This window comes from Spermophilus citellus, assembly GCF_964194105.1.
Source record: "Spermophilus citellus genome assembly, chromosome: 4".
NCBI classification, from domain to species: domain Eukaryota; kingdom Metazoa; phylum Chordata; class Mammalia; order Rodentia; family Sciuridae; genus Spermophilus; species Spermophilus citellus.
Genome location: NC_138185.1, coordinates 179,057,285 through 180,210,717, shown reverse-complemented (window position 1 = coordinate 180,210,717; position 1,153,433 = coordinate 179,057,285). Strand labels below are relative to the sequence as shown.

Here is a 1,153,433-nt window from a genome sequence, read left to right as displayed (position 1 = left end):
TCTTTGGGGAATAATTTTACAGTAACTGTAAAAAGTAGAAAAACAGGGCTTGCTGCCCACACACAAGGCCTGGATTTGATTCCCCAGTTGGGGGGGGAGGGGTAGTCAAAAAGTACATTCCTTTTAACTCATTAATTCTACTTCTAGGAATTAATCTTCACATATACACACAAACACACATGTGAGTCATAAGTAAAACAGATAAGGATACTTAATATAGTTGATTGTAATAGCAAAAGATTCTTAGGAAGGAGCTGGTTAAATAGATTATTGCATATCCATATGATGGAACACTAAGAAGCAGTTAAAATATACCAATATGAACTAATTTCTAATATACTGATATTAGATATTCAGCCAATTGTGTCAAAAATATATTCACACATGCTGGCATAGGTACAGAATATGTTTCTCTAGAAGGATATACAGCTGTGGTTGCCCCAGGAAGACCAAAACAAAATGGGAGGGAATCTTATTTTTTACTGTAAATGCTTCTGTTCTTTTAATTGTTTTTACCATGAGCATGTATTAGCCATTTATAAATGTATTTTTACATTTAAGTGTTTAGAATATTGTTGGCATGTATTAAATGCTCAATAAATGTTATCTACTCTTATTGTTAGATCACTATGGAACCTCTATTTCAGGCTTTATCTTCCACTTCACCATTATACACACCTTTTTACAATCACTAGAGTGAACCAATAACCAGTTCCCAAATATGCTGTAAGCTTTGCTAGTCCCAAGCTTGTATTCATGGGCTTGCTTCCACTTGGAAGTTCTCCTTGATGTCTTTACCTTTTAACATTGTACTTATCCTTCAAGGCTCAATTCAAATACCACTTCCTCTTTAATTATATACTAGTTCTGTAACCTTTGAAAAGCCTAAATAATTGCATAAGTTTCAGTTGTTCTCATCTGTTAAATAGGAGGTAACAAAAAAAATTGAAGGGTTAAATGTGATAAGGCAAGTAAATCTATTCACACATTAATCCAATATATTTTTGATCACTTATTTTATATAGGCATTACAATAGGGCTAGAGCCAAGGAAAAGTTAATTATATATCTGCCTTCATGGAGCTCATAATCTAGAATAAAGAAATTTCAATACTGTTGATAAATGCTACAGCAGGTATGAGCACAGGGTATAAGTATAGGTAGGTTAGGCACCTAACCCAAACAAGGCAAACCTGCAGGGGAAAAATAGTTGCATTTGTAGGAAAGTCAGAAACAAAATCAGACTTTTATTTTTTCCTTCAGAAAGCTGAGTTACCCCAAAGAAATTGCAAACAAGGAGCAACAGAGAATATCACAAGATTTGTCTTGACATTTTTCCTGCCTATGACCACTTTGGGTCACTGGTTTTAGTGTTTCTGGTAATCTAAGGAAATCCACAGGAAAAAAGAAAGCCGATTTCTGTCTGCCCTTTGCTTCAAAAATTCTTAAGGAAGTAGTGCTCCTGGGCTTCAAGCCCATCAGCCTCCCTGAAACAAAGCCCTTCAGACTATATGACAGGAAAATAAAGTTCTTTACTGAAGACAGATCTCAGTGGTGTGTCACGGAGAAATAAAATTTGAAATTGTACCAAGAGACAGGGCCTTCCAGAATTAGGAGTCTAAGCATAAACCTCTAGCTTGACCAGTTCTGCCAGAAGGTGCTTCCTTATTTGAGTTCTGTCTCTCTGTTCTGGCTTTCCTATCCTAAGGCCCCATCTCAGATCCTCCTCCCAGCCTCCTTATTGTTCTTTTTTGGACCAACCCTACCTCACTCCTCAGGAGGAAGATACTTCTCTGGCTCATTTCTGCCCTTGCAAACAAGCAATGTTTCAGATGTGACCCAGATATGAGTTGATGTTCTCCACTCATTCTGCAGCATTCAGAGGACTATTTCATTTCCTGAATAAATATTTAATGACAGTATAGTCTTCCCACAGGTGATAGGTGTGTCACCAGAAAAAAAAAATGAGTTCAGCTTGTATTAACCATCATTCAACCTTTTAGACAAATCTTCATAAAGGAAAGAACATGTCTAGTAGCCTGGTTTGGGCCTTGACCTTTAGGGACCAAACTAACAATCAAACACTGCCATCATTATGCTAAGGAATGTTTTCTTCTTATAACCAAGGACTGAGATCTTTACAAAAGCAACCACTGGAGCCAAGGACTGAGAGCTTTACAAAAGCAACCACTGGAGCCATTTGAAGAAGGGTGCTAGTTCACCTAGGGTGGCTCCAATAAGATCCTTTTGACTCTAAATCTTTTTTTGGGAGGAGATACTGGGAATTGAACCCAAAGGTGCTTTATCAATGAGCCATATCCCCAACCCTTTTTATTTTTTATTTTAAAACAGGGTCTCACTAAGTTACTTATTTAGAGCCTTGCCAAGTTGCTGAGGCTGGCTTTGCCCTTGGATCCTCCTGCCTCAGCCTCCCAAGCTGCTGGTATTTGCTGCATGTGCCACCGAACCCAGCAGATTGTAGATATCTTTCTAATGGAAGTGAAGAGAAAGGTTTGCCAGTTCATGCAACCACAAATTTAATAATTTCAAGTATTTAGGTTTGTTTTTCCCTTTGCGGGGAGTGGGATTGGGCAGAAAATACAAAAACAAAACAAAACAAAGCAAAATATAAATACTTCCCCCCCAAACAAAACAAGGCCCAAACCCCTCTGAGCTAAAATTGAACCTCTGTGTGTTTTCCTATGGTGACTGCAACATGCCTAGCTGAAATAACAAACAAGAGAAGCTTTCATCAGTTTTGTACAAGTAGCCACGAGCTCGAAATATGATCTGGTTTAACCCCAAGCACAATCCCATGGCTTCTGGGTGCCAGATAGGCAACTACTTTTCAGTGGGCCCCCAAAGAAGCCTAAAGCCTCTCTGAGCATGTGCAAGGCAACAGATTTATGCTGCCCTCTGCTGGTAAGAAGCTGTATTGCAAATTTTTCACAAAGGGATTGGGCCTAGGTAGGTGGACTACTCCCATTTCTACTCTTACTTCCTAGCAGCCTCAAAGAGAAATAATCCAGATAGACTTAGAAGTTGAGTTTTAGATGGGGCTTAAGTGAAAGTGAAATTGGGGAGAATGCAGGCCAGAAGAAGCAGGAAGACCATAAACCAGGGATATATCACTATTAGAATCACAATGTAGCTCACAGCATTCATCAGTGTATTTGCTTTGTGGGGGTGAGGGAGGAATTTTCATTTGAACTCTTGTGACATTTGAGTTACTTAGTAGTGAATGCATTCTGTGATATTTCAGAAAATGCATTTCACTAATGTTTCCCTAATTCATGGGGGCTGCTGTTTTACCAGTCACCATGATCCTTAATCAGTGGAGTTGTATAGCATGTAGATAGTCTATAAAAGTGCTTAATAAAAATCATTTAATTCTAAATTACATGAGTGCACTTAACCCTAAAGATATTAAAACTGATTGTTTGATGTATTGCCATGAGTAGGTAGAAATTCAAAAATAAAAGCTTCCTGCACTTAAATCAAAGAGCACCAAGCTCATAGCCACTCGGTACAAGCACATGCATCAGTGTCATGAAGCTGGGCTATGATAAACTAACCCATTTTGGGCTTTTAAACTGTAAATATGAAGTACTTGAATTTGATCAGTGATGAGATACGTAAGTGAGTTTTTCTGAGCAAAGTACTGTGTGTGACCTGATAGCCTGTTAAAAGCCTGTGGAGATCACCTGTCACTTATTTGTAGACTTGGTGAGGGTGGCAGTGAGGCCAGCTGCTGATGTTTGACAGGGGGCTAATATGTGATGCTAGTCTAGACATGAGCCTGGAGGCAGGTCTAGTGTGAGCAAATAGGAAAGAGAAGATTATTTTTATTGAGTGCACTGTTACCCTTGAGTTCTCATTGTAACTACATTCACACTTGCTTAACTTGTTCACTAAAACCCTCAGCACAATTCCAGCCCATGAGGAAACTAATCAGTCTTCATTATGATTCAAAATAAATTTTGGAGGGAGGTATCTGTTAAATTTGAGGGAATCTCAATAAGTCCCATGGTTTATTGAGTGTAGCAAGAAAGATTATAAAAGGCATACAATGTCTCTGTCTTTCTGTCCCTCTTTCTTTTCCAAATAACAGATATGCTTACTCTTCCATTCCAGAGTGTCTTCTCAGTTATGAGACTCACTTCCTGTTTCAAGCCTTCTTCTAAGTGATTAACCTGGTAGAGGAGAAGAAAAAAATATCCTCGATGTTTAACTTTCAAATCTTCTATAAGCCGACAATTGTAGAGTTATTTGAGGAAAATAGAGATTTCAAGAAATTTAAGAGATTTTAAACATCCCACTGAGAACTAAGTACAGAGTTGGCTAGTTCAATAATGAATTATCTACGTAGTGCCTATTAAATGCAATATAATAAGGTAGGTGAGATAAGGCATAAATAAATAGAAAATTAGTGCCTTCTTGGAGCATGCAGTTTACCAGTTCTAATTTTATTAGAAAGCACATCCTTTTATTTTACATATAAGTGAATTGCATACTGTCTAAAGTCAGTTTCTCTGAAGCAAACGGATTGGAGTTTGCCTGCAGGAGGCATATTATATTGGAGAGTGTACCTTGGGAAGTATAAAGAAGTGAGAAACAAGACTCAGCAGAGAAAGTTGAGCTGTAATGCAGTTGCAGTGGAGGTCTCAGCTGATCTACTGGGGAGCTCTGGAGCTAAGAGGGCTTTTCAGAGCTTTTTCATATTGAGACTGTGGGCCTGGCTGTTGTATCCCTTTCTTGAGTGGTCGCTTCAATGCAGGCTACCTCATGGAGGTGGCATAATATTGTATGAGAGTTCCCTTTGACCCTTGGAAATTTCTAGAGAGGGAGTCTGTCTTGAGGTATCAGTAAGTATCACTCCCAGGAGCTGGCAGAATTGAGTGCTTTGGGCCTTGGGGCAGAAGGTCTGGGTGGTACACTACAGCAAGACCATAGCTCAACCTGTGAACTTCTTAGATATATTTGCTTCTTACAGTAAATTCATTCCATGTGAAAACATGTTCTCCAGGATTCTGGTTGGTATTGCTTTTGTGTTACACTTACTAGAGGAAGTTGAGTCAGGGGGAAAAAAAAAAGACAATCTTGCTGTTACAGCTGGTCTAAAGAGCTATATTTGGTATTCATTGTCTTCCTCCTCTATAATCTAGTTCGTTTCACCCTTGCCTAGCACCTCTGCTGGTCTAGGTAGCTTAGCTGCTTGGTAATCTAGACTCTCAATCCTTAGGGGTATTAGCCCCTGGTCTCCAGGCTTTTCTCCCACCATCGCAGCTGTACGTGTCCTATTGCTGTCAAAATTGGGCAGGGGATAACAAAATACACCATTGCCTCTATATCCTTCATGTTTTTAAGGGCAACACTACCCTCTGTCATTGTCCTTAAGACAAGACAATACAATCAATTAATAACCTGGCAGTTGGTGAAACAGCTTCAGAGGCTTCCATTTGGCCTCCTCAACTATGATAGCTTTTACTTCATAGAAGAAAGCACCAAAGTGAGGTTTACAACCAAATATGTTTACTACAAATGAACATTCAAAGACTTGCAAAATGACCATTTGTTGGGTCTCAGTCTCAGAGTAAACTCCTTTTTCTTTTTCTTGTTTTGCAGTCTGGGGATTGAACTAAGGGGTGCTTTGTCACTGAACTACATCCCCGGCTCTATTTATTTATTCATTTTTAATTTTGAGACGTGGTCTCACTTAGGTGACTGGGCTGGCCTGGAATTTACAATCCTTCAACCTCTGGAGTCACTGGGATTACAGGTTTGCATCACCACACTCAGCTCAGGACTCAACACATCCCTGATACATTTCCTATTAATAAGAAGGTTATCCAAACACAGCAGGTTTCCAGGTAACTTAAACTCTGTGTCTAACTCCCATCAAAATCTTTTAGTGATCTACATTTTCTATCTCAATTACTTTAATACATGGTCAGAGGGCCCTTTGAGGAAGGACTAGAGAAATCAATACATTCCAGCTATGTTGTTACTGGGTCAAAGCCTCTAATTTAACAAATGGATTCAGAGATAGAGAACTGGCTCAGGTCCAGAAATTAGGCATGGGGTCATTTTTTTTTTTTTTTAATTGGGATGCCTGCCCTCAGCTTCTTGTTCATTCCTTTATTTCTTCTGAGTGTATAAATTAAGCAATAATTTTGTCAGCTGTTCATATCTTGTACCCAAGAATACTGTGCTCTCTTAACTGTCTCAATAGCTCTCTGAGTGTCAGTCCATCCTGGCTCCTACTCAAACACAATTATTCATTACAAGAACTGGATTCACCTTGCTTTTGACAATTAGATGTTACAACCTAGCTTCCATATTTTCAGCTATTATCAGCCTCATTCTGTGATTAGCAGTTTTGTAATAAATTTCCTACCTGAGCCATGGCCTACAGAAGACAGCCACTGCTGAGCTTCTCAGCAATGGTGGTAGCCCCCTTACCAGCATATTCCTTATCGCTTGGTAAGCAGCATGCCCTGTAGGTTCTCCTGTAACAGATTGGCTATTGGTACATATTTCAGTCTTAGTAGCGCATCTTTGATGACATGCTTATTTCCGTGTGCTTGTTAAATCTGTCCTCCACCATCTGTCATGGACTTCTTATTTAAGATAGGCTATTGTTTTTTCCAAGCTTCTTACAGCACATTAGCACTCTCTGCTCAGTTCTTGCCAGGAATTGGATCTTGTGACCCAGGCAAGTATGGGTCCCATACTGATAAACTCTCCTTTGCCCAGCTTTACATTCTACCCCGCTTTATCCACTTTTCAAGATCCATTCTCATAAAACCTTCCTGGCTTTGGTCAATACACGTTGGCTATTTTCCAAAGATTCTTAGCATTTACTCTCTTTACTCTCTTACAGGAGGCCTAGCACTTCTTGGTTTGGTTATATTGTAACTTGATCCCAGTTATTATTCTGGTGGCCTGGAGGGAAGTTGGAAACAAATCCTTGTCAAGGCTTATGTGATCTAGCTAGCAGAGGCTTCTCTGCATCATTTCTGATGAGGGGTAAGAAGTCTTAGCTGTCTGCAGAGAGGGGAGTGGGTCACTTCCATAATGCAATAACTCAGGTATCTCTATCTCATGTTCCAGGATCCCACTCCTTCTTAATCAAGGCCTGATCTTAATATAGGAGACTTGTTGAGGTTGAGAAGTTAGCCTTCTCTGGGTCTCTTTCATCCTTAGAACTGAATCTTGGTCCTGATCTTCAGCATTTTCTGCCCTCTAGTTATAGGAAATGAGAAAATTTATTTGGCCAAGGAGACCCTCTGACATTCTACTTTGCCTTAGGTTGGTGACTTATAATCCCTCTGCCTTTCATTGTCTTTCTCAAGTATATTGATAATACCAAGCAACAGTCAAACAATTCCATAGTTGGCACAGGTAGTACTTTTACTGCACCTCTCAACATCTGAGATTTCACACCACTCAATAAGTACACTCCCTTTCACTGGCATTTTATCCAGTTCTCTACCTGTAAAAGTTCTAACAATTGCACTGATAACAAGGGTCTATCAGTATCTTAATTTGCATCATTTATGGGGTCCTGATTGACAGTTGAACAGTAAATAAGCCAACCTTTAAATCTTAAGCAGCCTCCTAGGTCCATTGGTGGAGATGACTATCTTAGGTCAGATTCCCATGAAATAAATGTTTGCTTACAGGATGTTTATTCAATAATTTATTGAAACAACACATGTGAGAAAGTGAAGGCAGCAGAATTGTGCAGGAGAAGTTGAACTGCAAAGTAGTTGCAAGAGAACTCAGCAAATCCCTTAAGAAGTGCTTGTGGGGATGGCCCTTCTGAATTGAGACAAGGGGACCAGGTTTTTGTATCGCTGTACTAGATGTGGACTAGACTGGGGAGAGGGTATAATATTGGGCAAGACAGCTTCCTTTGATAAGTCCAGGTTTCTCCATAACAGTACTGTTGACATTTCAGACTTTATATTACCTCCATAGGAGAGGGGAGCTACCACGTGTATTCTATGATATTTAACCTATTCTAGGATATTTAACCTATACCTGTGAAATTTGAGTAATATTCCCCTCCCTATGACAATCAAAATGTCTCTAGATATTGCCAAATGTCTCCTGGGGGCATAATTGTCCCCAGCTGAGAGCCATCAGAGATGAGGGCATGTCACAAAAAAGAATGCAGCTGTTAGTCATTAGCAGTTAACACCTCAGGAAGCTGGGGGAAGGCGCCTAGGTCCCAAAGGAGGAATCTGGGCAGGATACAACAGCATCCACTCCCTGTTTTGAGAGGGAGAAGGAGAGAGAAGGAAAATATATAGTTCAAATATGTGCAGCTTTGTACTTTAATACTTAAACGTTTAAGCCATTTGGAATTCAGGTTGGGTGTGATGAGGATTAAGGTAATACTCTTAATTTCATTTTTAAAAAACACTGACAATTGTCTAATATGTTTAATTATTAAACGGGCCATCATTTCCCTGATAATTTGAAATGTCTTTTTTTAATATTTATTTTTTAGTTGTAGTTGGACACAATACCTTTATTTGTTTTTATGTGATGCTGAGGATCGAACCCACGGCCTCATACTTGCTAGGCGAGCGCGCTACCACTGAGCCACAAGGCCAGCCCTGAAATTCCTTTCTTAACAGACTGTAATTTCTAGTATACGTGTACCTAGGGCAATAAGTCTATTTTTAAATCATTTTAAACAATCAAAGTTCCTCCATTCTTCCCACATCCGCCCCTGCCACACACACACACACCCCAATTAAGGGTCAGCATCCACTTATCAGAGAGAACATTCAGCCTTTGGTTTTGGGGAATTGGCTTACTTCACTTAACATGATATTCTCCAACTCTACCCATTTACTTGCAAATGCCATTTTGAACTGTAATTTCTAATTATACATGTATCTAGGGTAATAAGTTTATTTTTGAACTTCTCATTCAGCTCTGAGGTCCATGTATATGTTTTGGTATTAATACCTGCTATTTTAAAGCTATGAAGTTATTTTTTTTTTCAATGTAACTATTGTTGTTCCTCAGAATTTCTCTACTATTATCATCCATTTGTTTTCTAGACAAAATTTGAATCAGGCTGGACATGGCAGTCCCCTCAAAGGATCCCTTGAACCGAGGAGTTCAAGGTCAAGTTGGTTAATATAGCAAAACCCCATATGTTATGGTTTTGATATTAGGTATCCCCAAAACTCATGTGTGAGACAATATAAGAAGATTTAGAGGTGAAATGATTGAGTTATGAGAGTCTTAACCTAATCAGTGATTAATCTCCTGATAGAGATGGTAACTGAAGGCAGGTAGAATGTGGCTGGAGGAGGTAGGTCATTGGGGATGTGACTTTGGGGTGTATATTTTGTATCTGGTGAGTGGAGTCTCTCTCTCTACTTTGTGGTGGCCATGTCTGAAGCTACTTTTCTCTGTCAGATTCTTCTGCCATGATGTTCTGCCTACCCTCAGGCCCTAAGTAATGGAGTCAGCAGGCTAGGACTAAGACCTCTGAAACCAAGACTCTAGAATAAACTTTTCCTCTTCTAATTGTTCTTTACAGGTCTTTTTGTTCACAGCAACAAAAAAGCTGACTAAAACACCATCTCAAGAAAACAAAAACAACTGCAAAAACTTAAAATCAATTTATAAATACATTCTAATCTTCAAAAACTATGGTTTGGATTAGCGTTGCCTTAAACTTACAGGCTGGTTCAGATATTGTTGATTTCTTTACAAAATAGAGTTTTTCCATGTTGGAATTTGTTTTTTATTCGATTTTTCTTTTGTGTAACTCAGTAAAGTTTTATAGTATTCTTCAACATAGATTATGATGGACATTTTTGTGGCTATTATGCTCGAGTTTTTCTCTATTCTTAACTAACATTTTACCAGAAAATAACTACTTTTTTTTGGGGGGGGGCTTCTTTTTTAATTTTTTATTTGTTCTAACTAGTTATACATGATAGCAGAATGCATTTTGATTCATTGTATACAAATGGAGTGCAACTTTTCATTTCTTTGGTTATACACACTGTAGAGTCATACCACATGTGCAGTCATACATGTACCTGGGGTAATGATGTTCATCTCATTTCACCATCTTTGCTACCCCCATGCTCCCTCCCCTTTGCTCCCTCCCCTTTACCCAATCAAGGTTCCTCCATTTTTCCCATGCCCTTCCCCAATATGGATCAGCATCCACTTGTCAGAGAGAACATTTGGCCTTTGGTTTGGGGAGATTGTCTTACTTCAATTAGCATGATATCCTCCAACTCCATCCATTTACCTGCAAATCTGATAATTTTATTCTTTTTTGATGCTGAGTAATATTCCATTTTGTATATACACCATAGTTTCTTTATCCATTCATCTATTGAAAGGCATCTATTGTGAATTGTGCTGCTATAAACATTGATGTGGCTGTGTCCCTTTAGTATGCTGTTTTTAAGTCCTTTGGGTATAAACTGAGAAGTGGGATAGTTGTGTCAAATGGTGTTTCCATCCCAAGTTTTCCAAGGAATCTCCATACTGCTTTCCAGATTGGTTGTGCCAATTTGCAGTCCAACCAGCAATGTATGAGTGTGCCTTTCCCCCCACATCTTCACCAACACTTATTATTGCTTGTATTCTTGATAAACTGCCATTCTGCCTGGATGAGTAGATTTGATTTGCATTTCTCTAATTACTAAAGATGTTGAACATTTTTTTAAATAGTTGTTGATCGGTTGTATTTCTTCTCCTGAGAAGTGTCTGTTCAGCTCCTTAGCCCATTTATTGTTTTGTTGTTGTTGTTGTTTGTTTGTTTGTTTGTTTTGGTGTTAAGTTTTTTGAGTTATTTATATTTCCTGGAGATTAGTGCTTATCTTATGTGCGTGTGGCAAAAATTTGCTCCCAAAATGTAGGTTCTCTCTTTGCATCATTGATTATTTCTTTTGCCAAGAAGAAGCTTTTTAGTTTGAATCTATCCTGTTTATTGATTCTTGATTTTATTTCTTATGCTTTAGGAATCTTGTTAAGGAAGTCGGGGGCCTAATTCAATGTGATGAAGATTTTGGCCTACTGTTTCTTCTATTAAGTGTAGGATCTCTGGTTTAATTCCTAGGTCCTTGATCCACTTTGAGTTGAGTTTTATGCATGGTGATAGATAGGGGTTTAATTTGATTTCCTACATACGGATTTCCAGTTTTCCTGGCACCATTTGTTGACGAGGCTATCCTTTCTCCAATGTATGTTTTTGGCACCTTTGTCTAGTATGAGATACCTCTATTTATGTGGGTTTGTCTCTGTATCTTCTATTCTGTACCATTGGTCTACAAGTCTATTTTGGTGCCAATACCAAGTCATTTTTGTTACTATAGCTTGTGGTATAGTTTGAGGTCTGGTATTGTGATACCTCCTGCTTCACTCTTCTTGCTAAGGATTGCTTTGGATATTCTGGGCCTCTTTTTTTCCCAAATGAATTTCAAGATTGCTTTATCTATTTCTATAAGGAAAGATGCTGGGATTTGAATTGGAATTGCATTGAATCTATATAGAACTTTGGGTAGTATGGCCATTTTGACGATATTAATTCTGCTTATCCAAGAGCATGGGAGATCTTTCTTTTTTTTAAATTTTTTTTATTGATTATTTAAAGCATTACATAGCTCATGATATATCATCTTTCATACATTTGACTCAAATTGTGTTTTGAACTCCCATTTTCACCCCAAATACAGATTGCAGAATCACATCTGTTACATATTCACATTTTTACATAATGTCATATTAGTGACTGTTGTATTCTGCTACCTTTCCTATCCCCTACTATCCCCCCTCCCCTCCCCTCCCATCTTCCCTCTCTACCTCCCCTGCTGTTGTTCAATTCTCTCCCCCTTTTTTTCCCTCCCCCTTGCCCCTCATGACCTCTTATAATTTTATGTATCATTGAAGGTCTCCTACCATTTCTGTATGCTTTCCCTTCTCTCTCCGTTTCTCTCTCCCCCATTCGTCTTTGTTTACTGTAGTCTTTTCCTCATGCTCTTCCTTCCTGTTCTGTTCTTAGTTGCTCTCTTTATATCAAAGCAGACATTTGGCATTTGTTTTTTAGGGCTTGGCTAGCTTCGCTTAGCATAATCTGCTCTAATGCCATCCATTTCCCTGCAAATTCTATGATTTTGTCATTTCTTAGTGCTGCATAATACTCCATTGTGTATAGATGCCACATTTTTTTTATCCATTCATCCATTGAGGGGCATCTAGGTTGGTTCCACAGTCTAGCTGTTGTGAATTGTGCCGCTATAATCATTGATGCAGCCGTATCCCTATAGAGCGCTCTTTTAAGGTCCTCAGGGAATAGTCAGAGAAGTGCGATAGCTGGGTCAAATGGTGGATCCATTCCCAGCTTTCCCAGGAATCTCCATACTGCTTTCCAAATTGGCCTCACCATTTTGCAGCCCCACCAGCAGTGTACAAGTGTACCCTTTTCCCCACATCCCCGCCAACACTTATTGTTGTTTGACTTCATAATGGCTGCCAATCTTACTGGAGTGAGATGGTATCTTAGGGTGGTTTTGATTTGCATTTCTCTGATTGCTAGAGATGGTGAGCATTTTTTCATGTACTTGTTGATTGATTGTATGTCCTCCTCTGAGAAGTGTCTGTTCAGGTCCTTGGCCCATTTGTTGATTGGGTTATTTGTTATCTTATTGTTTAATTTTTTGAGTTCTTTGTACATTCTGGATATTAGGGCTCTATCGGAGGTGTGGGGGGTAAAAATTTGTTCCCAGGATGTAGGCTCTCTATTTACCTCTTTTATTGTTTCTCTTGCTGAGAAAAAACTTTTTAGTTTAAGTAAGTCCCATTTGTTTATTCTTGTTATTAACTCTTGGGCTATGGGTGTCCTATTAAGGAATTTGGAGCCCGACCCCACAATATGTAGATCGTAGTCAACTTTTTCTTCTATCAGACGCTGTGTCTCTGATTTGATATCTAGCTCCCTGATCCATTTTGAGTTAATTTTTGTGGATGGCGAGAGAAAGGGATTCAATTTCATTTTGTTGCATATGGATTTCCAGTTTTCCCAGAACCATTTGTTGAAGATGCTATCCTTCCTCCATTGCATGCTTTTAGCCCCTTTATCAAATATAAGATAGTTGTAACTTTGTGGATTAGTCTCTGTGTCCTCTATTCTGTACCATTGGTCCACCTGCCTGTTTTGGTACCAGTACCATGCTGTTTTTGTTACTATTGCTTTGTAGTACAGTTTGAACTCTGGTATCGCTATACCTCCAGATTCACACTTCCTGCTTAGAATTGCTTTTGCTATTCTGCGTCTTTTGTTTTTCCATATGAATTTCATGATTGCTTTGTCTATTTCTACAAGAAATGCCGTTGGGATTTTGAATGGCATCGCATTAAACCTGTAGAGAACTTTGGGTAATATCGCCATTTTGATGATGTTAGTTCTGCCTATCCATGAACAGGGTACATTTTTCCATCTTCTGAGATCTTCTTCTATCTCTCTCTTTAGGGTTCTGTAGTTTTCATTGTATAAATCTTTCACCTCTTTTGTTAGGTTGATTCCCAAGTATCTTATTTTTTTTGAGGATATTGTGAATGGAGTGGTTTTCCTTATTTCCATTTCAGAGGTTTTGTTGCTGACATACAGGAATGCCTTTGATTTATGCGTGTTGATTTTATAACCTGCCACTTTGCTGAATTCATTTATTAACTCTAGCAGCTTCTTTGTAGACTCTTTTGGGTCTGTTAAGTACATTATCATGTCATCCGCAAATAGCGATAATTTAATTTCTTCTTTTCCTATTTTTATGCCTTTAATTTCTTTTGTCTGTCTAATTGCTCTGGCTAGTACTTCGAGAACTAAATTGAATAGAAGTGGTGATAGAGGGCATCCCTGTCTTGTTCCAGATTTTAGAGGGAATGCCTTCAGTTTTTCTCCATTTAGGATGATGCTAGCCTGAGGTTTAGCATATATAGCTTTTACAATGTTGAGGTAAGTTCCTGTTATCCCTAGTTTTTCTAGTGTTTTGAACATAAAGGGATGCTGTACTTTGTCAAATGCTTTTTCTGCATCCATCGAGATGATCATATGGTTCTTGTCTTTAAGTCTATTGATGTGGTGAATAGCATTTATTGATTTCCGTATATTGAACCAGCCTTGCATCCCAGGAATGAATCCTACTTGATCATGGTGCACAAGTTTTCTGATATGTTTTTGTATTCGATTCGCCAGAATTTTATTGAGAATCTTTGCATCCAAGTTCATTAGAGATATTGGTCTGTAGTTTTCTTTCTTTGAAGTATCTTTGTCTGGTTTTGGGATCAAAGTGATGTTGGCCTCATAGAATGAATTTGGAAGAGCTCCTTCTTTTTCTATTTCTTGAAATAGCTTGAAAAGTATTGGTATTAATTCTTCTTTGAAGGTTTTGTAGAACTCCGCTGTATACCCATCCGGTCTAGGGCTTTTCTTGGTTGGTAGTCTTTTGATGGCTTCTTCTATTTCTTCCTTTGTTATTGGTCTGTTTAAATTGTGTGTGTCTTCCTGTCTCAATCTGGGCAAATCATATGCTTTAAGAAATTTATCGATATCTTCACTATCTTCTATTTTATTGGAATATAGGGTTTCAAAATACTTTCTAATTATCTTCTGTATTTCTGTAGTGTCTGTTGTGATATTGCTTTTTTCATCCCGTATGTTAGTAATTTGAGTTCTCTCTCTTCTTCTTTTCGTTAGCATGGCTAAGGGCTTGTCTATCTTATTTATTTTTTCAAAGAACCAACTTTTAGTTTTATCAATTTTTTCAATGGTTTCTTTTGTTTCAATTTCGTTGATTTCTGCTCTAATTTTAATTATTTCTTGTCTTCTACTACATTTGCTGTTGTTTTGCTCTTCCTTTTCTAGGTTTTTGAGGTGTTATGTGAGTTCATTTATTTGTTGATTTTTTCTTTATTTGAGGTAAGAACTCCAAGAAATGAATTTCCCTCTTAAAACTGCTTTCATTGTGTCCCATAGATTCCAGTATGTTGTGTCTGTATTATCATTTGACTCTAAGAATTTTTTCATCTCCTCCTTTATGTCTTCTATAATCCATTGATCGTTCAATAACATATTGTTCATTTTCCATGTGATATAGGATTTTTCCTTCCTTCTTTTATGATTGATTTCCAATTTCATTCCATTATGATCAGATATGGTGCATGGTATTATCTCCTCGCCTTTATATTTACTAAGAGTTGCCTTATGGCATAATATATGGTCTATCTTTGAGTAGGATCCATGTGCTGCTGAGAAGAACGTGTATCCACTTGATGATGGTTGATATATTCTATATATATATGTCGGTTAAGTCTAGGTTATTGATTGTGCTGTTGAGTTCTATAGTTTCTTTATTCAGTTTTTGTCTAGAGGATCTGTCTAATGGCGAGAGCGGTGTGTTGAAGTCACCCATAATTATTGTGTTGTGGTCTATTTGACTCTTGAACTTGAGGAGAGTTTGTTTTATGAACGTTGCAGCTCCATTGTTTGGTGCATACAAATTGATGATTGTTATGTCTTGTTGGTGGATGGTTCCTTTTAACAATATATAGTATCCTTCTTTATCCTTCTTGATTAACTTAGATTTGAAGTTGATTTTATTCGATATGAGTATGGCTACTCCTGCTTGCTTCCGAGGGCCATGTGAGTGGTATGATTTTTCCCAACCTTTTACCTTCAGCCTGTGTATGTCTTTTCCTATCATATGAGTCTCCTGAAGGCAGCATATTGTTGGATTTGTTTTTTTGATCCAGGTTACTAGCCTATGTCTCTTGATTGGTGAGTTTAGGCCATTAACATTTAAGGTTACAATTGAGATATGATTTGTACTTCCAGTCATGCTTCTTTATTTATTTATTTTAGTTTGGCTAGTTTTACTTTTTGGTTACTTTCCTCCCCCTTTACTGAGATACCTCCTGCTGTTAGTTTTGGGCACTATTTTTCAATTCCTCTTCTTGTAGTGTTTTGCTCAAAATGCTTTGCAGAGCTGGTTTTCTTGCTGCGAATTCTTTTAGCTTTTGTTTATCGTGAAAATTTTTAATTTCATTGTCAAATTTGAAGCTCAATTTTGCTGGATACAGTATTCTTGTTTGGAATCCATTATTTTTCAGTGTTTGAAATACATTGTTCCAGGATCTTCTCGCTTTCAAAGTCTGTGATGAGAAATCGGTCATTAACCTAATTGGTTTACCCCTGAATGTAATCTGCCTCCTTTCTCTCGTAGCTTTTAATATTCTCTCCTTGTTCTGTATGTTGGCTATCTTCATAATTATATGTCTTGGAGTTGGTCTATTATGGTTTTGAATGTTTGGGGTCCTGTAGGCTTCCAGGATTTGGCAATCCATTCCATCTTTCATCTCTGGGAAGTTTTCTAGAATTATTTCATTTAATATGCTGTCCATTCCTTTGGTTTGAATCTCTGTGCCTTCTTCTATCCCTATGACTCTCAAATTTGGTTTTTTTATGACATCCCATGTCTCTTGAATAGATTGCTCGTGGGATTTAAGCATCTTTTCTGTGTTGACTATATTCTTTTCAAGTTGATAAACCTTGTCTTCATTATCTGATGTTCTGACTTCTACTTGATCAAGTCTATTTGTAATATTCTCGTTTGAGTTTTTAATTTGGTTTATAGTTTCCTGCAATTCTAGGATTATTGTTTGATTTTTTTAAGATCTCTATCTCCTGGTAGAGCTCGTTCTTTGCCATTTGAATTTGTTTAATTCATTTTCAAAATATACTTTTATTTCTTGGACTTGCTGTCTCATGTCTTCTCTAATATTCCTTTCCATTCGAGTTAGGTATGCCTTGAGTTCTTTCCCTATCCCTGTTTCTGATGTTTCTATGTCCTCCTGTAGAATTGAGTTGTCTTGCATTGTTTGTAATCCTTTTTTCCCTTGTTTTCTCATGTTCTGGTGTGTCCACGTTACTTTCCAGCTCTATTTGATTGTCGTGTTTCTGCTCTCTTCTATAGATTTGTTTTGTTTCTGTATTACTCTGATGTCTCTCCTTTGTGTTGTTAAACTATGCCTGCTAACGTGGATTCGGCTGGGAAGGAATTCCGACGTCCGAGCTCCAGTGACGACACTACTCTGCTATGACGGGCCTCCGTCTCCTTGCTGGGGTGTCCTAATGGGGGGGTGTGACTGGACTGTCTCTGTTTGGTTTCAGCTCCCGGTCGCGGCAGGCGGGCGGTCTCCAGCCGCCCAGTATCACAGGCCGCGGGCAGGTGATCAGTCACCAACAGGCGGGCGTTCTCCTACCGCCCAGTTACGCGGGCAGTGGGTGAACTGTCGCCGGTGGGCCTGCAGTTTACAGCCGCCCAGTTGCGAGGGCCTTGCCTCTAGTCCCCTGGTTTCTCCTGCTAGTCTTGCTTTCTCCTGCTAGACCAGATTTCCCCTGAGTGATGGTTCTCGGCAGTTCAAACTGTACTCTGGGCCTGCCGTTTGTTGGGTGTGGAGGGTGGCTATTGGGAACCCTGGCACTCTATTGTTTTGTTTCCCTTGTGGGGGATAGAACTGTACCGCTTCCTTCCCCGTCTGAAATCCCGTACTCAGCCCGGGGGTCAGTGCGGGCTTGGCTGGCGGGATTCCACTGTGTCATAGCCACTTATCTCCCTGCTTGCTAGTTAATCCCTTCTCTGCGGCGCCACGCCTTCTGTAGCCGCGGGGCAGGCCGCGCGAATCAGACAGCCTGGATCTCCTGGGTCACACCGTTGGCTTTTGGGATCCCCGGCACTCTATGGTTTTGATTTTTTCTGCTTGCCCCTCCCCCAGCGCTGGCTAGGCAGGTTTTGTTTTGGCTGCTGATGGGGGGGGGGTTGAAGGTCAGGTGCCTCTAGTTTCCCCTTAGTCTTTATGCAGGCTCACTCTGAAACTCCCTCCCCAGGAAAGTCTAGGAGAGATTTTATGCGAAATCCCCCTATGTGTGGGGGCTGAGCTGTGTGACACACACCTGTTTTGTTGTTGCAATCTGTCGGAGAGTGGCGGTGGATACTTCAGCTCTCCAAGATGGTGGCCGCTGATTGCCTTAGTGGAGTGTTCCTTGTGGGGGATGGGACTGTACCGCTTCCTTCCCCGTCTGAAATCCCGAACTCAGCCCGGGGGTCAGTGCGGGCTTGGCTGGCGGGATTCCACCGTGTTGTCGCAGCCACTTATCTCCCTGCTTACTAGTTAATCCCTTCTCTGAGGCGCCACGCCTACTGTCCATAGGAGATCTTTCTATCTTGTAAGATCTTCTTCAATTTCTTTAGTATTCTGTAGTTTTCATTATAGAGATCTTTCACCTCTCTTGTTAGATTGATTCCAAGTATTTTATGTTTTTAAGGCTATTGTGAATGGGGTAGTTTTCCTAATTTCTCTTTCAGAGGATTCACCACTGATGTAAAGAAATTCATTTGATTTATGGGTATTGATTTTATATCCTGCTATTTTGTTGAATTCATTTATTAATTCTAAAGGTTTTCTGGTGGAATTTTTTGGATCCTCAAAGTATGAAATCATGTCATCAGCAAATAATGATAGTTTGAGTTCTTCTCTTCCTATTTGTATCCCTTTACTTTTTTTCATCTGTCTAATTGCTCTGGCTAGAGTTTCAAGGACTATGTTGAATAGAAATGGTGAAAGAGGGCATCCCCTGTCTTGTTCTGGTTTTTAGAAGAAATTCTTCCAATTTTTCTCCATTTGGATGATGTTGGCCTTGGGTTTAGCATAGATTGCTTTTACAATGTTGAGCTATGTTCCTATTATCCCTAGTTTTCCTAGTGTTTTGAACATGAAAGGGTGCTGTATTTTGTCAAATGCTTTCTCTGCATCAAGTGATATTATCATATGATTCTTTAAGTCTGTTATTATGATGAGAAAATAATTACTTTTTGTGTTTATCTTTCATTTGTTGTTCTTACTGAATTTTATTGGAGAGAAAAGAGATTTATCTGAAAGAAGTTGTGTCAAATTAAACAGGAAGTCACAGTTTCAAATGGTTTTAGCTTGACCTTGAGACCTAAAGTGTGTAATCTCACATTTGTTCATATACAATGCCTTGTCGTCATCTGTGAACTGCCACAAAATAGTGTCTTCATGGTGAGTTGTCAAGTCAGACAGTAAGTTCCAGGAAGGTGAGGACACCTTCAATTTGTTTCTTTCTGGTTATTTGCAGCTGTGATAATAAATACAAGAGGGAATTTAGAGAAGGTGCCATGCCAGGTTTTTCTTTAGACCCTTTAAAATGCCTTTGTAGGGCTGGGGTTGTGACTTAGAGGTAGAGCTCTTGCCTAGCATGTGTAAGGCACTGGGTTCAATTCTCAGCACCACATATAAATAAATGAATAAAATAAAGGTCCATCAACATCTAAAAAATATATTTTAAAAAAGTTCCTTTGCAATAGGAAGGATTCTCTATGGAGCTGAACCCTCTGTTAACTTTGCTTTGGAAATTCTAAGACTTTTGCATTCTAAAGTGTTTTGGGGAAAGATAAATATCAAAACCATTACCTAGATGTGATACTGGGGCAAGAAACAAGGGCTTGGAAGCAAGGATCAAGTTAGTCAACAAGGCCAGTTTTGCCTAAGTATGTTTGGCAGTCATCTGTTCTTTCCAATTAAAATTCCATTATCTTACTTCAAACTTTGCTTTTGACTGAATGTTGTGTCCTTCTCCCTTCCTTAAATTTATATGTTGAAGCTATAACCCCCAAAATCATGGTATTTGGTGCTGGGACCTTTGGGGGAGCTATTTAGGTCATGGAGGTAAAGCCAGTCTTGAGTGTCTGGCATTTTAAAAATTCCTCAGCAGATTTGTCTGAACGTTGCACTTAGATAACTTCTGATACACAGTGTAAGAGCAAACTTTTTCTTGTAGCATGAGAGTCCCTTCAGATCCTGCAGCCTGGGCTTATCTTCTCAGCTTCACTCTTCCATTTGTACTAAGAGTGCACCCAGCTGAACTCCTTGTGTTCTGTTGAAACATGCCAGGCTTGTCCCCACATCTGTGCCCTGCTAAAACCTAAAACTCACCTCCTCCTTGAAGACTCTGTTGTTCACACTCTTTACTGGTGTCTTTCTTTCCCTAGGACTCCCAAAACACTCACCCTGTTATTCCCTGTGTTATTCTCTGCCAGCACTCACCTTAGGCTATTGCTCTGGAAATGTCTACTTCTACCCTAGACTCTGAGAACACAGCCTGGGTGGGACTTTTCCCATCTCATTAGGCACTCAATAAACAGTGGCTGAGGGAATGAATGTGTATTATGATACTTATTGTAAGCTATGTAATCTAAATATACTGTGAGCCATTTTACATATTTTTTATTTTCTGTAGCCACATTAAAAAGAGAAAAAAGATCAAATAAAATTAATTTCAGTTATATGTCTTTAATCCAATCTAGCCAGAAATACTATTGTTTCCACATGTAACACATACAAGTATTGATATACTTCACATTATTTTTTCATATAAAGTCTTCAGACTCCCACTGTGTATTTTTTGCTAAGAAGCACATCTCAAACCAGACTAGCCAAGTTTCAAGTGCACCATAGTACCATATTGGGCACTGTGTTCTAGACTAGAGAAAGGGCTATTAAGGTTTATAACAACCTTTGCCTATAAAGAAAGCAGTAGAGTAATCCAGGGCTCATACTTGGTGGTTATATGGCATTGTCAAAGGTTTTTTACCAAGACTGTGTAAATCTTGGTCTCCCTTGTGTACTGCTTAGAGATGTGAGGGCAGGTCTGGCTATGACAGTCAAAAAGCAGGTATAAGCTGTGAACAGCCAATATAGAGCAGCAGGACTTACAGCAGCAAAGAAACCAGCTTCTCAGCTGGGCCTTTGGAGCCAAAATGCCCAAATAAGCTAAATCTCTAGAGAACATTGAAGGCATTAAGTAAGAAGGCTGCATTCTTTGGCATGCAAAGCCATACCTTCCAATGCCGTCATCACTGCGGTTCTACTCACCAAAAGAAAAAGCCACAGAAATGTAAATACACTTCACTTGTAGATACCTTGGTAGAGGTGAGTTCCAGGTGTCCACACCCTCTAGGGACATCATTCCATCTGAGGGAGGAGATAAAAAGAAATTTCTTAAGCAGGAAACTTAGAACCATTCCAAGACTTGAGCTGTTTGTTTTGCTCAGACCTGTCTGCCGGCTCCATCTAACTTAGACTACAGTGAGTGTTTGCTGGGCCCAACCTCTCCTCTTGTTGGGCTCAGACTGAAAAAGGAAAATGATTCTCCATCTCCCAGCCCTATACTGTGGTGCCCTCAACTGAGAAGCCTGGTGCCAACTGGCACCGAGCATAGGGTGGAACCAAGAGTCAACTTGGCACTCCCAGCCTGGCACCCTGCTGGTGGGCAGTGGCCCAAAGCAGTCTGTCCTGCTTTCCTTTCCCTAGAACAACAGACCCATTTTCAATGAAAACAAGTCAGGTACACAAATTAACATCAGAACCAAGTTGGTTTCCTGGGAAACTAATGACAAAAATTCCAGTTTTAAAACATTTTTTTTTGCAACCTAAAGAGTAAAGCCCTGCCTTTCATGAGGACAAAAGCCCTGTGCCAAAGAACTCCGTCATGTATAAAGAAGTGTTAGTGACCAAAGACCCTGGAACAGATGAAAAGTAATTGAGGCTTTCAGGACATGCTTTATGTATTTTCCTATACCTTGCTCCAATAAAATCCTTGCCCATTCACTCCTGCTTCATTTTTTCAAAAGTGAAACATTTCCTCAATTTTGTTTCATAGCAGAAGTTGATGTCTTTAGAATGAAGGCAGCTAGTGGAATGGTGAGAAGCTGTTTTTTTTTTTTTTTTTTTTTTTTTGCTGTTATCAGAGAGAGAATATTCAGGGTAGCACATATTCACCCATCAAAACCTACCCTTTGGAAATCATCTGAGTAAATAATTTGCATTTCAATGATGATAACATGCATTTGTACAGTGGTTTATGGTTTATAGAATGCCTTCACAATATACTTCCTTGATTAAACTTCTCAGTAGTTGGAGTAGAAACAATAGGAGAAGTCTTCTTGTGATTTTGGTTCCCTAGAAGTGTTCATTCAATTGACACACTTTTACTTAGAGCCTTGTATGTGCCTAGCCTTGACGAATGTACTGGGAACAGAGCCATCAAGATATGGTCCTTCTGGAAGGAGCTGAGTTCTATGGGGAAAATGGAGAACAATGAAAATTCATATGAACACTGTGATAGAGAAATCTAGCACATAGCAGGATCACATAAAAGGGGCCTTTGATACAACATTTAAATATTGAATAATCCCTTAATCTGAAGAAGTTAAACTTCTTACTGACAGAATTTCTGATATCTTAATAAGCCAGTAAGAGAACTGTAGTCAGGGAGGTCTACCTGAGGAGTTCTAAGTCATACAACATTCACAGGGTCTTATCAAGAAGGTGTAAATATGGTATGTGTACAAGATGTATGAACTTCTTATAGAGCTGTATAATATGAGATAAGAGTATGCATGGTTTTCATAATTTTAGGTATCAATCTGAGAAGCCTGGTGCCAACTGATTTTTTTGATCATATACTAGGACCCATATGTTCTCCAATAAGTGTTAGACTCCAATATAGAACAACTACCTCTGAATGTAGCCATTACTTAAAAAGCTTTTAATTCCCTTTTATTGGAGTTTTCTAAAAGCCTGAAGGTGGTCTTTCCTTTCCTTTTGATGTTTGTTTTCTAATTATAAAAATAGTATATGTACAGATTGTAAACAGTTCATATTATATAAATACACAATTCAAAAATTTTACAGTCATCCCTCCCACCTCTAAAACATTGTTAGCAGTTTGAGATATATCCTTACAAGTTTTTAAAAATGTATGTATTTACACTTTTCTTTTATAGACAGGAGTAAGATCGTATTGTACCTTCAAATTTCTTGAAGAATAGCTCCTTCATATATCTTTCCATATTGGTAAGTATATAGCATCCTTTTAAATGACAGAATGGTTATTCAATACATACATGCCATGATTAATACCTTTATACATATTCATTTGTACATTGGTCTGAGATTTCTAGAAAATAAGTTTCTAGAAGTTGAATTGCTAACAGATTCAATGACTCAAAGCTTTAACACAAAAATAACAAGTTGATTGAAAGTATTTTTATGAAAATAAAATGATAAGTGGAGAGGGAAGAGTTATTGAGCAGCTACTATATGCCTATCTTAGTGCTGAAATATTGCATTCTCTCATTCCTTTTAGAAGTTCTGAAATTTTTGACATTATTTCAATTTTAGAGATGAATAAATTGAAACACAAAGAGACTAAGCTTGAAATGTTTTGATGAATTTCAAAAATACTGACATAAATATGTGTCTTCTTAAACATATATCAAAAACAATTTTTTGAAATATATAAATTTTGTCATGTTAATTATAAAATGTCTCATTAATTTAGTCACCTCATCCCCTTTTTATACTTAGTAACAGTGCTATGTAAAAAAATCGTGCACCCAAATACTTTTATTTCTTTATTCTGAAATTTTTCTTCTCTGGGTTTATATAAATTCTATTAAAATGCATAGTTTTAAAGAAGCAAGCTTATTATAGTATAAATTTGTCTACCTGCTTCATTATACCTGGATAGAACTAAATCATCATCTATTAATTAATTACCTCTCTCCTTCCAATTCTCTTTTGAAAATTCACTGCTTCTATAGTATCTTTTGTGATTCTCTGAAGGCAGGCTCCTTTGGAAACAAAATACCTATACAGATACCATGAGATGAGATGGTTTTTAAATGTTTGTGGGAAGAGGGGGGACTAGGAGGCCAAAGAATGATGTTCAAATACTTCTATAGTTGTTTCATCTTAGATTGTCAACCCACAAAGTAGCACTATTATTTTCCAGTGAAATGTTTTACTAATATATAATATGTTTATCATAGTGCTAGCAACTTTCATTCTCTCATTACTCCTAGAAATTCAGAAAATGTTGACATTATTATTCCTATTTTATAAGGTTTTCCTTTGTTTTAGAGTCTTTCCTGACACTTTCTTATGTGCTCCCATAACACCCTATGCATATTTTTTATCATATCCCTTACCACCCTGTGTATCATCCTTCTTCCTCATTAGACTGAGAGTTTCTGGATAGTACAGACCACGTCTCTGTTATTATTGTGTTCTTAAGTCATGGCACAGCATCCAGCACGTGGTAGGGACTCATTTCATTTCTTGCTTGAACAGATAGCCTCCGAGCTCTACTTCCTCTTAACTTCCTACCCAACACACATTTACTTACAAAAGCAAGCTCGCCTGATTTAACATATGAAAATGACATAACATGAAAAATATCAGGAAATTTGTTGGCGGCAGTCCCCTGAGTTGGTCTCATTTTTCATGAACATTAACATAGACTTCAACGTTCTTTACGTTCCCCCAGAAAGGATTCATTCACACCACAGGCATTTGTAAGCAACTTTGATTTCACTGAAGATTTTGTAGGGATATTAGAAAAAGGTGAAGTACTTAAAAATCTGTTCAGACATTTGTTCTCTAAGGTCTCTTCCCCCATTTGTGCTTCAAACTCACATGCTTCCTGAAGGAAGTGGAAATTTTAAAAACACTCTGGGTAAAAAGGAGCTCAGGAATCTGACCTGTCGCAATCTCCCTTATCTGCCCAAATCCGCCTGCACCTTGAAAGTAAGCATGCCAAAAGTAACTGACCAACTCCTCCCATGACTTGGCGCCCTGCTAAACCCCTAAGACTCAGACCCTTGTTGTAGCCAGTCTCCATTTTCCCTTTTGAAAATGTGCCCCTCAGCTGCTTAATAAAGCATTGCTGATTCATTGAGGTTTGTCTCTTACTTTGTCCTTTTGTATTCTCTTTCATTTGCTTTCATGTCCTGCCTCTATTAGACATAACAATTTAGCCCTTTCCCAGCCTCTTTCTCCAAATGTGCATGCCCACGTATATCAGAACCCTTACTATACACATGCCTTTAGAAGCAGCAGGTGGGTGTATTAAAATGCTATTAAAATAGCATTTTTCTTGTTACATCATGATCTGCAGTTATTAGTATTTATATTTTCCAAAACTCTAAACAATCTAATGTAGGAAAAGCAGTGCCTCTTCCAGGCATGATATTTTCAAAGCCACTTTCTACTTCTTCAGTCCAAGAAATAACCAGTCATTCTTTGCCAGTGACTTCCATCTCATGGATGATCAAGTAAGGTCTTTCCTGCTGGCCCTCAGACTGTACTTACCACCTTCATTCTCTCTTGGTGCCTCATGGTTCCTATCCCCAGGGAAGATAGCTTCTTCACCCAAGGACTTAAGTTCGCTACTCCAGCTATGTTAGAAACTTTTCTCACCTTATAGCTGGCTTCTCCCTCTCTTCAGCTTTGAGGAAATCTTTTTTTGTTAACTAATAATTATAATGCAACTACAAAATTATTGATCTGCTACTATGTGCCAGGCACTGTGATGAGCACTTTTTACATGTTATCTCATTTAAATTCCAGGACTGTCTTGTTGGTGGCTTAGTAAGGATTTCACAAACTTAAAAAAAATTAGATTAAAGCAAATTAAATAATTTACCTAAAGGTTCTTAATACACATGGAGTTTTAACATAGCTCTGGCTCCTAAGTGTGTGTTTTGATCTCTGTCTCCCTGAATATAGACCCAGCATTACATCCTTTCTACTGATACAATCCAAACATTCCCTTCCACCTTTCTATCTCTTACTGATCTAAGGCTACTCAGAGGTCATAATCTTGTCCTTGTCCAAGAGGGCACCTAGGCCCTGGCCAACTACTATCTTGCTTTTAACTCAGGCTGTTGTCTCAACTACAGGATATGGATTCCATCTTAGCAACTGCCAGCTATGAATTTTCTTTTCCTTTTTTTTTTAATACTATGCCTTGGTTGATTTGTTGTCATCATCTCTTCTTCCTTCTCCTCAATATTTCTACCAGTTACTGAATCCCCACAGGGAAAGGTTTCTAGTTCCATCCAATCCAGTTTTGCTGCAAGCAACTTCCCAAATTTCTCTCATTGCACCAGCTTTGGAAATTCTTAGCAGTTCTTAAAACTCTCCCAGCACTAATTGTTATGATTCTTAAAGAAGAATGCTTTTTATGGAAACTTAAGCAACTAAGGAAAGATCTCTAACTCATTAAGTAAAAGAGGCAAAATTCAAAGAAATATATGTGATATGCCATCAACTATATGAAAAGGGTAGAAAAGTTCCCTGACCTGTTTTTGGTAATTTGGGGATGAGATGGTGATTTTTTTTTAGGAGAGAGAGAGAATTTTTAATATTTATTTATTTATTTATTTATTTATTTATTTATTTATTTTTTAGTTTTTGGCAGACACAACATCTTTGTTTGTATGTGGTGCTGAGGATCGAACCCAGGCCGCACGCATGCCAGGCGAGCACGCTACTGCTTGAGCCACATCCCCAGCCCGAGATGGTGATTTTTTTACTAGACAGAGGCACATAGGATTTCACTATAATTTTTGATGTTTAAACTTTATGAATATATTATTAATTTTAAAAACAGATGAGGAGGGCTGGTGCTATAGCTCAGTTAGTAGAGTGCTTGCCTTGCATGCACAAGGCCCTGGGTTCAATCCCCAGCACCAAAATAAATAAATAAATAGATAAATTTTTTTCTCCCCTTAAAGAAACACATGTAACTTTCCTAATGGGAAGGAGGGGGCATTTTGCTACAAATAGTATATAAACAATAATAAAAATAATAAATAGCTTTGAGAAGGAACACAAAGATAAGGAACTTGTTCCAGAATGTTCAGAACAGTGTACATTTCACATAAATCTGGTAATCTAAAATACTCAGCATTATAGGCATTGGTCTAAATGCAAACAGAAAGTATCAGAAAGTACTGATACAGCTGTAAGTGTCCTATTTTTTGCACTTAACATGCCTAGGAGTCAGGGGCTTTCTCTCTCATACAGTTGGGACTCAATAAATGTTAAGTAGTAATAAGAAAAGATTGCCACACAAAATCTCTTCAACACTAAGAGGAGCAAGAAGCCATTTCACTTTGATTTTTTGAGTCCTATAAAAAACACAACAGAACATTTTGGGGCACAACTGAGTTGACACAGACTCCCTCTCTACTTAATAGCACAAAATAGAGGACAGTCAAGTAAGTATCTGTGACCTCATTCATTCCTAACCCTAGTTGTGGAGAGAAGGGATAACCTTACTATGGCTCAACCTCATATAGTTGTCAATACAAGTGACCTGAAGAAGCTTGAATCAGTTCTCAGGAAACCTAAGAAAACTATGCTAGCTTTTTTTTTTAATGGAAAATTCTAAAGGATTTTATTTTATTAGTCTACTTTATGAAGTTTTAAAAAATTTATTTATTTATTCTAAATTGTTATACATGACAACAGAATGCATTTCAATACATAGTACACATATAGAGCACAATTTTTCATGTGTGTGGTTGTACACAAAGTAGAGTCACAGCATTTGTGTCTTCATACATGTACCAGGGTAATGATGTCCATCTCATTTCACCATCTTTCCTACTCCCATGCCTGCTCTAATTGCTAGAGATGTTGAACATTTTTAATGTATTTATTGATTTATTGTATATCATTTTCTGAGAAGTGTCTAAGAACTATGCTAGCTTTGATTTATTATGTCCAAATAGAATAAATCCCCAAAATCCACCCCCAAAAGTGACTGGCCTTCTCAGTCTTCTATGGCTTGGAGATAACCAAGGGTTGACCTCCACCCTGAGTTTGGAATGGATTGGACATGACTCCAACTTCTCTACATTTAGATCCATCTCCCTGACATCCTGAAAGTGGGAGATGGCAGCCTGCTTTTGAACTCTTATAGCAGATGGGATTTCATCAAGATTGTATTTTTTTTTCTAAGTCTAGGACAAAGGGAAAAATCCCTACTTCTCTTGTTTATACATCATAAGTATGATTTACTTAAAACTGGAAAAACAGGGAAACCTCAACTTTTTCTCTTTAAATTTTTAATTGACAGATAAAAGTCATATAAGTTATCATGTACAACATGTCTTTTGAAATATATATGTATTGTGAAATGACAAAATTCACAAATTCATGTATGCATTGCCTCACCATCATCTTTTTTTTGGTTGTTGTTTGGTTTGGTTTTGTGATGAGAACACTTAAAATCTACTCTCTTAACAATTTTCAAGAATATAACACTTTGTTATTGGCCACTCGCAGTGGTGCATGCCTATAATCCCAGCAGCTTGGGAGGCTGAGGCAGGAGGATCATGAGTTCAAAGCCAGCCTCAGCAAAAAGCAAGGTGCTAAGCAACTCAGTAAGACCATGTCTCTAAACAAAATACAAAAAGGGGGTGGGGATGTGGCTCAGTAGTCAAGTGCCCCTGAATTTAATCCCTGATACCAAATATATATAATACATTTGTTATTAACTATAGTCACTATATTATATACCATATCTCTTAAACTTACACTTTTAATCTAACTGAAATTTTATATTTTTTGACCAAGATCAAAGGGAAATGTTGGTCAGAGAGTATTTTTTTAAATATATATATTTTTAGTTGTAGGTGGACACAATACCTTTATTTTATTTTCATGTAGTGCTGAGGATCGAACCCAGTGCCTCACACGTGCCTGGCAAGTGCTCTATCACTGAGATAGCCACAGCCCGAACAGAGAGTATTTTAAGCCTTATTTTAGAAATATGGAAGTGACTAAGAATAATGAGAGCAATGTGAGTAGAAGCTTCAACTCGCCACAATCCAAAAAGTTGTGGACAAAGTCTAATGGATTCAGCAAGTCTCACATTATTCTAGACTAGATCACATGGGAAGCTGGCAAGGATAGCTGGGTTCTTTCATTCTAGGAGCATAGAGACTGTTTCATATTTATGCTCCTAGAATGGAAGAACCCAGCTATCCTTGCCAGCTTCCCATGTGATCTAGTCTAGGAAGAGCATGAGGAAAAGACTACAGTAAACAAGGACGAATGGGGGGAGAGAAAGGGAGAGAGAAGGGAAAGCACTTGGAAATAGTAGGAGACCTTCAATGATACATAAAATTATAAGAGGTTATGAGGGGCAAGGGGGAGGGAAAAAAAGGGAGAGAATTGAACAACAGCAGGGGAGGTAGAGAGGGAAGATGGGAGGGGAGGGGAGGGGAGGGGGGATAGTAGGGGATAGGAAAGGTAGCAGAATACAACAGTCACTAATATGGCATTATGTAAAAATGTGAATATGTAACAGATGTGATTCTGCAATCTGTATTTGGGGTGAAAATGGGAGTTCAAAACACAATTTGAGTCAAATGTATGAAAGATGATATATCATGAGCTATGTAATGCTTTAAATAATCAATAAAAAAAGAAAAAAAATATCTGATCATCAGTTTGGATTTTAATTTTTTTAAATAAGACTTTAAAAATTAATTCTTCTAAATGTATATTAGTTGCATGCAGATGGCTTATTTGGTGAATGCTGTCAGTGACAATAGAGAGTGAAAGAGGCAAAAGGAAAAAAAAACTGAATTCTAATTCAATCTCAGCAGAGACTTTGATTCCCTGGGGAGCTCCAAACCTGGAAAGACTCTTCAGAGCTTTCAATAATTAAGATAAGGAGGTGAGCCTTGTATCCCTGCATAGACTAATCACTGAATATGGGCTACCATAGGAAGGGGATATAAGCTTGTGTAAAGCAGCTTCTTCAGGATAAAGAAAATTCTGGGAAAGGAGCTCAGTTACAAATCTTCAGCTGGCAGCACTCCTGGTAGCAGAGAGTGCCTTAGTTCTCAGAGGAGCTCTGGGCAGTACACAATGGCATCTACTTCATAATTACCAAAATGAATACCAAACAAATGAATCCCCATTCTGAAAGCAGTATGCAGTTAACCCAGAAAATGTGGTAGTATGAAATTTGGTGGAGCCATGCCCTGGAAAAATGTTTGGAAAGTTCTTGAAGCCATAATTGTCTGTGTGTGATTACCTTCTGACTCTGAAATTGCTAGTTCAGTAAGCAAAAGGAAGCTGATTAAAAGTCCTATCTATTCTAAAACCCTCAGAGGCAGGGTCTCGGGGCCAATTCAAAAGGAGCACTCTTGCTACAGATTTTTCTCCATTTTTTTCCCATTTCTGTGTATTCCATGAGCAGGTGGCCACTACCTGTGGCTGATAATTACAGGCTTTATGTATGCTGCACTATGAAAGAGCTTGTCTGTGGTCAGGGCTGACGGGGAAGTATGCAGCATATGTTTGACCCTGTAAAAGTGGGAAATTCTCCTTTTGTTATGGGCCATAGGGTTTTCAAGGCTGCTATCCATGGCAAATGTTTGCCATGTTCAAGGGCTAAGGGCCAAGCATACAACCTTTTAAGAGCTCATCAGCACAAAATCCATTCACTGAAAGCCTTGACTGTCCCACGTAATTGGAAGATAATCAGAGCCATATTATGTGCTCCTTTTGTAAAAATGCAAAGGTTCTACAGCTTCCACCGCTGAAAATATTTAATATTGCACCTATGATTCCCAAGAAAAATAATAACAATAAGGAAGATGATGCCATAGACTTTGTAGATTACACATACCTGTAATCCCAATTTATGTAATTATTGATATTTGTGAAATTAATCAATAGTATTGAACAATCAACATTGTATTACTATTGGTAGAATATTTATTAAATATTTGTAATAAAATAATTCATAATAAGATGTTAAATTTGGCCATAATGTGATAACAGGGAAAAAAGTGAATTTCTACTATGATAGCAATAACAGTGTTCTTTCTGATTTCTAAAATGATTCCTTGATAACATGATGAAAAATCACTTATTATTTATACAATCATATAAATATTTTGGAATTAAAGACAATATTGTGAAATTTTAGAGTCAGATGTTAGTTTTGAGGTTCTTTTTTTTTTAACAAGTGAGGAAAGAGAGGTCAAATTGACCAAGTTCCTGCATTCAGGGCAATGATCTAGGCTTTGTGGTTGCTTGCTTCCTTTCTACTAGAAAAACCTGTGCTCTGGTCACTAATATTGTATGTACATTACTGGAAGTTTTTGTTGGATAAAAGAAAGGAAGACTTACATGTCTTTTGACTAGACCAGGTTTGGAATTGTTTCTTATGTTCCAGAGAAAACTAGATTTGAGACAATGGGAACCCTAACTTGATTTGAGCCTCAGACATGGTTAATGGCTTAACCTTAGCTTTAAGGAAGTTTTGTCCACATGTGATCACACAGGCTAAGAGTTTTAATGTCTTCAGCTTTCATAATTCTGTGCTCAGAATTACTAATATTTTATTTATTTTATTTATTTATTTATTTATTTATTTATTTATTTATTTATTTATTTATGACTGACATCAGGGATCAAACTCAGGGGTGCTTAACCACTGAGCCACATCCACAGCCCTTTTATTTATTTATTTTATTTTTTTTGAGACAGAGTCTCACTAAGTTGCTTAAGGCCTCAATAAATTGCTGAGGCTTTGAACTTGCAATCCTCCTGCCTCAGCCTCCCGCCTCAGCCTCCCAAGCCACTGGGATTACAGATGTGTGCCACCTTACATTACAGATGTGTGCAGACCTTAGAGGGTGGTTACAACAATAGCACTTAATGAGACTTCTAAAACTCCAAATAGATACCAGTGTATTTGTAGATTCTAGTGATGCATTTTGTCCAGATTCCCAAATAATGGCAAGTATTCACAGGTTGATACATTCTTCTACCAATAAACTATCATGCCTCTATCATTATAGTCTGCTAAACCTAATCTAACTCCATACTCCTTTGTCTGAAAATAGTGTAAAAGAAAACTAGAAAGGTTAGAATGCAGATCCCTTATATGAAAAAGCTCTCATCTTTTAAAATTTTATTTACTTGTTTATTTTCTTTTGGAAGATGAGGTTTTGCTATGTTTCCCAGGCTGATTTTAAACTCCTGGGCTCAGGTGATCCTTCTACTCAGCCTCCTGATGAGAGGGAGCCAGCTCCCATCTTTCAAATGTGGCATTGCACGTGCTATAGAGATCTTCAGAACAAAGTACCAACCTTAAAAGCACATTTCTCACTTTTATTTCACAGGATTTTAACACAACTGCCGTGTTTCCAGTTCTTCACTCGTCTTGAAAAATCCCAGTTTGGAGGGTGGAAATGGGCATGAGGAGCAGTTATCTGCTCTAGAATGACATGCAGCCCATCCCAACTAGTCCATCTGCTCTGCAATGCGGAATTCTGATATGTGCTGATTTGTAAGTAATGTGTTTGTGTCTTTAAATGAAAGTGTTGTGGATTTGTGTTGCTATTAGTAGATTTTATTTGATGGCTGGAGCAATACCAGAATACCAGTGTAATTCATGTTAAATCCACCAATATTGGCTTAACTATCATCTATCTTCTGACAGCCTGTTTATTCCTGGGTTCTACTTGTCCTAGGGTTTCCATCATAGGCAAGAGGGGTCCCTGAGAGACCCTTATTACTTGTGAATATGAACTATAGTCAGGAACCTTTCAGTTTGACTTGTCGTAGAGTTAGAATCTTTGTATTAGGTTTGTAATAGTTTTCTAGGCTCTCTGTAACATAGGACCATTAATGAAGTGGCTTAAAAAACAGAAATGTTTTGAGCTGGGGTTGTAGAGTGCTCACCTAGCATGTGCAATGCACTGGGTTCAATCCTCAGCACCACATAAAAATAAATAAATAAAATAAAAGTATTGTGTCCAACTGCAACTAATATATATATATATATATATATATATATATATATATATATATATATATATATATACACACACACACACACATATACATATAAAAGAAAACAGAAATGTTTTACTTCACAGCTCTGAGGGCTAGAAATTCAAAATCTTCAAAATCAAAGTGTAAGCAGGGTTAGCTCATTCTGAAAATTGTGAGGGAGAAACTGTTGTTTGCATCTCTCCTAACTTCTGGTAGTTTACTGTCAATCTTTGTCCTTGATCTGTAGATGCATCATCCCAGTCTCTGCCTTCATCTTTACATGATGTTATCCACATGCGTGTTTGTGTGTGTGTGTGTGTGTACATGTGTGTGTCCAAATTCCCCTTTCCCCCTTCATAACAACATAATCATAATCATATTGTGTAGGCCCATTTAAATTACTTCATTTGAACTTGTTCAAAGACCCTTTTTTCAGATAAGGTCACATTACAGGTATTGGGGGCTAGCACTAACATCTTTTTTGGAAGGATATAATTCAATCCATAATAAAGCTTCCAAAGTAGGTCCAAGGAAAATACTAAGAGCCATTAAACTGCACAGGCATAGCGATAATCTCCCCACTTTCACACCTTGCTGGATGTTTCCTCATTCTCTAGCCCTGTCCAGCCATCCCATGGATGAGATTGTCCAAAGGAAACCCCCTGTTGTCTTAGGATGGAGGGGAGCTTCCCTGTATCTACTGAAGCCTTGGGTTTGTTGCCCAGATTCTAAAAACTGGGTTCTGACTTATAGTGATATGAATGGATTATCTGTGCTCCTAGTCTTTTTCATCTGAATTTATACATGAGGCAGCATAATAAAGGACTGAGAACGTGGGTTCTGTAGCCAGACTCTCAGCTCTGAAACTTCTACATATGTGACCTTAGACAAATTACTTTAGCTGTTTTTTCTATTTCTTACTCTATAAACTCATTACCTCATGAGTTAAAAGAATAAAATGAAATCATTCAAGTAAAACAGAATAGTGCCTGGCACATATTAAGTACTCACTAGGGTTAGATGATAGTACTAGCTTTACCCTGACCCAATGAGTTAGCACTGGTCGGTGGGAAGACAGGCAGGGTAAAGGTGACAAGGGAGGTAGTAGAGTGGAACAAGAGCCACAAGGATCAACAATGAAAGAAACAAGCCCCTGTAGAGCATCTATAGTGGGGAAAAGAGGAGGCCAGGACTCAACAATAAAGAAGTAGTAGATAAGAGGACAGCAGGAATCAGAAAACATGTAGGCAGCAGATTCCCAGAAATAGACAAACAAAGAATCTGTGGAAACCACCCAAGACTTCTTATCTGCTTCCTCACTAGAAACAGAACAACTTCAGTGTGTGGTCAAGCTTGAGTCTTAGCAGGTACACATGAGTAGACCAGTAGTGTGTGTGTGTTCAGAAGTCACCAGGAAGTTCTTTGTCTTATTTCCCTATTACCCAAAGTACTGTCCTATATTTTCTACTGACAGTAAGGGACTGTCCTTACCCTTTGAAGTTCCTCTCCACTTTTTCAAAGTCAAGCCCATGACTTTCATCCAGGGCTGCTGCTGCCAGCAGAGGTACTCTGCTTGCAAAATCCTCTGTTTGGTTGTCACTGTTTGGTTATTACTCCACTGCAAAGGAACAACTCAACAAATGAGTTTAAACTATTCACTTTTCAAATATTAGGTTAGGGATATCTGAAGTTTGATCAAGATATGGTGGATAAGAAATCACTGCCCCTCCTAAAAATTTAGGTTATGATTCAAGTGCTCTTTTAAGAAGCATTTCATAATGTTGACTGTATACATTATCCCAGTGCCCAGCAACCATGGCATAGCTACATTTAATCAGTCTTTTGTGAGGAGAGATGCATGTGGGTAAAGACATTTTGTCATTCAGAAAAGCACAAACCTTATCCTGACCCTGCCATTCCCTTAACTTGTGCTTTCCTTTTACTCCCCAAATTATCAAGAAGCTAGTCCTGACTTGCTGTTTCCACTGCCTCATACCCACAATCACTTTAGATTTTATAACCCTTAGCACTTTGCATCTTCATCACCCAGCTAAAATTTCTCTTTGAAAGTTGTCATTACTGCTGCATCATAAAATCCAATGGCTATATAGCAATCTACAATCTTCCTGTCTTCTCTGTAGAACTGAATACCTATACAAATCCCCTCCTCCCAAGGTTTCAATAATGCTGAGCCTCTAAGGTCTTTCTATGTGTCTGACAGTTTCTTCTCTGGATCTTCTTTGGCTATTTGGTCTTTTTCCCCCTAGAGGTAGGTTTAAATATGCCCTGTGCTCTTCTTTTTCCTCCTTGTCCCCTCTCCCTTGCTATACCTTGTCTAATGAATATAGAAGGGTCTCCAGTCAGAATACTAGAGGAGTATCCAAGGTCAGATATATTCAGGCATGCAACTTTTCAGATCTCCTGTCAGAAATGAAAGCAGGCATTGGCCCAACCTCCAAAGCAGGAGAAACTAACATAGCAATGCAGCACTGGTACTCTGTGCTGGATGGAACTTAGCATAGGAGATTGGCACCAAGGTATATGACCATAGGATAGAGGAGGAGTCCAAAACAATCATTAGATTAGTGTTCTTTAACAGACTTATTTCTGATAGTCATGCCTAGTCACTGTAATGGTGTTCCCCAATTTCTGCACAAGGATTAGATATATTTCTTGTACGTCTCCACTGAGTTCTTTGTCATGCTGGATTCAGTGTATTATATATTTATTATTATATATTTATTAGTCTGTCTACCTCTAGACTATAAGATCTGGAGAGAAAAGACCATGTATATTTTTTTCTCCATTATATTTTCAACACCTAAACCATTGGCTTCTTCCATAGAAGGCATTAAATAAATATTTATTGAAAGGTTGAATGAGCAGGATTTTAAAATTTGGAAATCAAATAAATGGAAATTATGGGAAAGAAATCACATGTAAACCAAAATAAAAATTATGCTAAGTACTTAGCACACCATCATGCAGCATTATTACAGTTGGACTACAAATTTCACTCTGAACTTTCTGTCAGTCAAAGCAAATGAAAAAAAAATCAGTGATAAAATTGATTGATAGTATCTTTAGGCTGTAAAAAGAAAAGTTCCTTAGATGAAGCACAACTATCACTGTATATTGACCTAATAGAAATGTTTACATGGATCCTCACAAAGAGTTATTTGCTCCCACAGATAATGTCCACCAGGGCATCTCTATAACTAGGTATAATAGTAAATGTTATGGGGCTATTTTTGACAATGTCCTTTAATATAGGCCAGTCACACACTATATATATATAAAGTAATTATATGACAAGGAGATCAAAATAATATAACCAAGTCCCTAAAATTCTGAAATCCTGTCTTGTTCCAAGGATAAAATTTAGAGTATCTAGAACAAGGTGTGTCTGAGGCACATGAGTATCCCTTGTAATATGATCTAAAACAAAGAGTTCTGTGGTCAAGTGTATTCAAGAGCTCTTGCATACTCAGAACCTTCTGCTCAGCTATTTACATGTACATTAACACACACTAAAAGCTCTAAGTCCTTCAGTACAGAAATTCTGTCCAATCTAGAGTTTTACAAAACAATTTGATCCATTTATCACATAACACCTTTTTATATTTCAGGGAATTTCATGAATGTTGTTTGTCCCCAAAGTTTTCCTGTGCTGGAAGCTTGGTCCCCATGTAGTGGTGTTGAGTTGGTGGATTCTCTAAGAGATGGGGTCTGGAAGAAGGTAATTAGGTCATGGGGGCTCCATCCTCATGAATGGATTAATGCTGTCTTTCAGGAGTGGGTCAAGTCTCATGGAACTGAATTACTTCCCATAAAAGTGGTTGTTATAAAAGAGTGCATCTGGCCCCAAACCCCAGTATCTTGCTTCCTACCTTGATGCTCATGCACTCATTTCTTTTACACATACTCCTGCTATGTGGTGCTATCTACCAGCAGGCCCTTACCAGATACTGGCACTGTGCCCTTGGACCTCCAGGATGGTGAGCTGAATAAACCTCTTTTCTTTATTACCCAGAATGTCATGCATTCTCTTATAGCAATCCAAAATGGGCTAAAACGATGCATACTGGCCCCTCTAGAAGTGGTCAGAAGCAACTGTTATTATTATTAAAAGTAACATCTCTTGATTATCTTAACTAATGACTACTCTCAGTAGGTTAATATGTCATTGGTTTTGGCTGCTAAGACTTAAGATATATATCACTAGATAGTAAAAAATTGTGTCATGCATTGCCCTTTCTATCTGGGTGGGCATACCTCAGATTAACAATAGTAGGAAAATATAATTCCCATGACAGAGGGAAGGAGAAATGAAGTTTGTGTCCTGGTGTATTCCTTATTTCTAACCAGTCAAAGACTTCCTCTGTAGTATGCCATAGTCCTCAGCTAAATGAGGAACCAGGCATTCAAGCAGCTGAGATCATCTTGGGGGGATAATGGGAGAGATCCCTTTATAAAGAGGAAGAAGGCCTAACTTTTATTTCTTTTTGTTACTAATCTTCTTGAAGCTTCTAAAATATTTTATGCTCTAACTTGCTAGACCTTGTAAAATCAACAAAGATAAAACATCATAAAAATATCAGATAAGTGATCTAAAAACATTTTACATCTCATTCTGGAGTTCATTATATTTTTGGCAGCAAATTTATCTTGCTAATTATGTTTTACTTATGTTGAAATTAATTTTAATTGGTATTTCCTGTGAACACACTGAGTAGGAAACAGGAAAACCTGCCTGAGATTAAAAATTGACCTTGGATAATCCAAATTTCACACTCACTCTGGGTGGTCTCATGAATAGCCATGATTTCACCTGTCCCTGATACTCTGATGTCCAAATAACAACTCTTCTCCAGGTCCTCTTCAAAGCTATAAGTGCTCTAATACCTTCACCTGTATATTGACATGTATAGTGCAAATTTATTATTTTTCCTGCCATTTTGCACCTCTGTTCCCCAAGATCTCAACCTCAATAACTGGATCTACTTCCCAACTAACTGCCCAAGCTGAAATCCAGAAGCCACTCTAGACTCTTCATTCTTGGGACTAAAATCCAAATTCTTTGGGACAACATTGAAGGACCTTCACAGTCTATCACAGAGTTTCCCATGAATGCCTTACGGGCAATTGAGGCATAATTCTTTTCTGCACAGGATTGTCTTTCTTATTTTTAGTCCTACCCACTAAAATGCCAGTAATAATTTCCATTCGACAACTACAAAACTAAAAGGATACTTAAAGATCCTGAGATCACTGCATAACTGACCAAGAGTGGCACCTAAACTAAGGATGGCCCAACCATAGGTCAGTGATTATGTCCAATCTTAAAAAGAGGAATCAGGCCCAACAGATTCAGATTCATTCTCATTCATTCTTTCTCTCTCTTTATCTCTCATAATAAGGAACACAAACAGAATGAGCTATTTGTTAGGAGTTGCTATTGTTGAAAGGTATAAAGGGTGATTTAGAGTCTGTGTAGGCCATAAAAGCAGCAAAATGATCAGCAGAGTCACACAGGTAGCACATGGTCTGAACTCCTCTCTACCATTGCCCCACTAAGATTATGACAACAGCTTTTTGCACTATATCAGTTCTTTAGAACAACTGGTAGTGGTGCTAGAGGGACACAGGGGAAGCACAGAGAGAAAGCAGGGCACCAGAAGAATTAAGCAGCAGACACTCCTCTATGGGCAAAGGTAATGCTTGTTTCTGATCTGCCTCCAAAGAGCCTCCCAATCCAAAATATATAGATCTTCCTTTATTAAACTATACTGACCCACAGAGGGGAACAAACAGCCTGAATAGAAAGCTGTTTCTTAGTTTTACCTCCACAAATGACAGTCCTTATAGGCTCAAGCAAGTGTTTTTTTTTTCCTCATTTTTTTTTCTCATCTGTGAAATTAAGGTGTGTATTAGTTAGCTTTCTGTTACTATAACAAATACATGAGATAATCAACTTATAAGGAGAAAAGGTTTATTTTGGCTCATAGTTTTGTTGATTCCAGTTCATAATTGACTGCCCTGTTATCTTTGTGCCTAGGATGAGGTAGCATATTACAATAGGGGGCACATGGCAGAGCAAAACCATTCACCTTGTGGCCAGAATGTGAAAGAGAGGGAAAGGAAGGGGACTGGGTCCTACTCTCTTCTTCAAGGGAACAACCCTGATGACCTAATGACCCCACCTCTTAAAGATTCCACTACTTCCCAGTTACAGCAAATGGAGAACCAAGCCTTTGACACATGTGCCTTTGAGAGAGATTCCCAGTCCAAACTATAGTATCTTACCTGCTTGAGGTGCTGCTCAATTAGTTTTATGGCATTAGGTAAGTCCCTTGGCCTTTCTGAGACCAGTTTTCACAATTTTAAAATTAAATCAATAAAATCCATTTTACAAAGAATACATAATAATTAAAATAATGTATATAGAAAATGCTATATATATCTAAGAAGCTATTATTGTTAATTTCTTGTAAAGATGATAGAGGATATTTTTATTGGTATCTACAAATATACAGATATATTCATTTTAACATTATTCTAAAATCTTACTGATTTGGTATTATATCTTAAACCTTCTTATACGTTATTCTGAAACTGAAGAATTATCATTTAAGTTGAGCAATTCAGTCAGATAAGGAATTGCTATATTTCTAAAAACCATTTATCACATGTCTTATTGCAACATTTTTAAATCCTTCTGTGTTCTTTTTCTGCTTATACCCACTGTTTCAGTTTAACTATTAGTAATAGATTTAAAACCCTTATATAGCTATAGAACAATTTTTTTGAGATTTGTTTATTATGTGATTTCCATTAGTAATTATTAATAATTGTTTAAAATCCTTTTGGAATCTAGAACTATATTGTCTTGAGAACTATATTGTCTATCTTATAAATGTCTCTAGAATAGCCCACTGCTGTTACCCTAGCCCCAGCCACAGTATCTCTCATGCAAATGCTTTCAGTGTCCCTGACATCTACCTATACTCAGTCTTTCATGCAAGTGTTATGTACACATCAATGAGTAACACAAGCACTGCATGGATTTCCACTGCCACAGGGCTTTTTTTTTTTTTATCAAAAGGGGAAAGGTTTTTAAAAGGTCCTTAGGAAAACCCAAGTTTGCAAATAGGATGAGTGCTATACAGGAAATAAACAAAGATCTGGAATAGAGAATATGGAGAAGGATGTTTTAATTATGAAGTGGTCAGGGAGGACCTCTATAAAGATGTGATTTTCAAACTGAGACTGCAAGGATAGGAATGTGCCAGCCATGGAAGGAGAAAGAGCACTCCAGGCGGATACAAAGGGCCCAAGGAGAGAAAGTCATCTTTGCAAATCTAAGAGAAGATCACTGTAGCCAGGTCATTCTGCATGTCTGTGGACAGGGTCAGTGCTCCCCAACCCCTTACTTTTTACATTAATATTAGTCAGCCTATACATTTATAAAGGGATTAGAAGGGGAAATTAGTGGAAAATTAGTGGAGGAAGAATACCAGATTAGATGTTCAGATCAAAGATTTTTCCAACCTGTTGATACTGTTGATGCTTTCCTTAAAAATCCACAGCCTCCCAATTTATCTGATTAATTTGAGCCAAATGGCAGAGGATTAAAAATTGACTGATATAAAAAAAAATGATAAAAACATTGACTGATGTGAACAAGGTATCCAAGCCAACTCAGAAAGGTTTTATTGTAGTGCAAAAAGCTGTTGTCATACCCTTAGTGAATTAGAAAAATTTGAATCATTTAACTTCAAGTTCAGGAGTGAGGCAAGTCAAATGAGTCTGGACACAGGTCTGAGATCCACTCTACTGTATGCTCCTATGGCTTAAAAAAAAATCCCCTTTTCTTTATTCCTCCAAGTGCAGGAAGCAAATTTGGCTAAGTAACAGGAGGAGGCTACAAGGGAGAAGGGGAGAAGTATGAGTGGATAGAGATCTCCAAAGTGAGGCCAATGAAGTCATACGCTAGAGCTGCACTCCTGGAGGCTTTCCAGTTTCCACCTCTGCCTGATTAGTGTGCCCTGATTCTCTGCTTTACCTCAGAGTGGGATACGATGTGTCTACATTCTGACAGTTCCCATGTGCACCCAAAAGTTGACTGGGCCTCATCCCAGCCAGGGTTGTGGGCTACTTTCCTCACAAGAGCATCAGCTGTTTTGGTTTATTTTTCCAAAATTTAGAAGTAACGTACACAACCTTCTACATGCCTGTGGAAGTTATGATCCAGCTAGAGATGTGGAATCTGGCACAGATAACAATTGAGGGCCATGTCGTTAATGAAACAGTGCAGGTTGGCTAGTCCAAAAAGTCAATGTGCAATGAAGTTAGTCACAGAAGTGTTCCTCAGAGGAAGGAATTTTGATCATGCTTTGGAGAAGGTCAGTAGTAAGGGATTGGTTTCTTGGAACCAAAATGTACATTAATAAACAAAAGGAAGGCTAGGATGGAGGTTCATTTTGCTGGCACAGAGCAACTGATTCTAGAATGGGCTCTGGAAACACAGCTCCATCTGTGCTGGCCACAGTCACCCAAATTTAAGGCAGAAGTGGGACAGATATGGTACAGTATTCGCCGTAAATGTTACTGGTCTGGTTGGGTGAGGGAGAGGTCTACACTGTGAAGCAATAAAAATAGCCATTACTTGGGGTTAGAAGGCTGGCCTGGCTAGATTATATTTGAAATGATTGACACTAGGAAGTTCTTAGAAGTTCTTGAAGAAGTAACATTACTCAAAGAAGTTGAAAGTTATTCTAATAATCACGCCTCATGGGCCAAAGAGGAGAGGAACTGTGTACATAGTGGGTAGGGAGGGTGCCAGATCAGTAAGTATCTCTTTAGCCCAGAAGCACTGTTAACCTGTCTTCCTGACCTTAAAGCAAGACTTTGGTGATTTAGGGACAAACCTATAGGATTAAGCTTCCTAGTCTATTATAGTAGGCATCAACTTTTCAAGTTAAAAAAAATATTGCTACAGTCTATTGATCTCTTGACTCAAGAAGTTGTTCACAGTAAAAAAAAAAAAAAAATGACACTGAAATTGTGGATGTTCAGTGTTATCTATTATATCAAATAAAATGTTTTTATAGGGCCTGAGGTTTGCTAAAAGTGACAAATAGTACTCTCTAACTCTGCTAAAGCAGGACATTTATCTAGAGGAGATAAAATGACTTCATATAAAGGTCAATTGTATTAAGTCAGATTTCTACTTTTTCTGGAGTTAGTCTTAATTTAGAAATAGTCCCAAGCAGTAAATTTACAGATCCAAAAAAGTGAAGACTATATTCTATAAGTGCAATCAACTTCTCTGTCATCTTGTCACTATGCTGTGTGTGGCATGCAGCTGATTAACACTCAGCAGGCCACAAAAACCACAAGTTGAGCCAGTGATGTCACTTCAGTACCTGTACTTAATTACACAAGTGATTCACAGCCTTAGTTGGGTATCCTAATCTCCTGGGGACCTTTTCAAAGATAGGTAATACAATTTAATACCAAAATCTGAATCTCCAAATTTGGAGCCTGCATTTGTCTACATTTATGTTATCCTTTTTGGATCCTAGATTACTCTTGAGTTGTGAGCCATTGGCTATAAAATAGTGAAGCTAAGATAGTCTCTTACAAAAATAAAATTGTTTACCCACAAATTTCTGGGATAGGAAGTCAAGCTTATTCATTTTTCCCTACAAATATAAATGTTCACAAATATTCTGGGAACATCATACCCTCAGAATCTCTAAAATTTTTAACCCATAATAAGATTAGTCTCCAGAATTTTCTTAAATCTGAGTACTGTTGCAATACAGTACCTGTCCCAAATACCATGACATTCTTAAAAAGAAGTTTTTTTTAAAAAAAAAAACATAAATGAGTCCTCATTCCTAGCCCCATGAAATAACTGAAAACATTTTTGTTATTGTTGTTGTTGTTCTCCTCAAGTTAAAGACAATCCTTCATTTGCATTCCATCCCTTACCCAGTGGTATTTTTTTTTAAAGAGAGAGAGAGGAGAGAGAGAGAGAATTTTAATATTTATTTTTTAGTTATCGGGGGACACAACATCTTTGTTTGTATGTGGTGTTGAGGATCGAACCTGGGCCGCACGTATGCCAGGCCAGCGCACTACCACTTGAGCCACATCCCCAGCCCACCCAGTGGTATTTTTGCTTAAATTTTTTTAGTTGTAGATGGACACAATATCTTTATTTATTTTTATGTGGTGCTGAGGATCAAACCCAATGCCTCACATGTGCTAGGCACATGCTCTACCACTGAGCCACAACCCAGCCCTTAACAAATAGTATTCTCTGGAATCCACATTCCTTGTTGATCCCTCTTCCAAGAAATGAAAATTGGGGAGGGCAATAGTTTCTAGTGCTAGAAGTAACAAAGTCACAAAGTAATCTCCATTGAATCAAAACACAATGAGGAAGGCTAATTAGCAAATGATGCCTTCTCCTAGAATAAACTTATTGGAATAAGTGTGGGGTAAGCAGAAGTCCCACCCAAAGACTGGAGTCCACAATGCAAACAGAAAATATTGGAAATGCTTGGAGTCTATCTACTAAGGGGACTTTGGTATTATGTATTGAAAATTTTCCAATGCATTAGGCTCTCTAAGACACAGAGTTGTGTTCACAAGATAAAGTACACAGATAAGACATGAAGATAGGGTGGGGATAAAATTATTTTTTCAGGGAGATGGGGATCTGCAGTACAAAGGTTAAGAGCTTTGGGGGAACATTTTTGCATTCTGGCTTTTAAGCAAATTGAAAAACAAAAACACCACAATTCCTGAAAGAAATGCATCTGGAGAGTGCGCTCAAAGAGCACGGAGTTCTTGTAAGACAGTGAGGGGAAGGTGAGGTAGTTTATTCATCATTCAGTGTCTTGCATGTAATAGAACTCCAAGAATATTTGTTGAATTGGAAAATTATTTTAGTAACAACAGTCGGGTTGGAAGCCTCCAGTCCAGTATCTATTTTTATAGGTAAAGCAACGAAAATAAAAAGTGTGGGAGTTGAGCCAAGTTCTCTTTTCACTATATGAAGGTGAGGTCCTACTAGAGGGACTTCAGTTCCTTCCTCCCCATGCTTGTGAAAGTTTTGTCCTGACGTGTAAGGCAGCATGTGCAGTGGGTTTAGTGATCAGATAAACCTGGGTCTGAATACTGTTTCTGCACTTATTTGCCCAGTATTCTTGTACAAGTTACTGATATATTCATTCTTATTTTATAATACTTTTTTATTTTTTAAAGTTTTATTGAGGTGTAATTGATACACAAAATGCTGTACACATTGAATATGTATCTTTTTGATGAGTTTTGCATACACCCAAGATCCTGTCACCATAACCAAGATACGAACATATCCATCATATCCAAAACTTTGTGTGTGTGTGTGGGGGGGGGGTTGTTAAGAATACTTAACACAAGATCTATCCTCTGATCATATTTAAAGTGCACAAAACCATATTGTTAAGTAGGTATTATGTTGTACAGCAGATCTCTAGAATTTATTCATCTTGCATAAACCGACTATCATATACTGAGCATTTATTGTGTGTCAGTACATTTATGCATCGCTTTTTTAATCTTCACAGGACAATCCTATGAGATAGGACTATTCTCTAGAACCTTAAGACTTCAACTTGTCCACAGCCCCACACTTAGTAAATAGTGGTAGTATTTAAAACAGCTGGTGAACCTTTGCTACCACATAGATTCCCAAGTATTTTTTCCTATTCTAGTTATAAAACTTTTTCATAACATTTCTTTACCTCCAAATTATCTTTAACTACTAGCATTAAAATCATCAAGAGATGTCAATTTTTTGTGTGTGTGTGTGTGTGATTTTTCACTTGTGGTCTCTCAGGCCCTTTCTGTAATTTCACAAATGCCATCTTAGTATTTTCTTTTGCCAGGGAAATCCTCTTCAACAAAACTACAGTTAAAGTCTCTAAACATTTGACTTTTGCCCTATCTCATATAGCAACACAGTGGGTCAAATCATCTCCCCTGTCCATAAACAACTGCACTTGTGAAGTAGAAATGACTATTAAAAAGAGTGGTCAAGACCCCCTGCAGGGAGCTCTAATAGGCTCTGTCTGGGACTAGGGCACATTACTATCACATCCATATGTGTCCTCTTACTGGGGTCAGCCTCATGGAAACAGGCCCAATAATAGCTTCAGACAAAAGCCGGGGATGATATTGAACTGACTCTCCCAGGAGAAACCTTTCTCAGAAGGCCACCACATTCTTGATTAGCGACAGTGAGCCCAAGGAGAGAATGGATTTGAAATTTTCAAAGTTGATGAAATTAATTCGTATATGCTCCCTATGGGTTCTTTTTTTTTTTTTTTTTAACTGAGCCTTTCGTTTGGACATTTAAAATAAGTTCATAGCACAAATCCTGTTCCTTTCACAACCTAGAACAGGACGTTTGTTATTGACATCTATTGTCTAAGCAAGGCAGGCACACTCAAAACTCTGCAACATTAAGGCATATCACACACCCCCACCTTTGTTCTCATAATACAGTTACAACTGAATAATTTTTACTTGATTTGTGAGAGGCAGGTTTACAAAAAGTTTTTAAACATAAAACAACTTGTTTGTACCTGGGTTAAAAAGACCATTTGCTTTGAGCTTAAAATATTAATTAACAAAAAATAGAAACCCCAGTGATGTTTCCATTTTTCATGGAACACACAAAGCAGTTCTTCAAGGGCAGTTCCTATGAGATACAGTTTTCTATTGCAATGTGTGTCATTTTAGTTGTGGTGTGTCCAAGTTTATACTCCGGCTTTAAAGCATCTCTTCAACTTTAACAGCATCAGTGAAATTACCCAAGTTATGGCCTCACTGGTAATATGGTTTTTAAAATATTTAAGCCCTTCTTCTTTATACCCCTTGTCATTAACTGGTAAATTACTAATTTATTTCCTATTAGAATTTATATAGTTTGCAGCAATTAAGAAGAAAGGCATAATTGCTGACAAACCCAGGGCACTATTTAAATCACTTCCTTGTTGACAACATATTTCTCTTTCCTCAAACTGAATGTCACTGAAATCTGATTTGTGCAGAACCCTTGTGGACGAGCGCACTGCACCTGTCACCTGGGCGATAGCATTCTGCTAAGGATCAATTTACATAACCTCATTTAATGGTTCATAAATCATACCCATTAAGCCCAGCTAACAGGAACCAAGGGTTCTAATTTATGCTGCCTTTCATAGCAGAAAATTGGGAGGCTGGAGCCTGTGGATAAAGAACCCAGGTCTTGCCTTTGATTGTTGATTGTGATGGTAAATGTATGGATGATGAGAACAGATTTTCACTTTATTGATTTCCTGCCAAAGCACAGCATGCTTTATTGTGAAAGGGCGCCTTTTGGCAGCAATGCTAAAAGTGGCAGTTGTTTAGGAGCCCTTTGCCAAGATGAGGTCTAAGACAATACAGAGTGGTAAATACTAAAATAATATCAAGCTGAAATGTTATTCTTTAAAGGAAATAAAAGAACCTCTAACCTTTCGGAAATCAGTAACCTTTTCTCCTCAGAACCCTCTCCCTCTCCAAAGCATGTGAAGCCAAGAATCAGAACAAGATGGCTTTAAGAAATGCAAAAATCAATGTTTCCATACCCTGCCCTAAGTCACTTGCTGATGGTGGCTCATGCAAAATAATGCAGATGTCTAGAATCCTTCAGATAATGACATTTCAGGCAGCATGCTCCATTTGGCCAAGTTTGCAGCCTCCACTCTCTCTCTTCTGCCATGTACTGCTTTTGGGTTGACAACTGGGAAACCCATTTTTCTTTCTATTTCATTTTTCCCCTTTAGGTCAAAATATTGTATCCAACTATATATAGTTCTCTGCAAAATGCAATATATAAAAGGTCATCCTCTCACAAGTGCTTGGGCCGGATTTCAAAATAACAAAAGTGGTCCTAAGATCATTTTCCAGATGAAAAACATCGCTTAAGTGTTGCCGAGGCATATTGATTCCCTTCTCTCATCTCAGTGCAGCCCTATAATGGACAATGTAGATTCTCATTTTAGCTTGTTCTCAAAATCTTTGTTAAACATGGTGATTTTTTTCCAGTAAAATATAGTGTCTTCCTCTCCACACGACCCCCATCTGTCTCCCCAAGACAAGCTTTTCTGAAACACTTCAAATTTTATTCCAGGTATGGATGTTACTGTGGATACTTATTTGACATGGATCCCAACACCGTGAACTCCTTCCTCCCCACCCTGTCTTTAAATTTCAGATCTGCCACATATAATGCTGGTAGGAGCCTGGCAAGTGACCCCAAGCAGGCTTGGCAACAATTTCTGCCTCATTTTCCATCCAATGTGAAATGTCTCCTGCTTTGTTCCTGGTTCTTCTTCATAAGGGAAAATCAATAATATCTATGTCTTTTCCGGCATTAGAGAGGGATTATCTAGAGCACAGTACTACTAACTATGTAGTTTTAGTGTATCTGGAACATCTTATCTCTACCTCCTTGCAACAGAACCCTCCTTTCCCAAGGAAACACATTCTCTATTAAGAATATAAGGTTGACCCTGCTCCTCAAATCCATCCAAAGGATTAGGCCAATAACCCAAGCCTTGTCAGTAAGAGGACAGCCATGTCCCTGGCCATAGTGATGAGTTCGGGAATGGGCTCTAGGAAGGATCCTGGCTATTATCTGGAATCGTTATCAGGAAAGACCAGCTCTATTCTCTTAAGTTATTAATTTGATAATGAATGGGTCTGCCAAGAAGAGTGATAGAGCTTCAACTATGTCATTTGAGCTTCTGGATCCTGCCATATCTGAAGTTAGGTACACCTCTGGATTTGCCAGCTTTGTGAATCCACAGATTCCATCTCCCTCACTCTCTCTTTTTTTTATTTGAGCTGATTTTCTGTCACTTGAAATATTAAAAGCTTGACTTCATGTACAAAGGACATCAATACACAAAAGTTGTATAAATGTGGAAATCTGAACTTTTTTGTACTAGGAATAAGAAGATCTATTTTCCAGTTCAGACATTGTTACTCAATTTCACTAGGAATACGTTATTTCATCTCAAAAGAATAAAGAGCTGTCCGGGCAACTGTGTAAGGCCTTTTCCAAATCTACACTTAGTCATTATATACATGTTTAACGTCTTTGGGGGATTTTTTTCTTTTAAAATTCTTCTTTTCCATCTATTTTAGACCTATCCTTATTTGAGAAAGGAAAAAAAAGTAAGGAATTGTATTACAGAAGACAAACACTGCAGTAGGAATTTGGTGATGTGGGTTATAATTTTTGAGTGCTTATTCTGTGCCAGAATCTCAATGAGCACTGGGGAGGGGAAAGAATAAAACAGTGCCTCATGTAGAGAGTTCATATTTTAGTGAGAAGGACAGAGGATTATAAATGATTGTGCCACTAGAGCAGATTATGCTTAGTGAAGCTAGCCAATCCCTAAAAAACAAATACCAAATGTCTTCTTTGATATAATGAGAGCAACTATGAACAGAGTAGGGAGGGAGAGCAGGAAGAAAAGATTAACTTTAAACAGAGACATGAGATGGGAGGGATAGGGAGAGAAAAGGGAAATTGCATGGAAATGGAGGGAGACCCTCATTGCTATACAAAATTACATATAAGAAGTTGTGAGGGGAATGGGAAAATAAACAAGGAGAGAAATTAACTACAGTAGATGGGGTAGAGAGAGAAGTTGGGAGGGGAGGGGAGGGGGGATAGTAGGGGATAGGAAAGGTAGCAGAATACAACAATTAATAATAGGGCATTATGTAAAATTGTGGATGTGTAACCGATGTGATTCTGCAATCTGCATTTGGGGTAAAATTGGGGGTTCATAACCCACTTCAATCTAATGTATGAAATATGATATGTCAAGAGCTTTGTAATGTTGTGAACAACCAATAAAAAATTAAAAAAAAAAAAAAAAAAATAAATGATTGTGCCATGTGAAATTATTACAGCAGTGATAGAAACATGTATAGGGAGCACAGGAATGGGACAGCTTGTCAAGCCTGTGGAGGCGCCTAGTCCAGGAAAATACAATGTCTGAACTGAGAAAGAATTAATGGAAATTGATCAAGGAAAGGGGGCATCCCAGGCAGCAAGAACAGCTCAAAGACTCAATGGCAAGAAACAACCTCATGTATTTGATGTGGCTGAATCTTAAGGTTTGATATAGTATCAAGATGAATAAATCGGGCAGTAGGCAAAAAGCTCACCATAGAATACCCTCTGTTCCTCAGGAAGAACTTGGCTTTCATCTAGATGTTATGAAGAGATTCAGAAGGTTGAAAACAAAGCAATTAAATAGCAATATTTGTCTTTGAGAAAGATCATTGTGGTAGTTAGATTAGGGAGGGGGCATGGGTGTGACCCTGATGAGAGAGACTGGGGGTGTTGATAGAGGGAGTGGAAAAGAGGGGAAAGATCCAATAAATATTTATGTTGCAAAATCAATAGGACAAAATGACCAATTGAGTAGGGAGAAGCTGAAGGAGAGAGTTTTAAAGGATATTGGTACCACTGACACAGAGAAATCAAAGGAAGGGGAAATTCATTCAAAGAAAGGGTAATAATCTCAGGTAGAGACAGGTATGCTGGGACAACCATGTATTATCTTCATTTAATCTGTACGACAACCCTCTTTTTAAGGCCTATAATGGTGAATAGATTTGCCCATGGTTTCCCACTCGTGCCTTCTTGACTCAACTCATTGCTACCCCATTACCTAAGTACATGTGGAACCTTGAAAGTTTTGCAGAGCTAAGGCAGAATAACTAATAATGTGATGATTCATCAAATACTATTCAGCCTCTAAAAACATGAAGTTTCTCTGATGATCCAAAGATGAACTGGAGACAGTTCCTACTCACCAGAGTTCACAATATATTAGGGAAGATAAGAAATTCAGATAAATTATTATGACACATCACATGTAGAGGAAAGATAAATTATTTTTGTCCAGAAATACTTACTAAGTGCCTAATGCCAGGAATTAGCACCTAATACTAATTATTTTATGCAAAAACCCCTGTGAAACACATAATGCTAGGTCCTAAGTGCTAATATTTGTATATTCAAGTATACACCTCTTATAATATTTACCTGCAATGATTATTTACCTCAAACTTATGGGAACTTGTGAAGTGGATTTTTAAAAACTGGTGGATTTAGGATACAGATGCAGGATGCCCATGAGAGTGGAAAAGGCATTTTTGGATAAATGGGGCCCACAAGTAGAAGCATGAAGATAGAAATACTTACCATTGGGCAAGTGTGTATGCAAGAACTTCTGAGCAGTCTGATTTAGCTGGCACAGGGAGTGAGATGAAGGGAAAGTGATAAACAAGCTCAAACAGTGGTTTGGAGCCCATTTGAGGAAGATCTAAGATGCCAAGAAGTTGTTTGGCATACTCAATAGGTTTCTGGGACCCAGTATTTCTTGTCATCCACAAAGAAGTAAAGAAAGACAGGATGTGGGTATTAGTTTCAGCTGTGGGCCACATTCACTATTTCAGAAAGTTTGAAATATGATGGATTTTTGCTTTGGGTTAAAATGAAGTTTCAACTTTTTATTAGGGAAACTTGAAATCATGTTGATAAGAAGCATGGCTTGACCATTGTTGGCATCATAAGCATTTCTAGGATGGGATTGGGATACCTGACTGTTATCAGCTCTGCAGGGCCATCTCTGCAGAGCATTTCACAAGTGTTAACTTCATGGCTTTTTCACAATATATATTAATAATTTATGATATCATTGTGCAACCTTGATAACCATTAGTTATTGATGAAAACTGGACTCAATATTGAATAAATTTGTGTCAACATTTACTAAATGCTGTTTGTTTGGTCAAAAGGCTTTCAAAACATCATATCCATAGGCAGCATGTGTGTTGTTGGGAGGAGTGGGTGAAAGAGATCCTTAGTGGAAAAAAGATTAGGTGGGCTGAGGATGTGGCTCAAGCTGTAGTGTGCTCGCCTGGCATGCGTGCGGCCCGGGTTCGATCCCCAGCACCACATACAAACAAAGATGTGTCTGCTGATAACTAAAAAGTAAATATTAAAATTCTCTCTCTCTCTTTAAAAAAATAATAATTTTTATCTCTTAAAAAAAAGATTAGGTAACACTAGTACATACCCCCATGGAGAAACCATTAAACTTAAATTGTTTTCTTTTAACTTAAAAGTAACAATTGTAGATATAAATGTTTCACTGTAATTCTTTCTGGTTCTAAATGGGGAATAAGTTATAAATAACAATCTTTAATATATCTGATTTTCTTTGTGATATTGTTTTGGTATTTTAGAGGAGAAAATGCGTTTGATTTTGAACTTTTCTATGGACTATCTTAGAGTCATTTACTTGATGGAATTACTTTTCAAGCAACTAAAACTTTCAAAGGTCATAAATATAAAAACATTAAGTAATTGTTACTTTATAAAACATGTAATTAGAATATTATATAGCCTTAAAGATAAGTGTAAAAATGTTTATTAAGTGAACAATTTAGAATTGCAAAACCACAGACAGAATATTTCTATTACTTTTTTTGGGGGGGGGGAGTTACCAGGGATTGAACCCAGGGGCATTTAACCACTGAGTCACATCCCCAGCTCTTTTTCTTTCTTATTTTAAGACAGGGTCTCGTTAAGTTGTTTAGGGCCTCAATAAGTTGCTGAGGCTCACCTTGAACTTCCTCTTTTAAAAAATTTTTTTAGTTGTAGATGGACACAATACTTTTATTTTGTTTATTTGTTTTTATGTGGTGCTGAGGATCAAACCCAGTGCCTCACACATGCTAAGCAAGTGCTCTACCACTGAGCCACAAACACAGCCCTGGCCTTGATTCTCCTGCCACAGCCTTGGGAGCCACTGGGATTACAGGCATGTGCCACCATACCTGTCTATGATTACCTTTTTTAAAATGTATGGAATATGCACATATGTGCTCAGGAAAAACTAGAAGAATATAGAGAAAAAAATTAGCAGTAGTTATTTCTAGGTGATGAAATATAAGGATTTTATTTTATATATATGTATAACAAGAATTTGTTGTTTAACGTTTACTGCATGGCATAAATTGAAGAAAACCTAATAAAGTACTTTTTACACTGTTCATCCTAACTTTGATTCATCAGGCAATAGGAATTTTAGCAAAAGACAGCCTTCGACCCTCCCAGGTGGTTTCTTCAATTACTGTGTCTCACAAGACTCTTTTGGTTATATTGGGTCTCACAGTAAATCCTTTTTTTAGGGAACATGTATTAACATTGTTAAGGTTTAGATATGAGGTGTCTCCCAAAAGCTCTTGTGCAGGAATGTTTAGAGGTAAAATGTTTAGATTATGAGAGCTGTATTTTATTAGTCCGTCCTATTTTGAAAGGACTGATTGGTTGGCAACTGTAGGCAGGTGAGGCATGGCTGGAGATTGTAGGTCATTGGGGTTGGCACTGAAGGGTGTATCTTCTCCAAGGCCCAAGTCCCTTCCCCTCTCTATTTCTCTCTCTTTCTCTGCTTCCTGATCCTGACATGAGCTAAGCAACTTTCCTCCACTGGACTCTTCTCCCATGACTCTTCTCACCTTGGGCCCAGAGCAATGGAGTTTACCACCTATGGATGAGACCTTTAAAACCCAGAGCCCTAGATAAACTTTTCCCCCCTCTAAGTTGTTTTTGTTGAGTATTTTGGGCATAGCAACACAAAAACTGACTAAAACAAACATCATCAAGGAGTCCAATTTTTAAACCTGATATACACGTTTTTCAAAATTACATATAACAGCCACCAAGAGTCTTCCAGAAAGTGCCTTTTTACAAGACTGATTAAATACATTGTAGTGGGAAGGCAAGAAGGACTAACAGAGGTGAAGGAAGCAAAGAAATGTTAATGGAAATTATAACTGAACAACCTGGGAAATAGAATACCTTTTCTTTTTTATTCATACATCGTTTAAACCAGTACAACAGTGTGTCAATAAAACAGATTTCATTGCTTCTGCTAGATCAAACTATTAAAAATTTTTATCTGAGGGGTTAACTTAAGAATTAACTTCCCTCTCCTTTTGCAATAGAAACACATTTTCAGATTTATAGTTAAAGATAGTTCTCTTTATTCATGACCTTATTCTCTTGCTCTCTGCCAAATCTAGAGAATGTAGTGGTTTCCTCTGAGCCAAGAGGTGAGAAGCCCCTGTAGTTCTCAGGAGTTGAGTGGCATTTCAGGAACAACTCAGAAATGGGTTTCATATGCTTCATCCTTTCTCCCATGGCTTTTACTTAGGGAATTAGAATGATGTTTGATATCATCAAGTAAATAGCATTCTATGTCGATACAGATATTATTTTATTAATGTTGATTTTCCTTGATCACGGAAAATGCATTCTTTTTCTTTAGGGAAAGAGTTTTGATCAGCTGATATAGTGAGAATGGAGAGGTTTGAGAACAATGATGTCTGGGTTTCTTCTTTTAAATCAAAGTAGCCCTGGTATAATTTAGCAACTGGATTATGTGAAAAATCCCAACACAGCATAGCTCTTCTATTGAAATTGGATTGATTTCTTTAGAGACCATCTGATCTCAACTGCAGTCTAAAAAAATCCTCTGGACCTTGAAAGAAACTCAAATTAATGGATTTTTTAAAAAATCTAAGCTTTCAGTTTTTCAAGCATGGAGAGATCCCTCCTTCTATAATTTGCATCTAAAAACAAAAGCAAAAATGTGTGTGTCTGTATATATATAAACCCTAATACTTCATCCCTGTCTTGTGCTAAACTTTTTGATTATTCTATTTATAAAAAGAATTACCATATTTTCAAATATACTAAAGTTATCTTTGAAGTAATTCACCAGCCCATAAACTAGAAGTTCTCAGAACTGCATGCATTTTTTTTTATTTTTAAGAAAAGAAGTACAAACTTGAAAGAATTATAATGTGACTTCCATGCTTATAATGTGCAGAAACTCTTTAGGAACCCCTCCAACTCTACACTAGGGTTAGAAACTGGATTGCATATGTCCTTCCCTTAAAGCAACTTGAAGCCAAAACACAAAATTTTGAGATATTTACTATAAAGAGTGATTATATCCTGATGACTCAAGTTATAAAAAAGTTTAAATATTAATTTACTGATTTGAAAATGTCTCTAGTGTACCTTTTTAAGGAACAAAAACAAGGTTCAGAACAAGCAGTATGCTAATTTTGATTAAGAAAGGGAAGAAAACAAGAAATATGTATATGGGGTATGTGTTTGTGTGTGTTGTTAAAATTAGTTACCTTCTCTAAATTTTTGAAGCAATTTAACTTGAATATCTTTTGTACTTTTTAGAAATATATATATATGTAGAGCAACATTTCCTAAGCCTATCTTTTGCATACCTCATTTTTTGCCATATCTGCACATCGTATTGTACAGTTGCATGACATGTATTCAAATCTATAAAATATGCCCATGTCTTTTAACCTAACAATTTCACTTCTAATACTCTATTCTAGAAAATCATCAAAGTCCTGGGAAAATATTAATTTACAAGGATGTTGATTGCAGTATTGTTTATAATAATGAACATAAGAAATGTGAACATAATCAACCTGAACCATAGGAGATTGTTTAAAGGATTGTACTTACATGGGATAGAATATTATAACTATTTTAAAAATCAAGTTGCAGGACTTGCAAAAATATTCATGACATGGTTAGTAAAAAATAAAGGCTACAGAAGAAGTGGGAACTCTCTGTACTTATATTTCAGTAAACCTAACGCTGCTCTAAATAATAGTTTCTTATTTTTAAAAAAAACTATGTAAACTAAAATAATGTTTTAAGACAGTATGCTTTGTACAATTTCTATTTATAAAACCAAAAGACTATGCACCAAAGTATTAATAGTAGTTTTTCTTCTAGTATTGTGAGTGTATTGTCCTTAAAGAAAAAGGGAACAGTGAAACACCATATCCCTGCATTTCCCTTTTCTGTTCCCTAAAAGCCAAGTTAAGGGAATAATGAGAGCAAGCCTGGGCCAGAAAGTCCAGATACATAATATTTTGAAGAACACTGACTTTCTCTTATGTAGACAGGAAATTGGGACAGGTTCGTGTTATATGTAAAAAGTACTTTCTTGCATGTACATCAGCTGGTCATACAAGCTAACTAAGCAGCTAATACTGATGGTGTCACTGCTTCTGTAGCTTCACATATAAAACTCTGCCCCCAGGCTGGGGTCATCCCTCAGTGGTAGACCACTTGCCTAGCATGTATGAGGCATGAGTTCAATTCTTAGCACCACATTTAAAAAAGAATAAAGATCTTAAAAATTTAAAAATAAAATAAAACCCCTCCCTCAGTGGCAGTTGGTGAGGGCACTGTGGAAAAGATACATGTCACTCATTCAGCCAGTTGCCACTAAACAAAATGCCATGAGGGAGAGGAAGTGCTATTTGGCAAAGCATAGTGAAAATTGGGTTGCTATCTGTTCAGCTCATCACTACTGAACCCTTCTTAGAGCAGTTGCTGATCTCTTGTAAGTTTTCTCCAATGAATCATGCCTTGCACACCATCTCTGGGCACTTTCTTTGACCTCTATGCAACCTACCCCACCACCCTGGCATGACTAAGCTGTGGATGTGACAGATGCCATTCTTTATATATATCTGTGTTCCTCAAACTTCCAAAAGACCAACAGTGATTTTAAAACCAGCAGAATAAAACTAAACAAGCAGTAAGTAGTGTGTATATATATATATATATATATATATATATATATATATATATATATAAACTGGGGTAGCTGTGGAGAGATGAAAGCCTAGTGTGGCTCAAAATTAGTTCAGATTGCAGGAACCAGGAGAAAACTAGAACTTAGAAGAATTTACCAAGGGAAAAAAAGGACTTTGGAAGGACAGGTCAAATTCCTAGAGGAATTCTTCAGAATGTCAGACAACTTTAAAGACCTGGACTCCATTTCAGCTCACTATATACCCTCAGCAGCACCTTCACTAAACCATCTCTTCAATGCTTTCTTCAGGGACTGTTTCTCCTAAAGAAAGTCCTCTTGTGCAGTAAGGAGGGTCTGGAGAGTCAGAAGTCCAGAAGCAGTAGATGACTTCTAAAGGGCTTGCTTTGCCATTGAGGGAGTAACTCTAGTTTCCCTTGAAGAGGTTGCAATAAGTTCCCCTTAACTGAGAAAGAAAGAGCCCAGGGTTCCTGAAAGAAGCCCTGTTCAGAAACAAAATTTTTATCTTAGATGCAAATTTTTCTGCACTGATTTGAAAATGTCTCTAGTGTACCTTTTTAAGGAACAAAAACAAGGTTCAGAACAACATACAGTATGCTAATTTTGATTAAGGGAAGAAAAAACAAGAATTATGTATGTGGTGTGTGTGTGTGTGTGTGTGTGTGTGTGTGTGTGTGTACACATGCTTACATTTCCCTAAAGAAACTTGGACAAGTATACAAGCAAGTCATAAAAAAAATTATCAGGGGCTGGGGTGATAGCTCAGTAGTAGAGTGCTTGCCTAGCACATGTGAGGCCCTGGGTTCTATCCTCACACCACATTCAAATGAATAAATAGAATAAAGGTATTAAAAAATTCCTTCCTTTAAAAAAATTATCAAAGGGGGAGATAGAAAATGGAGAGGGCAGAGATGAAGGTATGAGCTATAAGTAAGTCTTCTCAAGACATTTTATACATTTTGATTTTTAAACTATAGACTATATTGTCTACTCAAGATAAATAAAATTCTGCCAAAGATCAGTGAGAAAAACAAGAAAATCATCTCTTTGAGGAAGATGGTCATGTGTACATCTCTCAGAAATCAAGGCTGTGGGAAGGGGGAAGAGAACTTGCAGGTGGCACAGAGTTCAACATATTCATCACATGGTAGAGAATCTATCAGAGAGTCTTTTGATGGGCAGGATGTGGCCCCTTGGGGTCTGTGGGTTGACATCATGATTTGCTAAAAACCTATTTAGTATCTCTCCAGGTCTGACCCTTGTCCCAGCCAAGTATTTGGGCCCATAGCTACTCCTTCACTAATGGGGTACAGAAAGTATTTGGCCTCTAGGATATAAAATACTGGCTTGTGGATCTGAGATACACGGACCTGGGAATATAGATTCAGAGCTTCTACATTTGGACCCAGAGCACAGGCTAGTTCCAAATTAAATTACCCAAACCTGTAACTTCCCTTTCTAACTCAACAGTCCCTAAGGAATCTACAACTGCTAATGTGCCTTACTTGTTGTTAGGTATGAAGGAATGGGAAAACATGACTCACATAGCATAACCACTGGTCATCTACACATAAGATTGTCCATCTGGCAAGGATAAGTCAGTCAGAGAGGGTAGGCTGGATACAAAAACTTTGAATATGTGCATATAGAAGATAAAAAAGTTAGCAGAGGAAGTAGAGTCAACTGCACACCAAAAAACAATAGAGTCTTTCCCTTAACCTAGATATGGACAGGTCAGATCAGAGACCATCAAAGTTTGAGTATTAAAACCTTGTCAGAAATAAACTAATGGAGCTTCTTCTTTTTATAAACAAGGAAACTGAGTATAAAGCATCCATGTGGTCTGTGGGAGAAGGTACCTACATACACATGGACATGACATGTATGTGTCATCCACTCACCCAAAGATGCACCTCAGAATGATTTCCCTCTTAATCACGCAACTTAATTTACACTCAGTTCCCTTTAAAACATTATTAACTTATTCTCATTTCTAAAATGAGTCATGAACACTAGGCAAATGTGTCTGTTTATTATTTTGAAACAACTGCCAAAAAGTGTGTAAATTATTTCATTTACCCTCAGAATTTGCTGCAAAGAAAAGGAAAATAGAAAAAAGAAAGAAAAAAAATCCAATGATGACTGAAACCAGTAATGACTATTTTCTATTTTCTTTTCCCTAAGTAATTGACCATTAATTATAATATCAATAGGCAGTGGGTAAGGAAAGCAGACCCATGTAAGGGCTACATTTCATTTGTAACTGTTTTGTATATATCATAAATCTCTAATATTGAGCTATTGTCACCCATGATGAATTATTGTAAGCATGTCAGCACATGGTGGAAGTCAAGTACATTCAAATACTACTCAGTCAGAATTGAATTTGGCATGATAGTCTCATAAAAGGGGGCTCAATTGAGAGTTTCCACTTGCCTGCTCTAAACTTGTCACTTGTAGGTGCTAAAGAGCTTGTTGTGTTGGTTTAATTAGTCAACAAATCGGTCCTTACTTGATTGCGTGGTCGTATCACATATGTTAACACTTCAGTGTTTGATGGAGATATTAACAAGTGACAAGAGTCTCTTGGTCTGTGGACTTTAAAGAAGAGAAGCTCTTCTATATTATTTCATTTGGCCCTGCCAATATTTATTAGATCATGCAGCCCACAGGCTGCCAGTTAAAGAAAGACAACACAAACATTTTTCAGGGTTATGCTCATCTGTATCCCAAAGAAGGGTCACGGAACAATCGATGGGAGAAGAGCATAAGTAAGATAAGTGTTTTCTTCCACTGCTTACAAATTCATTATTTGATACAGTTTGCAGCAGACCTCCTTTGAGCTTTTTTCACTTAAAGATAATTTATGACAAGAACAGAGAGGTTCTTGAAAATGCTATAGCAACTGAAGCTGAATGATACCACTCTGGTACAAGACTCGGAGTCACCAGAGGCTGGTAAATAGGAAGTTTGCATTTGTATGAAGAAGTGTATTAGTTAAGCATTCATCCATGGTAGATAAAATGCTCATATTAATAGTAAATAAGAGATGAACAGGAGGAAAAACAATCCAACAATCAAAATGATTATTCCCAGGAGTGGGGGTAGGGGATAAAAAGTTGGTACCCTGAAAGTTTGCAAAAGACCCGTCTATTCACTTTTTCTATAGTAGAACAAACAAAAGGGCAGTGCTTACTTTGAAGAACAGGCTTCATTTGTTCTGTCACCATTCTGTTATGGCTTTTATCTGTGCATTAGCAAGAATCAGATCCCCAAACCATGTGCAGTTATGCTGTGAAGTTTATGAACCAGAGCCATCAGATAGTTAATTTAGTAGGACATGGCTTTGCAAAAAGCATTTAAATGATGGCTTACAATTCAAAATTTGCCAGCAGTGACTTAATGAGTGAATAGAGCAGGTTATATAATTATGATTTTTCTGTCAAGACTCTCCAGGAAGAACTTTTAAAACCCAATTTATTTTTCCCTGAAAACTGAAAAATTCTTGTCTCCTTGCCTCACAAAGTGCAGCATTTGCCATTCATCTCCCTAGAAGAACTCACATTGACTTATTGAGTATTTAATCATGTGGTGGTCACCATGTTGTTGTCAGTGGGAGACCAACCCTTGTTTCTTCTTAACTATCATGTGGCAAATTTTTCCAGCCTGGCCCAAGTATTCACCTACCAGTTAAGTAGCAAAGAACTGGAAGGAGGAGTGGGTGAACAGTTGAGATATCACAGTGCCTTTACACAAACATTCTCTATACACAGGAAAAAGTGTACACATACAATAGGCTGAAGGTTTTTAATCTTAAAAACAAAACAATACAATTCTTTGGATAGTAAAAGAACTCCCAAGGTCTCTCCATTTTTTGGCCACGTCCTGGGTTTGGAGCAACTGCAACCTCTGTGACAAAGCTGTTTTTCACTCTCTCAGCATAGAGAGTGGAGAGGAATGTACTTGCTCCTTACCTTTTTCTTTTTTTTTTTTTTTAATAATTTTTATTGGTTGTTCACAACATTACAAAGCTCTTGACATATCATACTTCATACATTAGATTGAAGTGGGTTATGAACCCCCAATTTTACCCCAAATGCAGATTGCAGAATCACGTCAGTTACACATCCACAATTTTACATAATGCCCTATTAGTACCTTTTCCTTTTAAGCTTTCGCTTAACCTAAGCTGCAAAATAAATCACCTTTCAAAATGATTAAACTTCCTAACTTCTTCTTCCCACTCCCTCCCATCATCACAAATGCTTTTCATTAGAGTTACAAATCAACTCCCTAATCCAGCCAATCAGGGGGAAGCAGGCCTTCAATGAATTGATTAATTGATTGACTAGGGTAAATCATGAGTGTTAGCTGAACCAAAATAGAAACAAAAAATAATTTGACTGAGTGACAGTGTTAATGGTGAAAGGTTAAAGAGGGCAGGAGGGGATGTGGTTTGGGGTAGCACAAATGTACCTGAAGAATATGAGCGCTTTGGGAAAATATTTTCTTTTGACCAGTAGGATATGGGAAATGGGTTGATTGGCCAGCAAAGGATATGGGTACCCTCAGTGCAAGAATTTTTCTTCACTGAGCTCTAAAGAAAAAAAGAAGAAAGGCAAAGGATACAGAGAATAAAAAGCCATTTGATGTGAGGTGAAGAGGGAGGATTAGGGGGAGGGGAGGGAGAGAAAAAGCTTTTAGGAGGGAAGTGAAGGAGGAAGAAGGGAATCAGGACCATGTGTGACTTAATTTAAGACTTAAACTCCTAGTGATTACAATTTTTTTTGCCACTACCACAATTCTATAAAGATTATCCTTGACATATAACTTTGAGTACTTCTGAAAATTATTGGGGCAAATAGAAATATAAGCAACTTTTTAATAATTATATTGGCATTTATTATTATCAAAATGTAATGCTTTTACAGTCAGAAAAAAAATTAAATTTAAAGAAATTCTGGATTTATGATGATTCTCAAAGTATCAAGCTGAAATTTAGTGATACAAATCAAGTTGTGGCTATTAATTGTTTTTTTTTCCAGTTCATTTAGGAATATTTACTTCAGCTCTCAGAAATGGTTTGATCTCTGGAAGCACATCTACTTTCAAAAAAGTTGTTAATCTTCCCCTTCAGGTTTTTATTTGCTTCCTGAAACAAACTCAAAGTCATTTTTTTTCCAGTCTGGTAGAAAAATCTTATTTCAATTATTTTACTAGACCCATACCTTCACAGGGTGGGAAAGTGTTCTCAAAAGTAAAATGGACAGACAGAAAGCAAATCCCTGGTTTCCTGAGCCAGAGACAGGAAGGGGACTAACTGGGATGATAGGACTATTCTGTACTGTTACATGACCCCTCAGTTGCCAAAATTCACCAAATGTATGCTTAAAATGGGTGCATTTCATACCTTAATAAAACAAATTTTAAGTTGCTTTAATAATAAGTGAGCTGTTTTTTTGTATAATCATTTGTAAGAATATTCTAAATTCTATAAAAACCAGGAAGATTCTCTTTTCAAAAGTCCTAAAATTAATACTAAGTGGTTTGTTAGATTTGAAGAGTCAAAAGAACTTTTAATACTTAAATACCATTTTTATCTATTTGAAGCATTAAAAGAACAAGTACATTTTTGATGACTAAGTTTTATTCAATAATTCTTCAGGTTTTTTTTTTTTAATTTCCTGGGGAGGAAGCAAGGAACTCTTATTCTGGTATCCATATTTTGATTAAAACAAATATCCACCCATTCATTAAAAGTTTCTCTTATATAAAGGAATTCTTTTTTTTTTTTTTTTTTTTTTTTTGGATTGGTGGTAGACTCACAGACAGACAGAAATAAGCTGCCATTCTTCCATTTGATAGCCAGACGCTGCCAGTTGTAGCCAGGGCAGTCATGCTGTTAAATTAGGTCTAATGAAGGAGTAATTGCTTTAGATATAGTGAACCATTTCAAAGAAAACAAGGATTCTAATTGATTTGCAATTTGTTTGGCACATTGCATTGTCTGCGGCTATTGATTAGTCTTCTGGATTTCACACTGCATGTGTTTCCCTTTATTAAGGGAATAACAGGTTACTGATTACTTTCTTTCTGGGTTTAATGTAGCGGTTAATGTCTACTTTGTTCTTGTGTCATGTCACAGGCGAAGAAGGAATAATAGGCAAGTGGGTGGCCCTTTGCTAAGCAACTTCCCTGCTGCTCTGAGCTGTGTGCTTCGAGATAGGCTGAAAAGCAGATCAAGAGAAAGGGTTAGAATAGCAGGACTCGCAAGTTAAGGCCTGAGTCAGGCTAGACCCAGCTCGAAACTTGGCTTTCCCCTCCCAGTCAAAGCAGAGCCTGGGACGAAGCAGCTGGTGGTAGATTTGTTCTTGTATCATTCGATTATTTGTAGACAGGATATGAATCTATGCCCATTGTTTTGTTTAATGGGTATGCATACTAAATGTGTGCAGAAAAAGAATATTTGAGGTGGAGGTCTTTTGGTTCATTTAACCCTTTGCAAAAAGTGACATTTTGTTGGCACCTGGGAAGCACTTGTTGCTGAGGTGTCGATATGATCATCAAAATGGCTCTTATGTTTATACCAACTGCAGGGGAGGGAGAAAAAGTTCTCAGGGCTGCAGTCATTTCATTGCCCTCAAAGCACAGCAGGAATTATTAGCTTACCCTGGCGTGCCCCTTTGTTTTCCTAGGGCTTTGCTCCTCCAGCAGATACTCATTTAAGGCGAATCCACTGCTTTCTGAAATGTGTTTTGCAATGGTGTGCAGAACAGGCACTCACTTAGCGGATCTAATCCTTTCACGGCTCAGCTTGTTAATGTAGCAAACTGCTGAAAATGGGAAATGGATTCTTTAATGAGACCAGTCCTTCGTGGCTTTATTCTCTTGGTCCAACCCCCAGGCATTCATTCAAGTCCCCCCTCCCAGCAACCTTTCCAAGCCAGGATCAGGCACCCCCACTTCCCACCCAGCAAGCCACCCATTTTCCAGCATGCAATTCCCCATCTCTAGGCCCCTTGCCTCCCCACGACCTTCCCAGAGACCTTGGAAGCTCACAAATAACAAAGAGATGTGGGCAGTAAAAGGATTCCCTTTCTGAGCATCAGTCACCTTGTTCCTGAGCTGAGCCATCCTTTCCTGAGCTTCCAACCTCACTGACAAGGTTGCGAAGAGGTACCTCTCCAGCCAAATTGCATATGCTCTGGGATTGGATCAAATAAACACAATTTTGCTATATTATGCAACATAATTGTTTATTTACTCTTTTTAAAATATAACTTTTGTGCTGTTGGATTTTATAGTGATGCTGTTTGCCAAAGGTTTGAAATTAGAGCCAAGCAGTGAAGGTAAACTTGGGATCTGGTCTTAATTATTTTTCTTTTGTCACTTTTATTCCCATGGGTCTTCCCAAAGCCAAAGCTTTTGTTCTTCTCTAGAAATTCACTCCGCCTCATAAAAAAAAAAAAAAATCTAAGCAAGTGAATAATATTAAGGACAACTTAGAAGCCATAACAGGGCAAACTGCAATTGTAAGTATGCATTTAGAAGAGAAATGAAAGTAGTTTATACCCATTTTTTAAAATAGTTGGTTTGGGAAAGGAAATTATATGTAGATGAACTCAGGTGTTCTTTAGTCCACGTTCTTTGGTTTGTGTGTGTGTGCAATCAAATCCTTCAACAATTTGGTGATGCCTGTGGACCTCTTCTCAGAATGAAAAAATTTTTTTCCAGTGCTAGGGATTGATCCCAGGGGCCTTGTGCATGCTAAACATACATTCACTACCACTGATCTGCACTCCCAGCCCTCAGATTAATATTATTAATTGTATAAAATAAAATATCCAGGATTTTAGAGAAAACCAATAATGCTGAAATAAAATCAAAATATTAAAAATCAAATTTATTTAGCATTTTTAAATTTATTAATGGATTTATTGATTTAAATAACAAGATCTATGGATGGATATGGCAACTTCTGTAATTTCAAAATAGTAATGAATGACTAATTAAATTTTGGATATCTATAATAACCTTAATGTGTTCTTTTTAAAAATCTGTGCTTTCTTTGGGTGACACAGTCACAAGTACTGATAGAGGTTGTTTTTGTTGCCTGTGTCCATAATTTAAAATGTTTATGAAAATAAAGATATGATTTTGTTTCCCATCCAACTTCATGAGATCCCTAAATTCTATCCACAAACCCAGAGATTCCTGTCTTCTGCAGCAATAGCTCTTCAGCTCTTCCAGTGCTGTCAGTTGACCAACAGCCTGTCATAGCACAAGGAAAGGAAAAAAGAGGAGAGATAAGCATTAGTGGATCCCTAGACCTGACCTCGTCACACAGCATAGGTGTCGTGGATTTCATGGAGCATATATGTCTCCAAACCGTCTCAAGATTTTGTTCCTCTCTGTGGCCCCCATCTCCCATGACACATAGGGGAGCCTGGCAAAAGCAAAATAGAACAATTAATTGTGCTTCTTTTCATTGTAAGAGTCTGATTATAATACTCTCACAAGATTGCAAGAAGTCATACAATTAAATAAATAAAATCTTCCTGGAGACTGGTAAAATGTGAAAATGACCAAGATGTTGTCAAGGAGAATTTAGTTAACATTTAGTTAACCATAGAATTATAGACCTAAGGAGCAGGAACTATATCTCTACTATTTGTATATTCCACAGCACCTGGTTCTCAGCAAGATTCAATGTTTATTGAATGGTACTGAGCATGTTAATGTTAATGAAATTATTATGACTTGGATTTCTTACCATCATCACTGTTTAAATATTATTAAAAATCACAGGATTTGATTGGAAAAAAACATTTAGTTAACCAGAACTGCCAGATTTAGCAAATAAAAATACAGATATTGCACGGGACATTCTTATGCTAGAAGTTATATTTTGTTTATCTGAAATCCAGATTTCTGTATTTTATCTGGAAAGCTAAATTAACATATAAAGTAAATACAAGCATAGGTTATCATTTAGTAACATGAAAGAAGTTTTGTTTTACTAGTAAAATAATTTGAAGTAACCTCAAAGGTAGTGAGTAAAATAAAAAGTTGGGTGTTTTTTTTCCAAAGTAAAGATGATTTTGAGAATTGGAAGGGACTAAAGAGATGAAAAGGGGTTAAGAGATGAGGAGAGAAATGAGGGAGGAAAGAAGCTTAGGAAGGTCCTGACTGAACACAGGGCAAGTCAGCCTCAGGCAGGACCTTACCAACTCTCTACCACCACTCTGTCCTCTTTGGGGATGGATGAAGTCAATGTTGCTTGGGCTTCTGCTTAATCCTCACAAGAGTTAAAGGAACTGAGTCTCAGTGAGATTAAGCAATTTGCCTGAAGTTGCCCAGCCTGGAAGTTGCAGAGCTGGGATTCCAATCCAGAGCTGACACACTTGCCATCATACCTCACTGCCTCTGTAGCAATTAATGTTGCAGAATTGATAATCCCTCATCCTTCAATTGCTGCCTCTCCTATATACTATAGAGGATTGAAGCTGTTAAGGCTGGTAGGTCTGCACTGTGTGTCAAAAACCATGAATGTCTCACTCTCAGGGACCTTTCCATTGTCCAAAATAGAGCAATTAAATTGATCACCTAGAAAACTCACTTCCTAGGAAGGAAAAGACAAGGTCAGTCTAGCTCCTTATTAACAATGACAACAAAGCAATGACAAGAAAGCAAGACCACATCATGCCAGCATATCTCAGCCTTTTATTTACCCCTAGATCATGTGAATTTAGACTTGAAATTCACATCCCAGTAGTGGTTTGTAGACCTATGTGCTCTGAAACAGCTCACTTCCTTCATGCTAGTGCCACCTCCCAGGGATATTAGATCATGCATGGATCACCATACTCTAGAGGGCCCAAGATGAAGATGGTTTAGAGCAACATACAGTGTGATGTTATTGCCCCCATCACAGAGGCAAAGGCAACCACAAGCAAACTTCAGATACTCCCTTAGAAAGTCTAGGCTGCCTGTGAAACACCTGAGATGGAGAGGCCATCTCCTCCCACCCAGAGCCCTGTGGTCCTCCTTGAGGAAGCACACCTGTGTTTTGAAAGCTGCTCCAAGCCTCAAGTGTCAGACTCCATCTAAACCTTGGGTCCCATCATCCCGTGTTGATATGCAGATATTTCCCCTCTTTGTAGAGGCATTTTCTCTTGCTTTATCACAAGTGGTATCAATAGGTTATTTATATTTTGAACTCTACAGAAAAGAGGATTATACCAGGGCATTTAATTTTAGTTAAGAAAATATAGAAATTACTCCCATGTATGAAAAGCAGTGCTTTAAAATGAAAGAAAATAGTTCACTTCTCACTGTCACAGCAGTAGCACTGGTAAGTACTTTTAAATTGCTCCACTTTGCTATTGTCTGAGGTCCTTGATAAGCATTCTGCATTTTAAAGCTTTATCTATTTCTCATCATTAAAAAGCTCATTAGTTAGTCAGCATACTGGTACTTTCTTTATAGTTCATAAATTCAGAGTATAACCTCATGTCCTATAAATAGTACCACTCATTAAATCATCCAAAACACTAGTATGGAGACATTTAATGGTAAGAGATAAAATTAGATTTCTACATTTAAAAGGCTCAATAAAATACCCTGACTGCCTAAAGTTTTAAAAGGGAGATGTAAAATCAGTAGGATTTTGTTGTTTGATAGGGCTCTGCGCTATGACAAAAATCAAACTAAATAACGCATGACAGGTGGGACATACATAGTACCTGAAGGAGAAGGTACGGAGGTAATACATCCAAGATTAAATTTTTAATGCCAAGATCTTCTTTTCCTGAGCTAATGTGATAGTTTTCTGTTTCCACAGTGGCCAAATTTTGCAATATTGTCCCTTCAAACATGGCCTTATTGTGAAGTGAATGTGTCCTCATTGGAACCCATTACCTGGGAGTCTCTGTACTAGAAGAAGCCCATTAATCATAGACTGAAAAATGTTGGGTCAGGAAGGAACCAACAACCTCATTGACCTTGATTCTCCCCCAGGTCACCTCACAATGCAGTCAATAGAGCAATCATCATTAGAATAGAAATACTCTGGATTTAAACTGCAGGTGGTTTTTATGTACTCTTTCTTAGAGAAATGATATTCTGATACACTCAAATATTTAAAAATTAGATATTAATTTAATTATTGCCCTTTCTTTCTAACAAACGTTTTTTTAATTTATGAACTGTCCAAAAGTGCTGAAGGTGAAGAGGGAAGTTAACTTCTTGGGTTGGCCATGCAGTGGCTGCTCAGGATCCAGCATTGGTATCTGTGCCTTTACACAGCCCTTCTCTCTTTTTCAAACACACAATTATCCTGTGATTACCTGCTTCCATTTATTGGAAGTAAATGTTTGTCTAAGAAGAACATTAAAAATATTTGTTACTGGGAAAAAATATGAAAAAGACCTTTCTAAGGATATGGCATAGTGCTGCATATCGTGCTCTGACAGTAGGAATTGAGAGTAAAAAGAGAAAGTGATAATGTACCTTGGAAAGTGGAACACATAGAAAAATAGAAAAAAACTTTTATCTGGTATTTGGTTTTGAACCAAGGAACAAATCAATCTTATCAATCTATGTTCTAACTGGAAGTAGGAAAAGATAAGCTCCCATAAAACTGAGATTTATATATCAAATGAACAAGAATCAAGCATTTTTGAGGGACACACACATATACCTCCTCCATATTCTTTCAGTTTAATTTTTATACTGATATAATTACCTTAAACTGAATACTATTGATCTGAAAGGGATCCATGATGTATTTACTTTCCCTCAAGTGACCTACCTAATACCGTTCTCTGTGTTCTAATAGTGAACTATCTCCTGGCATGCTATAGGGGATAATGAGGTAAAGGATACTGGCAGAGCAACTTGAAGGCAGGGGCAAATGTGGCAGTGGGCACATACCTGTGAGGAATGGTACTCCCCAGCAAATTATGCTTGGCCAGGTACAAAGTTTCTTGTGCTGGAGAACTTTAGGAATTATACCTCCATTTTGTGCTGCCCTTGAAAGGCAGACAAGTTAAATAATTTTATCATGAATAAACTTGATTCTTTTTACAAAAAGAAAAGAAAATTATCTACAATAAAGAGAGTGTTCTCTTCCCTTGCTTCTTATCTCCTTGTCCTTCCATTTCCTTCATAGTGATTTTTCCCCTTCTGAATGTATCTTTGTTATATTTATATACTGATAAATTTAAAAATCATTTATATTTATAGTATACAACTTTATAGTGGCTTTTGACAATTTGTTTCTCCTCAGCCAACCCTGACCACAAGGTGGCATTTAATGGATGATTAAAAAGGGCTTAACCATGGACATCTTTGAAAATATTCTATTATTATGCCTAAGACCTGGGTTGTGTGGCCCCTTGCCTCATAAAATATAACTCATATGGTTACTGTTTTCTAAAAATGTCAGGCTCTCTCTTCCTTGCCTTCCATCCTCTGCCAACTTCCTTACTTCCTGTACCCCCATATTATGATTATAGCCCAAAGAGATCAATTGCAGAGTACAACTTAGAAATTCTAGGTTCTATTCCCAACTCAGACTGCTTCTGGGAACCTAATTTCTCTTTTTTTGGGTAGTATTTATTTTTTAGTTTTAAGTCGACACAATATCTTTATTTTACATTTATGTAGTGCTGAGGATCGAACCTAGTGCCTAACATAGGCTAGGCGAGCACTCTACCACTGAGCCACAACCCCAGCCCTGGGAACCTAATTTCTAACACACTGTGTCTTGGTATCTCCATCTGTAAATCAAAATGAATAAATAATTAACAACCTGGAATTCTGGTAAGATTTCACCAGTGAAGAAATACTGCTGGGTCTTAGAGAATAACAAAAGCTGCACACATGTTCTAAGCCAACATAGTTTGTCTTTGTGCATGACAGTTGTTCTTATGTGAGATAATCAGAATCCTCTGGCAAGATATTTTCATATCAGAATGCACTCTTTCTTTGTCATGTTGCTCAGCTTATAGTTCCCACATCTTAGCCAGCCTGTTGAATTGAAGCATACACCTGGCGATTTTAGCAAAGTATTTTAAAGCTTTTGTACCTTCCTTTCCAAAAGTTTTCTTGGACCACCATTTTTTCAAGAACCTCTGCTTATATGGATGGCTCACTTTACAGAGCAGATGTGTTATTGAGGGTGGACAATACATTTTTGGTGGACAGAATTTTATTTAAAATACATCAGAGGAGCTCGTTATATCAACAAATTTTTTTATAGCTGTGTGTGTGTGTGTGTGTGTGTGTGTGTGTGTGTGTGTTATCAGGGATTGAATCCAGTATTTCACACAAGCTAGACAAGTGCTCTATCACTTAACCTTCATCCCCATACTTTTTTAAAATTCAATTTTGAGACAACATCTCATTAAATTGCCCAGGCTGGACTGGAACTTACAATCCTCCTGCCAAAGCCTCCCAAGGAGCTAGGACTACCAGCATGCATCACCAAACCTGGTTTTGATTGTTTAATTTATAAAGCAGGAATCTAACACATTTCTATTTCAAAGAGTAAATTTTATTAATATCTGGCACACCTCAACACCCCCTCCTTTCTTGCCATTTGGCAAGACCATGTGGTCTCATCTCAGGATGTTTGAGTCCTGCTGGCTTGAATCTTCTGAGAAGCCCCTGCTCATTCCAGTTTCCTCCCACATGAGCAAACAGAACCTATTACTATGTTTTACCTCTACAAGCCCAGTCTGACCTCTATCATAGCTCACTTTAATGACATTTTCTGCTAAGCCAGGCCCTCCTTAACCTCAGCAGCCAACAACAGATCCCAAGGCTCAGGTTCCCCAGGCTCAGCTTAAAACCTTCCTCTACCTTGCTGGTAGTCAGCTCACACTGATACATAGGCAAGGTGGCAGCACTTCTCAGGAGTCCAGCACTTCACCTGTCACTGCATTTTAGGAGGCAGGACTGCAATGGGCTATGTTTTCCATGTCATTCAGAGTTTCTGTGGACTGTAGTTCATGTCATTCATATGCAAGATAGGCAGGTGTGCTGCAGCTCACATCCAGTTCACACACTGGGGAATGAAGTTGACCCAATATGCTGTGTACATGTATGACTTTATCATGATGCATTCCAATTTTATATGTAACTATAATGCAGTATATAGATAGATAAATAAATACAAGGAATGCCAAGACAATAAATGAAGGGGAATCATTTGGAAGGGATGAGGGATGGGAAAGAGGAAGTACTGGGGATTAAAATGGAGCAAGCTGTTCTATGAATTTATGAATATGTCAAAAGGAACTCCACTGTTAGGTATAAATATAATGCACTAATTTAAAATTTTAGGCAACTAGCTGCAGATTTTTTTTTAAAGTATAGTTCCCATGATGCTAGCTCTTAGCTGGGCCAAGCTGTCAAGAATCTGGGAGCCATATGACAAAGCATGGCTTGCACTAGCTCCAAGCATCAGTGAAGGAACCTAGCCCAGGAAGGCCATAGAGTTATTTTCTATAGAAACATGGAAATCCACTGCCCCACCACTCCTAAATAATCCAATTCTCTGACATGCAATGATTCACAACTGTAGAGAAGCACATACTTACCATTTGTATATTTTTCTTTGGTTTGCTCCCAGACACTCCCCTCCCCAACAATGAAAAGTTCAGAAAACAACCAAATGTGTGCCTCAGAAAAATGTCTGCCAAGCAGTTTTTTCACTTCTGCCTATTGAACATTTGGGTCACCTGATGCAAATGTTAAAACTAACAGGTAGGATAACAGCCCTCTAAAAATGTCCACATCCTAATCCCTGGAACCTGTGAATATGTTATCTCACAAGGCCAAATAGACATTGTAGATATGATTCAGTTAAAGACTTGGGATGGGTAGATGAGCCTGGATCATGTAGGTGGGCCCAGTGTAATCACATAGGTCCTTAAAATTGAAGAATCTTTCCCAACTGTGGCCAGAGAGAAACATGATTATGGAAGAGCTAAGAGAGGTACAATGTTGCTGGCTTTGAAGGGGCTATGAGCCAATGAGTGTGGACAGCCTCCAGAGGCTGGAAGAGACAAAATACCAGGTTCTTCCTACAGTCTCCTAAAAGGAATGTAGCCCTGGCAACACTTATTTTTAGCCTAGAGAGACCCATTTTGAATTTCTGACCTCCAGAACTGTAAAATAATAAATTTTTATTGTTTACTAAATCCATAGTCATTGGTTGACCACCATGGAAAACTAATATAGTTTGGAGAAGCAGTTGACTAAATTTGTTGCCATGATTTATCTCCCTTGATTGCATTGAGAGCTTTCATTACATTTCTTTCTCCTGTGGGTTTTCTGGAAACATATCACTGCCTTGCCTTTTAATTATTTCTCCTCCTCCTCCTCCTCCTCTTCCTTCTTCTTTTTATTTTTCTACATGTAGGATGAGGCCTTACTCTATTCACTAAAAAGCTCTAACAATATTATCTCAACATATAGCCCCTAACAAGAACAATCTACACAGGATGCTACATTTTCTCCCTCAGTAAGTGGGGCAGAGGGGTCTTGTGCTGGGGCAGTGAATGCATTAACCAAAGACACACTCCAGGGAAAATGAATGAAAAGAAGATGTTTTGACCAGATTGACTGCAGCACTTCATCCCTGGAGTTGTTCCCTACAGTCTAAATTACCACTGACTGGGCAGTTTTCCTTCAAAAAGCCTCAGGATGCATGAGTGTGCTGCCCTGGGAGGAAGGCTCTAGAGGCAAAGACAATAGCTATAAAAGAATCATAGATCTCCTCTGACCACTTCCCTCCCCAACAATGAAAAGTTCAGAAAACAACCAAATGTGTGCCTCAGAAAAATGCCTAGTCAAGCAGTTGTTTCAGTTCTGCCTGTTGAACATTTGGGTCGCCCGATGCAAATGTTAAAGCTGTGTTCAAACCAGAAAAAATAAAAATAATAAGCTGTCAGAGTAATTACTAAGAACATGCAAGGATTATACAAAGTAAACTGCAGCCTGCAAAAAAGAGAATTGCATGTTAGCTAATTGTTAATTTTAGCAATCGCAGCAGCTAATTACCACGGCACACATTGACTATTAGCTTGATGCCCCAGCACCTGCTTTCTCCAATGAACAGATTTCTTCATCGCTAGCACAGGAGCAAAATGTGTAATTATTGGCCATCATTGGGGCGATTTTTCAGTGATTCTTTTGTGCGATGTGAATAAAGCATAATGACATATTTTATTAGAGGGCAAATAGCTGTTTGTTAATGGAAATGATTTGAAATCCAAAAAACTAGAAGCTAGGAGCATGTTTTCGGTATCAGCATGAATTCAAATGTATTTTCTTTTAACTCTTTATAAAAGGAGCATAGAAATCAAATCTAAACTGAGTATAATATATTTAATGATATGTACAAACACAGCATTGATTAATTACCTCAAATGCTTTCAATGGTACACCATTTATTTTGTTTCAGTCATGTGTTAAATTTTAGTATTTCATATTTAAATTCTTATTTCTTGGTCCAAGAGTCTTGGTGAAGTTGGCCTTCCTCACATCTCATTTCCTGAAGAACTCTCTTTTTATTGGTATACATGGCACTTTCAGAGAATGCTCCAAAAATCCAGCTTTGGTGGCTTCCAGAGCTGGGCACACCAGTGTCTCTCTGAAGAGAAAAAGCACAAATTAGGTTATCAACACCCAACTGTCAGCCACTGGGTGTGCATTGTACATTGTAAATAAGGTGCCCCGAGGACAAGACCGGAACTCTTGCAGGCTTGAAAATAATATTCTTTTCCCTTTCATGATGAAATTAACAGATCGCTGCTACAGGAACCCATCAAAGAATAAAAGCAATGTCTATCTTCATCTCAAGCATAAAATGATCATGTGTGTGTATGTGTGTGTGTGTGTGTGTGTGTGTGAGAGAGAGAGAGAGAGAGAGAAAGAGAGAAAGAGAGACAGAGACAGAGAAAGAAAGAGAGAGAAAATTTATGTAACCAGAAAACATTAGTTTCATTGGCAATGGTGCAACATAAGAAATAAGGTCTTTTTTTTTTTTTTGCAATTCTGTCCGTGACCAAGTTCTCACACCTCCCTCTGCTTTCATTTTCTCTCCCCTCACCATTTGTATTTTCATAATAGAATAATATTCTAAAAATGGCTATGGAGCTTAAGTCTAAAGTCTGTGGAGTTCACAAATGAAAAAAAGTTGAGAATGGATTAATAAGGAAATAATATTAACATGAGCTATAGATTCCCCATTGTTTTGATCAAGTTCAGGGAAAAAACTGGTTTGAAGAGTGTATAATTCCACCCATATTTATACCTTGTTTGTATTTCTAACTGAACACTCTGTCCTGAATTCCTCCTAAACCATGACACAAGAAAACTGGCCTCTTGTTCTTGAGGGGAGAGATGAAAGGCTGCGCTTGAGACATATTTGCTGAGTCTTGGTCACTCCCTTCCACTCTTGGGTTCAGTTATGAAAGTTGTGTATTTTCAAAGGTCATTGAATGGCAACCACCTCTGTTTTCTGAGCATAGAGAACTTGCTCCTAATTGCGAGGCTTATTGTTTTATTGCCACTGTTTACAAACAGTGAGAAACTCCCTTGAAATGGCATTTCCCCTTCTTACCACGGGCTTCCCCACTATTTTAAGATGTGGATAAGTTCAGTATTCAGGTTCACTGTTTGACCCATTAAACTGGTATTGAGGTATAATTTGTGTGTTTTCCCAGTACCATTGCACATAGAATGGGGTTCATTTCCACACGTTTGAATAAATTTATCCAGTTCAGTGAACCTGTTGTGAAGCTCAGCAAAACTCAGTAGGTGGCTTTAAAGTCCTGTAATTAGCCCATTACAGAAAATCTGTACTTTAGATTTTTGCACATTGGTTAATAAGCATAACATGCTTCATATATAAATAACATTACATTAAACGATGCAATATAAAGGAATTAAGGGCCAATGGAGTTAAACAAAATACTTGAAAGAGACCTCAAATTAGCATGTTTAATTCCAACTCACTGCACAGGAAAAGCCTCTTGCTCTGACTGTACCGGTCCACACCAGCTCACGACAACATGGGTCGTGCCCCAGGTGCCCGCCAGTCTTCTGTCCACTCCGGTGTGGAATGGACTTAACCTTCATCTCACTTCCTTTCATTTCTGATCATGAACAAGGAGGTGAACTGAAGGGGTAGAAGGAAAATAAAAATTTTTTTAAAAAGGCTTCAGCCTGCTGTGACTTCCTGGGATGATATTTATTTGAGCACTTCGTGATTCACCAGGTGGAGTGGGCCGCACGGCTCTTCCTTCCTCTCTGCTTGCTACTCTCACTCGAGTCTATTTGACAATCACTTCAGAATGGAGTGTGATGGGAATGTCACATATGTGAGAACTTACCTTTAGCGTTTTAAATGTTTCATTAGAAATTTGACTGTCAAACAACCCTGGGTAAGATTGCCTGACTCTGTACTCTTTGAAAAAGTGTTTTTTATCTCTCTATGGCATAAAGTTACATTTCCATTTACATGGTCACTGGATATGGTATAATAATTAAGTTAACCTGTTACCATGAGCCTAAGAATAAGTACAACACATAGAATGAGCATTGTAGTTATACAACTAGTAACATAAAATAGTTGGACTATAACTATATCACCCTACACTAGAATGTAAATTCCATTAAGCTAGGGCTTTGGTGGTTTTGTTTCCTTTTGTAATTCCCTCATCCAAAACAATTCATTCAGTCATTCATCAACTATTTTCTGATTACCTACTACACCAGGCACTAATAGCAGACTTTGGATATATAATAGTCAATTTAACCATCTTCCTAAAGAAATTACCCAGTTGGCCAAATATCAACCCACAAAATCAATTCATCAAGTGATAAACTTACTGAATCACTAATTTGTCAAATTTGTCAAATGTAATTACTTATAAAAATTGGTTTCTTTTAACTATAAAACTTGTAAAAATTTCTGTTTTTTTTTTTGTAGTTGACCCGTTTTCACTTTTTTTTTTTTGTGGTGCAGGACCTCATGTATGCATGTCAAGAGCTCTACCACTGAACCATACTCCCAGCCCCTCATTTGTTCTTTATAGCAATATTTTGAGGAAAAGTTAATTACTGAAGGCTAAAAGTAGTTTACTCTTCATATAAATATTTTTTTTAATTTTAATTGACAATAGTTGCATATATGATATACATTCTGGAGTGAGTCATATTTCCATCATCTCATATGATTATCATTTTTGTGGTAGGAATATTTAAAATCTAATCTTTAAGTAATTTTGAAGTATACAATGCATTAATATTGTAGTTGCTACACTGTGCAATGCATCATTTCTAATTACTCCTGTCTATATGAAACTTTGTACCCCTTATCAACACCAACTCTTTTCCCATTTATCCCACTGCCTCTGATAACCACCATTCTATTCTCTGCTTCTATGATTTGCATAAATTTTCCATTCATAAGATATTTTGTATTTTTACAAAATTTTAAGTTATTTTTCTTAAAAATATTCAGCCTTGTCTATATTTCTTTTTTCCAGTCATTTACAGTTTTGTCAACTACTTAGCACTTATAGGATTGTTTTTTCCAATTTTACTTAAATTTTTAAATTTTTAATTTTATTTCTATGATGACTATTGGCCTCCACTATTTCCTAGTTAAATTCTTATTCTAACTGATTTTAAGGATTTTTAATCAATAGTTTACATCCTTTTTCAAATTTAGATTTATGGTAATATATAAATCACATTTGAAGTTTTATTATTCTTTTCATTATGCCAATCCCTCTAAGCCTCCTCACTTCTTTTATGCATCTTTAAACAGGTTTGCCCTTTGATGTCAAATATTTTGGTTCACTACATCCAGGGAAAACCGCTCAGTTTCTCCTTGTTGGAAAATAAAAATGAGCATTTTATCTTTGGTTACTTCTAATTTTTGTCATTTTCTATTTTTTTCAAATTATGACCCATGATTAATATGCTTTATATAATTGCTTGGAGTCATGGAGGACTTTTTTTGTCTCTAGTTGTTAAACTTTTAAATTTCAGCATTATACATGAGAGGAGATTGTTCCAATTGACTTGGATTTTTTCCTCATCTTTTAAAATGTCATTTAGAATTTCTCTCATCTTTAAGCATTTTTATGTTCTTTCACCAATAACTCAAATGGCATATCAGCTTTCATTTTATATGACTGGTAATTAGTATCCAAAATCTCTGCATCTCATGTTGATTTAGTTGCTCTGAATCCTTCTTTAGCAATTTCATCCTTAAGGAAATGAATGTCAGAATAGAGGTTCTGACATAGTAAGACTTTAGTGATTTTAAAATACCCTTTCCTGAATACTAAATATATACTGTAAAAGGCTCACAATCCTATGATCCTTAGCTGTTAAAAATTGACCATCCTTAAAATGACATTATGAAGATAAAATTATAAACCAACCAACTAAACTTTCTGAAAATCACCAAAAGCTGTTAAAACATTTTATCCAATAATATTTGTTGTATAATTATAAACAGAAAAATAAGCCACTCTGATAAATTGGTAGCTTTCTAAATATGGCATAGTGCCTTTTAGAAAACTGGATTTCAGTAAATTATTTTTAAGGAAAACTTAGAGCTAAACAAAACAAAACAAAAAACCACCAAAACCACATAATCTCTAAGACAGACATTAACCCAGGAACCACATTTGACAGGTCCATGGTTCTGGGAGCACATAGCCTGAGAGAACTGGCCTCATCAGTGAGGCTAGGTCTGGGAGAGTAAAGTAGGCAAGGCTGAAGAATAGAAGTCTTCTTAAGAAGAGAGGAAAGTATGAACAAAGCCCAGGCCTAAAATATAGTGCATATATAAGACATCCTCTACAATTGTAGAAAAAATTAATGATCCGTTGATAAAGACTGGAGATCCTCTGTGCATTCCTTTACAAGGCAGCCCCTCTTTGAAGCTAAGGGGTTGGTACCTTCCACCTGTCCAGGAAGGTCTACCCAAATAAGACGAGCAGGAGCCACAATTGAGTGCCACCTCACCTCACCAAGTTTTCCTGGAAGTAGTTGTGATGGAGTATAGGAAGTTTCCTGGCAGTAACCAGATATTGTCAACCATTACCAGCTTTCCAAAAATGAGCAGTCTTGAACAATATTATTAATAGACTTCACCCTATTTAAGCCCATAATGTCAGTTTTCCAGGATTTATATTTTCTTAGAAATTTACTTCTCTTGGGTGGGGGGAATGATCTAATGAAAATCAAAGGGAGATCTGTAGAGAAAAGGTAACAAAGAATAGGAGGCAGAGAGGAAGGGGGTAAGTGTTAGGGAGTGATATTGACCAAATTATATTGTCATAGTGTGTGCATGTACAAATATGTAACAACAAATCTCATCATTATGTGCAACTATAATGCATCAATTTAAAAAGTGTGAAAATTTTTTTAAAAAGAATTTATTTCTCTGATGAGGAATATGGGAATCTTTTGGGGTACCATCTAAAATACTGCTTCCAGGAATACACCCCAAACCCACAAATTATAATTGTAGGGGATAGGATCTAGGTGCATATGTTTTAGTAATCTCCCCTGATTATTTTGCACCCCAAAATTTGAGAATTGTCAGCATAAATGCTAAATAAATAGAATTTGAAGGGAAGACTGTTGAAGGATTTACCATCTGGAATTTGACCTGTTTCTTTGAGCAAATTGTTTTTTCTTTTACTCTCTCTCTCATATTGGCAATTTTATGTCAAGATAATATTAGAAAAGTTCAACAATGTGTTACAGAGAATAGATAAAGTCATTCCTGGATTCACTTTGCATGTGCCAGGGCTTTGGGTATTGTGGGAGTCAGGTCCAAAGTCATAGCTCCCAGGTGGGTTAAGGGGTGCCCTCTTTCATACCTGAGCCCACCTCTCATATGTAAGTCCATTTCTTGCTAAATGTGTGAGTATGCCTTCCCTTAGGCCAGAAGAGAGTTTCATGACTTCATTCTTTGTGGGCTGTTGAAGCATACCATTCCCTCCCGCAGCTTCCTTTTCTTCCTCCTGTACAGCCCACACTAGATAGAAATAAGATTTTTCTGATGATTCATTTTGATTGAAAACGATGGGATATTCTCCTATAGCCCCTGGAGTTTGGTTTCTCTCCATAAGCACTTCCCCATAGAGGTACACAAACACCACCTCAGTTGAAGAATTCTATGGAAAATTCACTGTGAAAACAGAGGAAACTTCAGAGGAAAACTGTAGTGCTAGAGAAAAGAAAGTGTAGGGATTTAGAACTCTGGATTTAACGAGGTCCTGGTTCTGCTCCCTTCCAGAATCATAATGAAACTTGGGGAAGCCATCCAACATTGAGCTCAGTCCCCACATACAGTCATGTGCAGCAATAAATAATTCTCTCTCCTTTTGTGGGATTGTTGTGAGGGTCAAAGGAGACATTTTCTATAAAGTCCACAGGGCAGCAGCTCCTGACACAAAACTCTCAAAAAATGTTAGTTAACTTTTACTACCTTTTTTTTTAATAAACTGACTTTTTCTGCTAAATGACTTGAATGGCAAATAAACTTCCATAAAAGAAAATAGGTAGGGTTTTTTAGGGTTTATGTACTTCCAACAAGACATGAGGACCAATGTCACTTAAATTGGACACCAACTTTTTTGCCATAGGAGGAAGGGCACTATTAGAACCTGGTGATTCTTCAAGGAAAAAGAGAGCATAAGCATCAGGAATGAATTCACCAAATTTCTCTTATGGTCATTTTATATAAGGATTTTTTTAATGTTTAAAATCCTGAGGGAATGAAAAATTAAGTATAGAAAACTTTTTCAGAAGCAAGTACAAAGCAAGTCCAAATTGAGAGACCATTTAATGAGCCTTCTCTACACACATCCACAGTCTTCATTCTTAAATATGAACCAAAGACCTGTTCTGATATCTTACTAGGAATCCCACCCCAGGGAAGTAGCCAGAAAGCCAAAAGTAAGAAAATTATCATTGTCCTCTTAGGATAAGGAGGTAACAAGCCCCAATCATTCACGATACTATGCAGAATTTCTTTTTTTATCTGAGATTCACAGCCCTTAGCAGTAACCTTTGGTTGCTTAATAAATATTTTTTAAATGTTTTAATAACACTAATGCCAACCTCATATAAGAGAATATTGAGTTCTGTCTCTCAATAATTCAAAAGTAAGTCAGTAAGTTCTAATTCCTGATTAAATGTAAATGAGCTTTCACTTTGGTACACTCATGTATACCATATTTTTTTCTGATACTTTTTCTCAACTTGTCACCTAATAGGTATGTTGAGAAGAAATAAGTTGCTGAAGTACGTGGAGACACATACTCAATTCTTCATTTACTTAGACAGACTCTACTGAGCACTTACTACAGGCACTAGGGATACTGAAAAATACAATTTTGGCCCCTGCCCTCATGTTATACAAAGACTAGTCAGTCATGGAGACAGAAGTATTTTCAGATTATTAGAATCCAATGAGATATGTGTTAACAAAAGTAGGCTGATTCCTCAGAACTTAGGTTACAAGAATAGTGCTAGAATGTTCTCAGACAGCTAAAGATAAAGATCCTGCACCATCATTGTAATTATTATCATCAAGATGCTGGACCATCATGCACAGTTGTGGAGAGCAAAATGGTACCACATTCTAAGGGGGCACCTTTCTCTTTCCTCACAGATGCAAATGGATTCCTTTTCTAATAAACATAAGAGCACCATTGGCCCTTGACAGCCCTACCACAATGGTACCATTTTTCTATCCATTTAGGAATTTTACCTCATTTAATCCTTAAAATAGCATTTGAGACTGGCATTGTTGTCCCCAACTTATGGATGGGGAAAGCAAGGCTTAGCAAGTTTACACAGCTGTCCAAGGTCACAAAAGTCCATCCATATCATGTGTATGATTGAAGGATGGTTGAAAAGTTACTAATTTACATTTTGAATTGCTTTTCACAGTTGCTCTGGTTGTAACAAAAGATCCCAGCTGAGTTTTCAACTGGTTTGTTTTTGATCCAGATAAAAAAGCATCAGAAACTGCCTGCTATGGGGAAATGTAGAAGAAGATTAAGAAGGTTCAACAATATGTTATAGAGAGTAGATAATGTCATTCCTGGATTGCTTATGTTTCCTTGGTTGTTCGAAATGCTTTTAACAGATTATTGACCAGCAATAAATTGTGTATGAAATTTTATGGGAAAAAAGGTTTTGGGTAAATTAACGTAACTTGTTTATTGAGTAAATAAATTAATAAGATACATTCATTCAAGAAATACTTATTGTATGATTACAATGTGCAAAGCACTGGAATTTTTTCAGACTAAATCCTACTCCCAGGAAGCCCACAGTCAACCAGGGGTATTAAAATATGCATAAATGCAAGAGGTAAGAAGGTAAAATGTACCTCTGGTTCAGAAGAGGGAAGGATTCCTTCCAATGAGGATAGAGGGAAAGCTCAATGAAAAAGAGGGCATTTGACTTAAGTATTTAAAAAAGGAGAAGGAATTGAATTGAGTGAGAAGACTCCCAGAGAGGAGATCCATCCCATGTGCAGGCAGGGTGAAAGAGAGGAGGATAAAGAGGGAAAATGGGAAGTCATCCATTTAGAGTGAAGTGCAATAAAGCCCTCACCTAGAGTTTCTTTGAGACAGTAAAGGAAATATATACAAAAAACCAGGAAGTATCCCTCACATGGATTTTCTACCCATTTTTTTTTTTAGAGAGAGAGAGAGAGAGAGAGAGAGAGAGAGAATTTTTAGTATTTATTTTTTAGTTTTCGGCGGACATAACATCTTTGTTTGTATGTGGTGCTGAGGATCAAACCCGGGCCACAAGCATGCCAGGCGAGCGCGCTACCGCTTGAGCCACATCCCCAGCCCTCTACCCATTTTTTTGAAAGAGAAAGTTTATACCCTGTTAAAAATTTCAGGTGAGAATATTGTCATCAGATTTTATGGCAATGATATAAAACTTCCAATGCTGTTAAGAATGATAGCTCTACACCTATTAGAACTAAAAAATTAAAATTAAAATTAAAAAATTAAAAAACATAATATCTCTACATACAACATATTTTTTTTACTATTTGTCATCTTCTTTATAGATTAACTATCCTTAAAGTCACCTACTTACCTTTCTATGATGTAGTGAAAAATTGTTAAATGGTCACAATGACCTGAAATACCTTATAGAAAGAACTATCCAAGAGATACCATGACCAGGGTATTAGTAACATCAATCTGAAAGCACAGTGGACATTTCTCTCTGTTTTTAACATACCAGTATCTTTGATCATGCAGTTATTTTTATGATATATACATGTGCCCTAGAAAAATATAGATGAAACTACCCTTATTTCACCACATTCTTCTCCTTTGCAAATTTTCAGGAGGAACATTTCAGAAACAAGTAATTAGAAAATATGTTATAACTAGCATTCTTTCAATTCATACATAATTTTTAAAAGAGTTTAACCTTTATTTTATTTGGTTTAATGTGCTACTGAGGATCGAACCCAGTGCCTCACATGTGCTAGACAAGTGCTCTACCACTGAGCTACAACCCAAAGCCCACATACATAATTTTTAACTTTAAATTTATTCTTACAGCCAGCTACCTGAATCAACCCTAAACCATTTCAAATGTTAAAACTACAGTTATGTCTTATTATTTGCCCTATTTCGGAAAAAAATCATGAGGAATTAAAGTGGATCAGAAATCATGTACAGTTCTTTTTGGCGAGTGGTTATACAATTTGCTAAAGATCTTGAACAGGACCATCAAGCAAAAACAGTAATGTAGTTGCCCAGCACCCACCCTACAGCTTGTTATGAAGGGCTATAGCTAACAAGCCTCAGTTGTGGAGCCACGAAGGACTGGCATTTGCTTGCTGAGTGAGAACATCACTTTACTCAGATTAGATTAACAATAACTAATTGGGGATATTTCCAATTTTATACTAACCCAGGTTAGATTAACAGATGAACCACATCATTTGATAATGGGTGCCTTCATTATAGCATTTGGCAAAGGAAATTTTGGCATTGCTCAATGGAAAAATGAAAATTAGTTTGAGTAAAAAGTATGTGCTTAGGTCTTAGGTAAAATAAAAATTAAGTGGGACTGCTCATTTGTTGTGTAAAAAAAGAATCCAAGAAACACAGGTTTAAAGACCAAAAAAAAAAATTCTTGGTTAGAAAATTTGCAAGGGAAATTCTTTTTGAACTCTTGAAACAAGATATTACATAAAATATGAGAGTAATTAGAATATGCAAGTAAAATTGTGAAGAACAAGAATAATAAGAAAACACTAAAAACACTAAACATGAAAATAGAACACACAAGAAGCTGGCTAAAATGGTTACGTCTGGTAGAACAACTTGTACTATTGGTCAGTCGGTGAAAGAAACTTTCTTTTTTAGCTGTTTGAATAGTTAACTTTTAAATGACCATATATTATCTTGAAATTTTTTTAAATCGAAAAATAACATTTTAAAGCACTAGTCAAATGCTTTTAGTATTTCTAGTGTCTGCTTTTTAGATTATTAAGCTTGCCTCAAATCAAGTTTTGGAAGTTATCCGATTATAAAAGTGAATGAATAAATACATAAAACCCTATGAGAAAGAAGTTGGGATGAAGTGGGCTGAGGGAGTTTAAAACAAATTATTTCTTTGCCTGACTTTTTATTCATCTTTCTTTCTCTTTTATATTTCACAGTTTAAACTTCATAGAATCTCTCTGCAGATTTCATAATTTCAGATTTACCCGACTCATCCACCTTATAATTATGAATATATGGCCATAATTAACTGAATCACTTTGAGAGAGAGAAAAAATACCCTACTTAAGGCTAATTAGATGAATCATGGACGCCTGGAAGAATGCATTTCAATAAGGTGAAAAACTTTGGATAAAAATTTAATGAAGTTTCCAGTTGCATTTGACCATAGAGAATATTGATAAGCATTCACTCCACGCAGATTATTAAATTGTATTGATTTAGGATCCCAAACTTGAAACACTGCCGTTGCCTCCAAGGAAACCTGATTGCACTTACATGTCACATTCATGAAAAACATGGTGCACTAATTGGGAGTCTCCCGCCATCTGTACACTTGCTTCCAGGCGCACATAAAATGATCAATGGGAAAGCAGGGTCAATCCAGGCAGACTGTGAGTGAAATTAAAATAATAAAATGTCTAAACATTTAACTGCAAATAGGAAATCTTTATACCCACCCACACCCTATTCTGTAGCATAAAGCTAAGGCACAATTATTCATATACCTCAAGTAATTTGCAGGCTCCATACAAAATCTCATTTAAAATAAGAAATTGCTATTTCTGCACATTTATTCTACCAAATGCCAGCTAATTGCTGCAATGGCCATTATAAAGAATAATTTTCGCTTAGTGAAAAAAAAAAGGAATGAAGAGAACATTTTCTGGTTTTGTTCCACTGCGAAGGCTCTATTCAGTGAATACTGAATGCACAGCGTTTCACTGCTACATTTATTATGCTGAGAGGTCAAGTATTACACAGCATCTTGTATTACGCTTTGCATGCTAAGTATTTCACTTCACAAATTGACCCTCCGGTGTACTTACTACATAATGCTTTAAAAACCCAGCTAAAACGCAGGACAATTAGCAATACTTTCACTCCCAGTTAACAATGGGAACACCAATGTAGGTGATTGCATTTACAGTGTAGCTTTCTTCACAAAACATTTTTGACACATTAAGGTACTTCGGAATTGTGCAGTACCAGTCCTCTCTTGTGAATGGCTTTCCAGCATTTGCAGAGAGAAACAGTTACTGTATGTTAGAGCTTAATTGAAAAGAATTCAGCCACGGCCTATGAAGCACCAATTAGGGTGATATTATATCATAAAAAGCTGTAATATCCATTTTCAGACTTGTGCATCAGCCAATACAAAGTAGGACACAATTAAAAAGGTATACAGTTTAAACTCTTGAAACTGTTAAATTTAATTAGGAGTTCAGTATGAGAAAAAAAAAAGTGGGTGAGTGGGGGGTGGTGACAGAAAAAAAGGAAGTTCTCTGTAGTGCTGTAAGGCGGCAAGCACTAGCAGCACAGGGGGGCCACATAAGTTGGTCCTTGCTTAGGCTACCTTTAGGTTGTTGTTTGCTTTGCCCAGCGACTTGTTTCTGAGGTCAGCTGAATATTCATGCTAGTCAGGGAGTGTTTCTTTCCAGTAATGCTGGTGTCTGGGAGAGAGAGGGCAGAACCTGCTCCAGACCAGGGAAGAGGGAGCATGGTATTGCTGTTCTCTTGCCCACACAGTTCAAACACAATTAAAAGGGAGTTAACTGCGTTGCTTCTCAGGAAGAAAGACACAGATAATTTGAAATAAAACGGACATGACCAGATTGGTATAAGTGTCTGCAGGCTTGGCTCTGAACATAATATTTAAATACTGGAACCTGCATGAAATCCTACTTTGAAGTGACAGCAGGCAGGTAATTATCAGTAAAACAACATTATCAAAGTTCTCGTGCATAGCATGTTTGACTGACTGGAGTGCTTCTCCTTACAAATCCCGCTAATATCCATTTCAATCTGCTTTAATATGTTCACAAGTTGGGGCTTATTTTGAATTCCACTGGGTAAATGAGGACAGCACACTTTGAATTTGCATACTATACACATTCCTTTCATTTATAGAGGGTTTCCAGTGTACTTTTAAAAAGGAAATGAACCCAGAATAAAAACAAAATCATGCCTTCACTATAACAAGGATAAAAATAGAAAGAAGCTCTTTTCTCTTGTGTGTATATTCCACTTGATGTTATACAACAGACCTATGAAAAATGCTTTTTATTATATTTGGAGAAAAAGTTATTTTAATAACTTATCAGTGATAATGCAGTTTTCCAAGGGAATTTTTTAAGAAGTCTGTGTTTGAAAACTACAGGTGGAAAAATTCTCTTTTTGACTTCTTCATGATCTTTAAAACTTCAGCAAATAGAAAGAGGTATCTTACTAGACATCCTAGTATGTCCTAGTCTCAAACCCATCACCAGTTCCAGGTAATTCTGAAGACACCATTTTTACTGTGGAGCAGTATGCATTACTCTCCCTTGGTTCCCAAGGCTTGATTTAAATTAGAACTTTAGTAAAATTGTGATAAAGTATCCTGGTAATCTGTGATAAGGTTACAAAATATTGTACAGGCATTTTTTGTTTGTTTCTTTCTTTCATTGGTTGGATATATAACAAGAGCCATATTTGTGTTGAGGGATTTTGCCTTTGAAAACTGGGTCAGCTAGCAGACCCTAAGGTGGTAGTAGCATGAAGATGTTTTCTCTTTTAATGAAAATGGAGCCAAAATGATGAATATGATTAACATAAGAGGGATTTCAAGGGATATGAATGTGAAGGGTTTTAGATAATGCTCAAGCAATTGCATAGGAATTATACACTGAACAATCTAGATTCTAGACCTTTTGATTCACTCCCCTTTCTATTAGGATCCCCCTTCCTAAATGAATGAGATGGGGAGGTTCCACTTGCAAGTTTGAATGACAATTCATTAGTTTATTTTTTAAGGATTTTTCCTAGGTGACCAGAGATTTTGTAAATGTTAGTTCATTTTCTGACTAATAGTACTTCTAGAATTCTCACCCTATGAGGGGCCTGAGAGAATTAATTAGCCTGTGTGGTTTAGAACTGATTTGATGAAGAAAATTATTTCTGAGATATCAAAGATCTGTTAATTCTTTTAGGCAGGAATAAAACTTGTCTCTTCCTCCACTAATTGATTTTATCAGAAAGATAACACGTGATTTAGGTATCAGTACCCCACTCTTCTTTCTATTCATGTTTCATCTTTTGTATATCTAGAGCTCAGTACACCCTACTGCTGAAGAAATAGTTAAATTTTCATTCACTACAAATGCCCAGGAGTCATAAATTCCTATGCATACTTGGACAAGTAGGAAATGCAAATAGGTGAGGAGACTGGGTGTAAACAAGAGATAGAGGGGTCTGGTGAACTCGTCCATACAGTTACTCAGCTCCAGAGATTTTGATGATGCAGAAATGTGATTTTAGAGTTGTAAGATATTCTAGGGTTTTCAAGAGAAGTCAGAAGTGTGTTGGGGTGGGGAGTGGGGGTAATAAAGCTGGGCAGGTGTCGGGGGATAGGGAGAAGAGGGGAGAGGAAGTTTCCTTGATTTTTAAAACACTGTGATGGAAACACATCTATGGCCCAGGTTTGGCCCATGGGCTACCAATTTATAATCCCTGATAAAAATCATCATCTTCAGATGTGTTGTAAGTTTTTTTCCTTGTATTAATGCACTATCATCAAGGTAAAATGATTTGCATTTTTACAGGCATTAGCACTAACTTTTAACTGCAGTATGGGCAATGGTGATCAAGCAGGGCACACGTTTCTTCTACATATGTATCTTAACAATAGAAATGAAACCATACAACCAGAAGGTACTGCTGTCTCAAGACATGAGAGTAGCTTCACTAGTGTTGTGATTTGAAATAATTGTATTCTAATAATCTCTGTGACTTACACAACACAAGTTTATTTCTCACTCATTCTGTGTCCAACATGGTCACCAGGATAGCTGTATTTATTATTGTCACTCAAAAGTTTAAGCCAAAAGAAGTTTCATTTCACCAAGAACTTCTGCCATCACTAAAGTAGGAAAAGAAGACATAGCAAATCCCATACGGTTCCTAAAGCTTCTATCCAGGAGGAATATGTACAACTTCTGTTTTTGCTTATTTACCTTAAAGTTTACCTAAAGAAATTCCTGAAAATATAAATTTTAGGTAGAACTTAAAAAAGAAGAGTTGGGAGGGAAAAGCTTTATGATTTGGCATAATATTTATTGATCTATATTTGGTTCCTGACTTTGGATACATGTTTTTATGTGCATTTTCTGACTTAAACCTCACAACAGTCTTATGTGTGGGTATGAGCTAGGTGATACTCCCATAACAAATATCCCCACAATCTCTGTGACTTAACACAACCCAAATTTATTTCTTACTTATTCTATATGTCCATCAGAAGATATAGTAAAGACTCTAAAAAAATCATGTGTTTGCAGAGGAATAGACAAACAAATCAGTGGAACTGGATGTAGAACCCAGAAATAAATTCCAAAAATAAAGATAATAATCCAAATCAGTGGGGAAAGGTAAAATGTTTTTAAATGGTATAAAAGGATCAAGTTGAATTCATATATAAAAATAATTTCAAGAGGATTAAAAACTTATATAGATAAAAAATTGAACTGAGAGTAGCTTAGTAGTAGAGCACATACTTAGCACATGCAAGGCCCTGAGTTCACTCCCTAGCACCAAAAAAGAAAAAAGAATAGACATTCTTCAAAAATGTACATGTATGGGAGAATCTCCAATAATTAAGACAGTAAACCTAGAAGCTAAAAAAGAAAATATGTGTATATTTAGCTATCTTAAGATGCATACAAGAAAATACAATTCATAGAGGAGCATAACCAGATGGTCTACAAATTTACAAAAAGACATTTAAATTCACTAGTATTTAGGGAAATGGGTAATACAGTAACAATAAGGTTTATGATCCTCAGTTTGGCAAAAATAAAAGAGTGATAACATCCATTTTGGTATGACTGCAGGGGGGAAATGGTGCTCTTGTTGAGAATGAGAATTGTTATAATCACTTTTGGAAAACAATCTGGCAACATTTATTGAAATTAAGTGTTCATATAACTTTGACTTAGAATTCATACCTTTGGAAAACTACTTATAAAAATAAAAACCCTAGAACACAGGGACGCATAGCCAAGGTTAATCCCAACATATCAGAAAACTGAAAACAAAGTAGATCTCAGTACATGCACAGCATATAAATAGGTAGAAAATGAAGTAGAACTATACTGTTAACTGGGGGGGATTCTTCTGAGATATTTTCTATTGAAAATTAAAAATGTAGAAAAGGGTATATAATATGATCTTGTTTTCCTAAAACCCTATGCATAGCAATGTATATACATATAGAGGTATACAAATCCATACTATATCCATGGACATATAGTCATAGATAAGGATATATAAGTACATGGATAAAATATGCAAAAATAGATGCTAGTTTGATAGCATGGGTTATGATGGGGGTGGAAGGAACAGGAAAAGAGATGGGAAAGGAGGAGTTTTACCAAAAGGTGAGAAGAAAAAATAGTCTATACAAAGAAAAAACCCAACATGTATGCTATAATCCCATTCATTTGTTAATGCAAAGATTTATATATAGTGTATATACATAATTTCTGAATATGATAAAAATGCAAACCTGTGTGTATAAGAACAAAGGAAACATTACAAACTAATGTTACTTGACTATAATTTAGGCAAGATTGAGAGAGGTCTATCACTTATACTGTCACACACTAGGGAGGACTTAAACTTTACCACCTGATGGCGGGTGCTTCCCAGATGATGGCATCCATATAGGCAAAGCTTCCCTTTTGTGAAAGGATACGAATGTGGCTGTGTATTGTTGAATCTTTAAAGAATATGGCTCTGTGTCAGTCAGATCCACTTATCCCTACTCTTCAGTTTTGTCAGAGAAAATAACCTCAAATTCAGATTTCAGATTCCCATCACTTTGTCTTTACTAATGATCTAAACCTCTAAGGCCTCACTGTTGATACAGCAAGAACATTTGACTCCGTCTAGTGCCAGTCCAGCAGTACACACTCAATGACTTGGGGCAAGTCATTTTGTTTTCTACAGCCCATCTTCTCATAATCTCTAACATATGATCTCAGAAAGCCCTATTCTTTTGCTTAATAGCACTTAAAAATCTGTAATTGTATGTGTATGATTATTTGTCTGATGGCTTGTCTCTCCCACTAAAGCGTAATCTCTATATGGATAGGAACAATACACTGCAGACCTAAGACCTAGCATGGCAACTGGTGCAAACTCGCATTCAGTACACGTTTATTGATTTAATGAACGAGTAAATATATAAAATGAAAGAAACAAAACTCAAGTATTCCACCAGCTCTAACCATATATGATTTTATAAATATGAGGAAGCTTTGATTTTTGAAATCAGGCTGTAGTTCTGTCCATTTGCCCAGACATCATTTAATAGATTAAATGTTTAAGTGAGGGTGATTGTTCTATACAGTTACTCTGAAAAAAAATTGAGCTACTAATCATCATCTCATATATTTTAAAGGGAATGCAAGATACCATTTAACTCATAGCTTTGCCCCTTAGCAGAACTACAGTTCAACAAGATAAATATTTGCTGTATATTTCAAAAAGATTTCAATCTCCCTTTCTATGTTTACCTGGATCTTGACAAACAAAACATGGAAGGAAGAGGATTTAGAACTATCTAGTCCAGTGATTTTCAAACCATATTTTAGCAGTAGAATCCTGTTTTTTCAAAAAGAAATCTTACATAGAATATGAATAGGTCAATATTTATATCTATCTAAATAGATAACAGGGAGGAAAGGAAGGAAGGAGGGAGGGAGGCGGGAGGAGAAGGAGAAAATATATTCCTCAGTGGAAATGAGAAAAGGAACTACAGAAACCTCCCTCTCAGGCTTTGGTTCTAATATTCATATTGGGCTCCTGATTCACTACCCTTGCTGCCCCCACTTCCCCCTCCACCTGTTCAGCCTGACCATGGTACCCCCTAATGCATCATTAAGACCAGCAGTCTGTAAATAGGTTGAAGGACTATCTTCTGAAAAATAAGGAAACTAAGACTTGCATCATATTCTCCTTTAGGTTTCCAGATTCTTCTTGCCAAAAGTAAACCCTTTACTCTTTGTTTCCTGATAGTAGATTATTCTGCACAGTCTTCCTCAAAAGACTCTTATACAGATTATTATCATTGTTATTATGATCATTGTTTCTTATTATAGTGAAACAGCATAATTTAATTTTTTCATATAGTTTTATTTCAACAATTCTTTTAAAATATAAAATGTTTATAAGTACTGCTTTCCACTCACAAGAAGCAGAAAATTTAAAGAATGAAAAATAATATTGACCTTTATAATTACATGCTTAAATTTTGATCATGTTTATTGTGAAGCCACAGAGGTGAATTAAAAGAGGATATCATTACACATTATAAAATGAAACAAAGATCTCATTATCCAAATGGAGAGGATGTAGACGTGGTTACTTAATATAAAGCAAAAGCTATGTCTATCAAAGAACAGACTTGCAGGTATTGATCTGGAATTGGCACGATGACAAACTGCTCTGCAATTCTTCCTCTTCCCAATTAAGGTGTCTCTCTTGAACTGATTGAAAGCTGTTTGATAAGTATACTTTTTTCAAGATGGTGTGCTCAGTTGGGGGTCTTTTTATTAAACTGAAATTCCATCATTAACTTTGACTAGCACCAGCTGCTGTATAAATTCTGTGTTGATGTAGACCTCCACTGGTATTCCAAATATTGCAGGTGAATCTCTGACTCCAAAATCTTCAATCATGCAGTATGAATAATTAACATCTGATAAATGCAGAATAGAAAGGACTCTCATTAGAAGACATGATACTGGGGTCACAATCCCACCTTCATTCCTCAGAACACTAAACCAAAGAGGATTTTAGTTGTAAAAAAAAAAAATAGTGTTTAAATCTTTCCACTTCCTAATCTTTCCCTATTCTTACTTAGAAATGAAAAGTTAAAACATAGATGAAATGTTTATACCTAATCAGAAACAAAAAGGTTGAACATAGATGAAATGTTTTAGTTTTATAGAAAAGTTAAAGACAGAATCCAAGCTCCTGCACGTTCTGGTGTTTACCTGAAGGCCCTTATTCCAGATAAATTCCCATGCATATGAGGCCCATGATCCTTCTCATGTCTATCACTTTTTGGGGGGAGGTGGGGGTGGAGAGGATTGAATCAGGGTCTTGTGCATGCGAGGCAAGCACTCTATTAACTCATCTATATCCCCAGCCCCCGTGTCTGTCACTTTTAATATAAAAGAGAAACTCTATTCATATATCTAATACTTCTAGGAGGTATATAGTAAAAAGATATAGTAAAAAACAGGACAGTTCCTTACAATATTGAATTTATAAAAGCATTTACCTTGTGTGCAAGGTGTGCCAAGTAAGATTTTTCCTAAATGTATTAGTTGTGTTACAGAAGATATATTTTAAACCAGTTGTAAATTTGAAACCATGAAATAAGAAAAAACATTAAAATAAAACATGTCATGATCCGTGGTAAAGAACAGAATGTTCAAGAGTTCAATTCCTGAGCCTTAGTTTCTTCATATGTACAATGGGGATATTAGTAAGTATCAGATTTGGGAGATTATTTTTAAGCACTGAGACTATGCACATATAGTATTTAGTGTAGCACAGTGTATTTGTTTTCTATTTCTTCATAAAAAAAATTACCACACCCTTACTGGCTTAAAACAACAATCATTTTTTATTTCATAGCTTTTGTAGGTCAGGGAATGAATTAGACAGGTCCTCCACTCAGGGAATCACAAGGTTGCAATCAAGTGTCTCCTGGTTTGTATTCTCATTCAGTCTTGACTGAGGAAGGTACCCCTTCCAAGTCCACTTATGTTCTTGACAGAATCATTTCTTTATGGCTCTAAGACTAAGAATCCAAGCTTCTGCCCCAGTTTCTTCATCATGTGGGCTTTCCCAACATGGCTGCTTACTTCATCGAGCCAGCAAGGAATATATAATAAGTCTTCTAGCAAGAAAGAGCCTTACATTATGTAACACAATTACAGGAAAGACACCCCATCATTTCTACCATAATGTTGGTTAGAAGCAGGTCATTAGACTTGTCCACACTCAAAGTGTGAACATCAGGAAGCAGGGATCATTGAGGGTCATCATTGAGTCTGTGGCCACCTATAGTAGATGAAAACATGTGAATTTGTGAGTGAATGAATAAAAGAGTGAGTGAAACTAGGTGTGAATGATGTTAAGTCATATGCCTCTTGAACAACAGAAAACAGAAAATTGTTCTGAATATAGGATAAACAGGTGAACAATAAACTGCACAACTTTAGTCATAACAAGTATTCAACCTTCTGTTAAGGAAGAATGATAGGGAAGAAGTACCGGGGGACTGGAGCTGGGGCTCAGTGGGAGAGTGCTTGCCTAGCACATGTGAGGTGCTGGGTTTGATCCTCAGCACCACATAAAAATAAATAAATAAAGATATTGTGTTCAACTACAACTAAAAAAAGAATTACCAGGCATGAGCTTTGGAGTCCAGAGAATGTCAGAGTGGTGGGAAATGGAACCCTAAAGGAAGAATACAGCTTTTAGTCCCACTTTAAAGTGATAATTTCTACAATTAGAGCAAAAGGAGAAATAAGAAATAAAACTAAATAATAAAATATAGATATATAACATTTAAAGTCTAAGCAATAAAAAATTAACAATTAAAACAAAAAAAGTTCACCATAAACAGAAAATAGTTATCATCTCCAAACATATAGATAAACACTACCAATATCCCCAGTGGATAAATGGGTAGAGAATATGATTATATGATTCTATCAGAGGAAATATGAAAGGTAAAATAAATTTAAAAAGCAGTTTAAATCTAATATAGATGGGACAGGGACAGTACAAACAAACAACAACAACAAAAATTTAAGTACCAAACCATAATTTTTACTTCTCTAGCTGATTACCTCAAGATGAGAGATCAAACAAGGAAATAAACTGCATTTGTATCATTCACCAAACACCTAGCAAAACTTGTAACTCGACCTGGGCAGATGAATATTTGATGATAATTAATTCACAGGTAGTCAGTGGTAAGAGAGTATGGATGACTGCTGTCCTCAGATAATCAAAAACAAACTTCTTTTCAACATCATAGGTTCATATTAACATGAAGCTAACGTCGGGGTGGAGGGAAATTATTTAGAATTCTTCCAAATTTACTTTAATCCTCTGGTGGCTGGAAAACATAAAACAGATACAGATCAGACTCAGGAAGAACAAGAACACTATGCAAATGGGCCAGATTCTCCACAGGAAGAGATTCTGCCAAAGGATAAAGTTAAGGTCTCTACTTAAACATTCTTATGACAATGTCTTGGTTTCTGCCAACCTCCTTCCTTGTGGCTTTAGCACTGTTCCTGGACCTGGAACAGGAGTGGTAACAAAGGAAGGTGTTCTGCTTTTCCCTCTCCCCTAAGCTTGTACTGGGTAGACTGGATATTAGTTTTTATGCCAATGATAGTATGCCCAATATATTTGTTTACAGTTATCATCAGATCTTTTTAAGGAATAAGCTATAGTGTGCCTTGTGTCATGTCCAGGAATGGAAAGTCCAATGGTTAAATGAATAATAGTAAATTAAATATTTTTTTGTTGTTAATGTTATTTTATCTTCAGAATATAGATGGAATATAGATGGTCTCTTTAGTGATGTCAGGGAGGGCAGGCCCTTATGAGACAGCTGCAACACAGAGTGAGTGGAGGAGACAGCCACAGAAGCACAGTACCTGGCAGTGCTAAGTGACAAATGGGCAGCACCTGGTGTCTGAAGTCTGACAGCTATGGTTAGGGCCTGTGGTTTCCAAACAGAACTCCAAGCTGACTAGCCACAAGAGATTTCTGTAAGCTCTTCAAACCAGTGCCAGCCACCTTCACTGATTTGGGGCAAGATTAGTCTGGGGCCTGAAGCAGGGCTGGGGGGGACAAAAAAGAGATATGGCAAATGTGAGTGAAGAGGAAAATGAGGAAGGAAGTTAGAGAGCCCAGCATGTGGTAGTTACAGTACCTTTCTGAGAATTGCCACTTGTTATGCTCTGGAAAAGAGGAGGGAATAGATTACAAAAGAGACCTTCAGAGGGAATGGGCACACCACACATTCATTCTTTACATTTGGCCCAGGTGAAGGTTGGATGTCCCAGCTGGTCCCCTCTGATCTCTTCCCCTCCCTCAGGCTGATCCTCTAAATTATCTTGACTCTTTACCTCGATTCTTCAGAGGTCCATCCCTGGGGTAATAACCCGTATTTGCACTCAGTGAATCTTCAACATGCATGCCGCATCATCAGCACATCTTCCTTGGACTGTGAACTTCTATGCAGTGACCAGATCTATGTAGTTCTCTTAAAAGAGTATATAACACTATAAACAATTGCAGGGTTAATATTTTTAAGATGAAGAAGCTAATACTACTTATAAAAATGTAAAAAGAGAGATTCATAAAGCCATTCTTTTTTTTTCTTTCTTTTTTTTTTTTATACAGTACTGGGAATTGAACTTGAGGACTCATCCATGCTAGGCAAAGGCTGTACCACTGAACTACATCCTCAGCACTAGCCATTCTTTGTGTGTGTGTGTGTGTGTGTGTGAAAGCTCAATTGAACCTGAAAAATTAGTACTCTGTTGGTGAGAAAACAACATCATCTCCAGTTCTTAAATTGAAACTAGCTTTCTTATGCTTTTTAAAATATTTGCCATCACAGTCCCACTTCCAGAAGCCTAGTGCAAGGGAATAATCAGCAAAGCAAAGAAAAATGTATGTGTAAACACATGCAAACCTATGTGTCTAAGTATGGGAAGATGGCCAAGTGAAACTTGGAACACCTGTAGGAAAAAGGAATATCTGGCAGTTATCAAAAATCACAGTTAATAACTTTAACAGGAAAATGCTTACATTAAAATAGCAAGTGAAAAAAGTACAGTATGTTTTCAACTATGTTTTTCTAAAGCACTGGAAAGAAATATACCAAAATACTAAAAAACAACCACTACTGCCTCCCAATAATGGTGAGGAGGGGTTCTAAATGATGACAGAAATGGCTTATGTGTGAGCAATGAGGAAACAGGATGTGTCAAATGGAGCTAAATAAAGGGAAACTTAATTGTTTTTTGAATGCTGTGTGAAAGTCCTGAACAGAGTATCTAATGCCATTAATAATTGTTTTTAATAATTGAAGATGTTTATTGGAACAAGTCTCTGGGTAGAAGAGAACTTTTTTCTACAATGAACAAGAATATGCCATATTGGCTTAGTGAAGGAAACTGAGAGCTAAGAAAGTCTGAGTGAGCACATGAGACAACTCAGATATAACAAGGAGCCTATTGCCTCTGCTGAGCAGCTGAATAAGAATCAGGATGCAAGTAAGAAGTTGTGAAATGAAACTCACTGTTGGCATTGTGGACATATGTGGGAAGAAGGTATAGGTAAGACATTAGGCCAGTCTTGGTTTCTAAACTTAAATGTCCATCTGGAATTACATGGGTGACTTCTAAAACTACAGGTATGCAGTCAGGAAGGCCCGGGCCAATGTACTCATAGCAGATTGTAGATAAGAACAAAATGAGACATAATAGGGGAAAGGATGGCTCTCAGCAAGGCAGTAGATAGATAAGGGAAGGAACTAACAAGGCACATGCATGCCATGTGGTCTCACTCATTTATCCCTCACAACAGTGGTCCCTAACAAGTATGGGTTTCTCTATCTAATCCCCATTTATTCCTTCTCCTGCTTGCATTTGCAACCTCTGCCTTCGTACTGATGCATCTCTGAAACATTTACATGTTCTTACTCATCCCTTACTCCCCTTCCAACTGCTGCACCCCGACTCTATCTAATGCTCTGATTACCCACAAATGGTTATTTCATGCCCGTATACCCCTCCACTCCTACCATCTGTCTCCTGTGTCACCTTCTTTCTAAAATTGCTTTCACCAATGTCAGCAGAGACCTCCTCTGGGTAAAATTGATTGCATATTTTCCATTTTTTTTTTTTACCTTACATGAATTTTTGGCCACTTTAACCTCTGAAATTCAATTTTAGATTTATTTGTCTAGCTACTTAATGAATATTCCCAGCCCTTCTATTTTATTTTATTTTATTTTTTGTGGTACTGGGGTTCGAACCCAGGGCCTTGCACATACTAGACAAATATTCTACCTTTGAGCTGAATCCCTAGTTCTTTTTATTTTATTTTGAGACAAGGTCTCATTAAGTTGCACAGACTGACTTTGAACTTGCAATTCTTGCGCCCTAACCTCCTAAGTAGCTGGGATTATAGACCTGTGTCACCATGCCCAGCCAACCCACAGTTGCTTTAAAACTCAAATTCAATGTATTCCAAGCTGAATTCATTCCCACCCCCACCAGATCTGCTCCATGTTCTCTATTTAAGTTATGTCCAAAGATATAAATGTGAAGTGCTAAAAAAATTGTCATGTTATATATAAAGAAGTAAAGCTATGGACTGGGGATGTAGCTCAGTTGGTAAAGTGCTTGCCTTGTATGTACAAGGCCCTGAGTTCAATCCCCAGCACCACACAAAAGAAAAAAAAAAGAAATAAGAGAAGTAAAGCCATAAATGGAAAAAATTATTATAAAAATCTAAGCAGATTCTATCTATCTTGAAATAGATTTGTAGGCAATACATTTCTCCTCCAATTTAAGGAAGTCAAAACAATCAAAAGACTATATTATGGGAGCTGAGGTTGTGGCTCATTAGTAGAGCACATGCCTAGCACATGCGAGGCCCTGGGTTTGATTCCCAGCAACACATAAAAATAAATAAAATGAAGGTATTGGCTCCAACTACAAGTACAAAATAAATATTTTTTAAAAACCTATAAATTATGGATATGATTTATACTGGAAAGATAACTTAAATTAACTAAACAAAAACCTAAAGTTCTTAGTCCTAATCAAAAGACTGGCAAAATAATGCACATTTATATTTTCTTATTGAGATAAAATTCATATAATATACAATTAGACATTTACTAAACTCCACAATTATATAAAAGTGTAATATACTTGTAAAATCATAAATTTTTTAAAAAGTATAAAATTCAGTGGTATTTAATGATTGATGATATTGTGCAACCACCACTCTCTAGTTGCAAGTTTTTTCATAACCCCAGAAGAACACCTTGTACTCTCCCTTCCTCTGTCTCCTGGCAACCCCTAATCTGCTTAAATTGAAATAGAATATTTAAGACAAATAGATAATATTTGTATGACTCTCCACTGACTCTTTTGATTAATCTACTAACTATTGGTCCATCTCAAGTCAGATAAGTGAGCATTTTGTGTCCATACAGTTCTGAACTGTAGTCACTTATTTAGCTGTCTGTCCCCCACATTCCAGATTTGGGGTGCTTTGTAGGCAGGGGCCATGCTTAAGATGTTCCTCTGAATTTTCAACACCTGGCATAATGCCTGGTATATAGTGCCATATTTGCAGGATTAATTCAAAATACCCAAGAAGTTAAGTAATTTATCCAGGCACATATAGTTGATATATGATGAATCACAATTTAAGCCTAAATCTCTCTCATAGCACATGAGGCGGTAAGTGAGGCCTGTCTGGAAGGTGAATTTAGGCAGCCATCAAATTAGAGTTAATACTGAAATGGGCTTACTGTGTGCTTGGACACATATTATGTGGACACATATTAAGTTCTAAACACATGTTATTTAATCTTCCTACTAACCCTACAAGATAAGTATTATTATTAGTTGAAAACTTTGGAGTGAGAGGCAGAGCTGCCTAAATCAAATTAAAGCTTCAAAGGAAACCAGAGGAAGGTTTTGAGTCCATGAGTCATTTATTCAAATGATGGAAAGAATCATCATTTTCTCACTAGAACTGGTTTTAGGAAGTGAAGCAAGATGTCTGAAATGGAGCTCTCTTTGACATTTGCCCTCCAAAAAGGTGTATGTGCGTGCGCGCGCGCACACACACACACACACACACACACACACACTTCTTGGGATGGATCTCAAAATTCTTGGTTATGATTGTAAAAGATTTGATTTCTATGTTTGCTCTGTTGAATGCCATTGTGTGTCCTGCAGGTACAAACGTATCTACTGTAAACCGGAATACTTCAAGGTCCCACCACACTTTGAATACCCCCAGATTTATGCCTCTCTGAGAGCTGCTGCCTCCTGCACAAGCACCAGGACATCTGCCCTTCTGTTGGACACTGCCACCAAAATTCTGGAACACACACAGGCCAACATTTCTCAGTGGTTTGTGAAACAGTGGAGAAGAATGCCTTTGCATTTACACTTTGCATTAGATGTTAGCAAATCAATAATGGCTAGCTCTTCAAAGAGGCTTGGGTTCATATATGAATACACAACTAGTGTAACTTCACAACATGTACAACCATAAGAATGGGAAGTTATAATCCAAGTATATGTCAAAATACATTCTACTGTCATGTATAGCTAAAAGAACAAATAAAAAAATTATTTTGAAGAAAAGATGGATCTTCTGGGTTTTATGCACCATCCATTCTCACCCAGGATTCAGAACTGAGCTCACAGAAATCTGGGGCAAATGCAACCAAACCCGAGGTAATTGGAATAACTCTTCTGCTGCAACAACTGGGCCGGGCTTATCCTACTCAATTCCCCTCCCCTAACTCCTTCCCAGGACAGATGATACCAAGTTTTAAAGGTGGACACTTTTAGCTTAGAGCTGGAACCCCATCTCACTTACATGCAAGCCCATTATGTGAAGTAGAGGTCAAAGAAAAGCAATTTGAATCCCTATAAAGGATGGAGCTCAGAGTTTGGTGACAAAGACTAAGATATATTCTGAGTTTTTCTGGAAAAGTTTTGTGTTTTATTCAGAATGTGGGGGAGGAATTGAGTGAATGGAAATAAAGAAGGTATAAGAAGTATAATCCTAAAATGTAGAGGTTTAATTTCCATGTTTGCCTTGTCATTGCAAGAACAATTTTAGTGGAATTTTATTAACCATACCACTTCAGGGCCTTGGTTAAGATGCACTTTTTGTGCAATGCCTCTGTATAGACCACTGCATCCCCTTGGGAGAGTCTGACAGAGTGAGGTGAACACTGCACCTTCATCGAGCTCAAAGCACACATGAAGACACAAACCGACATCTCTCCAGCATTCCAAATCTCTGGAGGTGGAGTCGGGGATCTTGATTAAGCTCTGTTTCAATTTTACCACCTCTTCTAGTTTTCTATGACCCATACACATTGGTTGTGTAGTAAAAAATGAAGTAAAATTTAAAAAGAATACCCTTCAATCAGAGTTGGCACCCAGTGCCATATGTCTCAGCTCTCCCACAGCCTTCACAAGAGCTGGTCTGAGTTCCTTTAGCATAAGACACAAGTGCTAAAAGGAACCAGGGGACATCTGGCCCAAATTCTTCTTCTCTCTCTCTCTCTCTCTCTCTCTCTCTCTCTCTCTCTCTCTCTCTCTGTTTTATTATTGAGCAAATTATACACTAAGGATTTTTTGGAGGGTAGGAGAACCCAGCCCTTCTATTTTTTATTTTGAGACAGGGTCTTTCTAAGTTGCTTAAGGCCTCATTAAGTTTCTGAGGCTAGCTTTGAACTTGCCATCCTCCTGCCTCACCCTCTGGAGCCTCTGGGATTACAGGCATCCACCACCACACCCAGCTACTCTTAAGATCTTACCAAAGATTTTACCATGCATTAAAAATCCCAAGCTGCCACCATTTGACCCAGCTATCCCACTCCATGGTTTTTACCCAAAGGACTTAATATCAGCATACCACAGTGATGCAGCCACATCAATGTTTTTAGCAGCTCAATTTGCAATAGCCAAATTATGGAACCAACCTAGCTGCCCTTCAACAGATGAAAAGATAAAGAAAATATTGTATATACACACAATGGAATATTATTCCACCTTAAAGAAGAATGAAATTATGGCATTTGAAGGTAAATGGATGGAGCTGGAGAGTATCATACTGTATGAAATAAACCAATCCCCAAAAACCAAGGGCTGAATGTTTTCTCTGGTAAGTGGATGCTAATTCACAATAAGGGGATGAGGGCTAGGGAAAAATAGAGGTACTTTGCATTGGGCAGAGGGGAGTGAAAGGAGGAGAAAAGGTACGGAGGTAGGAAGGATAGTAGAATGAATTGAACATTATTACCCTATATACATATATGATTATACAACCAGTGTGATTCTACATGCTATACAACCAGAAGAAAAAGAAGTTATATTCTATTTATGTATGATGTGTTAAAATGCATTCTACTGTCATGTATAACTAATTAGAACAAAATTTTTTTAAAACTCCAAGCTGTTATGTTCATAAAAATAATAATAAGTGGGTTAAGAAGACTTTACCAATGTTTTTACAAAATAAACAGGTTGGATGTTGAATAATTATTTGCCCAAAAATAAAAGTAAAAGGCTGTATTTATTAATTTTGGGGAGGTATGAGGAATTGAACTCAGGCACTTACTTGAACACTGAGCCACATCCCCAGCTCTATTTTATATGTTAGAGACAGATTCTCACTGAGTGGCTTGGCACCTTGCCATTGCTGAAACTGGCTTTGAGCTTGCAATCCTCCCGTTTCAGCCTCCCGAACCTCTGGGATTACAGGCGTGTGCCACCATGCCCGGCTATAAAAGGCTTTAAATGAAATGTTTTTCAAAAGTGTTCCTTTCTGTTATTCATTTCTTAATGTCAACCTAAATAAATAAAATATTCTACTTCAAACATTCCATTTTTAGATAAAATCTTTTAGTAAGCTGTTTTCTAAAATATATGGAATTAGGTTTGTTTTTATTGTGTTTTGCTTCTTTTCTCAACCAAAATAATTATGATCATTATATATATATAATGATCATATATATATATAAAATAAAATGATCATATATATATATATAAAATAAAACTTAACTACATTTACCAAAGCTCCAAAAGACTAATCCAGGGGTACAAACTTAGCCCAAAAGGAACCCTCCTATTTCACTTCACATCTATATGCCCTTTAAAACCTAGGCATTTTCGAGGTATATGGCATACACCTGTAATCCATGACTCAGAAGGATGAGGCAGGGAGATCAAAAGTTTGAGGCAACTTTAGCAAAACATTATCTCAAAAATAAAAATTAAAAAGGACTTGGGGATATGGCTTAATGGTAGAGTGTCCTGGGTTCAATCCCAAGCAAGAAAGAAAAGAAAAGAAGATATCAAATCTTAAGGACATGTGTATGAGACCAACCTTGCACTTGACTGAGTCACACTCCCCGGCTGGGTGCTGAGGCGCTCAGTCACAGAAATGTGGCAGAGCTTTCCCCACCCTTCTTAGGGTCTATGTCTCGTGCATGGGTGTGTCTTGCTACAGCCCCATGGGTGAAGCTATGCTCACCTGTTCCTTTGTAATACAACCCCTTGCCCTATTTAGGATACAATCTTCCATAGTGTATTGTGTGTGTCCCCTTCTCTTACTGTGCCCTTGGGTGTGGCCTACTCAGGTGTCAGTCAACCTGCTGACAGTGGACATCATGAGATAGACTCAGCCCCCTGAAACCTGACCCTATTTGAGAAGCTATTTGAATAGCTTCTCCTCATAAAAGGGATCAGTGCGTGCTCTCGCTCTCACTCTCTCTCTTTCTGCGGACCCTTAAGGTCAGAGGAGCCGTCACAGTGACCCCAAAGAAAAAGGTATTTGTGTCTCTTGTGTGGTTATTTGGTGCAGCCCAGTCAGCCCAGTTTAACTGGAGTGACCACTGAGCCTTTTAGTCGCGAGAACAGAAACCCGGCAGACATGCATTTGAAAAATAAATACTGGCTCCAAGTTCAAGGAGAGGAGCAAAGAGAAGAAGTTGGACCTTAGAATTTTCTTTGCATTACATTGATTGCCAATGTCCCTCTTCAATCACTATGTTTAAAAAAATATTTGAAAGTATTAACAAAATGTTCCATTAGAAGGAACAAGCCTAAATAATTAGAAATAAGGCAATGTAATAGTCCTTTTTTGTTATTATAATAAAATACCCAAGGCTGGGTCAATTTATTAAGAGGTTTATTTAGCTCACTGTCGTGGAGATGTTTTAGTCAGCTTTGCATCACTGTGACCAAAAGACCTAACAAAAACAACCTAGAGGATGAAAAGTGTATTTTGGTTCAGTTTCAGAGGTTCAGTCCATGGTTGGCAACTCCATACCTTTAGGCCTGAGGTAAGACAGAATATCATGGCACAAGGGCATGGCAAAGAGAAGCAGCTCAGAACATGGCAACCAGGAAGCAGAGAGAGAGCTCCACTCACCAAGGATAAAATATAAACCCCAAAGGCACACACCCCAAGTGACCTACTTTCTCTAGCTACACTCTACCTGCCTATAGTTATCACCTACTTAATCCATATCAGTGGATTAATCCTGCTCTCATAATCTAATCATCTTACTTCTGAACATTTTTGCATTGTCTCACACATAAACTTCTGGGGACACCTCATGTCTCAATCATAGTAGCATGGTACAGGCATCAGCTCCTAGTGGTGGGGAGGGCCCCATGGTAAATGGTGCTATAATGCTGGGAGCACTTTTTAGAAGAAGACATCATATCCTGAGACAGAAGGCTGGAGAGTGATTTAGGGGCTTAGGGATTGGGCTTGCTTTTAAACAACTTGATCTACCTAGGACTAACTCAGGGTTCATGAGAACTACCTTGATCCCATTTAGAGCAGTGCCTTCAGTGACCTGCCAGTAGGCCCCAGCACCCCTATACCACCACACTAAGGGGCAGGGAAAGCACAACACATGAACTCTCCCGGGAACATACCACATCCAAACCGTAGCAGACAGTATCCAAGAAGAGATTTAGACATAGAGCTAGATTAAAATTCTGGTTCTGGAAATTTAAAATCTGTCAGACATCTTGTTTCAGACAGTAAGCACATACATACTAAGGCAAATGTCTGCATACTCCAATTCAGTCACAGAGGACAAGGGGAGGTGGTACTTAGGTGTTCTTTAGAACCTCTTGGGTAGGTTTGTCAGATTTAGAAAAAATAAAAATAGAAGATATCCAATGATATTTTAATTTATAATAAGCAATTAATTTTTAGTACAGTACATAACATACAACATTTGGGACCTATTTGTACTAAAAAATTTTCATTACTTATCTGAAATTAAATTTAACTTAATCTTCTGTATTTTACATGGCCACCCTCCCCTAGGGGTTAATCCATAGGGTAGCCTTGAGCCAGTCTCAGGGGATACTTGTTTGAGTACATGCCTGATAGGCCAAGAACTAGAACTGAGCTAATATGAGCAAGTCTGAATTAAGTCCTTGGCTATATACATACATCTTTTTCATGTGTTTCATCATCTGCTTGGGCCTTTTGTCTTTGATTGAAAATCTCTATAAACTATGCCTGAATACCACAGCGTTAATCACAAGCCTCCTGAAGTATTTTCATATTGTGTGTAATAAATGCCCATATACTTAGGATTTAATGTAAGAACTACTCACCACAATATTTAGTTAAAATTACAAAAGGAGTACAAATTAAGCCATCATTTTGTTAAGGTGTATATTATAAGTCTTATTTAATTTCCCATGTTGTTACATGTATGTTTGTATAACTGTTGTGTCAAGACTTTTAAAGTATTTCAATTAGCTGCTAAAAGAAATACATTTAAGGAGTTAAAACTGATGTACATTTGGACTAAATACCTATAATCAGAGTTGTTTCTCACCTGAGTCCCTCTTGCTGATGTTATGTAACAAGTGACCTTGATTGCTGGCAATAATTCACTTAATAGGTTCACATTTGGGTGGTAATCTCATAAAATAAAATAGCGACTCGCTAGTACTTTTAAAAATAAACTGACACTAGAAGTAGGCTAGATGAGTTATAAGGTCACTGTATCACATGTGAATGTTTCATTCCTAAGTCAGGATTTTCAGATCCTTTCCTCAGGACTGATTTGAGACCAGCTGAGAGACTAAATGGCACTTCTGGGAAGCAGTGGTAAGGGAAGGAGGGAGCAATGAAAGAAACTGGGGTGTCACCTACCTTGTGCTTACCTACCTCCATACCTCCAGCCAATTGTCCCCAGCTTCCTAGGTAGGGCTTATCCCCTGGGTACAGTTTCATGGACAAAATGAGTAAAACAAGCTGAAGAGGCAGGGCAGTATCAGTAGCAGTGAGGAGATTCCATGCAGAGTTGTACAGGGAAGTAAAGTACCCCTCATTGACCAGAGGCCTTTCATGTCCTTGTGTGACTTGTGTGACTATCACTTTTCAACAATCTTCTGTTGTTTATAATCATACTGTCATTTATAATCATAAATCATCAACATTTTTTTTCTCATATGTTATTTTATGCTCTATTATCTTCTTGCAAAATGTCCAAATTTCAGTTCATGGAAGTCCCCAGAGAATTCTCAAGATCTAATTCTATCTTGATATCTTTCCCCAAATCATTTTAATTCAATGTTCTGGGAAATTTATGAAGCACATTCTCATTAAAGAAAAGCAATTTTGTTACAAGACAGATAAATTCTCTTATTTGTAACTCAGCATAGGATCTTTACCTATAACTTAAAGAAGAAAAATTTCATATTGCTCACCTTCATGATGTAAGCAGGCAAACTGAAGATGTGAACAAATCATGTCTTTACTACCAAGACGTCATGGGAACCCTAAGAAGGTCACTCTTGAACAGCCTTGCCAATAGGAAGTTTGAAGGCTATAATCTACTCCTAAAATTGCTCCCATGTCTTATGGGTGTCCTATTTATATGAAATTTCATCTCGTTTCCATGACAGTGGATCTACCATGTGGCAACAAAAATCAAGTGGTCAAGAGACTGGGCTTGTGGCTCAGTGGTAGAGCACTTTCCTAGCATATGTGAGGCACTGGATTCAATGCTCAGCACTGTATATAAATAAGTAAAAATAAAGGTCCTCAACAACTAAAAAAATATATTTAAAAAAATCAAGTGATTCCTAAGAAGGCTTCTTTCTCCAGTTCAGAGAAATATTCTTTTTATTATATTTTTTTAGTTGTAGTTGGACACAATATTGTCATTTATTTATATGTGGTGCTGAGGATTGAACCCAGGGCCTCACACTTACTAGGCAAGTGCTCTACCACTAAGCCACAACCCCAACCCCAGAGAAATATTCTTTATCTCCAGTAAATGTATCTAAGTACTCCCAAACACCTAGGAAAATGCAAAGTTTGGAAAAAAGGAATTTTATTTTGAAATTTAAAATTATTTAATATGATTTTTAAAATAGATGATATATTAACATGGTTCAAAAATTTAAATGACCTAAAAGTGAATATATTGAAAAGTCGTATTTCATTCCCTTTTTCCATCCATCCCCCAATCCCTGATGTCCCCTATAGACTAGCACTTGCTAATCTTTCCTTTGGGGACTTCCAATGTATGTACAGTCATACACTACTTAATGATGGGGTAAACTCTGAGAAATGCATCACTAGATGATTTCATCAGTGTGTGAGCAATTTACGAAGTATACTATGTGGTACAGGCCAATGACTTCAGGTGGCCCCTTTATGCAATCAAGATGATATGGCATACTTTAATAATAAAGGTTTTTTTTAAGTATGTAGGAGTACACTTTAATGGTAAAAAGCTTGATATAGTAAATACACTAGTAACAGTCATTTGTTGGGGCCTGGGGTTGTGGCTTAGCAGTGGAGTGCTCACCTAGCAGCACATAAAAATAAATACATAAAATAAAGGTATTGTGTCCAATTACAAATAAAAAATAAATATTAAAAAAGTCATTTGTCATCATTATCTAGTATTACATACTATACATAGTTGCACTTGCTATACTTTTATACTACTGGCAGCGCAGTAGGTTTGTTTACACCAACATCACCATAAACATATGAGTAATACCTGGTGCTACAACATCACAGCTACAGTGTCTCTAGGTGACAGAAAATTTTCAGCTCCATTGTAATCTATGAAACCACCATGGTATTTGTGGTCTGTCATTGACCAAACTGCTATTAGACACATGACTGCATATACAAATAAGCATTAATACATATTTTTATTTCCTAGATTTTTTATGCACATAGCTTGCAATTTCATATAAAACATATCCTGGAGATCACCCCATGTTAGTTCAGGAAGACATTTCTTAAATGATACAGAGTGTCATTGTCAACAATCAGGTTTGTTAAACCTTACCATTACATACAACTTTGCAGAGAACAAATTGCTTATAAATCTTTTTGCACATGTACATGTATATATGTAAGGCATAGTTCCAGAACTGGAACTTCACAAATTAAATATCTGTTACAACATTTCTCAAAAGTGTGACCTCTACTTGGTTAATGCTATCTAACTCCTCACTATTTTATGAGCTTCTGGAAGACATCAACTGTGTTTCATTTATCTTTACTTCTACAGCCTTTACCACAGTACAGTTAAATACCAACTAAACTTCCTAGTGTAACTATAACCTTGAGAACATTAAAGTAACCCCTCTATTTAAAGGCTGAGATCAAGGTGTTTCTATTTCAAGATGAAAATGGGACTCATAAAAATAAAAGTATTGAATACGGAGTAGAAGTTTTCCAGGATGAGACTATCTCTTCAAATTCAGGGACTGGGTCAAAATCAGGTAAATTTCTGGGTTAATCACACACAGAGAGGCTGAAGGGCAAAGCAGAGAGGAAGCCTAGAGAATTCCTGCCTGATGAAGATCAGCCACAGGTGACTGAGAATAGCACTTCCTCAGAAGCCAGGCCCAGGTAAGGAAGAAAGGTAAATGGATGTTCAGAGTATAGTCTGTACAGAGATGGAAGGGTGTGTGTGTGTGTGTGTGTGTGTATGTGTGTGTGTGTGTGTGTGTGTGTGTGTGTGTGTGAGAGAGAGAGAGAGAGAGAGAGAGGTGTGTGTGTGTGAGAGAGAGTGAGAGAGAAAGAGAGAGGTATGTGTGTGTGTGTGTGTGTGTGAGAGAGAGAGAGAGAGAGAGGTGTGTGTGTGTGAGATAGAGAGAGAGAGAAAGAGAGAGGTATGTGTGTGTGTGTGTGTGAGAGAGAGAGAGAGAGAGAGAGAGGTGTGTGTGTGTGAGAGAGAGAGAGAGAGAAAGAGAGAGGTATGTGTGTGTGTGTGTGAGAGAGAGAGAGAGAGAGAGGTGTGTGTGTGTGTGTGTGTGTGTGTGTGTGTGAGAGAGAGAGAGAGAGAGAGAGAGAGAGCCGCACTGCAGCCCCCATAATTATCAGGAAAACTGTTGCACAGGACCCAGGTGAAAACTCAGACCTGTTCCTAGGCTGATGGCAGTCTTTTCCCCCGGGCATGCCCCTCTCTAGCACTGCTCTACCCTAGCAGGTATGCTAGAGGTGCTGTCTCCACCTGGTCATCACTAACCATCAGAGCTGCCACTGGACTGTGTTAGCCACCTTTGAAGAGATAAAAGAGACACTTCACACACATGACCCATCATAGCCCTTGTCAAAATCACTGCCTCTCAAAATCTGTCAGGAAAAGGTGAATTGGTACAACTTTTTTTATTGTATCAGTAATGTGGCAATATAATTTCAACACCGAAAATGTGTTTTTACCTAGAAATTCCATTTCAAGGAGTTAATTTTGAAAGTACATTTACAAAGTACATAAAAATATGTATATGTTTGCTGAAGCGCTATTATGTAAAGCAAAGATTAAATAAAAGTAAGCTAAATATTCATCAATGTGGTAATGATTTTATCCATAATAACATTATGTAATATCCCTGCAGCTATAGGGAATGAGGTAAACCCATGTATAGTGCTGGTGCAGTAGCCAACATATATTGCCATGGAAAATCAAAGCAAGCTCAAAATAGTAAATATATTGTATGATTTTTTGTGATTTAAAAGAAGAAATATTTGCATATGAATAAAAATGTCTGTTAGACAAAAAAGAAGAAAAGTATCACATATTTTCTCTCCTTTGTGAAATCTAGAATTGAAAAAAAATGACCTGAAAGTCATAGAGGAACAATTAGAGTAGGTGAAAGGAGACTGGGAGGAGGGGGAAAGAGGGGAGGGTGAGAGAAGGTAGTAGGGAAGGAGGATATGATCAAAGCTCAATATATTCATGTATGCAAATGCTACAGTGAAACCCACTAGTTTGTACAACTAATACGCATTAGTAAAAGTATCTATTAATATTTGAGGCTCTTACTAATATTCATCATTGGGGAATGGGTTTGGAGAACAAAAGGAACTTTTTTTAATTTATATGTTTCTGTATTGCTTTTATAATTACAAAGTACACTTGCAATCAAGCTATTGTTTCTAAGGTTTCTGCAGTATATAGATTATATAGTTTGATGATCACTCTTGACTCAGAAGAATCATCACTTTAAAAACTCTTAGGCTGGGGGTGTAGCTCAGGGATAGAGCACTTGCTTCATATGCATGATCCCCAGTACCACAGAAACAAGAAAAAACTTAAAAGGGGGGCTTTATGACTGAGTAAACAGCTATGGTTGGCCTTAATTGATGTTCACAGAATGGACCTCAGCTTTGTATATACTCAAAACCCAACTCATGCAGAAAACTTGGTAAAATTTCCTGTGTTCAGCCTTCAGACTATTTACTAGATGGTTAGTAATTTGAGTATCATCCTTGAGTGCCCACAAACTTCCACTTTTCACTTACCTGGACACATATTTTAAGGAATTCTTTTTAGTTTTTATGTGTGTTTCCTGCAAGATTCCCCATGCAATTGACTTTAAAATCATGAAAAGAATTTTTTTATCATATTTTACAAGGTCGGGGAGAAGTGAAGAAGATGAGCCCATATTATGCAAGTGTTCTGTTGCTAAAGAAGAGACTGCTCAGGGCAGACTTACACAAAGTGGTAGATTCTGATTTAGATTTTCACATCCTGATAATTGGAGCCATTCAGTCAGTCTCTGTGCCTGATCTTGAAGAAAGAGAACCTGAGACAAGAAGCAAGAAGATGAGAAAATGTCAAGGTGGGAAAAAACATTTGGCAAGTACAATTGGCACTAGTCTCAATGTACATTCTCTTGGGGCAAGGCTTTGAAACTTAAATGTAACAAAATATTATTTGGAACATCAATTTTCAGGTTACCTACCTTTTCCAAGACTTTCTGTTGCAAAGATGATGATGTCTGGCTACTAATTTAACCAAAATTTCCAGTGTCAAAATATTTTAGCAATTTGTCTTTCTGCAATGCAGGGGGAGTGAAAGTTGTAGAGTATACAATGTATATTTAATTATTTTGTATATTATTGCTCTTTCCTCTGGAATAGTTATTTTGTGTTTGCAAACATGGAAAACCTACATTTTTGGACAGTAAAATGACAGGTCTATATTATAAGCTAATTGATATATCAAGCAAGTAGATAACTCATCTTGCTATAATTATAAACAAGTTCTAGTTTATGGACGTGAAACAAGCCTGCAATTCATGAATAACCTTAAGAAAATTTCAGAACCAAGGCGTACTTTTGAGGTTAGCCTTCCATCCTTTGAGAGCTTCCAATTTACAGCTAAATGCTAATGCACAATTATCGCTGAAATAAAGGAAAGGAGAATTAAAAGATCAGCAAATAAAGAAAAAAACAACAGAAATTAAGAGAAAAATAAAGAAAGCTGTGATGTAGCAATAAAGAGCCTTGTTTGCCCAGTTCACTTATTACCCAAAAAAAATCATCTTCTCCAATTATAAAAATGAATATAACTTTCCAAGAAAATTTGCTTTTCCAAAATGAATAGGTTCTAAGCACATTTGGCAATTTAACTTTAAATACATGTGTAGGTGTCCTTTTGGGTTTAAAACACTCCCCTCCCCCATATTTAAGTTTTGATTACTAGAAATAAATTTATCTTGACAACTAGCATGAGACCCAAAGGCCCAGTGGCCCCAATTATCAGAGTGGTAATAGGTGAAACTACATTTTTATATTCAATTTCCCAGATAAATATAACAAACTAAAGTCCACAGGTTTGAGATACTTCTTCAAATTCATTTTAGTGTGGACTGTTTTCTCCTTTGAACCACTAATGAACTTTATTATGTGCAGTTTCTACAATACAAGTCTTATTTGTGCCAATGTCTTAACATCATAGTATCCTCTCATCAGAATATTGGTTAGGTTCCCTAGTGTGAATCACTTATCCAGTTGCTCGCTTGATTATTCACATGTTTTTGAGATTTGTGAAATGTGGCAGATAAACAGGTTTATGCTGTGTGCAACTTGGAGGGCAGCCAATGTCTGTCTGCCTATACAGTATATTTACTCTCCTTCCTCAAATCTCTCTCCCATACAGAGAAGCTGTATTTTAAGACTAAAATCAGTGTAGCATGCAATCCAGTAATGTCACTGCAGAAAACAGCAGGTGCTCATCCACTCATTTGCAGTGATTCTTGCAGTGAGGAAAGTGAATCAATGATTCTCCCAATGGACAAAGAAACGTCAGAGAAAACATTTGGAAAAATCAAATGCTGGAAAGGAACATTCTTCTCTAAAGGTGTGCTCTGATTTTAGAAAGCAAAACCTCCCACAAGAAACTTAGGAATTTTGTTGAAGTGTTCTGGCTTTACCTGCAGTAAGCAATGGCATGTTCCCTCTCCCTGCTTCCACTGTTTTATTGCTTTTGTGTTGTACTTCTAAAATAAATATCAATAAATCATTGCAGTTAGATACTCTAATATAGACAGAAATGTACTTGACTCCCTACAGTCATTACAATTGGAGGGGACTCTGATTAGGATGCTTTACTTAATTAAGTGATATCGTCTAAAGAGAGTTCTTCCCTCCATTTTCTGTTTAACAGTCTTATAAAACACCAACAGAGGAAATTCATTCTGTTGTTTGCTTTCCTTATTGTAAATGGTTTCTTCTCATTCATATTTTACAGAAGGCGTCGAGTTAATGAAATGGCTAATAAGCCAAAGACTGGTTCAGCCACACAGCCTTGTTCAAATCAGCACAAGCTATGTAGACTGAAAACATTTTCTCCCTCAGTCTCAGAAATGCATTTTTAAGTTTATTTTTAAAGCATGTGTAACATAATATTAAGATGATTTAAAAGAAACATTTTTTTCCTGAAAAAAAAAATCACACTTCACCTACTTTATGTATGACTCAGCAGAGACCTTTAAAATCTGTCTGTTTGAGAAAATAGAAAAAATGGGCAAAGAATAAGCAATCCTTATGCATTAGATGTTATTTGTAAGGCACTTTGATTTTACTGAAAGAAGTCATTAAATTTGGATTGCCAATACAAATATGATTATATATGTTTTCTAAATAAAATGTTATTATGTTGCAACTGAACTCATCCATTTATTGTTTGTTTACCTAATGCTCAAACGCATGTTTTATTCATAGATGTCTGGGAGAAAAAAATTTTGCTTGATAATCACACCAAGCATATTTAACAAAAGCGATTCTCCTTTTATTAGTGAACAAGTTTAAGCAGAATGATTTCATTTTTTTTTCCATTTAGTTAATTCAGACTTGCAGGATCCTTAGCTTAGAGCTTTTGTTTCTCCCCCTGCTGCCTTTTATGCCTTTAATGTATGCATGCCTATCCACTGATGGGAAAATATCATTTCCTGAAAGTCTTCCTTTTTCCTTCTTGGCTATTCTCTCTGTTGATTCCTAGTTTTGGTTAGTTTTCACTAGTTAGTTCTGTCAAATCACTTTATGTACAAGACAGATAAACTGAAGCCAAGTAGTTCATTATCCTGTTGAAAATTTTAAACTCTCTTTCATTACAGAGAGCTTGAATTCTAAGTATATTCACTAACTCCTTGAAAAATAAATCATATGGTTGTATTTTTAAAGAAATTAAAAATTGTATAAGATAGAAAGTAGTTAAGATTTATTATTATCCATGAAATTATTTTTTAATTACCAAATAACCTTAACAGATTAACAATAGCCTTGTATTAAATTTAGAAACTTTATTTGTACTACAAAGTGCAATAATGCAAAAGCTCTCTTAAATGAACCCAACCAGCTTAGACTAGATTTTTTTTTACCTTAACACAATTTGCAGTTAAAAGCATTCACAGATCTGTAAAATATAAGTGAATAAAGGTCTCAACATACAAAATCGAATATTAATGAATCAGGTACAAGGAGCTTTTAATTAACTGCTAAATTATTAAAGGAACATTTTTCTGACATAGATAAGAATCTGAATTGTTTTAATAACCCAGCTGTATAGTTTGGTCATTTACCAAACCAAATAATAATAGCAATAACAATAATAATATATAATGGTTAAATGACTTAATATTGTTAGACTACAAGCTTTTGTTTTAACTATATGCCATCCTGCAAAAGACTATTGCTTGAAAACATTTTATAATTATGTATTTTTCTTAACTCACAAGTTAAAACACACACACACACACACACAGTAAAACAACATGCTCCCAAATATGTTACTCAAAGCGAATCTGAGAAGTTGCTTTTATTATTTTTAAAGGTGCTGTTTATAAAGACAAGTCTTACATTAATTGTAAAGTTCACAAAATTTTAGTTTTTATCCTAATATTGTGATCTAGATAATTTTTACAACCAAGAGCTTAGTTAGCCTACCTTCTGTTAAGCAAACTTCATTACAGATTTTCCTTAAGCTTTTCATTTTAAAAGCTGCCTTTGTCCTGAAACTGAACATATGACATTCCTGTCCCCTAAGAAAATTTTTGAGGAATTGAATAACAGCAAGTAGACATGATAGAGATTTTATTCCATTCCTCCCCATATTTGTTTACTTCTTTAAAAATAATTTTTAAAAAATAACAAACGTGGATTTTCTTAAAACTTTAATGTGAATGAGAATTGTGTCTAATGAAGTACTACTGAAGTTAGAGTAGCCATTGAATCATTATCTGGCAAAAGAATGTGTGTTCTATCTTGCCTGAACCAATTATTTTTATCAAATGACTTTTCTACTTAAACTGTTTGCTTTAAGAAATACTGATTTTAGAGATAAGCAGAGTTATTGTAACATGCATTTTAGGCTATTATATTCCAGTTCCTATAAATCAAACTGTATGCAGCAGAGCTAATTTCAGGCTGCTATTTATTGAAACTGCTTTTCATGGGACTAGTTAGCATTTATAGTGAATGTTTCAGTCCTAACAGGTAAATATATCAAATTTATAATTCAAAAACAAATACTACTATGTCTTTAGTAGGATCCTTAGTAAGAAAAAAAATCTATATGTAAATGTGGTCATTTTGTGTTTGTAAAATGAGTTTTCAACATAAAATATTAGTCATCAAAGCTGTTTGTCTCTGTAAAGCAGTAGAAAGAGTAAATTTTCTAAAGAGAACCTAACTAAAAGATACCCTCTCTACAATGAATTAGATTAAATCGCTGCAAAGAAGACAAAAAAGTTTAATGCTAAAGAGAAGATAATTTCTTAACACTAATTTTTTTTTCTTCAGAAACATGAGTGTTCAAGAAAGAAAATGTTTAGCAGTAAGTTTTGTTTTTTTTTTTTTTGGAGGGGGGGCGGGATGGAGAAAAACATCTTGTATGATGTGACAGGAGAAAAAAATACAAATCAAAACAAAATAAACAAAAAACAAAACAGTCAAAACTAGACTGTATTTATTTTGTTTTGTTTTGTTTCTAAAGCATATTTCTTTTCACCAAAAGATGACTGCAGAGTCTGAAGAGCAAATTACTCCTGTTAGGGAGTTGTACTTTATAAATTCTAGAGACTGGGATCATCAACTTGTTTCGAAGGCAATTCTCCTTAATAGCAGCAGTTTCACAGCTAGTTTTGCCTGCAAAAAGGGTACTTTCTAGCCATTTATTCACAAGTTAGCTTTTGTGAAGGAGCAAAACTTGACAATAAACTATTGTGAAGATGTATATATTTCTGATTCAAGTTAAACATATTTTTTAACAAACAGTGTTAAAAATGGTTTGAAGCACCTCAGTGGCTCTGAGGGAGCCCTACCTTTATTGTGAGAGGAAAGGTAACAAAAAAAAAAAAAGTCTGATGCAGAGAAAGAGAAAGAAAGAAGACAAATGTTATTTACAATGAACAGACTATGAACTTCATGAATATTATAAATGAAACTAAGCTAAACTTAAGTGAAAATTAAGCTAAACTTCTCTGGGCAGAATCAAGTATTTGAAAGAATTATAGAAAAAGCATAGTGTTAAATATTGCATATTGTTTTAAGACATGTATGATGTAAATGTTAATGCCATTAACTTAGTATTCTCTTAAGATGAGAGTGACTATAATGTAGTATTTCATCATTTGTAATGTATTAATTAGTCATTCATAATATTCCTGGGTTCAATAGCCAAGGAAAAGTCCCATATTGTTCGAAAGTACAATAGTCATACATAAAGTATATAATAAACCAAATCCATGCTCTAAATTTTATTCTTAAAAAATATTTTTCTTAAGTTCACATATATTTAAAATTAAAACAAAAATGTAATTCAGATTGTCCTAAAACAAAAATAGAACAATATTTGGAGATTTTCAAGATCTTATTTTCTTAACAGTGACTAAAAAATAATTAGAAGAAAGAGCAGTTAAAATACACCATATTTTTTAACTGAGTCAAATATTTATTTCCAATCTTTTTTTTGCATCAAGACTGTGGGAAATTTGTATTATGAAGATCAGATGTTGTACTAATGTGAGAAATGTTGTAAAGCATCCTGTTGATTGGTTCTAATTAACTGCAATGCTCTTGTGTTCTCAGTTTTAGCCAGCATACACTACACAATGCCTTTTATTTTGCTTTGAATGGAATTTTACTTAAAAACAGCTGATCTCAATATCCTCAGCATTTTGGCTTTAAAAAATTTTCCTAAAATATTCCTGCAATATTTTCATTTCGATTTTAAAAGATAAATTTGGATATATTCCTAAACCATAAAGTATAATCAGTTAAATTAACATCATTCATGTAATCTTTCATGTGTATTTTACATGTTCTATGGTATGTTACTACATTATCAAACCGCATTTCAGTTCTTCTTTACAAGTTATACATCTGCACAATGGTTTAAGTAGAAAATTCCAAAAAGCAATTTAGAGAACACTGCTAATTTTTATTTATTTTTATTTTTGCAATCAGACTGCTAAGTAGAAGAGAGCTAAAATATGGACCATGAGGAAGAAATGGGAAGGATTCCAGAATTAAAAGTATTTTTAAAAAATTCTTCACACTCACCTTTCTCTGATGATTTAAGCTCAAGCAGCACTGACAGAGAGAAGTCATGAATTTTCATCAACCTCACACATGTCATACATGTAAAAACATTTTGATTTGCCCTGGGACCCCTGCATGTCTCTGAAGCACAGTAACAGTGCTGTGATGTTTTGTAGGTACAAACCCTGTGAATTCCCAGAACTCTAGAAGCTATATTACTAATGTAAACAGGGCTTTGAGGTAGGAATGGGGGTAGGAGGCTTTAAAAACAAAGTTTCCAAAGAAATACACAATTTGAAATTAGGAGGCTATTATTAGAAGCAGTACACTTTCTATATTTTAAGGGCCACAGTTTTATCTGAGAACATGCAATTGTTTAACCTGAGAAATAGAACCATTTTGGACAGAGAAATCCATAACCTAAAAAAAATTAGAGCTTAATCATTTATTTACCTTGAAAGTGATTAAATAGTCCTTTTTTTGTACATATGAGGATAAAATTTGATTCATGTGATTAGAAAGTCCCCTGTTTCAAAATGACTGTCAACATCCTTACCCTTTCCAGGAGAAAAGCTAAGTGTATTAAGTATGGAGCAACCAAACCAGAATTTTACCCCAAATAACACATGAAAGGGTTTTCTTCCACATATTTCTGTCCCTCTTAAGACTGTGAAAAAGCATTAAGATGAAGTAAGAAATAAACATTAGGATAAAAAAATAAGTGCAAACAAAATTGTAAATCAAAAATGATATAAATAAAATGGCATTACAGATACTGTAATTCACATTATGCCCCCATTTACAACAGAGAAACTAAGGTCCAAAGAAATAAGTTGACTTTCCCAATATGTGTTTCAAATACTTAGATGTAAAACTAAACTGCAGGCAAGTCACTGGCTCCTGGTAGTACACTTTCTACATCTCTGCAATCTTTCAATATAGTAGCAGAAAGGTCCACTCAGGCGCATGTCAATCATACAATTAAGTAAAGTGAGTATATAAAAGCTATTTGCAGATCATACCAAATTAATCAGCCATCTTTACACAGTATGAACATTTACTTCTCTGGAAAATACTTTTATGCCTTTATTCTTGCCAGGTTTTGAGGATTTTATCTATATATAATAAAAGGTATTTATCTTTAGTATTCCTATACCAAGCAGGCAGGTGAAAACAACCATTATGTAGTCTCACTGTCACTAGATTGTCCCGACTCCAATTCATTCTCCCCTCTGCTGACAGCATGGTCTTTATAAAATTTTGATGACTTTCCAACTATTATATAAGATAAAATCTGTGCTTTTTAGTCTGACACTCAAGGGTCTTCAAAATGTTTAACTTGTCCCATCCCTTCGGTTTTACTTCCAACACACTCATCGTACTTTATGCTCTGGTGATGCAAACTATGATTCTTCGAACGTGATAAACATTCCTGATGCCTCTGGGCCTTTGTGCATGCTGTTTCCTCTGCCTGGAATGCCTGATAAAACTTTCCTCCTTCTAAAGTGAGCTTGAGCATCACCTTTTCTGCTCCTGACAAACAGATACTCCTTCTTGGGGATTCCCAGTGCACCTTGCACAGACTTCACATTAGTTCACTCACTACCTTGATGATAATTATCTATCTACATGCCTATCTTCCCACATACATTGTCTTTAAGGTAAGAGTCCTATTTTTCTCTCCATTCTTAGTACTTTACCTGGGGTAAATATTCAGTGAATGTTTTCCAATTGAATAAATGAATAAACAAATAGGTCACCATATTTTCTCTTACCTTTAAGTCTTGGAACGATATCCCCTCATTCTTCTGTATAATGTCTAAACAGGATGCACACTAACAACAGAATATTTGAACCAACCTGTTTTGGGTTTCTACCAATCATTTTCTCTAAGTACAAATTTTAAATTACCCTCTCATGATAGTGTTTTGACACTGATATCAGGTTGGCGATAAAATACCCACTTCTATCTCAGGTGAATAAAGAGAAGAAATGTCAGGTAAACAATGAGCCACTGTTGATTCCAGACATTGACAAAGAGCAATGCCTTTTATATCTTGATCTTTTTTTAATTATAAATACAAGTTAATACTGGGCATGGTGGCACACGCCTGTAATCCTAGTGACTCGGGAGGCTGAGGCAGGAGGATCAAGGCCAGCCTCAGCAAAAGCAAAGTGCTAAGCAACTCAATGAGACTCTGTTTTTAAGTAAAATATAAAATAGGGCTGGGGTGCCTCTGAGTTCAATCTCCAGTACAGAATGAGAATAAGAATAAGAATAAGAATAAGAATAAGGAGAAGGAGAAGGAGAAGGAGGAGAGAAAGAAAGAAAGAGAGAGAGAGAGAGAGAGAGAGAGAGAGAGAGAGAGAGAGAGAGAGAGAGAGAGAAGTAAGTCTGTAAATGTTTATTTGAATATATTGGAGTTGGTATCAGTACTTTCATGCCAAGTGAGTGCTTTAAAGGAGAATTTTTCAGTCTTAAACAAATGGAATTTAGATTCATGATTTAGCTTGTTTGGGTGTCTGTTGTCATTTGACTATTTCCAGTCTTCACCATCTTGCTGAGCAAACACTGCCCAGATGCAAATGTCTTCTAAAGGAGGCTGTTCAGCTGAAGCCAGGAATGACTTTGGTACCTAAGAGCACCCAGTATTCCCTTGAAATGATACCTTCAAAATGATAAACCAATTTGCTTTCAAAAGAATTTGCTAGTATTTTCTTGCCTTAACATGTAAACAGTCTTGGGCCAGGCCCAAAATTGATGAAGAGATGTTCCAGTAGTTGTTTGGACTTATAGAAGCAAAGGGTATCCAAGCCTGAGGCCACTTTTAATCTCACAATCCCCCCCCCCCACTCCACTTCATTAGATTATTGTTCCCTAGGTTACAACTTCTACTGAGATTGTTCCCTAGGTTGTTACAACTTCTACTGAAATGTGAGGTGTGCTCACTGAAGGGTAGAAGTTAGGGAAAGAGTAATACTTAGCATTTCTCCAGTGTAATAAATTTACTGTGGTCCTAAGACCACTTTCCATGGAGCAGGCCTACATGAAATTTTCATTAACAATTAACATTAGTTTTAAAATTCTTTACTGTTTGATGAGATCACACTGGTCAGTTCCCATTTCTACCCCTAAGGAATGATAAGATTTGTGATCTTAGAGTCCCTCATTCCCATTTAGGACGGTAAAGGTCTTGAACAATGTGAACAATGGGTACACTTACAGCATAAATTTCAACTTTATAACTTAATAAGCAAGAAAAAATGTATCAATGTCTTTAATTGGGGTGAAACCATTTAAAAGCTTTTCACAAACTTATAAAAGGACATGAACTTTGGTTTTCTTAAGAGTCTGAAATGAATAAATTACATTAAAATGACTCCTAAGAGCAAGAACAAGTAATGATTTGCATTATAAGCTAATAAAATGGGGGAGTTAGGCATATTTGTAAGATAAAGTCTTTTTTATTCTCTCTTAGAGATATTCGCTCTCATTTTTACTGAAATGAACTTGGAAGATTATTCATCATTCACTATTGTTTAAATTATAAGGCACAAACCTGTCATTTGGTTTTAAAATATTTTTCCCCTTTGGTAATGCAGATGACTAACATCTCTCTCCATTTCTTTAAAAATATGTTGATGTGATGATTTGGGGGAAATTAAATTAAGTTCTTTTATATCTCACATCTAGAGACCCATTAGAATATTAGAAAATATTATATTCTTTGAAAAATACATTTTGCTAGCCTTCCTGAAAACTCATACTCCTCTCCATGTGAATTGTACCTTTCTTTTCTGTTCAAAAAAAAAAAAAATGCTACCAGCTTCTAACATAAGTGAACCTTCTGGAGAAAACTTCACCGAAGTCCATGTACTTTTCATGATATCTACTAGTAAAAGTTATGGCCTTGCTTTGAGTGATGATGGCTTATTGCAAATCCCAAAACCACTTCCAACATAAGAGTATGAGAAGAGAGCCTGTACTGACAAAAAAAGGTGGGGGGGTGGGGCGGGGAAGACCCAGAAAGTCTTGTTTCTCCCTTAGAATTCTAGGTTTTGCAGCCTAAAAAACAGAACAATAATATTTAAGAAAAATGTATTTTGGTTTTCTAATGTCCCTGTATTGCATATATCAGCTTGTTTCAATTTGAGGTAGAAAAAAATTATTTTAATATAACCTCAATTTCACATTTATGTGAAAATTGAGTATCTAAGTCTTATGGATTTGGCAATAATTTCTCTATTAAAGCAAATACTAAATACCAGAAGTTCACTCTACTAATAAGAAATGATACTCCTTCAGATTCTTTTTCCCTAGCACTATTTGATAAGAGATACTTCCTGATTTTTATCCCTATTAGTAATAAGAATCCTATTTTCAAAACTGGTACTATCAAGTAATGTACTTATAAACCACTTTCCAAGGAAACTTCTGGAGATCTCCTGTACCTAAGTCACATCTGATCATTCCCCTTTCTCCCTTCTCAGAAGTGAATTCCCCCAGTGATTTATTCCATATATGAAGTGAAAAATGTATAAATGGAGATGTCTGGTGGACCAGCTCTCTGCCACTAAAGTTTTCCTGGTACCTTCTAGATGCTACCACAGGATTGCATGAGTGATTCACTCCTCTCCATGTCTCCTGGCAGCTAAATGGGAATATTGGAGAGCTGCCAGAAGGGTAGGTAGCCAACCTGCTTGCCCTTGATTGTGCCTGCCAGCTTTTTAATAACAGAAGTAGGGTCAAGTAAGTGAAATCACGAACTGTGGAGAGTATTCTGAGAATGCAAAGGCAGTTAATGTCCTTCCAAGCCTCAGATGGCTGGCAACCCTTGGCAGAGTAATCTATGATTTGTGGCACCTGACCCTTCCAGTGACTGTTATTTGTGTATTCACTAGAAACATATTTACAGAATCTTTCCATTAGCAAAGATGCCTTGTTTGTGATTACTTAATTGCCGTGGTCACACTAGGGTTTTGATACAGTTCCTATTCACAAATGAAAAACTGCACTAAACTGCACACAGAATTGGGTTAAAGCAGAAATCCTCAAATCAGTTGATCAAGACTCTGGTGGATCTCAAAGAAATTATTACCACAGCTTTGCTCCCCTCTTTATCTTCCCCCCAAACCATGTTCCACATTCCCCAAATCAAGTTCAAAACAAAGCTCTCATTTATTCCTTTGAATTCTTAAAATATTTTACTAAGGTTAATAACAGCTAGTAATGAGAATTATCCAAAGAGGCAGGCCTGTTTTAAATAGACTCCATCTCAGAAAATATTGGAGGAGAGTATGACTTGCTTAAACTAGCTAGTACCGTGCTACTTTCATGTAGTACTTAGTACCAGCAAAGTACTTTCTCCCGTCTTAAAAAATTTTAGTTACAACACAGAACTAGGTTGCAGGCTGGCTTTCTGTCTTCATTTTGATTGAATCAAATACAAGGACATTTTAAAGAAAATATCCTCTCTGAGACAAGTGACCATGAGAACACGTACTGTTTTAAAGTTTATAGAGTGAGTGGTATAAAAAATGATGTCTCCCTTTCCCCCTCAAAAAAATAAATGAAACCCTCCATGTCACAACCCGCCCCCCCCCCTTACTTTCTGTATTGGCTGGCCCTTTAGTATTAATTGAGAACCGTAAAGCAGCAATCCAGGAAACCGAATCGAATTCACTGGGAGCAAATAAACATGGAAGAAATGGAAGAAACAATAACTCAAAGTCATTGTCATGTCTTCCAAATAAAGAGATGCTTTGAGTAAACAAAAGTGACAAAGTCACACCAGATAAGCAAATGAAGGCGATAAACTCGCCACAGATCAAGAAATACCCCTAAGGCGACCTGGCTTGACAGTAACTGCAAGCAACCCTTAAGAACTGCGTAGGGGTTAAACGGCCGAGATCCTGAAGACTTGGGCGACTGGTCCTCCTCAGCGTGACAAGAGGCCACTCTGCGAGGCCTGAGCTTTGGGCTTTGGGCTTCTGGAGCAGGCCCCGGGTCTGGAGGATCACCGGCGCCCCGAAGCCTGGGGCTGGGTATCCTCCAGTGCCAGCCCAGAGGAAGAGACCACTCTCCGTCCACCTCTAGGTGTGGACTCTGCAGAGCAGAGCTGCGGGACGGAAACGAATTCCAAGTTGAGACCACAGTGGATCCCTGAGGGCAGCTCCGCTAGCTCGGCGGCGGGAGCCTCCCAGGACGCATGCGGAGGTCAGGCTGACCACACCGACTCTGCAATCTCAGTGCCTCCGGGCTGATGCCAGGAGCCTTAGAAGCACCTACTCCGCCGCGGGAAGGCAAACTCCGGACCAGCGCCCACAGCCTGGAGCCGGCGGGTGCAACGGGTGGGAAAACCCTGCGCGGGAGCGGGCGTCTGCCCTGCGCGAGAACTTGGAGGGGTGCTCCCAGAGCGTGGGCGACCCTCGCAGCTGGGAGTCATCTCCATGCGGCTAGTCCCTGGCGACCCGAATTCAACCTTTGCGAAGATGCTTGGGGCATTAGCGAGCAACCGGGGAAGAAAGAAGAGTTATTTAAATGGGGGAGGGGACAGGCTTGAGGACTAGGAGGAAACGACACAAGAAAAGAAATCCTCATCACTACCAAAAAACGTTTCTAAGAAGTCCTGAGGTTTTATGCCTGGAGATTTCATTTTAAAAGCTGAGAAAAATTATTCCACTGCTTTTAATTGAAGTAAACAAAGTGCAACAAATCCTAACTCAAATATGATTGCAGTGAGATTAGGGTCTAATTGCTTAGGGTTCAGGTGGAATCTGCGGGCTAAATCCTACAGGGCCAATCTGAATTTCACAATCATTCTGTCAAAAGGAGAGCGATGAGAGCCCACACGCTTCCTAACAAGTCATTTTTAACAGTTACAAGCTTCGCACAAAGACCACACAGGGCGTCTAAGAGATGCAAATCTAATCCCTGGTCATTCTACAGGCCTTCAACAAAGATGTGCTAAACCCTAATAGAAAAGAAATCAGTTCTCTGTCACCAGCCCCTGGTAAAATCTATTAGAGAATGGACAGAGCCGTATCTACAGCAGTTGCTGCAAAGGTTAAGGACAAGTACAAATAAGAGGGACCCAGTTTTGTTTTCCGTGTGAAATATCGGGAGAAGCTAACCCCAAATGAGTGACGGGATTCGATCCGTGGCTTCGCATTCATTTGAATGCTAGGAAAAAATAAACACACACATTAAGACTTTTGAAGGCTCCGTTTCTGAATTTAGGAGAGATGAAACAAATTCGCCCAAAAGATGTAAATCTTTTCCTCCGAAATTATCGGAGAATATGAATGGGGGAGGGAAGGCGAGCGCGCGGGTCGCGGAGGAAGGAGGCTGGTGCGGCCTGGGGCTACCGGCGGTGGACCCGGGCTCCTGGAGCGGTCCCAGCTGACTTGGCGCTTCGCACCGCGTTCTTCCTGAGAAAAGCCCCGACGGCGGAGCCAGGAACGGGCGGGGACTCGACTCGGGATGCGAGAGGCCTTTCACAGATGGGGTTGAGCAAAGGACACTGACCGAAGGGCTGCCACCCCCTCCTGCCCAGACTAACCCGCGCTGGGCGGCGGTGGCTCTCCACCGCCGCTTCTGCCCTCTCCCGGGCCAGAGCAGAAGCAGCCTGTGCCTCAGAGCCCTGGAAGCGTCTCAAATGTGCGCTTGGCGGTCACCAACCAAATGAGGTCCTTACTAACGCAGTCAATGTCATGCTGGGGTATTAAAAGGGTTGTGATGCAGCTAAAATATATCACAGCGTGTGCGACCCTGTAAAAAGAAAGGGCCCGGTGGCCCCAGGCTCCTCAGAGAATCCCCCGAACGGGCTGGGAGTGGGGGCTCCCTTCCTGTAGTGCGAGCCTCCCGCGGCCTGGCGAGTCCAGGCTTCCTTCCGCGCCACAATCCCGGGTTTCTAAGTTGCGGGCGCCCCGCCGAGCCAGGCAGCTCCCGAGGGTTTTTATTTTATTTTTATTTTTTTAATTTTTTTTTAAGTGAGGAGATGGGAGTGGGGGTGTCGTGTCGCCTGCCAAAACAAGCAGCCCGACCCTGTCGCGGGTAAGGAAGATCACCTTTTCAGGACGTCTTCCATCCTGGCAAGCCACCTAGGTGAGGGCCCCGGGCTGGGATCCGCTCCTAATTACAGCGGAATCTCCCCTCCATACTCTGAGGCTGCTGGGTCGCCCTCCACTTGACGCCTTCTTAGAGGCTGCATTCGCAGGGACTAACAAGGCCGCTGTCCCACGGCCAGGGTAGGGGAAACTAATTTTTCCCCCTTTCCAAAGCCCCTTCTCCCAACTACAGGGAGGAGAGTGGGGCACGTGTTCCGAGAAAGGGGGCGGGGGGGGGGGCAGTTTTAGCTACTTCTATAGAAGTTTCCAGAGGCGACTGAGTCCCCACCCCCAGGATTCCCTGAATTTGCACCTTCCCAGGGTGCAGAGCCCAGAGTTGTTCAGAGTAACTGCATAGCTGTTTGCTCTGGCAAGACAGCCCCCATTCTTAAAAGCCTGGCCAGAGGAAAGGCAGAGTTTTCTAGATTTGCCTCTGGGCTCAGAGACACTACTACATACACATTTGCTTCTTCTTCATTCTATTCTATGCCTGCCCAACCTAGGCATGTGCCTTAGGTCTTGTCTGTACTCCTTCCTGCCTATCTACTGATATTAATTGAATTTCTCCAGAGTGAGGTTTCTTTTTGCTTCTATCATTTTTTTCTTGCTAGTCCCCTGAGAGGCTGACCTTGGCCATTCTCTGGTTTTCTTACTCCCCAACTGGCCTCCCATATGGACGTTACTGGCTTTCTTTACAGTTTAGCCCATCCATTTTATCTGCTTTTCCTTTTAGTACTAGCATTAGGAAAATGATACTGAGAAAAAAAAAAAGAAAATGATACTGAATTGCTTACAAAGTAAGACTTGCAAGACTGCAGCTATGAGGTTGGAATTGGTCAAGAAACCAAGCAAATGTAGACATTGAAATGAAAAAAAAAGGAAAACAAGGAAACAAAAAAGTAGATTAAATTACATCAGGCTACAAAAAACAAGAATTAAGAGGTTTCTGCCTGCAAACTTCAGATCCAGATGGGGAGACATGTCTGCACTGGGAGGCAAGGGAAGGAGGCTCCCTGATGAAGGTTTCTTATCTCTGGCTGGAATCTCACTGGAAGACTTAGGCTGGCAATTGTGAGCCTGAGTGTATCTTTGGTCCAAGAGCATCTGGAGGGATAAGCAAATCAACTGCTAAGTCTAGAATTAGTCCTGTGGTTACCATATATCACTATGGAGCTGTTCAGTGATTGAAACTTCTTACCCTGGAAGCCTTCTGTAGCTCTCTACTGTTCTGGGTACCACTTTACTGTGCATCACCCTCTGTCTACCAAGCCAAGCCCAGTAGGGCCCTGTCTTGTGCCTGAGCACATTGTGTCCTGCTGGTCCTAGAGTCACCCTCACTTCCTGCCAGTTACAGGAGCTCTATTCTCCCAGTGTGCTGAAATAGAGAGCCTGGAGTCTTCCTGCCATGGAAGGCTTACCACCACCACCATCCCTCTTCTCGAAGTGAAGAGTGCCTCTGGACAACTGTTGCTTTTCTACAGAATAGGTTCTAGGAAGAAAAGACAATCCTTAGACGGTTTGATGGGGGTAGAGGAGGGAGGGAGGATGTCTTTGGATTTCTGTGGCGCCTATCATTCGGTGCCTGTTAAAGAGGACGCTGGGGGTTTTTTAGGATAGTTTTGCAGAAAATTGAACAAGCAAGGTTGGGAATTGTTCAGAATCCCACCCACTCTCCCCATACATACACACACTCCATCTATTGGTTCTCCGAAGATGTTCCCGGAGGCAAAATGCTTTGCAAGAACGTCTAGAAACAATCCTTGCCTAAATGGAACCAACTTAAGGTTAACGAATTATCCTCATTTGAAATCAAAATGGAATCCTCATTAAGTACACACTATTGTTATTGTTAGATCGAGTTTCAGCCTACTAGAAAGTTCGTTTAACATTGGTATCTGGGCAGAGACGAGCCTCTTTTCCTTGGGAAAACGCAAAAGGAAAGTAGCAGTTAGCTTGTTGACTTTGGTTTAATTTTTTTTTCAATTCAAAGATGTGCTTTAAGATCTTTTTTAAAAAAAAATCTCATCACGTTAGAGTTCGCATCATTGTAACCCAGTGAACTCATATCTGTGTATTCTGGGGGTAAATTCAGCGGAAGCATCTATTCTACCGCACTCCAGACGTGCTGGTGTGGTTTCCAGGAGGGGTTGGTGGTCCTGTCGGCAGGCGGCGCGCCACCGAGGTTGTTCCTGGCTCCGGGAACAGGATAGAGTCACTGGCTGGGATGGGACAGGGTGGGGGCTTCTTGAGACAGAGTGGAGGGAGTGAGGCTGTGGGCTGGGCGTCAGAGAAGAGGCGACGGATAGGCGGGGTGAGCCCTTGGGCAGGGGTTGCGCGGAGGCCGGGGGTTGGCTGTGGAGGCAGCAGGGAAGGTGAGGCCATGGTAAGCAGCTTCTCTGGGTCCTGGAAACCAAAAGTTTCCTTGATAAGAGACCAAGAAACAGCTTGAGATTTCAAGTGCCCACATTTCTTGTTGAGACCCCTGACAACCAATTGGGAACCGCTAGGCCGCGAAGCCCCCCCCCCCTCTTTAGCTGAATAGCTGAAAGGCCACAGAGTTGTCCCCCTGGCTTACTTCTAGGTTCTGCACCTTTGCTGCGCAGCCTCCCTGCTGGTCTCCCACACCAGGTAAGGGGTGGGTGGCTCCAGCCCGCAAGCTTTAGCTTTGGGCAACACTTTCTTGTGGCCGTGCCTTTAAAAAACAAATTTGAGTTTTTCATCAAATTTTTTACCCAGTGTATTCTTCACTGCATGACCATTAAGCAGCGCCAAGCAGAAGCACAATCAACATGGTTTCTCGGTGACCTCTTTGCCGCTGCCCCCCCACCACCACCATGGAGTCTCGATTTTCTAAGCAATTAAGTTATATATTCAACAGGAATATTCCATTTAAAATACATTGGGACTAAAGACACACAAGGTCTGAGGCTAGAAGAAAATATTTAGTGCTTGCCTACAGATTCTGTCACCCATCATCTGCTCGGAATGCGCTCTGTATCTTTCAGCGTGTCCGGCTCTTATGATTGCAAATGGCCCTGTTTTCAAATGGAAATAAGACTTGCAAACTGATTATGTGTATTGAATCAGAATCACTCGCTAGATCCTCTTGTTTAAAATGTATTGAAAAAAGGATGATGGCTGCAGACCTCTGTAACTAGCTCCCTCTCTTCTCAGGGAGGTCGATCTATTTTGCAACTTTTTGCCATTTGAGCATGTTTCAGCCAGATAATTACGTTGCCATTGTGTTACCGGTCCAAAGCTCACACATGGTACACACACCACCTCCCGGCCATCTCCCAGGCCCTTTCCACTGGCATCACCCCTTCAATACAATGTATACACACCACACACTCATCCACCCCACCCCAACACTTTGACTCAGCTACAACCAGCACCTCTCAGCTATCACAACCACCTACAGAATCCTACACACTGTCACCAGGTACAGTTTCTGTCCTCTCCCATTCCCTCCTTTTCAGTCCCCTGTCCTCTCTTCTGTCTTTCCAACATGCAGACCCATGTACGTGAAAATCCCCAGCTTTCAGAACACAACTAACAAAATCTAAGTATTTAGCCATGTCAAGATTTTTCAATAGCTAATTTTCTGTTTATGTGGCATTGTAATCATTAGAAAGTGATTCGTTCAGTAAGGTTAATGACCAGGTACTTTATGCTACCATGGATCCGAAAGGTTTTCTCTTTACCCCCATCCAGTACTCGATTATAGACTATAAGTAGGTTGACTTTTCTGTTGATGTTGTTGTTGTTGTTAAATATTTCCAAAAGGTTCTCCTTTTTGATGTCAGTATGAAGCCAATGAACCATGTGGATGTGTGCAGAGATATCTGAGCTTTACTGTTGTATTGGATGTAAGTATGATACAATGCACACTTCCAGGGTTTACTGCACTCAGCCCTTTGCTTCAGCATTCTTGACAGGGAGCAGTGATACCAAAGAGCAGAAATCAACATTCCAGTTAATACTGAAGGGTGGTGAATAGTAATGAACTAGCTACAACTTCTGACTGCCCTGGCTAGAGGTGGGCACTTGCTTTGTGCACACCTGTAAAGGTAGAGGTTATAATTCTTTCTGAAGCCAAGTCAGAAGGGAAAAAAGAAGCCCTCACTGCCCAGCTCCTGGTCCCCTTGGTCCCCACACAGGCCAGCAGACCTCCAGACACTTTGAAGTGGCCAAGAGAAAGGTTTAATCTTGTGTGGCTTCAGTATCTTTTCTGAAAAAGCCTGTCTCTGAACCTGGTTCTCAGTATCTCAGGAAGCATCTTCCAAGACCCTAAAGAGTTTTCATTCTATACATAGGTATACTTGGTAGTTAAATATTACCCAGGTCTCCTGGGTTAGGGCAGAGCAAACAGCCAGCTCAGAGGAACCAGCTTTCAGTCCTCTTCGCGTCATTACGGTAATTCCAGGTTTACATCTACACATGCACATTCAACCTTGTGTGTGCTGGGGAGATCAGGTAAACCAGCAGCATGAAAGCCAAATGAACCCTTGTTTTCCTAGAACTTTGGACACCTTTGAGCACCATCATTGGGAGGGAATTAGAGGCAAGGTGGAGGCCGTCCAGTTCTGGGCAATTGTCCACAGAACTCCTCTAGAGCACAGCTGTAGGAGAAAGGTACCCAAGGACACTTTTCATGTTTTGACATTTCTGGTTTTGTAGAAATGAAATTATAAGCAATCACCAAAACCCTAGAAATGCAATGTTTAACTCTCCATCAACAATCTACAGTTACTGACAACCACGATCTAGCAATCAAAGACAGGGTTTCCAAAAATGTGCAAAATGGGGGTTGAGTGAGTTTGTCTTTTTTTCTTGTGGGACACATTCAGACCTGCCCTTGTGTTTCCACTATAATATGAAAGCAGAAAGAGAGAGAACATTGGCTATAAACAAGGAGCAGAATAATTTCTCTTGTTTTTGTTTTTTGTTAGTTTGGTTTGTTTCATTAGCCGGGCAGTAGCATTCATACTAATGATGTCTTTTAGTGGATGTTGAAAGTTCATCGAAAGACAACAATTTGTGATATAGGTTGCAAAAAAAAAAAAAAAAAAACTCACCCACAGCTGGTCTCAGGCACCAAGTTCCATTTCTTTAAGCACAAATTTAACAATTTCCCAAACATAATTAGCTCTCTAGAGTTCCACATGACAATGAATAAATATTCCAGTTAAAATGGACAAATTAAAGAATTTTTTTTAATTTTTAAAGGAAAACTAAGTTTCAATTGAGGTAATGAATATACTCAACTTTATTACATCTAACAGAATCAGTAAAATCCAATTCTATATTTAAAATTTTGTTTTGGAACATCTTAAAAATAGATATGTGTATATATACTTCTACATATACATACTTTGACAGACATCTATTGTAAGCAACCACTTATCCCTATATACAGAGTGAGCAGAATCAGATGTGAATATTATGTTGGAAGAAGGAATTTTCTACTGCCTGAAATGTTTACATATATGTTTTATCATTCAGGCAAAGTACTACATTGGGCAATTTATATTGCAGTGTCCTGCAAATTGCAAAAATAAATAAAACAGGAAATGTATTCAAATCTCACCTTTTTCCAAAACTTTGCTACCACTCATAATTACAAAGGCCATAAATGTTTAGGAAGCAGAGATGAAATGGGAAACACTGTCAAATGTGGGGAGGAACAGAAGCCCTGGACTATACATAGATACCCTCCAAATTGGGTATTAGGTCAGTATCAGAGAGAAAAGTAGCCGGCCACTTCAGCTATGGCTTCAGATGAGGCAAAAGCTATGTGCCAAGTTACAGAGGCTGCTCTTCCTCCATTTCTTTAAGACTCATCAAAGAAAGCTCAGAAACCACTATTTGGGTTTCACAAGGTCCTTGGGCCACCCCTTCCATAAACACATACTTTATTCCCATCCATGGCAATTCCTCCAGTCACTTGGGTGGACAGTTTGCCTAGAGCCAGGTCACTCCTTCCAGAAACCACTCACTGAAGAGGCAGAAAACTTTCTGTGCTCCAAGTTAAGGCAGGCTTCCAAACTGGACCCCCCAGAGGGTGGCCTGAAGCCTCAGGAACACTGCACGAGGAAGCACCCACCAGCCAGGAAGACAGGGAGAGCCAAAAGAAGCATCTCCTAATGGGGATCTGGCCAAGCAAGGAAAACATTCAGCTTCACTCCGACCAATATCCATGTCACTACCTTCCATTTTAAAAGAAAGACATCTTTGAAGAAAACAGCCAGCAAACAACCTAAGAATCATATCATCTCAGATTCACATTTCCCAATGGACTTCCTAGTTCTCTACAAATAAATCTCCCGCTCACTCAGGTTCCTCACTCTAATGATTGGGAGGTGGAAGCGTTGGAGGGGGGAGCTGTGTCTAGAGAGACTGGAGACATCCGATCAGAATTCAAGGCAGCTTCTCTCAACTCTCTTGTTTATAGAAAATGAATGTCTGCCTGGCTTGCTTTAGTTCAGGAAAGGGGTCAGTCTTTATCAGCACGGTTCACACAGATTCTAGATTTTTTTTCCCTTATCTTAAATTGACCCGCTTTTAAGATAAAGACATAATAGAGAAAGTATTGACCTTACCTGGTCCCTAATGAGTTGGAAGTCAGAAAACCTCGCTCTCATTTCCTCTTATCTCGATCGCCTGGGAAGAGATTCGCGCTACCTTTTGTGCACTTTCGCCTTGAGATAGCCCCTCACCGACGCCCAGACGCCGCGGAGCGCGCGCGCTCTGCGGGTGTGCGGCCTCAAAAGTCTGAGGATTCGTCCTGGGGTCTCAAAATCGAAGACTACTACGATGACAGATCCAAGCCTTGTCGCTGGAGCTCCCTAGCACAACCTCGGAGGATATAAAATCCTTTGGAAAGCAAGCCGCTCCCCATGAAAGGCCAAGCCCTAAGCAGTGGGAAGTAGAGCTGCCTCCGGCTATGCCCTCCGACTGGAGCGCTGGGGGCCTCCCCGCCCCCAGGATTAGGTACCCAGAGCGAGTCTCGCCGAGGGGGTCCCCCGATGTGGCTTGCGGACTCCAAGCTACTTCCCATCCCGCCAGCTCCTATCCCGAGCCACTGCCGGCTCTCCTAGGCACCCGATGCCTTCACCCGCCTCCCATCCTTGAGGTGCCCCAGTTGTGGAAGCAGCAACACAGGATCCCTTCCTCCCCGCCTCTGGGCATCTCTGTTTGGTTCTTCACGCCTCCCAGAGCCCAGTCCAGTCCACGGACCGCCAGCTGAGAAGGCTGCTTTCCTTCCTCTCCTGCCCGCAGGCCCACAGCTCGGGGTTCCCAGACTGGGGCGGGGGTGGGTAGCCGCTTCGGGATGCTAAACATCAAACAAACCAAGCCTGGGGTTTCAGGCCCTGAAGCCACTAGAGCGGCTCTCCAGGGCTCTCGAGATAGTCCTCCTGTTTACATGGCCGAGTGGGGGTGGGGTGGGGGATAGTAGGAAAGGGGGAGATGCTATCTGCAAAATCTCCCCCATTCCCGGAGCCTTTGGGGCCTAGGGTTGGGTGGGGTACTTTGGAAGGGGCAAAGTTTCTCGGATATATCTGAACAAACTGATCTGCCCCCTCACGTGAGGGAAGTTTTCAACTTTTCCAGCACCTCAACGCCAGATGCATTCCCAGAATACTGATTTCTCTTTCAGGGAGGCCAGAAACTACCAGGACCCGAGTTAGTTACTGGAAACCTAAAATAGGAGACTCCACGAGAGGAAGGAAGGAACCTTCCTTCCCGAACCCAGCACACTAGTAAAGAGACGTTTAAGACTGCTTTCCAGGGCTACTTCCTGCAGCTGCAACAAATCCCTCAGCTAGGACCGGGAGCCAGTGGACCCGGGCTGATTGATGGCGAGAGGCGGTGGAGGCCCTGTTTGTATAGGTCCCATCCGCAGACCCGGCTGAATTCACCTTTTCCCGGGACAAGTAAACAGACTTCAAACTAAGCCGGCGGGGAGAAGAATGTGTTTGATAGAAACTCCATCCTGTGATAAGGCCAAGAATATCACAGCACACTAAACCGGTGACTCCCAGGAACCGGCCCCCGGGTAGAAAACAGGCAGGGGGCAGCACAGTGGCTCGCGCCATGTCTCTGTCCAGGTTAGTCCCTTGCCCAGCCACCCTAAGCTGGGTGCCTTGTCACAGAAGGAAAGCTGTCCCTTACACAGCAAATGTTCAAACTTTTTGATTGTTTTCCCAAATGCAATGCCTCCTGAAATTTCCCCAAACCGGCTCACTCTTTAGACCCAACCAACCATCCTTTCAGAATCTTCATGTCCCACCTGGATATTGAAAACTTATCTCAGTAGCCAGGCCTGGTTTCTGAGGGAGAAAGCCCACACTAACCCCTAGATAAAGGCACACAGAGAGGCCTCCTCTGGAAAACAGTGAAAAGGACTGCAAGATGCCAGGCAGGCACTTCTGGCTTTCTGCTTCATTTACAAAGTCTTGGGGATAAAGCTGGGGATGTGGTGTGGGTATTGGAAGGGAAACTTGGAGACTGAATGAAATGGAAAGAAGAGGAAGAAAAGAGGGAGGGAAAAAAGCATGAAGGGGAAAAGAAAGTTGAAAATCTAGGCAAGGCGTGAATGCATGCCAAATATGAATCAATCTTCAACAAGAAGTACTTCCAGACCTAGAGGAAAAGTGCTAGGAGGGGCATCTTCCTGCAGTCTTTTAGACTGCCTTTTCTCTGTAGTTTCATCAGGGGTGACAGGAAAGGAATAAAAGCCCATCCAAGGGACTATAATGTTTCTCTCTGATCACAAACATTTCTTCCACCACCAACACCCCTGGCTCACCACAGAAACCTCAATATTTCCCCCAACACATATAACTGAAAGCTGGGATCAGGAAATTAGAGATTGAAAAAAGGAGCAAAAATTATTTTGTTGGGGGGGGGTAGGAGAAAGAGGCATCACTGCAAAGATTTAGAAAACAGAGATGGAAATCTCAGGAACAAAGAATGAAACTCCAGCTTTCAAAGTCCTGCCAGAGGGCTCCTCATTCCAGCCATCTAGTTAAAGACACTGACCAAGGAGCAGCCAGGAGGGGAGGAAGTGGAGAGGTGGAATGGGGGCTGTTGCTGATTCCTGAGCAGGGATCACTGCTTCAAAGCCAAAATAAAACCCTGAATGGCTTCACTTTCGAAAACAGCCACCCACCAAATTCTAACTGTAAAGGAGCTTGGTTGAGGATTATAAACACTATGTTTGATGTTCACATCTACAGAAATAATTCCTTCACCAGAAATGATAGCTCATTCAGGATTATTTCAAACGGGTATCCTGGACCACTGTTTTAAAACATTGGCTCAACTGTATAAGACCACAGTACATAGTTTGGAAGTTTCTAAAACCAAAAGCCTTGCTTTGAAAACAAGTCCTATGATTTCTTTTTCTTCTTCTCTTCTTCTCCCTCTAGGGTAGAAGTAGTGTAGTTTTCTGTCCTCTATTACTGAGTAGCAGGGCTGCTCAAGATTTGATTCCACTCAATTGCAAGGTAGAACACAATTCCCTCTTCCTGCGGGACAGGAACTCTGGGCCTGGCCTCATTATCTAGTTCAGAATCCTTAGAGCTCAAATCCAAACAATTCAGATCCCATCAGGCCAAAGATGAGCCCCCACTGCCACCAACACTAAAAAAAGCTATTTAAAGTCAAATCAAAACCAAACAAGAAGAAAGTTTTTTAATCAGAAAAAGAAACTTTTTAATTTGTATAATTTATTAGAAGCTTCTTAGGAACTATATTTAAGCCAAATATCTACATAAGTTACAACAGAAAAAGACTGACGCTGCAAATACCAAACTGCCAAATAATATACACAGATTTGTCAATGCCCTTAAAAAAAATGAGGGACTGGGGATGAGGAGTGGGTTTCTTTTTACAACAAAATGTACAGATTACTAAAAACTATGAATTTGTCCAACTTTTGACAGCATTTTACAGCTACAAGTTCACATCAAACATAAAACAATTTTCCAGAGGGACGGTCTGGGGCTGAACCTATAGGGCCAGAGGGCGTCTGGGAGGAGGCACTCCCTTTGTGTCAGTGACAAGTGGGTTATGTCCAAGAATCTTTCCTCTCCCCAGCACCCGTCCTCCCTTCTTAAAAAAAAAAAAAAAAGAAAAAAAAAGAAAAAGAAAAAGAAAAAGAAAAGAAAAAGAAAAAAATCTGGTATTTACAAGAGAGCCCACTTTGCTGTCAGAGTGTACCCACAGTGAAGTTTGAGTCCAGAGCCGTACCAGTGTACAGCCCTCTCCAAACTGTGCCCCTCCCCAGCGTGGGAAATCAATTTGAATCACGGAAAAGACACCCCAGAGCTGTTCTTTCTATGTCCTTCTATGTTTAAAGACTTCGTAAAGAATTGAATTTGCTTGGTTGATTTTTATTTTCTTTTTCTTTTTTAAAAAAATCCACAAATTTAGAAAGAAAGGAAGAGGGGGGAAAAGACGTCCAGCAGTTTGGCCTTTGTGTATTTTTCCTCGGTCTAAACGCGGACAGGTTCTTAAGAAAAGTAGAAGCGCGTGGAGCAGCGGGTGTATGGTGGTCTGTGTGGCGGGCAGAGGGGAAGCGGTGAGGCAGCGCGCCGGGCTAAGGCGGGCGGAGCGTCCTCTCACCAGGTCCGACCGTATAGCAAGGTGGAGCAGGACATGGTGCCATAGTCCGAGCCTGAGGAGTTCAGGTGGGACAGGCTGGAGACCTGGCCCTGCAGCGCTGCGGGACTGGCTGCGTGGTGCGCCAGGTCCGGAGACTGGCCTGCGCTGCCAGGCTGGTGGCCCGGGTGTGCCCCCAGGCCCGCGCCACCGCTGCCGACCGAGATAGCCGCTGCTGCCGCCTGGGCGGCCTGAGCCTGCTGCTGCGCCTGCTGTTGTGCGTGGCCTTGTAGACTGGCGGCGCCCGGCGCCTGGGCGCCAGCCTGGCAGGGTTTGCCGTCTTTCACCAGGACCGGCACTGCCACACGGCGCGGCGACTGCTGCTGAGCCTGCTGCTGTTGTGGGCAACCGGCGCCCCCGCCGCCGCCCCCGCCGCCGCCGCCGCCGCTGTCCTGCTGCAATTGCTGTTGTGCTGCTTTGTCCTTGGCTTGGCGCTTCATTTTGTAGCGGTGATTCTGGAACCAGATCTTGACCTGCGTGGGTGTCAGGTGGATCATGCTGGCCAGGTGCTCGCGCTCCGGCGCCGACAGGTATTTCTGTTGTTTGAAGCGTCGCTCCAGCTCGTACACCTGAGCCTGGGAGAAGAGCACCCGGCGCTTCCGCCGCGGTGCGCTGGGCAGCGGGGCCATATTCTTGCTCACGTCCCCCAGCGAGCCCAGGCCGCCCATGCCGCTCATGTTCATGCCGCTCGCCGGGCCCATGAAGCGAGAGACTGTAAGCGACAAACGCACAGCGTCGGCTGGGACCGGGCGGGTTCAGGCCAACCCTACCTTCAGCGCCCTTGGCCCACCCGGTCCAACCCCGACGGCGCCCTCCTCACCCAGGCCTACTGCTCGGCTCCAGAGGTCTAACCGCGCCGTCGAAGGAGCTCGCGGCTTCAACCCTGGCTACTTCCCTCAGAACTCTTTTTTGACTCAAAAAGCGTAGTGGGGGAAAGGCCGCTACTGCTCCTTTTGTGCCCAAGCCCGATGTGAAGCACAGTGTTAGCCCGCCACAGGCAGAGGACAGAGCTCAGAGCCGGAGTTGGGGTCCAACAGTAGACCCCAACTTTGGGAAGTAACAAGAGCAGAGTGTTCACTTCAGAAACTCAAGCCCCCAGACGTTTTGCCTCTGCTGTCGGTCCCAGTGAAGGCACCAGCTCAGCCCATTTAGAGCCCCCTGCGGAACCGCGCGCCAGCCTCCCTGCCCAGACTCTGCTAGAAAGCCGGCCAGGCCGGGCGCCTAAATGCGTCCCGGCAGGGCGGCCTAGCTCCTGGCCAGGCCTTGCCTCTCCATGCTCTGCTCGCCCTTGCTCCCTCAACTCGGGGGTGGCTTTGATCGGCTCTCAGAGGTCTTAGGCGCGCAGCAGAGCTGCCAGTTAGCCGCGCCTGGAGATGCTTAGTAGAAGCACCTGTTCACAGGACCAGCGCTACCAAGTGTCTCTTCTTGGATCCCCAGCCCAGCAGAAGGAAGAATCCCCAACTCCTGCACCCATCTCCCTGGCGCCGCTGCCAGGCTGCCCACCCTGATGCCTAGCTCTCAGCCGGACCCCTCCACGCCTCCTGTGCTCAGCCCGCGGCCCCGCAGTGGGGCGGCCTCACTTACTGGCGGGGAAGCGCGGGTCTGGGTTGGCGCCGTACCATCCGGGGCCGGAAGCGCTGTTTCGCATGGTGTCCTGGTAGGGCGGCAGCTCGCTCATGTTGCCCAGGTTGCCGTTGCAGTAGCCCCCCACAGCGGAGTGCGAGAGCTGGGGCACCCCCGCCGCCGTCATGTGGTAGGCGGCGGTGACGGCGCCGTGGTGCCCCACGGCGTGCTGCTGCATAGCCGCGGCCGGCGGTGCAGCCTGGCCCTGCCTGTACGCCGCTAGCGGAGCCCCGAGGCCGCCGCCCTCCATGCCCACTTTCTTGTAGCTTTCCTCCAGGGGACTCAAGATGTCAGACACTGAGAACGGAGTCGTGTGCTTTGGACTCATCGACATGATTCGGCGGCGGCTGGAGGAGGAAGGAAGAGGAGGAAAAAAAAGGGAGAGGGGGAAGGCGAAGCTTCGCTACTTTTTTTTTTCTCCCTTTGCCAAATATTCTGGTGTTACCTTAACGCCGATCTTGTTGGATGTACACGTAACGGAGTGGACCGAGTCCGCCTTAATTGGCTTGAGTGGAGGCTCGGGGGCTGCCTCGCGTTTGTTTTAGCCCGGCGCCAGGTTTTAGGCAGCCACCAGAGGCGGGGCATAAGCGCTAAAGCAACAAGACAATAGAAGCCTACATCTTGCCCGAGATAATTAGCTTACATGCTGATGACAAGGTAAACACCTTTAAGTTTCACTTGTCAGGATTTTTAGGTCTCAAAGAGGGAGGGAGGGTCAGAGAGAGAGAGAGAGAGAGAGAGAGAGAGAGAGAGAGAGAGAGAGAGACCCAAAGCATTTCTTTCCCTCTCCCCTAGACACCCCCATCCCCATTTTTTGTGGGGTGCCGGCAGAGCACGGGGAGGAGGCGGGGGAGGGGAAGGAGGAGGGGACCGAGAGCTGGGAAGGCAGGAGGTGGGGTGGAGAGTAGCCCAGGAGGAGGGATGGGGAGGAAGGAAGGTGAATACTGCTTTGCAACCAACTTGAGGAGTTACAAAGTGGAACCACTTTCCAATTCGGTCGGGATTCCCCAGGAAGGGACAGGTCTTTAGGAGGAGGGGGCCGAGGGACGGGGTGGGGGTTTCACCTGAGCCTGCTGGGGCTGCTCCTCCCTCCCGCCGAGGCCTCCCAGCCCCGCGCCTTCCCACTGCCTCCGGACCACATCGGGCTTCGCTGCGCAGAGCCCCAGTCGCCACCAAATGAGCGAGCGAGTCTGGGGACGAACCCTGGGGCCGCACTGTTGGTCTACGTGTCTGTCAGTCTGTCTGCCTCTTCTGCCGCCGTCAGAGGGACACCTCTGCTCCCCGCCCCCTTTCCCCTTACCGGAGAGAATCCTAGCGGGCGGAGGGGGAGCTGAGTAAGGGAACGACTGCCGCCGGGAGGCTGTCGCGGATCCCCGCGCCTTCCCCCACCCCCAGCTCAGGGCTTCTTAGCGGGCCACCCCCCATCACACCCCCACACCCGCACGCTGTCTCCCCACCTCCACCCGCGGTTGAGGCAAGCACACCAGTAGCCTCCTGAACTAGGAAGATGGGGAACGACTAACATGAGAGTCCGTCACTGAAGTTGTCCCTGGTTGACAAACCTGGTGTCCCTGACCCTGGCCCATTGTCTGGACACTCAGGATTCTGGGGCTGGAACTGACTTTCAGGGGACATCATAGCCTTAGAACCAGAAAGGAGAGCCTCTCTGTTTTCCCCTTGGGGGGCTTCGAGAGGACACCGGCAACCAGCGGCGAGAGAGCCCTCTCGTCTGTTCTCGGGTGGAACTAAACCTGAACCCTGGCGGGACCCGCTGACCGGGAGGGGGCGAATACCCTGGCGCTGGTAGCCTAACGGGCGGGAGGCTGGGCTGAAGCTCTCCTCCGCCCCGGAGCTCAGCCATGCAAAAGTGCACTTGCTTCCCCGGGAATAACCAAATATCTTTGTTTAAAGTGGCTGCGTAAATGGCCAGTCGCTTTGTGGCCACGCTGGATATTAGTAGATGAGGATCATTCTACTTCAATTGGGCACCTCTCATCCTGCGAGCAAGAAACTGCTTAGGAGGAAGTGGGTTTCCTGTCTGAGCGTTCCCAGGCTTCAAGTGTGAGCCCCGCGCCTTGAGGGTCCTTGGGCGCCTGGCGAGGGGGAGCTGTGGGCTGCGCTCCCCAGCGGGGCCGGGGGCGTCAGATGCGCGGCTCTGGCGGTCCGGGATCTGCAGCCGTGTTGACTACCCGCGGCATGGCACAGATTTTGAGACCAAATTAGACTTTCCCTCTTGGATTTTAAACACTTTCGTTGTTTGTTTTTGTTTTGCTTTTGCTTTGGTGGTTTTAGCTTTCTCACTGTGCCGGGGACTGAGAGGGCGGAGCGCTTTCCGGACCGACTGATGCCTCCAAGATACTAAGGAGGCCAGTCAATGAAGCTCCTCGAATTTGGTTTTTGATTCCTTCTTTTATTTTTCCTTCCTTGTAGTGAGGGAACTCCCAATAATGAACAAGCAGGTTTTATCTACTTAATTCAGCAGGTTAAACTCCTTTTTCATTAATAGCAATTATAGTAGTGAAAGTTATTCTGTTTGCTTTTTAAGATCTCTATCCTCTCCTTGAAGAGTGTTCTGTACTCCTTCAATACAAAGCCAACTTCTATACTAACATTCGCTTTCCTCACCACCTACCTCATCCCCCACCTCACCCCAGACCTCCCACCTGGACCCTCGTTTTCACAGGACCCCCACAGTGGCTTTGGGGCAGGCAACCCTGCGTTTCGTGCAGAGATGCGCTTGCAACACGTGTGGCTAAAGACAGGTGCAAAGCTGGGCCCTGCACCGGTCTTTCCCAGGGGCTTCTCTGGGGGGCGCTCTCAGGAAGAACTCAGACCGCATCAATTGTGCTTTGGTCAATGTAATGTCTAAGGTGTAGGTGTAGGAAGGGAGGCGTCGTGGGGTTCAAGTGCAAAAGTTCCGGTAAAGCGGAAAGCGGATTTTGACTGTAGGCGCAAGACAGATGGGCCCAAATCCAGAATGGGGTCTTGTCTGGAAGGTGGAGTGGGTTTCCCAGTTACTCACCTTCTATCTTTTTCTCTCTCTCTCCATTATTTCATACGTGGTAAATGTAGGAAACACCAAGCGTCCAATGTCGTGCACCTCTCCCTCAATGCCATTTAGAAATGGTGATAATTCTTCGACATTTTTTTAAATGAGATTCAAATAAGATCCAACATATCAAAGTGCTTTCAAAGCCTTGACATTTTTAAAGCTCATTGCCAGAACCCCAGATTTCTGTAGTTATTAATATACCCTCGTTAGGATGCCGGACCTGAGTGAAGAGTTTGATGACTCTTCCACAGCCCCTGGGTTGTGCCTCCTCAACTTTCCTCCCTGGGCAGCTTAGCTCCAGCCCCGCAGCAGGCCCTGGACGCATGTGGCTGGCAGCTTCTCGGGCTAAGCCTCCAGTAGAATCAGGGTCTCAGATCTTGAAGATACCCTACTCCTGAGCCACCTGGACTAAGCAGGCGGTGGGTGGGATTGGGGCGCAAAGCAAGAATTAGAGCTCAAGGGGTGGAGCGGACAAAGGCTTCACTCTCTCGCTGAAATTAGGACTACTGACTGGCAACAGCCAGCTCCAGCCGAGTCTAGACCTCACCTGAGACTTTCCTGCTAGCGCCCCGGCATCCCGGGCCCCAGGCTTCTTTCCCACGTGTGCAGGTTCATACACACCCACCGCATTCCCCTCCCCCCCCCCCATGCTGCACTGCTAAGGATAAGCCCAAAGACCCCGGGGCCTTGTGGGGAAAGGCAAATATGTGTATCTCTGGGCTTGTCCAAGCAAAGACCTGTGAGTCCTTTCTCTGGCCCCAACACCTTTTTCTGACCAAAGAGCATCCTTTCTTCCCATCTCCTCCCTGACTCATCCTGAATAGGGCAGATTCGAGTTAAATCGGTGTTTTCTCCACGGGGGCCGGTTATAGCCGAGAATCCAGTCTACTTCTTCTGCCCCGGCCCTCGCTTCTTCCTTGGCCCCGCAACTAACTTGCTCCCGAGTGGAGTAGATGCGGTGGGGAGCCGGCAGAGCAGAGCCCAACGCTCCAGTTTCCCAGACGCTTTCTCCAACGACAGTTGGGCTGCACCGCCCTATCCTGCACTGCAATCCTCTGGGGGTGGAAATGGGAGGATAGGGCGCTGCCTATGAAGATCAGACTCCCTCAGAAGAAAAGAGTAATGCCCTCAGGCCTTATGGGTGGGGTGCGAGAGCTCGCTATTCTCTAGGGTCAAGCCTTACAGTTTTGGTCTTGGGCACACTGACTCCCTGGCAGCAGGTAGGCCAGGAATCGAGGAGCTGCGGAGGCACAGGTCCAGGCCCAGACCTAGACCTAGAGGCGCCGAATGGCCATCAGCCTTTACACACACAGTGAGGCCAAAGGGAAATTCCTTCTTTCCCTCCAGTGTCACTTTGAGAGACAAGATCAGAGAGATCTTATAGAAGGCTAGTTCTGTAACTCCAATGGGTGGGATGTTGAGGAGGAAACACCAGTCTTACCTCTCTGCTACCCTTCCCTGACTTGCTTTTTCCAACTCTTTTATAATCCTTCATATCTCCCTAGGGCAATAAGTGTGTTTCCTGTTGGTATTGTTTTGCTCAAGTTTTATCAAAATTCATGATTCATTCAACAAATATTTATCAGGCACTGTACTGGGTTAGAAAATTCAGCCTTCAACAATCTTGATGAAATTACTCCCCATATAGAATTTACATGTTAACAATAAATCTTCCCAGTAATATGTAGTTTGTGACAAATGTTACTGAATATCCAATCCAGATAGGGTTGTAATGAAGTTTTGTGTGTGTGTGTGGGGGGTGCACTATTTCCCAATTTTCTAGTGCTCTCTCCAAGGTTGTGGGATGAACCCATGAGTAAAAGTTGGAAATCTTGGAGTTTGAGCCTTTGCTTTACTATTTTTCAATTGTGCAGTATAACTCTTGTAGGTTCCCATCATATCATAAAGCAACCTCCATCACAAGCAGATTAAACTATTGTGTTCTCTGACTCCCGTCGTTCAGGACAGACCCTTGTCTCAAGAAATGCTAAAGCCCCCAGTGCCTCAAGAAATATTATGGAAACAAAGCTGTTTCCTCACCTGCAAAAATGGTCGTAACCTGCCCTGTGTATCTTATTGGATTGTTGTGCTAGGGCCTCAGATAATTCAGGAAGAAATCCTGTGCCTGAGTTTGTCCAACAGAAGTTCTTCCTTCTGATTCTATATTTTGGATTTAAAGAAACAGTAAATCTCTGACCCTCTATTAGAGGGAAGCACTTGCAACCCTCTTTTGCTCCAGCAGGTCTCCTTTGGCTGTAGGCTCCACTCTGGGCTGAGGTGGGCTCAGGAATTCTGTCGAGGTAATGGCTCCCAGTCCAAGTCAGGCATGAAACCGGGAGCTGGGGTTGATACTTCCCATTCCGGAGATCCAAGGAGCGCCTTTAAAAGATATCTTCCTGACTTCTGCTTCCTGAAAGATCTCACAGGGTGCTTCCATCTGCCTACCTAGGCTCCAGAACTGAGAGCATCCGGAGCGTCTGCGGAGGCACGGCCCCCAGCAAGACAGCTTTCGCAGAGGTGCATAAAAGAGATTCCTATATTTCTTTCTCTCTCTCTCTCTCTCTCTCTCTCTCTCTCTCTCTCTCTCTCTCTCTCTCTCTCTCTCTCTCTCTCCTTGTCCTAACCATCTAGGACCTTTGAGAGACTTTCCTTTTAGGAACACTTATCTTAAGTCATGATCTCTAGGAAGACCGGGAATGGAATGGGGTGCTGCGGGCGGGGGGCGGGGCAGGGATACTTGAGGGCTGCACTGAAATTCTCTGCGATGGAAATGAGGGTGCTAGGGTGCTGCCTATGAAGATCACACTCCCTCAGAGGAAGAAAGTAACGCCCTCAGGCCTTTGCGATGCAAGAACCCGCTATTCTGTAGGGCCACGCCCACCTAAAGGTTAATATTCTTTAAAAAGGTCTGTTTCCATTCCAGAAGGTTCAAACCTAGTTCCAACTTCTCTCAAGTTCTATTCAGTCTTTACTCTCTTCACCAACTCTAGGACGCCCCCTGGTGGGAAGGGGCTGAGGGCAGAAGCGAATTTGGAGAATGGTCTGGGAAGGGAGAGAGAAAGGGGAACGCACACTCAGCCCTCCCTTGGAAATGCGGAGAAACCCAGACCTGTAGCGTCGGGGGACGCCGATCTGAAGATGCTTGTGGATTCAGCGCGACTCTGCAGCAAAGCAGACAGACATACAGAGAAATGGCTTCTTCCTAGCAATTCTTCTTCTTCTTTCAATGTGGTGCTGGGGATTGAACCCAGGGCTTTGTGCATGCGAGGCAAGCACTCTTCCAACTGAGCTGTATCCCCACCCAACCCACCTCGCAGCTCTTCTTTACTGTTTAAATCACGACTCTCTAAGCCGGCCAACGAGTGGACGGTGACGACTCCGTGATCCTCTGGGCAGCCCCCATCCTAAGGGGCAGAGACATCCATAGAGGCTCTTTCAGATGTGTACAGCTCCAAGGAAAGTTTTTCAAGTGCTTCTGAGATCTAAATGACAGATTCTAGAAGAATCCTCGTGAGGGCTTGGCTCTTTCCCTCCAGGGCCTGTGCATCCTCATCCGAAATATGCAGAATTTTTTTTTTTTTTCCCCTGCCCTCCCTCCACCACAGACCGCAGTGCCAACTGTGAGCCCTCAGTGTCTGCATGTCCCGCGGAGTCGCAGCCGCCCTGGGGTTCCTTTCTCCGCTCCTTGCCTCCTTTCTGACCTCCCACCTTTGCCCTTTCTGCTTCTGCTCAACACTTTGGCCAGGAAAAGGTTCTGGTGGCCGCAATATACGCTTTCTGGGCCGGCTCCGGGACTCCTCGAGGTCTGGGGTTTTCTGTGGCTAGACTTAGGCGACATTTCCTCGCGGCGGCGGACTTGAGGTTTGACAGTTTGCGGACCGAGGCAATCCACAGCGCCCTCTACCGGCTACATGGGATCTGCGACGTTAGAGTCCTAACGGAGAATCTTTCTTACTAGGTCCAGGACAAAAAAATACTGATAAGTTGTCAAAGACTAGTAGTGGTTAACCTACCACTCATTTATTCACCCTAACTATTCACCATATTATCCACCCAACTGCATGTCAAGCTCTCCATAGGGCCATCCAAAGTCACTGCGATATAGATTATGATTGACTTCAGATCACCCAGCCTCCTGCACCTACTGTTGGAAAGATCCCCTGTGTATATCAGGGCCATAGGAGATCCCGTGATACCTAAAGTCCTCATCTAATTATGCTTTGCCTTGGAATTTTGTTATGCCCCATTTCCTCTCTGAGGATAATAGGACATATGGACAGTAGCTTGCACTTTCTGCATTTCCAAAGCCTGGAGAAAGCTGTAGATTTTCTTGCTTGGCAGCCTGACATAAGGAAACTTTGCCTTGTACTGAAGCAGGAGGACCAAAGCCCCTAGAAAATATATTGGAGCAAGAAAATCTCTGGGACTAGCTACAGTTAGGTGGACGTATTCCAGTCTCCAATCTCTAGCACCCATTTATCCACATAGGCTCTCCTCCAAATTCTTCCCCCACTCTTTGAACTCCTGTCAAAAAAGAATCCTCTTCATCTTCCCCATCCCATCCCACCCAATATGCCTAAATCACACCATAGCTCAATATATGTCTGCAGAGTAAATGCAAGAATGTCTGGTCACATTAATAATACAAAATCATTCCAATAAGATGATTTTCTATGATTTGTGTCATACGTATTTATGTTCTTTTTGGGTAGACTGTAAGCTTCTTGATTTTAAGGGCTATATCAAAACACTTAGACAATGTTCCCAGAAATGTACCCAGTGGTCTGAAGCATTTGGTGCTATTAATCACTCCATGCTCAAAATTCTCCCATTGACTTCAGAGTTACCACTCTTTCATGGTTCTCCTCTGTCTCTTGATATTTTATTCTCAGAATCCATTGCAGACTCCAGTTCTGCTTTATATACCCATCCCCATGGATCTTCAACTGCCACCTATTGCTGATGATTCCCAAATAATTCCCAGCCAACCTTTATCTAGAGCTTCTGACTAATACTTCCACTAACATATCCCCATCTGAACTTATGAACACTGCCTTGTGCTTGCTTCTTATTTTGTGTTCTTGATGTAGATGATTAGCATGAGCCATTCCCACCACCCCACTACCCCATAAGCTCCTGTTTTAGTCAGCTCAGACTCCATTAAAAAAAATAGCACAGGCAGTTTCCACAGTTGACATTTATTTTTTTTTTTCATAGTTCCAGAGGCTGGTAAGTTTGCAGGTTCAGCAAGATTCATTTTCTCGTGAAAATTCTTCCTAGTGTGTAGATGGCTGCTTTCTCCATGTGTCTTCACATAGTAGGGGGGAGGTTGAGAAAAAGGCAGAGAGGCTTTTTTTTTTTTTAATAAGGCCAGAGGTTGTTGAATTACGTAGAATATGTGCCTTCCAAAATTCAGATATTGCCAATGTGATAGGATTAAGAATGGAAACTTTAAGAGCTTATAAACCATGGGAGCTTCTTTTTGGTTAATGGGATTAAGATCTTATAAAAGATACTCCTTGTAGCATTCAGCTAGCTTTCCCTTGTACTCTTCTGCCATGTCAGGACACAGCATTTCTTCCCTCTGGAAGATACAACAAAGGGCCTCACAAAATGCTGGCAATTTTATCTTGAATTTCATAACCCCTAGAACTATGAGAAAAAAATTCTATTTTTTTAAACTACCCAGTCTCAGGCTTTCTGTTATAGTAACACAAATGGATTAAGACACCTCCCAAAGATTCTATCTTCAGGTACAGTCATGTTGAGGGTTAAGAATTCAATATTAGAATTTGAGGAGGACACCATTCAGTCCATGGAAATTCCCAAGGCTTTCTTCTTCATTACTTAATGATTATAAAATTATTTCAATTCAGATGTCTCCTAAGTTCAGCCCCACCGCCTCATAACCACTCTTCTTTCTCTGTCTTAACTACAGCCCTCCATCATCCACTGTCTCATCATATATCTTCTGCTTCTACTGTCAGGCTTTCTCTGTTCTAATCCACAACCCTGTCTGTAAGACAGAGTTCAAGCTTTCTTTCCTCTTGGCTCCCTATCTACCCTTTAAAATCTACTCTCCACCTGCTACAAATTTTTCATGTTTTCCCCCATTCATACAGCTTTACTGGAGTATAACTGATATGCCTTAAACTACATATATTCATAGCATAAAACATGTAAGTTTTGAATGTTTTATATCTTATTATAAAAGATCATGTATATGTGAAATACATGATATATATATAAGCTTTGACAATAATATATATTATATATTGAGGTTTTCTATTTCTTTCTGGGTGAATTTTGGTAGTTTGTGTCCTTCAAGGAATTTGTCTAAGGTGTTGAAATTATTAGCATAAAATTATTCATATGAACTAATTCCTTATTATCCTTTTAGTATGTGCAGGGTCTTTAGTTATGTCATCGTAACTTTATTGCTGCTATTGGTAACTCATGTCTCCTTTGTCTGTTTCTCCCTTTCTCTTGAAAAATCTAGCTAGAACCTCTAGTTTCTCAATTTGCTCTGTGTTTCACTGCTTTTTGCATTGTTCTTCTGTTTTTCTTTTTTTAAATGTTCTTAACAGCATTTAAAAAAAATTTTTTAATATTTATTTTTTAGTTTTTGGTGGACACAACATCTTTGTTGGTATGTGGTACTGAGGATCCAACCTGGGCCGCATGCATGCCAGGCGAGCGCCCTACCGCTTGAGCCACATCCCCAGCCCCTGTTCTTCTGTTTTTCATTTCAATGATTTCTACTCCATCTTTACTATTTCTTTTTATTCTGCTAACACTGTGTTTAATTTGTTCTTTTCCTATTTTGTGGAGACATGGAAGTAGAGGTTATTGAGTGAAGACTATGGTAGTTTCCTGTGGCTGCTGTAAAAAAAATTACCACAAACTCAAAGTCTTAAAAGAATAGAAATTTATTTTCTCATAGTTCTGGGGGCTAGAAGTCTGAAATAAAGGTTATTCTGTTTTCCACCTCTTCCAGATTTGGATGACTTTTGACATTCCTTGAGTGTGACTACATCACTTCAATCTCTAGCTCCATTTTCATGTGGCCTCTCCTCTTTTTGCCTCTGTCTTATAAAGATGCATAGGATAGTATTTAAGGTCCACCTGGATAATTCAGGGTGATCTTCTCATCTCAAGATCTGTGAAGATTTTTTCCCCCAAATATCGTAAGGCAACATTCACAGGTTCTGATGATTGTTTGGAGGTCAAAATTCTCTGGAGGCCACAAGTTGGCCCACTACAGAGACCTTTGTTTTTTCCTAAAGAGGTGCTTAGTACTATAGATTTCCCTCTAAACACTGCTTTAACTGCATCATCCCATACAATTTTTATTGGTTATATTTTCATTTTTATATCAGTCAAAATATTTTTGTGTTTTCCTTTGGATGTTTTATTTGACTTGGGTTATATAATTTAATGTTAATTTCCAAATGTTCATGTATTTTCTGGAGATCATGCTGTCATTGATTAGTAATTTGATTCTGCAGAGTCTTACTTATCACTAGAATCGTTTTAAACTTATTGAAACTTTTTTAATGATCCAGAATATGTTGCTTCATAATATTATCATTATATTATCAAGTCTTCTATGCACTTAGTAAAATTATTTCTACTTGTAAAATTATTTCTGCTTGTTCTATCAATTATGAAAAGAGAGGTGTTAAGGTTTAGATGTGGTATCCCCCAAACGCTCATGTGTGAGACAATGCAAGAAAGTTTGGAGGAGAAATGATTGGGCTATAGATTTAACCTAACCAGTTAATTGATCCCTGATTGGATTAACTAGTGACTGAAGGCACGTGAGTGTACTGGAAGAAGTGGTTCATTGGGGGCATTTATACTTTTTGTATCTGGAGAGTGGAATTTTTCTCTCTCTGCTTCCTGGTGGTGTGAGCTGGTTCCCTCTGCTACACTGCTATCTATGGATTGAGACCTTTGAAACCGTGAGCCCTTAAATAAACCTTTCCTCCTCTATAATTGTTCTGGTTGGGTCTATAAGTCACAGCAGTGGAAACGCCGACTAAAACAAGAAGTGTTAAAGTTCAACTATAATTGTGGGTTTCTCTGTTCTCTATATAATTCTATCAAGTTTTGCTTTATCAGTTTCAAAGACTTATTATTAGGTTTGTGAACATTTAGTATTGTTATGTTCTCTTGAATCCAACACTTTGTTATTATGGAATGATCCTGTTTTATCCCCGCTAATATTCCATGTTCAGAAGTCTTCTTTTTATGAGAATATAACTTCCCTCTTACTAGTATTAGTATGGTGTATCTGTTTCCTTCTTTTAGGCTTTTTGTGTCTGTATAGTTAATTTAGTTTCTTCAAAGCAGCATACAGTGGGGTCCTGCTTTTACTTTTTTATTTGACAATCTTTGCCTGTAACTGGGACATTTAAACAATGTCAGTTAATTATGATCATGATGATTCATATTGTTGGATTTAGGTCTATCATCTTGTTGTTTGTATTATATTTGAGACTTCTCTTGTATTCTTTTTGCCTTCCTTCGAACTGAATTTTTTTATAATTCCATTTTAACTCCTTAAACAAACATTCACTATGATTTTTCTTGCTTTACTTTAGTCATCACTCTGAGATTCTACTTACAGTGTACTTTCAAATGGTGCCATGCCTTTCATGGGGTATAAGAACCGCCAACTGCACATTTCTCTCTCTTCTCTTTCTGTTTTTTGTGTTTGTTGTCATACATAATAGTTCTAAATATACTATAAATTCCACAATAAATGCTTACCACCTTTATTTTACACTGTCTGTTATCCTTTAAAGAGATTTGAATACTGAGGAAAAAGCCTTTTATATTTCACACATAGTTACTATTTATGATGGTTTCCATTTTTTTGTGTAGATCTATATTTCTATCTGGTATTATTTTCTTTCTGCCCAAATAATTTTTTTCAGCATTATTTTGTTATACAGGTTGGGTGATGATGGAGTCTCTTAGCCTTTGCATAAATGAAAATGTCTTTATTTTAACTTCATTTTCCAAAGACACTTTCACTTGCTATAGCTTTATAGATTGACTAATATATATATATATATATATATGTGAATATATATATTGACTATATATATATGAATGTGAATATATATATATTGACTATATATATATTTATGACTATATATATGACTAATATTATATATATATATATATATATATATATATATATATATATATATATATATATATTTTACAGCACTTTAAAAATGTTCCAGTGAGTTTTGGTCTATACTGTTTCCAGGAACAGCACAAAAGTGAGGAGCACTGGAAGGACTTCACATCTACCCCAACAGTCTGCACAAACTTGCTCCAGTCTCTGATATGGAAAGTTTACTTTTATTAGCTTGTGTAAGTATGGTTTCATAGCCCTGCTTCCCACATGCCCAAAAGGCATGTAAGATTGCTTTTCATCATCTTATCCTCACTATATAAGGAAATTATAGAACTTAGGAGCTACTGCCTTTGATAAACTTCTTGCAATCTAAATAACTATAAAATTCTAAATTACAAAATGGTGAATTGTTTACAGAATTGTTTCTGATTGTTTCCAGAACAGCAACCAGTGTATTTCTGTTGGGAATTCCAGAAGTAGACATTCTACATAATCCCTACTTTAAGCCCTTCTTGGGATATAATTACCATTATCATGGTTATTCTTCGCTTACCTAACATTCTTATAAACTGTCCATCAAGATGCACTCTTGGGAAAGTGAGGGGGGAATTACAGTGTAAGTTTTCAAAAGATTACTTTGTTTTAAAGTTGAAGTTGTTCGCTGAAGTCTTGCTCTCTTTACTAACAAAGTATTAAAAGAACATAGAGTGAATTTCAAACTAATCATAATAAATGCATTTGCCTGGGTCTTTTGAGAACAAAGTTTGAGTAATACTCTTAGATAAAAGGAACATCCTGGACCCTTCCTTCTTACCTGTTCAAGAAAATTCTCCAGGCATTTTGGCATTCATATTACAAGAGATAGATAATATTGTCCCAAATTTTATAGATGGAAAAACTGAGGCTTAGAGAGTATAAGCAAATTGCTAGATATTATATAACTAGTAAGTAGTTATATAAGTACTAACTTATATAACTAAGTAAGTACTTATATAAATATTAACTAGTAAGTATTATAAAATTCAAGATGAATCAAAGCCTGAATAAGAGGAACTTTAAAGAATTTTCTACCTATTCACCATTTTGTAATTTAGAATTTTATAGTTATTTAGATAGCAATATAATTTTAGTATCTACATGTAGTACACAATTTATATACACAAATTTTGTCACCATATTATGGGTTCTCTGGAGTAGTTTTGATGTAATTAAATTTTTACCTTAGGCATTATCACATTTAAAACTTGAGTACTATGGGACCACCTGTATGTTTCCACTCTATTAAAATGTTTCTCTGATTTTCAACAAATTGTTTCTAGTCACTTTGGGAAAGCATAGTATAAGGAACACTCTGTGGGAAAGAGTATGATAACAGTGTTTTTAGGAGTTTACTTTTGGCTTTGAAGGAGTATAACTAATGTATCTGAAGAGTTTAAGTTCTTCTCCACAGTAAGGAAGATGACTTCTCAAAACACAAAGTTAAACTCAGAAGTTTATCGAAGGCAGTAGCTCTCAAACTTTAGAGTACATAAGACCTATAAAGCTTGTTTTAAGTGTATATTCTTGAATGGAAGTTCTTATTACAGTTATAGAAGCTACATCATATCAGACTATGCCTTTCCTGATAAAAATGATAAACCCTAGACACACATACACACAAACACATCTGGAGGCATCAGAAAGTGGTCAAAAGCAGGCAGAAACTGAAGGGAGTTCTAGTCTTTAATGGAACCATTCACTGGGTAAAAATTAAGTCTATGACTATTCCACTGAGGGCTCTCACACCACATAGCACAACAAAAAAACAAGTAAAAAGTACAGTGTTTTTGACTTGGTATCAGAGAGCATGGAGTTAGGGGCAGAAAGAAAATCTGAAAGATTAAGGTAGGAAAATCCCAGAAGAGAGGCATTCTAACTCCCTAAAATGTATTCATCATAATGAACAGATCATAATGACTTGAAAAAAATTACTAGGCATTTAAAGACATATGAGATAACACCCAAAATCAAAAGAGAATGCTGTCAACAGAAACAGAGCTCTAGGTAACTAACCACAGTTTGGAATTAGCGGAAAAGTATACTACAGAGCTGTAAATACTCAAAGGCAAATTAAAATATTTTAAGAATAACTGAACAATTGTGGTAACATTATCAGGGAAATGGAAGCTATTTTAAAAATTAAATGGAAAAATTCTAGAACTAAAGAGCTGTACCATCCGAAATGAAAAAGAAATCATAATATGGGCTGAAGATAAGAGACAGCAAAAGAAAAGGGGACTCGAGAAGAGATCAATAGAAATTATCCAATCAGATAAAGAAAATACACAATGGAATATTATTTGGCCATAAAGAAGAATTAAATTATGGCATTTACCAGTAAATGGATGGAACTGGAGACTACCATGCTAAGTGAAACAAGCCAATGGCGGGGGGAGGCTGAATGTTCTCAGATATGTGGATGCTAACACAACATAAGGGTGGGGGAGAATAGAAGTTCATTGGATTAGACAAGGGGGAATGAAGAGAGCGAGGGAAGATAGGAATAGGAAAGATAGTAGAATAAATCAACGTCACTTTCCTATGTTTATATATGAATACACGACTAGTGTAATGCCATATTATGTACAGTCACAAGAATGGGAAGTTATACTCTATGTATGTATAATATGTCCAAATACATTCTACTGTCATGTATAACTAAAAAGAACAAATAAAAATAAAAATAAAAATTATCCAATCCAAGCAGAGTGAAAAAAAAAACAACCTCAGTGACTGGTAGAATAATTACCAAATGAACAAAAACATAAAGCAAAAATTAATTTTTATGCTTTATTAGATTGGACAGGTAGAGGTGAATTTTCCATTTGTAAGTTATTTTACCTAGCAAAAAATATTGTTGGCATGACCATCATATTTTTTGCCCATGAATAAAGATGCTTCATACCATTAGTTGGTTATAGCATGCAAGAGGTCCAGCCACTATACCAATGGTGTGGCAAACACTTCATCAGCATGATCAGGGCATTCACTTATTGGCTGTCCTGATTAAGCTTTCGGAACAAAACTTAACATCCTTCTAGACAATATATTTCAACAGAAGTTCTCCTACCTACTTATTAGCTAACCAAATGTTTAGTGCTTGGTTTGACTTTGCTTTCAACCAAAAGTTCATCAAAACCTCTCTTAAATAAGTTGTAAGTTCCTTTTTTTCCCCTCAGAGGGATTGGGGAGAGTGTTATTGAAGGAAGTCATATCACCTTGTGCTCTCAACTTCCCTTAGCCAAATCTCCTATTTTTGGAAATTGTAACATGCTCTTTTCACCAGTTTATCTAGATCTACTCTGACTTGAAAGTTCAACTAAGGATTTTTTTTTTTCAGTACAATGGATACAGCCACGAGTAATTTCACAAGATCTGTCTGTATTCTGGCTAGTTGATATTCCAACAGGACTTTGATAAGAAAAAAGAAATTGATTCCATACATAATCATATCTGACAGGCTAGCTACTATGGTATTTGATTCTGAGGTATGAAGAAACCATTTGGTTTCTGCTGAAGGGTCTGCAATGTTTGGTCATAGAACTCATTAGAAGATCTATGAGAAGACCCCATTGATCTGATGTCTTTTCAGTCAACACTTTTCATTCTGTGAAGCTGGAGATTGTCCAACAGGAGTTAAACTAGGCATTAGGCTGGGTTCTGTACCTTACTAACTGGATGCATGCAAAGTAGAGATGATTCATGATTTCTTTCTTTTTTTTTTTTTTTGGTGCTGGGGATTGAACTCAGGGCCTTGTGCATGCGAGGCAAGCACTCTACCAACTGAACTATATCCCCAGCCCATACTCATACACTGTTGAGGGCCACAGCCCAGTAGGGATGACGCATGGCATTCTGCCAGAAGGGAGTGGTTGAGAGGTGACACCAGCAAGCCATTGAGATGATGTTGGTTATGTTAAGCTGTGTATTCAGTTGTATATGGACCCCTGCTGTCCAGCAATAGGGTGGCTCGGGAATAGGGTGGTTCCTGCTGCCTTGGGTGCCCGCTACTTTGGAGTTCCCAGGCACCTAGGTTGGTTCCATAGTTTAGGCATTGTGAATTGAGCTGCTATAAACATTGACATGGCCCTCATTGTAGTATTCTGATTTTAAGTCCTTTGGGTATAAACCAAGGACTGAGAGAGCTGGGTCAAATGGTGGTTCTATTCCAAGTTTTCTGAGGAATCTCTACACCACTTTCCATAATGGTTGCACCAATTTGCAGTCCTACCAGCAATGTATGAGTGTACATTTTTCCCCACATCCTCACCAACATTTATTGTTGCCATTCTGACTGGGGTGAGATAAAATCTTAGAGTAGTTTGAATTTGTATTTCTCTAATTGCTAGACAAGATGAACATTTTTTTTTCATATATATGTTGATTGATTATATATCATCTTCTGATAAGTGTCTGTTCAGGTCCTTGCCCCATTTATTGATTGGGCTATTTGTTTTTTTGGTGCTTAGCTTTTTGAGTTCTTTATATACCCTAGAGATAATGCTGTATTTGAGGTACAGGTGGTAAAGATTTTCTCCCAATTTGTAGGCTCTCTTTTCACATTATTGATTGTTTCTTTTGCTGAGAAGCTTTTTAGTTTAAACCCATCCCATTTATTGATTCTTCATTTTACTTCTTGCACTCTAGGGAACTCATTAAGGAAGTCAGATCATAGGCCGACATGGTGAAGATTTGGGCCTACTTTTTCTTCTCTGAGGTCTCTGTTCTAGTGCCTAAGTCGTTGATCCACTTTGAGTTTTGTGTAGGGTGAGAGCTAGAGGTTTATTGAGTTGAGTTTCATGGAGGGTGAGAGATGGAGATTTAATTTCATTTTGTTACATGTAGCTTTCCATTTTCCCAGTACCATTTGTTGAAGAGGCTATCTTTTCTCCAGTGAATGTCTTTGGTGCCTTTGTCTAGTATGAGATAACTGTATTTATATGGGTTTATCTCTGTGTCTTCTATTCTGTGCCTTTGGTCTATGGGTCTATTTTGGTGCCAATACCATGCCCTTTTGTTTGTTTGTTTTTTTGCTACTGCTCTGTAGTACAGTTTGAGGTCTGGTAAGTGATGCCTCCTGCTTCACTGTTCTTGCCAAATATTGCTTTGGCTATTCTGGGTCTCTTATTTTTCCAAATGAATTTTATGATTGCCTTTTCTATTTCTATGAGAAATGTCATTGGGGTTTTCATAGGAACTGCATTAAATATGTATAACACTTTTGATGGTAGGCCATTTTGACAATATTAATTCTGCTTTTCCAGGAGCATGGGAGGGCTCTCCATTTTCTAAGGTATTCTTCAGTTTCTTCAGGGTTCTGTAGTTTTCAGTGCAGAGCTCTTTCACCTCTATTGTTTGATTGATTCCCAAATATATATTTTTTGAGGCTTCTGTGAATGGGATAGTTTTCTTAATTTCTCTTTCAGTGTATTCATCACTGATGTATGGGAACACATTTGATTTATGGGTGTTGCTTTTATATCCTGCTACTTTGCTAAATTCATTTATTAGTTCTAGAAGTTTTCTGGTGGAATTTTTGGATCTTCTAAATATAGAATCATGCCATTGGCAAATAGTGATAGTTTGAGTTCTTCTTTTCCTATTTGTATCCCTTTAGTTTTTTTCTTCTAATTGCTCTGGTTAGAGTTTCAAGGATGATGTTGAATAAAAGTGGTAAAAGAAGGCATCCTTGTCTTGTTCCAGTTTTTAGAGGGAATGATTTCAATTTTTCTCATTTAGAATTATGCTGGTCTTGGATTTAGCATATATAGCCTTTACAATGTTGAGATATGTTCCTACTATCCCTAGTTTTTTTTTTTTTTTTTAGTGTTTTAAACATGAAGGGTGCTGTATTTTGTCAAATGCTTCTTCTGCATCTATTGAGAAGATCAAATGATATTTGTTTTTAAGATTTTTGATATGATGAATTACATTTTTTTTAGAGAGAGAGAGAGAGAGAGAGGAGAGAGAATTTTATTTATTTTTTAGTTTTTTCGGTGGACACAACATCTTTGTGGTTTTTTTTGTATGTGGTGCTGAGGATCGAACCCGGGCCGCACGCATGCCAGGCAAGCGCGCTACCACTTGAGCCACATCTCCAGCCCCGATGAATTACATTTATTAATTTACATATGTTGAACCAACACTGCATCTCTGGGATGAACCCCACTTGATCGTGGTGTATTATCTTTTTAATATGTTTTTGTATGTGATTTTCCAGAATTTTTTTTTGAGAAATTTTGCATGTATGTTCATCAGGGGTATTGGTTTGAAATTTCCTTTCCTTGGTGTGTCTTTGTCTGATTTTTGTATCAGAGTAATATTAGCCTCATGGAATGAGTTGGGAGGGGTTTCCTTCTTTTCTCTCATGGAATATTTGAGGAGTATTGGTGTTAATTCTTCTCTGAAGGTCTTGTAGAACTTGGCTGAAATCCGTCTGGTCCTGGGCTTTTCTTCAGCCCAGGCTTACTAAGTACTTTCCTCTTTGAACTGCCTTCACAGTGTCCCAGAGATTTTGATATAGTGTATTGGTGTTCATTTACCTCTAGGTATTTTTTTTTTATTTCAACCTTGATTTCTTCTGCTATCCATTCATCATTCAATAGTATATTATTTAGTCTCAATGTGTTAGAGTAGCTTCTATTTTGTATTTTTATCATTGATTTTATCATTGATTCCTAATTTCAATCCATTATGATCTGATAGAATGCAGGGTATTATCTCCATTTTTTTGGTATTTACTAAGAGTTGCTTTGTGCCATAAGATATGGTCTATTTTATAATGATCTAACTTAAAGGACTTTTTAAACAATTTTTGTTGCTCAAGTATGCTGGCGATGAAGACTATCAATTTTTATTAGTATGGAAATGTTTTAGTTTCCTCCCGTTTAAAAAAATATACATTTTCATTGGAGATGGAATTCTAGGTTGAAACATTCTTTTCTTTTGGAACTTTAAATATGTTATTCCATTGCTTCTTTTTAATAACTCCCCTATCATTCCTATCTCTTAAACTGTTTCTAATATTTTTTCTTTGTTACTGCTTTTACCATGTTTACCATGTACCTTGGTGTTATTTTCTTTATGATTATCATGCTCGAAGTCTGTTGAATTTATTGGATACGTGGGCTTATAGCTTTCAGAAAAGAAAGTTCTGGGGCTGGGGATGTGGCTCAAGCGGTAGCGCGCTCGCCTGGCATGTGTGCAGCCCAGGTTCGATTCTCAGCACCACATACAAACAAAGATGTTGCGTCCGCTGAAAACTAAAAATAAATATTAAAAATTCTATCTCTCTCTTCTTCTCTCTCTCTCACGCTCTCCTTAAAAAAAGAAAAGAAAAGAAAGTTCTGGGCCATTGTTTATTCAAGTAATTTTTTCTGTCCCCTTTTGGGGGGCTCTAACTATAAACTAAACTGCTTTAAACACTTCTATATATCATTTAGTATTTGTACAGTTTTCTTCTCTGTGCTCTAGTTTGAATACATTCTAATGTCATGTATTTAATGATATTTTCTCCTATACTCTCTAGTCTTTTGTAAAGCTCATCCATGAATTTATAATTTCAGGTATTATATTTTTGTGTCTAGAAGTTCCATTTGTTGGTGGTTTTCATGTCCTCCATTTCTCTAATTATTATATTTATGTTTTCCTGTAAGTCCTTGAAGATATTTAAAATCTACTAATCCCACCGCCTCCATCAGTTCTGGATTTCTTTCTCTCGTCTTATTTTCTTCTGTTTCAGGATTACGTTTTCCTGCTCCTCTACATGACTATTCATTTGTGTGTGAGTGTGCATGCTGAATCCAGGGCCTTATGCATGCTGTGCATACACTCTACTACTGAACTAAATCCCTAGCCGCCTAGTCATTTTTAAATTAGGTTACCATGTTGAGTGTCTACATTTTATTACTTTTACAATGAGTGTCGATTTTATTTTGTCAGACAAGTTTTTTTTTGCTGAAAGTTTGATGATTTCAAGAGCTTACATTTAAGCTCTCAGAATAAAGCTATAGTAGCCTTTGTGATTAACTTAGTTCTACTACTTAGATATAACATTTTGGGGATCCCTACTGAATATAAACAGGACTCTTTACTTCATCTTATTAGAACCCAAACACTCCCCAGTCCAGTTCAGTGTAAGTTCTCAATTTATAGCTATGTTTGTTGCCTGGCCTTCTGGAATCTCCTCCTAATTATGTGAAGCTTATATTCAGTCAAAGACTCAGGAGGACATTATGCATATTTCTGGAGCTCTTTTTTGGCATAACCCCCTCCTTCATGGCATAGTACTCTCACACATTCAAGCCATCTCATTCTCCTTTGATGTCTGTTTTCTTATCTTGGCAAGACTTTCACAGGCTCCCTGGGATATCTCCCCTATGTCACTGTCCAAATTGTCCTGGTAGGCAGAAAGCTTGGGTGGGTCATAGAGCTCTTATTATTGTTTTGCTTTTTTCAGGGAATCATAGTTCTGAACTGTTTGTGATCCAATGTCTAAAATGTTGTTTTGTCTAGTTGTCTACTTGCATACAATAGAAGGGGATGTTTGACACTACTTGGTCATGGCTAAAAATGGTACCCTTAGGCATGGAGTGAAATACATATCTGGGCTAGGAGTTGGAGAAGCCAAAGGAGGATCCTGGGGAAGATGGGAGCTGCTGCAAACCAACCTACAGGTGAGCCAGAAGGTCACTGGCAATGTATGTACACCATCTTAAATAATGCCTTCTGCTTCCTGTTTGCCTTTCAGTCTGATACAACTATGTCTCTTGTCACCCACTCTAACTGGAAACATAAGGGAAGAGAATTCTGGGAATTGAGTTCAGCCTCGCCAGTTGACATAGTACAAAGTCACCACAGAAACACTTGTTTCCATGGAACTTGCTTGGGTTCCATTTTGCCACTGCAATTATTAAAAAGAGTGGCCATGAGAAACCTCTGAGAATAGAGCTAGTCAAGTGGCAGGGCCCTGAGACCCATGAAGCTGGCAGCAGCATAAAAGAGATTCGCAAAATACTTGCATTCAACATGAATGACTAGCTAAATAGAAACAGAGTATTCGTTTTCTGGTGCAGAAATTTAGTTTCCAACATAGCAGCTTCATTAGTCACAGTGGAGAGAGGGATCGATAGAGATGGAATTCCTCTGCTTGGATTTATCATGTTTCTATACCCCTCTACATGCCTGAGGATTCTAGCTTACTGAAGTTTATATGAACTAGACTTCTGACTGAAAGGAAAGTATAACAGCACTGTGAGGGATCATGAGGGGACAAAGTAGAATATAGCTACCTTGTTTATGGGGGGGGGGGGGAAACAGGCCAGCTCTTTCAAGAATAATACATAGAAAGAAAGGGAACTAACATGGGGAGAATGAAAAAATATTGTAAAACTGCAAAATGGAGAAGATAGCTTCAGGATGGGCAAGAATAAGCTTTTGAAAAAGATTTTCTGAAAGAATAGGGTATCTGTTTAATGTTACAAAAAAAACTTCCAACTTATTTTCTGAAATAAGACATTAAAGATGAGATAAAACAGCAGACTGAGCTAAAAAGAGATTATTTTGAGGCAGGCAGAAATATAAAAGAAGTGGGATGGCATAAGGAAAGAAACGATTAATGAAATAGCATATATTAAATTTGTATTAAAAGAAGCACAATTTAGACTTTTTTTAAAGTTACATGAATTTAAAATTTTTATTTTAGTTGTTGATAGACCCTTTTTTTAAAAAAAAAAATATTTATATGTGGAGCTGAGAATTGAACCCAGGGCCTCACACATGCCAGACAAGTGTGCTACCACTGAGCCCCAGCCCCAGCCCCATGATTTAGACTTTTAAAAATAATTTTAATATTTCATATTGTGAGATGTTTAAAAGACAAAAGTAGAGAGATTAACTAGTCATGTGGTGCACATTTATAATCTCAGCTACTTGAGAGGATGAGACAGAAGGATCAAAAGTTCAAGGCCAGCCTAGGCAATTTAGTGAGACCCTGTCTCAAAATAAAAAACAAAAAGGGCCGGGGATGTAGCTTGGTTGTAGAGCAGCCTCAGGTTTAATACCCAGTTCCAGAGAAACAAAGTAAAGAGGTTAATATAATAATTGCCACTTGCTCACTGTCCAATTTATATAATTACAAATATTTTGTGAATAATTTTTTAAAAATCTATCTTTCTTAGCTCTTTTTGATTAGAATATTTTAAAGCAAATCCCAAACATAATTTTACCTGAAAATACCTCAGTATCGCTGACACATACATAAAGCCTTTTTTTCCTCTTCTTCATTTAAAAAAATGTGACCATGATTCCATTACACATTTAGCAAGATTAATAATACTTCTTTAGTATCATCTAATACCCAGACTGTGTTCAAATTTCCTCAGTTGTCTCAACAATTGTTTTAGAAAGTTGGCTTGTGTAATCAGAATCCAAACCAGGTCCACACATTGTGTTCAAATGATATGTCTATAAAGAGTTTCAACTTGATACCCAAGGACACCAAATTAATAATATGGAGAAAATACTTGAAAGATCTACTGTAGTTATGAAGGAAAAGGATGTAGACATGAAAACAAGGAGCCAGAAGCTAGTGGTAGTGGGAAATAGAGTGTTGAGGTTCTACATATGGATGGTTGAATCTTACAATCATGAGCAGTGGAGACAGAATAAATAATCAAATATATAATAATAAAATAACTTTAATATAATAAATAAAGAATTGTGTATACAGAAGTAAAGGGATAACTAAAAATTAATGAAAATATACCAACACTTGGACCAGGGATTCTACCCCCCACCCTTTTTATTCTTAACTATACATGACAGTAGAATGTATTTTGGTAGAATATACATACATAAAGTATAACTTATTCTATTAGGGCTACCACTCTTGCAGTCATACATGATGTGGAGTTATCCTGGTTGTGTACACAAATACAAGGCTAGGAAAGTTATGACTAAGTAATGTCTTTCCTATTCCCCTCGCCCCTCGCTTCTCTTCATGTCCCTTTGCCTAGTCCATTTTATTTCTGTTATTCCCCTCCCCAACCTCCCTTGTTTGGGGTTAGCATCCACAAGTCAAAGAGGACATTTGGCCTTTGATTTTGGGGGATTGGCTTATTTTGCTTAGCATGATATTCTCCTATTCCGGCCATTTACTGGCCTAGGCCACAATTTCATTCTTCTTTCTGACGGAGTAATATCCATTGTGTATATATACTACATTGTCTTTATCTATTCCTCTGCTGAAGGGCACCTCGGTGGTTTCCATAGCTTGGCTATTGTGAGTTGAGCTGCATTTTCCATGTATGTGGCTGTGTCACTGTAGTATTCTGTTTTTAATGAACCAGGGATTCTTCACTTGAGGTTTTCTGTAGATGCATTTCAGGGTACTAATGCAAATTTAGAGAGAGAGAGAGAGAGAGAGAGAGAGAGAAAACAAACTCAGATGTGTGACCATATTGAACCTACCACTCCCTGACATTCAATTTCTTAATTGAGATGTATGAAAATTAGAGGGTCTTAATCTTTTTGTTGGTCTTAGATCCTTGTAAGGATTTAATTCAAGTTATGGATCTCCCTAGGAAAATGCACAAAATGCACAGATATTTACTATTTATCAAATATCACCATAGTATCCCACTTCCATGTACTGATTTCTCTTTCAATTAGATAATTAAGACAATTACAAGCATTTTGCAACAGTTAGAGAAATTGTGTAATGAAATATCCAAAGCATAGTAGCATTAAAACAGCAATTAGGAGGGCTGGGTTGTGGCTCGGGGTAGAACAGGTGCCTAGCATGTGTGAGGCCCTGGGTTCAATCCTTAGCACTGCATATAAATAAATAAATAAATAGCCCATTGACATCTAAAAAACTATATTTAAAAAAAACAGCAATTAGTTGTTTCTCATGATTTTGTGAGTTGGCTGGAAGGTATAGGGATAATGTAGTGATTAATATGAAAAATTAGCAAAGCTTAAAATTTGTTTCCGTGATGTAAAGAGTTTGTCAACTCACTACATTTTTCTTAAAGAAACATGGTAATAGAGACACAAAAAAGTTTAATCAGCTTAATGGTTTTGAAATAAACAATGAACTCAATCATCTTCCTAATTTAACAGAATCTTATTAAGGTAATTCTGGACAGTTTCAGTCCATTTTAAACACAATTGTATATTTTTTGTTTTGAGAAATTTTATATCACATTGCCGTATAGCTCAATGAGATTTTTTTTTTGGGGGGGGGGATGGTACCGGAGATTGAACTCAAGGACACTGGACCACTGAGCCACATCCTCAGCTCTATTTTGTATTTATTTAGAGACAAAGTCTCACTGAGTTGCTTAGTGCTTGGTTTTTGTTGAGTCTGGCTTTGAACTTGCAATCCTCCAGCCTCAGCAGCCTGAGCCACTGGGATTACAGGCCTTTGCCACCGCACCCAGCTGAGAACCTTCCTTCTTTATCCTGAAATACAGACCATGGATTGCTATGCTTAACTGAGGAAGCATCAAGACCAGCAAATATTATACCAAATCAAAAACAAATTATATCAGTCAGAATAGGTCATACACTAATCATAAACAATCCCCAAATTTCAGTAGCTTGAAACAATATGTCAACAGGTTATTTAATTATAATTCCTCAGTTTTTACTTACGTATAAAGTGGAAATAATAATACCTTTGTGTGAAAGCTGTTATGAGGATATAATAAAAAATATGTGTAAAACTTCTTATTCTCAGTTACTTCCAGCACTATAGTGGAAATTCAATAAAAAGGTTTTTTTGCTTTTCTTTTCCCAGATGAACAACCCAAAGCTGCAGTAACTGGGGATCACTATCTCCAAGAACACAAGGGATCCTTAAAAGGAAAGAGTCACCTCTGAAATGACTTCCAGTTCAATACTCCAGGCACTGTCAACCTTCTGAAATGGTTATTTTTCAGGGTCATCAGTTTAGGAATCATGACTCACCAAAACTACCTCAACCTATTTTTCTGATGCCTGAAATATCTTTTAACAAGAGACATTTCTGTTTTATGAATAGCAGTAGTGAAGACAGAAGATATGGAGTCAGAAATACTCTATATTGAAACAGTGCCAGACTAACTTAACGACCCTAGGCAATTCACTTAATCTTTTTACAGATGGTGAAGCACAGTCTCTGTGGTGCACAGTTTTGTTCTCACAAAGCATAACTGTGTAACCACCACTGGAATCAAGACAGTACAGGTTTATTATCCCCCAATTCCCTCATGCTTAGTTAACCCTTCTTTTCCCTGCTTTCTAGTAACTACAGATCTGTTTTCTGTCACTATTGCTTGGCCTTTCCCAGAATGTCATATAAACAAAAATCATATAATGTATTCATCAGATTTTCATAGCTGTGGCCCAAATACCTGACAAGAACAATTTAGGATAACTTAGAAGAGGAAAAGTTTGAGCTCATGGTGTCAGAAGTTTCATTCTAAGACTGTCTGGTTCCAACACTGTAGATCTAAGGTGATGAGGGACATCATGGTGTAAAGGCATAGCAGAGAGAAGCTGCTCTGCTCTTGGCAAAGTGGAAGTAGAGAGGAAAGGAGGAGCCAGTGGACAAGACATAATTTCCAAGAGTCGGATGCTCCATTGACCTAACTTCCTTCAGTCATGGTCCACCTGCTTACAGTTATCACTCAGTTCATTCAGTCTAGAATGGACTGATTAGCTTTCATCTCATGATCTAATCATTTAATCTCTGAATATTTTTGTACTAACACAGGAGCTTTGGGGGGACACCTCATATCCATATAGTGTATAGCCTTTTGAGTGTGCCTATTTACTTAACATAATGTATTTGAGATTTATCAGTGTTGTTGTGTGTATTCACAGTTCATTCCTTTTATTTCTGATGACTGTTCTACTTTATGGAGATACCATAGTACATTCTCTAGCTGAAGAACAATTTGTATTGTTTCAAGATGTATTTGTGAGTGTGCGTGCTTAGGAAGAAAGCTACTAGAAACACACACATGCATTTTGTGTGTGTGTGTGTGTGTGTGAAAACATTGTATTCATCTCTCTGAGGTAAATCTCTAGGCATATCTGATTTCTGTCCCCTATTTTTCCACTCACAATCATATACTTAGGTACCTTTTGACGTTATTGGGGGGGAAAATCTAATGTTCAGAACTACCAATAACAGGAAGAAGAAAAAAAACATTTTTTTTTTGAGAATGAAATCATAGATAGTAAATTCTTAAGCACGTTCTCCACATATGCCGTGTGCTAGTTGGGTATCTTTTGGAATTATTGTTACACGTTTGGCATGGGTAGCACAAAGGTTGGTGTCTTCAAAAAAGCCAACAAGATAGGCCTCGCTTGTCTCCTGCAAAGCACCAATAGTTTTGCTCTGGAAGCGCAGATCTGTTTTGAAGTCTTGTGCAATTTCTCGCACTAGACGCTGGAAGCGGAGTTTGCCAACCAGCAGTTCAGTGGACTTCTGATAGAGTGTAATTTCACGGAGTGCGGAACGATGCGGTTTCTTCACCCTTCCAGTAGAGGGTGCCTGCTTGTGAGTTGGCTTTTGTGGCCAGTTGTTACCTGGGTGTTTTACCACCAGTGGATCTGTGGGGCAGTCTGCTTCCTATGAGCCACAATAGAAAGACCTTCTTACTTGCCCACCATCGCCATCGGCTGGAGCTCCTGGAGCTAGAGGCAGCGCTGGCGTTAGAGAGTGACAACGCCCGGTGGCCACTGCGAACACAATTCCATTTGCTTGTTTTCTAAATACAAATACATAACGGACTGAAACCCCCATAACTTGCTGCAGTCTGGCTGGGCACAAATCACCCAGCCGCCACAAAGCACTTGTATGTTCAAACAGGAAACTTTATTGCCTGAACTCCAACAGCACTCCACGCACACTCCCTGGGAACTCTCTCAAACACCACCCACGGGGCCTCTCTCCGGCACACTACACCAACCCGAACTCCCTCCACCTGGAACTTCACCAACCAAAAGGAACTCCCCAGGAAATCCCTGTGAGAAGACGGAGGTGGACAGCAGGGGTCTATATACAATTGAATCAATCCAGCATCATCTTAATGGCTAGCCTCTCAACCATTACTTCTGGCAAAATGCCAGGGGCCATTCCGACTGGGCTCTCAACAATAATTCATATTTTGGGGAATCATGGGAGCCTGCCTACCCTGTATTCAGCAGACCACAAAGTTTGGTTCAGGTTCAAAGATGAGCAAGAACAGTAACTTAGACTTCGGTTCAATGTTGGTTATTTTTATTCACTCCTAAAGCAGCCAACAAAAAGGGAAAAGTTTAGACACATAAGGAAGATGTAGGTAGGGAAGTGTGGCTTCCCACTGCATCTCTCACATCCCAAGGAGGAATGCTAGATGTCTAGTTCCTCTTGTTAGCCTTCCCAGAGAGAAATGCTTCACCTGCCTGGAAAAGTGAAGACCTTTACACCTCCATTCAAACCAGCTCACACTGTGCTCCTCCACATTTAGCAATAATTCTGCACATCATTCATGTGTAATAGTTCTGGGCCTTGAAGTTCTTTCAGTGACAACACTGGGGAAAATCCTTTATCAACTCCCACTGTCCAGCAAGTCTGTTGGGGAAGTCCAGCCCTGGTTACCCCATTTCCTTGTCCCACCTGGTCAGTTGTCCCAAAAGACTGTGAGTATTTAAAGTGATCCCAAATCAGAAATTCTTTTATGGATCCTCTAGAAATACTCTTAACTATTTAATATATATGAGAATACTTTTAACCAAAAAATATTTAGTAGCCTGAAATACCCTTGTTGTTATACATAGTTATTTTGATTTATCCTAGTTCAGACACTAATTTGAATAAGTCTCTTCTTTGTTGTTTAGTTACTTCTGAAGGACTGAAATTAATTGTACTAGTTTTTAATAAATATTATGTCTAATTCTTAAGGAAAATTAAATAATTTGAAAAGTATACCGAAGACAATCTATGAACATGAGTTATTTTAAACTTAAAGTTCTGAGTTTCCTGTACATGAGGGTTTACTGCAGTTATTTCCTGCAAAATCCAGTTCTGTGGCAGATTCTAATGGCCTCATCACATTTGAGATTCAGTGGAGTTAAGTGTTACTAGGTTTTCTTTTGGTAGTCGGAGTGAATGGCAATCTTTTCTTCAAATCATATACTTAAGTTCAAAAGCTCATTTCATTCACTGATCTTTTAAATTTTTTTTTGTAACAGTATTTAAATTTAACAAATTGCTGCATGTGATTTATTTTCAATTTAATTACAGAGCCAAAATGCTACATATAATTATGGATGTAAGTACCAGTCAATTCTTTACCCTGATGGCTTGAGAAAGGATGTAAAGTGTACCATAGTCTTTCTACATAATCTCCTATGAGCTGTCTTTCCCTGCCATTGAATCAGTGCTGACAAATAAAGTATCAGAATAGTAACTAATAAGAGGTCATGCTTTTGTGCCAAGCCCACCCCTTGCTTCTCTTTCATATTGATGCTAATGTGATGCCATTTAACACAGTTCAAGAAAATTCATAAAATCAGTCTGCTTAGGAAGAACCTTTGATCAAAGATGGATAAATCACAGTGCCCCAGGAATTAGTTTAAAATAAGTAGCAGTGTGATATATTTCTTTTTGTTATGAGTTAAAGCTCTAAAATGTATTTTTATATTCTAGGGGGGAAAAACTCAGTTCTCTGAAACAAAATGACAAGTAAAAAAGAAAACAAAACAAAAACCCTGCCCCACCCATCAGAAACATCAATCTTAATTCTATATTATGCAACTTGTGGGTTCCAAAATAAAGTTTCAGTTCATACCTATTTTCTGAGAGTTAGTCCACACAAGTTCTTCCTTGAGTTAGAAGTCTTATATCTTTTTAAAATTTTTTAATTAATTGTTAATTAATTTTTATTATTGCATAATAATTATCATAATAGTAGGACTAGTTGTTACATATGCCTACATGCACACAACATAATCTCATTAATTTTATTACTGAGTACCTCTCCTTTCTCTCTCCTCTTCCCTTCTCCTACTTTCCTTCCTTTATTCTACCGGTCTCCCTTCTATTTTATTAGGTCCCATGCCTTTTTCCCTTTTTTTTGCTCTCTAGCTTCCACATTAGAGGCCTTATGTATTCTTAATATTATATATTTGTATATACATACAATCATGCAATATTACATAATGTTAAATAAATATATACCTTACTACAGCACATATGCAGGGGTCATTTTTACTAGCTGTGCGGTCTTAGGCAGGTTAATCATCTATTCTGAGTCTCAGTTTCTTCATCTATAATTTACTTACTTGTTTATTTATTTGTTTATACTACTGGGGATGGAATCCAGTGACTTGTCTATGCTAGGCAAGTGCTCTACACTGAGCTACATCCTTAGCCCTTTAAAAAAAATTTATTTTGACACAGGGTCTCAATAAGTTGCTGAGGACAGCTTCCAACTTGTGATCCTTCTACATCAGCCTCCCAAGTAGTTGGGATCACAGGCCTGCACCAGCATACCTGCTCTTCATCTGTAATTCTGAGATAACAGTCTTGGGATTGTTGTGTGGGTTAACCAGATATGTGTAATAGCACTCAGTGGAGTGCCTGGTGTGTAGTAATGACCAATAGTGGCAGTTGATACTGTTAATTTATATTGAACTTTCCTTTACTGCTTTTTTCCCACTTCAGTCCCTGCAGCCAGACAAATATTATATATTTATGGATTGCTTATGTATCAAAAGTTTTGGTGTTGGCAGTACCTTGTTTCTGTGGCTGTGAACCCTGGGGAATTCTGGCTTTGCTGACCCTAGCAGCCCTGTTTGGGTCAGCTCCTTTCTCTGTCCCTGTGATATGATTAAACATATCTCCCAAAGTTCATGTGCAATGGTGTTGAGAGGTGGGACCTTTAGGAGGTGACTAGGTCAAGAGGGCCCTCCCCTCATAAATGGATTAATGCCATTATCACCGTGGTCAGTAGGTTATCACTGGTTAGTGAGTCCCTGAGAAAAGGACGATTCCATCCAATTCCCTTCTCTCTCACTCTCAAATGTGCTCTCTTGCCCTCCTGCCTTCCACTGTGGGAGAATGAGGCACAAAGGGCCTGGCCAGATGTGGGTTCCCTGACCTTAGACTTCCCAAAACTAAAAAGTTAATCTCTGTTCTTAGAAACCATGCAGTCTAAGGGTAGTTCTTTTATAATAGCACAAAATGGACAAAGACAACCTGACTGAATGTTTTTTATACAAGTATACTTTCATAAGAGCTTAAATCAATTTTTAGTATGAATAGGTATACTTGAAGCTTATTATAACTACCAATTTAAAGAAACTACGGAAGACTTCATAAAATAAATCATAAATCATACTTCAGTGTCTCCTACTTTCTTAGCTTTATATTTTTTCCTATGCTAATGCATTTCTAAAAGAAAATTTGGGATTCTCTTGGTTCTAAAGTGACAAAATGAGCTCTAAAAGGCTACTCTCTTCTATTTCAGTCTGGAAGGAATTTAAACAATGAGAAAAAGGAAAAGGAAGGAAGAAGAAAGGAAGCTGGAATTGGATGGAGAGGTCCACCAAAGACTAGTGCCTGCTGATTTTTCTGTTGTTGTTGTTGTTATTATTGTTTTTTGTGGTGCTGGGAATTAAACCCAAGGCCTCAAGCATGGTAGGCAAATGTCTGCGACTGAGCTATATCCTCAGTTCTGACTTTGTTTTTTAAACCACTTTGTTGACTACAGTTTATACACCATAAATTTTTTTCCATCGTAAATACATAATTCAGTAGCTTTCTTCCTTTATTGGTGCCAGTAATTGAACCCAGGGGTGCTTAACTATTGAGCCACATCCCTACCCCTTTTTATTTTTTATTTTGAGACATGTTCTTCCAAAGTTGCTTAGGGTATCACTAAGTTGCTGAATCTAGTTTTGAACTTGCAATCCTCCTGCTTTCCAAGTCACTGGGATTACAAGTATGTGCTACAGCACCCTGCTCAGTAGCTTTAGTATATTTTCAGAGTTGTACAGGTATCATAACAGTCAAGTTTTTAGAACATTTCCATCAGCTCAAAAAGAAACCTCACATCTATTAGTAGTCATTCCCACCCCACCCTCAGCCCTAATCAATCATTAATCCGCTTTCCCTCTATATAGATTTACCTGTTCTAGGCATTTTATTTAAATGGAATAATGCAACAAGTAGTTTTTTGTAATCTGGCTTCTTTCATTTATCATAACATTTTTCATTCTTTCTATTTATTGATTGATTTTGATGCTGGGGATCCAACCCAGAACCTTGCACATGCTAAACACACACTCTACCACTGAGATACATCCCCAGCACCCATTTTTTTAAGGAAAATTTTATAATTTTATTTTCATTTTCAGTGAAAATGTCTGATTTTAAGTACCTGTTGAGAAACCTGAGATCCAGTACTGAGATGTGAAATATAGTACTTTATAACAAAATCTGCACGTATCAGTGCATTTCAATCAATCCTGAGTGATTGAATAAAAGGAGGAAATAATGTGATGCATACGGTAAAACTGACCTTCAAAGGGCTAGCAGAGTTTCTTGGTACTAATATTAGTTGAGAAAAATACCTTGGATAAAGGAATTAGAAATAGTAGAGAAGAGAGGATCTTTCCTTGGACAATTATAATACAGCTTAGGGTCCTAGAATGTGAGATCTAGTTCTGAAAGTTTCCACAGATAAATTGATAACTCATATAAGATATCATCACAAAGTGCCAAAAGAAGGATGTATGAAAACTATTAGGGGGATGTTGAGAGCCACAGCCGAAGGGGCCCCAACAAACTTCCAGCTGCCAGCAAACTTCCAGCTGCCGGCTGATGATTGGCTCACAGGGGCCCCAGCAACATCTAGCTGATTGGCTCCTCTGCGGTGATGCTCATTGGGCTGTTTCCCTGCCCTTTCAGACCACGGCTCATTGGGGGACTTTTTTTGGCTCCGCCCACACAACCTAGCCAATCGGCCTCAAGAGCAGGAGGATTGTGGGAGAGGCTTGTGGGAAGCCGGTGGTGGCAGTTGGGCTCTGAGGGTTTTTCCTGAGGAGCTGTTTTGTTTGGCCTGTGTGGTTCTAAAAATAAAGTTCGTTTCTTTTGACAAGTGGCTCCTGAATTGTGCCCAGCCAGACTGCGGCAGGGGGACAACCCCATCTCCCATTTTTCCTTTCCACACTCAAGGGCTGTGCCCTTCTTTAGTATGTCCTTTTGATATCCTTTCCTATGGGAAATAGATCTGATTAGCCAACCTTCACTGAGCTGTTAACTGAATGACTATTGTTTTCACTCTACCTATTGATATTTTTATTTTTTAATACTTGCAAAGACAATATTTAATTCTAGGAAATTATTGTAAATCGGAGGGGTTTTAGCCATCATAAAATATAGTTAAGGGAAATATTTGCTACAGAGGAATATTTCTTTTTGTATCCATTTTATTTGCATATAGAATTTTTTTTCAGTGTTAGGGATTGAACCCAGGGCCTCCCACATGCTAAGAAAGTGCTCTATCACTGAGCTATATACCCAGCCCTTTTTATTTTATTTTGAGACAGGGTCTCACTGTTGCCCAGGTTGGCCTCAAACTTGTGATCCTTCTGCTTCAGTGTCCTAAGTAGCTACAAGTGCAGGCAGGTACCACTGCTCCTGGCACAATTGGTTGTTTGTTTTTTTTTTTTAAATACAAATTCAAAATATTTGTTCTAAAACATGAGCAGACAACATTTTCTAACTTAATTAGCTCCCAAAGCAACTTACTTATTTCTGGGGCAAACTGTGACTTAATCAAAGATTTATAATTATAACATATTTAGACAATTATATGACATCACTGTTTAACAGCTGTGTAAACTACATGGAGTAAGAGTTAGACCTGGTCACATCAGTGGGAGCTGGGGATGGAGGGCAACATTCTGTCATTGTCCTCTAAAGGAAAGGTCAGGATCAGGCACTTGCCTCTTTGTGTCTTGGGTGAGGAATGAGTGCAACTGTCAGCTGCCTCCAGGCAGGAACTGGCACAGCTGGCAAAAGGAGGAACTGACAGCTAATGGATAACAAACCAACGGGGAGTCATGAGGTATCCCTCACTCTGGACTCTGGACCTGTGAGCCTCTGTTCTTGTCCAGTGAGTCCCCCAAGGTCTAGGAGAGGGTGTTAAATTTCTAATATTAATATAGAAGTGGATGCACTGGATTAAATCTAATGATATCTGATACTAATATCTAATAAAAACCTGATAGATGAGAGACTGAAGAAAAAACGTGTACAATCTAGTACCACAGTGTTCCTGATTTTTTAACGAAGTATCTGGCATTTTCATTTTGTGTCATTTTGGAAGGCTCTGTCACACAAGAGTATAGAACTAGTGGCTAGAAGCCATAACTGGGTTGGGAGGGAACAACACCACCAGATAAAGGGCAAGCTTGTAGGAAGGTCTTTCCTTTACTTTGAGGGTACATTTTATTTTGTTTACTTTTTGCTATTAAAAGATATGAATAAAATTAACCAAGCCCATTTGGAATGTTGTAGGAGAGATCCAGAAATGGGCACATGTTCTCCCAACCCCACCCAGATCTTCCCTACTCTTGTCAGCAAGCATCATGGAATAAACAGCACAGAAGGGAACTCAGTATTATTTGGTGATGAGAACAACTTACTTGTTTGTGGTTTGACTAACAGAATCAAATTATAAGTGCAAGTCTGAAAGATCCTTAATTGAATACATAAAAAAACTACAAAAGTGAGAAGTCCTCATATAATATATGTCTATTAATAGCATTTACTTTATTATTTAAGTAATATTGAACATACTTATTTTCAAATATATTAATTCAGAATAAAGTCTTAAAAATCCATCTAAAGTCCAACATTCCAATATTAATATTTAGTATTTTGGGTGCCAGCAAATCATTCTGCTTCCCTCCAAGGTAGCTAGCTGATAAAACTCCAATTCATCTTAGCAAGTTAAGAATGGAATTATTGGGCTGGGGATGTGGCTCAAGCGGTAGCGCGCTCATCTGGCATGCGTGTGGCCCGGGGTTCGATCCTCAGCACCACATACAAACAACGATGTTGTGTCCGCCGAGAACTGAAAAATAAATATTAAAATTCTCTCTCTCTCTCTCTTTAAAAAAAAAGAATGGAATTATTCACTTGGAAATCTACATTTTTTTTAACTGTTCAAGATACTTCTTCAAGCATTCTTCTCCTAATACAGAAGAATTTATAGTTAGGACATCATGGTGAAGATACTATCCCTGATTTTCCTGGTCACAAAGAGATCATCCTTCACTCTATGTTGAACATTTTAGTTCTGAATCTTTGTTTGGTACTAGTATTAAACCGAGGGGTGCTCTACCACTGAACTACATCCCCAGTCCTTTTTATGTTTTTATTTCAGGATAGAGTTTCACTAAGTTGCTGAGGCTGGCCTTGAACTTGCAATCCTCCTGCCTCAACTCCTGAGTTCCTGGAATTGCAGACATGCACTGTGCCCAGCTTTAGTTCTACTCTACCATGGCATAAATAACATGGAAAAAGCTATGTTGGAAATTGCATTTTTCTTCTTTCTGCTATCTTTACTTGTCATCTAGAAGTTGATGAATATATTATGTTAACTTATTAGGAGAATTGAGGAATGTACTGATATCTTGCTACATGTTGGTATTTATAAATATTTAAGACTGTATTTGATCCAAAAGGGAAATGTCACTGTGATTTTCAACCCCTCCCAGGCATTTCTTAATCAACAACCTTGGTTAGTGACTTTCACTCTCTTTGAGGTCTAAATGGGTAATGGAGGGGGTTAAGCTATGCGCCACAGGCCACGCTTCACTGTCCGTTTTATTAGAAGAACTTCTGTTGGAATACAGTTACACCCATTCATTTATTTGTTGTCCAGGTTTGCTTTTACATTACAACAGCAGAGTTGAGTAGTAGAGATAAAGACCGTATGTCTTGCAAAGTAAAAAAAAAAAAAAATTGCAAGCAATGGAGCTCAGTGGTAAAGCACTTGCCTATCATGTGCAAGGTGCTGGGTTTGAACCCCAGCACCACAAAACAAAACAACCAAAAGGAAAGAAAAAGCTAACCCTTGCTTTGTTCATAATTTACTCCATGCTGTCTTACTCTCTCTGTTTAAAAAGAGAAGCAAAATATGTCCAGTTTCAGAAGAAAGATAATGTGAAATAAGCCACATACAGCGGTTTTGTCCATTTACTGTTGTCATTCATCTATTGAAATAAGTATACTCATCTCATCCTTCTATTCCCAGACAAGTGGAAAGAGTAAAACATTGCACAAGATGATTCAATTTAATATCACTTTTTAAACTGAAGAGTCTTCTCACGGTATAAGTCATTTTCAACCTTAAACTGTTGAGGCAAATTAGAAATAAAACTCCTTGTTGTCAATCAGTGTTTTCTTTATATTTCTTTTAAAAGTATAAAGCAAGGGTTTGGGACTTCAAACTTTAGTGTACTCTGGTATAGATTGATTTGTCACTCATCTAGCTAGCTAGCTAGCTTCTAGCAATTTGGCAGTGAATGTGCACAGAGGCAGGAAAAATACCAAACAAATTCATTAAGTTCAGTTATTTATAAATAATTAGCATTTATTTGTTTTATATTTCTACTTATTATACAAATCCCTGTCAGTTAAGATAGTAATTTTACATATACGTTTTACTAGATTTTTCTTTAAAAAAAATTTAGTCAGGGACTCAGACTCAATATTTTCACTAGTGTTACCTATAATTAAAACTACTAGAAAACCTCACGTTGGGGCTGGGGATGTGGCTCAAGCGGTAACGTGCTCGCCTGGCATGCGTGCGGCCCGGGTTTGATCCTCAACACCACATACAAAAACAAAAGATGTTGTGTCCACCGAAAACTAAAAAATAAATATTAAAAAAATTTCTCTCTCTTTCTCTCCTCTCTCTCTCTTAAAAAAAAAAAAAAGAAAACCTCACGTTGCTAATGGTTTTTCACATCAGAAACATCACAAGAAATTGTGGCTTAATGACTTCACACACACCCCTTTTCCCCTACTACTGTTACAGTTCATCTTAGGTTATAAAAGAATAGACTCACCCTCCAGGACAAAACTTTTCTGAGGCATGTAGGACTTTCAGTGCAAACAAACAAACAAAAACAGAAGGAAAATGTAAAATTATAAGGTATTGCATAAGTGATATTGCATTTTGATTTTTCAGAATCTAAGTGTCTAATCTCATTTTTGTCTTGAATTATCTATGTTATTTAGAATAAGATGTTTGATATTTTCATATCAAAATGAGAATATCAGTATCTATCTTACATCTGTATTTTGGGGGAGAGAAGGAGTTTCAACTAATAATCTTATATACAGAGGATTTCCTTAGCGCTAGCCTCTCTTAATTAATACAATGGCACATTTAAAAAGTGAAACATTGGGCTTCGGGTATAGCTTAGAGGTAGAGTATGTGTGGAGCATACATAAGGGCCTTGGTTCAATCCTCTCTGGTCTGGGGGTGCGGTGGCTGAAGGTGGAAGCAAAAAATTGAAATTGGGGGTATCTAACTTTATTGTCTTCTAAATCATTTTTTTTGCCAAGACTATTAAACTACTCTTCTCACTGAACTGAAATGGCATATTTATCATATGAACTTGGATCTATTGTTGAACTTGCTAAAGAGTTCTTTGTTTATTCTAGCTATGAACCATTATCATATTTGTGATCACAGTAACTTTATAGTAGGTTTTATATTTGGGATATATTTTGCCCTTTTCAAAAACATTTTCTGGCAATTCTAATATATCTCTATGTATCCGTCTCTCTCTATATTTATATATTTCAGTTCCAGGAAAATCTTGTTGAATATTTTAGTGGAATTGATTAGATATGTATTTTTATTTTTAAGAAAGTGACATTTTTAATCATGTCATCTTGCCATCCAAGCCACATTATGCCTTCACATTTATCCATGTCTTATGTCCTATAGAAAATGTTATGATTTTATCTGTAGGGTTTTTAATTTTTTATTTGTGTGTGTGGGGGGGGTGAGAGAGAGAGTGTGTAGTTGAGGTTCCGGGTATCAAACCCTGGACCCCAAGAATGCCAGACAAGTGCATAGCTTCTTTTTGTTCAACTTATATGTGGGTTTATTTTATTTCATTGTCTTGTGTATTAACATTATCTGAATCTAACTCTTATATGGGGTGCACTAAATCTGTATTGTCCAATAGCCACATGCCACATGTGGTTATCTAAATTTAAATTAATTAAAATTAAATAAATGAATTCAGTTCCATTTTAACTAGTTAATACTATTTTCTATAAAAATTTATATTTAGCTACTTTCTCAATTTAACTTATTAATTGTAATCATTTTTAAATAGAGTTTCTCTGATTTTCTAGGTATCTAATTAAATCATCCACAGATATGTAGGAAGATATTTGGATAGCTTTAAGGTAGGGGAGAACTTCTTACATAAATTAGAAACTCAGAAACCATAAAGGATGGGTTTGGTGACATAAGATTTTTAAATTCCCACATAATGACAGCTAGCACACACTGAGCATTATTTTAAGAAATTTACATTTAGAAAAAGCTCAGGATATGGTTTTAATACTTTTGACAACTGTCTGTTGACAGTCTCATCAGTTCTTTGGGAGTTTCCAGCCATGCAAGCAGAGTATTAGGATTGAAGCCAAGCAAACGTGGGATTCAAGAAGAGGTAAGAATGGCCAGAGAAGAGAAGAGGAGCCCTCACATTGCCTGGAGAGTGGCTGTATCAGACTGTGGTTTGAGTAATTAGGCTTTTGATGGCTAAAGAGGGCAATAAACAATATAGAAGGTAGTAGAGTCAGAAAGGAAACAAATATATTGGCGAACTTCATTTTAGGGAGCACAAATTAGGAAGTAAAAGGCCCACATCTCTCCTTTTAAGCCTAATATAAGAAGAAAAGTTTACCTTAACCTTATGGAGGTGACTACGTGTGGTTGTAAGTCAGTGCAGGAGGTGGCAATAGTGTCTGCATTTCTTTTCTAGACAGGTGATCAAACAGCTGTTTGGAATTTAGTGCAGTCTTCAGCCAATCTACATCATCTCTGAATTGACAGAATACAATCTGAGACATCTCTCATCCTGAAAAATGCTTCTTGGTCTGCCTGGGGTCCTAGGATATTCCATTATTCAACTCAGATAACCAAAATGTACAACGTTTCTAACCAGTTTTAATTGTCCTTCTATGTCCTGTTAACAAGCCCAACAATAGAAACTTATTACCACAGGGAATTTAAAACAGCATAATTAGTCCCTACATTCTTCATTATTCCATACCTTACTAGCTATGGAATTTACAAATCACATTCAGCAGCAGTTTTAGTATTAAAATGTGTGCCCAATTCTGAAATATGAGCATCTTAAAAAATCAAATCAAATCAAATCAACCATCTTAAAGTTGTGCTCTGTATCTTGCAGATAACATTCCCCTCCACCAGAGGTCTCTAGCTCACTGACATTATTTGACTCTAACTCTTCAAGGAATATGCTAACTCTGTGCTGTCCCATATAGTAACCACTAGCTACATGTGGCTATCCAAATTTGTTCATTAAGATTAAATTTTTAAAAATTAAATAAAATTAAAAATCCAATTACTCAATTGCCCTAATCACATTTTAAGTGAAACAGATGCATATGGCTGGTGGCTCCCACATTGGGTAATACTCCATCACTGCAGAAAGTTCTAGTGGGCATGCTGCACTAAGTCTTGTAAATTTAATTCATAAATGTAGAAACAGTAGTTCATAATTACACTATTAGAAGGATAAAGAAGCAGCATCTCTCCAGTATCATATTTAATCCTCCCTTTATTCAGGTGGTATCTCAGATGGACAACGAAAATGTTCTTTATGGTCATATTCAACTTAGTCTCTCCTCAATCAACCTGATATATCACTTTGTTCTAGTAACTCATAGATATGTTATTTTTGTCTTTTATTGAGAAAATCAGAAGTGGCAAATTATAAGAAAGGAATGGTTAAGAAAGAAAGAAAAAAAGAAAGAAATCAGGTCTTAATTTTTCTCCTCAGCCCCTGACAAGCTGAGATAGTTGCTAAATTTCTCTGGGCCTACTTTTGATCCAGGATAAAATGAGTTGAGGGGGCACACATATTCTCTAAGACCTAAAACATTATAACACAAATCCAAAGTGTGGGAAAATAGTGGGTACTCCTAATAACTAAGACTAAGTTCTGACCCATAGAAGAGGTTGCAATATGACAATCACACAATAGTGTGATTTTGCCAATATACTGGTAGCTTCTGCTTCATGTCAAGATGAACTCTAAAGTCACAGAATAGTGAGGCTTCGGAATGTGGTAAAGAATTGGGAATTGTTTAGACCATATTGAAGACAATTGCTATTTTTAATTTAAACATCATTTCCCATTTTATTTTGATTATTGCCTTAAGGGATAATGCAAATGCTATTCTTTATTGCTAACATGTCACAACTAATCCATTGCCTCAGTGAGAATATTTCAAAATAACACTGTGGCTTTATCCCAAGGACCTCAATTATAGACCTACTCCAAATTTTGTGGTAATTGAAAAATAAAAAAGAACAACCATCACTTCTCTGTATGATTCCTCTCTATAAGACAGCATTCCTTAACATGGATATCATTATTTTATAGAAACATAGACATGGACTATATGGTCTATTCTTTATACTCACATTTTGAACAACTGTTTTTGCCTATTAAAAATTTATTCTTTTTAGATACATATTACACTTTGACATATTATACAAACATGGATATAACTTAGCCTAATTAGGACCTCATTGTGGTTGTACGTGGTATGGAGTTTCACAGTACTGGTGGTTGAACCCAGGGTGCTTTATCATTGAGCTACAATCCTAGCCCTTTTTATTTTTTTATTTTGAGACATGGTCTCAGAAAGTTGCTCAGGTTGGCCTTGAATTTGTAATCCTCCTGCCTTAGCCTCCAGAATAACTGGAATTACGATTTTGCACAAGAGAGGGTTTAAAATTATTTTAAAGACAGATGAGCTTATTTTCATTCTCATATTCCAGCTTTTCTCAAACTCTAAATGAGAATGTTTTTGTACCTGACATTTTTCTTGCAGGTAGCATTCATCCTTCAATCTCGTCCAATCCGAATTCTCATCCATTTGTAGGTAGTTCATTGCTTGTCTGTAATTCACGGTGGGCTGATGTGGGGAAAATAAATCATAGAGTGAAGTTTAAGGAGAAAAAAATGTGGGAGGAGGAAGCAGATGGTTAAAATGGAAACGGTGGTCAGGAGCTTCATTGTTCTCCCAGGTGCTTTGTTGGCAGAAATTAAAAAAAAAAAAAAAAAAACTTTTCTATCAAACCCCACCTGAATTCTTTCAACTACAATGATGCAAAGAAAATACACGCTAATTATGAGCAGGAACATTATCTATTAATATGTTAATGAAGCAGGTTTGCTAATGGTGAAAGACCTGAATTTTAATAAAATTTTAAGAGCTTCTTGATTACGTGTTTGTTAGTCGATATGATCATTTAAAATTATCTCTAGGTGGCTTTACATGGAATAAAACCTACATTAGAACTGTATTCTAAACAGGCCTTAATGAAGCAGGTGAGGATACCATCTGTGACATAAACACTGTCAGCCAGAAATTCACTTCAAAAGAAATGTAAACTAGTTAACAGGAAACATGTCATCATATCTGCCAGTAACAGCTTTCAATGTAGGTAATTTATTTATGCATTTACTTGCTAATTTTTCAAACATATTTGCTTATGAAAATAATGTTCGATTGAATTAATGGATACTGCCTTTCAATATTGGAAGGGTTATTTTTCATTTTAAAAAATCCTCTAGTGTCCTGTTTTGACAACATCCCATACATTGATGAAAACTGTTTTATCCCTCTGAAGCCAGACATTTTTGAAGAAAAAAAGGAGTCGCCAAAAATCCAAAAATCAACAGGAATTAGTATAGAATCCTCAATGATATGTGTCTATGAATAGGAGAAATTGTGTTACTTTTTCCTCCATGATTTTGGCATCAAAGAGCCTGTAACCCCCATCTGCCTCTCTAGAACGGGGATGAAGGCACTTGGCATCCTTCTTCATTTTGCATATTAGAACCATGAGGCTTCGATTAGCGGTGGAACCCAGAATGCATCTAAGGCTCCTGGAGAAAGAAACAGAATGCATTCAGGCGTTAAGGCACCAGCACTAAGATCCCAAGGAGCCTGCGGGAGGAGCTGTGATGGAAAGTCTCAGAAGCCTGTGTGCGATGGGCTTTATTTTATCATTGGAAGATTTGTGATCTGGCTGTGGGTTAAGCCTGTGTCTTCTCCTTTATATATTTGCACTGACGACGGTATTAGCGGGCAAAGCAAAAGTGAACTCTAGAAACAAAGTATCAGTGTCCAAGAACCTAGGCTCTGGAGCCTCCCTCCACCTGACCCATACAGAAGGTGAAACCCAGGGCCTCAGACATCCAAGCAAGGCAAGTGCCCTACCTCTAAGCTACATCCCCAGCCCGGAGCGCCTCTATTCTTAGTCGGCCAAGAATGAAGGGCAAGTGGAGGAGGCAAGTGGGTGAGAGGAAATAGAGCAGAAAGACCTCTAGCCATGGCTCTGTCACTCTGAGGTTTGAAGAGAGCCTGCCCAGGGCAGATAGGCCAGGAAATCACTTCCACTGGAGAAATCCCATTTGAGAAAGCACATGCTTCTTCCTGGGCAAATCCCAGATACTTAATATTATTCATTTGATGATCTTAATAAAGCAGAACTGTGGTAGCCATTAATTACAGCTAATACTTTTTAAAACTCTTGATAGTGTGTCTAATGAGATTTCTCCAAGGTCTTTTTTAAGGGCGATGAGAAACAATTGGATCTAAGGTAAGTGGCCATTTAAATGGATTCTAATTGGGCTTTGGGTGAGTTTCTTTTAGTGCATGCTGCCCTCTAGGGGCTGAAGAGAAGGGCATAGCCAGGATTTCAGAGGTGTGTGGGCCTTGTGGGAAAAGACCTGCTTTCCTAGACCTGTTTGATTTTTCATAAAAATGGTTCAATCTTTCCATACAATTGAATTTCAAGAAAAGTGTATTTCATAGAAAGTATCAACTATTCTGAAGGCCTTAGATAAAGTAATATCAGATCAATAGATTCTTTTCCCTCTCTATTTTCTTTTTTCTCTTTTTAAGAACTGCCACGAGGTGGGGTGGGAATGGGGAGAAAATGTGTGCTCTGCGTAGGCTACTCCACACTCATGGTATGTTTGATTCTTGCCTCACTTTTACTGAGATGATAAAGATCACAAAGCCAGGAAACTACAGAAGTAGAACCTAAGTCTCCTTATTCCATGGAGAAACCATGCACTTTTCATTTTGCCACCAAAAAGACACTACTGGCTATCACTTCACTATTTTAATGACTGGTTCTTTGACTCTTTTCTGTGTTTCTAATTTTCTACAGTAACCAGGTCTTTTAATTTCTTCTTCTTAATAAATTGAAGGATTTATAGATGTGTAAAAATATAACAACCAGGGCTGGGGATGTGGCTCAAGAGGTAGCGTGCTCACCTGGCATGCGTGCGGCCCGGGTTCGATCCTCAGCACCACATACAAACAAAGATGTTGTATCCCCCGAGAACTAAAAAATAAATATTAAAATTCTCTCTCTTTTTAAAAATAAAATAAAAAATATATATAACAACCATATATTTTTTATAATTTGGCAGCACATAACCTAAAATCTCAATTTTGCTAAGAGAGAAAAGCAAATATGAAAATTGTAGTATTGGTCAAGGGCTAAAGAGAAATCCAAGTCCCAAAGACCCTGGGAATGAAACAGAACAACAGCCATATAATTTATACTAATAGATAATAAATCTGGAGACAAGATAGACTAAGGAAAATGGAATAGGTATACAGTGAAATGAAAACCTCCTGCAGTTGGGTGCTTCATACACCACATGAAGACAGCAGAGAGTCAGGGATCATTCTAGGTAGGACATATACTCCCTGGAGATTGCTTCCAGCTGGGACACTCCTTTCCCCTGCATCCCCACCCCCATGTAACACCAAACAACATTGGAAACAAAAAGGACAGAATGGGCTATAAAACCTTCTTGCTGCTACAGATGCTATGTTTGTGAAGTGGAAAGCCACAGTCCAGAGAAAAGAAATCATTCTCAGAGTAATAAACAGTTGCAGCTGGCACTTTTACACAACTGTGCCTAACACACTTACCTACATGAGTAAATAATAGACACAGAATCTTACATTTGAAAAGCACTCTACCAACTGGCTTTCTAATCCAACTACCTACAATGCACAAATCCTTGTCTGAGATTCCTAGCAATCTTCTAATGTTCAACAAGTTCTTGCTTAAATGACATGCACTTAAATCTGCCCTTATTTTCAAATCCATTAGTCCTAACTCTGGCTGATGCTGGTGGATTTGAGAGGAGCAAATATTTAGTTAGATATATGTTTCTTAAATTCTGTTTCATTATACATAATAAGGAAAAACCTTACCCCCACCCTACTCTTAGTGACCCCTCCTTATATTTCTAATGCATTGTCCTCAGTACGTTCAATACCCAGCATGATTGCTTTTCTGATGATAGAACTGTTACCAGCAATTTTCACAATTTCTGACAACATCTCCTTGACATGGAAGAAAGAGTGCTGAGAAAGCCATAAACAAGAGGAGAACTGCTAGAGGAATAAAAGTTCTGCCACTTTGCTTAAAGTTGCCTTGGAAGTTGTCTGGTATACCCTTGTATCTTTTAAATCAGAATTGCTTTTAAAACAAACTTGGTATTAATTGATCTGCTAGACAGGGAGTAGGGGGGAGGGAGGGAGGGAGGGAGGGGCAGAAAGTATGTGTGTGTTTGTGTGGGTGTATGTGGGTGGGTGGGTGCTGGGTCTCTCAAATTGCCATGATCATTTCCCTGTTGTCTAACCTAATACCTCCTGCTATAGTTTCAGGCTCATTTCTCTAGTCTGGCCCTCAATCAAAATTCAGGGGGGATATTTAGCACCTCTACATCCTCCTCCATGTTTCTCATTCCTTTTAGATATTTAAGAACTTATTTTCCTATAGAAATATTACTTTAGTCTTTGGGGGTTTCCAATCTTCTATAAATTTTGTTCTCTTTATCTGAAAAATATTGCTTAAGTTAAAGGTTCAGAAAAATGGAGGTATAGCACCTGTCACCTTTAATGCTGAACATAGAGAAATACCACAAAGGTTATAAAGTGTTCTTTGTAATGCACATTGGAATTTTTGTTGTCTTTCAGAAACACTGAATTTCTTATGACGTCTTCTGTCCAATGTCGTCGTCAACTGAAGGTCAGAGCACTCACTGATACTGAGGGGTATATTAACCTTTTGGCACATAAAGAACTACATGACCCAAAGTGAATATAGAAGAAATTTACCAAGAAAATGCTACTTTTTCTTTTTTCTCTTCTCCTGGAGATCAGTTTGGTTCTAATTCAAGGTCTACTACTCATCCCAACAAAGTGTTAAAAGTCTGAAGCACTTCTGAAAGCAACCTCTCCGTTCAGTCCCTTTCTGAGAAGGCCTGGTCCTAGAGATCACTACTTTACTCACCTTCATGCATTTTAGATTTATTTCCTGAAAGACTGCTATTCCCAAAACCCCATACAAGTTGCTGGTAATACAGACACGGACACATTTATATGATCCCTGTCTTCATGGTAAGTGAAAGAAATAAATAGAATCATAGAAGTCCAATTAGAGCTGTGATGAGGAAGGGGAGTGGGCTGTGTGGTGACCAAGCAGGACTCTGTGGGTCCCTGAAGCTGGCCTGTATTGGGGGCAGTTGGGAAAAAACTCTGTGAGGAGGATATGTTTGAGTCAAGGACTGAAGGATTCTTTAAAGTTAGAACAAGAGAGAACAAGCATGAATAATCAGAAGGCTGGAGTGTAGCTCAGTGTTAGAGCACTCACCTCGAATGTGAGAGGCCTTGTGTTTCCCCAGTACTGGGGAAAAAATAAGTATAAAGACGAGCTTGAGGGCTGGGGATGTGGCTCAAGTGGTAGCTCGCTCGCCTGGCATGCGCAGGGCACTGGGTTCGATTCTCAGCACCATATAAAAATAAAATAAAGATGTTGTGTCCACCAAAAACTAGAAAATAAATATTAAAAAAATTCTCTCTCTCTCTCTCTCTCTCTCTCTCTCTCTCTCTCTCTCTCTAAAAAACAAAAAAAAGATGAGCTTGATGTTTTAAAAGAACTGATGGGGATGGGGAGTTGTCAGTATAGCTGATTAGACTGTGTATTTTGTGGTGAGTATAGGTCTTTGAAGACAAGGAATGGGACTAACCAATAGCTGTATCCCATTTTTACAAGTTTGGACTTGATTCTATAAGTAGGGGGTTGGCACTGTAGGGTGTTAAGCAGATGAGTAACATGATTAGACATGCAACATATAAACATCACCATGACTACAGTGTGAAGGTAGTAAAACTAGAAGCAAGGAGAAAACTGTAGCAGCCTAGCTGAGAGAAGACAGTGGCCCATTCATAGTAGTGTCCCTGGTCACCAGACTCATGACTAGATCAAACTCTCCAGGAATCATCACATCTCTCTCATACCTGATGAAGATAAATCTCTTTGAGGTGGGTCAATTTGTTGTAGCTGTGTATTAATCATGTTTTTTATATTCTGTATTTTATGATACTTTGAGGCTTGCCCCTCTTAGGGTTAGCTAATTCCTAAAAGTAGCAAACAACCTGTTAGCAAGTATGCCTCTTAAATGCAAACTAACCAGTATAGCGTCCCACTCCAAAACATCTCCTCTTACAATTTCTAATCTCCTGGAAGAAATGTTCCTCTGCCCAAATCATCCTATAGCCCACTGAAGAAATTCAAATATCTAATCCTCAATCTTCACAGCATTTCACCTATGTAAGCCCCACATTAAGAAAGTGTGAGAATTCATGACAAATGCTAAACAAATTTACTTAGTGCTTCTGTATGTTATCTTATTTATGTCCTCAATAGTAGCTTTTGAGTTCTGAAGAAGAGTTAACCATTTTCTGTGAATCTGAAATACAGGCAAGGGTTATACTGACAATTTGGAGATCATGGATGACCTTGATGCAAAGAGTTTCAGCAGAATGATGAGGTGAATGCTGGTCAGATTAAGTTTACAGAAGACCGGGGGACTTCTTTGAAGATTCTGAAGAGGTCTTCTCCTCTTTGGCTAAGTACTGATATGAACTTTCTTCACAGAAATTTTCTTAAGGTTAGGGAAAAGGTTGCCAGAATAATTTCTGGAGGTCACACAGTGCTCAAAGGAATTCATCATCAAACTAGGGAGACTCTAATGATATATGCTAGATACAATCCTCAGAAGCTGCATACCTTAGTGATGAAACTAAATTAGTCCCCAAAGAAAGCTGTGTGGTCCCAGCCTGGTAGAGCTTAAAAATCAAGTCTCAGTAGGGTCGGAATGAACCTCAAGCACCATAACTGGATCTCAGGAAAAGAACCTTAATAATCTTTAAGTGAATACAATAAAAACCCATAGCAAATAAAGAAAGATTCACAATTCTATATTCAATAAAAGCCACCAAGCCTTTAAAGAAGCAGAGAACTATTACTTATGAACAGAATAAAAGTCAATCAATAGAAATAGACCCAGAATAGACAGAGAATGTGGAATTCATAGACAAGGACCTTTAAAAAAGTGCTATGCATCTTACAAGTATGTGTGAGGTTGCTAAGAGAAACAAACTTGACAAGAAGAGAAATTGAAGCTATAACAAAGAGTCACAAAAGGTAACTGAACTTGAAGATAATTCAATAGAAACTGTAGACATGAAGCACACACACACACACAAAAATGAGCGTGCACACATACACACAATTAGTGACTTGTGTGACAGATCGAAAAGTGGCTAGAGTTCATTTAACTGGAGTTCCAGAGGGAGAGAAGGTGATATAAAATATAGAAAGAGAAAGGTGATATAAAATATAGTTGAAAAAAGAATGATAAAAAATCTAAATTTGTTGAAAATAAAAACTCTAAAATTCAAAAATCCCAAATATAATAAACATCATCTACTTTAGGCACATCATAATCAAACTGTTGAAATCCTTTGGTAATGAAAAAAATATGAAGAGGTAGCTGGATACTACTGATGAAGTAGCTGGATACTACTGATGAGATAGCTGGATATATACATGGAAAAAATGTTATATATATATATATATATATATATATATATATATATATACTGCATAAAGAGAAATAATGACAACAGACTATCAGAAACCACACAGATCAGAAGACAACTGAACATCTTTAAAGTTCTGAAAGGAAAAACAAAATCTGTCAATCCAGAATCCTACACACATGAAAATATAGGTGAAATAAAAACACTTTAAGACCAAAAAAGAGGGATGTATTCAACAAGTATACAATTTTTCAGTTATGCAACATGACTAGATTCTGGAGCTCTGTTGTACAGCCTTGTGCCAGAAATTAATAAAACTATATTGTAGACTTAAACATTTATAAGAGTAGATGTTAAGTGTCCTTACCACAAATTAAAACACAACAACAAAAGCTGACAAAGGTTATTACCAGTAGCCCTATACAACAAATGAAGGATTCCTCAGATCTACACAAAGAAATGAATAGTGCCAGAAATAGTAAGTATATAGATAGATGTGAAACTTTTTCTTATTTAGATATTTAAAAGGATAATCCACTATTTAAAACACAACTAACATCATTGAATTAGATGGTTTATAGCATGCAAAGAGGCAAAGTGTCTGAGAACCATAGCACACAGGAAGGAAAGGGATTGAGAGATACCGTTGTAAGGTCTGAAACTTCTGCATGAATAAGTATAATATTTTTTGAAAGTAGGATGAAACAAGATGCATAACTGTGAACCCTAGAATGACTATCACTTTTGAAAAACAAAACAGGTGTAGCTAATAAATCAATGGTGGAGATAAAATCATCAGTGAAATGCAAATTAAAATTACAAGGGAGCATCACTTCGTACCTGATAGGATGGCTATTACCAAACAAGATAAGAGATAACAAGTGTAGTGAAGATGTGGAGAGAAGGGAACCCTTGTGCACTGTTGGTGGGAATATAAATGAGTACAACCATTATGGAAAACTTAAAAATATAACTACTTATGTGATCCATCAATTTCACTTTGGGATATATATCTGAAGAAAGTAAAACAGTATCTTGAAGAAATACCTGTATCTTCATGCAGCATTATTCAAAACAGCCAAGATATGGAAATATTTCCAACCATATTGGAAAACTCAATATTATTAAGATACTGATTTTTCCAACATGGGTTTATAAGTTCAAAGTAATCTCCATCAAAATCCTAACAGGCTTTAACAAAATACAAATTGACAAGCTTATTCTAAAATGTATTTGATAATGCAAAACACCTAGAATAGCCAAAATAATTTTGAGGAAATAAAAGAAAGTGTTAGTGTTTACATTGCCTGATTTCACAACTTACTATTGAGCTATAGTAATCAAAAAAGTGTAGTATTCATTTAAGTATAAACATATAGGTCACCAGAACAGAGAATCCAACAATAAACCTACATATATAATAAATTCATATTTAACAAAAATACTGGTATAATTCAAAAGGAAAAGACAGAGTGTAATAATATGTATTCATCTATTTTAACAGGTGGGAATGTAAAGTACAAGAAAACATACTGATGAGGTAGCTGGATATATATATGGAAAAAACGAACTTCAACTCTTATTTCCCAACAAAGATTAACTTTAAATGAATCATAAACTTAAACCTATGAAATAAAAGTATAAAACTTCCAGAAAAAAAAATCTTCCTGACCTTGGTGTCATGAAAGATTCTTAGAGCATAAGCTTAAATTAGAAGAAATCTCAATAAGTTGGGCTTCATCAAAATTCAAAATTTATGTTCTTTGAAAGACATCACTAAGAAAATAAAAATGTAAGTCACTGAGAGAAAATATTGGCAAAACTCACATCTGAAAGAAGAGAGGATTTCTTCCCAGAATACATAAAGTACGAATCACCCAATAACAGAAATACAAACAACCTGGTTTTGTTTTGTGAATTTTTTTCCCCAGTGATGGGAATCAAAACCACTTTGCACATGCTAGCAACTGCTCTACCCACTGAGATACACTACCAGACCTGTTTGTTTTTAAATGGGCAGACAATTGAAGCTATATGATGCTAAATAAATACATGAAAAGAGGTCAAGGTCATTAATCATTGGATGAATGCAAGTTAAAGACATTATGAGATACCTCTACAACTCACTAGAATGACTGAAATTTTAAAAGCCTGAAATCCCTGTGTTGTTGAGGATGTAGAACAACTAGACCTATCATTCTAGTTTTCATTTGTATGGAAAATACACAATAGTACAGCTAACTTGTAAAACAGTTGGAAGTTTCTTTTACAATGAAATGTATGCTTCTTATGTGACTCAGCAATTGCATTTGTAAGTATTTACCCAAGAGAAATGGAGGCATATGTACACACAGAGACTTGTTTATACATGTTTGTAGCAGCTTTATTCATAATAGCTAAAAGTTGATAATGACTCAAATACCCACCAGTGGGTGAACTGATAAACAAATTGTGGTATATTGATATCGTGACACGAAGCTTATTAAAAAAGCAAACAACTATAAATAAAAAACAAAGTATTATACTGACTGAAATAAGTCTTACAAAAAGGCTATATACCTTGTAATTCCATTTATATAAAACTAGGGAAGGGCTGGGGATATAGCTCAGTTGGTAGAGTGCTTGTCTTGCGTGCACAAGGCCCTGGGTTCAATCCCCAGCACCAAAAAAAAAAAAAAAAAAAAAAAAAAAAAAAACCCTAGGGAAAAGACGTCTACCATAGTTTGGGTACTTTGGAATGGGCAATGAAAAGGTCCTATCTTAATTATCATTGCTCTATGACTGTCTATATTTGCAAAACTCATCAAATTGGTAAATCCTATTATATGCAAACCTTCCATTGATGATGGTTATAACAAGAGAATGGAAGAAGAGAAATACAAGATTGAATATAAACAAGTATTTATAGCTTTACTAGAAGGGGACAATAGTTGGCAAGAGATAAAGGCTCAAAAGAAAATATTTATTTTAAGATGGGGAAAAAAAGCAACAGTTTATACGTGGCTGGGAATGATGCACTGCCTCAAATCATAACATAGAAGCAAAAGAACAAAATCGCTGGAGTGATAACGTTGAAGGAAACAGGAGCAGTGACTACTCATCTGTGCTAACAGTTGGGGAGATGCTATCACAGAATACTCATTGTTAAGACAATAATGTGGTGGCGCAATCTATGGATTCTCTGCCTTCTGGATGTTTCAGTTTGCACAGTGGGCTAGAAACCTGAGAATCAGAGTGGAAAAGGAGGCAGTTGAGAAGAAGTAAAATGGTGTGGAAAAATTGAGGAAGATACTGAGAGAATGAATGTTCTAGAGACATCTAGCACAGTGTCCTGGCACACTTTAAGGACTGATTTGAAGTTGGTGGTCACAAATTTAAAATGAGACCAGCCAATGTGGTTGGGCATTTTTCTCCAGCCTCACGCTGCCTGGGTGCTGGTATAGAGTAGCTAGAAGGGTTGAACTTAACAAGAATCATAATTTTGCTACCAGTACAATGAAGTAAGGGTGATAAGGGAGCCGAAGGTACATACAAGGGAGTTACTACATGATTTTTTGTGGAATGTAAGTCTGGTGAGGAAGGAAGTGAGTGTGTTAAAAGATTGGGGGATTCTGAAAAGTAGGACCAAGGAATTTGAATCAAAAGCCTTAAAGATGTACATAGCACTTCAGTCAAAAATCCATATTTTGAATATTTTTTCCTGAAGAAATATTGATGCAGATATGGAATACCTATAAGAATATTAGTTCAATATTTTATATAAAATATTACAAATATAATACAGTTATATAAATATTCACTAGTTGAGACTTGGTTAAATTATGGTCCTAAATTAAAAACAGACTGGTATCTGTGTTTTATCTGTTGGGTAACATATGAGGCTATGCTGTGAATTTAAATGGGAGCTGGACTGACAAACTTACTTGCTGGTATTTCTGTTGTCTGTCCTTGCATTATTCTGATGCCCATATTATAAGAAGACTCACTAGAATAAGTAATAAAACAAATAAGAATATAGTTGGTTCCCTGCTATGCTTTTTATCATCCTGCAGATAAGTCATGGCAGAATACACTCCACAGGAACAGCCCTCAAATTAAGCCAGTAAACACAGTGCCCTGTCTCATTTCTGATGATCACTGCTCATGGTATGCTCTGGTGCCATCCTGCTTACCTGTAAAATTGGCCATTCTCCCAAATGTCATCAAGAGCCTGTTGCTGTGTACAATGATGAAAAAAAAAGATAACTCCTGATTCTTCTGGAGTCTATAATACAAAATCTATTGCATATGTATGTAGCATATGTTTTTTTTTTTAAAAAAATGTGTAGTTACAGATGGACAGAATGCCTTTATTTTATTTGTTTATTTTTATGTGGTGCTGAGGATTGAACCCAGTGCCTCATGCATGCTAGGCAAGTGCTCTACCACTGAGTCACAGCCCCCAGCCCTGTAGCATATGTTTAAGGTAGTATATGTAGTATATACTTCACAGTATAAAATATCACATTGTGGTATTTTTTTCTTCTAGAAGTTAAAGGGAATAATTAGAGATGGAAAGCTCTCTCATGCTCTTGGATAGGCAAAATTAATATTGTCAAATGGCCATACTAGCCCATGTGATTCCAATTGAAATACTAACATCATTTCTTATAGAAATAGAAAAAGCAATCGTGAAATTCATTTGGAAAAATAAGAGGCCCAGAATAGCCAAAGCAGTTCTTAGCAAGAAGATAAAGCAGAAAGGCATCACAATATGAGACCTTAAACTATACTACAAAGCTATAGTAACAAAAATGGCATGATATTGGCACCAAAATAGACATGTTGACCAATGGTACAGAATCGAAGACACAGAGACAAACCCACATAAATACAGTTATCTCATACTAGACAAAGGCGCCAAAAACATACATTGAAGAAAAGATATCCTCTCAACAAATGGTGCTGGGAGAACTGGAAATCCATATGCAGGAAAAATAAAACTAAATTCCTATCTCTCACCATGCACAAAACTCAACTCAAAGTGGATCAAGGACCTAGGAATTAGACTTTTTCCTAATAGAGGAAAAAGTAGGCCCAAATCTTCATCATGTTGAATTAGGTCCCAACTTCTTTAACAAGACTTCTAAAGCACAAGAAATAAAATCAACAATCAATAAATGGAATGGATTCAAACTAAAAGCTTCTTCTCAGCAAAAGAAAAAAATCAATAAGGTGAAAAGAGAGCATACATTTTGGGAGATTTTTGCCACACACGTCAGATAGAGCACTAATCTCCAGGATATATAAAGAACTCAAAAAACTTAACACCAAAAAAAAAAAAATCAATAAATGGGCTAAGGAGCTGAACAGACACTTCTCAGAAGAAGATATACAATTCATCAACAAATACATGAAAAAATGTTCAACATCTCTAGTGATTAGAGAAATGCAAACCAAAAGTCCTCTAAGATTTCATATCACGCCAGTCAGAAAGGAAGTTATCAAGAATACAAACAACAATAAGTGTTGTCAAGGATATGCCGGAAAAGGCACACTCATACATTGATTATGGGACTACAAATTGGTGCAACCAATCTGGAAAGCAGTAAATGGCTCCTTAGAAAACTTGAAATGGAACCATTTAACTTAGCTATGTTACTCCTTGGTCTATACCCAAAGGACTTAAAATCAACATATTATAGTAACACAGCCACATCAATGTCTATAGCAGCTCAATTCACAATAGCTAAACTGTGAACCCAATCTAGATGCCCTTCAATAGACAAATGGATAAAGAAATCATGGTATATATACACAATGGAATATTACTCAGCATTAAAAGAGAATAAAATTATGGCATTTGCAGGTAAATGAATGGAGTTGGAGAATATCATGCTAAGCAAAGTAAGCCAAATCCCACAAACCAAAGATTGGATGTTCTCTCTGATAAGTGGATTGTTGATCCGATCCGTAATGATCCATGGGGGTATGGGAAAAATGGAGGAACTTCGATTGGGCAAAGGGGAGGAAGGGAAGGAGAGGCGGTATGGGGACAGGAAAGATGGTGGAATGTGATGGACATTATTACTCTAGGTACATGTATGGCAGCATATATTGTGCGATGCTACATCATGTACAACCAGAGAAATGAAAATTTGTGCTGCAATTGTGCACAATGAATCAAAATGCATTCTTCTTTCATATATGCCTAATTAAAATAAATAAATAAATTATTAAAAAGTGAATAATTGGTATTGTAAACATGCATAATATTTGGCTATGAATCAAATGTTTAAGACCAGAAATGTCATATTGTATTATTATTGAATATCTTCACTGCCTCTTCCTGCAGGTTAACATCAAGCTTATCATGTGGCCATACTTTAGTTAATTTAATGTGAGAAGTGACGCATGCCCTTTTGAGTCAGAAGTGTAACAGCTACCTTACAGCTCTGCTATATTCCCTCTCCCCTCTGCCTTTTCATTGTCCTATCTAGCAGATGGATCATTCTGCCTGAGTCTCAGAATGAAAATAAATGAAGCAGAGCTTCAGGGGTATACACTATAAATAAGAAACAAACTTTGTAGTTAAGTCACTGATGTGTTGGAGTTGTGTGCTTCTGCAAAACAGTCCCAACTGACTGCTCTGATCAAGTAAACCAATTGACCCTTATACTGGACATATGTAAGAGATTTAAATACATTCTGTAGAAATGGGAGAGACCAGCTATCAGACACTATTCATGCTCTTAATACTCACATGAACCATATTTAGTAGATGACATTATTTATGGATTAAGGTTGAAGAGTCTGAGGCTATCAGTATGACAGCCAATATTCAATTCAAAATTAAGGCTGACTGATTCCCCAAGTCCACGCTTTCTTCATTTTGTTACCGGCCTTATGAATGAAAGAGTTCTAAGTTTAGTTGCAGCTTGACAGCATGCACCTATGGGAATTCTTTACTTCTCTTCCAGTTAGTTACAGAGCACCATGTAGGCAAATGAAGTCACATGAAGAGAGTTAAAAGAGTTGGGTGACTTGGAGAGGAAGGCATTTCCTAGCAAAACAGACAATCTAGAGAAGTTCCAAGGCAGGAATGTGCTGGTTGGATGATGACAGCAGGGCAGACTTCCTTGAGATGATCTCAGGGTTTCAAGCTTCAGCGGGTAAAAAATGTGGGAAGCAAGGAAGTCTTGATGAAGACCTCCCCATAACAGACAGTGAAGGAATATTTGGGGTTTCTGTGCTAGTATTGAACCCAGGGCCTCATGCATGCTCTACTACTGAGCTACTTCCCAGTCCTGAAGGAAAGTTTTGAACAAGAGCCACAAGACTATAGGAAAGCGTGGCCTAGTCAGAGTAACCATAGACAGGATTCACAGGGTTGAAAAAATTAAGATTGTAAATTCGGATATTTTGATGAATGTTTTGGCCTTTGTCATTCTTATACACAATGATAAGCTATTTTAAAAACCATATGTTTAATTGACAAATAGATTATATATATATCAAGACGTACAACATGATGGTTAAATAAGTGCATCGTGTAATGATTACCAAAATCAAATAAGCACACACATCACTACCTGTGCAGTACCTTAGACACTCAGAAATTATTTATCTCATACCCCAAACTTTATACTCTTTGAACAACATTTCACTATTTCTCCTACCTTCCAGTTTCTGGTAACCCCAATTCTGCTTTGTTTCTATGAATTCAACTCTTATATTCCATAGTCATATAGTATTTTCCTTTCTCCATAAAGCATCCCTTAGATCCATCCATATTGTTTCACATGGTAAGATTTCTTTCTTTTTTTATGGCTGAATAATATCCCTCTGTGTTATGTGTATGTGCACAGGTATGAGGGCATGGGTGCACACATGCATGCACATGCCTGCATGCACACATCACATTTTCTTTATGCCTTCATCCATGGATGGTTATTTCTACCCCATTAGCTATTGCTAATAATACTGCAATGAACAATGCAGGTACAGATATCTCTTCAAGATACTGATTTTGTTTCCTTTGGAGGGGAAATACACACACACAGAAAAAGGATTGCTAGATAACACGCTAGTTCTATTTTTGAGAAATTTCCAAACCCTTAATGGGTATACTAATTTACATTTCCACAAATGGTGTACGAGAGTTCCCTTTTTTCCACACCCTGTCCAACACTTATTGCTTGTCTTTTTTAAAAAAAAATAATTGCTACCCTAATAGGCATGAGGTGGTATCTCATTTTAGTTTTGATTTGCATTTCTCAGATGACCATAATGTTGAGCATGTTTTCACACACTCGTTGGCCATCTTTCTTTCTTTCTTTCTTTTTTTTTTTTTGAGGAATGTCAATTTGTTTTTTAATCAAGTTATTTGTTTTTATTTATTTGTTTTGGGTATTGAATAGATGAGTTCCTTATATATTTAAGATATTTATCTAAGGTACTGCACAGGTAGTGATGTGTGTGCATTATTTGATTATGGTAATCATTACACAATGCACATATTTAACCATGTTGTACGTCTTGATATATATACAATCTATTTGTCAATATTTGGGTATTGAAATAGATGAGTTCCTTATATATTTAAGATATTAAGATATCATTTATATAGGTGCATACACACACACATGTGTATGTGTGTGTGTGTGTGTGTGTGTGTGTGTGCGTGCGTGTAGTTTGGGAACAGAATGAATTTCTCTCATTCTGTGGGATCAGAGAAGTTGTTTGTCTCTCAGTGGCCCCACACAGCATCAGTAGTTGCTAAGAGGTAGGGTTCTTACCTCCCTTGGAGCCCAGATGCTTTCCCTGCTCTAACCTAGGTTCTTATGCCAAAGTTCCTCAGCCTCCTTTGGTAGTCTGCAAAGCTGTCTGGCTGTGACATCATATGATGATAAAGAAGGGGGAAAGTTAATGCTACATAGTCTACAATGGTGTGTGTGTGTGTGTGTGTGTGTGTGTGTGTTTAAGAGGGATTGAAGGCAATAGAAAACATCTAGAAAAAGTTGTGGATTAATCATTTGCCTATGTTCTAAGCCTTTACAGACATGGGCTTTGGGTAGTGGAGCTTTCAAAAGTCCATGATTTACCAACAGCTGGTAAGGTAGAGCTTCCCTGGAAACACTATAGTCCTGTTCAAACTCATGTCCTGCCAAATAAGGAATAAACAGCCAGCTGCTTCTGTCTATTTCCTTTTGTCCTTCTTCTTAGTTTGGTTTTTACCTTTTAATAGCAGAACCCATCGTTGTAGTTCCCAGTGCATGATTCTTGATAGACAGGAAATGTCCCAGGCTATAGAGAACAGGGAAACTAAAGAATAAAGGGGAAATGTTCTTTCCAAGCCAATATGATTTTAGACATTTCTCTTTGTGGTTTTAGTTTACAATGATACAGATGAAATTTCCTCCTGGCACTTTAATAGCTTACCCGAGTCTCCTATTTATTATACCAGTATTTTATTAATAGGAAACCAAATGTCATCATGGAAATGACTAGATTGGGGATGTGGCTCAGTGAGGACAGAACACTTGACTAGCATACATAAGACCCTGGGTTCAATGCCCAGCACCACAAAAACAGACAAACAAAAAAACAGCTAGACTCAGGAACATAGCTTATTAACACATCGTGGTACATGTCCTTTGAGAATGAGAAAAACAAAATATCCATTCTATATGGGTATGACAAATGGGATTATGAACCACAGTTTTTCTTTCTTTAAGAAAAAGAACATGGCATTTAAAAATCTCCTTCACATTCACTTACAAGTGTATTACAAGCAATTTCCTATTGTTTACATAATTGAATGTGTTATGGACATAAGTTGTCCCATTGTTAGGCACACCTGAGGAATTTAGGAATATGATCTCTTTCCACTTAATCACTGACAAGTTCAGTTAAGAGAGAGAGGATCATTGTAGTTTTTCCTGGACAACAATATTCTGGGAGCTCTATTTTGTATTGTTAGTGCTCCTCCTGCTCTCACATGGTCCCACATTGATAAAATCATTGGCCTTATTTAAGATAATGTTTAATCCACATACATGAGCAATAAGAAAATCTGCCCTGCCTCTGTGCTTTAACTGAGTTAAATATGAAATGTTCCCATCAGGGAAACAGAGCATGTTGAATACTTGGTCAAAGAGATAAATGAATCCATTAGTGTGATTAGGCAATAAAAACAGTTTCACAGAACAGGATTTGGTTCTTTACTCCATATGAGGTTTCTTTGGTCTTTTCCTGGTGTTTTGTGCATTTTCCTCTGCATTTCAGTTTGCCATAAAAATCGTTTTTTGTCCTTACACTGATGCTTATGTGACTGTATCAGATCTGAGAAGTTATGATTCAGGGTTATCTCTAGTTGAGAATTTAAACCTAAGCTGTTAACATCTTTAGGATTGGAGGAATTGTTGCTTAATACACTGTCCTTAAGAAAAGCTGGAGGAGAAAGATATAATAGGAAGAAGACAGCCTCAGGTGAGAGATTCAAGGGCCCTTTGAATGGATTTTCTTGATACCTTTGTCTCCAGTTTGATTTGCAAACAGCCTCTATTCCCATTCCTAGTAAATTCTGCAAAATACCCAATCCAGTCTCAAGGAAGGGGGGTCAGGGGGAGAGCAATTGGTGTATTAGGAAGAGAGAAAAGAGTCCAAGAGCTCTTGGGAAAGCATTTGAAAACCTGTTGACTCATAAAGGACCACCCAGTCAGAAGGCCGGAGGAAGTTAAGCATGACCAAAGTCCCTTCTGATGTTCCTTCTATCACATCCTACTCCTCGGAGCTATGTGAAACTGTAGCAGCTTTTGAAACTGCATGGCCTCAGTGAAGAACTTGAGATTTTTCTTTGTCTGTAGGGCAGTTTATTGAAGAGAAAATCATTTTCTACCTCTAATTTGTGATGATGTTACTTTCCTAAATAAACATTAAAATTTCTCTACTGGACATGGTTGGAAAAAATAAGAATTCCTGTACTAGAAACTTTGGGGTAGATGAGGGAAGGAGTTGGAATAGAAGGAGAACTTACTCATTGAATAGCCTAAACAATTTTTCATCTTCCTCTAAATTTATATCATCGCTCTGGCTCAGCATTGAAGAGAATGTTGTTCAATTCTTTAGTGAACTTACAGACAGTAATATAAGCACTGAGCTCAAAATAAAGAGGAAGATGCTAGACACCTTTAGTTATTAGTATATATGTGGAGTGGGGGGCGGTCAGAGAGGAGTGAAAAGGTATAGAATTAGAATTCTGAAAATAATTAAGGAACCATTTATTAAAGCCCCACCAATAGCATGACTTAGAAAAATGGTAAGTGACCTGGAGGGATACAATCATATCCATAGCAATTGTCATGCTCTGGGATAAGGAAGCATTCTAAAAACTCCTTTGACTATCTGTTGTTCTCATGTTTACAGATAACCTGTGCAGGCTGGTTAACTGAACGACTCAGAACAAATAAACACAATTAACAAAATATTCAACCATACCAAGCCTATAACTATCCTACCTGAACATCTTATTCACAAGTCAAAAGTATTTCAAGAGTAGTGAAGTGAGGGGTGGGGTAGGGAGAGGAGAAGAAAAGTTAACTGTGTCAACAAGGCAAGAGAATAATAAACATTTAAACTCCATTGTTAGAAAGGAAGATATAGGTTAACCTGGGCTCAAATAACTTCCTTCTAACCCATCAGTATCACATTATCTAAGATTCTAAAGTGCTAAATTGGTCAGATAAGAGATGTGCTAAGATGTAAGATCCTCTGAACAATGAGGAAAGAAAATTGAAGTGAAAATTGTGATCTCCACCTGCAAGAGACTTAAGTGACTTAATGTTTACAAGGGAAGAAGAGAGAGAAAATGTGAAGCGGATCATATTTACTAATAAAGATAAAATTGGAGACCCAGGAAGGAAAAAGATGACTGGGGAAAGGACTAGGAAAGCCAAAGTCATAAAGCTCCACAGGGAACTGAGCCTGGGGGTTGGGAAAAGCTTAGAGGAGCTTATCAGAGCCAGCAGGGACTCTACTGAATGCTGAGTGGACAATCTGTGTCAAGACATCAACAGCAGATGTTTTTCTGGAAGAAGAATGGTAAAATGATAGTCACAGGAGAATATTGTGACCTGCAGACAAGAGCTGTGTTTCATTGACAGCTGGACAATAACACACACAAACAAATCTAGGGGAAACACAGAGGTTATGTCCCAAAGTTAGAGATTTGGTAAATGGAGGTGGGGGGGCTGGCAGGCACTACAGAACATTTCTAAAGAAGCAGGGAGGTAACTAGGACTGTCCACTGAGAGCAACAGAATATAAAGAATGAGAAATCATTCCCACCATGTGGTTAAAAGTGTGCATCTGGAGCTAGACTTCTTGGGTTCAGAAACTCTCTGACACTAACACTATGACCCTGGGAACTTATAACTTCTTTGACCTTCAATTTCCTCATCTGGAAAGTGGGGGTAGTAGTACTATCTCATGATGTTTTTTTTTTTTTTTTTTTTTTTTTTTTAGGATTGAATGAGATAGTATTTGGGGAAAAAACTCAGAATATTGTCTGGCATGCAGGAATCAATAGGTGTTAGTAACTACTCTACTATGTGATCAGCCTCTGGGAGTGGCTCTGAACTACATAGAGTGCTTTTGGCATACTCCCACATACTCCCAGGCTATTCATAAGATAATTTTTGATGGTTTCATAGAATTTCTATTGTCACATCAAAATGACAATTGTCTTCCTTGAGGGCAGTTTTTAAGGAAGGTCTCCATATGTGAGTTAAGCCGAGGACAAAGGTAACTTTCTTTGAGGTTTATAACTACTTTGGGCAAGTCACCTGCCCCATCCACTGAGTCTCAGTTTCTTACCTATAAAACAGGACACACACACACAGAGTATAAAATTTCTGTGATATCAACTGTGAAAGTGTCTAGAAAAATGCCTGGAACCCAGTAAGTTTCAATCAAAGTTTTCTGAGTGTGAACCTGCCTTGTGATGTTGATGATGGGTGACAAAAGTCTGAGACACTTTCATCTGGGGAGGGTGCACTTAACTATTTTCACAGCTGTTTGTGGAGAGGCCTTGGGGTCAGAACCTAGAAGAACTGACCTCTTAGGTCACAAATGAACCTGACATTTATATCTATTCCAGCGTATCACAGGTGTGAACAGGAAAAAAACAAATATGACATCCTGGGGCCTCTAAAATTCATGATGGGAATGCATTTTACACTTTCCCCTTTGGATTTTCCTTCCAAGCCTAAAGGAAAAAGAGTGAAAAGAAGTGAGTAATTGCTCATACATTATGTTTCCTGGTTCTACTTTCATTAGAAATTGCTGTTCTCCTCCTGTCCAGGACACAGTTGGCTGCCTGGCTGGACATCTTGCTGTGATTCTAACCATCTTCCTTGGAAACAACTGATTGTGTCTTCTGTCCCACTATTTGGAACCATGATGGATTTGATTGAGGATACCCTCTCTTACAAAACCTCTTGGTTTAGATAGTCTCTCCATGAGACTATATTTAATAGGCCCTGTCCACTTTGCAGATTCCAAAATCTACTTTCTCTGGAGCTCTAGGAAAAGAATGGAACAGGTAGTGCTTTCTTTCTTTCTTTCTTTTAATTTTTTTTTTTTAGTTGTACATGGACACAATGACTTTATTTGTTTATTTTTATGTGGTGCTGAGGATTGAACACAGTACCTCATACATGTGAGGCAAGTGCTGTACCACTGAGCCACAACCCCAGCCCTGTAGTGCTTTCTTTTTATTTTCTCCTCAAGGATATTTAGGAGATCTTTGTCACAACCAATGGCATTCAATAAGCAATGACTCTTTCCCTTCATTCTTGAAGGAAGAGCATGGAAGAGCCAAGCACCCAGCCAGCTGACCATAGCTGCAAGTCTTCAGAAATCCTTTCCTGCTTTTCTTTCCCCATCTGCTCTGCCAGGGTTAACTGGGAAGCCTCTGGCAGGTCCCAATATATGTCTTACAATGTTCAGGCTCCCTCCCCAACAATCATTTAATAGAAAGGGGTTTTATGATACAAATTTGATAATCTCCCATGCACACTGGCACTGTTCTAATTGAAGTTGTAAGCCCATAAAATTCAAGCCCTTTGTCTTCCTGAAGGCCACAAGGTTTAAAAAGATACTATTGTCCTGCCTAACACCCACTACATTGTCACCAGGGACTGATTAAACAGAGTCCTGAATCCAAACAGTGCGGATTTTGTCTAGGTCCTTTTCAGGCCCGACAATGCCCTTTTCAGTTCCCAAGACAAAAGGAGGTTTAAGGAACGAGATTCTTCTAAGATAACCACATCCATATGGAAGGCAAGGTGGCCGGCAGCTGAGACCCAAACTCCCCACTCCCATCCCCCTCTGTCCTTCTCCACCCCCATCCTCAAATCCCAGGTGATAACACTGCCTCCCAGTCTCCTCCTTGAACAGGAAATCTAGGGCCTCTAACAGGCTGGATACCTACCACTCACAGACCTATTAGGGGCTCCTATTCCCTTCCCCTGGACCCGATTCCCTAAACTGCTCTTCTCAGGTGCATCTTCCTGCAAGTGGATGCGGGGGAAATGAGATCACCACTTCTCCAGAGGGACTTGCCTGCAGGGAGTTCCAAATAATGAGGAGCAGTTGCAAACCCAAGGGGTGGAACACTAAGACCCTGGAGCCTAATGTGCAATGGGAGCGCATATAAAACGAGGGGAAGCGCACTAGCGGACTGTGTTTTAACGTAGGGCCACCAAAGTTCCCGCAGTACAAAGCCGCTCTGAGGCAGTGTCCAGGGCCTTCTACTGTTGATTTCTTCACGCTGCTGCCCGACCCAATCTCACCATGGATAGGCGCTGCGTCAAGAGGAGGTGGAAAATCACAGCATAGTGAGACACTTGGGAATTAACTGAGAATTTCCTGGTGGTTTATGGGTCTTTGAGCTTTCGGTACCCAGCTTCGGAGACCCTCATTGCCCCTCATGGACCACATGGTAGAGTTTTGCAGTTTCAAAACTCCAGGAGCCCAGAGGAGCTTCAGCGACACTCTGGGACCAAGGCTACCACACAAGTTAACAGAATCCCCAGGATTCCTGCAAGTGGATTGGGGGGGGGGGAATGAGATCACCACTGCTAGCTTCCTCCCCTCCACTCCCCCATCTTCCTAAAGCCGAGTTGGCACTGCGACCTGCCCTTCAGTCAAGGAGCTGACCGGCGCTATAAGCTCCAATGCGGTGAGCACGCTCCAACCTATACGTCCCCATCAGAAACGCTGGGGGACCCAACCCTACACATTTTATTCTTGATTCACAGAAAGAAAAATATTCTATTTCTTTTAAAATAAGTCGCTTCCCATACAAATGGCTATTTAAAATATACAAATAAGACTCAGTAAAATCTAGGTCTGGGGCTGGAGGTCCAGGGAAAGGGAGATCTTAGCAAAAGGGACGAACTTAGCGAAAGTTCACTGCGTGTGCATCCGCGACGGCTGGAGAGGGCGTGACAGGGTTCCCCGAAGTGGGACCTGCAGGGAAGGGGCCTGCAAAGACCGGTTCCGGACAGCTATAGGTCTTTGGCTGTAGCCTTACAGCGGTTACACAGCGCGCTCCAAAGTCTGGGATAGCCCCTAAATACCCCGTGTGGCCTCACCAATTCCAGGAGACCAAGGCGGGGGGCGCTAAGTGCTGGTAGGCGGGGATGAGGCCGAGCGCCGAGCCGGGCCCGAAGGCCGTGTAGCCCGGCAAAGGGCAGGCTGCGGACGCGGGATAGCTGTACTTGTCCTGGGCCGACGCGGTGCGGGCCTCACTGTTGCTGTTGCATGACTGCCCATCGTGCACCAGCACGGGCACCACCACGCGGCGCAGCAGGCCGGGCGCAGGGTGCAGCTCAGCAGAGGTTGCCAGGTCTGGCGACTCCGCGGCTCCTGGTGCGCGTGCCCGTTTCAACTTGTAGCGATGGTTCTGGAACCAGATCTTGACCTGAGTGGGCGTGAGGCGGAGCAGGCGCGCTAGCTGTTCACGCTCCGGAGCAGATAGGTAGCGCTGCTGCCGGAAGCGTCGCTCCAACTCCAGTGTCTGCGCTTTAGAGAACAGCACCCTCCGTTTCTTCCTCTTCTCGGCGTCCGAGCCCGGAGACGTAAGCTGAGAGGACACCCGCCGCGAGTCTGGCGGGCTGGTCTCCAGGCTGCTCTCGTCCGAGGCTAGGAACGGCAAAGGACACACGGTCTGGTGAGATGCCGGTCCCTCCGAGCGTCTGGAGCCCTTTCAGGCATCAAGCCGCCAGCCGGAGGGTGTACCCACTCGCGCGCGACTTGCAGAGCGAGGCCGTTTCCTTCACTGGGTTCGCATCTTGGTACCCACCTCTTGGAATTTACTGACCCATTCATACCATAACAGCTCACCAGGCATGAGATACTTCTTCAAAGAAACCCACCTCAGGGCCCTCTCAAAGTAAGTTCAATGGTAGCTGCGCTGGGAGACAAGCCGCTTCACCAAAAATGGGCCACCTCCAGATCAATTGCACTACAGTCTGCCTGAGATTTGCAAAGCTTTGATAAGAGACATATAAGGGAGGTGTTTTAAATATTTCAATATTCCGACCCGTAGGAATCCCCGGACACAGAAATACAAATGTCCAGCACTAGTGCCAAGTGCAGGAATCTACTCTCTGTGCGGACCCGGACGCAAGGCAGAGATCTGAGAAACGGGCCTCTCGGACTTCAACACTGAGGAAATCCAGACTCTGGGGTGGGATTTCGGTGTCCTAGTCTTTTGCTCCCCCTTGATTTTGTTCCCCCTTCCCTCTCCCACCTCACCTCCACCCCCCCCACCGCAGCAATCCTCCGCTCACTCACAGGGATAGTGGCTGCGCTCAGACTCCAGCCAGTGGTCCGCACCAGGGGTGCGTGGCTCTGGCTCCCGCCTGGGCCGGTGCTGCGCGTCCGGCTCGGGTAAATTCAGGAGGCTGCGTACGGTGAAGCTGAGACGTCCAGAGGTGGCCATGGTCGAAGAGGGGAAGGAGGCGGGGGCAGGGCAGGCTGAGACTGAGGGGCAGCCGGGCACGCCGCTCCTAGGAGTGGACATGGGAAGCGCTCGCCATGAGCTGGCGGCGGGGATATTAGCGCATTTACAGCGGAATCCGTGTTTATATAAACAGCTCTTCCCACCCGGTCCGCTTTGAAAGCCGAGGTCTGGGTCTCCAGGGTGTTAAGTACCTGAATGAGTGCTGGACCAAAGCCCGACCGAGCCCGGAAGGTGCCACCTCCGCCTCCCACCCGCGCCCCGCCCCGCCCCGTCCCGTCCCCCGCCCCTTGGCGCCCCGTTACCTCCCAGAGGCGGCAGGAAGCAGCCTTGGGCATTAGCGATTGTCTGATTAGCCCAAAGTGGGGACAGATAATGGGGATTGTTACTAGTGAATAACATCTTGGGTGGCGAGCAATGGCCACCACCCTCCCGACCGAGCCCCAGCTTTCTAGTCCTCCTGGGCTGACATGGGGCCTGGCCCTGCAGAAGCACCGGGAAAGGTGGGGTCAGCATGGGTGGGTTTATGAGCGCCAAGGAATTTATTCTGTTTGCTTTATTCCTCCAGCTAGTTTGCTTAAGTGTTAGTTTGCAGTAATTATCTGCAACATGATTTACAAAGCTGCGTTAAACTCTGAAGCACTCCCTTTTCTCTTTTTTAGTAGGGCTCCTCTGAGAATGCTGGGCGAGAAGTTTTAGGAGGGCACAGAGAGTGGCCTGGCCTTGCCAGAATCTGGGCAGAGAGTTTTGAAGGCCACTGGGAACTTCCCTCACGTCCCCCCCTCCACCCACGCATACAACATACGGCGTGCTTACACGATCTCGGGGGTGCTCTGGGGAGCATACAGAGGACCCCAGATCAGCGCGAGCTACTTAGCTCTTAAGTGCCCACCTGACCGCTGCCGGTCAAGGGGCCTGAATTCAGTGGCCGAACTCCTCAAAGCTGGACCTAGACCTATTCTAGGACCCACCCGTAGTACCCTACGGGGCGGCCTACGAGGGCTCTGAGGCTTCTTTGGCATAGCCAGACGTCCTGGCGTCCCCAGTGCGCCTCAGCCCTATAACTTCTGCTGCCACCACCATAGGAGGATGCCAGCGGTCTGCGCTCCCTGCTCCCAGCAGCATAGCCGCTTACACAATTGCGGGGTCTGGTACAGGAATGTATAGATCGGTAGAAAGAGCACAGGGTCCGTCCAGCAAAACATCCTGCCGATCCAGGGTTTCTCCAGGATCTTCTAGCCTCCACCGAGAAAATGATCAATACAAAGAGCATAAGAAACCGAGGAACCAGCAGGCGTGGGCACATTTAGTTGGCACGTGACCTAGCTCTGGCCAAACCTCAGTCTAGGGCTCAGAGAAGACCATCTCAGAGGCTTCAACTGCAGCTAGTGGTTTGTGCATTTGGTTGTAAATTTTAGGGATGGCCTCTGTGCTTGGGTGACCGCACCCGAAATCCTGAGTCTGCTGGGGCTGAATTCGAACCTGACTCGGATGTGGTCGCAGCCCCGCCCAGCCCCGCACACACTCCTCAGCAGCCTAGCTACCAAGCGTGCCCTAGGTACCCGGGCCGTGCTGCGCTCTGGGTGGTCGGGCGGAGGCAACTCCAATACAGGCCAACTGCTAGGCCGTGGACAAAAGGGAAATGGAGCTCGACGCCCTGGACCTGTTGGAAGCATTTGTTCCAGTCAAGATTTTGCATTTGTTCAGTCCGGAATAATGCTTGATTGACGCCTACTCACAATGCGCTTTAGCTTGCCGGAATAAATCGGAGCTTGTCGGGTGTTGTCATGGTTTTCAATGGGGTTCAATGGGATTGGGAGCACGATCAACTCTGCTGGCCGTCTTTCCGAGGCCCCAGCAATAGATTTATTAGTTATGTCTTTTTAAATAAGATTAAATTGAAACGACTGGGCTGTCCTCTCTGCAGACAAGGCCAGGGCGACAGCCAGAAGTGGACAGTGGGGTTCTATGGAAGTCTTAGGATTCTCAAAATCGGACCTGAACTCCTAAGGCTGAGTCAGGTAGATGGCCTGGAAATCGGTTTGCATTCTAGTTCTGCCCTTAGCCAGCGCTAATCACTTCATTTCTGTAAACCCGCCCCCACCCCCCCAACTGATTTGGTAATTTCTAAGGATCTTATTGGATTTAAGATCCCATTCCTCTGTAAACTTTCTAAACCCATCTTCATCGTGTCATTTATGAGTGGACTTTTGGACTCCCTCCTCCTGGCATTTCTTCATTTCTGGTTCCCAAACTCAGACTCCACCTTCTCCTGGATGTTCTAGGAAAGGATGTGTCATCTTATGAGTTTGCCAAGGACTCTCCACAGGAGTGGGTTGTGGTGAATAACGATTTTGGAAAGAGAACCAAGTTAGGGGAAGTAAAAGAAGAATCTTCCCTGGAGTGACTGACCTCTCTTAGCCTTTTAATCTATTTAACATCCTAAGACCACACTGACGTGTAGAAATAAGTAAATGGCACTCTTCAGTTCTTAAGAGCTCTTCAGCATCAAATATTTGCTTTTACTCTTAGCGTTTGGCTCCCAAAGCACAGATACATCCCCCATTTAGCAGTTGTGCTCTAGGGAGGATTTAGATCTAGGATAAGCTCCAAATATAATTTCTAACTTCACATCCCTGGGCCTGGGAACAGTGTTCCTGGGTCCCAATGTGCACTTTGGATATCCCACAGTACCTCTTGGTCAAAGAAAGCACTGCACTTTCCCTGCTTCATCTTGGATTCCTCCTCCTCCTTAAGCACTTTTGACATACTCCACATTTCCTTTCAATTCTGTTCTGGGGCTTTATCTAAATTACCTCAAAGAGCTAGAGTCTGGGGACTCCAGGAGGTTTTTCCATATACAACATACCTTCTGAAGAATCACAGGAAGGTAGATGGAGAGCCAGAATTATTCAAGAAAGATGATCTCTTTATAGCTAATAAACTCAAAACTTGGGAGCAGAAATTTATTTTGATATTTCATTATTATAAAAAGTGGAGATATTCATATAGGGTTTTTTTTTTGCATATTGGAACTATATATATGAATTGTCTCCCATTCACGAGAGATCCTTAGAATCACAAGTAAACATCTAACTGGACATTCTTTCCAAATTTTCAAATGTCGTTTGGTGTCCCAGACACTTTAACTTATTTTGCAGCTCAATATAGCTTATGAATATTATTAGACAAGTATTTGTTTTCCTATGATTTGGTGTAGTACATCTTAATTCTAGTAAGAGCTTTTAATCTTTAGAAATCTGTGATATGATGAATATGTCTAAATTGTCCACACTAATCATTCTTTCTTTTTTTAAATTTTTTTTTATTGGTTGTTCACAACATTACAAAGCTCTTGACATATCATATTTCATACATTAGATTGAAGTGGGTTATGAACCCCCAATTTTACCCCAAATGCAGATTGCAGAATCACGTCGGTTACACATCCACAATTTTACATAATGCCCTATTAGTAATTGTTGTATTCTGCTACCTTTCCTATCCCCTACTATCCCCCCTCCCCTCCCCTCCCATCTTCTCTCTCTACCCCATCTACTGTAATTCATTTCTCTCCTTGTTTATTTTCCCATTCCCCTCACAACCTCTTATATGTAATTTTGTATAGTAATGAGGGTCTCCCTTCATTTCCATGCAATTTCCCTTTTCTCTCCCTTTCCCTCCCATCTCATGTCTCTGTTTAATGTTAATCTTTTCTTCCTGCTCTTCCTTCCTGCTCTGTTCATACTAATCATTCTTTCAAAAGTCTTATCCAGAGATGATCATCACTGCTGGATGCTTAAGAATTCAAGATTAGAAAATTCTGAAATGAAACTAAAGTATCTTGATTTTCAAAAAAAATGATTGTGTCTATATCTTGCATTCTGTTTTTAAATCCTCCCATTTTGGTTAAGTGTTTCACAAAATCCTGCAAATCTATACAGTATTGAAGAGAGGCAACATTGCAAATTCCCCTTGATAGATGGAGGGCCCTCAACTGACAGGACATTTTTCTTTGCCTCATAGCAACTGCTCTTCCCTCTTTATCAGTATTCTGGTTAAAAGAGCTAACGGAAAATAAAAATGGGCTTTTGACACTTCCAAGAAGAAGTGGATGATCTTTATTGGGCATAGGATGGGAAGAAAAGACAGCATTTAAAATCAAACCTCTTTCCTTTTTCTTCTGAAAACTAGTTGCCATGAATAAGTAAACATTTCCCTCTTAATGGGGACTCATCAATTGCTTGGTGGTGGTCTGGGCCTGGCTACAATTCTTTCTTAGTCATATTGATGTTATATACACAAAGGACAGGAACAGCAATTATTTTCTGGCTGGAAATTTAGTCCATCTTTGAAATGGGCTTTAGATTTTATTAATGCCAAATGACAAGATTTGAACCATCCCATCTGATGATTCCTAAAATATGGACTTTTCATTGACTCTGCTGTTGTTTCCCATCTCTTGGGGATAGTTTTTCTTTCCTCATATGCTTATCAAGTTTATACATTGCACATGAAAAGGTTTTGAGGGCAAATGGCTCCATGGATTAAAAAATAAATGTACTTAATTAACTATCCATTGTCTCCATCTCCTAAAGAGCCAGCCAATAACTTTTTAAAAATTAGCTAGTTTATTACTTCTGATCTTCCCCATACCTTACAGTGGTATAATAATGGTGGATGTGTTGGCATGGCATGTAAATTATCAAGAGAAATACAAATTTAGTCAAATATCATTTGCCTAGAACTGAAATTCTTATTTTTGTTCAATTTCTTAAGGTACCAATTTATACTGCTGATATAGTTTCTTAAACAGAATCCTAATTGATGTTTATGTAATAAAGGTCCAGATCCTAAGTCACAGGTAATGTTACATACAGACGCTGGCAAGGCAGACTGACCCTAGGAACACATTTTATGTTATTGCCCCAGTACCTCCCACAGGCCTGCTTATAACCAACCACCAATACTTCTGTTCAAACCAATTACTATTTTTTTCAAATTATGTATGAATTATAATGGGGCTTTTAAAAATACATTTACTTTTTTAAGACCAATTTCAGAAACTGATTACTCATAAATGAGGTGAGTCATTATTTCTTATTTGACAACACTTTAATACTAAAACAATAATTCTGGAGAAGTATTTGCTAATATTTGGTGAAGACAGTCTCTCAAGGGCTAAAAAAATCAAATATTCAGTTTTCTTATCAATGATTGTCGAAGGAGGGGTCTTTGAGATGGTGATAATAGCACTAATTTAAAAATCACTTTATATTTTGTGCATTTGAGAATGTTTTCAACTTACATTTGCACTCCTTATCCCATCCTGAGTCAGGATAGATTATCTAGAAGAAGTAAAGCTTAAGGGGAGCCTTGAAGACAAATAGACTGTGATATCCCTAGAATTGAAGAAATTAGTGTGGAGGATAAAGAGGACCTAAAGGAGAGACAAGAGTGTCTACTTAATAGAAGATACTAGAAAAGAATGATAAAGAGTGAGAAAGAGAGTTGGACCAGTTTAGAACTTAAATACTAAACTTAAATAATATACCGATCAAGTTCAGTGATCTTATCAATTCAGAGGAGAAAGGCAAAAAAGGAACATTCCAACTGATAGTGGGTTTTATATTTTTTTCTAATGTCTTTATATTTCTAAAAAAAAAAAAAGAATCCGTGTCAGTAAATAAACTGTAGCTTTGAAGTACTACAAATTTAACTCTTCGATTTTCCTCTAGAAAAAAAAAAAAAATCTTTCATCTCTACCAAGAGGAGGCAAAAGTGCACAACAGGAGCATGAAATAACAACCTGCAGGAATTTCCTACAACAAAAGTGAAAGAGCTGTATCTGTTTACTGCAGCCTCGGGGAAACCCCTTACCCAGCAAAGGTGGCTGTCTTTGTATTCTTGATTAAATGGGTATTTGCACTGAAGTCGCATACCACACAAAGGAAACAAAACAAAATAAAAATGTCCTTCGTGTTCTGTTTTTCAATCGTTTGTGAGAAGGAGGTTCTTGGCCTTTATCACTGTCAGTGAAAAGTTCCTCGTTGGAAGGAGACATTCCACTCACCCTGCTTCTTGTGCACAGGGAGCTTACCATGGAAACTACCTCTGGAGCCATCAGGCAAATATATAAATGACAAAGCTCAGCTCTGGGTGTTTTAGGTTTAGCAGTATCTCAATGACAGGGTATGAAGAAGGGTGTTCAGAACTTCTTGAGAAATTTATTGTTTTATTTGTCTTGCCTTGAATCTAAAAACCCATAAATTGGTCTTATTCAATTTAGGAAACAATTGAGAGATGACTTGATGTAAGAGTATTCTCTCTAATGATATGTGCTATGTATTTAACACGATTTATGTATGTTAAAGCTTTATTTTTTAGGGTGATCTTTTAAAATTGTATCTTCCTTATCCCCCAAATAAGAAACTTATCTTTAATATCTTTGTATCATTTTCTTTGGGTATGTCCTTTAATCAAGTTGGTAAAAAAGAAAACCCTTACAATTTCTTCCATTGAACATGTTTCTTATATTAACAAGCTATTTCATAACTGTCCCTGGCTTAGCCTTAAAATATAGCATTTTGTTTTATCACATGAACCTAAGGAAACAAGAGGGAACGTTAGCAAACTTCACTGGATTTTTAAATTTCACCTGCTTGTCACACTCATTTGATTTATAATCAACCCCAGGTTGTTCCTAAGTGCTTCCAGCAAGTCTGTTTGCAGCTTTCGTCTGTCCATGGTCCACACAGAATAACCCTACTGACCATCTGCCCAGGAACAGTGTGTCACCATTGCTCATTCTCCTTACCAGCTCCTCACATCCAGTCAGTTTACTCAAACTGGACCGATGTATTCCTGGATGTCTGAGACATCAGGATACATACATTTTGAATACATAGCCAAGACCAAGTTATTTTCTTAGTCACTGGAACTATGTGTATGTTTGGGTGGTTGAAGTTTGAAAATAAATAGATGGCCACACATCAGATTATAGTTGCTTCTTTGAATTTAGCTATACTAAAAAACAAAATCAAAACTTTCTCTTTTTAAAACTTAAAACACATAGCCAGGCACAGTGACACATGCTTGCAATCCCAGCAGCTTGGGAGATTGAGGCAGGAGGATTACGCGTTCAAAGCCAGCCTTAGCAAAAGTGAGGCACTAAGTAACTCTGAGACCCTGTCTCTAAATAAAATACAAAATAAGGCAGGGGATGCAGCTCAGTGGTTGAATGTCCATGAGTTCAATCTCCAGTACAAAAAAAAAAAAAAAAAAAAGAGTAAATATCATAAAACATCAACAATGTGATTATATATAGAAGAGAAATGAAATATACTTGTTGATCCTCTTGAAAGACATGTTCAGCTATGCAATATTATCAGAAAGTACAGATGCAATGTCTTTGTAGGATCATTCCATTATATTTTGTTTAAGCCAGAATAGCTTTTTTCCTGCTGAAGAAGAGTCATTTCCCATCTTAGTCATTTCCAATTTCCAGGACTGGTGATCCACGAGAGCTCATATGACTTGTAGAGAGTTAAAACAACAACAAAAGGTCAAGATTAGAGGATATTTTTGCTTTAGTATTATCCGGCAGTTTACTTGGTAATTAATATTTTCTATAAATACCCATGCTTCAAAAACCATTCCCTTTCAATTCTAACTTTATCTGGGATATTTTTAGCTGGGATATTTTTGAGCTACATAAGAGTATGGCAAATGTGTCTATATGTTAGGAATTCTGTTTTGTGTTGCTGTTGTGGTTGCCTTAACCATTAGAACATAGTAGGATAGAGGATGACTGTTTGGGTTCAGATGTTTCTTTCTTTTAATAAATTCGCCTTATACCCTTGGGGAGGGGCTTTTACCCATTCCGTAAGCTAAACAGTTGAGCTGTAAAACAAATGTAGTGGGAGAATATCAGAGATCTGTATTCAATTTCTTTTGTATTATTAAGATGATTTTAGATTGATGAACTTTGTGGAACCTCAGAAGCCAGAATGCAAGGAGTTATACAATATCATTAGCAGGTCTTCCCTGGTGAATTGTCTTCTGGCTTCTATATGAATAAAATGAAAACCACTCTGGTTCCATGAATTATCATTTTGATCATTTATTAAGAAGGGGCTGGGGATGTGGCTTAGAGCACTTGCCCAGCATATGTGAGGCTCTGGGTTTGATCCCTAGTACTGGGGAAGAAAAAAAAAACAACTAATAAAATACATGACCATTTCTTTTCATGAATCATACTCTGTTTTTGTTTTATTGAGCTTTTCTATTATCCAGAGCCTGGATCCTGATTTGCCCATCAGCTGACTGATCACAAAAACATCCCTAAGGGGCAGCATGGTGTGGGAGTAGAAGGACCTGCAGGATCTGCAGTGTCTCTAACCCAATCTGAGGTAGTTGGCAGTGGAGGTGGAAGTGACTGAGTGAAGGCAGGGAGGGAGGGAGGAGAAAGTGAGTGAGTGCCTGTCTCAATTTGTCCTCACCCATAGGGTGGTCAGGGGAAGGCCAGCTGCAGGGAATCCGTTTTATCACATCTAGAGTAGCACATCCACTGGAAAAGAGTAAAGAGGAAACAGGGTTTGGTGGGTTTGTTCAGATGCCAATTAAGAGACCCCAAGGAGGTCTGCACATTTGAAATGTCCACCTAAAGAACAGAGGCTGATATCTAGAAATTCTGTTGTTATTTATTTATTTATTTAGCATTTTAGTAACCAGTGGAGTGTGATTTCATGTGGTTTAAGTTGTATTTGTTTCCAAACAGCTTAGCCTCTTACAATGCTAATTGGGCAGTCCAGAAACTCCTTAGATGTCGCAGTTTTTTTTTTTTTTAAAGTTAAATCTCTCTAGCAATGAACATAGATTAAAAATCAGTTAAAAGCCAGTGAGAACAAATGTGTCTTAAAAAAACGGAGGATGAAACAAAGGGAAGGTGGGGGCACATCCCCTAATGTCAATAGGCAGAAAGTCACACGTGCACAATGGGCTTGGGAGGGACCACCCAAGGTGATTCGAAATCAATTCTGGAGAGGACAGAGACCTGGAGCCTGGGACCAGGCCAGCCACCCAGAGTCCTCATCAGGAAGGAGCCAAGAATTGTCTTATTCCTGATCCATGCTATGTTATATGCACAACCAGTTTTCTTCCGAGTACCACCAAAATATCAATAGGTATGTACTCTGGCTGCTGTGACCAGCTGTCACATTCCTGGTGGACCCTGAAGGCTGTTAATGAGAATGACTGAGCACTAACTAGGCTGGAGTCAATTGAATTACACAAACATACAACCCCACTCCACCACCCACCAGGCTGCCCACCCACATAGCTTTATTATTAGTCGTATGCAGATTCCGCATGAGGCAAAATTTTGAGAGAATTGTAATTCCAAAATATATGGTAAGTAATTTATGGGCATCAGGTACTGTGCTCATCTGTTCAAGTGTGGGGAGTACTTTAGAAAAAGCAACTTGATTTAGCTTTCCAATATACAGCACACTTGGGGATCACACAGATGATCCCCAGATCTGGGTTTAAAGCTTGTCTCTCTCAGTAACACCTGAATGACCTGCCTCAAGTTTCACAATTTCTTTCAGCCACAGTCCCCTCATGTATAAAATAGAAATAATAATTCATACAGGTGTTGTGAGGGTTTGTGAGATATTTTGTGTAAAGTTCCAGACATAGTATTTGCCCACAGTTAGCAGGTGCTCAATTAATTGTGGCAATTGTTACTATTATAGGAATGGATCTTGGGGAGGTGGGAAATGTAGGCAGAAGTTGATATTGGGAGCTGTCCTATGATAAGTGTAGTGTCATTAGTCACAGAGCTAAAGAGAAGATGATGCAACACGTCCTTTCCATATGCTGGGTGACTTGCTTAGCATTTCACAGATCTCAACTTGGATCCCCAATCTATCATTCTTTCTACTTCAGCAGTCCCAGTGTTACTAGTCTTGAAGTCACTTTTCTTCTCCTACCAGAGTAGGGGGAAGTGGCCTTCAGAAGAGAGTTCCTTAAACTCAGCAGCATTACCCAGATTCTCCAGGTTCAGATTTTTTTACCTCAGGCCTACTTGCTCCTGTGGTTCTCAAATCTATTGGCAATACACAAGCTCTCCTTGTGCTTAATGGAGGGGAGTGACCCTGAACCCTAATGTTTTTATTTCTGGGTGCCTCCGTAGCCACTTCAGGCACCCCCCTCCCCACCATCTCTATGCTTCAGTGTTCATTCTTTCTATTGTGTTAAGCTGTGAAGTAGCATTTGAATCACCAGAACATGTGGTAGAAAAAGTCCTATCTCTTTAGCACTTACAAAACACCACATAAGAACAGAATTAAATGAATTAGAAACAAATACAGAAGCAGAAAGAGAAAAGCAAAGAGAAAGGCATTAAGATTTTAAAAAGAGTGGTGGTGGTACAATTCTTTCCCAATGCAAAGAACTGAGAAGAGAAAATGGCACTTCACAGGAAGACTTTGTCATTCATACCAGACACTTATTTCCCTGGAAGACTTTGTGTGGATGTAATGGGGAAGAAGTTCTTATATTCTTCATCTGTGTCTGCCCTCCAGGGGCAGGAGAGTTCACAGTCTGCAGGGAAAAGTGAGCCAGCTCCTAGAGTCTGTCTTCAAACTGAGGACACACAACCTGCACTCTTATTTTCCAAGCTCCTTTAGCTCTTATAGTCAAAACCATTTTTCTCTTAATTGCTCCAAGCACATTTCTAAGGTGTGAATTCCATTTTCCTCATTAGAATGTAAGCCTCTACAGGACAGGCATCCGGCTCTGTATTTCTTCTGTAGCCTATAAATACTTGTTGATTTTTTAATTGACACAAGAATAAATTTCTAAATGAAAGGTTTTAGTTGGGTACAGCCACACAGACCTGTGATCCTGGAGATTCAGGAAACTGAAGCACGAGAACCACAAGTTCAAGACCAGTCTCAGCAACTTAGGGAGACCCTATCTCAAAATGAAAATAAATAAACAAAAATATAAAAGGGCTGGGGATATAGCTCAGTTGGTAAAGTGCCCTGGATTTAACCCCCAGCACAACAAACAAACAAACAAATAAATGGTTTCTTGATTAATTTCCCACTCAACTAAATTGGTATAAAAGCATTTCCTGCTTGAGGTATTGTGGAATACTACAGGCAAGGGTACATTGAGAGAGAGCCCCCTTTGAAAGAAATGGTAATCCTTTTGATCTCAGAGGAAGTTCAATGGGATTTTGCTGTTTGTACTCAGAAGTTCTCTCCCCTTGGTCTGAATAAGACACAATAGATGATAACAGCTGATTTAGAATAGTTACAGTCTAGTGTATAAATATGTAAACATGGGTAAGTATGTATTTAGACAATTTAAAAGTGTGTCTCATTTACCCAATTATAAACAGCTGTCTGAGAGCAATTACGATTTATCATGTAAATGCTTATTTGCATAATTCAAAATATGAATATTATTTGCTTGATAAAGACTGTAAATAAATGACAACCCGAACTTTCCTATGCTTAGAGTTTTATCCTAAGTTTCTGCTGTATGGAAAAAAGAGCACTTTGTTCAAAATAATAATTAAATTTGGTAATTCTAGCAGGTCCAAATAATCACTAGCTTAAAAAAAAGAGCAAAAGTTTTAAAGTAAATGTGACTGGCTGTGAAGTAAGGAAAAAGGTCATATTATTCTGCTACGTTTATTCCTGGAACATTCTACACAATGATGATAAATTGCCTTACAATTGTTTTCACGGAATATAAATGTTTGATGGTGGATTATTTCAGGGTATTTAGCATATTATTTTGTTTTCTACAATTTGATATACATGTAATTTTTCAGTTATATATGATTACTTTTAAAAAATTTATTTATTTGTTCTAATTTGTTATACATGTCAGCTGAACGCATTTCAGTTCATAGTACACAAACGGAGCACAATTTTTCATTTCTCTGGTTGTACATATATGATTACTTTTTAAAGTGTAGGATTACTGAGTATATCAGGTGTACTCAGGAACATTTTTCCCTTTAAAATATAACTATTCTACCTTTATGAAAACAAGTAATAAATTGTGCACATCAAAACTTCCATTCAGGTATTACCTGATATATTAGTTTCCTCGGGCTGCTGTGACTGATTATCACATATTTAGTGTCCTAAAACAATAGAGATTGATTCTTCTACAGTTCTGGAGGTTGGAAATCTGAAATCAACATGCATCCTCCAGAGGTTCTGGAGCAGAATCTTCCCTTGCTTTTCCTAGTTCCAGTGGCTGGGGCAGTCCTTGGTGTTCCTTATCACGCAGCTTCATGATTCCAATCTCTGTCTTCATTGTCACAGGGCCTCCTCCTGTCTGTCTGTGGCTGTGTCTTCTATTCTTAGAATAACACTAATCATTGGATTTAGGGCCTACCCTAATCTTGCATTGCTTCATCTTAATGAATTACACCTGCAAAGACCCTAAATTAGTTTTCTACAACAAGATCCCCTAGAGGCTCAACTTATAAAGAGAAAGGGTTTATTTTTGGCTCACTGTTTTCAAAGTCACCACCCACAGTCAGTTGGCTTCATCGCTTTTGGACCTGTGGCGAGGCAGCACATCATGGCAGAAGCTTGTGTTAGAGCAAAACTGCTTACCTCTGGCTGGGAAGCAAAGGGGGAGGGAAGAAGGAGAAGGAGAAGAAGAAGAAGAAGAGACTTCTCCTTTTTCATTCAAGAACTTGCCTCCAATGACCTAAAGATCCCTCCTAAGACTAAAATTTCCACCACTTTCTAATAGCACCTCCGAGGGACACTCCGGATGAAATTATAGCAAACTCTATTTCCAAATGGGGTCACATGGATAAGTAGTAAGGTTTAGAGTATTTTGAGAGGACACAATTCAACCCACACCCAGTGAGAACTAATATGCAAAGTAATGCCCCTGAGTAAAGTATCCTGAAATATTATTCGAGTTACCCTTCTCCCAAGGGTAACTTGCACATTGCAGTGTTTTAATGTTATAGACAGAATATTATTATTTGAAAAACTGAGTTCATATGTGATACACATTATGTTATTGTAACATATGCTTGAGAAATATTTACTCTACTTACATTATGAGAAAATGATGTGACAAGAATTTTCTGTTGACTTAGTTGACTAACCATTTAACCAGAACAACCCAAACACCTCAATCCTTTTTTCTTTTTCCTGTACTGGGAATGGAACCCAGGGGTGCTCTGCCATAGAACTATATCCCCAGCTCTTTATTATTATTTTTTATTTTAAGATAGGATCTTGCTAAATTGAGGAGGTTGGTCTTGAACTTGTGATCCTCTTGCTTCAGCCTCCCAAATTGCTGGGATTGCAGTTGTGCACCATTGCACCAGGCAGAATGCACCATTTTAAAGAAATCCTTATGGATGGGGTAAAGCAAAGCAGAAGAAATCAGGGCACCATCGTGGCTCAGAAAAGAGAAAACAAGCCCTAGAGTCTGAGTACAGGCACATGAGTTCTTATAGACTTATGTAAGTATGATGAGGAATTTGAATGAAGTAATTAGACTACGATGAAGTGGTAGATTAAGGGCCTGTCCTGCACCAGGAGATATCTGATGATATTGATCAAGTAGGAAAGAAGTACTGATAATTCCATGTCTAAATGTACAGTCATTGTGGCCCAAAAGCATTTCATTCACTTTCAGCTTGTTTTGGGAATATTTTACTTCTCTACCTTTTAACATGTCACTTCTCTGCTTTTTTTGAGAGCAGTTGAGTGGTTGTCATTTCTACCACATGACACTACCCATCTAAGGCTCTCCCTCTCCTACTAGCATTTATATCACCAACAGAACCCATAGAGATCTAAGAAGTCATCCAATCCCAGTCCTTGGCACTAGGAGAGCCATGTCTGATTAACACAAATCAGTGGGAAATTCAAAAAACACTGACAATCTGAGTTTTAATTTTTCCTAGATAATAATTTTGTTCCTGAAACAAATCATCACTCAGTGAAGGATCCTGTAGCCTTTATAATTTCTGGGAGACATGAATGCCACAAAACACCAACATGACTTTTTCAGTGCCAACTCCAATATTAGGAGAAATGTGCAGAACTGGTATTTAGTTTTAATGAGATTCCTGCCTCTTGGTCTGAAGAGCACTCCCCCTCCCTCCCCCGCTTCTGGTTCTAGTTATTTAATCAAATATGATGAGGAAGCCAGACTTCTGAGATACCAAAATCATATATCCTAAAATCAAACTTACTTCAAGGCTTTGTTTTCTGATTGCATTTTCCCCTTTCAAACAGAAAAAAAGATAAATTAGCATTTTATGGCACCTATTAGTGCAGGACCAGTTAGGTCATAAAAGTGCACCAGGCAGAGGAATTTCCACACTGGCATAACAATGAACTTCCCTGGGTCTTAAACTGTCTCAAGTAAAACAAGAAACAAGAAATCCAACTTGAATGATCATCCTGGCTCAGCACTTCCTAAAGGTTATGACCTTTCCAGAACACCAGGTAAAGCAGATCCTGCTTCTCTCCTGTCACCTGTCAGTCCTGGGATAACAGAAAGCGCTGGTTTAGGGGGACCTGCTTCCTGAGTCACTTTTAGCTGTGCTTTAGGTGTATTTAATGCCTGCCCAGACAGTTTTCAATTATTTGTTTCCTTTTTAGTCCTCATAATAAGTCTAAGGGATAGTTTTATTTTGTTAATTATTTATTATCATCCATAGATAATTCAAATTTTGGGTTGCTAAGTATAGCATTCTAATTTTAGAGAATTAATTATTATAAATTTATTATAAAAGTTTATTCATCTATTCATTTAATCAACAAGCATTTTGCGATTCTTACAATGTGACAATTGCTATGCTAAGTTCTAGAAAATGACATTTTCTTAATGTTTTCAGATCCCCAAAATCTTTATGAGGGTAGGTAGGTATCACTTGTTGTTAAACTGTGATGACTGCAGAGATTATCAGGTGTCTTTTGGTAGCACTGTGTAGAGACTCAAAAATAAAAAATGACCCAGTTCCCAGTCTTGGAGGGCTAAATGTTTAATATGCATGCAGCCCATAAGGATTGCATATAATTTGTTATCCAAACAGGACACCTCTGAGTGGGAAAGAAAGTGCTATAATAATTATGTCAGAACAACTGGTAGTAACTGAGATAGATGGCTATTCCACTGAATGCCACTTTCTCTTATCTCTCAGCCTGTCTGTTCAAGGAGAGAACAAATATGTCTCTGGAGACATATTTGCCTTCACAGGAGGGGCATAGCAGAGGAGTATAGAGCAGGGACGACAGACGGATGGAGGCAGAGACACTGGAAAAGGGTACAGGGAACAGTATTTAGGATGATGGGCCAATCAGTTACAAAGATGAATCCAAATGGGGATGTTGGGGCTGCTCATGGATGCCAGCAGCTGATCCATGGCTTCTCTCTCCTGCTTTATCAGAAGCTTCAAGAGAAAGAGAGAAAATCAACAGAGTTTCTATTCTTTGGACAAATCAGTCCATCTTATTCCACATTCCCTTATGGTAAAACGAAGCTCCCCAGTGGGTAAAAATTTACAAGATATTTTTCAGATTTGTTTTTATTTTAATTAATTTTTTGGCTGAGGCTTTCTTTTATATCCTTTCCCAACCAGGAATTTATTTCTTAACTAAACAGTTTAACATTATCAAAATAATTAATTCCACTGGGTAGGAAATATATCTCTCTTTGGCAATTACCATGAAGCTAAATGAAAGAAGTTGTATTACTGAAGACTATGTGCCCAAGAGTGAGACTGAGTTTGTTTGTTCCCAAGTGGGACTCATGTCTCAGAGCTGGAAGGAATTTGAGGAAAGAAGATGATCATTTTGGCCTCCTGCCTCTAGGCAGTTAACTCTAAAACCCTAAATATACTTCTAAGGAATTTAAGGATGTCCAGGTAAAGAATATTATAGAGGGTCTTCATGAATTGACTGGCTCCTACCAATCACATATCTCCTACCACTTCCGTGTTTGAACTCAGCGCTTTAGCTTAATGATGATGATGATGATATCTAATATCTTTGGAGTCTTAGGAAGTGCCTGGAAGTTTTCTAAGCATTTCTTTTAACAACTTCTAATTATTCAATTATTCTTCACAGCCCTATAAAGTAGGTTATATCAATAGTATTTTATAGGAATTATTTTATAGGTAACAGGTTAAGTGGCTTTTACAAGGCCCATGTGTTTTCTCATTTACCCAGTAGAGGGTGCAGTTGGTTCCAGCACATTCTGTGTAGACCACTGTTGCCTTAGGTCTTCTATCTAGCATATTCTTCCCCTCTGAGGACACAGCTTAAATTTCTGTGTATCCTTAAAAGCTGCCCCTGCCTTCAGAGAGCAAGCTCAGTGTGCAGGTTTGGGCACTGTCACTATTGACTCTCTTGGCTCTCTACTTCTGTGCTAAGAACAATTTGAGGCCAGACACTCTTTATTCTCTGGTGTTCTAGCACATGGCTCACTTAATAGGTTTTCAAATACATTCAACACAGTAAAATGCATATATTGTCAGAAGTCAAATCAAAAAAAGCTGTCACCTTGCCTTTGTGTTGCTATGGTAAGGATATGTCTAACCCATATGGAGCACCAGGGATCTAAAGAAACACAGGTACGGGGGCTGTCAGGCAGGGTTGTGATTTTAATTTAGAATTGGTGTTTGGTAGCAAACTATTTATATCATAGGCTACTCAAGACTGGATCGACAAATATGGGGTGCTGGTGTTGAGAAAATAAGAAATACCTTGAAGCCTCTTGGTAGGTGTCAGTTGGCAACATCTTCTTGGGAAGCAATGGGGCAGCGACATGTACCAAGGGCCTTTAAAATGTGAACAGCTTTTGACCAGTTTGCTTTTAGGATTTTTCTCAAGGAAAAATCAAAACTTTGTGTATGTGTGTTTGTGTGTGTGTGTATGTGTGTGTACGAATAAATATCATTGCAATGTTGTTTAAAAGAAAAACCAGCCAGGCATAGTGGCACACACCTGTAATCCCAGTGACTCAGGAGACCAGACAGGAGGATTGCAAGTCCAAAGCCACCCTCAGCCACTTAGCAAAGCCCTGTCTCTAAATAAAATATTTTTAAAAGGCCTGATGATGTGGCTCATTGGTTAAATGCTCCTGGGTTCAATCCTAGGTACCAAAATTTAAAAATGAAAGCAACCTAAATGATGAACTATATGTAGATATTTATGCCACATGTACAAAGACACATAAAAGGCTTAAAGTATGGTCAACAAATAAAACTCGAGAACATAAAATTCTATAAAAATATCATTTCAATGATATAAAAAGAATATGAAAATAAACTAAAATGTTAGCAGTGATTATCTTTGGTGAAATTGGTTAATTATTATTTTTTCCTTTATAGTTTGCTTCATTTCCCAAATTTTATATATTGAGGACATATAACAATACTTAGGAAAAAAATAAAGACCTAAAAGTACTGTATGTGATATAACATTATACATGAATAAAACTAAAAATAATATATAATTTATTAATTAACAAAAAATGTACATTATCTGATTTAAAAATAAATGGAATTAGACAAATATCATTTAAAAAAACTTATATCAAGTTGAAGCTGGGTAGCTTCAGGGTGGGGGTATAAAAAAATGCATATTAGATGTTAGAAAATCTGGCTAACTCTAGGTTGGTTAATTTTACAACCCATGAGAGTCATTTAACCTCTTTTTGTCTATTTTTTTTTTTTTGGTTTCTTTTTATATGAAAAACATTAATTTGTTGAATTAGAAGATCTCCAAGTTTCCTCCTGGCTTTTAATCCATGCATTCACCCACTGTTTGTCTCATATGCATAAAAATCCACATTTACGGATAATTATGCTGCATGAGGTGCTGAGTGTGAAATTCATGGAAACTTCCACATCAGCAAAAGTTAGTGACTAATTCCTGAGGTTGGATTAATGCAAGTATGAGGATGGGGGAACAGAAAGGAAACAAATATGACAGAGAAAGAATGATGGGAAAGACATGAGGTGCTGGGAGAGGGCAGATGGGCTGGGGAGGAAGATTCCTGTTTTGACAGAATTAGCTAGGCACATGGTAGGCAGTCGGTGGTCAGGGGCTGATTGATCAATGGTTGAGAGGCTGCCTGACAACTCACCAAAGGAAGAACAGGGGCTGGAGAGGGGGGGTGACCTTTCACCTTCAGGCTCCCAGCACAAACTCCCTGGAGACCCAGTGTCTTATCATCCTATGGAGTCAGAAGCGAATGACTGAAAACAAAGTTCCACTCAGGACATGGCCAAAGGGTAAGTTAAAAAACAAGTGAAAGAAATGTTTTTAGCGCGGGGGGGGGGGGGGGGGCAAGCTTTTGGCCCAAAACGAAGGGTAAAGAGAAAAGAAGAGTAGGGTGGAATTCAAAAGGCCCTGTGTCCTAATCCTGGCTTTGCTGTGGTCTTGCTGGGTGGCCAGTAAGCCATTCACCCTTTTGAGCCTCACTTTCCTCTCAGTAAAATGGAGATAGCAATTCCTATTCCCCACATCATGCAGGGCCTTAGGAAAATCAGATTCCATGAGTGATGGTGCTGTATATATGTAAATTTAGAGGGTCCCAAGTCCTCTATTTTTTCTGCCTCCTTTGTCCAGGTAAATCTGGCAGGAGTGATGGGGGTGGTAAGGAGGTAGTGAGAAGACAGACAGAGATAAAGAAACAGAGAGATGGGTTTCTTGTTAACTAAGGTAACAGTCCCTCTAACCACACTCCCCCAAATGGCAGATGTTAAACAGTGGAAATAATATAACCTCAATTGAACTCCAAACTCCCTCAGTGCTTTTGAGTCAAAGAACATTGAATTTCTAGGAGAAATACTGAATACTTAGAATAGCCACATTACTTTTTCCTGTGGTAAATCTGAATGCTATTCATTTCCTTCTCAATCTTATTTTGATCTGCAGCTATTATTAGTCACTGTTGCACTTTAGTTTAGTGTTTTAAATGTCCAGTGATATTTGATTAATGTCAAGGACAGAGGCTATATCTTCTTGTATTTTGAGAAGGACAAAACCAAGACTCAAGTTCATGTTCCATTCAAAATCCTGTGCATCATTCCCAATGACTCATACTCTCAACATTTGCATCTAGCTGTGTCCCTTCACCTGCAGCAGACCTGTTTGTAAACTCCTGCATGACACAAGAGCCAGAAGGTGTTAGGGTATCATTTTAGGGAGAGTAATGGCAGCTCATTTCTATTTATAGGTTTAATTGATTCTGATCCAGAAGGCTCTGAAATTGCAAGGATTCTGTGCCAAGTACCTCCTATGAAGGATGACAGTTTGAAGACCTCTGTCAATCACCCATCAGAGGGATGAGTGCCCAAGTATTTCTGATTTTAAGGAGCCCATTTAATCCAATCAGTTGCAGCTAGTCTCACTTCCCCTGAACCATGCATGGATTAGTTCTATGAGAGCACCTTTTTTTCATTAAAAAAAAAAAAAAACTGATTGCAAACTTCCTTTTTAATTGTGAAATGCTCACCTGCTCACTGTGAACCTGGGAAAATACCTTCGTTTTGCTTCAGTTATTCAGCTAAGGAGAATAGACTTTCTGCAGAAGTTTAAGAAGTTAAAACTCCACATTCGGGGCTGGGGATGTGGCTCAAGCGGTAGCGCGCTCGCCTGGCATGCATGCGGCCCGGGTTCGATCCTCAGCACCACATACAGACAAAGATGTTGTGTCCGCCAAATACTAAAAGAAATAAACATTAAAATTCTCTCTCTCTCTCCCTCTCTCTCCCTCTTTCTTTAAAAAAAAAAAACTCCACATTCATCTACACTAATAGTACAACTTGTGTCTGAGGTGAGTGTGAAAACTACAAAATGACCTTGACTCCATCAGCCATTTTGCAGGATCCTCAAGGTTTTTCTTTTTTTTTTTTTTTCCTCCAAGTAAGGGGATAGTGGAAATGGTTAAGTGTAAGGAGACATTGGGTTGATTAATAATTATTTTGTTTAAAAGGAATAATTATCGCTAGGGATAACAGGAACATATCTCATCATCATAAAGGCCTGCTAAGCCCCAGGCCAACAACATTCTAAATGGAGAAAAATTGAAGGCATTCCCTCTAAAAACTGGAACAAGACAGGGATACCCTCTTTCATCACTTCTGTTTAACATAGTTCTTGAAACACTGTCCAGAGCAATTAGACAGATGAAAGAAATTAAAGGGATATGTATAGGAAAAGAAAAACTAAAATTGGTACTATTTGCTGATGATATGATTTTATACCTAGAAGATCGTAAAAGTTCCATCAGAAAACTTCTAGAACTAGTAAATGAATTCAGCAAAGTAGCAGGATATGAAATCAACACCCATAAATCAAAGGCATTTCTGTATATCAGTGACAAATCCTCAGAAAGGGAAATGAGGAAAACTACCACATTTTCAATAGCCTCAAAAAAAAAAAAAATACTTGGGAATCAATGAAAGAGGTGAAAGATCTATATAATGAAAATTACCCTAAAGAAAGAACTCAAAGAAGATCTTAGCCGATGGAAACATCTACCTTGCTCTTGGATAGGCAAAACTAATATTATCAAAATGACCATACTTTCAAAAGCACTATACAGATTTAATGCAATTCTGATCAAAATTCCAATGATATTCCTCATAGAAATAGAAAAAGCAATTATGAAATTCATCTGGAAAAACAAGAGACCCAGAATAGCTAAAACAATCCTTAGCAGGAAGAGTGAAGCAGGTGGCATCATTATACCAGACCTTAAACTATATTACGGAGTAATAGTAACAAAAACAGCATGGTATTGGCACCAAAACAGACTGGTAGACCAATGGTACAGAATAGAGGACACAGAGACTAAACCACAAAACTACAATTATCTCATATTAGAAAAGGTGCCAAGAACATGCATTGGAGAAAAAAGTAGCCTCTTCAACAAATGGTGCTGGGAAATCTAGAAATCCATATGCAACAAAATTAAATTAAACCCTTATCTCACATCATGCACAAAACTCAACTCAAAATGGATCAAGGACTTAGGAATACAACCAGAGACCCTGCGTCTAATAGAAGAAAAAGTAGGCCCTAATCTCCATCATGTGGGATTAGGCCCCAACTTCCTTAATAAGACTCCTGTGGCACAAGAATTAAAATCAAGAATCAATAAATGGGATGGACTCAAACTAAAGTTTTTTTCTCAGCAAAGGAACAATAGAGAGCCTACATCTTGGGAGCAAATCTTTACCCCTCACACATCAAATAGAGCACTAATTTCTAGGATATATAAAGAACTCAAAAAGCTAAGCATCAAAAAAACAAATAACCCAATCAATAAATGGGCCAAGGACGTGAACAGACACCTCTCAGAAGCTGATATTCAATCAATCAACAAATGTATGAAAAAATGTTCATCATCATTAGCAATTAGAGAAATGCAAATCAAAACCACTCTAAGATTTCATTTCACTCCAGTCAGAATGGCAACTATTATGAAGAAAAACAACAAATGGTTTTGGCGAGGATGTGGGGGAAAAGGTACATTCATACACTGCTGGTGGGACTGCAAACTGGTACAGCTGATATGGAAAATAGTATGGAGATTTCTTGGAAAATTGGGAATGGAACCACTATTTGACTCAGCTATCCCTCTCCTTGGTCTATATCCAAAGGACTTAAAAACAGAATACTACAGGGACACAGTCACATCAATGTTTATAGCAACACAATTCACAATAGCTAAACTGTGGCAACCTAGATGCCCTTCAATAGATGAAGGATAAAAAAAAAATGTGGCATGTATACACAATGGAATATTACTCAGCAATAAAAAAGAATAAAATCATGGCATTTGAAGGTAAATGGATAGAGTTAGAGAAGATAATGCTAAGTGGAGTTAGCCAATCCCAAAAAACCAAGTGCTGATGTTTTCTTTGATATAAGGAAGCTGATTGATAGTGGGGTAGGGAGAGGGAGCATGAGAGGAATAGATGAGCTCTAGATAGTGCAGAGGGGTGGAGGGGGAGGGAAGAAGCAGGGGGTTAGCAATGGTGCTTGAATGTGATAGACATCATTATCCAAAGTACATGTATGAAGACATGAATTGGTGTGAACATACTTTTATATACAGAGATATGAAAAATTGTGTTCTATATGTGTAATAAGAATTGTGATGCATTCCACTGTCATGTATTTAAAAAATAAAAGCAATTAAAAGAAAGAATTGTAATACATTCTGCTGTCATATATAAGTAAAAAAATTTCAAAAACAAAAAAAGGAATGATTATCAAAAAATTGGCAACAATATAAACATCCAAGAATTGAATTATTAAATCAATTATTAAATTGAATTTAGTATAATTATATGCTGGAATGCTATACAATCATTAAAAATCATTTTTCTGATGAATTAAATGAGATGGAAAGATATCTGCACCATACTATGAAATAAAAAAAGTAGTGTCCAAATTGTATATTAATTTTTTGAGAATCTGTAGTCCTAAAGAAAAAAATCTGCTTTATAGCAGTTTAAAAGAAAAACATAGATCTAGAGCTGGATGTGGTGACACACATCTGTAATCCCAGCAACTCTGGAGACTGAGGCAGGAGGATCCCAAGTTCAAGGCCAGCCTCAGCAATTTTTGAGACTGTCTCAAAATAAATAAAAAGAACAACAACAACAACAACAACAACAAAATACTGGGGATATAATTCAGTGGTAAAATACTCCTGGGTTCAATTCCTAGTACCAAACAAACAAAAACCAAAACAATGAACCAAATCTAAATGTACTCAAATGAGAAAATTCCGAAAACCTGATGTTGTATCATGAAAGCATGTTTCAAATCAATGTTCAGGACAGCACAATCCTATTTGGGAGGAGTGTTGGATGGAGAGAGTTAAGAAGTCCTTCATCTTCTCCATATAATTTGAGTTTCTGTTATTAGAGTATATTTGTATGTTATAACATTTAAAATCATTTTAAAAATTTAGAACGGGAAGGAAGAAAACTACAACATATGATCTCAAAGTTCATATTCTTTGCATTCCATGTCACTTTTCCAGTCACATGTCTTTGGTACTGTAGGGTCAGGTTATAGTGAAGGGAAGAAGAGGAAAAGCAAGGGTGTGGGAGATGGGGTTGTTGACTATTCATAAGCAAGAGGGTCCAAGTTCGGCAATGAAAACCATGCACCAGTAAAATTAGAGTCAGGGAGAAAGATGGCGCCATCAGCTGATCTTAAAAGATCTGAAACTCCTTTGCAGCTGTAGTTCACAGTGCAGCATGTTTAGGAGCTGAAAGGTGGATTCTGGGACTACCCCCCCCCCTCAAGCCCCAGAGATGTGATCCAGGAGGTCTGGAGTATGCCCATGAATTCTGAACTCTGCATTTTTACAAGCATTCCATGTCATTCTTAAATCATCTCTGGAGAAGCCATGCTGTGTGAAGTGCCACACTCTTGCTTTCAACTTATCAGACCACCCTCTGAATTCTTTTTATCTTTCAGGGTGTCCTTCATACCAATTTGAAGCCAGTTCCCCTGGATCAATACACTGGCTAAGGACCTGGGGGAGGTAGAGTCACACAATGTGACTAGGCTAGGGAGAATGGAAAAGAGGCAGATATGGCCTAAGGAAGAGGAGGAAGCAGCCACATGAATGCTGTGAAGTTTTAAAACAATCAATGAAAATGCTCTTCTCTGTAGACATGACCCTGCCAAACGTATGACATGACAGAGAATAAGACCAGTTAAATAACAGTCATTGTCAGAGGATTATAGTGAAAATAATTATAGCATCTGAGCAGTGAGCACACAGGCCCTGATCATTAGCTTAGCTAAAAGAAAATGCTATTAGTCTACCTAAGGTCAAGAAGAAAAGGCAATAATCAGGTTTCCTCCTGAATGGTTTGTCAGACTGCCCACAGACCTAGAAAGTAAAACAAGTCCTATGTCGCCACCTAGAGTCCAAATTCTGGAAGTATTGGCTGAGGAAATTCCAATTGATCTGGCTCTGGAGAAATCTCTGTCCAAGTGCAATTATACCACATAAAACCCACCAGCATTAGGCTTACCAGGGCCAATCAGTCGTTTTTCATGGGATAGGAGCTCAAGTCTCCATAATGACTGAATGATTCCAGAGTGGAAAAAAAAAAAAACATTGGCTGCTTCTAAAACCTTCACTAAACGTGTGAGAGATCACGTCCAACTGTGTGCGTGGGGCAGGTGAAGGTGGTCTCACTGAGGCTAACTGGATGACTGTAGGAAAATCACTTAACCCTTTGGGGCTCTTCCTCTTATATAAAACCAGAGGAGTGAATTAAATTGACATCACCACAAGCCTTCTAAGCCTTAAAATTTTGTTTCTATAATAATTCTGACTCTATTTTAACCCAGACATCAGTTTAAAAAAATTTGGCAGAGCATGCAAAAAATATTGGTACCCTGCGTTTGTGAATGTGAATTTCATTAAAGAAGGTACGTCTTTGCTGCCCTCTAGAGCTCTACCTGAAATCTGCAAGGATTTAATGTAAAAATCTTCCAAATAAGAGGCTTCCTTGTTTGAGACTGGAGTCTGGCAACTCTTAAAGTCCTACGGGATTTTTTTCTGCAACATATAATTTATTCTTTCCATCCTTTTTCCACACACATCTTCGGATACAATTCATTTCAGTTCAACCAACTCTTCCAGAACCCCCACCCAACTCTTCCTGTTTATGGCTTTTGGCTGTTGGAAGTTAAACCCACACCATGTATTTGGAAGAAGGGGCCAATTTTTCTAAGGATTCTCTGCTTTATAAATGTGTTTCCTCTAAGTGAGTTGCTCAGTGGCACCAGGGAGGATTATCTGTTCTAATTTCTGGAGCCAGCACTTATAAAAAATAATCCCAGCCTCTTTTCTTATGTCACTTCCAAGAAATGTGTGCACAAAAACACTACACTGACAGAAAGAGAGTTCTGCTACAAGACTACAAAAAAAAAAAAAATCACAGTACTGCTGATTAGAAGCTTAGCAACTGAGTCTGCAGCAGATCCACATCCTCTATCTCTTTTGGTATTTTATTTCAGGCCTAAACTATCTCAGAACTATCATCAATCTTTTTTTTTCTCTTAAAAAAGTTTGAATTATCCAGGCACAGTGATGTAAGTCTGTAATCCCAGCTACTTGAGGGAGTGAGGCAGGAGAATCCTAAATTCAAGGTCAGCCTTAGTAACTTAACCAGACCCTGTCTCAAAATAAATTTTAAAAAGGGCTAAGATGTAGCTAAGTGACAGAGCACACCAGATTCAATGGCCAGTACTGCAAAAAGTTTTAATTGACAAATGACAATTACACATATTTATGGGGTGCAGTATATACAATGTGTGATAGTTAAATCAAGGTAATTATCCTTTATGCCTGTCAGGAAGCTTTGAGCTCCTCTCCTCTAAAAAATTTGAAATATTTAATACATTGTTGTCATATATAGTCATAGTGCTGTATGATCAAACACTAAAACTAACTTTTCTTACCTAATTGTATTTTGGTACCCAATTTCAACCTTTCTATTCTCCCTATCCTTTACTATTTCTGGCTTCTAGTAACCACTATTCTACTCTCTACTTTTATGTCTAATTCAATGAACTTCTATTCTTCCCCCCCCCACACATATAAATGAGAACATGTGGTATTTGCCTTTCTGTGCCTGGCTTGTTTCACTTAACGTAATGTCCTCCAGTCCCGTCTGCATTGACACAAATGATAGGGTTTCATTCTTTTTTGATTGACCAGTTTGCCCATTGGTGGGCTATACATAATGGACAGTTTAGAGAAAAGTGGAAACAATTCCTTTTGCCAGTTATTTTGTTAGCATTGGCAAAATCTCCACATAATGAATGAGGATTGAAGTTCTGTTGGGGTTTTTATCCTGATGTTGATAAAACAACAGTGACAAAATTCAAAATTTATGCCAGAAATTAAAGTGTTGATAATAACCTATTATGAACTCAAATATTGCACAAAACCCATTCAAGAATCCTTAGAGGTTATGCAGTGGTCCTTTCAGGGTCACTGATGAAGAGGAGACCCAAGACCCTTCCTCACCTGATCTACAGCTACATCAAAGTCTGGTCCACTTTAGGCTTTAGACCCCTGCAGAGTGTGAAGTCAGGCACAGTGGGGATTGCAGAAAGCTCTTTAGGCAACCGTGCATCAGGAAATGACAGAGCATCAGAAAGAGATTTGCGGAGTTGTAAATGTTCTTCACTGTTTTTGGTCATAAAAAGAACTTCCAGTGGTTAATCTTAGGGATTATTTGTGTTTGTTATGACTTTGACCATAAATTTGGCTTTTCTACTTACCTGTAGAGCAGCTACTGGGCAACCTAGCAACAGTTTCCTTTTTTTTTTTTTTTTTTTAGCCAAAGCACAGCACCATTAATCCCTAGCAAAATAACCTAATCTGTTCTGAGGTCATGCTCTCTGCTGCTGGTCATGTATTCTGCTGTTAAGGCTCAAACCACCCCCACCTCCAGGAGTCCTGCCCTCTTCTCTCTGGCATGGTGCAGGGAAAATTCTTCATTCTACCCACTCTGACCTCACTGACTTCAGAAGGGCAGACTGGAGGAGTCGTCAAGGTACAGATGTTCTAGAGTAGTTTCTGTCTACTCAGAATAAAGAGTGGGATTAGAACCCTCTGTTTATTATTTTTCTTCCTGAAAATTTCTTCCAAGTGTCAGGAAATGTAGGTTTATAGTAGAATTGAGGGAAGCGATAGAAGTAGACATAGCTTTTGGTGGACATTATCAAAGCTTGCTGAAGTTTCCAGGTCTTGTCTCTCTTTTAAAAAAATTGTTATTTTTAGACACATGTGACAGCAGAGTGCATTTTTTTGACAAATTATACATACCTGGAGTATAACTTATTCTGATTAGGATCCCATTCTTGAGGTTGAACATGATTGAGGAGTTACATGGGTTGTGTATTCATATATGAACATAGGAAAGTATGTCTGATTCATTCTACTGTCTTTACTATTCCCATTCCCCCTCCCTTCCCTTCATTCCCCTTTGCCTAATCCAATGAACTTCTATTCTTCCCTCCCCCCACACTTATTATGTGTTAGCATCATATCAGAGATCTAGGTCTTCTCTTTTTCCAAATGCTCAGGAGGATTGCCTCTTCCCACTCCCTCAAAGTCAAGTGACCCTGCGACTTGTTTTGATCAATGAAAGGAATTGAAGAATATCACTTCTTCATGGGGACCTTTTAGAGTTGTGTGACATTCTACATACCACTCTTCCCCTGTAAGTATATGGTAATGTGGCAAGGCCACAAGATTAAAGAAACCTGTACTGTCAAGCCACTACAGGAAGGACAGTTGATTCAAGAATTGATGGGACCTGTCAAAGGACTTTACAGAAGTAAGAATTAAACCTTTGCTTTTTCAGCCACTGACATTTTACGAAAAGGAGGTGTTTGTTCCTGAAGCATACCCACGCTGCCTGACTGGCACATGCCTTCATGCTCCTGTAAATTGAATCTTTTCAGTCTGAAATTGTTTTTCTTGACAAAGGAGACAGAAATAATCAGAAGTTCTTATTTCAGTGGTTGCCGTATAAAAACCAAGTAACAATGGAAAGCAGGAAATGAGGATGACAGTGTCCTATTGAATCTAGAGTTTAAGAAGTTGTGCAGTACCCACAGTTATGATATTTGTTAATTACTTAAGAATGAAATGGAGATATTATTTTTCTTTAAATTAATGTATAATATTTTTTCAATAACTACTAAGTTGTTAGAGTATAAATACTTCTTTTTTTTTCAAAGAGAGAGTGAGAGATGAGAGAGAGAGAGAGAGAGAGAGAGAGAGAGAGAGAGAGAGAGAGAGAATTTTCAATATTTATTTTTTAGTTCTTGGCGGACACAACATCTTTGTTGGTATGTGGTGCTGAGGATCGAACCCGGGCCGCACGCATGCCAGGCGAGCACGCTACCACTTGAGCCACATCCCCAGCCCTAAATACTTCTTAAGTTGTATGATCCAAACTACTTATAACATATGAACGTTTTGATCTTTGAAAAGAGCCCTTTATGTGCTCTGAGGTACCATTACACAAGGAGGAGAAAAGTGCTTGCTTCTTCATTTCAAGTCAGGAGAAAGGGACTCCTTAAGGGACCACTGAGAGAGCTCATTGCCCTAGTCAAACATCTATAAGTAAGATCTAAGGGTTAGAGATGGTTTGGATATTCACTTGGACAAGAGGGAAAGAGAGAGGGCTGGGTTGGATACAAACTTGTGTGATTTTCCCATGGGCCAGTTCGGGGCCACAAGCAGGAGAGACAACTGGGGATTATCCTAGAGAACTGCCAGGAGAGTTCTCCAAACCCCATAAGGAGAGGCTCCTGGCATCCTGGGGACACAGGGCTGATGAAGGAGTCAGTTACCAGTCAGCCAAGCATCTGTCCTCACAGAGGGAATTAAAGGGGTGAGATCCACAATAATTGGGAGGGACTCCAAAATGGTACGCAAGCACCCACACAAGGGAGCCAGGCTTCTTCTTGTTAGAGTAGGAGGTTACAGAGGAGCAAGACAGGAATCTAGATTGATTTCTGTAGTAATGGACTGGAGTTGAAACCATCAATATAAATGTATGTTTAATGAAATACAAAAAAAAAATCACATACAGAAATATTTATAGATATGTGTTTAAATATGGGTTAGTTTATTTATATAAGATGTTAATAAGGGAAACGTAGTTATTTGAACTCTTTGTACTACCTTTAGAATTTTTCTGTATATATAAAAGTATTCTGTTCTTCTTTTTTTTTTTTTTTTTTTGTACAAGGGATTGAACGCAGAGTCACTGCTTAACTGCTGAGCCACATCCCCCAACCCTGTTTTTATTTTTTATCTTGAGACAGGTTCTCAGTAAGTTGCTTAGGGCCTTACTAAGTTGCTGAAGCTGGCTTTGAAATTGCAATTCTCCTGACTCAGCCTCCCAAGCTGCTGGGATTACTAGCATGTGCTACTGTTCCCAGCTATAAAAGTATTTGAAATAAACATGTATTAAAAATCAGTTCTGGGCTGGAGACATAGCTCAGTTAGTAGAGTGTTTGCCTTGCATGAACAAGGCCCTGAGTTCAATCCCCAGCACCACACACACACAAAAAAAATCAGTTCTGCTAGGCACTGTGGGCATGCCTGTGATCTCAGTTACTCAGGAGACTGAGGCAGGAAGATCACAGATTTGAGGCTAGCCTGGATAATTTAGTGAGACCTTGTCTCAAAATAAAAATAAAAGGGCTGAGGGTGTAGCTTGATGGTAAAGCACCCTGGTTCCATCACCAATACCATACACACACACATACACACACACACACACACACACACACACACACACACACACCAGTTGCATAAGTTAATATCCAAATATTTAAGGAACTCCTACAACTTAATATCCTCCCCCCGCAATAAGCCAACTGAAAAATGAACAAAGAACTTGAGTGGAAAATTCTAAAAAAGAAACATTTTCAATAGGTATAACTTCATTAATTAACCATTAGGGAAATGCACATCAAAACCAGAATGATATATCAGCTCACACCTGTTAGGGTGGCTATGATACAAAAAAAGAAAACTTTTGGCAAGGATGTAGAGAAATTGGAACTGTTGTACACTGTTTGTGGAAACATAAGATGGTGCAGCTTTAATGGGAAACAGTATAAAGGTTCTTCAAAATATTGAAAATAAAACGACCATATGATCAAGCAATCCTATTTTGGATTAGTTACCTCAAATAATTGAAATCAAGACCTCCAAGAGATATTTGTATTCCCATGTTCATTGCAGTACTATTCACAATAGTCAAGAAGTGGAAACAGCCAGGTGAGGTGGTGCATCCAACGCCAGCAGCTCAGGAGGCTGAGGCAGGAGGATTGAGAGTTCAAAGCCAGCCTCAGCAAAAGTGAGGCACTAAGCAACTCGGTGAGTCCTTGTCTCTAAATAAAATGCAAAATAGGGCTGCGAATGTGGCTCAGTAGTTGAGTGCCCCTGAGTTCAATCTTCTGTACCCTGCCCCCCCCCCAAAAAAAAAGTAGAAGCAACCTAAAATGCCCATGGGTGAAGGAATGAATTTTTTTTTTAAAAAAAGTGGTATATACATACATTGGGATATTATTCAACTATGAAAAGAAGGAACTCCTGTCACATGCTACCACACAGATAGAACTTGAAGACGTTATGCTAAGTAAAATAAGCCAGTTACAAGAGAAATAATTTCCAGGCATCCAAAGTAAGAGAAACTCATGGAAGCAGAGATGAATGATACTGGTGGTTGCCAAGAGTTAGGGAGAGAGAAAAATGGGAAGTTTCAGTCATGCACAATGAAAAAGTTCTAGAGATCTGCTGTACACCATTGTGTTCATAATACTGTACTGTAGACTTAGAAATTTGTTAAGAAAGTAAAATTTATGGTGTGGTTTTTTACTAAAGTAATAAAAAAGCCAATATCATGAAAAATAAAGAAAAGCTGAGGGTTGAGGGTATAGCTCAGTGAAAAAATCCTTGCCTACGTGCACAAGGCCCTGGGTTCCATCTCCATCACTAAAAAAGGAAAAAGGAAAAAAAGTAAAGTTGAGAAATAGTTCCAAATTAAAGAAGGCAAAAGAGACTTGATCTAAGTTTAAAAAAAAAATAGTGTAAAGAGCTGGCTTAGAACATGTGAGACCTTGCCTAGGTTTGATCCCCGGCACTAAAGAAAAGAAATATTGAAAAATCAACTGAAGGAAAGACAAAAGTACTTTGCAGGTAAAGAGGTGAGGTGAACAGAAGCACTGGGTGAGAAAAAAGGGGAGAAGCCACTGCACCTCACTTCTCTAGCTGCATGTTTTTCTCAGGCCTGAGGTGGGAAAAGTGGGAAATTCCAACTACAAATCAAGAGAGAAACATTTGAATTATTGTTTTAAATATATGTGAATCAATAAATGTAATTCACCCCATTAACAAAATCAAGAATAAAAATCACACGATCATCTCAAAAGGGGCAGAAAAAGTCTTTGATAAAATTTGACATCCCTTAATATTTAAAAACCCTGAATAACTAAGTATAGAAGGCTCTTTTTTGTCATTCTTTTTAGTTATACATGACAGTAGAATGCATTTTGACATATCATACATAAAAGGAGTATAACTTCTCATTCTTCTGGACAGATATGATGTAGAATTACACCAGTCAGGTAATGCACATAGGATAATAATGTCCAATTCATTCCACTGTCCTTCCCACCCCCAAGCACCCTCCCCTCCCTTCATTCCCCTCTGTCTAATCCAAAGTACCTCTATTTTTCCCTAGCAACACCCCACTTAAGTGAATTAGCATCCTCATATCAGAGAAAATATTTGTCCTTTGGTTCTTTAGGATTGGCTTATTTCACTTAGCATGATATTCTCCAACTCCATCCATTTACCAGCAAATGCTATAATTTCATTCTTCTTTAAGGCTGAGTAATATTCTAGTGTGTGTGTGTGTGTGTGTGTGTGTGTGTGTGTGTGTGTGATATTTTCTTTATCCATTCATCTGGTGAAGAGCACTTAGGTTGGTTCCATAGTTTAGCTATTGTGAATTGAGCTGCTGTAAACATTGATGGCTGCATCTATGTAGTATGCTGATTTTAAGTCCTTTGGGTATAAACCCAGTATTGGGATAGCTGGGTCAAATGGTGGTTCCATTCCAAGTTTTCTAAGGAATCTCCACACTGCTCTCCAGAGTAGTTGTACCAATTTTCAGCCCCACCAGCAATGTAGGAGCATACTTTTCCCCCACATCCTTGCCAACAAAACATTTTAATTATTAAATTGAGATCATGTTCTGTGGCTTAAAGTGACTGCATGATCAAAAAAAAAAAAAAAAACATGTGATCTGCTTCACCTAAGGACCATGGATAAAGTAGCTCACAGAATTAAAGGAAAAAAGGGGGTAAAAATAAAATTATTCCATGATTACCTCCCATCAAACTCAATGCTACATTTGCTTTCTTTCAATTCTCAAGGTAACCATTACCAAACAATGTTGACAAAAACAACAACAAAACCCAAAACAAAACAGATGGGGGAGGCTTATGCTGCTGTTCTAAGAAAGGAAATGGTCAGAAGGTAAATAAAAAAGATTTCAGGCCCAAAAAGCAATTGTAGAAAATGTCTGCAGAACAAAAAAAAAACACCCGCCCGTCTGCACACCCATGCATGCCTTCTCTATGCCTTGTCTCATTTCCAGATCTGTGTCAGGAATGTTTCCTGCCTGTCTTCCCTGGTTTCAAGGACCTGCCGAATTTGCACAATGCCACAGCTGTTCATCACCCTCACCCAGAGGCCTATGGTGTCTTACTAGTTCACTGAATGACTTGGGCCAGGTAGGGCAGGTAATTTGAAAGCAACTCTTCTCTTTGTCATCCTTGCTTCCTGTGTTTAGATTTCCTTATGTAGGACGAGTTCTCCCTTCTTCTGGTTGAAATCTGGGGCACTTCAATAGTTTTATGTTTTTGTTTTTGGTATTAGGGATTGAACTCTGGGGCGCTCAACCACTGAAGCACATCCCCAGCCCTATTTTGTATTTTACTTAGAGACAGGGTCTCACTGAGTTGCTTAGTGCCTTGCTTTTGGTGAGGCTGGCTTTGAACTCTTGATCTTACTGTATTGGCCTCCTGAGCTGCTGGGATTACAGGCCTGCACCACCACACCTGGCCCTTCAATAGTTTTTGCAGTCACTGTTTTTAAAATTATTATCGATTTTTAAAATTTATACATGACAGTGGAATGCATTATAATTCTTATTATACATACAGAGCACAATTTTTCATATCTCTGGTTGTATACCAAGTATATTTACACCAATTCGTGTCTTTATACATAAACTTTGAATAATAATGTCCATCACATTCCACCATCATTTCTAACCCCATACTCCCTCCCTTTTAACAATTAAAAAGTTTGACACAGTGATCACATAACAACAAAATTCATCTAATTAAAGTATCTCCCTTCATTCTTCTCAAACCTACCTCAACTTTCAAATACTGCAGTGAGGAAGAGAATTATGGCTCCTTCTTAACTTCTTCTCATTCTACCTCCTCTGCTCCTCAATAGCCAAGGCTCATGGCGCCTCCCATGTTGATGGAGAGGGAAGGGAAGAGAAGCAGGGGTCAGGAGAAGTCTTACTTGACTGGAGTTTAGGTCTGGGGGAAATAGACTGCAATCTAGATTTGTTGGAAAAGTTCTTGGGAATACTCTGTAAGCGGGTAAGAGATGCAGCGCTGGGCAATGGGAGATGGTGAACTTGGAGTTGCCAGCGAGGTCACAGTCATTTTATGGGCAGCTCTGAACTGGGATGACTGTTCAGGTATATCACAGGGATATGCTTCTAAAGCAGGCTGGGTTCAGGATGCCCCCACACAGAGGACATAACCTTCTACCCAGAGCAATTGCTAAGGAAGGACTCAGCTATTAGCTGAGGGGTAAGTGCCTTGGTCCTGAAAGAAGTGTCTGAGCAGCACAACAGCATTCACTACAACTGGTATAGCTGTAATATGACATTGGTACCTGCTAGTGGGTGGATTCCAAATGCTGTGTCCTTTTTTTGTTTTGGGTTTTTTGGGTTTTTTGTAAGAAGTTTATGGATTCTCTGAAAAACAACCATCAGTGAAGATCCTGATGTGTGATAGCTTCTCCAGCTAAATGTTCCTACCAGTTTTCCTTTCAGCTCCAAATTTCCAAAGTCTGTTTCTCTTTGGGGTCCTCTTACCACGAGGCAGCCCCTTTGGACTCAGCCCCTCTCAAGATGACCCAGTCCAGCTCTTTCCATGGATTTTGATGGTGTATACTAGAATTGGCCTTAAAAACTGACCCTGCTATCTAAATGTTGTCAGAAGAAAAGATCCACTACTCTAAACCAAATTCATCATCCTTGGCAGATGTGCTGTTTCCTGTGGCTTATATCCAACAATTCCCTACCACTGGTCAAATCATTTCCCTCTCTGAGGATATGATTTGCAACTAATTCATCTTGAAGTGTTTGAGAAAATCTATAGTGGTTAAAATTAGAAATGCTATGTGTATTTTATTGAGATTTTTTTTTTCAGTGCCTAGGGTGGGTGATTGCTAACATATGCTCCCAAGACTTTCCAGGCTAAAATCATTATAGCCTGATGCGATAGCTAAGAAATGTGGGTCCCAAAGTCCTGTTCCTCAGTGTATCAGAGGCCCCTGGATCTGTTTCCTGGGAATTTCTCTGATGATGCCCATAGTTTTTTCCTCATCCTGCCACCAAACAGAGCAGGTTTGGGCTTGACTTCTTATCCTACACTTAGCCTGATGATTGTCTTCTCCCTAAATTAACAATTAAAAATGTTCACTGCTCAGATTCTCTTCAGAAATTAGAAGTTTGAGCTCACACTGTTCTCCAAGATTTATTAAAAGCCAGTTTCAAAAAATTATTTGTAGAACCTGGATTAAAAGGACAGATAGACACTCTTCTCAGATACGTTTATATTTTACCTTAGGATTACACCAGACCCTGTGAGTCTCCTGCCTTTCTAGAGGTTTGGGTCTGTGCTTTGGCCTACTCTAAGGGATTTTATGAGGAACTCACTGGTGGATTTATGGGGGCTTTGGTTGAGAAACCACCCACCTCATGGCTGTGCATCCTCTTTGTCAGGTCTCTTGGGTACAAGGGAAATGTGGGCTTCTTCTCCTGACTCAGCTTGTTTGTAGCCTGTGGAGAGTGTGAATCTTGAAGCTCGAGTGTAACTTCTTTACGTGGAATCATCAAAACACTTCAAAGCTGAATTTTTAACCACCACCCCCCAGCAAATATCAAGACCTCAGAATGTACATTTCTTGGTATTAATGCTACCATTTTCTACCCATTTTCTTTTTATGAGTTTCCTCTGTTTATTTTTAGCCTTTCATTTGTACGTATTTTTATAAATTGACTTGAATCCTTCAGAGAATAAGGCTTGGTTTTAAACAAAATGAAATGGCCATCTGAACTCCAGTCACTCCTTCCTTGCCTAACCACAAATTTTATTTAACTTCCTGGACCACTTTTTCTCCAGCCTAATTAAATAATTAATAATGAGGATGATGATAACAATTATTGGTTGAGAGGTCCTATTGCTAGATTATTGACACATATTATCTCCTTTAATCTTTACAGCCATCCCTCAAGGCAGATATTATTTCCATATGTTACAGAAAAGGAAAGCAGGACTTAAGAATTTTAACATGTTTTCTCAAAGTTAACATTAGTAAATGACTGAATTAGAATAGGAACACACCAAAGCCCCTTACTCTTCTTCCTTTGGTGCCAGGCTGCCAACTCTGAGCAAAGGTCCTGTTTTACCCTTTATAAGGCACCTTTCTGTGAGTTTCAGATGATCTAAGGACATGTACTCATCAAAACCTAATGGTTCTTTCTCTAATTGGGTTGAGGGTGTGGGGGTGGGTGGATTTCAGCCATTATTGCCCTGCCTTACCCAATGAGCAGAGTTCTACCATAGAGCATTCCCTCCCCCTTGAAGGAGGTGAGAACCAGAGCTTAGATTGGAGGTAGAAATGAAAAAGGAGGTAAGGCAAGACCTGTAAAGAAATATTTTACTGGAATTCTGAAAGATAAATTGGCGGGGTTGTATTTTTATTAGCCTGCACTAGCCAGTCTAGGTAGATTTTAGTTGAGTAACAGGTGGAAATGGCTTCATTATTTTTTTAAAGTTAAGTTTATAGAGAAATTATGTAAATGCAACAAAATTTACTATTTTGGGTGTATACTTGGAAAAGTTTTGGTAAGTGTGTATACTCACATAACCACCATGATAATCAAGATGCAGAATATTTTCATCACCTCCAAAAGTTTTCCTTCTGGCATTATGTTAAGTGAAATAAGTCAGGAACAGAAAGGTGAATATTGCATATTCTTGCTCATATTGAAGTTTGAGAAATTGATTTCATACAAGAAAAGGGCAAAACAATGATCACTAGAGTCTAGAAGGGTAGGAAGTAGGAAGGGTAGAAGGATGTTGAATAGTAGGTGTCAAAATACAGTGAAGCATGGGAAATAACTTCTAAAGTCTTACAGCTCAGTGGGGTGATTACAGTTCACAAAAATTTGTTATGTATTTTAAAAAGAGCCAGAAGAGAAGGATTTAGAAGTTCCCAACACAATGAAATGATAGATGTGTAAGGAGGTGGAAACACTAATTGCCCTGAATAGAACATTAAATATTATATGTATTATCAAATTGCAACACTAAATATGTACAATTGAGATATATATATGAGTTTTTAATAGGCTTTATTTCTGCCCCTTTGTGGCCAATGCCCTCCTCCTGATTTCCCAGTCCCTGGAAAGTATGTATTATTGTCTTGTTAAGAAAGTCATAGAAATGGAATCAGATGTATATAGTCTTTTGTGTTCTTTTACTTAGAGCAATGCTTTTGAAATTCATCTATCATACATATCAATAGTCATTCATTTTTACTGATGAGTACATATATGAATCTACCACAGTTCCTTTACTTACTCACCAGTTGATGATATGGTTTTGTGATTTTTATGAATAAAGTTTCTATGCATATTTACTTGTAGGATTTTATGGGTAAGTATCCAGGAACATGATTTGGGGGCTACATAGTAATCGGAAGTTTGATGTTATAAGGAACTACTAACCTGTTTTCCAAAGTGGTTATGCCATTTTTTTTTATTGTCACCAGAAATGGATGAAATTTCTAGTTACACCACATTCCTGTTTGCACTTGCTATTGTCAATCTTTTAAATTTTAGCCATTCTGTAGGGAGTGTTGTGGTATCTTATTGGGATTTTAATTTAAATTCTCCAGGACTGATGATTGTTAGGTGCAGGACAGGCTGAATAAATTGTCTGCAGGGCATGCCAAACAAAGTTAACTGCAGGATGACCTGGCTTCTCAAACCCTCTGTCTGGTTCTTTATCACCTGTTTGCTTCAAGCCCAAACGCCCAAGCCCCTGCTCAAGGCTGAACACTCAACCCGCCACTCAAGGCCAAGCACTTAACCCCCTTGTGTGCCAACAAAGCAGCTTGCAAACCCAGAGACCCTGTTAGATTTAGGAAGCACAGCAGAAGGGCTATAAAAGCCTTCCCCAGCCAGACCCCCCCCCCACACACACACACTTCTCTTTCTCTCTTTCTCCTTTGTTGCACTGTTGCAATAAAGATCTCTTGGTTGCTCCGAGTGTTGTGGTCCCTTTCCTTTCTATGATGGTGTGCAATTTTTCATATACTTATTTGCCATTCATTTCTGTTGTTTGGTTAAGTATCTGTTACAATCTTTTGCATTTTTAAATTAACACTTTGTCCTTTTTATTATTTACTTGAGTTTCTGTATATTTGGAATATAAGTCCTGTATCAAATATGTATTTTGCAAATATTTCCTTCTATTCTTTGACTTTCTTTTTCTTTTCCTAAAAAGTTTGTATTTTAAGGAAATTTTTTAGTTTTTGTTCTTAAATTTAGACCTATGATCCATTTCAAGTTAATTTTTATATAGGTAAATGTTGAGGTTCTCTGCCCACCCTGCTTTTGCATGTAGATATCTAAGTGTTCCATTTGTCCTGGTACCATTTGTCAAAATATCTATCCTTTCTTTTTTTCAGTTGCCACACCTCTGTGAAAAATCAATTGACCACATGTTTTTGGATCTATTCCTGAACTCTCCATTGATCCATGACTATTCTTACAACAATAGTATACTGTTCTTATAACTTCTTAATTTTATGTTGTATTGAAATAAGGTAATATGAATCCTTTGTTTATTCATCTTTTTAAAATTTGCTTTGTATATTCTGCAATTTTTATTTCCATACTCATTTTGAAATAAGCTTGTAAATTTATAAAAGAGAATGGTCTTCTAGGAGTGTTATTGGGATTTTTGAAGCTATAGAGCAATTTAGAGGAAAATTTGCATTATTTATCTCTTTATGAATTTGGTGGGATTCTTTTTTAAATTGCTTTTATTTTTTAAATACACAACAGCAGAATGCATCACAATTCTTATTACACATATAGAACAGAATTTTTCATATCTCTGTTTGTATATAAAGTATGTTCACACCAATTCATGTCTTCATACATAGGTCACATTTACTAAGGAAAAAATCTGTATACTATAAATACACAATCCTTAGACATACTTGTCTATGTGCACCCACAGGAAAAAAAAACAAACATACTCATTGATTTCATGATATAGTTGGCTTGTGAATTCTGTCTTCTCTAAGTTTTTCTGTTCAAGATTTTCATTGCTATAAACATGTGTAACACATATCATCAGAAGATGGTACCAAATAAATATTGACTTTTATTCCACCAGTAAATAAATAAATAAATTTGGTGGGATTCATTTGAGCAAAAGAATGCGAAACAAAAGAAAAGCAAAATAAGACAAAAATAATTCATTTCAATCAGCTCTGAGAATCATATCAGGTCCTGAGAATGCCCAAGAATTGATATCTTAACAATATTGTGATTTCTGATTCATAAACCTAGTATACAACTCTATTTATTTATACATTTCTGATTTTTCTCAGACATATTCAGTATACAGGTTTCAGACATATTTTATTAAATTTATCTCAGTATTTCATTTTAATGCTATCATAAGTGATATTTTTACTCAATTTCCAATTGTTCATTGATAGTACATAAACATAATTCATTTTTAGTACTGACTTTATATTCTATGACCTTGCTAAATTCACATAGTAATTCAGTAATTGTTACTTCTTGGAATTTTCTACATATATAATCCTGCCATCTGCCAATAAATATAGTTTTATTTCTTTCTTTCCAAACTGTGACTCTTATTTGCTTTTCTTGCCTTATTGCATGGGCTAAGGTTACCAGTAAAATCTTGACTAGGTGAAATGGCACATTTTTCACTCTTAAGGATAAAGTATTCAATCTGACATCACAGAGAATGATGATTATGCATTTTGTTATGTCCTGAACTCCAGGCTTTTGTAAATACTCCTTTTTTGGTTTGGAAGTTTCTTGAAAGTTTCCATTATAAAACATTTCTATTTTATTGAAAATTTCGTTTTAAATTTTTTTATTGATTTCTTTAAATAAATGACAGCAGAAAGCATTACATTTCTTATTACACATATAGAGCACAATTTTTCATATTTCTGGTTGTATATAAAGTATGTTCACACCAATTTGTGTCATAATGCATGTACTTTGGGTAATGATGTCCATCACATTCCTCCATCCTTGCTTGAAAATTTATTTTATAAGTGGATCTTGACCTCGTCAAATGCTTTTCTCCCTACATCTTTTCAGATGACAATATTTTTTTTCTTTTTGAACTTGATGATAGTGATGAATTGCATTGATTGATTTCCAAATACTGAACCATTTTTGTAATTCTGTGATTAAACCCCCCTTTACCAATATGCTTATGATTATAATTTTATGCATTACTGTATTTAATGTGCAAATTTTTTTGAGGATTTTACCTGTGTGTTTATGAGGATTATTGTTTTGTAATTTTCTTGTAATATCCTTATCTGTTTAGGTAACAGGGTAATACTGTTCTCATTAAATGAAATGGAAATTATTCTTTCTTATTCTGTTTTTGGAAGGGTTTATTTAGAAACTTCATTTAAAGTTAATTTATTTCTATTCATTTTGCCCCCTCATCCACCATCTTTACCTCAGTTACTTTGTATATGATTCTTATATTCTCATAGGGTTATCTCATGAAATTAGAAGGGAGATCTAGTAGAGTAGAGGAAAGGGAACATGTAAAGGGAGACTGGGAGAGGAGGTACTGGGAATGAAATTGACAAAATTATATTATGTGCATGTATATATGTTACAATGAATCCCACTATTATGTATGATCATAATGTACCAATTAAAATTTTTTTTTTTAAAAAAGAATGTTTTAGTCATATTTTCCTCACTGTGACCAAAACATCTGACAAGAACAACTTAGAATAGGAAAGGTTTATTTTGGGTCATAGTTTCAGAGATTCTGCCCATGGTCAGCTAGTTGCATCTCTCTGGCCCTGAGAGGCTGAGTATGATGGCTGAAGTGCACAAAGGTGGAGGAAAGCTACATCTCATGGTGGCCCAGAATCAGAGAAAGAGAGTAACTAGAGGACAAGACATAATCCCCAAAGGTATGATCCCCAGGTGACCTAACTTCTCTGGACATGCCCCACATACTTATAGTTACTACCCAACTAGTTTATTCAAATCAGGATGGACTGATTAGGTTGCAGCTCTCCTAATCTAATCATTTCATTTCCTGCATCAACACAGGAGCTTTTGGGGGACACTTCATATCGAAACCACACTAAAAAATTAAAGGATTTTCTACACACAGTTCAAAGGCCCTGAAAAGACTGTGTATATATCTGTATGTATATGTGAAAGGTGGGAAGGAACTACTTAGATACTCATGGAACAGATGAGATGTCAGAGTCTGTCTTGGGAGAAAACCCCAGGGACTGAGTGCTTGAAGACAATTTACCTCTTACTCTGGGAAAGACATAAGTCACTCAACGGCAGGACTAACATCCAGGAAACCAGTGCTCTAGAGGCCTTGTGCTTCTTTCCAGGAATGATTATATGACATAAAAGAAAAATAGGGAAGAGTGTTTTGAACCTTGGAGGAAACCAACATAAGGCACTACGTGTCCCAGCCTCACAATGACAAAGGCTGTTTATTATTGTCTTAAAGACAAGGGCTTGTGTTGTAAAACAATGCTTTCTCTCTGCTCTTTAAGTGTGGTTCCACCAACTCATGTTACCTTCAAGAGCCTTCTCCCTTGAAATAAATACTTTCTAACGTTTCAGTCCTGGAACAAACCTGCATTCAAACTACACAGGGCAGTTCTTAGAGAGTCCATTTGTGTTTGCTGTTGTCTCAAAACATGCCAGAGGCTAGGCTAGTGACAGAAAAGGATGGAAGAGGAAACCGCAGTGTACAAGCCTGTGGCTTCACCATCTTTCACCCTTCAGCTTTTCCTTGCTTGGGGGAGGAGGAACCCTTAGAGGAAGGTCACATGCATATGACTTTATCTTTGGAGATTTACTAGGAAGCAGATTGGAGCCCCACTGAGATTCCCCATAGTAGGAAAATGTATTACAAAAGGCTATTTCACCTTTGCTTGATAAAGACAGAAGAGCAGGTATGAAAGCTAATAAGTTCATATGCTTTCAAGGCTCTTTACTAAATTATCTAGATCATCCACATGGACCAGCCTAGTCCTTAGGAGTCAGGTCACAGAAAGAGAATTTACATGCAAATCAAAACATTTGGTATCCAGTCCTAGAGTGGCTCTCATTTAGTCCAGGGAAGGTGAATCCTGCCAGAAGAAGGTAGCATGGACCCACTTCACATTGGGCTATCTCTTCCCTCTGTCAGAGGGGAGCATGACTCATCTCTGCACACAGCAGTCCAGGTCCCCATCCTGGCTGATTCCTGCCCTGCTCCTAAAGAAAGTCAGCCTTGATCTTGAAGATTTAGCTGTGTCCATTGTGTTTCTTGCAGGAAAGAGATGATACATTCAAATTAGGATAATCTGAGGAATGTTTAATAGTTAGTTATTTATAAAGGTGTAGGTAAAATGTATGGATACCACTGTGGGGCTGGTAATAGTGAACTCCATTACTGCCCCCAAACCAAAATGAAGAGGAGAGGACATGGTTTCTAGAACCTGTATGGAGCAAGTTATGTGAAGAGGGTCTCTTGAGAGGAGTTGCAACCTCATGGTGTGGGAGCCAGGGAATGCACACCAACCCCCTCAGTATCCTACTGATGTACCACATTGACTTAACCCAAAGGGAAACCACAGAACCATGGAGCAGTTTGATGCGTTCCACATAGGTGAATGCCTTGGAGTCCAGAGCATGGTAATTGAAGATGGGGAATAGATCCAATAGGGACAAGGGGAATACATCTAGTGAGTAGAGGTGTAGATTAAGGTCCTACACCTCTGTCCCTTCTTCATAAGGGCAAACCTCTCCATCCCCATGTTGGCATCTATTCCCTAGAAGGAAAAGCTTGGAGGTTTACCATCTCTGGAGTAGAAACAAGGGGCCCATCATCATTGGAATCTGACTTTAGTTATAGCAGTGGGACCACCAGGTGGGGACAGATTAAAAAAAAAAAAAAAACAGGTCCCCAGCAAAGGCTAACTGTCAATGAGCAAAGTTCAACCCTGATCATTCTTGTTAACATCTTCTGGTAGCCAAGAACACTGAAAGTAGGCAGAAGTCAGGAAAATTCAAAGATGCTTTTACTAAAAATAAAACAAATAGCCATTTCTTACAAAACGCCCAGCCACTAATTAGCTGCAGTGCCTTTGTATAAAGAGAGGCCCTTTGGCTACAGGATCTGAGTTTAAAAGCTGAGCTCCATCCAAAGTGGCAATTATAGCTTCACCCAATCATAATAAACCTTGATCTTCCTTTCCTAAGTCAGCACTGCATCTCGTTGCCAGAGCAAACCCATCGGCTCATTGCTGGTTTCCTTCTGAAAATAGCAGAGCCATGCTGCTCTGCAGAGAAAATACTCCTGGTCTGTTCTCTCCAGGCTCCCCGTTAGCCATGAAGCACTCAGGGCCCTTCAACAGTGTTGACTTGGGCGCAGCATTCTCCCAATGTCCAGCCTCTAGCCTCAGCCCAGGCTGCCGTAATCCAAGCTTTGCAATCACAGTTTTTGCAGGAACAGAGTGAGAATCTTTATTTTCCCTTCATGACATTTATCAAAATGGAAATTTTACGTTTAACAGCAACCACTGCTTTTATTCTGTGTGTATTCTCCACCTCTTTCCCTCCCTTCACTCTTCCCACTAATAAAAAATTCTGGCATTATCCCCTTGGCCCACTCTTCTGCTTCATCTTGGGCTCAGCATGGGGAACAAGATGTGAAGCTAGAAAGTTGTTAGGAAGTGAAATGCGGGGGGGGGGGCAGGGATGTAATGGGTGAAAGGAACAGTACAGAAGCAGAAGAGGGTGGGTTCCCGTGAAGTAAAAGGAGGGCAAAACGCCAGACTGTGCTCAACGTAGCCCGCTGTTGCCCAGCAAGAAAGTCGGGTTAGTGGGGGATGATCTAACCATTTTTCAAGTCAAGCTCCAAATTTGGATTTATTTACAAAATTTCCTTTTCTTTTTTCTTTTCAGTACTAGGAAAAGAACCCAGGACATCGTACATACTGTGCAAGCACTGTACCACTAAGCCACACCCCTGTACAAAACTTTCTTGGTTATTGTGCAAGCCAAACAGAACAACCTATAGGCAAGTTGTGGCCCTAGGCAGCCTGATGGTATGTGACACTGGATGACATGGTATACATTGGAAAGACGGGGAGGGGTGGCAGGGTAAAAAGCTATGCTTAAAAAAATCTGAAATTGGGGGCTGAGAGGGACTTATGAACTGCCCAAAGTGAAGAGGATTCTGAGAACTTTGAAGAGGATTCTGAGAGTGGCTGAAATTGGGAGAGGAGATTTTAAAGGTGTCTGGTTATACATTAAGAATGGATTCTTGGGGCTGGGGTTGTGACTCAGCGGTAGAGCGCTCACCTCAAATGTGTGAGGGCCTGGGTTCGATCTTCAGCACCACATAAAAATAAATAAATAAAGGCATTGTGTCCAACTATAACTAAAAAATATTTTTTTTAAAAAGAATGGATTCTTCATTTGGATGTTACCTTGAGAGACTGAATAAAGATTTTAATTCTTCCAGTGATTCTTTGCTTGGAAGATTGTGTTGCTTTGAGTTGACCTTACATCATGCAAAGCCATGTGGCTGCCCAACTTCTCTAGGGATGGCTCACATTTGATTACGGGCTGTGCGAGCCCATCACACCTAAGGGCAGTATGAGGGTATGTTTTGCTTTCCACTATTTGTTGAGTTAATGACTTTGCCTTATCTTGGTTCTTTTTTTCAAGCTCATTTAGTTTAGTTTACTTTCACTTTCCCCTGGGCCAACTGAAATAATCACAATATAATAAGAGGAGTAGGAGAAAGCTAAGAAATCCATCAGTTATCAAAGGTGGAGTGAACTGCTCCCCAGGCTGCCACCTGGCTCCAGCAAGACTGGGATCAGGGGACTGGAAGGAGACTATTTTGCCCAACTCCTTGAGCCGGAGTCACTATCCCTGAGGTTACTCATGGAGGACAGGCTTTAATAGCCTCCTTTCACCCTAACAAAGTTGTCTATGCTATGTAAGAACCTATGCTGAACCTTGGGTATGTAAAAACTAGAACAGTTATTGTCTTTGTTTCTGAGTGTCAGAAACCCTGGTGCAGCTTAGCTGGGGGCCTCCAACTTCAGCTTTTTCACAAGGTGCCAGCCAGGGCTATAGTCATCTCAGTGTTTGACTACATGAGGGTTCACTTCCAAACTGCTTCTCCCGACTGTTGCTAGGCCTCCAGTTCTCACTAGCTATTGAGGGCAGACATTATTCCTTACCAGATGAGTCTCTCCTTATGGTTGTTCACAATATGGCAGCTAGATTTTTCTAGAGCAAACCAGTCTTTTTGTATCCTAATATTAGCAGTGACATCCCATTGATTTTACCCTCATCTGTTAATCAGAATTGAGTCACTAGGTCTATCCCACACTCAATGGGAAGGGATTCTGCAGGGCTTGAATGCCAGAATCAATGGGGATCATTGAAAGCTTTAATCCAGTCTCGTTATTTGGTGCCCACAGGGAGCACAAACAGTGATGTGGTAGTCATGTCACCCTGATGCATCTCTGTGAATAATCTCTGACTCCCATAACTGTCTGATAACAATCATCATCCTACAAAAGTTAAACATAGATATAGTTACATGTAGCACGGTCATATATCTTATATACAAATCCTAAGGAAAACTGAGTCATATTGTAGTTAATTGAAAAGAGAGAGAGATTGCTTAGATCATAAATTCAGCCTATTTTCTCCTCATCCTCTTGTGTCCACTGGGTTTGAGCTCTGATTCTGCCCTTTACCAGCCTTGTGAGGCTGAGGCAGGAGAATCACAAGTTCAAAGCCAGACTCAGTAATCTAGCAAGGTGCTAAGCAACTCAGTGAGACCCTGTCTCTAACTAAAATATAAAAATGGGCTGGGGATGTGGCTCAGTGGGTAAGTGCTCCTAAATTCAATCCTTGGAACAAAAAAGAAGAAGGAGGAGGATGAGGAGGAGAAGTTGTTGTCTCCCTAAAGCTCCTTTCCTCACCTATAACTGGATGGAGGTGACAATAGAATTCATATCAGTAGGTTTGGAGTAGGATTGAATAGAAGTGATTAAATATTTGAAGACCTAGCATACCACCTGACCCATTATATGTGCTAAGAAATCTTGGTGCCTATCATTATCATTATTATCCCATTATCATTTTTAATTGACTGTATTTCCCTTTAAACATTCTGCCCTCACAGCCTAGATTGCCTCCCTATAGGATTCTTAAAAACTCACGGACATTTTTTTATGATGATGGCATGCACATTATAGACACAGGTTTTAGAGAGCTGTTTGTTGCTAGTATTTGGTCTACACTAAGATAAACCTTTGCAAAATTAGTACAGGTTATCAAGGAAGTTTGCAGGCAACAACACATTATAGAAGAAAGAAAAAAATTTACTTTTCACATTTCATCTGTTTAATCCTTGGCCACATTTTGAATGTGTGATTCGTGAATACAGATAAGCAAGGTTACCTGGGCATTTTGGGCACTTCTAAAGGAATCCACATAGAGGAGGGGAATATAGCTTCAGATCCCACTGAGATCTAGAAGCCCCAAGTATTTTAGAGAGAAAATATCTCATAGGCAGTGTGTTCACTTATGTTATATTTTAGAGTTGAACAGAGTGAGTGTCTCTTATTACTTACCTGAGGCAATATTAGCTGCATACCAGAAGTTTAGAAATACATGGGTGGACATACTATGTATGAAATAATTTTTGCCATTGCATGTGCTTTGAAAAGGGAACTGGGGAGACAAAGCCACAGTTTTTTTTTTCTCTCTCCTAACTTCTCTCCTTCTGAGAAACTGCAGAATTTTGATCCACTCCACATCCGCCTCCTGCCTCTGGTTTTGAAATCTGCAGACCGATGGCTTGTTTGCTTGTTAGCATGAAAGGCTTGATCTGGGTCTGTGCTTGCTTGTTAGTAAAGAACCAACAAGCATTGCAGTCCAAAGGTAATCATGGAATGAAATCACTTCCAGATGCCAAACCCCACTCCTGATGGTGAAAGCAGACTTTACAATTGCAGTGGACCAGGTATTCAATGGCTCTCACCCAATCCTATTAGGATTTTGAACATTCACATGTGTTCTTGTCCTCTTTTCCTCTCTTTCTCCTCTCTCTCTCTCTCTCTCTTTTTTCCTTCTCTCTATCACTCCTCGCTTTCCTCAGCTTGGCTCAATTTCAATCAAAAGAGTAAAATTGAAGCTGGCTATAACCCAGTCTCAATTCTCCCATAAGTATCTGACCTTCTGTTATCGTGGGATCTATTATTTGATGATAGCCCCCTGTTAGAGTAGCAGCCACTAAAGATAGGAGTAGCTCTTTCTACCAGCTTCATCCTCATGGGCTCTCCAGAAGCCTGTCCCAGGCAAGGCACAAATATGAAGAACACTATTTCTTGGACAGCTGGTGAAGTTGTGGTCAGAAGGCTGATTCTGCCTGGAGAACTGACAAAGGATCACTATCCATACTGAAATCAGAATGGGTACAGAAATGAGACTCGCTGAACAAAACAGGACCCCACACTGGTGGAATATTTGTCATTGTTCAGCAATGACATAGGAGATGGTGTTTTCCGTCCCCACAGGCTGAGATGTGTCAGTGTTTCCCACAGGGAGTGTGAGAAAAAGAGAAAGGAAAGAAGAGAAAGGGGGGAAAATAAGGCTAAAAGAAAGGACTCAGAACTAAAAGAACATTTTTAGAGTTATTTAATTATAGTAGTAAGGTCTGAGGAAGAATAGAATCAAGAAGACTTTGGAAACAGGAATTCATCTTAGACACACTGTTTTTCTCCCTCCCAAAGGTGTGTGCCACGGAATCTAATTTCATTTCCCCTCTCAGCTTAACCCTAGACAGTACTTAAATGATAGAATCTTTTTCTTCATTTGCTAATAAGTCTCTTTCATCAAAGCTCAAGTGATAGACATGGACATTTGTGAAGACAAGACTCTGTGATCTGATCAGATGCAAGTGAAAAAACACAAATGGAACATTTGTATTGAGTCAATAGAAGGGCTTTTTAAGACTCTTTTATTTGAACTTTTGTTGTTAGTATACTTCATAAATTATTACTTCCCTTGTGGATAATTTATTATATTTTCAATGCAAGAAAAATGTATTTTTTTTCTCAGGCAAAATAGTATGTAGCTTTGCTCACATTCAGCCTTTTATTCCCAGATGTTTATATCCACAAGGTCCAAGAACTCCATAAAACCCAGGATAATAGCACATTGAAAATATCTGGCCACAACCCATAAAAGAACGTGCATAATAAAAATGCTCCCACCCTTCAATCCTTCCTCCAATGCAAACCTTCCAATGTTTCAAAGTGATTTTCCAAAGGTGCAGAGGGGGTGGATATCTTAAACCCTATATCCTCCCATCACTGAGAATTCAAGATCAAATTGAACTAGTTTATGCATTAAGCGCCTTTATAAAGAATCTCTTTAAAAATTAATCCAGACAAAAATGAATTTTAAATAGTTTATTTTACTGTAAGAAAAAAATAGAAAGGGTTAGTATATGTATATATGTGAGTATAGCCCAGAGCGATGAATGTCTTCTCCAAATGGTCAGATTTTCATCATCCCATTAACATTTAAGCAATGGCTACTTCCCCAAGTCATTTATTTTTTACTTGTTTTAGAAGTCTAAATTATTTTATATCAGCCTCTCAAACAGCTACTTATCTTAGATGCATAATAATGTATGCCAAACAAATAGCAAAATCCCATAGTTAATTTGTGGCTTGATTCCTGTTAGAAACAAGGGGCATCCAAAGTACTGACCAGTTAAATGCTCAACCAATCAACAACATCTGTTGGACTTCATCTACCTAAGAGGATGAATCAGAAATATGAAAGGTAAAAACTATTTCTGCATCAAGAGAGGTGGTAAGATAATGCTAGGAAACTGGTTGGGGTGATACGAATGAAGGAAGGTATAATATATGAACATGTACACAACATGCTATGGCTACCCAGATGGACATGGATATGCTCAAGGAGGTGGGAAAGGTGAAGGTCTTGTGAAATAAGACAGAAGACAGACCAGTTGTGTGGCAGAAACCAAAGTATATTTCAAATCAGCCAATGTAGGGTTCAGTTGGTCCTTTCAACTTAGTATTCACGTGGCTTGGGCCTACTTTCTTCATCTATAAAGCTGAGGCAATCACTCTTACTTTGAATGGTTACTGCAGAGACCAAATGATCTAAGAGGCTTTGCAAGTTGTAAAGTACCATGCATGTCTGCCCTAACAGAGTGGGTGAAGTTGTGTAAAGAATTAGACAGCCGATGAAATGAAAACACCCTGGGACCTAGTCTCACTGTTATTTATGCTTAACACATGCTGGGGTAATGCTTTCCATCTTGTTTCCTTGTCTGTTAAATGGGGATTAAGTATTTGTCTTATGTGGTTGTTGCATGATCAAATGAGAGGCTACACACAGGAGATTTGTAAAAGGTGAGATGCTATTCAAACTCAACACTTTGCCACACTTTGGTGAAATACAATACATATTCATTTATTTTCTCATTCATTCAACAAACATTCTTTGAACATTAAATTATGCCAGTTTTGTCAGGCATTAGAAATATTATGGTGAATAAAACAGACCTTATCTTATCCTCATGGACAACATAATAAAATGTATTAACAAGTCATTTGCAAAGTGAAATGGGCAAACCCACTTTTTGAAACTATACTTTCAGTATTCTACCATACTTACCATTTTGCGTGCACGCGCGCACGCACACACACACACACACACACACACACACACAAAGAGTTAAGAAAGTTTAGTATAGGGGCTGGGGATGTGGCTCAAGCGGTAGAGCGCTCGCCTTGCATGCGTGCGGCCCGGGTTCGATCCTCAGCACCACATACAAACAAAGATGTTGTGTCCACCGAAAACTAAAAAATAAATATTAAAATTCTCTCTAAAAAAAAAAAAGAAAGTTTAGTATAAAGATAATTAAATAGCAAATTAGAGATGAGGATTCAGTTCCAGATCTTCTTAGACATATTACTCAAAGTCTTTGTGCCCATATTTGGGTTCCACCTGCTTCAAAGGATTTATCTGAAAATTTGTGGACAGGTGTCTTTATGTTAAATCTGGTAGGTTAAAGAACTACTGCAAGACAGACTAATGGAAAAGAAGAAGAGAGAGAAAGGATTTTAAAATAGTTAAGAGATATAAAAACCAAATGGTTTTGTACTTTGGATAAAGCAATAACTTGTGACACATTTTTTTAGATAATAATGCAAATTCAAACATTGCCCAAATTAGAGAAGCTACCAAGGAAATATCAATATTTTTATTAGGTATGTTAATGGGAATATGATTTTATAACAAATGTCCCATATTTTTTAGTATGTGCAAGAATTAAACTACCTAATGTCTAGGACTGATATACAATGTAATACTAAATAAAGGGAATGATAAATTATATAATAAAAGAAAAATCTGAAAGTATGCATATAAAAGTATGCATAGATAAATATAACTTATAGCCATATTTTAATTATTTTTTTCTTTCTTTCTTTCTTTTTTTTTTTTTTTTTTACTTTTGATACAGGATCTTGCTAAGTTGCCCTAGATGGCCTTGCACTTGCCATCCTCTTGTCTCAGCTCCCAGGTACCTGAGATTACAATTGAGCACCAGCATGCCTGACTTCTCACAGCTGTATCTTAAAGAAAGCATTATTGCTGGGTGTGGTGACACACGCCTGTAATCCAAGAGGCTGGGAGGCTGAGACAGGAGGATCGTGAATTCAAAGACAGCATCAGCAAAAAATGAGGCACTAAGTAACTCAGTGAGACCTTGTCTCTCAATTAAATAAAAAATAGAGGTGGGGATGTGGCTCAGCGGTGAGTGCCCCTGAGTTCAATCTCTGGTACCTCACCCACAAAAAGAAAGCATTATTAATTTATTTTTTTCCTCTAGTACACAAAGTAGGCTACAAAACTCTTTGAAGTGAAATTCTTTAATTTGTAAAAAGAACATAGGGTATACAGAACATAGGAAAGGAAGTTTTCACTTGCAAAAAATTTCTTGCAAAAAATTTTTACTAAATTCATGGATGCCATGCTCAAACTGGGCAATTGAGAAGACTTGAGTACTTCTGGATTGCATCTGGCTTTTGTATGGTTGCAAGGTGGCACCCAGGGAGGATAAGAGAGCAGGGAGGATAGGAGATCAGAGAGTGATAAAGAGAGTCAAACCCTTCCACAAATGAATGATTTGATGTCTTCAGGTTTTAATCAGTATGGAAGGGATAACCCTCTCTTCTACAGCAGATTTCACAGATTCTGCTAAACTCTATTGTGTAAATCTCACATGGTGACATTTATTAAATTAGCCACATGGCTACCAGCTCTATACTCCATCTATGGCTGCTTGGAGGATTTTTCCAGTTCTGTCTATGGGCAAAGCATATTATAAGTAGAATTAATGACAAGCGTTCAAAAATCAATGCCAACAATGTGAACCTGATCATTTGTGTTACAGGAAAAAGCAAACCCCCTTTTAAAATGCCTCAAGTCTTCTGTTTTCTATGTTCCTGGAAATCTGGAGATTCAATGGTGAGTATAATAGGAACATCCTAGGCGCCATAACAGCCCCATAAATATCTCCTCAGCAGAGCTGTGCGTCTCCTCCTGGACTTGAGGAGCTTTCTTTGAAGTCACAAGGCAGAAGTTGTGCACGTGGAAGAGGTATGCAACTTATTATTATCATTATTTGCCATTGCTTTAGAAGCTTTTAAGTAATACTAGATTTATCACATTTTTCTTACAGCAAATTTTAGTTTCATCTAGTGTTTCTTCTGAAGCCTGAACCAATAAAGTGGTTTGTCTTTGTAGTTGATCTGCCACAGTAGTTCCCATATTTTTCTGCCAAGAAGCCCTTTTAGATTCTGATTAAATGGGTGACATGACATTTATAGATTCAGAGATTACAACACCTGGAAGAAGGCCCAGAACTTACCCAGTCTCTTGGGGACCCTCTAGTACAAAGCAGACTGGTCCTTGTTGGATGGATCCAACTCGGAGCTAGCCTTTTGCCACGGTCCCCTCTTGATTTCTATCCTCAGCTAGGCAGCTCCCTTAGGTTCATTGCCTAGCCCTGCACATAGTAAGTGTCCAGTAAATATTTTGTATTCTTCATTCTATCAGGTAAAACTAGTTTCCATATGAATGGTTTGTATTATATGGCATGGATAGGGGCTTTCTCTCCAGTTACAAATAGAATAAGTAGTGAAGCAGCTTTTGACTTCTAAAGGACAAAGGAAAGATGTCCAGGAGGGCCACTGGTGAGGGAGTTGGGAGCCAAGAAAATCAATTCCAAGTGTGAGATAAACCTGGGTCCCCTCAATGACTCAGGGGAGCTGCTCAGCAGTGGATAACCCTGAAGACTTTCACCCCAGAGAAATGTTCTCCCAACTTTGGCAATTATTGAGGGACAGCAGACTTGCATCAGCATCATGGAGCAATGAAGCAATGATGCCAAAGTTGTGAAGGGAAACTGTTTTGAGCCTAGTTTTCTATATTAAGCCAATTTCAATTAAGTAAGAAGACACTTGAAGACATATAAGAATTCAGTAAGTTTGGTAACCATACATGCAATAAGAAAGTATTACTTGTGTACTAACCTAGCAAAATAAAAAAAATAGTCCAAGAAATTATAAAATGTGAGCTACAAGAAACTTCAACTTCCTGGTTTGACCAAGAGAGATTTATAGAAGTGAAAAAAAAAATTGAAGGCAATCCTTTAGACAGGGATGCTTAGACCATTCTTGTTTGAGTGATAAAATGTTTCAGACTGAGGATTATGCTTTCTTCAAATGCAGGTTCAATCATACCTCTTATTTCTAGAGAGATTTATATTTATATAATGATTTTATAAATTTTTCACATATATTTAAATTATTATCATTGAACTTTATACAGGGGACATAAAACTAAATTATGGTTTAAGAGGCTTATGATTACTTTAAGTATTAATGTAATGAGAATGGAAATTGAACAGAAAGAGAGATGAGAAATCATTTAAACCCTAAATTCCTCACATTTTGTACCTAAAAGCCAATGAATAATGATTGAATTTGACAACAAAAAGAAATAGGTGCATAATTGTATTTTTCAAAATTACAATGATAGCTGTTATAAAAGAATTAGAAGCAGAAACTACTAGCAGCCTACGGAGGGGACATGAGGTTAGAGAAAGGATGATTTCCTTTTTATTTTACATATTTCTAAACGGTGTGATTTTTAAAACCATGTGCATGTATTACCTTTAGAGTTATATGTCTCGAACATCTTTCCAGGTGTATTCCAAATGTTTCCAGTCTGTGGATATAATTGAGATCACATTTATATTTATGCTCAAATTCTAATGGTTCTTAGTTTTCATTTGTTTGTGCAAGAAGTTAGTTCTCATCCTGGGAACTCCCAAAAGGATTCTTCTCACATAACCATACCAATGTCTTTCATTTCCAACAGCCACGGTCCCTTTAGTGTATTCTTTTCTCCCCTATTTTGGCATTTGATGTACTCTTGCATGTAATTTTTAACAGCAGTCGTAATTTCCTGATCTTCCAAAAAATCTTCAGATACTTCTTGTCTCCTACTTCAAACCTTCAAATCAAAAGTCATACTTCAATTTAGAAAAAAACGCGAGTTAGAATAACAGGCTGAATAACACCCAAAGAAGATAGTCAAGTACCCCCAGAAGGCGTGATGGTCTGCAGGTTGAAAGCTTAGTCTTTTCCATTGGTTTCTTGTGGTATGTGCTAGATTTAGATGAAGACATAAGAGACACAACCAGATGCCAGAGGGGTCCTGGGTTAGATCCTGTACTGAACATTTTGGTGTCATTGGGAAGTTTGAAATTGATCTAATTGTTTCAACAGATGAAAACTGTTTACACCCCAACATGGAAAAGTAGGAATTATTGATTGAAAAAGCAAGTAGTAGAATCTCATTTAGCAAACACAGGCCCACATGAAGGATCTGGAAGAACATTCAATACACATTTTCAGTGTTTATCTTGTTGATAGGAATAGGATGTTTTAATTTTCTAAATATGTTTGACTTTATCTTCTAATTTGCTATAATATGGGCTACTTTTATAGCAATAAAAGATTATAAAATTCCCCCTGAGAATTTACTTTGTGAACTCTAGTCTCTATTTCCTTTGCCTTGATCCTGGTATTCCTTCCTCCTCTATCAACATCTAACCCAAGAACAACTCAATGAATCCTCCCAAGAGGTTTTCCTCCTCTCCATCAGTATTTTACTCTCAGAAATATTGAGATTATTCAGCTGAGTAATCTGATTAATTAAGGCTGGTGAATCACACAACTGGGAGTCTTCCTAAATTCATCCCACTTTAAGTAAACTTAGACATCATGTGCACACCTTGTGTTTTTAATTTCTCAGCCTCACCACGGGAGATGCATGAATATCTGAGGTCAAGACATAGCATACTTACTTCTTGGATCATAACAATGCACCCAAATTAAGATAGATTTTCACATCTTGTGTGCTGTTGCTGACAAATAGCTGATTGAAACCTTAAGGCTTCCTCTGTCACAGAGGAAACACTAGTTCTGAAAGGTGTGTGAGACTGAGGAAGAGGCCCCTCTCGCCTCACAATGTGAGCCACACATGTGCGGCCACACTTGACTCTGACCCCTAAGCATTTCCAACAGCAGAGATGTTGAAGGTATGCTTTATTGAAACAGCACTTTCTCAGGTATTTAAAGAAGACACAAAGAAAAGGGTATATTTATAACTCTTTGAAACCAATGAAAGTTCAACATGAGAAGGAATGCCACAAAAATAATGGGTAACCTTTTATGTTATCCATACAAATGTTTACTCCTTTGGGAATTTGTGTAAGCAAAATCATGCACCTGGAAGCAGCAACACATAGTCCTAGGAGGTGTGTACTAGGTGGTTGGGAGACAGAAAAGGATAGAGAGGTTGAGAGTGAAAATTTATATCTTCTACATGAGAAAGTGATAGAGAAAAGACAGGTCTTCCAAATCTTCACATCTAGAAAAACTCTCCCACACCACTGTCCTCTGTCACAGAGGAAACACTAGTTCTGAAAGGTGTCCTCCTCTGTAATTGCAATATACTTTTCCAAAGAATTACGACCTAGGCCAAGTAAACTCTGGGATTCTCTTATAGCATCACTTGCGATATTCCAGTGCATTTTTAGCCAGTCTATTTCAAGAAAAGATTTGCAAGAATACTTCTTCAACAGTATGGACAGTAATCCAATCTGCAACATCTCCATCTTTACCTCCATTCTCAACTTGAGTATTCTCAACCTAACAAGATAAAAATGTCTCTTGATGCAAATCTTCTGCTTTCCCCATTTTTCTCCCCAAAAAATCTTGGAACATGAGAGTTCCAAGGGTTCTTGTGGATCATTTATTATAAAAACCAAATCTTATAGATGATCTAGAAAGAGAAAACAGTTTCCTAAAGTAATAAAATTCAGATCTGAATCCAGCTCTTCTAAATAACAAGTCCAGAGCATTTAAAAGGAACCACACACACTTAATAATCTCTTAAAGACAAGACTTGTTGTATTGTACTTAGTTTAGTTCTTTTTCTCAGTAAAACATAACAAAACTAAACCAAAAACTCCTAAGAACAGCAGAGTATAGTGGCATATGCTTATAATTCCAACTACTCTGGAGAATGAGGCAGGAGGATCATAAATCCAAGGCCTGTCTGAGCAACTTAGCAAGACTGTGTCAAAACAAAAATTGAAAAGTGCTGGGGATATAGTCAGCACTTTTAAGAGAAGAGAGTAGAGAGTAGAGATCTTGCCTAGCATTCACAAGGCCCTGGGACTGATAACAAAAGCAACGATAAAAACCTACAGTATACACACACATACTCACAAACTGAACATTCCTTTAGGAACAGCCATTAGACTGCCACAATAATGTTGCCATCAAATGATCAAACATGCAAGCATCCTTAGAATCAAAGCACAGAGATCTTTGATTTTTATCCCCTAAGAATTAATTATCTCTTCCTATATCCTTTCACATAAACACTTAGCATATTGCTTGTCTCCTCAAGATCATACTTTCATTTGTATAATCCTAAAGGTTTGCATTTCTCATTGCACTATGTGTAATTAGTTGCTTGTGTGGCTGTTTCTTCCCATGTGCTGTAAGCTCTTGGATTTCAAATTTGACTCTTTGCCTTCTTAATACCCTGCACAGAAGATAAAAATTGTTTGAATTTGGGCTGGGGATGTGGCTCAAGCAGTAGCGCACTCGCCTGGCATGCGTGCGGGCTGGGTTCGATCCTCAGCACCACATACCAACAAAGATGTTGTGTTTGCCGAAAACTAAAAAATAAATATTAAAAATTCTCTCTCTCTTTCTCTCTCTCTCTCTCTTTAAAAAAAATTGTTTGAATTAAACAATGAGTTAATTTACACAGTCACATCTTCTGGATGGTTCTTTCTTCCCTTTCAAAAAGACAATCAGTTGTACTCACCAAGGAATTATGTTTCTCAGAACTCCAGATTAGAACCTTAAGGGGTTTTTATCATATTTTTTTTATTTGTCCTTTTTGTTTTTTATTTTTTTTAATATTTATTTTTTAGTTGTAGTTGGACACAATATCTTTAATTTATCTATTTTTATGTGGTGCTAAGGATTGAACCTAGGGCCTTGCACATGCTAGGCGAGTGCTCTACCACTGAGCCACAACCCCAGCCCTATTTGTTCTTTTTACGTATACATGACATTAGAGTGTATTTTGGCATATGATACGTACATGGAGTATAATTTCCCATTTTTGTGCTTGCACATGATATGAAGTTACACTGGTCATGTATTCATATATGAGCATAGGAAAGTTATGTCCATTCATTCTACTGTCTTCCTATTCCCACCCTATCTCCCTTCCCTTCATTCCACTTTTTCTAATCCAATGAATTTCTATTCCCCCATCCCACCCTTAATTGTGTTAACATCTGCATATTAAAGCAGACATTCAGCCTTTGGTTTTGGGGGATTGGCTTATTTCACTTAGCATGATGGTCTCCAGTTTCATTCTTTTACCAGAAAATTCCATAATTTCTTTCTTCTTTAAGGCTGAGTCACAGTCCATTGTGTATATATACTGCATTTTCTTTATCCATTCATCTGTTAAAGGGTACCTAGGTTGGTTCCATAGTGTAACTGTTGTGAATTGAGTTGTTATAAACATTGATGTGATCACATCACTATAGCATACTGATTTTAAATACTTTGTGTGTATGCTGAGGAGTGGGATAACTGGGTCAAATGGTGGTTCCATTCCAAGTTCTCTGAGGAAACTCCATACTGTTTTCAAGAATGGTTGCACCAACTTGCAGTCCCACCAGCAATGTATGAGTGTACCTTTCCCCTCACACTCTCACCAACATTTATTATTGCTTGTATTCTTTTTTATTAATTTATTTATTTTAATTAGGTATATATGACAGCAGAATGTATTTTGATTCATTGTACACAATTGCATCACAATTTAGAATTTCTCTGGTTGCACAAGGTGTAGCGTCACACCATATTTGCAGTCATACATGTACTTAGGGTAATAATGTCCATCTCATTCCACCATCTTTTCTGCCCTCATGCATCCTCCCTTCCCTCCCTCCCCTTTGCTCAAATCAAAACTACTCTAAGATTTCATCTCACGCCAGTTAGAATGACAGTAATCAAGAATACAGACAAAATAAATGTCAGCAGGGATGTGTGGAAAAAGGCACACTCATACATTTCTGGTGGGACTGCAAATTTGTGCAACCAATCTGGAAAGCAGTATGGAGATTCCTTAGAAAACTGGGAATGGAACCACCATTTGACCCAGCTATCCCATTCCTCGGTTTATACCCAAAGGACTTAAAAACAGCATACTATAGTAATGCAGCCACATCAATGTTGCTTGTATTCTTGATAATTGCTATTCTGACTGGAGTGAGATGGGATCTCAGTATAGTTTCAATTTACATTTCTCTAATTGGTAGAGCTGTTGAACAGCTGTATATTTGTTGATCTATTATATTTCTTCTTCTGTGAAATGTTTGATCAGTTCCTTAGCCCATTTATTGATTGGATTATTTGTTTTTCTGGTGTTAAGTTTTTTGAGTTCTTTATATACCCTCGAGATTAATGCTCTATCTGAGGTGGATGTGATAAAGATTTTCTCCCATTCTCTAGGCTCTCTCTTCAGGTTATTGATTTTTTTTTCTGTGAAGAAGCTTTTTAGTTTGATTCATTCCATTTATTGATTCTTTTTTTTTTTTTTAAAGAGAGAGTGAAAGGAGAGAGAGAGAGAGAGAGAGAGAGAGAGAGAGAGAGAGAGAGAGAATTTTTAATATTTATTTTTTAGTTCTCGGTGGACACAACATCTTTGTTGGTATGTGGTGCTGAGGATCGAACCCGGGCCGCACACATGCCAGGCGAGCGCGCTACCGCTTGAGCCACATCCCCAGCCCCATTTATTGATTCTTGATTTTACTTCTTGCACTTTAGGAGTCTTGTTAAGGAAGTCAATTTCTATGCCAACATGGTAGAGATTTGAACCTACTTTTTCTTCTATTAGGTGCATGGTTTCTGTTATACTGCCTAAGTCTTTGATCCACTTTGAGTTGACTTTTGTGCAGGATGAGAGATAGGGGTTTAATTTCATTTTGCTACATATGGATTTCCAGTTTTCCCCGCACAATTTGTTGAAGAGACTATCTCTTTCTCCAATGTATGTTTTTGGCACTTTTGTCTAGCCTAAGATAATTGTATGTATGTGGATTTGTCTTTGGGTCTTCTTCTCTGTATGATTAGTCTATGTATCTGTTTTGGTACCAACACCATGCCATTTTTGTTAATGGCTCTGTAGTATGGTTTAAGTTCTGATATTGTGAGGCCTCCTGCTTCACTCTTCTTGTTAAAAATTGCTTTGACTATTCTGGGTCTCTTATTTTTCCAAGTGAATTTCATGATTGCCTTTTCTATTTATATGAAGAATGTCATTGGGATTGTAATATGAATTGCATTAAATTTGTACAGTGCTTTTGGTAGTATGGCCATTGACATCATTCTTTTTAAAAAAATTTTTTATTTTTTAGTTGTAGTTGAACACAATACCTTTATTTTATTTATTTATTTTTATGTGGTGCTGAGGATCGAACCCAGGGCCTTGCACATGCTAGGCGATTGCTCTACTACTGAGCCACAATCCCAGCCCCAACATCATTCTTAATGGAGAAAAATTGAAAGCATTCCCTCCAAGAACTGGAACAAGACAAGGATGGCTTCTTCTGCCACTTTTATTCAACATCATCCTTGAAGCTCTAGCCAGAGCGTTTATACAGAAGAAATTAAAGGACACAAATAGGTAAAGAACTCAAACTATCACTATCTGCCAATGACATTATTCTATATTTAGAAGATCCAAAAAATTCCACCAGAAACATTCTAGAACTAATAAATAAACTCAGCAAAGTAGCAAGATATAAAATTAACACCCATAAATCAAATGCATTCCTACACATCAGTGATGAATCCACCGAAAGAGAAATTAGGAAAACTACCTCATTCACAATAGCCTCAAAAAAATAAGATATTTGAAATCAATCTAACAAAAGCGGTGAAAGACTTCTACAATGAAAACTACAGAACACTAAAAAAAAAAAAAGAAAAGAAAAGAAAGAAATTAAAGAAGACAAGATGTTGTGATCCAAACCATGACTAGCACTACTTTCTCTTTACAAGATGAAAAGATCTCCTGTGCTCTTGGATAGGCAGAATTAACATTGTCAAAATGGCCATACTACTATCTTTTTAATACAACATGCAAGGGGTCCATTTAAAAAATCTTAAAACCAACTGAAATAGAAAAACACAAGGTAAAACTTGGACAACTTTGTTAGTAAGCTTTTCATTGCTGTGACCAAAATACCTGACAATAAACAGTTTAGAGCACGAGGGATTTATTTGTCTCATGATTTCAGACAATGATCGTCTGGCTTCATTGTTCTGAGCCTCAGGTGAGGCGGAACGTCATGACTGAAGGGCTTAGTAGAGGAAAGCTCTCAGTTGACAGCCACTGGAAAACAGAGGGAGAAAGTGAGGGCAAGGGAAAGAGAGGAAGGGGCCAGGAAAGACATAAAACCTTCCAAGGCAAGCCCCCAGTGGCTTATTTCCTCCAACAAGCTCCCACTTTCAAGTAGTTCAATCACCCGTCACCTTTGATTGTGAAATCAAAGCCCTCTGATCTAATCATTGCTTTAAAAGCCCACCTCTGAACCTTGCTGCAGGCTTTCAACTTGAGACTTTGAGGAATAGTCCCCATCCAAACCATGACTACCACTTTTTCCTTAAATGACCTAGATCCTCCTGTTACCACCACTTATTGGGTCTAAATTTCAGCTAAGATAAAATAAGAACTAATGGGTCCCTTTCTTTGTCTCTCCCATTCTCAAGCAGAACTTCCATATGTCTTCTGTTTCTCATGGAACTGGAATGCTACCTAAGGCCATTGAGGCCCACTTAATTCCTTAGTTAGGAACCTTTCTGGAAAAAGAAGTTCAAGGATATTAAATTTTCCTTGTCAAATAGGTCAAGTGATGGTTGATATTAAAAATCTGAATAATATGTTTTTATTTACATCTGTGATCCTGATTAACAGTCAAATTAATTGGCTTCATTTGTCACCCAACACTACTATATTTGTCTTTTGGAACCATGTGGAATAATTCACTGACTGATTTCTAAGTCAAAAGCTCATTGACTGCCTTCTACAAGCAAGGCATTGGCCCTTGCATTCACAAGTGAGACATGTTCCCACCTCAGTGGAGACTTCTATTAACACAAAGTAAGATCATTAATATTCTAAGCTTATGTTGAGCTTGTAATCAACTGTAGGCCTTTAATTTACCAATGTAACCATCCCTGGCAGTCTCTCCATTCATTGATGCAATTATTTTATATAGGTGTATGGAATTTCTATCTTTACCTATGTATTGATTAGTGGTCTTTACTGTCAATTATTACTGCCTAATAAGGTATTTTCTGTACTAATTGTGTCCTTTTAAAATTTCTTATCTTTTCTCCTGTGTTGTTTTCCACAAATATGCCAAAAGGCTCTCATCAATGTGAAGCCTACTCTTCAGTGCTGTCTTGACAACCTCAATAGCAATTTTGTGTCTAACCCCACTACAGAATTACATCATTGCCTCACTGCTGTTATACATTTATATGTCTCTTCCCTTACTCAACTGTGAGTTCTCTCAGGACAATGGCTTATCTATCTTTGTATTTCCAGTACTAAGCCCAGTCCTTAACACATGAACTGTGCTTAAAAGAAAAACTTGGTTTCACAGGTTGAAAGAATGAGTCATTGAATCCATTATATCACCCAGACCACATTAGCCCCAAGGTTACCATAAAAGATTTTGTCCAATGCTGTACTTAAATATAAATCTTCAGCTATACCAACTCTGCTACTTCCCATTTTAGGTAAAAGCCACTCTATTTCTCTGTGCCTCAGAATACCCTATGCAGATTATTGAAGCTTACCAAGAATAATAAAAAATTATATATGTAGATACGCTTTACAAAACTGCAGAATGTGCAAATGTAAGAGGTAAGCATTCCCTTGTTCTAGCAGTCTTATCAAAAAAAAGGAAATAAAATTTATTGACCTTGCAGGAGCATGTGACTTGTGGTTTCCATTCAGGGGCAGAAAGAAAGGCCTCCAAAAAGTGGTAAGGAAATGTTAAAGGGGTGAAGTCTGGAGCCAAATGTACCACAACTTTCAGCAACCTGGGTGGGAAGCTCTAGGGAAAGCTGTGGTCTGTTATCTAGGACCTTTTCTCTTGGCTAGCCCTTGAAGGTTTTCCAAATTCTAGGGACCAGACAGGATCTCCTATAGATTCTTAAGACTGGATTGGTGGACCGGGCCCCAGCATTTGCCGGGTTGCTCAATTACCACTTGTGAGGAACCAGCGCCTGCCACTGTTTATGGGCATCACTTCTGTGGCTGTTGGACATTTTACTACCTTCTGATATTATTTTCTTACTTAAATCATAAGGAAAGACCAACTCACATAAGGTAAATCATCCAAATCAATGGTAGGTCCTCAGCCACCGGGGTTCAGGAATTTGAGAGCTGTTTCAGTCTGGCTGGAGAGCCCACTTCTCTTGTTACCCCCATCTCCTTTACTTCCCAGGAGGATAAATTCATTGAGGACATTGAGGATGGAAAAGAAAACCTGCCTTTGCCTGATAGAAACAGCTAGCCCTACAGAGAACCTCAAGCTAAGGGCAGTATCTATCAGCCAAATGGTCCAGCTTGTCTATGAGACCATATCTTTCTTCTCTGTCACTGCATCATAGCACTCAGTACAGTGCTACACATAGTAGGGTCTCGGTAAATGTGTGTAGAATATGTATATGCTGCTCTGGATTAAAATAGTTTATTTATGGCCTCTTGGCCAGAGTTTTAAAGCAGTGTTGTTAGTCAGCTTTCAGTTTACTTTAACATACCTGAGATAATCAATTTAAAAAGAGAAAAGTGTTTATTTTGGCTTAGTTTTGGAACTTCATGTCCATGGTTGATTGGCCTTGCTAATTTGGGGTCTGCAACATATCATGGTGGGGAGTGTGTGGGGAAGCAAAGCTGTTCACCTCAAAAGAAAAAAAAGGAAGAGACCAGGGTTTCACAATCGCCTTCAAAGGCATGCCTCTACTGACCTAAACCTGCCAGGAAGCCCCACCTCTTAAAAGTTGTGCTATCTTCCAACAGCTCCAAGCTGGGGATCAAGCCTCCAGCACATGGGCCTTTGGAAGACATTTAAAATCCAAACTATAGGAGACAGTGATGTCTCCCCAGTTCAGTGTTAAGATGCAGGATGAATATACCAAGAACACAATTTAGAGTGGTTTGTCAGAGGTAACTAGGAAGGAGGATCATGCTTCTGCATTCCACCTTGAAATTCTACCTTTACAGCCACCTTTAGCTACTTTTAATAAGGTGGGCTTAGTAGTTATTGCTCTGAATAGCATTCAGTTATAGACAAGGTCAAGTTCTCAAAATGAGGCAAAAACGAAGCCAGAGAAAGGAACTCGTGAATGGGGTGCCCTGAATTGGTGCTGGACTGTAATTAGCCCCAGGAATCTAATTCCGAAAACTGACCTTTCTATGTTTTTGTTTTTGTTTTTTAACCAGAGGTTGAACTCAGGGCACTCGACCACTGAGCCACATCCCCAGCCCCTGCATTTTATTTAGAGACGGGGTCTCACTGAGTTGCTCAGTGCCTCACCATTGTTGAGGCTGGCTTTGAACACGAGATCCTCCTGCCTCAGTCTCCCAAGCTGCTAGAATTACAGGTGTGTACCACTGAGGAGGCTGGAGTTTTGTTCCTACTCTCTGACTTCTAACCTTGTTGGCATAAACTAAGAAAAGCTTTCTTGTTTCCTATGGTGATACAGAGGGCCTCTGGGTGCATCTCTGAAGTATGAGTAGAAGTGACCAAAGACAGGCTGGCTTTGATCAAGTTGGGTGAGTAGATCAGGGCCTTTTCCAGAAGGCTTGTCCCTACTCTTGAATGGGGAACCGGAGAGAACACACATCCCATTCCCTGATTCTTGCTGAAGCCTCTGGGACCTGAAGAGGGTCGGAGATCCCTAGAAAGAACAACTTCCCTTGGTAGGTGACTCCAGATGATCGTGCCCCAGGGAGGCTGCGCCCTTTTACTCCTTGCTCATGCCGGAGCGCTAGGGCCGGGGAGTGCGTCTATGCGTGGGCACAACTCGTCCCAGGGAGTCGGAAAGGACACTGACCATTGGCTTAGTAATTGTACCACGGGTAATTTGGGAAGGTGCTATTATGAGAAGTCGCGCTACCCTGAGAGAGTCCTGGTGGTGGTCATCTAGGGAGTCTCGCTTCATTCGAGGTTTCCTCAGGAGGTGGCGCCACAGGCCGAAGCTACGCTGCGCCGCGGCAGCTGCCTTCCTCAGCCAAATTCCCGCAGCTCCAATCCCAGGTGGAGAAAGCGGCGCGGCGCTCAGGTGCGTGAAGGTTGGCTCTTCGGATGTCCGGAGCCGGCCTCGCTCTCGGGCCTCCCTCCAATCCAACACTTGCCCACTCTCGATCTAGGCCAGCTTGCACAAAGGTGACCCAGACGCCATCTCTTGGGCCGTGACAGATCCTGGTGCCTCAGTGAGAACGCCCAGGGTAAGGTCTCGGTTGGTGACCTATGGGAGATGAGGGGTGAGCTAGGAGCCAGAATCCCAAGGGCAGCCCATTCATCTTGGGGACTCTCAGTTTTCGGTGGCCACCAAACTAGGAAAAAAAAAAGACTGTCAGGTCCGAATTCTTTAGAGATTTCGGAGCAGGCAGTTCGTAAGCGCTGTCAGGTCTGCGGGGTTGCTCGCCGGCGGCGGGGCTGGCTGAATTTTGGCGCAGAGAGGAACGTTGCGCGTGGCCGCGCGCCTGCAGCAAGCTGATGGGTCTCATCAAGGACTCCCCTTTTGGTTCTGCAGATCCATCTCAGGGTCCGGATCCTGGGTTCGGGGGTCTGAAGGTTTGCGACCGAACGAAGAGGACGTGCGGTGGGCCTCACCTCAGAGCGCAGGACGTCTAGCCTTGGAAGGAGCGGATTCCGTGCGCTGGAGAGAGTTGCCGAAGATCCGGGAGAGGGCGATGTTCGCCAGTTCTTTCCGCGAGAGCAACCCCTCGAATTGGCGGTGGTTCGGGCTGGTGGATCTGCACGATTCCGAAAGAAAAAATCAGAAGCCAAGAGGGCCTATCCACCCAGGGGCGCGATGGCGGGGGCGGGGGGCTCGGCGGGCTGGCTGACTCCGGGCAAGACTCTCACACTCAGGTCCCGAGAGGGGACAAGTGCACTCAGCCAATTTTCCAGTTTTCGTCCTCCCTCCCGCCACTCTAAGGGCACCCTGCACTTGCTCTTCCCAATTGCAACCTGCCTGAAGGAGAGTAGCGGTCTGACCGACGTATAAAGTAAAAGCTTTGTTTCGTGGCTTGTCTTTACCTTTCTCTTCATTCAAATGACAGGACACTGTTCCCAGCTTCATTTCCATAGAGCCGACAAGGAAGCGCGGACTCGACCCGAACCTGAGAACTGGCTCGAAAAATGCACATTTTGAGTCATTGGTTGGGCCCTGGGGAGTGTTTCTGGGAATTCCTTAAGAGGAAAGCAACAAAGAAAAGCCCCAATTGAACACACGTTCCTCCTTTAGAAAAATTAAGGTTAGGATGCGTGCAGTGCGAGGTCTTCGAAGTCGTTAAGATTCTCTGATCAGTTCCGAGCATCTTAAGTACTGTAGTTTTTGTTTGTCTGTGGAACCATTATCCGTCCCTAAGTGCTTAATTATTTAATGGCAGCCCTCTGGAGTAAACCGATACAGGTTGTCTAGTATTCAAGCACGTGTTCTTACAGTAAACCATAGTCAAACACCCCCCCCCAAGACTGTCATTTTTCTAATTAAAAGAACCCATTTAAAAATCTATGTTTAGAAATCTCATTACACATTCTTGAAAATTTAGTTGTACACGATTAATCATGAATAACCAGTTTCCGTGTAGTACATATATTGCCAACTTGATTGAGGAGAACAGACCTGAAGAGTTTTCAACCCTCAATAAAAAAGAAGAGGACTTTATGGCTGAGGTGAAAAGAGGTTGGCAAGCTAAGCCAATGGGGCAGCATGCCTTTACTATGTGCAAAAGCATTCAGACACATGGCGACCCTTTTGCAATAAAACTTTATTGATGATCGTTTGAAAGTTATGGCAACTCCAAGGTTATAAAACTTGTCATAAAATATCAAGCAGTCATTAGTTTACCTGACCTCATTTCAATATAAACTTCCACAAAATATTTTATTTTGTTCCTTCCTATAAGTGGAGAAAAGAAGTTGAGGAGGTTAAACACAGCGGCCCTTTATTGAGGACTGCAATTTAACATTCTGACCTTTATGTTTGCAAACAGTGAAATTTACATTCTATTATTTTCTGTAGATATGATTGTAGAAAAGATAATGATAATTCCTATGTTTTAAGTCCAACTGTCCATTTCTAGCACATAATCTTGGATCAAATTTGGATGCAGAATTGTTCCTCTTTGGAAAATCTGTGAATTACCTTTTAAGAGTTTTTGCTCCCTGAGCTATGCATTAGAAGTCTAACATGCAACCATTATTTTTCATGTGACTTAAGGAGAGAAGTGTTAAATATATTTAATTGGTATTTAGAAGTATCACCTCTAAATTGATAGAAGTATACTTCTAAATTACTATTTAGAGGTCAGATGAATAATTAACAACCTCCCCACACCCAATCATGAGTTTAAAGAAGGCACTCAGAGCTACACTGCAGAAAAGAACCCAAACTGATGTTCTCAGAAACCTGCAGAAGACAAATAATAGTACACTCTGTTGAAATCATTGTTTATGGTACAGCTAACTATACATGTGGACTTAAGCCATGGATCAGTGAATCAGCCATACAATACTGATAACTTTGAATAGCTTCTCACCTACACAAGCTCTACTTTGAACTGGTGGAAGCCCATGTTCTTTTAATGCTACATAATTAGGGTCAGTCTACCTGCTTTTAGGGCAAAGGGATTTGTGTTCAAGTACAGATGGCAAGGCTGGCCTTGTGTTAGCTGCATGCTAATTTCTCCTAAACATGTAAAAGTCTGGATACACTTTTCACGGATTGTTTAAAATATAAGCTCTGAGATAGATTCAGGCATATAGGCATTTATGGTGGTTTAGGAATCTAAATGAAGAAAGTTAACTGCTTTATGACCTCACTGGAACTCATCTTGGTAATGTTATGCTTAGTTTCCTGGTGTGCCTTAAACTATTTTCAGGATTTCATGGAATTTTAACTAGAAAAGTACATTTATAAAAATAAAAAATCTTATGTAAAGTGCTGCCTTTTCTATGAAATGTATAGATGTGTGTGTGTGTGTGTGTGTGTGTGTGTGTGTGTGTGTGTACACTCACAGACAGAGCTTAAGGGAAGACAGACTAGAGACTAGAAAGTGCGAACTCCGCCTGTCTTCATTTCGGTGAGTTGAGTTACCATCTGATTCTCCCAAGTTCTTCAGCACAAGTGATACCATGCATTTCCCCAAGTTAGTACTGACTTTCAGGAAAGACAGGGAGGAACCCTGTGAATCTACAAAATAATTCATAGGCTGAATAGAGTATCAGACCTAAGAAGCAAATAAGCAGTCCAAATTCAGTCCTTTGAGCCTGGCACATTTCTGAAGACTTATATAGTGAGATAACTTGAGATAAGTTGGTAAATTGTCCTTATAACTGAATAGATCAAACTTATTGAGATTTACATATGTATATAAACTTATTGGCATGTTGTAGCAATACAATTAATGTATACTGTTTATATCCCTCTGCTATTAATCCCAGCATTCATGTTTCTATTTTTCTCCTTCATCACTCTTCTTAGAAAGCTGTTCAGAATCTTGATACTGATTTTCACTATTGTAACATTAATGGATCATGAATGATCTCCATTCAGCTCTACCTTTGTATTATATTTACAGGAAGGCTTGGTTACCAAAGAGACATCCATTTAGATTAATTTTTCAGAACTATCCCTTTACCACACTCTGGGTAAGGTGTGTATAATACTTAAGAGGATTTCTAAAATGTTTTTCACATCAAAAGGAATCATAAAGAACAGCACATCATATACATACTTTGTTTTTCTCATAACGTGTTCTGTCCAGAGACTTTAGAAAATGTTCCTGAGATACTATGTGCTCCTTCAAGTTCCATCCACTTGCTTTCCTGGGTGATCTGGTTAATTAAGGCTTAACTATATGATGAGAAGTATGTCTTCAGAAGGCTTTATAAATACATTTGTTTGAAGATTTTTGGACAGCTGGGTGATAGAGTTATGAAATCCCATGCTATGCCTTGAGTTCTGGTGACATGTACAGACTACATAACTTTGCCCTCATCATTTTTATTGACACAAGAAACTTTCCCATAAGGGGAAAAAACATGCAGCTTTTATGCAGTGTCATCCAAGTGTATGTTATTCATTTCTTCTACAGAATTCAATGTATATTTTACCCCAAGGGTATATTTTCCTCAATGAGACTGATTTGCTCTAATAGGAATAATGATGCCTCCTATGCACATAATACCTTTATCCCCCCAAAACCCTCATGGGCCTTAGTAGTTCCATGATGAAACATACAGATCATGTGCATGATGTGGCCAGAAGCCATGGCTTGTCTTCCACACTACTCTACAATGTTAACCCTCTGTTTTCTGTTTCTTTCTCTCTCTTTTTTTTTTGTCCCCTTTGTTGTAAGAGAAGCACAAAGTCTTAAGATAATTTTGTTTCACAGCTAAAGACTACAGACATGTCCAATTTCAAAGAAAAATTCATGTATACTTTTTGCCACCTTTGAATTAAAAGATTGATGAAGACTTTTATGGAAGTCATAAGCCATAAATAATTTAGCCATGTTTGAATTTTCAGCACAGAATTTTCTACTCTACGTTCTCCTCATGGGAAAACTATGGGGAACCCACATGTTTAATTCTGAAACAAAGAGAAAAAAATGATGAGGAAAATATATCTACTCACATCAATTACCATTTGAGGACTTCATTTTGTTTCAGAGTTGAAGAAATGTATAGAATTTTTGAATAGTAAACCTTTTTGGATTTAGTATCTGGGAGATCTGGGCATTGTGTAGCATGTCTCCATCTTGTTTTGAGTTGGCTTTTGTTACCTATGAGTTAATTTACTTTCTTTAAACTTTAATCTATTTGCCATTACATGCAGTTCAGTATATTCATCCAGCAAGTAACAACTGAAATCTATCATCATGAAACATTCAGATTGCAAAAGAAAAATTTGTCCAGTCAAGTGGTGCTAGAACATTTTCCCTTTAAACCCAGCAGTGGCGGCAGCAGTGCCTGGTTGCTGGAATGGCCTTGCTAGGAGGCTCGTAAATGTACCATGCGTTATATAGCCTGAGAGGCAGGAGGGTGATATAACCGGACTAAAAGAATTTTGACTTTTCTATTTCCTGACTTTCAGGGGGTTTACATTTTTAGCCTTAAAGTGGCATTATGAAGGTTTTTTTTTTTTTCATTGAGTAATGGGATCATTATTTTTTCCCCTAGTGAAAGGGGTGTCTCCAAGAACAGAATCATGTGTTGGGGCAGAAGGCAGTCTCAAAGGAATTGGATAGGAATCGCTCTGGCAGTAAAAACTGCTAAGGGAATTTGTGTTGTCAGCTTGCCAGAGCATCAGATTCACACCTCTGGTCCTGCAAGAAGGTGCTAGGGGGCTTTTTAAAGGTCCCCCATGGCCATGACCTTGGCTTTCTATGCTTCTAAGTAGTGGTTCACTAGTCAGCCACTGTCTTGGGCTGGCGTCTTAATCCTACAGGAAATGGAGCCAGCCTTCTTCCTCCAATCTCCTCTCTACCATGGGAGTCTGTCAAGTCCAGCAGCAGCACTGATATAGCTCCATTGTACAGAGGACACTGGCCCAGCATTTCTGGTGCTAATCTCCAGTTGTTGCAATCCCCCTTCTCCCTCTGCAGCCATTAAATTTACAGGCTGGATATGGCAGAAGAACAGAACCCAAACTGTAACACTTTAATATGTAAAAACTCTTCTAACTGTAAGAATTGGAATGGAACATAAAAGTTATTAGTATTGTCTAAAAACCCTTCTACATTTTTCTAAATTCTCCTTTAAAGAAATTTCATTTTCATTTTTGTCTTCTATGCCTATTCTTCCAAGTTAGGCTGGTTTTTATCAAATGTCCTGCAAAAAATACTGTGACTAAGCTATGCATTTTAACTTCTCTGTACACATTTAAAACTGTGTGAGTAGTTTTCAGATGTGCAAATTCCTTCTCTGTATAAACAACCTTTTGAAATTAATTTTTGTGTCTGTTCAAAGGACACGTAAGTAGTGAACAAAACCAGCACCCTTTGCTTGATTTTTCCACAAAAATATTGAGTTAATTCCTGTTACTTTAAAAACATTTTACTGAAAAGTGGATCACAGAAAGGTGGCTCTTTCTTGCTTGCTCTTGCTCTCCCTTCCCTCTCTCAGAAACAATTTTTTTTTTTTTTAAAAACCTGGCCATACCATTCGTTTACTCTGAAAGTACATTCTGTATTTGATCCCTCTTGATGTGTAAGAACGATGTTTGAGAGCTTCTATTTATTACATTGTTACATCTTTTCTTTAAGTTTCTGTGTACCCATTGAAAATTACACTGTTGGGGTCCCTCAGTGATTTCCCCAAACTACTCAGATGGAGAGGAGTTTGTACTTTGTCTCCTAAGGGCTCCGACGCACAGTTTGTGGACAGACAGCTGCTGCAGAGGAGAGGGAAAGCCAGTTCTTTCTCTTGTCGCAGTTTGGGTAGTTTGTTGTTGTTGTTATTTTGTTTGTTTACACAGACGGGATGTTGTGCTGGCAGAGGGAAGGAGGGGGTACTACTTGGGCCTCTTGGGACAGAGAATCTGCGGCCAGAGGGGCACACTCTGTCAAGCCTCTTATGGGGCAAGCCCAGGGAAGAAGAAGACCTGCAGTTAGTACCTGGAGTGGAAGGTTGCAGGAATATTCCAATCCAGCCCAATCCTCCCAACCTGCAGAGATCCTGGCAAGAAGCGATCAGTAAGATCCTAGTCTTGATGGAAGTTTCTGTCTGAAACCTGAAAACACCAGCTTGGATTTCACAGTCCAGATCCTCTGGCCTATTGGGAACTGCTCCCATCAATCCGGTATTCAAGGGACAACGACAGAACGAATTCCACTTGGACCACAGCTAAAGCAAGTTTCCCAAGCCAGTAAAGGTGACCTTGCTACCCAGCTTCTGGATTGTATCTTTGAGCTATCTTTAGGGAGCGCTAAAATATTTTATCATTTGGGTTTTTTAAAATAAAATAACTTATTTCTCCGTTTCATCCAGGAAAACAAAAGCAGCAAGAAGTTGAAATAGACTCCATGACGCACCTCAAAGGAAGGAAAATGCAACCGTAGCCCAGATTCTGCCGCCAGAGCGCAGCTAACTCCACCGCGTGCGCTTCCTAGCCACTAGGGCCCAGCTAGCTGTGTTAATTACGGGTTCTAATTTTATTGCATCTCGGCACCTCCTGGTTTTGTTCACACTATAATGGTCTTAAAAAGAAACACACACAGGCATACACCAGAATGAATCCCCAGAAAGGCAAAGGTGGATTTTTTTTTTCTTTTCCGCCCTTGAGTTGAGTGTACTCCGCGCCATAAGGGCTTGTGGGGAAACAAACCGCTTGCAGCCAAGAGTAGAATTCTTTCCGGTCCTGTTTTGTCCCTTTTCTAGCTGCTAGGCAGGGCGTTCCTGGGGATGCTGCGCACCGCCACAGTCGCTGAGTACTGCCCTTTCATGCCCTGGCGTAGTCCGGGCTGGTAGGGGACAGTGCAAGCTTATGGAGCCTGATCCCAGTTCCCCGCCCTCCTCGGGTCATCTGTGACCTTCGCAGAGAGGAATCTGTAGCCAAGGTGAGGAGGTCCCCGGTGCAGTCCTCTTTGCACAGGCTCTGGGTGAGGCCTTAGGCGGGTGTCTCTTTTCTAAGATGTGAAGAGGGGCAGGAGAATGTCCACTTTCCGTGCAGACACCTGTAATACGGGGGCTTCTCTTGGGGCTTCCTCGCAAACTGGTCCTGCAGAGTAACAAAGTGGAGAAAGCAACGTCTGGAGGGGCATAGTAAAGTTCAGACACACATTTTGCTTAACTAATAGTGTGATCTCCATGTATCACGTGTGCTCCTTTTTAATCTGCTTTATCTGTGGTAGAATGGGAACGGTAATAATACCTCTTTTGTGAGATTATTGTGAGTGTTTGATGTTGTGTGCTTTCAGCAGAGGGGGGATGAGCGGGAGAAGAATGGGTCCATCACTCGCTTTCCCATTGCGGAGCCTTTTTGTAGTGTCCGGCTTTCCCGCCTTAGTGCAGGGACAGCTTACAATTAGTGACCCGGAGTAGTCTCTGGAGACGGGGGGAGATCCAGTTTGTCCTGGAGTGGAAGACAGGTTTTTTTCGGTGAATCAAGTAAATATTGAGTAAACACGGGTTTACTTTGGAGAATGATGAAGAATGGTATGGAGATTTGGAATCCAATGTAGAACGGGGAGTTTCAGTTTCAGGGGGAACTGAAAGGAGGAGCTAAAAAATTCGGGCTATCAAAGGTCTGCAGATTCTCAAACATCCCTTCAATCTTGTGGAGCGTGATCTGACCGACGCCTGTAGGTGGCGCTGTAACTAATTGCCTCCGCCAGAAAAGAGCAGGCTGGGGGCTGAAAGCTTGCAGGAAAGTTTCCTTGACTCCTATTCTGACCTTCTGCTCCCAGACCATGTTTCCTTTTTTCGGGGAATAGCAGGAACCGAGCAGCATTAGTCTCCACTGTTGTGGTCAGAGCAGAGCTCGTGGCTGTTAGGGTGATCTAGAAGAAGGAATAAGCTGGATATATTGCTCTCCACCTTGCCGCGTTTGGTGGCTGTGCAACAGCAGAGTCCACTCTCTGGAGGGGAGGGCTGATGGGCAGCACAGGACCCGGGGTGACTTGGGAGAGGGTATCATGTCACCTGCACTAGAGGGAGGGGACGCGCAGTGAGAAAGTTCCAGGTGGCTGCGTTACTGAAAACGGGAAGAACTTTAGCACCTATTATGATGACTTGGGCCCGTGTGTTGATTCAGGCCTTTTGGATGTCACAAATCAGGTCTAGTACGGGTTGTCCCTCCTATCAGCAGTTCAGGCCCAGAGCTTCATCCTAGAAGGCAACGACCAGGTCCTGACCAGAGGACAGCTGGCCTGCAGGGAGCCTAGACTTCGCAATAAATCTGCATTCAACACAACCTGGACCACAGTGTCCTCCCACAACCCGCCCAAGGCTTCACACGTACTTGAGTCCCGAGACCAGGGCTTAGAGGCGCGGCCTGGTTCGCGTTTATCTTTTTTCCAGACAGCCTTTAGGCCAATCGGGTCTTTGCAAGGAGGCAGCCCCAATGCCCTTACACAAACGCTTGAGGGCAGGGTCTCAAACTGCTGTGATTTAAGAATAGGCAATCCTGCTTTTCCCACTCGCAGCTGCAACTGTCCGGAGCGCAGCAGCTCTAGGCTGTGGAGTGACCGAGCCTGCAACCTTTACTGAAACTGCAAGGCGAAGTCTTCGTTCACTAGCTAAAGGCTCAGCCAGGCTTCCCCTCAGAACCCCTTACTGTCTCTTTTCCCCAGTCGGGATGTGATCCTTGCTCTCACATGCCATCTTGCATGCACGAGTTTTGCCCCTTGCACAAAAATATGTTCTCTTTCATTTGCGGGTTTAATTAAAAAAAAAAGTAACAATATCGCACGGGTTTCTGAGTCGTCCTGAAATCCATCCCGCTGTTGGAAACTGAAAAATGGGTGTAATTTGCGCTCGGAAAGTGATGTTAGGGTCACGGCAATTTCCCGGGCCGTTATTTATTTTTACTTTAAAGTCTTTAGGGAAGATTTGCTTATGTACTCGGAAACCTTCCAATGCGAAAATACCAGCAATCCCGCTCGCCTTCAACGCGGGAGGGGGGAAGGAGGTGGAGAACAATTACTGAGTGACGCTAATATGGGGAAACTGAAAAGAAATGTCGATTGTTTTTATTGTAATAGAAGGAGTGAGCAAACAGAAAAACCAACCCTGGGTGATCGGAAACAGGCAGACCGAGAATTAAAAGCGGGTTTCAGGCCGCAACAGGCCCCTCCCCTGCCCTCGGAAGAAGAAAGCGGACGGTGAGCGCTAGCAGTCCGCGGCGCAGATCCCGCAGCCTTTAGCCGGCGGAGCTGGCCGCTGTCGAACCCGCAGCACTATGAAGAATTTCAGAGCTCGGGTCCACCCTCGGGCTGCAGCTTGAGCTGCCTCGAGGAGCCAGGCAAAGGGTTCTGAACAGGGAGGCTTATCCGTGAAAAAGGCTGAGCAGTCGCCGGGCGACTCTCCAGCGTTTTCGCGCGGCGATCGGCATCTCTGCGGGGTTCCTGAAACTTCTCCTTGGGATGGTGCAGAACCGCAGGTCAGTGTGTGGGCGCCTCCAGCATCCCTCCCCTTAACTCGGGCATGGTTAATACCCTGCGGGCTGACTCCCTTCTTAGCACCTAATGTTTGTTCCTTTTAGTGGTCCCGGCTTTGGACCCGAAGCTCCAAGCACGGATCTGCCTGGACTAGGGAGGACCCCTTCTAGGCCTTGGGCACGGGGCGCGCTTCTGGCTGCCCTGTTGCAGCAGTTGCTACGAGGTGCAGTGGGCAGAGGAACCGATGCTGACCGTGTGAAGCTGGGCCTTCGCTGTGGGCCCAGGTCTAGAAAAACCGGATCCCCCCCCCACCCCCCACCCCACCCCCCCGCGCCTCACCGCAATCCCGGGTTCACCCTAGCAATGGCTTTCCTCTGAGGGAACCAGAGTCCCTCAGAATGGTTGGAAGAAATCACTGTACTCTGAAAACCACTCACTGCCTCGGCCTCCAGCTGTCTCTGGTGCCTGGAAACTCCCACAATGTGCGAGAGGCGGCGCCGTCCTCTGGCTTTGCTGGGGATCCAGTCTCTTCCCAGCAGGAGGGCAATCTTCTATACCAGCTCTGCTCATCCTAACTGCCACTGAGAACAGGAGGACTCTTCTCCCGCCACATGCATACACTTTACTCTTCCACTCTCAGTAATCACTGACCTGCGTCCTCAAGCTGACATCCGGGCAGGTTGGGGATCCGGACAGGTCTCCCCGAGTCCCGCACAATCTACAGCACCCCTTCATGATCTCAGTAGCTCTTGGGTGCTGTCTGCCAGTCTCTTGAGGGCGACCTTGGAAGGAGCTAGATTCCCCGTCTCGGTATCTCTCCTCAGATCCCGCTAGAGCCAGGAGGGGCGCGCCACAGGTGATGGCCCGTGACACTGGGACCGCTGACTGATTTATGGAGACTTTACAACATCTGGCCTGGGTCCGCGAGGGCAGGGCTGAGTCCAGCCGAGAAAAAGCACTGAGGGCTAAAGCTTCCCCACCTGTAAGCCCAGGCCCAGCCGTCCTGGGCCCGGCTTTCCGCCAGCGGGTGTACCCCAGGGTAAGATCAGTGCCAAGTGTGTGGATTCCCCCCACCCAGTTAGCCTCCTCCTTCACACTTTCTGGCCCGGCCAGCTTCCATCTCCCATTGAATAAATATTTACCCAGAGAAGGGGTTACTCCTCGGAGAAGGCCTAGACAGCGCCTAGGGAAAAGCTTTTGGCTTCTCCCTGGCTAGAACCAGCTGCAGGCCTTACTGGTTGTGTTTTGGTTTTGGTCTTAAATTTCCTTTTAATCGAAATTCTTCCGATCCCTGTGTGATCTCCTGCGTCCAGAACGGGCAGTAACCAGGGGGCGCTGACACCAGGTGACCCTTGCTATTTCTCCAAGTCCCGTATCCCTATTCTCTCTCTTCTCTCTCCCTTCTTCCTAATTCCTCTCCTCCAGGTCAGTTGCTCTGGCTCAGCTATTTCGCCCCTACACTCAGTGTGCGACCCCTGACCCCCGTTCGGAGGATTCAGCACCAGCCCTTCCAGCTAAGATCCAGCTGCCAGTGTTTGCTTCTGTGTTTCTGCTCCTCAGTATGTAGGCTTCCGCTTCCCTGGGATGCTTAGTGGCCCACAGCGTCAAAGAATGACTCTTTGCGCGATTTGAGCTGATAGAGCTTAGCACCCTGCACCGCCCGCAAGAGGTAGGCCTGCTGAGCTCCGCACTGCGGGAACCTATGTGCTCCGTGAGAAGCAGTCTAAGCGTGCCTAAGGGTGTTCGCGGTAACTGAGGCTACATGTGCTCAGCTACAGCCAACTCCAGCAGGTGGATGGCAGCGGACCTGCACGTGAGCCAGTGAGATGCGTGGGTGCTGAAGGAGATGACCCAGAGAAAGAGGATGTTGTATGTTAAGTCCACCTAGCCCAAGCGCTGAACCATATGGATCTCTGGATCACTCCCGGCTGGTGGTGTTAGACCCTCAGCGGGGCATCGGGTCTTGCCAACCGGTAGGCTGAAGAACCCTGTAACCGTATAGCGGCCCCAAAGAGTGAGAAAACGCTCACTGGGTGCGCTGAAGTGGGGCAATGAATCAGTTTAGAGGTCGCCACTCACTGCCAGTGTCTGGGGGGGGGGGCGTTCCTGATCAAGTTGTAGAGCCCTTCATTCCTTAGCGCAAGCCTAAGGCAAAATCATAAACTCAGCTCTGAAATCGAAAAGTCTCAATTAATTTACACGTTATCCCTAAGAAGGAGCTACTTTTAAAATCTTGGATTCCCGAGAGCTCTCCTTGTTGTAAAGCGCCAGGAGGTGCCACATAACAGGTATTGGGTATCAGACCAGGGTAAAATCTCTCAAGTCAAACTTGGAGAAGACTTTAAACATTTGAAACCAACAAACAAAAAGGGAATAAATTCAAGTATTTCTAGATTTAAGACGTTTCACAAGATCCCGATTGTGAAAAATCAAACGTGTTTAAATTCGTCTTTATCTTTCAAATCCTTCAGACACTAAGTAAATTCGGATTTAGAATGTGTCCCCATCCTAGAAGTTCGAGGAACTGGAGATCAATGTTCATTCTGAGAAGCACAGCTGATCATTACTTTTTTCCTGGGTTCTTGTCATTTGTTGGCTAGCCATCTGGGCCCAGTCAGCTTCCCTCTGTGTAGCCACACACATACCTCGGGACTGTGGGAGGATCAGCTTAAATACTGTGTACACAAGCAGGAGCGTCGTGACCATCAAGTAGCACTATCATTGTTCTCTATCCGAAGTAGTGGGAACTCACAGATTCATTTAAAATGTTCACCTTGTTTATTATTTTGTTCACATTCTTCACAGACTTTACTTCAAATGTTAATAAGCTTGGCCTCCAAAAAGCATAGTGTACACTTTAGACAGAGTGAAGGAAAGTGAAAATTCAAATATAGGCAGAATCCCAGGGCCCCTGATAGCTAAATAGAAGTCACCAGAATTACATACATATGTAGTCTCCGTTGTCTACCTTCTTGGGACTAAGACTGACACATTTAAGTAAGTAAGACCCTTTTGCTATGGCTCACTGGTTTGGAGGGCCCTGGCAAATTCTTACACCAGGAACTCACTGCCCTGCACCACAGCTGAATACCGCGGAGGGGTGGCCTCTACCCCGACCGCTGGCCTTTATCGGGAGCTCCTTATGCACTGGCGGTCGGTCGACGTGGGAGTGTGAGCCAGCTTTAGCTACGTGTAGTTAAGTTCTCCGCACACAGCAAGGTTGTGTGCGTGTGATTGTTTTACGCACAGGCAAGACCTCTGCTTGGAGCCCAAGTTGACACTGCGTTCCTGGATGAGTTCAGTGTGCTAGGTCAGCCGGCAAGAGGGGCCTCCTTGGCCTTAACACCTCTAGCTCGGCCTCACAGCTACCCACTGGTCTCTCTGACCCACCTACCTTCTCACACCTTCGTTCTTGCCACCTGGAGTAGTCTGGAATGAGGTGGAATCGGTGGGTAACAGAACTTCCCTCCTGACAGCCCCCAAAGTCCTGCATGGTCGGTTATTCTAAGACTCCCCCATCCTTGTAAACAGTGCCGCGCGCTTCCCACCTAGAGTCTTAACTTCCATTCTGAGGTGTTCAACGTTCCCACCTAGGGGTCTCTATCCCCTCCTAGTCATTCATATTCAGACCAAACGCTTTCATTTGCTTATTCAGCATTTTTAGCAGCCTGATTTGCTGTCTGCTTGTGCCGCCCCCCGGAAGATGTCAAATACCCATTTTCATTCTATTTAGTCACCCAGGTGCTGAGCCAGCCTGAAAAAGACAGCGGAAGGAGTTTCCCGGACCGCGCTGTCACTCACCGAACGACACCAATCATCACGCAGCTTGCCCTCGGACCCTCCTCTTTGGGGGTGTACCCTTAGTGAGTGATAGACGGAGCCGCCCGGCCCTACTCAGCCCAGCCCACGTTACTGCTTAGATTGAAATGCAGAACTCAAGCCTCTTTCATCAGGGCACAGACTTCCTTTTACTCCTTCCTTTTGCACTCTTGCCTCCTCCTCCCGGGGAGAAGCTGAGGTACCAGCAACCCGGAGCAGCGACAGGCCAGGCCACTGAGGCCGTGAGAAAAGTTTTTTTCTGGGAGTGTGGAACTGGGGCCCGGTTGGTGTACTGTTCGGAGCAATGGGTGAGTGGCGGCGGGGGACGCTGTCAGAACCGAGAAGGGAGGGAGGGAGGGAGCGAGCGGGCGAGGGAGGGAGGGAGGGAGGGAGTGCGAGGGCGCGCGCCACTGAGCGCTCACACTCTCCTTATTGACTTTGCTCGTGTTCCTACAAGTTGTAGGAACACGCTAAGGGTCAGCGACGCACAGCAGTTCAATCCGAACGCTGGCTACTGGGTTTCTGTTGGTGCCATTTTCTGATTTTAAGAGAAAGGAGCTGTGGCATTGGCGAGCTCTACAGCTCCAGTGGACACCCAAGTTTTGTTTTACACACGCACACACACGCAAACAAAAACTTTCCAGCTTCCCCTAGACTTTGCGCGGGTCTCCGGGAGCGGCGCTGGTGACGAGTTGGTGGTGGGGAGGAGCGGCCCATGGACTTTTGGCTAGGAGGGGCGCGTTCGGGCGTCAAGACGGATTTCCCCGCCTGCTTCGGAGACTTCAGCACTCCAGCGGCCCTGAGTCTCGCCACATTACTTGCCTGTAGCAGCCGCCCTCACGCAGGGATGAGAAAGGGATTCCAACCGACCCGAGATTGTTTTGGGCCTTTCGGCAGTGTTCGGGGACCTATGGTTTGGGGACAGTACAAGTGGTTAGTCAGGGGTGGGTGCGTTAGTTCTGTTCCCGGACACTCACAGTCCAAGTGGCAGGCGGCTGTCCCAAGCGGCGGGTGCGCGTCCCCGCGCGCTGTGTGTTCCTTTTGCAGAGCCAGCTTTCGGGGAGGTGAACCAGCTGGGAGGAGTGTTCGTGAACGGAAGGCCGCTGCCCAACGCCATCAGGCTTCGTATTGTGGAACTGGCCCAACTGGGCATCCGACCGTGTGACATCAGCCGCCAGCTACGGGTCTCTCACGGCTGCGTCAGCAAGATCCTGGCGCGCTACAACGAAACAGGCTCGATCTTGCCAGGAGCCATCGGGGGCAGCAAGCCCCGAGTCACCACTCCCACCGTAGTGAAACACATCCGGACCTACAAGCAGAGGGACCCCGGCATCTTCGCCTGGGAGATCCGGGACCGCCTGCTGGCGGACGGCGTGTGCGACAAGTACAACGTGCCCTCGGTGAGTTCCATCAGTCGCATTCTGCGCAACAAGATCGGCAACTTGGCCCAACAGGGTCATTACGACTCATACAAGCAGCACCAGCCCGCGCCGCAGCCTGCGCTTCCCTACAACCACATCTACTCATACCCCAGTCCCATCACAGCGGCTGCCGCCAAGGTGCCCACGCCACCCGGGGTGCCCGCCATCCCCGGCTCGGTGGCCATGCCGCGCACCTGGCCCTCTTCGCACTCTGTCACCGACATCCTGGGCATCCGCTCCATCACCGACCAAGGTAAGGGCTCAGAGACCTAGCGTGAGGACGTGCAGAGCCTGTCTTCGCACCCCCGCGGGGATCCCAGTGTCTGCGTCCTCGGGCTTGGTGTCCATCCCACCACCTGAGGCTTTTTTTTCTTTGGAAACGTAAGGAGACTTCCCAGGGGTGTCCTGATCTCATTAACTTGAAACTCACGCCCCTTGTTTCCTTGCCACACACAGTCTCCAGCCTCATCTCAAACTACCAGACCCATAACATCCCCCCGTCCCCAACACATGGTTCGCATTTTCCACCCTCCCCCGCCCCTCGCGCTGCAGCAGCCTCAGCGGGCTGCCTGGCTTGGTGAGCGCTGCCCGGGCCCACTTGGGGCGCAGCCCTGGAGGCCCGAGCCGACTTAAGGTTGCCGGCGGCAGATGCCGCTACAGGCAACTTGTTTGGGGGATTAGATGTGACTGCTAGCAGTCTCATACGTTGTGGAAATTGTAATATTCTTCTCGGATTCAGGCAATCAGGCCAAATTCGCTCAGGCAGGAAGTTCAAATGTCACCTAATTGGTTTCATTCTTATGCTTCACTTCATTTTCCTCGGAAACGGAGGTCCCGGTTACTACTAGTGACTTTGTAAGTTGCATTTAGCTGATTCCGGGTTCCCCTTTCTCCTCCCCCCACCTCACTTTTACCTTAACAGAGACATCAATACCACTGCATATGACACAGACAAAATTATATGAGGTCCTTTCTACTGTTGTCCCCGGAGCCTGTCCCTTTCTTTTAGGGTCCCCTAGTCCCCGGAAACAAGTGGACGTGTATCTAGTTCTTGCACGGGTTCAGCGATGCCACCCCACTGTTCCTTTCCTTTCTCACCCCTGACCTTGCCGAGTCCTGAGGTCTTTCTGCGTGGTCAGAACGATTCCGGAGCCCTCCTGCTCAGTCTGGCTTCCGCAGGAGACCTGTGTTTGTTTTCTTTTACTGCGCTGTTAAAAAATAAATAAAAAGGCGTTAACTTCTTTCTTGGTAGGGAGAAAAGAAAGTAAAAATGCGGTAGACATAGAATTTAAATAATGCAGAGATAGCCTACCTTCTTAATTTCTCAGCATAAAGTTTAAAAAGTGCAGAGGGGGAAAAAAACTAAATAGGAAAGGGGGAAATAGTTCCTTTAATTATTTCCTGCCTTTTGCTGTTGCCACCACATTGGCACAATTACCTTTTTAAGCAATTAAAGCAGGGCCCTGATTTCTTATCTTCTTGTTTTTTGACCATGAATTTACAGAAATCCAGTTTTGTCTTATTTGGAGCTAGTTGGGGCTTTAGTTGGAGAGACTTTGCCCTTGATTTATAGGATAAACTGACCTCACTGACATTTAAAGGAAGCCCCTGTTCATGGGAAAGTGTGAGATCAGCAGAAATGGAAGCTCACAGGGGGATCTCAATTTCTTAAGATAACTTCAGGCTTGTGCCCACCGAGTGCCTTTTGTCTGGAAAGGCAAAGAACTCAGGCAGTTCTGGACCCAAACAGTCTCTTGGTGCAAAAAATAGGAGCACAATCTATTTCTTTGGAAGGGGGAGACATAGTGAAAAAAGGCTGATAGAGTTGAAAAGAAAACTTTTCTTCTCTAGGGATCCTACAATCAGACCAAATGTCAATTAGGAAAGTATAGGATCATGGAGAGGCACAACTTTTCATTGTTGTTGATTGTGGATGTCAGCTTTGAACAACATGGTTTCAGACAAATCTGTAAACACAGAATGATAATTTCTTTAAAATGATCACCCCTTTAAAACACTGTTTTGGATGGAAGTGTTTAAAATTAAGCTATGGTGGCTTTGTCAAACCTCACTCTTTAATCCCTAGCTCCAAAATAGGAAACAAAAAGACATCACTTGTGGTCTAAGTATCTCCTTTAAAATTTTATTTGGTCACTTAAAGATGCCACTAATTCAATATGCACAACAATCGATATTGTGGTAATCACCTTACACTATATAATTTTCTTTGCATCTCCGTCAAGAAATAAAAGGGTAACTGGGCTTCCCCCCTTTTCTTAATACTTGATTCTACTTTCATTTTTATTTCATTTTCTCTTATACTTAAAAAAAAAACTCTCTGTCTATATTTCTGCCACTGGCACTAATGCTATTTACAGTGTCAGCGACAGAATTTATTTTTGAGTCATACACATATAACCTCATATATTTAATGTGTACAGAGAGCACAGAATAGTCCCTTGCTCAAACAAGTTGGAAATCTTGCATTTTGCATGTGTATTGTGTGCATCATTTATGTATTTGTTTGCAAAGGACTTTGCAGGTCTTTCGCCCTATTTGTTGACATAAGTACCAGATCCCCACAATGCAGTGAGCACTTTTCTAGATGTCTCTGAACACCAAGCCAGGTACCTCAGGTCAGGGCACTCCTCTCTCCATTTTCAAACTGCCACAATCTCAGATCTTTGCCACCTCCCTCCAGTTCGCCCCAGGTTAAAGAAAAAGGTATTCAACCTCACAGGTTCTTTCTATGAGGTTCATTCGGGAAAATTCTCAATTTCTTCCATGGAAAGGAGGAGGGAAATCCAGGGCTGCTTGAAAACAAAAGGCAAAACCAACCAAAATCCCAAACTATCTTCTTGCAGGCAGGGGTGGAACGACTCAGAGAGGCCTACTCTTAGGCGAGTACAACTTTACTAGGTCTTGGGCTGTGAGTGGTGGAGGCCGCAGATGACCACAGGGACCCTCTGGGCCACCCTCTTCCCGCCCCCGCCCCGAGACTGTAGTCCGGGAGCACTCTGGTTGCTCGGCTAGGTTCCGGCCGCGTCTCCGGAGGGGGGCAAGCGGGCAAGCCATCAGCTTGACATCTTCTCCTCCTTCCCAGGAGTGAGCGACAGCTCCCCCTACCACAGCCCCAAGGTGGAGGAGTGGAGCAGCCTGGGCCGCAACAACTTCCCTGCTGCCGCTCCGCACGCGGTGAACGGGCTGGAGAAGGGAGCCTTGGAGCAGGAAGTCAAGTATGGTCAGGTGAGGAGGCGAGGGCCTGGCCAGGTGGGCCGCGCGCCGGAGGGGTTTGGGAGGTGGAGGACTCAGGTCCCTTTCTGAGCCCTAACCGAGAGAAACCCAGGCTGAGGACCTGCTGCTGCCACGAGCCGGAATCCCAGTTGATGGAGGCAGGACAGAGGCTCGAGCCTCCGAGGGCAGAGTTGAGGCCACGACCCCCTCACCCCCGCCGCCAGAGGCCAGGAGCGCTCGCCAGGGCGTGTGCCTCCCTCAGGCGCGGCCCTGGGAAGCGCTTTCAGGCCTGTTTGGACCGGGGAGCGCCGGCAGGCCGCGCCTGAAGCCCTTCCGTTATTCGCAAAGGGGCTAGAATTAACCAAAAAAGGAATTTCCTAAAGGCCGGGGCCTCGCAGCCTGGGGTTCTCAGAACAGCGCCCGAGATGGATCGCGGCCTCCGAGCCAGGGACGCAGGAGGATGGTCGCTCGGCCCTGCGGGACCCCGCCTGTGGCGGGACCTCGAGCTCCGACCGCTCCCCTAAGGTGGTTCCGAGAGAGACCGAGGGGCGACCAGAGAAACCTAACAAAGTTACCATTTCCCGATTAAAGGTCGCATCGTCCTCTCCCAAGGGAGGTTAGTGAGAAAACCTCAAATTATACGGACTGGCTTTGGACCATTTAATTTTTCTTTCCCTCCGTCCCACCCCCAACTCTCCAAAATAAAATTTAAAACACTTGTGTCCCCCTCCCCCTGGGGGAGGCTAAGGAATCACCACAACGAAAACCCAAGAGACTGAGTCTAAATTCATCACTAAGATAGTCAAGAGTTGGAAACTCTCAAAAACCGGACTTGAAGGCAGACAGATTTCCTTGAGCAGACCTCTGTAGGTTTGCAAATTTCTTAATCCCCAACTCCAATTTCAAAGCCTCAAAATACTTAGTTTTTGTTTGATTATTTTGAAGGCTTACAAAGTTTAATGCTTTCTTACAGGTTAAAATCAGCTTTTAAACTTAAGTGGAGTTTATTAATAATAATTTACTATTCTTATTCATGGGGGACAGCCCGGTGTGTGTGTGATCCTAGTCACTATTTTCTCTAACAACGCCCATTTCCACTTCCTCTTCCCTCCCTGATTTCGTTCAATCAGAGTCAGAATGCATATCAGCTATCCCATGATAAACACCACACAGAAAATAGCAAGAGGAGAATCCTCTTCCTTAGTCTCTTTCTGTTGCAAAGAATGCCAATGGGATATTATAAGGAAGTTTATCGTTTTCTTTTACAAAAGGGCCCCATTTATTTCACCATTCATCAAATATGTGCAATGGGTAGAAGCTCTGATCTAGCACCACCACTTCTTAAGCAAGTTATTTAATTTTTTTAGAGCCCTCATTTCTTTATCTTTAAAAGGAAGAAATAATAGTCCCAACCTCAAAAGATATTATGAGACTTCAATGAGATGATGCAACCATATGGCACATAGTAAGCACTCAGTAAATATTACCTATGTTCTAAATGGTACAGATTGACTTTTAAAAATCAGCCATATTTAAAATGATACACGTTGTTTAGAGAGCCCATAGCCCCAAAAAAAAAAAAAAAAGTCAAAGCATTTTGTTACAAACACTAAAAAGAGTGTATACAAAACACTGAACATAGTAGCAAGCATTTAAATAGGTATTTAGTGCTTTTTATTAGCTTACCATTTCTTGGAATAACATTGTGAAGTATAGTTTTAAAAGTTTCTAATTCTTCTGTGTAGTTGATGAACCCAGCTTATGTATAAACCAGCCTTATAATCCAAAACATTTATAGTTATTTTCATTTTTACTCTTTTGACTTACATATGTTGTAAATCATTTTATTCTTTTGACTTACATTGAAGAAATGGTTAATTTATGATACATTTCAAAACCAAACTGTCAATTAATTTAAAATGAGAAAATTAAATATGATTTCAAATAATCCACTCTTATGTATTCTGAACACTAAAATAGATTACCTTTTATACACTGAATTTGAAATCATATTTATTATTGATTAGTTAGTTTTACAAAAGCAAGTGATTTAAATCAGTGGCCACATATTGCTCTAAATATTTAAGAGAACACATTTTATTTTTTTTACAGAATAAAAATGATTTTAATCAAACTAATATTTGAAAAGTTATGAATTGTAACATGCTTGTCTTCTGCTTTGTCATGTAGGTAGGTAATTAAAATGATGCAGAATTTCAGAATATAAAAAGTAAATCAGTTGCTAGTCTATTATGATTATTAAAATAGTGCTTAATACTGACAATAGGCTACATAGGCATATAAGCTTAGGTTGTATCAGTTTTTGATCCGTTTTGGACTTTACCTTCATTGAGGGTAAAGTGATATATTAACATTCACTTATAAAAATGCAAAGGTGAAGTGTATAGCGTATGTGTGTGTGTGCATTTCTCTTACTTGTTATCTTTCAAAATGTTATTATATTCCAACCAAAATGTGAACTCAGGTAACATTTCCCCCTCTGTATGAATAACTATCAAAACTTGAAAGTTTTTGACAAAAGCTGGAAATTTTTGCCCAAAATAATTTAGGGCATTTATGGTTGTTATTAAATAATGCAAAATGATATTATACCAGTTTCATTTTAGTGTATAAAGGAGGAAATTGAGAATTCAGAATCAGGACTTAGAGCACATTTTCTCAGAAGTCCCCTATAAAATTACCAAATGGCTGAACTGGCAACTAATTATGGATCCTATTGATTACTGTAATCTACAGTTTTTAAGTTACATGGAAAGATAGAAAGAGGACTGTGCAACTATATACATATCTTTTGTTTTAAAAAATTAGTTTAGAATATTAAAATTTTCTCTTACACATTAACACTACACCCTAATTGACATATTACTATTCAGAAGACTTTATTGGGTATCTCTGAAGATAGAATATTTACTTCTTTTAGCTTTTCCACCTACATTTAATATTGAGCTGGACATTTTAATCTCAGCTAATTCTGAATGGCAACAATGTTCCCTGGTCCTAATGACTGATTCTGTTCTGTTAAAAGCATAAAACTGCTATTGAATATAATCAAATGGCAAAAGAACATTAAAGAGACAAACAAGAGGTTGGACTATATCTGCCCTTTTACATGGAACTTGGCGAATTAATGCCTTGTTTTATTCAAACAGTTTATATGTAACTATATTGTTCTTTTCTACAAATGAATATACTTTCTCAGAAAAAATTATTGCTTATCTGGTCCTTTAAAGTAATCTGAATGGTAGATTTACAAGTTTTCAGTTTCTTCATTTTGGGGTTGCATATGTTAACTCAGTAGCTTTAATATAATACCAATTACAAATTGAGATATCAGAAATAGAGAATAGTCTATAAATGCTTGAATTTCTAAAAGTTCAGAATTAAATATGTTGTGAAGACAGTTAAATTTAAAGACGTGATCTGAAATTTTCGAAAAGCATTCACTTTGCGAAAATTGTCTTTGAATTGTTTTTGAATTGAAGATAGTACTCAGAATCCTGAATGTAATTTTCTAGTGCATTATTTTAAAAACTAGCTGTCCTTGGGAACATATAGTTCTCATGAAGGTAGAAGTGAAGTTATACTGAATTTTCTTCATTTCAAATAAAGTTAACTTTTGTTAAATAATTTATAATTTTATACAGAATGAAATCTTAGACAAATACCAATAAAGAGTGTTTGAAATTGATAATATTATCTATTATGAAAAATATTATTTGACCTGGCTAACTTTTAACTAGTATTAGTTTTAATCAAGGTTAATTTTATACTAGTAAAATGTGTCATATAAAATATCAGGAAAGGATAATTAAGAAATTTTAAGCTTATTCAAAATAACTCAAAGAAAAGGTTCTTAATGTTTTTACCCAGGAAATGATAATAAATGCTTGAGGCAGTGGATGTTCTAAAAACCATGATTTGATTATTACACGATGTATGCATGTATCCAAATACCACACTGCACCCCATCAATTGTACAATTATTATGTGTCAACAAAACACAAAATGAAACTTTTTAAAAAAGCTGTTGAAGGCTATATCAATTTTAATAACATTTTAGAAAAATTAGAATTAAAATTTGGAAACTTTTTGAGTACTGTGAAGCAGCTTCCCACTACCTGGAGACATTTAGCTCTGCAGTGTGCTAACTAAACATAATTAAGATCCTTGTGGGTGAATGTTAAAACCATATTTGTAACCATCATTTCATTTTATCAGGTTTGTTTTAGTAGGTCATTACATAATGAATTAACAAGGGAAGAACAATAGTCAGGAAAATGATTTCACCAAAGAAGCATCTTGCTTATTTGCAGATATGAAACTTTTTCTTGATTATTATATCAATATTGAAATTCTAGGTGAAGTACAACTTCATTGTGGCTAAATATACTTTAACATAAAGCCAAGGTAAATATATTTTATGAGAAGGAGACGACCAGTGCTGATAAGTGGATGATAGATTGGGGTAGAGATTCTGGCACTGTAATTTGTGTTTTCTTCAAGAGAGAATATGTTGAGCGGACAATTCCCCAAATTTGAAAAATAAACTATAAGCTCTAATTGCCAGTTATCATAACAGTCCCCTCTCCCTATGGTCACAAGTATTTGGATACTACTGCAATTCCATTTTCTTGGAAGGAAAAGAGGAAAAAATGGAATAATCATAAATCCAATAATGAAATGTGTAGTTTAGAAATTTTGTTTACTTTTTTAAACAACTGTATTCATTTTGTTTAAAGTGTAATGTTAGCTCTGTGATAAAGGGTACCTAGCTTTTTGTTTTGTCCTTAAACTACCACATCTTTTGCTTTCACAAACCTATAGTAACTTGAGTTTAGAAAATGTCTAAGATGTGTTCTATTTTATGGGGATACAAGGTAATTAAGGCAAGTCCCCGTCTTTGAACAGGTTCTAATCTATCCCTCTGCTGACATAGCTTTTCAACATGTTCATTAAAACTACTTTTTAAAAACTGAAAAATCTACTTCTCTCATATTTTAGAACAGTGAAATGAAAGTTCATGCTTTCATTCTTCTCTGATAACCATAACCAGAACTACATTTCATTTTAAATATTGTTTTAGTCTGTTTCCCGTAATGTCCGTGTGATGAAAGTTGTCTTTTCCTAAAAATACTCCACAAAGAAAATAACTTATTTTTTCCAGGGTATGCATTTTGGTCTGTTTTTCTTTGTATTAGTAAATCTTATTTTCAAAATTAGGCAGAAGATAATATGCTATAGGGAAGGCCCTTGCATAGTCCTTCAGAGTAAGGAATTCTCAAGGTTCCCATAGAAGATCTACACAAAAAATAAATTGATGGATTGAAGTCTTATTTATTAAATATTTAGGCAAAGTCATTTTAAAAAATGAGATTTCCATTACATGCCCATTGCTGAAGTTTCATTTGGAAAATTTGTTTACTCTTCCCTGGGGATTCCATATGTTGGTTGATTTATAAATCATATTTACAATCCAATTAAATAGAGTAATTTAGCATGTTTGCTCCCACTATATTTATGGTGTACATTTGGTAGTGTACTCAGCTAGCTAGCTTTTCAGATTAATTACATGCCCTTCAATGAAAACATTAAACAGATTTGGGGAGTTTAAGTCGTGTACTCTTTTACTCAAAAGAATAAACAAACATCAATGCTACCTGTAGTTGTTTCCTTTGCAGTGGAAAATTTTACTCTTTCAGTGATTGCTTCATAAATAACAATTACTTTACCCAGTAGAGATTTATATCTTTTACTAATGTCATGTTTCAAAATTAATAGTGAGAAAATTGATGTGTTTATTGAGTCATTAGAATGAATGAATAGTGTAGGTGGCAGGAGGCAGGTACATTTTGAAGCCAGTTGTTCTCTCTTGCTTACTTATTTTTTTCTAAATTTCTAAATCTGAACTTCAAAAGTAAAATGAAAAGTTAAGACCTCCCCTAATCTAGGTCATTATTTAACCCAAGGAAAAGCTATGGTTATTATTTTTATACTGCTGCTTTTATACTAAGGTTGATTTTTTTAAAGCAAACACTAAGCAAGAAGAAATCACCCCTTTTTGAGCTTTTCTTTCTACCCTTTCTGTAATACAGAGGGGATTCTATCAATAAAGTGACACTAAATAAAGATTGAAGATTTTAGAGAACTTTGAAGTGTTTAATACTAGTAGAATAATAACATAAAGGAAGTTTGGTATGCTAAGAATGAGAAATTGGACATAAAGGTATAAAATGGTAGTATTTTTTTATGCTTGATAAATGAATATAGTCATGGAATAAGTAAGGTACCTGAAGGTAAGGCCTAAGTCTGATATTTTGCTTTCCCTAAGTTCCAGGAGCATTATCTAAGATGAAAGTCATATTCAGCATGGTTTATATTCCAGGGTCAGTGTCTTGGGATGGAATGCAGGGTCTTTACAAGCCAAGCATGCTTTCTACCACTGAGCTGTATTCCCAGGCCTTAATATTCTTATTTTACTTTTCTAGGTGCACACTGATCAATAGTATTAAATACTAATTATCCCTAGGAGAAGGCCAAGTACTGATGTGAACATCTTTCCGTAATTCTATTGGAATGATCCCATTCTAAACGTAAATTTCTTTCAGATTATTGGGGAAACTCTGAAGAAAAGTGATTAAAACTATAATCTCTATGAAATGCTGAATTGATAACTATCTTGATGTTCATTTTCTGAGAACCTTAATGTGAGATAAAATTAGCCATTTGAGATATAATTAGTCATTCTCAAAATGGAGAAAAAAGGATTTTTTTTAAAAAAGCAAAAAAAAAAAAAAGAATCTAACAATGAGAATTGAGTTCTAGAAGAGGAAAGAATCTTTTACTAAATGTTATCTCAAAAGACAGTCTAGTTTGATATTAATTGGATCTGTCTTCTAATTTTCCAGAAAAAAACCAGCATGATGCACTACAGAAGACCCTGCATCAGACAGGGGTGATAAATTCTTTTAATTCATGGCCATGGACTGGCCACTTGGCTTGGCGTAAATGGATAAATCCTTCCATCTACATCCGTTTTTTTTTTTTTTTCCCAATGGTGATACGCAATGGTTTCTTTGTTAATGATGCTGTGTTTTGTTTAAAAAAATGCAGCATCTTTCTTGGGATCCCTTGAAATATATTTTAATTTCAATTGAACATTATATCATATTCATAATATATTATCTTGTAATTATGATAAACCCAACAGTTTACAATTCATTAATCCTCATAATTCTGTAATATATGTTGAATATTTCTTGGTGCCTAAGACACAGTAGACACTCAAGAAACTTTAATTTCCTTTCTTTTCCCCCATTTTTCAAAGAGTAAACATTGACAAGTAGAAGAACACCAAGGTGTATGTTCTTCCAAACCCAAGATACAAAGTTAATATATATTTTTTTCTTATTTTGTCAGAAATTCATGAGAAATGCTCAACTACACCCACGTATATATTCTTCTTCTACTACTACTACTACTACTACTACTACTACACACACGCACATACACACACACACACTTTCATTGCAAACATACTTTTTGAGACCCTACCATTGCATTCTCACAGGTGTAAAAATGAAAATAAGAGCCAAGTAAATTAAATATAAAACAATTTCCAGGGCGAGTGATGAAGCTGAATGGTAGAGCTCATGCTTAGCAGTGCAAGGCCCTAGGTTCAATCCCAGTGCTGAAAAAAAGGAAAATATAAAAAAACAACAATTTCTGTTTTATAATTGAATTGGATAAAATAACTAAGACATGTCTGATTTATTTAAGAATTAAATTGAGTTTTCTAATTGAATTCTCATATTTACTTATATTTTCACTAGGAAATATGTTAATGTGTTAGCCCATTCATGTCATGACCAGGAAATAGGCTTCATTATTTATCTCTAAATAGTGTAGAAATAGAGGAGAAAAAAAAATAAGCTACTTGAAGAAGAGTGCCGAGTGTTCATGCCAGAAGCAGGATTAGAAATCAGGGTGTTTTTGGTGTTGTTAATAGTAACGATACCAACAATAATTTATTGGGTGCCAGAAGAGCACTGGTTTCTAGGCAGGCTTGCCTGCCAGGGTTGTTGCGTTTTGTTTGCAAACAAAGATTTTTTTTTTCAAACAAAGATCTAAGTTAATGTTAAGAGATTTGTTCATATGGGTTTTAAAAACTCATACTATTGAGCACAAAACATTTTCAAGCAAAATTTCCAATTTTAAAGCCATGCATATGCAATTAATTTGCATTTGGCTAGACAATTTCCTTTCTGATAAAATTTTGGAAAAAAAATCCCAGTGTTCATTAAACAAACAAACAAACAAAACACTTGCAAGACAAAACATGTGATTTTACGTGTCTTTTGTCCAACCAGCATTTTCAACTTGATGTCTTAAAATATGGCCCATGATTTTATTTATTTTCTTCCAAAATTTTATCAGAAAGGAAATAAAGTCTTGCTAATTTTGTATTTCTAATGTGACAGCCCATACTCTGTGCCCCCCCCCCCTTTTTTTTTTACTGGAAATGAAAGCTATACCAACCAGGCCAGTCACAAATGCCTCAACAAAAGAGCCAAACAAAACGAAGGCATTGGGATAGTTGACAAAGGCAGTGTGGACAGCTGAACAGATTTCTGAGAGTATTTAATCAACATTAATTCTTTCTTTGCCCTGCTTCTCCTTCCTACATTTCCAAGTTGCAAAAGCAAATAGTGTGAACTTTCTGATTGTAGCTTCCTTAACACTTTTGTGGAAAGAATAATATCTTGCTTTTCAGCCTCATTTGTTTAAGTAGCATTTGTTTGAGTGCCTTTAGAATGTAATTCAGATCAGATCTAAAAAAAAAAAATGCTTCAAAAAGTATAGTAATAATATTGTTAGCTTGCTCAGAATTTATATTTTGCTTCTTTCTAAGAACCTGTGGATTACAAAAAATGTGACTATGTTTCATCTCTTTTTCTCTTAGGCACCAAACGGTCTCCCAGCTGTGAGCAGTTTTGTGTCAGCATCCAGCATGGCTCCTTACCCCACCCCAGCCCAAGTGTCACCTTACATGACCTACAGCGCTGCTCCTTCTGGTTACGTTGCTGGACATGGGTGGCAACATGCGGGTGGCACCCCACTGTCCCCCCACAACTGTGACATTCCGGCATCGCTGGCCTTCAAGGGAATGCAGGCAGCCAGAGAAGGTAGTCATTCTGTCACCGCTTCTGCACTCTGATGAGAAATTCCGTCTCCAGCAGCTGCTCTCGGGTCTCCCCTTCTCAGCACATCCTCCCCACTTTCCCAGGTTTCACATCCCACCCCTCCTGCCTTTCACCCTTCTTGCCTGGAGAGCTGGCTTTACAGACTCAAATCCTTTGTGCTGATGACACTTAAATATTTCTTGCCATAACCTCTTTCTTGCAGAAAACCTGACACGACTTAGGATTTAAAAACAAAAGCAACGTTAAGGATTGAATGAGACTTTTGTGTTGCCCACACACTGTTTTAACGTAGTGAAGAAATCTACACCCCTCAAAGGGCTTAAGGAACTTTTAAACTAGTCTTTGGTAAAACCACACATGTATATTTATTCTAAATCAACCTGAACTTTTGAAATGTGCAATTGTTGAGATTTTGCAAAATCAATAAAGAAAAACACATGTAGAAAAAAAAGTTATGCTATCACCCTCTAATCAAATAAGGTGACCAAGTAAGCCTTAATTTACCATTAGGAAACCAATCAATAATTGACTTGTTTGAGTGATCCTTTGTTTATTTTTAAGAGATAACCTATTTTGTTGATAAATATGTAGAACACAAGCAATTTCTGAATTTAGCTCCTGGTTCCAAATACAGTAATGTTTATATTTTCTATTAGTTTGTAAATATGGACTCTGGGTGGTGCATTTGTGTCTTCATTCCATGGGATATCCCCCTCTCCCCAACCCTATCTCCTCTCTATTTTGTTTTTCTTTCTTTTTTGCAAAGGTGACTTTCTGGCAACGTCTCTGTCTTTGTTTGGTGGTGGGCTTCTTGGGCTCCTGGACCTCAACTTGCCCCCAAATTTTGTGTGGGCAGTGAAGGCTTCAGCATCATGAAGGACACTTTCTTTCTACAGCAGAGGACTCAAAAAACAGATAAAACAAGCTAGTCTCCCATTTTGTATTCTAGTCAAACAACACACATGCCAAGCATATAAAGATAAGGGGGTGGAAAATATCTGAATGAGAAAGGCTCTAAAGGAAGTCACTTAGAAACAAGTTTAATGTGAAATGTTTTACAAAGACACTTAAAATGAACTTTATGTTAAGAAAACCACTGTGAAACTAAATTGTACTGTTATTGTTGGCTTACCTGTGTGTTCAGCAATCACAGCCCAAAATTATGTTGTAACTTAAAGAAAATGGAAAATTCTGCTCTAATGAATGTAACAATGGCTTGCTGTGAAGTTTACATTGTTGTACAGAACATGTTTCACATGTACGTAAATTGGTGGTGGTATTAGAAATACAAATGCTATTTAATTTTAATGAATTCCCTTTATTCATTTCTGGAATTATAGGATGAAGATTAACTGATAAATCTTACTAGACCAATTTCTTTTTCACTTTAATGTTAATAATAGAGCTGTGGGATATATGTGTGTGTGAGCATGTGATTATGTGTTGTATTTTGAAACAATTGATTTTTCTTTGGTAAAATTCTACAGTTCTTATACCTTCTGTTTAGGAAATTATTCCTGCTTGGCAATATAGGCTTTAAAATACATTTTTAGAACATTGGTACAATTCATCTATTGGAAAATTAATATATTGTGGGCTTTTTTGGTATTAATTCTGTGCAATAACTAAAAGGGCACCTCATTAGATATGGATGTTAAAGATGCATTCATTGAGTGATTTCAACTTCTTCATATCTGTGCTGTGCACAGTGACATGGCAATCCAGTTCTGCCTCATAGGTTTCATGGCTTCCTTTAATACTTAGATGGCTAGATCAGTTAGTTTTTCAAATCACTAGGTTGTAAACACTAAGCATATTTCTGACATACAAGTAATGTTCTAGGAACTGCTTTTTTGCAAGCAGCAGATAACTTATAGAGAGCTTTGAACTGCATTTATTTCTAAAGCAACTGAAGTCTAGTGCTACAAACAGAGGATTACAACTTCTGAGAAGAATAAGCAGAAAGAGCAGATGAACTCTCAGGGCCATAGTCTTCCTTTGATCTTGTAAAACTCCAATTGACATCTGGAGTTCCTAGTCTGGTGAGAAAATAGACTATAAACCAAATGGAACAATGATCCTATCCAATATTTTGGTGGGGACTTTAAAACCATACCATACAAGGACTCACCTGATGTCCAGCAAAACTGACAAAAAAAGTACAGAATTATTTTCTATCCAATGTTTTTAGGTGGCTACTAAGCATCTTTAAAAAAATATCAAATGTTGTATGGAAACAAAACTAAATGTTATTTTCTTTATCTAAATTAATCTCTTGTTATTGTTATTTATGATTTTCTGGATCCTTTATTTTAAAAAATCTAATATTAGTGATATCAAAGTTTTCATTTCTCTTCCTTCATCTTTTTTTGTTTTTAGCAACCATAAATTCCAATGGAATAATTTTAAAAAGACAACAGAAAGTCCAAATACAATTTGCTATTCAAAGTAAATTATTATTTGAAGCCACTTTAAAAACTCTTGAGAAGGAAAATGGAATGGGATATGGGATTAGGACTATTTAATCTTTAAACACAATTCTTATTATTTAATGTTAACATTTCCTCTGTTTCTTAGAGGGTGAAGGGTTGATATTAAATTGGCAAATGCACTCTTTGGAAATCCTTTTCCATTTTGTCCCCAAGGCAGGGTTAAACATTTAATTTCATGGCCTCTGTGCATATAGTGCTCTCTCACAGTATGTAAGAGTATTACCTGCAAGGATAGAATGCAGTTGTGCAACATAGACACATTCTTGTTTCTCTTGGTTTTCTGTTTTTAATGACCCACTTATTGAATATTGGGCTGAAATATAAATTTAAAAAATCACCTTGGAAAGGATGTACAACAGAAGGCTGTGTGTGTATATACAGTATGTTAAAAAGCCTTTTATTTTTATACTTCAAATGCTCTAAATTAATAAAAACTAATAATTACTATGCTATCTTTACTTTTTATTTTCAGAATGCTTTGGTAGAAGAGTTACTTAGTAGAAATATCCCATAGTAGTAGTTCATAACAGGTTTCATCTAGAACATGCAGATATTTTTGTTGACTCATTACTGAAGTAGCATCATTTCAGGATGAAGATATAAAATCAACTTTGGTTATTTCAAGACCAAAGAGCTATTTTTTAGAGTGCATGTTAGTACAAGAATGCTTGGAAATGCTAAGAATGTACTTCTATTTTGAAATATTTTTTCTTTCATACATATTTTAGTATTATAGACAATAAACTTTACACCTGAAGCTGTCACTTAAAACTAACTACCTGGAAATGTAGTTTTACTCTACACTTTTTTTTCCTGTGCTAGGGATAGAACCCAGGATCTGGTATATGGGTACATGCTAGGCAAGTGCTTTATCACTGAGCCACACACTCGACCTCTACATTCTTTTTTCCCCTCCACCCAGTACTTCAGATTGAAGCCAGGGTTACTCTACCACTGAGTTACACCCCCAGTTCTTTTTGCTTTTTATCTTGAGACAAGGTTACTGAGGCAGGCCTCAAAGTTGGGATCCTCCTGCTCAACTTCCCAAGTCACTGGGATTACAGGTGTATGCCCCTACATCCTGCTTTACATTCTTCTTAAGAATGACATAGGTAGGAGTTCTGTACGAGGATATTTGGATGCAATTACAGACAGCACAAATTGGCCCAAGGAGTGCTTCCAATTTGTGATTAACATTAATATTTCAGCGACAAAACTTGTCTTCAAAGTAGTTTAATTTCATGTATTCCATTAGTAGTAAAATACATCAGATAGCATGACTTAAAATATATCTACTTTATCAACCATGTAAAATATAAAGTAGATTTAGGAAACTAGAACTAGATAACAGATTTACATTTTAATAACGTTCATGAAATTAAATATTCTTAAAAAGCCATTTTAATGCACTTTGAAAATATTCTCCTTCTGTTCTTTAAATATTACTAGTGGAAAAAGTTAACTCCTTATAAAAACTTTAACTATTTTTTTTCACCCAGTTTTTCTCAAAATAGCCACAGAAGAATTTACTTTTAAGAACTTAAACATTTCTAGGCCTCTTAGTTAAAACAATTATCATTATAATGAATTTTCATTATGAAGTAGTATAAGAGGAACATAAGTGAAGAAACTCATTTTGCTTTTATAAAACTTAACTGATTCCTATGCAATTTTAATAGTCAACTTATATATCTCATTGTTTCATACTATTTTTTCCACAGCTTTATGTATATGACCCAAACTATCATTTCAAGTTGCCTAAAGATAATTCCTAATGTCTCAAAATAGGCTTTGTTCTTGAACAAGCTGTTTTCCCCTTCATAATCGTATGCCTAGTTTAGCTGATCCGTAGTCTTTCCTCTTCTTGGGGTTGCAGAGCAAATACCCATTATCTCAAGGGGAAAATGCTTGGGAGGCAGTCACCAGTTCTCTTGCAGCCATGAATAGGTGTATTCATAAACCAGCAGCATCACTGCACCACCTAGAAAAGAAAAGAACTGTGTTTGTTTGTCACAAATTCTGTGAAACAGCACTGTTCCCCTGGGGTTTCTGAATCCATGAAGTCCCAGGCAGCCCATCAGGCAGGGGCTGTTTGGAACTACCAGTTCTGGAGCTCCAATACATACATACAAAACTATTGTGGAAAATTCTCAGGGTAAAATCAAGACCATCTTGAGTATCCAAATACATTTTTTCCTCATGAGTTTCTGCAACTTTCATCATTTCTCATCAGATTCTTTTTTCAGGCACTTTTAATTTTTAAAAGTAAATAAATATAGATATATTTAGTCATGTAAGGGCATGCGGCTTTCCTGTGAACAGAAACCTTTAGCTTCTTCATACGTAGGCACAGGAATTTATCTTTTTCAGTCCATAATCGGCATTGTCTTAGGAAATCTCTAAGATGGTGTTTGACAGATGAGTCTATTTATTTCGGATGGCTTTCAAAGTGGATTGCAATGTGAAAAAATATCTTCTGAATGCTTTTTAAAATCTGTACTTGTAAAAGTTGTGAAAAAAAGGAGGTTGGAAGCTAACCATCATTTCATTTATCTACCTAAGATGTATATAGATTTGAACTTGAAAATTTGGTAGGTGAGTTGAGTGGCATGAGACCACGATTTGTCTTGGAAGAAAAGAGTTGTATGAAAAGAGGTTTTCTGTGTAACAAAGCAACAGGAATATGATTCAGGAAAGCAAGTTCAATACTGGGAGAAGCAATTGCATGTGAATCATTTTGTGTTCTATCTGATGCAGAAATAGTATGTATCCTCTACTTTAGGACAATCCTTTCATGTCTAATGGTAGGAAAAATATTACAAGATCAAAATGTGGACAAGTATCCTGAGAACAACTTAGAGAAGACTCAGCTGTCTCAAGAGAAGATTGACTCCTGACAGAAAGAAATGAAACTCGATTTTGATCTTATTTGTGTACACTTCCATATGCTTCTTTTTTTTAATCTACATGCTGCACATGTTTGTGAAACCATATACCAAAGATGACTATCTGTCTGTAATTTTCATTTTTTTTTTTTTAAAGAGTTGGAATTTTTTTTTTTAAAGAGAGAGTGAGAGAGGAGAGAGAGAGAGAGAGAGAGAATTTTCTTTTTAATATTTATTTATTTATTTTAGTTCTTGGCGGACACAACATCTTTGTCGGTATGTGGTGCTGAGGATCGAACCTGGGCCGCACGCATGCCAGGCGAGCGCGCTACCGCTTGAGCCACATCCCCAGCCCCATGTAATTTTCATTTTTAACCCATGAAGATACTCTATTAGGCCCCTTACAGCTGCTGTCACCCTCTGGGAACTCAGCAAACAAAAGAAAATGAACCACAAATGCATATGTGATTACTGTGTTTACTCTTATCAACTGTTCACAGTGTAAGGTAGGAACATACAGAATTGGGTTAGTTTTCAGCTTCATGAGAAGATTTGGAATTTAAACCACAAACTTCAAGATTCTTTTCTGGGAAATACCTGATTATTAGGCACATAGAGCTGTTAAGGCTATTAGAAACAAGATGCGATGCTTCTGCTGACTGAAGGCTGAAAATTTCAGGTTCATCATTCTTTTCTGCTGTCTCCTTTTTTTTTTTTTTTTTTTTTAAATCTTGGTTGGCCTTAACTTGAAAGTCTTACCTTACTTCTCTTTGAAGAAGGAATTTGCATGTTTGAAATGAAGTAGAGGCTAGGTCCCTGAAGTTATTTACAATTTTGTTTAAACTGGACAGTAAATTCATGACAACCCTTTTCATGGGGTTTAACACCACAGCAACTCAGAACCCCTCATGCAAAGCATTTAAAGCCCAATCAAACATTTGCAAGCCTCTAACAAAACTTGGGGGCAGATTATTTAGCAGTTTGGGATTAAGGTTCTAGTCAATTACCATTTTAGCTAAACTCTCCCTGGTTTACCACCCTTTTTAGGTCCATCCTTTTCTGAGAAAGCTGATTTAGGGCTACTCCTGCAATTTTTCTCTAATATTAGATCTACCAGCAGGTTTTTATTATGTGGTAAAGGAAAAACATTACCTATACTACTTGAAAATATTCACAAAATTCCCAACATTTTTCATTAGTGAGTTTCTTTTAACACATGATTAACAGAAGGCAGGTCCCAATCTCAAATGCAAAACAGAATTGGTGCTTAATATCTACAAAAGTTGGGATAAATAGAATACATGAAAGTGTGTACTGCTTTCTTAACTTCAATTTACAGATGGATGTTCTTTATCTTAGGATGGAAGAATTGCTAGTTTATTGGGTTAAGATCGAAAGGTAAATGTGCATGTGTTTGAGTGCAGCATGGGAGGAAGATGGTAGTATTAAAATGAGGAATGGTAAAAAGAGAGAGGAGAGATTACCAGGAAGTCTAAGTAGGGGCACATGCCTGGTTAGAATTAAAAAAAAAAAAAAAGAAAGAAAGAAAGAACATACTTTTGGTCTAGAGCATACTTCTGTACTTATTCACAAGATTGCTTATAATCCAAGACCATTTGTTCAGGCGGTTGAGTCTGCCACAGTGATTTTCTTATCTATTTACATAGAGACAGCTGACTTTCCCTGTGGGGATAGCAGTCAGCTTTTTGTGGGCTGGCATACTCAGGTAAGGCTTGAGCCAGCAGTTGTCACTGTCAAGCTGACAGAGGCCAGGAAAGGTGAGTGCCCAGCCAGGGGTGTCACCACACCCCAGAGGCGACCCTGAATATGTGACTTTTGCTGTTCATGGAGGTGATTCCTCCTCCTTTTCTCCTTTTGAAATAAAGTTGAGGCAGGAGCAAGACTGAGCTGGGAGCACAGGAAGAGTTTTATCTGACTGGTCACTCACCCAGTGACCACTTTAGCCAGAAGCCAAGATGCATGTTAGCGCTCACTTGAACTCAACAGACTGTGGATCCTTTCCCATTGACTTAAGTTGGGCTTTGTCTCCCATTAGCTTCCAACAGGCCCATAAATAGTACTTTCTAAACAAAGGTAGAACATTTCTGATAGATGCCTTTAGTCTCTTGACTACTCATAGACAACTTTATATCCTCACAGTTTCCCCTCTCACAGTGTGATAAATTTTTACTATATTGCTGATAGACACAAATGACAAAAGAAGAAACACTAGAACAATAAGGAAGGGAGAATATAAATAATAAAAGCATCATTACCTGGTCCAAGTCTCATAATTTTGGGAAGCAGTCCTTTGTACAAGGCTAAAATCCTAAAACCAGAGAGGAAAAAGCAAAATTCTCATTCCAAAAATAAATTGAGTTAGACCTCAGCTTTATTGAGATGCTGGCCCAGCATTTAAAAAGAAACTATTTGAAATTGAACCACCCCAAACCTGACAGTATCTGGCTTAGCATTCCCTACTGCAATTTGGATGAGGGGAAAGAGTTAATCAATTCTTTATTACCCAGGCTATGCTGGTCTTGTCCAATCAGAAACATGACTTTCATCAGCAAAATGGTTTTTGCTTTCAAGACAGGTCTTGCTTTCAAGGCAGCTGTGTATATGGCCAAGATGACTTTTGTAATCGAATTTAAAAGACCACAAACTCAGTCTTCACATTAGGAAATATGATGCAGTTTAGAGCAAAATAATAAAGTATCACTTGTTTACTTGAGAATCAGTAATTGGTGAGGAGGGGTGAAGAGATAGTAAAATTTTTTAAGAATCAGAAAAGGCACATTTTAAATACAAAAAAATCTAATTTTACAGAATTCTCCTATTTAATTCTCCCAGGAGAATATAATTAGGTGACATTTTTATTAGATTTAGTCAGAAGACAATAATTCTACCCATATACTAATAAGACATGTAACATGCAATATCATATTATGCCAACTGACAAGAAGTTCATCTCACGGCACAAACTGGATGGTATAAGAACATTTTGCCAGCATCTTGTTATTGTGTAGCTTTGTGAAGTTTGTCATATAGTCCACAGAGCTCCTTCAATACACACCCAATCTAGGAGTCTTACTGACTCCCACCAAAATAGAAGTACAATATGGTTTTAACAATACTTGGACCTTGCACACTTATTAAAGTAAGAATGTGTTACCCTTCTTCCTGATAGACTGTTGCCATTGTTTTAAAACAGGTTCTGTACTTGATCTCTCCAGGAACTGGCTGAGGTCCTTGAATCCTACTTTTGGCAACATCAAAAGGGATGTTAATGACTGAGGCTATTGTCCCCGAGAGAAGACCAATCCCAAATTTTCTCAAAAATTCCAAGGTTGGATCCTAAAAGAGAAAAAGAAAAAAAAATAACAGAAAGGGAAGTGGAAGCCCCTACATCAGTTAAACACTATAATGCAATATGTATTTAAGCAGAGCACTGCACTCCCTGGCACCCTCCTGTTACTCCAGCGGAACGCATTAGGATTTCCTAGGCTGGAACTTGTTTTCTTGACAATCCCATTGGCTATGTTTTTACACATGGTCTAAATTGCTGAAGTACACATTTCCTCACACAGGATTTATAAACACAGTTCATAAAGAAAGACTGGTATGGCATATGGGGATGATTTGTATAATTGGGCTTCACAATGTACTTAGTATTACTGTATCAAAACAGGAGAAATCCAAGCACACTATTAGCTAATTGGCCAGAATATTTTACAAATGACAGCAACTTCCACCATGAAGCCTACTAAAATGCTCATTTGTGTGTGGACCCCCAAATGTTAAATTAAATCAAGGCTACTCTCAGTCTGCTGCTATTCCCCTCCAGGTTTTTTGCATTTATTTTCACGTGTAGCTGATCCACTGTACTGAGAAGTGCTAGCTTCCTGTTATTAACAAACCAACTTGGGGCGGCTGCAAAACAGCCTGTGACATTCTGTGCATTATAAACAGTAGTAAGGCACTGGACTAATTGGCTGAAGAATTTATAACCCATTGTTCCTGAACTTATTCTTCTTCATGGCAAAAGAAGAAAAGGAGAGCTGTGTGTGTGTGTGGGGGGGTGCAGGGAGGGAGAGAGAGAAATATTTCCTTTTTCCATTTGAATTTAGGCTCTTCACGTTGGTCTGATTTTATTTTCCACCCCTCCCTGCTCTGCTCTCTGACATCAAAGTATTTAATTAGGTCTTATGTGGGAGTCACTTTCCTTCAGCCTATTTTTGTGCCCAGTGAGCTCACATTGTGCTTTGTTATAATGAATTTGTTGGGAAGTTCTCATTATGTTTGCAGCCTCAGTTCTTGCCATGAAGAGAAGTCATGGCACATATCATCAGCTGCTGACTCTGACTCCCATCTTATCCTTCTCCCCCTCTCTCTTTTGGTGAATATTTCAGAAGCATCATCACAGAGGAACAATACAGGTTGTGCCATGACATTATTTTATATGGCAGAACTAAGCAAGAGAAGCATACCCTGAGAAAGAAAGAAAGAAACAGAAAGAGAGGGAGGAAGGAAATAAATTCAGGTCTGAGCACTGAAGGTTTCTAGCTTCTATGGAAGAAGAAAACTCCTGGAGGCTCTGAAATTCTCAACTGAACCAGGAGCTAGTTACCATCACAAAAACTCCTATGAGGCTGAATATAAAAAGCAAGGGATTCAGTAATAATTCTTGGATCTAGGCCATACAGGTGCCGGGGAGGTTTAAAGGGATTTAAAAACCAACAGGGTGTTTCTACAGGAAAAACAATGCAGTGATTGCAGTAAGAGTGAGGTGTGTTTAAATAATTCCCCCTCCCCCATTTTTTCTCTTTTACAAGGAGAGAAAAATGCCTTTATGTTGCCCTTCTCTATTATGGCATAGAAGCAGAACTGGAGCTCTGGAGGACGGCAAATTCAGCACCAGCTCAAGTTGTCTCAATTTGGATGAGTCACTGAATCCCGCAGAGCCTATGTATAGAGGGAAGTTTTTAACACCTACCTCACCTGGGTAGTGTCATTTTCTGAGAAATAAGAGTGATAAGAGGGGAAATGTGCTATGAATGTTGTACAAGCCTAGCAGAAAATGGATAGTATTGTGACATAGCCTGTTTTCTAGGTGCAAAGCATCCTGTAAAAATATGCCCTCATGATGTCCCTGTGACACAACCAAGTTCTCTTTCTTTTTCTATTGAGCAAAAGATTGAAAATGATGACCATATGCACGATATTCTTCTGAGAAGTTTAGCTGACATCATCAAGCACTCAACCTCTCCCACCTCCTGATGTGTTTGCTGAGGACCAGGGATAGGAATGGAAGGTAAGCTAAGACATCACTGCTTTAGGCACTATTAGAGACCAAAACCTAAGGTTTCCAAGCCAGCAGTGTTCACTGGCCAAAGTGAGTGTCAACCCTGCATTTTCTGTACATTCCTCACCATAATGGTAATGTCCCACAGTAGATTCCAAATCCAGCTATGCATCAGAATCACCTGGTAGCTTTACAAATACAGATGCCGGGCCCCTATCTTGACCCAGCGTAGCTTCTCAGATCAGAATCTCTTGGAAAAGCACCTGAAAGTGGTTTTAAAAGCTGTCAGACTTCAGTTCTGGGAGCCAGTGATTTTGGTGTTCTATGCAAAGTAGATGGCTGCTTGCTGCCTTGTGGGCATTCCAGGGTGAAAAAGTTCTTTTGGAATGGCTGAGAGTATTCCTCACCACCTGGCTTCTGAACTCTGGTCAACTTCTTCCCCTGACCCCACAGTTTGCTTTATGACGTCATCCCAGCTGGGACTAGGTGAGCCAAAGAGGGCCCTCTCTACTCGCCTCTGCTATCTTCACTACATGGGGTCATGAACCATCCTCGAGGAAATTTAGTCTCTCAAATGCCTCCTTCTCTGTTCCCTCCCAGCCACCTCACCTCTCTGGCTTCAACAGGTCTTGCTTCCTTCCTGACCTCTATGGTCTAGTTTTCACAAAGACATTGGGGCTTTTTTTTTCGTTAAGAGATTTGCTTTTGTTTTCTTCTTACTCAAAGATCTTCAATACTTCCCTGATGCATCGAAACTAATGACAAAACACTCTTTCAGTTTCCTTCACATGATACTCTTTCAACTTGTCTCACTAGCTTCAAGTGCTACATTCCTACACCCAATCCATATTATAGTCACACTGGTTAACTCATACTGACCCAAATATACCAAGCACATTCCCACATTCCCAATTTTTGGCCTTTCTTCAAATTACTCCACAGCTGAGAATGTCTTTCTTTATCGTATTCAGCTAGGGCAATCTCATTTCTCCTTTAAGATCAAGTTTAAATCTCCCTTGCCCAAGAAACTTATGGATACCTATATCAGAGTTAATTTTTTCCTTTCCTCTGGCCTGAGACACTGTCTTAACTCCATCACCCTTGGTATGGTTCATTTTGTGTTTTGTTTATTTTGCATGTATCTGTCTCCCTTGCTGGATTATGAGCCCATACAAAACAAGAGCTCATGTTATATTTCTTTGCATTTTCTATTTTGTGGTGTACATAGTAGGTGCTAAATAAATAACGGCCAAATGACTATCAATGCACCTACTTATTTTACTGTCATACAAACATTAATCATTGATGATTCTTTCTCAAGATTCTGCATCTACTTGCTAGGAAATGGACCTATTAGCACTCTTCATTTCCATCTTTCCATCAGGAAGCATCAACATGAGAGCAGGACAAGGCATTGGCATTTGGAAAGTGTAATAGTTCAGAGTGGATAAATTGTGACTCTCAGGCCACAGAGCCACGCTCCATTGCCCACTGACTCTCAGAGAACAGCATGGCATGTCAGGCTCAGACCAGATTTTAGCAAAAATATACAACTGGAAATAGAGTGAGACTCAGAAATGTTACTCTTTGCTTCATAGCCAGAGGAATCCACTTCTTCTTTTTTTTTTTTTTTAAAGAGAGAGTGAGAGACAGAGAGAGAGAGAGAGAGAGAGAGAGAGAGAGAATTTTTTAATCTTTATTTTTTAGTTTTCGGCGGGCACAACATCTTTGTTTGTATGTGGTGCTGAGGATCGAACCCGGGCCGCACGCATGCCAGGCGAGCGCGCTACCACTTGAGCCACATCCCCAGCCCAGGAATCCACTTCTAAAAGAATGAGCACTGTTGTAGCTGGATTACAGAGAGAAAAAGGTAGCATTTAATATTTGGGTTTCAAAATAAGATCTTGATCATGAAGAGGGAAGTTCTGGAGGAGAAGCATCATCTTGGAGAAGATTGGGGGCAGGGAGCAAAATTTGAGGAGTCCACATGGAAAGAAAGAGGCTCCACCAGTGGCTTGGCCAGAAAGTCACCACAGGGAGGACCTCCTGCATACTGTACCATTCTTTACCATCCTGGGAAGGACCCTGTGGCTAGGGAGGAGCACCTCCTTTGACAGCAGCTATCCTGGCTGTCCTTGATAACTGCTGCCTAATCAGGCAGATATGTAGATCTGCATCATTCACAGGCCTGTGACAGACCTTCTAGTGATGACACTGCTGAGCCTAGGACACTATGTTCCCAGCCTTCCTACTTGACCTTTTCCTTCCTACCATCCTCTCACTTCAGGTTAGCTACATCCTTTATTCTGCCATAGAAAAGGTAACAATTTTAATAACATTAAATGTTTAAGTATGTTTTCTGTGACAGACCTGCTAAGGACAATTATGTATGCCTTAGGCCAGTACATTTTTACAACCTTTGAGCTAATAACTATTATCATTATTCTTATTTTACAAACAAATTTGTAAAAGTTAAATATAGGAAGAGAATGTTCGTCACATTCAAGCGAACCCAAGACTTTGCCTCAAGGCATTTGTTGCCTGGTATGAGTCCATGGGTGGGCTGGTGGGGAGATGTCCAAGAACTTCTCAAAATTATAAGCAGTGCTTCTGTGTATGTGCATATGCTTTTCTGGGAATAGTGTCTATAGATTTTATCAGGCTTGTAAAAGCTTAAAAAAAAAACTTCATCAGAGCATTTTCTCTACCAATAAAGTAAGTAAAGTTTATAAAGTAAGAAAAGGACAGTGCAGGGTTAAAAACAGTCTGATAACAGGAAGCCCAATTTTCACATACAGTTATCAAGCAATTCACCTTAGTGAACAGATTTCCACTCACGTTCCTGCTATGGAGTCCCATTACACATTACCTCAACCATATCCACCCACTCAGTGGCTCTCAATCCTGGGCCCAGGCCACCATCATTACCACCATGTGGGTCCTTATTAGAAATAAAAAGTGGTGTTTCACCCCAAACCTACTGAATCTGGAGATGGAGACCAAGAATTGGTTTAAACAAATTCTTCAAGTTATTTGGATAGTTGCCAAAGTATGAGAACCGCTGTTTAACTGAAGTTTAAAATTCATCCTCTTTGGATCCTTGTGATGATAATCAATGCTCTAAGATTCATCTTCACCATTGGCTATAAGAGGCTGTGTATATGCTGGGAAACATTTTAAAACTTTCATTAGTGGAGGCAGGGCTTTTAGGAAAGAGAACTGAAAGTCTCTCCTATTTCCAGGTCAGCCCAAATAAAAATGCATTCATGTGGGGTTGTCTGGTCTGGGCAGTATCTATCACAGAGTTTTAACTAATCATTCTGTATTGGCTATCAGTGAGTCATCCCAGCATATCTGCTAATAATGGTAACAATAAATAACAAATTAATAGTAAAATAAGCAGCAACAATAAAATAAACATATATGCTAAGATAGTTGTATTATTTTTCATAACTCATCATGAGAAATATGATTATTAATGTTCCTTATTACCAAGAAAAATGCTATATGCAAAATGTATACAAAGCAGAGATATTATATAACAAATCCTAAGAGTTAGGTACCTAAACTATTTTACAGATAAGGACATGCCAGCTGTATAAGATTACACTGCTGGTAAGAGGTGAAGCCTAGATTTGAGCCCAGGATCTTCTGACTTCCAAGTCTATATGTCATAGTACTTCTTACTCATCATTCATTTGTTGTTTACCCAACCAACAAACTATTATTGGGGCCTGGCCCTACACCTTATGAAGGGGTATAAAGGTAAATGATCCAGAGAAGGAGTTTGGGGCAAGTACACAATTAACCATCTCTCTACAACATGATCAGTACAAAGTGGGTTTTGAACAAACTGCATGGACAAACACACAGTAGGGAGAGAGAAGTTACTTATGGGATCTCACTATCAGAGTCCTGTGAGACAGCGTCTCTCTTATGCCTCTTAAAACCTTAGTCATTCATTGGTAATTCAGGAAGTGAACAGAGGTCATCATGTTATTCCAAGTCACCAAGTTGATTCATGAAGCTGAATGGTTAGCTACCTGGCTTGAGAATTTCACAGTCATTTTGCTTTTATTCCCTTAGTTTTTTTTTTAACTGCAGTAAGAAGATGATGATAAGATAGGCCCTGAGTTAAGTATTTTCTACATATTTAAGTTTCATAAAATTTCTGAGCAAATGAGGTACTTGAGTCTATGGAAATTTCCTAATTTACAAAAAGGATATAATTTTAAATGAGTCAAAAGACAACCAAGGATATTGGAGAGGGAATGGCTGTGATCAAAGCATGTTATTTGCATGTGTGAATATACCACAATATATAATTAAAATGCACACAGAGAGATAAGAGACTCAAATTTCTATTATTTAGAAGTGAAAAAAGCCAAGGTACTGAGGTTCCCTGAGGCTGACCCATCAGTGCAATTAGAGGCCCATACACTTGCATCTCAGGACTGTATTCTAATTCAACATCCCAGGAGACCACTACTCAGACCAAAAGAAGACTTAAATGGTAGAAAATAAGATTCTAGTATCAAAAGCCTAGGAATGAACTCAGAATGTCACCTAGTCTAAGCCAAATATTCAGGATATACAACATTTAAATTATATAGCAGGATATTCATGTTGATGAAAAATCTATTGTTATTAAAAATATCCAACTTACTTCCATAATTGTTTCCAACTCTCAACAATCAGGAAATTTTCCCAACTGACATAAATCATTTTACTCCAATTCTTTGCTTAAATGCCAGGGCAAGCAACCATCACCATTTTCAGTATAATTCATCAGGATTTAAAAACCATTATTGCAATAATCTTTTCCCCATATGTAAAAACATAGTTCCTTTAGAATATTTATTTATAATGAGTATGTATTATTTTTCCTTCTACACATCTTTTCTCTAAATATTTTCAGATTTTTTTCTCATAAAATATTTGTTTTGTAACTAACCTGGAGCTGAGTATACTGAAATATTAATGAATATTACACATATTTATCTTATTCTGTGATACAATATGAAATGCAATATTCATTGGGTACTTTTTGATTAATTCCTTGCAGACCCTTTAAGGCTAAAGTTAACATTCTATTTCACAAATGAGAATCTGAGAGAGAGAAGGTATAACTTGTCAAAGCCAAATGACTAAATAGTAAGTATGAGAATTGGGAATTAACACCAAATTCTCTTACTAGAATTCTCTGGCTATTTCTATTATTCTTCTGAAATCTTTGTGAGAGAGCAGAGCTGAAGATGTGTTTACCAGCTTCTCTTCAGGGAGATTAATAATCCCAAAAGGGTTTATTTATGAACTCTCTAGTATTTAACAAAAGTGCAAATGAGTGATCCCAAAACATCGGAAGTTGTAACATTCTACAACCTCTAAAAATTCAACAAAAGTCACCCAGTCTCCTTCGCTGTGAAGAAGAAGCTTTATAGTTTGATGTTACCCCATTTATTGATTATTGATTTTACTTCTTGTGCTTTAAGAGTCTTGTTAAGAAAGTCAGTTCCTAAGCCAATATGTTGGAGGGTTTGGCCTATATTTTCTTATAGTAGGTGCAGGGTTTCTGGTCTAGTACCTAGTTCCTAGATCCATTTGAGTTGAATTCTATGCAGGATGAGAGATAGGGGTTAAATTTCATTCTACTACATATATAAGGATTTCAAGTTTTCCAAAAGCACCATTTGTTGAAAAGTCTATCTTTAGAGAATGGGAGAAAGTCTTTGCCACCTGCACTGAGGTGAACTCTCCAGTACTTAACAAAAGTGCTAATGAGTGATCCCAAAATATTGGAGGTTGTAACGTTCTACCACCTCTAAAAATTCAACAAAAGTCACCCAGTCTCCTTCGCTGTGAAGAAGCTTTATAGTGCTTTTGGAAAACTGATAGAACATTAATTTTTAGGATATATAAAGAACTCAAAAAACTTAACTCCCAAAACCAAATAGCCCAATCAATAAATGGGCAAAAGAACTGAAGAGACACTTTACAGAAGAACAAATATGAATGGTCAACAAATATACAAAAAAATGTTCAAAGTCTGTAGCAATTAGAGAAATGTAAATTAAAACTACACTGAGGTTCCATCTTACTCCAGTCAGAATGGCAGTCATCAAGAAATCAAGTAACAACAAATGTTGGTGACAATGTGGGGGAAAAGATATACTCATACATTCCTGGTGGAACTGCAAATTGGTGCAACCACACTGAAAAGCAGTATGGAGATTTCTCAAAACACTAGGAATGGAGCCACCATTTGACCCAGTTATCTCACTCCTCAGTATATATCCAAAGGATTTAAAATCAGTATACTATAGTGACACAGCCACATCAATGTTTACAGTAGCACAATTTACAACAGCTAAGTTATGAAACAAACCTAGGTGTCCAGATGAATGGGAAAATAAAATGTGGCATATATACACAATAGAATATTACTCAGTCACTAAGAAGAATGATTTTATGACATTTGCCAGTATATGAATGGATCTGGAGACTATCATGATAAGTGAAATAAGCCAGTCCCCCAAAAGCCAAAGTTTAAATGTTTTCTCTGATATGTGGAAGTTAGCCCTCAACAAAGGGTAGGGAGGGGAAAAATAGAAGTTCAATAGATTAGACAATAGGGAAAGGAAGAAAGGGAGGGGGAATAGGAAAAGGAAAGTCAGTGGAATGAATCTGACATAATTTTCCTATGCACATATATGAACACATCACAATGAATCCCATCATCACGTTTATCCACAAGAATGGGATCCTAACTAGAATAAGATATATTCCATGCTTGTATAATTATATCAAAATGGATTCTACTGTCATGTATAACTAAAAAGAACCATAAAGTTGAAAAAAGGCACCAAGTCATCAGAAGTGTGATGTATGGCTCAAAATGGTTAACGACACATTTAATATTTGTAAATAATTTAACTATTGAATCCAAACTATATAGCCAACAGGTAAAGACAGCATCAGAAACTTAAGGCAATGGCAGCTGAGGAGTTAACATGCATAAGCACAGATGCAAACTAAATTGATCAAAAAAGGCATATGCCTCCCCTTTTACCTTACCTGGCATGTGCTCTGATGCCCTGCTTAGTGACTGGCCAGCTGGCTGCTAGCTTGATAAACAGAGTACAATTGCTCATCTCACAGGCCTTTGTGATTAGGGCCTGGCATCTTTAAGAAGACATTCCACACAGAGACAGGCCTGGAGAAGGGGGTCAAAAATGATGGGGGAGCAGGATATGTTAGTTAGTGAGGAATGGGGGTAGTGAAGGAGACTGGGCAGGAGGACTGCTGCTCTGCAGAAGGCAAAGTAGTACAGCAATGAGGCCCCTCATTTAAAAAAATATATATATATAGTGTTTTTTTTTGGGGGTACTGGGGATTGAACCCAGGGGCACTTAAAATGGATCCACATGCCCAGCCTTTTTTTTTTTTTTTGTATTTAATTAGAGACAGGTTTTCATTGAGGTGCTTAGGGCCTTGCTAAGTTCCTGAGGCTGGCTTTGAACTTTCGATCCTCCTGCCTCAGCCTCCTGAGCCGCTGGAATTACAGGCATGTGCCACCATGCCCCCCCCCCCTTTTAATTAATTTATTTTTAAGAATATTCCCATCTTATGTCAGCCCAAATCACATTTGTGTGTGTGCGTGTGCGTGTGTGTGTGTGTGTGTGTACTTGGGATTGACTCCAGGGTATTTTTACCGCTAAGCTACATCTTGAACCTTTTTTTATTTTGGGACAGGGTCATAATCTGAGTCAGGGTCTTGCTAAGTTGCTGATGTTGTCCTCGAACTTGCGATTCTCCTGCTTCAGTCTCTGGAGTTGCAGGGATTATAGGCATGCACTACTGCACCTAGTTCCAAATCACATTTTCTTTGTTCTTTGCAATTATCTTCTTTTTTTTAATTAGTTCATTTGTTTATATATATTAGGGTTTATTTTGACATAATCATAGAAGCATGAAATATAGTTTGTATAGTACTTTTGAATATAGTACTTTCCTTTCCCCTCCCCTCCTGCTTCCCCTGTTCCCTTTTCTCTAATCTAGTAATACTTTTTTATTTATATATCTTTTTAAATTAGAGAATTATACATATATATTTTTATATATGAAATTCACTGTGGTGTATTCATATATGTACATAGAAAAGTTTGGTCAGATTCATTCTATTAATCCTCCCTTTTCCTGTCCCTCCTCCATTCCCCTCAATTTCCTTCCTGTCCTCCATTGATCTCTTTTCTATATTCTTGAAGTTTCCCCCACACTTTTTCATTTCCTCCCCCTCCCTCGTTCTTTCTTTCTTATCCCTTATTTTGGATTAGCTTCTAACATTCAACCTTAGCCTTTCTGCATCTGGCTTACCTAGCATTATGTTTTTTTCAGTGCCATCCCTTTACCAGTAAATGCCATAATTTCATTCTTTATAGCTAAGCAATACTCCATTGTATATATATAGGCCACATTTTTAATCCATTCATCTGTTGCCAGGCTTCTGTGCTGGTTCCATAGCTTGACTACTGCGAATTGTGCTACTATAAACATTGATTTGGCTGCATTCCTATAACATGCTAATTTTAGATCTTTTGGATATATACAGAGGAGGGGTATAACTGGGTCACATGTATTTCCATTCCTACTTTTTTTTGAGGAGTCTTCATACTGCTTGAGAGTGGTTGGATTTGTGATTATCATCCTTTAATTCCTGTTGGTAGCACATAAAATTGGACAGTCCTACGAGAAGTCACATGATTTATGGGGTATATAAAAGTATTTCTTTGCAGAATTCAATTTTAAACTACCTCATTCCATACCCTTTGCAGCATATAACTATCACTAGCTGAAGAGGTGTTTGCAATGTAGTCCTTCATTTCCCCAAGACTGAAAGCAAAAGGCAGTGCAAACACAAACTCTGGAATGTATCCCTGTGTGAAAAAACAGCAGAAAATACAGTCTAGTAATAAATTTTTGAAATTTTCATTTTCTTTTGAATCATCCTGTATACCTTAATTTCAGAGAACCACTTGAAAAAATATCTCCCATATAATTTTGAGTAGTAAGATATTCAGTTTAACATACTGAATGGAGGATGGGTGAGAGTATAGCTGGAGGGATTCACATCTAGCTTAGCAAAGTGGTTCTGTGAAAGAAGTGTCTATATAGCAGATAGGCTGAAGATGGGCTGTATGCACCTGGGTAAAGATGGGAAAGGCCTGCTCATTGGATCTGATGACCCAGGTTGGGAGGGGAAGTGGAAGTGGGATGACAGAGTAAGGACTTGACATTAAATTTGTTGTCACAAGCTTTAGTACTGGACTGAACCCACAAAGATTAAATTTAAGAATAGTGAATGCAAAATTCTTTTTTTAAAAAAAATTTTAGTCATAGATGGACAATATCTTAGGTTTATCTATTTATTTTTTTATGTGGTGCTAAGGATTGAACCTGGTGCCTCAGGCATGGAAGGAAAGCACCATACCACTGAGCCACAACCCCAGCCTCGACAAAATTCTTAGTTTAGGCGATTGTACATGTTTAAGATGAGGGCAACTAGCCTGCAGTTCACATAATCTGAGGTTTTTAATTGACCATAAAGATTTATACATACCAACATCTTTGCATAAAACAACATACATTCTCCCTCCCTTCTCTCCATCCTTTTCCCCCAAAAGTCTTCAACAGTCCATCTTTGCAGTCTTTGGCTGCATTAAGAAAGATGTATGTTCAGATCACAGGAAGGTTGACCCTAGTGTACCCTGAGTTGGTCAACTCAAAACTGTAACACTCTGTTCAGCTCTGACAATAACCTTGACAAATCTGATGCCTATATTAGTGGGAAGAGAGAACCACCTAGAGGACATGTCACTTAAAGAATGGATGAGGAACTGTGCATACATTCTGAAGAAGGGAACACTCAAAGCTTCATGTATCCACATATTTGAAGAGTCATAATATGATTAACAACACAGACTCTGGTATCAGATTGCCTGGGTTCAAATCTGACTGAAATTAGTGGAGATGGGCACCATAGTATTTGTGAAGACTCTTTTTTTTTTTTTTTTTTTGTGGTGCTGGGGATTGAACCTAGGGCCTGTGCATGCGAGGTAAGCACTCTATCAACTGAGCTATATCTCCAGCCCCTGTGAAGACTCTTAAAGGAATGTGCCATGTCACATTCATCCTTGTGTATATACCGGGCCTGACACAACATAGGTGTTTAATAGTTTCTTTAGTTTCCCTCTATAGAGACGTAATAAGCAAAGAATGAAGATTTCAGAGGCAAATTACAAAGGAGGTACATACACACACTGGCTAAGCACCTGGAAGCAACCACAAGGCAAATAAAAGCAGCTTATCATTGCTTTCCCCACAGCTGGCCATGGTGGTCATGAAAATGATGTGGTGTATTGAAATCATAGTTGTCTCCTGGTAACTGAGTGAGGAAGCAGCTTGAGTGAGAGAGAACTGCTGTTGCTTCTTCTTTTTTCCTTTTTAGAGAGGGAATTTGCATTTTAAATATTGTTAGTTTTAATGGGCCCAGGTCAGCTAGGAGTCGAGTCAGCTCTCAGCATCCACTTTTCATTCTCTAATCTTGGTTCTTTTTTGTTGTTTTGTTCATAAAATTTGACAGAAGCATGTTTTCCCCTGATGTCATGGTGCCATGCTGTTTTGTCCTTGGCGAAAATATCTGCTATTGAAGCTTAATTAAAAATACAGTTGTTTCCACTTTGTAGCTATCAGAAGAATCTATTATAGTGTTTATTTTCTCTTCATGTGAGATAATTTGGGGAAATGCTAGCTCCTCACTCCACAAAAGGTCACTAAACTAAAATGAGATGGTTTAATTGATAAGCATTCTTTAAGGAATGTGCAGTATTCCCAAGATCCTATCCTTGCAGGGCTCTGGGCTTTGGAATGAAATCAAAGTCTTTTTAAAAGCTCCACATCTAAATGTAGCCATTCAGAAAATAGCCATGAAAATTCCTTTCTTCCCCCTAAGCTATCCGTTTCTTAAAGTGTTGTGAAATGTACAATAATTTTCAAGGTCTTAGCCACTTAACTCAAATTATAAAGCATATAAAATGTCAAAATGGTTTATGATTTAAACCATTTTCACTTGTTTCATATATATTTCATGTATAATATATTCTATATAATTACACGTGCCTATATATTCACATGGTTAGATAATGCCTTCTAAGAGCTAATTAAATCTTCAAGTGTTATCATACTAAATGAAGGAAAGTATTTCTACATTTCCTTGGGAACCTAGTAGAATTTTTCCTTTTTGGCATGCTTCATCTGTTCCTTACCTCAATAAAAACACTGACCTCAAAGAAAACTAACAAACCAGGTTCCCCAAACAGAACTCTAAAGGTTGAGAATCAAGGCAAGGCATACTGAGACACTTTGATATGTAAGTAGGGAGATGATCATGGAGAAGTCTTCAAACCAAATATATTTCATGAGAGTCTACCTCTCTACTTCTATACATGATGCTTTCCCATGCCCGTTTAGTTCCACTTATGTAATATATTTGTTCAACATACCCCCTCAGATAAATCATTTAAGGGAAGTAAACCTTAAAATTGTATGTCTAAAATATTCTGACCCCCCACCCCCACCCCCGCACCTCTGAGGCTCTACTTCCTCCTTCCCTGCTGGTTCTTCATACACCAGCTAACCTTATTATCTTTTCCAAAGGTTGCTTAGTATCTTTCTGCTTCAGGGCAGAACATGACCTGTTCTTTCTGTCTAGTATACTCATCCTCTTCCCCTTGGCCTGGCTGACCCTCTCTTTCTTCAGCCCCAGCCTACACATTATTTCTGAAAGAAAGCCTTTCCTACATCCTCTTCCTGCTCCACCATGGGACTAGATCAGGATCCTTGGTTATCAATTTTCACAGCTTGATAGTTGTCTTTATGGCATTTAACACAATCATGATGCTTCATCTCCCTGTTTAATGATTGGTTTATTGTCTATTTCCTCTACTAGACTATAAACCCCATTAAGGCAAGAGCAGTGCTCATGGTTGGTAAGATGGTGCCATGCATAAATAGACTGGACCCACTGAGCATCTCAAGCTATTCGTACTTCATTTCCATCCACTTGGGTGGTGCCTGACTGGAAAATTCTGACTGAAGTTTATTTAAGAAAGTGTCTGAACACCTTCCCCCACCTCTACCTCCCCTTCCCCCAGCACATATGCCCCAGGGAGTCTGTGCAAACTGCCAATGAAAGATAGTCTTTTTACTACAGAATCTTGTCACATATCCTGGAATTTTATAGAAAATATATACTTGTAGTTTTCTCCCCACTGGTTACTCGAAAGGAGAATTGTTCTTAATGAAACTTTAATACTTCTGCCCTTCCCATTAACGGATGATTGGTAAGATTAATGATTAAGAGAGAATCAGAAAAATAAATGATCATAAATTAAATCCTACTATGATCTAATTCTATTGAGATTCTTCTTTTCAAAATACAAATGGCTTTGTTTAAGTTTTCCACTTGAACCCAAAGGTGCATTTTTCACTCAGTTCAGTACACACCTTAGGGAAGGATATAGCTCTCGATCATGAAACTAACACATTTCCATGTTTTTTTCTGATAAACTAAAATATGTCTGGCATCACCCTCAGACTTTCTACAGAATGTACAAAACAAAGAAAATCTTAAAAACCAAAAGAAAAAACATTTGCATTTCTGAGAGGCAATCTTCTATGACTATTACCTTGGAAGAAAATAAAATTTGTTTGACTTAATGCTGTCTGTAGTAAAAAGACCACAGGGACAGCCCTAAATGGTTTATTAAGTAAGAAAGATTGAACACATGAAAAATTGTTCTCTCTTAAAACATTTCTAACCCACACATGTAATTTATATCATGGCAAAATTCAACACAAAAACTGTATTGTTTTTGGCACAATAACCTGCAAACATCCCTGGTTAGGATGCAAACTAAAAACACAGCTTAATACTGTTGACAACCACTAGCTTTAGATAGTGATTTCTACCATTATTTTATTTATGGAAACATATGAAAAGAGGTAACTATGGAAATAGAAGATCAAGTTATTAAAGGCATGTAATATTCTAATCTTTTGATTCTTATTTGCATGTCAGCATCATAAATAATATGCTCTGAATATCCCCAACATAGAATAGGAATGAAAGAAAATGCTTTTGCAATGAAAGCTTACTCCCAAGGATATTTGAAAAAGATGTCAGTATTTAAGTTAATCAATATCTGTTTCTAGCGGGCTTTATTATAAGAAGTGACAGTCTCTTTCTGGGGAGAGAGGGTAATTCTTTATACTGACATTCTATTCCATTTTCTGTAAAATGTAAATGGATGCCTCCATTAAATGAATTCCATGGTCAGTTAATATCCAAAAGCAGTTTTTTTCTCTATTACATCTTCATGTTCACTATACAATAGGAATAGTTAATTCCTAAAATAAATGTAAAAGAATATAACACAGAGCATCATTTTCAAATTGGTAATGACCAGTTCTTCCAGGACCATACAATTCTGTGTTTCTATGGATTATAGAGTAAGGTTGTGAAAAGAAAGGACCAGGGTGCAGGTCTGAATGAAATAGAAGAAGAATGTGATTACATTATCTGGACATTCCAGCTACTTCACGTTCTTAGATTTTAGAAACCATTTTTAAAGAGATAATTCATGTGCAACAAAATACAAGGTAAAATGCAGTTAGAGCACTCCATGCTACAGTACAAAGAATTCTGGCCTCTGGTTCTTTCCCTCCTCCTGCTATGCCTCTGTGCCCCATTTGGTTTCTAACAATTTGTTTTCCTTGTCTGAAAACAACAGATATTGTGATGAGGATCAGGCAAAATTATGGAGTCTATGAAAATGTTTTGAATAGTGAAATGGCATAAAGGGTTAGGAAAATGATGCTTGAAAAATGTTTCTATCACAGATGACCAACCTAAAGAGTTTGTCAGAAATTTAAGGGGTGGATATCTGAACCACGTGGTCTGGGTTTACTGTTTCAAGTTCCTACTTACCTCTGTAGATATAGATTTAGAATTGAGTAAAATGTGCAGAAGTAACCTAGGTAATCTATTTTAGGAGGTTCTATTAAACTTATTGTTTATTTATTTCCTATTGTAAAATTAAAAAAAATAAACATAAAAGCTTGCAACAGTTCAGAATGGTCTATAAAAAAGTACCACTACTTGCTTCATCATTCTTGACCTTTCTCTCTCTATCTCCCTCCCTCCCTCTCTCTCTCATAAGCACACATGCTCACACAAGATTCTCAATTTTCACTTCCCAGAGATAATCATTATGACCAGCTTCTTGTAAAATCAAATACTTTGAAGTTGAAAAACATTGCATGACATTTATGGATTTCAAAAAATTAAAGAGAAATCTAGAATTATCTTATGCCAGTTAGAGTTGGTGAAATCTCAAATTCCCTTGGAACAACAGAGTGGCAGACTGCTGGGTGAGGGAATTGAAACAATAACCCTGTAAACAAACTGCCCAAAGTGAATGACCAGAGACAGCCTACAGCAAAGATGGAATAATGCCTTCAAGGAACACCACCTCCTCCTCACGGTTTATAACCACTTGATGACGTTCTTCAACAGGTTTTAATGATTATCATACCTTCCCCTTTACAAAGGATTGATTTATTATGGTTTAAATTTAAAGAATACTAGTTTCCCAGTTTTGAATCGGGCTTAGATTACAGAACACATAAAATCAATGACTTTGTTCCAGGCAAGAAAAACAGAGTATTCATTTAAGTGCAAAAAGAATAGTCCTGGGGAAAAATTCCTCATGCAATTCTTCATACTAACCATTTCCATCACTGGCCTCTCCAACCTCTCCTCTTCCCCCAGCACTGTCATCAGCATCATAACACTTTCATGGTACCTTAACATTCACAAACTACTTTGAATATTATTTATTTTAATTCCTGAATTTTTTGTCAAATACTTTTAATTTACAGATAAAATTTTCTGCAGCTCAGAGCAGTGAAGTGCTTGGTTCAAAGTCATGGAATTAAGGACAGGTCTTTTCCTTTCACCAACATTAACTGATAAACTTCTAAGTGTCTATCTCCACTCACGTATCTCCTCTCAAGCTCCAGAACCCACATCTAACCAATGGAATTAGTGTCTGCACTTTGCAGACCAAATGTAGTTAAACTCACAGTTTCCAAGCTGAGCCTATAATATTCTCCCATATGCCTGATTTTCTCTTTGTGTCTCCCTGCGGCCCCCCCACCCTTGCAGTGAATGGTATCAGTATCATTATCCTTTCAGTTGTTTAAGCCAAAAATCTAGACATCATTAATCCCCTCAATATGTTTTCTCAACATGCATGTGTATACTCCATTGTCACATCCTGTGGAGTCTGCCCTCTGAATATTTTTCAAATTGTCTCCACTTCTTGTCTCCACCATGAACACTATAGTCCAAGACCCCATCATCTCATATTGAAATCCTTCCTACCTGTACATTCTGCCTTTTCCTCACCACTCCTACTCTATCTATTCTCTGTTCTATAGTCAGAGAAATCAGCTAATTGCTTTGCTTGAAATCTTTTGTTGGCTTCCCAGTTGCTATGTTTTGGATGCGGTTTGTCCCTACCAAAACTTGTAGGTATTGAGAGACGGTGGGACCCTGAGAAAGGGATTAATGTAGTTATTGAAGAATTGGGTTAGTTATTGTGAGAATAGGTTGTTATAAAGTATCTGGTTCCCTTTGTCCCCTTTTCTTTTCTGCAAATGTCTATTTGCTCTTCTGCCTTTTCCCATCATGTTATAATGCAGCATCATGTCCTTACCCATATGGCTATCTGCTCTTGAACTTTCCAGTCTCCATAACTGTAAGCTAAATAAACATCTTTTACTTATAAATTACTCAGTCTCAGGTATTCTGTTATAGCAACAGAAAATTTACTAAGACACTAGTGCTCTTTAGAAAAAGATAGAGTCTTTAGCATGGTCTATAATGGTTAATACAATCTGTCCCCTGTCTCTCTAGCCAGATTCCTGCCTTCACACTTTTGCTTTTGTCACCTAGGCTGTCTTTCATCTTGTCCCAGGCATCTAGCACCCTCCCTTCTTAGATGTTCCATATGTCTGGAATGCTTGTGCCCATCTGCTGTCACCAGCTAAATCTTAATTCATTCTTCGGCTCCAATGTCACTCTCTCAGGAAAGCCTTTCCTGACCTCTAGGTTTAATATTGGGTGCATTTCTCCATCATTATAAGTGTGTGTTTGTTTACTTGTTCTGTCTGTTACTTTCCATGGCCTTGTAAGATCTGATAGCTTCGCACTATTGCATCCTCTGGTGTCCAACACAGGGCCTGGCACCTGTATAACACTCGGTAAATATATGTTGGAGTCATGCTCAGACTTGTCGATCCCCAATTTTTGCATAATGTTTCTACTACTGCCCTATTCTAGGGGGCCCAAGTGCTCAGATAATTAAATGAAAAGGAATCAGTTCTTCTATCTTGGAAACTAAAATTTGGAGATGAAATTCTGAGCCAACATAGCACATTTCAGCACTGTCAAGGTTTATGACTTAATATTGCTAATAGTCAAATATGTAGGAAGCGGTGCTTTGTCTTTCTCCACTAGGGAAAATCTAATGTACAGAAAGGATTACAGTAGAATTTATAAAACTTCATTTTTAACATAATGACAAACCATATATCATTAACCTCCCTGTTATAATGGTGCTTTGGATAGGGGTGTGGGACAGGGAGATGTTAAAGTCTTGAGTTCTCAGCTTGTTAAGAATTATAATGCAAATTTAAAAATTGGTTTTAAAACCATAGAGAACAAAATGCAAAATCTTTTACTTAAAGATTTGGAAGACTTTTTTTTAAGGGTCATAACTAATGAATGAAGTACTTCTTTACTGGTATAATCTAGCGAATAGAAAATTCATTTGGCAAAATGCTGGTTGACATTTCACTGAATATAATTAGAAAAAACTGGACAGATAGTGAATATAATGAGACATGGGAAGAAGAGGTCATTCCCATACTTTTTGTGCTCTATTCTCTAAAGGTTTTTCTGGGCAGTGGGATCCTGTCTACACTGTGGAAGTTATCAGGATTTTTGGTTGCTGCCAATAAACATGTCTGCTCTGGAAGTCTACTGTGGCAACTTGGAGAAATATATTTTGTCAATGGAAACCTCCATTTTTAGAATTATTTTTCCAAATCAATATCTTACTTCTTAAAATAAAGAACTTATGTTATATATGACCTTAAGTGACTATTTTTTCCTTCTGGAATTCTGTTTGACTATGGGATCAAATTCAATTCTAGCTCTAAGCCCTTTAGCCATAAAATTTCTGCCTGCTTCCTAGATAAAGTAGTATCACCTAATACAGTGACTCCCTCAAATGCCAACACTTCCTTTTAATATCCATAAAAGTGGAAGAGACCCTAACCCTCCCCAAACTTTTCCTTTCCTTCTTTTTTCTCTTCTTTCCTTCGTCCCTTTATTTCATTTGATTTACATTTACTGAGGAGTCTGCTCTGTGCCAAGCACTATTTTTGTTTTGTTTTGTTTTGGTACTGCTGGGGATTGAACCCAGGGCCTTGTGCATGCAAGGCAAGCACTCTACCAACTGAGCCATATTTCCAGCCCCCAAGCACTGTTTTAATCTCTGAGAATCAGCAGTAGAAAACCAAAAACGAACAGACAAAGTCCCTGTTCTTATAAAATTTACATTCTTGTATATCCTTTATAAATGGAAAGGAAGAATGGCTGAGAGTAGGGCAAGTTTTGATATTACAAAAAGGAGATAAATATTCGTGAATTTTAAAATCTTCCTTCCTGGTTTGAAGGTTAGAGAAACAATTGTTTTTAAATATGATGATTTATTCAATATAAAAAAATATTTTTAAAATACTGATACAAATTAAGAAAAGCCAAATCTGAGGATTTGCACATTTTTAAAAACATGATCTAGAATAAAATATCACATTATTACTAACTAGTGACTTCCAAAATGATGTTTATCTAAACATGATGTTCCATTTTCACTGTGTCTGTCAGAGAGTTTCTCTAAGTCTCCTGGAGAAGCCCCTTAAAAATAGGGCAATGTTTTAGTCATCATAGGATATCTTGGACTTTACCAGAGTGTCTGGTACATAGAGCACATATATACAGGCGTGTACCACCACACCTGGTTCATTGTCTTAATAAAACTATTCAGTAAAATACAGCATTATGTTCAGATTATTAACAAGGTTGGTTTGCAAAAGATAAACAAATTCCTCATAGTTTTAGAATATTCCAATGTTTTAAAAAATGACTGGCTTCTGGTTCTTTACTAATAATACAGAACTTTAATACCTTGAGTTTGGATTTGGGGACATGTGATCATATGTACATCTTATCCATATTTCTGAATTTCTTTCTGAGCAGTGGGAATAAATTCATTTTATTGTAATATCAAATACACTAAAATACATTCACAAATATATATATATATATATATATATATATATATATGTAAGGTATATGAATATTTATCTAATTTATGTAAACAATTTATATAATTCATTTCATTGTATGTAATTTCTTTTTTGGGGGGGATTGAACCCAGGGGCATTTAATCACTGAGCCACATCCCCAGCTCTTTTTTGTATTTTTATTTAGAGACAGGGTCTCACTGAGTTGCTTAGGCTCTCCCTAAATTGCTGAGGCTGGCTTTGAATTTGGGATCCTCCTGCCTCAGCCTCTGTCTCTGGAGCTGCTGGGATTACAGAGGTGTGCCATCACATCTGGCTCATTGTCTCAAGACTTCAGAGAGTTGGAGAATCAGAGGAATAGACACTTCTTCTCTCATGCTATACAAATTACTTGTCTCAGAGTCTAAAAAGGAGGTTAGCTCCATGGATGTGCGACTTCATGGGAGGGGGGATTCTGTAACTCTAGATTGAAACACATTCTTTGCTAACTTTATATGGTAGAAATCAGGCAGTTGGCATGTCAGTTACCCTTAAAAGTAATGAAAATAATAATAATAATTATTATTATATTGCACCAGAAGCAAATGATTCTAGAAGAGTTTATTTATTGCTTAACCTTAATTAACCTATGTAAATTAAAAATATCTAGGCAAAAATTAAAATTTAGACTGACATTTTTTTCTCTATGAGCTCAAAATTTCTTTAGAATATGAAAACTTCTACTTCTTAATAAAGTGATGTGACTGAGAAAGGAATAACACAGTGTGTAGAAATTCCTATTACTGATAAATGGAAAATATTCAGATATGGTACCTTCTTCAAGAAGATAAATTTTTACATCAGACTTGGGTTCAAGTCTTTGCTTCACTATTTACTCTGAGATCCTGGGAAATATACTTCATCTTTCTAAACCTTATTTCCTGGATTTGAATGGAATAGCAACACTCAGTACATAAGACTGATGTGGGGGTCAAATTAGATAATGGATATAAATGTTCTGCACAATGACTGGGGTATGATAAAGAACCGACAAATGAAGCTGTTATTAGAGATAGCATCCCTCACTCAGATTTTAATCCATTAAATAGTTACCTTATTGACAGGAATAATGTTTTTGACATTGTAGTAGAAGCCAAAATAAACCATGTTGAAAACTCCATGACGTCCCAAAGTTGCTGTAAATCCTTTGTTGAGGCCCTGGAGTCCCAAGCCTTCCTTCTTAATGATTTGTCTTGCATAACTTAAGGTGGATGGTTGCTACAGGAGAGAAAAGCAAAGCCAGAAAGATCATCTTTGGGACTGTGGAACAGAGTAAATTACTGTATTAGCTTCTCTCTAAGCCAGAATTATAAGGATTTTTTTTATCCCAAACATGAATAATCATGCCTAGATCTGTGCTTTTCAAAATTAGAAAACCCCCAAAGCAAACAAAATTGCATGCATAACAACAGGATTTATAGAGAAGATTGTTGGCAAAGAAAAACTATCTTTGGTGGAATTAGTGAAACTAATGTCATGTAATAACTATCACCACTTTCAACATGTAAATAATTGTATCCAATTCTGAAATATGCACTCTAATGAAGGGGATTAGCCATATAGATAAATTAGTAATCCTCTACACATCATCCAAATGGAATTTATACTTGGCTCCTGAATCCAGCATATTTACCTTTTTAATTATGTTTTTCTAAACTAATGTTAAAATTAGTCTCAATCCTATTGCCCCAATAGTTTTAAACTGGTGGTAGGTTAGAAATCGACCATGGATAAATGGCTGTTGATTGGTATATATCCTAAAGAAAATAGGCAATCAGTGCATGTATCACTTGCTGTGATAAATTATAAATCAATGGTGATAGAAGAACTAGGTTACCTTTAATTTATTCTTTTTTTTTCTTTTTTTATTGGTTGTTCACAACATTACAAAGCTCTTGACATATCATATTTCATACATTAGAATCAAGTGGGTTATGAACTCCCATTTTTACCCCAAATACAGATTGCAGAATCACATCGGTTACACATCACATTTTTACATACTGCCATATTAGTAATTTATTCTTTTTCAGCTCTCTGATTGATTACCCAAGGCTGAAATAACTACTGGGATCCAATCTGCTACTTTGGGAACTTGCTAAGGAACTTACTGCAATTTGCTCTGAGGTTTATAATTCATGACAATACAATTACAATGACTCATGGGTTTTTTTTTTAAACTATGAGTGATTGTTTCCTTTTTTGGAGTTTATACACAAAGGATATCTCGCTCACATTTTGACTAAATATTAAATGGGGGGACATATTCAGTGTTTAATCCCGCCCCCCATGAGGCAAGCAGTGACATGACATTTGTTTGATATTTTACTAGAGCAGGTCACACAGTCTGATGTGATTTCAGTATGTTTTCTTATCATGGCAATTAAGGCTACATCAGTAGAATAGACAAATACAATCAAGGCTTTTCATGTAACTTGTATTTATAGTTATATAATTAACATAATACATTTAAATGAGCTTTTTTATATAGTAAATCCTATAGTTTTTACTGATAATTACACGGCTATACTCAACTTCACCTTTTCTTTTAAGAGTATTAATTACAATAAATTACATTAAACTTAAGAAAACTTATCTTTGTAACATGAAAATACCATGTGAGGATATATCTTGAAATAATAAAAGACATCTCATGTAGGAAAACAAATTCCCAGAAGGTTAAAGTTCACTATTCTATAACATGGGACATTTTCATTTTGGTTCACTATCAATCAAAATGATTTATTTTGGTCTTCATCAGAGAAGAGGACAAATTGAGCAGAAGATCATTTCTCCTGGGAAGGCATTGGCAGTACTGAGCAAACTGCCTAGGAGTGTCTTTCTCTGAAGGCTGTCTGAAGACAGAGAAAGGACAAGAGGTGGCTTTTCTGGGAATAAGAAGAGCAGGGCAGAGGTGAAGTTGCACAGCCAAACTGGACCAGGGTAGTGCCTTCTTCACCAATCTAAGTTTTCCATTCTCACACAGCTGAGAACCAGAGGGCAGGAAGGATGGTAAGCTCAGAGGCTATCAAGGTTCTAGAGCAATGGAGGAATCAATGACTTTAATGCATTTGCAGATAATAAGACTTTCCTAAAACAAAAAACAAAACAAAACAAAAAAACTAGAAAGAAAATATCTATTGCAAGAACCCTAGTTTGCTAAGTCATCAGAATTGGGATGACTAAACTAAGTATTAATTTGTGCAGCATCTTTCTTACAATCTTCAGAAAAGAAAACTCCTACAAAATCTTGGTGTCAACAAATATTCAAATGGCATTTATTGATGTCTGTGTCCTAATTTTCACTTGTGTAAGTTCTGGGTGGGTACAAGAAAGTGTAACACATGGATTTTAAACTCATGCTCTGTTGAATTTGAGCCCTAGTTGTCAATAAGTAGATCAGAGAGTAACATAGTAATTGGAAATAGGAGCTTAGAGGAGATAGCTCCAGCTTTGAGTCTCAGCCATAACACTTGCTAGCTTTGGCAAGTATTTTATCCTCTCTGACAAAATCCTTATTTCACTAGTTTGTATATAAGGGTAATAAAAAATTCTTCTCAAAATATCACTACATATGTCACTGTATATTTAGCTATTAATAATAGTGGCAATTATGCTGACAATAATAAATCAGTAATAACAAAATCACAGAAAATTTTACTTTTAGTTGAGGCAGTGGCAGTCAAAAGGTGGTGGCTGAGTTGAGGGAGAAGAAGGATATGCTTAATGTTTCTTCCTTCTGTATATGTTTTCCTTTTCCCAGTATCCTAGACCTTTGTGATGAAGTCCATCAGAAATGCATGAGGAATGCAAAATAACACATCTGCTTCCTCTGAGACCCAACCAAATCCAACCTCCAGGTTAGAGATAACCTTTCGTGCATAGAGCCTATGGGCTCTAGAAGCAAGGCCACAAGGGAGCAAAGGTTGGAAATAGAAAAGCACATAAGCTAGGCCTCCACTGCATGGCTTTGGAGCCTAGAGTGCACTTTTACATATGTTCTCAGGTACCTGAAACATGGGAAACGTTCATCAGTGTCACTGTTATCACAGATGCTCCACCCCTGTTTATTGTGTAACTTAATCCTCTCAACAAGTGTGTGAGATAGGTATTATCATCCTCATTTGACACATGAAGAAACTAAGGCTTAAAAGTCAAGTTATTTGCCCAATGACACAGAGTACATGAGTAGAGCCAGAGCTCAAACTGGGCTCTTGAACTACAAGTCTATGCTTTTATACTCTGCTTGGTTCTGTCATTCTGACATATGTGATTGCTTCTTTCAACAACCCTGTAAGGTGGGCAGTAGGTACTGTATATTCTAATTGTTTGTGTTAGGAAACAAAGGATAGTTAAGCAATGTTCCCAGGTAAAATGCTGCTGATAAATGGCAGGTTCTGCATCTAATCAAGTGTTCTTTTCACACTCATTTTTGTTATATACAGGTGACAAGATTTTCAGAGTTTGATAATCAATCGAAAGAGCTAACAGATACACTATAGTACAAATGTATTTTTTTGGCAAGTTGGGGCCTTGGGATAAAGAAAAACTTCAAAAATTAGAAGTAAAAGTATCATGTATGTTTTTTGCTTCATTCAGGGACATTGTATCACACACATGTAAGCAAATATTCAATTAGAAAGGCAAAACATGACTTCCACTAGGATGCTTAAACAGGAAAATATAGAATCATTTTGACTAGTTCTCTGTAAACACAAGAAATTTTACTAAACTTATTTGATTACTGGGCTTCCATTTCAAAATAAAATGGTGGCTGATTACCATCATCAGCCAAATGATTCCAATACTATCCAACCCAGCAGGTCGTCCATCGGTTCAATTTCCCTGTGTTAGTTAGATTCACTCTGATTTTCATATTTAGTTACCAGTTGTGGGCCAAATTGCATTATAACTTTCCTAGCTCTACCTTTCATTGACTTCATCAGAGCTGCAAGCATGGAAGAGTAAAAGGATTGGGATGTAGCTAATGTTGTGATAGCACACTGATTTTGACATTGGTTTTTAGGAATCTTCAGTTCACTGGTAATTTTTAAAAGCATTTTCATTGGAAGTAACTAAAAATCTTATTTAACTCTGATTTCAGCTATTGCCAACTGGTAATGCTGGACACTCTGTGTTCTTTCCTGCGTTATTAAGTGCCTCTAGATGCCATGGACTGTGCTAAACATCTAGCACAGTGCTTTGCTTATATTCTATAGATTTGAACATTTTTTGCTTTAGTTTTTATTTGGAGATGTATGCTGATAATTTTTTATGTACCTGTGACAGTATTCCACAATGGTTATGGAATATGTAATCAAATTTCTGTTTAAAAAGTCCTTAAGAGGTTTAATTTTAAAAGACTATCTTACACGAATTAGACCAAACACAGAAAGGAAAATATCATGTGATCTAACTTATATGAAATCTTTTTTTAAAAGGTCATATAAAATATACAGAGATAGAGAATAAAATAGTGTTTACAAGGGCAGTGTTGGAGGTAGAGAGGGAGGAGAAAATGGAGAGATATAGGTCAAAGAATATAAAGTATCCAAGGATTCAAAGTACCAGATATGTAGGATGAGTAAGTCCATCATGAGAATCATAGTTAGTAAAATCAGATTGTGTTAGAATTTTGGTTAAATAAGTATATTTTAGCTGTTTTCACACAAAAAAGTAACCGAGATGATAGATGTTGATCTGTTTCAGTATAGTAACCATTTTACTATCTATATGTATCCTATAGCATCATTTGTAAATCCCAAATAAACACAATAAAATTTATTTTAAAAATTAATTTTAAAAGATACAAACACACAAGAACACACACACAAAGAAAGAAAGGAAAAGGAAGAAAAGATTCTTTGTAAACAATGCTCCTAGGCACCACTCTGGGGCACTGACTCCTCACTCTCCAAGATCCTAGTATTACTTACAAATCACTGAGATGACTTATGGCAGCCTGAGTTATTTTTTCTGGCATTCTTCCATCCCACTACTGACCATTGCTGGCTCTGATTAGCTTGTGTGATCATGGACAGAGGTTTTAGGCAGTGGGCATTGTTCCCTGGGTAAATAGCTATCAGAATATGGTCAATAGGTACAGGCGTGGGGTGTGTCAGTGGATTTCCTCCCTCTCTAAGGCCAGGGAAGAGTTCTAGGCACACCATGTCAAGAGACAGCACGCTCCACATGTGTTCCTTTACTTACTTTCTAAAGCAGGGCTAATTCTGTTGCATTTTATTGCCAAGGGAATGAGGGTGTTGCACTGGATTTCATCACGTGGCTGGAAATCAAACCGGATGAGACCTTTACACAATGGATTGTGTCCACATTTGCACCTTCAGAAAAACACTGCTTTGTTCAAAAAGAGAAGACCTGTTGCTACATTTATGTAAGAGAATATGATGGCTCTTCAGGAGATAGATGGTCACCTATATTTTTGATTACTCAAAAGAGGTCTTGATGCATTTTCATAAATTTGAAAAAAGAAAAAAGAAAAAGCTTCCTTTTATTTGAGAACAAAATGTAAGTGAAAGAAGAGGAGAGGAATCAGGCTTACAAGTCTACATTTATACATTTGTTTTAGCTTTAGTTCATTAATTCAACATTATAGTTTATTTTAGTAGAACATGAGTGTGAACAAAGAAGATACCCCAAATATAATTATGTTCTATCTACTTTTGATGAACAGATATATTTTAAAACAATCTGAACCCTCCCAGATGCTGAGCCATGGAGCTATCTGGACACCCAGTTGCTGCACAGTAGTCAGCATGGCACAGGCCCTAGAAGTGAGGAAATGGTGACACTACTTTGCCCTGCACTGTTGGCAGAGCAGGAAGGATGATGACGATGTCATGGCCACAGGAGCTACTGCTGAGAGGAGACTGGCAATAAAGATGTCTTTATGGTTTCAGAAAGACTTTTGATTTTTCTTAGAGCTTTTTAATTATTCAGGTTTCTCTATACAAATGAAAGCATTGTGGTTGAGTAGAAATAGGCTTCTATGTTAATACTCAGTTCTTTACAACTACTAATAACCATTGGACTTCATATTTACTACTTATAAGATGGGAATAAAGCCACCAACATTATAAAGAGAGAATGTGAAATATCAAATGGGCATTGAGAAAAGTGGAAGAGTTCACAATGGTGATGAGAGGGATGAGATAAGGGAGAAGTGTTGGCACAAATCATCAATTATCTTCTCTTTAGTTCTATATTCATTTGAGGAATCAAACACATTGTATGAGTAACTTACAAAATTACAAAAAAGTTTTTAAAGAATCAAATAAAGGGAAAAACATCTGACATATAATGGATGTTCTGTAAATGGTAGCCATTATCATTAAAGTCTTGATTCTGAAAACAGAAATGTAGGGTTCCTGGCACAGCTGAATGGAAGGCTGAAGTCTATTTTCTGTAAATGATAATAGAGAAGTAACTTGGCTGCTCCCTTAGGTATTGTTGAAAGATAACTATAGGAATAGATTCATATGCATAATTTTCTTTTCTGCTCACAAACATCACAGAGTGGAAAGAAATACTTTAGGTACTGAACAGTTGCCAAGCAGTGTTTCACACAGTAATGCAGGAAAAATTTGAACTTAATACAACATCGTGAATGCTGACATGCCCTTGAAGCTGGCTTCTCACACTATCTGTGAACACAATCACACACTTTCTCTAAATAACTCAACTCCTCTCTCCTTTCCTTGAAAGAGATGACAGCCCTTCTATTTACTTTATGTTGACTCCACATGACATTATGAAGTTTAGTTAAGCATTTGTTCATTGTCTACAGTAAAAGTTAATCACCAAGTTTTGTGATATCCTATCTGATCTAATTGGTCTCTATTAGTTGCTAAGTTCCCAGCAGAGTGTGCAGAGCCAAATTTAATGGTGTTATCCACAAACCAGAAATAAACTCTGAACTAATTTCTTTTCAAAAAAAGTTCTTATCTCTAAAAATTTTACCATTAATCACACATTTACTATCTGTTCACTGACTCTTAAAATTATAATTATAGAGCAAGTAAACAGAAGACTAATTATTTCTTTCTTGGGTTGAAGAAAAGAAAAATGTACAGGTAAAATAGGCTTTTGCAGTTTCCTAAAGGTTTATTTAGGGAAATTACATCTCCTTTAATATTTGGGGGTGAGAATGATTATGTTCCCATGTAATGTAGTCAAAATGAGAGAGTAGAAGGAAAACCTGTGCCCCAGTCACACATCAGAGGCAAATCCTATAGACCTCAAGGGAAGGAAAACATAACCCTTTAGCCAAATAATAACTTTGAAGTAGATTTCAAAGTGGAGAGAAAAACTGGGAAACAATTCATACAAGATTTTGCTCCTGGGGAGAAATTCACATTTTCCAATCTAGCAGAGAGCATGTCAGCCAACCACCACTTGGCTTAGTACAACTGATAGGGGACTTCTAGTTCTTGTAAATATACAGATTTTAAAAAATGTATTCAGTTAGAGGGGAGAAAGTTCCTATAAGGACAATAAGCTACAAAGTCACACTTTTGGCAAGATTGGACTTGCAAACCATCTCCTCCAATAGGAAAAATCCCATGGCAAGCTTAGTCTTAAGCCAAGGAGATTACAAACCAGAACAACTTTTTGCTGGGTTTAGTTTGAAGAATGGTGGGAAATTTGCATCTATCCTGATTTTATCAGAACATGTTTTTATACCCACTGAACCAAACCAGAGCATGACAAAGCTGTGATTACTCTGCTCCCCACAGAAGGTCAAGCATATTTAAATTAGAGACCGGTTTTCTTTATTCACTGTGAATTTCAAGATGTTGGCCAAGGCTCTGGTGCTGGAATTGGAGGAAGTGTGGCTGGGATTATAGTCTTTGACTGATACAACAGTAATTTAAAAAGTGAAGGCAAGACAAGTACCCTTATTGAAATATTTTATATGCAAGTTGGAAGGATATGAAGGCAGTATCAGAAACCAAAGTGACTACAATTTCCTTTAAATTTTTGAAATAGTTTATGGTTAAATTGGGTGGGAAGGAAGACTTCATGGGTAACATACCTCTAACTGGCTAGAGAATTAGCCTAGACCACAGAGAAGATAACCAGGGGGTCTGGAGCTGCACAGTACCTGCCTTGCCTGAGAAGGCGTGCTGGAATTGCACTTGGACTCCAGGACTGCAGTTCCCATCAGGCAGCTGCCAAGACCATAACAGAAGGAGTCTCTACTCTCAGTACTGCATTTGGACCTCTGTTAGAGGATCCTTGTCCTGGACCCCATGCTGCAGAGGGCCCCATTCTAGTCTTCTTCCAGCAATGCCTTCTCCATATAGCAAGGGAACATTCACCTACATCTCACCTCTCTCTCTCTCTCTCTCTCTCTCTCTCTCTCTCTCTCTCTCTCTCTCTATCCCCCTTCCTCCTTCCCTCCCTCCCTCTCTTTTCCAGTTGGGACCATTGTAGTCCTTTGGTTTCATCTTTATCACTCTGCTTTTGCCTAGAAGCTGTTACGGGTAATATCAGCCTGTTTTTCAGGCTGTCTTCCACTGCAGAGTCCTTCTCAGCTGTGGCAACTTCTTGGGAACTTTCATGTTTAAAAGACCATGCTGACTCACCACTTCAGGTTAAAGAAATAGGAAAACTCAAAATAACATGTTGGATTACATGGTGGTTCATATCCAGGATGTGAAGGTAAAGAGACTGAACTCAGACATTCTGTCAGAGAAACTCACAATTGGCAGGATTAAAGTTATCTACCTACAAAATGAGCCTCTATGGGGAGTCCATTCTGCTTTATTTACAGGTGCTATCAAGTAAGCTGGCCATTCTGTATGCAGCCTATGCATTTAGTGTCCCACAAGAACTCTTAGCCATAATTGACTGAAAGACTGAAGATGAGCTCAGTTCATGAAGTAACTAAGGAGGCTTGAACAAGAGTCCATGTTAACGTTATACACTATTCCAGAGAAAGAAAATCTTGACTGTGGAAGAATTTTTCCTACAGTGGCTTCAAATGTTCTTAATTACATCTCTAACATCTGTTGCCATCCATCAGTTATTTACAGCCAACAGATAGCCAGCTACTCCTGTTTATTATAGCAGGACTGCCTCTGCTCAAGATAGTGGACCTGCCTTCTCAAAGGTCTGCAAGCTGACCACCTGTCCTTAATCTTTGATAAAGAATTCAGGCTGACCAATCTCTCTTTGCTTCTCTTTCACTTTCCTCCCCAGCCTCCGATAATTACTCTTCTATTCTCTACTTCTATGAGATCAGTTTTTGGATTCCATATATGAGTGAGGTCAAGAAGCGTATTCCACTTAATATAATGTCCTTCAGGTTTATCTATGTTGCCACAAATGACAGTATTTCTTCTTTTATTATGGTGGAATAATATTCCATTGTGTATATATTCCACATTTTCTTTATCCATTTATCATTTGATGGATACTTAGGTTGATTCAATATCTTGACTATTGTGAATAATGCATCATGAACATGGGAATGCAGATGTCTCTTTGATATAATGATTTCATTTCCTTTGAGTATATTTCCAGTATTGGGATTACTGGATCAAATGGTAGTTCTACTTTTAATTTTTTGAGGACCCTCCGTACTACAGCTAGATAGGAGGAAAAGGGAATAAGTGTTCTCTGGTAGAGTAATCATGATTAAACATGTATTGAGTATTTCAAAGTGGAAGGGAGGATTTTGAATGTTCTTACCACAAATAAATAATAACTGAATGAAATCATGATATGCCAAATACCCTGATCTGATTATTATACAATGCATACATGTACTGAAACACTACATTGTATCCCATAAATCTGTACCATTATGTGTCAGCTGAAAACAAAAGAAGAATAAACAAGAATTCAGGCTGAATGTATGGTACTGACATCTGAGAACGCCCTAGTGAACTGAGGGAGAGAACTGGCCACCACTCTGTAATCTATATCTGTTCCCACCACTGAAGTCAGATGTGACTGCTCAATATTAACTGGAGCAATATCTCAAGATAAACATGCCTCTACTTAAGCATAAGAATTTAATTTTTGTTTTTTAGTTGTCAATGATCCTTTTTAAAAAAAATCTTTATTTTTTTACTTGTGGATATCCAATTTGGAACTTGGATTTTTTTTGGGGGGGGGGTACTGGGGATCGAACTCAGGGGCACTCAACCACTGAACCACATTCCCTGCCCTATTTTGTATTTTGTATTTTTTTTAGAGACAGGATCTCATTGAGTTGCTAAATGCTTGCCATTGCTGATGCTGGCTTTGAACTTGCGATCCTCCTGTCTCAGCCTCCTGAGCAGCTGGGATGACAGGTGTGTGCCACCGCTCTCAACTGTCAATGGCCCTTTATTTATATGGGGTGCTGAGAATCAAACCCAGTGCCTCACACAGGCTACGCAAGTACTAACTACTATCCCAGTTCCAAACTTAAGGATTTAAAAAATCAACTTGCATTTAGAAATAGTTCTTACTGGTTGAATACCTACTATTCTGTGTTAAGACATTTACATACAAGAAAGGATGGTGGAATGTGATGGACATCATTATCCAAAGTATATGTATAGAGACACGAATTGGGTGTCAACATATTTTATATACAAACAGAGATATGAAAAATTGTGGTATATATGTGTAATAAGAATTGTAATGCATTCTGCTGTCGTGTATTAAAAAATAAAATAAATAAAAAAGACATTTACATACATTATCACATTTGAATTCTTGTAAATAGCATGCTGGAATAATAACTAGTAACATTTTTAAAACCATCACTGTACATCAAACTGTATTGACATCTTTACATATATGTCTCATTTAATCTCCACTATACTATTATTCTTCTTTAACAAATGAGGAAACCGGATTACAGTCAAGGCAGGAAATATGAAGCCATCACATAATTAATTGCAATATCCCTTCAGAGTTTGTTCTAAACAGTACACATAAATGTCTTGCTATAGGGAAGATGGACTGATCACCGCTAGTTTACCAATGAGGGAACTGCAAGTATTTCAAGACCATACTGTGGCGGAGGATAGTGGTGCATATCTGTTATCCCAGAGGATGAATTCAAAACCAACCTTAGCACCCTATGCAATTTAGTGAGACCCTGTCTCTAAACAAAATATTTTAAAAAGGGCTGGGGATATGGTTCAGTGGTTAAGTGCCCCTGGGTTCAATGCCCAGTAAAAACAAACAAACAAATCAAAACAAAACAAAAAACAGGCTATGAGGAAATGGTGAAAAGCATTATGGGAACTTGGGCCTACTTTACCCATCCTCCAATTGCCTTCTTGTTCTTGACAGCTCTGATTATATATGTCCTTCAATAATTTTCTCACAAGGTTTGAACTTTGTTAGAAATTACCAAAAGTGGTATTACTATTATTGTAAATAAAGTCATGGAATTACGGAACCTGAATGATGCAAGGTTGAGACCCAAGATGAGCCAACTAGTCATTCCCACCTAATCAGCTGAGAAGGTTTCCCAAAAGTTGGGGTTTGACTCTAGCAGAGTCATTAGAAGCATTTCTTCTGGATTATACACTTTTTACTGTTCTGTGTTTTCTACTTTTTCTACAATGAGCAGGTCTTACATTTTAAAGCAAGTGTTCCCAGACAATACATCTCATGGTAAAACATTCAAACATACAAAACCCTTTCTTTAAACTCTTACCTTCCCTCACCCATTCCAATCTCCTCCTTAGAGGTGACTACAGTTAGAAGTTTAGTTTGAATTCCTTACACTGTCATATATGGCTATTGAGCACTTGACATACCCTAGTTGAGATGTTCTATAAGCATAAAGTACACACTAAATTCAAAATTTAAGCATAGAAAAAATTTATATAGTTTCTGTATTAATTACATGTTGGAATGTAAATTAAGGAGACTATAAAAATATCAGTGGTTGCCAGGGATTAAGGGGTTGGGAGAAGGGATGAATATGTACACCATAGAGAATTTTAGGAGTGAAACCATTCTGCATGATACTTTAATGGTGGATACATATCATAAATTTGTCCAAACCTATAAAATGTACAATGCCAAGAGTGGACCTTAATGTAAACTATGGGTTTTGGGTGATAATGGTCTTAATGTATGTTTATCAATTGTACCAAATATACTAAGGTTGGATAATGACACTGGGGAAAGCTATACATATGCAGGGGAAACAAGTTTGTGAGAAATTTCTGTATCTTTTTTCAATTTTGCCACAAATCTAAACTTGTTATAAATAATTAAGTCTTAAAGAAAAAAATATTTTGGATATATTTGGTGAAGTAAAATACATTATCAAATTAATTTCACCTGTTTCTTTTCATCTTTTTCACCTAGCTAACAGAAAAGGTGGTGCACATTTAATTTTATTGAACCATCACTGCTCTAGAGTCTAGATAACTTTGGGTTTTTACATATTCACATGTATATAGAGAACATATAGATTTTTGGTGTTTTCTAACTTAAATATGCATTACCTTTATCATTGGACTTTTTTTTTTTAAATTAGAGTCTTTAAATGCAGGGGGCATTAAATTAATGCTTTCTTCCTGTCTTTATCTTCTTTATGATTCTTACACTTATTTTATATTTCACAACCTACAAAGCCTTAGAATGAAGGAAAAATAGTTATTCTTGGCTATAAAAATGCTGAAGTAAGTACATTTAATATGTGAATTAAATCAACATTGGTACAGGTTCATAAAGGGTACCCCTTGTTGGATAAAGAAAGTGCTAGTCAATGAAGGAAGGCTTTGGGCATTAACGGGTCATGGACAAAAGATCTATGAAACAGTGCCAAAATGACCTGAAAAATTTTTTGTAAACAACTATATTCAAAGTTTCTGTTCTCATCATGTTACCTCTTTTTCTCAAACATTTTTTTTTGCAGTAGGTATAGTTCCATTATTTATGTTGGGTGACCACTCTCTGCTAACTATTTTTTTTTTAGTTTGATCTCTACTGCCTGTGAAGGATCATATCGAAACAAAAACCTCAGTTCAGCCACTGAATTTTGATAGTTGCTGTAAATAAACACTGACATGTATGATCAATGTGATTACTATTTTGCTAAGTTATCATTAGTTGAAGTAATATTAAAATATTTTATAATGTATCTAATAGATTTTATTCTGAGAAAATACCTAACAGTTAAGTGGATTCTACAAAAGAAATTACCCAAAGCAAGCTCCCTGTATCCCCTGCTTATTAATAAACTGAAATACATAAATAATTTATATAGATTGCACTGTGTAAATAGACTGGGAACACATATGCATGCAGCAATTTCTTGTGTCAGGCTGGCACAGTGTTTATCATGTTCTAGCAAGGTGTTAGCACATGCAACATGAGCAGCTCTTACTTGGGCTCAGTGTAGAACCTCCTTGGGAGCAGAAGAGAGAAAAAGAACATTAGGCATGAGCACAGGTGCTGTGAAACTTATTATTTTAATAGCTGTGAGTGTTCCTTGGTTCTCTCTCCCATTTGCATCCCTGTAGTTACATGTTATCTAGATGGAAAAAAGAAAAACCTGCTACTGAAAGCCTGTTTATACCTTTTCTCACTTGTTATTACTCTAAGACAATGGGTAAAATGAGGCACTGAATGGGGATCTCGAAATTTTTCTTCTTTCTGGTAATTCTCTCAATCTAATAAACCAAGTTTTTGTCCCCCAGATTCCATGGGAACTCTATTAAATGCTCCATATTGATGGGATATCTGAAAAACATTTCTTTCTTTCTTTTCTTCCTATATCTCACCATATTTTCTCCTAATTCAAGAAAGAATATAGAGATAGTAGAACATAAACAAAAGCTAGGGGTATACAAAGATTTTCAACTTTTCTGAGGTTTGGTAAACCTTTTGAAACTTAAAAAATTCTCCTTGAATTAGGATTGACTTCCTCTGAGTAGATACCATCTGCTGTAGCAGCCCAACCCTGTCCGGTCCTCCCTTGCCTAGGCCTTGGCAGCTACAGGTGAGTAGGGCCCCTTTCTTTCCCACACCCCTCCCCAAGAAGCTGTCAGGAGCCTCTGAGGCAGTATCCAGCAGGCAGGAAATGGGTTGGGGTTGAGGGGGTCTCCACCCATTAGCAGCTGTTTAAGCAGTAGGCAGGAAAACTTTTCCACAGAAAAATCCAGGTTAGCAAATACTCCAAACCAATTTATACCACATGCTACCCAGTTGTGGAATTAAATTAAAATGCTAAGAAAGGACCTGGAATACCAATTCCCTTGTTTTCCCTCACTTAGTGCCTGGGACCAAAAGAACAAAACAAGAACAGTTGGACTTGGTGTTTTAAAGGGAATTATTAGGCAACTAGAAGAAAGTAAGGGCAGCACACACCAAAGAAAGCTGTTTATTTGGAACATCATGTACCAATGATTGCATGTTAAGACCCATCATTGTTCAGGTGGTGACATCTGCACAGGCTTAGTAGGTTGCTCACTTAGATTTAACCCAAAGACAACTTTGACGGATTATCAGAATCTTTTGGTGAGGGTGGTAGGTGGAGTGGGGAAAGGAGTGAGGTAATTCTGAAGAATGACTTTCATTTTTAAAAGCACAATAGTATTATCATCTCAATGGTTCTTCTTTAGTCTATTCTAGTGCAATATGAAAAGAAGTTTTGCCAAATGTCAGAAAAAAATTTCTAAATAAGTCATTTTAGATTACATTCGAACTCTAAAATAAAAACATATAAGTATGTGTTTGTCTATCAGATCTTAGTGCATTTTGTTAACACTTTCCTTGTGGAAGATATTTGAATTTTTCATATACTACTTTCTTAACAATGATTAACTATAGCTTTAATAAGTGGATAAGAGGTGGACCCATAATTTATTATGTATACTTAAAAATAAGACTTTACATTTCTTAACAGTAGGAAAACATTAAAATGGTTACCTCTGTGAATGTGTTCCGATTAGCTTGCAAGCCAACTTTTACTACCTCAAAAGGGTTAACCACGATGGCTTCTGTTAGTCCAGATCCCAATCCAGCAATGGCAAATGTCTAGAAAAATTAAATCCATCAATTCTTTAAAACAAGTGATCATGTGTACTAGGTTAGGTATCCTATTCATTATACTATGCAGCTATGTTATGATGAGAATGGAGAAGCCTATGTAAGTGCACCATATACCATTACTAAACAGCTTTAGTTCTTGATTAGATGCTGACAATTCATGAAGAAGAAATTACAGAAGCCACAAACCACATCCTAACAATTTCAAAATAAAATGTCAAAGCCCCATCAACAATGACTTTTTCCTTTAACAAAAGGCAAGATTATTTTACTGATTTGAGGTGGATACTAAAAACATCTGCACTTATAACAGTTAAAGAGAGTTTAAATTGTAAAAGGAGAGCTTCATTTTTTAAACATCTATTTAAATACTTTTATTGAGCATATGAAGAAATCTAAGGAGCAGAACCACAAATAAAATGTTTATAAAAAGCTAAATTCCAGGTAGCTGGAAACATTCAAATATATAGTCATGTTCCTAGAGTCACTATTTTAGACTGTTAATAAACAAAAATTAATTTTTATTCACTTTCTCTATTTAAAACAAAATAAAACTGATGATTGCCCTATTTCTCTGGACTTAAAGCTGAGAATAAAAGCTAAGATAAAAAATATAGCTAAGTTGTTCTGAAGGGCCCAACTAAAATCTAGAACATTTATCAAAAAAATTATCATTGGACTTTTTTTTTTTTTAAAAAAATAGCATCTTCAAATGCAGTGGGCATTAGATTAATGCTTTCTTCCTGTCTTTATCTTCTTCATGATCCTTATACTTCTTTTATATTTCAGGTTCCTAATTGTTGTGTATTAAAATAGAGGTACTTTGTATTAGGCAGAGGGGAGTGAGGGAAGGGGAGGTGTACAGGGTAGGAAGATAGGGGAATGAATTAGACATTATTACCCAGTGTACATATGTGATTACACAATTGGTATGATTCTTCATTATGTATAACCAGAAGAATGAGAATACTATATTTACATATGATGTGTCAAAATTCATTCTACTGTCATGTATAACTAATTAGAACAAATAAAAAAAGAATTCCAGAAATAATAATAATAATAATAATAATATTTTTATGGATTTTTCTTCCAAGTATAATGTTAAGAGTTTTCCAGAAAAAAAATATATCAAAAATGACCATGACAATTAAAACTCACAGAAAACAAAAACACAAATACAGAAACAAAATCAATCAAATCCTCTACGTCTCCAAAATAGATGCCAGACAAAAAGTAATTATTTGCTGTAGAACCTCTACTTCCAGGAGAAGAGTGGCACGTATACAACAGAAGAATAAAACCAGTGAAGAGTAAAGAACATATACTCTTATTAAGGGTCTCTAATATCTTCAAAGAGAAGGGAAAAAGGAATATTCTCTAATGTTAGAGGGGCAGATAAGGTAGAACAAGGGCTGGATCCAGACCTGTGAAAGTGGGTTAAGGATTTGGTTCTGCCACACATTGGCTCTGTGACTACAGCTTCCATGGATTGTAGTTTGTACACAGATAAAAGTGCTCAGCCATGGGGTGCATGGAGGCTGAAACACAGCCTGTACCCTACTTTCCAAGCCAGACCCTGGACAGACATTAGTCAGGAGGTAGGGCCACCTTTTCATGATTCACACAAAGGCACCATGTGTGCTAGCTGGGGCTTCCTATGAATCTTATCTTTGATAAGACAGCTATCTCATCTGTAAGATGAAGATAATAATATCATACCTCAGAAAGTTATTATGAGGGTCAAAACAATGTGCAAAAGCTCCTTGAAAGTGCTTTCCAAACACCATTGTTCTTGTTGCATATAAAAAGGGATGAAGAATGGTATTGCATATAGATTCTAGGAGACAAGGCATAACTAATGATGTTTTCCTTTTATCCCACTTCATTACAATTTTAAGCATAATTTGTATAGGGTAACTGACCAAATACTTTATTCATTTATCTCAAACTTCTATCATGGAAGCCAAAAGCAGGGGGAAAATACCAGTCTCAAACTCTTCTGACTGGGAAAGCTAAAATCCAGATGTTCAGGGTTTTTATTACTTACTATATGCAATCTTCCAAGTAATTCACTTTTTGGTTCTTATATAATGCTCGGCTACATTTGCTGTCAGAACTAGTGTTCAACAGTCCCTTGTCAAAAGAATTGATCAGATACCAGCAGATTATATTACTTAGGTTGCTGCAGAGACTTGAGTTTACTGATGGGTTCCCAGTCTCCTAGGTTTTTCATGGGAGCACCAGGGAATATTTAATACCTAAGTGCCTAGCTGTATCAAAAAAGAAACTAGAATAAATGAGTTCAAGAAAAGAGGAGAACTGTATACAGTTTGCTTTTCATGCATTCTGTTATAGTAGCTGGAGTAGCCAACTGCTTTACTGTTTCAATTCTTAAGTCAAAGATCTGCAGTCTCTCACATGGAACCAATGCTCAACACAAAAATGCCAGCTGGCCCTCTGGAGGCCATATTTTATTGTCTTTTGCTAGGAAGTCTTTAATCCTCTTTTGGCTAACATGTTTACAAAGCCAAAAAATGACATTAAGGGAAGACACTGAGGGATTAAAAAAAACAAAATCTTGATGTAATTTTGAGATTCATGGCATGACCCCTCCTTTCCAAGAGGGTGTGCTTCACAGCCACTTTGTTCAGGCAGAAGGTTGGAGAGGAGATTTCTTGGTGATAACAAAAAGCAATAGCTTTACATTTTTTAATGAGATCCCTTCAAGAAAGGGAGCAGGTATCATTTTTAAAGTAACAGAAATTTCTTCTTGGATCGTCTGTTTGGTAGAGTAAATATTCTGAAATGAAACTTTACAAGTAAAGTATAGATGATCTTTGATATACAATGGTTCAACCTACGAATTTTTACTTTTGTGCAAAAATGATTCATATTCCATATTTTGAATTTTGATCTTTTCTTAGACTAGCAACATGAAGTATTATAGTCTCTCATTTTGCTGGGTGGTGATCATGTGCTGTGGCTCCCCATCAGCTATATCATCAAGAAGGTATAAACAGCCAATGTTCTATGGTGTACTTTGTTTATAAGCTATGATGATTGGTAGGCTAGTTGTATTAAATGCATTTTTTACTTATTATATTTTCAACTTATGGTGGGCTTATCTGATGTAACTCCATCACAAGTGAAGCAGCATCTATAATTGAAGAGTTGAACCTCAGAACATTGTCTCTTCTATTGAGTTTTGAGGCACATTTCACCGGGCAAGTGAGGATTTTCCTAAAGAATAGACTGTACATTGCTAATTGTAGCAACAATGCACTTTATTTTGCAGATTTTGAGGGAAAGATTAGTGCATTTGCTCTCTCTGGGGCTCTTGGTGCTCACACATTTGGCTAATATAATTTAACTTGCGTAGGAAAAGCAGCAAAATCACCAAGATAGAGAGGAGTGGCATAGGGAAATGTTCAAAACAAGTGAATTTCATGTAATATTTAAGGTGTGTTGTTATAAAATGACTAGTCACCATGGCTAAGTTGTTTACAGCCATTTATATAAAAGGCCCTTCAATCTGTGCCTGACCACAGAGTGATTTTGTCCTGAGTGACTTGAAGTCCCATATTGGCTACAGCTTGAGCAATAGCTAGAATAGTGACCTGTTAGGCAAATTTCAGGCATACTGACTTTTACATAAATAGATATGTGTCATATGTATGTAAACATATGCATGTTTTGGTTTTAAAAGAGTCTTTGATAAATGTACTCTTTATTTTATATTTTTGACCATATCTCATATAGGTCCTTCCAGGCATATCATTATTATTATCATAAATTCATCACTGGGAGCTATAAAATAGTCAAATTGTGAGTTATTAGGAAGATGGCTTTCAACAAGTAGCTGAACATTGAATAACTTGAATTCATATTTTAGTAGCTGGGCTTGGGGAAATCAAAAGGGTTTTTGTTTCTAGATTTTTGCTTTATGAAATAACACACACACTTAAGTATAATAAATACTCTCACTTACCAATGCTGGTGACAGTGACACATATCCTAGCAATTTCTTGTACTGCTCAAAGGTGAAAAACTGTGAAACAAAACCAAGCCCAGAGATTTATGACAATTTCCTGTAACAAACTCTTTAATTGACTAAAATTTCTTTGCTAAATCATTATATTAACCAGCATTTTAGAAAATGATAAGCCATATAACAGTTTTTAATCCTGTTTCGGGCAGTTGCTATTGAATCTTATTTTAACATTCACATTTTTCAAATGTAGTTATAATAACCTACAGAAGAGCTGATGGAATCCTTTATAGCAGTAAATGAACCATACAACTTCCATTTACCATGACCATTTTCAGTTTCCCCAGACATCAATAGACTTCTTTTTTATGGCAGTGATTCAAAATTATAGGCACAGAGACCTGGAGTCTTGGTCTCCTATGTTTTCTCTATGAACTGCTTTCCCAGCAAATGTCCAATTTTCTATAACACACTTGTAAAAGACATTCACTTCTCAGACTTTATATTATATTGCTGTGTTTCTCTACTGTTTCATGATATTATTAAACATTAAATAATTACGAAGATGCCATGCTACACTAGGGAAGGGCCCAATGAAGTTATATAGTCCATTCCCTGCCTTAAAGCCAAACTGTCCCCAACCTGAATGAAGACAGCTACTTATTCTTTTCTTTAAAATCTGATGAAGAAGATGATGATGATGATGGAGATGATTATCCTGATGATGAGGATGATCAAGATACTATTAATTCCTTCAGAAGATGATGTTTAATATAATTTTATCTTCAAAGAAGAATGTTTGAAGAGAGAAATTCTTTTCTTAATTAGAATAAGTTATACTCCATATATGTATAATATGTCAAAATACTGTCATGTATATCTAAAAAGAACAAAATTTAAAAAAGAAAAAATTCTATAAAGGCAAATCTAATCCATCCCCTTTCTACATCCTAGTTAAAAAAACTATGATTAAATATTATTATTATTATTATTATTATTATTTGTGTGTGTGTGTGTGTGTGTGTATTTGGTGCTGGGGATTGAACCAAGGACTTTGCACATGCTAGGCAAAACGCACCTACTGAATTACATCCCCAGCTCCTGAACATGTTTTGCTCTTGGGTACTTAGTCAAGTAGTTCCAACATCACTGATAATGTATGCTCTTAGGTCCTGCTAGGTTGGATTCTTAAGACCTAAGAAATGGCAAGGGAAATCAAATGTTTTCTACTCTATTACTTTATAGCCTAGTAAAATGGGGCAAGAAAGAAAATGAGATTTTGGGGGCCAAATAATACTTGTTATTAGAAGGAGCTGGTGCCTTATAGACAAGATTCTTACTGTGTCTTTGGACAGCCCAAATGTCATTATACCACAAGATGAATTTTAATTTCTTTTAAAGACTCAGGAACTATGTTTGGGCCATGATCGGTTAGATTAACTATAGATTTGGACTTTCTCGGAACAGGTTTCCATTTATTCACTCATCTAATGAATATTTACTAGATTCCTTCCATTTTAGGCACTGGGAATGCACCAGTGAACAAAGAGACCCCCTGTCTTCTTGATATCATACTCTAGGAGATGGTGATAACCCTGAAACTATACTGGTGTTAGATAGCATTAATGGAGACCACTGTTGGATGAGATTCACACTAGAAATCAATCATAAACTATGGGAGGAAAAGGGTTATCACCTTAGGTTTTAAATATAATTTATTTTTCCTCCATTTTGTGATCACCTCATCGCTATGCTTTGACAATCACTTTGCTGGAAGGTAGGCAATGCTGGGTCTGCATTCCAGCTGTGCCACTTAGCTTGAAAGCATGGGCAAGTTGTTTAACCTTTCTAACCCTCAAGAACACAAAGCATGCCTGTTAAGTGTTTCTACTGGGGATTGAACCCAGGGCCTTACACATACTAGGCAAATGCTTAACCACTTAGCTACATCTCTAGCCCTAATAAGAGAATTTAAGTAAGATTCCCTAACATGTCTGGCACATAGGAGACTTTTGGAAAGGATTAGTTTCCATTCTCTGTATTCACTTAGGTTACTAAAGGAACCATAGATGCATTAATTATGTGTACTTCTCATGAGAGCCTACTGTGGTTCAGGAAACATGTTAACACCTACCTTTTGCATGTGAAACTATATAACCCATATAGCAATACCATCAGATTAAGAGGCTAGAATACAATCATGAGTCCCATTGCATATGGAAGCAAAGGACTGAGCTTATCCTTGAGTTAAGTCTAACTCCAAAGCTTCTGAGTACTCTTACCCCTATATTATATTTATTCCCTGCCACCATGATTGTTAGTGGTTTGGAAAAATTTTGCCCTTGGGTTTTCTTGCTGCTGAGGATGGAGTCTTCTTGCCTTCCATTACACCTGAGGTGGTCACACAGAACCTGGAAGCCCCAAAGTCCCATAGGGCAGAAGATTTTGAATTTTTGTTACCAAAAATCTGCATAAAAATATTTATCCAACACACACACACACTCAAACAAATGCACACATGCACAAGGGAGAGCATATGGTCTTAGATTTAAAACTGAAATGAAACATTACTATAAAACAATATTTACTTCTTATGGTAATACATTATTTTCTGTTCTATTTCTTTAAAATTTTTCTGGTTATGACCCACTGCATCTAATGATTTACTAAAATGAATCCATGTCCCCTGGGTCAGGACCTACAGTTTAGAAACACTGGACTAGGGACCTACATTAGGATAGGGTTACAGGAAGTTCTGATGACCTCACAGAAATCTCCTCTATCTTATTAGCTTCCAGTGTGAAGATGTATTTGTTTGTTGGTTGGTTTGTATTTTTTCTGGCTTTCCATCATTATAAGGATGAAGGGCCCAAGGGATGTCAAGGGAGAAGTCCTTGTGAGGATTTCCAAGTCTACACCCTGGGAGCAATTCTAGGCATTTATTTCCCTATCTCTAAGGTTATTAAAAACCAAGCTAGACTAGTTGATTGGCACCCATTAGCAGTCATGATGGAACTTTTGGTGAATGACTAGGATGAAATGATTCAGGTTCCTGGGAATAAAGAAGCCTTACAGGTCACAGTGATAAATTGTTAAGGTACTAAATTCAAAAGTAATGAACACCTCATATATTCTAATAAGCAAATAGTACTTAAAGCTAAAAAATGCATTTTAATTTTTACTTTTGCAACCAAAATATAGTTGTCTGGATACAAAATAAAACAATATATATTTGTGTATGATGTCATACATAACTAATTAGAACAAATACAAATAAATAAATAAATAAAAACAATATCTCCAGAAAGGAAAAACTAAATCTTTTAAAAATAGATTTCTAACAACAGTAAAATAATATAAATATATTCATTGTAATTTGAAGTCAATGTTCATTAAAAACATCCAATTATTCAACCATCTATCTGTTCAAGAAATATTTTACAGGATGTGTCTCATGTTTAAAGCTTAGGAGACTTTGTACTAGATTTATATCCTTAGGAACTAATAGATTAGCTGTTATTTTAATTCCTGTTAATATAATACTACTCCTTTATGGCTTTCATGATACTTATTTTTTTTAATTTTGATGATATAGTTACACAGAATAGTGGGATTCATTATAATATATTTGTACATGCACATCACATAATCTGGTTGATTTCATTTCCCAACACCTCCCTTTTCCTCTCCTGCTCCTTCTCCCTAGTCCCATTTCTTTACTCCATCGGACTCCTTTCTATTTTTGTGAGATACCTTTTTTATTCCTTTTGTCTCTATGGCTTGCACATATGAGAGAAAACATGCTCTTTAACATTTTGAGTCTGGGTCATTTCACTGAGCATGATGTTTTCTGGTTCTATCCATTTTCCTGCCCATGTCATGATTTAATTCCTCCTTACGACTCAGTAAAACTCCATTGTGAATAGATACATCACATTTCCATCCGTCTGTTAGTGGACACCTAGGATGGTCCCATGACTTGGTTATAGCAAACTGCATTGTTGTCCACACAGGTATGTATGTATCACTGCAGTGTGCTGACTTAAATTAATTTGAATAAATACTGAGGAGTGTATTGCTGGGTCATGTGGTGGTTCCATGCCTAGTCTTTTGAGGAACCATCATACTAATTTCTATAGTGGTCGGAGTAATTTACAATCCCACCAACAGTGTGTAAGGTTTCCTTTCTCTCTGCATCCTTGCCAGCATTTATTATTTGCACTCTTAATGATTGCCATTCCACCTGTTGTGAGGTGAAGTCCCAGTGAGGTTTGATTTACATTTCCCTGATTGCTAAGGATGTTGAACATTTTTTTCACATATATGTTGGCCATTTGTATTTCTTTTTTGAGGCACATTTCTTTAGTTCATTTTCCCATTTATTGATTGTTGGACATGATATTTCTTAATAATTTCTCAGCCAAAACATTAGCTAAAGCATAGACTGATAAAAGTACACAGTCATATAAAATATGAGGTTGCACTCTAGGTATGAAATCCAAAAGGTCAACATAAAGTTCTTACCAAAGTCAAGCAAATGTATGGCTAAAGAGCTTTGAAACCATTCATATCCACTCACATCAAATACAAAATTAATTTTGCTCTATATAACCTATAATAATACACAGAAATTGGTGATCTGGCTGGACTTATTGACCATGTCCTTCCTGGAGAAGTGTCACACTGTGGTAGGACAGAGGACATGGGTACATTGGTACATTCTACCTGGCTAAACCAGTTCTCCATCTTCCCCTTTGTTTTCATTTTGTGCAGTTTGAACCATTTGAGTGTTACTTTTAACAACTGGGATCTGAGTAGTGCTCAATTTAGGGCTAATTCTGAGGCACAATGCTTCTAAATATCCTTTCAATGCCTTTTGAATTTTGATGCTTTCTAGTTTAGCTGGCAGGTACAAGCACTACTCCCAGACCTGTGTGTCTGCTAAGCAGTGTCCCTCTAAAACTCTTGTGCAGTTCCTTCCCAAGTCTTGGCGGTGTCCTTACAGGTGTGCACTGGTCATATTCAGCTGAATACTTGAGGGGGGACCTTCTGCAATCTCAGGAGTTGTCTTCCTGCACAGCTTGCTCTTGGCTGGTACTCTGTTCTGTGAGCTCTAGCTCCTTTGTTCTTCCCACTCTCTCAGCTCTTTTACAACCCAGGGAGTCCAGTGGGCTCTACTTTTATTTCCCCTCCCATCTTTAAGCCTGTAAACACTCTCAAGGCTTAAGCTGTGGTCATCACAGGGCTCATCTCATTTGTTTTAGTTATTACTACAATTCCTTGTCTGATTCCAGTGTCTTGAAAGTTGTTGTTTCATATATATATATATATATATATATATATATATATATATATATATATATATATATTATTTTTTTTTTTTCATTTCTGTCTTGTTGTTTCAGGTGGTAGAGTAAATCTGGTCTCTGTAACTCCAGCTTGACTAGAAATAGAAGTCTTGGCCCTCCAGATACTCAGAAGAGTTGATATGGAGATTTGGGTAAACAAATTCTCTCTCTCTCTCTCTCTCTAGACTTCTTTCTATAAATTTTCTTTGTTTCTTTCTCTGTTTAATTCATTCAATTGAATATTTACTATGTGTAGACATCATAAGTGTGGGTATATCATAGAGAGCAAATATCCTTCACAATTCATAATATCTCATAATATGAGTTTGGTTAATATAAAGTAGTCTTTGAAAATATGAACATGGAAAAATGGTATTTATGGACCTGTGAAGTTAAAGACTAAACCCAGGAACCTGGAACATACTTCTCCTATCTCTGAGATCAGTTGTTTTCTTCTGAGATTTTCATTTCCCTTTTCTAATTGCAATACTAATTACATATTAATTTGAGAATGGGAAAGTTTCATTTATTTAGCATCAGTGAGTCTTATTATTTTAATGATAAATATAATTTCAAAGAATAAATTACAAACTTAAAATAGTCTGTTTTTGATTATGGTACCAACTGCAACTGAAGTGTCCACACTGAAGAATGAATACACAGTGCATGCATGTATGGACACATACACACACAGAGTACCAGAATATTTTTTTTTCTGAAGTAAACTTTGATGACATACAATGAAGCAGTTTATGATGTATGAAATTACTACAATCAGGTGATTGCTTTCCTCACAAATCCTAAGATAAATATCTATAAAATGAATGCTTTTATAAATTGTGTTGAAAAAACTAGTGCTATCCATCTGGCAAAGATACACTTAACTCCAAGTTATACTTAAAAAGCCAACGGACTTACCATATGTCTCAATAATTTTAAGGTAAAATCTACTTGAAACAAGATGTCTGGGACACATACACTATATCCAGTTGCCCAAAAGTTCATCTGTTAACCATTGTTCTGGCATGAAACACTGCTTCTTTTTTATTTTTATTTTTTTTAAAGTACAGACTAACTCAGTTTTGTAAAGCTTAACTTTTCGTTTTTCCTTGTGAAAGATTGCTCAGTGTTGATAAACTTTAATCTTCTTAAAGTTTAAATTTTCTTTAATATATGGTATTAAAAATATTCCAGGAAAATCTCTAATTTTAATGTACTTTATTTATACATGCAAAATACTGAACACATGAATATATTATTCCATGGAGACAAAGTGACTTTCTTTTTGAACAGGAACTCTACTCTGTTTGTTTACTTGGGCAATCTTTTATCAAGTGAAGCCATTTCATAATTCAATTCAGCCCTTTTGTGTACTTTGGTGAACTTTTTCCAGATTCTGTATTGCAATTCAGATCCTTATAATGAAATTTGTACTGAAGTAATAATATAAAATCACAAAACTATAGCAACAAAGAGGAAAAATTTATAGAGAAAGTATGTTTTAAAGGTTTGTTTTCTGAATTCTCTACTCAAATTAAATTCTGCCAAATTACTATTTTAACATAATGTAAAAGTTTGATGTTTGTGTATATATGTTTAGTTATTTCATAATAATTTTTAACACAGTAATTCCCTTCTCTTATTTAGTAAAAGTTTTTAAGGTGTTCCTTCTTGCCTTTCAGGAATATTGGGAATATAAATTGGGAATGTGAAAAATCTTTATGTCATTAAGATAAATGACACAAAGTTGGAAATATGTCTGTATATGTTATTTTTGTTGAAAGACAAAGCCCTATTTGGTTATGTCAGTGCTGGGGGTAAGGGAGCAATGCCAGTCAGTCATTGTAATCAGAATTTTTGTCTGAGAGAACATATGAAAAATACAGCTATAGTTTTTTAATCCTAGGAGGCTCTGGAACATCTCTCTGCTACTAATCAGATATTCAACTGGAAATAGTACATAAACCTCCACAGTTAAGTGATTAAAGAAATGGAAGTCTGGGCAGTGGAAATAATAATTTTTAAATACCAGAATGGAGAACTTTAAGAGGAGACTAAAGGTAAAAATAAAGCTGACATGACAAATAAATATGCTATAGAAGAATCATATACAAAGAAATATAGTCTATTTTATAAGATGGGAATGATTTGGGGAAGAAGGTTTTTCTACTTCTCTTTCTTTAATAATTACTGCTCCAAAGGAAAATGTCTGAATCGCTTTGAGAAAAGGCCCAAGCTATTTTGTGGTTTCTGTGGTTTGATTACATGAATTTCATTCACCACTGTGTCCTTTGCATAATTTCTTCATTAGAAGGGAGTACATTTACCTGAAAAAAAATCTACAAACTGATACATATATTTGAGAGATTGATCAAATCTAATTATAATAAACATTGTGCTATAATTTCTGCATTAAAGATTTTAGTGTTTTATGTTTAAGTCTTATTACTTTCCCCTTGTTTATTGTGGGATATTTTAATGCTGAGGCTGTTACTACACCTTGTTTTCACTTGGTGGGAAGGCATACCATGCTTACCTTCACTGCTCTTTTTGGTGTTTCAGCTAAGATGGGTGGCAGAATTCCCTTGTAAAAACCAAACAACCTGTTAGAGAAAAAAAATTAATATAAATAAGGGAATTGGAAAATAGGTAATTCCACCATTAAATCATAAAGTCTTCCTAATTATTTACCAATCATGAAAATTTCCTTTGTTTTAATTCTAAAGATATGAATTCTGTGTTTCCTAGGATTACAATATTGAGAGAATGAATAAATGACACTGAGACTGGAATCCCTTAAGTAAATTGCTAAATATGACCATGAGTTATACCTTCAAGGTGAAATTGACCCTTCTCACTTTAAAGAATCTTGAATTAATTTATCTTCTCAGTTGTATGGTGGGTAGCTTCAAGCTGTCAACAGTCTTGCATTTCTTCCCTTCTGATAATTCAGTGAGGTTAGGGCTACTCCTAAATTCACTAGACTGAACTTTTTTGAGGCTAACAAGGTAATGAAATCTTCAATTTTAGTTTTAATAACAAGCTCTGTGTTTATGAGTCTATGGTCCTGTTCTGAATTAGTCATAATTTTTCTACTTCCATAATGGAAGTAGAAGAGTTTCAGGAAGGGCAGTTAGAATTTTCAAACTCCCTTGCCGTTATGCAGTCTAGTAGGACGCAGGCCAGCTATCATTAAGAATGTTGAGGGGTCCAAGGACATAGATTCAGACCTTTATAAAAGAGAGAAAGGGAAAAACTACAATGAGTGGTATATGCTTATGATTGGATTTTTAAAAAGTCACAACTTGTTTCTTATTAGATTTTAGGATTCAAAATTTTAAATTTCTCTGCCCAGGAATCTTCATACACATGCCATATCTTAATTTTAAACCTGAAAATATTTAAATAGAATATTCTGCATTGTTTTCTGAGGTAATCAGTTATCCCGACAAGTCCATAAGTGATGACAGATAGGGCCACTTTTGTTTTTTAATTGGTCCTGGGGATTAAACTAAGGGGCACTTAAATACTGAGCCACATCTCCAGCCATTTTTATTATTTATTTATTTATTTTAATTAAAAAAATTTAGTTGTTAATAGGTCTTTTATTTAATTTATTTATATGCATGCTGAGGATTGAACCCAAGGCCTCACACTTGCCAGGCAAGCACACTCTACCACTGAGCCATAACTCCAGCTCCCCCTTTTTTATTGATTTTTTTAAAACAAATAAATGACAGCGGAATACATCACAATTCTTATGACACATATACAGCACAATTTTTCATATCTCTAGTTGTATATAAAGTATGTTGATACCAATCCATGTCTACATACATGTACTTTGGATAATGATGTCTCTCACATTCCACCATCCTTGCTAACCCCTGGCCCCTCCATTTCCCTCCCAGCCCTCTGCCCTATCTAGAGTTCGTCTATTCCTCCAATGCTCCCCCTCCCTACTCCACTGTGAATCAGCTTCCTCATATCAGAGAAAACATTTGGCATTTTTTTGGGGGGGGATTGGCTAACTTCATTTAGCATTATCTTCTCCAAAGCCATCCATTTACCTGCAAATGCCATGATTTTATTCTCTTTTATTGCTGAGTAAAATTCCATTGTGTATATATGCCACATTTTTTGTCCATTCATCTACTGAAGGGCATCTAGGTTGGCCAGCCCCCTTTTTATTTTTTACTTTGAGACAGGGTCTTGCTAAGTTGCTTAGGGCCTTGTTAAGTTAATGAGGCTGGTTTAGAACTCATGATATTCATGCCTCAGCCTCCTGAGCTGACATCTGCCCATTACTTTGATTTAAAGGATCATGTTAGTATTATGATAGTAAGCAACAGAGACATATGATTTGAAGGGGTTTGGGAGTTCATGAATTGCCCCACCCCCATCCACTCCAATTTTAACTACCAATGCCTGAAATTCTCACATCTACACTTATTTACTCAAGACACTTGTCAAATTTAAATCCTCTTTATCATCTAAATTTCATTATAAATTATTTTTAAATTTTCAGTATGAGAGTGACTAAGTATAGGTTTGATCTTCCCAAAAGATTAATGTGATTTTCTGGTAGACAGTCTATATCTATAATGGAAGAAGTTATTAGTTTGGTTCTTTTTGTGCTGATTTTTCCACATCTGAAAAATTATGCCTGGTTATGTGGGAAAAATGAAGAGGAACATAAAAGTAAGTAAAGCTTTTAAAATAGTGTTCAGGTTAATAGAGGGACTTGAAATTCTATATGATAGATAACAGTTATAGGTAGAAAAGTTGGTTAGCCTGGAGAAGAACAGCTTTATGGGGTAATGTGATGAACATGATGGATCTCTTGAAAGGCAAGCATGTAGGAAATATATTAGACCTTTCTGTTTGTTTCCAGGTGGTAGGTCTGGGACCAACAGGTGGAAGCAACAAGAAAAGACAGATTTTTGGCCAGTTGGAGCTTAAAGAAGTAGTATCTCTAATAGTTAGAATTATCTAAAAATAGAATGGGCTTTCCTGAAAAGTGCAGTTACAATTTGGCATGTGCAAGCATCCCTGGATGACCACTTGCAATGGGATGCTGTAGATGGGATGTACACAACAGTGGAAGGATTCAATGGTCCCCATGATTGGTCTATTCTTTTATTCTAAGAAAAAGAAGAAGAAGATACAGGCAAGTACTTTTCTAAAGGGACAAACTCTGCCTTACTTCAGATTTCTGCCTCAAGTACAGCACTGCTTCTCTGGAAGACGACTGAAGTCTTGTAAGTAACACAGAAGGACTTCATTTTAAAAGTGATGGGAGAAAATATTAAAAAGAGGTGTAAGGCAGGAGGGAAGAGAGAGGCAGCTGGAAGAAGCATAAGGATTTAATCTGAAAAGAGCTGGGAGGTCCAGAGCCCTCTGCTTCATGTTGGCGATGCTTCCTTGACGTGCCCTCCTTCCCTTCTCTCTGCTTGGCTCCTTTCATGTGCAATCACCACCACCCCCTGTTCCACTACCCTGAGCTTTCCAACAGCAAATGAACAGTTTTAACTGGAAAATCTCAGGGACTGCAGGCAGCCTTTGCTATCAAATGGGAAGTGAGAACCATCTTTTCTTTGCATTGTTTTCAAAGTATATCCATGTGACAGCAGTCATCTATGGAATAGTTAGTTGGTGGGGCCAGTACCAAGTCTGTGGAGAACTGCCATGCCCAGTTTTTTTTTTTTTAAAAACTACTGGAGGGGGAGGGTGTGGGGGACACTGGGACCTGGATTTGTTTTTCTAAATAAAGTTGGAAAAGCAAAAAAAAAGAAAAATTAAAAAACTACTGGAACCAACATATTATTACAATATGACACAGCTTATAGGTACAGGTTGACTGGACACCTTACTCAAATGGATCCAAATGGTACTCTATTTCTTTATTTCATTTAATTTAATTGAAGCTAGACCTATTAGAGTTTTTCTCCAGGATTTTGGGACTTGAACTAAAAAGGTCAGTCTTGCTCTGAGTAGTTAAAGCCTTAAGATATAAGACTATGATATTAAGGGCAGTCATATTTTTGGTCATTTGGAAAAAGGCAATCTGCAGTGATAATAAAGAAGGAAGTCACTATTTAGGGAGACACTATTTAGGGAGAAGTTAAGAAAGAGAGTTTTTGTATTGTGAATGTGACTCTGCTGCCAAGATTTCTGTATGCTTAGTTACATCTGGATCCTTTTTGAATATCTGTTTTTTACCTCTGTCTCTAATCTAAGAGATACCAAGTAATGTCTTCAATAAGTTATCTTTTTTACTTAAATGAGTTTGAGTTGGGTTGGTAACTTATGGCCCAGAGTCCTGGATCCAGAAAGTAAAACTCATGGTCCCTACAATAAAAATGGCTGTTCCTTGCCATGTCCTCTCATAAGAAGAGATTTGTTTGTCTGTTAGGATTGACCCTTGAGCCAATCAGAGGAGTTACATATAAAATGTGGGCAAGAGAATGTGAGCAAGAGCTCAAGCTGATAAACTATTTGCCTGATTTGATTAAATACTTATTGAGAGTTTTCCTTTTGCAAAATGTGATGCACATATTTTTTTAAAAAGAAATTGTAATGTTTTATGAAGGAGATATTTTTATTTTTTTTCCTGCCAAAGGACTGCAGTATATACCCACATGCACTGTTCATTATCCTTCTGTGTAGCTTTGGCTTGCTATTCAGAATGTTGCTTTTCAGGACAATAATCAGAGGAATTAAGAAATTGGTGGCACCCATATTAACATGATCCATCCCATTTATTTCTACAGAAGCAAATTTCTACCTTCAGTCTACTTGCTGGATGGGTGGATAGTGGTGTTCTGAAGGTTTATGTGGCATTGACAGCAGCTCTTTTCCCTGATAAGTCAGAAAAGGCACCACCCGGCTTTTAAATTTTGACCTGTACCAAATCAATAGGAGAAACCTTTGGAAGAGACACAAGAGTCACTGTAAGACTTCTTAGTAAATTTTAGTATGAACTCCATGGTAGCCCTCATAATTTTGTTCCTCAAAGTTGTTACTTCTAAAAGGTATAAGTTTGATTTTAACTCTCCTGTGTAAGAAAATATTAACCTGAATTCTTATGGACTTCTATTACTATTATTTTAAGTAAAAATAGTCAAAATTAGTTGATTGCTTCTTATATACTAGTTGCTATGTTAATAATAAGTATATATAGATGTATGTATATATAATAGTCTCAACTTTTTCAGGAAGCCTACTGTCACATCATTGCCAAATGGTGTACAGTGACTTAATTTCCTTTGTCTTCTCACAGTCCATGTCTTTGACCATAAGGTTATACTATATACAGAAGTTTTTCTTTATATGCAACTATGTTTTTGCAGTGCTGGGTATTGAACCCAGGACCCAGGGCTTCATATATCCTGGACAAATGCTCTACCACTGAGCTGTATGCCCAGCTTGAAATAAAATTATTTTAATAAAAAAACCTAAGTTATATATGTTGCAACAGTGCCTTATCATTTTTTTATTTCTGGAAGAAATTTTAGAAAAGGCAAATTAAGATCAGGTCTTTATTCTGAATTTTATTCAATTCTGCTGGAAAGTAAAGTGAAACACTGACTGCATAACTAATAGCAATGGTCTAAGATGAACAAGATCATTCTGGTGAAAACTTCTGAATCGTTGATTAAATATATTCTGCTTGTATAAGAATTAGAAAAAATCGGGCCACAGATTAAAATTTTTTTCCTAAAGATAAATTTTGCCCTTAAGAATCATGTCAAGAGTGGGGCGCAGTGGTGCACACCTGTAATCCCAGAAACTCAGGAGGCTGAGAAAGGAGTATTGTGAGTTCAAAGCCAGCCTCAGCAACAGTGAGGTGTTAAGCAACTCAGTGAGACCTTGTCTCTAAATAAAATACAAAATAGTGCTGGGGATGTGGCTCAGTGACTGAGTGCCCCTGAGTTCAATTCCCGGTACCCCCTAAAAAAACAAAGAAGAAGAAGAAGAAGCATGTCAAGATAATTTTGTCAATGAGGAAGAAATAAAATTATGTAATATGATAAAGCACTGAAACATAATGTTAAATATTAAAATTAAATTTTTATTATCCAAAAGATCAACCTTTCTATAGCCCATGGGGTGAAGCAGGATTGTTCAAGTCAGTTACAGTAATCCCATTCCTTGCTATTGAGGGGTTTAGGCATGGATATATGACCCAAACCTAGCTCACGGGACCATCAAAGATATGTACTGGAAATCTTGGATTTTCAGCCTCCATAAAAAAAGACACCATGGGAATCAAAGTGGTTCCTCCTCTTTGCAGGATGTTGTCCTGGCTCCATGAGATGCCTGTGCACTGTATGTGTGAGGTAAGGGCAGTAGAACAGAAAGGCATAAAGGACTGGAGTCTAAATGACATTTCTGGGCTGCTGAATTAACCAAGCCTGGCATCTTACATCCAGATTTCTGGTTATGTGAAATTAAAAGTAAATTTTTACTATTTTACCTGCTTTTAATTTGTCTTCTGTGAACCTAAAACTAAACACATTCTGATATGTATAGCCATTAGTACCTCATTTCTGAAAAAAATTTAAATTATAATTCATAAACCATAATCATACAGAAGATAATTGTTAAATGTTCAGCAAAACACTTAGAAGGAGAATGGGAAAATTGTTTAAAAATGGTTTTAGCAACAAATGATGTTGGGAAAACTGGAAATCCATATGTAGCAAAATGAAATTAACCCTCTATCTCTCACCATGCATGAAACTCAACTCAAAGTGGATCAAGGACCTTGGAATTAGACCAGAGACCTTATGCCTAGTAGGAGAAAAAGCAGGCCCAAATCTTCATGTCAGATTAGGCCCCAACTTCCTTAATAAGACTCCTAAAGTGCAAGAAACAAAATTAAGAATCAATAAATGGGATAGATTTAAACTAAAAAGCTTTTTATCAGCAAAAGAAACAGTCAACGAGGTGAGGAGAGAGCCTACATTTTGGAAGCAAATTTTTACCACACACACATCAGATAGAACACTAATCTCCAGGATATATAAAGAACTCAAAAAACCTTAATACCAAAAAAAAAAAAAACTCTCAAAATAAAAACCCAAACAACCCAACCAATAAATGGCTAAGGAACTGAACAGACACTTCTCAGAAGAAGATATACAATCATCCAAAAAATATATGAAAACATGTTCAACCATCTCTAGTAATTAGAGAAATGCAAATCAATACTACAATTTAATTTAATTTCACTGTCAGAATGGAAGTTATCAAGAATATAAGAAACAATAAGTGTTGGCGGGGATATAGGAGAAAAGGCACACTCATACATTGTTGGTGGAACTGCAATATGGTGCAACCAACCTGGAAAGTAGTATGGAGTTCCTTAAAAAATTTGGAATGGAACCACCTTTTGACCCAGCTATCCCACTCCTCAGTGGGACATAAAAACAGGACATAAAAAGGACATAAAAACAGCATACTATAATGATGCAGCCACATCAATGTTTATAGCAGCACAATTCACAACAGCCATACTGTGGAAGCAACCTAGATGCCCTTCAATAGATGAATGGATAAAGAAACTGTGGTATATATACACAATGGAATATTACTCAGCAATAAAAGAGAATAAAATGATGGTATTTGCAGGTAAGTGGATGAAGTTGGAGAATATCATGCTAAGTGAAGTAAGCAAATTCCCCCCCCCCAAAAAAAAGGCCAAATGTTTTCTCTGATAAGTGGATGCTAATCTATAATGAGGGGTGCATGGGATGAATGTTAGAACTTTGGATTGGGCAAAGGGGAGGGAGGGGAAGGGAAGGGACATGGGGATAGGAAAGATGATGGAATGAGATGAACATCATTACCCTTGGTACATGTATGATTGTACAAATGGTATGACTCTACTTCATGTGCAACCAGAGAAGTGAAAAATTGTGCTTCACTTGTGTACTATGAATCAAAGAGCATTCTGATGGCATGTATAACTTATTAGAACAAATAAATTTAAAATTTTTTTAATTGTCAAAAAATGTTTTTAGACTTTTTTTTTAATCAGGAAGTCCATAGCACATTAGTATGATTATCTGTAAGAGACCTCAAACCATAGATGGAACATGGAGATGCTAGCAGACCAAAGTTATATAGCAAACATGAGGACCAAATCTTCAGAGCCATAAGCTCATGATGGCAAATATACTAATGAGAGTTTTCATTCACAAACCTGGTAGACACAGAGTATGTAATATTGGATAACATTTGTTTTTAATTGAATAATCAAACAGGCCTTGTAGTACTTATGTGCATCTATAAAATGAAGATCAAAAAGTACATTGCACATGTTTTTCTCAAAGACACAGCTCACACATAGCTTATATGAAATACAGATTTGTGCCAAACCCCACAAAATGATTTTACCCATTCTCCCCACCTTCATTTTTAAAGTGTGAAACTCTTGAACATATAGGTGGCTACAAGATCATAGAACAACCAATGAAATGATGCTGATTGTATGGAAGCAAGGATATGCAGAATTTCCTGTTGTTTCCAGCTTGTGTCCAGGGTCACTGGTTTGTGTGCTGAAAGTCAAAGAGACAGCAGAGACACCTTTCTGCCATCTTTCATTATTAGGGCCCAGTTTTAGGTTACCCCATTTTTTTTAAAGACAGAGAGAGAGAGAGAGAGAGAGAGAGAGAGAGAGAGAGAGAGAATTTTTTAATATTTATTTTTTAATTTTCAGCGGACACAACATCTTTGTATGTGGTGCTGAGGATCGAACCTGGGCCACACACATGCCAGGCGAGCGCGCTACCGCTTGAGCCACATCTCCACCCCCAAGGTTACCCCATTTTAAAGTCTGCATTTTAGACACCAAGAGACCAGATAGCTAGGCAGATCCTTAATTAAACTTTGAGTACCTGACAACACCTTTAGTCCATGTGGATGACATGGGGGAGAAAAGCTACTTGCTTTCATTTAGCTCCTGAAATCTGAAGACTTTGTGGTAAACACTGGGTAGACGGGGGGAGGGTTTAACATTCTCAAAATCTGACTCAGGTAAAGAAACTAAAAAAAAGTGGAAAAATTACATGTTTGTCTGCCTCTCCTTTTTTCTCTCTGAGTCACCTCTTTGTTGGTTTTGCTGTTATTTTTCTAATTTAGTATGTAGGAATTGTTTGTTTGGAAATCATTTGTATAGTTGGACTACTTCTACAAGCAAGCTGGGAAATTTCCTGAGTTGCTAGGCTAAACCTTCTAGAAGCAACAATGTGGAATATTTTCTTCTTTGTAGATCCCACAGAGAAAGAAAGAAGAGTGGCCATTTTATGACTGACCTTTAGAGAAAGTCAAACCCTGTTGTCTATCAGAAAGATTATTATAAACTTCAACAGAGAAATTCATGAGAAATTGAGTACCGTGCAAAGAAATAGTGAACAAAACATATTTCCTCCTAAGAGAGAAAAAGGTCAAAGTATAAATCTACTGCCCATGGAAACTGAGGACTTCTCTGGTGGCCAAAGGTAAAGTGTTTGACACTCAAACTGCTGAGATTCATAAGCTGAGTCCAGTAACAGGGAAATGGGTATCTTTCATAGGAGAGGAAAAATAGCTTGAAAAGAGTTTGTTGACACAAATTTTATTTTAAAGGCAGCAAATTAACTTCAAGTTAGTATAACATAACAAACATTTTAGCTAACATTCTGACATAAAACTGACAAAAATTTTCCTTACTCAACTCATATCAGGTCTTCAGGCACAAACAATATAGTTTTTATTATTCATTACTGAGAATTAATTGAATTAAGTTTCTGCATACAGTACTTGGATATATTTGTTACTCTAAACTGAGAAAGCCAGGATAGAGATGCACATTATATGAGCCTGAAACTGTCAATTACAGAAATGATTTCAAGTTGAAAAGCCATTTTCCAAGCCACCTGCAGTACACACACAGCATGAGAAGGATGTTTTCACCTGGATCCTACTTCTCTGCCAAAAACCTGGCATTCAGTAAATGTCCAGAGCAGCAATAATACTCATCGGTGAAGCATGAAATAGGAGCGACAGGGAAAGTGACACCAGATCCCCAGTTGGGGAAATTGGAAAGCATTAACACGTCTGTATACCTAACAGAGCACAATTACTACATTTTATTTTGTTTCAACAGTCAGAACCTAAATGAACATCACCATTCAGTTCTGTTCTGGGCAATGATCCAAGCTCATCTCTGTATGGTTGATTTTGAAGCCTTACAGTCAATCATATCTTCACAATTTGTTCTCATTTCAGGCTTCAGGCATCCTCCTGATTTCTATTTCTCGTGTGGAAGCCTTGAGTCATCTCTTCTGGCAACATGACCAATCCAAATCAGTAATTTTCTCCAAATTATATTGAAATAGGGATCTTGCTAGTTTGTTGTTTTCTTCCTCCTTCTTTCTTTAACATCATTTTCCCTTTAAGGGTCTCCTAATACAAAGCTGATTGAAAGCATACAATATCCTCTTTCTTCTCCTGCTATCAAATCAAAGTTTCTTACCCATATGGTATGGACTCTGTAATTAAAACAACAAGGGCCCCTGGGTTACAAGTGCACCACCATTGCTGGATGGATGGCATATCCCAGGGCAGAATTCTAGCTTGCCATTACACCTTTAGGGCATTATTCTGGCATCACTTACTCTTCACAAGTCTAGCAGTTCACAGAATCCAAGTGAAAGAGTGGGGTCTCATGGCTCTGTTATTTGAGTTATGTAAAATCTGCAATTCCAAATTCACAAAATTGCAGGCATCTTTGGGCCATTTTAATTTAGTCACTAGACAAGGGGCGGGGAAATGGGTATCTTTCATAGGAGAGGAAAAATAGCTTGAAAAGAGTTTGTTGACACAAATTTTATTTTAAAGGCAGCAAATTAACTTCAAGTTAGTGTAACATAATAAAGCTTTTAGTTAACATTCTGACATAAAACCGACAAAAGTTTTCCTTACTCAACTCGTATCAGGTCTTCAGGCACAAACAATATAGTTTTTATTATACATTACTGAGAATTAATTGAATTACGTTTCTGCATATGGTACTTGGATATATTTGTTACTCTAAAACATACCACTTTCAATATATGTTGTATAGAGAAATTCTTTAAAGTTTTCCCCAACACATATTTTAATTGAATCTTTAGTATGATTTTACCACAACAATTAAATTTTGTTGATGTGTCTAAAATAAACTACAACTTTGAGTTTCTAAGATACAAAAAGATTAGTTTAGCTGTCAGCATCATTTAGGAGGTAGTTCTATGGCTCCATTCCCTGGAAAGTTGGCAGGGTGCTTGACTCACTAAACATGTTGCTCAGTTCAGCCCAAGGAAAGCATTAGCATGATATAAGAACCAGAACATTGATGGAAAATGCTAAGAGAAGAAAAAGTGAAAAGATATTTGAGAAACAAGCAAAGTGGTGAATAACATTGGTAAAATGCTTGTGTTAATGGCCTCACTGATCAGTAAGTGACTTATCACTTTTCATGGCAAATGTTCATTTTCAATGACATACTTCTCTTTTCATAAACATGAAACACATTTCCATTAGGAAATAAGAATCACTGAAGGACCATCTGTGGATGACACCTTTGAGGAAAAGGAGTAAACAAACAAACTCCACCCCAACCCCTACCCCTGTTTTTTGGGACTAGGACTTGGGAAAGCCAGAACAGGTAAACAGACAGATCAAGGAGTTGAAAAATCCTTCATCAGCCATCTCCTAGCTAACTTTTTGCTAAATCAGTCCCACAGAAAAAATTCCTTGCTCCATTCTGATAAATCCCATCTACTCATCAGTCCTGTTTTTCTTACATCTTCTATGTCTAATTTCTGTCCTTCCCATTCATCAGATGACTCTCATTCATTTATTTACTTATTCATTTAATATACTTTGGGCCAAATACTTGGCTAGACACCTTTTTCTAGGGCCACATATTGATACAGTAGTTCCGCTGTCCCAAAATTTAATTTTATCCAAGAGGCTATCTCTGACATGGCAGAACAAACCTTAATATTGCCCCTGCCTACATTATTTGATCAAGATGTTGCCTTTCATATTATATTATGGGCCTAGTAATGCTCAGAAGATATGATATTAAATGCACATATATATTGTACACAACAAACTTGTACATCTATATGTACATATACACACATATATGTAGATCCATATACACAGACATGACTCAATGTCTATATAAATAGTCTGAAAATTGGTATATTTAAACTGAATAGAGTATTTTTATTTACACAATTACTATATTTAATACACATTATAAACTGCTTGAGGAACAATGGTCATTCCTCTTCTTTATCACCATTCTCTGGAATTCAGCATTAATTCAGGATTACTTGTCAATAAAAGCAATGAGTGTGGGCTCTGGAGCCACACTCTTTGGCCTTGAACCATATGTTAGCTCTTTACTCAGCATAGACAATTCTTGGTACAAAAGGTGAACAAATTAATTTCAAAGCATTGCCACTGTAGTAGAATGTCTCTGTGTCTATGCCAATTCTCTATTACAAGTGATTATGGAAATGAGTTAGTTGAAAGTTGCTTAATTTAATACCTTGACCTAACTATAGGCTGTACTTGACTGCGGCTGGGACAGAAAGTTTCAGAATTCAGGAGATATTCTTCATAAATGGAATCTTAGAACATGTGACCCAATACTTAAAAAGTTCACACCTGTTATGGAATTCTGCTACAACCTATTAATATATGTTTGTGGTATAGTGTGCCAAAGATGTTGCACACTAAGAGCACTGAGTTGTCTACTTCCAAACTATAGTTGGAAGAGCATTTCATTCTTTGTGGTCACCAATTATTATAGTCCATTCGAAAATCAATTTCTTGAAGTGCCCCCTAGTGGTATCAGAGTTAAATGCTCTAAATTAACAATTGCCCTAAGGCTGCCAAATAACCAAATGTTGGATCAGGTCATTTTGTAGGTTACAAATTAGTCTGATTTAGTAGACTTTCAATTCACCAATAGCATTCAAAAGAAGAGTATTATAATATCTTGGAATTCCACTGAAATTGAAACTATTGAGGGAAATGTTAGAAAAATACCGATGTGATTCTGCAATCTGTATTTGGGGTAAAATGGGAGTTCATAACGCACTTGAATCTAATGTATGAAATATGATATGTCAAGAGCTTTGTAATGTTTTGAACAACCAATAAAAAAGAAAAATAGCCAAGTATGTGAAATTCTTTACAATCATTATCCCATTTAATTTTTGTATGAAATAGATAATATTACCTGCATTTAACAGAAAAGGACAAGAAAACTTAAAAAAATAAGAAGCCTTCCTTCTAGCCAAACAGCTAGTAAATGGTAGTGTTGGAATGTGAAGATAAATTTACTGGGCTCTAGAATTTCAGCTCTTGAACCCTGTGCTTTGATTTCTCTGGGAAACTTCATTCTGCTCCCAGCTCTAGTGCCCTTTTCCTGTGTCTCTAGTGTTGACTGAAGGCTGCTTCCCAGGCCCTGGTATGTTTTTGGAAGGGTCTAAAATGCTGGTTTTTGAATAGAGGAATAGCTGAACCGAGGTCTATATCCCTTTTTGTTGTAGACCCCTGTATCATTTTTTAAAGTGCTAAGTGCTAACTGTTTAAAACACAGAATCAATGGATAGTCACTAAACTTTCTGGTTTTAATGAATTAAAGCCTATATATACTTTGTGGACTTCCAGAAATATGTAGTTTTCCAGATCACTTTGACAAAGTGTTTACTTCCTACTACATTATTATCAATGAATAATTAAGAGTTAACTATTTCATTCAGTGTCCTAGAAAAACATTAGTTGGATAAATTAAGAAGAATTCAAAACACTTGAAAAACAATACCAGAGATTTAATTTCTGAACTTTTCCATCTCTCCATGGTAATTTCATCTACTTTTGACCTTAATTGTCACTCAATTGCTGATAACTGTCATACCTCTCCAGTTCATCCAGTCATTAAATCTCCACCTGGATCTTTAATAGATACCCACAACAAGTGTATTCAAAATAACAACAGATTCTCTGTCCATAAACTTGTTCCACACACAATGTTTTCCAGGTCAGTTAATGGTAATTCCATCTTTCCAATCACTCAGGCCAGAAACTTTGAACTCATACTTGAGTCCTTTCTTTTGTTCACCTCTATTCTGTTACCCTGGCTCAAGCCCTGATCATACTTCACCTGAATCAGTATAATAGTCTTTTCATTGGTTTCCCTATATCTATTCTCAAAATAGTTCCAAATGGTCCTATTAAATTAAAGAGTGGATCATGTCACTCCTCTGTTCTCAATCTCCCAAAGTCTTCCAATCTCCTTAGGGTACAGCAAAGGTCCCTGTAAAAGGCACAGGTACTCTGTCCCCCACCGTACTATGTTATACCTTTCTCCTAGGCCTCTACTCCTCCTGTTTCATTCCCCTTCAGCCCATGGGTCTTCTTTCTATTCCTTGGATCAGGCATACCCTATCTAGTGCCCTTACACTAGCTGCATCATACTTGGATCTTCCCCTTGCAGATTCCCATAGCCCACTGTTCACTTTCTTCTTATTTTTGCACAAATAGTCCCTTTTTAGAGGTGCTGATAGCACCTTTCTTATATTGAAAATTGTAATATGCCCACTTGAGTATTAACTCTTTTTTCAGCTTGTTTTATTTCTCTTTATAGAACTTATTCCTTCAAATATGCTTTCTACTATACCTGCTTAATCTACTCTGTTTCTCCTTCCAGGATGGCAACTCCATGAGGACAGGAAAGAGATTTTTATCTGTATTATTTACTGATGTCTCCCCAGTGCCAAATATAATACTTGACATATAATAGATGCTCAGTAAATATTTGTTGCATAAAAGAAAAATTCAGGGCTAGAGATGTAATTCAGTGGTAAAGCACTTGCTTAGCATGTGTGAAGTCCTAGGTTTGATCCCCAATTCCACAACCCCACAAGACACACACACACACACACACACACACACACACACACATATATATATATATATATATATATATAGAGAGAGAGAGAGAGAGAGAGAGAGAGAGAGAGATGTATTATATTCCCATAGACTAATATTGACCAAGGCTGATGGCATTGTGAGAAGAAAATTGTAAATAGCATTTTAAACTATTCTAAGAGCCATTTCTTTTATTTTCCTACCAAATGCCATTTTTTTCTGCTTTAGTTGGTTTCTTCTAAACTTCACAAAAATGACTATTGATGAATAAAGAAAGTAGACTTAAATAAGTGGCAAGCAAGGAAGGGAATACTTTATGTGTTATTATTCCCCATTGGCAACCAGGCTGTGATGTCAAAGGCCATTTTTACCCCTAATCCCCAACCAGCCCCATCTCTTCTCCATTCTGACAGAACCTGTGAGGTCATGTGCTCAGAAAAGAGGAACTCTCTCTGTCACTGGTATGAAGATTTGTTACCTGCTCTTATTCTCCTGGCTGTCAATCATATGGGACATAAGCAGTGACTTACTCCTAGCCAATAAAAGCTTGAGGGTGTCTTTGAGATATGTTTTATAACCTTCTTAAAAAATAGGATTCTTGGGATTAGAGATTGTCTTCAGAAATTCTTATGTGGTAGGTCTGAGTGGAGATTTGGGAATTTCTAATGCCACCCATTCTGATGCAGAAGGTCCAGGAACTACACATTGAAAATCAGAAACAGGGCTGGGGATGTGGCTCAAGTGGTAGCGCGCTCGCCTGGCATGCGTGCAACCCGGGTTCGATCCTCAGCACCACATACAAACAAAGATGTTGTGTCCGCCAAGAACTAAAAAATAAATATTAAAAAAAAATTCTCTCTCTCTCTCTCTCTCTCTCTCTCTCTCTCTCTCTCTCTCTCTCTCTTTAAAACTGTCTCTCTCTCTCTCTTTAAAAAAAAAAGAAAATCAGAAACAAATACTCCCCCATCAAGTGAATGACAAGGGCTGCTTTTATCCAAATGTCCATTCTATAAAGGAAGAAAACTAAAGGACTCAGAAGCCCCACCTGGTCATTTTCCTGGGAACTTCATGAGATCACCCTCACTTTTCTCCATTTTCTGTATTAGAATATCTTCACTTTTCGGGGAAACAAAGACTGCTGATTGCAGATATGATCTGTGCTTCTGCTATGGCCATCTCTGGTCTCTGAGACTAGAGAGCTACAGATATTCTTACCAATCACTGTCATTGAATAGTAGCATGTCACATTTCCTTAAGACTGAGTGGCTGGAGGGCTTTTTGCACTGAGGGCCACTTTTTGGTTTCCTCTTTTGTTTATTTAGGAATAACACTGAGACATAACAAGATCAGATTATTATCTTGCCTACATTTTCTCAAAAGAGATTAATATTTCATTCCACCTCTATTAAGCCTAGCAGAAATGCTTTCTCTGTTTAAACATTAGAACAATTTTTTTTAAAGAGAGAGTGAGAGAGAGAGAGGGGGACAGAGAGAGAGAGAATTTTTAAATATTTATTTATTTTTTCTTAGTTCTCAGCGGACACAACATCTTTGTTTGTATGTGGTGCTGAGGATCGAACCCGGCTGCATGCATGCCAGACGAGCGCGCTACCGCTTGAGCCACATCCCCAGCCCAAGAACAAAATTTTAACGAGAGCACGTTCCTCTCATTCTGCTAACAGTCTTGCACTTTGCAGAACAGGTACAACAGGAAGTAGCCCCCTCTGTAAAGCAAGCAGGACTACACCTACAGTTGTATGAGCTGAAGAATGTAGGAAAATTCTTTCCTTATGCTTTATGGAATGAATCTACAAAAAGGCCAGGCCTCTCTGGTGTTCTGCAGGTCACTGAAAAGCAACACTCCACAGAGAATCTGGCAATAGGTTTAGCTTCTAAATTAATTAGTTAGTTGAAGAAAAGAAAATGTGAGTTACCCACTAATCTTGATGTTTACATTTTCCACCAAAGTCACTGTTGGGGCTGGAGGGAATCTTTTGTTTCATTGACTTCCATATCTCTCGCATACAATCTATAGTTTCATTATTGTTTTCAGAACCATTAACTTATTTACCAACAGGTATTTACTGAGCACCTGCTATATGTGTGGTATGAGTTGTTAACAGTATATCTAGTTTGGTCATTGAAATATCAAATCTGCTTCCATCTGATCAATGATTAAGTTCTGAACTTGAAGAACCATCCACAATATTTTATTAATCTAGTTATTTTTGAGACAGGAAAGGTATATTTTTCTTCCATTTTCCAAGGAACACTAAATAAAGGAAAGGAAACTTTAATTATTTTCTCAAGAAAAAAAAAACTGAGTGCTTGAGAAATTTGTAGTCCATATTTGGAGCTTGAATTTTTCTCTCCAGTGAATTCATTCATTCATTCATCAAATAGTTGAATATCTGCTCTGTGTCAGGCAGGTCTTCCTGGGTTAGGTCTAGGATGTGAACAAGTCAGACACACTTCTTTTCCTCACAGAGCCTATGTCCTACTGGGGAACCAGATAATGAACAGGCAACAAAAATAATAACAACCACTACTTAATAAATTGATGCCAGATCAACATCAACTAATCATTAGAGAAAATGCAAACTAAAACCACAGTGAGATACTACTTCATGTCCATTAGGATGATTATTATTAAAAAAAAAACAGAAATAAGAAGTGTTGAAAATAGTGCTACTACTATGGCAAATAGTAACAAGTTCCTCAAAACATTAAACAGATTGGCCCATGTACCCAGAAATTCCAATTCTGGGTATATACCCCCCAAAATTCAAAGTAAGAGCTTGAAGATACAGTCAGTCATATGTCACTTAACAATGAGGATATGTTCTGAGCAATGTGTTGTTAAGCCTTTTTGTTGTGTAAATATCATAGAGTGCACTTACACAAACCTAGATGATATAGGTCAATCCCTTGATGTGGTCCTTGATGCAATCAAGATACGCATGAAATAAATATGAGGCTGTTGCCAGTATAATATGGCATACTATAGTAAACTATTTTTTTAAGTAGAAGGAGTACACTCCTTTAATAATGACAAAAATATAATATAGTGAAGGCATTATCTAGTAACAGTCATTTATTTTTATTATCAAGTATTACATATTATACATAATTTTATGCACTCTAACTTTATACAATAGGCATTTCAGGTTTGTTTACACCAGCATCACCACAGACACATGAGTAATGAATTGCTCTATGTCCTTACAATGTCTATGTTGTCACTGGGTAATAGGAATGTTTCAGCTCTATTGTCATCTTACAAGACTACTGTCATGTATGTGGTCTGTTCATCATTGATCAATAATTTTATATACTGAATGACTGTTTTTGTATATCCATGTTCACAACAGTTTTATTGATAATAATCAAAAGGTGTGAAAACAAGCAAATAACAAAATATGGGACAAAATACAATAAGATATTATACTCAGCTTTAAAATGAAAGGCAATTCTAATACACGCTACAACATGGGACTTTGAAGACATTACACCAAGTGAAGTAAGTCAGGCACAAAAGTACAAATTGTGTAATTCTACTTATATTAAGTACCTGGAGTAGTCAAACTTACAGAGACAGAAAGGAGAATAGTGGTTACCAGGGTAGAAAGAGAGATGAATGGGGTGCAGAATTTCAGAAGATGAAAATGTTCTAGAGGTAGATGGTGTGATGGCTGCATAATGATGTGCATATAGTTAATGACACTGAAGTGTATACTTAAGAATGGGTAAAACGGTACATTTTATGTTATATATATTTTAATTCAATTAAAAAAATGACATCAGAAACTAAAAAGTTATAAGTTGCATGCCTATAATCCCAGTGGCTTGGAAGGCTGAGGCAGGAGGACCGCAAGTTCAGTCAGTCTCAGCAACTTAGTGAGACCCTGTCTCAAAATGAAAAACAAAGAAATGGTTGTGATGTGGCTCCGTAATTAAGCACTCCTGGATACTTAATTAAAAAGTGGTATTAAAAAAAAGGTAATCGAGATGAATTTGAATTACAGGCCTCTCTGATCCTAAAGCCTATGGTTTTTCCTTTGGGCTACAGCACACAGTGGGCATTTAAAAGAATTTCCAGAATAATTTTCAGAATAATACAAGGTGATGGCATGAAAATATAAAAGGAAAGAAATGCCCAAAAGAGGGAGAAAAGAAAGAAAAAGTATAGCACAAGGAAGTTTAATAGCAACACTATTAATTCATATACTTGTTCTTTGTATTCCTGTCATCAGTAATTTTCATAGAAATGTATTTTTATCACCAATAGTAGAATGTATGGTAAAAGAAGAATAATTTTTTTTTTCAGGAGAAGTAAGGGGTGAGGAAATGTAATATTTTTAAGAACCTAATAAATACTCAATAATCATGACAGTTAACTTTTAAATTGGTATTTATGTTGAAGACTGTAAGATGCTTCAGACATAGGAGTATAAAAATTTTAAATTAAAATAATATAAACTCTATAATTTTAAGATAAAGAGAAAAAGGAAATAAAAAATAATTCCATTAAGTCTGGATCCTTGAAAAACTGTAGTCTAAATCACCTCCTCATCAATATTAAATACTCATGAATCCGGATAAATCTGCTACCTAACGACACTTTAGAAAAATCTGACACTAAACATCATACACATAGGTTTCTCCATTCCTTAAAGAAAGCAATAGCATGACATCCAAGAGCTCGTGATTACCATCTATCACAAAAAAACCAACACTATTCAGAAAGTGAGCATTTTGCACATAAAACACTTCCACCAACCACAGATGTACGTACACAAGCACTTGTTTGTGCACACAATGCACATACTTGTTATTTGGTAGCTTATTCCCCTCTATTTCTGTCAGTGGCCTGTGGTGGTGATCCCTGATTCCTATTAGAAGCCAACTCCTATGGAGCTTGGTATCACATCCATGCTATGGAGCCACCAGCTGATGTTCCCAGTGAAAGCTTCAGAGCTCTCCTTCTCCCCCTGGAGGCTGATGGACTAAGTAGCAAGGCTGGCATCTACCAGAACAGCAAATGAAAGCCTGGGACACAGGGCTGAAAGTGGATTTCCTGTAGGGCCAGGCCAATCACTTCCAACTGTCCAGCCAGATGTTTTTCTATATGGTCCTGGCAGCCATGGCTTGAAAAAGAGCCAGAATTTGGCCTGATTTTTACACTGAAAAGCTTGATGGAATGCTGGGGTAGTGCCATCCCATAATAGAAGAGGTGGTCCCTTCGATCGGCAAACCGTTCCCATTTGCCTTGGGAGTCTTCCAAAGGGAAGGGGGGCTTTTGTACAAGTGGGTGTGTCCATCCAGTCCACGCCAGGGCCTGGTGGAGGAGAGAAGGGGGGCTGAGGGAAAGTGGATGGAGAAGAAAGGTTCTGAGTGATTGGAAGCTGGTGCCAGATGGAGCTGGAAGACAGTGCTCTCCAGCCTCCCTCCGCACATGTGTGGTCACCAGGGGATTGCCTGGCTATGCGCACTGCTTCACATCTGTCAGCTAAATCAAAGATGCATAATTGAAGATGCAAAGCGAGAAACATTACGTGATTCCCAAGGCTCCCTAGAGGATTTGGGGTCTGTAATCCAGTGAGGAGAGTTTAATGAGACTTGAGTCTAGCATTTTTGTCTGTGAGAGAGCCTCTCACTCCAGCTGTGCTCAAGGATGCGGAAAACTTTTTTTTGCAAAACTTGGGCAGTCTTTCTTGATTGGTCACTGCCTGCCCATTTCTCTTGTCTTGCTTTGGTTTTCTCACAGAAATGCTTCTTTTTGAAGCTTGGCAATTTCTAAGCATGAGGAAGGCTCCAAAGATGCTGAGATTGAGGGCTTAGGATAAACAAATCAAGGAAGGATGTCTAGATAAAATAATTAAACTGGTACATTTTCTTAAAACCAAGATTAAATACCATATGTCTTATCATAAAAGTAATACATATTGAAGATAAAAACTCAAACAATACATAAGAATGAAAATTGTAAAGTGATAGTATAAATAGGATTCTTTGCTTGTATTCCTAGTACAGTGCATCTCAAACAGTCTGTGGTAGAAATAATTAAAATAAAGAAATAATTTTTTTTTGTTTCCAATCATCATGGACCAATAATTTTGTAAAATACAATAAAAATGAATTGTTAGAATAATTATCAAAAAGCACACAAAGACCTAAAAGCACAAACTCATTTAAAAAAATTCCAATTTAAACAGATAGCACAAGTGGATATTGTAACAATGTTAAATTGCTATAACATTTCTAAATATTTTCAATTTCTGTAATTACTCTGGATGACACTTGAACCATGCATTTTCCCCTGGAGATTTAAAACTTTTCTATCATATCAAACATGAATACATAGATAATTTTAGAACAGCTTCTGGTACTTAATATGTTAGCTCTTCAAGATTTACCCCACTTTTTTTCTCATTCTTTTTTGTGAGTTTCCTGGTGTGAGTTTTCATGGTGTGAATAGTCTCAATATTTATAAATATGCAGGTGGTTTCTATATTTTGCTTATAGTCAAAATAATTTGATTGCATGACCTCCAGAAACAGACTACTGTTCATTCTCTCTCTCCATGTATGTATGTAGATTTACATATATCTATATAAATTAAAAAATACACACACACACACACACACACACACACACACACACATAAAATTTCTTTTTCAGTGCTGGGGATTGAACCCAGGCTTCATTGATGCTATGCAAGCACTCCACCACTGAGCTATCCTTAGCCTCTATGTACTTTTTGAAGTTGAAGCTACTGCTAGCACTTGCTAGACTTTATGCTTTGTGAGTCAAAGCAAAATGTCTTGCAGCCCAAAGGTTCTTGGTGTTTTCAGAGTCACACCAGTGGTAAAATGACTGAACATCTGTCAACAAATGGCAGCATACCCTCCAGAGAAGAGGGCTGGGTGCCACTACAAGAGGGCTGGGACCCACACCTCAATGGACAGGCTTTGCCTTTTACATTAAGTAGCAGAAAAGTGAATACACAGCCATGAATGCAGGTGCCTCAGGGCCTCAGAGAGCTGAAAGCATATCAAGGCCACTCAGCTAGCCACTCAGCTCTTATCTTGGTGGCTCAGACCTCACCCAGAAAACCTGAATGAAGGAGAGTTCAGCCTGGTAATAAGCCTTGGCTTAATGCTCAATCCCTCTCTCTGTGGATTTTTTTTCCCTCTGAAGAAGTAAATTTGGGACTATCCATTATTTACTTGCATGTGTTTTCATTGTGGCCAGGGCTTCAGGTGGACCATTGTGGGAGCAGTTAGTTTTGTGTTGTTAAGTCACACTCCAATGTAGGCAAGTCTAGTCAAGATGAATTGAGCATTTGTCCCTAGCTATCTTGCTTTGGGCACAGGACACGAACCAGAGGTAGCATTTCTCATGTTTATAATTCAGATGTCTCCAACACAGCCAATTATGTCAGATCTGTGGGCATGTATGGAGATCCTGGGAAGGATTTTGTGTTAAAAGTAAAACTGCTCAAGCAGAAAGACAAGTTTTCCTTTTTACAAGTTAGCCAAGTCAAAAGGAAAAGGAGGTTCTAGGCTCATACCATGAAATTTATTAACTTGGGTTTGGTTAGTGCACATAGAAGAAAAACAGCACTAATTTTCTACATTTTCAACTGAGAAGGGAAATAACATTTAGATATCCCAAAATCTAATAAGGATCTGAAAACTTCTCATGTGAGAGCTAGAAGCACATTGAAAGCGAGTGAAGAAACCTAATTTTTTCATTTTGCTAAAATTACAAGTGGTCCTGATGAGAGAAATGCTGAGTGGAAGTGTCCAGGTCAACAATCAAGTTCAAGCTACTTCAAGAAAGAATGAATTCCATCAAAAGATGCTTGGGCTTTGCTTCTATGAGTGTGCATTATGCTTGTAAACAGAGACACACAAGGCATGTGGGCAAGCAATCCAGAGACATGAGAGTGTTTTTATTATTCATCTAGTGCTCAGTCTGGGTTCTTAGTGCTATCCTGTGTCTCAGGCATTGCCTACCCAGGGAGAAGACTCGGACTTGGCATTTCCTCAGTGATCTGCCCATCCCTGGTGCACAGCTTCTGCAGGATTTTTCTTTCATTCTTTTTTTTTTTTAACCTGCAAAGAGCCTTTTGAGTGCAAACCTGTCCCAGCAGGCCTGCCTTACACAGCCCTTCAGAAATGTTTTCTTTTTATTCAGAATATGCTCTTTTGAGTGGGCACCTTTCCTACTCTCAGACTCTTTTGTATTAAAGCAAAATTACCATTTGGACCTCGGGAAAGCAACCTTAAGGTGAACCTGGGAAATCTTTCCCTTATAACTGTATCTTTATGAGGAACCTTTTGTTGTATTGACATAGAATTGCTTATTTTTGTCTTTAAATTCCCAATTTTAACAAACTATCCAGCAGACAGATTCCAAATGTTTGTGTTGCTGAGACAACCCTTGGTAAAAGGAAACTCTAGGCCTCATGTCCTCTCAAAGCTGTTTGGCCCAAGATGACACTATTTATGTTTTATAGAAGAGAAAACCAAGTCTCCAAAGGGGAAAGGTCAGGATCACAGAATAATTCAGTTAGTACAGGTAGAAAATTCACTTTCACAGCATATAGCTCTCATCTCCAGATAATGACTGAACATAAAAGTAAATTGCTTAGTCCCTGGGCAATTTTAACTTATTTAAAAATAAGTTTTCTCAAGAAATAAATCAGCATATATCTCTCCATGCATGTTTTCTCTCTGGGTAAGAGAGAGAAAAAAATCTTGACTATTCACTATCATCTCGCTGAGGGTTTGTTCCTGGGATGTTCCTGGAAGATGTATGTAGGTACTACAATTCCAGGGGCAGCCAGGGCTGCTTCCCCTTGTGGCTTTGAGCTGAGCTTTGAACTGCTGCTTTTTTTCTGCATTATCACAGACCATGACAAAGCAAACCCAAATCAAACTTTTTAAAAAAAATCTGGAGTGATTAAATATTACTACCATGTTAATTTATGCAGCTAGGTGAAAAAAATAGAGAAAGAAAAGTAAAATATCTCAAAGATGAAAATGTTGGAGAAGATAATGATGATGATGATAAGTGTGTGTGTGTGTGTGTGTGTGTAAAATGTATATGTTTTTGTATTGTTTTACATATGCAAGGAGAAGTTTGGTCTCTAAAATTTAGTGGGAGTGAAAAACACCAGCACTATTACCTGCTTTCACAGAGAAGGTTCTGCCAGCTCCTGAACCTCAGCTTTCCCGAGATTGTCTAAATACCCAAGATTTTCTGTTTTGAAGTGAATGGCTTAGAGATGTCAGAGCAAAAATCTACCTTATGCATAGTTTTTGAAAAGTGTTTTCACTTTCTTTCTGACTCTCTCAGTCACTTCTGTATCTATTGATAACATGGAATGCAGCACGTGTGTTTAGGAGAACCCCCTCACACACACACACACACACACACACACACACACACACACACAGGAAAGGGCATTGACTTCTTACCAAATGCCCTATCAAGGGTGTTAGGGAAGAGAGAAGAAAAGAGGAAGGGAGAAAAGCTGATTCCAAGGAAGGAGAAGGTAAGGAAGAAAGCAAAGAAAGAAACAGAAAAGGAAAAAAGTGTTTCCTGCCTCTTTTTATTATTATTCTTCATTCTTGCCAAAGTTGCTTGGCAGAGTCTTAGAGACTGCGGGGCCTGTTCCTTGAAAACCAACTGGATGTCTAGACCAAGTTTAAAAGCATCTCTTTAATTACAGCCACAGAGATGTTCCTCTTCCCTTTCATGTTGGGCATTTGAGGAGCTCAGTTCCTGCCCTGGCCATTATCTCCTGAAATGTTATACATGCCACATTGCCATTCAGTTTGTGCATCCAAACAGAAGCCTTAAGCATTTTTCCCTTGCTTAGGTTGGCAGGGCCAGCCAGGGGGTGTGACTTTGCTACTCTCATTCTTTTTTTGTTCCCTCAAGCACCTATCACATTAGTGTCCTGTTCTATGCCAGATATGTCTTTTAGGAGAGCATTCACTTCAGGAAACTTCCTTGAAGGGGCTGTAACCCTGCTCCTCACTCAAAAGATGCAAATCAGGAAAACTGTTGCTACTCTCTCTATGAAGTTGGCTTATTTTAAAGCTGACTTGATCAAGTTGCACAGACTGCTAAAGAGTATTTCTAAATGATTTGCAACATTTACTGAAAGTTGGTTAATCTCCACAAATTTTCATGGGGAATCATAAAGTGCATTGTGTAGTAACAAACCGATAATCTTCACTGACTTCTCAGAGGCCACACAGCAAGTTGGGTAAGAGCCAGTTTATGAATCATTATTCTGGTCTCCTGATATTAGGATACACTTGCATAGAAGCAACTAAGATTTAACATGGACTAGGCCTGAAATAATAAGAAAAAGATATATAAAAACCTAGACTGTTATAGGATTTAGAAAAGTTAGATCCAATTATTAAATCAGGTACACATATATATAAATTGATTGATGACTTGAGAACATAGCTAACTCTGGTTATTAGGTGATAATTATTCATCTTGTCCAAAATATATCTGCTTTAGTTTTTTTTCTTTTTTTCTTCTGGCTGCCAAATTTCTTTCTTTCTTTCTTTTTCTAAACTTTTTTTTAGTTGTAGAGGGTCACACAATATCTTTTTTTATTAATTTATTTTTTATGTAGTGCTGAGGGTCAAACCAGTGCCTCACACATGCTAGGTAAATGCTCTGCCATTGAGCTACAGCCCCAGCCCCATGGCTGCCAGATTTTGTTTACATTATTGCTGAAAGTAGGGTATGGACAAGAGAGGAAAAATACATAGCCCAAATCTGTTAACTTTTATTCTGTTGTAATTTTTCAAAATAAAGGTATCATGGGGATTTCAATTATATGAGTTATATTTGCATATGTAAGCAAGGACCATGCCATGATAAACATAGTGAAGAAAACCCTCCCAATCCAGGTAGATCTGTTACAGAAATGAGGTGTTCTCTCTTCTGTTAATAATACAGAATGTATGTCATGTATTCCAAAAACCTTTATATCAACAAAAATAATGGTAATATCAATAACAATTCATATTGAGGGTTTTATTATCTATCAGGCACTGAATTAGTTGTTTTATACATATTATTCATCTGATTCTCAGGATAATCCTTAGATTTTCCTAATTGCATTTTTCATATGAGCATCTGGGTTCAGTCATGTGCCAGCAGAGGGGAGAGGCAGCTCCGGTCTTTATTCTGCCTTATACTGAGATTCTTCTCCTAAGCCAGCTATGAGTGGAAACTGTCTGAGTCTGGGAAAGGCAGCTGCTGTGAGGCTCACCCCAAATCACATAGATAGCAAGAATTTCCAACTAAACATGTAACAACGGTTTAGAAGATTCCTGCTTCCTTGAATGGTGCAAATTAGTCTGAGTTTGGAAAATATAAGCTATCATCAATTCTAATATAATGTGGTTATTATTTTGGATCTTGAAAGGAAATTCTCCAAAGGCTCATGTATTGAACACTTGCCTCCCAGTTTCCCAGCTGTGGCTATTGGGAAGTGGTGACACTTTAAAGAGGCAGGCCTTCGAGGAAGTTAGGTTTCTGGAGGTGTGCCTTGGTAGGGGATATTGGAACCCTTGCCCTTTCCCTTCTCTCTCTCTCTCTCTCTCTCTCTCTCTCTCTCTCTCTCTCTCTCTCTCTCTTTCTCTATCTCTCTCATTTCCCAGCAGCTATGAGGCTGAACAGGACTCCTCTGTCACTTAAACTTTTTTTTTTTTTTTTTTTTTTGGTATTGAGGATTGAACCCAGGGGTGCTTTACCACTGAGTTATACCCATAGCCTTGTTGTTGCTGCTGCTGTTGTTGTTGTTGTTTTATTTTGAGACAGAATCTCACTCAGTTGCTGAGACTGGCCAGGAACTTGTGATCCTACTGCTTCAGACCCTCCAGTTGCTGAGATTACAGGTGTGCCCAACCATACCTGGCTTGCCACACGCTCTTGCTGTGATGTACTATTCTGCCAAAAGGCCCAAAGTAACATGGACCAAGCGCCAAGTGATTATGGACCTCTGAAGCCATGAACCAAAATAACCATGAACCCAACCATGCCTGGCTTGCCACATGCTCTTGCTGTGATATACTATTCTGCCAAAAGGACCAAAGCAACATGGACCAAGTGCCAAGTGATTATGGACCTCTGAAGCCATGAACCAAAATAAATCTTTGCTCTTTTTAAGCTGATTATCTCAGGTATTTTGTCATAGTGATAGAAAGTTGACTAATACAGTGGTTATCAAGCATTTAATTTTTGAATTGGATCCTAGTTCAAATACTAGTTCTGCCACTATATAGCCTCAGACCATGGGTCTCTCTAAGCTTTCATTTCTTCATTTGTCAAATGGGATAGTATGTTATAGCCAGCCCTTCGAGTTGTTATGGGAATTAATTGAGTTAATGGTAAAGAACTTATATCTATGCCTGGTGCTACTAAGCCCTCAGTAAGTATTAGCATTATTATATCTTTGTAGCACAAAGTTGACTTTAAGAATATGTCATTATCTTGAATTAATCCAACCTACTTATTCAGACAATTTAGTAAAGATAAACCCATTACCTAAATTATATAGACCTTGGTATTCATGTGATGCACAAGTTTGCAACTGAGTTTGTAAGCAGGTGAACATCATGTCATAATTATATTTCTGTAGCTTAAACTGCTTGCCTTAAAAACATACAAAAGTAAAGGGATTAAGTCTAGGAACTTCAACAAGTAACACTGTATTTTTATAAAACAACTAGAACGTGCTAATTGAATTATATTCAATGTAGACTCTCAAACAAAAAATGAAAAGTGAATGCACTGATTCTGCAGTGAAATTTAATTAGTACCAAAGAGGCCCAGACCTGGGCTTTTCTCCAAAATAATTTAGGAGAGAAAACGTTCATTTGCTCATTCATTTAATCATTTTCTCTTTTTCTCATGTGACAAATATTTACTAAGTACTGCGAAGCTATTTGTGGATGGTGCTGGAGATATTGGGGTCCACTCTATCATTGTAAGTAAGAAGAACAGGAAGAAACTTGAGTTGCTTGTGTTGAAAGAAAAGTGCTTGCACCACCTCAGGTATTTGAGGTGAGGCTTGAAAGAGGTTTTCAATATTGTAGCAGAATCCCTCATTAATTAAAATTCTTGCTCACATAGGAATCAGACACATTGGAGTACACTGAGAAGACTAGAGAAAGCAGCCATCAAGTTCTTTACCATAGTCACTGTGTAGCTTCCCAAGATAAAACGTGTCTTAACAGAGGATCCAGCTAGGATCCAGGTAGGATCATTGTTATTTGGTCCAATAACAAGACAACAACTCTGGGTCACAGTGCTGCCTTTCATTAAGATTTCTCCTCTGGTCCAGGCCCTAGTAGAAACTCTGTCTGCCTCCTGGGGAAGTCAGACATGAGTTAAAAACAGAAACAATGGATTAAAAAGCCAGTCCAAGAAGAATGGTTTTCATATGCAATCTCCATGAGTTACTGATGCTGAAGTGTAAGCGGCACTGCAGGGAGATCAAGGTAGTATTAATAAAAAGCATTCCATACTCATGGCCCAATACCCTTTCCATATGATGTCTCACCCTCCCAAACCCCCTCATGTGTCCTGGGCTTCTTAGAGCATGGCAGCCTCTGTGTAGTCAGACTTTTTTACATAGCATCTCAGGACACTGAAAGCAAGCATTTCAAAATACATAAATTGCTTCTAGTTGCATAAGGATTAAGTCCAGAAACTCCCAGCCTCACTTCTACCATATTCTATTTGTCTATTCAGTGAAGAGAATGAAATATCAAAGAACACTGAGATGCCAGACATGTGAGGGAAGTGATCATCTAGCTCCAGTTGCCCCAACGGACCATGTGAAGCACATAGGAAGCACCAACCAAACCATTCCAGAATTCCCAACCCACAAAGTGACATGGTAAACAAAGTAACATGGTTGAAGCCCCATGGGGGCGTATTTTGTTAGACAGCATAAAATGACTGGAACAAGACGTCTGAAGGAAAAGTACAAGTACCAATAATTTAGCAAATAGGTGTTAGAGAATAGAATAAGTTAATGTTGCTTATCAGTGCTTACTGTTGCTTCCAGTCTGTTGTGGCCTGGGAAAATTTAAAGTATACTAGAAAAAGAAAAAAATTTAAAACCAGGAAGAAGAAGCTTATATACTATATTTTCCTGGTTTTCTTCCTCTTTTTGCTTCTTTGGCTCCTCCTGTGGGTCCTCTGCTGCCCCTATATATGTGTTCAAATGGATCTGTCCCAGGATTTTACCTTCTTCTTATGTGGACATTATTGACTCTCTTCAGCTTCATATGTCCCTCCATGCAGATGGAAATGCACACAGACTTAGGCCTCCAGTATAAAAGTCTATCCTGGGCTGCAGGCTTCTTCTCATGAGTGCCCTTGCAGATACATTTTGGAACCTGAAACTTCCATCTTGCAATCTAAAACCCAGAATGCCCCAAACCAAACTCTTTTCCCATGCAGAGACAGTTTCTCCATTCATCTTTCCAACTTCTATTAGTGGTTGTCAGCCCTGGAGCTTCTTGAATTGCCAAGTCATTCTTTTCTGAAATATCTTTTTTAATACACCCTTCTCATTTCTCTGGTTCTTGAATAGACTTCTGCAATAGCCTATAACTGGTTGCCCTGTCTTGTTTCATCTCTCCCAACTATGATCTAAATCAGTGTTTTCCTTGCTGTGTTTGCAACCAATCAGGGGGTTATGAAAATCAATTAAAATAAAATTATATAATAAAATAGAATGGAAACTACCAGTATTTTTTGCATGTTTTGCATCAAGGAAAGGTATTATCTGGCATTATTTTTATTTCAGTTAAAAAATGTTTTAAATATGCTTGAACCAGATTTCAATGGAAAAATGCATTTCTTACTATGGGTTGTGATCAAAGACAGGTGGAAAAACACTGGTCTAAACTACATTCTTGTCAGTCTCGATGCTCCTACAGTTCAGATCTGGTCATATTACTCTCATACTTAGATGACTTTGATGTTTAACCACTGCCACAAAGAAAGTGCCCACTTTAAACCTGGGTTCCACAACTTTCCTGACTTAGTACAAACTTCCTTTTCAGCTTATTTCCTGCCACTTTACTGTACAATATCCCACTAATGTTATCTAATATTTGAACATATCCCATGCTTTCTGGCCTCTGGGATTTTATTTCAGTTGCTTCCATTGATAGCTCTGGTTTTTCCATATACCAACTCTCATGTTAGTTCTACAGTAGCATTGTGGGATAGGTCAAGCCTTGGAGTCATACCAACCAGAAACTGACTCCAGACCCTGCCAATTACTTTATAAGTTATATGATATAGACATGGAATTTTCTTATCTCTAAAAAGGAGACGTTCTAGGACTGGCATTAAGATTACATGTGATAATGCACATACTGCATTCAACACAATATGTTGCACCCAGGCATATCTTATTCAGGCTTTCTTGTTTCCAGTGTCTTTGAAATAATACTGTGTGATAATATTTATGTTCATACTCATATAGCTAACATTTGTATTGTTCTAAGTATAAACAATTTATGATATAATATTAAGCATGTTGAAGACACTCAAATGTTCTTTTGTTTTACTTCAAGCTTTCTTTCTAATTTTATTCTATTTTAAATTTGATGAATTTTGTGTTTGTTAATCTTTTGGTAGATTTAATGTTCTTAGATCAGGGAAATTTTTTAAAAAGTAATCTGGTGTTTCTAACATTGCTTAGCAAATGAATTTCATATAGGAAGTGCTCAAATAATTAAATGGAATTGAAAGTAGAAATGCTATCATACTATATTCCAACCAGAGAAAATTTCCACTCTGGTCCCTGCATAAATCCATGAGAGTGAGCTTTCCTGTCTCTTTATTCTGACTTTGTTCTCACCTCACAGGATGGGTGCATATATATCAGTAAAAGTCTGTATCCATAAGAATATCCAGATAGAGTGGAAATGGACTCTGGCTTTTCTATTTTCCTGAGAGAGATGCTAGGAAGATCAAGCCTATAAATTCTGTGTGGTACTTTAAGAAAGTCAGCACAAAAGTAGAAAGAAGAATCTGAAACTAGTTATTTTAGGGAGAAAGGAGGCTTCAAATCTTGAAAAGTTGGAGTGAGTCAAATACACTAAAGATCAAATGTGCAAATCCCAGGACTGCACTTATTCACTCCTTATAGTGAATGCTCTTTTCCTCCTAATCCATTATGCTAATACATATGCCACATTTTATGAGGCCAAGGTGAAAACTAATCAGGCTCTATTGTAACTAAGCCTGTTTAGCTGACACATGACACCCAAATGGATTTCTAGCCCAGCAAATCAAGCCTGATGGTATCTGCTGGGAGGTGATGAATAATGAGGTAATCACAGAGGATTGTCTCACTAGCACATTCTGCGAGGGGTGGCAAAGCAGGCTTTGGATCTGAAGTTTTAACCCCTTTTTACTGGACATCTGGCACTGCAAGCACTGCTATGACTGGGCTGTTGTAATCCTGATTCACATCTGGGCTGACTGTCCTAATACTCTTTCATTGAATTTTGCAGTGTGGAAAAACATGTAGCTGCCTGCAGCTCTCTATTCTAAGAATCTGCAGCATTCCAGTTGGCTCTTCATATTTCTGTGGCCCTGGAATCACCTACTGGCAATAGTCTTTGCCTAGTGGCTTTGGTATAGTTGGGCTTTATATTTTAAGTAGCAGAGAAGGAGGGGCACAGGCCAAGGCATAATTGTTGACCAGGAGAGGGTGGTGGAAGGGAGCCAGCTGCAGTTTGAGGATGGGTAAGAAAGAGACAGGCTCCTAATACCAGTGTCAGCATCAAAACGAACAAGGTGAGAAGCAATTGTGGTGCTTTCTATTAATGCTGACATCCTAAAAACAACAAAGAAAAAAACCCAATCAGTAAGCTGACAGTGACCTGGGTTTGGCTACCAATTATTTTATTTTTAATTATGAAATTTTAATTAACATTTTTATTAAAATAATTTTAATGATACAGTTTTCATACTAGAACCACGTCTCTTATTCTGACTCCACTGTCAGTTATGACTTATCCGGGGTTCCTCATTGTAGCTACAGCACCCCTATTACATCCATAATTCCTCAGGCTGGGCCAGTTTGCCGTGATTGCTTTCAGTTGACTAAAAGTTGCTTTTGGATAGGCCTGGGTTCAAACATTTCTAGGTTTTGTGACAATAGGGAAATAACTCCTTTAAATCTTAGCTTCTGTGTCTATAAAGTGAGATAGTAACAGAACTTATGTTATAGGGTTCTTTAGAAGATAAAATAAGGAAGTACATAGACCAAGTTAGCATAATGCCTGGCTAAGTACCTACAAAAGGACAACTACTAAAATAATTACTCCAGGCTGATAAAAATCTGTGTGCTAGATTGTCTTTATTCTACAGTTTCTTTATAAAGCAATATGATGTGACTTGATGCCATGCCACCTTGATATTGTTGCATCTGAAAAGGAGAATAGATGACAGCATTGCTGAAGTGTCTAGGGATAACACAGACTGTTTGCAGGTGTAACTGTAGGACTCTTGTCCAGGTAATGCAATTCCAAGCTGCTTTATCTTCAGTTTCTACTTTGGTTCTTTTAAACATCTCTATCCCATTTCCAACAATGATGATTTTTCCTCTCTCCAGGAATTGTCAGGACAAGCAACTTTTACCTTCAATATTCTCATGAATCGAAAGTCTTTTTTTGAAAGAATTTTCAATAGCCCATCCAGTATCACTGTTCTAATAAGTACATTCATTTTGAAGAAATTTTACATTTATCACCCTTGAAATAAGATTTTAAAATAAAATTCTAGTGATAACAAAAAAAGTTAAATTCCTAAAATTCCCAAGAAGAAAGCACTCTTTGTATTATTTGTCTCCCTATTTTCCAAATGCTTAACAAGAATGGCAATTTTGTTTGCAAGGCCCAATGTTTATGTTTTTCTTCTCCCAGGGGTATGTTAGAATTTTAAACTTTCCTTAGTTGCTTAAAATTCTTTTAAAAATATGTAGATTTACAGTTTCCCTACAAAAATAGAATTCATGACAAGAAAACTGAAGATATCTCTTAGAACATGAAAAAACTTCATGTGTCACTGAAATATTTATAGTGTCATTTCTATCTTTACATCTCTTTTATTAAGACTTCTTACTGTTATACCTCTTTGGGCTGATCATTATCTTCTCCACAGAGCCTAGCATGGATCTGTGTGCAAATATCTACATTTCCCACACTTCTTTAGAGAGCCATTTCAAATTCACTCCCATACAAGTCAGTGGTATCTGGTCTAGATAGAGGTGATTTCTAAGACTTGGACCTGATAGATTTCCCTGTTTGGTTTATATCTATTTCAGAAAGCGTTACATAATATACACATGGCATTTGTTGTTGATTATTTATGATTTCTGGTGATTTCTAAAAAACGTTAGACATCAGGCTCTTGGTGAGGCATATAATCCCCTATTATAACTGTTTCTAGGAGGAAATCAGATTTGACTAATGTCTTTCTTACTTAGATTACCCTTACTTGGAACACAGGTAGCTTTGGAGGCTGCCTGTATTTCATTTTGCCATATGTAATTATGTTATGTGCATATCAGTTTATTTTACTACTCTTGCAGCTTTCTTGACTTTCTGCATATCTGTTTTATTTAGATGTTTACCTTTTACTCTGATGTCCACTTCTTTTCCTTATCAAGGAAATCTAACTTTAAAGACCCTTCTGGGGATCACATCTAAGATGCTGCGTTCTGACTCCACAGTGCAGTAACTGATATGTCAACATTCCATTGTGATAAACAACAGGTGAAGATGTACTTTCCAGAATAATCTTTTGTTAGCTCAAGTTTTGTTATCTTACAGCACATATGGTCTTTGACCTATCTGCTATATATAAATCTTTAATATGCTTTTAAAAAATTATTGATTAATATTTGCCTTAATTTTTAAACCTCAGTATCCCTTAAGTACTGCATGAATCTTACAAAACCATAAATACTGCAACTGAAAAAGGAAAGGATACAAAATAAATCACTGACTCAGTCTTATTTTTGCAATTGTCATTTTGGACCAGAGCCAAGAATGGATTTTTTTTGATGGTACTAATGAATACAAAGTACACCTCTCTTCATTGTTATCAGAACAAAGATCACTTACTTTGAATGGCTCAAGATATGTAAACACAGCTGGCCCAATGGCTTGAGTGGCAATGAAACACAGTGCCACAGAAGAGATGGGTTGAGGGGTGACCTGGGGACTCAGATGCTTTTGTGTAAAAAGCCCAGAGGCTATTCTGTATCTATTTCTGATTGTGTGGAAAAACTTGAGCTTCCAAAGAGGTTTCTCCCTTGCTAAAATAGTCTCTCTATATAGTTTTAGAACTATGTATAATCTACTAAATTTCTCATTGTAAGCAAAATTTCAAAAAATTGGGGCCTAATATAAAGTTGCCAACTTGTAATCTCGCCAAATAAGAAACATAAAAACCAAAACTAACGTTTACTATCTACATCACTTTTATTTGAAAGATATTTAAGCTTAAAATGTTAACACAGATCAGTCCTTTAAATTGAATACATTTAAGCTTTATAAAAAAAGAAGAAAAAAAAGAAAAAGGAAAACAAAAACCCTGTCTTCTTGTTTTCCCACAGACCAGAGAACACATTGCTATACAGTGTGGTGTTTGGGTCATTGGCTGTTCCCTTATCTGATAAGTGCTCAAGAATGGTGAGCAGAGAGGTCTGAGCTCACAAGCAGGATTGAGGTACAGGAGTGCCATTTTTCTGAGGGCCAAGCAATGAGAAAAGCCTGCCAAACCTTAAGATTTCAGATTCCTAGAATGTGCCACTTTATGGCTATAACTTGGCCATAACACACTGCTTATAGGCCATATGGCCTTCTTCAGGGACAAGTCATGCCACTGAAAGCCTTCATGAGAAGTAGAAAACAGAACTCTTGTAGTCTGGTGCTCATCAGTATATATTTTAACTGTATCAGAAGCAAAGCCAGGGAAATATTTTAGTGTTTTAAAATCTCATCCAGACACTCCAGAGTACATATTTTGAAAGCTTTGGTAATTTTCAAGGGATAAATCTTGAGACATGAAAAAAAAAATCTCCAAATCCATGAATATGGACATATTTGCATAGACTTCTGGCTTCTTCAAAAATTATATGTATTTTCACAGGATATAATCTCAAACCAAGCAAATGTTTTTTAAAGACTGACTCGTGTTTTATATTTCATACTATGTCCATTTTTCTTTTCACAGAAACCAAGTTTTTAATTATCTTAAGTGTTATTGCCTATGTCAGGAGAAGAGAATAACAACAAAAAAGTCTGACTATGTGGCTGACTAGGATAACCCACAGCTCCTCTAGCTCTCTGACACTAGCTTCAAAGTACATACGATTCAAATTTGAACCTCAGCAAAACTGCCAATTAACACATCACAAACCTTCATGGTTGATTGCAAGTATTCAAAACCTAGAGTGTTAAATCTATGAATACCAAGAGTCTCCTGCATAGTTCTCTGGCTGTTCAGTGTTACATAATTTGGGGTGAGAAACCCCGGTTGTTTTTGGAAATGGTAACAATTGCTAACTACATCTTCCTTTGTTGCAATTCAAAGCACAGTAAAATAAAAGCAAAATATATTTAAAACTAGCACACCAATTGCCTACATGAAGTTCTGTTTCCACTCTGCATTGGCATGGTGATAAATGAATATTATGGATTAAGAAATTAGGGGATTGCTGAACATTCAGGAGGAAAAATGGCAAAAAGTTTCTTTATTTCTGAGGTACTATCCTAAAGAAAAAATAGCTGACATTTATCAGCATTCTTGAGGGATTTCATGTTCTTTCAAAATAAACTTAAAGTACTTTGCCTGGTTGCATGCATGATGACAGATTTTGGAAGGAAAAAAAAAAACAGCTACCAGTCACTGGATGGCTAAATAACAAGCAGAATGTTTATGTCTTCTCAGCTATGAGTGATGAGTTAGTCTGCTAATGACACTGCTGTGATATCAGGCTAACAATATTAGGCACCATTATGGTTTATACACTAAATGCTCCCCCAAACCTCATGTTTGAGACAATGCAAGAACGTTCAGATGTAAGACGATTAGATTATACAAGCTTTAACCTAATCAATGAATTAACCCACTGGTATGAGTTAACTGGATGGTAATTGTAGATGGCTAGAGTGTGGCTTTGGGACATGGAGACATGCCTTTGGGATTTATATTTTGTCCCTTGTGAGAGGAGCTTGCTCCCTCTGTTTCCTGGTTGCCACATTCTGAGATCCCTTCTTCCACCATTCCCTTCTGTCATGATGTTCAATGTATCAACTGGCACAGATACCAGTTCCAGGCCAAGGCCACATTCCTTCCTTCCTCTGTAGAAGAAACTTCCAGGAGTACTTTGTTTGTACTTCTCTAGCAGCATATTGCCTTTTGCCATTTATTGTGTTGTTATATGTGATGATCATAATGCTCTACATTAGACTCTAAACTCTTGGAAAAAAAGGATTTGGTTGCTTAATATTTGGCAAGTGCTTTATATATATAACAGGAACTCAATATTTATAAATTCTAACTATAATTAATTACTCAGTAGGTAGAGGAAGTCATCATTATATGCTCTCAATTTCTTTAAATATATCATATTGCTTCAGCTTATATGTTAGCAGATATTCCCTGTGACACTTAAGATACCATTTTAAAAGCAAATAAAAGTACAATGCATTTTTCAGTACTTTTTGTCTGAGATTACTTCAGGTAAAGCCATAAGAGGAAAAGAACTAATAGTTTGGAAGATAAGTTTTAATAACAATATACTCTGAATTCCAAATTCTAAGATGAGTAGAAGGTTCTATATCCATCTTACTAACACAGGTTGAGTTTATTTTAGAGACTAGTTTTTAAAAAAAACAAAAGGATATAATAAGAAATCAGATTATCTATTGGCCTTTGAGTATACCAACCAATTTGAAAAAATCTACTTTCCTTAGTAACACATGTTGTGTTGTATCAATTATTCTATCATTTTATTTACAAAAACTGTTACAAATGAGAGTGAAAAGGTGATATTTCTATTTGTAACAAAAACTGTTACAAATGAGAGTAGAAAGCTGATATTTCTATTTTAGAAATAATCACCATTTAAGAATATTTTAATGAAAATGTGTAACAATTTTGAATCAATTCTAATGATACTGATGTGCAATATTATTTTAAATACTGCTATAGCATAGTATTAATAAATAAAACAACAGTAAATCACATACTTCATTTTTATCATTCATGAAACTATATTTCCTTCACTCAAGTGTTGTATATGGAGCATTCTACAATCATTTATTTCCGAAGAACTGTTTGAGTAAATTAATTCTCATAGGATTTATAAAAAGAAGTATGTTCATTTTGGTGAAAGGGTGACTGCCATTCATGAAATCAACAGTGGAGGGGGAGGAGCACAAATTGGGTCTATGTTTAAGTCTGGTTTCTAGGATACTTAATATATTTACTCCTAGAAGCTACACATTAATTAATTTGATTCTGTCTCCTGCCCTTATTATGACACAAAGTCATTGTATTTCAGCTGCTACATCTAATGGGAACTCATTCCTGACATCACTGAGTTCTCTGCTGCATTTCACACTGCTGATCCCTTCCTCCTTCTTTACTCCTCCTTTTCCTTTGTTTTTTTTATTGGTTGTTCAAAACATTACATAGTTCTTGATATATCATATTTCACACTTTGATTCAAGTGGGTTATGAACTCCCATTTTTACCCCGTATACAGATTGCAGAGTCACATCAGTTACACTTCCACTGATTTACATATTGACATACTCATGTCTGTTGTATTCTGCTGCCTTTTCCTCCTTTTCCTTTGGAATCCAGGATATCCTCCACTCTGCTTTACATCTTACCTCTTTGATTATTCCTTCAAGGTTCCTTCAGTGTACTCTCTTCCCTCCTTCTTGTTTTAAATTTCATATACTCAGGCTTTTTCCTTGGCCCCTGTTCTTGTTTTCTAAGGCAGTTTGACTCCATATCCTACACATATCTCACATCTAATTTTTCCTCCCCACCCCTTCATCACTGCAGTTGTAGGAGATGGTGTGTAGAAAAACCAACACTTAGGAATATCTTTGAGCTTCAGTTTCCTCCTTTACACTGTTATAAGAGCATCAAAAAAAAAAAAAAAAAAAGAGCTATCGCCTAGAAAGTATCGCATGTAGTACAGAAACTACCCAGTGGGTACTCAACATATCTAAGTTCTTTCTCTTTTCTACCTTAGTTCAGGTGTTCATTTATTCATTTTCTCCAGAAATATTTATTGGTACCATGAACAGGTCTGTTCTAGATATGCTAGACACAAAGGTAGTTTATATTCTAGTAAAGAAAAATACAGTGAACTCATCAATTCAAAAGAACATTTCAGACAGTGATAACTTCTATAAAGGAAGCAAAATAGACAGACTGGCTCATTTGGGAATAACCTGGAAGGGAGGAATACACTAGCTTTATCAGTAAAATCTCTCCAACAGGTGACGGTTGAACTGAAAACTGAGAAACCAATCCTTCAAAGAGTTTAAAGAAAGAACAATATGGGCAAGAGGGAATTGCAAGTGCAAAAAAATGACGCAGAATGGGGCTGGGGTTGTGGCTCAGTGGTAGAGCACTTGCCTAGCACGTGTGAGGCACTGGGTTCGATCCTTAGCACCACATAAAAATAAATCAATAAATAAAATAGATGTATTATGTCCATCTATCACTAAAAGAAAAAAAGAAGAAAAGAAAAAAAGAAGTGGAAGTCAACTTGCAGGCTGAGCACAGAAAGGAGTCCACTGTGCCTGGGCATAATCAGTAGGGAAAGAAGGCACTCTTGTGTCATCTCCTTAACACTCCACCCACTTTTCCACTTTGTGGATACATCTATTATGGCACCCATCATCAATCAATTATTTGACACTTGATTAGATTGCAACTGGCTTAAAGGTGAATATTGTCAGATTTACATTTTTATCTGCAACAACCACTTGTATCCCCTGAAATTCATGTTTTGAAATCCTAATCCCCAACAGGATGGTATTAGGAAGTAGGGTTGCTGGGCGATAATTACTTCATGAAAATGAAGCCCATGAATGAAGTTAGTGCCCTTTTGAAAGGGCTTACAGAGAGCTCCCTTGCCTCTTCTACCATGTGATAACATAGTGAGAAGTCAGCAGTCTGAAACACAGAAGAGTTGTCTTGCCAGAATTCAAACATGGTGACACCCTGATCTCTCAATTTTAGCCTTCAGAACTGTGAGAAATAAATTTGTGTTGTTTATGAGCTATCCAGACTCTGATACTTGGTGATAGCAACCCAAATTAAGACACATATCCTAACATTTATTATGATACCAGACACAATAGACTCTCATTAAAACGTTGCTGAATGAATGAATGGGAGGCAGTGAGGAACTTGCTTTTTTGAACACTTACTTTGTACCAGGAATTATCTAAAATTTTTAATGGAATGAATGTTTGTGTCCTCTAGGCTTCCCACCAGTTAGTTCCCAGTGTGATGATACTTGAAGATAGGGCCTTTGTAAAGGTTATTGAAGTTAAATGAGTAAATGAGGGTGGGGCCATAATCCAATGTGATTGGTATCCATATAAGAAGAGAAGGAGACACACAAAAAAAATGCACATAGAGGAAAGGCCTTCGTGGAAAACATCAAGAAAGCAAATGTCTACAAACCATTAAAAGAGGCCTCAACAGAAACTGACCATATTGACATTTTAATCTTGGATCTCAAACACCCAGAACAGTTAAAAAATAGATTTTTGCTGTTTAAGCCACCATGTCTGTGGTATTCTGTTTTGTTATCCTATGCAGACACTACTCTACTAAACTATGCAATTTGATATTCACAGTGACCTGATAAGACAGATACCCTCATTTGGCAGACATAGAAGCTTAGAGAAAAATAAAGACTTAGAGAGAAAAACATTTATTTGGTCATACAAAATGGTAGAGCTAGGATTTAAACCTGTATTACCTGAACCCAACCCTGGGAACAAGAAAAAGAGAAATAAATGTCTGTCTTATAAAACCTTAAAAATTAGTTTTAGAATCATAGCTGAAATAACCTCCAAAACAAGATTATGTGAGCAATGCCCAGATCCTTCTCTTAATATTCAGTTCTGTTTTTGATGACCCAGGGGATATGTCCACTCTGATGTCTCCTCTCCCACTCTAACTCAATCCCTGTTCTCTCCCAGAAGTTTTCTTTGCTGTCAGATAGTACCACTTTTCTCTCCATCACCCTAGTAGAACTCCTTGAGATACACAGTTGTTTCTTCTTATTTTTATCATTCCATCCTGTATCCCTATTCACCTCCCCATCCAGGTCCCATAATTCCTTCATTCCTGATGTTCCTTCTTCAGGTCCCTCATCTCCATCCTTCAGCACCTACACCCACTGCAGTCTACCCTGGACTACTACAAAAGCCTCCATCCTGTAATTCTATCTTTAGTTCTATCCAAGCAAGCACTTAATCAAAGCTCTATTCAGTTGTTTTATGTGGGGTTAAGTTTACTTCTCATTAAGGTTTAAATAGTACTGAGGGCAGGGACTGCACTCCAATCTTTCTTCATATCTTCTCGTATTGAGACTCTAGTGATTGTTTTTTCTTTCCTGTCAAGGACTCTTTTGAGACTCTAATAAGACTATGGACTCTCCCAGAAGTGTGCATGTATGTGTGCATGTACACACACACACACACACACACACACACACACACACACACACACACACACAAAGTTTGCTGGTAGCTTTATACCTCTACAGGGGTCTATCAACCCTAAGTTGAGATCTCTGTCCTCTAAACATTGATCATGAGTCTGGACCATCAGTATAATATTATCCATCCCTGATAATTGAAGCTGAAAAGCTATTCTGTGTTAAAGTTGGTAAGGACAGAAGTCATTTGGCAAGAAAAAGTTCAGGTAGGGCTTGATCTAGAATTTCAGGTAGAGTGAGGTGTTATTTGTAGAGGAGAAGAAAGGATATTTAAGGGAAGAGTAAAGCATGAATAAAGGCCTAGTGGCAGAGATGCAGAAGGTATCAAGTGGACCCACTTGAAGAGATGTAAGGGAACACCTGAAAGGAGCAAAAGGGATGTAAAAATGTAAGATAGTATAAAATCTTACTTGGCACAGAAACAAGAAGAATCTTGCACAAGTTTCCGAGCAAAGGAAAGGACGGTAAAAGTGTTATAAAAGAAAAGGATGGAAAGGAAAGGAGAGTAAAAAGGAATAATAGTGATGTTCAGCCAAGTTGATAGAGAAAGAAGGGAAGGGATTCAGGGAGGAAAAGAGAAAGAGAAGGAAGAACAGGAGGAGGAAAAGTAGGAGTAAGAAAAGAGCTGGTCAAAGATCTGTGAGGCAATAGTGGGAATGGAGAGGCAGAGAACTGGAGAAATGCTCCAAAAGAAGAACCAGATTAGATGAGGATTAGATTAAGGGTTTAAGACTGAAAAGAGCCTGGGAAGGGAGAATCAATGGAGTAGAGGCAAAATCATTGATCATACCCCCTCACCAGATATTGTCCTTTGCCCAAGAACAGTTGATGCCTTTATCAACTTATAGACTAAACCAGACACCACTGGATATATCCCCCATGCTTCAGTTCTACCAGATTACCTGTAGACAATTCTGCCAAATTTTATTAAGTGAAATAAATACATGAGTTATGTCTTTAGGGTACATATCAAAAAAATGCCCATATTAGAAACATCGATTTTAGCACATGGTACTCTGCATAGAACCTGCTTCTCATGCAATTGCATGTAATCTTTAGTGATGTTATCATTCAGCTGCCTAAAGAATTTTCAACAATAGTAGCATTAATAACACCCACTAACATTTCTATTGGCTTCACATGGTTCTTCATTTTCTAATGAAGGTGTTTCCAGGATTTCTGATCTTGGCACCATATAAAGGTACAACTGAGGGTGCTCTTACAGAAAAAGGGTAAGTTGTCAAAAGCCTTTGCATAGGCACAAAAGAGAGTTTTGGCAGAGCAGGAGCCCTGCCCACTCATCTTCCCCACACATTCCAAAATCGCATTCCAGGGCCATGCTGAGTGTATGTGTGCCTCATAACAGTAATAGGAGAAACTAAGTGATTAGGTACTTTCTTAATTCTGGGATGTCACATCTGAAACATACATACTTCATTGTGTTCAATCATTTTAAGTTAATTGGGCATGGACTTAAATTTGAGGTGGTGGGTGGTGGGGAGATCAATTAATCATTACCTTGTTACTTAAAATAACGAGTTCTAATTGTTCAGAGGGAGACCAAAATTTTAAAACACTCCTTCAAACCATGGAGTTGGGGATTTCTTATTATCACTCCCATTTTATGGAGTCCCAGGCAAGAACATAATTAGCCCTGGACTGGAGAAGGAGTCAGGGTAAATTCCCTCTACCAGTTTTATTGAGATATGAAGGACAAACAAGATTTTTTTATAATTAAGGTACACAAGGTGATTATTTGATACAGGTATACATGTATATACTTCGATTACCACAATCAAATTAATTAACATATTTACCAACTCACATAGGTGCTTATTTTTTTTGTGTTAAGAACACTTAAGATCTACTAGCTTAGCAAATTTTAAGAATTCAATACATCACTGCTAACTAGAGTACCACACTGTACATTAGCTTTCCAGAACTTATTCATCTTATAACTGAAAGCTTGTATCATTTGATTGAACATTTCCCATCTTCCCCACACTTAAGCCCCTGATAACTATTATTCTATCCTTTGTTTTTCGTGAGCTTGACATTTTTATATACCACATGTAAGTAAGATCCCACAGTATCTTTCTGAGTCTGGTTTATTTCACTTAGTATAATGTCCTCTAAGGTCATTCATATTGTTAATGTGACAGAATTTCCTTCTTCTCTAAAGCCTGAAAAATATTCATATTCTCTCTCTCTCTCTCTAAACAGATAAATAAATCATATATATATATAACTTTGGCTATTGTGAATAAGATTGCAATGAACATGGGAGTGTAGATATCTCTTCAAGTTGCTGATTTCCTTTTCTTTAGATATACAGAAGGGGAATTCATAATAACTCTATTTTTCATTTTTTTGAAGAACCTTCAAATTATTTTCCAAAATGATATGTCAACTTATTTTCCTATCAACAGATTACCTTTTCTCCATGTTCTCATCAATATTTGTTATGTTTTGGCTTTTGGTAATAGTTATCCAAACAGCTATGAGGTAAAATATCATTGTGGCCCTGATTTTCATTTCTCTGATTAGTGACGTTGAACACCTTTATGTAGATCTGTGGCCTCTTATCTATTTTCTTTGGAAAAATAGCTATTGAGATTCTCTGCCTTTTTTATATTTAATTGCCCGAGTTCCTTATATATTTTGAATATCAGTCCCTTGTTTGATATATAATTTCTGAAGTCTTTCTCCTATTGCTTTTTTTTATTATATCCTTCATTGTGCAGAAACTTTTTTATTTTGATGCAGTTCTACTGTTTATTTTTGGTTTGTTGCCAATGCTTTGAAATCATATCAAAAAATATCACTACAAAGACCAAAGTCAAGGACTTTCCCCATTTTTTTCTAGGATTCTTACACTTTCAGTCTTAAGTTTAACCTTAATTCATTTTGAGTTAATTTTTAAGTATATGCCAAGATAAGAATACAGTTTCATTCTTTTATATGTAAATATCTAACTTTTCCAGCACCATTTGTTAGAGACTATCTTTTCCCCATTGTATATTAGTATTAGAGTATTCTGAATTTGACTAATACTTATGTTTCACTAGTGAGTTTTAAACTTTCCTAATTAGTGTCCTTTTGTTACTAATCAGTGTCCTTTTGTTTCCACTTGAAGAACTCCCTTTAGCACTTCATGGAAGAAAGGTCTATGGTGGTGGTGATGAACTCCTCAACTTTTGTTTATTGGGGGAAGTCTTTATTTCTCCTTCATTTCTGAAGAACAGCTTTTCTGGGTAAAATGTTTTTGGCTGGCAGGATTTTTCTTCTTTCTCTCTCTCACTACTTTGAATATATCATTCCACTCTCTCCTTGTCTAAAAGGTGTTTGCTGAGAAACTGTTGATAGCCCTAGTGGAGTTTCCCTTGTATGTGACGAATCTCTTTACTACTGCTGCTTTCAAAATTTTGTTTATGATATTTGACAATTTGATAATAATGTGTCTTGGTAAAGTCTCCTTTGGGGTCAAACTTTCTAGAGGTCTCTAAACCTCATACACCTGGGTTTCCAAATCTCTCCAAAGATTTGGGGGAGTTTTCAGCTCTTTCTTTTGTAGTGTTGTGGCTTGAACCCAGGGTCTCATGCATGCTAAACAAATGCTCTATTACTAAGCTACATATCCATCCCCTATTATTTCTTTAAATAAGATTTACTCCCTTTTCTTTTCTCTATTTGTGATTCCCATAATCTGTACATTCTCTAGCTGGTGTCCCATAAATCCCATAAACTTGCTTTCATTCTTCTTCCATATTTTTTTTTTTATTCTTTTCTGTCTGGATAAATTCAAATGAGTTATCTTTGAGTTCACAGATTTTTTTTGTGTTGTATAAACTCTGCTATTGAAGGCCTCTATTGCATTTTCATTGCGTATACTCTTCAACACCAGAATTTTTGTTTTTAAAAATGATTTCCAAGTTAATTCCCAAGTATTTAATTCATTTATTTTTTTGAGGCTATTGTGAATGAGGTAGTTTTCCTAATTTATCTTTCAGAGGATTCATCACTGCTGTAAAGAAATGCATTGATTTATGAGTATTGATTTTATATCCTGCTACTTTGCTGAATTAATTTATTAATTCTAGAAGTTTTTTGAAGGAATTTTTTTGGATCCTCTAAGTATAGAATCATGTAATCAGAAAATAATGATAGTTTAAGTTCTTCTTTTCCTACTTGTATCTCTTTAATTTCTTTCATCTAATTGCTATGGCTAGAGGTTCAAGGACTATGTTGAATAGAATTGGTGAAACAGGACATCCCCATCTTATTCCAGTTTTTTGAGGGAATGCTTCCAATTTGGCCTGGAGTTTAGCATAGATAGGTTTTACAATATTGAGGTATTTTTTTTACTATTCCCAGTTTTTCTAGTGTTTTGAATATGAAAGTGTGCTGCATTTTGTCAAATGCTCTCTCTGCATCAATTGATATAATCATATGATTCTTATCTTTAAATCTATTGATATGATAAATTATATTTGTTGATTTCCTTGTTGAACCAACCTTGCAACACTGGAATAAACCTAACAAAAGAGGTGAAAAAAAAATCTCTACAATGAAAACTTCAGAACACTAAAGAAAGAAATTGAAGAAGACCTTAGAAGATAAAAAGACCTTCCATGTTCTTGGATAGGCAAAATTAATATTGTCAAAATGGCCATACTACCCAAAGTGCTATACAGATTCAATGTGATTCCAATTAAAATTGCAATGTTATTCCTCATAGAAATAGAAAAAGCAATCATGAAATTTATCTAGAAAAATAAGAGACCCAGAATAGCCAAAGTAATCCATAGCAAGAAAAGTGAAGCAGGAGGCATCACAATACCAGACATTAAACTATACTACAAAGCTATAGTAACAAAAATGGCATGGTATTGGCACTAAAATAGGCATGTTGGCCAATGGTACAGAATAGAAGACACAGAGACAAACTCACATAAATACAGTTATCTCATACTAGATGAAGGCACCAAAAGCATACATTGGAGAAAATATATCCTTTTCAACAAATGGTGCTGGGAGAACTGGAAATCCATATGCCGCAAAATGAAAATAAACTATTTCTCACTATGCACAAAACTCAACTCAAAGTGGATCAAGTACTAGGAATTAGACCAGAGACTTGAACCTAATAGAAGAAAAAGTAGGCCCAAATCTTCATCATGTTGAATTAGGCCCAGACTTCCTTAACAAGACTCCTAAAGTGCAAGAAATAAAATCAAGAGTCAATAAAATGGGATGGATCAAATTAAAAAGCTTCTTCTCAGCAAAAGAAACAATCAACGAGGTGAAGAGAAAGCCTACATTTCAGGAGCAAATTTTTGCCACATGCACATCAGCTAAAGCACTAATCTTCAGGACATATAAAGAACTCAAAAAAAACTTAGCACTCAAAAAACAAACAACCCAACCAATAAATGGGCTAAGGAGCTGACCAGAAACTTCTCAGAAAAAGATATACAATCAATCAACAAATATATGAAAAAAATGTTCAACATCTCTAGCAATTAGAGAAATGCAAATTAAAACTACTCTAAGATTTCATATCATGCCAGTCAGAATACAAGAAACAATAAGTGTTGGTGAAGATGTGGGGGAAAAGGCACACTCATACATTGCTGGTGGGACTGCAAACTGGTGCAACCACTCTGGAAAGCAGTATGGAGATTCCTTAGAAAACTTGGAATAGAACCACCATTTAACCCACCTATCCCACTCCATGGTCTAAACCCAAAGGACTTAAAATCAGCATACTATAGTAACACAGCCACATCAATGTTTATAGTAGTTCAATTCGCAATAGCTAAACTGTGGAAGCAACCTAGATGCCCTTTAAGGATGGATGGATAAAGAAACTGTGGTATACATACACAATGGAATACTACTCAGCATTAAAATAGAATAAAATTATGGCATTTGTAGGTAAATGGATGGAGTTGGAGAATACTATGCCAACTGAAGTAAGTCAATCCCAAAAAACCCAAAGGCTGAAAGTTCTCTCTGATAAGTGGATGCTGATCTATAATGGGGGGGCATGGGAAAAATGGAGAAACTTTGATTGGGCAAAGGGGAAAGGTGGGCAGGGGCAGGAAAGATGGTGAAATGAAATGCACACGATTACTCTAGGTACATGTATGCTTGCACATACGGTTTGACGCAACATTGTGTTCAACCAGAAAATGAAAAGTTGGGCTGCCATTATGTACAATGAATCAAAATGCATTCTGCTGTCATTTATACCTAATTAAAATAAATAAATAAATTTAAAAATGATTTCTATTTCTTTGTTTGTTCTCAATTTTTAAAGGTATAATTTTGTTGATTTCATTGGGTTGCTGATCTGTATTCTTTTGTAGTTTGTTGAACTTCCTTAAAAAACTATTTTGTTTTTGTTTTTAAATTTTTTGTTTTAATTAGTTATACATGACAGTAGAAAGCACTTATATACTTTGATATACATAGATGGGATATAATTTCTCATTTTTCTGATTATACATATTGTAGAATCATATTGGTCATACAGTCATATAAAAATTATTTTGAATTCTTCACTAGGCAATTCATGTATCTCCATCTCTTTGGCATCGGCTACTAGAAAATTATCGTATTCCTTTTGGTGGTACCATGTTTCCTTGGTTTTAATGTTGTTTTTTTTTTTTTTTTGAAGACTTATGTTGTTTTCTTTGAAAAAAGAAGTATTCATCTTCTTCAGTGTTTAATGACTGACTTTGGAGGAGAAATATCTTCACCAGACAGCCTACTTAGAGATTCTGAGGCTCTCAGACTTTCTCTGTAGGTGCACCCATATGGCCTGTTCCCACTTGGGGGGATTATTAGGATTGTGTGCTTTGTCTGAATTTTGCAAAACCATGCAGGTGCTGAAAATCCTCTTTTGGTTTCCCCTAAGGTGGTACCTTGAAATGCCTAAGTTTGTGTGCCCTCATCTGATCTGATAGAGTTCATCGAGCTGACAGCATATGCTTGGAACCATTTGAAAAGACTCATACTTATCACCTGAGAAAAAATCTTGTATGCGGAATTGGTCATAGAGTTTGGGAAACAGGGGATATGGAATGTTAGGAACACCAATGGGCCAGTCGTGTGTGTGTGTGTGTGGGGGGGGGGGGATTGTCGACAGGTAAGACAGATCAAGCAGTTCATGGGCAGGCCTCCTGATGGAGTTCATGAAATAGTAGAAGGAGTTTAATTTTTAAACTCTTATGACTGCGAGACTACAGTCTCTTTCCTGTTTCCAGTCTCTCATAGCCACTCAGCTATGTTGATAATTTCAAATTTCTCAGTGGGGAAAGAAAGAATAGGTCCCATGGTCATCATCCTACTTAGGCTGGGGGTTAAGAGTTCACTCACTGTACTCACTTTCCTCTGTGGGTGGAACTGTGAGCTGACAGGACTCTCTTTTTGCACTGAGCTGGGCCATCTTGAAGGAAGGATGATGTAGGTTAAAAAGTCTATTCTTCTGATTCTCTTTAGTGTTTCTATTCTTGGAGTTTTTGTTCTGACAGTGTGCTGAGATTTCTCCAGGGGACTCCTGGACTCCCAACTGTGTGTTAGTAGTTGTTAAAATTGGTGCACTGAGGGGGAGATTAAGGTAGAAAATTTCTATTCTGCTTTGTTGCTGATACTCCTTTTCCAGGAAATTAATGCAAACTAGAACTACACTTCCCATGTCCAGAACCTTTAGTCAGTGAGGGTTATTACCCAAACTTGTGTTTATGGGATGGATACATTTTTTAAATCAAATATGGAAGCAAACATAAGGGCTTAGAAATTATTTCCACATTTTTTTTGTTGTCATTGTTGTTGAAAATTTCCCTAAACCACCAAAATGATGATCCAGATTGTTAGACATTTTGGTGATGAAAGTCATCATTTTAAGTACAGAGACCAGGCACCATCAGTGAGTTCTTATTTGCAGGCTTTGAGAAATATTTATATTAAACTGGTTTGGGGAATTTTCTAGTACATAATTCAATAGACACATTTGATCTCCATTGACTATTAGCACAATAAATACTTATCACCTGAGAAAAAAATCTTATTTGGGGAATTGGTCATAGAGTTGGGGAAATAGGGGATATGGAATGTTAGGAACACCAGTGGGCTAGTCATGTGTGTGTGTGTGTGTGTGTGTGTGTGTGTATGTGTGTGTGAGAGAGAGAGAGTGTGTGTGTGTGTGTGCGTGTATGTGTGTGTGTGTGTGGCTGTCAACAAGTAAGATAGATCAAGCGGTTCATGGGCAGGTTTGTTAAGAAAGAAGTTTAAAATCCTGATAGAAACTTATACATTTATGTAGTCTGGATGATTTGTATGTTACCAGAATGTTGGCACTGGTTATTTGTATCTTCTAGACTAGGAAGTATTTAAGAATTAGTTCTGCCATAGCAATGGTTCTGTGCAAGATTGGTCTGACATCTCCCCTAAGCAGCACACTATCTTTTCTACAGCTAACCTCACCCTCCCCTGTCATCCATAAAGTCAAGAATAATCTCTTCCAGTGTTTGAGAGAGCTGAAGTGCAAATAACCTCAGGTAGAGGCAGTCACCTCAAATGCTCCCAGATTGGAACACAGACATCTAAATCAGATCAAATAACTACAAGGAGACAAGAGCAAGAGCAGCAAAAATAAGGAATCAAACTAGGCTGGTTTGACTTTGTGTCTCTCTTCCCTCTACCAGAGTGGAGGAGATGAAGAAATAGATACATCGATTAAGCTGTCACCACATTCCAAGCACTTGCCATCTTACTCCATGACTCTACTACCAAGATTCCCATTTTATAGATAAGGAAAACAGGAACTCCTGGGTTCCATATTTACTGTACTATATATATTTGACACTTTGCTTTTTAAAAATGGTATATATAGGGAGCAGAGAGGCGCAAGATTGCAACTGAAAACTAAAAAGGAATTTTTGAATACTCTGTGAATATCATCTATCCTTACTATTCCCAATCCCCCCACATGAAATAGTATTCTTCGGCCTAAGGGGCTCTTAGAAAGGATGGTAGCCAGGGGGAAATAGTCCAATTTGGAGTTTCAGTATATTTTTGTGCTTTTGAAGAAAAAAATGGCTCAAGAATAGGTATCTTATAGGAACTGATCAGGGAAATTCATTTGAGATCTGACTATTCCTCTCTGGCATAAGAGTAAATGTTCATGAATTAAGCAGAGTGAGCCATATGCTCTTGGGTTGCTTCTTTCTCTGCTATACTATTCTGATTCTGTTTGGGTCTTGGACAACAAAACTAAACTAAACCAGACTAACTGGCAAACAAACAAGATCTATGTTTGTTGGATTCATCAACACACTCCCCTTCCAGTTACCCTGAAAATTCTCCTGACTTTCTGCATGTGAAAGGTGAAAATGTATTATTTTCTCTCACCTATCCCAGAGGGATGGTGAGAGGATTATTCAGACAATAGCCATAAAGCTATTTGAGCTTCTTACCAAAAGGTGCTACTGGAATACAAATTATTATCAGCATTACCATTGTTATGTGGTTTAAAATTACAATATGAAGAACAGGTTATATAGATCAGTGTGTCAGCATCCTGAATAATTTAAGTTCAATTTGAAGTTGGTTGTCTTTGCATGCTCAGGTCATATATTAAAGCATTCTTTTGATGAAAGCATTTTCAGGGGGCCAGATGGAGTCACCCTGCACGAAGAATAATGAGGGTACAAGAACAGACATGCACAAAGTAACACCTGTGGAAAATGGATGTTTGAGCTCTCATTTCGGTAATGCATGTTTATATTACAACTGCGGTGCAGTTGGGAGACTTTTACACATCTTTATTAAGTGCTTAATGTACAGATTATGTGATCAGGGATCAGCTGGAAAGGGATACTGAAAGTTTGCTTTAATAAGTGAAGCATTTTGATAGAAACAAAAAAATGTGGCATCAATGAACATTATTTCTCAGTGACAAATGTGATAGTTCTAGTCTTTTAGGATCCTGAAAGTGGGTTTGATTCTTGGGAGGCACCCTGGTATATGTATATAATAGGTAAGAGCATGAACTCTGGAATCATACATTCCTGGATTTATTTATTAGCTGTGGGAACTTGGGCACCTCAGTTTCCACCTATAAAATGGGGACAATAAAACCTACCTCAAAGGTTGTTGTGAAGATCACATAAGGTAATGTGTATAAAGGACTCAGCACCAGAGTGGTCACTCATTAAGGTTATTCCTGTTCCCTGCTGTTCGGCACGTTTCAAGCCCCTATATTGTTCTTCAAATACAACTGATATACTGACATTAAACAACAAAAATAAACAAACAACAACAACAAAAAAAACCAGTCCACATTTGAATACTTGAATTTAAATGCTGAGAAGCCTGGAGGTGATTTTCTGTTTTATGGACAATTTACTAAAAAGATATTCTGTAAAGGACAAGTACATTCAGAACAGCCTAATTAAAACAGCTCCATGTGAAAATTAATCCAGAGGTTCACCACTAAATGAATTTTAGCTTATTCCTAATTTGTATCTAAATCCCCAGGGAGTGCTCACTTTGGCAGCACATATACTAAAAAATTGGAACGATACAGAGAAGATTAGCATGGCCCCTGCGCAAGGATGACATGCAAATTCGTGAAGCATTCCATATTTTTTTCTGCAATCTGTATATGGGGTAAAAATGGGAGTTCATAACCCACTTGAATCAAATGTGTGAAATATGATATGTCAAGAACTATGTAATGTTTTGAACAACCAATAATAAAAATAAAAAAAAATTATATTTTTTAGTTGTAAAAATAAATAAATAAATAAATAAATAAATAAATAAATCCCCAGGGATATCATTTTGCTGATAGAGTTTAAATTTGTAGATTGTTTAATCCTTGCTCAAGGATCTCTTTGTTAAAACTCCTTTGAGTCCTGAGATGACTGATATTTCTTTTCCCCTCTTGGAGTGCAGAAGACCTATGCAATTAATTGCTCCCTTCATCTGATTAGATGCTCCCGAAAGTATAAAATGCCTTTTAAGGGGCATATGACAAAGAAGGAGAAAAGTGGTATAAAAATGGGGGTAGGGAAGCATTGAAAGAGTTTGGCATATCGCCCTGCACCCCAGGACCCAGCCTCAGTACAGGAAATGTTCCCAGCCATGCTGTGGCCTCAGTGGAAGCTCATAGGCCTTCACAGCAATTAGAGCTGATAGAGGTGAGACCCCTCATCTCTCTGGCAATTATGAGCCCGTGGTAATAAAATAAACACACACAGACACTGTCCTCCATGAGATTTTCCTTGCTTGATGGTCTCAGAGGCCATATTAAGAGCCTAAAGAATGACAGTTCCAGTCTTAGGGCAGGGACTGGATGGTGTTCTTTCACACTTTCTCAGTGTCCCTGGGTGAGCTGGATTCACAAATATCACCTGCTCTCACATACTTGAATGAGTTTTGTATTAGTTGATAAGAGCAGTGGGTAGGAGAAAAGGAATAGAAAGCACACTGAAATGAAGTCAGTGAAATGGGACTTGAAATATATTCTATGCAGAATATCCTAAGAGGCCATGAAAACCATGGTGGGGTGAGGTGTTTATTTATTGTATCACCTCAGGACTGTCACCATTAATTTTCTTTTTCTTTAAAAATGGGACCAGTGGTATTTAAAAAAAAGAATAACAAAAACAATAGATGAAAATTCAAAAAGGTTTAAAACATGCTTTGCATGTCAGTCCCAGGATTTAATTTCTGGGTGCTTTCAAAAGGACAAACTCTTGAAGATCTTAAAAAATTAATGTAGAAACTGACATTAACTTAGAAAAGGTGGAAAGAGTGACTAGACAGTCCATTTTATTATAAACAGAATTAGTATTAGTCCCAATAATTGTATAAATAGGTTAATAATACATAAATGTGTACAAAACAATGCTAAGTTCAATACTAAGCATTTTTAAATAATACTAAGTATCAAAAATACTGAGTATATTTTCTAGAAACTTTCTTACTGAAGTACAAGTCTTTAAAAATTATTACTTCTTCCTGTGATGCAGAAACATACCTAGTCAATAGGAATAACCAAGGTGGAGAATTGCTTTGGTGTCATGCTGTAGTTAACACCTAAATTCCCTGTTTGGTTTTTCTTTTTTCCACGGAAGTGCAAATGGTTTCTGGGAATAGTTCTTTGCAAGCATGCCTGTTTTCATCAGAATGCTTGTGCAAAGCATAAACTTAGCTGTATCAAACCACGGTGAAAACATGTTATAGACGCTTAGAGTAATTTGTTTGATGTGGACTCTAAGCAACTACAAACACTAACGTAAAGCACATTTCTCTTTGTATTTTTAAAGGAAAAGTCTAGTATTTCAGAAATACTCTGCATTTACTTCTCAAAAAATGGGAGAAATAAAAGTGGCCACTTTTATAAATCTGGACATATTTACAGCATTGGTTTATTTTCTTAAAGCATAACAGCATCCATTCATCACTTGAGAATAACAAAGCAGTAACCTGAGAGATGACAAATACTATGAGCTTAATGGCTGATGTCCATTACCGATGGGTCCTGCGCACTCTTTGGAGATTGGCACTGAAGGATTACTGAGCAAACAGAGCACCTGAAAAAACTTGCACTCCCCAGTCTGTCATCAGGGCTCTGATCGAGGGCATTACCTGAGAAAACGGCGGCTCTTATCTGAAGCTGCAAACTGCTGCCACTGCCAACAATTCTCAACAAAGAGTGGCGGTCATGGAAGGCCGAGCCACTGGGGCGGACAGCTGGGGATGCTGTCTCTCAGCCCACCTTCTTTATGGATCAGCTAAGCCCAAGCACTAGGCTGCCTTTTAGTTGTGGATGGCCACAGCAACTGAGGACAGGCATCCTAGATCTGTATGTGCTGACAAACAAAAAGGCTCTGAATATTCTTTTAAATACTCTGAAATATTTAATATTTGAACTGCATTTTTGCTTTCACAACTGACTAAGGAATGTATCTATGTATATGTTTAAAGTTTTGATGAAAATCTTTGGATTCTATACAGAAAATATGTGTTTTGCTGTCATCTATCTATCTTCTTCTTTCCTAAGAGGACCTCATAGTCCAGAGAACTAAACTTGTCTTACTGGTTTGGCCCTGAGGAAAAAAGTAAGTCACTGCTTTCTCTCTAGTTATTTTACTTACCTAGAAAAGATCACTTTTCTAACTATAGGGGTTTATGGATTAATGAACTTGTTGAATTTATAAATTACAGGTGAAAACAGGGTTTTTGTAGATTGGCTTTGCTCATTTTGGCTGTCTGAAACCAAATAAAATATTAAACCAAATAAAAAATTTTAACCTAGTATTTCTTTGTTGATTTTATACATGTATTTTATTCCAATGATGCATTAACATTTGACTATTTATTAACATTTTCCACTTAATGTCATTTATGCACTGATAAATAAAACAATATAAATATTTAACTTTTTGACAAATAAAAATCTTTACAGGTAGCATAATTATTTGGAGTTAATATTATTAACTGACATTGCTATGATAATTTCTCATAAATAAATAAGGTAAGATGAATAGTAGAAGTCATTTGATGTTTGAAGTTCTGCTATAGAGAATCTGATTTTTCTTAAAGTATTCCATAGATTGTTTTGGAGAAAACATAAACAAGGAAAAGGACTGGAGTAAAGGATGGATGGAAGAATATGCCATTCCTTTAAAAGAAAATCCTTGGTAGGTTTGATGTAAAGTGGTTATTTATTATGGTTTCATTTTGCTACACCTTTCTCTCCTGAAAGTTCAGTTCTATCAAACCCCTTGAAGAAAACAGGGAGCATTTACTTTATCCTATGCCTGTCATTCAACACAAATACATTTGTAGGCAGGAGAGAATAAAAAGAAAATGTGTAAGAAAAATACAGAGAACAAGATAAGCAGGAAAAAGTTTAATCTTGCTTATATAAAAATTCATATTTTTCCTGTAGTTAAGAGTATGTAAGAGTGTGTGTATGTTTGTGTGTAAAGAACAGTACTCCAGCTAAATTGATGCTGCATAAAAAGAGAAGAAGGTATGTGCAAAGTACTTGTCAGGAGCTTTGAACATAAGATGTAATTTAACTAACTTTAATTTAATTTAGTCATAAATATCCATTGGTTCCAGCATCCCGAAGTGTTTTTGTTAAGTTTCTCTTCTGAAGTGTGTTGACATCTTAGGTTGTAAGTGCATTTACAGTGATCATTCAAAGGTAATAAGTAGAATAATACTGACTAGCTAGCTCAAAGGAAATGTCCAAACCAAAATAAATCATCACCATCAAAACTCTAGATTTGTGCAAATTTCAATTACTTTCAGTCCTAATTTGGGGGGTTTGGTACTTTATACTGTTTAAAACTATAAAGAATCTGTATTTCTCCTTCGGCCTTCAAAATTCTGCCATACTAGGTAAACTCTGCTCTTGCCAGGTAAAATGCTGAATGATGAGTTCACTCTGTTTTAGCTCATAGAAATAATCATGAATTCAGCATTGAATCCACAAAATTATTTTACACCTCATCACATGCTGGACAAAAACTCAAAAAGGTGGGTTCTGCTCATATTTAAATAGTTTTCACTATTCACTCTATTATAAGTCATGGAGAATTTTAGTTCTCCAAAAAGGGCTGCAACACTTTTGAGCCTAAATAAATCCTCTGTTGAAAAAGCCACAAAATAATGGGATTTTAGAAATCTGGGTTTAAGATGAAAGGTCAGTTAGCATACACAATTGTTTGGTGATGACTGCCCTATGTTTTGAAAAATAAACTTTACAAAGCAGGAATTTGGGAATGTTGGATGATTCTAAAACTATATCTATCATGGAATTATTGTGCTGGAAACAAGGGTGTACGTTACAGTCAAAATCTCTATTATACCATCCAGAGTATTTCAGTAATAAAAAGAACATGGTATATATAAAATTTTATTTAATAATAGAGTTCAAAATTAAATGCAGCAGGAAATACCATCAAAAGACCTATACTTCCTTTTAAAAATTATTTCAAAATAAATAGCAAGAAATTAATGAACATAAGCAAAATTTTGTAGGCTTTCAAGCTCAGTATACCTATAATAGAATGGCTAATCTAATTGAACTGTGGCATATTTCTAAAAGAATCTTCTCAGATTTATTTAAATCTAAAATAAATATTTTAGAGAGAAATTTATGATATAAGTTGCAAATTAGCTAGGTAAACATCCTTTTCCAACTAAAATATTCCTATTAGGCGACACTTTATAAATGTATATATTACTTTAAATTTAACTTGAAACTACACCAATAAATTACCTTTCACAGTGAAGCATTCTATCTTTTAAAAAATATTTTTGTTCACTAATCATTTACTTCTATTATTTTGCTTACTAACTAAACAACAACAACAACAACAACAAAAACCTTTTACCTGCTTTTTAAAGTAAAAAAAAATTATTTTGCAAATTTCAGCAAAAACGTCCAGGTTTTAGTAACTAGTGTCTATGAAGAAAAATCTGGCTTAATTATAGTTCTTAGCTCCACTGGCAGCCATTTTAAACAGAAAACTGGTTTTTTGTGTTGACAATCACATTTTAAACTGATTCTTTCCAGATGAAAAGATACTTTTTCAAACAATGTAATAAAAATGTAAACTCAGCTGTTTCACAGACATAAAAGTGATTTATATCACATGTACTGTGCTCATGGAGTTTTTCTCCTTGAACAATGGAAGTTTTATTTTAAGGAAAAGTTAATAATTAACAGCTAGGAAAATCCCACAATGCAAAGAAGTCAGCTATAGGGGATTAACCACCCCCCTTTGCTCTCCCACAAAAATCAGCCAATAAACCTGGTGAGAAAATGATGGAATATTTGAAAATTAAAGAGTCAACATAAGGATGGCCCTTACCTTTGGTGGGGGTGGTGCATAACAGTAATTGGAAAGAGGCACCAGGAGGCTTCTGGGAGCTGCAAATATCTGGTTTGGTCTGAGTGGTGCATATATGGGTGTCTAGCCTGTGAAAATTTACTGAATTGTACACTCATGTGTACTTGTCTTTGTTATACTATGCTTCAATAAAAAGTTCTAAAAAGCAATTACATTTTGTCTTTTTAAAATGATACTAAAAAAAAAAATTAGTGTAACTAGGTAAGTACTCTCTTTTTAAATAAATACCCTGAGGTATACTTGGGCCATCAACCAAACCATATGACTAGAGAATCTAAAATTATGCCATGGCTCATGTGATGTGTCCCATGCTAATCCTAAAGAGAGAGAAAATAGGGTAATATTTTACACTGAGCAGAGACAGATCCGAGAAAGGGAGGGAGAGAGGAAGATGGAGAAGACAGCGGGAGAGTGGGAGAGAGAAGAGTGGGTATCCAAGATCTCATATTTGAAATCTCCACAAAAACATGATCCTTTTGAAGAGTTTTTAACAGAGGACTGTAAAATTCATGTTCCTAACGGCATTTTCAATGGTTGTGAATCTGTATTCTACACATCCAGTTCCCAATTATTCTTGCTAATGGGAGGCAGACCACATGGATAACTGAAAACCCACAGTAAAGAGTTATAATATACCCTTCCCCCATCAAAATGTTGACCTGAGTATTAAATAAATAGAAAAATTGGTTTGCAATCACATTGCTAATAAACTGTGAAATGTCCAAAGTGTAGGCAACTACAGAGCACAAAGGACAACATCCAACTAATGATCTTCTGAAAAATCTAGGACTGGACACATGAAGTAGATACCTTTATGTAGTAAGAGCTTGATTTATACATTTACTCTGTAAATTTTGTTTTTTAAAAACTCTATAGTTTAATTCATCCACACAAAGATGTGCACTCTTTTCATTGTCTCAATACAATATTTACTCTCTCATTAAAAGAATTAAAAACCATTTATAGGATTATTTTTTTTGCATTCTGGAAGATTACTCAGGTGCCCAATACCATATGGAGTTCCATCAAGGAAAAACATCTTTATGGTCAGTACATATCCTATCACGTCTTACACCCTGCATCTTAAAAACAGTCCTCTCTGGTTCTCTCTTCCTAAAACTCCTCTCTCTAGTTCTTGTTTGCTAATGCTTGCCTTCCTTTAGTGCTCTTAGCCTTCTGAAATAGGGTTACATTTTTCTCCTAATCTGAGTAAACTAAAAGTATCACAAGCATACACATGCATACTTTTATACATGTTTAGCTACAAAAAAAGCAAAATACAGGCAAAGGTATTGTGATCTGATCACTTATCCATACTGTATGGGGAATGCAAAAGAATTTTCAGATTATTTGAGATATCCCAAATCATGTATTTGTTAAGAAAAAAAATAGAGGTAGGTTGTAGGGGGCATAAGGATAGAAGAGATAGATAAACAAGTTGCTTGTGTTCCTGACAGTCATTAATGGGAAAATCTGAACAGAATACATGGAAGAGTCTGGGGTTCACACTTTAAAGCACTGAGGAACTGTGAACGAGAAAGCCAACACGCTATTCTGAACCTCATAATTAACGGTAAAGAGAAGCAGCCTCTCATAACACTTCACTCACTCACTCCTGCCCTTCCTAAAGACACAAAAAATTTTCAGCACAAATGTCATGATGGTCTCACACATGTCATGGTATTTGCAGTTAGTAGTTAAAGAGAAGGATAAGCTTAAGTATATGATGAACCCAAAGTTAATGGACCAAATGTTTTCAAAGTTACTTGGGTACATCCCCAGGGTCAAATTCAATCCTCAGAAATCCACGTGCAGTTTCCATAGAAATAATTATAAACACCAAGGAGGGGAAAAAAAAGAGCTGATGTCAGTCGTTTTCTCTGTATTGACATATGGCCTTTATTCTGGCTTTATCTTGCAAATGGCAAGTTTTGGCTCGGTTCTGTGTATACAGTGAAACTTCAACAACTCACACACACCTTTAAGAGACCTGGAGTAAAGCACTCATTGTGGAGATCAGTTAAAAAAAAGTAGGAAAAAACTTGGCAAGAAGAAGCAAATCAAAGATGTTCATGAAACACATTTATTTTATTAGACTTTGAAAAGAATACAGGGTTGGAAAGTGCATATAAGGTAACCTCAAAGGAAAATAAATAGTTAATAGAGATGAAGTTGTCAATCAGTAAGCATTAGGCAAATATTTTTAAAATGGTCTTTGGCCAAGGTTAAAGTAGGTAAAACATCATGCAGGCAATAAACACGTGCAATCAGGGGCAGGTGCTCAGAGCATTAACAAGGGAGTAAAAAGGAGTAAGAAGGTATTTCCTAGTTAGTGATGTTCACTTGTTCATTTCTCTCAAAGAGAGTTTTATTTTTGTTTCAAAAGAAAAAAGGGGAAAAACCAATTCTCACTCTTAATGCATTTCAACGTGTCTTTTAATAGACGAGTAATACCAATATGTAATATGCTTGTTTCAGACTGAAACAGGATTGGAAAATTAATAATACATAATGAATCAAAAATTTAATTGTGGAGCAGCTTATTGATGATATAGATAAACATCCTAGAAAAATTAGACTCTTGTCTAAGGAATAAAATATTTACAACCCAAAGAATGAGAAATTATACTCCATTTATGTATGATGTATCAAAATGCATTCTACTGTCATGTAAAACTACTTAGAACAAATTAAAAAAAGAAAAAAACAACAAAAGTTAGTTCATGCTACTGTTTTAGTTCATATATAAAATAGACTAAAAAAGCAACAGAATAAAAAAATCTCATGAATCTCAAATAGTTCAAGTTTTACTTATAGCATGAATTTATGGATTTATTCCATTTGTTTTATTGTTGGGGGCCAATAGACCATTCTAGTGAAAACTATTTATTATGACTTTGTGATTCAAGGGGAAATGAGGGAATTTCTGGGAGCCCCATAATATGACAATATTATTATAATAATCTTAGTAATCTATTTGTCATGGGGGTTTGGAGAAAACCACTTTTTAAGTAAGAAAATTAGAAAATGACTTTTGAATCCTGCTGAGTGGTTCATAGCTAAAACATTATTTTAACTTTGTTATGGAGATCTTAAGGATCATAAATAAAGTAGTCCATTTGGCCAAATTTAAGTTACAAGTAAACCAATCCATCCTGAGGAAAATACTGCTAAAGGCAGAGTTTTGTTGTGCTACCTGACTGTTGGACCAACTTCAAAAACCCAGTTTCTTTTTTTTTATCTTATTTTATATATTTAAAAAGTTTTTTAAGTTTTTGATGGACCTTATTTTGTTTATTTTTATGTGGTGCTGAGGATCAAACCCAGTGTCTCACACATGCCAGGCAAGCGCTCTACCACTGAGCTACAGCCCGAGCCCGAAACTTCTTGAATTGGGAGTGTCACATACATGCATGACAACTCTGCTCACCTAACAGATTCTATTCTAAAAAAAAGTCTTTAAGAAGCATAAAATAAAATGTCAATAACTTAGAGATTTTTGTGTTTGATTTTATAGGAAGGACAGATTTACAAGAGGTTCCTTGTAACTTCTAGATTTCTTACCATAGGAGCTCTAAGCTGAGGAAAAGTTTATTTCTAAAGGTGGGGTCAGTGTGGTGCTGTGAAATGTCAGCACAGTGTGGCTCATGTGCTCTGCTGAAGCTCATTAGTACTTCTTGAGATGATGGGCAGGAACTGAAAATTTGCGAGCCTGAGATTCCTGTCACCAACCCAGAGGAATCAGGGACAAAATCCACAAAATGAGACCAAGAATCGTGTTAGTACCATGAGCTGTGTCTGGGAAGTAACAAGGTGTTTATGTAGAGTAGCTTCAGGTAGGGGGAGGTGCTGAAGTAACACAGGGAAAAAAAAAAGTGTGTGTGTGTGTGTGTGTGTGTGTGTGTGTGTGTGTGTAATAGGTGTAATAGTCCCCTTAGAACAAGTATAACCTAAATATAATCTAAATGTCAAGGAGTTGTGCCAGAGTGTACAAGTCAAGGAAAGCGTATGGTAAAGGACAACTATGGCATGTGACTGAAGGATAAGACGCCCTCCCTCATTTATTAAGAAAGAGAAGTACTGCACAATGGAAACCACGAGGGCCCATAAATCTCTAAGTTAGTTAGCTTTCAGGAAGAATCAACAAGTTGTTGCTGCAGGAACAGAATGTATATTCCACTGATGGCCTAATTGCCAACTGAGTCGCAATCTCTATGTGTCAAGGCATTTTAGTGCTCTGAAATGCAGGCAATCATCACTACTATGGACATGATGCAGAAAGGATTTAAGTATAGATTTACTCTATTTAGGAATAAATCACGTGTTCTACTTGGTAAATAAAAAGTATGTAATGTTCTTTTTAAGTTTTTTTAAAGGACCAACTCCATCTTCATAGAGTTAACATTTTAATATAGGCTAGTTCAACAAACATTTATAGAATTCCATCTGTGATTCAAGTATTCCCACAGGTGGACCCAGGGACACTCACATGGGTATGATAGAATCCTGACCCTTGAGTAGATCACTAACTTCATTTGCTTTAGGTGCACACCTGGTGTAAAATGCCTTAAAAAACTTATTGCTCAGCTGCTACAGGATTCTGATATTTCCAGAGTCTCCTTGTACATTTTCACAAAAACCTACCCATAGATAGCTCCAATAAAGAAATTGAAAACTGAGCTATCCAAATGCATACATTCCAGCTTTGGCAGGATATAGACAGTCTTTTTAAGAAGAAAGAGCCAATGTACTTTTCTTAACTGCCTCAGGGCCTGGACTCATCCAGGAAACCTCGGTTCCATTTCTAGCTTCACAGATGCTCCTCTGCGACATTTAAGTTGCCTATTTTTTTTCTCCCATATATTTTATTCAGTGAAAAATAAGGTCAGGAGAGGGGCTGGGGTGGGAGAGTGTGGTAAAAAGAGAAGTGCTAATAGCTGACCTTGGATGAGTATAAAATTCTTCCTCACTTTTTGGTGGAAGAATGTTGGGAAAAGAGATAGTTGTGGTAATTACAATTGACACCAATATAAAAAAATTAAAGTCAAACATTGCTTAGCTAACAATGTTTAATGAACTGTTTTTTTCTCTAAAGGATTAACTATTTTCAAATGAGTAATATTTTTTACCTAATGGAAGCGTAGGTGTGTTTTTTTAAAGACACTTCAAACGTCTCATTAAAAATAAGGACAATAATGTAATGCTGTTATTATCTGGATAAAGGCAAAACAGAAAATTTTTTAAAAATCTCAATAGTTTAAGACCAGTTTTAGAACAGTTTAAAACAAGCTCTGCTTCCTACCCCCAACAATGACGAAAACAACAAAACAAAAAGACAATGGCCACAAGGTACTTTTATTATGTGCAAGCTATATAAATCAGTAGAAAAGCCTATGTGATAAGCTGGGTGGTTTAGACTTTGCTTTACTGTTATCTAGAAAGTTTGCATGGCCCATGAAATCTGCAATGAGACTCTGAACAGTAGCATCTCCGTCCTCAAGATTTTAGTTACTTCAAAACCCCAGTTGTAAAACATAATTTGAAGTAAAGTAGAAGAGAGAGAGCAGTGGGACAAATTAAGGGAAGAACATTAAGGAAATCAACACAAAAAGTTTTTATGTCACAGATTTCAAACCCTATTTGAAAAGTCTGAATAGGATGAAAAGGGTTTCTCTATTCAGTAGTTTCAGTTAATCCTCAGTCCAAACATTTGCCCCAATAAACATTAGATTATTTTTATGTTAGCTATAAAGCTGTCAGTCCTCAATAAACAGATACACTCCTGGTGGTTTTTCCTTTGCTGTCAAAGAATTGTCAATATGTATACTGGCTCTTAAAATAAACATACAGAAAAGAAATGTAAAATAGAAGCACACAGCAGAGTTTAATGAGAGACTGTTGAAATCCTAAATAAATGATGGTTCAAATAGTCAATGGTGATTAGAAGTTCAATGTTATACAATATAAGGTAGTCAATGTGTTGTTAGTGCCTTGGTGTCTCCTTAATGGAATGCTGTAACCTCTCCTATTCAGGTAAGCCAGACCCTTACTTTAGTGTGTCTCAATTAAATTTTATGTCTGATGTGTCCATTTGTTGTAGGAAGAGAAACAAGTTCAATGAAAGGGACACTTTGAAGATTTTTATTTCCTATGGAGACAGTTTACTTCTGTCTGGAAAGTCCCTTCATAGTTTTGGTGGGTTTTTTTCCTGTAATTGAGAATGGTTATATAAGAGGTGTGAAGAGACACAAAGGTATTCAAAATGTTAATGTTTTCCAACTGGTGACTCTCTATTATTTATAGTTTCTTTAAGAAGAAATATTTGAAGAGGCTGATAGAATCCTCTAACCAAAATAATTATTTTTGCTTCTATACCCATTTTACTGCAGAATTAAGTGTTTATAAGGCCAGAACCATGTCTTTCTCTATGTACAAGGTATGCTGCCTAATTGAGGGCTGTGAATACATGGGCAGCTGCTAAATACTATTTGCTTACTGGGTTTTAAGTATTTTTGAGGCTAGTAAAAAAATGACATAAATTCAGAAAATATGTAGTTATCTGTTTTTAGCTACAATAGTGCTTACCCTTCATCTTCTGTATCAGAAAGCTTTATAGAGTGGAGGAAATAGGTCCTCACATTAAAAACATTAAGGACTATTTAATAATAAAATTGAGCAATGTCACAAAAAGAGTTGTTCATTTTAATTCTCTAAATGAAAAACATAGCTCCTTTTCAGAGAGAGAGGGATAGAGGAAAGAAGGAGAGAAGGAAGGAAGGAAGGAGAAAAAAGAAAGGAGAAAAGAGAGAGAGAGGGAGATATCAAGATCTTTCATATTAGAGGTTCCAAAATATGAGATCAAAATAAGATGTGGAACACTTAGAAGTGTAACCTGGGTGAACAAAGAGTTTGAGGAAAAGAGAGCTGAAGGCAAATATATTGGGAACCTGATGAATACTACCTTTGTTTTATATAATAAATGGCTGATCTTCCCTGCCAAGACTGAAAGAAAATGGATTTCCCCAAGGAATGCCCCATCACTGGAGACATGTGCCATCAAAAGCCATCATGTTCTGAAGAGGTGTAGCAAAGAGATTAAAGATTTAAGACAGATGATGGGATAGAGGAAGGAGTAAAGACAGGGATGTAGAAAAGGTAAAATGTCAGCATCCTGAGAATGAGATCCACAAATATGAAAGGAGGAAATTGGGAGTGTCAAATTTAAACCCATGGGTTGTATCTTATGGCCCTGAGCAATTTGGAGTTTAAGGAGAAAGACGGGACAATTTGTTCACCATGATGGTGTTTCTTGTGTGTCAAACATGCATAACCTTGCCCAAGCCAAAATATATTAAGAAATATCCCACTGTCTTGAAGGAGCGTGTGAAAAAAATACAAAGGTCACATTACAATAAGTATTTTGTGCCCTAGCAGAAGTCACCAAGTAATCTGGATTTTCAATTTTCCATCAATTTTCTAAAATGGCAAATAGACATTCAGTCAAAGAAGAGCAATTTATATATTTCTTTTAAAAAGTGTATCTTTTAAAATGTTGTACAGGAAAGGATCTGGACCCAGATCACCTGGATTCAAATTTGTACCAACTTATGATAAATTAGAAAGTTTCATAAAAATTTTGGCCGTGATTGACTTATCAGTGAAATGGGAAGAATTATGGTTTTTCCCCAACAGGATTGTTGTGGGGACTATAAGCTTTATTATGCAGCATTAACCTAGTAAAGTGCCTGGCACCTGGTAAGTTGTTGTTGTTGTTGTTATTATTATTATTTTAAATTAGTTTTCTAAAAAATATGACCTGAAATTAGAAGAGGGATTGTTAGGAAAGGAAAAGCAAACTGGGGAAGTGGGGAGAGAGAGGAGGACAAGAGAGAGTAGAAGGCAGACATGATCAAAACATGATATATACATGCATGGAAATATCACAGTGAAACCATTAATCTGTACAATTAACATGTGTTAATAATTATACTAAAAGTAAAAATATGTGCAAATTTTAAAATAAGCTTTTTAAAGTTTGTAATTCTTTCCACCAAAATATATGTATTATTATTATTATTTTTTGGTACCAGGGATTGAACTCAGGGGTACTCAACCACTGAGCCACATCCCCAGACCTATTTTGTATTTTATTTAGAGACAGGGTCTCACTGAGTTGCTTAGCACCTTGCCATTGCTGAGGCTGACTCTGAACTTGTGATCCTCCTGTCTCAGCCTCCTGAGCCGCTGAGATTATAGGAGTGTGCCACTGTGTATTATTATTATTATTATTACTATTATCCCTCTATTCATTTGACCAACTAATTATAATACTAAGTAGCTGCTACTGCATACTAGAAGGATAAAACATCCTCCCTGATATTCAAGATGCTTAAAATTATTAACAAGTTGAATATTACCCATGCAGGAGCACAGGCCTAGGACCACCCCCGCCGACAGGTAGACACACTCTGGAGAGACCCAGGCCAGAGCCCAGACCCTGACTATCCATTAGCCCTCCCCATGCAGTAGCCCCATCTTGCAACGACAGGGCCTAGAAGCAGCTGCATCTTGGAACAGGCATCCTAAAACTGGTGTAAGGCCCACCCTTCCAGCCCCATCTCTAAAAGAGATTGCATCTATCTTGGGACACCCCCACTGCTATCTGGAGTTAACTCCGCTATTGCTGCCACCACCTTTAGTTGCAGTAGCATGAATTACGGGACATCTGCAGGGTCTGGAAGCCCAACACCAAAGTGAGGTACAGATAATCTGAACGGATACTACAAGATTATAGTGTAGAAACTGTAATACCTCAGATCCACACTGCGAGAAAGGAAGACACATAGATAACATTAAAAAAACAAGGGAAGAAAGTGCCCCAAACAAACCAGAATACTACAATAACAGAATCCATGGACAGCGCAGTTGATGAAATGTCAAGAGAAGGAGTTCAGAATATACATAATTAAATTGATCTGTGAATTAAAGAATGACCTAAATGAGCAAATACAGGCAATCATTGATCACACCAACAAGGAAATAAGGGAGCAAGTACAGGTAGCAAATGATTTTACTTCAAGAAAGAGATATTCTGGAAAAAAAACAACAACAACAGAAATACTTGAAATAAAGGAAACAATAAACCAAATAAAAAATTCAATAAAAAGCATCACCAACAGACTAGATCACTTGGAAGACAGAAAGCAAGTCTTACGAATAGAAAAAAATAGAGATACTACCCTGCATACCATAATGGAATGAAATTAGAAATCCATGATAAAATTAAAAACAGAAGCTACTCCAATACCTGGAGACTAAATAATATGCTATTGAATGATTATTCATGGATAATAGAAGACATTAAGGAGGAGATAAAAAAATTCTTAGATGTAAATTAAATGAGAACTCCAATACAACTTATCAAAATCTCTGGGAAACTATGAAGGAAGTGCTAAGAGGAAAGTTCATTGCATGGAGTTCACTCATTATAAGAAGAAAAAGTCAACAAATAAACAACCTGACATTACTGCTCAAAGCCCTAAAAAAAAAAGAAGAACAAACAAACATCAAAATAGCAGAAGAGAGGAAATAATTAAAATCAGGGCAAAAATCAATGAAGTTGAAACTAAAGAAACAATTCAAAAATTGACAAAACAAAAAGCTGGTTCTTTAAACAAATAAATAAAATTAAAAAACCCTTAGCCACTCTAACGAAAAGGAGAGAGAAAATTCAAATTACTAAAATTTGTAATGAAAAAGGAAATATCACTACAGACACTATTGAAATACAAAATACAATTAGAAACTATTTTGAAAATTTATGCTCCAATAAAATAAAAAACCTTGAAGACACCGACAAATTTCTAGAGGCATATGATCAACCCAAACTGAGTCAAGAGGACATACACAACTTAAACAGATCAATTTCAAGTACGGAATTAGAAGATGCTATCAAAACCTAGCAACCAAGAAAAGCCTGGAAACAGACAGATTCACATCTGAGTTCTACAAGACCTACAAGGAGGATTAATACCAATACTCCTCAAATTATTCCATGAAATAGAAAATGAAGGAACCCTTCCAAACTCATTCTATGAAGCTGGTATCATCCTGATACCAAAACCAGGCAGAGTCACATCAAGGAAAGAAAATTTCAGATCAATATCCCTGATAAACATGGATGTAAAAATTCTCAATAAAATTCTGGCGAATCACAATCAAAAACATATTAAAAATAATGCACCATCATCAAGTGGGGTTCATTCCAGGGATGCAAGTTTGGTTCAACATACAGAAATCAATAAATATAATTCATTGCATCAATAGACTTAAAGATAAGAATCATCCCTAACAGGGAGAGGGGAGGCATGGGGAAAATGGAGGAACTTTGATTGGGCAAAGAGGAGGGAGAGGTGGAGGGGGTAAGGAGGCAGGAGTGACGGTGGAATAAGATGGACATCATTACCTTAGGTACATATGTGACTGCACATATGGTGCGACGCTACATCGTTAATCGTGTACAACCAGAGAAATTAAAAGTTGTGTTGCAATTGTGTACAATGAATCAAAATGCCATGCTGGGGTCATGGCTCAGTGGTAGAGCACTTGCCTAGCATTTGTGAGGCACTGGGTTTGATTCCCAACACCAGATTAAAAAAAAATAAATAAATAAACAAAATAAAGGTATTGTGTCCATATACAACTGAAAATATTTTTTAAAAGTGCCTTCTTCTGTCATATATACCTAATTAAAATGAACTCATTAATAAAAAAGATAAGAATCATATGAGTAAATTAATGCAGAGAAAGCATTTCACAAAATATAGCACCCTTTCATGATCAAAACACTAAAAAACTAGGTATAGTAGGAACATACCTAAACATTGTAAAAGCTACCTATGCCAAACCCAAGGCCAATATCATTCTAAATGCAGAAAAATTGGAAGCATACCCTATAACACTAGAACAATACAGAGATTCCCTCTTTTACATTTTCTATTCAACATAGTCCTTGAAACTCTAGCCAGAGGAATTAGACAGATGAAAGAAATTAAAGGGATACAAATAGGAAAAAAAGAACTCAAACTATCATTATTTGCTGATGACATGATTTCATACTTAGAAGATCCAAAAAACTCCACTAGAAAACTTCTAGAATTAATTAATAAATTCAGAAAAGTAGCAGGATATAAAACCAATACCCATAAATCAAATGCATTTCTATACATCAGAGATGAATCCTCTGAAAGAGAAAATAGAAAAACTACCCATTCGCAAACCTAAGAAAAAACAAAATACTTGGGAATCAACAAAAGATGTGAAAGATCTTTATAATGAAAACTACAGAACACTAAAGAAGGAAATTGAAGAAGACCTTAGAAGATGGAAAGATCTCCCATGCTCTTGGATAGGCAAAATTAATATTGCCAAAATGGCCATACTACCAAAAGCGCTATGCAGATTCAATGCGATTCCAATTAAAATCCCAAAGTCATTCCTTAGAAATAGAAAAAGTAATCATGAAATTCATCTAGAAAAATAAGAGACCCAGAATAGCCAAAGTAATCCTTAGTAAGAAGAGTGAAGCTGAAGGCATCACAATACCAGAACTTAAACTACACTACAAAGGTATAGTAACAAAAATGGCATGGTATTGGCACCAAAATAGACAAATTGACCAATGGTACAAAATAGAAGACACAGAGACAAACCCATATAAATACAGTTATGTCATACTAGACAAAGATGCCAAAAACATACATTGGAGAAAATATCCTCTTCAACAAATGATGCTGGGAGAACTGGAAACACATATGTAGCAAAATGAAAATAAACCCCTGTCTCTCATCATGCACAAAACTCACTCAAAGGGGATCAAGGACCTAGGAATTAACCAGAGACCTTGAGCCAAATAGAGCAAAAGTAGACCCAAATCCTGATCACGTTGGATTAGGCCCCAACTTCTTTAACAAGACTCCTAAAGTGCAAGCAATAAAATCAAGAATCAATAAATGGAATGGACTCAAACTAAAAGTGTCTTCTCAGCAAAAGAAACAATGAGGTGAAGAGAGAGCCTACATTTCTGAGCAAATTTTTCTACAGGCACATCAGATAGAGCACTAACAGGATATATAAAGGACTCAAAAAACTTAACACCCCCCAAACAAACAATCCAATCAATAAATGGGCTACGGAGCTGAACAGACACTTCTCAGAAGATATACAATCGATCAAAAAATATATGGAAAAAATATTCAACATCTCTAGTAATTAGAGAAATGCAAATTAAAACTACTCTAAGATTTCATGTCATGCCAGCCAGGATGGCAGTTATCAAGAATATAAGAAACGATAAGTGTTGGCGAGGATGTGGGGGAAAAGGTGAACTTATACATTGCTGGTGGGACTGCAAACTGGTGCAACCACTCTGGAAAGCAGTATGGAGATTCCTTAGAAAACTTGGAATAGAACCACCATTTGACTCATCTCTCCCACACCTTGGTCTATACCCAAAGGACTTAAAATCAGCATACTATAGTAACACAGCCACATCAATGTTTATAGTAGTTTAATTCACAATAGCTAAACTGTAGAAGCAACCTACATGCCCTTTAAGGATAGGTGGATAAAGAAACTGTGGTATATATATACACAATGGAATATTACTCAACATTAAAATAGAATAAAACTATGGCATTTGTAGGTAAATGGATGGAGTTGGAGAATAATATGCTAAGTGAAGTAAGCCAATCCCAAAAAACCAAAGGCTGTAAGTTCTCTGTGATAAGTGGATGCTGATCCATAATGGGGTGGGGGCATGGAAAAAAATGGAGGAACTTTGATTGGGCAAAGGAGAGGGAGAGGTGAAGAGTGGGTACAAAGGCAGGAAAGACAGTGGAATGAGATGGATATCATTACCCTAGGTACTTGTATGACTGCACATATGATGCAATGCTACATGGTGTACAACCAGAGAAATGAAAAGTTGTGCTACAATTGTGTACAATGAATCAAAATGCATTCTTCTTTCATATATACCTAATTAAAATAAATTAATTAATAAAAAAGACAAGTTGAATACTGATACTAAGCCAGGTAGGATGAAAATCCACCTATTAAATACATGTTATAGTTTTTTCAGGATTTTCATTTCAGATTCCTTTGTATTTGTTTTTTAATTTTTTTTTTCAGTACTGGGGATTGAATCCTGTGGTAGTCTACCACCAAGTTATATCCCAAGCCTTTTTTTTTTTTTTTGATGCAGGATCTCACTAATTTGCTGAGGCTGGCCTTAGTCTTGAAATCCTCCTGCCTTAGCATGAGTTGGTGGGATCATAGATGTGTACCATTGTACCCAACTTGTTTTTTATTTAATTTTTATAGATTTCAAGTCTCTGCTGAAACTCTCCATTTTTTCTACATTCTTTATTTATTGATTTTTTAAAAGCTCCTGTCAAACAGAGAATTATCCTATGATCTGGCATATGTATATGCCCCCCAAAAGTGAAAGTAAGGACTTGAATAGATATTTGCATACCCATGTTCTTAGAAACGTTATTCACAATAGCCAAAAGGTAGAAGCAACACAAATAAATGACCATTGTCATTTGCATGTGAATAGATTAAAAAATGTGGTATATAAATGTACAATGGGATATCTTAATTCTTAGAAAAATAAAATCCTCACATATGCTACATCATGGATAAAGCTGGAACACATTAAATTAAGTGAAATAAGCCAACCAGTCATGCAAGGATAAATATTGTATGACTTCACTTATAGAAGGTACAAACAGTAATCAAACTCATAGAGCAAGTGGAATGGAGGTTGGCAGGGGTGTGGAAAGGAGAGAATGGGAAATTATGTTTAATGAGTATGTAGTTTCAACTTGAGAAGATGAAAAAGTTCTGGAGATGGTTGGTAATGATGGTTATACAACATTGTGAGTGTTCTTAGTGTAAACTATATGCTTTAAAAATGGCTAAAATAATAAATTTTTTATTATATATAGTTTCTCACAGTAAAAAATAATTTTTAAAATCCCTTTCTGATAATTCTAAAATTTGAATAACTAATTGTCCACTCCTTTTGACATTTGGCTGCTTTTATATCCTAAGATCCTGCATTTTTAAATTGAATGTAGCATGTTGTACATAAACAAATGGAAGAGCCTCTGAACAATGACATCTTCCTCCAAAGAATAATGCATTTTCTCCTACAAAGCAAATGGATTACAGAAGATTACCTTGTCTTCTGATTTGCTAAGGATTGGTTTCAGGCTTTGTTTGGGACAATGTGTTTGTTTTCCCCTATCCCTAGAGAGCAGAGATTCTGGGTCTCAACTGAAGACCTGAGTGCCGATCAACACTCTTCCACTTGGCAGGGTTTTAACTCTAATCCTGTGTCCTAAGCATCATGGGGCTGCTGAAATCTCTGCTCACCTCTATAGCTTTTTATTTTGGTGGTGGTGGTGGGGTTTACGGGGGATTGAACTCAGGGGCACTGGACAACTGAATCACATCCCCAGCTCTATTTTTTAAGTTTAATTTAATTTATTTTAAAAAATAAATGACAGTGGAATGCATCACAATTCTTATTACACATATACAGCACAATTTTTCATATCTCTAGTTGTATATAAAGTATGTTGGCACCAATTCGTGTCTTCATATATGTACTTTGGATAATGATGTCCATCATATTCCACCATCCTTGCTAACCCCCTTCCCCTTCCCCTCCCCTCCCACCTCTACCCTATCTAGAGTTCATCTATTCCTCCCATGCTCCCCCTTCCTACCTGACTATGAATAAGCCTCCTTATATCAGAGAAAACATTTGGTATTTGTTTTGGGGGGATTGTCTAACTTCACTTAGCATTATTTTCTCCAATGCCATCCATTTACCTGCAAATGCCACGATTTTATTCTCTTTTATTGCCGGTTAAAATTCCATTGTATATAATGCCACATTTTTTTAATCCATTCATCTACTGAAGGGCATCTAGGTTGGTTCCACAGTTTAGCAATTGTGAATTGTGTTGTTATAAACATTGATGTGGCTGTGTCCCTGTAATATGCTGTTTTTCAGTCCTTTGAGTTTAGACCGAGGAGAGGGATAGCTGGGTCAAATGGAGGTTCCATTCCCCGTTTTTCAAGGAACCTCCATACTGCTTTCCATATTGGCTGCACCAATTTGCAGTCCCACCATCTATGTATGAATGTACCTTTTTCCCCACATCCTCTCCAACACTTATTGTTATTTGTCTTCATAATAGTTGCCATTCTGACTGGAGTGAGATGATATCTTAGAGTAGTTTTGATTTGCATTTCTCTAATTGCTAGACATGATGAACATTTTTTCATATATTTGTTGATTGATTGTATATCCTCTTCTGAGAATTGTCTGTTCAGGTCCTTGCCCCATTTTTATTGATTGGGTTATTTGTTTTTTTTTTTTTTTTTTTTTTTGGTGCTTAGCTTTTTGAGTATTTTATATACCCTAGAGATCAAAATCCCAATGGCATTCATCATAGAAATAGAAAAAGCAATCATGAAATTCATCCAGAAAAATAAAGAGACCCAGAATAGCTAAAGCAATCCTTAGCAAGAAGAATGAAGCAGGTGGCATCACTATATCATAACTTAAACTATACTACAGAGCAATAGTAACAAAAACAGCATGGTATTGCCACCAAAACAGACTGGTAGACCAATGGTACAGAATAGAGGACACAGAGACTAACCCACATAACTACAGTTATCTTATATTAGACAAAGGAGCCAAAAACATGCATTGGAGCAAAGATAGCCTCTTCAACAAACGGTGCTGGGAAAACTGGAAATCCATATGCAACAAAATTAAATTAAACTTCTATCTCTCACCATACACAAAACTCAACTCAAATATTGCTGATTAAAATTCCATTGTGTATATATGCCAGTAGATAAAGGACCTAGGAATTAAATCAGAGACTCTCATCTATTAGAAGAAAAAGTAGGCCCTAATCTTCATAATGTGGGATTAGACCCCATCTTCCTTAATAAGACTCCTATAGTACAAGAATTAAAACCAAGAATCAGTAAATGGGATGGATTTAAACTAAAAAGTTTCTTCTCAGCAAAAGAAACAATCTGCAAGGTGAATAGAGTCTACATTTTGGGAGCAAATTTTTACCCCTCACACATCAGACAGACCACTAATCCCAGCTCTATTTTTGTATTTTATTTAGAGACAGGGTCTCACTGAGTTGCTTAGTGCCTGGCTTTTGCTGAGGCTGGCTTTGAACACATGATCCTTATACCTCAGCAGCTGGAATTACAGGCATGCACCACCACACCTAGCTTCTATAGCTTCTTAATTTTTCCTCCCTATTCTTCTCCTTCTTATGTTATTTTAATTTTTCAAGGTTTATTGTATTTTCTTCCAGCTCATTTTTATAGATTTCAAGTCTCTGCTGAAACACTCCATTTTTCTACATTCTTTATTTATTACTTTTTTAAAAAGCCCCTGTCTGTCAAACAGAGAATTATCATATAATCTGGTGATTCCAATTCTAGGTATACTCCCAAAAGAAGTGAAAGTAAGGACTTGAACAGACATTCACAGCATATGAGTGGGCAAATACCTTGAGAAAAAATTGCATAAAGATTTTTGGGTTTACCATTTGACCCAGTTATATACTCAGGTATATACCAAAAGTACTTAAAATCAGCATACTATAGTGATGTGGCAACATCAATGTTTATAGAATCTCAATTCACAATAGCAAAGTGATGAAACCAACATAAGTACCCTTCAACAGATGAATGGATAAAGAATGTGGTAAATATGCACAATGGAATATTACTCAGCCATAAAGAAGAAGAATGAAATTATGGCATTAGTAAATGGATGGAACTGGAGACTATCATGGTAAGTGAAATAAGTCAATCCCCACAAAATCAAAAGTCAAGTGTTCTCTGATATGTGGATGGAAACACAATAAGGGTGAGTAGGGAATAAAAGTTCATTGGATTAGATAAAGGGGGATGAAGGGAAAGGAGGGGGAATGGGAATACAAAAGACAGTAGAATGAATCTGACACAACTTTCCTATGTTCATATATAGGAATGTTCATCAGTATAACTCCATATTATGTTGAACCACAAGAATGGGAAGTTATACTCCATGTATGTATAATATGTCAAAATACTCTCCACTGTCATGTATATCTACAAAGAACAAAATTTTAAAAAGAATGATACAAAAATACTAAAAAAGAACATAAAGTAGTGTGAAGCATCATTAATTATCATCAAAATGAAAAAAAACAATGAAACATTTTGTCAGAAACAGAATGTCAGAGTCACATATTGATATTGTGAAAAGCTTTTGAATCTGCAGAAAGGTGATGTTTAATATTTTGTGTGTACTAAAGAATTGATTATTAGATGAATATGTTGGCTATTAGGAAACAATGTTTTAAATAATTTACAGCCCAACATGATATTTTGTTACTAAAAAATAAAAAGTTTAGGGTTCTCTATCTCTCAAGGGACTCTCTTTCTTGGGTTTGGCTGGGCACTTCAGGGCCTGGATTCCCCTCCTCACCAGGCCGCTATATAATCTGCCCAAGGAAGGAGTCCCTGAGGGCCACTGTAGCCTTAAAGGCTGTGGTGGGGTGCTTTCCTTGCAGGTGGGCAAAGAGATTTGCTGGACGATAATCAACATATTGCAAGAGGGTGGATTCGGGGCACTGGGGGTTAAAAGATCAGAGGTTTGTCTAAAGAGGTGTGGACTATCTTGAAATCCCTGCGGAAGGACAGTCCAGGTTAGTTGTTGAGAAGTCTGGTGGTGGGATCTGTCCAGGTAAAGGCAAAAAGATCTTGTGATTCGGGTCAAGGGGAATGGAGAAGAAAGCATTAAATCTATGACCAAGAAGAGGGTGGCAGTGTGGGGGATCTGCGATAGCAGGGTGTATGGGTTGGAAACCAAAGGATGTATGGCCCTAATGGAGGTGTTTATGAGTTGTAGGCCCAGAAGAGCTTTTGTGGACAGGGGGTATTGAGCCTGACTGAGGAAGGTGTTGGGATCTTTCAGATGAATGTTAGCTGGTGGGCAGAAAACAGTGGAAAGTGTGTGGGTATCCCATACAATCGGGTCAACCAGGTTCATAGGTAGGGGGTCCTTTTTAGTTTGGTGTTTCATGTCAGCCTCACAAGTGGAGCAGAATGGCCAGTCTTCTGCCAAAAGGGCCAGAAAAGATGAACAGGCCTGACTGATGACAGGAGTCCAGATGTTGATTGTTGTATTGAATTTAGAGAGAATATCTCAGTCGAGCAAAGGAACTGGACATTGGGGCATAACTAGGAACATATGAGAGAATGCAAAGTTGTCTATGGAACAGAGTAACAGGGGAGTCTTTTTTTGATTGATGGTCTTTCCTCCTACCCCGACAATAGGAGAGGTGGACGGCACTGTTTGCCCCCAGAATTCTGTCAGGACTGAGAAGGTAGCCCCGGTGTCAAGGAGAAAGTCAACCTTGTGTCCATCCATCTGAATCCATACCCTGGGTTCCTGTCTATTGATTGTTACGGCCGGGGACAAGGACCCAAGGCTCTGTCAATTGATTGCCATTTTCAGAAGGTCGGAGGGTTCCCTGGCCATAGGCCTCCTATAGGATCTAGGACAGTCAGAGCCCCAAAGACCTTGTTATTGGATATTTAGGGCATGGGGTACGTGGAGTGCGTAGTATGGGGCATGCCCTGGCCCAATGTCCCTCCTTGCCACACTTGAAGCAGGCGCCCAGGGGGGTTTTCGGTGATGGGCGGCCACCCAAGGAAGCACCCTGCAGGGCCTGGGCGAGCATCTGAAATTTCTCAGTCTGGGAGGTGGCAGGGCCTTGTTCGAGCTTTTTTAGTTTGCCCAGATGTTGGGGTAGCTCTGTGAGAGGAAATATGATGGCTATCTGGGTTTTCGGGATCTAGGTTACTGCTGTGTAAACCAATCCAGAAATTCCAATGGGGTCTCTTGTAATTTTTGGAAATTGAAAGCCTTACGTGCTGCTTTTTTGAGCCCAGCAATAATACATGTGGAGAATCGGTCTCTACTCTGTATGACAGCTTGTGTATTATAATCCCAGTCTGGAGTTTCTGGGGCAGCAAGTGACCCCAGAGAGTGATTGGGATTAACTTGGTGAGTTTCATCCGCATGGGCTCTGGCAAGTTCCCAGACTCTGGTACGTTCCTCAAGAAGGAGAGTGTTAGCCAATAACATATAAGTGAGGCTATAAGCCTGGAGGACCCATTGCAACTGTCTTCTGTGGTGAATGAGCCCAACCTTCCCTCAAATTGCGTGAAGTCATTCATAGAGAACAGGATATGTACCTGGATAATGCCCTCAGGTCCAGCAACCTCTCTTAAGGGGGCCATGGTTTGTGGGACTAGGGAGTGGGACCTAGTTTGGGGGACTAAAGGTGTCAGCCGAGTCAGGGGAACACCTGAGGGGCTGGATGGAGCCGACGGGGAGGTCGGTAGGGATGGGGTTCATCTGCTGGATAGGTCAGGGTGAGAATGAAGAAGAAAAAAAGCCTCAACATAGGGGATCTCCTTCCACTTTTTCGAGCGCTCGCAGAAGTTAAACAGATCTCTGAGAATTGCAGGATCTAGCAATCTTCCTGGGGGCCATTGACTTTGATTGTCCAATTGATAGTAAGGCCAATCTGCGTTCTCACCTATACTGTTTTTGGTTCCTCTGTTTATTAAAACCCCAGGCAGAAAGTTTTGCAAGGAGAACAGTAGTGAAGACAGGATACATTCAAAGCTAGGGAAGAACCTGGTTTGCACTTCACTTGGGTCTTAGCCCCTCCAGTTTTCCTAATTAGATCCCCCAATACCACCCCACATCACCTGCCAATGGCAGATTCCAGGAGTTTAAAAACTATATGCTGAAATTCAACCCGTCACCTTCAGGCACCTACATGTTATTAAGATAATTCTACCTTCCTGAGATTGTTTCAAAGATGTTGCTTTTCTGTAAACAAATTATCATGTTTAGTAACTTGGTCAATGTATGGGAAAGTTGTTTGTTCTGATTTGACTCTATTTTCTAAATGAATGTGGAGAGAATAGCTAAGTATTGAAACCAGTAATTACTCAATTAATTTCAGTAAAAAAATGTTGGATGATGATTACATACAAAGAACTGTGTTATATGCTATTAAAGCCCCAAATATAACTTCATCAGAGTTCTACATATTTAAATTGTGAGATTATAAATAATTAGCTTCACATGAAATACTAAAACTATTTAACAATTGTTGTGTACATATTTATATGCCATGAATTAATACTGAATGCTAGCAGCACAGTAAAGTAGGCACTATTATTATCTCCTTATTACAAATAGGGAACTGAGATATAATGAAGGTAAGTCATTTGCTAAAGGTCCCAAAACATATAAGTGAATTCTACTCTGACTCAAAAGATAAGCATTGTCATAGAGGAACACAAAATGCTATAAAAGAATGGATGAACAAAATTATTTCTACTTTAAATGGTGAAAGAAGATATCAAAGAGCTGGTAGCATATGAGTTGGACATTTCCGTAAATTGGATCGGGTATTCTTGGTTAATGAACATGTATTAGAAAATTAACTTCTAATATTACAATTAAATTAAATCAAATGTATTATTTTATTCTTAAATGCTGTCTCTTATATTGCACGAGATTTTCCTGGTAATTCCTTTTGAAATGCTGTCTGTCATCTCATGGTATGATGATGCCATACTGCAGAATACATTTGTAGTCCAATTTCATTTGTTCAAGAGATTTGTTTCTTTTTTTTTTTTGAAAAATTAAATTTTGTTTTTCTTGAATGTTAATCTTAGGACCCAATCTATTTCTGGGACACTGACAAAATTCCTTTCTGCTGAAGTTTTCTTGTGTGTAGACCAAAAACCTTCTTGTAACCAACTATACCCTTTCTTCTCTATCTTCTCTAGATGTTATACAGTTACATGAGATAAGGGACGACACTTTGAACCAACAAAGAAAATGGCATAAATCTGAGGTATTGCTTCTGTTATGATTAATACCACTCCATGGTTTTAAAAGTAATCACTATTATAACAATAGCATCTGAATTTTCTCTCTTCCTCCAGTTTCAAATCATCTACAAGATCTGAATGAAAAGTACAGCTGAAGTCATAGACTAGCCCCCAAAGCATGAAATCAATGATGAAGATAAAATGTTAACTGTGTCTATGTCAAATCATGTCTCTTATTTTCTACAATATAATAGTCAGGCTCAGGTAGAAGAGTGCTTTTAGGAGGTTTTCTTTCTCGTTCTCATTTTAAAATGTTCATTTTAACAATGACTAGAAAAAGGATTTTGGTTTTGGTAAAGAACCCCCCCCACACACACACACACTTCTAGTCCATTAGAAACCCAAAATAAGTTAAAATAAAGGCATGAAAATATTTCCAATGGGATAAGCTCTGCTCAGGCTCTCAATTGAGATACCAACCTTCCAGGAAGACTACTACTTCCCCCACCCAGCAACAACTGGTCCTCCTTTCCTTCTTATTCCCATTGAGTGGACAGACACTGTGTTTGGTCCTTTAATCAGAACTTGCTGACAGGCTGACATGGCTGTGAAGGTTTTCACTCACTTTTTGTCAACAGTTAAATCCTTACTGAAGACCAGTTGGTAAGTCAGAAAGTGCTGTTAGTATTAGGCTGTGGTTCAAGGAAGTGTGATTGTCACTTGCATTCTATGGTGATGATAGGGAGATCTAGGAGCTGACCCAATTTTAAAGGTCACCTTGTGGACAGAAAAAAAAAAGACTTCTGATTTAGAAAAAGAAATAGAACTCTGGGACATGGGAATATTGGGTGCCCCCTATTTGAGTACTCTGAAAATTTTATCACCTTCTCCCTGATTGTGAAATTGTTTAGAGCCTGCTTTACTTTACCACCCAATGCAGCCTTAGTTGACGACTATGTGTTTTGGCAGTGGTGTCCAATATTCTGGTAATATATAAACGCCAAATAATGCATCAATGGTTCAATGGCCTGGATATTTAAAAATACTGAGATAAGCTACTGCCTATTCTTCTTTGGTATTCTGCCTTCAAACCCTTTGTCCTTTCATTCTCAATCTTGAATTGCTAAGCAATCTAGGTTTAAAATTATCTTTAACGTTAACTTTCTCTAAAAAGAAATATCAGTTGGTATTCTATATTCACAGGTTCTGCATCCAGGGATTCAGACAACCATGGGAAAAATATATGGCATAAATCTGAGGTATTGCTTCTGTTATGAATCAATACCCTGGCTGGTTGATTTTGGTCCTGGAGATTGAACTCAGAGGCACTTAACCACTGAGCCAGATCCCCAGCCTTTTTTAAAAATATTTTTTATTTTGAGATAGGGTCTTGCTAACTTGCTTAGAGCCTTGCTAAGTTGCTGAGGTTGCCTTTGAATTTGGGAACTTCCTGCCTCAGCCTCCAGAGCCACTGGGATTACAGGAATGATCCACCACTCCTGGCCAAACACATTTTTAAAAATTGCATTACTGAACATGTCCAGATTTTCTTCTTCTTAACATTTTCCCCTAAACAGTATGGTATAATAACTATTTACATAGCAGTTATATTATATTAGCTATTATAATTATTTTTGGGTTATTTCAAGCATTTGAAAGCATGTAAATAGGTCATTTGAAAATACTTGAGGGACTTGAGCATCCATGAACTCTGATGTCCTCTAATGGTCCTGGGAGCGATCTTGAGGATACCAAGGGATGCCTATACACATATTTTACGACTAAAATTTTCTAAAACATAGATAAACCATTTGTAAAAGGAACACCCTTTTTATTTTATTTATTTTAAGAACAATAATAGTATAGCCATGTTTGAAGTGAGCATCTCTTGTATTCCTTTCTAAAACAAGAAACTTGGAAGAAGAAAACAGCTTTAGACTGCCAGAGTCACATTCTGGACCTAGGCCCATCACTCAAAAGACCTGTCAGATAAAGTTGCTATAGTTTATTCTCCATATTAAAATCTGCTTTGTTCTTTTTTTTCTTAGGTAAAGAGGAAACTTGCCATAACATCATTAAGAATTCTAGGCAGGCCAGGGTTAAACTATTTTGTTAGTACTAGGCTGGGGGCATGGGAGAGTGCAACTGTCAGCTTGCAATCTGTGGTGATGAAAGCAAGAAGATCTAGGAGGTAGCGTAGCTAAGCCTTTCTACTTTGCTCATGGCCACTACATAAAAGCAAGAATGTGCTTGACAGAGCTCCAGTGGGTGCCAAGGAGGGTCTCTCTGGTAATATATAAAGGAGAAGAGAGAAGGCAGTCAGGTACCAGGAAATTCATCATTGGAAGTCACAGTGTACCTCTGGCACCCACCAAAAAAAAAAAAAAAGACTTCACCGGGGTAAACCAGGCTTGCAAGTCCATCAGTATACTCAATATACATACAACTGATTGCTGCCAATTATTTGTGGACTGGACTGTAGACCCCATCTGAGAGATGACTCAGATGTTTGTAAACTTTAATGGATCAAGAGTCAGATAAGAGGGACTAGCTCTAGGATCAAAAACTGTTGATGCCAAGAACAGTGCACCTTGCTCTAGCTTTGTAATGCTGGGTAGATTGGTAGGTTTCTGTTAGTCAAACATCCAGCCACAACAACTACTGGACCTTGTGAAGTTGGAACTTGGTTTAGGTATGAGGATGCTGACTATATAATACCTATAATTCCTGGCTGTGGGAAGAATTAGTTCTTTTCTTGCCTCTTTGACCATGATACTTTCTTGACCATGATACCTTACTTTTCTGAGACCACCTTACATAGGATAGGGGCAGGTCTTTCTACTGTCTGAGGATGCTTTAAAATCAGTCAGCCATCTTAGATTAGGTAAAACATTTTTAAAAAAAATGTTGACCTACTAAGATACCAAATTAAGCCAAAGGTCTTGGAGTAAGTACACTGATAAAAAAAAAATATATGTTCAAATCTTACCAAGTTGTTGACTTAGAGTTGTAGACATCCTACTTCCTTTGTCTGTGTCACAAGCCACTCATTCCTCCTTCTTAATGAAAACAAGAGGGAGTGATTATACCTCCTGGGGCTGTGCCATTTATGCCGTCTGAAAGGCACTTAAATGAGTGGCACATTATCTCACACATCTGGAGTTTACCAAATTAGCCAATTATGCTGGAGCTCATAAAATGAGGCCTTAAATGTCATTTAACTAGAAAATATTATAATCACCAAGTGGTCTGATTGTAAGATGATACTTGGGGCAGCATCAGTGGTTACAGAAAACAAATCGTGAAACAAAACACAGTTCAACTGCCCCCCCCCCATGCAACCACATATTTTCTACAGTAATACTTTCTGAAGAGTACCATATTTCTGAAGGCACCAGCAATCAACATGTTTCTCATTTGAAACTAAGTTTAATCTGACCTAGCTGTTTCCTAGTTATTTGCCTCAAGCAAACCAATGCCCAAGAGTTGTTCTCATAAGAGAGCTAAGAAACATACAGGATGAGAGTAGACTGACTAAAAACCATGAACTTGTGGATTAAGTCTTGAGTTGCCAGAAGATTGTGGTGCTGCCTCAAAATCGCCAAGATTTGGTTGACTGAACATATGTACCGGTTTCCCAGAGTTTTCATACTTTAGTTAAGGAATAGATAAAAGCTGCTTTAAATTGCTGTGTGATTTGAAAGTAGAAATACCAAAGATTATAGAATATCAATTTAAAAATTAGGAGTTGATAGCACTATTTCCATATTGTCTTCCTGTCAGTTCTAAATCATTTTTTTCCTCTCCTTATTTCAGAAAGAATGGCCACTTAGAGTACTTGCAGTGGAGGAGAGTAAGGTTTGGGTGAGAAGATTGTCCTGGTTTTACATTAACATAATTTATAATCTCCTCATCCCTCTATGAACACCTCAGTGACTCTTAATTAAAGGACTGACAAGTACCAAAGCCTTCCTGAGATACTCGAGGCAAAGGGAAATGAGGCTGATGTGTGGGCACATGTTTAACAGGGACACTAGCCATTGTTCAACAGTTTACAGAAAGGAACTTAGTGGCTTTAGAGGCTCCTAATAAACTAGACTGCATCTTTATAGCTTTGGGGCTCACTTTATTATACAATAGATGAAACTATTAGTTAATTCTGTCAAACCAGAGAAAAATAAAGAATCATGGTGATAACAGAGATATCATTAACAATGACAATAACACATTCCTTTCCTGCCTTCATTCCCTTTGAAGTTCTCCCTTCTTTCTGAAAACAACCTTCTTGGTAAAAGTCAATTAATTATGAAAATTCCATATGATAGAAACCTCTACCCAGAATTTAGAAGTCTTAAAAAACTTAAATTAATCTAATCTCTGAAAAACTATATTGAAAACCCATGATGTTAATAAAAGTACAATCTTTCTGTGTTTTTGGAATCTTAGAAGCAATAAAGGGGTTTAGACTCATGTGGTTGAGCAATTGTCTTTTGGAAGCATATGAATTCTAGGCAGAGAGGTGGGAAATGGGTGGGTCTCTAAGAATGGTGGTGAGTATCACTTCACTTTCTTACAGTGGGGAAATGGGGGTATTTGTACAGATTCTAAATGTACATATTCTTAGTGTTTTTCAAAGGGAAAGGACTAATTTTCAAAACTTACAACATGGAGGAGAGATCCTAATAGTCAAACTAACTAGTATTAATCTCCTCATAGGCCAAAGAGAAAACCAACCTTTATGCATCTGGGAAAGAAGAACATCTTTAAAAACACAGTATACTCCAAATAACAAAATTAAAAAGATATGCTTTTGCTAGAGGAAAAAAAATCTAACACAGCATGTATTAAAATGTTTTCTTTTCTTTTTCTTTCTTTTTTGTTTGCTTGACTTTCTTTAACCTAAGGCTATGAAATGCTTTTGCTCCATATCAAAATTAACAAGCAAATTTTTCTTTTGTATTTTGACAAATATTTTCATTTCTAATATGAGAACCTTTTGGCCTTTGGTTAACAAATAGATGACCAGATCTACAGGCAGTGCAGAAAAATATCAGTTTGTTCTAGAAGCAATTATACATACAGTATAGGAAAAGCCCAATTTTTCTATGCAAGGACCACACATACTGTGTGTTTGTTATATTTTTGGTATCAAAGCAGAAACATCAATTTTTTTTTTCTTAAAACACACATGAAATGAAGACCTTGGCTAAGAAACGCCCACATCCAATTCAGATATCTGTTACAGCTTACAGAACTTGGCAATGCTGAAGTGACTGTTTCACCAGAAAGGGAAATTCAGTTACTAGGTAACACACTATGATTTCTTTAACTTTTATACATTGAGTGAAATACACATGATTTTTTTTATCCCACTTATTGTTAATAGAAGTGTATTGTCAGTGTATGGCACTTAGATATCACATCTTCAAAGTCATAGCAAGAAGGATTTGCTGATCCTTTGTCACTAGATGACTAGAAAATATTTAATCAGGTCTCAAGATCATTATTATAACTTCAGAGAGGGTGGTCTACTGCATAAACTGTTGTCTCTGTTTCACTTTGCAGCATTATGATGTTGCTGTGATGACTTTCATTTCTGTTTAGTATTCACATACTGTCTCCACTCAGTACAAACACAGCATCAGGAATATAGAGCTAAATGGGGTTTGGCCCTTAGAGAAATATAATCTTGGGTTGGAAAGGGAGAAAGGGTAGTGTGTACTATATTTTATATACCATACTTACATAAGGAAAGAAGGAAGGAAGGAAGGAAGGGAGGGAGGGAGGGAGGGAGGGAGGGAGGGAGGGAGGAAAGAAGAGAGGAGAGAAAGAAAGAGGGAAAATAATTTGGCATGTGGTAGACAAGAGATGGCCAGGTGGGGAAATTTGCAATCACCTTTGAATGAAGAGGGGTAGTTCCTTGGGTGGATTAGGAGTTTGGGTTCTCCAGGAATAGAGAACATGAAAAAGCCATGACAGTGTGCGAGATCAGAGGACTGCAAACCATTTGCTTTTCCTAGAACCTATCTGTGTATGCAGAATGAGCCGGGAGAAGAAGGGAGGGCCATACAAGGAAGGGCTCTGCACACTAAGGAAGGAATTTAAACTTTATACTGCAGGGCATGTTTTTACATAGTCCCCAAATACTCTAAAGATAAAATAATTAAAACAGTATGATACTGACATAGAGATAATTAATGAAACAGAACAGGAAATGGAGAAACAATAGAAACTCTAGATGATGCTATATGAAGAAGTGTAATATGTGAAAAGTAGCATTTTCAATTCATGAGTAAAGGATGGATTTTTTCAACAAGTGGTGTTTGGATAATTGACTAATCATTTCAAAATGAAATTTAATTCCTGTATATCAAACTGTACATTTCTTAAAAATTCTGGAATAAATTAAAGATTTAAATGTAAAAAACAAAAACAAAAAAAATAAGAAAATATTTGTAACCTTGGGGTTAGAGACTGTTTCGTTTTTATTTTAGTGTGACATCAGACCGTTCAAAGGACTGATAGGATCACATGTAAGTTTTCAAAAGTCAAACTTCTGAAAGGATAAGTAAGATACTACAGCTGTAAGCAACTGACAAGTTAGGAAAATGTTTGCAATCTATGTAACAGTCAAAGAATTTATTTCTGTAATATATATTAAGTTCCTACATATCAATTTAAAAACTAATCTGAGAGAAATAGGTGAAGAACACAAATTGGCAAGAATTGAGAGAAATGATACCTCATGATAAAAAAGTATGCTCAATGCCAGTAACAATAAGAGGAACACAATTAAGACAGTTTCATTTTTAGTTTGTCAGATGGTCAGCAGGAGACACATGTCAGGGAAAGATATCACACATAATGATTAATAATGTCCCATGTTTGAGAGAGCATGGAGCAATATGAACTCTCAAGAACTGAGTATGAAATCAGTACATACTTTTTGGAAGGTGATTTGTCAGCATCTATAATACAATGTGTTCATATAATTTGATCCTAGAAATCCATAGCTAGCAACTTATTTTATATAAATGTGTAAATATAAAATATACTTAAAATATAAATACCATATTAAAAAAATAAATATATTTCTAAAATTCAAGTATATGTATGTGAGTGTGTGTGTGTGGGTGTGTGTGTGTGTGTGTGCGCGCGCGCATTCTACTGATGTTTATAATAGCAAAAATCTGAAAACAACATAAAAATCCACCAAAGGGATTACTTTAATAAATTATAGCTCGCAGATAAATAATTATGTTGTTGTTAAAAAGAATATACTGACATGGAAAGATATCCATGAGATAGCATTACTTGAAATAAATGATTATCAGAATAGCACTTATAGTATAATTTGGCAAGAGAGGTAGTGACTACAGTGATTAAAAGCAAGGATTTTGGGTCAACTGACTTAAATTTGGTTTAAAAGTGCTTTCCACCACTTATCAGATAAGTAAAAATGACTAGCTTCTCTAAATCTTGGTTTCTTTATCTGTCCAACTGGAAAGGTACATAGCTCAACATTGTAGGGAGAATTCCTAGCACATAAGGAGGCTAAATATATGCTAGTTATTATTATTGCTAATAAAATTTTGAATAATTATCATTTTAAAGATCTTTAAATAAAAAACAACTTTCAAAAGCAAATGTAATATGTTTAGTATTATAAAGTATAATTTAAAAATGATACAGTACAATCTTTAACTGTGTTATATAAGAAATTTTAGCTTATGTGAGCAATATATTTCTATTTATCTGATCATTTACCAGATATGATAATGACTTTGATGCATCAATTTTTGACAAATCTTTTTAAATTTTTATTATGAATTTACTATGAAATTCCACTGACTATAGAATCTGTAGATATTAAAGAGAACAGAAGATATACATATATGTATATATTTACTTTTTTCTAGAGTATTTATTTATCATTTATTTTATTTAAGTAAAATAATAAATCAAAAGTTTATGATCTGTTAAAACATTCATTATTCCATTAGACCTTAAGGTCTTTTATATATGTTTAATTTTATTGGTACATTATAGTTGTACATAATAGTTGGGTTCATTTTGACATAATTATACATGCATGAAATTTTATTTACTCCATTTTAGTCTCTAGTGCTTCCCTCCTCCCTACCTCTATCCTCCTCCTTCTATTCTACTGGTCTACCTTGCACTCATTTATGTATTTTTAATTGGTTCTTTGTAGGTATAAAAGAAGGTGGAATTCACTGCAGTATGTTTATACAGGCATACAGAATAATTTGTGAAATCCATTCTGCATTTCTTCCCCTTTCCCTTCCCTCCTCTCTCCCTCTCACTGTCCTTCTACACAGCTGGTCTTCCCTCTGTCTTTATGATATCCTGCCCCACCTTTTTCCCCCTTACTGTGCTCTAGCTTCCACATGAGAATATTTGACCCTTGATTTTGAGTCGACACAGATCTGTTTTGATTGCATATTTATAAACCTTGTGCAAACAAGGAATGCATTTGTATATTATATCTAAGTACCAATATAAATAACTGTTAATTTTAGATGGTCTCCATTATGAGAAGTTTTAAAAGCCTTAATGAAATAAATTAGAAATTGTCCTCTAGTCATTAAATTGGTTATTAATACTCTTTTGGTAGTAATTATTATTAATTATTAATATTTTTGGTAGTAATTATATTATATACACATATATTATATTACATACATATAATCATATTATATACATGTTCAGTTTTTAATCATCTCAGGAAAAACATAATGAAATAGAAAGGCACACTTTTAAGTATGTTTTCCCTAATAAACTATGAAAATAAACCATTGAAAATGAGGAAACATGTTAAATAGAAATACATTAAAAAGTCTATGTCAACATAGTCTGTACAAGAAAAATAATACATACCCTTCTGTTCGGAAGATCATACGAAAGCTGTCCCCTAAGCTTTTATAACTGTTTGGATCAGTTGCATATCTCTGAATCTGGAACCTAGTAACAAAATCAATCAACAACAAGAAAAAAGAATCCAAGTTAAGGATTTTGCCAAATGACTTTTCTCATTTTTCAAAGTCTTAGAAACTCAGCTTTTTCAGATTAATTTAACATATTCTGGTCTTTGCTATAGATTTTATTGATTTATTTGCCTTATATAAGTTTGACCTTATTTTTGTAGCCTTTAATATTATATTTCTTTGTACTTTAATAGGAACTATAGAAAAAGACTTTTTTCATCTGTTTCTTAGCTAGGCAGATGCACCCTGAGGCATTTATACTTTTTTCTTTTGTGTAAAGCATATGCAGATGTCATGTATTGCTTTAATGTATAATTCAGAAATCTGAAGATGTGAATGAAACAAATAACTCTAATTCTTATTTAAATTAGTGTTCTTTGATGATGATTTAATGTAAGGTTTGAAAATTCAGACTAACTAATATGTCCTAATTTGGCTCCTTTTTGTAAACTTAGAATTAATTCTGGGAAAAGAAGCCTATGACTGGAGTGAGAGCTGGGATTGTATGTTGGTCTTATATTTCTTTTCTTTACCTTTTAAATTTTGTTCTAATTAGTTATATGTAACAGCAGAATGCATTTTGATACATCATATATAAATGAAGTATAATTTCTCATTTTTCTGGTTGTATATGATGTAGAATACCACCAGTCATAAGTTACATACATACATAGGATAATAATGTCTGATTCATTCTATTAACCTTCCTAGCCTCATAGCCCCTCCCCTCCCTTCACTGTATCTAATCTAAAGTAACTCTAGTCCTCCCTAACCCCTCCCTTATTGTGAATTAGCATCTACATATCAGAGAAAACATTCCACCTTTGGTTTTTTGGGATTGGCTTATTTCACTTAGCATGATATTCTACAGCTTCACTCATTTACTCGCATATGCCATTATTTCATTCTTTAAGGCTAAGCAATACTCCATTGTGTGTGTGTGTGTGTGTGTGTGTGTGTGTGTGGGTGGGTGTATGTATCACATTTTCTTTATCCACTCATCTGTAGAAGAGCACATAGGTTGGTTCCATAGTTTAGTTATTGTGAATTGAACTGCTTTAAACATCAATATGGTTCTGTCACTGTAGTATGCTGATTTTTAAGTCCTTTGGGCATAAACCAAGGAGTGGGATAGCTGGGTCAAATGGTGGTTCCATTTCAAATTTTCTGAGGAATCTCCATACCGCTTTCCATAATGATTGCACAAATTTAAATTTCCACTAGCAATGTATGAGTGAACATTTTCCTCACATCCTCACCATCTTTCTTGTTGTTTGTATTCTTTTTTTGTCATGACTTTGATTTGCATATTATTCTGTATCAATCCCCTACATAGTTTTGTTGTTGTTTATATACTTGATAATTGCCATTCCGACTGGGGTGAAATGAAATCTTAGAGTGATTTTGATTTGCATTTTTCTAATTGCTAAATATATTGAACATTTTTCCATATATTTGTTGATCAATTGTATTACTTCTTCTGTGAAGTGCCTTGCCCACCATACTTTTGGTGTTAAAGTCCTTTGAGTTCTTTATATATCCTGGAGACTAATGCTCTATCTAAGGTGCATGTGGTAAATATTTTCTCCCAATCTTTAGGCTCTCTTTATGTTATTGATTGCTTCCTTTGCTGAGAAGAAGCTTTTTAGTTTGAATCCAACCCATGTATTGATTCTTGGTTTTACTTCTGTGCTTTCGGAGTGTTTTAAGAAAGTCAGATCATAGGCTGATATGGTGAACATTTGAGCCTGTATTTTCTTCTATTAGGCACAGGATCTCTGTTCTAGTGCTTAAGTCTTTAATCCACTTTGAGTTGAGTTTTGTGCAGGGTGAGAGATAGAGGTTTAATTTCATTCTTCTACATACAGATTTCCAGTTTTCCCAGCACGATTTGTTGAAGAAACTTTCTTTTCTCCAATTAATTTTTTTGTACCTTTGTCTAGTAGGACTGTATGTATGTAGATTTGTCTCTGGGTCTTCTTTTTCTGTACAATTGGTCTATGTATCTGTTTTGGTGCCAATACCATGCCATTTTTGTTACCATAGCTCTGTAGTATAGTTTAAGGTCTGGTATTGTCAAGTCTCCTACTTCACTTTTCTTGCTAAGGATTGCTTTGGCTATTCTGGGCCTCTTATTTTTCCAAATAAATTTTATGACTGCTTTTTCTACTTATATGAAGAACATCATTGGAATTTCAATAGGAATTGTGTTAAATATGTGCAGCGCTTTTGGTAGTATGGCCATTTTGACAATATTAATTCTGCCTATCCAAGATCATAGGAGAGCTTTCCATCTTCTAAGGTCTTCTTAAATTTCTTTCTTTAGTCTTCTGTAGTTTTAATTGTAGAGGTCTTTCACATCTTTTGTTAGATTGATTTACAAGTATTTTTTTAAGCTACTGTGAATGGGATAGTTTTCCGAATTTTTCTTTCAGTTGACTCATCATTGGTATAAATCCATGAATAGCAGAATGAATTTTAACACCTATATCTCACCATGCACAAAACTCGACATGAAGTGTATCAAGGACTTAGGGATTTGACCAGAAGTGTATCAAGGACTTAGGGATTTACCTACTAGAAGAAAATATAGGCCCAACTCTCCATAATGCCAGCTTAGGAACTGACTTCTTCAACAAGACTCCTAAAGTGCAAGAAGTAAAATCAAGAATCAATAAATGGGATGGATTCATACCAAAAAGCTTCTTCACAGCAAAGGAAACAATCGAGAACTCGAAGAGAGAGCTTACATGATAGGAGAAAATCTTTGCCACCTGCACATCATATAGAACATTAATCTTCAAGATATATAAAGAACTCAGAAAACGCCACAAACAAATAACCCAATCAATAAATGGGAAAAGGAACTGAACAGGCACTTCAGAGAAGAAATACAAACAGTCAACAAATATACAAAAAATGTTCAACATCTCTACCAATTAGAGAAATGCAAATTAAAACTACACTGATATTACATCTCACTCCAGTCAGAATGACAATTATCAAGAATACAAGTAACAATAAAAGTTGATGAGAACGTGAGGGGAAAGTTCACTCATATATTGCTAGTGGGACTGCAAACTGGTACAACCACTCTGGAAAGCAGTATGGAAATTCCTCAGAAAAGTTGGAATAAAACCACCATTGGATCCAACTATCCCATTTCTTAATTTATACCCAAAGGACTTAAAATCAGCATACTACAGTGACACAGCCACATCAATGTTTATAGCAGCTCAATTCAAAATAGTTAAACTATGGAACCGATCTAGGTGCCCTTCAACAGATGAATGGATAAAGAAAATGTGGTATATATATATACAATGTACTATGACTCAGCCATAAAGAAGAATGAAATTATAGCATTCTCTAGTAAATGGATGGAACTGGAGACTATCATGCTAAGCGAAATAAGCCAGTCCCAAAAACCAAAGGCCAAATGTTCTCTCTAATATGCAGATGCTAACACACAATAAGATGGGGGGAGGAGGGAAGAACAGAAATTCATTGGATTAAACAAAGGGGAACAAAAGGAAGAGAGGGGGAAGGGAATGGGAAAGACAATAGAATGAATCAGAAGTAACTTTCCTATGTTCATATATAAATATGTGACTAGTAAAACTCTAAATCATGTACAACCACAAGAATGGGATCCTAATTAGAATAAGGTATACTCCACTCCACGTATATATAATGTGTCAAAATACACTATACTGTCATGTATATCTAAAAAGAATAAATAAAAAAAAATTTAAGTTGTACATAGCTTATCAGAAGACCATGGGCCATTACAACTAGCTCATTTTAACTGTTTTGGATCCAGAGATGCAGTTTGTGTATATCTCACTGACCTGACTCAGAAGGAGGTTTCGTCTAGAATAAAACCAAAATTTGATGGTCAGGTAGATGTACTATGTTTGGTATTTCTGAATTATAACATATAAATGAGATGACTTGGTACTTTGGATACAAATGAATTAAGACTAATCAGAAATTAACACAATAGGAGAATCACATATAGGGTTATATAACAAATAACTGTGGAATATATAGAGCAATTTCCAAAATATGACTTTGTTTCAGCTCAAATAAGCATCTCCATCTCTGCCTTTGTGTATTTGTAACCTTACTCATTGCTAACTATGAAACACTTTCTCATGTCTACTCGGGAAATCCAAGACTCTTTTGTAATTGTTCTCGTAAGGAAATTATTTAACATACTTTCATAAATTATAAAAGTATTATAGGCACATAGATGTTTCTCATAATATCTCCAATAATCTTTCATTAAGTACATTTACCTCAGTCAAATTCCTTTCTAGATGCTTTTCTTCCAAATTACCAAGTATTTTCTTAATGTGTGCCATATGATATAAGATGCTATAGGTTTTACAAAAATCCAGGCCATTATGTCCCTTTTAAGTAGTATAGGAAAAAATATGAGAAAAAAATAATTGACAATATAAGAGAAAACACCAGAAATGTTAAGTAGCATGGGCACTGGGTTTTCCAGGTGTTCATGGGGTGGAGGGATAATTACTGTTTACTGCGGAGGGTCAGGAAGGGTTTCAGGAAAGGGAAGGGATTTGAGCTGGTCCTTGTGGGATTAGAGAGGCAAAAAGAGCAGACCAGGAGGAAGCATTCCAGGTGCTGAAAGGAACAAAGGCCAGTGAAGGAAAGCTGCCCCTTCTCATGGGGAGTGAAGAAAAAGACTTTTCCTCATAGCAGCCCCATCTGGATTTCCTTCAGGAAGATGTTCCATTTCTCTGCTTGCTGCACATGCTTGGTTGCTCATGGTGGTGGAGACCTGAGCTGTTTAGAAGAGGGTGCTTAGGTGATAAAGTCAAAGGCCAGTATTGAACATTTGACCTTTTTCTGTCCTAAGCTGAATGCTTCAGCTACCTCTCGGTGGCCATCTCAGAGTCATGTGACTCTGTTCCTAAAAGGGACTGTGAAAGAGACAGCAGATGGACATGTCAGCTTTGTCTATACTGGCAAGTTCAGGAAACACCAAGGCTTGTACAGATACGAATGACAAATATAGTTACTTCATAAGTGTCTAGTTACCTAACCTGGCTATTGGAATTCCAGGCACTTCATTCACTCATGTATGTAATTTCTTTCATTTCTTAGAAGCCAATAAATAATATTTCCAACCCATTATTCATTCAGCTAACATGAGTTTTTAAGCATTGCTGTATATTAGGTACTACTATATTGGGGGGTTACATAGAAATAAGACATAACCCTGCCTTTCAGAAATTTATAGTTAGGTAAAGGAGGCGTGCAGAGACATGATACCATATACAAGGGAAAATGTTTAGGAATAGTGTTTCAGAGTATCAGATGCTGGCCAATGAGTTCTATTGATACTAGTACCCTTTGTTTGGGGGATAATCTCCAATCTAGGGGTAGACTGTGACAGACACAAAGTAGTACTTTTCAAGGACACTGGAGTGAAGAGGAAAGCAAAGGAAGGATATTTTGAGTTAAAAAATGTGTGATAAACTTTACCCATCTATTTCAGAATAGGCAACAAGAATAGTTAGCAGAATCCTTGGGGAGTACTTATATAGAAGCTAAGAGTCTCCTGAGTAATGCTGTATTCATTACAAACAGGGGAGGTGACATAAAAATAACTACATGAGGGGAGCCTACAAGCTGTGTTGGATGAGCAATGGGAAAGGATGGACAGGCATGGTAAATTCTGCTGCCTCAGTACAACCTCCCATAGGACTCACTATGCCTAAAGCAGCTAGAGGTCCCATTAAAAGGGTTAGGGCAAGTACAGTTGTCTCTTCTACTGTGCATCTCACATATGGCATGCCCACACTGCAGAGAAAGTACATGCAGTATTTAGTTCCACTACACATGACTTATTCTGATCACAGACTTATCAGGTCTTCTAAGGAATCTGTTTCAAGTTGATATAATTATAGTGTATTTTGGTCAATCATGTAAAACAGCAATTTCCTTCTTCCTCTCCACTATATTTCAGCAACTTAAAAGGTCTCTATCCTGGATTGAAGCTTTATATCAGCATTTTTCAAGCTCAATTCTATGCTAACAAATTCTCGCTATGCTTAGGGAGACAATTTTCCAGTTACGTAATACAACTCTTTGTAAAATTGCAAAGGCAAAGCCACACTACTCTTGATTGTATTTAGAAGAAAAGGTTGGACCTCTCCATTGTCCTAATAAAAGCAGCTTCTACACATCTGGAATCTCCATCCAAGTAACTTCTTTTATTAAAATAAAAATTTGCTACCAAGCCAACAAACTGGACAAAGGAATAACTCTCAAGAAATATTTGGTGCCTAACATTCAGTCAGAATCAAACACAAAGGAAAGGAATGTAGATTAAACCCTGGGCTACAATGCAAAGGAATCAGTTATGCAGCCAGCCTCAATGCCTGTCTGCACAGGACTGCATGCACTTAACAAGGAGGGAGTAGGCTGCCACACTGTAAATGTTAAGTGACATATTGTGGTAACCTTCAGGGCCGGTGGGCGCTTCTCAGCGTTCACAAACAAATGCACAAATATTTTTTCAAAAAATTTTAAAATTTGTTCTAATTAGTTATACATGACAATAGAGTATTTTGACAAACTCTATAGAAACAGAGCACAACTTTTCATTTTTTCTGGGCACAAATGTATTTTTTAAAGTTAAAAAAATGTTTTCCCTCACTAAATAATTTTTCAGTAGATTTTGTCAAGAATCATGACTACAATATTTCCAACTAATTTATCTGTGTGCTCAATGAGACATTTTAAATTTCTCTGCTGTTGATTATCAGCATAGTTAGATATGCCACTTCAGCTTGTCTGAGGACTTCTGAAGACATGGCCATAAAAAAGATGTTTGAAAAAAATAAAGTGGCTTTTCTGTCTTAAACATCTTAAGACAAGGCTATTTGAAAATTCAAAAAAATATCATTTTATTCAGTGCCTTTATATCCAAAGGATTGTAGGTTTTGGGATATACATGTATATTTAATATATGTATAATATATTATATATGTTTATATATAATTTATGATTTATGTATTCATGTCTTTATTCATATGCAACAATTAGTTACAAAGGGTTGGACTGGATACTTAATAGGATTCACCTTGAGCTATATTTGTATAGCATAAATACTTTTTAATCAGATCATATGATAATTTGATGTGTGCTTGGGGAGAGAACCAATGGAAATTTGGGGGGGGGGCAAAAGCTATTGTGAGCTGCCTCTTTGACGCTCCACCAATCCTAAGCAAATTACTGCAGTAGGTGCAGTTTATCTCTTCTGTGTCTAGATCATTTTCTAGATTTGCAATTTTTGTGCTCTTCCTAGCTTTCCCTACTTACCCCACTTTCAGAAAGTGTTCATATCAATCATTTATCCTTATTGCCACTTTTAGTTTGATGTGCTATCTGTCAAAGCTTGTCCTCTGTTAAGGGGATTTAAGCTATCAAAGAGGAGGTGCCAAGGTTTGGTTTTTCTAGGGTGGGGATGAAGAGGCTCCTTACTACCAAAGACAACTGTAAGTGGTACTTATTTTCCCCCTCAGTGACATTCTATATAGCATTAGGCTACATAATAATTCCGCCTTTGTGTCAAAGGAGGTGAGGCACTTTAGTGACTAGACCAGCAGCTACCAGTTACAATTTGTGTTGCCACTGATTCACAGGACACACTAGTGAAAGGTGTAATTTAATCCTCTTTCTCCTCAGAGATAAAATGGAACAGCAGATAGCAGAGGACAGTTGTGCTGTTGTTGTTGTTATTATTATTTTGAGGAAGAGCAATACAGAGTTAATACATGAGTTTCTTAGCTATAAGAGAGAAAAGACCTTTCATTTTATTTTATAAATCTCCCAAGTTCCATATTTTATATGGGTGGGAGACTTCTAGTAAAACTTGTACACTGATAATAAGTGGTGATGAGCCTAATGGAACTCCCTGCAGAGATCTTTGTAAATGTGCTATGAACAAAGATTATTAGTAATTATCAGAATATTACACATGCTCCTTAATAAACACTTAAGAAGCCCACTAATGAATCAGAGATTAACAGACCAAAGGTTTGCAATTATAGAACACATTAAAAGGATAACTGTAGGAAGATTAAATAAAGATTTTAATTCACCCTAATTAGTCTATCTTACCAAAATAAGAGTAAGTTTTCTTTCTCACTCATTAGATGAGCATGGCTAAACTCAGACCAACACGCAAAGACATGTCTAAGGTTTTGAAACTTAGGCATACACATAAACCTCACCAACTTTGGGGAAAAGCCCAGAAATCACAGTGTTAGAAAAATTCCTGCCATGGATGTTTTTTCCTGTGCTCTGAAAAATCACCTTGGAGCAGAACAAACATCATTTTCCTACAGAAAGCATAAACCCCAGGGCCTCTACATTTTCTATCCTGCAGAAAGACAGATCAGATGGTAGGTGAGTGAGGCTGCTGATTTTGAAGAGATTATTCTTTCAGTTTTCTTTCATGAGTTTTGGGAGGAAAGATTTCCTTCTAACATTTCTCTGTGTTCATAACTTTAGTGTTCTAATTTTAAGTACCTAGTGAGTATGATAATAATTTGTTTTAAAAAGTTAGCTATAAATATTTTGTTTACCTTCAGATAAAATATAATAATCATCCACATAACTTCACCTTGGCTTCAATAAAGGCCTTTAATCATGTTGAAAGGGCATGATTTCCAGTTCTAGACTTGTATTTCTATCTCAATGTTTACAGAGAGGTTCCCATATGTAAAAGGGAAGGGTAAGAGTTTGGGGGATCCAAAGAAAATAATACACAGGACCTGCCCTCTGGAAGTAAACAATTGGAGGGTAGGGAGATATTAATAATTAACTCTAAACAAAGTGAAATACTTGTGCTAAGTAGAGATTCTAAGAGCTTGGTTTATCTGTGATTTAAGCATTGCCTCTGCTTGCTATGTTCCTAGTCTGGGCCTGCCATCAATTAACACTCTAAAATAATGCTAACAAGTCCACTGGGGTTGTAGAGTTTGGGTCTGCACAGTGATCACCTACTGAAGTTCAAAATCTAAGCCCATTCATATTTGGCTACCTATCAAATTATTCTAAAATTTTAAAGAAAGAAAGTTATTTTTCTTGATTGTTCCTTAGTCATTTCCTTGTTTATAAAAGAAATAGAAACCTATACCTGACAAAAATGAATATGTCTTTTGCTTGTTTAAATTCTGTATGTCTTCATTATATGTAGGTGAGCTGGGCTATGCTTTGGCTTAGTATTTATGATATTGTAAAGGAGACCAATAAATTTCTCGATGTTATTATAAAACAGTTTATAATTTGAAGAAATGTGTAACCTGGAGTGCTCCATCAGCCTAGATAATTACTACAGATAAGGTGACAACATTTTGGCAAGGCCACAAAAGCAAGGAAAATTTTCTGTGCCATGTAATTTTGAACATGTTTTTAAACAGAGCTTCAAAAATACTATCTCCCTGAAATATCAGATCAACCCAGATAGCCTGATTGTATTTTAAGTAATTTTCTGTGATCCTTGACACATCTAATTGCTGTTCCTTTCACAAGCCAAGATTTAAAAGCTAATGTTCTGTGACTATGCATTTCATAATTTACAGTTAAACATTACAATTAAATATCATATAAATGGTTCATCATTTGCCAACCACATATTTTCTTACAATAAACATTTGCTTATTTGTCTTTGATTGGTGTGGTGTAATACATCTACTTTTTTACATTTTACACCATTGCAAGATACACAGTGTTTCTAGTACATAGAATCATTATAAAATTTGACATTACAAAATAAATTGTGATAAGAGAGTTTATTCTACCCTCTGGCACAAGTTCTTCTAGTTGTTATACTTATCAGTTAAAACCTGAGTATACTGACAATGTAATTCTAAAATTTATTTTAAGGATAATATGTTAGTTAACAAGTCAGAGACAAATGATCATTAGAGATTACAACCTAAATCTAATAATGTTAAATCACAAGTAATGAAATAGACTAATTAACATAGCTGTATAATTAAAATATTTCGAGCATAAACTGGTCTCAAACAAAAACTTGACTAGCATGACTTTCAATTATTTTGTTTTGTAAGAGATGTCACATCATAAAACTATGCTAACATCAAGTTTCGTGCTGCCACCTCCTTCAATACATATATGTATATGTATACATATATTTAGTCAAACTTCATATGTAATGCCAACAAATGCCTCAGATCCATAGGCACCTACCTACATTCTTCCAAGTGCACTGCCTAAGCTGGCCATTACAGTGGTTAATTAGCATGAGACCAATTTGTACTTGGGAAATGAAGAATGAATCAAAGATTGGAAATAAAACATACTAATCAAGGCAATGAGAATGGAGAAAGGTACATTAACTTCAGCAATGAAATATTAAAATTATCATAGAAATGACATAAATCATAGTTTCATCTATTCTCCAAATAATTAGTTCTTAAAAAGCAGACCCTCTCCTCCCAAAAGTTAGCTAGGATCTTTCTCTCTTTGATTCTCTCCACCTACCTCCTTAGATCCACATGCTTTTCTAGCACTCATGGATAACATCTACTGCCTGGTATCAGAGAACCACCATTCTTACTGTTGAATCTCAGCTTGTTGTTCAGGATAAATCTTAAGTTCTTGGTTTCTAACCTCCATAAAATATTTCCAGAACAGGGGATTCAAATGCGGCCAAATCTGCCAGAACCCACTCAATGGCTCTGGGAACTGAGCCACTTCACAGAAACTATACACCAGAGACTATGAACCAGGGTCCTGGCCAGGGAGAATGTTAGAGAATATGGATGTAGTGGCTGGAAACCTGGCAGACTACTCCATTTTATTTTAATGGTTCAAATTAGCCCATTGTATGGTTTATTTAGCACTGATAAGGATACTTATCAGTAATATCAAAGAAAGAAAGATTAAAAGAGTGAGTGTTTTCTTTGCATTCATAAGCATAAGTGCTTATGTTAGAAAGAAATTTAGGGAATGGAGATCATAAGCGTGGCTAATATTGAGGAAGAAAATATGCTTATGCTTTTTTTATATCAAGATGGACCTTACAGGTCACCAAGATTTATATTAATTGTTATCAGTTCCAAACAAGGACACAGTTTTCAAAAGCATATCATAGGTAGATAGGGCACAAAAGTGATGATTAAATGGTAATTATACTGCTTAATTATATAATTTTTAACTTTGAGAGCATTATTACATATATATTCTCATCTCAGGGTATCCTTTAATTTCAGTTTACTTATATTTGTAACTGTAAACTCGGTAAATAAAAAAATAAAAAGTACCACTTTAGAACCAGGAAGCATCAGGCTACAAGAAGTAGATTTCCCTGGAGTATCTCAGTTGTACTATAAATTCATTTCTAATTCAGTAAAATTGCCTCTCTGAACCAAACTTGTTCATTAGTAAAGAGAGGTTAATGTTACTTGTGTAGCACTCAACTGACATTGAGGTTTATTTTTGGATACTTCCCCCCGCCCAGCTTTCAATTAATTGTGCTGGGGAGAACCAGCTTTCCAAGACACTGTTCAATTGATTCAAGCGATCCCTCACTTGTCAAAGTGTAGACAGAGAAGGGACTCTTCATGTTGAAGTCTGTATGGACATCTTCATAGGAAAATTTAGATCATTTTTATTTGAAGAACAAATGACACATGTGATCCCTTTCAGTCCTCACTTTTTTTTTTCTTTTTTTAATATTTATTTTTTAGTTCTCGGCGGACACAACATCTTTGTTGGTATGTGGTGCTGAGGATCGAACCCGGGCCGCACGTATGCCAGGCGAGCGCGCTACCGCTTGAGCCACATCCCCAGCCCTCAGTCCTCACTTTATAGCCAACTGGATCAATATATCTTGGACATCAACAAAAGATCTTTCTATATTTATCTATGTTTTATTTCATGGGGTTTACATATATTCAAGTGTTTAAGTGACTTCTGTGTGCCTGGGGAACACTGTCAAAGCTATATCAACCAATGAGCTAATAAGTGCTCTCTCTCTCTCTCTCTCTATCTCTCTCTGTCTCTCTCTCTCTGTCTCTCTCTCTCTCTCTCTCTCTCTCTCTCTCACACACACACACACACACACATTCTCTCTCCTATCCTCCTTCTCTCAACTAAAAAATTCATTTAATAATTAATATTCCATTATGTTCATGGACCCACTCTCAAAAGAGCCCCTGTGTAAGCATGTAGTTTCATTATTATCATTATAATTAAAAACAATTTTAAAATTACTTAGAACACTAGCTACAGAAGAGATACATGAATTATTCCCACCCAGGAGCAGGCCTAACCTGTCTATAGAACTTGTATACAAAATTGTGCTTCACTAATTAATGAAATGTTTAATAAAAGACAACTAATAATTTTGGCAGTACTGCAAGCATGTAGTTTGGCAGGTCATAAAATACAACAAGACAATTCAAGAAAATTAATTTTATAAAAGGCTGACCTTACTGCAACAAGCAACTTTTACATTGTGTAACTTTGCATTTTAAATCATGATTACCTTTAGAAAATAATTCTCTGTTTACAAATTAAGATCTAGATAATTGAGGAGCTTAGGTAACCTAGGGTTCCTAAAATACTAAATACTAAACATAAGACATTCATTTGAAGTGAGACCTAAGTGAGAAACCTATAGTAAATAAATACATAAAGTTTGCACCCTCTCCTTCAAACTTTTGCTGGGATGAGTTCTGGTTGTGTCCAAGGAAACTCCACTTGCTATCATTCAATTAATCATATAAAAGGTAGGTGGGAGATTAGACTTACAGTGGAGTTTCAGTCTTTCTTCACAAGTAATACCTTATTATCAAATATGAAAGACCAAAAAGTGTTCCTAAATAGTAAATTTACAGATAATAAAAACTGACTAAAATTTATTGAATGCCCAGGCTGTACTGGACTTTCAGGTACTAAACTTTTCTTAACTAAGACATTGATGTTCTCACAGAAGTTTGCATTCCAATAGGGGACAAAAATGTAGCATTAAAACGTTAATGATAGGAATTTTCTCAGATTTTTAAAAAATTTATTTTAATTAGTTATACATGAGAGTAGAATGCATTTTGACACATTGTACACAAATGGAGCACCACTTCTCCTTCCTCTGGCTGAACATGGTATAGAGTCACACTGAGAGTATTATCATACATATATATAGGATAATAATGTCCATCGAATTCCATCATCCTTCCCATCCTCACATCCCCTTCTCTCTACACAATCCAAAGTTCCTTTATTCCCCCCTTCAAGTTTTTTCAGAGTTGTGGTATACTTGCTAGCCTCCTTGAATAGTATAGGGAACCCATTCCAGAATTTTCAGGGTCTATGGGGGCCTTTTGAACGGGTATTACTCCTTTGTGCTGTTGTTACACGTGATCTCTGGCTTGGCCAGGCTTAACTAGTCCAGTCCCTTCACTAGAGGCCTCACAGTTTTTCTGGTTCTTTGTTTACTGTGGATGGTTTGTTCTATCTTCTCCCTTATTGCTAGGTAATCAGTTATTTCTCACACATCAGGGTTTCTGCCTATAAACCACTCTCTGCTCCTTTCCCCTCCTAATCCTTCTCTCCTGCATTCCTCCTATGTGCTTTAGTTTATCACTTAAAATCAGCAGTACACTAAAGACCAGAGAACTGAGCTTGGTCATGGCTCTTAGTGAGGGCCTGAGGGGCCATACTGTGAGTTAAGTCCATGAACATTAATGCCTGGCCCTTGCAACATCGACTTTGGCTATTCAGAGACGATTTCTGCATGTGTTTTGTTTCTCAGTTCTGTGCCAGAGAATTGAGTTTCTGAGATAAGTGGTCTCTGGCTGAGTTTGAACTTTCCCTGGAAAATGGGCCATCTTGAGAGAAGGGAAGAACCAGCCAGCCTCCATTTTTCTCTAGACTTCTCTGCCCAGAGACTCTGGTGGGCATACTCAGGCAGAGCACCTCTGGATGGTATAGTATCTCCTTGTGGGAGGAAGGCCCTGCTGCTGTATGTGCCTATTCCTTCTGGATTCTTCCCCTCCAAGGATCTAATAAAGTGTCCTGTGACTCTTGGATGCCAAGCAGGAACTAATTTATAACTTATGATGAGGATTCGAATGATGACCCAAAGCAGAGCTGATGGCAGCCTTAGTGATTCCTTCTTCATTATATTCCCTTATTTGTCTTGTGGATTCTGTTTCTGTTTGTTTCTTCAAATAAAATGCCTTTCTGTATTGTTTGTGTTTGTTTTTCATTTCTGCATTATGGACTGTGTGGTGAGTGTCTGTTATTTAGAGTCTCATAGATGTATGTTTAGTTTGACAATTTGAGAAAAAAAGAAAATGTCTGTTGAAAAACCTGTAGTTTCAGAATTCAGACCAAAATCACTGTGGTTTTCTGTTGGCTATGGTAGTACTGTGCTATCCTTTTTGGTAAGAGGAAAGAAGGAAAAAAAAAAAAACGAAAAAGAAAAAGAAAAAAAAACACACCACAAAGAATTCTGCTTCCCAGTACGAATGCTTTTGGAACTGCTAAGCCCCCTCTTACTCAAGAGTGTTAGGTCAAATTCTGGCAGAAGTCATGGGACAGCTGCAGTTCCTTCCGTACTTTGAATTTTTTTTTAAATCTTGATATAATTTATAGAAGAATTGGCAGGTTCTCTCTCTCTCTCTCTCTCTCTCTCTCTCTCTCTCTCTCTCTCTCTCTCTCTTTCTCTCCCCCCTCTCTCTTTCTTGTTCTCTTGAATATAGACAACTTTTGAAATAAAAAAGGAAGTTAGTATTTTCAACAGTAATGTCAATATATTCACAACTATAAATATGCCAAGAGAACTTTCTGCAATAAAGATTGGTTTGATTAATTTTTTTAGTAGTAGTACTTGTGTCAGGTTGAGTTCAGCTATCAAGAGAATTATAAAGTTATGAAGAACACATATTTTACATAAATATATGTATCTATACACACATATATGTATATACATACAATTTTAGCCAATTAAAAGATATAAAAATGTGAAAAAATGTTATGAAGCTCTGAAAGTGTTTTTAAGAAAAATTTTACCACAGGTCAATAAGTATACAATTGACAATATCATGCTTTTAGATTCAAATAAGACACTGAAAAAAAGATTCTGAACCCCCAATTTAAACCTTCCAGAAATATGAAGGCATAAAGCTGATGACTTTTTCCTTACATTTAACTCCTTATCCAAAGTGAATGTGGCTTTGTCAAGGACTTTGGTTGCCAAGACTGACCTGTCTCAAGGTTACTCACATAAGGGAACAGGTGGTTGTTAAAAGAGATGGTATGTGATAAGAAGGTGTAGTGAGGTCTCCTCTGGAAACTGGGATTAATTGTAATATGGAACTCCATCAGAGACTGTACAAAGTGATCACCTGTACACTAACATCTCCTTCTCCCTTTTCAGTTGTGTGAAGTTCATGCTGGAAGACATCTACCCAGCCAGAGAGCACATCTCCAGTTCCCTATATAACCAGGTATAGGTAATGTGATAGCTTTTCCAATAGAATGTAAGTGGAAGTGATGTGTGCCACTTTCAGAGTGAGGCTTTTAATAATGGAGTGACAAGTTTTTATTCTCTCCCTTGTTTCACCTGCAAGATATACCTTGCAAGATACATCTTACATTAAGACTATGCTACCCACAAGTTGGAAGCAGAGGAATCCAAAGCTCTAGTGGGTAAACAGCCATAAGATGGAAGGAGTCTAGATTTCTAAGTTAAACACCAAGGAAAGCCTCCTACAATCCAGGCACAATTTCATTGGCCTACCATGTGAGTGAATACGCTTATATTGTTAGAGGTTTATCTGTTACTGCAGGGGGTTTGCTTTAATTGATACAAGAATCAACATACATCCTCTTTATAGACTGGTTCCTTCTGGCTACTCACGCTTCCTACTTCCTCTTGATGCTGAATTTGGTATAATATGATACAAACCTATGCCTATCAATTTTTTTTTTGCCATGACATGTGTCAAATATTTTTCTTCTGCCCATCCAGAGCCATTCTCTGCCTTCTTCTACCTAGTTCCTTGTCTCAAGAGGTTCTTTGAATTCATGTCTTCAAAAGACTCCTTTGTTTTCTGCCTTCCAGTTGGACTCGGTCAATAAGAAACCATGGCAGGTGACAGGAGGGAGGGAGGAGAATAAGGTTGGGATCTTTATTGGACTGGTTCCTACCTGTGAGACTTCCTTAGACCTGCTGTCTCTATCAGCTGAAGTTCACTGACCCTATCAAGGAGCCCTCTCTTCATGACTTTCATCTTTGAAGTCTTAGTCACCTTTCCCTCCACACATGCCTTTGGGCTTAGAGGTAGTGACAGATTTACTTCCTGCTGCTGGTAGCCCCATGATTCTGAGTTAGTCCTTGTGGTTTCCAACCATCCTGCTCTAATTTTACTAATTAATCCATATATAAACCCTCTTCAAATTATTCTAATTTGAGAGTGCTATCTATTTCCTGTTGGTTCTCTCACTGCAAAAACCACATTATAGTTAATATTGACAAGAGGGTGGTCCTTGGGTCGTCTCTCTAATACTAGTTTACTTAGTGATGTCCAGGGAATGGAGTTATAGTACAAATATGGCTGTCAAGCCCATCCCTTCAACAGAGGCCAACAAGAGGCTGCCCAGGAAGAGGGTTTATAGGTACCTTAAAACAGGTTCTCAAAAAGCACACCTTCCTGTTTTCAGAGAAATTTCCCTTCTTCTTTTTACTCCTTTTGCAGCTATGTGTCTGCTGTTGCATCTTTTTTCCTTGTGAATTGTTTTATGACTGCCTTTTGAAAACCAGATTGTGCCTTGTGATTAGTGAAAATTCTTAGTGCAACATTGTTTAGAATGCTAGTCTTTATATTTAAAAATGGAAATGACTGTAAATATAAAAAGGGAGAAAAGTAGAAATAACTACAGAATAACATTTTTGCCACATTATTTCTTAGGAAGAAAATATCTTTATACCAACTTAATTCATTGGAAATGCTAGGTAGTATTTGTATCCAAAGAAATAATCACAACTCTCTCTTTCAATTTTTATGAGATCATTCATATATTTTTATTGCCATTAGTTCCCAGCCAAAGATGTTACAAAAGGAGTGGGGTAACTGAGTCAAATGGTGGTTCCATTCAGAGTGGTTGCACCAATTTGCAGACTCACCAGAATGAATGCTGCTTTACATATTTTAAAGTTCATGCTTTAGATAAGCTGCCATAAGATTAAAATTGCAAGACATCTTTCCAAATTGGTATATTCTTTTTGTTTGTTTATTTATTTATTTATTTTTTTGGTACCAGGGATTGAACCCAGGGGCACTTAAGCACAATCATACCCCAGCTCTTTTTTATTTTTTATTTTTTGAGAAAAGGTCTCACAAAATTTCTCAGGGCCTTGTTAAATTCCTGAGGCTGGCTTTGAACTTGCAATCCTTCTGCCTCAGCCTCCCAAGCCACTGGGATTACAGGTGTGTGCCACCACATCCAGCTTCCAAATTAATAAATTTAAAGAGTACTGCTATCATCCTTCCCCAAACACAGGAAGCCCACATTATCATCTCCTCCTCAATATCCCACATCATCCATTTTATGACTTGGGATATATGCAGAAGCTTAGAGTTACTAGAACTTCATGGTGGGATTCAAAGTAGGAGATAGCTATTCATTTCTAAAAGTCATAGGTTGATCAAATAATCTTAGTTTTCCTGTCTCTCCCACCCTGCTGCCAAACCTCTTAACACATAAGACCAGAAAAATCTGACTAGACATCAATCCAGCAGAAAGCCATTTTATTTACACAAGTTTCTAGTAGCTCTATAGAAAACAATTTATTTTTGTTTTATCATGTTTTTCCTAAACCACTACTACATTAAAAAGGCCATTGAAATAACACTAGAGATTTAAGTAAAACCCACAAAGACTTAAAACTCTGCTGTCCAGTGGGTAGCCACAAGCCACATGTGACTACTGAACAGTTCAAATGTGGATAGTGAATTAGATTAGACAAAGGAGAATGAAGGGAAGTGAGGGGGATGGGAATAGGAAAGACAGTAGAATGGGATTGAGTATAACTTTCCTGTGCTCATATATGAATACACAATCAGTGTAACTTTACATCATGTTCAACCACAAGAGTGAGAAGTTATACTCCATGTATGTATAGTATGTCAAAATACATTCTACTCTCATGTATAACTAAAAAGAAAAAATAATTTTAAAAAATGTGGCTAGTGCAACTGAGAAAATAAATTGGCTTCATTTTATTCTAATTAATTTAGATTTAAATTTAAAAAAACGAAAGAATGAAATATTTTCCATTAAACATAACTTTGTTGTTTTGCTAGGACAGTATTTGACTTCAACTGTTAGATGTTGTATTGTAGTGAGCAATATTTTTTTTTAAATGTAGGTAGTAGCATATTTAAAATTATAAGTCTGGCTTACATTATATTTCTTGAAAAGTACTAGCTTAAAAACAAATATTTAAGTCTAAAATACTAGTTTTTGTGCATAGAGCTGTACCCAAATATGTGGGCCATTATCTGAGTGTGTGGGAAGACATCTCTAGCACATAAAGTAGATACAGAGTTAAGATAATATCAAAATTTAATTTTGTATTTCAAAATTCAATTCTCCTCACATAAACTTGGTGTTACTAATTGTACAGTGCCTCATTACTTCAGTTATTTATGTAAGTTTGAAATAAAATAAGGTTCCACAACAAGTTAATTTTATTATGCCAGTTTTGAACTGAAAAGATCAAAATGCCTCCTTTGGTCTTCCTCAAACAATCTTTTGTACAAGAGATGCAACAACCCCTAGAATGAAAGTACAGAGCCTATAAGACCAGCACAAATGTTTCCTGAGAAATGCAAAATGTAATCTACTGAATTAAATTCCAAATCAAATTAGGAACATTGAAATGACTCTTAAATATACAACGTTCTTTTCCTTCCAGCTATGTGAGTCACAGCTGAAGATAGCAGTGTAGTCTGTTCCAAGAATAAAATTTGAGAAAGATCAATACATAGATATGCTCAAGTCATTTCCATGCCTATGTTGTTGTTAGTTTGATAAAAATGAAATACAGTCTTCCAAACATAAGGAATGTCTACATGGTCTAAAAGAAAACCAAATCCCTCACTGGAAAACAGAAATAGCCAGTTTTTCAGGACACTGCTGGAGGGAAGCTGGAGCTGTTTATGGAGAGATAGTGACTGAAAATCACTAGAGTGCAGGGAGGAATAAAAAGTGCTTTTTCCTTCCAGATCAACCTAATCACTCCATGAAATAATACACATATCTTCATTATAATGAATCATAACAATGATTTGAGATCTCTCAATACAAATTTCATGCTTCTTTGTTTCTCCTTAGACAGGACAAGAGACAAAAACTGGAAAGTTTGGGTCATATGGATCATGGCAGCACTGCTATGTCTGGAATTTTCTTATAAATATCCTATTGCTTTGAGGCGCACAGGCCTAGCTAAAACAGCAGGGACAATCTCATTTGCACTTTTATAGTTGTAGAGGGATTTTCAAGAGTTAAAACAATTTTCCATAATATTCTGTATTAATGGATCTGAAGTGTGATTATTACACCTTTTCTGAAGACTGACAATTTGGAAGTAATTTTGGAAAAACAAACAAAATTATAAACAAATGCCAACAGTAGGACATTCTTGGGTACTAAAAAGAATCTACTTTGCAACAAATTTTTACTGCCTGTTTGCAGCTTTATGCCTTTTTAAGATTATTTTTTTAAACACTATAAATGACTGTTTCTACCCTTGTGAAAATCATCACTTCAAAGGAACGTCTTGTGGCACTCTTTACAATGACTAAACAAATCTAAGAAGACAAAGTGGATTCCACCTTTTTTTGTGTGTATGACTAAATAATCAAGAACATTTCATTAGTCCTATTTTATTTTACTAAAATAAGTGCTCATTTATCAGCATTTGAGTAATTTCATTTTATTTAAAATTAGAAATGATATTCTTTTCATTAAAAGTTAAAGCTTCCACGTATTAAGTTCATTAAAGTTACAGTTTCATTTCATCTATAAAGTGCATAGCAAACTACACAAGTCATTAAGGATAATAAAAAAAGAGGATACCTAAGGAAGTTTAAAAACCAGAGTCAATGAGAAGAGAATTCAAACTAAATACACAATACTATTAAAATAAATTTTATATACATACAAAGAGAAAATAAATAAACACTTAGAGGAGTTAGTATATATATACTGAGTTGATGGATTGGAAAATATATGGGGTTAAATGGAAGAAACCTACTTAAAGCAGTTAACTTGTGATTCCAGGAAGGATGGCTGCTGGGACAGTGAGCAAGGTATCTCATAGGTAGATGGGAAGTTAAACCAGCACAGGACAGGACTAAAGAGAGAGGTTTATGCATCAGAGCTGATAATCTTCTTCTAAGAACAAAATTTATAATTTTTAAAGCTTAGTAGAAATTTTCTGTATGTTTAGAAAAAAAGATGCATATAAGATAAAAAAGAAGTACCTAAATAATTGGCAGAAATGAGAGTAAATTATCAAATAGTTTTTGTATTTACTTAGGAAAGGGCATTGGCTTCCATTAAAGCTGGCTTTGTAAAAGGAATATTGTGCCAAACCAATTTAATTTCCACTCACCATGGAGTGACAGACTATGTCAACCAACAGAAAACAATAGTTTTTCTTTTTTTAAAAAATGTTAAAATAGGTCAGGCATGAAAGAATCAAATTCTGAAGTGCAAATTTGATAAGGGCTTAGGCAAGGTAAGGACACATGCAGGTACAGCTGTACTTCTTTTGAAAGACCAACTTTTCCTATTGAAAAAGAATTTAAAATTGTATGAAGTCAGTAACAAAGGAGTAAGAAACTTCTAAAAAATGTGCATTTGCTGGATTAAATTAGAAAATTAGATATATTTCCTGTATTCAAGAGATCCTAATTTCTTTTCTTTTAATTTTTTTTTTCAGAGAGAGAGAAAGAGAGAGAGAGAGAGAGAGAGAGAGAGAGAGAATTTTTTAATATTTATTTTTTAGTTTTCGGCGGACACAACATCTTTGTTGGTATGTGGTGCTGAGTATTGAACCCAGGCCGCCCGCATGCCAGGCGAGCGCGCTACCGCTTGAGCCACATCCCCAGCCCGAGATCCTAATTTCTTTGAAATGTCTAGAAATAAAAAAATTAAGGGCTAAAAATGTAGCCGAGTAGATATTATTACTTTATGTATATATATGACTACAAGACTAATAAGATTCTGCAACATGTACACTCAGAAAAATGAGAAATTATATCTCATCTATGTATGATATATCAAAGTGCATAAGTGAACTCTACTGTCATGTATAACTAATTAAAACAAATTAAAAAAATTAATAAAATAAAAAAATGTAGCTGAGTCGTATAGCACTTACCTAGAAATAAAGAATTCTATAAATTCTAGTGCACACAGATCCCACAGGAACCTTCTGCTCATTTATCTCACAATTATCTTTTAAAGTGCTAGGCTTGTTTCTAACAACGGAATATAGGAATATTCAATCTAGGAATATAGTAAAAACATGTCTTAATGATATGTTAAAAAACAATTAGCACAGAGAAACATTAATATTCTAAAGTCCAATTAAATGCATTGCATCAATTTCTTGTCTTTCAGGGGGAAAAGACTGAATGTCAATCAAGCAAAGTTTCATTGATTTTTCCAAGTATTTTCTCTTATCTCTGGATTAGGTTCTAAAATACATTGAAAATAAAAAGGGCTTTGGAGCCAGACAGATCTGGGTTCCAATCCTTATTCTGCCATGTAACCATGCATGAACTTGGACAGGGAATTTAAACCTTTCTTTTTCTTTATCTGGAAAAGTGATACTTGGTTTGCTCTTTGTAGTGGCAATTAAATTAGACAATGCCTGTAAAATGCTTCATACCTTTATTTCTCAATATTTCTAAATATTGGTTTCCCACTCCCACTTCTCAATCTTAAGGTCTCTTCCTTTCTCCTTCCCTAATTGCCTGTATACCTTGGAAGGGGAGATTCGAGTAAAGGCTAAGAAGAAAGACCTGTCTTATGAAATAGGAAAAGGAACACAGCCTAATTTCCTTTTATTTTTCAACACTTGCGTAAAGGTTCCCTGATTCTAAGGAACCATTCACACACATTTGGCTTACTTATGGTGTTCCCCAGTTTTTCTTATGTCAAATGTCAATAAGCTGAACAGAATAGACTCCTTGGTAAATGGCATTAAAAATATCTTTTCCTATGTATATTAGGTAAAGCACAGCACCAACAAAGAGTAGGATCAATCTACTAATGCTTAAAAAGTAGTCATGCCACCAGGTCAGGTTACAACTGCAAACTTGAAATGGGAAATCAGACCTTTTGTTCTTATAGATTTGTCCAGTTTTCTTAAGTAAACAAAGATCAGTTTCCTAGCATGCTCTATAATATCTTGATAACAATTTAGCACCTTAGTATAAAGAAAGAGCCAGGAATTATAAAATCACTTAGAATGTATTATTTCTAGAGCAAGCAGACATAAGTCTTTGAGGATTAATTTCACGCTGAGGGTTAAATTTCACTTTCATGATAGGCTAACTATTGCCTGGGGCTACACAGATAATGAACCTGCCAAGGGATTAGCAAGGAAACACTTGTGTTATTATAAAGCGGGTACACTTCCCTTTCTAACCAAGTTCATCCTACATGACATTAACAAATTACTCCCTCTCTCTGCCCACATTTCAATATAATGTGAGCCAGCAAGTGACCCCAAACCAATAGGACACAAGATAAGATCTTCTCAGAGCATGAATGGCTATTAAATGTGTCTGAGACAGCTAGACCTCCTGCAGGGAAACACAAGGCATTTTATCTCCACAGGACCTCTGCCCCCCTGCAGAAACTTTTCTTTGGTCATAAAGTCTCTAAATGGAGAGAATACCAAGAGGTAGGAAAGTCTTAACACAAATATTTAAAATGGGGGGAGGGCATGCAGAGAAAACACAAATAAAATATTCACAAGCACCTATCTTCTAGGTAACGACTTATAACTTGTTAAAATATTAAACGTTTAGAGAGATTTCTGATATTTAAAATGGAAATATTTTTCCTCAATAGAAAATTCCTTAAATAATAGGCATGTCCATAGATGTCAACTCTGCTGACATTTTCTCAGTTTTAATTCTCAAGAGGATTCATTTGTGCTTGAGTTTAAAGTGGAGCTGCCTCCTGTGGGTTAGGTCCTACTTCCTGAGAGTCCCACTCATCACTGCCAGCCTCAATTAACCTTTCCAGATATTTCTCTTAGTTCTACTACTTGACTGTAAGTTTCCTAAGGGTGCAGAGAGTTCATCTTTACGTATCTTTGGATCCTCTCAGAGAGTGATCAAATGTCTTCATTGTGGACAGTCAGCAACTATTCTCCAAATGGAATCTAACTGGTTTTTACATTTGACTGTATCTTGATTCCACTGTACAATGGATGGAGCAAAGACAATCTAACAGATATGCAGAATCAATGGCTCCTGTTACCTAAGAAGTTGTAATATAGGAATGTTTAGTCTATTGAATGGACCAACTGCTGCCAAAGTGAGAGTTGCTATTTCTATAACTTGCTAATAAGCATCAGTGGGGAAAATGTGGAATATTTAAGACATCACTGGCATTTGCTACAACCCAATTTTGTTCAAACTATGAATTTTACTGGAAAGCACAATATAGTTTTCTTATTTTGTGCCATTTCTGTTCAAAATACTGTTTTGTGAAGAGTAGATAATATATAATGCTTTTTATAAGTTCACTTTCTTATTTTTCAACTTGAATATTATAGAATTTGGCTCTATAATAATGTTGTTGCATTTCATGTATGTTCTGTTGCTCTTAGGGACATACGTGTTGAGAGCTAGCATGAAAGACTATGTGGTTGTGTAGTGAAGACAAAACAATCTAAGCTTTGACTCTTTGGCTCTGTAACACTGAAGTCAACCTATGTTGGCACATGAAGTTTTGGTAGAATGTTGGAGGTAGGCAACAGGGTACTTGGGTAAAGGATCTAGCAGGTGGCAGATAAAATGAGTATAGTCAGTAAATATATTTTTCTTTAAAATATGGTACTTAAAGTCCTTTTGTTTAATTAAAAATAGTTCTTTTGATTAATAAGAAAAAGTATAGTATTTAAAGAGAGAAATCTGGAAAGCAGCATGGGGATTCCTTAAAAAACTTGGAATGGAACCATAATTTGACTCAGAGGAATTAAATTTAATTCCCAAAGGAATTAAAAACAGCATACAACAATGATGCAGCCACTTCAACGTTCATAGCAGCACAATTCACAATAGTCAAACTGTGGAACCAACCTTCAACAGATGAATGGATAAAGAAACTGTGGGATATATACACAATGGACTATTACTCAGCAAAGAGAATAAGATTATGGCATTTGCAGGTAAATGTATGGAGTTAGAGAATATCATGCTAAACAAAGTAAGCCAATCCCCCACAAACCAAAAGCCAAATATTTTCTCTGATAAGTGGATGCTAATCCATAATTATCATAGGGTGAGTGGAGGAACTTTGGATGGGGCAAAGGGGATGGGGGAGGAGATATGGGGGTAACAAAGATGGTGGAATGAGATGGACATCATTACCCTTGGTACATATATGATTGCACAAATGGTGTGACTCTACTTTGGGTATAACCAGAGAACTCAAAAATTGTGCTTCATTTGTGTACAATGAATAGAAGAGCATTCTGCTGTCATGTATAACTGATTAGAAGAAAAAAATAAGTTAAAAAATAAAAAAGAAAGAAAGAAAGAAAGAAAAGGATAGAGAGGACAATAAGAGCAATTAATAAAAAAAATAGTTTGGGAGGGCTGGGGTTGTGGCTCAGTGGTAGAGAGCATGCCTAGCATGTGTGACACACTGGGTTTGATTCTCAGCACCACATATAAACAAATAAATAAATAAAGGTCCATAAATATCTAATAAAAATTTTTAAAAATAGTTTTTGTTTTAAAGGATATGAAAAACAAGCATATTTAAAGTTAGAGGGCAAAACCAGGTAGGGAGGGTGATAAAGAAGTAAAAAAAAGAGATAAAGTAATACCTAGAGGAGTAAGTTTAGGAGGAATACTCCTAGAAATAAGCTGCTGTGGGAAGTGAAGCACAACCTCAAAAAGAAACTAATTAGAGGTTTTGCCAAGATTCAGTGGGACCAGAAGACATGGAACTAGGGTTATCTGAAATGTCTGGCTATGGTTGTCCAAATTAAGAGATACATGAAGTCAGAGGGAGTTTAGGACTCTAGTAAGGTACAGGGTGACAGTCCTGAAGGGATGAAGTACAGGATAGAGGATGAGTGAAAGACCAAGAAGAGGGGCAATTTCACATTTGACTTTAGGGGTAAATTTCTGGTTACCACTCTGCCAATGGATAGCATGGAGAGAAGGCCAGGGTTGGTCCAGGCATGGTATGGACATGACGCATGGTCATTGGTATCACTGAAGTTGAAAGCCTGATGATGTCATTGGGGATCATGCTCTGGAGTTCTTGCAGGTTGTGGGGCCATGTTCAGTGAGTGGTGTGAGGTAAGAGAGCAGTGGTGAGAGCCAGAGTAAGAAAGGCTGACCTAGCCTGAGATCAGAAAACATGATGCAGTGTGGATATCCTGGCTTTGAAACTCCTTTCTTCTTTCAGCTACAGTGACTTCTGTCTCCACACTACTCTCACATAGCTAAAACTTGATCTTGTCACACTGCAAGACTTTCTACTATCATGATCTCAAACTTTGGCTTGTTGCTGGGTTGTCCATCCAATTTTTTTGGCAAATGAACTCTTCAGTCTTGTGATCAAGTGTTCACTACTATGTCTACCACCCTGTCTCAGGGCAGCAGGGTCTGCAGATGGGCTCCAAGTCTACACTAGCAATGAACACTGGGAATCAAGTCATCCCCCAGAGTCAATGGAAGAGATTATAAATAGAGGTTTTCTATAGCTTTTCCTGTGTAAGGTTGATGTTAGCAACTGGTTTTGTGATCACAGTCCTTGAATGTGGTACAAGGAACATCCAGATCTGTCATGAAGGGAGTTAAATCAGAGTCAGAAGGAATACAAATAGGTAATGGTGGGCAAAGTGTTGACAGGTACAAGGGCTTTTGCTCAGCTTTCTCCTTTGAGTGAGGCTATGTGCTTGCTAATGTGAAATTCAATTGAAGAATAGAGGAGTCAGAAGTCTATAAAGATTTTCTAGTTTCTTGTGGAACAGTGAAACAAGTATAAATTATTAAAGTGCTATAGTGTACTACAGCACAACAGCACCTTCTCTAACACAAGTATTAGTAGCTGCACAGCCCTGTTGGGATCTTTGGGAAGCCAAATGGGGACATACTGCACCTACTTCTTCTTTGATGTCTACCTTGATTCTGCTAAGATTGTGTATCTTTTGCTAAATAAATCTGAACTATGTGAGGTAATATGGCTAGGGTGTTTAGAACAGAATGTGATAAAAATATCACCCCAGAAAGATGGTCTGGTCTACAGAAAATCAATCTTATGAAATAGGAGAAAGTAAATTCCAGGGAGGATGGAAGATGAGAAAATATCATTGTTAAACGCAATTTATACTTATTTTTTTGAAAGTCTAGGTTACATTATCAGGAAGATATTATTTGGCACACTGGCCTACATTCCTGTTAATGGTAATGTGAAATAATGAGGGTTATCTTTAGAATTACTGAGTGACAAGTCTTATTCATTTCTTAGTAGTTGCCAGAAGAAACACACCTTTCCATTTTAATAAGATTTTAATTGGTGAAGTACACTAACCAGTACATCTACTAGCCTCTTAATGGAAATTTCAAGTTGTTACATGGTTAGTATCATTACCATGTTCAACACTCCACTTGATGTGGAGTGTGTATTCTACAATTTGCCAAAAAGCATTCAGCTGAGTGAAGTTCTTTAATCTACATAATTGCTATAAATACTCTACTTACTATATTTTTATTTGATGTTTCTTTTAAAGGAGTCACTGGAAGTTTACCCAAGATCACTTACTTATAATTATTTACCATTTTCCATATGAAGGTTATTAAACCTTAATTAAAATGCATTTACAGTCAATTATGAGAGGTTCTCATTCAAATTATATTGACAAATTGTATTACAAATCCTCATAGTATTAACACAATTAACTCATCTCTCAAAGCAAATTTCAGAAACAACATTTGCATTTGTATATACTAGGGAGAATTTAATAAACATTCATTTAGGATCTACTAAGAAGCAGATAATGATCATAGGGAACACAGAACTGGGAACATGAAAAACATTTATGTGGATTTTATTTTGGCCAGAAAATCATCTCCAAAACTTAAATATTGGCCAAAGTGAACTAAGTTAACTTTCCTATAGTTTAATTTAGTAAAAGCCATATTATAACACTGATGACAACCTTTTTCTCTGAAAAGTTACTCTGATCTATATGAAACTAATATCTGCCATTAAATCCAGGCCAATGGTGACAAAGCTGGGGAAAAGCTCCAACAATAGGAGACATGCATTTTGCAGATTCAGAAGGACTGAGTCACTTCTGGGAGATGGTTAAAAGTAAGTGCAAAATGAACTGTGACAAACTTTCCCACAGCAGCAGCAAAATGGAGTAGCCTTCCAGAGCAAGCCCAAAGCTCACAGAACTAACTCCATAAGAACATTCTTTTAATAGGCTCCATTGTCACATTAGATCTGAACTAATAGTCAAGAATAAAAGCAAGACTTTTTAAGAAAGAGCATATTGTTGTTGTTATTATTATTATTATTAAATTATCATCAAAGATGTCATTGGGGGAAGACCCATGAGAGTCAAGCCCTCAGTGTGATTAGAAAGAAGATAATTTTCTAATGAATAAAAAAATACTTTGTTTCAACCACAAACATATTTGCCTTTATCCTTTGGAATGAGACTGTTTCTGAAGCAAAACAACGGCTGCGTTCCCTACTTGGAATTATCTTTTATCTACCAAAAGTCTCATTGTTTTCAACATCAAATTTTTTTAAAAAATGAGTTATTCAAATGGGTAACTTGATCAAATTCCTTACTAGCTTCATTAATAACAGCAAAATAAAAAGTTTGTTTTGAAAGATTTTACTCACATAAATTTTCTTTAAAATGTATCATTCTTCAAATGGCTTTATAACATCAGTTTTGTTAGGTTAGGCTTCGACAACCCAGTGTTGCTATCTGAAAGTTTTGCCATTTAATATTATAAAATAGAATTATGTAACACACAAGTTTCTCAGTCTTTGGAAGCTGTGACATCAAAATATTGTAAGTCATACTTTTTAAATAGACCTGATAGCTGATGAGCCAGAAAGAAATAAGAAAACTAGGGGGATATCATGGAAAAAAGCAGTAGCTTTGACACTAATAACTTTGGGTTTGTATGTGAATTCCACAATTTCACTGTGTAACCGATGACAGCACATACCCACTTGAAGTCTAAAAATAAGAATAATGGAGAATGAAATCAAAGTATGTATGGCAATTTGTTTGACATAAAGCAGGCACTAAATAAATGTTAATTATTTTCCCTTTAGGAACTTCAAGGAAATGAAATTTCCTTTTCTTCTTTTATAAAGAGTCAACACAATTAGTTTTGAATTTCTTGAAGTATAATCAAAGTATCAAAATGCCTTTAATTTGTCTATTATATGCAGTACATAGGATTTAAAAAAACAGTGTCTCTCTCATGAAGACATTACCCTTTTTTAAAAAATATACTAAATAGATTCTGACTAGAAAATACCAATAGCTAAATACAAAAGCATGATTCAGGTCTCAATTAACTTAACAGAAATAAATAACTTTGGGGTTTTTTAATTCTGTAAGAATTATTTATAACTTTTGTAATGTCTCTCCTATATACTCTTATTAGTATTTTCTCAAACATACAAAGTCCTTCAGAATTCACCACTACTCAACCCCAGGTTGAAAACTTCAGAATCATATATTTTTTTCTTTCCTTCCATTCCCTCATCATCATTCCCCACATATTTTTTCTCAAATATCTTTCAGATTTGCCATTTCCTCCCATTTCCACTAATTTCCTAACACAAATACATATTAATTAACAACTATAGTCATTGTTAACTCCAGCTTTACTCCTATTTATTACCAACAATTTTTCTAAAATATTAAAATCTTTCCCCAGAATCTACAGTGATTCCATAACTGCCGAGTCCATTGGCCAAACACTTGTCTTGAGTTCAGTATCCACTATAATCCATCCATCCCCTCCTCCCCCCTCCCCCCCCCCCCCCCCCCGTCACTTTAGTTGCTGCTCTTCTATACCAGACTCTCTGTCTAGCTAAGTGGATCAAGGCAGACACCACAGAGTAGCCTGCTCATTTCTTCCTTTATTCTTTACTTTTACTGTTTCTTCTTGTTGGAAAATTATCTTAACCAAAACTTTTAGCAAAATCTGCAAAGTCATAAAACTTGTCTGAGAATTTTGGTTCTCCCTTTTCTCTGAGTTCCTTTTAGCTTAGCACCAAATTTTCTTTTACTTTCCCCATATGTTTGTCTTCCTCAAATAAATTGTAACCTCCTAGAGAATGAGATAGTATGGAAGACATGACATATTTTTATGCCATTTTCCCTCAGCCCAGAGTTTATGCTCAGGAAACATCTGACTCAATGATATATCAAAAGATCCTGGCACAGAGATATAGTTGCCTTTCCAATATTCTTCTCTTCTTAATCAATTCTCTGATTCTATTTGCAGCAACAACATGGTCAGGGGAAAGACTACTACATTTTCAATTTTCTTTACAAACCCAGTCAGGTCCTGGCAGAAATTATTAGGTGAGATTCCCAAGAGATTATTTCAACTGAACTGGGAGACATGTTCTTTCTGTACTTTCTGTCTGGAAGCTAGATGTATAGGCGAAATTCTGGCAGGCATTTTGCATCGTGAAGTGATACTAAAAGGACAGGCACCAAAAAGGACAGAAAACCCATAAAAATGAAGGAACTTAGGTCTCAAATGATATTGCAGAACTACTGGTTTATTTTTGGAAGGTAGTGGGGAAAGGGGAGTTCTAACACATGCAGCTAAACACAATTCCTAATTTATACTGGTGCCAATAAAGAAGGAGGCTTGAATAGAAGGTAACTTAAAGAGGAGAAAATCATAACTTTTAGTAAAAGCAGGAAAAAGGTTAAAATAAGAAGGTTTATAAAATGGGCTGAAAGACATAGCAAATCAAGAGGAACACTTACGCAGTACATCCACTCTCCTGCCTCAGAAGTAGAAGCCTGGGGGGAAAGGCAGGAAGACACAGGACCAGGAACAGATGCACCAAGATTTTTTATTCTCTGAATTGCCAGAGATAGCTGATCTCTGGATGTTAAGCAGAAAGAAATTGCCAGGGGACATCTTCAGCACTATGTGGGCTAGAGCTTGGCTAAAACTTTACAGAAATTAGTAGTTAAAAATACTCATGGTCAAAGAGGATAGTAAATGATCAAAACTCCACAGCCAGCCTAAGGAAGATGAGGCTTATCAGAAATTCACTGTTAGTACCACCAGCAGTGGAAGCAGCTAACTGCTCTTTGAGTTACTCAGGGTACTATTCACCTCACTGACATGATTTTTGTTCAGTTATTAAAACAACCTTACAAGGTGAATAAATCTCATTTAAAACTAATCTACTCACCAATTTTTAACGTTTTGCCACACATTGTTTTTATTCCTTCTCACTTTGTGTGTGTGTATCAAGAGATATAAGAATATTTTATGGAATCGTGTGATATTAAATTAAAGACATAATAACACTTTGTCCCCACATACTTTAGAATATATCTTCAAAATAAAAACATCCTCCGACATTGCCAAATGCCATCATTTCATTCATGAAATTTAGCATTGGTACAATAATATGAGCTCATATTCAATCTACATTCGTATTTCCTCAATTGTCCCAATGACATCCTTTATAGTTTTTTTTTCACATCCAATGCCACATCTTGCATTCAGTTGTTATGTCTCTTTAGTACTTCTTAATCTAAAAGACACTTGATCTCTTTTTGTCTTTTAAGACATTGATCTTTTTGAAGAATACAAATGGGTTGTTTATGGAATATCCCATGATCTAAATTTTACTGGTTGGTTCCTTACTATTCTTCAGGTTCAAGATAAATATTTTTGATAAAAATATTTATATGTGTCCTTTTTAGTGTGTCACATTAGGAGATATCTGGTGTTAACCTGTTCTATTTTAGGTGGACAAATACAGTTTTGAATGCTCTTTAGTACTAAAGAAGTCACTAATTCAATATTGGTCAGGTTAACAACTTAGTATTCATTTTCTTGTTGTACCTTAAGAACACATTCTACTTAATTTACAGCTCTCCTGGAATTAGAGAAATAAGAGTGAAATTGTCTGACAATTTGCTCATGCTCTTGGTCAGATGCTGGCTCAGACTCACTTGCTGTTCCCTTCCATTGCCCTGGTTAGAAGCTAGGTTTACATGGGAACCAGCAATGTCAACAGCATGCAAGCAGAGAACCCAGAAAACCAGACCACAAAAAGCTGTGTAATCCAGAAAAGGTATGAAGAAAAGACAAAGATGCATCTGACACAGAATCCCTGGGAGCTCAATCATTTATTTTACCTAATAAGGCAGGAGTTAAAATGTTGACCTGATCAGTCAGATGGAAGTCTTAGAGGAGTGGGACCCCCACTTCCCTCCTACCCGACACCCTTTGTTGCCTCCAAGTGAGCTGAGACCAGGCTGTGAACCATGTAAATAGAAGGCTTCCAGGTTAATGAAAAGCTTCAGCACCATTTGAAAATCTGGACAGAGGGTCATGCCGTCTCCTAGTCCAAAGAAACTTCATGCAGCTCAGTAATAAAGTTTAATGAATGCTGGTCATTTTGAATCATGAGCCTAAGAGACTGGCCCAGGGCTAATAGTTTCCTTACAGAATCTCTCCTTTAGCTGGATACAGCAAGAACTCAAGCTGCCTGGGAAACCAGAGTCATACATGAAATGTAATATTCTATATGCCCAAATCCAAGGGAAGTTTTTGAAAAGAGCAGTAAACATTTCCCACAAGCTGATGTTTTTATTAGGTGATGGCATACTTTGTGGTACATTTCATTAATTATATGCAAAAGCACTTTTCTTTCAACACCATGTCAGTGTTGACCTATTGCAATCATGTAACATAGTAGAAAAGCCAGGCTGTAAAGTAGCTTCTCTATCTTTCTAGGTCCATACACATGCAAAAAAGGCTGACAATTTAACTAAAACCTATCCTGAAAAAATTTACATCACCCAGAGAATCAAGCATGATCATGTTTTATATTAATTTTAAAATAACAGTTCCAATTGCTTAGAATACCTCTTTGAGAGTAGACAAATTTCTGAAAAAAAGTATGTACTATTTTCAGAGTATATTTAAAAATAGAAAAAAGTAAATACCATGTATTTCCATGCAAATAGATGCCAACCTTACATCCTCAACATTCTTTTAAAAATAGTAGAAATTAAATTCTTGTAACTGTTACATGGATTTATGCCATGAGTCAAACTATATTCTTAAAAAAAGTTCTTGCTTACTCATAGCAGAAGTCTAAAATGTGCCAAACCATGCATGAGGCAATGGGATTTTCAGGAATGCAGAGAACTTTTCCACTCCTCAAATTAAACTATTTCAAATAAAATTTCTGTAGAAAAGTATGATCCAATTGATGGCTAAAAGATCACATTTGCCTCAGACTCCTCTTTCGATGAATAGAACCTGACTACTGGCTTCACCTATTCTTGTAAAACAATTAGCTGAGATTTTCTTGACAGGCAAGTCTGGAAATTCAATGTAAATATGAAGTTGGAGATTTATGGGGCGGGATATTGTGATCGCACACCAGCGCTTCTCCAGTTTTCCAGAGATCATAATTTCTGTCTCTGTTTATTATTCAGTTTATGGTTGGAGTATAACAGATGATTCATTTTTAATGTGATAAATGTTTGGGGGTTTGTTTGAGGGAAATAAAAGTTTATAGTTCAGTCCTGGACATGGATAGTAAACTGGAGGGCAAGGCAATATATTTCTAAAACATGGTGATTAGGATATTTATTTGCTCCTTTGCACCCAGGACTCCAGTGAAGAGTGACTGATAATGTTTACATTTAAATCCCCAAACCACATTAGTCTGCCTTGCAACTTAGTAAACTTACTAGAAGAAATTTAAGTTTTCTCAAGTTACTCAAACTAGTTATGAAAGAAATTTATAATTCCTGATAATGTAGACAACACATACTAACTCTGTACTATACACCAGAAAGCAAGATATGACAAAATAAAGTATTCCTGATTCATAAGAAATTATAGTCTGAAAAAGTAATGCTTTGAAACATATAATAGTCCCCATTATTCAGATTTTGTCCATAGTAAACCAGTCTTCAGTTTAATTCATGTACCCATCCATTCATTCTTCCAACAAAAATGTATTGAGCACAACATCAGACACAGGTTTACTACTTGTGATGGATAAAGTGTGGCCCCACTGAGTTCACATCACAGGGAGGGAGACTAATAATAAACAAATGGACAAATAGTCCCAATCCCTTTTCGAAATTTCTAAATCCTGATGCTTAAAAAATTCCCCAAACGTGATTTTCCCTTAATTTTGTGGTAAATTCACTTTGTAGCAAAATCTTACCTGAAAAGAGATGAGGTTATTTTTAGTCTTTACTCCATTTGGTGTGAATGTTTATGTGTCTAGCAGTAGAATTTTGATTATGTGTATGATTATGGAATTCTGCCCTAGACCATTGGGGTATTTTTTAATATAAATGATAAGTAATTGTATCATACTACTTTTGTAAAATACAAAAATTTCTGAATTCTGGAACATTTCTGTTCCCAAGAGTTCTGATTAAGGAATTCAGAGGTTTAGTTAAGGAAGTCACTGCCTGTGTGTAGCATAGCAGTGGGCTGTAATTGAAAAGATACCTAGATGAAGGAAAAGATGTCTAGAATTATGTTTTTCAGACGAATCTGATAATTCTATTAAACTACTCAGTCATAAGTAGACTTATACTTTTTTTTTGATGTCTGCCACCTAAAACCAGGTTCATTGACAGTTATTAGACCTGACAGTCAGTCATACATTCATTTACAAGTACTGGCTTTGTCTACTGAGGAAACTAAACTGAGTAAGGCATAGTCCCTACCCTTAAAATCTGCAGCCTAATAGAGGAAATAGATATGAAAATAGAAGAATGCAGCACACTGTGATAAATTCCACAGTCACCTTATTTTGTCTGGGAGAACTGGGCAGAAAAAGGTGAAATTGAAGAGCATTGAAAGATAAGGAGGTGTTTTCTAGGCAGAGAAGTTGAGAGAGAACCTTACAGAAGGTGGATTTCCATGTTCAAAGGCTCCTAGAATTTGGGAAGGGAATGGCATGTTTGGGGAAAAGGAGAGAAAGTCGCTGTGGCAGTAGCAGAGAGAACATAGGGAGACACAGCTATGAGACAGAAAAGACTAGAAACCTAAGAAAAACTGCCTGCAGCCTTGCAAAGGAAATGAATGTTTTATAGGACACTTTCAGGCACGAGAGTAGATGAATCACTATGCTTTTTGCTTTATTTCATTTATTGTTTCAAGAAAATAACACTGGACACAATATGAAGCTCGGTTTGAATACGGATGAACAGTGGAAGGCAGGCCCTAGAGAAGTGGGGGTGAAGTCCGAACTGAGACAAGCACAGCAGGGTCAAAAGACATTTGGGAGACCCTAAATAGTGTGGCAACCAATGATGTGTGTCGTAAGAAAGAGAAGAGTCAGAGTGTCCAACCTAGAAGACCAGGTGCAAAAAACCACCATAACTTGAGATAATTATAAGACTGCTAAATGCTAAATAGTATACATCAGTCTCCAGATGTTCTCTTTTAAGTTATCAACCTAACTAAAAAAGTCAATGATATTCTGTTTTCTACACTGTGGACCCTACTTATAAGGCACAGTAAGATCATTTTTTTTTTCTCTTATACATAGGGGCTCTCCAATGGGACAAGCAAAAGAATTATACTTTAAGTATATACTCCATACTGTCAAGGCCCAGATTTGTTTCCAGTGTCATAAATCATCATAATTAACAACCTTTCAACTGAATGGATCCCAAAGCACTTTCCAAATTATGCAACTTTGGAGGTGAATTGCCTCAGCTGTCCAACAGCTGTCAGCAGCACTCTGCAGCAGGGACAGAACAAGAGGGAGGATGCAGGATCTCCATGGAACTCCTAGCAGCATTTAGGTTTGTGGAATGCAATTCCCCAAAACGGAACTTGGCCCAGAACAAGGACTCATCTCATGTCAGAAGAAATGCAGGAAAAGTCATTCTTATTTCTAAATGGTCAACAGATTTCTCTTTCTTACAAAAAGTATTGTGAATGGAATCAATATCAATCCTGTGCCTAGGAAAATCTTTGTATATTTGAAATAGCATTTCTTATTTTGGTAATGGCTTCCTTAATAATTGATCAAGGGATGGTGATTTCAAACAGAACATCATTTCTTTTTTTACTTATTAAGAGATTAATAAACTGTAAAACTTAATTGAATCATTAGGTGTGGAAATTCATGAATCTTGTGTGCTAATATCCCTCTCTTTTTGGTTTGGGTTCAGGTTTTTTGAAGGATCATTTTTGTAATCAAAATTCTGACTTTTCATCTCTCTCTCTCTGTTAGTGTGGGTCTGCATGCTTTGTAGTAAACTCTCTGAAATATTCTTTTAATTCTGCATTTTCCAACTAATATGTACAGGGGATTTGCAAAGTCATCAAATCAACATGGTGACTATTCTTGGAGCTCCCAATGTATTCTAAGTTTTGGAATAAATATGAAAAGCAATATCTTATAAAGTATAATGCAATATTAAAATAAGTTTTAAAAATAAAATATGGAGATTTGACTTTGCTATAAACTACTTGGGGGAACATCTCTAGATAGCTCCTCTATAATTTCTCCATCTGCCCATCTGTATTTGTCTGTATTTGTTCCCCTTTCATTTCATATGAAGAGGACTTTGGGGAATAATTTTATGAAATACTACCACATTTCTAAAGCATGGCTCTTTTGGACAACAGGGGAATGCATTACACATTTGTGAAGTGACACAGATTCAACAAATGCAATATTAAGGAACTGATAGTGATGAAAAGGGCTTATATATTTATGTTTTAGAATAAGCAAAACTATCACCACCAGCCTGAGAAAAAATTCAAAACACTCTAACACCAGTTGTCATAAATTATTTTACCAATACCATTCTAAAGTGAGAAGTAACTTACTTCCTTTTATATCAATTCAATGAAACAAATATTTCTGGATTTCCCACCATGTACAAGACATTCAGGCAATAACTTTAAGTGATACAAAGCAAAATAAGGTAGAAATGGCATTTCTAAAGCATTGGCCTATGCTGATATCTGGGACAGACTGCCTAGATCTCTGATGGACCTTGAAAATCAGTTATCCAGAGCTTATTTACTGCTAAAACTAAATAAGAACTGAAATAAACTCAATAGGATCCGTTATCTTGCTAAGTTTTCAGAATCAAGAACTTAGATTTTTATAAAAACATATAATTTTGATTCGTTACTCATTAATTTTCTGATTAATTAATTAATTCACTCATTAGTGCAAATCTTTATTTTTATGAAGCTGTGTGACAATCTCTGGGGATCGAGTCAAGGAATACAGCACCAACAGTCACAGAGATTTCAGTCTTAAGAGTACAGGTAAGTGAACAGGTAATTGGCGATATTTGTGTGTGAAGTGCTGTGATAAGAGCAAGTAGCTGGGGGAGAGGAGCCTTCTAGAGGTGGGAGGAGGAGAAGGTAGCCAGAGAAAGGGAAAGAGTGAGGTGGAGAGAGAAGAGTGTTTTAGATAGAGAAACTAGTGTGAACAAAGGCAGAGTGAAAATAGGAGAGCCATGTTTTGGGCATGGAGTTTACAAAGAGTGAGTGGTGGAAGAGAAGTAGCAAAAAGCACACAGGGGCCAGATCATGACAGCTCTATAATGAGGGCTGAGGACACTGAACTTTATCCCAACTAAGAAAGAAAATTGAATATTTGTGTTTCCAATCACACCAAATTTATATTTGCAGAGAATTAATGATTGCTACCTATGACAGACTCTTTGACAAACTACATAGTATATGATACAAGGATGCCATGAGGTAGATATCATGACCTCCATTTTACAGATTAGAAAACTTTAGATCAGGTAAGTAATTGATCAAAATCACACTGTTAATAAGCAGTAAAGTCAGAATTCAAACCTAGGCTTGTCTTCTCTAAAACTAAAATTCTTTCTCTATACCTTAGCTTGCCAGCTTCAGAAAGCAGAGCATGAAAGTGAAAGGAAGGTCCTGCCTAGAGTGTCTATTAGGGGAAAGCTGTATGATTCCAGAAAGTTACTTAATCAGATCTCAGATTTTACTGCCTTTTATTTCAATCCTTCCAAAATGATGTTCACCAGGGTACTTTGTAACATTCTGGAAAACTGACTGATAGTCCATTGCAGCATATTACTTACTCCATATTCCCTGTACTCTCCAGGCATCTAACAGAGCTGTAATGCAGGGCACAGAAGTCCAACTAAAGTCTCTGACAGGATTTTAGCACCATTCAGCCAAAAAAGGAGAGCAGGGAGTCGGCATCTATGTAGGAAGCAATATTTTGGTCTTGATTATGCTCCATGGGACTCCTTCACTCACTACTAGAAATTCAGACTTAATGTATAATACAGAAAGTGTGCACAGGGGCCACAGCAGGTGACAGAGCCCTGTTTTCTACCTATTCTTCTCTAATACAAATGTTAGTAGTGGAAATGGTGAAAATATTATGACATTCTATAGTCCTCTTTAAATAAGAAATATAGTCAAGACTTTAAGGTACAGAATATGTTCTTTGCAGGGAATTGCTTGATATCTCTATTTAAAGTAAAATATTCTTATTCTAAACAAGCTTTAGATGCTGGGGTCATTAATAGTTTATTAAATGTGGTCTTTACTATGCACAAAATAAAGGAGGTAAGATAGCCTGAGAGCCATAGGCATCACATGATTTGTTAGGGCCCAATCACACCTAATTTCAGTGGCTGAAGAAAAAGAGGCAAGCAATTAAGGGAGAGTTTGGTTAGCTTCTGTTCAACCAAGGACGGAAACCTGCACAGCTGGAGACAATTCTGAGCAAATTGATCAGAATTCCTTTACCTTAACTAAAGCCTGGCTAACAAGTTGATACCCAAGAGTTTCTATAATCAAGCAGCAAGAATTTAAGAACCCAGAAAGGCAAATACCTTGGACTATTCAATAGTTCTAATCCATGTTATTTTAAGGACCAGAGACACCTGTTAGCTTGGGATAAGTTGGACTTTTTTTTTATGAATAATATATTCTGCTAGGAAACAAAATGCTATATCCCAGTATCAGGAGAATTAAATAGCTGAATGTTGTTGTTTATAAAATACATTTGATAAACTGTATCAACAATGGGGACTAGAAAAATGTTGGGAATTATTCTCAAAGGTATATCTGGGTATCTAAAATGTTGTGTCTCCAATTTTAAAAAAAGACATTTTAATGTATATTCTTCAAATGAATATTAACAGTCTTCTTTGGATTGTCAACCCTTAGAACCTGCTAAAGGGTTCTTTTCTATATGCTGATATTTGCTTGTTCACTTGTCATCATGAAGACCACATCCCAAAAAGTCTTTTCCTGAGACAGACTGGCTACTTCAAGGATGTCTCTCCAATTCCTAAATAATGAGCATGGTACTCTGGAAGAATACCAAGCATATTAAACATTTGAAAGAGCTAATGAAAACACCGTTACATATTTTTAAAATAAGAAAGCAGATCTATCTCCATCCCCACCAAACTTAATGATTATTTTTGCAGTTGTAGACTTTAACTCAAAGCCAAATGTGCTGGAAAAACACACATTGCTGATCCAAATGAGTGTGCTATGTGTCCTTTCCTCTATTGTATGGTGCAGTAAAGACCTAACAAGAAAAAAGCATAACCCAAAAGCAAAACCATCTACATACACAGAAAGCAACAAAGTCCAATTTGTCTTCACCAGTCAGCAAAAGTGAACCTGGTTCATTTGCTTTAGCTTCTAAACACTTTTCCTGCTTTCTACATCTTTTCTTAAATAGCTATACCATTTCTATTCAGAAAAAAAAATCAACAACAATTAGACACACCTGCATAAAATGTCCTGCGCTCTGTTCACACTTTGTGTTATATCTTAAGGTGACAGCATATTAAAATGTCAGCGTAATTCCTGTGCATTATATGGCTAGAACAGCTGAAAGCATAAATGTAGTTCCTAGCATTATTTCACTGAACTTACACTCATTTAGGGGACCAAAAATTCACATATTATAATGAAATGCATGACTTTCACAAATTATAATGTTAGAAAAATTAAAGTATCACTTCACATAAAAGTATAAATTTCTATTGTTTTATTTTATGTGTGATTAGAGTATGGTTATGTATCCTCTAATATCTATCATTATGTGTTAGGAAAATACATGAAATTTGGGAAAAGAAAATTATTTCTCTAATATGTCCAAGAAAAACACATAGTTAACCATATTCAGGCTTAAATACATATATATTTAAAAACCATACAGGAAACACTGTTAAAATTTTACATGGAAACCAAATATACTAAATTTGAATATAATGAATATCATAAACATGAAATGGGATCAAATTGCTTCCATGAACTGAAACAGGAAAATTGTAAATCTGCTAGAACATATACATCCCTGATAATAAATTATGACATTCTTATTGTGAAAACCAGGAGTGTTTGTAAAGTTCTTGGACTATAAGATTGTCTCAGTAACCAAAATAAAATAGAATATTGCTAAGGAATTTGGCACTAAAACCAAAACAATTGTTTATTGGGAAGTAGGATTATTAAATTGTTCATGTGAAGACTGTAATGATACAGTATAAATTACATGTTCTAGATAAATGTTTTGGCAGGACCATACTTCCATTAATGTCTCCCAAGGACAATCCAAAGTTGCAAAATCTGAGAAGCTGCCTTAGTGAATGTTGTATGCAAACAAAGCACTTTACAGTGGATTGTCTGAACACCATTCAGCAGAACATTACACTACTTCAGTTTGTTAACTTCTTAAAAAAAAATTTATATAGCCCTCTCTCATGTATGGTGTTTCTAAGACATCTTCTGTTTTTTATATTTGAGTATTTAATTTTAATTCCTAGAAATAATTTCTGAAGATGCTCAACAGCCTCAGGACTAGCTTGATACCTCACCACACAGGTTCTTCTCCCAGCCCAGGTAATTGGTACCCAGTTCCTGTGTGTGGCTGCTCTCTCAGGCCTGAGAAACACATTCCTCTGCTCATTTGGACATACAAACATGCACTCCCTCTACTAAATAGTTGGTTATACAGAAACACATGCTTCAATGGCTATAGTTGCTTCAACTCACTATTCTTGGTTCTGTTGGACCAGCGACAAATGCCACAGCTTTTTAATGGTTTGACCCCTGGGACTTTCATCAGCCAACACCCTATTTATTCAGAGGTCTTAGGTGTCCTCTGAGACCCTCCAACCAACACTGCTCCATTATACATCTAGTGCTTTTGTTCCACTTGGATTAGAAAGCACAGTTCATATAGTCTGTTATTTTTTCCCCCTTTAAGACAAAAGTAGGTAGGGTGAAAATCTTTTAAATTATAGGAACCAGAAGTATATGTTTAAGTGTTAATTTCAATTCAGGTTTGACAACAAGTAGATTGATGTAAAGCAATAAAGTTGGAACATCATTCTTTCACTCACTCACTCATTCATTCAGCTAGCATTTCTGTAATACCTATTGGATTCCAAGCACAGTACTAGATACTTGAAGTACAAATAAAAATGTGACACAATCTCAAATTTTAATAGAGGAAACCATAAAAATCTAATATGATAAGGTGAAACTCTCAAATAATATATATAACTTACATTACAGACACATACCTGAAGAGTTCTATCCAGTGTCAGAGAAAGAAGTGGCTAACTCCCCCTGAAGAGCAGGGATCTCAGTAGTTACAATTGATTTGGGTTTCCCCCAAGGAAAAGCTAGCTGTGTGAGAGTAGTCATAGCAAACACAAATAGTAATAGTGGTTACTGTCTGAGTTTTTCATTTCTTAAACTCTTAAGTTTCGGTTTCCAAATCTGTAAAATGGAGATTATAATCAAGCCCTCCATAGGCTTGTTGGAAAGATTAAAGTAGACAACACAGCAAAGAACAGTGCATAGCACACAGTAAATGCCTGATAAGATAGTGGCTAATGTTTTTATTATCATTATCACTATTGTTCACATTTACAGGTTGCATTTGAGAAAGAATAAATGTCTGGTATGAATAAAATGAAAATGCATCAGAGCTAATGGATATGGTGGGTTCTGGAAAAAGCACCTAGAGACCCTGCATTTAGGCTTGATATGCCATTCTAAAGAGTCTGAAATTGATTCCATCAACAAAGGAAACCATGGATGGGCATATGGTCCAGATGAGTACCTGTTAGGAGACCTACAATGAATATAAACCTGCAGTGCAAGAGAGTAGTTGGTGTTTGTTATTGTTATTGTTGTTGTTGTTATTCTTTTCTGCAGACATGAGGCATGGGAGGCATTTTGCTGTCCTTGGAAGTACCAAGGGGTAGTGGTGGTAGCAGCTTGCCTGAGATAAAAGCCATAAGGGGATACGTATAGAATTTTTAAAATAAACATTAGTTTGCTTTTTAGTATTATCATGCCTTGATAATTCTGGACAATGTCAGTGATACAACGTACTTTTCCCTGCAGGGCAAGTCACCCCTTTGGTATACCATGGTTTGGTAATTTGTTTTGTTAAGTCAGAGGAGGATTAACAAACACCCAGAAGCTGGGTGCCCTAAAACTCCCTGATTCTTAGGTGTGAGTCAATTTGGAAGCAGAATAGACCTGACGAACAAATAGTCAAATGTAAAGTTTAAATGAGACCAAAGAATGGGAAAAGTTGGGGGCACCTCCCAAGGAGAACAGGTCAAAGGGAAGATACCATCAGGATATCTTGAAAAAAAGAGGCCAAGAGACACTGGATGGTGGGCAATGAATAGAAAAATGCAGACACAGAAAATTCAAGACGGGAGAGAGAAGGCTTAAAATAATACACCTGCCTAATCTGTAGCTCTAACCACTGGTGGATCAAGTACCAATCCAGAAATGTCCAGTCCAGTGGTTTTCATGGCCACCAATATCAGTACTATATTTTTCATTGTCATAATGGGAACAAATGTTACTGGTTTCTAGTAAGTAGAAGCCATGGATGCTAGCAAAACAATCTCTAATGCCCAAGATAAATTCCCCCAAAGAATTATCCAGACAAAATGTCAATAGAGCTGAGGTTGAGAAATCCTGGCTAACCTTACAAAGAAGGAGGTTTCTTTAGGATCCCCCATTAAGTTAGGGGGAGGGAAAAGCTGAATGGACAAGTCGGCATCCAATCTGGTGTCTTTGAACACAAATCCCACTCGTGTGGTAAGGAATATTTACTGATTGGTGACTGACTCTGTTTATTGTTGGTCCGTAGAGGAAGTAAGATCTTTATGACCCTAACCAGGAACTGCCAGCTTTGTTTGCTCTCCTTCTCTTGAGCTTGTCTTTCTGTATATTGTTTCTACCCTGACTTAATTCTTTGATTCCTAAGCAGTCAGGTCAGTCCTTATCTGGATCTCCGTTTTAAACCCTAGCTGCTCAGACCTAGCCTACAAGGGGTGTGGGGGTGGGTGGAGACTCCTAGTTTTGGGGGCCAACCTTGCTGAAATGCTAAAGTCAAGAAACCAAGGAATGCTTGATCTATCTCCCTCCCTAAACTGAGAGGCTAGGAAAAAGAGAGTCACTGGCATCACCCTGGAGAAGAGCTGGTCTAGGCCCGTTTGTGGGTGAGGGATGGCTGGAAGACCCTAGAGCCCCACACCCTGGTACAGTGCTGCTCTAGTAGCGGTGGGGATAACAAGGCTATTCATTAAATGCATTCTGCTAGGATCCTAATGAGGCAGGAATAGGGCTTACTTGTGGGATAGAGGGGCATGAATGAGATAGAACTATGGAAAATGGAAATACATCCCATGCAGAAAATGTGAAGTCAGATGGAAATACCAGGGTAATGATTGCCACGGATATTTGACTTGCTTTCTTTTCATGTAATTTGGGGAAGTTTGTTGCTGTGCTGTCCAAGGAGGCTTGCTTCTGGTGCAAAAGGACATTTAAATCTTGTGAACAACTCTTGGCATTTCTTTATACAATGATTTTTACAGCCTTCACATTTCCACAGTTACCACTTAGATGACTCTATAACACATTCCAGTAGCCCCATGGAATACAATTCTGCTTCAATTTTAAAGGAAATTCTTTATAAAGTCTTAAACATGCTCTAGCTTAGGCTGGCTTCTGGGTCTGCCTGGTTTGGGTCTCAGCACTTCTCATCATCAACTGCAAGGAAGCTCTGCCCTGGGAAGCCTTGCTGGAGGACAGGAGCAACTGGAAGCTCACTTCTTAAAAGACTAAGAGGGAGGGAGCAAGTGTACAGCTCTGGGATGGAAACACCTTTCAGGCATCACTGCAGGGAGTCTCTATTTAAACAGGTGACCTTGTGGAGAGAGGCTCCAGGTCCCATTACTGACTGCCCGGCTGAGAGGCAGATTTGTTTTTATGAGCTCTCAAGGCACACATTGGGGGCAGGCGTAAATACAGAGGAAACTTGCTGAGACCTTGCTCCTTTTCCACAAAATGAAAAGAAAAGAAAAGAATGCAGAGCTTTTTCAGAATTACCACCTGTCAGTAAATGACCAGTGAACAAAATGGTTCTCATTCAATTAAAGTTTTCAGTTTACTTTTTATTTAGGGGGATGCAAAGGAGTATCAGAGATTTTAACCCTCCTGATTCCTTCAGGGAATGGTGGAGAGAGGAAAACAGCTGATTGTATATAAAGCAGTTTAAGGGTCAAATATTGCTCTGCCCAGTGGAGCTGACATCACTTAACTCTCCCCAGGAGAGGGGCACTGGTGTCATTTGCTGGGCTGGCCAGCCACAGGCCTGAGGATGGGTCTGCTGCAGCCCCGTTTTGTTTCTCCTCAAGCATCTACAGGGTCAGCAACTGCAAGTGAACATTACAATTAAGACTCTAAAACTTTGTTTTTATTGGCTTTGCGGGGGAGGAGGTTATATTTTTTTCTCACAATTTATGAAAACACAATGTAGCCAGAAAGTTAAAATGTGAATGTGAGTTTCAAACTTTGCATAGTCATTAGGCTAATCATTAGTCATTTGTGGTTGACAAGGAGAGTTATAATTTGACACCTGGCAGAAATCAAGCAGATTTCAGAGAACTTAGAGCTGGAAATGAGATGGAAAAAAAACTCTTCACTTCCCTAGGAGGTCTGATGAAGTAACTTTTGCAAATCCTCTATTTTCTTCCTAGAAGTGCATCTCTTGTGATCAGGGCTGTGGTGTCCCCTCATCTCTAATTGCTGGCCCACCCTGTCCCCACACTCCAGTGCCTTGTCACTACTGGCCAGAGAATCTGGCTCAGAAGGTTTCCATAGCAAACTTCTGGGAATTAGGAGAAGGAGATAACCCCTCAATCTGATGCTTAAGCAATGGAGACCACCAGCAAACTTTCAATGTCAATTCTGAAAATTATTTTTGAAACATCATGAGTCATGAGAGAAAGGAGTTTGAGAATGATCAAGTCTTTAATTCCTAACTACTCTGCAAGATTCCAGATTTTCTTCTTCTCCCGATCTTTGACCATTTTCTTTTGTGTGATGAGATAAAAATATTGAACCCTGAGTTTGCATTTTCTGACCCCTGGCCTCTCACAGGTGTTCTGGCTCATTTCCTGAGAGTTATGTTTGATTTGGGAACGCTTCTCTCTCTTCTCCCATTCCCCTGCTGCAGTTTGAAACCTGGAACACCCGCATACAAAACTCTATCTCCCTGTGCTACCCAAAAAACAATCTTAAATGTTCTCTCAGAATTTGGCAAGTATCTGGACAAGGACAGTTTCCTCACACTCTGGGAAATCAAAATATAAAACAACAGCTCTTTTCCAATTCTTCAACCTGAGAATAAATTTGAGCTTGCTTTCTCTCCCTCCCTCCTTTTTCTTTTTTTCTTCCCCTCATTCTTTCTTTCCCCCTTTTCTCCCTCTTTCTTTCTTCCTTTTGTTCCCTCTTTCTTTTCTTTTTCTATTTAATCTCAGTTTCCCTGTTTCTGTACTAAAGGGAAATAAAATAATCTACTTAAGCTTTCTTATGTATTAAGAAAATAGAAAAGCTAATTTCAGATTCTTTAGGATCAAACATCAGAAAACATCCCAAAATTATTCTCTGTGGAGATAGTGTTAACATTCTCTTAATACATCTCTCCTTCTTTCTCTCTTTCTCAGATTCCCAAAGAGACAAGAAAGTGTAACTTTTGGAAGTCCTCCATTATCTTTGTTTCAAAACGAGTCCTGCTTGACACACCTACTCTACTAATCCACTTTTTTTTAAGAACAAACTTTAGATATCCAACACATTCTGATATAAAGAGATTCTCCATATTTTAACTCAGCAAGAGGCCACACTGAACTAAGCCCATCAGTATGGAAAGTAACAGAGGGCCTACTCTACCTGGCATTATTTATTAAAAAATTAACAAATAACTAACCTCATGAATTGTACAAGTAAAAAATAACACATCATGCACTCTAAAAACACTTCCTTCAGTAGCATCCAGGCTGGCTTTATGACACCCACTATCACAGTATCATACCCACTAAGCCAAGTATCTCCCGGGAGAGTGGGTGGTCTCTTCCTAGTCTAAGGATGGGAAGTCATTCATACACTGGACTAGAGGAAACAGGATTGACCCTCAGCAGAGGAGAATGGACAGGACTGAGAGAAGCTCAACTATCATAGGTCCAAGGGTGTCTAAATCTGAAGAAAACACAACTTAAATTATATAAAATACCTAGATTACATATCCAAAGAAATATCTAAAAACTATAATTTGGCCAGGTATGAAGCCTGGCTCATGGTTAGAGCAAAAATATGCTTTTTTTGTGTTTTATTTTTCCAAATATATAATTTTAAAATATATATTATGTGTATATTACTATAGTTATTAATTGTTCATTCACCAATACATTTTTTTGCATTGATCCTTTTAAAAATTTATTTATTTATTTATTTATTTATTTAATTGGTTGTTCACAACATTACAAAGCTCTTGACATATCATATTTCATACATTAGATTGAAGTGGGTTATGAACCCCCAATTTTACCCCAAATGCAGATTGCAGAATCACGTCGGTTACACATCCACAATTTTACATAATGCCCTATTAGTAATTGTTGTATTCTGCTACATTTCCTATCCCCTACTATCCCCCCTCCCCTCCCCTCCCATCTTCTCTCTCTACCCCATCTACTGTAATTCATTTCTCTCCTTGTTTATTTTCCCATTCCCCTCACAACCTCTTATATGTAATTTTGTATAGCAATGAGGGTCTCCCTTCATTTCCATGCAATTTCCCTTTTCTCTCCCTTTCCCTCCCATCTCATGTCTCTGTTTAATGTTAATCTTTTCTTCCTGCTCTTCCTCCCTGCTCTGTTCATAGTTGCTCTCATTATATATCAAAGAAGACATTTGGTATTTGTTTTTTAGGGATTGGCTAGCTTCACTAAGCATAATCTGCTCTAGTGCCATCCATTTCCCTGCAAATTCTATGATTTTGTCATTTTTTATTGCTGCATAGTACTCCATTGTGTATAGATGCCACATTTTTTTTTATCCATTCATCTATTGAAGGGCATCTGGGTTGGTTCCACAGTCTAGCTATTGTGAATTGTGCTGCTATGAACATCAATGTGGCAGTATCCCTGTAGCATGTTCTTTTAAGGTCTTCAGGGAATAGTCCAAGAAGGGCAATAGCAGGGTCAAATGGTGGTTCCATTCCCAGCTTTCCCAGGAATCTCCAAACTGCTTTCCAAATTGGCCGCACCAATTTGCAGTCCCACCAGCAATGTACAAGTGTACCCTTTTCTCCACAACCTCTCCAGCACTTGTTGTTGTTTGACTTCATAGTGGCTGCCAATCTTACTGGAGTGAGATGGTATCTTAGGGTGGTTTTGATTTGCATTTCTCTGACTGCTAGAGATGGTGAGCATTTTTTCATGTACTTGTTGATTGATTGTATATCCTCCTCTGAGAAGTGTCTGTTCAGGTCCTTGGCCCATTTGTTGATTGGGTTATTTGTTATCTTATTGTCTAATTTTTTGAGTTCTTTGTATACTCTGGATATTAGGGCTCTATCTGAAGTGTGAGGAGTAAAAATTTGTTCCCAGGATGTAGGCTCCCTATTTACCTCTCTTATTGTTTCTCTTGCTGAGAAAAAACTTTTTAGTTTAAGTAAGTCCCATTTGTTGATTCTTGTTATTAACTCTTGTGTTATGGGTGTCCTATTAAGGAATTTGGAGCCCGACCCCACAATATGTACATTGGAGCCAACTTTTTCTTCTATCAGACACAGAGTCTCTGATTTGATATCAAGCTCCTTGATCCATTTTGAGTTAACTTTTGTGCATGGCGAGAGAAAGGGATTCAGTTTCATTTTGTTGCATATGGATTTCCAGTTTTCCCAACACCATTTGTTGAAGATGCTACCTTCCTCCATTGCATGCTTTTACCCCCTTTATCAAATATAAGATAGTTGTAACTTTGTGGATTAGTCTCTGTGTCCTCTATTCTGTACCATTGGTCCACCCGCCTGTTTTGGTACCAGTACCATGCTGTTTTTGTCACTATTGCTCTGTAATATAGTTTGAAATCTGGTATCGCTATACTGCCTGATTCACACTTCCTGCTTAGAATTGCTTTTGCTATTCTGGGTCTTTTATTTTTCCATATGAATTTCATGATTGCTTTATCTATTTCTACAAGAAATGCTGTTGGGATTTTGATTGGCATTGCATTAAACCTATGGAGAACTTTTGGTAATATCGCCATTCTGATGATGTTAGTTCTGCCTATCCATGAACAGGGTATATTTTTCCATCTTCTAAGATCTTCTTCTACTTCTCTCTTTAGGGTTCTGTAGTTTTCATTGTATAAATCTTTCACCTCTTTTGTTAGGTTGATTCCCAAGTATTTTATTTTTTTTGAGGATATTGTGAATGGAGTGTTTTTCCTCATTTCCGTTTCAGAAGTTTTGTGTTGATTTTATATCCTGCCACTTTGCTGAATTCATTTATTAGTTCTAGTAGTTTCTTTGTAGACCCTTTTGGGTCTTCTAGGTATAGAATCATGTCATCTGCAAATAGTGATAATTTAAGTTCTTCTTTTCCAATTTTTATGCCTTTAATTTCTTTCGTCTGTCTAATTGCTCTGGCCAGTGTTTCGAGAACTATATTGAATAGAAGTGGTGATAGAGGGCATCCCTGTCTTGTTCCGGATTTTAGAGGGAATGCCTTTAACTTTTGTCCATTCAGAATGATGCTAGCCTGAGGCTTAGCATAGATAGCCTTTACAATGTCAAGGTAAGTTCCTGTTATCCCTAGTTTTTCTAATGTTTTGAACATAAAGGGATGCTGTACTTTGTCGAATGCTTTCTCTGCGTCTATCGAGATGATCATACGGTTCTTATCTTTAAGTCTATTGATGTGGTGAATAACATTTATTGATTTCCGTATATTGAACCATCCTTGCATCCCAGGGATGAATCCTACTTGATCATGGTGCACAATTTTTTTGATGTGTTTTTGTATTCAATTCGCCAGAATTTTATTGAGGATTTTTGCATCTAGGTTCATTAGAGATATTAGTCGGTAGTTTTCTTTCTTTGAGGTGTCTTTGTCTGGTTTCGGAATCAGGGTGATGTTGGCCTCATAGAATGAATTTGGAAGACCTCCCTCTTTTTCTATTTTCTGAAATAACTTGAAAAGTATTGGTATTAATTCTTCTTTAAAGGTTTTGTAAAACTCCGTTGTATACCCATCTGGTCCTGGGCTTTTCTTGGTTGATAGTCTTTTGATGGCTTCTTCAATTTCATCCATTGATATTGGTCTGTTCAAATTGTGTGCATCCTCCTGACTCAGTCTGGGCAAATCATATGACTTAAGAAATTTATCGATGTCTTCACTATCTTCTATTTTATTGGAATATAGGTTTTCAAAATAATTTCTAATTGTCTTCTGTATTTCTGTAGCATCTGTTGTGATATTGCCTTTTTCATCCCGTATGTTAGTAATTTGAGTTCTCTCTCTTCTTCTCTTCGTTAGCATGGCTAAAGGTCTGTCGATCTTATTTATTTTTTCGAAGAACCAACTTTTAGTTTTGTTAATTTTTTCAATAGTTTCTTTTTATTCAATTTCATTGATTTCCGCTCTGATTTTAATTATTTCTTGCCTTCTGCTACATTTGCTGTTGTTTTGCTCTTCCTTTTCTAGGGCTTTGAGATGAAGTGTGAGCTCATTTATTTGTTGGTGTTTTCTTTTTTTGAGGAATGACCACCAGGTGATGAATTTTCCTCTTAAAACTGCTTTCATTCTGTCCCATAGATTCCGATATGTTGTGTCTGTATTTTCATTTATTTCTAAGAATTTTTTGATTTCCTCCTTTATGTCTTCTGTAACCCATTGATCATTCAGTAACATATTGTTCATTTTCCATGTGATGTAGGATTTTTCCTTCCTTCTTTTATCATTGATTTCCAGTTTCATTCCATTATGATCAGATAAAATGCATGGTATTATCTCCATCCTTTATATTTACTGAGGGTTGCCCTATGGCATAATATATGGTCTATTTTTGAGAAGGATCCATGTGCTGCTGAGAAAAAAGTATATCCATTTGATGATGGTTGATATATTCTATATATGTCAGTTAAGTCTAGGTTATTGATTGTGATATTGAGTTCTATAGTTTCTTTATTCAACTTTTGTTTGGAGGATCTGTCCAATGGTGAGAGAGGTGTGTTGAAGTCACCCATAATTATTGTGTTGTGGTCTATTTGATTCTTGAATTTGAGGAGAATTTGTTTTATGAATGTCGCAGCACCATTATTTGGTGCGTAAATATTGATAATTGTTATGTCTTGTTGGTGAATGGTTCCTTTTAACAGTATATAATGTCCTTCTTTATCCCTTTTGATTAACTTAGTCTTGAAGTCGATTTTATTCGATATGAGGATGGCCACCCCTGCTTGCTTACGAGGACTGTGTGCGTGGTATATTTCTTCCCATCCTTTCACCTTCAGCCTGTGTATGTCTTTTCCAATCAGATGTGTCTCCTGGAGGCAGCATATTGTTGGATTTGTTTTTTTAATCCATGATACCAGCCTATGTCGCTTTATTGGAGAGTTTAAGCCATTAACATTCAGAGTTACTATTGATATATGGTTTGTACTTCCATCCATGTTTGATTATTTATCCTTTTTTTAAAAAAAATTAGTTTGTTTCTCCATGATTATCTTTCCCCTTGCCCTCTGTCTTTACTGAGGCACTTCCCACTGATGGTTTTGGTTATTGTTTTTCATTTCTTCCTCGTGTAGTGTTTTGCTCAAAATGCTTTGCAATGCTGGTTTTCTGGCTGCAAATTCTTTTAACTTTTGTTTATCATGAAAGATCTTTATTTCATTGTCATACCTGAAGCTTAATTTTGCTGGATACAGAATTCTTGGTTGGCATCCATTGTCTTTCAGTGTTTGAAATACATTGTTCCATGACCTTCTTGCTTTCAGTGTCTCTGATAAAAAATCCATTGTTAACCTTATTGGTTTACCTCTGAATGTAATCTGTCTCCTTTCTCTTGTAGCTTTTAATATTTTCTCTTTGTTCTGTATATTGGATATCTTCATAACAATGTGTCTTGGCGTTGGTCTACTGTGATTTTGTGTGCTCGGTGTCCTGTATGCATCTTCAATTTGTATATCTGTTTCCTTTTTTATTTCTGGAATGTTTTCTGTAATTATTTCATTCAGCAGGTTACTCATTCCCTTGGTTTGAATCTCTGTACCTTCTTCTATCCCGATGACTCGTAAGTTTGTTTTTTTTTTTATGTTATCCCATAACTCTTGGATGTTTTTCTCGTGATTTTTTACCAGCCTTTCTGAGTTGGCTAGACTCTTTTCAAGATGATATATTTTGTCTTCATTATCTGGCGTTCTGGCTTCTACTTGCTCCACTCTGTTAGTGATACTCTCAATTGAGTTTTTAATTTGGTTTATCATTTCCTTCATTTCTAGAATTATTGTTTGATTATTTTTTATAATCTCTATCTCCTGATAAAGATGCTTAACTTCTTCTTTTATCTGTTTATGTAATTCATTCTCAATGTGTTCTTTCGCTGCTTGAATTTGCTGTCTTGTATCCTCTTTAAGGTTCCATTCCATCTGTCTAAGGTGTTCCTTGAGTTCTTTATATGACCATTTTTCTGATGACTCTAGGTCCTCCTGAATATTTAGGCTGTCCTGCATTGTTTGTACTCCTTTTCTTCCTTGCTTTTTGAAGCTGCTCATGTTACTTCTTGTTCTGTTTGACGGATGAGTTACTGTTTACTCCTATAGATTTATTTGATGCTTGGGAGGAAAGGTATTAGAAGGGAAGGGAAGAAGTCACTAAAGAGAATGAGAGTAAGCAGGTAGAATTCAAGGAAGGAGGGATAAGATAATTGTAAAGAAATGAAAAGACAAAAGAAGAAAAAAAATAGGAAATAAAAAAAGAAAAAAAAATTTTTTAAAAAATAATAAAAAAATTTAAATTAAAATTAGAAGAAAAAAAATTAAAAAAAATTGTAAAACAAATTTAAAAAAACAACAAGAAAGAAAAATGAAAATGAAAGAAAAACCCAAATCAAAAAAAAAAGAGAAAAGAAAAAAAGAAAAAGAAAAAGAAAAAAAAACTAATAAATGCAGTCTTAGAGTTTGATTAACTTCTCTTCCAGTAGGTAGCACTGTGCCCACCAGGCCAAGTTTCTCCTGTCAATACGCGGGAACCAATCACTGTGCAGCAGCTCCTCCCAGACTGGGCGAGTCTCCAATCCTGAGTGCCTAGGGCCTCCTCTTGTGTCCAGTCACTTCCCACTTTTCCTCTAGCCAGGCCCCTCTCACGGGTGCTGCTCACCACAATACTGGCTACACGCCAGGTCTGCTGCTCCCGGGAGCCCTGTTTTCATGAACGACTGGGCACACTCTTCCAGTTTGCCATTCCCTCAGACCCTAAGTTTGTAGAACTCGGGGCTGAGAATCCTCAGCGAATTTTACTTGCCCTCCGGTAGTCATGCTCCCGGTAGCTGGTGCAAGAGACCTCAGCTGTCAGCACTGGTGGGAGCGGTAGTTCTGCGCCGCTGGTCCCGCGCCACCTCTGATTCCCTCGTGCTGGCTATCGTGCTCACGGGAGAGCTGGGAGGGGCCCTTACGGGAGAGCTGGGAGGGGCCCTTAAGGTTTCCCCGATGTGTGGAGAGGGAAGGCTAGGGAATTACACACCTGTAGCCGCAGGTTTCAATGAAGTTATCTCCTCCGCCGCAGTCTGATGATGTCATTTGTCTGCCATGGTGGTGTCTCTTACAAATGGCGACAGTTCGTTTCCCTTTGCTGGGCAACCAATGCAACGGGTGGGTCCTTACTGTCTCTCCCAAGCCCCGTTTCAAACCTGTGGCCACTACCTATGAAGGCTCGGTAGGCATTTACCTCCGTAGGAACAGAAGGGCTGACCAGTTGTTTCAGCCGGATGGATTAGTGCTGAGTCACAGTTGTTTGTCTGCGGGAAGCAGGTGAATGGGAGCTTGAATTCAGCCGATCCAGGCTCAGTGTGTGTTCTGAGAGGCCCAGACTGTTCACCCCAGATCCACGTCAGCTCAGCATTGCCTAGTGATCCTGAGCAAACAGATTTAGGTTGTTTACGACTCCCTATGCCTGCACAGCTGAAGAGGTCAGGGACTTGATCTCTCTGCGCCCGCCGCCATGTTGGAATCCCACCAATACATTTTTTAATATTTATTTTTTTTGTTTTATGTGGACACAATATCTTTATTTTATTTTTATGTGGTGCTGAGGATCAAACCCAGTGCCTCACACATGCTGGGCAAGTTCTCCTACCTCTGAGCCACAACCCCAGCCCACCAAATACATATTTGAGCACCTATTTTGTGCCCAACACTTACATTACTAAGAAAGAAGGAAGCCCCCTTGCTTTTAGAAAGCCTGCATCCCCTCAGAGGTGGATCAGTAGTTAACATATACCCAAATATATAAACCTGATGAGATTGGAAGACTAGAACAAAGACAAATTAAGGAAACTAGAAAGAGAGGCAGACAGGAGACCACTGGAGAAGAGGTCGCCAGAGAAGGCTGTCTGAGGAGATGACAGTGAAGCTGGGGTATGAAAGTTGAGAAGGAGCCAGTCATTCCAGGAAGAGAAAGGGTGCTAAAGTGTACTTCCCCAAACAGGAGAGGATCAGTGTATGGAGTGAAGAAATCCCACTCTGAATATCTTCTAAAGTTACTTTAAACAATGAAAACAGGTTTGGAAACAGCACATCCAATTGGAAGAAACCCCCATGTTAATTTTGGGGAATACCCTCAATTTCCAGGTGGTGTCAAGACCCAGAGAAGTTCCCTTGACTCACAGAGCTGAAGGCCACAGCATTGACCTAGAATGTTGATCTCCTGTGTTCATTATATACCTTCCCAGGTGACCTGTGGCCTCTCCTGAGTTGATGCAAATTAATCACACTCTTCCCTGAACACTGACTGACAGCCTATCCACAAAGGGTTTGTTTACTAACTTGTCCTTCTTGAGTAAAAATGGGCTAAAACAACTTTAGGATATTATCTAAAAGAAAGAAAATTCTATGAATTGTTTTTTTACTTTCCATAATATAATAGGACACAAATACAGAAATCACGTAAATTCTAAGGCTGTTTTTTTGAGTATTTAGCAGTAATAAGTCAGATCTGGTAATGAGAAGTTGACTATAGTAGGCTATATTTTTCATAAAAAAGTGAAATGCATATCCCAGATAGATTTTGATTACCAAAAATTAATGACATTCAGTTTTGTTCACATGGTTTTTGCTCTAATCAGGAAGCATGCAACCTATTCGGTACTCACAAATTTGCACCGGAGAAAATATTCAGTAACCCCCAAATGGGAAAATTTTATCCTGTACAAACTTGGCCCAGAATATATAAACTGCATTTAGTTCGATTTATCATCTTGCAAACTTCTTCATTATTTCAAAATGAAATCTCAGCTGTGCCCTGATAGCAAAGCAGAAGCAATATAGGCTATTTTAGCCATCTCAACAAGAATATTCTGAGGATTAATCCATTTTCCAGGAATGCCAAACATTATTATGAATTTTGGGTGAAGGTACACAGTTATATTATCAGCCTTAAATTTGTTTGTTGAAAGAAATTTATGATTTTCATTCTGGCTTCACAAAAGGGGGTAAACTCTAGACTATCCACGATAACCATAGTTTTCAGCTGTTCTATAATCCCAACAATTTTAGACTTTATTAGTCTTAATTTCCACTATATGTTCAGAAACAGATTTCCAATGGGTGTGGCCTGAGGTTTAGCAGACAGGTTTAGCAGACAGCTAGAGTTTTCTCATCTACAGCAGCTTCTTTTCTCAACACTGCCAGCTTCTCTCATGCCACAGGAAAATCCAGATAAGTAACTGAGTGTTCTTTCCATGGCACATGAAAATATTTTCATGGAAATATTTCAGGTCTTTTGGGATAGGAACCTGCTCTTTATGGAGGCTACTGAGGCATAAGCACTCCTGGTAATTTTGTTTTACTGGTGGGAGATTGTTTAGAGTTTAACTAGAAGTCATTTAAAATAAAATAACAATAACAGAAAACAGAAAAGTAAGCAATCTTTGTGATCATTTGTTTTACTTTTTTGAGCGGCTGATTGAACCAAAGGTCTTGTACATGCTAAGCATACACTCTACCACTGAGCTACATCCCCTAATCTTTGTTTTCCTTCTTAAATTTAGAGCTAGAACTTATCTCAGCTAGCCCTTGAAATGACAATGAATTAGACATGGCACTAGTTCCAAATTCTCCTTCCAAACACCTGCCCTTAAAATAGACTACCTAAAGGGCTGAGGGGTGTAGCCTAGAGGTAGAGTGCCTGCCTGTTATGTACAAGTCCCTGGGTTTGATCCCCAGCATGGGGGGAAAGAAAAATTATCTGAGAAAAGTTTGTGATTGCATAACAAACACTGAGAAACACAGATCAATTGTTTTTAATTCAAAATAATACCAAAACAGTTTGTTCATTTATATTAAATTATAATAACCCCAAATTAGAATTGAAACTATGACTTAAAAATATCAAAATATCTCACATATGGAAACCTGTGATGTACATTGGCTAAATAAGTAAATGTTATGATTTGGAGGTTATGTTTCCCCCAAAAGCTCATGTGTAAGACAATGCAAGAAGGTTTACAGGAGGGGCTGAGGATGTGGCTCAAGTGGTAGTGCGCTCGCCTGGCATGCGTGCGGCCCAGGTTCGATCCTCAGCACCACGTACAAACAAAGATGTTGTGTCCGCCAATAACTAAAAAGAAATAAATATTTTTAAAAAATTCTCTCTTCTCTCTCTCTCCCTCTCCCTCTCTCTCTCTCTCTCTCTCCTCTCTCTTTAAAAAAAATTCTCTCTCTCTTTAAAAAAAAAAAGAAGGTTTACAGGAGAAATGATTGTGTTATGAGAGTCTTGACCCAACCAGTGAATTAATCTCCTGATTGGATTAATTGAAGGTTAGTAGGGTGTGGCTGAAGGAGGTGGGTACCTGGGAGCATGGCTTTAGGATACATAGTTGGTCTAAGGGGAGTAGAAGTCTCTCTCTTTGCATTCTGATCATTGTATGAGCAGTTTCCCTCCCCGACACAATGATGTTCTGCCTCACCTTGAGCCCCATGAAATAGAGCTGGCTTACTATGAACTGAGATCTCTGAAACTGTGAGCCCCCAAATAAACTTTTCCTCCTCTAAAATTGTTCTTCTCAGGTCTTTTAGTTACAGCAGTGGAAAAGCTAACTAAAACAGTAGTCAACAAAATTGCTGAAAATTTAAAAGCAGCTGGGGCAAAACCTTGGATGAATGCTGGGGGGAGGAGCAAAGGAAATGGTCTTCATGTTGATGTTGATTTAGAAGTAAGTCACTTTCCCATGGCAAAGATAAGAGAGGCATTTAAGAATTATTTACCTTTCAGCTTAAAAAAAAAAAAAGATGTCTATTGAAAAAAACCCTATTGACAGGCATGAAGACATCACCACTTTTCCTTCCCACCTGCTGGCTGGGATCATCACAGAAGGAGAAGCCTTTATGATCCAGTGGTAAAAAGAGGCAAGAAATATTAAAACAATATACACCTTTGATTGTTAAGTAAGGGAGAATTTTCTAAGGATGTTTAATTAGTTGAGGCATAATAGTTACTGTGCTATCAACAGACACTTAATCTTTATTTCTAAAAATTTAAACACACAAATCAAGGAGTAATTAAATACTTTACAAAGGTTCCACATTAAAAGTCATAAAAATAGCATACCCCCAGTGAAGTGATTTTAAAAAGAATTCTATTTACAAAAGTAAATTCAGGAGCATTTCAAGAGTATAAACTGAGTTACAGTTGATGTAACGTAACTTTGTAATTTTATGTGTAGAGAACTAACTTGATTTTTCTCCTTATTGATAAAACTCAAAAATAATTTGAGTCCATGTCAGCAAGATTCTTTTGGATAAGATCTTTTTTTCTCTCCAATACCTCAAATTCTTTGGTGTGTACTTCTCTTTTGTCATTACTGGCCTGGTGAAGAAATGAATATACTTCTCAGTAGCAACAAAAGCTGACAAGCAGGGAGTACTTCCTATGGATAAGGCTGTTATTGTACCCAACCCAGCCCAGGGCTTGGGTTTGTGTTTAGTGGGAAGACCACCAAAATGTAAAGGAGACAGAAGGTCAAGACTTTCTTCTGTTAATGCTTCTGAGTTTTCCAAAGTTGGGATACAACTCACTATTCCAAAGAGAGGAAGAACATTGTCAAAAATAGAAATTCATTGGATTAACCACAGGGGAATGAAGGGCTGGGAACAGGAGAGGAAAAGGAAAGATAGTGAAATGAATCTGACATTACTTTCTTATGTACATATATGAATACACCACAGTGAATCTTACCACCATATACATCCACAACTCTGGGGTTCTAATTAGAATAAGGTATATCCTATGCTTGTATAGTTACATAAAGGAATCTACTGTCATGTATAATTAAAAAGAACCAATAAATATGTATATGAAGATACTGTAACCATTTCCTACCATTATATATTGCCATGGATGGATTTAGCTATGTGACAAAGTCCCAATAAAAAATATACTTTATACAAATGTGGTTCTATTCCTTATTTGCTTTACTTAAGACACATTCTGTCCATGGTTAGAAATAAGCCATGACAGTGGTCTCATCCTGCATTTTTATCTATGATGAGAAATTAGCCATAACCATGATCTAACCCTGAATGTGATCTTAATATTTTACACCACTGGTAAATCACTAACACATGAAAATAACCCAGCTGCTCTTTTATTACTCTTTTCAATTCTATAGGCTCTACTGCTTTCACTGGATAACCTATCCTCGCCTTTTCCCCTGTTCTTTCCTCATTTTAAAGGGATTCTTTCCTTTTTCAAAGAAAAAAAAAATCTGTTGGAGAAAACATTCTTCTTTCTTTGTTTCCACCCCACTGTTCTGTTGTCCCCAATGGTTGTTCAACATTCTCTCGCCTACCTCTAAATTAAGTGTTCATTTAAACTTAACTGCTGTTTTCCCTTCTCTTTGGTAAAAGGGGGCTGTGAATTGCTTCCCAGGCTTTAGCTCCTCCTCACTCTTCTGGGCTCCCAATGAAGCAGCCTCTCACTATAATCCATCCTCAAATTTCTCTTTTTAATAAAGTTTGTGTTGGGCTTATGTCTCTAAATCATTTTTATCCATTAGAGCCATTTACCTTCTGTCTGGAACAACCAATGCTAGCTCCTTTCCCTTCCCCTGGTACTGATTTTTGACCATGTGACCCCACTCAGTAGGACAAAATGTGTTGTTCCTGGCTTTAGATAATATATTCCTATATCACTCTCACAAATCACAAAACGAGTTCTGGAACGCAAGCTTTTTCCCTTCTACTTCCACTCATTGCTAACAAAGAAATTTTCATAAATGCAATGAATGAGAACCAAAGGTTAATGAGATGTTTAATATTAAGAAGAAGAAGAAGAAGAAGGAAGGAATTATTTACATGACTTTTTACAAAACTTCCCATAGAGTATTTAGCAATGGTTCCCAAAGGCCGATCCAGTGACAAGTCTGGGATTACTGCATAAGAACCGCCTGGGAGGTTGTTGAACATAAATATTGCTAGGCCACACCCCTAGAGTTCCTGATTCAGTAGGTCTGAGGTTTGGGAGCCACCGATACAGTGTGTAAATCAATCTCAACAGCTTGAGTAAAAGCCCCATAAGCACATATATAACAACATGCAGATGCCAAATTTTCAACTATGTGAGTCTTTAGAATTTGCACTGTGATTAATATGTTTTGGGAGAAGTATGAGAAGACTTTTCAGCGAAAGTTAAGTCCTAATGGGAAAAAGGATAAAAGCCAAGGTGTGTATTGGACTGTCCACTCCTCAGCAGCCTGCAACTATATGTCTACAAGGAGATATGAAATTGCCTCTTCCCTTCTCACCTTCCCCAGCACCCACTAGAAAATATGCAGTTCTTTGACAAGCCTTTACAGGATCAAATTTATTTTAGTTTACACTTGATTTATGCTCTATTAAAAAATGAAACAAAAGCGATAAAAAATGACTTAGGGTGAAACAGAATGAACACTTAACTAATTCTCTCTTCCTCAAGCACAATGGCCCCTTTCCCTTCTTGGGAATCAAAATATGAAAGACATGTAAGTTACACCCCCCTCAGACTGACTCCACAAATCCTTGTGGCATTTAATGCCACTTTTTCCACACTGAGCCAAGAACCTTCAAATGCATATGTAGTAAAATATCTGCCACCCTACCCGCACCCCCGCCTTGGAACCTGCTTACTTGCATCTATCAACCCACTCTAAGACAGAACGTTCCTTCAAAGAAACCATGGGATCTTGTTCTTCTTTCCCTAAAAGACCTTCCTACTTCCATTGTGTTCTAGACCTATGTTGTCAAATCCAGGAACCACTATCCTATGTAGCTTTTGAGTTTTTGAAATGTGGCTGACTAGTCAATGTTGAGATGTGATCTGTGTGTAATATAGGCACTGGATTTCAAAGACCTAGAATGAAAAAAATGGGAAATGTTTCAGTATTAACTTTATATTGATGAACATGTTATTATGACACCATTTTGGATATAAGCTTGAACAGAGAGCCTACAGAATGGGAGAAAATCTTTACCACCTGCACCTCAGATAGGGCGTTCATATACAGGATATACAAAGAACTCAAAAAACTTTAAACAACAACAACAACAAAAATAACCAAATCAATAAGTGGGCAAAGGAACTGAACAGACACTTCACAGAAGAAGAAATACAAATGGTGAACAAATATATGAAAAAAAAATGTTCAACACCTCTAGCAATTAGAGAAATGCAAATTAAAACTGTACTGAGATTCCATCTCACTCCAGTCAGAATGGCAATTATCAAGAATACAAATAACAGTAAATGTTGGGGCAGGATATGGGGGAAAAGGTACATTCATATATTGTTTGTGGAACTACAAGTAGGTACAACCACTCTGGAATGCAGTATGGAGAATTCCCAGAAAACTTGGAATGGAGCCATCATTTGACCCAGTTATCCCACTCCTTGGTATTATACTTAAGAACTTAAAATCAGCATACTACAGTGACACAGCCACATCAATGTCTATAGCATCTCCAGTCATAACAGCCAAGCTATGAGACCAAACTAGGTTCCCTTTAACAGATGAATGGTTAAAGAAAATGTGGTACACAATGGAATAGTACTCAGCCATAAATAAAAGAATTTATGGCATTTGATGATAAATAGATAGAACTGGAAAATATCTTGCTATGTGAAATAAGCTAGATAAGCTTATTTATTTATTTATTAGATAGAACTGGAAAATATCTTGCTATGTGAAATAAGCTAGATAATCCCAAAAACCAAAGCCCAAGTGTTCTTTTTGATATGTGGATGCTAACCCACAATAAGGTAGGGTGCAGAGGGGAAGAACAGAAGTCCGTTGGATTAGACAAAGGGGAATGAAGGAAGGTAGCAGGGAGGAGAATAAGAAAAACAGTAGAATTAATTGGACTTAACTTTCCTATCCTTGTATATGAATACATGACCAGGGTAACTCACATACAACCACAAGAATGGGATCCTAATTAGAATAAGTTATACTCCATGTATGGATAATATATCAAAATATACTCAACTGTCTTATCTATATAAAAAGAACAAATAAAAAGAAAAAACAATAAAGATATGTTATTAAAATTAATTTTATGTTTCTTTAAATATGTCTTTTAGAAAACTTAAAATTATAATTCACAAATAAAAACATAAAAAATAAAAATAAAAATTATGCCTGTTTTGTGCATTTTATTTCTAGAAAACAGTGCTATGCTAGGTGAAGACTAGCATTCTGCTTTCCATCTCGAGATTATTACTTGTGTTTTCTCAGTACTCCTGATCCCCTCTCTTGGCTCAGTATACCTACCTCTCATTTGAACATACCTAACTGAAGAGTTCTTGCCTTATTCTGTCTCTGAGTCTCTGTCACAGGCCTGACATGTTTGCCTACCATTATGTCAAATAATGTCTTCCTTTTTATTCTATTTTTTTATTTCAACAGATTTTTAATTCCCACTTCTTCCATGAAATCTTCCATTTCTTAAAGAAGACAAAACATCTGTCTATTATTCACTTTCTGGACATTCCAGTTTGGTCACAGAAGTAGCAGGGTTATTTCTGATTTTTTAAAAGAATAGTAATTTATTCATTTACTCAATAACATCCACTGGGCACCTGCTGGAGTCCAGGCACTGTTCTAGCCACAGGGGATACCTAATAATGTCAGCACACAGGCTTAAAATGATGTGTGGAATGATGTCAACAGGAACACATACACTAAACCAGTGTTCTCCTGCCCTCAGACCCAGAAGGACTCTCTGCTTGCAAACACCTTCTGAGGAAGGATTTAAATACAGTGCTCATATAACACAAGTCTTCCGGCTTGAAAACCTGAAACTGCATGACTATATATTAAATATTTCCCCTCAACCACAATTTGTATATTCCCTTATGTTTCACTGACTACCTTAAAAACTCCATCTTCTTGTATTCTACGTTTTGCTGAGCCAGGATTAAACACCATGCTTTCACATGAGTGTGTGTGTGTGTGACTGTGTATTTATATGGCCATTTATCTCTCACAATGTGGATTCCATTTTTGTTCCCCCTTGGAGGTGAGGAAACTGGGACTGAGGGAAGTTAAATACCTTAATGAGGTCACAGGGGCAATGAGTAAAGAAGTAAGGATTTGAACCCAGGCATCTCACTTAAGAACCACAGTTATTAACCACTATACAAACACCAAGGACCATTTAAGCATGATGCTGGCACAATCTGGTGCCAAATAATGACTATACAGGAGAATGACATCTGGAGGGGAAGAGAGAAAAAAGAAAGAATATGAGAGAAATATTACTGATTATTTTATTTGAACCCCTAAAGAACATGAAGCCAGAACATACCCTTCGGTCTTCCTAGTTTCCCAAGTAAATAGAATCTTTTATAATTTGTATAATTTGGAGGAGGGTCTACTCACAACTGTATACAAAATTCTGCTTGTGCATAAAGAGAACTATAAAAAGTGTGTATGTACTCTATAGGAAGAATTTCAAAGGAAATTTGATTCTACACAACTTTCATGTGTACAGCATCTTAGCCAAATATCCTTTTCTAAAATTAGGTAGGAGTACTTAGAATAAGCTAGTTGTCATGTGGCAAGCCTCTGTTCACATTAGGCCTATTCCTGGAACTATCCCTACATGGAACAAAATAAGCTGTTTTCTATATACTCAAGTGACACAGTGTCTAAAATCTCTTCATAAAAATTTACCATTTAGGGCTGGGGAGGTGGCTCAAGCGGTAGCGCGCTCGCCTGGGATGCATGCGGCCCGGGTTCGATCCTCAGCACCACATACCAACAAAGATGTTGTGTCTGCCGAGAACTAAAAAAATAAATATTAAAAAAAATTCTCTCTCTCTCTCTCTCGCTCTCTCCCCTCTCTCACTCTTTCTTTAAAAAAAAATTTACCATTTATAATTTCAAATCATCTTTTAAAATGCAACGTGTGTTTCTGTTCAACCTGATAGTTTGGAAATGCATGCTTATCTCAAACCTTTCTTCAAAGTTCACTAACATGACAGCATCTCAGTCCCACCACTGTTTGTTTGTAGATCCATTTCTCATTCTTCCTTTATTTGGTTCTGCTCAAATGTGGAGGGACTAACCCTTGCCATGCCGGGCCTTCCAAGCTTACATAAGTTCAGCAAGCAAGAGCACTGTTAGGGGGAGACTGAAGAGGATAAGAAGGGAGAAATTAGAGTATTTATCACTTTACTTGTCTGCTCTAGGCAGAGGATCTAGCAGTAGCTGGGTCTCTTTTGAAGCTCCCGCTATAACAGGTAGACCCACCACAATTATAGCTCTACCAGGGTTACCAAAACTTACCTTCTTGCTTTGTCCAATCAGTATGGGGTAGTAGAGCTATTGCTAATCACTGGGTTGCCTCATTACTTCTGTTTGCTCCTTGTCAGTTCTATCTTCTGTATAATTAATTCCTTGCATTAAATTACCATTGTTTCAAATACTTAGGGTGTGGGGCTGGGGATGTGGCTCAAGCAGTAGCGCGCTCGCCTGGCGTGCGTGCGGTCCAGGTTCCATCCTCAGCACCACATATAAACAAAGATGTTGTGTCCACTGAAAACTAAAAAATAAATATTAAAAAATTCTCTCTCTCTCTCTCTCTCTCTCTCTCTCTCTCTCTCTCTCTCTCTCCTCTCTCAAAAAAAATTAAAAAAAATACTTAGGGTGTATTTTCTCGGTTGGGTCTTGACTAATATAGCTAGTAAAAGAACTACAATCATAAATAAGCATAAACTAATAAGCACAAAGACGATGAGCAGGAAGTACTCATGGATGGGTGCAACATATATTTTTGTAATATGAAAATTGCTGGAGGAATGGATGAGAGAGAGCCGTAGCAGGGGAGAGGCTGCTACACCCTAAGTACTTGAGGAGGAGGATACCAGGAAAAACCCTGGGAAGCTTCAGGCCTTGGGGACACTGGATACTTTGGAAGGTAGGAATATGTGACTGAAAAGAAGGATTGCTTTAGAGTCCACACATGTTGTCCTTATCCACCTCCCAGGTAGGAACCTGAAGTTTATTCTGTGGAGGCTGAATCAGCACAACCTCAGACTAGGGATAGCAAAAGACAGGAGAGTGGTTCCTTGCTAGAAACGTAGTGTTATAGTTTGGATGTGAGGTTTCCCCCAAAAGCTCACATCTGAGACAATGCAAGAAGGTTCAGAGAAGACATGATTGGGTTAAGAGAGGCTTAACCCAATCAGTGAATTAATCACCTGATGGGATTAATTGAGTGGTAACTGAAGGCCGGTAGGGTATTGGGGTGTAGCTTTGAGTATATATTTTATATTTGGTGAGTGAAGTCTTTCTTTCTGCTTCTTATTACTATGTGAGCTGCTTCCCTTTGCCACACTCTTCTGCCATAACATCCAGCCTCACCTTGAGCCCTGAGGAATGGAGTCTGCTATCTATGGATTGAGAACTCTGAAATCATGAGCCCCAAATAAACTTTGCCTCCTCTACAGTTGTTTTGATTGGGTCCTCTTAGTCACAGCAGAGAAAAAGCTGACTAAAATACATTGTAATGATGTGGATTTTTTTTTTATTCTCTGCCACACACGACTTGGAGTAAAAGATTCCTCACTGGAAAAAAAAAAGTGTCCCCAACTATTGACATTAGAAATGGAAGAGGAAGTTTCTAACAAACTAACCAGATCATTGTGGGAAAAAAAAAAAAAAAAACAACCACCTTAAACAAGCCCAACAAGCCCTACCATGTCATTTGCTATTAGTTTGACAGTATGGGAAACAGTAGTGAAAAGGAAACTGTAGAAGCATTTGTGAAAAAAAATAGCAACTAGTAATAGTCTTACAAAAATAAAAGAATAAAAATGAGGCAATAATGAACTCCAGGAAAATAAAGCATTAAGTGTCACTTGGTACCACAGTGGGCAATGTTTGAATAGTCAAAATAATTAAACAGTTCATTACTGATGAAAAATTGGACAGATGAAGGGAAGGGAAATAGGGGCTAGGTATAATTATAAATGCCATGAATAACTACACATTTTATTCATATTAGTGCTATATTAGTTTCCTAATCTATTCCATTCCTCTCTTCTAGCTTCTGGTGGTTGCCAGAATCCTTGGTGTACATTGGCTTTTAGCTGCATAATTCCAATTCTTACTTTTAGTGTCATGTGGCTGTCTTTCCTCCACATCTGTTTCGGTCTCTTCTTATAAGGATACAAGTCATACTGGATTTAGGGTCCACCTATTTTAGTATAATTGCATCTCAATGAATATCATCTACACCAAATAAAGTCACTTTTTGAGGTTCTGAGAAGGACATGATTTTGGGCAGAGAGCATTATTCAATTCAATACAATCAGTGTAAGCATAATAGTTAGAAATATGGAAATGAATTCTAATGAAACAGCTAAAAGTCAAGAGTGCTTACCTCTGGAATGGAAACTGATGGGTTTAAGGAAATAACATTTATGCTTCTAAGGCTTGGAACAGGCATGCCTATGGCATACTGACACCTAGATACCCTCCTTCAGATCAGAGAAGAGGATCAGGGGTGGGGATGTGGCTCAAGCGGTAGCGCGCTCGCCTGGCACGCGTGCGGCCCGGGTTCGATCCTCAGCACCACATACCAACAAAGATGCTGTGTCCGCCGAGAACTAAAATAAATAAATTCTCTCTCTCTCTCTCTCTCTCTCTCTCTCTCTCTCTCTCTCTCTCACTCCCCCTTTCCTCTCTCTTTAAAAAAAAAAAAAAAGAGAGAAGAGGATCATACTTCTTCTGGTTGACTGGCCAAGAGACTAGTTTTTAACAACAGGTTTGAGAGAAAATGACACTTTTGGTCAGATCTATACTTGCCAGAATGAGACCATCAGCTCTATTCTTCATGCTACAGGGATGGTGAAAGCATGTATGAAAACAGAGTTTCTGTCAACCTGAATGACTTCAGTGAGCATAGTCTCCCATTGCTACGGTCCCTAAAGTCCATATATGAAAATACTAAACCCCAAGGTAATAGATTTAGGAGGTGAAGCATTTGGGAGGTGATTAGGTTTTGAACAGGATTAATACTCTTATAAAAGAGATTCTGAATGCTACTTTGTCCTGTCTACCGTGCTACTATATAGTGAGAAGGGGCTGACTATATGCCAGGAAATGGACCCTCACCAGCACCAAATCAAGGCAAATGCCTTGATCTTTCACTTTCTGGACTCCATAATTGTGAGAAATAAATTTCTGTTGTTTATTAGCCACCCATAATGGTGTTTTGTTGTCACAGCCTGAATGGACTAAGACACCTACTCATATTAAACTGAAGTGGGAATGACCCCCCTCCCAAATCCTTGTAATCTATTGATATTTGTGGCTTGTTACTGATGTTATAGCAGCATAACCTAGTCTATCTTGTTGAACACAAGGCTTGGGGTTAATATTTGAATTTTATACAATGAATGTTTACTATTGTGATAAAAGTAAAAATGAATAAATAAGTTGTAAATGAGAATGTAAGAAATAACAGCATTAGTAATTTTAGTAGGTTTTTTTTAAGTGCATGGTATTCCAAGAACACTGGATTCTAAATTGCTGTAGGCATTGTCAGAATGCGGCATGGAAGAGGGGCATGTTGGCACACACTTATAATTCTAGATACTCAAAAGACTATGGTGAGAGTATTGAGAGTATAAGCCCAGCCTGGGCAACATAGTAAGACCTGGTCTCAACAGCAACAGCAGCAACAACAATAAAAAGTAGGGCATGGGATCATCAGATCAAACAAACCTCATAACTTTTTAAGAACTGTTTTCCCTCTCCTTGGATATTATTACTTGAATGGTGGTACACTGAATCAATCCAAGTATGGTATAGCTCATTTCTACAATATCTCATGTGTTGGATATAGCAAAATTAATGTGTTTATTTCTTGGGAGTTTAGTCTTTACTTTTGGGTTCTTTTTGTGCCTAATCCTTTTCTTTGCTGAATGAAAAAACAATAGATTCTAAAAATTTATTTTCAAAATCTTTTCTCAAAGTTTGTTTTTTTTTTCATTCTGCAAATGATCAGTTGCATTCTTTGGCATGAATTTATCCCCATTAAAAATGTAGTCATCTCCTGTAGAATGTAAGAGTAAAGAGATTCCAATACTTTAGTCTGCTCCTGTCCAGTCACTATCACCATTATGTCAATTGCCTAATTGGTAAATTCCATTGATCTTTTCATCAATCTTCCATTGCATAGTTAGTTGCAAATACTCTGGGTTTTCAGTTTTCTCTATGGTTGGGGTCTTTATTCAATATACTTTTTATTGCTGTGCAGGTCAAGTACCATCTAGTATCCAGTTATCATCTTCAGGGTACCTGGAAGGGTTGTATTATTCTTTCCCCTTGAAGTTAGGCAAGGGCATGTGCTAATTCCAATTAATGAATGCCATTTTCATGAAAATATTTATATAACAATGAATATATAAACCTCCAGTTATTTGGCACATCTATTTCAAGAAGTAAGCAATTCAATTCTAGTCCAGCAAAATGAAACAGTTTTTGAAAGTTCATGGTCATGAGGTTCCCATGCCTCAAAGAGCTCCTCAAATTGTGAGCTCTTTGAGGCATATAGCTAGTCTGGAACCCACATGCTAGGTGCTCAAAAACATATTTGTTGAGTGGATGAATGAAGAATTGAGGGGAAATGAGTGAATGATCATAATTTCAATATCACATCTTGTTTAAATCATTCTTATATCTCCTGTATACCCATTTGAAAACTAATTTAGGGAGTCACCCTTAAATGAGAAAGAATTTATTCCTAAGTAAGACTAGAAACAATATTATGTTTTTTTAAAGAAAGTGAACACAGATTCTTAGCATGAGTATTGCTTCTGTTTCTGAAACCTATAACAAAAGATGATCCAGGGTCCTTGAATTTGAATGAAATTTGTGATTTTTCTTCTTTATCTGTTTTGGTTTAATGACTTGAAGCTGTTTCCGATTGAATTTTGTATCCTTACAAAATCTGTATGCTGAAACTCAAATCCCCAGAGTGATGGTATTTGGAAGTGAACTTTTGGGAAGTGATTAGGTTTAGAAGTCATAAGGGCGAAACATCCATCATGGAAATAGGGACTTTATAAGAAAAGAAAGAGACAGCACAGCTTTCTGTCATGGCCAAGTGAGGATACAGTGAGAAGAAGGCTGTCTGCAAGCCCAGGAGAGGGCCCTCACAAAGAAATGAGCTTCTATGACCTTGATTTTAGACTCTCCAACTTCCAAAACTATGAGAAATACTCATCAGTTATTTAAGTCACCCAGCCATGTTTTTTGTTACAGCAGCTAAGTCAGACGCCAAATTCTCATTTTCTCTTTTTCAATGAGAAATGTAATATTATTTACACTTTAAATTATTAAATTATTAATATTAATATTATTACACTTTTCCAGAAACCAGTCTAAGATTCTCCAGATTCTGTAGATAAAGTAACATGACCATACAGTGACTACTCTGACTTATTAAGTATTTCCTGAGACAGTAATGATTTGATCAACTACCATTGTTGGATAGCACTCTTAGGCTTCAACCAATAAATGGAGACTTTCATTAAACTCTAACAACTTCTAATGGCAATAGGGAGTTCCATAATTCAGCCACAGGATAAAATTTTTAAAAAATGCTTTAGGATCATATTAAATCTTATAAGATTTTGTTATTTTTGTTTTGTTTTTTGTTTGTTTGTTTTTGCTCTTGGTAGATAGATATAATACATTGCCCTGATTTTTATCTCCCTTCAAGAGCAAATTCATTTCCCTAGAAACATGGTATTTTGAAATTGGTAAAGAGTTATAGGAATAAATTCTTTAGGCACAATTTAAGAAGCTTACTTGAAATTTTGGAGTCTCACACCAAATGCTTACTATTAAATAGCAATATGTTATATGAAATGTCAAATGAAAATGCTATCATAATTCACTGGATAAAGTTGAATTTTTACATCATTTTGATAAATTTTCCTCATTTACCAGTGTAGCCACAAATCATAACTTAAGGTTGTCAAGTGAAGGCAATAAAATATTACATACCTTCAGATGACCTCTATCCAGAAATTCTTTTCACTGTTCACTTTTTATCTGTCAAATAGTACTTTCTTTAAAAAGCAAATACAAATGCCATTATAGGGAGAAACTACCAGCCTGGGACAAGTTCTAGCATTTAGAACTCTGACAGATTTTAATTTGGATATCAGCCAAAGTCAATAAAACTTGTTCATGCAGAAACTTACCTGGTTTTCACCACATCCAGGGGGTGCATCAGGCAAATTTCTACAAGACCTGAAAGATGATAAAGGATAGTCCAATAAACACTTATGTAAACACTGGTTCTTATTCCTTGACCCTATTAATTTCTCAAAGTTGAAGATCCAAATGAAGAATTTGGAACTTTGGACCTGACAACCAATATAAGTAGACTAGTTACAAAAGACAAAAGCTTAACATGATTTTATTTCAATGGGAATAGAATTTTTGAGTATTTTCTTAAAAGTGCTCTGTAGTTTGGTAGGGCTAATGGGGAGAAATGAAACAGGAATCAGCCTGTATTCCAATCATGTAAGCAGGTATTATTGCAATTTCAATCCAGCTCAATTGATAAAGATTGGGAACACCTATTATTTATAGAAATAAACATTAAAATGGAATCAGATGAACTGTTACCATAGGCCTAGAAGTGGCCTCAAGAAACTGAATCATACTATGTACTTCTTGGCAATCGTATTACCTAGTATGAAGTCACAGCCTAAATAATGTGTTAGGGAATAGATTTTAATAATTTCTCTTTTTTCATCAAATTGAAAGTCTAACATAAGAAAGAAGATAACTCAAATATACAGTTCCATTTAACAATCTATCCTAATTGCTAGTTTAAGACACATTAATTAATTGCTAGTTCAAGACAAATGAGACCTAGAAAATTTGCTCTCACCAAGCTGGTATTTAAATTTAAATTCATCAGTCACAGATAAACACAAAATAAAATGATTTAATCTTCTCACTCATGCATAATATAAAAATTATATTGCCAATCATCAACTATAAAACCACTTTTCCTGGGAGGGGGGAACATTAGAACTTCATAGTAACTTGAGGAGGGTTGTGAAAAATGCACAAGAAACTTAAATAATTATAGATTTAGATCAGTGCTTTTCTAATAGACCTTTTTTATTTTACATTCAATATAAAACCAGAATAATAGACACTTAAGAGATAAAATAGCGTGCTGGGGTTGTGGCTCAGCAATAGTGCGCTCACCTAGCACGTGCGAGTTACTGGGTTCAATCCTCAGCACCACATAAAAATGAATAAATAAAATAAAGTTATTGCATCCAACTACAACTAAAAAGTATATTTAAAATATTAAAAAAATAAAATATCTACAAGTGAAGTTTACTTTTTAATGGGCTAAACTATATAAACCTTCTACTCATTTTATGGATAAAAAACACAATAAAAACTTAAGCAAACTACAGTATGAAAATAATTCGAAAAACATAAAAAGAATCATACTGTATATCAGGAAGTTAAAATCTTCCATTGCTATTTTCATTTGAAGCAACTGCTGCTTTATCACAATAACAAGCAAAATAGACTTGCTACTTGATTTGTTTAAAGTAGGAGAAAGACTAATTTTATAAAGCTGGACATAAAACTTAAGGAAACCCAAAAGTATACTGATGTTGTAAACTTAATATATCATAAATGTTTTTGGTGTTTCTACAGATTTGTGGCACTTTAGTGAGCATAACAGTTCTGTATGGTTCCAATGAAGCTGGGAATGTGACTACTATGGGCACAGGAAGGCATGGGGTAGCCTCTGAACTTGTAAGTTAGGATATTACTGAATGAATGCTCCCTTCTGCTTAAGTACATGCCTTCACGGGGGCCAATATTGCTGGGAAAGGATTAACATTCGTTTGTTTTTAATGCGTCTCCCACTTTCCATCTTTTCTGAGAGGCTGTCCTGGCCCATTCAACCCAAACCTACACTGAACATTAGTTCCACTCTCTTTCCTCTGATAAAAGCTGAGCTATACCTCTTTTCCTAATAAAAGTACAAACACTGTCATGCAATGATTAGTTGGCAAAAGAACAGCTTCTCAGTATTCATTTTCTTGGGATTTTTCTTTTTTTCTAGAATGTTTTATTCCTATAAGGACACACACACACACACACACACACACACACACACACACACACACACACACTTCTTCTGAGAATTCTACTCACCTTCAAATCTCAATTTTGGCAACCATTTTCCCAGAAATCCTGGGGCAGAGATGATTAGTTATCCTCTCGTATTCATCCCCTCTTTTTTTCTGGCTACCCAAAATAAATAATGCATTTCCCAGTTTTCCCCGCTGCTGGACATTGCCATGTGATTAAGTTCTGGCTAATGGGATGTAAGTAAAAGTGGCTTGAGCAACATCTAGAAGTCTTTCAATGGCAGAGAAATTGTTCCTGTCATTCTTTCCCCTCCTTCCTATTATGGAATGGGGAAATGGAGTTGAAATAGCCATCTTGGACAAGGTGACTTTGGGAATTGAGGCCACAAATAGCATAGTAACAAGACAGAAGTAGTCCTTGACATTGTGGAGTTGTAGTCTACCTCCAGATATTCATTTTGGAGAAAATTTTCTGTTTACTTTAAACTACTGCTATTTGCATTTATGCCACATGCAATTGACCTAATTCTGTCTGATGAGGAGCCATTTAATGTGCACTACCAGAACCCTGAGCTTGTATTCTGACACTGCAACCATCTATGTTCTTGTCTGAAAGCTCCATGAGGGCAGAAACTCCACCTGCTTTGTTCATCTTTCCATTCTTATCACTTTGCATGATGATTGCACTCGGTAAGATCAAGAAAATATTTGATGAATAAACAAATGAATGCTGAGTTGTGTTTCTGTGCATGCCATCATAATTCTCAAAATAAACTGAACTGGTAGCTACTTATTCTGCACTTATTTCATTAGTTCGAACATTATACAAATAAGCAGGTAAGGGCAGAGAAGTAATCATAAAAATGATACTAAATAAAGCATAAGAAGTACTTGAATACAGAATTGCAATGTTGTTTATCACACATCTAGATGTTCAGCTATTAAGTAAATGTGGAAAGACAACCAGCAAACTAATACCTAATAGACTGACAAATGATTGTTGCAAGCTGTGTGATTTCATGGTATTGTGCAAGGTACTGGGAACAGTCTGATACAGCATCGGGGCTGCTGGAAAGGCTGAAGGATTTCAAAAGTCTATACAGAAGTGACTCATTGAACTGAGTGCAGTGGCTCATGCCTATAATCCCAGCAATTTGGGAGACTGAGGCAGGAGGATCACAAGTTCGAGGCCAGCCTTAGCAACTGAGTGAGAACTTGTTTTTTAAAAAAGTGACACCACTGTAATGATTTAGATATGAGGTATTCCCTAAAATCTCATGTGTGAGAGAGTGCAAGAAAATTTAGAGGTGAAATAATTGGGTTATGAGAGTTTTAACCTAATCAGTGCATTAATCCCCTCTTAGGGATTAACTGGATGTTAACTGTAGGCAGGTAGGATATGGCTGGAGTGGGTGGGTCATTGATGCACAACTTTGGGGTCTATATTTTGTCCATGGTGAGAGAACTCTGTGCTTTCTGGTGCCATGTTCTGAGCCTTCCTCCACCACTCTTCTCCCATGATGTTCTGCCTCACCTTCAGCTCAGAGCAATGGAGTAGGCCATCTATGGACCGAGAACTCTGAAACTGTGAGTGCCAAGTAAACTTTTCTCTGCTAAAATTGTTCTTGTCAGGTCTTTTTGTTACAGCAGTGAAAAAGCTGAGTAAAATACTCACTGAGGAAGGTATATAAAGGGAAGATATCAAACAGAAAAAAGTAACATACATATAATCATCTTTCAATTGCAGTGATTTAGTGTTGCTATTTACAATTGAAAATGTTGTTATTTATATTCTGCATCAGTTCAAGCCTTATGTGACTGTTTCCTTTCATCCCAATTTGTCACCCTTCTTCAAACAGTATGTTATAGATCACATAAAACAAATTACAAAAATATAAACAAATATTTTTCAATTTTTAAGTAAAAATGTAATCTGTGGTCTTGGAATTCTTTGTATTTTGTTATTTCTTGTCCTAAGTCACAAGGCTGATTTCTGTGAGGTAAAGTGATATATTTTAAAAATAAGTATCTCACAAGGAAGCAGTTCTAAGGAAGGTTTTCACCTTCTTTGCCAGCAACCACTGGTAGATATCTTATAACTCAACGATATCCTTTTTCTTTAGAGCTAGGAATAGAAAACCACATCAAAGTCATCACTACCCAGAAAGGACAGGGTTGTACTTTTTTTTTTTTCATTCTGGAGACTTAAAATGCTTACAACATAAACCAGAGGATTTCTTTCTTTCTTTTTTTATTTACCCATCTCTTTACCCAGAGAAGGTCTCAAAAAATTGACAATAGCAAGTGCATTACTGAAATGATGGGCTGATTGATTATGGAACATATGCACCCCCTGCTAACTCCCTAATTGAATTCTAAAGACTAGAAATCTAGATATCTGTTGTCATTCCTGTGCCTTCCTTTCCACTCCACATCTGCCTTCACCCAGGAACAGTGTTGCCGTGGACTTCCGTGACTCATTTATTTATTTTTGCAGTACTGGGGTTTGAACATAGGGGCATACTAACACTGAGCTATGTCTCCAGACCTTTTTTATTTGTATTTTAACATAGGGTCTCATTAAATTGCCAAGACTGGCCTCAAATATGTGACTCCCCTGCCACAGACTCCCAAGTTGCTGGGATTACCAGTGTGTGCCACTGTGCCTGGCTTCAGTGACCATTTTAGCAAAGAATGTAGGCTTATGGGAAGCAAACTGGATGACCCAAAGTTGAATATAAATTATTAAAGAAGAATATTGAGAGATTCCTTAGTTAAAGTCTTAAGATTGATTTTTAATTATATGCAATCTTATTATACACTGGTCTGTCCTGAGATGCATTTTTGAGAATAGAATATTCTAAATCTATTCTGCCTTATTTTTACTGAATCAATTTACCACTCCTCTTTCAACAGTTCCATTCTTTACACCAATTATATCATATTAACCTTATAATTCCATTACAATAACACTATATCTATATCAAGATTAGCATTTATCAAACCATGCTATGGTTGGCAATATGTAGAAACATATAAAAATTTGTCCACAACACATGCCTATACCTAGTAGTTTCTCAATAAATGTTGGAGGAAATCCTGAATTACAATAAAACAACAAATGATAGTATTCCTTTTCAATAGTTTGTAGAACATGAAGTTATGAGAAGTTAGTGTGTACAGTGGGAACTCACTCAATCCAAAGAATTCATAATACTTTTTTTTTAACTATCTGATAGTATTTGCTTTTGGAATTTTGTCTTATTTTTAATTGATAAGACAGTTGTGTATATTTATGGTGTACAATGTGATGTTTTGATATAAGGTTGCATTGTAATATGATTAACTCAAGTCAATTAACATACTCATTACCTTGCATAGTTATCAATTCTTTTGGGTGGAAATATTTAAAATCTATTCTTTAAGCAATTTTGAAATATGCAATGCCTAAGTATAGTTGCTATTATGTGTAATAGATTACTAAAGCTTATTCTTCCTGTCAGGCTGAAACTTTGGACTTTTGATCAACATGTCCCTTTCCCCATCCAACCTCCTCCCTGGTTTCTGGTGATCAGCATTCTAATTTCTTCTTCCATGATTTTGACTTTTTTGGGATGACATATATAAGTGAGGTCATGCGTTACTTGTCTTTCTGTATCTATATTATTTCACTTGGCATAATATCTTCCAGATTTATCCATGAAGTCACAAATGACATGTTTCTTATTTTTTAAGGCCTAATAGTATTCCTCTGTGTATGTGTGTTTGTGTGTGTATGTGTATGTGTGTGTATCTCACATTTTCCTTACCCATTCACCTGATGATGTACACTTAGAATTCATATTGATGACATCTATTGTAAATTGTGCTTCAATAAACATGGGGGTTGGATGTTTCTTGGGTAAACTGATTTTAATTCCTTTAGATATATCCCCAGATATGTAATTGCTCTATTATTTGGCAATTCCAATTTTAGTTTTTTTGAGAAGCCTCTATTGTGTTATCCATAAAGTCTGCATTAATTTATAGTCCTACCAACAGTATATGAATTTCCCTTTCTCCATATCCTTTCAAATGTTTGTTATTTTTTGCATGTTTGATCTAGACTGTGTAACAGATCACTAAAGTTTATTCCTTCTGTCTAGCTAAAACTTTGGACCTTTGGTCAACATGTTCCCATTCCCCATCCAACTCCCTCTCCAGTTTCTGGCAACCACCATTCTACTCTCTACCATTTTATGTGGGATGAGATGACATCTCCTTGTAGCTTTGATTTGAATTTCCCTGATGATTGGTGATGCGGGGAATATTTTCATGTGTTTGTTGTCTATTTGCATATCTTCTTTTAAGAAATGTCTGTTCAGGTACTTTGTCCACTTTTAAATCCAATATTTGTTTTCTTGCTATTAATTTATTTGAGTTTTTTGTTTGTTTGTTTGTACCACGAATTGAACACAGGGGCACTTAACCACTGAACACATCCCCAGCCCCTTTTAAAAATTTTTATTTAGAGACAGGTTGCTTTAGGGCCTCACTAAATTGTTGAGGCTCATTTTGAACTTGGGATTCTCCTGCTTCAGCCTCCTGAGCCACTTGGATTATAGGTGTGCACCACCATGCCCAGCTTGAGTTCTTTATCAGATCTATAGTTTGCAATATTTTCTCCCAGTGTATAGGTTCTCTTTTCATTGTATTGTTTCCCTGGTTTTAGAAACATTTTAGTTTGAAGAAATTCCATATTTTTCTTTTTCTTGTCAGTGCTTTTGGAGTATTATCCAAGAAATATTTATCTAGATCAATGATGTGGGACATTCTCCTTCCATTTGCTAGTAATTTTACAATTGTAGGTCTACATTCAAGTCCTTAGTTCATTTTGTCTTGATTTTGTGTATAATGTAAGATAAAGGGTCCAATTTCATTCTTCTGCCTGTGGATACCCAGTTGTTCCAACATCATTTATCAAACAGACAATTCTTTCTCCATTGTGTGTTCTTGAAATCTTTGTCAAAAATCAACTGACTTTAAAGGCATGAATTTATTTCATGACTCTCAATCCTGTTCCACTGGGTCTATATGTCTGATTTTATGCCAGTACCATGGTGTTTTGATTACTAAAGCTTTGTAATAGATTTTGAAATCAGGTATATGATAACTTTAGCTTTTTTTCTTTTTACTCCAGATTACTTTGGTTATTTGTTAAGTGGCTATTCTTTGGTAGTTCCATATAAATTTTAGGATATTTTTCTATTTCTGTGAAAAATAACATTGAAGTTAACAGGGATCACTTTGAATCCTAATGACACTTGGGATGCATAGATATTTTATCAAAATGAATTCTTCCAACTCATAAATAAGGATAATTTTTCCATTTATTTGTTTCATATGCATAATAATGTTTAAGATGGGAAATAAGTGGGCTGATAGGTTTTGAATTCATATCCATCCTTTGAATGAATGGTAAGTAAAATTTTACAAAGCAGAAAAAATCTCAGTGCAGTGAGAAGCATTGAGGCATTCAAGCATCCCCAACATGTCAGTTGTAAGTTAAACCCATGTTTTCTTTTTATCAGGCCCAAAATCTTTGCATTGCACTACAGCCCCTTCTTTGGCATTTTAAAATCAAACCTAAGATCTCTCTTTTGGTCTTTGATGTTCACACTGTTTAAATCATTAACTGATTTTGCATGGTATTTTTACTCTTTAAAATATAAAATAATTATTTTTATTATTAAAGAGAATCACAGACAGATGGTTTCATACTGTGCAAATTTCAAATTTAAAAACAGAACAGCTATAGACAGAACTGATATTTTTTCATCTACTCTACTAGTCAAGCAGATCATTACAACATCCTATTTGATAGCCTGCCCAGAAAATGTGGTAGCCCTACTGAATTATAAGCAATGTGAGACTCATAAGGGAAATTAAATATATTATGCTTTTCCCTAATAACAGGGAAGGTACATTACCTTATTACCACTTTGGCACAGTAAATTTATATTATGCACACTGAATTTGCCAAACAGATAATGTATTTGGTAGGTTTGAAAGATATTATTAAAAGTTATGTGTTTGGGCAAGCCATAGTCTCCCTTAAAAAACTTGAAGCAAATATTTTTATATAAGTTTACTACTAGTATGGTATTTTTTTTAAAAGAAACTAACACTAAGCAATGGTCATTAGCATATTATTTAGCAGGAATGCAATAGTTTCCTCATTCCATACTGCCTGCTCTCACAGTTTGCTATCTAATTGACTTAAAAATTTAAGGAACTATATTTTGAAGGTATAAACATGCATTATAAACATTATCCTCTAGGAATGTTGTTAAATGGAGCATGTCCAAAAGGAGGGAGAAAACTAAAGCAGGGTTCAAAAATAAGTGAACTTTAAAAAAATGGTCTAAAAATTATTAAACTAATAAAATGTCAGTTATGAAATTTGAAAATATGAATACAGCAATCATACAAGCAAATATAGGTCACCAAATATGATAGGAGTGTAAATATCCTAATCACTTTGGAAAACAGTATAGAAATTCCTCAAAAGACTAGGAATGGCTGGGTGTGATGATACATGCCTGTAATCCCAGCAGCTCGGGACACAGGCAGGAGGATGGTGAGTTCAAAGCCAACCTCAGCAAAAGCAAGGGACTAAGCAACTCAGTGAGACCCTGTCTCTAAATAAAATACAAAATAGGGCTGGGGTTGTGGCTCAGTGGTTGAGTGCCCCAGAGTTCAATCTTTGGTACTCCTCTACCAAAAAAAAAGAAAAAAAAAGACTAATAATGGAAATACCATATGATTCAGCTATCCCACTCCTTGGTATTTATCCAAAAGATCTAAAATCAGCATATTATAGTGTTATATGCATACCAATATTTATAGCAGCACAATTCTCTAAAGCCAAATCATTGAACCAGCCTAGAATCCCATCAACAGATGAATGAATAAAGAAAATGTGAAATACACACACACACACACACACACACACACACACAAACACTATGATGTTTTACTCAGCCACAAGAAGAATAAATTTATGTCATTTGCTGGTAAATGGATGGAACTGGAGAACATCATGCTAAGTGAAATAAGTCAAACCCAGAAAGTCAAGGTTTGAATGCTTTCTTTCATATGAGGAATCTAGAAAGAAACGAGGAATTTTAAAAAGCAGGGATTTCATGAAAACAGAAGAATGATCTGTGGAGTAGAGATAGGGGATGGAGAAGGAGGGATAAGAAAGGAAAGGTACTGTGGAATTAAACTGATCAAATTATACTATGTGCACATATAAATATATCACAATGAATTTTACTTTTATGTATAACTGTAACACACCAATTTAAAAACAATAAATAAATAGAAGGAAGACCAATAAAATAGAGAAAGGGAGTTAGAAGAAGGGATAATGGGAGGGAAAGGGGATTAAAATGCAACAAAATAAATTGTATGAATTTATGAATATATTGAAATGAATACTACTATTATATGTGACTATCATACACTAATAAAAACATCAATAATAAAAAGAAGGGTTATTTTCCTAATAATAAAAATAAAATGCATTGTAAGACTTGAAATCTACAGTAGAAAGTCCTAAAAAATAAATGGATATGCTTATATTCATATTCTGAGTCAAGATGAGATTGTAATTGATGAAACAATTAATGAAATGCATATTTTAAGGGAATTAATTATATTTTTTTAGGAGAAACAGCATGAAAATTCTGTCAAGCAATTTAAAATATGTCTCCACTACAAGAATCTCTTGACAGATAAAGATTAAAATCCTAACAATCTACCATGGAATTATACAGGGTGCCTGAAAAGTTTAACTACATATATGAACAAATGTCCTAAAAAACATAGTGAATCTCTAAAAAAATAAATTAACATTTATTTATTTATTTTCCATACTTTTTTTTTGTTGGTACTAGGGATTGAACCCAAGGGCAATCTCTACCACTGAGCTACATATCAAGATTTTTTTATTTTTTAATCTTGAGAGAGAGTGTTTGATTATTTGCCCAGGCTGGCTTCAAACCTGAGATCCTTCTGCCTCAGCCTCCCTAGTTGCTGCAATTACAGGCATGGATCAGCAAGACTGGCCAGACTTTTTAAATACTTTGTTGACATAATAGCAGAGGTATGATTTCTGTATTTACCAAATGACTAGATTTAACTGCCAGATTACTTTTTATTAAATAAAATAAAATGTGAAAAGCAAAATTGCTGTTATAACTCTGATTTATTCATGGGCTATTTTGATACTACAAGGGTTAATTTCTTTATTCATCTTTTACACACTAAAGTATACACAGGCTACATGTCAAACAATGGCAGAAACTAACGGGATATCTATAACTTTGAGAACAATATGTGGCACCACCAAAATCCATTTCTCTTTCTTTCAGTTTCATAATATCTCAGCAACATGGCATGTTCCAGCATCTCTTGTGTGTGGTCATGTGACTAATATCTTGTCCATGGAATGTGAGAGACAGAAAGCCTAAGACTATGATTGTGCCTCTTCTGTATTCATTTTATCCTTCCCACTAACTGGAACTTCAATATGGCAGTGATTCCACTTACTTTATAGATGACAAAACAGTGTCCTAGGAAATGGTAGATCATGACTGGAGGGAACCTGTGTTTCAGAGTGACCTTGACGAGCAGAGATTATTGTGATGACATGGATCTACCATCAGGACTGTTACATGAAAGAATTAACTTTTGTTCTTTAAACCACTGTATTGTTATGTCTCCTTGATACAGAAGTTAAGCTTTACCCTGACCAACTAGTGTCATTATAGTTGCTAACTATATTATGTATCCAAAGAGAGTTCATCAGACAAAAGATAGCAGTGTCAAGGACATGAAGAAGAGGGAACCCTTGCACTCTGTTAGTAGAAATATAAATTGGTGTAGCCATTCTGGAAAGCAGTATGGAAATTTTGCCAAAAACCTAAAAATAGAACATATGATCCAGAAATCCCACTACTGGGTATATATCCAAAAGAAATGAAATTATAAAGTCAAAAAGATATCTATACTCCCAAGCTTACTGCAATATTACTCACAATATCTAAGACAAACTAATTGTTCATTGAAGGATGAATGGATAAAAGGATTTGGTGTACATACATTCATGTGTCACTTAATGATGGGGATACATTCTGAGAAATATGTTGTTAGTCAATTTCATCATCATGCAAATACTATATAGTATGTTTGCATAAACCTAGATGGTATAGCCTACCATGCACCTAGGCTACAAAGAACATTTATATGGTATAGTTATTGCTCCTAGGGCCATGATGAATGAAACAGCATGAGATTTTATCAAGGGAATTTGGTGCAATCAAGAGATGTACTAAACACAAGATGTAAGAGGTTGCTGTCAGCATAACTTGGCATATGGTTTTACAGAATTTTTAAGTATATTATTAAATACATAAATAATCAATATAGTCATTTATTATCATTATCAAGTAGCATGCACTGTACATGATGCTAGGTTTTTATGCAACAAGCAGTTTGTTCCAGTGGTTGCTCCACTATCTTCCAGGTTTCTTTTCACCAGCATCATCACAAAACTGTAAATAATGGGCTGTACTGTAACATCATAACCAATGCATATTTTGACCACAGTCATTTTGCGGCACTTGACTATACTCAATAGAATAGTATTCAGTCAGAAAAAGAAGGAAATCTTGTCATGTGTGACAACATGAATGCACCTGGAGGACATTATGATAAGTGAAATAAGCCAGACACAGAAAGATAAATATCTCACTCAGATGTAGAATCTAAAAAGTTGATCTCATAAAAGTTGAGAGAAGGATAATAGTTGCCAGAGGATGGGAGTGGGTAGATTATGGAGATGTTGGTCAAAAGATACATGGTTTTAGTTAGGTAGGAGGAATACTACATGGTGACTATAGTTAACAATATATTACATTCTTAAAAAATGTTAAGGGAGTAGATACAAGTGTTTTTAACACAAAAATGGTAACTGTGTGATAATACATATGTCAACTTCAAAACATCATGTTATTCATGATGAATACATAAAGTTTTATGTAAATTAAAAAAATTTAAAAACAAGAAATAGAGTTTGTCACCAAAACACAAAGTTCTAGAAATAGGATCTTAAACACATCGTAATGTCTAATAAATGAAGATAAATATAAATAAAAAAATTTGTATATTAAAAGGAGTTTAAACCTTTTACTGAATGTAATTTAACAAAATAGTACCTTTTTTGAACTAAAATAAATTTACCACCAAGAGAGAAAGGGGTTATTCCCTCTTTTCCAAAAGAAGAAGGAAAAAAACATGAAGTGTGATGAGACCAGAGCTAGAAATTCCATGGGATTCACTCAGGTTCTATTTAAGGCCTCTTTTGCTTTTGAATGGGTTTTGGGGCATTAGTTATGGAAAACTCAGTCTAAGATGAGTTTCAATTCATTAGGAAGACACAAATATAGTTGGGCCACTAGTATAATTATTAAAATGAACAAAGCCTAAAATGCTGTTATCAAAAAATGAAATGATAGTTTTAAATTTATTTGGTATTTGTTTCACCAGCTTGAAAAACATGCTTAAAATGGGCTATTTGTGTTTTAAAATTTTCCAGAGTGAACACATATTTTTTTGTTTTGTTTTATTTTGTTTTATCTTACTAGTGAGAACCTGGAGGAATTTTCGTGACAGAAACAGTGCTTTCTTATTCATTCAGGTAGACAATTCCAACAAAAATAATTTGACAAGACTCTAGGTTGTTTAGACAAAATTCATCACAAATCAGATTAAACACAAAAGAGGAATTTATTGGCTCACAATGGAAACAACAGAAATGGCAGGGATGTTTGACTTCAAGACTTTCTCTTTCCCCTACTTGCTTGTCACTGCTTGTCTTTATTCACTCCTGCTACAGAGCTTTCCTAACACAGAGAAGTACACATTCTCTCAGAGCCCAAATTCCCATCCTGTCATCTTTAAGATGTGAGGCAAGAACTCTTCTTTGTCAGTTCCAGCAGAAAAAATCTCTGGATGGCCTTTGATTGGTCTCACTTCAGTCACATGTGAATCCATAACCAATCCCTAAGGCCAGGAGGAGGGACAATTGATTGGAAGATCTTTGGTCACATGTGTGCCCCTGGATGGGGTACAAGAGAGATATTTAGTATTTTAAATTTCTTTTACCATTTCTTCACAATTTAGAAAATGATACTACTACGTGTGAGTTACCTAAACAATACTCTTCCTATTTCCTCCTCTAAATAATTAATTTTTAATCCTAAATTGACTCTCCACTCTGGTAACAACACAACAATGGTACTGGAATTATTTAATTGCATTGTACCTTTAAAAATTTTTCCTATAAGGGGCTCTAGTTTATACTTAGGTTATTCTATAGTCCTATGAGATTAGGAAACTTGGAAAGGAAATGAAATGACTCAAGTTTTAAATACGTATATACTTCATGAGATGTTATGTTAACTTATGGATAAGGTTGGCTCACCTAAACTTGTGATTTTTAAAGTATTTATCATATCAGAAAAGGTGTGCAGAAATATGAGAAACATAATTCCTGCTTCAATGGTTTACAAGATAACTCTGGAAGCCATTGCAATAGGACATCATGATTATTAAAACCAAACTGCTTCCTGGAGGGGCAAACAGAGGTAACTTTGGCTGCATGTTACAATCCACAATTCAATTTGGCATAGCATCTTGCATAAAAGTATATCCCAAACCACTTTACAGAAGTGAAATTTCCATTCTCAAGCCAATATATGCTATACATTACAGAACATCTGTGTGCAAACATTGCCTCATGGAAAAAAAAAGTTAAAGCATGAGGTCATAAGATGAAAATCCAAAGGAGAATTTAGGAGGCATGGAACACAAGGGAAGGAAGAAGAAATAATGAGGAGAAAGAAACTTGTCAATTTTTAAAATTTAGAAATGGGTCTGTGATGAGTTAAAGATATATCAGCCACTTTTTCCCTGAAAAAAAAAAATTGAAGGTGAGACAATCTTTTCAAATGATCCAAAAGAATAGTATAAGACTTTAAATAAATAGAAAAAAGTCTAAGGTGAAGACTGACAACCTTTCCCAGTAGTGGTATAATTATACAGGATTAGTACTCTCCTAGTCATAGGGATAAAGGCAATAAAATGATATATTTTGAGCTATAAAATATCAGTTTTTATTTTATTTTTAATCCTAGAAGTACCAGTTAATAGAAAATTATATCTAACAAAGACAAGGAACAGAGTTTTCTGTACTTAAACTGGGTTCATAATATAAAATGCTGTTTTTAAATATAAATAAATTTTAGTATAAATTACTTTCAAGAATATAAAGGGGGAAAATATTTTGACTCCTCAGAATACTGATTACCAGCTGGGAGCAGTAGCACATGCCTGTAATCCCAGTGGCTCTGGAGGTTAAGGCAGGTGTATCTCAAATTCAAACCCAGCCTCAGTAAAAGCAAGGCACTTAGCAACTCAGTGAGACCCTGTCTCCAAATAAATAAAATAAAAAATAGGGCTGGGGGTGGCTCAGTGGCTGAGTGCCCCTGAATTCAATCCCTGATACCAAAAAGAAAAATAAAAGAAGAGAATAGTGGTTAACAGAAGCTGGAAAGAAGGGAGAAGGTTCACAGAGGATTAACAGGTTAAAAAAAACAGAAAAATTAGTTTCAAGTTTTTGAAAGCACAGTAGAGTCAGTAGAGTGATTATAGTTAACAATAACTTATTGTATATTTCAAAATAACTGGAAGAGAGGATTTTGAATATTTCCCACACAAAGAAATAATAAATGTTTGAGGTGATGGATTTGCTTATTACTAATTAGATCATCATATAATACATACAAGTTGTTGAAATGTCACACTGTAACCCTTGATTATGTGTTAATTTTTAAAATTATAACTCCTTATTTTAGGTTTCCATAAATTAAATACAAGTTAAATATTTTTTAAAATTCAAGTTCTACAGTTTGAATGTTCACTTGAAGCTTAAGTTTATGTTTTAAATATCATCTATGTAGCAAATTAATCTTATATTACAATGTGTGTATAACAAACATGAATTTGATGAATTCCAAAATTATCTATTTAATAAGGGGCTTATATAGCTCATTAGATGTTATATGCTTTGTGGACATAGTAGTGCATGCCTATAATCCTAGCTATTTGGGAGGCTGAGGCAGGAGGATCACAGTTCAAGGTCAGACTGGGCAAATTAGTGAGACCCTGTCTCAAGATAAAAATAAAAGGATAGAGTTCCATAGTAAAGCATTCCTGGGTTCAATGCATAGTACAAAAAAAGTTATACACTTCTTTTAAGGGGTTATCTTTTGAGAATTGAATCTTTCTACATAAAAATCTAATTAATTCTGTATCTTACATAAATTGTTTATGCTTACCATCTGCCTGTTTAAATTTGGCAGTTATCTCATTTTATATGGCACATATAACACTGTGGAGGAAGAATGAAGGAAGAAAATCTACAATGCATTATTTTCCCAAATGTTTGGAAACACTGGATATTCAGTGGGGGTTGTAGACAAATTTGGTATGATTAACTTTTAAGGGACAGTGAAGAGTACACAGATTATCACTGACTTTGGCAGTTTTATAAAGATTTAGCAATAACAGAAAAAAGAACAAATGGAAGGAATGAAAGAAGGAGGAAAGGAGGGAGGGAGGAGGAAGAAAGAGAAAGAAGAAAGAAAGAAAACAGAAAAGAAAAATTGATACAGATAATCTTGTTAAACTCACATATGTGAAGTTGGGCATGGGGGCACATGTTTGTAATCCCAGAGACTCAGGAAGCTGAGGCAGGAGGATCATAAATCCAAAGCCAGGTTCAGCAACTTAGCAAGACCCTAAGCAACTTAGCAATATCTTGTCTCAAAAAAAAAGGTGGAGGGAGGAGACTGAGGATGTGCCTCTGTGGTTAAGAGCACCTGGGTTCAATTTGCAAAATGATGATTTTTTCCTTTATCTTAAAAAAAAATGCACAGTATTCTTAGATTCACACCTGAAAAAAAAATCATTATGTTCTTAGAAAAAAAAGCAATCAACTTTTCAGGAGTTTTTTGCACTAACATCTATTTTAAGAAGGTTGACAGAATAAAGGATCCAACCTTGTCACCTGCTCCCCCACATGCTCCCTTTACAATGTAGCAGTCAACAGTGTCACATCGAGAGTCAGAATGATAATCTTGGTTTAGGAGTTTCCTTGTCTGTGGAATGGACGTAAAAACTGGGCTGACTTAAGCATTCAACACAGTGCCTGGCACATTATAACCAGACAATAAACAATGGCTAGTCTTACTATTGTTTCTCCTTTGGATAACCCTGAGTTTCCTCAGACAACCGTGAGAAGCTTTTCAGATATTATTCTGACAAGGGCTAGCTGCACTGCTGTAATTTTCCTCCCAGTCAGTTTTCCTCAGCTTCCCAAGTCCAGTCATCCAAGTGATGGTGGCACAGGTGTGGCTGGTGGTGACCAGTCAGCAAGGGCAGGCTTCACTCCACTGTCTCAATCTTGCCCTCCTCTGAGGAAAACACACACACATACTCAACTATATACATACAACTAGGGTTTGAAATTCTGGGTTTGAGTGTTGTATCAGGTTTCAAAAACTATTCCAGGAGTTTTAACCTGTGGAAAGAGAAAATTTGGAATGAAGACAGTATCCATGAACTACTGAAAATCATGTGCTGAATGTTTTGGATTTTTTAATTTTAGTGTTCATTTTTATGGCAAGAGAAGGCCATGATTTTTGACAAATTTTCTAAAGATTCTGTGTCCCTAAATGTTTAAGAACTACTCACTGAGCTTCAATTTCTTCCTCTATAAGTGTGAATAAAAATCATAGGTGTCCTATTGCCTTCAGTGGTGTTTTGAAGATCAATTTAAATAGAGCACGGAAGCTCACTATAAGTTATCATCATACAAACAGTTCTATTACTAGCCTTTCTGTCATTATTTTTTTCACTTTCTGTAAACATTCCTGATTACATAGTGTTACCCATAAGAACTCAAAATCTTCTATCTTCTTTTTAAGAGTCATACCATACGGGTCCAAGCAGTAAGCATTAAAAATAAGATTGAAGCACTATATCCAGAAAACACATCTGCAGATGTATTTTGTTCAATCTGTACAAGTGTTCTTTTAATACACAACTACATATAAGAGGAAAGGAAGAGTAGGAGAAAAATTGTATAAGTGGAAGAAACGATTTATAGTAGAGGGGATGGAGAGAGAGAAGGGGAGGGGAGGGGAGGGGAGGGGAGGGGAGGGGAGGGGGGACAGTGGAGAATGGGATAGGCAGCAGAATACATCAGTCACCAGAAAGGCAATTTGTAAATCAATGGAAATATAACTGATGTGACACAGCAATCTGTATACGGGGTAAAAATGGGAGTTCATAACCCACTTGAATCAATCTGTGAAATATGGTATATTAAGAACTATGTAATGTTTTGAACAACCAACAATAAAATAATTTAAAAAAAACTGAATTGGTTGTAAACATTTAAAAATTGGGAATTTTCACATTCAAAAAATTAGATTTCCATTTTACTTCAAAAACTGAAATATCTGGCTTTCTTGACACATCTTCCTGCAGGGCAGCAACTGGCTGGAGCAGAGGGCAGGGGGCATGCACTCCCCAGAGCTGAATCAGCTCTACTGCTTCCTCCTCTAGCTGACTGGCCATGTCTACAGCTAATGCTAAATCTGAGCTGAGTACAATCACTTTGCTTTGAGCATATGTGAAACAAAGTGTTACTTCCTTCTTCCTTCTTGTTTTTAGAAAATCCTTACAAATTTCAAGTATACCACAGTTAGAATTCACATTCAGGCAATTGATAAAAACTATATATTTTCCACATATACTGCTTTTCTTATTAGTAAATTTTCTAATTAGTAAATTAGTCCTTTGAAAGAACATCCTTTAATAGAAAGAGTGAATGGCAAGATTCATGACATGAGTATAAGACTTAAGAAAAAGAGAGTCGATGTCACTAGGGAAAAGCTATGGGCTTAGCCCTTGGGAAGTCCCGACCCTGATTCATACTTTGATTCATACAAAAGTCAACTGGTATGGAGAAAAACTGTAAATGGGTTGCAGGTTGCTCACATATCATTTGGGAGAACAGAGATGAATCAGCAAACTCAAAAGGTCTTCTTTTGTCTTGAGAAAAAAGTCACTTTTAAGGATGTTTAAGAAAATCGTGAAATACAGATGACACATTTCTTTTAAATTTCATAGGTTGTGAAATATTTCATAAGGTTGACTTTGCTCTGGAACTCAGGAGGAAGAGCCACTGTGAATCCTGAAAATGCACTGGTGAATACTTAAAGAACGGCACTTTTTTTTGTACCGGGGATGGAATGAACCCCAGGGACACTTACGGTGCTTAACCACCAAGCCACATCCCCATTCCTTTTCTGTATTTTTTATTTTAGAGACAGGGTCTTGCTGAGTTCCTTAGGTCCTCGCTAAATTGCTGAGGCTGACTTTGAACTCATGATCCTATCTTCCTGCCTCAGCCTCTGGAGCCAATAGGATCATAGGTGTGGGTCTCCATGTCCAGCAAGGACTAGGATGATCTTGATCTTCTCTCTTTGAAACCAAATATTCTCTCCTGTTACTAAGGACTCCCAAATCATGAGCAGGTGACTGTGGATTACAATAAGAAAGGAAAAAATGGCATGAGGAAACTCACTTAGATATGATTAGAATGAACTTCCTTTCAAAACAATTCTTAAACTCTAATCCAAGATTATTTGTTCCAAGGTACACTCTATTTTTCTAAAATCAGTGATATTGGAATTGGAATTTTTGTTCAAAAGAAGACCATATCAATTACATAGATCTCTGAAAGATTTCAAGATGTTTATACTCACTACTGAATTAAAAGTTATGCTTCATTATGTACTACAGTGCATTAAGTACATTAATTATAGTACCTTAACTACAGTAATGCTTCAACAAAAGATCTGTGTTATAATATAGGCCATCCATTTCAGCAGCACAACCTATAGGAAGTTTTTCTGCACTTAATTGCAGGGGCCATTTGGGTTAGAGTGAGGTTGCACTGTAAATCTGCCATTCTTAGAGGATCAACGTTCTCAGTGCATATTGAACCAAAATTCCCCGCTATGAAACTGTGTAAGCTAGACTCGGTGCCACTGTAGTAAAATGCTCCTCAATAAACTTGTTTTCACAAGAAGTTTGCCCGCTCAGGCATCCCAAAGCTGTTGTAATCTTCATTGTTGAGACTGATCTAACAGCAGGGACATTATTTTATTTCTTGACATGTTTAAAGTTCTCTAATGAATAAAGCTAACAGCTTATGGCTGCTTTCACTGTCACTTGATTACCCCAGAGGGATTTTTTTCTTTTCTTTCCTTTTCTTTTTTGTCTTTAAAATTGGCCTCCTAGTTTGTTTTTAACTACCTTGTGCACAGAGGTCTGAAGGGGAAAGCAGATCAAAGATCAGTGCGCAACATAAAAAGCAGCTGTAGTTAATTAAAGGCAAATGAAGGACATCTGACCAGATTCTTTATGAGCCGCCTTGTCACACATTCAACAGTCTATAATCTCTGTGACCTTGTCCCTTGGTCCTGAACTGTCGCAGAACTTGAGAATTGGATATGTCTCATGTTATTTACAAATGGAAAAGAGGGGGAAATACCCTGGGTGTGGCTTAAGAAAGAGAAAATGATGTAAAAGAGGAACACAAGGAGTTACCCAGAGATATGCAGAAGTCACTCAGAGTTCCTATTATAATGCAGAAAATCTTTTTTATTGTTTTTTTTTTAGTTATATATGACATAAGAATCCATTTTGACATAATTTTAAAAGGATGAAGCATATCTTGTTCTAATTCAGATTCATACTTTTCCTTCTCCTTCCTTTTTCTTACCCCCTGCTCCCTTCCCTCTATTGATCTTTTCGCCATTTACCCATATTTTTTTTAAGATTAATTTCTTGTAGGTGTTCACTGTGGTGTATTCATATATGTACCAGGAAAGTTATGTCAGATTCATCCCACTGTCTTTCCTTTTCCCATCTCCCCTCCCTTTCCTTCATTCCCCTTTGTAGATCTTTTCTCACACTGAAAATAAAGTGGTATTGTTATAGAGAGGTAAAGGTAGGTAATCAAATCATAAAAATAATATTTGGGAGATTAAATCAAATGCTACAATTTAAAAGAAAATAAAATAAGAATGCTTTTTATCCAATATTCAAATTTTTAAAATTTACAATATTTTCTATTTCTAAAAAGTTATTCACACCTGAGTAATTCAAGTAAAACCATAACATACTCTGATTCCTAAAGCAATACGTTTATTCTAAAAATGGAAAAAAAATTCCAGAGATATATAAATTTCCCTAAAAACCTAGACTCAGAGAATTTTGTTAAGATCTATATTTAAGTCAAGAGAAACATTTTGATTACACACTGTGACCAAAGCAGCAAAGTAGCATGGGTCTATGTTTGTAGATAGCCAAGATGACTATCATGTGTAGATGATGAAGTGCAATGTCTAAGTTCAGACAAATCATTTAACTTCTATCAGTACTAGGAAAATGGCTGTCAAAATGCCCTTAAAAATACATCTCCAGCATGGATAAATGAAAAGATACTGCTTCTATAATCCCCAGCTCCTGTCCCTGCCTGTCAGCTTACTTGCTAGAGGCCCAGAATGGACACACCATGCCCCAACTTTCACTTTCCCTTGATTGGAGATTGAGGGTCCCGGGGAAAATGTCTACTTCTCAGGACTGTATAAAGCAATAGACAGATCACACTCTAGGATGCTATGGAAATTGCCAAGTATTATTTATTGACTATGATTAGTCATAATTGAGGTGCTGTAGAGGACACTAAAAATCAATAAAGACCTACTTTTGAAGAATTTTTATCATGCACTTGGAAGTACACTATATAAACAAATAAAATGTCAATAAAAGTTTGAAAATAGTTTCAAATTTACAATGCAAGCTGCGTGCAAGTTAGTCATCAAACGAACTATAAAAATCCGAAAGTGGACTATAAAGAGCGCAGGTTTTTGGTGAGTTTATTTGTTTAACAAACCTTTTAGAACTAACCAACACAAAAATTGTCACCTTGGCCATCTATAAACATATTAAAAAGGCATTGCCATTGCTTAACAAATTTTTAGTCTCCATAAGATTTCCATGAGCTTATGGCATGTAATTTTAAATAACTTAAAGTGGCATTTTTGAAGATGGTTTCTGTTTCTAGAAAGAATCAAGCATCAGATGGAACCTAGAGTCGTGAATACAGAAGCAGATTGGACTGGATGATATTGCCTTAGAGATTGCTGAATTTGAGAGTTTTTTCCTCCTCAAAAACTCATGTTGAAATTTAATTGCCATTTTAACAGTATTAAGAGACAGAACCTCTAAGAGGTGATTAGGTTCTACCACCATTGGTAGGATTTGTCCCACAATAAAAGTCTGAGTTTTCTTCTCTTGCCCTTTCTTTCCCCTTCCAGGGGATGACACAACAAGAGGGTTCTTGATTATGGGCTTCCTAACTTCAGAACTATGAGGCAGTAAGTTTCTGTTAATTATAAATTATCCAGTGTGTGGTATTCTATTATAGCAGCACAAGACAGACTATGACAGAAACCAATAGAGAGTTGGCACAGTAGAACATACCTGTCACCCAGTGGCTCAGGAGGCTGAGAAAGGAGGATTGCAAAATTGAGGCCAGTCTCAGAAACTTAGCAAGGCTCTAAATACTTTAATGAGACCCTGTCTGAAAATAAAATAAACACAACTAGAGATGTAGCTCAGTAGTAAAATGCCTCTGAGTTCAATCCCCAGTACCAAAAAAAAAAAAAAAAAAAAAGAAAGAAAGAAAGAAAAGAAAAGAAACCAAAAGAGAGATGGCCCCAGAATAATGAAACTGATGAGCATATGTAGAATAAATTATTTCTGAAGAATGTGCCAAGAGTGAGTGAACAAGAAAATATTTTGATTGAGGCATAAGGCACTAGTTTAAAGAATAATATTCAATTGAGTGAATAAATTCTGATTTCATCTTTATTTTAAAAAGTACTAGTGAATTTAACTTCATGCTCTGCAGTTGCACTGGACTTCAGAAGAGGGAGACATGGAAAAGCTCTCAATTTAATTTGGATTTGATTTGTTATTGAAGGCTAGACAAGGTACAGTTGGGAGAACAGATAAAAAATGAATTTCAGAGAGGTGGAATGTGTAAAATTTGTTGGTGGGGCACAGAGGATTTTAGGGCAGTGAAATTATCCTATGTGATAATATAATTGTAGGTATACATGTAACTGTGGATATACATTAGTATAAGTCCATAGAATAAATGTACAACATCAAGAATTATCCTTAATGTAAACTGTACATTTTGGGTGATGATAAATGTGTTGATGTAGGTTCATCATTTGTAACAAATGTCTTATTCTGGCTCAGGACTTTGACAGTGAAGAAAGATATGCATGCCTGTGTATGAAGTAAGCAGTTTAAAGTAACCTTTCCTGCTTTCTGATCAATTTTGCTGTGAACATAAAACTGCTCTAAAAAAATAAAGTCTATTTTTTAAAAAATGATGATGGGAAAGCACAGGGCACTGGTGAGAAATGGTAGGAAAGAGGAATTAGGAAACTTCCCAGGCAAAGAATAAAAGACTGTAAGTAAGAGAAGTAGGCCAAGTTCCAAGAAATGAAAGAATTTCACTATGCATAATGCTAAGAAAATTTCTGCAATAATGGAAATATTTTATAATCTGTGCTGTACAGTATGGTATGGCATCCACTAGCCTCATGTAGGTATTGAGTACACTCCAGCTTTAGGATATGTTGACATACAGAATGTATTCCAAACGTGTCTTTTTTTTTCCATTTAGGACACAATGTCAGATACAGCAAAGTGAATACAAATGAAAAAAAAATCACAGGTGATGGAGACCATATAAACTAAATAAGTTTTAAAAGAAGTTAATAAAAACACGGTTGTCAAAAAAGTCCACAAGTGTTTCTCTCTCCTGCAAATTATAACAAAACAAATGTCCCAAACACATCTCATAAGCCATCAGTAAACCAACAACAATCACATCATAAAGCCAAAGAGTACACAGATTTTTAAAAGTGGAAGCACATTACAAACTCTCCTAGCTAAATACAAAAATCACTGATACCATTCCATGGAGTAGACTCAGAGCAGGTGCTTCTACATCAAAGTTGTGATCATGCAATGTCAGGGTATTTAAGTACTACTGTAAGGATTCTGGCTGTAGAAATGTACAGGACAGCATTCCTCTGGTGAGCAACTCCTGGGGGGATAACAGGTGCCCTGTTTTCCACACTTGGAATATTCTGAAGTTTCCCCCAGGAACTAGTAAGATAAGTAATACAGGTGCAATGCCTAGCTGCTGTGGTAAGGCTCTGCATGAGGAGACTCTGTGCTAGAGTCTTATCACCTCCACCTTGATCTCAGGCACTCAGCTCCTGGAAATAAAGGAACTCTCCTGTTAGACAACCACAATGTTTCACCAAGCTCTGCTGAGCCTAAATCTGTGCACATAACAGTAACTTTAAACAATGGACTTTCTTGAGAGCTATAAAAAGGTCCTAACATTGCACATTGCAACTATAGTATATAACTGAGGAATAAGCTGCATAATGTTGTTAACTTTGTAACCTGCCTAATGACACAATTAACAATAATGTACTACTGATGCCAGTGACCTAATGTCACCTATTGTTATAAATAAAGCTGTCAGCTTAGACAAGGGGCTTTCTGCCATTCTGCCATTCTGCTATTCTGCCATTTGCTATTTGCTTCTGCACCTTGCTTCTGTCTCCTTTTGTTTTCTTTACATACTACTCTCAATTCTTTATGTGTATCAGACTGCCAAATGCTCTTATTTGGGGAAGTTGACCTAATAAATTTACTGACATATTACTTACTGCAACTTAAATATTCATAAAATCTAGGAGACAATACATACATGTGTGTAAGTATAGAGACCATCCTGGATTTTTCTTATTTCAGAAACCCAATAGGTATTTCTCCATAAACAATTACATACACTATATTTAATCATTTTTTTCATTTAATGACCTCTACTACTTATTATTTATGAAGTATGTCAAAGTTTAGAGGGTTTTGAGTGTCACATTGGATAGTCTGAACTTTACATGTATGAAAAAAAAGAAGGTGTCAAAGTGCTGGGAGATGAGATATGGTGTAGTAGTGACAAGCTCTCATCTGTGTTGTCAAAGAGAGCTCTCTGGCAGCAAAATTAGAGTGCAGAGAGTCATAAGCCCAGTTAGGAGGCTTTTGCAAAATTATCTAGGATAAGAAAAGATTAGTGCCTAAAGTTGGGAAGTGGTGATGGGAATGGAGAGAGAGGGATTAGTCAGAAAGATAATAAGTTAATGTGGGATTTGAGAAATAATTCTGAGGTTATTACCTGGGAAAATTGGGTAAATCCCAGGAGGCTTCTCTACAGATATTAATCATTTCTTAGCCTCCATTTGTGGCACTCTCCAAGAAGTGTCATAGAAGTGCTAAGTAAGCATTCATTAGTGGCTTATTTTGGAATTACAGTTGTTTCTTCATTTAACAGCCCTGTCAAGTAGTTAATGATCTGTAAAATTCTTAACTGAACCGGGAAGAGCCCTTTAAATTAATTCTTTGAATTACAGATCTTTTTACTGTATTTTGTAAATTCTGGTTTGCTTCTCTAAATGAATTATACCTATCTTTCAGAGAGTGTTTTATGTTCCTTTGAACTATGATGAATATTTCAGTAGTTTTTAACGTGATCAAAAAGAAATAAAAAGAAACTGAACCTAACCCATTAGTTTTCTAAGAATCATCATAACATAGATTTTAAAAGCTTAACAGTTGGTATGAAGCATGGATACCATATGCCTTTGATGGTATTTCTTACATTATTCCTATGATTATGGATACTATTACTAATAAATCTATTACAACAGCTATAACTACTACTATCACCACTAAAACTAGCTTAATTTATTACCTGCTTTTATATACCAGGAAATGTTACACATATTTTACACGCTTAATTAATTAACTCATTGTTAACTTAGTAATATTCACAGTAGCACTCTAAAGTGAGTACTGATGCTTTCCCTATTTTACTAATGAGAAGACTGAGGCATTGGGAGGAAAAGTAACTTGCCCAAGGTCACACAGCTATTAAAGAACAAACCTTTGTAGATTGTGACTATGGTAGCACATAATCCACTACACCTCTCAGCATTCCTGCTGTGGTTGAATGCCCTCATGCACATGACTCCAAGCTTGGCCATGTGACTTGCTTTGGACAATGAGGCATTAGCTTGTGTAGTGTAAGAATGCTGGGAGTGGGAGGGTTTGATAAAGCCCTTGGACATTGGTGTATTTCCTCCACCTACACTTCTTGTTAGGACTCAACTCCCATGTATTGAAAAGACCAAATCACAAGGAGTGGCCTTATGGAACTACTGAGGCACCCTAGTTCCAGGTAATTTCCAGCACCAACCATTAGCCATGCAAGGGAGTTATCTCAGCCATCACAGCCCAGTCACCATCCAACTATAATTGCATGAAACACCCCAGTTGAGATCGGTAGAAGAACTGCCAATGAGAGCCCAGGGGAAAAAAAAATAAGAATCATGAGAGATGATAAATGTTAGTTGTTTTAAGCTACTAAGTCTTGGAGTTATTTGTTACACAGCAGTAGAAAACCAAAATAAAATCCAATTGGTTTGGTCCCAAAGTCCTACTCTTACTACTTTCTATCCTATGTTGAAGTGATCTTCCAAATAAGCATAATATATGTATAATTTATTGAGTATTTATGTGTTTTATAACTATTTATTGTTTTAAATTTATATTTATAAAATGACTTTTTTGTGTGTTATTCTATGTATATTTTTCATAAATTTCTACTTTAAGTCCAAAATATGAACTAACACATTACAAACTACTTATCCATTGCCAATAAAATACATTTTACCACAAGAACCTATTTCTAAGAAGGATTAAATCTGTTTCACTCACTCTGCTAAGAATTTCTTACAATGATGTTCATTCATTTAAACATCCAAGAAATAGTTAAAATTTATTGTACAAATACTATGTTCTAAAAACCATGCTAAAGAGTCTATGTATATTTGTTCCTCACAACCACATGTTGAATAAGGAATGGAGATATAGCAGAAACTATGCCTGAGATCACAGCTGTAAGGTGACAAAGTCTGACTCCAAGTTCAAGTCAGTCAAACTTAGTTCACACTCTTTGCCCCACTTTCTTCTATACTCAGTGCTACACTACAAGCAGCAAATGCTAAGTAAATCCCAAAGAAATATGACAATTTTGGCTTCCGAATCTGACTGAAGGCAATATTGAATAGCTAGTCTTCAGTAGAAAAATATCAAAAAGTGCCTATTCCTAATTTCAACTTGAGTTGATAATGTAGCCTATAATTTCTAAAAAATACTTATTTTTTAGTTGTAGTTGGACACAATGCCTTTATTTAATTAATTTATTTATTTAATGTGGAGCTGAGGATTAAACTCAGAGCCTCACATGTGCTACATGAGCACGCTACCACTGAGCCACAATCCCAGCCCTATAGCCTATAAGTTAAAGCTAAAAATCATTAAAACTTAATACAGAAGCATAAATTAATATTTAATGCATTAAATCTTTTATTGTGTGCATGGAGAAAAACTTTCCCACACACTAGACTGAAAAAAATTTAAGCCTCTGCCTAATTAAAACCTATCTTTAAATCCTTGGCTCAGTTCTCTTCTCCCTAGGCAATTGACCAACCTGGACCAATACAATCAAGTTAGGTGCCCATCTTCTCTCTCATATAGCGTATCACATTGAATTTTAACTTTCTATTCACCTACCTCCCTATTCTATTCCACCCAGGCTGACTGTGACTACCTTGAGAAGAAGAAATGTTTTATCTATACTGTTACAGAATCTTGGTTGAGAATATGTGCCCAGGTAGAATGAGGCCTCTTTCCAACCTTTATGCTTCCTCTCCCCAGTTGTTCCTTTCACCTGTCACAGACTGAAAAGATTTGTTCTATCTACTGAGAGAGAAGAGTAGAAAATATTAAGTTTTCACTATTTTGGAATCATTTTTTCCCTTTCAATTTCAAAAACCTTTTAAACAGTATGGGTTTATGGATCAGATTATGATATAAAAAATGGAACATTGATAACATAGGGCTAAAGTATAAACCTACACAGTATTTAGATAGTTAAAATCCAAAACAAATCTTGGGAAGAAAAAAATTCTCTAAGATAAAAGTAGAAATAATGATGTTTGAACTGGGTTGTGAAGAATAAAAATGAGTTGCTTGGGTAGAAGTTTACAACCTTTCCACAATGGTTGAAAAACGGGGTTAAGTCTGAGTGAAGCAATTTCACAGCCTGTGAGAAAACGCAGGTTGTCAAAGGAACGTTTTTACAGATCCCTTAATTATCACCAGAATAAATTAATCACAGCAAATATTAAGTATTAATTATCTTAAATATGAAATTAAATATTTAAGCACAAATGGAAAGCACCACATGGGTATGCCTTGGATAGACACAGCAATGCAGAATTAGATAAGTCAGGATATTCTGAATTATCACAACAAAATAAAGCTTGAGAGATACTCCAGGAAGTATCAAAAGACTCTAAGAAATATCAGATTTTTACAACATGTGATTATGCAGCATCCTGCTAAGTTGTATAAATAAATAATATAATAATATGGCACAATTGCCATAATATAAGGATTTTCCCTTAATAAGTGACTTTTCTAGCTCAGATTACCTAATAGCCCAATGCTAAATACATTGAATTTGGCAGGAGTTGAAAAAGAACAAATGAATATTTACTTTCTAAAAATTGGGAAGACTTTAAGGAAATCTTCCAGATTAGAATAAATGTACATTTCATTTCTGTGCAAATCCCCTTATACCTGACTGGTTTTAATCACCATAATGAAAATTAATAAATGATTTGTCATTACTTCAGGAGACAGCATAGTCTCCATCTGGTACATTCAGGGCTTGTGAAACATTTTCCAGTACTACCCAGTGACAGAAATCACTAGAAGGTAAGCTCTTACAGCTGAAATGCAGCAGTTGATTGCCAATGGAAGCTACAGGAAATGATGATTAATATAAACAGGTTTTTGCCTCTGCTTCACAGCAACATTACATAAAGCAGTGCTGTTTCAGGAGACTTTTGTGTTTTAATTTCCAAGAGTACATAGGGTAATGGATTTTTTTTCTTCATCTGGTTTTATCTTTGATATTTAAGACCAACTTCTGTGTTTTGTTTATTTTTTCTTTGCATTGGAAAAAGAACATAAAGTGAGTGACAACACATAATCAGGGCTAATTGGTATTTTTCAGAGAGAGAGAGAGAGAAAAAAACAAAGAAAACACCTTTTATGATGAGCCAAGTACAAACATTTTACAAATAGGGTATCTTGCACCAAATAATCATGTCAGGAAAAAAAAAAGAAAGAAAGAAAAAAAGTAGTTATGTTGCATGCATGGAAGTATTTGTTAGTTTCAGATTTAATCACAGCAAGTGGTTTTAATTTGTATTTCCCTAAAATTTGGCTATTACACAAAGCAACTACTTTAAAGGACTAAATGATTGTCTTCTCCCTGAAGGAAAGAAACTGAAAGTTGATTTCAAACTGAGAGGAGTAATAGAGACAAGGCATTTTAAATAAAAATAAATAAAGGGGGTAGGTAAACCATTCGGAGCCAGCTTGTTTAATATAAGTAGATTTTGTTTCCTTTTAAAAAAAAACTTACTAGGTTTTCACCCTAGAAATGATCAGAAGGATGCAAGCTAACTTATTCTTCTTTAAAATACTATCAACTATGTAGGGGTCTTCTTGTTGCACTTTTGGTAAGGTCTATGTTGTCAAAACAGGTGATGACAGCAGTACTATTTTGTGTTATTTTAGCAGTCACTAGCCTTCCTAGTATTTTTCACCACTCCCACTTGCTGGCAGTATATCATGGCACAGTTTCAACAGAATTCTACTATGAGCTGTGAGCTAACTGGGAAATGTCAACATGTAAAGCCATGTCTAGAATTAACCTATCTTTAACAAGAGCAATCCTACATTCTCTCTTCTCTTTCAAAACTGATAGCAGAAACATAGCAAAAAGGGTGGAGAGGATTGGATGAGAAGATGCTGGAGACAGTTCTATAACTAAGAGATAAGATAATCACACAAAGTCCATCATGCACATTTTACTATGGAATCAGAAAATAATACTGCCTGCCTTCTCAACTTAGAAGAGCAAACTTCTCTAACTAAGAACCACATGGCCATATAAGTAAAGTTCTGTCCCTTGCAAGTGAAAGGATCATGCCCTTTAGTTTGTTTTGATACATGCCATGTCACTTCCTCTGGTAGAACATCTGAATTTAATTGAATAGCTATTGAGGTTCCTGCTGTGACATCCTAGAGGTATCATCACACTTTCAGGCATTAGCTTTGACTGTGATCTGCCCTATGTCCCCTTAATGACAAGAGGTCAACATTTTGTCTCAAGTCAAGTTACATATTTTATAATGGCTTCTCTTAGCACTGCCTCCTGCCTGATGACCTTGAAAAATGACCAGTAACCACATGGAAAATCAGCAAAGGCCTGGAAGGTCATGGCCTCCATGTAACCTAATCAGCATCTCTAAATAATTTGTCAGTCAAGTTGACCAGGAGTTACATACTGGAGCTGTATTACTGCCTTCATACCTGAAATTTTTCTCAGATCAGAACTGGATCCATAAGTATTTCTAGGAAAATATTATGGGAATGCAAAAGAAATGTTCAAAACTTTTGAACAAAACTTTTCTTCAAAAATTTTGGTTTAAAACTTTTGGTAGTATTTGAAACAATGAAGGAGTAAAAGGTGGTTTTTAGATTAAAAGTAACAATAGCAGCACCAATTAATTGAAACATTTCCTAGAGGCTCGGGTTGTGGCTCAGCAGTAGAGTGCTCGCCTAGCACATGTGAGTCCCTGGGTTTGATTCTCAGAATCACATAAAAAATAAATAAATAAGACAAAGATATTGTGTCCAACTACGACTAAAAAAATAAATATTAAAAAAAACATTTCCTAGATTTTCAGAAACACGAGAAAAATTCAGAGAGAAGAACAAGATCTACAGATCTGGACTCTCATCAATATAAGTGACTTCTGCAATGCTAAAAGCATTATGGGCATAATAAAATGACATGGAAAAGAGCTCAGATATTGTTTACTAAGGAGATCACTTTTCATTAGGGTTATTTATCCTTTGTCCTCTCAAAAATTAATTGATTTTATTCCTTATCATCAGGAAAATAAATAGAAATATTCCACATTCTTTCTTTTGCACAGTTCAAAGTTATTTATACTATTCCAGCACAAAACAAACAAAATACAATGTATTTCCAATAGAATTTTGATTAAGGCTTCATTCAGATCCACTATTTAGTAACTGTAGATTATGTAAAGATGTTGGTGGATCCAGCAAAAACATTAAAAGATACTATCTTGTTCAAATAACATAAATTAAAAGCTCAACTAATTTTGAAGGACTGGGCACAGACATTGCTGATTCCCAAATCTATCTAGATCTAGTCTTTCTAAGCTTTAAACCTTAAAATTGCCTCCTGTCAGCTCTATCTGGATGTTCTATGAACACCTAAATCTAAATCTAACTAGAGAAGAATCTCTCATTTCTCCTTCTATCCCCACAATTAAACTGCTTCTTCCTTAGGTTTTGCCCACACATTCTACATACAACAATTCAAATCACAAACCTGGGCTTCATCCTAGACTCCCTTAGCCCTCACATTCAAGCAGGGTTTGATCCTGGGGTTTCTAACTCCTTGTTTTCTCTCATAACTCTTTCCTTCTTTCCATTCTACTATCCGGATATGTCAGATTGCATACCTAAACTTTTCTCAGATCAGAAGTGGATCTATGAGGATTTCTGGGGAAAGAATACACAAATACAAAAGAAATGTTCAAAACTTTTGGTACTACTTGAGAAAACAAAGGAGCAAAAGATAGTTCTCAGATTAAAAACAATTATAGCAGCAGCAATTGATTAAACAATATTCTCAACTGTGGCTCTTTTAACAATTTCCTCAACTGTAGTTCTTTAACAATATTCTCAATTGTGCTCTTTATGCTTCAAATTTCTCTTCATTTTTCATGCATATCTGATATTGCTGCTCCATTTGTTCATTGGTTCCCAACCACTCATAAAATAAAGGTCCACCCAAAGCCCATCAAGCCAAATCCTGTCCTCTCTTTCCACAGTGGGCCTCATGCTTTCCAGCCCTAAAAAGCAACTATAGGCCTGTCTGATCCTGGCCCAAAATCACAATGCATGGAGCACAGAAAATAATTTAATAATGCTGAACAGGTAAATAAACAAATTAATATAGAAATGAAAGATGATTCGATTCTTGGATTCAAAGATATATCCATGGGACAGGCTATATAAGGCCAATGGTTTTATATATAAAGGTCATTTTATAAAAAGCATCTATGGTTTGAACAGTTTCTAATCAAATATTAGCAAAATATTATTTCTAAGAAAGAAAAAATTAAGACTCTAAGAAACATAATGCTAATCATATAAAAAGCCAGGTGGAACCTTACGTTTACATTTTACCATTAGTAGAAAAGATTAAAATATTTACAGATACAGATGAAGTTTCAAGATATGCAGATTTTATTTTCAATCAATTACAACCTGACTGAGGGCATGTTAAATGTTCCCATCTGAAAACTGAAACGGACATCAATCCTATTACTTTTTGCCATTTCATATAACAGTTTTCATATAAAGTAGGTATATGATTTAGCATCACTTTTTGTGTATGAATGTTGACAGTGTTCAAAGCACTAGGCCTCAGGGAAGAGATAAAGACTCCTTATATGACTGTGACACGGATATGTGCTCTTTACAAAGTAATATAAAATGGAAAACTCCATACGTTTCTTAGCACAAGCAAGCTTTCTATACCATAAGATTTACTATAGATATTGAGTTGAAAACATGAGGGGAAAAACAACCCTGAAACATCAGTACAACAGATGTTAGATATATTTTGAGATCCAGATGTCTGCAAAAAGCCTTGCTAAAGAGTCAGACTTTTGGTCATCTACCCCAGAATCACGTCTCCTCCGTGATCAAGGTACAGTTTGTAGGATGTTATGGCTTCTCTCAATGCCTAACAAAATGATAAATATTTATCAAACATCCCAGTTTCCTAAAAAACTTACTGAAAAGGTATCATCTTTGAATTTATTTAAATCTTTCCTGAAAAACAAAATTTACTACAGACTCCCAACCTGGATCCAGTGAATTGGCTAGACTTGAATCAGAATTGTTTCAGAAATGCAGGATAAGAAAGTCCAACACAGAAGGACTTAAAGGGATTTTACCAAGGGTAAGGAAATACTATCTACAATAATTGTATGAATCTAGAGCCATTTTTAGAAATCACCTTCAAGTTAATAACAAATAAATGTCATACTTTCTCATCGTAGATGATCAAAACCAACAGAACTATAAAAATAGTAAAAAAAATGTAGAAACTATAACTTTGTCACACATCTTTATTACCTTTAAAAATAACTAATGGAAAACACACACACACACACACACACACACACACACACACACATCCAAATGGCATGAAAAAAGAGAGAGAAGCTGTAAAAGGAAAAGCCTAAGAGATCCTTTTAAGTGTAAGACACATAAATTTTTCTTTCTCTTTTTAAACAACCCTCCTCTGTGAAAAAAAGGTTTTATGTGATCACTCAGAACTGCATAGTAACTAGAACAGAGGGAAATAGAGAGTAAAAGCGGTAGAGACTAACTAGTGACCAAAACTTGAGATTTCATGTTCTTTCCACTGCTTCTAGAAATATTAATCTCAAAGAGATAAATAAGATAAATTCAAAATTCTTGTAATTTCAAATGCTAAAGTTGTCTCTAAATCCTTTAAAGCTAAAATCTCTTTACCAAATCTGTGAGTTAGATATATTTTATCTTAAACTGCTTCACAGTGAAACTTAATCAGCTATTTACATGTTAACAATTAGGATTTTTTTAAGTTATGTCTAAAATAACCATAAGGTTTCTTTGGCTACATCTGAACATGATTTTCTTATGGAATATCTTTTTGGGTAAAAAAACCTAAGCCATCTTTAGGAGCACTGAATTAATTTTAAGTGTTTTTTGACCCTTTTTGTGAACACCCATTAAGAGGTATGACAAATTGATATTGGGATAATACATTACTCTAGGTTCAAATTTCCACAATGGCACTTCCTATGTCCAAAGCAATTTCTCTACCTTTTGAAATTTAAAATTTTGTCCTTGGGCTAGGTGTGGTGGCTCACTCTTGTAAACCCAGCAACTTGGGAGGCTGAGGCAGGCGGATTGCAAACTCAAAGCCAGCCTTAGCAAATAAGCAATGCCCTAAGCAACTTAACAAGACCATGTCTCCAGATAAAAAATTAAAAGGGCTAAGGATGTGGCAAAATACCCCAGGTTTAATCTCCAGTACCAAAAATTTTAAAAAATTCTCCTTGATCACACACACACACACACACACACACACACACACACACACACATGCAGATACACACACACACAATAAATAAATCTAGATATAAATATATCTACATACAGATATATAGATATAGATTTCAACCCAAATACTTAAAATACCAAAGAAATCTATTTGTTTTTCTATCTATCTCTTTATCTATCTATCTAGTCTATCTATCAACCTGAAATATCCAAGGGCTAAAGTTTTGGTCATTATTCAGAAGGCCAATGAACAGACAGTAGGAATTTTGATTGAATCAGAGTTATACACTCACTTGATTTGCAATCAAAATGTTTCTTTACTGAAGACCACAGACCATACTATTATATCACATACTTAAAGACAGACAAATAATGGTGATGAATGAAAGTGAAGATCTTGCCAATGAATTTTTCTTTTTAAGTGAAATTATACTTCCATGAAAACTCTTAATTTGTATAGATGTCCTGAAGATATTTTGTTTTGTCAGTTCTCCAAAATTTTCTTTTCTGATTGCTAATTTTCAACTCTGAAAATCAGTCAAATAAACACAAACACAAAGAAAATAGCTGAAGAAACAAGTTCTGAAGTTTTGCTGTATTGATAAAGTAGCCCAGCATTTTTTACAGACACTGTGTTAATTTTAAGATTTTTTTTAAAAAAATTCACTTATGGAAAGAAAAATGTTCTCTTGAACAACGTGTCTCTCATATTAGAAAGACACATGCATAGAAAAACAATTAAGATTTGGGTAAAATAATTCTTGGTATCAGTTACAGTTTTATTTCCATAGAAAATTTAGAATTATAAAACAGTCTCCTTTTGAAATTTTATGTTCACATACTGGTGACAAGAATGTTATCATATTTTTAACTATATGGACTCAAGTTAGTTAAAGTATGCTTATATTTACATAATTTTAAAATCATGGCAGGTTAAATATTCCTTATAATCAGGACAGACACCCGAAAAGAATCTTTAAATAAACCCCTATAAATATTACTTGAGGTGAAACCACTTGTTAAGAAGGCAGCTTTTGTCTTAAAAATATTGAGCCATTCACAAAGACTTCCCACCACATTTCCTTTAAGTCCCTGGGAGAAGTGCCACATGAGCAGTAAGATAGAAGTGTTTTATACAGTGATGTTATACCAAATGAAAATTTTCATTATGTTTACCTCCGTTCTTGGTATTTGTGTTTCAGAGATAACTATAGAGACAAACTCTACAAAATAGAAAAAGCACTAGATCTTGTAGGGAAAATTGTAGTACTTATAGCACTAAATCCAAAAGAAATTCTAAAATTAACTAAGGCTAATTCACTCTTTTTTTGTTTATTCAACATAAATACATACTATGTACTAAGAAAACAAATTATATTGATAATCATTGATTCATGATTTATAATCAAATATATAGGAAGGTGGATGTGTTTGCTTCCAACCATTCCATAAAACTACTTATGGACTTTAAGGTCTGAGTGTTCTTAGAACTTGAATCTTTCTTTTAACATTGTTTAGCAGCCTCTTCTTCTAACACACAAGCTAGATATTATGACTTAATGGACCTTGCCTGGTAGTGAATTAAACCTGTTTCTATATGAACTTCAGGGAAGTGTATTCTCTCTACCATACTCAAAGAAGACATTAGTACCTATAATCTTTCCATTGAAGAGTATACTACTTCATTTTTGCATTCAGAATACACATATTGAGCACCTTCTATATACAACACATACTGGGGTATAGAGATGCCAAAATAAACAGAATTCTTTATCTTCAACTGAATTAAAATATAATAGGAAAATATGTTTGTAAACTTTGATATATTAACACCAAAATTTACATAGGGATGAAAAAAACAGGAAGAACGGAGGTGAACATAATAAGGAACAAAGAAGGCAGACTTACATTATCATATAGCAGGATGTAAAAACTACAATAATTCAGTAATTAAGAAAATATGATGTTGGCACAAGGATAAAAGATGGACCCAGAGAATAGGATTTAATAATCCACAAATAAACCTGTGCAGATAAGATCATTTTGTTTATAACTAAACTGCTCTCCTACTGAAGAGCAGTTAGAAAAGGAAGGTTTTTCAATAAATGGTGTTGGGACAACTAGATATCTATATAGAAAAAAAGAGTCTTTACTATATCACACATCAGCAAAAAAATCAAACCCAGGGCTGGGGTTGTGGTTCAGTGGTAGAGCATTTGCCTAGCATGTGTTAGGCACTGTGTTTGATCCCCAGCAACAAATAAAAAAACTAAACAAAATAAAGGTATTATGTCCATCTACAACTAAAAAATATTTTAAAAAATCAAATTCAGTTGAATTGTACAACTAAACATCAAGAGTAAAATAATATTTTTAGAAAAACTATACAAGACTATTGATGTAAACTTGTGATGACAAAGATCTATTAAAAAGTTCACAGAAAGCTGGGGCTGTAGCTCAGTGGTAGAAAACCTGCCTTTCACGTGTGAGGCACTGAGTTCGATCCTCAGCACTACATAAAAATAAATAAATAAAGATATTGTATCCATCTACAACTAAAAAATTTAAGAAAAGTCTCAGAAAGTGCTAAATAAAGGCAAAAATGTTAAATTATTACATTAAAATCTTAAAAATTCACCAAAAAAGCAAATAAAAGAGTAAAAGGAAAGACACAGGGTACAAGATATTTGTACACTAGCTAGATATTATGACCTAATGGACTGACAAAGAGCTCCTGCTTAGAATATGTAAATAACTTAAAAATCAATAAGAAAAAGGGAGAAAACAGTGCTTATAATCTTTTCATACAAATGAGCAAATGAAAATGTTCTCAAATTTATTAGCTATAATTATTATTATTATTTTTTTTAGAGAGAGAGAGAATTTTTAATATTTATTTTTTTTAGTTCTCGGCGGACACAACATCTTTGTTGGTATGTGGTGCTGAGGATTGAACCCGGGCCGCATGCATGCGAGGCGAGCGCGCTACCGCTTGAGCCACATCCCCAGCCCTATTAGCTATAATTAAACCTACAATGTAACATCATGATACAGCCACAAGAATGTTTGAAGTGAAAACACCCCTCTCTCTCTCTGACACACACACACACACACACACACACACACACACACACACACACACTTCACTAAGGATGTGAAGCAACTAAACTCTCATATATATTAAATGACTATAAATTGCTAAAGCTACTTTGAAAAACTATCTGTAGAATCTACTGTGGCTGAATATACATATGGGCACAGCAATTCCTTTTCAGGATTATGTCAAACAGAAAGAGGTATAATATTAACCAAAAGACATGTATAAGAATGTTCATAATTGAACCATTGTGGTATCTTCAAACTAGACCATTAGAAATAAAATGAATAGGGATAGGGTTGTGGCTCAGCATAGAGCACACTCGCCTAGCATATGAGAGGCCCTGGGTTTGATCCTCAGCATCATGTAACAAAATAAATAAAATAAAGGTATTGTGTCCAACTACAACTAAAAAAATTAAACATTTAAAAAAAGAAGTAAAGTGAATAAATTAATATATACTGTAGTACTATATTGCAATGGAAATGAACTACAGATACATAAGACAAATCGTATAACAATGAATTTTAAAATAAAGATCTACAAGAGTACAAATTATATGATTTCACTTCAATGACATTCACAAAACAGAAAAACCAAGCTAGAGCAGCAGATATTAGTGGTTAGCCTTGCTGGGGGTGGGGGAGTTAAAACTTGAAGGGGATAAAAGGGTATTTCTGGGATGCTATGTTCTGGGATGCTGGTTTATATAGGTGTGTTCATGTCATGAAAATATTGTTAGGCTGAACACATATAACTTGTATACTATTCTGTATGTACATGATACTTTGATTAAAAATTACAGTATGGAAACTATCAATTCATCCATGACTTGGCATCCCACTAAAAATAATTGAACTTATCCTTCTACCATAAACAACTAGAAAACTGGACAAAATAGAGAGCAGCTGTTTTCAGAAAATGGATAACCAGCAGCAAAGGGCTGTTTTCCCTAAGAAAAGGCAAACAAACGAAATTATCTCTATGATCACCCCTGTATTCCTCTTGGAAATAACTTCTAGAAAACAGTGCAAGAAAAAGAAATGTAACCAAAGTGCAGATCTTACTAAATGGAGGAGACAAAGATTAAAGCTCCAGGAGGCCAAAGTAGCTCTAGTAAATGCAGAATACTACAGAGGAATCAGCTATGCAGGGAGGGGCTCCAGAAATCCCCATGGGGTTCTTCTTGGGCACATAAAATTCTACAAGGCCAGGCAAAAAACTGTGAGGGAAAGGAAGGTAAAATATTCTCAGAGTTCACTCAAGGCTGAGAGATACTCATGTACTTTAAACAGTCAGAGTAGACAGACCTCAGTAAAAACATATAGCAATCAGTACAGACTCCAGAATGGCCATACATTTGTAGCAGGTCCATACTAACTCTAGAATAAAGGCTACTCTAGACCCATTCTAAAATACTTAAAAATAAGAAAGAATTCAAGATGATCCATAAATACCTTAACTCCTGTAAAGCAAAATAAAAATTTTTTTAAAGGAAGACAGTGAAATTTATGTACTCAACAATATTTACAATTTATGTTGTTCAGCATCGAACTAAAAACTACAAAGATGCTGAAAAATATAACCATACTCAGGAAAATAAATAAGTCTATAAATAGAACTATAAATGGCAGAGATTACAAAATTATCAACCATTAGTTATAATAAATATGATCAAAGTTTTAAGGGGAAACTATAAATCACATATTTAAGAAGCTGAAAAAAATCCCAAGCAGAATAAAGAACAAGAAAAGCACTTCAAAGCACTACAAAGAAAATCATGCTTAAATTGTTGTAAAGCAGTCATAAAGAGAAAATATTAAATGAGGCTACCAATAAATAAAAACTAGTATGTACAGAACAAAAATTAAAATGACAGAAGATTTCTTATTAAAAAAATTAAGCTAAAAACAACAAACATCTTTCAAATAAGGATTTCTAGCCTAGATTTCTAAGCTCAGAGAAAATTATCTTTAAAAAAAATATTTTTTCTGACAAAATCTGAGAGCATTCATTGCCAGAACCCCATACACTATAAGAATTGTAGTGCACTATAAGAATTTTCTTCCTATACTCGGAAAAACAATAATACCAGATGAAAATTTGGATCTACACAGAAAATGAAGAACATTAGAAATGATAAATGTAAATAAATGTGGAAGAAACTTTCTTATTTTTAAATGTATTTAAACTACAATAGACAGAAGAAAAAATAACAATGTGTTATGGGTTTATAACATAAGTGCAAATAAGGTTCATGACAGCAATAGCACAAAGGATGAAATGTGAAAGATGGAAATAATCTGGTGATATGGGATGTGGTATAATGTAAATTAAGAAATACCACATTAAGGTAAAAATACATACTGCAGACCCTAAAGCAAGCACTTGAAAAACAAAGCAAAAACAAGTAATGGGGTAATAATGTTAAAATGCAATAGTAAAAATTATTCAGTACAAAAGAATGCAGAAGTAGAGGGAAAAGGAAACAAAGGTGGGACAAAAAGAAGAACAACAAAAAAAGACAATCTGCAACATAGTAGTCTTTGACTTAATAATATCAATAATTACATTAAGGGGCTAGGGTATGCTCAGTGGTAGAGCACTTGCCTATCACGGGCGAGGCCCTGGGTTGGATCCTCAGCACCACATAAAAATAAGTAAATAAAATAAAGGCATTGTGTCCATCTACACCTAAAAAATAAGTATTTTTTAAAATAATTACATCAAAAGTAAAAGTTTAAATATTAAAATAACATGGAAGATTGTTTAATTAAACTAATATGAAAGCTCCAACTATATGCCATCTAGAAGAAGCCTATTTTAATTATGAAAACACAGATAGGCCAAAGGACAAAACAATATATTGCACAAACATGAGTTAATATTAAAAAAATGTGGGCTTCAGAATAAAGAATGTTATAAAAAGAGACACTTTGTAATGAAAAATAGACAATTCATCGCAAAACACAACCACCCAAATGTGTGTTCCTCTAACAAAAAAAGCTACAAAATGTGAAGCAATAAGTGACAGACCAAAAGCAGTAATAGACAAATCCACCAAATAGTTTTTAATTGATAACAGGAATCAGTGAGTATATGAAAGACTTAAACATCATCAACCAACTGGACAATATTGGCATCTGTAAAACCTTCCACTCAACAATTGCAGAATATGTACTCTTTTCATGTATACATGAAACATTTACTAAAATCAACCAGATGCTGGGCCCTAAAACTGGTCTTAATAAATTTTATTGAAGTCAGAATACATTATCTGGCCATAGTAGAATTAAACTAAAAATCAATAATTGACCAATATCTGGAGAAATCTCTGAATATTTGGAAATTTAAGAACACAGTTCAAAACAACTCATGACACAAAGAAGGAATCATAACACAAATTGGAAAATAGTTTTAGTTGAATGATAATGAAAACACAAGATAACATAATTTGACCTTGGGAAGTACAAAAATTTCTTAAAAAAACAAGAAAATATTAAGTATAAAAGAAAAATATATGATACTTTTAAGCAAAGACATTTGAGGAAGAGCAGATGAAGAAAATCCTAGGAAGGGAAAGAAAGAAAGGAATCAGAGAGGTGGGTGAGACATTCAGAGGTAACTTCTCAGAAGGGATCTAAAGATAAAGGTAGAGTGACATCAACTTTAAGATGCCAAATAATAAATCCAAGAGTTCAGATAAAAAAGAAAGCTGAAAGGCAACAATGTTTATAAAAATTCACTAAAATTATTATATGAAAAGCATTTGGATGAAGACTCAGTGAATTTAGAGATTACTGTTTAGACCTTTGGCTCCTATAATAGTTTGGGTATTTTAAAAAATTTTTTTTATTTAAACATGGACACAATATCTTTAATTTTTTGTTTATTTATTTTTATGTGGTGCTGAGGATCGAACCCAGTGCCTCACATGTGAGAGGCAAGCGCTGTGTCATTGAGCCACAACCCCAGCCCATAGTTTTGGTATTTAATTACATTAGCATTTGCAGACTAAATATTTTGGAATACCTTTCTTAATGGTTATATGCTGTCACCCTACTAAAAGAACTAATTGTAAAAGCTATCTGCCATGTTTCCAACTAAAGCTAAAGAGGGCTTTTGAATAGTAATCCTATATCACTTAAAGTTATAATAATCATACCCTTATAGAATAAGAGTCACTTTTTATTTTGGCAAATTAAAGGTATTTACAAGGTTGTATTGATATTTCTCATAATAAAAAAGTTAAATTACTGAATTCATTCAATAATATTTTAGTCATCTAGATAAATTTGAAAACTGTCAAAAAATCTTTAGCATTTTCAACCAAAAGATAGCCCAAACCTACTATTGATTATTCTCTCTTCTAAGTGCTACTTCTGTGATATTCTAAACATTGAAAGGTGAAGAAACTCAAGGGTTTCTCTCTTATTTTTTCTCCTGGGAAACACTAAATATATTGACATGTCTACATGAGGGCTAAAGCATTTCCATTGGACTTTGCGGCCAATATCATGCATTTGAAAATTCTGCTTGTGCACCAATTTTATTCAATAAAGTTTCTGATAATCTCTTTAGCCAAATGACTAGGAAATCAACAACTCTACTAATAAGGAAAGGAAGCCCAGTATATGGTTGATGTGGGAAAATTTCAGCTTTTAAAGGAAACTCATTACATCCACAATGTTCTCCAAGCAATTTAATAGCATTCAGGACTGACTTAAACCAGAGATGTACATGTCCCCTAATATTTAAATAATGCAATATCTGCTCCATGGTATCTGAAATTACAAGCTCCAACTGCTAGTAGCTTCAGCAACAGAGTATTACCAACTGCTGGGGGTGGGGAATCACCCAATTCCTTTCATTGTGTATAAATAATTTTCATCAGGAATTTGTGGTGCCTAGTATATAACCAAAACAATGGAAGCTAGGGACTTAAAAATGTGATTTCTTAATGACACCTTAGAAGACTAGAAGAATTCATGCTGACTTCTTAAAGCATCTAAGCTTTCCAGGAGGGTTTTCTTACCCCCAATATTGTCTGGCCCATTGAGTTGACACTGTCATGGGACATAACTTTCTTATGTTCATGCATGAATACTCAACCAGTGTAACTCCACATCATGTACAACCACAAGAATGGGATTCTAATTAGAAGTTATACTCCATGTATGTATAATATGTCAAAATACACTCTACTGTCATGTATTTTTAAAAAGAACAAATAAAAATTTTTTTTTTTAGAAAAACAACTCAAAATAATTCACTTATCCTGGTAATGGTCACAGCACAAGAATTTATAATTATCACATGTGAAAAATAAATAGGTACTCCAAAGAGGACTAATTTACTTAAGGAATGATGCCAGAAACATTAAATGTGATAGTTTTGCTTTTAATAAAATGTGGTTAATTTGATTACTATTGATTTTGGGTTTTGCCAGATTTCAATCAAATTTTATGGCAGGATTAGGCTTACAAGTAGACTGTCTTTGTTTTTTGTTTTAAATAATCAAAGCCCTTTTCCAAACTTTACTATGGTTAACTAACAGGAGGTTAATGTTGTGCATTATAGATCTATGGTTATCCTCAGATGTATTTATCCACAATGCATGCACATTTAGGTCTGGGTTAGAATAAATAGGTATGTGTATTGTAGACCCTCATTAATTCATAACAGCTTAAATTGTGATTTTTATTTGGCATCCTACTGTGGAACCCAGTAGAGAATGCTGAATTGCTCAGCTAAGCATTTTCAAATCCGTGACTCTCCATCTGGTTATTCAATCAGAATAAAATCCCTGCAAAGAAAATCCTCTTCCTAAAATGTACTCCATTCTCCTGGCTAAAAATCATTCTAGAAAATGTGAACAGTTTGCCTAGTTGTTTAAGGAGTTTATTTGTAGGAAAAACTAACACTATAAATATCAATAGCACTTAAAGGGAGCTGAGGAAAGAATTCCCTCATTCTGTATAATGGCAGAATTGTTAGAAATAACTACACATTGAAAAAGGAAATATTACATTTATTACTTTGCAGCATTTTTTGAAAACTTTATGTCACCATAAAACAATTATAGATGACTCCACTAATAAGGAATAGTTACATTAATTCAAATTTTATAGAAAACTTAAAGTACAAGCAATTTAGTAACCGACACCATGAAGGTCCTCCATAAGAAATAAATTTTAAAAAATAAACTCTAAACAAGAATGCACATATTGAGGCTCCAGGAAGAGCAAGACTACTCTACCTCACAAGATACTGGGAGATAGTGCACTGTAATAAGTATTTGTTGAACGAATACTGGAGTATTCTACTCACAGGTCTTGAGACTCTTGTTCTTAACAAAAAGATTAAAACATGGATTCTGATTAAAAGTAGTTTTTAACAGAGTTTTTTTAATAGACATCCTCTAGTAGGATTAATAATGTTTTTAATGTGTTTTTCATTGCCTTAGTTCATTGGCTACCCTTGACTTGGAGAAGAATGGGAAAAGTAAACATTGCAATTATTTTTTTCTTCTTAAAAGGTGTCTGTTTCCAATTAGAGGATATTAGACAAAAAAAGATTTTTGTGTGTGATATGAATGGAAAAGTGGAATAGGAATCACATGAGGCAGAAGTATCAGTCTTGAATATAATGTTAAAAAGAATAAATATCATGTAAATATTCCCAAGAGTTGGAAAACATCTTATGCTTTTAAATAAAAAGTGGTCCTATAATTTTTTCCCATTAGGATACAAAAGGATATTTAAGGGGAAAAGATGAATGGCATATTAACTAAAAAAATTAATGGCAAGAGGTTGTAATAGATTTTATAATGTAGCTGGCCACCATCAAGTCTTTCTTTCTTTGTATATGCAACCAGTCTTCCACTGAGACCTGGAATCTACTCTTCCACCCTTTGAATCTGGTAGGTTGACAATTATTTTGATCAGTAAACTTGGGTACCATATGACTTTTAGGACTAGGTTATTAGAAAACTTGTAGCTTCTACCTGGTCTCTTGGAACATTTACTTCTGGGGGAAGCCAACCATCACATAAGAAGTTCAACTACTCTTTAGTTCCAAGATGGCCACTTGACAAAACCAACCTAAGAAAAATGTCTAGTCTTAATTGCAGGCTTACATGTGAGTTAGGGTCTTTAGATCACTCTAGCCTCAAATCTATCTAGCTCTCTATGAGGAATACCAAGTGAGAGCTGCCTTGCTGGACCAATCAACCCCACAATCAGGACACGTGTCTCTAAATTGTTAATTTAATCCACTAAATTCTAGCGTGCCAAAGAGCACCACACAAAAATAGTCATTACACATGTTTTCAAAATAATAATTAACATATATATATATATATATATATATATATATATATATATTAAAAAATAATGTGGTTTTTTTAGTTGTAGGTGGACACAATACCTTTATTTTATTTTTATGTAGTGCTGAGGATCTAACCCAGGGCCTCATGCATACGAGGCAAGTGCTCTATCACTGAGCTACAACCCTGGCCCCTAATTAACATTATTTAATTGATAGACATTTTTAAGCCAGTAAGATTTTAGAATAATATAGGTAGATGCTTAATTAATTTTAAGTGTTTCACAAAATCTAAAATCAATAAAGTGGGAGTATTAAACTCTCTAGTTTCACTCATCCAATCACTGACCAATTTCTTCAGTCGACCTTCTCAATACTTCTTGATTTTATCCACTTCTCTTCATTCACATGGCTACTAACTTATATCAAATTTAAACTTCCTGCTTAGACTACAGAAGTAGTATTCCTTTTTTTAGACCATCTAAATCCCACTTCAAGTCCCCATTCTATCATATAAATAATCCAACTCTATATCCATTCCTTACATCACTATCATAACCTTTTCATAGCAAATTCAAGCATCTCACCCATATATGTGAAAAATCCTTCAATAGTTCTCAATAACTATTACAATGAAGTTCAAATTCCTCATTATAGCCCTTGAGGGCCTTATGTCCTGGCATCTACCTACCTCTCAACTCTCATACCTCACATGTCCATCTGACCACAGCAAACTTCTTTTTTTTTAATTGATTTTATTTTTTAAATACATGACAGAGGAATGCATTACAATTCTTATTACACATATAGAACACAATTTTTCATATTTCTGTTTGTATATAAAGTATTTTTACACCAATTCATGTCTTCATACTTGTACTATAGATAATGATGTCATCACATTCCACCATCATTGCTAACCTCCTGCCCCCTCCCTTCTCCTCCAACCCCTCTGCTATATCTAGAGTTTCTCTATTCCTCCCATGCTCCCCCTCCCTACCTCACTATGAGTCAGTCACCTTATATCAGAAAAAACATTCAGAATTTGTTTTGGGGGGAATTGGCTAACTTCACTTAGCATTATCTTCTCCATCTCCATCCATCTACCTGCAAGTGCCATGATTTTATTCTCTTTTATTGCTGAGTAATATTCTGCTGTGTATATATGCCACATTTTTTAATCCATTCATCTACTGAAGGACATCTAGGTTGGTTACACAGTTTAGCTATTGTGAATTGTGCTGCTATAAACATTGATGTGGCTGCATCCCTGTAATATGCTGTTTTCAAGTCATTTGGGTATAGACCAAAGAGAGGGATAGCTGGGTCAAACGGTGGTTCCATTCCCAGCTTTCCAAGGAATCTCCATACTGCTTTCTATACTGGCTGCACCAATGACCACACCAAACTTCTAACTGCCTGAATAAGTTATGTACTTCAGTATCACTTACCCAAACATTCTTCACAACACCCATCCCTCTACTTCTTCATCTAATTTCTACTAATTCTTCAAAATTCAATTAAAAAATACCTCTTCTAGGAAGGCCTCTCTAAACTGGCCATCTATTTTAACAACTCTCTTCTGGGCCTGCATGAATTAATGTGCTTTCCTACTTGTGAGTTCAGTGTACTTGAGTTACTTTTCTTCCTCTCTCTGTTAAAGGAAAGGAGACTGGGATCATGTCTGGTGTATACTAGACTCTCTATAAATATCCCTTGAATGAATAAATAAATTGTTAAACACCATTATATTTGCATTTGTGCAATGAAAAGTCATAAATAAATATCACTCCCAACAGTGAGGAGGAAATTGTTTCTCTAAGGAGGGTCATGCAATTCATATTAGAGGTGAATGAGAAGCTTCTCAGAGGCTATCACACCAATCTGAGCCTTGGCAAGGGTAAGAACAGCTGGCCAGGCTGAGTTAAGATCAGATGTGTGGGGCTGAGGATATAGCTCATTTGGTAGAGTGTTTTCCTTACATGCACAAGGCCCTGAGTTCAATCCTTAGCACCACACACACACACACACACACACACAAATCAGATATGTCCTAACAGAAGTCTCAACAAAGGTGTAGAGTGAGAGAACAATGAATTGAATTCAGGATGCATAAATAGATCAGTGTTACTATTGCTTGTGATTGTAAGGAGGAGAGCAAAACATGACAGCAACATGATGGGCAGAGGCCAGAAGATGAAAGGCTTTGCATGTCTGAGAAGGACATGATACTTTATTGTGTACCCAATAGGAATTTATTAAAAAAAGATTTTAAGCAGACAAGAAATATTTGGGTTACATGTTAGAAAGCTTAAGTGCAAAGAAGTGATTAAAGGAGAGACAGAAAACAGTTAAGATTCCAATTTGATAATCTAGGAAAAATCAAAAGACACAGAATTGACAGTATTTAGCAATTTACTGATATAATGGAGGGTCAACTAGGACACCTCTCAGATTTTGTTCTAGGTACTTATGTAGATTATGATGCCATATTAAAATACAATCCAATTAATTTTTGATAATTTCTGAGCATTTAATAATGTATTTTGAGCTAGGAACATTTGTAATACAAGGGGCCTGATGTTTTCAAAGAGATGATTCTGACCCTGTATCATGAAATAGAATTCTTTCAGATTATTCCATGGATTCACTGTGTAGTCCCAAAGGGTAATTTAAACTTTCTGCACCTCAGTCCTGCAATTCTTCTGTATACACAAGAAAAAAATATGCCTCCCAGATAATTTAATAAAGCAATTCAAAAGTAAATTTGTCTGCATAGTAATTTCTGTTTCCTAAAAGCAAGATGAAATCCGATCTCAATTTCCTCCTCTATTAAAAGAAAAAAAAAATTTAAAAGAGAGAAGGCTTAAATGATTTCAAATGGCCCTTTTAGCTCCAAAGATCAATGGTTCTATAAGTCAGAGCACTTGGTTGGAGCCACATTCTACCCAGGTCAGTGGCTCCTCAAGAAGAACCAAGGGATTTATGGTGGAGGTAAGTTGTCCTATTTAAGTACTTCCTGCTGAGTGAAGTAGTACTTCCTTTTATTTGTCTTAATGGTCTTCTGTTCCTTATCATGTTACTTTTTAATTAGGTGTTTTCATTTGCTTAACAAATATGTATTGAGAGCCTAGTATGTACCTGGACCTTAGGTGTGGTGAAACAAAATTAAACGAGACATGCTCTCTTTTGTTGCAATTTTAAACTGTAAACCATATTCAAGCCAAAATACATCATCTTATAAAGTAATATTTATCATGTACATGATCCTACTCTAGGAACCATGCCAGGCTACCCCATTAAACTTGATGGACCTGAGAATAGTAAAACTATACACTGTATAATGTATTTATAGTATATAGTAAGGCAACAAGGTCCCCCGAGAAGGGAAGGCAGGAAAACTGAAAAATCATCATGTGTTCACTTGAACTCACAGACCATTTGCAAACTCCATATTTTCTGACTCCATTTCTTTAACTATAAAATGAAGATAATAAGGCCTACTTCTAATATGCCTCACAGGATATTATAAGGATTAAATAAGTAAATCCACATTAATTACTTTGAGCCTTTATAAAAAGCACTAAATAAATATTAGTTATTGTTGTTTGGTAGTATTACATAAAATCACATTAAAGTCAAAAGCCTACTGCATTTATTCTAATGGAAGTTTAAATCCCAAGATGAAAGCAGTGTAAGTTGAATAATATCAGGACACACCCCTAATCAGTTCTAGTTAAAAACTAAATTAAAACTGGAAATAGTTGCATCACTTCAAGATGGCTGCTCACATAGGACAGAACTTATAAAATGTATGTTTTGTGACAATAAAGTTGGATTAAGAACAAGGGAGAAGGCCAGCAGAAGCCCCATCCAGATTGACCAGTTTGAGTTTTAAAATGAATCTTCACCTGGCTGCAGTTTTCAGAGGGAGACTCCTAGTTAGGGGGGCTCATGCCTCCCCTGAAACTTATGCTATCCACACACACCCCACCCAGTGCCAGAACAGAGACATTTCCACCACCATGATGTGATTTATGCCAGACTCTACAGAACTGTTTGTTAACTTTGGGAGGTCAATTGGATTGAAAAAAAATCATTTGTCTGTAATCAAAAACTTCACTACTTTGTGTTCAAAATGTTCTATTATAAAAGGTCCAGACCCTTGAAGAAGAAAATTTCTCATGAAACTTTTGTTGCTAAGATACTCAAAGTTAAAGCAGACACTTAACACCAAAGAGAGGATCTAAACTAACACCCTCACCAGCCTCAAAAGAACTCTCTGTAATCTGAGAAAGAGGAATCAGGAAACTTCATCTCCTGGGCAAGTCTCAGATGGAAAGCTTCCTGAGGAGGGAACCAAGTATTTCTCCTGCTTCTAGACTGTAGATAAGAAGATAAAAGAGAGCAGAGTGACTCCACTTTCTCTTTACAGCTTATAATTCTTCTTTTAGTTCCCAAAGAGGGAATGAATAGTAAAGATAGATAAGGAGATTTTAGGCTCCCAAGAACTCATCACCATAAGCTTCTCTTCCATTTAAGCATGGGTCAAAGTTGAATGCAAATCTTCAGGAAGAGTTTCTTACTACAAACTAGCTTTCAGCTACAGTAGATTCAGGAAAAAAGATGAGTTAGAAAAATATCAAATTTTAACTAGATTTTTTAGTTTCAAGAAATTATAATATTAGAAATCTGTTAGGCTTTGACAGCATCTGACTCTCAAGCAAAACAGATGACTTTTACTATGAATTGTCATCCAGGGGACCTCACATATTTGTTTTTGAAAGATCAATGAATCTCTTTAGAAAGGTGAATCTCTATAATTAAAATAGTGAAGCACAAGCAAATTCTAGTAAGCTACACAACTTTCTCAGCAATTCATTCCAAGATTTTAAATTATTTAGAATCGAACACTTCCTTACATCTCATCTGTATCTATTTTGGCTTGAAATATTAAAAAAAATAAAAGCATGCCATCTCTTGAGAAATAACTCTTCAATTTTATTAAAACTATAAATCATTAGCCACCAACCACTGGATGAAATTAATAACCCAATTCCTTATGTCATTTCCACTTCATTTCCAATTCTCCAGTACTTATGGGGTGAAAAGAAGGTGGCAGAACTTTTAGTTTATAAATTTTAGTTTATAAAATATAGTTGCTAAAATGCTCACTCTTTTTCTCTAATTAGATTTACATGCACACATGCACTCACATATACACAGCAGAGTATAGGAGTTAAGATTTTTGAACCTTCTTGTATGCTCATGTCTGTTATTCCCAAAACATTGCTCAAGAAATATTAACATTTATTAAGGATCTACTATGTTTTCCAGGCACTATTTCCATCTTAGGTGCCTTGCCTTTTCATTTTCATGAGTTTGATTTCACAAGATCCTCAAAGAACCTTTCACTATTACCCTTACTATGATAGAGAGAGAGGAGAGAAGAGAAAGAGAGAGAGAGAGAGAGAGAGAGAGAGAGAGAGAGAGAGAGAGAGAGAAAGAGAGAGAGAGAGAAAGAAAGGAAGGGAGGGAGGGGAGAGGTGGGAAGGAAAGGATGGGGAAAGAAAAGAAGGAAGGGTAGGATGGCCAAAAAAGTAAAAAGAAAAACAATCTGATGGTTAAAAACTTGCAGTTCCTCATCTTTCAGCTGAGGCTATCACTAGGCAACTGAAACTTTCAGTAATCCTATTAGCATATTAATGGAGAAGATAATTCTAGTGGTCTCTTCATCCAGCCTAAATTTCATATTCTGTCACTGCTACCTCCAAACAACTAGTTAAGATCTCAAGTTTTACACTGGTATAGATTTTCTGACTGCTCATACAACATCTAGATTGTTGCCCTGCCAAAGCTTCCTTAATGTTCCACAAGAATCTCCTAACAGGATAATTTTGAGTCAGAGGTGAATTTCTTTATAACTCACCTCTTTCATTTTAAATTGTCCTAGCACTGAGCAAATTGTGGCCAGGCAAAGGACTGACTCAGATGCTCTACTACTCAAGAGCTCAACTATGCATCTAGTTTTAAAGGATTCTCTTAACTATTCTATGTGAAAGCTGACTCTACACACTGGGATTCTCTTTTTAGCTTAGTACTAGGAACTCAATTATTTTTTAGAAGCAAGCAGGTTCACATAAAAATCACCTAAAGTCTATATCCATCATAATTATTTTTATTGGCATAGATCCACATTATTTTATTCTTGTCATTGTTTAACATCTGACCAATCAGATTGTTTAATTCCAAGTTTTTCTCACTGTCATCTCCTTGAATAAATCAGACTATAGCATATTTGAAATAGAACAAAACACCTTTTTCTTTCAAATTTGGCAAAAAGAATGTGGAAGGCAGGATAGGTACCTTTCAAGTATAATCATGATGAATGCTGTTTATATCTAATTTTGAGATTCCACCTCTCCCCCATGTATGTGTCACAAATGTCTCTCACTCATCTTCTCCATTTTCAGTTACCAAGTTTCTATAAAATATGATTAAAAGTTTTTTTAAACTACAAGTAGATATGAATCCTCTATTAAAATGGGCCACCTTGTGGGTTTTAAGTTTAAAGAGTAAAATTCTACATGGTTCAAATGTCAAGGAAGAAATAATTTGTTTCTAAATGATGGAATATTTTCTCCAGGCTAAGTTATCCCACATTTCCTTTGGCTACTAGTACTGGGTCTTTATCGGTACTATCAGTTTTGCAAACCTCAGGCCAACAATCACAGAAGTTGAGAGAGCCCCATCAGGGGAAATCCATCCTAGTCAAGCTAAAGAAACTCACATCTGCATTTCTTCCAAGCTGAATCACAAACAGTCCACACCCATCATGATCCCTCTTCAAATAATTTCTTCATTTACCTGTGTGGCACTTCCTGAAAGTAAGGAATGGGCTTGACTGGATGAGCTATTATCTCATTAGGACTTGTGAGGGAACCAAACAGACTGGAATGCTTTTCACAAGCCCCCTCTCCTCCCCTCTCTATTTCCTGTACTATGGCAACCATTTGTACTATTTGCCTTTTCTCAGTTTCTGTGTTGCCCAAGACAGACAGATAAGTCCCTTAAATGATTACTACCACTCTGCATTAGCTTTCAAAGCTACTAACAACTTTTCCATGTTTGGCAACTGATAAGTGATAGAAATGTTGACAATGTAAAGCGAGAACTAAATCACAGACCAGAACTGCTTCAAACAAATGAAAATCACCAAAAGGTTCTCTGGGAACGCTTTTCTTAGGATTTCATCCATAGTTTGATCAAAGAATGTGTGACACGTAAAATAAGATCATTTTCATTGTTGTTTAATCACAGGAATACACAAAATAGAAATAAGGCACACATATTGGGCTTTCTGTTTCAATATGTTGGTTTTTAAATGAATTTTATTCTTTCCACTTTCTCCATTTAGATGATCCAGAAGAAAATCATACAATTTCTAAATTTGAACTTCATTTAGAATTTCAATAAATAAACAGGGGTGCTCAATGAATAATGCTTTCCCTTCAACCTGCCCCATGTATTCATGTCACTAGAGACTCATTTTAATAGTGTACCTGGAGGTACAAGAACACAGCCAGAACTTCTTTCTATGGTACCAAAACAGATTGATATGACATTTCAGCTCAGAAAACTAAAGGAAGAATAAGGCTGGAGAGTTTGATAAACATTTGCTTCATTTCAGGGTACTTCTAAGTTTCTTTGGTTGGTTAATTGAAAGCCCTGTCACTAAGCAAAACCCTGCAGTTACAGTGCAGCAACTGCTGTGTCTAACTAGGTCAGAGTGATCCAGAAGGCTTAATGTCTCAGCATTACACACTGACTTGGGCTCCTAGAAATAACACAGCCAATGAGGAGCCCCAGCAGTGCAGTTCTTGCTGGGGTTGATTATTAGTGGATGAATGTTCCCTGACAGATCTTTTCCTTCCAAAGGGCACGGACTGAATTAGAAATGTCTACATGGATAAAGCAAAGCAAAAAACAAAACTGCTTAGACTTAATCATATTCAAAAATCAATAACTGGAACAGACTTATTGGGGCAGCATTGTAGAGAGTGACATTGGTTTCCATTGTTGCCTACTGTCAACAAGTGTGTGCTATGCACCACATTTCAAAGGGCAGCATTCACTGTTCTGACTCTCTTTCAAAACCTACTGTGTGCTTGCCTTGCTTAAGATGAAGAAGATAAGTGGTGAGAAGTAGGAAACAATAAAGTGAATCCTCAACATAAATTTTGATTGTGTAGGAAAAAAAAAAAAGAAGACAGTATAAAGTAACAAGGCAGAGTGGAGGTAGAGTGTTGTAGATAGAACAGTCTATATGCAAAGGGAAAAAGCCTTGCCCATGTACGGAATTAGAAGAGGACTCTAGGCAGAGGACACAGTAAATGTAAAGGCTATGAGGCAAGAGAAAATGAAGACTGCTCAAAAATTCATGGCAGAGAGGAAAGGTTTTCTTGTTGCCATTTTTGTTGTTGCTTTAATGTTTGAGTTTCTATTAGCTGAGAAATAAAGGAACAAAGGTATATAAAGAACAAGTGTAGGTTAACTAAATGTAATTCTAAAGTCAATCTATTATTTCGATATTTGTAGAGAGAGGAACACTTTATTATTCTTTTTTATGGGGACTCAATATAATATTTGGCACATCTTCCTCTGGGTGCTCAGGAAAATGCTGCAATGAAGCCTGAAAGGTCTGCATTTTTACTCAATTATTTTCTCCATACACCCTCTGGCAGCATGTGGTGAAGCCATATACAGACACCTAGTGTTGAATCCTTTCTCACTTCACCTTTCTCACATAAGCCTCCCCATAACAGCACCCTGAGTTTGATTTAAGTGGACCCACATATGGGAACAGATCTAGCCCCTAAGAACAGAGCAAGTTATGCCCAGGCTTTAACCAAGATCCCACAGGAATCCATTGATTGTTGGCAGTTGATTTGCTGCAGGATGATACAGATCCTGTCTGGGTGTCAGACAAAGCATTGCTTGAGATGTTTGAACTCTAGGTAGCTTTAAACAGGAGATCCTCTATTACTCTTTGTAAGTCTGCATCCTATTGAGTTTAGCCAATTAAATTGGCTTTCTTCTGCTTAATTTTGATTTTTCAATACATCATAACAAACAATAACCAATTCAATCAGATCATGCACATTGATTAATTTGATCATCAAGGTTACATCAGGTTATTGTATTCACCTAATCACCAAACAGGATCAAGCACACAGAATTTTAGTTTGTCACATAAGATTCCAAACAGAAACCTTATGAAAAACAGTTAATTTAAGGTGTATGTATATATAGAGATGTGATGAGTAAAACATAAATTTATTTTAAAAACTCTTCAGAAATCTATTTTTCATATTGCATCATTGAAAGAGATCACCTGTAATATATTCAGGTTTAACTCCCTTGATCTCACTCTTATTTACTCTCAGCTTCCATTTTTAAAAAGTGTTATGTCAACTGAATTTTTGTGAACTGAATTGTATTTTCAATACAATAAAATAATGTATTGGTTAAATTACAAATGTATTGATTAAATTACAAATCTGTTTATAAAAGCCCCTTCAAATATGTCAATGGTATAGATTTGGAATTTCACATAATAGCTTTGTTTCAAAGGGAATTTTTGTTGCAAATTCTGCGTTTCCCAGCTAATTTGTAACAATTTTTTGGAAGCCTAAATTTGTGGTCGGACTCATTCATGGAAAAACAAAAAAAGTCACATTTTGGTTTTTTTCATTTTAAAAAAGTCAGGGGGTGGGGTGCTGGGGCTGTAGCTCAGTGGTAAAGCTCTTGCTTTGCATATGTGAGGCACTGGGTTCCATCCTCAGCATCACATAAAAATAAATATACTGTGTGTTTATCTACAACTAAATAAACATTTTTAAAAAGTGGGGGAAATGGCAGGTTTTCCCCCCTAATTAATAAGTTGGAACCAGAAGGGTAAAATATAAATATGAGTTCCCTATCATGCATATTTCCTTTTGTGAAGGGTTTGACAACAATATGATTGAATATATTCACACGCAATACTTGGTAACATGGTGTTTTTGTTAAATGGCCCTATCAAATAAACATGATTTATGTCCTTCTTTCTTTTACCCATAATCTTCCTGTTGTCCACCTACATCTTTCTAACATACCATGTCCAGGCTACCTGCAGCTTCGTCAAATCTCCCAGAACCCAGTCTTTCTCCTTTCTCTACCTTCACAACAATCTGCCTCTCCTTGACCTTCACAAAGAACCCTTTTAATTTTTAATGTCTTTCATACCAGAAAGATCAATGGCTTCTTTAAGAGGGAAATTATTTGATAGTTATATACATATGTAAGTAAATTGCACACATATAGTTCTATTTATGCTTTGCAAGCTCATAAAAAGGAAATAAAATGGATTCTGAAGACGCATGAAATTTTAAAAAAAATTAGCACCATTAACAGCAAAATAAGAAATGAATGAATAGAAAATATGCACAATTTTATTAACTGAAAATGTGAACTGTAAGAGATTAAGTTCTAATTGTTTTACCTAACTATTTTATATTCAGGGTTCTCCGACTTTCTAAAGTGACCTTCATTACCATTAGCCATCACACAGTTACCAAAGTAGACTTTAAAGTGATCTTCATTACCATTAGCCATTCACACAGTTACCAAAGGAGACTTTAAAACTAAATGAAGCTAAGTACAAACCTAATTTCTCATGTAGTTTATAGAACAGAAATATAGTAAGAAATTTAAAATATATATAAATGTAGATTCTAAAATACTTATTCAAATGTATCATAATTATACTTTAATTCATTCAACTTCTAAAACTATTATCAGCAGTTGTTTTGAAATAATACATTAAAACATCACTTTTCCACACAACTAAGCTAGTTCAGAATTGAAAAAGAACAAAAATATGTTTGAAACCACTGAAAGTTTTTCATTATTTTCTTCCAAATTAAAAGAAATGAACAAATTCTTAGTAAAATTTTCTCTGAGATTAAAAAGAGAAGCTCACTATTCTGAGTGTAGGTTGGGATTTTTTTTTTAAATGCTTGAGTTAGAAAACCAAAACTCCTATAAATAGGAGTTTAGGGTGGAAATGACAGCATTTTAACTCTAAAGGCATGAGTGGTGTCCTTTTACAGATGCCTAAATCAAACACAGAAAAAAGTGATATGTTGCCAGGATGTTCTGTGTACTTTCCTTTAATTGCCATATATAGTTAATAGCCTGACCATTTTTTTTAAAGAAAATAAATTGCAAAGTTTCAAGCAATTCGATTACACAATATCTTACCATGCAACATATCAAAAACAACGAATTTAATCATTCTGTGGTCTGGGTTGAATTCAACACTGAAATCTTTTTATTGAACTTTACAACAACAAAGAATTTCAAACTTACAGATGACCATCTTTGAAGTTCGATAGAACCCTGGCCATACTATGATTGTCTGATACTGGAAAAGGACAAAGTACAGAATACAGTATTCCAACCAGGATTTGGGCTGATCTGAGAAACTCGGGAGAAGTACTATGAAAGAATTACAGATATTGAATGACTGGATAGGTCATTTGATCTTGCTTCTGAGACTAAACTTAAAAACCTCTGTTTCAGATTAAACAGAACTTCATTGGTTTCCTTTTCTTTTTCTTAAGCACAAGAATATTCCTACAGAATAAAAGAAAGAATTGGAATGGAAGTTATAAAATTATGCAATATGTATCTTATCTACATAGGTCCAGAAAGTTCCTGATATTTGAGTAATCCAAGCTTTACTCAAAACACTGACACTAAATTTTATCAAATCAAACTCTGGGAACACAGAGAGGTCTTTCCTATAATGTGTTATTACTGAGAACAGCGATCTATCCCATAGTATATCATAAAACCAAAGAAAAAAATCATTTAACATTTTTAGAAATCCAGGTCCCATTAGCCTAAACACACAGTTTAAGCAGTTGACATTTTACGGCTTTCATCATTTTCATATATGCTGCACAAAATTGTACAGAGATTATTTTTACTGTACATTTGACATTAAAAATATAGAAATGACTGCATCAACAGCAGTGACTATAGCTTTGGCCTACATTATAAAGATAACTATGATAAAAATTTAAATTATATTTATGTAATTTTAATGTAAATATTGAATCACGATGGTCCCACTCTTTAAACAAATGCTTTTACTACATTAACTTGCATTTTGATTGTATTTTCTATGTAGAAGATCTCTTGTATATATTAAATTATGGCATGGGATACTTTATTGTTTTCCTATGTACGGTAGATTATACAACATTTTGCTTTTGTTCACAGAACAATTTTACATGCAAATTTTCAACAAGTCAAAATATTAACTGCTAATTATCAAAAAGTTTGTTTCTTAAGAAATGAATTAAAATACAGAAATTTTTGAAAGTAAGAATATAATAAGTACTTTACATATTTTTTGAGGTTGTTTCTTACATAGACTATTATAACAAGTGAAAGATTGAGTGAAAATATGGTATGCTAGTATTTTCATTTTGAAATGTAAGAAAATATTTCCAAAAAAATCTAAAACAAGTAATTAGGTGAATAAAAACAAATGATATGTCAAATTACATATACAACATTGAAGGAGGAGTAACTATATCAATTTTTAAAACTAACTTTAGGATAACCAAATTGGTAAAGTGTTGTTTCTTATTACTTTGAAAATATATCACTATCACTTTAAACCTATTTATATTACATATTTATATTACATGGAAGTGTTCAGGTTTCAATTGTTTTAACTATTATCCATTATTTTACAATTAATATCAAACTTATAAGAGTTTGAAGTGAAAAAAAATGTCTTTGCTACTAACTTAAATTTAGTATATGGCACCCAGAATTGTTTTTGAAACTGAAATTGTCAGAGATTAGAGAGTCAATCTAATGAGAATACTTTTGGCTAAGTACAGTCAAAATTCCCAGGGAAAAATAAATTTAAAAAGCACACCATATATGCAAGGTACGAGTTATTAATGAGACTGGAAGAAGATGGGCTGAATGCCTTCAGAAAAAAAAAAAAAGAAAAAAGACACAGCAGGAAGCAGAGCCGTGCTGACACCTAGTGGAAGAAGCCAATAAGACAGCTGTCCTCCTTAGCTCTCAGAGGTAGGATGGAGAAAGAACACATTTTATTCTTATCTATGCTTTCTATCACACAAATTTGAAAGGAAGATAAATTAAAAGTATCTGGAGTAATTAATCTTAACTATGCAACTAAATGTTATGCTTTTGATTTTATGCAAGGACAGAAATAAAATTTGGAGGGGTGGAAGTGGTGGAGAGGAACAAGACCAGCTGTGGTTAAATATATATATATATAATCCGGTAAATATAAGGATTGTGCAATGAACGTTCTTTTCCCTGGATATGTTCTGCCAAACCTGGTCACACTAGTCTATTCTCCATCAAGCAAATAATTTTTATCAAATCAAGTGACAGACTGTTTATGAGGTTCTGTCTGTATTTGGGACATAAGTCACCAAATACTACTTATACCCTTTAGCACTAATTTTGGAGTTTTCAAATAGCTAAATATTACATGCAGGGGTATAGTTGTTTTTCCTTTATGACATTATTTAGTTGGAGGGCAAATTTATATTTGAGCCCCATCTCCATCCTCCCCGTCTCATCTTTTGAGACTGAGAAGGGTGTGGTTTTGATGGAGAGCTAGTCTTAGAAGGCATTAAGTCTTGATGTGGGCAAACAAAGGAATAATTGCTACTTTCTGGGGAGAGTTATACATCAGTTAAGTCCACCAGGCCAAACTCTATGGTTTCCTCTAATTGTGAGAATCTGTAACTTCTTAAAGTAAGAACTTTATTATATTTTTCTACATTGGGAGATGGATTTTAGTTCACTGTCTACTTAAATATTCAAGGACTATATCTATTCCTATATTTCTTGGTATTCCCAGAATGATTAATAACTATTATTTGATGAAGACACAGAGGGGTCAAGTCATATTAAGGTCAAACTAAAATTTATTCTTGTGGTAAGTTAGGAGTCAAGTTGGTTTGCTTTACTTTATCAAGGAATTACATTGCTTTAGATAGCTGGCTTAATTTTTAGTTAATACACATTATGAGAGTTTTATATATATTCCTTCCTATTAATAACCTTCTTATCTTCTTTATGGAGTAACTTGTTTTTATCTTATATTAACCTAATATCTCAGACCCAATCATTCACTAAGTCTCAGAAGATGATATACAATCAATCAACAAATATATGAAAAAATGTTCATCATCTCTAGCAATTAGAGAAATGCAAATCAAAACTACTCTAAGATTTCATCTCATTCCAGTCAGAATGGCAGCTATTATGAAGACAAACAACAATACGTGTTGGCTAGGATGTGGGGAAAAGGTACACTCATACACTGTTGGTGGGACTGCAGATTGATGCAGCCAATAAGGAAGGCAGTATGGCAATTTCTTGGAAAACTGGGAATGGAATGACCATTTGACCCACTATCCTTCTCCCTGGTCTATACCCAAAGGACTTAAAAACAGCATACTACAGGGACACAGCCACATCAATGTTTATAGCAGCCCAATTAATTCACAATAGCTAATCTGTGGAACCAACCTAGATGCCCTTCAATAGATGAATGGATAAAAAAATATGGCATATATAAACAACAGAATATTACTCAGCAATAAAGAGAATAAAATCATGGCATTTGCAGGTAAATGGATGGAGTTAGAGAAGATAATGCTAAATTAAGTTAGCCAATCCCCCCCCCCAAAAAAAAACAAATGCCAAATGTTTTCTCTGATATAAGGAGGCTGATTTGTAGTGGGGTAGGGAGGGGGAGCCTGGGAGGAATAGATGAACTCTAGATAGGGCAGAGGGGTGGGAGGAGAAGGAAGGGGAAAGGGGGTTAGAAATGATGGTGGAATGTGATGGACATTATTATCCAAAGTACAGGTATGAAGACACAAATTGGTATGATATACTTTTATACAACCAGAGATATGAAAAATTGTGTACTATATGTGTAATATGAATTGTAATACATTCCACTGTCATATATAAATAAAAAAATTAAAAAAGCATGTTTTAGTCATCTCAAAGTTTATTTCTTATCAAACAAACAAATTATTCTAAGTATCAATGTCATTTCTTGCCCTACTGTCATATATAAAAACAAGATAAGCTGCTCCTTATAAATTTGGTTGAGGGAAATACCAGCTAACCCACCCAGTGATATATGTCCCCTTGTCTTTGTGAAGCTTACATAGTACCAGACCTGATGGTATTGAAAGTCTAGTCAGAGTAAGTGATACAGGATATGAGTGTTCACTACCTGATGGTGCCACAGAAAGTATCCTGTGTTCAAAAAGCTGTCTCAGAAACCTCATAGTCATGTTTCCCTACAACAAGTTTGATGAAATGATTGAAAAAATACATAGTAAAATAATTTTTATATTACATATGAAATTATCACTAGATTTATAAGATTAGGAATAAAAAGGGGAAAAGGAATCAGATTATAGATTGATTCTAATTCACTTGCAACAACAGTTTTCCTTCAAAGGATACCCAACTCTCTGAAATTCCAAATTCACACACACACAAATTCTGGCCTAATCCTACTCTAGTTGCACCATAGAACCATGGACCTGCATTGACCTCTGTACTTTTTCAGGTGATCTTGCTGTCTTTAGCTTGGTGTGGGAGTTGGAAGGAGGGAATGTCAAGGAAGAATTCCTGAAGAGGGTGGCTGGGGCCTTCGAGATGGCTAGGATTTAGGTAAACCATATTGGGGAGTAGAACAAACTGGCATGAGGAATCTTTGCAGTGTAAAGAGTGGCCACAGATCAAGGCAACAGGGATCTGGCTCTGGTGAGCCAATTGTCAGGATCATGTCCTGAAGCCACTTGTGGGCCCTGGCCCAGGGGTGGTGGAACAAGGACAAACCAGAGCCAGAGCCTTCTGTGAGTAGGAGAGGAAACACATGTAGCAAGTAGCAGGAACAAGTGACTGTCACAGTGAGCTTAAAGAGATCCTTTTAAGAGCCAGAAGAAGGAAATTGTCCTCTGCTTGGGGTGGGAGTTGGAAGACAGGAATTTCATGAAGAATTCCTGAAGAGGTTAGTTGGACCCTGAGAGATGGCAAAGACTTAGGTAAATCACACTTGGGAGTAGAGCAACTGGCATGAGGAATCTCAGACAGCTTGAGGCGAGAGACTTTTGCCCTAGTCTTCTGTCTGGGAAGGGCTAAGCTCCAACATATGAACAAGTGACTATGACTGCCCTATTTAAAATATAAAAAGATACTGCACATTTGTAAAGCATTTCTAAGCCCACAGAATTTACATGTGGCCTCATTAGCAAAGATAAACTCCATGTTTTTCCCTTCATCCTGCCCATCCCATCTTTTGTCCATTTATCCAGTACAATGAGCATTATTTCAGAAGCAACACAGAACCAAGAATGAAGCATCCCCAAATTAGGTTCACTACCTGAAGCTGGTTCATCCCATAAGTTTAATTTTGTCATGGGAATTAATTCTAATTTTCAAACATTTCAGCACATACTACAACATGGTTAAACTTTAAAAAAATTAAAAAAAAATTTTTAGTTGTAGTTGACACAGTACCTTTATTATTTATTTTTATGTGGTGCCGAGGATTGGACCCAGGGCCGTGCACTTGCTAGGTGCACACTCAACTGCTGAGCCACAACACCAGCCCAACATGGTTAAACTTTGAGAACATTATGCCAGTCATAAAAGGACAATGATGTATGATTCCACTTATATTTAGTACTTACCCAGAACAGTTTAATTCAGAGATAGAATGAGGAGTTAATGTTTAATAGGTACAGAATTTCAGCTTGCAAGATGAAAAGCATTCTGGGGATGGATGGTAGTAGCAGTGATGGTTGTACAACAATGCAAATATACTTAATGCCAATAAACTGTACACTTAAAAATGGTTAAGATAGAAAATTTTGTTATGTGTATTTTACCACAATAAAACAAATATTATTAAATAAATAAAAAATTGACATTTCACCATTCAGAATCTAGAATAGGAATTAGAATATATGAACACAGGCAAACCAGTTCTGTGGTGTACCTATGATGTGGATGATGCCTATGCTTCTGTTAGTACAAGAAAAAAGCATCAGAAAAATCAGTGCACAACTCAAGGATGTTGTTAATAGAAACATATTAAGATCAAGCAGAATGATGCTATCAATTATTTATAAACATTGAATAATGTATGAACAAGCTTGCAAATGGAAATTCACTTCTTTTTTCACATTCTACTAATATAGTAAAAAGTTTATTAATAAAATACGGTGTTAAAAGTTTTATAATGTTAGGTACTTCACAAAACACAAGTATATGCAAGGATTAAATCCTCTTGCGTCTAAATAATTTCTGTACTTACCAGCCAAAAGGCATCATATAGAAGAAATAAAATTGCATGGTTACTTTAAATATAATAAATTAAGTTTAATTAAGTGTATCATAAATAAAATCAGATTTGATCAACTATTAGTACCATTAAATATATAACTCCATAGGTAAATAACAGCAATAGTAATTCTAACAAAAGCTTACTGTTTGTGTTTTTAAATCTTTCAATGACATTAACATGTTCCCCCTTAAACTTCCATTTTATATATACATTGGTCTGCCTAGTATAATTAGAATTAAGAAAACACTGTGCTAAATACTGGGTATGTGAAACTTTTCTACCATAAATCATTATTTCAAATGTGTCATCAAAATTCTCAGCTGGCCAATTAATTAAAATCCAAGTAACAGTAGGTTTTGCTCAACAACTGTTCAGTCTAGCAGTCCAATGAAAGATGGCCACCCCTATAATCTTAATAATACCTCTAGGCTGTCAGCATGTCAAGGCCTGACCATGAAATCTAACTTGACAGATAAATTTAGTGAGTTATTAATGCAAACCAACCTGTGTTCAGACCATGTTCTAATATTTTATATGTGTTCATTTGGCACAATGTTATATTTTTTTAGTCTGTCTTGTAGCAGTCCTATTTTGTAAATTATTTCTTTAGTAATAAATTTTATTTTTAATGCTTAGAACTTTATTCCATATCCTCCAGCCTACCTCATCCCACCCTGGTGTGACAGCAAAAGTTTTTGAAAGTCATTTTATACTTCAGTCTTTGGCAGTTCCAACTTCAGCCTTTTGAAACAGCCCATAAGTGATAATGAAATGCATAGAAGAATGAGAAGGAGAACTCAATTACATTTACCTGCATAGTCTACCTGCACACCTAGTAACAATAAACAGGCGTTCTTAAGTCACAGCATTTCATTGGAAATGGGGCAGAACTTGTGTATTTTAACAACTTTTTACAACTAGTATCCACTACAGCATTTATTTTACTTTTTAAAAGAAAACCAGAGAAGGTTCATAATTTAAACTAAAGGGTCTTTCAGCCTCAAAGACAAAAAGCACTTTTGCTTAGCACCTGAGTAATAATGTAGGATATGTACAGGTGAATTAAGAGGACTGAACTCAAAGACAGTTTGTTTTTGGATGATCTGAAACATCTGACTCCTTTCTAGCACTGAAATCATTTATTATCCAGCAAATAAAGCCTGGATTTTTTTGCTCTAAAAACACAGTGGTGGTCCTCAGCTTATGATTTACCAGGTCTGCTCTGAAATGCATGACACAGACTATTACAAAACGGTCTCTCTCATCTACATACACACAACTCTCATCATATTTTAATTCTAACTTGTTTTTGTGGCACTAAACCCAGAGAGTTTGGTCAGATGCACACATTTTCTCTCTCCAATGTGATATTCAAAACACATTTTAGGAGGTACTTTATATCAAATGATATGTATCTGAACATATATGCCAAAGGCATCTCAGATTCTATTGGGTTAGTAACTTGATATTCATTCTTCCTTTTAGGAGAGACTGCTGTTAAGATTAACAAGCACTGTACTCCAAACACATTTTAGGCATTTCTCTATTCTAAATTATATGTGTGTGGAAATAAATATAAAAGTATCCCAAGGAATGTTGGGGTAGCAATTAGATATTTCCTTTTCTTCTAAGGATAGACTGCCATTATTCCAAAGTATGTGTATTTTATAAAAGCATTGTGTGTGTGTTTTGCTCTGATTGTCTTTTTGCTCTGATGGAAATTAAGACATATCAACTTAGAAGCCCTAGTTTCTTTTTTAAAATATTTTTTTAGTTGTAGGTAGACACAATATCTTTATATTTATTTATTTATTTTTATGTGGTGCTAAGGATTGAGCCCAGGGACTCCTGCATGAGAGGCATGTGCTCTACCACTAAGCTACAACCTCACCCCCAGAAGTCCTAGTTTCTGACTGAACAATTGTGATTTCAAATCTATATGACACACATAATCAACTACAAATACAACTAGAAGCAGTATCTTATGTATAACACATATAGGGGTGCAGAATAGTATAAAAGTCAAAGCCTTCAATTTTTAAAATTTACCATCCTGATTAGCTGGAACAATACAGTGTAAGTCAGAAAAAAATAAATATTTAGTTAGTTGTAATATAGATTTATATATGTTCCTTAGAAATATATGTTAGCTTAGGTTCAGATGCTAAATTAGGATACAAATGGATTCAGATATGCTTGTCATTCTCAGCATGGATAAGTTAAAAATCTATTGTAAATAGTCTGTCATAACTAACAAGTTTGCATTTGAAGAAAACTTCTGTAGTGATAAGCAGAGAGGAGGTCAGAAAACAACTAATAAAGAGCCATTTAATGAAAAATCGCTTAAAGCGAATAGAAATAACTTGACACCTAGTAGAACATTATAAAATAACCAACATTAAAAAACAGCAAAGTTACTCCGGTATATCATCTACTGATGCAAATATTGGTTTTCCAATTCTCTTCTCTAGGACTAAAATTATCCTGCCAAACATGTCAGCCCCTAGCCACAGTGACGATTGAGCACCTGAAATACGGTCTGAAATATGGCTAGTCTGAATTGAGATGTATTGTAGCTGTAAAAAACCAAATTCAAAGACTTGGTTTTAAAAACAATGTAAAAGACCTCATTTATGTTTTAAGTGATTACATGTTACGTTAATATTTTGAATTGATTTTGCTAAATAAGAGGTATTATTGGCATCAATTTCACCTGTTTCTATTTTTTTGATGTGGCTACTCCAAAACTTAAACTTACTACATGGTTTGCATTACATTTCTATTGGATATCTCTTGCAAAGTTTACAAGGGTATAAAGTCACAGAATGTGAAAACTGAGAACTTACAAATTATGTTGCCCAATGCCCCACAATTGACAAACATAAACAGTGGCTTTTATTGAGTGATGGACTCTGGATCAGACCAGAATTTAGCAGTGTATTCTTTTAGAGGTAAGGGTTTATCAGTCCAATTTTCCTTTCTTGGGAGCATCAGGAAGGAGAGATAATGATTTGTTTCTATCACCACACTCAAAAATAATGCTTTTGAGTGTGGTGATAGAAATAAATCATTACATTTGAGATGTAATACAAGAATCTTTCATCTTGACTTACAGCCAACTATGCAACCACCTTCATGCTCCTCTTGGTCTTGGTGATGGGCACTTACCCACGACATGATTTGTACATACTGTGAAAATTGTTGTCTCAATAAAGGCTTTTAATTCATGTCATAAGTTATTTAGAAAATGAACAAGGTTTTAAACCAATTCCTAAGTTTCCATCAATGAATGAATGGATAAAGAAAATGTGGTACATAAACACCAAGGGGTATTATTCAGCCATAAAAAGGGCGAAATCCTCTCATATACAACAACCTGCATGGAACTCAGGGTCTTTATGCTAAATGAAATAAGCCAGGAACAAACCAATTAAAAAAAACACTTTAAATTTGCACTTAAAGTACAAGAAACATTAAGTCATTTTTCACATGAGCTTTCTTGGGAATTTGATACCACTTTCTCTTTCCCCTCTCTAATTCTTTACCATTTCTTGGTCTCATGTACAGCCAAAGGGCTTCTCCTTTCTACAGTCATTTCCATATCTATGGGATACATTTTTTCCTTAGTACAACAACTTTCACTTTTAATTTATATTGTTATAACCCTGTATTAAGTTTAAATTTATATTAATGTTCATTTCTAGATTTTAAGTTTCTGAGCACCTGGAGTTGAGACAATAAATGGAAATCAGAATAAACTAGAGTTGCTTCCCTTGCCCTGAATTCTGAGAATATTGTCTTTCAACATAGTTTGAAGCATTCCAAAGTGGGAAAATAGAGAGCAATAGAATTTTTCAATGGATAAAGATGATTCTGGACCCTGTGTGTATCCAATATGTGAAAGTAGACTCTGGGTAAAACACAGTTAAATAACTTTGTTTTCTGAAGTGTATCTCAGAAACCTTAATATGCTAACATAATCTAATGCTTCAAGTTTACTGAGTTCTCCAAATCTGTTTAAACCATGTAAACCCAATTCTCACAGAGCATCTTGAGACACTTTTATCTCCTAGGGTATATTTGGGGAAACCTGAACTGTGTAATTTATTGCAAGATACTACATATCAGCTTTTACCTTTAATTATTACTGAATCACACTGATTATTATATTTAGTCATTTATCCAATAAACTTTTATTAGCTTGCTATAGACTGAATTGTCCTTCTTACCACCACTTCTCATAAATTTGTATGACGAAACCTCAGTCCTCAAGTGACTGTATTTGTAGACAGGGTCTTTAAGAAGGTAAGTAAGGTCACAGATTGGGGCCCTACTCAGATAAAACTAATACCTTATTAAAGGAAGAAACACCTGACATCTCTCTCTCTCTCTCTCTTTTTCCAAAGGTATGTGAAGACACAAGAGGGAGGCCATCTGCAAAGGAGGAAAATAGTCCCCACCAGAAATCAACTCTCTGCCAACATCTGGATCTTGGACTTCCACCCTCTAGAAGTAGGACAAGATAAACTTCTGGTGTTTTAAGCCATCCAGTCTGTGGCATTTTGTTATAGTAGTCCTTGCAGGCAAATTCTTAGTTCCTACCATGTTTTAAGAAATGCAAATGGTGAACAGAGAGATACCATCCTTTTCCCCTGAAGATGTTGCCATCTAGATCAAAGGCAGATGGGAAACACTTAGTAACTTTCTGGTGTTGAAAAACTCAATTAGTTAACATAGGGTCAGCAGTTCTTGGCCCTACATACTAACCACCAACTTACATTCTCATTATAGGTGATACTCAAGTTATTTGTTTTATAAATCTTTACTTGAACAACAGGATCAATTGGATCTCTTGTCTCTTTCCCATTTTTTTTGGAAAAACCTGGAATCCAAGCCTAAGTCCCTCCACATTTGTCATGGAGTATGGAGGGCTACTGAAACCAGGTAGTGAAGAACGTACATCCCATGCTCCTTCCTACAGCTGCTCTCCAGGAGCACAGATACAATGCTCTACTTCCTCTATTTTCTCAGATCTGGTTGTAAAAAATACATTGTGAGTATCTTCTGTCCCTTGAATCCTTTATTCTTAACACAAAAGGAGCCAATCTGGAGTCAAGCCCATTTACCACAATTTACAGAGACAGCCTTCTCTGTCTCACAGATAAGATTGTGGTGATCAAATCACATAACATGAACTATCCCTCTCCTTTAAAATCACACAGAAAGGAGCAATAGTTTGACTTCTCTCCTGCCATTGCAAAATAAATAGATGAATAAATAACTATCACCAAGACAAGTAGTCTATTTTTAAGTAGTCAATAATTCTGTTCATAAATAGAATTTAAGCAATATACTATTTAAAAATAGAAAATATTTAAAAATAATATATAACTTGCACAATTTTGGAACAGCTGATCAGCTATACTATTTTTACTACTTTTTCCAGAGCAGTATCTTAGAATAATTGCCACATTGGGTCTCAAATCCAAAGCCCTACAAACTGATGCACAGACCATGACAGTTACACTAGCAATGTTACTGAAGCAAATCAAAGAAATAGGGCTTTTCTTTGGCACAGACCTATCCATTCAACAAAGTCATTTTATCTAAGTATTTGTGCAGAGAACACAAATTTGTGTGTTGGAGTGTGTGTGCACATGCATGTATGCACAAAGAATTGTTTTGCAAAAGTATCAATAGTTAAAATATATTAATACTAAGAATTTAATTGTTAAGATGATCTACTCTAGAACTGCTTATACAATCTTGAAAAATCCACATAGTTGCTCTGAACCTCAGTTTCCACAACCTCAAAAGTCAAGAAAAGATTATTTGAGGTATAAAATATCCCCAAATACCATCACTGAACAAAAAAACAATTCTTGAAACTTAAACTATAAATCTATCTTTAAAACCCCATCCCCTCTTACATTTTGAAATTCCAAAGTTTAGGTAAATCATGATACACTACAAAAGTAGACTAGTTCTACTGAAATTTTAATGATTGCAAAACTATCCAGTTATACTGTGGTTTTTATTTAAATAACAAAAAGCAGCAAACAATGTCAACTACATGTACTATTTTCTGTTCAGAAATAGAGATAAGATCAGTGGTGAAGAAGTAATGAGCCTGAGATTTGTACAAATAAACTCAGTATGTGTGCTTGTATGAAAACAGTTAAATAGTTTTGGTATTTCACTGTAGAGGGGCAGATAAGGAATACATAGTTTCTATTAGATATAGAAAATAAATTTCAAGAGATCTGTTGTATGGCAGGGTACACAGTTAATGATGATATTCTTAAAAAATGTAAAGAGTGGTTGTTATATGGTTTTGCCATAAAAATGATGATAGTTAGATGATGCATTTATTAACTAGGTAGATTTGACCATCCCATTCATCTATGTACACACAGTATTTCAAGACATCATGTTGGCTGGGCACAGTAGTATACACCTGTAATCTCAGTAAATTGGGAGACTGAGGCAGGAGGATCCTAAGTTTAAGGTCAGTCTGGGTAACCTAGCAAGACCCTGCTTCAAAATAAAATAAAAAGGACTTAGATGTAGCTCAGTGGTAGAGTGCACCTGGGTTAAATCCTCAGATACCCCAACTTCTCATACACAAAGGCATCATGTTGTACATGATCACAAGATCAAAATATACAATACTGTATATTTAATTAATTAATTAGAAACTTTGCCTTGTGATTCAGTAAGAACTCAATCACATTGTACTTGGTACCAATAAAGGTAGAGTAAAATTATGTCATTCAGGATCTATTTATTGACTTTAATCCCTCTTCTTCACTGGACATGTTCAGGACTAACAGGCCTGAGGGACCTGACTCTTTTGTTTGGTTATCCACTACCTTGGGAATTCTATGCTTCAATAATTAAGGGTAAAAACAAAACAAAACAAAACAAAAAACCCAATAATTCCTTAACATTACAACAATAAATACAATGTCCCCATTTTTATCCAGTCCACAAGAGTATGGCCTTGGGCAAAAAGACCACACCTGCTGTGTAGTCTGGGCTTGGTCCCCAACCTGTTATGTTTCAGGTATGAAGAATGGGATAGTCAAGAAGACTTCTCTCAAATGACTAGGTATTTGCATAACATTTAGATTCGGTTACTCATCTATCATCGAGCTGTGTCTACCCAGTGTTTTCTGGATCCTTCAGTGGTGTTGTGGAATTTGATTTTTATCATTTTGCTATTCTACTTCTGCCTCTACCTGTTTGGTTTTGAAGTATCAGTTGCCTATATTATGGTCCATGTCTAATCACTGCTTTTTGTTATCAAGGGTTGAATGTCAGAAAATATTTAGTTAATGATAACAACTATAAACTATTACTAATCAGCAATGTGCTGGAACTTTAAGATGTTTCATCAACTTTGAATTTCATATAAATACAGCAGGCTACTTTGTGCAAATGATAAGCTGGCTAAATAACAAATATTGTGTTAATATTATTCTATCATAACTCAAAAGATTCACATCATTTAAACCATGAAGTGGCATATATAGCTGACAAAATTGTCCTAAATCTTAAAGCAAATATAGTCAGAACGATGGAATACTGAGGAAAAATTAAAGAACAAAAGAGGATAAAGTTTATAAATGATTAAATATGAATGCTTACCTAATTAAAATTTATATTCAATATGTGACAGAAACAACAGAGGCAAAATGCTTTTAGTTACTTTATTTTATAATGTAGGCAAGTGGTTTAAAAGTTTAGCGTTCTTGGGGCTGGAGTTATGGCTCAGGGGCAGAGCGCTCGCCTCCCATGTGCAAGGCCCTGAGTTCAATCCTCAGCATTACATAAAAATAAATAAAAGTTACTGTGTACAAGTACAAAAAAATAAATATATTAAAAAAGTTTAGTGTTCTTTATTAGCAGAAACTAATTTTGGCACAAAGTTCTTCAGTATAATTTTTTTTCCTCAGGATAAGAGCATATATTTCAAATAGAAGTTAAGCATTCCTAATAAAAAAAATTTTGAAATATGAAATGTTTCAAAATCTGAAACTGTTTGAGTACCAACATGATGCCACAAGTGGAAAATGACACACCTTACCTCACTTATGTATTGGGTCAAAATAAAAATGAAACACACTAAAAATATCATATAAAATTACCTTCAGGCTATATGTATAAGGTGTATTTGAAACATAAAATGTGTTTAGACTGAGGTCCCATCACCAAGGTATCCCATTATGTATATTCAAATGTTCAAAAGTCTGAAAAGATAAGAAATATGCAAATTTCTGATCCTGAGCATTTTTTATAAAGGATACCCAACATGTATTGTGTTTAGTATTAAATGAAAAGAGAATATAAATCTATCACTTTGAAATTATCACAATAATACAAGAATTCATTCAAAAATATTTATTCACATTTATGTATTTTAACCATTTATGATTAAGGAATAAATTGATTATATATATTTAATATAAGCTTAAGTACAAGCTATGTGCTGGATACCATGAAGAGAAAAAATAGTGAACTGTTTGATTTTCCAACTCTCCACTGGATATAACTTTTTAAAATAATATTCTGATTTTATTTAACCTCTACACTGTGTTAGAAACATGAGGATTCAAAGGTGAACACACTGTGATTATGTACAACCAGATTATCATTGCATTGTCCAGAGCAAAACTCATTATCCCATTCCTCCTATACTGCTCCCATTTTTATTAGCTCTCTGTCTCTAGCTAAAATGTGAAGGTCTATCTTGATACAGCACCCTCAATAAAAAGGTCTCTAACTTCTTGATGTGACTTCTGCCTTCTCTACATTCATTAACCATATCTCCTTCCTCTCATCAGGGTATTTTATCCTGCAGCCTTTTGCCCTCCACACCTTCCTACAAAGCTCTTCATTAGCAGAGTTTTGACAAGTGAGTTTCTGCTAAAAGACTTTCTCCTTACTGTGAAGAAGGAAGGCCTGATATCTTTAGCATGGCTGATCAAGGTTGTTGCTGACCTGGAACCAACTTAGTTTCTATTATTTTCTCTTTTTGAAAAAGTTTTTAATTAGTATTATTTTATTTTAAATTGACAAACTGTGTACTTATATCATGTACAATGTAATGTTTTGAATAAGTTTAAGAGTTATTGTATAGCATAATGACTATAGTAATTAACAACTTCTACTACTGTGAAAATTGCTAAGAGAATAGATTTTAAGTATTCCCATCACACACATGTGCTTGTGTATGCACAAATGCTTAGTATGTGAGGCAATGCATCTGTTAATCAGCTGGATGGAGGGATGGAGTCTTTCCATTAATTTTTTATTTCTTGTCCCTTCATCCTCTTCCTCTGTGCCTTTCTTTTTTACTTTTAATTTTGTTTATTTTTATGTAGTGTTGAGGCTCAAACCCAGTACGTTACATGTACTAGGGAAGGGCTCTACCGATAAGCTACAACCCCAGCCCTCTTCTGTGCCTTTCTTTATTTTCCTTGTGCCTGCAATGGCTTTCCTTTACTTCCTCCTCTTCCTAGGAGGTACAGATTCTAGGCACCCTTTAAGGTCCAGTTCAAAGATTGCCACTTTCAGGAGGTTAGACCAGAGTACTCCTGTTAGAAGTATTGATCAGTTCTGCATCTGTACCTCCTCTCTCAACATGTGATTTTCTAAGGACATGAATCGTTTTCTATTTTGTATTTTGGGCATTTTTGCATCTGCTTTATCTATCCTATTATTATTTTTTTAAAAAGATTTATTTTTTAGTTGTAGGTGAACACAGTACCTTTATTTTTTATTTTTATGTGGTTCTGAGGATCAAACCCAGTGCCTCCCACGTGCTAGGCCATTGCTCTACCTCTGAGCCACAACTCCAACCCCCATAGCCTATTATTTTTTAAACATTCTGAATGTTCTTAGTCTGATACATCTTTGTATTGTCCTCAAAACCAGACATTGTCAGCATTTGATAAATACTTATTGAATGAATTAATAAATAAAAAATAAACAAATGAGCAAACTAAGAGTGACTAAAGAAGGACAGAGTAAAACAAACTTGAAAGATACAATCACAAAAAAAGAATGAGACGAAAAAAGAATGAAAAGCAAAAAGAATGTACAACATTGTTAAAAAGATTATAACTAATTAAAATGGCTGACAGTATAAAATAAACAATTTAAGTACTTGAACAATTTCCCAAAGAGATTACTTCTGTATACTGATACTTTCCCAGTACCATGAAAGAAAATTATCATTTGGGTTGGTACTGAAAGTTTTTTTCCATTCTTCCTTACAATTCCACTTCTAATCATACTGTAAAGGACACTATGAGGACAATTTTATACCATCATTTAGATGGTCTAGTTGACTTGTTGCTCTCTTAATATCTGGATTTTGTGACTTTTATCTACAAGCACTCTAAGTAGCAACTTGCCATTAATCATGAGGATTTTTAACTGTTAGGCACATTAGAGATGACAAACCAAGATTAAAGATGTATGATGAATGTGGCAAAAAAATCTTCCCTGCTTAATTTTTCATATCTACCCATCAAAACTTGCACCTCTGGTAATGAATTCTTAGACCTAACATTTTTTTTTTCCTTTTAAAAGAGTAATCCATCTTGTGGAATGATATCTGTGAAACAACTTAAGAACTGTTGTCTGTAAGGGGGTAGGACAGAGAAAATAGTTTCCACAAAGAGAAAAAAGTAGAGACTGTTCAAATCCCAGCTTGGTCCTACCCTTTGGTGCTGGTCAATAAACTTGGTACCAGATATAAACAAAACATTCCATTCAACATTATGTCAACCTTCAGCACAAAGGTCATCCATCACTGTGCATTAATGTTCTGAGCACCTGTAAAATCCGATGTGCATTCTTTCAGGCCATTTTTTTCAACATTGTGTCTGTCAGAGATACCCCCCACTATACACGTGTTATTTATGTTGGGAGTACCTTTCTAAATGTCACCCAAATGAATTAGCATCACGCTGAGCCTCAGAGTTAAGAGAGTCGCCATGTGCATTTATGTGTTTTCTCTCCCTGAATACTGACACATTTATATCCTTTCCCCGTCTGCTGTGACTTTGGCAGAGATGCATAGTACAAGCAGTTTATTTTACTATGACATGGTGACAAAATAGAACTTTATTTATGTGGAGCTGGTTAAAAATGCCCTGGCCAAAAAAATATGACACCAGTTAAGGAAATCTAATAAAACCTCTTGTAGAAATGGTGTAAAGTATAGAGTTTTATTTGGAACTTAATGAGGTTGGTAACGCATACTATACCTTACTGTGTCTACCAAATAACATCAGGCTAATGTTGCTGAATGTTTTTTCTAAAAACTAGCTCAATCTCTGTTAATTTAATCAGCCACTCCTAGATCCCTAGCATTCACTCATTCATTCATTTACTTATTATCTCAACAAATAAAATAGTTATTATATATCTACTTTTGTAGCTGGAGGGAATTATGTTCATTTTTAGACACATGAAATATCAAATAATTTTGAAAAATTTAAAAATCAATACTTACGAGTTTCTCTAAAGGTCTCAGTGGAATTTACTCAATTAAGGATATCCATCCAAGTTGAAGAAAAAATACAAAGCAAAGTAAAATTTAGTTTTATGAAATGTTTGTGCTAAGTATTTTTATCATTTAGTACTCACTTTTGTAGACTGACCAAAAGAAGTAGCATCATGTATACATTATGTCATGTGGGTTGGCCATGGAGATATAAACAGAATGTATAACTAATTTTTAAAAAATATAAAATTCTTAGGTACCCCAAGTTTATTCATCTCTATGCATACAATTAGAAAAAAACTCAGAATTTTTATTCAAATTTATATTGATTTTCAATAGCACCACACAGAAAGCCTGAATAGAGATTTTTGTCTGTTGCTCAGAGCATTTTTGGCCCTTATCTTTGAAATGGCTATCAGAGAAACTTTGTGAGTCATAAAAGAAAACCCATCTTATTATTTTAGAGGCACAGTATATTCATCCATAGTCATTATCTCCTTCAGTTCCTTTCTACTCTCACTTCTTGTTTCATCCTCATTCCGAGACCATGCTCATGCTAGCAAAGATTCATAGGACATAACAGACTCAGGGAGACTAGGGAGCAAAAAGTTCCTTCTTCCTTCTTCAGTTTTCACTAGGATGCGTAGAGAAGGTATTGAAGCTGATACTAGTGTTGAAACAGGCTGACCACAGCAAGAACCCTGAATTCTGGTCCTGGCTTACTCATTAATGTATTTTGTGACCTTAGATAAGAGAATCCACCTCTTTGGGTTTTAATTTCCTCATTGATAGTATAGGTGAGATGAAAGTGGGGTGGGCTACTACAGGTGATGTTTATGGATCCTTCCTGCTCCTCAGTACAATGACCTTAGGGTTGCTGCCCCAGATAAACATCAAGTCAGAAAGCATCTTTCATCAACCACAACCAAAAGGACATAGAACTCCAAAATATGGGACATAAATCATATTGCCTGAATGACATTTAACTCTGATTAGAATTTCAAATGCAACTGCTGGTATAAATGAGGCATGGAAACAATATCTCTGATGAGAAACAAAGTGCCTGCTAAATGATTTATTTTCCAAAGAAATTCATTATGTCCACTTAACAACTGGCATTAGTATAGACTCTGGCCAGATCATGAAGATGGTTTTATTTTACAGATTTGTCTTACTATGATATTTACATATATAGAATTTTGCTTATGTTTCATTGTTTGAAACACACACACACACACACACACACACACACCTGTCTCTTCATGGAACTCTATGCAAAAGTCTAATGTTTCCATTGGCAGTGGTCAAATATACTTTTGATTAATTTGAACTTACATAACACAGGAAATTTTGGGGTTGTATGCTAGCAGGGAATAAAGGAAGAATATCTTCAGATATTATTTTTAAAGTCTTTTTTAAAAATTTGTTCTAATCATTTATATGTGATGACAGAATGCTCTTTGATTCACTGTATACAAATGGAGCACAATTTTTCATCTCTGATAGTACATGATGTAGAGTCGCACCATATGTGCAGTCATGCATGTACCTAGGGTAATGGTGTCTATCTCATTCCACCATCTTTTTATCCCCATCCCCCATCCCCTCCCACCCTCCACTTTGCCCAGTCAAAGTTCCTCCATTCTTCCCATCCACCCCCCATTATGGATCAGCCTCCATTTATAAGAGAGAACATTCAGCCTATGGTTTTTGAGGATTGGCTTACTTCACTTAGCATAATATTTTCCCACTCCATCCATTTACCTGCAAATGCCATAATATTATTCTCTTTTAATGCCAAGTAATATTTCATTGTGTATATATACCACAGTTTCTTTATCCATTTATTTATTGAAGAGCATCTAGGTTGCTTCCACACTTTAGCTGTTGTGAATGAGCTGCTATGAATATTGATGTGGCTGTTACTATAGTATGCTGATTTTAAGTCCTTCAGGATAGTGGGATATCTGGGTCAAATGGTGGTTCCATTCCAAGTTTTCTAAATAATCTCCATACTGCTCTCCGGAGTGGTTGCACCAATTTTCAGCGCCACCAGCAATGTATGAATGTACCTTTCCGCCCCACATCCTGACCAACACTTAATATTATTTGTATTCTTGATAATTGTAATTTTGACTGAAGTGAGATGAAATCTTAGAGTAGCTTTGATTTGCATTTCTCTAATTACTAGGGAAGTTGAACATTTTTTCACATATTTGTTGACCAACTGTATATCTTCTCCTGAGAAGTGTCTATTCAGTTCTTTAGCCTATTTATTGATTAGGTTATTTATTTATTTAGTGTTAAGTTTTTTGAGTTCTTAATGTATCTTGGAAATTAGTGCTCTATCTAATGTGTGTGTAGTAAAGATATTCTCTCACACTGTAGGTTCTATCTTCATATTAATGATTGTTTCTAAAGGCTTTTTTGTTATTGTTGTTGTTTAACTTAGCCATTAGGCCTATATATATAAAACACATACAATTACTGAGGCTATTTCACCTTGAACATTTCCAGGTGCGTTTTCCCAGACAACCAAACCACCAAAAGGCCTACAATTTTCTCTATTATATCACATCACTTATGATGTGTGTCATACATCACCAAGAGGTAACCACGCACAATTCTCTGGGTCCTTCAAAGGTGGCAACACTCACTGAGAAACACAGACAACTACAGCTCCAACAACATTCAGTTCATGTTTTGTCCCATGTAATCAGCGTTTTATTATTTCACATAAAAAATAAGGTGAAAAGAAAAATTTCCTTTAAGGAATCTTCTTACTGTAGATATGTGTTTCATTATGGTCACTGTAGCTAACACGCAAGCATTAGTTCAGGGGGAAAGGTTTCTGATGTCACAGAGATATTAAAATTTGTCAACTGTTCCTTGTGGGAACTAGCCTTATCACCAGGGTGTTGAGGCCTTACCCAGACATGGGAGATGGGCAACCTCATCCCATGTAATAGTGGTTCACATATGTGTGTGCAGATATACACATATATGCATATGAAAAAGAGCCAGAAGGGAGGAGGATACCTGAGTAAGATGACCTTGCTTGTCAAAAACTAACATGAGGCAGCCAAATAAATGAATCAGAACAGAGTGGACAGAATCAAACCCACCCAAAGGGAACCTCTAGAAACAAGACCATGTTCCAAAAATGTGTTCAGCAAACAGCTGGTATATTAACATACCTTTAAAGGTCTGTTTGTTTAAACTGTCTTGCTAGATTGTGGATATTGATTCCACAAATTCTTATACTCACCTTTTAGCTGTCCAATAAATAAATGTTTCTACCATAAAAAAAGCATGGAATGAAGAAAACACTGTTATGTGCTTTTTGTGGTTGCTTTGACTCTCAGTTAAAAATGTCTTATGAGCAAGTCCAGAATATGCAGCATGAATCCAAGGCCACTTTTGCTTTCAGTAGGTGTTGCTGCCCTAGATTTCTCCAGACGTGCCCCATTCTTTCCCAACACATAGACTGAGAACAATTGATTCACTTACTCCTCCTCTGCCCTCCCCCATCACTCTTCCCTTCTTAAGTTTCCTTGAGGAAATCCCCTGATGGAGTCAAGGCAGGTGGAACTGACTGTTATAGATCCTCAGCCCTTTGTGTCTGATCCTACTCATTTAAATCAGAACAGTCTCCTTTCTATTGTACTAAAAGTAAACCCTGAGAAACATCTTTAAATAGTCCAATCTCTTGTATTCCCCCACTGACTACAGTTGGAGGGGCAATGCTTCACCTGCTTTCACAGCCCAAGAAATAAGGTCTTTGAACCTGAGCATGCTCAGTCTGCTAATTTTTCTAGAGCCTGAAGACTCTTAGAGAAGTCAAAGAAATGGGGAAGGAAGGACATTGTCTGAAATAACCAAGTGGTCTGAGACACCTATAGAAAAAGATGAAAGGAAGGCTAACAGTTTTTGCTAACTTGACCTTCAGATCTTTGAATTTTCTGAATCTAGATCCCATAATTTAGACTGCAATTCCTCTCTGTCAGTTCCGAGCAAACAGACTAACACATGATGGATGTCCCTAATCGTTTAGTAATCAGTGACCAAGAAGTAGTTTCAATGTCTATCTTCTTCTGAAATATTAAGGTAAAATAAAAAGCAGAACATTAGAGTAAAAGTCATTGAACTTGGATCCAGAAGATATGGGCTGGAATCTTCCTGCAGGCACTTGCTGATCCCATCCTGTATAGAAGATCACCTTAGTTTTGTAATTGTCAGATCTCCCACCTACCCAATTAAGACAATATACTCTCTGCTTCTTTGTGGGAACATTCTGAACAATGGATTAGATGAGATAGGTTTAAAATCCATAAAACCCTATGGTAGAAAGGTCCATGTAATGTACCTACTTTTAAAAAATTATTAGAAAATTGTAATTTGTTAAAAAAAATGTAGACCTTTAATCCAAAATATGGCTGTTTATTTTCACTGGAAAATTTGTGTCATCCCTGTTTTTGGTCTCAGGAATCCTATTTCTATCCAATTATATCATTTTCATGTCATTAGTTTTACACTTAACCTCACATAAATGCGTATTTGTGACTGAAAGGTTAATCAGAATTTCTAGGATAATAATGGAAAACAAGATAGTATTGAGAAAATTTTGTTTTCAACTGAGAACTAGTTTTCCATATGAAGCCAGTGGTATGGGTAGAGAGAAAGATGAGGTAGAAAGAATAGGTAGGTGAAGAAAATAATAAATTCCAGTGTTTTGTGCTTGCTTCGGCAGCACATACACTAACATTCGAACGATACAAAGAAGATTAGCATGGCCCCTGCACAAGGATGACACGCAAATTCATGAAGCATTCCATATTAAAAAAAAATTCTAGTGTTTTTCAAATCACAATAAGATTTGCATTTAATAATTCTTTAGATTTCTCAAGTGTTCTTATCATAAAAATGTTCTATTTTATCCTGTAGTCTGTTTTGATGCCATCCTCTTGCTATCTCTTTTGTTGTTATTCTCCTTGCCCCAGGCTGCCACCTCAGTCTTTTCCTTTCCTAATACTCAGAATCACTTTTCCCATGTGTGGTCCTATGATCATTCCCTAATTTCTTCTCTGGCCTGCACCTTTACAGAAAATGCCACTCGAGTGAGAAATGTACAGCTGTGAACTGCAGTTGTATGCACAGCTCTGCTCAGCAGCACCAAACACAATCATAGCCAAAACAAGCAAGAAAGACCGTGGGAACACCTATCTAAACAGACATGGTGAGTTCGCTCTCCAGCCACCCCAAGCATGGAGCCATGCTCATTAGATGTAACTCTTGCTTTTTTTTTTATTGTTGGTCGTTCAAAACATTACATAGCTCTTAATATATCATATTTCACAGTTTGATTCAAGTGGGTTATGAACTCCCATTTTTACCCCGTATACAGATTGCTGTATCACATCAGTTACACTTCCATTGATTTACATATTGCCATTCTAGTGTCTGATATATTCTGCTGTCTATCCTATTCTCTACTATCCCCCCTCCCCTCCCCTCCCCTCCCCATTTCTCTCTCTACCCCCTCTACTGTAAATCATTTCTTCCACTTGTATTATTCTTCTCTTACCCCTCATTTCCTCTTATATGTAATTTTGTATAACCCTGAGGATCACCTTCCATTTCCATGAAATTTCCCTTCTCTCTCCCTTTCCCTCCCACCTCTCATCCCTGTTTAACGTTAATCTTCTTCTCATGCTCTTCCTCCCTACCCTGTCCTTGGTTACTCCCCTTATACCAAAGAAGTCATTTGGCATTTGTTTTTTAAGGATTGGCTAGTTTCACTTAGCATAATCTGCTCTAGTGCCATCCATTTCCCTCCAAATTCTATGATTTTGTCATTTTTTAATGCAGAGTAATACTCCATTGTGTATAAATGCCACATTTTTTTTTTATCCATTCATCAATTGAAGGGCATCTAGGTTGGTTCCACAATCTTGCTATCGTGAATTGTGCTGCTATGAACATCGATGTAGCAGTGTCCCTGTAGCATGCTCTTATTAGGTCTTTAGGGAATAGACCGAGAAGGGGAATAGCTGGGTCAAATGGTGGTTCCATTCCCAGCTTTCCAAGAAATCTCCATACTGCTTTCCAAATTGGCTGCACCAATTTGCAGTCCCACCAACAATGAACAAGTGTACCCTTTTCCCCGCATCCTCTCCAGCACTTGTTGTTGTTGGACTTCATAATGGCTGCCAATCTTACTGGAGTGAGATGGTATCTTAGGGTGGTTTTGATTTGCATTTCTCTGACTGCTAGAGATGGTGAGCATTTTTTCATGTACTTATTGATTGATTGTATGTCCTCCTCTGAGAAGTGTCTGTTCAGGTCCTTGGCCCATTTGTTGATTGGGTTATTTGTTATCTTATGGTCTAATTTTTTGAGTTCTTTGTATACTCTGGATATTAGGGCTCTATCTGAAGTGTGTGGAGTAAAGATTTGTTCCCAGGATGTAGGCTCCCTGTTTATCTCTCTTATTGTTTCTTTTGCTGAGAAAAAACTTTTTAGTTTGAGTAAGTCCCATTTGTTGATTCTAGTTGTTAACTCTTGCACTATGGGTGTCCTATTGAGGAATTTGGAGCCCGATCCCACAGTATGTAGATCATAGCCAACTTTTTCTTCTATCAGACGCCGTGTCTCTGATTTAACATCAACCTCCTTGATCCATTTTCAGTTAACTTTTGTGCATGGCGAGAGAAAGGGATTCAGTTTCATTTTGATGCAAATGGATTTCCAGTTTTCCCAGCACCATTTGTTGAAGATGCTATCCTTCCTCCATTGCATGCTTTTAGCCCCTTTATCAAATATAAGATAGTTGTAGTTTTGTGGAGTGGTTACTGTGTCCTCTATTCTGTACCATTGGTCCACCCACCTGTTTTGGTACCAGTACCATGCTGTTTTTGTTACTATTGCTCTGTAGTATAGTTTGAAGTCTGGTATCGCTATACCACCTGATTCACACTTCCTGCTTAGCATTGTTTTTGCTATTCTGGGTCTTTTATTATTCCATATAAATTTCATGATTGTTTTATCTATTTCTACAAGAAATGCTGTTGGGATTTTGATTGGCATTGCATTGAACTTATAGAGAACTTTTGGTAATATCGCCATTTTGATGATGTTAGTTCTGCCTATCCATGAACAGGGTATATTTTTCCATCTTCTGAGGTCTTCTTCTATATCTCTCTTCACGGTTCTGTAGTTTTCATTGTATAAGTCTTTCACCTCTTTTGTTAGGTTGATTCCCAAGTATTTTATTTTTGGGGGGGATATTGTGAATGGAGTAGTTGTCCTCATTTCCGTTTCAGAGGGTTTGTCGCTGATATACAGGAATGCATTTGATTTATGCGTGTTGATTTTATATCCTGCCACTTTGCTGAATTCATTTATTAGCTCTAATAGTTTCTTTGTAGACCCTTTTGGGTCTGCTAGGTATAGAATCATGGCATCTGCAAATAGGGATAATTTAAGTTCTTCTTTTCCTATTTTTATGCCTTTAATTTCTTTTGTCTAATTGCTCTGGCCAGTGTTTCGAGGACTATGTTGAACAGAAGTGGTGAGAGAGGGCATCCCTGTCTTGTACCAGATCTTAGAGGGAATGCCTTCAATTTTTCTCCATTCAGAATGATGCTGGCCTGTGGCTTATCATAGATTGCTTTTACAATGTTGAGGTATGATCCTGTTATCCCTAATTTTTCTAGAGTTTTGAACATAAAGGGATGCTGTACTTTGTCGAATGCTTTTTCTGCATCTATCGAGATGATCATATGGTCCTTATTTTTAAGTCTATTGATGTGGTGAATAACATTTATTGATTTCCATATATTGAACCAGCCTTGCATCCCAGGGATGAATCCTACTTGATCATGGTGTATAATTTTTTTGATATGTTTTTGAATCCGATTCGCCAGAATTTTATTGAGGATTTTTGCATCTAGGTTCATTAGAGATATTGGTCTGTAGTTTTCTTTCTTTGAAGTGTCTCTGTCTGGTTTAGGCATCAGGGTGATGTTGGCCTCGTAGAATGTCTTTGGAAGTTCTCCCTCTTTTTCTATTTCCTGAAATAGCTTGAAAAGTATTGGTGTCAGTTCCTCTTTAAAGGTTTTGTAAAACTCTGCTGTATACCCATCCGGTCCTGGGCTTTTCTTAGTTGGTAGTCTTTTGATGGTTTCTTCTATTTCCTCTATTGTTATTGGTCTGTTTAGGTTGTCTATATTCTCCTGACTCAATCTGGGCAGATCATATGACTTAAGAAATTTATCTATGCCTTCACTATCTTCTATTTTATTGGAGTATAAGGATTCAAAATAATTTCTGATTATCTTCTGTATTTCTGAAGTGTCTGTTGTGATATTGCCTTTTTCATCCCGTATGCTAGTAATTTGGGTTCTCTCTCTTCTTCTCTTCGTTAGCATGGCTAAGGGTCTGTCGATTTTATTTATTTTTTCAAAGAACCAACTTTTAGTTTTGTCAATTTTTTCAATTGTTTCTTTTGTTTCGATTTCATTAATTTTAGCTCTGATTTTAATTATTTCTTGCCTTCTACTTCTTTTGCTGTTGTTTTGCTCTTCTTTTTCTAGGATTTTGAGATGAAGTATGAGATCATTTATTTGTTGGTTTTTTCTTTTTTTAAGGAATGAACTCCATGCAATGAATTTTCCTCTTAGAACTGCTTTCAATGTGTCCCATAGATTCTGATATGTTGTGTCTGTGTTTTTATTTAACTCTAAGTAGTTTTTAATTTCCTCCTTGATGTCTTCTAAAACCCATTGATCATTCAGTAACCTATTGTTCATTCTCCAAGTGATGCATGATTTTTCCTTCCTTCTTTTATCGTTGATTTTCAGTTTCATTCCATTATGATCAGATAAGATGCATGGTATTATCTCTACTCCTTTATATTGTCTAAGAGTTGCCCTGTGACATAATATATGATCTATTTTTGAGAAGGATCCATGTGCTGCTGAGAAAAAAGTGTAACTGCTTGATGTTGGGTGGTATATTCTATATATGTCAATTAAGTCTAGGTTGTTAATTGTGTTATTGAGTTCTATAGTTTCCTTATTTAACTTTTGTTTGGAAGATCTGTCCCGTGGTGAGAGAGGTGTGTTGAAGTCTCCCATGATTATTGTATGGTGGTCTATTAGACTCTTGAACTTGAGAAGAGTTTGCTTGATGAACATAGCTGCACCATTGTTTGGGGCATATATATTTATGATTGTTATGTCTTGTTGGTGTATAGTTCCCTTGAGCAGTATGTAGTGTCCCTCTTTATCCTTTTTGATTAACTTTGGCTTGAAATCTATTTTATTAGATATGAGTATGGACACTCCTGCTTGTTTCCGCAGTCCATATGAGTGGTATGATTTTTCCCAACCTTTCACCTTCAGTCTATGTATATCTTTTCCTATCAAATGCGTCTCCTGTAGGCAACATATTGTTGGGTCTTGTTTTGTGATCCATTCAACTAGCCTGTGTCTCTTAATTGGTGAGTTTAAGCCTTTAACATTTAGGGTTATTATTGAGATATGGTTTGTTCTTCCAGCCATTTTTGTTTATTAATGTTACTAAACCTGATTTGTTTTCCTCTTTGATTACTTTCCCCCCTTTACTGTCCTACCTCCCACTGTTGGTTTTCAATGTTATTTTCCATTTCCTCTTCCCGTAATGTTTTGCCAAGGATTTTTTGAAGAGATGGTTTTCTAGCTGCAAATTCTTTTAACTTTTGTTTATCGTGGAAGGTTTTAATTTCATCTTCCATCCTGAAGCTTAATTTCGCCGGATACACGATTCTTGGTTGGAACCCATTTTCTTTCAGTGTTTGAAATATATTATTCCAGGATCTTCTAGCTTTCAGAGTCTGTGTTGAGAGATCAGCTGTTATCCTGATTGGTTTACCCCTAAATGTAATCTTCTTCCTTTCTCTTGTAGCTTTTAAAATTCTCTCCTTATTCTGTATGTTAGACATCTTCATTATAATGTGTCTAGGTGTGGCTCTCTTATGATTTTGCACATTCGGCATCCTGTAGGCTTCTAGGATTTGGGATTCTGGTTCATTCTTCAAGTCTGGGAAGTTTTCTCATATTATTTCATTGAATAGATTGTTTATTCCTTTGGTTTGGAGCTCTGTGCCTTCCTGTATCCCAATGACTCTTAAGTTTGGTCTTTTAATGTTATCCCATATTTCTTTGATGTTCTGCTCATGGTTTCTTAGCAGACTTGCTGAGCTGTCTATGTTATTTTCAAGTTGAAATACTTTGTCTTCATTGTCTGATGTTCTATCTTCTAAGTGATCTACTCTGCTGGTAGTGTTCTCAATTGAGTTTTTAAGTTGGTTTATTGCTTCCTGCATTTCTAGGATTTCTATTTGTTTGTTTTTTATTAACTCTATCTGACTGTGAAATTGATCTTTTACTTCCTGGATTTGTTTATGTAGTTCCTTGTCAAAGTGATCTTTCATTGTCTGATTTTGCTGTCTCATGTCTTCCTTGAGACACCAGATCATCTGAAGCATGTATATCCTGAACTCTTTATCTGACATTCCATCTGTTGCAGCTATTACCTCTTCTAAAGTTGAGTTGACCTGAATTGCTTGTGGTCCTTTCTTTCCTTGTCTTTTCATACTGCTCACGTTTCTTTCTGCTTGGTGAAACTGTTGTGTTTTTGAAATTTTCCCCCTATTTATTTATATTTCTCTTGTATAGTTGGGAAATCTCCCTTGCAGGGCGGGTAGTGGCTGTGCTCCTCCTCTAATTAGGGTGATCTGTCTACCACGCTGGTCGATTGCAGGTCTGCCCACCCTGCGGGCGCGGGTGGCAACTCTGCTCTGCCCCCACTCCAATTGTGGTGACGTAACTACCACGCCCTGGGGTCGTTGGTCCTGATCCGGATGTGGGCGGCGGCTCTGCTCGGCCCCTACTCCAATTGGTGTGACGTGTCTACCACGCCGGCAGGCCTCTAGGCCTGTTCCGCCGGTGGGTCGCAGGTCTGCCTACCTTGCGGGCTCGGGCGGCAGTTCTGCTCAGCCCCCATTCCCAGTGGGGGTACCTGACTGCCTCTCCAATGGGTCGCTGGGCCTTTTCCAGACACGGGTGGCGGCTCTGCTCCACCCCCACTCCAACCGGTGTGACGTGACTGCCTCGGTGCTACTTGTCCACCACGCTGGCAGGCTACTGGGCCTGTCCTGCCAGTGGGTCGCAGGTCTGCCTACCTGGCAGGCTCAGACGGCGGTTCTACACAGCCCCTACTCCAAATGGGGTGACTTGGCTACCGTGCCATCGGGTCGCTGGTCCTGTTCCAGGCGTAGGCGGCTACTCTCTTCGGCCCCAGCTGCAGTTGGGGTGTCGTGATACCACGCTGGCGGGTCACTTGGCCTGTTCTGGGCACAGGCGGCAGCTCCCCTCTGCCCCTCTGGCCCCCACTGCACCCAGCAGGACCCGGACTGAGAAGCAGTTACCACGGGGTCCCCGTCCCTGGGCCAAAGCCGCTCAGGGAGCCAGAACCCGGCCTCTCCGAGCCCGGTACACGCTCCGCTAGGAGCAGGCTCCAAGGAGCGATCTCTGCGGGTTCCCTAGCCCTAGGCCAAAGCAGCTCCGGGAGCCAGAGCCCGGCTGCTCCAAGCTCTCCGAGCTCGGTGCATGCTCTGCTGGGAGCAGGCTCAAAGACGCAGACCCCGTGTGTTCCCCAGCCCTGGGCCAAAACTGTTCCAGGGGTCAGAACCTAGCCACTTTGAGCTCGATGCATGCTCCACTAGGAGCTGGCTTCAATACGCAGTCTCCGCGGGTTCCCCAGCCCTGGGCCAAAGCAGCTGCGGGAACCAGAACCCGGCCGCTCAGAGCTCGGTGCACGCTTTGCTAGGAGCGAGCCCCAAGGAGTATTCTCCACAGGTTCTCTAGCCCTGAGCCTGAACGATCTGTCTGCGAGACGCAGGCAAATGCCAGCCTGAAATCACCTGTTCCATAGCTGAATGAGCTGAGATCAGTAGAAAACAGGGATGATTCCATCAGCTCTCCAAGATGGCGGCCGCTGTCCTCCTCCGTGGTCCGACCGGTGTCGAGAACCGAACTGGACTGCTTCTCTCCTCCGTCTCAAAGCCAGAACTCAGCACTAAGCACGGCCATTACGCCGCTGGCAGGAGCCCCCAGAATCCGCATCGCTGCACCCCCGCTCCGGCACCTCGCCGCTTCCCAGCGTGCACCGCAGACTCCAGCCGCGGGGCTATCCACCGATCAGGCAATGCCACCCTCCATGCAGAGAAATCGCCCGCGTCCGAGCCCCCGCAGCCAAACCTCGCGCAATGGAAATCCCTCTACTAGATTCTGGAGCACCTCAATTTTGCTGGAATTTCCCAACAAGACAGCCTTCAGCTGTTTCACCTCGTCTTTCTCCCACACAGTGACGCGGTGCACGGGGGTGATGCACTCCCTTCGCCGCCATCTTCCAACCGTAACTCTTGCTTTTTGCCAATAACCAGAAAAGGGGAAGTTCACACAATATAGAGCACAACAACCTAATCCTCATATGGAATTCTGACATCAATAATGCTGTTGACATGGTAAGAGAACTAGGTACCTGTACCTTTAGCAAATGTCCCCAGGTGTTTTTCATAAAGGACATCTATGGACTACACACTTTAAGAAACATTGCTCTGAGACTTGCTAAGAAAATGGTCACTATTATACAGGACTTAGAAGATCTTGTAAAAGAGGATGGTCCCAAGAGTGATTTGTCCTTTTGGTTCCAGGCCTGGTATTGTCTCCCTGACTGTCCTTAGCCTCAATCTTATCCCACTAGCTCTGGGGACATATCCTTTCCCACCATCCATGTTCTATTGCTGGTGAGGAGTAACTCGAAGTCGGGCTCTCCAGCTGACACCCAAAGCTCTGATGTATTTTGGGGAGAAGCAAAGGAAATGCAGGACATTCCAGAGTTATTAATCAGTGTCTTATAAATGTTCTTTGCACATGAATACTACATCAAATATAAAGAGACACACCATCCCCTCCCCAGTACCAGGGAGATAAGAAGTATTCCCTAAACCCTAACTCTATCTAAACTCTTTAAATATAGCAGGAGCTAGAGCACTGGTAAGAGCCTCCTCCAGGATTTATAATACCGGGCCAGGCTATGAGCCATGTTGGCTCCTGGAAGTATTACAATTCCATCTCCACAACCCCAGTCTGAGCTCCCCTCATTGTTTCTCTGGACAATTGTGACAGCTTCCAAAGTGGCTCACTGCCTTTACTATCTCCTACCACTCATCCTTTCTCTAATCTATCAATTTCCTAACCATTTTCCTAACATATCAATTATTATTGTTAATATCCCTGTTTCCATCTACTAGGCTTCATGCTATTCATTAGAATAATACTTTCAAAGCAAACAATATCACATTTAATCTGTTGCAGAAGTGTCTGGAAAAGGAAGTAAATTATTCTCCAATTTGATTAGAGATAATAAAATGCTATACAACTAACCAACTTTTCTTACCTCATAGGATAGTGATCTCTTTTAAGGGTTAGACATACCAAACTCAATGAAATCACTTAATTTATAATTTTAATGTTTTACTTGATTCTAGAATCAGAAGTAGGAGATATGATGTTCTGACTCAGAACTTTCCTTTTGATAGTAGAGTATAACTGTTAATATGAACAGTATTAATTTTAGTTTTTGTCAGGAAAGTTATTGTGAGACCTGAGTTGGAAGTTTTTGAACTTTTATTTTATTATTCCATATTTTTTGAGTCACTAAAGAGGTTGAAAGAAAGTCAAAATGTTCTAGAAATATTTTCCACTTTCTTTTGGTTACAAAATAGCACCCCTTTCCTCAAAAGCTTAATACATATCTCCACATAGTATACTAAAGAGGTTAAAGAAATGATAAATGAAAAAGCCATTAAGCTTATTCTATTTTTAAAATATCCCCCCTTCTGCTGTTTTATTCCCCAAAGTCATGCAAAACCACTGCTTAGAACATGTGAACAGAGGGTATAAAATATCCCTCCCCAGATTATGGTGATTCTAAACAGCATGCTAGCAAAATAGGTATTTATGGCTGATAGAGTAATGGGAAAAATTTTCTTTAAAATTAATAGATCATTCATGTAGGGATTATAATGGCTCTGTCTGCCTTCATCACAAAGGAATACAGACCATGGATGGGGTTGGGACCAAAACAGACAGGTCAACATATATGAGCATAAGGCCATTCTGCCTGGTATTGTAAACTCTCTGGGTAGAAGGCACATTGTGATGCTTTGCTGCAGGAAGTTAACCCTGCCTACAAAATGAAGTACTAAAGGTTTATGCAACAAAATGCATCTACCCTTATTCAGAGTCAGGCCAGTCCTGCTCCACTTTATAAGCCTGCTTGAAGAATGTCAGGAGCATACAGGTGACCCCTCACTGCCCTATACTATCCAAAGTATTCATTAGTAGAACATTGTATTTTCAATTATGAAGAAAGTTGCTAACTGAAGTAGAGGCTGCAAATGGTAGGGGAAGAATGGCATCTTCTGTCTATGACTTTGCTGTTTTCACTGTTCCACAAGGTTCTTCTCTATGTGTCCTTTGAAACCTCTTTTCAAAACTGCATTTATGCCATATTTATAAGAGTTATTTAATGCCTTCCTTTCCCAAGACTCTTATGCATACATATTCCTAGTCTGAATCCATGAAAAACCAAAATGAGTAAATAATTATTTTAATGAATACATATTTATTACTTTCTAATAAACACTACTTGTCATGGACTGAAATCAAATACCAATAAAATATTTCTAAGTCTATGCAACCTCATTTGTGAATAATCAGCTTGTTTATAATATTAAGTGTAAGCCAATGCAGATGAAATGTCTGGCAACCTTTCTATGCAGGGGGTTACTCATTTTTCTCTATATTTATGTTATTTTTTTTTTGCTCCGCAAACACTTTCTTTATGGACATTGAAACGTATGTCTCGTGTATGTTCACAAAATCTTAATTTAATGTGGTGCACAGAACCATTCTCTGGGTGAGAGCCATCACAGAGTGCCTCCTTCAAGTGCTAATCTCAAGGGTGGAATGGTCAAGCCCTGGAATCAGGAGAGCCTTTGTAGCAACATTAGAGAGCTGGTTTGCAGTCTTTGAACAAGTTACTTATATCCGTGGGAAGTAGTTTCCTCAGTTATAAAACAGGAAGAATAATCCTGGGAATAACACACTAATGTGAGTAAAGCTCTTAAAGATCCTCTTGTGAAAGGTGCAGTAAAAGGACAAAGTAACATTACTGGTAGCTTGTCAACACTCTAACAATACATTCAGGAATTAAGCAAAAGGGACTGTAAAGATAAGTAGAATCAGTTCCTGCAGTAGAATAACATAATTTTGGTCACTGTGATAACCCAGAATTATAATTTAGTTGTACATTTTAAGATGATAAGCTGTCCAATGTGAACATACATATTCAGCTTTATTAAATCAGAATTATAAGCTTACTTTTGATTGGGGAGGATAATAATTTTTATATCTGTTGCATCATTTAGTTCTGATTTATTAGTCTAATTTTTTTTGTATCCATGTGTATTTTATAAATAGACTTTTCAAAAGTATTGAAGAAATGGTTTTACTCGAGTTCTGATTTTGTCTTCCAATTATCTACTTCATGGTCAGTTTTAAATGTTTTTAGTTATTCAAAAGACACAGACCTATTGCTTAGTGCATATGCTAATTTGATTCTTTTCATAAATATCTGTTAGCTTTGCTTCCCTCTTGAAATCTTCAGAATTGACCAAATTGAAGGAAAATTAAAAATTCTCCCTTTTGATCCTGATCTATAGAATAGAGTTTTGCTGTAATCAAAGGGCATCACATTTCATATCATAATTACCATGATTTTTCATGTAAACATAATTAATTTGCAATTCCACAGTTATTGTCCATCTTTCCCACTCCATTAAATTTAGTCTCTGGCCATGGGTTTTGCTTTTTTTTTTTTTAATGTTGCCTCTCAATGAGATTAGAGAATTGTGGTCATGAATTTTTTGATAGCTTAAGAATAAAATTACTGTTATTGTTATTATTTTTAAGAATTTTCCATAGTCACTTAAATTTTTCTCAACTTTTAACAAAAGACTAAGATTTCATGAGATACTGATATTTACAGAGAATTCTATAATTCCAAACATTCCTTGAATAGTCTCATTTTGTTTTCAGCATATAAATACACACAAACTATATAGAGACATATTTTCCACATAAAAGCTTATCATTCCCATTTGTTCCTAGTAGAAATAAAAGTAGAATACCCTGGAACAAGTCCAATATTTCCTGGAGTACACTTGAGTAGAAATATTTTCTTTCTGGGTTTATTATCTTCTCTCTCTCATCCCAATAGATTCTCATTAAATTATGACTAAGAAATTTAAAAATAAATTAAAATCTATAAGAGAGCCCTACCCATCTGATGACAATTTGTGAATATGCTTTGAGTCTGAGATAAGAATCACCTAAAACATAAAGATGTGGAGGCTGGTAGACAATGGGGATTCATAAGCATCACCTGCATGAGTATCACAGCCACAGTCATGACCAAATGCTTACTCTCCATTTTCAAGGTAGCTTCTCTGCTCTTCTATTCATTTGCTACCCCCAAGTAAGTATTTCAAGAAAGTGTCCAAAAAAAAAAAAAAGAAAATGTGTGTGTTAGAGGGAGTTTCCCATCAACATAGTGATTTATAGTTCATGTACATTGCAACAATCTCCCACCATTTGATGCATAGAGGAAGGAACTCCAAGCTCCATGGAGGTCAATTAGAGTAAATACAAGAGTTGATCAATGGAGTTCACTCATTTACTCAACTCAGATACCTCAAAGAAGAACCCTTGCATGTCCTGCAGTAGATTCAGAACATTCTGACCAAATGTCCCAACTGATCAAAGGATCAGTGTCAACATCTTTTCATTTCCTGAAGAATGTCCTTGTTTTTATCATAGGGAAAAGTCTTGGCTTCTATCTTGCTCTATGAATTACTTTTACACCTCCCAGCTTACTCAAGTTCTGCTCCCCAACATTCAAAGTAACTGCCATCTGTCCTGAGAAAGATTTTCTTGAACTTGGTAATTTAAAGAAAACTTAGCAAACCATGGCAGCAGAATAATTTCTTCTAATGAAATTCTAAAACAAATGTTTCTACAAGGAGCCTTTCTGGTTGTGAGTTGGAGGGACCAGAACTTTATCCCTTGACTTCCTCCTTTCTTGACACCTCCTTCAGCAGCCCCTGAAGGAATTCCACAGGGAATGAAAATCCTCTAAACTAGACAGTAGGAGGAAACTTCCACATGAATCCTTATTTTCCTAAATAACTCCTTAGTTCAATCTAAATATAATGCTCATCAAAATGTACCTGCCAGCACCTCAAATCTTATCAAGGAAGACTTGATTTTTCCTTTTGAGTGGTAGATTAATTTTAGAATGAAACCACAAGCTTCATGGGTTATTGATCTATATAAGTCACCAATTTACTGGAGATCAGTTGCATTTTCAATCTTCATAATTCACAGCCATGAACTATAGGTCAGAAAAATAGATTTTTCTCTCCTTTGTGTTTGTGGTTCTCCCACATTCCCATAAATGAAAACTTTCTTCTTTGGTTTTTACACAATGTTCCTATGTACATGATAAGCCTCAGGAGGGCAGGAATCTTATCTATCTCTACATAGCACCATGGACTGTCCTAAACACACACTAGCACTTCATAACCATTGTTGGATAGGGTCAGTAAGAAAGAACTTTTTGAAATATATATATATATGTATATATATATATATATACACACATATGTATATATATAATTATTAGATCTGAAAACTCTGAGGTTTGTACCTACAAATTATGCATAACCTCTTTGCATATACAGAAGGGCTACTAGCAGATGATGCTTTTTACTAAACACTCAGCTTTGTTTGTAAAAGTACCGTATACTGTTGTTGCTGTGTCTCTATGCCTATGAAAAGGATGTAAAATGATGTACAAATTAAATATCAGTGGTATCCAACAATGATAAATATGCACTGAGTGATGGGTACTGGAAGGATAAGTGAGGAATGACAGTCATCATGTCTGCCCTTTTGGAGCCTGCCCTCGAGGGTAAGGAGGACAGCATTGGTCATGAGAGAGAGAAAGAGAGAGAGAGAGAGAGAGAGAGAGAGAGAGAGAGAGAGAGAGAGAGAGAGAGAGGGAAATACAATTTCCAATAACATGTGGCAGGACAAAGTTTCCTCAAATGGTGACCCAAACAGTTGCAAAATGGAAAAGACATTCGCTACAAGCACCTTGAGTTGAGAGCTCTCACTTAAACAAGGCTCAGGCTTCTCTCTAAACCAAGGATGGAAAGATGAGTCACAGTTAAGTAGTAAAGCAAGGGAAGAATATGTATAACTGAGTGAATGGCATGTACACCACCACTCTTGGCAAATACCATGACCCAAGAGCATGCCAGAGAAAAATAATTTCTTAATTTGAGGTAAAGTGAAAATGTTTCTGAAGGCAAAAGGAAGTCTAGCAAACTCTAATGTCACTTATTATTATTATGCAACTCCATATGCAACTGTATTTTTTTCCCTTACAGTACTTTTTCTCTCTCTTTTTTGTTATTATTATTATCATTATTATTACAGTGCTGGAGATTGAATCCAGCCCCTCATGAATGCCCTCATAGCCCTTTCCCCCTGGACTGACAGCAGAGCTAAGACTCTGTTCTGAGAGTGGGAGGTCCTGTTGATGGACAAGCAGTCACTGGTAAGTCACAGTCAGTCATCCTGACAAGCCCAGGTTATTATTACATGTAGTGGAGCAGTGAATTCAATGGTTAGAAACGGAATGGAGAGAGCCTGAGAAAGGCGGTGAGGTGGCCTTGAGGAAAGCCACCTCCGTGGAACAGGAAGTCTTTTCTCTTTTCAGAGCATCATCCATCATGCTGGGGGAAACGGCAGGAACATAACCTACTACTTCTTAATAGGCTTCTGCACAGAGAGTGGCTTTGAAGCAGCAGCTGCCCACAGTAAATTTCACTGACCCTTAGAGCCTTTCTCCAAGTTTTCCAACTGTTTTGTCTCTTGAGCTGCAGCTCAGTGTTGGGTCCAAGTTACAGCACCTGACTAAACTAAGAAGCCTGCCCGGTATGAGAATGGAAAGTGTTCGGTGATGTTGTCTTTTCTGAGCTACCCCAACAGTGAGACATGATGCCATTCCATCTGGCCATAAAGTGTATTCTTTCCCAGGGAGAAGCAGCCCAGCAAGGGATTTGTATTTTAAGGTCTGGTATTTTACTGTACTCATATCAAAGAAAATACAGTGAAATATAGCCTGATCCCAAGATAATGTAGCCAAGGGGTAAAGTCTTCTCAAAAAAAGCAGAATTAATAATTCTAATCAGACTAAAGTCCTTTAGAATTCATTCAGGTTTTAATTTTTTAATTGTGAAGTTTCACAGACATTTAAAAAATCAAAGACTGGTGTCAGAAATAATTAATGTAGAAACGAAATATACCTGAAAATTCATCTTTTTCCTCTTCTGAATTATTTTATAACAATTCCAATTAAATTAGAAAATATTATACTAATGTATAAAACAGATACAAATTAATGAAATAAATAAACATGTTGACTTTGACAACCAAGGTTCCAAACCCTCTGCTGACACAGCTCGTATGCTGAGCTGCTTTTCCTGGAGTGGAGGTAGATCTGCTTGGCTGTTCTATGTATCTTAGAGCCCTGTGGGCTGTGGAAGACCTTTATGAAACAAGAGGGCGTGACTACAGACCACAGTCTACCAGACACGTGGAGGCCTGAAATCACACTGTGGGTTTTATTTCTTTGACTAACCCTTAGAATCTCAGTTTTATTCTTTAGTTCTTCCACCCCAAGCAGGGCATAAAGGAAGGAAAGTTTTAGAGGCACAAGTTCTGAGTCATGTTCTTAAGGGCAAAATGACTCTCAGCACTGTCTCTGATTACCTTAGATAAAGAATCAATAAATTCTTATAAAAGTTGTTGCAATTTGATTTTTTTTCCTTAATGAAGACATCTCCTTTGGTTTCTATTAACTTTCCTTAGTCATAAAAATTTGAGGGGGAAAATGGTATATCAATTATTGTTATTATGAAGAGAAATTCTTAACATAGCTTGCTAATAGTAAGAATTGTGTTCACATCATAATAATGATTATCACAGTGCATATGGGTTAGACAAAGATCATAGAATAGGTACTTTTTATACTTCTCTCCTGAAGCCTGGAACCTTCTGCTGGTTCAGGATGGTGTGCCCAGAATAGGTGCTCAAGAAACAATGACTGATGGGATAGTGATTGAATGGGTGAGCCAGTGAACATAATTCACTTACATATGTACATGAAAGTTACTGAGTCATAGTCATGTCTTGCATGTATACACCTTTAGACCAACTTCAAAGTAAAGAAAATATGCAATTAATTTTATATTTTAATTACTAGTGTAATAAACTCAACTAATTATGAACTACTACGAACCAATAAGTAGAAAGAATTAAACCAATAATTACCAGTATACCTGAAGAATAGCATTACTAATTAGCACTTTATCTCCATATGCTAAGTGAAAAGGAAAATAACAAGCCAGTTCAGGGTGAAGAAAGAACCAGATAGACACAGATCCTAAGCAGTAAGTCCTAAGTTTCAAGACAGTTCTCATTCCATGCTTACATGGATTGAACCACTTGAAATTGTTGTTTTTGTTCCATTTCTCAACTGTCATCAGTTTCATATGGGTGAACCTAATGTTTTCATGTCGGTATTCTTGTGTTGATCTAAAAATAAAGGTAAGAAATTAGTATAGGTTAGGTGTATTATAAGTATTTAACTCTTTGAAGAGCTCTTAAATAAAATCCTTCAAAAATTTTCAGCATCTTTATATTTATAAGTCTGTATTTATATATTCATTTTGTACATTTAAATATTCATACATTGAAGGCATTCAATTGGCTCATACCCATAAAGACTCAAATACTTTTTTTTGGTGGGGGGGGTGTATACTGGGGATTGAACTCAGGGATACTCAACCACTGAGCCACATCCGCATCCCTATTTTGTATTTTACTTAGAGAAAGGGTCTCACTGAGTTGCTTAGTGCTGCACTGTAGCTAAGGTTGGCTTTGAACTCAATTCTCCTGCCTCAACTTCCTGAGCCACTGGGATTACAGGCATGCATCACCATGCCCGGCTTCAAATACTTCTTAGCAGAATAAATATATATATCTATTTAAAACGTTCTTTTAAATTTTAAAAGTTAAGTTATATATGTAAGCTCACAGTCATGCAAACTGAAATCAACTAAGTACCTTCAACTTTTCCCTATTAGTACAGAAGTGGCAATATCAGGCTTCCAAGTAATTATTTCTACTTTCCTTCTCAGGGTCCTAGTTGGAAAAGGGAGATCCTGAGTTTCAGACTATTGCAAAAGTAAAGAAATACTGGCTGTGATTATTGTGTTAAAAAGAGGATGCATATAAACAGAGATATTGAAGATTACTTTTTAATTTTGTATGTGTGAGTTTGTATGTATATATGTATATATGTGCATCCCATATTTCAAGACATATAATATTTATTAAATACCAAGAATGTATAAATACTATACTGTTCTCAGGGAGAATACAAAAATAATTAAGACACTGGATCATAAATTCCTGCCATAAAGAGAAAAGTAAACACAACAAACAACAAAGGAAGGCAAGAGTTAACACATCAAGAAAAAGAATAAAGAAAGTGAAAATTCACTAGTAGGTTTTTTGGGGGGGAGGTAGCATAATCAAGGATAGCTTTACGGAGAAGTGGCATTTGACTAGTATCCTGGTAGTTAATGACTCAAGAAGGAGATTTAGAGAACTGACAGAAAAAGGAACATGAGAAAAATAATAGAGAGGACCATAAGGGCAGAGAGAGATCAGAGAAATTCAAAACTGCCCAAAGTATATGGAGGTATAGAGGACAGCATGGAAGAGAAAGGTAGAAGAAAACTTTGGTTCTTAAATATGGAAGATCTTAATTAAAGGAAAGAGTTTATTATGTACACAACAGAAAAACAACTATTAGAGCTACACTTAAGGAAGAAAAATCCAGCAGCCATATGCAAGCTAATGGAGAATGACAGGAAGCAAAAAGGCTGGAAGTGGTACATATGGGGGTAGGGTGGCAAGGTGGGAAATGAATTATAATGTCAGGAACGTGGAGGAGGAGAAAAGTCTCAAGGACTGCAAAGATGTAAACCTAGAACTGAGCAAATGGATGTGAAAAACAGCATAGGCTGCTCAATGGACGGGTGGCCAGCCAAATGTGGGGAAAAAAGGAGGCATAAGGTGAAGAACATGCCAAAGTTTCAGGGTAGGATGACTAATTAGTTCCATAAACAGAAACAGGTATGTGGTGATTTTATTGTATTAGAGGGACTCTGATGTAAAGGTGTTTAGCAGGAGACAGGGAAGACAGATTTAGGTTCAGGAGACAGACAAGGGCCCTTTTAGAGTTCACTTCCTAGAGTTGAAAATTAATAATTTATTGATTTGTAAATATTGAATAACTAATAAAAGGTCAAGTTTTCTCTAAAAGAATCCAATTTAAAGTGTAATAAATTATAATAGTTAAATGATACAATTAGATTGTAAAGTGAGTTTTTAAAAATCTAAGGAAAGAATAGAAAAATGAGCTGCAACCTCACAGGAAAAAGGAGAAAGAAAATAATACAAAATAATTCATTCAAAGGATGAAGACTGGAAACCTAATTGGGTCAGAAGGAGAAGAAATTAAAGCAAATTCAATTTTCAACTCAAAACTTTAAAGGATACAGTCAAATGTTGTGCTAAAATAAGAAGTTGTCTAAGAATGGGTAAGAATATTTGGGACAAGTCTATTCATTTTAGAGTTTAAGGAAACATACAAACAAAAAGAAAGAACATTTTAATAAGAGGATTTGACAAATTCCAGAAGAACTGAGTAGAAGTGAAATAAAAGGATACTGGGATAGGTTCACCAGAAATATGTGTTTGAGAGATGGAAGGAGATTTGTTTTTCCAGTGTTAATTAAACTAATCACCAGTATTTAAGGTTTACTGACTCCTGGTAATCCCAAGTTCTAGAATGACTTAGATGTTAACAGACATGCTCCGACATTATTTCCACACATAGTCAGCGACTGCCTTTTCTTGTTAGAAAAATGAGTCACGCTCTCTCTTAGATATCCTCTCTACTCCTCCCTTTTTATTTTTTAAATAAAATTCTGAAAAGGTGGCATGTACCAAGAAAATAACTCAAAATAATTCATTTTGACAACTTTTCTAGATTTGAGTGAGAGCTTGCCTTAAAAAATTTAAAAGCAGTAAATTATTTCATTTTTCTAATCACTTCAGATAGCTGCCAAATATTCTGAAAGCTTATATGTTTTTGAGGCTGCAAATACTTTGCTATGAAAACTTATGTATCCTAGAAAATTGGGCCATTTGAAAGTCCAATTTTGCAAGACTACAAACAGACAACAATAGCTGCATAAAACTTAAATCAAATGGAACTACAGTAGCTTGACCATGTGATACACAAGAAGCAATCCAGTATGCATATCTACCTGTCACTTAGTATCATCATATGTTGTTCAGGTTAAAGGGGATGAAACTCTGTGGACAATGGCAAATTGGGAATATATGGAAAGGTACAGGTCACTCTGAGGTGTACTTAAATGTATATCAGTCCCTGTGCAGGTTTAACAAAGGCTTTATTTTTGTCTTGCCAACAACCAAAGGCAAAAATTAGAAACTTTATCTGTGATAATCACTATACCATGTCAAGTTACAAATATGAACTCGGAGTTTTTTGAGCCAAAAAGCTATAAATAAATAAATAAACAAATAAACAAACAAACACACACACACACACACACACACACATGCATATAGATAGAATATTGATAGATATCTCAAGTAATCCAATAAAATAAGTTCAAGAATAGCATCTTGAACTTGAATAGCTTAATTGTCAATGTGGAGTTTGAATATATAATACAAAAACCCAAGTAATAAATAAAAGGCAATAAAACTTGGACTTAGGATGAGAAAGAAGAGATTAATAATAGTGCCTGACATTTCAGCTAGGACTTGATCAAGCTGGGTCCTCTGACTCTTTGACCCATGAATGAGGCAATGATGATGATGAAGTGATGATGAGAATGATGACTGTAATTTTTAAAGCACTTGCTAAGCATACATTATCCCATTTAATCCTCATAACAATTCAATAAGGAAAATACTTTAATTATTCTTATTTTGCAGATGAGGAAATTGACGTTTTCTGGAACTCCTGACAGGATATACAAGGCCAGGCAGAAGACAGAAAGACACACATAAAGATTTGACTAACAGTATCAAAAAAGAAACACCTACAAAAGAAAGATGTCAAAGAATGAGGAAGCATGGTAGAATACCAAAGTTTACATTATAGTTAAAGTCATTGGAAATTCAGTATAAAAAAGAAAAAAATTAAGAGGATTTTTTTTCTTCCAACAGGCTGTTCTCCACCTAGAAAATTAAGAAGTTGGCTTTTAGTTTGTTTGTTTTCTGCATATTTGCATTGTTTGTAAAGATAATCTTGTTCCATATTTACAGATTTAAGAGAGTACATTTTGGGGCTGTGGTTGTAGCTCAGTGGTAGAGTACTTGCCTAGCATTTGTGAGGCACTGGGTTTGATCCTCAGCACCAAATAAAAATAAATAAATAAAATGAAGGTATTGTGTCCATCTACAGCTAAAAACAAATTTAAAAAAATACATGCATTAAAGTTTTACAAATTCAGCTGGTAAAATGTTTGCCTGAGGTACTACGTAGACAAAGCTTGGTGTTTCAGCTATTTTTCAAATAATCTTGTTTTATCCGAGACATATATGTATCATTGTCCAAATCCTGAGGTGACCCAAACATACAGTTCTGTCTTCTCTATGGCAATACCAGTGGTACTTCCAGCAGGTGATAAATGGGAAACAACCTGAGGGTTATGGTTGATATCAGTGAGATGACCAAGCAACAGACATAGGAGGGAAAAATCAAAGTTCATGACACCCTGCAGAAGGAGAGTCACAGGAAGAAATAAACTAAAAATGAGAGTTGCAGAGAAAACATCTGTAAGCAGTGCTACTGTTGGGGGAGGCAAACTCTCAAGCAGTTCCTTGCCAGGCAGTGTCAATGTAAACCAACACCTCAGCCTTGGGAATTTTTGCGCCAGATCAAAAGGACAGCAGCAATGCCATCTGCTGTTTGCTTAGAAAAATGGTAACAGCAGATGTTTTCATGTGCTGACCTGCCATCCCTTGACTAAGAGGCCACTTGAAAAATAATCATGAAATAGCACAAGAGAAACATCTGCACAATGTACAAAAGACCACCAATCATGCAGCATAGGAAAGAAGAAACATGCAATGAGCCCATGAAATAATTGTAGGCGGGTCCACCAAAAGTGGTGGAGGTTCTACACATGTGCATGTCATATGAGAACATATAAAGTTGAGATCAGTACTGACCACAGAGTGGTCAAAATGCTCCCTGTGGACCTGAGTAAAGTCAGTAAGTAAACACTAATTTACTTCAAATATCCCCAAAGGTTCAAAGCTACATGTTCATTTCTGTTTTCTCTTTGTTGTTGTCTATGCAATCATTTGATTTTTTTTTTTTTGACCCATATTTTTGGCATCACTGGAATTAAATGATTAGTGGTTCCTGAAGAACAAGCCATGACTTGTAGATGAAAAAACCCTAATGCACAGTGCCTATGCAATGGGATGTCAGGATGTGGTGAGAGGATTTGCATCTCACCTCTCCTGGTACCCTGAGCTCCAAGAGGACCTCACATCCAGAGTAAGGTTAATGCAAGTAAGGGCTTTGGAAAATGCTGAGTCACTTGCCAGCCACCAGGTGAGACAGCAGAAACTCTGCCTCAGAAGGAATCAAATGTCATTTAGGATTTGCACCTGAAGCATACTTCCCTTTCTTTTGTGGCCACACCTGCCAGCCTATGCAATTTCATCCTCTTGCTTTGAGAGACCTGCATGAAAAATTCTACACATCTCTTCTGCCACCTTATTGGCTACAAGTCCTAATGCCCTATTTCCCACCACCTAGTCATCACCTCAACATCAGCCACTCAAGTGACCTGCTCGCTTATACCTCGGAATCAATGTTATTTGAGAAATACAGAATCAAAAGCATAAGTTTTTCCATTATGCACACGGAAAAAAAAAGTTTATATGACTTGTATTTCCCCTGCAACGTGTATAACTTTAAGATTTTGCATTCAAATTCTGTCAAGACACAAATAGTTAAATTCACATAACTATTTGTTCTCTCTTCTTTTATTTCTATGATCAAATAACCTGTTGCCCAATCTGTCTTTAATAGTTTCGATTTTGGTTTTTGTAATGGGGGGGAAAAGTGGCATTGGCTCATTTTGAAATGAAAACTTCCTTTTCCTTCCTGTTCTGAAGAAGGTGTTCTCTGTTAACCAGAGATGAGAATTCTGTCTCAGTTTTTTGCTTAGCAAAACCCCAGCTCACAGTATATGCTTCCATGTTTGAAAAAATAAAGGGTTTTCAGGAAAGGTCTTACTGAAAATGAAAATGCCTGTTATATCACCACACAACCATCAGAAATAATAAGGAATCTCCCTAAAAATGAAACACAAAATTGGTAGGTACCTTGAATTCTCTAGTGGCTGCCCCCACCTCTTCCCAAATTCTTGGCAAAGCAGAATGGTTGGTGATTCCTCTTATCTCTTGTGGTAAGACAACCTTGGGAGGAAAATATCACAACATAATAATTTTCTTGGTTCTAACACAAGTAGGAGTCTTGTAATAGAGTTTGTTTTCTTAAAGCCTATCAATTATATAACATAATCTATGATACTATTCATTTATACCACACATCATTACCAAAAAGAAACAAAACTAACATAACACTTAATCTTAAAACTAAAGAAGATTTTTGTCTCCTTCAATGTTGTGGTCTTCTAAAGACAAACACATAGCATTAGTGTCTTTCTTTTGCACTTTAGGAATACCTCTTTTGAATATGCCCTTGGAGCTTTGGCTTCCCCTTCCACCCCCCCCCCACACACACATTTTCTCTCTCTTCTTTTCCCCTTGCTCTTCCCTTCCTTCCTTTCTCCTCATTGGTCACAAAACTTTTCTTTTGAGAATTAATTTGAACTTTGTAAATGTCAAAATATCACCTGGAGGCACCACTGGCAATAATATGATCACACTGTACACCATTTGGTTAAAATCAAGACATGAGTATAAGATGCTATATAAGTGATTAGTTGTTTGCTTCAGTGACTCAACTTAGCACTAAGGGTAAAACAAAAATATTTTGTGCGGTGGTGTGACTGCTGCAAAAATTCTAAGATGGCAATTATTAGGGTTAATACTTATCTATATATATTTAATTTCTATTTTATGATGATTCTCATTCCTCAAAATAAAGTGTAAAGTCCTATATAATGTAAAACTGAAAAATATAATAGTTTTAGTATGCTCTAGAATACTATAATTACTTGACTCAGAAGGCTAAGTTTTATATATTGTGTATCATTTCCTATTTATTATTTGGTTATTCTCAAAATAGATTGGAAGAAAATGTCCTATCCTGGAAGAATCTGATAATCTCAATGCCTAAGAAATTCATTAACCATAAATTCAACACATTGCTACGTCAGTGCATTGTTAGCTACCTTACTGTGGTCACTGCTATCCAGCAGCTATTTTTAGTCCTTAAAATTAGATCATTTACCATAGGAAAACAATATGCTCTAGCAGGTTAGACTGCATTACATTGGTACTGTCAAACACATATTTGCCAAGTATCTGGTCCATCAAGGTACTCAAACAAAGTAGAATACAGGATCTTTACATCCAAGTTTGTTATTACTGCACTGAGAAACAACTTAGCCAAAAGTATCAGTAAAAATTAATAGATTATGAAGTGATCCAAACAACTAGCTGAGGCAGTATTTCAAAAAATTTGTTGCACTGTCTAAAGTAAAAAATGTTTGGGGGCTGGAGTTGTGGCTCAGTGGTAGAATGCTCACCTAGCATGTGTGAGACACTGGGTTTGATCCTCAGCACCACATAAAAAATAAAGAAAGAAAAAAAATCTTTAAAAAAAATTTAACTGGCTAAATAAATAATGGATCATGGAGAAAAATCCAGATTCTCAAAACCCAACATATAAATAAAACATGGTGCTCTCATCTGTGTAACTTTCTGTAGAGAGATGGGTATCCTGTAGAGAGTAGAGGATCTTCAGAAAATACTCTCTAAGCTGCTGTCTGGGAGCAAATTCTTTTTTGATTAAACAATAAATTCCTATAGAATATTAGCCCTATAAAATCCTGGAAGACAGAATCAGTGTATCTTCTGAGTATTTCTTTAGACCTAGAGAAACCCTAAGGGCAAAGACGATTTTTTTTAGTGGCATATGAGATGACACCATCACAGAACAGGTTTTCCTTTACCTTCCTTTTATTTACTAAGACACATCCTGGGTATATACAATAACAACTATCAAAAAATCACTGAACTAAGCATTTTCTCTTCTCAATACCTAACTAGCTATCTGATGTATTAACTGAATTTACTCCTTACTATTTTACTGAACTGGATGGTCATTTTGGCACCATACAAATAATACTCTACATTTTCTGTCAGCTATCCCAATTATTTTATACCTTTTGGAGTATGATGACAGTAATCCTATAGATCAAATATTCTGGAAAGTTCTTACAAAATATAGAGAATGTCTATTATTATCATCATGATGTGATATTACTTATAGGTAAGAGTAAAATTTCAGCACTAAATTCAACTTTATAACTGATTTTAGAATCTTTTAAATTCATTTTTAAAGAATTTATGCACTGAGGAAATTGTTTTAGAATATACCATCACAGAAAGCATGACTCAGGGATTAAAATTATTCATTGTGTATTATTCATATATCATTCTTAGTGTGAATATTTCTTAATGAATAAACCTGCAGTGTACAAAAAATAGTAAAATATTATTAACTACACCAATACAGTAACTTTATTTTCATCCTATTGAGATCATACTCATGAATCAAAGAACAAAATTTTATAAGCACAGAAGTGTTTGAATAATAGAAGTTTTAACTAAGACAGCTAGACAAGACTTCTAACTTATGGGGTTATCAAACACAACAGAAAAAAATGAAAGTTAAAAAGTAGACCAGTAGACCAATTTCAAGGCTATAAAATTAAGATAAAACACCAGGAGACAGGAGGTTGGAAAGTCAGTTCAGCCTTCAAAGACTATGTGGTCTCCAAAGATATCAAGAAGCCAGGGTCAAGAAAAAATCCACTGAGGCAGGGCAGTGGAAATGCCCTATTCCAAAATTATGAACTTCCCCAAATGATAAGGAGAAAATTCCAATAGGTAAAGGACAAATGCATATAGAAAATCATTCACTAAAGTAACTTATTTAGTTACTTAGTTACCTTTACTTTAACATAGTAAAAATCACCCTGAGGCAAAAACTGAAGATGGTAATAAGATGCACTGCATGAAGAAGCATGATAAAGAAGAGCACAGGTATTGCTAAAATTCCATCTCTATGTGTGATGATCAGGTTCTATCTATCTTGTAGATGCCAAAGAGCTAACATCTTCATTAAATGTTGTAGTTAGCCAGAAATTTCTGTTCTGCACATGCTGCCTCCCTTGGGTTTGAGCAAAAAAATAAAAATAAAAATAAAAAGACTTGTTCCTGTGCCAATGTGCTTTTATTTGATTCTTCTGATAACACAGAAACCCATGAGGTTGGTGACATAACTCTCCAAGAGTCTAATACATTATTAGGAGATTTTTTAATTTGCTAATACAAACACACCACATTAAATAATAAACCTTTTATTTTAAGAAATGCATTTGTTTGTGCTACTCTACTTTTTTTTTTTTTAATTATTTTATTGTTGGTTGTTCAAAACATTGCTACTCTACTTTTTCAGGCCTAAATTAAAGAAACATTTAAAAAATATATTTCTTAAAATTGACCACAATAATGTTAATAATTATCATAAAATATGAATAAATAATGCTTCAATATAAACATCTGGTCTTTTATCTGATATTAAGTGTCTCTAGACGTAAATACCTATAAAATTCTTAAATGGAAAAGTTATTTTTCTTTTCACTTGAATCTTGAATACAAGATTTTTGAAACATGATATAAAGGTCTTCTAGACAGCATGTACTAAAGGAACACATTTTCGGTAAATAGTCCATATTTCTGAGTTCACTTTCACAGCTTGCTTCATCCTTTTCCTCACCTAAAACTAAAACTTAGATATGAAAAGAAGGAACCATAAGTCTGGCTGCCACACCTGCTTTACTTCACAAATATTTTGGGATGCCTATTTATACATTAGGCCTTGGTGTAGGTGCTAATATAGAGCAGTTAACAAAACAGACTCAGGTCATTGTCCTTGAATATAAAATGTGTTTCTTAAAGGTCTTTTGGTAAACAAAGAAAGGTCTACTTCCATGAGGTTGCTAAGGCTGCCATAATAAAACACCAAAGACTGGGAGGCTTAAGCAATGGAAATTTATATTCTGCTAGTTTTGGAGTTTGGATGTCCAAGATTAGGAGTTGGCTGGATTGGTTTCTACTAAGGCTTCTTCCTAAGCTGCCAATAGCTACCTTCTCACTGCTTTGTTCTCACATATTTGTCTTTCTGTGCACATATGTATCCCTGTGTCTCTCTAATTTCAATTTCTTCTTCTTATAGGACTCTGAAAAGGAGCCCACCCAAATGGTTTAATTTTTGTTCAGTTACCTCTTTAAAGATCTATCTCCAAATAAAGTCATATTCTGGGGTAATGAGAGTTAGGACTTTAACCTACAAATATAGGAGATGGGGGAGGGTGGCACAATTCAGCTCATAATACTACTATAAATAGACTGTACTTTAACAGGAACATATCTTTATTTCACTTTCCTTATTAAAAGATAGTTTTTCTGGTTACAAAATTCTAGGTTTACAACAATATAAAAATGTTATTCCACTATCTCCTGGCTTCCATTGTTGCCCAAAAGAAGTCTGCTGTTGTTCAACTTTAATTCCTTTTTAAATAATTTGTGTTTTCTCTTTGGCCTTTTTACAGTTTCTCTCTTTGTCTTTGTTTTATTGAAGTTTCATTATGATATGTGTATACAGATTTTTAAATTTTGCTTGATATACTAGATTAGTGCTAGGTTTACTTGTGGAGGAGTACATGTTTGAGCTGTTTTTACACATCTTTTTTTTTATATATATTGCTGCTCTTCCATTATCCTTATTATAACTCCTAGACATTATATTAGATGTGCAGTGAACCTTTGAATTGCATTCTCCATGTCTCTTAACTTGTCCATTCTACTTCCAATCCTCTTTATCTTTTTGGGCCACTTTCTGATAATATACTTAGCTCTTTCAGTTCATTATTTTTCTTGTCTGTTCACAGGTTTTATGTTTGGCTTAAACATTGAGTTTCTAGCTTCAACTCTTTTCCTTTCATTTTTACAAGTTAAGTTTAGTGTCATTATTTTTTTTTTCAACTGGTCTTGTGATTGTCAAAGTCTTTATGCATTTTAAAATTTTCATCTTTTATTTCTTTAAATATTTTACATTTACACTTTTTACAATTTTATATAATTAAAATATATAAAAATTTGTTGATTTAAGCATTTTGCAGTTTTGTTTCTACTGACTTTTATTTTTTACCTGATTATTGTTAAAATTTGTGTGATGACTTAAAACATCCCAACTCTGGGAGATGGTTGGTCTCACTGTGTGGAATTTCATTCTCCTCAAAACTGGAGTTTTATGACCCAGATGTATTGGCTTCTCCAGATCTCTGTTCACTTGTTCCTTGGAGTCACCACCATTCAGTTGAGCAGTTTCAATGAAAGGTAACCAGAAAATAACCTTCAGATCTTCTTTTTCAAAGCATGTGGCCAAGGCACTTCACTGCTCAGTAATCGGCAAATTGACCTTGTTTATCAGAATAATGTTCTCTTTCTCAGCATCTGTCTCTTTGACATAGCATTCCAAATCTTTGCATCTAAACAAGAGTGGGTTTTGAGTACCTATTTGTGGAAGACTATATGCTTAAGCTGTTTTTACACATCTTAGTTTTCAGTTTTTTAATAATAACGTGAACCACGATATCACTTCTCTCGATGACCCTCCAGAGTTAGCACCAAAAACCTAAATTTCATTGGAATGGAGTCAATATTAACTTTTGTTCCTCCTCTGGCCAGATTGGCTGATGTCTCCATTTTAGGAAGTTATCTTTCTCTGCCTGTTTCAGTTCTTCTAGGCCAGGTTTTTTTTTTTGTTGTTGTTGTTGTTTGTTTGTTAGGGTCTGTAAACAAGTCGGGATGGCGCCTGGCATTTTGCAGAGGGAGTGGTTTGTGAGGTGGCGCCAGGGAGCCATTAAGTGTGGAGATTCCTTATTGGTTGACTGCTGTATCTAGTTTATGTTAATTAAGATAAGCTGTGTGTAATGTATATATACCCCTCCTGTCCTACAATAAACGGCTCCCACTCCTACTGTATCAACCTACACAAGTTGCTTGTCACCCCCCGGTTATTTTGCTGCAGCCGGACTGCGGCATTTGTTTGTTTGTTTGTTGTTGTTATTGTTTTTTTTTTAATCCCAGTTTGGTCTCCCTGGTATACACAATAACTGTCTGTTTTCTTCATGGAGTTTCTTAATTCTCCGGCTTTCTTCAAAAGACAGCAGTCTAGTTCTAGCCTCAGGCAGCACAAACTTAATATTAAGCGTCTCAACTATGAACTCTTCCTGAAAGTTCTACAGTTGCAAGAAAGTCATCAAGAGAGCTCTGTTCAGTCACAGACTTAAGATTAAGATGACCCCAATCATAGCCATCATTGAGTTCACTGGTGGGCAACCACGGGTCAGTGTGACAATGGCTCTGGCTTCTCTAAGTCTAATGGCAGAGAGGGGCCTTGCCCAGAAACCCACTACCCAACATTCTCTTCCAACCCATCTGTCTGATGACTTTTAAAATGTCTTATTTTGAAATAAATTTAAACTTAGAGAAGAATTATAAAGATTCCCCTTATGCCCTTTGTCCAGTTACCCCAAATTGTCCCAGTTATATACTATATAGCAAATAATCCAATCTAAGACTACACAATTCACTTAGTTTTATGTCTGTTCAGTTTCCTTTAAATCTCCAACAGTTCTTCAGATCTTCCTTGATATTATCATTTTTAAGATTATAAGCCTGTAGTTTTGCAGAATGTTTTTCTTTGAGTTTATATATTTCTTCATTATTAGATTCAAATTCTAAAACTATTATATTGTAACCTCAGGAACATATTAAGCACAAAATATCAGAGTTTAGCTCACATTGATGCTTCTTGATTTAATTATTACCATAATGGTTGCTGTAATTTTAAATTCTATCATTCCTTCTACATTTATTAGTTTTCAACTACAAGAAAGAATCTTCTCTTATCTGTATTTTTATATTAGTGAGAACTAATGGATTCCTGTTTTATTGAAACTGATATAATCCATTAACATATGATGTATTTTAATCCTCAAATTGATCCATATTTGGCCAGTGAGGGCCCTTAAAACTGTTTTATAGCCTTTTAACATGTCCCCATCATTCTCCGAGTATTGTCTAGTACATGATACAAGATATTCCAAGGGTTTTTGTTTTTGTTTTTGTTTTTTGATATTGTTGTTGTTTTGTTATCAAGAATTGAAGGGGGGGGGCTTAACCACTGAGTAAAATCTCTATTCCTTTTTATATTTTATTTAGAGACATGGTCTGACTGAGTTGCTTAGGGCATCGCTAAGTTGCTGATGCTGACCTCAAACTCATGATCCTCTTGCCTCAGCCTCCTGAGCTTCAGGGATAATAGATGTGCATGTTGCAAGACATCCCAAGTTTATACTGTCCTGACCCAACTCTGAAATCAATCCCTTCTCCATGGAGTCCTCCATTTTTCTAGAAAATGGCACTGAGAAAGCAAGATCTAGACCTGTAGAGTGTTTTTTACTACTAAAATCTCTCAGGTTCTCTCAAAGACAGAGCAGCAAAATACATGCATTATATACCTAAATATACATATTTTTACATTTATATCTTTCTCTAACCACAAGTTCACACCCCAACTAGCAATTCTAACCCAACACCACATATACATTTGGACTTCTTTCTTTTCATATTACTAACTCTCATCTCTAAAAGTGAGAAAATTAATTCCCATTATCCTAAATCCATTTATTTATGTACTCAATTATCCTTTATGTAACCAATGTCCTGACCCTGTTGGACCTTTATACAGTTTAGCTGCTTAACTGATCTTTACAAACTCATATTTAATTAAACTTAATCTGTGAGAGTCCTGAAGGCCTACTGAGAGTTTTCTTTCCCATAAAGAGGATTTGTATTTCCTCCAAAGAGTCTAGGGAACCACCAGTATGAGACCATGTTAGTTTTCCTAGAGAGGATCCTAGTTAATCCTGGATTCTTAGGTTAGGAATCTTGTGTTTAAGCAAGCCACAATCTAGATCTCCTGAGCTCATTATTTACTGCTGAACTTTTCAATCAGTACTCTGGGGTTAGGGGAAGATTTTTTTAAGGATGGGGTGTTATTTGTTTTTTATTCGTTCACTTTTGTGTGTTATGGTGTTGTTTCATTATTTCTTTGTTTTTGCCCTTAACAACTTCCATTGGCTTCCTGCAGACCCAGGAATGCTTTGAAAGCTATTCTTATCATTCAGCAAGATTTAGTTTGTATTTTAATGTGCCTATTTTATCTTTCCCTGTGTTGACAAACTATTAATGCCCTTGAAACATTACAAGAATCTCTGCTGTAAGTTGGTTACTGTTTCAAGGCAGGAAAATAAAGTGACACTATTGAAAGTATTGGGTAACACATCTAATTTTGTTCTTATGAGGAAGTAGGGGTTATTTATAGCAGAGTTGGGGTAAGAATAAATCTTTTGTTAGTCTCAAAAATAAAGGAGAATATTAACATTCCTTTGAAACACTCACATAATTTGATATACTGGGGGGGGGGGCCCAAACAGCCAAGAAGTGTCTCTACCAAAGTAAATGGCATCTTGGTGGGCTTACTTACATTTATTTAGAATTGAGGTCTCTATCCCTAATTTATTTCTGTTCAATCTTCTTTACCTAATCAAACTCAGTGATTTGTTTTCCATAAGAATACTTTAATGTGATTTTCACTTATTAAAATAACACATGATCATTTTTGAAAAAAAATAAATGTACAAAAATTATTTAAAATAAACATTATTTATACTTCTACTACCTAGAAATAACTATGGTTAACATTTTGGTGTTTATAATGCTTACATCCTTTATTTTCATAGCTGAGATCATACCATGAAGTCTTATATCTTTTTCTTTTCACATAATATATCATTAATATTTCTTCACATCATTAAAAGCTCTTCATAAGCATTATTTTGGATGGTACATAATATTTAATCATATGGATTTACTTAAATACAGTGAACTATTCACCTTCTTAAAATGGATTGTGACTTTTTCCCTATTACATGTAATGTTCCAAAGAATATTTTTGTTTATCAATGTTATCCCAGAGTGATGATTATTTCCTTAGGACAGATTCCTAGAGGTAATTTTGCTAGTCTAAGGATGTGAACATGATTACAATTCCTGATACATATTGCCAAAACTGCTTCCCAGACAAATAGTATCAATTTATGCTACCTCCAGTTGGGTTTAAGTGAGTTGATCTATTCACGTCTTTACCATGGTTCTTTCACATGGTTTAATCATTCTTATGGTTTAACCATGCACCTCATAAAAATGTTCTGATCAATGACAGACCGCATATCTGACGATGGTTCCATAAAATTGTATTTATTAGTGACCACCATCTTTCTTTGTATAATTACACTCTGTGATGTTCACAAAACAATAAAACAGACAGGCACATTTTGCAGAAGATATCCTCATGATTAAGCAGTGCATAACTGAATTCCTCTTCATTATTTTTCTAAAGTTGCAAGTTAAAGGGCTGTTGAAATATGGCATCAGGGCAAGGGGCATTCTGAGTAGTCTCCAAGTAAATGGGCCTGTAGAAAGAAGACCATAGAAGCACCAGAAAAACTCTGCCTATGCAGAATTGTCCTTCTTCCTTTCCCTGTGGCAACATGGCCTGCAGAATAGCTCAGTTTATGTAGTTACACTTACCTGTCTCATTCCCACCACCTATTACTTTGTAATCCTGTGTAAGAAAGATAAGCCTTGTTGAGACTTATCTTCCTTTTCTGTAAAATGGAATATTGATTCCTAACCTTGTAGTAAAGATTAAATGTAAAAGTGCCTGATACTTCCTTATACCCTAATTAATCCTTCCTATAAAGCTTGAATCTCTACCCTTAGACTACTTCAAGAGCTAGATAGTAAAATTAAGAATCAATAAATGGGAATAACATCATATGTAAAAACCTTCTTCACAGCAAAGGAAACAATCAAGGGTATGAAGAGAGAACTTGCAGCATGGGAGGAAATCTTTGCCACTTGTACCTCAGATAGGAAATTAATTTCTAGGATATATAGAGAACACAAAAAAAAATTTAAAAACCCAATCAATATGGACAAAGAAACTAAACAGACACTTCTCAAAAGGAAAAATACAGTCAACAAATATATGAAAAAATTTTCAACATCTCTTGCAATTAGAGAAATACAAATTAAAGCTACATCGAGATTTCATCTTACTTTAGTCAGAATGGCAACAATCAAGAATACAAGTAACAATAAATGTTGGCCAGGATGTGGGTAAAAGGGTACACTCATACATTGTCAATGGGGCTGAAAATTGGTGTAATCATTCTGGAAAGCAGTATGGAGATTTCTCAAAAACACTAGGAATGGAACCACCATTTGACCCAGTTATCCAACTCCTCAGTATATCCAAAGGAGTTAAAATCAGCATACTACAGTAACACAGCCACATCAATATTCATAGCATCATACTTCCACAATAGCTAAGCTATGGAGCCAACCTAAGTGTCCTTCAACAGATGAATATATAAAGAAATTATGCTATATATACACAGTGGAGTATTACTCAGCCATAAAGAAGAATGACTTTATGACATTTGCCAGTAAATGGATGGAACTGGAGACTATCATGCTAAGTGAAATAGCCAATCCCAAAAACCTAAAAGTTGAATGTTTTCTGTGCTATGTGGAAGCTAACCCACAACAAGGGTGGGGTGTAGGGGGGCAGGGAGGAATAGAAGTTCAGTGGATAAAACAAAGGGGAATGAAGGAAAGGGAGAGGCAATAGGAAAAAAAGAAAGACAGTGGAATGAATCTGACATAACTTTCCAATGTACATATGTGAAGATATTACAGTGAATCTTACCATTGTGTATATCCACAACATTGGGGTCCTAATTAGAATAAGATATATTGAATGCTTGTATAATTATATCAAAATGGACTCTTCTGTCATGTATAATTAAAATGAACAATAAAAAAGTGCCCCCAAAAAGAGTTAGATAAATCAGGGTAGGCTTCTTCAATAGGTCACAGCATATACATTCTCCTACCATTCACCTGATTACTGAGTTGATATTTTAGATGCTTTCATGTGTGTAATCTGGCAGCATGAAAATGCAGGGCTCATCTGGGCTAGAAGGAATACAGGATATAGAAGCCAAAATAGGAAGGTTTCAGAAGAAACATTTCATTATAATTTGCTTGCTCACAACCCTCATGGGTGAGGGAAAGAGTTCTAGTCAGAGGGATGGGCTGACTGCAAATAAAAGCTATGAAAATAGTACCAATAAACATGAGAGATCAGAAATATAGTTGAAAGAGCTGGGGCAGTGACATGTTAAACTGATCAGAGGGGTACAGAGTCTAACAAAGATGGAGCCTGCCCTTGCTTTAATAGATACAGATCAAAGGGGGTTGGTAGGTATAATGTTTCAGCATGGGAGAAATCCCATGCTTGTGTCTTTAGGAAAAACAGGATATAGCTGGGAGGTAGGTAGGCTGGGAGATAGGTAGTGGGTCATGCCAATCTCCAGTGCTGTGCTGGAGCTTGAGATGGCGCTAGGCAGGATGCCACATGAACCAGATATTCTCAAACCAGCAGGGTTGCTGCTGGGAGTTCTTGATACCAGGCTTTTCTGCCCAATGGCTTCAATATTGCTTTTAGTTCATGCACAGTTTAGGGATGGCTCCTGTACAGTTCAACTGATTAGAGGAGGCCATTCTATCTAGGAACACAATGGTGCCTGTCAAGGAGTTAACTGTTCACTACAAAGGATCTCACATGTGATTGTATATATAAAATATATATGATTTTTTAATATTTTTATTTTTTAGTTATAGGTGGACACTATATCTTATTTTATTTATATCTTATTTTATTTTTATGTGGTGCTGAGGATCAAACCTAGTGCCTCACGCATGCTAGGTGAGCGCTCTACCTCTTGGGCCACAACCCCAGCCCTGTACATCTAGTTTTAAAAAGTTTTTTAAAGCTCCACCCAGACCTACTGAATTGGAATCTCTGTGGGATGGGGCCCAAGTACCTGGATTTTTTAAAAGCTCCCTAGCTGATTCTGATTCACTGCCAAAATGTTGAGGTTTAGTGGATAACTTGGCTCATAGATTCTGGAATGTAAGAATTGGAATTGGTCATTTAAACCTTTAATTAAACAACCTTGCTTTATAGATTTGCAACTAAGGCTTCAAGAAGTTCAATTACTTGCTAAATATCACATAGTTCAGTAATAAGAGGATGAAAACCTAGAATAGTAGCACATTGCCAGAATGTCTTCCAGAAGCTTAATGGAGAGGAGACAAATGTCTCATAGAAAGAAAAATTATTTTTTCAAAAGCGATTACTGCCATTTGGCAAAGAATCTTTACTGCTTTCTTTTGTAAATGATCATATTTCATATTGTATGTAAATGCTGAAGAAATTAGATGGATGAAAGGCCAAAACATGCTTGCTTTACTACTTACTATTCCCCAGGAAGTAAGGGACTGCTATTTGTTCTCCTCCATTACATTAAGTCCTCTTAGCTGTTCTGTTTTTCAAAATTGCTTGAATGTGCAAGACCAAGAGGTAAATGATATTTTAAAAGTTCCACATGGGTGGCTACCCCTAAAACTCTTTCCAATTTCTTAAGGGTAATTATTATTGCTATAAATTTTCTGAAGATTTCCCATCTTAATATCTCTCTTTTTAAATACTGGAGGTGAGGGATGGCAAATGTTGAAGATTTCTTAGGTATATAATAATGGAGGTATGATGATGTACAAGTCTTTGAATGGGAGAATGACTTAACCATTCTTTTACCATTCAATTTTTTTAATGGACAGTTTGTTAATGAACCTTTAATAATGTCATTTATGAAATCTTAAGTATGACACTGATTTAACTTTAAAAGTTTCCAGAAAAAAAATACCTAACCATAGAAAAAAAATGCCTACCTTATTTTTATTCATTTGGAGCCACAGTGGGAATCACTTGGTACTAAAATATTGTTTAAAGGCAATGGCTTCACAGCTGACATGTTCTGACCATTTATAGTGATTCTAGGGAACCTTGGTATCTAACGCTTCAGTTTCTTCTCTCAGTATTTTTCTTGGATTGGATTTATGGCCAAGTGTTTGTAATTGACCCTCTATTGGGACAAGTTAGGATATGAGCATATGACTTTCACTAAAGAGAGAGAGAGAGAGAGAGAGAGAGAGAGAGAGAGAGAGAGAGACCAAGAAAAAAAAAATCACCATTGATGTTTATCTTAAACCTCCTTCATTTCCAGTTTCTCTGGCAGCAAGTCAAGTTGCTGTCACAAAGTAGAGGGTTTTTAGAGAAAGGATGTTATGCTCAAAGCAGAACTTCATGAGAAAGAGTATAATACAAAAAGACAAGCATGTTTTGTCCTTTAGGACACACACAACACCTGTCTTGTCACTAGAGTGGAATCTGCCACCTGAGACTCCCAGCTAGAAAGGGAAACTGGCCATAAACTGTCTAAGCACAAATGGGGACAGTGTATGTGAAGACATTTATCAACAATTCACACAAAAGTCAAGCTTTGTCAAGTTACACAAACCTTTCTAGCCTCCCGCCTTCTGCCACAGGGCTGCTCCCAATGTCTCTCCATGGAGTTACTCTGTGGCTCTTCCAAATATTCCTTGATTAAGCTTCTTCCCTAAATAATTAATAGCTAATTAAGGTTTTACACACTGAATCAAAGTCTGAAATTCTTTAGTTTAACATACGATGGTTTGAAGAGACACAAAAATATTCTGTATGTGGAAATGAAATGCTTATAAATTATTCCTGAAAGAAACATTCACTACCATGGCTACTATACAAACTACAAATTTTTTATCTAATTTTGAGAATCTAAAATTGGCTACGCCCTGAGCTCTTTAATTTTATGGTCAGTAGACTTGGAGTTCTTAGTCTCATGTGCTGGAAAACAAATCAGTACAAATTATTCTATTAAACAGTTTTCCCTTCAAATGGACTCTTGTAAAAAAGTTAAATATGTATGAAGTCTGTTTTATGCTAAAGTACTAATAATGTAAATAGTCAAATGGAGTATTTTTAGTCATAAGCACTGAAAGAACACCACACACCTGACTACCTGGATATGAGCTGAAGAGTGCTGTTGACCATGGTGGGAGAGTGCCCATCTGTCAGATTGCTGAATAACACACAAAGACCAGAAGGAGTGTTAATGGAGACTGGCTCATTTTGTTGAGCTCCTTACTGGCTTTACCTTCAGCCAAACTGAAGCATACAAGAAGTTGCCCAGATGCACAGCATTTCAAACTTATGGACTTGCTGTTGGTTGAAAAGGGCATTTGGATGCATATCTTTGGTAACACTGACTTCAAAAAGCATTTCTTAAGCCCTACACTATTTTGAGAATGATATTTTATAGTGATAACAAGAAGGAAGAATTTTTGAATGTGTAATTGTATTAAGGCCTTACAAGTATTACTTTATAAATTCCTCACCACAATCTGGCAAGGGAGGTGATATTATTATTCCCATTTTATAGACAAAGAAATTACCTTATTCCAAAGTTCATGCTCTTAACCACTATACAACACAGGGAGTTAACAGACTCTTCAACACTGCTAACTCCTGAGCAGGGCTGTTCACACTGCTTTCCCTGCAAGGTTGATGTAATGAGGCAGAAGGATATCCACCCAGAATAGGCAGAAAGAATTAACTGCTTCTTGGACCTTTTCAATAACATCAGTACCTGTATCTTAAATTGGACCTACACTTATCGTCACAAGTTCCTTCTGAGACTGGGTGACATATCACATATCTAAAGAGGTGGCATAGTAGTTTGGTGTTCTAACAGTGTCTTCTCCATTTCTCATTTAGCAAGCAATATCAAAACAGCATTAATGAGATTTATTGTCTATATGTGTAAGGCCTTGAGGTAGGCACTTTGCAACCTGCTGGGAGCCAATGAAATTACATCAGTAATTAGATTATCCCCATGAATTTAACCTGTGGGTGGAGATATATACCCTCCATATGGATAACACCCCTATGCTGACACATCAGAGGGGTCACACTACAACCTTAACCCCCAGGATGTTAAGAATAGCACTGTTCCTTGGACACTTATTCTAAGAAAGGAGGCTTTTTACCTCTGGCTCAAGTCCTGAGTCAGCAACTGGATACATATACTGTAGGTATGCTAAGGTGAAACTATTAACCATGTAAACTATCCCCAAATGACATTTCTGATTTTTTGTTAGCATGCAGGTGGCTTGGAAAAGAGGAGTGCAATTCTAGAATGTTAGTTTTTGTAGTATGAGAAAATCATAACTTTTTTTTTCTCAGGAACTTGCATTGCCATAGATTTAAGGCAGTAATTTGTTACAGGCAAGACATTTATAGGGGCTGCGTTATCAATGCTAGAATCATCAAGAAATTCTATCAGAAGACACAATGTTTAAGTATAGGTCTAATTACTGCAATCATTTCTTTTTTGTTTCCTTTGCACAGATCCACTTAATCCCATCTCTTAGTGTGGGCACAAGCTGACAGTTGCATGACAAGGAATGTTTCCCTTTGTAAAAAACCCACTTCCTTTCTGTGTAGTTTTAGCCTAATTGAAATGTTTCCTATTAAGCTCAATCAAGGCAGCAATTATCTAATTACTCACTTATGCTTTTCCAGCCAAAAATTTGCCTAAGCTGGTATACTGGAATGAGAGAACATATTATTGCTTTTACATTTTCCTGTTTGGCTTTGGACAATAATCATAAACATTTACTTCCAGCTCACCAAAATATATCTAATTAATACTGTTATTTTCTATAAAATTATATTACTGCAAGCTATAGCCCAGTGCCAAATGTGGCCCTGTCTATGAAATATGCTTTAAGATTTGTGGTTATGCTACATGAATGGTGTCATTGGAGAAGGGCAATAAGGAAAGAGACTAGTGAAAACAAATCACAAACATATATTCAATCATTTCAAAGCCACAAGTTTTATGGCTTTAAAAATAAAAAGTGAATCACTTAGATTTAATTGAGAAAATAATTTTTATAGCATAACTTTAAAGAAACATGTATCCTGCATGTCTGGGTTTTCTCTTAATATAAATCCCTTAGGTCTCAAGATGATCACAACCAGTCAACAACACAGGTGGTCCACACTTTTTTGGTATAAATTAGAGACATATATCATTAAAACCAGAATTAATTTTAGAGTTAGTGACCCTATGAGGTCACTCCTGATTAACTTCATTTTAACTGAGGTTGTACCAAAGCACAACAGACAAATTGGATATGAGAGATTGATATTTTCATTTCCAGACAATACATTTCATCCTTGTTTGCATCATAAATGTTAACTAACATGGGACTAATACAGCCCTCTGCATGGAAAATTATCCCCAGAAATCTTGTATAATTCAGGGTAAATTTATAAGGAGGGAAAGAAACACTTCATCAATCCCCAAAATGTGGCCAGTTGAAAACCCTTCACCTAAATTTACCATAACACAGAAAATGACTATACTCAGTGAGAATTGTAACAACAACAAGTCTACAAGGAGAACACTATATTTACTGAAAGGAGATGAGAGTTTTTGCATTTTGTTGGTAAAGGAACCACTTGCAATATTAGCAACCCCAGGGATAATGAGTTCTCTACAAAGACACTTTCAAACAACTGATTTGTCTCAGTGATGACTGATTAATAAATTAATAATTAGTTAATAAACTAATGCTTTTAAGTGACCGGCCATACTAAGTAGGGAATATGTCTTTCCCAAAGCTATGTGTCATGTTATCTGCTTTAGTTTGGAAAGAAGTCTAGAAAAAAATGCATTGTGTCTTGAAGGGGGTCCCAAAGATTCAGTATTTGGTTCTGTTTATTTCCTTCAGGAGAGGAAGGCAATTGCAAAGAGGAGAGAACAGGAGGGGAATCAATATCTTTGTGAGAATGGAGAGAATAAAGTAATCAGGCATTTTTATTTCACTGATCTTACTTAGGAATTTGGAAGTTTGTGAAGTATTTTCAATAAAATGGCCAGAAAAAATGGATTTTGTTTTTTTTCACGTTCACTTAAGGAATAAAAGAAGTCTTGGCATTCTGTCTAGGGTTGGATCTCCCCTGCTATTCTTTCTGTAGGCAGTGTTATGCACTCTAGTAAGGCACAAAATCCATTTTACAATAGGTGGAGAAGGAACTGAGTTATTAGGTAAATACCATCCACTGACAGTAAGCACAAAGACCACAGATATTGTCCATCTGTCTAGATCTGCCCTTTCCTGACCCTGAGCAGCCAGAGAATCTAGTGAAAGTCAGGTCCATTGAATCCAACACCATCTCAGGTACATAGGCCCATGAATCTCCTACCCAGTGCCCAGCAATACACAAAAGGAAACAAGTCATTAAGCCAACATGGTCCTTGTTTTCAACATTATTTAGCTCTTGAAATTTTCAAGTTGACTTACCACTGCCTTTATTTTCCCCTCTTATTTTTCACTAGTTCTCGTATTTCTATCCTTCCTCTACTGCAATAATTTAATAGAACTAATTATGTCTTTAAAAATAGTTAAATAAGCAAATAACTGAAGTTCTCTTTCCGTTTTCCCTGATGTTGGGTCAAATGGTTCCTCAAGTTTGTCTGAAATGATACCCTTTCAGATCTGGCTTGAGTCTTCTTTTGGGATTATTTTTATGATGTCCCATTATACTTAGCAAAGTGTAGTGAAGTGGTACTGTCTTATTCAATTTAAAGTAATAACTAGCAAATCTTAGAATCATAGAAATTCAACACTAGAGAAAGCATTCCATAATTGCTCAATTACAACTTTGGATTCTGTATAGATTTATCCTAAGTTTTCCATTTTAAAATATTTTTCTACTTTGTACAATTTCAATATCTGCTTTTGTTAGTTATTTTGCTCCTCATGTCTTTAATGTTAGTGCTTTTCAGGTTTTTATAATAGCATAGGCTTTGGAAGAAAAAAACAGGACACAAATTATAACTTTTCTTTTATTCTAAAAATATAAATTAATTATTGTTGCCTTCAAATCTTTGAATAGGTCATAGTAGGTTATCAACGATAAGCAAAACTACCTGATTTTCATCAATATATTAAGATTTTAAAAATCAAAGCTATTCAACATAAAGAGTACCTATTATGAAAAAGTCTAATGTTGAAAGCTTTTCACTTGTCATCATCCAAGTTCAAAAATATGTCACAAAGCTTAATGCTTATAAAATACTGTAACCTGCCTACATATTGGAATTACCTGAAAGTCTTTTAAAAACATCAATGGGTCCTAGCTCCAGAGATTCTAATTTAATTGATATGTGGCATACCTAGGAATGAAGGTTGAGAGACATTGATTTAGAATAAAAATAGAAACACACATACACACACAATTAATGGATTTGTAAATAATTCTTTTTGTGTTCACCATTAATTTGAGGTGAAACAGAATGCTCCAACAATTTGTTCATTCAGTTGACATCAATTTAATTTATGCTCACTGTAGAAGCTACAAAATGTCTCCTCTTTTATTACTTAACCAGTCTCAAAAGCAAAGAAAATTCTCTCCCCTTTTTTCCCCCTCCCTTGCCCCTCATAACCTCTTATAATTTTTGTATCATTGAAGGTCTCCTACCATTTCCATATGCTTTCCCTTCTCTCTCCCTTTCTCTCCCCCCATTCGTCTTTGTTTACTGTTAGTCTTTTCCTCATGCTCTTCCTCCCTGTTCTGTTCTTAGTTGCTCTCTTTATATCAAAGAAGACATTTGGCATTTGTTTTTTAAGGATTGGCTAGCTTCGCTTAGCATAATCTGCTCTAATGCCATCCATTTCCCTGCAAATTCTATGATTTTGTCATTTTTTATTGCTGCGTAGTACTCCATTGTGTGTAGATGCCACATTTTTTTTATCCATTCATCTATTGAAGGGCATCTAGGTTGGTTCCACAGTCTAGCTATTGTAAATTGTGCCGCTATGATCATTGATGTGGCAATATCCCTATAATACGCTCTTTTAAGGTCCTCAGGGAATAGTCCGAGAAGGGCGATAGGGGGGAAAGATGGGAGGGGAGGGGAGGGGAGGGGGGATAGTAGGGGATAGGAAAGGTAGCAGAATACAACAGTCACTAATATGCCATTATGTAATAATGTGAGTATGTAACAGATGTGATTCTGCAATCTGTATTTGGGGTAAAAATGGGAGTTCAAAACCCAATTGAGTCTAATGTATGAAAGATGATATATCATGAGCTCTGTAATGTTTTGAACAATCAATAAAAAAAGCAAAGAAAAGAAAAGAAACAAACAAAATAGATGAGAGAGAATTTGGGGAAAGACAGCTAATTTGGAGAGAAAAGTAGAGTGTAGGCGGAATAATAATCCCTAAAGATGTTCCATCCTGATGCCTGAGACCTGTGAATATGTTGCTTTACATAGCAGAAGCAATTCTGTAGATGTGATTAAATGTGGGACTTGAAATGAGGAATCTACCTATTTCAAGTGAGCCAAACCTAATCACAGAACATTTCCCAGAGAAAATCAGAGAATATTTCCCAGCTGTGATCAGGGGAAGCCCTGATTACAGATTACAGGAACAGAAAGATATAATGTTGCTGTCATTGAATGCACAGGAAGGAGGCCAGAAGCTACTGAATTCAGGAGGCCTCTAGAAGTTGGAAGAGAATGCAACCAGCTTCTCTAAAGCTAGTAGAAAGGAAAGTGGCAACACTGTGGAAACCTTGAGTTTGGCCCAGGGAGACTCTATGGACTTCTGATCCATATTACAATAAGATACAAATTAGTCTTGTTTTAAACCACTAAGTTTGTGGAAATTTGTCACAGAAATAACAGAAAACTAGTACAGATATTGACATTAACTTTAAAAAAAATTTTTTTCTTAGTTGTAGTTGGACACAATACCTTTATTTTATTTATTTATTTTTATGTGGTGCTGAGGATTGAACCCAGTGCCTTGCACATGCTAGGCAAGTGCTCTATTCTGAGCCACAACCCCAGCCCTTCTGACATTAACTTTTAATCCCCAGTCATCAGGCAAAAATCAGGCTATGGGGAGCATTGTGCAGAGCCAAGAGATTGCACCTCAAAGAGCTCCAAATACAGGAAGTATGAGCCAGGGCTCCAATGCTGCTCTGAAATCCATGTTTGTATTCATGCAGAGATGGTGCTGCCCACAGGCTGCCCTACCCAAGAACTGGACAGGCAATAATGATATAGATAGCTTCCTGGGAGACACCAAACTCCTCTGAATGCCAGTTTTGGCTTGAGCACTGAGTATTGGCCCTGTGAATGAACTATTATGAACAAGAATGTTTCCACTCAGCCTTTCTTTCCTCTTGGCTCCACTCCAAGCATCAGCTATATAACTTTGAGTACAAAATAAAAAAGAAAGTGCCTTAGGTTAGTCTGCTAGAAGAAAATACTGTGTACTGGGTATCTTATGCAACATTTACTTTTCACAGTTCTGGAAACTGTCTGGTGAGAATCTATGTCCTAGTGTCTGGTGAGAATCTATGTCCTAGTTTGCAGATCACTCTCTTCTCATGATGGAGAGCAAGAGCAAGCTCTCATGTCTTTCCTTATAAAGACACTAATTCCATTAATGAGGGGTCCATCCTCATGACTTCAATGACCTTTCCAAGACTTTACCTACTAATACCATTACATTGAGGTTTAGGACTCAACATGAATTTGAGAGGTACATAAACAATCCATAAGAGAGAAACTGACCACAAGCTCTGTAGATCTGTATAGGCAACTTGCCCATGAGTTTGACCTTGGTTTCTTCTAGTAAAATCCTTGCACATCTAATGCCAATTTGCTGTGTGGAAGACCCTGTCTAAGAGGACATTCTAGTTTTCTTCTAAAATTATCTCCTTTGGGCACCAAACCTGGCTATGATTAAGTGGGTAATGATCACACTGAGCTTCACTCTGCTTTTTCAAACCTCTGATGCAGTGCTTTAATTACTTTTATTAACTCAAGCTAGTTTTCTGTTCAGTTTTTGGGTTTCCCTCTTTTGCAACAAATAATATATACAAGGTCTGGGAAGCAATATGGGTTTTGAGCCAAGCTCATTGAGAAAAAAAATTATACAGTGAGAATTAGAGTTGCATAATTATAACATTTTGCCCAAAATAAACACCAAGACAAAAATCAGGCAGAAAATTCACAAACATGTTATTTCATTTAAAAATTTGAAGAAAAGGAGTGGAAAACAATGAAGAGCTACTTAGGAGAAAGGACTAAAGTTTCCTCTTTCTGCTCCTGCTTGCAATTTCAAGAGCAATTTTTCCCCCCTGAGGGAAAGGTGTTTTCCAAACATTTAGGAATTTTAAATATTATAGCAAATCTCTGTGGCCTTTAGCAAATGCTCTAGGCCTTAATGTACTCTGGCAAATTGGACTCTCTGAGAACCTTTTGAGCAATAAAATGTCAGCTCTATGATTTTAATCACATTATCATATATTTAAGGTAGAATTTTTGCTGAAATGACTTTGGGCAAGCTATTTAAACACTTCAAGCCTCTACTTCCCCATCTGTAAAATGAGGAAGACTTTGTAGGGCTGTTGTGAAGCTTAGGCATAATATATGTAAGACATATTGTACAATGTTTAGCACATAGGAGGCAGGAGTGAAGTATAGTTTATTTGAGTTTGTTTTTAAAATAAGGAGTATAATTTGAATTCCAGGTCACTAAAACCAATTTCCTTTCCTTCTGTCATTATCTGAACATTTATGAAAAGACTATAATATTTATATTGGATGATCAACTCTGCAAACTAAAAATACAATTTTTACAAAGCATAAAGTGTATTTAAATAAACTTTAACTGGAAGAAGATAAGAACCATGTATTTCCAAGTTTACAAAGGTGTGGAAATGTGCAATTGCTGATGCATCTTTCCTAAAAGCATAGTAAAGAAAATTATATCCTTTCTTGCAACACGAAGGTGTCTACATGAAGGCTGACAAAGCCAATACTTCACTCCTTAATTCTATAATAATTATTAACCTGCTAGTATCAGAACTAGTGAATTAATTTAAGTAAAATTAATATTTCTGCAGTAACATTGGGATTCATAAATACTTAATATTGCCCATAGTCTAAAATGGTTATTTCTTAAAATTATATGAGGGGCCTGCAAGGAGAGGGAGGTAGAGAGGGAGAGTCAGAGAAAGAGAGAGAGAGAAGGAGAAAGGGAAGTCTAATATCAACAACAGAGAGTGGTTTGAAATTCCTAAATGTCACTCTTGGATACTGTGCCATTCTTAGGGGAATCTATAACTTTTAAAATGATTTACAGGGCTGAAGGTGTAGCTTAGTGGAAAAGCACTTGTCTAGCATGTGAAAGATTTTGGTTTCAATCCCCAGCCCTTCAAAATTTTACATTAATAAATTTGCCAATAAACATTGATCAACTATTTTATGCCCACACTAGAAATCATAGGTATACATCTCTACCTTCAAGGATCAAACCCTCTAATAGACAAAAATATGGTATGATATATAATACTTATCAATTCTCTCCTCATTTTTGCCCCTATCACCAAGTGACATTCAGGATTCAGTTACACCTTCACTCAAGGCTTTTAACCGGTGGACTGAATTTTATCTCAACATTTACAATATCCATGTTGTTGAAGATTTATCTGTGTCTTGACCTTACAGTTCCATGATCTGCTTAACTAACAAAATTTCCCTCTCAATTGACTTTTCACTTACGAGGTTGTATTGTGGACATTATTTTGTCCCAAATTAATAGATCAAAAAATTTGAAACACAAAGTGTCTCTTCTCTGGATAGAACCTTCCAAAACTCATATCTTCCCTACTCCTTCACTCTTACAAAAAAAACCAGCATAATATTGTAGCTGATAATTATTATCACTTACTATAGGCTAGTCACTATTTTAATCTTCACAGTAATTCTATGTTGTAAGTCATATTGTAGGTTGAGCCTCACTAATCCAGAAATCTACAATGCTCCAATACCTGAAACCTTTTGAGTGCTAATATTACTCCACAAGTGGAAAATTCCACATCTGATTTTATGGACACCTGACCTTAGGTGACACCTAATCCTCATGTGACAGGTTGCAGTCAAAAACAGGTATACTAAAAATATTGGATCAAATTATCTTTGGACTATGAATTTCATATCAGACTTAGATACCATTCCTGATATAGCTCATTAAGTATATGCAAATATTCCAAAATTCAAATAAATCTGAAATTCAAAACACTTCTGGTCCCAAGCATTTCAGGTAAGAGATATTCAATCTATACTATATTCATTTTAACACTAGGAAACTGAGATTCAAAGAAATTAAGTAACTTGACCAAAATCAGCTAAAATTGGCAGAGCATGGCTTCTAATCCATGTCTTTAAAGTTTTTAACCATCTTATTATACTACTCCAAGAACTGTGTTTCCATCATTACCATAGCTGACTTCTATTCTCCCTGCCCTCAGTATACTTTAACATCAGAAACCTTTATATCTAATACTGTTATTCAAGCAACTGTCATTGCCTGGTCCAGCAAACTTCATTATCTTAGCCCCTTCACTTGATCATATCTATGACTGACATCATGTCAGTCATCCTTAGCCAGGTCCTCACAAATGCTCAGCATCAGATATTAGTGGCTTTCTATTGCATGTAGAATAAAATAGACTTGATTAAAAGAAGGAGGCTTTATGGCCAGATAAGTAGGTTTCAAAGCCTGGATTCTTGACTTTCTGGCTTGGCAAGTTACTAGCTTCTTTGTATCTCATTTACTCATGTATAAAATAGGGATAAAAATATGTTGTTGTCAGCAGAAATATAGTTGTTTATTAATCACAGGGGCTATAATACACTCTATTTGTTGCACTATTTGTTTATCTTCTGTCCTGAAGTTTACTGATTGTGTGATGAAATGGCCTTATAGATAACTAATAAGCAATGAAACCAAGAAAGTCAGGTTAAAGAATAAATGGAAAGAGGAGAGTAATCTCAAAAATAAGATAGTCAGCATTTTCTTAAAACTCTCAGAAGTGGCTAGGCCATATGTCTTGTCTCCTCAGTGTGCCTTCAAACAGGAATGTACAGAGTAAATGAAATGAAGGAAAAAAATAAAGAGATTCAATGTGAGGAGCAAATAATTGAAAAGAAATGAGAAAGAAGGTTTGGAGTTTTATCTACTTTCACTGATTAGTGTTTAACTTCACTAAAAGAAAAGGAAGGAATGAGAGGGAAAAGACAGCCCAAATCTCAGTAGGAAAGCAGGCAATGCCCTGAACCACAGGACAATTTGTTCTCAGAACTAGAACCAAAGCAAAGTCAGTGCATGATTATGTTGTGGGAACCCTGATGATAAACACACTCAGGATGAAAGAAGAAGAGTCCCTCCCCACCCAACATGTGGTAACAAAAATTGAAAACAGGATGATATAATTCTTAGAAATGGAACAATTTAGGATTCAGTTCAATATTAATTGAAACCCTATTATATGCCAGCCACTGAAGACAGCCTGTGCCCATGCAGAGCTACTCTCTGCAGGGGAGGCACTCTCTCAGTGAACGTCCCAGAAAGAGAGAAGGCAAGATTGAAGATGACTTCCTGTAGGAGGAGGCACTTTATGTTTGGCTGTGGATAATAAGTACAAATTAGGCAGTTGGTGAGGGAAACTGAGTGTGGCAATAAAATTACTACATTGGTTAAGAATAAATACTACTTCAGAATGTGCATGAGATGGGAAGTAAACGCTTGACTGAAAAGACACAAGAAGTAAGATTTAACACCATATTATTTGAACTTTTGTAAAGCACTTTCATCCATGTTTCATCTCTGGATGCAATAAAGATACTGAAATGAAGCTTAAAACAACCATAGGAGAGCCTGTTAGTATTGTCATTTTACAAATGAGAAATCTAAGAAGAGAAAGCTTAGCTTCTTTGCCCAAAGTTATACAAACAAAACTAGTTTCAATATTGGAATTAATTTCTCTGGATTTCTTGCCACTATGATGTCTACCCAAACATTTTCTCAAAGTATGACTCCTGGAACACTGTTTTAAAGAATGTTAGTTCCTATTTTAGGGTAAAGTTAATCTTGGGCATGCTAGTTAGACAGAGTCAAACAAGTTTCTTACTGTGATATTTCTCAGAACCTTAAAAACAATAGTAAATATTGTACATTTCTAAATGAAGGGGATGTACAATGAGGTTGTTCTTAAATTATTTGATCCTAGTATTCTTCTTTGTGTTGGGTCTGTCACACTTAGAACAACATGGAACATACTGGAAAGTTCTGCATCTATGTGTACTGAGTTAAGCAAAGAGTTAGAAAAATTCTGAATATGGGAAGAGAAATAAAAATGTGTCCGAATCGGGAATAAATAAATCACTTAGATCAACTTACCATTAAATATAAAGAGACAGGTGCCACAATCCATAAATATGTAGGCAACCTCAATTCTGAATAAGTATACTTTATTATGAAGAATTTAGATATAAATAATATCTAGAGATTTAGTGGAGAATGTAGGACAAAAAGGAGCCTATTCACATCTGATTGTTAAAAACCTATTTACTGAAATATACAAAGAACTCTTACAATTCAACAATAAGAAATCAAACCACCTAATTAAAAGTGGGCCCAAAACCTTAACATAACACCTGGCCATAGAAGATATACAGTTAACAGATAAGCATATGAAAAGATGCTCCAAATTATATATCATACAGAAAATGTAGATTAAAACAATGATGAGATTCACTACACATCATTAGATTCAAAACCTAGAACACTTAGGATACCAAATGTTGGCAAGAATGTGGGAACAATTTCTATTCTTATTCATTGCTTATAGAAATGCAAAATGATATAACTACTTTAGAAGACAATTTGGTGGTTTCTCACAAAACTAAACACACTCTTACCATATGATTCAACAATCTGTATTCTTGGTATTTATCCAAAAAGACTTAAAAACACTAAAGAACTGAAAGCACAAAAATGTACATGATATTTATAACAGCTTTATTAATAATTATTCAAACCCAAACCAGTCGAAATGTCTTTCAGAAGGTAAGTGAACAAATAAACTATGGTATATCTAGACAATAGAATGTAACTCAATGTTAAGAAGAAATGAGCTATCAAGCCATGAAAATACATGAAGAACCTTAAATCCATATTAAGTCAATCTGAAAAGGTTACATAATATATGATTCAAATTATATAACATTCTGGAAAAGAAAGTTATTGAGAAGTTTAAAGTGGTTGCCAGGCGTTGGGGTTTGGGAGAGGGTTGAATAAGTAGAACATAAAGGATTTTTAAGGCAGTGAAAATCTCTGTATGATACTATAATGATGAATACATATCATTTTATAATTTTTCTAAAGCCATACAACATCATAAGTGAATCCTATTATACACTATGGACTTTGGAGAATTATGTGTGTCAGTATATATTCATCAATTATAACAAATGTACCATGGTGGCAGGGGTATTGACATTGGGGGAGACCATGAATGTGTGGGAGCAAGTGGTAACTTCTATGTATTTCTCTCAATTTTACTGTGAGCCTAAAATTGCCCTTATACAGTGAAGTCTTAAAAAACAAGAGCCTATTTGTTGTATAAGAACTGAGAAGAATGTACACAAGTGGGAAAGAAACATTAGAGACGACTAAAAAGGTTGTGTTTCAAAGTCTTAGAAACATACTTTTTGAGAGCTCAGAAGGGGAGTGAGCCAGTGTCAAATTCATTATATATTATTTATAATAATTGTGTATTGTATATTATTCACTATCTGTCCTTTTCTACTCAATGAAAATTTTTCATGTACAGAAATTTTTATCATCTCCAGCTCCACTGATCAATTCCAAGACTCTAGAAAAGTGCCTGGCTCACAGTAGATCAATAGACAGTGAGTGAATTAATGAATAAAAGAAACTTAACATGATCAAGTCAGAATCTGTGACCTCTCTTCTCACCCTTAATTAATCCTCTCCATCTTTCCATCATAATCAATGACAATTCCAATTGACCTAGTTCCTTAAGTCAAAAACCTTGATCGTTACTTCTACTCCTTTCTCTCACACTTTCATCCAATCAATCAGCAAACAGAATCCCATATCTATGTATCCCAATTATGATCTCTTCTTCCCAACTTCAGTGCTATTACCATAGTCCAAGCTACCATCATCTCTGGTCTGGTCTATTTTGATAGCTCTATATGTTCTCTTTCTGCTCACACCCTGCTACTGTCTCTCCTCCACAGAATAACCAGAATTATCCTTCACAATTATGTGTCAGGTTTCATTACTCCCATGTTTAAAGTCCTCCAATGGCTTTCCACCAGATTCAGAATTAAGCTTCAGTTTCTCTCTCAATTATAGTGACAAGGCTTGGTGACTTCCTTGTTATCCTCTGTCCTCCATTATAGCCAGTGCCCTCCACACCACAGAGCCTTGTACTCACTGCTTCTACAATTGCACACCCTTCCTTTAGAGAGCATATTACATTCCCTTCTTGCTCCCTGTCTCTGCTTTAGACAGTCCTTCTCTGACCACCTGCATAGAAGAGCAAGCAGCCTTACCACCACTATGAATAAGTTTATCCTCTCACTTTGACTTATTGTTGTTTCATAGCACCAGCCACTCTCTGATTTTATGTGGCTATCTATTATCTGTGTCTATCCCCCATTAGAATAAATAAAAAAGTCCATAAAACTAGTGACTATGTTTCGTTAAATTCTGTAGCTTCAGCACATAGAATAGTGCCTGGTGTGTTGTAGCACCTGATAAAAATACACTGAATGTCTGACTTGCTAACACTGTTTAGTGTTTATTAAATGCCAGGGCTTTCAAATGCATTTCATATGATCCCTAAAAGGCAGTATTATTAACCTATCTTACAAATTAAAAAAAAATTAGTGCCCAAAGAAGTTAGATAATTTCTCAAGAACACACATCAAGAGTCAGGATTTAGACCCAAGCAGACATATGGCTCTGAAGAAACGGTGTTCTACATTCTTCCGCACAGGTATAGTGAACACATATCTATCATTCTAATATTTTTATTTTTCATCATAATTCCCTGAAATTCATTTCCTTTCTTCCTTATTTTCTTCCTTCTCTTTCTTTCTTTTGTTCTTCATTCACTTCATTTCACTCCATTTATTCCTTCATTCATGTGCATATGTACTGAGCCCATGATTGACACTGGGAATATAAGTTTAAATAAGACACACTGTCTATATACCAAGAATTGTTCTGGCCAGAGGGGAAGGTAGACATATAAAGAAATGATTTGAAGATATGTATTTATTTTCTCTTTTAGAAAACAGGAAGCATTTCACTCAACATATTTTCCTCTTCTCAATAAACTGAAAGAAATTTTAGTCAAAGTTATTGCCTAAATGTTGTAATCTTCTTATTTCAATTGCCTCAAACATGTAAATACTCCATTTGTTATTTTTTTTCCTACAAATTGTTTCTGGTTCTTTGGAAAGTAGATGTGGAATAATAATAAATGATATGTATTTCATTGTTCATTAAGCAAATACTTACTGATATTAAGCCTGTTTATGGCATAGCTCAAAGCGCTGCAAGGGATTAAAAATAACTTTAACATGGCATCTGCTCCCCAGTGAACTTACATTCACAGACAGAAGGACAGAGACAGAAGTAACTGTGCAATGCAAGACACCAAGCAAAAAACACCAGAAGAAAAGGAGAGGGAATGATGTGTTTTCTGAAAAAAAAAAACTGGTAGGGGTGATGGGGATTTTTTTTATTGATTTTTATATATGATATTGATATATATTGATATTTTTATATATGACAGCAGAATGCATTACAATTCATATTACACATATAGAACTCAACTTTTCATATCTCTGGTTGTATATAAAGTACATTCACACCAATTTATGTCTTCATACATGTACTTTGGATAATAATGTCCATCACATTTCACCATCATTTCTAATCCCCTAACCGCTCCCTTTACCTCTGCCCTATCCAGAGTTCATCTATTCCTCCTATGCTCCTCCTCCCTACCCCCCTTTGAATCAGCCTCCTTATATCAGAGAAAACATTCAGCATTTGTTTTTGGGGGGATTGGCTAACTTCACTTAGCATTATCTTCTCCAACTCTGAGGGTGACGGGGATTTAAATGCAGAATGCCCAGCTGCAGGGCCTTTCTCCTCAACCCTGTCTCTATAAAATTCTGAGGTTGGTGTGAATTTAGTATGGGTATTGTCTGTTTATTACTCTGAGCACTAGTCATATATGTAGTTAGTAAAAATTCATCAAATTGAACACTTAAGAAATGTGCTTTCTTAATGTTATTCTTTAATAAAATGCCCCCTCCAATATATTACAAAACCTATTTACTACCTAACACCCAAGCAATGTGGGTTTTTTGTTTGTTTGTTTTTTGCTTTGTACACTACTCCCACCAAAACCAATTAAGAGAATCTACCCATGTTAAGCTGTAATAATCTTTCCTGCTGCAAGCATAATGTCAGTAGAGAGTATTTCTGCAATGACTCTTAGAATCAATGTTTTCTTTTACTATGAATAGCTCATTGGTGCCACATATTCTGTGGGGGCATTAAGACATTTTCAAACTGGCAAAATAATGAAAGAGGCATTTAATGGTAAAGCAGGTAAACAAGAAGTTTTTATTTTCTAAAAACAACCTGCAGACACCCACCAAATTCTGTTTTGAAATAGAATTTCAGTGCTTGGGGGAAAAAAATCTATCAACTGACAACCAGTATTTATAAAAGACCTTATAAAGGGTATTAAAGATGTCAAGAATGTTTTATCTGCTAACCTGAAACTGGCTGCAGAGTCAACACATGCCTTTCATGTTAGTGCTGCATTTGAGAGCACCTGCACCAAGGTTACGTGTTAAGTCAGTGAAAATATGTAATTCATGGGGTAACTGAAAAAGTCACTAGACAGGAAGATGGATGTTGAACATTTTCTGTGCCACCAAACAGCTACAGCTAATGATCAGGTAAGCACCTTTGAGCCAAACAAAATCCAGAATTATTTCAGCTATTCTCTGACTACCTCCTGCCTCTAGTGTGAGGCGCCATTAGGCTTCTGAGGACACATCCAGAACAGGGGCCAGATGCAACACCTCTGGGAGGTCTCATCCTTTCTCCCACCCTTTAGAGTCCAGATTACTAAGGGGCACCTGCTATGGAGAAACTGGTACTAGGCAGAGCCAGGACTCACACCAAATTTGCTGATTCCAAGGCCCAATCTCATAGCTGTTATTCTATACCACTTCCTAATTTTTAAACACCCTTTTTGCCTTCTTACTATATAAAGATAAAGAAGGGAGCAATGCCAGGGACTTTATTACTACCTATGCCTATCCCTTAATATCACTATTCTGGGTCTTGACCATCATTCAATGCAGGCAGGCCTCCTGATGATCTGTACTTAGCTGGAATCACACAATCCCTTAAGGATACTGCTCTCCAGAATGTAACCTTCCAAACCATTCCACCTAAGTGGATGGCCATCCTTCCATCATCTATACCACAAGGACCGTGTGTCCCTCTCCCACCCCTCCCCACCACACTATCCATGAAAGCAGCAAAAATTGAAAAGCCACTACTTAAGATTCACTCATTTTGACATTCATCCTATAGGAAGTTCAAGCATCAGTTAAGACTGAACCTTCTCTTATTTTGAATACTCGGTTACCATCTTTAGCCAATGTGGCATCTTGCTTGGTTTCCCTTATTTATTCTCCAAGGATTATGTCAATATTCATACTTTATTAAATATCCATAATTGGATAGTATAATAATACATGAAAGTTTAAAAAAAGAAGTTTGTTACAAACTATGAAATATACACAACATCTATTAAGAATTGAGTCCACTTACACAATTATAATACACTTTGGTTTTAAAACAATGAGCTTATGTATTAGATTTGTTTTATGTATATTTTACAATTTACATTTCCTTATGAATCAATATTGTATACCTTTCATGTGTATAAATACACATACACCTGATGCAATTTAAAATTAAGATTTTTCAAAGCTCTACATTAAAATCAGTACATGTGGAATTACACATGAAATGAAAAGACCTTTAGCATGAAAGACATCCAACATGTAGCTTGCCTATGAGTTGAAAACAAAGTACATGGCCACTGTATCCCCAGAATTTTTTGACCTTTTTTTCTTCAAAAATAAAGCCCACTGGTATGCTTTGGATATGAAATGTACCCCCAAAGCTCTTGTGTTATTGGAGACATGCGGGGGGTGACTAGAGGAAGTGGGTCACTGGTGGTATATCCTAGAAGGATGTACCCTTTCCTATGGCCCTTTCCCCTCTCTCTGCTTCCTGGCCACCATAAACAAGCAAAGCTCCTTCACCACACCCTTCTGGTATGATGTTCTGCCTCACCTTCAGCCCAGAGCAATGGAGTTGGCTCACTGTGGAATGAATCTCTGAAATAAACTTCTCTTCCTCTAAGTTGTTTTTGTCTGGTATTTGATCACAATGGCACTAAGCTGAACATACTCATTTTCTACTTATTGGGTAAATAACAATAAAATTCTCTAAAAAATAATTTGCTAGATAATAGTAAATTCATACAGTTCTTGGCCCCACCAACTATTACAAAGTTTTTAATAAGAAGTCAATATCATTATGCAAAATAAAATGCCAATTGTCAAACAAATGTTATGTTTAAATGATTTGAACTTACAAATTTTCAAAGCTATACATATAAAATCAGTTTATGTGCAATTAAAGCATATTACATGTGAAATAAAAAGACTTTTTTATCATGAAGAACAGACATCATGTAGCTTGCCTATGAGTGTTATCTATCTGTTATAGCATTTTATTTTGAAGCATAATAGCCCTACTTCCCTTTCCTTGTCTTATACCACAATCTTAAAATATTACTTATGCATGCATCAAATATTCATATACTTATTAAATAGCTTATTAAAATACAATTCCTATGAAAAGGCTTGCTAAAATTATGTACAACTAGAATTTATGGGAAGGGATTCTCTAGAACAGCTATTCAACTGTTAGGTGTACTATTTGGGGGAGAAAATGTGGTTTGCAAAATTTTATTTTACTTAAGCATATCAACAGTTACTTTTCTAAAATGCTACTCCAGAACTTTAGACATACACCTAATTTCCTTAATTCCTATTTTCTCCAACACTTTAATATTCCTAAAATCGGGATTATTATACAAGTGATAATAAAATATAATACATACTTATGGTAGTTCCCCCTTTTTAAACAACAACTAAAAAGTCATATTAAGTTGAGGTCCTATTTGCTAAGTGATGAAGGTTTAAAAACACAGAAATATAGTATTATTCATTAAGGTAAAGTCTAAGTTAAATATCTTTTAATTTGCTATTTCCTCTAGTACTACTGATTAAAGTCACTCTTTACCCTGCCCAAAGTAGAATCTTTCTAATCTCCCCAAACAAAAAAACAGCATAATCTTGGGCCCAACCAATTTTCAAAAATGTACTTTATCTACCATGGCAAATCATTTTATCACTTACCAATGTGAAGAAACCAGAGAATAATTTAGAGATTCAAAGGATAGATAATGAAGACAAAAACATACTGAAAAATATCAGGTTAGTTGCCAGATTGACACTATGAGTTACTCAATGTAGTGGAAACTCTTATGAGATGACAGATTATTATTGAAAGAATTGGCCTTACATTGGCTTGGCCAGAGTATGGGCTGTACTTTCAAAAACTAATCATGTAAAAGCCTTGGCTAAAAGTTACCTCTGTAGTCTGAGACTTATATTGGCATTAAAAAACCAGAGTTTTCAGGTAACTCAGCAAAACTCACCTGAGAAATCTACTTATTTGGGTAAGAAAGGAAAAACAATAGTAACAACAAAAGCTTGTTCATATATTTTGATTTTAATGATATAACTTTAAAGTAAGAAATTATCAATAACTTATTCATTTATAGTCATTCATTCTTTCAAAAAATCATGATAGGTATATTTAACAATAGGCTAAATTACTTTTATAGCTTATACCATCTCAAGGATTCTACATTTATTTCTGATTACTGTAAATAAGGTCTATACAATTGCTAATCAAGCCCTCAACATAATTTCTCCACTCTCAACCAAACTATGAGGCCAAATAACATTATAGATTTTTAGACTATTTAAAACTGATTATTGGAAGAGATAATCCAACCAATTTCCTAGACTTCTCAGTGCTTTAAATATCACTGTACATATTCTTTGCCCTTAACAGAATTTTGGAATTTGCCTCAACTGTCCAGATTTGTGTAGAAAACTTACGGGTTAAATATAAATATAAACTTGACACTGTTTTGTCTATATCTGACCTGACAAAGAGGAAGTTTCAGCTGTTGCAATAGTGATGTGGAACCCTGAAGCTCATAATGTACTGTAGGAACTGGAACCACATCAATGTAGAGGCAACTCCTCTAGCACTGATTTTTAAATTACATCTTATTAGGATCCACCACAACTACCCAGTCCTCCTGCTTAGAAGAACACTTCATAATTTTAGCCACTTTGTATCAGGCAGAGATGGTTTTACAAAGAGGTATGATGCTTATCACCAAATAAAAGATAATATGAGCGAGGAAAGGAGAGATACTTTGATTAAGCACTCCTTCTCCCCCTCTTCTCCCTCTCCTTTCCCTCTCTTTCTAACCTGCCCCGCCCCTCCTTCTACTCTTTATCTTCCTTCTTCTTCAGTGCTGGGGATCAAATACAGGGCCTTCTGCAAATGTTTTTCTCTAAAGTTTTATGTCTCAATGACCTTACAGTGAAGTTAGCTAAAGGATTGTTTACAACAAAAAAGTGATTTTATATGAAAAGGCTGCAAGTATACTTTATTGCTCTAATACAACCTCTACTCTGTTTGATCAAATAAATTCCAGCAAGCAACAACTGGAAATAGACATCTTAGTCTGGTAGGGTAATATATCTTATAGAAGGAAGTATATGGAGATAAAACACTTGGGAGAAATCCAGGGTCCCAAGACAATTGCACAGTAGAAAAAACCTAAAGCCCTCTCTTAGTTCTTTCCTCCCCACCCCACTTTACTCTTTCTTAACCCATTATATCCCACTGTACTATATAGAATTGAAAACTTAGAACTTAATCTTACTCCCTCAACTGCCCAGAGTCAATTCATTTACCTTAGCAAGAGCCATATATATTTCCTAAGAACTAAGGAATTTAGAATTTAGCTTGAATCTGAAAAGAAAAATAGGAATTTAGGAATATCAGAAGAGAAAAAAGAAAGGTTGGTTTTCAGATGTCCCTAAAGGCTGTTTTACCATCTTTCGTGACATCTCTGAATTTGTGTGTGGGGTCTAAATATAATGAAAATTCTCTAACTCATTTGTTTCCCTCCAATCAATGAATTTTTCTTCATTAAAAGCAACATCCTAGTCTTAGATTGTTCAATGAATACTACAGATGAATTTGTATCCTTACATTATCTAGTGGTTCAACTAGTTCAGGTATTATATCAGCAAAATCAATTATAAATTCACACTATAGATAATAAGGGAAGACAGGGGTCAGGAACAATATCAGAGCTTTGCAGGAATTAACAAGTTAAGAAATTATGACAAAAGTATAGAAAATGCCTCTAGAGCTCAAATAATTGTCTAGTCTAGGAGGCATAAGTGTTGAAAATTTGGTGTGAATAGTGGAAAGAAAACTCAAGAGTCAAAACATATGTTTTAAATTACACTCTGTCATTTGTTACCTATGACTTTGAATATTGAGAAAACACAAGTCCATACATGATGAAAATGCTGGAAGATTTAATAAGGTCATACATGCAAAACCAAATATAATAGTACTTGAAATATAGTATATATTTAATAAACGTTTTACAAAAATGACTTTTATCTGCTGCACTTGTGTGTTATCAACTCATAACTTAAAATCTTTCTTTGTGTGAAGAAACTAATATTATTTCTGAAATGGCCACTGCCTGATACCTCATCACTTGAAATCTTAGGGCTGTCTTATCTCCTATTAGCATATGTTAAATGATTTGAAGTGCATGCATATATTTATTGAGGACCTACTGCCTTCCTAAAAAGTCTTATAGTCTAAAGGTAAGAGAGACATGCAAATTTGTACACTCCTGCAACCATCACTGTAAAGTAGCTGGTGGCACACTGGCAGCAAGTTGGGAAGAGAACATGAGTTTGAAGGAGCCAGGAAGACTTCAGAGAAAAGCAGACCTTGGACTGGGGCTTAGGGGTCAGAGAAACAGTCTACCATACATAAGAGAGAAAAGAGACTTTCTAGATAAAAACTGAAGGAAAACATCCAAACTTTAAATACTTTTAAATGCTTAAAATGTTCTTTCTGAACATACATAAATTCTAAATCCTTATGGATTATGTGTCTTTAGTTAAATATTCAGAATCGTACATTTTTTTGTGGTTTTGAGAAAATACAAGTAATAGAGGTTTTTATTTGGGGGTAATTTATGAGAAGAACTTCTGTAAGAGTAAGCAGTGATGAAATACTTTGATAAAACAACCTCAAACATTCTATTTTTATATACTTGTCATCAACTGGAAGACAATAGAGCACATCTTTGCTATTCTATGTATGGAAATGCCTGTATGGGTCTTTGGTTTTCAGATCACATTTCCATCCAGAATATCATCATCATGATCATCAACAACATCATCATCACCATCATCGCCAATATCACCATCATTTTCACAGCGAATTCTTTTATACTGTGTATGTGCTAGACACTGTTGCAAATACTTAATAGATAAGAAATTATTTATTACCAAATGATGAATATATTCTCATACCAAAAGTCAATGGTTTCTTTGATTTTTGCTAAATTTCCTAACAAAGAGCAATTTTTACATTGGCTAGAGCTTTCCCAGCACATATTTATGGATCATTTCTTATTTCTCTGTGAAGCAAGTAGTAAGCTCACTTCACAAATCCAAACCATGGTGAAGAAATTAAAATAAAAACACATCATTTCACAAGCTTTTGAATTGTCACTTTATATCATACCCACCAATTCTTATCTTTATTTTCTATACTAATTTTTACAAATAAACTAATTTTTTTAATCTTTCACATAAATTATAACTTGGAAAAATCCAAGTTGCTTTGAGAAGTTCTTGATTTGCTTCCATCTAGTACAAGCAATTCAAATCCACACTTCAACAAAATGACAAACTGGTACCTGTTAAGACCTTGGTACTAGGTATGAAGAGTGAAATCAAGGATGTCAAATCCAAAGGTCTGTTATTGTTTATGATCACTGAGGTTAGATGGCAGCATGATATATAGTCTATATAGTGAGAATAATTGAAATATTTAAAATTGAAGTTTAAGAGCCTCTGCTAAATTGGTAAGGCCAATTTGGAAAGCAGTATGGAGATACCTGGGAAAGCTGGGAATGGATCCACCATTTGACCCAGCTATTGCCCTCCTCGGACTATTCCCTGAGGATCTTAAAAGAGCGTACTATAGGGATACTGCCACATCAATGATCATAGCGGCACAATTCACAATAGCTAGTCTGTGGAACCAACCTAGATGCCCTTCAATAGATGAATGGATAAAAAAAATGTGGCATCTATACACAATGGAGTACTACGCAGCAATAAAAAATGACAAAATCATAGAATTTGCAGGGAAATGGATGGCATTAGAGCAGATTATGCTAAGCGAAGCTAGCCAATCCTTAAAAAACAAATGCCAAATGTCTTCTTTGATATAAAGAGAGCAACTAAGAACAGAACAGGGAGGAAGAGCATGAGGAAAAGATTAACATTAAACAAAGACGAGTGGGGGGAGAGAAAGGGAGAGAGAAGGGAAAGCATATGGAAATGGTAGGAGACCCTCAATGTTACACAAAATTACATAGAAGAGGATGTGAGGGGAAAGGGGGGGAAAGAAGGGAGAGGATTGAACAACAGCAGATGAGGTAGGGAGGGATGATGGGTGGGGAGGGGAGGGGGGATAGTAGGGGATAGGAAAGGTAGCAGAATACAACAGTCACTAATATGCCATTATGTAAAAATGTGAGTGTGTAACCGATGTGATTCTGCAATTTGTATTTGGGGTAAAAATGGGAGTTCATAACCCAATTGAGTCAAATGTATGAAAGATGATATATCATGAGCTTTGTAATGTTTTGAACAACCAATAAAAAAATTTAAAAAAGAGCCTCTGCTATAAAATTTATTTTTATTATCTTGATAATGTGTGCTTTTTACATGTAATTCACGTATTCATCAAACTTGAAATAAATATATTATAAGAAAAAATTAACACTGTAACCTCTGCCTCCTAGCACTCTTTAAATGATTAGAAAATTAGAAGCTAAATTATGTGTGAGTAAATACATGCCCACAAGTAGTACAAACTATACATGAAAAAAGTGATAAAAAACAAACAAACAAACAGTCAGTTATCACAGAAAAATTAACCTCAGTTTCAAAGCATCCAGAAAGAAACTTAATAAGGTGTTTTGATAATTTTAATCAAATTCTATTATTACTTTATGATTCCTTTATTCAATACAAATATTAATGCTTTCAGAACAATGTCTCTGCATGGTAGCCAATTTTTTTTCAACTCTAATAATACTTATTTTGCTTAAGTAATTCAATTTTCATAAAATACCAACCACTCAGGACATTCAGTATAAAACAACTATTCTTAAAGTTAGAAGGGTCACCACAAAGAATCCACAATACTGGGCTGCATTTAACTTGTCATTCCCACTCTTGGAATGACAAAACCGATTTGATCATAACAGTCTCCCAAGATTGCCACTGTGCTTTGGGGACATGCCAACTTGGTCCAAGCACCTTGAACTTAGAACCATTAAAGCACAGTATTAGACTTCTTGTGGGGTTAATGGTGAGATAAGGAACTCAGAATTTAGTTTTTTTAAAAAAAGTTAAATTACTTTTGATTAAAAATATACACTCTAAAAACCTTAATCAGTGGAGTAGTATTTGAAAATCATAGCTTCCATAAATACAAGTTTTAAAGACTTCTTGCCATTGAGAGCTGCTATTCAGTGGGTGTGAAATGAAACACCAGGCTTTATCCCCCTGAAATCTGAGAGGCAAGAGCTTGGTTTAACTCTTCATATGTCTATGTTGGCTTTAATGATAAAGATCAACTCAATGGCATTTTAGAAAATTAGTTGTGTCTAATCCCCAGTGTCCTAGTCTACATTTCCTTTATTAATAGAACAGGATACACATGGCTGTGGGTGACCTCTTACTGGGTTTGCTATGACTGTTGTAGCAGTCTGCAAACTGCATCTGCTCTGTGAAGCACGCAGGACTCTTCAAGGGGAAAATACTTCATCAGGCTTTTCCTAGTTAAGTCCTTAAAATTTCTTGAGGATTTGAAGATTTGCTTTCAAAAGTTTCTGAATACATAGGTAACAAAAATAAACATTAAATTGTTGTGAGTATACTATGTATACAACTAGAGATATGAAAAATTGAGCTGTATATATGTAATGAGAATTACAATGCATTCCGCTGTTCTATATAAATTTTTTTAAAAGTACAATAGGACAATTTATGAAGTTAACATCAAACATTGGAGACATACAGTGCCTGTAGGTTTTTTCTTTCTCTTTTAGGAGTGTTTACTGCAGGAAAAAATTTGTTATTCTAAATAAATCTCTGATTGATGAATTGAATTAAATGTATTTTGAAGTACTTTGTGATTACTTTAAATAACAATTACAGTTGTCTTCCCAACTCCTAACTAAATTGATAGTAAATGGTGAGAGCATATTCCTGTCTTCATGTATTAGTTTTCTATTGTTGTACAATGAACTAATGTAAAATCTAAATAAATAAATAAACAAACAAACAAACATTAAGGCATTGATTTCTAAAGTGCCTTCCAAAAACTACCTGCAATATTTTGCTAATAGTCAACATTTATGAAAACATATAATTATCAACTTTTATAAAATATTCATTCCTCCCTCTACCAACCACTGAAATTCTCAGATCATCCAGTAACAAACAAATAAATAGTAATTATAAAAATGGAATACCTAACAAACTAATAAAAAGGTAATCAACATCATGGATCAGGGAAGATGAAATAAAATAACATTTTCCCCTGTCAGACTGAAAAATATAAAACAAGTTAATGAAATTTACTGTCAAGGAAATTGATACTCTAACACATGGTTAATGATGTAGTCAAATTCAAGGTGGCAGTTTCTGCCAAAAATGTGCATGCATTTTAATTCAAAAATTCCATTTTTTAGAATGTATCCTAATAAAATATTTGTAAAACTGTGTGATGCTACATATAACAATGACCATACACTAAAATTATTGATTAAATTATGATACAGCCATGCAATCCTGCAGCTTTTAAAAATAATTAAATAAATGTATATTACAAATAAGGAAGAATGTCATGTTTTTAATAAAAATGAACAAACAGTAGAATAATATTTATAGAATGATTTTTTTTCTTTATTTACAAATATATACAGGGAAATATATCTTTAGATCCATTCATTTAGCTGCCTACATAAAAATCTCCATTAGGCACAAATGTATCAAATTTAATATCTCCAAAATTGAACTACTGAATTCCCCCAGCATTATCCCCTTACTAAGTGGCACTTTTATCCACTAGCTCACTCATTCAGGAGACCAGCAAAACCAGACAATGAATTTGTTAATTAGCTTATGTTAATCATTTCACAGTATATACATATATTAAGCCATCACATCCTCTATAAACATGCAACTTTTAGTTATTAATTATACCTCAATAAAGCTGGGGAAAAAAAACTAGGTATATTTCTCTGTTCATATTCTTCACTTCCAATCCAATCTCATAGCTACATTGTCATAACCTTTTTGTTGTCGCCATCATTTTTTTAAAACCTATTCCAACTACCTCCACTCTGATTTCTTGTCTTCTGTTGCAAATTTTGAATCCATTTTTATACCCCATTTAAAAATGCCATTTGGATCATCTCTATTCATGCATTCCAAGTGCCCACCTTCCCATTTTGCACTCACACTGGAAATTTATATTCCTTTCCTTGGCCTATTCTGCCTGCATTCTCTTAACACTTTATTTCTCTAGCCAATGTTACCATTTTTGTAACAGAAACAATAATATTGTCAAACGTTTTATCATTCAGATTTCAAAGGAACTACTCAGAGATACAGTGATTAGAAAATATCCTGAAGATAACAGGAGTTTATCCCAGGATCTACTATTTGAAAGTGCTTTCTTGCCCAGTCCTCTGCAATAGCATTCTTATGGTTTCCTTAAGGTTGTTACTTTCCTCCAATCTATTCTCCCCAGAGAATCAAGAGAAATTGTCTTTCAGCAGTAACATAATCACAGCAATTCCTTTGTTTAAAAGCCTTCAGTGGTCAAATGCCTGCCTAATCTGGCCCTGTATAGCTCTCTACCCTCATCTCAAGCCATTGTCCCCTGGATTTCTATACTTTAGCCAAGAGGCCTCTTCTCCTTTGCTCAAATGCACCGATCTCTTTTCCATCTTGCAGCTTTGTATGTGCCTCTCTGCCTAAAACACTCTTTCCTCCATGCTTTAAATAGCTGGCTTTTATATTTTCCTTATCAGTTTAAATTTCACTTTTTCAGAGAGGTCTTCATTGACAAGTAAGTATCTACTCCAACTTTTCTTTCTTATTGCCCTTTACTGATTTATTTCATATAACTTGCTACAAATTGAAATAATTTGTATACTTAATTGTCATCTGTTTTCCCAATACCCTGAAAGTGATATGCAAAGCATATATAATAAAGGAGCTGGTTGTGGGATCTATGAGTAATAACTGAGGAATCAGAAAGACCTCTTAGAATATAACATTAAGTCCTGAATTTAAGGGAATTTGTATTAAGAAAAGTAAAGAAGAAGATCATTCCAGGTCAAGTGGACTATTGGTAGAGGTGGACAAAAACAGATGATATATCAGAAAACTGTGAGAGGTATTTGAGAACTAAGAAGAGAAGTGAGGAATAAGAGGGACCCACTGAGACTAGAAGGGGACATCTAGACTGGAAAGACAGGTAAGACAAGGTGGTAAAGAACCAAGGAAACTTCTCTTGTTCTTAAACACTGGGGAGTCTGCCAGTTTAAAAACAGAGTGAAACACCAGATCTATAATATGATATAGGTGGCCTAAGAGGAGAAAACACTAAATTATCTTCTAAAACACAAATCCATAGACCTAATTCACCTCATTAATAAATATATATAAGATCAGTCTACAACATGAGAGATGAAATAAGTATAATTATAATTAAAGTTGAATATACAAAAAGGCATATAAATATTTAGTATAAACTCATATACATTTATAAATTGAACTCTTTTGTTCCTCCAGAATCTGGAGTCTGGGATCCAACCTAAAGTCTAGCACATGCTAGGCAAGAATTCGACAGTAAGCAACATTTCTGGCCCTAAACTCTTTTTTTTTTTTTTTTAATAATGTAGTTTTGGAAATACAGATAATTTTCCAAAAGAACCACTGCCCAAACTATGCTAACTAAATGGCAATGTAGTTAGTTCACAGAAACAGAAGCAGAATCATTCTCCCTAAATAACAGAAGAAAAAAAATCAAGGGTTATAATCCACATATCAGTTTGCTATACTTTACAGTGAAAGGTTTTTGGATTTATAGAAAAACAAAAACATTTCAAGATAATAGCACATAAACAAAAGTCATTAAATTGAAGACTTGGAAAATCCATAAAACTTAGTATTTTCCAATCACCTGAAGGAAAAAAAATCCTAGTAAATATGAAAAAGTCATTTTTTAGTTTAGACATGACCTGATTTGACCCCAAATTCCACTGGCGATTCTGTCACAAAGTAATCAGAAATATACAGTGTACTTGTTCAATTTGTTTGTACTATGTAAAATTGATTTTTTTTTCTTTAATACTAAAATTTAGTCCATCTGTTGAGAAAGCAAAAAATGTTCTAAATATATACAAAGAGTGGAAATGCTTCATTCCACTAGCTATATCCTGTAGTATATGCATTTTCATCAGTATGTTTGTCTTGCAGACAAAATGAATATCAGATGGTGGTTTTGAAAAAGGGCAGACCTAACATGAGGTGATTAGTTTCAAAAACAGATTTTTATTCTTGATAAATTATTACCAAATACAATCATCTGTTGATTGAGGATATAAAACAGATTGGTCATACTACAACCCACAGGTTAAATGAAAAACGGAAATAATAAGTTTATTTAACATGGTCTTGCATTAGGTTCCCAGCAGTGCAAATCTAAGGCAAATAATTAGATTTCCAATTTAAAGATATACATTTGTTAAGCCAGACGTTCCCTGAGGTCATCTATTTCTCTTGTGGCTGGTCTCACTGCATTAGCAATATATTTAGGACCTTTTCATTCAGAACTTTATATTACTACACCTTGTACGTTACTCTGATCAGTCTGGTATTATAGTTCGATTGCGGGATAACAGAGGTCAAAGGACTGATTGTGATGAATCCTGACTGCAAATCAGATCCCCAGACACTGTCACATAAATACTTAAAACAACAACAACAAATAATAATAATAATAATGCCTTAAGAAAAAAATTCCTGAGGGTAGGAGGGGGCAGAATTTACTAAGACACAACTGGAAAACCAAACAAATCAAAACATACAAAGTAAATGGGACAACAAATTAAGCATAACTTCTTAAATATTCACTCTTTTTTTCCCCTCAGGGTGATCACTTAATTTTATGATGAAAGATAAAAAGACAACTACTTTGATCAATAGTATATCCTATTTTTAAGGTGCATACTCCCCTTCCCTCCTCTTCCCTCCTCCACTATTTCTTCAGTAATTTACAGCTCTGCTATGTAATGTCTCTCCAGGGAGCAAAGAATCCCATTACAGATGATTCCTCTGTGCAGACTTCAGCCCTGTAAATCAACAGGCTGAGCTCTCTAACAGACTTTAAATCCCGGCTTGAGTTAGGCTGGGACAACTTGCAAATTGGTGAGGCCTGAAGCAAGTGGAGAGAAGAGTGTTTGGTACCAGAATAAGTTCCAGGAAAAAAGCTTACAATACAATCTTTTTTTTTTTTTTTTTTTTAATAACCACTGTGCCTTGATATAGAACAAGAAAGGTCCAGAAATAGCATTGATTGAAAAAAATATATAGACAATAGAGATTTCTCTCCCAAAGAAAAGGAGTCTAAAAAGTCCAGTGGAGTGTATCAGAATTATAAAGTGAGCTGGGCTAATGCCTCCTTGGAGATAAGATTGTAAATGGACTAGAGCACTTTGAAAAGACAGAGTGATGTTGTATAACAAAGGTGTATATAGGGCAGGGGTGTTATTTCTAAAATAAACCTCTGGGAATTCAATGTCTCACAGGGAAATTTTTTTTTCCTATAGCTTTCACATGACCTTATTTTTCACAAAAGGAAAGTTTCCTTAGAAACCCACAGATGAGGTGGAAAATTTTGCGTGATTATTAGTATTTTTTGTATGATGCAGCTCATATTTGAAATAATGATTAATAACAAGTAGGATACAAAATATAGCTAATTATATAAAACTTATTTGGTAATAAGTATATTTACATATTTTATGCCAATATTAATCACATTAGAAGATAGACTTTCATATTTCCATTATGAAGTATCCAACATAACATGTTTTTTAATATCCTTCACAAATATACAATACTATGAAGACTAGGGATATAGCTCAATGGTAGAACGCTTGCTTAGCATACTTGTTGCCCTGGGTTTCATCCTCAGTACCACAAACAAACCAACCAACCTATGTGCAACCACTATTGAAACAGATCATCAGTGAGAAAAAAATAGGAACAAGGGAAAGCAACTCAATATCACAAATTAAGTGGTTTCTGAGGGTCAGTTTTATATAAAATTCAGGCACTTGGTTTTAATGGACTACCCTTTTATTTTTATTATCTATATATGCGATCTCTTTCTTATCAACTTCTTAGCAAAGTTTGTCCCAATTGGTCCTAAACTAACATTTAATCTTCTCCCCTTTTCCCATCAAATTATCTTTACTTTTATACTTCTTTTGTCCATTTCTGTGGCTGGCACTCTAGTTCCTCCTTATACCTTATTCCACTTATGCTCAATTGTTAGCTAATGATATCCCTCCTTCCTTTATTATTTTTCTACATTTGTTTCTATTACCATCATCCTAGTCTGAGGTCTCATCACTTCAACCCTAGATTTCAACTGTTTTTTTTTTTTTTTTTTTTTTAACAAAGGGGCACTTAACCACTGAGCTACAACTCCAGCCATTTTTATTTTGAGACAGGGTCTCAGTAAATTGGTTAGGGCCTCACTACATTGCTGAAGCTGGCCTCACACTTGGCCTTAGGCTCCCTAATCATTGGAATTACAGGCATGCACCACCACACCCAGCTACAACCATTTCATTTTGTCTAACCATTTTGCTTTGAGTTTTTCCCAGCTCTTTAGCCTATGAATACATTTCTGATTAGTTCTTCTAAAATATTACTCTAAACATGAGTTAATGAAGTCTGGAATATGAAATACTTGCCTTTACTCAGTTCTGTGGTCTTAGGAAACTATTTTCAACCATGCTCAAATATTCTGAAAACTAATATTGATGTTGGTAAAGTAATGAGAGAATGAATGGATTGCGACAAATCACTTCTACATAATCTATGTTGGTAAACACTTGGGATTGCCAGTCCACATTTCCCTCTTAGTTTAAAAACAATAGTATATGATTATTAAACTGAATTTTTAAAAGACAACCTAATGGAACACTTGATCCAAGAATGATTATCAATTTAAGATAATTTCCTAGAGGGTCCATTTCCTTCTCCAGGCCACCATCCCAACCCTCAAATTTTGTCACTTTTGACTGTGATTACCAACAGGCTGAACATACCTCCAGAGCAGTTCTGCTCCTCTGGTGAAAGCTGTGGTGACATTTTATAACAATCTTTGCTACAACTGGTTTTCTGGAAATCTCACTGTCAAACTTTAATCTAAGTGTTCCAAAAGTTTTCCCTAGTGTACATTATTATGTAAGGGCTCCTCTAGGCTGCCAGGAAATTTCAGACTGAACTTTTAAACGAAACAAAAAGCCTTAGGGCACAACTGAGCACCCATTTGCTGCTTTAAGAATGGTATGTTTGTTTTAAATTGGTGCTCCATTGCTAAAGTTCAAGAAGGACCTTTTAAAAAATCAGTGTTTAAAAGATCCAATTTCCTTATACTTTTGGTCAAGGGTTCATAGTTATTTCCTCTGTTAGAGCACCAACTTACTTTAGCAACAGCAAAGAAATTTAAACCAGGTAATCCTTTTCTCCATCTATGATTCATCAATCACCTTTCTTCCAAAATATCTTTGCATTTATATCCAAGAACTTCCATTCCCTATTTACTCAGCATGTAAAATTTCAAGTGTAAATAATGAAGGCTGAGTTCCAGAACTCCCTTCAAATACTCTTTTCTCCTGCTTCTACTTTCTTCAAATAGTACTTCCATGACTTCTGGTACATTTCTCTTGTTTGTGCTCTCACAGAATAGTCTGCTTACCACCACTCCACACTGCCTTGCCACCACTATAGCACTTACCAACACTGGATTACAGTAGTTGCATGAATTTGCTTTCTCCCTGCTGGTTTAGTCTGTGAGCTCCTGGGAGACAAGGGGCCATGATTTATTCACCTTTGAATTTCAAAATGCTGTACAATATTTAACATATACAAGGTGTTCCATAAATTGATTTGCTAAATTGAATTGGACTGACAAATTGCAATTCAAGCCATGTTAGCTATTAGCTAAGACCAGGCCTCCACAAATAGAGGACAGAAGTGAAATGAAATAATTATCCAGGTCACTGAGGACAAAATATGTGCTAATTTGGGCAAAGTGAGTAAGCAAAATTTTGCCTAACTGAACTAATCCATCATTTCCTTGCAATGCTTAGCTCTGTTAATGGAAATTCGACCTTTTGGGGACATCTTATTCTGTCTTGTGCTTTATGTTATTGACTGAGTCATCTGTTTCATATTGATGCTGAGCATACCCTATACCTCTATCGCTGAAAGAAAAAAATTGCATTATAATCTCTGTCAATTGTTGCATTGGGAGTGCCCTTGATTCTAAGCAGGGTCAGCTGAGGGCGATGTGTTGAAGGCTCTGTGAAATCCATGACTGGACCCTACTAATATAGTGAGTCGCTCATATCTTCATTATATACCAGAGTTACTAGGTTGCACAACTAAATTCAACTTTTAGCACATAGTTTCTCCAAAAGAAGTCTGCATGATCCTCTAGATAAAAAGCACAAGAGGTCTCTCAATACATTTACCTTTTGGGATGAAGATAAATCCTTATGGATTGTAAGGACTATTAGAGAAAGAAAATTGTTGCTTTTTAACACAGACCAACAACTTGAATTTTTAGAGTATACATATTTGTGAACAACGAACAACTTTCCTTTTCTGGCTCATTTGTATTTGGATTAAGCAGAAAAAGCAAAGGTGCTTAAATGTCAAAGTGGCAGTTTAAAAATGTAAATACTTTTAATGCCTTGCCACTCTGTGACTGAAATTAATTTCCTTATATACATGTATCTAGCTTAAGATATGGGAGCCAGGCGCAGTGGTGCATGCCTGCAATCCCAGCAGCTCAGGAGGCTGAGGCAGGAAGATCACAGTTCAAAGCCAGCCTCAGCAAAAGCAAGGCACTAAGCAACTCAGTGAGACACTATCTCTAAATGAAAATACAAAATAGTCCTGGGGCTGGGCTCAGTGGTCAAGTGCCCCTGAGTTCAATCCCTAGTACCCCCAAAAAAAGAAAAGAAAAGAAAGATATGGGGCAAAATGTTTTGTTTCATGAGAAAACACAATCTTTAAAAAACACTTTGCATTTGTAAATTTAAATTTTTCAAGCAACTACTTAGTTGTAAATAATTGAAAAAAGTTATATTGGATATGTAAACTATATTAAAAATTAACTGTCACACATAAAGACTTTTACTGTTTCAAGGCTAAAAAGGAGGATTTTAAAACTGGTAACAAACAATACTTAATAAAAATTTACAATCAGACACACTTACAGCTGCACTATATTGGTTAGAACAGAGAAGTAGGAAAAAAACCTGGTAATCAGAAAAATCTTAGTCTGAGTCTCAGTTTCACCAGTCATGAACTATGTGATATTGGGCAAGTCACTGAACCTTCTGATCTCTCTCTGCTCATTTTCAAAACAGAATTAAAACTCTCCCTTATTTAATTCCTGGGATTTTCTTAAGAAGTTCATGAGGTAACATAAAGTACTTTTGAGACAATAGCTTACTACACAATGTAAAAATATCATCATTACTATCTTGGCCCATGATGATAGTAATAGTTTTATGTTTGCCAACAAAGGCATCACTTAATGCTCTCCTGTTAGTAAACATGATTATCATAGTGCCAAATTCATTTTTTTTCTGATTTAGCCACCTACAAGGCTGAAATGTTCATTATGACAACATCAAGTAAACTTATATTAATTCAAAATGAAGATATAAAGAAACCCACATACTACACAGCTGTGCCAGGAAAGACTATATAGTTCACATTCCTTAAAATTAAAGAGTCAGACTTCCTTCTCACTCTTGTTGGACAAACTTGCTACCAAACCTCAATCATATTTATTAAATTGATTGTGAAATGGGTCAACCAGACAGAAATTTTTCAGCCATAGGCCCCATGGATCTGCTTGCTGCAGATGCAAGTTTGGCAGCTCCTATCATGCTTCTTTTCAAAAATAAAAAAGAAAATGGGGGTGAGGTGGGAATGGGGTAAAACAAAGACTAGTACACAATTTCAAATTGGTGTGGATAAAATGTGGTAAATACCAGAACTTCTAGCAAAGGGGAAAAACAAAAAAACAAACAACAACAAAAAAAAACTTGTATCAAGCATGTAACTATTGATACTTTGGTCGGGAGGTAACCTAGACATTACCCACTAAATCTACTATGTTTTAGGAACGCACCTAGAGGATACTAGCTTTCTTCCTTAAGACAAACTTCCTAAATAAAGAAGCTACTTTCAATTAGCTTTTTCTTCTCAGGAGTGCTACATACAAGATGCAGTTTTAGCTTCAAGTCATAGCCCTTAGTGAAGATTCTGTTGTACCCATAGGAAATAATTTGCTTTTCTACATTTCATTAATTAATTACTTTCTGTCTGACTTTCTCCAACACTATTATGAGTTGGCTAGAAAGGTAGAGTCATCATTCTAGTTCCCTGAATAAAATTATTATTCTTCAATAAAGGCATTTATAAAGAACATTAGGTAAGCTGGAAACCTTCCAAATGTTTCTTTTAGTGAGCAACAGCAAGACCTTCAAATTATTTTATTCTTTAAAAATCGGTGTCAAAAGGAGCGTCTCATCCCCCACAACTTTAAATTCTATCTACTTTGCATTTGAATAAATAATGAAATTAGCATATTCCCCAACCCAAACCAGTGTCCAAGGTAAAACTCCTTTGTGAGATATTGTGGTGTCATGTGAAGGGATAAAAAAATGTCTCAAACTCAAATTTAAGTTTGGGAAACACTGAACTAAACTAGGTTAAACATATTTCCTCTTCTGCTGGGTTTTTCCAAAGTTGTAATATATGCTATCATGTATATGACACTCAGAAATTGCTTACAAATTTTATTTGATCATGAAACTTTTCTTCTGAGAACTCTGGAAAAATTTGGAAGAAATGCGGTTAAGAAATGCTCGTCAATGATATGACAAAAATATGTCAGATTTGTTATGACTTTCTAACACAGTTGTGCATTGTTTAATGACTAGTATAAGTTCTGAGAAATACATCACTAGCTGATTTCATCATTGTTTGAACATCATGGAATCTTCTTGGACAAATAAACACAGATACATCAGTAGGCAATGTAATCTTATGAACCACTGTTAGATATGTGGCCCTACACAGCGTGTGACTATAGTTGTCCTTATGTGGTTTATTCCACTTATGATAATCTATGTGGCCACAGAAAACCTATTGCCTTGCCAGGTTTTATTTATTTAAGGAGTACCTAAAGATTGCTTTGAGGAAAGAAAAAAACATATTTAATCACTGCCAATGATTCCATAGATTTTTTTTTCCCAGTGACAGCAAACTTAGAAAATGGTTTAAGCTATCTTTTCCACAAGGTCACATTATATTCACCTTATTTTTATCAAGGGGAACAGGAACAATTATGGAATTACAAGACCATGTAATGAAACACAAAATATTAGTTCATCACCATTCCTATCTGTTCTAGGGGGACTGGATTCACAATTTAAATGAGGTACACACTGTAGCATGTAAGATATATTTTAAAAGTAATGTCTTAATATCTAATACATCTGTATCTAGCTTCCAGTAATTTATATTTAAATTCTGTTTTCTATCTCTGTGTCTCTGATATTCATTTCCCCAGTTTCCAAGATGATTGAGAAATGATACAGCTCATGACAACTGTTAAGACGATTATTTCTATTTCTATAGGAACTCAAATCAGATAGCAACATCAAAAGATTATTCTAATCAGAATACTAGTGGTAAATTTTGATTTTTTTTAACTTTCTTTTTCTTTTCTTTTTATTAAGGCAGTGGGAAGGATCCAGATGTTATCTCTTTGTGGGAAGCTCCTCTTTTCTGAGCTGAAAGAGAGCCTCCCACAATACTACAGTAGCTGGGGAGTGTGCTCAGCGGCTGTGGCAGCTCAACCATGCAATTTTATAGCAGGCAGCAAACAAGGCAGAGAATTCAGGGTTAAAAACTCAAGTGAAGTTTTGTCTTCTACAGTAATGAAAGCTGACTAAAAGAGTAAATCAAATGGATCTCCTAACAAAATGAAAACAGCTGTTTGGCCTGGCTTGGTCTCTGATTTAGGTTAAGTAATTATTGCTCTAGTGTGGTTCAAGGTTGTTCTGTATTAGTGAAATAAGATATCACATGAAAATCATCCAACTTTTTAATTTACTGTAGCATCAGAAATTCCACTGTATAAAAAATTCCAGAAACGTAATCTTCTAAAAACTTTACCTATAAACCTTTACAAATACCAATTGATTAAATGTTCCAAGACATAATTACACAATACCTAATTTCATTACAGTAATAACCCTTAGTATCTATGTTAAGAAACTATTTTAATAATTTAACTTTAAAACACAAAGTTTTTCAAGTTTTACTGAAGTGATATATTCCAGTTCTCAAATAACTGTTAAGCTTTTTTTTTTGCATATAGACATTTTTATGAAGAGCATCCAACAAGTACTACTTCTTGAGCCCCCAAAGAAGCCTATTTTAGTAGTGCAAAACTTTTTTTAAAAAACTAAACCTTGGTTTACCAGTAGTGATTAAGAAGGAAAACAATTACAATGATAGAAACAAATCAAAAGAATATTTTTGAGAGATTTCTGTGTTTAATACTTTTTAGAGTAAGTGACTTAGTTACTTCAGATTCCTTTTCTTATTTGTGAATGCTTGCTTTCCATTTCCCTATCATCATTGTTTGTGCCATTTATCCCTTAGTAAAGCACTATATTTCTGCTTTAGCTTGCCTAGGATAAAAAAAAAAAAGATAAAATCAACAGTGGGTTGGTGATAGGTTTTTTAAAAAAAATGATACTCCAGTAATTATTTTTAAATTATATAAACAATCTAAAATGTTGTCTGATTCCTGAAGAAAACAAAGACTAAAAGTCTTGGTCACTTTTTCTGGTTATTAATTTTTAAGTCACCTCCATTCCATTACTAAATGGATACTTAAATATATCAGTAATAACAACACTAAAATATGTTCTACATTAATAAGAATTTAAATTGTAGGACTATATTTCTTCAATAGCAACATCTTTAGCTTATTTTAATTCACTTGGTTGCATTCAACTTAGTTAGTAATGAGAGGGAAAGAAAGAGGGGGGAGCAAGAGAGAGATATTATATCAGAAAATCAATATTTTGAGGAAAATTACTTGGGTGGTTTAAAGCACAGGGAACAGTCTCAGATGTTGTTCTTATAATTATTATTGCTGGACACAAAACATGAAATTTTTACCTTTCCAGTGGGATATAGTTTTGCAGCTTTCCTAAGTCTAAATTGTGTTTCTCACTAGTCCTTGCCAATTATTCTAACTAGTGCTTACCAGCACAACAGGAAAACAGAAACAATAGAGTTATATGTTTTATTTCTCCAAAATGTTGATGCATTATGATCTTTCTCTGGAGTCAACATTTTTTAAATAAGAGAATGTCATATTTGGGCTTTCCATTCAGAAATTGTCCTGCAGAACTAGAACAACAGTGTACAGTTTACTTAAGGATTAGAGAAGAATTCAGTAAGAAGCAATACATATTGGAACATTTAGTTTTTCTTTTCAAACAGCTAACATAAAGTCTAATAAGTGAGGTCTTCAAAAATTATAGGGTATATGAAGCCATTCTATATTTTGAGATGTCTCTAATTTAAGGTGCGTAACAGAAGAATGGTTCTACCACTTTGCAGTTAGTGTTTTCCTTTCAAGAAACACAAAACCCAAAGTTGTTGCTCCTTAAATCTTTGTAAATAGACAAATGTCATTAACTCACACTTATAAAAAGGGCTGAGCATAGTTGGAGCCACTTTAACAGTGCTTCTTTAATTGCTAAGCCAAAGGATAAGGTCAAATTCTACTGTTCTCTACAGAGTTTCCACCAGTAGTGTCAGAGAAGTAATTACAGATAGATTTCTTATGCTGAAAGCAAAACTTGCCTCTCTGAAAACTGTTTACCTTACTGTTATATTTCTTGAGTCCCTGATTGCTCTCTAGCTCTCAGTTCCTCCTGATAATTCCTCCACCTAAGTATTCACCCCCTGAATAATCTTAGTTGCAATATCTTCATGAATTCCATCTTGGGAATTTCTGGATCCACACTGTAAGCTTTCTATTTTTTCTGAATTTAGTCTCCTAATATATAATGTAACCTATTATTTTCCTTCCCTCTTCTTGACAGAATTCCAGAGATAAAAAATAAAATTAAACTAGTAGAATCTAAGAATCAATAATTTTTTTTCTTTTTTGGTTCAGGAGATTGTTGCTGTCCTTGTGCTCAGCTTCAGAAAGGGCACTTGGAGAAAGAGAAAATGTACACCCTGGTGACTGTTATGACTAAGGGCCTTCTTTCTTATCATCAGTGTTTGAACATCAGGTTGAACATAGGTCAAGGTCATAGATTTTCTGAGATTGGTCAAGGTTCTCTAAATTCTAGCAGTTCATTTGGCACTAGGTGAAAATTGACCCACAGTTTAGCATGGAGGACATTGGGAATCCCTTCCAATTTGGTTTTGAAGAATTTATTAAAACAAGGAGTACAATCCAGCTCAAAGGGCACTTTTCTACTCCTTTGTTTCCTCTGTGATTTGCTTTATTCCTAAGAATGAATGGGAAGTGGAAACTTCCAAAGATTGGCATTCTATAAGCCTCTCCATTGCCTTCTTTCCCATTTTTCTCAAAACTATAACAAGAGCCACTTTCTAACAACCAGAGTTTTTAAGGCAACAAACCCTCTGCACACACTTATTAAAGAATGGCATGACACTTCATTTAGAGGCAAGGAGACAAGATGAAATCAGATAGATGGAATACACATACTATCCTGAAGAATATTTGTCCTTGAAGGATGAACAGTGTTTATTACAATCACACTGTTTAAACCATGCAGTCAACCATTTCAATGCATATTTTACGAGCACTTTTCTTTTCCTCTTATTCCTCTTTAAAAAAAATCTTTCTTTGGCTCTAAGTAATCAAGTAACTCCTCAGTTCAAATTATTTTGTTAAATAATATTTTATGTTAGATTTTAAAAATTCAGAATATAAAATATCATACCAACTTCTATCAAACCAATTTATGGATTATTTTATATCACATGTACTGGTATATTTTGGATCTGGAATGTCCTCCAAATGCTCACGCATTAAATGCTTGGTCCCCAACCAGTGGCACTGTTGGGAGGTGATGAAATCATTAGAAGATGGGATACATCATAGAAAAAAAGTTGTTAGGGACAAGTCCTTGAAGGGGATATTGGAACCTTGGGCTCTTTCTTTTTGCTTCCAGCTCCTCATGCAGTGGGTAGCTCTGCTCCATTATATACTCTCTGCCATAATGTACCACTTTGTCACAGGCCCAAATCACTGGGGCCAACTGACCATAGACTGAAGCCTCTGAAACCCTGAGCCAAAACAAATCTTTTCTCTTTATAAGTTCTTATAAGTTCATTTTATCAGTATTTTGTCACAGTAACAGAAACCTGACTAACATGGATACTTTTCACTTGCTGATAGAAGGAATGTTAAACATTGTCTCATCTTTCACATACTGTAAATAGTGGCAGCCATATCAAAGCTTTTCTAAAGTAATTTCAGTCATGAATGTAATCTACTGAATCTTTCGTAATAAAATGTTCACTACTACTCCCAAATCATATAATTCTTGAATTAGGAAAGAACTTACCAATTATCCTTCCCATTTTGTACATTTATATGAGAATATTAGGCCCTGAAAGATGAAGGGATTTACCCAGGGTCACACAACTGGTTGGGAGATGAGCCCAGACTGGCTCTCCAGGCAAGAGTGGTAACATAATCACATTTTTTTAAAGAAAGAGAGAGAGAGAGAGAGAGAGAGAGAGAGAGAGAGAGAGAGAGAGAGAGCAGGAGAGAGAGAGAGAGAGAGAGAGAGAGAGAGAGAGAGAGAGAGAGAATTTTTTTAATATTTATTTTTCAGTTTTCAGTGGACACACCATCTTTATTTTATTTTTATGTGGTGCTGAGGATAGAACCCAGTACCCCATGCATGCCAGGCAAGCGCATTACCACTTGAGCCACATCCCCAGCCCACATAATCACATTTTAAGAGAGATTTTACCTCACATGATATCAAGAAGAAATAAAGATGTGCTCCTTAAAGAATTCTCAGTTACTAAAATGAACTATTTCAGTCCTCTTAAGCCCTTCCTCAGCAGGACCAAGTTCAGTCATAAGTGTTTGCTCATTCCCATTCAACATTCCTATTACTATTATTGCAGGTCATTACACAACAACTCTCCATTTCCCCCAACCTCAGCCTCTGGAAATCACCATTCAACTTTCTGTTCCTATGAATTTTACTAATTTAGACACCTCATATAAGTGGAATCATACAGTATTTATCTTTTTGTGGCTGGCTTATTTCACTTAGCCTACTTTCCTCAAGGTTAATCCATGTTTATAGCACATTTGAGGGTTTTATATCTTTTTAAGGCTGAATAACATTCCATGGTATATATGTATACATCACCTTTTTAAAAAAAATTCACCTATTGATGGACATTTGAGTTATTACCCATTGTTTTTCCCATATAGTTATCTGCATTTTGTATTTGAAGAAATTAAAGTACCAAAGAAAAACTGTCAAAATCACAAATACTATTTTAATGTGACAAGATACTTAAAGCATTGTAAGTTCCTATAAAAGTGATTAGGCCATAATTTAAAATAAATCTATTCATTATTTTAAAATAGTCAAGAAAAAAAGAAAAGAAAGAAAGAGATTGGGAATAGATAAAACAAGATTAGCAAAACTATTCTGATAATTATAATTTAGTTATTATTGTTACAAAATTATAACTGGCAATTGATACATTGTACTATTCAGTAAATCCAAATCAATCTATGCATTGTCTTTTGAGAGATCTTAAATAGTTCCCTGGTCCCAATCTGTACCAATAGATCATTCTAATCAATACTAAACAGATAAAGAAGAATGTGAAGTCTTCTGGCTTTTTAAAATTGTTGTTAAAAAAGAAATCACATGAAGTTCATCAACTCAACCATTAAATGACAATTCTCCAATTCCCCCACTCTGAGCCTCTAGCAATCACCATTCTACTTTGTTTCTATGAATTCCACTACTTAGGTAACCCATATAAGTGGAAACATATAATGTTTGTCTTTTTGTGACTGGCTTTATTCACTTAGTATATTGTCCTCAAGGTTTAACTGTGTTGTTATATACAATAGGATTTTCTTCCTTTTTTAAGACTGACTAGCATTCCATTGTATGATATATCACATTTTTAAAAATTTTTAGTTATACATGACAGTAGAATTTATTTTGACACAATATAGATACATAAAGTATAACATATTCTATTAGGCTCCCACTTTTATGTTTGTACATGATGTGGAGTTACCCTGTTAACCACATTTTCAAAAATCCATTTATCTACTGATGAACATTTGAGTTATTTCCACCTAAAAGTCTTCATCTAAGATTATATTTTCAAAGGAAAATGAACTATAATATTCTCTGAAAAAAATTCAACTAAGTAGTTGGGTACAGTGGCACAAACCTGTAATTACAGTGACTCCATAGGCTGAGACAAGAGGATCATAAGCTCAAGACCAGCCTCAGCAACTTAGTGAGGCCCTATGCAACTTAGCCAGGCCCTTTTTAAAAATAAAAAAATAAAAGAGCTGGGGTGAAGTACCCCTAGATTCAATTCCAAACAGCAAAAAAATAAATTAAATTAAATTGAAAGAATAAAAGAAAAATTCAACTAAGTATCAAGGAGAAAGAATGTATGTAAAATAACTGGAACAAAGTCTATCCAGCTCTTTCCAGTATGATATGTAACACTCCAGTGTGTACAACAAATTGTGCACACCTAATGAAATTGGACAATGGGTTTATATGAAATTAAATTTATCATTTTCTACTTTTGTTTTACACACACACACTATTTTGATACTTTCTTGGCAGAAATATTCAGGGGATACTGATGAAAATTAGTATATTTTAATTCCTTAGTCTGTAAAAAAAAAAAAAAGATATGCTGTTAAAAAAAAGTGGTCTGAGAAGGTACTTTGAATGGGTGAGGATTGGGAAAGTGCCAAATTTTTCAGATTAAAAAATATTTGACTAATAAAAATTGCACTTAAATCCCAAATGTATAAAAGGAACTAGTGCTACAGGTATTTTATGATTTATCTTGGTGACAGATTTGATTTCAGAGAAGCTGAGTGCTATGTTCCATTTAGCAACTTAGAAAATGTCTCCAAATGGCACTGTGATATCCTGAGGTGGGAGGTGATAATTATTTTACTGTTTAAGATAATGAACCTACTCCAGAGGATGAAACTCTTCAGATGATTGTAGTCCATCTGTCTGATTCAACATGAGATAAAATCCATCCAAAATCACTTGCATTTCTAGGGCACCGAGATTCCAACTCCATCTTACCTGGAGTCACTTCTGCATTTCATATTTGCTTTTTATTCACTTTCTCAGTTCCTACTCCCACTACAAGGGACCACTGATCCCTTGGGCTCATTAAATTTCTGGCTTAAATTATATGGGGTGATTAATGGTGGTGAGCCTGGTACATGTTGAGGTCAGTGTGCTGAGCATCCTGTGTGTCATCAACAAATACACCCATGTGCATCCCCTGGCTCACTTTTCTCCTCCAGAGCCATAATTTATTCATCCCAGAGTACACTCAACCATCTGCTGTTTATTTTGTTTTCTTTAAGCATTATTTCCCTTAGTTTGCTAAGCCAGGGCACAGGTGAAGAGAGGTAAGAAGCAAAGGAAAGTTGCTGTTGTTGGACACGGAGGGGTGAGTTGAGTTCCCCATGAGGAAGGGCATTCAGCTCTACAGAAGGGGCCTAACTGTATTGTTGAATACTTAAATCCCTGCCTAATAGGAGCATTTGGGCCAGGCCCAATCATAACTAGCTAAGGCTAGACCCCTAGGGTGAGGAGTGTAAAGCTGGGGAATTTTAAGCATCCTTAATAGTAGCCCTGTAATAAACTGATGCTCTGAATCTTTGCTAGAGTCTGCACAAGACTAGGCTATAAATTTTACATTTGGCTAAGTGACTCATAAAGAAACACCCACCTGATTTCAGACATGCATTTTTGGCAGTCATGCACTGGCTAAATTAGCTATGGTTTTATTTTTAGCTGCTTTATTTCTCTGCCTAAAATACAATGATTCTATCTGTATAACACAGTTTTACAACTATGTATGTCCTTAACTACTAGTTTGTCTTTTGGACTAGAAATCATTGGAGTGTGCTTCTTTTGCCAATACCCAAAATATTGGAATACATTTTATTTTTATTTTTATTGTTTAATCTATAAGGCTCTGCTCTCTAAACTTTTCATGAATGTTCATAATAGTTTATTGAAATGTATTTGAGCTTATTTGTACTCTAACAATCTCTGTTATTACAGAGTGATAAAAATATAAAACCACTTTTTCTACAGGAAAAGTTGAAGTGTCTCTTGTCTGGAGAGATCCTGTGTTGATTTGAGGAACTTAGGTCAAGCTGGTATTTGACCTTTGGCAGGAGGCTGCCCTGGGTCTCATATTCTCAACAAACTGGGCCCAAGACAATAATGTGCTTTATAGCCCAGAGCCTGATCAGTGTGTTTCTCCAAGGAAGACCTCAAGCTGAAAAGCCAACATGCCTGACAACCACCGTCAAGGTACCAAGGGCATAAGCACTAGACATTGGAAAACAAATGGAAAAGCACACACGGCTACATCTGGAATCCTAATGGGCCGCCAATGGTTCCCAGCTAAAGGAAGAATTACCCATGTTATTTTATCATCCCTTGCGCTAACTTTGCTGTTTATGTACAGCAATAAATGATTTTTTAAAAACATATTTGGGTCATTATGTCATATACCACCAGCAAGTAAGGTTGTTTTATTGTGCTTGGAGTCAAAATACACTGCCATACCCAGATGTACGGGAAGTTTAAAATCTCTTGTCCTTCTGTATTCATTCCTCTTGGACAAATGAGTTAAGTTTTTAAAAGGGAAACTGAGAATTTTTATGGCTTCTACTCCCACCTCACCAGTAAAATTTGCACCAGTATTTTTCTACCCAGCAAAGGTGCTTGGCCAATGATAACACTAAATACTAATGCAGAAAACCAAACAGCTTCCAACCAACAGGAAATGCCAGAGATTTTTTTTTTCTTTTTGGAACACTTCTAGTAAGTTGAATTCTTCTGCCAAGGTTGTGCTATAATCAAAAAATTAACTGCAAATCAAGAATATGAAGTGAAATCCAGAGGATAAATCCAATTTTTCTCCTACTATGATATGTGGATTTCCACCTTCTTTCTGCTTTCTGTGGGCAGTTTTAAAACTTACCTGCTCTTTAACTCCTTTATCACACATACCCACATACCCAAATTTATCAACAAGATGAATCATTTTCTGAGTTTTAAAAAATTCCAAAATGTCTGATCCTTTATAAGGTATTGTTTTACATGCTGTTTAATCAATAGATCTGATTGATTCCTTTTTCTACCCATAACCTACACTTTCCAAAAATTTGAAGCACAATTCACCCAAATCTATAAATGTTCTTCCATTCCTTTATTAATAAAGGGGACTTTTTTTCACATGAATAAAGCCAAGGACTTGTACAGCAAGGGAGAGCAAAAGTTGAGAAAAGCAGATGTTCAGATGTGGATCATGACTGACCTACCTACCCAGAGAATTGGTTCTTGTGTGAGTGTTTGGTTTCTAAAGCAGACGATGCTGGCTTTCCTGTTTATTTAGCTTGCCCTGTCACTGGTTTTACAGGTGGCCTGGAAAGAAGATTTAGAAAATGTTTTCTCTTTCCATCAATGAACATCAAATTATTTTTCAATGTGCCCTGGTACATGCATCATGACAGGTTGGAAGCCAAAGACAACCTCAAATAAAACAGAGATGGTGGTTATGGAGGGGAGCTATTTTTTAGGCACGGAGGTAAGAAACTGTTTCAAAGTTCTTGATGAAACAATGTTATTTTTAAATTTTCACATCTTTTATTAAGAAATGAGTCATTTTGCTCTTTTGCCTAGTATAAATTCTTTACCAGTTCTCCTTTTATAGCAAAGTCTAAGTTTTGGTTACAGCAGACTTTAAACTTTTCAGAAGATTCCCTTAAGTATGTAATACAGAATTCCCTGGAACAATTACCATGATCTTATGAGTGCTACTAATGATCAGTCATTCAATAAAGCAGTTAACTTGATCCTGAGTTTCACCAGAATCATCTACACAAGGAAAGCCTAAACTCGCCAGGGTTATTTCCACATGCAAGAAGTCAAGAAGTCAATGTTTGATAATTTATCATTCAAGGCTACAGTTTCATCTCTACCTCTCTCTCTTCTGCCTTTTCTCTCCTCCCTGCCCCCTGCTTTTTTTCATGCTATTTATGCTACATACTTTCACATTTATCCTATGGCTTAATTTTTTTTTCACCCACTACCTCAGTGGTGATTTTGGCAATTTCCTATTTCTTGGTTGTGTTCTGACCCTTTCTTGTCTGAAACATTTCTTGCTGCATTTTATCAGTACCTGATTTTTGACATATTTTAAATTTCAGGAGCACTGAAAGTTTCTGGCTCATACCTCTACATTCCCTCAGCCCAGAAGTCTTCACAGATCATCAATGTCAAATCATGCCCCTCCTCCTTCAAAATGTTGCCAGGAATCATCTCCCAAACTAACCCCATATGAATCTGTTCAACTGAAAAAAATTCAACAATACTGTTTGCACACTGCCAGAAGAAAATGCTTAGGAAAATGTTTTTGTATTCTGCAGATTTTTTTTAAACAACTGCTCTCCCCTATTCTTTGGTCTTTCATTTGTATAATATTGTTGTCTTTGTTTAAACTTAAAGCTCTTTGTGCATATGTAATGATATTATTCTGAAATACTCTTTTTAATGTTTCCTGAATCCTCAGTTCAGTGGTCACCATATTATATTGTGAAACATCAAGAAATATGGCTGCTTGACTAAAGTCTAAAATTGCTTTCTATCTATTTTGCTTTTTGATCTGGGACAGCTAAGTATACATTAAATGACCATTAACTGTCCTTTGTTCTCACCAAGGCATCTTAATCACCCATGTGTGGGAAGCCATTCTCGCAAGTGATTGGGCACCTCCCTGATTGGGTGTGAGGTTCTGGCTAAACTGTGTCAGAACTAATCCCCACCCTTTCTAGGTTCGAGAGCCCATCCGTGTGGGGGTGTGACTGACCATTGACCCTGAGACCAATCACTGACCCTGACCTTGGAATGCTGTCCCCCTCGACCTTCATTGGATGGAATTTTCCCCTGAATTTCTCGTTCCCCAATAAAAGGCCATCCACTGGAGTGCTCTCTCTCTCTCCTACTAGTCTGTGTAAACCTCGCTGCCCCACCGGGTGGCTCAAGGCAGGAGCCAGAGGGGAGGGCCATCTCAGACCTGGTCAAAGAAAAAGATAAATTGAGTTTTGTGTGTTTATTTTGATCTCACTAGTTAACTTCTATGCTTCGAACCTCTAGTATGAAGCTAGCGTGCTGGTCGCGAGGTTGACCCATGGAACTATGAATTTCTGGGGTGACATATAGTATACACACCTCCCATTTGTCAATATGAAAAGGAATATTAGGGCTGGAAATATTATAATATCTGAAATTTGTCCTCAGCATTTGTGAGAGACTTCTCTCCTTTCCAAATTCAGGTATTTTGTGCCTTAATTTCTAACTCCCTGTTCCCACCATAAAAACAGTAAAATGTGATATTACTTATACTTTCACTGAAATAATTATCTCATTAATTAACTCTTTTGAGAATTTTCTATTTTAATCTTCATTTCCTGTTATGGAATAGAAGTCTATCTCCTGAGAGGTGAATTTAAGAGATATTCAGAAAGAGAGAAGAATGTTACTGAAGACAGCAAAAGGGACAGAGAAAAGAGACTTCTTCTTGGCCCTAAAATCATGCAGCATTTAATTCTGACTTTTCAGACCATAGAGTGAATTTGCTTTAGTTGTTTGGGGTGCTTATCTTAGTAAGGAATTAACAGTATCCTCCTTCCTATTTTCCTTAATACAAAGATTCTTTCATGTGTAACTAATTAAAACAAATTTAAAAAAAGATTCCTGTACCCCAAAATTCATAGAAACAGGAACCCTATGCCTCCAACCCTGGCCTGGATCTCTTAGCATCACATACTTCATTACCCCCACCATGGATAAATGGTATGCTCTTCCCTGGGCCCCTCTTTGCTTCTTCTAGAATATAATTCACAATTATATAAACCAAAGTTTTATTTAATTTCAATATCCCAAACAACTGAATCATACTGCCTTAGAAGAGGGAATAGTAGCTAAATAGGAATTAAGTGAGAAACAACGAAGACAAGGAGAGTGGTGGGAACCACCACCAGCCAAAGCACATTGTGAGGCAACATTATTTTAAAAAACAAAACAACAACAACAAAAAAGAAACCATGGTTACTGGCAGATAGGATCCTGCATTTTTGACTGAGTCATTGACAATATATCCCAACAAAGACATTCATTAACACAATCACTCCTCTATCTTATATGTGCTATGTTTAACTGAGATATAAATGACATACAATAGACTGCAAATATTAAATTTTTCTGACATTTATACATACTTGTGAAATTATCACAGTTCAACTTACTAATGAATATATTCATCATCCCCAGAAGGGTGATCATCCCCTTTGTTATCCTTCCCTCTCCTCAAGCAACTACTCATCTGCTTTTTTTTTTTGTCACTGTAAGTTAGTTTTTATTTTCTTGAGTTTCACACATGTATGTATAATCATATAATATATGCATTTTCATTTGGCTTCTCTCAGCATAATTATTTTAAGATTCATCCATGTTAAATGTTCCACTAGTATGTTCACTTTTATCACTGAGTAGTCATCTATTGTATGGATGTACTATTGGAGAGGCCTTAATGAGCCTTTTCCATGTGACAGGTACTGTGTTAGAAACTGAAACACACAGTCACTAAAGGCTAGCCCTGAAGGATCTTATCTGGTGTCTCCTACATAAACAGATAAATAACTCGATTATGATAAAGCTTAATTTATGCCATAGGGGAAGTAATCACAGGACTTTGGAAACTCACCAAAAGCCATGTAAATCAGACTTGGGGTTCAATAATAATGCCTCCTGAAGAAACTAATGCTTGAGGTGGTATTTGGTGGATAATAAGAAAGTAGTAGCTGACGTCAAAGAGGTACTAGAGGTTCTTATTGATGGACATGGTATGGGACAGATGAAACTAGTGAGAAGGACCTTTATGCTGGATAAGAAGATTAAATTATATCTTGAGATATATTGAAACATCTAAATAGCAATGGAACAAAATAATTAAATTTGCTTTTCACTACGTAGGATGAGAATGAAGAAGAGAAGAAAAGAAAAGGAGACCAAAAAAGAGGCTATCAAATAGCCCATGTGAGAGAGAATAGGGGATTAGGCTCAGATGGTGAATGTGGAGACTTCAGGAAATGGATAGACCAGAAAGAAAGTGATACAGACAGAGAGAACTGAGAACTGTAAGTACTCAGTGTTTAATTAAATGTATGGGTAAGATACAGAAAGGCTCAAGAAGGTTCTTAAATTTAAGGTTTGAACAACTAGGTAAATAGAACACAGATATAAAAGAAAGTAGAACTGAGAAAGATAAATTCACTCTAACATTTTGAGTTGTGTGGGCTGTGAGAGGTCCAGAAATTAGATGAATGTAAATATAGATTTAGACTATTTGGGAGTTTAGAGAGAGACTTTTCTTCATATTTACAGGTTTGCAGGAGGAAGACAATAAAGAATGAAAAAGAGTAAAAAAGCTTAATCTATGGCTATTATAAATAGTGTATCTGTGGGAGAAAAACTAGTTCATGCACTTATACATATTCTTGCTCCTTAGTTTGCAGATTCTTGAAGTAAGGTAGGAAGGGGTGCCTTAAACTTTCCAACAGAGAAGGGGCTCAAACAAATTCATTATTTGCATATTTGCAAATTGAATTTATGGTCAAGCTGGGTCTATAATTAGCTGTCTCTGTGAAATCAATTCATGTGGATTATGAAAATGCTTCAATAATTAGTCTGGACTTATCCACAACACACAGATGTGATCTATTTCTGTTGAGTAGGAACAACAATCGCTAGTTACAAAAGTTTCAGATATTTTATTAAATATGTAAAAGGAAAAAGTTCTTCCAGTTTCAAATCTAGCAATGTTGGCAGAATCAATGACATAACAGCTCACTGGTAGGCCTAAATATATAACTAAATAAACATTCACACAAAACACTATACATCAATTTTGAAGTTAGCAAGTGACAAATTGAATAAGTTTTTGCTTAAATGTTTAAAAACCCCAATTCTATCAATAGTACCCCACAAAAACTAGGAAAGCTTTCCTAATCCAAATTAAATCTAAAAACTTTAAATATTGGGGCTGGGGATGTGGCCAAATGGTAGCACACTCACATGGCATACGTGAGGCACTGGGTTTGATCCTCAGCACTACATAAAAATAAAATAGAGATATTGTGTCCACCTAAAACTTATATATATATATATATATATATATATATATATATATATATATATATATATATATATATATAAGACTTTAAATATTATTCCATTTTTTAAACTAGATTATCTTGAGGTAAATGACTGTAAAGAAGTCAGGGAAACATCGGTGAATCAAAACTTATTTTTTCCCACATCCAGTGGAGAAGCTGAGATTTAAGCAATTTTGCTTGGGAAAGTGTTTCTCAGGTTAACTTCTTTCCCCTATGATCCCTCCTCAACAATACATTAAGGGGCAACCTTTACTTGCTATAGAAAAACAGACATATGAATTTGATACTCTCTGCTTGTTGATATGTTTTTAAAGCTGGCAGGCAAACAGTGTAGAATGTGTAATTTTTTTGCTTCAACTGCCACATGGTTAGCTGGAAGTCAACTTTAGGACATAGTGAACTGTCGACTTCGATTTCCAAAAACAGCAAAAATATTAAGTTAAGTTGAGGGGAAGATTCTTATATTTGATATTATTATACTGTTTCCAAAACATCCTCCAATTTCTTCTTACAAATGAAATAAAACAACAAACTTAGTTTACCTTCTCCAAAAGATGTCTAACAATTTGCAAAGAAATGGCTTAGATTCACACATTTTCTGAAGTTTCTTTTTCAAAATAGAAAACAACAATGCTGATAGGGGTCCAGGTGCATATAGAAATACTCTTTAGCTATCACTTCATTTAAGACAATTTGATAGGCAAAATCTTTGTAAAGAAAATAAATTAGGAGGATATTAATGGTATTAGAAAAACATTCTTCACAAGATTTATTAACATACTAATCTCTTCAGAGAACTTTTTAATAAATCAATTTGTAAACATTCTATTCACATAGCCACTGGAGAAATACATCTGTTCTGTAAGTTAACGCAGGTATGAATTTTTAAAAATAAGAATAGGTCCATGCTACTCAGACAATCATTATCTCTTCTACATACTCAATTTTCTCCTAATACGCCAAAGCCTACCATCTCCATACCATTAGGTTAGACTTTTTTCCTCCTTTCTAGAATATGTTAACTCCTTATGTGTCCATTTGTTTAACCCAAGGAAATCCAAATGTGATGCATTTAGATCTGATAGCATCACTCCATCTTCCAAACACCCGCCTTCCAATTCACTAATTCAGGAAACTGCTAACCAACCACCAGGTACCCAACTCAAGACCTTGGAGTCATCCCAGTTCCTCCTCGCCTTTAGCCACACTTGCATTTCCACTTTCTTAATAAGGCTTAAATGAATGCACTTCTCTCCCTCTCCACTTTTCACCTGGTTTAGATGGGCTCCACTTCCCTTCTTTAATCCATCCTCCATATAACAACCAGTTATATTTTAAAGCTGCAAATCTAAGAAAATCATTTCTGCTTAAATTTTTATTAAGATAAAATAAGGCCTAACTCCTTAGCATCACATAAAATACTCTTTCAATCTCTCCCTACATCCAGTCTGTACTTCTACCAAATAGAGCTACCTGTCATTTCCTGTGTGCCTCCCTCACTGTCACTTTGGGCCTTTGAATGTGCCATTGTTCTCCCTAATATGGATCCACAATTCTCTTAAGCTCTACCAATTGCCTTTGCTTAACTGAGTTTGATGTCTCATTTCAGGACAATAATTCTTCCATGAAGCTTCCCTGACTTGTTTCCACCCTTTGCAGATTGAAGACAGAACCCTTCCTATGTATTCTGAAAGTTCTCTGTACTCAACCATACCAAAGCACTTATTATCCTTTATTGTACTTATATGGCCACTTGCTTGTCTCCCCTTCTAAGACTATAAACATCCTGAGATCAGGGACTATGCTTTGCTTTACTTTATATCCCTAGGGAAAAAAACAAAGCCTAGCACATAGTAGACCAACTCAGGCGATAAAAGAATGAATAAAAGTATAGAAAGAAACATAAGCCAAGGATTAAAGGCAATCTTCTCCATTTTGTTCTTAATATTATCGTTTAACTCTTAATGTGTTGGTCTTTCCTTTTCTTATAGGCTTATAGTCTTAATTTCCCAATATATAAAAATGTAAACAAAAAATACATTTACTTATCTTTTCTTAAAAGCAAAGATAAGCACATTCTCCTGAACATTACTAATAGACTATTATTTTAAACTAAAGGTACACTTACCTATTGATAGAAATATCAGGGCAAGGATACTTAAATAAATAACATAAAGGGAATCCTGAAAGTAGATTTTAGAAATAATATAAAATCTAAACATACCATTGAGATTTTTGTCTCATTACTTATAGGACCCTGGCTTTGTGTAAAGTGAATAATCATTCTCTTTAGTTTATAAATTTGAGTTTTGATGTAAAGTATTTGGGCTTTCCAAAGGTAAGGAACCATCATGAAGTATTGAAAACCAAAAGATTTCAGGCTTGTGAAAAAAGAAAAAGCAAATTTTGAAACTACATAATGAATAATGTTTTTCTAACTTTTGTCTTTAAAAAATGATTTTAAAAAATGATCTCTGGGGCTGGGGTTGAGGCTCAGCGATAGAGCCTCGCATGTGCAAGATCCTGGGTTTGATCCTCAGCACCACATAAAAATAAATAAATGAAACAAAGGTTAAAAAAATGATCTCCATTTTTTTCTTTATTTTAAATGTGTGGCAAAATCCCAAAACCTAAAAATTAAAGTATTTAATTGTTATTCGTTCCCTCTTGGATGAAATGAGAAAAAAATGCTCTAGATCAGTTTCCCAAACATTATCCAACTGGAAACCTTTTATTTTTTCAAAATAAATATTATAGAGATGACCAATGCACATAAAATATTTTAAAAAAAAACTTCTGTAGGAAGATGAAAAAAGAGGCATTCTTGTCCACACATACTTTGCCCCACAGCATGCGGCTTCTATTGTTCCAGGAAATCCATGGCACATGGCTTTAAAAAAACACTTTCTGTGAGATCCTCAAAGACCCCTTTCAAATCTGAAGTTATGGGATTCTAAAATTTCCCAGCATTTCTGAATGTGCACTTACCTGGAGAAGAGTGGCTAAACCATCTATTCTTTATACCTGGAGAATATGAAAAGGAAATGTTGTACTATAATAGTTGTACTAGCTGTGTTTATAATGACTGCAGTTTATGAAGGAGAGATTTCTGTGCATCATTAACATAGAATTGATGGATCCTATAATGTTTCTGTAATCATTTTCTTTAAAATCTATTTCTTTCCATTGTTTAAGGGAGTCTGTAAAAGCAAGGACAATTAAATAAGGAGAAAAACTGCTGGGGAAAAACTCTTCACTAATATTTCCAAAATTGGAAAGTGAAAAGAGTGGATTTCATGGAGAATCACAAAGTCATGACAGGAACTCAGTTTAAAGAAAGACTGAGACACTCAGAGACTAAAAGCAATGAGCTAAATTCCCCAAAGTCTCAAACAGTTTTCACCCCAGGGTAACAAAAACAAGAACTCATGTTTGTTTGCTTTGGCGACTCCTTTTGGACCTTGAAGGTCAGGCTCTGAATAGCCATGCCATTGTTCAGCATCATTCATCCTGATTGTGGTCCAGCACCTGACTAGAGTTTAAGAAACCTGGGTCCTCTATCTGATTCTGTGATCAGTTCACCTGGGGTTTTTTGAAGAATCATGATTTTTTCACTCTAGACTATCTGAGAAATGATCTTTCCCCCTTTGGATGATTGAACATCCAAATTATTTGTCTCCTAGTATTTGGAAGCAAGCTAAGAATGGTCATGCTGATACTTTATTATCAATGTTTTTTGTTGTTGTTTATTTGTTTTAATTCTTATAACAATGGTTATCACCTTACTAAGAAATAATTCTCTTCCAGGATCAGTTCTAAATGTTTTATATAAATTAACATGCTTAATCCACACAAAGACCCTATTAGTAAGGTAAATTATGATCTTCATTTTTCAAATAAGGCAGTGAAAGCACAAAGAATTTGTCTAAGTCACATAGCTAGTAAGCAGCAGAGCCAGAACTCCAATCCAGACATTCTGGCTCCAGAGTTTTTGTTCTAGAGCATGCTGCGATGCTAGATGCTCTCAGATGTTCCCAGATTTAGTGCTATGAGGGGAAAGAACAAGAAGGCTAGAGCACAAACTATCTCTTAATTTTCTATCTAATCAGATTAACTATGTTTATTCTTGTACAATCCTGGACTATGACTGGACTTACATTTCCCCCATTCTTAAAGAAAGATGTGACTGCACTGTGGGGGAGAGTTAAATAGTTTCAAAATGGCATTTTTAACTGAATTGGACTATCTTTTGATACATATATGTTTAAAATTTAAAAGGATTTAGAAATTTTGTTAACTATTATTCCCTACAGTCATTTTAATAATACCACTATTTAAACCCAGACTTTCTGTTACTGACACTTGGCAGTAAATATCAAAGTACCAACAAGATAACAGCTTATAAAGTAAAACCTGTTGCAGAATATTCTCTGAACAAGTTTCCACAATGCAGATATTCCACTGATTTCTGAAATCCTGTATGTGTTCATGATTGTGCTCTGTCCTTACTGTTCTTTTTCTCCCCCTCTAATTAGGAGTTCTATCTGCAGAATGTACAGGATGGGGGATATTTAGATCCCAGTAGAAACAAGAAAATAATTAAAAGTGTAGTAGGTTGTGAAACGCACCTGCAAATGTTGAACAGTTTTTGCCTAATGGAACCTTCCACAACCTCATTCCTACTCCCCAAAGATCCTCTGGGTCTGTCTTAAATAGGAGCCAAACAGGACAATGGTATCTGGAACATTGGCCTATTGTAATTTGTTTTAAGAGTCTACAGTGAAAAAGCCTCTAAGCAACTACTGAGCTGCACCAAACAGAGAAATCTCTCACACAGGAACTATGAAATGATTTAACTAGTGTCTTTCTTCCAAGACTTTAAAACTTTTAAAAGTCACAATGAGTCAAAGGTAACATTGAGGCTAAGGAAATGCACACTGTTGGGGTTGTATTTACCCCAAACCAACATGGAACTCAATTCACAAAAGATTTTGAAAAGCACACTGCAGGCTAGAGGAAATTCGGCCTGGGTGTTAAATTCAAACCCTTGGAATATGCAAATAAAACACTTTGTCCAGGGCAATGTAGACATATCTTAAAGTGCACATTTTGTGCACTAACTGATACAAATCAACTGCTGTGAAACCAGAACAAAGTTGAAAGTTATGGGAGCAATAAGAAAAATATGACCCAAAGGGGCAAAGTAGCAAAAAGCAGCCCATGGTCCATTGCTGGAACTTTGCTAAGGGGTAAATTCAGGAGGCTGTGGGTCTCACCTAACCCAGATGGTAATGCAAAATAAATGAGTAAGTACTGAATAATTATTTATCAAGCAGCATGATCATTCCAGAAACAGAAAATATGCAACATAACAAGAGTTTTTAAATAGCCCTAGCAGAGTTTTGAAATGGGGCAGTAAAGAAGTTCACATTGATTAAAAACTAAAATGCAATCTTGGTGCTTTTGATTTGCTTTGCAAAACAAAAGTGAGTTGTTGATATCCATATGTGGTGACAGAAAACAAAACTTTCTTGAATTTCACACAAAGCAGATAGGATCTTCAATGTATTGTCACTCCATGCCAGACTCCAAATGATGTTTACCAGGCTTACCAAGAAAAACAATAAGAATATATCAGTAACACAGAAATACAGGTATTGGATTCATACCACTCCTTAAGTGAGTTCAGATACACGTGTGTGTGTGTGTGTGTGTGTGTGTGTGTGTGTGTATGTATATGTATGTATGTATGTATATATATACTTTTAGTTTGACCATATCATATTTTGGGGGAAAAATTTAAATTGATGTGGAACTTACAAAAATTATCTAAAGAATGAAGACTTTTTATGTTTTGGCAGAAAATTATTCTTTAAAAACTCTTTCCAGATCATTCACAAAGTTCTTTCATTGTTTACAATGTTTGCATACCTATTTGGTCCTTTTGGAAAATGACCACTACTTCTATTCCTCCCTCAAAATAATATCTGAAGGAAACCCAAGGAAAACCTTCAAGAAAAATTCTGTCTCCTGAGAATGCCAGTGGTTGTGTCATTTTTCATATGGTACCCACCACTTTCCAATAACACAGAGGAAGGAAATTATTGTCATCCTAAATTGGGTATGTATCTCAATTAACTACCACCTAAAGAAAGCTATGGGATTAGAAGAAGGAAACTGCAATAAGAATTCTTACATCCTACTGATTTTGTAGTAAAAAGTATATCGCTGCACCGCTGAAATAGACCTAAATTACTCTCTCCACCTGACTAAAAATTAGCTTTCTTGTAACCATGGAGATATCACAGGCCTATGACATCCAACAGCTGGGAGGCCCTTATGTTGTAAATCTTTGCAGACAGGTCAAAAACTTTCTTCTGGTGTTACTTACAGGAAAAGCACTTGCTTAAACTCTCTTGAGTCTTGGCTTCCTTCTCTGTGACACATGGCTGAGCATGTCTATTTTAGCTCTTGGATAGTCAAGGGGGCTAATATATGGTGAATGCTCAAACTTTCACACACGTGCATCTTGGTGGGAGCTTTGGATTTAGCCTCTAAGAACAATAACTAAAGCAGCTTACCAAGGCAGGTTTATCTTCAGATAGATTTAAGCTAGTTATTGACTCACCTGTAGGAAGTTTGTTTTTATTTTTGTTTTTAATATATCTGTTGGACCAACTGTTGCCCCTCCCAACCAAAACCTTTTAAATCAGAACTACAAAGTTAGGGTTAAGGTAATCTTTATTCATTTATTTTTAATTTCCACCAAAGATTCTGAAGAAGCCAGGATTAAGAGCTACTAACATAACCTGTCAAATTTCTTGAAACTCCAATGATTAAACATATAGTAACTGAATAAATCAAGTCAGTAAGTCTTAAAAGATTGCAAGCCATCACAAATCAAGAACAACATAGTAAAGAATTATTAACATAGTAATTAAAAAGTATGAATTTTAGACTAATGTATATAATAGATGTATAATAAAAACCACAAACATGAGCCATGTATGTAATTTCTAATTTTCTAGTAGCCATATTAAAAAAATGGGTGAAATTAATTTTAATAACATATTCTATTTAATCCAATACATCCAAAATGCCATCATTTCAACAGGTAATCTATAAAAATTACTAAAGAGCCATTTTCATCACTTTTTTGTTTGAAGTCTTTGAAATCTGGTGTGTATTCTACATTCAGGGCACAATTTAATTTGGATTTGATTTGTTTGAGTAACAAATCCTGTGCTCAATAGCCACATGTAGACAGTGATTACTATACTGGAGAACACAGATATGTAGTGTGTGTGTGTGTGTGTGTGTGTGTGTGTGTGTGTGTGTATGTAGCTATAAATATAGTATTTATTATCATTCTTTTAATAAAACTTGAAAACACTACACTAATATAATTTCTCATACCTCTGTGACAGCACCATGGGGATTAGATGTCTTATGAAGAATAGAAACAATGAGATTTCTAAGAACTACTGGGCAGGGTTATTTTGACTATCATGTGACATTTTTTCAAAATTATTTATATTAGTGAAAAAATGTACTTAAATTACATTTTTCAAATATAATGTTCATTTGCTGAGTGGGTATATATCTATAAAATATACAAAATCATGCATTGCTTAATGATGAAATACTTTCTAAGAAAAGCATCATTAGGTGATTCTGTCACTCTTTGAACATCAGAGAGTATATGTGTACATACTAATACCACCATGATACCACTAAGTGATATAATCTTATGGGACTACTGTTGTATATGTGGTCCATCATTGACCCAAACCTTGTTGTGGGGCATATTACTGTTTCTATCATTGCATGTTTGTGTATATATCCCACACAGAATTTTGCATCTAATGCAGTATGTAGTAGTAAAAGAAACAGCAATTTTCTTAAGAAATCAGTCATTTTAATGTACATTCATGTTTATATTAAATAACAGATCAATTCATGTAATTGTCTGGGAACACATCACATAGAGTTCAACAGTTTTTGCATCATACAAAGACTCCCACTCAATACGGCACTTGGGGGCTAAAAGGTAGTTCTGTTTACCAAGGGGGTGAAATGCCTTGAACTCTTGTAATTCATCAGCCTAGAGAGATACTTTTTTTTCTAATATATCAAAACAGTACTAGATACTCTTTTCTTTAATTTTTTTAGTACCAACATTCTAATGGTGATTCTGAGTCTTGGAAGCACAGGGAGCTTTATTAGAAGTTATTCATTTGGGTAGAATTAAATGACAGATCTAACCCATTCTCCATATCTTCCAACATAAAGACTTCTCTCCTTTGCTAGTTCTTAACAAGGCAAACTTTTGAGTGGCAGCTGAGTACTCCTCAGGCCCAAGGTACTTTTCTATAAAAATATTAACCTGCAACATCCGGTGAAAAGTGTGAATGTCTGATTCTCTGGGCATAAGGCAAATCATAATTTTAGTCTTCCTAATAAATCAAGCTTGCTACCTATGTATGTTTAAAAAATATATTGGTCTTATTTCGGATATTAGTATAGAATAGCTTCAGGCTTCTCTATATAAAATAACTATCTTACATACCCCAGTAACTCTTTATCATTTTTATATTACTTATCTTTTTCAATTGGCTTCAGCATTAAATCATAAATTACATTGTTCAGGTGTTTCTTTATTTCTTGAATATCAGGACACTCCAGTAGCATGTATACTCCAAAAGGGAAAGATCTTTTGCTTGTTGTTCACTAATTTATTCCCACTCTATAAGTCCAGATACTTATTAATACATTTTAAAATAAATATCTGATGAAATACTCTAGGAACCTTATTCTCACAGTATCTACTGTCAAAGACCACCTGAGGGAGATGCAGAAGAAGGAATACTGAATGTTATGATACAGGGGGCTGGAATAGCACAGCTGGTTCAGGGAACTACAAAGAAACTACAACTGATAAATGCACTCTCTTCAGTGGAGGAAAGGAAATAACTCATTTCCCAGCTATTAGACAATATCAGAAGTAGCCCAACATTTATCAAAGGCTTTTCCTTTAAGAATAGGTTAATTATTTAGACTGAACTCCTGGGCTATGACCATGTGTAATACTGTCAGAATAGGCAGGGAGAGAGACAGTGGATAAGTACTCTGACCTTGTTCTCCTTCCTTCTGCTTGATCTCCCACCAGGGCCTCCAACTAGTTTAACTCAACTGGAAGCCAGAGTGTACCAGGAGCCTACCAAGCAGTACTACCAAGCCAGCCCACCAAGGTACAAAGCAGGCTGGGGAGAAGTGAAGAGTTGACCTGAAGATTCCCAGAATAGTTTGGGAAATGCAGCATTATTTAAATTAAACATGAAATTGTTCCCACCACATTCAGAAGACAAGTTATGTGCTTAATAAATTTCCTTTGTTAAAAGTTAAATTTACAGCATTAAAATACAGTTCTACTAAAGAATTTAAATGACAAATTAAACAAATGTGATCCAGTAATGGAAGTTTTTTAAAAAAGTATATTAACTTTATACAGAAATAGAGTTATAGAACATTAAAAAATATTAATAGTATGAACTTCAGGCCAGTGGTTCCTAATCTAACTACATATCAAAACCACCTGTAAAACATTTTAAAACTATAAGTTTCTGGATCCAATCAACTCTACTTCATTGGCTTTGATTTTTCAGGGGAGGAACAGTGGAATTTATGAAGCACAGATTTTGAAATTTATGTTTGTTTTTAAATTTACCTTTAAAATTAAATATCTTGGTTATTTTAAATGAGTTTCTATTTTTGCATATTTGTTTTCTGCTATTTTAAACTAAATATTAATCTGACACAATTTGTTATTCAAATTTGTAGAGCCATTAATAAACATATATTTAATAAAAGAATTCTTAATGTGAGTCTAACTTTGAGATTATTTGTTTTTTATATAATATAAGCAGACTTTAATTTTTAACAGCTTAACTAAGGCATAATTACATAGAATAAACTGAATGTTAATATATGTGTCTATTTTATTTTGAAATACAAAAAACAATCCTTTGAGTATTCAGGCAAAAATATGAATGACTTAAAATGTAAATAAAAGTGAATTACTATTAGCTTTTCAATGGCAATGCTTTATGTTCTATGAGACTGAAGTCACATATTTAAGATGCTCAGGGAAATAAAATACGAGCCCAGGGCCTTGTATGAATTCTAACTGACTCTAGTATGAAAGCCACCAACATGCTATTATGGAATGTAGGAATTCAGTAAATATTACTTTTATGAGCTCTTCCATAGAAATCTACTTTCAAATTTCATGGAAACAAAATGACTAGAGAAATAACAATTGGTGATAAGCATTAAATACATACTGCTTTCATTAAATACAGTTGTTTTTAGAATTAAGACCAAATAAGGGTTAAAAGGGAAAGTTACGGGGGAAAGGCAAATGGTACCTAGCGGGTATATAGCGGGTATATAGGAAGATACAGTAAAACTATTTTTTTTATAAAACTCATTTTCATAACTAATTTCATAATCATTTTGATGGAAGTATCCAATTTGTGGACTTAGATGCCATTTCCCACTACAAGATACAAGGATTATTGTATAAATGGCTGACTCTAAGTTTAGGGGAAAATGTGCAAAATAAAGTCTGAAACATTCTGTCATACCATATAACAAGAAAAGCTATCAAATGCTAAGGATCATATCAAAGGATTCACAAATCAACTAACGAGGCTCATATTATTCAAAGATAATTTGAGCATTCATTAAAAAAAAGCTACAATAGACTGAAGTACTTAATATACTGAAATCCATGAGTTAATAATACTTTTTAAAAAGTTGTCTTAGAATGGTGTGATAGTTTTAAAATAGCCACAAATTCCTTGCCATTTCTCCCATTGAGAGGTGGAATCTATTTTCATTGATATGGGCTAGTTTGATATTGCTTGAGCTGTAGATTGTAGTAGAAGGAATAGTTTTCAAATAACTGCAAAGCCTAAGTCATAATAAACGTTGCAACTTCCATCTGGTCCCCTTAAAATGCTCTCTCTGGGAGCCCTCATCAATGATCTAGATGAGTAATATTACATTACGTATATGCCACATTTTTTATCCATTCATCTGTTGAAGGGCACCTAGGTTGGCTCCATAAATTGGCTATTGTGAATTGAGTGGCTATAAACATTGATGTGGCTGCATCACTATAGTATGCTGATTTTAAGTCCTTTGGGTATAAACCGAGGAATGGGATAACTAGGTCAAATGGTGATTCCATTCCAGGTTTTCTAAGGAATCTCCATACTGCTTTCCATAGTTGTTGCACCAATGTGTAATCCTACCAGCAATGTATGAGTAAACATTTTCCCTCACATCCTTGCCAATATTTACTGTTATTTATGTTCTTGATAACTGCCATTCTGACTGCAGTTAAGATGGAATTGCAGTTTAGTTTTAATTTGTATTTCTCCAATTGCTAGAGATGTTGAATACATTTTCAAACATTTGTTGACCATTTGTATTTCTTCTTCTGTAAAGTGGTATATATATAGAATAAAATATTACTCAGCCATAAAGAAGAATGAAATTATGGCATTTGCCAATAAATGGATGGAACTGGAGAATGTCGTGCAAAGTGAAATAAGCAAGTCCCCCAAAACCAAAGGCTGAATGTTCTCCCTCATATGTGGATGCTAACCCATGACAAGGGTGGGTAAAGGGGAAGTATAGGAGTTGGTTGGATTAGACAAAGGTGAATGAAGGGAAGGGAGGAGGGATAGGAATAGGAAAGACAGTAGAATGAATGAGACATAACTTTCCTATGTTCATATATGAATACACCACCAGTGTAATTCCACATATGTACAACCACAAGAATGGGATCAAAATTGGAATGGGTGACACTTCATGTATGGGTACTCTGTCCAAATAACACCCTAACATCATGTATATCTAAAACCAAATTTTAAAAATCTTTGGAATTTTCCATACAGACAATCTGTTTACAAAGTTGCATTTCTCCTTACAAACTGATATCTCTTTTATTTCTTTTTTTTTCTTCTGCCATTGCACTAGTCAGGTTTTTGAAGATGATTTTTAAAAGATGTAATCTGAAGTAATATCCATGCCTTGTTCTTCATTGTAAAAGAAAATATCCAGTTTCTCAACATTAAGTGTGAGGCCAATTGTAAGACTTTTTTTTTTTTTAAGTCACTTAGAAAGTTGTGGAAATGCCCACTTACTCCTAATTTGCTGAGAATTATTATCATAAATGTGTTGGATTTCCTTTAATGTTTTTCCTGTATCAACTTATAAGAACATATGATTTTTCTATATAATCAACTTATGTAGTAAATTACATTAATTGGTTTTAGAATATTAAACCAGCCTTGAAAATCTCAGTCTAATCACCTTGGTGCACAAAATATCATTGTTTTTGTATATTACTATATCTAACTTGTTATTATTTTGTTGAAGATTTTATACCTATATGCATAAGAGATCTTGCTCTAAATATTTCTTTCATATTGCAAACTTCACATGATTTTGGTATTGATGGAATACTGGATGCATAGAGCATATTAGGAAATGTCACTTCTGCTTTTTCATTCTGTAAGAGTTTTAAAATTAGGCCTTATTAAAGTATTTGGTAAAATTCCATAGTTAAAAAACAAAACAACAATAACAACAACAAAAAAACTATCTAGCTGACAATCCCAGCTAAGTCTAGTCTTTCAGCCACCCTCACCAATTCATTATACGTACCAGTAAATCCATCTTGGATCTCTCAAACCAGCTCATATACAACTGATTACCAGCAAATGACCATAGTTCATGCCACATGGAGCAACAGAATCACCCTGCTGAGCTCTGCCTAAATTTATGACTTACAAAATTATATGATATAATAAAATGTTTTCTTTTTAGAGTAAATTATTATACATAAATAGAAAACTGGAATGAAATTTTGTACCTGAAAATAGAGTTCCATAGTAATAATAATCTGAAACATGGGCATTGGCTTTGGGGCTAGGTGGTAAGCAAAAGCTGGAAGAACCATAAGCAGCCTAGAAGTGACAGCTGAAGGACTCCAGGGTGACTGTTGGTGAGGACTGGAAGAATAGTGAAGAAAATGCTAATGGAGGTTAAAAAAAAAAAGCAACCCTTACATGGTAGTGGAAAGTTTGAGAAGACTATGGCCTTCAGTATTTTGGAAAATAGAAATTAACTTAAAAAAGGACTCTTCTTTTTTTTTTTTCCTCAGAATTCATAGTAAATAATAAGATGTAGGACTTTCTAGGTTGAAATAAAGGTATTTCTCATCTCCAATCTCCCCTAGCAAAATATTTGCAGTTATAAATGGCTGTGGGGCAAATATCAATTCCACAGTCCCACAAGCAAAGCATGGCTTCAGAGAAAAGATTTCAAGTGTGGCTCCAAAACCCTTTGATGTGAACTTTAAAACAAAATAAGTATGTGTTTAACAAAGGTTGCAAATTCTAGATCTTTCTGCTAGAAAAGCAGGCCTCCAAGAACCTTAAAGGTTGCCCTTTTAGCTAGGTAATAGGCTTATAAGATTCTTAAAGTCATTGCCACAGCACCCAGGCATTCAGTTCAAGGTTGAAAATGCATGTTTTAGGAATGAAATGTATACGTGGCTTTTGTCTAATGTATTAGATTTATAATTTGATATACAGGAAACTGATAAAATTGTTAAAGAAAATGATATAAACTTGTACCGAAAGCCAAAATAATAACCCCATAGGAAAAGGGGAATTTGGGGTTCCAAACTTCTGCAAGAAAATTGACTGGGAAGGTTATTCCATTGTATACCCAAAAGGAAAAGGAAACATTTCCAGGAAATGAGCCCTAAGCAAGGAACTGATGACATTTTGCCAGCTAAAAATCAGAATTGCTATAGATGTTCATAGCTATGTGCCTCCTGTACCCCTTTTTGATTGGGAATGTCTACTGTGGAAATCTTAAGCTTTTGGGAAGTGTTTGGTGAGTGGGTGGGATGGAACAATAGATAAATTTGTCTCTAATTCACAAGGCTTCAAATTGAAAAGAACTTCAGTAGGGAAATGCTATACCTGAGAAATTACACCCAAAGAATTTCATTCACATCTGGAACTGATTCAAATAATACATATTAACACTTCAAACAGATGCCATAATGAGGTAAGATTGGGGGTTGGGTAGGAAGAAGATGAGTGTTATTTTGCACTTGGTAGGGAATGTAAATAGTTTATAACAATAGGGCATCGTGAAGTAGATTATATGTGGCCACAAATCTTTTCTGCTCCTCCCATGAAAATATGGAATCTCATTTCCTTTCCCTTGAATCTGGGCTAGATTTAGTGGTTTGAGTGACTGAAGAACACAAAAGTGATATCTGAGAAGTTCTTATAACTTGGAAGCATTGCAGCAGCCCCCCCCCCCGCCATACCTCTTAAAATTCTTCCTGGTAGGCCTAAGTTGCCATACATGGAAGTCCAACTACTCTAAGACCTCTCTGCTGAAGAACGAAGATGTAGGCTTCATAGGTGACAGTTCTAGAATTTGTTCTTTCATTCATCCCCAGGAAGGTGCCAGAGATGTGAATAACCAATCAGAATTTCAAATAAAGAAAAAGTTTCTTAGCTCACTCCATTCTTTAAAAGTTTAGATAACAGCCCAATGAAGACACTATGATATTCAAAAGTATTGTAAATTCCATAAAATATGTACCCTATCTCTATAATCCCTAAAATGACACGAACACATCTCCATAATTCTCCAGGTCTATGAAATGACTCATATACTTTTCTACCAGGTCCACACATGATGAGCCTACCTTGCATTCTGGCTACCCTGCTGTGCACTGACCTCCAACTACACATAGATTTGGAGTCTATAGTCAAGACAACACTGAAAGATAATTTATTTTCACATAAGAAGGATAATCTTTCGTCCAAATCCATCATACCTTTCCAAACTATAATGCTTTTTTCTCTCAAACTTACAAATATCTTTATCTGGACATTGTATTGATTTTCACCCTGGATCTATAAAGACTAGTGAAACACTTCAAAATATTCTCATGCCCCTCCTTAAAAGCATTAAATAAATTAACTAAGAGAATTGGATAAGAAGTTTTTCATTTTATTTTTTTACTTCATCTCAAGAGAAAATCAAAGACCATTTTAGATATAATTTCACAATTTTTAAAATTTGAGATTTAATGTAAATCCTCTCTTTAAATTTTTACCATTATTTCTAAAGGAATGCAGTACCATTTTCTTCCCTTTGGATTTAGAACTTTCAAATATGGTACATTGCTGCAATAACCTCTCTTTAGTCATGGGTTCCCTAACTATCTTAAGCTTTTGCAATCTATTGTTTTAATTTTATATTTTGATATATTTATACAAACATGGAATATATCTTATTCAAATTAGGATCCCAGTCTTGTCTATGTACACAATGTTGAGATTCACTGTGGTGTATTCATATATGTACATAGGAAAGTTATGTCTGGTTCATTCCACAGTCTTTCTTATTCCTATCTTAGTCTCTTCACTTTAGTCCCCCTTTACCTAATCCACTGAGCTTCTATTCTTCCCATCTATCCAATTCCCCACCCCCTTATTTTGAGGTAGCATCCACATATCAGAGAAAACATCAACCTTTGGTTTTGGGGGATTGGCTTATTTCACTTAGCATAATAGCCTCCAGATCCATTCATGTACCCACCAATGTCATAAAGTCATTCTTTTTTATGGATAAGTAATATTCCATTGTGTATATAAAACACATTTTCTTTATCCATTCATCTGTTGAAGGGCATCTAGGTTGAACCTTCCTCACCTGAGCTCATAATAAAAAAAATGTTTTCTTTTGCTTTCATATGTGATACAATGACAGAACCTAAAGCAATGTTCCAGGTGGGTCCTCAATTTCTTGTCATTTATACAGTATTCCTCCCCTGCAGTCAAACAATTTTATGATAAATTTAAATTGGAAAACTTTGGCAAGTTCAGTTACAAAAAGACAAATTATTATGAATGGAGTATTTCATCTTTTTTTTTCTAGTTCCCTCTTCATATCCTTAGTCAAAAAGTTATTGGATCTGAAAATTGTGTGAAATTCTCTCAGTTTTCATACAAGTAAAAGTTTTCTTTTGGAAGCATATTTTATTCCAAAATGTTTAGTTCTGTCTTGTAGTATAAGCCTCCCTTTGGCATTTTAAGTACATTTCCCATTTTAACAATATATGCATTTGTTAAATGCATTTTAATCTCATTTGTTAAATCTGTAACAAATCTAAGTAAACGTCTAAAACCCAAATAACACACAGATCACAGAGATGATCCTTCATCCCAAACCTCACAGTATCAAGAATTATTTGCATATTTACATTTGGCATATGCAGCAATGATCATACCTATGCAATTTTGAATATGGAAGGTGTTCAGGAGATACTATAGCCAGCACTTTCCCAGACTCAAATCATAATAAATCTCAGTCTATTCATCTAAAACTTTCAAAATTATATTACAGAACTTGAAAATGAAGCATACCAATAGAAAATTATTTTCTATACTTACTAAAATATGCATACAATTCAATCAAATCCATTGAAATCAATTCAGCAAATATTTAGTATAGTCTAGGAAATTAGTGAAAACATGATCTATACTGTCTAACAAAGTCCTTATAGTATCTCTTCTGCCATTAGAAAGATCCTCACTATTTTGTTAGACTTTAAGTGGGTGAAGATACAATTCATTTGCAACTGTGACTTAGAGCAAGTCTTCCAATGGCTATCTTTATTGTAATACCACTTACAACAAAATGAAATGATAAAACTTCAATATTTCTTTTGAGTACAGATCCTTCAGACCTAGTAGTCAATTATAAAATCTATTTTTTCTCCATAGATTTTAATGTTCTTAGCTATAAGATGAAGCGATCAGACAGATGATGTCTAGGGCCTGTTTCCATTTTTGAGTATATGGATTCTGTTCTATCACTAGTAAGAGGGAACATTATCCAGACTAGAAAGATGCTATTCTGATGTGCATTGTTACAATATCTGAAATATTGAATGAATTTAAGAACTTTAGATTTGAAGACCATAGCAAGATCTTTGGAAGGGCTTGTGACATTTGCGGTCAAATTTGTCAAAGTTGATAGTTGCTTTGGGATACCAGTCTTTTCTACTCTAAAGAATGTACAAACTGGTGCCAGTAGTTGGTGTGTTCCTTCGAGCCTTGTTTGAGCTGGTAGCTTTGGATCAGATGAACATGAATGGTATCTTAATTGGTGACATTTCCCCTCTTCTTTAAATTCTTCCCCCAGCAAAAATTAAAGAGTTTTCTGTGACTTCTCTAAAAGTCCTAATTTAGTCCTAATTGCTAGACTATATTGAATGTATCTATGATTATGCTCATACTGTATTATATTTTTTAAACATGCTTCATATAGTCAATCATGAGTTTCTTCAGGGTAAGGATCATGTCCTATTTACCTTTTTTCTAACAGGGGCTTACTACATTGGAGACATTTAAGTAATAGTGATAGCCAACATTTATAGAGAATTCATTATGTGACAGGCACTTTATAAATATCAAGTTTCAACCCTCACACCAACTCTAAAATATATACTATTATCATCATCTTTTTGTAGATGAAGAAACTGATCCACAAGTTTATGTAACTTGTCCAATGTTATAGTTAGCTAGACAGTGGCAGAATATAAATTCAGAGTGATCCCCCCCCACCTTTCTGAAACAAAGCACTTTGTTTCTAACCAGGGTCTCCAGGTGATATACTGAGTTATATAAAGTAGAACCAGGTTTTTCAAATATACCTTTAATTCCAGTTGGGAATCATTAACTAAAAACAAACAAATAAACAAATAAAACAAAAATATGAGGAACAGATTTTTGGTTGTTCACCACTAGAGAAAATGCCCACAAAGTTGCATGTGCAAGCATCATCTTCTATAACAAAAGTCTTCATAGAGCTGACAAGCACAAACAGGGTCCTGAGTAGACACCATCTGGCATCTGAGATGCCATATTTCAAATATTGCCACCCAAGGTTATGGCCACTAATTAGACTGGAATGGCCAGGTAAGGACAATGGAGGTGTGAATACAGTCAAAACTAGAGGAGCATGAAGCAACATTTCTACACTTACACGTGAAGCCAACAACTAGCAAGCTTTGCTTCAGCAAGGTCTAAACAGCAGATACAAAGTTCAAGTGATATTCAGGGAATCAGGCAGCTAGTTAACAAGATTAAAGGACATCTGGTTAGGAAAGAAAGTATAAAGACCAGGATAAAAGAAATATTGTATTTCTCTGTTAGCTCTACATTATGCCCTAAATGTTTGTGTACTGATCCCAATATCATATGTTGAAATTCTAACCCCCAGTGGGATGTTATTAGGTGGTAGGGATTTTGAAAGCTAATTTAGGTCATAAGAATAAAGCCCTCATGATTAGAATTAGTATGTTTATAAAAGAGCCCTCAGAGAGCACTGTAGTCTTCTCTCTGGAAAAGAACGTTCACCAGAACAACCATATTGATACTCTGATCTAGTCCTCCAGCCTCTAGAACTATAAGAAACAATTTTCCATTGTTTATAAATCTCCCAGTCTATAGTACTTTGTTATAGCAGCTTGAGCTGACTAGGATGTTCTACTCTTAAAAATAATTACAATAATGCAACCACAACAGAAGTAGGGCAGCCTAGAAACTATAGTGAAATAAAGGTAGAAGCTAAAATACTGTTTAGGCATTGGTTGCCAAATCTTTTAACTTTTCATGGAAAGTCAGAAATTTAGATTATAATATAAAACCTTCCAATTTTCAATATTGGCAATTAATTCCATTAAAAATCCACAATGCAAATAAAGCCCAGATATAGCCAAACAAAACAAGACTGCATGTCAGATTTGGTTTATGGCCCATATATGCAACCTTGGAATAGAGGCTCCATATTCCCTAGCATTTAGAAAGTGGGAAATAACTACATGGGCAAGTAAGTAACATGGTTAATTGTGGTCAGAAATAAAGATAGAGTGTAAAATGTAGGAAGCTAGACGAATTGGGAAAAAGTAAAGAAATCCTGTAGGTAAAAGCAAGAGAAAACCCAGAAGCCAAGAAGTTCAGTGAGTTAAGATAATGGCACCAAAAAAAAAAATGTGGCATATATACAAAATGGAATATTACTCAGCAATAAAAGAGAATAAAATCATGGCATTTGCAGGTAAATGGATGGAGTTAGAGAAGATAATGCTAAGTGAAGTTAACCAATCCCCCCCCCCCCGCAAAAAAAAAAGAAAAAAATTTTTTGATATAAGGAGGCTGATTCATAATGGGATAGGGAGGGGGAGCATGGGAGGAATAGACGAACTCTAGATAGGGCAGAGGATTTGGAGGGGAAGGGAGGGGGCATGGGGTCAGAAATGATGGTGGAATATGATGATCATTATTATCCAAAGTACAAGTATGAAGACACGAATTAGTGTGAATATACTTTGTATACAACTAGAGATATGAAAAATTGTGCTCTACATGTGTAATAAGAATTGTAATGCATTCTGTTGTCATAAAAAACAAGAAAAAAGAAAAAGATAATGGCATCAGGAATCTAAACCACAGAGAGTAGCCTGAAGAGTAGCCTGAGCCACGAAATTCATTTGCCCGGTAGTGCTGTCCTTATGTTTTGCTATAAATTGAAGCTGGTAGTGGGCGGTAGCTAGCCCTGAACCAGTTCCTCACAAGGAAGTGAATGCAGGGGGCTGGAAGAGAAAGCCCTCTCCCTGCAGGTGTGCTCTAGTCCCTGCTGGGGCAGAGACACATAGCTGGGATTCTAGGGAGAGTCTTAGGATAAGAGTCCCTGAACTTTCCATTCTAAATAGGAAACATACCTCAGAGAGTAGGAGGCTAAGCCCTCCTATATTTCAGAGCCTCCCTTTTCTGCCAGAGCTCCAGTGTTTCACAAATAAAGCACATTTTGCTATGACACAAATGAACAGCAACTGGTCCCAAGCAACAACATTCAGACTGATTCCTCAAATGTCAGTTTGCACAATCTGCTCTCTTTCTTGTAGACCACCCAGTCTTCTTATAATGACCCTACATTGTCTCATTTATTTTCTTCATGGCAGCAGAAGCCCCAATTTCCTCAGTTAAATTTCATTCTTTCCCTTATGCAACTACTGATTTATTTGTAATTCCCTGGTTCTCTATTAGTCAAACCAGGATAATTTCTTTTCCCCTTTCTAGTCAGTTGAGAAATACAGTAGGATTGATAAACTCTTATTTTTATACACTATTTAGAAAAATGTGAGGAATTAAATTATAGGGAAGAGAAAAAAATTAATCAAGTGTACACAGATTTGTAGGGAAAGGAAACAAAAAAGGCAGATGCCACACACACAGGTAGTTCATACTTCATACTGTTCTTTTCATTGAGTGAAGTAAAAGAAATGGACAAGAAAACAATCTTAATGAATTTACCCTATCATTTGGTGCAGCCCATGTTATTGCATTATTGTAATGAAAAACACATCAGAATATGTCTAGACACATGACATACTCCTGGTAGAGAGTTCCCTGCACTTCAAAAAACTGTGGTTCAATTTCCTTCTGGGAAACGCTCCAATGGCAACATTTCAGGTTCTTGAAAGTCTCTTCAGAATGACTGCCTAAGGGGAGGCCACCTCCAAAAGTAGACTTAAAGCACCAGGGCACCATAAGGGCTGGCAGAGCTTTCCATGGGAAAATGGTCAGACTAGCATGCCCCCCTGTAGAAATCCCCTGTACAATAATCCACTGATAGGTTCTGCTATGTGCAGAGGAGCTGTGACAGTCTAAATAAAACACTGAAAAAAAACCCTGTAAACAGAAGTAATAAAATACTTTGTTTTGGTGATTCTTTCATTTTAACTACATATGGATTAAACAAATCCAATTGGTATAACGTTCACCAATGTGTTGATTTAAACCAAATTCTATAGGCGTTGGGAGTCAGGAAAGGAAAATGATACCATGGTACTTTACCTATTACGGGGTAAACAATGTTACACTTGTGTTCTCACTGAAGAGTCATGAAAAGAGTAAATTCTAAACTTCAGACACCATGCTGAGATTATAATTATCCCTGTGACACTCATCTCTAATCTCTAAATTCCCAAAGCCAGGAAAACCAGTCAAGATTTCACAATAGGAATGACCTATTGGAAATAGGAAATAAGAAGCACGACATTAAATATAAAAGGTAGAAAGTTCAGACAAACTATAGGAGTTTGATCAATGGGTTGAAATAATAGGTTTTCTTAGCAGAGTTGGAAGATTAGTTGGCTCTTGATTCCTGAATACATGCAGAGAAAGGCATGTTAGAATTAGAAAACATTACAGTCAACGCATAAATTGGGGAACAAATTATGTAGAAAGGGCAAGCAGCAGCAATTATGACAGAGTTGTCAAGATTTTGGTTTGATGAGCACTAACTAGAAAGGGGCAGGGAGGTAGATAAGGTTAGAAGAAGCCAAATTCCAAAGTAAATGCAGACCTGGTAGCAGTAAAATTCCTTTCCACAGAATTTAGCTTTCAATGAAAAGCTAACCCAAAAGAAGTTGGCCTTGCCCTAAAAAGCAGCTCGTGTATTGCTAAGCTCAAAATATAAAATAACCTCACATAACAATCAGATGCTAAGAATGCAGCCAAAGAAGACTTCCTGAAATGACTTCCACTTGTGATATTGATTAGCACTTTAAAAGGTAAATTTTAGGTGACTTGTTTAAGGAATACTAGAGAATTGATAAAGCATTATTTCTAAGTGCATCTGTAAAAGTGTTTCTAGAGGAGATTGATATGTGAGTCAGTGGATTGAGAGGGGAAGAATCTATCCTCAATGTGTGCAGGCACCATCTAATTGGCTGGGGACCTGTATAGAACAAAAAGGTAAGAGGAAAGGAGAATCCTTTCTCTCTTTTCCCTGAAGTTAGGGCATATTTCTTCTGCCCTTGGACATCTGAACTCCAGGTTTTCCAGCATTTGGATTCTGGGACTACTAAAATGATCTACCAAGTTTTTTTTTTTTTTTTTTTTTTTTTTTTTTTTTTTTACCTTAAATGGAGAGTTACATCATTGGCTTCCCTGGTTCCGAGGTTTTCAGATGCCATCCCAGAGTCTGCAGCTTGCAGACCACCTGACATGGAACTTTCAAAATATTAAATTTAAATTTACCATGGGTAAATGTATTGATATTTAAAATATACTTATTCTTCAGAAATAAGTACTAAGGAACTCAGGAGTAAAGGGTTGTGATGTATTAAGACAAATGACTCATTCAGGTGTGTGTGTGTGTGTGTGTGTGTATGTATGCATATATATATATGCATACATATACACATATGATATAATATGCATATATGTGAACATACATGTAAATTTATATATAAAATTAGAGAGATTGAGAGCAAATGATAAAACAAATAGAATATTGATAATAGGTATATCTAGATAAAAAACATTTAGAATTGTTCCTTATACTATTTTTATTTTGATAATTTATCTATAAACTTTAAATCCTTGAAGTTATTTACAAATAAAAAGTTTCTTCAAAAAAAAAAAAACACCCCATAGGATGGATTCAATACACAGATGAGGGAAAAGATAGTATACTAGAAAATAGGGCAGAATAACTTATGTAGAATGCAATAAAGTAGGAAAATATGAAAACATGAAAGAGAGCTTAGGATACACAGACTAAGAATTGAGGATTAATATACATTTAACTAGGGTTCAGGAGGAGAAGAAAAATTATGGGACAGAAGCAAGGATAGTTCTAATTTGACTAAGGCTGGAGTTGTAGCTCAGTAGTAAAGCACTTGCCTCGCATGTGTGAGGCACTGAATTCGATCCCTGGCAGCACATAAAAATAAATAGATAGATAGATAGATAGATAGATAGATAGACAGATAGATAAAGATATTGTGTCCATAGATAACTAAAAATATTTTTTAAAAATTAGAATTGACTAATAATTATAAATGTCTAAAATTTTTTTATTTATTTTTATTTTTATTTTTTTCAAACTCAAAATTCCTGTTTATTATCTATTAATCAATTCCATTACATTTCTTTATTCAATTTTATTAAGTTTTAAAAGTATATTGGAATGAGTACATATTCATATGTCTAGGAGGACAAATGTTTGATAGCCAAGTACTAACACAAGGCCTCTTTATTATTTATTAACCAATTCTATGGAATTTCTTCATTCAATTTGACTAAACTTTAAAAATATATTAGAATGAATACATTTGTATCTTTCTATCCACATATTTATATAATTTGTATCTACACATGTGGAAAACTATGTGATGCCCAAGCAGTACCAGAAAGCATCTTTATTACTTATCTCTCAAACAATACTATTACATTTCTTTTTTTTAATCTTTTTTTTTATTGTTGGTTGTTCAACACATTACATAGTTCTTGATATATCATATTTCACACTTTGATTCAAGTGGGTTATGAACTCCCATTTTTATCCCATATACAGACTGCAGAATCACATCAGTTACACTTCCATTGATTTACATATTGCCATACTAGTGTCTGTTGTATTCTGCTGCCTTTCCTATCCTCTACTATGCCCCCTCCCCTCCCCTCCCCTCCCCTCTTCTCTCTCTACTCCTTCTACTGTAATTCATTTCTCCCCCTTGTATTATTTTTCCCTTTCCCCTCACTCCCTCTTGTATGTAATTTTGTATAACCCTGAGGGTCACCTTCCATTTCCATGCAATTTCCCTTCTCTCTTGCTTTCCCTCCCACCTCTCATCCCTGTTTAATGTTAATCTTCTTCTCATGCTCTTCCTCCCTGCTCTGTTCTTAGTTGCTCTCCTTATATCAAAGAAGACATTCGGCATTTGATTTTTAGGGATGGGCTAGCTTCACTTAGCATAATCTGCTCTAATGCCATCCATTTCCCTCCAAATTCTATGATTTTGTCATTTTTTAATGTAGAGTAATACTCCATTGTGTATAAATGCCACATTTTTTTATCCTTTTGTCTATTGAAGGGCATCTAGGTTGGTTCCACAGTCTTGCTATTGTGAATTGTGCTGCTATGAACATCAAAGTAGCAGTGTCCCTGTAGCATGCTCTTTTTAGGTCTTTAGGGAATAGACCGAGAAGGGGAATAGCTGGGTCAAATGGTGGTTCCATTCCCAGTTTTCCAAGAAATCTCCATACTGCTTTCCAAATTGGCTACACCAATTTGCAGTCCCACCAACAATGTACAAGTGTACCCTTTTCCCCACATCCTCGCCAGCACTTGTTGTTTGACTTCATAATGGCTGCCAATCTTACTGGAGTGAGATGGTATCTTAGGGTGGTTTTGATTTGCATTTCTCTGACTGCTAGAGATGGTGAGCATTTTTTCATGTACTTGTTGATTGATTGTATGTCCTCCTCTGAGAAGTGTCTGTTCCGGTCCTTGGCCCATTTGTTGATTGGGTTATTTGTTATCTTATTGTCTAATTTTTTGAGTTCTTTGTATACTCTGGATATTAGGGCTCTATCTGAAGTGTGAGGAGTAAAGATTTGTTCCCAGGATGTAGGCTCCCTATTTACCTCTCTTATTGTTTCTTTTGCTGAGAAAAAACTTTTTAGTTTGAGTAAGTCCCATTTGTTGATTCTAGTTATTAACTCTTGTGCTATGGGTGTCCTATTGAGGAATTTGGAGCCCGACCCCACAGTATGTAGATCGTAGCCAACTTTTTCTTCTGTCAGACGCCTTGTCTCTGATTTGATATCAAGCTCCTTGATCCATTTTCAGTTAACTTTTGTGCATGGCGAGAGAAAGGGATTCAGTTTCATTTTGTTACATATGGATTTCCAGTTTTCCCAGCACCATTTGTTGAAGATGCTATCCTTCCTCCATTGCATGCTTTTAGCCCCAAGCCAAAGTTAATCAAAAGGGATAAAGAGGGACACTACATACTGCTCAAGGGAACCATACACCAACAAGACATAACAATCATAAATATATATGACCCAAACAATGGTGCAGCTATGTTCATCAAGCAAACTCTTCTCAAGTTTAAGAGTCTAATAGACCACCATACAATAATCATGGGAGACTTCAACACACCTCTCTCACCACTGGACAGATCTTCCAAACAAAAGTTGAATAAGGAAACTATAGAACTCAATAACACAATTAATAACCTAGACTTAATGGACATATATAGAATATACCACCCAACATCAAGCAGTTACACTTTTTTTCTCAGCAGCACATGGATCCTTCTCAAAAATAGATCATATATTATGTCACAGGGCAACTCTTAGACAATATAAAGGAGTAGAGATAATACCATGCATCTTATCTGATCATAATGGAATGAAACTGAAAATCAAAGATAAAAGAAGGAAGGAAAAATCATGCACCACTTGGAGAATGAACAATAGGTTACTGAATGATCAATGGGTTATAGAAGACATCAAGGAGGAAATTAAAAAATTCTTAGAGATAAATGAAAACACAGACACAACATATCGGAATCTATGGGACACATTGAAAGCAGTTCTAAGAGGAAAATTCATTGCTTGGAGTTCATTCCTTAAAAAAAGAAAAAACCAACAAATAAATGACCTCATACTTCATCTCAAAATCCTAGAAAAAGAAGAGCAAAACAACAGCAAAAGAAGTAGAAGGCAAGAAATAATTAAAATCAGGGCTGAAATTAATGAAATCGAAACAAAAGAAACAATTGAAAAAATTGACAAAACTAAAAGTTGGTTCTTTGAAAAAATAAATAAAATCGACAGACCCTTAGCCATGCTAACGAAGAGAAGAAGAGAGAGAACTCAAATTACTAGCATACGGGATGAAAAAGGCAATATCACAACAGACACTTCAGAAATACAGAAGATAATCAGAAATTATTTTGAATCCTTATACTCCAATAAAATAGAAGATAGTGAAGGCATCGATAAATTTCTTAAGTCATATGATCTGCCCAGATTGAGTCAGGAGGATATAGACAACCTAAACAGACCAATATCAATTGAGGAAATAGAAGAAACCACCAAAAGACTACCAACTAAGAAAAGCCCAAGACCGGATGGGTATACAGCAGAGTTTTACAAAACCTTTAAGAGGAACTAATACCAATACTATTCAAGCTATTTCAGGAAATAGAAAAAGAGGGAGAACTTCCAAATTCATTCTATGAGGCCAACATCACCCTGATTCCTAAACCAGACAAAGACACTTCAAAAAAAGAAAACTACAGACCAATATCTCTAATGAACATAGATGCAAAAATCCTCAATAAAATTCTGGCGAATCAGATTCAAAAACATATCAAAAAAATTGTGCACCATGATCAAGTAGGATTCATCCCTGGGATGCAAGGCTGGTTCAATATACAGAAATCAATAAATGTTATTCACCACATCAATAGACTTAAAAATAAGAACCATATGATCATCTTGATAGATGCGGAAAAAGCATTCGACAAAGTACAGCATCCCTTTATGTTCAAAACTCTAGAAAAACTAGGGATAACAGGAACATACCTCAACATTGTAAAAGCAATCTATGCTAAGCCCCAGGCTAGCATCATTCTGAATGGAGAAAAATTGAAGGCATTCCCTCTAAAATCTGGAACAAGCCAGGGATGCCCTCTCTCACCACTTCTGTTCAACATAGTCCTCAAAACACTGGCCAGAGCAATTAGACAGACAAAAGAAATTAAAGGCATAAAAATAGGAAAAGAAGAACTTAAATTATCCCTATTTGCAGATGCCATGATTCTATACCTAGCAGACCCAAAAGGGTCTACAAAGAAACTATTAGAGCTAATAAATGAATTCAGCAAAGTGGCAGGATATAAAATCAACATGCATAAATCAAAGGCATTCCTGTATATCAGGGACAAATCCTTTGAAATGGAAATGAGGACAACCACTCCATTCACAATATCCTCAAAAAAAATAAAATACTTGGGAATCGACCTAACAAAAGAGGTGAAAGATCTATACAATGAAAACTACAGATCCCTAAAGAGAGAAATAGAAGAAGATCTTAGAAGATGGAAAAATATACCCTGTTCATGAATAGGCAGAACTAACATCATCAAAATGGCGATATTACCAAAAGTTCTCTATAGGTTTAATGCAATGCCAATCAAAATCCCAACGGCATTTCTTGTAGAAATAGAGAAGGCAATCATGAAATTCATATGGAACAATAAAAGACCCAGAATAGCAAAAACAATGCTAAGCAGGAAGTGTGAATCAGGCGGTATAGCGATACCAGACTTCAAACTATACTACAGAGCAATAGTAACAAAAACAGCATGGTACTGGTACCAAAACAGGCGGGTGGACCAATGGTACAGAATAGAGGACACAGAAACCCATCCACAAAGCTACAACTATCTTATATTTGATAAAGGGGCTAAAATTTTTTTAGAACTGATGAAAGACACCACTCACAAATTCATGAATCACAATGAATATCGAATAGGCAAATAAAATAAAATGAACATGTTTTTATACATCATAGTAACAAACACTGCATCACACCAAAAGACAAAATGAAAGCAGGAAGAAAAAAAAAGGACAGAGTGTTTCCTAAAAACATCAGTTTGATAGCTGACTTCAAAAAAAAAAAAAAAAGGTGGGGGAGACTCAAAAGATAGTAGAATTATATATTCAATGGACTGAGAGAAAATAACTGTCAACCTAGAATTCTATACCCAGAAAAAGTATCCTGTTATAAAGATGTTTTCAGGCAAACAAAGAAACCTGACTAAAGGAATTCAAAAAAAGGATATTCTTCAAGCATAAGGAAAGTAATCCCAGATGGAAGATCTGAGGTGTATGAAGGAATAATAAGCAATTGACCATTAAACAAATGAGAGGGATAGCATAAAGAAAAGCAGGGTGGTGAAAAGAATCTGATGTATTCAGAGAATTACCGGCATCTTGGTATGCCTTAGTGAAGCAGAGAATTAGTCTTTCAAGTTGACCAAAGATAAAACCTATCAGAAAAAAAATAAAATTAAGCATATGTTTTGAAATGCTTGCAGATTTACTTATTTATGAATATATTACATATTTTATAAAATATGCAAATATGAAAATTCAAAGAATGATATTAAAAACAAAATAGAAATAGAACTTTTATACTTTCTCCCCATATTCTAAGGGATTGTATTGTAAAACCAGGGATTGGCAAACTATAGCCTGCTCCTCAAATCTGAGCCACCACCTGCACTTGTAAAGAAAGTCTTATTGAAACATGGTCATGTTCATCTGCTTATGTACCAGCTATGACTGCTTTCATGCTACAAAGGAGATGTAGCTGTAGCAGAGATGGATGACCTATGAAGTTTAAAATATTTGCTCTCTGGTCCATTGTAGGAAAAGACTGCCAAACCCTGCGTTTGAACATAGACAGCAACAGATAAGTAAAGAGCTCATAAGATAACCCATATGGACACAAAGATAGAGGCAATAGGGAGCTTTCAAAGGATTTACCATGGGAAAAGTCATCCCTGAAACCAAGGGGTAAATAGAGTAGAGGACAAAAGCCTGAAGAAAAGGAGGTGGATCAGGAGATTGTTTTCTGACACTGATTAAAGTGCTTTTCGTCTCTGAGACCAGTGTCCTTGTCTATAAAGTGGAAGTGGAAATTCAGAGTGCTTTGTGGTTAAGATGAAATAATGCATAATAAAATGTATTTTACATTGTAAAATGTTATCAATTTTAGGTCTGATGAATTTACTTATAGCATATATTAATTAAATAAATATTTTAGAGATGTATGTTTTATTATCTCAATTCAATTAGATTCTTTGTTATTAATATATGTTATACAAAAAATTATATCATATAGCTATATTTAAATCATTTAGTATCAAAACTTAAGCGTGAGTTAATTGTATTAATGGATTTAAACTTATTTTGGTCATTTTCTGGAAAAAAACTGCCAGATACTGGTAACTCAATATACTTTCCTTACCTATTCAGTTACAAAACATGTGCTCAGCTGAAGAATGTACAGTATAGTCACTGACTTCTTATTAATAAATGATATGTACATGCCATATAACAGACATAAAGTAAATAAAAAAGAAATAATATGGCTGGAAAACATCTGTAAACACAATCTTATATTTTCTTCTAATTCTTGAGACTCCCCAAACACTATAAGCTAAGTAAAGCAATTTTTCTTAAAAAAACGAAAACATGGGCTGGGGATGTGGCTCAAGTGGTAGCGTGCTCGCCTGGCATCGGCCCGGGTTCGATCCTCAGCACCACATACCAACAAAGATGTTGTGTCCGCCGAGAACTAAAAAATAAATATTAAAAAAAAATTCTCTCTCTCTCTCTCTCTCTCTCTCTCTCTCTCTCTTCTCTCTCACTCTCTCTTTAAAAAAAACACACTTAAGATACTTCTTTTATTATTATTAATGATACCATACAACTATTTTAACTCACCTTTTTCATATTTAGGGGACTGGTTTCCAAAAGCACCCATTGTACCCTCTATTTCATGAGATAAAGTACTCTGAACACAACTCATATCAGTGACAATAATGGATTATTCCTTTATAATTTTTATATGACTCTATCTCTTGTATGTATGTAAATAAGAGTTTTTGAACATATATGGAAATGGCCTTTGATATATGCCAGCATATTGGTGAATGAAAAAAATAGATTATTATCATCAATAAAGATAGGAGGTGAGAAACAGGACCACATGCATCCTAATAGAGCAGCAGACTGTTTTAATTTAAATTAGTTTCAGCCTTCTTCCTTGAAAACAGAAGTAAATCACGCAAGGAACTAATTCATACTGGGAGAGACAACAAAGGATGCCAGTAAAACTTATTTGTAAAAAAAAAATTACTACAAAAAATATTTCTACCACATTTCCAGTTTTGTTTTAAATGAAAGAATAGAAGCCTTTTCCAGGAACATTTTTAAAGGATATAGCTTAAAGGAAACTTTTATTTCTGTTTTTAATATATATGGCTGGGCCTCATTTATTACACATTAATTTTCAGGAAAAAAACCCCTGGTAACTCCACACAAGGCTTGACATAAGCAACATGGTGGTCTGTGAAAGAGAAGGCTACATGATGCCTAATTATGCTAGTGTTCAACACAAGCACACTACTATTCATTCCTCTGATAACAAAAATCAGATGTTCCTAGTGTATAAGGTACACTCTTCACAGAGGCTGTCCACTTCAGTGCCCTAGCATTCACCGGCAGTTATTTTATTTATGTGTATTTGGAACCTGGATAATTCAATGGATCTAACTTTTTCCACAATTTGCCAATTACCTTACTAGCCTATTCAGACTCTAATATATAATTTACCCATATATGTTCTTCTTTTTTAATGGGTATACCAAGGGATATATGATGGAAGAGTAGGTCTAATTTCCTTCAGTGTTTTGGACATACTGTAAATAAAATGTCATTGTTTCCCAATCTGTTATCTATGAGCTTATCTAAACTTTTAATAAATCTATTTATGTTTTCAATCTGTATCCTGGGATAATGCATTCCACAAGTTTCTATTCCTTGTAGATCTCGTTCAAGCTTCTCAGACTCTTGAGTCCAAATATATCAGGATTCAATAAATAAATAAACATAGTATTCACAGTATTATAGATCACATTCATATCCCCTTTCTCAGCCTTCTTCCCATGTAAATAGAAGCCCTTCTTTTTTTCTGCTTCACTCAGAAAAAAAATATAAATTGATTCACCAACTTAAACTAATTAATCAATATAGAAGACTATTCTTTTGCTCATGTTAACCTTCTCTGGACTCTCTTACTTTAATCATGTCTTCATTGAGATTTGCTGACCAGAATTGCATACCAAGTTCCTGGTGCTGGGCATAATGAGGTACAAAGAGAGACTGTTTATTCTAAAACAATTTCTAAGCAAGCCTGGAAATGATTAAGATACTTGTGGAATCACCACATACACCAGAATCAAGAAAGGCTTTGAGTGAAATGGTGCTTGTCAGTGAAGATAGGGTACAGAAGTAAGAAGCAAGCTGCCCCTGTCATGTTCATCTCTTCTTAATCCTGGTCTGCCTTTCTTGCGGGACAAGCTGCTACATCAGTTTCTCCCAGGTAAGACTTCCTCACACAAGATCTTGAAATATTGGGTTTCTTTGAAAGTAGGATAACCTTGCAAGACAAGTTTAAGTACAGTCACCATACAAAAACAAAAAAGAGAAAATTACTCTGATATTTGTCCATCTATGTTCACATTAAGCCACATTCCAAAGTGCTTACCCATTTATAAAACATCCAATAGATTTTCAAGGGCATAAATCCCCTGGAAAGTTAACTCAGAAAGATTTGTGGCAAGGACAGAATCAAAGCAAAGATTTTCGCGTAGTACTGATGCAAATGGAAACATATACTAAATTAATCCTACGGCAGAATACAATACACATCAGTGTTATTACCAGATAACTGTGTCCATCAGATTCTATTTTTCAGAGATATGGGCAGGGCTGGATAAATAGTTATTAGTTATCAATTTCCAATTCTGTTTTTAGTATATACTCCAGGGACAATTCCTTTTTAATTACTTTACAGGAAAGAAGACAAATGCTTGGCTCACATGCAGCCATTTTTAGATTCTCTCACCCATTAAAGATCTTAAAAATGGATCCAGCCTTGAGCCTGCATGCAGTTTCAGAATGTTTCTTAATGCAGTATGTTTGGTAATCATTACAAATCAATACTAGTTGCAAAATAACACAAAATATATTTGGTAGATTTTCACCTCAGAATGGATTACGGGGTATTAATTTTCTTGAGTTACATTCTAGTTCCAGAGATATATTGTGTTATTTAAGAAAGACTAAAGAAATATCTAAATTTTATTTATAAATGCCTTTTAATGGTTAAATTTTCAAAGTTACACTGTATTCTCTTAATTCTCAGATGCTATCAATCTACAAGTACACCACTATTTCAATTTGCTGCTAAAGAATTAAAATGCTATTAATTAGCTATAAGGCTTCAATAATTGATAAATACAATCTAATTTCAGAGATGTTAAAATGTGGGGAGAAATGTATCTTGAAGTCTGTGAAATACAGTGTTTTAATTTTCATTGTATTATTCTCAAATTCTATAACACTCTTTATCTAGGCACCCATCCTCTGATTCTACATATTATCAGGCCACCTAAAGGTAACTCTGTCAGCAAATGTTGGGAAATTGCATTACTGTCAGATAGCATCCTCTACTCAGTCAGAAATAGTGGAGATGGTGAGCAAGGTCTTAATTGAGGCATCTAGTTGACCACAAACCAAAAAGAAAGAATCTTCAGAAAAACAATTTCTGAAAATATCACTTATAATCAGAAGGAAATAATCTAGCAGGCTTAAAGAATCCATTGGTTACGACATAAATTCTACCAGCCATATGGACATGAACAGATAACCACCATCAGATAGATCATCTTTAAATTCCAAAAGTAATAACAAAAAAAAATTAAACTACAAATATGGGGGCTGTGGATCTAGCTCAGTCGGCAGAGTGCTTGCCTCAAATGCACAAGACCTTGGGTTCAATATCCAGCACCATAGAAAAATCAATCAATCAAACAACAACAACAACAAAAACACCCTACAAATATGTATGTGACATATTGGTATTTTGACAAGGTGCCACTTGAGCTTGGTCCCCAGATTCATCCAATCTAACCTGTTCCTGCTACACAGGCTCTCTCCGTGCATATTCCTAAGGCCAACAGGCTCTCTCATCTTGTGTCCAGGTTAAAAGCTCTGCCACAGGCAATCTGATATCAGTTCAAGATAAAGCTATGATCTAACCCAGGTTGACCTCCTGCACTTTCACTGCTCCTTGATTAACCATGGAATTTAATTATTTCTCCAGAATCTTGTGCAAATACCTCTAGTATCCAAAAACCTTTCTGCCTTTCTTCTATATCAAACAGCAATAACAGCAACAACAAAACTTCTTTGTGTACCTGAGATACAAAATCCCTAGAAAGCTCTAGAAAGAGGTCCAGAAATCCATCTGATCAATCTTCTCTAGAACCACTGTCTATCTCCCCAGAATGATGTTCATCTCTGCCCAAGTTAGTCAGGTAGAATCTTACTTAAGAAAATAAGGAAACAAGAAAGAACAACCACTTCATACACACAACTTCATATACACAGACAAATATCTTTGACTCTATTGTACTGCCACCAATAAAAAAAATCAAATGTGGTAAAAAAAAAAATTTTCCTACAACAAAGAATACTGTGTCTAATGATTCTTTACTCTTCTAGGCTTGATAGTATTGTTTTCTTAAGTATTTAAAGACAACTTCAACAACTTATTGAATAAAAATGAAATAACTCTCTTGATGAAATTAGCAATCAGGATACTCAATTATGCTAGACATTTTTCATTTGCTACTCTAGACTCACTTTTCATCCTTTCAGCCTGGCTCTATTCCCAGAAAGCATATTTCTAAGACCTTCAGCAACAGTACTCTCATTTGCCCTCTCCCTCTAGCTGGGTTCAGCCAATGGTAAGCACCCATAAGAATTCAAAGGCAGAAGAAGAGAGAGGTATGAGTAAATATTTATTTCCCTAGCTCTCTCCTTTTCAGGCATGGCTTTGAGTTTTGCACCTCTCATTAAGGCCATACCTTTACAAAGCAGACTTTTCCTCCTGTGCCAGCTATGGCCAGGGCTGGTAATGGCTTCCCATTGTTGCCAGTCCCTAGATGGTGCATCTTCTTTTGTCGGTTCTTTAATTCTGCCCAACCCCATCAATAGTTCTTCCATTAACTTCTTCAGCTATGCATTTTCAGTGTACCATCAGTTTCCTGCTAGGATTTGGTTGACAAATTTTGTATTAAATCATATATTTCCGTAACAGATGCTACCTAATGTTAAAAGTGTGAATCTTTTCTTCAATCTAAAGCAAAGTATGGCTCTTCCTCAGATAATTACTAGTAACTTCAATTTTACATTGTCATTCTACTACTTTCAGATCTTGTCTGAAACATCTGATATTCATGAAGATCATACATGTCAACCACTCTTTTTTTAAAAGCCCAGGTGTTATCCCTGTTTTAGGTCAAATCACAAGGAAGCCCCATACTTCAACTATGTTAATATGTACTCATTGTAGAGTTGCCTTGTCTGTAAAGGAAAGTGATTCTTCCTTTTCCCTAGTCTACCTTAGTTACTCTTCCTATGGGCTTTCATAGCACCCTGAATTTGTCTGTTTTTCCATCTGTAGCTGTTTTTTCACTTATCTATCTATCCCACTAGGTTATAAACATACTGTCTTACATGGTTTAGTATTTATATCACCTAAATCTGTGACTCTAAGCACTAATAGCATTTGGCAAATAAATTAATGAATTATTATGCTCATTAATTTAAAATGGGCTATGAGGTAATAGTATGAAACAATCAGGTGGACTATATACATTTTGTAAGTAAACTGCTAAGGAATACACTGGTTACTCATTGCTTCATTCCATATTTCAATTTTTGTTATTTATTTATTTATTTTAAAATAATGAACATGTTTAGGGTTTGCTATTGGATAGCATTCTGCTTGGTGCTGGAAAGTCATGTGAGGCACTGTTCTTGCCTAAAATCAAAGTGATTACTTGGACTCTGTAAAGGTCATGTTTTGACCATTAGGTTTCTTATGCAAATTCTTCTCAGAGGAACTGGCTTCCTTTTGCATCCCAATAAAAACTATGAGGAAGGCCTTGAAACTTCATGCAGAATTTTGTATTAAATCATGTCAGTTTTCTACCAATGACCCTCTTGACTTAACATTTATCCTCTGTGACTATTTACTCTTTCTCTCTCTGGTTTGTATTATGCTACAGTGTAGAAATTACGTACAATGTCTGAGTCACTAAGTCATATTTCTTGTCATATTTCTTTTTGCTTTGCTATGTATTATAAACTGTTTTAAGTAGTTCTTGAAAGAAATTCACATAACAGAAAAACAGGTTCAATAAAATTTTATCCATCTTTGAAATTTTATTAGATCCAAGCAATTTTAATAGATCCAAGCAATTTTCACTTAAATTAATTTTAAAAGGCCACAATTGTATTAGCACAATATTAACATAAAATACCATTTGTGATTAAGAAATAATTGATAACAATATATGCCAAGTGATGGGAAGGGGGGTTCATTGAGGAGTTTAACTTTCTGTATTATATAATTTTCAAATTTATACGTGTGTTTTTACTTATGTATGCAGAAAAAGACATTTAAAAGAAAGAGATGACATTCTGGATTATCTTCATTTTCCCACATACACATGGTGCTTGAATGAATGTGCAGATTTAAGATATATAGGGTGATAATTTGATTATTGAATCATATGTGACCCAGCTGAATGAATGTAATAACAGACAGATGATGGTGTATGTCATTGATATGAACTGATTTCCCTTGTTCCATATTTTAGCAGCCCATCATTTCCAGAATTGGCTTAAACCTAAAAATATCCTTAGCAGGGATGAAGTTTTGAGACTGGGCCATTCTCTAACAGCTGGAAGATATTCAGTGACTCCACATGAAGAAGCCAGTGGGAGCATGTAAGGACAGGCATATGCCCTATAGCTGAGCCTATACTCCCTGAGCTAGCAAACACCTTGCTCTGGCAACAAAATCTCCCCTGGGCTCTTTTGGACATTAAGTTTTATAAGCCAAACTACAGAACCACAATTTTTAAAATATCCTTTATACATATCTAGAGGCCACATTGTAACATTTCTTGTTTAATATGAGTCTTAGGGAATGGGGGATGGAGATGGGTACATCATTGATAGCCTTATTTTCAAGTTCTTGGACTGTTCTCTTCAGAATATTTACAAGGACTAATAAAGCAAGTTCTTTCTGTTACAGAGAAAAATAAGGTCTCCATGACATAAAATTAAGTGTAAAGCATGTGAATAATGAAATATTGGAGTTTCATGTTTATATGCTGATAGCATAAAATATTTGAGCTGTTTAACATTAAACACCAAAGATCTTATCAAATGGATATATAAGTGACTCAGACATTGTAAGTTATTTCAACACTATAGCATAGTATTTACCACAGATATAGTTCTTTCACTCCATTGAGGTATCATTTAGTCTCAAACTTAAATACACATTGATATTTTTTTTTATAAAAGATGCTATCAGCAAAACAAACAGGATTTTGTATTACTTCAAAGCTTATTTATGGTGTTTTAAAAAATTCAATGAAAACAGGAAAATAGTGTCTTGATTTTCTAAACTTTACAACATCTGCTTTTACTTACTTTTCAGTATTGTAAAGTTCTCTGGATTTTTAAGTGAATTACTTTGCTTTTCCTTTGTCTATTCTTTTAGTTGACTATCTTCACACTAAGTTACACATCCAGACACATTTTATGACTGCATGAAAATCTGAATGGCATATATAACAAAGAAATTTTGAAGAATTCGACATTACATGGAAAGATACCTTGAAAGAACAGAGAGGTACATAAGGAGCAGACCCCTCTATAAAACTAATCAAAACTTTCTATCATTCTTTCTCAAACCATACTACACTAGATTGTTTTCTGTGTCACCTACTATCTTAGATGGATAATATCAATAATATTTTCTAAATGATAATTATATTTGAAAGTTTTTTCCAAAACCAAATAAGAGTATTAAAATTATGGTCAGTAAATCTTCAGGTTAAAAAAAAGGCAGTAAATCTGCTGGTAATAATATCCTCAATGTTAATCTATTCCATGGAGTTTTTCTTTCCTTCTTCCCAAATCAATAGGAGTTAAATTCAAAGACATTTTAGAAATGTTTTTAAATTTTTTTAGAGAAAAATATTTCTCTATACTCAAGAGTTATTCATAAAACACACTAATATCCAATTACTTTGTATGGCATATAAGTCTCTCATACCTTGACCTTTTCCTGTATGACCAAGTAGTACATTTATTTTATTTAAAATAAGTTACCTTAGAAAAATACAGCCATTTCTTCTGTTACATTTCCTGATTCCCTAAAATTTGAGATTTTAGTTACTTTCACATCAACGGGAGACAGTGGGTAAAAAAAGAAAGATGATATACTGGTCATGATTCCAACAATTTTATTCAGGATTTTCTTGGAAACCTTCTTGAGATACTTTAAACATTTGTTGGTGGCTTCTTGTGAGGCTGGTTTAAAGCCTGGGGATTATTTGTGGTTAATACACAAAAGAGAAAAAAAGAAAAACAGGGGAAACAGCCTTTAAGGAGCACACTCCTGAGGTTTCACTGTTGGGTTTGCTAGCATTCTTTCCTTCACTTCCCCAGTTGGGCTGACCTCAAAATTCTTGGTGTCCAAGGCTTCTAAAAGAATGTAAACCACATTATCTTCCCCAGAGGGGAAAACAGAAACAAAGTTGGATGATATGTCAGGATAAAGGAGAGGTCTACCATGTGCTTGAGAAGGAGGGAGAGCTCTACTGCAATCACACCAAAAATCAAGATTTTGTGGGCATGGGTTTGTCCACATGAAAAAGAAGAGTGGCTTTGCCATTTAGTCAAAGGTCCTTCACAAGCAGTTAAAAAAAAGCAAGTTGGGAGTCATTATATTTGGTTTCTGCTACACACCTGTGATATCAAGATGGGAGAGAGAATAGAAAGATCCATATCTCCAAAGATTTTTTTTAAACAAAAAGATCTTGCAAGTCAGAGGTATAAAGAGGGAAAGGATGCAAGGTCCATCTTGGGTAAAATCTGAATGTTGGCAGCACTGCCTTTTATGGTTGCTTTGATTGTGTGCTACATTCAAAAAGTCTCAGCCATAGATAATTTGATGCTTTCCTTTATTCTCCATCTTTTTCACTTCATGTTTAAAATGATTTGTGTTCAAGAATCAATTTAACAACATGATTCAAAATTTATATGACTTCACTTTAAGTGGAAGTAAATTGGAAATTTGTTTTGGAAAAGAAAGGAAATTCTCAGGCTCATGAGGTTTTTTTTCCTTAAAAACATTTTTAAGCTGTTTTTATCTACTGTTATCTTTAGATCATCTCTTCTAAAAAGATACTTAAATATCAGTGCTTCTCTGGGGGTTTACTCTCATTTTGTTTGTTTGTTTGTTTGTTTTCATTCTATGGACTTGGAGAGCTTTAATTAGCATCCATGTACTAGTCAGCCTCATATTTTATCTCCAGCCAAGATCTTGAACCTACTTATCTGTTTACAGACAAGAGACTACTTAGTATCTCACAAGGCTTCCAATGCTTCAGGTTCAAAACTAAACTAATTTTCTTCTTTTATACCTCTTCCCCATTCGAAGCTCTACCCCATGCTCCTTGTCTTCAGTGTCTATCAATATAATCCAAATCATTAAACCAAGGATCTCTTTGATGCCTTTCCCTCTTCTAATTAATGACCAAGTTTTGCCAATTTGTCTCCTCAATTTCACCTGAATATTCATTTATTTCCCTTTCTGTTGTCATCCTACTTTACAGTTATCTCGGAAGAAAAAAAAATTATCAAAACAGAATCCTAGCCAATTTTCCTTTCCACTAATCTTGTTACCATATGATTTATTTTCCCTCCACACAATCTTTGGAATTATCCTTGTTGGAATGATCCCCATAAAACACAAATCATATGAACAGGACACTCCAGCTTAAAACCTTTCAAAAATTTCTCAGTGGCTTTATCAAGTCTAAACACTACCATGACTCAAAAGACTTATTATTTAGCCTGTACCTACTTCCCCATTGCTGTTTTCACTTTCCTGTCTAGTCACACTAAGTAACTTTCAATCCTTGAAACCTACCAAATTTTCAGATGGAACATGCTTGTTCCCAATCTGTATATTACTTTCTTGATTTATGATCCAAATACTTGCATTTCCCTGAAATTCAAGTTGGAATCTAATCACTGAAGTGATGGTATTAGGAGGTGGGATCATTAAGAGATAATTAGGTCACAAGGATGAAGCCCTCATGAATGAGAACCTGTTATACCTTTCCAGCAAGTAAAGACACACTGAGAAGGAGCTGTCTATAAGCCAGAAAACCCATCTCCCATCAGACACCAAATCTGAAAGTGCCTTGGTCTTAGACTTACTAGCCTCTAGAACTATGAGAAGTACATTTTTGTTTTTATAAGCTTTTCATTTATAATGTTTCATTACAATAGCCAGAATGAAGTAAGACATTTAAAGTTATCTTTCTTTACCCTAACCTAGATCAATTCTCCAGTGATGCTTGTAAATCACCGTGATTTCTAGTGTACCACCCAATCCACACTATTCTTATTGTCTAATTTATGTTTAAGGCCTACTAAAAATTAGAAGTAGACTACATTGTTAAGGGGAAAAAAGCATTATTGGCTTAATAGTTTTGTTGTTCTATATTTCTTAGAATGGTAAAATACAGAACAAATAGGGATTAGAATATGTTCAGTCTTCTCTTTAATTCTGCTCTTCAGTTATTGAAGCTTCAAATGCCAGCATTGGAAATTAAAAGGTAAGGTAATGCATGGAAGGGGAGAATCATGGGGTGAATTTGACCAAGCCTGGATTAAGATAAAGGCTCATCAAAAATTATCATATTCAATTCCCACACTAATATCTCTCTAGGATGTCTTAGTAACAAGTTGGGAAACCATAAAAGGTAACAACTATATCACATTGCTGAAAAACATATACATATGGTCTGTGTCATACGGTTTGACATATGATTTTTCAACTTTACAATGATGCAAAACCCATATAAATTTATTAGAAACCATACTTTGAATTGTGATCTTTTCCCAAGACAGCTACATTCTGTAAAATATTCTTTTGTGATGTTGGATAAGGGCACCAAGGCACAACTCCCGGTTATCCATCTGATCATAAGGGTAAATGATTGATATTTTACAGTGTACTGCATTGCTAAGCTATGATGTTCAGTAAATTAGGTGTATTAAATGAATTGTCCACTTGGGATATTGTCAATTTACTGTGAATTTCTAAAAAGCACATTGGTAGTGACTACTTCATCTCTGTAGGTGCCCTTTAGGAAAAAAAAAATAAGTGCGCTTTGTAGGGACATCTGGTTTGGAAACTTGGTTTCACATATCTCTCCCTTTGTCTCCTAAAAACTTTAGTCCTCAGAGAAAAAAAAAAAGAGAGTGATACTATCTGTTTCACAGGATGGGTTATTAGAAATTGTAATACATAAGGCTAGCACTTTGAATACCTATCCCACTATATAGAATATATAAACTCCTACAGCTCAATAATAAAAGGATGAATAATACAATTAAAAATGAGAAAAAAAGATATGCCAATAAGAAAATATAAAGATGTTTAACAGCATTATCCATAAAAAATGTAAATAAAAATCACAAAGACCTACCTCTTCATACTCATTAGAACAGAATAAAAAGTCAAATAATTGTTGACAAGAATATGGAAAAGATAGAAATCTCATATCCTGGTGTTGGGAATATACAATGATATACCCACTTTGGGAAGCAGTCAGAAATTCCTGAATAGCTTATACATAGAGTTGCCACATGATCCAGCAATTCCACTCCTAGTGGAGTGGAACATACACCTAGGTATATACCTAAGATATATGAAAATAAGTTCACATAAAAACTTGCACATAAATGTTTATCAAAACCAAACAGTGAAAATAACTCAAATGACCATCAACTGATGAATGGAAAAATAGAATAGTATATTCATACATGGAATATTATTTAACAATAACATGAAATGAAGTACTAATACATGCTACAACATAAACAAACACTGAAACATCATTTAAAATCAAAGAAGCCAGTTACAAATGATTATATATTGCATAAGATTCCATTCATGTGAGATATTCAAAACTTATTGATACAGAAAGTAAATAAATGATTTTCTAAGGCTAGGAGATGGAAGGGTGATATGGGAGGAAAAGGAGTGACTGCTGAAGGTAATGTGCTTGCTTTAGGGGATGATAAAAATGTTATAACTGTAATTGTGACGATGATAGCACAACTGTATGAATATACTAAAAAAATTCAACTGTATACTTTAATAGTGTATTGAATGCTACATGAATAAATTATATGTAAATTTTGACTAATCTATTCCCCAAAGAGACTTAAAATAGTCAAATAGTGTAACCCTGTGAGATATGTTTCCTTTTTATAAAAATTATAATGATATAATTTAAAAAGACTACTCCATAAATTTTTCCTTTTTGTACATCAATTTTAGTCTTTAAATTACTTTTTTAAAAATTAATTTCATACTGGCATAAATGCTACTCTACTCATTATTTAGATTTTGGCTCATATATCAGCACCTCTGAGAAACTTTCCCTAATCACTCTATTTTTTTTTTTATTGATTGTTCAAAACATTACAGAGCTCATGATATATCATCTTTCATACATTAGACTCAATTGGGTTTTGAACTCCCATTTTTACCCCAATTACAGATTGCAGAATCACAACTGTTACATACTCACATTATTACATAATGGCATATTAGTGACTGTTGTATTCTGCTACTTTTCCTATCCCCTACTATCCCCCCTCCCCTCCCCTCCTCTCCCATCTTCCCTCTCTACCTCCTCTGCTGTTGTTCAATTCTCTCCCCTTTTCCCCCCCTCCCCCTTGCCCCTCATAACCTCTTATAATTTTGTGTATCATTGAAGGTCTCCTACCATTTCCATATGCTTTCCCTTCTCTCTCCCTTTCTCTCCCCCCATTCGTCTTTGTTTACTATTTGTATTTTCCTCATGCTCTTCCTTTCTGTTCTGTTCTTAGTTGTTCTCTTTATATGAAAGAAGACATTTGGCATTTATTTTTTAGGGCTTGGCTAGCTTCACTTAGCATAATCTGCTCTAATGCCATCCATTTCCCTGCAAATTCTATGATTTTGTCATTTCTTAGTGCTGCATAATACTCCATTGTGTATAGATGCCACTTTTTTTTTATCCATTCATCTATTGAAGGGCATCTAGGTTGGTTCCACAGTCTAGCTATTGTGAATTGTGCCGGTATAATCATTGATGTGGCCGTATCCCTATAGTGTGCTCTTTTAAGGTCCTCAGGGAATAGTCCGAGAAGGGCGATAGCTGGGTCGAATGGTGGATCCGTTCCCAGCTTTCCAAGGAATCTCCATACTGCTTTCCAAATTGGCCTCACCATTTTGCAGTCCCACCAGCAGTGTACAAGTGTACCCTTTTCCCCACATCCCTGCCAACACTTATTGTTGTTTGACTTCATAATGGCTGCCAATCTTACTGGAGTGAGATGGTATCTTAGGGTGGTTTTGATTTGCATTTCTCTGATTTCTAAAGATGGTGAGCATTTTTTCATGTTCTTGTTGATTGATTGTATGTCCTCCTCTGAGAAGTGTCTGTTCAGGTCCTTGGCCCATTTGTTGATTGGGTTGTTTGTTATCTTATTGTTTAATTTTTTGAGTTCTTTGTACATTCTGGATATTAGGGCTCTATCTGAGGTGTGAGGGGTAAAAATTTGTTCCCATGATGTAGGCTCTCTATTTACCTCTTTTATTGTTTCTCTTGCTGAGAAAAAATTTTTTAGTTTAAGTAAGTCCCATTTGTTTATTCTTGTTATTAACTCTTGGGCTATGGGCGTCCTATTAAGGAATTTGGAGCCTGACCCCACTATATGTAGATCGGAGCCAACTTTTTCTTCTATCAGACACACCGTCTCTGATTTGATATCTAGCTCCTTGATCCATTTTGAGTTAACTTTTGTGGATGGCGAGAGAAAGGGATTCAAATTCATTTGGTTGCATATGGATTTCCAATTTTCCCAGCACCATTTGTTGAAGATGCTATCCTTCCTCCATTGCATGTTTTTAGATCCTTTATCAAATATAAGATAGTTATAACTTTGTGGATTAGTCTCCGTGTCCTCTATTCTGTACCATTGGTCCACCTGCCTGTTTTGGTACCAGTACCATGCTGTTTTTGTTACTAGTGCTTTGTAGTACAGTTTGAACTCTGGTATCGCTATACCTCCAGATTCACTCTTCCTGCTTAGAATTGCTTTTGCTATTCTGGGTCTTTCGTCTTTCCATATGAATTTCATTATTGCTTTATCTATTTCAACAAGAAATGCCGTTGGGATTTTGATTGGCAGCCTGTAGAGAACTTTGGGTAATATCGCCATTTTGATGATGTTAGTTCTGCCTATCCATGAACAGGGTACATTTTTCCATCTTCTGAGATCTTCTTCTATCTCTCTCTTTAGGGTTCTGTAGTTTTCATTGTATAGATCTTTCACCTCTTATGTTAGGTTGATTCCCAAGTATCTTATTTTCTTTGAGGATATTGTGAATGGAGTGGTTTTCCTTATTTCCATTTCAAAGGTTTTGTTGCTGATATACAGGAATGCATTTGATTTATGCGTGTTGATTTTATAACCTGCTACTTTGCTGAATTCATTTATTAACTCTAGCAGCTTCTTTGTAGACTCTTTTGGGTCTGTTAGGTATATTATCAAGTCATCTGCAAATAGCGATAATTTAATTTCTTCTTTTCCTATTTTTATGCCTTTAATTTCTTTTGTCTGTCTAATTGTTCTGGCTAGTACTTAGAGAACTAAATTGAATAGAAGTGGTGATAGAGGGTATCCCTGTCTTGTTCCAGATTTTAGAGGGAATGCCTTCAGTTTTTCTCCGTTTAGGATGATGCTAGCCTGAGGTTTAGCATATATAGCTTTTACAATGTTGAGGTAAGTTCCTGTTATCCCTAGTTTTTCTAGTGTTTTGAACATAAAGGGAAGCTGTACTTTGTCAAATGCTTTTTCTGCATCTATCGAGATGATCATATGGTTCTTGTCTTTAAGTCTGTTGATGTGGTGAATAGCATTTATTGATATCCGTATATTGAACCAGCCTTGCATCCCAGGGATGAATCCTACTTGATCATGGTGCACAAGTTTTTTGATATGTTTTTGTATTCGATTCGCCGGAATTTTATTGAGAATTTTTACATCCAAGTTCATTAGAGATATTGGTCTGTAGTTTTCTTTCTTTGAAGTGTCTTTTTCTGGTTTTGGGATCAGAGTGATGCTGGCCTCATAGAATGAATTTGGAAGAGCTCCTTCTTTTTCTATTTCTTGAAATAGCTTGAAAAGTATTGGTATTAATTCTTCTTTGAAGGTTTTGTAGAACTCCGCTGTATACCCATCCAGTCCAGGGCTTTTCTTGGTTGGTAGTCTTTTGATGGCTTCTTCTATTTCTTCCTTTGTTATTGGTCTGTTTAAGTTGTGTGTGTCTTCCTGTCTCAATCTGGGCAGATCATATGCCTTAAGAAATTTATCGATATCTTCACTATCTTCTATTTTATTGGAATATAGGGTTTCAAAATACTTTCTAATTATCTTCTGTATTTCTGTAGTGTCTGTTGTGGTATTGCCTTTTTCATCCCGTATGTTGGTAATTTGAGTTTTCTCTCTTCTTCTCTTCGTTAGCATGGCTAAGGGCCTGTCTATCTTATTTATTTTTTCAAAGAACCAACTTTTAGTTTTATCAATTTTTTCAATTTCGTTGATTTCTGCTCTAATTTTAATTATTTCTTGTCTTCTACTACATTTGCTGTTGTTTTGCTATTCCTTTTCTAGGTTTTTGAGGTGTAGTGTGAGTTCATTTATTTGTTGGTTATTTCTTTTTTTGAGGAAAGAACTCCAAGAAATTAATTTTCCTCTTAAAACTGCTTTCATTGGGTCCCATAGATTCCGGTATATTGTGTCTGTATTATCATTTGTCTCTAAGAATTTTTTCATCTCCTCCTTTATGTCTTCTGTAACCCACTGATCATTCAGTAACATATTGTTCATTTTCCATGTGATGTAGGATTTTCCCTTCCTTTTTTTATCATTGATTTCCAATTTCATTCCATTGTGATCAGATATGGTGCGTGGTATTATCTCCACGCCTTTATATTTACTAAGCGTTGCCTTATGGCATAATATATGATCTATCTTTGAGTAGGATCCATGTGCTGCTGAGAAGAACATGTATCCACTTGATGATGGTTGATATATTCTATATATGTTGGTTAAGTCTAGGTTATTGATTGTGCTGTTGAGTTCTATAGTTTCTTTATTCAGTTTTTGTCTAGAGGATCTGTCTAATGGCGAGAGCGGTATGTTGAAGTCACCCATAATTATTGTGTTGTGGTCTATTTGACTCTTGAACTTGAGGAGAGTTTGTTTTATGAACGTTGCACCTCCATTGTTTGGTGCATACAAATTGATAATTGTTATGTCTTGTTGGTGGATGGTTCCTTTTAACAGGATATAGTGTCCTTCTTTATCCTTCTTGATTAACTTAGGTTTAAAGTTGATTTTATTCGATATGAGTATGGCCACTCCTGCTTGCTTCCGAGGGCCATATGAGTGGTATGATTTTTCCCAACCTTTTACCTTCAGCCTGTGTATGTCTTTTCCTATCATATGAGTCTCTTGAAGGCAGCATATTGTTGGATTTGTTTTTTTGATCCAGGTTACTAGCCTATGTCTCTTGATTGGTGAGTTTAGGCCATTAACATTTAAGGTTACAATTGAGATATGATTTGTACTTCCAGTCATGCTTCTTTATTTATTTATTTTAGTTTGGCTGTTTTTACTTTTTGGTTATTTTCCTCCCCCTTTATTGAGACACCTCCTGCTATTAGTTTTGGGCACTATTTTTCAATTCCTCTTCTTGTAGTATTTTTCTCAAAATGCTTTGCAGTGCTGGTTTTCTTGCTGCGAATTCTTTTAGCTTTTGTTTATCGTGAAAGATTTTAATCTCATTGTCAAATCTGAAGCTTAATTTTGCTGGATACAGTATTCTTGGTTGGAATACATTATTTTTCAGTGTTTGAAATACATTGTTCCAGGATCTTCTCGCTTTCAAAGTCTGTTATAAGAAATCAGTCGTTAACCTAATTGGTTTACCCCTGAATGTAATCTGCCTCTTTTCTCTCATAGCTTTTAATATTCTCTCCTCGTTCTGTACGTTGGCTATCTTCATAATTATATGTCTTGGAGTTGGTCTATTATGGTTTTGAATGTTTGGGGTCCTGTAGGCTTCCAGGATTTGGCAATCCATTTCATCTTTCATCTCTGGGAAGTTTTCTAGAATTATTTCATTTAATATGCTGTCCATTCCTTTGGTTTGAGTCTCTGTGCCTTCTTCTATCCCGATGACCCTCAAATTTGTTTTTTTTATGACATCCCATATCTCTTGAATAGATTGCTCATGGGATTTAAGCATCTTTTCTGTGTTGACTATATTCTTTTCAAGTTGATAAACCTTGTCTTCATTATCTGATGTTCTGACTTCTACTTGATCAAGTCTGTTTGTAATATTCTCGTTTGAGTTTTTAATTTGGTTTATATTTTCCTGCAATTCTAGGATTAATGTTTGATTTTTTTTTAAGATCTCTATCTCCTGGTAGAGCTCATTCTTTGCCATTTGAATTTGTTTGTTTAATTCATTTTCAAAATATACTTTTATTGCTTGGACTTGCTGTCTCATGTCTTCCCTAATATTCCTTTCCATTCGAGTTAGGTATGCCTTGAGTTCTTTCCCTATCCCTGCTTCTGATGTTTCTATGTCCTCCTGTAGAATTAAGTTGTCCTGCATTGTTTGTACTCCTTTTTTCCCTTGTTTTCTCATGTTGTCCACGTTACTTTCCAGCTCTATTTGATTGCCGTGTTTCTGCTCTCTTCCATAGATTTGTTTTGGTTCTGTATTACTCTGTTGTTTCTTCTTTGTGTTGTTAAATTGTACCTGCTAACGTGGATTCTGCTGGGAAGGAATTCCGACGGCCGAGCTCCAGTGACGTCACTACTCTGCTATGACGGGCCCCAGGCTCCTTGCTGGGGTGTCCTAATGGGGCTGTGTGACTGGACTGTCTCTGTTTGGTTTCAGCTCCCCGTCGAGGCAGGCGGGCAGTCTCTAGCCGCCCAGTATCTCAGGCAGCGGGCGGGTGAACGGTCGCCAGCGGGGGAGTGGACTTCAGCCACCCAGTCACGCGGGCAGCGGGCCGGCTGTCGCCGGTGGGCGGGCGATCTCTAGGCACCCCGTCCTGTGGTCGGTAGCCGGCGGGCAGGCATTCTCCTACTGCCCAGTTATGCGGGCAGTGGGTGAACTGTCGCCGGCGGGCCTGCAGTTTCCAGCCGCCCAGTTGCGAGGGCCTGGCCTCTAGTCCCCTAGTTTCTCCTGCTAGTCTTGGTTTCTCCTGCTAGACCAGATTTCCCCTGAGTGTGGCTCTCGGCAGTTCAAACTGTACTCTGGACCTGCCGTTTGTTGGGTGTGGAGGGTGTCTATTGGGGACCCCGACACTCTATTGTTTTGTTCCCGTTGTGGGGGATAGAACTGTACCGCTTCCTTCCCCCTCTGAAATCCCGTACTCAGCCTGGGGGTCAGTGCGGCCTCATCCAGCAGGATTCCACAGAATTGCAGCCACTTTTCTGTCTGCTTGCTAATTAATTACTTCTCTGCGGCGCCCCGCCTTCTGTAGCCGTGGGGAAGGCCGGGCGAATCAGTCAGCCCGGATCCCTGGGGTCGCACAATTGGCTATTGGGATCCCTGGCACTCTATCGTTTTGATTTTTTCTGCTTGCCCCTCCCCCAGCGCTGGCTAGACAGGTTTCGTTTTGGCTGCTGATGGGAGGGGGAGTTGAAGGTCAGGTGTCTCTAGTTTTCCCCTAGTCTTTATGCGGGCTCACTCTGATACTCCCTCCCCCGGAAAACCTAGGAGAGCCTAGGAGAAACAGACCTGTTTTATTGTTGCAGTCTGTCGGAGAGTGGCGGTGGATACTTCAGCTCTCCAAGATGGTGGCCACTGATTGCCTTGGAGGAGTTTCCGTTGTGGGGGACGGGACTGTATCACTTCCTTCCCCGTCTGAAATCCCGTACTCAGCCCGGGGGTCAGTGCGGGCTTGGCCGGCCGGGTTCCACTGAATGGCAGCCACTTTCCTCCCTGCTTGCTAATTAATCGCTTCTCTGTGGCGTCCTGCCTTCTGTAGCCGCGGGGCAGGCCAGGCGAATCTGTCAGCCCGGATCTCCGTTGTGGGGGATCTAATCACTCTATTTAAAATGGATGCCACTCCATGCTCCGGAGTGGTCCTACTTTCTATTCTCTTATCCAGATTTATTTATTCCACAATTTAAGATTATCTGACATTATATTATTTGTCTATTGCTGTCTACTCAACTAGAATGTTAGTTCATTAAAGAATTATCTGTTTTGATCACCCCTATATCCTCATAGCATAATAAACATTCAATTGACTTTTGGTTATAAACAGTAAAAATTATCTACTGGTTAAATTTCTTTATATAAAAGTCTATATAACTTTATGCACAATTTCTCAGGTTTTGTTGGTTTTGTTTTTACAATAAGATGAACACATTGATTCTCATCCTCCTTATCACAATATTTATAGTCATTATATTCTTCTTGAAACTTCAGAGATGTCAGGACAATTGAAATTCCTTTGGGAGTTTGAAATTAAAAAAAAATATGTATGGCATTTAGTATCTTTACATTATCTTCAATAAGCTTTATGAGGCATAATTCCTCAACATTGCAATGTCCCTTTCTTAAAGTTAAAAAAAACCCACATAATTTCCTTCAGGTTAATGAAATTCAGTTTATCCCAGAACTCAGTATTCTAATACAGTGATAAGTCGGCCTCCTTTATTGAACCTAAATATTGTTGGACTTTCTAAAGTAGACTTCAAAACACTTCTGAAAATTACACAAATTTTTATAGAAACTACTTCTTGGAGCATAGGATTTTTAATTGTTGTTGCTTTATCTGCTTTTCAAAATAATAGTTGGATTTTAAAAACAAAGCAGAACTCTGTTTTAATATACATCAATATTATAACTGTTCAGATAAGTGGCCTTAGGCCAGTACTATCCCTTCCAAAATGTGACAGTCACACATAGTATAAACTTGACCACACTGTTTAGCCTAAACTCTTATTAGTCATGTGCTGGAATATGAAAGTCAAGATAAAAGAATATTAGTGCATGTATATGTATGTTAACATAACATTTTTCTAGAAAAGCCTTCTCAACATAATGCCATAGTCTTTAGAAAATCATTCCAAAGAATCTATGAAACAATAAATTTAGTGAATTCAGATGTTTGGGTATGGATCCTCAACAATTTAACTAAACTAGAGGCTGCACTGGAGAACCATGAATATAGACATCTAATGTCTATATTCAGACCTCGAGAATAGTATCATAATGCTTGTATTCAAATCTCTAATCTACCACTCACTGGTTGTGTGAGCTTGGCCAAGTTACTTATTCTTTATATACCTCAGTTATTACTTTTAAAATGTAGCAAATAGTATTACCCCAAAGAGATTTTGATGATTAAATAAATAAATTCATGTGGGGTACTTAGAATACTACTTAGAATTAGGACAATATCAAAAAGTGCTAGCCATTGTTTTTAGGTTATTAAGGAAAAATCCAATTAAAGTTTTAGTTATCACTACTATACAATTATAAATAAAAAGATATCATCTCACATATTTTGATACAAAATTAGTAGTAAGACTTTAACTTTATTCCATGTACAATTACATCTTATTTGCCAAGCCAAAGTCATAACATTCTGAAGGAAAAATTTTTGCAAAAGCCTATTAGATGAAAGATTATTTTCTCATACTGTTGCAATCCACAAAAAAAAGCGTCCATGGCCCTCCTACTAAGTTTAGACTAGACGCTTTTCTTAAATAGCCACATATTGCTTCATTAAACTGTTTTTTAATGGCTCTTTTGATGACTGCCAGTTCCTTCCGTAAGAAGTTCTGACCTGCAAATTCATTTTTTTAAATCCAGTAATAACTTTCAATATACTAACTGTGAGCATCATGGACAAAATAAGAAGCCAATTAGTTGTATTTTCCATCATCTGAATGAAATATGAATGAATCAACTTCATCACTAAACTTAAAAGATTGTCTTTATTGACGAAAAATCAATATTGTCCTACCAACTCAAGTTCCTTTTAGAAAGTAAGGAATTCTTAAATGATCTGTATCCTCAAACCAACTTCCTTTTCCTCTTGTGAAGCCTTGTCCAGTGATCTAGTAGCATTCTGCCATCACACTGGCCATAAAATTACTTTAAGAACTCATTACTTAGAATATTAACTACAAATTATGACCCAACACAGTATTCATTTTCATAAATAGATATTGTTCATTTTCCTTCTTTATTCATTCTTTATTTTCCTTTCCTTTCTCACTTATTCAAATATGGCATGATGTGATAAATGTACCTTCTTGTCAAGCTACCATCTTTCGAAAACAGACCTCACAGATAATCAACACATCAGCTAGTTATTACAACAAGCCAGAAAAGTAAAAACCATAAGTCAATCTGCAATCCTGCAAACACTCTCTAGTGGTATTTGCTTTTCATAAAAGTGCATAGTTGTCCCTCAAGCATTTAGTTTTTGGTAGAGGTTGACTTAAAATTATTTGAAGAAACAAACACATTACCAGCATGTGCCTCTTTAGGTAGTGAATGAGAGGTACTTCAAACTGAATAGGAAATGTGGTTCATCCCATCACTGCATGTTGGAAAATGAGATCTCATTTATTTTTTGCATTTTCACATTTACTTTCTGTATGGTTTCAAAAGAGAAAGTGAAATACCACTTTTAACTTTAAATATGTCATCACACTTTTGGAGGTTTATGTATTATAAAACTAAAAATACATCTAGAACTTATTAGCTATTTACAATCAAGTTTTTAAATGCATATATAATACATATTTTTCTTAAAATGTATCTTTAAAATCAGATGGCTTTTTCTAATTATTTTTACATTGTTGCTATATATAATAATACTTTAAATAGCTTGAGTTGAAAATATTTCTACAATTGTTGCTTTTGTAGGAATCACTTTTAAAGAAAATTGAGGAAGAAGGAAGCTAATTATAGAAAGATAGTGAATAAACCACTGTATTTTTAAAAGCAGTTAATTAACTGGGTAGCTAATTAAAGAGACTACAAAAACCTTGGTTTTAATACTCACAGGTTCTAACTGTGAATATTTATTCTGTTGCATATTTTTCTGTCAGGCTAAGACTCCAAGTGGGGAATGGGACCCTGCCAAGTCTCTGAAAATCGATTGTTCAGAATTCTTAATTATAAGAAAGTAAACAAAGAGTGAGTTGAAGCAGTGCAGAGTTCTAATGAGTGAATGTAAAAAAAAAAAAAAAAAAGAGCAAAATCAACTCTCTTCAAAGCCAGCAGGCACAGTTCTGACAGTCATCCATCAAACTGAAGGTCTCCTTAATAAATGCCAATTATAGGGCATATATGCACAGACGTGGCTAGCATAAGCCATAGGATCATTTCCTTCCGAGAAAATTAGTCACCAAGAAAACACCCAGGCAGTGCAAACGACCAGCCCACCCGATGGTAAGGCTTGTTCCTGCTCAGCATACTAACCAGAATTATTTCTCTCTCTCTTTTCAACTTAGGAAAAGTTCAGAACAGCACAGCATTTTGTTTGGGGTTATACAAATTCCTTCACAATTTGTATAGAAGTCTAACATAACTTTTTAAAAGCCATGACATGCCCATAATGTATACAGAGTCTCTGACTTCCGCCGTAAGCTAAGCTTTTTCCTAACTTAATCATACTCAAATTTCACCCCTTTTAAAGATCCTGATTCAAAAATGTTCACTCATTCTCCACAGTCCACAAATTTATACCATCTCTTCCTGTGGTATTTTATATGCATAAATTAAAAAAGAATGGCCTCCAATGAGGATTAAAAAGTTGAAAAAATTACAGACTTTCTAAATTTAGTTTCATTTTTAAAAATTTTAACACTCAAAATATGTGTATTAAGAAAACATTTTTCTATGCTCTTATGAAATAATCCATTCACATTTACCTCACTACCTAGAGGAAGTGCTGGATTCAACTCAGAAGTTACATTCTAGGTTTAGGATGATATCATCATGTAATCTAGTTTATAGGGGAAATAAAGAACTCTTGAGAAGTATATGAAGTATGGCCTACTGATAACTAGCTCTTATTGTGGAATTCACACTATTATATGAATCTCAACTTTCAAAAACTATTGGTCTGCTTCCTTTTTCATTATCTACTTGGCCAGGAAATGAGCCCATCTTCAAACAGGTTTCTTGATGCCATCTGATGACATCAGGGGATGTAAGAAAACTTTCTTAGAGAGTTTAGCCATAGAGCTTTAGCCCAAAAACCAAAGGCACAAATTTTAAACCATAGAACTATTTCCTTAAGGAAATAGAGGATTTTCAAAAAGAACAGCTATATCCTTCTATGATGACAGAGATAATTAATGGAGTAAATGAAAACGTTCATGTTTGATATTTTTATGCAAATGGATTAGCATAGTCTGCATTGGCCCCAAGTTGATGTCTTACCTAATTGCCCTTTAAAGTGACATCTTCCATCACACATGTGAACCTGTGCTAAATTCATTTATTTCCATCTTGCCTGAAATTATGATGAATGGTCTGAGCTCTATTCAATTATTTAAAATGTGCAAAGAAACAGAAACAATGAAACTGGCAAAGCCCTCTACATTCTTAGGAACAATTTAAGCTAATTAGCATCAACTTCTCCCCCATTCATCATACCCCTTTAGAAATATAAACAAACTGTCAGCTCTAACCTAACAAACAGATCACTGAGCTACTTAACACAAATTATTCTTACATGAAAAGCTCCTTCTCAGGCAATATTCTCCTTTAGGGCATCTGGGAAGCTGAGCTATTAAAATTGAAGACATATGTTCCAGTCAAACTCAACTCCCGGATTGTAATGATTGCTGTTGTGACAGTTTTCAGTCAGCATACTTGATGCTAGCAACACAGCCCCAGGTTTGAGGGAGACAAAAGTCAAATGGAATGATGCAAGCAGAGCCATGCACGCAGAGAATACCTCCTCCTACTACCCATCACATTCAGTTTGTGATCATCTCTACTGATCTGCTGCCCCTTAAAGCTTTACTTTGTTTGGTTTGGGGGTATTAATGGGCATGAAGTAACAATATAGTCTGTGACAAGGCTGGATTTCCACATGTTATTTTTCACTACATTCTATGAGGCTGGTGTTAGTTAGCTTTGAATATTCAGCTGAATTTTGGCCTATCACTTCAGAGAAGCTAGAGAAGATGTAGTTAGGAGGGCTCAAGTAGAAAGAAACATAGCAAATTCATTAATATAAAACCTTTGCATGCTAAAAATCAACTGTGTATACATTCACACATATTTTCTCCCTCACATTTCTCACTGAAGACTTCTGAATCATTTCTCATAAAGCAAATGTTATAGTTTGAAAGTAAAGTCTTCACATGTTAACTTATAAACACACAGACTTTCTAGTAACATGATATGCCATAAAGCCCTCTGAATATATTCCTTTTCTTCAGCATCCTAGAAACATGAATTTCAATGGCACCTCCGACTACTATAGTAATAGCATGACTTCATAAGCATCCCACCCGACATGGCACTATGTCCATTCCCTACTGAAGCACTTGGATTACTGTTATTTGCTTTAGTGAATAGTTGTTTGTAGCATCTCCTCCTTCCCTACCCACTTAGGTCTCAAATTTCCCACCCATTATGTTTATAAAAATAGGCTATTGGCTTTTTTGTTTGTAATAGTTTTATGTATGCATTTATTTATTTATTTATATTTATTTTTAAGTGGTGCTAAGAATCTAACCCAGTGCCTCACATGTGCTAGACAAGCGCTATACCACTGAGCCATGATCCAAGCCGCGGGCTGTTGGCTTTTAAGTCAACTAGTCAGTCACTGTGATTCCTTTAGGGATGAGCAGATTGCTCAGTCTGAACTGACACAAGAAGATACTTGCTGAATACTTCAGGAAACAAGGTTCCTCTCTGTGAGATGGTGAAAGCAGGCCTGTAGAAAGCTGAGTAGAGATTTGAAAAGTACTTTGTAATATGGTTGAGCTCCTAGGAAAAGTCTAACACTTATCCCACTCTATTTTTAATTTTTCAATTAATTTTTAATTAAGTAGTTAATAAATAGCCTTTGATGATTAAGGCAATTTGGATAAAGTTCTGTATTCCTTATACTAAAGAGAATCACATACAATCACACACACACACACACACACACACACACATTCCTTCCTTATATAATATATAGCCTAATAAATATAAAATATATATAATCCATATATATATATATATATATATATATATATATATATACACATACACACACACACACACACACACACATATGCTAGTTTTAGCCCCTATTCTTAACACACAGAGAATGATACAGAGAGAGAAATTCCTTGAATTATCTTTTGCTTGTCTTTTCATAAACTCTTTATTTCTGGCATCATGACTAATATATAAGCAGCCACTGTAAATATGCTGAATTTAATTAGTAGAATGGAGAACACCTTTCCTAAATTAAAAACAATGTCCCACATTAACCACAGAATGATTAACCAAAATGGGTGCTATCACAATATCTCTTTTTATCTCAAGAGAGTAAAAATTTTTCATTATAATTACCTTAACTGAAAGTGTTTCATTTTATATTATATGTATCTGTATCACAGAAGACTAAAATCTTAATAATGGAGAATTATTTTTTAGTTTATCAAGTAAAGTTACAAAGAGAACATGATCTTGTCTCCTGCTCACCCCGAATGTTAGGAATATTTTTTCTTTGGTATTCCTAAATATAGTTTCTCTGGTTAGGATACTGAATAGAACTTAATGTTACCCAAGCTTCATTCATAAATGTAAAGCAATACATCAACTTTTAAAAGTTTTTGCCCAGTCCTTCATTGCTGTATGGGTGGTTTTAACCCCATGATTATTTGTGAATGCAAAACTGTATGTATAATAAATTACAACTGCAACTGACTAACCTCAGAACGACTGACAAGTGAATAATTACTCCCACAGATGGCCAAGTGCTTTGGCAATTAGCCCATTTGGGCAAAATTCATTGCACGTAAGAAAGAGGCTTCCTTTTCAAAATATCCACACCTACTTTTTGGAGGATAAATGGAAGGGAGAGGAGTTATAAGAAAAAGGGTAGGGGAGAAGATGAAGGGATAAGGAGTAAATGGAAAAATTAATGGTTCCTATAACAAGCAAACCATTTAATATGAATTACTCTCCCAAGGTGATGGAATTCTACCAACCTACTCCTCTGCCATATACATTTTATGAATTTCTGGAAGAAAGGAGCTCAAAGACCCCAAACATTAAACAATGATGAGGAAATAGAAACATTAATCACTCTGATTTGATCAGTACGTAATTTATACATGTACTGAAATATCACTCTGTGATTGATAAATATCTACCACTATTATATGATAATCAATTTTTTTTTAATTTAAGAAAATGGAATTGCTAAATACTCTGATTTGGTGACATATACATGAGCTGTCACAACTGTATCCCATAAATGCATACAATTGAACTATTTTTAAATAACCTTAAAGACAGATCAAGTCATCTAGCTAAACATTTTAAATAATCCTAAAGTCATCTGACATGAATCCCCATTTTCTCTTTAGCTTACTATATAAATATCAACAATGTTTGTGATATTCTAACAATTTTGAAGACTATTTGAGTCCATTCCTCAAAGTATAGAGCAAAGAGCATGAAAGAATTATGATTAAAAGTACACTTCGTTTTCATTTATTTATCTGTGGTTACACTGTCATTAGCTTCCTCCTAAAATATTCCAAGTCCAAGATAATATTCTGATAGTATATGGCAATGTGATCAGTTGTAGAACTTAGATTTTAAGGGTTTCTTTCCATAAACACTTCAATCAAGAATTTGACAATTTTTCTAATGATCTAGGTAGTCACCCTGCAATCAGTATTTCTGCTCACCAGTGGCAGATCTCTTGGGAACAAGACTAGTAGCACAGCAACAATCAAAAAGTCACCTTACATATCACACTTGGAAAAATTGGACATTACTACCACGTGGCTAAGATGATGACTTTAATATGAAAAAAAATAAAAATATTTAATAATTCCCAGCTTGATGAGAATGGGAAAATATAAGCATTCCCATACTTTGCACTAGAAGCAAAAGTTAGAGGGAAATTTAGAACATCTTTCAAAATGTAAAACCAAATGTATTTGACTCACAAATTTCTAGGAATTATTCTGGAAATAAACAAATCTATAAACACATATATAGTTACTTAAATTCATACATATACATACACATATACATGCACATACACACATACATACACAGATTTACACATTCACACACATGCATCTAGATGAATAGATACACATCATTACAGGGATTTGTAGTGCAGCTTGGTTGGTGCTATATTTTGGATCTAAAATATTTCCCAAAGGCCCATGTCTTAAAGCCTTAGTTTCCAGTGTGTTGCTATTGGTAGACAGTGGAAACTTTAAAAGGTACAGCTAGCATGAGGTTGAAAGTCATTTGATGGTACGTCCCTAAAGGGGTTTGTGATATCCCACCTCTCTATTTCTCTTTCTTTTAATGAACATGAGGTAATGAACTTTGCTCCAACAGGTACTTTCAAATCATGAGCCAAAATCTCGGGTATTTGTTATACTAACAGAAAGTTAACTAATACAGTAGGTAACAGCCAGAATACGTTTAAAAAGAAGAAACAAGTATCATCGGGAGTCGAATGAATACAACAAAGTTAAATACTAGTACCTAAGTTTTAAAAAAAATAAAGTAGTACTAGCTGGGTGTGGTGGCACACACTTAGAATCCCAACTACTTAGAAGTCTGAAGTCAGCCTGGGCAATTTAGCAAGTCCTTGTCTCAAAATAAAATAAAAAATGGCTGGGGATGTAGCTCAGTGATAGAGTGCTTGGCTAGAATGTTTGATGCTTTCAGTTCAATCCCTAGAACCTCAAGAAAAAAAACGAAGTAGCTCTACATACAAGAACACAAAGCTATGTCCAAGATAGAATTAGAGGGTATTGGGGTATGTTGGTCAAAGGACACAAAAATTCAATTATACAGGAGGAATAAATTCAGGATATCTATTAAATAATAAGGTGACTACAGTTAATAGTGGTATGTTATATTCTAGAAAATTGCTAAGTGAGTAGATTTTGGATAATGTTAAGTATGTAAAGTGATGCATATATTAATTGGCTCAAATCAGTCATTCCATGATGTATACCTATTTCAAAACAGCATGCTATGCAAAATAAACACATCATTTTTGTCTGTTAAGATTAATTAATAATGCTATTACTAAAAGACATAAGCTCTACAAGAATAGGGATTTTATCTCTTTTGATCACTGCTATATCACTAGAGTGTAGAATAGTGTTTGTCATATATATACTCAATAAATAATTGTTGAATTGAAATAAATATGTTATTTAGTGAAAACAAATTATAAAAAAATACATATATGAACAAGCCCTCAATCAGGTGATCAAAATTAGCATCATATATGAGGTATATATAAACATCATGTGCCAATGTTGTTATATCCTGGAATACAACATCACTTATGTATTCAGTATTTCACCCAAGAATGCATAACCAGTAGCTAGCCATGAAGAAACCTTAGACAAACCCCAAATGAGAAATGGGCAATTAAATTCTTCCAAAATGTCATATCATAAATAATAAAGGCTGAAAATTTTTCCAGATTAATCGAGACTAATGAGACACAATCATTAAAAGCAATACATTGTCCTAAACTATGACTGGTAGTAGAGGGCAAAAAGTACTATAAGATATATTATTGGGTCAATAATTCAACATTTTATTGAAGCTTTGTTGAAGTCAATTACTGTAGTATAGTTAATAGTCTTATTCTGTGGCATACACCTGTAATCCCAGTGGCTTGGGAGGCTGAGACAGGAGGATCATGAGTTCAAAGCCAGCCTCAGCAAATTACTGAGGTCCTAAAGTGACTCTGAGAGATTTTGTCTCAAACTAAAATATTAAAAAGAGCTGGGGATGTGACTCAGTGGTTAAGCACCCCTGTGTTCAATCCTTGGTACCAAAAAAACTAGCATGTGTGTATGTGTGTAGTTACAAAGGTTAAAAAAAAGATACATATATATCATTGCTCTTAGGAAATACACTCTGAAATATTTAGAGGTTAAAGGCCACAATGCTTGAAATTTGCTCACAATTGGTACATACAAAAGAAATATCACCAGATAGATAGATGGATAAATACGTATAGAGAACAAATGATAAAGTGAATGAAGCAAAATGTCAACAGCAATGTATATGAATAAAAGGTTCTATAATTCTTATGACTTTTTTTTGTAAGAACTTTCCCCCAAATTTGTAAAAAAAGATATATCCTCACATTTGCATAAAATATCCCATATATTGCAGATGTCACCGTAAAATATCACTAGGATATATGAAGTACACTCAGATATTCACATATTTGAAAGTACATACCAAAAACTTTTCACAGTATTTACTCTAAAGAATGCAAATAGAGGGCTTTGTAGGATGGGGATAAGGTAGGATTGTTGAAAGAGGGGGAACTCAATAGAGAAAGAGTATCTTTCTCTATTGTCATAACTTAGCATGAACATATTACCTTTGTGACTAGAATGGCTAATTAATTTTAAAGCAGCATTGTGGACTCATAAAGTGTGATCTTTGAAGTCTGACAGATCTTGGCTGAAATGCTGTCAATTCCCACTTTACTCAAGGAGTGCCCTTGACTGAGTCAAATAATCTCCTTGGGTCTGGAATTCCTTAGATGGCCTGATTTCTAGTCCCAGCTTTGCCACTAACCCATTGAGGAACATTAGGCCATTTCACTCACCTGGGCTAAGTCTATAAAATAAGAGAATTCAACCATCAATTCTTTCCAAGTCCATTTTTGCTGCAAAAGATATTTGGTTTTCCAGAATATTACCTCCTTTAACAGAAGGAGTTCTTCTGAATTGTGTCATTCACATAAATAAAACATGATGACTGGGGCTGGGGTTGTAGGTCAGTGGTAGAGTGCTTGCCTAGCATGTGTGAGGCACTGGATTCGATTCTCAGCACCACTTATAAATAATAAAAGTACCTCAGCAAATTAAAAAAAAATGATGACTGTTTTCTAATAATGACCTTACCTAATTGATCTCCTAATAGGTCTTAAATCTTCTTTTACACCTTTGTAGTTGAGGCCACATTGATTTGTAATAATTTGGGATTTCCCAAAATCAGTGAGGAAACATATCCTTTCCCTGCTCTTTGTCCTCCCTGCCTTTTCCAGGGAGCACTGCTCAGCCTTTTCTCTGTCTACCTAAAACCTTTCTGGGGTGATCATCAAAAAGTTCCTAACCAAGTAGGGCCCTGTTCTCATATCTCTTTCCCCTTAACATTTAAACTGTTCATTGTTGAAAGGAAATTTAACCCATATGCTTCTGAGTAATTTACCTTTATGTGTGAAGTAAAATATTCATTTGTAACAGTTCCTTGTTGTTTCAATAATCCTCCTGAGTCTTTTTAAGGGGTTTTATTCTTAGCTTTCAGAAGCTCCAGAAGTAAAGTTCTTCTTTATCCTTTTAATTTCTAACTCACTTGGTAGACTTTACCTGACTTTTCTCCCCTCAGATAAAAAAAAAAAAAGCCTTAGTTCTAATACTCTTTACTTTATTTCAGTTACATAATAAAATTGTTTAAAAAAATTATTGCTTACTGTGCACCAACAATGCCATGCTCTGTACTAACAGCTTCATATGTATCTTCTTTAACATTTCACATTGAATGAGTTAAGCATAATTTTTTTCCTACTTTTCTAGATTCAGAAGGCAAAGCTCTGGAGATTGAGTTGCCTAAAATCACATAATTGGTAAGAACTGAGGTGTTACTAACTCCAAATACTACACAGTACTCTTTATACACTATTTTTTTTTAGAGAGAGAGAGAGAGAGAGAATTTTGATATTTTATTTATTTTTTTAGTTTTCGGCGGACACATCTTTGTATGTGGTGCTGAGGATGGAACCCGGGCCGCACGCATGCCAGGCAAGCGCGCTGCGGCTTGAGCCACATCCCCAGCCCCATATACACTAAATTTTAAAATAATCCACAGGTGCTATTCCAACTTCCATAGTTGAAGGCGTTGCTGGCAGGTCTTTTCCATCTCTAAAAGTTCCACTACTTACCCTATGTTTGTATTTATATTTTTCCTGTTTCTTACTTTTTGAAGCCTGCTTGTTAGACTCTGTGTCTATAATTTCATATATTTTAATTGTTAAAATTTTGGGGTTGTGGCTCAGTGGTAGAGTGCTCGCCTAGCACATGTTCAATCCTCAGTATCACATAAAAATAAATAAAGTCAAGGTATATTGTATCTGTCTACAACTAAAAAAAAAAAAAACAGGGGGGGGGGAATCAGTGTTCAATAATAGGATAAGGGTCTAATAACCTGTAGTCATGCAATGGATTTTAAATGATGGTTAGCAAAGATATTTTAAGAGACATTATACTACAATGACAATTTTGAAATGCAGATATGGAATTATATATATGACTTGCATTTTAATGCATTTATACAAACTCCCATATATGTACAAAAAATTCAATAAAATGAAAATGCTCCAAATTCTTAATATTTTAGCTATGGTACTAAGAATTAAATCCAGGGGTGCTCTACCACTAAGCTACATACTCAGCCCATTTTTATTTTTTATTTTGAGGGTCTTGCTAATTTGCTTAGAGACTCACTAAGTTGGTAAGGCTGGTCATCCAGAGGACAGAAAATATAGCAAATAAAATTTTTAGAACCAGATGCCACCATTTTAACCATCTTGGTATCTTACAAAAGAGCTACAGTATACTCTCTGAAAGTAGATAGTTAAAGCCAAACAATATTTCTAATAATAAAATGTGTACCATATCAATTTCAACAATACCTATGATTAGTGGCCAAAGAAAACTGAAGTGTCTTCTAGGTAAAATAGAGTATCCATGATGGTTAGGAATGCATGTTTAGGGTGCTAAGGGAAATATTATGCTGTAAGTAATAAACATTTTATCCTACCCTCATTGTCAGTAAAAAGGAAGAGGCAGAGAAGAGATATGCATGTATCTTCCTCTCCCTAAAGGGAAAGAGATTTAGAAGGATTACACTAAATGATGTACAGCTGAAGTTTCTGATTCCTGGCTTCCAAATTGGTTCTGATATCTTAACCTACTTAGGGATTCTAAATACTACAGGAGCTTCTAACAGGGGCTTAAGCAATATTCAAAGCATAGTCTGGTATTGGGTTCAGAATAAAAGTAGTCACCCTGGAACAACTACTATGTGTCAATCTCTGTTCCTTCATTTAACTCTTTCAATAAGCAGGTATCCTTTTTTATATTTAGGAAAAGAAATTATGACTCAGAGAAAATGACTCATTTGCTCAACATCACAGAGTTCACAGGAGGCAGAGTTAGTATTAGAATCCTTATATGATCCATGTTCTTTCTGCTAAGTTCTTCTTTCTCTCCTACCTCAACTTTTCCTTGCTATTTATACAACCAACCAGGATCTTCATGATAATATAACTACCCCAAAACCCAAAACATTGCAATGGAACTACTCCAGTTTTAATACTTTATTTATCTATTCCACCTCTGATCTCAAATAAAATTCCAACTACTTGTGAGTTATTGAGATGAGCAAGGTATCAAGTTATGACTCATACTCTGACAATTAAATTAAAATTGATTTAATAAAAAAGCAAAGATTTGTTATTTGGATGAAATAAAAATTTAACTTCTGCTGAGTATTCGGATCATAGCTTCTTACTCAAGAAGCAAGGGTTACATTCTGATATCCAAAAAGATTATGCAAAGAGGCATATAAGTACAGTAGAAAAGCACCTAGCATAACATCACTCATTTAGTCATAAGACAATTATCAAGCATTTGCTTTTTTCCAGGATGCTTTCAAGGTATTTACCACCCATCCATGCATATCCTTCAAAGCAAAACCAGAACTGATCCTAACGCTGAATCTTCTAGTTCTACCAACTTAAAAGATCAACATCTAGCTCAGGAGAATGATAGAACACAGGCAGAGAGAAGGATAATTTCTGACTTTCCACCTCTTATGGATTACTCTCACTGCAGCCAGGATAGGTCATTGTACAAGGTATCAGATTAATATCCATTGGCAAACTTCCCTCCACTTCTTAAGTGGACACCAAGTAGGATTTTGAAATATTCTAATTCTACTATCAAAACAGAACAATAACACAAAAGGTTCTTTTATTAGAAATGTCTATTGGATTTAAAAGTTTTTAAATAAAGTCACTTTGTAGTTAGAAAATACCCTTATCTCAAATTAACACTTAATTGGAGAATGCTATGGTATAAATATGTTTCCCAAAATTCTTAAATTGAACTCTAGTCACCAACGTGATAATATTAAAAGGTGGGATCTCTGGAAAAGGGGGGATGAAATCATGGAGTGGAGTTTTCATGAATGATATTAGTGCCCTCATAAAAGAGGTCTGAAGGAATTTATGTGCCACTTCTTGTTCTACTTCTGAGGATGGAACAAGAAGGTGCCAATCTATAAGGCAGAGACTTAGCCCTCACCAGACACCAAATCTGCTGGTGCCTTGATCAGGGCCTTCTGGCCTCTTGAACTGTGAGCAACAGATTTCTGTAATTTATAAATTACCCAATCTAGGGGCTGGGTTGTAGTAGAATGCTTGCCTGGGTTCAAACCCTAGTACCTAAAAAACAAACAAACAAACAAACAAACAAAAACTACCCAATCTAAAGTTGTTTTAACAACCTATGTGAAACAAGACAAGGAAATTAAATATGGATAAAAGTCTAAAAGCAATGAAATTATGTGTGGGTGTGTATAAAGAAGTATATATAAATATATATAATATATAATTTCTTTTATTTCCTGCTGCTGTGGCTCATAACACAAACTTAATCTATATTATTTTCCAGGCAAATGTGATAGGTTTTTTACTATGTCATCATGTGTACATATAGAACAAAAGATGAAAGCATGTTTTTCTCTTCTCCTTTTTTTTTTTTTGACCCTCCTTTACCTTTAGGGAAGTTAAAGCTTCCTTAAAGAAGCCCAAGGTATCCAGGTAGGACTGGAGATGTGCACCTTCTTTCTTCAGGATAAAATCACCTACAAAACAAATAATTACAGGGAAAATGCCTTTCTATATCTTTCACTTAAGATCACACAGGAGGGGGCCCAACCCAAGGTCTATTTGAAGAGTGGGTAACTTGAACACTTGTACTCTTAACCACTACTACCACAGTGATGCTTAATGTTCTAAGAAATCCATGAAGGCAATAGCTTGCCCATCTCCTTTATCTCTTTTCCTGCCCATTACCATAGCCCTGAAATACAGCAACTGCAAAATGTATGTATTTTTCTCTGTCCATACTGATGTATATGGTGTGTATGGCCAGGGGAAGAATGAGAATATACAATATCTTGAGATATCTTATATATACATATATGTGGATATGGATAACAGTCAGCTTCTATCAGGTAAATAGTATGATCCATAAGAATTTCCAGAGATCCCATTGAATCTATTTTCCTTTGTATCATTAATCATTGGCACATCTGATCTGGAACATAATATTGGAATACCAGACAGAAGCCAGAGATGAAACAAGGTCAAAATGAACAAACAGTAGAGGCAGAGTTTAACTCACCAATCAAAACAAGAGCTTTTATTTGAGGGCCAAGGCAGGTAAGTAATAATGCCAAGGATATTGACACTAGGCAAATAATAGAAAGCAAATCAAATTCTGAAGTATAGGAAAAAGTTGGATTTGGAATCACCTACGTACCAAATAAAATAGATAATGAACATCATGGTATTCTAAGAACTAAATTAGTAATGACTTTAGTTAGATGTGACCTGAACAAGCCAAAAGGGCTCAAAGAAAATGAGGTATATAAGTCTAAACATAAAACAGAAGCCCAAGGTATCCAGGTAGGCCTGAAGATGTGGACCTTCTTTCCTCAGGATCAAATCACCTACAAACAAATTAATTACAGGGGAAATGCCTTTCTATATCTTTCCCATCTTAGATGGAGATTTTTAATTTAAAAAGAACTTCAGTGTGACGATAAATCAAAGCTACTTATTCCAAAAGAAGAAACCATATAGATATCTACTGATAGGATTCTATTTCATCAAACAAAATGCTCCAAGATGAGAATTAATTTGCTATTGCTATCTTTTCATGTACAGGTATAGATATTCAAAGCATATCAAAATACAGATAATATTCTAAGAGTTGATTCAGAAAGTGTTCTTAGAGTAAAAAGAATGTTTTTAAACTTTTCTTATATTACTAAAGCAGTTGTCATAGAAGTTATTATATTTTATTGAACAAGAACACATAGTACCTAAAAAGTACTAGATATTATTTTAAGTATTTTACTTATTCAATCCATATAAAAACCTATATCATTTTATTATTATCATCCCCAATTTACTAAGAAACTAGAGAACAAAGAGATTAAGTAATTCACCCAAGAGCTCCCAGCCAAAAAAACAAATGAATGTTCTAAGATTCAAGCCAGATATTCCCTCTCCTATAACTATTACATCTATTTGTATGTACTTGGCAAGAGCACCACAAGCATATGGGAAATCTCAACCATAGAGAAGTAAAAATATTTGAGAATGAGTTGTAGGTCCTGGTGAAAATAAAAATAGGTCTCAGTTTCCCTGTGACATTTCTAGTTTATGCCTGTTGGTGCAGTGTAATTATTAATAGTATTAATTGTTATTCTCAGTAATCTTTAAGTTTGGGCAAGTCTAGGTCAATTTGTTAGGCCCTATTTCTAATTTCTAAGATAACAGCAATGGGCAAGACTCTTTTGAGATTTGTTGTCCATAATTTCCCCATATGTAAAGTTAGAATGTTAACACTTGCCCCCCTTTCTAACTCCTAAAAAGTTATTGTCATTTTGTGCATAAAAATGCAAATGTAAAGGTTTCAAAACCTTTCTAAATCAGATAGCTATATAGGGAGCTTCTACAACTACTGAGCTCCTATCATGTACTGTACATGCAAGTGGCTGCTTTACACTTACTAATGGATCATGACCCTGAGTACATAATGGCTTTTTATTCTTCCAAAACAAACATTTATGATAGAAACATTGGTGTCAGAATAAAGTACAAACAAACAAATCATTAAGTCACTATTAACCATTATTACTGAACCCGAAACTATGTCAAGAAACATGAAAAGAGAGCTTTGCTAATTTCATTAAATAACATCCACTTTATGGTTGACTCATTATTTCCACTTAAGCCAGAAAAATGAGTAGAATAAAAAGAATGAGCTTATTTTGTTATTTAAAGTACAGTTAAAAAGGCTAGTACTGATATGTTATTCATCAGAAAGAAGAGATGTAGATTCATTTTACAAAGGAAAAAGTATATTGAAGCCCTGCAAGTATAGTAATGAGTTGAAATTCAGGGGGAAAAAATCAACTAAATATTGGAAATTAGGGGTGTGTGCCCTATCAGTCAGTGTGTGCACATGTGTGTACACATACACATGAATCTCTTTGTGTATTGGCTTTTTAGTCCAGAAAAAAAAAACAGGGGGGGGGGAAATAACATCTAAAATGGATAAAGGTATTATTTCTTTTTATTTTTTCCTTAGTTTTCCAGTTTCTGTTCTGAAATTTCTATCTACAATCTTCCCCACACTTTAATTTCTAAGATAACAGCAATTTTATTATAACTTCGCACTTCCCTTCTCCCCCTTAGTTCATCATCTCACTAAATGTATTCATCTCTGTCACTGAAAATAGGGGAATGAAACTTCCCTTATATTGTATGTTCATTTTTTTCTTAAATTGTGTCTCTCTTTGCAAAAACAGAGTTTGGATCACAGTTTTATTGCCTATAAAATGAGAAGTTTCAATTAGTTGATCCCCATGAAATCATGATAGATCATATGGCAATATATCATGTGACTAGGGGAGCTTACTAAATGCTTCAGACTGAGACAAGGATAGAGAAGATGATGGTGTTAATGACTCTCACTTTTGGGTATGCGTGTGGAAATGGATAATCACCATAACAACTTATTTGGTTTTAATTAAGCAACGAATACCTGGAGAAACAAGAAAAAGAAAGAACCAGAGAAAGAAAGGGAGGGGGAGAAAGAAAAGGAAAAGGATAGAAAGGAAAAAAAAATGGGGGTTTTTAAAGCATATACATATATAAAATGTAATTGGAGCACTACTATAATTTCTTACTCCAGTGAAATTTTATCTGTTAGTCATGAGACTAGAATATAAAGCCAAGATATATAAATGTAATTTTGGCTTTCTGAAATGCCTTTTTATCTTTACCTGTCATACAGAATGGTTGTAGAAGTAAATAATGGCATGCAGTGAGGGGACCTATGTGCTAGCTTTAGCTCTACTTCTCAATAGCAGCCCAAGAACAAGGAAGCCACTTGAGTTTTATGGACCTGGATTTTGTCATAATTCCTGCGACTTCTCAGAGTATGAAATAATGGGGAAAATTATGTATAGATGTGGTCCTCTGCAGTTTTTTCTACATTGCTAAACTGTCATATGGTTGACTAATTCCTTTCAATGGATAACTTGAGGGCTTCATGCAGAAAAATAAAAAGACAAAACAGTCAATGAGTAATATTTGCCAGTTATATTCCCACAGAGGCAAGAAATTGTTACCACTGTAGGTCAAAAACTAAATCACAGCTTAAAGGTATATAATGGAAGCAAAATATTACAACATTATTAAAATATTTATGTTTATTTTTATAAGATCATAGTATTCCAAGAATCAGAACTTCTTACTTTTTATGAAAAGCATTTTTAGACTTTTCAAAAAATGTATAATTGTGTAAAACAATAGTTTGTGAACACTACTTCAGACTTTCTAATCATGCTCTAGGGAATCCAAAAGCTCATTTCCTCTGAACTTCTATTACCTATGTTTTATGTTAAGAGGTTACATTGGTTTGCAAAGGCATTAGTTAGCCAGAAAACTAGTCCCTAGAGCACTTGCTTCATTATTAAATGCAAAACAAGATACTAAGTAGTAGGATGAAGGCAATTGTGCAAAAAGTGCTAAAATTACCAAATAGCCTTATAGAGAACAGGTGAGTATCATTCCATTCTGGAGAATAAAGCATATCCCCTTGAAAGAAAAAATGCACTTGTTCTTTCAAGCATGAAAGCACCTTCATCTTCCTTGATTTCTCAGAAGAAAAACATAGCATGTTTTAGTAGTTGCTTTTTGGTTGCTATGACAAAAAATAGCTAAGAAAATCAACTTAAAAGGAGGAAAGGTTTATTTTGGCTCAGTTTCAGGGGTTTCAGTCTCTAGTCACTTGGACTCCATTGTTTCTGGGCCTGTGGTGAAGCAAAACATTATGTCAGGGAATGCATGGTGGCACAAAGCTGCATGGCAGCTACAATCAAAGAGAGAACAGAGGAAGGGTCTGGGGCACTTCTATAACCTTTAAGGGCATGCCTTCAAAGACATACTTCCTCCAACTAGGCCCCACCTCCTAAAGTTTCCACCACCTCCCAATAGCCCCTTAAGCTATGAATCCATTAATAGATTAATCCATCAATAAGGTCAGAGACCTCACCATACAATCACTTCCCAAAGGCCTTACCTCTGAACACTGCTGCCTTCATTCAACTTTCCGGAGGGATGTTTCAGACGAAATTATAACACATTTACAGGCACAAATTATAATAAAGATAGGATGAAGGTCCTGTCTGCTAGGAACACAGGAGAGAGAGTGATGGGATTTTAAATTCATTTCTCTCCAAAACACTCCCTCCTTGTTCTGAGCCTGGGGCCAACTCCACCCACACAACCTCCCCAGCACCATAACTCAGGTATACAAGGGATTCCAATCAGTTACAACTCATTGTCATTTGACTCCACGACAATGAAAATCTTTCAGACAATTGTTTATCAATGACTGATAGTATAATAATGGATAAACAACCTGCTTTAACCAGTGTTTATTTTACATGTTACTTGGTTTTAAAGAGAAAAAAACTACTTACGTTTTGAACAACAACAAAATCACAGAGAAGATGTGGAACAAGTTAATACACAGAATAGTGGAAAGGTAATCTAGCCTAAGAATAAAATGACATGAATTCTGCCTTTGAAACCTTTGAAGTTTTACATCTTCTCTCTAAGTCTCTGTAATTTTGGCTTTCTGAAATGCCTTTTTATATAAAATAATGAAGCTGGTTTTAAATGAATTACAGTAGATGGGGTAGAGAGAGAAGATGGGAGTGGAGGGGAAGGGAAGGGAGGGGGGATAGTAGAGGTTAGGAAAGGCAGCAGAATACAACATACACTAGTATGGCAGTATGTAAAAAAGTGAATGTGTAATCGATGTGAACCTGCAATATGTATTCGGGGTAAAAATGGGAGTTCATAATCCGTTTGAATCAAATGTATGAAATATGATATGTCAAGAGCTTTGTAATGTTTTGAACAACTAATAAAAATGTAAAAAAAAACAAATGAATTTCATTTAGTGGCATAGATGTCATGAAAGTCGATGGAACAGTGGGTGGTGACAACGGATGACAACCAATGCCCAACAGTTCCTTCTCTCAGTGTTTGCAAGCCATCTGTTTATCAATCTGTTTAATAATAAAAATCAATGTTTAGCTCAAAAAAAAAAATAATGAAGCTGGTTCAACCGAAGAATTTTTAAGCTTTTCCTGGGATTGGAATTTATTTAAATTTATTAATGAGCCCGATCTGTGAAACTGATAAAGTGACCCTGATTGGGTTGAAAAGAGGGAAGGGAACTCAATCATCACCAATCATCTTCCTGTCTGCCCTCTTCCCAATCCACATGCAAGTCACTAAGCCTTAGAATGTCTAAGGTCACTTCTCTGATTCCAGGTGGATGACAAAGAGAATAAATAAAGCAGATGTTACGTCTTCAAAGGCTAATACTGAGCTGTCTGAAGTTCAGGAAAAGAGTGTAAGAGAAAGATAAAAAGGGAATTGATGGCCTTTTCTCAGTGGTTCTATATTCTAACTATTTTAGAATATCTTTATTATAGAAGCTTAGATTATATCCCAGTGAACTTAAGTTTTTCAACCTTATTAATGCCTAAAAATAAAAACAAAATGAAAGGAAGGAAGGGAAGAAGGGAGGAGAAAGGAAAGGAAAGGAGAAGGGAGGAAAGGAATAGATGCCAAGAGACAACAGTTATTAAGTGCCTCTGTCTCTGTTACAATGGTATTTCCCCAGAGTGTCTTAACTCTTGCTCAGTTCTCAGAGTGTCAGGTCACACTAAGAAAGCTTTGTAAAGTGATTTTGAGGGCTCCATGGACATTTCAGTAGGTCATATTTTAAAAGTCAAAAGAAATTTCAGTAGGAGGCTGGAATCATACATTATAGTCACATGCTAGCTATGGCTGTCTGCTAGTTTCCTATTATTACATAGAGCTTAAAAGTATAGCTTTTTTTGCTATCACACAAACACCTCTATCTTGCTTTTTTATTTATCACGATGGATTTGATTAAATATGAAATATTTCTAATCTCTTTACTGTTTACTCCCAATTCTCATGTCAACAAAGACTACCTTCACAAGCTGGGCACGTATAGACCTTGAGTATAGAGCATATAAGCAAGCACAGAGCAATTTTATTTTACTACTTTTTTCCCTCAGAGTCTTTTCTGTAGTTATTTGGAGAATACTATATGCAATTATTAAAACTTATGGTTTGAAATAATAATGTTAAAATTCTCTCATTTAGTATATTTATATATTTGCTACTAAGATATGTGAAAGCTATTTTAAAATTCAACATTAAAAAGTATTGATAATATATTTTAATAGCCTAGGAAAGTAAGCATTAAAAATTATAGAGAAAAATATGTTAGATATGGTGATGCAACAAAAACATATAGCATGTCCTGACATTCCATTTTTCTTCAGAGTTTTGTTTGCTTTTCCTCCTACGTACCAGAATAAAACATAGAGTTATAATCAACATGTGATGACAAATGGTCTCAGGGTTGGGTTTGCATTCTTCTAAATATATTGGCATTTGTAAGCTGGAAAAGATAGATGTAATCAACCACCCTCAGACAAAAGTAGGATGACTATTCTGGCAAAATGTTCAAACCACATTAAGCCCTAATTTGAAATGATGTTTGAAAGAAAGAAATGCAACTAGGACCAATTTATTTGTATAGCAACTAAAAACTGAACTCACTAGACATATTTAAGACATGGAAACAATTAAATGTGTTTGTTTTCTAAATAGACCAAGTATATTAGAAACTTAGAAGGTTAAAAAAAATTCAATTTTACTAGACTCTGTTATTTGTTGATGCACAAATACTTAAATCATTTTCTTTAATGGCCCTCTGAGGTTGTTCTAATAAAACATGCTATTTTTAAGAGTGAATAAACAGTATGTTTAATTTCACATTATCAAGTTCCACTTTTAATTAGCAGCATATAGAAGGAAGTACTATGAAGTGAGGATCAACTTTAACAGGGGTTTTCATTCTTTTTTTAAAAAAAAATGACTAAAAAAGATGAACTTTAATTCTTTCTCCTTGGATACAAATCAAATTTTAATGGTATGCTGAGAAAATTAGGCAAAATTATGTCATGTGAGTTCTTTTAGGTGCATACCTAGACACAATAGGCATTTCTAATGAAGATAACAATTGCTCTGGCTCAAAGAAAGCTGAAATAGTGATATTGCTATCCAGAATAACATCCTGCTCCAAATGTGGGATGGCTAAATACCAGCATATCATCAAGTCTTTGGCTAATACATGTACCCTGACCACTCAATCAAGGAGTGTCTTTAAGACCAAGTATCCTAGACTCTCTGGCGACTTTTCCATGGGGCTCTATCCTGTCAAGCCTGGCTAACAGAGGTGGCTCTTTACACACCATAATGAAGCCCAGGTCTGGGAGGGCAGTTCTGCCAAGGTCCCACTGAAGTTTGCCAAGAATTGATGCTACAGAGTATTGAAAACAGGATAGGGCCCTTGTCAGTTCTCCTCCTCCACAACACTAATTTGTAGATGTGTCTGATGAACATTTGAATGAATACCTAGAAAGTGAAATTTTTTTCCATAAGGATCACACATTAACAACAAAAGTATACTATGAGGCTTGCCCCTTCATGGAAGGCACAGGAAGGAATGATAGGAAAAGGAGGAAACTCACTAATATTTTCATGACTACATAACCCCAAAGTATTCAATGGATCTCTCCAGGGTTTATTTATTGCAGAAATACTAACACATTCAAGTGTATCACATGCTTCTAACAATGGCTGTTCCTCCTAGAAATCCATATAGGATTAGGAGGGTAGACTTGATTTTGATGTGCACCTATTCAAGAAAGGAGTTAAGAAGATTCTGTTGATAATAGCATTCAGCCTGAGAGATATTTACTCGACTCAAATATTATTGAAACAAAATCATGACTGAAACATCAATTTTAATGAATTGCTTCATTCTACACCATTATAAGAATTCATATAGAGCAAGTCTAAAACATTTTAATTGAGCTAAAAACCATTGAATGCTTCAGATACTATAATTGCATTATTTAGCATGTTAGCTAAAATATATAAATATATAAAATTTCAAGTGCATTTTCTATAAGCATGAAAATAAAGTAATATATGTAATAAATAGATTTTAAATAAATTCACATTGTAGGTTTATATCCATAATATAGAACCTGTCCAGGGGAACACATGAAGGATAAAAAAATTTGAAAAGAGTTTTAAAGGAAAAGTTTTGTAAAAGCTAAATATTATTTAGCAAGCATAGTCATAAATCTTAAATCAGTCAGTAAATGCTAAGAGCACATGCAAGACACCATACTTCAATTATCACAGCACACAGCATACATAACGATATCTTCTGTCTCTTAAGATGTGTTTGGTAGTGAATGTCCAGATGTATGTCCTATCTGTGGTAACTAATTTTAATTATCCTACTCTTAATTGAAGTTTATAGTAGAAGTACTATTTTAAAATACCTATATATTCACCTGATATGCATCTTATGACATTTAAGATACACTGGTTCTAAAAGGCATATGTTACTTCTCTAATTTCAGCATTACATTTTAAGTTCTTGGACATTCTATTGGAAGCCCTTACTAGTCAGACATTTCCAAACTAACCAGAACATATCCTTTTAATAAAAAATAATAGCTATGTTCTCATTTTCAAAGTTTGAGATTAAAACCTACAGTGAAAGAATCCAGCTGAGAAGAAATTTCCTTTTGGTTAAAAAAAATAATGTCATTAAATTTATCGGAACAATATGAAATGAAGATGTTGTTGTTGGGTCTTTCACTTATAATGGAAACCAAATAGACTTTCTGGCTTAGGAAAATCCATAAGTTATTCGTCACATAACCTTTCAACAGTAATGTTAGACATATAAAAGTTAAGGTACAAAAGGAAATCCACTATCTACGATAATCAAACTAAACAATTATGGATCTTTTTGTGTGTGATTTAATTGCCCAGATTTCAAAGAAAACCACATAATCTCACGTGTTAAAATATTTCCTTCACATATTTTAAGCATGGCAAGACAGCTTTTCAAAACATAACTTTAAAATTGGGTGCCATTCCAACTGCAGATTCAGCTCCTTTGACATGGCAGCTTGGTTTGCTAATCTTGGCTTATACTTTTAAAAACAACTTACAACTTTACAACTTTCCTTACAAATTTACGTGATACTATTTTATTTTCCCCAAACCTAAAAATGTAGTATTTAATCATTTTGATATTGACAAAGAACACTGTTACTCTTGTATTTTTCAACAGAGAGCTCAAAGATACATGAATCAACTTTTTGAAATTTGGAATGCAGGCAAAACAGTGGATGTGAATGGAAACAAAGTAAATAATTCCTCTCATCAAAACTTTTTTTTTCAGGTCATCAGCCCTAGAAAAAGTAATTTTCTTAGCAATAGCCTATTGCCCTAAAAAAGAAATGGTGAAAAATTTATTCCTAGAGAACAGTTTATTTACCATAAGATGTAGCTCAGTAAAGTTTTTTTTTGTGTCCTGGAAATGTAAAGTTAATTCTTCCTGTGAAAGCTTTAAGAAAATAAGCACATCATAAATATACTTCTGCATTTTAGAGCTAGCCCTCATTTTATTTAAGAAGACTTTTTTTTCTGTTCCTAGAGGCAGCATTCTTAGATGTGTAGAAATGAGAATGAGTAACTTAATAGCATCCTTATATAACCAACCTACTATACCATATATCAGAGCACTCTTTTCTTCTCTACATGGGAGTAAAAGGGGTGGGGGAAGGGTAGAAAATAAAATACCAGGAGATGAATGGAGCTTAGCTTAAAGGATACTTTTCTAAGAATTTTAAGCTCCTTCAAATAGTCCTGTCAAGTCAGAGCTGAGGCTCAATACTGCCATCTTCTTCTGAGATGCAAAAATACAAGAAGCAAACTCAACAAAGCCGGAAGTAGTTATTAAATACATAGAATTCACCAAACATATCATTTATGTATTTGTCATTTTGGAGAGGAAGTTCACTAAAGATTGTATATAATTTGTTATGTATAATATAGTATATATTTGTTAAGTTAACAAAAATTCTGAACTATAAAGTGACTTTGTGTGTGTGTGTGTGTGTGTGTGTGTGTGCACACGTCTGTGTGAATTCCTCCCTCCTCCAAAGAGGAGGGAATATATAGCTAATTTGTTTATCCTATTATTAAATGTCCAATATATTTTTATTATTTTAAATACATGTAAGGATTGAGATAGCTACTAAAGTAGTACACAAAGCCAAACCTAAATTTAGGCACAGTCACCAAACTATTTTTATTTTAGAGTTTTTATATTCATTCTCAGATACTAGTTGTTGCCTTACCTAATACATAATTGCTGAAAACCTACCAAAACACTTTTATTAAAAGCTTTCAGCTCTCTTAAAATGTAAATCAATCACAGAGATGCAAATTTGTAATGTAATAACAACTACATAGATCTTACTTACCATGCATTGTTCTCAGGTAAAACTGCTACCAGCTCCAGGACAATTCCAGTTTATGCCCTTGTCCCAGAGTTATTATTTAAAACTCTCCTTTCAATCTTGATTAGTTATATGTTTACCTTAGTCTTAATTCCTTTTCTGAGGGTAGGATTTAGCAGAAGAGTGGAGACTATTGTGGCAAATAGAGGGCTACTACCAAAGAGGAGAGGGGGAGGAGAATGGGAAGGTTGACAGGAAAGTGCTTCTCAGGGAATTGCAGTTGTGGGTCATTTAACGCACAGGACATGTTCTGAGATAGGTTCTGTTAGATGATTTCATGATTGTGCCACAATGTCACAGTGTTCTCTTACACAGATCAAGATGAAATGGGACAATCATTGGATGCGGCTGCTTGATACAATCAAGAGATGCAGTAAAGAGGAGATACATGAGGCTGCTGCTAGTGCAACAAGGCACTCACTGTTTTATAGCAAACTTTTTTTTATATGTAAGTAGAGCCACTCTAAAATAACAATCAAAAGTATAGTATAGTAAATATACAAACCAGTAAAATAGTTGTCTATCATCATCAAGTATTATGAACTATACATACTTGTATGTACTATAATTTTTTAAAAATATTTATTTTTTAGTTGTAGTTGGACACAATAAATACCTTTATTTATTTATTTTTATGCAGTGCCAGGGCCTAGCATGCACCAGGCAAGCACTCTACTGCTAAGCCACAACCCCAGCCCCATATTTGTATGTACTATAATTTAATATGACTAGCAGGTTTGTTTATATCAGCCTGACCACAAACATTTGAGTATCTGAGTAATGTGTTATACTACAACATTATGATGACTACAGTGTCTCCAAGTGATGGGAACTTTTCAACTTCATTACTGAGGACAAGGAGCAAAACGACAGTTAGTACAGGTAATGAATTATTGTCTGGAAGATGGGGGCTGATTCAAGACCAAATAAAATGCTAATACCTCCAGAGCACTTACTCCTCCTCCAACCTGCTGCTAAGGTTACCAGCCTCCAGGGGACTGTTCCTCCTTGCAAGGAGTTTATTAATGAATGCCCCAGGGCCACTCCCTCCCTGCCTAGACCCTTAAGTGGTTTCATTCTGGTGCCCTAGGATCAATCCACCTTTTGGTCACTGGTCAGGCAAGATAAGAGACAGAGAGGCTTTAGAACAAAGGAAATCTAAAATCTGTAAAAGGGGCAGGACACCTTCACTCTCTGGGGCACCACCTTGAACCACCTCCACTGCAGAGGAACCTCTGTCCCTCTCACTCTATTCTGTTCTTTAAATAAAATATTTTGCTCTTGCTCGGCATTTCTCCGGTGTTCAAGCTTCAACACTGGGGGAATGGGACTCCAATCTGATTATCAACACTGGTATCATTATAATCTTATGAGATCATTGTCAAAAAGTAGTCCACTGCTGATTGAAAGTTCAGAGTATGGTATGATTATATTTAGGTATTACCTTTATAGGGCTTAAAGGGAAAAAAACTCACAGTGCAACACCATCTTGACAATAGTAAAATATATGTTTGGCTAACAAATATTTTAAAGCACCAGATTCATCTAATCCCTACATCTATAGCAATTTATGGTTTTGCTGAAAAACAAAGATACTAATGTGTAATCTCTTTTGCTAAATGAACAGATCACTACTAGAGCCATTTATCAGTTCCAAAGTAAAGAGAAATATATACTGTAAGGTCCTTGCTTAGCATCTGGATGGCCATATTAAGTGACAGCTGCCATTTTAAGAAAAATTTCACTTTCCTGCTGAAGAGCATTTCTGAGAAAGGCTCACCACTCCCTCATACCAACCCAACCCTTCACTGCCCACATTAGGATCCACTGGGCTCCAATCCCTGAGCCTGCCCCATAAAAGTCCTGAACCCCAGGCCTGTTTTGCCTCTCTCCGTCTATGTAGAAATGTGCCTCTTTTTGTCAGCTCTGACAAATAAACTGTGTGGATCTCTGCCTGGTCTCCATCTTTCATTTCTCGCTAACCCGTCTCCTGGTTCCTTAATTTCCTTTCACATACAGAACTAGGCTGAGAGAATTAGGCCCAGGGGAGCTTGCCATTCCACTACATATACTCTCGTCCTGAGTAGCAAAATACCTTTTTGCCTCTGGTAATAGTGAGATCTGTGAGAGAGCCCTAGAAGGAACAACTGAAGTTATTATCAGTGTTAGCTGTTAGAGAAGTCACTCATAGACAGAATAGATCTTTTGATATGATTGATACATTGAAAATTCATACCCTTAAAGGTGGGATTTCAATTCAAGAAGGGCTTTATGCTCACAGGGGAAAAGGAGGGTGTGACCACTCTTAGCAAAAGCATACTCATAGGAGGGTCAATGCTATAACACCATGCAGGTAGAGGGAGATTCAGTGCTCAGACTTTGAAAACAGAAGATAAGAAAGAGATATTTCTGTGAATTTTTCAAAAAAACACATTTCATATAAGTTGTAAGAATTATATTAAAATTTAACCACAAAACACAATAATATGTTTTTATATCTTCTAACTTCAATAATTCAAACTTCCAGTTTATCTTTAACTCTGAAATTACATCAAGCTTAAGAGAAGTTCCCCCCTTCCTCTAGTATCTAACAATCTTTGTATAAGTTATTGGAACAAATTATCTCTTCAGCCACAACCTCCAAGTTTAATCAGAGTATTGTAAACATTTTGCTTTTAGCCCTTTTAACACAAAGCATATATTTTACATGCAATTAATGTCATTCAAAAGAATCTGTCTTGAAAAGTTATTATAGATTGTGTTATAAAAGGCAAAAATGATATGTGTTTCAATTATCAAAAGAAACTTTCTTCATGTTCATCAATACTGTCTTTAGTTGTCTGTAAAAGCAGTGCTAACTTTAAGTGCTCTCTGCCTTTCTAGTGTTAGAAAGGAAAACAAGCACAACTGCCAGCCTTTCTACTGCAGAGGGTAGGGGAGGTTACCCATGAAGCCAGATCTGACTACCTTAACTTGAATAAAAAGACACTGCACACAACAATCTGTCTGCCATCCCTAAAGCTTTATCACCATCCAAGTTGGCTCATTTGTGGATAAAAAGGCGGTCAAAGGAACATTCAGAATTAGTTGTAGTTGTACCCTCTTCTTGGTATTAGTAAATGGCAGCATTCCCATTGGCAGGCCCAACAACGAGAGAACACTACACAGAAGTTTCTCCATATATAAATCATCAGAAAAACACATATTCTCCACCTTGGAGAGCAAAAGTCTTCTAAGTAGTATAAGCACTACCAGCCACATCCTTCTATTATTCCCTCTTACAAGGGAAAAATTGAGAGAACTGTGTGTGTGTGCTATAGAGCTGAAGTCACTAAATGAGAACAGTCTGAAGCTAATAGATAGGCCAAATAAACAGTTCTTTGTAAAATGTATTATGGCCAAGACCTTTTAACCTTGAGTGACCTGAGGAAATGCCTAAAGGCACAATGAGGGTGACCATACACCATTTAAAAATTACTTTTATACTTTCTCAGAATTCCATACTACTTGTGCTGCTCAAAAAATTACATCTAGCAACCATTCTTTTCCTAGATACTGCTCATTAAAATGATTGGAAATAAGAGCCTGCTTTCCTGATACCCTTTCTTTTGGCTGATTATACAGTAAGGATGATTTTTCTCCCCAAATAAATTGTGGAAACAAGAACTCAATTGATTTAGTGTTCCTAATCTCATTGACTTATTCTCAGTGAAGGCCATGTCAATGAAATGGTAAGAGGAAATAAAGAGAGAGGCATATAACAAGTTATCAATATATGGATATCAGTAGTAACTTTGTTTAACTAAAAGTTGCTTACTTTTTAAAATATAATAATTGGAGGATTTTAATGAAAAAAACTGACTCTTTTCCTTAGACCCCATCTCATCTCATGCCATAATTTTTCCTTTAAAGAACCACCTCATGAGCCATGTCCTTCAACCAAATGTTCCCTAATACACAGAGACAGAATTAAACTTTTTTGATCTCTACTGGCAAAAATCTGTCTCTGTTCCCTTTAACATGTTCTATTCTACATTTTCATTTCTTGAAGAACTTATGCATTTTGATTATCGAGTAGGATGACACATTGCTCTAATAGGTCTTCAACTCCATCCTGACATCTCTAAGTCTCTCTGTGATGAGAAATCCTTCTTTTTTTCTCTCACATTGAATTCCTCTAATTGTTAATAAGGCCTACCTTATGTTAAATCATTCTATAACTCTTAACCATGGACCCTAATTATGCATTCTAGAGTTAAGCTGAGGTCTATTCTATTTTTCATTATATAGTCCTTCAATATGTTCTATTCTCCAGATTACATATGCCCCCACAAGAAAGGCTTCTAGACCCTTCATCATCTCTATGTTATTCTTTAAAATATATCTTTCATTTCATCAATATCCTTGTTAAAGTCTTCCCATCAGAAATAGGGTAGAAAGACATCTGAGGCAATTAAGAGGAGGTCAATACAAATGTGAGAAAAGAACAAAGAACTACTAAACACAACAGAAGAAACAATTGTCTCAAATCATTGAATAAGACTAGCCCAAGACCTATAGCACCCCCTTATACACCTACCCATGGCTCACTTTTCCAAGATGAATAATAAATAATAAACAAAATTAATAATAGCAAGCCTGTATATGCACTTTTTATGTAGTAGCTCATTTAATATTTGCAATATTCTTCTGAGATAGATATCATCTCATCATTTTACAGGTGAGAAAATCGATGTTTAAATAAGGTTAATTATTTGCTAAAGGTTATACAAATGAATGGTAGAGCTGAAACTCTATCCAGGTCTATCTGTTTGCAAACCAAAGCTTTAAACTCATGCTACATTACTTAACTCTTAAAAACAGACCCATGAGGGGATGGAGATGTAGCTCAGCGGTACAGCGCTTGCCTCATTCTTGTGAGGCACTGCGTTTGATTTCCAGCACCACATAAATAAGCAAATAAAATAAAGGTTCATCAACAACTAAAAAAAAATTTTAAAAAACAGGCCCATGATAGACAGACTAATAGATATTAAATTAAAAAGTAGATGTGATCACAATTTTAGGAAATTCAAATTATGTACAAAAACAGGCAACTGCTACATTTCTCAGAACCTTTAATATGTTAAGGTGCATTGCCAATTTTCAACAGAGGGGTGTAGTAATGCCTTGTTGCACAAACTTATTTAATTAGAAAAACTCTAAATGCATCTTGCAAAATTAGTATTCCACAAAACACACTATAGAAAATGCTGTACTAGGTTAAGAACAACTCAAACACATTGCAGTACATCTGTTTAATCATTTATGAATGTACCTAATGGTGATTGTTAAAGTGGACTTTCATACCTAAATTCTTTACTTGGGGAAACGCTGTCAATGCAATCTGGAGAGCTGAATGTAATTTGGCTTGATCATAGCATATTCTTCCCTTTATTCATTCAAAAGAAAATAATGAACTGTCATGAACCAGACCCTGTGCTAAGTGATTTGCATACAAAATTGGCCATAACCCAATTAATTACTTCTATTAAAGTGCTGATTATCTGTGAAGAATGTAGACAGAGTCACACACTGTACACACCTCCACAAGTGTAACTCACATTGCAGTGCTGTACACAGAGCAGCCTCACGTAAAAGCTTTGAAAGTAAACATGTAAAGAAATGATATGAGATAGTATAATGAATACATTTGAGTCCTACACAAAGTTTAGATTCCACACAAAAGAAATTTTAACTCCATTTGGGTATAACAGAGAAGATTTCACCAAAGTTGGGCAATTTGCCCTAATCATTAATAGTGGTCCAATAACTTTCTTGTTCCCCAATTACTAAAAACATATTTCCCAAAGTACCAAAAATTAAAGTGTAATTAATCTCAAAAATGATAAAAAATTCCCTTTCCCAAACAAAAAACATTTGCATGGTTACGTATATTGGTCCATATGCCTTATAACAATCTGCTACTATGTCATCATCTTTAAAATCCAATATCAAATAGACATTTGCTTCGCTAGAGAATAATTTTGGGATGATGTATTGTAGGAGTCCTCAGAACCTATATTCACAGATAATGGGAAGTTACCTATATATTATGAGTGAGAAGAATGTTAAACATGTAAATTGTTTGTTTTCAAAGCATTTTAGTGTCTAAAATATTTTCACCATTTGGAAAAAGAAAAGACTTTAAGATTATTACAAAATGCTCTAAGTGACTTCTTTAACTAATTTAATCTGGGTGGGAGGGGCCGGGTGGGAGGTAGAAAGGCATGATATTGAAATGGAGTCAGATTTGGTGAACCTGATTTGGGCTAATTGTTCTTCCAATTCCTCAAGTGCCTTCATCAAGAACTAAATGAAAACAAGCATCTATAACTGATAAGAAAAGAATATTCAGGTCTACAGTCAGTAAACAATGTGACTTTCCTTGTTATGAAAGCATATTTTAAATAAGGGAAAAAAGGTCCTACAAACTATGTGACCTATGCCATTTGCCTTACCAAGTTCCCCAATTTTCCTATTTAATCATAAAAAAACTGGAAAGAACAATATAGCCAACAATTTTATTTAAAAAAATTTAAATAAATGTATTTGATTAAAAATACTGGAATGACTTCATTAAGAAATAGTATTTATACTTAAAATGTAAAATAACAGAAATATCCTTAAAATGTAATGTAAAAATATGAAACTTTATAAAATATATTGCAACACTGCTATACATATAGTTATAAACACACAAACTAAAGACTAAAAGGAAATATAGCAAAATAACCATGATTATCAATGGATGGTAGAGTTATTAATGATTTAAATTTCCTTCATTATAGTTTTGTATATTTTCCAAATTAAATAGGTCTTTTTGGAGGGGTACCTGGAATTAAACTCAAGGGCACTCGACCACTGAGCCACATTGCAACCCTATTTTGCCTATTTTGTATTTTATTTACAGACAGTGTCTCACTGAGCTGCTTAGTGCTACCTTTGCTAAGGCTGGCTTTGCACTCACAATCCTCCTGTCTCAGCCTCCCAAGCCACTGAGATTACAGAAGGATTGGTTTTAAAATAAAGAAAAAAGTATCTTCTTTAAGGTACTTCCTACTTATTTTTCCTCCACAAGCACTAAGTATGTTGAATAATTAACAGTATATTCTATTTCATTCACCTTTGCCCAAAGACATCTGTCAATAGTTCCACAAATAAATGCTCCAGTTTAAAGAATATAGACCTGAAATTCATACTGAGGTTATATCACAGAGCATATAGTAATAAACCAAGCAGATTTTCCCATTGTATTACTGTTACCCGCAGCAAACACAAAAATCTATTCCCGAACATGTGGTTGTGCTATGATTCCCTTATTAAACTTGAGAATTTAGTTTTCCAAGGCTGAACATATCAGTAAGACTTCCTTTGGTTGGAGGTGTAATGTTGGGTAAACAGCGGTTGGGATCTAAATGGATAACCACCAAACACAAAGAGCTCTGCACTAGGTATAAGTCAGGCCATCAAAGTACTAGTCCTGGTTATGCTACTGTAACAACTATATGACCTTGGCAACTCAGAAGGTTAATTCCATATGTGTAAAACTAGTAAGCTAGCCAATTTACATATCTAAAAACCCATTTAATAAGAAGACAAATGACATCCATAAATACATAAACATTAAAAAATCAAATATAGATTGGAGTGATACTTAGGTCAGTGTAACAGCTATGAAAATATTCCCAGAAGGTCCAGAATATATAATCTACAAGCCTGTGGTCTGCCACTAGCTAAGTATACAATTTTCTGTAAATCATGTGATGTCCTTGGACCACTGTATAACAGGCAAGTGGATCAGATTATTTCTAAGTCTGTTCTAACCTTAAGTTCTATGATCTGAAATTCAAATAAAAGTCTAGGGAAAACAAGTAGTAAAGGATTAAAAGAACATGAAACTCTCTTTCTTCCTCATTTTTATAGTTGGTTAGATTTTCTTCAGTTGTGTTATTTGAGGGATGAGTGCAGTATCTACCACATTCCAGTTGATGATAGGATTGCAATTATTTTTTTAACCAAGCAATTATGACAAGGTTAAGAGGCAGAAAAATCAGTTATCCAAATGTTAACTATATCTTTACATATAATAATTATCTACAGAAGAAAAGGAGCATCTAGCACTTTCTAGCAACTAGAGAGCACTAAAATATTTACTTTATTTTTTAGGATTACTGCTCCATTTGAATGAGGATGGACCAGGAGCAGGCAGTCTTTAATGGGTAATTCCAGTGGTTAGAAACACCTTCCTTTTCTGATTCAAAAGACTCCAGAACTTTGCCCCACCTTAAATATCCGTAATGTGTTTATGGTCTAGTATAGTGAGAAGGAATCAATATTTCAATTACTTTTTTATTTTTTACATGATATTCTAGTTACTTTTAAGACTGTCCAAATGCTGCAACATTTGGACTGTATTAAGTGTTAAAGGAAACTCAGGTACCTAATAATTCAAAAGAACATTCTCTTTCTCACATAAATTAGGAGCAAGTATGTTTCCCACCTATAGTCTAACTACTGAATGATAAAATAATTTTCAAAGATATGGACAAAAAATAAGGATGTGGTCCCAAAGTCTTTCATCACATTTCTTTTTATCCTACACATAACTTAGGTTAAAAATACTATCTACATTATATTTTAATCAAAAGACAGAGCATTCTTCCACTTTGGCCTAGCTAGTGACTTTCTTTCCTGCACATGTGCTATGTGTACACCACAACCAGGGGTTATAGCATTGTCATTAACAACAACTGGAATGAGCATTAATTGCACCAACTGTCACAGAATTGGCAGTTTACTGATGTTAGATCAACAAGACATTATTACAAAGCCATTAGTCAAGACTTGACAACACAGCTTACCCAGACACTGAAAGACAATTTGATTAATCAATGCCTGTATTATTATATACCTATAGGAGAAACTTCTTTGTGTAATTTATTTAATTATACATATATTTATCTTCACTTTCTGTTGTGATACTAGATTATCATTGTAACTGTCCTTTCACATTACAAGTTTTTGACACATGTAAAATAATTTGTAATAAGAAAAAACCCAGATGCCCTTCAATAGATGAATGGATAAAAAAAATGTGGCATTTATACACCATGGAGTATTGCGCAGCACTAAAAAATGACAAAATCATGGAATTTGCAGGGAAATGGATGGCACTAGAGCAGATTATGCTTAGTGAAGCTAGCCAATCCCTAAAAAAAAAATACCAAATGTCTTCTTTGATATAATGAGAGCAACTAAGAACAGAGCAGGGAGGAAGAGCAGGAAGAAAAGATTAACATTAAACAGAGACATGAGGTGGGAGGGAAAGGGAGAAAAAAGGGAAATTGCATGGAAATTGAGGGAGACCCTCATTGTTATACAAAATTACATATAAGAGGTTGTGAGGGGAACGGGATAATAAACATGGAGGGAAATGAATTACAGTAGATGGGGTAGAGAGAGAAGATGGGAGGGGAGGGGAGGGGGGATAGTAGAGGATAGGAAAGGTAGCAGAATATAACAGTCACTAATATGGCAGTATGTAAAAATGTGGATGTGTAACCGATGTGATTCTGCAATCTGTATTTGGGGTAAAAATGGGAGTTCATAACCCACTTGATTCTAATGTATGAAATATGATATGTCAAGAGCTTTGTAATGTTGTGAACAACCAATAAATAAATAAATAAATAAATTTTTAAAAAAAGAAAAAATGTACATGCATATAATTTTATATTTGGGGCAAAATTATTCAACACATACAATCCACTCTAAAAATAAGGGGCTACTGTCACCACAGTGATTCCTACACACTTACAATAATCAATTATAGCAAAATGTTTACATGAACATGCCAGTCTGATTCAAATGTTTCACAAACACTGATAAAATGTCCATTAAATATAGGGCACAGATACACATTCACACTTCCCTGCCTTCAAGGAGCTTACAAAAACATTTTTGTCTCTCTTACATAAAAAAACTAAGACAGTAAGTTTTGTTTTTGTTTTTGATTTTGGTTTTTTTTTAAGTTCTCAAGAGAGATTTTTTTATCAAAATTAATGAATTTTATTTTTGCTACAGATCTGTGTTTGAAAAGAGAACCATAGAACTGATCTAACTTGAATGAAAATGCTTTGGGTCTACTGGAAAGTACTAAAACCTGTGTTTTAAAACACTAATATTAAAGGTATATTATTTGCCCATCTCTACCTGTTATGGGCCAGGCTATATGGGCAATGACCAAAAAGACTCCATATCATGTAAGAAATGCTTCTCTCATGGGAAAGCCCCGCCTCTGCACCCATTAATAGTTACCTAGCATAACATACTTGGCAACACAAAATAGCAATTCTTATACAAAGTAAAATTGTTCTCTTTGGTTTCAATTTTTCTTCCGCAATGATTGTCTAGATGTTAGTAACCATTCTTAATTTGTACTGAACAAGAGTCATTTTGACCCACTTCCCTTCTGCTTGCTTGCTGTTATTCCAACCTGGAAAGTCCCGTGGGAAATACCAATGTACCCATTGCAATGTCTTACTAACTGCCCAATTCAGCTTCTCTACTTGCTTGCTTGAGGCTATGTCAACCCAGATGTGGTTTTAAGTATCCTAAATGCTCAGGCTCTGGGCTGTTCCTTTCAGAGACAGTTATGGGTCCCGTAGGGAGCAGTCGAGGGCTAAATAAAGACTCTTCAATTTGGACAAAACTGGGACTTTGTGTGTTTTCTGAGCGACCTGCCCATAACACTGGTTCTACTAAGGTAAAAGAAAAAACAAGAAAGTGATAGAGGTAGCTTGTTATAATGATACAGATTCAGGATAGGCAGAATAATAATAATAACGACCAGTTATTGAGTGATGACCAGGTCTCAGGCATCACAAACATTATCTCATTAATACTGCAAAGAGGGTGTTTTTAATCCTTGTTTTACATATCAGAAAATTGAGGTTCAAAGAGCTTGGGAAATATGCATGAGGTCACTTATCTATACTGTGGCAGGAATGTCTCACTTCAAATACCATAAAATTCCACTCATCAGCTGCCTCTACTAAAAGTACACTTATCAGATACCTACTATTTGAAACAAATTTCTTTGACTTAACTTAATGATGCACAATGCATGCATTTCCAGCAACTCCCTCTCAGTTTTAACCTCTTCTTGCATCCAGATCTCTTTGACTTGTAGTGCTTTATTATTATGATGATCACTGCTTTTTATCATTGTTTATTATTTAGTGGGGAAACTTGAAAAAGTATGAAACTGTTGATGCAGAATCAGAATGGGTCTCAAATTTTTTACTTATACAAATCTAAAATCCAATATTTTCCTGGGTCAAATGCAAACTGTCTTCAAAAAAACAAAGACTAGTTCTCTGGCTGACTGCTACATTCAATCATTTTGTCTCAAATAATACAAACTGACATATGGGAACCTCAAAACTAAAATCCTGGTGAGGGAAACAGAAGTGGACTTCAACCAACATAACTTTTTATTCCAGTTCTCAATGGTGGTAGAATTAGTTTGGTAAAGGATATGACACATTGACACTCAGAAAAGCCATATTCAGTTGTCATAAGAGAACATGCTATTAAAAATATAAGGATGAGGAGAGGCTAAATTTTCGCTATTGGCCAAAAAGCAATGAGAATGGGTTCTATGATAAGGGACCTAAGAATTCAACAAACAAACTTATAATCTATATTTAAACAATTAAAAGGTAATTTTCTTGTTTATTATGTGCTAAATACAACCACCTTTATGAAAACAGAAATGCCTGTTCTTCATTTTCTTATTTGTAAGTCAATAGGCATTTATCTTTAAGAAATGTCCACACTACAATGGCCTAAAAAATAGAACTGTGTTGTGTAAGCCAAGGAATGCCTAGGATTGTTGGCAACTATCAGAATCTAGAAAAGAAGCATGGAACAAATTCTCCCTTGGTGCCTCCAGAAGGAACCAGCCCTGTCAATACATTGATTTTGGACTTGTAAGCTCCAGAACTGTGAGATAATACATTTCTGTTGTTCAAAGTTTTCTTTTATGTTATTTAGCAAGAATTTTGTATTTGGAAGCAAAGTAGGAATTACATTAAATTGTGTTATTCTGGTGTGTTAATACAAAGGAATCCCCTGACACAAAAGTAAATATACAAGTCAATAGAGTCCATTGTTATGCAATTTAAGGATATTTCTTTGTTAGCACAATGCATAAACTAAATGGTACTGTTCAATACAGTAGCCATCAGACACATATGGTTACTTAAATTAGTTAAAATAAGATTAAAAATTCATTTCCTGAATCCTATTGGCCACATGTCAAGTGCTCAAGTCACATGTGACTAATGCCTACCCTATTGAACAGTACAGACACAGAATATTTCCATGAATGGAGGAAGATCTATTTGAAAGTGCTGGTTGAGAAGGATAAAATATAGAGAATCACTGCTTCTTTAAAAAAAAATTCCCAACTTCTCATCCAACACTGTAACTTCATAACACAAGTGACAACTATACTCCAGTCTCATAAATATCACTTTGAATTTACAACCTAGAAAACCCGAACTAGTGCTTTATTGTGCACAGCATCGAATTTGGGATGCTATTATCCTGACCTTTCTGTTGGCAAGAATTATATTGTGCAGTTTCATTTGTCTGGACTGGAACACAATTGGGGTGAGAAAATGGAAAACATGATGTTCCTTCTTCAACAATGACCCCAACTTATCCAGTGTTCCTTTCAAGATTGTTCCTATGTGATTGTGAAGCATATTTCATTCCAACAATAATACTGTACTTTACCAATAACTATAATAAGCCCTCAAGATAATAAAAGAATTAATCCTGGATAGATGAAGTCTGTGAATTGCCCCTGATTCCATGTTCTCTCATTGAGATAGAAATACTGAATTATATAAATTAAAAATGGCAGTGATCAAAACAGTCCGCCCAGAAGGCAGATAATCAATATTCCACAGTGTGCCTACAGCCCTCAAAAGAGGTTTAGAGTCTTTTAAAATTAAGTAAACATTTCAAGCTTCTCAAAATTATTTTTAATTAATTATACTTCTATTTAATTATCATGATTCTATCCTATTTCTTTCTTGCCTGAATTGAAGTTTCCTTGAGAATTATTCTAATATTTTTTCTCAAGACCATTGCTTTTAGCATGATTTTAAAACTTTTAAAAGGCTTTAAAAAATAAGTACTCAGGGACTGTGGCTGTGGGGTTCGATTCTCAGCACCACATAAAAATAAATAAACAAAATAAACGTATAAAAATAAGGATTCAGTATATCTTTAGTATTTTATAAGAATGATGATGACACAGAATAAAAATAAAGTTGAGTTCTGCTATAAAGCCTAGATTCAGTATTATGCCAGATGGCCCCCACAAAGAGAAAGCAATGGCTAATGTGAGTCTAGAGAGGTATCATTATATACATCCTTGAAAACAGCTTTAAGACCTATTTGCTCTGAGATAATATGTAAACTGCTTCTATCCTCAGACTAGTCTTAACTTTTCTACTTACAATAAATATGTGATATTTTGACCCTTAAAGTATAAATGTTAATAAAAACAGTATATTACTATGGCAAATATGTTAGGAACTCTGATCTAAGCAAAAATAAAATAAAATTATTTTAAAAAAATTTTATCAGCCTTCCTGTATTGCATAACTTTTTCGAGAAACAAGGGCTCTTAGAGGGACTTACAGCCAAAGAAGATTTGGTGGTTTCTCATTAAGCCCTTGGCAGTGAATATTTCAGAAAATTAAGTAGTTTATGGAGCATATACTCTTGAGACATTTTCTTGCTTGATTAGATGAGGCAACAATGCAATGTGGATGTGAATTCTAAACAGATGGGGGAAATAATCATAGAAAAGGAGCTGCTAGCTTTCGCCAAATTGTTGAAGGATTCTTCTAATGGGCAAGCAAAATATACCTCATTGAAAAAGAAGTTAGAGGGGATCTAGCCACTAAAAACAAAAAGCCAAGTTAAATGCCCTAACATTTAGGAGGAGGAAGAAGGTAATTGATCTGAGGAAGGAATAAGGAATTCTTTGAGGCTGCTGGTCTTATTCTGTTTCTTGACTGGGATGACAGCTACATGTTTGTACACTTTGAATGAGTCGGAAAGCTCTGCACTCAATAATTTGTGCACTTTTACATATACTTGTTACACTTATTTTTTAAAAAATATAAAGAAGTTAAATGCCTCTTCACCTTGACAGAGAATCATAGAGACTAACCTCAGAATCTTTATGAGTTTCTATGAAAGAAGCAACTAAAAGGGAATTTAACATAACACCAGGGCATGTCATTGAGTCAGACACAAGGTGTTGTGGTAACATTTCTTCTTATGAGGTCCCTTTGTGAACATTTTGGTATGGCATTAGTCCAAGATCATTGCTGCATACTAAACAGATGTTTTATGTTTGACTATTTGGTACTAACCAAGGTAGTTGCCAGCCAGCAGCCATATGTACAGGACCTCATAGATGCATATCACTGTCTGCACCAACCATTGTAGTAAAAGAAGTATTCTGCCGTAGTGAGATTAAAAAAAATGATTTAGTCTTTTTCCATAAGCTATATATCAAAAATTATAAAATAGGATCATTTGCTCTAAAATTACAAATTCTAAAAGAAGATTGACTAACTCATACAGCTTACGTTAATCAAAGAGAATCTCCAATAATTGGTGGCCAGTTTAGGGAAATGGTCCTAACCTTGGTTGTTCAATGGAATCACCTGGGGAGTTTTAGCAGCATTGATGCTTGAGTCCCACCCTGAAACTGTACTTCAATTAGCATGGGAAATGACCTGATCCTTGTGGTTTCTTTTCTATCTATCGAAATGATTCTAATTTTCAGCCAAGGATGAGAACTGCTCAGATTGGGATTGGGTTGATAGCCTATCAAAGGCTATTTCAAGTGAGGATAATGCCAAGAAGAAAAAAAATGTGAAAATGAGTAAAACGTTCTGATGCTTAGACAGGGTTACCATGCTTGTCCAGAGGCAAAGGATCATATCAAGAGATCAAAACACACACAAAAAAAAAAAAAGAGTGAGAGCGAGAGTGAGAGAGAGAGTGAGAGAGAGAGATATCAGGTAAGATAGGTGGTTCAATTTTCAGGCATTCTTTTTTCTACCCCAAACAATAAGTGATTTTGTTTGTGTTGGAATGTCTACTTAGGCTTAAGAAATCCAGCATCATTCATATGGATTGTAGCTATCTATTTCTACAATTGAATAATTTCTATGATTTGGTGGTGGGAGGGAAGAATCATTTTTTTTAAATTTTCAGAATAGCCCTTATACTGTCTTGATCAATCAGAATGATGAAGAAATTCAGGATATTATGTTGTTAGTAAAGTACTCTTTGTTAAAGTACTATGACAATACTGAACTACCATGTTTTTAGTTTCAACACATAGAAATAATTGAATGCTCACTATGTGGCAGACACACTGTTCATATTAATTCATGTAACCTTCACAGCAAACCTATGAAATTGGTACTTTTATAAATCCTAAAATGCAGGAAAGTGAACCACGATGAAGCAGAACTTAACAATGTTACTATTAATAAGTGTAAAAACTGGGATTAAAAGCCAGACAGCCTGGTTTTGTCTTAAACACTTTATGCACAGGAAATTTGAAGAGGACAAATGGGTAGGGAGTACAAATGCAAAGGTGGAAGCTTTAATTACTGCAATGTCTCCTCCTCCTCCACTCGCCCTATATTTTTCAGGGTTCTAAATGTGCTCTTCTGGTTTCTCTAATAGCTATGACTTGTTTTTTTCTTTCCTTCTTCTTCTTCTTATTTATTTATTAATTTGAGTCAACAAAATCAGTTTTAAAAACTTGCTGCAGCCAAAGAGGGTACATCCCATGAGGAAGCTTAAAGTGTCAACAGGAAAAGGATGTTAGAACAGGCTTATTATAGAGAAGCCTTATGGCAATAGAGAGATGACTTTGAGGGGGTCTAAAGAAGCAAGACTTACTTATGTAATAGGTGAGATCAGAAAATGGGGACAACTATGATTCTTAACAGGGCTCAGGAGACTGTGAATAAGGTAATATTTAAATATATGAGGTAGGGATTAAGTATTAAAATCCCATTAAGTGATCATGATAAATAGACACACACTGCAACACATACTGACTCTCCCACACAAACATACATACACACACACAATGAAAACCACTAGTTGATAAATATTAATGACTCTCAAACCTTCTTGAATAGCCCACCAATTTTTCAACCACTGACTAATTCAAACTTCAGATACATAAAACACAGCTCATTATTCCTTAGTCCTTCTGATATTTTCTGTCATGCTGAATGATATGAGACATCAGGTTCATACAGTTTCTAACTGTGAAGATCTTACTCACTCAACTGCCCAGATCCAATCTACCACCAAATCCAAGCAATTCTTCTTCAAATCCAGCCCTCCTTCTCTTCCTCATCACTACTGCCCTAACCTAAGATTGCCTACCCTCCTAAAAATAACAACCTTTCCAATGGCTAGTTTATCCTCTGCATCATCACTAATTTTCTAAAATTTCATTCTATTTTCCTAAATAGAATATATTCATATTTCCCTTTGTAAACACCTTTCACAACCCCCTGTTTCCTTTAGGATAAATGCAAAACCTCAAGTAGCATAAAGAACCACCTTTTTTATAATTTTACCTTCATGAACCCACCTTTTTTATAATTTTATCTTTCCCCATTACCTGCCTCCTTCCCGTATTTCAGACCTGTGACTTTAATACACTAAACTTCTTGTCTTTCTATAAGCTGACCACAAGTATTAGAGGTTCCATATCATTTAAGTTCTACTTTTTCTGCATGGAATGCCCTTGTTCAATCAGAAAACTCATGTTCACCTTTGAATACCCAACAAAATTCTTTACTTCCTCATTAAAATAATTCCCCACCCCTCTTCTGGGTCTCACACTACTGGTGGGCTTCTCCAGGCCCTGGACTCACCTTATTCTAAGCTGTCTTCACATACCCAAGCTCAGCAGGCACTCAAAGCACTCAGTGTTTGAGAAATGTGAACTAGGAAGCTATATAGCTAGTGAGGTCATAGTAAAAAAAATCTGTAAGAAACCAAACAACAGTGGCCAAATGGAGAAAAATAAGTGGTCCTGACAGGCTAGGGACAGTTTTGATGAGGGACACATAAACAGAATAAAGAATAGTATTTTTGTACTTAGGAGCTTTGAAGGTTGATGGTTCATAGATCATACTAGAGAATTAGGGGGATATATTCTCTTTTATTAAACTTCAATCTATGTGAAAATTTTCAAATAATTCTAGATTTAAGAGGGCACTTAGGTAAAATCATTGCCCTGACAGCTTCAATGGTAGTTATTAGTAAAAACCAAGCATCCTGGCCTTCAGAACTTCTCACATACTGAGAATATAGCTCAATTGGTAGAGTGCTTGCCTCGCATGAACATAGGACCTGGGTTCAATTCCCAGCACCACAAAAAAAAAAAAAAAAAAAAGACAGAACTTTTCACACTATATGATAATAATTATTTCATTAGATTCTATTTTCTGAACTTGAAAACTGGATATTACAGAAGAAAATATCTAATACCAGGGAGTTGCCAGATGAATTTCTTTAAAAGGGAGTTTCATAATCAGGCTTAACAGGCTTAATATTTTATGTTGTTTTTATAACTCCTGCCCTTTTGTTCCTCAGCAGATTTACACAATGTCATTTTTTTAAAAGAGAGAGAGAGAATTATTTTTAACATTTATTTTTCAGTTTTTCGGTGGACACAACATCTTTATTTTATTTCTATGTGGTGCTGAGGATCGAACCCAGCGCCCCACGCATGCCAGGTAAGCGCATTACCGCTTGAGCCACATCCCCAGCCCACAATGTCATTTTTAATGCAACACTTCCATCTCATGTGCAAGTCTTTTCCAAGTCTGAAATCAATGATATCTTCATCATCAATCCAACAAGTATGTGTACTTGCCTATTTTCCTGCATGTAATTTAATAATTTTGTTGGATAGGCAAGATAGCAGATTTTTATAATTTTATATGAAGTCTCTTAGACTCTGGGTTTGAATCCCAGAGTTGTCGCCCACAACATGTGCAAACATTACTTACCTTCCTCAGTTTTCTGACTTTTAAAATTAAATATTTGGCAGGTCCCACAAAACCTGGTTCTGCTCTAATCTTAGAGTGGGTATATCAATAAATGTTAAGTATTATGACATTAACTGTTATTATTATCGCTTATGTAGTAATAGTTCAGTGACTTATATCTCTTGAGTATCTGTGTTAATGATATCTTAGTTTATAAATGGGGCCATTATGGGGGTGGAATATACATCTAATCAAAGGGTTTTTTAAATCTTTTACAAATTTAAAAAGAAAACACTTTATTGAGTTATATTTTACATACACCCCAAACATCCACTGGTTTAAAGTGTACAATTCAGTGGTTTTCAGTATGTTCACAGAACTGTGCATCCATTACCAAACTCTAAAATATTTTTAAAACACCCCCTCAAAAAAAAAAAAAACCTGCTTCCTACACTCTTCATTCCATCCCCAGCTTCAGGGCAATTCACTATTCTATTTCCTGTCTTCATAGAGTTCCCAGTTTGGGGATGAATTCCCAGTTTTCATATGAATGGCCAATATGGAATGTGGCCTTTGTGACTGGCTTTTTTCTTTAGCACAATGTGTTCATAGTTTATTGCATTTAAGCATGCATCAATACTGCATTCCTTTTCATTGTGGATTAATTTTCCATTAAATGGATACATGTTTTGTTTATCCATTCAACAACTCATGGATATCTGTGTTGACTCAACTTTTTGGCTATCAGGAATAATGCTGCTGTGAATATTCACACATAAGCATTGTGTGTGGATGTATGCTTTCATTTCTTTTGGCATATACCTAAGACTGCAATTGCTGGTCATACACTACTGTTTAATACTTTAATCAGAGGTTTTGAATGATACCTAGCACAGAACTAAATTCTACTACAACTTATAAAATGACCTTCAATAACTTAAGACACTCCAATCTCCTGAACATATCCTGATAGTCATTATGTGCTATGTTCTCCACTATCTTTAAAATAATCCATTCTCAAATGTTAATTGTAATGATCTTACCAAATTATGAGTTTATCTCAGCTTGAAATCTCATAAAAATAAATCATAAAAATGCATAAGTATAAATAAGTCTTTCATGCCTAAGTATGATTATGAACAGAAGAAGAAACCATGAATATTTATTTATCCAGAACTCAGCTGTATGAATCCAGGAAACAATTTTTTTCCTCTCCTACTATTAACTAAAAATGTGTATAATTCTAAATATTAGAGATATTGTTATAATTAAGTTCATTTACAAAAATTTCAACAGTTCAGCAATTCCAAAGAAGTTGAAAACAAATCTACACAAACAACTGCACACAAATATTTATAGCAACGTTAGTTGTTATTGCCAAACTTAAAATCAATCATTTTTCTTCAGTAAGTGATTGAATAATCAAACTGTTGTAAATCCCATACAATGACATATATTATTCAGCAATGAAAAGACATGGGAGTATTAAAATACATACTATTAAGTGACAGAAGCAAGTCTGAAAAGACTACATACTGTAATGAAATTCTAGAAGAGGCAACACTATACTCAGGGACAGCAGGGCAGAGGGATGATGGAGAGATGAATAGGTGGAACACAAAGGATTTCTAGGGGAATATGTATGTTCTGAATGTCCCACAATAGTGTGTCTAGATGGCATTACACATTTGGCAAAATCAGTATCACACTGATTTGTAAACACTGGTATTAAAATATTAAATTTATATTTAGGTATTGTTTTTATTTATTTGTAATGATTACATTTCAATTTTACTCAGTATGCAATAAATCTCAATTTTAATTCCTTGTCAGAAGCAGAGACATCAGCAGATTTTCTTAAAGGAATGTTGTTTATAAGACATATGTGAACATGTTAGGATGAAAAATAAATTAGAAAATTTCCTTCAATAACTCTCCTCATTTGTACCAGCTGCCTGATATTTGCATATTACTACATTGTCATATCAAGAATAAAACTAAAATCACGTAAACAGTAGTATAAGCCATCACTAATATGTATTTTGCTTAATGTACAACATGGTAATTATCTCTGGTATTCTCAAAAGTAAAAGATATGTCAGCAAAGGAGCCACAAGGCATCAATTTTTCCTTTAAATTTGTAGTTTACTATATTTAACATGTCTGTGTGTCAATGAATTTGTTTTATAGGTATTTATTAACTACTGACACAAAAAATGTGTAGAAAAAAATAAAGTATGCTAAAGGTAGCTCATCCATTAAAATATTAGTATTTCATTTTAAAGTGCTTTTACTTATGCTACTTGCATTTCTGGATTCATTTTGCTTTTGTTTTGTCACAGAACTTTGTACTCTTGACCAATCACTTAGGATATAAGACGGTAACAATGAACTAGATGTAATGTCCCACCCGTCAAAAGGCAATTATTTCTCCAGCTGATTTTTGTTTAAGTTACTGAAGAAACACTTTCCATTTTCAGAAAACAAAGACAAGGAGAAAAACAATGGTAAAAAATAAAGGAAAAGAAAACACAAAATAGTTCTAGAAGTTTTAATTCACTAAGTACCTTAATTAAATTATGCACTATGACATTCAAAGTTTATAACATAATTCAAAATTTATAACATAAGATCTTTAGGTAATTTATATTTCTATAACCTAATTTCCAAAATAAATAATTCTTAATGAGTATTTAAATTTGAGAGAAAATGTGAAGGTTTTTATTGTAGACCATTTTTAAAAATATTAAAATGTCTAGAGCAATGCCATTTCCACAATATAGCATCCTAGCTGCTGATGAAAATCATAGTAGTGGGCTGGGGTTGTGGCTCAGTGGTAAAGTGCTCACTTAGCACATTTGAGGTACTGGGTTCAATCCTCAGCACCACATAAAAACAAAGATGTTGTGTAAAAAACAAACAAACAAACAAACAAAAAAAAACGATAGTAGTGCTAATACCAAGGTCTGCCTTAAACAAATTTGTTCACATATATTAATTTATTGTTTTTGGACATTCTCTCTTTTATTTTACTTATTTCACTCCATTCACTTCATTCAAATGCCTATATATTTCTAATAGTTCTCCATCTGCTAATTTCTCTTTATTCAAAGTAATATTGTTTATGAGCTCCTTAAGATCCTTTGGAACATACTACCTATATGTTATACTTGATTTCCATAAGGAAACATTAGTTTTGAAAAAGTAAAAACTATTTTTAATGTTTATATTATATCCTACAAAGCAGATCTCCACTGAATATTTTAGTAAAGTATGCTACAGTCTTTTACCAATGTTCTTTGGTTCAGTATAAATGATATGGTAAATTTGCATTCAAATTCATGGAACCTTTCAAATCTGTTTCCCATTTAGCTGGCCAGCCAAAAACAATATTTTCATTTGTAAACAGCTGTTTCATAATCAGCTCTTTTGTACTATGTACAATTCCATAAAATACAGAAATTTTTATTTAAAATACAGGAATTGCATTAATCCACTGCAAATCATTGATTAGTTTTGTATACTATCACGTAGTTTAGCTTATAAGGAAAGATTTTAAGGAAAATTTAATCTTATGTCCAAATATAACATTACTTTAAATATGAGGTCATCTAAACATCTGTCTCCAATATATCACTGGGGATTTAAATCAAAAGTCTGCTAAACATGTACAATCATTTGAAAATAAATAACAGGACAAATTTTGTCTTGATTATGATTATCATGCATTTTAAAAGGAAACATTTATTTTAATAAGAAAAGTCTGAACTAATTTAAACTTTATTGACATTAAGTTAAAATAGTTTTACAAAAGTAAAAGATATTTCAGTTAAAGATACATTTCATTTATTTTCTGCTTAACAACTCTTATATTTTAACTGACATTATATCTTGATTTTTACTCACACAAATAATAATTTCTCCATATATTTTCAATTGTAAAATATTAAGAAAACATATCTCAAGACAAAATTTTTTCACTCAGTAACTGAAAAACTAATATTTTTTTCTGAACTTTCCTTCTGTTAGGGCAACTGCAAATCTTCAAGAAGTACTAATTAATTCCTGATTTATCATTTAAAATGAAAAGAATATAGCTAATTATAAAAGACAGTCAAGGCACTAAATTCACTCTAAGACTTCAAAATCAGCAAAAATATATGTATTTTAAAGGGAATTAATTAACTCTACACTTCATTGTAGAATTTGTTTCTAGTAAGTATGAGTATTTAAATTTAGCAATAAGATTACTTTAGAAACCACATAAATACTTGAGATGAATTAGCATTAAAAGAAAGCCAAAATGCTTAATCATTAAATCCATTTTTGCCAAAACTAAAATTAACATTAGCAGTTGAAAAGCTGGACATATCACTGAATAATAGATTCTTAGAAAAACACCATAGCACTCCCCCATGGTGTAGAAATCACATCACAATCCAGCAGCAAGGGACATTTGTGTCTAGGTTCATCTTGCATCTAACTGGCTGTCATAGAAGTTGATATTTACAGCCTTCTGAACGCCCCTCAATTAATTTCTTCTTTCTGCTTGTATCATAAAATTGCTAGCTTTGGCCATGGTAATTTCAAATCATTATTCCACCTTGGTCCATACATGTAATGAACTTTAAAATGCTTTTTCAGGACTGTGTGTGGAACTTCTTAAATGCAAGAACTGTGACTTACTTTGGATGTCCATCAACTACAACTGCATCTGACACATATTTGTGACTTGAAAATGCTAGTAAGTTCAGGAATGAGTTAATGAAAAGAATATCTGACTAAAACCCAAGAATTTTTCACCCTGGTTCTGTTGAACTGCTTACTAGTAAGCTGCCTTAGTTTTTCCATCTACAAAAGGAGGCTTATTCTTATCTGCACCCTCACTGAGATACTGGGAGAACTGAATGATAGCATATACAGAAAATTAAATGTAAAACTTGCAGTGGTAAGCAAGTGTAATGATTACTAAGATTATCAACAGTATATCTAGTTCAAAATTGTATACCCAGAGAAGCAAATACTGAATGGTAAATGAAGTTTTAAGTTTTGTTGTTGTTGTTATTTGTTTTCTTGATTTGTTGTTGTTGTTGTTGTTGTTGTTGTTTGTTTAATGTTTTTCTGTGGACTGGGAATGCATCTCAATTGGCAGAGCATACACACACACACACACACACACACCCACACACAAAGAGTTTTGTTTTGTTTTACATATATAAACATATAAAGGACTGAGAATATATCTTAATGATAGTGTGCCTCTGGTTTCAATCCCTAATATCACAAAAAAAAGAAAAAACAGAAATAAAAAATTTTAAAAATATTCTTTTGGAGAAACTTTAAACTGGAATAACCTGCTTACCCAAATAATGTAATGTTAAAATATAAAGGAATTCTCTTTTGGACAGACAATTAGAGCTGGGAAGCTGAGGACATAGTTCAGTGATAAAGCACTTGCCTAGTATGTGCAAAGTCCTGAGTTCAATTCCCAGTGCCACCTCCAGGGGGAAAAAAAGGTTGAACATACAATTAAAGAATTATGGGATAAGTAATCCCTTTAGAAAAGTAAAGTTTGGGCTATTTTTTAAAAAACTTTGTAAGATCTTAGGAACTTAATAATTAATGTCCTCTGGATTATCAGGAAGGAAGTCTAGCTTTTTTTAATCAGTAAAATTGAGTTTAACCTGGATTTTAGCCTTTTCATTCCAAAAGGTTTAGTGCTGTAAAAGTTGGCTAACGATCCTGAGTCAGCAAAGGCAATGTAAGAGTATGTTTTCATGTGCTGCCAGTATTTTTTCTCAAAATTTAAACAGAGATATGATCTGAGAAACATTTGAATTTATACTTGCCTTTTGTTAAAATAGCACAGAATTGCCTTGATGCTTGCTTAACTCTATTTTTTTCAAAAACTAAAATATAAAAATAATTTTGCTTTCATATAGTTTCCATTTGTGTAACTTTATCTCATATGTTCAAAATGTGGGTTCTCATCTATTCTATAATTTTCTACTTCTTTCCCAGTAGATTTACTCTACTATGATACTGGTAGTAAGATACCCCTTTTAAAAAAAATCACTTAATTTGTCTTTTTTCTATTCTATATCTATTTATTCAAAATAACCAAAACAAAATGTGCAAGGAACTGTATGTCACTTCTTATATTTTTCTAGATTGTCCTAACTTTTTTGTCTTTCAAAATATTCATGTGTATTTTTTCTGAGCACTTTGATATGTTACAGGTCTCATCCTCAAGAACAGTATTACCCAACCCTGACTGCCCATTGGACTCAGTTGGAGCAATTTAAAAAATGCTGAATCCTGGGTCCAACCCCCAGAGACTCTGGTTTAATTGATCTGGAGTTAGGCCTTGGCATTAGGATCTTTTAAAGTTACCCAAGTGATTTTAAAATGTAGTTCAGGCTGAAAACCACCATTCTGGGAGCCCACAGTCTAGTCAGTGAGATTTAACAACAACAACAAACCACCAATTTATGGTGTGTTGCTTGTGCCAAACAGTGAGCTACTCACTTTATGTGCATTATCTCATTTAACTCACAAAAACTTTATGGGGAATGATTCTATTACTACTCCTATTTTATGAATAAGGACATGAGGATTAGAAAGATAAGAAACGTGCCCCAAATCTCACCAAGGTTATTTGACTGAGACAGAACCCCAACAGCTCTGTCCAATTTCAATGGTAATTCTACATCACTGGTTCTCATCAGGATAGAAAATATGCCAGAAAACAGAATTTTAAAGGGGCAAGTCATGGTTCCAGTAGATGGAAGTGACCAAAGAATTACCTTCGGGTTATATAAAACCACAAAAACAAGCTAGATACTGGAAATGTCCATTTTTCTCCTTAGCCTGATTGTCAGAATGAATTGCGAGTTTTCTCAAAATAGTAGTATCTGAGGCAAAGAATGCTCCCAAGCAGAGTCTGGGTCTAGCTGCATACCTCCAAGTTGTCATGGACACAGGAAGGAACAATGAAGTCATTATTTGACTATTATTTTTTTAGTTGCTAGTCAGCATATTATTGTATCTGCAAACTGCATCTCTGCATTCCCTATGGATGGGGGGTGGGGTTCTGTCCCTCCTGGTAGTGACAGAAAAAACACAAACAAAACAGTCCATCTCAGGGGAAAGCCATCTTTATCTGTCAGTATAAGTCAGTTGAGAAGCAGAGCTGCAGGCAGCTGAAAAAACAGTTTGACTGTTATAAGTTTACAGGTGGCCTTATAATGGAAAGTTTTACACACTGAGATTCCTTCACAAGTTAAAAAAAAGTTTGGACAAAAAGGGACAAAAGTTGGCAAAAATTTTCATGCAAATGCTTCTAACCAGCTTACAAAAGCACAATATCAAATTTTAGTGAATCTGGGTGAAATAAGCACCCTCCCTCTGGCAAACAGGCTCAGCCAACTGTTACCACCATGGCTACACTGCACATTCCATATGGTAAAAATCAGAACAGTCACACTTACCTGTTATCACACTCAAGAAATGTTTTCTAAATGAATTCATAGACATTGGAGAGACCAAATATTAAAAATACCTTGGAAAATCAGATTACAGACAGAGGAACATAATAATGATGTCTGCATATAAACAACAGGACAGCTGCATAAAGCCCAGGTAGATTTTAATGTGTCTTCCTGGTTGAGTGTGTGTGTGCACACACATGTGTACACATGAGCTATTTCTTGTGAAGAACCAGGAATGAAAGGGGGAGAAGGCATTGAGCTAGTAATTCCATAAGCATTAGCAGCATGAATCTAACACTTGGGAGTTCTAGGAAAGATACCTGTTTTGTTTTCTCCAGCATTCAATAAAGTAGACAGGGACAGTTTATTTTATAGCTAGCTTAAAAGACTTTTTTCCTTATTTTTCTACCAGAATTGAAACTTTGTCTGAGGGAAGGGCATGATTTGGAGCTTATCAAAAGGGATTAAATTGGTGAAAATATTTAATACATTATGACCCCTGGACAAAGTACAATTAACTTTATTAATTTAGTTACTATTTTCCAAGAATAAAATCAGGGTTTTAAAAAGTCAGATTAGGCAGCTATTGATGAGAGTCAGAAAAGCAAAATAGCTTGGTGGGAAGCCTGGGTTAGGCCTTGACTGAGAGCACTGAACTTTGGGATTGAAAAAACAAACAAACAAACAAACAAAGACCCAGGAACTAATAAGAAAAGGAGAGCCAGCTAATTGCTAACTTGGGTAATAATGTTACCTTCAAAACCTGGGAAAATAACTGACAGACCCTAGTTAATCTATAAATCAGTAGTTATCAGTCAAGTGGTCTCTTTATCTTGGTGGGGAGATAAGAAAATAATTTATATTAAAGAAAAGGACTTCAGTATTTATCTTAATAAATAATTATCAATAAAATGTAATCCAAATTACACTATGCAATTTTGACACCTCAAAAGTTATTATGAATGATGAATATAATATCTACAAACATATAAATTCCACTTTTTGTTAAAAAGAGTAAGTCTTAAGGGAGGACAGTAACCCAAATATTTGATATGGTGACTACCAAAATGTGTTAAGAACTACTTCTTACCATAAATATATACAACTATGATGTGTCAATTAAAAATAAACATTTCTAAAAAGAACCATTCTTATAAAATCACTATGGGATTTTGGAAAGGAAGTCTCCAGAAGCAACAAAATAAATACATTCGAGAAAAAAAAAAAGACTACTTCATCTGGTGAAAAAGAAGATTGTATTAACAATCTCAAAATTTGAGAACCAAATTGTAGAGTTCAGTGAAATTAAAGATAAAGTTCCTAGAAGGCAAACCAAATAGTTTACATTTATAGAATAAAATTATAGCATACATGCATATACTCATATAATATGTCCCTCATCTGTGAAGATATTTCAAAATGTTTGAAAGATATGTAAATGCTTACATCTTTATCCATTAATAACAACACAGAGTATTCACCAAGTGCTAGGTGCAATGCTAAGCACTTGGCACAGGTCAACTTGTTGGTACCTTCCAATGACAGTATGAAGTAAATTGCATTTTATCTCAATTTTATGGGTAGAGCATAGAGATATTGAGCTGCTTGCCCAAGGTAACACAGCTAGTACAAGGTTGGAATCTGACACCAGGCAGAAAAATATCAGAATCTCTACAGGATACTACCTCCCTGTCTTACCTCTATTCTCCTTGAAAGGTAAAGTTCAGTATTACATGGATGCCTCTTGATGGGGAACCTATTTCTTTCTTTGTTTAATGTCCATGTGCTTACTTCCTTGCTTACTTCCCATAATGTACTCAGAAGTCTCAAAAGTTTGTCAACTATATACTTATTTTTGGAAAACTATGTAATGTCAAAACAAAGATCAGAGAAGACAGATGATGTAGATCAGTTTTCATACACACACGACACACATAAATAGGCTAAGTAACTCTTTTCAACACTATGGTAAGAACTTAAGAGACCAGGAGAGAAAATCAAGATTAGGTGGCTATGACCCCACTGAATAAGTCTACTATTATGAGACTGCCACACATGTGAGACTCAGGTTTCAGAGAAAAACGGTAGCAAAATAGAAAGATTAACTACAATGACTATAACTAGCATTGTGGCCTTTGAATTTGAGAAAATATCTCCAAACAGGACACCAGGATAAGATACTCCATATGTTTTATAACTATTCATGGGGATAAAGGTAGTTAGGAAGTAACAGGCCTACATTCCATGCAGGCAAAATCCAGGAAGACAAACATCCAGGTTTGAAGAATCAATGGGACTTATAAAACCTAGAATTAAAGGCCCTCCATATCAACACTTAGAGCAGAAAACCTAGGACTCTTAGATTTCCTGTTACTTCCTTTGTAGCTACTAGGAAGAAAAATGGAATAGACATCTTGGAAGTGCATAGTTCTAGGGGTAATATCTGAATTTGGTGGCAGGTGAGCAGCAATGATTCTTCTCACCCCAAATGACAATGGGCACTGAGGAAAGCACACCAAAACCTTTAGACCATTTAGAAAGCAATATTTTCTCTACTATCTTGATAAAAGATTGAGAATTTTTAAATTAAATTAAAAGTATTAACTCAACAATTAATTATTAATCAAGCAATAAAATCTAAAATAAATCAAAATTCAAATATATTTAATATTTATTCATTCATCCATTCACTTGACAAAAATTTACTGAGCACCTGTCCTGTGTCAGGTTATTTTAGGCACCAAGGATAGACCAGAATACCAAATAGAGCAAGATTATTACCTTCTGAGAGCTACAGACTACTTAACAATAAGATAAAATATCTCTTTTATTATTGACATGTTTATTTAAATATAAGAATGCATAACACTAATTGTTAAATAAATGATGTAAAATAATGATTCTTTATTAAACAATACCAACTAATATGGTATTAAAATATAGTTTATTTTAAATTCCTACATTTCACATAGTAATGCTTTTAACACACACAATTGCAAAGACAAAGGCAATGATTTTTATATCTAGCCATATTTGAGAGAATTCTCAAAAGCTTAAATTTATGAAGCCCTCTGAATGTGAAGCTCCATGATACAGCCCTGCTGGTCTTGCCTAGTATCTTTTCCCTCCTTAGCTGTTGGCACCTTCATAACTCAACACCAAGAAGAAGTTATTAGGCTCCACATATAAGCAAGTCTTTCCCATTCCCCATGCCATACAGCTCTCAAACCCCTCAGGAAAGCTAGACTCAGAAGGGCAGAGGACCATAGATTTGGGATTAGGAATCCCTAACGTCCCAGGGCTAAGTGTTCCTTTTAGTGATATTTCACATTTATTTCAGGTTTAAAAAAAAAAAAAGATGAATTACATAACAATGTTCTAGGGAGAAATACACTCTGATTTCAAACAATTCACCTAAAAAAATATAGATTTCTGGAACATAACCTAGGCATTTAGGGTTGTAACTATATTTTCTCATACATAGGACTTCCTTCCTCTTATATGTTCTTACATATGATAACTGTAAATCTTCATTAAAACACTCAACCTGCCCACAAAAGTGGTTTTATAGAACTGGATACATACCTGAAGTTCCCGCTACTCAGGAGGCTAAAAGAAGAGGATTACTTGAGCCCAGGAGTTCAAGGCCAACTTACTCAGCATAGCAAGATCTGACCTCATTTTTTAAAAAGTCAGGGGAGGATTTACAAAACTGTGCAATCCATTTCTAACTTATGTAAATAACAACAAGTAAAATACTTCATTTTTGAGGTTACAATATAAAACATTTCTGTTCATGTTGCATATAAGCAGCAACTGAGCATCTTATAATGATTATATGCCAAATATTCCATTATAGAGGGCAAATCATATTGGTTAGGACAGACTTTTTTTTTTTTTTTTTTTTTTTTTTTTTTTTAGTACTGGAGATTGAACCAAGGGGTGATTTACTACTGAGATGCATCCCCTCTCCTTTATTTTTTTATTTTGAGACAGTGTCTCACTAGTTGGTTAGGGCCTCACTAATTTGCTGATGCTGGCCTTGAGCTTGTGATTCTTCTACCTCAGCCTCCTAAGTTGCTGGTATCATAGGCATGTGCCACCACGCCCAACTCACTTTTATTTAGATATACTTTAGGTCAAAAAACAAGTTTTATTTTTAGTGCTGCTCTGAAAACACTATCACTTCTGTTAGAAACATTCCTCCACTGTCAGCAAAATAAGAGACTATGAAACAGTTCAAACTAGTTGGGTTCTAAATCAGAAGGTGCGTTCTTTACCTTTGCCACATTTATGTCCGGTTAGGCAGGGGTACATAAGCAAAAGAGATCTCAATAGAATTTTATTGCTGTATGGAAAATGCTTTTCAAATAAAAATATATTGGAATGGCTATGTATTTTAAACTCTGTGCTAGGCCTGGAGATAAATAAAACATGATTTCTAATTAAAAGGGGCTCACTCTTCACAAGACTCTTCACAGTGCAATATTCTAAATTAAACCACAGAAAAATGAAATGATTGTGAAAATCATACTTTCAGAGTTGAATGCTTTAACTAAAATATTAAAAATACAAGTATTAAAAATAATATTGCATATTATGTAAGCATACCAATGAAAACATAAGTACATACAATGATAGATACTAGCTACTTAAATATCCACTATTAAATGGATAGATGATCCATTTCCAAAGATATAAATCCAACAAGCATCATGTAGACATTATGTTCATCACTGATTTTCTTTTCTTAACTTAGATGCCAGTATCTCTATCTTTTTTTTTTAACTTTCCTTTCTCTATGTTGACCTTGTAATCTCCAGCATATCATTTCTTGATGCTTATCAGGCAAACACAATGAAACTACATTGCTCTTTAAAATAAAGTTGCTGACATGCCTTAACACTTTGATGTCATCACATTACTATTCAAACTTTAAATAATATGAAATAAATGTTTTGCCTGGCATGGTGGCACATGCCTGTAATCCCAGTAGCTCAGGAGGCTGAGTCAGGAGGATGGTAAGTTTAAAGCCAGCCTAAGCAAAAGTGAGGCACTAATCAGCTCAGTGAGAACCTATCTCTAAATAAAACACAAAACAGGGCTGGGGAGGTGGCTCAGTGATCCAGCACCCTGAGTTCAATCTCTGGTATCCCCCTGCCCCCCCCCCATGCTAAGTGTAACTAAAAACTACTATTCTTTTTAGTTAAAAATGAGTTTTTCTACTTATATAGATAAATTTTAATATTTATCCTCTTTATAAATGCCCTAAAATTTTTTTAGCTGCATACATTCCTTATTAAGAGAGTAAGAAATAGTTTAATTTACTGATCATTTAACTATCAAAATTTTAGACATGGGAAAGTTATACTGCCACCTTGTGGTTAGAAGATTGTTTATAGAAGCAAATACTTATGGTATTTCCCATTAACGAAATAAATCCACAACACAGTAGGGATTAATCTTAAAAAAAAAAAAAGTACTCATACATATATACATAGGTATCCATATATCCATCCTGTTAGGAACTTATGTTAAAGGAGAATATAGTATTCATATACCCCCCTCATTTTCTTATATTAAAGCCTACTAGATTAAAACAAGAAATGACATTTAAGTAGCTGGCTCAGATATATAAATGAAAACTATGCATTTGGCATTATAGTTCCTATTCACAGAAGTTTATAATTTACAAGTACAAAAACACATACTCTAGTCCCAAGAATTTCGAGAAACCAAATTATGTACTCTAGGAGTGTCGGGTAATCTCTACACTCTGAAAGCAATCAATATATGTTTATGACTAGCTTATTTAAAATTTTTTTTGATCCAAGACTATGCTTTAAATTTCAAAGCAAGCACAGAAAAAAATATTATATCAAACAGAAATAGCTTCTTCCTTCTGTATCTCTGTAAACCTAATTTTCCTTACATAGCCAATAATGACAAATAAAAGGAAAGATTAATCTACAAAATACAGTCCTCTAAATTTTTTTCAAGTATAGAATTTTCTATGATCTTTGCAAGGCACCTGAAGCCACCTGTTCCAAATGCTTTGCAATGATAGAATTTAAATTTAACTGTACCTGCAGAGAACTTTTTCTTTTTCTTTTTTTTTTTTTTTAAGCAAATTACCAAAATTATAGGAAGACAGTGCCATCTATAGGTCTGCACAAGTAAAGATTGATCATCTTGGATTTCAGTTGTGATTGCCTACAGTAATATACCAGTCAATCAAATGTACTACCCTAGAAGGAAACTAAAAACAAAACAAAAAACCTGTTCATTCTCAAATCTCTGGAGGGGTTCTTGCAGTTTATTCCTATCTCTGTAATAATTTTTCAAAATAATGCTAACAACAATATCAGCCAAAGCAACAAGAAGAAACAAAAAAAATGTTTTTTACCATTGTATATTGTATTATTATTGGCCTATTTCATGATCCATAAATAGCAGCAGCTTTTCAAAAATACTAGCACATTGGTACGTGCCCCCCCATTGTGTAAACTCTTTTGGTATCGTACAATTCTATTCAGACATATGAATTTTGTTGTTCTTTTTTCCAAAGAGAAAGAATCTATTTTCTTTTAGTATTCCATTCTACTTTTTATAGCCATTAAACTAAATCCCACCTTTATGTCCAACCTAAATCAGCCAAACTGATTTAAAGGAAAATGTTCAAGAAAACCTGCAACTTAAAATTCTCTTCTTGGGCTGGGGACGTGGCTCAAGCGGTAGCGCGCTCGCCTGGCATGCGTGCGGCCTGGGTTCGATCCTCAGCACCACATACAAACAAAGATGTTGTGTCTGCCGAGAACTAAAAAATAAATAAATATTTAAAAAAAAAATTCTCTTCTGGAATGGAGTAGTGGCTGAGAGATCCAGTTTTGAAAGCAAAGAACAGAATTTGAGTTCCATATTCTGCTACTGACTTTGAAGAGTTACTTCATTTCTCTGAACTTTACTTTCCTTATCTTCAATAAATTACAAATTGCTGGGGTTGTGGCTCAGAGGTAGAGCACTGGCCTAGCACGTGTGAGGTGCTTGGTTTGATCCTCAACACCACATAAAAATAAATAAATAAAATAAAGGTATTGTGTACAACTACAACTAAAAAATATTTTTTTAAAAAGAAATTACAAATTAATACAAGTGATTTAAGCTCAGCAAAGTGTTTTAAACATAGCAAATAGTCAATATATGTCAAAAATATAATTTATCAGTTCTTATTTATCATGCTGAGGATGATAAGTAAGTAGTATCTATCCACCTGAACACTCAACAAAGTTCATATATGACTTAAGATGACAATTAGAATGAATGAGAAAGACTTAATTCAAAATTGGGATGGGAACAACTATGCAACAAAAAGAAAATGATATTTGAAAGTCTGATATTAGTTTCAAAATATACCTGTGAACATCTATGAAAATCATTAAAATCCACCTGACTCTAATTCCATGTTACTGCTACTATTTATTTTAGAAATGTGAGTCTGCAGGGCACAAAGAAATTAGAGATAGGGGCTGGGGTTGTGGCTCAGCGGTAGAGTGCCCACTTCACACGTGTGAGACCCTGGGTTTGATCCTCAGCACCACATAGAAATAAATAAACAAAATAAAGATATTGTGCCCATATATAACTAAAAAATATTTTTAAAAAAGAAATTAGATGGGCTGGGGATGTGGCTCAAGCAGTAATGCGCTGGGTTCGATCCTCAGCACCACATAAAAATAAAATAAAGATGTTGTGTCCACCGAAAACTGAAAAATAAATATTTTAAAATCCCCCCTCTCTCCTCTCTCCTCTCTCTCTCTCTCTCAAAAAAAAAAAAAAGAAATTAGAGATATAGATCTGGCAGTAACCTGCAAATAGATGACATTGAAACCAGAGGGTGGAAAGTTCTTCATAACTAGAGTATGTGGTAGAGAACATGGACACCTATAGACTATATATTTCTAGAACAGGAGGAAAGGAACCCACAAAGGAGTTTGTAAAAGAGTGGTCAGATAGGAAGAAGAGGGCTGGAAACCAACCATAAGTAGAACTTAAGAAAAATTGGCTCGAGATATAAAAGTCCATGAATATTAGATAAAAATTGGGAAGGAGAAAGTTTCAGGTAACACTTTCTAACCCCTGGTACCTGGTACCTGTAAATATAACCTTACCTGAACATACTATCTTTGCAGATATAATCAGGTTAAAAGGAGATCATACTGGATTAGATTGGGTCCTGATTCAATGATTTATGTCCTTATAAGAAGAGGGAAATCTGGACATAAACACAGAGACAGATAAGAAAAGAGCCATGTGATGACAGATGTAGATATAATAGTGATGTCATATATAAGCCAAGAAACACCAAGGATAGCTGGCAAATGCTAGAAGCTAAAAAAGGCATGGGATAGATTCTTCCTCAGTACCACCAGGAGCAACCTGTCTGACAACACTTTGATTTTGGATTTCCAACTCCCAGAACTGTGAAAGAATAAACTTCTGTTGTTTAAGCTACACAGTTTGGGAGGTTTTGTTCTAGCATCGCTACAAGGTCTATTGTAACAATCAAAATATCAAATAGAACATTTTAAGTGATATAAACCTTGAACACATCAAAATGTGGAAATAACTGACACAATTACAATAATTTAAGTATTCTGATAACTTTGAAAATAACTGCCAACTTAAATAACAAAGTAAGAAGAAAGAAAAAGGTTACTTGTACGGAAAATCTATTTAAATCTAGTACAACTGAGAAAATCCTGTAGAAGTCCCTCAATCCAGTGTTATGGTTTAGATTATAGATGTCCCCCAAAAGCTCATGTGTGAGATAATGCAGGAATGTTCAGAGATGAAATGATCAGATTATAAGAGCTGTACCTAACAAATGGATTAATCCACTTGATAGTTTAATAATTTGAAAGACTACAACACTGAGTGGTAACTGCACATAGGTAGGGTGCAGATGGAGGAAGTAGGCTACAGGTCGTGTGCCCTTTGGGGTTATATTCTGTCCCTGGCTCCCTCTTCTCCCTCCCCTCCCCTCCCCTACCCTCCCCTCCTCTCTCCCTAACCACTGTAAGATTAGCAGTACTCTATTGCACTCTTCTTTCCAGCATGATGTTCTGCCTCACCTCAGGCCCAGAGCAATCGAGTTGCCCAACCAGGGACTAAATCTCTGAAACTGTGAGCCCAAAATAAATGTTTCCCCTCCTCTAAGTTGTTCCTGTCTAGTATTTTGGTCACCGTGATGAAAAGTTAATACACCTAGTTTCTTTCATTCATTGCCATTTTCAAGATATTACCAACTTAGATCATAAAGATGTCTGAAGATGATTTGTGCATCTCTTTTTAGTTTGGGGTCCCAGAATGACAAATGATGTCTAAATAAAAAGACATCATGGGCTGGGGATGTAGCACCTGCCTAGTATGCATGAGGCCTTGGGTTCCATACCAAGCACTGCAATTTACTATCATAAGTCTCTTATCCAGGAGGTTGAAGAGATTTTAGACTTGAAGGTATTTTTTTCACATCATTTATTGAATGATTCCAACAGAAGAGTTGTTAAAGTACTGTTGCATGTATCAATTGTCCAATGATCAGAATCTCTGAATACTTCTCTCTCTTCAGTGTAGGAGACTTTTGAAATTTACTTATTAATATAGTCACAAACATTTCTCAGCCCCTATTATGGTACCTCTGAAATATCTGGTTCTCAATATTCTGAGATGTTGAAGTCAGACTGGAAGAGAGGTGAGGAAGTACAGGTTCAACAGTGTGTTCCTAAAACATTGGGAAACGTTGTTTTATGTTTTGTGTCATGAACACACATAATAATGGTACTTGTACTTTTGAAACATCTTTCAGTGAAGGAGAGTAAAATAAGAAATCCTTTAAAATGTGGTTATAAAATTCACATTTTGTTTTTAAATTTATATTTTTGAAGACTAGATTTTCTTAAAGACAAGACTACATTTTAATTAAAACACATCCCTTAAAGGTATTTTATAATTAATTTAAGCAATAGAGTTGCTTCCTCCTATGTGGTTGAAATAAGGGGGATATTTTTTCCTCCCTAATTACTCAGATAATGGGTTCCAGCCTCCCTTTGATGTATCATAAAGGCTCACCTGTTTCACTACAACCTGCTATTTATTATCAAACAATTACAGTTTCCCAAATCCTGAATTTCCAAAGGTGCCATTTATCCAAATCACATGTGTGTCCCCTTTGCACCCATTCTCAGAAAGAATTCTCCTTGATCAAAAATTTAACCTTGATTACCCCCTGGTGCATCAGCTTTTTTATTGCCTAGTACAAATTAGCATCCAGGGACTTCAAGTATATACACTGACTATTAAGGCATTCTTTTAACTATACTTTAACTTTCAGGTTAAGGTAAGAAAAGGTAAAAATCTTTTTAAAATGAAAATATCTAAAATATAGAAGATCAACAGTTTTTAAAAAAATAAAGATTTTAAATTATACCTGTTTTTTAAAACTTTTTTTATTGAAAGTCTTGTACTTTCTCCCCATCATAATAAAAGGCACAATTTGCATATATTCTCAGATAGTCTCCCAGAAGCCTATCTTGATCACAGTTTTCCCTTCCTCAGAAAGGGTCTGTCATTTCAATTTCATTTGGTTCTTTGAATGTGATTAATGAGATTACAAAGTACATGAATTGTGCTTAGCAGAAGACTGGAAAACTGTCTCCAGAATACTTTGACAAAACACTTTCAATGAAAGCAATGGATCTTTAGGAAATTTACAAAGTGAATATATTAATTGATGAAAACAGGATGGGGTGCCTACCTACCAAGCTACCAAGGACTAGGTTAGGTTAGAGAAGAGGAAACAGCACCCTCGAAATTCTGGAGAATAAATCAGTGTTCTGCCAGCACAATGATTAAGTTTAAGGGAAATAAACTTTGGGACACATTCTGAGTAGGACAGGTAGACTTCGAAGGATATGAGTATAATTCTGGGAAGCAGGAGGGGGCCTCAGAGTTACCACTATAGAAAAAAATTCATTGTGTACATGGTATAGGTATGAACTCACAAGGAATCCTGACAGGCCCTGGTGAGAGCAAGACTTCCCAAGGGACCAAGGAAACTTCAGAGGCTGAAGGTTCTCAGGTTGGGTGCAAAAGTCCTATGAAAGTTTGAAGTAAATGACTATCTGAATGGGCCTGAAAGTCTCCTACATGACATATGGGATAAGAACAACCCCATAGGCTTCAGAGACAGGAGGAAGGACCCAAACTGGTCACTAGGAAGAACAGAAGGGTTCTAGGTGGATTCACGCTCTTGGCTCCTGACAACCTGCATGATGGAGACTTATGGAGCCCTGCTGATATGCAGACAGGGTAATACTATGGGAGCCAGATGTGTTGAGGTCAGAGATCTTAAGAGTTCTAACGATTGTGGAGGAATTCTGTCAGTGTTACCATCAACTTTGCTTCTAATACATTCAATATGTTTAAGAGCAACAGAAGAAAGGTGTCAGGCTTCCTTGGGAAGTCACCTCCCACACAGAGAGATAATAGTACTAGAAATCAGAATTCCTGTGCTAGTAGTGTGGTACATGAATGAGAATAAAGCTTCTGAGAGGCATTCTGAGAGGAACTTGCATGCTTACATGGATATAAGTAAGTTTTTGACAGGAGGAGGGCCCCAGCATTGCCACTATGGAAGGAAATTCAATGTGGACAGGACTTAGAGGTGACCTCCTAAGGAAGCCTGACAAGTCCTGTAGAAAAGGGGACTTCATTGGAGTCTCTGAGAGGTTCTGAGGTTTGGGTACAAAACCCTTTTGAGAGTTTGGGGGGAAATGACCATCTGAGTGGGACTGAAAGACTGCAAACATAGCTGGCTCTGTAAAAATCCAGTACATATTGACTTGTCTTAAGCAAAATCTTCATCACATAAGATAAAACTGTCTTTGGTAGCAAGATCTATATATAACAGTTATAGCTACAAATGAAGTCTAGGCTTTAGATATTTAGTGTCCAAGCAACTGTCATATATATATTCTTTAGTCTTTTAACTGTAAATAATACAATCTATCTAGTAATAAAAGACAGATATATTGTAGATGACACCTATTTCTCCTCTCATAATATGTCTAGTTTCTCTACATCTCATCTGAGATCCCCATCTCACTTGCATTGAGAAACTAATGTGACTCCATTTTTGAGAAACCAGCCTCTACCTCAGAGCAAAGCCTGTCCAAGGAAGGGGGCATGACCCTGGTCCTTGGAAAAACCCACAGAGCATTCCTGGGCACATACCCACCCTGCTGAGTTGTTTGTAAATAACAGGAGAGGTCTGTGGCACCAGGTGTCCCTGACTCAGTTAGATTAGGTGAGGACCCATAGCAACTCCCCTAGCAACCTCCAATCAGCATGAGACAGGGAAAATACCTGGAATGCAAGATGACCCCCAAGTAGTTTATGATGGTTGATAACATGTTGGGAAACCATGTAGTTTAGCATGTACACCCCTCGTGGCCTAAACCAATCAGTTCAAAGGAATCCCCCTCTTGTATTAACCAATCACCCTACCCAACTTGTTTCTGCCATTGAATGTGCTAATCAATGTTAAGAGTTGTTGTTTGATTTTCCCGTGGTATGGAATGATTTGTTGTGTGATGTTGTGATGCATAGAGTATCCCCCCAAAACATAAAATCTCACTGAACAAAGGATCAGGACTCACTCCCTGGGACCCTGCGTCGGGAACGGTTGTGAGTCCAGGCTCGAGCTTGCAATAAAGACTCTTGTGTGATTGCATCGGATTCAGCTCCTGGAGGTCTACTGGGGTCCCTTGAATCTGGCATAACATCTGGGGGCTCGTCTGGGATCACCTAGACACCAGGACCCCTGAACCGGAGAGTCTAACACCTGTGAATCTTGTTTGTTATTCGTGTGTCTGTTGTCTGCTTTGTTCTGACTACGCCCATAGAATCTGTATTCTGGGCTGGTAACTGGCCTTTCCATAGGGTCGCCAGCTGGGGCTCCTGGGAGATGTCCCAGACCCCAGTCTAAGGGTGATAATTCCCCAATCTGATTGTCTGAGGGGAAGGCCCCAGTTGGCTTGGGGCCAGTACCCTGCTTCTGTTTTTGTTGATCTGGGGTCATCAGACCCAATCTGAGAGGGATACTCCCCCAATCTGAGGGGGACTTCTGTTTTTGTATGCAATCTGAAAAGGGAATCTGTCTTTTAGCTTTTTGTCTGTGACACTGTTAAGTGTGGTAGCATTGTTTTACTTTGGACAAATGCAGTGTCCCAAGTTCTGATCTGCCTTAGATTTGTGGAGGTAACTTTAGCTAAATTTTAGCCTGAAAATGTCCCTGGAATGCTTCTCCTGCTTCCCAAAAAATAGACTTTTGGTTCTATTGACCAAATAGAAAAAAAGCTATTGTCAAATAGCTTTTCTATTCTCACCTCTTACACCCCTTTGAGCTGTATTTTAAAGAACTTTGATAAACTTTACTCCCCTTTGTTAAGCGAGATTAGAGAAGCAATGTTTTATTTTCTTCCTGTAGTTGGCTTGAGTGCACCCACTGCAGAGGGAAATGCCTGCTGGGGATCTAAGAACTTTGATATCTCCCTTTTTCTTTTTCTCAAAACCCTGTCCTCATTATTAAATTGGCATTAGTTGGCTTCGAGGACAGGAACCAAACTTTCAGTTACAAATTTTGGCACCTCAGATGGGACTCTAGAGGAGCCCCCGCTTCACTTTCTTGGGGAAGCATCACACTCCAAACAACTGCATGTGGAAGATTAACTTTTTGAGAGCTGACTACTGAAAAGTTAGGAGATATGGAGTGTGCTTGGTGCCTGGGGCAGACCAAACCAGAGGAGCTAATTCTGTAAGTAAAAGGAGGGACTGAGGGACTCCCAGCAGCTGCCAAAGCACTTTGCTTTGGGGAACTCCCTTCTTCCTTCCCTGCACTATAAGGATTACTCCACCTCTGTCTGCTTAAAGAAAAAAAAATGGTGGGGGGGACACTGAATGCAGTAAAGTTACCACACCGAGACCCTTGATTTTACACTTCTGGTTGCCCCTCTGTGAGAACATCTGGACCACTCATACGGACATCTATGGTGCCACTGGTGTAAGAGTCATAATTAAATGGGAGTTGGAAACTTGAGATTTTTATCTGTTCTGTCCGTTTTAAAGGTTATCAGAGATTGTTTCTTGGGGATGATCTTGGCTGAATTTGTGTCTAAGAGATGATGTTTTATTGTAACAATCTGGTATCTGAATGGGTTTTTGAAGTATTGAACAATCTTGCAGTTAAAAGTTGGGTTTAGGGGCTGGGGATGTGACTCAAGCGGTAGTGCGCTCTTCTGGCATGGGTGTGGCCCAGGTTCGATCCTCAGCACCACATACAAGGATGTTGTGTCTGCCAAAAACTAAAATGTAAATAAAATATTAAATAAATAAATATAAATAAAAGTTGGGTTTAGGTAATTGTTTAGTGTATGATTTCAGATAATTCATGCCAAAGAACTTAAATACTTAGGATGGAAAACTAAAGAACTTACTTCCAATTTGGCAAGTAACTCCAAATCATTTAGTTTTATTTTTTCATCAATTTTTGAATTGGGTAGCCTGGGAAGATTTCACTAGGTGTACCAGTGCATTAATTTAGGCAAGGATAGTAAATTATGGTATTGAAGTGGCATCCCCTTTCTCTACAGAAAAGCCCTCTTCACCATGGATGATTTTAGGACTGTCAGCAAAAAGAGTCTCTGTGAAAGACTCCAATGTAGATAAAGTTCCTATTTTTGTGTTGCCCTGTTTTACTTGGCCACTGGCCGGGAAGATACCAGCACTCCAGGTGCTGAACACCCCCTTACTAGTTTTTCACAAACATCTAGTATAGTACTTTGTAGAAATGTGAAAACAAGTCCTCTAGCCTTGAGCTGGGGTTTCACAGAGATGTCTACATTTTTAAGATAAGTTACAAATGGGCTCCATGGTAACAACTGGCAGGGGGAGGAAAGAAAGGGGAGAAGAAGCTCTCCCCTTCTCAGGTGTGGTCCTTGAAGAGTTAACTTGCCCAGAAAAGTAAAATAAAAATGCTGCTTTTATGTGAACTTCTGCAGACTGTGAACTTCTGAGCCCCTCCCCTTACATGCTGGGTATAAAACTCTGAAACTCCCTGATTTCAGGGGATTAATTGATTACAGCAAAAACTGTGCCCTCTAAACCTGGCTGCAGCCAAGTAAAACTGTTTCCTGCTATCTTTGGTGCCTTGCCTTGTTTGTCCCTACAACAGTATCTGTTCCCCTCAGTGTATAGGATTTAGGAAAAGAAAGTGTTGGATTGGGATGTTGGTCTGGCTTATTGAAATGACATTGAATAGCAACAGTCTTGGGAATTTTTAAAGCTTAATTTTGGATGTAGATGGTAGTGTGTGGTTCTCTTTTGGAACTTAATACTATTATAGGAACTTCAGAGCAAAGAAAGTGGCTTAATGATCCTGAAGGGATTTCTTCTGATGGTAGCTTTTATATTATCAAGTAAGATCCTATTTTCAGTTTTGTTTGAGAAAGTTTTTCTAGGGTAGGAAGATATAAAGGTATGAAATTTTGTGAATTGTATCTTAAACTTGTATCATAATTTTCAACATCCAAACCTGAAAATTATGACTTAAGGTTAAAATGCCTTAAGCATGAGGTTTCTGCTCAGAATAGCAGTTTTCCCTGCTCCTTCCAGACCTCAGTCAGGACTTAAGTTGAAATGCAAACAGAAGAAGCCTGCAAGCTCAGTAGGAGACTGATCTGAGGCCCAGAAAAAAAAAGTAAAGGTGTCTTTTACCTGAACTCAAACTAGATTAAACCAAAAAGTAAATTGTATGGTATTTACTAATTACTAGCCAGTCATTTTTTTCTAGGACTCTTGTTTTTTCTTAGATTCTGTATTTTTTTTTTTTTTGAGCTCATAATTTTGATCCTACAGACCTAGGTTAATGTTTTTCTGATGAGTTCTATTTTTGATCAACTGTTGAGTTTTTAAACAGTGCAATGGAGATTTCACCTGAGAAAAGCTACAAGGCCTTTACTATTGTGTTATGTGTGCACACTTGTGTTATGTGTTGTATGTCTGTATGGGTGTATGTCCATATATCATGCACATGATATGACAATTGGCAGATATATGAGGAGCCTCATGAAATTTTTAAAAAATGAATCCAAATATCTTTGATTCATGTGATTTAAACAGTTCAATTTAAATTGGGTAAACAGATGAAAATAATGATGTCTTTAAAATTAAGCTTACAAGTTTTTCTAGGTGTTCAAAAAAAACTAATAAAATGTTGATGTCTATGAAATGTCTGATATGCTTTGGTTCTAGGACTTTTCTTCAACAAGGAAGAAATGGCTAACACTGTTCAATACACTTGTCTGATGTTTTGGTAAAATAAGTAAAGTAGATTTGACATGGGATTATTCATTTATGAGTATTTTTGTTAGATATCTGATTGATGTGTAGGTTTGACATGGGATTACTCATTTATGAGTACTTTTGTTGGATATCTGATTGATTTACAAGGTTAAAATGCTAAATTTAAATATACCATTGAGTACTCTTAACTCCTTGAATTGCATTGGGTAACATTATTGGTGTTTTCATAAGTTGGAAAATTAAGAAAAAAAAAAAAGGTATAAAGTTGCTTTGTCATCCCTGATACTTAGACATTGTGTTTTCATGAAATGGCAAACAGATGTGATTCTAGATACAGGGGTTTATAGAAGATTTCTATATACAAAGGCCCAAAAGTTTCAACTGTTCCAAATAAGAGTACTGTAAGTAAAATCAAGTATTTCTTTTTATTAAAATGAAATAATCTGCCTAAGTTCAGAAATTTACAAGGATTGTTTTAAAATGTGAACAGGAAAAGGAGGTTAACAGATGGAAAGGAGAAATTAGAAGGTTCTAAGTATGGATTTAATAGAAGAAAAAAGAATGTGTTTCTAGATAAAAGAGTCTATGTGATTAAGTAAATAAGAGGGTTTAAGTAAGTGATAAAGAAGGTCTGTGTAAGTTTGTCATATGTTAAAAGGACAAAGATTTCTTAAAACATTAGTGTACCCATAACATTGTGTTTTATTAAGTTTTGTTTCTTGTTTCTAGAGCAAGTAATCTTAAAGGAATTAAACAGCTGGTTAAACAAGAACTGTTATTTTAGAGAATTGTACCATGTTATTTCTTTAAAAGCTAAACTTGGTTAATATAAAAACATCATTGTAATTGTGGTGCTATTAATGTGTTCATATCTTCCAGGTATACAAGTCTGTAAGGTAGAAGCTTTAAAAGAGCATTATATCAAGCTGGTTTTCTAAAGTTATATGGTAATTTTAGGCTTAAAAGAAAAGCCATATTGAAAATTTATTTATATCATTTTATATTCTATAACTGGACCCGTTATCAATAAGATATGTAAAGTTTTATGTTACTTTTTACACTGAGGTACAATTTAAATGTATTTTTAAGTTAATGAGAGCCTAATCTGTGTAAAGGTTAATATTGCAAAACACAAAAGTACTTTGCTACTTTTCTACAAAAGGTTAAAAGCTTTCAGCCTTTCTTTAATTCATGCTTTAGATGTGATATTATATTGTGTTAGCTAATATTCATGTGAACTTGAGCAACAATTTATGTAAGCTTTGTAAAATGATGTTTAAAAAGCAAAGATCAGCTTCAGAACTACAGCACTTAAGATTTATGAAGAGCCCCGCCTTACCTGAGATAAGGCCTGTGTCCCATCTCACTGCATGTGAAAATGACTATGAAAGAAGTAGGCCAGATTTCAGTACATTTAAAGTTGTGTCCAAAAGTTGGTTTTAGTCAAGATTACTAGGATCTCAAACAGGGGATATGATGTATAACTCTGCCAAAATTCAAGGTAGCTATTACACGAACTAAATATGTTTTTACTCTTGCTAATTTTGTTTTGTAGTTTTCTTATAAATGGTCTAAAGATTGCTTGTTAATGTTTTGCAGAAGTGTTGTTTTAAGAACACACAACCTAGGTTAATGTAAGATGATAAGTTATCACCTACAGGATAGAGAGATAGACATTAAAGCCCAGTACTCTGGTGGAATTGATTTGCTGGATGTTTAAGATTAAGATTTAAAATTAAAGTTAAATTAAAAGGGCCAAGAAAACCAATGTTTGGCTCTTGCCCTCTGAGTCAGTCTGAATCCAGGAAGCAGGGGACTTCTCTAAAGAGCTTTGCAACTCTGGGCCACATAACCTCCCCGTCAGGGAGATTAATGAGACCACTGGAGAACAGAAAGTCAATCAATGCATTTGCTTCTCACCGGAGAAGGGAAACATCCCTGATGCTTCCAAGGGAAGCCACATGGTCAAGCAAGACCTGGATCCATCCTAGCACAAATGACACTAGCAGAACTGAAAAGCTGCTCCAAAGTTCCCCCAGGATTCCCATGGAAACTCAGCTGACAGTTAACAATAGATAGAAACAAAAGTCAGTTTGACTTGCTTCATATTAAACACTTAGCAAAGACAGTTAAAACCAAAACACAGCTATTCCTGGGCATTTTAAATAATAATAATAATAATAGTTAAATGTAACTTCAGGTTTACACCTTGTGTTAGCCCCCAAGAATAAGTAAGACTGGAGGCTACAGAAGAGATTCTTAGGCAAGAATGCCTGATAATTATCAAAAGAAACTATCAAGAGGAGCTGCCAGAGACAGAAGTTTTTAGTTTAAGGCCTACAGATATTCCTAACCTACACAGGTAGGCTTGGTGTTTGCTAGTATGATTAACCAGCCCTGAGTAACAGAATTAAAGGTTTCTCTATTAGACACAGAGGTCATACTAGTAAAAGGATCTTGCAATATCAGATGACATTAAATTATTAAACTGTATCTTATGGGGAAGGACATCTGTAACACTAAAAGTTAAATGTTATGTTTACAGTCCTGATAACTGGGGATGTTAAAGCCTGGTGAGGGAACTTCTATACAGTGACATGTTCCAGCTGCTGCAACATTTATTCAGTACTCATGGTTTTTGTTTCTCTCATAGAAGCACCCATCCCCAGATGACTTTACAACCTGTTCTTCCCCAACCAGACTTCAAACTGAACTGACTTCTAAAAGGGAACTCACATCCCCCACGTCGTCTCCCACATCGAGCCCCCTCATGTTCGATGCCCTATATCAGCTCTGAAGCAGCCAGAATGAGCCATCACCCCTTCTCCTTACAGCAATAAGGAGTTCCTAAAATTAGAGGGGAAATGAAGCCAGAAATAGATAGACAGTGTAGATAGGTAAATTGAGTCAGGAGGCCAATTTTGAGTGAGTCTGGAAAGTTAAGGACTGTCCCCTGAGGGTTACTGTTTACTTTAGTGTCAACCTTAGTAGGACCACTTGTGAACAAGCTAGTGGCTTTCATCAAGAACAGAGTAAACACAGTTCAGATATTGGTTCTGTGTACCCACTATCAAGCCTCAGTAGGAGAATCCTACCAAGATGTAAGGCCTGCCCATATAGACCTCCAACTGAGGGAACCATGATTGGTTCCCAAGTTTCCAGATAAAGGGTGGAATGAGAAACTAATGTGACTCCATTTTTGAGAAACCAGCCTCTACCTCAGAGCAAAGCCTGTCCAAGGAAGGGGGAGTGAACTTTGTCCTTGGAAAAACACACAGAGTACTCCTAAGCACATACCCACCCTGCTGAGTTGTTTGTCTGTAAATAACAGGAGAGGTCTGTGGCACCAGGTGTCCCTGACTCAGTTAGATTAGGTGAGGACCCATAGCAACTCCCCTAGCAACCTTCAATCAGCATGAGACAGGGAAAATACCTGGAATGCAAGATGACCCCCAAGTAGTTTATGGTGGTTGATAACATATTGGGAAACCATGTAGTTTAGCACCTACACCCCTCGTGGCCTAAACCAATCAGTTCAAAGGAATCCCCCTCTTGTATTAACCAATCACCCTACCCAACTTGTTCCTGTCATTGAATGGGCTAATCAATGTTAAGAGTTGTTGTTTGATTTTCCCGTGGTATGGAATGATTTGTTGTGTGATGTTGTGACGCATAGAGTATCCCCCCAAAACATAAAATCTCACTGAACAAAGGACCAGGACTCACTCCCTGGGACCCTGCGTCGGGAAAGGTTGTGAGTCCAGGCTCGAGCTTGCAATAAAGACTCTTGTGTGATTGCATCAGATTTGGCTCCTGGAGGTCTATTGGGGTCCCACGAATCTGGCATAACAGCACCACACATTCACATGGGGATTGACTAGAGTTGATTGATATAGAGGTCGAACCCTGTCAACTCTGGATTGTTTTGAGTCTTTCCTTAGGATTTTGGACAAAAATTAAAAGAAAGCAAGTCAGTCTCTGATGTTTACCAGGGAATAGAAGTCAAAGGCATGGATATTTAAAAGCTGTTGGAGACCAGGTTCTGCCACATAGAAGAGCTCAATGAAAGCTGAAAACAGTAGTTAACTACAAGAAACAACAATGCTCAGGATACCAAGATGGCACAGAGAAATAACTTTCCCTGTTTGTCAAGTGTACACCCTGACAAACTTGGATATCTCTATATAAGCCAGGATGGCAAGGCCCAATCACAGCCTAATCTGGTCTTGACAGAATGCTCTGTGAATTCTCCAAGTGAAACAAAGACAAGCTGCCCTGTTAGCTGCTGAAAGGCAGCTTTTCCTCCCTAAAGGAAGACTATTATCTAACAGAAGACTGCTGCAAGGCCTTTCTCATCCATTTCCTTGGTTTCAGTGAAGCACATGACTTTCCATCTCACCCCTATCTAATGTTACAGCTGTAGACTTCATCACAAATCTATAAAGCTACTCAGCTGTGGTTCAGAGGTAGGTCCTCAACAGCAAGAGGCCAGTCACTCATAGTCTATCATCTGACCTCTTCAGGTCAGTGTTGCCTGGAGTACTAGTTACAATATGACTTACTTCAGCTGTAATGAACTAAATCCACTTGAGCATGTTTTCTTTACCAGGCAAAAGTGTGGAGTATGCCAAGCCATCCTAACAGCTGTAGTAGTAACACTATGGCCCTATTATTAGCCACCAACCTGCTGCCTTGGGGATGTTTGACCATTTGACAAAGAAAAGAAGTAAGAGCTGAAGAGAATCTACTTCCTTCTCCTCTTCAGAAATGCACACTGGACCTTAAATGCCATGAGACATGCTGCTAGCTCTCCAATAAACCTCCCCAGTTTATATATTTTTTCTCTTAAAAGAGCATTCCCTTACAATGTATTTTTGAACTTTACAACCAGAAGATCATATAATACACAGAAAGATGATAGTGTCAGAAATCAGAATTCCTGTGCTAGAAATTCAAATGCATCTTCTTTTTATTAAAATTATGCTTCACATGTATATTGATTTTTTCTGACCCTTGATCTAGTATATGCAAAAGGATTATTGCATTTATTACAGTTGCAATAAAGTCTTATGAAAATGCTTTTGGCCAAGTATTCTTTTTCACTCTGATGAAAGTATAAATTACTCTCATCACTTATCAAAAACCCCATAGTACAAACTATACAAATTAACCATTCTACTATTTTAAAGTTACCTTATAAATGTCCTAATTTTCATTCATACTAGTTACAATCATAAGGCTATATGATGGCATCATACATTATATGTATGCCAAATACTTATCCAACAAAACACCATAAATAGGATTAAATTTTGATCTACTTTTAACATCCTTTGAGTTTAGCTGTGCCTAATACATATTATTATTATCTAAACCAATATACAGATGCTTATTAATCACCAATATACAGATGCTTATGCTGTTCATAGCTTAAGATGTTAACCAACTAGCTCCACTTTCCCTCTGGGACAAGTGAGTTTTCTTTGATCAAGGTCACAGATTGGGAATGAAGTGAGTCAGGTAGAGCTAGCAGAGCCGTGGCCATTGTGAAATCCACCAAAAATTGTGAATAAATCAGTGCAAGTTCATCACCACTACTGGGAAACAACTTAAAAAGTAGGCAGTAGGGTCACTGACCTCATAATGGGTGGACAATCCACAATTACCTATAAGAAATGAATGCCTCAATTGTTACTAATAATTAATAATGAGATAAGAACTTCAGAAAAGTGTACACATTGTGACACATCTAGTTGCTTGTGGTACCCCTAAGATTCAACATAATGATACTGGTCATAATTTGTAGTAGTCCTTTATAAATAGCCCAAATCTGTTTTAAAATATAGTAAATTTTACTAATCAACATTAAACATTTTCTTGTCCTTGTCTTAATATCATTTATTAGTATCATCATAATTTATTAAAAGAATAATCACACTTATTAAATTGTGGTATTTATTTGTTATGGTAATTATTTGTTATGTATTTATAATAAGACGCACCACTGTATGCAAGATTAAATTAATCAATTACACTTTTAAATATTTTTTAAAATCCATGCACATAATTTCATGGTAAATTTCCCCAGCTACATTTAACACAATTATTGCCAAGAATGGTTATAACATATCATTTGCTAACGGTTTTTCTTCTTTCTCCTACAGCATAACTCTCCATAAAATGTAATTCCATTATACCAACTGTTTGTGTGTTAAAATATGCATTTAATTTTAATATGCCTATTTATGGCGCAATTATATACCCAAGAAAGAATGGTAAGCAATAAGAAGCCCTGTGGAAAGCAATAAGAAGCCCTGAGGAGTCATACCTAATACTCTGATGAGCAAGGAAGGATCTGTGTAAGATCTGTGCTACCTTGGAGAGAATCTACAAGTGCTAGCAAACTTAAGTAAAACACAACAAAATAACCAGCAAAGCAAAAAAGACTTCCTTCAAATTACAAGACTTGGTGCTGCCGGCCTCTTGCAGCCTAGGAACAGAGAAAGCCAGGAACCCAAGAGCTGCTGGCATCAGTACCGAGGCGACTTTATCTAGGACACACGGCACTCTCAGCCCGCTCTGGCTTCCTTTGCCCTTGTGCTCTGCGGGCTCAGGTATTGAACCGGCCGCACAGAATTTTAAGAAAGAGGATAAAACTTGGGCCGGGAAGCTTGTCTGAGAAATGTTTTCGGGGCACGCAATGGGGCAAAGGACTAGTCTCCGGCTGAGCGGAGCAGAGCGGGGCCCCGGCCTTACCAGCTGAACCACCGGCCACGATCTGCCGAGAAGCCTCACGCACTAATCCGACTTCGGGCTTGGCGGACATCTTCACAGCCAGAGAAGGAGGGAGGGGACTGGGATGAGAGATCAAGCTCGCTCCTGAATGCTGGCCTGCGCCGCCTCTCCGGATAACAGTCGGTGCTGGGTTGGTCTTCTGCGGCTGGTTTCCTGGGCGCCGGCAATCCAGGGACTACCCAGAGACAGCGGTTCGGGCACTGGGTCCCTACTAGATCTCTGGTGGGTGGGACGCTGTCTGCTTCGCTGCTTCTGGGTGGCCTTTCCCTTGGACTGGTCTCCCTGCGCTCAGGAAAGGTCCCTGGAGAGAAAACTGGAGGATGGCAGTAGGTGGACTCACCGCAGCATGTCAGGCTTGGTCTCTTAGATTGGCACCCCCTGCGCTTCCCTATCAAGAGCCTCCTGCTGTTTGTCAAGTAGGACGCTCTGCCTTTGATAACGCAAGTGAAGCCACTAGGGCCAAAGCTCCAAGGGTAAGGCTGGAGCGACCCTTGCCCCACTGGCAGGACAGAACACAGTGCCGTTCTATAGAGTGGACAGGTGAACAAATTCCTCGGAGTTATTCTGAGTTGTAGACTGAAGCAACTAAGTCAAGGCAGATGGAATTTTTAATTACCTTACAACTGAGCTAACATTACTTTAACGAGAAAATGGCTTTAAGGAAATTCATTTCAAACCTCATAAGCTTTAGTTTTATTTGCTGAAAGACTAAAGAGAAAATGCCTGGTTACAAATAGTCTTCTAGACCTAGGCTCAGAGGTTCTCAAAGTATGAAACCAAACATAATTTGTGAATCTGGTAGAAAGTGAAATTCAGAAGCTCCACTCTCACCTTCTGAATCAGAATCTCTGGGGTTAGGGCCCCAGTTCTCTATAGATTATTATGAACATTAAAGTTTTTGAACCACTGAGTTAAATAATTCAGGAACATTAAGGAATTTCCAGTATATTCTCTCTATAAAACACTTATTTTTTCATATTAGCTTCTTAGAATAGTTAACAAAACAAAAAATAGTCATTTAAACCATAAGTTGCAAATTGCTATATAGGAGAGACACAAATTCCTGCCACACAAGATTGTGAAATTTTAGAAAAAACACCCACCACACCCGTACAGGCAGGAAATGATAAGAATAGAAGGGACAACTGGGAGGCTTTGGCTGTTGTTATTATTTCTAACTCATGGTATTTAATACTAAATACATTCATTTTGTGCCATATAAAATTGCTATTTTTGAAGGCCAAAACCTTTGTATATGAACAATTAAATTTAATATATATGATTTCCAGTCAAACGTACAAAATACTGTATTAGGATTTCATACTTTATTTCTTTAGCTGAGCCATTAAAAGTCAGTGATACTAATACCTGACTGGAAAAATTATTCAGAGTGAGGATTTGGGGAGACTTGCTTATGTGATTAGATATTCAAAAATAAAGTTTCTCAGTTTCTCATTTAATTAAAATGGCTAAATTTGAAATTTTCCCCAAGAAATAGTTCTCAGAATTATTTGCTAATTATGTAGAATAAAAGCTTTTGCATAGTATTTTTCAGCGTTTTACTGATTAACTATAAGGTCATGATTATATAACATTAAATCACTTTTCAAAAAGTGATGATTTTATGTTGTGTGGAAACAATTTCACACAATAGAAAGCATTTCTTTCCTTTTACAACTGAGAAAAAAACTGAGCAGAGACTGAGTTTTCCACAATGAAACAAGGAATGACAGAAGAGGTGGGCTTCCATTCTAGGATTCCTCTGGTAAAAAATGAGATTGTATATATGTATATACATATACATACACACACACATTTTTTTTTTTTAGTTGTTGATGGACATTTATTTATTTATATGTGGTGCTGAGAATCAAATCCAGTGTTCACACATGCTAGGCAAGTGTTCTGCCTCTGAGCCACAACCCCAGCCCTGAGATTGTCAATTTAATTATTAACCATAGACCAAACAAAATACATTCTGTCATACAGAAATCTAAAATAACTAAAGAACCCCCAAACTCATTTATTATATGTAAGGAGAATTTCTAAAGTTTCTAAAAATAAGTAGTCATAACTGTTAAATCCCAAGGCACATACATTCTAGATAATCATTGAGAGCCTTCCTGAGTACTGGCAATATTAGCAGTAAACATCCCTCCATTATGGATCATATAATTTGATGGAGGAGATCCTACTGTCTTGCAGTGTAAGTAAATATTTGCCTTCCCAGCCTTTATTTTAGGAAATGTAATAATACTATCAAGTTAAGATTTAAAGATAGCTGTTGACATCATTATTTTCATGACTATTTTCACCTTTGAAGGAAGAGCTTCTAAAAAGAAGAATGCAGGTTTGTAGTTGGACTAAAAACATTGCTTCCTTTTTTTAACTTCTCTAGACTAAAACAGATTTCTTTAGGTAAAAAAGCAAGGTCTAATATTGCATGTAATCCAGTGATAAACCTCTGAAATAGTTGAGATCATTCACAAGCATAACGTTCTGGAGCTTGAGAGTCTTCAAGGGTCAGTCCAGAGTCAACAAATACCCATTGTGCCAAGACCTCTGATATGTCTTTTATCTACAGCTAAATTTGCACATGGCTAATACCTGAATGCTGGGAGATTTAGCCCTGGGAAACTAAACCTTGGCCTATTGTTTCAGATGATGGGACTCAATTCATCACATTGTTATTTCTGGTATTTTAATAATATTGTACAGCCCTAATAGAGCAAAAACTATTGCTCAAAAACTATTGCTCAAGCTTGTGTTTTTAAAATTGTTGATTTTTCCATCTAATCTTGGTTAAGAATTACATAAGTATTATCACTGTGCAAAATGGCTGAAAATGAAACTTTCAGGAACCTTAAAATGACAACTGAATTTAAATATTTGACAGTTTATTCAATGTGTTATTGAAATAAAGTTTTTTTTGGGGGGGCATCCAAAATAATAATGACTTGAGACAAAAATTTATTTCACCCTTGTGTAATAACCCAATGGTAAGCCACAAATATAGCTCCAGCCTGAAGAGAAAGGAAATTACACAAACTCATTGGCCAGAACTTGGCCACAAGAGCTATACCTAGGTCCAAAAGAAATTAGGAAATGTATGTTGCTGCATGGTCATGTAACCAGGATGTAGTGGTGGGTGGTTGCCATTTATGGAAGAAGGAGAGAACCAACAGTGCCTGTCATTTAAAAAAAAAAAAAAAAAAAAAAGGTTTAGGAAAAGCTACACTTAAAATGGCATTTTCCGGGCTGGGGTTGTGGCTCAGTGGTAGAGTGCTTGCCTAGCATATGTCAGGCACTGGGTTCGATTCTCAGCACCACATATAAATAAGTAAATAAAATAAAGATTCATTAACAACTAATAAAAATATTTTTTTAAAAAATGACATTTTCCCTTTGAAAGATTTTGTCTTCCTTAAGTCTAACTATTAAAAACTCTTATTCATAAGTATTAAAAATATTATGTGCTTAAAATCCATAGATCTGAGTATAACTTCTCAAAGATTATAATTTACAAATACTATGATATGTTTTCATTAAGGACATTCTAGGTTCTGCTGATTAGATTGAGCACTTAAAGCATTTTAAAATTTAAGGGATTACTAAACACTGTAAATGAAATAGTTAAGGTGTCATCTTTGTTATTGTAATAAAAATACTGAAATAATCACCTTAATAAAATGTTTATTTTGGTTCACAATTTTGGAAGTTCTAGTCCATGACTGATTAGCCCTATTGCTTTGGGGTCTGTTTCAGGGAACTACCTCATTGTGGGCAGCATGTAGCAGAACAATGTTGTTCATCTCAAGTCTAGGAAGTAAAAGAGAAATTGAAAGACACAAGGGTCCCTTTCAGGACACCCTCAATGATCTAAAGACCTTGCAGTAGGTCCCACATCAAGGGTTCTACCACTTTCCAAAAGTGCCAAGGTGAGGATCAAGCCTTTAACACATGCACCTGTGGGAGATATTCCAGATCCAAACTATAATGAGGCAACTTTTTTCAATACCTAACTATGATATAATAGAAACAACATGCAGAGGTCATTCATGTGTCAGAGCTCTGTTACTTGGAATATAACTGGGAATATAGGAATTAAGAAAGCCTCTAAATAGTCAACATGCAGAAATCCATGCACTTTTGTCCTAAGTATAGGTCCCCAGGCCTTCACTTAGAAACTACTTTTATACCCATTTCTTAAAGTCTGTAGAGTAGAAGTTAATTTCTAGTTTATAATCAGATTAGAAATAACACATGAAAAGAGAATGGGAGGATGAGTTGGGAAGAACAGGGAATGTTCCAGAAAAGTAATTTACAAACTTCAGGCCATATGCAGCCCACCTACCAAATTACAATACATTCATTGAATGTTTACCTTATGCCAGGCACTGGGCTAAGCATTTTGCAACAAACTGTCATGAAAACAATATCCCTATGCCAGAGGTCTCAGCCTCTGAACGTAACTGATGTCAAGTAACTTACCTGAAGTCACACTCAGTATTTGAGGTGTTACTTTAACACATGCACCTGTGGGAGATATTCCAGATCCAAACTATAATGAGGCAACTTTTTTCAATACCTAACTATGATATAATAGAAACAACATGCAGAGGTCATTCATGTGTCAGAGCTCTGTTACTTGGAATATAACTGGGAATATAGGAATTAAGAAAGCCTCTAAATAGTCAACATGCAGAAATCCATGCACTTTTGTCCTAAGTATAGGTCCCCAGGCCTTCACTTAGAAACTACTTTTATACCCATTTCTTAAAGTCTGTAGAGTAGAAGTTAATTTCTAGTTTATAATCAGATTAGAAATAACACATGAAAAGAGAATGGGAGGATGAGTTGGGAAGAACAGGGAATGTTCCAGAAAAGTAATTTACAAACTTCAGGCCATATGCAGCCCACCTACCAAATTACAATACATTCATTGAATGTTTACCTTATGCCAGGCACTGGGCTAAGCATTTTGCAACAAACTGTCATGAAAACAATATCCCTATGCCAGAGGTCTCAGCCTCTGAACGTAACTGATGTCAAGTAACTTACCTGAAGTCACACTCAGTATTTGAGGTGTTACTTTTAATATAAGTAGGCATAATTTAAGACACCTCTTTGTGCATCACTGGAATGCTGTTTTTATAGTCTATTTTGTTTTGTTTTGTTTTTGTTTTTTCGATATGAAATATTGATTTTATTATGCAAATAATTCTTTTTGTATGTTTTAATTAGTTACACATGACAGTTCAATGATCTTGACATATCATACATTTGAATCAGATGGGATATAATTTCTCATTTTTCTGAGTGTACAGGTTGCAGAATCACATTGGTCATGCAGTCACGGATATACGTACAGCAATAATAATGTCTATTTTATTCTGCTGTCCTTCCATTCCCCCCTTCCCCTCCCCTCCTCTCCCATCACTTCTCTCTACCCAATCTAATGTGACACACTTCTTTTTGTTTTTCTTTTTCCTCACATCATTATACATGTATTCTGTATAATGATGAGGGTCTCCTATTTTCCATGCAATTCCCCTTCTCCCTCCCTTTCCCTCCCACCTCTCTTCCCTATTTAGTGATAATCTTCTTCTCATGTTCTTCCTCCCTACCCCATTTTGAGTCACCCCCCTTATATCAGAGAAGACATTTGGCATTTGTTTTTTAGGGACTGGCTAACTTCACTTAGCATAATCGGCTCTAATGCCATCCATTTCCCTGCAAATGCCATGATCTTGTTATTTTTTAGTGCTGAGTAATATTCCATTGTGTATATATGCCACTTTTTTTTTATCCATTCATACATTGAAGGGCATCTAGGTTGGCTCCACAGTCTAGCTATTGTGAATTGTGCTGCTATAAACATTGATGTGGCTGTGTCCCTGTAGTATGCTGTTTTTAGGTCTTTTGGGTATAGTCCAAGAAGAGGAATAGCTGGGTCAAATGGTGGTTCTATTCCCAGCTTTCCAAGGAATCTCCATACTACTTTCCATATTGGCTGCACCAATTTGCAGTCCCACCAGCAATGTATGAGTGTACCTTTTTCCTTGTATCCTCGCCAGCACTTGTTGTTTGACTTCATAATGGCTGCCATTCTTACTGGAGTGAGATGGCATCTTAGAGTAGTTTTAATTTGTATTTCTCTGATTCCTAGAGATGGTGAGCATTTTTTCATGCATTTGTTGATTGATTGTATGTCCTCTTCTGAGAAGTGTCTGTTCAGGTCCTTGGCCCATTTGTTGATTGGGTTATTTGTTTTTTTGTTTTGTTTTGTTTTGTTTTTTGGAACAAGTCAGGGATGCCCTCTCTCACCACTTCTATTCAACATAGATCTTGAAACACTGGCCAGAGAAATTAGACAGACGACAGAAATTAAAGGAATAACTATAGGAAAAGAAGAACTTAAACTAGCACTATTTGCTGATGATATGATTCTATACCTAGAAGACCCAAACAACTCTACCAAGAAATTTCTAGAACTAGTAAATGAATTCAGCAAAGTGGCAGAATATAAAATCAACACCCATAAATCAAAGGCATTCCTGTATATCAGTGACAAATCCTCTGAAATGGAAATGAGGAAAACTACCCCATTCACAATATCCTCAAAAAATAAAATAAAATAAAATACTTAAAAAAAGAGGTGAAAGATCTATACAATGAAAACTACAGAACCCTAAAGAGAGAAATAGAAGACCTTAGAAGATGGAAAGATATACCTTGCTCATGGATAGGCAGAATTAATATTATTAAAATGGCCATATTACCAAAAGCACTTTATAGATTCAATGAGATTCCAATCAAAATCCCAACGATATTCCTCACAGAAATAGAAAAAGCAATTATAAAATTCATCTGGAAAAATAAGAGAACCAGAATAGCTAAAGCAATTCTAAGCTAGAAGAGTGAAACAGGTGATATCGTTATACCAGATCTTAAACTATATTACAGAGCAAGAGTAACAAAAACAGCATGGTACTGGCACCAAAATAGGCTGGTAGACCAATGGTACAGAATAGAGGACACAGAGACCAACCCACAAAATTACAACTGCCTTATATTAGACAAAGGTGCTAAAAGCATGCAATAGAGAAAGGATAGAATCTTCAACAAATGGTGCTGGGAAAACTAGAAATCCATATGCAACAAAATGATATTGAATCTCTTTCACCATGAACAAAAGTTAACTCAAAATGGATCAAGGATCTAGGAATCAAACCAGAGACTCTGCGTCTGATAGAAGAAAAAGTTGGCCCTAATCTCCATCACGTGGGGTCAGGCCCCAGATTCCTTAATAAGATACCTGTAGAACAAGAGTTAAAACCAATAATCAACAAATGGGATGAATTCAAACTAAAAAGTTTTTTTCTCAGCAAGAGAAATAACATGTGAAGTGAATAGGGAGCCTACATCCTGGGAACAAATTTTTACCCTTCACACTTCAGATAGAGCTCTAATCTCTAGGGTATATATAGTCTATTTTTAAGTTTAGATTTTCTACCCATATAAAAAAGAAGCAAGATGCAAAATCACTTAAGAGCAAATAGCTTGTAGATTCCTTGGCTTGGATAAACAGCAAACTGGTAAGCTGGGTCAGGACCTTAGGTGATCTAAAGTCAGAAAAGCATTCATTTCAATGCCATAAAATGTATATGTGTGAATTTATTGTTTTATAAATCAGGGTTCCTAAACAAAAGCTTTAATGACAGATAATTACTTCTTAGAGTGGCTGTCTTGTGTACTATTGGATATGTAACAGCATCCCTGGCTTCTACCCAGTAGATACTAATAGAAATTCCCTTCCCAGATATGACAAATAAAACTGTCTCCAGAAATTGCCAATCTTATCTTACAGGGAAACACTGCCCCTGATTGAGAACCACTTGCTTAAGTAAAAGAACCAACATAATAGTTAAGTCTACTGAACTTTCTGGAATCATAGAATGGCAGGCCTGGAAGAAACTTCAATCAATTCTTCATGTGACAGGTGAGGAAGTTGAGGTGTGAAGAGATTGAGGGCCTTTCCTAAGTTACCAAGCTACTTAGAAGAACTGGGTGACATAGGTAGATATTTTCTGATTTTAAAATTGGTGATCTAGGTATTGATGTTTGCTACTTTTCCTATAAGGTGAATATTGTGGCAGTAATAGCCATGATCCTTTCAAAGCATCTTTTAGATGACATAACTCACCTGTCCTAAGCCAATAGTGGCTTCCCTGTCACTCTTCAAATAGAATCCAAAGTCGTAGCCACAGACCAAAAGGCCCTGACTTCTGGCTACTTCTCCATACTTATTTTCCAGTCTTCTCTTTCACCCTACTCTTGTCATACCTTTTCTTTTTTTAACATTTCTTTGAATATCCCAAGCATATTTCCATATGTGATGGTAGGAATGTTCTTTTCTTAGTCATGCCCTTGGTTTTGCTTCTTCACTTCCTCTAGCCTTTGTACAAATATTATTTTAACAGGCAGGTTTTACTCTGACTAAAGTAGCATGTTTCTCCAACCTTTTCACTCTCTACCTAACATGATTTATTTTTATTCATTGCAGTTTCAACACCTGGATATATTCTGTGTTTATTTGTATATTCTTTGTCTTTCCTTTCTCTTGAATGTCAAGTCCCATGCAAAAGTGACTAGTATACTGTCTGGCATATGGAAAGCACTTAGTAAATAATTCAGTGAGTAAATCATATTCAACTCAATTGAACACAACATGCACTTAAGTAATCACACCCAATATTGCCTGACTATTCCCAAACAACCACTAATATAATTTCTGTCTCAGGCTGGAGTTGTGGCTCAGAGATAGAACGTTCGCCTAGCGTGCGTGAGGCACTGGGTTCAATCCTCAGCACCACATTAAAAAAATAAAATAAAGGTATTGTATCCACCTATATCTAAAAAATAAATATTTAAAAAATCTGTCTCTATGGATATGCCTATTCTGACTATTTAATAGAAAACTTTCATTTAACCTTCTATGTCTGGCTTCCTTCACTTAGCATGATGTTTTCAATATTCATCCAAGTTCTAGGATATATCAGTATTTCATTCTTTTATGGCTGAATAATATTCTATTGTGTTTATATAAAACAATTTCTTTACCCATTCATACATTGATGAATATTTGGATTGTTTCTAGCTTTAGGCTGTTATGAGTAAATACTGCTACAAACCCATGTGTCTGTGTGACATATGCTTTCATTTCTCTTGGGTATTTTCATAGGAATGAAACTGTTAGGTCAAATAGTGACTCTATGTTTAAAATTCTGAGCATCTTCCAAACTGTTTTACACAATAGCTATACTTTTTTATTTATTAAAAAATAAATGACAGCAGAATGCATTAAAATTCTTATTACATGTATACAGCACAATTTTTCATATGTCTGGTTGTATATAAATTATGTTGACACCAATTCATTATCTTCATACATGTACTTTGGATGATGATATCTATCACATTCCACCATCCTTGCTAATCCCCTGTTCCCTCCTTTTCCCTCCCACCCTTCTGCCCTATCTAGAATTCATCAATTCCTCCCATGCTCCCTCTCCCTACCCCACTATGAATCAGCCTCCTTATATCAGATAAAACATTCAACATTTGTTTTTTTGGGGGGGGGATTGGCTAACTTCACTTAGCATTATCTTCTCCAATGCCATCCATTTACCTGCGAATGCCATAATTTTATTCTCTTTTATTGCTGAGTAAAATTCCATTGTGTATACATGCCACATTTTTTTTTATCCATTCATCCACTGAAGGGCATCTAGGTTGGCTCCACAGTTTAGCTATTGTGAATTGTGCTGCTATAAATATTGATGTGGCTGTGTCCCTGTAGTATGCTGTTTTTAAGTCTTGTGGGTATAAACTGAGAAGAGGGATAGCTGGTCAAATGGTGGTTCCATCCCCAGTTTTCCAAGGAATCTCCATACTGCTTTCCATATTGGCTGCACCAATTTGCAATCCCACCAGCAGTGTATACGTTTTTCCCCACATCCTCGCCAACACTTATTGTTGTTTGTCTTCATAATAGCTGTCATTCTGACTGGAGTGAGATGATATGCATTTCTCTAATTGATTGACATGATGAACATTTTTTCATATATTTGTTGATTGATTATATATCCTCTTCTGAGAAGTGATGGTTCAGGTTCTTAGGTCCTTGGCCCATTTGTTGATTGGGTTGTTTTTTTTTGGGGGGGGGGGTCTTAGCTTTTTGAGTTCTTTATATACTCTAGAGATTAGTGCTCTATCTGATGTGTGAGGGGTAAAGATTTGCTCCCAGGATGTAGCTCTGTTCATCTCCAGATTATTTCTTTTGCTGAGAGGAAACTTTTTATCTTGATTCCATCCCATTTATTGATTCTTGTTTTTAATTCTTGCACTATAGGAGTCTTATTAAGGAAGTCGGGGCCTAATTCAACATGATGATTAGGACCTACTTTTTTCTTCTATTAGACATAGAGTCTCTGGTTTAATTCCTGGGTACTTGATCCATTTTGAGTTGAGTTTTGTGCATGGTGAGAGATAGGGGTTTAATTTCATTTTGTTGCATATGGATTTCCAGTTTTTCAAGCAACATTTGCTGGATATGCTATTTTTCTCCAATGCATGTTTTTGGCACCTCTGTCTAATATAAGTGAATTGTAATTTTGTGGGTTAGTCTTTGTGTTCTCTATTCTGTGCCATTGGTCTACCAGTCTGTTTTGGTGCCAATACCATGCTGTTTTTGTTACTATTGTTCTGTAGTATAATTTAAGGTCTGGTATAGTGATGTCACCTGCTTCACTTTTCGTACTAAGGATTGCTTTAGCTATTATGAGTCTCTTATTTTTCCAGATTAATTTCATGACTGCTTTTTCTATATCTATGAGGAATGTCATTGGGATTTTGATTGGAATTGCTTTAAATCTGTATAGTGCTTTTGGTAGTATTGTCATTTTGATAATATTAATTCTGCCTATTCAAGAGCAAGGTAGATCTTTCCATCTTCTAAGGTCTTCTTTGATTTCTTTCTTTAGGGTTCTGTAGTTTTCATTGTATAGATCTTTCACCTCTTTCATTGATTCCCAGGTATCTAATTTTTTTGAGGTTATTGTAAATGGGGTAATTTTCCTCATTTCCTTCTCAGAGGATTTGTCACTGATATACAGAAATGCCTTTGATTTATGGAGGTTGATTTTATATCCTGCTACTTTGCTGAATTCATTTACTAGTTCTAGAAGTTTTCTGGTGGAGCTTTTTGGATCTTCTAGGTATAGAATCATATCATCAGCAAATAGTACTAATTTAAGTTCTTCTTTCCTATCCATATCACTTTAATTTCTTTTGTTTGTCTAATTGCTCTGACCAGTGTTTCAAGAACTATGTTAAATACAAGTGGTGAAAGAGGGCATCCATCCCTGTCTTGTTCTAGTTTTTAGAGGGAATGCCTTTAATTTTTGTCCATTTAGGATGATGTTGGCCTGAGGCTTAGCACAGATAGCCTTCTTGATGTTGAGATATGTTTCTGTTATCCCTAGTTTTCTAGTGTTTTGAACATGAAAGGGTGATGTATTTTGTCAAATGCTTTTTCTGCATCTATTGAGATGATCATATGATTCTTATCTTTGGGTCTATTGACGTAATGAATTACATTTATTTATTGATTTCTGTATGTTGAACCAACCTTGCATCACTGGGATGAATCCCACTTGATCATGGTGCACAATTTTTTTATATGTTTTTGTATTCGATTTGCCAGAATTTTATTGAGAATTTTTGCATCTATGTTCATGAGAGATATTGGTCTGAAGTTTTCCTTCTTTGATGTGTCTTTGCCTGGTTTGGGTTATATTGGCCTCATAGAATGAATCTGGATGTGCTGCCTCTTTCTCTATTTCCTGAAATAAATTGTAGAGTATTGGTATTAGTTCTTCTTTAAAGGTCTTGTAGAATTTGGCTGTGTATACATCCAGTCCTGGGCTTTTCATGGTTGGTAAGATTCTGATGGAGTCTTGTATTTCCTCACTTGATATTGGTCTGTTTAAATTGTCTAAAAACAAGGAACACTTCACAAATTTGTGTGTCATCCTTACACAGGTGTCATGCTAATCTTCTCTGTATTGTTCCAATTTTAGTATATGTGCTGCTGAAGTGAGCACCACAGTAGCTATACTACATCATACTTCCACCAGCAATATATGAGCATTTCCACTCTGTGTCCCTTACAATACTCATTTTTCCTTTTTATAAATTATAGCTATTATAGTAGCACAAAGATATAAAGTGGTATCACTTTGTATATTTGATGCACATTTCCTTAATTATCAATGAAGTCATGTGCTTGTTGGCCATTTGTATATCTTTGTGTAATGTCTATTAAGCCTATTTTTAATTGGATTGTCTTTTGGTTGTTGAGTTATTAAGAATTCTTTACATACTCTGGATACTAAGACCTTATGAGATATATGAAATGAAAGTATTTCCTCCCATTATTTTTTTTCATTTTCTTGATAACTTCTCTTGATGCACAAAAGTTTTAAATTTTGATAAAACCCAACTCCTCTAATTGTTTTTTGGCTGCTCATGCTTTTGATGTCAACCTAAGATTCACTATCATATCTAAAGTCAAGATTTACCTCCACATTTTAGCTGTGGAGTTTTTGCTCTTATATTTATATCAATGATTAACTTTGAGTTAAATTTTACATATGAAGTAAAATTAAGGGTCCAAATTCATAATTTTGCATATGGTTATCCAGGTGTCCCAGCATGGTTTATTGAAGAGATTTTTCTTTCTTAGTTGAAATGATATTGGCAACATTTTTGAAAATTAATTGGCCATAGATATTTGTATTTCTTTCTGGGCTCTATATTTTATAAGTCTATATGTCTGTTATGGTTTAGACATGAGATATCCCCCAAAAGATCACGTGTGAAACAATGCAGGAGTTTTCAGAGGTGAAATGATTGTATTATTAGAAGTATTACAAAATCAGTGAATTAAACAGCCAATATGGATTACCTGGGTAGAAATTGTAAACAGGCTAGGTGTAGCTGGAGGAAGAAGGTCACTGGAGAAGCGCCTTTGGTGTTTGTATTTTGTACCTGGTGAACGGAACTCTCTGCTTCATGATAGTCGTGTCCTGATCTGTTTCTTCTTCCATAATAGTCTGCTTCATCTTGGCCCCAGAGCTATGGAGTTGATGGCCCCTGAACTAAACTTCTGAAACCATCAGCAAAAATAAACTTTTCCTACTTTAAAGTTGTTTTTCCCCCCAGGTTTTTGGTCACGTGACAAAAAAAAAAAACTGACTGAAACAATATCTGTCCTTATGGCTATATCAATTCTGTTTTGATCAGTGTAACTTTGTAGTGAGTTTTGAAATCAAGAATGTCATTTCAGCCTGCAAAACTGCCTTTAGCATTTCTTATAGGGAGATCTTGATTTTTCTTTATATAGGAATGTCTTAAATTCTTTATTTTTGAAAGATAGATCTGCCAGGGATAGGATTCTTAGTTAGTGGTTTTGTTTTTCCTTCAGCACATTGTTTCATTGATCCTTAAGGAAATGCACATCAAAACTACAAAGTGATTCCACTTTATCTCTTTGTGATACTATAATGGTTATAATGAAAAAAAAGGAAAAAAATGAGTATTGTAAGGGATGTAGAGTAGGAATGCTCATATATTGCTGGAGGAACTATGATGTAGTATAGCTACTGTGTAAAACAGTTTGGTAGATGCTCAGAATTTTAAACATAGAGTCATTATTTGACCTACCAGTTCCATTACTAATTAAATATATCAAGTACTGCCTCTGGCATCCATGATTTCTGACAAATCAGTTGTTAATCTCATTGGGGATACTTTGTCTGGTGATTTGCTTCTGTCTTACTGCTTTCTAGATTTTCTATTCATTTTTGGATAGTTTTATTTTAATAAACCTCAGTGTGACACTCTTATTATCAATCTTCATCTTCATGGATGTGTAGGTTTCTATTAGTCTGATCAGGATGTCATAACAGAGTAACATCAACTGGCTGGGTAAACAACAGAAATGTATTGTATCACAGTTCTAGAAGCTATTGGTCCAAAAAAAAAAGTGTCAGCAGGGTTGGTTTCTAGGGAGGTCTCTATTCCTGGCTTGCAGAAGGCTACCTTCTCACTATGACTTCACATGTGGCCTTTTCTCAGTGTGTGCATGAAAAGAAAGAGAGATCTCTGTGTCCCTTCCTTTTCTTATAAGGACACTTGTATTAATATATTAAGGTCCCATCTTTATTGCTGCATTTAACTTCAATTACCTCCTTAAAGGCTTCTTCTCAAAATACAGTCACACTCAAAATAAAGCCCTACAGGATTAGGGCTTTAACATAATATTATTTGGGGTGGGGGATTCATAACAAGTTTCATCAAATTTAGGAAGAATCTGTCCATGACTCATTGAAATCTTTCCGCTTCTATTTCTTTTCTCCTGGGACTTATGTGATACATGAATTGATAAACCTGATGGTTTCTCTTAAGTCTCTTAGGCTCTGTTTATTTTCCTTCATTCCTTTTCTTTTCTGATCCATCAGTGGCAGATCAACAATGCACAACCAAGATTTTTTGGAAGACAGAGTTCTTATTGTCTGCTTTGTTACCAGCCATTTCTACAAGGAATGTGGCCCACTATCTCCAAGGTCCTCTGCCATGGGAATAGGGGTGAGGGGAAAAGATGCTGCTATGCAAAACTGAAATTCACCAGCCATATTCACACTCCCTGGGGACACTGCAATTGTGCAACTAGATCTTAGAATTCCAAAAGAATTAGATTCTCGTAATTCTTGCTAGCTCAAGAGTTTTCCTAGAGGGACCAATTTCTTGAGTCTCTTGTTATACAATCATAATGCCACTGAGACACATAGAATTTTTAGAACTTTTTACTGATTTACCTCTCTGCACATTCTAGTGTCAGGCACAAAATTAAGTGACAACTACTCAGTGACTATGAGGAGACTGAGAAACAAAAAGAAATAACAACAAGAAAAACACAGAAGTCATTTGATGCATAATAGTGTAGTGAAATATGAACATTTCATTAGACTAGGGATCATTTTCGTTTTTTTTAAAGAAGTTGGCCAAATCTGAGGTTAGAATACAGGTTATGGTCAGACTGAAAAGACTTAAGAGATTTAGATGTTATCTCCTAGCATAGGATAGTAACTATCAAAGGCTTTTAATCAGGCGTTTAGCATAAGCAGGATTTGATCTGTACCCTGCACTTTATACCTCACTGTTTAATATTTAAAATCATGTTTAAAATATAAAAATGGGTATATATTTCCAAGAACAGCATCAGTAAAGACCAAGTTCAAAAGAAGGAGAGGCTTCTTTGACATTGCTGACAGTAAGAAAGATTTTCAAAGGTATTTTCAGGGGGAAATCTAAGAGGTATAGGCGTACCATGGGAGTTATGATGAGAAACCAGAACTGAGGATAATGCAGTAGAGAATGAGGACCTCAAACTGGGTTTTAGTTCTGACTTTGCCATACCTAGCTATTATTTAAAAAATCAGACCCCTAAACTTTTGTTTCTTCCTCTACATAGACATTTTTTTTTCAAGCCCTTATCTTGCTTGATCACTCAAGAGCATTCTACAGTTGACTCTTCTTTCTTTGATATACAGCACTCCCTGTTAAATTTTTTTTTTATCTTTCTCCTTTCTTGACTGCTCTTTCCTTTACCACCTTTAAAGGCTTATCCTTCTCTACCTGACCATTAAGTGTTGGAGTCCTTTGTTCTGTTATTACTTGATAACATTCCCTCATCTTTCTCTATGTATACTCGTTCTTGGTTTTTACTCCTGTTACAATGGGAAAAAATTACTTGTAACTATAAAGTATCTAATCCATTAAGACACAAAAGATCACATATAATATGATTCCATATATATGAGATATCTAAATAGATGAATCCAAGAAGGCAGAAAGCAGAATGTAGGGGTGAGGAGGAGGGTGGAATGGAGAATAACTGTTTAATGCATACAAGGTTTCTTTATGGGTTATCAACCTAAATAACAACAGAGACTCTCAAAAAAAAAAAAAGAGTTCATTCAGTAGTAAGCAGAGGATTATAATCTGGGATACACATGCTGTAGTGGACCATGGGAATACTCAGGTAGACTGAGAAAACAGGAAAGTTTTAAAGGCAAAACAGAGAAGTATATGTTATTATTATTATTTTTTAAACAAAGAGATCCTTAGTGGAGACAGTGTATAAGGCAAGTGTTCTTGTACATCCAGCTATCTGTTCTTGTGACTCCTGTAACAAGCTTCAGTTTGGAAAGTCCTTGGGAAAAGTTACTACAGGGAGTCTTTGTAATAGTTTTTATCATAGTTATGCATGTAAGAGGGCCCTCCTTCATAACCTCCTGTTTCTCTATTTGGTTGAGGTTGGACACAAGTGACTTCATTTAGATTTCTGACAACCTACAGAGGGGTAGTTAAAATGCTCTGACACTATACAGAGATGATGGTTACATAAAACTATGAATGTACAAAATGCTACTGAATTATTAATTTTAAAATGGTTAACGTTATGCAAAATTCACTTCAATACATAATGAAAAAGCCTATCCCCACAGGTTTTGTTATATATTTACCCTTCTCTACTAATCATAAATGATGATAGGAAATCCCATATTATCAGTTTCTCACTTTCTATCTGATGAGGCTCATCAATGTACAAATATGCTCGAATATCTTATATCTTAAATAACAACAATAAGACAAAATATCCCTTCCGTATAGTTCATCTGGTGAATTTAAAAAAATATATATATATCAATTCCCAGTCTCCACTCCAGACCAAATGATCAAAAGCTGGGACAGAGGATATCAGACATCCATATTTTAACTGGGGTTGAAAGTATTTCTGATTTATAATGGTCATCCAATTGGTATCTATCAGGAAACCTTTTAGCTCTAAATAATAGATAAGCTACTCACAACAGTCTCAATAATAAGGTTTTTGCTTTTAATCTCATATACAAGAAGTCAGAGTAGGCAGTCCAAACCTGGTACAACAGCTTACCAATATCATTACAAACCAAATCTTTTCCTTTCTCTTCCAGGTGTCATTCTAAGATACTAGCTCTTTACCCTCCATCTGGATGATCAGGATGGCTGCCAGGTGTCATGGCTTCATTCCAAACAGAAAGGTCAGAGAGAGAACCTTTCTTTTCACAAGGCTCTGTTTATTCTGGAAAGGTAGTCCTCCACTTGACTTTCCATTATACTATATCTCATTAGCTAGAAGTAGATAGTATGCCACACTTAGTCCCATTACCAGGAAAAGAACCCCAGAGTTAATATAAGGGGATGAGGCTAATTTTGAGACAGGGAGCAGGGTAGTTACTCTTTGAGAGCAATAGATCTTTACTAGCTATAAAACTGGAGTTTTGTTAATGGGAGGAAAAGAGGCGCAATGTCTGTTGCTTAGAAAACATACTGTTATACCATTTATCTGTTGTCTATCACAGAAATATCAAAAGAATTGACTGTGCAGCATTTGCTATGTCCTTACCACCTATTTTTTCCCAAACCACTTTTTTTTTTTTTTTGTGGGGGGGGATAGTGGAGGGATAACAGGGATTGAACTCAGGGCCATTCAACCACTGATCCACATTCCCAGCCTTATTTTGTATTTTATTTAGAGACAGGGTCTCACTGAGTTGCTTTAGCACCTTGCTAAATTGCTGAGGATGGCTTTGAACTCAAGATCCTCCTGCTTCAGCTTCCCAAACTGCTGGGATTATAGGCATGTGCACTGCACCTGGCATTCTCTCAAACCCACTTTAAACTATCTTCCATCAGACCAATTCACTGAAACTATTTTTTTTTTTTATCAATGTCACCGATCATAGCTGTATTGCAAAGTCCAAAGGTCACTTCCTTGCCTTCACTTTAGTGAAACTTCCAGCAACATTTGAAAACAATGACCAGTCTCTTAAGGCACTGTCTCTTCTTGGCTACTATGACACAGTACTTTACTGGATTTCTTCTTCCTTTATTATATAATTCTCTAATGTTCCTCTCCCTTTAGTTAACCTATAGAGAGACTGAAGTCCCCCATAGGCTGGATCCCATTCTCTTCTTTTATTTATCTATATTTTCCTCTCTGGTAATATTATGCAAGCCCTACACTGATGTACCTACACTGATGACTCCACCTGCCTTACTTCCAACCATGGAAATATCAAACCATCCCTGAGGCACAGAACTGTATAACAAATTATCTGTGTTAGTATCTCCACTTTGGTATCAAAAAGAAAAAAAAGAAAAAAAGGAAGGAAGGAAGGAATAGATAGCTCAAACTATCTTGTAGTCCTTAAACCCTTTCTCCTCCTATATTTCCTAATTCTGAAATGGGATCACTATCCATCCAATAGTTCTAACCAAAAACATAGTTGCATTAAGAATAAAATCACTTATTATTGTCTTTACTGGGTTCTATAAGAATGGTATGCCTTTATGTATTTGTCTTATTCTATTTTGCCTTACACCTAATTCGGATCCAACACAATAATCTTTCTAATTTTGAATATGTTAAGCTTGGTCTGCCTCATGAGTTTTGAATTTGAAGAAATGAAATACCACCATAAATCTTTGAAAATGCCTAAACCCAAATCTCTAGAGGTATGGAGCAATAAGAACTCTTTGTTAATTGCTTGTGGGAATGCAATTAGTATGGCGACTCTGAAAGACAGTATGGTAGTTTCTTATAAAACTAAACACACGCTTGCCATATGATCCAGCAATTGAACTTTTGGTTGTTGCCCATATGAATTATATACTTATGTCCACAATTGCACATGGGTGTCCATAGTGACCTTATTCCTAATTGCTAAAACTTGGAAGAAATTAAGTTGTCCTTTAATTAGTAAGTAGATAAACAAATTTTAGTACATTCATACAATGGAATATTATTCAGCAATAAAAAGAAATATCCTATTAAGTCATAAAAAGACATGTGGGAACCTTAAATGCATACTGATCAGTGAAAGAAGTCAGTCCAAAAAGGCTACAAACCATACCAATTCTATGACATTCATGAAAAAGGAAAAAAAATGATAGTGATAATAAAGATCACTGGTTGTAAAGGACTGTCAGGGGTTCCAGGGGAGGGAGGGAAAGATAAATAGGTGGAGCACAGGGATGTTTTAGAATAGTAAAACTATTCTAATACTATAATAATGGACACATTATAATGCAGTTGGTGAACTCCATAGAACAATACAACACCAAGAGTAACCCCTAATGTAAACCATGGACTTTAGTTATTTTAATATCAGTATTAGTTCATCAATTGTAACCAATATACCATACCAATGCATGATGTTAATAACAGGGGAAATCATGGGGAAAGGGGGAGTATATGAGAACTCTGTACAACCTGTTCAATTCTGTAAACCTAAAACTGCTTTAAAAAATAAGTCTATTCCCACTACCACCAAAATAAATAAGTAAATAAATCTGTTGTGGTTGGAGTATCACTCAGTGGTAGAGTGCTTACCTGACAGGTGAAAGCCCTGGGTTCAATCCCAGTACTGCATTTAAAAACAAAGTCAGTTAAAAAAATGAATCATGATCTTTAGACAGGTGATTTATAAAAGGGTTACATGATAGATAAGAATGCTATGGGACTGAATTTCAAAATTTTAATAGTAGCTTTAACAATTGCTGTTAATTATTCTTAATATTTTTATCTCCGGGCCAGTCCAGAACACATCCTTACATATGAAATTGTACATCTGACTGCTGAAGAACTCCCCTTAAATTTCCCAATGACTCAAATTCATTCTGTCCAAAAATTAACTTTCTTATTCACTCATTCTTCTATGAACTCCCTCTTTCTCAGTTGTTATTAAAATCTTCAAACTTTATTTTCTACTTCTTCAATTCACCCTTTTCCATTTATCGTGCCCTACTGCATACATTTTATCATTTTTACCTTGGATTAAATAGGCTTGCTAACATGAGAATTTTGATTATGAAATATATCTTCCAAATTGATGATTTGTCTAAAGTACAAATCTAACTATATCATTACCTTTAATTTTTAATTCCTATTAACTATAGAATGGAACCAGAGTACTAAAATGAAATACTTCATAATCTCTACAACCTCATTTCCCATCATTTTTCATCTTGAATTCCATATTGTAGTAATCCTAAAGTGCTTACAATTACCAAAAGTATCTTATCTCCATATTGATTCCTCTACAAAGAATTCTATTTTCTCTGCACCTTTACTCCCTTTTTGCCATGCTAAGTTCTATCCATACTTAAAGAAGAGTGAGACATTAACTCCTCCAGTTTTCCTTGATTCTGTCCTTCTCATACTTTAAAATTCCTCACCCAAAGTCATCCAAAGCCATTTTTCAGATAACTCTTAGCAGGATGGAGAATGAAGAAATGTGTGTATGTGGATAGGGGTAGTGGTGGAGAGGAGTGGGGAAAAATTATCATTGTGGTATAAAAAGTTGCAGAAAGAGCATTAATGAATACCTAAATTGGAAATGGGATAAGGGCGAATTAGGTCTAAAGTTTGAACTCATTACATAAAAGAGAGAGAAGGAAAAAAAAAAGGTTACTGAAGAAAACAGAGTTTTTTCTTTACTCTGGAGATTTTAGAAATTCAGAAAATGGGCTTCAAAAACTGAGGCAAAATGAATCTTTACCCAACAAAAGCTATTATCACTTTCTCTAAATTCATCCTTATTTATTATTTGGTGTCAATTTTCTCAATTTTGTAGTCCTTGGCCCTCTCATTTCTTTAAGAAAGAAAAGAAACTTTCCCTCCTTTAATTACACATCATTTGATTTGGCACTAACCATTACTTCAAGTCATTTTTCCTGATTATAATATCCTTTTTGATTGGAGTCTCTGTTCTGACAAACTTACAGCCCCTCTTTTATTGTCTCAAAATATTTATGATTGTGTCCACAAATATCTGATTGAATCCAGATGTAAAGCCAAAACAAAAACAAAAAAACAAAACATTTCAAGGCTGAATCTATAACAAACCCCTCCAGAGTACTGTTTATTCTTTACCATATAAATAATAACATTATGTATTTTAACCTCTTTTGGTCCAACCCTTTACACGGTATTTACAGTTACTAAAGTCTAAGTCCCTCTTATTAAATTTAACCACTAACTTGGGGGTCCATCAACACTTTATATTATCCCTATTCTCTGGGGATGTGTAAAAAAAAAAATTCTTTATCCAGGAACCCAAAGAGTGCCTGGCACATAGTATGTTCTGAATAAATACTTGTGTGTCCAACAGATTAATGAGTAACAGGAGTTAAAGAGATATTTATAAATGCAATTCTGATTTGTGGAACACTTTTGAATCACTACCGGCTCATTTTATGGGTCCTGATAAAACTCTTAATATTATTCCACAATTAAAGATATCTTTGGCTTTCTATTGTTTCAACAGAATGGTAGGCGAATTGTTTTTTGTTGTTGTTTTATTAAATTCTGAAAGGCTCAACATTCTGTGAATCCACATAATGTGAAAATTCAGATTTCCTTCCAGGACTTAAAAAAGTCACCAGCTCCAAAATTTTAGCCTGAAGCATTTTTTGGAGAGGGCCTAGGTGTCACTTTTGCTCGCCTGTGCCCTTTTCATTCGACCTTCACTGCGCTACAGGCCCGGCCCCTCCACCACACTCTCTATTCCCACACTCTCTCCCCTCCAGCCACACACACACAACCACACAGTTCCGCCAAGTCTCCCTAAGCCTCCCTACGCCTTCCTCCAACCAGATTAGGTTTTGTCGGGGCACTATTTTGCTGTTCCGGAACGCACCAGTGGTCTTAGACCCCACAACCACAGTTGGCCCGCCTACCGTCCTCTCGCGGCTCCGGAGAGGACTTGCCAAGCTTTCTCGCTCGCAGGGAGGCCCCGCCCCGCGCCCGGCGGCGCGGCTCGCGCATGCCCGGTGCGCACCGCCTCGGTCTCTGCGGGCCCTCGCGCGCGGCGTGCGGCAGGCTCTGTCTCTCTCCGGTGCCCCGCCCCGCTGGATCATTTGGGGTCGCGCGCCTCCGGGCCGAGCCGCTGAGTCCGTGGCTTTGACTGACGCGGTAGTTGCGCATCCGGCCTGAGAAACTCTGTGAGAGAGTGCTCCCAGTCGGCTCCCGGAGTGATGCCTAGCGCATCCCAGGTAAACCGGGTGAAGGGGAGGTTTGGGCGACTGGAGACTGATCGGGGTGGGCAGAAACCAGCCTTGGAATTTCCGGCCGCAGCTTCCTTGGAGAAACTGAAGGGGCCGCGCGGAATCCGCACCCAGTGAATGCTGGCCCCGAGTGCCCTGGAGTGATGGGGCACCCTCAGAGGTCAGCGTCCTGGGATTCTCAGGTGACAGACAACTCTTTCTTTGCTATTACAGGACTTCAACAGCTGAGCATTTATTCAAAAGTGTAGGGGTTTTGCTTGCTTTTCCCTTAAGCCCCTGGGAGTTAGAGGGTTCTAGTTCTCTGGGTTCAGCCTCTGATCTACTCTGCGCCCTTGACAGGCACTTGAATCGTTTTATATTTTGGTTCTCACTATTGTAAGTTGTGAGTAAGAATACAATCTGGTGCTTTTTTTAAGTGTGCTGAGCCATGCTGTACAAAGATACTGCTAAAGTTATTTTGGGTTACGACGTCCGAGGCCCATATTTGTTTAACTGGAAGGTGACACCACCCGGCAATATTTGCGAAGTACTTTAAGCCTTGTGGATGGAAGGAATTGGATAAACACAAGATTGACTCATGATTAGACAGGGATGGTAGAAAGGAACAACTTTCCTCAAGAACAGGCTTTTTGAAAAGCTCCTTTGAGCATTTTATGGGGGTTGAATCACAGCAGTAGATAAAGGTAAACCAAAACAAGTGGTCAAATAAAACTGCATTTCAAGCAGGTTATTTTTTCTTTACTATATAACTTTAACATACTATTAGAAGTTATTCTTTGTAAAGTTTCCTCTTTGGGTCTGGGATGGAACTAACCTAAAGTGACAGTTATATAGTCATGGGGAATCATGTGCAATAGTGTATTAGTAAAATTAATTAAAATAAAGCCAATTTTTCTATGTGAAGTAGTAAAAGTTGTCTAATTGGAGAGAGGTAATGATGGCAAATCAGAAAAGGGAATAGAGATGTACACAATTTTCCTTGAAAGGCATGGAGTTCATAGAAATTCTGTGTTTGTTTTTAAAAAGTATGATAAACATAGAAGTGTCTGAATCATATGTGTACAACTCATTGAATTTCAGAGTGTACACACCCCTGTCTCCAGTACCTAGATCAAGAAAGAACCTTAAACAGTACATGCATCCCAGAAGCCCTACTTTGTGGTGCCAGCTTAGCAAAGGTAACCATTATCTCAACTTCTAACATTTGAGTTTCAGCTATTATTGACTTTATATTTAAAAATTTATATAGTATATAGTCCTCCGAGTCTGGCTTCACCTCAATTTTATATTTGTGAGATTTATATGGGTGAAATAGCAGTAGTTTTTTCATTTTCATATTGCATATTATTACATTCAGTTTTAGGTTACTACCAAAAGGGTTGTTATGAGGTTTTATAAGTATTTTGGTGAATTTATGTATACTTTCTTTTGGGTATATATTTAGTAGTAAAATGGCTGTGTTATAGCCTATGCAGATGTGTTTTTATGGAATATACCACCAAAAAGTGTTTCAAATTGTGTTAATTTGCATTCCCATTAGCAGTGTATGAGAATTCTTTTGTCCCCAAATATTTATAACACCTCACATTGGTAGATATATATTGATATTACGTTGGGTTTTCCCCCTAATTTTCCTAATGACCTAATATTATTGCACATCTCTTTATGTATTTATTGATCATTTGCATATTCTCTACTTCTGTAAAAGGCCAGATATTAAATACAGTCAAACCTCACTTTGAAGTTTGTGTTAGTGCAGTACCATACAAAGCTAGGACTACTGATTTATTTTTAGGTTTTCCAGGCATAAAACAGTCTCTGTTGCATATTCTTATCTTCATTCTTTTTTTTATTTCCCTCCCTTTTTTCATGCATCCATCCCTTCCTTCCTTTCCAGCCCTTTAAAAATATAAAAACCATTCCAAACTCAAAGACTGTACAAAAACAGTTATTAAAAGATAAATGTAAAAAAAAAAAAAAAGATAAAGTAGACACACTAAAATTCTAGTCTATTTGAGCTTTCAGGAATTCATGAATGGGGCAGCACCAGATTTCAAGTAGGAAAACGTTTATTTTTTTATTTATTTTTTTCCCCTTTCTTCTCTTTTTTTTTAAATTTTTTTATTGGTTGTTCACAACATTACAAAGCTCTTGACATATCATATTTCATACATTAGATTGAAGTGGGTTATGAACCCCCAATTTTACCCCAAATGCAGATTGCAGAATCACGTCAGTTACACATCCACAATTTACATAATGCCCTATTAGTAATTGTTGTATTCTGCTACCTTTCCTATCCCCTACTATCCCCCCTCCCCTCCCCTCCCATCTTCTCTCTCTACCCCATCTACTGTAATTCATTTCTCTCTTTGTTTATTTTCCCATTCCCCTCACAACCTCTTATATGTAATTTTGTTTAGCAATGAGGGTCTCCCTTCATTTCCATGCAATTTCCCTTTTCTCTCCCTTTCCCTCCCATCTCATGTCTCTGTTTAATGTTAATCTTTTCTTCCTACTCTTCCTCCCTGCTCTGTTCATAGTTGCTCTCATTATATCAAAGAAGACATTTGGTATTTGTTTTTTAGGGATTGGCTAGCTTCACTAAGCATAATCTGCTCTAGTGCCATCCATTTCCCTGCAAATTCTATGATTTTGTCATTTTTTATTGCTGCATAGTACTCCATTGTGTATAGATGCCACATTTTTTTTATCCATTCATCTATTGAAGGACATCTGGGTTGGTTCCACAGTCTAGCTATTGTGAATTGTGCTGCTATGAACATCGACGTGGCAGTATCCCTGTAGCATGCTCTTTTAAGGTCTTCAGGGAATAGTCCGAGAAGGGCAATAGCAGGGTCAAATGGTGGTTCCATTCCCATCTTTCCCAGGAATCTCCAAACTGCTTTGCAAATTGGCCGCACCAATTTGCAGTCCCACCAGCAATGTACAAGTGTACCCTTTTCTCCACATCCTCGCCAGCACTTGTTGTTGTTTGACTTCATAGTGGCTGCCAATCTTACTGGAGTGAGATGGTATCTTAGGGTGGTTTTGATTTGCATTTCTCTGACTGCTAGAGATGGAGAGCATTTTTTCATGTACTTGTTGATTGATTGTATATCCTCCTCTGAGAAGTGTCTGTTCAGGTCCTTGGCCCATTTGTTGATTGGGTTATTTGTTATCTTATTGTCTAATTTTTTGAGTTCTTTGTATACTCTGGATATTAGGGCTCTATCTGAAGTGTGAGGCGTAAAAATTTGTTCCCAGGATGTAGGCTCCCTATTTACCTCTCTTATTGTTTCTTTTTCTGAGAAAAAACTTTTAAGTTTAATTAAGTCCCATTTGTTGATTCTAGTTGTTAACTCTTGTGCTATGGGTGTCCTATTAAGGAATTTGGAGCCCGACCCCACAATCTGTAGATCGGAGCCAACTTTTTCTTCTATCAGACGCAGAGTTTCTGATTTGATATCAAGCTCCTTGATCCATTTTGAGTTAACTTTTGTGCATGGCGAGAGAAAGGGATTCAGTTTCATTTTGTTGCATATGGATTTCCAGTTTTCCCAACACCATTTGTTGAAGATGCTATCCTTCCTCCATTGCATGCTTATAGCCCCTTTATCAAATATAAGATAGTTGTAACTTTGTGGATTAGTCTCTGTGTCCTCTATTTTATACCATTGGTCCACCCGCCTGTTTTGGTACCAGTACCATGCTGTTTTTGTCACTATTGCTTTGTAGTACAGTTTGACCTCTGGTATCGCTATACCTCCAGATTCACTCTTCCTGCTTAGAATTGCTTTTGCTATTCTGGGTCTTTTATTTTTCCATATGAATTTCATGATTGCTTTATCTATTTCAACAAGAAATGCCGTTGGGATTTTGATTGGCATCGCATTAAACCTGTAGAGAACTTTTGGTAATATCGCCATTTTGATGATGTTAGTTCTGCCTATCCATGAACAGGGTATATTTTTCCATCTTCTAAGATCTTCTTCTACTTCTCTCTTTAGGGTTCTGTAGTTTTCATTGTATAAATCTTTCACCTCTTTTGTTAGGTTGATTCCCAAGTATTTTATTTTTTTTGAGGATATTGTGAATGGAGTGTTTTTCCTCATTTCCATTTCAGAAGTTTTGTCGCTGATATACAGAAATGCCTTTGATTTATGCATGTTGATTTTATATCCTGCCACTTTGCTGAATTCATTTATTAGTTCTAGTAGTTTCTTTGTAGACCCTTTTGGGTCTTCTAGGTATAGAATCATGTCATCTGCAAATAGTGATAATTTAAGTTCTTCTTTTCCAATTTTTATGCCTTTAATTTCTTTCATCTGTCTAATTGCTCTGGCCAGTGTTTCGAGAACTATATTGAATAGAAGTTGAGATAGAGGGCATCCCTGTCTTGTTCCGGATTTTAGAGGGAATGCCTTCAACTTTTGTCCATTCAGAATGATGCTAGCCTGAGGCTTAGCATAGATAGCTTTTACAATGTCAAGGTAAGTTCCTGTTATCCCTAGTTTTTCTAATGTTTTGAACATAAAGGCATGCTGTACTTTGTCAAATGCTTTCTCTGCATCTATCGAGATGATCATATGGTTCTTATCTTTAAGTCTATTGATGTGGTGAATAACATTTATTGATTTCCGTATGTTGAACCATCCTTGCATCCCAGGGATGAATCCTACTTGATCATGGTGCACTATTTTTTTGATGTGCCTTTGTATCCGATTCGCCAGAATTTTATTGAAGATTTTTGCATCTAGGTTCATTAGAGATATTGGTCTGTAGTTTTGTTTCTTTGAGGTGTCTTTGTCTGGTTTCGGGATCAGGGTGATGTTGGCCTCATAGAATGAATTTGGAAGAGCTCCCTCTTTTTCTATTTCCTGAAATAACTTGAAAAGTATTGGTATTAATTCTTCTTTAAAGGTTTTGTAAAACTCCGCTGTATACCCATCCGGTCCTGGGCTTTTCTTGGTTGGTAGTCTTTTGATGGCTTCTTCAATTTCATCCATTGATATTGGTCTGTTCAGATTGTGTGTATCCTCCTGACTCAGTCTGGGCAAATCATATGACTTAAGAAATTTATCGATGTCTTCACTATCCTCTATTTTATTGGAATATAGGTTTTCAAAATAATTTCTAATTGTCTTCTGTATTTCTGTAGCATCTGTTGTGATATTGCCTTTTTCATCCCGTATGTTAGTAATTTGAGTTCTCTCTCTTCTTCTCTTCGTTAGCATGGCTAAAGGTCTGTCGATCTTATTTATTTTTTCGAAGAACCAACTTTTAGTTTTGTTAATTTTTTCAATAGTTTCTTTTGTTTCAATTTCATTGATTTCCGCTCTGATTTTAATTATTTCTTGCCTTCTGCTACAATTGCTGTTGTTTTGCTCTTCCTTTTCTAGGGCTTTGAGTTGGAGTGTGAGCTCATTTATTTGTTGGTTTCTTCTTTTTTTGAGGAATGACCACCAGGCGATGAATTTTCCTCTTAAAACTGCTTTCATTGTGTCCCATAGATTCCGATATGTTGTGTCTGTATTTTCGTTTATCTCTAAGAATTTTTTGATTTCCTCCTTTATGTCTTCTGTAACCCATTGATCATTCAGTAATATATTGTTCATTTTCCATGTGATGTAGGATTTTTCCTTCCTTCTTTTATCATTGATTTCCAGTTTCATTCCATTATGATCAGATAAAATGCATGGTATTATCTCCACCCCTTTATATTTACTGAGGGTTGCCCTATGGCATAATATATGGTCTATTTTTGAGAAGGATCCATGTGCTGCTGAGAAAAAAGTATAGCCATTTGATGATGGTTGATATATTCTATATAAGTCAGTTAAGTCTAGGTTATTGATTGTGGTATTGAGTTCTATAGTTTCTTTATTCAACTTTTGTTTGGAGGATCTGTCCAATGGTGAGAGAGGTGTGTTGAAGTCTCCCATAATTATTGTGTTGTGGTCTATTTGATTCTTGAATTTGAGGAGAATTTGTTTTATGAATGTCGCAGCACCATTATTTGGTGCGTAAATATTGATAATTGTTATGTCTTGTTGGTGAATGGTTCCTTTTAACAGTATATAATGACCTTCTTTATCCCTTTTGATTAACTTAGTCTTGAAGTCGATTTTATTCGATATGAGGATGGCCACCCCTGCTTGCTTGCGAGGACCGTGTGCGTGGTATATTTTTTCCCATCCTTTCACCTTCAGCCTGTGTATGTCTTTTCCAATCAGATGTGTCTCCTGGAGGCAGCATATTGCTGGATTTGTTTTTTTAATCCATGATACCAGCCTATGTCGCTTTATTGGAGAGTTTAAGCCATTAACATTCAGAGTTACTATTGATATGTGGTTTGAACTTCCATCCATGTTTGATTGTTTATCCTTTTTTTAAAAAAATTTTAGTTTGTTTCTCCATGATTGTCTTTCCCCTCGCCCTGTGTCTTTACTGAGGCACTTCCCACTGATGGTTTTGGTTATTGTTTTTCATTTCTTCTTCTTGTAGTGTTTTGCTCAAAATGCTTTGCAATGCTGGTTTTCTGGCTGCAGGAAAACGTTTATAAAGTGTTAGAGGAAGTAGCCAGGCAAGGCAAGTTTTTGATTGGTCAAAGTAGAAAGTCTCTAGTAAGAGGTTTGTTGGTAGTTTTTTCTTCTTTTTCTTTTTCTTTTTCTTCTTCTTTTTTTTTTTTTTTGATATTGTGGATTTAACCCAGCAACCCAGGACCTTGTGCATGCTAAGTGAATATCTGAGTAACATCCCCAGCTCTTCAAATTTTATTGTCACACAAAGTCTTGCCAAGGTGCCCAGGCTTGTTTTGAACTTGCATTCCTCCTGCCTCAGCCTCTCCAGTAGCTGGGATTATAAGTGTGTGCCACTACTGCTTAGTTGGTAATTTCCATTGGTTAAACTTAAATTTTATTTTATTGCTTCCATTGAGTTGGGTTTGATTTTCCTTACATAGGAACCAAGGCTTTGGAGCCATCACAGCCTAATGGCCTCCTAATTAATTACGTTAGCACAGTATGTCGGCTGGATCTGGGCTTTAGGTCTCAGTTGGTGACCCCTTGTTCTATTCAAAAATTGTGTTCAACCCTTTGCCCATGGATTGTTGGCGAAATCAGTAGCTGACATGAGCAATACTGGACAAGTAAAAATACATAATATTTAAGCAACATATGCTACAGTGTTTTGGAGTTGAATTTAAAGTCTGTAAACAGTCTTTGCTTTTCATCAGTTTTATGTCTAAAGAGACCAATTTGGACTTCTGAACTTTCTTATGGCTCCTACCTTCTTTGTCCCTTTAAATCTGAAGAACAAAAGAAAATTAAAACTGAGAAAAGAGATAAACTTTTTCTTTGATATTGAAAAAAGACTAGAAAAGTAAAGGATGATATCCAAACAGCTTGGGACACTTTGAATAAAATTATTAAAAATGTATAATATGCTTTGGTGATAGATTGAGTTAAATATTGGTCTTCTTGAAATTGTTTGATTAAATTTTTCTACCTGATTGAATGTATTCATGATATGAGAAGCAATAGTCAAAGGTTTGGTCCCTGAAGTTCCCACTGTGATACTCACCCAGCTTAGGATGAAGGTCTTCTGTTCCTTAAATACATCTCATAACCTAAACTCCCTCCTTTTTACTCAGTACCACCAAAAATTTCCTTTGAATACTATCTAAGTTAATATTTTCAGCTAACACTTTCTATTTTTAGGTAGTTTATAGAAGTGAATTTAGTATATATTTAGACATGCTCAAATTAATGAGATTTGGGGATAATCACTATCAGTGTTCTTTGATATGGATAAATAAGTTTTTCTTTCTTCTTTTTTTTTTGGGGGGGGGGAGGGCAGATTCTAGAGATTTAACATAGAGGTTCTTTACCACTGAGCTGTATCCCAGCCCCTTTTGTTTTTTATTTTGTGACTAGGTCTCACTAAGTTGCTTAAGGCCTCCCTTAATTGCTCAACTGGCCTTGAATTTGTGATCCTCCTGTTTCAGCCTCCTGAACTGCTGGAATTGCAGGCCAGTCTTTCTTGATTGTTAAGCAGATACAGATTTGAGACAGTTACCACCTTCTACCACCAAGGGATTGTGTTCCTTAAACTTTTCTTACATAAAATTCTGGGTGAGATAATGTGTTAGCAATAGATAACTAATGCACTACTTTTTATTAATTTTAGAAAAAAATTCTAATATAGTTCACTTGATATTTTTAAGACTATGGTTTAAATCTGTTTAGGGTTTAGTTTTTGTTTTTGAGGTAGGCCTCTCTCTGTTAATCAACCTGGACAACAACTGGGCTCACGCAGTTTTGCCTCAGCCTCCCAAGTAGCAAGGACTATGGGCATACCTGGCATGTATCACTTTAGATATGTTTGAGTATATGCTATTTTTATATCCTGAAATGTTAAATTTTAACCATTTAACTATAAATCCCCTATTTATAAAGTTTAATTTTATCTCTAAGTTGGCAACATAAATGATTACTTTGAATCATTGGTTGGTTTGGTATTTGACTAAAATGGATGGCTAATGGGACAAATTTACCACAGAACTGCTTTTGGCCAATGGTGTAAGTGCCTCTGGTTCTGATATTGTCAATATTGAAAGTATTTTAAGTTAGATTTGTACTATTTCAGTTGTATACAGACAGACAGCATCTGGTTATTTGCAGTTCTGCACTAGGATGATTTGATTATGTACAAATATTGCTTTGAGAATGCTTTCAATACGCTTGGATTTATAAGTTTTAAAATCTACTAGAGTATGTCAGGGTTCATTTTAATGGAACTTTGAATCTTGAATCTTGCTTAATTGCTTCCTGTTGAAGCATACTGACTCCTTCATCTTTTTTTTCTTGAAGATTTTTTTTTTTTTTTTTTTTTTTTTTTGCTGTGGAATAAGTTTTGAAAACCTGAAAAGAAAAAATAGATGAATATGTACATAAATGGTATAGATCAATTACCATTTGAAAAATTATTGTGAAATATAGCTCATGTGAAGTATATAAGATATATGGACAATTTGATGAATAAATGAAAAGTGAGCCACTGTGTAACTACCGTCAAAATGTTTTTAATTGAATGATCATTGGAACTTGTTAGTACTTGCCTTGTGTATAGTTACTTTTTTTTTATCCTCTTTGTGTGTGTGTGTGTGTGTTTGTGTGTGTGTGTGGGTGTAATAATGGGGGTTTGATGCTTTATATGCGTCTATTAAGTAAAGTTTGTTAATGCTGTTAAAATCTTTTCCCTTAATGGTTTGTGTGTATGTATCTGTATGTACTTGTTATGGTAATTACTGGAATTTTATTATGTGTTAACTCTTCCTTTGTAATTGTGGAGTCTATTTCTGTCAACTATTATTTAATTTTTATGGGTGTATTATACTTTGTTCTGGTTTGAATCTGAGATTTCCCCCAAAAGCTTCTGTGTTAATTCAGGAGTATTTGGTGGTTAAATGATTGTATTATGAAAGCTGTTACCTCATTAGTCTATCCTGGTTTAAATGAAGTAACTGGGTGGTAACTATTCACAGGTGAGGCATGGCTGGAGGTGGTAGGTCACTGGGATCAGTGTCCTTGAAGGGTTCTTTCCTGCATCCCTTCCCCTACTCACCTTACTTCCTGGCAACAAAGTCCTGAGCAGTTTCCCTCCGCCATGCCCTTCCTCTTTATGTTCTGTCTTACTGGGGCCAAGAACAGTGGACTCAGCCAACCATGAACTAAATTTCTGAAATTGTTAGCCAAAATAAACTTCTCCTTTAAGTTATTCCAGTCAGCATTTTGATCACAGTGACAAAAAGCTGACTAACATATAATCATACATAATGGTGGGATTCATTGTGATATCTTCATACATGCACATAACAATTTGGTCAATTTCATCTCCCCTTTTCCTCCCCTCCTTCCTCTACTAGTCTACCTTCTTTTTTCAAGTTATCACTTTCCCCCACTTTTTTCTCTAACTTCCACATATGAGAGAAAAACGTATGTTATGGTTTGTATGTGGGGGCAAAAGCTCAAATGTGAGGCAATGCAAGAAGGTTTGGAGGAGAAATGACTGGGCTACATCCTCAACCTAATCAGTGAATCAATCCCTGATGGGATTAATTGAATGGTGACTGAAGACAGGTTGGGTATGGCAGGAGGGGGTGGGGCATTAGGAGCATGACTTTGGAGTATATATTTTGTATGAGGCTAGTGGAGTCTCTCTCTTTTTCTCTCTGCTCTCTTATCATCATGTGAGCTGCTTCCCTCTGCCACACGCTCTGCCATGATGTTCAGTTTCAACTTGAGTCCCAAAGAATGGAGTGGGCTAATTTTGGACTGAGACCTCTGAAACATTGAGCTCCCAAATAAACTTTTCCTCTCCTAAAATTGTTCTGGTCAGATCTTTTAGTCACAGCAGTGAAAAAGCTGACTAAAACAACATAGGATTCTTTACTTTCTGAGTCTGTCTTATTTCATTTAATATGGTGTTCTCTAATTCCATCCATTTCCTTACAGATGACATAATTCCATTCTTATTTTTTTGACTAAAACTCCACTTTGCATATACACCACATTTTCTTTTTACATTAATGGACATCTAGACTGGTTCCATAGCGTGGCTATTGTGAATTGTGCTTCTATAAAAATGCTTATGCATTTCTTGTTATCATGTCTAACTTTAATTCTTTAGATAAATACTGAGGAGTGATATACCTGGGTCATGTGGTGATTCTGTTCTTAGTCTTTTGAGGAACCTCCATACCGATTTCTACAGTGGTTATACTAATTCACAATCCCACCAACAGTGTATAATGTTCCTTTTTCTCTGGTTATACTAATTTACAATCCCACCAACAGGGTTGAATGTTCCTTTTCCTCTGCATTCTTTTTTTTTTTTTTTTTTAGTTGTAGATGGCCACAATACCTTTATTTATTTATTTATTCATTCATTTTTTTAAAATGTAGTGATGAGAATGGAACCCAGTGCCTCACACATACTAGGTAAGTGCTCTACTACTGAGCCACAATCCCAGCCCCCTCCTCTGCATTCTTGCCAGCATTTATTACTATTTGTATTATTACTAATTGCCATTCTAATTGGAGTTAAATAAAATCTCGTATTTGCCTTTCACTGATGGCTAAAAATGTTGAACATTTTTCATATTTGTGGGCCAGTTGTATATTTGTTTTAAGAAATGACTGTTTAGTTCATTTGCCCATGGATTGGTTGGGTTATTTGTTTTGCTGGTGTTAAGTTTTGTGAATTCTTTATGTATTTTGGATATTAATCCTCTGTCAGAAGAGCAGCTGGCAAAGATTTTTCTCCTAGTTGTAGGCTCTTCATTCTGTTGTTTCCTTTGCTGTGTAGAAGCTTTTGAATTCAATGACACCATCTTTATTAATTCTTGGTATCATCTCCTGAGCTTTTGGAGTCCTATTTTGGAAGTTGTTGCCTGAACCTGTATATTGGAGTGTTGACCCTATGTTTCTTCTTGCAGTTGCAAAATTTCTGGTCTAATTCCTATGTCTTAGACACATTTTTGAGTTGACTTTTGTGCAGGGTGAGAAATAGGCCTACTTTCATTCTTCTACATATGGATATCTGGTTTTCTCAGCACTGAGACTTTTTGTTTAAAAGGCTGTCTTTTCTCCAACGTATTTTCATGCCTTTGTCAAAGATCAGGTGACTATCTGTGTGAGTTCATATGTGTCTTCTGTTGTATTCCATTGGTCTGTGTGTCTGTCTTTATGTCAGTATTGTGGTGTTTTTGTTACTGTAGCTCTGTAGCATAATTTGAAATGGGGTATTGTGGTGTCTCCAGCATCTTTCTATTTGCCTAGAATTGTTTTGGATATTCTGGGTCTTTTATTCTTCTGTACAAATATTAGGACTGATTTCTCTAGTTATGTGAAGAATATCATTGGTATTTTGATGGGGATTGCATTGAATCTGTATATCATTTTTGGTGATATCGCCATTTTAACTATTAACGCTGCATATCCATGAACATGGAAGGTCTTTCTATCTCCTAGTGTCTTTGATTTCTTTCTTCACTGTTTTATAATTTCATCATAGAGGTTTTCATCTCCTTGGTTAGAATTATTCCCTGCTTGCTTGCTTATTTGTTTATTTATTTATTTTAAGGCTGTTATGAATGGAATTGTTTTCTTGATGCATGATTTTCAGCAGATTCATTATTTGTGCATAGAAAAATTACTTTTTGATATATTGATTTTGTATTCTGCTATTTTCCTGAATTTATCAGTACTTGATATTTTCTAGTGAAGTTTCTGGAATCTTGTAAATAAAGGATTTCATCTGCAAATAGTGATAATTTGACTTCTTTCTGTTCTATTTGTATCCCTTTTATTTCCTTCTTTTGCCTAATTGCTCTGGCTAAAATTTCAAGTACTCTATTGAGTAAGACTGGTGAGAGTGCTCATCCTTGTCTGGTTCTTCATTTTAGGTGAAATGCTTTCAGTTTTTTCCATTTACTGTGATGTTGGCTTTGGGTGTGTGATAAATGTGTATCTTTCTATCCCTAGTATCTTCAGTGTTTTTGTCCTGAGTGGGTACTTAATTTCATTGAAGGCTTTTCTGCATCTACTGAGATGAATCATGTGATTTTTTAATTCTGTATATATGGTGAATAACATTTATTGATTTGTGTGTCAAACCATCCTTGCATCTCTATAACAAAATCAACTTGATCATGCTGTATAATCTTAATGTGTTTTTGAATATGATTTGCTAGTTTTTTTAAAGCATTTTTGTATCTATGTTTTCAAGTTAATGGGCTGTAGTTTTCTTTCCTTGACAAACCCTTATCTGTTTTGGTGTCTGGGTAATACTGCCTTTATAGAATGAACTTGGCAGTGCTCTCCCCCACCACACTTTTTATTTCATGGAATAATTTGAGGAACATTGGTATTAATTCTTTAAAGTTCTGAAAAAATTTAGCTGAGAATTCTTCTGGTCCTAAGTTTATCATTATTGAAAGGCTTTTTATTAATGCTTTAATCTTATTACTAGTTATTGGTCTGTTTAGATTTTCAGTATCCTCTGCATTCAATTTTGGTAAGTTGTATGGGTGTTTGTAAATTTGTCTGTTACTTCTGGGTTTTCCAATTTATTGGAATATACATTTTCAAAATAGTTACTGATGGATTTCAGTGATACTTTCTGTTTTCATCTCTAGTTTTATTAATTTGGGTCTTCTCTTTGTTTTGGTTAGTTTTAACTGTGAGTTTATCAATCTTGTTTATCTTTTCAAAGAACCAATTCTTTGTTATATTGAGCTTTTGTGTTGTTTTAATTCTCTTACTTAATTTAATTCAAGTGCTCATCTTAATTAATCCTTTCTTCTGGTTTTGGAATGGTTTCTTCTTATATCTGCTCATATCTATAAACTTTCCTTTTAAAACTGCCTACATAGTCTCCCAGAGATTCTAGTGTATTATATCTTTATTCTTATTAGTTTCTAAGAACTCCCTAATTTTCTCCCTGATTTCTTGTGTGACTCACTCATTGTTCAAAAATGTATTATTCAGTTTCCATGTGTTTATGTAGTTTTCATTTCTTTGACTTCAAATTTTATTTCATTGTGACCTCTGATAAGATGCAAGGGATTACATCAATTTCTTTTTTGATATTTACTAAGACTTACTATGTGACCTAAAATATATTGGGTTTGGAAAGTGTTCCATGAGCAGCTAAGAAGAAAGTGAATTCTGCCTCTGTTGGATGAAATATTCTTTTTTTTTTTTTTAAATATAGGTGTAAATGGATAGCATGCCTTTATTTTATTTTATTTCATTATTATTATTATTTTTTAATGTGGTGCTAAGGATCAAACCCAGTGCCTCACACATGCTAGGTAAGCACTCTGCCACTGAGCTATAGCCCCAGCCCTGGATGAAATACTCTATAGATGTCTTTTAGGTTTTATTTATTTAAAAAAATTTTTTTTTAGTTGTAGATAGATACAATACTCTTATTTATTTATTTATTTTTTATGTGGTGCTGAGGATCAAACCCAGTGCCTCACATGTTCTAGGCAAGCGCTCAACCACTGAGCTATAACCTAGTCTTTTAGGTTTTTAGGTCCATTCTCTAGATTTGATGTTTTTACTCATTTTATGTTTCAGTGACCTATCTATTGGTGAGAGGGGTGTGTTGAAATCATCCAAGTATTGTTATATTGGCATCTATCTGAATTTCTTTTTGTTCTGGGGATTGAACCCAGGGTCACTTAACCACTGTGCCACATGCTCAGCCCTTTTTTGTATTTTATTTAGAGACAAGGTCTTGCAAAGTTGCTTAGGGCCTTGCTAGGTTGCTAAGGCTGACCTTGAATTTGGGATACTCCTGCCTCAGCCTCCTGAGCTGCTTGGATTTCAGGAATGTGCCACCATGCCTGGCCTATCTGAACCTTTGAGAAGTGTGTGAGTGTGTGTGTGTGTGTGTGTGTGTGGTTGTTTTTGTTGTTGTTATTTTTAAAATTTTTTAATTAGGTACACTGATGCTCAGGCATAAATATTAATTGTTTTATTTTCTTTTTGGATTATTCTTTTTACCAGAATATAGTGAACTTTTTTATTTTCTGGTGAATTTTGGCTAAGATGTCCTTCAAAAACTCATGTGTGAGACAATGCAAGCTGTCGGAGACCAGCTCCAACAGGGGGTCTCGGATGGTGAGGAGTCGGCGAAAGAGGGGTGGAGAAACAACACAGACACCAAAGTGAAGGTGTTGATCCCAATCTTTACTTGTGAAGTTGATCATATATACTTTTCATTTTGGCAGGCTCACAGTACTTTGTGGTTACAAAACAGGAATCATTATTCAAAGAAACAAAATATTACGTAGCTACAATTAGAATAGAAGAATGTATCTTGGCTTATGCATAAGCAAGCATTTGTACTTTCAGTTCGAGTTTTGCTTTGAGCTGTTTCTGCTTAGTTAACTTTTAATAATAGTTACAAATGTCCCAAACTATTGGCCTATACCTTGACTATTCTTTCTTGACTTACTGACTGGAACTGGTGCCATGGTTACGGCAAGTGGTTGACTTGTTATTAATTTTAATCAAACAAGAGTAAGAGCACAAACCATTGTGCACAGGAACAAGAACAAGTTGCCCAGTACTAAGCACTAATCTGTCTTCTTAACATTAATTTTTCTTCTCTAGATTTTAACTTAATTTCTCAAAAACTTCCTTGACAGGAATACAGGGAGTTTTTCATTAGACATTAACAATTTACGCTCCACAGCTGAATCATTGCATTTAGAGCAAACAGATCTATTCTTTAGAAGTAGTTGCATTAATTGGGAAAGTCATGTTTTTTCCTTCATACTTAATGGTCATATGAGAAATCGCAAGTATACTTATTAAAGGAATACAAAAACAAATCAGCCCATTCTCAGAAACATACTGTGCTTCTCCAGAGGATGGATGCCTTGCGCCATCCACCTCAGTAGGGCCTTGCCATTGCCTGAGTCAGGGGAGGGGTGCATCAGCAAGCAAATTTAGAGGTGAAATTATCAGTTATGTGAATCTTAACCTAATCACTGCATAAATCCACTTGAATGAATTATCTGGGTAGTGAATGTATTCTGGTGGGGTGTGGCTAGAGGAATTAGGTTGCTGGGGATGATGCCTTTGAGGCATATATTTTGTTCCTGGTGAGAGGAGATCCCTCTTCTTCCTGTTTGCCTGTCACAAACTGTTTTGCTCAATACCTTTCCACCATTGATTGTTGGAAAGGTTGATCATCTGTGGACTGAGACCTCTGTAACTGTGAGCCCCAAATAAGTTTTTTCTCCTTTAAATTAGTTCTGATTAGTTCTTTTTGTCATAGCAACAAAAAAGCTGACTAAAACATTAAATATTGGAATAGCTACTCCTGCTTGCTTTTGGGCTCCATTTGCATGGAATATAATTTTTCGTTCTTTCACTTTTGACATGTGGATATCTTTGCCTGAGATATGTGCAGAAAATGTATAGTTGGATCTTATTTTTAAATCTAATCTGCCAGGATGTGTCTTTTAATTGAAGAGTTCAGACCATTTACATTCATTGTCACGGAGAGGTGTTTATTATTAAAAGAGAATAATTATTCTATGAACTTCCATTTTGATCTTTCTCTAATGTTTAGTTTGGCTCTAATTGTCATTTAAATATTCTTCTAATGAGATCCTTTCCTGGGTTAAGGTGTTTGTTTCTAATGTCTCCTGTGTGTATGCTTTCTTTAAGTATTTTCTGCAATGCTGCTTAGTAGTCAAATTTTTTTATTTATGCTTATCTCAGAAGGTGCAAGAAGCCATCCGTGAAATGCATGAGCACCTTTTCAGCATCGTAGCCAGTGAGGGGGTAGACTCTGGCATTGAGAACTTCCAGTGACAGTCCCACGGGAGAGACCGCCTGATGCAAGTGAACTCCCCTGCAACTCTGCCCAGAAAAGTCCTGCATGGCACCGGAGATGGATGTGACCTGCTAGGAATTGAGCAGCCTATATGCCCCCACCTCTATCCTGTTTTGGTGAAGAACTTTCCATAGAATATCTTTGATGTCTTCCGAAATAATTGCAGCAAACATAGGCTCCTTTCCTTGTTAGAATCTGGACAATTCTGGTCAGCTTCTGGTCTCTGCCCCCTCTTTGAAATTACTTTCTGTATTCTGTGGTCATTTCATCGTTCTACTTTTCTTAGCTTTTATTTCTCAGCCAGCCCATCCCATGGAAGGGAAACCCAATCCTTTGCCCTTGAGGGACGTGGGTGATAAGGTTTTTTTTCTTCTTTGAAGAACAGCTTTGTTGGTATAGCAATCTTTTTTGTTGTTATTCTTTCTGAAATGCCTTTTAAAAAAATTTTTTTATTTATTTTAATTAGTTATGCAGGACGCTAGAATGCATTTATGTACTTTGATGTATAATACATAGATGGAGTATAATTTCTCATTTTTCTGATTGAACATGTTGTAGAATCACATTAGTCATGCAGTCATATATATACGTAAAGTAACAATGTCTGTCTTATTCTACTATCCTTCCTATCCTCATATTCCCTCCCCTTCCCTCCCTTCACTCCCTCTACCTAATCTAAGATAACTCTATTCTTCACTAGTGTCCCCCCTTATTGTGAATTAGCATCTGTATGTTAGAGAAAACATTTGGTCTTTTTGGGGAGGGGGGATTTGCTTATTTCGCTTAGCATGATATTCTCTAACTCCATCCATTTACCAGCAAATGCCATAATTTTTTTCTTTAAAGCTGAGTAACATTCCATTTAATATATATAACACATTTTCTTTATCCATTCATCTATCAAAGGACACCTAGGTTGGTTCCATATTGTAGCCATTGTGAATTGAGCTAGTATAAACATTGATGTGGCTATATCACTATAATATGCTGATTTTAAGTCCCTTGGATATAAACCAAGGAGTGGGATAGGTGGGTCAAATGGTGGTTCCATTCCAAGTTTTCTGAGGAATCTTCATACTGCTTTCCAGAGTGATTGCATCAATTTTCAGTCCCACCATGTATGAGTGTACTTTTTGTCTGTTCTGAGTAACTTTGACTTGAAGTCCATTTTATATGATATGAGGATGGAAATCCCTGCTTGTTTATATAGTTCATGTGAGTAATATGTTTTTTCCCTTCCTTTTACCTTTAGTCTTTGGATGCCTTTGCCTATGAGGTGACTCTTTTGGAGATAGCGTATTGTTGGGTCTTGTTTTTTAATCCATTCTGCCAGTCTGCCTTTTGATTGATGAGTTTAGGCCATTAAATTTCAGGGTTATTATTGAGGCATGATTTATATTCCCATTCATTTTGGTTTGTTTCTGTTTTTTAATTTAACTTAGCTTCTCCTTTGATTGTCTTTCCCTTTAGTGTATTTTTGCCCTTTGCTGATTTTCCCCCCCTTTTTTTTATTTCCTCCTCATGGAATATTTTGCTGAGACTGTTCTGTAGTGTAGGTTAGTTGGAAATTTTTTTAACTATTGTTTATCATGGAACCCTTTTTTTTTAAATCTTTAAATCTGAAGCATATTTTTGATGGATATAAAATTCTTGGTTGACATTCATTTTCTTTCAGAGATTGTTATATTTTCTTCTAGGATCTCCTAGCCTTAATGATCTGTGTTGAGAAATCCGTTGGTACCTGAATTGGTTTCTTCCTAAATGTAATATGATTCTTTTTTTCTTATGGCCCTTAAAATTCTATTCTTATTCTGTATGCAAGGCATTTTCATTATAATGTGCTTTGGTGTGGATCTGTTGTAATTTTGTACATTTGGGGTCCTGTAAGCCTCTTGTATTTGATTTTCCATTTCATCCTTAAGGTTTGGTAAATTTAATGATATTATGTGTTCCTTTGGTTTGTGCCTTCATGCCTTTCTTTATCCCAACAAATTTTAAATTTGATCTTTTCATGTTATCCCATAATTTTTGGAAGTTTTGTTCATGGTTTCTTACCATCTTCTCTCTGTGGCCAACTTTATTTTCAAGATTATATATTTGGTCTTTGTTACCTGAGGGTCTGTCTTCCATTGAATTTTTAATTTGGTTTATTGATTCCTTCATTTCAGGATTTCTGCTTGATTTCTTTTCATTATTTCTATCTCTTTACTGAAGTGATCTTTCGCCTCCTGAAATTAATTTCTGATTGCAATCCTTATGTTATCTTCTATGTCACAGATGAGTTTCACTATGTACATTCTGACCTCCCTCTCTGACATTTCTTCTACTGTGCTGTTAGTAGATTCTATTTATTGGAACATTTTGGTTTGTTTGGGGCTCTTTGTTCCCTTGTTTTCTCATGTTGTTTGTGTGTCTTCCCATCTAGCAGTGTGGATCTGAGGTAGTACCATTTATACCCTGCAGACTTATAATGTTCGTGAAGGTTTCTAGTACCTCTGGTTTAAGTGTCCCCAGACAGTGGCAACTGAACTTGGTCAAGGAGTGCTATGCTGGATTCTGTCCCTTCCTTATCTGGCAGCATCTGGTAGGGGAGTGTTCTATGGCTGAGCAGATTTTACCCACAATAACAAATGTTATTTTGACTGGAGTTTTTGGTGTAAGTCTGGTAGGGCCGTTGGGCCTATTCTCCAGATGGCATCGCACTCCCCTTTCTGAGCACACAATGCAAACAATATACAGCCTTAAATGAAATAGCTCCTATTAAGACATCTGGCACTTGTCTCCCATGTGAGTAATATGTTTTTTCCCTTCCTTTTACCTTTAGTCTTTGGATGCCTTTGCCTATGAGGTGACTCTTTTGGAGATAGCGGCCCTGAGGGCTGAGTGCTGGGAGCTGTGCACCTGTTGCAGAGAGCTGTTCTGCATCAGGCAAATAAGAACCAGGTGCTGAGAGCTGCGGGTCAGCCAAGTAGCTGTGAGCTCTGGGCCAGGTTGGTGGCCAGTGATGCATTAGGAGACTGGGGATTGGGAAGCTGGAGGGCCATGTTGGGTGCCAGACTGATTTCTGATTGGTGCAGGACCCTGAGACCAGAGGTCAGTAGATGCTGGATTGGGGAGGGAGTCGGGGGACTGGGCTGGTACTGGGACCCAGAGAGTGCTGGCCTGAGTGGGCTCCAGGAACCTGGTGAGTGCCAAACATGCTGGTTGGGAGAACTGAGAGTAAGATGCCCTCACACTCTCTCCCTAGGTTCTTAAACTTCAGGATTCACAGAACTAGGGTGAACTCAGCCCTCTGCCTCTTCTGCAGCAAGATGGTGGCTACTAGCACACCCAGCAGGAATACTTCAGGTATAACCAAACCTGCAGGCATCTCTATAGTGGACCTTCAGGCCCTGGCCAATGTCCTCAGACAGTGGCAGCTGAAGTTGGTAGGGGAATGCTATGCTGTATTTTGTCTCTTCCTTATCTGGCAGCATCTAGCAGGGGAGTGTTCTATGACTGAGCACATTTTACCCACAATAACAAATGTTATTGTGACTGGAGTTTTAGGTATAAGTCTGACAGGGTTATTAGGCCCTATTCCACAGACTGTATCACACCCGCTTTCTGAGATCCTCAATTCATGTGCTGGGGGGAGATGTGTGGGGCATGTCTGTCTATACTCCAGATACATCTGGGTGTGGGGTAAGTAGTATAGATCTGTGGTAGGCTGTCTCAGGATCACCACTTTCCACCTGACTATGACCTGTCCCAATTCTACCCCAATCAGCCATACTCCTAATCCCAGATTTCAGACCACCAGTTTTGAACGAAAACATCCTTTACTCTCTTTCACTTTGCAGACTCATAGACTGGCAGTTGCATTTCTGTTGCCTCCTGCAACTTCTCCCAAGTCTGTGTTATAATCTTACTCCTGTACCCAAAATTATTCATTGAACAGGCACCCAATAATGATAAGTAAGCCCTAATCGGCTCTTTTGTCTTGAGTATTCAAAAATCAAGTATATTGAGAACAAGACAAAGAATAAAAGATTATGAAGCACCAAGTATAAAAATCAAAGGTGTACTGCGGGGATTTCCACTTAGGAAGTACAGTCTTTTTTATGCCATTGCCACTTTTCCATTTCCAGTATCTTGCTAGAGAATGCCAGGACTTTCCTCCCATACTTGCCCAGCTTCCTGCCTGAGCTTATTTTCTGTTATATTGTAAATTTGTTGGACAGTAACTCCTCTTTTTCTTAATTTTGATGGGAGACTTTCTTTTGTCTCCTTGGAAGTGAGTTTCCCCTCCCCCACTGAGTTACCATAGGACTAGCACTACTGTAAGCTATTCCTTTTATTAATTCTCTTTCTATTCTAGAATTTATGTACCTGGTAATCACCAGGTTGTTAGCTCTCCTTAATTGCTTTAAAAAAAAACAACAACTTTTTTTCCAGTTGTTGATGGACCTTTATTTTATTCATTTGCTTATATGCAGTGCTGAGAATTGAACCCAGTGCCTCACACATGTGAGGCAAGCACCCTACCACTGAGCCACAACCCCAGCCTGAATTGCTTTATTTATCCTCCATCCCTCCTCCTCCCCCCCCCCCCAGCCTTCCTACCTCAATAAACTGCCACAGAATAATTGCTTTAATGCACTCTTAGGGTGCTGTTAATAGTATGGTGGGTTTTTCTGATCTGTTATTCTTCCTTGATTTCTTTATTTTGAGATCATGTTATTCAAGCATGCAACTTTATGATTGATTTATTTTCTTATAAATCAAAAAGTATTTTTTCTAAATTTTGAGAGACCCTCTTTCTCTAGTGGTGTTTTTTGTTTTAAAGGCTAGTTTTAGTTTTCAAAAAACTTTATCTTGAAATAATTTTTAGATTTACTGAAAAGTTGCAAAAATAATACATACTTTGTATTATGATGGTTCAACTTAAGTTTTTGATTTTATGATGTAATGAAAGTGATACGAATTCAATGGAAATAGTACTTCAAATTTAGAATTTTGATCTTTTCCCAGAGGTAATATATTCTCTGGTGATGTTGGCAGTGACAGCTGCATCTCCAAGTCACACCATCATGAGGACAAACAACTGGTACTCTACCATGTTACTAAGTTATGATGTTTGGTAGGTTAGGTGTATTAAGTGCATTTTTGACATACAATATTTTTAGCTTTTATATTTATAAGGGTGTAACCAACCCCATGATAAGTGAGTGAGCTTCTCTATAGAGTTCCTGTATACCATCATCCTACTTCTAATGTTATCATAATGTGTAATCATAACTCAACAAATGTTGTATAAATTGTGAATATGCTGGATAAATATACTAAATAATAAAATGTTAATTTAATGAATAATATAATTACTAAACTGACAACTTTGTCTAGCTATCTCTAGTTTTTCCATTAATGTTCTTTCTTTGTTTTAGGAACCATTCTAGATCTCAGTGTTATATCTTGTCATGTTTCTTGAATCTGTACCTTTTTCTATTGTAATATAGCTGTGTCATTCATCTTCTACTTACTGAAATAATATCCAAACAGGGACATTTTGTAGCAGGCCTGGAAAACAGTGCAGAGAATCGAGTTTTTAAAAATCCAGTAGAACATCTTTGTTTTAAACCATTTGGTAATTGGGTTGTTTAATCTATATTTTTTATTATTACATATTTTACCCTTTGTTATTTTGGAAATTACATATGTTTTCATATTATTTTAATGGTTACAGAGACTATAGATCCTGGTATGCAACCTTTCAGATGCATTTCCTTGCATATGTACTAGTAGATACCTTGTGCTAATTTAGATACTTGTTTCTAATTTTTTAATATTATAAAGATCATTGACATTTATATTGTTGTCAATATGTGCTTGCATCCTTTGATAGAGCACAGATTTGTAGAAGAATTATGAAATGAAAGACTTTTGCACATTTAAAGCTTCAATTGACATTTGGTGGGTATTGTTATTTTCTCTCAATGGTATAGTTCCTATAAAATGATAAATGTTTATAAATTGCAGAAAAACATCATCCCAACTTATACCACCTCAACCAAAATAACTTTGACTAAAAACTAGTTCTAAAATCTTCTGTTGTGTTATTTACTTTACAATATTTTAAGAATTTTTCTTTTAACTTTTTTTTGAACTTAGGTTATTTAGAATTGTGTGGAGATTTTCCAGATATCTCTTTGTTACTAATTTCTGGTTTATTTCTGTTATGGTAAGAAAATATGCTTTTTATGATTTCAGTTCTTACAAATATACTAAGGCCTGTTTGATGAATCAGAATAAGGTCTGTTTTGGTAAATGTGCTATGTGCACTTGAAAAATTCTATATTTTGCTATTGATGTGTGGAGTTGTCTATGAATATCAATTAAGTCAGGTTGGTCGTTGTTAAAGAAAGTCAACAGGACAATAGTTAAAAGTGGTAAGAACAAATTTTATTAAAGAACTATTGCAATAGGAAAAAAGTGCCACAGTCTGGCTGGGCACAAAATCACGAGCCAACACACACCTTGTAGATTCAAACAGCAACCCTTTATTCCCGAACTCACACTGGCACTCTACACGCACGTTCTGGGGAAAATCCACACTTCCACCGGGCTCTGCATCCCAAAATACTCTCTGAATCCGGGAGAACTCAACGGGAACTCAAGGAGCTGGCGCCTGGAGGCAGCAGGATATGCCTTAAACCTGGAACCGCCCTAAACCCAAGGAGCCAGATACTCCCTAATCCCATCAGGATACACCCTAAACCTGGACCCACCCTAATCCAGCAGGATCCTCCCTAAACCCGGATCCACCCTGGTCCTTGAGCAGGGTCACCTTTCTCAAACATACATGCAATGTCATTGCAAATGACCTGAATCTAAGGCAAGCCCATTTCCACAATGGAGAATCCTTCCTCTAAGCAACATGGGGTAGGCTGACAAGGAAATTGCCATGCATCATTCCTACTTAGCTATGGCTCTCAGCAAAAAAGAAACTTAAGTATGGTATCAGGCTCCATTAAAAAGAGAATAAGAACGAGTGGGAATTTATGACTAAGGAGCAAGTGGATAGAAATATTATCAAGGGAAGAGGGGATTCTAGTTAAATAAACTAGACAGGATTCTTGCTGAAGGCATCCTAGGTGATCAGATATCCAGGATGAGAGATTCTCTCTAAACTGACTTAGGATTCTTCTTAAAACTGGACAGTACAGATACAAACATGAAACCCAGGGTTAAGGGTTGGTTGGGTGGAGGATTCAGAGTAGCCAAATTAAAATTTGGTCTTTGTCATTGATAGCATTAAGACTTCTATAGATTGACTGCTTTTCTGAGTATTTTACTCTCCTGCTTATTGAGAGAGCAGTGGTAAAGTTTCTAACTATGGTTAAAGATTTACCTATCTCCTCTCATCAGTTTTTACTTCAAGTATTTTATGCTACATTGTTAAGTGCTAACTTATTTATGATTGCTTTTGTCTGGTTAGTGAATTAAACCCTTTAGTGCACTTTTTTTAGTTTTGATGATATTATCTTACTCTGATATTAATAAAGTTGCTTCTGTTTTGTTTTGATTAGTATTGGCAAGCTTTTGTTCACTGTGTTCTATTATCTTAAGTAATATATAGTTGGGAAAGGGAATTATGTGAGATATTTTCATTTTGTGTACTTTCTATTATTTCTTTTTTTTTCTTTTTCTTTTTTTTATAGCATTAGGGTTTGAACTAAGGGGTTCAATCCTGAGCTGCATCCTGAGCTACATCCCCTGCCTTTTGATTTCTTTTTTCTTTTTTTTTTTTTTTTTTTTTTTGAGACAGGGTATAAATTACCTAGGATGGCCTTGAACTTGTAATTTTCCTGCCTCAGCATCCAGAGTAGCTGCTAGTTATTATAAGTAACATTTGAATTTAGAAAATATTATCAAGTGATCTAAGATTCTTTAATATTAAGATATAAGGTACAATAATATATTCACATAATTAGAAAAACATTTGCTTTATTACTTTCTTGGATAGAATTTGAATGATTATTTCTTACAGATACTATTTGCATTTTAGTGCTAATATGCTATTTTGCATTGTCTCAACCATATGCTTATAAACTAAACAAAATTTAAACATTTGAATTTCTTCTTTTAATGAATTATTTTCTGAAGTATGACAGACCTCTTTAAGCAACATGTCTTGAAACTAATTAGTATTTTAATACTTTTATTATCTTTTAAGTTTAATGTAAATTGAAGCCACTTCCTTAATTTATGTCAAACAGCTTATTGCCAGCATGGGAGCTACCCATACTGTGTGTTATAACTTATGATATCCTAAAGTAGAACATTTTATTCAGTAGCATGAGCTGGCACAGTGGGCAAGATTATTCTGATTCATTTGAGGAAGTGAACTACAGCTTAGGAAGTTCATACACATCAATGTGCTGTGAGTTTCTTTGTGATTCTTTATCAGAAAGAAACTCTGGGTTTAGAATTTTAAAGTATTAATTCCTATTGTCTTTATTTCATGTAGGCTATTAATTTTGATCTTATTCTAAATTAAAATCTACATACACATCTTTAAATGTTTTATTTGTTAACCCTTTAAAATTATACTCTCATTTAAAAATATTTCATCACATTGATTACTAACTGGTTGGTTCTGGAAGCTCATGGTCTACATATAAATGTACTTAAAATGAGAAAAATTATTCACTCAGACTTTTGGAATAGTTTATCTTCTAAATATGCTTTTAATTTTAGGAAGTACTTTTGAAAATCAAAAGACTGTGTAATGTTTTAGTAGATACAAATTTAGACTATTTTTTAACATACTGCATTTAGTGTTAGTGGAATTTTTAAAAGCTGCCACAAAGATGTTCATTTTAGTTCTTGTAACAGAAAACTTGTAATAGAAAACTATGATAGTTCCACCTAATGGAATATTAACAAATTAAGTGGTGGTTTGAACAAAAATGCTTATGACATAATATTCTGGTGAAAAAATCAAATATTTTTAGAAATTGATTATTCATGTATAAATACATAAGACAAAAATGCCAAGGGAACACACTAAAATTTTAAAAGCATTTTATATTTTGGTACTGAATTTGTAAAGGGAGATTTTTTTCTTTCTGATTTTATTATAGTGTTTTCTGAACTATTTTCTAGAAAATATAATGATTTAGACACTGCCTAAAATTTGTATCTCTAAGTTTGTTTGGTTTGTTTTTCTTTAATCAGTGATTTCTATAAAATCATGAAATCAACATCATTTGATATTGGATCAGCTCTGATTTGTGGTGACTATAGTTAGAATGTAACCAGTTTATAAATATGGTTTTTAAGCCCTTTTACATTCTCCAAATGAGTTGTCAAAATACGTAAAAATAAAAAATTATTTGGAAAAGTGTTTTCTGTTGATTTTGAGCAGTTTTTTTTTTTTTTTAATGGCTATTCTCTTTCTGAGACCTCCTGTCTGTATCTCCTTCCCTATCATCACACTCCCCATCTTTTATCATTTATTTGGACTTTGTTTTTCCTTTACTGCTATTGCTTTTCTGTTGGTTTTGGATTCAATTTCCAGTATCTGCATAGTGTATAATGAACTTTTGTCCAAGAGATTATAAGACTTAGGTTGCCTATCCCTCTGTATGGAGAATCCTTGCCTACTAAGAGCATACTTGTTCATTTTAGAGATTCTCATGAGTCTCAGATACCATTTTGCTTTTGTTTCCCTGTGCTTCTTTTTGTTTAGGTGCTATACATCATATAGGTCTTAAAATTGTTGGTGTTGTATTCTGATATTTACCTAATTTTGTGAAAGATATTTTGATTGTGGATTTGGTTTTACTATTCTGATGGTTGTTTGTAGAGATTTGGAGAGTTTAGAATATCTCTGGCTTTTTCTTTTTAAACAAACTTAAGTTTATTCAGTCCTTTCTGAAGTTTTGTACTGCCAAAATGTTCTTTATTTTTTGAAAGTTTTGTGATAAGAGATGGTGGCTCTTTCTTTTCTTTTTTTTTGTAAATCTTTGTACAGTAAAAACTTGGTAATAGTTCTGGCTTAGAGATGTTAATAGTTTGTGAAATCTAGAATTTTAACAATCACTTATCTCCTTGATTCTCTAAGACAGAAAAAATTAGTTCCAAAGGCAACAGATTAATAAATGATGGTACCTATATCCCAATATTTATTTTATGAGTCCATAGTAATCATCTTGGAACTAGTTATAGGAAATGACTGAATGAAAAAGTACTTTGTTTAGAAAGTATTTTCCTTCAGCTAACACAAACCTTAGTGTGTTAGAACTCTCTTCTAGGTGATATGAGAAATAACCCCTCTAGGGAGAATGGAGATATGGTTTTTGGTAGGTTTCTAATCATCAGGAGTTTTAGTTTCCAGTTAATTGATGATTGTGATGCTTCCTCTATTTTGAATTTATTCCATAAGAGAAATTGGAAATATCTTTGAATATACTAGGTGGTTTGAAAGCTAGAAAACCCACAAAGCATATATTTTAAGTTTCTTATCACTGCTGTAATAACTCTAAGAAAGCTCTACAATTTTGGTAGCCTAAAATAACAGAGTTTATTATTATAGGTCTAAGGTTCAGAAATCTGAATAGTCTCCCCTTGGGCTAAAACGAAGATACGAGTAGCAAAGTGTTCACTAAGAAAGAGTCCTACTTCTCAGAGAGGTGTATTTCTCTGAGAATGGAGCATTTCTCCATGAAGGTGACACATTTTATAGTCTATTTATCTATTCAGTTCTTTGAATTTTTTTCACCATAATTATTTCATTTTACCAGTATAGAGTCACTGTCTACTGTCGTGTCTCCTTGTATCTGAAATTTGGAAATGGTGGTGGAGAAGAACAAAGACATAACCAAGGTCAAAAATGAGAGAGAGAGAGAGAGAGAGAGAGAGAGAGAGAGAGAGAGAGAGAGAGTGTGTGTGTGTGTGTGTGTGTGTGTGTGTTTTCAAGAAAGAAGATGGAGTGAACTTGGGTTAAGAGAGGTACCACAGGATTATTGTTGACATTTATTTTTACTGCATGAAGAAACTTCTTTGGTCAGCATTGAGGGAGGAAGGGTGGAAGTCTCTAAAGTTGTGTTCTGGTATAGAAAGAGGCTATCTTGTACTAATAACCCCCAGATTTTGGCTTAATACAACAAAAAGTTATTTCTCACTCAGTTTGGCTTAGAGATTATATTAGTTTATTTTCTGTTATTATGATGAAATATCCAAGGCTGGATACTTTATAAAGAAAAGAGTTGGGTTTTTTTTTTTTTTTTAATTCACAGTTCTGGAAGTTTAAGGACATTAATACCAGCATTGACTTGGTTCTGGTGGGGACCTCAGAGTGCATGGCATCAAAAAATATATGAGAGAGAGAGAAAGAGATCACATGATAAGATAGAATGTCACAGACTGGAGAGAGGCTTTGCACACTCTTTTATTATAACAATTTTCTTGTGAGAACTAACCAAGATTCTGTGAGAAATATATGGATTCCTTCTAAAAGTAATGCCCTCACAGATCTAATTATATTCTGCTAGGGCCTACCTCTTAAAGATTCCATTCCAGTTTCCAATATTGCTACACTGAGGACAAAGCCTTGAATACATGAACCCTTGGGGGATATACTCAGACTGTATCCACACCATAGCAGAAATAACATTTCCCTCCATCCTGTGATACAACCATCACAAAGTTTTCAAGGTTGTTGCAGGAAGAAGAGAAGGATACAGGATCTTATAGAATGCCTGTAAGGGCGAATCCTGAAATTGGCTTGTAATACTTTTGCCCTTACTGCTTTAGCTGCAGCACAAATGATTCAAATGTAATAAAGCTTAGGGAATGTGGTTTTCCTGCATTCAGTGACAGGAAATACTATGGTTATAATCCAGACAGTCTTAGAGTTTGGAAGGGTGGACTTAGATAAGATAATGATAGTTAGATCTCATCTTTTTTTTCATTAATCTCTCCCGTTCCAATAGGATTTTTGCCCTTTCTTGTCATTACCTTTAGTACTTACAGTTTGGGCTGTTGCTGCTGATGAGTGAACTGATGGGAGACATTGTCCCAAGGCAACACAGCTTTTTTCTCTCACCCATTCTTTTAGCATCACTAATATCTGCCTTTCACCCAAGGTTATAGTCCTCCTCTCTCCCAAAACTATCACATGACGGCTGACACTTACATGGATTTCTTGAAGTTTTTGACTGGTTTTTCTGGTCATTAATCTCTTTTCTAGTCATTCTAGGCTGATTTGGGACTATTGTATTTGTAATTTTATATTAAGAAGAAGGGGAAGCCTTCCTAATTTCTGAATAAAACTTCCTTGGGAAAAAAAAGGAAAAAAAAAGCCCTGACTTTGTCTTCACTAAGAAGGATACAATTTCATTTCTTGACTCAATAAGTAGAACAGGCAGTTTATTCTTAAGTTATAGATATGATGATCACCTTGATACCAATAACTTACATTAACTGGCAGTGATCCATACGATAGTTAGTTTGAATGGACTGAGTGGTAACTGTAGGTTGGTGGGGCATGGCTGGAAGAAATTGGTCACTGAGTGCATGCTCTGAAAGGGTGCTTCTTCCCTACAAACCCTGCCCTCCAGCCCCTGCTTCCTGACCCCACCATGAGCTGAGCAGCTTCCCTTTGCTGGGCCCTTCCCCCATAATATGCTGCCTCACCTTAGGCCCAGAGCAATAGAGTTGGCCATTTATGGACTGAGACCTCTGAAACCATGAACCCCAAATAAATGTTTGTTCTTCTAAGTTGTTTTCATCAGATATTTCAGTCACAGCAATGCAAAAGCTGATTTAAAAAGTTGCCTTTGAATGAGATTCTTGTTCTAGTAGTGTATTCTTTTTCTTCCAACCATTGATACTCCCTTTACCTTCTTTCAAGTCCAGGTGAGGATCTGAAATAATAATTGTAAAAAATCAGTTTATCCAATCAAGTGTATTGCTTTAAATGTTTTAGTGTGTAATTAGCCCCAGTGACGTAATTACGTTCCCCTCTTAAAGGTTCCATATCATAACCCTGAAGACCAAGCCTCCAACACATGAACGCTTGGGAGACACAGTAGATGAGATATTAAAAGAAGTATGAAAAAATATTTAAGTGACTGAGGATTGTAGCTCAGTAGAAGAATGCTTACCTAGCAGGAGTGGAGCCCTAGGTTCAATCCCTAGCACCCAAATTAATTAATTATTTAGTTAAAAATAGTTTCGTTTTATAAAATAAGCACCCTGAACCGGGCATGGTGGCATAGGCCTGTAATCTAGAGGCTCAGGAGGTTTGCGACAGGAGGATTGCAAGTTCAAAGCCAGCCTCAGCAAAAGCAAGGCACTAAGCAACTCAGTGAAACCCATCTCTAAATAAAATCCAAATTAGGTTGGGAATGTGGTTCAGTGGTCAAGTGTCCCTGAGTTAAATCTCTGGTACCAAAAACAAAACAAAACAACAACAAAAAACAAAAACAACAAAAAACAACAACAGCAACAAAAAAACCCTACCCTGACCATTGAAGAAAATTTAGAAGGTTGGAAATGTTTAAGTTCCCAAAATAGATCAACAATTTCTTGAAAATCTTTACATTGAGTAGTTCATTGAAACATACTCTTCTGCTAGGTATAATACTCAGTGGACACTAGATATATGTTAAAATAAATGGTATTAAAAACTAATGTCAGGGGCTGGGGATGTGGCTCAAGCGGTAGCGCGCTCGCCTGGCATGCGCAAGGCCCGGGTTCAATACTCAGCACCACATACAAAGAAAGATGTTGTGTCCGCCGAAAACTAAAAAATAAATATTAAAAATTCTCTCTCTCTGTCTCTCTCTCTCTCTTTAAAAAAAAAACTAATGTCAGAAGCTTAATATTTATATGAACTAACTTCACTGAGTAGTAAACTAATTAATATTAAAGACATGGAATTAATAACACCAAGAGGAAAATACTTAAATTCTATATTGAGATTATGCAGAGATGTGGAAATAAAAGCCCTAGGAGAAAAAAAAAATCTGTTACTGATTGTACTGATTCTATACCTTTAATGATGATTTATTTATTTATTTATTTTTAATATTTTTGTAGTTAAAGATGGACACAATATCTTTATTTGTTTATTGTATGTGGTGCCAGGGATCAAACCCAGTGCCTCATGCATACTAGGCAAGTGCTCTACCACTGAGTCACAGCCCCAGCCCCAATGATGATTGATTTTAATTGGGCTTTTGTTGAGTTAAATTTATATACTTTGTATTATGATTAAAAAATAATAGAGTTTGAAATTCAGTTACATTAGTGATTAATATATTTTGATATTGTTTAAAAATATATGTAACAAAAACAGCTCACATATAAGTAGAATCTAAAGAAGTAGAACACAGAAATAGAGGTTAATGGTGGTTACTAGAGGTGAAGATTTTGGTCAAAGGATACATAATTTAAGTAAGGAGCAATAGGTTCAGGAGCTCTATTGCATAACCTTGTATTTACAGTTAATAACAATGTATTGTATTCTTGAAAATTGCTGAGAGACTAGATTTATTGAGTGTTTTTATCTGGAAACAGTGAAAAATAAGTTAATGAGATGTTAGTTGGCTCTATTTAACCATACCACAATGCATATGTATATTTCAAAACAGGATAAATATATGCAATTTTTGTCAATATAAATAAATATGTATTTAAAGTAGTCATTAAAGGAGAACTTTTTAATCCTTAAATCTGCTATGTTATTGTTTTTTCATCAAATTCTTAAAAATTCAGAACTTTTTACTGTTACTCATTATTGTGGAAAAGTCAACAAAGAATTCAGAAACCCTGCTTTTGTTTTTGTCTGTCCTCTTATCTGTCTGTTGTTATGACCATGGAATTAGTGGAACTTTGAGAGTTTACATTGGTATTTGTTTATAGGATATTACATCATATCTGTATCTTTGTGGAGTAATTTTTGTGTATTTTATCCTCTACTTTAGAATTCATAGTGTAAATACTAATTTTTTTTCTTTTGCAAGATCAGTGCTACTATTTGTTTTCTTATGGGAAAATTTGTTAGATATTCAGGAAATCCCTGTTATTCAGAAATACTACTTCACAAATGAAAATCTGAGCCAGAATGTTGATTAGGAAAAATGTAGATAATTGCAAGTTAAGAATTTAAAAACTGGCTTTTCTAAAAGTCAGTTTTGTTAAGTTTACTGCAAAATTAGTAAAAAGGAATAAAACATAAGCTCTCGAAATATGTCTATTTCTCCAGTAGATGGGGCTATGTCCTAACAGTATAGCTCGATAACAAAGTCATGTATCTGTGATAATACTAAGATTAAACTTAAACCAATATATTAATACAGTTTAAAAATTTTTATATGATTGTAGGTAAAATATAATTTTAAAAATGCTCTTTAAAAATTTTTGTAAAAGATGTTGATGGACCTTTATTTTATTCATTTATTTATGTGCAGTGCTAAGAATCAAACCCAGCGCCTCACACATGCTCTACCACTGAGCCACAACTTCATCCTGGTAAAATAGAATTTTATCCCTTACATATACATATTCATTCTTTGAGGAATGTGTACCATTGATTATTTGGTAGAATTTATGCATTTCCATCCATCTGTCCTTACAGTTTCAGTCAATATTTTATTGATCAAAAAATATAGGCAGTTTTCAATATATAATTGAAGTTATATTAGATGGCTTCCACTCAACAATTTTCCCAAAATACCTGAAGTTCTATATTCTTTTTGGCATAAACGCACTGCCTGATGCTCATGATATGCTTAATACTCAGGCTAGTAGATTCATCTTTTATAGATAGATACTCTGCTTCTAACAGTTCCATTGATTTATGTGTATTTATCAAGCATTGGTTGTGTTGGTTGCCAAACCTATTTATACTAGTTGTATCTGTGGTTATAATCATATAATTTAATTAAATCAAAATAAACTAATGGAAATGTCATTATAAGAAACATTCTTCCTATGAAAACCAAGGTGATTGTTCTGGAACACTCAGTAAAGGTGGATTGCCAAAACAAAATCTGTCAAATTAAATTCAAGAGAGAAAGTCGTGAAGAAACTAGAAATGTTTTACACTTGAGTATGGAACAGAAAGTGCTTGTAATTTCATTGATTCTGTGTGAAAGGTGCTCTTAATCTAAGTAAGTTTTACAATTTTTTTCTAGGTGTTAATTAGGGAATTGTAAATCAAAACTACACTGAGGTTTTTATCTCACTCCAGTTAGAATGGCAGCCAGCAAGAATACAGCAATAATAAATGCTGGAAACAGTGTGGAGAAAAAGGAACACTTTTACACTGTTGGTAGGATTGTGAATTAGTACAACCCCTATAGAAATCAGTATAGTTCCTCAAAAGACTAAGAATGGAATCACCATATGACCCAGCCATACCATTCCTCATTATTTATCCTAAAGAATTAAAAGTCAACATACTATAACAATACATTCATACCCATATTTATAGCAGTACAATTCACAATTGCCAAACTGTGGGACCAGCCTAGATATCCGTCAGTGGATGAATGGATAAAGAAAATATGATTTATATTTTATTTGGCCATAGAGGAGAATGAAATTATGTCATTTGCAGGAACTTGAGAACATTATGTTAAGTAAAATAAATCAAACTCAGGAAGTCAAGGGTTTTATGTTCTCTCTCATATGTAGAAGTCAAAGAAGAAAAAGGAAGATGGGGGCATACCTCAGGAAAATTGAAGGGAGATCTAAAAAGAAAAGTGACCCTGGGACGGAAAGAGGAATGCATGGTATTGGCCAAATTATTATATTTTGTGTATGTACCAATATGTGTCAATAAATCCCATCATTACAACTGTAATATACTTATAAGAATATAGAAGGAAAAAAAAAGAGTGATCTTTAGATACTGGCTCATTTTCCAATCTAATCTTTATCTTTTCCTTTAGGATATTTCCTTTAGAGTTATTATTTTCAGTATTGGTCATTTGAGTTTCAGACAAATGATTAGTAAATAAAAGGCCTTTCAAAATAATAGTAATTTAGTAAATGTTATCATTTAATAAATACCTTAAGTGTCAACAGATTTATTTTCTCATGGACCTTAATACTTTTCTAGGAGACTTGAGCATGGAAAGCCTTCTTTATTTTCATATTTACTGTGTTGTTGTATTAAGAGCCACTTTTTTCCCCCCTAACATCTAAGTCAGGTCTTTAAAGAGTTGACAATCTATGGCCTATGGCCTGCTGCCTTTTCTGTAAATAGAATGGTATTGCAACATAATCATGCCCATATACTTGTGTATTTTTTATGATAATTTTTTTTGCTACAGTGAAATAATTGCAACAGAGATGATATAAGCCCACAAAGCCTAAAATATTGTTTTACAGAAAAAGTATACTGACCACTTCAGATGAATATTGTATGTTGGCCAGTATGTGACAGTCCTAAGAGTACTGAACTTATCAAGAGTTTGACCCTGTTTTTTCACTTTGGGAGATATTGATTTGTCTTTCTTATTATAGTTTCTTCATCCATAATGGGGAAGATTACTAAATGATTTTTTAATTTTTTAAAATTTTAAAATTATTTATACACCAGAACTTGAGCCATTCATTTATGTGTGTTCCATTTGTATACATATCATTGTACACACATGGAGCACAACTTTTCATTTCTCTGGTTGTACACAATGCAGAGTTATATCATTTGTGCAACCATACATGTACCTAGGGTAATGATGTCTGTTTCATTTCACCAACTTACCTACTCCCATACCTTCTCCTCTCCTCCCTCCGCTTTGTCCACTAAATGATTTTTGAGATGCTTTTTAGCTCTTAAGTTATGAGAAATTTTGTAAAAGACATGTAGAATAGGTGTAGGTAAAGATACAGAATCTATCTGAATTATATATAATGTAAGTGTAGAATAGATACAAAAGTAAATTTCCAAATGGACCATAAAGTGGAGGAGATACAGAGATTTTTGTCAGAATTTAATCATGTAATAATCTTCATTATGGAAATGTTGTCTGTTGGGCACTGTGATGCACGCCTGTAATCCCAGCGGCTTGGGAAACTGAGGCAGGAGGATCATGAGTTTAAAGCCAACCTCAGCAAAAGAGAGGTGTTAAGCAACTCAGTGAGACCTTATCTCTAAATAAAATACAAAATAGTGCTGGGGATGTGGCTCAGTGGCCTAATGTCCCTGAATAAATCTCCGGTACCAAAAAAGAAAAGAAAGAAAATCTAATCTGATCTTAAAAATGGGTTAAATAGTGCATTTCTTTTCTTTTCTTATCTTTTTTTTGAACCTTAATTTTCAAATTAATTAATTAATTAATTTTTATTTATATATAACAGCAGAATGCATTACAATTCTTATATAGAGAGCCCAATTTTTCTTATCTCTGGTTGTATACATAGTATACTCACCAATTCGTGTCAGTGAGGTGAATAGAGAGCCTACATCTTGGGAGCAAATCTTAACCCCTCACACATCAGATAGAGCACTAATCACTAGGTTATATAAAGAACTCAAAAAGCTAGACACCAAAAAAAAAAAAAAAACAAATAACCCAATCAATAAATGGGCCAAGGATCTGAGGAGACACTTCTCAGAAGAGGATATATAATCAGTTAACAAATACATGAAAAAAATGTTCATTATCACTAGCAATTAGTGATAATGCACTAAAAAAGAAAAACCACTCTCACTTCAGTCAGAATGGCAGCTATTATGCATACAAACAATTATAAGTGTTGGCGAGGATGTGGGAAAAAAGGTATTCTTATACACTTCTGGTGGGACTGGAAATTGGTCCAGCCAATATGGAAAGTAATATGGAGATTTCTTGGAAAATTGGGAATGGAACCACCATTTGACCCAGCTATCCCTCTCCTTGGTCTATACCCAAAGGACTTGAAAACCCCATAAATAGTGCATTTCTGATAGCCTGTGTTCTATAGTGTGTTAAATGGGAAAGATAATAATGTGTTACTAGCCCATCCCTAAACCCTAATGAGATATCCTCAGATATCACTGAAGCACTCTTCCATAAATATAAAAAGTTGTATATAGTTTATGTCATAGTAAGACATTTAAAATGGTAATTGCCTAATTATGTAATTCTTCATGAACTCATTTTGATTAATGTGTATGTAATGGTTTGGCTTAAGTATTATGCTTTTCTTGTCTGTTATACCTATTATGTAGTGTTTTATAATACACAGTGATGTAAAGATACATCATGAATACAAGGAATACTTAGTATAAAAATGAATAAAAAATAGCCGATTATGGTGGCACATACTTGTAATCCCAGCAGTTCCGGAGGCTAAGGCAGGAGGACCACAAGTTTGGGGTCAGCTTTAGAAATTTAATGAGACCCTATGTAACTTAGTGAGAACCTATCTCAAAATAAAACATAAAAAAGGGTTGGGATATGACTTAGTGCCCTGGGATTCAACCCTAGTATAAATGCATACATACCTACATACCCTATGTACATTTAAAAGAAGTTACTTATTAATTAAAGAGTTATCATTCAGCTTATAAATTCCATAGATCAATGTTTATAAGGAGTTCTGGTTAAGATCAGTAGTCTTAAGTATCCTCTAGAAAGAAGGAACCACGCTATACTGATCTGCTTAACTTTTGTCTTCACCCTACTACCTGCCCCTTGTCAGTATCTCCTTGCCACATATTTTTCAGTTTGTCTAATAGTATTTTCTGTGATATTTTATATAAAAGGAAAAACTAATATTCTAGAACTTGAGCCATCCAGATAGAAATGGGAATCTCCTCTTAAAGATATATTGATACCAACTGTATATTTTCATAGGTCTTTTAATACACTGTTACATTCTATTTTTTTTTCCTTCTCCATCAACAGATACTTGTATTTTTATTTTATGTATTGAGGGAGGCATTTATTTGCATGTGTAATTTTTTGGGGATAAGTATTCCATAATAATTTTTTTACCCGTTTTTCTATAAGAATCATGTCAGTTAAATCGGCCTGCCAAAATATTTTCTAATTCTGGAAATCAAATAAGTGATTTTCTTTTAATTCTGTTAATGAAGTGTTTCATTTAATCCTGTTATATCATACTGTTAAGGCAGAAAGGTTAAAATCATAGAGCCAGTTTAAAGTTGCTAGATTCTACTGTGATTAAAATATTCAGTAGTTCTTTTGAGGATATAAGCCTCCCCCTAATCCATGTGTATGCTGTTTCATCAGCGTAGTGAAGCATCCACTCCACTCTTGTATAGTTTCATCTTTCTAAACACACTGCCAGTGTTGACCAGTCTTCTGGAAGAGAGCACCATCTAGTGATCCCATTTGGGGTAACAAGTATATTTCATCATTTTATAATACCACTCAACCCATTTGGGTTTGGTTCAATAATCCAAATCCATTCTAAAGACTTCTCAGATTCTCTTGGATTGTTAGGGCCAATATTGATAAAACCATCACAGATGTTGGCACTTGGTACTTGGGGGACCAGCAAGTATAATTTAAATATGATGTATTTACCCAAATGTATAGTATAGTCAATTAGGTGTATTTTACTTTCAAATAAAGTTTAGTCTATGTAACCCTTTCCTGAATTCCAGGGATGAATCCATAAGTAATTATAGCTACCATTTTGAATCATATTCATTCTTGGGATTTCTTTCTGTTTCCATTGTTTATCCAAGTAGACCTTAATTTTCTTCTTTCAGTGGAACTCTTTGAGTTGGCCTCTTTACCTGTCCATATGGTGGGCAGTTCAGCCACCTTGCCACTACCTCTACTTTTGTTTTTCCAAGGATAACTTTTATAATTCAAGAGGTAAAGAATTGTAGGACTGGATCTTGCTTTGTAATGAAGTAGCCTTTAGAGTTAATGTTAGTTTAACTAATTAAGATGAAGTTGTGAGCCACTCCCAAGTTCTCTTAAGAATATGTATTATTGGGGCTGGGGATATGGCTCAAGCGGTAGCCCGCTCGCCTGGCATGAGTGCGGCCCGGGTTCGATCCTCAGCACCACGTACAAACAAAGATGTTGTGTCGTTGTGTCTGCCGAAAACTAAAAAATAATTTTAAAAAAGTTAAAAAAAAAGAATATGTATTATTTATTACATTGAGTGTTCTAGATAATGTGTCATGTGCAGAAATCTCTCCCTCTGCTGCCATAGTATTTTCCTGATCCTAGCACATGCTGCCTCTAGTTCCTAGAAACTTTTCTGAGAGAGTTCCTTTTCATTTTCTCTCATATTTAAACTTAGAACATAACAGCCCAATTAAGTTTGTCCTCAATGTCTCCCCTCATTTGGGGTAACAAGTATTTTAATTTACTATTTAAACTTTCAGTGAAATCATGTCTTTTAGGGGTATAAAGAAGGTTGTGTCCATGTAATATTTTACTTAATTACCTATTTTATACTTAGATAAATCAGAAGAAATATATCTAAGTAGACCAAACTAATAATCTATTCTGTGTTCCAAACCGTTTATTGAACTTTTAGCAGTTACTTTTGTAGGCAAAGCCTAGACTTCAACTGGAGACCATTTCAGTCACCACTCATTTGTAGGATACCAGTACGCTATGTTACTGAGTAATGCTGGAAGTGTTAAGACTATGAGACTCTTGAAGAGGAACTAAATATATTTGCACTGTGAGATGGGCATAAGCTCTTGGGGTCCAGAAGTTGAATGTTATGGATTGGATCTGAGACGGCTCACTATGGTACTGGTAGAGGTCTGATATAGTTCATTTGGTGAATTCATTTTAGCAAATATAATTTTCATCTTTAATTAATGCATAGTAATTATGTGTATTTTGGGGTACAGTGGTAACATTTCAATGCACGTATGCTGCATAATGATAAATATCAGGGTAACTAACGTGTGTGATCTCAAAAATTTATCATTTCTTTGTCTTGGGAATTTTTAAATTCTTTTCTATTAGGTATTTTGAAATATTCAATTAACTCTAGACAAATATAGTTATCATACTGTTCATTGGAAGTTATTCTTCCCATCTAGATGCACCCCCCATGCATATTAACAATGATCTCCTCATCCTATTCCCCCACAACCTTCTCAGGGTTTTATAAACACTATTCTTAGCTTCTATGAGATCAACTTTTAAGCTTCCACATATATGTAAGAACTTGAAATATTATTATTTCTATTCTTGACTTATTTCACTTAACATAATCCCTTCCAGTTCCATTCATGTTGTTGCAAATGACAGTATTCCATTCTTTTTCTTTTATGGTTAAATGATATTTCATTGTATTATATGTTTTTTTTAACCATACATCTAATGATGACCCTTACCTTAGATTACATATCTTGACTATTGTGAATAGTGCTGCAATAAGCATGAAGATGCAGATGTGTGTTTAGCATACTGATTTTGTTTCCTTTTGATGTGTCCTATGTTAGTCAACTATTGCTATGACTAAGCTTCACAATAAGAATAACTTAGAGGAAGAAAAGTTTATCATAGCTCACAGTTTCAGAGGTTTAGTCCATGGTCACAGAGCCCATTACTCTGGGCCCAAGGCAAGGCAGGTCATAGAAGAAGAGCATGACAGAGGAGCACTGCTCACCTCATGGTAGCCATGAATAGCAGAGAAGGGGAAGGGGCTTCAGGGAAGATGAACCCTATCAGAGCATGCCCCCATTGACCCACTTTCTCCAGCAATGCCCCCGTGCCTACAGTTACCACCCAGTTAAGCAATTCAAACTAGGATGGACTGATTAGGTCACAACTCTCATAATCTAATCATGTCACATCCTGTATTAATTTAGGAAATTTGGGGAGCCGTCTCAGATTCAATCCATAACATTTGACCTCTGGACCCCAAGATCTTATACCATCTCACAGTGCAAAATATATTCAGTTCTTCTCAAAGAGTCATAGTCTTAACAGTTCTAGGATTACTCAAAAGTCAAGTCCAAAATCTCATCTGAGACTCAAGGCAAATTTTTGGCTCTGAGCCCCTGTAAAAATCAGAGGTAACTTACATATATCCCATATACGGTGGCACACAGTAAACATTTCATTCCAAAAGGGAGGAGTGAGGCCATAGAAAGGAGTGGGACCAAAACAAGATTGAAACGTACCCGTAGTCAGACAATTGGATCCTTTAACTCCACATATAGCATCAGCATCTAGGATACATGATTGTGCGTTGTGATCTCCAAAGGGCTTGGGCAGTTGTGCCCTTTTGACTTTGCCAATTATGCACGCATGCCCTCTCTTTTAGCCTGTCTTTTTCTGCATCCAGCAGCTTTTCTTGTCAGACGGTACACATTACTGGCATCTCTTAATTGTCAAGGTGTCCATTCCAGCTTCAGCTTCACCTTCACAGCTTCACACATTACCTTCTCAGGGGCAGCCTAATAGACATTTTTACCCTGCTACAATTTGCATGGCCTCCCAGCTCTTCCTGTGATATCTTGTAGAAGCTCCATGACCCTTGAATTCCAGCATCCTGCATTTCTGCAGAACCAAAACCACATGGATGACACCAATGTCTCCTGCCAGCTCAAGCAGTAGTGGCTGAGCCCCCTGGGACCATAGCCACCACAGCCTCTGAGTGCTTGGGTGGCTGAACTTTGTGAAACAACTTCCTAGGACTCCCTTTGCAAGCAGGGTTCTCCCAGGATCTCCTCAAATTTACTTTTCCATTCTTGAGCCTGGATGGTTGTGGTCTTGCTGAAATCACTCACCTAGCAAATGCGGGGCCCTGGGTTTGATCCTCAGCACCACATAAAAATAAATAAGTAAAGCTATTGTGTCCAACTACAACTAAGAAATAAATATTGGAAAAAAAAATTTCCTCTGCCAGACTAATTAGTATATCAGTTTTAAATTCATCCTCACGCAGAGTGTTAGGACATGGGTAGAATGTATACAAGTTCTTTTTAAAATGTAACATGAGTAGCCTCTAGTACAATTCCCAATAGGATCCTCATTCTTCCCTGAAACCTCATGAGTGTTGTCTTTACCATCTGCACTATGGTCCTCTGAACTCCCGCCATAATTACCCATTAAGCTCTACTTATAACATTCTAAATCTCTCTAGCCTGTATCTGCAAATTTTTCAAAACTTCTCCTACAGATCAGCTCCAAAGCCTTTTGAACCACATGCTGATAGTGATGATTCCACCTCTGATGCTATTTTCTGTGCTTCTTAGCTTTGTGTCCCTGTGACCAAAATATACAAGAACAACTTAGAGGAGGAAAAGTTTATTATGGCTTACAGTTTCAGAGGTTTAGTCCATGTTGGCCGATTGGCCAAGTCCATTGCTTTGGGCCCAAGGTGTGGCAGAGCATCATGGAGGAAGGGCATGGTGGAGCAGCACTGCTTACCTCATGGTGGTCAGGAAGCAGAGAGAGAAGGGGAAGAGGCTTCAGGAAAGATGAACCCTTTCAGGGAATGGCCCCAGTGATCCACCTCCTTCAGCCATGTCCTATACAGTACCACCCATTTAGACCATTCAGACTAGGACAGACTGATAAGGTTATAATTCTCACAGTCCAATGATATCATCTGTGGATATTTTTGCATTAATAAAGAAACTTTGGGGGGGACACCGTATATCCAAAACATAACATATAGCAAGTTGTAGGATTGCTGTATTAAATAACAGTTCTATTTCTATTTTTCTGAAAAACCTGTATATTGTTTTCCATAATGGCTGTGCTATTTTACATTCCCACCAAGAGCATGCGAGAGTTCCACTTCCTCTAAAGCCTCGCTAGCATTTGTAATTTTTGTTTTATTGATAATAGGCATTCTAACTGGGGTGAGATGATATCTCATTGGCCAGTATATATCCGTTTTTGAGAAATATCTATTCAAGTCATTTGCCTATTTCAAAATTTGATTATTAGAGGTTTTTTTTTGTTGAGTTTTTCTATATATTCTGTTAATCTCTTCTTGAGTGAATGATCTATAAATATTTTTTTCCAGTTTGTAAGTTGTCTTATCACTCCATTTACTTTACCTTTCCTGTGTAGAAGTTTTTTTATTGTGGTATATTTGCCAATTTTTGTTTTTGTTGCCTTGGCTTTTCAGGTCATATCCAAAATGTCTTTGTTATGACTAATGTCCTAATGTGTTTCTCCTATTTTCTTCTAGTAGTTCGGAGTTTCTGGGAGTTACATTTAAATCGTTACTCCATTTTGAGTTGATTTTGTATATGGTGAAACAGGGGCCTTATTTCTTTCTTATGCATGAGGATATCTAATTTTCTGAGTACCATTTATTGAAGTGACTTCCCTTTCTCCAGTGTATATTCTTGTTCTCTTTATTGAAAGGCAGTTGGCTATAAAAACATGGATTTATTTTTGAGCTTTCTATTTTATTCCTTTTATCTGTGCGTCTGATTCTATGCCATTACTGTTTCGGTTACTATAGATGGATAGTATGCTTGGAAATCAGGTATTGTAATTGTAATGCTTTCAGCTTTAGTCTTTTTGCTCAAGTTTGTTTTGACTACTTTCTTTTATGGTTCTATTCAAATTTTCGAAGTTTTTCCCCCTAATTTTTGATAGAAATTACATTGTTTCAATGGATTGCTTTGGGTAGTGTGAACTTTCTAACAATATTAAATCTTCCAATTCATGAACATGAGATGGTTTTCCTTGTTTGTTTGCTTTTTTCCCCTTTCTGGGGGTGGTAATGTGGTTGTGGTGGTGGTGGTGATAGTGGTAGTGGTAGTTATCCTCTTTAACTTTTTTCATCAGTATTTCATAATTTTTGTTGCAGAGATCATTTATTTCCTTGATAGATTTATACTTTACTTTTTTTTTTTTTTTTGGTACCAGGGATTGAACTCAGGGGCACTTTACCCCTGAGCCACATCCCCAGTCCAGTTTTTTCATTTTATTTAGAGACAAGGTCTCACTGAATCGCTTAGTGTGTTGCCATTGCTGAGGCTGGCTTTAAATTCCTGCCTCAGCTTCCCAAGCTGCTGGGATTCCAGGTGTGCACCACCTCATCAGCTTATTCTTGCTTATTTTTGTGGCTATTGTGAATGGGATTGCTTTTTCCATGATTTCATTACTGGCATATAAAAATGAACCTGACTTTCATGTGTACAAATTTGTTTTCTGTAATTTTACTGAATTTGTTTTATCTGTTAGCGTTTTTTTTTGTAGAATCTTTTAGGTTTTTCTCCATAGAAAATCACGTCATCTTCAAACAGGGATAATTTGACCTCCTCCTTTCTTATTTGAATGCCTTTTATTTCTTTTTCTTGGTTTATTGTTTGTCTTAAGACTTCCAATACTGTATTAAATACGAGTGGTGAAAGTTCACATCCTCATCTTGTTTCTTTATCTTAGAGGGATGAATTTTAACTTTTCTCCATTAAATATTATGTTGGCTACAGTTTTGTCAGCTATAACCTAATTGTGTTGAGGTATCCTCTATCTATACCTAATTTTTTGAGTATTTTTTCATTATGAAGGGATGTCAAATTTTATCAAATACTTTTCCCGAATTGGTTGAGATAATCATGATTTTTGTCTTTCATTTTATTGATCTGACCATTGTTGAATTCCTGAGACAAATCCCACTTGTTCATGGTGTGTGTGTGTGTGTGTGTGTGTGTGTATTTGATGGGAGGCTTGATTCAGTTTGCTAGTATTTTGTTGAGAATTTCTACATCTGTGTTCATCAAGAATATTGGTCAGTAGTTTTTTTTTCTGTATATGTGTCCTTGTCTGGTATTGGAATCAGGTTAATGCCAGCATCATAGAAGGAATTTGGAAGAAATCCCTTCTTTTACATTCTTTGGAATAGTTTGAAAAGAATTGGCATTAGTTCTCCTTTAAGGGTTTGGTAAAATCCAGCAGTGAAACCATTTGGTTCTCTGCTTTTCGTTTTTGAGAGACTTTTTATTACTGATTTAAGCTTTTTATTTAATCTTGGTCTGTTTAGGTTTTCTGTGTTCTCATGGTTCAGTTTGTGCAGGTTGTATGTGTTCAGAAATTTATCCATTTCTTATATGTATTCTTATATGTATTCCAATATATTAGTGTATAGTTGTTCATAGTAGTCTCTCATGATTCTTTGTATTGCTGTGGTATCAGTTGTTTCCTTTTTCAACTCTGATTTTATTTATTTGGGTCTTTTGTTTTCTACATTAGTCTAGCTAAAGGTTTATTCTTTTTTTCAGTTTGTCTTTTCAAAAAACCAACTCTTTGTTTTATCAGTGTCTTGTATTTTTTTTAACTTTTGTTTTATTTCTGCTCTGATCTTCATTATTAAATACCTTCTACTAACTTTGAGGTTTATTTGTTCTTACTTTTCTGGTTTCTTGAGTTGTATTATTGTATTTGAAATCTTTCTGTGTTGCTGTATAAGCACTTATTGCTATAAACTTCCTTCATGGTACTACTCTTGATATATCCATAGATTTTAGCATGTTGCATTTTCATTTTCAGAGCTGTTCTCAAGCTATTTTCATTTATTTAATGAAAATTTTAAATTTCCATTCTGGTTTCTATATTGACCTATACCATTTCTATATTGACTTGCCTATACCAATTTTATAGACTGGCTTTTGTAGCAAAGACTTTGTCCTGACATTATGACCTAGGGTGTCAGTTAGATAGACTGTATTGGCTTTAATTCCAGATAGGTGTTTTAATGTTGTGTCTGTATAGCTTCTTCAGTTGTTTGAGTGAAAACATTTCCATGAATTTATACAATATCCAAAGTTTCTTTTGTTATTGATTTCCACTTTTATTCCGCATGCTCAGAGAAGATTCATGCTATGATTTCAGTTTTTTTGAATTTGTCAAATGTTATTTTGTGACCTAACTTATGTTCTATATAGAGAATGTCCCATGTACTGATGAGAAGAGTGTGTATTGTACAGAGATTAGATACAATGTTCTAAAAATGTCTGTTAGGTACATTAGGTCTACAGTATAGGTTAATTTCGCTATTTATTAATTTTTTGTCTGGATCCATTGATGAAAGTGAGGAATTGAATTTCTCAACAATTATTCTAATCAAATTAATCTCTCCTTTTAGAACTAATATTTGCTTTGTATGATCGGTGCTCCAACTTTGAGTTAATTCTTTTCCCTATACGATAGGACTCCCCGAAGCATTTCTTATAGTGCTGATCTGGTCAGAAGGAATTCTGTCAGTTTTTGCTTTTCTTGGAAAGACTATTTTTTCTTAATAATTTCATTTTATACTCTATTTTCTTAGTGTAGTATTTTTAATGGGCAGGTTTTCTTTCTTTCAGGACTTTGAATATATCATCCCATTCTCTCCAGGCCTATAAAGTTTTTGGTGAGAAATATGCTATTAGTCTGATGGATATTCCCTTACATGTGACTTGGACACTTTCCTTTTACCATTTTTAGAATTATCTCTTAGTCTTTTACTGTTAACAGTTTGACTATAATATGCTTTGGAAAGGTCGAATCTATTATGGTTTCTTTGAACTTTCTGGACTTGGATACCCATTTCTTTCTCAAGATTTGTAAGTTTTTTAGCAGTTATTACACTAGATGGTTATTCCATGCCTTTTTCATTCTCCTTCTAGAACACTTGCTTAATGGTATTCCATAAGTCTTGTTGGCTTTCTTCATTCTTTTAAATTTTTTTTCCTTCCTTTCATCTGACTAGGTTATTCTGCAAGACCTGTTCTCAGATTCAGAAATTTGTTCTTCTGCTTGCTATAGTCTGTTATGGAGACTATCATGTATGGGGTTCTTGAGCTTCAACATTTCTGTTTGGTTCTTTTTTAATTATCTCTCCTTGCTAAATTTCTCATTCTAATTTCCTTGTATTGTCTGGTCTGTATTATCTTATATTTTATTAAATTTCTTTGAAATCTTCATTTCAAGCTGTGCACAGTGGCACACTCCTCTAATCCTAGCAGCTCAGAAGGCTGAGGCAGGAGGACTTCAAGTTCAAAGACAGCCTCAGCAACTTAGCAAGGCCCTAAGCAACTCAACAAGACACTGTCTCTAAATAAAATATAAAAAAGGGCTGTGGATGTGGCTCAGTAATTAAGAACCCCTGGGTTCAATCCCTGGTGCCAAACACAAACAAACAAAAAAACTTTATTTCAAGTTCTTTTTTTTGGACAATCCCAAATTTTTTTTCTTTGGGGCGTGTAGCTGGAAAGTTACTCAGTTCTCTTAGAGGTATCATGGTATCTCCACACTCCCCCAGCATTTCTTGTGTCCCTACATTGATATTTGGTGTCTGGCTAATCACTTGCCTATACCAATTTTATAGACTGGCTTTTGTAGCAAAGACTTTGTCCTGACATTATGACTTAGGTTGTCAGGTAGGCTGTATTGGCTTTAATTCCAGGTAGGTGTTTTAATGTTGTGTCTGTATAGCATCTTCAGTTATAATCAACATCAATGATATCTTTAGTTGTGTCAGTGGCCTAGGTAGGCTGCAAAGGTTGTGGCATTGTACCTCCAACTGGGACACAGCTCTTAGGGTAGTTTTGCTATACCAACCTGTGGGTTTGAGGTATTGTTCAAATGTTCCCATGTGTTTCCTGACAGTGAGACTACTCTGACAGGCCCAAGCAGGTGAGATGTTCTGGAGTGGCAGTGGAGGCATGGTGCCTGTCCGTGTCTAACGGCCACATGCGATTAGGGTCAGTGTAGCATCCCTGGTAGAGGGGCAAAGGTACTTGCCTGTGTCTGAGGGCAGCATTAAGGCTAGGCTGCACTGGTGGGCCTTAATTGGGTGCCTTTAAATTTCTATGGCTGCAGGTGATTTCCCCAGAAATCAGTATGCTTAGGGTGTGTGGGCTTCCCAACTGTTGAGGGTACGGAGAGCACATATCTGCTTCTCAGGGATTCCATGGCCCAAGCTTCTGAGAATGGGCTTCATGACTGCTTATTAGGGCTACAGGAAACTTGGTTGGATTACCCATCTGTTTGCCTGGGGCCTCTGAACTGCTCAAGATGGACTGCCTAGTTACTTCCCACATGTATCTGTTTGGCTACTTTCTGGGCAGCTCATGGGTGAATTGGCTGTCAAACTGTCTCCTGGGTCTCTGTGGGCCCAGCCATTCAGAATGGGATGCTGAGGTGCATCCAGGGCTATGGCAGGATAGGTGAGGACCTGGTTGGCCAGCTGGGTGGGCTGCTTCATAAGCCCTTGGGTGGGCAGAGTCTCAAGATGGTGCTGTATAGCAGGATGCTGTGTTTGGGAAGGAACAACATGGGCTGGGCTCTTTCTCTAGGATAATGCAGTGATATGCTAATCTGCCCAGTCCCCCAACTAGGAGTAGAGTTTGTAAGGACCACAGGTTTTTCCTGCAGCAGTAATTCAGGAGTCCATGGTGTGAGTGGGGACTTCTGAGGGTATCTTGCTTATGCTTTCTTCACTGAAGTCTATCTTAATCTCTAGAAACAGGACAGCAGATGCTATGTGCTTAGTTTCCTTGTTTTAAGACTACATATCTGTGTTCCACAACCTCTCTGCCACATCCTCACTGCACCCTGGTGCTTTGCCTCAAATATTCCAGTGAAATAGCTGTTGTTTCTTCCTAGTTCTGGGACTTTCTTGTCAAGGAAAGCATTTTTTATTTTTTTTTCTTTTAGTTGCTGATGGACCTTTATTTTATTCATTTATTTATATGTGGTGCTGAGAATCAAAGCCAGTGCCTCCCACTTGTGAGGCAAGCATTCTACCACTGAGCCACAAAGCCCCCGCCCCCGTTGCTGAATTCTTAAAGGAGAAGTTCTCAAACTTTTTTGTGATGCTCTTATTATCTTTATAATATTTTCATGCTGCTTCTGAGCTACCCTCCTCTCTTGTTACATAGTGATTTTATATAAAACTTGCCTTTTATTCAAGTATCTACTGAAAACAGCTTTATAAAGCAGCAACTAAAAACAAATTTGAAGGATATGAGATCACTGAAAATAGTGTAGTGAGATCTAATGTCCTACCAGTAAACCTCCTTGAACTACTAGTTCACACAATGTTCAACAGATGGCACTATTTCCCTTGAAAATGTGAAGTATGAACTCCTCTGCAATGGCTGCATTGCTTGGGGATGCCTTTGCATACAATTTGGGAACCCTAGGTCTGGGGCCATTTTTAAGGTATTATTTTTGAGTGTGTGTGCATGTACACGCACACACATGCACACATGCACAAACACACAGTAAAATTAAGGATCTTTTCTAGTATGTATGTATATATATATATATATATATATATATATATATATATATATATCATAAAATATACATAATATAAAGTTTGCCATTTTAACAGAGTTTTTTTGGTGGACATTTCATTGGCATTAAATTTATTCACAAGGTTGTGAAACCATCATTGCTATTTCTAGAGTTTTTATCATCCCAAAGAGAAACTATACCCATTAAGCAATAGCTCCCCATATCCCCAGAGACCTCTATTCTACTTTCTCTATTAATTTTCCTATTATAAGTACCTCATGTAGGTGGACTCAAAACATAATTGGTCTTTTGTGTCATTTTGCATTTTTACCAGAAATACACAGGATTCCATTTTCTCTATCCTTGCCAATGCTTGGTATTGTCAAATTTTTAAATCATAGCCATTCGACTGGATATGAGTAATATCTCACTGTAATTTTTTTGTTTGTTTTAATTTTTTATTTGTTATTTTTAGATATATATGACAGTGGAGTGTATTTCGACATATTATACATACATGGATTATTACTTCCCATTTTTGTGGTTGTACATGGTGTGGAGATATACTGGTCATGTGTTCATATGAACATAGGAAAGTAATGTCCAGTTTATATGACTGCCCTTCCTAGTCCCATCCCTCCTCCCTCTCCTTCATTCCCCTTTGTCTAATCCAATGAACCTCTATTCTTACCACCTGCCTCCCGTAGTGTGAGCATCTGCATTTCAGAGAGAACATTCAGCCTTTGATTGTTTTGGAATTGGCTTATTTCACTTAGCATAGTAGTCTGAAATTCCATCCATTTACCAGCAAATGCCATAATTTTATTCTTGTTTATGGCTGAGTAATAGTCCATCACTGTAGTTTCAATTTGTATTTCCTCAATGGTTAGTGATGTGCCTGTTGGCCCATTGTTATCTTCTTCACAGAAATGTTCATTCAGTCATTGGTCCTGTTTTTTTTTTTTTTTTTTCTGTTGAAGGCTGTAGTATTTTTGTTTTGAGGCTTTTCTATATTAATTTTGCATTCTGTTTATCATGTGTGAATGTTGAACTCTGTTCCTTTAGTTCATGTTTTGTTAGCTTTGTTTTTGCAGACATTCCTTGAATACCAGGGGCTCTTCCTTTCTTAGCAGATTATTTCAGTTCTGGGGCACTCGTTTAGTCCTTAACTAGGCTTGCTCTGAGCCTAAGAATCAGCCTGGGGTGAGAGCTTAAGGTCCTCTCAGTTATTTTCTGAACATGTCTCTTAATTGGGCATGTGGTAGCTTTCAAACTTTCCTATCATCTTAATGATTAATTTTTCTTAATTGGATATTTTCTTGGTTGTTGAAAACCTTTGACTGTTTTCCAAAATTTCAGCAAAGTTTTTTCAAACAGTTCCTGCCTTTTTGTTTTAGTACTGAGAATTGAACCCAGCAGTGATTTACCACTGAGGTACATTACCAGCTCTTTTTATTTGCATTGATTTTGATACAAGTTCTCACGAAGTTGCCCAGGCTGGCCTGGAACTTGAGATCCTCCTGCCTAAATCTGTGCAATAGCTGGAATTATAGGTATGTACCACTGTGATTGGGTGTCTTTTCCCCATTCTCCCCTCTGAAGTAACAAGAGCTTGGAGGTTTCCAGTTTCCATTTTTCTTATGTCTTTCCCTTTGGATTTGTACACATTTCATTTCTCCCCCCCCCCCCCCGCCCACCGTGGTGGTGGTGGTGGTCCTGGGAATTGAATCCAGAAATTTGGATATGTTAGGCTATATCCTAGCCAGTGACATTTCATGTCATTTGTCCTATCTTTGAATTGCTTGAGCAACACAGTAATCTCATTTCATTAACTTAGAAGGCTAGTTCTAGAAGTCTAAGTAGGGCATATAAAGTAGCCCTTATTTGTAGCACTTTTTTGTTTTTATATAGATACTTTCACAATGGCTAATTTCTTGTTAAAAACATGGTATCACTCATCTTGGAGGTAGATAGGGACAGTGGCTTTTGAAAGCTAGCTTCAATACTGTGTTACAGTTAGGGAACTCCCATTGTTAAACCATGTAGCTTGGAATGCTTTGGCTGGTAGAAGCATCACAGGATTTACAATGTACAGCAATCCATACTGGAAAGTCCTGAAGGGGTATTTCTATCAATGACTTTTAAGGTAGTGAATTAGCCTGTTTGCAATAAAGTCCTGAATATATTTTGATTATGTTTGAATGATTTTTTTTGACAGCTTCGAGGACATGATATTTCTTTTTTCTTTTTTTTAAGAGAGAGAGAGAATTTTAATATTTATTTTTTAGTTTTTGGTGGACACAACATCTTTGTTTGTATGTGGTGCTGAAGATTGAACCCGGGATGCACGCATGCCAGGCGAGCGTGCTACCGCTTGAGCCACATCCCCAGTCCAGGACATGATATTTCTTACCTCAGAATTGTTTGATGACGTTTGATAGTAGGTGCATTTTCTACCAAAGCCCGAGATAAGTTAGCTTATGGTCTTTAAAAAGGTCTATATTGACATCATTAGGCAGCTTTCAAATTGCTGGTGATAGATATCTTCCTCAGAATCAGCTGAGGTATGGTAATTGGCTTTTGTCCAAGTCTACCATCTTCAGCAGTAAGGCTACTTTTAAAGTAATTTGTTCACTGAGGTCTTAATGACCTAGAATTTAGAATCTAGAGGGACTGCCTGTTAGATGATCCTTTCTAAATCCTTTATTTAGTATTTTGGCTTGTGGCCCTATTCAAATTCAGATTTCTTTGCCCTGACTTTTTAAAAATAGTTTTAATAGTGTCCTTAAGTGGATGATGTAATTTGCCAAAACAAAAATAGTCCCACCAGTCTCTGGTCTTCCTTTCTAGGGAGAGGTCAGTAATATTAAATTATTTTTCAAAGATTATGGATGTTCATCATGTCTCTGTCTTACTATCTTCCTAAATGTTTCACAGACTGAACCAGGCCTTAATTTATACTTAGGTTTTATTAGCCTATTTTTATGTTACATTGGTGCTATAGTTTGGACCTGTAGTATCCTACAAAGCCCCATGGTGCACCTGATAGGTGGAACCTTTAGGAGGTGAGGCTAAATTGGTAGATTTCTGATCATATGGGTATGCTCTTGAAAGAGACAACAGGATTCTAACCCTTCCCTTCCTTGCATTTTTGCATCCTGGCCACCGGAAGTGAGCAGCATTGCTCTACCACATGCTTCCTGCTATGATTTATTAGCCATATCTATTTACTCTTCTATGAAATTTCAATTCTGTTTATTTGCCTATTTCTAAATCAAATGTTGCCTGTCCTTCTTGATTTGTAGGCATCTTAAAAATATATTTTGATTATATATTTTTTTAAGTTGTAGATGGACACGATACTTTTATTTATTTATTTTTTATGGAATGTTGAGGATCGAACTGCTAAGAGCCACAACCAAATAATATGATGCATGGCACTTTTTGGTTGTAAGGTGACGCCAGCTAGCCATTGAGATGATATGATTATGTTAAGATTTACATTCATATGGAAATTGGACTCCTGCTGTTCACCTTGGCCTGCTACAGGACTCCTGGAGAGTTCCCATTGGTTGGGGAAGGATAGTAGGAGGGAATTCCGGGGGAGGTCCTGGGCTCTGGTTCCGTAGACACGATCCACGTGGGTGGACCGGCTTGCTTGCTGGGTGCGTAAGGGGTATTGGCGGCATTTTCAAAAATAAAGTTTTGTTCCTGCTTGAGTGGCTCGTGATTCTGTGCCCAGCTAGACTGCGGCATCGAACCCAGTGCTTCATACATGTGAGGCAAGCACTCAAACACTGAGCTACAATCCCAGCCCTTGATTAAATCTTTCTCAGTTAAATATGTTATAAGTATCTTCTCCTAACCTGTTGCTTCCCTTTTTGTTATCATAGTGGTATTTTCTTGATAACAGAAACATCTTAATTTTAATGAAGTAAAAGTTTCCATCTTTTATAATTGTTATATTTGTCATTTTTACCTATCTTATGTGTCATTTTATACCTATTCATACCTATCCCAAGATGCCCTTATTTTCTTCTACAGGCTTAGTTGCTTTAGATTTTATTTTTTATTTTTATTTTTTAGATTGGTTTTTAGTTATTTGTGACAATAAGATTCATTTCAACATAATTATAAAACATGGAATATAAAATTGTTCTAATTCAGTGCCCAGTACTTCCTTCCCTCCCATTCTCCTGCCCTCTGTTCCCTTCCTTCTGTTCTACTGATCTTTCTTCTATTATAGTTTTATTTTTAAAATAGTGTCTTGTGGATGTCCATGATGGTGCATGAGGTACGCTATGGTATATTCATACATGTACATAAGAAAGTTATGTCAGATCATTCTATTGTATTTCCTTATCATATCCCTTCTCTCTAACCTTCTTTACACTTTGTCTGCTCCGCTGATCATTTTTCTATTCTTTTTTATTAATCCCTCCTTATTTTCGATTAGCTTTTGCATATCACTGAAAATATTTGACCTTTGATTTTTTTGGAACTTAGCATAAGAATCTCCAATTCCATCCATTTACTGGCACATGTCATGAAGTCATTCTTCTTTATTACTGAGTAGTACTCCATTGTGTATATATACCAAATTCTCTTTGTCTGTTCATCTGTTAAAGGGAACCTAGGTAGGCTCCATAGCTTGGCTATTGTGAATTGTGCTGCTATAAACATCAATGTGGTCCTATCACTATAGTATGCTGATTTTAAATCCTTTGGATAGATACCAAGGAGTAGTATAGCTGAGTCAAGTGGTGGTTCTTTTCCTAAGTTTTTGAGGAATCTCATACTGCTTTCCAGCATGGTTGCACTAATTTGCAGTCCCACCAGAAATGTATGAGTGTACCCTTTTCCCCACATCCTCGCCAACATTTATTGTTACTTGCATTCTTGATAATTGCCATTCTGACTGGAGTGAGATGAAATCTCAGTGTGGCTTTAATTTGCATTTCTCTCATTGCTAGAAATGTTGGACATTTCATGTTACATTGGTTGACCATTCATGTTCTTCTTCTGAAAAGCATCTGTCACTTCCTTTGCCCATTTACTGATTACATTATTTGTGGTTTTGGTGTTGGTTTTTTTGAGTTCTTTACATATCCTGGAAATTAATGTCCCACCTGAGGTACAGGTGGCAAAGGTTTTTCCCCATTCTTTAGGCTCTCTCCCCAGGATCTTGATGGTTTCTTTTGGATGAAGAAGCTTTTTACTTTATTTATTTTTAAATTTTACTTCTATGCTTTAGGAGTCTTGTTAAGGAAGTCAGTTCCAGATCTGACATGTTGGAGTGTTGGGCTTACTTTTTCTTCTAGTATGTGCAGGATTTCTGGTCTGATTCCTAGGTCTTTGATCTACTTTGAGTTGAGTTTTGTGCAGAGTGAGGATAGGAGTGAAATTTCATTCTGTTACATATGGATTTCCAGTTTTCCCAGCATGAGATAACTGTATTTATGTGGGTTTGTCTCTTTGTCTTCTATTCTTTTGGTCCTCCTGCTGTTTTGGTGCTGGTACCATTACTTTTTTTGTTACTGTAGCTCTATATTATAATTTGATGTCCCATATTGTGATGTCTCCTGCTTTACTTTTCTTGCTAAGGATTGCTTTGGCTATTCTTCTGGGTTTCTTATTTTTCCAATTTCATGACTGCTTTTCTAGTTCTGTGAAAACTGTCATTGGAATTGCAATGGGAATTGCATTGAATCTGTATAGTGCTTTTGGTAGTATGGCCATTTTGACAATATTAATTATGCCCATCCAAGAACATGGGAGGTCTTTCTAATCTCCTAAGGTCTTCTTCAATTTCTTTCTTTAGCTTTCTGTAGTTTTCATTGTTGAGGTCCTTCACCTCTTTTGTTAGATTCATTTCCAAGTTTTTTTTTTTTTTGAGTCTGTTGTGAATGGGATGTTTTTCTAATTTCTCTTTCAGCCGCTTCGTTCTACTTTGCTGAATTCATTTATGAGTTCTGGATGTTTTCTGGTGTAGGTTTTTTTTTTGGAAGCAGGAGGGGAGTCATCTAAATATAGAATTACTTATGGAGATAACAAATAGAGATAATTTGAGGTCTTTTTTTTTTCCCTGTTTGTATCCCTTTAAGTTTTCTCTTTTGCCTAATTGATCTAACTAGAGTTTCAAGGACTATGTTGAACGGAAGTGGTGAAAGTAGGCATCCCTGTCTTGTTTCTGTTTTTAGAGGGAATGCTTTTGGTTTTTTTTTTTTTTTTCCCATTTAGAATGTTGGCCTTAGGTGTGTTGTATATAGATTTTACAATCTTGAGGTATGTCCCTTCTACCTCTGTTTTTTTTATAGTGTTTTGAACATGAGCAGGTGCTGTACTTTGCCAGTTTCGTTTTCTGCCTCTATTGAGATAATTGTGTGATTCTTGTCTTTAAGCCTATCTATGCGATGAATTACATTTGCTGATTGATTTCTGCTGTTAAAGCAATCTTGAATTCTTTTTTTCTCTTTTGGTTGGTGTGGCTAAGGGTCTATCAAATTTTAAAATTCTTTCAAAAACCAACTTTTTGTTTTGTTGATTTTTTTTTTTGAATTGTTCTTTTAATCTCAGTTTTCTTGCTTTTGACTCTTGGGATGTAACCTATTTGACCATGGCACCCTCTCTTTTTAATGTGTTTTTATATATGATTTGCCAGTATTTTATTAAGAATTCTTGCATCTGTGTTCATCAAGACTATTGGTCTGAAGTTTATTTATTTATTTGGTATCTTTCTATATAACTCAGTGCTATGAACTTTTCTCCTAGAACTGATTTCATCCTGTCCCAGTGATCTTGATATGTTGTATCTCTATTCTTATTTGCTTCTAAGTATTTTTTTTCCACCACTGATTTCTTCTTATCTTTCATCATTTATTAGTGACTTATTTAGTCTCCAGGTATTAGTTTCTCTTTTTTTTCTTATTATAGATTTCTAACTTCATTCCCTTATGATCTAATAGAATGCAGAATATTTTTTTGTATTTGGTAAGAGTTGTTTTGTGTGCCTAAGCTATGGTCTGTTTTAGAAAAGGTTCATGTCATGTTTAGAAGAAAGTATTCAGTCATTGATGAATGAAATATTCTATATAAGTCTGTTAAGTCTAAATTATTAATTGTATTTTTTAGTTCTGTAGGTTCTTTGTTAAATGTTTGTTTAGAAGATCTATCTATTGATTCTTCTACATATGGATATCCAGTTTTTGCAGCACCTGTCATTTGTTAAAAAAGCTATCTTCTTCATTGTGCAATTTTGGCACTTTTGTCAATTATCTGAAGACTGTCAGTATCTGAAGACTGTCAGACTCTCTCTGTCTTCTATTCCATTGGTCTTTGTTTCTATTTTGATGCCAATACCATGCTGTTTTTGTTAGTACAGCTCTGTAGTATAATTTGAGATCAGGGTATTATGTTGTTTCCTGCATTGCTTTTCTTGCTCAAAATTGCTTTGACTATCCTGAGCCTCTTATTCTTCCAAATGAAGTTTAGGACTACTTTTTTTTTCTAGTGCTGTGAAGAATGTCATTGGTATTTAGATGAGAACTGCTTGAATCTGTATTTTGCTTTTGGTAGTAGATCATGATTTAAAAAAAAAAAAATATATATATATATATATATATATATATATATATCTGTTGCATTATATGAATCTAAGGCTGCTAACAAGGTTTATGTTAGTTGATTGACTTAAAAACTGAGTTAGATTTTTTTGCTCCGTTATGGATAAGACTTTTTGTTTTTAATTTAGGTAGTGAACTCTGCACCTAATTTGGTCAATACATTATCTAGGTGGTTAGAGATACCTGCTTGTTATTTAAAGAAGGGGAGAGTCTGTGTAGTTTAACTCTAAGCCTTAAGCCTGTTGGGCTTCCGTATTCTCATGGACGACTTGGCTTAAGTCCCATGTAACAATGCTAAGTATTAGGGTTTGGTGTTGACATACAGACATTTCCTTTTGAACTTGTGCATGTTTTAAAATATCTTAGTATTTCAAAGTTCATAATAATATCAAGGGACATACCATTAAGTGCTCAGTTATTTCAATCAGAATAGGATTTAAAGTTGTAGTCTCTTGAATAAAGAGTTTAAAAAGAATTAAACCAAATGCAGGAGTTGTTCTATGACAAGCTGTCATTTCATCTTGGTGAATGATTATAGTCATTTCTTTCGTTGGAATAAAGACTTATTTTAATAAATAATTTAACAATTATACATATGATTATATATGTATTAAATATATAATAAATCTGTTAAAATTATTTAAAACATTGCAATAAATTTTAAAATTTATTAAATTTACTGGTTTGTGTATAGATTTAACACATGTTAAATGATGAAAGATGGTGGGGTTTTGGGACATACTTGGGTAGTCATGACCAGTGTTTCTGTTTATGATTCTTTTATGAGATTCATTATCTTTGTTAGTTTAAAAATTATTGGGATGGCAGAATATAGGAGGTTGCTTTCCTGGCTGCTCTGTGGAGTGAAACTAAGAAAGCAGACAGGCAGTTTCTCAGCAAGGTAGGTGAACACAAACAAGAGGAGCTTTACTAGAATTTAAAACTGGACTTTCAAAGCAGATTGGAGAGTCAGAAGGTTGAATGTAATAGAATAATGAAGAAATTCCCATCAGTAAAGCCACTGATGCAGCCAGGTGTGAAGCACCAGCTAGAGCGGCCCCTCCTTGAGGAAAGTAGAAGGAAAAGAGAATTAAAAGATTGCCTATTTTTAGGAGGCCTCGGAGGCATATGTGGGTATAGAGCATTTAGAGATCAAGGACACTGCCCAACTAAACTGCAAGGTGCTCTGCACAATATCCTTGTGTCAAAAAGAAGCCACCATTTCTCCAGGCAGCATACAGAGGACAAAGGTAGGAACCATTTTGCAGCTACAACATGGGGGCTGGCAGCTGAAGGAGGTGCCTCCTGGAAAACTCCAGTTTGGCCCAAAATACAGGTATAGTAAACACACACTGCATAACATAGAGTGTGCTTAAGTGGCCAGAGAAAATAAAACATAGAGAGGGGTTTACACAGGGGACAACTGGTCATGGCAACCCACCTTGCTCTACTCCTACCCCTCTAATCAGAATATTTTTAGGACTGGCTGGGAGAGACATGTCTGTCTGGGGATTTGGAAGTGAGTGGGTAGGAGAGAGATTGAGTCTGGAGACTGAACTCATGATCAGGAAACAGGGAGTCCTCAGGTGACATGGGGGACTAAGAATTGGCTCCTCCAATGTGTGAGTCGAAACCAGGAGAGATCTCTGGGGTATAGTGTTCCAGTATGGACTGCCAATTACTGGGTCCCAGAGGTACCCTGATTTAAAATTTCCAGACTAACTGGCATTCAGCAAAGAGCCTGGAGCCTACCTAAGCCTAAACCTTGCCTCCAGGAATTTCGCCTATGGGATTATCTGTCTCACTGCAGCAATCCAGAGGATGGAACATCACACTCCAAATGACTCCACCTAAAACTGCTGAGAAGTGAAGCTGAGCATCTTTTGAACTCTAGAGGAAAGAATTATTTAACTTTTCATAGATTTCTCTCCTCTTTTTTTCATTTTTCCTTTTTTCCCACTATGTTTAATTGTGACCTTAATGGTACATGGATATTTGTACATACTCATGTGTGATTTTTTTCTCATTTCTAGCCTTTTTAAAGACAACTGTTTTTCATGGATCAGCTTTTTGAGTTTTATTTTTAATTTAAAATTTTTTTTTACTGTACATATACATATTTTCTCTTACCTATCTGTTTTTCTTGATTCCCTCTCTATTTTCTTCTGGTAACAGTCAATCTCTATTGTTCTCTCTTTCACTCTTCCTTAATATTTTTACTTTTATCTTCTCTGTTCATCCCTCATAATCATCACATCCTATATTACTTTTGTTCTCTCTCTACCATTTGAAATTGTAAACTCTCTTGCAAACTTGCTGTTTTTATTGTAGGCAATAACTGGTCATATCATTTTTGTTATTATGATAAGTAGCATTGTTGATGTCATAATAGAAACTATTTGGTTTAATGCCGTATATTGTTTGCATTCGTTGTTATTATTTGTGTCCCCCTACATGGTAAGGTACTGGAAACTTTTAGGGATACTACATATCTACAAGGTAGAAACTGTACTACCTCAGATTTATACTGCTAGATGAGTAGACCCACAAATAACATGAAAAATCAAAGGAGCAAATTATCCCAAACAAAGATACTTCAATAACAGAATCTAATGACACCATGGTGGAAGAAATATCAGAGAAGTCATTTAGAATGTATCTAGTTAAACTGATCTATGAAGTAAAGGATGATGTAAGGAGTGAAATCAGAAAGAAAATATAGGGAGTGAAAGATCACGTCTATAAAGAGATATAGATTCTGAAAACTAATCATGCAAAGATCCTCAAAAATTAAGGAATCAATAAACCAAATTAAAAATTCAGTGGAAAGTATCACCAACAGACTACTTCACTTGAAAGACAGAATTTCAGGCGATGAAGACAAAATATATAATCTTGAAAACAAAGTTGACCGTAGAGAAAAGACATTAAGAGACTATGCACAGAACTTCTAAGAAATATGTGGTAACCTGAAAAGACCAAATTTAAGATATATCAGGATAGATGAAGTCTCAGAGATATAAACCAAAGGAATGCACAATCTTTTCAATGAAATAATATCAGAACATTTCCTAAACTTAATGGAAAATCAAATACAAGAGGCTTATAGGACCCCAAATATACAGAATTAAAGCAGACCCACAGCAGGGCATATTATTATGAAAATGCATAACATACAGAATAACCAAAGAATTTTAAAGACTGCTAGAGAAAAACTGCAAATAATGTTTAGTGTGAAATCAGTCCAGATCTCAGCTGATTTCTCAACCCTCATAGCAAGGAGGTCTTAGAATAATATATACCAAGCTCTGAAAGAAAATGAATACAAGCTAAGAATACTGCCAGCAAAATTAAGCTTCAGGATTGATGATGAAATAAAAACCTTCCATGATAAACAAAAGTTGAAAGAATTTACAGCTAGAGAATCTGTACTTCAGAATATTCTCAATAAAATATTTCATGATGAAGAAATGAAAAAAAATGAAAACAAAGGGAAGAACTATACTAGAAGAATTGTCACTCAAAGGAGAAACAAATCAAACTACAAGCAAGAAATAAATCAAAATGACAGGGAAGAAAAATAATTTCTGAATAATAATATTGAAAGCAAATGGCTTAAACCCATCAATCAATAGACATAGATTGGCAGATTGGATTAAAAAACAAGAACAACAATATGCTGTCTTCAAGAGACTCACCTCATAGGCAAAGACATCCACAGACCGAAGGTAAAAGGATGGGCAGAAAACATATTAGTTATGTGGGTCTTTTAAACAAGTAGGGGTTTCTATCCTTGTATCAGATAAAGTGAACTTCAAGCCAAAGTTAGTCAGCAGGGAGAAAGGAGGCCATTTCATACTGCTTAAGGGAACTATAATGAACAAGACATAAAAATTGTAAATATTCATGCCCAAACAATGGAGAATCTACGTACATCAAACAAGCCCTTCTGAATTTCAGGAATCAAATAGACCACAACACAATAATATTGGGTAACTTTAACATGCCTTTGTTACTACTGAATAGATCCTCCAAACAAAAACTAAATAAAGAAGCTGTAGAACTAAAAAATACAATTGATAATTTAGACTTAACAGGCATGTTTCATCCTTCAAGGACTGAATACACTTTCTTAGCAGTGCATAGTTCCTTCTCTAATATAAACCATATTATGTAAGCTATCACATATGTTGGCATACTGTTGTTATATTGTTATATTTAAAGCTTCGTCCCAGGGTTTCATAAACTGACTTCTAGACCACTCACGTATAATCGAATCAAGCCTTTATTGAAGCACACCAGTGGCGGCTGACCAGAACATAAAGCTGTTCCCCTGATCAGCCCCGAACAATTGCAAGGGCACTCCTTATAAGCCTGAAAACCGCAAAAGGGATGTTCGGGGGTCTAGCTAATTCAAGCAAGCCAGGTTACAGAAGCGGGACAGTGCAGTTAAGCGAGGGAAACCTAACCAATCACAGTTAGCCCAGTCACCCCAGTTACAGAAACAATACCCCATTAGGTAGTTCCGTGTTCTTAAAGGTTTCTATAGCAAAAGGAAAAGAACATCTTGCTCCAGCCATGACTCTTCTACTTGGCATGGTTGTTTTACAGGATGAAGTCATAAAACAAAATGGAGTCATATTTGCTTCTGCTACCACAATATTACCTTAATATATTTTTAGCATCTGTAGGGTTATTTTGATAGTTCCCTTTCCATTATTTTTTGTATTCTTTTTTTTCTTAATTAGACTTGTTTGGTTTTTATCAATATTTAGCTGTATTATTTCTTCTCTATTTAGTGTATTTCTGCTCCTACTCTTATTTTTAACCTTCCTACTGATTTGAACACAATTTGATTATTAATCTTGCTTCTTTCTGATACCAGTGCTTTAAGTTATAAATGTTCATATGAGTACTGTTTCATCCTAGAGATTCTGATACTTTAAGATTTTATTATCGCTTAGTTCAAAGCACTTTTTATTTACTTTTCTTGTGCTTTCTTCCTTATCCTGTGAAATATTTATAAGTGTGCTATTTAATTTTGAAGTAGTTGACATGTGGGAGTGGGGTCCTTTATATCTAATGTAATAAATCATGCAGGAAACACAGTCTGCATGATTTCAAATTTTAAAAAATGGAAATGCTTTTTATATTGATTGTATTGATTACATACATGTCAAAACTGATAAAATTGGGCTGGGGTTGTGGCTCAGAGGTAGAGCACTTGCCTAGCATGTATGAGGCACTGGGTTCGATCCTCATCACCACATAAAGATAAAATAAAGGTATGTGCCCACCTACAACTAAAAAATAAGCGTTAAAAAATTTTGATAAAATTGCGTACTTCAAATATGTGCAGTTTATTGTACTTCAATCTTACCTCAATAAAGACATACAAATATGTGTGTGTGTGTGTGTGTGTGTGTGTGTGTGTGTGTTTGTAAAAAGGGGCTGAGGATGTAGCTCAGTGATAGAGCACCATTCAATCCCCACTATCAATAAACAAATAAATAAATAAAACAAAAATTATTGTACATGTACAAAAAAATGATAATTCTATAAGTGGGAAATGTCTGCAATGGAAATAAATGTCTTTGAATATAAAATTAAATATTTCAGGTTCATGTCATTATGACTCCAACAAGTGATAAAATTAATTACTTACATTACAAATGAATAGCAGTATCTAACTAGGAAGCTGCTTCAGGCCTTTGAGTAGCTTGGTGAGGAAAATATTTGCTAAAGGTGACAGCATGTACCTAGCCTATTTCCCATATGCCACAGGTCACTGGTAACAACTTTACCAATTTCTTAAGCTTTGCGTTCTGTTTGCACTCATACCTATAAACTTCTTTCTTGGCGTTGATTTTACTGTACCTCAGAGGTTCTGGTATGCTGTTTCCATTTTTATTAGACTCTAGGAATTTTTTCCCTGCTTTATTCAGTGATCCATTTTTCCATTCACAAGTTTACTGTTCAATCTCCATGTGTTTGAATTATTTCTGTACTTGCTCTTGTTTTTGATTTCTAGTTCATTTCCACTAAGATCTGATAAAATACAAGGAATTTTTCATTTTTGTAAAATTTGTTAAGACTTGCTTTCTAGCCTCATATATAATCTGTGTTTGAAAAAGCTCAATGGGCTGATGGTTCAGCAATTGAATGAAGTATCCTTTAGATGTCTGTTAACTCTATTTGGTCTATATTGTAATTTAACTCTGATGTTTTTAAATTTATTTATCTTTGGTCTGGAAGACTTATCTGTTGGTGAGAGTGGGTTATTGAAGTAATCTATTACTATTGTATTTGAACCTATCTTTCACTTTATGTCATTTGTTTTATAAAATTGGGTGCTTCAACGCTTACTGTATATATATATATTTACAATTGTTTTGTCTTCTTTGGGAATTATCCTCTTTATCAGTATGTAGTGGTCTTTGTCTCTTCTGACTAATTTTGGCTTAAAATCTCTTTGTTGGATAGGAATACAGCTTCTTCTGCTTGTTTTCAGATTCCATTTATTTAGACTATCATTTTTCATCCATTTACTTTCAGTCTGTATATTTCTTTGCCAGTTAGATGCATTTCTTACCAACAGATGTTTAATAATCCATCGGTGAGTGGAAAATTAAAACCATTTATATTCAGGGTTATTATTGAAAGGTGTGTGCTTGTTTTTGTCTTTTTTTCTGATTGTTTTGAATATTCTGTGTTCATTTCTTTTTATTTTTTTCTGAAGATATACATACAATTGTAATTATATAATGTGAATTTTCTCAGAGGACATTTTTCAGGGCTAATCTCTTAAAAACTATAACCAGATTATCCAAAACTAAGTCTTGTGTTTGATAATTACATATCTCAATGTCATGATTTGCAAATTTAACCATTACATACTTTGTGGGAAACTGGCTCACATTAAATTGTGATATTTTAAAATTGTTCAAGTATTGTGACTACTACCCTCCCAGCCCATATTTAGTCACTCAAATAACAGGAAAACATCACTGATCATAGGCTTAATGGGTTTAATAAATTTAACCCTTTAGTTCTATTTGTAGCACCCAATATTCCTTTGAAATACCAGTCAGACCTGGCAGTGACCAACAGTGAATTTCCACCCACCAGAGTTGAAAAGTTCAATTTTTTTGAGCATTCTGTGTTACAGTGGCACTTGTCCAGAATCGGTTCCTCCCCATAGCTGGGGAGCTTTAAATATAACAGTGAAAAGCCTTTTCCCCTTTAAGGGGAAAAATAAATTAGTCCTCAAAACCCAGCCAATCTGTCTGTGAGGTCTTTTCATTCTGTCCCATCTTTTTTTTTTTTTCTGTTTTCTTTTTTTGTTTATCTTTTTGTGTTATAAAATCTAACCTGAGATAGAAGAAACAAGATAGTGAGGCTATAAAGGGAGAAAATAAGGAGCAAATGAGATACTCTGCCTCCCATATTCCATGTATGTGTTTCACAGAAAAATAACAAATCCACAAAATAAATCAGCTAGAATTACAAAATCCATTCATTCCAAGGGTGCTAGAATTCAGGAATTCAGAGATAGGAGGGTAAATGGCACAGGGAGAAAACTAAAGTATTCAGACTCCGGGTAATAAAAATACACATACTGGTGTCAAAGATTCTGCCTTACATGCACCAGAAACAAAAATTCTAATTCCTCAAAGAGAAGGGAATACACAGAAGGCCTTTGGCAGAGTGGGTCCTGCCTTCCCTATCTAGGGGAGGATAGAGAAAAGAGCTGCCACAGCCTCCTTCCAAACTACCCATCCCCTTTAGATGACATGCAACTCAGTGGCCTGCAGCAGCCTTCAGTTTGGCAGGAGATGGATGCAGTGAAGGGACCTTCTTTGCAGATGTTGAGCTGTTCAAGGTAGACTGAAGGTAGACTGTCTTGTGGAAGAGTCTGTTACTTAAGAATACCTCCAAGGAGAACAGGCGCAACTGGAAAATGTATGTTTTTCCAGGGGTCTTTACTTCATTAGCACTAATGGTGAATAAAGGAAAGAAGATAGAGAAGAGGCAGCCACTGATAATGTATGAGGACTGCATTGCTGTGAGGAAAACCAAGGGCAGACCAGTTCTTTTCTATGTTTGACAGTCGTTGGTGCATTTCACTTCCTTTATTGAACCAATGATATTCAAAGTAGTATAGTGAGTAGAGAAGCAAACTGACCAGCTGACCAACTTGATGGATGGGAAAGAGATTCACAAACATCCCCTGGATAAGGAAAGGGTTAAAAAAGCATAGAGGTGAATATCTTGCTGACACTAGGGAGTGGATGGGACTTCCTCCCTGATACCTCAGATATTAGGTAAGCAATATCTTGAAACCAAATGACATTCACAACTTTGCTAAGCACAAACAGGGGAAGCACCCAGAGAGCAATGAAAATTGATGTGAGGAATAATTCCAGCTATTACCTAACATCTCCAGATAGTGATAGATCACCAGTAATTCCAGCTGTTACTGACTGAAGCACAGGAATAAACACGCGATAAAACAAGAGGAGACTGAATCAGAATACTCCACCATTCTAAGCATAACCATACGTGGCTTGCTTACTCTCTATACTCTGGGCTCAACACTATTTACCCTTCTTCCACTTCTGATGGATTCAAGCATCTAGCTTTGAGAAGGTACAAATACCCCAGGTGGAGTCTTTGATTCCCTTGCCAAGGTCCTGGAGAAAGTTTTTGGGACTGTCAGCCATCTCCTCATCATCCACACTGTCAACTACACAGAACAGAGAGGAACATCCAAAATCTCTCATTATGAAGGACCAGCTGCTCCTTCACCCACCACAGGCTTTCTTGGCCCCTCCACACCTGGCTGCCTGCTCTAAATAGGTGCTCCCAGGGCCAAGGCTGCTGTCCCTGCACTGAGCATGCCAGGCCACACAGACCTGTTTTCTTCTCTTTTTAATCTCAGAGGTTAGATAGTTTATTGTATTGATAATGTGTGATTCTTTCCTAACTCTCATTTGCTTTACTAGTCTTCCAGTGAAATTTATTCTTTGGCATGCTCTCATGGTTGTGTTTATCTTTCTTCCTCTTTTAGATATGGGTTTTTGTAAGTACCTTTTGTAGTGTTGGTTTAATAGTCATGAATTCCCTTAGTTTATGCCTGTCTTCTAAAGTCTTTGTTTCTCTTTTGGTTCTTATGGATATCTTTGTTGGGTGTAATAATAACACTAATCTAGATTGGCAGTTATTTTCTTTCCGGCCTGAAATACATAATTTTATGCTCTCTTGGCCTTTATAGAGTTTCTGCTAAGAAATCTGCTGTTATTCTGATGAGTGTATCTTTAAAATATGATTTGGCATTTCTCTCTTGCAGCTTTTAATAATCTTTCTTTGTTATTCTGTCCTTTCGGTAATTTAACTATAGAATATTGTGGAGAGTTCTTTTACTGATTATGTCTGAAAGGAAAGTGAGGAACCACAAGTTGGGCAAGCAAGAAATGAAAGGAGACCAGGCAGAGATACACAAGAGAGTTTATTTGTCAGAGCTGACAAATAAAGACCATCTCTCCATAGATGGAGAGAGGCAATACAAGCTTTGGGTTTGAGACATTTATGGGGGTGGCTCAGGGATTAGAGCCAGGTGGGTCCTAATGTGGGCGATTAAGGGTGGGGTTGGTAAGCCCTTGTGTGGGAAAGAATGTAGGCAGTTGTGGGGGGGTGTATGAGGGAGTGGTGAGCCTTTCTCAGAAAGGACCTTGGGCAGGAAAGCAAAATTTTTCTTAAGATGGCCATCCAGATACTAAACAAGACTTACAACATCTATTTTGAGTTCCCAATGCTTCCTGAACATGAATGTCTTCTTTGTCTTTCCCAGATTTCTTAGTATTTTCAATTATTTCATTGAATAAATTTTCTATGCCTTCAGTATATAACTTATCTCCCTCTTTTATTCTGATTATTCACAGAATAATTCACAGATCTTTTAACGATATTCCAGAGTATTCTTGTTCTTTTTGTTCATTTATTCTTTTCCTTTCTTTTTTCTTCCTCCTCCTTTTCTTCTTTCCTTCTCCTCCTCATTCTTATCCTCCTCCTTTTTCTTTGCATTTTGATTATCTGAACGTAAAGTGTTGTCTTTTGTTATGCTTGAATTCGGGACCTCCAAAAGACCACCAGAGACCAAGATCCATGTAAGCAGCAAAGAGGTGTTTATTGCAAGCTAGCTCCATCCTCCGCACATACACAGCAACTGGTGACACTGAGAGGCCCCAAGCCCAGGGTTTGCAGCAGTTTTATATACTCTTTGGGGAAGGCAGGGACTTCACATACATCATAGCATCTCTTAGCAAATCATCACACACCATGGGAAAATCATGAAACAACTCTAAAACACGATTAGCACATTCACTGGAACAAGTTGGGTAAGGGGGATTGGCGAGTAAAAGAGGGGGATTCCTTTGAACTGATTGGTTTAAGCCATGAGGGGAGTACGTTCTGAACTACCTGGTTTCCCAACATGTTATCAACTACCAACTACTGGGAGGGACGTCTGACATCCCAGGTATTTCCCTGTCTCTTGCTGATTGGTGGCTGCTAGGGGTTGCTATGGGTCCCCACCTAGCCTGACTGAGTCAGGGACACCTGGAGCAGCAGATCTCTCCTGGTATTTGTAGATAAACAACTCAGCAGGGTGGGTATGTGCCTAGGAGTGCTCCTGGGTCTTTCTTAGGATAAAGGTCACGCCCTCTTCCTTGGACAGGCTTTGCTCTGAGGTAGAGGCTGGTTTTTCACTTTGAGCTCTGATACTATTCTGTTTGATCTGGTGGGCTTTGCAGTTGAGTTTTTCATCTGACTTACAAAGCCTTTTATTTCTAGGATTTCTGGGTTTTTTTTCCCAAAACTTATGTCTTTATTGTTCATTTATGTCATGCAATGTCTTCCTTAATTCATTTAACGGTTTATTTGTATCTCTTGGAATTCAATGAGCTTTTAAAAAAATTATTCTCTTGAGTTATTTTTCTGGCATTTCATCCACTTTCATATCTTTTGAATCACTTACTAGAGAGTTATGATGAACTTTAGAGATGTCACGTTTCCTTGTTTTTTTCACATTCTGTTTCTGCATTGAGTTGTGCACATCTTTGGGGATGGATGACTCTTTACTTTTATGTGAGACCCTTCTAAGAAGCAGACTTTGCTTGATTGTGTGCTCTGGGATATCATTTTATTGTGTAGTGTTGAGTATAATTTCAGATGGACTTCATTGTATAATGTCCCTATCACTTCTTTGTTTGTGATTAGTGTATTTTAACACAGCCCATACTGTGTGTTGGAGCCTGAGGAACCCACCTTCTCTGTAGGTTTGTAACAATGGTCCGTTCACCTGAATATAGCCATCATTATTCTAAGTCTTATTTAAAAGAAAAAAAAAATTTTTTTTGGTCTCTCTTCTGCCCCCCTAACAAGATTAGGGAGACAGTATTATCTTTTCTTACCCTATTAAGTCCCCTTGAACACACCTAGCACAGGAAGGTGATGCCTGCTTAGGATCTGGGAAGTGAATCTCTCCCAAATTAACAAGTGAATTCTAACAGCCATCAAGGCTCCTGCAAACCAGACAGAACATACCTGGAATGTAACCCTTGAAGAGTTTCTTTAAAACTCCCCTGTCCCTCCTGATGGGGAGAGTCACAGCCTTTGGGGCAGGAATCCCCTGTGTTTCTCCTTTGCTAGCAAAGCAATGCACTTTCTTTTTCCCTTTTTCAAAACCATTAAATTGGCATTGATTGGCATTGGGGACAGGGACTGAGCTTTCGTAATTTGGTTACAGGTTTCACAAGAATGGGGACAGATGTGTGGTTAGAGAGCATAGTAAAGGGATGCCTTCTCTGCATTTATTCCTCTTGTCTTTTGTCAGCAGGAAGCATTCTGAAGGGTTATGGGAGTATCCAATGCTGAGGTCCCTTGTAGGTGTGTGCCCACAACAATTGTTATTTCTGTGTGCTGTGTCTATGGGGGATGAATGTGTAGGAGGGGAACTTCTGGTCCCTCTCCTCAGCCATGTCTACTTGGGACCTGGTTGTTGACTGGGAGCTTTTATCTTTCCTATCCTCTAAGTTAAAGGATTCACCAAGATATTTCAGTAGGACTAGGTTATAGCTGGAGTAAGGTCTAATTTCTCTTGGATGGGCTGAGGATATAATAGCTCAGCAACAAAATACCCACAATATGCCCGAGTTCAGTTCAGTTCAGTTCCCAGCAACACACAGAAAGAATACAAACAACAGTAACATAAAAACAAACCAGATAAGTAAAGTATGAGCCAAATAAAAATAATAGCTACAATAGCAATAACAACATAAAAAGTAATATAGAATAAACCAAAAAGTTATAAAATAACTAAAGGAAGAACAAAGAACAGAAGAAGAGTTTTTAAAAAAGACAAAGGTAAAGCAAGAGAAAAGAAAAGAGAAGCAAGAAAGAAGACAAGAAAAGAGAGGGAAAAAAATTAAAGAATTTTTAAAAATGAAAAATAAAATAAAAATTGAATAGATGGATAAAAAGAGTGAGTGAAAAAATTCTCCTAAAGGAGGTACTTGGCTGTACTTGTTGGGGGTCTTATGTGGTTGAAACCTGCTAGGTAGGGAGTTATGGGGGTTGGTTGGTCACAGCTTCATTGTTGTGATTCCCCTCAGCTGACACCAAATAAGTGGGGGCAGAAAGCAGGCTGCACCCATGTTTCTCTCCTCTGGATGGGTCAGGAGAATATTGATGGTGCCAAGCTATATTCTCTCTGGAGGTTTTTAGTGTGTGTACCCAGCATAGGGGATGTCAGAACCACAGCAAGCCCTCCTTCTAGACTGAGTTTGGGTGGATTATCAAGTGTGCCATGAAGTGTAGACTCATTCCAGAGGTTTTCAGTCTGTACCTTACCTAGCAAGGCTCTGTTGGGATCACTGTATGTCCTTGTCACTGAGGATGTATATGCACCATTACCTTGGGCCTATATTCAGCCCTAGAGATTTCTAGTCTCTGCAGCTAGGGACTTGGCAAACATCCAAACTGCAGCTTTTCTTGGATTTGCCCCTAAGTGCCGGGGTGGGGGTTGGGGAGGTAGTAATCAAACCACAGAGTTCTGTGCTAGAGTGGTGGTCACCAGGTAACTTCTACTCACAGTGAGCAGGATCACTGACTGCTGCAACCTCCACTTAATCCCATCATAGCAGTGTTCCCTGCTATATGAATTTGGCTTGTTTCAGACACTCTCCCAAGTCTTGACTGCATCACGTGGCCATCTTCCATCCAATAATTGTGGCAGGCTGTCCATGGGGACCTTGAATTGTGATTGTTCAAGATTGTCTGATCCTCAGAGCAGTTTAGTCCCTAATAGTAAGATCCTTTCCAAAATCACTCTTCTTCACTATAACACCCTATGTATACTGAGCAACATAAGGAATTGCTTCTCTAAAACTACCTGGTTATGCAAGAGGAGTCACTCTTAGACCAAATCCCTGACCTAGATTTAAGGCTTTTAAGAATGGTGGATTTCTCCTGCACTTAAGACTGCCAGACTGCTGCTAGTATCAAGGTTGTTTCACTTTCCTACTTATCTTATGCTGTTGTGTTGGGATTGGATTGAAGTTGCAAATTGCTTTGAACTTTTCTGTGAGTTTCTTTTTTGATTTACCAAGCTGCTTAGATTTTTTCATCCCCTCTTTGTTGGTTCTCAAGAGTTCTTCCTCTCTCTTCTCAGAATATAGTTTCTCCTTTGTTGTCCTGACTTTTGTCTCCTGCAGGGTTCTGCAAAGGGTACTTCTGTTCCACCATCTTGGCTCCATTCCTAGGATCATATTGCAAAGTTTTTCATTACTGAAAACATTTATTAAGAATTATTTAAGAAATTACTTGAGCTTTGTAGTTTCTCAGAAAATTGAATGGTAGTAGTTGTGACTTTTTAAATATTGGACCAGAGATTTGAGCTATAAACCTAACATTTATTTCACTATTTTGAAATACTTGTTTTCTAGTCATTGTATTCCACAGCCTACAAGCTCTCTTTACTATTACAGTTTTTAAAATAAAGTACATAATTTTATGCAGCATTGCTTATTGGGAGTAATTCAGCATGGTGATCTTGGCAAATTGCATAACTAAAGATGAAACTGTTATTACATGTTCAAAACTGAAAGTTTCTACTGTTATTAAAGTTACTCTCATATATGTTCCTCTATTTCTTAGTGTTTCTATTAATATTTATTGTTAAACTTTAAAAACTATAGAAGAAATTTAAGTGGATTTTTTTAGTTAAATAAAATCTATTAGCATTAGGATATATAATGAATTAAACACTTTATATGATCATTTTTTATTTATTTTAGAAAGACATTTTCTGATAGCCATTGTTTTGTTTGATTTCAAGTGGCTGCTCTTAATGTTATCATTATAGATTGATTTAACTTGGTTTAATACTTTTTTATCTTTGATTTGCCAAGAACTTCAGTTGATTGTGTGGAAATGTAAGTCTTTGTGTGTGGCACTATGTCATTGCATCAGAACTTGGCACCTATATGAATCTTAAGAAAACAGGCTGTTTGTTCCCTGCAGAAACTATTCTAGAAGCTGACTTTGTTTTACATTGTGTTTTGTACTATAATAAGTGATTTGGTTTAGTTTGGCTTAGGGTAAAACATCCCAGGATATTTTATAAAATCTTAGTATGTTATTAGCCCTCTGAAAATAATACTAGTTTTAAAGTTTTGCTTTTTTGTTGTTGGTTTGTTTGTTTTAAACTAGAATGTTGTGCCATACCATATCCATTCTCAAGTGCCATTTGCAACTCTCATTGAAAACTACTGTAATATTCAAAATAGTATATTGTTTTGCCTCCAAATTTTGAAAATGTGGAAGTATCTGAAAACACCAGAAATTTATTTTTCTCTTGATGTCTTTTAAGGACCACATTAAAGTTATCTAGAGAAAAAAAATTAATAGGAGATAGATGTGCACGCATACACACACACATACACACACTTAGCAGAAACTGGTTCATGCAGTTATGGAGGCTGACAAGCCCAATCTGCAGTCAGCAAGCTGGTGACCCTGTAGAGTGAAAGTATATTCCATTCCGAGTCAGAAGGCCTAAGACCCAGAATTACTGATGGTGTAGTTTCTACTGAAGACTAGTAGGATTGAGTAGGATTGAGCCCCCAAATGCCAATATGCCAGAGTTTGAATGCTGGAAAGACTTAATGTCCTATCACAAGACAACTAGGCAGTAGAAATTCCTATTCATGTTAGGGAGGGATGTTCACTTTCCCTAGTCTACTGATCCACTGATCTGCTTATCCAGATATGTGCTAACGACACTCCTAGAATAATGCTTGACCAAACAGATGAGAACCCTGTGATGCACTTAAGTTGACACCCAAAATTATCTATGACAGTGACTTTCAGTGGTGTGAAATAGATGGGTTTGTTTTTTGGTTTTTTTTTGTTGTTGTTGTTGTTTTTTGGTAATAATTTCTTGATCACTAAAGATTATACCATCTACTGTAATTCATTTCTCTCCTTGTTTATTTTCCCATTCCCCTCACAACCTCTTATATGTAATTTTGTATATCAATGAGGGTCTCCCTTCCTTTCCATGCAATTTCCCTTTTCTCTCTCTTTCCCTCCCATCTCATGTCTCTGTTTAAAGTTAATCTTTTCTTCCTGCTCTTCCTCCCTACTCTGTTCATAGTTGCTCTCATTATATCAAAGAAGACATTTGGTATTTGTTTTTTAGGGATTGGCTAGCTTCACTAAGCATAATCTGCTCTAGTGCCATCCATTTCCCTGCAAATTCCATGATTTTGTCATTTTTTAGTGCTGCGTAATATTCCATGGTGTATAAATGCCACATTTTTTTATCCATTCATCTATTGCAGGGCAGATGGGGTAGAGAGAGAAGATGTGAGGGAAAGGGAGGGGGGATAGTAGGGGATAGGAAAGGTAGCAGAATACAACAGTTACTAATATGTCAATATGTAAAATTGTGGATGTGTAACCGACGTGATTCTGCAATCTGCATTTGGGGTAAAATTGGGAGTTCATAACCCACTTCAGTCTATTGTATGAAATATGATATGTCAAGAGCTTTGTAATGTTGTGAACAACCAATAAAAAAAAGGAAAAAAAATAAAATAAAGATTATACCAAAGAGGAATTATCTGTGACAGAGATATAATATTCCTAATGTAGAATAATTTATTTTCATCATAAATTTTTAAAATTTTCAACTCCTGAATTCTGAGACTACTATTAATAGTCCCTAATAGAACTGAGAAATGTGGTTCCAAAAAACATTTGCTTAATTCTCAGAAACCCTTTCATACATTTTTAATTTTTCTATTCTAAAAAATTCTTGCTATGTGTATTAGTTTATTTAGAGCTTTTCACTCTATTTAAACAAACAAGCAAAAAACCTTAACAAAGTATAATTATAAAAAGTTATGAAGAAATAATACATTTTCCAATTTCAAGAGAATCATAAAGATCACTTCCTTTCTATTCATTTGGGATTTCTGTCATTATATGACATCCTCAAGTTTTCCTACTAAACTCCTAGGTAACTTATCAACATTTATTTATTAAAAGAAAAGTAGTACATGCAGGCACATGGTAAAAAATAAAGTTATACATAGAGATTTAAAATGAACGTAAATGCTTCTTTTCCTCATTTTCTCAGCCTGTCTACCCACAACTCTTAAAACTCTTTCTTCACTGGGAATAGTTTCCTATGTATCAACCTAGGGGGTGGGGGGAATAGGCCTGCTCAATCATGTATATTAAGTATAACATTTTTTCTGTTTATTTTTCCATGTTTTGTGCCTATATTGTTTTGACTAAGAATATTTTGTATAGGAATTTTATTCATATTTTCCATCTTACTAATCTTTTTCTGGTTCATACAACGTAGCTGTTAAAAAAGTATTTGTTGAAAGAATCTTTCATATATAGCACATGTATCTCCTGCATTTATGGTATAAGCCATATAGGTTTACTATGTGGTTGAACCACTTTTTTTGTTGAGTTCTCTATTGGATATTTATGTTAGTGCTAGTTTCCATCTACCGTCTCTTACCTGTTCATCCATATATTTGCCAAGTTTATGCTGAGTACTTGCTTTGTGCCACACATTTTTCTGGGGATACAAAGAAAAGAAAAATCAAGGGTCTTGTTTACATGTGAATTTCATGTACAAAATTGCCTGAAATATCTTGAAAACAAAGAAATAAAACCTAAACAAATCAATTTCATGAAGGCAGTAGTATATGTAATGCAATGAGAGAAGAGTTTCTACTTTAAATAGGATGACCATGCAAAGTCTTTAAAATACACACACACACACACACACACACACACACATACACACATATATGTATGTATGTATTTATTTTAGTTGTAGGTTGACGCAGTACCTTTATTTTATTTTATTTTTTCTGTTTTTTTTATTGATTGTTCAAAACATTACAGAGCTCATGATATATCGTCTTTCATACATTAGACTCAATTGGGTTTTGAACTCCCATTTTTACCTCCAAATACAGATTGCAGAATCACAACTGTTACATACTCACAATATTACATAATGGCATATTAGTGACTGTTGTATTCTGCTACCTTTCCTATCCCCTACTATCACCCCTCCCCTCCCCTCCCCTCCGCTCCCCTCTTCCCTCTCTACCTTCTCTGCTGTTGTTCAATTCTCTCCCCCTTTTTCCCCCCCCTCCCCCTTGCCCCTCATAACCTCTTATAATTTTGTGTATCATTGAAGGTCTCCTACCATTTCCATATGCTTTCCCTTCTCTCTCCCTTTCTCTCCCCACATTCATCTTTGTATACTATTAGTCTTTTCCTCATGCTCTTCCTTCCTGTTCTGTTCTTAGTTGCTCTCTTTATATCAAAGAAGACATTTGGCATTTGTTTTTTAGGGCTTGGCCAGCTTCACTTAGCATAATCTGCTCTAATGCCATTCATTTCCCTGAAAATTCTATGATTTTGTCATTTCTTAGTGCTGCATAATACTCCATTGTGTATAGATGCCACATTTTTTTTATCCATTCATCTATTGAAGGGCATCTAGGTTGGTTCCACAGTCTAGCTATTGTGAATTGTGCCGCTATAGTCATTGATGTGGCCGTATCCCTGTAGTGCGCTCTTTTAAGGTCCTCAGGGAATAGTCCGAGAAGGGCGATAGCTGGGTCGAATGGTGGATCCATTCCCAGCTTACCAAGGAATCTCCATACTGCTTTCCAAATTGGCCTCACCATTTTGCAGCCCCACCAGCAGTGTACAAGTGTACCCTTTTCCCCACATCCCCGCCAACACTTATTGTTGTTTGACTTCATAATGGCTGCCAATCTTACTGGAGTGAGATGGTATCTTAGGGTGGTTTTGATTTGCATTTCTCTGACTGTTAGAGATGGTGAGCATTTTTTCATGTACTTGTTGATTGATTGTATGTCCTCTGAGAAGTGTCTGTTCAGGTCCTTGGCCCATTTGTTGATTGGGTTGTTTGTTATCTTATTGTTTAATTTTTTGAGTTCTTTGTACATTCTGGATATTAGGGCTCTATCTGAGGTGTGAGGGGTAAACATTTGTTCCCATGATGTAGGCTCTCCATTTACCTCTTTTATTGTTTCTCTTGCTGAGAAAAAACTTTTTAGTTTAAGTAAGTCCCATTTGTTTATTCTTGTTATTAACTCTTGGGCTATGGGCGTCCTATTAAGGAATTTGGAGCCTGACCCCACTATATGTAGATCGGAGCCAACTTTTTCTTCTATTAGACGCACCGTCTCTGATTTGATATCTAGCTCCTTGATCCATTTTGAGTTAACTTTTGTGGATGGCGAGAGAAAGGGATTCAATTTCATTTTGTTGCATATGGATTTCCAATTTTCCCAGCACCATTTGTTGAAGATGCTATCCTTCCTCCATTGCATGTTTTTAGCTCCTTTATCAAATATAAGATAGTTGTAACTTTGTGGATTAGTCTCTGTGTCCTGTATTCTGTACCATTGGTCCACCTGCCTGTTTTGGTACCAGTACCATGCTGTTTTTGTTACTATTGCTTTGTAGTACAGTTTGACCTCTGGTATCGCTATACCTCCAGATTCACTCTTCCTGCTTAGAATTGCTTTTGCTATTCTGGGTCTTTTGTCTTTCCATATGAATTTCATGATTGCTTTATCTATTTCAACAAGAAATGCCGTTGGGATTTTGATTGGCATCGCATTAAACCTGTAGAGAACTTTGGGTAATATCGCCATTTTGATGATGTTAGTTCTGCCTATCCATGAACAGGGTACATTTTTCCATCTTCTGAGATTTTCTTCTCTCTCTCTCTTTAGGGTTCTGTAGTTTTCATTGTATAGATCTTTCACCTCTTTTGTTAGGTTGATTCCCAAGTATCTTATTTTCTTTGAGGATATTGTGAATGGAGTGGTTTTCCTTATTTCCATTTCAGAGGTTTTGTTGCTGATATACAGGAATGCCTTTGATTTATGTGTGTTGATTTTATAACCTGCTACTTTGCTGAATTCATTTATTAAGTCTAGCAGCTTCTTTGTAGACCCTTTTGGGTATGTTAGGTATATTATCATGTCATCCGCAAATATCGATAATTTAATTTCTTCTTTTCCTATTTTTATGCCTTTAATTTCTTTTGTCTGTCTAATTGCTCTGGCTAGTACTTCGAGAACTAAATTGAATAGAAGTGGTGATAGAGGGCATCCCTGTCTTGTTCCAGATTTTAGAGGGAATGCCTTCAGTTTTTCTCCATTTAGGATGATGCTAGCCTGAGGTTAGCATATATAGCTTTTACAATGTTGAGGTAAGTTCCTGTTTTCCCTAGTTTTTCTAGTGTTTTGAACATAAAGGGATGCTGTACTTTGTCAAATGCTTTTTGTGCATCTATCGAGATGATCATATGGTTCTTGTCTTTAAGTCTGTTGATGTGGTGAATAGCATTTATTGATTTCCGTATATTGAACCAGCCTTGCATCCCAGGGATGAATCCTACTTGATCATGGTGCACAAGTTTTTTGATACGTTTTTGTATTCGATTCGCCAGAATTTTATTGAGAATTTTTGCATCCAAGTTCATTAGAGATATTGGTCTGTAGTTTTCTTTCTTTGAAGTGTCTTTGTCTGGTTTTGGGATCAGAGTGATGTTGGCCTCATAGAATGAATTTGGAAGAGCTCCTTCTTTTTCTATTTCTTGAAATAGCTTGAAAAGTATTGGTATTGGGCTGGGGATGTGGCTCAAGCGGTAGCGCGCTTGCCTGGCATGCGGGCGGCCCGGGTTCGATCCTCAGCACCACATACCAACAAAGATGTTGTGTCTGCCGAGAACTAAAAAAATATATATATATTAAAAAATTCTCTCTCTCTCTCTCTCTCTCTCTCTCTCTCTCTCTCTCTCTCTCCTCTCTCACTCTCTCTTTAAAAAAAAAAAAAGAAAAGTATTGGTATTAATTCTTCTTTGAAGGTTTTGTAGAACTCCTCTGTATACCCATCTGGTCCAGGGCTTTTCTTGGTTGGTAGTCTTTTGATGGCTTCTTCTATTTCTCCCTTTGTTATTGGTCTGTTTAAATTGTGTGTGGCTTCCTGTCTCAATCTGGGCAGATCATATGCCTTAAGAAATGTATCGATATCTTCACTATCTTCTATTTTATTGGAATATAGGGTTTCAAAATACTTTCTAATTATCTTCTGTATTTCTGTAGTGTCTGTTGTGATATTGCCTTTTTCATCCCGTATGTTGGTAATTTGAGTTTTCTCTCTTCTTCTCTTCGTTAGCATGGCTAAGGGCCTGTCTATCTTATTTAGTTTTCCAACGAACCAACTTTTAGTTTTATCAATTTTTTCAGTAGTTTTTTTTGTTTCAATTTCATTGATTTCTGCTCTAATTTTAATTATTTCTTGTCTTCTACTACATTTGCTGTTGTTTTGCTCTTCCTTTTCTAGGTTTTTGAGGTGTAGTGTGAGTTCATTTATTTGTTGGTTAATTCTTTTTTTGAGGAAAGAACTCCAAGAAATGAATTTTCCTCTTAAAACTGCTTTCATTGTGTCCCATAGATTCCGGTATGTTGTGTCTGTATTATCATTTGTCTCTAAGAATTTTTTCATCTCCTCCTTTATGTCTTCTGTAACCCATTGATCATTCAGTAACATATTGTTCATTTTCCATGTGATGTAGGATTTTCCCTTCCTTCTTTTATCATTGATTTCCAATTTCATTCCATTGTGATCAGATATGGTGCATGGTATTATTTCCACGCCTTTATATTTACTAAGCGTTGCCTTATGGCATAATATATGGTCTATCTTTGAGTAGGATCCATGTGCTGCTGAGAAGAACGTGTATCCACTTGATGATGGTTGATATATTCTATATATGTCGGTTAAATCTAGGTTATTGATTGTGCTGTTGAGTTCTATAGTTTCTTTATTCAGTTTTTTTCTAGAGGATCTGTCTAATGGCGAGAACGGTGTGTTGAAGTCACCCATAATTCCTGTGTTGTGGTCTATTTGACTCTTGAACTTGAGGAGAGTTTGTTTTATGAACGTTGCAGCTCCATTGTTTGGTGCACACAAATTGATAATTGTTATGTCTTGTTGGTGGATGGTTCCTTTTAACAGGATATAGTGTCCTTCTTTATCCTTCTTGATTAACTTAGGTTTAAAGTTGATTTTATTCGATATGAGTATGGCCACTCCTGCTTGCTTCCGAGGGCCATGTGAGTGGTATGATTTTTCCCAACCTTTTACCTTCAGCCTGTGTATGTCTTTTCCTATCATATGAGTCTCTTGAAGGCAGCATATTGTTGGATTTGTTTTTTTGATCCAGGTTACTAGCCTATGTCTCTTGATTGGTGAGTTTAGGCCATTAACATTTAAGGTTACAATTGAGATATGATTTGTACTTCCAGTCATGCTTCTTTATTTATTTATTTTAGTTTGGCTGGTTTTACTTTTTGGTTATTTTCCTCCCCCTTTATTGAGAAACCTCCTGCTGTTAGTTTTGGGCACTATTTTTCAATTCCTCTTCTTGTAGTATTTTTCTCAAAATGCTTTGCAGTGCTGGTTTTCTTGCTGCGAATTCTTTTAGCTTTTGTTTATCGTGAAAGATTTTAATTTCATTGTCAAATCTGAAGCTTAATTTTGCTGGATACAGTATTCTTGGTTGGAATCCATTATTTTTCAGCGTTTGAAATACATTGTTCCAGGATCTTCTCGCTTTCAAAGTCTGTGATGAGAAATCAGTCGTTAACCTAATTGGTTTACCCCTGAATGTAATCTGCCTCTTTTCTCTTGTAGCTTTTAATATTCTCTCCTTGTTCCGTACGTTGGCTATCTTCATAATTATATGTCTTGGAGTTGGTCTACTATGGTTTTGAATGTTTGGGGTCCTGTAGGCTTCCAGGATTTGGCAATCCATTTCATCTTTCATCTCTGGGAAGTTTTCTAGGATTATTTCATTTAATATGCTGTCCATTCCTTTGGTTTGAGTCTCTGTGCCTTCTTCTATCCCGATGACCCTCAAATTTGGTTTTTTTATTACATCCCATATCTCTTGAATAGATTGCTCATGGGATTTAAGCATCTTTTCTGTGTTGACTATATTCTTTTCAAGTTGATAAACCTTGTCTTCATTATCTGATGTTCTGACTTCTACTTGATCAAGTCTGTTTGTAATATTCTCGTTTGAGTTTTTAATTTGGTTTATATTTTCCTGCAATTCTAGGATTATTGGTTGATTTTTTTTAAGATCTCTATCTCCTGGTAGAGCTCATTCTTTGCCATTTGAATTTGTTTAATTCGTTTTCAAAATATACTTTTATTGGTTGGACTTGCCGTCTCATGTCTTCCCTAATATTCCTTTCCATTCGAGTTAAGTAGGCCTTGAGTTCATTCCCTATCCCTGCTTCTGATGTTTCTATGTCCTCCTGTAGAATTAAGTTGTCCTGTATTGTTTGTACTCCTTTTTTCCCTTGTTTTCTCATGTTGTCCACGTTACTTTCCAGCTCTATTTGATTGCCGTGTTTCTGCTCTCTTCTATAGATTTGTTTTGGTTCTGTATTACTCTGTTGTTTCTTCTTTGTGTTGTTAAACTGTGCCTGCTAACGTGGATTCTGCTGGGAAGGAATTCCGATGGCCGAGCTCCACTACTCTGCTATGACGGGCCCCAGGCTCCTTGCTGGGGTGTCCTAATGGGGCTGTGTGACTGGACTGTCTCTGTTTGGTTTCAGCTCCCCGTCGAGGCAGGCGGGCAGTCTCCAGCCGCCCAGTATCTCAGGCAGCGGGCGGGTGATCGGTCGCCGGTGGGGGAGTGGACTTTAGCTGCCCAGTCGGGCGGGCAGCGGGCCAGCTGTCGCCGGTGGGCGAGCGATCTCTAGGCACCCCGTCCTGCGGTCAGTAGCCGGCAGGCGGGCGTTCTCCTACCGCCCAGTTACGCGGGCCTGCGGTTTCCAGCCGCCTAGTCACGAGGGCCTGGCCTCTAGTCCCCTAGTTTCTCCTGCTAGTCTTGGTTTCTCCTGCTAGACCAGATTTCCCCTGAGTGATGGCTCTCGGCAGTTCAAACTGTACTCTGGACCTGCCGTTTGTTGGGTATGGAGGGTGTCTATTGGGGACCCCGGCACTCTATTGTTTTGTTCCCGTGGTGGGGGATAGAACTGTACCGCTTCCTTCCCCGTCTGAAATCCCGTACTCAGCCCGGGGGTCAGTGCGGGCTCATCCAGCAGGATTCCACAGAATTGCAGCCACTTTTCTCCCTGCTTGCTAATTAATTACTTCTCTGCGGCGCCTCGCCTTCTGTAGCCATGGGGAAGGCCGGGCGAATCAGTCAGCCCGGAACCCCGGGGTCGCACAATTGGCTATTGGGATCCCTGGCACTCTATTGTTTTGATTTTTTTCTGTTTGCCCCTCCCTCAGCGCTGGCTAAACAGGTTTCGTTTTGGCTGCTGATGGGAGGGGGAGTTGAAGGTCAGGTGTCTCTAGTTTTCCCCTAGTCTTTATGCAGGCTCACTCTGATACTCCCTCCCCTGGAAAGCCTAGGAGAGCCTAGGAGACACAGACCAGTTTCATTGTTGCAGTCTGTCGGAGAGTGGCGGTGGATACTTCAGCTCTCCAAGATGGTGGCCGCTGATTGCCTTGGAGGAGTTTCCGTTGTGGGGGACGGGACTGTGTCGCTTCATTCCCCGTCTGAAATCCCGTACTCAGCCCGGGGGTCAGTGCGGGGTTCCACCGAATGGCAGCCACTTTCCTCCCTGCTTGCTGATTCGCAGTACCTTTATTTTATTTCTACGTAGTTCTGGGGATCGAACCCAGTTCCTCACACATGCTAGGCAAACACTTTACCACTGAGCCACAACCCCATGCAAAGCCTTTTTGAGGAGGACCTCTGAACAGGGCCTGAATGATGAGAAAAAATATTTTAGATGTCTAGGGACAATTCTAAGCAAAGAGTCTCACAAGTGCAAAACCTTAGGCAAGAATAAGTGTGGTGTGTTCAAAGAACAGAAAAAAGTCCAGGACAACATAGCATCAGTGAGTATTTGGTCTTATGAATAATACTGCTTCAAAGAATCTTTGTATATAAAAATATTTTAAAAATATTTTTGTAAATATTTTTAGTTTTGGAACTGTGTAGTCCAATAGTATATGCATTTCCAATTTTGATATCTATGGTGCAGAACTTCTTTTATCCTTTATTCTTTCTCCCTCAACCTTCTCTTTCTTTCTTAGCTCTAAGGAAATTCAGTTTCTGGAGCCTGGCATGGTTGGACATTTATGTGAAAGGAATTCTTTTTGGGAAATAATGTGCCAAGGGCTGTGAATGTTTGAGAGACTTTTATATATTTGGAAGACAATCCAAAAGTAGGATATAAGTTTATATAGTATATGTCCTGTTAAGTAGTATTTGGCTGTCTGAAAGACAGTGCTCTCCTTTAACCATTTAATAAAACTATTTAAATTCAGAAATAATTAACATTTGTCAATTTAAGAAATAATAAATTCCAAGTTTTTCTAGTTACATATGGATACAGTCCAGTATTATAAGTGATTTCTAGTTTGATACTTGGTTGCAATTCACACAGACTTGTGATTAAGTTAAGGGAATTTAAAGAAAAATTGCCACCAGCCAAAGCCTTTGCTAGAGTGTAGCTTTTGTGAAGTATGGCTTTTAAAGTACTTTTAGAAATCCTTGATACTGCTACTTTGGTAAATAAATACAATTTTTAAATGCTTCTTTATGAAAAGGCATTATTTACTTTTAAACAGTATCACTTATGATTTTTTAGACAAATTAGAAACTTTAGTTTGGCCCAAGAACACATTTTGTTTCATGAAGTGTTTTAATTACCAGGTAAATAAGGAGTGTCAAGTCATACTTGAGAGCATAGAGATGTTTGTTTGAATTTTTTCAATCTATATTTTTTTGATGGGGGAATATAGGAAACTTTGTCAGATATATCAACATTCTTATGTGCTTAGAGAGAGAAGGAGATATGCAATATGCTTAATTTATTTTTATTTTTTTTGAAAGAAAAATAAATTTTACTTCCTTTGAGAATTAAAAATAACTTAGAAGAATGATGTTAGGAATCTGTGATGGACAGAGAGCATTTTGATTTAACAGATGCTGCTGTGATATATAATGTTGATTAGAGTTTTTTTTAAACTAAGTAAGCTTCTTCAGTACAACTTATAAACAAATTTTAGATGGAAATTGATTTTACTTTGCTTTTTGAATCTGGTATAGATTACTAATAATAAATCAATTAATTTACATTTGATCTGTAATGATTAAGTAACCTGGTTTTTCTCATTGTCTGCTACAAAGTCATCTAACTAGTTTTAATGTATATATATACTTTTTTACTGAAAATTAAGTTCTTGATATCAAATCTTTATGATAAGGACAGGAATTAGTATTTTATTAGCCTTAATCCATTGTCCTTAAAAGGATAGAAATGTAAAATATGTTGCATGTTTACAGAAATCCATTCCTATTATAATATGTGGATATGTATTTTAATTGTTTGAATCATTAAAACATCTAATTTTTGCCTAAGAATATGCAAATGTGCCATTAAATCTGTTTTTTAAGATTTTTCCAGTTTAATGTCTGAATCCAAATTCATAAAGAGTTGGAAAAATGAGATGTCTGAGCTATAGGATTCACAGGGATTTCATATGAAGCCTATTTAATCAGGATAACACTGTTATTAATATTCATAATGTCAGCTGGAACACAAATGACAGACTATGGGGCCTAAAAATTTTACTTGGTGAATTTATTAAAAGTAGCTTAAAAAATTAATGGAATTTAAGTAAAGTTGGTGAATATGAAAATCTTATGTTAGCAGAAAAAAAATCTCTATTAGAACTTTCTTTAAGATCATTTTGCATTGATGTCTTTTGACAGATTTCATTGGTACTTAAAGAAGAAAGATGCATGAATGGTCATTTAAGAGGATTTAAACACATTGGCACATTAATTTTTACATGAATAATAAGTACTTTCCAAAAGCAATTAACTTACAGTGTACAAGATATGAATTGAAAAATAAGACTCTGACATCAAGGGCAAAGGAAATGTGCTGTACATTTTAAACTTAGTGACAGGATTTTTTAATATTTTGATTTATTTTATTTTTATAGTTTGCAGAGGATATGACTTAGAATATGGTTATATTAATGCATTTGAAAGCAAATTAGAAGGGCATTAATTTAATGCTCTCTTCCTCTCAAATGGTATTGTGTTAAGCATTATCTTCTCCAAGTCATTTGCATTTATTGAAGAAGTAAACATTTGTTGTGCTAATTGCAGCATTTTATTAGAGAACATGTTCAATGCTTTAGAAAGGCAAAGGGATGATACCAATTAGGTTTAGTGGCAGAAATACATGTTTTAACAAACACTTTTGATTATAGCATTACTTAAAAATATACTTAAAAGTATAATAAGCTTCTGAAAGTTCTGTGTGAAAAGTTAAGGACCATCTGACTAGTAGAGTAGTAAATTCATCCTGAATTTTAGGCTAGGAAAGTAAAAACTTAAGAATGTTGTGAGACCAGCATGTACTTTATGTTGCACAGGGCTTATTACTTTTTACATTTTAAAATATGCTTATTATGGAAGTTATACCAGTATTTAAGTTTTTGTTTTTATTATTGGTATTCATTAAAAATAATTAATTTTAGAGTATTCTGTGAAATCAGTAAAATTATTTGTTTTAGAAACTTTTATAAAAATTTAAGTACTTTTGAAAACATAGCTAGTTATTATTGACTATCAGTCTAATTAGGCCTTGAGCCTTGCCATTGAGAGATCATAGGTATTCATAATGGTAGTTCAGATGGGTACTAGAAGGTTCACTTCCAGTCTGTGTTTAGGAATTGTCCAGTACGTTTTGAAACTCAGAGATTTATTGGAAAAAACATTAACTTAATGGGAGTATTTACAAATTACCATAGTTTTATACTGTATGGAATGAAATCAAATGGGTATACTAGTTAATATTATTTGTCTAGTGGCTTTTAAAGAATGTGTCATTGGATTTTTTGTTTTGGGCCCCGATGTATTCACTTATGTGCCCAGGAGAGGGCAGCATTTTACTATGTCAGGCTCATAAAAGAATTTGCCCTGCTTAGACTGTCAATGTTTCTTGTAATTACTCCCAGTATATTTGTTGCTTGCTTATGAATTAACTTGCATTTATGGAACTAAATCATTCCAATCATTTAATTACACCTGAGGAGCTGAACTATAATTGCTTGCTTCCAACTAGGATCTGATATGGCTTGAGCAGTATTAATTTGGTGTTTACTTTTCTGAGTGCTAAAAGCATTAAAATGATTGTGCAATGGGATTACATTTTACTAATTGCTGGCATTCATTAGCTGGGTAAATGATGAGGAAGAGTGACTGTATATTGCAGAGGGATAAAATTATGGTTTTAAATAGTATATTACTAAGCACATTAAAGCCTGTAAGACATGTTTTAAAATACTCCAGAGGTTATTAAAGACTGTATTTTCTACATGTCTTGCTATATGAATCTCTTATTAAAATACTTCAATTATTATTAACCTTTTTGGGCAATATGTAGGGAAATGGCTTCATTGACTGGAACATATTTCTTTGATATTAATAACTTCCTATATTTTCAACTAATCCAAAAGTAAATGAGGAACTTAGAAAAAGATTGCCAACTCCAGATCAACATATTTAGAGAAAATTGGAAAAGGAGAAGCTTACTACAGCTTATTTGAGGACTTTTTAAAGAACGCAGGGTTCTAGCTGTGAGGTAAATCTAATTTTATTCCCTTTTAAAGCAAGACAAAAACAAAACAAGAAACTTACATAGCTTTTACCATGTTTACTATGAAAACAAGTACAACAGAGAAATACCAATAATTTCACAATTTAATGATTTGACTTCTTTGATTTAAAAATTACAATAACAAGATTAAATTGCTTTTACAAGTGTTAAATGTTTTATATGAATATGCATAGCAAACTCAGATTAATAAATTTGAAATTTTTGGTGCACAAATTATAGCATAAACAATAAAATTTTTTAGATGCAGGAAATTATAGTTGGAGAAACGCTAAATAAATTAAATGTTCTGTAACCAAAGCAGCAAAAATGTCTAAAAAACTTAACTTGAACTATATTTATGAAAATATAACTGTGAGGAAAAGAACCTTTTTCTAAGAAAAAGATTTTATTTCACCTGTTGAAATAGACTTAATTGTCCTATTGTAAATGTTTTCAAAAACCATTTATCCTGTTAATTCTCTGTTAAACAAAGGTAAGGTTTAGGTGTGTTCTGATATATTGTTTTAAGTTTATTTATCTAGAGTTGGCTTTATTTTAGCTTCAATCTTGGAGTAAAAACCAGGGACACTGCCAGAGCAAATAAGAACAAAAGTACAAATGGAGGACTGGTCAAAAGGTAAGGACTTTTAAGGTATTAATACGAAGCCCCAGGTGTTGTGGCAGTTCAAGGCACTGAATGAAATGTGTTTGTTCTAACCAACATGTGAGGCAGACATGCACACATGCAAACATATGTGCACTTGGGCGTGTGCGCACACGCACACACACTCACACACACACACACACACACACACACACAAAGGATACCCACACAAAGAGATCCATGTATTACAAAAGAGACACAAAGACCCAGAAAAAGAGACATACACGTGCACATAAATAAAGAGATAAACATAAAAAAGACACTGAGAGGAAGAGGAAAAAGATGCACGGAGAAATAAAAACAAACATACAAAAAGAGAAGATGGTGACACAGAGAAAGAGAGATACAGAGGCACACTCACAGAGAAAAAGACATAGAAAGGGATATAATTAGAGAGGAAAACACAGACAAACATAGACACATATACAGAAGCAAACAGAAAGAAACACAAACAGAGAGACTCAGAGTAAGAGATACAGTGAGAAGATGATGTACAGTGAGGGAGAGACAGGAAAGAAAGACACACAAAACTAGAAGCACAGGCATACAAACCGATTAACACACAAAAAAGACTCTCAGAGGCAAAACTCATGCATAGTAGAAGAGACAGAAAATACACATATACTACACATAGAAATAGACTGAGAAACATAGATATAGAGACAGATATAGACATTCACATCTTGAGATACACCCAGAGGCACTTCAAGAGGGAAAGAATCAGAAAGAGCAAGAGAGATCTGCAGAGATATAAGATATGTAGAGATGTGGGGATGGAAACAAAGATTCTTTGAGAGAGACAGAGAGACACAGGAAGAGACAGAGAGAAGCAAATACAGTTACACATAGGCCTAGAACACAGCCTAAGAGACAGAACAGTCATACACAGAAACAGTTTGAAAGTCATTTCAAACTCATAGACTGAGAGCCTGAAATAGATAGACAGACAGATAAATGAGTGGTAGTACATGTAAGCAACATCTACATGGAACAGGGAAAAAGAGGATTTAAAGTGTATTATGGTAAAATGTTGAAGATATGGAATCCTTAGAAAAATGAATCATTTGAATATAATACAATTGAAAACTTAAACCTTTATATACATCTTTTTCATTTCTTCTCAATTTTATAATTTAAAATATAGAATTCTTACTAAAGTACTATATAATCTTTCCCTTTTGTATTTCCTTTTACCCATAATAATGCTCTTTTCAAATTCACCTATATTCAGGCACATTATTCCTTGTTTTAGAAAGTTAAAGGCTTTTTGGGGTGGGGGCTGTTTCATAGTCATTATGTTAAATCAGTTGATTACATTTTTTTCCTGAAGTATTACAAGATATTATGCTTTCTGAGTACCTTTTTCTGAATTTTGCATTGTTTTTGACTTCCATATAAAAACTTATATAAAAGCATATATAACCTATATGAACCCTCTTGCTGTTAATTCTATCATTAGTAATTTCCTTTCTAACTTGGGACTCTGGGCTGCTTGTTACAAATTTAGCATCCAGATGACTTATTGAATTGTGTGTAAAGTAGTAATACATAATATCTGAGTAATGTGATTAAAGGTTCTTAATGTTAATTGTTTTAATGTATGGACTATGTGACATTTAATTTTGACCTATTCTCTTTATATTCAAGTTTATGATAAGAATATATTGGTGTGTGGTTAACTAATTTTTGTTGTAGATATTTTTATTTATTTATTTTTTTGCCAGTGCTGGGTATCAAACCCAGGACCTCATGCATGCTAGGCAAGCACTCCACCATTGAGCAACATTCCAGCCCAATATTTTTATTATTTTATTCAAGTAAGCAAGCAACATTCTTCGTTTCAGGAGTTCAGAAAGCATTCTCCTCAATTTATTTACAAAATAAGAAAAAGTAAGCAAATTGCAACGTACCTATTGTTTATATTCCCTATTCACAGGTCACATTGCTGTGAAAATCATATTGTTCAAATCAGAGGCCATAGGGCCTTTAAGCAACCAAAGGAATTAATGTTTAATGTATCTAAAAAGTGGGAAGACAAGAAGGAATTACTTCTTATAATTGTAAAAGTGACCATTCTTTTCCTGGCCTTGTTATAGAAACACTGCTGAAATATTTTAAGTCCAAAGAGTTGATAAGGTAGATAATGTAACAGATATAACCATTTACAATTTTGTTTGTTTTTATCATTATAGACATCTTGGAAAATGTAAAGCCAAGGTTGGTAGAAGGGAGTGGTGAAGATATCTACAAAATGTGTCCAACTTTTTTTTAAAGAACTTAAAAACAACACTGACTGTATTGTTTAAGTCGATAGAAGTATATAAGTGTGAATACATATGTGTTGCCATATGGGGATTGGTACCAATGATGTTTTGCCTTTTGTGAAAACTTTCTATTTTTCAGCATTTTCTTTTGTCTGCTTTTAAGAAATGAAATGTCATAATCAAAGGAGTTTATGCTTATGTAAAATCAACCCTTAGAAAAAACAACTTGACCTATGATTGATTGCTTAGCCCTCTTTAGCACTTACACTTAGCCCTTTTGTATATGTATATTCTGTATCCTAGAATTCTGCCAATTGTGGATGGAAAATATGTGGAAATAAAAATTGCTTCTGTACTGAACATGGACAGACATTTCCATTTGTTATTATTCCTGAAACAATACAATGTATCAACTATTTACATAGTATTAGGTATTAAAATTCATCTAGAGATGATTTTAAAGTATATGGAAGGATTGTAAATAGGTTATATGCAAATTCTATGACATTTTTTTATAAGGGATTTAAGCATCTAAAGATTTTGATATCTATGGGGGTTCCTGTACCAATTCCCCATGGATACCAAAGACAACTGTACTCATTTACTTTGTAAGAAAAAAGGCATGGAGATCAGAAAGCTTGTATGAATAATTATTTGGAATAATGTTGTAGTTTCCTGAATATTTTTTACATTAACTTAGGTAATTTTTATTAGCAGAAACATAGTCTAATGGTTTTATGGCATTCAACGATCCTTAGGAGATAGTTTATGTATTATTTATTGATAAATTCTTCTGCCATAAGTATATATAATTCTAATAATGTAGGTTAAAATGAGGGCTAGATACCAGTTAAATTTAGAAAATTGCGAGAAACTTATTTAAATTTAGAACCTTTAGGGGTCAGTGTTCCCTAAGAAAGGTTAAAAAAGGTTACTATGCATACCAAAATTAAATATTAAATCTGCTGTCTTTCAAATATTTTTTACAAAGTAAAAATAAGAAATGGTGAGAATTCCACAGCTTGAAGAAGCCTTAGACAAAAACCTTAAAGTTTATTATTTAAGAATCATTTACTATGCTTTCAAAACACAGTAGTTACTTTTATGTATTATCTTAATTTAGATATGAATTGCATGTTTTTAAACTAATTGGCCTTTATGGTTAAAGTGAGCATTATTCTAAATCAGGATTCTTTGTACTCATTTGAAACAAGGTGTGAAACCTCTTCTAAAACTACCTGTGTTAGTAGAATCCTTACATGTTGCAATTTATTGAAGTCTAATAAGTATTTTGAAAAATCTTATCTTACCAAATTTAAATAAAAAACAACTCTCATCCTCTTTATTCTAGAATTGGACTAGCAATTATCTTTTATAGTCATGATTCTTATGGTTTTACTGTGAAATAAATAATCGAAAGAATTTTTCTTAATAAAATTTAACAAAAGGTAACTTGTATATTTTTAGTGTCTTATTAAATTAGAATACTGTTTATTCATGCTTAGCATTTTATTTATTTGTTTGTTTATTTATTTACTTGGTGGTACTGGAGGTTGAACCCAGGGCCTTGTGCATGCAAGCACTCTACCAGCTGAGCTATATCCCCAGCCCCTCATACTTAGCATTTTAAATCTGTACTACCATCTACTTCTTTTATTCATTCACCTTTCTTTTTGCAAGGTATTTAGTATTTTACCTTTTGTTCATCTGTTATTCTGCAATGAAATTATAACTGAAACTTGCATGATTTGCAAACTTTTGGAAGATTAAACAACTAAAGAAATTCTCTAGAAAAACATCTATGATGCCTTTAAATGTCACTGATTATTTTGATGAAAATATGATTGTAGAATCTCAATTGTTTTTCATAAACTTGTTTAAGGCAGAAAGGAATGAAATGGATTAGAATGAACATTCATTTCTACCAAAAAGATAGCTGGTAGAAAAAAAAATCTGTAGGAATTATGATTAAGAACTTATTGAAACTGAAGGTTTTCAACAGATCCAGATAACTAATCAGTAGTAAATAATATTTAATAAATGTAAGTAATGGCATATATTCCCTAAATAGTAATTTAATTAGTAATTACTAATTTTAAGCTTATTTCCTATATTGGAAAGTAGAGGTGAACTGTATTGGAAGATCAGTCCATTTAATAATTTCAATAAAGTATTATGATAGAAACAACACAAGTTTTGGAGCTAGATAGATCTTTTAATTTTTCACTTACTAACCACCTCAACTTGTATACAAGTTCATCACTACTTGCAAGCCTGAGTTTTCTTGTGGGGAAATGGAGAAATAATCTTTGTGAATATTAGGTTTGATGTATGGTAAGGCCCTACTACAATGCCTGAAACAGGAAATGAATTAATATATTTCACATATTAGAGTATTTTCACTAATGTGGTGGTGGTGATTACAAAGTCTAAAAATAGATTGCTGACAAAACGATCTTTAAATAAATAATGATTGTTATATCTTATTCTTTCCAATTATAGAAATTAAGTATTAAAGTTTCAAAAATATTAGGAAATATTAACCATATCAAATACTGTTGTTATCAGTTTAATAAGTCTGTTCTCTTCAAATGTAATACTCATACTATCATTAGAAATTTGATTTTTCAAAGAGGAATAGTTTATGTTTGTGTATTTGGTAGAATGTAATATAGAATCAGTAATACTCATTAAGGGTAATATCTAATTTGGCTATATTTGAATTCTGATTGCAGTAAAAACTATTCAGACTAGTGACATCACAAAATATATGCCTTTTCCTTTTGGCAAGTGTGAAGTTAAGGTTGTATTTTAAATTTCTTCATATGCCCTAGAGGGGTTGAAAAAAGGAAATGCCTGAGATTTGATTAAATTTACTATTTAGCTCCATAGTACTTAGATTAATAGAGTGCTAGTGGCTTCTCACACATGACCATCTAGAATATTTCAGAGTGGTGGTAGGATCCTGGCAGCTGGCCAACAAGGATTGATTCGTTTCCTGAGGAAACACTAAGGCTACTCTTAGAATAATGATGCAGGTTGTACTCTTTTATTAAATTTTTTCTTTTATTTTAAATAAGTTTATTAAAATAAGTAGGTTCTGGGGTTTCTTTATTATTTAAGCTTACTATGAATGATTCTGTTATTAATCTTGGGCTCAGTAGAAAAATGGAATGAAAAAAAAATAATTACAAGGGCAACTTAATTTTCTAGCTGGTTATATAACATTTCTTATTAACTGTGTTTTAACATCATTTCTGATACAAATACTTCATATTGGTGAGTTTATGCCATATATTCCTTTTTAAAATTAGCTTTATTATTTTTGGAATACTTTTAGGTTCACAACAAAATTGAGAGAAAACCCCAGGATTCCCTTATCCTCCAACCCCCATAATGCACAATCTTCCTCACCATTAAAGTCCTACTCCATCCTGGTACATTTGTTACAGTTCATGAACCCACCCATAAATTCTTAATAGGGGAAAAGTTTGTAAGATGATAGGAATCAATCTTTCTTTCCCACTCCTTCCCTTCCCCAAATTTAAAGAGTGTTTTAAATCTGTTCAGCTATAGTTCTTCATGTGAAATTCTTACTACATTTTTAATCTTCCACTTTATAGAAATGATCATTTCTAAGAATGAACATAAAATGATATTTTTTTATTTTAATAGAATTTCGTCTGTCATTTTATTCTATTGGTATGATTCTCTTTGTAGAACCTGTGACTTGTTTTTTTTTAGTTCAAGGGTATACCAGCCTCATTTATGCAAGTAATTTCAAATGTATTTTTGACATAAAACAGGAAATGCTTTTGGAAATAGGAAAAATGACTTGAATTTGCCAAAAGTCTTTTTGCTTCATTTAAAATTCTTTTTCCATAGGATTCTGTGCTCTTCAGTAAATATCCTCATTCATTTCTACTTATGGTCTTTTAGGACAGAACACTTTCTGGAATGTGTACAACACAAATCTTAATATTGTAATATTGAATCTTTAATTTTCTAGAAATTAGAATTTCAGTTTATATAAAATCACTGTTGTGGTCTCCTTAATATGATTGCTATAAAATTGTAAGTGAGTATTGACATTTTGTTGATTTAGAAGATCAGTGTACACTAGTTTATAGACTGAATTTAAGGCTATTTACAGAGTTGGTCCTGGTTGTCTGTAAAGCAGGACTGATGTGACATCCTGGATTTAAAGGTATTCATTATACTTTTCAAGAAATGTTTCCTAAATGGCAAAATTATATATTTTACGGTATATTTTCTCCCTATGTTTTGGTTATAAATAATTCTATACTAGTAGAAGAAAAAAATTTGGAGGATTTTACTAAATAACTCAACTTTTAGTGGTCTGTTTTCTATCCTGTAGGTCATCATTATCTTTTGGGAAGAATATCATACACTATTTTTCTTTGTGTTTTGCTTATTGTGGGGAATATGAAAAGGCAAAAACAAATCAGGCTTTAAGTTTTTAAAATTGGTTAAGTACATTATCTCATAGTTTCAGTGATTTAATTAAAAATATTCTAAGGGCCTGGGGGTGTAGCTGATGGACAGCACTGGGTTCAGCCCCTAGCACTTTCCCTAAAAAAATCTTTTATAATTTTTTGGTGAAATTGATAATTCTTTGCCAAATGGTAAAATTTTACTGATGAGATGCAAGGTAAAAATAATTATTTTTAAAAATCATATTTTGACTTTCATGTTTGACTGATTCTTGTTTTATGCATAAACTTTTAATATTTTTAAGTTAGTGCACTAATGGGTAAGAAGTATAAAAGCTAAGCAGTTTATATGATAAAATTATACTTAGTGCATAGAAATTACATATTGTAGGCTTTTGCTATTTCAGTATTTTTTTAAATTAACAATTAAATCCTCCTTTTTAATACAATCTTGCTGTCTGTACCTAGTGTAATTTGATATATTCTAGCTAACAGTTGACTAACATAACTAACAACATTTGTTGATTTGAGCATTTTTAGTATTACATTATAATCAAGTTAAGCACAAATGTCATTTTTTTCTTTCTTTATTAATATCTTCCTCTACCTTAGAAAATTAAAAATTTAAATTAATATCAGTCTCCAGGAGATTGGGATATAAGTAAAGTTTATTTAGCATTAGTTTCTTTGAGCCAACAAGTATGTGGAAAAAAATATGATACGAAAGACAGAACAAATATATAGTCCTTAAATTTTCAGGGTTACATACATACTCTCAAAATTTGGAATGCAAAGTAATATATTCTATATCCTTTCCCCAGATTACTATAAATGTAAAGAAACTGTAATTTGAAAGAATCCCTGTTTTAAAAGAGATGCTTTATAAATTTTTATTAGAACCAATGTTGCAAAATTTAGTCACTGAAGTCATAAACTCAATTGCTTATAGGAATTGAAAGTTAAAAAAGAAAGAAAGAAAGAAAGAAAATCACAGTTCAACAAAGCCGATTGTTTCTTTTGAGAAATCTTCATTGCCTGTATTTTATTATTTTATAATCAACCAATATAGTGTTTAAGACTAGAACAAGGCTACATTAGTCCAGGTAAGAAGAGCAAAGACCAAAAGAAATTTTTTTTCATTAAAAAAGGAGTCCTTGATCTCATGAGAATGCAGTAGAAAGTAGCATCAGAGACTTCCTCTGCATTTTTAATAGACCATTTGCTAGCTGAGATGTTCTGTATTCACCCTTTATTACCTTTTTCTTTTTTAAAAAAGGTCTGTCCCCTTCCCCCAAGTCATTTGAAATGAACACATCAAAAAACAAATTTACTTTTCTGAGACTTTTTAAATTTCAGGTATTTAATGCTTTTTAAAAAGTTTAAAATTCAACTCTAACCAGGGGCTGATGATGCTGTAGTGTAACTGACTAACAAGGCAGTAGTTCAGAAGTCACAGTTGATTAATGAAATAACACCTTTACCTTTTCCTTTTACGCTTTTTTTTTTAACAAATGGTGAATTTGAATAAAACATCATTTGCATAGAAAGTTATGTAATGATGCCATATAGAGTATAATGATTTCCTAAAACCTTGTATTTAAAGTAACCTGAATTACAATGAGAGATAAACAGAATATTTACCCATCCCTTATGAGCTGCTGCTGATATGTAAATTTATTCTTCTACTTTGCACAAATATACTTTTGAGCTACTGCTTAAACACTTTGAGGTCCTTAGTCAAACAGTTTTAATGATGCCTCCAATATTATGAAAGTGTGACATTTGATGAATGTCTCATATAGTTTTGATATCAGGGCACATGTCAACAAAAAAAATTGAGCATTGGTTTGTCATGCAACACCTAGATAATTTATAATTTTACTGTTTATATCCATCTTGACATTTTTTATCTGCCAAAGGCAGGTTTCATTTGGAATCTTAATCTGAGATTTATTTGGTGGATCTGGAAATCATAGCTAGGATTCCCACAGGAAATGGTCCATCTACCAACAGATTAAATAGCAGTCCTGCAGTTGTTAGGGGAGCTCTGCATTTAACACACATGCATACTCATTCAGTCAGCACTGTGGAGAAAAATTAAAGTAGTAACCCAGGTTTAGGAACAATGTAGCTAAAAAGTCCCATATTTGCTGAATGACAAAGGGTTATATAGCAGCATTTCATTTTATTATTCGTGCTTGAATTTCTTGTTTGCTTTGTTGAGTCTGCTGACGAATACTAATAAATGCCTGCAACAATCCAGACGAGAGATGCCTGGCAACAAAGCTATGCGGTGGACCTCCCTGATCTTCTCCAGTTCACAACCTGACCTTTTGAAAAATTGGCTGGGCTAAGCTGCAGAATTTGGGTGTAATGGTTATTGTTAACTCCAGCTTTAGGATTTATTAATTTGTGTGATCAAGACTTACCTATACTTCAAAGTTTCAAAAGACCAAACACAATCATCCATCCATTAGAACTAACATTATGTTTCAGTGATTCCTGCTTAGTGTCTGACTGGTGATTCTTCTGTTTTGTTTTCTGAATCTAAAGATGATCTTAAACAAAATGAAACACACATAAATAGAATCTTTTTTTTTCTCTTAATACTTATTACTGGAAAATTTGTCTTCCATAAATTATTTACAAAATTGTTGAGTTCATAGACAGTTGGTATATGTTCATACTTAAATAAAAATATGTACTTGTTAAATCTATTTTACTTTCAGTTGTATAAATATAAGACTTACTCAGTTTATGTTTTTAATTACTTTTTAAATTATTCTTATGATAGGAAAAGCTGAGAAAGGCTACAGAGATTAGAAGTCTCTTATAAAGAGCTAATATCACTAGAAAAGAAAAAGAATAAAGATTTACCATTATGTTAATCAAATTTTAGGATAGTTTTCACTATCATTTCAGCCTAAATAATATTTTTAATATTTTAAATCAGGTGACGTAAGTTTTACTGAACTTTAATTTATGTATGTTCATAAGTAACTAGGTAGCCTTAACATTAGGAGATTACACCGTTCTACTGTGTGCATTACCTTCCTGTAGTAGGATGTTGAAACTGAAAATTTTAAACATTGTGAAAAAATTTCATAAATATTTATATATTTTTAATAGTTCTTACAGAGATATCTGAACTTTTTTCCCATCAGAATAAATACTAACGTGTTTATGACTGTTTCAGACTTGGAGAGACGAACAAAAACTTTTTTTAAAAAATTTGATGTAGTGCCACCATTTTGCATAGGTATTTTAATAATAAAACAAACTACACAATTCCAATAGAGCATTTCTTTGAATAGCTGTTGAATAATTTGAAATCGGGTACATCATCAGTTCTTTGAATTATTATAATCAGAGATAAAGCCATCTCACTACTTACTTTTTTTTATTGGTTATTCAAAACATTACAAAGCTCATGACATATCATCTTTCATACATTTGATTCAAGTGGGTTATGAACTCCCATTTTTACCCCAAATATAAGTTGCAGAATCACATCGGTTACACATCCACATTTTTACATAATACCATATTTCACTACTTACTTTTGAGTTCTATGTTTATCTAGATACACAATCACATATAGGAGTACAAAGGATACAGTTTGGCCCTAATATCCAAATGAGTAAGTCATGTGATATTGACAGAATTCTTGATTTTCTGGCTTTACAAACCTTTGTAAAAGATTAATTCAGTATCTTACACCTACATCTAGTCTCTACTCTCCCACGTTTTTTATTTCCTCTCAATATATGTACATTGTGCCTAATTAGAACTACATAAGAATCTCTATATCTATGCTTTCCAGTGGTCAGCCACTTGTCACAGGTGGCTCCAACCTGAAATATGCTACTAGTACAAAAAAGAACTATAATAAAATTTCTCAAAATAATTTTTGTATTACATGTTAAAAAATATTTGTGATGTTAATATTACTTGTTTCTTGTTTAATGTACTTACTAGAAAACATAAAATTTTCTAAACAGCTTGCATAATATTTCTCAGGATCTGGATGACTGAGCAAATCACTGGAACCATTCCCATTCTGCAATCAGACTTTTGTTTATTTCTTTGCAAGTATTACTCTTGTCTGCCTCCCTGACTCATTTTTCATCTCACCTGAAAGCAGATACACTTTTTTGTTGTTGTTGTTTATTTACCTTAACATTCTACTCAGTATTTGGCACCAAATTAGTGCTAAATAAATGTTAAATATAAAGTATTCATTTTAATGCTTGTTTGCTTTATATATATCTTTAAAATGATACATCAGTATTTCCTTTCCTTGACTCATTTTATTTCAGTGAATTTTTAAAAATCTAATGTATCTATTGATATTTTGCTGTTTCAGGAACATGAGTGTAATAGGAAGCTTACACCAAAAAAAAAAAAAAAAAAAAAAAAGGGGTTGCAGGGGTGATAAATACAAATGAGAAGACCATAAGTTGTTGAGACTTCGGTTATGTGTCCAACAACTTGTTGATGATTAAGTTAGTGATGAGATCTAAAAATAAACAAAACAAAAAGATATGTTATAATTTCATTTTTATTTAAACCAAAACAGCCTAGCAGTATAGTGACAGTCTTTATGAAGGACATTAAGTGTGCAGAAAACAGGAAGTGAAAATTATAGTTTTGTTTATCTTATTCCTGTTGAAGCCAAAAAACAAATAAAGCCCTGAGAGAGTTGGTGTACAATATCCAAGTAAGAAGTTTGCATTTTTTAACACAAATGTCTAAAAATTACCTAATTTCCTGTGATTTCTAAGTCAGATTTTCTCTGAAAGATAACAGACTGTATTCTACTTGCTGTCATCCTGATTGTAATTAAAAATATTATATGCTAAATAGTGAATACTAAAATTATGTAATGGAATTAGATTATTTAGAGTTTCTGTTTACCTGTCATGAGACTGAATTAATAGAAACAAACTTTGTATAGGACTGAGTTTTCTTTCAGAATCTTTTCTTTCAGAATTTCTAAATTTCAAAGTACTATTCTTATGTACTGATTTTACAATCTCATAAAGCTTTTTAAAAATAATGTGTTAATTACAAATTTTAGCTTTCTTAAGTATTCCCTTTTGTTGTTTGTATTTGTCAGGTTAGATATCATTTTATTTATTTTCCATTTCCATGTCTTCTGAACATTTTAATAAGAAAGTACTATATACATTAATGTTTCTAAAAGATTTTTTTTCCACATAGTTGCTAGCATTTCCTGAAAGAAAACAATAAACATATAAGAAACAGTGTTGCCTTCTTAGGATAGTATTCTGATTCTAGCTGCATAACCATATGATAACCACAGACCATCAAATAAAGTTTGTTTAGGAAATTTGAGAAATGTTTTAATATGGAAGTTAGAGTAATAACTAAGACAATAGATGTCTTTCTTGCTTTTGTTATTAATATTGAGGGAAATTAATTAAAGATATAAACTTGAATTGAAAATTTGAATATGATCCAGAGTGTGTGATATTTATCTCATAGAATGGATAGGAGAAATTATAACAGTGAAACTTTTAGCAAAGCAGATTTAAAGATAATATTTAACATTTATTGTGTATTCTGTGTGATGATTTTCTAAGAGATATTTAATTTAAATAGTTTAGTCCTCATAACTACCTTTTGAGGCCATTGCTATTACATTGTACTTCTTACTGATAGGGGAACTGCTGAGAGGTTAAATAATTTACTAAGCATTATACAGCCATGTTATGGAAGTCAGCATTCAAGCCCTGTGGTCTGTCTTTACAACCCCTGCACTGATTGTGGTTTTTCTTGGAAAGTCTAAATACATCAGTGTAGTTAGACAACTTGGTTAGTCAGCTTTTGCTTTGCACATACTCATATTAGGTGGGATCACTATGATATGACTTATTTCTGATGTGCTTTTCTACTGCTATTTTGTTTGGGGATAAAAGCACATATAATATGCATCTATGTGGAAAACATATCCTCTCTTCCACAAAATAAGGAGTTGGTTTGAAATATTTACTATAAGAAATAATTATCTTTTGGATGGATGAATAGGTAGGTAGGTATGTAGGTAGGTAGGTAGACAGAACTATATTTAAATTAAAGAATTATTAGAAATTATTAGAAGCCACTAGTTGATAACTGTTGTTATTATTTTGAAACTAATTTTATATTTAAGAAATCCTTAACTATCCCCAATTTTTTAAAATGTGGGGCTACTGTAGTAATTAAATCATCATATCAAGTTTACAATTTCATAATAAAAGCATGGTAATCAACAATATAGGAAAGATAAGCAATGTGCATTAGGTTTTTGTTCTTTACATTTTTATGAAATCAAATGCTAAGGTATAAGTAATATTCTTCTTCTCTACCCCCCTCATCCCCATCCCCCCAAAAAAAGAATGTAAAGTGTTGCCATTGCATTTAAAGTGTCAGACAGCACGTTAACAAATTATTTCCACTATGGTTCATTTTAGATACAAATCTGCCTAACTAATACCTTCATTTTAGGAGGTAAGAGATTTACTCATTTGAATGTATTTGTCCATATTATTTATATCCCCTTGTCTCTTTCTGTCCCTGAGCTCTCAGGTAGCTGGGATGTTGCTATTCTGAGTAACCTGGTAGATCCCTAGAGACAATTCTAGCTCAACCACTCTGAAGAAACAGCTCTGTAAACAGTATTGACCCCCCAGGGGACCATCAAATCTGTTTACACAGATACCAGTTGTCACAAACTATTTACAAAGCCAGGCAGAACAGAATTTCCCAGCCTCTAAGAATCCGTATTTGATTCTAACCATCTCTTTACTTCTGTATAGTAGTCATGAAATAAAGGTTATTTTCGATTATTAGTAATTATCTCTTGGGTAGCATCAATTTAACTGAGTATATTATACATTAATGTATAATTGTATGGAGAATACAACTTAAAAGGGGATCTTATAGCTTTCTTTTCTAAGATAGGAAATAGTATCATTATACTGTTAATTTTCTACACTAAGGAATTGAGGATTTAATACTAGCATTGAGTTGGCAGAACTGACATCCCCAGAAGTAAAGAAAGAATTCATTAGATCACAAAAATGATCCATTGAAAACAGCATGAAAGTCACTAGAGAGAGTGATGGGATCTTCAAAGCACATAATGCAGCTACTACCATGCACACATATTAAATACCAAGTTAAAAAATAAATTCACCAAATCCACCTGATTTTTCCAGATGCATAACTCTAGCAATAGCTATAGGTGTCATTTTAGATGAATACCTGGTAATAGTAGTATCCATAATATCATTTTTAGATAGTTAGAGAATGATTTTAGTATAGTATCTAATGATAACATTAGATACTAAAAGCAAATTTTGGGAAGTATATTTTGACACAATTGAATTCTCTTATCCAATAAAACAGTGTGCCTACGGAACAGCAGATAAAGGAATTGATGTAGTCATAAAGATTTTCCATTTTAAATCTCAAAATCAGACTTAATAGACTTATGAATTATGAAGGAGATTAATTTAGTCTCTGAATTCATATGGAGAGATGAATTTAAATAATATTCAGTTGGTCAAAATGATAGAACAGTTAACAATGACCTTGATTAAACACAGATGTGAATTACTAAAGAGTGTTTCCAAACCATGTGAAATAGAAGAATCAATAGAATGGTTTTAGTTTTTTAAGTTTTCATCTACCTAGAGATAAGTTTAAATCAGAAGTGAATATCTTTTTGTTTAACATTTATCTTTTTAATTGATTAGTGTGCAAAACAGTCCTTAACTTCACTTTTATGGCCTTTTATTGGCTTACACATTTATATTTCTTTATGTAGGTCTTTAAAAATTGAAGGGGCAGTACAAATAAGCTCAGCTAAAGTTTTTAGTAGCTTCATCCCAGTATCATTTCTTAAAGCTCTTTCTCCTGGGTTGAAGATTTTAGGAAAATAATTAAAGACTGAATTTAGAATTACTCTTCTCTTGGTTGGAGTAAGTACTAATTTAGAAGTTGTATATAAATTGGGTTTTTGAATAAGGAAGAGAAAATTTGTCAAAATGTAAGATGATAGAACAGTACCTTGAAATTATTCTTGAAAGGTCAAAAGTATCATACTTGCTACTTGCTCTCAAGTATTTCAAAAAATGTGGGTGTAGTTAGATAAGGAAACAAAAATATTAAAGTGAATATGATAAAATGTTAATATATGCGAAACTAGGAAAAGAGTATATAGGAATTCTTTGTACTGTTTTTGCAATGTTTTTAATAAGACTAAGTATTTTAAATTAACAGGTAAAAAGAATATTCTCTGTCATCACTTTTTGTTGGCTTTTTCATCTGTCTTCTTTAACATCTTTTTTCTGTAGTCATTGAAAACTCATGTCTGGCTTCCAGTTCTACTTTTCATTTCCTGCTATTTTGCTAGATGACTTTAGTTCCGTCAGAATAACACTTTAAGCACACTGATCCCTTAGTGTCCTCTTCTCATCAGTTTGTTTGATCAACACATTTCCAAATGAAGTGCATCTTGGACTTTGTCCTTACCTGTTTATTATTTTAGGAATCTTCACTCCTTGTCAAATCTTCTCCTTTCGATAAAAGAAATATCTCTTTGTTTTTCCCAAATCTTTTCCTTCTCCTCTTTATCCATTCGGATTCTTCTTTTCTCCTCCTTTTATTATAGTCTGCCAATGTTTTTTTTTTTTTTTGAGTATGCTAAACTTTAACTCTTTGGCAGTTCTGTACTTTGCATATTCCCATCTGTCTTTTTTTGAAGCAAATTCCTTCATGAGGTCCTGTAGAGTCTTCCAGTTGAATATTAGTATGTCTAAAATATGCTGTAAAGATTTTGCCTAGATCTTGTTACATTTTGTTCAAATCAATGAATAAGTTTGCTGTCATCATTGATATATAAAGTCCTTGAGGGAAGTGTCTGTTTCTCATATTTGTTTTCACAGTACCTATCACAGGACATATGATGCTTTGGGGTGTTCCTGAATAAGTAAATTAATTTGAAAGGTCAAATGTAATACTTAAATAGGATACTGCAGTATGGCAGAGAGGAAGAGCATTGAAAACTTTCAGAGGATTGAACAATAGTTTGCTAATATCAATCAGTCTCTTTTACTCTAAAGTAAAATTAAATTCTTAGTAGAAAAATATGGATATTCCAATTTGCAGAGCAGGCTTCAAATGTCTGATGGGTAGTTCAAATTAAAAAAGCTTTTACTACTGGAAAAATTTAGAAATATCCAGAAATAGATTCAAATCACACCACATAGGTTCTTTAAAAAAAAAAACATTTTAAATATTAACTTTTAAACGTCTTAAAATTAAAATCCAGAAGTGCCAGAAATTGATGCATTTTTAAAAATAATACTTCAAGGGCCTATAATTACTAAGATCCTTAAGGGATTAACAGAGACCTCTTATTGGAAAGCTTTCATGTCTACTGTAAGACTTTGAAGAAAATAGTCCAGTTACAGGTAAAATAATGGTAAAGAAAGAGAGCTGTAAAACTGTTAAGCAAATAGCAAGTATAGATATCAGGAATGGGCTAAGGGAAACACTAGGTTAGGAGTAAAAGGATCAAAGAAGAAAGATACTGAACTAAACCTATGAGTAGAGAAGGTGAGGAAATGGAACAAGTTTAGATAATGTTAAATTTGGTCTCAACCAGGTCAGAGAGGACTGAAGAGTATTAAAACAGTTGGTGTGGTGTTATCTCAGGGAAAAGGGATTTTTATGTAGTTGGCAGTACTCCATGGTTCAATTCTGTTTCCTTTTGAAGAATGTTTGTACCTCATAAACTGAAATATGGTATTTGGCCCTAAAAATTTTTTATGATATGTCTCTGAGTACCATTTTTGTTATTTTGATATTACTTTCAGTAATACAATTCTTTTTCATTGAATTAATTATACAGATATATGCTAGTGTTGGAAAACATGATTTGTTAATGATATAAAGGATTTTCTTAGTTCCATTTATCAAATTTCTTTCTTCAGATTTTGAGGATTCCATTCTACTAATTAATACTAGCCTATCCTAGAAAAACAGGATGGTGAATGAACTAAAGCAAATTAAATATAGAGTTCTGAGGTGTCAAAAGCTGTCAAGTGATCTTCAGTTACAAGATTTCAGTTTCTAACATTATTAGTTTAAACAGAATATAACATTAAAATGTCCTAGCTAGCCCACAATATATAATTATGATAGCACTTTCTCTCTTCTAATACACATTCTCCTCAGTGTGGAGTCAAAAGTAATTTTTTAAAAAACAAATTATTTATAGATAGAAGTAGATTTACTACTAGCTACTCATAAGAACAAAATCCAGATTTGGATTAACTGGCTATATTTATCACGAGTAATATATTTAGAAAAAATACTTGAAGTACCTTATTTATGAGTGTTTCTGTTTTCTTTTTATTCTAAAACTACTCTTTTTCCTCAAAAGGATTTAAAGTTTGATGCTTTGGAGAAGTCATCACCAGAAAGCAGGTGAGATTCATATGCTTCTTAAAGACTTGTTTCTGCTGAAGTTAAAAAGTACTAATTACGATCAATATTAGACTTGCTCTTTTGATTTACTAGTGAAAAAACTTTTTTGTATATGTGTAAGATTTTCCCCCCAAAATTTATTATACCACTAAATATAGACTGTTCCTATGAAATAGTTAATATTTACTAAGTACAACTTAAAATATTTTTTGTGAGATAGCCAAGCATTACAAAGTAGATTCCCTTGTATATATAGTGCATTTCTGATAAAATGTTATAGTGATTATTATAAAAATAATAGCTAACGTTTATTGTAGTGTCTAGTACTAGGGCAATTAGTTAACTTAGTTCTCACAACAACTCATATAAGTGTTATTATGTTTGTATTTTATTATGTTTGTATTTTATGAATGGGTTGAATAACTCATCCAATATTTTGTTCTTAGCAAAGCTGGTATTACTTTACTGTAATCATTATTTTATTGTATCCTATTTTGAGGGATTTTGAAAATAATATCTGTGATTCATTAGTTCTTAATATTGAGTATATCCAGGAATTATTTGGGGAGATTTTAAAGTAGGAACTAGCAGGGCATGGTGGCACACACCTGTAATTCTAATGGCTTCTGAGGCTAAAGCAAGAGGATCACAGGTTCAAAGCAAGCCTCAGCAACTTAGTGAAGGTCTAAGCAACTTAACAAGACCCTGTCTCAAAATTAAAAAAAAAAAAAAAGTGCTGGAGATGTGGCTCAGTGTCTTAGCACCCTTGAAGTCAATATGCCATACTACCAAAAAAAAAAAAAAAAAAAAAAAAAAAAAAAAGTAGGGATGGGGTCATATTGTCTAGGGACTAGGTCCTTACTCTGAACTTTGGATTCTTAAAAACTCCTTGTCATTCCAACATTTAAATATGATGTAAACCACTGTCCTAAATGTCTTTTGATTGAGAAAATGGGAATATGAGTGGCAAGCACCACACTGTACATATTTATCTTATTACAATAAGACTAGTAAGTATATATTTCAAGCCATGAAAAAATATTCATTTGATTGAATACTTTTTAACATATAGTTATGGCATTTAATATAATTTGTTATTTTATTTGTTTACATACAGATATAGCCCACATTTATCTTGAACAAGATACTGTTGGGATAAATAAAAGTACACAGATAGATGAGCAACTCACTATGAATTCTAAGGGAAGCATGCATCAGAAATCCAGTGAGTTAGCCAATGAAGTCACATATGAGGACCCTGAAATACCAGGATGGAAATCTAGGAATTTTCAGATCTTCAGCCCTTATCCAGATGATGAGACATCTGAAAAATACAAGTGAGTTCTGTCAACCTTAGTTCTAGAAAGTAAAAATTGAGAGAACTTTTCCTTTCTTTCTTCATATATATATATATTGTTTTTATGATATTGATGAAATGAGTCTAGATAGCTAAGTGTAAATGCTTAGGTGAGTTTGAAGGAAGGCAAAGAGGTTTTATTCCTTGTTCAATTTTATTTTCTGTGGCCTTTCATTATGGATATTAAAATGACTTTTAAATTGCTATAAATGGGATATCATTCATCAAAGCCAAACAGTCAGTTCTAGCACAAATTAAGCCCAAAGATCTTTTGGTTTGGATTAGCACTTTTTTTCATTTAAATGAATTTGAATGCTTTTAAAAAGCTCTTCCACTCTACATTTTACCTTCCTTCTTATTTTATGTCCTATAGCTTTTACCCATCCACTTTGTCTATCTCATGAAGGAATTTGAATTTGTGATTCCTATGACATGATAATAGTCATGTGCTATAAAAATATTCTGAGATTAAAATATTCAATGATAATATAATTGTACTTTCAGTCTAGACAAAATCATATTTTCTAGAATACTATTTTAACAGAGTTTTGCATTGAAATTGCTATTTCCATTTACTTGTAAGTTATTCAGTAAATATGTTTTTGAGTGAATTTAACACATAATGAAGTAGATACTATATTGATTTGTTCCTGTATTGATTTGGTATGTTTTAGGGGGTTGAGGCAGGAATGAATGAAGAAGGCATAAACATTTCTATGAACACATGAGGAAAACGAATAGTAGAGCTTGGGCTAAAGACATATTATGGGATCTCTGGTATAATTGCAACAGGAGATTATGGAAAGTACTACTACACTGACTGTCCTAAACCTCACTGCTAAATTTCCTCTTAATGACTCCATATTTACCTATGCTTACAAATTGAATATAATGCCTTCAAAAAACAGCCCATATCTTCTCCCTTCCCTTCCTTTATACTACTTGATTACAAGTTGATACTCTTCTCAAATAGCCTTCAAAATGTCAAAACATTTCATTTCACTTACTCTTAAATGTTACACGAATAGGTTTTTATTTGAAAGTTTTGAATAGTGAAATATGATACTCTTTCCCCCCAAATAAAAAACTTACTTGACTTTTGTTTCCATTTTCAGAAAAGCAAGAAATTTAAGTAGAATCTCAACCTAAAATACAAATTGTAATAATATTTAGAGCCTCTAAAACCTAAACTGAAATAATATTTATAGCCTCTGAAGCCTGAATTATTTTATCAGATACACTCAACCATAAGTCTCAGATGATGCTAAATGCTTTTCATAAATTTAACTTTCATAGTTGATAAATTGGCAACTCTGTGACATTATGTTCTTTTTATCTATAATATTCTCTTATGTTCATAAAAAGACATTGTAAAATGGGTACCTTCACCTATTTATTATTAAAATTAAATCTGAAGTATAAAATTTATAGATCCTGTATAAAGTTGTACATATATATTGTGTAATGATTTCCTTTATTGCAGAATTATGGAACAAAGAAAGAATGAATTGCATTATGAACATATGATTCCTTGTCAAGTTACTCCAGACCTAAATAAAGAGACAACTGTAGCATTTCTTCTAAAAGAATTGGATATTCTCAGAACAAGCAATAAAAAGGTATAATACAGAAAGCCTGATCATTGTACAATAGCTTTCAGCTGTTGACCTTCTAAATTTTCTTTGTGGCCCATCATTTTTCAGTTTTATTATGTACTAGAAATAATGTAGTACACAGTAGTTGTGTACTTTTTGTTATCATATCTTGTCACCAATGTTGAGTCAAGTCATTGGTTGTAAAAGTAATTTTTTATTTTTCTGCCTTGCTAGTCAGTGATCTCATTTTGTTTTTCATAAATTTTGGGCACCTTATATAGGTACCTTAAAAAAAAAAAAGATTAAGTTTCTACCACAGTAAAACTTTCAGCATTATAAAGAATAAAAAATATTATAGACAGTTTCTTTACTTTCTTAATTTTTTTCTTTTTTTATTAGTATATGTACCCTATATTTTACCCCAATAATATATGTAATTGGACATTATAATAGCAAGGCCTGATGATATTTTCATTTACTTTGGGTTATACTGTTGCATTTTATCTAATCCATTTGTCTTATCATGTTTTATTTTATTATTGACTCTTATTCTAGGTACATTCCTCTGAGCACTAAATAATGTTAATAAATAATGTTCCTTTTTAAAAAAAAAAATTCTACATGCTTTTCTGATTTTTTTATATTTTCACTGTTTGACCTAACCAAACTGATGCACGATGTTAGGAATATTGATCACGTCTAAAGGAAAACAACACAAATGACAAAAGCCTGGGGAGGAATTAAAAATAAGAAACATGTAGAAGAATTCTGATATGAGAGCATGAGACATTTTCTGTACTTTGATTTATCAATTGCTACATGACAATTGTGAGTCTGGTACCAGTGCCAACTTAAAAGGAATATGACAAGGTGGCATTTACAGAGGCAGATTTGTACCAGATATTATGATTATTATCTTAATTAATTTTGTTTCAAAATATTGGAAGTACTAAGAAGCTATAAAACTGAAACATCCATTATTTTATTAGTAGTGGCCCATCTAAACCTTTTGCTTAAACAAAAAATAGGTGAGATTGCTTTTACTGTAGTTATTTTTATAATAATATTGTACTTCTTAGTTTTATCTACATACAAATTAAGTATGTAATAGAATGTTTTTATAATTATGATTACAGGTAATCATTACTTTATAAAATATCTTTCAAGCTTAAATTTTTACCCTGGAGTTCATAAATTTAGATAATTGAATGTAATATTATATAAAGGTTTAAGAAACAACAAAATTTTACTTTGGGATTAATCATAAATCTAGAAGACATTTTAAAGTGTTTTTATTAGTATATATAATTATATACAACAGTGGTATTCATTTTGAGAGGAAGACATTTTTAGATAAGAATTTATATTTTTAAATGTGTTTTAGCTTCAAGAAAAACTGGCTAAAGAGGATAAAGAACAGAGAAAATTAAAGCTTAAACTGGAACTCCAAGAGAAAGCAGCAGAAGCTAAAATTGCTGAAAAGGCAGCAGGTATAGTAGATGAGTGTTAGCATACAGCCTGAAGAATCACATACACGGTTATTATATGATGTGTCTTGGTGAATACTAGCATACTGCCGTATTTGCCAAAGGTGGGAAAGCTCTGCCTTTTTTTTTTTTTTTTTTTTTTTGGCTGCTTAGAAAATAGGTGGCTTTAACATCCTGGTACTGGTATTAGTGAGAGCTTTACCTGTATTCATACTGATTTGGGCATTAAATGCATTGTTAACACCATGTCAATCCAATCACAAAAAGGTTGTTTGTTTTGTTGGAAGGGCCTGAACAAACAAGGGGAAATAATGATTACCAGTGCCTCTACCTTTCAACCAGCAGTTCAAATACCACTTATTTTTTTTAGCTCGTTGAGAGGAAATATTTCCCCTTCGTATGAAGATAATCATATATTCATTACAAAGGAAATCTGCATTTGATTAAAAAATCTGTTTTGTACAATTAAGAAGTTAAAATTTGATTATATAGATAACGATAAGAGATCACGTTTTCCTGAGATTCAAGTGACAGGTTGCCACAGTTTAATGTTATAAATGACTGCCTTAAATATATTTTTGGAGTCTTGTCTTTATTCACAGGTCTTTTCAAGGGGAAAATTTTTGTAACATATCTGTGATATGTTACAGATATAAGCAAATGATTCTCAAGTCTGTGATATTCATGTATGTGTGTCAGTGTGGCTCTTTCCTTCATATTGTTTTCATGTGTTAAGAGAAATTTAATAAAATAGTACATGTTAGCATTCAGTGGCATTTTCACTAATTTAACATTTTTACATCAGTTGCAATGATTTTTTAAAATAACTTATTTTGTGATTAGACTGAGGTTATAAGTATGTTTTATAAGCCACCTGTAAAAGAATCTTGGTATCTAAGGTCAGATACATGGTTAATTAGTATAGCCTGTCTTCAAATATTATTTTGGAAAATAGAACTAAACATCATGAAGATATAACCAAGATGACCATGAATAAGTATGCCAGCTGAACACCATCATTGCTTTACTATTAATGTTAAACTGCTGTAATGTTTTTGTTTATTTATTATTGGGGAAAATATGAGAGTAATATATTTTAAGGAAAATTAATACTGTTAAAATGAATAATTCAAGTTTAGAATAATTTAGGAATTTTCTGGGTTTTTATAATCAAATACACACATATACGTAAATACATATTAACTGTTAGGATGGTATTGCATATAGAAAGTATGCTTGTTTAGAGGTATAGACATAAAAATTTAACTTTTCATATATCTTACAGAAGTAATTGGATAATTTTGGGACATTAAGACTTATTGAGAATCATGGGCATAGCATATTATCTCCTAGGGTGCTCATTAAGCAGTTAAATCTGTTGTATAATATAGCTAAGCATGCCCTTTAAATATTTATTGATATATTTAAGGTTCCCCTGGATAGAATATTTGAAACATGCATGCATAACATGGAGAAAATGTTCTTAGTTTCCAATCTTTTGCTTTGTTTTCCTTTGGTTTTTGCAGAATGTGAACAGTGTCATTCTATGTGATTTTATGTGTGTTTGAAACTCAGTTGTATCCTCTATCATGGTTAAATCTCAGATGGTTGACCCTTTTACCTTCCCTTCCTTTTTGTACATCACTGTTATCATCATCATTACCATTGGCACTGATTATTATACACTTCAATGTTTTATAAGAACAATGCTTAACTTCTTTACCAGTTGAATAAGAAAGTTTATCTAGAGCCCCTTATGTACAAGGCACTGCGTTAACCACTGGACATACATCAACAAATAAGACAGATTTCAATCATTTCTTTTTCTTTTTTTTTTCCCATCATTTCACAATCATATACCATACATGTGTGGGTAGATAGTGGTTAAATTCTCCGACTTTGGATTTAGACCTTTGTTCTAATCTTTTTACCACTTATCATGTGTAATAACACCTTCACTAAGCCTTGGTTAAAACCTACTATAGGTGGCTATGACATTTAAGTGAGATAATATTTATGAAGTGCTTAACCCATAGAAGTTACTCAGTAAATTATAGCTGTGGTGATGACAACTTTGTCACCATCGTTTTTCTTCAGACTTCTTCATTTAAAGGGGATATAATAATCAAAGTGTTTCTCATAATTCTGGAGTTATATAAGAAACTTGTTCCATACTAGTTCTATACACATATAACTACCCCATTGTTATTTATATATGGTTTTGTTTTACAAAGAATAAATTTCTGTTTCTTTTTTAAAGTATATTGATTATTTCAATAAAATGAACCTCAGTATTTTTCTAGGGATAATGAATACCCACTCTTTATTTTCTGTGATGCTAGGGATCAAAACTCAGGGCCTCAGGCATGCTAAGCACACTCTCAACCACTGGGCTACATCCTCCGCTCTTTTATTATTTATTTTGAGACACATCTCTAAGTTGTTCAGGCCAGTTTCAAACTTACTATCCTTCTGTCTCTGCCTCCTGAAGTAGCTAGGAATATGGCTGTGTGTCATCTCCCATGTACCAGTTTTTCATTTTGTCTAATTTTTCATTATAATCTTATTGAGAAAGTTGGAAAATATGATAAAATTTTAAAATCTCTACAAAATGAAAACATGAAAAATGTAGCCTTAGGAAAAGCAGAATGTACAGCTTATTTCTTCCTATGTGTTGACATTAGGGGGAAAAATTATCTCATTGCGGCCATGTAGGAATTTTAACTTCGTTTTGACTTACTTAGTTATACACATGGATAATATCATTTGAAAATTATTAGCATATATGGTTTTCAAACACTAGGAAAAAATTTAGAGAAATATGTTAGAAACATTGAATATTTGTATTTAAGTGTCTATTCTCACATAAAGTAAGTGATTAAACATTTCAAAATTTATTTTAATGAAATTGAGTTTAACAATAAGAGATAATATTGTATAGTATGATTTGTAGCCATTAATTTCCTCTTATGTCAGGGATGTGTTTATAACTCTCAAAAATAGCTACTTAAACCTTTCCTTTTTCCTAAATAGTCTCAGTGGGCATTGTTTAGTATTTGTTGTGTCTTTAAGTTTTATTTTTCTGTTGCTTTTACAGTATCCAGATAATATTTAAATTTTGCGTAAAAATATTTAAATAATGTTTTTATGTTATTTTGTGATATTTAAAATATTTATGTTTCTTTAAAAGCCTTATTTTTCTATTTCTTGAAAGCTCACGTTAGAGCCTCTGCTTTATGTTAGTTATTTTTCTTTCTTGCATGTCATCCATTAAAGATTAGCTGTGGAAGGTTGGAGCATGGAGAGATTATGAATGACAGAACAACTCCTGTAGAATAATAATCAGTTTTTGGTATTTAATGCTGTTTGACTTTTGCAGACACATTTCTTATTAACCTTTGGTACAAAGAGAAATCCAGGTTCCTGATATCTCATGGAGAAGATGAATTTGAGATCCTCTTCCAATTAAACTGAAATAAAGCCAATATTGGGTTTTAGCCAAAAGAACTCCTTAGTTCCTAAATCTTGTGTTTATAAGTCAGTCTGTCTGTCCGTCTATCTATCTGTCTACATTTTAGTAATTCAGTGATTATATAATTTGCCTAACTTACTTATACCCAAAATGCAAGCACTTAAAACTGCTTTTTCTCTGTAAACATAGATTCCTTCCTGTGCATCCAAATTTAGGGAAATAGTAAATTAAAAAATTGTCAATTCCTTCTTATTACAGAGAATGTTAATTTCACTTTGGTAAGGAAGAATTTAATTTTTATTACCAGAGGATCAAAACATAGAATCCCTGAAACTTACATCTAAAAATTTCTCTATTTAGGTTCAAATGTAAATCTTTAAAATATAGATATGTAATCTGTCATAATAGCAGATATATTAATTTACCATAATTAATTAATATGGAAAATAAGAATTATTGTGTAATAGAAAAGTTCACATTATTACCTTGTAAAAAGATTGTTACTGTATACCAGATTTCAAATGATATTGACCATATACTAATTACAAGAAGCATAAAAAATAGGATATTTACTTCTTAAGAAATAATTCACATTGGAATCCCATTTTTTTCATGTATATAATAATGACCATCAATAAAATATGATAACTTACAGGTTATCAATAAAATATGATAGCCTTTCCTCTAATACTTGAATGCCTTAACAGCATTAAGTTATAATGGAACAGTAAATCTTTATTTATAGTTATTTTTTAATTCATAAGGAAAAAGCTGTTCTAGAATATGACCAGTAATTTCAGATGAAAACAGAAAGAACTATCTGTATGAAATAGAGGAGGTAGAAATATTGATAGTTAGAATGTTAATTATATTACTGTCTTTGGCTACAGAATTCTGTGGATGCAAATCAGGATATATTTTGACAAGTATCAGCCAAATAATACTTGAGGATAAAATAGGGTCATTTTGTATTCTCTCTCCCAAGAAAAGTGTTTTGTTTTGTTTTGTTTTCTGGGAAAATTGTTTGAAATAAAGTTTTAGTGGACAAGACAATCCATTACATACAGCAGTAACCAACAATTGGAAATATTTTATTAGATATGGCATTTTGGGATTTAACATGATATTTAAGACCATATAAATATCAGATATTTAAGACCATATAAAACTAAATGTTTTACAAACAAATACATAAACAACTTTTCAGAAAGTGATCTTAAAACTTTCACTTTGGGTTCTAAAGAGGAAATGATACTGAGAATGTTTAGGTAGCAGTTACTTTTCACTTTTGGTATCAGTTAAAATTTAGATTGTTTATGTAGTAAATAAGTAAAATACTGTTAAATTATATTTCAAAAGCCAAAAGATTATTGATATTGATTTTAATACTTTAAGGATAAACATATCTGTTTCATACTTTTTAACTTCAATATAAATGTATTAAATTTTAGAATGCTAATACGGAGCATATTTCAAAAAGTGTTTTTATATTATATTTGAGTTATCTATAGTACATACATATAGAGAGAGAGACATCGATATACATTACTGAGGGGTTTATTTTAAAATTTTGTGTTTCATATTTTTGCTACTATTTTATATAATTTTCTAATTAATCTTTAACAATTTATGTACTGGTGCTGAATATGAATTTACAGCAGCTTTTTAAAGGAAAGTTTGATAGTATATCTCTTAAGATTTTAAATAGTTGACTTATAATGTAGTCAGCACACTTCTAGGAATTTTCTTCCTTAGATATGCATATTTATAAAATAGATTTGTGTTCAAAGATTTCATTACATTAATGTGTACGTAAGGAATAGTTGAGGACAGTGTAAAATCCAATATTAGGAACATCTTAGTTGAATAAAATATGGCATGTCCAAATGATAAAAATTTCATGCACTATTTTGTTTCTTTTGAAGAATATTTAACAGTATAGCAATACATTACTTATTTTCAGTATTCACAGAAACTTAAAACTATGGTAAACTATTTGTCTCCTTTAAATTTTTATATGAGCCTCTACTACTTTTTAATCAGAAAAAGTTACTTACAAAATAATGTAAATTTTTGAAAAATGTACTCCAGTTTTAGAAAAACACAATAATCTAACCTATAAAACAAGTTCTAAAGTAAAAAATTGAATTATGCATTGTGGTGCCTAAAGCAAGCATCAGACTACTTGAAGTAGGTTTTGGATAATTTTTACTGGCATGGAGGCTTTACTGTTTCTTTTTAAATTTCCAATCACCAGTTTACACAAAGAAATAAAAATGATAACTTTAAGACATTAAAAAGCATATAGTACAATGTTTGTGGTTCTGAAATGTCTATGTGGTAATTTAATAAAACACTCATTATTGATATATTTAAAGGAGTCTATTTAACATTATAATAAATCTCCCCAGAATGGTTACTTTTAAGTATGAAGCTGTAACAGTAACTATTCATACACTCTTATTTCATACATAGATTCTTTCATATATAGGAAAAGGGCAGTCTTTTACAAAACCATTTTTTGTTTTGGAACATGAATTGTATTCAGTGATTATTTGATATGTTTAAATTCCTAATTACTTATTCTTCCCTCTCTTTAATTCAGCATTTTATGTTTATATAACTACCATGAGAATGTTAACAGATTGTTTTATCTGAGAAATATCTTTCAAATATATTACTTAGAGAATCATGATTCAGTGTTTAAACTAGAATGTTTTCAAATATATGGTCTCATTCCTACTATATTTTAAAACTAGTTTGAAAAGTATAGAACATGTAGACTTGGGTTCTACTAAGAAAATATGTACTCTGCTTTGACTCAATAAACTCATACTTTAGTGTGGTTCAGCTTATTCATATTTACTCATGCCCATATTAGAAAACAATTAGCTTACTAAACAAATTTGAGTATTTGGTGGGGGGTGGGGGTAAGGTTGATCCTCTCTGAATCTTTCTCATTTGACTAAGAATTATAGGATATTTGATAACCATGTTTAAAAATGGAGATATCCAAATATTATTGTAAACACCCAATGATTTGTTTTACCTACAATATAAGTATTTTACTTGGTTGGCTTACATAGTAGCTAATAATATTTGTTAATGTAATTTAACTGCTGTGAACCTTTACTGAACAAATATTGAAATTTATTCAAGCCAAAGAAAGAGAATCTCTAATGACTTTTGTTAAAGCTTCTATTTAATAGTTAAGGAGAAAAGTTTGTATGACATACGAGATGCAATTAACAGTAGATTTTACATTTAATAAAAAGAAAGAAGCATGCGTATTTGCTTTATTCATTCCATCATAATTTGCATTAGAGCTGTGGGTGTTTAATGAGCAAATTCCAACTAAAATGCTATATTGATTTTCTAGTGAACTTTGTAATAGTCATCTACCTTGGAAAAGCTCAGTGTTTACAATTAAGTTTTCTTTACTAAAAATGTTTGAGAGTTGCATATTGATTCTTTAAAAGTACTGAATTCTGAAAAGAATCAGGTTTTTATAATAAAAAATTTTTACATGTAACTTAATGTTGAAAATTAACATACAGTGATACTTTAATTTTAAAAAATTTCTTATTCATAAATCATATGACCAAATTATACATGTGTCGTTTATACAAGTTATCTGGCATTTTTAAATGTAACCTTAGAATACTTAAATGGTACCTTCTTTGAAATATACATATACATGTTTAGATCTTAAGCAGCATTATATATAAAGAAAAAAACTTTTTTCCTGATGACACAGCACCAAATAAACCCTTCATATAAAATATTTTTACCCTTAAGTACAAAATAACTTATTATAAACCCCAAGATATTATCTTTACCCCTTTCATCAGATGCTGTTGTATGTAAAGTGAAACATAACTTGGATTAAATCTGCTTTATGAAGCTCTGATCACATTTTATAGAAATAGTAGGAAACCTGTTGGTATTTAAAATTTTCTAATTATTTATTACTAAAATCTACTAATTTATGTATACCATGACAGAATATTCCAGGTGACAACATATCCATGTTAATTTGTAATGAGATTGTGATTTTTACATCTTATCATCTTACAAATTTTACATATTTATAATTTAGTTAAACTTTCCAAAAAATCATGATACTTTGTATAGATTAGTGTCATTATGGTGTGCAGCATAAAATATACAATGGGTTCTGAATTATTTCTCTTTCAGTTTGTTTATAATTTTTTCATGCCAATGAAAAAGGAGAAACTTTGAACCCAATTTTTTTATATGTGTGGTTCAAAATAATCAAAATCACATTATTCATACATACACACACAGTCACATTGTGAGTCTGTGAGAATCCACTTTATTTTATTTACCTATTTGGCCAAGACTTTTTATATATTGTCTAATTTAATTTTTCCTAACAATTACCTAGGGTTTGTTTTGTTCTTGGTACCTTGGATTGAACTCAAGGGTACTTGACCACTGAGCCACATCCCCAGCCATATTTTGTATTTTATATAGAGACAGGGTCTCACTGAGTTACTTAGCACCTCAGTTTTGCTGAGGGTGGCTTTGAACTGGAGATCCTCCTGCCTCAGCCTCCCAAGCTGCCAGGATTACATGCGTGTGCCACCATGCCCAGTTTACACATTGTTTTATTATATCCATTTTATATACCTGCACTGCAACTAAAATAATTGAAGAAATTTACAAAAACAAGGTGCTGAAATTTAGTATCTTGCTTAGAGCTAAATAAAAATCCATATTCTTCTATACACTGTGCTGTTTTCCATACCAGATTTTTTTTTCCCCCTTAGCTACTATGATTGTCTTCCCTGGAAGAAGATTGCATAGAATTAGAATGAAAAAGTATAATTCATTTTTGGCTATTACATTGTGGACAGAAATGCATTTTGAAACAGCATGATGAATTAATAAGATGGTAGCATTCTAATATAGCCATAGGCAGCCAAATAACAGTAATGATGATTCCTTTAAATAAGTAAAGATAGAAGAAGTATGAACATTGTGCCAAGAGGTACTATTTCTTCCAAAAACTATTCATAAGAATTTCTTGATTAAACTTACCTAAATTGTTGGTTAAAATCATTTGATTTTATATAGGTGAATATTCAGTTATTTCAGTGTAGTTTGTCATATATTTTGTTTATCCATTCATATGCTAATAGAAATTTGAATTATTTCCAGATTTTGATTATTAGCTTGTGTTATTTGTGTTAGTTTTTTGTATGAACATATGCTTTAATTTCTCTTGGTAAGTACCTATGAGTGGAATAGCTGAATTTTATGGTAGGAATATTTTTAACTCTAAAAAAGGTAATCTGACAAATTATGTTTGTACTATCTTAGATTTTCACCAGCAGTATGTGAGAGTTCCGTTGTTCTCCATTCTTGTTTACAGTTGTTATGGTCAGTCTATAAGTTTAGCCATTAAATAAATAGGTAGTTATCTCATTGTAGTTTTAATTTGCATTTTTCTAATGACTAAAATATTGAGCACCTCTTCATTTGCTTATTTACCATCTGTATATCTTCTTTGATAACGTGTCTCTTCAAGTCTTTTGACCATTATTTAATTGGGTGGTTCTTCTATTACTGAGTTTTGAGAGTTTTAAAAATTATGTTCTGGATGCACAACCTTTATGTATCTGATATTGTAATAAATATCTGATAAAGGAAGCACATCCAAAACATAATTTTTAAAATTCTCACAAGTCAAATTTTTTCCAGTTTATTGCTTATCTTTATTTCCTTATCATTTTCTTCAGAAGAGCAGAAATTTTTAATGAATTAAATTTTAGTCTAATTTATCACCTTTTAAAAAAAATGGATGATTCTTTGTTTTTGTAGTGAAGATCTTTGCCTACCTAAAGTTACAGAAGTTGGTTTCGGTTTATTTTCCTTTCTATTAAAAAATATTTTTTTTTTACTCATGCATAATACTTATACATTACAATATGTTTCATTATGACTTGTTCGTACATGCCTGAAACACCATAACTTGGTCATTTTCACTCCCTAGTATTTCCCCTTATTTTCCCTTTGCCTTTTTCCTGATCCTCTTTTTCTTTCCTGGTTATCTTTTCTAGTTTCTTCAGATGTGATCTTAGGTGATGATTTGAGATCTTTCTAATGTACACAGTGATATAAAATTCTTTCTAGTCACTGGGCATGGTGGTGCATTCCTATAATCCAGTAGCTTAGGAGGTTGACACAGAAGGATCACAAGTTCAGAACCAACATCAATAATTTAGGGAGACCCTAAGCAATTCAGTGAGACTCTGTCTCAAAATTTAAAAAATTTAAAGGGCTGGGCATGTGGCTCTGTGGTTAAGCACCCATGGGTTCAATCCCTGATTTAAAAAAAAAAAAGAAAAGAAAAGAAAAAGAAATTCTCTCTAGGCAATACTTTCACTTTCTCACAGATTTTTGTTATGCAGAATTTTCTTTTTTCTTTTTTTCAGTTAAAATACTTCTAATTTCTCATAAGAATTCCTCTTTTCTTCCATGGGATTAGTTAGAAATATGTTATTTAATATCCAAATATTTGTTTTTTTTTTTTTACATTTTTTTTATTGGTTGTTCACAACATTACAAAGCTCTTGACATATTATATTTCATACATTAGATTGACATGGGTTATGAACTCCCAATTTTACCCCAAATGCAGATTGCAGAATCACGTCAGTTACACATCCACAATTTTACATAATGCCATATTAGTGACTGTTGTATTCTGCTACCTTTCCTATCCCCTACTATCCCCCCTCCCCTCCCCTCCCATCTTCTCTCTCTACCCCATCTACTGTAATTCATTTCTCTCTTTGTTTATTTTCCCATTCCCCTCACAACCTCTTATATGTAATTTTGTTTAGCAATGAGTGTCTCCCTTCATTTCCATGCAATTTCCCTTTTCTCTCCCTTTCCCTCCCATCTCAAGTCTCTGTTTAATGTTACTCTTTTCTTCCTACTCTTCCTCCCTGCTCTGTTCATACTTGCTCTCATTACATCAAAGAAGACATTTGGTATCTGTTTTTTAGGGTTTGGCTAGCTTCACTAAGCATAATCTGCTCTAATGCCATCCATTTCCCTGAAAATTCTATGATTTTGTCATTTTTTATTGCTGCATAGTATTCCATTGTGTATAGATGCCACATTTTTTTTATCCATTCGTCTATTGAAGGGCATCTGGGTTGGTTCCACAGTCTAGCTATTGTGAATTGTGCTGCTATGAACATCGATGTGGCAGTGTCCCTGTAGCATGCTCTTTTAAGGTCTTCAGGGAATAGTCCGAGAAGGGCGATAGCTGGGTCAAATGGTGGTTCCATTCCCAGCTTTCCCATGAATCTCCAAACTGCTTTCCAAATTGGCCGCACCAATTTGCAGTCCCACCAGCAATGTACAAGTGTACCCTTTTCTCCACATCCTCGCCAGCACTTGTTGTTGTTTGAATTCATAGTGGCTGCCAATCTTACTGGAGTGAGATGGTATCTTAGGGTGGTTTTGATTTGCATTTCTCTGACTGCTAGAGATGGAGAGCATTTTTTCATGTACTTGTTGATTGATTGTATATCCTCCTCTGAGAAGTGTCTGTTCAGGTCCTTGGCCCATTTGTTGATTGGGTTATTTGTTATCTTATTGTCTAGTTTTTTGAGTTCTTTGTATACTCTGGATATTAGGGCTCTATCTGAAGTGTGAGGCGTAAAAATTAGTTCCCAGGATGTAGGCTCCCTATTTACCTCTCTTATTGTTTCTTTTGTTGAAAAAAAACTTTTAAGTTTAATTAAGTCCCATTTGTTGATTCTAGTTGTTAACTCTTGTGCTATGGGTGTCCTATTAAGGAATTTGGAGCCCGACCCCACAATCTGTAGATCGGAGCCAACTTTATCTTCTATCAGACGCAGAGTTTCTGATTTGATATCAAGCTCCTTGATCCATTTTGAGTTAACTTTTGTGCATGGCGAGAGAAAGGGATTCAGTTTCATTTTGTTGCATATGGATTTCCAGTTTTCCCAACACCATTTGTTGAAGATGCTATCCTTCCTCCATTGCATGCTTATAGCCCCTTTATCAAATATAAGATAGTTGTAACTTTGTGGGTTAGTCTCTGTGTCCTCTATTTTATACCATTGGTCCACCCGCCTGTTTTGGTACCAGTACCATGCTGTTTTTGTCACTATTGCTCTGTAATATAGTTTGAAATCTGGTATCGCTATACCGCCTGATTCACTCTTTCTGCTTAGAATTGCTTTTGCTATTCTGGGTCTTTTATTTTTCCATATGAATTTCATGATTGCTTTATCTATTTCTACAAGAAATGCCGTTGGGATTTTGATTGGCATTGCATTAAATCTATAGAGAACTTTTGGTAATATCGCCATTTTGATGATGTTTGTTCTGCCTATCCATGAACAGGGTCTACAAAGAAACTACTAGAACTAATAAATGAATTCAGCAAAGTGGCAGGATATAAAATCAACACGCATAAATCAAAGGCATTTCTGTATATCAGCAACAAAACTTCTGAAATGGAAATGAGGAAAAACACTCCATTCACAATATCCTCAAAAAAAATAAGATACTTGGGAATCAACCTAACAAAAGAGGTGAAAGATTTATACAATGAAAACTACAGAACCCTAAAGAGAGAAGTAGAAGAAGATCTTAGAATATCCAAATATTTGTAGATTTGTTATTATTTTCAATTTTATTTCTACTAATTCCTATATGGTCAAAAATATACTTTGTATGATTTTAGTTCTTTTGAAATTTTTAAGGTTTAATTCATGGTGAAGCATTTTATTAATGTCATTAACTCTTCCTGGTTGATAATACTATTCATTTCTTATATTGTTATGGATTTTCTTTTTTTTGGGGGGGGGGGTTACTGGGGACTGAACTCCGGGAATCTCAACCACTGAGCCACATCCCCAGCCCTATTTTGTATTTTATTTAGAGACAGGGTCTCACTGAGTTGCCTAGTGCCTGGCTTTGAATTCGCAATCCTGTCTCAGCCTACTGAGCCTGGGATTACAGGCATGTGCCACTGCACCTGGCTTGTTGCAGATTTTCTTTCTACTCTGTTACAGAGTGTGTTGATGTCTTCAACTGTAATAATAGATTTGTCTTATTCTTTCAGATCAGTCAATTTTTGTTTCATGTGTGTATTCACATTTAGAATTGTCATATCTTTGATGAAACGGTTCTCTTATCAATCATTAATACCACTCTTTATTCCTTGTAATTTTCTTTGCTCTAAATTTATTTTGATATTAATTTAGTCATGCCAGCTTTATTTTTATTTTACATGATTTAACTTCATTTTTTTAAAAAATCTACTTGTATAACATTGTACTTAAAGTGAGTTTCTTATATATACATAATTGATCTTCCTTTTAAAATCCAAACTGATAATCTCTCTTTGTCTAGTTGACTGATGTTTGGATTTAGGGCTATCATTTTATTTGCTTTCCTTTTTTCCCCCTCTGTTTTCTCTTTCATGTCTTCTTTGGGGTATATTTGACTCTGTTTTAGTATTCCATTTCAGTTTCTCAATTTTATTTTAATTAGTATATCCTTGTATATATATTTGAGTATTGTAGGAAATATTAAATACAGTCAACTCTCATTACTCATGACTTCCATGAATAATTTGTGAATAAATAACATTTCAGTTTATTTAAAATTACTGTTTTACCATTTCAATTGATAGGTTGAAAACTTATCCAAATAAGGGACTTTACTTTCCTCTGTTTCTGCTCATTTCTTATATATTACATTTGCATACACTGAAAATCCCATGAGTGCTAATGTTTTTTATTTCAGCCAGCTAATATTTCAATTATATTGAGACTAGTTTATTATATTTACCCAGATATTTACTATGTCTTTTGTTTACCTTCATTTCTCATGTTTAGAGTTTCCTTTTAGTATCATTTCTTTTCTGCCTGGAGAATGTCCTTTACCAGTTATTTTAGGGCAGACCTGCTTATTTCTTTAGTTTTCCTTAACTGAGGCTCAATTTCCCCCCAACCCCACCCCTGCCACCCGCAGTTTGTGAAGTATTCTTTTTTATGAAATACACAATTTTAAGTGAATGGTTCTTTAAATACCTTTAAAATGCATTGCCATTTCTCTATTTTGCTATCATAGTTTCTAATGGGAAATCTGATCTTTGGAACTGTTGTCCTATAAATCATGCTAATCATGTTTTTTTTTTTTTTCCCAATCTGGCTGCTTTCATCATTTATCCTTTGTCTTTAATTTTTAGCAGTATGATTATTTTACATGAGAGTGTGGATTGTTTGTCCTGTTTGGGATTCACTTAGCTGCTTTCTCCTATAGGCTTATGTCTTTGACAAACCTGGGAATTGTTCAGCACTTATTTCTTCAGTTTAAAAAATTAATTTTTAGAAAATTTTTACTACTACACTCCTCTCCTTCAGAGATGGTATGACCTTTGTTGTTCTATAGTTTTCTGAGGCTATGCTTATTTATTTTCAGTCTTTTTATTTTTTTTTTCTTTTGTGATTCAGATCAGATCATTTCTATTACTTTATCTTCAAGTTCATTGACTTTTTCTGTCTCCCTTCTGCTATTTAAGGTCACTAAATAAGTTTGATTTTGATTGTTTTATGATTTTTTTTTTAGTCCTAAAATTTTCCATTTGGCTCTTTTTTATTTCTTTGTGTTTTATCTTTAATTTCATGTTATTGATGTCATGGTTATTTCGTAGTTATTTATTGCCTTTAGAGTATTTACAGTGGTCTGTTTATTTATTGCATTTTTAGAAATGGAATAAAGTCTTTGTCAGATAGTTCTAATTTCTTTGTCATTTTGATATCAGCAAAATGACATTTTGGTGTCTTTTCTCATACAACTTGAGATTTTGTGGGTTTTTTGTTGTTTTGTTTTGGGGGGGTTGTTATTTGGTTTTGGTTTTGTATTTCAAATACTTTTTTATTCTATCCTAGACACTATGAATATTATCTAGGTCTTATTTATATCCTGTTGATGTTTTAGCATAGGATTGATGTAGTTAGATTCAGGCCTCTTGCCTCTGTGAGCTGTAGTTAGTTCCAAAGTCAGTTCCAATTTGTCCTTTGTGTTCTTGGCCAGAGTTTCCTCTAGAACTGGGGCTTCTGTTCACTATTTAACTTCTCAGGTTCTTTGATATTCTGATAAGGATCATGCATGTGTAGGGCAGGTTCTTATGCAGCTCCTATAGTGTTGCTTTTCTCAGATACTTTCTCCCCATTCTCTCCTTGAATTTCTGGATTTTTGAGGCTCCACATTTTTTATCATCTGGCATTAACCCCTAACTTTGTGATTGCTTCACAGTGGCAGTAGAAGAGAGAGAAATACCAATTGTTATCCTCCCTGGAGTCCACTAAATGGAGAGGAAAGTTAGCTTCTTTTCCTCTAGAACTTTGGCTCCCATATGCTTTTTCCTGTTGCTGATGCCTCCCAGTGAGATTGCCTAAGGGCTGAAGCATTCAGAACTGGAGAATACAAAAGTAAAAAGCAACAGATTGTCCCAGTTTTTCTGAGTTCTTGGACTTTTCCTCCAGCCAAAACTAGAGTTTTCCTGAAATTTTTGTGTACCACGGTGCTCTCTCGTGGGATTGAAACTACATTCAGTTCAGGTTAGGGGATACTAGAGAAAAATCATGGTTATTTCAGTGTGGTTGGAATTCTAGTATTCTTTCTTGGTCAAATAACTGTGCCATGTACTCTGTTAAGATTTTATAGTTATGTTCATTTGGAGAGAAAGTTAAGCATATGTTTACTGCATGTTGTGTAGAACTACAGCTGGATTTTAGATCTAGTTCCTTGCATATCAGGTGAATTTTTTGTTTGTTTGTTTGTTTTGGCCTTGGAATCCCTATGGCAGTAGTGAGGAATAGATTGTTTAATCCCAGAATTTATGACAGTTATTGAGGAGTGGCTTAGTAGTTCAGCTGTTTTGATTTTTTCCCCCTCTCTCTAAATTTCAGTACTTTCTGAACACTTAGGATTTATTGTCATACTCTTTTGATTTGAATTGAACCCATTTTCTTTTTATTTTTTTCATTTCTATTGCCATTGCCTTAGTTCAGGATTTCTTTATTTCTCACCTGGACTGGTACAATAAATATTAGATTAAGGCATATGTACATTCCAACCTGCTATTTTCCTCCTACCCCCACATTTATATGTATAAGCAGTATTCTAATCTCTGGAAGTTTGCTTCTAAAACACAGATCTGATAAGACTGTTCTTATTGTGGAATTCCTTTTAGTATATATAGTATCCAAATTCTACATTGGTATGTATATTTATTTCCGAGTAATTTAAAGTTCCAGGGAAAGGATCATTTATGGGAGTTGCTGAAGTGAATTCTTATTTAGATAACCACTGTAGCCTCTTTATTTCCACCCTTGCCCAATTATTTCTCATCTAGAAGTCAGAATATTCCCATTCAGCCATAAATGTGATGTTCTCATTTCCTTGTTCAGAACCATATAATAACTACTTTCATGCTTAGATGATATATACAATCTTTACTGCAGCTTTTGAGGCCCAGTATGATCTCCCAGAAACTGTCACTTCCACTTCTTGTGCTTCAGCCAAAAATTCCAAGGCCTTGCATAGTTAATTCTCTTTCCTAGTCTACTTTCTTATCTACTTACATATAGAGAGAAAGGGAGAAGAACACCTTCTTATGTGTGTGTTAATATGTGAGTATATATGTACATACGCTTTTTTTATTTGAATGTGCTGAAATGTTACTTATTTAAAGAAGTCTTTCAAAAATAATCTGCTCTGTACCCTATCTACCAAATCACTCAGTTCTTTCCTGAAGCCTTATTTACCAAAGCCTTTACTACTGCCTGTTCTGTCTACTTATGTATCTAACTTTCTATTTTTTCTGTTTTCTGTCTCCCTGAAATAAAATGTAGAAGTGGTAAAGACTTATTAAATGGCTACTATATTCATTGCCCTTAAAACTAAATGGATGACTGACATAGAAGTTTGATAAACATTTGATGAATGAATGTATATACTTTTCTTCCTTTAGACTCAGCCCCTGGAAAGTGGGTTTTGACTTTTGCTTTGACATTATGTATTACATTTTACACTTGTGTTCTTTCATAATCTACCATGAAAAAGATACAATTGATTTATTCTCAGGATTTTTACCACTTAAAATTTAAATAGTATAACTATTTTGATCAACTGTGTATTAATCTATAAGAAGTCTTGAGTATGAATCCAGTGTTTTATATAATAAAAGAATATGTCAAGCAATTTTTCCAAGCTTATTTTGTGGTTTAACTATATATATATAAAATTTGGTTTGGTGATCCAAGTATTTGAGACCTTCTTTGTGTAACATTACAATGGTATTTTTGAAATTATGTAAAGTCTGAAGTATATCAACTTTATGCTTCACAAATAACAATTTCAGATAACATCGAAGCTCTCCACATAAGAGCTATACAAATCTAAGAGACTCTATTTATTTTGTCACCTATGTCATACCCCTTGCTCTGTGCAGATAAGTTGTGCCAAACCAGTATAACTCTGCCCCTTTTTGTTCTTCCTTGATTTATTTCTTTTCTTTTTCTTGTATCTTCCCACTGAGATAGCTCCTCCTTTAAATTTGGATAGTGCTCATTTTTTTTTCTAGCTCTCTATGCAAAAATAGTAGGTAGAATTGTTTTATTTTGCAACTTGCTATTTTGCCAACATTTTGATTTTGAGGTTGGCCACCTATCCATAGTTACTTTATTGTAAATAATGAGTAGTGTTCCATTCTGAATTTATAGTGATTTATTTATTCCCACTCATGTTGACAGATATTTGGTTTATTTCTGTGTCTTTCTTACTATAAACAATGCTGCAGTATTTTTGTACACGTTTTTTCTTTTGCAAAAAATTCTCCAGACTATATTCCAAAACACGGGTATTTTCTAGATTACACAGTGAGCTCAACTTTAATAACTATTGCCCAATTGCTCTTAATACAGTTGTAGAAATATATATATGCATTCATACAGTGTACATGAGGATTTTCTTTGTTTCAGAAGGTCACAACATTTATTCTTGGACCATTTAATGTTTGCTTCTTTTTTGGGTGTGAAATGGTATCACAGTTTGGCAATAGCTATTAAAAGTAACATTTTCTCATATGATTAGTTGATGCTAACTTGATTTCGTAACCTAAATGTTCCTTAAAATGATGGAATTATATATTTTATTTTTGGTAGATATAACCTTTTTCCTTTGTTTTCTCTGATTGATTGTGAGTAATCTATTTTGGTAGCTCTGGTTGAAGAAGTGTATTTTGCACAGAGGGAACGAGATGAAGCTGTTATGTCTAGGCTGAAATTAGCCATTGAGGAGAGAGATGAAGCAATCACCCGAGCCAAGCATTTGGAAATATCTCTAAAAGCGTATGTATACATTTAAAATCATATATGATATTAGGAACATTTATAAAATGTGTGTATTATGTGGTGATTACCTATTCAACTTATTGCTGATAATTATTGTTACATTAAAATATTGCATGTCCCCACAATCTTTTCTAAAACCTTTGGCATGCTAGATTTGCCTGCCAGGGTGAGAAGTTTTTTTTTTTTTTTAATTGAAGTATATATTACTCTCAATACAGTCACTTTACTACTACTTAGTTCTCTTGTCAATGTCCTTACCCTGCTTTCCTATTTGACTCCTTATTTTTTTCCCATTATCTCTTATTATTATCACTTTCTTGATAATATTATTTCTTAATAATATTATTTTATTTAGCTGCATCTTTCACTTCTCTCTGCTTAATATACCTATTCCTTTACTCCATTACTTTTTACCTTTGTTATTTTAGCTGTGACTTTTAAACTTTAGTAATACTTGGAATAGGGTAGAGCCTAAGGGTTTATAATTTTTACAATCCAGGTGAATTAAGTAGGTAAATAATGGATGACACTTAGAAAGATAATATCCTAGAATAAGTACTTCTCAAATTTTATTGTACAATCTGATATCTTGGAGGATCGTACTAGAGTGCACGTTCTGATTCACACAGTCTGGGATGGGACTTGAGGTATTACCAGATGGTACAAATGATGCTAGTCTAAGGAAAGTGCTTCTAGAAATATGTTACCTGTAAAGTTAGATAGAATATAGTAATCTAATATTTAATGATGATCAAGGAATACACCTATGTCATGTTTATTTTGTCCATTATTATATTAGTCTCAGGAAGATCAGTAAAGTGCTAATTAAAACATGGCACATTAGGGAGACAAAAATTAACAATGAAAATGTTCACAGGTTGTGGTTAGTAATTTTTTTTTTGCTTTTTTTTGATTAATGACTTCATTTTTTTAAAGATTGATAGAGACTCTTCATAAACATTAAATTCATTGAAAAATGCAAACAAAAGTTACTTAAATTTCACACTTTCTGCTCCCAAATAACCATGTTTTAAAATTTTTAAATTTTACTTTTTAATTGGCACATAATAATTACACATATTTATGGAATACAATATATTTCAACACATATACAGAATGCACCAATCAAATCAAGATAATTAGCATTTCCACCTCCTTATCATTTCTTTTAGTTTGGAGCTTTCAAACTCCTCTCTTCTAGTTCTTCACAGAGTATATAATATGTTATGGTGAACTATAATCACCCTACTATGCTGTAGAACACTATAATTATTTTCTTCTTTCTAACAGTATTTTGGTACTATTATCCGAACTCCCTCTATCCAGCATTCCCACTACATAATCAGTATTCCACTCCTTCTTTGAGATCAACATTTTAGCTTTCACATTTGAGTAAGAATATGTAGTATGTGTCTTTTAGTACCTGACTTATTTCACTTAATGTTCTCCACTTCCATCTATTTTGCCACAAATGATGGTGGCATTCCTTTCTTTTTTCTTTCTTCCTTTCCTCCTCAACTTTCTTTTCCTTTTCTCACTTCTTTTCTTTCCCATCCCTCTATCCCTCCCTTTCTTCCTCCTTTTCCATATCTCTTTCTCTGCTAGAGTTTTCATCTTGAATGTCTCCCAAAGACCCACATGCTAAAGGCTAACCTGTGGTATTATTAGGAGATGGTGGAACTTTAAATGTGGGCCTTATGTAGTAAGTTAGGTCACTGTGGAGGTACCCTTGAAAGGGATATTGGGACCCAGCCCCTTCTTCTCTCTTTGCTCCCAGCCACCATAAGGTGAACAGATTCCTCCGTCTCTTCCTCCCCACCATGAAGTATTGTCTACAGACCCAAAGACAGTAGGGTCAAGTGGCCATAAACTGAAACCTTGAGCCAAAATCACCCTTTATAAGTTGAGTCCAGATATTTGGTCATGGTAACAGGAAGCTGACTAATACAAGCTGGATGATATACCATTGTATAAAAAGACCACATTATCCATTCATCTGCTCATGGACACTTTGGTTAATTCCATATTTTCGCTATTGTGAAAAATTCAGCAGTAAGCATGGGAACGCAGGTATCTTTTGGTATGTTGATTTCATTCACTACATGCTGTTTTATTTGAGAGCCAGTGTAGTGTACAGGTTAAGAGGATAGATTCTGGACCCATAATCTGTCTTTGCATTTTGGCTTTGCTGCTTCCTAGCTGTATACAAATTACTTAGAGTCAATGGGACTCAGTTGTTGTTGTTGTTTTTAATCTAAATGAATAAAATAAGGCCCAACTTACACAAGTTCTTCTGAGGACTATATGACTTAGTAAATATCTAAAAGTACCTGGCTCATTTCAAGGGCTGTGTACTTGAATATAAGAATTGAATATAAGAATAATAGTCAAAGAGAACCTGAAGAAAACTGAATTATAGAATGTGTTCTCTCAATAAGAAACATTAATCCCTTTAAAAAATTCTAGTTTTAGGACAGGAGACTGAAAAATATTAAAATATTAAGACATCAAAATTTTTATGTGCAATATGTCAAATTTAAACAGTATTATTTAACTCTCAGATATGAAATAAAGAATTGCATTTTAAACTCTCCCCCTTTTTCTGTTTATTAATATTTTTAAAAAATGTTTGTAAAAGTTGTATTTAGTTTTACAGTTAAAGGGTCCCTTGTTGTTTAATTGTAATTTTGTATTTAAGAGGATTGAATAATCATTACTGAAACTTTGATCATAGATGGCATTTAAAAATATATATTTATTTTTTAGTTGTAGTTGGACACAATACCTCTATTTTATTTATTTATTTTATGTGGTGCTAGGGATCAAACCCAGGGCCTCACATGTGCAAGGCAAGTGCTCTACTTCTGAGCCACAACCCCAGCCCATATATGGCATTTTTATACCTGGGTTCTTTATTGCAGGGAACCCCTGGGTTACTGAATTTCATTTTCAATTTTTTTTTGAGAGAGAGAGAGAAAATTTTTTAAAATATTTATTTTTTTAGTTTTTAGTGGGCACAACATCTTTATTTTATTTTTATGTGGTGCTGAGGATCGAACCCAGCGCCCGCCGCATTCCGGGTGAGCACGTTACCGCTTGAGCCACATCCCCAGCCCTCAAATATTTTTTTCCTTAGCGTTTCACTCTGTTATTATGTGTTAGTCTATGTTGCTATAACAGAATAACTAAGAATGAGTAATTTATAATGAACAGAAATTTTTTGTCTTTGAATTCTGGAGGCAAGTAAGTCCAAAAATCAATGAGAGCATCTGTCAAGGGCCTCCTTGATGAGCCATTACAGGGTTGTAGGTAGAAGGACAAGCAGAGACAAAAGGGAGCTGAGCTCCCCATTGTAGAATTGAATTTTTTGATTGTATGTAATGAGCATGGAGCCCTGGTGGCCTAATCACTTCCACAAAGACCTACCTCTTAAACTATATTAGTGCCAATTCAAATTCAGTATGAGTTTTGGAGAGGACAGAAATTCATTCAGCACCTTTATTTTTATTTTTAAATGTGATCTTGTCTCTTTTGCTTGGTATGTTTTGTGTTGTATTTGAGGTATATATGTAAATGAAATATTATTGTGCCTTGCTTATGCTTAAAATAAGCAGTATCAAGAATTTTGTTTTGTTCTGATATGGAACAGTTGAATTTTCCTTGATGAATCTCCAAATTGCAGTTTATGGACTAGGTATTGTTTTCTTGCTACAGTTCTGTTTTATCCTTGGGCAGTTGGGGTGTGGATGGAAGTCTAAAAGAACTTCCTGGATTTGTATGCCCCTTTTGTTAGAGGTTAAGCATTCTACATAGGGATTTTGGTGTTCATTGAGAGTTCATGCTCTCTGTTCTTGTGTATATCTTGAATACTTTGGGGCTTTTATTTATTTCATCATTGTAGTAAAAAAATGGGCAATTCTGATGCTACTTGTTTTTTCTATATAGATTCTTCATTAATACAGCCTTTATTTTCTGTTCTTGGGATTATATGTTACAGACTTTCATATGCCATGTTTACTTGGACTTCTAATTTTTGAATAAACTTTTAATTTTAGAATCATTTTTTATTTTCAGAAAAGTTACCAGGATAGAAAAGTTACCTCATTTAGTTTACCTTATGGTAAATATCTTATATTACTATAATACATTTGTCATGGATTAAAATTCAACATTACTATATAATCATTAACTAAACTCCATAGTTTTTTTTTTTATTTCACTAATTTTTCCTAAAGTCCTTTTTTATGGTTTGTTTTATGTTTATGTTTTTATTACATTTAATTGTTATATTTCCTTAGCCTGCCCTGTTGTGTGATATTTTCTTACATTTTTCTTGGTTTTGATGGCCTTGATAGTTTAGTCATGTATTTTTCAAAATCTCTCTCAATTTAAGCTTTTCTAAAGTTTTTCTCATGGTTAGACTGAGTTTATTAGTTTTGAGGGTGAAGATCACAGAAGTGAATGCCATTTTCATTATATCATTTCAAGGTTATAGTCTATTAACATGACTTACTACCAAAAATATAAACTTTGACCACTTGGCCCAAGCCAGGCTGTGCCAGGTTTCTTTACTGTAAAGTTACTTCCTTTCCCATTTTCATACTCTACTTTTTGGAAGCATAATGTTAAGTATAGCCCATACTCAAGAATGAGGACAACAGGTTGTTGAGTTTTACTTCTGCATAGTTTGGATCTAGAATGTCCCCCCAAAACTCAGGTTTTAATGGCTGTTCTGCACATTGACACTGTTGGAAAGTGGTGAAACCTCCAATAAGTGAAGCCTAGTGGAAGGTCTTCATGTCTTTGAGGATTGTGCCCTTAAAGAGGATAGTGGAACTCTGGCCCCTTCCTCTTTCTCTCAGTTGTTCCCTGCCATGAGGTGAACAATTTTTCTCCACACCACACTTTCTCCAAGATATGCTTTCTTACCATAAGCCCAAAGTAATAGGGCCAACTGATCATGGATTCATACCTCCAAAATTCATAACGCTAAAATAAACTTATTCTCTTTATAAATTGATTATCTCAAGTATTTGTTTTAGTAGTATAAAGCTTATTAGCATAACCTCCTTCAGGAGAGAAATCTACATAAATTATTTCTAATTCTTCAATAAAGGAATTGTCTCCCTATTTATTCACCCACTTATATCAGTATGGACTCATGGATGGTCATTTAATATTTTGGATTATAATCTAGTACTATATTATTGATTCTTTTATTTGGGTTGTTCTATCTTTGACCATTGGAAGCTATTCAGATTAGCTCCTATATCCCTTTCATATGTCCCCATTCTTTTAATTTTTGAACACTTTCTTTTTTAAATTTATTTTATATTTTTATTTGCTCTAATTAGTTATACATGACAGTAGATATAAAGTTACATGGGTTGTATAATCATATGTGCACATAGGGTAATAATACCTGATTGGTTACTTTCTACCATTTGTAAGATGCTGTAGGGTCACCTTTTTTTAGGAACATATAGGGCCCCACTCCTAGAATCAGCCATTTCTCCACTTAGCTCTAGTTATATTTATTGGAAAACATCGGAAACCAAGATCTGGATGCCAGGTGTGTCCATAGTTGTTGGAATATGACTATTTTTTAGTCCCTGTCAGCAAAGTAGGAAAGGTATCTGTATATGCTGGTTTACACGTAAATATCTCTATTTGTGAACCTGTCTGTGTCTATATTAAGCTAAACATAAATTCATACTGATGCATCCTTAATTCTAATCCAGTATGACACAGTTCATTCTAGCCTTCTCCTCTTGTTCATCTATAGTTTCCATCTCTCAACAGTGAGAAACTTGGCTCCCACCAAACATTATCCAATTTATTTATTCAACTCCAGCATATATTATACTTCTTTCTATATCTTAAACCCCTATCCCCATGAAAGACAGCTTTACTAATGAGACTGTACTACTTTCAGTTTCTTTAGTCTTACAGTTTATTGACTTAGGTTGCCTTCTTCCTCAACCATGACTTATTTTTTTTAACTTTATTTATTTTAATTGTAGTTGGACACAATACCTTGATTTTATTTGTTTATTTTTAGGTGGTGCTGAGGATCAAACCTAGCACCTCTAACATGCTAGGCGAGCATTCTACCAGTGAGCCACAACCCCACCCCCAACCCCCACTTCTTTAAGTAAGATTATGCCATTTGTTTGTTATGTTCTTAGGCTTTTTTTTTTAATCATAGTCTGTGTGCTATGTTAGGATTCTTTGTCCTTCTGATTGATTCTTTTTATATGCATATATTAAGGTTTACTCTGTGCTCTATAAAGTTTTGATAGAAGCATGGTGTCAAGGATGCAGAGTAATTCTCCCACTTAAATATCCTCAATGCTTTCTCTATTCAAATCTGTGGTTACCACTGCCTCCCTCCCCAACCTCCCTCCTTACCTGTTACCTGCCCCAATAGTTTTTCCTTTTCTAGAATGCCATATGATTGAAATTATAAAAATATGTATAACCTTTTTAGTCTGGCTTATTTCCCTCAGCAAAGTGTTGACCCGTGAATTAATAATATGTTCTTTTTGTTGTTGTTGTATAATATTCCATTGTGTAGGTGTATCACAATTGACTTATCTGTTCACCTATGTAAATGGTATCCTGGTTGCCTCAAGTTTGGGTAATTTTGAATAAAGTTGCTATAAGGATTTGCATACAGGTTTCTGTCTGGATGTAACATTTTCAAATCAGTTGAGTAAACCTAGTAGCACAATTGCAAGGTCATATTTTAAATATATGTTAAAATTGTAAGAAACTGTTGAACTCTTTTGCAGAGAAAAATAAACCATTTTTCATTCCCACCAGCAATGAATCAGAGTTCCTATTGCTCTACATCCTTGTCAGGATTTGGAATTGTTGTTTTTGGTTTGTTTCTTGCTTTGAATGTTATCCTTAGAGTCTATAGGTTTGTATAGGTTTCTTAATATTTTAATTTGCATTTCCCTTATAACAAATTAATATATCTTCTTTGGTTAAATGTCTATTGAGATATTTGTTTCCATTAAAAATTTTTTTTTAGTTGTAGATGGACACAATATCTTTATTTTTATTTTTTATGTAGTGCTGAGAATCAAACCCAGGGCCTCACACGTGCAAGGCAAGCACTTTACCACTGAGCCACAACCCCAGCCCCCAATTTTTAAATTGTGTTTTTTCTCATCATTTAAAGAGTTATTTACATACTGTATATAAGTCCTTTAACAGATATGTGGTTTGCAAATATTTTTTTCCAGTCCACAATTTAGTTTTTTAATCTCTGAACAGTATTTTTGGTAAAACACAACTTTTAAATTTTAATAAGACCTGTCTTATTATTTGTTTTTTACTTTCATTCATGGATTCTGTTTTTTATATTGCCTGTAAAACTCATTGCCAAATGGAAAGTCACACAGATTTTTTCCTGTATTGTTGCTTCTAGAAGGTTTTGTGTTTTACCTGTAGGGCAGTGATTCATTTATGGATAATTTTTATGGAACGTGTGAAGTATGTTTGGAAGGTGTAAAGTACATATCCAGTTCCTTTTTTTCCTCCCTATTATTTATGGAAATTCATTTATTCTGCTACCATTTGTTGAAAAGGCTGTCATTTCTCCATTAAATTCTTAGACCTTTGTCAAAAGTAAATTGGCCTTTTGTGGTCGTTTTGTGGACATGATATTCAGTTCCATTGTTATATGTCTATGTCTATCCCTTTATCAATATTATGCAGTCTTGATTATTGAATCTTTATATTAGATTTTGGAATCAGATGTCCTTAAATTTTGTTCTTTTATTACAGAATTCTTTGGACTATTCTAGTAACTTTGCCTTTCCATATATATTTTAGAATCAGTTTGTTCATAATTGCAGAGGTCCTTTCTGGAATCAGACAGTTTTACACATACCTTTCAAAGTGAATGCTTTATAAAACTTTTCAGCTGTGTACCTATTGAAATCTAAGACACATGGAAATTATCAACATTAGAGGAAATGGGGTTTATTGCTCTGATTTGATCATTACCTTTTGTGTGCATGTATAAAATTATCATACTATACACCACCCGTCAATATGTACAAATATTATGTCTAATTAAAAAAAATTAAACTTTAGATCTCTTTTTTAGAAGAGTACTATTATGTTGTTTATCAACTGCTAAATAGTATTGTTATAGTATAGGTATGTCCATAGATTTTGTTAAATTGATCACCCATTTTGTTCATGAAATTTGTTTCTGAATGGATTTTATTTTTTGCTTCTTACAAAATCAAATTCACTCCCCAAATATAACAAATCTATTTTTCATAAAGCATCATAACTCTTTTGAGGTAGATGATATTCATGTTTTATAGACAAAAAACTTTAAGCTACTTGGCCAACGACTCAAAGTCAATCAAGCCACATTATTGGAATTATCTACCTCAGATTTATCCAGGCAACTCAAACTTAGCATATCCAAAATGAAACTTATTAATTCATTCTTAAAACCTGATCCTTCTCCTTAATCCCTTATCCTGATCAGTGACACAACCATCTGCCTTACATATCCAAGCCAAAACTTCTCAGAATCCCTATTAAATTGATCTCTTAATTTTGTTTATTCTCTTTAGCCAAAATATATCTAAATAGAGCCTGTCCTTTCCTCATTTTTTTCTTCCATTGTATATATTTTAATTTGTACATTTATTTGTTATACTTTTTATTACAGTATATTGAAATTAGCATTCCTTTAGGCAGAGCCTTTTTCATTTCTCTGTGTAGCATTAGTGTTACAGAGGAATGGGAATGGGAAAAAGGAAAACAAACCTAAGCCTTTTCTTTAAATTAATTAATCCAATTAATAAATATTTATGGAACATATACTATGTCAGGTATAGTTCTAGTTACTGGGGACACATTATTATGGTACCAATTTAGTTAGGAATATTATCTAAATAGTTACACTGATACTTAAAACAGTACTAACTGATAAACAGAATCATTGGTTTCTAGGAAGTTTATAAGAAGGGCTTCTACTGTATCATGGTCTGGGGGTGCAGATCGGTGGGCTTCAGCATACAGACTATACAAAAACAACAACAAAAACAGAATAATATGTCAGCCTTGTGTCAGATGTTAGTATAGAGGTTTATTTCTCCTCAGCTATCTTTGATTCTGAACCTTCAAGAGAGCATTTTAGACTAAACTTTTAAAAATATGCATCAAATTTATAACCAGACTTTACTTAACTGTGAAACATATTTAGAGGCATTGAATATAGGATGAAATTGTGCGATTTATTTTTTCACCTTTTTTTAATGCCCTATTTCCTGCTTTCTATAATCTTCAAGTTTCCTCCATCTTTTGTCTGATCTCCTTTGCCACTTCTGACTTTCTTTTTATCTCTGTATTGTAGTGTCAACCTAGTCTTATTCTGACACCTTTCTACTTTCCTTTACCTCTTCAATTACCAGTGGTTTTTTTCTTCCTTTACTTTTTTGGTTTTCATCCAAAAGTAGGAAAAAAGTTAAAATGATTTATGTATACTACTAATATACATATGTTTTCATACGTACACTCAAACTTTTGAGTTTATATCTGTTTTTAGTCTCTTTGTTATTGTTAATTTTTCTTAAATATATCACATGTAATGCTGTAAAAAAATGAGAATAAAAGCAAACAACTCAAAATTTTCTGGTTAGCTGATCACTAGTTCTTTATCACTTGAAGTCAATATTATGCTTTTCACATTGAAAACAGTGAATGACTATAGCTTCAGAAAGGAAAAAGATGATATTGACTGATTTAGGAATAAATCAAGAAATGTGACATTTCATGGATGGTTTCTTTTACTTAGAGTGCAAGGTTGTCAATTAGAATTTGCATGATATAGGAAATCAATTGAAACTTGAGCCCATGGACATTTACTTCAGCAAATTCTTACCAGTTATCATGACTGTCAAGTTAGACTGTAGTAGGCATAATTTAGAGTTTACAAAAGGTTGAGATTATTTTGTCTAATTGTAAAGCTCATATTAATGAAATGTAATTTATAGTTGGTCAGCTATATTTTGTGTAACACCATCTATTAATTTTAAGTCTTTACTAAACCAATAAATTGTTATATGTTATACATGTACCAGTAAACCCTGGTTCCCCAGAGTTATCTTTTACGGAAAATTGAAGGCTTATATAGCTGTTCCAAATTTTCTCTTTTATGAAAAGGTAGGTAGGTTGTCTAACGTTTGTGTTGTTTTAAGTAATATAGTAAGTGGTATAGTTATGTAGGCCTGGATTTAATTTTCTGAAAATTATTTTTGTTAATTCTTAATCTTTAACTAGATGTTGAATGAACCAGCTTAGAAAATTATGCCAAGTATACTGAATCAGCACTTACTGTACTAACATCAAAGATCTGGTCTTATTTTACAATAATCTATCAAGGTTGGGCAAACTAAGAACCTATGATACAAATGCATCCCACCTCCTGATTTTGTAAATAAAATTTTATTAAAACCAAACCACACTCATTCACATGTGTTATTTATAGTTGGTTTTATACTACAAAGTTTAGTAGCTATGACAGTAAACATAGACAAAACCTACATTATTTATTATCTGGCCCTTTATAGAATGTTCACTGATCCCTACTCCATGTGATCTAATAGATTAAAGTATAATATAATCAATTTTTGATATCTCTGACAGATACTCCTTGAGACTTACAAAACACAAATAGAGAAATATAAGTTATGTGTGTCTATGCAAATTTTCAAGTCGCCAATTAACCTTCTTTAATTTTTTTGGTAAAGTTCTATTTTTATTTTGATGGCCATGTATCAGTACACTTATCAATTAGACAAAATAATAATAAAATAAGATAGAGATCCAAATGCTAAGTGGTTGACTTTTCTCAATCATGCTCAATCAGATCTAGCATGGTAGACTTCATCAAAAATAGTTCCAGTTCAATTATCAGCAGATGATAAGTCATTATATATTATGTACTTTCAGAGTAATTTACACAAATTATTCAAAGTCTGAATGCCAAATTCATATGCCTGGGATCTAGTATAGTTCTCAGAGAAAATTTGACTTCGATTTAGAAAATTATTAGGTGATTTTAATATTAGAATAAATACTAATATTAAAATATTACTCTTTCCTATTGAGGTGTTAATTTTAAACATTTGAACTCTTCATCTGCCTCTCATTAAAGAATATTTTTTCACATTACAATGTCTAAAGATAACTTACAAGTATTATGTAATAATTCCATAGTTTTTATTGTATTGATTATCTGGTAGGTACAAATTATGTAACCTGTTTATATTGTTACTTTCTTCTTTTACACTGAAAATGGAGATTTATTACTTTTGTTACTAATTTTTTTTGATAACTATTCCTAGGAGTCTACAAATCTGAGGTTTATCACATTAAATTATCAAGTTTAATAGAAGTAATTTTTATGACATTTTTAAACACATGAATTGGATTTTATTTGGAAACTGCCATAGTCAGTTCTTCATCTGATTTCATTTTTAAAAGCATAATATTAAAATGATATTTCCCATGACATTTGACTTTCTTTTTTTTTTTTTAATCTAGACTTCCTTCTTTTGTTATTTTTTATTTTTAGTTATAGATGGATACAATACCTTTATTTTGTTTATTTATGTGGTGCTCACTCTGCCACTGAGCTACAGCCTCAGCCCCCGACATTTGACTTTCTTAAAAATCATATTTAGCAATCCAATAGCTAATGGTTAAATGCTACTGATAGTCCCCAAATACTTGTACTGTGACCATAAATAAATGTAAGGGTTTTATTATCATACTTTTCTGCTTTTTCAGTTGAGTAAAGAAAAGAAATACTTATCTTCACAATTCTTATAGAACAAGCTTTGTTAAGTAGCATCATTGAAAACTCGATTTGTTTTGGAGGAAAAAGTGATAAAAGACAAGAGTATTTGCTCTTCCTGAAATGTGAATTCAAGCAGGTTTTAGTAATTTGAAATGCATTGTTATATATAATTCAAAATTACTATGCCTTCCTGTTATACACTATTTGAATATACAGAGATAGCTTTTTATATGTCACTTTTTAATATGTTTATATATTTTTTCTGTTAAGATGCTGTGTTTTAAAATTACTACCTTGAATCTGAGTGCAGTGATTTCATCCATTTGTGGAATTTGCAACAACTTTGTGACATATTTATCAAATAATTTTATTTTAATTTTTCCTAATGTAGTATTGATTGAGATCCAAATGTTAAGTGGTTAACTGTGCTCACTTATGCACCACCTATGAGACTTAGCACACTAGACTCACCAAAAGCAGTCAAATTAATTTACCAGCAATGAAAAATTATATCATGTACTTTTAGGTGCAGTCATTCTAACTATTTAAACTCTGAATTCTAAATTCATGTGCCCAGGATCCTGTGTAGTTAATATTAAATCATAGGAATGCAGTTTTGGAGAGGGGGTTAATCTTGAGAAAACAGGAACTTGATTATCTAAACTTTTTATTGTAATTTTTAAATAATTGAGATTGTTTCTAGAATCTGTATCATTTCACTAATATCCATTACAGGTTCTCCTTTAATTTGCCCAATTTAATAATTACCTAAATTATATTTTAGAAATTTTCTAATGTGTGTCACTTAGAATTTGTTTACTTTCAGACATTCCTTCAGTCCATCAACATTTATGTTGTTCTATAAACATCATGCCTCTTTTGAGACAGTGTATTTATGAGGGGATCCAGTTTATTTTCTTTGTCTTTAAATTGAATGATTCCTTAAAAAAAGAGAAAATAGCAATGTTAAAATGTGGCCCAATTTTGGTCAGCATGTCTATATAGTGTTATTTGTCTTAACAAATAGATAGCAGAGATTTTCAGGTCAAAGTTAGTGTAATTATTTGTCACTGTTTTTGAGGGAACATAGTTAAACTTTGAAATAAAAATACTTGCCTTGTTTTACTTGTGATGGCATCCACAAAAGAGGAAATACAGTTTCTGTTAAGAATTGGAAGTCCAGGAATAAATATAATGATGAGAATGAGTGCTTCTATCACTGGGGAACTTTCTTCATCTAAGCACATATGAACAATTGATCCTTGTAGTCATATATAGCAGTAAACATTAATAACTTAACAGTCTGAAGTCAGTGCAGAAGATATAGAGCATTATTGAAAGATGGAGTCGAGCAGGTGGCACTTTAATATGTTCAGTGTCATGGTTGACTCTAAAGACTAGTCGAATGAAATTACTTGAGGTTCTAAAGATTTAAAAAGCGAACTCATTTTGCTGCACTAAGGAAATGCTACTGATCAGGCTTTCTGTGTCCCTTTTTTCTAGGCTAGAAAATATTAACCCTGAAGAAAATGACATGGTAAGCCATTCTCTGAGGAGATTTCTTGATGTCAGTCTTATATCTTAGAGGCTTAAGTTCAATTGAGTGGGTTTCAAGAACTAAGATGTGGGAAAAAGAAGAATTGACACACTAATAATGTACATCTTTGCTGCAATATGAAAATTCAATAACTTCACTCAGTCAATTTACAATTCACATGTGCCTATTAATTAAAACCCTATATTAAATAAAATATATTAAAACTTCATGTCTGACTAACATATAATGGTGTTGGTAGACATTACAGGAATTACTGAACAGAATAAACAATGCCGACACAGGAATAGCTATTCAGAAGAATGGAGCTGTAATTGTGGATAGAATCTACAAGACCAAGGAATGTAAAAAGAGAATAACTGCCGAAGAAATGAATGCAGTGATACTAGAACGGGATGCTGCTTTGTCTCAGGTAACTATGCATGTATCTGAAAAAGCATATAATTACCATTTCCCCCTCTTTTTTATCCATTAAAGGGTGATTCTTGCCCAAATATTATTAATTCTCTTTAGTTTTTAGAGTTTATACTCATGATTAGATATATTAAAATATTTACATGATTTCCTTCTACCACTGTTCAAAATATGCATCCTCATTTCTTTATAAAATTTAATGCATCATCTTTTGTTAGTAAAATAAAACTTGTTTTATAACATGTTAATTTGTTATTAAAATTTTATTTTATTCTCAAAGTAATCTCTTGTATACTGGACTTTTTTTTCAAGTTCCAGTTTTGTGAAGGCTGAGACTCTGCCTTTATTACTGTTTTATTCCCAATGCCTAATTTGGTATTATTAGTAAACATAGTTGAATGGGTCAAATTATTAGCATATTCTTTTCTGAGCACGACTTGCATTTCCTGCTCTAACTCAAACTGTTTCCTCCCTGAGTCTACTAGCTCCACAGCATCTTCTCTAGTAGTGGCTGTATTCTTTCCCATACCAGTTATACTACTGAGCCCATTTTTAGATCATTGTTTCTTTTTCCTTTCTAAACATCTCTAGCTTTGAATCTCATGCATCAGAAAACACTGCCCAGTACACAATCTTGTCACAGTCATATACATATTCCTGTGTCATTTTCCGTGTTTCAGGAAGATTTTAAGATCTGCTTCTCTTTCTCTTCAACCAACCCCTGTCATAATTAATTCTTTGTGAATTAAATATCTATATAACTGACCCTTGCAATGTGCCAGTCTCTGATTTCCTGAAATTTCTCTCCTTCCACTCTATGGTCATATCATATTCTTGGTCATTACTCATCTGAGTTTCAAGTATCATGCTTCTGAATTCCACCTACTATCTTTCTAACTCACTTACTCTAGGACTCTGACTGCAGATATCTCTCATCCCCAGTGAGTTCATACATGTCTCCAGCCTTGCAAAGTTGCTGAGGTTTGCCTTGAACTTGTGATCCTCCTGCCTCAGCCTCCCGAGTTGGTGGTATTACAGGCATGTACCACCACACCCAGCTCTAATTCACATTTTTTCCAGCCTGCTTAAGACTGTCATAGCCAGTTGTTCCTTTTTTCTCCTACTTCATAAAATGTTTCCTATTAGCTTATTTCTAACACAATACAAATGGTTTATTATCACCGCTGGAGACTGGGGCGGAATTTTTAGTAAGTCTTTGTCTCACCCTAGTACTTTGGGTGAATCCTTCCAAACTGACAGCTTAGTATTCATGAGGACCTACTCCTGCCAGATCCTTTCAGTATTGTCTCCTCAGCATTGTAAGACTCTGGAGAAATCTTCTGTTTCCTCCAATTTTGTCATTCATCCTATCTAACTGCAAAAGCTTGGATGGTTTCTCTGTCCTCCTAGTCAAAGTCTGATTTCTCTGTCCTTTTGCCATACCTAAAATCTGTAAAACTCTGGAGAAAAAACGAGTGCAGACTTCAAATTACCTCTCTCTAATTAACCCCACTTCAGGATCATAGCCATTCCAGTCATTATTACAGCCACATAATTTTGTGCATTTATTCTGATGATTTTTTTTTTGTTTATTCTGGCTTTTCTAGTTCATGGCTAGAGTGTTGGTCTGCCACAAATGGTTCTGTCCTATACTAGTTGTGGAAATGTGACATTTTTCTTCAGATTAGAATCGGAAAAGATTCTTGAATTTGTAAAATGGACTGATTTATTCTTGTGCATTATATTACAGTTATAGAAATATCTAGAATTAGAGGATAAAGCTGAAAACTTTCATTTCTTTAGCTTTATAAACTATTGAACTAATAGATCACTTTAGATCTATTTCAAGATATGGTAAACTAGAAAAAGTTAGTGAAATACTCATGCATCCACATTTTATTGAGTACCTAGTATGAGCCTTGTGCTGGGAACTGAAACAATGATAAAAATATAAAAGGTTCCTTACAGTAGTGGTAGGATGAAAATAAAAAGGTAATGAATGAACTGCAGTTGATAGGATTGCTAGGATGATCAGGCTTCTGTTAAGGTGAGTAGCTGACCTAAGACATGAAAAGGGAGGAAGGTCTAGCCCTGCAAAGAGCTTTAGAAAGAATATTCTATCAGAAAAGGAGAGATCAACAATGCTCTGAGAGATGGGCACATACTTAAGGCAATGATGCAAATGCATCAAACTTGTATCCAATTAAAGTCTAGTGAGCAAGGAAGATAGTGGCAAGAGATTAGACAGAGGTCATAGGTAGTAGAAAATTCTGTGTGACATTGTAGATCATGGCGAGAAGTAGAAATTTTATCAAAATTTTATTGAAAGACAAGAGCTATTGAAATATGGTTTTATATTATGGTTTTATTGAAATAAAACCATAATAATGGCTTAGATAAACAAGTTTAGATCTATAGAAGTATTTTGCAGTAAACAGGGCTTGAAAATGGACAGGATTTGGAAAGAAGGGGCCAGGAAGAGTTGTAGCTGACTCCCATGTTTGGGCATGAACACTGTAGATATATTCTCTTTTGTGATGGAGACTTTGGGAGATTGTGATAAACATATTTGGGGAGGGAAATTAAACTCTCTCTTGGATATATATATTTGAGATGATTATTTAAAATTCAGATGAAAACACTGAGCAGTCAGTTAGTTTTTGAGCCATTAGCACATAGCTAATTAAAGCTGTGGTACTACATAAAACTAGAGAAAGGTCATTGAGAAAAAAGAAAGCCCCAGGACCAAGCTCTGTGGTATGCCAATATTTGTAGTTGGAAAAGTAGGAGAATCTAAGAGGAAATTTAAGAATGTTAAATGAAGTAAATAGAAACTAACAAGTGTGTCAGGGAAAGCAACAGAAGAAAACATTTCCAGAAGAAAGTAAGATGAGAGTGGCCAATAGAAACAGTAAACATATACAACTTTTTTCCTCCCTGTAATGGAGGTAGAAAAAATGATATTAAATAGAAAGCAGGCTCGTGGTATCTTAGGATTTGTTCTCTTTTCTATTGCAAGATTCTAAAGCATGTGGTTGTTGTATTGATAAAGAAGAAAGGAAAGATGATGTTTTAAGGAGAGAAAAGGTAATTGTAGTAGCAAGTCCTAGAATAGATAGTTAGATTGAGGGTAGATAAGTAGGTTCTAGAACATAGCCAAACATAAAGAGTTGCCTTTTGTTTAGAAGAGGGCAAAATACTTTCATTATAATAGAGGTATACAAAGAATATGGATGGACATTTAGTGGTATAAAAATGAGGTTGAGGTGCCATCCTTTGCTCAATAAAATTTTTAATTTGGATTCTTAGTGTGATGTGTTTAGTGTCTGGTGCTAAAGATTTATAAAGTCGAGACAATTTGAAATTGTTGTCTTGGTTTATGTGAAAATGAATATAACTAGAAAAAAGTAGGATTGCTAGGTAGAACTGAATGCACATTTGAGAGTTGGTGGAATGAGAAGGAAAACCCATGAGGAAAGTTGCATGATTGCTTCTAGCAATATTCAAATCTTGAATATAGTGTTGCATTGTAGGTACATGATTTAACTGAGATTGTAATTTTAATGGCTGAAGGGGCCAGGGAGTCATTACATCTGTGAACCAAGGATTCTCCTTTGTGTGCCAGGAGAGGAGTACTGAGTAATATAGAAGCAACCAAGGTGAGTGAGGTGTCACAAAAGGAAAAATCCTGGATAGTAAAACCAATGTTAAGTCTGTGTATTGGAGTTCTTGTTTTGTCACATTATTGTCTCAGAAGTGCAGTAGTGATTTATAATGAAGAAGGAAGAAAAACATTTAAAATAAAGACTTTGAAGGTATTGTGATGATTAGAGTCAATGTATTCCAAAATTCTGTGTAATTTTCATATGGATCTATAGAAAGAAACCTAAATGGTGGGAGCCCACACAGTCAACAAACCAGACCACAAGTGGTAAAAGAAACAAGGCATATTTGAGGAAAAGTTATGAATAATTTTAAAATTGTGAAGAATTTCTTATTTATATAACAAGTACAGAAATTAAAATCTGAGAAGTTAATATAATGACACATATTTCAAGATTCACAAGTCCATGCTGGAACATTCCTGGTCTGTTTATGAATTTCTCACTTGATATTCTATATAAGCAAAAGTCACTGTAAAGAAGCAGATTTGAGATCTAGGCATGTGCATAAACTAATAAAAAGCTAACATTCCATTTTAGCAGAGGGAATAATCAGATGACCTAATGTCTTAACCTCTCTTTTTTTCAGGTTTTCTTTACTTTTTATTTCTTATAATTATCATAATTAATAGCATATAATAGATGCAGAAAAATGAAATTATTAGAAGTTGACAAAAATGTCATACTTAAAAATAAATAATTATAATATTGTGTTTCATTTTTTTAGGAAATGTGTATAATGTTATTCATTATAGTGATTGTAAGCTTTTTATTGATTTTTCCCATCAATTTGACAATTTACCTTCCTGTCATACAATTATTTGCCTACGTGCGTCTTTCCCAGTCCATCTTGCTAAAGTGTATTGTTAACATTCCACCAATTGTAATTACTCTTTTTTCTTATAAAATTTTTATAACTTTTTGAAAGTATAGTTAACTTTAGAAAGTACAGGTAAGCAAAAACAATGAAAAAGTGCTCTTATAAATTTACTTCTTGAAATCATCATATACAGGTTGTCTTTTTTTCAGTGTGTTTTATAGCAAATGCACTATTTTTATAACTTGATTTTTTACTTAGATTTTATAATTTGCTAGTCTTATAATTTTAAGATTGTTAAGATTTGTTAAATTCATCTGCCCTTTGGAAGACTGTTTATGTTTTCTGTTTGGATAACTACAACATTTTTGTAGCTAAATTATTACATGCATCCATGTTACTTTTCTCAGAGAAAGTTCCCAGGAATGAGCATGATGGAGCAACAAATACAAACATTTTAAAATAAATGTATAATTCCAAATAGAATTTGTAGAAAAGTTGTATTTAAATATGTTATTTTGAAATTCATTCATGGGGACTTTCAGTGAATAAAATGCTAAAGAATTTAGACTTTAGGCAGTATGTAACTCAAGGAATTTTAATTTTCTACTAATACAGAAAGTGCTATGTTTGACAAAGATTTCAGCACTGCCTGAAGTGGATTGAGTAATATACTTCTAACTTTAAGGAGAACAACTTGGAACCTATTTATAATTCAGGCAAAGAATGGTGAAGGTCCAGACAAGAAAAAAGAGAAATGAATGCTATTGAAATAAAAGTTTTTTTATTTTGTATTTTTTAAATGGAGGTAGTATAACTTACTATAAAATAAACAAATATAAAGTGAAGGATTTGATGATTTTTTACATATGTCTGTAATCACATAAGGAGCACCCAGATCAAAATGTATTTCTAGTACTCCAGAAGCCTCCACCATTTCTTTTCCAGGCAGAATCCCTCAACAAAGGTACTCAATCTTACTTTTATCACCATAGATCATTTTGTATATTTTTAAACTTTATATAAAAAATTATGTTATATACTGTATCTGTATGTTGATTTGCGTTGTTACAGTTTTCAGTAATTTATCTTTCTCATTGTTTTGTTCTGTGTGAGTATACCATGATTTATGTACATATTCAGTGGATCTTACAAATATAGATTATTTCCATTTTTGAACAGATTATGTATGAAATTCTCAGCATGTTCTTGTGCATGTCTTTTGGTGGGCATAATAAGCATTCATTTCTTCATATCTATATACCTGTAGTTATAAAGACTATGTATATATACATACATACACATACATATTCAAAGAAGATTAGTTAAGGATAATAGATTTAGGGTATGCCAACCATTTTCCCATTGCAATGTAAGGGAGTTTCTCCAGTTGTGAGCATTAATACCTGGTATCATTTATCATTCTTTATTTTAATTTCCATCATTCTTCATATTTCATTTGGGCTTTAAATTGTGTCTCCCTCATGACTAATGATGTTGAGAATCTTTTCAAATATTTATATGCAACTTTAAAATATTTTCATTTTGGGGAAGTAGCTGTTTAAAGTTTTTGCCATTATTAAATTTGGTTGTTTGTCTTTTTCTTACTGGTTCCTGCAATTTTGATAAGCATATCTGTACAATTGTTGACTTGCATTTTTATTATTTTAATGCTATCTTTTGATAGCAAAAGGTCTTAACTTTAATTAGATCTCATTTATCATTTTTACCCCTACAGTTAATGCATTAAGTTTCTGTATATTTAAAGTATTTCATTTTCTTCCTGTAGATGGCCAGTTGACTTGACCTAGCACCATGTATGCTAAAAATTGTATGCCCTCCTACCTTCCCCAGTGAATTATAGTGCAGCCCTTGTAATAAATAGCTCAGGTAACTGTATATATGTTAATCTGTTTCTGAACATTTTTCTATTCCATTAGTGACCTTTGTTATTGCTACAATGCTGTAAGTATTTGTAATAGCAATGCAGTAAGTCTTAATTTGTAATAATGTAAGGATCTAGCTTTGTTATTGTTCTTAAGTACTATCTTTAGCTATAATAAGTTATTATTTAGCATTAAAATATTAAAATATCTGGTAATGTTTAATGGAAATTGAACTCTATAAAGATCAGTTAAAGAAGGTTGGGATCTTAGTAACAAGTCCCAAATGATTATTTGTTTTATGGAAACTATTAATTTTTCTTTACATACTGCTTTAGTTGTGTCCCACACATTTTTGATGTCTCTTACCTCATTATTATTATAATTAATTTTTTAAAATTTTTTTGAGATATATCTGGGGTTTCATTCTTTATTTTGGGGGCAGGGGGCCTACCAGGGATTGAACTCAGGGGCACTTTACCACTGAACCACATCCCCAGCCCTGTTTTTACAGCCAGGGTCTCACTGAGGTGCTTAGCGCCTCACTTTTGCTGAGGCTGTCTTTGAATTTTCAATCCTCTTGCCTCAGCCTCCCAAGCTGTTGAGATTACAGGTGAGTGCCACTGTACCTGGCAGATCTAGGGTTTCTGCTGTTCTGCCTTTGTATTAATCCTTATAAGTCATTCAGTGAGATGAGGATCAGGCTTTTCAGTATATCACTTCTAAAGGTCTACCTATAGTATTGCTGTGTCAAAATGCTTAAGATATCAAAAACTGAAATTTTTTCCCTAAGAATTAGTGTTCACCAACATTATGAACATCACAGTGTAGCACAGTGATAGAGTGCTTACCTAGCATGTACAAGGTCCTGGATTTGATCCCCAGACTGTTAAACAAGTGTCTATTTGTTATGTATTACACACACACAAACACACACACACACACACACACACACAATGTTGAGTAAATTATATCAATTTTTTCAATGTTGTTTCATTTAACATAATAGTAGATCTGTTCTGTCTTTCTAGAAGAGGCAGTGTTCTTCCAGTATAGGGTTGATAACAAGTTGGGAAATAGTGCAAAAAATGAGAATTTGAGCCATGAAGAAATTACTAAGTATTGGAGAATTTATATATAAAGTTTTTTACCCTGAAAACATCTTTATTCTAAAGAAGGGATTTTGTAAAAGGAACTAAATTTTTTTTACTAATCTACTTGATAGTTTAATAAACTATTGTCTCACAGAAATTCAAATTGCAATGGATTCATTTTTTTAGTATCTTTCTCATAAGAAAAAAAATCAGTTACCATTTTAATGGCTTATGTTTGCCCTAAATTTTATCTTCAAAAACACAAGTACAGGGCTGGGTTTGTGGCTCAGGGCTAGAGTGCTTGCCTCACATGCGTGAGTCATTGGGTTCTATCCTCAGCACCACATAAATAAATAAAATGAAGGCACTGTGTCCATCTACAACCCAAAAAAAAATTTTTTTAAACACACAAGTACATGTAAGGAAATAGCTAGTAAAAATATCTGATGTGCTTCCACAAATATTACAGGAAAAATGTAAAACTATTAAACAAGGTTCTTATCTTTAGTCCAAGTGTCAGTATACTTTTTCATAAAACTTGTATTCGTGACATAATATATCAAGCCCTTCACTCTTTTGAAAATGATTGTGTGGCTGTGCTTGTACATTTGCATACAGGTTTGTTTGATTAATTGCTACTTGACTCATCTATCATAACACTAAGCTCTGGGATCACAAAAGATCAGATTTCCAAACCACTTCCTGGAATTAATTTAAATATTTAATGTCAAAACCTTGAAAAGATGAGAGGAAAATGGTTTTTATTGTTAATAGTAGCCTGTTTCAGTATTATAATCCCTTGAAAAAATTTCAAAGTTACATATTAACCCATTAATATTACCTAGTCAAGTCTGGCTTTAAAATTATGATAATTGATTGAAAGTAGGTTAACTATGTAATAAAATATACCTTTATATTTTATCTAGAAACTTTTTCAATTAAATATATAAATTGAAGACATTAAAGAATCTCATGAGGTTTTTTTTTATTTGGGTTTTAATTATTGAAAATTTAGAATTTTTAATATTAATATTTACTGCTTTTTTATTCATAATTTTAATGTTAGATAAAATTTATAACCAAAAGTAAAAGTGCATAAATATTAATTTGTCAATTTAATGAGTTTTGGTAAAACTTATACCCTTTTCACCATATCTGTATAAAGAAAGGACATTTCTATAATCTAAGAAGATTCTCTCATTTATGTTCCTTTCCCGTCAGTCTTCCCTGACATGCTCAAGCAACTTCCCTGAGTTTCTTTTTTTTTATTTTTTTTTTATTATTATTTTTTATTTTTAAAATTTTTTTTATTGTTGGTTGTTCAAAACATTACATAGTTCTTGACATATCATATTTCACACTTTGATTCAAGTGGGTTATGAACTCCCATTTTTACCCCAAATACAGATTGCAGAATCACATCAGTTACACTTCCATTGATTTACATATTGCCATACTAGTGTCTGTTGTATTCTGCTGCCTTTCCTATCCTCTACTATCCCCCCTCCCCTCCCCTCCCCTCCCCTCTTCTCTCTCTACCCCCTCTACTGTAATTCATTTCTCCCCCTTGTATTATTTTTCCTTTTCCCCTCACTTCCTCTTGTATGTAATTTTGTATAACCCTGAGTGTCTCCTTCCATTTCCATGCAAGTTCCCTTCTCTCTCGCTTTCCCTCCCACCTCTCATCCCTGTTTAATGTTAATCTTCTTCTCATGCTCTTTGTCCCTACTCTGATCTTAGTTACTCTCCTTATATCAAAGAAGACATTTGGCATTTGTTTTTTAGGGATTGGCTGGCTTCACTTAGCATAATCTGCTCTAATGCCATCCATTTCCCTCCAAATTCTATGATTTTGTCATTTTTAATGCAGAGTAATACTCCATTGTGTATAAATGCCACATTATTTTTTATCCATTCATCTATTGAAGGGCATCTAGGTTGGTTCCACAGTCTTGCTATTGTGAATTGTACTGCTATGAACATTGATGTAGCAGTGTCCCTGTAGCATGCTCTTTTTAGGTCTTTAGGGAATAGACCAAGAAGGGGAATAGCTGGGTCAAATGGTGGTTCCATTCCCAGCTTTCCAAGAAATCTCCATACTGCTTTCCAAATTGGTTGCACCAATTTGCAGTCCCACCAACAATGAACAAGTGTACCCTTTTCTCCACATCCTCGCCAGCACTTGTTGTTGTTTGACTTCCTAATGGCTCCCAATCTTACTGGAGTGAGATGGTATCTTAGGGTGGTTTTGATTTGCATTTCTCTGACTGCTAGCGATGGTGAGTATTTTTTCATGTACTTGTTGATTGATTGTATGTCCTCCTCTGAGAAGTGTCTGTTCAGGTCCTTGGCCCATTTGTTGATTGGGTTATTTGTTATCTTATTGTCTAATTTTTTGAGTTCTTTGTATACTCTGGATATTAGGGCTCTATCTGAAGTGTGAGGAGTAAAGATTTGTTCCCATGATGTTGGCTCCCTATCTACCTCTCTTATTGTTTCTTTTGCTGAGAAAAAACTTTTTAGTTTGAGCAAGTCCCATTTGTTGATTCTAGATATTAACTCTTGTGCTATGGGTGTTCTATTGAGGAATTTGGAGCCCGACCCCACAGTATGTAGATCGTAGCCAACTTTTTCTTCTATCAGACGCCGTGTCTCTGATTTGATATCAAGCTCCTTGATCCATTTTGAGTTAACTTTTGTGCATGCTGTGCCCCTACTCCAATTGGGGTGACATGTCTACCATGCCTGCGGACCGCTGGGCCCGTTCTGCCGGTCGGTCGCAGGTCTGCCTACCTTGTGGGCGCGGGCGGCGGCTCTGCTCGGCCCCTACTGCAGTTGGGGTCCCCTGAGTTTCTTAAAACTGCAGATTTGTTTTACCTACTTTAGAACTTTATAGATGTGGAATCATACAATGTCAGCAAACTATTTGTGATACTGATTAATGTTGCTCTTTGTATAAGTAGTTATTTTCTTTTTTTTATTAGTGATATTTCATTGTATAACATATTTACTATTCATTCTCTTATGGATGGAAATTTGGATTTGTATAGTTTTTATTTATTAAAACTAAGAATTCTTGTTCATGTCTTTTTGTGTACATATTTTCATTCTCTTAGTTAAATACCTAGGAATAGAGTTGCTAAGTCATAAAATAGAAATGTATGTATTTATAAAATAATTTAACATTTTTTTTATAGAAGTGGCTGTATCATTTTGCACCCAGTAGGAATTTATTGAAGTTCTGTTTGTTCCATATACTAACCAATACTTAAAGTGTTGTCAGTGTTTTCATTAGTAACTATTTTAGTAGGTGTATAGTGGTATATTTTTTGTTTTTGATTTGAATCTTTCGGTGACTAATATTGAGTACTTTTTATGTGCTTATTGGCTGGCTATTCATGTTTACCTTTGTGAAACATCTGTTCAAATCTTTTGCCAATTTTCAAGTTGAGTAATTTGACTTTTATTATTAATTTTTGTTTCACTCTATATTTTGGATAGTGTATTGATGTATAAAAAATATTTTGTCCCAGTTTGTGCTTGCTTGTTCGTTTTCTTAATACAATATTTGATGGGCATATTGTTTAAAAATTGATGAAGTTTAATTTACCAATATTTAATGCATCTTCTGTTAAAAATCTTTTCTTACGCCAAGATTGCAAGAATATTGTCACATGTTTTCCTTTACAGACTTTAATGTTTAAGGTTTTTCTTTGAGTCTTTGATTTATTTTAAGTGAATTATTGTATATTGTATAAGATTGAAGATTGCTTTTTAACAACTGATCATCCAGTTATTCCAACATTTTTGTTGAAAAAATATTTTTCATCCTATTAAATAGCTTTTGTGTCATGTAAGTTTGTGTCTGTTTAGAACATGCTATTATAATGATCTGTTTATCTATATTTATGTCAATGTCATTCTTCATTGATTGCTGTAAATTTCAATGTCAGGTATTGAAAAGTCCTCCAACATTTTTTAAGGTTGTTTTGGTTATTTTAGATTATTTATGTTTTTCTTTAAATGTTAAGATTAATTTTTCATTTTCTATAAAAAGTCTAGTGAGGTTATTATCAGAACTATATTGAATATATAGACCATGTAATGAAGGAAAATTGGCCTCTTAACAACCTTTTAATTTTTTAATCAACAATGTATCTCTTCTTTTATTTACATATTGCAACCTTGTTAGCATTAATCACTTCCTTTATGGTTTAAATTAGAATCCATAAAATTCCATTATGCCCTCATTTGTTCATATATTGACATTTATTTTATATGTATTTCAAATAGCAGGATATCTTTCAAAGAAATTATGAGAAGTAAAAATTATTCTTCTGTTTATCCACAAATTTATCACTTTATTTCTTCATGTTGAATGAATTTTTATTTTCTGTCATTCTCCTTATATTAAATAACTTAAATAACCTTCTTTCAACATTCTTTCCGTTTTCCTTCTCCCATCTCTTTCCCTCCTTTTCTTTTTCTGCCTGTCTTCCTCTTCTTCCTTGTCTTCCTGTTGTTTTTCTTTCTCCTCCTTCTTCCCCACTTCTAATAGATACCTGATATTGTTGAATTCAGTTCTTCTGTGTTCAAATATATCTTTATTTCACCCTTATTTTAAAAGTTACATTTGCTAGATATAAATATGTAGTAATACATAATATAGTTACAAGCAATAGCCTAGGGGATTTCCTATATTCCAGGTATAATTTTCCTTACCTACTTGTATAAGGGTAACAGAGTTTCTCCTGGGTATTCAGGATCAATGGCTCTAGCTGGGATAGTAACTCCTTACCTTACCTGTCGATTCAGACTATTGAGGGGTCCCAAGTAGTCAGGATGATGGATGCATGGTGAGATCAGTGAATTCCTTGTACATAGCTTAATTGCCATGCATCATTTGCTGTGATGTAAGTTTCTTGATTATAAATAATGTTGTCTGGAATATCATGGTTGTAATAGTGCATTCTGAGTTTGTTTAAAATTCATATCCAGATGAAGTATCTATTCCAGTAAAAAGAGAATATTACCCCTTCCATAATCAAATGGTCCAGTGTTATGAATCTGCCATTTTTCTTCTGCTTAATCCAGGGAATGGTGCTATATTAGAGGCTCAATATCGGTCTCTGATGGTTGCCAATTGGATATTCAGCACTGGCTGTACCTAGGGCAACCTTGGTGAGTGGAATTCCACATGGTGAGCCTCTTCATAGTCTCCATACCTGCCATCTTGTTCATTGTGTTCATGAGCCCATTGAGAAGTGACAGGAATGGCTGAGGAAAGAGCCTGATTAATATCCACAGATGTGTCATCCTATACACTTGATATTAGAATCCTCCCTTTTTGTAGTCACATTTTGAGCATTGACACAGGATATTCACTGTCCATATGTAAGATACATGGGTGGGACCAGGGAAAATTCTTGATATGTAGAGAAAGGAGGAAGAAATAAACTCAGATAACACATATAGGAATGATAAATTTATTAATCTGTTCAAAGGTAGATGAAGATGAAACTTGTTATGGTTTGGACATGAGGTGTCCCCCCAAAGCACCTGTTAATACAGGACTAGTCAAAGGTGAAGTGATTAGATTATGACAATTGAAACCTAATTAGTCCAACCTAGTTTGATTGGACTGACTGGGTGATAACTGTAGGCAGGTGGAATATGGCCAAAGGAGGTGGACCACTAGGGGTGTACCCCAGAAGGGTTCATCAGATGTGTGTCTATCTCTTTCTTTCCTTCCTGACCCCACCATGAACTGAGAGATTTCCTCCACTGGACTCTTCCCCCATGATGTAGTGCTTTACCTTGGGACAATAGCAGTGGAATCAGCCATCCATGGATTGAGACATCTAAAACTAAACTCTCCCTCTTCCAAGTTGTTCTTACTAGGTTCTTTGGTCACAGTGATACAAAAGCTGACAAAAATACATCTTAAAGAAGTTTGTGCTCAAAGCCCTTCATTTGTTATTTAATGTTCTTTCTTTTTTTTTTAAAGAGAGAATGAGAGAGGGGAGAAAGAGAGAGAGAGAGAGAGAATTTTTAATATTTATTTTTTAGTTCTCAGCGGACACAACATCTTTGTTGGTATGTGGTGCTGAGGATCGAACCCGGGCCGCACGCATGCGAGGCAAGTGCGCTACCACTTGAGCCACATCCCCAGCCCCTTAATGTTCTTTCTTAATTGCACTTTGAAGACAGAAGGTTAGTGTTTGAATCCTGAATGAGTGAAATTTGTATGACAAGGAAGAAATCTAGGTAAAAATAAATGAAAGGAGAATTAGCATGAGGTTGGAAATAATAATTCAAGCAAATTTTGAGAGCGAAAGTGAAGAAAATATTTACTTTCTTTTGTAGTGGATTTACACTGGATTGGAGATTAGAAAGGTCTCTAGTATAGGTAAATTGAATATGCCTCTGGCAATGTTGCCAGAATAGTGAACCAGATGACTTAGCACCAACAGAAGGAAATCAACTCATAAAGATTGTGCTCTTGGTAAAGAGCAGTTTTAGTAAGTTGGGAGATGGATAGAAAGTTATTATCTAGGAGTGAAAATTTTCAGAATTAAGGAGTAAAGAAACCTGAGAGTAAGATACTGGTTGTGAGCATTCTTTGAAGGTAAATTTTGTTCAAATAAATGGATCAAGAAATTATGAGTCTACAGTGTTGTGCAGGTGACCATTGCTTTTGTCTAGAATGGTGGCAGGAAATTGTCTATAATAGTGTGGAAAAATAACCATGATTATCAGTAAATAACAGTGACTCAGATGAGAAGCAAGCCATCCAAGTTAGTGTTTCTCAAACTACCTGTGATAAAGGACCAGTTTTTATAATTTTCCCAAAGTGTTATGGACTATTACTTTTGTAACACATAATAAAAGTAAAGTACCAAAAAATGAAGTAAAAAATAATAGACATACAAGACCCAAGCATACATTTTTTTTATTGTTGGGGTCAACAACCATAAAATTATTCTGTTGAATTCCTTTAAAATGTTTAATTGCTTACCCTGAAGTTTAGTACTAGCTTTTGGGCAGTAATGAATGGTTTCAGTGCTGTACTAGTTTCTGGATCACACTTTAAGGATCACTGCTCTAAGCAGATAGCAGAAACTTCAAAAACCAAACAAGTTTTTGATGGGGTTTAGTAGACTGGAAATGGCAGTAGAGAACCAGGAAATGCAATTCATTTTTCCCTGCCTCTGAAATAATCATTTGTGGAAAAAAGGAGCACATTCTACTAAAAAGTGTTCAGAAAGAAGTATCACTGGAAATGAGTTTTTATGAGCTGAGGAAATGAAGAGGTTAGGCTTATGAACATATGAAATTATCTTGGCAATGAAAAAATATTTCCAGAGGCCACAGATGGCAAAAAAAAAATAAAAAGAGAGAATAGATAAGGGAAATAGCTAAGGAATGGCAAGAGTATAGTTTTAAGACTTTAGTTGACTTCAGAGGTTGAATGGTGGACTTTTTTTCCCACTAAGATTGCTCTTATATTAATCACCACTAAATGATTTGGATGATGCTCTTTTCCTTGAATAAATACATCAATAAAATCATCTCAGGAACATTTAAAATCACATGTACATGAATTATTGACTTCATTGAAAAACTAGAAAGCATCCTGAAAACTGTCTCAAGTTTCCACAGCTTTTATTACAGTAGTTTATCAGTTGACAAAATATGTACTGGTTTCCTGTGGAGAACACTACTTATCACACGTATTGAAAGTTAATTCAACTCAACTCTCAAAGATATTCGACATGTTGATGCTTTGTCATAAGATTTTTTTTTTTTTTTTTTAGTTTTTGTGAAGTTGTAGTCTTAGAAGTTTGTGACTTCTGTTAGGATTTAACAATGTTTGGGCAACACATTATACAAGAGGATTCAAAATGAGCACTTAAGTGATTGAAAGTTCTATTGAAATTATATTTATAATGCCAAACAAAGTTTGGAAACCAAGAGAAAGCATTTGGATTCCAGGAATACAATAACTGAAAAAGAGCTTAATAAACTATTAAACTATGGCTATCATCCAGTCAGTACTAATACTATTTCCTGAACTCTGCTTTGTGTTTTAAAAAAGTATTAGAAGCATCTCTGCCCTTTTGTGCAATAACTGCCAACTTAACATTTAGGTTATACTGTTGTTTGTTTATGGATTTTGAGAAAATCCATTGAAGTTTACTTAAGAACCGACTCATTACAATGGTATTATTTACTGAATTTTGTTTTCCTGGCCATCAGCTAACTACAGAGTTCAGCATTACAAGGTTACAACTGTACAAAGAGGATCAAAATACCACATCCTAGTAGTTGCATTAGCTAGAGAAGTTGAAGTCATCATCTTAGAAATAAATGCCTTTGCAGCACTGAAGAGATCATAGAAAATGAATAAGCTAGGTCTGAACTCATTTATGTGATAATTTTACAATTATCTTTATTTTAATCATTTCAGTTATATTGTTCTACATTTTAATTACTTTCTGATTATTCATATTAAACTACAGAAATTCAATGCTTTCTGATATAATTCATATCAAAATGAAAAATTCAAAATAGTTCTAGAATTTTTACTTTTATTATTACATTTATAGGGAAGGGTTATTAGTTAATTGCAGCTTTTAATTCAAATAATATAATTTTAGACACAAAGGGAATTTTAAGTAACTATCCTAAACATCTAAAAGCTAGGAAAATACTGAGTATTCTTAAATTGTATACAGATATACTTCTAATTTAACTTTAATGTATGAATTATAGTTATGAGTCTATAATTATGGTTATTAATATAAGTAAATGTGAGCTACAATAGACCTAAGTATTAGGATAGTTCATTTCTTCTTGTTAAACATCATGGCCATCCCAGCAGATTGAAATACCAAGAAACTGTGGGATGGTGTAAGAACTATTCCCAGAACATCAGATACTGTTAAAATTAAGGCACTATGTAGATTTTTTCTCTCTCTCTCCTTCATTTTTTTGCAACCTATTTAGATTACTTTCTCAAACTTACCATCCTACCTTTTCTCTTTTTTTAACCACCTGAATACAGGAATCAGTTAGAATACACAGTCAGAAAATTAGGGTGCTGGGAAGGAGAGATCAGAGAGGCATAAATTGAACATACAAGTAATAATTTAGTTTGAAATGGCTTATGTATACGGAGAAGTGTTAGTTGCATTTAAAGGATTAAATGGGTTATATACATGTCAGATCCACTGAATTTTTTTTATCTCATTTAGTTCCTTCTGTTATTACTAGTTCAAATGTTAGGAATTATTTCTAAATGTGTCATACTTAAAATCCAAAGAGGTGTTTTCATAGCTTTCAACTTTCTTAGCTTCTAACCTGTTTTGTGTTTTCTAGTTAAGTAAAGACCATTACTAATTTATCAATAATGACTATGATCAATTTACCTATTGTGGCAAACCCTGGGTAATAATTTCACTGCTAAGGAAATATATAGGAATCTGTGTGTATAATTCTATTTCCTGTTTACTGTTTAGTAAAATTACTAACTTTATAGATAGCAGGAATGCCACATTGAAAATTGTAGGAAATTGGAATGGAAATTTTTTTTTCACTGAGTATTCAGTCAGTATTAAGTAAATGAAAACGTATCATAACTAATCAGTTTCTGAACTACAAAAGAACTGTTTCTTTGTGGGAAAAATTGTTTTGGGTCCCTTGAAAAACAATAGAAACTTCTTGATATGGCAGAGTAACTAGTACCAATATTGTCATATCTCTAACTATAAACATGGGAAGAATAAAAAGCAGACTACAAAGGAATACACAGAGATTAGCTCATGACTCCCCTGGCATTATGCTCGTAGATCCTCTTGATGAGTCAGCCAGGAGACAGAGCTTTGGTCATGCTGCACTATAGAAAAAAATTTTAAGTCTGAGTATTTGAAACAGTTGAAATTTGCAAGACATGGTACTCAATGAGCAGAAATTGTATATGTTTTGGGGAGATGGAATAAGAACCAGATATCTATGTAGTAATTCACCTTCTGTGCTTGATCACAGGTTATACTTTTCATACACAGATTAACATGCATGTGATTTAGAAGCACTGCTTCAGTGCTGAGTGTTAAATGGAGAAATTGTAGTTATGGTGTCTAAGCAGAGTAGATAGACTTCACTGAGCACTATGAACATTCAGTTGACTAATTATATATGGTAAGGATCAAGCCTAATGCAATGCTAATGCAGTAGAGTTTTCTACAATAAGATAAGTATTTTCTGCATTGATCATTTTGGTAGCCAAGAACTATATGTGGTTTTTGAGTATTTGAAATGTGGCTAGTGGAAAAGAATAATTGGTTTTTAAATTTAATTTAAATTAACATACAGTTAAATTTTAATAGCCACATGTGAATAATGGCTACCATTTCAAACAGGGCAGCTCTAGAGTAAGGGCCAGGTCCTAGAATTAAATTCTAAACTGGAATATACCTGCCCTAATAAAGTATAAAATTTAAGTATGAAGGAAGTGAACAATTGCTGGTATCTTCGGCTCCAACACATCTGACTCCCAATATTATTTTGTTAAATCAGGCACCACTTACTACACCACCAAATGTCAGTTCTTCACTTCCAAATCATATGTCTTCTTCAATCAATTTACTTATGCAGAATCAGCAGACACCAAATAGTGCTGTTTTAACAGGAAACAAAGCCAGTGAAGAGGAGGAGGAGGAAATTATAGATGATGATGATGACACTATTAGCTCCAGTCCAGACTCTGCAGTCAGTAATACATCTTTGGTCCCACAGGCTGATACGTCCCAAAATACCACTTTTGATGGATCATTGATACAGAAGATGCAGATTCCTACACTTCTGCAAGAACCACTTTCCAATTCTTTAAAAATTTCAGATATAATTACTAGAAACATTAATGATCCAGGTTTAGGATCAAAACACCTAATGGAAGGTCAGAAGATCATTACTTTAGACACAGCTACCGAAATTGAAGGCTTGTCAACTGGTTGCAAGGTTTATGCAAATATCGGTGAAGATACTTATGACATAGTGATCCCTGTCAAAGATGACCCTGATGAAGGGGAAGCCAGACTTGAGAATGAAATACCAAAAATGTCTGGCAATGAGTCAGCAAGCAAACGCATGAAAGTAAAACATGATGAGCACTATGAGTTGATAGTAGATGGAAGGGTCTATTATATCTGCATTGTATGCAAAAGGTCATATGTCTGTCTGACAAGCTTGCGGAGACATTTTAACATTCATTCTTGGGAGAAGAAGTATCCAAGCCGTTACTTCGAGAAGGTATTTCCTCTTGCAGAATATCGTACAAAGCATGAAATTCATCACACAGGGGAGCGAAGGTATCAATGTTTGGCATGTGGCAAATCTTTCATCAACTATCAATTTATGTCTTCACATATAAAGTCGGTTCATAGTCAAGATCCTTCTGGGGACTCGAAGCTTTACCGTTTACATCCATGCAAATCTTTACAGATCAGACAATATGCATACCTTTCTGATAGGTCAAGGACTGTGCCTGTAATGAGGGATGATGGTATTGGGTATAAGGTTGATGCTGGAAAGGAACCTCCAGTAGGGACCACATCTACTCAGAACAAGCCAATGACCTGGGAAGATATCTTTATTCAGCAGGAAAATGATTCAATTTTTAAATAGAATGTAACAGATGGCAGTACCGAGTTTGAGTTTATAATACCAGAATCTTACTGAACTCCTTCGAAATATCAGGAAGTTTCGGTTTGGGTTAAGGGGCAGGGATTTCAGAAGACCTGTAAAACCAATTAAGGTGAAAATAAGTTAATTTGATCTGCCATATCATCTGAAAGTAGTCTAGTTGGATTATTGTTGATGGTTTTTAGAAGCAAATTTTTCTTAAAGTTTCAGTAGAGGTTGAGAATTTCCCCTCTCAGTATGTTTATATAGTTAGCTTTCAGCTCATTTAAAAGAGGCAAGAATGAAAAAGCATGGAGGGATAGTTTTCTGACTAGAATTTGAAGCAGTCTGAATGTTTTTTGAAAATAACTGGAGTTACTATCATACCCTAGTACATCATACAACCTTCCCCTTCCATGTTAGCACTTTACTGCTGAATTCTCGGTTTTCTTACATTGAGACTATAAATTTTTCTTGTCTTGTATATGACATAAAAAACTTCTGAAACTGGTCTAGAATATTTCATAACACATCTCCACTTGATTGTGTATTCTGCTAGTCCAAATGGATAGCAACCTCCTGCCTCCCCTCATGAAAATAGCCATGCAGATGAGTCTTGTATGAAGAATGACTTAGTTTTTAGTTAATTAGCATTAATCCTTGCCTTTATTGCCATTGTCTGAAAGATTTTGGTGGCTAGGCCATACTCTCTACCTTTGCAATGTGATCTTTGTAGGCAGAAAAACTAGTGGAAAAACGAATCTTCATAATGTAGACAGGAGACACACAAGTTCTGTCACACTTTTTTTAATTCTCTGCTCTTACATAAGAGAATGGAATCAAGTGGAGATTTCCTTTTTGTTCGATATGGTTAATATTCCCATAAAATGTTAGAAATTTTGAATCTAAAAGCCACCAAATTAATTTTTATACATAATCTAATTATGTATAAATCTTTGTAAATGGTAGATTTCATAGATGAGACTCATGTATTTTGGGTGGAGGCTATTGGCATATATTTTTAAATATTCATATTTCTTAGATCCTCTATAGGAAGTTTTCATTTGAAATAGTTGAAGCTGTGATCTAGTATGTTCCTTTCAGCAAGATCTTACTTTTACCCCTTCTAAAGTAAGTGCCATTCCATCTGCAAATTACCACAATATAACAATCAGAAACTACACGTGGAATGGTATATAGGCTTGTCAATTCCCATTAATCTTGACAACAATAAATACCAGCTTTCTTCCTTTTAAAATGACATATTTAAACAGTTAGAAAGTAAAGTTAAAACTTAAGTGCTAGTAATAAAAGGAAGTGGGTTGGCACAAATATATAGCCTAGCATTTATAACAATTAACTTGTTGAACTGTAAATGTTTTTTTCCCCAAAGGAAAAAAATAATAGATACTGAAAAAGATTGTTGTGCATAGTTATTAGTCATTCATAAACTTGCTTAAGTATTTCTTAGTTCAACATAGATATTTTCTCCTTACCATGTATTTTTAAAAAACAGTCTATTTCTTAACTTTGAACTTAAAGCTTTAATCATAACTTCTCATATATACATCATTCAGTGTATCTTAAGTTGGTAGCTGAGGGTATTTGGCATCAGTATTTGCAAAAATACAAGGAAAAGGAAGAATTATCCTTTGTTTACCAAGTGGTGGAGTGATGTGCATTTATCTGTTTTCTGTTCTGTGAGTCTAGGCCTTCAAACCATTTTATCAACTAAACCTAGAAAATTTGAAATCATCTGATAACTTAAGACTGTGATCTCTGAAATCACCATATCTGTTTCTTTTCTGTGTAGATATAACATTACTCTCTGATTATAAAGTGTTCTCAGTGGAAATTTGAGTTTCATTAATGTTATTTCAGCAGTTAGTCATAATTACTTATGCCATTGTAAATGATACTGATGCCAGCAGAGCTTCCAGGTCTTTTGGACTCAACTGTAGATAAATTAGTTTGTCATAATAAAACTTGGTCATTTCTACAAGCCTATTATGACAAGCCAGGAATTAATTCAATAATTGAAAACTATCAGTTCTGAGTAATATTGGTATAATTATTTGCTGCTGCTGTGCTAATTCTGAATATGAAAATTTAAAAATCTGTGCATACTTAAAGGTATCTTCCGGAGTTTTTTGGGAGGTGGAAAACTGGAAAATTAAATTTCAATTTTGCCAGAAAACTCTTACTTGCATGTGTCTCAGGATCTTCAGTTTTTCTAGAAGTTTCCTTCTTCAAAGTTCAAGAGTTCATGTAGAATACTTCTTTTGGACAAAAACTCTTCACTCCCAGTCTTTACTGTATTGGAAATTTGTAGCAAGCTGCTGTTTAAAACTTACTATGGGGTTTTTCTATTTTATACTTAGCTTTACAGCTATTGAACTTCCTTTATTCTTTCAGGCGGGCTTCAAATTTGTTCTAATGTGAAATTACCTGTAAATATTCTGGACAGTAACTATTCAAAGTAGAAATTTGTTACTCAAATGCTCAGACTAAGCAGAGATTTTAAAATGCTATAACAGTCTTGCAGGATTAAACATTTTAATTGATTATTATCATCTGGGTGGTAATTATCCCCTATGTACAACCACTATGAGGGAATAATGCCACATTTTTTCCACTGTACTAAGAAGATAAAACAATCGGTAAACATTGATCAAGGTATTTTGTATCGTCAAGGCATGCATATTCTAAGTAATTAAGTGCTAATTCAGCATCACTGGCTTCTTCACCTTTGTCAGTCATATGAAACCCTGTTCATTTCCCCTAATACTGTAATGTTCATACTTGTACAATCCTCTGTGTCATGACTTTAAGTTCTACTTTTCATTAACCATCATCTGATATTAGTTCATAGAGCTTCTTATGGCAAAATAAAATGTTTTAATTCTAAAAAAATAAAATAAAATAAATAAATAAATAAAATTTAAGTATGACACACCAAAAAGAATCCAACAATAACTGTCTGCCAAAAGAAAAGTATATACTCTTTAAGAGAAAACAATACATTTTAGGTAATTTTTGATATATTATCCACAATGCCTAATATATATTTAAATTCTTGAATATTAGACATGTGAAACAGAAGAATATGACCTACAGTTAGAGAAAATGCAATAAATAGAAACAAATTTTGAATACCTCATTATCATTCTGAAAATGATAATTTTCAGAAATGTACTTTCAAGTAGTCATTTTAATTTTCTTAAAGGTTTTAAAGAAAAGATGATCATAATGAATGAGCTGATGGGGAATATCAGTAAGGAAAACTAAAACTCCAGAAAGGGACATAGTAGAAATTACAAAAGGACAAATGCAGTTTGTGTATATGGAAAATTTACCGAATAAGCCTAGCAGTGTGTAAGACTATAAAATAAAAAGTGAACTTGAAGACCAGTCAGTAAACATTATCCATCCTGAGCAAAAAGGAGAAAGAAAATATAAGTGAAAAAATAGAACACACCAGTGATTTGTAAGATACTATTAAGTTGATCAACACCTAGACTCCCTGGAGTTCACTACAAATAGAGTCCTTGAAGAAGAGAGAGAAAAAGAACAGAATAAATGGAAAATACAATGGCTGAAAGCTCAAATTTGGCTAATATAAAAACGCAACAAACCCAGGAAAAATCAATGCAAACAAATTTCACCATAGTCAAATTAATAAACCAAATAAAAGAGAAAGTCTTGAAAGCAAACAAAAAGTTGAGGAGAGATAAAATAAAGGAACATTTTGTGAATGTTGACTGAATTCTCATTATAATGGAAGTGAGAAGACAATGGAAGTGATGAAGTGAAAAAACAATGGCCAAATAATGGAATTGAGAAGACAATGGCTAAAATTTTTAAAAGAGTAGAAAGAACAAAATTCTATCAACTCAGTTTTTGTGTGTGTGAGTGTGTGTGTGTGTGTGTGTGTGTGTGTGTGTGTGTAAGAATATCGTTCCAAAATGAAGATAAAATAAAGAAATTTTCAGATAAAGGAAAGCTGAGCAAATTGAATTCCAGTAGATGTGCCCATATAATACAATGCTAAAGTGAATTCTTCAAACTAAAGAAAAATGGCACCAAATAGAAAGTTTAATCAAGAGCCTGGAAAGTAAGAAATTGGCACCTCGAAGAGCTCTTTTTCTTCTCTAAATTTCTTAGAAATACCACAGATTGATTAAGGTAAAATTGGTATAAAATATATGAAAACAAAAGCTAAAGAAAATGGAATTTTACTGTGGGAGTGTTTTTATATTTGATTTGTACATTTAAATGAAGCAGTAAAAAATTAAGACTGTTGAGGATGTATAATTATAATTTAAATGTATAGTACATTCAGGATGCATAATTTAATTCCTGGAGTGTGTGTGAGTGGGCACATACACAAATACAAAATGAAAAAGCAGTATACAAGAGTTAAAATAGAATACAAAAATGGTATTTAGTTAATCCAAAATAAAGTAGAACAGGAGGAAGAAAAGTACAGCAGAAGATGGGACCATCATTAACAACGTGATAGCCCTAAACTCAACCATATAAATTATTTCATTAATGAAAGTGAACTAATTACTCAGTTAGATACTCTGACATATTAAAGATGGCAAAATGTTAGAACTCAGTTATATACTGTGTATAAGAAACATTTGAAACAGTAAGACACATAAATTGAAAGTAAAAGAACAAAAACAACATATGTAATTCTAGGAAATTCAGAAAAGTACTATAACTGGTCGGATAAAGTGGCACATGCCTGTAATCCCAGCTGCTTGGTAGACTGAGGGAGGAGGATCACAAGTTCAAGGCTAGCCTAGGCAATTTAGGGAGACCCTATCTCAAACATAAAAATAAATAAATAAAAAGGTCTGGGGTATAGTGCAGTATAAAATACCCATGGTTTCAACTTTAGTACTACACATACTATGCTATGACTATATTAATATCATACACAAAGAGCTTAAAAGCAAGGAGTATTACCAAGATAAATATAAAGAACTTAAAAAACTCAAACACAAAAACAAAACATAAATAACCTATTCAATTAATGGGCAAATGAATTAAACAGACACTTCTCAAAAGAAAAAATATAAATGACCAACAACTGTATTAAAAAATGTTTAACATTTCTAGCTAATAGAGAAATGAAAATCAAAACAACACGGAGATTTCATCAAGAATACAGATAAAAGATCCTGGGGAAGATGCAGGGGAAAAAATGAACTCATACACTGTTGATGGAAATATAAATTTATATAGCCACTGTGGAAATAAGTATAGAGGGTCCTCAAAAGACAAAGGAATGGAAGCACGGTATGATGCAGCTATCCCACTCCTTGGTATCCATCCAAAAGAACTAAAGTCACCATACTATAGAGATACGTGCATACCCATATAATTTATACCAGGATGATTCACAATAGACAAGTTATGGAACTAGCCTAAGTGTCCATCAGCAGATGACTAGATAAATAAAATGTGACATATGTATACAATGAAGTGTTATTCAGCCATAAAGAAAGACCAAATGATGCATTTGCAGGAAAATGGGTGGAAATGAAGAGAATCAAGTGAAATAAGCCAGACTCAGAGTGAATGTCAAGGATCAAATATTTTCTTTCATATGTAGAAGCTAGAGAGAAAAAAGGAAAAAATAAAAGGATCTCATGAAAACAGAAAAGAGCACTAGGGTAGAGCAAGGAAATCTGGGGAGGGGTGAGAGGGCAAGAGGAGTAACTAAGGACTGAAGTATGAAAGTATGTTATGAATGTTCTACAGTGAAACCCACTATTCTATATAATGATGTGCATCAATATAAAAGAAATAACATTTCTTGTGATGAAGACTTGTTTGTAATTCAACCATTCTTTCTGCATTTCCATTATTTATTTAACCTAAATAAAATTAAATATTTTATTTTTGTAAGAGGGACACTGCATCACAAATACATAGCAATCCTAAATATATATTTAATATATGCTTATATATTATTATATTTATATAATGTTTTATATACTATAATATATATATATATATATATATATATATATATATATATATATGTATTCTCCACAATAGAAACAGAGGTAAAGGAAGAAATACACTATTGAGGAATCATAGTTGGAGAGATCAATAGTATTCTCTCTAAAATTGATAGATTTAGACAAAATTATTTTAAAAAGCTTAAATATTCTTTTTTCTTTTATGAGAATATGTGTGTTTTATGGAAAACTGAACTTGGGACCTTGCTAGACAAGTGCTCTACTACTGAGCTACATCCCTGTCCTTTTTATTTTTTAAGATAGAACTTTGCTTAATTGCTCAGATTTGTTTCCAACTTGTGATCCTCCTTCCTCAGCTTCCCAAATTGCCAGGATTATTACAGGTGAGCACCACTGTGCCCTACTAAGGCTTCACTTTTTAATCACCTTGATCTAATTAAAATTTATCAATAGCCAACAACTGTAGAATATACTTTTCTTATCCTATTAACATGGAACAATCAAAAAGCTAGTCTATATTCTGAACTTTAAAATAGGTTACAATAAACTTGAAAATATTGAAATCTTAGGAGTATATTTTTTATCGACAAAGGAGCTAAATAAAGAATAAGGTTAAGATATTTAGGATATTCATAAATATTTGAAAATAAAACATTTCCCTTTGAAATAATTCAAGGATCAATGTAAGTAGAAAGAGAAAAGATAATGAATAAAAACTTCATGTTAATACATTTGGTAACTCGGATGAAATGGCCAGACTTTCTGAAAAACACTAGTTCTTACTTTCCATTTCTTGTAAATTTTGACAAATTGTGTTTTTTTAAAGAATTTATGTTTTGCCCAGGTTATAAGACTTTTTAAATTTAAAAAATAACTTGATAACCAAATTTTATGTTTTAAGAAAAATTAAAAACCCAGTAAATTCAAACAATTTTGAAAAAAAATGAAATTGGAAGGTTTATTCTGATTTTTGGAGGGGAGAGAGAAAATTTTTAATATTTATTTTTTAGTTTTCGGTGGACACAACATCTTTGTTTGTATGTGGTTCTGAGGATCGAACCCGGGCTGCACGCATGCCAGGCGAGCGTGCTACCGCTTGAGTCACATCCCCATCCCTATTCTTATTTTTTAACTCAAAAAAATAGGATTGTTGCTTATGCATACACAACTTCTTTCCAAATATCCCTCCAACATCCTTATACAATCACTAAGCTCTCTCCATAGATTTGTCTTTTCTGGATTTTATATAAATGGAGTGCTACAATATGTGGTCTTTTGTGATTGGCTGCTTCATATTATGTTCAAAGTTTATCCATGTGGTAGCTTGTATTAATACTTTTACAATTACTGGTTAATAATTGTATGGACATACCTAATTTTGTTTATCCATTTATAAGATTATGGATATTTGAGTAGTTTTCACTGTTGACTATTATGAATAATGTTGCTAAGAGCATACATGTGTATGTTTTTGTTGGAACATATTTTTATTCCTTTTAGGTTTATACCTGGCAGTGGAATTGCTGCAATAGTATGGTATCTTCATATTTAACATTTTAGTAAACTACCAAACTATTTTTCAAAGGGCTACCCCATTGTACATTTTCAGCAACAATGTGTGAGTGGTACAATTTCCCTACATTCTTCCCAATGCCTATTATTGTTATTTTATAGCCATTAGTGCAAATGAAGTGATATATCATGGCTTTCATTTTTTGTATTATTATATTTTTTTTACTTTGTAACAAAATTTGCCAACTTAACTAATTTGAAGTGTACAGTTTAGTAGTGTGAAGTACATGCACATTGTTATGCAGTCATCACCAGTATCCATCTTCACAACAGTTTTCATGTTGTAAGATTGAACCTCTGTAGCCAATTAACAGTAACTCTTCCTTCTTTCCCCAGTTTTTGATAACCATATTACTGTATGTTTGTATGCATTTGACTAATCTAGGTACCTTATATAAGTGAAATCATATTCTATTTGCCATTTTATGACTGGCTTACTTTATTTAACATAATGTCCTTAATATTGATTCATATTTTAACATATATCAGAATTTCCTTCCTTTTTAATGCTGGACAGGTAAAAGGAAAATGAAGGGTGGTTACAACCAAATACATTAAAAGCATATGTGAAATTGTCATGATGAATCTTATTAATTTGTAATTAATTTTGCAATTAATTATAATTTCAATTCTATAAGCACTGTAGGAATTACTAAAGTATATTACATTAGTGTGAGTGGGAATTAGTATGAATCAACCAAAGCTGTATTTTTAGAAAGAGTTGTCTGAAATTTTTATTAGCCCTGAAGTGCAGCCTGAAAACCTCCTTTTAAAATACACACACACACACACACATAAACACACACATACACAGATTTTTTTTTCAAAAAAAGGGAATCTAGAAAAGTTCAAAGAAACAACAGGACAGCTTGTCTCTGACCAAAACTATATATAGACCTGGAATTACCTGCCATAAAGAAAATCCACAAACTGGGACATTAACATACAAATATTACCTCAAGGACTAAACTTTTGTTCCCCCAAGAGAAGCAATTGCAAAACCAGCCTGGCAAGTCTTCCACATACAAGTTAATATAAAAAAAAAAATTCATACTGATAAAGATGGGCACAGTAAAAATCTTACACACCACATTAAAAAAAAAAAACAATCCATCACAAAGGATAATTGAAACTATATGGTCATCAATATTTGAGGTCATAGAAAAACATGAAAGAGTATAAAATCTGTATTTAAACAGAAATAATTTAATAGCCATGTAAAAGGAATGTCATGAAAAATGACAGGCTGAATTGGAAAAGAATGTAAGAAAACATCTACAAATGAAAGTTATAGTAATTAAAATTTTAAAAATAAGAGAAGGCAAGGCATAATGGTGCATGCCTGTAATTCCAGCAACTCAAAAGGCTGAGGCAAGAGGATCACAGAAATTATTAAAACAACCATTGAGAAATTGTTAAAGCAACCATTGAGAAAAACCAGATCAACCTACAAAAGAATTGTTATTATACTAATAGTGACTTCGAATTAGCAACAATAGATGCCCACAGTTGCATAATATCTTCAAAGTGCTGAAGAAATAACATATTATACTTCTTTCCAGTGAAGAGTATAAAAACAAAATAATCACGTGTTCAGGCAGAGATTATCTCACTAAAAAGAACTTCTATAACTATATCTCAGAAAAGTTGAACCCCAGGGGAAAACTCAGATGGTTTGTTAAGAGATATCTACTAATTCTTCTAGGAATAGACTATTATATAAAGTGTTCTAGAGAATTAAATAAGAAAACTCAGTTTTTACAAGTCAAGTTCACCATTGATAACAAAACTGAAAAGTATATCCCAAGAAGAAAAAAATGTCAATCACAGCAATCTGAAATGAAATATTTTTAAAACAAATTAAATAATCTTTATTTTGCCATATGCATATTACCACCAACCTAGTCACCTTATTTCTCTCCTGAGCTATCCAATAATCTGCCAACTAGACTTCCTGCTTCTTGCCCTGGCCTTCTTAGAGTCTATTCTTAACTTAGCAGGACGCGTGAACATATATTAATGTAAGAGAAATCTTCTAGAAACTTTCCATTTCACTCATACTCTTTATAAGGACCTCGGACTCTTCATATCTCATCTAGTTCTCATTATATCATTCCTGCAACAGGATTCTCTCTACTGCTATTTAAACATGCCGGACACGCTTCTATCTTGGGGTCTTTACACTTACTGTGCCTTCTTCTTCAGTTACTCCTTCCAAAGATAAGCAAGATTTATTGTTTTATCATCTTAGGGTCTTCATTCACTTATCTTTTTCTTCATTATGTCTTTATTATTTTAAATTGTTAAGCATTTCCTTACTAACTCTTTAGACACTTCCTACTCTCTGTTCTGGCTTTGTCCATAACATTTTTATCTTTATCGTACTATATATTTCATTTATTTATTTATTGTCTCTTTTTTCCCAACTAGAAGATGGGCTTCATGAGGACAGAAATTTTTATCAACTTTGTTGAATGCAGTATCCCCCATAATCCCATAATCTGAAACTGCCTGGCATGGAATAATTGCTTAATAAATATTGGCTGAATAAAAATGCACTGAAGAGTAGGTGTTTTTTGAGGGAGAAAAGAAGAGCAAGATTCAAGGGGAGACATATGTTTTATAGTGTGTTATATCTCTTTCTCTCTCTCTCTTCTTTTTTTGATACTGTGGATAGAACCCAGGGCCTCATGCATATTAGGCAAGTGCTCTGTCACTGAGTTACATCCTCAACCCTCATGTTTTGTTTTGTTAATCCGAAGGAATTGTGAAAGATTTATTTACATTTGTTAGATTTGATGATAGATATAACAGTTTCCATCCTGTTATTCCATTCCCTCTTTATATGTGAAATGAAAATTTTTAAACAATTAAAACATGTATAAAGATCAAACTGGTGAGGATATTAACTTTAGATATAAAGGGTAGATTTTGAATAGAGAAGAAACAATATTTCTCTTCTATTGTCTACTTTTTAAATATTATATAAAATTATAAAATGACTACAATATAATAATTACTAGTGAATAAAGAGTTACATGTTCTGCATCAAAATACATAAGTTTCAAAATTAAAGATTATAGAAAAAGGCAAACGAAGAAATTATACATGAGTATATGATTGTAGGGAGGGTATTAGATTTTTTTTAGTGTAAAAGTAAATGAATAAATCATAGTATTAACTAAATCTAAATAAACCTTAAAATGGTTAAATATAAATTTAAATATAAATTTATATAAATACAAATCTCAAGCATGTATTCGACAAGAGCATTTTTATATTTTGTGCGCTCTTCAAAACTATTTGGTTCACATAATTTGAGTCTCAGATCAATGTTTAAATTTAAACAAAAGAAAATAAGTTCAACTTTTATTTTTTGAGCAAAATGAATGATTTTTTTAATTTTTGCATTATGTAGATGGGGAAAAACTTTCTTTTGAGGTTATTCCACATTTACTTGAAATAAAAATAGGTGGTCAGATAACTTGCCATGCTCCCTTACTTTTTTGATATATACCCCTGATGTTTTCACCTTCATTCCTTTTCTTTTATATTCTTTCTTTTTCCAGCTTTAGCTTAGAAAATCATGTATCCCAAACACACCCAACTCAACTGTCATCAGCTTCATGAAACATACTTCTTCCATTATCAAAATTATCCATTTTTCCTTTGAGCTGTCACGGGTTATATTTAGTAATTCCATTATAATACTTAATAATTTGGTGTTAAAATTCATTGAAAATATAGAGGATAATTCTGATACAGAAGATATCTACTGAACTATGATACTACTGTGCCTTATTCATTTTCATGGCTCATGAGTTTTGTCTTCACGACATGACCAACACTACATGCTATAGGCTAAAAAGGACAGGTGTTAGATTGAATGTAAGTCATGTTACATGTTGTAAATTCAAATAAAAGCTAAGTGATACATGTCACAAAACTTTCACTGTAATTTTTTTTTAAATGTGGTCAGTGAGTTAAATTTTCATTTAGCACATGATGGAACTGAACATGGTAATGTAAAAGGATATACCACTGAATCAGTCAGTACTATATTTGTAGATTTTTTAGCTTCAACAAAACTATCTGCTAAATTAAATTAATATTAATTTGAAATGTCTTGATATTGTGGTTACTTTATTTCCTTTATAAAGGTGTTTGTGCTTTATACTTTATTTTGTATGCATGAGATGTGTATACTCACTGTTATATTTGTATACAAGTGTCATGTAATCTAAGTCAGTATCAGGAGTCTGGTTAGACTTTTTCATTTAAAAGCTTTATATATTGCTCAAAGTTAGGAAACATCAGTACAGACTGCTTAGTATTATAGAGGTCAGAGGCAGAAGAAATTAATATTAGGATAGTAAGAAACACCAATTTGATTGTATTATGAAAACTAATTTTTTTATTCATTGTCAAATAATCTGGAAAGAACTTTGTTCAGATCTTGAATCAATATGTGTTCTTGGTACTTAAATATCCTAATTGAAAATAAAATAAGGAGTGATTTTTAACTTTTTTCTAAAACTTTGGTTTAGTAGTTTATTCCTTTAACCAATCTTCTAAATGTCTTTATACTGTCCTGATTGGCAATCTATAAGTTTATAACCTGTATGACTTTGTGTGAAATGGTTTAGATTTCTTTAAAAATCTGAAAAATCTCTTTTTTTGGGGGGGGGGGTATTTTAATCTCAAGTATAGCATAGGTTTGCTGGTTTTTATTTTGGCTATTTAAGGCAGGATTGTTTCTCTGCAACATGAAATATCTCTTAATGTATATTTTATGGATTATTTTTATTTTAAAACATTAATAAAAATCAATCATAGAATATAATATTGTGGTGTGTTTTGAATCTAATGAGAATCTTAGAAGCATACTTCTATACAACCAGCACATTATAAAATCAGAACAATTAATGAAGAAAATAATTTTGAATATAGTTTGACCTTAATTATTTTTAAAAAATAAATATTTTGTGATTTATATCATAATATTTAGAATAAGAAGGCTAACTGAAAATTGTGATTTAATTACCAGAGTACTATATGTAATGTTATTTTGTTTGTATTCAGTATTACTTTTACTTACCATTCTTGTTACAAAACAAAACCTTGTCTTTTAGAGAATACAGTGGTATTATTTACATTAATTCATATGGCTTGGTGAAAAAAAATGCTATAACTCCTTTACTTAATGGGATTCTTCCCCTGTGGCAGTGCAAACGGCTAGAGCAGGAGCTTCATCATCTGAAAGAGCAGAACCAGACTTCAGCAAACAACATGAGACATCTGACTGCTGAAAACAATCAAGAACGTGCTCTGAAGGTAAATCTCCGTTCCTTCTTGCAGGCAAATTAAGGTTGTAAGCCTTTGGTGCCAGCTTTCTGTGCTGCATATATCAGTTGTGTACATTTCAGCAGAAGTGAGCTGTGGTGTTTGCCAACAACCCCTTCTTTAAACACAGATACAGCACCCTTCTGTTATGGTATTATTTTATTTCATGTATGTGTACGTGAAAACAACATATTTTCTGAATTTTGAGTAGTGTATTAATAACTTTTAGTACCTATTTATTCTGTTTCTTCTTCAGTTTTTTAATATTATTACCTTTTATAGTTAATAAAAAAAGTAACTTCACTGAGAGGAAAAATTAAATCTTGGGCCCTTTCTATTAAAAATTATAATAATTTTTAAAATGAGTTGTCACAGGAGTAACCCACAGAATTGACACTCCTGAAGCATATGTGGAGTGAGTTTGGGAACTGAAAGAGTACTTAGAGTGTTACAACAAAAAAGAAAGAGTTGGGCTGGCTTTGTGGCTCAGCAGTAGAGCGCTCGCCTAGCATATGCGGGGTGCTGGGTTCAATCCTCAGCACCACATAAAAATAAAATAAAGGTATTGTGTTTAACTATAACTAAAACATAATATTTAAAAAAATAAAGAGCTAATATATTCAACTAGAACCTGAAACAAGTGAGGAATATATTATATGATAAATTGTCATTGTCGTATAGATTCAGTAATTGTGAAAAAGCACATTGTTTTGATTCTGGTAATTACATTTTTTTCTTCAGATGCTTGTGACCTTCTATTCTATCTTTTTGTTTTTCCCTGGATTCCTATTATAATGCATGTAATACAATAATGGCCTCTACCCTCAAGGTGCTTGCATTCTCAGGAACAGGTTAAAGAAAATCCATGGAAAACAAAAGATTTATCATTGTTTTATTGTATAGTAAGAAAAGATTTGCTACCAAGAGGATTATATTGTTCTTTCAAATTCACTTTTTGCTGCAGATTGCAAATACCATGGTATTAACAGGGTCATACACTAGGCCAGAATTAAGAAATCTCACTATCAAAATTGAGAAAAGTATTTTTAGTCTGTCAATAAAGTGGGAGGTTTAGTAGAAGTCAGATTTTTCTACAAAATATGTTTAACTTCATTTTGAAATTCTTAGTGCTAAGCTTATAATAACTTTGTTTTTTAGTACAACGTATTTTCTCTTATCTCTGATTGAATTTTTAGTTAGACCAGAAAGATAAGTGAGAAAAGAGAGAATTATAGATTGCTATGATTGTTCTTATTTACTTCCAAGGAGTAGACTCTTTTATGAAAATTAAATACGACAATGTTTTAAATGTTACCTGCGAAATGGAAAACATTATTTTTAAGGCAGCTTCCAGAATGCATGCTAAATTATCACCATTAGGGGAGAGATTTCATATAATATGATTGTTTCCATTTAAAACAGGACCTCAATTTAAAAATTCCAGTTTGTTAAGTATATAGTTATTGCATGGCCTTTGTTCTGGTATTTTGGGTTGTATGTTTAGGTTAAATTTAATTAAATGGTGCTTCAATTATGAAAAGAAATAGATGCACAATTCTAAGAGATCATTAAAATTAGAAGAAAATAAGTACACCAAAAGAAACTCACAAGTTCAAAACAAGAACCAGACCACTATACAATAGCAGTTTCTATAGAGCATAAAACTTAAAGAAATACATAAATATAGCTCATTTTTACTCCTGAAAAATGTACTACATTAGTATTTTCTAGTTTCTCATCTTTTTATGCAAAAATTTCAGATTTTTGAGCTTTTTGTTAGTCCTTGATAACCTCATCCATTAGCTAAAGCCAGCTTAAATTCTTAGTAGAGTAAGGAAAGGAAGAAGAATTAGTTTTTGGAAACTCATCAACTCAGTCTTTCATAAGCCTCTGTATTCATTTAGGCTCTTTTAAAATGTCCATCTTATGTGACACCGACATTGAATTATTTTTAGTCATCTTAAACCATATTTCTTCATGAGAAACTCTAAATTTATTATGAAAATTGGATTGTTTATAATGTATCTGATTTTTTCTAAATCATATTTTAAAAGTTTTTCTTACCTTTCAGGAATTTTGTTGTTTGGTGCTTTTTAAAAATATACTGCTCTATCTATAAGTTGTCCTAGAAGCTTCAAATAATAAACTCTGCTTTTTTGTATGCTTATCTTTTTCAACCCATGTGCATGTATCATTTTTGTTAACTGATTTAATATTTAGTTTATATCTAAATCAGCATTAAGAGCAATGTTAAAGCTTTCAGTCTACCAATAATATATTTATTATAAATAGTATTGTTATGAATATTACTAATAATGGTAGATTTGGATAGAGTAGGAATTGAAAAATTCAACTTGTTTACTGAATTTCACTGAACTTTCTAAAAGAAACAGTTCTTTGTGTGTGTGGAGAATTTTATTTGACAGATAACATACACATTGTTCTTGTCCAATTTTAAAAAATTGTTATTAGTATTTTTTAGATACACATGACAATAGAGTATATTTTGACATTTATGTAAACATGGAGTATATTAGAATAAGGAAGAGTTCTAGGAATATGCTTGGGGAAGAAAAAATCTTAAATTAATTGTCAACCATTCTTTCCAAATTGAAGATTACAGCATCATCATAATTACTTACAAGGAAATACTTTTCAATAATCTAGTGTCATTCAAATAATAATGTCTTAGTTTATTCTAATAACTGGAAAATTCTTCCTAATTTTTTTATGGTAAAGCATACAAATACACTATGTCATTTATAAACATTCTATTTGGAGTAGCAAGGAGTTATACTAAGTGAATTTATTAGATATGGCACGTTTTTCTCCTAGTTTTATGTATTTAAAAAAATTTCCCTAATAAAAGGTAAAACAGAGAGGTACCTACAGTGTGAGGAACTGAATTATACCAATACTTGTATATATAGAGGTTTTGGGGTGGGGTTTTTTTTTTTTTTTTGTCTTTACAAAAAAAAAAAAACCTTATTTATTTTCTCATTTAAAATAAATTGTATCCACTGACATTAAGAAATTGGATTCCTGGGACTGGGGTTGTGGCTCAGCGGTAGAGGGCTAGCCTAGCACATGTAAGGCCGTGGGTTCAATCCTAAGCACCACATAAAAATAAATAAATGAATGAATAAATAAATAAATAAATAAAGGTATTGTGTCCAACTACAAATGAAAAAGAAATTGGATTCTTGAAGAACACATTTATGGACATTTAATGGTTTAGAAATAAATTTAGATTAACCTTAAATATGTAGACATTGAACTTTTTTTAAAGATTTTTTTAAATTGGACATAATATCTTTATTTATTTTCATGTGGTGCTGAAGATCGAACCCAGTGCCTCACATGTGCAAAGCAAGCTCTCTGCTGCTGAGCTATAACACCAGCCCGACATTGAACTTAATAAGACAGTTTATGTACATTACCTTTCTTCTTTTTATTTTACCAATTGCCTTATCACACATCTTTAACCTCCTACAATTGGAGTTCTTTAATATAATTCTGTTAAAAGCCATTCTTTCTTAGATTATAAGTGACCTTTGATGGTAAATAAACCATTATCTATTCATTATTCATTATCATATCCAACATCCTAATCAATGTAATGATAACAGATTTCAATTTTATTGGCTCTTCAAATACTCAGGAATTCCTAGTTCTCTGTTGCTGTGTCTTCATCATTTTTCTCTTCTTTGAAACTCAAAGTTTCACTGCCCCTAAAATTCTGTGTCCTCCCTATTCATCCCTTTCAATCCTCTGTTCCCTGACAATCACTGATGTTTTTACTCTCCATAGTTTATGTCTTTCAGAAATTACACAATACTTATAGTCCTTTCAACATTTGTTTTTTTTTCTTTTTTTTAATTTTTTTATTGGTTGTTCAAAACATTACATAGTTCTTGATATATCATATTTCACACTTTGATTCAAGTGGGTTATGAACTCCCATTTTTACCCCGTATACAGATTGCAGAGTCACATCAGTTACACTTCCACTGATTTACATATTGCCATACTAGTGTCTGTTGTATTCTGCTGCCTTTCCTATCCTCTACTATCCCCCCTCCCCTCCCCTCTCCTCCACTCTTCTCTCTCTACCCCCTCTACTGTAATGCACTTCTCCCCCTTGTATTATTTTTCCCTTTCCCCTCACTTCCTCTTGTATATAATTTTGTATAACCCTGAGGGTCTCCTTCCATTTCCAAGCAATTTCCCTTCTCTCTCCCTGTCCCTCCCACCTCTCATCCCTGTTTAATATTAGTCATTTTCTCATGCTCTTCTTCCCTACTCTGCTCTTAGTTACTCTCCTTATATCAAAGAGGACATTTGGCATTTGTTTTTTAGGGATTGGCTAGCTTCACTTAGCATAATCTGCTCTAATGCCATCCATTTCCCTCCAACACATTTTTTTTTTTATCCATTCGTCTATTGAAGGGCATCTAGGTTGCTTCCACAGTCTTGCTATTGTGAATTGTACTGCTATGAACATTGATGTAGCAGTGTCCCTGTAGCATGCTGTTTTTAGGCCTTTAGGGAATAGACCCAGAAGGGGAATAGCTGGATCAAATGGTGGTTCCATTCCCAGCTTTCCAAGAAATCTCCATACTGCTTTCCAAATTGGTTGCACCAATTTGCAGTCCCACCAACAATGTACAAGTGTACCCTTTTCCCCACATCCTCGCCAGCACTTGTTGTTGTTTGACTTCTTAATGGCTGCCAATCTTACTGGAGTGAGATGATATCTTAGGGTGGTTTTGATTTGCATTTCTCTGACTGCTAGCGATGGTGAGCATTTTTTCATGTACTTGTTGATTGATTGTATGTCCTCCTCTGAGAAGTGTCTGTTTAGGTCCTTGGCCCATTTCTTGATTGGGTTATTTGTTATCTTATTGTCTAATTTTTTGAGTTCTTTGTATACTCTGGATATTAGGGATCTGAAGTGTGAGGAGTAAAAATTTGTTCCCATGATGTTGGCTCCCTATTTACCTCTCTTATTGTTTCTTTTGCTGAGAAAAAACTTTTTAGTTTGAGCAAGTCCCATTTGTTGATTCTAGATATTAATTCTTGTGCTATGGGTGTCCTATAGAGGAATTTGGAGCCCGACCCCACAGTGTGTAGGTCGTAGCCAACTTTTTCTTCTATCAGATGCCTTGTCTCTGGTTTGATATCAAGCTCCTTGATCCATTTTGAGTTAACTTTTGCGCATGGCGAAAGAAAGGGATTCAGTTTCATTTTGTTGCATATGGATTTCCAGTTTTCCCAGCACCATTTGTTGAAGATGCTATCCTTCCTCCATTGCATGCTTTTAGCCCCTTTATCAAATATAAGAAAGTTGTAGTTTTGTGGGTTGGTTTCTGCGTCCTCTATTCTGTACCATTGGTCCACCTGCCTGTTTTGGTACCAATACCATGCTGTTTTTGTTACTATTGCTCTGTAGTATAGTTTGAAGTCTGGTATCGCTATACCACCTGATTCACACCTCCTGCTTAGCATTGTTTTTGCTATTCTGGGTCTTTTATTTTTCCATATGAATTTCATGATTGCTTTCTCTATTTCTACAAGAAATGCCATTGGGATTTTGATTGGCATTGCATTAAACCTATACAGAACTTTTGGTAATATCGCCATTTTGATGATGTTAGTTCTGCCTATCCATGAACAGGGTATATTTTTCCATCTTCTAAGATCTTCTTCAATTTCTCTCTTTAGGGTTCTGTAGTTTTCATTGTATAAGTCTTTTACCTCTTTTGTTAGGTTGATTCCCAAGTATTTTATTGTTTTTGAGGATATTGCGAATGGAGTGGTTGTCCTCATTTCCATTTCAGAGGGTTTGTCGCTGATATACAGGAATGCCTTTGATTTATGCGTGTTGATTTTATATCCTGCCACTTTGCTGAATTCATTTATTAGCTCTAATAGTTTCTTTGTAGACCCTTTTGGGTCTGCTAGGTATAGAATCATGTCATCTGCAAATAGTGATAATTTAAGTTCTTCTTTTCCTATTTTTATGCCTTTAATTTCTTTCGTCTGTCTAATTGCTCTGGCCAGTGTTTCGAGAACTATGTTGAACAGAAGTGGTGAGAGAGGGCATCCCTGTCTTGTTCCAGAATTTAGAGGGAATGCCTTCAATTTTTCTCCATTCAGAATGATGCTAGCCTGGGGCTTAGCGTAGATTGCTTTTACAATGTTGAGGTATGTTCCTGTTATCCCTATTTTTTCGAGAGTTTTGAACAAAAAGGGATGCTGTACTTTGTCGAATGCTTTTTCCGCATCTATCGAGATGATCATATGGTTCTTATTTTTAAGTCTATTGATGTGGTGGATAACATTTATTGATTTCCGTATATTGAACCAGCCTTGCATCCCAGGGATGAATCCTACTTGATCATGGTGTACAATTTTTTTGATATGATTTTGTATCCGATTCCCCAGAATTTTATTGAGGATTTTTGCATCTAGGTTCATTAGAGATATAGGTCTGTAGTTTTCTTTCTTTGAAGTATCTTTGTCTGGTTTAGGAATCAGTGTGATGTTGGCCTCGTAGAATGAATTTGGAAGTTCTCCCTCTTTTTCTATTTCCTGAAATAGCTTGAAAAGTATTGGTATTAGTTCCTCTTTAAAGGTTTTGTAAAACTCTGCTGTATACCCATCCGGTCCTGGGCTTTTCTTAGTTGGTAATCTTTTGATGGTTTCTTCTATTTCCTCAATTGATATTGGTCTGTTTAGGTTGTCTATATCCTCCTGTCTCAATCTGGGCAGATCGTATGACTTAAGAAATTTATCGATGCCTTCACTATCTTCTATTTTATTGGAGTATAAGGATTCAGAATAATTTCTGATTATCTTCTGTATTTCTGAAGTGTCTGTTGTGATATTGCCTTTTTCATCCTGTATGCTAGTAATTTGAGTTCTCTCTCTTCTTCTCTTCGTTAGCATGGCTAAGGGTCTGTCGATCTCATTTATTTTTTCAAAGAACCAACTTTTAGTTTTATCAATTTTTTCAATTGTTTCTTTTGTTTCGATTTCATTAATTTCAGCTCTGATTTTAATTATGTCTTGCCTTCCACTTCTTTTGCTGTTATTTTGCTCTTCTTTTTCTAGGATTTTGAGATGAAGTATGAGATCATTTATTTGTTGGTTTTTTCTTTTTTTAAGGAACGAACTCCATGCAATGAATTTTCCTCTTAGAACTGCTTTCAATGTGTCCCATAGATTCCGATATGTTGTGTCTGTGTTTTCATTTATCTCTAAGAAGTTTTTAATTTCCTCCTTAATGTCTTCTTTAACCCATTGATCATTCAGTAACCTGTTGTTCATTCTCCAAGTGATGCATGATTTTTCCTTCCTTCTTTTATCGTTGATTTTCAGTTTCATTCCATTATGATCAGATAAGATGCATGGTATTATCTCTACTCCTTTATATTGTCTAAGAGTTGCCCTGTGACATAATATATGATCTATTTTTGAGAAGGATCCATGTGCTGCTGAGAAAAATGTGTAACTGCTTGATGTTGGGTGGTATATTCTATATATGTCAATTAAGTCTACGTTGTTAATTGTGTTATTGAGTTCTATAGTTTCCTTATTCAACTTTTGTTTGGAAGATCTGTCCGGTGGTGAGAGAGGTGTGTTGAAGTCTCCCATGATTATTGTATGGTGGTCTATTAGACTCTTGAACTTGAGAAGAGTTTGCTTGATGAACATAGCTGCACCATTGTTTGGGGCATATATATTTATGATTGTTATGTCTTGTTGGTGTATGGTTCCCTTGAGCAGTATGTAGTGTCCCTCTTTATCCCTTTTGATTAACTTTGGCTTGAAATGTATTTTATTTGATATGAGTATGGACACTCCTGCTTGTTTCCAGAGTCCATATGAGTGATATGATTTTTCCCAACCTTTCACCTTCAGTCTATGTATGTCTTTTTCTATCAAATGCGTCTCCTGTAGGCAGCATATTGTTGGGTCATGTTTTGTGATCCATTCTACTAGCCTGTGTCTCTTAATTGGTGAGTTTAAGCCATTAACATTTAGGGTTATTATTGAGATATGGGTTATCCTTCCAGCCATATTTGTTTATTTATGTTACTGAATATGGTTTGTTTTCCTCTTTGATTATTTTCCCCCCTTTACTGTCCTACCTCCCACTGTTGGTTTTCATTGTTATTTTCCATTTCCTCTTCCTGTAATGTTTTGCTGAGGATTTTTTGGAGAGATGGTTTTCTAGCTGCAAATTCTTTTAACTTTTGTTTATCGTGGAAGGTTTTAATTTCATCTTCCATCTTGAAGCTCAATTTTGCTGGATACACAATTCTTGGTTGGAACCCATTTTCTTTCAGTGTTTGAAATATGTTATTCCAGGATCTTCTAGCTTTCAAAGTCTGTGTTGAGAGATCAGCTGTTATCCTGATTGGTTTACCCCTAAATGTAATCTGTTTCCTTTCTCTTGTAGCTTTTAAAATTCTCTCCTTATTCTGTATGTTGGGCATCTTCATTATAATGTGTCTAGGTGTGGATCTCTTATGATTATGCACATTCGGCGTCCTGTAGGCTTCTAGGATTTGGGATTCTGTCTCATTCTTCAAGTCTGGGAAGTTTTCTCGTATTATTTCATTGAATAGATTGTTTATTCCTTTGGTTTGGAGCTCTGTGCCTTCCTGTATCCCAATGACTCTTACGTTTGGTCTCTTTATGTTATCCCATATCTCTTGGATGTTCTGCTCATGGTTTCTTAACTGTCTTGCTGAGCTGTCTATGTTCTTTTCAAGTTGAAATACTTTGTCTTCATTGTCTGATGTTCTATCTTCTAAGTGTTCTACTCTGTTGGTAGTATTCTCAATTGAGTTTTTAAGTTGGTTTATTGCTTTCTGCCTTTCTAGGATTTCTGTTTGTTTCTTTTTTATAACTTCTATCTCCCTGTATAGTTGATCTTTTGCTTCCTGGATTTGTTTGTGTATTTCATTGTTGAAGAGATCTTTCATTGTCTGATTTTGCTGTCTCATGTCTTCCTTGAGACTCCAGATCATCTGAAGCATGTATCTCCTGAATTCTTTATCTGACATTCCATCTGCTGCAGAAATTACCTCTTCTAACGTTGAGTTGACCTGCATTGCTTGTGGTCCTTTCTTTCCTTGTCTCTTCATACTGCTCACGTTTCTTTCTGCTTACTGAGACTGTTGTGTTGTTGAATTTTCCCCCTATATATTTGTATTACTCTTGTATAGTTGCAAAGTCTCCCGCGCAGGCGCGGGCAGGGGCTCTGCTCCTCCTCCAATTGGGGCGCTGTGCCTACCACATCGGCAGGCCGCTGGGCCTGTTCTGCTGGTTGCAGGCGCGTGGGGCGGCTCTGCCACTCCCAGGTTGCTGGGCCTGACCTGCTGGTGGGTTGCAGGTCCGGCTACCTTGCAGGCACGGGGGAAGGGCGCACACGTATTTGTATTTAGACAGTTACGCGAAATGGAGGATGTAATGCTTGGGATGAAAGTTGGGGGGAAGGGGAAGGTAGGTGTTCTTGAAAAGAAAGAAGGAGAGGGAGATAGATAACATAGAGGAGAATGGAAAGAGCCGTAAAACTTGGAAGGGGAGAGAGAGAGGGAAAAGGGAGAGAAAAAGTTAAAATGAAATAGGAAATAAAATTAGGTCTTAGAGATCCATTTTCTTCTCTTCCCGTAGGCAAAGCTGTGTCCTCCGGGCTGAGTTTTGCCCTCAATGTGTCAACAGCAATCCCTGTAAGGCGGTTCCTGGGAGTCTCTTAATCCTGTTGGTCCAGAGCCGTTTCACTTCTACGGCCCCTCCTCCCCTCCTCCTGCCAGCCAGCCAGGTCCTGCTCACCGGAGGCAGTTCACCAAGGATTTGGTTACACTTTCAGCCCCACCGAGTGCTCTATTTCCCTAACTACTGAGCACTCTCGTTGTCATTCATCTAAGCCCCAGTGCTGTGGAGCTGTAGTCTGGGAGTCAATTGTTTAATTTTTCCGGACCCCTTTGGTGGGCACACCTTCGGAATCTGGCAGCTAAGACCATTGGTGTCGCTGCTTGTGGTAATAGGAGTTGGGGGTCTAGGATCCCCTCTACTTCCCTCAGCCCCTACAGTCACAACTACACTGCTGGCGGTAGGAGGAGTTGGGGGTCTGGAGTGTCCTCTGTTTCCCTCCGCCCCTACCGTCACACCCTCTCAGTTCGCGGTTGGGGGATTTGGGGGTGGGGAGTCTTCTCTGCTTCCCTCTGCCCCTACAGTCACGCCCTCGTCACTGGCAGTAGGGGGAGTTGGGAGTCGAGAGTCCTTTGGCCCTTAGGGTCACGCCCACGGAGAGATTTTGAAGTTTCCCGGTTGTTTGTATCTGATGTGGGTGGGAGTCACACACCTGCTAAAGTAGATTCCGCTGGGAAGGAATCTCTTTGGCAGAACTTTGGTGACTTCCCCTCTCTGCTATGGCGGGCCCCTGGCTCCTTGCCGGAGTGTCCGAAGGGAGGGGTGGAACTGGCTTGTCTCTGGTCTGACACAATCTCTGGTTTTAGTTCCCAGTTCGCTATTTCGTAAAGGGTTGGTTAGATTCCCTTCACGCTGTCTGGGGGGGGGGGAGCCGTTCGCCAGGTGGGCGGGGCTGTTAGTAGAGCCGGGAGGGCACGGGCTATCTGCTGGGCCAGGCGGGGACACTTCTCGATGTGCCGGGCTGCGGCCGCGTGGCTAAGATCCGGGCGGGTGGAGTGGCCGTTCGCTGAGCGAGAGCGGGGCCTCTCGGGACGGCGAGGTGGCGGGTGCCGTCTGCGGGTTCGGGCGAGCCGCGCCACTCGGGGCCTCAGGCCGCTTTCTGAAGCGGCTGGTGGCTGCGGGACTGGACCTCCGCGCCTGCGTGGCCGGCCAAGATCCACTTGTCTGGGACAGACTGACACTTCTAAAAAACCTACCAATTCCCGGCAGGTCCCCTCTTCACGGAATTTTGCTAGAAGTTCCTCAGTAGGTAGACTGCCGCTGTTCCAATGGTTCTTTCTGATCCCGTTAATGTGGAGACATTGGAATTGCTGCTTTCTCACCGCCGGCCATGTTGGATCCCCTCAACATTTGTTTTTTGAAGCCTTTATATCTAATTGCTTTTTAAGGCTAAATAATACTCCATTATTAAGTGTACCACAGTTTATTCATTCATCTACTGAAGGACCTCTTGGTTGCTTACAATCTTTGGCAGTTTTGAATAAAGCTCCTCTAAACAACTGTGTGCAGGTTTTTGTGTGAATGTAAGGTTTTCAGCTCATTTGAATAAGTTCCAAGGAATGTAATTGCTGGGTCATATGGTAAAATTATGTTTAATTTATGTAAGAAGTTTCCACTTTCTTCCAAAGTAACTATACCATTTACATTTCCACCACTGATGAATGAGAATTCCTGTTGCACCAAATTCTCACCAACAGGATGTTTCTTATCTCCAAACATAGTCTCCTTTGTATGCCTCTGCTATAGAACTGTTGAAAAGTTAAACACTTTCTCATCCTTTCTTTTTGCCAGTGAGACATTAAAGGGAGTGTACAACAGAGGTAGGGGAAGGGAGAGGGTGCCTTGGGAGTAGTTTTTGTTTTTCTAATATAAGGCAAATGAAACAAGCAATATCACTCCTTTCCTTCTTACTATCGTGAACACTTACCTGCTCTCTGAAACTTTAGCAGCCATTTTACAGTCATGAAGAGAAGGCTGAGAAAACTCATTCAACATCCTTGAGCCCCTTAGCCAACGAACACTTAGAGAACATTAAGCCCTTTGACTTTTGGGGGGGGGGGAGGAAGAGAATATAAAACTATGTTTAATGTAATTCTTAACAGTTTTCTATTATTTACTCTCCACTTGATCCATCAATATCAGTTAATTAATGGTACTGCCATTCTCCTAGTAGACATGTAGGCCATAGTAAATGATGAGATCTTCATATCCTTCCACACTCTCACCCACCTTGAAAACAGTTTGTGTTTTAGTTCCATCAGCTATGTAGCAGTTTTTTCTTTCTGCCTTCATTTTCATTTTATCTTAAGTCAGGGTCATGACTAGACAATCATAGTACCATCCTAATTTATTTGTCTTCATTTTCTCACCTCTAGAGAGGTGCCATCAGCTATTCTTCTAAAACACAGGTAAATGACCCTTCTGGGCATTAAAAAAAAAAAAAAAGAAAGAAAAAGGCCAGTTGTGTTGGTGCATGCCTATAATCTCAGCAGCTTGGGAGGCTGAGGCAGGAGGATCCCAAGTTACAAGTCAGCTTCAGCAACTTAGTGAGATCCTAAGCAACTCAGTGAGACCCTATCTCTAAATACAAAAAAATGGCTGGGGATGTGGCTCAGTGCTTAAGTGTTGCAGGGTTCAACCCGTGGTACCAAAAAACAATGAAAAAAGATAATTTTTTAAATTTTAAGAATATTTTCAAAAATATTATTGAGATGACAATAAAAAAAGGAATCTGCCAAGACCCCAAACCAGTGATAATAACAATGGAAAAGGAGAAAAAAAACTGGGCAATAAGTGCCTGGGCTCTTTTATTTCAATCTGAGTAGATTTGTTAAATCTTGGTGAATTTGAGCTTCTATTTTAATGGCCACAAGGGCAAGACAGAGCCTTTTTATGCTGGGGAACATAATAAGAGACCCTCTCCTAAAGCTGGTATCCTAGATGACCTCACCATTAGTATTAATGTTATTAGTATTTAGGTGAAGAGGAAGCAAACCCTTTATACAAAATAAGACATTAAGGGAACTTGACTTTGTTAACTGAAGAGAGGGAAAAAATTCTTCTCTGAGAATTTGTCATTCATCACCAGCTTTCAGGAAGGTTTAGTACCACACAGGTAGCCTGATTTTTGCTGCACATATGGTTATAAGAGCTGAGGATTTAATTTGGTCCTGCCCTACAGAGGCTCATAGACAACAAACTAAAGCAAACTGTCATCACAATTTGTCTTTAACAATTCCTGAAGATAAAGTTTCAAAGACTCTGAGCTAACAGAAAAAGAAATTGGAAAATGCATAAGAGAAAAAGATACTTCTAATGAAAGTCAGAAAATAAAGGCAACAGAATCTCATAGTTCACAAATAATTTTGGCATTTTAATCAGTCACAGAATACAATGAAAGTGTGTTTTCATATCTGTGAGGAAAAAGAGGTTTGAGAAATAATTGACTGGATTGGGGGAAACTACAGTGAACTTACAAAAATTAAAAATAAAATTAAAATTAGATAATGAATAGGTTGAACAGCAAACTATACACAGTTTCAGAAAGTATTAGTAAACTAAAAGATGGATTTGAAGCAAGTATGGAGATTGAAACCAGAAAAAAATAAGAAATTAAAAACATAGAAGAGATGTTAAAAAGACAAAATTTAAAGATCTAAAGCAGATCTTTTGGTAAATCCAGAGGATATATACAGAGAAGCAGGCAGGGGATTCAAAATACAAAGAAATTATGATGAAAAAATTTACCAGAATTTTCAAATTATGGAAACCTCAGATCTAAGAATCCCAAATGAAATCCAATCATGATATATTTTTTAAAATCATGCAGAACACTGAAGTGGGAAAAAAAAACAGTTCTTGAAAGAACCCATTAGAGAACACATTTATAAAGGAATGGCAGACACATTAAATTTACAACAACAATCATCGAATATTATATATACATTAAAAATAGCTGGATACAGAGGTGCACACCTACAATCCTAGTGACTGGGGAGGCTGAGGCAGTAAGATTTAAGTTTGAGGCCAGCCTAGGCAACTTTAAGGAGATCTGTCTCAAAAAAAAAAAAAAAAAAAAAGAAAGAAAGAAAGAAAGAAAGAAAGAGAAGAAGAAAAAAGAAAATATCAGAGATGTATCTCAGTGGTAAAGTGCTCCTGGATTCAATTCCAAGTACCACCAAAAGAAAAAGAAGAAGAAAGAAAGACTGAAAATGAGGAATAATATTTTAAGTATTTCAGACTGAAAGTAACTATCAAGGGCAAGAGTAAATAATGATTGTATAAATAAAAATCTTAAGTTGCTTCCTATTACTTATGGAATGAAATCCAAGCCTTTCTCTGAATATGGAATTTAGGACTCCATACTATTGTTTTATCCTACTTAATCCCTGCCTGCTTGATTTGTTTTTGTTTTGTTTTTAAGATTGTTTCTCTAGTTTTGCTAAACTCATGACATTACCTATTCCTTGGTTTTTCCTAAATATGTCACATTCTTTTATTCTGGATTTTGCTTTTGTTATGACTTTATTTTTAATCCTGTCTCCTATTTTAGTTGATTTTTGCTTCCAGTAAATCAGAAATTTGTTAAGCATAAAGGATCATGGGGTTTTTTTAATGTTACTATCTGCTTAAAATTTAATTTAGCATATTGTTTAAATCATATTAGTCAATCACAAAATTCTTAAGTACAATTATTTTTAATCTATTCCAGTTGATGTTAATATTTTATTGTCTAATATGTTCAAGACATGGATGACATGGAGTTTTTCTGGTATTATAGTGTTTTAATAATCACTACCTGTGCCCAAGTATAACTCTTCAGAAGGATTTCTATTTTGTGCTAAAGTTTCTTGGTTCATGAATTGAACAATGTATTTTAAGCATTCCAGTTTTTACTACTGACTTAAAAATATTGATGGAAGAACCTTTATCTTGTTCATTTTGTCCTTTGCTATTTGGAGTTCACTGCAGAATAAACTCTTTTAAGAAGATGAGTAAATAGCAAATGCTATTCACTGCATGGAATAATAAATAATAACAGCTTCTTAAGATGAAATCGTGTATTAAGATGAGCTTTTAGTCCTTTTCCTGCAGCAGCCATATTGCTGTGCTGTCTTTGATGATAGCAGCCTTCTATACAGTGGGGTGTGGTTTTGAATTATTTTCTAGTAGGTAACCCTGGTAATAGATTTTGAATTTTAAAATACCATATTCCCCTTTATCGGCTATACAGCATTGGGAATTGCAGTTAACTTCTTTGAGTATTGGGTCCCATATTTGCAAGATGAGGGCTGGGGATGGGATGTGGCTCAAGCGGTAGCGCGCTCGCCTGGCATGCGTGCGGCCTGGGTTCGATCCTCAGCACCACATACAAACAAAGAAGTTTACAAAAGTGTCATTAAATCACATCTAATTTTAAAGAGAAAAAAAAATATTTGCAAGATGAGAGAACAGAGATATAGCCAGGTGTGATGGCACATGCCTGTAATTCCAGTGACTTGGGAGATTGAAGCAAGAGGATCACAAGTTCAAGACCAGACTTAACAAGGTCCTCAGCAAACTTAGTAAGACCCTATCTCCAAATTTTAAATTTTTTTTCCAAAGGTTTGGGAATGTAGCTCAGTGGTAAAGCAACCTGGATTTAATCCCCAGTATCAATAAAATAAATAAATAAAAAGAGATATTATTGCAGTTGATAAAATATATGTGCAATCTGTTTATAAAGTATGATACATTACGCCAATGATTCATGTATACTAGCAGAATATTAGTGTAACTGTCAAAGACATGTTTTCTTATCCTTGCTGTGTGATCTTTGTTAAATTATTTTGTGTCTTCAAAATGGGAAGTGGATAACATTTCAAGTCATTTCAATTAGAAAGTAATGTGAATTTACAAATTTGTGATGTTGTGTCATAGCTCATTTATTCAATAGTGTAAGTGAGATAAACTGGTTTAAGGCACACCTGTATTCTGAATTAAGGGAAGAGCAGTCAATTTCAAATTAGTTTTATTATAGGTAGGATAACCAAATAATTTATCTTTAAGGCATTTTAAGTATTTATTTTTTAGTTATAGGTGGACACAATATCTTTATTTTATTTTTATGTGGTGCTAAGGATCGAACCCAGTGGCTCACACATACTAGGCGAGCGCTCTCTCTCTGAGCCACAACCCCAACCCTCTTTAAGACATTTTTAAAAATGGTTTATGATTAGTAATTATACCAAGATAGTAGGGTTATGGCTACAGAGAGATAGCATAAGAGGTCCCAGGATGGGACAGTTCTGAAATTTTGTTGTGATTGTGGTTACATCAATTTACAAATTATTAAATTATATTGAACTATACACATAGACTTTCATGAGTGCATATAAAACTGGTGAAATCAGAATAAACTCTGTGGATTGTGCCACTGTGTCAGCTTGGTAATTTAGGTATTTTATCATGGTTTTGCAAGATGTTAACCATTGGGGTATATCAGATGGAAAGTACATGGGACCTCCCCATACTTTTTTTTCTGCTGCCTATAAATTTGTAAGTACTTCAAAATATATTTTTTAAAATTGAGCCATTAAATCCAGCTCATACTCCAGGGCAGGAAGTTATACAAGGGCATGAATAGGAGGAGGCAAGAATCTGGGGGCCATATTAAAGTTTGCCTGTCATAACTTGGATACAAATAAACATTGCAAACTTAATATGCCAGAAACCAGACTCCTAATCTGATCCCCCAAAGTTATTGATTCTCCATACTCTATCTGAATAAAGAACATCCTTTTATTCTACCAGTTGCTTAGGCCAAAATCTTCGGAGTCATTTTTGACTCCTCTCCTCTTTCACTCTACATCCTATCTGTAAACAAATTCTCTTGAACTGTACTTTTAGTAAATATCAGTTTTTCAGCTACATCTTACCACTTCCACTGCTACTGTCTTTAAAGCTTTAACATTTCTTGCCTATATTATTGCAAAAGCCTCTAAATGATCTCCTGCTTCTATCCTTGACTTCCTCCATTCTCAGCACAGCATGAAGAATGATCCTGTTAAAATACAAATTAGGTGTTATGTTAATCCTCTGTAAAGAACTTCCTAATAGCTGGTCAGTTCACTCAGAGGACAAGCCTCCAAGACCTCTTGATCTGGCCATTAGGACTTCCCTGATGTCATATTTCACCTCAGGTATACTAGCCTCTTGATGTTCCTCCAACACACCAGGCATGCTTGCGTGTCAAAGTCTTGAACTTCCTGTTTCTATTTCCAAAGAACATTTTCCCAAATGTTCAAACAGCTCATTTTTATCTTTTTGAAATTGATTTAAATGCTGTCTACTCAGCAAGGAATATCTCAACTCATTTCCCCGTCAGTGTTTTCTCTGTCCCTTCTTGTTTTTTTTCTAATGTGACTTGTTATCATCTTAGGATATTTTTCTTTATCATTTGTACTGTCTGTTTTCCTAGCAGGAGTGAATGTTTCATGAGGTCAGAGATTTGTGCACCTCTGTATCTACTGATGGTATTAAAAATACTGGGCATTCAGGACATCAAAGATACTGACCAATCAGAACACGTAGCAGCTTTTAACAGTTTGACCTCACCTGTGCACCACCTGAAAACTGTCCTGGCTACATTTCCTGCACAAGTGTCTGGTACATAATATTCATTGTCTAGATGCTATAAATGTTTAGTGAATTAATGCCATACATTGCAATTCACTTCATACAATTCACTTCATACTTCAGTGACTTAAATACTCTTATAATTATTCCCTTAAATGCTGCATAATTTGCAGTGCATTGATATGCCATAATTTTATTGCTTTTTTTAAAAATTGAACATTTAGGTTGATTGCAGTTTTGTTTTTAATACTGCTATGAAAAAAATTTTGTGTGTAAATACTTAGCTATATTTAGTAATGTTTTTCAAGTTTTTGTTTTTAATGAAACATTTGTAAGTCAAATGATTCTATAAGTATTGTAATTAAAAAAAAAAAAACAATCTTCTCCCTCATCATCGTTTCCTGATTTCAGCTCCACAAACAATATCACTTTTGACTTATTTAGTTCTTTATTCCATGTCTATACTATATGTCTAGAGGAAATACTTTAGCTATTTTTTTATTTTTTATTTTTAGTTATTATTAATTAGCTTCCCTCTGTGAAGTTGAGGATTTAGCTTTCTCACCTTTTTGTTACTTCAGTGTTTAGTATTTACATTATTATAAATAAATATTTATGGATGACCAGATAGTAAAGTATGTTTCAGGCATCTCAGCATGAATTATAGTTTATTGTTACAACTCAGTAAATAAACAAACACATATAAATATAGAAAAAAGAAAAAAATGTGAGGAAAGGAAAGGACATATACACTAATAAAATATATATATACTTAAGACACTTTATTCTACTAAATTTTTTAAAAACTAATACTGGTTGTGACCCTCTAAAATAATCGTATTGGGAGATAGTTCTCCCATGGAGGTGGAGGTGGAGTTGTACATGTGTTTTTATATACTTGCAGAGACAGCCTTTGTTCCACACTATGTTTTAAAGAATATTTAGCATATAGCCTTGTAAAGGTAGTTATGTCCCTTGAAGGTAGGCACTTTGAAAGTGGAGGGTATAGAAGTTTCCTGACCAATACAATAAGAATAATGTTTCCCATTGCGGCAAAGGTGGGAAGGTATTGTTGTAGCATATTACAAACAATTGAGGTTCCTTAAGCTCAGGGTTCTTCAGATGTGATATTAATCCACTGCATGTGCGGTATTGACCTGAGTCCCTGTATGTTGTTCACACAGAACTTGAGGAACAAAAGAACATGGCATAAAGCTTATACTGTTCATGACTCTTAATTCTTTGGGGACTATACATATACATTCCATCATTGTATAGTATTCTCCTTTAAACTGCTTTAAGTTTTTCTTATATATGTTATCTCCTTCCTCTTTCCCTCTTTTTTCCTTTCCCTCTTTTCTTCTTTCCTCCCTCTCTCCCTTCCTTCTTTTCTCTCCTTTTACATTTATCCAATATAATGGCGCTGCAGAGCCATAGCTTTGCTATTCAGAGTTAATTTAGCTTGCACCTTATTTTTATAACCATGGTTCTCCTCAGATGAAATTTGGTGGAAGGTACTACTACCGTAGGTCTCACTCCTGACCAATAAGATTATCAGATTCTTTTGCCACGGTAATTGTTTAAAAAATGGGTGCATGTGTCAGTTAAAGCCATGTTTTCAACATTTTTTCTCAGTATCGTTATGAGTATATTTTAAACAAAAAATGGAGTCACTAATATGTCCTGAAGATCTCTCAGTATCTATAAATGCAGATCTACATGATCCTTTTTTATTTTGTTTTCTAGATCTTGATTCCTTGATACACAATGTTTAATTTTCTCAGTCCTCTATTTTAGAACATTTTAATTTTTTTCCACTTCTTATTATCATAAGCAAATTATAAGTACTCTTGTGCATATATCCTTCGTTTAGTGGTTAAGTGATCATATGGTGGAAAGTATAGTGCTCAGGTCATAGGTGAAGAAGGAGAGAATTATACCAGATCTTAGATAGGTTGTATTCATAACTGAAGTGTATGGGAATGCTCAGAGATCAGAGTGAGAAGAAGAGAAATAAAAAGATGGAACAGTAGTGATTCCAGCACTAAAGTAGTGTACAAAAATAAGTGGTTCACCAGGGAGGCAGAGAAGGAATAGTCTGAAAGATAGTGGGATGATCAAGATAGTATGTTTTCACAAAATTCAGAATTGAATTAAATTTTATGAAGGGAGAGTTCACAGTGTAATTTGTCGCAGCAACATCAAGTTAAGTCCAAAAGTACCCATTTGATTTGGTAATTAGTGTGGCAGTGACTTTATCATTGCACTATCAGCTCTGTGATGATGCTGGAAGCCTTAATTCCAGTTAAATGGAAAGTTTAAAAGAAAAAATGTAAAGTATTTTTTTGAGGAGCTCAGTTATTAAATGGGAATGTTATTTATTTTACAGACTAGAGTGTAACAAGCCTTTTTTGTTGTCTACTCAAATTCATTTAGCTATCCTCCAACCATTCTTTCTCTATTAGAAATCTGATGCATTTTCTGTCTAACCCAAAGTTAGCTAGTGGCCTTGATCCATGTGGTCTGGTTTGAAAACATAGGTAGGTCATATTCCTTCTTCAATAAATTGGAATTGGGAAACTGAAAGGGAATGAGCCAGTTGGCTTTGAAGACTGAGCCAAGTGATCATGAGGTAGGCTTGGGGCCAAGGAGGCTGCTGTAGGCCATGTGCAGTCTGAGGTTATTAAAGGATCCAGTTAGCAAAAAGGAGAGGAAGGAGATAATATATAGCAAAACACAAATTTCTGAGCAAGGGGAATGGAGGGAGAGTCTGTGCCCTGTTTACTAACAGCATACTATTCCCATGCCAGGCTTTGTTTTCCACACAATAACTTTTTTATTAAGAGAGTATCTTTCTTTATAAGCAGTACTCCCAACTAGACCAAGTTTACCATCTTTTCATACCAAATAGGGAAGTGCTGTAATAACATTCATTATGGGATCCCTGAAATGAACAATACATTGAAGCATGGCTCTATGAATTACAGCATCAAGCATAAGCCAAACTACTAAAACCCATGTAGGTTCATCAAGTCTATAAATATGCAATAAAAACTGATGAGGTGCAGATAAAACAACTGTGAACTATAACCCTGCCATGAAAGTAAAATGAATTACTATGGGAAACTTCTATAGAGATTATTAATAGCAAACACAAACATAAAACTTGTGATACTTGCATTTAATTGCTTTTTATATTTGGTTACTAATGATTTTTTTCTAGAATTGAATTTCATAGTCATTATTATATAATGAATTTGTTTTGTTTTGTTTGTTTGTTTGGTACTAGGGGTTGATCTCAGGGGTGCCTGACCACTGAGCCACACCCCCAGCCCTATTTTGTATTTTATTTAGAGACAAGGTCTCACTGAGGTGCTTAGCACCTTGCTGTAGCTGAGACTGACTTTGAACTTGCTATTCTCCTGTCACAGCTTCCCAAGCTGCTGGGATTACAGGCATGTGCCACCATGCCTAGCTGAATGTGGTATTTTATTTTGATAAATAACAATGGAAATACAAAATTAGATTGTAAATTTTCCTACAATAACTATTTTATACCTTTTTAATATATAAAAATGTATTATAAACATGAATAAAGGCATAAATTTCGAGTACACCATGTGGAACTACTATTGTGTGAATTATTTTTGGATAGATTCTGGAACCTTTTTCCAGGTTTTGGTCTTTGGACCTGGGTTTTTCCTCTGACTGAAATGCCCTATGTCACCTAAGCCTCTTGCCCAACTTCCTATGCCCCTCATAATAGCTACTCATTCTGTCTTCAGTTTGGCCACAGCCCTCTTGTCTTGAGTACACTGGAAGGGAATTTGGATGATAGAATGAATTTCTTTCTGTAAGAACATGAGTGCTGACTTGAAAAGAAATGGAATGTGTGAGAAACTGCCTTTGTCCTCCCAGGTCTGTCTGCGCTCTATTCATTTCAACCATTACTTTATCACTAGCTTTATCTTTTCCCCTGATGTCACCCTATTATCTCCTCCTCTTTTTCTTGACATGTAGACTTTTAGTATTACAAAGGCCAATAAGATGTAGAAGAGCAGTTCATAGTGCACTGTTAAGAAGAATGCCCTGGATAGCTTTGAAGCAATACCTTGTAGAGATCCAGCTGATTGTTAGGTAACTAGTACAGGTCAATCATTCTTTAAAGAGATACATATTATTATTATCAAGAGTGTTTTCAAAATGATAGATCTGGGCCTGACCCAGAGCTTACCCATTCATTGCATTTGAAATCTAGCCCAAGACAGACTTTGTGTTTGCAAAGTAGGGAAAAAATATTTTCCAATTTTCTTGTAGGCCTATGAATTTTCTGTTTTTATAAAAATACCAACTATGCTCTTTAATTTTAGTCCAACTATGCTTTTTAATTTTACTTCTGCTTAATTTTCCACTTGGTTTCTACATTAAGTTGATACCAGGATTTTTGTGGCATTGTCCATTTTATGTCTCATTGTATTGCTTTTTTAGTATTTTAGGGATAAATTGGTTGAGGCAACACGGAGACTGCTGGTCACATGAAATGTTTGCTCTTATATTTTTACTTGTTTCCAGTAACCAAATTCTACAGAAAGTTGTGCCTAAGAGTTACTTGGTAAAAATGATTATTTAAATTGTCTTATGAACTACAATACAGTGTACTAATGCTCTGAAAGTTGTAGTACAAAACCCAGATATTTATTTAAAATACTATGAAATTTAATTTTGTAGATTTTTTATAATTTTTTAGTCTTCTCAACTAAAAATATATTTTGAAAAATTTTAGGGCTGAGGTTGTGGCTCAATGGTAGAGCGCTCGCCTAGCATTCATGAGGCCCCCTGGGTTCGATCCTCAGCACCACATAAAAATGAAATAAAGATATATTTTTAAAAAACCAAATTTTAGATTGCCAAATACAATTAACTTATTTTAGCTACTAAATAAAAACATGTCTGGTTTGAAAAATTATATGGAAAGTAGTTGAGTTCTTCATTAGTGATTACATAAAATTCTCAAAAATAATTGCATTTACCAATGTAGTTTTCAGTACCAAACAGATCCATGTTCTTTTAGTATATTTTACATGAATGTTGATTTTCAGACACACAGTTCTTAGCAGTGCACTTACAGAACTTTAGTATGTATATGTATATATATGTATATTCCAAAAATACTAACATTCATAAACTGATATGGCTATAGTCTTTCCTCCATTACAAAATGACTTTATTATGTTGCTCAGTGTTGGTTAGTTTTTCTGTTATGTTGATGCATTAAAACAGATATTAAATTTTATCATTAATTCAGTGCCTGGTCTCTCATCAAATCCCCTTAATTACAAATTGACTCCAAGGATTAGACAGCATGGATTTTAATTTTAACTGAAACAAAAAAGGCATCGTGGAAAATCACTCTTGCCTACTGACTCAGACACACTTTTAAAGATCCTATAATTTATTGCTTAGTATGTAAAATTGATATAAAAAGCATATTGCCAACATTTGGGGGGTTTTATATTAATATGAAATACATTTCTTAGTGTATAAAGCACAGTCTTGAAAAAAATTCTATGTATTTTCAGATGAATATCATCAACCTCTAGGAGTTTTGGTAACTTGTAGCCTTTTCTTTAGAAAATATTAACTTTAAATCTTATACAACCATGACATATCTAAATGGCATTTATGTTATCTTATATTTCTACATTCTTAATAATTTCACAAAATCATGCAGTAAAGTTTTATATTCCTTGGAAATATTTCCAATATAATTCAGTATCTTACTTCTTGTGTTGTTTATCATTTATGATTATATAGTTAAATCTTCACTGCCTTTTGATACTTGCTCTATTTGTCCAGAATCATTTTCTATGCATTTCGTTTCTAAGATATATCAGCACTTCTGTCCTTCTTCCTAAAAGTGAGTTTTTAATTGAATTTTATTACATACATTATGCATTTTAAATACTAGAATGACTATTAATTTTTACTAGAACATGAGGATAATGAAATTAATTTATGCTCACAATGATCTGAAAAAAGCACATTTGTCTATTTTTTTGTTATATGATAGTTATCTTTTAACTTCAAAATGCCTCTAAAAATTCACTCATTCTAATAGTTTCTGGAATCTACTTTGGTTTTTGTCACTTAAATTGATTTTTATTTAGATCTGTGTTTCCAGGTGATTACTTTTAGACCAAGATGAATTACTAATAAGCCCTGAGCATTCTAAGATAAACCTTTTGTATTTAATAAATTTTTATCAACCTTCACCTTTTGAGAGATTATAAAAATGTAAGTACTGGTGATCCTTCCAGTTAAGCAAATGGTATATATCTTATTATGTAAATTTTTAAAAATAGCGTTCCTTTGCCAGATTTTGTTTCTATTAAACTGTATTTTTAGACACAAAAAGATATTTAGTGTACAAATGAACTCAGCTCATCATGGCAGAAGAAAAAAATAAACTGCCTAGAAACGGACTGTTTACGTAATATTAGATGGTAATATAAACCAACAAAAGCAAGGAAATTAACTTCTAAGGCTGACACACTGCCCTTTCCTTGCTCCTTTGTGCCTGGAGGTATCATGTGTGTTATAATACTGAAGAACAGTGGACTCAGTCAAGAACTGTCAAACTTAATTCTAAATTTCTTTACTTTGTTGGTTTATGTCACAACTTAACATTATTATTTTGTCTCTTAATGCTATATAAATGTCCCTCACATGTGAGATGAAGCAAGACATGGGTGGATCTGAACAAGATGGTAAAAGTTTATTTGCTTTTCTCTCATTTATAGGTGATTGCCTCCGATTAGCCAAATATCACGCAGGTCTGATATTAGTTCTTAACATTTTTTTTAGAAAGTAATATAAGAGGAACTTATAAAATATCCAAGGAAATTGTTGAAAAAGGTGTTGATACTGATTAAAATTTTTATTTAGCCTTATATTTCTGCTTATTTTTATTTTATCATTTTAAAAGGTAGATCTTTTTATTAGAAGCTTAGCACAATGAGAAATTTCTAGTGATTTATTATGAATAATCAAATACACAAGTGTGATTTCACAGAGCAATTCTAGTATGAATTGCATGAAAGAATTATTTGTAGAATTCTGATTGTAAGACTAAAATAAGCTCCAAGATTAATCTGAAAACTGATAAATACGTGGCCATTCTCTTTAACAGCACCTGCTTCTTGATGTTCATGGTAAAATGTGAAGAATTCATGTACTTTAGTTTTTATATTCACCAGTTAGGAAGCAATTCATCAATTCCTAACGAACTTTATGCCTACTTTTGGGGAGACTATTTTATACAATTACTAGAGATTAAGTTGAAAATTGATTCCCTTTATGAATGTGAGTCCCGTGTTTTGTCGTCACTTATTTTACCTTCTCTTTTCTGTTTTTCTAAGTAACAATTTCTGTTTTGATTTATTTATCTGTTAGGATGCAGTTTTCCAGAAGAATTATGTATTTTAATTAAAGTTCTAAATATTTAAAATTCTTATTTGTTCAGTTGGGTATTAAACCTCAGGAAAAAATCCGATGTTTTCAATTTTAAAAAATGCCAGAATAAACATTTAAGTGTGGTTGAATAAAATATTATGCTTTGGAAAAGTAAAGAACCTACTAAAAATGTGGTGGAAAATGAGATATAAGGTTGGGGGTTGTGATAAATCTTTTAAGATCTTGTACTTTTTATTGTATGTAATTAATATTTAATTGGCTACATTTAAAAGTAGTGAAAAAATGATCTATTTGCAAGAGATTTGTGCAACAATACTCTAAGCTCTTACTTATTCTGAAGTGTTGAAAGGTGAAACATTTGACATTTTCTTTTCGGGCATTGCTTTAAAAAATAGAGGGCGGGAAAGAGGCGTTGCCACATCAGAGTTGAGGGTGTTTGTGGTTGTCCGTGACAGCAGCTCTAGTTTTAAAACACCTGTGTTTACTTTTCAGCTTTTCAGAATCTGCCTGAAAGTGGCCTAAGAATGGCACAGGCCTTCGTGATGGCTGGATTTTTATAGTAGAGGAAATGCATACACACAGTCAACTTTACACTTTTGTTTTCTGTTTTAGTTCCCTTCTCTTATTTTATACATTTTTCTCTACATATATATGTGTATAAAGTAATGCATCATTTATATAATCTACACATTATACTAGAACATACCCCTTTACTTTTTTAAAGATATCTGCTCATAATTTTGCCTTTTGTTCACTGACTAGAAAAAAAATGGCTGAGAGCTTGTTATATATTACTGTATAGATGTATTTTCTTTCATAATCAAAAGGAATTTGTGATAAATGAAAATTCATATTTTGGGGGGGACAAATGAAAGGAAATTACATGAGCCAATTGTGGCTTAATGTGTATTTTATTGTAAATGTTTTTATCCTCTAGTAGGAATTTCTCAATTTTTGGTTTTATACTGGTATTTTTTTTTGTGGGGTTTGTTTTGTTTTGTTTTGTTTTTTAGTTGTAGATGGACACAATACCTTTATTTTGTTTACTTAATTTTATGTGGTACTAAGGATCAAACTCAGTGCCTCACACTTGCTAGGTGAGCACTGTACTACTGAGACACAACCCCAGCCCTATTGAAATTAGTTTTTTTAAACATTTTTGACAATTTCAAGGTATAATTTTCTCCTTTAGTATATTTCTTATTATATTTTTTACATTCACATGATACCTACATGTTATATAAACTTTATTCTCAATTTAAAATGTTTCTAGCTATGACATTTTAGCTGAATAAACTTGAGGATCTTCTGGCTCATTCAAGTATTTTTTTCTATTTTTTATATATGACAACAGAATGCATTTCAATTCATATTACATATATAGAGCACAATTTTCATATATCTGCTTGCATACAAAGTATATTCACATCATTCATGTCTTCTTCATACATGTACCTAGGATAGTGATGTCCATCTCATTCCACCATCTTTTTTTATCCCCTTGCCCCCTCCCTCCCTCTCCCCCTTCTTTGCCCTAATCTTCCCATGTATTTTTTATTTTTAATTCTATTTCTTTAATACATTGGAAACAGATTTCATATATTCTGTGATGCCCTCTTTCTATATTCACATTATTGACTATAGTAGCAAGATACGTGCATAATTACAGCTACTGTCAAGCCTGTTGGATGTACAAAAGGAATAGTTCTATCTTTTGATAAATGATAGATTTTTATCCATATACTTGAATTTTTAAATAAAAACTTCTGTGTATCAGAAACATTTTTTTCTCATTATTTTTTTGATGGACCTTTATTTATTTCTTTGTTTATATGTGGTGCTGAGAATCAAATCCAGTGCCTCACACATGCTAGGCAAGCGCTCTACCACTGAGCCATAACCCCAGCCCATTTATCTGAAATCTTTTACAGTAGCAAATGCAAAATTTGGGTCTTCTCCCTAAAAATAAAAACCAAACATACACAGAAATTTACATATAGCTTGAAGGAGTTTATTTCTTTCCAACCTTTCTGTGAGCCCTAGTATATGAACCTTTGTTCTAGGTCTTCTTCTTCTTTTTTTTTTTTTTTTTAAGAATTGTTAGTTTTTTAGACAATTGTTTATATAGTATATCACAGAGAAATCAGAATCAAATTCTGGATTGATTAGGGCATAGTTAGTACAAGACACCATGTTAGGTATTAAATATCATAAAGCAATAATTTCATATTAAACATAAATAATATTTTAACAATATAGTTCTTCTCCATGATGGCTATATATGTATGTGTCCTAATCCCAACATCTAAATGGACTTGGAATACAAATTATAGTTTTCTCCTTTTCCAGACACCATTGAAGGTATTAAACATTCAATTAAAAAAGTAAATTATATTATTTAAAAGTAAATTCAATTAGTATCATTGCATAAAATTTGCAAAAAATAGTATTTCTATTCAAAAACTGAATGATTTTGATGGAGGTGTCCATCTAACAAAGAATACTTAGCTATAGATAGTATCCTAAAGGGATTACATATAATAATAATATCACCTCGAAAATAATGTAATCTTGAAGAAAATAGCTAACAGTTGAGTTTTTAAAATGTAAACGCATTTAGGGAAAAACAAAAAGTTTTTTTAATATAGTAAAAGTAGTAAATGATTTTAAGTGGAACAAATTTTATAACAAGTAACATATTACCAAGGATTTATAATAGTACTATATTGTATATAGTTTAGCATAGCTTAGAACTGTTTTGGGCAGGATAAAACTACTAAGAAAAAGAATTATTTTAAGTCTTCCATTTTTATTCTTTTCTGTGACTCCTGATGAGGAAGTAAAAGGGATAAAGATTCTTTTAGGGCAGTCAGTACATTTGTTTCCAGAAACTCAAATTGCTTAACTTAAATCCAGAAATCTGATACAGTATTTCCATTGGGTGTGTCAGTTTTACCCTGGTGACAATTCCCATTAGATATATGTATCTATGTCCTATTTTTCAGCCTCATTCATGTGTAATCATTTTGTTGTGTTATTTAAGATTTATAATTCCCTAATGAAAATGTAATATGTGCATCTGTCTTAAGCACATTTTCAACTTCCTTGTATAAAACTGTAGTTCTTTATGAATCTAGGGCAATTTTTCTCAATCTTGAAGCTATTATTGTGTTTGGAATATAGTTTTTTTTTTTAGTCTCTTGGGTCTTTTATAATTCATATTTCCTTACAACTAATGTTTTTCAGTGTACCTTTAAAGGGCACATGGGAAAACTTAAAGATACTCTAAAGTAATTAAAAAATAAATAATAAAGACTTGAGGTAAAAAGGAAGATCATTGACCATAAAGAAAGCCAAATTACGTGACATATAGCTAAATATTTGATAATGTTACTTGGAGAGTTATATACTTTTTCTTGTCCAGTTAAAAGTAAGTGCCTATAAACTTGTTTTTATTTTAATCATAATTTACTTTCAACAATATATTAATACATTTGCATGTCAGTAAATTTTGTAAACCAAGGATAATTGTATCAGATAGTATATGCTTGTTTCAGGGATCAAAAAAAAAACCACACCCCAAATTGTTTAAGTAAAAATGAAATGTATTATTCATACAGCTGAGAATTCCAAAGGCTAACTTTCAAACATTACAATTAACCCTTCTGACCATAGGTTCCCTATCTGTGAATTCATCCAACTGCAGATCAAAAATGTAGTTAAGTTAGGCCTGAAATGGCTGTATTAATAGTGACCATGTAAAAAAATTGTCATTATTCCCTAAACCATACTCTACAACAATTATATACTATACAAATATTTTGCCATTTTGAGACTTGAGCATCCATGATTTTGGTATCACAAGTGGTTTGGAACCAATCCCCTGTTGATACCAAGAGATGACTGTACTTTTTGTTTGTTTGTTTGTTTTTAAACTTTTGATTCAGTCAACCTTATAGAGGTATAATGTGCATACAATAAATTACATCCATTTAAGATATATAGTTCAGTGCATTTTGGCAGATCTCTGTAAACCATAATGAAGACACAGAGAACTTTTCTCACCCCACCAAGATTGATTGAGCCTCTTTACAGTTTATCTGTGACCACAGGCAACCCCTCATATGTTTTTTGTCATTATAAATTTATTTGCACTTTCTAAGGTGCTATATAAATGGAATCATATAATATTTACTCTTTTGTATCTGACTTGATGAGCTTGAGATTCATCTATATTTTGTGTTACAGTAGTTTATTCCTCTTTTAACTTCAGGGGAGTCTTAATTAGAACCAAAAAAGCTTTGTTCTATTCCTGGGTTTTGTTTGCTATTTCCTATGTATTTCCCGAATTTTCGGGTTATATGGAAGTAGAAGCTTCAAACTTCCTGTATCCCAGATGAAATTTAGAATTTAAAAAAGTTATTCATCAAAATTTAAAAAGCAAATCCTAGAATTGGGTCTTGTTATTAACTTGGATGGGATTGCTAGAGATCATGTGCTTGTTTACTTATCTCAAAAATAACTGTTGTGTCCAAAGGAATGAAATATAAGCAGAGGAATGATTTTCTAAAAGAAATGTGAAATACCCTTTAACCAGAGGAACTAAGAAGGAAGATGGAAAAACCAATGGAACAAAAGTCAGATTTCCACTGTAGTATATGTCTTCTTTATTTAACTAAAAAATACATACTGTTATATAATTAAGTTGAAGTTAGTTTGTTTTCCTTACCTTTTCAGCTCTTAACAAAAGATAATCACAGATTTAAGGTATGTACATATTTAATATTCGAATGTGTTTACATGCATATACATTGTGCTTAATTACATGGTTTATATGGAGATCTGTTGTTTTCCAACTAAATTCCTAGATAGTGTGATAATCTGAATCTTTATTCTCTCTTATGTCAATTTTTATATTATATAGTCTATGTCCTACCTTCTGAGTCTTGATTTTTTATTCTAGAAAATCTTTCATTCAGAACAAAAAGTGTGAATTTTCACTTTTTAAAGTGAAAAGCTTTAGCTCTGTTTCTGGATGGGACAGAATAATTTACAACAGACCAACAATCCTTTTGAAAATAACTTTAAAAATCTTTCCTTAAGAGATCAGAGTGCTAGGGCAATGCTGACTTCTAAGACAGTAGAAGTGAAGAACCTGAAAAGAAAGCTGATTTCTACAGCTACTTTTCTTGTTTAGGCACTTTTGATTATCTACAGGCAGAATTCTGAAATTTCCACCCTATTCTTGGAGAGCCACTGCCAGGATATAGAAGAATTAGCAAATTTCCCATTTATGATGAGTGTAGAGAACATTAAGCCCACATCCAATAGCCCATTCAGGCCATCTGTAGTTGTTCAGGTAGAAGATTATAAGCATAAACAGAAAGTCTCTGAAAAGTATGATGGAGTTTGCAGCTTTTGTGTGTAAACTGAGGACCATACCTGGCATCTGTACTGCACAGTTCTTTATAGAATTAAAGCCATCAGCTCTTACTCCATCTCCCTGGTAAAACCGAAAATTCTAGGGGAAATAATGAACTCCCTACCTTTATCTTACACACACAATGGGAGATACTTAATTGAAAATTACCTGACACCAAAAGGACAATACCACAGAATCAAAATAAAACATAAACTGACTCAAAATTGGTCTAATGTTGCAGTTTGATGACAAGACTTTATATTACTATGATTTAAATGTTCAAAAATGAACAAATAGCTGAAAATATTAACATTTTGTGGGAAAATTTGACTCCCCATAAAATAATCAACTAGAGATTATAATACTGACAAACAGAATAACAAAATTGCAGATGTATTAGTTGAGTTTAGTGCAGAACACAGGATTAGTAAACTAATTAACAAGGGAACAGTTAATTTTTAAATTAAAACAGAGGTAAAAAAGGAATTGGGGAGGGTGAGCATGCTTAGAAACAGAGCCAATATGTATGTAAGTGGAGTCTCTGAAGGACGTGCGGTGACAATGAAATGGAACAGAAGTTGAAATGTAGTAGCCAAGATTTCTCCAAATAAGGAATGTTTCATACCTTAAATTCATGAAGCTCTAAAACCCCAAGTGGAAAAGAAAGAAATGACATGGACACAACATGACCTTCAGAGATAAGGAGAAAAATCTTGAAAGCAAACTGAAGGGAAAAAAAACTTGTTCAAAGGACAATACTGACTGCTAAATTCTCAATAGAGATAGTAGAAGACAGAAGAAAGTACATATACATCATTAAAGCTCTGAAAAGATTGTCAGTGTAGAAGTATATATTCATTTAAATATCTTTCAAAGTGGAAAGTTATGTATAAACATTTCAGAGAAACAACAGCAGAGATTAGATACTTGAGGATGTGCATTGAGAAAAATAGCAAATAAAGTTCCTCAGTCAAATGGAAAATGATATGAGCATAAACTCAAAAGATGTAGAAAATAATGAAGAGTAACCAAAAGGATAAATGTGTTGGCAAATATTAAAATACTGACTAAATGTAGCATATTCAGAGTAGTCAATAATGCCTTCTAGTGATTCAAATGCATGTATGATCAAGTACATGAGAAAAATAACCTAAGGTTATAAGGCATTGCCAAAACAGCTATACAAGTAACTATTCATATTATATTGTTATAAGTCAGGTGAACAGTTAGAATTTCCAAGATGATCATGAAAAGAATATTAAAGAATTTATACTTAACTTATAATATGAAGGGGGAAGTTATTTTTAAAAAATTAAAGCATTATAATTATACATAGTAGCTGGATTTATTCCAGCAAAATCATACATGCATGGAATTGACCCACTCTATTTCATTCCCTATTTCTCCTTCCTCCTCCCACCCTCCCTTCACTCCACTGATCTCCCCATGCCCATTAATTTATCCATCCTTTTTTTTTTGAATTTTTCAATATTTATTTTCGGCGGACACAACATCTATGTTTGTATGTGGTACTGAGGATCGAACCCGGGCCGCACGCATGCCAGGCAAGCGCGCTACCGCTTGAGCCACATCCCCAGCCCCAATTTATCCATCCTTGATTGGTGCTTTCCATACACACATAAACATGATATTCCCCGTGGTGTCTTTATATATACACATAGTTATTTTGTTAAATTCATTTCCCATTTCCTCCCCTTTCCCTTCCATCTTCCCTTCTCCATCTTCCTCCATTGATCTTCCCTATATCTTTATGATATTCTATCCCCCTTCTTTCTTTTATTTTGCTCTAATTTCTACATATAAGAGAAAACACTAAAATGTGATTTAATGAATACATTTGATTAATCCAAACTAAATTATAATAGTAATCATAATTCCAAAAATTAAAAGTAATTTATTAATTCAAATGAATGTTCCAACAAGAAAGCAATGATTTTGAGACTACATAATAAAGCAAAACCCAACTATGTAATGCTTACCCAAAATACACAAAAGGTTAAAAGTCACAAGATACAAGCAGATTGGCACATAAATGTTAAACCTGACATATTTATATTCATATCAAAAATAAATCAATTTTCTGTCAGGAAGCTTTATTATAACAACTAATACTAATAAATACCAGGAAGGTATAGCTTTACTAAATCTGTATGCAACCACTAGTAGCTTCAGAATCTTTAAAGCAAAAATAGTTGGAACTGAATGAGAAATTGACATTTACAACCATTTGGTAGGTAGATTTTAACATATCCTTCTTGGTAATTGATAGAACAAACAAATCAAAACCAGAAGGGGTGCAGAAGATTTGAACAGTAGAGCTAACAAATTTGACCTAATTAATACATATAGAACTTTGTACTCAGCATTCAAGTGCAAATGACACTTTACTAAAATAAAATATATGTTGGGCTATAACACAAGCCTTAATAGACTTTGGAAAACTGACACAATTTAAAATATGTTCCCCAACTATAGTATGATTAAGGTAGTAATTCCCAGTGCTTGGAAAATAAATAGTTACAAGTAATCCATACATCAATGAAGAAATTACAATGAAAATTATAAAATATTGTGAAATAAATGATAATTTTATTTTGATGTAATATTCTGTGGAACTTTGTTCAAAGAAGCAGTCTATATAGGAAAAGGCATATTCTTAAAATGTATGTTTTAGAAGAGGAGAAAGATGAAAATCAGTATCCTAAGATTCTACCTCAAGAAGCCAGAATAGGAACAGCTGAATGACAATAAAGAGCCTGGCAGATAGGGACCTATGGAAAGAGTATGTCAGGGAGGGAAGATAAGTAAACACTCTGGGTCATGAATGTGTATGGTATGTTTAGCAAATAGAAATCCAGGATGACTGAATCATAGTGAATGAGCAGAAACAAATATATAAAATTAGGTCTAAAGGGTAAGTAAGGACATTGTTGTGTTTATATAGTATCCTCTGCAATGATAAAGCTTAGATTTTATGATAAATATAAATCAGTGATGGTTAATAGCAAATGCGTAGCAGTATTCAAAGATTAAGAAGATCACTGGCTACTGGGTGTAGTAGAGTTTCTAGAGAAATAAGAGTAGAAATAGAGAAAAGTGTTCGGAGCCTATTATAATAGTTTAGGCAACAGGTAACAGTAGCTTCAGTTTGGATTCTTTATCAGCAGCAGAAAGTACTTGTGGATATATTGTGTTGCATTGTGTGGAGAGGTATGATAGCAATAGTGATAGTGTTTTTTGAAGGGTTTTGGAGGGTAACTAAAAGGAAAGAAGAATCAAGAATGAATGTTAAGACTTTAGATTGGGAAAATGGTAGTTCTGTAAGATAGGGATGTTAAAAGGAAATAGAGTAGAATTCAAATTTTTGAGGGCTATGTTAGTTTTATCATCATATATCTAAGTGATCCTATCGTGGTGGTAGATACACAAGTTTATAATTCTCACAGAAGAGCCCAAGGCGGGGGACATAAATTTTTTTAGTCATATGAGGCATGAGGCTAGTTTATAGTATTCAAAAGAAGAATATATATTGAGAAGAGACAGACGTTGGAGCTCTGTGTCATTCCAACATGTTGAGATCAAGGAGAGGAGGGGCCCCGGCAAAGGAGAGGTAGGAAGAAACACAGGGGAATGGAGTACTGCAGAAACCAAGAAAAGCTTCAAGTCACCTAAGAAAATAAAGGCAAAATATTTTTTGTTGATTTTGAACTATGTGGTGGTTTGTGGTGACTTCAATAGGAGCACTAACAGTGAAAACATGATAGATATTCTTGCAGAGTAAGCTGAAGACAAAATGTGTAGTGAGGAAGTTGAAATAATACAAATTTTAAGGACTCTTACTGCATAGGTAATTAGAAAAATGGGATGGTAGTAAAGGAAGACATTAGTCAAGGATAAATCTAAGAAATATAAAGTAATGAGGGGTATGCATTCATATATGTAACTAGTTTAAATATTTTTTTCAACTTAGCTATTCAAATACCAGTTTATTGAATGAATGAGTGAATGAAAAGCAAAATAACAAAGACAACATTGAGGGCTATTTTTTCATCCTCTTACTTTAAGATATAGGTTATATATAATTCATTCTGCATGGTGAGGTTATGCCAGATCACTTTAAACAAGTTTTAAAATAAGTTTTCCTAGCTCTGTGCCTCAACATAGTAAGATTTCACCTCCAAGCCTCAAGTAAAATGAGCATGCAGGATACTGATCTCAGCCACTTTCATTTCCCTCAAACATTGCCAAAAAGAATAATCTGCAGTATCATTTTCCTCATCTATTTCTTTTCTTTAACTGTTATCTATTAAAAATAGAGCAATAAAATTCATATAAAATGGATTGTGATTGATAGACTTGTTTTTACATCACAATCTGCAGTTGAACTTTGATTGTAATTCTTTGTAATAAAAAAAGAGTTTGATGTTTTTCTATTCTATGAATTTGTAACTTAAGGAACAATAACATTTTAGGGATCCAGAATATCTTGGTGCTTAGTCCAATATTATTATAAGACATAACATTTTGGTGCTGCTCGGCGCGGGCTCACAAAGAGCTGCGGCGGCGCCCAGGGCTCGGCCTCGCGGACAGAGCTGGTGGCGGTGGCGCGGCAGTGGCTGCGGCGGGGCGGGTGCGGCGGCGCACTCGCGCAGCCTGGTGCCAGAGCCAGTCTCTTGAATAATCTCCTGAATAAGTATTGCTGAATCTCGTGTGGGAGAACCACCACAAAAGCCCGGACTATCCTGTGGACCCAACGAAAATAGTCTTGTTCCTGGAGATTCCCAAAAGATTTGATCACCAGGAGGTTTTCCGGGACATTATCAAACCAGTCGTTTTCGATGGTCTGTTATGAAGGATTTATCTTTAATATGATTAATCAGAAGCAAAGGACCTCAATATGTTTGTGCACATGCTCTGCGATGCAGATTTCTCCAGCTCCACTGGATGGATGATTAACTCTGTCCTGGCCACACTGCTCCTGGGCTCACCTGAGGACCTGCGCCTCATATTGTTGCTATCTGTTGAAAGTTTTAAGGCATCCTAGTGGTGTGAAATCATTTCCTCATACAGTCATCCTGTTTATCACTTTAAGTACAATATTCAACAAATTATGTGAGATATCCATCGCTTTATTATAAAATAAACTTGGGGGGGATCCAACATGGCCGGCGGTGAGGAAGCAGCGATTCCAATGTCTCCACATTAACGGGATCAGAAAGAACCATTGGAACAGCGGCAGTCTACCTACTGAGGAACTTCTAGCAAAATTCCGTGAAGAGGGGACCTGCCGGGAATTGGTAGGTTTTTTAGAAGTGTCAGTCTGTCCCAGACAAGTGGATCTTGGCCGGCCACGCAGGCGCGGAGGTCCAGTCCCACAGCCACCAGCCGCTTCAGAAAGCGGCCTGAGGCCCCGAGTGGCGCGGCCCGCCCGAACCCACAGACGGCACCCGCCACCTCGCCATCCCGAGAGGCCCCGCTCTCGCTCAGCGAACGGCCACTCCACCCGCCCGGATCTTAGCCACGCGGCCGCAGCCCGGCACATCGAGAAGTGTCCCCGCCTGGCCCAGCAGATAGCCCGTGCCCTCCCGGCTCTACTAACAGCCCCGCCCACCCGGCGAACGGCTCCCCCCCCCCCAGACAGCGTGAAGAGAATCTAACCAACCCTTTACAAAATAGCGAACTGGGAACTAAAACCAGAGATTGTGTCAGACCAGAGACAAGCCAGTTCCACCCCTCCCTTCGGACACTCCGGCAAGGAGCCAGGGGCCCGCCATAGCAGAGAGGGGAAGTCACCAAAGTTCTGCCAAAGAGATTCCTTCCCAGCGGAATCTACTTTAGCAGGTGTGTGACTCCCACCCACATCAGATACAAACAACCGGGAAACTTCAAAATCTCTCCGTGGGCGTGACCCTAAGGGCCAAAGGACTCTCGACTCCCAACTCCCCCTACTGCCAGTGACGAGGGCGTGACTGTAGGGGCAGAGGGAAGCAGAGAAGACTCCCCACCCCCAAATCCCCCAACCGCGAACTGAGAGGGTGTGACGGTAGGGGCGGAGGGAAACAGAGGACACTCCAGACCCCCAACTCCTCCTACCGCCAGCAGTGTAGTTGTGACTGTAGGGGCTGAGGGAAGTAGAGGGGATCCTAGACCCCCAACTCCTATTACCACAAGCAGCGACACCAATGGTCTTAGCTGCCAGATTCCGAAGGTGTGCCCACCAAAGGGGTCCGGAAAAATTAAACAATTGACTCCCAGACTACAGCTCCACAGCACTGGGGCTTAGATGAATGACAACGAGAGTGCTCAGTAGTTAGGGAAATAGAGCACTCGGTGGGGCTGAAAGTGTAACCAAATCCTTGGTGAACTGCCTCCGGTGAGCAGGACCTGGCTGGCTGGCAGGAGGAGGGGAGGAGGGGCCGTAGAAGTGAAACGGCTCTGGACCAACAGGATTAAGAGACTCCCAGGAACCGCCTTACAGGGATTGCTGTTGACACATTGAGGGCAAAACTCAGCCCGGAGGACACAGCTTTGCCTACGGGAAGAGAAGAAAATGGATCTCTAAGACCTAATTTTATTTCCTATTTCATTTTAACTTTTTCTCTCCCTTTTCCCTCTCTCTCTCCCCTTCCAAGTTTTACGGCTCTTTCCATTCTCCTCTATGTTATCTATCTCCCTCTCCTTCTTTCTTTTCAAGAACACCTACCTTCCCCTTCCCCCCAACTTTCATCCCAAGCATTACATCCTCCATTTCGCGTAACTGTCTAAATACAAATAGGTGTGCGCCCTTCCCCCGCGCCTGCAAGGTAGCCGGACCTGCAACCCACCAGCAGGTCAGGCCCAGCAACCTGGGAGTGGCAGAGCCGCCCCACGCGCCTGCAAGGTAGGCGCACCTGCTACCAACCAGCAGAACAGGCCCAGCGGCCTGCCGATGTGGTAGGCACAGCGCCCCAATTGGAGGAGGAGCAGAGCCCCTGCCCGCGCCTGCGCGGGAGACTTTGCAACTATACAAGAGTAATACAAATATATAGGGGGAAAATTCAACAACACAACAGTCTCAGTAAGCAGAAAGAAACGTGAGCAGTATGAAGAGACAAGGAAAGAAAGGACCACAAGCAATGCAGGTCAACTCAACGTTAGAAGAGGTAATTTCTGCAGCAGATGGAATGTCAGATAAAGAATTCAGGAGATACATGCTTCAGATGATCTGGAGTCTCAAGGAAGACATGAGACAGCAAAATCAGACAATGAAAGATCTCTTCAACAATGAAATACACAAACAAATCCAGGAAGCAAAAGATCAACTATACAGGGAGATAGAAGTTATAAAAAAGAAACAAACAGAAATCCTAGAAAGGCAGGAAGCAATAAACCAACTTAAAAACTCAATTGAGAATACTACCAACAGAGTAGAACACTTAGAAGATAGAACATCAGACAATGAAGACAAAGTATTTCAACTTGAAAAGAACATAGACAGCTCAGCAAGACAGTTAAGAAACCATGAGCAGAACATCCAAGAGATATGGGATAACATAAAGAGACCAAACGTAAGAGTCATTGGGATACAGGAAGGCACAGAGCTCCAAACCAAAGGAATAAACAATCTATTCAATGAAATAATACGAGAAAACTTCCCAGACTTGAAGAATGAGACAGAATCCCAAATCCTAGAAGCCTACAGGACGCCGAATGTGCATAATCATAAGAGATCCACACCTAGACACATTATAATGAAGATGCCCAACATACAGAATAAGGAGAGAATTTTAAAAGCTACAAGAGAAAGGAAACAGATTACATTTAGGGGTAAACCAATCAGGATAACAGCTGATCTCTCAACACAGACTTTGAAAGCTAGAAGATCCTGGAATAACATATTTCAAACACTGAAAGAAAATGGGTTCCAACCAAGAATTGTGTATCCAGCAAAATTGAGCTTCAAGATGGAAGATGAAATTAAAACCTTCCACGATAAACAAAAGTTAAAAGAATTTGCAGCTAGAAAACCATCTCTCCAAAAAATCCTCAGCAAAACATTACAGGAAGAGGAAATGGAAAATAACAATGAAAACCAACAGTGGGAGGTAGGACAGTAAAGGGGGGAAAATAATCAAAGAGGAAAACAAACCATATTCAGTAACATAAATAAACAAATATGGCTGGAAGGATAACCCATATCTCAATAATAACCCTAAATGTTAATGGCTTAAACTCACCAATTAAGAGACACAGGCTAGTAGAATGGATCACAAAACATGACCCAACAATATGCTGCCTACAGGAGACGCATTTGATAGAAAAAGACATACATAGACTGAAGGTGAAAGGTTGGGAAAAATCATATCACTCATATGGACTCTGGAAACAAGCAGGAGTGTCCATACTCATATCAAATAAAATACATTTCAAGCCAAAGTTAATCAAAAGGGATAAAGAGGGACACTACATACTGCTCAAGGGAACCATACACCAACAAGACATAACAATCATAAATATATATGCCCCAAACAATGGTGCAGCTATGTTCATCAAGCAAACTCTTCTCAAGTTCAAGAGTCTAATAGACCACCATACAATAATCATGGGAGACTTCAACACACCTCTCTCACCACCGGACAGATCTTCCAAACAAAAGTTGAATAAGGAAACTATAGAACTCAATAACACAATTAACAACGTAGACTTAATTGACATATATAGAATATACCACCCAACATCAAGCAGTTACACATTTTTCTCAGCAGCACATGGATCCTTCTCAAAAATAGATCATATATTATGTCACAGGGCAACTCTTAGACAATATAAAGGAGTAGAGATAATACCATGCATCTTATCTGATCATAATGGAATGAAACTGAAAATCAACGATAAAAGAAGGAAGGAAAAATCATGCATCACTTGGAGAATGAACAACAGGTTACTGAATGATCAATGGGTTAAAGAAGACATTAAGGAGGAAATTAAAAACTTCTTAGAGATAAATGAAAACACAGACACAACATATCGGAATCTATGGGACACATTGAAAGCAGTTCTAAGAGGAAAATTCATTGCATGGAGTTCGTTCCTTAAAAAAAGAAAAAACCAACAAATAAATGATCTCATACTTCATCTCAAAATCCTAGAAAAAGAAGAGCAAAATAACAGCAAAAGAAGTGGAAGGCAAGACATAATTAAAATCAGAGCTGAAATTAATGAAATCGAAACAAAAGAAACAATTGAAAAAATTGATAAAACTAAAGTTGGTTCTTTGAAAAAATAAATGAGATCGACAGACCCTTAGCCATGCTAACGAAGAGAAGAAGAGAGAGAACTCAAATTACTAGCATACAGGATGAAAAAGGCAATATCACAACAGACACTTCAGAAATACAGAAGATAATCAGAAATTATTCTGAATCCTTATACTCCAATAAAATAGAAGATAGTGAAGGCATCGATAAATTTCTTAAGTCATACGATCTGCCCAGATTGAGACAGGAGGATATAGACAACCTAAACAGACCAATATCAATTGAGGAAATAGAAGAAACCATCAAAAGATTACCAACTAAGAAAAGCCCAGGACCGGATGGGTATACAGCAGAGTTTTACAAAACCTTTAAAGAGGAACTAATACCAATACTTTTCAAGCTATTTCAGGAAATAGAAAAAGAGGGAGAACTTCCAAATTCATTCTACGAGGCCAACATCACACTGATTCCTAAACCAGACAAAGATACTTCAAAGAAAGAAAACTACAGACCTATATCTCTAATGAACCTAGACGCAAAAATCCTCAATAAAATTCTGGGGAATCGGATACAAAATCATATCAAAAAAATTGTACACCATGATCAAGTAGGATTCATCCCTGGGATGCAAGGCTGGTTCAATATACGGAAATCAATAAATGTTATCCACCACATCAATAGACTTAAAAATAAGAACCATATGATCATCTCGATAGATGCGGAAAAAGCATTCGACAAAGTACAGCATCCCTTTTTGTTCAAAACTCTCGAAAAAATAGGGATAACAGGAACATACCTCAACATTGTAAAAGCAATCTACGCTAAGCCCCAGGCTAGCATCATTCTGAATGGAGAAAAATTGAAGGCATTCCCTCTAAATTCTGGAACAAGACAGGGATGCCCTCTCTCACCACTTCTGTTCAACATAGTTCTCGAAACACTGGCCAGAGCAATTAGACAGACGAAAGAAATTAAAGGCATAAAAATAGGAAAAGAAGAACTTAAATTATCACTATTTGCAGATGACATGATTCTATACCTAGCAGACCCAAAAGGGTCTACAAAGAAACTATTAGAGCTAATAAATGAATTCAGCAAAGTGGCAGGATATAAAATCAACACGCATAAATCAAAGGCATTCCTGTATATCAGCGACAAACCCTCTGAAATGGAAATGAGGACAACCACTCCATTCGCAATATCCTCAAAAACAATAAAATACTTGGGAATCAACCTAACAAAAGAGGTAAAAGACTTATACAATGAAAACTACAGAACCCTAAAGAGAGAAATTGAAGAAGATCTTAGAAGATGGAAAAATATACCCTGTTCATGGATAGGCAGAACTAACATCATCAAAATGGCGATATTACCAAAAGTTCTGTATAGGTTTAATGCAATGCCAATCAAAATCCCAATGGCATTTCTTGTAGAAATAGAGAAAGCAATCATGAAATTCATATGGAAAAATAAAAGACCCAGAATAGCAAAAACAATGCTAAGCAGGAAGTGTGAATCAGGTGGTATAGCGATACCAGACTTCAAACTATACTACAGAGCAATAGTAACAAAAACAGCATGGTATTGGTACCAAAACAGGCAGGTGGACCAATGGTACAGAATAGAGGACGCAGAAACCAACCCACAAAACTACAACTTTCTTATATTTGATAAAGGGGCTAAAAGCATGCAATGGAGGAAGGATAGCATCTTCAACAAATGGTGCTGGGAAAACTGGAAATCCATATGCAACAAAATGAAACTGAATCCCTTTCTTTCGCCATGCGCAAAAGTTAACTCAAAATGGATCAAGGAGCTTGATATCAAACCAGAGACAAGGCATCTGATAGAAGAAAAAGTTGGCTACGACCTACACACTGTGGGGTCGGGCTCCAAATTCCTCTATAGGACACCCATAGCACAAGAATTAATATCTAGAATCAACAAATGGGACTTGCTCAAACTAAAAAGTTTTTTCTCAGCAAAAGAAACAATAAGAGAGGTAAATAGGGAGCCAACATCATGGGAACAAATTTTTACTCCTCACACTTCAGATCCCTAATATCCAGAGTATACAAAGAACTCAAAAAATTAGACAATAAGATAACAAATAACCCAATCAAGAAATGGGCCAAGGACCTAAACAGACACTTCTCAGAGGAGGACATACAATCAATCAACAAGTACATGAAAAAATGCTCACCATCGCTAGCAGTCAGAGAAATGCAAATCAAAACCACCCTAAGATATCATCTCACTCCAGTAAGATTGGCAGCCATTAAGAAGTCAAACAACAACAAGTGCTGGCGAGGATGTGGGGAAAAGGGTACACTTGTACATTGTTGGTGGGACTGCAAATTGGTGCAACCAATTTGGAAAGCAGTATGGAGATTTCTTGGAAAGCTGGGAATGGAACCACCATTTGATCCAGCTATTCCCCTTCTGGGTCTATTCCCTAAAGACCTAAAAACAGCATGCTACAGGGACACTGCTACATCAATGTTCATAGCAGTACAATTCACAATAGCAAGACTGTGGAAGCAACCTAGATGCCCTTCAATAGACGAATGGATAAAAAAAAAATGTGTTGGAGGGAAATGGATGGCATTAGAGCAGATTATGCTAAGTGAAGCTAGCCAATCCCTAAAAAACAAATGCCAAATGTCCTCTTTGATATAAGGAGAGTAACTAAGAGCAGAGTAGGGAAGAAGAGCATGAGAAAATGACTAATATTAAACAGGGATGAGAGGTGGGAGGGACAGGGAGAGAGAAGGGAAATTGCTTGGAAATGGAAGGAGACCCTCAGGGTTATACAAAATTATATACAAGAGGAAGTGAGGGGAAAGGGAAAAATAATACAAGGGGGAGAAGTGCATTACAGTAGAGGGGGTAGAGAGAGAAGAGTGGAGGGGAGGGGAGGGGAGGGGGGATAGTAGAGGATAGGAAAGGCAGCAGAATACAACAGACACTAGTATGGCAATATGTAAATCAGTGGAAGTGTAACTGATGTGACTCTGCAATCTGTATACGGGGTAAAAATGGGAGTTCATAACCCACTTGAATCAAAGTGTGAAATATGATATATCAAGAACTATGTAATGTTTTGAACAACCAATAAAAAATTTAAAAAAAAATTTAAAAAAAGACATAACATTTAAAATCTAAATAACTGCATAATTTTTAGTTAATTATAAATGTTTTCTACCTAGTGAGTGATTTGTGGATATTTGATATCTTTTGTAAACTTGGAAATTTTTGCAAATTTTCAACTAGTAGACCAAGGATAATGCTGTAAGTAGGCATTTTGTTTGTAGTTTCTAAAAATTAGAGAATCTCCATAAATATGTTGAGAAAGTTCCTTGAAAATGAGTTTTCATGCATAAAAAATAAAATAAGCTTCTTATGTGGGACTTCTCAAAGTCTTCAATAGTCTAATGTTATTTGTGAATCTCTAAATGAGACTTAAAGTATAACAGGAACACTTGTATGACCAAGGGACTCTTTCTTCCCTTAATAAATGTGAACATCTGTTACTAGTTTGCTGTAATTCAGTTTGGGGGATTGCAACATAGGGGATATTCAAATGTTGCCTGAATTATAATCCCATGCTAGTTTATCAACACTGTGTTACTGAGGTGACTTCAAGGTACAGATTGAAAATCTGAAATGATCCAAATCTGAAAGTTTTTGAGTATCACTGAACAAGTAAATTCTACTCAAGTATTTAAAAATCTAAACACACACATATACACACAACACCCAAATTAAATTTGAAATACTTCTAGTTCTAGGTATTTCTGATAAGGGATATTCAACCAGGTTATGTAATGCTTCTGCTTCTCCACTTATTAAATCTAAACTTCCATTAAAAAAATAATAATCAAGCCTGGTGCTGTGGCACATGCCTGTAATGCCAGGAGCTCCAGAGGCTGAGGTACAAGGATAGCAAGTTCAAAGCCAGCCTCAGCAAAAGCCAGGCACTAAGCAACTCAGTGAGACCCTGTCTCTAAATAAAATACAAAATAGGTCTGGGATGTGGCTTAGTGGTTGAGTGACCCTGAGTTCAATCCCTGGTACTCCAAATCATCATCATCATCATCATCATCATCATCATCACAAAAATTGGGCCAATTTATATTATTATGGATTTAATTTCAGCCTCAATTTTGGCCATTCTTTCAGCATGCTTTCTACAGCAGCCATCTCTTACTTATGCTGGGTTTTTTTTTTTTTTTGGAGCTTCTACCCTAGTAATCTTCATATATCTCTCTGAAAAGATAAACATTTATATCTTAATTATAGAAGATAAGTATGAACTCTCAACTCTCATCTTCATGTCCTTTCCTACATACAGTCTCAGAAGAAATAGACCTGCTCCAAATGGGGGCTATTCCATCTGTTCCTGTTCTCATTCTTGTAGGAGATTATTTGTTATGACAGCCATATCCAAATGACAGTTCATAGATCAGCTGTCTACCAAAAACACCTGTCGAGTTCTTTAAAAATACAAATTCTGAATCCCTCCTTTGAGAGTCTGATTTGGTAGTTCTGTGAAGGGACCAAGAGTCTATTTTTTAAAAGTTAATTCCCATTAATTCCATTTTTTTAAAGCCCCACTGATTTGAGGGATTTTGTTCTATTATTTTTTAAATGTTTTTTTTTCGCAGGGGACATGTTTTTAATTTTGATAAATTTGAATAAATGTACTCTTTCTTTATGGATCGTACTTTTGGAACTCTTGGAACTCTGTCTAACCCTGAAACATGAATTTTGATCTATTTTGAGTTAATTTTTGTACAACATATAAGACAGATTGAAGGATACTTTTTGTTTTGTTTTGTTTGTTTGTTTTGGGTTTTTGGCATATACATGCCCCATTATTCTTACACCATTTGTTTAAAGAGTTAACTTTCTCAATTGAATGGTTTTCATATCTTTATCAATACACAATTTGCCATATTTGTATGGGTTTATTTGTGGACTTGCAGATCTGTGATCTAAGTGTCTCTCCCTTCAACAATGCCAATTAAATGTCTTGATTACTATAGCTTTGTAGTAAATATTTAAATTGTATAATGTGATTATTCCAGTTTTTTTATTTTCAAAATTATTTTGTCTATTCCACTTTCTTCATGAATTTAAAATCATCCACTTCTACTTCTACATAATATTCATGAAGCTTTTGATAGAATAATTGAAATCCTTACTATTTTTTTCTGTTCTATAAACACAATATGTTTCTCCAGTCAACTAGGTATTTATTTTCAATACATATTCTATAATTTCAATTACACAGATGTGGAAAACGTATTTTGTTATCTTCACACTTAAATAGTTGATGTTTTAGCAGGATTACAAATAGTAATGTAATTTTTAATGTAGGTCTCCAATCATACATTGCTAGTATATGGAAATACAGTGTTTTGGTATATTGTGTATTCTTCATATTTGAGGGACTCACTTATTAGTTCTGTGATTGCTTCCCCCCGTCCCCATGATTGCTTTTCTAAAGATTCCTTGGAATTTGTATAGATAATCATGTAATCTACAAGAGACCTTTTAGTTTCTTCCTTTCGTATGCCTTTTATTTGCTTTTCTTTCCATATTGTTCTAGGTGGAACAAGAGCAGACATCATTGCCTTGTTTCCAGATTTGAGGGAAAGTATTTATCCTATCACCCTTCAATATGAGGCAAGCTCTGGTCTTGGTAGATGCCTTTTATCACAATGAGTAAGTTCTATTCTCTCACTAATTTGCTAAAATATTGTATCATGAATGGATGTTGAATTCAGTTAAAGGCATTTCCAGCACCAATTGAGCAGAGAAGTAATTTGAATTTATGAAATTGAAATTGGATTCTAAGTAGTTTCTAGTTTACTTAAGAAATTGAGAAAGCTTTCTTCAACTTGATTGCATGTAATGGATAGAATTATGTCCCCAAAAAACATATGTTCAAGTCTTAATCCCTGTACCTATGAAGTGACTGTGTTTGGAAATAGGGTCTTTGCAGGTGTATGTCGTCACTTTAATGTGAGATTATTCTGGATTAGGCTGAGTTGCAATTAAGTGAATGATGTTCTTAAAAGAGGGGCATTTGTACACAGACACAGAAGGCACAGGAAAGAAAACCATGGGACAATGAATACAGAGACTGAAGTGATATGTCCAAGGAATGCCAAGAGTTATTGGCAACTGCACAAAGCTAGGAAAGAGCCATGGAATAGATTTTTCTCTCAGAGATTCCAGAAGGAACCAACCTTGCCAACACCTTGATTTTGAACATCTAGCATTCAGAAATATAAGAGAATAAATTCCGATTGTCTTAAGCCACTCAATTTCTGGTATTTTGTTCCAACAGCCCTAGGAAACCAATATACTGTACTTTTTGGGTAGCATTTCTTTGAGTTCTTAAATAGCCTTACTTTAAAAAAAAAAGACAAAGTTATTTTATTTTTATTTTATTTACTGTTTGGGTATTTATTGCAGGCTACAACTCAAGCAAATCATTCTTTTTTTTGCATCTAGGTTCCTTATGGTTTTATCAAAGATCATCATCATTATGCAGACTTAGAAAAAAAGCATATAAATTTCTTTCCTTTGATGTGTTTCCAATTTCAAGGATATTCTTTTTTTCCTCTGTACTTTGAAAATGATTTTCTTTCAGGCTAAACTTTTAATATCTTTCATGGTGAGCATATTTAAGGAGGCTATCTTCTTTTATTTCTAAAAAGTAAAAAATATCATTAATTTTGCACATTTTCTAGAAATTAAAAAGTGACCAAAAACTTTCGTTGTTGAAACCTCAATATTATAGGTAAGAAAATCACACCCTTTCTTAAAGGACAGTGTACAAAATGTGCAAGATATTGAGTATATATGTAAGATCTTATAATTTTCCTTGAGAAGGAATTTTTAGATTGAATGGGATACTGCCAAAACTTTGCTTTGGGGGCTGGTGTTGCAGCTCAGCGGTAGAGCGCTCACCTAGCACATGTGAGGCCCTGGGTTCGATCCTCAGTACCACATAAAAATAAATAAATAAAATAAAGGTATTATGTCCAACTACAACTAAAAAAATAAATATAAAAAAACTTTGCTTTTGTCTTCCAAAAATCCACATAAATGAGTAGAGTCTACTTTGGATTTGAAAAATATATTAACAGTTATTTTTTGTCTTCTACAGTTTTATTAAAACTTAAATAGAAATCAACAAGGTTATTTAAAAACCCATTTTTTATATTGGTAGGTAGAAGGTACATTTTTTGTTGTTATAATTTTTTTTTTGTAGCTGTAGATGGACAGCATGCCTTTATTTTATTTGGTTAGTTTTATGTAGTACTGAGGATCGAAGCCAGTGCCTCACACATGCTAGGCAAGAACTCTGCCACTAACCTATGGCCCCATGCCTTGTTGCTATAATTTGATACATCACTTGATGTACAATGAAAATCAGGATTGCTATTTAGTATTAACATAATCAGTTGTACAGTGTTAAGTGCCAGTATATCTCCCATCAAGATTTCCTTTGTTGTTGTCTATCTGGGAAGACATTTTAGTTGTAACCTGAGTAAGATACTGTATCTTTACTCAGTTTGGTAGAACAGTCAAGGGAATTATATAACAATATTTTTTTTTCCTTGTGGAATGCCCTAACTAATTCAGCAGCTCCAATAATTGTGTCATTTTGAGAGAGAAAACAAAACAATACCACCAAAAAAAAAAAAAAACGAAAAACAGACCTTGATTGATTTAGAAATACTTTCCTGTCTCATTATAAACCCAAAGATTCAATCTTTGTACATGTTTTTACATATCCGTTTCCATATTCCCAGTCCCAAATTCTTTTTGTCATTGTTTGTAGGATACTTTGTTCTGGTTATTTATCTCCCTACATCACTTGCATGTGTCCTTTCATCTTGCCTTCACTTTTGGTGATGTCTGAGTTATGCTGGACATCCTGTTGTCATCATTCTCATTTTCATTATCTGGACACTTAGAAAGCACATCATGGTATTTACAATGTTAAAAATTAAACCGGTACAAAGCACAGCAGTTCATCCACAGAGAAATTCAAAGATAAAATTTTACATTTACAATGTACTTAAGGTGACACTAGGAGTGATGCAACAATGAGTGACCCATTATCGTGAACCATAAATTGTGGATGCTGACATTAGTGCTCAGGGGGAAAAGTGGCACTGCAGAAAGTTGATAAATATACTATATCCAGAGACACTAAAACCAGTGTGTTTTTTTTTTTGACTCTATGATTTTGACTGTCATATAGACTTAGACTTTTCCCCCCAACATCTGCCTCCATTGCCAAAAACTGGGACTCTACATCCCATGAAGGTATTTCCAAGAATGATTTGTCACCCTGTGAACAACTGATGTTGAAAAGTACAGTGAGCTTTTGAAAAAGAGACAAAGATTACCATTGGTGAAATGGAGAGTAGATATGCTCTGAAGATTTGTGTATGAAGGAGTGGCAATATATATGATTTGATAATATGAAATGGAGAAAGTAATCTAAAGGATTTTAATGCAATTACTCAGGCATAGGAAGGCAGGAAAGACTGACTTGAAGCCTATTATTCTATGAATGAAGTAAAGAAGATTGGGACTTTCTTGAGTAAAAATAGTAGGAATAGAGAATAAGGTAAGATATTTTGAGATAAGTAGCAAGACTTCACTTACTGGATATGAGAAAAGAAGGGGAAGTTTAAAATAACTTCAGGGGAAATGATGACACTGACAGAGTGACATTGAGAAATTTATTTGGTTTGTGGAAACAAATGAGTTTAATTTAGAAAATTTCAACTTCAAAGCATAACATATACGCTTAATATTTGAAGATACTGCTACTGCAGCTCATGATACAGATAGTACAAAGCTCCTTAATCACTTTATGCTACCAGTACTAATGTCCTATGGAATCAATATTGTGATACAAATGGTGGAGTACTTGCTACTTGTACAGACGTAAAACAAAATAGAACTTTTGAAAGTTTCAATGAATAACATAGACAGAAACAATGGAATAAAAGCCGTTTTTCCCATCAGTCCCTAAGCTTTGGAAGGTCCTATTAGAACCTGGAAAAAGTTAAAACTGTCCAGCTAATGAATGTGCCTTAGAGAAATTTGCCAGTCTGCCTAATGAAGAAACTGCTTACTACTCACTGTTTCTCATCATCACTATCCCAAATATGACTATTTTCAAATATGCTGAAAGAATCTATACCATCTGATATGAATAGACATGAGAAATAGAGAATAAACATAGACATAGTTCATAATTTAGAGAAACGATTGCTTCATGGAAAAAAGCACATTTCTTCCATCTTTATTTATGTTATATGAGTTTATTGATTTAATTAACTCATGAAAATGCATGGAGTCTAACTATAGCTATGATGCCATTAAATGTGACCACATACTTAAAATCACCAATATATGATGTTGTCACTAAAATTTTACCTTCTTAAAAATTTTTATTAGTGTGTTACAGTTATACATAATATTGGGGTTTGACATAATTATACAAGAATGGAATATAATTTGTTCCAATTTATTACCTTTCCTTTTTCTCCCCTTCTCACTCTCCCTGTACCCTTTCCTTTACTGGTGAAAGATGACAATTTCAATTGAATATGTTTTATTGAAAGGAGAGGAAATTTTCAAAACAAGGAAAATCAAAAATATTTTGAAGGAGTAATCAAAAAAGACAAAAATACAGTAGGTAAAAAAAATATAGCATGTGATTTGAATAACAAAATGATCAGGAAAAAAATCTAATTAGTGATTTAGAACAGCAAAGGGAAAAACACTAAGAAGAAATTCAAGAAAATGGAGTGAAATGAAAACCTAATATGTAGAAGACAGGTCTCAGTTTAGAAGCAAATTAAAAGAAACAATACTCAAAGAAGCAATAGAAGAAAACTCACTTGCACTGAAGAAAACGGAATTATTAGAATAAACTGAGTAAATTTTTTAATTACCTATTGCTTATGCAATTTTATATAAACATGCTAAATTTATAGGCATAGCTAAGTAAATGGCATTATGCTGATAATAAAGAGAAAATGTTATATCTTTATTATATATGTTATGAAATTGCATAAAACTGATTATTTGCAAAAGAATAGCTTTACACTGGTATCACATTTTTACCTGCAATACTGGAAAGCAAAATAGTGCAACTATGTGAATTTCAGAGGAAAATACTTAAATCTAAGGCTCCTATAGCTGGACAAAATAGCATGTATACAGGAGAATAAAACAAAGACTTGGTTTTTAACAAGTAAAAGTTAAAAAGAAACTATTTATTTTCTGGGAATTACTTAGAGAAACATAACAGCCAAAAGAAAATTGAAACAAATCTCCAAAGACAGAGGGACATTGTATAAAAATAAGTGAAAGGTAGTTGTCTTAGTCCATTTTGTGTTGGTTAAGTAAAATATCTGAGGTAATGTATAAAGAAAAGAGATTTATTTGGCCCACAATTGTGGTTGTTGGAAATTCCAAACAACGTGGCACCTGCATTTAGCAAGGGCCTCCCAGGCTGTATCACCACATGGCTGAGAAGCAGAAAGGGAACTAGCTATTCAGTACTTGAAGGGGTCAACATCATAAGGAGGCCTTGCTTTATAATAACCCACTTCACAGGAACTAAGTCAATCTGGTGAGAAGTACGTTAATCTCTTCTGAGATAACACCCCCACATCTCTTAGTGGCCCACTGCCTCAGGACTGTTACATAGGGGACCAAGCTTTGAGCACATGAAACTGTGAGGAACACACTCAACCCATTGCAAAACCATAGTGGTAGCATGTCTCAAAATTTATAAATATAAACAATGATCATTTTAACTGTGATGTATAAGAAAAAGTATTCAAAGTACAGTACATATAATTAGAAAAGTCCAAAAGATGGCATGGAACTACATTTTTAAAGTATTCCAAATAAATTTAAGAGATAGGTGATATGGGTGGAGGGTGTTTTTTAAAAATCTTGTTTTTGCTTTCAAAGTTTTTCCTTTATTTATTCAATACATCAATTATAAGATGCTTTAAAACTGGAATTAGTGTCTTGAATATGAGACTGAGTAAAGTCATGTTGTTTATTTCAGTTAAAAAAAAAACAGATTTTCCTATTCATAGGGACATAGATGCTGTTGTAACCTACCTTAAGAAGTCCTGTCTTTATAATATGTGATATTACACACTTATAAAATTTTATTTTTATAATCATAGTAATGTGAACTTTTTTTTCAAGAATTTTGATATAGTTAGACATCCTAAATTGAAAGGTAGGAAGAAAAATCAGGAGGAGTTGATTAAAAAGAGCTAAGCCCTCAGATATCATATCCAAAAGCCAATTCTACAATTCATGATTCTGATTATAAGGATATAAGCAGATTATATAGACATACAGAAGGAATACCCAAAGAAAAAGCTGAAAAGTATAAACAGTTATTTCTGGGAGCTTGACTTGGTTGATGGAGATGATAGGAAGAAGAACTAATCTATATCACCATAGTTATTTTAGGATTTTTAAAAAAATTTTATTAGTGCATTATGATTACACATAATAAGATTCATTGTGATATATTCATACATGCACATACCATGATTTAATCAATTTCAATCCCCCTATCCCTACCCTCTTCCTCCCCCTGATCCCCATTGTCCACTCTCCGTTTTATATTTATGAGGTCCCTTCTTAAAGTATTTTTTTCTCTCTAACTTACACATATGAGAGAATATACAACCCTTGACTTTTTGAGTCCAACTTTGCGCTACATGATGGTCTCTAGTTCCATCCATAATTTTTTCCCCCTGCGGTTCTGGGGACCAAACCCAGGGCCTCTCACATGCTATGCAAGTACTGTGCCACTGAGCTTCATTCATAACCCTGAACAATTTTTAGACAAAGCTTTCTTCCTGATTTAAAAGTATCTATATTTATTTATTTAAAAATGTTTAATTAGATCTTATATACTACACTCTGTAAATACAAAAAGGGGATAAGAAATTTGACATCTATTGAGGAGATACATATACCAAAAAATTCAGATAAAATTAGATGAATGCTATAATAGATTTATTGCATAAGGTAAAATGAAGCATAGGAAAACAGTGCAAAAGACTTAACCATGAGAATGTTTATGAGTCTGTCATGATCAAGACTGAAGAGACATGATGAACAGTTGGCACATATTTTATAGATGAGAAAATGCAGGTGTTTATACCAGGTAATTAAGCCATCTTATGAAGTTCTTAATTTGAAATTGGTGTGAAAAGGAGTATCTCAGGTACTGCCTATTGAAAGCACCTCTGAATATTTGAGTCCTAATCTAGGTTAGGCCCAAGTATTTTTAAACTTCAGAAAAAAACAGCAATGCTTTTAAAGCAACTGAGTATAACAGTCAGATAGATGTTCACTACATATTGGTAAATTTTTTTTGCAGAAGGAGGGAGAGTATGTAAATTTCTTGGCTTATTTTTAAACAGCAACGAATTTAGGAACTGTGGCTTCAAAACAGATTTGACTTCTGCCTTATCTCCACATTGGATACGATGATGAGAGGGCAGCAGCCCTCTTGCTTCAGTAGTAACCATGCCTGCCTGCACAATTATGACATGGTAGGCTTGTAAGATGGTAACTACAACCTGTTCCATTCCACAGAGAAGAGAAAAGTATGACCCACTGCCATGTTGCTTGTGTACTTCCCAGATATGCTTTGTGATGAAGGAAAGGACAGCTGCCCAATGTCAGGGCAGAAGATATTTGCCTTGCCCTTGCTGTTGTTATCCTGAGAAACTAGGTCTCAGAACTGAGAAATCAGAATAATTCTGTACCCTAATAGAGACTTTCAAACCTCAAGACTAACAGATTTTTCCTCTATTTTCACATTTTGTTAGCTCCCATACATCAGGGGATTCCCTGTAAATTACAGAATCTTAGATATTACAGATTTTCATGGGAAGTTTTATTCATAGAAATGAATAACTTTTGGCAGGGGGCGGGGAGTGACGATGTACTTATCACTCTTGTTTTATAATTATATAAATGTTGAAATTCCTGCTTTAGAAACCACAATTACATAGAATGAGATGAGAGGGTTTCTAACTGATATTTTTTTGTATCAGACATTCATATTTCCCAAATGGCAACCTAAATAATATTGCTTTAGAAAGTTCATCTTTGTTCACTATTTTTTATTACAGCCTCTTGTGGTGAAATGTTTTATTTACATGTTATTTAAAGTTTCTGTTCGTATTAATTGTCCTATTGCCTAACTGAGGCACTCAGAACTAATAATCAGTAGACTTTTCTATTTAATGTTGAAAGAACAAGCTGCTTATGATGACCCAACAGAGACTTGAGGAAGGTTTGTGAAAGGAGTGTATTCATCCAGCTCTAATCCTTGTTTTCAGAAAGGCAGTGTCTTTAAGTGTTCTCTAATTAGTGAATAGATATGGTTGTAAATTCTTGTAGATACCTCTTTCATAGACAGAGATGATTTACCATGTCTGTTTGAATCTTTATTTTAATGTACATTCATGTAAATGAAGCTTTTTAAGATTTTTTATTGTTACATTATAGTTATATGTAATAGTGGGATTCATTGTTAAATACTGACATACCTGCTTCTCTTTAGTTATGCTTCTTAAAACATGCACATAACATGATTTGATCAATTTTCATTCCCCAATTCCTCCCCTTTCTGTTGCATAAATGAAGTTTTAATATGAATATTTAAAAATAGGAAATAGTAAAAGTGATTTTAGAATATAATCATTGCTATTTTATTTGTATGGTTTATTATGATATTTCTTTTTTACTTTATCATAATTAGAAACTTAAATGTTATATATCATAAAGTAGTTCTACAAAATAAAATGTTTTTCTTTCTTGTTTTCCTGCTTGCTTATTTGTTTTGCTGATCTCTTTGTATACATGAAATGTTTACTGCTCAGAGGTAAATTATTTTTGGGTTTGGTAAAATTGCTTCTACCAGTCACCTAGGAAATATAAGCTAGGGAACAAGACACTGATATTTAGGCATACCAAGAGAAAATATATTGCTTCAGTGAACTGAATATAAAACACGATCAGTGAAAACACCTGGAAATCAAAAAGAACAGATTTTAGTTATGCTTCTCTCTTTCAAAGAACTTAAGTGCTTAGCTATTATTGTTAGTTCTAGAGAAGTGAGTTGGCAGTGACATTTGAAATATGATAAATAAAAGCGTACAGAATGTCTGCTTCTACTTTTAGCACTTGTCTGATTCTTTCTCCAGAAATTGCATAATGGAAACTACCCTAAAGTTAATGCGACTCTAATACATCAACCTTACTTGTTGTAATAAATGTATTCTGTATTACCGTGTAATGATAAAGCCATACTTATTGAAACTGCCAAAGTTATTGAAAGAGACATAGGAGCTTTTTGCTGTTATCACCTGTATTATTAATTGGAGATAATTACTGCAGAGCAGCTGGCTGTTGGTTTTAGGGAGCATCAATTGTTCTTCTCACCCAGCTGTTAACTAATAAGGATAGTCAACACATCTGTTTCAACAGCTGGTAATTAACAAAAGCCTAATTGCTGAAACTCTTTTAACATCCAATCTGTGAAAAAGAAGGGATGTAGAAGAATATTATTTACTTTGTGCTTTGCACTTTCTGAGACCAGTTTCTCTTTTCTCTCTCTCCCCCCACTTTTTTTTTTTTTTCTTACTTTGAACACCACTGCCTTTGTATGAAGCATTGAATGGCAGGAGAACACAATATGGTAATCCAGAGCTTAACTTTTTCAGATCTTTGTTGGTGTTTCTTATTGCAACATTTCTTTGCTAACTTGCAAGATAAAATGGATCAAAAGCATTTTGAGTAGTTCCATACAACTGTTAAAATCCGCAGCAGTGTGCCCTAGGCTGTGTTGCTGTTGTCTCAAGCATCCAAAAGGAAATGGAATTCTTTTTTCTTATGCTTTTCACATGCTTAGGCACAACTCCCAAATAATTTCCACATTCAGATGCATAATTTTTGTTTAAATTTCTGCATATGTTGATTAACATGAATGAAGTCAGGTGTAGCAAGTCTTCTTCCTTTGGTTAAAACTATTTAAGCTATCCATCTCTGTAAGAATTTAGCTCACTTATTTAATATCAACTTACAAGTATTTAAGAAAACTTTTGGCATATTTATGAAATCTTGCTTAGTCTGTTTTTCTTTATACTGTGATTTGATCTTTTTAAAAAGTTGCCTTTAATTCAGATATCTTTGCTTCTTTTTTCTTTTATAATAAATGAATAAGAAATTTATCGGTTTGCACTTAAGACACCTGAATAAAACTTATTTCACAGATGAAAGACTTAAAAATTAATAGTTCTTTTATTTGAATACTTTCAGTATACTTAATTATGAGCAGTTTCAGTCAAATATATTTCATACAGCTTTGCTTATTGAGCTTTATGTTTATGCTTTTTATACTTCTGAGTTTGCTAGTTACATATTAATATGTACATGTCAAATTGCTTATTTGTCTATTTTTAAAATTGGCATGTAAAATATAATTGATTGAAGTGTTTTCCTTTAAGAATATACTTTTTTCAGTTATGGCTAAGTTTGTTCAGTAGTTGTTTTCATAATCATGTTTTTTAAAGCCTATATGCATAAAATATTTTTGATGGATGAAAAATTTGCTCATTAATTAATGATCACATTATCATACTGATTTTGCTTTCACCACATTCAGAAAAATATTTAGAATAATGTTATGGTTAATTTGATAGGCATTGATTTTGGTACTTATTTAATATGAGCATCTGAGAAGTTCTTAGCTAAAATGATAGTCAGATTTACTTGATTAAACTTGCTTCACTAACTTTTCAGTTGGCAATATTTCTATGCAAGCAGTGCTTAAATTGATGTTGAAAGGTATAGAAGAAATTCTACCCAAGTCCTTGCCATGGACTGAATTGCAGATTGCATAATTTCAAAATTTTTGCTGGCAAGACAAGTTTAGTTCAGCAGGTGTTCAGGTGATGAAGTGTACTATAGATGTAATGAAAAAACATACATGATCCTGAACAAATAAACAAAATACTGCTGGCTAAAATTCTAACTAAATACAAGGGCACTGGCATGTAGAGAAATGTTTACGACTCAAGTGAAAAGGAGGGGAATATTGTCATTTTGGGAAATGTTTGCTTCTTGAGTTTAAATAAGAATTTAATTTTCTCTGTGTGCTCATGTTCTTAGGTAGTACCAGAGAGCTTAGTGAAGGAATGTACTCTGCCATGAGAAAGGAGAGTGGGTTTTTTTTGAGGAAGCCACATGTTAAGCAACACTTCTCTACCACTCAGCTGTACCCCCCAGTTTAGGAATCCATGTTCTGACTGAAATGTTTAGTGTTTTCCTGCATATATTTTTTTTTCTTGAGGAAATGACCTCAGGAACAGGTAGTATGGCATGGGAGATGAAAATTTAATAATTTAATATATGTTTCTGTAGACCATAAATACTACACAATTAATCTTTTTTTCTAGATATTAAAAAGCAAGTCTTATCAAGTGAAGAATAGAGTTTTAGTGAAGCCACTATGGTAGTCAGTGGTTTTGCATATATTAGAAAGTGACTTTCAAAGTGTAGAAAATGGCTGGGGTTGTGGCTCAGGGGTAGAGCGCTTGCCTTGCATATGTGAGGTACTTGGTTTGATCCTCAGAACCACATAAAAATAAAATTTAAAAAAGGTATTTTGTTCTTCTACAACTAAATATATATGTATAAAAGTGTAGGGGCTGGGGTTGTAGCTCAGTGGTAGCACTCTTGCCGAGCATGTGTGAGGCACTGGGTTTGATTCTCAGTACCACAAACAAATAAAAACAATAAAGGTCCATCAGCATCTAAAATATATATATATATGGTTTTTTTAAGGTGTAGAAAAGAAGTCTTTGGGGCTAGATATCTAACACCTAACTAGCAACAAACTTAAGGCCATGGTAGCATTTTTTGAGATAGAGTACATCCAACTTAGAAGTAAAAGGAAAAGAAACCCTCCACAGTCTAAATTCATGCACAAAGAAGTGGTTCAAGACAAACATTTCACATTATGGCTTAACAAGTAAGTTACATTGGACACTAAAAGTGAAAAGCAAACTATACATCTGAGGAGGTCGATATCTACAATATTTAAGGGCTCCAAAACTCAATAGCAAAAAAAATTATATAAATAACTGAATTTAAAATGGGCAATAGACATTTCTCAAAAGAAGACACACAAATGGCCTGGAGGTATATACAAAAATAATTACTAATCATCAGAAAAATGCAAATTAAAAACCACAATTAGAGCTTACCATACCCCACTAAAATTGGCTATTATCCAGGGAAATGGAGAAAATCAAATTCCATGTATATATAATTTTGCCAAAATGAACCCAAATATTATATATAACTATAATGCACTAATAAAAGAAAAAAATAATAAATAAATACCAAAAAAGTGGCTATTATCCAAAATACTAAAGATAACAAGTGCTAGCAAGGATGTGGGGTGTTTTCTTTCATCACATTGGATTTGCTATCCGATTGCCCCTGGCTTTCATATTTTCTTATATGAAATCTGCTGTTAATCTTATTGAGGATTCCTTTTATATGATGTGCCCTTTATCTTTTGCTGCTTTCAAAGTTTCATCTTTGTCTTTGCCTGCTAATATAGAAACTTATATTTTAGGATTTAGTGTCTTGAAAAAGCCAAAGAGTTGCTTTGGGTGGGAGTAAGTTCTATAATATATAAACTGTTATTAGTAGCCTGTGTGGATTAAACAGTATCCAAGGGACCACATTCAGGAGTTGTGGTCAAATAGGTTGTGTGCACAATTACAACTGGGAAGACTTATAGATTTAGAAATGGAACATTAAAATAGTGATGTCAGAATTTAGAGCATTAGGTCAGAGAACACAAAACTGAATAATTAAGCCTGTGTCTTTTTCTGGCAGTAAATCACAGAAGCCTAGTTAAAGTGAACATATCAAAGCTTAATGTTCATGGATCCACAGAGAATAGAATGAGCCAGGCAGAAACTGAAAGCAAGTAAAAATACATGTGTGTCTGGATTGAAAATTAAATGAAGAACTAGGAAATAAGCATAGAATGGAATTCAGGTTAGCACTGAAACTGGTGTCTTGAAAGCTAGAGGAAACTTTCAAATGCACAACAAAGTTGTTGATTCTTAGCTAGATCCAGTAGGGAATTTTTTTTTTCTCTCTACCTTTCCTAATTTATGGGTAAGTAGATAAATGCTTAGAGTCTTGTGCAATCCCCTAAGCCCCCAAATGGCAGGATTCTTTGGGAGAGACAGTTACTGTAGTAGAGAAAAATCCTCACCATTATCCTTAAAATTAAGTTATATGCAATTACTGATGTATCTGAAAAGCTGTAATATTACCTTTTTACCAACAGTCTACAAAATTAAGGGAACACTGAGGTGGCCTTTTGTCGCTAAAGGGACTAACATTCCAAAACCATATAAATGCCTCCAAGAAAGATCTGGGTGCCATATTAAAATAAATCATTTGAGTTTAAAAAAACAATTCTTTTTTTTTATTGGTTGTTCACAACATTACAAAGCTCTTGACATATCATATTTCATACATTAGAATGAAGTGGGTTATGAACCCCCAATTTTACCCCAAATGCAGATTGCAGAATCACGTCAGTTACACATCCACAATTTTACATAATGCCCTATTAGTAATTGTTGTATTCTGCTACCTTTCCTATCCCCTACTATCCCCCCTCCCCTCCCCTCCCATCTTCTCTCTCTACCCCATCTACTGTAATTCATTTCTCTCCTTGTTTATCTTCCCATTCCCCTCAAAACCTCTTATATGTAATTTTGTGTAGCAATGAGGGTCTCCCTTCATTTCCATGCAATTTCCCTTTTCTCTCCCTTTCCCTCCCATCTCATGTCTCTGTTTAATGTTAATCTTTCTTCCTGCTCTTCCTCCCTGCTCTGTTCATAGTTGCTCTCATTATATCAAAGAAGACATTTGGTATTTGTTTTTTAGGGATTGGCTAGCTTCACTAAGCATAATCTGCTCTAGTGCCATCCATTTCCCTGCAAATTCTATGATTTTGTCATTTTTTATTGCTGCATAGTACTCCATTGTGTATAGATGCCACATTTTTTTTATCCATTCATCTATTGAAGGGCATCTGGGTTGGTTCCACAGTCTAGCTATTGTGAATTGTGCTGCTATGAACATCGATGTGGCAGTATCCCTGTAGCATGTTCTTTTAAGGTCTTCAGGGAATAGTCCGAGAAGGGCAATAGCAGGGTCAAATGGTGGTTCCATTCCCATCTTTCCCAGGAATCTCCAAACTGCTTTGCAAATTGGCCGCACCAATTTGCAGTCCCACCAGCAATGTACAAGTGTACCCTTTTCTCCACATCCTCGCCAGCACTTGTTGTTGTTTGACTTCATAGTGGCTGCCAATCTTACTGGAGTGAGATGGTATCTTAGGGTGGTTTTGATTTGCATTTCTCTGATTGCTAGAGATGGTGAGCATTTTTTCATGTACTTGTTGATTGATTGTATATCCTCCTCTGAGAAGTGTCTGTTCAGGTCCTTGGCCCATTTGTTGATTGGGTTATCTTATTGTCTAATTTTTTGAGTTCTTTGTATACTCTGGATATTAGGGCTCTATCTGAAGTGTGAGGAGTAAAAATTTGTTCCCAGGATGTAGGCTCCCTATTTACCTCTCTTATTGTTTCTCTTGCTGAGAAAAAACTTTTCAAATCAGAGACTCTGCGTCTGATAGAAGAAAAAGTTGGCTCCGATCTACATATTGTGGGGTCGGGCTCCAAATTCCTTAATAGGACACCCATAGCACAAGAGTTAATAACAAGAATCAACAAATGGGACTTACTTAAACTAAAAAAACAATTCTTAAAGCAAGTTCTTTATATAAAATTACATACTACAATTATTGATAATAATTAACATCAGATTTTAAAAGTCCCAAATTTTGCCTAGTGTTTATAGCATAGTAGTTAAGAGGAAGGTTTTTGGAGCAGATTAAATTCAAATCCTTCCTCTATCATTCATTAACTGACTGACATTTAGTAAGTTACTTAGCATTCTCCTCTTCTGTAAAATGGGAATAGTAATAACAACTCTTAACAAAGATATGCTATGAGAAATAAGTAAATGAATATATCTAATGTACTTAGAAAAGTACCTAGCTAATGTGTGTATGTAATATACAATATATTACATACACACATATACATATATGTGTGTATGTGTGATTTAATGAATATATATGTGTATATATATATATAACAGTTATTATATATATAACATATATATATAACATTATAAATTTATAATATAAATTGTAGTACTATATTGTACTTAGACAAAGACCAGGTTTATTTATAGGTTCTGCTTTTTGTTAATGGACAATCTGTATAATTAATAATCTCTTATTTTCCTCTCTTCTTAAATGATAGAAATAGGATTATTCATATAACAAAATTTTTCAAGCTCCTAATCTCTCAAATAACGTGTTCCATAAACATCATATAACTATACAAATTCTAAGTATTACTATAAGTGGTAGTATTGATATTAATGATAAACAGCCTCCAACTTAAATGATACATGATGAATTATAGCCCCTAAAATCAAGTCTCAAAAACATTTTCTATTTTTAAAGATGATCAATGAAATTCCATAACTTATGTTTAAAGATGTTTCTTGAAAAAATATTGCATTTTGCATACTCTTTTCTGGAAGGAAAATTACATGATATATGACCAATAATGAAAAACATGTACTTTTTACCTTGGTCAACACAGGGGGTTTTTTGGTAAAGATACATAGAATCATGAGGAAAACCATAAACACCAAGACCTCACAGGGACTCAGACCCCATTCTATGAGTAAAAAGGTTTTGAGAATGCAAGCCATATCTACATTGAATCCTTATTTTCTGCACATGTTGTGCCAGAGTTCTTTACTGGTTCCTCATCTGCTGGGTCAAGTTGGTAATTACGCTATTTTTTTGTTTTCTTGTTATTTACTTTATAATCACATATTGGAGTACTAACTGTGTGCCAGGCACCATTTTAAATATTTTACAGATTTCATCTGATTTTTTCCTACTATCAGCCCTCTAAGGTATAGAGCACCATTATTCCACTTTTGTAGGTGAAGATAAAGGCACATAAAGCTTTAGTAACTTGCCAAAATGGGCAGTTTCAGGATGGTATCTCACCCATTCTGGTTTCAGAGATAGCTGTGTTTCTTGTGCACCTCTCTCTGCTCTCCATTTCTGTGTTCCATGGCTTCTGTTCATTGCTTCTCAGTCAGTTTCTGTCTATTAATTAATGTTTTGATTTTTGGTTCTCCCATAGCTCTCATTATCCCTCTGTCATGTCAAACCATTTGATAGGTCACTAGACAGTGTATGTATGACTATTTTTGAGTGAAGAACCTGATCAGCTCTGGTTGGATAAACTGAAAGTCATGATGCAAGCATAAAATGTAACACCCTCTAAGGAATCACCTCTAGGGAACATTATGATGTGTCAGTATGCTATGGTGAGCAATCCAAGTCTTCTTTGAAAAAGGTATATAAATGAAATCTGGTAATTTTTACCCTTTTGAATAATAGTTTTTTAATTTTCTAAGGGAGAGATGGATTTATTTTTCTGATCCTCAGGAATTTTTTTAATTAAATTATTTATTTATCTCTAATTTTGTTATACATTATGGCAGAAATGCAGTTCATTTCATATTACACATATAGAGCACAATCATATTTTTCAATGATGAACATTTTTCTCCCATAATATGGCAAATGTAAAAGTTAACACATACAAATTGACTTTTTATATATTTTTTTTAATTAATTTATTTTTTCTAATTTGTTATACATGATAGCAGAATACATTTTGATTCATAATACACAAACGTAACACAATTTTTCATCTCTGGTTGTACACAAGGTAGAGTCACACCATTCATTTCTTCATCTTTGTACCTAGGGTAATGATGTCCATCTTATTCCACTATCTTTTCTGTCCCCATGTCTCCTCCCATCCACTCCCTCCCCTTTGCCCTATCCAAAGTTCATCCATTCCTTCCATGTTCGCCCTCCCCCATTGTGGATCAGCATCCACTTATCAGAGAACACATTTGGCCTTTGTGTTTTAGGGATTGTCTTATTTTACTTAGCATGATATTCTCTAACTCCATCCATTTACCTGCAAATGCCATGATTTTATTCTCTTTTAATGCTGAGTAATATTCCATTATATATTTATACAACATTTTCTTTATCCATTCATCTACTGAAGGGCATCTAGGTTGGTTCCACAATTTAGCTATTTTGAACTGTGCTGCTATAAACACTGATGTGGCTGCGTCCGGTAGTATACTGTTTTTAAGTCCTTTGGGTATAAACTGAGGAGTGGGATAGCAGGGTCAAATGGAGGTTCCAATCCAGGTTTTTTAATGAATCTCCATACTGCTTTCCAGATTGGCTGCACCAATTTGCAGTCCCACCAGCAATGTAAGAGTGTGCCTTTCCCCCTACATCCTCACCAATGCTTATTGTTGCTTATCTTCTTGATAACTGCCATTCTGACTGGAGTGAGATGAAATCTTAGTTTTGATTTGCATTTCTCTAATTGCTAGAGATGTTAAACATTTTTTCATATATTTGTTGATTGACTGTATGTATTCTTCTGAGAAGTGTCTGTTCAGTTCCTTAGCCCATTTATTGATTGAGTTGTTTGTTTTTTTTGGTATTAAATTTTTTTAGTTCTTTATATATCCTGGACATCAGTGTTCTATCTGATTTTCTACTAGGTCCCTAGATTGCTTATGAGGTTAAAAACTAAAATTCTATGATGACTCTAGTCGTATTGCTTGAGCAATTGTTTAACTAGACATATTTTTATAAAAATATCTAACTAGATCTCTTACAGATATGTTTAGTAGTATACCACAGTCATATATACTCATGGCTACCCTGGAAAATAATCCCGTTAAAACTGTTAACATAATATTAGATTATAGTGTATTGAAATGTGGTGCATATGGCAAAATATACAGTGTTTTCTGGATACTTGTATTCTAGTTCCAACTTTCTTTCTTATTGGCTTTCTTTCTAATTATCCCTGGATAATTTACAGATGTTTTTCTGTACATGTTGTATTAGCAACAATCTCCTCATCTATAAAGTAAGGGACTAAATTACCTCTAAAATCCTTTTCAAGTCTAAAATTGTCTGGTTCTGTGATTTAATTTGTACTGTATGCTTCTTTACTTAGCAGATATCACGCATACAATCAGTTACTTCTGTTCTATCATAAAAATAGATTTCCATTAATGGTCTTGGAGTTACCAAAGGAAGGCTTAAGTGTATCAGATTATAACTATTAAAAACACATTCAAACCAAACATAATAAGATCAGAACATAGGATAATAATAGTTTATCCATAATACCTGTAACCTGTAGTGTTCAATGTTGTAAACAGTGTAATCTTTTCTTTTTCTGTCATCCTAAACTACTAGATAAAACTCTAAGGAAACAATGTACTTCATTTCTAATACAATACCAGTACAAATGGCTGTCATATTTAGATGACTACTCAAGATAGGCATACAATGGGCCAATTAACTATATGAGACTAACCTAATAGTTAACCAATATTTTTTCCATCACTTTAAGAATATTCAAAGTATAATAAAGATGGAAAACACATTCTCATTATTCTGTGAACCTCCATATTGTCAATTACTCTGTTACCAATTGATGATTTGATTCCATTGTTTTACCTGGATATAGAGATATGGTTATCATAGAATATTATACAGTGGTATAAAGGGAAATTATGTGTTCAAGGGTCAAACAGACCTGAATTTGCATTTTTAGTCCACCAGTCATTAGCTCTGTTATATTTATAAGTTACTTAAGTATAAACTTACATTTTGTAAGTTACTTAAGTTCATATCCATGAACCTGTTTTATCACTTGTAAAATAGCAATAATTGGAATTGTCTAATAGGTTGTTGCAAGATAGGTTATAAAAACATATTTCAAGCACTTGATACATTTTTAACCTATATAGATAGGCATTTAATGAGAAGTATTGATATTAGTTAAGCATAGATGCTTTAAAGTTATTTCAACATATGCAGCAAGTTCAGTGATTTTTTATAAAGTATATAAACACACACTTACCATAAGACTCATCATTTCTACTTCTAGAGATATTTACTCAAAAGAAATGGAGGTAAATATCTACAAAGTGACCTATATGCAGATATTTAGAGCCCCGTTATTAATAATTGCCAAAAATGAGAGAAATCCAATATCACTTAGACTGTGGTACCTTCACAGAAAGTAATATTGCTCAGTGACATAAGGAATCACTTACTGATACATGCAATAATATAGATGAATCTCAGAAGTATTATATTAAATAAAAGAAGCCAGACTCAAAGACTGCATCATATTTGTGTATATAACTTTCTAGGAAACAGAAAAACTGTAGGGACAAAAATCACATCAGTTTTTGTGTATAAAAAGCTATATACTGAAAATGGGTGAATTGTTGCTTTATGCAAATTATGATTTAATTATCCTGACTTAAAAATTCCATGTGCATACTTATATGATATTGCATACAGGTTTTGTTTTGATAAAACAAAAACTTTACCTAAAAAAATGAGTATAAGCATAAAACTTGTATTAGCATGTTCACTTAAAATTATAATTTTCTGTAGAAATCCTGACTCACTGTAGACTGCTCAAAAATATATTTTCAGTAATTTTATCAAAATTTTCAATTAGACCCGGACTCGGTGGCACACTCCTATAATATCAGAGTCTCGGGAGGCTGAGATAGGAGGATCTCAAGTTCAAAGCTAGCCTCAGCAAAAGCTAGGTGCTAAGTAACTCAGTGAGACTCTATCTCTAAATAAAATTCAAAATAGGGCTGGGGAGGTAGCTCAGTGGTTAAGTACCCCTGAGTTCAGTCCCCAGTACCAAAAAAAAAAAAATGTTTTTTTCAATTAGCATATATAGAGAATGTGAAGAGTATAGTATAAGGGAAATTTAGAAAATTTATTCCAACATAAGTCTGAGGGGAAAGAAAACAAAGTATGCTTACTGTGAAATATGAGGTAATGTGTAAAAACAAGTCCAAATATATCAATAATCACAGTGTATGTATAAAAAACACTATAGGAAAAGATACATGTGTCAATATGAATAACTGACCAAAAAAATTGTCCATGAATACATAAAGATACAATATCTATAAGGATATAACTCTGTAGTAAAGCATAAAATATTCTTGAAAATGATGAACCCCAACTCACAGAGATGTTTTACTTTATGTCTGTGAGGGAAGGAAGTAGATATGACTGGTGATGTGATTTTGTGGGACAGGATGATTGATTTTTTTTTTTTATTTAAAGCAAAATAGAAAATTTCTAAAAAATTTAAAGCAAGATAATACCAAAAATAGCATTATCTATGCTGTCAATTTTTCAGTTTTATAAATGGATGTATTTATTTGCAAAAACACAAATATGGCAGTTTCTGTTTGTAAATGCATAGAATATCTCTTTAAGGAAACACAACAAAAAGTTAACTGGCAATCTCACTAGAGGGGATATGTAGTACTGAAGATTGGAAGTGGGAGACTTACTTTACATCGAACATTCTCTTACCCTAAGTTTCATTAGTTTTATTTACTGTATGCATTTAATTATGTGAGTATGTACCTAGATGATAGCATGCAGTTTTTATAGAAGAAATTGCCAGAAAATGGGAATGGTATGCTCAAAAAAAAAAAAAAACAGGAAAAATATCATTTGCTAATTTCCTTAATACTTTGAAATAAAATTCATTTTTTTACTTATACTGTGATGGAATTATGTTAATGAAGGATCTAGGAAGTACAATAGAAGTAAACAGCACTTTAAAATTAGTTTTTAATGCATGTAACAAACATTCAATTCAAACTTCACTAACACAATGCCCCGCTCTGAAACAAAAAGGATTTACTTACCCAGGAAGTCTAAGAAGTAGATCTGCGTCTGTCTTCTGGCATATATAGCTCTAAGAGTACAAATGATGTCATCAGGAATCAGTTTTCATCTGGGATAGTGGGATGGAGTACTCTGATGAGACAACCTGGATCTTGTATCTGAGGTGATAGAGAATGAAGTTCATCCTAGCTGCTAGGTCTGAAGTAGTAGCCCTGTGCCATTGCGTAAGGAGATTTTCCCTCAAAGACAGCATGACCAGGTAAAGTAAGGAGATTTAAAGCCAGAAAGTTTATAATAACCTTGACATAGTCACCAGAGTATAGAGAGAAAATTAGACATTGAGAATAAGAAATTGAATTGTTTATGAAGCAACACTGCATCTTCATTGCCAATTAAACGTGGGAGTGAAAGGGAAATGTTCAATATTTTCTTAAGCATGAGAAATTTAAGTTCTCACAATCCATTTTCATTATGGAAGTTTCTAAGCAAAGATCTACATTTTGGTATTTTCCTACAAGAACATTGCTTTTTTTGATTGGTTTTAGTTTTTTGTGTTTATTCTTTGCAGAACTATCAGTTTAAAAAAATCAGAATAATCACCTAAAGTATTTAGCACTGGCATATTTTTCAAAGTTTCTGTTACCTGACTATTACTGATGTATTTTAAATATAAGCAACAGGATATTTGAAGTTTTATTGAACTGAATGCAATGTGACCTTTGTTGTGTGATTCTTTTTAACTTGCTGTTAGTCATAGTATCTGTGCCTTCCAAAGTACCATTACAGTCCATACTTTAGGGTACGGTGAAAATTGGGGAAGTGGTTAATTATTGATGTCAAAAACAACTACTTGGGTTGGGGTTGTAGGTCAGCAGTAGAGTGCTTGTCTTGCATGTGTGAGGCACTGAGTCCAATCTCTACACCACATAAAAATAAACTTAAAAAAATAAAGGTATTGTGTCCATGTACAATTTAAAAAATCCTACTTTTTATTTTAAAAGATTTTTCCTTATTTGTTAGAGTGTTTCATCTATAATTATGGAATACACCATGTTAAAGTAAGCATCTTAAGTTTAATTACAAAGAGAACCCTTTGTTAGAATTTATTAGCCCAAATAGAGAACAAATTAATATCTTGTGCCTAAACTTTATATGCAAATATTGAAACTGCTGCACATTTTTATAATTCTCCGTTATTAAAATAGAAAAATGGCATTATCTATTGTTCACTTTCATTACACTAATTAATTTTTCTGTAATTGGGATTTTTTATTCTTCTTATGACTGCATTCTTATGCAAGAAAATAATCCCACCAAAAAAAAAAGAAAAAAGAAAAAAAAAAGAAAATAATCCCACCGAAATCACAATGGATTCAGCAACATTCTATAACTCCACTTGAAACTTTCAATTATTTTTAAGTATTGGCATTGATGTAGTTCGTGAGGTTTGTGACAATAAGATTGCTTTGTGTTATCTATCAAACAATATTTCGGGTAAAAAACAATCTTTTCATGCAAATTTAATCTCAAATTAATAATACTAAAATCTGCTTACTGGTGCTATATTTAAAAAACTATGCTGAAAACCCTTTTGGCATTTCTTAAAATCTAGTGTGAAAGATGGTGAAAAGACAGGAAAAGGTTTTGAAATTACTGTTTTTAACCCTATCAAAAACACTATAGATAACAATACATTTCTAAAAAAATATATATCTGAAGTTTTCACCATAAGGAAATGATAACTGTTTGAGGAGTTAGAGTTTAACCTGATTTAAACATCATAAAATATACACATGTGTTTAAACATCACATTACTTAATTAGAATAATTTTTATGTTTTCAAGTTATCAGTTAAAATAAATTTAATTTGAAATCTCTAGCATTCAAAGTTGCTAACATTTGCCTTTTAGGGAATTTTTTTCACCTAACAAAAAGGAATTGAAAAGGTTAAATCATTTCTGTAAGAATCAGATATGTCAGGTATTTTTTTTCACATTAAATATCAAAGATGGCTTGGCAACATATTTAGAATTTTCTGAGCTTTACTATTAATAAAGTTAAAAGAAAATCTAATGTGATTAGGCAGTGAAGCCACATTCAATTTGTATGTGAAACACCCATTGTGCTTATCTCTACCCTAGATATTGCTCTGAACCCATGTACAACATTCTGAATTCTGTGTATAAAGTTAAACATTGCAGAAGGGCATATATCTGATGATACAGATAAAATAAGGTAGAAGTTTAGTAATGAGCAAAGTTCATAATTTACTGTTCATGTCTTTGGTATTTCTATTATTAATACATTTTAATCATTTTCTGTGAAATTAAGACACTAATAAAAATATTAATAAGTTTTTCAGCTCCCAGAAATGTAAGACCTCTATTCATACTGTACTACTATATTTTAACACCACAAAATTAATATTGAAATTTTAAAAATGTTAACTACTTACAGGCAAAGTTGTTATCAATGCAAGAAGCCAGAGAAGCTGCTGTTGAACAGTACAAAAAATTGGAAGAAGAAATCCAGACACTACGAGTTTACTACAGGTAAAATTCTTTTTAGCTTGGGCTTAAATAAATATTGTTTGGGAAATGTTTCTACCTAATTTCACAATAGTGAATGAGGAGATACTTAAGTAAAATTAAAAATTACACAGTCAAAGCATTTTTGTAACTTTAAAAATATTTAGCCAATAATATTCATCATTCTACCTCTTTTCCTTCCTGCATTTGGTAAAATTTAAACTCCCATCAAAATCATAAAATTTACATAACTCATTACTAGATGTCTAAATGAAACCTTGTTAGCTATTGAACTATTTACCCATCTAAATGCCACCTCTAAAGTGATATATGTTTTTTAAATACTATGTCAGTAGCAGTCATAGTAACTTTTCAACTATTATAGTATACTTATGAGAAGTTTCTAAAGAAATGTCTCTAAAGGATTTTTGACTGACTTAATTAAGTTTATGTTCCAGTATTTGTAAAATTAATTCAAAAAGTCAAAACTGGCTTTTCTTCTTAAATTTATTTATATGTGGTGCTGAGAATCAAACCCAATGCCTCATACATGCTAGGCAAGTGCACTACCGCTGATCCATAGCATTTTTAATGAAAAGAAATAGAATAGAAAATGTCAGATTGTATCCTGTATAGTAAGAATAAAAACTGTTTTATTTTTGTGTCAGTTTTCTGATGTGTATGTGAAGAGAGGGATAAGATTATATATTGGGTTATATGCAAAATATGTGTGCTCACAGTAAATCATGGTTTAGAAAAAAAGTTTGAAAACACTGATGCCCTACAGATTTTTCAACTACTAATATTAAAAATAACCTCAAGTCTGAAATGTGAATTCACTAACTGAAGTTGTACTGAAAGTTGTTTTTGTTATTAATTTGAACCTCTTCTTAATATAATGTTGATAAATGCAACTAAATCAAAATCAGTTTTACTGGAATACAATTATGAAGTTTTTACAATACAATATTGCTAAATGTCATCATTACAAATGCATTAAATAGTCACTTCTAGTAGCACATCTAATGACTGTGAATGGTATTTTTATATAACTGCAAATACTTAAGTATAGGACATGAAAAGTATATGACAGCTTTGAAGGTGTCAATGACATCTGCAGCTGTTGGTTGTTATGGATTGAATGTGTCACCTCCAAAACAGGTATGCTGAACTCTAACCTCCAGTACTCAGAATGTTTTGAAAATTCATTTTGAAATAGGGTCATTACAGAGCAGTCAAATTAAAACGGGGTAATTAGGATGAATCCTAATCTGACTGGCATGCTTTTTTAAAAAAGCAGGGGCTGGCCAGGGGAGCAATCTGGCTCTGCATGATAGTTATCACCTAAAATCCCAGTGATTCTGGAGGCTGAGGCAGGAGGATCTCAAATTTAAGGCCAGACTTGGCAATGTATTGAGACCCTATCTCAAAATAAAGTTTAAAAAGGGCTCAGTGGTAGAATGCCCCATGTTCAATCCACAGTACCAAAAGAGAAAAAGACAAGAGAGAAAGACAATATTAAGTAACACAGAGCTAGGGGTGGTGGCACACCCCTGTAAACACAGCAGCTTGGAAGGCTGAGGCAAGAGGATCTAGAGTTCAAAGCCAGCCTCAGCATCTTAGCAAGGGCCTACACAACTCAGGGAGGCTCTGTCTCTAAAAAAAAATTTAAAAGGGCTGGGAATGTGGCTCAGTGTTTAAGCATCCCTGGGTTCAATCTCTGGTAACAAAAGAGAGAGAGAGAGAGAGAGAGAGAGAGAGAGAGAGAGAGAGGGAGAGAGAGAGAAAAGATGGCCATGTGACTGAAGTGATGCATCTACAAGCCTATAAATGCCAAGGATTACCAGCAAACTCTAAACACTAGGAAAGGCAAAGAAGGGTTCCCTTTTAGAGCCATCAGAGAGAGTATAGCCCTGCTGACACCTGATTTTAGACCAGTTTGTCCAGAACTGTGTCACATTAAATTTCAGTTGTTTTAAGCCATTTAGTTTGTCACTGACTGTGGGAAATCATTTGTTTTTGCAGTTACCATCAGTGGCTATAGATGAGTATTCAGGTGGGCAGGTAGGCAAACTCCAATAATGAATGAATATATTCATTCCTTTTTTTAACTGTTAAATGAATATTATAGTCTTTTCTCTCTTTATACCAGTGATTCTCAACTGTTAACTACTGTTAGAATCACCTGAGGAACCTCTAAAACTCCTGATCCTGATGCCCTCCCTACACAACCTGGGCTTATTACATCAGGTATAGGTGTGTTTTAAAGCTCCTAGAAATTTTCATGTGCAGCCAAGTTTTAGAGCTAGTATTTCAAATGCATGTTTGTTAGCTGTATTAAATTAGGGTCTCAGTAAAATATTAAAAGGATACATGATTAACCCTTTATTAAGACTTATGAGCCAGGCCTGGTGGTGCACACCTATAATCCTATTCAGGAGCTTGAGGCCAGCCTACATTGCAAGACTCGGTCTCAAAATAAATAAAGAGTTAGGGACATGGTTCAGTGATTGAGGACCCCTGGGTTTTATCCCCAGTACTACACACACACACACACACACACACACAGGCTTATATCAACGTCATATGATTGTTGCCTATTGGTGTTACAGTGTGGGAGATAGCAGATTCACTCCATTTATATGAATAATTTTTATGGAAACTTCTCTGCTACCCTTGTGAGATAGGACAGCAGGTGCTCTGTTGATAAAATGACAGTGTCTAAGAATTTTAACAGATGTATGAACTGACATTATTTCCTCAAAAAAAAAAAAAACTAAGATGCCAGTTCTTAAGGCTCCTTCTCATTGCTGAGTTGCAGATCACTCAATTATTTTGAAAAGTATGAAGCTAAAATATTTGTTTTCAGAGGCCTTTTTTTTCTATTTACATCAACATGATTTCTTCTAAACAATTCAGTAGGAGAATTAATGAGTGTAAAATTACTGAAACTAAGGGGAGATTTCCAAAAAGAAAAAAAAAGCAAAATACTACTAAATAGTTGTATTGGATAAGAATTAAAAGTATCCTTTGTGTTTGATATTTGGTGGTCATTAGTGACTTCCACAAAAAAAAAAAAGTTTCATTAGAGAATTAAATATAAAAGAAACAGTTCTCAGTAAATTGAAGAGAAACAATAGGTAAAGAAGTATGGCAATTTGGACAATGGCATAAGCCTTGAAGAAACTTGAATAAAAAATATAATAATGACAGTTGAGAAGAAAGGAAGGAAGGTTAGTGATTTTCTTTTTCTGGTTTTGAAAAGTGGCAAATTCTTGAATTTGTATGGTTGATTGGAAGGAGCCCATAAGAGTGTTATTGAACAGACTCTGGAGAAGGTGAAAAGAAAGAGACTTATGAGTATTTGCAGAAGAGTTTATGTTGAACAGGAAGATGGCCAACTTGTAATCATAGATAGGAGTAAAAGAGGTAAAAGAATAACAGAGTGTAAATAAATTTGAGGCTTCAAAAAAATAGAGATTGATGTGAGCTTCTGAAGATGAGCGGTCAGGAGGCCCTGCCAGGAATGATAGGGTTAGAATAACCACTCAAGTTCAGAATGGGAGAGAGAACTGAATATGGGCAAAAAAAAAAAAAAAAAAAAAAAAATCAAGTCAAGGGCTGGGGATGTAATGTAGTCCAGTGGTAGAACACTTGCCTAGTGTGTACAGGCTCTGGGTTCAATCCCCAGCACCACAAAAGGTCAGCAGGAAGAAAAAGGAGCCAAGTCAAACAATCCTGAGGACTCAGCTAGGGATGGATGCTACATTCAAGTACCCTTGTATAACAGTAAAAAAGGCAAAGGATTGAACTGTCTTAGGATTCCAAATTATAAGAGGAAAATGATAGAGAATAGAGAAGATTGGAGGGTACTAGCAAAAATGTTGTTGGAATGATAAATGATTTTCTAAGCTAAATAGGTAAGAAAATAAAGTTGAAGGGACATGTATACTGAGGAAAAAAAGGAAGTATCAAGAAACCATAAATCTTAAAGAGATTACAGAATAAATATAATAGGACTAAGAAAATTCAAGACCTGAAGGGATAGGAGGTTATAGTCAGGTCAAGAACATTGCTATTTAAAATCTCAGAAGTGGCCAGGTGTGGTGGTACACACCTGTAATCCCAGCAATTCAAGAGCCTGAGGCCAGAGGATCGAAAGTTTGAGGCCAGCCTAAGGCTCAAGAAACTAAGGCTTTGTCTCAAAATAAAAATAAATGAAAAGGGCTGGGATGGAGCTCAGTGGTATCTATGGGTTCAGTAAGCCTGGGTACAAAAAAAATAATGTCAGAAGTAAAACACTCAGTTCTGAGCAATGATGATGTTTAAGGCATTGCTTTGGAAGTGGATAATTAATATGAGGAGAGGTGAGGGTCACAAGATGTAAAACATATTGAATATTCACTTAGGTATCATCTCTGAAAATACTGATATATGTGAGTTGCTCCTTATTAAGGGTGAAAATAGAAAATGACCTAAAAATAAATAAAATCTTCATATTGAAATACAAGAATGATAGATAGATAGATAGATAGATAGATAGATAGATAGATAGATAGATAGATAGATGTATCAGAGGAAATCTGACAATGTGGATGCACAGAAGAATGTATGATAGACACCCAAGAAAAATGTGGGTAACATAAGTTCATCTTCCAGAAAAATTCATGTGTCTTATCAAAACAAAAAGGTACAGAGAACTGTTGTGGCTTGTTGGTGGGAATGTAAAATGATGCAATTGCTATCGAAAACAATTTGATGGTTTCTCAAAGTTCAAAAATAGAATTATCACATGATCCAGCAATTCTGCTTCTTAGGATATACTCAAAAGAATTTAAAACAAAGATTCAAACAGATGTTCACAGGAGCATTATTCACAGTAGCCAAAAGTTAGAAGCAACCCAGGTATTCATTAACAAATAAATGGGTAAACAAAATGTGGTGTAAATGGGTGTGTATATAAATTGAAATATTCAGACTGAAAAATGAAATTCTGCCCTAATCTTCATCATGTGGGATTAGGCCCCAACTTCCTTAATAAGACTCCTATAGCACAAGAATTACAGACAAGAATCAATAAATGAGATGGATTCAAACTAAAAAGTTTTTTCTCAGCAAAAGAAACAATCTGTGAGGTGAACAGAGAGCCTACGTCCTGGGAGCAAATTTTTACCCCTCACACATCAGATAGACCACTAATCTCTAGGGTATATAAAGAACCCAAAAAGCTAAGCACCAAAAAAACCCAAATAACCCAATAAATAAATGGGCCAAGGACCTGAACACACATTTCTCAGAAGAGGGTATAAAATCAATCAACAAATATATGAAAAAAATGCTCATCATCTCTAGCAATCAGAATTGCAAATCAGAACTACTCTAAGATTATCTCACTCCAATCAGAATGGCAACTATTATGAAGACAAACAACAAGTGTTGGCGAGGATGTGGGGAAAAATGTACATTCATACATTGCTGGTGGGACTGCAAATTGGTGCAGCCAATTTGGAAAGCAGTATGGAGTTTCCTTGGAAATCTGGGAATGGAACCACCCACCATTTGACCCAGCTATTCCACTTCCTGGACTATACCCAAAGGACTTAAAAACAGCATACTACCGGGACACAGCCACATCAATGTTTATAGCGGCACAATTCACAATAGCTAAACTGTGGAGCCAACCTAGATGTCCTTCAGTGGATGAATGGATTAAAAATGTGGCATTTATACACAATAGAATATTACTCAGCATTAAAAAAGAACAAAATCATGGTATTTGCAGGTAAATGGATGTCGTTGGAAAAGATAATGCTATGTGAAGTTAGCCAATCCCCAAGAAACAAATGTTTTCTCTGATATAAGGGGGGTGACTCATAGTGGGGTAGGGCGTAAGAGCATGGGAGGATTAGATTAATTCTAGATATGGAAGAGGGGTGGGAGGAAACAGAAGGGAAAGGGGATTAGCAAGGATGGTGGAATGTGATAGTCATCATTATACAAAGTACATGTATGAAGACTTGAATTGCATGTCAACATATCTTATATACAAACAGAGATATGAGTGGTATAAATGTTAAGAATTGTAATGAAAAAAAGTTAAATAAAATAAATTTCAAAAAAATTTAAAAATGAAATTCTGATACAGCATTCATGAATCCTGGAAAGCTATGCTAAGTGAAATAAGTATGATCAAAAAGACAAATATGCTATGATTTCATGTATATAAAGTACCCTAATAGACTAATTCATATATATAAAAAGAATGATAGAGGTTACCAGGAACTAGGGGAAGAGGAAGGTAGGGAATTGTGTAAATTGTTTACAATGATGAAAACATTCTGGAAATGAATAGTGGTGATAGTTGGGCAACATTGTGAATGTATGTACGGCTACTGAAATATACACTTAAAAATGATTAAAATGATAAATTGTATGTTATTAGTTTACCATGTGTACAACTCTAGCAAGGGGAGGAAGTTTCCAAAAATAACTGTGCTTAAATTTCCTGGAAGCTCAGATTCTGATTTAATTTTATTTAAATGAAAGTAAACTATTTACATACTTGAACAATTGATACTTACAAATCCCTATATGAGATGCATTTCACACATACAGATATTAGTTTTTTCCTCAAAGCTTCCTAGTTTATAGGAAAAGAAAAAATTCTATTTTTATGTAAAGAAAGCCAAGGTTGAAACTGTAATTTTCAGAAAAATAGAGATAGATCAATTTCATAGATAATAGATTATACCTAGTAAGGCTTGGAAAAAATACTTTCAGCTGTTCAAATCAGTTTCAACTATTGTGTGTGGACACATGCTTTTTCTTATGTGAGCATACATATATAAGTATATATGAGCTTGTGTATTGTCATTAAATAAAGTTATTTATCAATAATTAAGAAAAATGAGGTATGAAAAACACAGTACTAGAACAGTTAGTTGGAGCCAGGAGTGAGTCAGTATACAGCTCACATGTGAATACCAGGAAGTAAGAGTAACCTTCAGCTCTTGAGTTTCACCTTTCTATAGACAAAGCAGAGGAGAATATATGCCCAGTTGTTAGTTTTAGAGGAAGATTAAAATATGCTGATGACTTTCATTCTACTTTGCCTTTCATTTTATCAACTAGTGATATTTTTTTTAAAGAGAGAGTGAGAGAGGAGAGAGAGAGAGAGAGAGAGAGAGGGAGAATTTTTTAATATTTATTTTTTAGTTCTCGGTGGACACAACATCTTTGTTGGTATGTGGTGCTGAGGATCGAACCCGGGCCGCACGCATGCCAGGCAAGCGCGCTACCGCTTGAGCCACATCCCCAGCCCCAACTAGTGATATTGATTTTACTTTTTTAAATCTTTTTTTGTCAAAAATGTTTGTTTTTACTGGACTTAAGTAAGAGCTATGGTTGCTATAAGCATTCCATTTCATTTTATGGAAATATAGGAATGTATTTTTTAGTTTTTTTTTGTTTCTTTTGGTTTAGAATATTTTAAGTGCTAAAAAAAGGAAATATTAGAGTTAAGTGCTAGTGAGTAAGTGGTGGGTTACCAAACTTACCATCGTAACCAATTATTCTTTCTCATAAAGAACTAGCAGGAGGGGAATATGAAGGTTTAACATAAATTTTATTTGTTGTAAAAGCACTATCAGTAAGCATTAGAATCTTCTTATTGCTGTGACAAATGCCAAATCTATTTGCAATAGTTTCATTAGTATAAATGTACACAGCTTCATCAGGGAAGAATCTTACCCATTAAGTCTCAGGTTTTAATTCTGCAAATATTTCAACAAAATCAACAGAGGTGCATTAAAATATGTTGGAAATTATAATCTATAGCTTATACATATTATTATATTAGTCAATATTATAATCACTAATATTTTATAATTAACATAATGTAATCAATAATATAATTACTGAATATAATTATATATTTGGTATCATATATATGTTGTATGTTATATACTGTACTTAATTTTTAATATATTTTCTATTTAAATTTTTATAGATGTTCCACATCTGTGATGATGGGGAAAAATGGGTTAAATTTGTAGAGATTAGTTTGTATTTAGTAATGATTTTTTCCTGTTGTTGTAAACCTGTAGCACTACATTCCTAAGTTCAAGAGGCATAATAATAACAAACTCTTTTCTAATTGAGGGAATGACTGTGTTTCAATGTTTGCTGATTACAGTGCTTCCTTATTTTTTCTTTTATTTAAAGAAAGTGCAAATTAAAATGTTTAGACAAGAATTATATCCTGTTGTTTGGTGCCAGTAGTAGGATTTAATGTGCTTATTTATCATAATAGCAAGTAATACGTTTTAAATTTTTATTCTATTTTGTCTGATTCTACATATGAATCTGTAATACTATTCAGAACCTGATAAATTACACATTTTAGAGCAAAAAATACTAAATAGATTATACATATTTTAAGTTAGTGTGTTTTCCATGATTGTACTAGAATTTTTTGAAGTTAACTACAATACTTAGGTGTTTGATGTAAAAAGTGGGCTAAACATGAACCTACTTACTTTGTTTATACATTTCAAAGTCATAAAACCATAAAGATAGAGGCTATATAAAATATACTTGAAAAGAGTGAAATTCTAAATTTTTTCTATACTTTTGTCAGTCTATTTTATATGGACTATTATATATATATATATATATATATATATATATATATATATATAATATATATGTACATATATGTTTGTACATACACATATGTATTTTGTAACAGAATACCACAGACTGGGCAATTTGTAATGCATAGAAATTTGTTTGGCTTATGACTTTGAGAGTGGGGAAGTCCGAGAGCATGGCTCTGGCATCTGGTGGGGGCCTTTATGCTGCATCATCCCATAGCAAAAATAGAAGGGCAAGAAAGGGTGACAAGGATAGAGGAAGAGGCTTAACTTGGATTTATAATACAGCCACTCTTGTTATAATTAACCCACTCCTACAGTAACCATATTAATCCATTTGTCCTCATGACCTGCCACCACCTCTCATTAGGCACCATCTCCCAAGGTGGTTGCATTGAAGTCTAAGTTTCAAACACATGAACTTTAGGAATACATTCAAACTATGTCAATTCTTTTAATAAATTTTATTTACTATGAGCCTTTCTCTTCTTACATGCATACTGTCTACATATATGATAACATTAATAATAGAAATATTAGGATTATCACAAGGATCTGATGTTTGTTTTTATGGTGGTGATAGTTTTTTATTGAACCATATGCTCTTCAGAACTATGCATTGGTAACACAGTCAAGAGTGCTCATAGCATGCAGATGCTAACCATGAAGCAGTATTTTTCTCATTACAAATTGTTCATTAAGAGTGGAGTTGAACACTCAATTCTCACCTCGTTAGTTCTGTTCTAATTGCTTATGCCTATTGGCTTATCCAGTGACATAAAAATTTTATTGTATCTATATCTTCTGCAGAAACTCACTGTCCACAGAGCTACATTTGCTACCATATATCAAAAGAAGTGATAAAAGGAATGCAAAAGACTTAAATTACATTTACATGTAATCATAGTTTTATCATAGATAAATTCTATCTAAGGTGACGTAATTGATATTCAGAAGTAGGGTAACTTATGCCAAATTCTACTGATTGAGAGAGGAAAAGAGAGAATTTTCAATTTTGACATTATAGGCTTGTTGTAGCTCCAAAACTTTAAGGAAGTTATTACCCCTCAAAGAAGGTAGATTCCATTTGTTTAGTAGTGCTTAGGATCAAAACTGCCCTCTCATGCCATTAAATTGGACCTATTCTAAGGCCTTTTTAATGTACAATTGACTTCACCTTTATTATTCAGATCACATGTATATTTATTGGTGGCTCTGGATTGCTAAACTGAAAGAACATTAAAGCAGTTTTAAAAAATTGAAATTTGGGGCTGGGGATGTGGCTCAAGCGGTGGCGCGCTCGCCTGGCATGCGTGCGGCCCGGGTTCGATCCTCAGCACCACATACCAACAGGGATGTTGTGTCCGCCGAGAACTAAAAAATAAATATTAAAAATTCTCTCTCTCTCTCTCTCTCTCTCTCTCTCTCTCTCTCTCTCTCTCTCTCTCTCTCTCCTCTCTCACTCTCTCTTAAAAAAAATTGAAATTTGTATTTGCTATATGTCCAGTTACTTTGGAATATATTTAAAGATTCTTCCCTTATTCCTCAACTTACGGAATGTTGCAGTTAATTAATTACTTAACTTCCTAATGTTAATTCACCTGTAAACAAAAATAATATGTGGCGGGTTTATTATGAAAATCAATGAATCTCTTTTGAAAACTTTTAAAAACACTATGCAAAGGAAACCTATTAATAATAATATTTATAAAAGTACTTAATTTTTTGCTTTATTGAAACATAAAACAACAAAGTAGTAAAAAGGCTATTGCTATAGAAATAATTTACATCTTCTGTGACTTTTGTATCCAGAAAAACACATTTTGTATTATCAGTTTGCATTGTTATCTTTGCCTTGTTCTACATAGTAAGTTATAAAAATAAGTCTGAATTTCAATATGTATAGCTCTCAGCTGCTATTTGTTATTCTACAAAATAACTCAACCTCCTCTTAAGACAATTTTACAAAATATTTTGTCATCTAGTGATTGTGCCTAGCAAATCAGTGGGTTTGCTAGTTATAGGTCAAGGACTTTGACATCTGTAAACATTATTTCTATCAGCTTGATAGAATTTATTTTCCTATTTTATTAGATAAAAAAGTAGGCTTTCTCTTGGTTTTGGCACCTATGATCATCGTCATTAAAGTTCTACAGGTGTTACTTAACTCCTACATATGTAATCTTTACTTGTCCCTTTAACTTATAACCCCATTTTTCTAGATATTTTCCTGATAATCATTGTTACTTTTGTCTCTCCTACCTTGGACAATACTTGAATAATTTCATGCCCAAGCATTTTTTGTTGCTTATCAGATTGTTTTCATTACTTATTTCCCTTAAAATTCCTAAAACATTATTTATTTTTAACCACTCAGTCAGGCATTGGCAGTATTTAACAATGCAGGATTACCTATACAATAAATTCCAAACTCTAACCTAAAAGATGTGAACTTCCTTAATAATGCCATCACTTCTTTTTCTGCTTTAATATTTCTTCAGTCATCTTGTTGCCTCTCAGTTTTGTTTGTATTTATTTCACTGGAACACTGCCTCCCACACAGTAGGCATTCAATAAATATTTGTTGCACTGAATTGACTATTACATGAATTCCCAAACTCATGAACACAACCAACATTTTCCCACTTCAGTTCCTTATGTAACCCATCTTTGCCTCCTGTAGCAGTCCCCTCTGATTATTCTGTTATTACTGAGCTTTCACATTACAGTTTAAATACCAACTATTCCATTTATCTTGTTCTGATCTTCTCCATCAGAAGTGATCTCATTCTACTAAAAATTTCTACCATACTTACTTACTGTGCATCCCTGTGCAATAATTGTATAAATATGTGTCTTAATTCCCTTCCCAAGGCTTCTGGGAATTCCAGTTTTTTTACCTGAAGGCCTATCCATATTATGGAGGGTAATCTGCTTTACTCAAAGTCTACTGATTTAAATGTTAACCACATCAGACTTTCAGTAAATAAATGCAAAAGATAAAAAATAAACAATCAAATTTAACACCAAATTGAAAGTTTCTTTGGATTTAAAGTTTCTTCTGCATAGTAGTTATTTGTGCAGTGCATATAATAACTCAATGATAAATATGTGGATGAATGAATTGACTGGATATAACATGAACCTAATTCAGCATTTAGACTTCTAGGAATGTGGGGCAAAATGGGGTCTCTATATACTAGACTTATAGGAATGTGGGGCAAAATGGGTTCTCTATATAAAAGACTTATAGGAATGTGGGGCAATATGGGATCTTTATATAATAAAACAAGTATATAACTTATCTACAAAGTTTCTCTTTTTACAAGCCATAGTATACAAATTTGTAATCTATCATCAGAAACATTTATTTGGATTTTATCTCTTTTGAAATTTATAATTTTAAAAAAATTTAGGAAACAAGATTATTATCTATTGTTCCATTGCAACATTGTTTATTATAGTGAAAAAATAAATTAAAATCTTTCCTGTGAATGTTCTTTTCATTCTATATATTATTGGAAAATGTTAAACTGATTACCAAAATTTAAAAATGGGAGGTGTGACAATGTGGGACCCTTAGGTTTATGTCATGCATGTTTGTTAGGTCCCTTCAGAGAAATAGAACCAATAGCCAATACATATACAGGGAAAGGGATTTGTTTGAAGGTATCCGCTCAGGCAATTCAAGGAGCCAGCAAATCTGTAATCTTCAGGGAAGCCAGCAAGCTGAACAGTGAGGGAAAAGTTAATGTTGCAGTCATGAATCTCAGGGTGCAGAATTTCTTCTTCCCCAGGGAATTCCAGTCTTTTTACCTGAAGGCCTACCCATATTATGGAGGGTAATCTGCTTTACTCAAAAAGTCTACTGATTTAAATGTTAACCACATCTAAAAAAGGTACCTTCAGAGGAACATCTAGACTGGTGTTTAACCAAATATGTGGGTAACATGGCCTAGCTAAGTTGACACCCAAAATTATCCTTCACACATGTGCATTTCAACAATTGGCAAAGGCTGAGTAAAAGTTACCCTTCCTATGAAGAGCATATATTCTCCATTCAACCAAATTGCCCAATCTGCCTACTACATGCATTTAAAGCCATCTGCCTGAACCCTTTCAGCATTCAAGTCTGTGTGCCTAGGTTTGTGTTGTGATCTTATTTATTTACAAAAGAGATATTTGTATGCATATACATATACATATACTCCAGACCCTGGCTTCTTCTCTGACCTCACTTCTTAACATCGTTCTACTCTTGGTTCACTCCAGCCACACTAGCTCCCTTGCTATCTCAGACATTCTAAGCATGTTCCCATCTCACAACCTTGATGTTTGGTTCTGCCTGGAGTGTTCCACCCTGAGAATGTCACGAGTCTTCTTTATTCAACTTTCTGTTTAGATGTCCCTGACCACACTATCTAAAATAGACTACCTACTCATTACCTCGTATTTGTTACCCTCAAGTTTTTTTCATAATAGACATGTCTGTTGATGCTATACTACACTGTATGTATGGATTATCCTCTAAAATATAAGTTCATCAAGGAGAAGAATTTGTTTTGTCTACTACTATATCTTATACTTGAAATCAGTGCTTCTTGGCACATCTTTGGTGTTCAATAAATATTTTGAATTAATACATAAGTATACAAATGTATATTCTTAAGCATTGACATACATCAGGAACTTAACAGCAGGTTATCTGGGAAGAGAGACTGAGTTAGCTTTCTTACAGAATGAATGGTGGATGAAAGGAGGGAAAGTTGTTACTTTCATACTCTGATAAAGCATTTGAATTCTTTATGTATATGCATTCTTTTATATATAAATTATAAGAGTGAATTTATAATTTTTAAATGACACTTAGCCATAGTAGCCTGTGGAAATTTATTCTTTTCCATAACATACCTGGAAATATAGTCATCTATGAAAAATACATTTTAAAAGTGTTATATTTTATAATGAGACAAAATATATAAAAGAGTTAAAATCCAAAGTACATTTATTCACCTACAATATGAAAAATATACATATAAATCACAACCTTGCTTACGTTTCAGGTTTGCCAAAAATTTTAAGTGTTTTTGAAAGTACTTTACATTGAAGAATTCAAGCACTTTAAAAAATAAAATAAAATGTTTAGAAAACCATTACCAACTCTATGTGTGTGTATGTTTATGTGTGTGTGTGTGTGTGTGTGTGTGTGTGTATGTGTTACTGGGGATTGAACACAGTTCTTCACACATGTGAGGCAAGCATTACCACTGAGCTATATCTTCTACTAACTTTAAAATAAATATTAACATTATACTTTCACTTGATAGAAGTGGTGGCTCATGACAGACTGGTGTGAAAGAGGGTTCCTTTTTGAAAAAATCAATTCTATAAACATTAGCTATGAAAGAAGAAAATTCCCCTTGTGTTTTAATAAATTTCACTCAGTACAATTAGATTTTTAAAACACTTATTTTTGAATGTTTTTATTAGTGCCCTTATAATTAATTATACATAATAGTAGGGTTTATTTTGACATAATTATACATGAATGGAATATAGTTTGCTCCATTTCAGTTCCCAGTACTTCCTCTTTCCCACCCCTCCTCCTCCTCCTTCTTCCCCTTCTACTTTACTGGTCTTTTTTATATTTAATATTGTTTTTTTAAATTGGTGCATTACAAATACACATAAAGGTAAAATTCATTGTGGCATACTCATATATGTACATAGCAAAGTCTGGTCAGTTTCATTCCACAGTTCCTCATTTTTCCTGTCCCTTCTCCTTCCCCCAAAATCAACTTCCTCTGCTCCACTGGTCTCCCTTCTATTTTCATAAGATCCTGCCCCTCCTTTTTTCCTTATTTTACTGTAGCATATTTGAATTAGAAGTGTTTTATCTCTCCTTTCTTTATAGGACATATGTTTGTTATTAAATCCACTAAAGATTGTGGTGAATCTAACTAGTTAAAAATATTTAAATGAAAATAATAGCTAATGACTGGAGAACTTTGTTCAGGAACATTCTGATTATTAAATGCAAAAACAGTAAATAACTTTGGTAACATATAGTACAAGGCATAATAAACTGAGACCTTCAAGCTACTCTTGATTTCTATAAACTTTCTAATGCCACTGCTGTCATAAAGAGCTTAGTAAATATTGACTGAGGATGAGGATGATGATCCAGCAATCTTTTAAGACTGCGCTGCACTGGCAGAACAGTCAGATATCCGGGATTTAACATTGTTATTTTGCCATGGGCCCTTCTACCTGGGACTCTCCCAAAAGGATAAATGTTTACCTGCAGTTAGGTACTTGCAGTTAAGTGTTTGAATGTGTAAATATTCCAGATTCAATTATTTGTGAAATAACTAGAGTGTTCGCTCTTAAAATCATGAAATAGTTATTCCCTAAAATTTATGTTGATGTTACAAAAGTTTGTAGCAGTCAAAAGAAACTTGATTGAATGTTTTTCCCATAATTTCAAACAAAAAAGTTGTTTTATAAACTCAATATAAAAATAATGTGCTCCACTTACTATTACAAACATATTTTTTAAATAAAACTTTTTAGTTTATTGAGGTTTAATATGCTATTCTGTTATTGTTTTAAATTTTGGTGTACAGTATGTCTTACTCCTTTGGGGTTTGTAAGGGTTTTGTGACTATCATTATTTATTAATTAGTTTCAGTCATTTCCTCAAATATCTGCTAAAACTTCCTGGTTCTGATTGAATTAGAAATAAACAGTATTCAATTACTCTGTGACACAATCAGAAAGTTCAAGGATAGAGGTCATTTTTAGTTTAGTTTTATTAGATATTATTAATCTGATAAATATTTTAATGTACTTTAATCTGTGGAAAGTCTATAGTTTTTCTATAAAGCTTAATTAGGTGTTCTGAATTATAAAAAATATTAAAATTGTCTAAAACATCAGTTACGTGAAAAATATGAGAATCAAGATCTTGTTCTAGAAAGCTGGATACATTGTTGACTTACATTAAATGGAGAAAACTTCATATGCTTCTAAGTCTGCTGCACTCGTATCTGTTCATCTTTTTATTTGAAAAAAAATATTTGTTTTGCATTCATTTCTTTGACCTAATTTTTAATTCAAACCTAATGCTGTATAAAACAGATGGTGCAGACTCAGACTTTTGAGCTGAATGGCCTTTTACAGGTAATTAACCTCTCAAATCCTCAATTTCCTGATCTGTAAAATAGGAATTGTAATTATACCTGCCTCATATCATTGTTGAGAATAATCAGATGAAATAATGCATTTACAATATTTTATATGAGCATGATTACAGACATAGATATTTAACAAAGGTGAATCCCTATGTTAAGTTTATATTATTTCATCATCTTTTCTTTTAGAGTCTATTAATACATATCAAGTTTTTTGTTTTGGTTTGGTTTTGGAGCTTTTTTGTTTGTTGTTTATTGTATTTTAGGCTCTATTTGCAATATTGTGACATAGATATGGAATCTTCCTATATTTCTTTGGGAACAAGATTTTACTAGAGTCATGGGGGTTTCTTCTTTTACTTGTTGTAAGGCACTTTTTTTAAAAAAAGTACTTAGTCAAAATGAGGTGCTTGAACTTAGATTTGGCCCTTTTTGATTTATAGTTTATTTTCAAAAGTTGTTTATTTACACAGGAACATTTTAATATTCAGAAATATGTTGAGAGTTAGAAATTTAATAATAATTTTCATCACTTTTCTTCTAACCTGTTATAGACATATTTTTTCCTTGAGTACATTTAAAATGCACCATTTCTGTCAAAGTTTACTTTTAAAATTTTTATTTCAGACAATAACGAGGACATAATTTTATAAAGCCATATTTCTAATTCTTTCTGTCTTATACCTTGAAGTTTGGTACATACATTTTCTCCTTTAATCCCTTTCATGTCCTTGTGAGACATTATCCCTTTTACAAATGGGGAAATTGAATCACGGAAATGAACTCACATGCCCTAGGTCACATCAGGGCCAGTGATAGAAGCATAAACATCACCTAACTCTTCTGATACCTGTGCCTTGTTCTCTACCGGTTAGACAGCTTCTCCCACCCCCACCTCCCTTAGAAATACTCCTGAGGCAGAACTGAGATATTGCCATTATTTTCCTGACTTGGATATCGTTGGTATGTTTATTGCACAAAACATACCACTGAGAACATGTTAAAGACAGGTTAAAACTGTAAAAGGATCTGACCTGCCTTGGAGTTTAACAGTCTTTGTCTGTGTTCAGCCAAACTATACACATTACAACCGCAGTCAGTGTCTGGATTTATAAATAGACTACCTTTGAGAGAAAATTTTTTTGGAGAACCTTTAAGCTCTAGCATTATATCATATGTCAGGCTACAAAAGGTAAATACTATGCCTGACAGTAATTTTATCCACATAATCATTTTACTTTATTTTTATTAGTATGTATAGTATTACTTTGTTATTTTATCAATACTCTAGGACAATCACTAACATAACAATAACCATATTTATAAGTAATCATTAACCAGATAGCCATTTTCCATTCTGTGTAGATTTATTAAGAGCTTAGTATAGACTAAGGACTTTATTGACTCCTATGGAAAATATAGTAACAGGATAAAGTACAATTGCTATGCTAAAATAAATAATAATTAAGTGGAGAGAAAATATATACTCAAAATAAGCATATGATACCATTTGCCACTAAATGAAAAAATTGGGCATTTTTATAGAAAGTCACAGAAGGGAGAGATTATTGTAGGCTGCAATAGAGAAGATTTATGGCATTCTTGAGAACTGAGGTATGAACAAATAGGATTCTCATAGAAAAAGGGGAGGAGGAAGAGGAAGAGAAGGAAGAAAAGAAGGAAGGGCCTTCTACTCTGGAAGAACAGTTAGAGAAAAAGTAAAGAAGTTGTAAGGAGCATATTGTATTACATTATGGAATAGAGAAATTTTCAGGAATTTTAATTCCAATGTACATTTAATTTTGATTCTGTATTTCCTGCGGAGCCTTGGGAATCAAGAACATATTCTTTTTTATATAACTTATTTATTTATTTATTCATTCATTCATTCATTTATATGTGGTGCTGAGGATCGAACCCAGTGTCTCACACATGCTAGGCAAATGCTTTACCACTGAGCCACAATCTCAGACCTTTTAAGAACTTATTCTTAAAAACATTAATAGTATAACTTATACTCAAATATTTCTATAATTTATATAAAATTTAAAGCATTTTAAAAACCTAAAAGAAATTTTCAAAAGCTTATGGAAGATTTTGAGCATGTACAAAAGCAAACAGAATTAACCTGTGTTCATCACTTGCTCCCAAAACCATCAATTCTTCTGAGGCACATACCTCCACTCTCTGGTATTATTTTAAAGTAATTCCTATGGTGTCATTTCATTTATAAATATGTCTATATTTATAATAGTATATATCACTAAAATGTGAACACAATGCCATTAATATACTTGAAAACAATTTAATAACTTCTTCATATAATCAAATATCCAGAGTTGAAACTTTCAGTTTTCTCACTAATGTCATAATGTTTTATTAATTTTTTTAATCAGATTTAAAATAAAATCCACACATTGCAATTGATAGATTCATACTTTTTAAATATGAAATTTTCTTCTCCATCTTTAGTTTTGTTTTATAATTTGTTTGTTGAAAAAACAGTTTCTATGTTCTTTCAAGAGTCCACAGTCATGCTAATTGCATCCTCAAGATATAATAAACATTGAATGATCTATTCAAGAATATTTATTTTATACTTCTGGTATTTAAGGAAGGGGATCAGGAACCTTATGCAGAATCTCAGTTTTATTAGAATATGTTTCATTCATTTTAGTCTTCATACATTCTTTTATTTTCACAGTAAAAATATTTAATTATTTTCTTTTTAAATTTTTTATTTGTTTTTAATTAGTTACACATGATAGTACAGTGACCTTGACATATCATACATTAGAATCAGATGGGATATAATTTCTCATTTTTCTGAGTGTACAGGTTGTAGAATCACATTGGTTATGCAGTCACATATATACACACAGCAATAATAATGTCTATTTCATTCTACTATCCTTCCTTTCCCCCCCCCCCGTCCCCTCCCCTACCATCACTTCTCTCTATTCCAATCTAAGGTGACACTATTCTTTTTCTTTTCTCACATCTTCATACATGTATTTTGTATAACCATGAGGGTCTCCTTCCATCTTCCATGCAATTCCCCTTCTCCCTCCCTTTCCCCTTGCCTCTCTTCCCTATCTAGAGGTAATCTTCTTCCCATGCTCTTCCTCCCTACCCCATTTTGAGTCACCCCCCTTATATCAGAGAAGACATTTGGCATTTTTTTTTTGGGGATTGGCTAACTTCACTTAGCATAATCTGCTCTAATGCCATCCATTTCCCTGCAAATGCCATGATCTTGTTATTATTTATTATATGTCATCTATCTTAATATTGTGAAATTGAAAATGGGTTAGAAGTCAACATATGAAAGAAAAAACAATATATCTGTTTTGTTCAAAGAAGTGTTTTATACCATTTCTGTCATTTAAGCAATACGTTTATTAAAGATTCATAATAGAAAAATGCAAAATAAGAAAAGCTTTAGTTCCATCACTTTTTTTCAAATTTAGAAATATATATATGTTTTTTCCATGTGTTTATTTATATGCTACTTTTTATTTTCAAAAGTGTTTAGTTACTACTTATACCCTCTTTTTTTTTTTCAGTGTGGGATCAAGTTCGTGGCCTTGTGCATGCTAAGCAAATGCTCTACCACTGAGTTATATCCCCAACCCTGTACTCTCATTTCTTAAACCATATTTTGTGCTTTAATTCCTACATTATCTATTCTTTCCTTAATAGTTCCTGATCTGTATATTAAAATTAATTTTTAGCTTTTTTCATATTTCTCACAGCTAATGATAAGTTAAAGTTGAAACATATATTAGGCCTATATTTATTCACTACAAATTAAAATTAGAGTGTAGAATTCCATAATAGTGGCATCTTGAGTTCATTTACAAGACTATATAATACAGATTTGTTGTAATATGGTCTTATGGCATTGCTTTCATAACTAGTCCCCAATACAACCTTAAAGAGAAATATGGTGAATTCACTTGAACCATCACTTCAAACATCAAAGTATTGTGAAAGGTCCTGTGAGTTTACTGAACCACAAAGCTATGTCTTCTGCTAAACTAACTTAGAATAAGCAAAACTTCAATTCTCACTAAAGTTAATATTTATATCCACTAGGATAACTATTTTTTAAGGGAAGATAACAAGGATTATGGAGGATTTACCAGAATACTAGAAGATTACTGGTAGAAATATAAAATGGTGCAGTTATTGTGGAAAACAATTTAACAATTACATACTAAGTTAAACATAGAATTAGCATATGACCCAGCAGTTCCATTCCTGGGTGTATATCCAAAAGAATTAAATATAGGTGTTCAAATAAAACCTTGTACACTATTGGTGTCACAGCACTGTCCACAATATCTAAAGGGTGAAAACAACCAAAATGTCCATTGGTGAAAGAATTATAGTGATATGAATGTGAATGATATGATATGTGACATGTGTATGAATATAATGTATTCATACAGTGGAATATTCTTCAACCATAAGAGGAAATTACATACCAATACATGCTATAACATGAATGAGCATGGTAAGTCAAAGAAACCAGATGCTGAGGAATAATTGCATGATTTTTTAAATATGATTCCAGAATCAGCAAATACATAGAAACAGAAAGCAGATTAATGGTTGCCAGGGAATAGGGATTATGGGGATTTTGGAGTGACTGCTAATTGGTTTATAGGATCTCCTTTTGAGATGATGAAAATATTCTGAAACTAAATAATGGAGATTGTGGTATAAAAATGCAAATGTACTCTCAATTATGCTAAATTTTACATTATATGTTTTCTATCTAATTTTTTTAAAGCTAGCAAACTGAAGCCATTCGAAAGGAATTATACACATGATCACAAGGATCTATCTCAGCAATTCAAAGTTGACTTACCATTGGGAAATCAATAAGTGTATTATACTGTTTTAGTTTGCTAGGGCAGCCATAACAAAATACCACAGACTGGGTGGCTTAAACAGCAGAAATTAATTTTCCCACAGTTCTGGAGACAGTAAGTCCAAGATCAAATTGTTGGATGTGTGATTTCCCTGAGGCCCTTCTCCTTGGCTTGCTTTTGGCCACCTTCTTGCTGTGTCCTCACATGGCCTTTTCTGTATGCACTTACACCCCTTATGCCTCTCTTGTTGTACATCCTAATTCTTTTTTTATAAAGGCACCACCTTAACATCCTTATTTTACCTTAACTGCCTTTTTAAAGGCCTTATATTCTGAGATATCAGGGTTAAAACTTCAACATGAATTTTGAAGTACGGTTTTGTCAGTAGCACTGCACCCTATAAGCCTCTAAAATTTATAGCCTTCTCACATGCAAAATATAGTCATACCCCTTATCCTCAACAGCCCAAAAGTTAATCCATTCCATCAACTCTTAAGTACTAAATCACTTAAATTTTATGTAAATCAACTGGGTGAGACTTCTGGTATATTTTTTCCTTGGGCAGTATTCCTCATCACTGAAAACCAGTAAGTTATTTCTACAGTATGGCGGTAGGACCCGTATAGGAGAGCCATCTCCATTTCAAAAGGGAAGAACTAGAAAGAAAAAGGAAGTCACTGATCCGAGTCAAGTCAGAATATAGAAGAACAGATTCCATTCTATTTTAAGGCTAGAGAATAATCCTCTTCGTCAAATGCTCAGCCCTTGAGGCTCTCTGAGGTGGTGCTCCAACTTGAGTGGCCACTGCAGCGGCAGCATTGCCCTGTTGGCCCTCAGCAGCAGTATTGCTCCATACCCCTGAGTGTCAGGCCTGCCCTGAGAGCTGGGGTAGTAGCTTGGCCTAGTAACCCCAAGGAGAAGACAGCTTCACCTTCTAGGCCTACTGTGGAAGTGGTAACTCTGGTGATCTCTGAATGGTCTTCAGGATTGTTCTTCCGTGTTCTTGGAGGATAACATTTTTGTAGCTTGATATCAGCATTATCCTATCTTGTAGAATACCATGTGTCGAACAGGCTTCCTTCATTTGGTCCTGTCTTCATCCCCTTTAGTCCAAACTGGCAGCATTCTTGCTGTTTTCACTTGATATCCATTCCTGTCTTGGGTGGCTGATTAGATCTATGAGTCACACCCATAATTTCTTTGAGCAGCTGACCTACCTTGATATTCTCTTCAGAACAGACTTTCTCTTTGTTGCAGTATGGATAGGCTGATCATTTCCCAAATCAGATTTTCTTCACATTCTGGTTTTTTCTAGATTAATAATTCCTTTGCATCTTTTTCTTCTCACACATTAACATAACAAATAGTGAGAAACTTGGCTATCCTTTCAATGTTTTGCTTAGAAATCTCCTAAATTAAATATCCAAGTTCATCACTTATAATTTCTAATTTCCATGAAACAGTAGAATACAATTTGGCCAAATTCATTGTAGCCTTGTAACAAAGACAGTCTTTCTTCCCATACCCATTAATGTTCTCCAGATAAGCAGAATCAATAGGGTATGTGTGTGCATGTGTGTGCATGCATGTGTGTGCACACACGTAGAAGAAGAGAAAGAGATTGGGATTTAATTTAAGGAATCAGTTCAAATGAGTCTAGCAAGTTCAAAATCTGTAGAATGGGCTAGAATGGAGATTCAAAGAACAGCTGACATTGAAGTTCAACTGTGAAGACTGTCAGGCTGGAGATCCAGAATACAGCCAGAGTTTCAGATTGGTTTTAAGGCCATAAATACTGGCAAAATTCTTTCTTGCTCCAGGGAGATCAGTCTTTGTCCTGTTGAGGACTTCAACTTAAAAGATTGGCTGAGGCCTACCCTTATTATAGAGAACAAAAACTGACAATGCAAACCCAACAATACATAAAGGGAATGCTGCATCTTGACCAGATAGCAATGGTTTAATACTTGAAAGTCAATGTAATTCACAATGTTAACAGAGAAAGGAAGAAGAAGAAACAGTAATTTCAATAGGTGCAGAGAAAGCACATGGTAAACTTCAATACCTATTTAGTTGTTCAACCTGACAAAGAACATCTAGGAAAAAACTTATAGCTATGATATTTAATGATAAAGGCTTCATGACTTTTATTTAGAAAGCAAGCAGGGATGTTTATATCCAACTCACTACTTCAACATTCTATGGGAAATCATGATTGTTGCAAAGTGGAAGAAATGAAGCTGCCTTTATTCACAAACAATATGATTGCATACATAAACAATCATAAGGGATCTTTTTTTAAAGAACTGATACAAATAACTGAATTCAGGTCAGAATACAGAATTCAGTTGTATTTTCGTCTATTAGCAATGGGCAATTAAAAGGCAAATTTTAAAACTCAATTCCTTTTGAGGTCACATCAAAATTGCCTATCACCCTGATTTGATTATTTCACATTGTATGCATGTATCAAATTATGATAATATACCCCATAAAATGTACAAATAGTATGACTCAATTTAAGAAGATTAATTTTAAAATCAAAAATTATGAAAAATTTGAGTATGAACTTAACACTGTACTTGTAAACTATAGGAAATTGCTGAAATTGTTTATTAAAAAACTAAGTAAATAGAGAAATACACAGTGTTTATACATGAAGGACTCCGTACTGCTAAAATGTCAATTTTATGCAAGTTGATCTGTAGACTCCACATTATCCTAATACAAATTCCATCAGTCCTAATTGTAGTTATTGACAAACTAGTTTTAAAATTTATATGAAAGTGCAGATGATTGAGAACTGCCAAAATAACTTTATAAAAGAAACAGTTGAGGGTATTATAGTTGAGGTAGTATAATACTACCTGATTTTAAGACATATCCCATAAAGTCTCACAAGATACTGGTTTTGGTGAAAGGATAGACATACATATGGACCACTGGAAGAGAACAGAGTCCCACAGACATGATCAATTTATTTTCAAAAATGAAATAAGGGAATTCATTGGGAAAAGTTTACAATATAAGAAATAGTGATAGAACAATTGGATAAATATATATAAAAAATAAAATGAAAGTAATATTAAATCTTACCTCACATCCTTCACAAAAATCTTTTGACATAAACTTTATTCAACTTTTCATTCCCATACCTGATATTCTGATTATAGTACTAAGTAGTAATTTTTTGTATGAAGAATAAATAACTACACTCTAGTTCCCCTGGTTTCTGACTCTGATCTCAAAGAGGGGTGCCCCTCACAGTTTAAGGGGGGCTCCACAGAGTATCTTTTAGGTTTTCAAAGATATTCCCTCATTAGACAGGTTCTAGTTCCCTCATTTTACTGTGTCAGTCTGGGTAGCTTTTCCAGTCACAGCTTCTAGATGCTCTCACCTGCTCTGAAATACTTAACAGTTTCACAGATAATTCTTTGTGTTGCTGCATTTGTATGTATTACAAGCTACAAGAATGAGAACATGTTAAATAAAGAAACAAGAAGCAGAACAATGATATGTGCCTGTGGATAATTCAATACTATTTGTTGATGCTGCTGATTTGCATTTTACTCCCACTGGCAGCTAGAGTCAACATGACTTGTTCGGTTATTCTAATACTTTAATTCCAGTGAGCTCTCTGTTTTTTTAATAATATAGATATAATATGACTTTATTTTGCTCAAAGAACTTAAAGAATATTGGTACCTATCTTTTCAATATATGGATGGAGAGGCAATGATTAATGTTGGCAGATTAACTAAAGAGGTCAAATGACTTGGCCATTCACACAGAAAAGCAAGATTTTAGCCAAAGTTCAGGACTCCTGATGGTTGATTTTATTAAACAATTATTAACAAAGCCCCGTACTTTCAAACATATTCCTTACGGAGAGATGGATACACTCTTAAATTAAAAACAAAAACAAAAAGTTTGACCTAACCAAAACTGAAATGTTTCTCTTCAAAACCATTTCATAATATTACTTCAATTACTGCACCAAAGAGAAAATCCCAGTTAGATGCTAATAGTCCTTTAAACTCTGCAGTACTTACTTGCCTTGCTTTAAAGGGAGACAGACCCTGCACCTACCAATAGCAGCCACAGCCAGTGTGGGTTGATACAGGACTGAGGAAGCATTATTGCAGAAGGCAGCATGTATTCTAAGACAAGAAATGTGAATCAGGGTATCCTCATATGTTGCTTGGTTGAAATTGATCTTTGTAGTAGTTGATTTATACAGTGCCGACAGTATCCCTGATGGAAATGGTGTTTGTTTTAATTTATGTTATTATAAGTAGATTCTAATATATGACAAAACTCTTTACTTGCCAAACTATATTTATTATGTTTCCTTATTTAAAAAGGATGGTTTTTGCCAATAACTATTAATCACAGATAGCAATATCAGCTTTCAGAATCTCAGCAGATCACTTTATTCCTTAGCATTTTAAATAGTTTTAAAATTTTTACAAGGAAGTTAATGTCAATATTTTCTGTGCTTTACCCCTTTAATCAGAATACGGGGCATAGTCATCAAGATGGTGCACAAGAAGATCAAGATTTCTTAAAGGGATCTTAGAGAACTAAAAGCCTTTTGCATGATTAATTATACAAAAACAATAGTATCTTAAGTTTCAAAATCAGTATTCTGCTTACTCTTTTATATATATGGACATTGTTCATAGTTTTTACATACCGTGTTCAAATTTTATGAAGATACTTTATGTCTTCAAGTTTAAGTTCTTCTGGTATTTATTTTTACATAATTCTGCAGGTTTTCTAATTCATTTTTTACTCCATAGACATTCTCAAGAACCACCTTAAAATAATTTATGGTTTATGCCAACAAAAAAAGGAATGGCAGCAAGATCACATTCTTCTCCTGTCACCTGAGGAGTATTTTTCACATTCCATACATGGTACTTGATCAGACAGGCTGCTGCAATTTTTGCCATGTCAAAGTCATTGGGAGAATCAATAGCTTCTTCCCTTTACTTTTAATCTTCCTATTAGTAGCTTCTACAATAGATTTTACCAATAAGAAAGTGGAAGAAATATTTTAACAGTGATAATCTACAAACAATCGACAACACTCAAGGAAGGCATACAAACAGACCATGCTTTAAATAGTTAGGTTTATCAGTATAAAATTGACAAAATGTAGACATGTAGAAAACATTGAAATAGTAAAGATACAAATCTGTAAAGAATTTTTATTGTTTCAAATTGTCCTTAAAAATATTTTAACAAATTGAATGAAAGTAAAGAATTTAAATTTTATTTTCCTTATTTTCTCTACCTGTACTTTAATGTACTTGGTAATGAAATTATTCATTACTTTATATATGTCAATATTTTGATTTGAAAAAGTCAGAAACAACATTCCTGACTGTGTTAGCCAAGTGATATTTTAGAATTATAGTTTTTTTCCCCCTTTGGGTTGGATTTTCAACCCCATGCCAAACACGGGGATCAAAATAAAAGGATTTTTTAAAGTACTTCATCAAGTACTGAAAGTCCTACTGTATTTTGTGTTCCTTTCTTACTTCAGCCCTGCTTTAATATAAGTTTTTTCATCCTGCCTGAAATTTCTAATCGCCTTTCATTTTCTTGGATCTTATACTTTATTGTTTCAGCTTTTTCCATGCTATCATCCTGCTGGATCCTGGACCTGCTGCTTGCTCTCCACATGGCTACATAGTATCCTAGGATTTCTCTTCTTTCCTCTCTGGGTTGGTTTCTAGGCTACTAGGACTGTTGCTAGGATTCTAGGTCTTCTTTCTTGCTTTATTCCCTCTTCAAGTATCTTCCAATCAGAGAATTTTTCTGACTTTAGAATTCAGATTTGAGCATTACATCCTTTTAAAACTTTTAAGATTTTTTTCTTTCTTAAAATTTGTTTTGTTTAGATGTACATGACAGTAGAGTGTATTTTGACATATTACACATGCATGGAGTATAACATTCTAATTATGATCCCATTCTTGTGATTGAACATGATGTGGAGTTTCACTGCTTGTGTATTCATATATGAATACAGGAAAGTTATATCTGATTCATTCTACTGTCTTTCCCATTCTCATCTCCCTCCCTTCCCTTCATTCCCCTTTGTCTAATCCATTGAACTTCTGTTCTCCTCCTGCCATCCTTATTGTGTGTTAGCCTCCACATTTCAGAGAGCACATTTGGCCTTTGCTTTTGGCAGGATTGGCTTATTTCACTTCATATGATAGTCTCTCCAGTTCCATCACTTACTGGCAAATGCCATAATTTCATTCCTTCTTTATGGCTGAGTAATATTCCATTGTGTATGTATACCATGTTTTCTTTATCCATTCATCTGTTGAAGAGCATAATAGGAAAGAAAAAGAAGTTGTCTAGAAATGGATCATCTCTGTATTTTTGGATCTGTATTTATAGATACTTCCAATCTGAGATTCTTGTCTTTCATTCTAAAGATTGATAGTTTCATTCCTCTTTTCACTCCTTATTTCTTATTTCCTAATTGCCAGATGCTGTGCTTTCTGGATTAATTCATATTTTTCTTTATATTTTCTTAATCTTTAAATTTGTGATGCATGGTCTTAGAAATTTTTCCAATGCATTTTAAACACTATTTGCAAAAATATAAAAACATATGTACTTACTTGTTTTAAAGTAGAATTCCATTTCCTCACATAGAAATAAGAGAAATAAGCTCTCTGTAGATGGGAAAGGTCTGTCACATATCATTGGCTAAAAGAGAGTTTATGAGAAATGCTTTCCCAATTACCAAGCTGGGTACAAGTTTACACATACATATATGTTTTAATGTACACACATACCTATAAACATAAAGTTTATCATTTTAACCATTTTTAAGTGTGCAGTTTAGTGATACTAAGTATATTCACCATTTTATAAAGTACTCCTATTCACTTTTAATTTTGTAAATAGTATTTTTGTTCTCCAGAAACACTTTTTTTTTTTAACTAGGGATTGAAACCAGGGGTGCTTTACCACTGAACTATATTCTCAGTCTTTTTTTTTTTTTACCATACGATTTATTTTTTTTAGTCATACATGACAGCAGAATGTATTTTGACATATAATACATACATGGAATGTACATACATCAATCATAATGTCTATTCTATTCTGCTGCCCTTCCTATCCCCCCTCCTCTCCCATCCTTTCTCTCTATCCAATCTAAAGTGACACATTTTTTTTTTCTTTTTCTCATCACAACATTGTATATGTATTCTATATAACAATGAGGTTCTCCTTCCATCTTCCGTGCAACTCCCCTTCTCCCTCTCTTTCCCTCTCAGTCTTTTTTTATTATTAATTTTATATTTGAGACAGGGTCTCACTAAATTGCTGAGGCTGATCTAGAATTCGAGATCCTTTTACCTCCACCTTCAGAGTCACTGGGATTATAGGCCTGCACCCTCACACTTGTCTACTTTCTTATTTTTAATTCCTTTTTATAGCACACTAATTTTTTAAAATTTTTATTCTTTTAGGTTTACATGACAGTAGAGTATAATTTTACTTATTTACACAAACATGGACTATATCTTATACTAATTAGGATCCCAGTTTTGTGGTTGCATATGATGTAGAAATTCACTGTGGTGTATTTATACACACACACACACACACACACACACACACACACAGAATGTTATATCAGAATCATTCCACTGTCATTCCTATTCCTATTCCCATTCCCTTCCCCTCATTCCCCTTTGTCTAATCTACTGAACTTATATTCCCACCCTTGTTGCATGCTAGTAACCATATATCAGAACATTTGCAAATTGGTGTGAGCAGTCTGGAAAGAAGAATGGAGATTCCTCAGAAAACCTGGAATGGAACCACCATTTGACCCAGTTATCCCACTTCTAGGGATACCCAAAGGAATTAAAAACAGCATATTGGGCTGGGGCTGGAGCTCAGTAGTAGAGCACTTGCCTAGCATGCGTGAGGCACTGGGTTCAATCCTTAGCACCACATACAAATAAACAAATAAAATAAAGACATTCTGTCCATCTACAGCTACAAAAAAAATTAAAAATAGTATATTATACTGATGCAATCACAAAAGTATTTATAACAGTTAAATTCATAATAGCTAAGACATGTAATCAACCTAGATGTCCTACAACAGATGAATGCATAAAGAAAATGTGATATATAGAGAGAGTCAAATACTCCTATTCACTTTTAATTTTGTAAATGGTATTTTTGTTCTCAATATAATATTATATACAATAATATTCTATTGTATATAAATATACAATATTATATTGATTATAACATATACAATAGAATATATAATGTATATTGTATATATATAATATATAATAGAATATTATTCAGCCATAAAATTCAGCCATAGAAAAGAATGACTTTTTGGCATTTGCCAGAAAATGGATGGATCTGGAGACTACTATACTAAGCAAATAAGCCAATCCCAATAGCACCCTAACCTTATATCATCAATATAATATCTTTTCATATCTGTCTTTATTATTTTTCTTATTTTTGTCTGAACTGTCTGATTCTTTGTGGATCTTTGGGAATCTTTCTGTTTATCTTGTTTCTCTTTCAACCTGTGGTCCTCAACATTGGTCTTTTCATAATTAAAGGAGAAGGGCCAAGTGACCAGTGTAGACTTCATTTGCTATAATAATTTAAATAGGTCTGTTACTCTCCTGTGTGGGAATTCTGTTAGAGAATGTACTATGTGGGATGGGAGAAGGAACATAGACTGGTGGGATTCACTTTAATTTTAAGCTTGTGGGTAAGTAATACCACAAATGCCAAAACAGGGAGTGTTTGGCTTGGGAATGTTTATCCAAACCAACCTCCTCCAGGTAATTCATTTCCCTAACAATTCAGTGAATTTCTGTAAAGTAAGAATGGCAGGCTCTTTGCCTGTTGATCAATATCAAGGTGCCAGCCTTCTGTGCTCGGGCGAAAGGTCTCCTATGAGATATCCCATTAGTTCGCTGCTTTAGAGACATTCAATTAGTCCTCTGCTTTAAGGCCCTTGTTCAGCTGTGCCCCATAACCTGCTAGCCCAGAGCCATAGCACCTTCTCCTACAAAGTTTCCATGTTGAATGTTCTAGGATACATTTTTATCTTCTTGTTAGTTTGTTTATTTATTTATTCATTTTGGTTTGACACAGTCATCAACTTTCTGTCTTTGAGAATATATTGAAATTCCTTATCAAAGGTAATCACCATCTCCAATTCCCAGCTGTCCTCTATTTTCATGAGTTTATTTATTTTTAACTGTGATGCCTTTATTTCAGTGTGACCTCAGAAGGGATGGGAGACAAATGCATGGGATAATATATGTATGACGTAGTCCACAGAATTAAACAAATGACTTGGAGAAGTAATTCATTTTCTTTGCACAATTAAATTGCAAAGTACTTCTGTGAGTGCAGAATTTTTAAGGTTTTTCTGCACTATGTAGCTTCTATAACTTAAAAATAATTTTAAAAGGCAAAAAAGAAAATAAAGATCACCCATAACCCAATTACCTTTAAAATCAAAAATACATATATTTTCCACTCCTTAATCATTTGAATATATTATATGATTTGAACATGAGTTTTTGCTGTATCTGAATTTATTAAGAAACTTCACGGCTGGGGATGTGGCTCAAGTGGTAGCATGCTCCCCTAGCATGCATGAGGCACTGGGTTCGATTCTCAGCACCATGTAAAAATAAAATAAAGATATTGTATCCACCTAAAAAAACTAAAAATAAATATAAAAAAAGAAACTTCATAGCCTAATACGTTTAAAAAAAATCGTGTCCACACAATCTTAAATGAAGCAACTTTACTACTGTATCTATAAAGTTAATCCAGTAATAATATTGTTTTAAATAGGAATATAATATTTCCTCTACTGAAATTCTAATTTTTTTGTTTTTAAAGTCTACAGTACATTTATTCATTAGGATAAATATTTTCTACAGAGTTCTTCTTGTCATCTCTTCCTCAAGGTAACATTAGCTACTTTATACATAAGCAACTTGAGATATCCTTGTAAGTGTCTTAGATGCCAGAGTTTCTTCTACATAGGGATATTTGTGAATTTTTAAAAATTATTTTTAAATGAGTGATATTTTCAAATATGATGAGGCTTATTTGGTTTAGAAAAGGTTGTACATTAGAAATTTTCTATATCGTCATTGTGGACAACAAATTCCCCTGTATTTTGGGGTAGTTCTGTCATTCCCAAACAATGAGCTTTACTACGTAGACTCTTGTTCTTGTACATGGATTTGAGTATTCAATGCTTGGGATAATCTAGAATTATTTAATGAAAAAATACATTCATGGCAGCAAAAGAATTGATGTCCACTACACTTTGAAAATCAAAACATGACTTAAGATAAATTATACAAGTTAATTTTTAAAGGGGAAACTGCATAAAATAAGTGTGCTCCTGAGTTATATTTGTCAAAGCATTTCAAACATGTCATTATGAACCTTGAGTTCTTTTGTCTATTCTCTTTGCCTAGCACTTGACCATTAAGGACTTGAGATGAAAAGAAAAAGATATGGCCACTAACAGTCGCTCTTTTCAATGCAGTTAGAATAACGAAGTATGAAATCTGGAATTCAGCCAAGTGTTATTTATGATAATCTCAAAATTATGTTTAAATGTGGATTTTTCATTTATTAAAATTTAATATAAAAGCATAAATTACAGAAATAATTTTATAAGCATGAACAGCAAATGAAAACTTGATTAAAGGTAGCCATATCAAGCATTCCTCACTTGAAATATCTTGCCAGCTTCTGAGTAATGCTTTGATTTAGTTTGAATCTTTTGTGTGTAACAATTTTTAGTGCAAGTTACTACAGTTCTTTCTGAATAACATAGGTCATGAGAAGTTCATTTGTAGGTGGGGCAGGTGTACGACTTTGGGGGACTGTCTAATAGATCCATTTCATTAATTGTCATGAATTTTTTTATTAACAAAACCAGTACATCAAGTTTAGCCAGCTAAAAACTGTTCTCATAGTTGTTATCTTTATTGTCAGAAAGAATATTGTGAAAATAGGGAATTACTGTACATGCTTTAACTCTTGATTAAACAGAGGAATGGCACCATCCATGAACAATAACTTAGGGGCATATTATCAGGTTGACATAGAGTATTTCAATTGTGCAACTCCCATTAACTTTAAAGCCCTGTGCTTTAATTTCTGTGTCTTCCAGTTAGGAGTAATGCCAGAGCCGTCTGTTAGGTACTCTGAGTTTAATGTGATTAATGTCAAGTAGCAGGATGTTCATTCTCTCTTCCTTAAGCTTTAGTCCTTAGGTATTTTTGGTTAAAAGGCCTTCTAAGGAATTGCCTTTTAGAAACCAAGCAGTGGTATTAAGAAGCAGCAGTAATGGCTTAGAAAATAAATGATGTTAGCATGTGCATTTTATTTACCAATGAAAGAAGTTTCCTTCACTTCTCATCTGATGATCTTTATTATTAAGTCATGCATAGAGCATTAAAACTATGTTTTTTCAACTTTAAGAAATTTCAAAAGCATTTCTTGGACATGTAATAGGTGATTATATTATTATCTATATTCTTTGTCTCTTCCATTTCATAAACATTTTTTATTTCCTACCTCTTGTGAGATAATTGGTAGCATAAACTATCTTCATTTAAATAGTTTAAAAGTGAAAAAAGGAGAGACTTAATGGTTTTCTCAAGATCCTATAACAAATCTTTGATATAGTACATAATATATTTAGAATTTGTACTTGGGCTGTCTGTACTTGATAAAACATTGGCCTTAAAATTTTAAGGCTGAAAGAGTCTTGAGCAATCAATATTTTGAAAAACAAAAATGATATACATTATCTTTGGAAAAAGGCATGTCATGGTTGGCATCCTGGCTCAACCATTTACTTGCTTGACACTGGGTAAATTAGTCTCTTTTGCTCCTTTTTCCCGTCCCCACCATTTTAAATGGAATGTGAACTACTTTGGGGGTTTATTTTACAGATTACATATAGTATATGAAAGTGCCCAAAGAAGCCCCTAAAAAAGGTATCATTTTTATTATTACCTACAGATTTAGAATAAGACTTAGGGCTGAGGGTATAGCTTAGTGGTAGAATACTTGCCTAGCATGGATGAGGACTTAGGTTAGAAAGAAAAGAGAAAAGAAGAGAAGAGAAAAGAAGAGAAGAGAAGAGAAGAGAAGAGAAGAGAAGAGAAGGAATGAAAGAAGAGAGAGAGAAAGAAAGGGAGAGGGAGAGGGAGGAGAGGGAGAGGGAGAGAAAGAAAAGTTAGACTAAGAGGAAACAAAAGAGAGTTAGTTAATTAGGACCCAATGTATCCTAATCCAAACCACTGTTCTTTGCAGGTACAGTATAGTCTTGCAGTTATTGAAATTGTCTAGGCTGTTTTTTCTGTTTCCCACTAGTTCACACTATTCAATAGTATTTTCACTTTTTTAAATGCTTTTATGTTTTTATTTATTTGTTTATTTATTTTACAGTTTCATGCATTTGAGGTTTAATGTGGTATATGCAGTGTGGCCTATATATGCAGCTTTTCACTCTCCAAATCTCTACATAGCTGTCTGAGTTCTATTTATTGATATGCTATCTAACCTTATCACATACTAAATACCTATATGCATCTTGATTTATGGCTGGGCTTTCAGTTCTGTTCTACTGATCTACTTATTCATGTCACACATACTTTAATTATTGTGATGTTAATATCATTTATTTAATAGGGCAATTTTATGTTTCTTTCTTTTCTTTTTTAATTTTTAATTGATTTTTAAAAATAAATGACATCGGAATGCATTACAATTCTTATTACACATATACAGTACAATTTTTCATATCTGGTTGTATACAAAGTATGTTCACACCAACTCGTGTCTTCATACATGTACTTTGGATAATGATGTCCATCACATTCCACCATCATTGCTAACCCCCTGCCCACTCCCTTCTCTCCTTAAATTTTAAGATCTCAGTGTCTGTCATCCAGACCAGAATCCCAATTTTTTTTTATAAGTATTATCCAAGAACCTGTGGGTTAAGGGTTACTCTCAAGCTCAAACTCAATCTCAGCAGAGGTTTGTCAATAGCCATTTTTCAGAATCTGCAACATGTGTCTGGTTAGTCATGACCTAGAATAAATAACATAAGATTTTTTTCACAGTATGTCATACATCTGGTGCAGGATCAATATCTGCTTATCCACTGAAACTCATGATCTGTCTACAGACTCTGCTCATGACCCCATGTACCCTCTGGCCTTAACTATGGTCATGACTCCAGATCCCTTACACCAGGATTACAGACAGTAGTGTGCCCTACATACTAGGCCTTTTCTGGGGCCAATCTTCATTGCAGCCTTAATATGGTTCTTCCAGTCCTTACTTCACATGCTATCTGGGTAGCACACCACAGTAAGTGTAACAATAGTGTTAGCCAACACTTATATAAAGCTTTATTTTGGGGCAGTTTTTTTCATATTTATAATCTGTCGATCCTTGTATCAACTGTGTGAATTTAAGTAAGCCATACTGTCTTACAGTTAAAGAATCTAATGTCCAATTAAGTAATTTGCCCAAAGTCACAAAGACATAAAATGGAAGAACCTGGGTTTTGACTGAAAATCTCATACTCTTCATCTCTCAGTCACAGTTGTGATCCTAATTCGGGCAATTGATAACAGAAGTGTCCTGTGATGAAAACAGAATAAAAAAATATAAAGTGCTGTGTTGCACTGAGACCTATCATCATATGAAACATCTCTGTGTAAAGAAGCATTCATATAAGTCCACATGAGAAATAAAAAGGCTCGCATCACTCAACAACAGGAACACGTTCTGAGAAAGGCATTGTTAAGGAGATTTCATCGTTGTGTGAACATCACAGAGAATAATTACACAAACCCAGATGGTATAGGTCAATCACTTGAAGTGGCTACTTGATGCAATCAAGAGACAAAGTAATCACCATATACATGAGGCTGCTGCCAGTATAACACAGCATACTGTGTTTACAGTGAAACTTTTATAAGTAGGAGTATATGCCAATGTCTTGGCTGGGCACAAGATCACGAGCCACCACACACCTTTGTAGATTCAAACAGCAATTCTTTATTCCCGAACTCACACCGGCCTCTACACACACGTTCTGGGGAAATCAGAGTTCTGCCGCCGCCCAATTCACCTACTCCAGGAGGCTTTTTTTTACAATACTTTCTGAATCTCAAGGATCGGGCGTGCCTGAGGGTACACCTTAAACCTGGAACTTCCCTAAACCCAAGTCTTAAACCGGGAAGCCTTAAACCCAAATTATCCTAAACCGGGATACTTCCTAAAACCTGCAGGATACACCCTAAACCTGGATCCACCCTCGTCCTTGAGCAGGGTCACCTTTCTCAAACACACATGCAATGTCACAGCGAATTTCCAAGGCAAGTCCATTTAACATGGGGTACACTGGCAAGGAAATTTCGATGCGTCATTCCTACTTGACAATGGCCCTCAGCAAGTATATGCTAAATTTATGAGAAAAAAAAATGTAGTACAGTATAGTAAATACATACACCAATAACATAGCCATTTGTTATAATTACCAGCTATTATGTACTATATATAGTCACATATGCTATACTTTTTTATATGACTAGAGTATGGTAGGTTTGTTTATACCAACACCACCATGAATATGTGAGTAATGCATTGCATTGTGTTGTTACATCACTAATTAATAAGAATTTTTCACCTCCATTATAATTCTATGGGATCACTTTCATGTCTCTTTGATGAAACATCACTATGCAGTGTATGTTTGTATTGTCAAAGTGTTAACAAGGGAATAAGTCTTCTAGTACTGAGTACATTGGAGGTGGTTCTAAATATTTCTGATTGTTTATTTCATTTGGAATACCTATTTGAGTGCTGGGGCTATAGCTCAGTGGCAAAGTGCTTGCCTAGCATGGGTAAGGAACTAGGTTCTATCTTTAGCACCACATAAAAATAAATAAACTAAAGGCATTCTATCTATCTACAATTACAAATTTTTTTAAATAATACCTCTTTGAAAAAAAGTCTTAGTGTGATTTTATTATAACTTTTAGCAATTTTTCATTGTTTGTAATAATGATTATTCTATAAAGTCTTTCCATGGACTTCTCTCACTTACTCCTCTGGTTTTAACCCCCACCTATATGCTGGTGATTCCCAAATGTAGGAGCTATTCAGGCTAGTTTTCTCTTTAAGTTTCACTTTATATATCAAAACAATCTGCTAGAGATTTCCAGTTGATATTTCATAAGAACTCCAATTCAAAATGTCTAAAACTGAAAGTAACAAAGTAACTTTCTTTATAAAACCTCTTTTCTTTTTGAATGTAAGTCAACAAATTCCATCAATTTCACTTCTTAAATATTTATGAGTCTATTGTATTCTCTTTTCTACAATATTACCAGTATCCCCTCAAGACCATTATTATATATCACTTGAAGTAATTTCTCTATAACTAATCTTATCTTTCCCTATCATGGCCTTGAGGCCATACCAATAGCAAACTGCTTGTAGTAATCCTCTTACTCTTCTTTTTTCAGTGATATGCCTCTATTCATGCTGTCTCATGCTTTCTTTTTTTAGGAATTGTTCTCTCCTAAAAAACCTACTGCCTGCCATTCTTCTCTTCCCTTCACCAGCCAAATTATGTGTGCATATCTGCTTCCAAATTGTATTATAATTAATGTCTTCTTAACTGCACTCTAAATTTCCTAAGGCAGGGATACTCTTATTCACTGTATAACACAAGGACTACTAATTTGTTTGTTAAATTATAAGCATGTACTTTTTTTTAAACTACATGCCCTTTTAGAAATTTAGTGTCATTGCATGAAGATGACATGTTTGATTGAAATGTATTTCCGTATCATTCCAATAACCATAATAATCAATTTGTGTTTAGCAAATTGGATTTATTTTATGTACATGTCATTTTCCCATTAAAATAACCATTTGTTATAAATTCTGTTGTTAAAGGTATTTCAGTAAATTATGAAACAGTTTCTTCTACAAAATGTTAATATTAATATTTCTTTTGTGAATTTTTCATTCCCCTTGTAGGAACAAGCAAAAAAATTAAAAGAAATACACCAGTTTTCAGCTCTTTACCTATCCAAATCCATCTTCTTTAAGTTATTTCCATATTGAATCTGTCTTTCAAAAAACAGATATTTCTTCAGTAGTGAACAAAACTGTGTACATTTTCCCCAGCCTAAATAACTGTTACTGAATGTTACCTGTCCATAGTATATTCCTCTGGGGAAGAACAAATTTTGGCTTGGGACCATCTTGTATTATTCAAACTTGTATTATGGATAAATTTAATAACCACCAGTAGGAACTTACCAAGCATATTGCAGCTATAGATTTCCATATAAAAGAAATATGGTATTATTTATTGAAAAGACTCTAACATTCTTTGTTACAATAAGCTCAGCCACAATGCATCTTGCCCTAATTCATTATCTCAATCTAAGGGTAGCTAAAAACTATAAAGGAAATAAAAAATTTCTTTGCTGAATTTAAGTTAAATAAAAATTTATCTTTACATTACATTGATTTTATGATTTACTACTTCAAAAAGATGTAGTATTTATTTTTATGGCTCCCAAACATAAACCTCCAGGCAGATACAGATGTTGGAGTATAAAATCTAATGTTTTGATTTCAGACCCAATACCAAAACTTTGAGGTCATCCTAATGTTTTCTTTAAAAAAAATTATATATGTGTATATATCATATACACACATACACACACACACACACACATACATGCTCTTGTAACATAGGTTTGACATATGAAAACAAACTTTACAGATAACCTTCAAGAAATTGTTTTTATAATTTAATGTTTTTTGAACATTGTAACATATTCTTTTTGATACTTATATAATATTTGGGTATGTCTTTATAAATTGCAAAGGATATATTAAGGCAGAATGCACTTTGTTGACAGAAAACTTATATCAGAGATACAAATAAAATAAAAAGATGACTAATCATGAAAATATCAAATTTCAAATAAGGCTTTAGTTTTAAAAACTAAAAAATTGTTATTATGAAACCTTGATATAGTGTGTAAAACAGAAAATTGACAAGATGTAGAGCCTCTTGGACAAGGGCTTTAGGTGAGATGCCCAGAAAGGGACCTTATCTGCCAGGTGGATCTAACTAAAATTAGATGAACTTTGTTCTGAAAGTTCCACAGGAGTAGATATCTTGATCTGTTTTATTCATTGCTCTATTCCTAGTGCCTATAACAATGTCTGGCACAAAGTAGATGCTCGCTCTGTGAAGATTTGTTGAATGAATGAGAATGGGTATCAACCAGATACAAGTATTTCCCCACAGTGACTTCCCAGCCATCAAAAAATGGATGATGTTTTTTCTTGGTTTCAGAAAATAACTGGAAATAAAGAAATGAGGATGCTGTCTTTCCCTTTTTAAGAAATCTTTCCCTCACCCATTTTACAAAGATCTGAAGTTTTCTGTTTAAAAGTAGCTGTATTTGCAAATGCACAGTAATTCAATATTTTTAGCAAAGGTTTTCTCATACAAACATGCTAATCCACATGAACACCTCCTCTAGGTTTTATACCCTTTATTTTTCTTTATGTGATAAATTTTTATTTTTTCAAGACTCAGCTTTAAACATCCAGTCTTCTAAGGCATCCTCTCTGATCCCCGACTCTGTCTGAGCTAAGTGCCCTACTATGTACTCTTCATAGGTCTTTGTGCTTCTATTTGCAATTTTACAAACCAGACAATTTCTGATAAAACAGATTAAAGGGTTTGGAAATAAATCACCTATAGCATCACAACCACATATTATCTGGTTTCACAAGTTAACAGGCTGGTTAAAGTTAGTTGATAGACTTTGTTTTTGCACATATGTGCAGTTGTGTATGAGAGCCAAGAAAAAAAAATCATTTCCTGTTAAGGTGTTCATCTATTTCAGCAGCAGTATACCAATTTACACTTTTCCATTTACATGGGTAATTGATTACCTATGCAACTTGAGTTTAAGTTTAATATTTTCAATTTTCTCCATTGAGGTTTCTGTGGTCATTTTAGATTGAAGCCCTAGACAGGCACCAGCTGGCTTACCCCTCGTTTTGTTCTGACCTGTGTTCCTGGAAAAAAATTGAGAAATAGAATATCTTTATATTGTATAACATTTCAGAGATCAAAATCAATATAGACATGAGTTTAAGAAACACAAACCAGAAATACCAGTTTTAAATTTATATCCTAAGCCATCTTTCCAAACTTTGATATAGTAAGATCACCAATGTACAAAATGAAAATTCCTTCTAAAGTTGAAACATGGTGCCTTCAAAGTGTATGATATAATATTATTAGATAATTCTTTCACAGGGTTTTATGTAAAATGCATAGCATTTGGACCATCAATAACATCTTTAAAATTAACTTCATATATCACTGACAATAAGAAGCTATTTCTCTTCCATATATCAGCTATATCAAGGGAAAAAATATAAATATAAACATTCCTTTCAGCCCACCATAAAGTAAAACATACAGATCCTCCCAGCATTGCTAAATTCAACACTAGCACCTCAAATCTGGAACATTTGTAATATTTTTCCATTCTGAAAACTTACCTTTTTACTGTAATATTTTTTTCCTTTATTTTCAATTTTGACCCTTTGATTTGGGCTGTATCTTGAAGGGTCATTAATTCCGTCCAATACTTTGAGTCCCCAGCTCTTATTTGATACTTAGGAAAATACTTTGTAACTTTCTATGATTGGATATTAAAATTCATACTCCAGTAAGTTAGTATTTATTAAGTGTATTAAATTGTTATTCTGAAGTACATGAAAACTATTTGTCTTCCCAGAAAAAAAAAAAATGTAGCAACTTCCCTTAAAATCTGTAAGCATGAAATAAGTATAAGCTTAAAGTAATCAGTCTCATTTCTAGAAAGTAAGTGAGCAATTATCAAGTATTCTATTCAAATTTAAGTCTGGTGAGATTTCTTCCTATTTAAAAAGTAAAACTGATAAATATTCTGCCTACCTAAGAGTTACAATAGATAAAACAAATGGGCCCAAAACTCAATAGATAATTTGAAAGATAAATACATAAAACTCAGCCTTTACAGTGTTGAATAAAAAACAAAACTCCAAATGTCTTCTGATTTTACAGACTATGTTGCAACTCTGAAGCAACAGAAATTTTATAACATTTCCTTATGAGAGCAGCTGTACAACAGGTTTTGAACAAGTCTAGTGTGGTGTTCAGTATGGTGAAAGGGGGTGAGTTATTTTATAATTTAAGTTGGCATTTTACCAAGGAGAAAAGTTTAATGGTTGCTTTTTCTCTCTTGTGTTTAAGTGATATAGTACTTAATTAAAAAGAACACTATTTTATATTAATTTTCCTTTGGTCTTTTTCTAAATAAGATACTCTATAAGATGAACTAATCCAAATTCTTTTACACCTATAAACTATATTACTGGGAAAATTATTTATGGAAGGGAAGGAAGATAAAGTTGCTTTTAAGAGTCCTTTAGCATATCAGTTTGATAACTAGCAAAACACCTTTACAGCCATTAAATATTTACCAAGACTTGGCTTTGGGCAAGGGAGCAGTTTAGTGCACCAAATTTGACTCTATGCACTGCCATTGATTAGCTATCAGAAGGACAGAGTTAATAAGTAACTTTTAAGTATTACAGAGCACTCTACATTCTTGTCAAATCTTTTCTCTGAGGATGGCCTAAAAAAAAAAGTCAGTTACAACCAGCATTCACCCTACCAATGATTGCACAAGCACAACTTTGAAAGAAATAAAGACCAGGCAAATCAGTTGAGCAGTACTTAAGCAATCTTTCCTAGTGACTGTTGTCATTGCTGCTGGACTTTAGAACTGAACATGTTTACATTTAATTAGAAAGGACACACAGTTTACAGCACAGTAGCTATCAATATCGGATCAGAATTGATTTCCGCTTTCTCCCCAGTGATTGCTTCCTTCAAGCTAATTAAAAAAGGCATATAACCAAATGACTCACATAAATTTTAAAGCAAAGTAAACAGTATTCCCTGGAGACCCAAACAAAAGGAAATGACATTTGTCCTGATTATTAGCTACACTTTTGAAAAGAATTCTGATGCTTATAAATGTGTTATAAAGTATGTTTTAGTGTTATCAGACTACTGATATACCAAGTATTCACTTTGAAGAAACCTCTATGAATGCTTTCCTGAGTGCTATAGCTCTAAATTAAAACAAAACCAAAAACCTTACCTTACTTTTATCTGTATAATCCCTAAAACATGTAGATAAAGCAGTCTGATAGAAGGTTGGCTTCATTTTGTTAGGTTCTCGGTTTCTATATAGTGTACAGAGAAACTACTGAAAGATGTAGTAAATAACAAGTTGATTTTCTTTTAAATAAAGTGCATAGAACACATGTGTTATTCACTAAAATTAGAGGGACCATCCTGGTGTGCATGAATTTCTTTGTAATTACCAAAGGCAAAATCATTGACAAAATTAGGACAAAAGATAGTTTCTTACAACTCCCATAGCTCTCTACTATAAAAAGATGTGCTTTAAATTCACTGGCTAATATTTTGGTGATTATACTGATTTTTATACTCTATTGTGAATTGAGTTTTAAATCAGAAAAACTAAAGGAAAATAAAAAATAGAGGCCAACTTCAGGAGAGTCTGTCTCAGCCCTCCTTCCTTATCTATGGGATCTGCCATACAATACCACATGGAGAATGGAAGACCATCAAGAGATAAAGATCAGAATGAATGTGTCTTAAATATTATTTGGTTAATTCACAGATATTTAATAAGCATTCTTCCAGGCACTAGATAAAATGGTGAATAAAACCTCTATAAGATTGGAGGTGGGGGTGGGGCTCAGGAGTATACCACATGCTTAGCATGCACAAGGCCCTGGATTTGATCCCTAGGGGGGAAAATAAAACAGCAACAACTTTATATAATAGATTAGAGATTTTTATGTACTTTGGTTACTATCGTATCCCCAAGCACTCACTTTGTACTTTGTATGTGGGATGTGCATGTACACTTGGTTGCTCAATAAATATCTAGTGAATGAACGACCCCTTTCACAAAGTTATTTCACTACAAGCGAATGTTCACTCAGCCACAAGGTGGGGCCTCCAGTAGCACTTGTTTCCAGTATTCCAGGAAAACTACTGAAATCCACAATCTATAGTAACAAGAGTCCATTTAAAATCTACCTATAGGATAGAGTAATTCATGGAAGTTTGTATGCTTACTTTTTATTTCATTTCCTTTTTAAATCTTAGCCTTTTTTATTACTCTTAGTATTTACAAAGTAACCAATCTGTAATCCATCTTAGTCACTGAATATCCATAGTTTATGTTCTGCTGGGCACATATAAATCACAAAGATTATTGTCAGCCCGTCAAACATAACAATTAAGAACTACCTGACCAGCTATAAGGAACCAATAATTAGTTCTTCCATTTCACAAATATTTAACTGCTTTCTAGGTATTAGATAAAGGTCACATGGTTAAAAAGGTTTTTCCTGGTGTTTACTCTCTATTCAATGTGAAAGCAAATGAGAGAATCACCAAACTGGACATCAAGTTTTATTTCTGAAGAAACTCATGTAAGAGGATGAGTAGGAGGGACTTAAGTAAAGGGGAATGGGGTCAGTGTTCTAGAGGATATGAAAGTTATCTGTACTGACTGTAGTTTAGGGACAAATAGGTGAATGATGAGAAATGAGCTGGAAAGAAAAGAACTTCATAAATGATGTTTAAGGAATTTGGACATTATTCTAGAAAAAAAATGTAGGGTCATTAAAGAGTTTCAATCTAAGGAGTAATAATATCTATGCTTTAGAAAGCTCACTAAGGGAAAGGAATAAGTAAGAATACTATTGCAATAATCCATTAAAGAAAATAATAGAAGACATTCTAAATAAGATATAATAATAGATCTGAAGAGATATTGAAAGATGCAAGGGAGATTTATTAGTAAATCGCAGAAGTGACTAGATTGTGAGGTAAGAGATAGAGATGGAGCTTGCTGTTTACATTTAGGACTTGGACAGCTGAGTGGTGTCCAGGGAAAAGGGGAGGAAGAAAAAAGCCAAATTAGGAAGGAGTAAAAAATGAGCTCATGAATTCAGTTTCAGACATTGAGTTGTGTGCATTTGCAGAATGGTCAATTGGAGATGTCCACAAGGTGGGTATGTAGATCTGGTACTCAGGACAGATATCTGAGCTATAGAAAAATTATGTATATAGATGATTAAGTGAAGCCATGAGAGGGCATTGAAATCAAGGGAGAATTCAGAGAAAGAGAAGACACAACAAGTGAAAGTTGAATAAAGGAAAAAGAAGCCACCAGAGGAGATTGAGAAACACCAAGAACACTAAGCAGAGGAGGGCTGGGTTTGTAGTTCAGTGGTAGAGCGCTTGCCTAGCATGTGTGAGGCATGGGGTTCGAGTCTCAGCACTGCATACAAATAAGTGAAATAAAGGTCCATTGACAACTAAAAAAAATATTTTTTTAAAAAAAGTAGAAACCCAGAAAGTATTGCCAAGGAAAGGAGATATTTTCAGAAATAATTAGCTCCAGATAAGTCAAGTATATAATGATTGAAAAGTGTATTTTATGTTTAGCAGCATTACTGGCATCATTGGGGAATTTAAATTCTTTCAGTGGTTTCTCATTTATCTTAGCTAAAGACCAAAATCCATCTCATATTCCAAAAAGACTCTATGTGACTTAGTCCCAACAATTTTCAAAGGTTCCTTAACATAAGCCTACCTGTGCTTCATCCATTCTTCAGACTTTCTTTCCTTTAAGGCCTTTGTACACACTTGTCTATGCCTAAAATTCTTCCTCCAACCTCCTTCTCATTAATACCTATTTTTATCTTCAAACCTCAATTGTCATAATTTGACAAATCCTTATAACATTTGTAATAATTTGGAATATGTGTAGCCAATGCTGTATCTCTAGCCTGACCAACACATGGTAGTCCTTTTCTGTAACCTGAGACATCATAATGCAGCCACCCAGTTCTAAGTACTATAAAACAAAACATGCTCATAATATGTGTATGCCAACTGAACCCTATATACTTCACATTTCAATTTATATAGTCCAAAACATCTTATTTTTTAAGGCATCAGTATTGTATTGTACATTAGAATTATACAATTCTAATCAGTGAGGCCCAATCAGTGATTACCCTCTGAAGTAATACAGAACACAATAAACTGCTTCAAATTCTTAAAGATATTTATAATAGTTCTATAATTTTTCTCATGTCCTGTCCATATGGTTCTCTAATCATTTTTTAATAAGCCACAATAAGTTTTACAGCGTATTCGCCTTTTTGATAATTCCTCCTTGAAAGTGCTTCAATTAAACACTTACAAATTGAGTACAGACATAACTGAATTCTAGTGTGGTCAGTAATGTGGACCCTATACTGACCATATTCAACTGTTTCTTTATACTTCGTCAGATTTGATTGCTAATGAATTTGATTAGTCTCTCCCACTCCATGTGGTAGGGCAGAGCTGGGATTCTATTTATAGACTTTATTTATTAGAATAGTTTACAGTAAAGTTGAAGTAGTACAGAGTTCTCACATAAGCTGTCCTCCCTCCCCAATTTCCCTTATCATTAACATCTATTATTGGTATGGTACATTTGCTAAAATTAATGAAACCACATTGATAAATTATCATTACCAAAAGCCCACAGTTAACATTGATGTTCACTCATTATTTTGTACAGTTCTATGAGTTTTGAAAAATGTGTAACATCATCCCTACCACTACAGTATTATATGGAATTGTTCCACCACACTGAAGAACCAGAGTGCTGTATTTTTTTATTTCTCCTTCCTTTCCTCTAGCAACTATTTGTTGATTTTTTGACTGTCTCTATAGTTTTCCACATGTCATAGAGTTGAAACCATGCAGTATGTAGTGTTTTCACACTGGCTAGTTTCACTAAGCAATAAGCACTTAAGATTCTTCCATGTATGTTCATGGCTTGATAACTGATTTTGTATCACGAAATATATTCTGTTGTATTAATTATCCATGGTTTGTTTATTCATTTACCTATTAAAAGACATTGTTTAGTTCCAGTTTTGAAAAATTATTAATAAAGCAACAGTAAACATTCATGAGCAGGATTTTTTGTGGATATGTTTTCAACTATATTAGGTAAATACGTAGGAGCATGATTACTGGATTATACATTGATAAACTGCGACTGCTTTCCAATGTGGTTGTACCATTTTACACTCCCACTAGCAATGAATGTTCGTTTCTCTTGTCCTATTATCTTCACTAGCAATTGTTATTGTAAGGTTTTTTGATTTTAGTCCTTCTTACAGGTGTGTGGTGATATCTCATTGCTATCTTAATTTGCACTTCCCTGATGACATATTATGTTAAGTATCTTTTCATGTGCTTACTTGCTGCCTATATATCTTTTTTGCTAAAATGTCTATTCAGATCTTTTGTTATTTTCTTGTTCTCAAGTTCTAAGAATTTTTTGGAATGTTTTCCTTTCTTGTAATATCTTTGTCTGGTTTGGTTGTTGGGATTATGCTGTCCTCATTAATTGAGTTAGGAAGTGTTGCCACTGCTTCTATTTTCTGAATGCAATTATAGAGAATTAATATCATTTATTCCTTAACTATTTGGTTGAATTCACCCCTGAAACCGTTTAAGCCTGATTCTTTCTTTGTTTCTGTATTTATTGTTGTTGTTTATTCATTTTGAGGGGATTTTGTTTGGGGGATGTTATTGACTCTTGAATCACTTTCTTTAATAAATGAAGGCTTTTTCTGACTTTCTTTTGTGGGTTTTTGATAGTTTGTGTCTTGCAAGGAATCTCTCCACTTCATCTGAGGCATTGAATTTGTGGACATAGTTGTAAAAACATTATATTTTATTATCCCTTTAATATTTATGGTCTCAGTATTGATGAACCCTTTTTCACTTCCACTTTGTAATTTTTTCTTCTCCCTTTTTTTCTTGGTTAGCCTAGATGGAAGTTTCTCAGTTGTATTGAATATGGTACACTGAAAAGTGGCCAGAGAAGATATCCACATTAAGTGTTAATAAGTTAAGGAACTTGAAAGATGGGGCTTATTCCAGATTCTCCTACATATAATCATATGTGTCTTAATAAGAGAGGGAGGAGGGAGTTTTGAAACAGGCATAGATAGGAGAAAGCCATGTAAACTTGAAACCAAAGACCTGAGTGATAGAATTGGAGTGAGTGAGGAAATGCCAGCAGTCACCAGAGGCTGAAGAGGCAAAGGAAGGAATTTCCCCTGGAGTGACCCTGCCAACTCCTTGATTTCAGACTTCTAACTACACTTGAGAAAATAAATTTCTGTTGTTTTAAGCCACCAGGTTGTGGAAATTTGTTAAAGTGACCTAAGAAATTAATACATAGATCTTTTCAAAACACTGGCTTCTGATTTTATTGTTTTTGTCTGTTGATTTCTGGTTTTCAATTTTATTGGTTTCAGCTCTAAATTTTATTATTTCTTTTTATTAGCTTGCTTTAGGTTTATGTTGCTCTTGTTTGTCTAGCTTCCTAAGGTTGAAGCATATGTTATTTTAAATCTTTCTTCTTTTCTAATATTTGCATTCAGTTCTATAAATTTCCCTCTAAGTGTTTCTTTTGCTTCATCCCACAAATTTGATAAGTTAGGTTTATATTTTCACTTAGTTCAAAATATATTTTACTTTCTCTTGAAACTTCATGTTTGACCCATATATAATTTGTAAGAACATTCTTTAATCTCCAAGTACATTTGGATTTTTCACAGTGGTTTGAGAGTGTGTCTTTATGATTTCTACTCCTTTAAGATTGTTTATGGCCCACAATGTGACATATCTTGGTGAATGCTTCAGCATGAGAAGAATGTGTACTCTACCGTTTGTTGTTAAATGAAATATTCTGTAAATGTCATCTAGAATTCTATCAAAGAATGGTTAAGATGGCTATTACCAAAAGACAAGAAAAAAGATAACAAACATTGGTGAGTATGTGGAGAAAGGAAACCCTTATTTGGTGGGAATTAAATTAGTGTGGTCATCATGGAGGACAGTATGGAGGTTCCTCAAAAAAAATGAAAATAAAACTATCACATGATTCAAAAATCCAACTTCTGTATATGTATCCAAAGGAAATGAAATAAGTATCTTGACAAGATATCTGCGCTACCATGTTCATTGCCCTATTATTTGCAGTAACCAAACAGTGGAAGTAACCCAAATGCCTATCACTGGGCAAATGAATAAAGAAAATGTGTTATACATACACAATGGAATATTAATCAACCTCTTAAAAAAGGAAGTCTCATTATTGATGACAAACATGAGTGATCCCAGGAGACATTATGCTAGGTGAAATAAACTAGACACAAAAAGACAGATGCTGTGATCTCATTATGTGTGGAATCTAAAAAGAAATGAACTCAGAAGCAGAGAATAGAATGGTGGATAGGAAATGGAGAAATGTTAGTCAAATGGTGGATAGCTGAGGGAAATGGAGAAATGTTAGTCAAAGGATACACAGTTTTAGACATTCAGGATTAAAAAATTCTAGATATCTGTCATATAGCATGGCAACTATAGTTAACAGTATTGTATTACACACTCGAAAATTCCTAAGAAAGTAGATCTAAATGTCCTCACACAAAAAAAAGTAACTCCATAAAAGTAATATTAGTATATTTTTAAGGTTATTTAATTAATTTATTTATTTGGAGGAGGGGACAAGCCAATTCTTTAATTTGTCCTAATTAAGAAGTAGCATAATAACTCTACAGCAACAATAAGAATCCTGTGTGGAAGGGTTTAAGAGAACACCTTTGCTGCTCTAAGATTTTAAGAAATGATCTTTAATCAAATGATCTATTTGAAACATGTTTCTTTAGATGCATCAAAGGTTTCATTATATATATATATATATATATATTTTAAACAGCAGAATGCATTACAACATTTATTACATATATAGAGCTTGATTTTTCATATCTCTGGTTGTATACACAGTATACTCGCACCAATTCGTGTCCTCATACATGTACTTTGGGTAAGAATGATCATCACATTCAACCATCATTAGGTACCCCATGCACCCTCTCTTCCCCTCCCACCTCTCTGTCCTATTTAGAGTTCGTCTATTCCTCCCATGCTCCCCCTCCCTATCCCACTATGAATCAGCTTCTTTATACCAAAGAAAACATTCAGCATTTGGTATTTTGGGATTGGCTAAATTCACTTAGCATTACCTTCTCTAACTCTATCTATTTGCCTGCAAATGCCATGATTTTATTCTCTTTATTGCTGAGTAATATTCCATTGTGTATATATGACACATTTTTTTTTATCCATTCAACTGTTGAAGGGCATCTAGGTTGGCTCCACAATTTAGCTATTGTAAATTGTCTGCTATAAACATTGATGTGTCTGTGTCCTTATAGTACACTGTTTTTTTTTTTTAAGTCCTTTGGGTATAGACCAAGGAGAGGGATTGCTGAGTCAAATGGTGGTTCCATTCCCAATTTTCTAAGAAATCTCCATACTGCTTTCCATATTGGCTGCACCAATTTTTAATCCCACCAGCACTGTATGAGTGTACTTTTTTCCCCACATCCTCACCAACACTTATTGTTGTTTATATGCATAATAGCTGCCATTCTGACTGGAGTGAGATGAAATCTTAGAATGGTTTTGATTTGTATTTCTCTAATTGCTAGTGATAATGAACATGTTTTTTATGTCTATAAAATTGTTAGGGATATTTCTTATTTATTTCTGGAAATAAATTATTGGTAATATGTTTCTTCTTGTTGCTCTTTTGTGCATCTATCTGCTCTTTATTATTTTCTTCACTCTTGCTCTATAGTTATTTAGCTATTTCATTGAAAGCTTGTTGAGGTAGAAGCTTAGAATATTGATTTGGTACATTTCCTGTTTTACTAATGTATACATTTAGTACTATAAATTTCTCGGCACTGCATTAGCTGTATCCTACAAATTTCTGTATATTGTATTTTTATTGTCATTCACTTCTGTGTATTTTTTTAAATTCTTTTTATAATTCTTCTTCACTCGTGGATTATTTAGAAATATGTTGTCCTGTTCCATGTGTTTGGTGATTTTTCTGTTAGTGTAATACCTAGAGCAACATTAACTTTCTGTTATTGAGCTCTGATTTTATTATATTGTCATCAGAGAATAATTTCAGTTCTTTGGAGTTGATTGAAGTTTGTTTATGCCCCAGGATATAACCTATCTTGGTGTGTATACTGTGGGCATTGGAAAATCATGTGTGTTCTGCTGTTGTTTGGAATATTTGTGAATCCTGATTGAATGCTAGTTAGTGTTTGATGGTGGTGTTGAGTTGTTTAGTATCTTTTGGTATTTTGGGATTTTTTTGTTTTTTCTGGTTGAGAGGTATTGAAATCTTCAATTATATTTGTATATTCTATCAGTTTTTACTCCTCTTATCTTCAGTCCTGTTATTTGGTGCAAACACACTTAAAGTTACTGTGTCTCCATGGTGGATTGTCTCTTTTAGCTTAATATAATGCCCTTCCTTCATATCTTTCTTGGCTTTGCAGTTTATCTAATATTAGTATAGCCACTCCTACTTTCCTATAATCTACTCATATACATTATGTTTGTAACAGATTTCTTATGCACAGAATATAGTTGTGGGGTTTTTGTTGTTGTTGTTTTGTTTTGTTTTTTTAGTTTGATTTGCTTTGGTACCATGGATTGAACCCAGGGGCACTCAACCACTAAGCCACATCCCTAGCCCATTTTTATTTTTTTTATTTTGAGATATGATCTTACTAAGTTGCTTACAGCCTCACTAAATTACTGAGACTGGCTTTGAACTTGCAATCCTCCCACCTCAGCCTCAAGGGCCTCTGGGTTTACAGGCATACACCCAGGTGCCCCACATGGGTCATGTTTTATAATCCTGTTAATCTCATTTAATTGTTGTATTTAGACTGTTTACATTTAGATTAGTATTTGTCTACTATTTTATTGTTTTCTGTTGGTTCACTCTGAAGTTTTTTATTAATTTTTCTCTTTTGTTGTTTTTTTGTTTGGGTTTTTTTTCTTGTTTTATTTCTGTTTTTCCTGCCTTCCTGTGGGTTACTTAAACATATTTTAGAATTCCTTTTTCTGTATGTATAGTGTTTTCCGTGTTTCTCTTTTATATATCTTTTTAAATTGTTGCCATGGATATTACATTATATATAAATATTATTACAGTTTTTTATGTCATTTTACCATTTCCAGTGGAACATAGAAACTTTACCAACTTAATTTTCTTTATCCTTCCTTGTTTATAATGTGTTTTAAATATATCTTATACATACATCTAGAACCACATTAGACAGTGTTATAATTTTCTTCAATCATCAAACATAATTTTTAAAATTCAAGTAGACCTATTGTATTTCTCCATATTTTATACATAGTGTTCTTTCTTTCTTCACAGAATTCCAAGATTTGTTCTTTTAACATTTCCTTTATGTTCAGATTACTTCTACTTCTTTTAAGATAGATCTGCTTGGTACAAATGCTCCTGGTTTTCCTTCATCTGAGAATATCTTGATTTTTGCCTTATTCTTGAAGCATATTTCTCAAGGCCTAGAATAATAGGTTGACAGTTCTTTCCCTTCAACCTTTGAAAAGTAATGTGCCACTTTCTTCTGTCCTCAGTAGTATCTTATTAGAATCTGCTTTAAATTAAGTTGTTTCCCCCCTATATGTAAGGGCCCACTCACTGAGTACTTTCAAAATTTTGTCTTTGTTTTTAGCTTTCAGAAGTTTAATTATAATTTATCTCTTCATGTACTTATGTGGATCTTCTCCATTTGGAGTCTGTCAACCTCTTGTAGGTTTATAACCCCTGGAAAGCTTTCAGTCATTATTTCTTTAGTACTTTTTCAGTTCTTTCCTCTTTCATTTTCCCTTCTCTGTCTTTGAGAACATGAATGTTAGTGCTTTTATTATGAGTTCATGAGTTCCTGAAGCTCTGATTTTTTTTTCAGTCTATGTGTATATTGTTCATATTGGATCATTTTTTGTGTTCTCTCCTCCAGTTCAGTGATTCTTTTCTTTGTCCTCTCATTCCTCTTGTTAGGCCCATCCACTGGGCTTTTTGTTTCAGTTATTGTAGTTTTCAGTTTAAAAACTTTCACCTCTTCATTATATATTCTGTGTTTTCCATCTTCTCAGAAGCAGAAGTTTCCCTCTTTTGTTTCCAGTTATATCTGCTATTTTATAGTTTTAGTAATGGCCATAAAATGATATTTGTTACATGATAAATTTTATGATAGACTCTGTTCCCTATTCATCTGTACGGTGATATGTAAATGGCTTTGTGAACATGATACTCTGTCACCCAATTCAAGAATCCACTATTGGATAATCAGTAATCTATAACTAGCCCTACATCAATTTCAAGTGCTGTTGTATGTTTTAATAGTGTTTTAAAATAGTTTAATTTAATAGATTTTTCAGTGAATCCTTGCAATTAGTTGTATAGATCAATACCTTTCTTTTCTGTTCAATGAATTCAGCAAATATTTAGTAACTACTAGTTTATATCACAAAATGTAGTATCCATAAGCCTTTCAGTAAATAGTAATAAACATGTTGACCAGCATATCCACTTTAAAATTCTTAAAAACTTAAGTTGTCTCACTGTATAACAAAGAAATTGTTATTCTCTCTGAAATAATTCAACAAGTTATCTCTTTGAACTAAATCAACTGTCATAGCAGAGGAAGCAAATCAATGGAATCATTAGACTGATTTATCATTCTCCTCACTCACACTCTTAACCATTCTGAATATATTTTCTTCTTTCTGTACATTAGTCAGAATTTAAACCTATTGCATCATAAGCTGATTTTCTCAAAAATAAGCAAGGAGGTCAACTATTATTTTCTTGAAAAGATCTCAGCAAATTAATTGATGCAGTAAATTAGGAAGTAAGAACAAACACTGTCCTCAGTAAAGAGAGCACATATTTTGCTTTTCATACTTGCTTTGATTTTATTTATTTAATTCAGTAAAACAAGCCAAACCTGCCCTTTTTTTTTTTAAAGAATGATTTAAGAATGTTATCAGTAAGTGAATAAAGGTTGAGAAACTAGTTTAATTCTTTTAATTCATGAAAAACCTGTGGAAACAGGCAACTGTTTTTCAACAAAGTATTTATAAAATGTCTGAGTGTTGTGTCAGATTATGTACAAGGTCAACTAGATACAAATCACTTCTTTTAAAACTTATACAGGTACGAATGCCTATGCCTACCCAGTTATTGTGCTAGATATTTTTCCACGTAATAGATCACTTTATCTCTTTCTCATATGAACTCCATGAGTTTGTTCTCAGTGTTTTAGAGTAAAGGAAATTAATATTCAGGGAGTAAAGTATTTTCCTAAGGTCACACAGAGTGAATGACAAGACTGAAATTTGAACCTACATTTTCTAAATCCAACCCAACATCATTTCATCAATACCAAGGTCAGCATTCTTGACATATTAGACTGGGTAATTCTTTGTTGTGAAAGTGTGTCCTCTCCATTAGAGGATGTTTAGCAGGCCTTCCAACCTTCACCCACTAAATGATAGTAGTGTATCCCTGTGATTGGAACAATTGAAAATGTTCTCTGATGGATGGAAGTACTGCCAGCTAAGAACTACTTGTCTGCATTTCTGAGATCTCACTTCTAAATTCTAATCTAGAATTTTCTATCCAATTAAAATAAATAGCTTACATAGGATACACAATTGATTGAGCAAATACTATTAAATAAATGAAATATAAACAATAGAGTATGTATAAATTTTAGGATGGTAAATAAAATGATATCATGTAAGACTTGATTAATACTTGGTCATAGGGGACAAAACAGGAAAGTATCAAGTGCAAGAATAAGCTAAAACCACATGAGACATGACATAAAAACTGAGAATGAGTTCAAAAACCAGGTAAGCAGTGAGGAGAACATAAATATTTACAAGGAAAATATGTAAGCAGGTCATAAATCTGATAGTTTCCCAATATTTGAAGCTAAAGCAGTATAGAGAGTCAGGGGCCAGGAATATAATCAAAGCCACAGACTTGAGACAATAGATTCATGTTTCAGAATTAAGAAACACTGAAACTGACACAGAATCCACTACAGAAAGGAATCTGTTACATGTCACTTACTGGAGTAGTATCCATTGGAGGGCATTTTCTACCTTGACCTCCTTTGGATTTATTATAGTGTGCAGCATAGTAGATGATTTAGTCTTAATTGGTATGAATTATAATAATATGAACTATTATAAAGTAAAAGTATTTTAAAGCCTCACTTTCTGTAGTAAATTAGAAATATTAAATTCATTAAGATCATATAATTTTAAAACTGGAAGTGAAAATTGAAACTTTGTTTATATTACTCCAAAAATTTTGTGATAAATAAAAATATTGTGAATATTGTATGAGCCAATTATTAGACATGCTTTGAACTTCTGAGAGTAATTAAATGATTTTTCTGCTGTTTTATCATTTTCTTACTATAACTTAAAATATATTCCAACATGATTTAAGTGCTGGTAAGTTGGAATGCTATTGCTGTGATAAAAAATGCATGGGGGGTGGTTGGGATTGTGACTTAGCATTAGAGCGCTCTCCTAGCATGGGCGGTTCGATCCTCAGCACCACATAAAAATAAAGGCATTGTGGGTTGTATCCATCTATACCAAAAAAATAAATATTTTTTAAAAATGCATCTGAAAATAAGTAACTTTGGAAAGAGATTAAATGTTATAAGAAAATGTTATAGGACTTCCTGAATAAGGCTAACCAGTGGGTCCCTAATGTCAGTTTAAGAAAAGCTCTCTGAGGGAAAAATAGCACTAAAGCAAAAATGTGCTTCAATTGTTATAGATTTATATATACTGGAAACATATTCTTTCTACTTTACCTTTATTTCTATAGGGAAATGTCCTTAGAATTATAAACATCCTAATTTATTATAGTTCTTAAGAAATGCATTCTTCCTATAAAATAAATTTAGCCTATATAAATGGAATATTAATATGTTAGCAATGGGAAGTATATCACAACAAGAAATTGAAAAAAAAGTTAACAATTATTACAAATTCTGAGGAGGAAAAGAGTATGATCCAAGAGAAACTAACAAAGAGGAAATTTCAAAATTTAGATTTGAAGAATCACAGTGGCTTCTGAGGAAGTGGTGTTTATGCTGCAATTTAATAGATGAATAGGAGTTTGTCCTATTTTGCATTTTCTTCTCTGCTAGAAGGATTAAGGCTGATTCAATTGCTTGCCTTTCTTTGTTTCAGTTTTTTCATCAAGAAATTAGAAATATTATTGAGACTCTTCACACGGGTGTTATCAGGTTTAGTGAGTTAAAAATATATAATTTATTATTTTAGAATTTTTTTCTGAGTGCAATGAGATGCTATTGCAGAATTTTAAGTAACATTATCTACTTTATCTTTTTGAAAAAAAATCATTCCAACTATTGCTTCTGTCTAAGAAAGTTTTGGTGAAAATGTAAAGGTTCCCAAGGCATTGTAAATGATGAGTAGCTTTTTTTTTTTTTACAGCTTGAGAGTAAAGGATCTAATCACATGTCCATCTGCAAATCATTCTAGTTTTATATGTACTAGCCAAGTGACCAGAGTTTAGCAACAGTCTCTCTTCTTCAGGACTAATTTGAATCTTGAAATGATTTCTTTTGATATACTAACTGTCCTGGTTTCATGTCCATTTTATTTCTGTGTGACACCTACTCCAAAGTGAGACCACTATAAAGGCTCGTGGGTAACTTAAAAGAAGAAATTTATAATCACTTTAGTTTGAAGAGTTTTAAATAGCAGACTGTATATTAAGTCAGTGCTAAAGTTCACTGACTAGCTTTTTGCAGATTTAAGAATTATATTGCTTTCTTTCACATTATCAACCTGTATTATATAGTTAGGTTGTTGTAGTTCAAGTCTCCAATTGACAGTTCCTTTGTATGCATATACTGAAATGATTTTATTTAATAAAAAAAGAACATCTCCTGTGTGGATTTTAAATTTCCCTTATTAAATATTTATATTTTCAAAATGTCTTTATTTAATTGAGTGAGGTGCTTGGTGCCATTTCAAAATAACCTCAGGTGGTAGGTGTAATGACATATCAAAGATTTGACCTTTAGCATTTTAGGATTCTATTTATCTGCATTTTCTTCTGCATTCATTTAGTCTTAATTTATATGCTATTCCTCTGGATGATTTAATGAGTGAATGTATTTGGCCCAAGATTCATTAATCATAAAAATATATATCTGAATATATATTATTTCTGTGCCTTCATTTATATCTCAACTGTGACAAGTAGAAAATTCTGTGTATAAGGTTGATCAGTATTTGCACAAACCTCATTCATTCTCATTAAGTGCTTAGCAGAATAGACCCTGATCCCCTAAACTGATGCCCATTCTCCTACTTCTCACTTCTTTGCAGTCAGCTTATTATATTCCTTTATTTACCTAGAGATACTTTATTTTCCAATTCTCTGGTATTCCTTTTAAAGAAAATTGAATGTAATATTTACACTGATATAATTAAATTAACATCTTCCAGCATCTTTCTGTGTGCTTTGCTAGCGTAGATAATCATTTACTGGGTAGCTTGCAGCATAGAAGCAGAGTTATAGAATAATTATTAATTATTTTATATCACAATAATATAGTGATATAAAAGTTATTTTCATTTGTGCATGTTTTTCTGTATTGATTTTGAGAAGTAAAGATTCTAAGTGGAGTTAAGGAAATGGATCATTGATCAGTTAGCCTATGTTACTTATATTTAAATTATTTTTGTATTTTCTCAGTTTACACAAATCTTTATCTCAAGAAGAAAACCTGAAGGGTCAATTTAACCATACACTTAGTACTTATGAAGAAGCTTTAAAAAACAGAGAGAACATTGTTTCCATCACTCAACAACAGAATGAGGAACTTGCTACCCAACTGCAGCAAGCTCTGACAGAGCGAGCAAACATGGAATTACAGCTTCAGCGTGCCGTAGAGGACTCCCAAGTGGCCAGTGAAAAGGTTCAGAAGTAAGTAAAATGTTCTTTTATTATTTTAAAAACATAAAAACACTTTCTTCTGAAACTAAGCAATATATAATTATTGTTCATGCCATTAGTAGTTCAAGTCAAAAGTAGAACCAAATGAACTATTTCACATTGTATATCATAAACATGTTTAGGGTCAAAAAGTCACTTGCTTGGCAATAGTTGTTACTATTTAGGACAAACCATTTATTTTTGATAACTGATCTACATTAGTTTGTAGAGGCCACATTATTGAAATCATTCCATCCTCCCAAGTTGATAGGCAAAGTTATTTGCAAGAGGAAGAGGCAGTCAAGTTACTACCTGCACTCATTTAGCTTCACAATAATCCTGCTGGAGTTGAGATCATCTGTGACCTTGCAGTTTGAGACCTCTAGATGCAGTGAATCCAGTACAGTGAAATTAATTTTCTTGTGTTGTTCTTCTGAAGTATTCAATGCTACTATTCACAGCGCATAATTACATTTGTTTATTTTGAATGATCTTTCCATTTTTTATTAAAATTTAAATAAAGCTGCATAATCAGTCAGTCTTTATGACAGCTAGCAGAATGTTAACAACTTACCAAGCAAAGAAGTCACTTGTTAATTTATGGGGCTTGAATGTTGTAGCAGAATTTTCTGAGGAAGCTTTAATGTAATAAAACTTGTCATTTTAACCTTCTTTGTGTGTTGTTAACAACATAACATCATTCACATACCTAATCACCTTCAATTTCTAACACATACCTTTTCCTTAATCTTTTTTTCAGTTTTATAGTATGAAGTAATGCTTACTTGCTTTAAGGTTTCTTACTTTCTGTGACTTCTTATTTGAAAATTAATCATTTCAACTACTTCCTTAACATCTCTGAAGTTATATTTCAATTAAAGAGCCCAAAGTCAGGTGAATCTGTAGTCAAGACCATTTTTCAAACAATTTAGGTATTATGCATATTAATATTTACTACCTATGTACCTTGTAGCTTTTGATTTATATAAGCATTATATTTTGTAAGTTTAAAGATTAGTTTTATATTCGATCAGAAACTATCTAGTTTATTACAATGTGCACTAAAAGTCTAAGAACACCGATGTGTAGATGGATCTCACTTCATCATATATTGCAATTAGTAACTGGACTATCCGGATCTGATTTAGTTCTGTTAGCTAAAGTCTATAAATAATACAAATTTCAAAGTTTTCTTTACATGTAATCTTTTAATATCTATCCATGACTAAAATTCCTTGAAATAGTTTGCAGAGACCAATTCAGTTCTCAAAAAAACTTCGGAAATATTGCTAACTTTTTATTTTTTAGAACCTATCAACTATCATTATCATTAACTTTTTGCACACCAAGAAGTAGAACATTATTTTAGATAAGGCTTGAATTAAAATAAATGTAACTGTTGAACGGACTCATTATATCATCCTGTTTTGCATACTTAATCACAGAAAGAAAAACTGTTTTTTGGAATGGCACCAGTCCATGGATCAAAGTCTAAGTACAACAGCCATGTCATTCACAAGTGTTAAATGTTAAATCTTTTATTCTGATTTCCAACAAGAAATATTATCACACTTTCCTTTTTATATTCAATTCATTGTACTTCATTTTAGTTTGCATCAATTAAACAAAGTATATTTTTATCCCAGTTAATGTGGCCATCAGTCTTTTATTGTTTAAAAAGGAAGTATCCTCTAAAAAGAAACTATAATAAGATTTTTGGGGCTGGGGATGTGAGCTCAGTGTTATAATGCTTGCCTAGCACGTGTGAGGCCTTGGGCTTGATCCCCCGCACTGAGAGAGAGAGACAGAGAGAGAGACAGACAGACAGACAGACACTGACTTTGTAAGAAAGTATTCTCCATACAATCAAAAATTACTACTGTTAGCATACATTTTTTGGACATTCCCTTGAAAATATGTAATATTCCAGGAAATTTCAAATTTAAACTAAAGAGGTCCGTCTTTTCCCTTTGCAACCAAATTTTTTGAATACCTAATCTATCTCTAATTTTTTAATTCCCATTTATTCCTCTTCTATTCATTACTCTGGCTAACTTTTATGCTAAAATTGTTCTTTCAATATCACAAATAGTTTCCTAACTCCTAAATCAAGGACCCATTTTAAACCACATTTTTATCATACAACTAATACATGATTATGGTAAAAATAAATGAAGTTCTTATATCTTCAGCAGTATTAACTCCTGCCTTGGATTCCAAATGTGTATGTTTGAACTTGGATATTTTATTTTTAAATGCTGTGTTAATTTGGATAGTTACACAACTGTCACATAACATTACTGTAAGCATTAGCTGAAATAATATAAGCAACACTTTTAGAACAATGTGTGCTATATATCCCCTCCTTCTTTTGCATATCTCCTCCTTCTCTGGTCATCTCCCTCCATGCTACACTCATTGCTCAGAGGGGATGTACATTTTCAAGATTAAATGTCTTTGCATGTGTTGATCTCTTTGCTCAGAGTCTTTTACTTTCTCCCCGATGAGAACCTTATTCATTTTGTGAAAGTTCACCATACAGGACAGAAAACAGGCTTTGTTGTCAAGTCTGAAAATCCTGGCTTTGAATCTCTACTCTCCTACTTATTACATGTGAAATTTTTACTTAAGTAAAAGTTCCTCAGATAAACTCAGTAATTCTGCCTTCACAGGAAGGGTTCTCGTGAGGAAGAAATTGAATAGCATATGCAATGCCTAGTGCAGTGCCAGTAATTATTAAAAGCAGTCTATAAATGACATTATTTGTATTGTGATATTCATCAAAAAAGCAAAACCAGTTCAATTACATCTTTTCTGCTAAGTCTTTTCCAACTTCCTAGAAAGTAAATTCACTCCCTTCCATGTGTTGTCATAGTATTGGAGCAGGGGGCATTAGTGTATTATTAGAAGCCATTCCAGTCAACAGTACACTCATTTAGTTGGACCTTATAACTTGTTGCCATGCCCAAAGATAGTTACTGTACTTTATTATTTATAAGTTTATATGTCTTCCTACTAGATTGTGCATCCCTTGAGAGTAGATAACATCCTAAAATTTTACATGATGAATGCTTTATGAATATTGTTTGGAAAACAAGAAGAGAGACAGAAAGCTTATGTTCTAAAGTCTAGGGATTACATCAATGTTAAGACATGTTAAGACCATGTAATATGATCACAGAATATTATTTTAAGAATTTTATTTTACTACTTTTCTGTCCATTTCTACTCCATTTCTTTTAAGGAATATATCTGCCAGGTATTCCAAAGTAATGATTCTGTTTTTTTTTTTTTTTAATGGAACTGAGGATTGCACCCAGAGTAATCTACCACTGAGGCACATCCCTAGCCCTTTCTATTTTATTTTGAGACAGGATTCCACCAAGTTGCCCAGGCTGGCCTTGAATTTGTGAGCTCCTTGCCTTATCCTGCAGTCATGGGTATTGCAGTCATCTGCCACTGTGCCTGGCCCTACATGATTTCTCTAAAGATTATTGCTACATAATTCTTAGGAAATGTTATCCATTTCCATAAGCTTAACCCACTACCTATTAGCCAAATAACTTCCAAATCTTCTTCTTACAGTACTCACCTCTCTGCTAAGATCTAGTCTCATATTCCCAAAACTCTTTACTTTGCCCTCCCCTGAAAATAAAGTTCTCCCGTATTTTCTGTCTCATTTAATGAACTTCAACACACTATTTTTTACCTTTCACATTTACTTTGGCACCAATTTCTGCTGTGTCTACTGCCTAAATGTCTTGATTCCGTTCGTCCCATCCTTACTAGTTAGCTCTATTACACCAAGTCCTCATCATGCCTCATCTAGACTATCTCAATAATTTTAACACTATTCTATCTGCCTTTATTTCTCCTGAGTTTGTCTTTCCTAACTGCCATCAGACCTAAAACAAATCAAACATGAAACATAAATATTACTTCCTCATATAAAATCTCTCATATGAGGCCTATCCCTGGCCCTCTCCCACTGTTCTAGTATCATTTCCTCACACAGTCCTTCTTCTTTGAACATGTTCCTGCCTTTTAGTGCACTGCCAAGCTTTTGTTAATTCCTGAAGTCCAGCCTAAACATTACCCCCATTATAAAGCTTGAACTGGCTTCTTTCTTCCATTGTTTCTTTATTTTCTCCTTCTATTTGGTTTTCATAGTACTGAATCCATACCTTTGTTAGAGTTCTTAACCATCTAGGTGTTATAATTTTTCATAAGTTTATTTTCTACCTCCTCTCTGCCCTCTCTCCCAAATTTCCTAAGATATGGATAGTGTCTTGTTCATCTTCATATCCTCATCTCTTCCACAAACTCACACAGATGTCTGCTATAAAGTAAGTTCTCCATAAATACTTAGGGAAAATGAGCTGAAGCAATTTAATAGATTGATAAAATAATAGGAATAAAGTAAAAGCTGGTCTGGTCAGGTCAGGAATGTACAGGAAAAATTCAGATATACTCTCATCTACTTTAAGCCCTAGATAAAAAGCGTTTCTCCTAATCCAGTGCCAAATCTAACCAGTTTCATAGAAAATGATGGCCCTCATGATGGATCCTGCCCACCTCCTCTCACTGGCACTGCCTTCTCCTCTCCTGGAATCTCATTACCAAACTCTAACCTTTGCTCTAAAAACCCACTTCTCTCAAGTTTAATTACAATTAAGACTGAAAATCTTTAGTGATGGTAGAAAGAGAACGTATACTATTGCTAATTGTAGAATTTTGAATTCATGTTCTATCATTCTAGTCATAAGAATTATCATTCATAAGCTGGCCTACAAATATGTACAGGATAAAAATCAATGAATACAAGAAACTCATTGCCCAAAAATAGTTTTTGGCCCAGCTGTCATAAAACCTAAAATTTCACCGATGAAGATTCATCGCTTTGGGTTGAGCACTATGTACTTCTATTATTTATAGGACAAACTTCTCTCAATAGTTTCACCAAGGACCATTTCCATTCTCCATTTATTCAAGCAAAAACTGACATACCAATCCATCTGATAAATGTTTTTAATTATGAAATTTAAAACTTGATACTTCTTGCTGTATTTTATTTTCCACCTATAGGTATGCTTATTGTGTCCTGAAACAAAACTTCCAAAGAATTTTAAGAATACATGTTGCAATATTTAACATGCCTAAGCTGACATAATTGCTTAAAATAAAAGTAATTACAATCATGTTTATAATTTTTGAAGATCTCTCAAAGATTTAGATTTTTACATTGAAATAGTTTTTGTCACATATTATCTGTACTGTGGGCCCAACTTACAGTGATAAAATTCAAATGCTCTCCTAAACTACAGCTATATAGTTAATAAACCAAACAAACAGATGTAGAAAAATTTAACTTTAAACATATTTTCAAGAAAAGATTTGTCAACTTTCAGAACTAACTTTCTGTCCACATACTTTTCTATAAGAAAAATAGAGTCAGATGTTTAAATGTTACATGAATTCTTGTCATTTAAATTTTTTGTAAGATAATTAAAATATCAATGGTCAGGATGAAACAGTTTAATTGATAGATTTTTACAGATAGATTTTTACAAAATTGCCTTTTGAAACATAGAGCACCCTGCGTCTTTTGAGCAATATGGATAAGAAAAAACAACACAGAACAATAATAGTCTTTCCTGCCCTTCAGCCAAATGCTGATTTCTACGAAAAAGTTGATCTTACAAAGAAATCATGAATTCTCAGCCTGGTTTCCTGGATGATGAGTAAGAACTAACTGTAGTTCCCTTGGAAGTTCAGGGGAGTCACCATAGTGTTACACAAGGGTTCTTAGCGTAGAGCAAACATACTTCCCACAAACTCCACTGCTTAATCTGTTTGCAGGTTGAATTATAAAACAGGATAGAGACTCTGGGTGCTGGGAAGGAGAACAGAGCATTTCCAAAGTCCTTGATTAAAAAAATAAAAAATAAAAAAGCCTACTATTTTCATCAAAAGACTTAAATAGAATTTTCAGTTTTGTCACTAGCTTTAGAATCCAATTTTAACCATAAGGAAAAATAATTATGCTAAAATATTCCCAAGTAGCTAATATGAAACCCTCTGTAACTTTTTTTTCTGGAATTGCATGGTCTTTTCAATAAAATTATTCTGCTTCTTGTCAATTTTACCTGTGATGCTTCTCCTATAAAATCTTGTGTGGGCTATAAGTTAGTTCTAGGGCAGCATTGCACATATGTGAATACTGTAAATATTTATGGAGTTAATTGAAGAATATACTTCAGAAATTCTCAACTGAACACGAGATATAAATCAATTTTTAATGTAATGTTTAAAGTGGACTTTGATTCATTAGTACTGTTAATAAATGGGAAGACTTAAAATTTCTCTGGAAATTGCTCTTAAAAATGTTTTTTTGTGTGTGTGTTTGAGATTTAAAATGTCTGTGAAACGTGACACATACCTCAGCAAATAATAGGTTAAATAGCTAATTTATTTGTGATAGTTTATCTACAAATGCCTTCCCTAGTCAGCTTTTGAAGATATTTTCTAAATCTAGAAAATTAGATAATAGCTTTATTGTGATTTACATGTGGAAGATGTACTCAGATAACTCCTGAGCAATCACTGTAAGATGTACAGCATTTAAACATGCTTCATTTCTACTCCTGGACATGTGATAGGCTTTTCTTTTTTTATAGGCTTTTAAAGAATTTAGTATTCCAGACTTGTGAATCACAGACCTGTTCTTAAATTACATGATTATGTACTTAATTTATGAAATATAAATCTTATATTCTGTCAAAAACTAATGTGTAGTTTATTAAAAGTATTGATTATATTATATATTTATATATATAGTGGATTGCCTTTTTCATTCATCTAATACCTCAAGTAGATTTCTTTAGAACTACTTTTATTATACCCAGAGATACATACCATGTTTGACAGATATATAATGTATTCATTTATTTATAAAAACTAAGAAATTCAGGATTACATCTTAACATTTAGGAAATGTCTCACTTTGACATTAAGAAACAGTTTCAATTGTCTGGTTTATTCCTTTATACCAGGGAAGGATTAATGTAGGATTACTAGGATTGGAGCCTAACCCAGAATTTGAGAGATTCCCAAAGGAGTAGAAAGTGAAGGCTTTGTGCTAAAGAAGAAAAGGAGCTCTCTAAACCTAAGGTTCTACACTTTCCATGATAAGCTAGATCTCTTGTACAGTAAACTATATGGAAAGAATAAAAATTTGAATAAATGTAAGAAATAAAAAGTTAAATTGTAATAAGACTTCTTGCATTTGATCTACTTCTGCATTTCATACTGTCTCTTCAAATAAATGAACTAGAGTTGGGCTACTGTACATTTTTACATACTAAGATAGATAAACAGGTTTCATACAAGCAAACAGAGTAATGAAAGAAAATGAACAAAAGACTATGAGAGATACACACTTTTTCCCTTCAGGACTAAATAAAATAAAGGAGTTTTTTGTTGTGTTTCATCAATCCCTCTTCTACAGTGATTAGAAGTCAGAGATGGAGTTCCTGACATTTTAGAGAAATTATAGAATACACTTACAATTTTCAGGTATGTGATAGGCTAAAAACCCAGTACCAAAGGAGTTCTTATACCTCAGAGAAATTCAGATGTGATTTTCACATCTTATTTATCTGTGAAGATAAAATTCATGTATGATCTAACAAGTACATTTTTCCTTGATTCTAAGCTGCAGTCAAAATCCTTGTTATTATTTAACTTTTTTTTATTGTTGGTCGTTCAAAACATTACAAAGTTCTTAATATATCATATTTCACAATTTGATTCAAGTGGGTTATGAACTCCCATTTTTACCCTGTATACCGATTGCTGTATCACATCAGTTACACTTCCATTGATTTACATATTGCCATTCTAGTGACTGATGTATTCTGCTGTTTATCCTATTCTCTACTATCCCCCTTCCCCTCCCCTCCCCTCCCCTTTTCTCTCTCTACCCCCTCTACTGTAAATCATTTCTTCACTTGTATTATTTTTCTCTTACCCCTCCTTTCCTCTTATATGTAATTGTGTATGACCCTGAGGCTCACCTTGTAGCTCCTGTATACTTATATAAAGTTAGAATTCATTCATCTTATTTGAGAAAGTAGTTAAAAATTTGGTAAAAATAAGATATATAAAATGATTTAAACTCCCTACAGGAAGGTTTCTTAGTGGATCTCCTGCTAGTATACTTTAAAATGTTTTATAGGAGTAAAGGAAAAGGAATCTACTATAAAAATTAGAATTTTAGATTTTTATCATCCCTGCTTGTATATTGCTCAACCTCATTATATTTGATATAATATGCTTGTTATAATGTATCATACACTTTATACTCCATAAAATTCAACTTAGAATTTCCCCATTCACTTTCTCTATTCTTAAATATATAGATTGGATATAATATATCTACTTGTCAATTTTGAAAATTTACAATATAATCATCTAAAATCTATGCACAAAGTTGTACAATTTAAATGGTAATTTTAAGGTTTCTTATAAAGTATAGATCATATTCTCAAAATATAATTAGAAAAAACTCAAATGAACCCGAAATTAAATAGAAGTGCAAATTTTATTTGGATTCTAAGATTCTATGATTAATTCTATTAGGTCAGGAATTTGCCCTCATGTATATTTTGGTCCCTGATAAATTTATAGAATAAAAAAAATCATTTTCTTGTTTCAGTGTAATTTAGCCTGATGGTAAAATCATAAATACTGCCCATATGTAAACTTGATTCTGGAAAAAACTCTGTAACAATATTATATATAGCCATAGCTAAAGTATATCCTTTATTCCTTACATTGTTATGTATTCTTGAACAACTAACTCAACAGAGGCAGTCTTTCTCATCAGTTTTTAACTTAAGTACAATATAATGAAAAATTGTTATACTATTGTATAACTTTGTCAGGTGTTTAGAAAGACTAACTAGATGTAAAAAAAAAAAATAAATAAGGTTCCCCAAATAGTAAATAGTAAATACCATTGAGAACTCACTAATTTTAACATCCTAGTTGCTTTGGCATTTATACCATGCAAACTAATAGAACATCATTAATTTACTTTTTTCTTTGCCACATACAGCAGTATCCTAAAAACATGTATATGCTTATGTTCTTTCTCTTTATTTTACCATTTGCCATAGAACAAGCTACATAACGATAAAAATAACAAAAACATAATTCTATCTTGAAACATTTTCCTTAAACTAATCTGCCTCCTGGGCTGAGTTATGTGTACTTCACATCAGTCTTCCAAGTTCCCCACAACTGACTCTCAGAGGGCCTAATCTTTCCCAGAATGATGGGAGTAGCACAGTTCAAGAACAAGAATGAATTTCTGTATAATCACACCACAATGTGAGGTGACCCTAAGACAGAGAACTGACCAGATACACATATGGGTTTTAGGAAGACTTTCTGATGCTCTTTTTTAACACAGCTGTGAGAAGAATGTGACTAAGACCCAATAGTCATTCTTGAGTAGAGCTGGCAAAGGAAACCATGAGGAGAAGAGAATTTAACACATGGGTGTAAGAGAGTATGGCTTCATTGATGCGATCTGAGGGGAATGCCTAATGACTGGAAGAATCAAACTTGGCAATGAAAACACAAAGCTCTTTTCATCAATTCAAACGCAGACTCTAAAGCTGCAGATGGTCACCTCCAGCCTTGTCTATTCAGTGTGGGGTTTTATAAAATGGCACTTTGGTGAATACTAATAGATCAAAACAAAGATTTAATAATGTAAAGATGTGGTGTTCATTTTTAAATAAGTATACAGGTCAGTGTCTCAGAAAAGGATAAAAAGAGTACCTCTTATATGTGGGTCTTAAGTCTTTTTGTTATTTTTCAACTTTAAAAATAAATGACATCTTTAATATACAGATTGTGCTTTATGGTGAACAGTTTACATTATGAATAAGAGACCAAAGTTGGGCTTTATATGCTCATTCATTGATTTCATTGCTTCTGTGTGAAGACTGTCAATATATAATGATGGTTAATGTCATTCTTTAATGTTTTCTTGAAGCTCACTTAATATGATAATTATATGTTGCTAAAAGTTAGAAAATCATGACAATTATTTTGCATACTAAAGGACAATTCACTATATTCAACTTGTTAACTTATATCACTGTCTTAATTTAAGTTAGATTATGGCATGTTTTTTCAAAATATTCTTTATTATTAGACTTGGTTAGATAGTTTATAAAATTCTTAAGCTAAATCCAAACAAATGAAGCTTTATTCAAGAAAAACCTTAAAATATAAACTTAATAATACCTTTCTTTATTCACTATTTGTGAAGTAAATATGATGACTAATTTTGTATTCCTAAAGCTTTTATCTAGCAAGTTACACTAACATAAAAATTGAAACACTAAAATTGTATATTTTAAAAGGGAGGAAACTTAGTGTCTAGTAGAAATATCAGTGAACTAGCAGGACCCTCAGTTGTAGCTAGTTATGTACAAATAATTAAATTCTTTATTTAAATAATTAAATTCTGTTTCCTCTCAATATGCTGGTCTGGAAGATACAGCTTAAATACTTGCTCTCTTCACTTCAAAATATAGCTATAAAAATCAAATTAAATGCTTGTGCATAAAAGTGCTTTGAAAGGTATAAGGTACTATATAGATGTAATATATAGTCATTTCATTATATACATTTTAGATTTTGGAATTATTACTATCTCCTTGGAACCATAAATAGTAAGGGGAAAAATATTTTAGCTTCAGAGACAACATAAGTACTATCTGACTTCTTAAAAAGTGTTTTTTTTTTTTTTTTTTTTTTTTGGCCATAGGTCTTAGAACCTGGAAGTAAATGGGTTCAATGCATTCTTATGCATTACTGGTGGGAAGGCAAAATGATAAAACCCCAAAGAATTTGACTATATCTAACAAAATAACAAAATATCCTCTTTGAGGATAAACCTCTATGAATCCATCCTGAATATATACCCCTGCAAATATGAAATAACATAAGAATTAAAACATTATTTTTAACTGCAAATAAAAACCACCCAAATAGTAGGGTAGCGAAATAAACTGTGGTACATCCATATAGGAGAATACAGTGCAGCTATAAAAAAATATAATAAGGAATATATGTGTAAAGCGATTTGAGTGGTTCCCCATGTACATTGTTAACTGAAAAAAACCCCAAGTATTTATACTACTTTTTAATATGAAAAGTAAGAACAAAAGGAACAGAAAAGATAAACCAAAAACTAATGAAAAGTATTATCTCTGGAGGTAAAAAGGAAAGGATGGAAAAACAACTTTTCTAATTATGCCAATTTGTAAAGTTTTAACTTTTGAACCATGTAAATGTTTCCAATATTCCAAAATTAAATCAAATTTAAAAATGAAAATAAAAGACCTAAAAGTATTTGAATACAAGTAGAAATAAATATATCTGTGTATCAAATTGATAAGAGATTAGTAAAAAGAAAATAACCAAAGTATCTTCTGATTGTCATACCTTGTGGCAGATTATTCTAAGGATAAAAGAAATGCCTAGAAATCTTGTTTTGCAGTATTGTTCATAGTTCATAGTACTATTGGTATCAGCGCTTTTTGGCTCTTTTGAGGTGCTAGGAATCAAACCCAGGGCCTCACATGTACCAGGCAGCAAGCACTCTACCCCTAAGCCACATCTCCAGGCTTGGTATCAGCATTTTGAAACATGTTTATGTATATCATTGGATTGAATAAATAAATAAATATTATTAGGAAACTAGGTGTTCACTATTAAATAAATGGCATTAGGAAAAAGAAACTTCACTATTAAATTTGGGCTGAAAATATCAATATGAACTTCTGAAACTGTTCTTAGCTCTATCCACTGAAAAGGCCTATAGCAGTGGATACACACAGCACCCAGATTTGTTCATACCATGCCCCATTGAAAGAATCCAAAGCTCCTTGATCTGGGTCAGGGAAAATATAAAGTGAATCTCTGGTATCCTTTTGTGCCAAAAAGCAAGAAAGTGCTCAAAGTATTTACTGAAATTTGAAAAAGACAAAGGAGCCAGGCTGAAGAGGTCATGACCACTGACCAAATTTGGGACAATTTGTGTATCAACAAAAGAACTCTATTTGATTATAGACTATTGAACTCTTTTTTTTTTTTTTTAGAGAGAGAGAGAAAGAGAGAGAATTTTTAATATTTATTTTTTAGTTATCGGCGGTCACAACATCTTTGTTTGTATGTGGTGCTGAGGATCGAACCCGGGCCGCACACATGCCAGGCGAGCACGCTACCGCTTGAGCCATATCCCCAGCCCTGAACTCTTACATCTTTGAAGAAAGATGTTTTGAAACAAAGATACTTTTAAAAAGACAGAGATGAAGGGCTGGGGTTGTGGTTCAGTGATAGAGCACTTGCCTAGCATTCATGAGGCACTGGGTTCAATCCCCAGCACCACATTTAAAAAAAAAAAAAAAAACTAAATAAATAAACAAAGTAAAATATATATGTTTTTAAAAAATGACAGTGATGGAGGATGGGGGGTGGAACTTTTTTACAGAAGAATTTTAGTATTAAATGTAGATAGAATGATAGAGTTAGAAATTTACCACCTTGTAACTCCAAGTATAATTAATTGAAACGAATACCAGCAATCAACCTTATAATTAGTTAAAAGACCCTACTTTGGCACTAGAATAAGTTAGTCTAAGTAGTGTGGGAAAACTTACTTCACATATGCTAAGGAGTTTAGAGCTTAAAAATTAGGGGCCTAACCATAGAGATTTAGGATGTCAAGTACCTTTGAAAAATATTTAGGGATTTATTACTAAAATTTACTTTGGAAAATTCTCTTACTCAAGTATTCTGTGCTTATGTAAATGATAGTAGAGATATAAACCCCTTGTCAAAATTTATTTTTATGGGCTGGGGCTGGGGCTCAGTGATAGAGCACTCGCCTCGCATGTGTGAGACCCTGGGTTCGATCCTCAGCACCACATAAAAATAAATAAGTGAAATAAAGGTATTAAAATATATTTTTTAAAAAATGTTCTTAAAATTTATTTTTAAGCAAACTTTTTGCCTTAGAAACTTTGAAATTTTGATATTTTTTATCATGAAGTTTTCAATGAATTTTGATTTTGTGGGGGCTACTTGGGATTAAATCCAGGTGTGCTTTACCATTAAGTTACATCACCAGACCGTTCCATTTTTCTTTTGAGGCAGGGTCTCCCTAAGTTACTTAGGGCCTCATTCAGTTGCTGAGGTTGGCCTGGAACTTATGATCCTCTTGTCTCAGTTTCCTGAGTCACTGGGATTACAGGCATGCACTACTGTGTCCAGACAGTTGATTTTTATTTTAAAAAATATTTCATTAGAATATTATCTTGATCTCTGAGGGGTTTTTTGCAGCCCTGAAATAAGTGCTTTTAACTTGAGATGAGTGCTTCATTCATCTCACGCTAGTTCTAACCCTAAATACTATAAAAGATGAAAAGGACATTGCTAGGAAGAAAAAAAGACATTCCTAATTTATCTTTATTGAAAATAATAATTAATGATAACTTGCTAAGTTATCCTAACTCATATGATTTCTTTTTTTTAAGAGAGAGAGAGAGAGAGAATTTTTTAATATTTATTTTTCAGTTATTGGCAGACACAACATCTTTGTTTGTATGTGGTGCTGAGGATCGAACCCGGGCCGCATGCATGCCAGGCGAGCACACTACCGCTTAAGCCACATCCCCAGCCCACTCATATGATTTCTAATGAATGATATTTTATGTTCAGGAATATGGTGTGAATCTTAAAAATTATGGTTCTTTGCAGTCTATGAAATTTGGCCAGGTTTTTAATTTTATGCCATCCAGAAATCTACTACTACCTAAATTTCTCTTTATTACTTTATGTTCAGTACACTGAACTTTTGGCAGCTATTTCTTTGTTGTTATTATGATTCATTTTCTGTCTAGATCAAGTATCATATATATCAACAGAAGGGTCCTAATTGCATTCTAGACCATAAATGTTGATTTTAATTTGATAATATATGGTTTTTATGAATCAGAGTTAAGTCACATAAAGAAAATGACTATCACCATGCCAGCTTAATAAGTTGAATATTACTTTTACTTTGTAGGCCCATGGCTTAGTCTGAAATTTGAAGTTGCATTGATATATTATCTCTACTAGTCTCCCAAAGGATGTTGCCAGTCTTTTGAATTAAACTTGAATAAGGTTGATTTGTATTCCCTGTTAATCAAAATTTGAAATGTTGACTTTAGAAAATTTCATTCAGTGCTAATTATATATGACTTTTATGAAAGTTAGGAAGGAAAGAATCCTACATTTTAAAGTTTAGTATCAGCCTAAAACCCTATGAAAACAATAGTGAGTAGCTTAATAAGCCATCTTAATAAGATACCTTAATAAAACTAACCAGTTATTCTAGCTTGCTGCATTTCACTTGGCAGTATAAAATCAGTGATTCACTTTCTCCATCAGTAATTGAAACTTTTCTGGGTTTAAAATGATCTAAAACCTTAGCAACGTCATAGCAACACTTCTCAGCCTATCAACTCTTGAATCTCTCTAATAGCAATATATACTCTCTAGGTAGTGTTTTAAACATTCTTTTGGCATTAGTATAAGAATAGAAGTTAATTTACATCAATTGCCTTATAAACTTTATTTAAACACAGTCTTTAATATTCATAATGTGTAATATCACATGGTGTTTGTCTTCAGCTATGGAAGAAAAAGCATAATTTGTTAAATTTTATAATGGTATATTAAGTTTGATTTAGGGACTGAATATAAATAAGAAAGTAGATTAAAATTTAGTAACAGGTTATGGCATTAAATAACTCCTTATAAGATGATATTTGGAATTCTTAACATTTTACTTTTAAAATGTAATAATAGAAGTTTTTTAGCCTCCATTTGCTAGAATATTTCTTCAAAGAGCACATTATGGGCATTTTGGTCTTTACTCCAATATATGAAAAACTAAATTAAATATTATTATTCCATTATTTTCTCTCTTTAACTTTGTATTTTAAATAACAGCTATTTGATAGGCAATGTGCGTAGTTTGATCTAATGGATACAATTTATAGATCTGGTGAAGAGACTCTTTGGATAAATTTACTGATTTATTTTTATGCCCCTATTGTATTCAACATCAGTGTACTTTCTGCTTCCTCTGAGTGTTCAGTGGTCCATTAGGAATAAAAATTAAGCAATTTACAACTGATAAAGAAAAAATTAGGCTTAAAAAATAACATGTTGGCCAGCTCCTTTTTGCTGAGTAGTAGAGAAACCAGTTGAGAGATAAGATTCATGAATGCTCTGACTTTTGCTTAGGTTCCACTTTGCTCATTTGTGTGCACTCAGAAGTTCTCAAAACCATTCCATTTTCAAAGGAAAAACAGATTTAATGATAATTGTATTCTTTCACTTTAAAAATAGAACTCTGAAAAAACAGCATTATCACCTTTGACTATTTGATCTCCTATGAATTTTTAAATTACATACATTTAAAATTTTGCTTTAGAGAAGCATAATTTAGTTTTGCACAGTGTTTTCATGTTTTTTGTCAATTTTAACATATTTTTAAAACACATTGATTGAGGGCTGTAGATGTAGCTCAGTAGTAGAGCACTTGCCTAGCATGTGCTAAATCCCTAGTAACAACAACAATAACAACAAAAATTGCTTGAAAATATCATTTTAAAACACTTAAAAATATATTTTGAAATATTTTTATTCATTATTAACAAAAAAGCCCGTAAATGCATATGAAAGTCAAATAAATTATCTGAATTTATTAAGATTTGTTAATAAAAGAAATGGTTTGCTTTGGTTCCTCATGCACTCGAGGCCTCTTTTGATGATTTGCTGTGTGGTCTTATACCATGGCAACTGACTTCATCATAATGAACTAGCAAGAGAGTAAGAGAGAAAGAATAAGCAAGTAGAATGTTGTCTGTCTTTTGTAACCTAATCAGACATGACATGCCATCAGTTTCACCATGTTTTGATCATTAGAAGCTAGAGTCACTAGGTTCAGTCTGCACCAAAGGGAAGGGAGTTACACAATGGTATGACTACCAGGATGCCATGTCAGAAACTGCCTCCTATGAAGTTCATAAAAAGTTTAGTTACTTTTATTGGTCCTTGGGTAACTGAAAATTGGTAGTCTGTAAGACATACAATTAATCATATTGTTTCATGAGCAGTGAAAGTTGTGGGCAAATGCATAATCACAATCTGACCTTGGGATACTATTCCAATCCTCTGAAAGTCTACAACATCCTGTCTAAAGAAACCAAAGGTCATGGCAGAGCCAAAACTTCTAAAGAAAACACAGCTTGAGCCAGAAAGTAAGTACCAAGAATCATGCATATTCAGATACTGATAGATTGTGAACAGGGCAATTAGCAGAGTACCTCTGTGGTGTTGTCAGTCTAGCCAGCCTCCTATTTATATATTTGAATTTTAAGATTAAAAGTGCCACAGGTAGTGTAAAAAAGCAATACAGAAAGAATTAACTCTTATCCCTTTCAAATCAACATTAACACAGAGAAGAATCTGAGTCCAAATTAATCCAACTTTTCTAGTAAAAATTAGAAAAATTAAATAATAGAGAAGGGGCATTTATTAGTGTTGAATGTACAAAGTAAGTCTGTTATTTGAATGCATGCTGAGGTGTGGCAGTTTCATTGGTACTTGAGATCTGTTTGTTGTTGATAATTGATGCAAGGCAGTAGAAATGGAAACTCAATAAAAAATTTGAGTAAACAGGGAGTGAGGTTATGGATCAGCCTAGCATGTATAAGGCCCAGGGTTTGATTTTCAGCACCACATATAAATAAATAAAATAAAGGTCCATCAACAACTAAAAAAAATATTTTAAAAAATTTTTTGAGTAATCAAATACAAGTATCTAAACACTGAAGCTTATTTAAAAAAAGTATAATCATTAACATGAAAGGTTACAAAAAAATAATTTGAAATAAGATGAGCATTATTATTGCCACAATAGAAATGTCAGTGCATGGACAGCTGTTAAAATATTTGGTGAAATAAGGAAGAAGAATTTCAAGTAGTAAAAGGATAGAAGTTGAATAAGAATAATGCCTGCCCTTTTCATGTACATTGAATTATTGGAATGGACTTCCAATAATAGAAAATTCCCATAAGCTTATTTTTTTTCACTGTCCAATTTGATTATTAATCAAGTAGGTACTATATAATATAGCAAGCACTGAGATAGATACCAGGAAGTACAGGTAAATAAAATTCAAGGCAGCAACACCTAGAGTCTAACAAGGGATAACAACAAATAGAGCAATCACACAGAAGTGTGTATACTGAGGAGACACTTAGGAAGGACTCCTATCTCAGACTTGGATGAGTTAGGAAAGGTTTTCTAGTTGTGGAAAACTTTGTTCCATTAAATATCCCAGTTATGTTAATAGAAGTTTTTATTACCTATCAGTGTGTGCAATAGAAAAGGAATATAAGGGCTGAGATTGAGGCTCAGTGGTAGAGCACTTGCCTAGCACATGCAAGGACCTGGGATTGATCCTCGGTGCCATATAAAAATAAATAAAATAAAGATATTGTGTCCCACAGCAACTAAAAAATAAATATTTTTTTAAAAAGAAGGAATATAAAATTGAAGATTCCACCCCAAAAAAACATAATTTTAAAATATTGACTTTGCTATGGAATATATGTGTGTGTATATATATATATAATTATTCAGAAAACCTAAGCAGATCCATATTCTTCATTTGAATCCCTTGGGGTTATCAGTGTTTCAGAATTTTCCAAATCTTACAGAGGAAGTATGGTGTATATTCTCTTTATTGTGTACCTCCATTTGTTCCAGAAAAACATGCCATAATCAAACACATACAGTAACATATATGAATTGTCTCCCTAAATCAGGTCAGATTTTGGTGCTATATGAGTTTGCAGCTAACTTATAAATATGCTTTGGGTTTTTCAGAGTTTTCTGAATGTGGAAACTATACATTAAGGGATTATGAATATAGCATATTTGTCCATAAAAAGATAGTTGGACCTGATAAATTAATAATAAAGACACCCAATGAAATTTTTATATTGTGCCTATAATACCAATCTGAAATTAAGGTGAAGGGTCTCAATCAGGTCTATTCCTGTTGTATTGACTATCCCTCAATAATGGAGAGTATCAATGGAAAAAGGTAGAAAGTATTTCTAATGGTTTATTTGTTGCAGGAGAGATAAGGGCATATCAAAAGTTGTTTATGACAAAAGAGTCACAAAAAACTTGATAAGTATTTTTAAGTATGGTTTTTAATAACTATTGGTCTCTCTAAGCCTCTAATTGGGCTTAGTTGTTTAAATGCTACTTTCTACTGCTGGTCAGTATAGTAACTCTATAGATCAAGCCAAGTTTATTATGAGGAATTTGTCACAACTGGAAGTTTTTGATATTTCAACATTTTTCCAAAATTTTATTCCAGTATAGTTAAATTGTTTTCCAGAATCATACAAGACAGTTAAGTTTTATTTTTACTGAACTATATAACTACCTATTTATTGGGATAAGTAAAACAAAAAAGTCAAATACCAACACGTTAAAGGTTTTTGAAAGAAGGATTTGTGATTTTCTCTGCAAAGATGTCCTTTCATTATAGTCCCCATTAGCTTTTTTAAATAAAGTCTTTTATATATATATATATATATATACATATTATATGTATATATATATATATATATATATATAAAACTTTGTTTTAAATTTATTTATTTTTTATGTGATGCTGGGAATCAAACCCAGTGCTTCATATTTGCTATGCGAGCGCTCTACCACTGAGCCACAACCCGAGCACCACCACTCCCATTAGCTTTTGAAGGATATGTCACTAAAGGATAGGACAAGATATAGACATAGTTAAGATTACTTATAGCCTCAATTTCTCATTGGAAACTATTTTGACTGCTCCCCCACAACTTTCTTCACAGTTTGGTGAATGTAATCATGATTTCAAGTGAAGCATTTTGCCTATTCATAACTAAAAATTTGTACTGGCGTGTCTAAGAAAGGTGAAAGCAACTGTGTATATCTTGATACTGCTATAAAATAATATAACTTTGAAATTTCAGTCTCTTCAAAACTATCAACTCTCTAGAGACTTTCAGAATTATAATTATTAATTTTCTGTGGATATAAAACATTATAAGAGTTTAATATGAAGGGTTGGGGGTATTATTCAGTTATAGAGTACATGGTGAGCATGTGATAGGCCCTGTGTTCAATCCCCAGCACCAAAAAAAACAACCCAAAACTGAATAATTTGAATCTTAAAAAAATTAATCTATATGTATACCCTTTTTAGACTAGAGTGAAAGCTCTGAAAAAGGAACTTGGGATTTTTAAAATTTCTAATACAAGGAATGCTATCAGTGAATAGCCTTCTCCAAACTTGTGTTTATGTAGTTCCTTGCATCTGTAGGGTTAAGAAATGAAATGAAGTGAAATTTTAAGTTTTGAAAAATAACAAAAATTTTGTTAAATATTGCTGTTTGAGTCAATATTTTCACTACTGTGACTGAAAGACCTGACAAGAAAACAGAGGAGGAACTATTGATTTGGAACTCAAGGTTTCAGAGGTCTCAGTCTGTAGGCAGCCAACTTCTTTGCTCCAAGCCAAGGATGAGGCAGAACATCATGGTAGAAGGATGTGGATGAGGAAAGCAGCTCAGGACATGGCAACAAGAACAAGGAAGCAGAGAAAGAAAGAGAGTTCCACTCACCAGGGACAAAGGCATATCCCCAGCGACCCACTTCCTCCAGCCACACCCTACCAGCCTGTAGTTACTGTCCAGTTAACCCATTCAAGTGTATTAGTGCATTGATTAGGTTAGGGCTATCCTAACCCAATCATTTCACCTCTAAGCTATCTTGCATTTCCTCACACATGAGCTTTTGGAGGACACCTAATATCTAAACCATCACAATTGCCAAATATTGTTCTTTTAAAAACTTGTACTCAAACTATTACTATTTGCTGATGGCATGATTCTACATTTAGAAGAAAAAAATTCCACCAGAAAACTTCTAGAACTAATAAATGAATTCAGCAAAGTAACAGGATATAAAATCGATACCCATAAATCAAATGCATTTCTTTTTTTAAATATATTTTAATCGATGACTATAGTTAATAATGACATATTACACATTTGAAAATTGCTGAAAGTGTAGATTTTAAGTATTCTCACCACAAAAGATGATAAGTATGTGAGGTAGTATATATTTTAATTAGCTAAATTAATTAAAATTTTAATTAATCAAATGCATTTCTATACATAAGTGGTGAATCCACTGTAAGAGAAATTAGGAAAACTACCCCATTCAAAATAGCCTCAAAAATTCATAAAATACTTGGGAATTAATCTAACCAAAGAGGTGGAAGACCTCTACAATGAGAACTACAGAACACTAAAGAAGGAAATTGAAGAAGACCTTAGAAGATGAAAAGATCACCCATGCCCTTGGATAGGCAGAATTAACATTGTCAAAATGGGCATACCACCAAAAGCATTAAGTTGATTTAATGCAATTTCTATTAAAATCCCAATGACATTCTTCATAGAACTAGAAAAAGCAGTCATGAAATTCATCTGGAAAAATGAGACCCAGAATAGCCAAAGCAATCCTTAGCAAGAGTGAAGTAGGAGGCATCACAATACCAGACCTTAAACTATACTACAGAGTCATACATAGTAACAAAGACTGCATGGTATTGGCACCAAAACAGACGTGTAGACCCATCGTACAGAATAGAAGACACAGAGATAAACCACATAAATACAGTTATCTCATACTAGACAAAGGTACCAAAAACATTCACTGGAGAAAAGATAGCCTCTTCAACAAATGGTCCTGGGAAAACCGAAAATCCATATATAACAAAATGAAGTTAAACCCTATTTCTCATCATGCAAGAAACTCAACTCAAAGTAGATCAAAGACTTAGGCACTAGAACAGAGACCGTGCACTAACAGAAGTAAAACTAGGCCCAAATCTTTACCATGTCAGCTTAGGATTTAACAAGACTCCTAAAGTGCAAGAAGTAAAGTCAAGAATCAATAAATGAGATGGATTCAAACTAAAAAGCTTCTCAGCAAAGGAAACAATAACATGAAGAGAGTGCCTACAGAGTGGGAGAAAATCTTCACGTGCATATCAGATAGAGTACTAATCTCCAGGATATATAAAGAACTCAAAAAACTTAACCCAATCAATAAATGGACTAAGGAACTTAACAGACACTTCACAGAATAAGAAATACAATCAATCAATAAGTATATGAAAAAATGTTCAACATCTCTAACAATTAAAGAAATGCAGATCAAAACTACTATAAGATCTCATCTCCTGTCAGAATGGCAATTATCAAGAATACAAACAACAATAAATGTTGTTTAGTGTTTTTTTTTTAAAAAAACTGTTTAAATTTGTTTAAATTTTTGGGGAAAAGTACACCCATACATTGCTGGTAGGGCTGCAAATTGGTACTACAACCATTATGGAAAGTGGTATGGATTTCTCAGAAAATCTGGAATGGAACCACCATTTGACCCAGCTACCCCACTCCTCAGTTTATATCCAGACGACTTAAAATCAGCAGACTACAGTTGTGACCACTTCAATGTTTATAGCAGCTCAACTCATAATAGCTAAACTATGGAACCAACCTAAGTGTCCTTCAACTAATGAGTGTATGAAGAGAATGTGGTATATATACATAATGGAATATTATTTGACCTCAAAGAAGAATGAAATTATGACATTTGTAAGTAGAGAATATCATGCTAAGTGAAATAAGCCAAGCCCAAGAAAACAAAGGCCAAATGTTTTCTATGATATGCAGATGCCAAGTCACAATAAGTTGTGTGTGGTGAGGACATACAGAAGAATAGAATTACTTTGGATTAGGCAGAGGGGAATGTAGGGAGGGGAGGAGGTGTGGGAGGTAGGAAAGATAGTAGAATGAATTGGACTTTATTATCCTATGTGCATATATGACTACATAACCAGTGTGATTCTACATCATGTACAACCAGAAGAATGAGAAATAACTCCATTTATGTATGATGTGTCAAAATACATTCTACTTTCATGCATAACTAATCAAAACAAATTTAAACAGTTAAAAAAAACTCATACACAGTAAGCAATCTATGAGAATGCTCACTTCCCCAAGTCTTCACTGTATAGTAATTTGTTGACCTTCCCATTTGAGAGGTAAAAAAAATTGTGCCTTATTTTAACATGCATTTCTTCATGAATAGGGTTAAAGATTTTTATATTAACAATATATTTTTCTTTTGATATGAACTGCCCATTAATGACCTGTTTGCATTTTCATATTGGACAGTGAATCAGTTTATATTTATTTCTAAGGACACTTTGACTAGTAGGTAAATTAGTTTTTTACTGTATATACTGTAAGCATTTTTCCATGCTTAAATTTGCGTAGGTTACTTTTTTTTTTTCAACAGAGAATTTCTATTTTTCTTTTACTCTGTCAGGTTTATTTGATAGATTGTGGTGTTTTATGACAACTGAGGCAGCTGGCCTTCTTTTGAGTTGCTTATTTAAGGTTTATTTTTATAACTATTTATGATTACCACAAAAAAAAAAGCATTAGAAGGCTGAGGGTGTGGCTCTGTGGTAGGGCACCTGTCTGGCATGCACAGGCCCTGGATTCAACCCCCAGCAAAACACACACACACATCTACATATGAAAAAAAAAACAACACTAGAATCATTTGTCGATGTGATCTTTGTGTACTTTTTGTTTTCTTTTAGTAAGGAGTTTTTATTAATTAGTTCAGTAGATAATAGTTTTAATACTTTAATGCCAATTCAGATTGGTTTATCTTAGCAAATAAACTATTTAGTCATAGTCCTTCAGCCATAAATCTCTTCTTCCAAAACAAATATCCTTCAAGGATAAAACAAACAGGATCAAAACGTAATGAGAGGTCTGAACTCTTAGATGCTAGATTGACTTCATTTGGGTGTGGGAAATTAAAGGAAAGCACCTGAGATAGCCCTGACTGTAAAGTAAATCTTTCTTTAGGTTCAAATAGTCTTTTTAAATATTGTAAATACTTAATTAGGAAAATTGTAGGGCCTTGATTTATGTTGTTTAAAAACAATGAAGTAAGTAGTTCTTCCATCTTTGTGAACCATGGGTCCCTTAGTTTATCTTTCTGGGAAACTTATAGCTATTATGAAGTAAAATTATAAAATATACATAGTATATATTTCTGAATATAAATATTACAGCTACTTTTAAGCTTCATTCTCTCTGTCAGGCTTATAAATATCCATACCTGTGGAAAGTTCAGCAAAAATTGAGAGTGAGAAAAAAATAGGTTACATTTTTCTCTCTTAAATACCCACTTATTATCTTTAGTAGTTATGTTCATGTATTTATCTTGGTTTAAAGAAATATTAAATATCTTGATAGGCTAAACATTTGGAGAATGCTTACTTACCCATAATATTCATAACTTGGCATTTTTACAAAATGTTTTATATAATACTTACAATTTTATAAACTAAATGTATCACTTAACATTTTGACACATTTATGAAATGACAACTTTCATTCATATATAATCTTAAGTGCCTTTAAATCTCTTGTATGGTTGTACCATAAATCATTTAAGTAGACATCTGTAGATATACCATTGAAGAAGTACAGATTTTAACTCCCTTTTAATTGAATGGAAAAGAAAAATAGGGCGCAGGTTTTTCATAACCTTCAAAGACACTGGTACATAACAAAGCAAAATTAGGCTTTGGAAGATGGAAAAGGCAGAATGTCCCATCAGAGATCTGCCTGCCATCATTTGAGTATATTGAGAGAAAAGTTTAGAAAAGGGTAATAGTTTGTTTTAAAGATATAAGTCACTCTCTGTTCTCGGTAAGCACATCAACATAGTGGACCAGCACTTTTGACAGGTTAAAGTGAATGATTAAAGTCTTTGTGTGTATGAACTTAATATTACAAGCACTACACATTTGGAAATTTTGGGCACAAAGGTGACAATTAAGCATAAGAAAGCCAGGCATGATGGCACATGCTTGTAATTGTGGTAGCTTGGGAGGCTGAGGCAAGAGAATCACAAATTCAAGACCAGCCTTGGCAACTTAGGGAGACTCTCAGCAACTTAGCAAAATAAAATAAAAATATCTCAAAATAAAAAGGACTGGATATGTAATTGAATGGTAGAACACCCCTGGGTTCAATCCCCAGTACCAAAAAAATTAAATAAACTCCTTCCACGTGTTCTTTCAAGTTTCCATCATCTTTTTTTCTTGCCATTTCATGGTAAACATAAAAATTGTTTTTTATTACTCAATTTAGTGTTCAAATTTTATCTTATCACATTTTGGAAAGAGATAGAATTTTAGTGAAAAACATAGACCAAGTTGAGGGAAAAGAAAAGCAGTGAATTGGGGTTTATTTTTATCTCTTACTGTTACTACAAGATAAAGAGAAAGACAACTAATCAAAAAACTGTGTCATGTATTAGTACTGTTTTAAATTTGGTGAGATATATTGAAAGTGTGTCATTCATCTATTGTCCACAAGATGTTTATAGCATTAGTAGTTAGTTTCAGTTTTTGTTTTTTCTTTTTCAAAATACTGCTACATTTAAAGTACTTATAGCTAAATAATTTGAAGAATGCACAGATTTGTACAAGTGACATCATTGAGTTAAAAATAATCTTGTCATAATTTATTTTCTGCATCATTTATTTTTTTATTTCATAGGATAGACTGGTACTAAGTAATATGTTCATTGTTCAGTGCAGGTAATACCATTTGAGAAGGAAGGTTTCAGCCATGGAGAATGGGTGGGATATGAATAAGCAGAAAGGAAAGAGAGGTTAACAGAGAGGAGAAAAGCAGTATAAATAAAGCACAGAAAGGTCCAGAAGTCAGTCTTGCAGGAATAGAAGTTCCTGTGGGATGACATCAGATAGGTGATGCAAGTCTGAATTACTGAGAGCCCTCAAGATATGCAAAGACATCTAGATTCCATGTGATAGGGAATTAGAACCCATTATAGAGTTTTTAACATCAGCAATGATAACATGTTAGGAACATCAGTTTCTGTCTCAGCTTTGGAGGATTAATTGAAGTAGTTGGTGTTAGAGGCCAAAGTACCAGCTAAGTAACAATCATAATAACATAGTATAATAATAAGACAAATGGTGTGCTGGTGTGGACTGGTAGCAGTTAGAACAGAATGAAGAGATTCATGTCAGAAACACTATTGAGAAAATAAGATTTGGTGAAGAGATGTGAAAGGTAAAGAAGTCAGTGTTTTAAGGTTTTCTGCCTGATAGGGACAACACAGTGCCATTAATAGAATGTCTTTAGTTCAATGCCAAGAACTAATTTCACTTTCTTTTTGTGTATCCCTAACTTATAAACTTATGAGAAAAAATATTAAGTTGAGTTTGGGAACAGTACTGCCAGGTGGCAGATATAAAACTCATCAAAATTGGCTTCCAGAAACTGAACAGCCAAAGAAAGGGAAGGCTTCTTCGGATTCTTCTCTGAGAGTAATAGAAATACCCATGAGAATTTCTCTGGAACGATGGCAATTTAGATTCTATAACCCCATTTCCTACATAATTAAACTCTTTCTGCAGAGTTTAGTACTAAAAGTCAGAATGTCCAAAGTTAGTCTGAATCATAAAGATTATCTTAAGAGCTGTATCTCAAGCCATTCAAAGATAGGCCAAATGTCAAGGCTGCGGCTTGAGGTGTCACTCTTCAAAAGGCAATATGTAACTCTTCTGCTGGGCAAACAGCAGATCAGTTCCTGAACTGATGTCATTCAGTTTGGGAAGAATTATCTGAACCAGCCTGGTGTGTGAATATTTAAAAGTCCAGATATAAGCAGCTGAAAGCAGCATGTAGAGAGGGTTGTACTAATTATTTTGTTTAAAAAACACACAGGAAGAGAATGAGCTGTTAGCAAAAATTTATAGCAATTATTCATTAATGTTACCAGGCAATTTGCTCCAAAGTTTAGGTAACAAAACACAGTACACATTGCCTAAACCTAAACTAATCTAAAGAAAAGCACCATCCGTTGTAATATTCATATATCATGTTTTATTGAGTCTTGGAAAATCCTTAGGGATTTTATCAGGAGGAAAGCTTGAGGCTATTGTCTGCCAATTAAGGTAAAAGAATAGTTGTCATTGGCTTTTCAGCATATACTCTAGTACTCTATAAATCATAATCATTGTAAATGAGTCTATATTATCTGGTTGCCAATTTCAAGTAGTTTCTGGAATATGAAGATCTATATTATTAACAGTACAAATGATGTAAGTCTAAAAGAAACCACATGAAAAAAAATCCACCTTTGCTAATAAATTACTCACTATAAATAAATTTGAATATAAATATAATTCATATTTAAGACTGTTAGTCTTTGATGCAGTTTAGTGAAGAGTGTTCTGTAATTTGAAAGTTAATGTGTCCCTATGTCACTAACTTGCTACCAAGGAATAATCTAGATACTAAAAAGAAAGCCTATTAATCCCTAATACTACACTTTAACACATAAAAGAAAGATGTATGTGATTTAATTTCAAGTCATCTATGGTGCTCAAAAAGTATTAACTGTGAAGTGAATGGATATTAAAGAATGGAAATTACATTTACAAGTGGCATATAAGATCAGAAATCAGGAAAAAAATGAAACTTGGTCAGAAACTCTAGTCTTTGTATGCATCCAGAACTCTTTGTCTACAAAGTACAAACAAATGTATAGTACATATTTGTAATACAAACTATTTCAGATAAATAAATATGTAAACCTGTTCCATTCTTCAACATAAGTGGCATAGGCCTTTATAACATTTTCATATTCTATGTTGTTGTGATGGCATGACTATTTAAATGAAGTATATTCTGTGTTAAGTATGCATCATAAAAATTTCAAAATAATCTGCCTTTTCATGGTTATGTTACTTAACTAAATTTTGATGTTTTACAAAGATGGATCTCAGTGCAAAAAAAAAATAGGACTCTATAAAATATCTAAGTCTTGTAACATACAACTTTCAACTGCCAAGAAGAAGCAGTGACTACCTAAATGTTTAGAAATATCATGAATGAGATTATACTTCATGCTTCTATTTATTATATGCTTATCTAGAAACCAAGGCTTAATTCTACATAGGAAAAAAAGACATTAAGGACAATATAGTTGAGTAGATTTAAAAACAGTATTTAAGAAGGAAATAACTTGTCACTCCTAATTTTTAACAAAAAACCCTAAAAATAATGGAATTGTGATGTTTAAATTAAAACCATTTCAGACTAAAAGAAATAAATGTTTTCTGTGAGATTTCAGGTGTTACTAAAGCAGATGTTCAAATGGATTGTCCTAGAAGCTGGAGAGCAGGGCGAAAACACAAATGCCAAAATAAGAAAAAAAGAGGAAATTTCCTACTAATCAACATCCTTTTAAAAAAAATACTATTAATGTACCCTGTTTTGTTTCTTAAAAATCAAATAAATTTTGAGTCTAATAGCTAAAATAATTATCATTTGTTTTTCATAATTCTTATTCTTATTTGTGACTCTGATCCTTCTCCCATAGAAGATGCAGAAGCCTATTTTGCTATTTAAATTACATATAAGAGGATGTGAGGGGAAAGGGAAAAAAAAACAAGTGAGAGAAATGAATTACAATAGATGGGGTAGAGAGAGAAGATGGGAGGGAAGGGGAAGGGAGGGGGGATAGGAAGGGGATAGAAAAGGCAGTAAAATACAACAGACACTAGTATGGCAGTGTGTATAAACGTGGATGTGTAACCAATGTGATTCTGCAATCTGTACATGTGGTAAAAATGGGAGTTGATAACCACTTGAATCAAATATATGAAATATGATATGTGAAGAGCATTGTAATGTTTTGAACAACCAATAAAAAAAAGAAAATATACAATGATGAACAAAATATATGTTGTCCCTACCCACGTTATGAGGCCTCATGGGGCTCCTTCCTCCTTCCCTTCTTTCTTCCTACCTTTCTTTTTTCAGTACTGGGGAATGAATCCAGGACCTCACACATCCTAAGCAAGCACTCTATCATTCATTATTTCTTTTTATCCTTTATTCCAGTAATTCTATACATCTTTTTACACAGCAAAATAGTTTGGGAGAAAGGATCATATTAGATTTGATTAATTTGGCAGTTATGATAGAAATCAACACACACTAATTATTAAGTAGGTTTAGCTTTAAAACTAAATATTGTTGGCTGTATTTCCCAATGGGGGGCCCCCACTTTCTTTTTAACACATTAGATCCAGCCAATAATGCCAAATGATAAATTGTTACTGGTATTGAGTTTTTCTGGGCATTTTATATATGATTTAAATATCCTTTTATATGCAAAGTAAAAGAACCCTATAAAATTATCACTTAATTCATTCTGTTACCTAGATCACTTTCTAATGTTAAGTTAGAGGCTTAAGAAAAATAGCTCTATTATCTTCTGTTAATACTTTCCTCATAGTGTCATCTACTGCACTGCTGCTGCCATGGACTAACTGGAATTCAGTGGACAATCTAGACATCTAATTTGTGAAGTACTAATTAAACCAGGCAAGGTAGTGCACTCCTGTAATATGAGCTACTTGGAAGGCTGAGGCAGGAAGATAGCAAGTTCACGCCCAACCTGGGAAATTTAATAAGACTCTGTCTCAAAAAAAAAAAAAAAGTGGTTTTGTTTGTTTGTTTTAAGAGCTAGGATGTGGCTTACTGGTAGAGCACCACTGGATTCAATTCCCAGTACTGCAAAAAAAAAAAAAAAAATGTACATATGCAAAATCTTAATCCCTGTGCAAAATTATAGGAAGTTACTATTTTAAAATATGAGAATTAAAATAAAACTACCTTAGAGATACTAAAAAGAAGGAAATGTCACTTTAATACTTCTTCATGCTCTGATTTTTTAAAAATTTTTTTAGTTGTTAATGGACCTTTATTTTATTTATTTATTTGCGTGCTGAAAATTGAACCCAGTGCCTTGCACATGCTATGCAAGTGCTGTACCTCTGAGCCACCACCCCAGCTCTCATGTTCTAATTTTTAAATGGGCTAAAATGAAAGAATGCAGTTTTACAAATTATTATGTTTTATATCTGATATTATCTTTATTATTAATCCAAATACTGATTGATTAGTGAGCCTTATTTTTCCAAGTTTACCTAAGAGTAAATATTAGTCTATGTATAAAATACAAGTAACTTTTCAGTGCCTTGTCTACTTTGGGTCTTAGTGCCATTGAATAAGGAATGTATATGTAATCTAAGTGTTGTTGAATATACATGTACCAAGATTTTTCTATAATCCATTTAATCTGAAAGATAAATCTATGTTCCTTGCTTAATTTCAAGGTGCAAAGCAATTCCTTAGTGTTAATATGAATCTAAAAGTGATGCTAAATAAAGCACGATAAATAAAATAATCCAGAAATTGTGAGGTCTAAATATCGCTTATTCCCACATTCTCACTATTTTCCTGTGTCCTCACTCTCTTTCCACAATATTTAAAATCTTAAAACCACTTGAGAAGGAATCATAGGAATCTTATTATTTCATAGCTCATATGGCTAAGAACCCCTTCCCATAATCTATGTTTACAATTTTGTTTCAGTAAAAAGACTTCATATGACATGTATCTACAATAGATACCCCCTAAAAACCTGTGTAGAGTGACTGTTTAAAAGGTGCAGTTCACAGTATGCCTGGAATCCCAGCAGCTTGGAAGGCTGAGACTCAGGTTTAAAACCAGCCTCAAGAACAGCAGGGTGCTAAGCAACTCAGTAAGATCCTGTCTCTAAATAAAATACAGAATAGAGCTGGGGATGTGGTTGAGTGTCCCTGAGTTCAATCCCTGGTACCAAAAGAAAAAAAAAAAAAAGTGTCATTCACAAAATATGGGTTAAATATTTCTGAATGAATGAATGATAATAATTTATATAACTGTATATGAGGAGCTAAATTAACCTAACCATATCATTTCTTTTTATGCTTCATTCCAGTAATTCTAAATATCTTTTTATGTAGTAAAATAGTTGGGGGAAAGAATTGAATTAGATTTGATTAGTCTGAAAATTATGGTAGAAATCAACATACTAATTATTAAGTAGTAATGATGCTTTAAAAGTAAATGGCTTTATTTCCCAATTTTTCTGGGTATTTTTCTGTTTTTTTATACATGTTAGATATGGCCAATAGTGTCAATTGATGACATATAGTGACAATCTTATATGTAGACAGAGACGATAGTCACATTTAAGAAAAAAAGCAAATCCCAAAATATGTCTAGCTTGATATCTATCATTGACACTTGAAATTCCTCCATCAGAGATTCACGTATTTGAGTTAAATAAAATATATAAATGCAGATGCCCTTTTTGTTTTGTGAATAACATTGTCAAAAAGTTAGGAAATGTGTTAAGGATTATTGAGGATAATATGAGCTAACTAGATTATTCAGTGTGAAGAAGAAATGTGTCATTGGTAAATTTCTGTTTTTTAGTGTCTCTCTCTCTCTCTCTCTCTCTCTCTCTCTCTCTCTCTCTCTCTCTCTCTGATTCTCTAATGCTTAATGCTATTGGAATTCCATTTTAATCATTATTGTTACCAAGTTCTTTTAGCCTTCACTCTGAGAAATAAAGGAAAACTTCCATTTTCACAGTTCTATACCATGACTAGCCTAAATAAAAGTTACTTTGACCATTTGATAAGAGGTGTAGAGAAGACATGACCCAAAATCATTTTGAGAACCATGATAATTTTATAAGCTTTACATTATAAGTATTGTCTTGTGTTTGAGATAGTGAAGGGTGTGAAAAACATGTTTATTTGTTTACAATATTGATTTGGGACACATCATTTTTAGGTCAAAAACTAGAGCCAAGAATACAATGCTTCTGATGAAGACTGGCTTTTTAAATAAAACACAAGTATATACTCTGCTTCAACCTACATAATCTCACTCCAAGTGTTCTAGCATTTTAGTACTGATAAAAAAAATTATGTCCAATAACATTAACAAGATACTGAAGAGACCCGAACACAGTAAATAAAGTAGGTAGTAAGAGGACCTTTTTTAAATACATTCTTTGTTTTCTACTTAATCTCAAAGGTCTTGATAGGAGGATTAACAGAGAAGCCACCTTTATTCTGTTATAGCATATCCATGTAGACTTTCAATGACACATTAACTAGGCTAAGATTTTTAATGCAGTCTTTTGTTAAGGAAGATTTTAAAACATTGGTAATATTTTCCAAGAATTAAACAATAGTTTTTCAATTCGTTTGGGATAAAACTCTTTAAGGTAATATTCATTTAGGGTCTCTTTTTATTACCTATTTACGATAAAATATTTGTAATGTCCTTTTAAAAATATTTTGACATGAATTTATGTAATAAATAATTGCCCTCTATCCTCTTTTTCCTTTAGTAAATTGGCCTTTTATAATCATTTTGGCTTTCTACATTTCTGCTAGTATCAATTTTCTCACTTTTCCTAGTATAATTACTGTTGGAATTTCATCTTAACTTGATATAATATTCAATTCTAAATGAATAAATTATGTTCATGTTGAAATTAACCACAACCCATTATTTACAGTGACATTGCTAGGGCAGGAATGGTGGCACACACCTGTAATCCCAGATACAGGAGATTTAAGAGGAGGAATCCAAGTTTAAGGTCAGCATGGCAATTTAGCAAGACCCTGTCTCAAAATAAAAATTCTAAAAAGGGCTAAAAATGTAGCTCAGTGGTAGAGTGTTTGCCTAGCATACACAAGGCCCTGTGTTTGATTCCCAAAACCCAAAAATAAAAAGCACTGAGATTGCTAACAGATACAAAAATGTTTTAGGCTTAAAATTTTATAAAACAAGATCACTTTATAAATCCTTTTAATTTAATAGTAAACTTGTCTTTTTTGGTAAGGCAGAATCACAATAATCACAATGTCATCACAGTACTATCAAACTGTAATATTTTAAAATTTATGATTTCATTTTCATAAAGTCAAAACCAGTTTTGAAGTGAATATGTTTTGAACCTTCAAATATATTTGAAGTTTTGAAGTGAGTTTATCTCGGATGTTGAGAAGAAGGTACACTAGTCATTAAAATTTAATTTAAAGTGCTATGTACTGTGAATCATAATAGGAATAATATCAACTTTAGTAAGCAGTGACCTACTAACACTACATTTGCCAAATATCATCACAGCTCAGAAACTCTTGATCCCATGTCACAGATCATGGAACTGTATGATTATGGTTTTGGATATATGTAAAAGCTCAAATTAAGTCCTTTAGGTACCCTAACTCAAATAATTGCCAATGGCTCAGGATAACATCTTGCATCCAGTCCAGTTAGTTTAGCTAGACCCACCTGGTCATTCACTAATCTGCTCACTAAGAACTTAATAGGTTGTGGCAGCCAAGCTGATTCTAGTTATTATTTAATGGGCCTAGCTACATCTTAGGAATCAACCTCTATAGCTAGTTGGTAAAGAGAAATAATACAACTCTAATATATCTTGATTTCAGCAGTATTTGACAAACTGTCTTAAAATATTTTTGTGGACAAGACCAAAAATTATTGCACAGTTCAGTCATAACTAATTGAATATTTATACATATTATATTCTGTAAGGTTCTGAGAGTTTTCCTCCTTATACTTGATTTTTCCTGTTCAACGTTTTTCTCATTTCCTATGCTAAAAGCAATAACAGTGGTATTATTAAAAGTACAAGAAGTGATAGGCGATTTAAGGATACACGACATAATAGTTGCTGGGAAAATAAATTAGAATTACCAACTAGCTCTTACAGGGAAAATGTAAAGTCTTACATTTAAGATCATTACCACAGTGAAATAAAATGTGGTCACAAATTTTGGGGGGCGGCTGCTCCTGTTAAGAGGAAGAATCCATTTCCCCATTATTTGAATCTATGCAAGCTGTGATTCTTTTTTAATTTTTTTGGTAGTTGTAGACAGACAGCATGCCTTTATTTTATTTATTTTTGTATGCGGTGCTAAGGATCAAACCCTGTGCCTCACACATGTTAGGCAAGTGCTCTGCCTCGGAGCCCCAGCCCCAGCCCCACTATGATTTATTTTGACCAACAAAATAAACAAGTGATGTTTTACAATTCAGAACAAGGCCTTAAGAGCCTCACTGATTCCAGTTATTATGTATCACCAACTTCCACTCACTAGGTTAGTAAATCTGGACTTGTTTACTTGAGAATAAGGTACCACATAAAGAGAAAGTCCTAGCAAGAAGTCGGAAGTAACTGTGAGGCATATGCCACCTAGCCACAGCTGACTACAACTGCATGAATGATTTTAAGCAAGACTAGCAGATGAGCAGCCCAGCTGAACCAAGCCCAAATTGACACGATTAAATAAATTAGCTATTGTTTCAAGTCACTAACGTGTAGGTGGTTTATTATATAGCAATAAATAACTGAAATAGTAATTGTATATGACAAAAAGAAAGACTTGGCTTGGCTTTGCCAACAAAGCAGGCTGGAGTATTAGTGTGTGAATCATTTGCCCCAAAGCTCAGTGTAAGCCAGTGGTGAAACATGGCATCATTACAGTAGAAGTGAATGTCCTTCCTGATCAAGAGAGAGATAAGTTCTGCTTACCTTGGTAATGACCAGACTGGATTACTACATAGGGCTCAATATTTTAAAGATGTGGCATGTTACAGAGATACACAAAGAACAGCAAGTAATGGTAAGCAGTCTGTTAACTTTAATTTACAAAGCCATTTGAAGATTAGAAGCATTCTCCTGGAAAAACACATACACACACACTCAGAAAAAAATATGCTAACTCTTTCAACATTTTGACAGTTCCTCATATAGGAAGACAATGAGGTAATGATTAATCTTCCAAATAGTGGAATAGAAAACAAATTTTCTATTGAAAGAAGGAGTAATTTTCTGAGAATCTAATTAATATTCAACTCGACATTCTTTTCATTTTCTACTAATTTGTGTTTCTACTTTATTCACCATGACTTTTTAACCTACTCTCCCATGTACTTCTACTGTCACCTTTTCACTTATCAACTTTCTCCCAGTCTGTTTCAAATGTGACTAGTCTTCCTTTTTTTTTCTTCTCAACTACATTCTTTTCCCCTTTGATATTTCCTTTTTTCTTATGTATGCTTTTGTAAGCATATGTGTTCATATGTCTTTACATATACCTAAATATGTATATATGCACATTTTATATGAATCTTCTGTGTATCTTAGTCTGTATTTTTATCTTTTAAGCTATGGCTAAAACTGAGCAAGTTTTGTATTTCATTAGTCACAACTTCTGCAAGGGAGAGTGGGTAAGCCCCATCAATTACCTGTCCTCTCACACAATTCTTTGCTTCTTCTTTCCTAGTATTCTCTCCTCCTTTTTTGCTCTATTCTTAGCTCTTTTCCATCTTCCTTCTGGAACCTTCTTTCCATTGTACTTCCTCATGTCTGTCCATAACTTCTGCACTGAAGGCGACACACTCACTTTGTGCCTGAAACTTGACCTGGCCAAGGACATTTCTTCTTAAGCCACTCAGTACACACTAGTCTTTCTCCCATACCCTACATAATAAGAAGTAGAGCTCTTCTGGCTCCCTGTTATACCTTCATATCTTCTTCATCCATGTAAAAACACTTCCTTCGTTAAGGCTTACATCATCTAATCTGATCATCCCTATTCCTCTTCTTTAATGATTTTTACTGATCTCCTGTCAATGCTATTCATTTAGTGTCGGTCTCAGGCACCTGATTCAATTCCTTCCTCTCTACCCCAAGTTCTGCATTCATGCTAAGAAACTTTACTATCAATGTCAACAACCTGTGTTGTTGTTTTGCCTCCTGAATGTTAATGACCTTTATCTCTTCTCCACTTAAACTGCACCCCAGTCCTTGTCATCAGTCACAATTTTTTTACATCTGAAATCTTAAGACCCAAATTGCCTCTCTGATAATAACCACAATATTATTCCAACTACTCTTGCATTTTAGCCTCAACACAGATTAAAACGTGCAGTCAATTGCTCCCTCCATTTTTTCCCTAGACTTACAGTCTTTTTTAGACTTGCTTTCTTCTCTACATAATCTGTAATCTAGGTTTGATCTGTCTCCCCAGGATACTCAGTCTCTTTATCCCCTTATTTTTCTCAGCCCATTTGTTATACAAGTCATAAACTCTGAATTTCTTATATAATTTGCCCTCTCCATATCTACCTCCAGTATATAGAGCTAATGAGGAAATAAAGTGATATTACTGTGATGATCAATGTCTTCTACAAAATGGTAATTCTAGCTATAGGTAGACTGTCAATACCACCTAATAATCATCTTACATAGCCTGATACCTCTCTTTCTTTTCTTACTAAACCCTCGCTATTCCCTTCTACCATTTTTCCTCACCCTATACTTTCAGCAGAGATCTGTGTCTCCTACTCCATGGGAAGAACAGAATCTTGCAGGCCTAATTTCTGTCATTTTCCTTCCTCCACACCTACAAAATTATCCACAGCTATAATATCCCACGTCTTTCCTTTTGGTCTCTGAGGAAAAGTTGTCCAGTCATATTTTAAAGGATTATCCTACAAATCATGCCTATGGCTCCATCCTCTGTGACCCTACTTTAAAAAAATAATCTTTCTCCCTTATGTTATAGTATCTTTCCATAGTCTTCTTTTCCATAATCCACAAATATATTCACATCTTCCATTTTTTAAAAAAATTCCTTAGCCAAACATTTCCTATAACTATAATCCTCTTTACTTTCTAGCCAAGTTCCTATAGAATGGTTTATCCTTCACCTTTCCTTTTTCACATTCCACTCATGCTTCATCCCACTTCTATTGAATCATTAAAATTGCACTAAAAAGGTTATCCTTTCCTGTTTAATCAAATAGGTATTTTTCACTTGGATCTTATTTAAGCACTCATTTAACCTTATTGACCATTCCCTTCTTGAAGTTCTCATCTTTCCATTCTGTACTTCTACTCTCTGTCCATCTTTTACTTCTCTGACTATTCTTTCTCAAATTCTTTCCCTAATTTCTTTCTCTTACATATTTGATTCATTTTGGTTCTATCCTCTTTCACTGTCTTCTTCTGTTTTATTTCCCTCTCTAAACATTTCCATTCCCATGGCTTTAATTGTGAGCAAAGTAAGACCTATTCTTGACCTACCCACCTGCCATCTTGCACCTCTTATTTCACCATCCTGAGAAATTATGCCATTGGTTGTGCTTGATACACATCAAGTTTTCCCCACCTCTGAACCTTCACAAATTATTTCCTCTGCCTGAAACACTCATCCTAGCCACGCCTTCACACCACCTTTTTTTGAGGTGATAATTTTCTTCCTTTCCTTTAAAACTTAACAGTCATTATCAGGAAACCTTTACAGACCTCTCCTCTCCTTTCCAAGCTAGGTTCTATTTAATACCTGTGTTTATTCTTTTATTACAGCATTTACCAATAATGTATTGGTGTTAACCATATAAAGATCTATTTTCCCACCTTGCTAATCCTTATAAGCAAGGACCATGACCTGTTCTTTGAATAATCAAAGCCACAATGTCTCTTCCATAAGAATTATCCACTAAACACTTATTGACTCAGCTGAAATCTACATAAAATTCTTTCTTTAACAGAACTCTTATATCCAACCACCTATTTAACATCCTCACTTACATGTTTCATCAGTACTTAAAATGTAAGTAACAGAATGAACTCATCCTCACACACATGTTCTCCCCAGCAGAAATCTGCTTTTCCTCTCCATTGCCTTGGTTAGGGTATCACTATTTACCTAGAACAGACACCAGGGAGTCAGCCTTCATGTCTTTTTAATCCTATAATCTAGATATCTTTTATCCCTTTCTTCCCATTCACATTGCTGCTCTGCTCTTCAAGTCTATAATATTTTGTGGTAAAATATTTGTAACATAAAATTTCCCATTTTAACTAAGTGTGGCACTAAGTACATTCACATTGTTGTACCCCAGGATTTTTTTTTAATAAGGAGCCATCTGGTGTTCTTACCTCTAGGCTAAGATAAGTTTCCATTGCATCTATACATTCTTCCCAGTGTAATCTTTCTAAAATTCACATGAGTGCTGGGGGTATAGCTCAATAACAAAGTGCTCAACTAGCACATACAAGGCTCTGGATTAAATCCCCAGTACCTGAACAAAAAAAAAAAAATATATATATATAATGAAAATGATATTTCTAGATGAACTGGAATGTTTTCATTATTTCTTCTGAGTTTTCATAGGTTCAAGTTGAAATGAGTGAAAAAAAATTTAAAAATACCAAGTTTTTCTAAAAATTTTCCAGTGTAAAGGTTGAGTAAATGAATGATCACAGTAATCAAGATAAGAAAGACAGAAATATGTGTGGGAGGTAAAGTATTAAGTTTTAGTTTAGATAATGCTGAGTATCATAGTTTAGATAATGCTGGTATTAGCCAGAGGAGATATACTGAAAACAGTTGCATATGTGAGTCTGAAACTCAAGAGAATTTTGGAATAGGGGGCTCTGGATTTGGAAGTCATGATCATTTAAGTGACATCAAAGGAGCAAATATCTCCTGAGGCATGCATGAAAAGACATAAAGAAGAATGATGAAGTACATCAACATAAAAAAGACCAACAGAACAGCCATAGTGGTAAAAGAAAAAAAAATATATCACACTTTAAGTCTTCTTATCCTTCTGCCATAATTGAAAGAGAATAAGACCTTTGATACTAATGACATTCCTGAGGTGGAACATTTTTAGTGATTTTGTCTTCTCTGCTGGAACGATGATTGTTATCCATCTCACTTGGATATTTCCGGTTCCTTCTGCTGAAGAAGGATTTTAAAAAGTTAAACATGTTTGATGGAATAACTAAATAATAGGAATGCTTTTGCTGGAGAGAAAGTTGTCTAGCCAATAATTCTCTTATGCAATTGTACCAAAACTAGTGCTCTTAGCCCTAACTCTAGCCTTTTTTCTATTTCATGAAGCTCTTTGGAAGAGATCATTCAGTAGTATGTAAAGAACTTGGAACCTATTTTAGTGAACTATATTATTTTGTTAAAGATATTGTTGATTTGGACAGTGAAGAATAGCCTGCAGGCAAATCCTGCAAGGTGCTCCAGCAGACACACACACCTACCTTCCTGTTGGCAGAGTCTCTGTTTGGCAGGTGTATTCCATTCCTTACAGGAAGGAATAGGTGCTTTATTGTATTTCAGAAGTCAGTAAGCTTTTGCAAAACTAAGTAATTGACATTTTTCTCATTTCTGAGATCAAATTTTCAACCTGGATAAACTGAGAATGTGGTTGATCTAGTAATTGTTGAAATACAGTGGAGACATTGCAAAGCATGATATTTAAGTATTTCCTCCTAGTTTCTTACCTTAGAGAGATATAAGACTTCTAAATGGAAAAATGCCCTAATGTATAAAAAGGAAACGAAAGACAAGCCTATCTATGAAGAAACCAAAACAAGCACAATACAGATTCATCTCAGTAATTTGGTATTCTAATGATTCTGAATTTGTAGTAATAATAATCACAAGTAGAACTTATTTTTATATTATGAGGAAGTGTTTTTTTTTTTAGCTAGTTAGTAGCTTCAGTGTTATTATAAGGATGGGATATATTTAACCAACTTGAAAGCAATATTTTCTGACTCTTACACACACAAAAAAAATGGTATTAATAATAGCTTGTCAAGATTTCTACCAGGAACCTGTGTTAACAGTTCATTCAAGTTACTATCAGAGTTTAGCAATAAGCTTACAATGTAGTTTTGTGATTTATACTAAAATTTTTATCCCCCACATCCACAATTTAAAGTTTATAAAAATTTGCCTAAAAGGATTCATTGCAGTCCCATGAAACATAATATTCAAAGTGTATAATATTCAAGTAGCAAATAGCACTAGTTTTTGCCATGAGGAAAAGCTCAACTAATATAGACTCATCTATGAAGGCAGTGAATTTTTCCATGAATCTTCTAGTGGTACCTCTAGACGGTCTTAGTAGATATACAATATTTATGTATAATTTATAGTCAAGAAATCTATAATAATAGACAGGCAAGATTTGTATTTTATTCTAAGATCACTACTTTATTTAAGACAAAGATTTTGATGCACTGAAATATTCCTGTTTTCTGTTAACAGAATTTTGCTATATGCAGAATCATCTAATAAACTTGAACTAGTTTTCTGAATTATATGCAGTTGATTTGTTCATTCCTTACTGAAAGTCTTCAAATAGTCTAAACAAGTATGTTTGACACCAAGAATACCCTCATTCCTTTAGTGTCTAGCTCTGTACTGTGTTTATTTGCAAAGGACCCTCATGCATGGATCCATATAAATGAGGCAAACTGTGGAGCAAACTAGACTATGTCGCTCACCAAGCTTTGAGGATTGTGTATCTGAAAACTGCTGGGCATGATTTTCACTTATAAGAAAGATTACTTGTGTGTAATATCAAGTGAGATTTTTGGTTGAGGTTTTATGCTTTCAGTGAAGAAAATAAAAGAAGAAACCAATTAATGGTCTGTTTTTATGATCTTTTGTTAAGCAAAACTCTCACTGATCCACATGAATGTGTTCTGTCACCCACAGAGTAGCCTAAGAGCACTGCAGAATAGACTTCTGAACTTTTGACTCTTTTTTCAGTTTAATTGGTAGGTTTTAATCAGCTAAAAATGTTATACTTCTTTGATTAAAAAGCTATACAGGTAATTTCTAGACTGATTACTCAGGAATAGAAACTTTTTTAAAAATGTAGTACAGAAAATCTGGTTGTACTAGTGTCAAATCATTTGTAAATATTTTGGGACATGAAAGTTTCCCTACCTAACCACCTAATTTCTATCTATATTTTCATCAGCTGACTCTAGGGGAAAGAAAGAAATTTAATGTATAAGAATTATTCAGTAGGTTCAGGGGTATAGCTCAGTGGAAGAGAGATTGCCTAGTATGCATGAGGCCTGGGTTCAAAAAAAAATCATACAGTATGCCAACCAATGTATTGCTTATTTAGCTAGGGATAAGCTTGCTAGTATTTCTATATGAAATATGTTTCTGAGGCTGGGGATGTAGTTCAGTGATGGAGTACCTGTTTAGCCAGCCAGGTTCTATCCCCAGCATCACCAAAAGAAAGAGAAAAAGAAAATATATATATATTTCTCTTAGGTAAAAGTCAGTTTGAAGCTGGTACTACACTTAATATGCCATGCTGTCATTGCATAGTAAATGATTCATTCACACCCTTAGTGCAAGTAGCCAAATGTCTTGAAATGAATATCCTATATATTTTGGAGCATTTAACACTGGCATAATCTGAAGATCTGACTTAAAGTAAATCCTTGGCACTCTGCAAGAGTGCCTCTCATTTACAGTGATGCTTTGTTTCTTAACATGACTACCAGGACTGCTTGGTCACAGGCAAATACTATTCTTTTTCAGCCAAATCATTCCTGACAATAATTGTACTTTTTATTTTCTTTTTTTCTTCCTCCTGTTTCCCCTGCCCCCAACTTAGGTTAGAAAGGCTGGTGGACGTCCTGAGGAAGAAGGTTGGAACAGGGACCATGAGGACAGTGATCTGACAGAAAAAAAAAAAAAAAAAAAACGACAGTCTGGGGGAAGCGATCACATCTGGTGACCAGGCTGCTTCATTCAACACTGTGTAAACACTAAAAGCCTTAACTTAGCAAACAGTTGTTAGAAGTGGGACACTCCAACCACATTCCAAGCTGAGAAAAAAAATCAAATCACAAATGTTTAACCACTTTGCTGCTGACTTGAGTTTTTTATCCAAATATATTAAACTATAGACTTTTACCAATCCTAGCTCTAAGGTTGCAGCTTATTTTGTGACTATTTTATATCTCAACTTTTTATTTAGAGATATAAATTGTTTTACCAAGAGACCACTATAGAAACATGGTAAAGTTGGTCAGGATCATATCTTCACATATGGCCCTCTCTGAATCAAAGTGCAGCAAAGTAAATATTGTCTAAGCCTTAATCCACTGTGTTAGGTCAAAACTTCAAATAAATGCATTTTCTAATATAGAGTATATTTCGTAACTGAAGAAGGATGTTCAGACATGAGTTTGTAATCTTCCTTTAGTGTACGTATTTAATCTTTGTTAATATTAAAGAATATTACAAATAGATGCCACAAATTAAATGTATAATTTGCTTTAATGAGAGTTTAGTACATTAAAATTACATTCATCAGGACATGATTTTTATTTTACTAAAAATAAATACAGACTGTATTCAATAAAATGGAAGATTATTAATGTGTATTTATAAATTCATATTGTCAGTATTTTTAATGTTAAGACTGGATAATTATCTAAGCTCCACCTAAGCTGTAGAAATTGCCAAGTTTCTGTCTATTGATCTGGTACACTTTTGTCTTGAAAATTAGCTTGTGCCAGCATGTCTCTATCTGAAAAGGCAAGAAGCCATCAAATCTACTAAGTATTCTTATTGATTATCTTTTTTTATAGATTATTGTTTGAATTTTGTTGTAAAGAAGGGGAATTCAGTATATAATATACCATAAAATTATAATGTGCAAATAGTAGGACTTAGACAAAAGTAAACCTGCATTTGGTTCAGGTTGCCTTTATTTCATATAAGAGGTAAGAATTAACTTAATTAACATTTAAGAGGTAACTTAAAAGTTAAAGCATAGCCATCACTTCTACTCATATGATGTCATGAATAAAACTGAAACTTTATATATTTGGCTGTACAAAAAAATCATCATTGTTTTAGAGTGAAAAGTTGAAAGGGCAATAGGAAATGACTATGCCAGGAACAGGGTGAAATAAACAAACAGATTGAAGTAGTGAAAGGTTTGTAGACAAATAAAAACTTACATGCATTTTTAATTCATCTTTAAGATTGTGCTAAACTAGATACTGTTGCCTGTTTTCAGGATAAGTATATTCAAGGCATTGTATTGTGTCATTTTTTAAGATGCCATTAGAGATTATCCATTATTTAATTTACTTTGTAGGAAATTTTAAAGTGCTTGTCATAGATGACAGAAGAATCATAATGCTAAATACACCCCATTCCTTCCTTAGTAAATCTGTAGCTATTAAATTAACTGACAAAATTATCCCATTGCATTAAAATTTGGAATTTACTCATGTTTCCTGCTTGTAATGATTTTTTTTAGATGATGATAATTTGAAAATAAGGCACAACAGGGGTTAAAAATAAACTAACTGGATTTGCCCTATAGTTCTAAAAAGAATCATAGCTTTTCATAGGCCAGTGACTATATAAACATAGACATGTGTAATACTTTGGTCATACATGGAGTCTTGTCTCTGGGCTCTAATTTAAACCCCCAAAACCCCCTTGTTTAAAGAAACAGCACCCTTTAAATCATCCAAGAAATGCAGGTAAGTAGAGAACAGTTCTTGTCACAAAGTAGTTTGTTCCTAAACCCTCTTAAAAGAAATCACAAGTAAACTTGAATTTTCAGTTTAGTCTTGAAGAACAGACTAACTTTCCTTGGGTTACTTTGGAATTTTAAAGTACATGAAGGGCCATATCAAGATATCTTTCAGTTTCCAAACATCTCCTCCTATACCTAAATGATATAATTAGAGCAACCAATTCCTATAATCAATATTGTGAAGTTTTACAGAATATGATTATAAAGTGAAATTTACAAAACAATTCTAATATCTACTTTTGTTCAACCTAGATAATCTTCAAAAAATAACCCATCCCTTTGAAAATGAGTTTCATTCCCTTGAAAATGACTTAGTTATCTGCAAGATTAACACATGCAAAGTATTACAGCCAAATATTGTCAACTGATTTCTTAAGTTAAAAATGTTGACCAACACAATATTTCAAATAGTCAAAATTTGTTTTGTATGAAAAATAGCCTTACTCACTGAAAATCAGGTAGCCACATATTCAATCCTAGCACAAATCCAGAAGTGTTTCATTCTGCTCAGCAATGTTGCTGTGAGTTTGCTTTAAATGTCATCAAGTGTAATTCCTATAGTAACATGAGAATTCACTTCTTGTAAAAATAAGTAGTCCTGAGGAAAGGCAGAAAAAATGCTAAATTTGTTAACACTTGATGATTTATGAAATCCTTCACATCTTTGTTTTTATTTGCTCCTGTCAACAACCATATAATAATAATAAATTATTTATGTCAACTATATAATAATGATTATAGGGCTTTAGTATTAGTGTTATTGTTGTTGTCTTATAACTATACTCCATGCAACTATAGGTCTTCAAACCTTTCTGTTAGGAAAAAAAAATGTAGTAAAGATTTTTACTCTAGTAATTTTTGTTATTATTCTACCATTTATTTTATACACATATATATGAATTCCCTAACCGTCTAAAGACTGTACGCATTTCTTTCTATGAAGTACAATAATGTGAACTGTATGCATAGATAACATCATATTATGACCACCTCTCTATCATATGATAGTAGCAGCATGCTGTACTTCAGGTATCACTAAAATATAACCTTGAGGTGCTTTGGACTATTTTCAATTTGGCCTGATGATAATTCTAACACCATACTTTATATAGAGTATAAACTTCTTCAAGACTTGCTTTAATTCCTAGGACAACTATTAGAGGTAAAACTATATATAAGCAAAGTTATTGGTTATAAGCAATGTGTAGACAGACAGTTTTAGCAAAATTATTAATCATTAATATAAATATTTTTATTCTACTTTTATAAATAAACCATTATATTTAAAGGTAACTAAAACAGTTTACATATTTTATAGAAGAAATATTTTATATTATTTTCAGTGATAAGATTGATCCTTTGTATATTTTCTTATTCAATTAAACTTAAGAGGGCTGGAGATTTAGCTCAGTGGCAGAATTCAGACTTAGCATGCATGATGCCCAAGGTTCAATCCCCAGAACCCTCCCCCCAAAAAAAATTAAGAAATCTTTTTATAATCACATCACTTATTGATATAATTAGTTTATTTCACAAGAAAGAATATTAAAGATTTGTAGTTTTAATATTGAATAGTGTCACATTGTATATGTAGAAAAACATTTTATATGTAGTATTTTTTAAGATCATAATTATTTTTTAAAGTTACCATTTTCAAATAGTCATGATTAATAAGGCATTAAATGATAAAATAGCCATGACACATTTTGTCTTCTCACATATGGCTTGGAAGGAAGTCAGATTTTCACAGATATTATTTTTCTTGGTTACTGTTATGTACCGTTCACATATCTATTCATATATACAGATATACCCATTCAGACTGAAAATCACATTTGCCTTTTTTAAAAATTGATTTATAAGTCAACTGTTGAGCTCCAGTGATTTCAGCATTTTGTTCGTGTTTTATTAGAAATGCACGTGGTTTCTGAGGCTTTTAAACAAATACATGAAATGGTTGAAAGATTTATATTGCTCGTGCTTAGCTAAATATGTCATCTCTAGAAAAGCTGTGGTTTATTTTGGCACTGTTTTAAAAACCCAAATATTTTAAACATTTGTTAAGTTGGAGCTTGTACATTTCAACTAGTAGCATACGTTCCAGAATAGCATCTCCAGTTACCAAACTTTTTCTAATCCTTTTACTATAATAACCTTTTTTGAAATGGTTTATTTTCTTTTTTGTTATGTACGTTAGTGTAAGTTAGGTTAAAGTTATTACCTTTTGATGTAGGACTTCATAATAGAATTTGGCAATGATAAATGTGTATTTTTGAGGACCATTAAAATGTTGTATGCTATTCATCTTCTTTGCAGAAGTATTAATATGCCTACTTTTAAGTTTATTTTCTAAATATAGTTTTGGAGTATACTAATACTTTGGAATTCACCAGTTTCTTGATTGTATATTCATTAACCAAGCTGTATTTTAATGTACTCTCATATATAAGATATGTATTTACTTTTTATTCACATAAAATCCCATATTGCAAATCCTACATGTTTTATTACATTTTTTATACATTGATCTTGATTAGATTTGTAGATGTACAGTCCTGAAGACACTGTACTGGATATACACCATAAATATATATTGTAGTAGGGAAACAGATTAAATTTCCTATCAAACTGTGTGTGACCTTATTAAAGACAAAAGTCAACACGAATAAATTTGTTAGTTGCATTAAGAACCTTTCAAAATTATTTAAATATAAAATTATAGTAAAAAGTATTATAAATATTATCTTTGGTAAATATGATTAGAAAAAAATGAAGATCAAATTATTTTAACTTAAAAATAATAGATTGGTTCAAATATATTACAAAGCACCTCTAATAATTTTGGAATATGTGTGGAACTTTATTGTAATCAAGAGCTGAAATCTGCTGGGTGTAGTGGCACATCCCTGTAACCTTAGCTCCTAATAGAGAACCTTTGGGTTCAATCCCCAGTACCAAAAAAAAAAAAATAAAGCTGAAATAACAATATTGCTTCTTTTGTATTTGATTATTGAATTAGAATGAGATTAATATAAACAAATTACATAACTCTATATTGTGAATTTTGAACTTAAAGTTTAAGATATGTGACAAAGAGAACTGAAATGAGAGTGGAAAGTAGGAGTCTTCAGGACAAAGATTTTGAAACTGGTGATATGTAAAAGGTCATGGTACTATGTAAACACAAGTTGTGTCTCACCATGTTTGAGACACCATGTTGTCCCACCAAGGCCTTCCTGATGTTGTTGTGATATATTTTACTTCTGCATCTGTATACAATGATCACGTTCTTAACTATTTTTACTTTGAACAGTCAATTATTTTAAGGAAATATTAAAACTAAGATGTTGACCCATGTCTTTATCATTTACAGTGTTCTTTTCTTTGTGTAGATTTCCACCAGTTATTTATTTACCATCTGCCTGAAGTATTTATCATCCAATCTAATGTAGGACTGTTGTGTCAGCTTTTGAATGTCTGAAAATGTTTTTCTGCATTAAATTTTTTAAATTGCTAGACATTAAATTTTAGGTTTCTGAACTTTGTTTTGCTGTTTGTTAAAAATGTTAACACTAGTATCTCTGGCTTGTTTTGTTCCTGTTAGCATTCTTATTGTTGTTCTCTGTAAATAGTATGTCTTCTGGATGCTTTAAAGATTCTCCCTATTTCACTTATTTTAACTAATTTGAATATAATGTGTTGTGGTGTAGATTTCTGCATTTTTCTGTGCTTATGATTTGATGAACTTCATTCTGAGTTTGTGGTTCATTAGAAAAATCTCAATCATTATTTTTCCAATGTTTTTGTCCAGCACTTTTCCTCCCCCTCTGAATGTACATTAAGCCACTTAAAATTGTCTACAGTTCATTCATATTTCTTTTTTTTTTTTCTTTTGGCATTCTATTTTTCCCCTATGTGTTCATTCTGAAAATTTTTTTTGCTTTTTCTTCTGATTTAATTATCTTTTCTTTTGTAGTATCTAGTGTACTGTTAATCCCATCCAGGACCTTTTTTTATTCTAATTTGTTATATATGATGGCAGAATGCAATTCATTTCATATTACACATATAAAGCACAATTTTTTCAAGTCACTGGTTGTACACAAAGTATTTTCATACCATTCTTGTCTTCATACATGTACTTAGGGTAATGATGTCTAACTCATTCACTGTCATTCCTACCCCCTTGTCCTTTCCCTTCCCCTCGCTTGCCTTTGCCCTATCTAAAGTTCCTCCATTCTACCCATGCCCCCTCCTTGCCAGTGGCCATCATGAGTCAGCATCCTCATATCAAAGAAAACATTCAATCTTTGGTTTGGGGGGATTGGTTTACTTCATTTAGCAGTGTATTCTCCACCTCCATCTATTTACCTGCAAATTACATGATTTTATTCTCCTTTAATGCTAAGTAATGTTCCATGATGTATATATACCTAAGTTGCCCTACGCATTCATCTACTGAAGGGCATCTGGGTTGGTTCCACAATTTAGCTGTTGTAAATTGGGCTTCTATAAACATTGATATGGCTGTCTCAGGGCTTTTTTCTTTACAAACATTGTATTTATTGTCTCTAACAGAGTTGGGTCTTTCTAACTTTTTTTCATTTCTTTTCTTGTTCATGTTTTGCCTTATCTTTGGGAACATTAAAAAAAAAAAAGGTTGTCAGTGTCCTTGTCTGTTAATACTATAATCTGTTCAATTTCTGAGTCTGTTTCTGTTGAGTTTTGTTCCATTATAAGGAGTTACATTTTTTACTTTGAATGTCTCCTAACTTTTTGTCAGATGCCAATCATTATGGACTTTGTCTTATTGGGTATTGGATATTTTTATACTTCTTTAGGATGTTTTGAGCTTTGTTAGGGATGCACTTACATTAACTTGGATACAGTTTGTTACTTTTAAGTCTATACAAGTTTTGTTAAACAGATGAGAATAACCATTAGTCCAGAGCAGATTTTTCTCCACAATCAAGGCCATTCCCTTCTGAGTATACTACCTTATGCATAAGACATTTCTACTCCACCTGGTCACATCAGAAACTATTTCTAGTCATATATGAATCTAGGTCGCTGTTCTACCTACTCTTTTATATTGGTTTTTGCCTTGGCCTTAGTAGTTTTTTACATACATGTGCTGATCAGTAAGTACTCAGAGGAAGATGCAGGGAATGCTAAGCAGCCCTTCAGAGCTTGCTCACTCTCTGTGCAGTCCTCTGTTTCCCCTTAACTCTGCTCTGTAAACTCTCCAAACCATAAGCTGGGGCACTGGTAGGGCTAGCTTTGGGCCCTTCTTTCATGAGTCACTGTTCTGTGCTGCCTTTTGTCTAAAGTCCACAAACATTGTTACATTGTTTAA

The 1,153,433-nt window shown here is 35.9% G+C and overlaps 6 protein-coding genes and 2 pseudogenes across 13 annotated transcripts; 3 read left to right on the top strand and 5 right to left on the bottom strand.

The window, feature by feature from the left end:
* Positions 1-133,325: 133,325 nt before the first annotated feature.
* NKX2-1 (NK2 homeobox 1) lies at positions 133,326-136,574 on the bottom strand (the record flags this gene model as incomplete). 2 transcript variants are annotated; one of them, XM_081293334.1, is made up of 4 exons in its annotated part: positions 133,326-134,077; positions 134,950-135,335; positions 136,053-136,191; positions 136,551-136,574. In XM_081293334.1, the coding sequence occupies 3 exons, from the start codon at positions 136,127-136,129 to the stop codon at positions 133,326-133,328; spliced, it is 1,215 nt and encodes a 404-aa protein (XP_081149460.1). The 2 variants fall into 2 exon arrangements, with proteins under 2 accessions (XP_081149460.1, XP_081149461.1); XM_081293335.1 differs by lacking the exons at positions 136,053-136,191; positions 136,551-136,574 and adding an exon at positions 135,434-135,573.
* A 24,895-nt stretch (positions 136,575-161,469) lies between these two features.
* LOC308648274 (histone H3.3C-like) lies at positions 161,470-176,401 on the bottom strand (annotated as a pseudogene). Its single transcript has 4 exons — positions 176,312-176,401; positions 175,384-175,485; positions 161,895-161,995; positions 161,470-161,856 (listed from the first exon to the last, which is right to left on the bottom strand). The product of its transcript is annotated as a histone H3.3C-like (transcript).
* A 21,729-nt stretch (positions 176,402-198,130) lies between these two features.
* NKX2-8 (NK2 homeobox 8) lies at positions 198,131-199,486 on the bottom strand (the record flags this gene model as incomplete). Its single annotated transcript, XM_081293249.1, has 2 exons — positions 198,131-198,684; positions 199,339-199,486. The coding sequence occupies 2 exons, from the start codon at positions 199,484-199,486 to the stop codon at positions 198,131-198,133; spliced, it is 702 nt and encodes a 233-aa protein (XP_081149375.1).
* Positions 199,487-276,888: 77,402 nt separating this feature from the next.
* On the top strand, positions 276,889-290,898 carry PAX9 (paired box 9). The gene is made up of 4 exons (XM_081290710.1): positions 276,889-277,048; positions 277,788-278,414; positions 281,265-281,407; positions 290,376-290,898. The coding sequence occupies exons 1-4, from the start codon at positions 277,045-277,047 to the stop codon at positions 290,628-290,630; spliced, it is 1,029 nt and encodes a 342-aa protein (XP_081146836.1). The 5' UTR covers positions 276,889-277,044; the 3' UTR covers positions 290,631-290,898.
* A 3,427-nt stretch (positions 290,899-294,325) lies between these two features.
* Positions 294,326-811,491, bottom strand: SLC25A21 (solute carrier family 25 member 21; the record flags this gene model as incomplete). Of its 5 annotated transcripts, XM_081290705.1 has the most annotated exons (12): positions 294,326-295,089; positions 298,270-298,322; positions 299,169-299,350; positions 320,883-321,047; positions 335,748-335,855; positions 339,859-339,918; positions 347,743-347,809; positions 433,917-434,000; positions 502,938-502,986; positions 503,962-503,990; positions 808,897-808,930; positions 811,245-811,491. In XM_081290705.1, the coding sequence occupies 12 exons, from the start codon at positions 811,489-811,491 to the stop codon at positions 295,028-295,030; spliced, it is 1,140 nt and encodes a 379-aa protein (XP_081146831.1). In that variant the 3' UTR covers positions 294,326-295,027. The 5 variants fall into 5 exon arrangements, with proteins under 5 accessions (XP_081146831.1, XP_081146833.1, XP_081146835.1 ...); XM_081290707.1 differs by lacking the exon at positions 335,748-335,855; XM_081290709.1 differs by lacking the exons at positions 503,962-503,990; positions 811,245-811,491 and adding an exon at positions 727,400-727,457 and having other exon boundaries at positions 808,897-808,922.
* Positions 811,492-874,608: 63,117 nt separating this feature from the next.
* Positions 874,609-875,539, bottom strand: LOC308648272 (etoposide-induced protein 2.4 homolog; annotated as a pseudogene). The gene is made up of 2 exons: positions 875,468-875,539; positions 874,609-875,354 (listed from the first exon to the last, which is right to left on the bottom strand). The product of its transcript is annotated as an etoposide-induced protein 2.4 homolog (transcript).
* A 20,200-nt stretch (positions 875,540-895,739) lies between these two features.
* Positions 895,740-1,151,434, top strand: MIPOL1 (mirror-image polydactyly 1). Its single transcript, XM_081290704.1, has 11 exons — positions 895,740-895,794; positions 914,157-914,376; positions 915,880-916,015; positions 917,376-917,481; positions 935,256-935,385; positions 948,731-948,764; positions 949,024-949,194; positions 981,132-981,239; positions 1,049,293-1,049,387; positions 1,105,139-1,105,369; positions 1,146,131-1,151,434. The coding sequence occupies exons 1-11, from the start codon at positions 895,776-895,778 to the stop codon at positions 1,146,195-1,146,197; spliced, it is 1,317 nt and encodes a 438-aa protein (XP_081146830.1). The 5' UTR covers positions 895,740-895,775; the 3' UTR covers positions 1,146,198-1,151,434.
* LOC308648459 (transcriptional regulator Kaiso-like) lies at positions 967,174-970,083 on the top strand. The gene is given in 2 exon segments (XM_081293220.1): positions 967,174-968,334; positions 968,338-970,083. Coding segments are annotated over 2 exon segments (1,110 nt in total). The 5' UTR covers positions 967,174-967,278; the 3' UTR covers positions 968,392-970,083.
* Positions 1,151,435-1,153,433: the final 1,999 nt, after the last annotated feature.

What these genes read in the sequence shown, in the direction of transcription:
- MIPOL1 (XM_081290704.1), top strand. An exon ending in GAGACATCTGAAAAATACAA is followed by an intron (nt 914,377 to 915,879) that starts GTGAGTTCTGTC and finishes CCTTTATTGCAG; the next exon opens with AATTATGGAACAAAGAAAGA. An exon ending in AATTGCTGAAAAGGCAGCAG is followed by an intron (nt 917,482 to 935,255) that starts GTATAGTAGATG and finishes CTATTTTGGTAG; the next exon opens with CTCTGGTTGAAGAAGTGTAT.
- PAX9 (XM_081290710.1), top strand. An exon ending in CCGCTCCATCACCGACCAAG is followed by an intron (nt 278,415 to 281,264) that starts GTAAGGGCTCAG and finishes CCTCCTTCCCAG; the next exon opens with GAGTGAGCGACAGCTCCCCC. An exon ending in AGGAAGTCAAGTATGGTCAG is followed by an intron (nt 281,408 to 290,375) that starts GTGAGGAGGCGA and finishes TTTTTCTCTTAG; the next exon opens with GCACCAAACGGTCTCCCAGC.